Here is a 1,124,973-nt window from a genome sequence, read left to right on the forward strand (position 1 = left end):
ATCCCAATTCTGTGGATTATATTCATTTTGGAGTATGTCTTGCCCCAAGTTTGGGGTAGGGAGGCAGGAAATGCATCTCATTTATCCTTGTATTTCTCACAAGATGTCCAACATACTGTCTACTCAGACAAGAGGCCTGATGTATAGAATGAATGAATGGATGGATGAAGGAATGAGTAGCATTTGCTAAGTAGTCTATTCTCCATTTTGGCACAAGTAAATTTCAATGACTTATGAAACACTCAAAGCATTTAACTGACTCGGGGTTCTCAATCAGATAATTCCTCCCATTTTCTTTTCTGATGAGAATCTTTATTGGTTGTGATTTAATTTAATCATTGCACTCATATTCTCTTCATAGAAGCCCAGGGGCTCTGAGGTGGTGGGTTCTTTTTAATTAAATTTAATCAAATAATAATGATCTTTAATTTCCTAAAATTGGGATCATTGAGCATATAAGAGGCCTTATTTAATGCAATTTTAGGATGATGTTCTTATTTCTGTGTTAAAAGAGACATGGATGGACTAGGTATCCTCACTGCAAGATTTAATAGAACTGGGAAGTCTCTATTTAAAAATAACTCTCACACCAGCCTGCTCAACTCACTAAAATTCCAGCATTGATATCTTATTTCTTTGGGTCAGCAAGGGCTCCCTTTTAAAATGCAAATGACTCCTGCCTGGGAAAGCAAAACCTTAAGTGATCCCTTCCATCTCTTTTATCTTTTCTGTGCAGGGAAAAAGCAAACTAATATTTGTAGATCAACATCTACACATGAGGCATTGTACTAGGTACTTTACACACATTATTTCATTTAATATTCACAAGTCTGAAAAAAATTAAAAAAAAATATTCACAAGTCTGTGAAATACTTATATACAGATGAGAAACCCAAAATTCAAAGGAGATAAGAAATTGGACAAAATCAAACAGGAAATAACAGAGCTGGGATTCAGGATTTGGTATTTCTCATTCAATAGCTCTTTCTACTTTTTTATGCTGCCACATCTTTGAGAGAACGGAGTTGTAAGAGGAAAGGGGGTACATGACATTGTAATACAGGAATGACATAGCACACCTAAGTGTGTGGCAGGGTTATGACTGGAAACTGAACTGCCAGTATGCATCTGGAGGAATGGAAGGGATTTTAAAAGAAAGGGGAGTGGTTACCAAACTTAGTGGCCACAAAATGCTCTAGGCCCACTGACTATAGGATGGCTTATGAGCAGTTAATTTGGAAGATGATGCTTGCTGACAAATGCCACTTCTTATATATACAATAAATCATATATTAAAAAAATGCATATACTATATAATAAATCATTTATTAGAAAAATGCATATACTAAAGTACTATGTCTCCGTTTAACTTTTGTTTTTAAACCCATACATTGAGAGATTTTTCCCAAAATGTTAACATGTTTGCACATTATCCATTATGAAATAAGTGTTTATGGAAAAAAAAACTTTAGAAATCTACATGTCAACTATGAAGGCAGAATTCAAAAGTCTCCAGTCATATAAAAAATTCACCAGCCTTTTGATATGATTTGGAACCACAGACCTCTTAACCTGTTTCTGAATGATATGTGACATTTGGTCTGAGTCTTACAGATCAAACATGCCCCAGAAAAGACTGGTCGGGGTAAAACCACATGATGTTATATCTATATGTTCAACATTAATTCCTTAAATAGAGATGCATTACATCAGTCTGCATTTTTGCCAACTGCAATTTCTTGGTGGCTTTTCATCTTCAATTTTAGAAAAAGTCATTTTGAGAAAAACTGTGATTTTATATTTTTTTGGTGCAAATTAATTCTTCACTCTTAATTTTTCTGCTCACCCGTAATTGTTGTAGGATGGGGGCGGGGTAGAGAGATTGTCAAGAAACCAGTGAGATCCACAAATTTGAAGGGAAAGGAAAACCTAGATAAAAATATATACATAATTTCATTCCGACTCATATTTTACATCTGAATGGATTGTCTCAAGTCCCCCTGCAAAGCACGACAATAAGTGGGAGATGGCTCTATTGAAACACATACATCTTTTTGTGGCAAAGGCACTGTGAGTTGTTGCTTATAGAGACACCACAGGATCAATATTGCAGGGCACCCCAGTGTACTATATTATTGTTAACATCCTGCTGGCTAGAATTCAGGTTTCCATTTAATTGTGTTCTTATTTAAAATGTCTACTGCAACTACAGCTGATTTGATCAGTATTAGCTATTTGCCTGGTGTCATGTACATTTAAGAACAATGAAAACTTTAGAAAAAATGCCAGCAAAGATAAACAGATCATAAATCACAAGATGATAACATCTCATATGAAAAGAAAGTCTCTGAGGAAACAGCCCCAGTGATGTAAATATTGAATTTACCAGCCATGCCACATCCCTATGGAGGCTGGACAATAGGCTGTTTCTTAAATGGCAAAAGGGATGAGCCCTCTTCTTTATCTGTATTCACTTTTCCTTTTATTTCATCCCTGGGAAAGAGAAATGCCAGAGGAGAAGCTTAAAACAGATTAGACAGTGAGTACTGTATATAGGCTATTACATCATAACTGTCTTTGAAAACTCTCAAACAGCTGACCTGTTTATATTACAAGACAGGGTCAATTTCCATTCTAGCGACTCTTTTGAAGTTGGTGAATGCTAATGCTCTCCCCAGAATGCTGGCTTTAGAATAACAGCAATTGAATCATTCAGCCTTCTCTGATGCAATCTTTCTGCAGCTAGATAGGATTCTATACATAGATTTCATTGAGCCACACAGCTTGGCATGATCAAAAGCTTTGCTGGAGCCATCAGTAAATGATGTTTCAAATAATAAAGTCACAATGATGCCTAGAGTTTCCACTCTCGTCACTGAGGCTGTATGTATGGGTGGGATGTGTGTGTGTGTATGTAACAACAAAGCCACACTTTTGCTTCTGGTGGAATGCAGAATGATTAAACATCAAAGTGAAACAACAAAGACATTTTCATAGTAAATGTCTGTGAAAGCAAGAGAGTGCTCTACAGCCACATAGAATACTAAGGAAACTGTTATCGCTTTGGTGTGAGCAGGACATGGATTTGACTTCCATTGCCACATCTTTCCAACAATGGGAACTCAAGCAATTTATTTGACCTAGGTCTCTGATGCCTTATTTCTAAAATGTGGATGTCATCATCAGCCTCACAAGGTCATAAGGTAGAATGAATTTACATACAGTAACAACAAAAACAATAATAGTGATTAATAGTCATTGGGAAATTATTACATGCCAGGCACTCCAGATTTTATGTGCATCTTCTGAAACCAACCTTCATAATAGCCTCACGAAGTAGGCATCACATTTATCCCATTCCATATATAAAGAATCTGAGACTTAGAAATAAAATTTGTTGGGGTGCCTCAGTTGGGGTGACTCAGTTAAGAGGCCAACTCTTGATTGTGGCTCAGGTCATGATCTCAGGGTTGGGAGATCCAGCCCTGAATTGGGCCCCAGGCTGAGCATGGAGCCTGCTTAAGATTCTCTCTCTCTCTCTCTCTCTCTCTCTCTCTCTCTCTCTCTCTCCCTCTCCCTCTGTCCCTCCCCACCCCATTCTTGGTCTCTTTCTCTCTAAAATGAATGGATGAATGAATGAATGAATGAATGAAGATTTGTAGAGATGAATAAAAGACCTTCAATATGTACCAACTCCTCTTAAGACAAATCAAATGAGTAAGGTATGATTTTTTATCTGAACAGATGCAAGTCAGTGCTTATTTTTAATGGAAAGAGTATTCTTATTAACATTTTATCCTTGAGTATTAGTAATAGAAGAAACTCTAAATTTTGTGCAGTCCAACACCCCATACACTAAAGTAAGAATTTAGACATCAGCATTACTGGTCACCATCCTGGTCACCCCCTTTAGCACCATGAAGACCAGACCCACAAACCAATCTGGTTCCATGTTTGCACAGTGCTCCTTGTTACAAAGGATTTTTATCTACTCCCATTTATACTTTACCCATCAGTCTTCTGGAGCTAAACACTGACCTTTCAAATAATGAAAAGTAGTTTCTTGTTTTCTGTATCTCTTCATCAGGCTAAGTATCCCCAGCTCATCAACTGTTTCTCCTTAACAGTCTCTTCACAATCCTAAACTGCTCTGGTTTGTCAATATTCCCCCTCAAAATATGACAACCAAATTCTAGTCTCAATATAAACTGCAGTCCCTGGGTACTTTAACTTTAAATTAGTTTGTAAGAGTGGTTTACAGATTTATAAAGGAAAGATATCAATTCCTCTTGTTTGCCACAATCTATATAGGAAATCAGATTCCAGACATTCTTCCCTTCATAACTCACTCAACCTTCTATTGAAGATGTTACCACTACTTCCACTTGCATAAGACAGGCCTTACTATTTGGAGGGAAGCAAATTATGAATTATTTAAAATTTATTTAAATACTTCCCAAGTTTAATCTTCTTCAGCCAGCTGGGCACCAAATGCTTGATAGATTCAGTTTTGTACTGGCAGGTGAATCAGACATAGAGTCTTCCAATGGAAATACTGACTCTAAAAGCTTAATCACTGAAATTATAATTTGCTCCCTTTAGGGCAGGAAGGACACCTGAATTAAAGACATTTCTTCCTGCAAAGTAAGAGATTCATTTTTTATGGCAATGGTCTCAGGGTTCAAATTGATTAAATTTTTATAGCATTTTTTTCCTTTCACTTTGATATAGTGAAAGAATGTTCCAGCTCTATTATTATCTGGCCACATTACTTTGGACAACTCTACATGTCAATTCCTCATCTGTGAAGTGGGTATAATACTTATCTAACCAAATGTGCTCTGATGATTAAATAAAATACAGTCTATGGGAGTACAAGGGTTTTAGTATAATTACCACTGAAAAGGATATGGAGCATGAGGTGAGAGAAACAGGTGGCAAGAGGAAGAGGAAGAAACTAATACCTCAGGAAAAAGAAAGCCTGACCCATTCTTTTTTTTTTTTTTATTTTTATTTATTTATGATAGTCACAGAGAGAGAGAGAGAGGCAGAGACACAGGCGGAGGGAGAAACAGGCTCCATGCACCGGGAGCCTGATGTGGGATTGATTCGATCCCGGGTCTCCAGGATCGGCCCTGGGCCAAAGGCAGGTGCCAAACCACTGCGCCACCCAGGGATCCCAGCCTGACCCATTCTTTGGGAAAAGTTATGAAGCTAACTTTTACTTAACAATGAATTATATCTGCGTGATTGTTTTGCTTTCACCTATGCCTTTCCATCGAAACTTAAAACAATCCTATGATGTATATAGGTCAAGATCCATTGTTACCACAGTTGACATACAAGGAAAAAGACTGAGGGAAGATGGATACCAAATCTCTAATATCATGTAACTCAATGAAACGAGTTTAACTAGAAAGATTTCCTAACTCCAAAAAAGAGCTGCAGAGTAGAAAGAGCACGGTCTGTCTACAGACCTGGTTTGCCACGTATGAGCTCTGTGTCCTGAAATCAGTTACTTGCTAACCTTGTTTAGTTTCCATAAAATAATGATAATTACTACCTTTCCCAGTCAGGGTACTCCAGAGAAACACAACCAACAGGATAAGAAGATGAAGGAAGTGGGGAGGGCATGGATGTGGGTGTGTGTTGAGAGAATGAGAGAGAGAGATTTATTTTAATGAATAGGCTCACACAACTGTGGGAGCCCACAAGTCCTAAATCTGCAGGCAAGGGCAGTGGCTGGAAAACCAGGTAGAATTTCTAGTTATTCTCTTGGGGCAGAATTCCTTCATCTCTAGGAAACCCTATTTTTGCTCTTAAAACATTCAATTGATTGAATGAGTTTCACGTACATTATTGAGGATAATCTCCTTTACTTAAAATTAACTGATGGTAGATGATAAGCCTATCTACAAAATACCTTCACAGTAACATCTAGATTAGTATCTGCCCAAACAATTGGGCACCAAAGCCTAGCCAAACTAACACATATAACTGATTATCATGCTACTTCACAGAGTTTTTGTTAGCTTTAGAAGAAAAACTATGCATCTTGTTCAAGGTGGTAAGCTCTCAAGATTAGCACAGGGCAATCTGGAAATCAAGGGGGTGCTTAATTAAGACATGGGGTATTAGGACAGAATTCCCAAAAGAAGGCAAGCTTTAACAGGCCCATTCTCCTCTTCCCAACATCTAGACAGGAATGAATTGAGGTGTATGAGGCCTGAAGCTTCCACCATTTGGACGCCCTCCTTTAATAGCTACAAAAGTGACAATTTACAATGAGAAAAATAATCACCATCATTACAAATTTAAAGTAAGTGAGAAATTATACACAATTTGGTCAACATGGAAGCATATTTTCTTTGTTTTTTATATTCACCTATTAAGGATGGAGAAAATCAAATTAAAAGTTAATGAAATATAAAAGGAAAGCAAACAAGATAAGCACTGAAATCAATAGAAACTGTTTTGACACAGAGAAGAAAACTGAAAATTTATTTTTTTCAGATCATACCCAAGGCAATAATTTATTAAGAGAAAGAGATGAATTTTGAATAGCAGCAGTAAATAGACTTCTGGGCTGTTTGATAATCCAATTAATGAAGAGAAGTGAATCATATGAAAACACTGGCAAAAGATTTTAATTTCCTGATGATTTGATACTTAAATAACAAAACTATCATGCTATTTTTTTCTGGATTTTGTAATGCTTGAGCTATTCGTCAGCTTTTAGTTATTTGTGTTTAAAATTGTATATACTGCATTATTAAGAACCTTTCCAGTAGGAGAGGCCTTCTCTTTTGACCAGGTGTAAGTGAGAACAGGATCCCCAATTTATAATTTCAAATGGCTCATGTTTAGAAGAATTTTCCACAGAGTAGTCCCTGGTTCCATGCATATTAATCCTTGCTTCTTTTCCACTTCCCATGTACTTCCAGAGGTGGATACTGGGTATATGGGATGTGCTCTTACCACGAGATGGCCTATAGTTCTGAGCTTTGGTTTCATGACACCAGTTGAATCAGCACGTGACAGTAGGAGTATTCCTGGGAACTGTTCCCACACCAGGGTGACTAACAATAACTTAGCTTTACAGAGAATTAACTGAATATGTTGAATTGAATGAACCACATATATAAGACCCGCTAAATTCAAACCAAAAATATCCTCAACTTAACCTCCTCTGAACCAGATACCAAAAATGTCATGGCCTCTCCAACATCACTGGACAAGAGGGGAAGAAAGATGGTGTGGAAGTTGGAACAGAAACAATTTTGGTAAAGCACCTAAAAGGATATAAGCACTTTTAGTTAAAATATCCTACTTTTCAAAATTCTCCTATATTTAGTATAAAAACTAGAACACCTGTAGAGCTCCAGCTTTGATTAGAAGGCTGTCAAGACAGTTGTTTTAAGTGTAGCCTTGTCTTTCATTTTGTTTAAAACTTTTAACCCTAATCATTTTGTTAATAAGTAAAATATTTATTGAGTGCCTACTCATTGCTCAAAACTGATCCGGTTGCGAGAGGTACAGAGTGAGCAGTAATAGTCTCTGGCTTCAAGGTGTATTGCAACCAGGTGATTGCAACCAGGCCTTTGAAAGTGAAGAGCACTGAATCTTAAGCTTCATTAATTTAATGTAAATGAGCCAATGATAGTTCAAAAACGTTTTGCTTTTCTCCAAATGGAGAATAGTTTTAAAAAAACTGTATGGCATCTCTGCATCACACATTAGCTGGCATCTTAGTCCCAGGCCTTGTTCTTCTTTGTATGCAGGTAGGCCTCCCTCCCAACTGAGCTCTAAACCTCATGAAGGCAGGGACTGTTACTGCTCACTCTGTATGTCTTGCAACTAGATCATTTGGGCAATGAGTAGACACTCAATAAATATTTTATTAACAAAATGATTCGCGTTAAAAGTTTTAAATAAAATGAAAGATAAGGCAACACTTAAAAGAACGATCATGACAGCCTTTTAAGGAGAGGGCTCCACAGGTGTTCCAGTTTCTTAGCTACGAACAAATCACTCCAAAACTTAGCAGCTCAAAACAATAATCATTTCTTTTCACTCAAGGTTTCTATGGGCTGGGAATCTGTGCAGTCAAGATGGTTGTTGGGGCTGGGGTCCTCCTAAAAAACTTCATTCACATTTCTGGTACCTGGGCTGGAGGAAACAGCTACAGAAACTTGGGCGTCTCTCTTCCTCTCCATCCCTCCCTCCCTCCTTCACTTCCTTTCCCTCTCTCTCCTTGTCTCTGTCTCTAGCACTCCCATTCCCTCTCTGGTTTCTCTGCATAAGCCTTCCAGCAGGTAGCTACTAGGAAGCTGGACTTCTTAATGTTAGCTTATGCTCTTAAGGTGCATGTCCCAAGGAGAGCTATGGGGATGATATTTTTGCCTTTTATGACCCAGTCTTGGAAAACAGGCATCATCACTTCCATTGCATTCTATTGGCTGAGACAGTTACAAAGATCCCCCCAGTTTTAAGAGGGTGGGAACATAGACTCAACATCCTTACAGAAGCATATTAATGTCAGGCATATTAGTTATAAGTAGATCATCATCATCTTATCAGATATATGTTGGTGTGGCTATCATAGGAAATGTAATCTGTACTATAGGAGATAGAGGCTTCTAAATTTATAAGCATTTAAAAAAATACTAGAAAAATTTTATTCTAATACTAGCTACCAGCTACTGTTCTTTTTATGCCAGACCACTAGGTGCCCCTGCTAAGGAAATAAAGTATGCACACATAAACACTGGAAAGGCCTTGTTTCTGGATGCACATTGGTAGATTATGATGTGTCTCAGAATAGATGATACATGTGATGATACAAGTGCCTTCTAGAGTTCCATACAGCATCTCTCTCTGTTGCTACCACTATTCAAGACATGGAGGCCACATGTAATAACTAATATTAATATAGCACAGCTATATACTGTATGTGTCTCCGCCAAAGTCATATGTTAGAATCCAATCTCCAATTCATATGTTGGAGATACAATAGGAGGTGAGACTGTTTGGATGAAAGTATGTCACAAGACTGAGGCTTCATGAATGAAATTCATGCCTATTTAGAGACCCCAGAAAGCTCCCTTGACTCTCCTGCCATGTGAGCACACAGCAAGAAGATATACATCTATGAACTAGGATACAGGCCCTCACTAAATAATAAATCTATCAGACACTTGATCTTGGACTTCTCAGCCTCCAAAATGGTGAAAAATAGGCTTGCTTAGTTTATGAACCACCCAGTCTATTGCTATTCTGTTGTGGCAACTCAAACTAAGATAAGCTCTTTGTTCTGTTTTAACCTCTGAGGATATAATAGGCACATCTTATGGATCTCCTCAGATCCCTGGTCTCCAGGTTCCTTTGTTGTCACCTGGTACTGCTAAGACAAGCATGCAGATCTGGGAGGTTCTGCTTCCGCAAGGTGATGAGCCTCATTCCTGTAGTTGCTAACTCTTCCCATCACTTCCACTTCCAAACTCCAATAAACTGCCATGCAACAGCATATGAGATCTGACTTTCTAAGTGGCTGCCAAAGTTAATTCCCTGTAGGAGAAATTGTGACCAATTGCAGACAGGATACAGAGGGAACCAGCAGATAAATTCCCTCTCCCTTCTTCCCACTGATGGTCAGTCTGGAAGCACGGTGTTATTTGTCTGGAGAAACTCTGCAAGGCCAAACTAGTGCACCTGCCAAGGGACTGGCTGCATCTCTGCAGATCATGCTGTTGTGCCTGACAGAGTACTGTGTCCTGTTACATAAATTCTTTTTCTTACCTGCTACTCTTCCTTTTTCACTCTTAATGCCCTGAGATGACATCTCCCAAATAAAACACAGCAACTAATCCTTTACCCAGGCTCTGTATTTTAAAGAACCTAGGCTAAGACTGAAGCCTTTCATATTATCATCACTGTCTTCATTTTAAATACAAGGAAACTAAGATTCATAGAATTTTCCAATCTCTCACTGCTGAGTGAAAAACAGTGTTTGAAATAAGGATTTTTTAAAAGATTTATTTATTTTGAGAGAGCAAGGGAGTGGTATGAGAGGGACAGAGGAAAAGGGACAGAGAGAATCCTAAGTAGACTCCCCACCAAGCCTGGAGCCCAACTCAGGGCTCAATCACACAACCTCAAGATCATGACCTGAGCCAAAACCAAGATTTGGACACTTAACTGACTAAGCCACCCAGGTGCCCCTGAAATAAGGACTTTTCCTCAACTACAAAGTTCACATTTTTTTCTTTTCCACCATGATACTTTTTTAAGAAGTATAGGATGTAGGAAAGCTGGAAAACAGGGCTATAATCCCAGCTGCACTGGTGGATTATAAACACTGGAAGTTTGGTTATATAATAATAATTATTATTAAATAATAATTGATAACATTTGTTGAGTCCTTACCATGTGCCAGACTCTGTTCAAACTAATTTATATGTAATTTCTTTAATAACAGAAGTTCCTTTATGATTTAAGTAGTATCATCATTACTACTTTATGGAAGAGGAAGCTAAAATACAGAGATTTATTACCAAAGGATCCAAAGGTACTAAGTGGTGGAGTCTTTGCCTCAGTCTACCTATCTGTCAAATGTAGACATAACTCCTCTCATGCCTACCTCACAGTGTTTTCATAAAGATTAATAATGAAATAAAAATGCATGGAAAAATACAAATATGAAGCATCTTTGATACTGTATCTGTTCTTTTGATAAATGGAGTAAAAGACAGACCAATGTACATGCAGCATCAGAAAGCAGCTTCTAAAGTATGATCATTAGCCAACAACAGGCACTACCAAGTGTGCCTTGCTGGCTCAGTCAGTAAAACATGTAAGTCTTGATCTCCAGTTTGAAAATTCGAGCTCCACATTGGGGATAGAGATTACTTAGAAATAAAATCTTTAAAAGAAAAAAAATAGCTCTACCAATTAGAGCCACATCCCCCATTAGGCATCACCTAGGAGTCCACGCTCCTGTGAGGAAAGGGTCTCTGCTCTCCCTCTTGTCTTCATATCTCAACTATTTACATGGAGCCTTCTATTCCTCCTCTGAGTTCAGTATACCCACTTCCTGCTGATTTCTACTTATTCCAAAAATCACATTATATTAATAAAGGTCACTTAGAAGGAATCAAAAATCACCCTCAACCCCATCACCCTAGGAGATCAGTTATTTTTGTAAGTCTGATTTCCATTTGTCCTTATACATGAATATTTTTTACACAGTTGTAACTACAGTACAGGAAAAAAATATTTTTATTTTACCTAATATATAGGATAACATTTAATGTATCACTAAAGAATCACTGTTACCAAGATTGAGCAGTTACTAGAAAATAATTCCATCATTAAATATAGTTTATTTTCACTATGAATTTAGCAAGAGACAAAATCAAGGCAGTAGGCAATCCCTAACCAATCCCTTTCCTAATGCCCCTGAATCTGACCTAACCAATTATCCTACTTCCCAACCCTGAAAATACATCACTGCCTAATCAACCTCACCCTAATTTCTATGAGAGGAGGGAGCATATCTGTCTTGTTCATCTATGTTTTAATAAATCACCTGAAAGGGTTTGCCACTCAGAATTTCCCTTCCCTATACCTCAGAAATTGTTCAAAATCCCATTACACAGCATTTTACTTGGAATTTCCCTAGCAGCTGCATTACCCAAAATCACACAGCAGAATGCTCCATAAGCATTAGAAGTAAATACTGTGGGCTGATTATATTTGAAAAGTTATTAACTTTGAAATCACTGCTTAATTATATTCTGTAACCCCATGATCTGTCTTTGGAGGCAGTTATTATATTTCCTTCTAAGAAGTATGGAAAACGTATGGGATGCCTGGGTGGCTCAGTCAGTTAAGTGCTTGCCTTTGGCTCAGGTCATGATCCCAGAGTCCTGGAATGGAGCCCTGAGTCAGGCTCCCTGCTCAGTGGGGAGTCTGTTTCTCCCTCTCCCAGAGCTATACCCCCAGCCCTACTCATGCTCTCTCAAATAAATAAAATCTGTTAAAAAATTAAACTTAAAATTGAAAATGTAACATTCAAATAACATGTAGATTGTTAAGCTGAGAGCAGAGATGGTTTCTTTTCTCTAAAGTCTATCCAATATTACTATTGATCCCGCTTTTCATTTTTAATCAATGTTTGCATGGTGTAACTTTTCTATCTTTCTCTTTTAACTTACCTGTTATTATATTTGAAGTGAATTTCCTGTGGGCAGTGTATTATTGGGTCATGTTTCTTTATCCACTCTGGCAATTTTTGTCTATTAATTTAATTAAGTTTAAACTATTCACGTTCATTACTAATATGGCAGTTTTAGTCTACCATTTTTTACTTTGTTATGTTTGTTTTTTCCATTCCTCATTCCTGTTTCCATTTTCTATGGTCCTATGGGTTATTCAAACTTTTTTTTTTTAGGATTCCATCTTGATTCATTTTTAGTACTTTGGGTTTTGTTTTGTTTTTTCATTTTTAGTGTTTTTGAGTATATCACCTGGTTGAGTTTTCCTATTGGCTGTTTTAGGTATTACAATTCACATACGTAATTTCTCTTGGTCTACTGGTATTCACATTTTACCACTTCAAGTGACACATAGAAATCTATTTTCATATAAGTCTCTTAACATTTCCTCCTTGTTAAATATAATTGTTTTAAGTATTTCCTCTGCATACATTGAGAACCAGAACAGATGTTTATAATTTTTGTTTCAATAATCAAATAGTATTTAAGAAAATCTCATGGAGATAGTCTATTATATATATTTTTGTCTATTTGTACCCATTCTGATGTGTTTTTCTTTCTGAAGCTTCTAACTTTCTTCTGCTATCATTTTCTTTCTGTTAAGAGACTTCCCGTAACCATTCTTCAAAGACAGGTTTTCTAGCAACAAATTGTTTTCCTTCATCCCAAAATGTCTTTCTTTCCCCTTCCTTTCTGGAGGATATTTTCACTGAATACAGAACTCACACTTGACAGTTCTTTCCTTTTAGTACTTGGAAACTGTTGCACTTCTTTGTTCTTGGCATTTATGGCTCCAGAGGAGTAATCTACTGTCATTCTAATTGGTGTTCCCTTTTAAATAATGAATGCAGAATTTCCTTCTGCTGATTTCAATTTTTGTCTTTATTTTTAGAAGTTAAATTATAATGTGTCTTTGCATAGCTTTCTTTGGGTTTATCCTATTTGAGGGTTGCTAACCTTGAACTTACAAGTTTTTGTCTTTTGTCAAGCTTGGAGAATTTTCATCCATTATTTCTTTAACTACTTCTTTAATACCACTCTTTCTTCAGCTGGAACTCCATGACATGGCTGTTAGCAGTTTTGTCATTACACCACAGTTTCCCTGAGACTACTAATTTTCATTCAGTCTACTTTCTGTCTTCAGATTAGGTAAATTCTATTCATCTATCTTTAAGTTCACTAATTCTGTTCTGTCATCTCCATTCGACTTTCTGAGCCCATCCAGTGATTTTTTTTAATTTCAGTTATAAAAAATAAGAAGAAGAAAATAAAATAAAAAATAAAATAAAATTTCAGTTGTTGCATTTTCAGCTTTTTAATTTCTATTTGGTTCTTTTACAAGATCTATTTCTTATATATTTGCTGAGATCTTCTATTTTCTTAATATACTTCAAGATAATTGTTGAGACTTTCTTAATTGAAGTATGGTTGGCACATAATGCTACATTCATTTCAGGTATACAACATAATGGTTCGACAATTCTATATGTTATATTGTGCTCACCACAAGTGTAGCTACTGTCTGCCACCACACACTACTATAGGACCAATTACTATATTCCTTGTGCTATACTTTCATTTCCATGACTTATTCATTCCATAACTAGAAGCCTGCAACTCCCACTCCCCTCTCCTTTTCTGCCCATCTTCCTATCTCCCTTCCCTCTGGCAACCACCAATTTGTTCTCTGTTTGTGCTGTTTGTTTGTTTATTCATTTGTTGAAGCATTTTTTTTTATTGCTACTTTAAAATACTTGTCAGGTAGGGTACCTGGGTGGCTCAGTCAGTTAAGCATCTGACTCCTGATTTCAGCTCAGGACATGATGCCAGGGTCCTGAGACTGGGCCTCACATCAGTCAGGCCCCATCTTGAGCATGGAGCCTGCTTAAGATTCTTTCTCCCTCTCCCTCCACCACCCCCACTCACATGTGCATTCTCTCTAAAAAAATAAATAAATAAAATACTTCTCAGGTAATTCTGACATCTGATTCATCTTGGTATTGGTATCTGTTGAGTGTCTTTTCTCATTCATGCTGTGATTTTCCTGGTTCTTGGTATGACACATGATTTTCTATTTTATTCTGACATAATGAATATTATGGTTCCTATTTAATCTTTTTTTCCCTTTGGTACTAAGTCCCTCTATTAAAGTGCGGCATGAGGACCAAATGGGTCCCACCAACGCTATCCAGCAAAAGAGGGGCACTGACTCACAATGCCTCATAACAATCTGGTAGAGTGGACTTTCAGCTCCCCGCTTAGTCTCTGCTGACTTCTTTCCTTTAAAAATGATACACTAATAGTCAAATTACTTATTGTCTCCAAGTGGGAGTTAAAATTTGGGCCCTATTGTCATCAAGTAGGGGTAAGCAGAGAATCAACTCATACTTTGTTGCTGCAGAGTGAAGGTAGAGGCTCAGGTCCCCAGTGGGTCCCACTGACATGGGGTGGGGAATACGGGAGAATGAAGTCCTTACTATCCTCAACTTGCACCATCCTATTCAGTGTCATTGATGCCATATAAGGGGTGAGGGTTCAGCTTAGCAAAAGATCCAATGACACCAAACTGGTGAGAGAACCAGAGTCCTGCCTGGTTCTGTTGGGTGGGGGATGGAAGTCCAGCTGCTCCCTCAGTCCACCAATTCCATCTGACTACTGCCACCTGCTTCTGCCAAGTAGGAAATGGGAGAAGGTCTCTGCTCCACTCAGTTGATATCAGCCAGTGGGAAACTGGTGCACAATATCTGCTTCCACAGGAAAGGGGCTGAGAGATAAAATGAAAGATCAGCTCCTCTCTAGCAGCCTGACACTGTGGGGAAGGAATAGAATGGTTTCTCTGTTGGTGTTTGACGGGAGTAGGGTGGTTATTGTCAAAAGGATTTCCTACTATTAGCCTACCCTTTTTCTGGTCCTTTGGCTAATGGGAAGAGGCCTTGCTTGGAGATTTTTGGCTGTGCTTCTTGGTAGTTCTGAGATGGAAACTTCTGCAGCACTCTGTTGAGAATATGCTGGGGGCTCAAAGGAAACCCAGGGAACTTACCATAATGCCGTTCCTCAAGTCCTAATGTCCCTAGGTAGCCTACCTTCTTTCCACTTTGAGAGTCTTCCTGACCTTGTTTGTTATGGTATAGCCATGGTTTTTAGCCATAAGAAGGACCTGGGAGGAATGAGTCTACTCCACCTTGACAAAACGCCAGAGACTATTCCTTGTTCTGCGAGTATTTTGTATGTTATAAAAGTGCCTGGCACAGACCAGACATTTTGACGAGTATTTGGCCTATGATTGAAGGAGTTGCTAATGCAAAGATGGATATAGTACAGTCCTTCCTTACAGTAGTTCAGACCTGGAATCTCAGTCCTAAGTTCACATTCTACACCTGCCATTTTCCAGCTTAGGCAAGGTCTCAAACTCTTCAAGATTTATTATCTCTGAAATGGATAATCCAATCACTCCTGTTGGAAGTAAATGGTTTTCCCCAATTCTGATATTACTTTCTGTGTCAAAGTAGCTTCATTAACATGTTAGTCCTGGCTTCTCTCCCTAGTTTCTTTCACACCAGGCAAGTAAGGTGACTCACCTGATTGGTGAGTTTGGAAGGAGAGACTGAACATGTGTACTTAACTTCTAAATTATTCTAACTTATCTATGCAGAGGCCAGCAGCATTGGATGGGGGCATGTCTCACAGGAAGGATGAGAGACAATTGTATCTCTCCACTGTGCATCTCACATCCAATGAGAGAGAAGTGTCATTAAAGTAGTTTATAAACTTGTATCTCCTAATTCATTGTAATATTATTGAAACTAGCAAGGAATATTCAAAATACCTCTTAAGCACTGACCTTACGGGCCAGTATTGTGTCACTGAACAAAGATGAATGATTTAAGGGGCCTGCCTTCGAGTAGCACAGTTGACTACTTGGAAAATTGGAAATATAAATAGTAACAAACACATAACCTCTAAAGTGCTATAACAGAAGTATGAAAATATGGTGAACTGAAACAAAACTGTGGAACACATGTAAACTTTCACAAACATGGTCTAATTAACGTAATATCAGGAGAAAAAATCTGGGGTATTAATCATAGTAATAACCATGGTAGTATACACTAGCACTTACTGGGAACCTACCATGATAAAGTGCTGAGTGCTTTACATGTATTATCTCCTTAATTATCAGAGTGACCCTTTAAAGAACATGCTTCCCCACCTTCATTTTATGGCAGAAAAAACTAAAGCATAAAGGGATGAACAAGCTTTCTTGGGATCACACAGGTAGTTAATGATGAGTCCACCAACCTCAAAGCCTTAATCCTAACCGATAGAAAATACTGCCCACTCTGCAAATGAAGAAATTAAGGCTTAATTTTATTTAGTGTTACATCTCCATCACTTTGCATCATGCATGGCAAACACCAAGCACTCAATAACTACTAGGGGATAAAAATAAGATAGGAAGGGAGAAAATAAGGGAGGCTCTTTAACTTAGGAAAAAATCATCCATCAGAAAAGAAAAATGATATATCACTGTGGCTCATAGTAGTGGTAGGACTGTTGTCGCCAGGAAGCAGTCATTGAAGGGCAATATACTTGTAAATACATGGAATTCTGATTTATCTTAAAGAGGGCAGCCTGAATACATAGCTGTATTCACTCCTATATATTTGTTTGGTCTATAAATAATAGCAATGTGGTGATGGTCCAGAGACTACCCAAAGAAAGCACTCCTGGGTGACTTATCTCACCCCAGACATCCCAGGCTTCTGAGACCAGGTCTGTGTCATAAAGCAAGGGCTTTTCATTCCAGCTGACCTAAGCCAGACAGTCAGGGCAACAAAGACAACACAGGTCAGGAGAATGAACAAAGAGTTGGAAAACAGAAATGATGATTAGTATTTGATTATCATTTTATTTTTTAAAAAGCATTTTAGTTCCAGAGTCATATTTTTGTATTTCTTCAAGATCATTGTGATTTTAAATTGTTAACACCAATTAGAATTGGTTTACTTCTCAAAGAAAATGTAATAATACCTTCATTATTCCTCACAGTGTTCCTGTACCATACACTATATAATTGTAATCTGCAATGTGCCTGACATTCTAAATATACACGCTTTATGGGCAAAAGCATGTTGCTTTTTAAATCTTATTCCTTCATCCTTAGTTTCTTGCATAATAAAGATATAAAATGGCACATGAAAACTCTGAGCAAATGACTGAGAAATTGATGTTATCTTTAAGTATTCCATTTTTCCTCATGCTACCAAAACTAGAGTATTTAGAGATGGAGTATTCTAGTCAGAAGGGAAAATAAGATTTAACCTGTTGCCAGCTTCTTCCCTGTTCCTCCCACCCCAATCCATCTAATCTTCTCCACCCACTTCCTGTTCATCTTCTTAAAAGCAGATCGGGCTGCTTATTGTTTAAAGTGTGCTTTCCAGTACAGAAGCCTCTAGCCACAAATATCTGTTTACATTTAAACCAGTTAGCGTCTAATTAAAGATTCAATATTTCCTTCCCACTTGCTACATTTCAGTGGCCAATAGCCTCACAGGGCTAGTAGCCACTATATGGACAGCACAGATACAGAATATTTCCATCCTCACAGAAAGTTCTCTTGGACAGTGCTGCTTGAAAGACCTCTTTCTGCCCCCACCTCTTAAGGTAACACCTTTATCAAGAGTCTGACTCAAGCTTCCCCTAGCAATACCTCTATGTTTTAAAATGCACACACATGGCTGCTGTGATTTCTCAGAATAATCTGGAGGCAGGCACAGAGCTGGTAGGAAATGTCTAGGGGACTATTGGTAAAGGAGTAGACTGATGAAAGTGTCTAGAATGTGACTATGCCCCACATGAGAATCAGCTCCCTAGGACCTGTGCTGTTTGAGCAATTACATGTCCAGGGTTAGATGATTTGCATTCTGATGGGGTTGAAGGGGTCAGGTCAGAAAACAGTGCATCTCTCTATTCTTCTCCTAGGATGAGAGGGATTGTGTGTGAATCATTTATATGCTCTCCATAAATATTTATAGAAGATAATATATATGTATACATGTATATATATATATATATATATATTTACTCTATGCATATGGTTAAAATTCATCTACATTAGACTTGAAAGACCTAATGTTTGCCATACTAGAACAACTGTTATGCAACTAGAAATCATTCTGAAGAAATGAGAGCAGGGAGGATGCCTTTGCTGAGGCAGAGCAGCCAAGGGTATGCAGCTAATGAACAATATGCCTCCTCTCTAGCCATTTATTTTCATCCAGCCACTGCTAATGCAGAGATTCATTGCTGTGACACTGTTGAGTCCTGCTGTCTACTTCATTGGGGGATCTCTCGATTGTCAGGCTGCTCTCTCCTACCTGTTCTCATTGTAGGAACGAACCACACCACTATTTTAATCAACCCATTTAAATAGCAGTGTAATGATAAAAAAAAAAAATCTTTACCAAAATAGGTTGATTTTCAAAGTGCATTTATCTGCCTCAAATGGAAATTTTGCTTCATTATTATTAATTTATTGAATGCTTACTGTATACAAGGCTCACTCTTTCCTTTAGCTTATTTGATCATGACAATGTTGTACAAGAGCAGTACCTGTAATATACCCATTTTAGAGATGAGGATATTAAAGCCGAGATAAGTTAAGCTCTTTGCAAAGATCACATAGCAGTAAGTTTTAAGACTGGTTCCATATGGAGATCGTTCCAAAGAAGCTGGGAAAGAGTGCATTAGGATGGAGGGAAGAAAATCTGATGTTGTATATCTTAATGATTTATGTTTGCTGCAGATCTGTCACTGTCTGGGGACACTTATCTATGTGGAAAGGCCATTTGTGCTCTAAACTTGACACTCACTCAGTAGCACACATTCCTGCTCTGTTATTTCCCTGTGGACATGTTCATTTTCCAACTAGTCTTCTTTTTCAGCTCTAAAACTGGGATTGTGCATAGTAGCAGGGCAGGACACTAGGTTTTTAGATTGGTGAATTCCCTGTGCACTTCCCTTAATTTCCTCAGCTTTCATTTTCACACCCCTGGAAAGAGGTACTCACAAATATCCAGACAGAGTAACCAAGCACTGAGCCATCTCTCGTTTTTAGATAAGAACATTCAAAAAGACAAAAGCCTGGAACATTTAACGAATGCAAGTGTAAGCAGTGAAAGCAGCCAGTTCAGTCTACCAGGGCTAGGGCAGGGAAAATATATTGCAGTGTCAACTTAATCAATGGTTCATCGCTGTACTTTTTCAGTGCTTGAACCTTATTAGGATTGAGGCTGCATTGCTCGGGTGAAAATCAATCTGGAATTTCTCAAACAGCTGAAAACTGTAGAAATACAATTGCAAATAATTTGATGACTTTTCCAAGCACCTTGGGAAAATCCATGCAGAACTAAGCGGGGCTGGTACATGGATGTGCTTCTGGCTGAGGAAAAGCGATGAGGAAGCCAGAATGCTGGGGTTCCAAATCCAGGACAAACTGATTGAACTCGTGTCTGACGTCACTTTGAAGATTCAGTGACTGAACACAGCAGTATGAATGTAAGACTCTCTCAATACAGAAACTGACTTCAGGCTAACATTGGAATAGCAGAGCATATACAAGAATCGTAAGAGTTTCTCTTTGGGACCACACCTAGCATTTAGAAATGGCTTTAGGGATGACATGGACTACCAGGACAAAGGGAAAGAAGAAAAGGGAAATTGACAGGTGAGTTGACTAAAGAAGGGGTGAAACAGTCTTAGCAAACCTAACCAGGCCACAATATATATAGACCTATGTGTCTGGCCCCGGTTACCTTGCACCTGAATATATGATAGAACAATGCTTAATGCAGACATTAGGCAAAGAGTTTCTGAAGTTTTAAGATACAGGGAATCCCAGAATAGCTAATAGGCTCCTAAGTATAAAAAAAAAAAGAAATACTTGCATTGTGGTTAAGCACATGAACTTTCCTATAAGTGAAATCTGAGTTAAATCCCACTCCACCATTTAGTATAAGACCTGGTATGAACCTCCCTGAGTCTCAGTTTCACAGCTGTTTACAATGCTAACACTTTCTACCTCTCAATCCTATTGAGAAGATAAAATGAAATCATTAAATGTCTTGTACCATGACTGACATGTAATGCAGGGTCCCAAATGGTAGAAGTTGATGCTATTATTGCAAGGAAGAGAAAAAAATACAATTTTAGAACAGGTCATTATTATAGGTTGAATTGTGAACCCCCCAAAATATGTGTCGATCTCCTAACCCCTGATATCTGTGAAAGTGATCTTCTTTGTAAATAGAGTCTTTGCAGATACAATCAAGTTAACCTGAGATCATTAAGGGGCGGGGGTGCTAATCCAGTATAACTGGAATCCTTATGACAAGAGAAGAAACAGAGACAGACATGCACAGAGGAAAGAGACACACAGAGGGAAGACCACTATGTGAAGCTGGAGACAGAGATTGGAATTATGCAGTCCCTGAAGATGCTAGAAGCTAGAAGAGGCAAAGAAGGTTCATCCCACAGAAGCAACAGAGGGAGCATAGTCCAATTAACACCTTGATTTCAGACGTCTGGCCTCTAGAATTATGAGAGATCAGGTTTCTGTTAGCTTAAGTAACCTGTTTTGTGGTACTTTGTTATGGCAGCTATAAGAAACTAATACAGTCATGATTCATACCCAAGGAGAAGAGTCTATTTAGTGGACATTTTATTAACTGTCAATCTTAACTAACTAGAGATGCTTTGCTCCAGTAGGAAAGTTCACAACAAATCCAGAAAGACTACAAAGTTTTGAATGCTGTAATTTTGTGAAAGAGTTTGTGATTTTCAATACAGGTATAAGTTTAAAAATATTTTGTTAGTTAGTTCAGGCTAGCAAAACAAAATAGCAAAGGTAGGGTGGCTTAAATATTTATCTTAAACTGTGAGAAAATAAATTTCACAGTTGTAGAAGCTGGAAGTCTGAGATCAGGGTGCCGATATGGTCAGGTTCTGGTACAGACATTCTTCGTGACTTCTAGAAGGCCACCTTGCTGTCCTCACATGGCCTTTCCTTGGTGCTATATGAGAGAGAAAGAGCAAGCTCTCTGGTGTCTCTCCTTAGAAGACCACTATTCCTATCAGATCAGGTCTCATCCTCATCAGCCCATCTAACCCTAACTCCCAGTGGCCCCTCTCCAAATAAATACCATGGCATTGGGGGTTAGATCTTCAACATACGAATTTGGGAAGGGACATAAATATTTATTTCATAACATATATGTTAGACCAGAAAGCTACATATTATTCACTTTCTCCTTCAAATATATCATGAGACCAGGTTAATGCATCTTGGGTGAGAAGGGACAGAATATGTCCAGTGATTAGTAAGACATGGCTTCTGCCCTCAAGCATCTTACAGACTAATGGAAGAGAGAGACTGTCAATAGGACATCCTAATTTAATATGGGAGGTACAGTGATGAAGGTGAGCCTTCAGGACAGCAGGTGCAGGGAATCTTCTTGCAGGAGACCCCTGAGTTCGGGAAAGGGGCCATATCTCATTCCATTCCCTGCATGGAGAGCATAGCACATTGCAATAAATAAATTAGTGTTTAATAAATACTTGTTGAAGAAGTAAATAAAAGAATAAATGAAGCAAATTACTATTAACTAGAACACCAAAATCCTTCCCATCAAGGATGGGATATTAGAATTTCATTATAAAATTCTAAAATATAAGTTGAGGTACTGTTTAGGAAAAAACATTGGATTAGAAATCTAAAGAATAAGTTTTACTCCTCACTGCCTTACACTAGCTCTGCAACTTTGGATAAGAGCCTGAGAAAGAATACAACTGAGAGCAAAGGGTTTCATCCAGTCCCTGTTAGCTCTAAAATTATGATTCTGGGATTCCCTTTCTAGATTTCATCTCAGGAACATTAATAATAACATCAGGAGTGCTAAAAGTAACTCATTACTCTCTGTAAAGTTAAAAAAAAGGACCCAATGATCCAAATAATAGCCACAGAATATTTTTTGAATTAAAATAGTAAGTAGTGGGATGTCTGGGTGGCTCAGTAATTAAGCGTCTGCCTTTGGCTCAGGGCATGATCCTGGAGCCCCAGAATCGAGTCCCGCATCGGGCTCCCTGCATGGAGCCTGCTTCTCCTCCCTCTGCCTATGTGTGTTTCTTGTGAATGAATAAATAAAATCTTTTTAAAAGTTAATGAATTTAATTAAATAAAATAGTAAGTAGTATACTACTTACTGCCAATGGGTTTTATTTATTCATTTGAAGGTATTTATTCAACTACTACTAAGTATCAGCCTAGATACTGGGTAATGATATATTGAAATATAAAATATATATGTATATTTAATATTATATATATAATTTTTAAAAAAATATTTAAATCTACTTCTCCTGAGCAACCTTCTAATAAGCTTTTTAAACTCTTCAACCTGACTGCTCTGTTGCCACAATCTCATGTTAGCAGTGCTCTGTGGAAAAGAATTTTCTCTAATGCTTTTAGTAGTGCTTGGCTCTTATATCTGAAACCTGGGGTTATTTTAGTTGACAAAAGCCAAAAATAGCTTCATAAAATGCAGCCTTTTTATTCCCCTTAGAAATCTGGAGAGTTTTAATAAAGTTTCATTCACTTCCACTTTTGGGGGAAGTAAGAGTATTTTTAATTCTTCCTGAAGTCAAGTCCATTCCAGTATCAATCCAGGATCCCTTCCCAGACTTTCCTACACCCTAAACAGATAATGCCCTAGCCTCAAGTTCCAAAGAATTGTAGAATGTTAGTGACAAAGTGTCCACAGAGCTGACTTAATCCAACTCCTTCATTTTGCAGATAATGAAGACCTAGAGGAACGAAATGATTACTCAAGGTCATTCAGCTAATGACTTTGTGAGGTTGAGACTATCACCCAATTCTCCTGACTTAAAGTTACAATTGTTCCACTAAACTATGGAGCCCAATTGCCCTGTTTCTTTTTTGTCCTTCACACGCCTTAGCCCATAGATGTGGGCATTCTGAGAACTCTGTTATGCATTCAACTGGTTTCTATCTGTTTAGATCAAGGGCCAGAAAACTTTTTCTTAGCCCATAGATGTGGGCATTCTGAGAACTCTGTCATGCATTCAACTGGTTTCTATCTGTTTAGATCAAGGGCCAGAAAACTTTTTCTGTAAAGGGTCAGATAGTAAATACTTTAGGCTTTGACGGCTATATGGTCTTTGTAGCAACTACTGAACTCTCACTGTAGTGCAAAAACTGCCTTAGACAATATGGAAACAAATAAAAGTACCTGTGTTCCAATAAAACTTTATTTACAAAAACAGGCAGTGAGCTGGATTTGGTCAGTGGGCCATGGTTTACCAAACTCTGGTCTAGATAAATGTGTCTTCCCTACTCCTGATCCTAGAAGCCTACTTCCCCTGATTATCAGGGTAGAATGAAAGATATCACTTTCTTCTCTTGTAAAAACAAGATCTTGTGAATTTTATACATTAATCCTACAGAAATATATTAAATATTTACTTTATGGAAAAAGAACAAGGGATAAAATAAGCTGTTATAATAATAATAAGGTATGATATCTATTGAGAATTTATTATGTCCCAGTTACCAGGCAAAATACTTTTATGTATAGGCTTCCCATTATCCTTACAAAATCCCATGTGACTGCTAAGGAAAATAAGGCCCAGCAGGAGTATGAAATTCATCCAGGGACACATAGTTAGAAAGTTGTAGAAGTAGGATTTGCATCCAGACATGCATGACTCTTATCACTGCCACCTTCTGACTTCCTGAGATCTTGGGGGATCTGGTCTCTTTGTTACAAAGGAAGTATTGCTCTGACTGGGGTCCATGTTGTCTTCACTTAGTAGCAGGGATCCCCCCCACCCCATCTACTCCTCTACCTCTGCTCTCTTGTTTGGCAGTGATTTGTATTCTCAGAGATAGCTGTGAATGACACGAGTTGCTGAATCAAAAGAACAACAAGAAATTACAGTGATATATTAGTTTAGGTTTCAAAATAAGATTAAAAGCCAAATTACACACCTTTCAAAAACAATCAGTCTTTCAATTTTTCAGTATGTGTGATTTGCCCCTCACTCTCCCCAACACTGAGCTAGGCACTGCTGCTCATGCAAGCAAGATTTTGGAGCCCTGAGGTTAAGGCCTTACTCTTCAGCTAAGTAGCTGAGATAATCTGGGCTAACTATGGTCCTTACATTCCCTTTCAGTAAAATAGGGAAGTTTTATTCAACACTCACCAAGGCTCATGGTCTAGCTAAAGAGTCTACAAGGAAGGTAAAATGCCACACAAGCAGCCCTCAGGGTTTGAGTATTCTTTAAAAAAAAAAACTACTTCTGCTCTGTAAGGTTCATGTGAAGGATGTTTCTGGGAACCAAGATTTAAGTACAAGCACTGACTTGACACAAAGATATGCAACTGCATTTGTGTGAGTACACATATGTGCATGTTTGTCCAACACTATAATGCAATGCTGAGGACTCAGGCATAGGTGTCAAATAACCCTGGTACCCTATTTTGATTTTATCATTTGTAATTGCATGGGACCCTGCAAAGGGAGGGTTAATGTAGACTGAAAAACAGGTTTTCTTTAGCTAAGATATAAGAAGGGGGAGAAATAGAGGTGAGGGCATTGGAAACTCCATGGAGTAATAAATTGAAACACTGGTGACTATAGGGGAGATGTTAGATTCAAATAAATTTAAAAAGGAAATAAAATGAGTAGGAAGGCAATGAGCTCTCTGTCCATGGAGGGACTCAAATAGCTCCTGGACATTCACATTTTTTGAAACTTACAAAAAAAGGAATTTAGTTACCAGATAAGAGCTCAGCCAGATAGCCTCCAAGATTCCTTTTGACTCTGAAATTCTGTGACCCTACAAATATATGAAAAGGATTTGTTTGCTTATCCTCTGTTAAATGTAGAAATAGTCCAAGGATCCTCTAGGTTTAGCTTCCACTCTTTTGGAGTATCATGAAGAGCACTTAGTCTAGCCTTTCAGTATTCCCAAAGGACACTTTCTTCCTTAGAGCCTAGACAGTCGCTCAAGCTATTTATTTGTTTGGAATGTATGCAGTTACATCGAATTCACTATTTTTTTTTCACTATTTTTTCAAGCAAGATAGACTGAGAGCTGTCCAAGTGGCTCCTCGGAGTTCCCAATTCAATGTTCCCTAACTGCATAGTCACAATCCACAAAAGCTTACATCACTACTTAGAGCATCCTTGTGACTAATCAGAACCCTCAGTGGAATGAGCTGCCTCTACAAGGTGTGGGTAGTTGGATTAAATAGTCTTTCATCTGTTTAACAGACCATACTGTTGCACTTTCTAAATGACAGGCTTAGTGCAAACCACTGGAAATATGGGAGCCACTTGCCATTAGCCCTGCCTATACCTAGTACTCAGCATTATTGTTGTGATTGATAATACCTTGTATCTGGATCTCTGTGAAGGCAATGCCAGTGCTGAATGCAACAGAGAGAAGCAACACTGCTGGAGCCAAGTGTGATGAGATGAAATGGGATGCAGCATCAGCAATAGAAGTACACAAGATGATGTCCTCCTTAGCAGGTGCATCTTTGTCTCTGACTTTTGTTTTTTAGCTGCTTTGAGAAACTTAGCAATAAATTGTCAATGAATGCCTATGTCCCAGATTTTGGCATGTCCTTATCAAAGTCAATCATTTGAACTCTGTTTTGGAGCTTGCACATTCCTCCCTACAGATTATCCAGCTAAGCGTCCAACTCAACATTCTTAAGAAAGGCTGTGGTGTCCACTTCCATTTATCATATCCTGTGACCTCCCTCTCAGTAGATTTCCTTTACTTGTACAAGATTTATAAAACATAAGTAATGAAGTCATTGTATTCAGCTATGTGCGGGTATAGGGGCATGGACAGTACAGCATATTTCCAAATGCTTTCTGGCTAACACCTGATAATCACCCACTTCCATGATGCTGGCAGCTGAGACCAAAGGTAGTGGCTTCCCTTTTACTCCTCAACATCAGTGTGTTCTGAAATCCAACAGCAGCCCTCCTAATCTTTCCCCAGTCCTTCCAAGTCATATAAACCTCCCTCTGGGCCAAAACTATAAATCCTAGTAGAGTTTATCTATGAAGAGGCACAGTCTTTTAAGAACTTCACTACCAGGAAGGACAGCAAAGCAGGAACTCAAGTATGGGCAATGAGACTGGGATACAGTAACCATTCTAAGTGGTCAGAGCAGAACAATGCCTAATAGAAAGAAACCTTCAAAATATGAAATGTGATGACATACTCTAGCAGTTTCTTAGCTATCCCTCTTTAAACCATCCTGGAATTAATCCAGGATTGTCCTCAGAGACTAGTGAGAAAATTAACTTTGAAGTGGGCGTCAAGAGGCCTAAGTTTTGGAGTATGTAAAACTGAAAAGACAGAACTTAGTTTGTCATTACCATAACATGCTTTATTCTTTTCCCTTATCTTTTAGCCATTGTGTTGTACAAAGAACCATGGCCACAAAAGAAATAAGTAATGAAAGCTATTGGGTGTGTTAGAGTTCCCTAAATTTTCTAGTGATTCATTCAGGAAGTGTTCTCAGGAGAAGAGGTGAGTGAAGGGGGAAAAGCCAAATGGTCTCATCTAGAGACTAGCTTCATTGTCACAGGGAAGTTCTGGAGAAAAAATTGCACTACAAACTTAGCCCCACCTTGTAGCAAGTAGGATGGTCTTTTATGACTATGCCAGTCAGACCTTTGCCCCAAAAGAGAAAAGGAGGGATAGCCTCCAAGGTGAAGTGTTCCATATTAGTCTAAAGCAATTCTCCAAAGAAGGGGATAGCTGTGATCTATTTCCAGCTAACACTCCCAGTGGATGGGTTATGGGCACCCTTGTTGATTCAAAACATCTGGGCAAGGCCCCAACAGCATCCACTTCAGTTTACTGCTTATAGCACTTAGATCCATTTGTTTCCTACATAACTTCACTCCTTCTGAGTATGGCTTCTAGAATTCTCACATGTCTCAATTTCTTGGAGAACTTATAGGAAGATAGTGAATTAGGATGAACTATATCCCCTGCTACTGCCACCGCTGCTGAGGCATAACTGATACTCATCATCCCTAACTTCTAATGTATGTGTTAGATTTCCTTCTCCTTGGGCCATACTTCTAGTATAGGTGGCTTGTGTGATGGATTACCACAAATTCCCATCCCTAGAGGTCTATGCTCTTATTAGACAATGGTTGCTCTATGTGTCAATTTGAAATTACAAGTGGGCAGGAAAGTACAAGAGATGCTTAAGTGAATTATCTCTATGTTAGAAGTATGAGGAATATGTTAGAAGTTCATACAAGTGGGCATGAAAGTACAAGAGATGCTTAAGTGGATTATCTCTATGTTAGAAGTATGAGGAAGGCAAGGAGGAATATGTTTCTTGCATTCATTATGTATGAGCAATCCTACCACCTCATGATAATCAGGGTTAAATACCTCTGCCACTATAGTGACTCCTTTCTTTGCCTGATGGTCAACTAGCTTGAGGATCCCAAGATGACCACATGGCAGCCATACTTTTAGGTTAGTAGTTTTCTTACTATGTCTCCTGGTAGCAACAATCCCCTCTGCAACCTAAGACCTCTATACCCACAGAGCCTAATTTTACAGAAAAGGTTTGCAAAAATTCCGTAAGTGGCTTACGGGGAATCAAAATGAATGGTACCTATTTCTACTTCTACTCTTTGATTCTCAGGCCCATATATGCTACCAACTGGGAAAATAATATCTTATAATGCTTTATGGTTTAAGGTATATACTGGTAGCACTCCATCTTTGCATGGTGTCTTCTCAAAGCTGGTACTTGAGCTGTGACAGCAGGAACTTATTTTCATTACTCCTCTAAGCTGTAATCTTCTGGATGGTATAGCATGAGGGAAAAGCTGTGGATGCCATAGTCATGTATTGTTTATTTCCAAGACTTTGCAAGCCATCCCAGCACTCAGGGTCCTTGCCAAGGTACTAAATCCTATGTCACAAGAGATTGCTCCCAATACAGATACTCCCTCTTATCTAGTTTTATATTCTACTCCCCATGATCTAGCATCAGTTCACTCACAGATACTCTCCAGTTCCTGCCAGTACATGTTAGACCAGTTCTGCAGCTATTATTGGACACATTCTTGTTCTGTCTCAGTAGGATGGTTAAGTTCCACTGTAATTTGACCTTAAGTATGCATCTGGGACCAGAGGAGATAGGACAGATCCCAAGTTGTCTTGTAAAGCTCCTGCCTCCTTTGAAGCCTCTCAGTCTTCAAGCAAGGGGGCAAGGTTGGTAGCACTGTGTCTCTAGAAGCTACTTCTGCCAGCTCAGAGAGTTCCAGGGAATCTGGCAATTCTGGCTTCTTAAGTGCATCTTACGAGCTATCCCCATCCTACGTCTCACAGCGTCACTCATTCCTTATGAGGGCTGTGATTTTGGCATAGAAGACTTGCCTCAGCTGAGATTTCAGGCCTCTAAGAAGTTCTTCCCTCTTCTGAGTAAGTTTTATTCCTGACCCTCAGCTGTGCTTCTCCTCTAGCTGTTGGAGATAAGGTTCTGTTCTTTTTTAAAACTTCCAACAAAATTCCCTGCTTCTCACTTAGCTTTAAACTGTTGATAGCTACATCTGAGACTATCAATTTTCTGAGTAAACTGATGATGCTAAGAACAGCTACCTAATTCCAAAGTCTTTGGATTAATTTTTCCCTGCACATCTTAAATGCCCAATACGATGCACCAGGTAAAACAACTTTTCACATCTATCTCAACCCCAGTTCAACTTAGGTGAATGTCTTAGTAAGTGCACTGCTACTGATGGCAGAGACTATCAAGACCTCACTTACCACTAGTGACAGGGGTCCTCATTGCCATCCAACCAGTGAGGGAATCAACTCCAGAATCCCATCCCAGGACCATTTGCAATACAAACTACCTCAGGTCCAGAAGCAGAGCCCAAGAGCAAAAATAGGAGTGCTCTTAAGAAAAGAGCAAGGGAACAGCAGGGTCAGGAATAGGACAATTGCTAAGCAAGAATGTAATCACAGCAAAAGAGAAGGATAGATCTGATTCCATAAGCACATTCTGAAACACAAACTGTACCACAGAAGCAATTCTACCCTGAGGCAAGTGGCCCAGCCTCTCAAACATCTTTGCCAGTCTATCTGTCTACAGTTTGCAGTAGGTATGCAGGGGAGCACACAGCCAATTGCAGCTTACATTTAGCCAATGGTACTTCTCTAGGGAGAGAACAGCTACAAATGGTAACCAGCCAACCCTCACAGCAGCTGGGGAAAATGAGTGTGGGGAGTGAGGTAAAAGGGATCTAGACTGGGCCCAACAGCATCCACTACATAGGCAAGTGGAATTCTGCTCAAGAAAATGTGAACGCTTCTAATTGAATTATGTAGTTATTAATTCATTTTTAAAATTTAATGAGTAGTCACCAGTATGGGGTGAATTCCTTATCACTGGAGAGGTATGATCTGAGCTGGTTGGTCATTTGAAACTAGGGAGGAGCCAATCCATTGACTTTGAAGTCCCTTCCACATCTGAGATGCTATTACTGCACTCAGTGGTGAGAAAAAGAGTCAAAAAATGAATGAGGGAAAAAGAGGCTGAAAGAAAGAACCAAAAAAGAAATCGACGCCCTAAAGAAGAAGAGGGTAACTAGCTGGAACAATTGACCATGGACAGGTTTGAGGTGCTTGTGAACTCCTGAATCTGTATGCGAAATTCTGTGTGTATGGGAATGTGCTTTTTTTGCTAGGAAAATAGTGTGAAGCTTTCACCATATTCTCCAAAGGGTCTGTTCTATAAACAGAATTAAGTGAGAGAGAATGGGTCCTTCGTAGAGAAGCAGAAATCCCTCACTGGGAATTCCCTACATATTCCATGGCTGAGTTTTCCTTGTACTGTTTTGAAAATGCATTAATTGAATTTCTACGAGAGGAGACTGAAATCAAAACACCAGAGAATAAAGACAGCATTCAGCTTAAAAGTTTTCAACTGGCATTCTGCAGGGCTAGTTCTCCAATGGAAAAAAGGAAACCAAAGTAACTGAGGAAACTTCATTTGTTCTAAGCTAAAATGAGGCCATTCCTGGTGACTATCACAACCTTTTCATAACCCATGCCTTTGCCACATATATTTTGATTCTGACTCTAGAGAGAGAAAGTTCAAGTTTGGGAAGAAAATTACAAGAAGAATGAGGAATCACCTCAGAGGACGGAAAAGTCCTACTGTAGAGGTAACATATTCCTCCGGAATCCAATAAACCTCAGCTCCATGTCAACAGCTCACAAAAACAGGAAAAGGTACACAGTCCTTATTACTAACCGAGCAGTCCCACATCATGATTCAGTGGTGAGGATGGATCTGACCTGCAGGACATGCCCTTATGTGATTTTTATTATGACAACATTGATTCACTCTATTGCATAGACTATGGAAGGGATTTTATGGTTTATCTAAACGACTTCCTCATTTTATCAATTAACAAGCTGAGGCCCAGAGCAGAGAAGTGTCATGCTTGAGAGTGGCAAAGGTGAATCTAGCTCCAAATAATACCGCACAGAAAAGAGAACTGAGATTCTGAAACTAGGTTGCCTCAGGCCAAATCCTGACTGCTGCTTACTTGCTGACCTGAACCAGGCCAGGTAACCTCACAGTTTACTCACCTGTAAAAGGAGCATTATGTTACTGCAGATGTAACAAGTTGGTTCCTAAAATTGCTTAGCACTGACCTGGTATATGGTAAAGGCATAGTTAACATTATTAGCCCTACTGTTTTTTGTGTTTTTTTAAGATTTTATTTATTTATTCATGAGAGACACAGAGAGAGAGGCAGAGACACAGGCAGAGGGAGAAGCAGGCTCCATGCAGGGAGACCGACGTGAGACTCAATCTTGGGACTCTGGGATCACGCCCTAAGCAAAAGGCAGATGCTCAACCGCTGAGCCATCCAGGCGTCCCTTTATTTTATTTTATTTATTTATTTTTAAAGATTGTATTCATTTATTCATGAGACACACAGAAAGAGAGGCAGAGACGTAGGCAGGGAGAGAAGCAGGTTCCCTACAGGAAGCCCTACACAGAACTTGATCCCAGGACCCCTGAGATCAAACCGGGATCATGACCTAGCCAAAGGCAGATGCTCAAACACTGAGCCATCCAGATGCCCCTGCCCTCCTTATTTAAACAAAAGTCACTTGGCTCCAAATCCAGTATTTTATTCAATAAAGAACACAGGATTCAAATTCTGAATATTTTACCTACTAAATGGGGCATTTTAGACATGTGACTTAACCTCTCTGTGGACTCATTTTCTTATTTGGAAAGAGACAATAATAGCATATCTATCACACAGAACTATATGAGGACAAAACATAACAATGAGTATAAAGCACCTCACGTTTAAGAAACACCCCACTTCCCATGACCCTTTGCCTGAAAGCCTCTGATTTAGAACTTCATATTGTGAGAGAAGAGGGTAAATGGTTAAGAACTCACAGAAAAAATTAATGATTATATTATTTTATATAGTGTATTCACTTTTATGTATATCATCTTCATTATCCTCAATCCAAAACTGTGTCTAATATTAACCTAATTAACTAATTTTACAGATGAAGAAAACAGTGTCAGGAAGCTTGAGGAACTTACTCAAGTCTGCAATGTCAATATGTGCTAAAGTCAGGAGTCCCACAAAGGTGCCAGGTTGCAGAGCTTTGGCCATTCCACTCCCCCACACTGGGGTAATGGGAAGTTAGCATCACATCCTCAAGCCCCTCCCATTTGTACTGCTCTGTGCTAGGCTGTGAGGGGAATACAGACAAAGGGAGACGAGTGAGAACTGTCATTATTGGGTGCTCCCATATCCAGGGTTTACCAATGATATTCCACTTAGGAAGACATGATATCCTATGAGTCTGGAAACCTGCTTCAAGAAGACAGTACAGTGTCTCATTGTCTTGTCTTTCAATTCAGCATTGTTTGATTTTTTTTTTAATACTAAGGTAAGCAACACTGGTGAAGAGGCTCCTAGGTCTGTCCACACAGATGTTGACTCAGTCACCATTCCTCAAACAATTATATTAAGTAAACTTCGAGGTGAAGAATGAACAGCCAAAATCAATTGGAGTTGCAGAGTCCAAACAGGCTATCTGCACAAATATTAAAAAGCCTTCCATGAATTCACATTTAACTTCTAATCCAAAGGTTATTGTCTGGAATTCACTGGCCATCCCAGTTCAGAAACCATAAGCTGGAAGAACCAGCACCAACACAGATTTGGCTGTAGATAATTCAGGTTTAGAAAATCAGCTTATCTAAGCTGTGAAAAATTGCTAGTTTAGTCCATTTCTTGAAGAAACCATAGTTCTTATAATTATGATGATTAGGCTGACGTGCTCCTACTGAGCATCTTTCCCTTATCTGTGTCTACATATTGCCACACAACATTTTAGAAACTAAAAAATAATTATACCCAGATCATTGGTGGTTATTTCAGCTACACATATCCACATAAATGACTTTTTACCATATTATAATAATTAATACATGAATATTACTTTTCCAAAGGACACTCAAATATTTTATTTTATCCTCACAACTCTAGGAAGTGGGCTTAAATTATTCCCAATTTCAGACAAGAATATAGAGATATTCAGTGATTTTATCCAAGATTACACAGCTGAAAATTCAAGCATATGTAAGGTAGTCTGAGTGTCTTTACCTAAAAGCTAGCTTTTATGCTAAGAGACCAGATGTTAATGTTCAAACATCAGTTTTCTCATCTGTAAAACTGGAAATTAATAGTACCTAAATCATTACATTGTGAGAATCAAATGAGCTTATTCATGTAAATCACTTAGAACAGTGCCTGAAATATTATAAGGACTCACTAAATTCCAAATGTATTTTAATATTTCATAGATGTAGCAATGGGCTCAAAAAGCACTCAGGTTCAAATACTGACCCAATGCTTTCTACCTGGATGACTTTGGGAAGCCTAAATATAATATGTTAAATAGGGTTAGGTTATTTTTACCCTAGTATCTTCACAGGATGCATGACATAATGTAAGTGGAAATACTTTGAAATTTGCAAAGTGCTATGAAAACATGAGAAGTTATTATGTCAGTGCAATAAAAACTCTTCAGGCAACAGAAATGATACTAGTTAACAAATACTGACTCCTCCCATACATGCCAGACACTGTGCTCAATGCTTTATAAGCTGAGTCTCTTGTCATTCTCACAAAGACCTCAAAGGGCAGGTATTAACATCCCAATCCTATGGATGAATATGCCAAGGCTCAAAGCAATGAAGTAATTTTCCCAGAGTCACTCAACAGTAAGTGATAGATGGCATAGGACCCAAAATGAAATCTAGATCTTAAGCTTAAGCTTTTAAGCACTATACTATGAAGATGAGCTAGTGAACTTTATAAAGTGAAGAAAGGTCCAACAATAAAAGAATAGCATATTTTTATAAATGCAAGTCTCATTTATAAAGTATCAATTAAACTGAGTAGATGGGCTTTGCCTGGCCCTGAATGCATTATCAGAAAATAATAAATTACGTTTAGCTAATAGTTTTGTCATCTTCACATACGGACATTCTCCCCATTTGGGGATTCTACTGGGGAATCCCAAAGTGATTTCTAAATAATCTACCTAAGTACTTATACCTCTTTCAACTAGAACCCACCACTCAAGAGAAAATGAAAACAAGAAATATCTAAAGACAGTGACTCTCTCTTCCTCCAACCAGGGTATTCCAGGGAAGGAAATTAAAATGCCACTTCAATGGGGAAAAAAATTGAATATTTAATCTTGGGTATTTCAATCTGTTCTTTTGGAACTTGGCAGTATTACAAATTTATTGGCTTTTTTTTTTTAAGGAAAATACTGTGGGAGGTCCGATTGGATTTATTTTTACATAGCCATACCCCTCCCAACCCTATTTAGAAGAGGCCAATCTTGAGGGATGTTTATTTTTTAAAACTCAAAAACAAATCAGAATATTTTTCCTCCTTTAAAAAAAGTTTTCAATGCATTTTAATAAGGCTCAAACTGTCTCCCTATGAGTTTCCCTCAAGTTATCCATTTTTAATTGTCCTCAGATCTTGGCATCTTGATGCCATGGATAGGAATTGTGGCTCTGTTCTGCCAGTCTCTCCCACCCCCTTCCTTGTATGCTCACTGAAATAAGCTCTGCAGCCATCTGCATCTCCGTGTGGAGGCAGGCTGAATGTCAGCTCTCCCGCAGGCTCCACACAGAAGAGAACTCCAGAAGACCTGCTGATCTCGCACCCAAACTGCCATGCCCTTGACTTGCTGTCTTTTTCTATTAATATTTCAGCACTTGGGTTGCATGGGCTTGGGAAGCTCTTTTGTCTCAATAGGAAGCAGAAGGCAAGCTCCATAGAGGGTCTTTTTCCTGCAGACAGTTTGAGAACAAGTATTTAGTGTGACTAAAGAGAACCCTTCATTAATGACTTTTTGGTAGGCTAGAGAGACTAGATATTCATGCTAAACTTTAAGAAAGACAGAAGAGAAAAGTACAGGTTGGGCTGAATGTTGAATAGAAGGGAAGGATAGAAAAGGGAGAGAAGACATGATAAAGAAAGAGGGAGAAACAGTTGAGAAAGAAGAGAGAATTTGAGGGAGGAATAAAGAAAGACAAAAAGAATATAGGGACTGTGCTTAGTGTTGCGCTTGCCATCACAGGTAAATCTATAGTAGGAAGGGGGGATTGATAAGAGAGACGGACGGAGGAAGAGGAAAAATAAAGAAACCTGTAATGCCTCCTGTGTATCAAGCATGCATTTGCTTTGGGCTTTCATATTCACTCTCTTAATTGCTCTTTACTAAAGTCCTATCTGGTAGGCATAAAGAAAACTAGGCTCAGAGTGATTTTGAAAGTTGCCTAAATTTCAAAGCTAATAGTAAGGTACAATCCTCACTGGCCATTACATCATTAAGCAAACATTTGTTGAGTATCTTATGAAGAGATGCCAAATGCTAGTTGTCCAAGTAAGTGACGTATAGTTCCTGCTCTCCAGAACCTCACAATAAATTATAACATATTTAGGGGTACTTGAGTGGTACACTTAGTTGAGCATCCATTTTGTCACAGGTTGTGATCTAAGGGTTGTGAGATCGAGCCTCAGGTCAGGCTCTGTGCTCAGCAAAGAATCTGCTAGAGAGTCTTTCTCCCTCTGCCCCTCCCTCACACTCTTTCTCTCTCTCCCTCTCTCAAATCAATCAATTAATCTTTAAAAAAATGATTAACAAAAAAATATGATTAACAGATCCATTTGACAATAGAATGGAGTCTAGTCTCAAGTTGACTTGAAGAGATCACAGTTTAGAGAAGTCCATGTAATAGAAACCAATCTCTGAGTTTCAGAATGAAATTAGAAGTTCATTCTAAGTTGACTAGAATGTCTCTCAACTCTTTAGACTGTTGATGGAAATTGCTTGGATGTAGTGCTCATGTGTCCCTCAGCTATCTCTCAATCTAGAGATATTTTACTGAGGTCAATGTTTCCCACACCTATTTGGGTCAGGTCTGAAAAGATCTAGTTCTGAAAAAACATCAGCAAGATGATGGGCTAGGAGGCCCCAATTCTTGTCTCCCCTACAAAAAAAAAAACAATAAATAAACCACAAATTGACAAAAGTAGCTTTGAGAAAGCTCTGGACTACAACGAAGCAGCAACAGAAATCCTGTAAAGCTCAAAAACTAAAGATGGCTGCATAGACAAGCATAGAAAACATTTTACCTGCATCACCCCAGCCCTGAGTCCAGAGCAGCCCAGTGCCCAGAAGGATTTCCTCTGGAAGACTTAACCCCAAAAGGAAAAGGAGAACAGGAGAAACACAACAAGCCCTATCACCACTGTGAACACTTATAGCCTTTGCTACTGAGGACCCCCACAGTTTTCACCAATGCAGATCTAGCTGATGGAGCCACCGGGGGTCCTCCTCTCAGGGATGGAGTTATAGCTACAGTGAAACCTACTCTCAGAGACTAGTTGCTATAGTGAACCACTTACCAAATCAGAACACCATAATACCTCACTATCTACAGGACCAGAACTGCCACTGCTCAGCAGCCTACTTTTTGAATTCTAGGTCAAGGCTTTAACCTGCCAAAACTAGGTCCAAGCTGCCACTGCTCTGCCCTGTCCTCTGAGTCCTGACATAAGGCTTCAATGGGCCAATGTTGGGACCATTCTGCTACTATTCTACAACTACCCCCTGGGTCCTAAGTCACGACTTTGACACAGCATCACCAGGCTGCACTGCTGCAGTTCAGTGCCCTACCATGCTTTCTAAATGACAGCTTTGACACATCATCACCAGGGAAAGCTGCCATTGCCTTGTACCCCACCCCATGGCTGCTGCTTTGAATCTCTGTCATAAGCACTATGCTGCTTTGCTGGTGCTCTGTGCCCAATTCACTGGGTCTTAAGTTGTGGCATTAACCCACTCTCACTGAAGTGTGCTATTCCAGTTTTGTGTTCACTTTCCTGGGTCCTGAGTTGATGCTTGGCCCAGCCTCAATGTCCTGTGCTGCTGCTGCTCTGGGCCCCACCATCTGAATCCTGAGTTAAGGCTCTGGCCAGTATCATTAGGGCCAAGTTGATGCTGCTCTGCACACTGCCTATAGGCCTAAGCCACCACTACACTGCATTCTAGGGTCTACACTAGTGCTGCAGCTTTCCCCCAGAGCCTGAGTCACCGCAGAAAGCCCCAAAGACACGGACCCCAGTTCCCAGGTGGGAAGCTCAGTGAGATTCAAGAGAATACAGATAGACAATTCAATGAACTCAGGAAAACAATGTATGAACAAAGCCAAAATTTTAAAATAAAGAAAAACTATTTAAAAGAACCAAACAGAAATTCTGGACATGAGGAATTTAATAAATGAAATTAAAAATGCAATAGAGAGCTTCAATAGTAGACTCAATCAAACAGAAGAAAAACTCTGCAAACTTGAAGAAAGATATCTTGAAATTGCCCAGTCAGAGGAGGAAAAGAAATAAGAAAGAAAAAGAGTAAAGAAAGCCTTTATGGATTATGGGACACTATCAAAACAAATTATATTTGCATAATGTAAGTCCCAGATGGAGAAGAGGGAGAAAAGGACAGAAAACTTACTTTAAATAAACTGGGGAGAGATACGGCCTTCTAGATATAGGAAGCTCAGCAATTCCCCAAAACTATTCAACCCAAAGAGATCTTCACTGAGATACATCATAATTAAATTAAAAAATCAAAGACTAAGACAATTTTGAAAGCAGTAAGAGGAAAAATGACTTCTTGTGTACAAAGGAACCCCAGTAAGGCTATCTGCAGATTGTTTAGTGGAAATCTTACAGGCTGAGAGAGTAGGAAAACGTACTCAAAATCCTCAAAGAAAAACCTGCCAACCTACAATACTCTACCCAGCAAGGTTGTTCTTTAAAAACAAAAGAGGAATAATGACTTTCCAAGACAAAGTTGAGGAAATTAATTGCTACTGGACCTGCTTGACAAGAAATACTAAAATTTCTTTAAGCTGAAATGAAAGGATGGTAATTATTAAGATAAAACATATGAAAGTACAAAATTCGCTGGTAAAGGTAAATAGTGAAATTCAAAATACTCTAGTACTGCAATGATGATGTGTAAAAAAAACACTTGGAACTCTAGCATATAAGTTAAATGACACTGGTTAAAAAAAACTAAAACTGCTATATTTTGTTTATGGACATACAATATTAAAAGATTTAAATTGTGACACCAGTAACATAAATGTGGGGAGTGGGGAAAATAAATGCATAGAACTTTTGAATGTACTTGAAGTTAAGCTGTTTCAGCTTACAATAGCTCATGACTGTAAAATATACTACTAAAGGGACCCCTGGGTGGCTCAGCAGTTTGGCACCTGCCTTTGGCCCAGGGCGTGATCCTGGAGACTCGGGATCCAGTCCCACATTGGGCTCCCGGTGCATGGAGCCTGCTTCTCCCTCTGCCTGTGTCTCTGCCCCTCTGTGTGTGTGTGTGTGTGTCTATCATGAAAAAATAAAATCTTTAAAATGTATATATATATACTACTAAAGCCTTATACCTATGAAGTCTATATTAGATACACAAACAAAAAAAGAAAAAAAGAATAAAAGCGGACCACTAATGAAAACAAAATCATCAATATATAAAGATAGCTAAAGAGGGGATCCCTGGGTGGCTCAGTGGTTAAGCACCTGCCTTTGGCCCAGGGTGTGATTCTGGAGTCCCAGGATCGAATCCCATGCCAGACTCCCTGCATGGAGCCTGCTTCTCTCTCTCTCTGCCAGTGTCTCTGTCTCTGTCTCTCTCTTTCTCTCTCTCTGTGTCTCTCATGAATAAATAAAATCTTTAAAAAAAAAAAAGATAGCTAAAGAGGAAGAAAAGATCAAAGGAACTACAAACAATCAGAAAACAATTAATAAAATGGTGATAGTAAGTCCTTACTACCAGTAACTACCTTAAGTATAAATTATTTAAAATCTCCAATTAAAAGACATAGAATAGTTTAATGGATAAAAATAAAAAATAAAAATAAAAGACCTAACTATATGCTGCCTACAAAAGACTTGCTTAAGCTTTAAGGATATTTATAGGCTGAAAGTGAAGAGATGGAAAAATATATTTTGTTCAAATAGAAACCAAAAGAGAGCATGCATAGTTACAGTTATATCAGACAAAATAGGCTTTAATTCAAAAGCTGTAACAGGAGACAAATTTTACTATATAATGACAATGTGGTCAATCCATTGAGTGTATATAACAAATATAAGTATATACACATCCAATATCATAGCACCTTAAGATATAGATATTAAACAGATCTGAAGGCAGAAATAGCAATGCAATAATAATAGTAGGGGACTTCAACACCACATTTTCAACAATAGGTAGTGTCCAGACAGAAAAATCAACAAGGGAAGAGAAGACTTGAATAACACATAAACCAAGTGGACCTAACAGACATACAGAACATCCCAACCAACAGTAGCAAAATACACACTCTTCTCAAGCACACCCAAAACATTCTCCAGGTCACAAAACAAGTCTTAATTTTATGAAGACCGAATTCACATCAAGCATTCTTTGTGACCGCACTGGTGTAGCATTAGAAATCAATAACAGAAAGAAAGCTAGAAAGATTGCAAATAATGTGGAAATCAAACAGCATGCTTCCGAACAACAATGGGCCTAAAAAGAAATCATAAGGGACATCAAAAATAACTTGAGACAGACAAAAATGGAAGCCCCCATACTAAAATTTATGGAGTGAAGCAAAAGTAGTTCTAAAATGAAAATTTACAGTAATAAATGCTTACATTAAGAAAAAAGAACGATCTCAGATAATCTAATTTTACACCTCAAAGAGCTAGAAAAAAAAAAAAAACAAACTAAGACCAAAGTTAACAAAAGGGGAAAAATTTAAGATTAGAGGAGAAACAAATTAAATAAAGACTAGAAATACAATAGAAAAGATCAAGGAAAATAAGTTTGCTTGTTTTTTAAAGATGTATTTATTTGAGAGAGAGAGAGGTAGGGCAGGGTGAGGGAGAGAAATCCCGGGCTTGATCTCACAACCCAGATATCATGACCTGAACTGAAACCAAGAACTGGACGCTTAACCAACTGAGCCACCCAGGTTTTTATTAAAGATAAACAAATATGATAAACTTTTAGGTAGACTAAGAAATAAATAGAGATGAATCAAATTAATAAAATTATAAGCAAACGAGGAGACATTACTGATACCACAGAAACACAAAGGGTTATAAGATACTACTAGTAAGATACTACTGTAAAAAATTAATGCCAAAAAATTACCTAATTTAAAGAAGTGGATAATTTCCTAGGGACATACAATTTAACAAGATTGAATCATGAAGTAATAGAAAATCTGAACAGATCAATAACTAGCAAGAAGATTGAACCTGTAATCAAAACTCTCCCAACAAATAAAAATCCAGGGCCAGATGCCTTCACTGATGAATTCTACCAAACATTTAAAGGAGAATTAACACTAATCTTCTCTCAAAAAATTAAAGAGGAAGGAATACTTCCATGCTCTTTTTATGAGATCAGCATTACCTTTATAACAAAATCAGACAAGGATACTAGAAGAAAAGAAAATCACAAGCCAATATCCCTAATAAACATATTTGTAAAAATCCTCAACAAAATGCTAAGAAACCAAATGCAAGAGCTTCAAGAGCATATTAGAAGGATAATACATCATGATCAAGTGGGACTTATCGCTGGGATTCAAGGGTGGTTCAACATATGCAAATCAATAAATGTGATTTGCCACATTAACAAAATCAAGGATAAAAATCATATGATCATGATTTAGATGCAGCATTTGACCAAAAAAAAAAAAAAAAAAAAGCATTTGACTAAATTGAACATTTTTTCATGATAAAAGCTATTAACAAATTAGTTATAGAAGGAACATTCCTCACCATAATGAAAACCATATATGACAGTCCCATAGTTAACATCATACTCTCTGGTGAGAAGTTAAAAACCTTTCCTCTAAGATCAGAAATAGACAAGGATGCCCACTCTTGCCACTTCTCTTCAACAGAGTACTGGAAGTTCTAAACACAGAAATTGCACAAAGAAAAGAAATAAAAGGCATCCAAATTGGAAGGAAAAAAATAAAATTATCTATTTTCAGATGATATGATGCCATACAGGAAGCCCTAAAGACTCCACCCCCAAATAAAACCCATTAGAACTAATAATTCAATAAAGTTGCAGGATGTGAAATTAACATACAAAAATCAATTATGTTTCTATAGACTAACAACGAACTATCTGAAAGAGAAATTCAGAAAAGTAGTCACATTTACAATACCATCAAAAATAATAAAATACTTACGAATAATTTAACCATAGAGGTAAAAGACTTGTACCCTAAGAACTGTAAGACACTGAGGAAAGAAATTGAAGACACAAGTAAATAGAAGTTTATATTGTATTCTTGGATTGGAAAAGTCAATATAGATAAAATGTCAATACTACCAAATCAAAAATACTACCATCAAAGAGGTGATATATATATATATATATATATATATATATATATATATATATAATGGAATATTATTCATCCATAAAAAAGAATGAAATTTTGCCATTTGCAATGATATGGATAGAGCTAGAAAGTATAATACTAAACAAAGTAAGTCAATCAAAGAAAGACAAGTATATATGATTACACTCATATGTGGAATTTAAAAAAACAAAAGAAAAGAACATAGAAGAAAAAAAGAGAGACAAACAAGAAATAGACTCTTAACTAGAGAGAACAAACTGATGGTTACTGGGGTTGGGATGAGTTAAACAAATCATGGGGATTAGGTGAATTAAGAATGCTTGTTGTGATGAGCACCGAGTGTGTTATATAGAAGTGTTGAATCAGTGAATTCTATACCTGAAACTAATATTATACTGTATGTGTGTTAACTAAGTGGTATTTAAATAAAAACTTAATTTAAAAAAAAGAACTCGGGATCCCTGGGTGGCGCAGCGGTTTGGCGCCTGCCTTTGGCCCAGGGCGCGATCCTGGAGACCCGGGATCGAATCCCACGTCAGGCTCCTGGTGCATGGAGCCTGCTTCTCCCTCTGCCTATGTCTCTGCCTCTCTCTCTCTCTCTCTCTCTCTCTCTCTCTCTGTATGACTATCATAAATAAATAATAAAAAAAATAAATTAATTAATTAAAAAAAAGAACTCAGAGATACCTGAGTGGCTTAGTTGTGAAGCATCTGACTCTTCATTTCAGCTCAGGTCATGATCTCAGGGTTGTGAGATCCAGCCCCAAGTCTAGCCCCCCATGGGGCCTGCTTAAGATTCTTTCTCCCCCTCTGTTTGCCTCTCCCTTCCTTTTTTTTTTTTTTTTTTTTTTGCCTCTCCCTTCCTCTTAAAAAAAGAACTCATACAACTCATTAGGAAAAAAGCAAATGATCCATTTTATTTTTTAATATATATTTTTGTATTTATTTGAGAGAGAGCGAGCACAAGTGGGGCAAGGAGGAGAGAGAGGGAGACAGAGGAGCAGACATCTAGCTCAGCATGGGGTTCCATTCCAGGGCCCCAAGATCAAGACCTGAGCTGAAGACAGACACTCAACTGACTGAACCACCCAAGCACCCTGCACATAATCCATTTTAAGTGGGCAAAGAACCCAAACAGACATTTTCTCAAAGAAGACATATAGATAGCCAATAGGTATATGAAGAGGTGTTCAACATCACTAATTATCAAGGAAATCCAAATCAAAACCACATAAGATGTTAATTCACACCTATGATTATAGCTATCATCAAAAAGACAACCAATAGCTAATGTTGACAAGGATGTGGGGAATGAGGTACCCTTACACACTGCTGCTGGGAATGTAAATTGTTATAGTCCTTACAGAAAAACAATATGACGATTCTTTAAAAAATTAAAAATAGAACAACCATATAATCCAGCAATCCCACTCCTGGGTATATATCTGAAGGAAAGGAAATCAGTATCCCAAGGAGACTATCCACACTTCCATGTTTATTGCAGCATTAGTCATAATAGCCAAAATATGGAAACAACCTTTGACAGATGAGTGGATAAAGAAAAAAAATGGATAAAAGAATGGGTAAGATGGAATATTATATAGCCACAGGAAAAAAGGAAATTCTAACACTTGCAACAACATGGGTAAAAGTGGAGGGCATTATGCTAAATGAGATAAGCCAGACAGAGAAAGATAAATACTACATGGTATCGCATATATGTGGAGTCTACCAAAGGAAAAAAAAAAAAGCCAGTTTCATAGAGAGAGTAAATAGACAGGTGGTAAATAGACAGGTGGTTGTGAGGGGCTCAGGAGATAGAGAAATTGGAAACATAGGTTAAAAGCTACAAACTGGGTCACCTGGGTGGCTTGGCGGTTGAGTATCTGCCTTTGGCTCGGGGTGTGATCCCGGAGTCCTGGGATTGGGTCCCACATCGGGCTGCCTGCATGAAGTCTGCTTCTCCCTCTGCCTGTGTCTCTGCCTCTCTCTCTGTGTCTCTCATGAATAAATAAGTAAATTCTTTTTTAAAAAAGAAAATAAATAAAAGTTACAAACTTCCAGTTATAAGAATAAATTCTGAGGCCCTAATGTACAACATGCTGACTACAGTAAATAAATACTGTGTTGTATATTTGAAAACTGCTGAAAGGAATAGATCTTAAGTGTTCTTACCATAAGCAACAAAAACAAACAAACATAACAACAACAGCAAAAGAGTAACCATGTGAGATAATGAATGTATTGTCTTGATCTTGATAATCACCACAGTGAATATGCATATAAAGTCATCATACTGTACACCTTAAATACAAAAAAATATGTTTGTCAATTATGCCTCAATAAAGTTGGAAAAATAGAAATTTTAAAAAAGAATAGGAATTGAGTTGAGCTACAAAAAAAAAAAAATCTATCTCATGCAAAAATGAAGACCTAGGACCAAAGTACTGTAGGCAGAAGGAAAACCACAAGCACAAAACTCTAAGGCCTGTTATGTGCTAGGAAAGATAGAAGTCTAAAATGGACAAATTTAAGAAAAGGGAAGAATAGGAACTGTAAGCATGGATTGTAAATTGTAGCAAGGATTTTAGATTTCATCCTCAGTGCAAAAAGAAGCCATGAAGAGTTATAAGCAAGTAAATGATGTGATCTCATGTGTTTGAAGAATGGTTTAGGCTGGTGGGGAGAAGAGCAGACAGAAAGTAAGGGACCAGATAGTTGATCAATTCAGTAGTCCAGATGATAAAAGAGGATAGTTAGGACTGGTAGTGGCAACAGAGATGATGAGAAGTTCAGATAAAGAACATCGTGTAGTGGCATAGTCAGTGAGACTGTCTCATCAATTAGATGTGCTACAGAGGGCAGAGCAGAGAGATGGAGGACAACTGCTCTGTCTCTAGTTTAAGCAGTACAGTGGAAAGTGATATATTTACCAAGACTGGGAGGAGTAGGTAAGAAACACAAGTTTTCATTAAGTTGTTGGCATACAGAAACGATAGTTATCTCTTGGATGTTATAGTTTGAGATGCATTAATTAAATATATACTAGTGGTGATGTCTAATAGACAGTTGGGCATAGAAGTTAAAATTCAATGGAGAAATTGGGGCAAGAGGCACAAATTTTTAGCACATACAGGGAGAAGCATAAATAGATAAAAGAAGTGGTCTAAGATCTAAGCCATGAGGTATTTCAACATATAATAGGCCAAACAGAGAAGAGGGAATAAGTTCAAAGGTTAGGAAGGAATGACCTATGAGGTACGAAGAAAATTAGGACTGTGATGTCAGGAAAGCCAAGAAAAGAGAGTGTCTCTATAGGAAGGGTCAGATGAGTTATATACTGCTGAGAATTCCTATAAAATGAGAACAGGAGGTAGCTATTGAATTTGGCCAGATAGAGGTCACTGGTGATATTGAAAAGAACAGTTTCTATCCAGTGTTTGGTAAAGAAGCCTAATTAAAATAGTCTGAGGAAAAAAAAATAGTCTGAAGAAAGAAATGGAGAAGAAGGAGAGGCACTATATGATTCCTTTGAGAAGTTCTGCTTTGAAAGGGAGCAGAGAAATGGAGCAGGTTTTAGAGATGGACCTCAATCAAGAGAGTAGGCTTTTCTCCCCTCATAATGTGAAAAGCCTAAGTTAGGTTTCCCTGAGATGAGAATTCATGTATGAATAATTTACTTTTTAAGGATGGATGGATGGATTGATTGACTGACTGACTTATGAGAATATGCATGAGCAGGGGAGACAAGCAGAGATAGAGGAAGAAGCAGATGCCTTGCTGAACAGGAAGCCCGATGAGGACTCAATCCCAAGACCCCGAGATCATGACCTGAGCCAAAGGCAGACACTCAACCAACTGAGCCACCCAGGCGCACCTTGTTTGAGTAATTTATTATGAAGACAGTGTCCCCTGAATACTAGCAAGGTAATGGGAGTAACAAAATGGGGAGAGAAAGAGGGCCAGCAAAGGTGGGATCTCTGACAAGGTCCTACTGGAAGCAGCTTCTGCCTAATACATCGGGGGAACTGTGTGGTGTGAGGTACCTTCAGAGCTCTCCATACCTGAAGCAGGGGATACTGGGCTCTCACAATCACCCCTACCATCTGCCCCCTCCTTCCATTGCAAATAAATTCCAAGAATTTCTGGATTTCTAAGAAGAAATTAGAAGTGAAAGAGCAGGGAAGTGAGTGGGGAGCTCACCAAAAAAAAAAGAAAGACAGAGACAGAGCAGAGACAGGAAGGAAGGAAGGAAGGAAGGAAGGAAGGAAGGAAGGCAGGCAAGCTGAGAAGTGCACCACCTAAGAGATGGCTGTCCTCTCCTGAAAGAAGTTTCATTGGAGACTTTCATAGACTCTGTGGGAACCTGTTTCTGTTTTGCAGCATGGAATGTCACGCCAAAGATATTTACTGAGCACCTACTACATGCTTGTCATGATTCTTCAGTATTGATTTTCAGGCAAGGATGGAGCCTGGGGCCTTTCTGCAATAAGCTGTGTGGTTTCCATAATGGACGTAAACTTATCATATACAATCCAAACAAAAAGACTTGTAAGGACTGAAGGGCTTTACTTATGCTTTCAATATCCATTCAACAATCATTTTTTCAACCTCAAGCCCTGAGTACTTACCTGGAGTTCAATAGAAAGCAGATTGTTTTCTTCCTGCCTCTGACCAGAAATAGAGACTTTGCAATGCAAACTCTGATGACAGTTTGGTTGTTGGCATGAGTGAGATAATGGATTTCTCTGCTCCTACTGTTCTATTGATGGAAGAAGAATATGGGTAACACTCACAACTTGCAGGAAGAAGACGGGATTACACAGGCCGATTTCATAGACTCCCCAGCTCTAAACACGTATTCAGTTCCCAGAATTGTTCATCCTGCTTGGTGCTGAGACTACAGAAATGAGTAAGAAAGAGTCCCAGCCTCTGATAGGCTGGACAATATCCAAAGGTAATACAGAAACACATAGAGTACCAGCAAACATCAATCTAAAATTATGTGAATCTCATGCCCATTTCTCTTTAATCCTGACAGAACTGCTCAGCTCAGTAAATTAGCATTTACTCTGAGCCATATTGTGATATAAAAATTCCTTATTGTCATTTTTTGATACCTCCTTCCTTCTCCATAGCCAGGACTGTTGTTATATTTTAAAATCTCATTTCCTTAAACAGGCTCATCAAGCTGACAATGCAAGAGCGGTAACAAGCCCCAGAACGGTTTGATCCCACCTTGAGACCCAACTCCATAAATATACCTGGTTGCTAGGGCACCTCAGATTCAGAGTGTTTTCTTTTTTCTTTTTTTTTTTTTTTAATTTTATTTATTTATGATAGCCACAGAGAGAGAGAGAGAGAGAGAGGCAGAGACACAGGCAGAGGAAGAAGCAGGCTCCATGCACCGGGAGCCCGACGTGGGATTCGATCCTGGGTCTTCAGGATCGCGCCCTGGGCCAAAGGCAGGCTTTATTTAAGGCTTTATTAAGGCAGGCTTTATTTATTCATGAGAGACACACACAGAGGCAGTGACACAGGCAGCGGGAGAAGCAGCCTCCATGCAGGGGTCTGGTCTCCAGGATCCCGCCCTGGGCTGAAGGCAGCACTAAAACGCTGAGACACGGGGGCTGCCCCCATTCTCTATTTTGTCATTTGTCTCCCTTATCTACTTCTCTCCCACATCTCAAACAATGGTCACACTCTTCCTCTCCTTGTGAATTGTGCTCTAGAAGAAATAATGAGGAAAAATGATTGTTTATTAAGTAGGATTGTGAGCTAGACATTTTGTATATTCTATCACATTGAATCCTTTCAACAACCCTGCTCTTTTACGTTACAAATTGGGAAATTGAGATTCTAGGAGCACCAATAATGGCCCAGTTCATCTGGCTTATAGTAAACTTAGCAAGGAAGGAAATTCAGGGGCTTCTAATTTCAAAGCCTATGCTTTTTCTATCACACCAGTGGTTCCAGGCTTACACTGCACAGGTCAGTAAATTAAAAACAAATAAAAAATTGGCAAACAGAAATAGAGCTAGCAACTTCAGATATTGCCAAAAACATTAAATGTAGAAACTTCAGTCACTATTACCACCATTTCATAATAAAAGGGACATCGCAACACAAAAAAAAATTGTGATGCTTGAATCTCAAAATAGAAGATCAGCACTTAGAATTAAATGGATTTAGCTTCATGGAAAATATACTACATTGCCCTTCATTTTTTTCATTTTGCTAAATATTTGTGAAAATTGTCAAGAACTGGAGCAAATCTTGAATAAGAGAAAAAGCTTAGTAATTACTTCTAAGTGATCTGGATTGTGTTCATACTGAAGTGAATATGAACTCTCTAGGTTACTTAGCAAAATATTTTGAGTGCTTCAGAAGCTATATCTAACCTAGCTTTGTTGTGATCAAACATAGCTACGGACTACATGGGAGTGTTACTTTTGAAGAAACAAAGTGAAAGCAAAAGGAAATCATATTTTATAACTTGGCTATTTCTCCTCAGGTCTCAGATCTCCCTCAGAACTCAAGAGCTGGCAAGGGTCCAGTTTCCAAACAGAAACATTTCCTTTGGCCCTATCCATTCACATGTGAATGCTGAAGTTATATTCCACAATTTTCATTCTGCCATCAGTTACTTCTGACAGGGAACAATAGTTAAAATTCACATGTTAGTAACTGAAAGCTTGTAATGTGCCAGCTCAGGGTTTGAAATACATACATTCTATAATGCTTGTGCACATTTTCTCTAATTATTTGGAAGAAGTGTAATGAACTAAAATACTCAGTAGTAGCAACAAATATGTCTTGTGAAGAAACACTAGCTTGCATTTACAAGCATCCTTCATCTAGAGTGTTCTCATAGCACCTCATAGATGGCATAAGAATCAGCCGCCCACCAGCAGATGCCTCAAGGGTGAAAACCCTTGTGTCTGAGGTTTTAGCAGTGCAGAGAGCACACTGTAGCATTACATGGGATGAGGCTCTAATTCCCCAAGTATTACAGATTTAGAACTGACGTGAGGTATTTCGTTTGAAGAACAGAAGTATTTTAAGAAGGCTGAGTGCAATTTTGAAGTGGCAATCATTCCTTACAGGCAGCTTGTCATAGTGGAAAGAATGAAGTCTCAGGAGTTTATCAGAAATAAGCATGAATCCCAGTTCCACTACTTATTCAGCTTAGTGACCCCAAATACAACCCAGTTCCTCTTTGTAAAAGTGGGAGTTGATAATGGTACTTCCCTGCAAGCTTGCTATAAAAATCAAATAAAAGATTGCACCTAATATATGATAGTCATTATATTTTATCTGTAACATGGAGGTATCATCAACCTCTAAGTATTGTGAAAATAAAAATAATAATAAAGAACAGGTAATGAGGAGGGACTATGTGCCGGGGAATGTGCACAGTGCTTTCCACATATGATCTCATTGTATCCTAATAATAAACATATCATTTTACCAGGTGAAGAAACTGGAATCCCTGAGAGAGAAAGTGAGACGTCCAAGGTTACTACTGGGCAGTTAATAAGTAACAGATAGTACATAGTACCCAAATTTGTAGTGTTTAAGTGGATAATTGGACCAAACAAATGGCATTTAGTTGATCTTTTGAGAATGACTTGGAATGCCCATCTCATCTCCTTACACCTATTCACATCTCTGGCAAATTATTCTGAGTGAATTCAAAGTGAAGGTATACATTCTACCCTTAAAATTTGCCCTCTCCAGAATAACTCCAATTCCATTCAATGTACCAGACCATTACGGAGCTCGTGCAGAGTGCAAAGACTATTCCAGGCACTACAGGCATACCAGTGTTTTTGAGATGCAGGTCCAGCGCTGTCTTATAACAGGCCACAATCATAGCTAATTAACAAACAGGTTAGATTGAGCTAAGCATTATAAAAGAAGTATTAGCAAAATTTTATGGACTCAAAGGAAAAGCAATTAATTCTGCTTGGGAGGAGAAGGAAATGTGCAAAGTAGAAGGAGCATGTGAGTAAGCTTCAGAGATAGTATCCTAAGCCATCCCTGCTGAGGGGGGTCAACCCTTTGGGCTGAGCAGTGCCCACTTCTAAAATGCAAACACCTCTTCTTGGAAGAGGAAGGTATTACATCTCTTACACAGTCATTTTTTTTAGATCATTTTCAGCTATGTCAGCAGGCCCTGAGAATGTCAGCACACAGGACCCACAGAGAAAAGGAGCAGCAGGACAGGAAGGAAACAGGAAGCCATACAGAGGTGAGAGGCACAGTGGGTAACCTTCAACTACTTCACCAAGGTGCAAGACTATCAACATGGAGCATCTGCATCTGACATACTGCTTTCTTGGCAGGGGAACAACACCCTCCCCAAAAGTAATAGGCTGAAATATCAGAAGTCATAGTATGTGTTAGATATGTGATAGGACATTTCCAAACAGCATCTAAGGTTTCCATTCTAGAGTCAGTTTACAGGAGCTTAACTGAAGTCTTCTGATTTCTGCACAGTGGGCAAGGAACTGGGGCAATGCATTGTTTGGGGGCTTCTCAGCTCTCTTTAGCATCTTATTGCATAAAGGCTATTCTCTAGGAAATTCACTTCAATTTCAGAAGATCACCAACATATCCAGAGGAAGGAAGATAGCTTTTTATTTAAAAAAAAAATCTACCCGAAGCTATAATAATGTCATAGAAAATATGAGTTTGGAAGTCAAACAGGCATGGGAATCCATTTCCTACAGCTAAACCTTACAGATTCCTGGCTGACATCTAATGAATTTATGTGTCCAAGCTTCAATTTCTCACCTGTAAAGTGGGAAATATATTATCTACCTAATAAAGTTGATATAAAATAACATGCAACACTAGAATATAAGTCACATGAGGGATTCTTTCTTTTCTTCTTCAGTGTTGCATCTCAGTGTCTAGAACATTGCCCAGCATTTACTAAATGTTTCATTTAGTGAATCAATAATATCTACTCAAAACCTACTTGTGCTAGATATTGTTCTAGTAACTGAATTCCTATAAATAATCAATGACATGATATCTACAAAGCTTTAGGTATGCTACATAAATGTTGTTTCTCTTTATGCTATCTCAAACAAGAGCAGTGGATAAAGGAAGAGAGAATCTACCCAAGCATCAGTGCCTGGCCCTACACTCTCACTGATGTTCTGAAATGATATAGAGGAGATTTGAACCCTGATGCCTACTATTTGGTTTCACCAGCTGCTGTCCCTTTATCAACAGCTGAAAATCCTTAGATCTTCCTTATTCAAACCCTACCACACTTGCAAATCAAAGTGAGCCTTACTTAAAGCAAATTCTAAACATCTTTTCCATAAAAGGCTCACCCTGAGATAGAACTGATTTCTTGCCAATGCCTATTTTGAACAGACATATATTTTAAGCTCCTCAGGTATGTTTTTAAGTCTTCAATGTTCAGAAAGGCATTTAGTCTTCACACAGTGAAGTGCTCAGTGAGTGGAGTGTTTCTTAAACGAGAGAGGGAGAAGATGGAAGGGGAGTAAAACATACAGAATAACGGGAGCTGGGGAAAAAGTGAGGAGATGAAGGAGAAGGGAAGGCAGGAAGGAAGGATCTTCCCTTGTTCCCAAGCCTATCTGTCCATTTAAACACTCCTCAGGTCAGTGGTTCTTGAACCTCAGTCCACAGAGGAATCACTCAGGTAACCTGCTGAAAATGCAGGTTCTTGTCCCCAGCCCCCAATATTCTAATTCAATAGGGCCCAAAGAATATGCATTTTAACAAATCTCCCCAGTCATTTCTTTTTTTTTCTTCCTTTTAGGATTTATTTACTTGAGAGAGAGAGAAAGAGAGAGAGAGAGAGAGAGAGAGAGAGAGAGAGAATGAACAGGAGATCATGACCAGAGCCAAACCAAGAGTGCTTAGAGTGTATACCTTATCTGCTTAACTGGCAGAGCCATTGAGGAATCCCTCCCCAGTCATTTATTTTTTTTAAGATTTTATTTATTTATTTATAAGAATAATTTATAAGAAAATTTATAAGAAAAATTTATAAGAATTTTATTTATTTATTTATAAGAAACATACAGAGAGAGGCAGAAGCACAGGCAGAGAGAGAGGCAGGTTCCATGCAGGGAGCCCGATGCAGGACTCGACCCTGGGACTCCAGGATCATGCCCAGGTTGAAGGCAGGCACTCAACCGCTGAGCCACCCAGGCATCCCCTCATCCCAGTCATTCCTGATGCAGGTAGCCTTTGGTTGCTCTTTTGAGAAACACTGCCCTAGGAAAGGCATGATACAGAATGCTGTAAAGAAAGGAAGCAGTTCAGAAACAGACCACCCATATGCTGAATTCAAAAGCCTCAGGAGTAAGGAAGGGAGTGACTATTTTCTTTGAAATCTCACCACTATAAAGAACAGAGTTAAAACATTGCTATTATTACCATGCTATACTCTTGCTAAACATTACAAAGTGTTCTTCACTGCCAGTAAGATAATTTTAGCAAAGCACTCCATAATCTTGTTCCCACTTACTTTGCTAACTGATCCTTTTCCTCATGCATTTATCGTTCATTGCACGCAGAAAAATTTATGCATTATCCCAAGGATACCATAAACATCACCTCTACATCTATGATAGAATATTAAAAATCTGTCAAATAATCCACAACTTGGAGTGACCTAACACTTAAAATTTCTTCCAGACCCAGGATCTATGGCACCACAGATCTTTTGGACAGCTCCTCATGCCTGTCTCCTAAGGCCTTCAAGCCAGACTCTCAAGACTTCTGGCAAGTCTATGAGTTCCTAAAAGTCTTCAAATAAATTCTCATTTGTTCAAGTTGTTGAGAGCAGTATTGTTGATCTGAATCAAAGAACCCTAACTCATACATATTCTTCCCTTTAACCTTTACTTTCTGTAACTTTCACTGGGCCCTTTACATATACTGCCTTATCCCATTAATTTTTCATACATCTCTGAATTTTTCTGCAAATAAATGCAAGCTCTTTTGGAACAGAGATTGTATGTTATAATTTTTTATGTGCCCCTCTAAAGGCCTAGGGTAGTGTCTTGAATAAAACATCTGTGGTTTGGTTGAGTAATTGACTACCCTCAGAGGTACAAAGTCACCTTTCTGGCCTTAGCATAAAGTGTTCCTAACATTCTGACATCAAACTTAGTTCTGGAATTTTCCAAATCATTAATAATCCTTTGCCAAGTCACTCTAAACTGTGATAGACAGGAAGCATTCCTGTCTGTAACATTTCCCTGGTGCTGTTGCTTAATAAAGATTGCAGCCCTATAAACATCTGCTTAAAAACAAAAACAAAATTCCTCTAGGGTAACTTGATTTCTGATCTTCATCAAGATGTCTTGGACTCCAGCACTCATGGGAGCATTAGCAAGCCCCACACTTTAATTACAAAATGCAAACCAACCCTTTTCCCTCTGTTTTGGAAGTAAAGGGTGGGCTTTGAGTCACACATCCTCTCAGTGGCTCTCCAGGCTCTGTTCTCTCACCCTATTCTTTCTAATTATCTGAAATATGAACTCTTCTGTACCAAGAGTACAGAATGTATACCAAGGCTGCTATTCATGAGTGAAAGAATACTGTTAAGTCAAATGAATTTACTGTGAATGTTGCCTTTCTAATTTCTACATGGAAAGCACACAAAAACACACTATATAAATAAAATATTGTTAATTTGTCCTTTGCAATATGGACAGCCTCCAAGTCAACATGGTTTGACTTCAAAATTTTTAGACTTTACAATGATGCAAAGTGATACACATTCAGTAGAAACCATAGCCCTAATTTTGACTTTTGATATTTTCCCAGTTCAGCGCTATGTGGGACAATCCTCTCTCAATGCTGGGCAGTGGCAGCAAGCTGCAGCTTCCAATCACTCCTGTGACCAAAAGGGTAAACAACTAATATACTACACTTATAACTGTTCTGTACCCATTCAGTCATTCCGTTTTCCACTATCAATATGCTATTCAATACATTACACGAGATGGTCAACACTTTATGAAAGTAGACTTTGTATTAAATGATTTTGCCCAAAAGCAAAATAATGTGAGTATTCTGAGCACATTTAAGTTAAGCTATGTGAAGCTGTGCTGTTCGATAGGTTAAGTGTATTAAATGTATGTTTAACTTATGATATTTTCAGCTTATGATGGGCTTATTGGGATATAACCCCACCATAACTCAAGGAAGTTCTATATTTTCATATATTACTTAAAAAGTTACTTCTTATGTAACCTCACATATAATTTAAAAGTACCCATTCCTTAAAATAAACTGATATTTGGAGAGGAAATGATGAAAGGACTGAATATAAGCAATTGTTTTGGGATCCTGTCCACATAGCCAAAAGCTTATGATCTTTCTTTGCAGAGACTCAGGGATATGTCAAGCAGAAACACAGAGATCTTTACTATACTCTTTACTTTACTATATCGGTCTTGGAATATATTCTCAACCTTTTTTTTTTTTTTTTTTGGTATTTTTTTAGCATAAGAATAATCTCCTTTCCTCCCACTTTTAGTCACATAGTCCTTTAGTCCCTGGGAACCCAAAAGAATGGAGTATATATGCAAATACCAGTAACCTTCAAGATTGGACTTAATTTTTTGACAAGAAAAATGTGCTCAAGCCTAAAGCAATCTCAGGGATATTTTCCACTTTCAGGTGACATTTCTTCTATGATAACCTAAGAGAATTCAGCCTGAGGTTACACTAAGAATAAACAAATTATCTTCTAAAGATCTTAATGCTAAAACTCAGACAGTGAGTGACACAATTTAGGCTTCATATGAAGTCTGTCTCTATCAAGAATTCCTCAGACAACAAAGTACTACATTTAGAGCTCCCATTCTCTCCAACACAATTGAAAATGTCACATGCACAAGAAAGCCAAAGTTTTTGAAATCCTGAGAAAACAATGTGACAATGTCTTGCCTTCAACTTCTTCAGAATACCTCACTGCTTATTATTGATAATAAGCATTTCTGTGCCACTACAATATTCACAGTGCTCCTTATAGTCATTCTATCTATAAGCTGCTACTCAACCCCTACATGAGATGAATCAATTATATCCTGATTTTAACAATAAAACAGATTTCGAGTAAATAAGTAACCTACTCCTTCTGAAATTCTTACTTAGCAGAAATCAAAACTCATATTTTTATCACGCATAAATATCCTAAAAACACTATGTAGATAAAAGCACAAAAAATTTCCACCTACACTAGTATAATGATTTTTCTGCAAATATCCTAAAAGGTAGTGTCAGAAGTCTAGAGCTTTAATTTCTTTGCAGTTTTATCAAAGGAAACAAATATTAATCTTGTATTTATGCTTAATTTAACCTTCTTCAAGCAATTGCCAAAATCTTCTTTGGAAATGCTGGGTTTTATTCTAGAAATTAGGATATCTGAAGTCATGTGTGACAGAAACTTTATTTTACTAAGAACAAGGGAACATTCTTGCTGTGAAACCAACTGTCCTGCCAATGTATCACCAAAATACAGCCACTAGCCACAGATGGTAGGTTAGTATTATATGGGATACAATTTTCAAACTAGCAAATTTATCAACTGTATATTTCTAATGAAGCCCCCAACATTGAGAGTAGAACTACTAGGTTATTTTCCCCACTTTTAGTTCATAGTTCATTGAAACACGAAACTTCGGAGAGGATCTTGGGAAGGTGGTGGAATAGGAGGACATTAAGCTCACCAGAAACCCATATTTACAACTAGATTATCACTCATATCCATGTAAATAAATTGGAGAGCAATCCAAAGACTGGCAGAACAAACTCAATTACATCTAGAGAAGAAGCCACATCTGAGAGATTAGGAAAGATAGAAACAGAGGTCAGGAGCTGCCCACAGAAGGAGAGACCTGCAAGCACAGAGAAAGGAAGAAAATGGTCCCTTGTACCAGGGAGATTGCCCAGTGAAGATGAATCCCCATAGCACCTGGCTTTGAAAACAGAGCAGCTGAATTCCATGAGTTTGTATAACAAGGGGAACAAGGAGCCTGGAGTTTTAAAAGTCAGCTGACTTAGCATGTGGTGAGCCAAGATGGTAAATGATAGCTGGGTCCCCACCCTTAAAGAGATAGCAGCCCATGGAGAGACAACATAAAAGGGACAGTTTGCATACCTGGAACAAATGGGAGGGAAATCTGTTTATGATGATTTTGGAGCATCTTGGAGGACTTCTCCCAGAACAAAGGAACTAATTAGCAAGCACCATTCTCCTCCCCCAGCACTCTGTACTGAGCCACCTGCAGGAGGCAGCACTACACTTGCTACCTGACCTGCTGGCAGTGTACCCCACCCATGCATTCTCCCGAGAACCCTCCCACCTCAAGCCTGATGGCCTTGGCCCTGGGATGAGCACAGATTTTGCTACTGCCATGTTCCCAAACATCCTGCCCAACCACTGTACACATGACTGGAGCTGCCAAATTCTGTGACCCAAGCCATAGCATCTCTCAGAAACCCAACCTAGGAGTAGTGGCTCAGTGCAAATTTTGCTAACATCACTGCCCTGCCTCCAAGCCCTCCTGTGGGCCAGAACCCCTCAGAGCTGGCCTACCTGGGCTTCACTAACACCACAGAGCAAGCCCAGCCCACAACAGGCAGAGAGTCAGTGAAGACATCTGGACTGAAAGAAAAAATTACTCAAATACAACAGCAGGACATAAGCAACACACCTAGGAGACTCTAATGAAGTGTCAGGTTTTAGTGAATAGGGAACACTGTACTGCAAGGCACTGCAGGGCCTCTTCTTCATAAAGCCACTACTCTCAAATACAGAAGATGTAGCTGACTTTCTTTTCTTTCTTTCTTTCTTTCTTTCTTTCTTTCTTTCTTTCTTTCTTTCTTTCTTTTTTTGTAGCTGACTTTCTTAACAAAGAAATAGACATACACAAAATGAGGAGAAGAGAAACATATCACAAATGAAAGAAATGGACAAAATCACAGGAGGAGATCTAAGCAAAACAGACATAAGTAATATGCCCAACCATGAATTTAATTTCCTGGACTTCAGAAAAGGGTGAAGAACATCAGTGAGATCCTTTCAAAGATAGATAGATAGATCGATAGATAGATAGATGATAGATTGAGATAAAGATATAGATATCTAACTATATATATCTTTTTCTCAATATAGATAGATATCTATATCTTTATCTCAATATAATGAAATAAAGAGATCTATATCTATAGATATCTCTCTCTATATATATATATATATTTCAATAAAATGAAATAAAAAATACAATACATGGAATAAATGTAGACTACAGGAAACAGAGGAACATATCAGGAACCTGGAGGAGAAAGTTAATGGAAACCAATCAAGTTGAAGAGGTAAGAGAAAAAAAAGTGCTCTAAGTGTTTCTTGGAGAACCCACAACACCATCAAGCATAGTAACATTTTCATTATATGGGTCCCAGGAGGAGAAGAGAAAAAGAAATGTAAAATATATTTGAAGAAATAATAGCTGAAAACTTCCCAAATCTAGGACAGGAAACAGAGACCCAGATTTAAGAGTCACAGACAACCCCCAACAAATTCAATTCAGGGAGGTTCATACCAAGACACAGAGTAATTAAAATGGCACTACTTCAAGGCAGTCTCTTGTTTGCTGTCACTCCTGATACTCCCTTGTGGTATATTCAATTTAAATTAATTAATTAAATGACAAAAATATGATAAAGCAAGAATTTGAAAGGCAGCAAGAGAAAAGAAGGCAGTCACATACAAAGGAAACTCCATAAGCCTATTGGTTGATTTTTCAGCAGAAACCTTGCAAGCTAGAAGGGAGTAGCATGGCATCCTTAAAGTCCTGAAAAGGAAAATCTGAAGACAAGAACACTCTATCAAGCAAGGCTATCATTTGGAATAGAAGGAGATTTAAAGAGCTTTATAGGAAAAAAAAAAGTTAAAGACTTCATGACCACTAAATCAGCCCTACAACAAATGTTAAGGGGGACTCTGTGAGTGGAAAACAAAACCACAATTAAGTGAAAAAAAAATAGGAAGCACAAAAGAAAAAAGTAAGTATATCTGTAAAAATTATTCAAGAAAAGCACAAAGTCAAAGGATGTAAACGATGATAGCAAATATCTGAATGGTGGAGGGGACAGGAATAAAGAATAAGTTCAAAACTAAGTAACCATGAGCTTTATGTAGACTGCTATATGCAGATGCTACAAATAAACTGAATGGTAACAACAAATCAAAAATCATTAAGATATGCAAGAAGTAGAGTAAGGAATCCAAGTATTTCACTAAACAAAGTCAATTAATCATGAGAAAAGAGTAGAAGGGAAGAAGAGAACAGAGAAGAAATACAAAACAACCGTAAAACAAGTAACAAAATGGCAGTAAGGACTTATATATCAATAGTTACTTTGAATGTAAATGGACTAAATGCTACAATAAAAAGACATAGGGTGACAGAATGGATTAAAAAAAAAAAAAGACCCATCTATATGCTGCCTACAAGAGACTTATTTCAGACCTAAACACACATGCAGACTGAAAGTGAAGAGAGAGACATTTATCATGCAAATGGAAGTGAAAAGAAAGCCAGAGTAGCAATTCTTATATCAGACAAAATAGGCCTTAATACAAAGACTACAACAAGGGACAAGGAAGGACATTATGTAATCATAAATGGTACAATTCAACAAGAAGACAACAATTTGGGAGCACCCCAAAAAATAAAGCAGCTAATAACAAATATAAAGGAATTAATTGATAGTCATACAATAATAGTAGGGATTTTAACACCCCATTTACATCAATGAATAAATCATGCAGACAATCAATAAGGAAACAGTGGCTTTGAATGACACATTGGACTAGATGGATTTAACAGATATATTTAAACATTCCATCTTAAACCAGCAGAATATGCATCCTTTTCAAGTACACAAGGAATATTCACCAAAACAGACTACATATTAGGCCACAAAACAAGTCTCAACAAATTAAAAAAGACTGAAGCCATACTGTGCATCTTTTCATACCACAAAGCTATGAAACTAGAAGTCAACCACAAGAAAACAAACTGGAAGGCACACAAATACATGGAGATTAAATTACATGTTACTAAACACTGAATAGGCCAATCATGAAATAAAAGACAAAATCAAAAAAATGCATGGAGACCATGAAAATGAAAACACAATGGTCCAAAATCTTTGGGTTACAGCAAAAGCTGTTCTAAGAGCAAAGTTTATAACAATATAGGCCTATCTCAAGAAGCAAGAAAAATCTCAAATAAACAACCTAATCTTACATCTAAAGGAAATAGATAAAGATGGGATGCCTGGGTGGCTCAGCAATTGACCTTCTGCCTTCAGCTTAGGGCATGATCCCGGGTCCTGGGATCAAGTCCCACATCAAGCTCCCTGTGGAGAGCCTGCTTCTCCCTCTGCCTATCTCTCTGCCTCTCTGTGTCTCTCATGAATAAATAAATAAAATCTTTAAAAAAAAAAAAAAGAAGATAGAAAAATAACAACAAAAGCAGTGAGAGGAAGGAAAAAATAAATATTAGAGGAGAAATAAAAGAGAAACTAAAAAAACAATAGAACAGATCAATAAAATCAGGTGCTGGTTCTTTGAAAAGAGCAACAAAATCAATAAACCTTTAGCTAGACTCCTCAGAAAAAAAAAATGAAAGAAAGAGAGGGGGGGAGGTAGACTTATACGAACAAAATCAGGAATGAAAAAGGACAAAGAACAACCAGTACCACAGAAATACTAAGGATTATAAGAGAATATTATGAAAAATGATATGCCAACAAATTGGGCAACCTAGAGGAAATGGATAGATTCCTAGAGACATATAACCTCTCAAAATGAATCAGGAAGAAAAAAAAATCGAACAGATTGATTATCAGCAATGAAATTGAATCAGTAATCAAAAAACTCTTCAACAAAAGTCCAGGACCAGATGGCTTCCCAGGTGAATGCTACCAAACATTTAAAGAACAGTTAATACCTATTCTTCTCAAACTATTCCAAAAAATAGAAAATGAAGGAAATCTTCCAAATTCATTCTATGAAGCCAGCATTACCCTGATATTTAAACCAGATAAAGACATTACAAAAAAAAGAGAACTATAGGCCAGTATCTCTGATGAACAAAGACGTAAAAATCCTCAACACAATATTAGTAAACTAAATCCAACTCTACATTTAAAAAATCATTTACCATGATCAAGTGGGATTTATCCTTGGATACAAGTATGGTTCAATATCTGCAAGTCAATTAATGTGATATATCATTAACAAAAGGGGTGCCTAGGTGGCTCAGTCAGTTAAGCATCTGACTCTTAATTTCAGCTCAGGTCATGATCTCAGGGTCATGGGATTGACTCCTACTTTGGGCTCCATACTCAGTAGGAAGTCTGCTTGAGTTTCTCTCTTTCTCTTTCTCTGTCCCTCCCCACTGCTCACATGCAATAAATAAATAAATAAATAAATAAATAAATAAATAAATAAATAAATAAATAGTTTTTTTTTTTTAAAGGAAGGGATAAAAGCCACATGAGTAGATGCAGAAAATATATCTGGCCTACAACATCCATTCATGATAAAAGCCCTAAACAAAGTAGGTCTCAACATTTTAAAGGCCATATATGAAAATCCAACAACATCATACTCAGTACTGAAAAACTGAGAGACATTAAGGTCAGGAACAACACAGGGATGTCCATTCTCAACACTGTTATTTAACATAGAAATAAAGGTCCTAACCACAACAGACAAAAGGAAGGAATAAAACATATCCAAATTTGTAAGAAAGAAGTAAAACTTTCAGGGCATCTAGATTGCTCAGTTGGCTAAGAGTCCAACTTTTTATTTCAGCTCAGGTCATGATCTCAGGGCTGTGAAATCAAGCCCCATGTTCAGCACCGTGCTCAGTGGGGAGTGTGCTTCTCTCCTTCATCTTCTCCCTCTGCTTTCCCCCCTGCTCTCTATCTCAAATAAATACATAAATCTTAAAAAAAAAAAAAAGCAAAAATTTCACTATTTGTAGATGATATGATACTATAGAGAAAAAACTCAAAAGAGCCCAACAAAAAACTACTAGAACCAATAAATGCATTCAATAAGGTTTCAGGATATAGAATTGATATATAAAAATGCCACACATTTTTATAATAATGAAGCAACAAGAAGAGAAATTAAGTGAACAATTCCATCTATAATTGCACCAAAGATAATAAAATACTTAAGAACAAACTTAGTATTGTTTGTTGACCAAAGAAGCGAAAGACATGTACTCTGAAAACTAAAACACTAATGAAAGATATTGAAAAAAGAATGATACTGGAGACAACACAAACAAGTCAAAAGATATTCATGCTCATGGACTGGAAGAACAAATATTGTTAAAATGTCCATACTACCCAAAGCAACATACAGATTTAATGCAAAAATATTTTTCAAAATAGCAACATTTTTCACAGAACTAGAACAAACAATCTTAAAATTTGCATGGAACCAAAGAAGACCTAACACTACATCTTTGTTTTTTCCCTAAGACAGGAAAAGCCAAACAGCACAGCTGAACCCCAGTCCAGAAGGAGTTATCAAAACTACATTGGCTTTAAGCAGTATCTACCCTGAGGGCCTCATGCTGAACAGTTTATAGGGTTACCATATGATGAGTCTCCAGGAAGAACCATTCCTGTTGGTGACCATTGGAGGGTTCCCTGGAGTTGGGCAGGGAGCAGTGTGGCCATACGGTAGCCCTGATCTTCAATGCTAGTAACAGGATTAGAAACACGGGGACCCATGGAGCTGATACAACTTTCCTTATTGTTCACAATGAAACAGGTCAGCTAGAGACAACAGAAAGGATTGTAAATAACTCAATTTGGGACAGACAGTAGACTTTCTGTGATCCTATTCATCTCTATTTTAATTATCTATCAATTATTTAGCACTGTCTGTAAGCCATACACTGTGCAAATGCTTATTACCTTTTGCTAGAGAAAAGTGCTCATCACTGCAAGACATAGCCAAAACAAACCTTGTTTATCTTTTTTTCTCGTTTTTATTTTTTTTTACTTTTATTGTTTATTTTAATCCCAACAGTGTTAACATAGTGTTATATTCATTCCACACGTACAATATAGTGATTCAACAATTCCATATATTACTGAGCTAAGGTGCACTCTTATTCTCCTTCATCTACTATGCTCATCCCCCCAGTCACTTCCATGAGATAACCATCAGTTTGCTCTTTATAGTCAAGAGTCTAGTTTTTGGTTTTTGTCTCCCTCAATCTCTCTCTCCCTTTTTTCCCCCCTTGTTTGTTTTGTTTCTTAAATTCCACATGTGAGGGAAATCATATGGTATTTGTCTTTCTCTGGCTGACTTACTTTACTTAGCATTATTCTCTAGCTCCATTTATGTCCATGTAAATGGCAAGATTGTTTTTTAATGGCTACATAATATTCCATTGTATATTATATCACATCTTTATCCATTCATCTGTTGATGGACAATTGGACTGCTTCCATATGTTGGCTATTGTAAATGATGCTGCAATAGGCATAGGGGTGCATGTATCCTTTTGAAGTAGTGTTTTTGTATTTTTTGAGTAAACACTCAGTAGTGTGATTACTGCATCACAGGGTGGTTCATTTTTAACTTTTTGAGGAAGCTCCATACTGTTTTTCATAGTGGCTGAACCAATTCTATCAACAGTGCATGAGGGTTCCTTTTTCTCCACATTCTCTCTAACACTTGTTTCTTGTGTTTTTGATTTTAGTCATTCTGACAGGTGTGAATTGATTTGCTGTAGTTTTGATTTGCATTTCCTTGATGGTGAGTGATGTTGAGCATCTTTTCATTCTGCCTGTTCTTTCTAGGTGGCATCACAGTCCCATACCAGAGGAAAAACAAAGTCTGGATTGAGACAAACATGAGCCTAAAAGTCATGAGCAATTGATCATCCATTTACACATTTAATCCTGGAAATTGAAGTTACTAAAGTAAAAACCGGGGACCTCCTTTGGGTTTCATTATGGAGTTCCAACAGTCAGTCTCAGATCCCAGATATTTCAGACTCAGAGATCCATTACAGCTTAAGATATTGCTCAGTAAATTATATAGCTTCATGTATTGGAAATTCCCCAAGGCCTTCCAATGGGACTCCAGGAGTTAAAGTTCATTGAGGTCCAACTCTCCTGTTAAAATTACCAAGGACGGCCTATTTCTCTGGCCAAATATGCTATACTCCAACAGCACTTATCTTTTCAATATACCACGCCCTCTTGTAATTCAGGACACATTTGGGTTTTATCAAACCCTGTTCCAATACCACCACTATTAATCCAAAATACACACACATGCATTTCTTCCTATGGAAAATTCTTAATCACCTTTAAGAGTTCAAACCAAATACTGGCTCCTCTGTGTCAACGTTCTATGGGCAGAGGTCCCATATCATGCTGTTCACAATTCCATTTTGAAATTTAACACATTATATTGTAAGGTAAGTATTTACATTGTTTCCCCAACTAATCAATGAATTCCTCAAGGATACAGACTGAAACCTATCTTCTTGCCACAAAGCCTTACAAGGTGATAAGAACACAGTCAGATTAATAAATACTGAGTAAATAAAAACATGGTTGAATGGAACAAACGGTACCCCATACTAGAATATTTCACAGCCACACCACCTCAAGGGTCACCTATCAAGATAATCATCCTCAAGTGGAGCCAGTTTACTTTGGATCTGAAGTTAATCTTTAAAAGGAAACTCTGAGGACATTTAATCCTCCATTGGTTTAGGGATGTTAGGAGAAGCCTAAGGAGAAGCCCTTAGTTTTTCTGAATTACAGTGATAGATTAGATAAATAGATAGATATTCCAAGAAGCTCTGGGGTTTTGGTGAAATATCTGTGGTTTTAAGGCAAAAGAAATATTCCATCTCTGGCACAACCTCAAGTACCATGAGCTGACTTCTCTTAATGAAGTGTTAACAAAGTGTTAGCACAGACCAGAACATTGCTGATTTGCATACTGCTTGGCTAATAGTGTTAAAATAGGATCTTAAAGTCTCTTTTATGTTAAAGAACTAAAATGCCCGTTGAGATTATTTTTTTTTTTGAGACTCTTTGTACAAAATAATCTGGTAAATTAAAAGGGATTCATTCAATCACTCAGGGATGGTTACAATTCTAATTTTCAAACACAATGCATTTCTTCACTGTATCCAGAAACTAAAAGGTTGGATAGCTTTGAGTTTCACAGACAACTTTCTGGTCCTGAAAAGTTGAGATTTTGTATACTAGAGAAAGAGTTAATAAGCATTAGGTCCAAAGTCACTAAACCCAATCATTCACTGTTGACCATACTGGGAGTAAGGCATGAGTGCTAATGGTCATGCCGCATCACTGTTCTTTTTAAAAATACAGTGCAATTACCTTCTAAAATATGCTCGATCAGCAAAGTAGCTTAAATATAAATTTATAGCTATATTAATACATAAATGCACATTACATAAAGTCATATTTATTTAATAGGGATATCTATACATTTAAATACTTAAAAGTGCATATTAAACAATCTAAAATGAGGTTCTTCTCATGATTTCAAAGTATACACTGATGACAAATACAAATTCACATCTGCATTTTATCTTCCTACCAGTATGACACGCATATATCCACCGGGAACGTCAAACTCAGCAACTCAACAACCACAAACCCGCACTTTTCATCTTCTTTGAGGCCAAGAGCTAGCTGCCCGGTGAGCCGGCTGAAGGCATCCCCGTTTCTCCATTTCCCACCGCTCGCCACGTTGGAATGAATCCCCAACTCCAACCCGACCTCCCGAATGTTTCCCAGACGACGCCCTTTATTCCGTCCCTCCGACCCTCCGACCCTCCCCGGTTTAAGCCCCCATCCTCTGCCCTCTGGATCGCCCACCGACTGCCGAGCGCGGTCTTCCCTGGAGGCTGCCCTCCACCCGCTCCCGCCCGCGGGTCCTGGAGACTCCCAGCGTCCGGCGGGCTTCGGTCCCGGGACGGCGGCGCACGGGGGGCCGCCCGGCTCGCTCGCCGCCTCCTGCCCCGCGGCCGTCTCGCCCTTTGCGTTGCCCGGCACCGAAGACCTCGGGCGCCGCTTCTGACAGCGCGACGGCTTTCACCTGCTGTGCGAGGGGCGTCGGGTGTGTTGACACTTCTGGGCCTCTCCTCGGAAATCCTCGGCCATCGTGGCCTTCGAGCACTCCGTCCGAGCTCGGCCCTCCTCTGCAAAGCCTCCCCCGCCTCGGCTTCCGCCCACGTGACTACCTCGTAGCGAGGCGCAGCAGGACTCGCGCTCCTTTGCCGTCTCCGGTTTGGGGCGCTGTGAGCGGGGCTTCCGGCGAGGCCCGGCGGCGGCCCGCCCGGAAACGGGAGCCAGCGTCGAGGTTCCGCGCGCCGCCGCCCTTCGCCGCCTGCCCCGGCTTCGCAGGGCTGTTCCGCTCGCAGGTCCCCCAGCCGGAGCCGCTTTCCGGGGCACAGCCCCGCGCTGGTCCTGTGCGGCCGAGACCGCGGGCGGCCGCGTGCCTCAACCCCATCAGGCCTCCTAGAAAACCCTGCCTCGGGGCCGGTGCAGCGGGCCCTCGTCGTGCCGCTCCCCTCCCGCAGCCTGGTAAGTCCGTCCCTTACTTAGTGACCTGCCACGTACGGATGTGGGCTGGCGGGCTCTTCTGTAGCCCAGGCCACGTGTGGGGCTGGGCAGGCCCCGGCCGGCCGCCGACCTCTGACCTCTGACCTCCGCGCGGGGAGGCGCGGCCGCTGCTGGGGGCTGGGGACCGCCGCGCGACACCCGGGGGAGACCGCCCAGAGGGGAAGCGCCGCGCCCCGGCCCCGGCCACGCGGGCGGCCTCTCCCGGGGGCGGTTCGCGGGCGCTCGGGGCAGGAGCTAGGGCGAGGACGGCCGGGTGCCCGCCGGCGGGGGTGCCCGCGGGGTGCAGGTGGTCGGGGCGAGAGCGCAGCGCGACGAGGTCGACGAGGTCCCTTGTCCTGTCGCATCAGCAGCTACGCCGCGAGCCCGCAAGAGTCAACCTAGGAAGGGGCAGGCCGCGGCGGATTGCGGTCCGTGGCTGGGGCCCGGGGCAGGAGCCCTGGGGAAGGGCGGAGAGCCCCGGGGACGGTACGGTGGCGACCGGCACGGCAGGGAGGCCTGGGAGCAGGCTGCTCCGCCGGATCCGTGGTACGAAGGAAAACCTGAAGAAAGCCGTTACCTTGACTTGCAGTAGTGGAAGGTGCACACCACAACTCGGAAGAGAAGCCGCTTCTCTATCCCTTGAAGATGTAAATCTTGCCTCGGACATGTAAACACCAGGAGATATCTAAAAACCAGGCCCTGGTGGCCTGAGGCCAGACCGTCGGCCCCGTGAAGGCAGGGACTGTATATCTCCTAAGCCCGATACGTGTCCTGGCAGATAGGGGTTGAATGAATGAATGAATGAATGAATGAAGACTTTCTTGTTCACTTCTAGTTTCTCTTCAGAAATTCTTTCAGTTCTTAGGCAAGGAGTGACCAAGCTAACGTCGTCCAACCTGTCTTGCTTTCTTCTTTTCCACACTGTTCCTTTACTTCACTAATTCTCATGTGATACCTTCCCCTGCCCCTCTCTGCATGGTTTTTAAAACTAATTCCAGAAATTGACAACCTCAGGATGGTCTCTATCACCTGTTCTGCTAATTCTATATACATGGCTGTACTTCACGTTCTACTGGATGGGTCTGTGTAATGCAAGAACATATGGCTCACCTCTCTAACACATACGTGGTGAAACTACTTGCTTTAATTTTCTCTCTCCACTCAGTTGTGGAGGGAAAGGACCAAAAACACATTCTGGGCTTCCTGTTCTTCCTGATATAACATCCAACTTGAATACCTGAGAAACCTTCCCCACAGAGCAGAAATAATTATTTCTGCCTTATTTCTTGTATTCTGTTAGTGTACGAGGAGCTGTAACACAACAGTGAACCGGATATAATCCTGCCTTCAAGGGCTGTGGAGATTTGTGAGGAAATAAGACAAGAAACCAGACTACAGCTCAGTTGTGGAAATGTTGTAATTCTCTCAAGAGCATTGCTTTCAGACCAGGGGTCTCAACGGCAGGACACCTGCCCAACTCCAGCAGAAGTGGAACCCAAGCATTCCAGGGCTGTCTCTGCCCTGCGCCTGATGCAGGGGTGCCTGCCAGTGCCCTGGAAGCAGTTAGCAGGTGTGTTTTTAGCCCTTCAACCACAAAGCAGAACAAGCAAGGTGCAGGCACTGCCTTAATGGGATTGCCTGCTAGGATGGCGTTTGGTTCTTGGGATAGAATTTTAGGCTGCTCAAACAGGAGACACACACACGCACACCCCAAACTCCTAACTGTACTTGTTAAGAAGAATGTCAGAGTTATCAGGCCCTGGTTCAATGCAGTGCATAGCTTAAAAAAAAAAAAAAAAAAAAAAAGCTCCCCTCTCTAAGAATCATGCAAGTGGTGACAACTGAGCCATGCCTCAGAAAAGAGCAGGCTGGCTTTATTAAGTACGTTAACCAACTAATGTGGCAGTTAATAAGACTTTGAAGCTGGAGCTTAGAAGCCTTTAAGGAGATGGAGAACTTAGTAAACATTTTTCCATGCCTTGATGTATTCATTCATTCATTCATTCATTCATTCAGTAAACACTAATGGGGAAACTACTGTGTATGAGGAAATATACTAGTACATAGAGAGACAATTATGAATAAGACTAACCCCTACCATCAAAGGGCTTACCATTTAGAAATTCAAGGAATCTTCACTTACAATAGAATGTTCCATGTGCACTGAATACCAAGGAAATGGAGCAGAATCAGTTAACCCAGGTTTGAGGGATCATGGAAAGCTCCTTGGTCAAGTCAGCTTCTGTACTCCATCTTGAAGGATTTATTTATTTGTTTGTTTGTTTATTTTTTTTTAATTTATGATAGTCACAGAGAGAGAGAGGCAGAGACACAGGCAGAGGGAGAAGCAGGCTCCATGCACCGGGAGCCCGACGTGGGATTCGATCCCGGGTCTCCAGGATCGCGCCCTGGGCCAAAGGCAGGCGCCAAACCGCTGCGCCACCCAGGGATCCCAATCTTGAAGGATTTAGAAGAAGGCTTGCATTTACATTGGTTAACTCAGACTTTCGTGCACACCCCTCTGCATTAACTCTGTACTGAAGGGGTTCTGGTGGTCCTCCACTGAGAAAAATGGAGATGTGTTGTAGAAGCACAGAACAGGGCTAGATGGCATTGGCTCACTTGTGTGATGGTGTTATTAAGTGAACATCAGTCCCAACGTCAGTGTTTACAGAGTAAATAAAAATATGCAGATGTTTCATTCATGCAAACTTATTGCTGAAGGTATTCTTCATTGGGACCACAGACCTCTCCTCTAAGCTTTTGAGGCATAAAAGTCTCTGTTTCACACCTGGAAGTCTGTATCTACTTGTGCCTGATTGAGTGAACCTGGAACAACAGAGAATAAGATTACTTTTCAATCTCCTTACTGATTGGTTCTGAAATAGAGAGTTGTTGGAATAGACATACTTCATGTTTTTCCAAAGGAGGGTTTTAATGTCATTTTTATTTTATTTATTTTATTGACTTTTAGTCACAGCTTAAAAATCAGACCTGCACATTTAAAAATACTTTACTCAATAGCTGCCATTGTTCCCAGCACAAAATATTTGTGTAACCTTTTGAGCCAATATATTTATGAACATATTCTGTTTGTGATGGACATTTAAATTGTTGGGACTAAGCACACAAAGTGTTTCCTTGGGTTACCCCCAAGGGAATAGTATTGAGATGAGGACGAGCTCCATTTTTTACTTTGAACATTTCAGAAGTTAGGGTTTCTTTTTTTGTAATATAAAATACAATAAAGATGGAGGCTATCACTGCCAAATTGTGATACTATGATGAGACCCAGGAGAATATGATATATTTCCATGCCTGGGAAATTTTCTCTTACAAAAGACAAATAATGATAAAGAAATACTGCATAACTAAGAGTCCAGGTGCAACAGTGGATTGAAAATTAAGCTCATGTGTTATTGCCATAATCCCCCTTTGCTGTGGGTGTCAGAGGCATAGCACAGAGAAGCTGCAACATTGTTAGTAATCTTAAGAATCAGTGAGCAAATATTGTACCAACATCAGTTTAATCTCCCAAGCAAACACCACCTGCACAGACATCACTCCATTGATGAGTCAAACATGTGAAACTCTAAGGCACATTCTGTTCTCCAAATCTTAGAATTATGGTCTCTTAAAGAAGAACCATAAAAATAGATGGAAATATTTGTAAGAACAACATAAATAATGTTAAATAATTTTTTTTCCACAATCCAGTCCACTCCACATGACTGGGCCAAAGTCCTTGAAAGCATCTATTGATATCAGAGAAACTAGCGGAGTCTTTGGAAACACACATCCAAAACAGGATTTTGTAACATGAAACAAGATTATTGACAATTTAATCTGTAATGGATTAAACCAGAAGAAATGGCAGAAGCAACATGCTGAAGTAGAATCATGATTAGGTTGTTTCATAGGTTATGTAGTGTATACTACTGTAAACAACTCTGATCCAGGGAATCAAAGAATGGAAGTTCTAGGAATGCCTATGTTGCTAACTGCAGGCAGGAAAGTCACCTCACCTCAGACAAGATGATACTTGCCCTTATGCATTATAAGGCACAGGACTTGAAGAATGCAACCACAGGATTTCCTGCAAACACTTGAGAAATGTCAGAGCTCTTTTGTAAGGAAAATACCATCCCCACCTAAAAATACTCCTACTTCCGAAGCCTCTATGGGTTGTCCCTCTGACTTAGCAAAAATATAGGTAAGGCTCTAATGTTTTATAACGTAATGACAGCTCTGCCTCCCTCATGTCTAGTGTCTAAAGCATAAGAGTTTCATATTAGCCAATATCGTGGAATAGCTGTACTGTGACTGGTTGTTAGGTAGTTCGATCATGAATTGTCTGTGAGCCAGCACCTGCCAACAGCTGGCCTCAGACATCTGATATTTGAAAAAGACAGTCTAATGGGCATGCTACATACTCCTTCTCCTATAGGTTCCAAGCTTGCTGCATTTTCAGCTAAACCACCAAGAAGCAATGTACTCAGACCAAATGATCTCAGTTCTCTGTAGAAATGCCTTTACTGATTGATGATACAAGGTTTTACCCTGAGCCTTTACAAAGAGTCAATATGAAAACTTTCTCATGAGTATTTCTCTGTTTTTGTACAGCTGTAGCCAGTGTCCACTGTGCTTGCAAATATCACTTTTAAAAGGCACGGGCAGAATGCCACCCCATTTAACTTAATTCTAAGAAAAGGTTTCTTTCTGTCTGTAAATGTATATGCTTTCATTTGTCTGTAGTGAACATGAAGTAACTCATGAGGTTTCCTTTTAGAGCTAAATTTAGACATACCTTAGAAATGAACTCACCCTGAGTTTATGACACTATTTTGGAGGAAGGGTTGGGTTCAGATAGCGTTTCTTCTGTTCTAGTCATCAACTATCCATTGTACGTGATGTTTAACCTGGAAGTTGCTTTCTATTTTTTTCAAATTTTAGAGGCATAAAGCTGAGGGTAAGTAGAAAAAGAACCACAATACACTGAACATTTACTCTGTGCCGGGTAGTTACATATATAACCTTAGGTGATATTCAATACCACCGTAATCTATATTAAAGATGAAATTCAGATATGTCAAATAACATAATCAGTGTTACAGAGCTAGTAAGAGTGGAGCTGATATTTGAACCCAGATCTTTTCTGGGTTTGTCCAAAGTACATGCTCCTATTTAGGACTCTGCTGTATATTTATTAAACATTAATTTTTAAATGAAGCTTTTATTAAGCATGACTATTAAGTTAATAATTAAGTACCTAGTCTCCTTTGCAATACCATTGTGAGGGTAAAATAAAATTAAAGCATGAAAGTACTTTGAAAGAATTTTAAAACAGTACACAAATGTGAAATGTTTTATTATCTATTACTCCATTATACTCATCATTTTAAGATTTGAATTTCTATATTAAAATCTAAGGGTTGTGTGTAAGTATGCAACTCTAAGTCTTGAGTGCTTCACTGTTTATTACAACTGGCCTTTGACCAACATGGCTTTGAATTGTGCAAGTCCACTTATGCATTGATTTTTTTCCCCAGTAAATGAGGTACTGTAAATGCGTTTTTTCTTATGATTTTCTTAATGATATTTTATTTTCTCTAGCTTACTTTATTGTAAGAATACTGTATATAAGACATATATAAAATATATGTTAATTGACTGTTTATATTATTGGTAAGGCTTTTAGTCAATGGTAGCTATTAGTAGCTAAGTTTGGGGAGTCAAAAGTTATACATAGATTTTCAACTGCAAGGGGGGTTGGCACTTCTAACCAATACATTGTTCAAGAGTCAAATACAGTATTCAACAATGATTGTTAATCAATGGAAAGCTGAAAAGAACTTTGGCAAAAGTGCCTTGGATATTAAGTAGTTTACTGAAATTCATTAACAAATGACATTCTAAATTAAACTTCATCTCATAAAATTCCTATTCTGATAAAGAAGTCATTCTTATCCCATACATATAGCACCTTCCTATGAGCCACATGATGAAAACATCCATTTGAAAATCCTACAGTGGTCCTCTGACCTGAAAATAGCTGTTTCAAAGAAAAGATGTAGAGAAACTATTTTTTCCTATGTCCTAAGATATACTTTTCAGACTTTATGAAATGATCAACTATCTCTACACACAGACAAAAACAGCCCATTCATTCTTTACCCCAGTCCAAATCCTCAGGCAATAAAGTACAACCTCATCATGCCTGATCTTATTTCATTAATACCTCTTTCTTCTCATTTCAGCACTTTATCCTTCCAGAAAATGACTTCTGCTATTTCAGCTCTGGATACTAATTATATTTTTCATTTTGTCTGTTAGTCCTACTTCCTTTGGCTTATCTGTAAGAAAATATTTTAAAACATACTGCATTATAAAACATGAATATTTTCTAAGCATCAGCTGCAAGTATAGCGGAATGAAGACATCACTATATTAGAAAGATTCTGGTGCTATTCCATTATTAAGAAGGTAAACAACTCAGAAAGAAGATTGCAGGACTGGATAATATTTACATAAAGCTGAATTCCTTCAGTAGGACGTTTAGCAAACTACAGACAAAATATTTCCTCTATCTTATTTTTAGCTTAATGAATTACAAGAATGTTCTCACCTAACTCTTACCCACACTTTATCATTACTGGTGGTCAGAGTACATATTTTTGTCTTACTTTACTTGTATTTTTAGAGGTCCTTGGCATCTGCAAAATCAGATATTATGGGGTGAGATGGGTCACAGAAGCTTTTGGTGCTCTATAAATGATAAATATAAATAAATAATAACATATCACCCTTAAATCAGAATAACAAAGACAATTCTAGGCAGCTGCTGTCACTGTTAGAGAAGTGGTAGGAAAAAAGTTGGGTTTGCAGAGACAAGACATGCCATCCTTTTCTGAGTTCTATGTCTGATCCAAAAGACCATTTTGGAGGGACTGCCTGTTGAACAGTGTTGACACATCAGTCTGGAAAATGTCACTACTCCCTTAAAACCAATACAAATGGAGAAAAATGGTAAAAAAAAATAAGGAAGCATGTGAATATACTTGACAGGTCCCCTTATCAAGAAGCAGAGCCTGAGACAGAGATTTGGATGCAATCTAGAAGGCACAGAAGTAAGCAGAATGGGAGAGAGAGAACCAAGGACATGGTATCAAGTGAAGCCTAGCGTTGGCCTGGTATATTACTGTTAGGTGAGACTATAGAACAAAACTTGGCAGGATTTTTCTGTAAAGGGCAAGATAGCCTCTCCTAACTACTCAGCTTTGCCATTATAGCACAAAAGCAGCCACAGACAATCAAAATAGATGTGTCTGGCTTTGTACCAATAAAACTCTATTTACAGAAACATTCATTGGGCCAGATTTGGCCCCCAAAGCCATGGTTTGATGATTCATTCTCTAGAATATAAATCATAACCACAGAATTGCCTGCCCCCTTCTTCCCACCCCAGAGGCAAGGAGTTTGGCCTTTTGTCTCTGTATCAGTCATTCATCGGCCGTGGAGCTGTCAAGGTCCTGCCTAACCCCCCAAGACAAGATGGTCCCCATCAACTTGGACAGTAGTAGTTCCCAAACTTCACTCTGAATCAGAATAACATAGAGTTCTATGGAACACTTATTTCTGGGCCCCACACATAGGGTGTCTAATTCAGTCTAATTCAGTAATTCTGGACTAGAGTCTGATAATTTGCATTTGTAGCAAGTGTCCCAGTGAGGTTAATGCTACTTTTTTGTGGAATCACTCTTTGAGATCATGAAGTTCAGACAGTTCTCCAAAAGAGGGGCAGTTGTGAGCCTTTTGCAAACAACACTCAACAGCTAGAAGCCTGATGCATTGACCTAGTGGAAGGTGTCTTAGTAGGGCATCAATAGCATCTAATACAATACTTTGACAAGTGTGCATTAGGAAAGATACAGACTTGTAAAAACATACTTCTGAATAAGGAAATGTTTATTCATGACCATTCTCCTTTTGATGAGGCTACTCATTCTTTAACTGTCTTTTCCTAGACTATTCTGATCCAGCCATTTCTTGATACTAAGTTATATTCATCTGGGTATTTTACTTATTTATATGTGTTTTCTACAATGTGTTTATTGATGCATTCATTGGTATTGGTTGGGCTACTAATCTTTGTTAAATTCTAATCTCCTAGAGAGCACAGACCATGTTTTCTCCTAATTGTATAGCTATCAAGGGAAAAGAATTCTATGCACTTCATGGCTGCTTTGAATCAATATTTCCCTAGGGAAAATGAAATTCAGAGCATAGAGAAAATAAGGGTTTCTTTATTTAATTCTTCTCATAACTTCTTATTCTTAACCTGTATTTCTGTTATCATAAAATATATTCCCAGACAATTGATATTAAGAGTGTAAACACTGAATCTCTCACTAAATTTGTTCTTATGCATATTATGGCCCAAGTATTAATGCCTTCCTGTGCATACTCTAATTCTGGCTCATAGATTCATTACCAGGAGACCAAAGCAGAAAGAAAAATCTTAATCTGTACCTTATGAAGTTCTCTGAAGCACATTAGTTTGAGGGCAAAGAGTAGATCACTGTGTTGTGATCTATTTATCTTTCTTATTATCCTTGAAGATAGTAAGGAAGAGAAATGAGGAAATAGAAGATAGAAAGGAGAGAAATGAGGCTTGCTGTTGTGACTGGTTAACTACTTAACCACTTTCTAGAGTGAAGTTAAGTCTACATAAAGGATAATTATTGATGGAGTTATTTCAAATGCAAGTGTTTAAATAAAAACAAACACAGTAGGCTGGGGAGTGAATACTGAGTTAGATGCTGGCTCATTTTAGGCAAAGCTAGAGATGGGGATTTGAGCTGCTGAATAAAATGTGGGATATTATATTGTATTAGTCAAAGCAATACAAACTGCAGAAGTAAGTCCAGCCAAAATATTTTAAGAAACAACAAGGGTCAAAAGTCAAGCAAAGGGAACTAATAATATCAAGAGAAAAAGAGCTGGATAAATAAAAACTTGATATCAGAGATAATTCTTTGAACAAACGTATCAATAGACTGCATATGAACTTCGGGATAGGTCAATTAAAATTAGCCAAACTTAAAGACAATGATGAGAGAGAGAGAGAGAATCAGAACAGAGCATCAAAGAGCTATGGTACAAAATCAAATGGTCTAACATATATGTAATTGGAGTTCTAGAATGTGAAGGGCAGACTTCTCATCAGAAATACTGTGACCTAGAAGGAGATAGTACATTGCAATAAAAGTGCCAAAAGCAAGAATCTGTCAGTTCAGAATTCAATTCAACTCAGCAAAGTTATCCTTCAAAAAGGAAGGCAAAACAAATACTTTTTAGAAAAACAAAACAATATATTGCCAACAGATTTGGCTGGCAGTAATTTTAAACGGAGATGGTATCAAGTATAAATTTGGATCTGTGTGGAGAAATCTAAAGCATGAGAAATGATAAAAATGAGAATAAATGTAAATATATATAAAATAATAAATATTTGTACTGTCTAAGGTATAAGAAGTAACAATATATATTGAATGGTTTGTAGCATATGAGAACCAAGATGTATGACAACAATAGCACAGAGTGAGAGGAAAGAAATTGCTTTAAAGTTCATATACTCCATATGAATTAATATAATATTATGTGCAGGTACACTATTATGAGTTAAAGATATATTGTAAACCTAGAGTAATCCCCAAAAACTTTAAAAAGGTGAGTTAACTGAAAAACCAAGTGGAAGTAAAAAATAATCCAAAAAAAATGTTCAATTAATCCAAAAGAAGTCAGGAAAAGCAGAAAAAAAGGAACAAAGAACAGATTGGACAAATAGAAAGTAAGATGGTATATTCAAATCAAATCATCCTAAAAATTACATAAAATATAAATTGAATGCTCTAATTAACAAATGATAATGTAAAAAATATAACTACAACATGATAGCATTTTTATAAGCCTCAAAAATGAGCAAAACTAAACAAAACCCTTTCTAAGGACGTATTTAGGGGCACTTGGATGGCTCAGTTGGCTCATATCGTGATCCCGGGGTCCTGGGATCGAGTCTTGCACTGGGCTCCGCACAGGGAGCCTGCTTCTCCCTCTGCCTAGTTCTCTGCCTCTCTCTTTGTGCCTTTCATGGATAAATAAATAAAATCTTTTAAAAGAAAAAGGATATATTTACATGTATACATATTTAAAATGTAAATAATAAAATTCACAATAGAGATTACATACAGAAGGAGATCAAGAACACAGAATTTGAAGGAAAAACAGCAACTTCAGTGATATAGTAAAATTCTGGTTCTTAAGTTGGTGTTGAGTATACACTGCATTACTATGCTCTAATATTTACATATGCATTCCTATATTTTGTCATGTGTGTTAAATAAAATAGTTTCAAATACAAGATTGTATGAACAACTAAATATAGAAGGGCCCTCAAAGTAAGGTAGACTGATTTTCAAAACACAAAGAAAGAACTATACTGAAGTGAGAGATCCCATAAAAATTTAGTTCAACAAAAATTTTTGAACATATATTGTATTTGCAAGATGCTGAGCTATGCTGTGTTCACAAAATTATGAATAAGACACTGTTCCCAACTTTCAACAACTTACAGTATAGTGGAGGAGTTCTCAAATCTCTGTCTAAAAATAGTATGTTATTGGATATACCTGGAAATAACCCATGGGTAGGTAACAAAAAGGGAGTTAGTGAAGATACAAATGAGGTAAGATTGGGCATGAGTTGAAAACTTTTGAAGCTCTGTGATAGATACAGTGTGTTCATCGACCTGTTTTTCAACATCTATATATGTTCAAAATTTCTCCTAATAAGTAGTTTTGTTCTGTGTGTTTTGTAAAACCTATCTGGTTCCATACTTTTAAATTAAAAATTAAGATGAGGAATTGGTGAACTTTTTGATCAACAGTGAAAAAGCAAAGTGACAATTTCTTGATTCTAAAGTTCTTGACAAGCTAGAACCATAGGCTAAATAAAAGAGGAAAATATAATAGAGATTCAAGAAAAAGAAAAGGCATATGTGTTGGAAAGGAAGACATAAAATTGTCTCTTCTTGCAAATGACATGATTGTCTATGTAGAAAATCTCAAAGAATTTTTTTAAAAAGCTATTAATTAGTGAGGAGCAAGGTTGAAGAAAACAATGTCAATAAAAAAATTAACCATTTCTATATTCTAGCAGTGAATAATCAAATTTAAATTTTTTGAAGCACCATTTTTTAAAGATTTTATTGATTTATTCATGAGAGACAGAGAGGCAGAGACATAGGCAGAAGGAGGCAGCTCCTGTGGGGAGCCCAATGCAGGACTCATTCCCAGGACCCCGAGATCACGACCTGAACTGAAGGAAGATGCTCAACCCCTGAGCCCCAGGTGCCCCTGAAGCATCATTTTCAACAGCTTCCAAAAAATGAAATATTGATGTACAAGTCTTATAAAGTAAGTGGAAGATCTCTATGTTGAAGATTACAAAACATTGATGAAAGAGATCAAAGGGCATCCCTGGTGGCTCAGCAGTTTGGCGCCTGCCTTCGGCCCAAGGCATGGTCCTGGAGAACTGGGATCGAGTCCAACATCAGGCTCCCTGTGAGGAGCCTGCTTTCCCCCTGCCTGTGTCTCTGCCTCTCTTTCTCTTTGTGTCTCTCATAAATAAATAAATAAAATCGTTTAAAAAAGAAAAGAAAGAAAGAAATCAAAGAAGATCTAAGTAAATGGAGAAATAAACCAGTTTGCAGAATGGAAGGTTTGAAATTGTTATGTCACTTCTCTCCAAACTGATCTATAGATTCAAACATAATCCTAGGTGAAATCTCAGAAAGTTTTTTTTTTTTTCAGAAATTGGCAAACTCATTCTAAAATTTATATAGATAGGCAAATCAACTAGAATAGTCAAAGCAATTTTGACAATTTTTCCAACTCTGTTGGAAGTTTTACATTACCTGATTTCCAAACATCATATCAAACTATATCTTTAGGTTCCAGTACCAATTCCAGTGTGGATGTCAGGAGCCCCACACATGTAACAAGCAGTGTGCTGACACAAGCTGAGCATCCTACATTGAACTCAGTTCTGACACTGTGTACCCAGAGATAGCATCAGACGCCACAAGTGGAGGGGTCTTTCCTTCAAGACTGCCTGACAAATGCACTTCATATACCAGTTCCAAGTCTGGATTGTTCCCTATACTTCTGGCCAACTGCCTATAAATAAGAGATTCCCAAGACTCCCTCCTCAAGTTTGCTTCACTTAACAGAGGGGTTCACACAACTCAAAAAAAAAAATTTACTTACTAGAAGTATCAGAGGAACACTTATGTTTTACTTTCACTAGTTGATTACAGAGGGCTGTAACTCAAGAACAGTTAGGTGGAAGAGATGCATAGGGGAAGATGTGGGGCAAGGGGCCCCCTTGCCCTCTCCCGGTGTGATTCTCTCCAGTACCTCCCTAGTTCACCAACCCAGGAGATCTCCAAACCCAGGCCTTTGGGGCTTTTATGAAACTTTCATTGCACAGGCACAATAGATTAAATACTTGGCCATTGGCAATTGATTGAACCACCAGGCCCTCTCCCCTCAAGGTCTGTGGAGTGGGACTGGAAATTCCAACTCTTGAAATCTTATAGTTGGTTCCTCTGGTGACCAGCCCCCATCCTGAGGTGATCTAGGGGCATTCCAAAAGCCACCTCATTAACATAGCAAAAGACACCTTTATCTTTCTCAACACCAAGGATCTGGGGAGCTGTGAGCCAAGAACTCTGGAGGAAAATCAAATACATACGAGAAATACATTTTAGTCATCTAGATGACCAAATATATACTCTTATAATTTACAATATCATACTATAGAAGTTAAGACAGTCTGAAGAGTCCAGAAATAGAAGCACACACATAGTATCAGTTTTTTATGAAGATGCAAAGGCAATTCAGTGGAGAAAGGAAAGTCGTTTCAACAAATGGTGCTGAGACAACTGTATAACAATGGGGAAAAGTTGGATAAAAATGGGTTATTTTTTAAATGAACCTCAATCCATACTTCTCACTCTACAGAATTAATTCAAAACAGATCATAACCTAAATGTCAAACCTAAAATCATAAAATTTCTAAAAATACAAAGGAAAATCTTTGCATTAAGTTAAGCATTAATTTCTTACATAGAACACTCTGAGCACAACCCATAACAGAAAACATTTCATAAACTGGACTTCATCAAAATTAAGAACATTTATTCTTCAAAAGACAATATCGGGAGAATGAAAAGACAAACCACAGAAAAAGGAGAAAATGTTTGCAAATCACATTTCAAATAAAGAACATATCCAAATTATATAAAGAACTCTCAAAATTCAATAATAAATGGGGGAGATATTTGAATAGACATTTCATCAAAGAAGATATAAAGACTTCAAATAAATATATATAATGATGCATAATATCAGTAGTCACTAGAGAAAAGCAAAGTAAAACCACAGTAAGATATAACTATATATCTAATAAAAATCAAATCTAATTAAGAAATCTGACAATGCCAACTGCTGACAGAATGGAGAGCAACTGGGGACATCTGGGTGCCTCAGCCTTTGAGCCTCTGCCTTTGGCTCAGGCATGATCCTGGGGTCCTGGGATGAGACCTGAATCAGGCTCCCTGCAGGGCACCTGCTTCTCCCTCTGTCTATGTCTCTGCCTTTATATGTCTCTCATGAATAAATAAATACAATCTTAAAAAAAAAAAAAAAAAAAAGAATGGAGAGCACCTGGAACTCTCATACATTGCAGGAAGGAAGGCAAAATAGTACAGCTAGTTTTTGGAAACACTTTGGTAATTCCTTATAAAATCAACATACACTTAGAAATCCCAGATATTTCTCCAAGTAATTAAAAGCTTAGGTTCAAAAAAAAGATAGTCAAAAACATTTTTAGCAGTTTTATCTGTAATTGCCAAAATCTAGAAACAGCACAAGTGTCTCTCAACTGAGGAATAGATAAACTTGATGGTAATATATCTGTATGATGGAATAGTAGCAATGACAAGGAACAAACACCTGATACATGCAACACACTATAACTGAATCCCCAATGCATTCTGCTGAAAGGAAGAAGCCATAAGCAAAAACCTGATTGATTTCATTGAAATGACATCCTTTCAAAACAATAGAGACAGAAAACCAGAGCAGTGGTTGCCAGGAGTGGGAGACTGGTTGTTTACAAAACTGTTCTGGGGAATATTTTGGAACAATTAAACTTTTCTTTATCATGATTGTAGTAGTGGTTACATAAATTTGTCAAAACTTGCAGAACTGTACCATAAAAAGAGCAAACTTTATTCGCAAATCATGCCTAAATTTTTTAGTGGAAAAGATCCCCCTCCCAAAATAGAATAGGAATACTATAAAATATTTTGACTCACAAAATTCTTAAGCACAAAATGAGGAAGATATGGTTTAAAATACACCCAGGTAGAAAAAGACAAGAAATAATTATAAATTCAATAGGAGTAAACACTTTGGCATGGTTGACCCAAAGACATTTAACCGTTTTTTTTTTTTTTTTAGAATTTTATTTATTTATTTGAGAGAGAGAGAGAACCAACATGAACAGGGGGAGGGGCCGAGGGAGAGGGAAAAGCAGACTCCCTGCTGAGCAAGGAGTACAATGCAGGGCTTGATTCCAGGACCCTGAGATCATGACCTGAGCCAAAGGCAAATGCTTAACCAACTGAGCCACCCAAGCCCCAAAAGTCATTTAACTCTTCACAGATGCATAGAATTCAAAATATGCCAGGGTTTAGTGCCCTATTATTTTTGTACTACTGAGATTCTTCTGGGGCAAAAAAATCAAATCTGGGCCCAAGTGGTAGGAGGGATATGAACCAAGTACCACTATCTATAGTTGAATGGCCTTTTTCCAATATCACTTTGCTTAGAGAACACTGAGATCACTTTTGAAGTGACTTAGAGCTTTAGGAATTGCTTCCTCCCTCCCCCCATAAAAGTATCAGTAAAGCACCTACTCTGAGCCATGTACTGTATAGACAAGGTAATATGACAGTAAACAGATAGATGTGTTTCCAGCTTCACAAAGACCTAGTTAAAGTTATGAAACTCAGTACTTTTTTCTCCAAACTGCAAAACCTATAGCTAGGAAAGTAGAAATGCAAAGAACAATACTGCCTGTCTTGTCTTATGTCCAGGAAACCCTCAGGTAGCCATGATCATGAGAAGGCAGCAAAAAATCTAATTAACTGCCTATTCCTAGAATTCAGTTCTGTTTGGTTCTGTTTTGTTTTATTTTTGTGTCTTGGATACTAAATCTGGACTTCTCAGCATGGTTGCTTTACCTTAAACCTCTCTCAATTAGTATTTGAAATAATGTGAGTACAAAGACCAGAGACAAGTAGTTCATCATACTTCTGTATTTACTAAGCCTCATGGAACACAAACCTAATAATGACTTTGTCCTATAGTTTTGACACTCTGAGACATATTTGCATCTTATGACAGATTTGTCATATTGTATATTGATATATTTTGCATGTCAAGCCATGACTTGCTTTTCCATATCTCCTTAAGCAATTATGTGCATGCTCTCAAATAATTTATTAATTGGGCACCTGGGTGGCTTGGTTGGTTAAGCGTCTCCCTTCAGCTCAGGTCATGATTCCCAGGGTCCTGAGATTGGGCCCCTGCTGAGCAGGGAGCCTACTTTTCCCTCTCCCACCCATCCCTATTCGTGCCCTCTTTCACTATTTCTCTCTCTCTCAAATAAATAAAATTATTTTTTTAATTAATAATTTCTTAATATTCACAATTCATTGACTAACTTAACTAATTACCTTACCTCCATTTACCAAGCATCTACCGTGTGTCATTCAGCACATGGTGTTAGGTGTTACAGTTACAAAAATGGTCATTTATAATTTTTTAAATTTTGTTTATTTATTCATAGAGACACACAGACAGAGGGGCAGAGACACAGAGGGAGAAGCAGGCTCCATGCAGGGAGCCTGATATGGGACTCATCCTAGGTCTCCAGGATCACGCCCTGGGCTGAAGGCGGTGCTAAACCGCTGAGCCACCCGGGCTGCCGTCTATTCTTTTTCTTTTTTAAAGACTTTATTTATTTGAGAAAGCAGAGAGCACAAACAAAAAGTGGCAGGGAGAGGGGCAGAGGGAGAGAGAGAATCGTAAGCAGGCTCCACATTCAGCATTGAGCCCCATGTGTGTCTTGATCTCATGACTATGAGATCATGACCTGAGCCGAAATCAAGAGTCACCTAACTGAGCCACCCAGGCACCCCAACTCTGGGAAGTTTTGTTCTGTTTCTTTTATAACTTCCTCCTCTCCTTTTTTGTCCCCTTTTCTTTCTGAACATTTTATTTTCTCTTTCTGCAACACTTCACTTTTCGTTATCTTTACCAAACTATAAACTTCTTGAGGGCAGAATTCACAAATTACTTACTTTTCTGTCTCCTGGCACCCAGCACAGTAGCTGGAACATGAATGGCACTGGGAAAATGAGTTCTTTATTGAATTAAGTCTAAACAATTTTCTATTTCAGTGTGGGTTTCCTTTACAGTGTTTAATCATGAAAATTTAGAAGAGAAAATCTTGCAGCAGCATTTCCTTTTCTTTCACTCTGCTGTTTCGCTTTGATATCCACACTGATAAAGAAAAAAGCCCCAGGGGATTTTGTTAAATTTTTTAATTAGGGTGAGGAATGAATGTATATTCTATTTATTGACTTAAACTGTACAAAACATTAAAACATATAGCTCTTTAATAAAGAGGTAGTAAACAAACAATATGACCAACAACTTAATTGAATTTACATTTAATTGTCAATACACTGGAATTTTTAAAAAGATGCTACTGGGCTTCTATGTTACCGTTTTAGGTAGCATGGTACAATTCATGGGTAGAACCCTTCATTTTCACTTTCTTTTTGTTGTTTAAAATTTTGGGTTTTTCAATGCCAAGAGATGTTTAGACTACAGTCAATTTGTTTCTGTCAGAGGACAATGGACCATATAAATTCTCAGACTCCTTGGAGTTAGAGAGACTAACTCCAACCCAAGGTTTACAATCTAACTTCACCACCGACCAGCTGATTGGAAATGGGCACATTATTACCTATGAACTTCACATTCCTTACTTACAAAATAGTGCCTTAGATTATGATGACAATTAATTTAGATAATTCTGAAAATACCTTATTGTCAGTCACCATACCAGGAAGACCTATCCTCACACATAGTCTATTGGAGAAGACAGACAATTAAATAAAGAATCATTCAAAAATTTTTAAAAAGTGCTAGATTGGGGAATTCCAGGGATATATGGGAGCAAAAAATAAAGGAATCTTACTTTGATGAGGATAGAATGTGTAATAATGAATACAAGTAGAATAGGTCAGGAAAAGTGTATTGGAAGCAGATGGAACCTAATGTGTCTGGTATGTGGTGATTGCTCAAAAAAAAATGGTAGCAAATATTATTCAAACACTCGGCATAGTACCAGGTGCAAATGTAACTAGTAGGATTGACTGAACTCAGAGGCAATGAAGGAGCCCCTGCTGGACCTTCAATAACCCATTCTGTGGGGTTGGTTCTTCTCCTGCCATTAGATGGCAGTCTCCATACTTGTTCACTCCTCCTTAAATGATATGTACATACATACATACATACATGCATACATATTACATACACTGGGTACTAGCAGTCCAAAAAATAGTCTTGTTTCACTGATTAACGTGTCTATTTCAGTATAATAATGCCGTCCAAAGTGAAAACTTCTCATTCAGGAGGATAGGTGTTGTTTCACAACCTAGGGAGTTCTGGATTGAAACTGAAAACCAAGCAGTCTCTGTACATATAGGGCAAGAAGACACCAAAGAAAGAGGCAGGCCACTCCAGACTGATAGGTGACAGGTTTCATAATCAAAAGAACTTACTTAGGAGCCTTGTCCTGGGCAACTGCAAGATGAGTTGGTCTCCACACCTGCCAGCCAGAATCTTAAAAGTTTACATAGAGACCTTAACGGGGTTCAGCCAGGTACCACATCCAGGCAGCTCAACAGCGCATGGCTGTCTCAAGTCCTTCAGAATGGCTCCAATTGTGGAATGATGGAGCATACATTCCAGGAACAAGGGAGGGAGGAGGAGCCTCCAGCTGCCGGGGCCAACCCAAGGATCAACTGGTGGATATATCCTCTTAATAACCTCTTCCAACAATGAAGTGAGCTACTTCTTACTTTTCCACCTCTTTTCTACCAGCCCTAGGCTACACATGCTCTTCCAAGTCAAAAGCCAAGGGAGAGAAAAAAGGTAAGGACCAGGAAAGGTGTTACTTTCTGACATTACCAATATATTTTGGTTTCCTCTGGACTTGTTGCAAGTCTAAAACTTAGTCTCTTTGGGCTTGGCAGAAGTTTAGGGATTTTTCCTGTATTCTTTGCAGTGTCATTGCTGGGATCTTTTACTTCAATTACCACAACTAAAATAATGTGTCATCTACCTGTTCCTTTAAAAATCCTCCCATCTTAGTGATCTATGCTGTACAGACTCTCCCTTTTGAGGACACATCACTCTTCTTAAAGTCATTTCAAACAGCTCTGTGTGGATTTTGTCTCTTACTGGCCCACATCTGCTCATCAAGCAATCCTCACCCATCCTTTTGCTCAAACTGAGCAAACTAACACAGCTTCCTCTCCTCACTCTGCTGTGAACACAAGTGACCAATGATAGCATCATAGCTGTAGGCCTTTCTAGGTTTCCTTGAAGCAACTTTCACTCAACTTGGGGTGAGTGTGGGTAGAGGTGGGGATGAATATGGATAGATATAAGAGAAAATGGCTCAGTGCTGAACAACTTTTCCATGTACATTCTCTAACTGCTCCCTTTCTTTCTTCTAAAGGTTGGTGTTAATTCCAAGGTACATAACTAGAGTTTGACAACTCTTTTGTGAATCCCAAACAGGTGACCTGGTACTTCCCTCCATTATAGGAATATAATGTATCTGCTTGCACCTGCTGATTTGCAGCCTCAGCCAAAACTGAGGCAGGAACGGTCCTTTGTAACACCCTGCAACCTGTAGTAGAGATTCAGTTAAATGATTACCTGGCAGCAATTTGTGTGGGAGAAATTCTGAATACAAGATAAGCACACTATGAAATAAAGCAACAAGAAGATAAAAATGTAGTAAAGCACAAAAAATAGGTATTTCAACAAACCTTCTTGGGGAAGACTCGAGATAACAGAATGACAACACTGACCTTAGTAAATAAAGTATGTAATAGTTACTAGTTATTAAAGGTTTAGTCTATGCCAAGCACAGTGAGAAACACTGTATAAACAGGATCTCTTTTAAACCTCAAGCAACCCTATATATTAAATATTATTGTCTCTACAATTCCCATAAGGAAACCAAGGCTGGGAGAAGCCACGTAACTTTTCCAAAGATATTCCTCCCTGCTATTATGTGTAGTTTGTTGACATCTGTCTACTTAAGCATACATATTGGATGCCCTCCTGAAATTCCTCATAAGGAACATTTCAAGATCTTAGTAAAGGGAAGACTGCATTTTTAGGACCTAAATGACCATCACAGTCAGGATTCTGGAGCCCAGAGTATACCGATCAGATTAGAAGCACCAGTAACCACACAGTAACTAAATCAAGTTTATCCATATTTGAGGTGTCACATTGCAAAAAGGACTTTTATTTTTAGAAAGGAAGCAAAGTATCTTCATAACTTATTCAGAGGCCTCATAACTCAGATCATCTAAGATCTAACTTCAATATAAGCTAAATCACTTGTAACCAAGTTTTTCCACATTTGTGACACTGTTTAACCCCTAGCCTGTTTCATGGTTTAAGCAAAAGCCATTTTTAATAAGTAGAGGGGAAAATCACATACATGAAACTTATGAGCTTCTAATCATTTTATGCCAATATCTAGGTAGTCCTTGAAGAATTTCGTAACGCATTTCCAAAGGTTCTTTGTGACTTGACAGTAACTCTGAATTTTTCTTCTTTCTTCCTTCTCGTAGTTTCCAAGACACTTTCGTTTCTCATGTATTTTGTGGCCTATCAGATTGATTCTTTAATTTGCTTTCTTTAAATTTACTTTTTATGTTAGTCATCAGAAAATATGCAGAGATTAATCTCACCTTACCACACTTTGAAGTACTGAATATATTTAAATAAATTAAAAAAAAAAAAAAACCCTCTGAAGCCTTGATCCTTCAAGGCCAGGTAGACCTGCCAGTCCCTGCAGTGAGCACCTCAACTCCTCTCCTTTTTGAACTAGGAATGGTTTTATCCACCTGATGTCTCAGACCACTCCATCAAATCACCTCCACACCAAAGGACATCTCAGATGTCTCCACATACCTCTGTCATCACAGAAAACACCCTGGTTCAAAGCACCAGTGTCTTCCCAACCTTCAAAGCGATCCTTTCACTTTTGTCCTTGCCCCATCCAGTACATTCTCCAAATAACAACCATACAGAGCTATTAAAAATAAAAACTGAATTCCATGCACCCTGACTTAGAACCTTCAAAAGCTTCCTATTACACTCAGAATAAAATCTAATCTTCTTAAAATTGCCTACAAGACCCTATATGGTCCTGCCTCTGTTAATCCTTCCAATCATATGCGGACCTTTTCACTCAGCTTTTATCCCAATTTGTGTGTTTGGTGCAATGTTTCTCTCCCCAACTAGACTGTGTGTTGCATAAAGGGGGACCATCATGCATCACTGATCATTTTCCAGTACCAAAACACCTCATGTAGGTTCTCCATAATTTTTTGTTAAACGAGTAAATAAACTTAAAAAATACTGTAATCAATAGGAGATATTCTATTATATGCAGCCAGTAAAATGGAAACTACAAACACAATAGGAAAATGTTTACAATATATTATGTTGGAAAAGCACAAAAGCAAACATTATGTAAAATACAGTTGTATATAACATTTATAGTAAGATTAACATATTTACAACAATGTTGTAGATATTGTAGATATTTATGTTGTAGATATTTATAATATGATTAAGCCCATTAGAACATAGAGTAGACTTGCATATTTTTAAAAGCAATCCTGGTTTTAAGAGAGAAAGATCTATTTAGAAAATTATAAGAAGGGTCTACCTTCAGAGGTAGAACCTAGAGTTTGTTTTTGGAGAAGATGATTTCTTTGTTTGGAAGGAAATTTTTTGGTGGCCCTTTTGGTAACATTGAGTGAAGTAAAAATCCTTCTCTGAAATAAGAAAATATGTGGAACTTAACTGCTGTGCATAATAATGAGTTTGCCTTTGATGTATGTAGAGGTGCATCTCTATGGATTGCCTTTCCTTTTTGAAAAATCTCCTGAGCCTACCCTCCCCTCTTTCCCTATGAGTAGCAGTGAAGAGGAGGGTCTTTCTAAGATGCTGGAACCTGAACAGTGTAGAAATATGGCCTAGGAAATAGTGTGCTGAAGGCAGCTCATGACAGCTTCTAAGACCCAGTTGTTAAATTTTCATGGATTTTGTAAGATCATTGTTAAGTGCAGACATTATTAAAAATCCATTATGTAATCTTACAATTAAATACATTTTACTAAAAATGAAGGTAAGAAATATTCAAAACCACTCCTGTTTTATTATATTGTACTATCACTTTTGCTCTTCAAGTTACTTATGTCTCTTTTTCTTTAAGGTTTGTTTATTTTTAGAGAGCGTGAGGGTCAGGGACAGGGAGAGAGAGAGAAAATCTCAAGCAGACTCTGCTGAGCATGGAGCCCCATGTGAGGCTTGATCCCAGGATACTGGGATCATGACCTGAGCAAAAACCAAGTGTCAGATGCTTAACCGAATGTCCCACCCAGATGCCCCTACTTACATCTCTGGTATCAGGAAGGTAGAGATATTGTAAAAAAGAATGCTACTGAACTCTATGTTTGATGATGTCACGTTGATAGCTTTTACAAGCCATGGAAATGGGCAAGTGCTACAAAACAGGGCTTGATTTATTATTTTGTTGACTTTCTAGATGTAAGAAAGTGATACAGAAAATGTTAAAAATCCAGATTAAACTTAAAATTGGGTCATGTCTGTAGCTATTACATTGTGAATAGCACAAAATGCTCCTGAGGACCGAATGAATAAAGCTCTGACATGTTTTCATTGTTTCATTTTTGCTGTATTTCTTTAAGTAAACCAAAATATCAACCAGCATTTGTCAGAGCCACACTTTTTTATAGGTTGCAACCATGCTTTCTATGGGCACAAAAGTTCTGCAAATATCAGTGAAATCATTCTGTAAGAATCAATTGCTACATGGAAGTACTGTGAAAACTAATGTATATTTTATTATAATGGTAAATTGTGTTACACATCCTTTATATCAGTAAAGTTAATGATAAATTTATATATTTATTTATATACTATTTTTTTTTTTCCTGGAGAGCCAGTTGTGAAGCCAGCACATCACTGGGTCTAGGCCACTTCTGTAGCAGAATGGGATTTATAAAACACTAAGCATTCTTTGGAATACATGGAAACTTTTGAGGAGACCTTAACAACACACAGCCCTTCCTACAACAGATGAAAACTCCAACTATTGGAATATGAGGATTAAAAGTAAAAGTAATTCCTGAAGCCTGAGACTATCTGGTACACTTGTGTTACCTTTATGTAAAATATATATGCATATAGACAGTGACTAGGGAGTGATTAGAATCATGAAATAAAATACAGTAATTATGGGTTTATCGGTGATTCTTTTCTCCTTCATTTTAAAGGTTTTTTAAAATTATCTTGAAAATATATGAAACAAAATAAACACATGATTTTAAAGATGATCAGTTGGCTCAAGGAATTAAAAAATAGCAAACTCAGAAGATTTGAAGTCTACCTTTTAACCTGTAACTAATATGTGTTAAATGCTTTGGCCTCACTGATTCTGTTTCTCAAATCCAAGGAGTAAAATAGCTACCTGGCTCACCAGGTTGCTATGAGGAATGAACAATGCAGTAGCTTATCACCATAGTTTCCTAAAAGAATGATACATGAAGCAAAGAACACTGTACATTATAGAAATAACTAGAGGTAAAGCTAAACAGTACTTAAATCTATCATGTTTCCTTGATGCTCAATTAACATTCTTTATCAAATCTGATGCTTTAATCATATCTATAAGATTTGTCTCTGGACAATCCTTTATTAATTCTCCTAAGTGTTATCTCTGCCATTAACTTCAAAAGTAAGAAACACATTCTAATGAGAGTGTTAATTATAGAAAGTGCTTTATTTCCTAACGTGGCAACCTTATAAATCAAATGCATTATACTCTATAGCAACAAAGATACAAATTTGTTCATTTTACAAGACCAAAAGTAACAAGCAAAATCTCTAGAAGTGACACCAGGGGTTGTGAGTCCTATTAATGCTCTGAGAAATCCAGAAGATCTCTCCTAGTGTAATAGCACTATATTTCTCACATACAATTTTTACATAAAATAAATTGGTGACAGTGTTTTAAAATAATTGCAGTACTAGATGAAGATAGTGTCAAACTGACATTTCTATAAGTAAAGGAAGGTTGCAACTCACCAGGGAAACTTATTTATTTTAATAAGTGGCCTTTCACACTCTCATTATTTTTGTTACCTCTAATTGGTGTCAAACTGAGATCAATAACACATCCTTACCTCACAGGACTCTTAAAAGGGTTAAATGATATATAGAATGCTTAGAACAATACACAGTACACACTATAGAGATGTTGCTATATTATTATTATTACACATGTTGGCTATGAAAATTTGATGTCAGCTCTGTACCACCTGGTGTCTTCCCACATTACATTTTTACTGTATATCTTATAACTTTATGACAGTCCATATTCCCTAGCTGTGTTCTCTTCTCTGACTTCTTTCTTGTTTCATCCAGACTTCTCCAGGTGTCTCCATGTCATAGAAATTAGAAATTGATATTTAGCCCACTAGTGGTATCCAGGTAGCAGATTTTCAGGATTTTATGCAGTTAGATTTCTCAAAGCCCAGTAGATATGTCATGAGTGTTTCTCAGGTTCTCATCTAATGGTCACCTAGAGAATGTTATTCCCAATAATTTACTTTTCCTTATTATGTTTCTTCATTCTTCTTAATACTAAACATTGATGTTATATAATTGCTAAATATATAATGTTTATATAAATGTTATATAAATGTTAAATATATAATGCTATTTCTACTTGATGTATATTTAGAACAAATGGCCAGTTGTTTTATAATTGTGGAACTAAAGGAATGGGAAGAACCTGACAGATTGAGAAGTCAAGACTCTCATCAAAAGTTGTGTGTGGCATTGCAGAACTTCCACTGTGAGTCTCTCTCACCTCTCTACCACTTTATGGCATTTATACTGGAGTAATAGGTACCACTGCATTGTTGCTATTTTTATCTCTCTACCTGCCCACTTAGGAGTGGTCAAGTGACATAGGATGTCAAAGTATCCCATCACTCTGGACATTGTCATGGTCCAGGGGTGTACATGTGGCCAAAACAGAGCTGATCCGTGTTCTCTGGAAATTGTTACTGATACTGAGGGAGGAGATTACCCTCTTGTCTTTGGGATCACTAGCAGAGAGGACAGTTCAGATCTAGAGTCGTCTTCTTACCACGTGGAGAAAGCCTTGATGGGGAATTCAGTAACTTTTCATTAAATAAAGAAATTATCATTTGTTGCATTGGTAGTATATGCAAGGCACCAAATTATTTTATTCAATCTTTGTAACCATCTTTTGAAATTAATATTATCTCTTCATTTGTAGATGAGATATTTCAGATTCAGAGAAGTTACTTGCCCCAAACCAAATTACCAGTAATTGGAAGATCAAGAATGAAAAGGACTCTTTCCATCACACCACATGATGATCTGCACTCTCCACAAAAGTGAAAATTGTCCAGTAGCTGGAGCAGATTTCTTCCCCCAACAAAGAAGATGGGTGTTCCTGCGGTGAGAGCAGAATTGGGGAGAAGCCAAGTCTAATCATCTCACTACCTAGAAGAGATGAAGTACTGCCTTGAAATGTGCCCACTCCACAGCTGTGACAAGAACTGCCACAGTCTAATTGCTTGTCTAATTGCTGTGTCACCAGATACACATATAGAAGGAAGAGAACCTGAAGGTTGCATGTAAGGATTCAAAGTGAATCCAGGCTGGTACATGTTCCCTATGTCTTTTAGCCTGTGCCCTCTAGAGCTGCCAATGCTATGGTCAAAACAGCCATGTGGATTAAAAAACAGTGACACAAGGAGACTGTGACAGTTGCTGTGACTGAGTTACAACATGCCATGGAGTATCCCATAAAGTTGAGAACTCTGCCTCCTATTCTTATTTTAATGTCATTCTCTTGGATTAGGTTTTCCTGAGATAAAATGAGTGAATTCTCTTTTAATGAATTATTCAAAACATAAAAATAAAATATAATCTTCTGTACACCTACATATGCATGCATGCACACACAGAGCTCTACTTCTCCTGCCTTTTGTTCCCTTTTCTTCACTTGCTCATAGAAATTCTTCCAGGCATTGCTTCATTGAAGATCCTACTTATGCTTCCCTACCTTCCTCAGAGCATTGCTGAAGACATGCAGTTGGAGCAAACCAGTGGCAAACCTTGCCTATACCTGTCCCCAGCCCCATGCAAGCCCTGACTATGGAGTGTGGCAGCAGTTTATACTAGATATTTCTTCCAAAGGGAAGGGTGATTCCTTTTCTCCTGCTCAGAATGCTCCTTTCATAAGTACTTTCCACAGGGAGTTTCTCTAAGCCTCTCTCACCTCTTCATTTGGTTCCATTCCAGCACAGCTCATATTAAAGGTCTCCTCCTTGTCCCTCCATTTGCTGTCGGCTTCACAGTATGGAAGCCTTCCTTCTATTGCCATTCAAGGTTCAGTGAAAAATGTGCAAGCAAAACCTGCCCTCTCTGGCCGTGCAGTTTGCAGGCTGCCTGTGCTAGCTCCAGACCGATGCTGCCCCTATATTACTCTTGCCTAGAAAATCCTTACCTTAAAACAGTAACTGAGCTGACCTATTCGTCATAGGCCAGCTACTGCTTTAAGTAGAACATACCATCTCGGATAAACCTCCAAGTGATCCTAACTGATAGCTATTATTATCATTTGCAGACTAGGGATCCATGATTATAAAAGAGAAACATCTTAGTCAAGGTCACAAAGCAAGTGACATTGTTTGGATTCAAACCTCAGTTTGGCCCTTTCACGAAGATGGCCCTGAAGGCGAAGAAGGAAGCCCCTGCCCCTCCCAAAGGCGAAGCCAAAGCAAAGGCTTTGAAAGCTAAGAAAGCGGTGCTGAAAGGCGTGCACAGTCACAAAAAAAAAAGAAGATCCGCACGTCACCTACATTCCGAGGACCCGGGACCCTGCGTGTCTCGGAAGGCAGCCCAAATATCCTTGAAAGAGCGCCCCCAGGACAAACAAGCTTGATCACTATGCCGTCATCAAGTTCCCCTTAACTACTGAGTCAGCCATGAAGAAAATAGAAGACAACAACACACTTGTGTTCATTGTGGATGTCAAGGCCAATAAGCACCAGATCAAACAGGCTGTGAAGAAGCTCTATGACATTGATGTGGCCAAGGTCAACACCTTGATCAGGCCTGATGGTGGGAAGAAAGCATATATTCGACTGGCTCCTGACTACGATGCTTTGGATGTTGCCAACAAAATTGGGATCATCTAAACTGAGTCCAGCCGGCTATAAATCTAAATATAATTTTTTTTCACCATAAAAAACAAACAAACCTCAGTCTGTCTGATTCCAAAGCCTGTGTTTTGTTTTTTTTCTTTGTTTAGCCTGTGCATCTTACTGCTTCCCATGGGAAATACTGTAAATTTGATACCAGAAGGCCTGATTCAAAATCCTTGTTCAACTATGTATTTGCACTGTGGATCTGGATCTCATTCACCCTCTCAGATTCACCATTAACCTCCTGTTTCACCTACAGTTCTCTAAGTCTGCCACGTCCTTGCTGTCTTTGCTCCTTCTGCCTGGAATGCCCTGCCACCCACTCCGTGCTTAACTAAAAACTACCTGCCCTTCAGCCTTCAGCCCTGATTTCCTCTAGGCTGATTATCTCCACCTCAAAGAAGCTCTCTATGTCTCTATGCTCACCTGTCAGGTGCCCCATCAGAATGCACTGTAAGCATCTCCTCCTCTGCATGATGTACATATTTATTTGATACTAGTGTCCTTATCAGTAAGACATGTTTTGATGTGGATAGAATGTGTTCTATGTATGAATATAAATATATGTAGATATGTATATCATATATAAGATTTATATATGTATTTATAATACATATATACAATATATAATACATATATACATATATAAACACATGTATTTATGAAACATATATACAATCATATATATATATTTATATATATATATATATATATATATATATGTACGTATTTATAAACCATTTGCAGGAGTGCCAGGGTGGCTCAGTTGGTAAAAATTGACTCTTGATTTCAGCTCAGGTCATGATCTTAGGGTCTTGAGATTGAGCCCTAGGTCAGGCTCCATGCTCAGTGGGGACTTTGCTTGAAATTCTCTCTCCCTCTCCCTTTGTCCCTCTCCCCTATGTGCTCGCTCTCATTCTCTGAAATAAAATCTTTAGAAAATCAGTTGCAGTAATATTTTTCTGATGTATAATGTATATTATAAAATCACACAGAAAATACAAAACTCTAAGAAATTTTAATGATGTGCTCAATATCTTGATAATTATAATGTCTTCAGATTACCAATTTGCTAATAGTTTAGGACACAATGTGAATTTGGGGCAAAGTTCATCATTAAGAGAGTGGAAATAAATATTTCAGATCGTCATCTTGATATATTTTTATGTGACTTATCAACAGATCAGATTAGTTTGGCATTGTTTTTACCTCCTAATGTGGCTGGACAAGAGAAATGTCTGCCTTGCCATTTTTTACTATACACTTATGTTTCTGCTATTAGTATTATCTTCATTCTTTCTTTGAATGGATCTTTTTAAGCCATTTCTCCACTTTGTGAGGGTTAGACAGTTATAAATCCACTCAGTGGACACCCATATGACACAGTAATAGAGGGGACAGTAAATAAGTAAGGAAAGAACCCCTCCTTACAGGTTGTAGAACTACCGCTCTTCCTATAGCACACTCTCAACTGAGCCCAGGGAGAGTCACACAGCAACTATGACAGCCTGATGCATCCTTCTTTAGATAAAAAATATTAATAAACATCTGTTCCCACCGTCAGAGGACTACTGCTCTGGACAGGTTTCTGGAGGGTAAGGACCATGTTTTCTTCCCTTCAATCAGAATTATTACTATTTTAATAATAAACAGCCAAATACTGTCACCTTTATTAATCCACACAAGAAAACTACAAGTTGGATATTATTATTACTCCCAATTTATACATGAAGGACCTGAGTGATTGAAAAGGTAATTAACTTGGCTAAACTCACACCCTTAGCAAGTTATAGATTTGGGATTTGAACCCAGGTATTAGGGTTTCCAATCTCATCCTAACAATTTTATTCCACCTCATCTATGCATGTGTTTGTATATTACATAATGTCATATAACATAATGTATATAATGTATATATGTGTATATATCCATCCATATGACGTTCCATACATTTGTCCATCCATCTACTCGTTTAGTCACTCATTCAACAAATAATTACTCAGCACCTAGCAGGAACAAGGTATCATTCTAGGCGCCAAGGATACACCAGTGAATAAAGCAGACAAATCTTCCTGCCTTAAGTGGGAGGAGACAGCACATTATAATTAATTCTATTATTTTTAAAGATGGCAAATGCTATAGGAGAAAATCAGGAAAATAGGGACTTTGGAATACTATGGAGGTATAATTTTAAATAGGGTCATTTGGGAAGGCCTTGCGGACAAGGAGCAATTGAACAAAGACTAAAGGAGTTGAGTGAGTGAGCCCCAGGATATTTCACAGGAAAGCATCCTGCGTGGAGGGAACAGCCAGAAGTGATGAGGTAGGATCATGGCCAGAGCACCTGAGGAACATTAAAAAGTCCACATGGTGGGAGCATGGTGAGTGTAGGAGTCAGAATCATGGACTCCTAATCCATATTCTAGTCCCAGTAACCTGTAAGTATGTCACCTTACATAGCAAAAGTGATTTTGCAGATGTGATTAAGTTACTTTGAGATTGGGAGATTATTCTGGATTAGCTGGCTAGGCCCAGTATAAAAATAAGCATCCTTAAAAGGGAAAAAGAGAGACAGGAGAGTTAAGGAGATGTGGAAGGACATGATCCAAGATATGTGGGCAGCCTTAGAAGCTGGAAAAGGCAAAGGATGGATTCTAGAGCCTCTAGAGGAAGGTGGCCCTGCCTATGCTGTAATTTTAGCCAAGGAAGACCTTAGACCTCCTAGAACTATAAAATAATGAGTATTGTTGAAGCCACGAAATTTGTGATAATTTGTGATAGAGCAGCAATAGGAAACTAATAGGAATGTGGAAAGCATTAAGTGAGGCTGAGGAAATCACTAGAGTCAGACCATGTAGGGTCATTTAGGCCATTCTAGGAATCTTAGCATTTACTCAAAGTGAGGAAATGACCACTGAAGGCTTTCAGCTCAGAAAGTACACGATCTGAATTACATTTTAAAGGATCCCCATGCCTGATTTTGCAAGAAAGACTAAGAGAGAAAGAGCCTGAAGCTCAGTGTGAGAGGAAGAATGGCCAAATTGGAAACAAGAGGCCAATTAGGAGACTATTGAAATAATCCAGGCAACAAATGATGGTAGCTTGTCCCAGGGTGGTAACAGTGAAGAGAATGAAAAGTAATCATGTATTTGAAATGTTTTTAAGGTAGAGTCCAAAGGATTGCTGGATATGGGATATGGCATACAAGAAGGAATCAAAGATGATTTCAAGGTTTGGACTGAGCCACTGGAGGGATGGAGTTGCCATCAATAAGCTGAAGAATACTTTAGGTCTAGGTTTGAGGTAGGAGTAGGAGTGGTGCAATGAAGATCAGGAATTTATTTTTGATACATTAAATTTCTCATTTGCAGTAGACAGTTGGAACTTTATACATTTATATTTACCATGATTCTTGATATAATTGAAATTATTCTTATCGTCTTCCAGTTTTTATAAGTTTCGTTCACCCTGTTTTTCCTTTGTTGTTCTTATTGTTTAACTATTCTGCCTTTTGTTTGAAGTGATACATTTTTCTACCTCTTTCTATTATTTTTTAAAGATTTTATTTATTTGTTTATTTAGAGAGAGAGAGAAAGTGTGTGTGTGCGAGCAGGGAATGGGGAGAGAGACAATTTCAAGTAGACTCTGCACCCAGCCGTGAGCCCAATGTGGAGCTGGATCCCATGACTCCAAGATCATCACCGAGTCAAAATCGAGAGTCAGAAGCTCTACTAATTGAGCCACCCATTGCTCCTCTACATCCTTTTAAAAGTTCCTCTGTTGGCGTGGATGGTATGGAAGCTATACCTTAGCCTTTATTCTTTATTGTCTACCCTCAAAATTTTAACATCTATTTCTAAATACTTCTAAAAATGTCTTAGTATTTCTGTCTCCCAAAGGACTTGAGGACCTAAGTAATTTTTATGTTTTAACTATTTACTGAAGATCTCTCATCTCGCCACTGCTCACTTTTCTTATTGTAGTTACCTAGAGTCTTCATTTTGATATAAAAAATAACAAAATTAGTAATATTAAAACTTACTAATTTCCCAACATTTTACCAAGGTTTGTATTGACCAGTGTTTCTGCCTTTTTGTTTCTTCCCTCTAGTTTCATTTTTCTTCTTTCTGGGGTGTCCTTTCAATGAGAGTCTGGTAGTAATAAGCCCATAGTCTTCTCTTCTCATATTTGGACATATCTCTTTTTTGCTTGTATTCTTAAATGGTAGTTCATCTGGGTATATATCACTTAAAGTATACTTCAAATCTGGGGGCTCCTGTCATGTTTCTGTTACAGAAAATTTCTCCCCATGATCTCTCCAAATACTCCCTGTAAGGCACAGCTCCAGGTGCTCCTTTCCTCTCTGGCTCCATTCCATTACACAACAGGAGTTGATAACTTGGGGTCACAGAACACAGGCAGTTTCCTTCCATTCTCTCTGAAATTTCTATTAGACATATATATATTTTTTAGGATTTTATTTTTAGGCGATTGCTACACCCTCACAGACCTCGAACTTATGACTCTGAGATCAAGGGTCACATACTGTATCAACTGACCCAGCCAGGTGCCCCTCTATTAGACATATTTTGGAGCTTTGTGATCTATCCTCTATCTTCCTTCGTCTTTTCTTTTATTCACTTATTATTAGGAATGTCATACATACAAAAGAATATTACAAGGTGTACATTGTATACAGGTATAATTTATTGGTACTCATGTATTAAATAATCTGGTTGGAAAAAAAAGTAAGACAGGCACCTGGGTGGTACAGTCAGTTAAGCATCTGATTCTTGGTTCATGATCTCAGGATCATGGGATTGAGCCCTGCATTGGGCTCAGCACTCAGTGTGGAGTCATCTTGAGATTTTCTCTCCCTCTCCCTCTACCCCTCCCACTTGTGCTCTCTCTCTCTTAAATAAATAAATCTTTATTTTTATTGTTATTTTTAAAAAGATTTCATTTATTTATTCATGAGAGACACAGAGAGAGTGGCAGAGAGATAGGCAGAGGGAGAAGCAGGCTCCCTGAGGGGAGCCTGATGCAGAACTTGATCCCAGGACCCTGGGATCACACCCTAAGCCAAAGGCAGATGCTCAACCACTGAGCCACCCAGGTGTCCCAATCTTTTTTATTAAACATAAGCCTTTTAAACCTTCTATTATAGCCTTTCCCATTGTTATTCCCATCTCTCACAAGAAATAAACTAGTATTCTGAATTTTGTGTATGTAAGTTCTTGATTTTTCTTTATAGTTTTACTATAGATGTATATATACCTAAAATATTTTTACACATTTCAAAAGTGCATACAGATGGTATACCCTTAATGGCTACTCACTCCATAGTGACATCTTTTTTTTTCTATCCCATATTTTTAAAAGAATGCCCTACTGTTTTATTAGAAGGTATAATATTTGCTGTAAATTATTTTCACATCCACTTATTTTTGTTTTACCTCTATTGTGTTTTAAAAATATCTTTCTGGAGACACCTGGGTGGCTTAGTGGTTTAGCGCCTGCCTTCAGCCCAGGGCGTGATCCTGGGGTCCTGGGATCGAGTCCCATGTCGGGCTCCCTGCATGGAACCTGCTTCTCCCTCTGCCTGTATCTCTGCCTCTCTCTGTCTCTCTGTCTCTCTCAAGTATGAATAATTTTTTTAATTTTTCTTAAAAAATTAAAATATCTTCCTGGTCTTTTCTTCATATTGGGGATATTTTTTTCATTTACTCCTTTAAAAACAACGAACATACTTTTTATATAACCTTTATTCAAATTCTTCTATTACTCCTTTTTATTCTGTGGTAAATCCTTCCTCCATTTGTGGACTTTGTAGATATCCTTGTTATTTGTTCTGTTTATTTTAAATGTATTTTAGAATTGGAGTTGCAGATTAATCTCAGGAGAGATGTTTCTGTAATTCTTTCCCTCTCTTTCTCCCTCTCCTTCTATTCCCTTTCTTGTTCCTTCTCCCTTCTCCCTCTCTCCTCTGCTTCCCACCTCTCCTTGTCAAAACCTTGATTTTGCTTTTGCTCAATCTCTTGCAGGACTAGTGGCCAACTTGACTCCATTCTTGGTCTTGAGGCTGGGACAAAGTCTTTCAGCTTCCATAGCTCTGTAGCTGCATATAAATTCCAGCCTAGCAGACAGGTGACAAATCTTTTCCATTTTATTTCATCAGTGGGAGATGCACCCCTGCCACTGGTTTCAAGCAGTGAGCCTGGCTCAGGTCTTCACCACTTTGAGAAACGTTTTCAGTCCAGCTGTCCTGCAAAAACTGGACTCCTGGCTGACCCTGCCTATTTCTGACCTGGAGGCTGGGAGGCCAACAGGGCATCCTCTTAGCTTTGTTCTCCTTAGCTTTCCTTTTCATTTATGTCATTTCTCATCTCTGGAGAGACTTACCTTGTTTTATTTATTATTTTAAAATATCGTATTTATTTATTTTAGAGAGAGACTGAGCAGGAAGGAGGAGCACAGGAGGAGAGAGAGAGAGTGGGAAAGAATCCCAAGCAGACTAGCAGACCGCACTGACTGTAGAACCTGACATTGGGCTCGATCGCATGACCCTGAGATCATGACCTGAGTCAAAACCAAGAGTTGGAACTTAACTGACTGAGCCATCCAGATGCCCTGCCACTTATCTTGTTTTAAAGCACAAATCTGTCTTAAAATTTCTCATTATGTGTTTTTCTTTCTATCTGGGGGAGAAAGAAGGTAGTGTTTAAGTGCACAATTTACAACATTACCCTGATATAAGTTCTTTTATCTTTGTATTCCCAATAATGAGCACAGCTCCTGCAGAAGTGATTGATGCATCAATGCAGACATGCATGACTCCATTCAAGGAGAAAATAATGCCTACCTTACAGGATTGTCTTGAGGCTTAAAAGTAGTTGGCTCTGACTCTCGTGCTTGGTGTTTGTATTTTTCAACTAGCTTTATTCCATCTGAGTTAGTACCTTGAAGGAATGTCTGATTGTTAGACAGGAGTTTGTGGGAGGAAAAAGATTGCACAAAACCTTCCTAATCTGAGCTGGCTTCTGCCTGAGGGCAGATTTTGGGAGAAGAGTCAAGTGACTTCATAATTGGAAGGGAGGCGTATACACCAGACTTATAAAGGAAGCCTCCTGGCTTTGGGATGGGAGAAGGAGGTGTGGGAAGGCTAAAGCCAGATCTTCTGGGCTAGCATAAAGTGAGATGTACTGTGTAAAAGAATTCAGAAAAGTATAATCCTAAACCTATGATTTGGGGTTAGTAATCGGGAGACTTCCCTAACCTCTCTGTGGTCTGGTCTACCCATTCACAAATCAGGAGAGAGAAAGTGTGTGCTGCCTGAAACCCATAGCACATGTTAAAGGTTGGCTGAGAACACCGGTGAAGCATTTTCAGCTTCCTAGAGGGAAAAAGGGCAGCACAGGGTATATTAATTTTTAAGTGTTTTTCTATTAATATTATTAGTAAACGCTTCAAAATATTATTTTTATGAGCCTTTCTGATTTAGAGGTGTTTATTATATGTGCTCTACAATTTGGTTATTTATATTGCTTTTCTTTAATTTTATTTTTCTCATATGTAATTTAAAGAATTTAATAGGAGAACTTGGTTAGGAACGGCACTAAACCTCACATTCTCTTTTTTACACACAGTAAAACTTAATCCTCTAGGGGTAAATATATTTTAAATATATTTGTATTCACTGTAAGGCAAAGCTCTGTTTGTCTCTACTCCCTCTTTGAGCCTGAGAAGAGTTGCCATCTAGGTGGTGTTTTTGGAGTGGCTGTTCTGAGTAGAGGCTAACCCAACAGCTGTGTCTAGCCCCTGGCATACCTGCCAACCTGCTGCCAAATCTGTTTGGCTGCCAGAATATCTCCTCAAATAAATACAAATAAATGCATACATGGAGGAACCAGACACTATGGAAATAATGTTGCTCAGTTTGGAGAGGGTTTTCAGGAACTGCAATTTTTAAGAACAAGAATTTGCCTCTGCACATGTTTTAATAATGGAAATTGAAATAGTTCTAAAGACGAAAGGAAGGTTAGTGTGTTTAAATACGTATAGAAAGATGTATTTCCTAATGTGAGGTAACAGGTATGAAATGAGACCACAAAATTGTTGGCATTTATAAATATATTATTTATATTCTTTCCTGAATCCAGGTACCATACTATGATTTTTATCCAACAGTTAAAATGCTGTGAGCCCTGATAAATATAACCAAGAGTTATACTTCCATCATTACAAAAAGAGACCCCCTTTCATTGTTTGGGTTAAGGGTCTGACCACTGTCATTTCCACCCTGATTTCTATAAGGTTTTCATCTATAAAATTATATAAAGGGTTGAACTTGATATTAATTCCTCAGAGTTGTAGGGTTTGCACCATTTTTTTCTGTCCTTTAATCACTTTCATATATTTTACTGTGATTATCACAGAATAAGCCAGTGTGCTCTGAAGATCAGAATGTTCTAATCACTTGCCCATGTTGCAACAGAGGCAATAGTCCCATTCTGGGTCGAATTACGAATTGAGTAGGCCTAAAGCAGGAAAGCTGGCATTTAAGAATGCCTACCATGCACCATGCTTTTTCAGGTTGTGTGTAACACATGTTCTGCACAACTGCCTTATGAAGTAGGAAGCACCTTCTCATCTCCATCTTTATTATTTATAAACACAGGCTTTAAAAAAAATAAACACAAGCTTAGAGAAGTCACACAATTGGTATGAAGGAAATTCCAACCCAGGTCTTCTTGACTTCAATGACCCCACAAGATCTTTGCTCTCCAATCTGAGGGCTCTGAGTGGGGTGGTGAGAAGGAGGCTTTCAGCTGTCTTTGTTCTTTTCCTTTCCATTAGGAACTTCTAGTGTGTAGATAGAACCAGAAGTGCACTTTAACTCACACTTTTGCTGTGGGGAGAGTTGGACTCTCCTTGAGAAGGAGCTTAAGTAGCCACTCTCTATCCTCCTGAGCAGTCCACTTTGCCAGCCCTGTGGACGGCTCTCTCCCCACAACAGCAGTGTCCCTCTGGCCACCTCTCAGGTTTTTAATTCTCAAAGGAAATCCTCATCCTTTAAACCTCTATGGTCAGTCAACAGATATCTACCAAAGGCCTATACTACCCAGGAGCCATAATAGAAAAGGAAAATGTAAGGAGAGAGAAATAATACATAGTTCCTGTCTCCCAGGAGTTTATAGTTTTGGTGTGTGTATATGTGTGTGTGTGTGTGTGTGTGTGTGTGTGTGTGTAGAGGGGAGGCATCCAAACAGGTCATTAACTACAATGCGACACATACCTTAGGAGAGCTGTGAAGCAAGGAAAAATGAGAAGAGAGTAGAGCAAGAAATGCACTCTCCCTGTGGTATTTGGACCAGGCTTCTCAGAGCAGGCGAGCTTTCTATTGAGTTCTGAAAGTTGAATAAGAAGTTAAGTAGTTGAAGAAGAGAAAGGAGAGAATTCCCCAACAGAGGAATTGTATGGATAAGGGCAGAGAGGAGTAAACTGGCAGGGAGTGGCATAGCACAGTGTGGCTGAAGTAGAGAGTGGGCAGCAGAGCTGTGAAGCATATTGGTTTCTTGTGACTGTCATGATAAAGTACCAAAAACCAGGTGGCCCACAACAACAGAAATGCCTCCTCTCACAGTGCTGAAGGCTACAAGTCTGGAATCAAGGGGTTACCAGGGCAACATTCTGTAGTATCTAAGGGTGGCTGTCTCATGCATCAGCCTAACTTCCAGTGGCTGCAGATAACCCCGGTGTTCTGTACTGTGTAGTTCCTGCATCCCAGTCACATGGACATCTTCTTCCTTGTATCTTTACATCATCTCCCTCTTTGTATGCCTGTCTCTGTATCCAAATTCCACCTTTTATTAAGGACATCAGTCATATTGGGTTACAATCTATCCTAATGATTTTATTTTAATTTGATCATTATTGTAAAGACCCTGTATCTAAATAAGTTTACATTCTGAAGTACTAGGGGGTTAGGATTTCAACATCTTTTTTGGGGGGAGATCCAATTTAACCCATAACATAGAGTCAAGGCTGAAAAGGGAGGTTGAGACGTATTGCAAAGAATCATTCATTCAGTAAACATTGCCAGTCATATACTCTGTGCTGGACATTTTGCTGGAGAAAGGATAGTTCCTGTCCACAAGATGTTCAAAGTTATTTGAGCTATCCTACAATGAACTTCGAGTGTAGAAACTCAAATAGCTTTATATCAGCTATTGTTCTGTGATTGGTCACCCCAGAATTGGTGGTTTAAAATAGGAATCACTCACTCTTGATTATGCATCTGCAGGTCACATGGGGGTCATCTAATCTAGTCTGCATTCACCTGGGGAGGCTCTGTTTCAAGTATCTCTCATCCTCGTTGGATGAATGGGCTTGTTGGGATCTGCTCTCCTCATGACAGTGGCATGGAACAAATGGAAATAACCAAGGGTTTACTTCTCTTTATGTACCTTTGGTCCAAGCAAGACTTATGGCTTGGAGCTCCAAGCTTAGAGGGAACAACTATAAAGTCACATGGCAAGGGGGAAAAATATAAAAAAGGCAATGAACTGGGGGCAATTTACCATATGAATTTTGCAGTCAAATAGACCTGAAGTTATGCTTGATGGATGGATGGAGATTAGATAGGTAGCTAGGTAGGTAAGCAGGTAGGTAGGTAGGTAGATGGATAGATATTAGCTATTATATATCCACACTACTTCCTTTATAGTAGTAGGCAATAACTTCTCTAAAGTGTCTGATGCCAAACTTTTTCCTTTCTTTACTCCTTGTTCTTTTAATCTGCTGTTAATTTGTTGTCAAAGAAGTAAAAATCCAACATTTAATATAAGATGATAAGGACAAATAATGGTATAATATTTTCTCAGGAATACACTGAGGGACTTTACCTAACCTGGTGGTGGATATTACTTAATCCATCACACTGAGGAATTTCAGGCATCTGCAATAGACTTCTCACTCCCTACATAGACAGTCTCACAGGCATAATCTTCTCACTGCCCTACATAGACAGTCACCTACTTTCCCTATATGTAAAACAATTATGATGCTAAGGATACAAAACTGTCTCTCTCTTTTTTTTTTTTTTTTTATTTATGATAGTCACAGAGAGAGAGAGAGAGAGGCAGAGACACAGGCGGAGGGAGAAGCAGGCTCCATGCACCGGGAGCCCGACGTGGGATTCGATCCCGGGTCTCCAGGATCGTGCCCTGGGCCAAAGGCAGGCGCCAAACCGCTGCGCCACCCAGGGATCCCCAAAACTGTCTCTGTACTTATTTCTCTTTATCAGTCATCACCAAATGAGGGTGATGTTAAGGGCTACCAGGATGCCTTGTAGAAATGGAGATTAAATCTAGGCTTTGGGGTCAGGTCCACTTCTTAGCTCTGACAACATCTTTATGCTGTCAGGACTTACTTGGTACTCTGCCCCCATCATTATTGTCACTAATATCATCCTCCCACTAGTAAATGTATACTCAGCCTCACTGCCATGGCAGCTTCCACAAACCTGAAGTGTGAAGCCCTTTCTGGACTTCCGTTGGCAATTGAATTACAGCTTAAACCATACCAACTCTTGATCTGTGAAAAAGACAAGGACCTGGATGCCACCGTGCTTTAACAGGCAGAAACACACATTTGCTTTTATGGAGAAAAAATTTTTAAAGAAGGAATAAATGACTCTTTATGTTCACTTCTAATAACTGTAATTTTTTCCTCTAATTTTAAAAGTAAAGCATGATCATAGACAATTGGGAAAATTCCAGAAAGGCATAAAAAAAGAATAAAGACCATCCATAATACCACCACCTGGGGATAATCATAGTTAACATGTTGGCAGGGTTTTTTCATGCCATTCTTACATATACATAAATACATATTTTATGTAAAATTAGATCACAGAGAATAGATGCATTACTTTTATTCATCTTTAATATTGTGGGCATTAACCCAGGTCATTTTTATTAAATATTCTTGAGGAACATGATTTTTATGTCTGTAAGCTGGTCCAACAAATGAATTGATACTTTTTTCACTTTTATATTTCTTGTTATCACGTTTGTTATCCATGAGTCAAAAAATAAAGGCCTTGTTTTAAGGATATCGACAGGATATCGACTGCTAAGATGTTAACCTTCCATTCTCAGTGTTTGCCATAACCTATGTCCCCCAGAAAGGAAAGCCTGTGTCAGGGGGTGTGTGTGCTATTAATTTATTGGAAACACAACTCAAGAAAGCAAGAGTCAGGGGATGGGGAGGAGGACAGGGAGAGAGATGCAGGGAAGATAGGAGAGACCACACAAAATGCATTATCAAGCTGGTCCCATCATCACTGGACAAAGATTCACAACACAGAGTGTTAATTCTCTGGCACTTCAGTGTTGCACACACACGGACATCGGGTGGAGTGTCTGGTCACTTGTGTGAGGCAAGACCTGGTCAAGATTTGGCGTGCATGAAATCGTGGGAGCTGGGGCAGAGTGTCAGCAGGAAAAGAAACAGGCAGATCTCAAGTGGTACACAAGAGGTGTCTGCTATAAGGCCTGGTCTACTCTATGTTTGCTATTTTATGACTACTTAAACCACAAAACAAGATATAGAGGAAACCCCAATAAATGTTTAAAAGAAATATTTTATTGTTAGTCTTGCAATGTTAGGAGACTGAGGGCAGGGGGGTAGAAAAACCAGAGGAGAGGTTTTGGTGTATCATATCCTAGTAAGGCATTCACAGCCACCTGCCATTTCTTTCCTTCAAAATCCTCCTAAAAATAACCACTCTGGGATGCCTTTCTTTATTTTCCCTGAATGAGCACTGTTTGCCTGGTTCTCCCTTGGCATTTTTGCACTGTCTTCATACTGTGGTCATGACAATATTGTAGGATGGATTCTTAGCTTAAAAGGGTAGAAATTCCCTGGTATGACTGTTTAGCCTTTTATATATATATATATATATATATATATATATAAATGTACTCAATGTATATAAATGTACTCAAAATTGTGAAGTAATCTAAAACAGAATTTTAGAGCTAGGGGCACTTTATTTCAATGCAAAAATAGTACCAAATCCCCATTCTGTAAATAGCAACATTTGGGGCAGTTCTGTGGACATGGAGATAAATTTGGTATGGCAGCGGGGCTAGGAATAAGGTAGCAAGCCCAACTATACAAGTGTTTACTCCAGCAAATACTGTTTGATCACCTACTCATTCATGCTAAGCATGAGTGATACCTGAATCAGATACAACCCTTTATTTCACCTTTATTTCAAAGGTTTTACAGTGGGGGAAAAAAAAGAGCACCCTCTACATTTGTTATGAACTCCAAGGTTCTTTACCACATATTAACTAATTAGCTGTTTACAATAAATAACTTGGGGAATGGAGGGTAAGCCTTCGAACTCTGGATTAAGAATGGTGTAGCTTCCACTTTGGTTTTTCTACCAGTGGTTGTGGGGTGGAGGGCATTCCAAGCCTCGCTCCACTCACATAAAAAGGAAAATAATGATGTGTGAACTTCTTTGAGAGAATAAAATAATATATGTAAAGCACCTAGTACATTGCCAAATGTATAGTAATTCAATGAATATTAACTGTTTTTACATTGTTCTGATTTCACGTTGAATTTAAATGTGTTGTTCAGTATCATGTGTCAGAGCCAAGACTAGAACTCTTGTTTTCTGCTTCCCAGTCTAGCGATATTTCCTATGAGATATAACATTGAGGAGTATGGAGCCTGGCTCCAGACTTGCAACCCTAACATCTAGCACAACGTTCTTCCTGTAATGGATAGTCAGTAAATACTGTTGAATAATGAACTGGCAGCAGACTCCACGTCAAATTATAGAGTTGCTAATGTATAATAAAAATAACATGTATTTCAGTGCTTTGCTTGGCATTGCTTTAGAGAATATTAAAGACACCAAACATAGTTTGTTCTCTTGGTCAACCATCTGGTGACAAAAACTGTAGGTGCTCAGATCATGAGCAAATCCTTCAAGGACACATTTTGCTTGAGTAGAGTGGGCCTGAGCAAAGAGATGTTGAGGAGATAGTTCCAGTTCTCATCATTAGGTGGAAAGCAGGAGGTGATGGGAGTGGCTGAAGGAAGAAAAAGCTTTTTGCTTTGGGCTAAGGAAAAGAGCTATGGCTGACTCCAGAGCCCAGGCAACAGGGAAGGGGGAGCCGTTCCTGGATCACCAGGGTCTGACTGAGTGAATCTATAATAAGCAGGGTATGTCCATGCAGGTGGGAAAGGTACAAGTTATTGAAGTCTAGCCCAACTGGAACCAAAGAACAGGTGCTTCCCTGAGAAGAAGCCAGTGGGATGGAACCCATAGCCTTAAATGTTTACTGGTGCTTATTCTCTGGCAAATAATTGTTCTGGAAGAGCACATTGTTGGAATTTTTCTATCTCATAACCAATTATTGCTACAGTGGACTTTCTAGTCATCATTTTTTGAGTACCTATGATATGCCATGGATTGTATATACATTACCTCATTTAATCCTTTCGATTCTTTTACTTCCATAGCGCACTGGAGCTGAATTTGTTTGTTTTGCTTACGCTTATATCCCCAGTGCCTAAAACAGTACCTGGAAGAGTAGGTCTCAATAGTTTTTGCTGGATGTATGAAGAAAATAGATAATATTATCCAAACTTAGACCTCAGAGGGGTTAAGTGACTTGCACATGCTAGGAAATGGGGGGATGGGGTGGGCAGAGACTGGAACCCAGATCTATCAGATCCCAAGTCCTGCCCTCTCAGCCACTCTTACTGATTTCCCTGTCTTCCTGTTTCAAAGCAGATCATATATCACCACCAATAGTGCCCTAAACACTATCTTCATCTGTCACTTCTCAACTAAAAAAAATCTTTGGTATTTCTCAGCTGCTTTAAGATAATGTTCAGACTCCCTTGCCTACTGTCCCAGGTCTGTTAAAATCTGATCTTCATGTTATCTACCACAGAAAAACTCTAGCCCAATATTTTCACTATCCCTGGAACAGGGCTTATGTATTTCTGTCCTTGATCTTACTGCCTTTATATATGTCATTGGAAATTACCAATTCATCCTGCCCACCTCTCTGGGTCCCCTCCAGCCCTTTAGGATTCAGCAAAAGTTGTACCTCTTCAATGAAGCATTCTGACTATCTCAGCATGCAATAATTTCTCATTTCCCAGAAATTACAAATTTCTCATTATGTGCCCTACTCTCTAGGCAGTTAAATAATGTTCCTTATCATTCCCAGTCTTTATTATATTCCTATTTCTCTACGACTCAACTCTCTTTCTACTGACAGCAAGGAACATGGCCAGAAGCAAGCAAAACAAACAGTATATCTGGCATATAAGATTATCAGTTGAATGGTTAATGCAACTAAGTATTTTAGGTTACACTGGCTAGATGACATATATTTCATATACATATACATATATATATACCCACACATACATATATATGAGGCTATTGACTTAGAACAAAAAAGGGCTAACTCTCATACTCAGTACTGTAAAATATCCTATCCCTTTTCTCTTTCTTTGCCTCCTCATCCTTTCCTTTCAAGAGGGTCCTTTTGTGTCCCTCTTGCAGTGCAGAGAGTGACACTGTTGGAAGATAGCATGCAAGGTCAGAGACAAAAGTGAGACAAATGCAAAGTCACATCAGCCTTGAGGCTGGACTAGAGTTCAAGGATCCTGGCCAAGATTTCAAGCTGACTCCTTTCAAGAACTATGGCAGATTTTGCTGCAAGATTACTGCTGATGATACAGTTTCTCAATGACTTCAACAGAGACATGATGGAATGCCAGGCCAAGTAAGGGACTGGCACCATGAAAAGCAATGTTTAGAAAAGACGGTTATTTATCAACTTTTGTTAATGCAAAACCACAGTGATACTCTTCTTATACTCAAGACGGGAGGATCATTCAGACTAAATACTACTGTTTCTTCCAAGTCAATCAATTGTTAGGGAAATGCTAATGAATCTGGCTAAATCTGCGCTGCCTTAGAGGGGTGATAGGGAAGAGATGTCTCCTTCTTGCATTGGCATATGTCACCACAACAAATAAAAAGCGCCCAAGTCCGTTCTCAGGAGGGCCATTTCTAACCCTTTGGGGGCAAGAGAATGATTTGTGCTGAGCAGTCGCTCAGCAGCAGCTGTTTCTATTCCCAGAGGAATCCCATTGCTCCAAGGGAAAAAAGAATACCACCGAGAACAATCTCCCGCAGATTGTTCAGGAAGGAGTCTGAGGCCTCCACCATGTGAAACAGAGACACGCACCTGAGATCCTAATAGCTGCTCTGGAAATGCTTTTCAGTTAGTTGTTCAGTTAAAACAAAACAAAAACGATTCCCTTTTCTTTGAACAATAAAAGCAAATTAAGGACCTCGAGATACTCTGACAGGGAAAGCCCCCTGGAAAGGAAGCAAGTGTTAAGTATTACGCTGCATTCGATTACTGCTGACTTGTGTTCTTGGGCACAGTGAAGGGGACTAGATACAACTGGAGCAGGATGCAAACTCTTTGTGGCAGGAACTATGTCCTGTTAACCTTTATGCCCTCTGCTTCTGGAACATAATAGACACTCAGGAGGGTTTATGGAATGCATTTCTGTTTGCACAAGTCAATAAATGGGCTAAGAAATGAAAAAATGTAGTTGTCTTTTTCTATCTTGGTTCTTCTTGAATATTATTTTAGAATATTGTTACAGACCCCCTCCTATAACACTCACATTTACAGTAATTAACACTTAATGTTTCCTGAATTCTCTATGGCTTCCAAATACTTGGACCATAATGGACTAAAGCATGCATGTTTACTCAGAGGTTTTTTTTTTTAAAGATTTTATTTTATTCATTTATGAGAGACACACAGAGAGAGGCAGAGATATAGGCAGAGGGAGAAGCAGGTTCCCTGTGGAAAGCCTGATGAGGGACTCAATCCCATGACCCCGGGATCATGACCCTGAGCCAAAGGCAGGCACTCAACTACTGAGCCACCCAGGTACCCCTTACTCAGAATTTTAAAATAAAACACTCTGCCCTCTGCTAAAAACAAAAAATGAAAACCGAAAAGCTACACAATTATGATGTGACCTCTAAATGTTAGTTGTCAATATCCAGACTGGGCGGGCTTCCTTGACTATGACCACTAATAAAAAACACTCTGTGCTACTACCTTCAGGAGCTGGAGGATGCTTGCCAGATTTGCAGGAGATTTTCACACTGCTCTGGCCTCTCTCCTAGCTTCTGGGAGCAGTGCTCCAATACCTTGTAATGCCATTCCTGTCACTCCCAAACAAGCTCAGAAATATGTACTAAGAAATGAAATTTTCTGCAGACATTCCTTCATCTAAGCCTTCCAACTCACAAAGATAGAAGGTTCTATCAAGCAAGTCAATTTTGTCTTAAAGGCAAATAAAAAGTTATTGGCACAAGGTTTCAAATATCTCAGGGAAAGTAATACCTGTAGCACAGCTTAAAAAAACCAACCCCCCCCCCAAAAGGTGACTGGTTTTAGGTACAACTTGAAGAAAATGAAAATATTTTCCATGTAACTCCTTAAGCATTCTTTCATTCTTGGAGGTGCCCTAACCTGATTACTTCTTTTTTTTTTAGGATTTTATTTATTTATTAATGAAAGACACAGAGAGAGGCAGTGACACAGGTAGAGGGAGAGGCAGGCTCCATGCAGGGAGCCCGACACGGGACTCAACACAGGACTCAATCCCGCGACTCCAGGATCACACCCTGGGCCAAAGGCAAGCGCCAAACCGCAGAGCCACCCAAGCATCCCTGATCTGATTACTTCTTAAAACCAAAAGAATTACTTGTAATCACTTGCCTCAAAATTCATGTCTGAGGTTTTGAGAAATTGTGTGCTTCTGTGACTGTAATGGCAAGAATATATGCACGGTGAACAGACTTAAGTTCCAGTTCACATCCTTGCACTACTGTCCTTAATGTTGACAGGAGAATCAAAGCTGCTGAGGCAACAGGCAGGAGAAGCTGCCCCACTTTTCCTATGTGTGATTCTAACGATGGGCAAATGCACCCACAGTGTACTCTTACTGCACAGGAAAGCACTTCCTTCTATTACATGCCCAGATGTCGGTGGCATGAGATCCTATGAACCAGGGTTTAGAAAAGAAACCTGGGAGAAGGCAAAGTAGATATAGACACCCATTCTCTTCCTTCCCCATGTGGTTAATTTCCCCTCCCTGGCAGGTCTCTGGTTGGCTTCAACCAAAGGGGAATAAGCTAGAACACTTTTAGGATACTGTGGATGGTCTTACCACCAGCTGTGCTTACCTAAGCAAAATGAATTGGTTAATTGAAGCAATTACCTGGGCAATTCAAGCCCAAATACCTCCCTGTGAGAAGCAAAGGAGGATAATTTGGAGTTTTTGCCAAATTGAGCTAACTGAATACATCCTGAACACCGATTTAAAGGTTGAGTTAGGACCGGGGTGGGGTGGGGGTGTGGACAAAACCAGCCTTCTCCAAGGGCTTACTCTAACTGTGAGGACATGTGTATAAGTTAAGAGTAAGGAAGATCTATACTCCTGAGTTAAAATATTATCTTTTTTAAAAGTACACCTTCAGGTATACTTTTATACTAATATAACACTGTGTGTTAACTATATTAGAACTAACATTTTATTTTATTTTATTTTATTTTTAATTTTTTTTAAATTTATTTATGATAGTCACAGAGAGAGAGAGAGAGAGAGGCAGAGACACAGGCAGAGGGAGAAGCAGGCTCCATGCACCGGGAGCCTGACGTGGGATTCGATCCCGGGTCTCCAGGATCGCGCCCTGGGCCAAAGGCAGGCGCTAAACCGCTGCACCACCCAGGGATCCCCAGAACTAACATTTTAAAGATTAAAAATGAGTGAGGAAGATCTAGTTTAGTGGTTCTCAAATTCTAACAAGCATCAGACTCACCAATAGAGTTTGTTAAAATTCAAATTGCTGGGTTCCACCTCCAGAATTTATGGTTCACTAGGTCTAGTATAGAGCCTGGGAATGTGGATTTTTAAAGATTTTATTTATTTGAGAGAGAGAAGGGGGTGGGGGGGACGGGCGGTAGGGGCAGAGGGACAAACAAATCTGCTGAGCACGGAACCAGATGCAGGATGCAGCGCTTGATTCTAGGACCACAAGATCATGACCTGAGCTGAAGTCAGACACTTAACCAACGGAGCCACCTAGGCATCCCGGAATGTGCATTTTTAACAAGTTCCCATTTGATGTAAATGCTGCTGGTCTAAGGGACCACATTTTGGGAACAACTGAATTAGTCTTCTCTTTCTCTCTCTCTCACACACACACACTCTCTCTCTCTCTCAGGAAGATGAAAGCAATGTGAGGCTTCCTATGGCAATTACATTTTCTCCCATCTCTCGAAAATCCAAACTACTACTAATATTAGTAGTATATATATTTGTTCATTTAACAAGCAAGTGTTTTGTTGAGCATCCACTGTGTGATGCTTATCTTGGTGATACAGAGATAAAGACCAGTCTTTATCCTTAAAGGGGCTCCCAGTCTGCTGAAGAGACAGTCACAACCAGATGAAGATGAGGATGAGGCAGCATGAGAAGTGATACCACAGAAGTAAATACTGGGTGCCATTGGGAACACAGAAACTCCAGGGAGACCAGAGGTCATCTACCCCTCTGAGCACAGTAGGTTTTCAGCGTAGGAACGCATTGCTGTCGATTCAGCAATTATATAGATACTATATAGTGACTCAATCTGCTCAGTGGAAAATGTACTGAAGAAGTAGCTTGTTTCAAATTGACTCCTGAATCAGAGCCAAAGGAAAAGAACTTTTAATCATCACAAATCTGGTCTGAATTTAGGCTGGCAGATTTTGAAATGAAAAAAAAAAAAAAAAAACTGAATCCTATTATCAACTCCTTGAACCTGCTACTTCCTCATAATCAGTAGCTTTTTCACGTTACTGAAAAGCAACTGTATTTGAGGAGTAGTTATTTTCGGGTGAACAAAGTTATCAGGTATTAAAATAGATGGAAGTTCTTCCAACTCCTTTGACAACAGCTCTGGGCAGCAAGGTGCTGGTTCACAGTAGCATTTTTGTTATGCAAATAGTCTGATGCAGCTCATTTTTGAAAGACTACACTCACATTCATGACTACCATGTGGCCTGGTGAAACGGAATAGGTACTAGCTTGTTTAGCTAAAGTATTCAAAAAATAAGAGTAAATAGACCTTTTCATAAATTCAAAATGCAAAGGGGGGGGTTCTGTGTTCCTTAATTTAGGGCAATATGCCAACATTTATTTTTAATAATACTTTGCTAGTTCAATTAAGATAGGTTAAAAAAATCAATTGCTAAAATTTGTTCACCAATCTTTCAGAAAGGCTTTTTCCTTTGGTTTTGGGACTCCTTAGTTTAAACAGATTTATTTCTAACTTTTCTTTCTGTATTAGTCAATGAATAAAGTAGAAGACCATGTATTTCTTCCTTTTAGTAAGTACACAAAATTCTCCATTCTGTGCCAAGATGAGTTTTTTAAGGTATACTAGGGAAATAAAGCTGAAGTTAGAAACAGCTGTGACATGTAGGTAAATTAAAAGACAGTCAGGGGTGGCTCAGCAGTTGGGCGCCTGCCTTTGGCTCAGGTCGTGATCCCAGGATCTAGGATCGAGTCCCACATCAGGCTCCCTGCGATAAGCCTGCTTCTCCCTCTGCCTGTGTCTCTGTGTCTCTCTCAGTCTGTGTCTCTCATGAATAAATAAATAAATCTTAAAAAAAAAGCGAGGCAGATAAGTTCTACTTTTCTAAGATTGGATGGAACTTACAATAAACGATTACCTCACTTTTATATTACATAGCAACTTTCCCTTTGATTGGTAAAACAATGTTCTAATTTACAAATAAGCAATGTTATAAAAATCTGTAAGCCAGTTGTGTCAAACAGAATGCTTTTCCCACAGAAATATGTTATAAATTGTGGTCTATCCAGATGAGCTCACATAAGCATTTTTCATTCATAACTTACATATTGTACTGAAATATAGGGGAAGATATTAAGTACTCATGATTTATAAATAATTTTAAAAGCAATGATTTTGAATAAAAACTCTAAAGTTTCATCTCAGGATACTTGAGGGAAAGAAGGTTTCATGAGAAGTCAAAAGGGTGGATAAAAACGTTTGGTGAAGATGTTGACGTGGGATCCTGGAACTACGAATACCTTAGTATTTGATGGCATTTGTCATTTATAAGATTATGTCAAAATATGTGTCTGATATAGCATTAAATATCCTGTTTACATATCGGCCATGGTTACTGTTGAACTTTAGCTTAGTATAGTTTATAAATACACTGTATAGAGAGAGAATGAAAAGTCCTCCTTTCTGAGGTGGTGGTGATCATCAAACAAATGAAGCATTCATTCACTTGTAGGCCTTCTTTCTGTTATGTTTCTTTGTATGATCATCTGATAAATGGTAACTTCTCCACTGGTGGACAGATCCAAGAGGGCAGATATCTTACAAGATTTTGCTAAGCATTGTATCCCCAGCACTTAGCAGAAAGCCAGCTATATAGCTGTTTGAAGGTATTTTTTGAATGAATATATGAATAAATGAAGAAGGAAAAAAGGATTAGCCTAAAGAATATAGAATTGTGTTAGGGGTCCCTGGGTGGCTCAGCGAGTTAAGTGTTTGCCTATGAGTGTTCCCAGGGTCCTAGGATAGAGCCCTGTGTTGTGCTCCCTGCTCAGTGGGGAGTTGGCTTCTCCTTCTCCCTCTGCCCCTCCCCACTGCTGGTATTCTCTCTCTTGTGCTCTCTCTCTTACTCTCAAATAAATGAATAAAATATTTTTTTAAAAAAAGGAATATAGAATTGTGTTAAAAATATAGATGTAGGGGCACCTGGGTGGCTCAGTGGTTGAGCATCTGCCTTCGGCTTAGGTCGTGATCCCAGGGTTCTGGGATCAAGTCCCACATAGGGCTCCCTGCAAGGAGCCTGCTTCTCCCTCTGCCTATGTCTCTGCCTCTCTCTGTGTCTCTCATGAGTAAATAAGTAAAATCTTTAAAAAAATATATATATATATAGATAGATAGATAGATAGATAGATTGAAAATGAGTATCTGAAATTATTACATTTATTATTAATCTTTGTGTAGCCAAAGATAGGAGAGTCATAGCCAAAGATTGGAGTATAAAAATAAATTTTCCCAAGGATGAGTACAGTTGGCAAGATAGTTTTATTTGGTGAAAATCAAGTAGTTAGGTCTGTCCAAGCATATTTGGTTGTTGTTTCAAAATAAGAGGGATTGGGATTGATCAGCCTTGGGACAGTTAAGGGGCAAAGAAGGCCCCTGCAGGTATAATCAGTGGTGTGCATTCCAATGGTAGAGCAGTAGAAGAAGTCTGAATGGTGTACAGGTAATTGGTTGGCTGGAAGCATTATCTGTAGAGAATTAAAAAAGAAAATTTAAAAAGAAAAATCAGTCTGCTTTTTTATATACTTTTTCTATTATATACCTGCAATTCTAAAAAACATCAGTGATAAAATATTCTGCTGTAAAAGATCATTTTTATCTAAGTAATAAAAAATTTTGCAGTTATTGTCATTTTAATTTAGTTACTGTTGTTTTTAATTACTTATCTTTTAATAAGTTTTGTAGTCTAAGTGGAAGTTAATTTCAGAGAACTTCAGGTTGTATATATTGGGTCCCCAACAAAGATGGCCTTGCCTACAAATACTTGCTTTAAGAGTGAATTTTTAAGAGCAAATTTGGAATTATCTGCTTCATTTCAGGTATAATTTGTACCCCTCACCCCTGAGGTTCTATATATTCCTTCCTTTAAATAGCAGATTTTGAAAAAGCAATGTTAATACAGGAAGTAAAAACTTGAAGAAACAGAACCTGAGTTCTGAATTCTGGGCTAAATATTTTCATGCACAAAGTTTTCCTTAATCTGGATTCTAAGGAGAGGACCTCACAGGGACTTGGAACCTACTGAAACAAATGCAAAAACATGTGTGTGTGTGTGTGTGTGTGTGTGTGTGTATTTTTTTTTTAAATTTTTATTTATTTATTTATGATAGTCACACAGAGAGAGAGGCAGAGACACAGGCAGAGGGAGAAGCAGGCTCCATGCACCGGGAGCCCGACGTGGGATTCGATCCTGGGTCTACAGGATCGCGCCCTGGGCCAAAGGCAGGCGCCAAACCGCTGCACCACCCAGGGATCCCATGTGTGTGTATTTTTAATAAGAGGTTCCATAAGTGTCATCAGAGAGGTTTGTGACCACACAAATATTAAGAGCCACTGGGATAAAGTGTATCCAGGGTATCTTTTGCATTCTCCCATGTTTTATAATGAGGAAGAATGAGCAAGTCAAATGAGGAAACATTTTCCTATGAAAACATTTAAGTTACAAGTATAGTCATATATGAAGTATATGGTATATGTCATCTTAATTATACAATGTCACTTTGCAAAAGGTGAGTTGGAAATCTAAGGAGGTTTATTAATAAAGAGCCAAAAAAAGGATAAATAAATGTTCCTACCCACTATATATAATACATATAATGGATTGCATGATACTGAATATCATCATTTTTCTGTATTTAAATAAAAGTCTGCCCTGCAACTTTGTGGATAAGAAGATGTCATATCAGACCTGGGGTTAGAATCATAAAATTTTAGCATGGAAGTGATAGTGGCAGAGTCTGAACTTTGTTCCGACTTCTAGCACTGACTTTAAGCTGAGAAGATATAAAAAAAAAGTTGCTTTATAATTTGTCTCTAAAAGAATGATAATAATTGAAAGGTGTTGGGTGTTTACTATCTGTTGGACACATGGTTTTATGAATGATCTAATTTATTACGATAATCTTACTAGATAGATAACATGATAGGTTCTATATTACATATTAGGAACCAAGACTTAGGGAAAGTAACTTATCCCAGATAATACTGGGTAAGGGTGGAAAATGAGAATTCTAACTCAGCCTCCCTCTGTCCAGGGCCGGCTCATTTAATGACCACTTAAACCTGTTATGGTATAACTTGACTTTATGTTTACAAAAAATTGTATTACCAGAGTTTCGTGACAGAACTAGTCCTATCCCAAGTTAATAAGCACCTATCCTTTGCTTAAATACTTCCAGGTAAGGAAATTCTACTACTATCACCAATAGCCCACTATGGTAACAAACTCTTCCCTAAAGGAATCCATTATTGAATGTTTGTGGAACTTTAACAATAAAGTAGGCACTGCCTCAAATATCACTCTAGACAATTACGTCCCAGATCATTGATTTCATGAACACAAAAACAAAATGACTGGGATTAATAAAAACAAATCTGGGCAGGATATAAGTGATCACAAAGAGGAGCCTGTGTGTGTGTGTGTGTGTGTGTGTGTGTGCTGCTAGAGGGCATTTTGAAAAATCACTTCACTATTCCTTGATATAAATATTTTGGATTGGCAGCAAGCAGATGTTTAGCCTGGGATTTCCAGAAAGTAGAGACTGCCTGATACAAGGACTTACTGAACATATTTTACTGGGGAGTGTGATCCCAGGGATGGAGCAAGCAAAGGATGAAGAACCAGTATGAAGGATGTGTTATGAAGCTGGACACTGTTTTAGGTGATGAGCTCGCTGCTTATTTCAGCAAACCACCTAAGGAGCTCTGGCTTACACACTTCAGGGTCCTTTGTCAGAGGATAAAAAGGGGAGAATTTATTCATGGGCCCCTATCTCCCATTGGGCAAAGATTTACCATGGGGTGTTTAATCTCTCATTCTTTCTGGGTTTTCGTGTACACAGAAATTTCAACCAAGAAGTCTCTGGGTGGGAGGAGAGATGTAAGAGGCCCAGAGCAAGGCACTGTCAGAATGTATCTGTGCGAAGCTGGCTGATCCAGCTTAGAACTGATTGCTCTTGCAGTGTCTAAAATATACAGGTAGGCTCAGAAGATTTGAAATGGTACATGGGAGATGTGATATAGAAAGTAGCATTATTTTTTCACAGATTCCTTTGCTGAACTCCTTTGTTTTTCTTTGCTGAGCTTCTTTCCTATAAGGACTTCAATGTCCTATCTATCATATTCAGTGGGCCTAGCAGAAGAGTCTTAAGCTTTCATTATCTGTTCATTCTTGTAATATTTAGGTTTTACTAATACTCATTGAGTGTCTCAGACCTTGTGAAGGGAACTGGGATAGAAATATAAATATGATAAAGAGATTCTCCTCTGTCACGAAGCACTGTATTATCAAGTCTGTGCCCACCTCAGGACTAGCACACAGTAGGTATTTTTTAAGGAAGGAAAATGGTCTTCTAATACAATCAGTATTAAGTGAGTATTAAGTACTATGGAGGTCTTAAAAGACCAGAGGGATGTCCCACTAGATAAACCACTCTGTCATCCTTGCAGGAAATCTCTTACCCACTGGCTATAAGGGCTTATGTCTGCCCTGGGAGTAAAGACTGTTTACTTTATTATAAATGTACTGCCTTGGGATAAGGAGGCTGAAATTTAGACAGATTTCTATACTTTTCTGTAAGGTGCCTCCTAGGCATAAGAGAACATTCTCAGGAGCTGGAATCCAGGAGCATCACCAGCAGCGGGCCACACCTACACACAACCTGGCAGTCTTCCCAGGCAGGAGGTGGAAGATGCCCTGTCTTATTGCCAGTGCTCTTTTCTTGAGCATCCCACTGGCCAAACAACCACCAGCTGACTCTACCCAAAATGCCCGGTTTCAGGAGCCAACCTGTCTCAGTACTTCCACAGAAGCACTCAGGGGGGAATACATTGATTCATTAAAATCTCTGATACACAGCTGCATCCCGTTGTAGAAAGGAAAATGCCATGCCAGAGAATATTTACATGATACTAAAGTTTTCAATGCCTTAGGAAGATGCTGATTTAAAAATAAAATCAGAATAAAATTATTCAAATGTTAACATTTTAGAGGGCAGGTTAAGTCTTGCTAGCCCTGACGTGGTTTCCCTCACCGGGAGACCCATCTTCTGGCTTTCTGTGACAATGAAGCCGGAGGTTACATCATGCCGATTACCTCGGAATTAGCTGATGTATGGGGAGCTGTCAGCGTTCCTTAGTATTCACATTAAACTCTCTGGGCAGAGTGACCAGAGCATGCCGGTGCTTTATGGAACAGCCTAGGCAGCGAGGCTGCTGGAGGCTTTCAAGGGGAACTCTCTACCTGTGGGGAGGAGGGGGGGCCCCCGGTGTGGTGGCATCAGGGCAGAGGCCCCAGGCTGGGAGCTGGAAGGACAAACACACTCAACTGGCTCTTCAAAGGGCTTGCTCTAATGACTGAGCACAAAGCCCTCCAGTAACAACTTCCCCTTTGCTCCCCAGAAAGAATTTCATGGTTCAAAAATAGTAAGGATTTCTTCTGGAGAATAGATCTGCAGGCCCAGCGCGCCTCCCGCCAGGTGCCAATGGAAGAGTGGGGGCGAAACCGCCTGGGAGAGAGCATCTGAGGCCGCACGGCTGCTTGCGTGCTGCTTTAAGGGACAGATGTGCGTTGCTGTGCGTGTGGGAGTAGGTGGGGAGCGGCAGGCGGGTGCTAAGACTGCCTCTCGGCTTTCTGGGGAAGAAAGGCAGAAGTGCGAGGATACACAGAGCGGAGGAGCCAGGGTAGGCTCCGCCGCCTCAGGGTGTGGACGTGTGGGTGTGGTCTGCGAGTACTAGGAGGGGGTGCGGGCTCAGAAGTTACTGGAACGGGCTTCTGACAGGTTGGAGTTGCAACTCAAGCCCCAGATGAATAATTCGTTGTCTTCAGAGTGCCTCTCCTCCCTTTTGACAAAAATGCTGAAACCATTTGGGATCAGAGAAGGAGGGAAGAGAATGCACCCCGTTGCCTTTTTAGTTACTACCCCCTTCTCCACTGGGAATCAGATGACCCCAGGATGCAAAACTGTTCAAAGCAGCACGTAGGAGCCCTGTCTGGGAAGCACATTTGGGATCCAGGCACAACGGTTGATGGTTTAGCCTTCACGCTGCAAACCAGCCTTGGGACCTTAGAGACGGCATCTCAACCTCGACGTGCCTCGGTTTCCCCACCTGTCCTCGGGGGGGGGGGGGTACGCCAGCTGGGTCCCTGCGCGGGGCGGCGGTGCCGGCCGACTGCAGGCGAGTGCGCACGCCCGCCGGAGCCGGCACCGCGCTGCAGGCGAGGCAGGAAGGCGCGGCGGTGTCGTCCTCGAGCCCCGGGAGGCCGGTGGGGGAAGGCTCGAGCTCTAAAATTAGTCCAGCTTCCCGCCCGGCGCCGGGAGCGCCCTCCAGCTCGCCGCGCCCCCGCCCCCTCCCCCCGCGCGGCGCTCCGAGATCGCGAGTCTGCCGGGACGCCGAGGCTTCTCTCCCCCTCGCCCTTTCCACTTGCGGTTTGGGAGGAGGAGACAACGCGAGGAGAGCGAGAGGGGCCGCGGGAGAGGGGCTCGGCCGCGCGTCGGCGTCAGCTGTGATGGGGAGCTGGGAGCGGCGAGGCGGCGAGCAGTAGCGGCGGCGGCGGCGGCGGCGGCGGCACCGAGCAGGCACCGGAGCCGGCGCTGCTCCCGGCAGGCTGCGCTGGGATCTGGGCTGCGGCTTGGGATCCCGCGCCGGCCCCCTCCTCCCGCTGCCGTTCTCCCGCTCCCGGCTCCCCTCCTTCGCCTGCGAGCCTCCCGGCGCCGAGCGCCTCTGCCCGCGGCTCCAGCCCCGGAGAGCGCGCCGCGGGCACTGCGGCGGGGCGGCGGGGCGGCGGGGCGGCGGGGCGGCGGGGCGGCGGGGCGGCCGGGGCTGGAGCGCGAGGAGAGGAAGACCACGGAGGCGGCGCCCGGTGGAGCCGTGGATCGCCGGCGAAGGCAAGGGTGCGTGGGGGCTTCAGCGTGCTTATTTGGCTGCCCGGTGCGCCGGCTGAAGCGCGCCTCCAGGAGCGCAGCTGCCGCTGCTGGGTGCGGGTGGGGGGCGGCGTGGGCTCCGGGAAGCGAGAGCCGGCGCAGCGCGTGGGGAAACTTTTCACCTTGTAAAGTTCCCGCCTCGGCACGGCCCCGAGCCGCCGCCGCCAGGAGGGAGGAGAGGCTCGGTCCTGCGGCAGGAGCCGGCAGGTTGGCATGGAGACTTGGCCAACTTTGAGGCGGAGGATGTGGGGAGGGCCGCGAGGGGGCTGGCGGATCGGTGCACCTCTCCCCGGGCCCCCAAGCCCCGGCCGCCGGTGGCAGGTGGATGAGGGGATCCAGGCGGCTGTGTGTCCGGTGGCCGGAGCCTGTCGGGCGCACCGGGGATGTGCAGATGCCGATGGATGCGCTTGGGTGACCTGGAGGCGCAAGTTGGGTGGCTGCTTGGCGGGGCGCAGCGCAGGGCGGAGCAGGGCCCCCAGACTCCGCTTTCGCCGGGGAGGGAAAGGGCTTTCGGGACTGTCCGCAGCTCAGCTCCACGCGTGAGTCCGGCCTGCGGGGGTCACGGGCGGGCTGGAATGTTGGGAGAGGCAGCGGCTCTCGGAGCGGGGCGACGGCTTTGGACAGAGCGGCGGGGAGGGAGGACTTTCCCTGCTGCCTTCCCCGGGGGGGCTGGCGGCGCCTGGGGAGGGTGCAGGAGTTTTGGCGGGCGGGCGGGCTGGCACGCGTGAAGGCGGCTCGTCTTGGGAAAGCGGGCAGCGCGGGCCTGGCCGCTCCGGGGGTGCGCTGCCTGCTTCTCGGGGTCGGGAGGCGGGAACGCGGGGGCGCGCCAGCGTCGCGCTGGGGGCCCTTCCCGGGCGGGTGCGGGTGCCCCCCCCCAGCCAGGACGAGTGTGGGTGCGGGGCCGGGGCCGGGGCCAGGAGGCGGCGGAGGCGGCGGGGACCGTGGTCGCGCCGCGCGCCCTGCGCGCCCGGTCCCGCCAGTGGGGGTCGCTGAGCTAAAGTGCATCCGAGCCCGGGATTCTCGGCGGTGCCGTGGTGTAGCCCCGTCCCCGGCCCGCTGACTGGTCGCGCGTGCTGTCCGAGGTGGTTAAACACTGACCTGGCTCGGGCCTCGCGGGGAGCAACTTTTATTGTGCACTGGGCCCGGCTCCGCTGTGGTGGGCGGCGGCGGCTGGGGCTGGGGTGGGGGCGGCGGGGGTCGGCGGCGAGCGGGGGGAGCCTCCCGGGTAGCCTGCGACGGGGACGGGGCGCCCCGGGGTGCGCGCTGCGGCGGGGTCCCTGAGCGGATGCGAGGACAGCGCGAGCCCGCGGCGGCCCGGCGAGGTGGCCTCGGGGCTGGGACGCGCTCCGGGCCGGGAGAGGCGCCTGCGGCCCGCAGCGTGGGCGGCCGGCGGCGGCGGTGCGGCCTCGGCCCGCCTCGACCCCCCCGGACCCCCCGCCGCCCCGCGCCCCGGGACTCCGCCTCGGGTTGGGGAACCTGCGGCAGCCCGGGCGGGGCGGGGCGGGGCGGGGCGGGGGGGGACGGGAGCGCGGACCGCGCGGACGCTGGAAGGGTCTTTTCTCCGGCTCGGCGCTCCTCCCGCTCCTCCCCGCCCCCAGGCTCCGGCGCGTTTGTTTTCCAAGTTGGATCCCACTTGCATTTACAAGTGTCAGACAGGCCCGCGCGAGCCTCCCCCCACTCGCCGGGGCCCGGGCCGCGGCCAGACGGGAGCGGGGGCGGGGCGGGGGGCGGCCGGGGCGGGGCGGGGGCCGGGGGCGGGGGCGGGGGGCGGCCGGGCCGGGGGCGGGGGCGGGGGCGGGGGCGAGCTGTCTGCGCGGGGCCGTGGGACGCCCCCCACCCCCCGCCCCGGGCCCCGCCGCTCGGCTTCGCCGCCGCGGGCCTCGTTCAAAAAGATGACCCCGAGGCGAGCGGCCACTCGGTATCCCGCCGCTCCCCTCCGCCCAGCTCGGACGGAGCGATTTTCTGGCCCCAGCGCTCGTCTTTTCAAAGGCGAGTCGCGGGCGGTGGGAGGGAGGGGGCGGGGAGCGGGCCGACCGGGTCCTCGCGGCGGGTTTGCGCTTCGGGCTTTGTTGCTGGGATTAGATTCCCCGATTGCGCCCCGGCCGGGTGGAAATAGATGCGGAGACGCAGAACCGGCCGAAAGGCCGCAGGCGACTTTGCCTGGGCTGCAGGCGGCAAGTTCAGGTGGTGGCCCCGGGGAGCCGCAGCCGTCGGGGAATCGAGGCCTGGGGGTGCCCCCTTGTCCGCCGGCGGGGAGAGCCCGGACTTCGCCTCCGCCTTCGGGCCCTGAACTTGTCTTAGCGTTTATTGAACGCTTGGATGCTGTTCTGGGTTGTGACGTGAAGATTTGAATCCGAGAAAGCAAGGAGGGGAGTGGATGGAGGAGAAAGGAGGAGGGAGAGAGATGGAGATTCCGCAGAATCCTGGCAATTGCACAGAGCCAACTGCTCCTGCTTTGCTTCCTTCCTTTCTTTCTCTTCTTTCTTCTTCTTCTTCTTCTTCTTCTTCTTCTTCTTCTTCTTCTTCTTCTTCTTTCTTCCTTTTTTTAGTTCTCATTCCTAAATTGGAGCAGTTGAGCAGTGAGAGAATAAAGAACAGCCAAGAAAACCAGGGCGCCAAGAGACAAAGACAAAAAATGCATAATAACTTTAGCGCTTTGATGTGCTTTTTTTTTCTTCCCCCTAAGAGGGTAGGAGTGGGAGGAGGGTTTTTAACACTTTACAAGGAGAAAAGTTGTCTCTTAGAATTAGGCCCAATGCTGATATTTAATCATGAATCCGTTTGGTTGCCTTTTTGCCTTTTTGGAACGTGGGCAATGAATGGCGCTGGGGCCAGTATCCATGCACAGTGCACTGGGATGCGAAAGTTCCCAGAACTATCCAGCTATAATGTCTTCATATCTTAACCACACAGAGAACTCCACATGAAAGGCTGCTGGCTCAGAGATCAGAAATCAGTGGCTGCTGGGCTGGCTCCACCTCTTGTAGCTGCAGGATTTTCACAGCCAGTGTTTGATGACCATTGACTGGCTATCAGCTCCCCACCCTGTTTTTCTTTTTTTCTTTTTTTTTATTTGGGTTCCTGGCAGAGTCATTTTGGGAGGTTTTTTTTTTTTTTTTTTTTTTTTTTTTTTTTAAATAGTCAGACCCAGTCTATCTGTTAACTAGCAATTACAGTTGTGCTGAGCTACTCAAAAATGAAATGAGTAGCAATAAGCAGAGTGGATGCCCACTGACCTGTATGCTATATGGTTATTTTGCCAGCTCACAGCTTTTTGTAAAGCAGCTCTTCAGGCTGCTCGCAGAAGAACATTTTGATGTGTCAGGTTATGTTATCCTTGCTTTCTTCATATGTTGCAGAATGACCTGCTGTAATCTGGCTGATGAATTATGTCAAATAGAAAGAAGTAGGCAATTACCAGAGAGGAGAGGATATTTAGTCATTACCAGCTGGTCCAAGGAGTGCTCCCAGTGGCTGTTGTGTGGTTATGCTGTATTTATAGCTCATAATGCAAATAGGAGCATGGCGGTTTTATCTTACCTTTTGTGGAGTTGGGTGTGGCATACAATGATACCCCACATCTGTCCGGTTAACTAGTGGGTGGGCTTTTTCCTCTGGGGCAAGAGAGAAGGAACAGTATTGGGGGGTGTTTGGTTTCCATTCTCCGGCTTTTTCCTTGGGCAGGAGGAGCATGGAGTAGGGATCATCTGATGGGATCAGGTGGGCCGGGCCATTCCGATTGATTTCCTTTGATTGCTGGGGTAGGACTATTGATGAACCCTTGTCTTTACTGATTGTGACGAACACCAGGGAGGAATGGAAATTTCAAAGAAAGGGACCTGACAAACCTAGAGGGAGGGCCATGTCTTCTGCCTAATTCCTTCCTGCAGAGAAGAGAGCCCCTGATTTCCATAGATGTTAAAGGCAGAAGTGCAACCCCTGTGTGTATATTGCCTTACTTACAGATAGAATTTTCTGAAATAGTTTTCAGTCTGTAGTTGTTGAATATGTCATTTTGAGAATCCTTCTACCCAGTTGTGGGGGTTGGGTCTGTGTTTTTTTTTTTTTTTTTTAAGATTTTATTTATTTATTCATGAGAGACACACAGAGGCAGAGACACAGGCAGAGGGAGAAGCAGGCTCCAGGATCACACCCTGGGCTGAAGGCGGCGCTAAACCGCTGAGCCACCCGGGCTGCCCAGGGTCTGTGTTTTATAAATTTGTCCTGTTGAGGTTGACCACTGTGCCTGCAGCCTAATAGGCACAAAATAGATACTTGAGGCTTAGGTGACTTCCTGGGACTCACCTTGAGAGCAGATATCTTTTCTGTATTTTGGCCAACTGGATTCTACAGGCTTCTCAAATGCACTGATTTTCTGTCAGTTGAGGAGTATCTACTCCTCTAATAAGCTCTTCTCTTTCTTTGTTTACATTGCCTCCTTCCCCCCCCCCCCCGCCCCGAATTTCTTTCTAAGACTAATTTTAGGACAGCTGACCTTTCCTTAAAGAAACAAAAATGAAAAGATTCAGCTTAATGCCGCAGATTGAATTTATTGAGAACATATTTGACACTTGTCTAGTGGCTTCCAGCCAGTTTCTGGTCAACCAGAATAGTCTGTCAGTTACACGTAACAGTGACAAATGACCATTCTCCTAGCTCTGGATTAGAATGGCACTCCCAGGTGAGTCTTAATTTTAGCCTCCTCTAGGATTGAGACATATTCATATTAAGTAGAAGGGATGAAAATTTGAGAATGGGAAGGGTTGTCCTCCCTTAGATGATGTTTTATGAGAGTGTGGCCTTGTCTGGGGCAGAAAAGTTGTGCAAGGGACCTTGAGAGGCTTGACTTGAACTTTCCGGCTTTCAAGACGATGATTTTAGCCTCTGTTTAATAAAGGAAATTTGTTTAATTAACTCTTGCCCTTGTATGTATTAAATTTTACTCCTTTGTTTATTCTATAAAGTCACATGGAATTAAAAGTCATTTCCTTTATTTTTATTTCAGAAAAGCTTCACTTTTCTTTTTTCTTTTTCCTATTTGATTCTTCTTTGTTTCTTTTATCTCTTTAAAAAATTCTTTTTTTGGGAAACCTGGGTGGCTCCGTGGTTGAGGTTGAGTGTCTGCCTTCGGCTCGGGTCCTGATCCCCGGGTCTTGGGATCAAGTCCTGCATCGGGCTCCCCATAGGGAGCCTGCTTCTCCCTCTTCCTGTGTCTCTGCCTCTCTCTGTGTCTTTCATGAATAAATAAATAAAATCTTTTTTAAAAAAATTAGTTTCTTTTAAACTTCTTTTCAGGGATCCCTGGGTGGCGCAATGGTTTGGCGCTTGCCTTTGGCCCAGGGCGCGATCCTGGAGACCCGGGATCGAATCCCACATCAGGCTCCCGCTGCATGGAGCCTGTTTCTCCCTCTGCCTGTGTCTCTGCCTCTCTCTCTGTCTCTCTGTGACTATCATAAATAAATAAAAATTTAAAAAAAATTTAAAAAAAATAAACTTCTTTTCAGTGCTATTTACTCAGCCCACCTCCCTTTGCAAGGCAGTGGGCAGGATTCAGATAGAGCCTTTGTAAAAGTTAACGTATATCCTTTGCTTCTGTGTGCTTACTATTCTGTTGGGAAGATGGGAGCTACACATGTGCAGACTGGAAATCAGCACATGGCCATTTTTGTTAATTGGCAAAAGAGTGTCACCGAACAGGATCCTCGAGGACGAGGGAGAGATTAATAGGAACAGAGGTAAACTTTTAGGAGGAATATAAAGTAAATATAATCCTGTTTAGTAATTCTTAGTGAAACTTTATATGAGCAAGATACAATGGAATTAATTATTTCATTTCTTTAGGACAGGGCTCTTTTTCTGGAAGAACATATTCACAGAACAGGCCAAATAGGCCCTTGAAATGTTATTCAGTATTTTGGGAAGATACCAGAATTTATTCAGGCCCTTTTCTTCATTCTTCTTTTGTGGTTCCTCCACCTCCAACTTTAAAGAAGACTCTTAGGTGCTTTAATTGTGTCTGGGAGTCTACCTGCAGGTGCCTTCCAATGCCCCCACTTCCTCCCCGACATATACACACCCTAGCTTTCTAGTGGTTATATCAGTGATTCTGGGATTTCTTAACTGGCCATTGACAGTATCTAAAAACTACCAATGTAATTAAACTACTCTTTAGTAGACCCTTTAAAGAATCCTTCATTTTTGCTGTTTTCATAAAATTTAATGGATTGTTTATGGCACTATATGTTATTATTCACCGTTAACTCCTTGAGGCTTCTCACACCGCCCAAGGCTCCCAGAAGTGATCTGAAAGCAGTTCTCAGCCTTGACCGCACTTTAGAATCACCCAGAAGCTTTTAAAACAACTGATGCACAAGTTGTATCCAGACCATTTAAAGGAGATCCTCTAGGGAAGGATCCAGGCACCAGGATCTTTTAAAGCCTCCCAGCAGATTTCGTTTGATAGCCAGGTCAGAGAAGCACCACTCACTACAAAGGTTGTGCATCAGGTATGGAGTTTTGAGTCTTGGCCAAAGCTCCCAGACCTCAGTGAATTTGCCTGAAAACCTGGTGGAGTTGTACTCTGTGTTCTTCTGCTGTGAAGGTAGCCCCTGGGCATCTGTAGGGAGTTGAGCCAGCCTGGCCCTGAAGGAGGTGACCCTGAGGCTCAGGGCTCTCATCCTCCTGCATTTTTTGGTTCTCAGTTTGCCAGTGGTTAACATACCTTCTGTCACCTAATGTCAGTTTATCTTCCCTTTTACTAGACTTTGCCTCAGTTCCTTATCCAGATAGTAATCATAGCTGGTCCAGGGGTCTGTTTTTATGTATTTCTGAATTCAGGAAATGAATTCAATATAACCCATCAATATTTGCTCAATTCTCTTTTTATGTATAGGGGTTACAAGAGATGTGTTGCATAGAAAAATGAATCATGTTCTCAAGGAGCTTATAGTCCAGTTGAGGCTAAAGATGTGTACATCTAAGGAGAAAAAAAATCATAGCACCGGGATGCCTGGCTGGCTCAGCGGTTGAGCGTCTGCCTTCTGGCCCAGGCCGTGATCCTGGAGACCCAGGATCGAGTCCCACATCGGGCTCTCTGCATGGAGCCTGCTTCTCCCTCTGCCTGTGTCTCTGCCTCTCTCTCTCTGTGTGTCTCTCATAATAAATAAATAAAAAATTAAAAAAAAAATCACAGCACCTTTTAATGTTGGAGGTTGGAGGAACCTACCGAGTTTGGCAAAACTGCCACATGCTAAGAAGAAACTTTATTCCTACAGGCTGATGTACTTGGCATATTCTTAGTTCCCTGTGTTCCTCTGTGGCTTAGTTATGAATTAGCTTTGGCACAGAGAACTCTGGTGTTCTGTCCTTTGGGAGTTTAGCATTCATGTCTGTTGCTTGCTTTAAAAAAAAAGTCAAGTAAATAGTATACATGGTAATGCTGGCTTCCAGAACGTGCGTGGAAAGGCTCAAACTTCCACCTTGGATGTTCACCATGACTTGCTGATATTTATACTTTGCAGAGCAGGTGCAAAAAATATTTCATTTATTCTTTATTTCTTTTCTTTTTCTGTGATGTCAGAGATAAGCCCAGCTGTTGAATGAGGCACAGATATGAAAGGTTAACTGGAAGTTTAATTGTAACTTCAGGACTTCAATTAAATTAAATTTCAAACAATCTGATAAAAATTATAGCCTTTCAGTACTGTGAAAGGTTAAAAAGTGAGCAGGTTGGAGCAGCGAGTACGTTTCACATTTTGAAATAAACCCCAAATTATTAATGCTTCTAAATATCATTGAATATTACTTAACACTTGTAAACATCTGAAAGCATGCCAGATAATGCAGATTAAACCTAGTGACAAATATGCTTAATGATAGTATAAGTGTCATTTGCTTCTATCAGAGAAACACTGCATGCATGCGTGTGCATGCGCACATGTTCTTCTAAAGCAGAATGAGACTTAATCTTGGAACGAGTGGTAGAAGGGTAGGTTGGTCTTTTCTGAAACCTAGACCATCTATTACAAATGACATTTTGTTGATTTTTTAAGTCTATGATTAATATATTGATCATCAGAAAAAAAAATATTTTGAACATCTAAAGTCTGTTTCTAAGGGTGTAGTTTGAAATTCTGTGTTTGGCTCTAAGTGGTGGCTAAATGATGGCAGTCGGTGCTGTGATTGGTTGAGCAGTATGTTGTGTGATTTTTCTGGTCATGGTTCCATGCTAGGCAGCGGTTCATAGCTATGCTTTCATAAGATTGGCCTGGCTGTAGAGAGCCCCACTGGCAAGAAATGTACACAGCAAAGTGGACCAAATGCAGATAGATGACCTTAACATTGCTAGAGTTATGGATGAAGTGGGGTATGGATCTTTTCCACATTTCAAAGAAAAGTTTCAGAATAACAATTTCAATCAGATGAATCAGAATTCAGAAGTGTGTAGTCATCTCCTTTGAGAATTTGGTACCTATCTGATAGGACTGTAAAGGCATTTCAGAATGTCAATTAAATGGAAAAATATGCCTGGAATTGAATATAATTAAGAAATGTTGAAGTCTGGTGTCTACATATTCAGACACTGTATTAGATGGTTTAATTAGCGAACCAGGATCTGGATTTATTGACAGAAGGTCTCTTTCTCATGGCATGTTTCACTCATTAAAAGCTCATAATGTCTTGGATCTTTTTAGCTGTTGGAACTTGATCATTTGCCATTTTGTGCTTCTTGACTTCAGTGATGTGTGCTTTTTTTTTTTTTTTTTTTTAACTTTGCAACTGCTTAGGATGATTTTGCTCTTATTGATGGCCATTGACATGGAGTGAGCCCATGATATTTCCTAACATTATGAAGTGTCATCAAAACATTAGGCAGGGCTTTGTACCTCTGAAAAACAAGGATGGGGATGTGAAACTAATAATAGTGGAATTTTTGCTCTAGGAGTTTAAAACTAATTTGTGAGGTTAATTTCTTCTTCGTAACTATTAGGCCTATATTGTATTTATCTGAAACCTGAATTTCTCAGTTTCCTTTTCAGTTTTATGGTCCATAGGTTAGTGCTATAAATCCCTTTTACCTCGGGTTGTTGGCATGGAAAAGTTTCCAATCATATAAGAGATTGAGAGAATCTTTTCTTTTTAAATATACTGGTTGTGGGATAGATTTCTTTTTGAACTGCATTTTATGATTATAAATGCTCAAAAGTGCCACAGTTAGTAAAGAAATAAATAGGGAATGTTGACAAGTGAAGATGCGAGAAACATCACTCACAAAATCCTTGAGGATTTGTCACTACCTGTTCACAATTTAAATTTTAGCTGTCTCTTGTAAAGGTATTAATGCAAACAGCTAGTTTTATAAGATTTCTTAATTCCTCATCTTCATAAGTATGTTTCCTTACCTGGGAGCCGTCTAAAATAATCTACCTTTCCATCATTCATGTAGACGTATCGGATCATTCAGAGTCTGGGTGAACTAAGATATCACACTGCTAATCTTTCTGAGGGCCTGAGTTAGTTTTTCAGATCCATGCCCTTGTTGGCAAAAATGTACTGAGTTCTCTAATGACCTTGGACTGATTCTGCGTGAAAGCATATTAAACAAATGTGGTGACTGACCCTTAAGAAGAAGTTAGCTTTTTCAACCGGATGATGTTTACCCAGGTAGGCTCAGAAAAGGACAGAAGGCATGTGTGCCCTAAGTCAGAGAGATGACACAAGCAATCTTTTATTGAGTTGAAGTGACCTCATCTGCTTGCAAGTGCCTGGATTAACGATGAGACCTTCATACCTCATTTACATTCAGAAGACAACTACTGCAATGAGGGAGTTATGCAATGCAGGCAATTGATTGGGAAATGTGAGATGAAAACATATTATATTGCCAGATCAATTTCCTAGATCTCCCTGAATTATCCAATAATTAAATAATCTTCTTTGACTTTAGAAGTGTTGAGTTTGTATGTGTCATTATTTACATTCGTCACTTTATTCCCAAGTTTTATTCAGCAGTGCACACAGTCTGTTCCATTTATACCCTCTATATTTCTGTTAAATAGGTAGGATTAATAACATATTATACTTCCTCTTCAAAGAGAGGGAGAGAGATACAGGTATTTTATGAGATTGCCATTTTCATACGGTTCATCAGTGGTTATTATAATAATCAAAGCGAATAAGCCTAGATTGCTCTTATACAATAGATACATTTTTAAACATGAAGGTAAATCACATTTTTCAAAGCAAATCACATTTTAAGTGCATTCAATTAGGGAAAAATCACTATTTAAGCAGATCCTGGGGGCTCATTCTCTTCTAAAGAATATTTTGTTTTTCCTTAATTTGTCGCTTTTTGACTTTGAATTTTTGTATATCAGATTTCTTAGAGAGAGGCAAGAGTGTACACACATGGGAAATATATTTTATTTCAAATAGGTGACGGTCTGAAAGTTGGAGTGTGACCTCTTCCTTCAGCATTTCTTTGAGGAGAAGTGTCAGAAGGGAAGCCGGTGAGCAAGACAGGAGTGGAACTAGAATTAGGATACAAGAGTCCACCTCATTTATGGAGGGGTTACGGGAATGGGAAAACTGAAGAGTTTCTGGGCATTGGACTCAGCCAGTCCCACCCAGAATGACACCTCTGACAATGTCAGCTCTTTTGTAAGGATACTAAATAAGGATCGCTCCTATTCCCAGTCTTGGGAATGTCCAGAGAATGTCCTTGTCATTTGGAGCTTCTTACGTCCTGCAGTGCCCCCTCCTACTTTTTGTCTCCTTGGTTCTTGTTGACATATGTGTCCACCCTGCTCAACCCCTATAATCACCTGAAGCCCTACGCCATCCTGCAGGTTTGCTTACACCTTACCTCCTGTAGATACACCTTACCTCCTGCATTGCTTTTCCACATTTCTGCATTCAGATCCCCAACACAGTTTGTATTACTTTTGTGGCCCTTAATACCATCTACCTTGTAATGAAATCACCTTTGCTAGTCTGTCTTTCCTCCTGTAGACCATTAATCTTTAATCCTCCACTCTTATTATTGTTGGATCTTACTAGTGTTTAATATTTAAAACTGAATGACCATATTTGTTTATGTTCAACTTGAATAGTGTATCATTGACCTTCACAGTGGAACATCTGTGACCAAATACTGAAAAATATCCCTGAGGTATGGGGGCTGTATTATGATTCCGGTGTGGGTAGGATAGAGTATATTTGAGGTCCACATTTTCTAGTCTGAGGAAAGATCTCCAGGCATAGACACCCAGGTTCTTGATTTGCTGACCTGTCAAAGCTGTGGCTCTTTCCATAAGTTTTCAAGGAGTGTGGCAAGTTCACCAAAAAGGCATCATAGACACATCCAAATACCTGGGTACCTTTCAGTAGCACTGCTTTGTTTTCAGGGAAGTTCTGAAAAAGGAATTTGTACCTGATGGTACATATGTGTGAAGATTAAGGTTCATAGTCAAAGGTAAAATAGTGGGAGGTGGGAGCACACTTCAGTGCTGCGTCATTTCTGTCTCCAAAAAGCATAGAATACCTTTGTACATAAGGATGCTGTTATTACAAGGTTCCTTGGAGTCTTTCTAATTTACATTTAAAAACCAAATCATTTGTAAACATGTATGCAAGAACTATTGTTATACTAACCTACAATTAACACACCTTTCCAGTGGCCACTGAGACATGGAGGGAATCCTACAGGTACTGCTTACTCAGTTCTGACCTTTGTGGGCAAGAGAATCTTGCTGTAAAGCATTGGATTTACAGTGTCAGACACATAGTGTGTATAGACAAATGTATGAAATTACCTGGCTGATAGTAATAGAATAGATTAAAATGTAAGTCTTGTAAAATTCCAAATACTTAGTTTTATTTTGTTTTGTTTTGTTTTGTTTTTATTATACTGCAATAAAGCATTATTTGAGGGGCAGGCTGGTAAGATCAGTGTGTGAACAGGTGTGTATATTGGGAATGACTTACTACAAAAAGTGCTCAATAACTATTTCTTGAATGAATGGAAATTGGAAAAGGCAGTGTCTGTCTTTTAGACACTTTGTCATTCTGTGAGCTTAACAAACAAAATCTCATTAACACCAAATCCATGGGAGCATGAGAAGTGTGTAATGCTCTTAATTTCTTATTAAGTGATTTGTGTTTATTGAAAATTGGCTTGAAGGTACACTGAACATAATTCATAATATTGGCTTTAGGTGGGTCTAGATATCTGAATCTTTTCTGTACTTAGAATGTGATCTCACAGGTCAGTATTGGAATAGAAAGTGTGAAGAGTTATACCTTATTTCTGGAAGGATTTACTGAAATGAGATGACAAGTTAGACTTTGGAGATTTTTTTCTTATGTTCCTGTGTCTTTTAGGTTTGTGTGATTATTCCAGGCCCTTATTTCTCTAGGCACACTTTGTACGTGTCTACAAGCAGATGAGAGAGAGAGAGAGGGCACTTAGGGGCTGGTAAAGGCAAATGTGAATCCCGTTTTTTCCCTATTAACTCATGAGGCCTGCTGGGTAGCAGCAGGCATTACCAGACATTTAATTGTGTGCTAGGTAAGGCTGGCATAACTCCAGCATCATGGTGGAGCAAGAATTATACTAATCAGCTGGGATATACTGCATATATTGATTAGAGTTGGATTTTGTTATGCAAAAAAAAAAAATCCTTATAAATAGTGGGAAAGTAATTGAGAGTAATTAAAAAGGCAGAGAGTTAATTCACAGTTCTTTAGATGAAAAGGCATTTTGATCCTTGGCTTCCATGCAGATTTCCGGGCAGGCTGGAGCAGTCTGAGTGCTGAGTCTAAATGGTGTGAGCCCTATTACCACTGAACTGGAAAGAGAGTAAATGGTCAGGCTGCAGAGATGAATCGCTGGTGACCAAGTTCCAGCAGTTTCTTCTTGGTGGCACTTTGCTGCTGGAATCCTTCTTTGTTTGGGTCTGGGGGCCTTTCATTTCTTTTCCTTTGCCTCACGAATAGCTTTTGGTTATTATTAATATCCCTGATGGAAACTGAATTGGGACCCTGGTGTCCTAGTGAACGCTGGTGAGAACATTAAATTATGCTGGAATTACCTGGGATACCAGCATGTTTTGTCATTGCTTCTCCTTGCCCCAACTGAGAAGGCTCCTTCAGCCATTTGCTGTCATGGAAAACACTTCTTCTGTGAAGTGATGACTCGGAATGGTGTATTCTCACACCCTTTCTTGCCTCCTGAGCCCTTTACCTCATAGACCCTGCCTGCCAAAAAAATAGATGCTTAATGAATATTTGTCGAATGGATAAAGAATGAGATGTATAGGTTTTCAATGTTGGATTCACTTAGCATCTTTTATTTTTAATTTTTTAAATTTTTTTTAGTTTTTGTTTTGTGTGTGTGTGTGGTTTTTTTGTTTTGTTTTGATTTGTTTTTTTTTTAAGATTTGAGAATGAGAGCTTGAGTGGGAGGGGCAGAGAGAAAGGGAGGGAGAGACTCAAGTAGACTTCACACTAAGTACTAAGCCTGTCCTGGGGCTCAGTCTCACAACCCTGAGATCATGACCTGAGCTGAAACCAAGAGTCGGATGCTGAATTGATTGTTCCACTCAGGCACCCCTGATTTAGCATCTTTAAGAGAAGTTACAGGTGATGGCTTTTGGAGTTCCAAGCATTATTATGTTCTGAGATCCTAAATAACCAGTAGTAAGAAAGGGGGAATGGCAGAAGGAGAAGAAAATGGCTAAGATTTATTGAGCATCTACTCCATCAGGCTCTTAGTATATATACTTTTGTCTCAGCATCCCCTGTGTTCCAGCAGGTGGATGTTAGCATTATTAATTCCTCGGTAACAAAGATACGGTTAGGAATTGAATCAAGGCCATGGACCTTAATTGACAGGACTAGGATTTAAACCCACAGCTCTCATCTACAACCAGGGCTGCTCAAGTGTAGCCCACAAATCCCTGTACCAGAAGAGGAGGATGGTCTCATGCTCTCAGAACTTGGTGGTGGGCCACAAAGACAGGCCATGGATCTCAGTCAGATTTCTTTGAGGGCTATTTTTTGTAAAGCTTTATGTAACACAGTCTATTGGTAATGTGTTTATTTAAAGTTTGTTTAAAGTGAACTAATATTTTAAATTACTTAGTTATCAGTGTACTTAAATTTTTTTCCCCAAAAATCTTTAATTAAAATTGACACAACTAAAAGTTGCTCCAAGTACATCCTCTGGGACAGCTTTTTTTTTTTTTTTTTTTTTTTTTTAATATTTTATTTATTCATGAGAGACAGAGAGAGAGAGAGAGAGAGAGACAGGCAGAGGGAGAAACAGGCTCCAATGTGGGACTCGATCCTGGGACTTCAGGATCACGCCCTGGACTGAAGGCAGGTGCTTAACTGCTGAGCCACCCTGGGATGCCCTCCTCTGGGACATCTTTAGAATTTCCAAGTAGAGAGAATCAGAGGTGGCAATTGGGTTGGAAGAAAGAGTGGACACCTATTTTGAAGTTTTGTTTCTATAGCAAGTGTAGTTTTTTTTTTTTTAATTTAGATTGCATACTCGTTTGCCATGGTCAGGGCCATTAGAGATGGGGAAGGTGCTAAAACTCCCCATGATTTCATCCTGTTTATTCAGGCACCTTGAGGACTATTGATGAACTGCTGTTAATCCAAATTTGAGAAGCAGGCACAGAGTCATACTGGCCTGCATCGTTTAGATAATAATGAGGACAACATGACAAATACTATGCATAAGGTTAACTACAATGGACTGTTTTATTTCCCAGTTTTACTATATAGATAATCAAGTTTATGGGAGAAACTTGAAAAAAGGAAAATGTGAATAAAGAATCCTGAAAAACAGAGCACTCTCAAACTTCCTGCTGGTCAGTAGGCATTAAATTGATAGACTATTAAAAGGAAACCGTTGATAATGTTAGTAATAGTAAATTGTGTTTGTTTATTACAATTTCTTTATGCACTTTTGTTTTTGTTAATAACAACTAACATTGATCAGAGGCTTACAGTGCCTAGATGGCTTAGTGGTTGAATGTCTGCCTTCGGCTCTGGGGTCGTGATCTTGGGGTTTTGGGATCCAGTACGCATTGGGCTCCTTGCAGGGGGCCTGCTTCTCCCTCTGCCTATGTTTCTGCCTTACTGTGTCTCTCATGAATAAGTAAATAAAATCTTTTAAAAAAGAGATTTACATATATTATCTCATTTGTCCACCCAAAATTCTGAGGCAAGTATTGTTATCTCTACTCTACAGGTGAAGAAATTGAGGCACAGAGTTGGTAAACGACTTGCCCAAGGTGACATGGTTCAGGAGGTGTCAGAGTCTGGATTCTAACTTGGCTTTGTCTAACTTTGCAGCCTGTGTTCTTCTTCACACCTCTGCTGGCCCAACACCTCTTTCTCTTCTTAGTGGAGTTCTGAGTTCCTGGCCTGTCTCTAGCCTTACTCATAATTACAGTGACCCCATAATGATCTTGCTGGAAGTTTCTCTAGACCATATTGCCCCCTGAAGACCCCTGCCAGTACAGGGAAAATATGGTTTCATCTAAAACTTGAATGTGCACCCAGGTCAGCAGGAAGCAAATTGAGTGGGGCCAGAGAGTCAGGGCAACAGGTATGGATGCTCCCTCTTGGAAATGACTTTTCCCTTCCAGGCTAGTCTGGTAACAAAAGGAAATGGAAATGTTTACGGGTGCCCAGTCAGTGTGGATTATTGCACCCTGCCTGAGTCGTTTACCATTTGCTGGAACTAACTTCAGGATAGCTGGGATGTTCTGAGTTCTGTCCTGTTACTTCTGGGAGTGGGGTGTCATATTCCCAGTGACTGTCTCGCAGCATTCCAGGACTGTGCTTGCATAGGACAGGTTGGATCAAGAAGCCGGAAATCTGCTATTTTCTGATTTTGGCTTCTCAGCTGAATGTAAATAAAAAGATGGAAGATAAAATGTAGAAAATTGCATTAGCATGATTAGGGGACTTATTTGCATAAAAGAGTCTTTGAATCACAATTACCCTCTGGCTTCGGACCCTCCTTTTCTTGCCTTTCCTATTATCTGGTCCAAGGTCATTACTAAAAGGCTTCCTGTTTCATGGAAGAAGACTTACTGAAATATTAATTTCATTGTCCTAAGTAGATTCATATGATCTGTTGAATAACTTGAGATTCTGTCAAAAATCACAAAATGAGAGAGTTATTTTTTATGCCTTCGGAAAGGTGGTTTAGGGATTTGAGTAACGGGCAGCTTGAACTTCATTTTGCCTATCCTTTGACAGAAATAGTAAAAATCTCTATGTTCCTTGGTAATTACTGCAGGGAAACAACCGTAACTGGGTAAGTTGCATGTTCAAGGCGTCATAGAGGAGTTTTTTTTTTTTTTTTTTGGTTTTGTTTTATTTTATTTTGTTTTCAATTAATTGCACTGTGACTGGGTTTGGATTTGATGTGTAAGACTCTGGGAGAGAAATGAACTTAGGGTGTTTGAAGCTTAGAAGTAGTATCCTTTTAAAAAAAATATAGGTAGAGCTTGAGTATTCACGATTCTGTTGAATGCCTTTTCATTTTGTAGCTGCTTTAACACAAAAGCTTGATTTCAATGCCATTTTCTTGCTGTTCTCATTGCAGCCTTAGCTGTATGTGTAATTTAATCCAGTATATTAAAAAGAAGTTGCATTCCTCAATGGTAAAGGAAAAAAAAAATCCCTTAGTCTCCGCTAATGGTAATAATACTTGCAAGCTCAATTTTTGAAAACAAAATAAGACAAAACAAAAACAAATGCCAAATTGTAACTGAAGGCTTTCGCATCATTATAGGCAACAGCCTGAGGGTGTAACAGATACACTTTGGGAGAGTTTGGCTCATTTTATTGATGTTTTGTCTGTTGTGAGCAGACAACATTATTATTGGCCCAAGTAACACATATTAGTTGACAAAAGCCAGCAACTTACTTACCTGCCGTTACTTTGGAAATATCCTTGAAGGTTATTATTCTACTGGTTTTTTTGTTTTGTTTTGTTTTGTTTTTGTTTTTGTTTTGCCCCAGCTGATTTTGCTCCTAGAATGACTTAGTAGCTCTTTGCATAGCTACTTTCCAGTCTATTTTATAATCTATACTTGTTCCCCCTTCCCTGTGCCCTCCCCCATGCCTGAATTGTTGGAATCATTTCTGTTTTACTTTAAAAAGCAGTTTGCTTAATGTCACAACAAAATAAAGCATGGATTAGAAACAGCATTGCAGTTTCAGACTTAATGCCTTTGTGACATCTCATTGCTATGCAAATAAGATTCAAGGAGGTCATCCCTTTAGCAGTTGCTCTAGCCCTGGTTCTACTTGATATTCCTTGGCCAAACTTACAGAGCATTCATTACAGAGCTAGCCTAGGTGTTTAACTCTTTCTTGGCTTTGAACCTCCTATTCTGAGGCTGCTGAGCTGAATAGCTCCACCTTCAGTAGATGTCTTCATTTTAGGGACCTCCTTGTTTCTCCCTTCTGCTTCTCAGCACTGGCATTATGGGGACCTCAGGAGATCCGGTACTCCTGTTTGCAAGATACACTTGTTTGTATGCCAAGACGTGTTGAAAAAGCTCATTTGTGATGTGTTTCCCTTGCCGTCTCAAATATTTTTATCATTGCTAAATACTGTATTTTTAGATAGATGTTTTATTCACTTGCATCTGTGACAAATTCTTGCAGCTATTTCACAGAAGATGTAGGTCTGTGCTGCTAAGTGTTCAGGTAGTACTTATTTTAAAATTAATTGTCTGCAATTCAAATTTGATTTCATCTGATTTCACAGCTGTGTTAAAAGTAAGTAGTTACTGAAGGTGGAGGAAACTGATTTCAATTTGGTAAGAACCAACTACTTTTAATGAGTACAGATTATTGCTGGTGTTTCATTTGCTTGGTTAAGGGATTTTATTTTAAATCACTAGTCAGCTAGGTTTTTTTTTAATGTGGTTATAAATATAATCATTTCTTTTATAATTGCAGTTACGAATGAGCCTTTTGTAGTTTGAGCAACTGGCCATATTTAAACAGTTAACTCACTGAGTAATTATTCCTTTAGTGACTATTTCAGTACAGTGGATTTTCTTTACACATCTGCAGATATAGTGCTGTTTAGACACTGAGTTTGTTCTGTGATTTTGGCTAAAATAAGTACTAGCTCAAAGAAAACACACCTTACACTTGGCATAAAGTCTTATGAACTGTGGCGAAGAACATTCATTCCACACATTAAGAATTGAAATGATGGCATTGATAGAAGGGGGAATTTGAGCAACTTTGTGTTTTAATACTGAGAATTCTAGAATGAGATTGGACTCCTTTCAAGGATTAAGAAAATGTCTCTGGATTAAGGTATTGAATCAAATAAAAATCTTTTTAAAAGATGCTCCTTTGGCTTTTTATAAACCAGCACCTGAGTAGGAGTGCCTTATCTGACTGCCTACTGGCATGAAGGACTGCTCAGACATCTGATAATGACAGGTTATCTTGATTTGTGCTGAGAGAGGCATTACTCCTTATGATTTTGATCAAGGGCAGTGGGAAACTATTAGTTAAAATAGTGGAGCAATATTTTTTGAAGGGCCAGTAAAGTAAAGTGAAACTTTGAAGTGAAGGCTTAGAACCACCTTTCCTGTGTGGTTCCCCACCTCTCAACCTGTTCTTTACGGGCTCATAAATATTCACGAAGACCCTGTTATCCTGTGAGTCTAGGAGATAAATAAACACAGTTCTTGACCTCAGGGAACTTAAGGTATGGGAATGAGGTGAGGCCCACTGGTAACCACTACAGAGTAGAAAGTGGTATTCCTGCAGTGGGTGTGTTCTGCTGGTTTGCACATGGCAGTGTCCTCTCTGAACTCACCTGAGTCTTCCGGTCACTTCTGCGAAAGCAGGAGTTTCCGAGGTCAATGCTGTGCCATCCTGGCACAGGAGCTCGGGGTGGCTTGTTACTCAGTAATTTACTACTTGAAGAGTCAAGGTCCTCAGCTTGATGCTTCTGACCTATCATGGAAATTCTTATTTATTCAAGGAACAGGTAGAAGGTAATGCTATTTTATTTAGTAGACATGTCTTGAAAAACAGGATGTGTCCTTTTCAGAGGTGCAATGAGATCTTCTCACTTCAAGAAGCCTTACCAGTTGGGGCAGCCCCGGTGGCTCAGCGGTTTAGCGCCGCCTTCAGCCCAGGGCATGATCCTGGAGACCTGTCCCACGTCAGGCTCCCTGCGTGGAGCCTGCTTCTCCCTCTGCCTGTGTCTCTGCCTCTCTTTCTCTCTGTGTCTATCATGAATAAATAAATAAAATCTTAAAAAAAAAAAAAGAAGCCCTACAAGTTATACTTGGGTAAAGAAACAAATGTGATTTACGAGTTGCAAATTTGGATTTACTAAAACAACCTTGGGAATTTAAAATCGGGATAGTTGTATGTTTAGTTTTGCAGATTATCTTGGTGCCTGGCAGCTACCTCTTCTCTGTTATCTTCCTTTTTCCACCTAAGCCAGATGTGGAGTGTAGGACTTGTTGAATTGAAATCAACCAGTATTGATCAAGATGAGAAGAGGAGACAAAGTGGAAGAGTATATATTAGCTAAAAATGAGAGGGAGTCTGAATGTCATTGTCTCTGCTGTCATTGTTTTTATTACCACAGCTGATTCCATGGTCTGTGTCAAGCACGCGTGAACTAGAGTAGCAGTAAGTTTTCTTTTGGAACTTTTGGAGAAAGTTTTAAAAACGAGTTTGCTCAGAGTGAGATGGAAATGTTCTTTGCTGGCAGTTTGGATTTTTTTTTTTTAAAGCCTTGTTCTGTGTTTTAAGAAATTGTCTTTTTTTCCCTAATTAGAACACTGTCAGAATTTTTTTTTTTAATTGGTAGATCAGACATTTTGCATCCTCCCCAGTTCATTGGTTTAAAAATCTACTTTCTTGTTACAAAGGATGCTGGTTAATAGAATGCTTTCCTCTCACTGTTGTCATCAGAGTTCACAAACCCAATGTGGAAGAGTTCTTCCTGGATCCTTGGCTTGTTAATGGGGTAAAATGCTACCAGATGAGCCTCTGTGCTTTGGTTTGTGGTCTGGACCATAAGCCAAGGACTTTAATTTTAGATCCAGATTCCAAACCATGAACTTTTCACGGGGTACCATTTTTTAAAAACTGGACCCAATTTTTATTAACCTACCTTAAAATAGTAAACTTCAACTATATTACTTACTGCTCATTATATATAATAGTAGATAAAGATCAAAGTTTAGAGAAATGAGCATCTAAGTATATTTAATGTCTTTCTTATCATTCCATTGTGACTCATTTTGCAATCTGTTTCTCATATACACACTTGATTAGAATGTTCCTCTCTGCCTTACAACTTTTCCCTCCACTCCAGGGTCAGAATCTCCATTTCTGGGTATTTAGAAGAGGCTTTTGAAATAGTGTAGCCCCAAAAGACCTTGCAGCTATTAACTGACATGGGAAGAGGAGAGAGAGATTTTTGAAATGTGAGATTTTGAGGTTATCATATTGTTTTGCACTGTGTTTATATCATTGGCTCTCTGAATGAATTCTGTGCTACTTTCGGGTAAAAACTCTTTGATGTTCACTTTATGGCCTGCATAGTGTTGCTAGGTTGAGTAAATAAAAATAACAGATCTCCAGTGAAATCTGATTTTCAGATAAACAATGAACAATTCTTTAGTATAAGTTATGTTACAAATATTGCATAAGACACATTTTTATCTGGAACCTTGACTCCACAGATTGTAGCTTATCCTATAGAGGGTGTTGAGAAGGCATTTATTTTTTTATTTTTATTTTTTTTAATTTATTTGTGATAGTCACAGAGAGAGAGAGAGAGAGGCAGAGACATAGGCAGAGGGAGAAGCAGGCTCCATGCACTGGGAGCCCGACGTGGGATTCGATCCCGGGTCTCCAGGATCGCGCCCTGGGCCAAAGGCAGGCGCCAAACCGCTGCGCCACCCAGGGATCCCGAGAAGGCATTTATTGAATGAGGAGGATGGAGCCTCTGGTTGGAAATAATCCGGTAGTTGAAAATACTAATTTAGAGCATAATAGAGCTTAATTCAAGAGTCACCATCACATGCATGGGTGGTACTTGAAGCCCTGGAGATTGTCCAGTGTCATCATGTGGCCCAGTGGTTCTTTTTTCTTTTTTTAAAGGTTTATTTATTTTTTTTGAAAAGGAGAGAGAGAGCATGCGTGCAAGTAGGTTGAAGGGCAGAGGGAGAGAATCTTCAGGCAGACAGCCTGCTGAGTACAGAGCCCAATGCGGGCCTTGAGCTGAAGACCCATGAGATCATGACCTGAACCAAAACCAATTTACCTGACTGAGCCACTCAGGCACCCCTGGACCAGTGGTTCTTAAACTGCATTTGAGCATCAATCATTTGGAAGGTTTGTAAAACCTAGATTCCTATGCTTCCCTCTTATTTCTCATTTGTTAGGCTTCAGGTGGAGCTCAAGGACTACATTTCTAACACATTCCCAAGTAATGTCAATGCTGCTGGTCTGGGACCACACTTTGGGTGTCACTGTGTAGACTGTCTAGAGAGGAACTGGCATATGTTTTATGGAAAGGACCAGATGGCAAGTATTTGAGGCTGTGTAGGGCATACCATCTCTGTTATAATTACTCACTCAACTCTGCCTTGATAGCTTGGAAATAGCCATAGGAGATATGTAAATGAATGGGGTTCAGGTATGTTTCAACAAAATTTTATTTATTAAAACATGCAACTGGCCCCATTTGGCCCATAGGCCAGCTATGGTTTGCAACCCCTGCTCTAGGGTGATAATCATGCAGCTTTAAGAATTGAGAAGAGAAGGAACCAGAGAAAGAGCCATCTGAGCAGTGGTGGAACACCCAAAGGAGGAGAGTGTCCCCAAAGCCCAAGAATTAGATTTTCAAGAATGGAGGCATGAGTCACTCTCGCCCACTGTTGGCGGAGCAATTTTGGATGCAGGAGCAGACGGCTGCTGTAAAAGACCATTGGATTTGGCCATGAGGATGTGATGCTGACTGTCGAACAGAGCAGTGGAGGGGAATGCCTGCCAGATGGCAGTGGGCTTAAGCAAGGGAAGAGGTGGTGGCAACAAGTTTTGAATACTCTTGCAAAGAGTTTGGCAATGAGGGAAAGGAAGGGGTTGGGGCTGACATGATGCCTAAGGAGAAGTTTGGGTAGTTGGGTTTGGGGAAGTTTGTTTTGTTTTATTTTAATGAGGATAAGAGGAAAACAAATATCTTTTTAGGCAGAGAGGAAAGGGCCAGTAGAAATAGAAACCTGGCCTACAGACACATAGTCTCCTAAGAAAAAAAGGGGAAGTCTTTCCAAGACGGGAGTGTGTGAGGATGGCTCCATTCATAGGAAGGCAAGTAAGGGAGTTCCCGGAGGATGGCCTCTATTCCCTTGGGGAAGTTGGAAGCTGGGCTAGAGTGAGAAGATGGTGGACAAAGTAGGATCTTTAGGAAATCAGTGAAGGCTTAAGGTAGGCAATGAGGCAGGGTGTGCCAAAGATAAATAGCAAGTTTGCCAGGCAGCACTGAGGGCCCTGCTGGGGTCGAAGCCCATCTCTCAGTGGATGTATTTCATCCTGTGCATGTATGTAGAACTCTCCTATGGTCCACAGAAGCCCGGGAACCGCAGGAAGCCAGCAGACGGAGGGGTGATTCAGAATTGCAGATTGGCCAGAGATATGGGTCCTGGGGGTCGGAAAGGACAGAGAGTGATAGAATTTAAGATGCCCCATGAATGGGACTGTTAAGAAAACCTAGGTGTATGAGAGAATGAAACCAAGAGTGATCCAGGTATCACATGAAGTCTCAGTGACGATGAAGGACAGGTTTAGAGAGAGACACTAGGGTGTTGGAGAAGATGGGAAATTACTGGGGATGTTGGCATTTCTTAGTGATTTCAGAGATGGGACAGTTCCATGGAATGACAGAGACCTAGGCTGTAACTGTAGAATTGGACTCTGAAGTAGAGTTGAAGGCAGTGCTGTCTGGAATTGAGGTGAGTCTGTGGGATAGGTTAGCAGAATTTGGACCTTGAAGTCACACGAGATAATGGCAGGAGAGGAGAAAGCTCTTGCCACAACAGAAAAGACCTAATCCTCCACCTGCCTTAACCTGTGCTACCTAGCTGAGCCTTGAAACCTTGTCTTCTCTCTTTGATTTTTTCAGGGCCACTAATGCTTGCTCATTTCTGTTTGCTCTGCCCTTGCCAGGTGTGACATACATCTTTCTGTGACTGCAATTCACACGTTTTTCACTCTCTCTTTCTTCATTTTTTTTCTACCTGGCAGAAGCAAGATTGCAGATATATAGGGTTCCTCTCTGTTGGTAACTTGAACTTCTGTGACTGTCCATTCCAAATCAGAAGGATGTTGTTTCCCAGTTTATCCTATGCAAGAGAGAGTCAGTCTGCCTCTCTACCAATTGCTAGTTGTGAGGTATTGCTGGTAACTTACAGTTTTTATTATGGCTGATGTCTTTGAGGAAGCCTGTCTGTCGTAAAATATTTGGACTCTCCTGTCTTTTTTAATTCATGCTTCTGATTTCAGATTCTTCCAAAAACAAACTGGATCCCTTTCCGTTAAAAAATTCAAGCTCATATAGATGATGAACTTTAATAGATGAAATAAGAATAACATTTTTTAAGATTTTATTTATTTATTCATGAGAGACACACAGAGAGAGGCAGAGACAGAGGCAGAGGGAGAAGCAGGAAGGCTGATGTGAGACTCAATCTCAGGACCCCAGGATCACGACCTGAGCCGAAGACAATGCTCAACCAACCACTGGGCCACCCAGGCACTGCCCCAAATGAAAATTTAAGAAAAGTTTAGAACAAGTGGTTAAAATGGCTTCACCATAGAGGATTCGTGCTTCAAAAGGATTATCTTGCCATTGCTCCAATCCCTCCTTCCTTTCCTCTCTCCTTCATATGCAATCATATTCTTTTACCTACAGAAAAGAGGACAAAGTTTTAAATTGGTCTTTGTCTTTGAAGCTTTCCTTTTTTTTTTTTTTTTTAGGAATGGCTTGATCTATATCTCATATGCTCATGTATCAGTTGAAAAATCAGAGAAAATAAATTGGAAGAGTATATCATTTTTTGTATTTGAATCAACACATCTCATGCTAGATTTCATATCTCACGCAGATGGCATTGCCCTCTGCATATTTTCCCTCCAGTTTGAAATTGTCAAAAGAAAGATGTAAATATGAAAGGTAATGGATGTTGGAGAAAGATTATTAGGATAGCTGTCAGATGTTCTGGATACCCTATCTGTTTTGCTGGGGATATATACAAATTTACCTTTCGACTAAGTGTGCAGAAAAGTGTGTGACATCCATCAGTATTTTGAGAACTGAAACATTAAAAACAAGTTTAAACTCTTTTTTAAAAACCCTGGTCCAACTTTGTTTGTTTATATTGTCATTGTGGGAAATAATAGATATTGGTAAAAGAGAAACAACTGCTTGGCCGTCAGATGTAAGGTCTCAAACCTTACTGCATGACAGTGACGTTGCCACATACGTTTTGGTGAGGCATATATATGGTTTGGTATTTAAATAACCTATAGTAGTAAAAAATAAATAAATAAATAAATAACCTATAGTAGATAAACAGTTTCTAAGGGGCAGAATCAATTTCAGTAATGTAACTACATTAATGATCCTGAAAAGATCCACGACTCACCAGGTGTTAGGGCTGGAGGAAACTTCAGAGTAAATCTGATTTAATCTCTTTTTTACAGATGAACTGAGGTTCAGAGAGCGGGAGAATGAATTGTCCAGGATCAACATAGCTAATTAGGGACCGAGTGAAGGGCAGAGTCCAGTTTTTTAAATCCGAATACTATGCTCCATCACCAGTTGGCCCTCTAGATTCAAACACTTCAGCATTTTCAGCATCTAAGGCTGTATTTTAAAGTTGTAGTGGGCATTCTGAAAGACTTCTTTGTGGCTTAAAAGTAAGTAAAAGTACCTGCATTTTGCTTGTGAAATATGGAAACATTTTGACGGCTGTGTCACTTTGGAAACAAACATTATCACCTTGGATGAACTGGTAGGGAGTAATTTAGATAAAATTGATGAACTGAAGGGGGAATGGGAGATTGTAAGGAGGCAGCTAGTGTTTGTAAGTACAGACCCACCACCTGTGACTTGGAAGTGAACGCGCAGAGAGAGTGCGTGCAATCTGAAATGTGTCTCTCACTCATCAATCAGTGTTTATCAGAATTGGAGGTCTTAGTAAGTGAACTGAATGCTTTCAATCCAGGCATGTCAGTAATTGCCATCGACCAAGCGTTCCGTCACACCTGCCTGCTTTTCTTTCTTTTTCTCTTTACTTCATTACATATTGATTGACTTCTTGGGTTTACAAGTTCATAAATCACCTTCTTTTAAGAGGTTTTTTGGCTTTTGTGTGTGTAGACTGAGAGTACTGGAAAAGATGGATACTCGAATCAACAGTAACAAAGAACTTCATCTTCCCTCCTTCAGCTTCATATGCAAGAAGAGTAAAGCATCAAAAGACAGTGTCATTATGATGAAACAGATTTAAAAGCAGTGCAAACACCTTATAAAAACCTAGGGCATTAGCAGCCAGCTCTCCTCGATTTGATGGAAGCTCTTGCCTTGCAGGGAAGTCATTGGAGAGGGCTGGAGAGACTTTACAACCAGGAAGAGCTTTTAATATTCATTACATAATGACTTGCCACCCTTGCAAATTGCAACAGATTATTACCCAGTTGCAAATCTATAATCCTGATACAGAATAGAATAGATTCTCATCTGTCTTGCAGGGTTACATTTTATATTGCCTGCAGAATGATAGATGAGTTGGGAGTTGGTATCTGTGATCTCCTCTGCTCCTAAAATTTTCTGAACATGGAAATCTTAGGAAACGAAGTTTTGTTATCATTATTTTCATGAAAAAGTTCATTGTTTTCTCTGCTATAGACATTCTAAATTCCTGGTTCCTGATACGTTCATTTCTTACCGTTTTGGGATGCAGACTGATACATAAACTCTATTTTTAGTATCTGAGTGTTTTTGGTTTTAATATAAACCAGTCGTATAACATTTTAAATTCTTGTTTTATAGATGAATACTAAAACATTTGTTTTTTTTTCCTGTTTACAGAGAAGGCTTTGTATATGAACACTGAAGGGATGGTTTTCTATTTTTAACATCTAAGCATTTTTTATTATAATATAAACCAGTTATATGATACTTTTTCTGGCAAGGCCTATGCATTTATACAATATTAATGCCCATTGTCCTCTTAAATAACAGGGAAGTCAACTTTGTAGGCTGGTAAATCTAGTATTAGCAACAAAAATCATATTCCAGGCAGTTTTTAACAGTTGATTTAATTTGGAGATATTCAGTCATTTCTTTCTGAATTAATTTAATTTCTGACAGCCAGTTTAATACATCAAAAGGGAAAAAGAAAGAAAAACTGCATTTGAGGATGTCTGTAATTAATAGAGCTGACTTCTGAAGAACTCCAGACTGCTAAACTCTTACATGTGAGAAGTGGCTGATTCTGAAGGGACAGTGCTTTGAAAGAACAAAACAATTGAAGCTTGAGGAGAGAGTCTCTGAACCAATTTCCACTCTGGTGATTCAGAGCCATTGCTTACATGTTTCTCTGTGAGGATGAGGCAGGAGGAGGACAGGAACAGTAACTGTCATTTCTCAACAGAGTTTGCAAACAGAATTTACAGGCATAAGTGTATCTTTTGCACGAGTTTAGCAAAGTGACATTAACTTTCACAATGTTGCTACAGAAAGTCAAATCAAACAAAGTGATGTGATAAAGATAGCCATGTTTATGTGAATCAATTTCTACAGTACATGTGGTGTTTTCTTGAGACAGTTTTAGTAAACACACACATCTAGAAAAATTCCCTTTAAACTACAATCTAAAAAACCCAAATGAAATATATTTCAAGTTCTTTATAGCAGTAAGCATCAGTGTTTATTGGGAGCCAGTACTTTGCTAAGTACTGCATGGATATAGTCTCATGTAAGCTTCCTCATCTCCGGCTTCTAACGCAGGTGCAGGTGAGCATCCTGAAGTTGAGTGAGGCTCAAAACTTGCTGACAGCTGCACCCATAATAAGGAACGGAACCCCCAAGTATGTTGGAGATTACAGTTTTCCTTTAACAGCTGTGGTGTGTGTCATGTTACACTAATTGAATTCATCCAGTGATTTGTCTTAATTTCTTTAGGAACATTTAGAATGTTACATTTAGACGGAAAAGCAGATGCTTAGTTCTTAAAAACAATGAAAATTAGTTGATGAAATTGTTGAACTAAAATTACCTCCTGATGATCTGATTGTAGATTTTCCACAATCAGCTATTTTTCCTAACCTCTATTTTCCTTATCTCTTACTTCTCCAGTAATGTGCTTGAGGGATTCATATTTATTTTAGTATTAATTGAAGGAGAAAACTAACTTTAAAAAGATAAATCTGCTGGGTTAAGGCCCACAAATTATATGTAGTAATTGTAAATTACTTTTTTCATTTATTTATTGAATAAATAAGAAATGAGTGCCTACTGTTTGCCTGCCTTTTTGAAACGGTGAGAGACAAAGACAGGCACAGTTCTGCCCTCATGAAACTTAGGTTTTTTGGGAAGGATAGCTAATAAACAAGATCTGATGAGCTTTTATCCACTTTCGAATTATCTGTGACCTAGAAAGACCTTATGAACAAACTGATGTGTTGAAATACTATTGGTTTACTTCGAAAACTGTATGTGTCTCCTATTTTCCTCTAACAAACTTTATAATTCCACACAATAACTCACCGGTTACTTTTAAAAATGCGATTCATTTATCTGGGGTTATATATTATTCCAATTTCAACAGTTATGCTTTATGAAATATCAAGGCGCTAAGGCCCCACGGCCTGATCAGAAATGTGTAAATGGATTAGAAGCCACTTAGCTGGGTGGAGCTTCTGGAGAGGCCCCAGGGAGACAAGAACCAAGTTTGCCGGTGGGACTGTATGTGTGTGTGTGGGGGGGAGATAAAGAAAATAAATGTAACAGCTTTGCCACAGACCATTTTTTTTTTTTTTTTGTACAACCCTTGGCACCAAGAGTTCTCCCTACTAATTGTGTATCTGTGTCAGTGTTGGGTAAGTGAAATGGAATCAAACAGACTGAAATTGTGTAGGTTCAGCTGCTGTGGTGACCATCTCAATCATACTAGCCAACTGTGTTGCCCTCAAATCACATGACCAAATGGCAGCATGGCATAGACTGGCACGTTATGACTATTTTTCAAGACTCCTGTGCTTATGGGTGGCTCTTCTTTGAAGTGACCTCAAGGATAGAACAGTCTTCCTCTAAAGCATGCCACCTGAACACCTCAACGAATTTACTTGGCCACAAGCACTGCATCGGGACTGTGTATCATTTCCTTTTCTTCCTGCTGATGTTTCTCGACTCTCCCCACTTTAGTCTCTAACAGTCATGGGCTAAGGTGAAAGCTGTTTCCTAAGCTGTGGTTCCCAAACCTGGCTGTGCCTTAGGATCAGGGGAACTGTACAATACAGATTCCTAGGTCCTCTTGACTTAGGCCACTTACTTGGCAAAGAAGAAGCAAGTAAATGCTGGCAAACCTTCCTCCTGGAGCAATCTATAGTAATTCTCTCTGAAATCTACACCATGAATCCACTGACAAGACATCCCTTCCCCAGCCCCCTCTGCCCTCCTGTCTTTTTTTTTTTTTTTTAATTTTTATTTATTTATGATAGTCACAGAGAGAGAGAGAGAGAGAGGCAGAGACACAGGCAGAGGGAGAAGCAGGCTCCATGCACCGGGAGCCCGATGTGGGATTCGATCCCGGGTCTCCAGGATCGCGCCCTGGGCCAAAGGCAAGCGCCAAAGGCAAGCGCCAAACCCCTGCGCCACCCAGGGATCCCCCCTCCTGTCTTATAGAACTTCAGGTAGGGAGGTGTAAACAATATTGCGTGTTGCTTTTTCCAGGGACTTGACAGTCACTCTGAGATCAGCCGTCAAGTCTAAGTACCTCCAGCTCCCTCTGTAATTATTGCCTTTTCTTCCACTGGTGCCTGTTTGCCCGGATCAAGCAGTGTTTTGCAGGAACCTGGGAGCAGCCTTGCAGTGTTTCTTTTCTTCTCTGTAGGCAGTGTGAGGAGGCTCTGGGCAGGACCATCACAAGTTTGGCCAGGTTTCTTGTTGCAATGTTGAAGCTAGTTCTCCCTGTACCCTGTTGCCGAGTGGATCTGGGTGATACATGCACTCCCAGGGAGCAAAAATGGTCCATCACAGGAGAATAGGGCTGTATTCCTATGTATCCCCTGGACAGCGTCTGTTTCCCTGACTCCTACTAAAGCAATTTAGATTTGGCCCTTACTCTTTTTTCAGGTGGTCTTGTTAGCTGATCTGTCTTTTCCTTGGTATATTTAAATATGTCATGCAAAATACTAACTTCACAGCTGACAGCATTTTCCTTTATTCTTATTGGTACTTCCTGCTTATTTCCTTGCTTTCTGCTCTGAGTTTTTCCTCCTTGGAATGGGACTCATTTGCCAAGGGCACCTAGGACATATTTATTGGCTCTTTTGAAAGGAAACCAACTGGAAAGCTTAAGGATAATTATTCAGTACTTGGGATTTATAGAGACTATTACTTCACAGTAACTGAGGTTTCTTTTAATGCAAAGTAATTCTGTTCTTAGACCAAATTGTGACCATGATTTACCCATATTTTTCCTCCCAGTTCTTTTTTAAGAGGCAAGTCTTAAGAAAGTCAGCCTTTGTGAAGAATTTGTTTACTGTGGAGATGTCCAAGGTAGTGATCCAGGCTGACAGGAGATTCATTGAATTATAGAATCTCAGGTTGGAAGAGATTTAGAAAAGATTCCGAGTCTTCTTCTACTAGTTATTTTTTTTTAAAGATTTATTTATTTATTTATTTATTTATTTATTTATTTATTTATTTATTTATTTATGAGAGAGAGAGAGAGAGAGTGTGTGTGTGTGCACAAGCAGGGGCAGTAGCAGAGAGAGAAGGAGAAGCAAGCTTCCTGCTCAGCAGGAGCTCAATCCCAAGACATCAAGATCATGACCTGAGCCAAAGGCAGACACTTAACCTACAGATCCACCCAGGTGCCCCAGATTCCCTGTCTTCTGCTATTGATGAAGTTTGGACTGAAAAGATCACATTGCAAATTCCTAGGTCACTCTCAGATTTAATTCATTTGGGTTGGATACTTGAACTGATTCAAATCAGGTATTAGTAATTCTTTAACCTTTAAAGCAATGACATCCTATCTTGACATTAAGATCCTCCATGGAAGCTGCAGATTTGAAAAAGATAAAAACGAAGCTGCTCCAGTTGCGGGGGGAAAGGGCTCTGTACTGTTGTAGGCTTTGGGTTAATAAGAGTTCTTACATTGTCACCTTGTCCTTTCTATCTGGTATATCACGCTTCTTCTTCCTCTTTTGTTTTTCTTTTCTTTTCTTTTCTTTTTTTTTTTTTTTTGAATATTTTATTTATTTGAGAGAGAGAGAGAGAGCATGAGCTGGAGAGGGGCAGAGGGAGAGGGATGGGCAAACTCCCTGCCGAATGGGGAGCTCTATGTGGGGCTCAATCCCAGGATTCGAGATCATGACCTGAGCTGACGTCAAATTCTTAACCAACTGAGCCACCCAACAGCCCCTGGTATACCAAGCTTCTTAGCGAGAGATGGAAAGTACAGGCAAAATAGAAATCCAGTGACTGCCTTCTCTCTCTGTCATCTCTTAAAGCTATACTGCACTGTCCACACCAAGGGTCCTAGTCTCCACATCCAAATGTGGGCAATGAGGCAAGATTAAAGAAATGTTGATATCCTGAGAAATCTCACAGAAGGATCCAAGAGTCTGAGTTTTATTTTAATCACCAGATTGCTACTAAGGTAAAACATTATATCAATGCATTTTAGAAAGATATTTAAGGACAAAATGCAGAAAGAGAAATTTCAAACAATTAAGTTCCTGATGGCTGGAAATATTAACCCTTGCCACTGAGCATTTGAGAAAAATAAGGCATTCCTATATTTAAAAATTCATATGTAAAAAAATTTAAGTTATTATGCAAAGAGGAGCCTTAGGCAAACTCCAAACCAGTATTAGATGCCAGGCTAGAAGGCAGAGAACTGCTTGAGATTTTGGGGCTAAGGGAAGCATTTTATGACATGTTACTGTATTGAAATTTTGTAGGAACTTACCCAGTTTCTTGGCATATGCAGAGAACCAGGGAGAGGTGGAAGGAAGGTTGGCATTTGAAAACTTTATTGGTGGGGATCCCTGGGTGGCGCAGTGGTTTGGCGCTTGCCTTTGGCCCAGGGCGTGATCCTGGAGACCCGGGATCGAGTCCCACATCAGGCTCCCGGTGCATGGAGCCTGCTTCTCCCTCTGCCTATGTCTCTGCCTCTCTCTCTCTCTCTCTGTGACTATCATAAATAAATAAATTAAAAAAAATTAAAAAAAAAAGAAAACTTTATTGGCAACTATCTTGTATTATTAGAAAAATAAGCAGTTGGCTGCACAATATCACTGGGCAAGACTTAAGAATCCACATGTTATAGAAACAAAGCTATGGCCCCCTTTGCATTTATAGGTGCCATGGCTACAGTTAACTCTGGCCAAAGCCCCATCAACAACATTGGAGATCTCTTGTTTTCTTGTCCTCCAGACCAGGATGGTTCCCTCGCTGTCTCCTTTCACAGGGTCCTCCAAGGGATTGTAGCCATGATCCTGACTACTTAACTAAATCCTTACATCATTTTTAATTTTAGGGTGTTTTTTGGTAAATTTTATTTAATTATTTGGATAATTTTTAATTTTAGGATTTTTTAAAATAAAAATTTCTCATTAGCTTTATAAACACCTTGTGGGCAGATACAATGTTTGTCTTTTTCATTACTGGATTCCTACTATCTAGCACAGTTCCTGCCATAAAGTAGGGGCTTAATTAAAACACATTTTGAAGGAAGGAGAAGAAAGGAAGAAAAGGAAGGCGGGCTGGCCGAAACAATCAGATTTTTACATGTTTATCAGTGAAGAGGAGCTATTGTGGGCACGTTGGATATTAAGGAGGACATTTAATGCAGTAATTAAATACATGCTGCCCTGGGTTGAGTCTGGCCTTGTAGTACGCCAACTCCTGGGAGATTGGGAATTTGCTTAACATTTCTGTGCCTTAATGCCCTTCTCTGTAAACAGATGATAATAATAGCACTTACCTTTTAGAATTTTATGATTATGAGTTAGGCATCTGAGACACAATGGATGTTCAACATGTGAAAAGAGGGGGAAGTATGAGTGAACTCCCTCTAAGACTATGTAAAGGCGAAATTTTGCTGCCGTATATATTTCACACTGTCACCAATTAGAAGCAAGGCCTCTACCATGACAAAGATACCAGGAGTGGATAAAACCAGAGAAACATGCATTGTCCAAGTAATTAAAATGTAGAGATGACATCTACCCCATTACAGCAGAGAAAATCAAGTAAAAATAGAAAATATTTGAGCTCTGATACAAATACTGTTGTCAAACACTGATCTAAAAAATACAGTAATCTATCATTCTCTTCTGAATATTGATGCGTGATAATGGATACATTTTGTTGTTGAGCCTAAAAGACACAGCTAAATGTTGATGGATTTGTTTCACCTTTTCCCATTCTACTTTGAAAAGATTTGGCATCCATTTGCTGTCACAGCAGATCTTTTGTGGAGCAGAGCACTTGCTAGGGAGAGTGTACATTTAATTCACAAATACCATTAAAATTCTCGTGGTATCCCTTAGCTCAGAGGGAATCCTTTAAATTTTTGGAATTTATAGTCAAGGCATTTACAAATGAGCAAGATATTAAATCACTCTTTGGAAGCTTTATATAAAGCATTTGGGGTCATAAGATAAAAGATGTCTACATTTAAGGTTGTTAATATTATAAACAAATGAGGAGATAAAGAAAAAGGAATGAAGAATAAGAAAACTCAGTGCAAAATTAAAAAAAAAAAAACACAAGCAAAAAAACAACAACCTGGGCATAATTTGGCATGTGTAAATTAAGTCTTTTCTAAATGCAAGGTACTGTGGTTCTATTCAGGCTAATAGTAATTTAAGTGCATATATTACCATTAACATTTACTGTGGATTTCTTGTGGACCCCAGGATGCTCTGTGCAAAGCATTTTTACATGTATTGTGCCACGATCATCAGAATTCTCTGAACTAGGTATTATTTTGCCTGTTTTATGGTTGAGAAACAGATTTAGAGACATCATTTAATTTGTCTGGTATTATAAAGTCAATAAATTGTGAAGCAGGATTGGAACCCAGATCTGCCATGATCCCAGTGCTGTACTCTTGACTGTAATTAAGCTGTAAATCATACAGTCAGCCTTCGGACAATTTGGATTCCTTGCAACACTAGCTACAGGTCCTAAGTTGGTAAGTTTGCTAGTCTACTTTACTGATTGAGAATTCTAGAAGTTGGTAGCTTGCTTTTGCCATTCTGATGATGGAGAGAGATTCATGAAAATCTTGTGCCCAAGCTGAAAAGTTGTAACTTCTGAGACTGACAATACTAACTATCCCACAGGTTGAGGCTCGCTGGGGAGAACAGCTAAGGTGAGGCTAACTCGGAAATGCGTAGGACTGTTTTGCCCCCTTGCAAAAAAGCAGAGATACTGGTTTTCATAGTGCTTGCGATTTCAGCTCAGGTCTTGTTATAAAGTGTACATTTAAAGCTTTGCAGTGGTACCAGGCATTTTCAGGCTGCATTTGAAAATAGCTGTAGGAGGGGCAACTTTAACATTTCCCCAGGGAAGTGGACTGGAAAATTGCTGGAGAGTGAACTGTAGGGAACAGTCTTGAATTGGTCTCTTGAGTTGGTCCTAATTACCTAATGGGTTTTCCATCTCTTTTTAAATTTTAGGAAGGAAAAAAATTCCCTTTAAAAAATAACAACAAGAAAATGAAACCTACAACCTCTTCTAAGTCTCCTTAGGACTGTAACCTTCTACCCTTCTGTCTAGGCTTTGAAGGGTGGGTGTGTGCAGCGATAGAGACAACTGAGGAGAGACACATGGAAGTGAAATCAGATTGATGTGTGATTGAAAACTCACAAATTATAGAGCCCCATTTCCCCCCTCTAAATCATTGCTGAATGCTGAGATTCAGCTCCTTTCAGGTTTGCTTTGGGTGCAGCTGGAACTATATTTTAATGAACAATATAACCTAATTATGATTGAGCATTTTATTTTTCCATGGGCTAAAATAAAGGTATCTGTTGAGTGGCTTCGCTGTTTGTATATCATGGTTTCCTGGTCAAAGGGGCCCATTATATAATCAGTTTTCACCCAGAACACCTCCTATGATCTACCTCCATCTTGCTTGCAAATTGTGGAACCAGGAACATTAAAGCCAGCCCTCTCCACGCCCCTCCCCCCCAAGATATAGCCCAATACCTTTTCTATTTTATTTTATTTTTAATATTTTATTTATTTATCCATGAGAGACACAGAGGGAGAGAGAGGCAGAGACACAGGCAGAGGGAGAAGCAGGCTCCCTGTAGGGAGCCTGATGTGGGACTTGATCCTGGGTCTCCAGGATCACACCCTGGGCTGAAGGCAGGCGCTCAACTCCTGAGCCACCCAGGGATCCCCAACCTTTTCTATTTTAATGTATTTTTTTTATTATTTGGATTACCCTAGGATGACAAAGTGTTTTCTTGCTCTTCTGCCTCTATTCCTGGCTGATGTGTTAAGTCTGTGCTTGACTCCAGGAATATATATGCTCTAACAGAGGTAGGCAGCCTCTGGGATCCCAAATGCATTCACTGGAGCAATATATGTGAGTGCTTGCTGTGTGCCTGATGTTGTGTTAAGTCTGAGATGGACCCACAGTGATACAATCACTGACTGACTGCTTTCTTGATTGGGAGAGGAAGTAAGTCATTTATTGAAGAAATGAAAACACCAGGTATACTATGGCAAGAACTGTAAGGAATCAAAATACTATGAAATTCGGACAAGGGAGATTTCACCCTGGCTTGAAGGATCACAGGAATGATCATTTGAATTAGCTCCAGTCTTGGCTGTGCCAGGAAGGGCTGTTCCAGCTGGGCACAGCAGCATGAGGAGAGGCCCAGGACTGGGGAACACAGAGGTGACTGGCAGGGGACTGTGCATGATTTCATTAGTATTGGTTGTGTGAAGGATGGCAGTAGGGGAAAAAATGGAGCCAGATTTTGAAGAGTCCTGGATGTCAGAGAGGGAGCTTGGATTTCATTCATTAGGCAGTGGAGCTTCATTGAAAAAATGCAATCATTTTGGCATCATGAGAACTGTGATTACTGTAGAGTTATCTGGAGGTAGTACAGTGTGAACTGTGGATTAAAAAGACATGGGGGCAGAAGAAAACATACAGAAGAGGCAGGTGGGTAAGGATGGGGGTCATGGACCTAGAGCAGGTGGGATGAAGATAGGACCAGAGACCAAGCAGATTTGGAGAAAGAACCAACAGTTGAAGCACTGATGAGGTGTGGGGGAGGAGGATTAGGGTTTGGGTGACAGGAAAATAAGGGTATTAGGAGAATTAGGTGAGAAAGGAGGAATGTATTTGGGATGTGTGTGTATGTGTGTATGAGTGTGTGTGTGAGTGTGTGTGTGTGTTTTATGAGGTGGTGGTGGTTGAGTGATGTTGGGCAGGAAAGAACTGTGGCCACCTTTCAAAACCGGACCTGACTCCCCCTTGGCTGTGTAATCTTGGGCAAGCAACTTCGGCCCTCTGAGCATGCTTCTGCAACTGTAAAATGAATCTTTTAATTCTTAGGACTCACGATTCCAAATATTATTTGTTTAAGAAAAGTAGAGAACAGAATTGTTCAAGTAGTTTTCAGAAAGTAAGAAAAGAGAAGGACAGGAAATACAATATGGAAATCTTCTGAACTTTCTGCTGCTGCATAAGATTTAGACTCTTGACATTTAAAGCGGAAAAATGCAATTTAAATGAACGACAGAAGGGTATGTTAATTAATGAAGAGGAAGTTCTCCCCTTTGACACTTAAAGATGGCAATAATATGGGTGGTGCCTACACTGGCCACATTTATAATCAAAGCTAGTTGTTCAATGGGTAATAAATAGAAAATGGGTTGAAATTTCTAAAGAGACCACAACTAATGGCAATATAATGAATATTACAAGCTATAAAAAGAGGACTGTAGGCCATATTCCTAGTCTTACCTTTGTATACAGTAGATGACACAAAAAGACGTTTACCTTGGAATGGTAGTATAGGTGTATTTGGTGTTCAATACTCAGCACTTCAGAAAGAAACTGAAATCTTTCTCTACATATGATAACTTGTAAATAAACTTATGGCATCTAAATTACTTGAAATTTTGTTGAATTGAAATAAATTGCAAAGGAACAGACCTATCATTGAAAACTAATGGACTGAGCTCTCCTAAATGCTGGCGGAGACCTAAATGGCCTGCCCAGTCTTTAAAGAAGAAGGTTTTCAGCATGCTTTCATCTCCTCTTCCTTGGGCTATTTTTCATGTAAGAAATGGAGAGCAGAAGATGTGGTCAGGGTGTTTTTAAGGTGGGAATGCAGTTTGCCCTCAAGTCTTTCAAGGATAAGACAGTTTTACTTATCAGGGATGGGATCTATTATACCCTGAGCCTCTGCTATTTTTGAGGCAGGAAAGTGAAGCTGAAGAGCTTTGTACAGCTGTCATGCAGAATTCTAAGCACCCATTTTATAAAACCTGTCAGTGTGACCCGGTTTCTTAGGCAGATGCAGCCTTTGGCTATAGCCTTTTTCCTTGCTACCCCTCTTTCATCAGTTTTGTTTCCTGTTAAGAATGTTCCAGATTTAGCAGCTTAGAAGTGTGTGTGTGTGTGTGTGTGTGTGTGTGTGTTTAGAATATTCATTTATGTGCTTGAACTCAGAATCCTGTTCGTCTTCCAGGAGTCATATACAAAAAAAAAAAAAAAAAAAAAAAAAAAGACTCAGGGCTTTGGAAATTTTGTCCTACAGGGAAAAAGAAGAGCAGGAATCCTTATCAGCTTTCTCATTTGGTTTTAGAAGTGGTAGGGCATGAAATTGGAACAGATGGCATAAAAATAGCTAGACTTACCTCCTTTAGTTGAATTTTGCTGATAATTAAAGAAAAAATCTTTGTAAACTCCCACTTTCAATAGTTCTTTTAGGGTCTTCAAGGCCCTGTGGGTATATGTATCAGTGTAGCAAGCTCTTATCCAGGTGTGTTATCCAGGAAATAGGCCGTAAACTCATTCAGGAACCAACATCTAGACCAAGAAGGCTATTTGATGTATCTGTAATAAGTAGCTAAAGCTAATATATCACCTTTGTCCCTTACCTGTACTGAAGTTGAGACAGCGCAGTTACCATCTTAGGTGGTACCCAAGGGGGTAGATGCAATACATGGTCTGTTCTTTGATAAGTTAAAGTAGACATTAGAATATCCTCTAACAGAAGAGTAGAGAAGATTTGAAAATTGCAAGCAGAGTATGCCAACATGTAGGACATCAAATAGACAGCAAAATAACTTAAGTAGTGGGTATCCTATTCGGTTTTTGTCTGCCCATATTAAGTAGTATGAATAGCTGGGAAAAATTGTTATATCATTATCTGTGGGTAGTGTGGTGATAGTTTATTATAGGGCAGAGTTACTGAAAGAGAAAGAGCTGTATCATTACTCATATTAAAAAATGCTATGACAATGTACTACTTCAGATGAGTGTTGTTTCCATAAATCATCTCAAATCCCTGTACTCAGGGGATTTTTGAAAAGATAGTATTTTCAGAGGCAAAATTATTTGAGTTTCTTCATGGGAGGAATTTTAGATTGTAAGGAGGATTTCATCCAAGCAAGAAAGCCATTTAATGGGTTCATATCATTAAATAGGAAAGGTAAGGAGGAGTATGCCCAGTTTAAAGATACCTTAAAGCAACTCTCCCCAACCTGGGGTCTCAGACCTCTGGGTAATTGGAGTGTGTGACAGACCTGTATGTTTGTAGCCTCAATGAAGAAAAACCTGGATTCCTCTCTATATTTTGGGTATAAAAATGACCTCATTCCTACAAGGGTTTAGAATTGTTCTCTAAGCTGTTGTTTGCTCTCACTTTTTGTCTTATTTTGGCTATTTTCTTATTTGTTGGAATGTATCTTAGAATCTTACTACATGACACTTTAGCCCAGCTCAGAATAGCACATCCAAGTTATAGCCACCAATTGGACTTAGTTCAGTGCAACATATAACCTAAGAGCCTTGTAGCTTCCAAACGTTTGTGTTATTCCAACCCCTTGGTGGCTATGTAACTTGAATATTAATACCTGATTCCTCAAGATATTTCTTTCTAAAAGCAGAAAAATGCCACAACAGAAATTAAGTGCAATTGTACATAGAATCTCCAAACCATTAGGTCTTTGACCTACTCCTGCTGGCTAGATGCTGAGACATTTTAGCCATTCCTTTTATTAAAGATTCTTAAATTAGTGCCTTCTAATTAATATCCAATTACATCTAATATCCATCTAATTAATATCCAGATTCCTTTCCCCCCTGAACCCCAGGTTTTCTTATTACTATATTGCTTCTTTTGCATATATATTGACTTTTTTCTTTACTTTTTTTTTTTAAATTAAAAAAAAAAAGGTTTAATGCTTCAGTTTCCAGACGTGTGAATGACTCAAGTATTAATTTGCTTCCATGTGACCTAAAGAAACTTGGACGAAAGCCACTGTATTAGATTAGCTTTTGCTTACCAGAGGCATCTGAAATGATGGAATAGTGATAAGAACCTTTCTGAGAAGGAACGTTTAATTGGAAATTCTACTATTGAACAGATCATAAAATAGAAGACCTCTTTAGCTGCCTTCACTTGGTAATAACTGCTCATGGGTGGTTTTAATAGCCTTCAGAATTCCTTGTCTTTCCTTTTCTTATATTTTCCTGAAAATAGGTATCAAGAAATAGTTTCAATGAATCTTTTTAGTACTGGAAAGGAAGAACATGTATACACCCACTTTTACTTGGGTTCGAAGGAGTTGCCTGACATATCAAGTTCTTTCCATCAGCTGATGAAGCCTTAGCTCAGAATTTGGAGAATCCAGTCCTTGAATGGTTATGAGATACCTGTAAGGCATTCTTGGAATGGCCCTTGTCAGAGCTTAGGGAAGGTCATTGGACCCTTTAATGATCCATCCAGGGTCTCAAGAAATCAGACAAATCTTTTAACGCATCCAGTGGAATTTTTGCAGGTCCTTTGAAGGGCAGAGCATGATATATTTTAGATAAGTTAGTGCAAGAATTGAAACAAGTTTTATTTTTTATAATTATTTGGGAATTTAGTACATACCCTTCTTGAGAAAATGAGATGATTTCACATGGGACTGTGATAAGACCAGAATGAGAAAACGCCCCCAGAAAAAGCATTGGGGTGGCAAAAGCTATGTCTCTGAAGCTGTAGCACCTGGCCAAAATGCAGGTGATTGTAAATGCTTCTGAAGGATGAATGCCAGTTCTGCTCCACAAAGAACAGAATAATAGAAGTAGAGGAGAAATGGAGACAGTTGCTGTGGTCAGAGTAGCTACTGAAATGCAAGTATTCGTCTTCTGGTCCTTGTACCCCTGGAGAGATATCTTTTATCTTACTCTTCTTTTCCTTCTTAATTCTCCCTCCTTTGTAGTTGATTACTATGGCCCACATTGTTAATTGTAATAAATAGAATATTGATCACATGCACTTGGGAATCCTTGATGGCCTTGTACCCAGTGTTAGCAGTGCAGTGCTGAGGGGCCTGACCATTCATGTGGTGGAGCATCCCGGCGTTAACTCAACCAGGTTCCCTGTGCTCCATGCTTCTCCAGGTTCTGCCCATCGTTTTCTTTTTCAATTCATTGAACTTGGTCTTCCTCAGGGTTTTTGGGTCATGTAAGAGTCTGGAATTTTTCATATATATATATAAAATTGATTTCTTGAAAAATATTTCATATCATCAGTATTGTGGCAAAAACAGTTTCACTGCATATAAAGATTTTAAGAGTTTGCAAAAAACTGTTTAGTTGTCCTTGAAAATTTCCTTCCTCATGTCTGCACAAGTTGTGAAGATAAGATCTGCTAAATAAACTTCCACACATTCTAAAATGTTGTGTGATAAATATGGTATTTGAATATAAGTATATATATATATGTGTGCATTTTATAATTTTCATTTTTAATTCTAAATGCTTGAAAGTGAACAAATCATGCAACATTTCCCCAGTGTGTCATCTGTTGGCATTCATCATATCCTGTTGCTTTTAATCTTCTCTTTTTTTTCATCTTTTTTTATAATAAATTTATTTTTTATTGGTGTTCAATTTACCAACATACAGAATAACACCCAGTGCTCATCCCGTCAAGTGCCCCACTCAGTACCTGTCACCCATTCACCCCACCCCCCATTTTGTTTTGTTTTTGTTTTTGTTTTTTCATCTTGACAACTTTTCTTTTTTTTTGTTTTTTCCCCAAGTTAACTGTTTTTATTACTCCAAGTTCTTTTCAGATCTTGAAACTCCATTCATCCTGGTTGCTCCCGTTTTGTTTTTGTTTTTTTTTTTTTAATTAATTTTTATTGGTGTTCAATTTACCAACATACAGAAAAACACCCAGTGCTCATCCCGTCAAGTGTCCCCCTCAGTGCCCGTCACCCATTCCCCTCCAACACCCGCCCTCCTCCCCTTCCACCACCCCTAGTTCGTTTCCCCGAGTTAGGAGTCTTTATGTTCTGTCTCCCTTCCTGATATTTCCCAACATTTCTTCTCCCTTCCTTTATATTCCCTTTCACTATTATTCATATTCCCCAAATGAATGAGAACATACACTGTTTGTCCTTCTCCGATTGACTTATTTCACTCAGCATAATACCCTCCTGTTCCATCCACGTTGAAGCAAATGGTGGGTATTTGTCGTTTCTAATTGCTGAGTAATATTCCATTGTATACATAAACCACATCTTCTTTATCCATTCATCTTTCGATGGACACCGAGGCTCCTTCCACAGTTTGGCTATTGTGGCCATTGCTGATAGAAACATCGGGGTGCAGGTGTCCCGACGTTTCATTGCATCTGAATCTTTGGGGTAAATCCCCAACAGTGCAATTGCTGGGTCGTAGGGCAGGTCTATTTTTAACTCTTTGAGGAACCTCCACACAGTTTTCCAGAGTGGCTGCACCAGTTCACATTCCCACCAACAGTGTAAGAGGGTTCCCTTTTCTCCGCATCCTCTCCAACATTTGTTGTTTCCTGCCTTGTTAATTTTCCCCATTCTCACTGGTGTGAGGTGGTATCTCATTGTGGTTTTGATTTGTATTTCCCTGATGGCAAGTGATGCAGAGCATTTTCTCATGTGCTTGTTGGCCATGTCCATGTCTTCCTCTGTGAGATTTCTCTTCATGTCTTTTGCCCATTTCATGATTGGATTGTTTGTTTCTTTGGTGTGGAGTTGAATAAGTTCTTTATAGATTTTGGAAACTAGCCCTTTATCTGATATGTCATTTGCAAATATCTTCTCCCATTCTGTAGGTTGTCTTTTAGTTTTGTTGACTGTATCCTTTGCTGTGCAAAAGCTTCTTATCTTGATGAAGTCCCAATAGTTCATTTTTGCTTTTGTTTCTTTTGCCTTTGTGGATGTATCTTGCAAGAAGTTACTGTGGCCAAGTTCAAAAAGGGTGTTGCCTGTGTTCTCCTCTAGGATTTTGATGGAATCTTGTCTCACATTTAGATCTCTCATCCATTTTGAGTTTATCTTTGTGTATGGTGAAAGAGAGTGGTCCAGTTTCATTCTTCTGCATGTGGATGTCCAATTTTCCCAGCACCATTTATTGAAGAGACTGTCTTTCTTCCAATGGATAGTCTTTCCTCCTTTATCGAATATTAGATGACCGTACATTTCAGGGTCCACTTCTGGGTTCTCTATTCTGTTCCATTGATCTATGTGTCTGTTTTTGTGCCAGTACCACACTGTCTTGATGACCACAGCTTTGTAGTACAACCTGAAATCTGGCATTGTGATGCCCCCAGCTATGGTTTTCTTTTTTAAAATTCCCCTGGCTATTCGGGGTCTTTTCTGATTCCACACAAATCTTAAAATAATTTGTTCTAACTCTCTGAAGAAAGTCCATGGTATTTTGATAGGGATTGCATTAAACGTATAAATTGCCCTGGGTAACATTGACATTTTTACAATATTAATTCTGCCAATCCATGAGCATGGAATATTTTTCCATCTCTTTGTGTCTTCCTCAATTTCTTTCAGAAGTGTTCTATAGTTTTTAGGGTATAGATCTTTTACCTCTTTGGTTAGGTTTATTCCTAGGTGTCTTAAGCTTTTGGGTGCAATTGTAAATGGGATTGACTCCTTAATTTCTCTTTCTTCAGTCTCATTGTTAGTGTATAGAAATGCCATTGATTTCTGGGCATTGATTTTGTATCCTGCCACACTACCAAATTGCTGTATGAGTTCTAGCAATCTTGGGGTGGAGGCTTTTGGGTTTTCTATGTAGAGTATCATGTCATCAGCGAAGAGGGAGAGTTTGACTTCTTCTTTGCCAATTTGAATGCCTTTAATGTCTTTTTGTTGTCTGATTGCTGAGGCGAGGACTTCCAGAACTATGTTGAACAGCAGTGGTGAGAGTGGACATCCCTGTCTTGTTCCTGATCTTAGGGGAAAGGCTCCCAGTGCTTCCCCATTGAGAATGATATTTGCTGTGGGCTTTTCGTAGATGGCTTTTAGGATGTCGAGGAAAGTTCCTTCTATCCCAACACTCTGAAGGGTTTTGATCAGGAATGGATGCTGTATTTTGTCAAATGCTTTCTCTGCATCTAATGAGAGTATCATATGGTTCTTGGTTTTTCTCTTGCTGATATGATGAATCACATTGATGGTTTTATGAGTGTTGAACCAGCCTTGTGTCCCAGGGATAAATCCTACTTGGTCATGGTGAATAATTTTCTTAATGTGTTGTTGGATCCTATTGGCTAGTATCTTGTTGAGAATTTTTGCATCCATGTTCATCAGGGATATTGGTCTGTAATTCTCCTTTTTGGTGGGGTCTTTGTCTGGTTTCGGAATTAAGGTGATGCTGGCCTCATAGAACGAATTTGGAAGTACTCCATCTCTTTCTATCTTTCCAAACAGCTTTAGTAGAATAGGTATGATTTCTTCTTTAAACGTTTGATAGAATTCCCCTGGGAAGCCATCTGGCCCTGGACTCTTGTGTCTTGGGAGGTTTTTGATGACTGCTTCAATTTCCTCCCTGGTTATTGGCCTGTTCAGGTTTTCTATTTCTTCCTGCTCCAGTTTTGGTAGTTTGTGGCTTTCCAGGAATGCGTCCATTTCTTCTAGATTTCCTAATTTATTGGCATACAGCTGTTCATAATATGTTTTTAAAATCGTTTGTATTTCTTTGGTGTTGGTGGTGATCTCTCCTTTCTCATTCATGATTTTATTAATTTGAGTCTTCTCTCTCTTCTTTTTAATAAGGTTGGCTAATGGTTTATCTATCTTATTAATTCTTTCAAAGAACCAACTCCTGGTTCTGTTGATCTGTCCCACAGTTCTTTTGGTCTTGATATCATTGAGTTCTGCTCGAATTTTAATTAACTGTCTTCTTCTGCTGGGGGTGGGGTCTATTTGTTGCTTTTTCTCTAGTTCCTTTATGTGTAAGGTGAGCTTTTGAATTTGAGATCTTTCCAGTTTTTGAATGGATGCTTGTATTGCGATGTATTTCCCCCTCAGGACTGCTTTTGCTGCATCCCAAAGATTTTGAACGGTTGTATCTTCATTCTCATTAGTTTCCATGAATCTTTTTAATTCTTCCTTAATTTCCTGGTTGACCTTTTCATCTTTTAGCAGGATGGTCCTTAACCTCCACGTGTTTGTGGTCCTTCCATACTTCTTGTTGTGATTAAGTTCTAATTTCAAGGCATTATGGTCTGAGAATATACAGGGGACTATCCCGATCTTTTGGTATCAGTTCAGACCCGATTTGTGACCCAGTATGTGGTCTATTCTGGAGAAAGTTCCATGTGCACTTGAGAAGAATGTGTATTCAGTTGAGTTTGGATGTAAAGTTCTGTAGATATCTGTGAAATCCATCTGGTCCAGTGTATCATTTAAAGCTCTCGTTTCTTTGGAGATGTTGTGCTTAGAAGACCTATCCAGGGTAGAAAGAGGTATATTGAAGTCACCAAGTATAAGTGTATTATTATCAAGGTATTTCTTGAGTTTGGTTATTAATTGGTTTAAATATTTGGCAGCTCCCACATTCGGGGCATATATATTGAGGATTGTTAAGTCCTCTTGTTGGATAGATCCTTTGAGTATGAGATAGTGTCCCTCTTCATCTCTCACTATAGTCTTTGGGGTAAATTTTAATTTATCTGATATAAGGATGGCAACCCCTGCTTTCTTTTGAGGACCATTTGAATGGTAAATGGTTCTCCAACCTTTTATTTTCAGGTTGTAGGTGTCCTTCTGTCTAAAATGAGTCTCTTGTAGACAGCAAATAGATGGGTCCTGCTTTTTTATCCAGTCTGAAACCCTGCGCCTTTTGATGGGGTCATTAAGCCCGTTCACGTTCAGAGTTACTATTGATAGATATGAGTTTAGTGTCATCATAGCTAATCAGTCCTTGTTTTTGTGGATTGTTCCACTGAACTTCTTCTTAAAGGGGAATTTTAAGAGTCCCCCTTAAAATTTCTTGCAGAGCTGGTTTGGAGGTTACATATTCTTTCAGTTGCTGCCTGTCTTGGAAGCTCTTTATCTCTCCTTCCATTTTGAATGAAAGCCTTGCTGGATAAAGTATTCTTGGTTGCATGTTCTTTTCATTTAGGACCCTGAATATATCCTGCCAGCCCTTTCTGGCCTGCCAGGTCTCTGTGGACAGGTCTGCTGTTACCCTAATATTCCTCCCCATAAAAGTCAGGGACTTTTTTCCTCTTGCTGCTTTAAGGATCTTCTCCTTATCTTTGGAATTTGCAAGCTTCACTATTAAATGTCGAGGTGTTGAACGGTTTTTGTTGATTTTAGGGGGGGATCTCTCTATTTCCTGGATCTGAATGCCTGTTTCCCTTCCCAGATTAGGAAAGTTTTCAGCTAGGATTTGTTCAAATACATATTCTGGCCCTCTGTCCCTTTCGGCGCCCTCAGGAACCCCAATTAAACGTAGGTTTTTCTTCCTCAGGCTATCATTTATTTCCCTTAATCTATCCTCATGGTCTTTTAATTGCCTGTCTCTTTTTTCCTCAGTTTCCCTCTTTGCCATCAACTTGTCTTCTATGTCACTCACTCGTTCTTCCACCTCGTCAAGCCTCGTCGTTAGGACTTCGAGTTTGGATTGCATCTCATTTAATTGATTTTTAATTTCTGCCTGATTGGATCTAAATTCTGCAGTCATGAAGTCTCTTGAGTCCTTTATGGTTTTTTCTAGAGCCACCAGTAGCTGTAAAATAGTGCTTCTGAATTGGCTTTCTGACATTGAATTGTAATCTATATTTTGTAACTCTGTGGGAGAGTGGGCTGTTTCTGATTCTTTTTTTTGAGGTGAGGTTTTCCTTCTAGTCATTTTGCTCAGTGCAGAGTGGCCAAAAACAAGTTGTATTGGGAAAAGGAGAAAAAGAGAGAGAAGGAAATAAAAGAGAAAAAGAAAAAAGAGAAAGAAGAAAAAATAGGGGAAAAAGAGAAGAAAAAGAAAGAAAAAGAAAGAAAGGAGAAAAAAGAAAAAAAAGGGGGGGTGGGGGAAGCAATCAGAAATCAAGAAGAAAGAAAAAAAAAAGGAAAAAACAAAACAAAAAAAAAAACAAAAACAAAAACAAAAAAACAAAAAACAAAAAAAAAAAAAAACCACGGGGGAGTATCTTCTGATTCTGTGTACTTTAAGTCCCTTGACTTCCCTTGGACCTGGTCCGTGTCGCTGGTCTTCTGGGGGAGGGGCCTGCTGTGCTGATTCTCAGGTGTGAGCACTTGGGGGAGCTGCTCTGCCCCTGCCTGGTGCAGGGCTCAGTGGGGGTTGTTCACCCCGTGAGGCCCCGGGAGGAAGCCACAGTGGCGGGGGCAGCTCTGGGACGCTGGAGTCAGCTCCCGCAGTAGCTCCGGGGCTCTCCGTCTGCAGGGCCTGGGGGCTCCGGGGCGGGGCCGCTGATCTGCTCAGCTCCAGGCAGGAGCGCCCTTGTTGTCCTGGGCCCTCCCAGCCTCTGCCTGTCCCGGGGGAGGCCGGATCCTGGGCTGTGTCCCGGCGCCCTGTGCTCCGGGGCCTGCGCTGTTGGATTCGCGCTCCCGCCCCGCAGCCCCCTCCGCGGATCCGCCGCCCGAGCCCCTCCGAGCTGTTCCCGGAGCCGCACTGCCTCCTCCGCGCAGAGTTTCTTCCTCCGCCCGAGCCGCCGCCGCCGAGCTGGTCTCGGAGCCCCGCAGCCCCCTCCGCGGATCCGCCGCCCGAGCCCCTCCGAGCTGTTCCCGGAGCCGCGCAGCCCCCTCCGCGGATCTGCCGCCCGAGCCCCTCCGAGCTGTTCCCGGAGCCGCGCAGCCCCCTCCGCGGAGCCGCCGCCCGAGCCCCTCCGAGCTGCTCCGGGTCCTGCCGAGCGCTGCAGCCCTTAGGGAGCTCGGCGCATCTCCCGGGGCGCAGTTCCTCTGTTACTGTCCCAGGGAGCCCGAGGGCATCCCCGCCTTTCTGGGGATCCTGCTCCAATTCCCCGGGAGGCCTTTCCGCGGGGAAGGTTGGTGCAGCTCCTGCTCCTCCGGGCCGGGGCTCTCCTGTCCTGGGGACACTCGCCCCGGCCTCAGCCCGGCTCCTCGCGGGGCCCCTCCCCCTTGGAGGCCTTTTGTGTCTTTATTTCTTTTTCCCCGTCTTCCTACCTGATAGAAGCGCGAACTCTTCTCACTGTAGCGTTCCAGCTGGTCTCTCTTTAAATCTCAGGCCGAATTCGTAGATTTTCAGGATGATTGGATGGTTTTCTAGGTAATTTGTTGAGGACAGGTGACTTGGGGACCCTGCTCTGCCGCCATCTTGCCCCTCCTGACAACTTTTCTAGTGACATTTCTGAGGCCCCTAAGAGCAGGGTTTGCATTTGATACTAGCTTTTAGGATGAAAAAAGCAGACATATACTTTTTTTTTTAAATATTTTTTTGAATTTTTATTTATTTATGATAGTCACAGTGAGAGAGAGAGAGAGAGGCAGAGACACAGCCAGAGGGAGAAGCAGGCTCCATGCACCGGGAGCCCGACGTGGGATTCGATCCTGGGTCTCCAGGATCGCGCCCTGGGCCAAAGGCAGGCGCCAAACCGCTGCGCCACCCAGGGATCCCAAAAGCAGACATATACTGAACAACCATTGTGCTAGGAGGAAGTGTGACAGGGCAGGTATCAGTACCTCCATTTCACAGATGGAGAAACCGAACAGCAGAGTGGTTAAGTGCTAGAGGCACAGAGTTGGATGTGAGCTACTGACCAATCACTGCCAAGCCCAGAGCCTCATTTAAATTTCACCATTATGCCTCTCTACCTTATGTATTCTAGGTCTCATTTTGTTGACTTTGGCTAATTTAATTATAGAAATGATAAATAATAGAAACCAGGCTACCTTGATATTTTGCCTGTCTCATGAGAAGCCAAGGGATATTATAATAATGCTGATATTTACTGCTTATTTGAATGTAGAACAACTTGACACTTGTATTTTGAGCCTTGTTTTTTTTAACTGAAATATAATTGACCTACAGTATTACATTAGCTTCCAGTGTGCAACACAGTGATGTGATATTTATATATATTGTGAAATGATCACCATAATTTTAGTTACCATCTGTCACCATACTAAGTTAGTGTAATATTATTGTCTATATTCCCTGTGCTATGCATTGCATCTCCATGGCTTACTTATTTTGTAGCTAGAAGTTTATACTCTTGATCCCCTTCACCCACATTGCCCACTCCCCAATAATCCCTTTCTCTGTCAATCACCAGGCTGTTCTCTGTATCTGTAAGTCTGGTTTTGTTTTGTCTCTTTCTTTGTTTTTTTTTTTTTTTAAAGAAATCATATGGTATCTGTATTTCCCTGTCTAACTTATTTTACTTATCCTCAAGGTCCATCTATTTTTTTCATGGCTGAGTAATACTCCATTGCATATATATATATATATGTATATATATATATATATACATATATATATATATTCTTTATCCAGTCATCTCCCTCTCTTTTTTTTAAGAATTACTTATTTGAGAAAGAGAGAGAGGTTGAGTCTGAGTGGGAGGGGCAGAGAGAGAGGGAGGAAGAGAATCTCAAGCAGACTCCATGGTGAGTGGGAAGCCCAATGTGGGGCTCCATCTTACAACCCTGAGATCATGACCTGAGCTGAAACCAAGAGTTGGACACTTACCTGACTGTGCCACCCAGGTGCCCCTATCCAGTTAGTTATCTCTTGAAAGACACTTAAATCACTTCCTATCTTGGCTATTATAAATTACACTGCAGTGAACACAGGGATGCATATATCTTTTGGAGTTACTGTTTTATTTTCTTTGTATAAATATCCAGAAGTAGAAATGCCGGATCATATGGTGGTTATTTCTAAGCCTTGTTTTCTTGTTGTACATGTTTCAGGATAGTGGGGCTTAATGCATTAATATGAATAAAGAGGAAATATGAATATGAATAAAAGAGGAAAATGGTTAACTGTAGCATAAGTGAAATGTGTATTGAAATGGTTAAACTGTAGAAACTAATCTTGTGTTGTTTTAAGGGCATTAAAGTCCTCTCTGCCCCTTGCCCTTTAGAACAAACTGTGCATTTAGAAGGAGCTTAACTAGTAATTCAGCATGACCACTATCACATACCATACACTTACTGTGGGTGAATCCAGGTTGCTATGACAATGGAAATATTTTTTCATTTTCTCCTTTTTTGATATAAACACATGAAGCTTGAATATTGCTTATGTTTGCATTTTATACTTATCTTTTCTGACTTCGTGTTAGAAAGGCAAAGACTTGAGGAAGACAGTAGCCGTGCTTCTTCAGAGTTACGCAGTTCTTTCCCTTTCATTCCTGACTCCTGGTGGTCCTGGCACTCAGTGTGGCTGTCACTAGGCTACGTGCTGACATCTTAAGGGCAGTTATGGAGAGAGATCAGACATCTTTCCATACTGTTATTATTCAGAGATTAATGTGTTTATTTCAGCTTGCGTTTGAAACCTGTGTCTCCTTGAGTAAAGGGGATTCAGAGTCAGTGGTACTCAGTGCCCACCTTTTATTATTTATTTATTTATTTATTTCAGTGCCCACCTTTTAGATTGTCAGGACTTAATTCTGTGAATATTTTATAGGGACCCTTTTTGGCATTCAGTAAAGAAAAAAAAGTGGAAGACCCAGGAAACAAAACAAAACAATTGCCAAGCCAAGAGTCTAGAAATTACCACCACTCCCTGGAGGTTTTTGTCTTGGGGTCCCTACTTGGGGACCCACAGTGTGTGAGTAAAGACGACCACTCAAGAGTCAGAGATGGTTCAGCAAGTTGTGGGTTGTCCTGGAGCTGAAACCCTGTATTTACTTAAAAGATAGAAAACTTACTGCTTTCTGCTCCACCAGGCTAACACCCAAAACTGTTAGAGATGAAAAAGAAACAACTCTGGGGCTCCTGGGTGGCTCAATGGTTGAGCGTCTGCCTTTGGCTCAGGTCATGACCCCAGGTCCTGGGATCGAGTTCTGCATCGGGCTCCCCACAGGGAGCCTGCTTCTCCCTCTGCCTGTGTCTCTGCCTCTCTCTGTGTGTCTCTCATGAATAAATAAAATCTTTTAAAAAAAGAAGCAACTCTGCCTTGTGCTCTCATGTCCTCTCCCATGTAAACTGAGAGCCAGGCACTGTATTGGGCATTGCACATAAAATGCTGAATGGGGTGGGCCTTTTACTCTGCCTTCATAGGGCCCAACTGTCATGGGGAAGACAGAAGTGTAAACATTACAACCTGGTACTGAGACTTATCAGAGAAGGCCAGGGGAGTACTACCTTTGGGGAACACTTCCCTGGGAGTGGCTAAGGTTGGGGGCAGGGCAAGAGGTTCCCTCCCTCCCTCCTTCCTTCCCCTTCCCCTCCATCAATTCTTCTGGTTTTCTGGGATTCACTTTAGCAGTTGTCCCAGCTGAAATTATGGTTTCAATAACTAGTTTTTATTATTAAACATAAGATACAGTTTGTAATATTCTCCTTCAAATCTTTAACTTGGAAGGAGATTTATCTCAGATTCTAAACGTCTCTTTTAAAGAAATAACTGACTAGTTTTTCATTAAGAGAAAGGGGTAATAAATAAGCTACATTTCTTTTCAAAACTCATCAAAGTAGCTCCCTGAACAATTCATGCTGTTTATTTCATTCTTCAGTTTGGGAACCTGGCCTCACAATGAAGAATTATGTCCAAATATCCTTGAAACTGTATTTTCTCTTTAGTATGGGCAGGAGCTAAAGAAGTGTCTTCAGAACCAAAATGCTATTTATTCCCTGTTTGACACGTACAAATCCTCCTTGTTAAAATGTCATTAGGGAGGCATATTGAGCTGTGTGGCCTTGGTTGATAGGTACTTTTCAGCTTTTATCACTGTCTGTGTCAGAAAATTAAGTACAATCTAGGGTGCTTTCATTTCTTTATTAACTGTAGTGGGTATATTTTATATTAGGGAATATAGTACAACTTTTTGCCTTGGAGAAATGCATGTCCCTTTCCACTCCAACAACTTCAGCTCTGTCTGGTGGTTGTGGCTGAAAAAGACATTTTTGCCCACCCTCTGGGATAGCAGGAATTGTTCTCAAAGACTCACTTCGTTTGTATTTCATAGAATGTATCCTCTATTTGTTGAGTGGTTCTTTGCCAGTTTTATGGAAACACCATTTGAAAATTTGAGTATGCTTCTTGAATATCTCTTCTTGATTTTACCTGATGATTTTCATAGGGACTGTGATTCATGCTTATAATTCTGTTAATGCTGGCACATCACCTACAGAGTTGCATTTAGCATGTGTCTGCGTGCTGCCCTGTGCTGATATAAATCTACTGGGAGAATTTTGGACTTTGCCACTGCCCTACTCCAATGTGGAAGGGCATCAAAAGGCTGCCTCCCTGATACTGCCATGCCTGGCACCCACCACTGCTCTCTACATTCCTGCCATGCCAACTCTTTATACCAACTCATTTATCAAAAACATTTACTGGAAAAGCAATCCACTTGGCATCTGTGAGTTTATCATATTACATTTTATTTAGGAAGGAAGAAATGGGACAGAAAACAAATTCTTTTTTTTTATGCACCTATACTTCTCAAGAGGAAAAAAAAAACTGTAGAGATTACTCACTGTAGGGACATTCCTTCATGTTTGTGAAGAATTTCTACATAAATGCTGAAATCTCCTACCAGAAATCTGATGAGTTAATTAGTTCTGATGAGTTAACCTAAAGTATCAAAACAAATGGTGGACTTGTTACAACTGAGAACAGGAGAATAAGAGCACGGAGCTGGAGGTCCCCTCAGCTCAGAGGGTGCACAGAGTTTGGAGAGTGTCCTTGGGCTGAGAGTGGCATCTTGGTAACCTTTGCTTTTAGGAATGAACAACCAAAGTGTTTGAACGTCTGGGAAAAAAAGCAGTGATGGTGATACGAAATAATCCTAAAGAAATAGATCTACCAGTTAGACCTCTGACCTGCTGTCTGTTTTTTGTATCTTCTCATTAAGTGGCTAAAACATAGTTTTACCTAAAGTATATTAAAAGAAAGTAAAAAAAAAAAAAGTCATGTTTAATTCTGATACTTCTCAACAGAAACCATTGCTTAACATTACTTATTTGGAGATATTCCCTTTTTATTCCTGGAATTCTTGAGTAATCTGAGTCTATAATAATCCTATATGGAACTGCATGAGTATATGCCCTTTGCAGAATGACATATATAAGCATTAATTTATTAGGATCTGGGAAGCTGGGTCTTCCGATTTGATGAGGTAGCACTCTATGCAGTTGCTTAGATGACTAGAAATTTTGAGCTTCTTCCTTCAGTGTACATTACTACCATTAGAGGCTTTTACAGTGTAAAGGGAATTTTATTTTCTGCCCTAAATCCCTCATTAAAACACACACACACACACACACACACACACACACACACACACACACACACAGTAATCAGTTCAGAGAAAGAAAGGGAAGAGAAAGAAATCCTGGTACAAGCTCTGTGCTAATCACTTTCAGATCATTAACTTATTTAATCCTAGCCCTGAGTGATAACTATTATCCCCATTTCATGTGTGAGGAAACTGATATTCAGAGAGGTTAAAGAGCTTGGTCAGGGAAACATAGCACTAGGCAGAGATGAGTTTTAAATTTATTTATTTATTTATTTATTTATTTATTTATTTATTTATTTTTAATTTTTATTTATTTATGATAGTCACAGAGAGATAGAGAGAGAGGCAGAGACACAGGCAGAGGGAGAAGCAGGCTCCATGCACCGGGAGCCCGACGTGGGATTCGATCCCGGGTCTCCAGGATCGCGCCCTGGGCCAAAGGCAGGCGCCAAACCGCTGCGCCACCCAGGGATCCCTGAGTTTTAAATTTAGATCTGTCTGGTGCCAATGCTTCTGCTCTCTTTCCACTATGCAAGTTAAGGCCATTTGTCTAGTTAGTGATAAGAGAATGGACTAGAACCCAAGTATCTTACTCCTCCCTAAATATTGATCTTTTCAATATATCATACCACTTAACTTGAAATCATTTGAACAGTTATGCCAATTTTAAAGAGATTCGTGTAGAATTCCTTTCCTTGATTTTTTAAAAAGTAAAAATGATTTTCCTTGAGACTATGATTTCACAATCCTCTCTCCTCTTTTTAAAAGTTTGGTTCTTTGCATAGCAGCTAATTGAACTTTCAGATCCATCACTAACTCAATTTTAATCTCTGGTCACTCTTCTGTGTATTTCTTTTCCATTCAGATGGTAAGTATGTAATTGCGGTTACCCTGATTAATGTTTTACATATTTCCCCAGGCATTCATAGAGAATTGACTAAAATATAAGTTACCCTTGGCTTCAGAAACTTCTGGCATTTAGAAACATGCACAAACTATACCCCTTGGTGAATAGTGTTCCAACTTACAATTTTCTTCCTTTTAAGGAAGGGGGGGAGTGGAGGAGAAAGAGAAGATATTTTTAAGGGAGATTTTGGTTACAGTAAAGAGAGACTGTGGTTTGAAACCATTATTTTTTTCCACTTCAGCCTTCAATTCTGCATGGGAAAAATTAAAAATGATTGTTGTATTCAGGTGTTTTTAACATGATGAGCTGGAACGGGAAGCAGAATCAGCTCTTTTTTCCTCTTCATCTCACAGCAAAAATACCACCATATCTTAAATTGCCTTGGGTCAGAACAGTGTTTGATGAATTATTCAACAGTTTGAACTGGTAGAATTAGAGGATTCATTAGACTGAAGGTCATAAGTTAAGTTAAAAACATTTCCTTATCGTTACGATATGACTCGCAATGTTGACAGATTCCAGAAGGGCCGCAGGAGCAGAGAGTTGTGTGGTCTTAATGAGTGAGAAACATTCTTTTGCCTAGCCATTTAACCCCTTTCCATGCCAAGGTGCCCTGAATTCAAATCATTTTGGTCTATGTTCGGATCTGTAGGCAGGTGTATACTGAATAAGACTCCTACTACTTCTTTTCACAGAATATTCAGATGAGAGTGGAAATTATCCTGTTGATGTATTTTTGTTTTCTTGATTTTATCCACATCCCATGAAAACATGAATTGGGGCCATGTCATTTAAACAAACAGAACTTGTTGCTCTTCCATTAATTTTTGGTTATATGTTGTAAGAGCCTGTGGCTTGAAGTCATATGATGGAAACTAGATTGAGTGGAATTTTTGTTAGAAGTGATAGCAAAAGGAAGGATAGTAGTACTGTGCCTGTTGAGAGTACCCAGCACTCTTGGGTAATGAAAGATTTACCCACCTTCCTCCTAATTCATGTGTAGATAAAGGGTACTTAGTGTTGAGTATTGTCATATCAGTGATGGAGAAGATGATTTTCAGAAAAAAAAACCCCATGAATTCTGTTCTCTTGACTCCAGTGTACTTGCTGGCCCTGTCTTCCCCCTCTCATTGGCAGCCTTGCAGGGAACTGAGACCTTAGGAACTGTTCTATCCTACATCCTCTAGCACCACCAGAGACTTCAGTTTTCTTGCTATCTGTCAAAGTCCACTTCTTTGTACATACTTTAAGTTATTGGTTTGGATACTTTAGAAATAATTGATGGTGGAGCCATCTGAGGATTAAGGTGTTCATTACTAATTTGGCTGTGACCACCTTTTCCTCCATGAAGGCTCTTTCTCTCTAGGTGATTGATGACATCTTGTTGATTCTAAGCCGCCAGAGGTGAGATTTCTCAGCAGCATTTGGAATAGGTGACCACTTTCTTCATCTTGAAACACTTTGATTTCTGGTCTTAAGTTACTTTTCCTCCCACCTTACTGGCCATTCGGAGAAGGCCATATTCTGTTCTTTATTGACACTCCTACCCACCTGTAAATATTGAGGATATCTCAGGGCTTGAACTTGGATTCTCTCCCTTTGTCTACATTCTCTTTCCTTACCCCTATTGATGTTGTTTAGTCCATTGATTTTCATGCCATTTATAGGTTAATTACTCTTAAGTTTATATACCCAATTGACCACCAATTAGATATCTAAAGGGTATCATATACACACATGTGTAAGGAGAACTAATGTTCTCTCTGTCACCATCCTGAAACCTACTTTCACTTGTCTTTCCAATCTCCGTGAATGGCACCACCATCCACTAGTCTGTCAGGCTAAAATGCTAGGAGTCATCCTCAATTTATCCCTTCTCTTCATTTCCCATATCTAACTCATTAGCAAGTCCTGTCTGTTTTATTTCCAAAATTTATCCCTAACCACTTCTCACTATCTCTGTTGTGACAACCCTTGTTCAGCCTATCTGTATCTCTCTCCTGGACTGAGCCAGAGTACCTATCAGGCCACATCACTATCTTACTTAAAGCCTTCCAGGGACTTCCTGTTGATGCCAGTCTAAACTTTAAACTCCTTTCCATTGCCTCAGGGTTTCCTCTGACCTGGTCCCTGTCTCTTTCTCTGATTTCATCTCCCTCCACTTTCCCTTTGCTTATTGTGACACACTGGTCCTCTCTCTGTACCTTAAACCTCCCAAATGTCCTACCCCATGACCTTTGTCTCTACTGATGCCTCCTCTTCTTGTCCTTAGGATGGTCCTATTTATTTTCTTTACATACATTTCAATACTTTAAATGATCATGTGTATGTATTCTGCTCTCTTTCATCATGAGAACTTCCTGTCCTTGGGGGCAAGGAGACCATCTGTTGTATTCACTGCTGTACCCTCAGTGCACAGAACAGTGCTAGGCACATAGTAGCTGCTCAATAAACACGAGCTGACTGTATTTGCCTCTTTTTTTTGTAGCTCTTTTGATTTTTCCTTTAAAGAGAGACGTAACAATTCCCTTTGATATGCTGGACTGAATGATTTGCTTTGCCCCATTCATCTGAATAAACTATGTTGCCAGGTCCCATTAATCTTTCTAAAGTAACTTGGCTTTCTTTGTCTTCCTCTAGGCACCCATTTTGGAAGCAGATTTTCTTTATGTTACAAAGCTTTTGTCCCATTTTTTAGCCCATAAATGACAACTTCTGGAAGAAGTGTATACTGATTCCTTCCACTTCTCTTGGGTTGGGAGTAGTTTACCATGAGACTACATCTTTTTCATTATATGGCCATGTGAGAATTTAGATCAGCTCTTCCAAGTAGTCACTGTCCTCCACCTTACTTCTCTGGGGTTGCAGAAGGAAAAATCTGTGGCTTCTTCATCAGAGAGCTCTTTTATTGATGTTCTGAATTCCTGCATGTGTCAGATGTGCAGGTGATGATGCAAAGGAGCAGTGAAGCCATCAAAAAGGAATCAGAGGGAAAATTGGCAGGGAGGTTGCTATTGTTCATTGTGCCCTGGTTCTGTGGGAGTCCCACCTGGTTGCAGATCACCAAGTGACATAGCAATCTACAGGTCAGTCTGTGCCAGTTTTCTGGTTAAGGATTCTCTTCCAGCATAGACTTTGCATTCCCATGGCATGAATAAACTGCTTTCTGAGTCCCTAATCTATGTGTGACATTTTATGAGTTACTGAGTAGTGGTGGTGATAGTGATTGGAAAGATGATTGAGACATGGATCATGTGTTCAAGGAGCTCTTAATTAATAAATTTGAAAATAGCCAGCATAAGAGGCAGAATCTAATTGGGGCCAAAAGAAAGGAAGAAGCCCAACACAGTGGGTGTTTAAAGGGTGTGTGTGTGAGATCACATGTAGGGTAGAGGGAGGGGATGGGAGGGAATGAAGAGGGGGAGCTGCATGGAAGACAGGTTATTTGAGGAGCACATGTCCTGTGAGGTTGGATAACCCAGGGAAAATGTGCTCCAAATGACTGAAATATGAAAGAAAGAGTAATCCCCAGGCCTCTTTTACTTTTGTTGTCATCCGTGACCTTGGACAACCTTATTAAGGAAAGGATTGCCAAGGAAGCCTACTAGATAAACCTTTTGTAAAAGTAAAATCTGGTGAGCCAAATAAACTATTCATCTGCAAACCTGTTGTACGGCTGCCAGACAGAGATCTGATCCACACCTTGAATGGTGTTGTGTTTGTCACAGGGAAACCAGGGGGAAGCCCACCCCCACGAGTTCATCAGATTTTCACACGTCCCTTCTATTAACATGCTATTGCTTGGTACCCCTGCACCACCCCTTATCATATAATATATATATATATATATATTTTTTAATTGATCTTCTGTTTTACTTCAATAAATCCCATCTCCAACAATAGTATATGTGAAATCATGAATCTGATGTCCAGTGGTACGTTTTCCTAAATTATATATGACCTACATCTACCTCATATATTTTATGTTGTTGTTTTATATTACTGTATTTTGTGTGTTTATAGAGAGCTTGTTTCTTCTGCCTTTAAAATCATATCAGCTTTTGGGGAAAAATAAAATTTCTTTGACATCTTTGTAGCAGTCCTATTAAGATCTTCTCCTTCATTTCCCTCCCAGCTCATCCCCACCCCCACCTTCCAGATTCTGTAACATTCTGAGCCTGTAGGGATTGTAGAGGACATAATAAAAAAAGATCTTGAGTATTTTAGGATTTGAAGTGCAATGAAAGGAAATTACCAACACACTGAATCGCCATTTAATAGGAGATGGTGATATCGATCGGCTAATGTTTCTTGCGGTCCTCGTTGTAATAACTGTATAATATCATACACTTTATCAAAATAATTTAAAAGCCGGCAAATGAAGTTATTATGGAGCCTCTGTGTAAAATGAAAAGAAAGTCAGAGGGTCTAGAAGATGGTGGAGGAGGAAGAACAGAAAGGCCTGTAGGACAAAATTAGGGGAAGACTATAAAGGTCTGTAACCAGAATAGATTTCTGAGGATTAAGTAAATTCTTGCATGGAGCTTTGAGTCATTCGGACCCTGTTATTTTAAAGAGGGCAAAAAACAATGCCTTCATTCCCTCGATTGCATTATTATTCTTCTGAGCTGACGGAAGTTAGCACACAAAGTTGCTTGATTTGTAGAATATGATTATGTTTATTAGAACATTTCTGGTATAATAAACTGACTTTATGAGGGGTCTGCTATCAGCGGGTTGCAAGTTAGTGCACAGCTCGACACATTGGTTTTTATAGCCCATAATGAAATGTCTACTGTTATCAAAAATTTAATGAAAATTATGATGGTATTTCTCAGCTTCCTTATTAAAAAATCAGGTCTCAGTATTTCTAAAACTTTCATTATTACTTTAATCAGTTGTACTCCTATTATCTTTCTTGGGCACTAAAATTCTTGAAATTCCACATTTCTTTTAATATCCTTTCTTCACATGCATAATCTAGATCATGATTATAGAGAGAGAAATGGTTGAGCATAATTAAGATTTGTCTTTTTTTTTTTTGGAAAATAAGCACAAGTTGGAAAAAAACATTCTCCGTGTTTTCCTTTACTCTCACATGGCTACCGTCCTTCACTTCTGACACCTGATGTTTGGGTTTTCCACACATCAAGTAATTCTCCGACACCAGCTGGGTGTCCTACAGTTCAATTCATATAGGTCAAAGGACTCAGTCCCACAAGACAGTCAACTCTTTAGATGCCAGTTAGAAGTCTCAGGGTGTCATCTGAACTTCTGACCTATTGGCTATAAATCAGGGTTCCGGTGACCCCCTTCTTGTGTTCAGTAATTTGTTAGGATGACTCAGAGATCTCAGGGAACTATGTACTTATGTTTACTGGTTAATTATGTAATAAAGGACATAAAGGATACAGATGAACATCCAGATGAAGGGATGCATAGGCAGGGATGTGGAGCTTCCGTGCCCTCTCTGGGTACACCATCTTCCCAGCACTTCTGTGTGTTCATCAAGCTGGAAGTTCTCCAAACCCAATGCTTTGGGGATTTTTATGGAGGCTTCATCACATAGGCATGATGAATTATTATCTGAGTCTCTGATTCTTCTCCCCTTCCTGGAGGATGGGGGCATGGGGTGGTACATTTCAAGCCTCTTATCGTGGCTTGGTTTCTCTGGTGACCAGCCAGAAGCCATCCAGAAACCTACCATGATTTGCCTCATTAGAACAAATGACACCCTATCACCCAGGAAATTATGAGGGATTTAGGAGTTCTGCATTAGGAACCAGAGCCAAAGAATCAAAGATATTCTTAGTGTTCTGATCACTTAGGAAATTAGAAGGGTTATAGAAACTCTGTGCCAGGGACCAGTATCAGAGACCAATGTATGTATTTTCTGTTATTTCACAAAGCAGCTCTTTTTGTTATGACTATAATAATACTGTAAAACCTTGGATTTGGTCTTCAATTAAAATTTTGTAATAACTTGGAGGGTCACTAATATTTGATTTTGAATTATTGATACAAAGAGTTTTCTAAGAAATTAAATAGTATTGCAAGTAATTGCAATTAAATAGATTGTAAATATTAGGTGTAAAGTTAGAAACCCAGATTTTTGAGCACTTTAGAAACATGAATTTACTTGACCGCTTCAGGTTTATTTTCAAATCTCATCTTCTGTGACTATGATATGTCTGTTATAGAGCACTCTTAAATAATTAAATTATACAGGACTTGTTCTTCTAGAAAATATTTTGGCCAAGAGTGGGCATATATTTTTAAAAAATATTTTACACTTAGTGAAAAGGTTTTTGTTATTTCATTAGATTTCTGTGCTTTCTTTACCACTTTAGGGACAAAACTATATAGTATATTGATTTTAATATCATTGTAACAGTCTAGTTTTACTCATTTCTTTAAACCCAGAGGAAAACAGAACACTGAATTCTTGACCTTTCCTATGACCCTGTGAATACCCACATTTGTCTGGCCTTTCTTATATGTTTATCTTTCTGTGCTATTTGCTTTTATGAGTGTTTAATATAAGGGGCTTTTCACAGCTGTTGGAAGCCCTTCAATCCCTATGAAAGAACAGCGACTTTGTAAATGGGTATTGTTAAGCGACATCTTTAAAACGTGGCTCATTTACATGTACATGTGATAGTTACTTGCATATCTTAGTGTGTATGTCAGGTATTTAATGCAAGACACATAAACACAGCAAAAAGACGAGGGAAATTGTGCTGCAGGATGGGCCATGATTCCTAAGTCCTTGCTGTTCCAGTCTTCTGGGTGCCACCCTGCAAGCAGGAGCCTTTTGATGTCTCCATCTGTCCATGAAGGGTGCTATAATCCTAGACCAGACCCTCCTCTCCTTGTCTCATGTTGCATTAGAGCCATCGCCATCCCCAAGACTTGCCTTCTTCCTTTCTTTTTTAGCAGTCCATCCATGAAACTTCTCACTTTTCAGCCACTTTCAATATTTAACTTTTTGTTTAAAGATTTATTTATCTATTTTAGAAAGAGCAAGCAAGCATGAGTAGTGGGGAGGGGCAGAAGGAGAGAGAGAATCTTAAGCAGATTCTCTGCGAAGTGCAGAGCCTGATGCAAGGATTGATCCCAGGGCCCTCAGATTATGCCCTGAGTGGAAACCAAGAGCCAGACACTTAACTGATTAAGTCACTCAGGCACCCCTCAACATTTAACTTTCTCACCGTATCAAATCAAACTCCTGTGTCTGGATTTCAAATGCTGATGTAATTGACTCCAGTCTTTATATTCAGTCTTTTTTTTTTTCCTTTCTTTTTTTTTTTTTTTTTTTTTTGTAAATGCCTACAGGTATCCCTGTTCATCTCTGGTTCAGTTGATTGACAAACATACCATGCTGTTTCTTTCCATGATATTTAGTTATGACTCCCTTTCACCAGCTTTTCCAGAATGTATTTCCTTATTCTTCTTCACTTGATCAAAACCTGTTTTTCCTCCAAAGTCCAACTTGATTTCTGCCTTCATCTTGTATCCCAAATCACTGCTTTTTCCTCACTTTGGAAGACAACGTGTCTGTGCTACCAATTTATTTATTTATTTATTTTTTATTTATTTATGATAGTCACAGAGAGAGAGAGAGAGAGAGAGAGAGAGAGAGGCAGAGACACAGGCAGAGGAAGAAGCAGGCTCCATGCACCGGGAGCCCGATGTGGGATTCGATCCCGGGTCTCCAGGATCGCGCCCTGGGCCAAAGGCAGGCGCCAAACCGCTGCGCCACCCAGGGATCCCTGTGCTACCAATTTAATATTTATCTAGTAATTGATTGCTTTACTTTTCAGGAGCACACATGCTGTATAAAGTAAGAAATATCTCTAAATGTTCATTTTGATGATAATGACTTTTAAAATTGAGATTTATGTACATTTATGCTTATTAATCACAGTATTTTAAGAATTTCTTAATGTAACCTTCCTAATTTGTAAAATGAAGGAGTTGGATTGGGTTTCTCATCTTTAGAATATTTTCATGATTAAAATTTGAACTAAATTTAAGAGTGCATAGTTTTTCATATGTTTATTATGTTATATATATGTGATACATATAAAGTAGCAGTGTTTTCAAAAAGAACCCCATATGTTAGTAAATCAGTTTATGAGTGTGAAAAGGAAGCTACTTTGCTGTCATATGATGGAATATTTTTTCTGCTAAATTGTAGTTCTGTGTGTTCAAATCTGCATGAGCAACTAGTCCTGAACAAAAATGTTTTTCTTTAAACTCAGACTGTTTAACAAAACAATATCTGAAGCATAATTCATTTTTAATTCTATCAACATCATCAATTAATCTAGCAGTACATTTTTATCAGAGTAGTCACAAACTTGTAACATCATAGAAAGAGCTGAAAGTGACTTTGAAAATCAGTTTTAACAGAATTTTAACATATTCAGGGCCATAAGTCAGCATTTCATTTTGGTCTGTGTAATAGACCAGATTATTGCTGAAAATATTCACTCGTTTCCCTCATCTCCACGGAAGTGTATTTTCTCGCTCTGGGATCTCAGACTTGGCCGTATGACTTGTTTTGACCTCAGGGTTGATGGTGTCTGCTACCTGTCCTTGAAGACTGGCATGGTCATGTGACTTCCTTTGGCCAGGAGGATATTAGTGTTCATGATGTATCAAGAAGGGGCTTATGTGGTGTCTTATAGTTTGCCATTGCCTTGAGCAGAACTTCCCCTTGAACAGTTACTTCCTCTTGGTGCCTCAGTGCATGAAAAGGTATGTGTAGAGCAGACCCACCCAGCCAAGTCTGCATTGAGGAATCAAGCTTAGTTGACCCACAGCTTGAACCAGGGGTGCTCACTCACCTGTCTTGATCAAAGCTGACTTGGGTACTCATGAGATGAGAATAAAATGCTTATTATTGTATGTTATTGGATTTGGTTGCTTTATTATATAACATTGTTGCAGCCGTAACTACTAACTAATTGGTCTCTGAGGACAGCCCTATTTGATATTAAATAATTTCTATTTGTGGTCAAAACTTTCTTAACTATAACCCAGCTAAGTTCCTTTCTGGGTTCACAGACAGTCCATTCCCACTATGGAACAGACTGATGCTCATGACCCATTGAATATCTGCAGCTAGCTTACTCTTTGGTGTGCCCACATAGTTCTGCTCCCACTGGCTGTTAGGTGCTTATAAGAATAAATTTTAGTTGTCCTCAAACTTCCTGATACCAGTTGGACTTAAATGTTTTAATTAAATATTATGTAAATTAGTGTTATATGTTTGTGTAAAGATACCTGTTTCTGGGAAACTAAGTGAAATGCTGGGAAAAATATAGTTTCCAAAATATTTCTGTGAAATTAGGCAGGTGAGATAACTGTATGAGAAGGGAAAAAATTATAACATCGAGAAGTTGCTGTGTAAGTTTAATTTACATTAAAGAATGCCTGGAATGCCTGTGTGGCTCATCGGTTGAGTGCCTGCCTTTGGCTCAGGGTGTGATCCTGGAGTTCCGGAATTGAGTTCCGCATTGAGCTCCCTGCGAGGAGCCTGCTTCTCCCTCTGCTTATGTCTCTGTCTTCTCTCTGTGTCTCTCATGAATAAATAAATAAAATCTTTTTAAAAATTTAAAAAAAATAAAGAATGCCTAACTGGGAATCATAGGGAATGACCTATATGTACCAGATATAAGAGTTGAAATAGGCATTGGCACTTGCCAAATGATTGGTGAATATATATTGTTTATGTATTTTATGTTAAAATTAAATGCTTAATGCATTATTTTTTACTTTAATTCACCTTTTTTGATTAATTGACCAACAACTGAATTAAAGAGCAACTTTGTTTGGGATATTCCACTGGAATTTGCTCCTATAAAAAAATGTTGGGACAGTCATTAAATGTTTTGACTATATTCTTCATGTTTGTGTTTTACTATAACCCTGATAGGTTGCATATTAAGGTCAGCATATATTTAAATGATCTACACATTTAGAATTTGTTAGGTCTCTTTGGATTTCCCATATTCAATTTTAAGGGTCATGTTTTTTTGATTGCTAAATCTAGAAATACATCATCTGATTCATGGAAGCTGGAAGCTGTAGTGGGTGGATAATATTATATATATATATATATATATATATTCTCTATATGTTCTTCATGAAGTACATGGATGTGTATATATACATATACGCTCATATGTATATACTCCATAACGTTTATCTACCTATCTTTAAATACATATTTTCCCTACGTAAGCAGATTATAAGCAACTGTGAAAATAGATGGAAGAATAAAAGCAAAGTGTGACTCAGCTCTTAGTTTTAAATCCTATTTGTACAAAGTTAATTTGCAACATGCAGTGATTCAGGTTGGGTCTCCCCAGCCACAAGTGCCAATTAGAAAAGATATGGAGATAGAGCGAGGGGCATTTTCTGGAGACCAGCCCATCTCAAGAGACAGTCTATTTCGAGTATGATAAATATAGTGTTTGTTGATTAAGTGTGCTCTGTTTATTCCTGTGTTTTTCCATCATGGGTGGCTTTCTGTCCTCTGTGGTGGGTACTGCTGGATTCTAAGAACCCTAAGAATGCCAGGAGAAGAAGAAAGGAAAACAATAGGTTTGAACTGGGAAATGCATGTACCAGATAGATGAAATCCTAGCATGAGTAGCACAGAGGTGAGTCCAAAGAAAAGTAATGCCATTTAAAATCATACTACTGCATCTTTTACATAAGACATTATAAGCCCTTTATACCATGCATAAGATGACCTTAGGGCATACAGGTTTGCCTCAGGACCCATGAGGGCCCACCTACCTCCTGTGCTTGGTGTGACTTGTCCCTGTGTGTGGCTCAACCTCTCCACTAGCCCGCTGCTGAGGCCATCATGCCCATCATAGGTACACACAGGGCAAATGTAGGTGCATTTAGAGACAAAACTTTATGGTACTAAGGACATATCATCTGTCAGAAGTAAGTGCGAATACTGGTAAGTGTTGACCTTTTTGAGGGAGAACCTGAAGAGCATATTGGATATGAAGGATGTATAGATTCCCTGTGGAACTTACATCAGTCCAATTCAAATGGGAAGGGTGGACTATAGTTCTCCCTGACAGGGGTACCTCCCTGTCCTTGAAATCAGTCACCATATTTTTTACATTTAAGCAATTTAATATCCCTTGTTCATATCTCTTTTTGTACATGACTGTCACAAACCATTCTTCCTTCACTCCTGGATTATTACAGTAGCTCTCAAGGGCATCTTTTCTGCTTCGATGTATGCCCATCTGTCACTGCTATAAGGGCGGCCTCTCTAAATCACAAATATGATCATATTCCTCTTTTCCTTAAAATATTTCAGAGTTTCTCATCACTAGCTCCGCGATGGAGTCAAATCCCTGCAACTCAGCTCCTGAGACTATTTATGTTTATGATTTGGTTCTTGTCCATCTCTTGAGCTTCATCTCAGTTCAGCCACGCCTTCAACCCAACGTACAGCCCCCTTGGATGTAGCCTCACCAAATTGCTTGAAGTTCCTGGAAGCATGCTGTCCCATGTACATGAATCTTCATTCATGCTATTCCTTGTGCCAGCACTACCCTCTCTTTTCCTATTACTTTACTTCTATTTGTTCTTCAAAACTCAAGCCTCTTTAAAATATGCATGTTCTCTTTGACCTAATGATTCCACTTCTAAGGGTTTCTTTTAACAAAACAAACAAATATTTATGTGTGGATATCCTCATTGCAACCATTTGTCATAGCACAAATACTGTATTTGAGGTAACTTAAGTATCCAATAGTAGAGAAATGGCTTAGTAAACACTATGCAATATTGCATAGACATTAGGTTTATATTTTCATATATTTTTGATAACAGAAGATCTGTAATATTAAATAAAAAGCATATGAAGCACAAACACATGTAGATATGTTTTCATTCATACATTTTAGTGTTTATTATATTTCATAAGGAAGAGAAGAGAGAGATTGTAAAATATCACTGGCAGGAGGGCTGCCTGGCTAGCTCAGTTGTGACCCTTTAACTCGAGATTGTGAGTTCAAGCCACACATTGGGAGTAGAGATTCCTTATAAAAAAAAGAAAAAAAGTACTGGAAGGAAATAATCTTAAAATTGTAGAAGCTCTTTGGGTGGTAGGATTATTTTATATTTTCTTCATATTATAGTTTTTTATGTTTTCCAAGTTTCCACAAGACTATGTGTATTTTACAATCAAGAAAACATTTCTAGTTAAACAACATATGCAAATGGGTTCAAGGATCCCCCCACCTAGGAATCTTCCATGGACTACTGGTTGGGATGCCTATCTTCCAAAGGCATAACTCCTAAGTGACTTTTTCTCAGTGCCCAGCACAGTAACTGCTCTGTGGCAAGTGCTCAATCAAAGGTAAATGAATCAAGAAATGAGAAATGAAGCCTCTTCTGGAGTTAGGCAGACAGACACTCTAAACTCTCACTGGCCCACTGTGTGAGAACAGGAGACTCACACAGTGGAGAGTCCTGAGACCTGAGAGAAGATGTTGCATGTCTGGATTATTTCTTTTCCTAGAATTTAACCTAGCATCTTTATATTCAAGGATCCTACTGTACAAATCCCCCTCCCCACCCTCTGACCTGTAGAAACTGTGCCCTTTCTTTCAGGTATGTTTCAAATGTCATCAGCTCCTTGAAGCCCTTCCTGATGTCTCTCGTCTGATGGGAGATTTTAAGTCTCTTTGGCAGGACTTTTTGTCTCCTGCCGTGTATTAGTCATTATTGCTCCTACCTTCTCTATTATGAGACTTGAAGAATCTTCAAAGATAGGAAGCATATCTTGTTTAGATTTCAGTATTTAACAGTGCCTAATGATATTTTTGTACATGGCTGGTACTCTGCAAATGATTGTTACCTTGTATCACCAGTTCTGTCTTATGAGTTTTTCTCACTAGGGCTCTAAAATTGAAACCTTGTCTTTGCCCTGGAACTACACATGTCTCCGATCTGGTTTCTATTTTATTTTCTTTGGCTATAAAGTGATCTTCATCACCATCAGATATACTAAATAGTTTACTTTATTTCTTTATTGTAATCTCCAGTAGATAGTAGAGATGAATGTTAGTTTCGTTAGTGTTGTGTCTCCAGACCCTGACTGTCCCTGGCTCATACAAGGTATCCAGTAAATATTTGTGGGATAAATAGTTGAAGGACAAGTAAGTTCAGTTCTGTAGCTTCAACAAACAGGTACTAAATGCTTAGTGTTTGTAAAGCACAACAAAAAGAACTTCAGATAAATCCGAGATGACAAAGCATGGCTTCTCGTCCACAGAATTATTTTTCAGTCTCATATAAGAGAAAATGTCACAGACAGGATGCAGCATGAACTTTGGTAAGTGCAAAGACAAAACTTTTGACAGTGTCTAGGGGGAGTGTGAGGAATAGAAGACTTGATTCCCAGGAGCTGTATGTATAGTGGCTTTTTGGAGGCTGTAAAACACGAATAGAGTCTTGAAACATGGGTAAGATCTAGAGAATAATAGAGAAAATTGTCAACATATGGATGGCGGGAATGGGAAAAACAGGAACTGATGAAAGGAATATTGAAAACAGTAAAGATGTCATTTATCTTACTTGTAAAGAATGGGATGGCAAAGAAAACTGGAATTTGACTTAAACTCATGTGCATCCCTGTGGATATTGAGCAAGGCAATGTTGTAGTCTTGGGAAAGTTAATTGGTAGTGAGGAAGACCAGAGTCAGGGAGGTATGGAGAGCAGAGCAGAGAACTAACTCTTGGGAATCTCCTGAAATTCTCCTACTGTGGATCGATTAGGGGCTGGACTTGGTGGCGATGGGTATTATATCTGTGAGGCTTGAGAATTTACCATGTAAAGTGCTGCAAAGAGGCATTTTGAAGATAGAACCAGTAGAACTCAGCTTCTTACTCTGTTTCTTCATTTGTAGAACAGGAATAGTAATTCTGTTTGGCTTACTCAAATGAGGCAGTTTAGAAAATATAAACTAATCCTTGTTCAGTATCAACTTTTGCTATGAATGTAGGTAATCTCAGCATCAGATGGGATTTCAGTAACCAGCTCTAGCTTTTACCCATTGTGTTTACTTGAAATTTACGATCTGACTTAACTTCTACAAAATAAGCCTTTCAGGTCAACATGCCTATTTGTGTTTTATAGATGAGAAAACTAAGGTATAGAGTTTGAATGATTTCACCATACTCATAAAAATTAAGATACAGGGCTAGTACTGGAACACAAGAATCCTACTTGTGTGCAAATCCCAGTTCAGTGCTCTGTCTGCAACCTACCCCAGGTCTCTGGGAAACCATCATGGTGTTATTGCTGCAGAAAAGATCGTACCACCAACCATTTTATTCCTTTAAAGCAGAATCAAATCTGAGACTTACTTATTGGTGGCAAGCTTTGCTCCTGAGTTGAGAGGCAGTCAGGTTTTTCTACTTGACATGTAGTTTGGAGTATTATAAAGTTCATCAGTCAAAATTTTTGACACGAAACTGCCACCTCAAGTATTAAACCTTAAATCATTTTCTAAAGCATCCTCGGTAGTGTGACAGGTAAGCCTGGTTCTATCAGGACACTGGCTCTGTAACACCTCCTAGATTCTCTACTCATTAGTTTTCATGGTTTGGGTTTCACAGACTTTTTAGCTAGCAGTTCAGTGAATGCCCAAAAGAGTTGAATCCCGTTTCTTTTGCAGCTTTTACAGTTAATGATGGCCTATTCGCTTGAATAAGCTTCTGGTCTAACCTTCCATTCAGGAACAGCTAAGTGATGTACTTCTACCCCATCTCATGGAGATTGGAATCCTGGTGCTTTCTGGAAGTATTTCTTAAAATGGCCTGCTTAAAGTGAGAACCACGGATGAATTTGATTATGTCATTCATTCGTCTATACCTTTATTCCTTTATCTCAGCCTGTTTATTGGGCACCTGGAGGAGCAAGGACTAGACTAGATACAGACCTTGCCTTAAAGTAATTTAAAGACTAGAAGGGGTGATAAGACCTCTTCATAGAAGCCTTTACTGACCCATCCAAGCAGCTGATATTCTTTCTTTTGTGTCTTGGGACACAAAAGGTTTTTTGGAACTTTATGAGATCTCTCACCCTATTGTAATGCATCTCTATACTTGCATGTCTCGGGGAGTGCCCTCAGGGCTTGGAGCAAATTCTGTTCATTCTAACTCCCTAGTACAAACCACAGCACGGGATAGGTTTTTAATAGAATGTGGTGGATAGATAAATATGTAAGTAGGAAAGTTAGGTACAGGATAACTCCTGGAGGATGGTAGAGGACGTGGCATTTGAGCTGGCTCTGAAGGATAGAAAAAAGGCGAGAAAGGCATCACAGCAGTGGATGTAGTATATCAGTGATATGGAAATGGAAGACATAAAGCCTCTGTGATTCCAGAAGTGATTCCTTTTGGATGGACCGTGGGGTGCCCAATAGTAAGAACTGGAAATAATGTTGGAAAAGGAGGTTGGGGTCCGACACCAGTTGTGCAGAGGAGGCTATGAATAGGCAGTGATGTTGCTGCTCATGGGCCTTTACACCACCTCTTAAGATTCTGTCTCTTGGGCTTTAAGGTAACAAAGGTAAGGGGAAGGATGGGAATATCATGTTATGAGGGTTTGAGCCTGAAAAATCCTTCCTGTAGCTCAGGACTGGGTATGGCTAAGATGGGAAGGTAGCCAGGCTTTTGGAATGGGCCTCTCTTACCCTAGGATTCTGTGTAGTGTTTCCAGTTGTTAGTCCTGGGCCATGCTGTGTTTGAACAAACCTGGCTTGGACTTTTTTAGATGAGTTTTACAGAGGCTGAGAGGTAGGAGGACTTCATTACTCTACCCCTTAGCTCTTTGCATATGCTTTCAGCATGGCACCTCAGCTATTTTCCTGGGAATGCATGCAGGTCAGTCTTCTCCACAGATGGCTGCAACTGGCTAATGCTCCTTTGCTTCCCCAGATGGAGTGCAGTGCTGGCACATGGAAAAACCTCTATAAATATCATCTGAGTGGAATTGAACTGCTGAAATATAGCCAAAGATAGTATTACTCACTTCGGGGACATCAGAAAACAGGAGATTTCGTCTAGATTAGAGTTAGATGCTCATAGCCCATGGTTGATAGAATTTTATATTAGGAGAATAGCATTAGAGGTATTATCTTCCTGGTTTCTTTATGCAGTGGGAATGGGAGGGAGCAGAAGCAGGAAGGCAGTGGACTCTCATCAAATTAGTGGGTATCTCTGGGACAAGAATTAGGGAGTGTTCAGGAGAGTTGAGGTTGCCTGGTGAAGTCAGAGGCTGATGTCTTCCAATTTTAATAGGGTGGGAATGGGAGAGTATAGAGTGTTTAAGACAGCTCTGTGGGCTCTGCTTGCTCAACCCTCGTGCACAGCTAAGATTACAACTTCTGAAAACACATGAGTCTGTTTTTCTGATTAGGCACACACTTATATGCATGTGCAGCCTTTTACTAAGGGCAGGCTGTTATCTGTTATCATGGTGGTATTATTATTATTATTATTATTATTATTATTATTATTATTTTGCCAAATGGTTAGGCATTCTAGAATGGGAATTAATTGAGAGTGCTGCCCAAGTTTTTATGTGTGGTAGGATGTGAAGGAGTTAGGATATAGAGTAGAAGTAACACACACTGCAGATTGAGAAGTGCTGACCATGTTCTGTCCAGAGGATCACCGCCTTCTTGCAGCTCCCATGTAGCTCATTTGAGGTACCTACTCAAGTGGCTGATCATCTGTGTGACATCTGGGGACAGGCAGTTAGGTCTCCTCTATTTTAACGAAATTATCTAGCTTAGCCAAATTTGAAATGATTTCCTTTATGCTTGGGGAAAAGCAGTCATCTTGGCAGTAGGATCATATCTGGTTCTGTTGTGCATGTCAGTGTTTTGTCTCCTAGAGGAGTCATTTGCATATTTATAATTCAGTGCCAAAATTAAGAAAAAAATCTTTTTAATCTCTTGTGTATTTTTCTATTTGTGTTTAATTGAGGCAGTAGAGGAGGGAAATGGCAGCGTAACTTATTTGGGGGATTGTAGATTTTGTTTTTTAGAATGTTCCACCCTGCTTCCCTTTCCCACCTCAGAGGATCATGGGTATGGTGGGCAGGATGGCAGGCAGTGGGTAAACAGCTTGGCAGCACTCTTGAGTGCCACTCCTAATGCTCTTCCCCAAGATGAGAGTGTTGGCAAAAATTGCTGCTTAACAACAGCGTGACTCCCCTCCTCTCCCCAGAGATTGACTGCTTCCCTTTGCTGTTGGCTCGGGGCTTTAGATCAGAGACGGTTCCTAATGGGAAACTCTCCTCAGTTTTGGCAGTGGAGATACACATTGCTGGTGATGCTTTGTCATTCCAGCAGCTGATTTATTACAGAGATTCAGTATGCGGTGACTGTGGATTGGAAAATTCAGGGTTCAAGTCTGTTTTATTGACTTCTAGGCAGGCAATCACTGCCAGTGACAGGATCAGCTCAGGGTTTTTGATTATTCTAAATCTCATGTCGCAGAAGCCTGGATAATCTAGCGGTGAGTAATGAATGTGAGTGCCCAGATCCTGGAAATAGGTTTGAGAAACCTTCCCTTAGACACACAGAGGGAACTTATTACTCCATTTGCTCATGGCGTCCTTAGTGTAATCAGCAAATAGTTACTGAAGTGGAATGGGTCATGTTATTCAAATATAGAAATTGTTTTGGGGTAGCTGTTTTCCTGAATGACCACACTTGAATTAGCAACAGTCTATGAAAGCTAGTTCATTTAGAAAAGCCTTCCTATTCCCTTGTCTTCATAATATATAAAACACTTAGGATCTGGTTATGAGCATTTTACTATAGTAATAGCACAGGAGAAAAAATAAGCCATTTTTTGGTTATGCACTTAGAGATCATTTGCCTTTTGCTATTTAGGCTTGTGGCATCTGTTCTAGAGAAGCCTCTCCTGGTGGTTTGGACTGCATTAGGGGGTGTAGCCTGAAGTATTCAATGAATCAGGCTGTGACTTCAAGTTGGCTTGTTACTCCCTCTTGAGCAAAAGACAATATGTAAAGAATTCTGATTACAGCTCAGATCTTCGGCTTTACAAAGTTGCCCTTTGAGCTTGCTCTGTAAATACTGATTAGTTGCAAACCTTCAATTTTGGTCCTTCACCACCCAGAATGGAGCCTGGGTGGTGAAGAAAAGTGCTTTTCCTACTGCAGAAGCACTTTAAACAGTTAGATTCTTTTGCGGGGAGACGAAAATAGGTTTCCTATTGTTCAAATGGGTGTTTTAAGTGCTTTGCAGGTGTATCTTAGAGAATGGAGGTATTTATTTTTAATGAGAAGAACTGAAGAATAAAAACAGTCACAGCCTTGGAGAATTGCAGATCAAAGCTTTTTTCATTATAAAACAAATGAAGGCCTCCATCCTAGGAGCTAGTAAATTCATTAATTTTTAATAGAGAAATAGGCTATAAATGGTAATTTAATTCTTTGGGGAGAAGATCACTTAAGTGGTGTTTAAAAATCTACATACTTAGGTGGTTTAGAGTGAAAACCTGCTGGGATATCTAAGGTAGTAAATGTATAGTGTGGTTGAGAAACTTGTTCAGAAACACTGAGGGTCCTTTATAACCGTACTCTTTCTACTCAGTGTACAGTATAATATGGTGTAGTGTAGGCATAGTTAGTTCTTATTTTGGACCTGGGTTTCCTCTCGCTGTTTGAATCAGAAATGCCTCTGTCAAGAAGCAGAATTGTGTGCAGAAATACTAGGCAAATCCCAAACCTGCCAGATCTCCTATTTCACATTTTTTTTTTAAAAATTGGCCAAAATATCTCCTTGCCATAGCAAATACTTTTGCTCCTTGCTAAGCAACCCTCATGCCATCTTTCTTTTAATCTTCATACTGGCAGCCATGATATTTATTTAAGAAGCAAGCCAGGCTCTCCATGAGTTGCCTGGTTAAATTGAGTTTTTTAAGCTGCTGGTTTTTGTGACCATTGACTGTCACCATTCTCAGCTTCTTGAGCATTTTGGTGCTGGCTTGGAAAGAGTCCGTTGGCTCCAAAGTTCCACCTGCGCCAGGGGGGCAGTGGAATTGGGGGCATTTGTTAAAGTGGCCTGATTGTGAAGCCTATTTGGCAGGCGGAGAGATGCTACAGAGCCGGTGTGTGGTCTATGTTAGAGACATGTGCATGGAAGCGTGTTTCTTTGTTGTTTTTTTTTTTTTTTAAGATTTTTATTTATTTATTCATGAGACACACAGAGAGAGGCAGAGACATAGGTAGAGGGAGAAGCAGGCTCCCTGCGGGGAGCCTGATGCAGGACTCGAATGCAGGACTTGGGATCACGCTCTGAGCCAAAGGCAGATGATCAACCAATGAGCCACCCAGGTATCCCTGGAGGCACACATTTATAAAACATAAGTCACCATTAGGTTGAGAAATGCCTTTTGGGAAATAAAGTGAATCACAAAGTCAAAGAAGTATGAGGTAGAGGCCCTGAGATCCTCTGGTTCTATCTCCTCTTTCAGAGATGAGGACACAGGGGCTCAGAGTAATTGGGGCATCCCACGCAAGCCTAGAGCTGATCAGTTCCCAGGTCTGCTTCTTGCATCTCCTGTCCTTTAGCTCTATGGGCTGACTTATGTATGCATTTCCTCATCTTAAGTCTTTCTTGGAACAAGGCAGTGCATAAAGAAGTGAATGAATTCATGCATTCTGTGTTTTCACGCATTCATTTTTATCACTCTGCTTGTTTACCATATTATAAATCGGCATGTTTGCCTATCTTGCTTGCCTTCCCTTCTCTACCTGTCAAATTTGAAGTCTCTTGAAGACCAGAACCTTGTTTAAACTGAAACAAATCTATAGTGTCTACCGTTCCATCATGTTCCTATGAATTCTTGAAAAAATGTTCCTAGGGAATGAGTATCATAAACTGAATATTTGCATTTTTCATTTTCCAGGTTTGTTGGACCACACCAGGTTAGCACTTTGGCTAAGGGTAGTTAGTGTACCATGTTCCTACCTCCTTTTCTGTGCCTTGTGAATGTGCTGACACCTCTACCTCAGAACTGCTGGAGCCTGAACAATAATATGCTGTTAGCCTCAGGCCTGCTGGCAGGGTTCAGAAGCCAGAGGGTTAGGGCAGGCCCCAGCAGAGGTGCAGGGCTGTGCAATCATCCGTAACCCTTCTGGGGTCCACCCAAGAACCTGTATTCTCTAAATGATCTCTTTGGTGCTTTTAGTGACACATGTTGGCTGGTGGTCTGGAAACTTCCAGTGTCTGAAGGGCTAATCCTGCAGGTTTGACTCCTATGCTTATCTCCATGGGTAAAGTTCATTTTCCTTGCCTCTTACTGTGTCTGTTCCAGGTTCAGGTATGGGGCCCCATTTCTGGCTCTCTCGATTCTGAGCAGAAACTCCTGTTGCACTGTCTCTTTCTTGCATCATTTTTTGCTTTCTATTACTTCCTAATGGCATGCATGTGTGTTTTAATCCCTCTCATCATTAAGAAACACCCTTTATTTGATTTCACATCTCCCTGCAGACACTGCTTCATTTGATGCAGCGTTTGATGCTCCTCTTTTCAGTAAAACTCCTTGAAAGAGTTGCTTATCCTCATTTCCCTCACTTTCTTTCCATCCAGATTCTCCTAGCTCTGAGCCAGTCAGAGTTTTGTCCTCATCACTCCACTGGAACTATTCTTGGCTGTGTCAGTGACCCTTGTTGCCACAGTCATTGGTCAGAGCTCAGCCCTCTTTGTTCGAGCTGTCAGCGGCATTTGACACCACTGATCATTCCTTCCCTCTTCCGTAAGACACATTTTTCATTAAAGGACATGCCAGTTTTCCTTTCCAGTACTCTCTCCATGGTCCTTCTCAGCCTTCTTGGCTGGTGTCTCCTGGCCCCCTTCTCACTGACCATAGGAGTGCCCTAAGATCAGTTCTCTAACCTCTTCTAAAACAAGACTCACTCACATAGTAATCCCTTCTAGTCACATGGCCTTTTTTTTTTTTTTTTAAGATTTTATCTATTTATTTGACAGAGAGAGAGCGAGCATAAGCAGAGGGATCAGTAGGGAGAGGGTGAGGGAGCCCGATGCAGGCTGTTTACCAGGACCCTGGGATCCGTGACCTGAGCCGGAGGCAGATGCCCAACCAACTGAGTCACCTAGGTGCCCCTATCACATGGCTTTTAATGCCATCTCTGCATCCTAAATGTAGAGCTCCAGCCTGACTCCCCCTCATGCTCCAAACTCACCTACTCAGTGGTTTATTCAGCATTTAAATGGAATCTCTATAAGATATCTAAATCTTCAGGTGCCTGGGATGAGTCTCCCATTCTTTACCCCACACACTTGCTTCTCCTACCGTCTTCCTTGTCTCATCTCAATGATGGTCGTGCCACTATTCTTCTAGCTCAGAGTCTCCATGACATAGACATACTACAATATGTTGCAAATTCCTAATTATATTATAGTTAATTATATATAATTACAACATATTACAAATATAATTAACTGGTTTCCTTGCTTTAGCATTTCTATGTTGTGGTCTCTTTTTAACACTCCATTCACTAATATTGCTAAACATTAGTCCGATTGTACACCACGGGCTCCCTACCTAACTGCACAAAGACTCTACAGAATCTGGTCCCTTGTTTTTCTCCCACTTTATTGTTCTTCAGCTCGTTGACTCTCACCACACTGCCCTTATCCTTGTTTCTTGAGCGAACCAGCCTGTTCCCACTGGAGTGCTGTTTGCAACACCAGCCTGGTTGCTCCTCTCCACATTCTCACTCCCTTACCTCCTTCATATATTTATTTAAGTGTGGCTTTCTCAGTGATGACTTAGCTGAATGGTCTGTTGAAAATTGTCACCTGCTGCAGTGCTGCCAGTCACCTTTTACTGCCCTCTTTTCATACTCCTTATTATCCTATATTTTTGGTTATTATCTCCATTTCTTTTCATTTTACCCCTACTAGGATGGAAACCCCTTGGAGGCAAAGATTATCATCTGTTGTTTGTCTGATCCTGTATCACTAGCTCCTTAATGGTGCTTGACTTATAAGAAGCCATCAGTACATGAACAAATGAATGAAATGCTTTCCAGCAAAATCTGCCTTTTCATGGCCCAAAAGTTCAGTTTCCTGTGATGTTAGTATTTAATGAGAGATATTCCAAGCTTACCAGCAGAAGGGATGGATGTAGCCATAGTTTATATGGCTTTCTTCAGCTGCACACCAGCCACCTCGGAACAACAGTGTGATTTCTCTTGTGTAACTAATCAGAGAATTTTCACATAATTACTGTAGTGATATGATAAGCACTCATTTGAAAGATTTGGCTTGCAAAGATATATGGGAAGCTGCATGCCTCTTAGCTGTCTTTTTAAGGGACCAGAGCAAAAATATCTAACATTTACTGAGCATTTATTTACTCTGGGTTATGCTTGGTGGAATGCTTTTTATTGTCTTTCTGTCTCTGTCTTTTTCTCTTGCGTACACACACACACACACACACACAAGGGAGATAGGTATTGTTCCCATTTTGCACATGAAGACCCTAAAGTTTAAAGGCTTATGTAATTCATCAAGTTCAAAGATTAGTAGGTGGCAAAGTCAGGAGGGATTGACTCTTCAGATTTTCACTCTGCTCTGTTGGAGGGATTGACTCTTCAGATGTTCACTGAGGGTATCTTTCCCTTCTTACCAGGTAGGTACACCTGTGTTTTTATGGACGCCTCATGCTTGCACTGGAGAAATCAGTTCCAACCAGGAGGATAGAGAGGGGGCAGGGTGAGGGTAGTGTGTACCCCCTCCTCAAGGGTTAGGACAGTATCCAATCTGTACCCTCAGCTTTGGTACCCAGCCCTGTGCTTCAGGCTGGGGAGGGGAAGAACATTAGCTAGTTAGAAACTCAGATGGAAAAAGGAACCTAGAGTTTTTGTCTTTCCTGGACAGGAATGTAGGGGGTGCTATACTTTGTCTGGACAAGGAAATTTGGTCTAAATGGATGCATGTTCTGCTTTGAGGGCCAAAACTTACTTCTGCTTCCCTATCTCTGAGCCACAAAGAAAACCCCAGTGTATTATGATCACCATTATCAGAGGATTTCAGAGCTGAAATGGATTTTAGAGAGTGTGCAGCACTTCTCTTACCATGTATGCTGCAGCCATGAAGAAGGCAAGAGAGTTCTCCACCATGCTGTTCTCTTCTTCACTCTGGACCTTTGCATGGCCTGCCCCCTCTCCTGTCAAATTTTCCTTCAGTGCTCCATGGTAAACTCTATTTGCACTTTAAGATTCAGCCTAGGGGGACATCTGGGTGGCCCAGTGGTTGAGCATCTTCCTTTGGCTCAGAGCATGATCCCGGGGTCCTTGGATCGAGTCCCGTGTCAGGTTCCCTACAGGTGGACATAGGCCTCTCTCTGCCTCTGTCCCTGCCTCTCTCTGTATCTCTCATGAATGAATAAATAAAATCTAAAAAAAAAAAAAGATTCAGCCTAGGAGAGAGAATACAATGGGAAATTTGCAATTATTTTTTCTAGAGTATGTAAGGATAGTTAAAAGTATCATGGTTTGCTTTTATTTGCAGTTTATTCCCTGAAACAAATTGATCAATTTGTATAAGTAATACTCTATGTGGATGCTGTCATGGGAAAGTTTGGTCCAATTTTTAATCCCTCTTATTTACTATAAGGCAGAATTTAACCGTGGATGTGAAATCCAAGCAAGTGTATTTATTAATGCATAACAATGGCCTGTAATCAAGGCACAGCTTGTTGGTTAAACATATTCCTAGATTAGTAATAAACAGAAGAATAATTAAAAAAATATGCCAAATGTGTATCTTTAGCATAAGTGTGTGACTATAGTATATGGGTTTATCAATATTATCCTTAGGGAGAGACAGATTATTTTTAATTAATCCAGATGTCCAGAACTGTATTTTCCCTGAAATTTAAACATACCTCCAGTGGTAGTTTTAAAGCTAGGCCTGTTAAACATGACCCTGGGGATGGTAAGTGAGGTAAGACAGCTGCTTTTTTCTGTGAGGATACTTAATTTGTGTGACACTTGCCTTCTGTACTCTAGAAAATTAGTGTGCATAGTTTTAAAACACAGAATGGCAATGCCACAGTGTTTATCAAGTAAGTCCAGTTTATGTCTGTGCATATCTGTGTGGATGTGTATATAAGGTTTTATTTTATACTACATATGGCAAATATCTATGTACCTGAGATGACACTTTTATTTAAAAGGGACATGTAAGTAGCAGGAAATGGGCAGTAGGATGGAAGAGAACTGACATTTATTGAGACCCTTCTATATGCCTGGCAGTGGGTTAGATGCATGCTTTGTGTGGATATATCCCATCCTCTTCCCACCAGAGAAGCAGTTTGGGAAATTGAGAATAGCCTGAAGTGGCCCCTCCATTCCCCTCTCAGGCAGAGAAGCTGAGGCGTAGCCCTATCCTCTGTGGAGAGTGTCTTCCAGCTCCATCTGACCAGGAGAGCTGATGACAGCTCTCGGAAGCTGTGCAGCCTGGCAGTGCTTGAGCCCAGAGAAGGGCAGGCAGAGTCGATAGTTTGCAAAGCAAAGCCAGTGATCCTGTTCAGATAAGGAATTTGGGGTCTGGATTGGCTTGAATTAGGACAACAATAACATTGACTGGCTTTAGAGCAGCTTCTCCCACTGCATCCAGGCAGGGAGTCTAATTGGTAGCCTGACTCATTGCCAAAGATAGCATTAAGCCTGTCTGAGCAGAGAACCTAACCAGAGCCCATGGGAAGCTGCTCATTCATAACTCTGCATACAGTGGCACTTGAACCTAGAGCAAAACTCATGGCTTTCCTTCTCTACAAAGCAAAATCAGTGGCCTCACCTGATTCTGGGAGTTAAGTGCACACTCTGGCCTGATGGGGCTTCCAAACAGTGAGCTATGTGGCTCTGGATCCCATCATGTTGCCTACCAGGGCAGGGAAGCTAATTCAGACCCAACTGTTACTGAATATAGTACCCATTTCTGACCATCTAGTAAGCCTGACCAGAGAATGTATCCTACTGCAGAGCCCATCCTACAGCCTCACTTAGGGACCAATCCAGCAGTCCCATTCAACCAGCTGTTCTCAGCCAAATGTGCACTCCTCCAACTCCATCCTTAGAGTTTAAACAGTTGCTTCACCCTAAATAGACCCTAGTAGCATTTTCCACCTGTCTAGGGACGTTACCAACAGACACTGAGAAACCCAAACTGAGTTGACTGGTGAAAAAAGCAAACCTGTAAAATCTGAAAGAGGAGTCTGATTACTCAAGTGCACAAATATAAACATGAGGAATCAATGATCACAAAAATTAGGTAAATATGACTCCACCAAAGGAAACTAATAAAGCTCTAATAGCTGACCCTAAAGAAATGGAGATAAGACAAAGAATTCAAAATAATCCGCTAAAGGAAGTTTAATGAACTACAAGAAAACACAGATAACCAAATAAAATGAGGAAAACAATGCATGAACGAAACAAAAAGTTTGACAAGGAAACAGCAACCATCAGGTAAAGAAACACTAAGACAGAAATCCTAGTGCTGAAAAATATAGTAAACGAACTGAAGAATGCAATAGTTTCAAAGGTAGACTCAACTATGCAGAAAAAGAATTGGTGACCTGGAGGATAAGGCATTAAAATAATCCTTAGAGGAACTCATTACACTCAGCAGAACAAAAAGGAAAAAAAAAATGCAAAAAAAACAAAAAAAGCCTCTAGAATTATGGTACACAATGAAAAGAAACAATGTTTGCATTATGGGAATCGCCAAAAAACAAGAGGAAGAAGAGGGACAGAAATTACATGTAAAGCAATAAATGGTTGAAAACCTTCTGAGATTGGGGAGAGAAATGGACATCCATTTCTATGCAGCCCAAAGTATGCCAAATAGATTGAGCCCAAATAGGGCTGCACCAAGACACATTATAATTCAGTCGTTAAAAGTCAAAGACAAAGATTTTTAAGAACAGCAAGAGCAAAGAGAGAAGTCATATACAAGGGAACCTCCATAAAACCACTTTTAGATTTCTCAGCAGAAACTTTTCAGGCTAGGGGAGAATGGGATGACACATTGAAAATACTGAAAGAAAGTAACTGTCAAATAAGAATTCAATACCTAGTGAAGCTGTCCTTCAGAAATGAAGGAGGAATAAAGACTCCCAAGCAAACAGAAGCTGAGGAAGTTCATTACCACTAGATCTGCCTTAGAAGACACACTAAAGGGAATTCTTTTAGTGGAAGTAAAAGAGCACTAGCTAACATCATAAAAAATATTTTAAAAGTAGTGTAAATTTCAATGGTAATGTTAAATGTGTAGTCAGAGTTAGATTCTGCAATATGGCAATAGTGTATAATTTATGTACAACTCTAGTTCAAAAATTAAAAAAACAACGTAGCAAAAATAATCATAACTACAATAATCTGTTACTAGATACGCAAAGTGAAAACATGTAAATTTTAACAGCAGCCACCCAAAATGTGAGGAAGAGGAGAAGTAAAAGTGTAAAGTTTATGAATTTTCTTGAAGTTACCAGTTTATTTTTTTATTTTTTTGAAGTTACCAGTTTAAAATAAGTTCAAGATATTTTATGTAAGTCCCATAGCTTTCACAGAAGGGAAAATTTTGTAGTAATTACACAAAAGAGCATGATAAAAAAGTCAAAGCATAATGATACCAAAGACATCAAAACAGACAAAAATATAGCAGGATAAGAAAGAATAATGAATCCATAGAACAACCGGAAAAAAATTAACACAATGGCAACAGTAAATTCTTACCTGTCAATAATCACTTTAAACATAAAGATATTATATTCCAACAATATCCTGCCTACAAGAGACTCACTTTAGCCTTAAAGACACACATAGACTGAGAGTTAAGGGATGGTTTCAACCATTTCAAACAAATGGTAACCAAAGAAAAGCAGGGGTAGCTATACTTATATCAGACAAATAGACTTTAGACTAAACATGGTAAAAAGAGACAAAGGTTATTATATACTGATAATAGGGGTCAATATATCAAGAAGATATAGCATTTGTGATGCTTATGCACCCAGTATCAGAACACCTAAATATTAAAAGCAAAAACTTTAAAAAGAGAAATAGTAATAATAGTTTAGAACTTTAATACCCCACTCTCAACAATGGATAGATAATCCAGACAACAAATCAATAAGGAAACAGTGGATTTTAACAACACTATAGACCAAATGAACCTAACATACATATACATAACATTCTATCTAGCAGCAGAATACACATTCTTCTCAAGTGCACATAGAATATTTTCTAGGATGTCATATGTTAGACCACAAAACAAGTTTTAGCAAATTTAAAAGATTGAAATCATATCAAGTGTCTTCCCTGACTGCAATGGAATAAAACTAAAAATCAATAACAAGAGGAAAACTAGAAAATTCACCAACACATGGAAGTTAAACAATATTCTTCTGAACAACCCATGGATCAAAGAAGATGCTACAATATAAATAAAAGTGTTTCTTGAGACAAACAAAAATGTAAATATAACATACAAAAACCTATGGGATGCAGCAAAGGCAGTTTTCAGGGGAAAGCTCGTGGTAGTAAGTGCCTATGTTAAGAAGCAATGAAAAATTCCAAATAAATGACCTAACTATATGCCTTAGGAACTAGAAAAGGAAGAATAAACTGAGCCCAAAGTTAGCAGAAGAAAGAAAATAGTGTAGATTAGAGCAGAAACAAATAACATACAGAAAAGAAAGACAGTTTCTTAGAACAAACTAAGAGTTGGTTCTTTGAAAGAATAAACAAATTTGACAAACCGTTAGCTAGGCTAACCAAAATAAAAGGAAAAGGGGCTCAAATCAGCAAAATTATAAATGAAAATGAGACATTACAACTGATACTACAGAAATTCAAAAGATTGTAAGAGGCTACTGTGAACAACTATATGACAACAAACTAGACAACCTAGAAGAAATGGAAAAATTCTTAAAAACATACAACTACCAAGATTAAATCAGAAAGAACTAAAAAATATGATTAGATAAAGTACTAGTATTTACTAGTAAGGAGAACGAGTCAGTAATTAAAATATCCCATTGAATCAAAGCCCAGGACCAGAAGCGTTCATTGATAAATGTTACCAACATTTGAAGAATTAACATTACTCCTTCTCAAACTCTTCAAAAAGAATCAAAGAGAAGGAAGCACTCCCAAACTCATTTTCCAAGGCTAGCAGTATCCTGATAAAATCAGAAAGGGCACTTGATGGGATGAGTGCTGAGTGTTATACTATATGTTGGCAAATTGAATTTAAATTTTAAAAAATGTAAAAAAATAATAAGAAAGAACCTATCTCAAAAAAATCAAAAAAAGATATTAGTATAAAAGAAAACTACAGGCTAAAATTCCTGATGAGTAGAGATACAAATTTCTCAATAAAATACTAGCAGACTAAATTCAGCACATTAAAAGGATCATTCACTGTGGTTAAATGAGATTTATTCTGGAATGCAAAGATGGCTCAACATACATAAATCAATCAATATGATACATCACATTAATAGAATGAATCATATGATTATCCCAATAGATACTGAAAAAAACATTTGATAAAAGTCAACATCCATTTATGATTAAAACTCAACAAATTATGTATAGAAAGAATATATCTCAACATAATAAAAGGCACATATGGCAAACCTACAGCTAACATCATACTCACTGTTGAAAGATTGAAAGCTTTCCTCTAAGATCAGGAGCAAGACAGGGTACTCATTCTCACTATTCCTATTCAGCATAGTACTGGAAGTCCTAGCTAGAGCAATTAGATAAGATAAAGCAATAAAAGATATCAGAACTGGAAAGGAAGAACTAAAATTGTCTCTATTTGTAGATGGCATGATTTTACATAGAGAAAATCTTAAAAGATTCAACCAAAAAAACCTGTTAAATCTATTCAATGAATTGAATAGGGTACAAAATTAACATAACAAAAATCAGTAGTTTTTCTATACACTAACAATGAATTTTCTGAAACAGAAATAAAGAACTTAGAGGGACCTGGGTGGCTCAGTGGTTGAGCATCAACCACCATCCTTTGGCTCAGGTCCTGATTCCAGGGTCCTGGGATCGAGTCCTGCATCAGGATCCCTGCAGGGAGCTTACTTCTCCCTCTGTCTATGTTTCTGCCTCTCTCTCTCTGTGTCTCTCATTAATAAATAAATAAAATCTTATAAAAAAAGACAGACCTTCATACTATTTATAGGAGCATCAAAAACAATAAAATAATCAGGAATACATTAAACTAAAGAAGTGAAAGATATTTACTCTGGAATATATAAGACAATGATGAAAAAATCAAGGAAAACTCATGTAAATATAGGATATCCTTTGTTTATGGATTTGAAGAAGTGATATTGTTACAGTGTCAGTACTACCAAAAGCTATCTATAGATTCAGTACAATCCCTATTAAGATTCCAATGGCAGTTTTTACAGAAGAAGGAAGAACACTCCTAAAATTTACATGGAACCACAAAGGCCCTGAACAGTCAAAGAAATCATGAGAAAGAAAAACAAAGTAGGGGGGCATTACCCTTCCTGTTCCAGGCTATATTATAAAGCATTAGTCATCAAAAAAGTATGATAGTAGCATAAAAAAGGACAGATAAACCAATGGAACAGAATGGAGAGCCCAGAAGGTCAACTAATTTTGACAAGAAAGGCAAGAAAAATAAAAGAAAACATGGAGAAAAGACAGTTTCTTTAATAAATATTGCTATGATATTGGATATTCACATGAAAAAGAATGAAACTGGAACAGTATATTACACCACTCACAGAAATTCTCTCAAAATGGATTAATTATTTCAATATAATACCTGAAACCATGAAACTTTTAGAAGAATGTCAAGGAATAAGCTTGACATAGGTCTTGATAATGTTTTTTTTTTTGAATATGACACCTAAAGCACAAGCAACAAAATAAGAAGTATGCACATGGGACTACATCAAACTAATAAACTTCTGCACAACAAAGGAAACCATCAACAAAGTGAAACACGTGCACGCTCACGCGCGCGCACACACACACACACACACACACAGAGGAACACTATTTAGCCATAAAAAAGGAAATCTACCCTTTGTGGCAATATAGATGGACCCCAAAGGCATTATGCTAAGTGAAATAAGTCAGACAAAGACAATACTGTATGATCTAACTTATATGTAGAATCTAAAAAAGAAAAAGACCAAACTCATTAGAAAAAAGAGATCAGACTCTGGCTACTAACCAGGGGTAGAGAGTAGGGAGGAAGGAGATTTGGAGGGAGGTGGTTGAAAGGTACAAAATTCTACTTATATAATAAATAAATGCAAGAGATGTAATGAACAACATGATGACTATAGTTAACACGGCTGTAAGCCACATATAGGGAAGTTGTTAAGAGAGTAAATCCTGTGAGTTCTTATCACAGGAAAACATGTCTTTCTTTTTTTTTTCTTCTTACTTTTATTTTTATTTCTTTTATGTATTTCTTTATTATATTTCTTTTTATTTAATTTTTTATAGGCGAGAGCATGGATGTTTCTCCATCCTTGTTATAGTTTCACAATAAATGTAAATCAAATCTTCATGGTATGTGTCTTACATTTATAAAGTGATATGTCAAATATTTCTCAATAAAATGTGGAAAAATGAGGAACCTTGTTAAAACCACTTATATTTCTTCTTGGAAAAAAAAATGTCTGTGAGGGTAGAGCTAGAGGCCTCAAGAAGAGGATTGGGAGCCATTCAGGTGGCCATGGCCCCTGGAGACCACACATGGGAAAGGATTCTAGCAGTGTTTATAGCAATAATGCCACACAGCCCTGCATTCTTAGCTGTTTAATCCTTCAGAGGGTCTCTGATTCTTGTAGTGTCACTAGAGTAAAGGATGTTCTCTCTTGTCCATGTTAAGGAGGAGGAAATGAGGTACTGGGCTATAATACACTTACCTCCAAGTACATAGTTGGATGGAGATCCAGATTTCCAATGAAGTGGTTTTCTACCACATTATTAACTTCATCAATTTCTTGCTGTCTTAAGCTTTGCCATCACAACAGAATGCGATAGACAACAGAAATTAATTTTCTCACAGGTCTGGTGGCTAGAAGTCAAGATGAAGGTTTGAGGTAAATCAGTTTCTGGTGAGAGCCATTTCCTCCCTTGCAGATGGCTACCTCTCCTTTTGTTCTCACATAGCCTTTCCTTGATGAGTATACATGGAGGGGATAGAGGGCTGAGCAGAAGGAGAGTTGTGAGTTCTCTAGTGTCCCTTCTTATAAGAGAGCACTAATTCTACTGGATCAGTAGATCTCATTTAATGTTAATGACTTCCTTACAGGCTCCATCTCCAAATATGGCCACACCCAGGGTATGAATTTGAGGAAATACAACATTCAGTCCATGACACTTGTTGAACAAATATTAGGCACTTACTGCTGTTGTGCTAAGGGGTTGTAAGGAGAAAATTTGGATGGTATGGTATCCATAAGCGATTTCCATATCACATTATCATGGAATTAATTGTGAACCCCCATAAGAATATACATTAGGTGGAGCATTCATTGGGAAGTGGCATGAGAATTACACTTTGAGAGATGAGTAGATCTCAGGCAGAAGAAGTTATAGCTATCAAGGGCTGATTCTATGTTGCTGTCTTCTTTTAGCACAAAGAAGTAGAACTTAGTTTTATTTTGCCTCTTCTTTCTTATTTTGTCCTATTTCATTCATATCATCTTGCTGGATTATATGAAGTTTTTTAAGTCATACAAATCCTCTACCTTATCCCCTACCCCTCAGTTTTGGGAAAATGGAATATAAACAAATAAAATGCAGAGCCTGGAGTCAGGTGGTCATCATGATGATAATTCCAGACATGTACTCCTGTCTGTTTCTTTCTTCTAAGTTGAAATATTTAGTATAGCTTGCACAATCTCTATCAATCCCTGTTGATCTCTCATAGTGTATTTTGCTTGCTTTTTTCAGTGGCCATAGGCCTGGTTTCTTCTCTCAAGGTCTTTCTGATCACCTTGTTAGAAGCAAACCTGAAATCTCAGTTTGCAGAGAAAAGAACATTCAGAGAACTGGAGATTTTCTGTAAAATGCATTTCCCATGGTGCTGTTTCATTTACTCATTCAACTCACGTTTACTGAGCATTTACTACTTGGCATAAACTCTACTAGGTGGAACTAGTGGGTATGAGGCAGGGTTATAAAATTCTTTACCTGGAGATGTGTGTAGGCTTGCACAGGGATGGAAAAGACTGTTCAATTCATACACAAACTTGGTTCCAAGGCTGTGAGGAGCACCTATGTTAGGAGTTTCTAAGGCTGCATTCAGGCTTGGCCAGGAGGTTGTGCTGAATTAGTGGGGCCACTGTGGGCTGGGGCAGAGAGTTCAGCAGTGGGCAGTAGTGTTGCATATTTGCTGTCCTGTGCTGAGGAATATCTAAAAACAGTTCTTTCACTGAATTCAAGATGTGAAGTCAAGAAAATACCTCCTCTCTGATGGAAAAAGAAGCCTCCCATTATGATCAGTTATTTTATGTTGAAGTTTTGGTTAGAAATACATTTCAGTTTTCTGAAAAGTTTTACCTCTATTCTTTTTCCCCCCTTACTCTTTAAATTTTCGATTACAGATGGAAAGTTGTTCTCTTAAGAGACCAATCCATTGTCAGCAGTGATATATATTAATGAGTTCCACAAAAGCATCAGAGGAAGCCAGCTGTTATGCTGACTGTAATGAAGTGTCCTCAAACCCTTGACTTTTTTTCTTTTAACCCAGTAATTACTATCTTGGATACACATTAGAATCACTTTAGATAATTTAAAGAACCCAAATAGTGGGGATAAGACAGAAGGAGTGGAAGGGAAGGAGGAGGCCACGTTAGTACTTTCTCCTGGTTCAGTTGTCAGGGACAAACTCATAGTACAGAAGTATAGTTGAGATATTTTTGTCTGGTTCTACACCCACAATTTTGAAAGTGTCCCTTGAATCAAAAAGTCAGAATACTATCTCTAATTCCATTTAGTCTTTGGGAAATAGTAGAGAGTTGTGGCTAAGAGCATGTGGTTAAGACCATAGGCTTTGGATTTGGAATGAAGTTGATTAAAATCCTGACTTTTATACTTATCAAATGTGTGGCCTTAGCAACTTACTTAATGTTATTCTGGCTTGGTTTTTACCCCTAAAAATGGTGGAATAATACATGTGTTTAAGGATTATATAATGTTTAAATGAGAATGTACCCATAGCATTTTGTACCCTACTATACATAGGGAGGGTCCACTCAACATTGATTATCATAGTAGTTAAATATCTAGCATGAAGGTCAACCATAGCTCTTGGACCATGAGTATCACCACAGCACTAGGAATGCTGGGGACTATAATCTATCTTACTGGGGATACTATCTTACTAGGAATGCTGGGGACTATATCTATCTTATAATCTATCTTTCCTAGGAGTGGAAAGCAAGTTCAAGAACCTGCTGGTGGCTGAGTGCATGTCTGGTCCAAATGTCATAGCCCATGTGTTTCATAGACCTTCAACAATCAGTGAAGTAAATGGATGAAATATTTAATGGATATTTCAAAACTCAGAATGAAATGGAGGTGATCTCAGAAGTTTTCCATCTTGTCACTGACCTCCCTGTTTGTTAGGATGGTGCATGAAGGAATGGCTCCATTGCACATGTTGCCCTGAGTAGTGGCAGTCCCAATGCCATAGCATTTTCCAGGCTCAGAACCTGAAAAGAAGGACTGACTTCTTTTCTAAATTTGAATGTGCTTCCTGTGCTAAGTATTTAGTTCACTCTTTGACCCAGAGCTGTGAGTATTAAGTTACCCCTAGTTTGTTTTTTTTTTTTTTTAGTAATTAAAGACTCTATATGCATCACAATTACCTAGACTTCAAAATGACAACAAAATTGGAGATTGATTCTAGTTTTCTTGTTTCTACCCTATTCTCTAGAAACAAGAGAAGCAAAGTATAAGGAGCAACCAAATGCTAGATGGTCCACAGCATTGGAATAGTAGTTGACTGGATGTAGTTCATCAGTGATAAATCCTCCTCCAAGAAGCTCTCCTTGAATTCCTGTCCTTCATTTAGATGCAAGATTTTGCCTCCTCTGAATTCTCATAATGTTTTGCTGACATTTTGATGATAGTTTTTTCTTTTATTGAAAGTCTTTATGTACATATTTCTATAAACTTTTTACAGGAGAGGCTTTGTATTATTTTTTACCCCCCTTAACATCTAATATAGAACCTTTTACATAGTAAATACTCCGTGTTTGTCAACTAAAGAGGTATATGCTTTGGACACAATCACAAGAAATGAATGTGTACCTTCAAGACTCATCACTACAATCCTGACCAATGAATAACAATCGCCATTTATTCTTTAGATATTTAATGTCAATACTGACTATGAGACCTCTTAGATTCTTTTTAGGAGTCTTTGATATGTTACTTTTTAAATGTCCTTTCTCTGGGAAAAAAAAAAAAAACATAGCCAAGAGCAGTAGAGAGTGTCTACCATTATTTTTTTCCTTCCAATATCACAACTGGTATATAAGCATGCATTTGCAAACATACTGTTTTCTGTGTTCTCCTGGTGTTTGAGTGTAGTTATCATTTAGAATTCTTCCACCTGCTTCCAGATGTCAAAGGAGGGAGGTGGATTGCTCTTGAGAGCTCATCAATTCTGCTTCAGTGGACTCTGGAAAGATGCATGATGTAAATTTTCTTTTGAAATCTTAAATTGTTCACAATCTGTGGCAACACTTGCTTTATTTGAATATGTTGGGACGATGGGATGGCAGCAATTTGAGTTAGAAATTCTGTCCAGCAAAAGCTGGACATAAAAAAATGAGCATATGCCTGCCTGGTGGTAAGCTCTTTTTGGAAGAATAAGCTTGTTTTTGTGTGCACAACAAGGAAATGGGGGTGGTGAAGACATCCAGGATAAGACAAGTGGTGATTGACAGCCCAGCTGGTGGAGATGGGTAATTGGAAATTCATGGCACATAAATCTCCCAACACTTATCTTGAAGCACAGGAAAAGAGGAGATCTGAGCATGGAAACGTTTAACTCTTTCAAAAGGATCTAATAATGTAGCGAATCTTTAAATTCTTCATTTTAACTCTAATTAAATTATGGTTTTCTGTCTTGGAGAGATAAATGCATTCTGCTTAATAAATGACTGTGCGTAGTAAATGGAAAGCTATAGAACTGCTGAAGAAGTTCTTCATTTGTTAGTTTACTTAGAATATATAGTCCTTTCCCGTGGGTTCCCTTCCTTTAGAGAGCAATTATTTCCTTCTCTCTTGATGGGTTTCTGGTTTCTCTGTGTATAGTGATGTCTCTTTTATGTGACTTAACTTTTTGATTTTCAAACTAGTATTTTATAAAATGAGGTGATATTAGATCATTAGCAAGTAATGTGGATTAAAAATAGCATAGTGTAGGGGACATTTGCCATATTTGTTGAAGTCTCATGCTTTTTCTGATGATTTCATTTTTGGTTCAACATCTTTGAGCTGGACAACTACTTTTTGTTATCTTCCTCATGATAACCCATTAGACTATTAAAGAGAGTGTTTAAGTTACCTCTTCTAACTTTCTTTTTCTAGGTCAGACAACCCCATATTGCATGACAACCCCAAATCCGTATATGATTAAATTTTTTCAATTCCAACAAAACTGAGTGCTTTGGGTTTCTCAGGGTGAGTGAGATTGCCAACTTAGAGTGTCCACTTTGGATCTGAATTTATTCTTTTCTGTAGGTGGGATGGATCTTTTAAGAGAATGAATCTATTTCATCAGCCGGGCTTCCACTGTCTCTGCTCCATTTTTGTTAATATTAAGACGCTTATCTAATCTTACTGTCTTGTGTGCTTGAAGATGTGTGGCCACATCTGTGTTATTTCTGTGGCAATGCCAAAGTTCTTGCTAGTGAACAGAGCTACACTGTAGGGGGCCAGCCCTCTAGGTGGCTTCCAAGCTTCCATGAACATACTGCCCTGACATCTGACTGAAGCCTAAAAAGGGAGTAAAGATTGGAGAGGTACTTGGGTACACAGATAGAAATGAGAGTAGTCATAATGGTGGGGTATAGAATGGGTTAATTAATCTGAGAGAATCCATTGAGTCTTGGAAGTGTTTGAATACTTGTGTTAGGCATCCTTGGAAATGTCCAAGAAGGACAAACTATGGTCCCCTGATGACCTGAAGTCAGGAAACCAGAGTTACTATCTGAGTTCATTTAGAAGCCAGCCTAGTTACCTGGATTGAACTAGATTTTTAAGATGAATTGGGAAAGAGTTGGACTAGATAATAAAGTATAGTAGGGACAGAATGCCATAAACTTTTTTGCCCTTTTCAAAGGCTATTAAGGCTACTTTATGATCCTGATGTATAAAGAATATGTGATCTCACATGATGCTCCTTGCTGTGCACAGAGGAAGAAGACAATAGATACATATGTATTGACTGATTCAGTGTGGAAACGAGGTAATGGCAGGGTGTGGGTAACAAGGAATGGGTGAAGACTTATATTTGACAATCACAGCAGGAAACCTTTAAGCAGAAGTGATTATCAAGCTTTTAAAACCATGTTTCATGTCTTAAAAAGCACTATAATTAATATATGTCTCTTCAGTGAAGGAAACAAAAAACCACATCTTCATTGAAACAACATCAGCAGCAGCTGTCAGCTCTACCAGTATAGGCTTTATATGGGAAGGCTTCTGGGTTCAGTGGCAGGTTAAGTTCATTTTTGCCATCCTTAAGGTTTCTTGTGAATTGTAAAGCCTTTAATGGACCCCATACCTACAGAAAGATGTCCAACTCTGTAGCCTGGGCCATTCCAACCTTCACAGACTGTCATTAACCTGTCTTTCTACTCATCCCATTCATTCAACGATATTAACTGACTCCATGTGCTAGGCCTTGTGCAAGAAGCTCACGATTCAAATTCAAAGAGATTAAGTTTCCTGTGGCCAATGAATGAACGTTCTAACAGTGGAGGAAAACATGAAACAAATCCATACAATTAAGTGCTGAAATGTTATGGGTGATTTCTACACAGTACAAATGTGGTTCAGAGACTTGTCATACATTTTCATATTCCCTGCACATTGTATGTCCTGTGCCCAGAATGTTGTTTCTCTTGCAGCAAAATCCAACTTTTCAATCAAGTCCACACCCAAGTCCAAAGATAATTTTTTAGAAATTTTCATGGACTCTTCCTATTGGTGTTTGTGTGGGAGTTTAGGTATGCACTTGCTGTGTTACTGGGTCAGTAGTGCTCCCCACTATATGTGGGAACTTTGAAGGCAGAGGATTTGTCTTGTTCACTTTTGTGAAGAGTAGGAGCTTGATGAGAGTTTACAGGAGTGCAGGCCAGCTGTAATGGTGGACTTGGCAATTGCTGTGCCCTCTGTCTAGACTACTTCTTCCAAACTCTTTGAATTAATTACTCTGACTCTCTTACCTAAAATAGAGCCTTCTCAAGGCACCTGGGTGGCTCAGTGAGTTAAGCTCTTGATTTTAGCTTAGGTCATGATCTCAGGGTCATGGGATTGAGCTCCTCATCAGGCTGCTTGTTCAGTGTGGAGTCTCCTTGAGATTCTCTCTCTTGCTCTCCCCCTCCCCTTGCTTTTTCTCTCTCTCTTTTCTGCTCTGTCAAATAAATAAATAAATCTTTAAAAATAAAATAAAATAAAATAAAATAAAATAAAATAAAATAAAATAAAATAAAATAAATAAAATAGAGCCTTCTCTTTTTCCAAACTTCTCTTTATCACCTTGTCAACTGTGTTTCATAGCATGCGTAGTTATATGAAACTCTTATTTGCTTTTTTCTTTTGCTACTAAATGTCTGCTCTCTAAGAGCAGGGATCTTGTTTGTGTTTCACTACTGGGTTACTTGTACCCAGAACAGTGACTGACCCATAGAAAGGCTTAGTATGTATTTGTGTAATACATGAAAGACATTTCATTTCTTTTTTACCTGGTTTGTGTCTCCAGACAAGCACATGTTTTTATTATTAAAAAATGGGCTCTTCACAGTTTTTTATAGCATTTTCTTCTCTCTCTGGGCTTCAGTACTTCTGCTTCCTTGAAGATGATGGTGGCCAGATGATGTTTCTCTTTGGCCACATTCGGCTTTGTGCCCATGACCTTTCGTGGAGTATTTCTTAGTAGGAGCCACACAGAAAATGAGTTCTTCCTGAATCATGGAGGCCTTAACCCTCCCCTCCTGTGCTTTTGGTCGCTGGTAGCCTGAAGTCAAGGTTGGGCTTCTTGAATGCCTTTGTCTTTCTCAGCTGTTTATCTCCATCGAGTCAGCTGGCCAACTCAGATATATGAATTACATTTGAGAGAGAAGAGAGTTTCTTATTTCCTCAAGGACTGCTGACTGCTCCTTAGGGAAGAAGAACAGCTTGTTAAGGAAAGAGTATGGGTAGATGGCACAGGGAGAAAGAATACTGTAGTTGGTAAGCATGTGACTGGGAAACCCTGGGGTTCCAACCACTTGAGTGTAGTGAGTGCAGAGGGCCCTGCTCACTTGACTGGAGGTGGCTGGGTGAAGACCTCTCTCCCTCCCCCTGTAGAATCTGCTTCCTCACCCATAAGAAAGGAGCAGAATTGGGCACAGAATGCCAACCAATCATCCTTTTTATTTTTTAAAGATTTTATTTATTTATTTATTCATGAGAGAGAGAGAGAGAGAGAGAGAGGCAGAGACACAGGCAGAGGGAGAAGCAGGCTCCATGGCAGGGAGCCCAACGCGGGACTCGATCCTGGGTCTCCAGGGTCAGGCCCTGGGCCGAAGGCAGGGGCTAAACCGCTGAGCCACCTGGGCTGCTCCAATCATCCTTACTTTAACCACCCTCTTCTCTGTAGTCTAGAGATGGGCAATGGGGTAGGGGTGCAGAACTAGCTTTGCTGGATGCTGAGTCCAGCGCCAGTCTTCAGTGTTTCCTCAGCCTTGGGACTCACAACAGATAGTTAAGCTACTATTATTGTATATGTATGCTAGAGTGAGCTTATAATGTGTTACAATTATAGGGGACCGGGGTATCACAATGATTAAAATGTCAGATATCATAACTGGATCATCTTTGTGTGCCTCATAGTATGTTGCATGTGCAACATGTATTTTAGGTTAGGCTGTAAGTACAAGAATCCACAAAATGCCTTACCTCTTTCCATAGAGCACAAAGAAGTACTGAATCATTCAGTGTACAGCCCACTCTGTGGAACCTCTTAGAATTCCATTGACACATCCTAGTAAAATGTGTGAGTGAACTTCTCTAGTCTCTGCTTTGGGGATGGACATGCACACGCACATACACAGACACATATATACTTACATACAATAGTCCTCTCACTATAAGAAAATATGGTTGCCTTGTTTTTCACTGGTGATCATTATTAGCATAAGTGATACAAACTGCCTAGCAAAAGATGAAAGTATTTTTCTGTGAAGTTTTAAAATACTGCTGGATAATATTCAAATCTCCTGGTGGTTTTATGTCACAGAAACTGAAATTCTAAGAAAGAAATGGCCTTTGTCTGTAAGCATAGCCACATAATGAACTAGAGTAGCATTTAGTCAGCTGAAAATCTCTAGCAGTTTATTGTGTAGATGTAAATTATAATTATCTACCTAGCCTTTTCTCATGTTAAGCTTGTTATTGAAAAGGTTGTTTTATTTCCTAAGTTTTTTTTTCCTTTCAGTCTTGGCACCATTTATGTGTATATTAAGTTTAATTTAGGGAAAAGAAGAAAAAATTGCTAAAACCAATTGGTAGAAATCACCCCTTTGTGGAATATTATCTAACCTCTCTAGTAGCATAGAAAGCACTGCATTTACAAACAGTCTCTACATTTATAAACATTTTTTTTTAGGCTGGTAGGAAAATCCAAACAGAATTCATAGATCTACTTTGAATGAGAAATAGTCTCAAGTTGGATTTATTATTATAATCACTGTTTTTATTAATCATTTAACAATTGTATAGTGTTGATTAATTTTCCGGCAGTGTTATGTTAATAAGATTTCAGGGAAGGGAAAGAAGTCATTTCATGTATGTGGGTTTAGTTTAATTTTATTCACCAAAATGGTATTTACTTAATAATAACTATGGGAATAAGCACAGATTCAGGCTTTGTCATCTTCTATTTTAGTGCCTAATGAACAGAGTACGTGCTCATGGAAAAATAGGTTGGTAGAGCTTTATAGGGTGTGAGTCACAGAGGTGCATTCTAGCCTCATTAGAGTGTTTGAGGTTTGGATCAAAGATGTTTAGCTTCTAACATAGTGTGATGTGTCCATGGATGCTTGGTCAAAGTAAACTAATGAGGAGGATTGAGAGCCCCTGTATAATTTTAAATTTATGCTGATTCTTAATGCACAGATGAGGAAACCCCCTTAAGTGGAAGTCAGTTTACTGAGGAATTTATAAATTTGGAGGTAAAAATAGATTTTTAAATTAGAATTGATCTGTTGGTGCTAGTTTTTATTTTTTTTTTTTACCTGTTTGTCAGAATGAAGATCTAAAGCTCTTGTATCAGCCCTTGTGGTTATGTCTTGTGAATAACTAAAAATAAGTACCATCTGGAGATGCCTGGGAGGCTCAGTCGGTTAAGTGTCTGACTCTTGGTTTTGGGTCAGGTCATGATCTCATGGGTCCTGAGATCTGAGATCGAGCCCTACATCAGGCTCTGCTCTCAGCAAGGAGTGTTCTTTAGGATTCTTTCTTTCTGCCCCTCCCCCAATTCTCTCTCCCTCTCAAATCAATCAATCAATCAATCTTTTTAAAAAATAAGGACTATCTGGATATTTAAACTTTAAGGGACTAATATAGTCCTGATCACTTTAGAATTTGAAGAATTGAGTCCTATACATTGAACCAAGTGGTAGGCATTGCTTTGGTATTTGGTATCTCTTGCAGAGAGAGCCTAGATGGTCTTTGAAAATCTGTCCATCAAAATAAATTTAAAAATAATAAATTTATTGTTTAACTCAAAGTTCTGGTAATACAGCTTAGGTACTATACTACCTTTCTAATTTTTTTTCCTTTATGAAATATTTATATTTGGGTCCGATAGGCAGAGGAACAATAGTATCTTAACAAGAGTGGGTTGGATTCACACAATCATTTCATTTTGGCTGAAAATTTCACACCTGGTGTGCAAACCTTGAGTAAATGTTGATGGCCTGTTTAGTGTAATTTAGAAGGTATCAGATTCCAATAATAAATAATAAATATAGTCTTTTTAGCAATTGTATGGTTAAGTAAAGATTTCAATCAAGAGCCCATGGGATATGATGGTATACTCTGTTTGGTGTTCTAGTGATTTTAAAGGGTGTTTGTAGAGTATTCACCTGGGAAGTAAGGGAGCTGTGTAATGTGGTTTTCCAGCCACTCTAATCTTTTTCTCTAAGATTAAAAAGTCTTTAAGACTTTTTCCCTTCACTATAATCCTCTCCTGGTAGTTTTCTGGTCTTCTGCTCAAGGAGTGTGCCTCAGTACACTCAGTGCTCAGAAGGGGTCCAGGTAGCTTCTTTGTTGGGCTCCAGCTTTCTTCCTGCATAATAAATCAGGATTCCTCCTGGGTTGGGATGTCACTTATGATGACTTCTCTGGAAAGTGATGGAACCCATGTTTTTCTTCTTAGTCCCCTTCTTGCCCTTTCCAGCAGAGTGTGATAGAGGCCCAAACCTCAAGGCTTTTCCTTCTGCTTTACAGATGCAGGGGGAAAGGATTGATGAGGACTTGTGCGCCTGGTGAAAATGTGCCCTGATCTTGGTAACGGTGTTGTCATCTCTTTCTAGAGTGAATATTTACTCTTTGCTCTCAGATTTTCCTCTTGGTTGACTTTATTTTTAATTTTTTTTTAAGATTTTACTTATTTATTCATGAGAGACACAGACAGAGAGGCAGGCAGAGACATAGGCAGAGGGAGAAGCAGACTCCATGCAGGGAGCCCGATGTGGGACTCGATCCTGGGACCATGGGATCATACCCTGAGCCAAAGGCAGATGCTCAACCCTTGAGCCACCCAGGTGTCCCTGGTTGAGTTTATTTTTACTTGTGTACTTTGTATGACTGAAATTTCAGTCTCTAGGTAGTATGTTAGATCAGTTGCCCCTGCTGTTTGTAGACATGAAGGGGCAAAGATGGCTAGGATCTGGGCCCTGCCTGTGATCAGGACACACTATAGGGGGCAAGATGAGGTCTATCCTGTTCTACCTGGGAGGATATTATTTGAAGAGTGAAAGTGAAGAGGATGTCCTCGGTCTGAGACTTTCATTGACCTGGGAGTGTGGTGAGGCAGGGCCCAGATGAAGCAAGGACATGGAGGTCACAAGTGCAGGGAGAGCTGATTAGCAGATAGGCAGTGTCAGGAATGGCCATCCTATCGGTTCTTTTGTCAGGGCAGGTGTATCATACTGATCCTTTCAATGGGTCAGATCAACCTAGGCATGACAACTAAATGCAGTGCAGGTTGCTGAATTTAATCCTGGACCAGAAAAAAAGACATAAATGGTACATATTGGCTAAGTTTGCATAATAGACATTTGTAAGAAAAGCTATCTGTTTGTTTCAAAGTTCTCTCATTATAAGCCATAGTTGGAAAGAGGAACTGATGGTTTTTCTCTGACCTGCCATTCATTGTGCTCTCTTCTTTACTGCAGTGGAGTTGCCGAAGAATCTTGAAATGCCACCGGAATGTTGAAAGAGAAGGGTTCAGAATTTTCACATCATCAAAAAATCTGTTAACCCAGAGAGGTGCTATTTTATACTTAAAGCAACTGTGTTGATTTAAGAGCAACTCTTTTAGAATTTTTTTCTTTTGAAAGTCCCTATTCTAGAAGGGACAGTTCCTTCTTACAGTACCATGCAAATGAGTAAGTGTAGAAAGAATAATGGAAATAGAAAAATCACCATTTAGCAAACAGCACAGCAGTAATTGTCAGAGGCAAGAATCATCAAAGGCAAGAATCATCAAGGTACTAAAATTAGTGGGTGAAAGTATGATAAGAAACCGTATATTTGGGACACCTGGGTGGCTCAGCAGTTGAGTGTCAGCCTTTGGCTCAGGGTGTGATCCCGTTGTCCTGGGATTGAGTACCATATCGGGTTCTTTGTGTGGAACCTGCTTCTCCCTCTGCCTTTCTCTCTCTCTCTGTCATGAATAAATAAATAAATAAACGTAAAAAAAGAGGAAGTATATTTGCATGGTCCCAAAATTTATTAATAATAGTCCCCACAAGGAATGTATAGGTTAAAAAGCGAAAATAGTAATTGTATATTGGAGAAACCTAGCATCTATCGCTTTAACCAAATGATCAAAGTTAGTATCACCAGTAATGGGACACATCAATATCATATACTTCTTGATACGATGCAGGAGAAAAGAGAACATCACTTCTATGATATTCGTCCCGAAAATGCACATCCTGAATTAATCATGAGAAGACATCAATACACCCAAATTGAGAGCCATTCTACAAAATAACTAGCTAGTACTCTCCAATAACAAGGTCATGAAAGACAAAGGAAAATTGAGAAAATGTCACAAACTACAGGAGACTAAGGAGGCGTGACAACTAAATGCAGTATGGGTTCTTGAACTAGATTCTGGTCCAGCAAAAGGACATACCTGTGATAATTGGCACAAACTGCATAGTCTGTTGATTAGTTAATAGTATAGCATCAATGTTAATTTCCTGGAATTGGTATATGGTTGCATAAGATGTCAACATCTGGAAAAGCTGAGTGAAAAGTATATGCAAACTCTTTGAACTAGTTTTTTTTTTTTTTTAAGATTTTATTTATTTGTTCATGAGAGACACACAGAGAGAGTTAGGGACAGGCAGAGAGAGAAGCAGGCTCCTCTCAGGGATCCTATGCAGGACTTGATCCCCAGACCTGGTTTCCTGCTCTGAGCCAAAGGCTTAACCCCTGAGTTACCCAGGTGTCCCTGAACTAGTTTTTCACCTGTTTTTTGCAAACTTGAAATTATTTTTAGAAAAACCCCAAGCTCTCCTTTCTTTTAGAGACCTTATGCTTCTCTAAATTAATGGATTCATTAATTCCCTCATATCTTGTCTCTGCACATGCATAGTCACCTTGCTAAGACAATAAAACCTTGAGGAGACTTCCCTTTCATGTTATTATTATTTGAATATTCAGACTACATTTTTAGCTCCCAAAGCACTCTCTTCTCTTATCGAAACCAATAAGAAAAGGTACAGCTCCACTACTGTAGGCAGAAGGAAGTGTCAGCTTTCCCCAAGACCTGGCTCTTCCCACCCTCGAGGTGCTATTAAGGAAGGCATTGATAGCAGGTATATTCACTGTGAAGTTATTGAAGCTTGTTTCAGACCCTTTCATTCTCAAGAGTCTTCTTCCAAGCTCTCTATTTAGTTTCCAATTCATAATTTTATACTCTTTTTTTTTACTCTTTTTTTTTTTAAAGAGAGCTTTCCAAATGGTATAACCTTCACACCCCACAATACCTGGAATGTCCTACTTAATGGGAATATTTTGCCTGAGGCAGCCCCTTATGAGCCCATTTACCTGCTGGCTCCAATTTCAAAACAGCAGAGTAGAAAACAACATCAAGTGGAAGCTGGAATAGAGTATTTCAAAAGTTTCCCCTTGTTTGATTTGGCTCAGTACCTGGTGAGGCAAAATTACAATAAAATAAAGCCAAAGTAAATGCAAATGGAGAGCATCCTTGTAAGCAGTCTGAGATTGAATTTTGCTACATCTAAAAAGATCACTGTGCAGAGGATCACCCTTTGGGACAATTGGAAGGGACACTGCTTAGACTGTCATGCAAGTTGCAGCTGTAAACAAGGGTCGTACTTGCAAACTGCCCACCCCCAGCGAGGCCACCAGCTCACAGCCCTGTATTATATCTCTCAGATACCCTAACAGCCCAAGGTTCTTTAGCCTTAGATTTTAAAGTACTAGACCTCACAAGAAGAGTCCAATTATTCATATGCAGAAATCTGTGTTAAATAAAATACAGGATCAAGCCAAGGAGCATGAAATCTGGAGTTGGTGTTGACAGCCCCTCATTCCTATCACTTATTAATTTTATTTCCCTCCTCAGCCTGTGTCATTGCCTATAAATTATTTAAACACAAGTTTTCATATTCTGTGATTTAACTCTTTAAGACCTTTTGTAACACATGGGAATTAATGATCTCTTTTTCTATGAACAGTTCAAATTGAGCTTATTCTTATGGAAATGTGATCTTTAGTAGTTTTATTAGAGGAATTCTCTTTCTTTCTTCTTTGTTTGTTTGTTTGTTTGTTTTACTAGCTCTAAATGTGGCTATTTCAGCCGTGAATTTATCATGGACATTTTATTTTTCTGGTCATGCATTTCTGAAATCAGAAGTTTGGAGTTATGACACAAGAAACAAGGCATTCATTTTGAAGTTGCCCTCTTGTCTCCTGACTTTCACAGTTTGTTCAGTGTGTGTATTTTTGGAAAGTTTTACTACTATCTCTTTCTTTCACAAGTTGGTTGAATTTGTTTCCAGAGTAAGCAAAGGACAGAATGTCGAAATGGTTTGAAATAAAAAATTAAATTAGTTGGACTAGAAAGAAAATATTGTTAAATACATAGCTGCTGGGGGTTGAAACCCCACTTAATAATGATTCTCTTCTTTTTTTAAATGAAATAATTAAATCTAGTAATGTCATTTTTAATATTGTTTTATTTCTGGACTTTGGGGGGAAAACCCAGTTGTTTGAAAATAAAATGAAACCTGAACTACAGAGACCATTTTTAAGAAAGACTTGCTATGAAAATTATTGGGGGAAACCAAGTCGGGTTTACCAGACAAGATTCTCTAAAATATGTATGAGTGAACTAAATTCCAGAACACTAGAATTATGAAGAACCCAGCAATCATTAGAGTCTCCTGTTTCACAGGAGAAACAGCCTGCTGGCCATCAGAGACCTGAGGATACAGGAGAGATGATTTCATCGACTTCAAAACTCTATTATATACTTAAGGTTTTAAAATATGTTCAACAGAGTCATCATGCTTTCTCGGTGCTCACTTTGTGTCTGATCCACGTGTGGCTCCTGTCACCCCTAGCCTCCCCAGTTTGGCTGTCACTCTACAGAGGAAATAAAAAAGCAGCAGACCCAGTTTCCTGGCTGTTTTATTTTATGGAGATGCTAAAAGGAAGCTTATTTCATATTGATCATACCAGGGAGCTAGCCAAGTATGGTGTTAATTGGGTCCTCTGGAATTCTAAACCCCTGGGACGAGAGGCTTTCTAGGAAGGAGGGGGAAAAACCCACAAGCTGCATAAAAATGAAATCCAGGAGCCCGCAATGTCCCAGTTGCTGGTGATTTGGGCAGCTCGTTTTGTATCCAGTTGCTTATTTCAATTAGCTTGTTTTGTGTTATGTTTCCCCACACCCCCTTTCCTGCAAAGCTGTGAAGCCTTGTTTTGAAAACTGCTGCCCCAGAGTGCACTGGTTTGGCTGTCCTGTCCTCATTGTTCTAATGCTCATTCCATATGTGGGTCACATACTAGCGCTCTCCCCCACACCCCTCCACCTCCCTCTTATCCCTCCAGCTACCTCCCCTCCTTTTCCCTTCCCTTCTCTTCCTTTCCCTGTTGGTGTGTTGACTCTCTGGCTCTCATTCCCCTGTTCTACTCCCCCCCCCCCACAATCTCTCTATCTCTGTCTCTCTCTCTCTCTGTCTCTCTCTCTCTGTCTCTCTCTCTTTCACACACACACACACACACACACACTTTTCTTCTCTCAAGAGGCAGAAGTAGGGGCCAGATTCTTTCAAGATCTTTGCACACAGAGCCATTCAAACTTAAAAAGCTGGTTACTGTGCATTTATTTTATGGAAAACACCACTTCACCTTCCTGAAAGTAATTATTCTGTTCCTCTCCCCTCTACTTCCCTCTTTCCACTCCTTGCTCTTTTCCCCTCTTTTTCTAGGACAAAGGTTTTTTAAGAAACTAGGATTGCTGCTTCCTTCTGCCCTCTCTTGTTACCGTGGTAGCGAGTATCTCAGACAGTGAAGGATGGAGTAGGCAGGCTGGGGTTTTATGCACAGTTCTTTGGGGGCTGCAGAAGGAGTCCCCTGAGAAATGTGCATTGCAGGCATGCCTGCTGAGTTTACTATGCTGGTTATCTGTCACTTATTCTGACTAAAAGGTAAGGGCTTCTGCAATCTGCGGCTGCAAAGAATTGGCACATTGTTTTATTTCTAAGGTCTTCAACTAATTGGCTCTTGAGAGAAGATTGGAATGAGAGTTTTTGCTGGACTTCTGTAGCTTATCCTATTAGATCTCTCTGATTTTTTGAATGTCTGAGGGAAAATAGTTTTGGCAATCTTTGGTTATTGATGGGATGTCTATTTACATGTGTTCAGGGGAAAAAAAAAAACCCAACTTTTAATTCCACGTTGTTTTCTTCTTTTCATTTAAAACTTTTCATTTACCAATGAAAAGATGTGTTATATATGTGGTCCATATTTTCATTGGTTTCTGTAAACTTTGGGTATAAGAGTTTTGAAATCATCCCAAGCAAGATAAGATTTTAACTCAGCAGATTGCATTTTTACCACTTAAAAATTATTGTGCATTTGAGTAATCAGAGTAAGGAAAGTTTGAGACTATTTAGATGAATAGTAACATTTACATTTATTAGTCTGTTACTCTAGAATGGATAAATACATATTGGTAAATATAAATAACCATTTATGCCTCTTGTTTTATGTGTGGTTAGAGGGAATTTTCTGCATCTGTTCAGAATTCTGACTGAACTACAGGCAAAGGAATCTTAGTAATAAGGACTACATAAAAGTGTATAGACTTTTAAAAAGATTTATTTATTTTATTTTAGAGAGGGAGGGAGGGGCAGAGGAGAGGGAGAGAGAAAATCTCAAGCAGATTCCCTGTTGATGGCAGAGCCTATTGCAGGACTTGATCCCAGGATCCTGAGATCATGATCTAAGCTGAAATCAGCAGTTGAACACTCAACAGACTGAGCCACCCAGGCGCCCCTGGAAAGTATGTAGACCTTAAGTTTATGTTTTTAAATTTACCTACTTGAAGTAATTGAAACTGCAATATCAATTGCCTGTTATCTCTGGGAAAAAACTTATCTTTGATTAAGAAGCATAATTTCAGGGATCCCTGGGTGGCTTAGCGGTTTGGTACCTGCCTTTGGCCCAGGGCGCGATCCTGGAGTCCCGGGATCGAGTTCCGTGTCAGGCTCCCTGCATGGAGCCTGCTTCTCCCTCTACCTGTGTCTCTGCCTCTCTCTCTCTCTCTCTCTGACTATCATGAATGAATAAATAAGTAAATCTTAAAAAAAAAAAGAAGCATAATTTCAAAAACAGATTGTACATCACTACGGAGCTTATACAGTTGGAAACCAGCTGAACTTTATTGAAAAAAAATGATTATACCTTATTTTCTTAAGTGGTGGTAATTTATTAAGACTCTTTTGTAGGAGTGTAGGAGGTATTTTATTGGAGATGGAAGGTCCTTTTAATGGTATTTTTCCTTTATGGCTGCTGTTCAGGGCATGTGGTGTGTTGCTATCCGGTTCTGTTTATCAATCTGTCTCATGAGCCATAAATGAAAGAAAGGTGTATGTTTGGATACCCAATTTAAGTCAGCTAATTTTATTTATGACTTTATAAAATTTGGGTCAAAGAGCTGTGGGAAAGGTTTCTTGCAAAAGGACATATGGATGCATCTGCTTATACAACCGAGTGCTATTAACAAAACAAGCTGGGGATTTTTTTCAGTGATTAGACATTGAGTGGATCCTGAGGAAAGATGGTATCTGTGAAGGGAAGCAGCTTTATTTCTTTGACTCTGACTCAAAGGTTCTTACTGAGGTGTAGAGTAGGGCCTAGATTTTAGGGTCTGTTTTTCTTCCACAGTTATCCCTCACCCCTATCCCCTTCTATCCAGTGTCTGTCATTAAGTTACTCTTGTTTCTTTATGCAGTAGGATAGCTTTACATTCCTTTCAAAATCATTAGGTGATAATTCAGATGAGCATATACTCAGGGAGAATTTAAAAATTTTCCCTTCCATATTTTATCCTACACATCTCCTTCTTAGTACAAAGAAAAACACACCAGATACCTCTTCATCTGCAGTTTTTCTTTTCTTCCAACTTTAAAAACTTTCTAAAATGTCAATTTTAGAATCCCTTCATAAAATGGGATAACTTTTAATGTGTTAAATCAGTGACTGTCAACCAGGGGGTGTTCAAAGTACTCGCCTGTGAGGTATTTAAATAATGCAGGTTGTAGGTACCACCCCCAAGGAGTTTGTTCTGAACTCTGTATCCATACCCGGTACATGGTAGGTGTTCAGTAGTAGTAGTCACTGAATGTTAATTACTGAAATGTTTTCCAAGTAGAACTAACAGGCCACACGGAGTAAGACTACAAAATCTTTTCCTCTTCCTCTTTAGTTGAAATTGGAAAGAGGCACTTCTGACTTCTCTGCTTCCTACGTGTATATTGAGAAAAACAGGGCTTCTTTTGAAAGGATGGGCTTCTTTTGCAGATGTTTTCAAAACTCTGAAAGTAAATTAATCACCCTTAAAAAGGCTAGTAGGATCCTCTACTCATTTTCCACTACCCAGACAAATAGTCCTGTAGCAGTGCTACTAATCACAACATTCTTAGAAATTACTTTGCAGGGATCCCTGGGTGGTGCAGCGGTTTGGCGCCTGCCTTTGGCCCAGGGCGCGATCCTGGAGACCCGGGATCGAGTCCCACATCGGGCTCCCGGTGCATGGAGCCTGCTTCTCCTTCTGCCTATGTCTCTGCCCCTCTCTCTCTCTCTCTCTCTCTTTCTGTGACTATCATAAATAAATAAAAAGAAAAAAAAAGAAATTACTTTGCACCCCAGTCCCATGACTCTCTTATGAATCTCAAAATGATATTATGGAGAGAACTCAAGGAATTGAAAACATTGTCTTCTCACATGTATGTTTTTGAGTTGGGTTTATTTTCCCACTTGAACCAGTAGGAATGTGCTTCTTGGGTATCAATTATTATGTGCCTCCTAAACAACTCTTAAGACACCCAGACTGATATTACATATCAGATGAGGGACTGTATTCATGGATCTGGAATTGGTCTGTGATCCTAAGTGTTTGTTTTTCCTATGAAAGCTTCTCTCCTGCTACCTTGAATGGAGTCTTGAAAAATTATTGGTCCCTAAGCTATAGGAACAAGATTTTTTTTTCTTTTTAAAATTTTTAGTTTTTTTTAAAGATTCTATTTATTTATTTGAAAGAAAGACCTAGAGAGCACCAGTAGGTGGAACAGCAGAGGGAGAGGGAGAAGCAGGCTCCTCACTGAACAGGGGAGCCTGATGTGGGGCTCGATCCCAGGATCCGGAATCATGACCTGAGCCAAAGGCAGCCACTTAACCAACTAAGCCACCCAGGTGCCTCAGGAACAAGACCTTTAAAAAAGAGAGTTCAGCACCCCTGTATTTTTTGCAGCATTATTTACAATAACCAAGACACAGAATCAACCCAAATGTCTGTTGATAGATGAATGGATAAAGATAATATAATATTGTATACAATGGAATATTATGCAGCCATAAAAAGAGATGAGATCTTGCCATTTGTGACAACGTGAATAGACCTAGAAAATATTATATTAAATTAAGTAAGTCAGATAGTTAAAGACAAATACCATATGATATTACTTAAATGTGGAGTCCTTTTTTTTTGGTTTTATTTATTTTAGAAGGATTGAGAGGGAGAGAGACAATCTCAAGCAGATTCCACACTGAATGCAGGGCCTGATGTGGGGCTTGATCCCACCAACCCAAGATTATGACCTGCACCAAAATCAATAGTTGGACACTTAACCAACTGAGCCACCCAAGTGCCCCTTTTATGTGGAATCTAAAAAGCAAAACAAAATAAACATGCACAAAAAAAAAACCAGAAACAGACTCATAAATGCAGAGAACAAACTGGTGGTTGCCAGAAGGAGGGAGGATTGAGGGATGGGTGAAATAGGTGAAGGGGGTTAAGAGATCCAAACTTCCATTTATAAAATAAGCAAGTCACAGGGATGAAAAATACAGCATAGGGAATATAACAATAATACTATATTACTGTATGGTGACAGAAAGTAACTATACTTATCATGGTGAGTATTGTGTAATGTATAAATTGTCTAATCACTGTATTATTCACATGAAACTAATACACTGTCAACTATACTTCATTAATAAAAAGAGTATATTTTTTAAAAAGAACATTCAAACAAGATACTAATATCTTAATATTATCTGCAGTATAAAGACTTGAATTAGAGTAGATGATCCTTAAATCATTCCTAGATTTCTGACCTCTGAATTTTAGTCTTTATTTCTTTTACATGTTTAATCAACTCTCAGAGTCAGTTCTGCTGTAATACTTGTTTTGAAAATGAGAATTTTTATTATATGTTAATGTATGTAATATACATATTAGAGACCAAACATAAAGCAAATGGTGCATTTGCTTATGTGCCATTTCTTTCTAGAGAAGCATTAGATGAATGCAGAAAAGTGCAGCCAGCTGAAAGGCACTTAAGACTACTTAAAATGCACATGTGTATGCATCCCAGTCACCTATAGACTTAATTTATCTGTGTATTATGAGCCACACCTATGCACATTTGGTGTTATAGCTTTGTGTTTAATATCAGATTACCCTCATACCATACAAGATGCATCCCTTTCTGCACCCAATTCTAGTCAAACTCTAGGTTTTTAATGAGGTAAAAGTGCCATACTGATAGTAGTTTTGATTGTATATTTTAACTATTTAACATGTATAAAACTGCTACCATTTTTATTAAGATCCTGCTTTTTAAAAAAACATCATTGGTATCCTTTTGTGGTGCCTTACCCCTAACCACACGTTTTGCATAAATAAAAACCCTATGGTTTTTATTGCATGATTTGCATAGCATAGAGGTTTTTAGGAACAAGTATGTTTTGTTACAGCAGAACTGGATGTAATGGATTTTGGCATCATAAAATTCTTGGCGGCAAGGTGCAGAGAACAGTTAGTGTATCCTAGGATTGTTTTCTGTGAATGTTGTCAACTTAGCATGCTTTTTCCTACTTTGCATTTTTTTCTAGTGCCTCTATAGGAATGCCTTGGAATAATCATTTCTCAAACCTCAAAACCTTAGGGAAAGTTTTATGACATTCTCAAAACTGAAGACTGCTGTGAATGATTAGATACTTGGTTGAACTCTAGAAATAAGAATTTTGTTGAAAAAAAAGAATTTTGTTGTCTTGGCTAATTAATAATTAAAGTTATTGGATATATAATTTTTAACAGGTTCTAAGGTTCAGATTAAAATATGGCTATGGTGGGGTACCTGCCTAGCTAGTCAGGAGGCCATGTGACTCTTGATCTTTAGGTTGTGACTTCAATCCCCAGGTATGATGTGGAGTTCACTTAAAAAATTTGTTTTAAATTAAAAAAAAAAAAAACCATGGAGATGGTATCATACTTTTTTGGTATAAAACATTATCAAATGAATCCAAATGTGATCATTTTTACATTTGCCAAAAGACTCACTGACTCCTCATTGTATGAAACAAGGAAGAATGTTGGTCTGGTTTGGTAGAAGGGAAAGGAGATTTTAGTCTTCAGAAGTGATAGAGAGGTGATGTATACAGTCAAGTTTGTTTGTTTGTTCTTAGAGTCTGCTTATGGTGGGCCTGGGAATTGGAGTTTGAGTTTTTGTTTCTGATTCTCTTCAGGGTTCTGACTTTTGGCCAAAGCAGTTACCACCTGATGCTGTTCTGGGTATCCTCGTGCCACTCCCTGCTGGAATGATGTTTGTTTCACCCCTCACTTTGCCCTTTAGAACACTGCATAAGTCCTCCAGAGAATTGAATATGATTGGGCAGGAGTTTGGAGTTGAATTTGGGCGGAGCCGTCCTAGGGTCCCCTGCTGGTTTCTTGCTGTGTTATCTGTCAAGCCACATGGCCAGATCTTTTGTTCCACGTTGTAAAATGAATTTCCTTTCTAGCTCCTTCACTAGAACTTTTTCCTTTAAAATGCAGCCATTTGAAAGCTTCCTGGGCACATTGAGGTAGTTAGAGAAGGTCAGATGATCATGCTTTATTCACTTGGCTGTTGCCTTGAGCATTATTATACTTAACCCATGTTTATTCTTTTTTTTTTTTTTTTCAATAGATGGAGGCGGGGGAAGGGCCGAGTTAGAGGGAGAGAGAGAATCTCAAGCAGACTCCATGCCCAGCACAGAACCCCTCTCAGGGCTCAATCTCACCACCATGAGATCATGGCCTGAGCCAAAATCAAGAGTCAGATGCTTCCCTGTCTGAGCTACCAGGCACCCCAAACCCATGTTTATTCTTAAACATATAGTTAGGGACTGTGTACTCCCAAATTCATATGTTGAGGTTCTAACCCTTGATGTGACTATTTGTGGAGATAGGGCCTGCGAAAAGATTGGTGGAAGTTAAATGAACTCATAAAGATGGAGCTCTATCAAGGACAGGGCTGGTGTCCTTGTGAAAAGAGGAAGAGACTCCAAAGCTCTCTTTCCCCTGATGTGAGGACACATTGGAAAGCTGGTAGCTGTCTGCAGGCCCAGAAAAGAGTTCTCATTATGAGAGGAAACAACCAGCACTTTGATCTTGAACTTCCCATCCTCTAGAACCCTGAGAAATAAATTTCTATTGTTCAAGCCATCCAGCCTATGGGATTTTGTTAGTGCAGCCCATGCATACTCATTCACATACATAGTTTCATTTATACCCTTAGTGGACTTCTGGTTGAACAGAAGAAATAATACAAATATGTTGACAAGAAGCATGAAAATCAAAATCCTGCTAATAACCTTAAGATTGTCTTGGGCGGATAGATCCTAAAGCTAAATTGATCAGGGTTCTTATATCACATATCGGTTGCTAAAAATATGAAACACAGTATTTATTCCATCTACTGGGTCTTCATTTACTGAGAATAAAAAATTGTACTCTGTATAGTTTATTTGTCAAGATGTGTGCACAAATAGAAACCTGAAAGCAAAAAAAAGAAAAAAAGAAATCTGAAACCTTGAAAATTACCCCCCCAAAAATTGTTTAAGCATATGATGCAAATATTTCACCTATCAGATCACAAAATTAGTTTGCTTATTTTTGACACAATATTGTGTAGCTAAACCTCAAGTTATATGTTCATATGATTAATCACTTAATTAATTGAGTAATCAGCTAAACCTCAAGGTATATGTTCGTATGTGCTTGATCCTAAAATCTAATATAATGTTATTTTATTTTTTATGATTAATCACTTTCTCTCAGATTACACACAATAATAATAATACTACCACCAAAATATTTACTAAGAACAGTTAATTTTTTTTTAATTTTGCTTATGATGTTCCCAAACTATTTTATACTTGTCCTTTGTCTGCATTGTTTGAATATATAGTAGTTGCATACTGCATATCTTATTCTGTCTCTTTTAAACCTCATTTAATCTTAGCTGTATAAGTAACAATGTTTTGTGCTCACACAAGCCCTTAATGTTGTCTCTATCTTGGTCGTCTGAAACTCATTCTGTAATAGATTTGGAGTAAGATCTCATTGTAGGGATGCCTGGGTGGCTCAATAGGTTAAAGAGTCTGACTCTTGGTTTTCACTCATGTCATGGTTGTGAGATCCAGCCCAAAGATGGGCTCCACTGAGCACCAGTCGGGAGTCTGCTTGTCCCTCTCACCCTGCTCCTTTCCTGCTGACTCTCATGTGCACACACTCTCTGTCAAATACATACATACATATATACATAAAATCTTTAAAAAGAAAGAAAAAGATTTCATTGTAACAGTATTTCCTGAGTTAAGATAGGAGTTTATCTGTAAACTTTATACTTGAAAGTAATTTCTGTGAGTTATTAACTCCTTGGTCAACATTTTTTTTCATTGACTGTCTTAAACACAATACTCCATTTTGATCTGTAATGAAGCATTGCTGTCAAAGAGCCTAATGATAGCCTAATTTTCTTTTGTTTATAATTCATTTCTGTTCCTGCCTAACTATCCCCTTCCTGAAATTTTTTTCTTGTTCTGTAAAGACCCGTAATTTTGTCAAAATAGGTATTGAAATAAGCTTTTCTAGGTCAATATTCTCATATGAAGCATGTGGTATGCTCTTTTATTATGTAGTTTCATTTTTTTTTGTTTATTTCAGGAATATTTCTAACAATTATATTTTTAGTACTAGTTGTATTTCTTTATATATTATTTTTTTACATTGCTATATTAGTTTTGGGTATAAATATGGTGATTCAACAATTCAACATATCACCCAGTGCTCATCACAACAAATGCACTCCTAATCCCCATCATGTGTTTCACCCATTCTCCCTCCCACTGGTAACCATCAATTTGCTATCAATTTACTGTTTCTTGGTTTGTCTCTCTCTCTTTTTTCCCCTTGTCATTTATTTTGTTTCTTAAATTCCACATATGAATAACGTCGTATGGTTATTTGTCTTTCTCTGATTGACCTATTTAGCTTAACATTGTGTTCTTAGCTCCATCCATGTCATTGCAAATGGCAAGATCTTTCTTTTTTGGCTGAATTATATATATAATATTTAATATTATTATTAATATTATTAATATTAATAAGTATTAACATATATAATATATTTAATATTAATAGACATCTTCTTTGTCCATTCATCTGTCAATAGACACTTGGGCTGCTTCCATATCTTGGGTATTGTATATAATGGTACAATAAACATAGGGGTGCATTTATCCTTTTAAATTAGTATTTTTGTGTTCTTTGAATAAACACCCAGTAGTGCAATTCCTAGATTGTAGGGTAGCTCTATTTTTAACTTCCTGATGAACCTCCATAGTGTTTTCCAGAGGCTGCACCAGTTTGCATTCCCAAGAAGAATGCCCTAGGGTTCGTTTTTCTCCACATCCTCACCAACACCTGTTGTTTTTAAGTGTTGTTGATTTTAGCCATTTTGACAGATGAGGTGATATCTTATTGTGGTTTTGATTTGCATTCCCCTGATGATGAGTGATGTTGAACATCTTTCATGTATGTGCTGGCCATCTGTATTTCTTCTTCTGAGGAATGTCTGTTCATGTCTTCTGCCAATTTTAAGAGGATTAATTGTTTTTTTTGGGGGTATTGAGATGTATAAATTCTTTATGTTTTGGATACTAACCCTTCATTGGATATGTCATTTGCAAATATTTCTTCTCATTTAGTAGATTGCCTTTTAGTTTTGTTGGTTGTTTCTTTCACTGTACAGAAGCTTTTTGTTTTGATGTAGTCCCAGTAGTTTATTTTTACTCTTGTTTCTCTTACCTCAGGAGACATTCCTAGAAAAAATTTGCTAAGGTTGATTTCAAAGCAGTTACTGCCTGTGTTCTCTTCTAGGATTTTAATGGTTTCCTGTCTCACATTTAGGTCTTTAATCCATTTTGAATTTCTTTGTGTGTATGGTACCATTTGTTGAAGACACTTTTTCCCACTGGATATTCTTTCTTACTTTGTTGAAGAGTAATTGGTCATATAGTTGTTGATTAATTTCTGGGTTTTCTATTCTGTTCTATTGATCTATGTGTCTCTATCTGACCAGTGCCACACTGTTTGGATTACTACACCTTTGTAGTATGTATAATGTTACTTTTAAATTTAAATTATAGGCAGATCTTTTTTCTTATAAATCTAAAGTAAATTAGATAGCATATATTACTTATTAAATGGAAAAGGCTGAAATTTGTCTTCACACATAATGAAAATTATTAAAATTGTATTAAATGAACTTTATGATAATATCTTTCATAATATATTGATCTCAAATGAATGCTTTATTTTAAATCCCTTATCATGTACCATGCAAAGAGGATGAAATGATTAAAAGATTTCCTAAGGGGTTTCCAGTGATTATACATGATGGTGGAAAAAGGGTTTCTGAGTAAAAAGTGAATACACAATGCTGGCCTGAAAGATTGCCTTTCTTTTGAACAGAGCAGATTTAGGAATATAGAAGTGGATAGAAGGAAGAGATTACTTAGAAAGTGTAAACACTCCACTTGGAGCTCAGTAAGTACAGAGGCCTCATTTAGCCGAAAAAGAGTGAGGTTTCAGTTCTCAGACAGTCTGCATCATAAGATAACATGCTTGTTGGCAGCAACAGCACTGTTGGTTTTTGAAGAAACATATACAAAATACATATTTATTAGTTGCTTTGATTAAAAACAAAACTCTTCTAAATGTCTGTTTTTCTCTTCACAATGGCCTTCTTAATATCATGCCAAAAATATGCCCCAGCTATCCATGCTTAGCAAGTTGAATTGGAGATGGTTTACATCTTGAGTACTTCACAATTAACTGCTTTGGTTAGTGTTGGCAAATTACATAACCAAATTGTTGATCTGTTTTCTAATGTCTCTACAAAATTATGCTGAAAAAAAAAGTGCATACAAAGTAAATTGCATCTAGAATTGCGTGGTACCCATGTTCTCTTTGTGTTGAGGGGGGAAATGATTACATCACTCTTTGGAATCATTCTATTTCAGTCAACTTTTTGATCATTGATCTGGTTAGGGGTTAGTAAATGGGACCGATATGCTGCTGTGTGCTGAGCGGAGTAGACTATTTAATAGCCTTATTGGAGCTCTCAGGCGATGATTTCTCAATTTCAGTCTTTTTTCACTTTGGAGCCACTCTGAGAAAAAGGGAGACCCAGGGTTTAATTTGAATAAAGAAGGAATTAACCAGTCATCATTCCACGTAATCCTAGGACACAAAGAAGATAGAGCTGTGTTAACCAAGAAGGTAGCAGTTGAGGAACTCAGACATCAGGATTGATGATCCTGAAGGTGGGCAGGTGGGTAGGAAGAAAGGAAGGAAAGAAGAAAGGGTGGATGGAAGGAAGGATAGATGGATTAAGAAAACTAAGAGTTTACAAGTTCAAAATGTTTCCCTCTTCTTCCTCCGTATGGGGGACATAGATTCAGGTAAACTCTTCCTTTCCTTTGGTTGTATTCTTTTGTTTTAAGGAATATCATGGTTATTTATTTAATTTTTTAAATGTAGGCTCTTCCATTTTGCCTGCTGCAGCTCAGTGACCTTAGGTTATTTAGCTTAAAAACCAAAGGATTTGGTTGTTGGAAAGGTATTAGCATCAGAAAGGAAGGTTGCCTGGTGTGCTGGCTAAAATAACCCCACAGAAAGAGGTTGGGCTGGTGATGAGGGAATTTTGATACTAGAGAGTCTTTGTTTAATTGTTGAGCAATAAATAAATAAAGTTATGCTCTCTGGTATTGCTGAATATCAAGCTCTCTTCTCTGAGTTGGAGTGAAGTCTATTACAAGTGTTGGTGGCTTCTTTGTGGTTGTCAGTAAATGTATGCTCGAGTCCAACTAGTGATGTCTTATACTTTTTTAGTAATCACAACTTTTTCAAATCTTTTCCTGTCTTCATACTTCTAGAATTATATGCTGTGTATGGGATGTGCTGGAAGAAAGAGTTCTGGCCAGAGTCAGGAGACCTGGCCTTTAGGTGCAATCACTATTCTTAATGGACTTCTCTTGAGTGGTTCCTTTTCCCTAAGTGACCTCAGCCTCTTTGAGCTTTAAAATATGGTGCCTTGATTCTAAGAGTCCTTACTTTTCTGTTTGCATTTATTTAGTACAAAATCTCCAGCCTGTGATGAAAGTTGGCCTGAAGTGACTGGAGGGAAAGAGTTATTCCAAGTCATGCGCCATCATTAGAATGTTTTGTTTTCTTTGTTTGTTTTTAAATAACAATTGTTTGCCTTTACCTTGAAAATACTTTGCAAAGCCCAACTCTTATAACATCCTATAGTATAGAGGGGTCACCATTTCAGGCACTGATTTCTAGAAATGGGCAAACCGAAATCTAGAGGGGTAGCATGGCAGCCTTCATGTCTCATCCTATAGTGACTTGCTGGTAAGAGAGGAAGCAGTCTTTTTTCTGAGGTTGCAGAAGAAAAGTTAGCATTTCCTTGGGAATTCTGACATGGCCTTTTGTGCCTCCATTCTTCCTTTCCTTACTCCCCTCTTTCTCTTCCTTTCACTTGGTCATTTATAAGCATTCTCTCAGTTTTGCAGCTCTAAAATTATGAGTGTTGTCTTGAACAATGATAGTGTATTTGCAAAATAAGGGATATATGAACAGATGAAGACATGGAAAGAGTTTTAATCCTGTGAGATTTGTATTTTAGAATGTATATAATTCTAAGAGAAGATTCCTCTTTTTTATCAAGTTGTTTATTTTAGCCGTAATTACCTATTTCCCCTTTGCTCCTCAGACTCCTGATAGACAAGCTTCTTGAGAAAAAGGTTCAGCTTATGGAGAGAAATTCCTTTGCTCAGAGAACAAAGACATTGTACTTTCTTGAAGTTGAGAGATCCATAAAGTAGAACTATTATTTTTCATAGAGGTATTCAACACCAGTGACCAAATGCACAGGTCTTTCCTGAATGAATACAAGCTCTGGGAAGTCTCAGTGGAGGCTCAATGTTTGGGGACAATGTTGGGGGGATCTGGTGGTTTCAAATCTTGATTAGACAGGAAAAGAGGACTATGGTGAAAACAGGCCAAGGAAGTAAATGCAACCTCATTCCCAGCAAGTGCATGGGATCATGTCATTCCTTAATTCACTCATCTACTACAAATGATCCCTGTGATTTGTAGAGCTCTATGCCAGCACTCTCTTACAACTGGAGCTGCTGCATTATCAGTCAACAAAATGAACCTCTTCCTCTCTTGGGACCTTTGTTCTAGTGGGAGAACTTTGGTCAATTGCTTATATATACACATACACATTGTCTAAAACAGGATGTACTCTGAATGATTACTGGACACCTCTAGGAAAAGTATAGAACAAGGAAAACAGGATCTTGCCCCCATGTAATCGGCATATTTCACAAATAAGGGATAGACTATCAAAAAAATCTTCCCTGGGGTATATGTTAGTTTTCCTTCCACCTTCCTTGATAGGGTATAATTGGGTAATAATTTGGAATGGGTCAATGTGGCAAGTGGTGAACAATGCATGTTCAACAGATGACCTGAAATGATGGGAAAAGTACAGAGTTGTAGACCTTAAACATTTTTTTTTTCTGACTGAAATTTTAAGCAATGATGAACCATTTGTGCTTTAACTCATGCTGTTTAAAAAAGTCTTTGTAAACTGCTTTAATCCCTTCTTGTGTTCAGTAAGTGTAATAGTGTGAATCTTCATTTTAACAGCTGCAGCAAACATTGATTCATTTCATACCCTGTGCAAAGTGTTGCTGATACAAAAATAAATAAGAAATGATCCCTATGGGATCCCTGGGTGGTGCAGTGGTTTGGCGCCTGCCTTTGGCCCAGGGTGTGATCCTGGAGACCCGGGATCAAATCCCACATCGGTCTCCCGGTGCATGGAACCTGCTTCTCCATCTGCCTGTGTCTCTGCCTCTCCCTCTCTCTCTCTGTGACTATCATAAATAAATAAACATTAAAAAAAAAAAAGAAATGATCCCTACCCTTAAGGGCTTATAAAATGAGAATTTGGAGGTATTGTGGAAATTTTCTTCTGAAAGTCTTTTTTTTTTTTTGGCATAGTACTGCAGGTATATGAGACAGGGGATAGGGAAACTGAGCTCTGAATATGAACCACCCAGTATATATCCAGAGAGTCCTTTTGCAGTAAATTTCTACTCTAAATGTGTTTGATAGTATCACCATTTCTAGTTAAATATATATATATGTTTATATATATATATATATATAAACATATATATATATTTATAAATGAGATTTTGAGGATACAAGGGTCATGAAAACACTGGATTTACTTATATTAGTGTTTTCTGAACTTTCTTCCATGGGAGAATGTTGACAGTTATGGGGAAGGGGAACAAAGTGGCAGGAGAGGAGGAGTTTCCATGTCAAGTGAGTTTGGCAAACATCCGGGCCAAAGGAAGGAAGCAAGATTTTTAATGTGTGACTTTCCATAATCTTTAATTTTCTTTTTTTTTTTTTAAAGATTTATTTATTTATGATAGACAGAGAGAGAGAGAGAGGCAGAGACACAGGAGGAGGGAGAAGCAGGCTCCATGCTGGGAGCCCGTAGTGGGCCAAAGGCAGGGGCTAAACCTTTGAGCCACCCAGGGATCCCCCATAATCTTTCATTCTCTGATCTGCCTTGTGAATCTCCAAGATGGGTTTTAGCAGTGGTTTCCAAATCTGGCATCATAATCACAGTATCTGGACCTCCACTCATTCATTGAATCACAATTGAGGGAGGTGGGAATTGGGGATTTTTATTTAAAACACATTTAGGAGACTGCTTCAAGGCAGGTGGGAATTAGTCTCTCCCAGCAGAGGTCTGAGGCACTTTTGAAGTATGGGATGCATCCCTCCCCAGTTTATTTAATGCCAGAATTCCTCTTATCCAAGAAATACATGTTGACATTTATGGAACTAACAGTTTAGAAAATGCTGGTCCACACATTCTCCTACTAAAGGCTGAAAGAAAAAAATGAGCCTTTGCAGGTTTATCAGTTTGGGACTGGACTTTGAGTTGTATATTTGGGTTGTGGGATAGCATTAAAGGTTAAGCCTGTTTTCTGAACCCACATTGATGTGTTATTTATTATTATTATTATTTTTAAAGATTTTATTTATTTATTCATGAGAGACACACAGAGAGAGGCAGAGACATATACAGAGGCAGAAGCAGGCTCCTCCTGGGGAGATGAATGTGGAAATCGACCCCAGGACCCCGGGACCACGACCTGAGCTGAAGACTCTCAATCACTAAGCTACCTAGGTGCCCCTGTTTATTATTTTTTAAAGTGGTACTTATTTCATTGTATTATCCTTAGACCTTTTTTCTTTCCTTTTTATAATAGACATTGCCAGAGAGGTTGAATGCAACATGTAGTACATTTTGTTTTGTTCTCTCACTTTGCTAGGCAATAATACTTAAAGGTTTCATGTATGAAACCCAAATCACCAGAGATAGGAAATGTTTTTATTAAGGAGTATTTGCTCGTATTGTCTTTAAATAGATGTGTCTTCAAAGAAAGAAGAGAATGGAATTATCTTATTTAAAAAAATTTTTTGGTTGTTTTTGGGACTGGCTTCTAGATCATAAATGTATTATGCTGCAGAGGTTACAGTGGCAAAATTAAAGTGATAAAAGTAGACAGATATAATATGAAAAATACTAGTCCTGGAAAGCAGATAATTTTCCTGAAAAAAAAAAAAAAAGGTGGGCAAGCCCTCCACAGGGGTTTAACTTTGTCTTCTTAAACACTTGAAACACCTGATGCCTCATTTGAGAAGGTGGCTGTGGGGCGGTGTGTGTTCTCTGCAGACTTCAGGGTTCTGTGTGGACAGCCACCACGGCGTGGGGCTGTGGCTATATGTGGAATCGTGATAATAAGCTCCAGGGGTGACCCTGGTCACAGGCATTAGCATCAGACTAAATCTAAATACAACCTTCTTTTCATTTTGAGTGTTCTGTATGGGAAACTTTTTAGTAAACCCACAGTTGAGTTTCTGCTCACTTTCATCCAAGATACCGAAAACCAGATTACCATTTTTGTTCAAGCGACTGGACTTCTGAGATTATAGGGCTGTGAAAAGGCTGTGAAAATTTTTGTACAGTCATTAGAAATCTTAATTGCTGAAGTGCCGACTCAGGCTAAATGTAGGCCTTGTCGTCAGGCCCAAGGAAACCACGTGAATGTCATATAACAAAGTGCCATAACAGTACATGAACGGTGGCCTCCAACCCATGGCGTGATGATTATAATGGATCTAAAGATCCTCTGAAGGAAAGACCAATTATCTCCGACAGTCCTGCAGGCTGGATCTCCAATAGGCTAGATGGAGGCTGTACCTGAAGACTGCCACCAGGAATTTGAAGATGATTCTCGCAGAGATATTTTAGGAACCAAGACCTTTAATCTGATAACATTTAAAGCCCATTTCAAGCATGTTAGATAAATTATGTCAAGGCTCTGGGGAGGTATCTCTGGAATCTGAACATTCTCTGGGGATTGTTGTTTGACATTTATGGCAGGTGAGAGTCCTACACCTTGTGAAGTCATTAAGGTGCAGTTATGACAGGCTTGACTTGATCCTTTTTGATTTGTCTGCCAGCCTTGATAGCTCCAAACAGTTGTAGGGACCTGAAGACACTTCTCTGGCTTCTAGTAGCACAAACAGTGAAAATATTCTGCTCCCTGTGGCTAAAGCTGCATGAAAGAAATTTTTGCTGAGAAAAGGTGGAAGGCTCTCAGGTTGAAGGCTGCTATTAAGTTAGAAGACTGGGCCCTATTATCAATGACTCCCTAGGTGTACTGAATGGATGGGATTCCTTTTCTTCTTCCTTTTTTCTTTCTCTTTTTTACTTGTGCTTTAATTGAAGGAAGACATTTTTCTCATTCTGCCAGGTAACTCCTTATCTTAGCTCTCATTTGACATGTGGCTAAAATGGTGCTTTTGGAAGGCAGGACTATGGCATGTCTGCAGCAACTTGAGGGACAAAGATTAAGGGTCCTTCTTCATTTTGGGCATGTGTATGTTTCTCTTGTGCATGCCTAAGCTGTTGTAACTTAAGGTCTGGCTCCCAAGCTATATCCATTGTTGGCAAAATAGTTTATTTATTTATTTAAACATTTTTAAAGGTTTATTTTTATTTCAGAAGGAGAGAGAGAGAGAGAGCATGAGAGTGAGTGGGAGGAAGGGTAGAAAGAGAGGGGAGAGAGAATGCTCCAGCAGACACCCCCCCCCCCCCCCACTGAGCGCAGAGCCAGACTTGGGGCTCTATCCTAGGACCCTGAGATCATGACCTAAGCCAAAATCAAGAGCCAGCTGCTTAACCTGACTGAGCCATCCAGGTCCCCTGGCAAAATAGTTTAAAACAGAACAGAACTTACTGAATAGGCAACATAATATTATGTGATCACTGAGCACAGGGGTCACACAGGGTCCATCATAATTAACTATGTGATGTAGGACAAGTAATTTAGCTTCTATGCCTCAGTTTCCCCATCTGCCCATCTGAGAAAACTGACTAATTAAACCTACCCCATAAGGCTAGCTTGAGTGGAATGAGGCATGATTTAAAACACCCTTGTCAGGTACATAGTAAGTACTTTATAAATGATAACTATAATTATTTCTTGGAGTTAACTGCACTAACATAAAATGTATGTATTTTTTATCTTCCTGGAAAACAGAGGTCTTTTATTGATAGCCTTTGTGATAAATGATTTGAATATGAACATGAACTAAATTTCTTTTTTTTTTAAAGATTTTTTTTTAATTATTTATTCATGAGAGACACAGAGAGAGATGCAGAGGGAGAAACAGGCTCCCTGTAAGGGAGCCCGATTCAGGACTTGATCCCAAGACTCTGGGTCACTACCTGAGCCAAAGGCAGACACTCAACCACTGAGCCACCCAGGAGTCCCTAAACTTCTTAATGCCTCTGCTCTCAAGAAATTATCTTACTTTGCTGGCTGTGATTGAAAACAGAAGAAAGAGATTGGCACTTGTCACATAAACAAGGTTTAAATTACTGGAACGCTCACATTCTTAAATCTGGTATTCCTTGACTTCTCTTTTTCACTTTGGCTATTAGAGTTCTTTTCCTTCTTATTTATATGTAAATATATTTTATCTAATGCCTCATTTTGTAAGAAGATAGAAAATGTTTGTATTGTTTAGAAATGCATTTGGCAGCAAGTAACAGAAAACCCAGCTACAACATCTGCTTATCATTCTAATTTAAAATAGTCCAGAGAGATGAAAGGTTGCTGGCTTTTGTTCAGGACCTCAGTAGTAATATTAAGGCTAATGTTTCTGGGATTGTTGTAGATTTCCCTCAACTTTCCCCCAATATGGTTGCAAAGTGGCTGCTGTATTCCAGATATCACATCCTCCTTCAAGGCAGGAAGAAGCAAAGCAGAGGGAAGACCCATGCTTTCTGCTGCTTAATATCTGAAAAACAGAAAATGTCATACCCTTTCCTCCTTCATCCGTATTTCTGCTAGTTTCATTGGCCTAAACCAAATCACATCCTTGCTGCAAAGGAGGACAACAATTATCATTCCCTGGGGTTGGGCATAGTCTATCAATTATTTAAACAGGATAATGAATACTGGGTAGGCAAAAATAACCACAATATTGTAGACGCCAGGTTAGGTTTTATGCAAACTGCCTTCCAAATTAGAGGAAGTAAATGCCAGGGGAAATGGCTGATCCCAATCCTTCCAGTCCTCCTTCATGTGAATTGAACATGCTTAATGTCTGTATTATTTATTTGGTATGATGGGCAAAGAAGAACAAGTTGGAACCAGCGAGTTGTTCTGCCCCAGTCTCCATCCTTGGCCTCAGGATGGTTTCTCTTCCCTTAATCACATCTATCAGGATGGTTATAGTTGATGGTAGATATAATAGATGTGATGTTGGACCATGTTTGATGATGGCTGGGTGCTCACCAAAGGCATCTAAACAAATAAGCATGAAGCCTGTTTTTCTTGACCCAAACTTTCAAGACCAGGCACAGGCCGTGGTATGTTCTCCTTGCATAGTCTGTAGTCATCAAGGTGAGAGCCCACCCATCCCCATCCCTACTCTCTCCCCTTTTCCACACTCAATTTCTGCCCTATCCAGCCCCACCTTCTACCCCTACCCTTACTTCATCAGAAACTGGGACTTTATTTCCTATTGGCTTATTTACTCCCAAGACTCACTTAGAAATAGCCACCTATATTGACTCAATTAATACCTGGATTCATGAGTCAAACTTGAATAATTCTGTAATATTTTTGTGGACCAAAGCTTTCTTAGAATCAGCATGGAATAGCCCAGTACAACGTAGCTGCTTTCTTATCCTGATACTGCATTTGAAAAGCAAACCTGAAGTTCACTTTCCTTTGCTCAGTCATTGTTCAAGGTGAAATAGGCATAACCAAAATTTTAGATATCCCTTGTGCAGTGCAGATAGCTTTCCAATAATATTTATGAAAAGATACGGAGTTGCTTTTGCTTATCATGCAGCTTGCTACTGACTTTTTATTTTCTGCATAAAAAGGAAAAAAAAAATAAGACTTCTGTAGGCTTCCTATTAAAAGACACCTAGACTGAATGGAAGATTTCCTTTTGTTAGTATTTTTTCTACTTGCAGAGCCAGGAGTCAAAACCACAGAATAAGAGCATTCAAGTTTCTTTATAGTTCAAGCAGAGGGAAGCAGGGAATGGACAGAAGTAGGTCACATTGTGTTTGCAAGACCAGGACAATGTGAAATTTCTTGGAGTAGTCAGACCCTGATGGATTCTTCTTTTGGGGAAGAATGTTTCAGAAAAGTCAGAAACCAAGCAATATGGTGTATGGCAGCCTGCAAAATATTATTTTTTCCTAGTAAAAGGAAATTATTCGGCAATTTAAGAAAATTCTTTGTCAGAAAATGACAAGTGGCTTTTCCCAAGATAATCAGAAGGTGGGTTAGACATGTCTCTGCCGTTGCACACCACACAGCCCTTGAGTGATTCTCAGCTGTCACAAACTCCCACGTGCTCAGGATAGGGAGACAACAGTAGTGCTCTTAGCCCAGAGCAGTGCGTCCTAGTCACCAGCTTTGCCAGCTACTTTACTAGCTATTTAGCAGTGACTTCGAGGACGTCTTAGTCCTTAAAGCCTAATCTGAATGTTTTCACCAAAAAAAAAAAACCAAAACAAACAAACAAAAAAAACCACAGTGGGTCTGTTTGGTCTCTTTGACTCCTAAAATCGGGGTGTTGCTTTCACTGTGGGTCGTGCAGTTTCAGGATAATCTGGGAATTCTTGGGTTATTGTGCTGGCCCCTAACAGATAGTAAAAATGGGGAGAGAAGAGGTGGGAGCTTCTATGGGTCCCCGTCTCTACCTTTTCTTCTTTCCCACAGGAGGACAGGGTGATACCAGGAAGGCTGTGATTTTCAGTCTTTTCATGATTTCAGTGTCCCATGACCTCTAGTTGTTCTTTCTGTCTCTCCATCTCGGATTTAGGTGCATTGTTCCCTCTCCCTTTCTTCTCAGTTCTGCCCAGAGATTAAGTGCTTTGAACTCACTCCTCTAACCCACTCAGGCATGCCCTCCTGCTGCAAAATGCCACTCCCCCCTCACAGCAGCTTCTCCAACTCTCTGGACACAAAACCAAACTCAGCTAGTTGATTAAAGTGATGGACATTAGGTTGTCAGTTGGTGCTGAACTTCAGCAGGGGTATTTGCCTTTTTAAAGAGCATCATGTCTCTCTGAAAAGGATCTCCAGTTGGGATATGTGGAAGAGGTAAGAATAACATCCTATAGTGTTATGCTAAGTGATACAAATCAGCCAAAGAAAGACAAATACCAACTGATTTCACTAAGATGTGGAATTTAAGAAACAAAACAAAGGAAAAAGAGACACCCCCCCCCAAAAAAAAACAAGACTCTTAATTACAGAGAACAAATTGGTGGTTACCAGAAGAGAGGTGGGTGGGGGATGGTGAAATAGGTGAAATAGGTGATAGGAATTAAGAGTACATTTATCCTGATAAGCACTGAGTAAATAGAAATGTTGAATCACTATATAGTACACCTGAGGCTAATATTACTGTATGTTAATTATCCTTGAATTACACACAAAAAAAGAGTAATGCTTTGTCTACTGCAAAGGCATTCACATTCTTCATCACATTTATTATAATCCTTATACCCCTTTGGGATTTTATGTATTTCATTTTAACTGTTGAGACTCAGAGAAGTTGAGCAGAAATTATTCAAAGTCATCTGGTTACTAAGTGAAAAATCAAGAACTTGCACCGAGTCTAGGGCTGTAGCTTCTGTAAGAGCCACCTGTTCACAAACTCACTTCCTACTCCTCATCTTCTTTTTCCCTGTTGAGTCAAGTGTACTGGCCACAGGACCACCATGTATTTCACAGACATGCTGAATTTAGAACAGGACTACTGACTTAGTAACTTAGCTCAACTATGTGTAGGCCCAGCTTTGCAGCTGTAAAACATCTGTGACCATCTGCTTTTTTGGCTTTACCCATCTTTTAAAAGTGGATTCAGTGAAGACAAGTGTTGAACTGTATGGCAGAGAGAAGTGAGGACATCATACACCATGACCTGGGCAGTTGTCCACCTGGTGACAGCACTTAACATGACAAAGGACAGTTCAGTAGGGTGGTACAGAACCAGCACCTGTTTTCATGCTTTAGAAGATTGTTTAAATCACCAGGTAATAAATGACAATTCTTTATTCTTCAAATAGTTTTTCAAAGAATTCTTTATTCTTCAAAGAACCGAAAATAGAAAATAAAATGTAAAATCTCTCTCTTACCTCATTCAAACCCCTCTTTTGGCTTACTTTTGAGTACATAATTTTCCAGATCTTTTTTTTTTTCTACCATGAAGATGTATGTATGTATGTACATGTTTTTTAAAAATTTTATTTACTTATTCATGAGAGACATAGAGAGAGAGAGGCAGAAACTGTAGGCAGAGGGAGAAGCAGGCTCCCTGTGGGGAGCCCGATGCAGGACTTGATCCCAGGACCTGGGGATCACGACCTGAGCCAAAGGCAGATGCTCAACCACTGAGGTGCCCCTGTGTGTATGTATTTTAAATAACAAATCCTAGTTGCTTTAAAAAAATCTTTCCCTGGGACACCTGTGTGGCTCAGCAGTTAAAGGTCTGCCTTTGGCTCAGGGCATGATCCTGGTTCAGAGATCAAGTCCTACATTGGGCTCCCCACAGGGAGCCTGCTTCTCCCTCTGCCTGTGTCTCTGCCTTTCTCTGTGTCTCTCATGAATAAATAAATAAAATCTTAAAAAAAACATCTTTCCTTTTTGGTAAAAGGAAAGTTTTTTTATTCTTAATGGGTACCTGATATTCACTGGATGGACTCACTGAAAGTCAGCTACCTCTTCTTTACTGAAAAACTTTTAGGCTGTCTTCACTTGGTCACTATTATGAATAATGTAAAAAGTATAATGAGGGGCACCTGAGTGGCTCAGTCGGTTGTGTCAAACTCTTGTTTTTGACTCAGGTCATGATCTCAGGGTTGTAAGATCAAGCCCTGTGTTGGGTTCCATGCTCAGCACACTTGAGATTCTCTCTCCCTCCATCTGCCCCTCCTGCTCATCTTCTCTCTTTCTCTCTCTCTCTCTCTCTCTAAAAATAAGTAAATAAATAAATCTTTAAAAAATGGAAATATTTTGAAAGTATTTCTGGGAGAGTCAAAGAAATGAAATTTCAGGGTCAAAAACTATGTCCCATTTAAAATTTTAATAAGGGCTGTGCAGTTATCCTCCAGAACTATCATCTCAAATTATTCTTCTACTAGCAGTGTTTGAGTGTGCCCAGTTTCCCTCACCTTCATCAGCACTGAGGAATATGAGCCTGTTTCATTTTTGCCAATTTTATAAACAAAAATAGATTCTTAGTTAAATTTATGTTTTCCTGGTACATCTTTTTTTTAGGGTTGGGTGTTTTTTGTTTTTGTTTTTTTTTCTGAAGTAGTTGTTTTCCTTTTGGTGGTAAGAGTTCTTCCTGGTCTGTTGTTAGTCTTAATTTTGTTTATAGCATCTTCTGTTGCTCAGAGATTTTTAATTTTATGTGGTCAAATATGTTAGCTTTTTTTTCTTTATGGCTTCTAAGTATTGTGTCATCTTTAAGGAGGACTGCTCCCTGCCAAGATGATAGAAATGCCGTAAAGTATTTTTTTCTAGTATTTTTAGAGTTTTTGTTTTTTAAACTTTTGTTTGTTAGATCCCTGATTTATGTATGACTCCAGGGAGACTTCTAATTTAACACTGAAATCCTAAAACTGGGCTATTTTGGGGAAGAAAATAAGATACAAAAGTCACCAGGAAACCAAAGTGAACTCCTAGTGGCCCAAGATCTGGAGAACAATTCAGAGTGGAGTTGGGATCCAAATCACCCACCTAGTGCTGGAATCCCCTGAAGCCATTGCCCCATGGAGATCTCATGAAGCTGTACACTATCTCCTGTCCCTGTTTTAAATCCATCAAGGCATATTTTTGTACATGGGTTTGGTGATTAGCGAGAGATAACAAGTCAGTCATATGAATCAGTTCCTTTTCAAATAGTGCAAAAGAATAGCCCTGATGACCAAGAAGATGCTTGATAGAGGAAGCAGTTTAAGACAAAGGAGAAAGTTGAGTGGAGTACAGCAGAGACCTGAAGTTAGGCTGGATGGCAGAATTTATATTTCCTTTCATGTGGAAGTGAATTCCACAAATAAGATGCATTGTTGAGGATGCAAAATGGGAAGCCAGCAGAATTCATGGAAAATATGTACAAATAGTGTGAGTGCCCATGTGGCTTAGGGAACATACATAGATGAATGGCTTAGAGGATTGCTTGTAGAAGTCATGGTGTCAGGAAGAAATCCATGCAGCAGGAAATTAGCTTCAGCAAGTCTTTCTTAAAAAAACAGAAACCAGATCTTTGGATGGTGGGCTTCAAAAGGTAGTTGATCACTTGTGATATTTTGATATATTTTGAGTTCCTTTTGCCTTGAGATGATACCTTTAGATCCATGAAAGGGAACAGAAAAGGATATGAGGATGTGATAGACATAGTCATCCCAGAGGTCACTGGTGAGCTGGAGAAAACCATAAGTGTCACCTTGCCTTTGTCAGAATGGAACAGATTCTGCACATACAGGTGTGCGGTACATCACAAATTTTCTTAAGAGAAATTTCCCAAGATTAAATTTTCACTAAACCAATTATGACATAAACTAAAGTCGTTGGAGAGAACATAACATTCTTCATGAATTAATGCTTGTCTTTTCTGTCTTGAAACATAGTGGAGATTATTTATTTTATTTATGTTTTTGGTGTCTATAATAATTGTGGCCATTCTGAGGCAAGAACTTGGGATGCTAAACCTTGCTCAGAGCCCTATGGGCTCATTGATTTGCCCAACTCACTTAATGTCTCCTGAGCCTCAGTTTCCCCACCTTAAAATGAGAAATAATGCCAGCTTCGGAGAGTTGCTGTGGAGAAGAAGCTGGAAATCCCTGTGCAGAGGGAGAGGTTATGAAACATACAAGTGCGTTGTGAAGCTTTTTTGGACATCTTTTTGATACAGGTCAAGTTTCTTCTCGTGTCAGTAAAATATTTCTCTTGACTCATTGACCCCTGAAGCGTTTGACATGATAAATCCATTTTCTTTTTTTTTTTAATGCAAGTCCTTTTTTTTAATTTTTATTTATTTATGATAGTCACAGAGAGAGAGAGAGAGAGAGAAAGAGAGAGAGAGGCAGAGACACAGGCAGAGGGAGAAGCAGGCTCCATGCACTGGGAGCCCGACGCCTGACATGGGATTCGATCCCAGGTCTTCAGGATCGCGCCCTGGGCCAAAGGCAGGCGCCAAACCGCTGCCCCACCCAGGGATCCCGATAAATCCATTTTCAAGAAACAACCTTAGATGGGAAATTTGAATTGTGTTTTCTGTGCTATAAAGGAGGGTGTGGTGAATTAAGGTTTCTAGGGCAAAGCTCCCATTGTATACTTTTGTTTACCCCTCACTGACCAGCTAGCATCCTGCTGGGTGCATAGAAGACACATAGAAGACACTCTAGAGGGGTTTGGCAATGGTCACAGATCATCCCTGAACTCTGCTCCAAATCTACCTGTGACAGTCGAGTTGAGGTATCAGTATCCCTGTTGGAACTCAGAGTGCTTCTGTACTACTTTGGCACCAGCTCAAATTAAAATGCTAGAATTCCAGATGGATTGTCAAAAGTCTCCCTCCATCTCCCATTTGGGGAGATGACTGGTTATTTAGGGACAGGCACTAGAGCATTCATCCAGACTGATGCATTCTCAGCTATCTACCACAAAGGCCTGTGACTATCTCATTTGCTCCAGAGCTTGCATTTCTGAAAACTAGACCTTGGAGAACTATGGGAAATGGATCTTTGCAGGCAATTTCTGAATGGGTACTAATCTTTTCACTTTCTGCCTTCAGATGTTCTTAAGAATTATTTGTACCTAACACCATCTCAACAGTTAAAACTTCAAGCCCTCTGAGCCCTGAGGATCCAGGGAGTTGCTGAGGGTGGAAAACTGCCTGTTTGCTAACATGTTTTAACTCCAGCCTCTGAAAGTTGGGGGCCGACTGAATTCTTCCAGCTGCGCTTCTGTTGCTGGGCACCACCTATCTTTCTTTGTTTCTGTCTGAGACAGTAAACAGAGGGTAATGGTTGCACAAGCATCCTGCTCTTTTGTAACAGCCTGGGAGCTTCATGCAAGGAGTTCTGAACAGGTTGCAAAAGGGAGACTATTGTTGAATGCCAAAAAAATGAAAACACAAAAAAACCCAAAAAACAAATAAACAGCAACAACAACAAAAACCATGAAAAACAAAAACCTTTCCTGTTCTAGTTGTTAGTTTTTTTTTTTTTTTCAAGCCTTTGTGATCCTTACCTATCAGCAAGTAAGAACCTTGACAGCTTCTGCAGTAGTCAACTGCTGGGTAAGATAGAAACTTGGTGATTTTATAGGCTGTTCTCACCTGTATTTAATAAACTTCAACTTCCTTTGAACATATTTTTCACAGTTGCTAGATATCAGGCATGTTTTGAAAGTCACACATTAAAATAGATTTGTACTTTTAATGTTTTGGAGCAAAGGTTGAAATTTTCAGCATGAGAAGAGAACAAACCCCAAAGCAGTTACAGTGTAGAGGAAAGGGAACTGAAGGAAAAAGAAGACCTGAATTATTTTCCTAACGAACATTTGAGACCTTCAGGTTGCCCTAAGCATGGAAAGATCATGGTATACTTCCTGTCTGTAAAGTGCAATTAGATGCTATTTTTCACAAATCTCATGATTCCATGTGTTTTGAAGTTAAAATAAGTATTTCTAGATTGTATGATTGCAGAATTTAGTGTGAATTCATAGGAGCTGCACTCGCCTTCTCTGCTTTATCGATGCCCTGACAATTGTGAGTGTGCCTGTGGGGGAATCAGCCCAGCTATCTTGGCTCTGTTGCCCTCTGGCTTTTGACTCTGGGCAAGACATTTCTCTTGTCCTTGGCTTCCTTATCGGGTACAATGTGGGACAGTTTATGCATTGAATTTTAGGGTGTTTTCAGATACATGATTTTATAATAGCTCCATGAGGTAGGTGAAGAGGAACAAGATCAAAGAGTAGAAAAAAAGTTTTTTTTTAAATTGAGGTATGATTGCCATGTAACATTGTATTCGTTTCATGTGTACAACATAATGATTTGAAATTTGTATATACTGTGAAATGATCACAAATCTAGTTCCATCAGACACCATATGATTACAATTCTTTTTTTTTTTTTTCTTGTGATGAGAACTTTGAGGATTTCCTCTCTTGGCGAATTTAATGTATGCACTAGAGTGTTTTTTACTGTAGTCATCATGCTATATATTATATTCCCGTGACTGACTTTATGATTGAAAGTTTCTATCTCTTAATCCTCCTTCAGTGTTTTGCCCAATCCCCATCCTTCCTCTGCTTTAGCAACTGCCATTCTGTTCTTTGTACCTATGAGTTTCATTTCAGTTTATCTGTTCATTTGTTTTGTTCTTTACCTTCCACATATGTGGTATCTGACTTTCCCTGTCTGACTCATTTCACTTAGTATAATTCCCTCAGAGTCCATGCATTGGCAAGATGTCATTCTTTTTTATGGCTGAGTGGTATTCCATAGTGTGTGCATGTATCACATCTTCTTTATCTATTCATTCATCAGTGGACACTGAGATTGTTTCCATATATTGGCCATCATGATAGTGAAATAGTGAACATATCTTTTTGAATTAGTGTTTCATTTTCAGAATTGCCAGATTAGATAGTATTTCTATTTTTAATTTTTTGAAGAACCGCCTGTTTTCCATCCAATTTTTGTTACCACCAGCAGTGCACAAGGATCCTTTTTTCTTCACATCCTTGCCAACATTTGTTATGTCTTGTCTTTTTGAGGACAGCCCTTCTAACATGTGTGAGGTGGTATTTCATTGTGGTTTTGAGTTGCATTTTCCTGTTGATTAGTGATGTTGAACATCTTTTTCTGTGCTTGTTGGGCAGCTGTATGTCTTCTTTGGAAAAATGTTTATTAGGTTAGATGTTTTCTCATCTGATTATTTTCTATTGAGTTTTAAGAATTCTTATATATTTCTCTTATTAACCCCTTATCATGTATATGATTTGCAAATATTTTCTTTCATTCTGTAGGTTGCATTTTAATTTTGTTGATGGTTTTCTTTGCTGTGCAGAAGCTTTATAGTTTGATGTAAAAAACATAGGCAATAAGCTTGACATTGGTCTTGGTGATTGGTTTTGGGCCTGGCTCTAAAAACAAAGACAATAAAAGCAAAAATAAACAAATGAGAGTTGAAACATACTGTCCAGGGTTGCAAGGCAAGCAGGGGTACAACTCACAGTTATTTTCCAAACCCAGTTTCTTTAGCACCACTGCTTTCTGGGGTTTATGACAAAGTGTAAGGACATGACATTGGATAATAGACAAAAATATGCAAATAAATGGAATATTTTATTGCTTCATTGTTATTTATTTGAGTAATATTCATTTGAATGTTGCTGTTATGCCTCCAAATGTGTAATTGTTTTATTATTAAAAACGTTAGCACTTTTGGAAGGAAGACTTTAAATATCTGATAAACATAGCAAATATTGAATAATGTGAAGTATTTTAATGAGTTTCCATTGACTTTAGTTTGCAAATTATGGTAATGTAGTAAAGGAAGGGATTTCTTGTTAGTGGGACTGCTAGGAATACAGTGTGTGTGCGTGTGTGTGTGTGTGTGTGTGTGTAAAACATCTACAACTACATTTACAGCTTCTCACATGTTGTTACTGAACTCTATACACAGTTGTGTAAATAGATACTAAGAAAATAAAACCTGTAATAAAATACTTTATCATGTCAAATAAAATGTATACTTAGGAATGCTATTTGAGATAAATTTTCAGCCTATCTCTAGATATTGTAGATCATGAGTAATTTAACATTATTTAGCACTCCTGTTGCACAGTTACGCATTATCTATGGTTGAATGAATAATGAAATGCAGTGCACATAAGGTATGTTTTCTTTCTTCCCTTTTTTTCTAAATGAGAGTTCCATTGAATCCTCTCTAAGATATTAAAAGTCCTTCTCTGATCTGAATAAATATTTTCTTTTCAGGCAGGTCATATATCATAGTTTGTTTAACAAAATAAAAGCTTGTGGCAGAGGCCTATGAAATACAGAAAATGGTAAAAAAAAAAAAAAAAAAAAAAGCAGTGGACATTGCTCCCCCTCCCAGGGCAGGTGCAGAGTGTTATTTTAGCAGTAAACCCCTCCTTATTAAGTCTCTGTTATAGGGCTTTAGAAGCAGCTGATGGCCTTTTAAGCCAAAGTGGCTTTAGAAACTACATCCTCAATTCTTTGCCTTGACCATGGGCTGAGATATCCAGTAGTGAGATACGAACTTTCTTTTTGGGGGCTTTGTAAAATTCATAGTACAATGAAAACCAAGTGAATGAAAAACTGAATTTTAACTGTACTTTTTTTAAAAAATGGAGTTTTCTGTCCTTTAGATAGAAGATTGAGTTTTTCAGACTCAATCTTTTTTTTAAATTTGCTGAATAAAGATAGTATTGAAATATAATAAGGGGGAATTGATAAATGGAAAAATAATACATTAAATAATAATGTATATAGAAAATACTAAAGGGGGGAAGGAATTAACTAAAGGCCATTATGTTTTCTTTAGATGGTCTTTTCCTAGTTTGCTGTGCCTTATCAGACCTCATTCCTTCTTATCTATCCATTCCTTCAATTATATCCCATAAACGTTAGCTACAAAGCTGTAATTTTTCTGAAGTGGCTCATCCATCATAAGGTTTCCATGGTCAACAAAACAGAGCAGGGAGTAGGTTCCAGAACTACCTCAGAGTTAAAGTTCATGGTCTTCAGGCTGGTATTTAAGGTCCAGAGACCTACCTTTGAAGCTTTCTGTGCTTCTTTCCTCGTTGTATCCTTGCTTTCCTCCCAAGTCTGGCTAACCTGGGTCACTGAGGCAGTGGCTCATACTTTCCCACATCTCTGTTTTTTCTTTCTTTCTTCCCTCTGGAATTGGGACCGAAAAAGATTCCAATCAGTCATTAGAATTCTCTCTGCCTACTGTGACCCACTCAAATGGGTATATAATATGGTGATGGGTGAGAACCTGGGCAGTGAAGTCAGGCAAAGATTACAGCTGTCGTAAGTGAGCGAGAACATGAGCAAGAACCCCGAACTCTTGAAGCCTCAGTTTCCTCATCTGCAAAATGGACAGAGTGATGCTTCATGAATTTATTGTAAGAATTAAATAAAATAATATTTGTAAGGCATTTATGATCATAATGCCTGGTATTTACCAGGCACCCAGTAAGATATTATTAAACACTTTCTCTTTCATGATGTTTCTCTGGTTTCCTATACCCACATGGCAATTAGCACCCTCTATTAGCACCCCATTCCACTAATGTATTCTATCCTCACTCTGTAGCATGTGCCATGTTCTGTTCCTTTTTTCCCTTGAAGTTTGTCCCTGCTAGGTGTTTTACAAATGTTGTTGAAGTGACTTGATTTGCTGCACCATTGTACTTAGTAGCAGTGAGGCTTAAATTATTTCATTGTTAAAAAATGGGAATTTTGTTGGTTTTTTAATTAATGGTTCCTAGGTCATGCCCCAAACTCAAGAATAATATTTTTATGGTATAATAACTGGAAACCAAGCTGAAAATAAGCAGAATTGAAGGCCAGATACTTAAATTATAAATAGCTGGGAGGTCTGTAGAGGTCAGATAGCTGATAGAAAATCATTCAACATGGAAACATGTCAGGGGTTTTTGGACTTTGGCACCAGTGATTTGAGCTGCATTCTTTTTCAAGTCACAAGTACTTACTGTAATAGTGATTTCTCTGTGTTTTAGATTCTCATTAAATCACATAAGCAGTGTTAACTTTCTATTAACCGTAACAGTCGACTTACCTGAATCATTGAAATTCTATTTAAAGAGTTAAGCCATCAAGTAATGCATCAGCTGGCACTTTGGCCTGTGACCAGGAGAAGGTGTAGTGAGTGCTCAGTGTTAGACTGTCACTCTGTACCTCTCCTCCTCCCCTTTATATGGCTGTGTTTTCTCTCTAAATCCTCTTCTCTGGTGGGGAGTTTAAAGTCACAAGTCCTAGAACATAATCCGAATCCTCCAGATTCTCACTGTAAAGTATCAAAGATGAAAGCCATGAAAGTTTCTTTACAACTTTAATTGTGTTCAGATTATCACCGTCCCCACTTCTAAATATAAATATATGTCTGAATGTAATGGTATTTTTTTCTCCATTGAGGCAGCAAGACATTTTTGAAGACAGGACAGGATGTCGGAGTGCTCCCTAGGGTCTATTTCTTACGTTTGAGCTACAAAGCATTAATGCTTTTCCCAAAGGCCTTTTCCCTCAAAAACAGTGAAAAGGGAGAAAAACTTTTTAATTTTCATATCAGTTAAGTAGATGACAATTGGTAAGAGACCATAAGGTTGAAAGTTGAGTTCTAAGCAAAGTAGTGGACCAGTATTCCAGGATTTACGTATTGCTTTTTCTTCTCGTCTAGGGTGACATCCTGCTGACAGGAGAATCACAACTTAAAGGAAGTAACGCCATTATATTTGGTAGATGGTGAGAACTGTCTCACTGATGCCATATTGACTTTGTCAGCCCACTTTTAGCAGGATTCATTTTACACCCCCACATAAGAGACCCTGATTTGCCAATGACTCTGTTGCCAATGATTTTCTTTCTCTCTTCATTTTTTTTTTTTTTAAATTTCAGTCATCCATAGAGGGATTCCAGAAAGTGCTGTTTGACATGGCATGATTCTTCCTGTGAGTTAGGAGGGCACAGCCTATGTTCAAATAATGCCATTCATCTCCAGCTTATAATTCTTTCCCTGGTAGAATATGAAAACACCACCTTGAGGAGAAAAGATAGCAGCTTCCATTATGGAAAGACTTTGAAACCGCCCCAGGCGAGCATTTGTGAAACCTGTTCAGAGCAACGGCTCTTCTGTCAGTGAAGAGCTGACTCAGATAAGAATTGGTCACAATTAAATTAGGCTTATGTGAGGAGATGTCAGGCTGGAGGGACTGCCCTGTATGTTCACCATTGATTAGACCTGTGGAAATTCTTATCCTGAAGGGACTGTGTGCCAGGATCTTGATGAACTCTGCATATATTAGAAAGGAGAAGCACTTACTACAGTAAAATTCTGATGATGCCACAGCGGGAGCATTAGACACAAAGCCATCTCTGTCATTGGCTTACTTTGAATATCTCCGAGAGTTGTCCTTAGCCCATTTCCTCCCACCCTATGTACTGGATCCATCTTCTGGTGATCTTACATCCTAGTTTTGTTAAAAAAAAAAAAGGCAAAAAGTCCCCAAATGTCTTCCTCCCCCCTCCGACACTGAATATATGCAAAATTCACAAATGACTTGAAATGGAAGGTTTCACTCCTTGAAGTTTTTATTTAGGTTTAAGTAGATGATTATGGTTTGCTTGACAGGCAGGGGAGTTTTGAAATTGATTGGTGATGGACAGAAGGTGATGTGTTAAAGTTATTGTGTATTTCCTGGGGCCCGAGTAAGGTAATTGTTCACAATTATGTAGTCTGGGATAACCACCCCTCTCACTTTCCAAAAAAAAAAATTGTACTTTCACTGAAAATCTCAAATATTCTGCATTGTATGCCAGCATATAAATCTGGAGTGAAAAAAACACAAAAGTCCTGACTTTGAAGAAGGCTAATTTTTTTAAAAATGTGATAAATAACATGTAAAGCAGAATTTACCATTTTATCCAGTTTTAAGTGTACAGTTCAGTAGTATATTAAGTATATTCACATCGTTTTCCAACTGTAGGCTAATAGATTTAAGGTGATCCTAGTGCAGAATCCAGTGGACACGCTGTGCCACATGAATTGTGACTATGTGGTAGAGAAAAAATTATTTAGAACTGAAATTAAGTTGAATCAATGAAGAAGGAAAAAGTAGCTAGAGCAAGAAGGTCATTCCAAAATCTCCAAAACGAGATAGACATAAGTTTCAAAAGAGGACTGATATGTGTTGAATTATTTATATTCTATAAAATCTGTACCTGAACTGTGAAGGGCAGAACTATGTAAATAATTTATTCATTTGCCTGACTTTACTTAGTGGAGGGATTATGATGATCTAGACCAGAGCTGATTTCTTTTGGCCATTTTTTATAAATTCAAATAACCTGGGGTGCCTGGGTGGCTCAGTTGGTTGGGCATCTGACCCTTGGTTTTAGCTCAGGTCATAATCTCAGGGTCCTGGAATCAAGCCCTGCATCTGGCTCTGCACTCAGTGGGGAATCTGCTTGTGATTCTCTCTGTCCCTCTCCCACTGCCCCTCCCCTGCTCACATTTTTCCCCCTTTCTCTCAAATAAATAAATCTAATAAAATAAAATAAAATAAAATAAAATAACCAGTAACTATTTGGTTGAAAAGCCAAATAATCTTAAACTATTAAATAACATTTTCTGACTGCTTCGTAGTGATGTGTTAAATCCAAGTAAACTCTTAATTGGGAGAGGTAGGGTCATACACTCTATGGCTTTCATCTATGAGTCATGACAGTATGGTAAATAAGCATTCTCTGTATACTCCTAGAAACTTATTTTAAAATATAATAGTATTAAAACTGTTGCTTTTGATATGGAGCTTGTGTTCTCATCCTGGCCCTACTAACAGCCCGTGGGATGCATACTGAGTTCTGAGCACCATAGTTCCACCCTTCATGGCAAGGCTGCTGAACTACTTCTGAAATTCCTTGGTCTTAATATTCCTAACTCTGGAAACACTAACCTTCAAGTAAGCTGAGATAATAGCAATGCACAAGATCCGGCAATGGGGTGAGCACTCATTCTGCATTGCCTATTATTTCTATTTCCCAATTCAACAAGTATTTATTGAATGGCTATATTTGACCTTGCAAATTACATAGGAGGCAAAGGGTAGGTCAATGCCTAAAATTCTGGTTAGGGATATTTAATCTAACATATCATCTGTTCTTTCACCTAAAAACACAGAAGAAATGGAAGGATGGTATTGCTACTCTCGTCAGGCCAAGAACTAGCATCTTTCTTTCTTTCTTTCTTATTTATTTATTTATTTATTTATTTATTTATTTAAGCAAGAGAAAGCAAAGGGGAGAGAGACACCATGAACAAGGGGAAGGGCAGAGGGAGAGGGAGAGGGAGAAGCAGACTCCCTCCTGAACAGAAAGCCTGACTTGCGAACTTGGGGCTGGATCCCAGGACCCTGGAATCATGATCTGACCTGAAGGCAGGTGCTTACCCGAGTGAGACACGCATATGCCCACCAGAGTTTTCTTTTTGATGTGGAAGATAGAACTTCTTGAAAACTGTAGTGTAGCCTAGTGGATTCTTCAAGCTCAGAACTCAAAGTGCTTGGTATACAGACTTTTCTGTTGCTAAATTCTTTGTGAATAATGTTTATTTTTGTCTTTTAGCATTTACTAATAGCACATGGACACTGAAAAGCAAACTTCTGTGCTGACATTGGAAATGGTGAAATGACATTTGCTCGTAATGGTCAAACCACTAGGGCCTCTTTCTTTAGTTAAAAAAAAGGATGTGGGAGAAGCATGTTAAACACAGCAATAGAAATCTGTTCTTGAAGGAAAATGCAGATCTGAACCCCTTAGGTGGAATGGTTTGGTAAAGGTTAAACAAACCTTCTTTCACCCTTGTGGGACTTTAAAATAAATTTCATCTACATTCTTGTCAGCTTCCCTGTACAGCTGTCCCTAAACATCTGCTGTGGATGCTCAGAATGGCTGCTTCCCCCTTTCACAGTTTACATATGCTGTGTAAACTATTTATTTGTAATACATAATTAGTGGCAAAGTATACTTGGTTCTTAACTACATATACTCAGGGGTGGACTAGAGAAAACTGTTTACGTGGAATGAGAGGATTTGGTTTAAGGCTTATTGGAGTAAAAATCACATTTACTTTCCAGCAGCTGTTGATATTAAGAGGCATTTAAATATCTGTTTAGGTTCTTGTAGCTTGCAAAACTATGGGAGTTGTGCTTGGTCTCTCTATCCACGGTAGGGTATGATAGGCCTGTTTTGTACACCATGTTACAGATGATTCCCCCAGAGCCATGCATGGAAAGGTGAGGCTGTTTGAATACTTGGGAGGCTGTGGTCTTAGTAGCCAAGCAGAGAAAATTATGTAAACCTCTAGAGAGGTGGCCCTCTATTGACCTGTAAAGATCAATCTTGCAGGGTCTTGATTTTGTTGGCAGAATAAATGCTTCCGTAAAGAGTGAGATCCAAGTCAGGGTGGTAGAAAAGTGAAGAACATTAGTCCTTGGGAGCAAGCAGGGATTCTGGCTGTCAGGGTGACTGATTGCCTTGCCACACGTGAATACTTCTTGGAGAAATCAGGTCACATGGCTCTACCACTGAAAGGTGAAGGTTTCTTCATTCTGTATTGTGGATCAGGAGCTCAGAATGCAGCCAGATTCATATTGTGGGGACAGGAGCCATCCCAGCCCTAGCAGAGGGGAGCCCAATTCTTAGCACCAGATACCCACAGCTGATCTCCCTGGGGCTTATCTGGGGACCATCTCAGTGGCAGCAGAGGAACTCTGTGTCGTGTCTCTGCTGTGAACCATGCTCCTTGGGAGTCATTTCTTTTTATATACTTGGCCTACTCAAAGTAATTGCTCTAATTCCTGTAATCTAGGTGCCACCTCATCACTATCAATCTTTTAGACTAGATAAGTCTTTGCTTGGGAGGCTGTCTTGTGCCTTGTATGATGTTTGCCAGCATCCTACCAGCTTGTACCCTCTGGATGCCAGTAGCCACCCTCTCCTTATTGTGATAACACAGAATTATCTGCAGACCTTGCCATATGTCCTCTATTGAGGACAGTTGGGAATCACTGCTTTAATTCTACATTTTCTTAGGGTTTCATAAGACATTTATAGTGCATCCAGCAGCAAATACTTCTTGAGCACTTACTATGTGCCAAGCAGGTGTGGAATGATGGTGACCATTGGAGATAATTCCTTCCTTCAGATAGTTTACAGTCAAATTGGGATAGCAGATAGTAATGAAATAGTCTTGCTAAAATATAATTTAGTGGTAAAAGGGTACGAAGGAAAGGTCCTGGGTGCCATAAGGACATCTAACAAGAGGGCACAGCTCACCTTGAGCACCAGAGAAATGTTCCCGTAGGATATAGGGATAGGGGTATAAGGATATAGAAATTGGGGTTACTGACCATGTGCATGTTGTTTCCATGATGGGAAACCAAGAATGGGAAGAGAGCAGAACTCAGGTGTAACAACATGAAAAAACCACCTGAGGCTGAGGCAGGAGGTGGTCTATCAGGAACCGAACAAAGGCCAGTGTGACTGGAAAGCTCAGTGGTTAGAGATGATAGGGAAGAAGTCAGGGCCAAATTCGTCAGACCCTTCTCAAGCATGTTAACAGTTTTGGTCTTTGCAATCCTGGGAAGCCAGGGAAGATGTTGCAGTGAGCCAGGAGGGGTAGGAGATGTTCAGGCTTTAAGTATGTGACTGGGTAGTTGTAGTAGAATGCTATGGAGGTGCAAGAGTGATGTGTAAGGCTGGCCAAGAGGTTGATGCTATAGGGTTACTGTCATCTCTTCACAGGCAACCAGTTCCTAGACCTTGGAGACACCTTCCTTTTCCCCATTGGCCATGAACTTTGATTTACTCCACCCCCAAAAAGCCCTGGAGCTGATCTCATTGGGTTCTTATATATTCATTTTCTTTTTGAACCTAGTACATTTGACTGCCTTTCTCATGTCTGGCTTTCAGTTTCAAAAACAGTAAAACAGTATCAGGATTCCAGGAAGAGGGGTGAGGGAGTATCTCAGGAAGCCACCTCATTAGGCACACCCACCACACTGGCTCCTAATTCTTTCAAAATTGCAGTGTGTAGTAGTATTCACAGAGACGCAGAAAGTACTTCAGTATCTCTTAGGCGGAGCTCACGTGATCAGCCTTGTCTGTGTGTGCTTAGCAGGTATTCTCCACAGATAGGCTTTGCCCTCGGCCTCTGCCTTTTCTGTGTGGCAGCACCTCTGGAAGGCACAGCTCTTGTCAGGCCAGCTATGATGCACTGAGTGATCTCTCACTTAATCCATTTATGGCTGCTTCGGGAGAATCAGCCTGTCCTGGATCCAGTAGTAGGGCACAGATTGGTTATGCTGAGAATTGCTAACCAGGTTCTCAGAGGTTCTTTGATCACTCCTTCACTCTGTATCCTCAGAAATGTCTCCAGATGTCTTGCCCCTCTAAAGAGATATGTTTTCTTAAGTGAACATCGGGACTCCACCAATGCCTGATTCTGTAGTTTTGACTTTGTAGTCGAGATGGATAGTAGTTGATGCTCACCTATTCTTGTTGACCTGTTCTCAGGCGTAGACCTGTGTGTAGCCCCCTGTGGGATTGAACCTGTGACCCTGGTCTCATTAGCACGGGGTACTAATACAGGCCACGTCGGCATAAACCCATCAGTCAATAATAAATAGGCTTAATGGGGAGTGTGGGAGAGCTGAAGGAGCCAGATTTGCATTTTTGCCTTGTTTGCTAAGACACAGTTGTCAGCAATGGCAATGTGAGGAGACGTGACTGACAAGATTTCTGGACTGTCAGCAAACTTCCAGACAGCATTTCCTGACCCACATGTGAGCTCTTTAAAATCCTGGCAACGCTTATCGTTGCCTAGTCCCAAATAATCTTCTTTGCTTCTTCCTTTTTTTTTTTTTTTTAAGACTTTATTTATTCATGAGAGACACACAGAGAGAGGCAGAGACTAGGCAGAAGGAGAAGCAGGCTCCATGCAGGGAGCCTGGTGTGGGTCTCGATCCCAGGAACCCAGGATCACGCCCTGAGTGGAAGGCAGACGCTCAACCACTGTGCCACCCAGGCATCCCTGACTTGCCTCTTCCTATAATGTAATTTCTACCTCTCTCCCTAGCGTGTTCCTCTTTCATATGTCAAGCTGTTTTGTTATCTCTTTTCCTTTTTGAGTTTATCAGGATTGCTGTCTTGAGATACTTTTTTTTTCAATTCTCACCAATTTCCTGATATATTGTTTCCTTATTTCTTGCACACATATTCCTTGTATTCTTTGTCCCCCAGTCTTATCTGCCATCCCCCAGCCTCTGTGAGGTGACATATTAGCATTAGCCTGTTGTACCGTGTTGAGCGTGTATCTCTTTTCTCATTAGATTCATTTTGTGGTTCTATATTGTGAACAGGACTTGGTGTTGCTGCTTTCCCTTCTGGGGAAACATTTAGCCAAACACACCTACGTTTCTGGAACTGCCATCTGGAGCTTGTGGTCTACTTGGTCCAGAGTAAGACCTGATCCCGTGTGTACCCTTGGAGACGTTTGGAATTGAATTATATTCTCCCAAAAGTCATCCACAGTCTTGAGGATGTTCTGTCATTTATCAAATCTTCTTTGGCAGTTCAGATCTTTTGGAAAAGGGGAAGCTGATACTTCCTTTCTCCTATTAGATTGGGGCTCCGGGTCCGTCACCTCCCACCACAGCCCTTTCTCAGATGTATTGACTTCCGTCTTGCCCTGACATTACCACCACTCACCATGGCAGGAAAAGGATGTGCTGAGGGAAGCTCTGCCTCATTCTGCTTTCCTGATTCCTGATTTTACTATATACTTTTCCTTGAAGGAAAATCACTTTTAAAGGACAATGGCCATTGGGATGGCGAAAAGGATGTTAACTTTTGGAAAGTGGATGGACCGCAGGGACTTAGCATGGTAGTGAATGTGGATTGTATCAGAATATAGCAAGCAGAGGGCAGCTTTTTCCCTCACCTGCATTCTGTCTCCCTAACCCTTGGAATGAACACTGTTTAAAGACATTGTTCCATTTGAAACTGGGTTCTTTTCTCTCTCAGCCGGTTATTCCATAGTAAATGCTGTTATTTGGAAAATATTGGATTTTTTTCCCCTTGCTATTCTTCTTTTTTAAAGAAATCTTGAGTATAAGTGAATACTAATGTATTTACCCTTTGGTTTCTGTCAGCAAGACCCACCAGAGAAAAATTGAAATCATGCATTTTTCTGGAACATTTTCTTAGACAGCGAAGCATAGGAGCAAATTATATCCTCTTCATACATTTTTTTTCTTTTACCCTGTGACGAATTTCTTTCTCCAGAGGGAGAAATGATTTTTTAAAAGGCTTGAACAACATGATAATCTTTCCTCCTGATAGCCTCTGGTTGAATTACCCCTGAATTTGAAGCATTTACTGATGAAATGATACTTGACATTAACCAGTGTTGTATGGAAATATTTCTAGCACCTGGGGAGAAAATAAAGGAGGGTATTCATAACACTGCCGCTGTGTGGCTGAATCTTCCATTTTTCTCAGAGCCACCTTGAATTACACTTGCTTCATGCTGATTGACTTTTCTCCTGAGAGACACTTTTAGACAATAGAAAGATTTGCACCACTGGAAAAAAAAATGAGAATTAACCGTATTTTATAGTAAACAAAAAGATTGGGTTTGGATAATGGTCTGCTTGGCTGGTTGGCAGAACCAACTGGAGGCTTTGGTTTGGGATTTTTGTCCTTGTGTAGACTGGCAAAGGGTGATAATCATATTCTTGTCGATGAAATACTCTTTTTGCTTATAAAGCTCTGCTTAGACGTGGGGCTCAAGCAGAGAAGTAGGATTTTCCAGGGAGGAGTGAAATATGAACTTGATTTTAGGTTTTGCATCTCAAGGATACTTTGGATTTGGCAAACTGCTTTATACCATTAACTTTAGTGAAAATAGATAACAAAAACTATGAGACTATGTGGATGATTACTTAGCATTAATAAAGTTCTTCCCTCGAGCCAGTCTTTGCCATTTGTAGTCTTTGAAAATTCTGTTCTTTTTTAAAGATTTTATTTATTTTTTAAAGATTTTATTTATTTACTCATGAGAGACACACACACACACAGAGGCAGAGACACAGGCAGAGGGAGAAGCAGGCTCCACACAAGGAGCCCAACGTGGGACTCGATCCTGGGTCTCCAGGATCAGGCCCTGGGCCGAAGGTGGCAGCAAACCGCTGAGCCATCCAGGCTGCCCAAGATTTTATTTTTAAGTTACCTATACACCCAACGTGGGGCTCAAACTCACGACCCCAAGATCAAGAGTTGTGCACTTCACTGACTAAGCCAGGTGCCCGTTTGTTTTTCTTTTTAATGGGAAAAGAGAAGAGCGTAGCCAACTATGGAACAGTTGTCTCATTCTTAAGTTGGAACATGGAGATGTGTTTATATAACAAGTATTGAAGCCATTTCTTCAAGGATAACTCCCAGCTTAGTTGAAATGGGAAGCCATACCCAGTGATATGGTGTAGGAAGAATAATGAACTCATTTGAAGAATCCTGGGATTACATCCCACCTCCAAAGCTTTCCAGGCAGCTGTTGGACCTGTCTGGGCTACAGTGTCTAGCTTGGATTCAATCAATGTCTCCCCAGTTGTATTCTAGAAAATACCCTTTCTTCTCCTGTAGGTGCCTGTTGTGGGGGCATGGGGGATGGGGAGTAAATTAATGATAAAATAGATTTTAGGAACTGTGCTTAGAATCACAGTTTGTGTAGTATATTTGTGTGTGCAACAGGTATTCACTGAATTCTGACCGTGTGTCAGGGAACTTTATTTTTGCCAGTGGAGATAAACAACAGATACTGTGCTTTCACAAGGAGACAGCAAAGTGGGATAAATTATTAGAGATGACTAAGGATGAGAGAGGGGGAACATTTATTTTGGTGCATACAGAAGACTCCAAGAAGTTCTAAATTAACAAATCTGTTCACCTTTGTTCAACCTGCATTTCCTAAAATAGTTGCACACCTATTCATATGTCATAATGTGATGTGTCATCGGACACAGTTTGGGAAATGCTGGACTAGCTATTTACCCAGGGTCTGTAAGTTTTATAATCGTCATTCCTGATTTGTCTGATGATTCATTTAGATCTTCTCCCTGGAGCATGTTGTAGAGTTACAGTGTATGCTGACCAGACCAATTTTATTCCATAAATGTTCATCAAATTTTTGCCCTTTCCAAGCACTTTGTTAGATAAAAACTATAAGAAGAAGAAAGAAGGGAGATTATTGTCCAGTGTGTAATTTAAAAACACACATAAGTAACTTTAATACAAGGAAGAATGTGCTATCTGAGAGGTACATACAGATAAAATATAGACAAGTTCAGAGCACTAGTTTTCAGAGTATGGTTGTGCCAGGCCCTGTATCTCCTGGGGACTTGCTAGAATTAATAAATTCTCCACTTAGTTATCCAGAAACTCTGAGGTGGAGCTTAGCCCTACCATGATTCTGGTATTCAGCTTAAGCTTAAGCTTAAGCATCACAGCTTTAGAACTGGAGCTCACTTTGGGGGTGCCTGGGTACCTCATTTGGTTGAGCCACTGACTCGATTCAGTTCATGATCTCAGAGTCTTGAGATAGAGCCCCGCATGGGGCTCTGCAGTTGGTGCAGAGTCTGCTTGAGATTCTCTCCTCCCTCGGCTCCTCCCTGGCTCACATTCTCTCTATCTCTCTCAAAGAAATAAAAATCTGAAAAGAAAAGAAAAGAAAGGAAAGGAAAGGAAAGGAAAGGAAAGGAAAGGAAAGGAAAGGAAAGGAAAGGAAAGGAAAAGAAAAGGAAAGAAAAGAAAGAAGAAAAGAAAAGAAAAGAAAAGAAAAGAAAAGAAAAGAAAAGAAAAGAAAAGAAAAGAAAAGAAAGAAAAGAAAGACAGACAAGAACTGGAGCTCACCTTTGAATGAGAATCGAGAATCTCTGGGATGGAATCATAGAGTAGGTACTGGTTTAGTTAAATCTAAGAAGGTGAGAGCAATTTCTAGAGATGAACAAGTAGAGACCTGTATTCTTAAAGGAGGCAGTAGCAGTTAGTCACATTCACAGGAGAGACCTTAGCTCCAATTTTAGCTTTTTTACCGGCAAGCTGTGTGACCCTGTCCAAATCACTTAACCTTTTCCGATGTGCTCCCTCCACTTTAAAACTAGGGTGTTGGACTAGACAATTTTATGATCCTTTCGACTGTAAAACTCAGTGAGTTTACATGGCCCAGGTTCAGTATATCATGATATAATCTGAATAATGGCATGGCATGAATTATTTGTGACCTGAATGCCTAGTATATTATCCTCTGCACTCTCTAGCTACAATGGTTTGTATTAAGAAAACTACAGAGTAAACATTTTTTCTTCTCTTCAGGCAGCCATTAGCGACAGCCAGAGAGTAAAACTTTATTCCCAAAAGTGTCATACAGACAGTCTATAACTGATTTCAGGAGCAAGGACCCAGAACATAAAGTAGTGCCATGAGGATGGTAATTTGAGCAGTATCAGAATAGGCTGCTCTGGAAGATGGGGCTTAGCAGTATCTGGCTGTTCTGGGACTCATCACAGCAAGGAGAAATCCTGCTAGAACTCCTCAGGAATTAAAGGCCATGTCTGAGGAGTAGCTCCCTAATGAAGCTATAGTTTCCTGAGTTGTATACATGCAGACTTGGACTAGGCTACAGAGCTGTGACAACAGCCCTCGACCCATGCCATTAAGCACATACCTTCTCTCACACTGACCCCAATCCAAGGTGGGCGTCTGGGGTCTGTGAAAGGATGGCTTCTGTATTAGGGCTAGAATACCCAGGGATGGTCTACCTCTTGACCTTTTATCCTTAGCCCAGCTTTCTTTTGTTTTCCATCTTGTATCCCTTCTTCTGAATGCCTTAATAACTGTAATGTCAGTTAATATTTATGGAATGTTTACTGTGTCCCAGACACACTTGTAAGCCTGTTACAGGACAGTGGGAGCTCTTATAATCCCTAAGCTGAGACTTAAAAAGGTTTAAGTATTATCCCAATGTCACCCAGCCAATAAGCGACAAAGCCTGGGTTCAAGTCTGGTTTCTCTGACCTTTGGGTCTACTGTAATAAACATTTGCTTCCAGTAAAGATAAGACATCTTTTCCTTTACCTTTGATGTGCCTTTTTCTATTAGAAAAAGAAGTATCAGAGGAGATCGTAAAACACATCCCTATCTTGTGACTTGCTGATTTTGTCTTCTCTAAAAACTGCCTTTTTAAATGATATTAGTAGCTTACAATCGTATACTTAGCGTGTGACGTGCTACTGTTTTAAATGCTTAATATTTATTACATCAAATCTTCCTTGATTGGCACTATCATTCCCATTTGAGAGGAGAGAACACGGAGGCAGAGAGAGGTTAAATAACTTTCCCAGTATAACACAGCTAGGGAATTGTGGAGCTGGGATTCAAACCCAGGCAGTCAGGTGCAGAGCACATGTCCTGGAATCACTGCGCATACATCTGGTGCGTGTGTTTCTGACTCAGTTGCCTTGCACAGCTTCTAACACAAGTCATCATCATTAAGGATGCCAGAGAAGGGGAGGCCTTTCAGAGGATGACTTTGTTCTTCATTTCACAGCCTATTATAGCACATTTCCCAAGCACCATCTCTGTCTGCCAGTAAGACCCTTTCAAAATATACAAGATAAGAAGAGATGGAGTGAAAATAGAATGTTCTTGTAAGATGCCTTTTCTAGTGTTCAGAAATCCCAGTGATTTAAGAAGGCCAGTTTAGTGATGGCAGAAAACAGCTTCCCCAGGTTACCCAAGCAAACAGAGGCACTCTTTTGAGTCCAGGCGCTCCCAAAGAGGTGGCCTTTGCAAGAGCTGAGAGCTGCCCCTGAGGTCACCTATATTTATTCATCCCTGGAAAGAAAAATCTGCATGCTCTTCTGAGTCTCAAGTTAAGATCCACTCTCTCAGAGCTCACAGGGCAGGATGGGGGAGGCACATACAACTGCTCTGAAAAATAAATGTCTCCAAGAATGATGGCTTGATGATTTATTTGGAGATTATATCAAAAAATATTGATTATGTTACTAAGTCATAGAAAATAGGCTCTAAGGTTGGAAACTAAGTGGTTTGTTTAAAATAATCCAGAAGCAATAGAATAAATCAATGTACAGAGCATCTAAAATACTATAACTATCATATTGGCTTCACAAATAGTTTGGCTTCAGTGTGGAAAAGCGTACTTTTTTTAAAAACAGCTTAACAGTTGTCTTAGCGTGCTAAAAAAAGAAGCCAAAATCTTATTCTAGTGTTTACTTTGCAGAATTTTACAGAATTCCTCACTTTTAGCACTCATTTATTTTCTACATCAATGGAGAAAGCTACAGGTTTTTCAATTAATTGGTGCCAGATAGGACTTTTCTCTTCTTTCCAAAATAAAGATGCTGAAACCTGATGACATATTTTGGTCTCAATAACTGAAGCTGACAAGGTTAGTCCTGCTCAGATTTTCGGTGTTAAGTCCAGATTTCTGTACACAATAATACTATTCCATTTTGGTGTAGTTTTTTGTGCTTTCTACTTGCATGTAGGACCACTGATCCTATTTTATAAGAAAAAATTCTGTTTTATGAGAATAAGATTATGGTTTATAAGAATAAAAAAGTTTATTTATTATTATTTTTTTTACAAAAATTGCAGCAGTGTATCTTGCTGAAAGAAAAACTTGGTCTGGAAAAGTACCAACTTTCAAATAGTTCAATTGAATGCTGTTTTTGTTTTTGTTTTTTCATAAAATGACAGCATGCTGTGCTTTGAAGGATTCACTGGAAGGGTTTGTAGAAGTAACTATCCCCCAGGGCACTTAAATGTTTGTTTACAGTTAACTACTTAGAGGAGGCAGTAACACTTGGGGATTAACAAGGTGTCAGAAGACAAAGATCCCTGCAAAGTGATGATAAACCACAGCCCTAAAATTGTTACATAACTCAGAGAAAAACTAATTCAGCTGACACACGTTTCCATTTGGTATCAGCTCTGACTCTGGGAGTCCTGAGACCTGGAATTAGTGAGTCTCTTTATCTTTATGGGTCTCAATGTCCTCATCTATATACTCCGGAAATCAAACTAGATGATCTTTAAGGCTTCTTTGAGTTCATATAATGTCTTGGTTCTGTTTCCTGGAGTGAGATGTGTGTATTTTCTGGGGTTTGGAAACCGAGCATTTAAAGGCCACTGGGCTTCCGGTTAGGTTACATTAGTATCTTGATATACTGTGTGCCTCCTGCATGGTATGTGTGGTACTGGGTGCTCTTAATGGATTGATGCACAGATGCAGCTCCTCTCTGCAGTCAGGCTTTAAAATGGGGATGGGAGATGGACTAAGAAAAGTTCATCTGAACTGAATTTACCATCAGGGCTGTTTCCTTCTCCAAAGACCACAGAGTCCAGACTCCGTGGGCAGTGTATCAGCAAAACCGTGCTTGTAGGCTATGCCTTTGGCATAGAAGAGCCAGTGGGAAATGAGGTAGAACCTGTATTTCCCTGGAGATGCTGGGAGTAACCCCAGTTTTCTACTTTGAGAGACTATACATGGCCTTTGGTCATTCCCTATAAGATCATTGTCACATTCCATTATGTTCATAGTGAACCGAAAAATACCTCTACTTTGCAGCTTTCTCCAATGATGACATAAAAGAGTCTATTGAGTTATATGAGGTATTAATGAAGCTTCTGCTGGTTTATATCTGTGCTCCCTCAAGAGGTTGTCTTACTCCTGCGTGTTAGCCAAGTGTGCTCCTCGAAGAGGCAGCTCTAACTGCCCTGGTCCCGTGGGGCTCTTCCTTCTCCTGGGCAGGAGATTTGAGCCTACCACATCCAAGTTATTGCTTCGCACACTTAGCGTGCGAGCCACTTCCTAAGGACAGACAGCCAAAGCAATAGCATGTGAAATTAACTTATTTCCTTTTATAAAAAGTTATCTCCTCTTTCTTCTTTTCATTTGTACTGTCTATTCTGCTTAAGAAATCCCTATATTAAACTGTACTCTTTCTACTTGTTACACGGTTCCCTAAGTTGCTTCAACAGATGACAGCAGAAAGGCATATTTCATTCTCAGTTGGAACCAAGCGAATGCATGCCCAGAAATTGGCTTTAGAGTCTTCTGTAGGGCAGAGTTGGAAAAAAAGGCATGAGAAAGCCTTGTGGGGTGTGGAGAGGCTTGGGTTCTAATTAATACTCTGCTACTAGGAAAATGAAGTTGGATATTCTCATCTACTGACATGTGCCTTACCAACTGTGGGTATGAGAGTGTTTTATAAATGGCAAAAACAATTGATAATATTTTAAGATGCTAAACTTTTGAAGGAGGTTTTTCAGCTGATAGCCAGTAATTGGAACTAGTTTAAAACCTGAAAGAAGATAACCACATGGAGATGCTAGGTGGGTTTTATGCTTTTCCATCAATGATAAATGGTGACAAGTTCAACAGAATTAAATTGTGTCATATGTGCTTCTCGGGGGCCTGAATTCTTGGTTATAGATAATTTAGAGACAGTGATGGTTTGATGGGGGAAAGCATGCCAGGGTTTGGGATCCTGCTCTGTTACTTACGAGCTGGAAATCATTGGTTGGGTCACTGCTACCACTACCTAGGTTAACTTCTCTAACTTCCAGTTTTCTGACATATAGTTGGGTAAAACTGAACCTGTTGCCTGGGGTTGTAATTCAGATTACATATAACAACGGGGAAATGCCTGACACAGTGCCTAAGTCAGAGTGTGCAAAAGGATTCATTTCCCATCCCCTCTTATCCTCACATTCTGGGGAATGTGAATGTCCTGCAGCAGCTGTCTTGGTGAAAGAATTACTAAATTGGGGGATTTTAAAAATCTGTGTAAGTGTGTAAATAGACTTAGCCATTCCTTGTTAAGGAGCACTTTGTCCACCATCTATTTTAAATATCTAACAGACTTTATTAGTTAAAATAGGAAGTGTTTTTATCTCTTCATCTATGTAGTCATAGAGTTTTAGTGACTATGAAAATTTAATAGTGACTGATGAACCTAATTGGAAGCAATTTTTAAAATTAGTTTTAAGAAATAAATCTCTTGTAATTCTTTAAATTTTCCTAGCACAAAATCTTTCTTACCTCCCTTGTTCTGGGTAGCACGGTCCACTCATGGATCTTCCTTAGATTGCGCAACTCCTTAGGGACTGTATGGTCTGCTTTGTTCCGTGATGCTTTCTTTATTCTCTCTCTTGGTATTGGATTCTGTATAAATCATGATCAGTTTTAAAGTCAGCACAACAAAAGATAATGCCTTATAAGCATTTCTTTAAAAGTTCATAGTTCTAAAGATAATTCTATAACCATTGATGAACAATGTTAAATGGGAAAATATTAGAAAATGCAAATAATCCCCCAGATCCCACAACACAGTTAATCCTTTTAAAATGTAAAATTGCAGTTGTGTTTTTAGATGTTCAAGTAATAATACAATCATAACCACACATACTGTTTTATGATCTTTTTTCCATTCAGCATTACATCTTACCACATGTACATTATAAAAATAATTATGTTTAATGGTTGCATAGTATTTCACTTTACCAATGCACCACAAATTATTTGGTTCTCTATTGATAAGCAGCTGGGGTCTTTTCAATTCTTTTGTCTTTTTAAACTGTACCTTATATGTACACTTGTCTAATTGCTTCCACTGGATAATTGCCTAGAAGGTAGTTCTAAGTGAAAGGTAGAAGCATTTTTTTAAAGCTTCTAGTACATATTTCTAAATTGACTTTCAGGATGCAAGAAATCTTGTAACAATGAACTATTCTACCAGCAGTATACAAGTGTGATTTTATTTTATTTTATTCTTTTAAGAATATTTATTTATCTGTTCATGAGAGACACAGAGAGAGGCAGGGACACAGACAGAGGGAAAAGCAGTCTCCCTGCTGGGAGCCCATTGTGGGACTCGATCCCAGGACCCCGGGATCAGGACCTGAGCCAAAGGCAGACACTCAACCGCTGAGCCACTCAGGTGTCCCTAAAAGTGTCATTTAAAAGACCCAAACAATATGAGGTTAAATCCTAATGATTTTGAACTCCTTGCTATCTAGTTTGGTGAGGTCTGTAATTTTTCTTTCTTGTATTGATATTTTGGTAAGAAGATTTTATAATGAAGTTTTTAAAAAGCACTGTTTCATCACCGTGAGTTCCTACACCTTCTCCCGCTTTCCTGTGGGTTAATTTATCTTTTCTCTCTCTTTCTCCCTCCCTTCCAGGATGGAGGTATGATACGATGGATATAACTATGGGATACTGTGTGGGTACACGGCCTCCCCCTTCTTGCCTCATCCTCCTGCTTCTCAAGCTTTTGGCCACAGTGTCCCAGGGGCTGCCGGGGACCAGGCCCCTGGGCTTCCACTTTACGCACTCCGTGTACAATGCTACCGTGTGTGAGAACTCAGCCGCAAGGACCTACGTCCACAGCCAGGGTAGAATGGGCATCACCTTGATAGATCTGTCCTGGGATGTCAAATACAGAATTGTATCTGGAGATGAGGAAGGCTTCTTCAAAGCAGAGGAAGTCATCATTGCAGATTTCTGCTTCCTCAGAATAAGAACTAAAGGTGGCAATTCAGCCATATTAAATCGGGAGATTCAGGACAATTATTTATTGATAGTAAAAGGTTCGGTCAGAGGAGAGGATCTGGAAGCATGGACCAAAGTGAACATACAGGTTTTAGATATGAATGATCTGCGACCTTTGTTTTCACCCACAACCTACTCTGTGACAATAGCAGAAAGCACACCTTTAAGGACTAGTGTTGCCCAGGTGACAGCAACAGATGCCGATATCGGCTCCAATGGAGAATTCTACTATTACTTTAAAAACAAAGTTGACCTCTTTTCAGTTCACCCGACAAGTGGTGTCATCTCTTTAAGTGGGCGGTTAAATTATGATGAAAAGAACAGGTATGATCTGGAAATTTTGGCTGTGGACCGGGGGATGAAACTCTATGGAAACAACGGAGTGAGCAGTACTGCGAAGCTTTATGTTCACATTGAACGTGTAAATGAGCACGCCCCAACTATCCATGTGGTCACTCACGTTCCTTTCTCACTGGACAAAGAGCCGACATATGCAGTGGTGACAGTCGATGACCTAGATGAGGGTGCCAATGGAGAGATTGAGTCTGTTTCCATTGTGGCTGGAGATCCTTTAGATCAGTTCTTCCTGGCTAAGGAAGGCAAGTGGATGAATGAGTACAAGATTAAAGAGAGAAAGAGGGTCGACTGGGAGAGCTTTCCTTACGGCTACAATCTCACCCTTCAAGCAAAAGACAAGGGGTCACCTCAGAAATTTTCAGCAGCAAAAATAGTCCACATTGCCAACCCCCAAAGAGATACTGTCCCAGTTAGATTTGAAAAAGAAATGTATGATGTGAGCATTAGTGAGTTTTCCCCTCCTGGTGTCGTAGTTGCTATAGTAAAATTAAGTCCTGAACCGCTAGATGTGGAATACAAATTATCTCCTGGTGAGGATGCACAGTACTTCAAAATTAATCCTAGGTCAGGTCTGATTGTCACAGCACAGCCACTGAATACAATTAAGAAGGAAGTTTATAAACTGGGAGTGACAAACAAGGAAGGAGATTTAAAAGCACAAGTCACCGTTGGCATAGAAGATGCGAATGACCACACCCCAGAATTTCAGCAGCCACTCTATGATGTTTTTGTGAATGAAAGTGTCCCAGTGGGCACAAGTGTTCTCATGGTTTCAGCTTCTGATAAGGATAAAGGAGAAAATGGGTACATCACCTACAGTATTGCCAGTCTGAATTTGTTGCCATTTGCCATTAACCAGTTTACAGGTGTTATTAGCACAACTGAAGAATTGGATTTTGAATCCTCCCCAGAAATTTACAGGTTCATTGTAAGAGCCTCCGACTGGGGTTCACCATACCGCCATGAAAGTGAAGTGAATGTGACTATTCGAATAGGAAATGTCAATGACAACAGCCCTCTCTTTGAGAAAGTGGCTTGCCAGGGAGTTATTTCATATGACTTTCCAGTTGGGGGTCACATCACAGCTGTCTCAGCAATTGATATTGATGAACTTGAACTTGTAAAGTACAAAATCATCTCTGGAAACGAACTTGGTTTCTTTTATTTAAACCCAGACTCTGGTGTTTTACAGCTTAAAAAGTCACTGATGAATTCCGGCATCAAAAATGGTAATTTTGCCCTCAGGATTACAGCAACGGATGGAGAGAATTTTGCGGACCCCATGTCTGTTAACATTTCAGTCCTACATGGGAAGGTGTCGTCAAAGAGCTTCAGTTGCAGAGAAACTCGTGTGGCTCAAAAGCTGGCAGAGAAACTACTCATTAAGGCAAAAGCAAACGGGAAACTGAGCCTGGAAGATGGATTTCTCGACTTTTATTCAGTTAACAGGCAAGGGCCACATTTTGACAAGTCATTTCCTTCTGATGTGGCTGTGAAGGAGAATCTGCCTGTTGGTGCTAACATCCTGAAGATTAAAGCTTATGATGCCGACTCTGGCTTCAATGGTAAGGTGCTGTTTACAATATCTGATGGGAATACGGATAGTTGCTTTAATATAGATATGGAGACGGGGCAGCTTAAAGTCCTTCTGCCTATGGACCGAGAGCACAAGGACCTCTATCTCCTTAATATCACCATCTATGACTTAGGTGATCCACAAAAATCTTCATGGAGGTTGCTGACCATCAATGTGGAGGATGCTAATGACAACAGCCCAGTTTTTCTCCAAGACAGTTATTCAGTTAACATTCTCGAAAGTTCAAGTATTGGTACTGAGATTATTCAAGTGGAAGCCAGAGACAAAGACTTGGGTTCTAATGGTGAAGTGACTTACTCAGTCTTGACGGATACACAACAGTTTGCTATCAACAGCTCAACTGGAATTGTTTATGTAGCTGACCAATTGGACCGGGAATCTAAAGCAAACTACTCTTTAAAAATAGAAGCCAGAGACAAGGCAGAAAGTGGCCAGCAGCTGTTTTCAGTTGTTACCCTTAAGGTTTTTTTGGATGATGTCAATGATTGTTCCCCAGCTTTCATTCCCAGTAGCTATAGTGTGAAGGTTCTTGAAGATCTCCCCGTTGGCACGGTCATTGCTTGGCTGGAGACGCATGATCCAGATCTTGGGCTAGGCGGTCAAGTGCGCTATTCTTTGGTCAATGACTATAATGGGAGATTTGAAATCGATAAAGCAAGTGGTGCCATTCGCTTGAGCAAAGAGCTGGACTATGAAAAGCAGCAGTTCTATAACCTCACGGTTCGGGCCAAAGACAAAGGGCGACCAGTCTCTCTGTCATCTGTTTCCTTTGTGGAGGTGGAGGTGGTAGATGTCAATGAAAACCTCCATACTCCCTATTTCCCAGACTTTGCTGTTGTTGGATCCGTAAAAGAAAACTCACGCATCGGAACAAGTGTACTGCAGGTGACTGCCCAAGATGAGGACTCTGGCAGGGATGGAGAGATCCAGTACTCCATCAGGGATGGCAGTGGTCTCGGAAGGTTCAACATAGATGACGAGAGTGGTAAGTTCACTAGTTTGTGCCGGAGGTGTTGTTCAAGTGTCATGAATTGTAACATTGGAGAAGAAAAGGAACCTTTTCGCACTGAAATAGAAGGACGAGTGAGTTTGCATTTGGTGCATAGATGACTCAAGTGAAAGCTTGAACTCAGATTGCATTGGTTTGTAAGAAGACGTGTTTATACAGTGGTTCTAACTCCGGTTTTCCATGGGAGCCCTGTTTTCTCTTTTTCTTGTTCAGCACTATTACCAGGTTATCTTTTGATAAGCATAAGTAATTGTCACCTCTGTTGATTGCACTTCTGACCTTCACTAAATTAAGGGCCCTGATAAAGTAAATTACATTTGAATTGGCTTTAAATTAAAAGTGTGAAATGGATTTTCAAATGGGTCTTATACACCAATCTTTCCCTTTCTAGTAAAGCTTTGCTGAAGTGGCTTTATAGCAATTGCTTGGCCTTTCATGTTTCACAGGCACATCTGGCCTTTGAACAACAGGGATTTGCACTGTAGATACTCAATGAATATATGGCAGTATGCTTCTACAAATGTTTTCATGATAGGCGGGAGGGAGCATGTTGTGGATTTTACCCATAAAAACCTGATTTTATGATTTTATTTATAAGAATTGATTGTTTTGTAGAAAGATTTTAAAATATGGGGCAAAACTGTGCCAATATTTTCACTGTTCCCCACCTACTTATGTAGTTTTCATCATAGATCCAGGTACACACACATATTTTTCTTTCCTGTTATTGTTGTTATTTATCTTTAAATGGGCATGTGCATGTGTGTGCGTGTGTGTGTGTTTCTTGATTAGCACTGTGTGTTTTCTATAGATTGTAGTCATCTCAAGACTGAGGCTATGTCTTCTCTATTCTCAAGTAAATGATAATACTAGGTCTTCACAGTTTTCAGGGTGCCTTTATATACATTAACTCATTTTCTGCAACACTCACAGGGTGCTTTGTTCCCAGTAATGATAATGATAATCAAAACAGGTAGTGGGAGAGTGGTATTATAGTGGTAGAAAAAGTCCTTGAGAAATTGTATTGAATACTGGATAGAAGTTACAAAGCTGTATGTACCATCAAATTTAAACTGTAATATTTATTTATATGCAGAGACTCTAATTATGGCCAGTGTAAATTGTACAATTGGTCTGCGTAGCCATAATAAAGGAAAAGATAAATGTCAGGAAAATGAGACTCTGATTCAGCCACATATTCTATTTTATTATATATCATTTTTCATTCAACTGGAATATCTTTTCATCTTTGAAATACAAAATGAGAAGGGAATTATCTTACTGAGTTTCTACTCTGTGCTAACACTTTGCTGTACTGCTAATGACCTCATGGAGTACTTAAGGTGGACACCACTACTTACAATTGCTCCATGAAGTACAACTAATAATCATCAACTCATGAACTGATTAAGGAGAGCAGATAGATAACTTGGAGCCTCATTTCAAACTCGGCTCTAAGTAACTGCAGTGTACTATTTTGTCTCCCATCTAAAGACACTTTTGGGCTTCCTCATGTTCCTAGATACACTTGAATCTGGTGTTAATCTAAAATCTGTTAGGCAGTAAGTGTTAAACAGTTTTCAAAGTCCTTACAGCCCTGGGTTCATTAACTGATGGCACTGGCCATTTGTCACCTTTCCTTTTTCCTCCTAATCTCTTGTTTGTGGCTCTCCAGTGACAGGAGTTTATCCTTGGGACCCAGGCAGATGTGGGTAAGGTGGGTCAAACAGAAGGGTGTCTGGTGGAATCATTAACCACTGCTATCTAGATGACTGCATCATCAGCCACGTTGAGTTACTTTTATTTGGAAGTTTCATGTTGGTGTAACTTGGTGCAGGGAAGAGCAGGAGCAATTTGGTGAGAGTGGCCTACATTTTCCTTATTTGTACCATGTTATTTTGTTCTCATCTTGGGTGTGATTTCAGAAAAAATGTGTGTATAGTTTCATCTGATGAAACAGCCTCCTTTATAATTCTAGACTTCTGTTTAAAAAAAAAAAAAAGACAAAACCACTCACTGCTCTGACTTCCCTGTGTTAGATTCTGGACCATACAAAATAAATTTTGCCATGGATGATAATAACACTACTTACATTTTGACATTGCTTTGTGACTTAAAATGCTCTTTCTGATAAACATTAACTCCTTTACATTAGCGTAGCTAAGTGAGTTCTGTGAGGTTACACACCCACTGGAGGACATAGATGTATCTAGAACCAGCACCATGCCCCACCACCCCGACCACCACCCATTTCCTTGGTCCTAACTTGGTTACCCTTTCTTTGCATTCACCACGCATTCTGATTTACTTCCCTAGAGGCTTTTTAAAACTATGGTAGTAACTTTTTACCCCCTTTAATGTCGTTTTTACCTTCTCTTAGAAAGCAAAACTATGTTTTTCTATATTATAGGAATAGATACGTTATAGGATTGGATGTTGAAATTTTTTATGAAGTTTAGAATTTCCACATAGTAATATCCTTAACCATTGTAGTTCCTTCCATCGCACTTTCTATGTATTTTAATTTTCAAGCCCAGGAAACTGATGAGAAATGATTGCCAGGACTTGTGCCAGGAGGTTGCTGGGGTTGAGGAGAATTTTGGCAAATGTATGTCCAACAGGAGAAGCCATCACCATGGTGCTGTTGGGTTTGTGTTACTGTGGAAGCATCCGTCAGCTCTTTGCCTCCAAGTGCTAAAAATCATGGCTTGACCTGCTGGCAGAATGAATGGCTATTTAGCCCTGCAGCTGTTACTGAATCTCAAGGCCAGACTCTGTTGTCTTCATTTGGTCTTTTGGCATAGAATGGGCTAAACTTGTGTGGGTTTTTGTCTTTTAAGAACATTTAAGTCAGCTGCCAAAGGTTATTTAATGACTTGCATTGTCTAGTGGTTCTCAAACTTAGGAGAGCACATGAATCAGCTGGAGAGTTTGTTAACAAATGCAGCAGCCTGGGCCCTTTCCCTAAAGACTCTGAGTCACTAGGTGTGGGGTAGGGACCCCTGGGGGATCTTCATTTAAGCTCTCCAAGCATTCCTTTCTATATGTGGCTTGGAAACACCAGCCTGAATTTCCTTGGGTTCCTTAGAGAATGTCTACCAGATTATATCTTTTCTGTAAAGTCCTTTTCCTTATTCTTTTGAAAGGCAGGAAATTGAGCTCATATTTTAGATAAATTTCTTTTCTAGTCAAGTTTTACAATCCAAATAAATCTTCTATTATTCATTAGTGGTGATAGTTTTCTGAATGCCTTCCCAATGGATCAAAAATCTATTTCTGTGCTTCAGTAATTGTGGTGCTCCTGTTTTGTGAAACTGCATATGCTGGGAGTAGTTGATCCATTTAGTAGTTTTATGTTCTTGATTTTTTTTTTTTTTTTGAGGGGTATTCAGTGAACAAAACCGTACCTTTGAATTTTTTTTTACCATGCAAAAGCATTTAATAAATGTTTAATAATGTTCACAGTAAATGGATTAACTGGGAGGCCCCCAGCTACAGTGGATTTGATCACAATTTAAATTGCTAGTCTGGAAGATGCAATTTAATCATTTTTCCTTCACAAAGAATGCATTCTTATTCTTTGACACAACAGGAATTCATATTCTTGACTACTCAGAAGTTTCAGAAGGTTTAGAAAGAGCACATTGTATTTTTTTAAACTGTGATTTTCTATTAGATTCTTTTGTAAGCTGCAAACTGGAGCAATGATTTCATTATTTTATTTACCTGAAGCTAAAGAAATCTTTTAATCGGGATAAACAGTTTCTAGTTCAGCACATTCATCATTGATAATTGAGAATATATTTTTGCTGTCAATTACTGTTAATTATAAAATCTCTTTCGTTTACCAAGTATGTATTATGTGCCAGGCATTGTGCTAGGTGCTTTGTGGGGGCTGTTTCTAATTGTCACAGGAATCCAGCAAGGTAGGGTTCCACGAGGCTTGTTCATTCAGGGTCACGCATCTGGGAGTTGTCAGGCTGGGACTGGAACTGAGTGTGGTGGACTCCAAACCTCCTGGGACCCCCTCTTTGCCACCCTAGCATGCCATAGTAACTTTGTTAAGCATGTGTATTATTTCTGCATAACAAACAACCACAAAATCTCAGTGGCTTATGGGAAAGGACAGTTTTTCTTCCTGCTCCCAGGTCTGGGTAACAGTTGAAGCAGCAACTGTGGATTGAATTATAGCCTGCCCCACTGGCCTTCCCATTCCAGGACCCAGGCTGAAGGAGGGCCCACTGTCTGGGGCATGATGTTGTTCTCAGGGTAGAGGTCAGGAGCTCAGGAGGGCTGATGGAAGTTTGTGGTGCCTCTTAAAACCGCTGCTCAGAACATTCCATTAGCCAAAGCAGGCCATAGGGACAAAGCTCAACATTGGAATGGGGCAGAGAGTATTTCTCTTACAGAGGAATGGAGAGGAGTGAATAATCACTGCATCTTAATATAGCCTGGCATAGGATCCATTTATATTTATCTTTCTTTAAGCTGAAGCTGCAGCCAACATTTCTCTAACATACAATACATGAGCATAGAATGCTTTCTCTATTCCAAATGTTTTGATGGAATCAGTAGAGGCTTAGGAGACTGAAAGTACACGTGGGTTCACAGAGACACCCCAAAGAGGCATCTCACACTTACCAAACACTGTAAAGGTAATTAGTATTTTTAGTGTATACACTATTCCAAAAATAAATAAATTTAACTTTATAATTGTGATCAGTATCTGAACTAGCTCTCTCCCATGTACCTCTCCAGATCCATTTTCCACCTTTCTCTCTGCTTTGTGTCCAGGTCCTGAGTTCTTGACCTGTCAGCTCCTTTGCTCCCTGACACCTGTTGGTTCTGCCACTGGGAATGTAGAGAAGAGGAGAATTAGGTCAGGGTATTTATCCCTTTTATTCTTTCCATACTGGTTACTGTGGTCTGGCTATATTCTCTTAGGGGTAGAAACAGTTCCCTGCTGTTGCCAACCCTGGAATACTGCATCATTTTCTCTAATTCTTGTCCACACCTTTGTAAATAGTCTGTTTATTAAGTGCTTCTCAATTACCCAGTTGGGAGTATGCCATCTGTTCTCTGTTAGGACCCTGACTGATAAAATATTTTTTATGTAAATATTTCTAAAACAGATTTTAAGTTTAAAAATATTCCTGAGGGTGATGTTTTCCTGCAAATCCTGTTAACTCCAATTTCTGCAGGGCTGCCCTGTGTGTCGGCACATTTCACTGGAGGCCCGGAGAAAGAGTAGACAGATAGTAATTATCCACTACTTTCATTTTGCAAGAAAAGAAAGTGAAACCAAAAGATTCTGTGTCCCCACTTAATTTATACTTCCCTTGTCTTGTCTACAATGAGAAGACAATTTTTGCTTTGCTGAAGACCCTCTCCCACCAGACATGGGAAGAAGAGGGATTTGGCTGGATGGTCTGGTACTAGGATCTCTCAAGCTCTCAAATGTTGTGATGCTGTACCTTGGTCTTCTACAGGGAGAAGGACACATTTCAGCTGGTGGCCAAGGAAAGAATAAAGTTCTACAACTGAGTAGTTTTTATTGCGTTAGTTCAACTAAAGAGTTGTTTACTAGTGCCAGTGCTGAGTCTAATACTCTTACCTGTAGTCTCTAATCCTCAGATAGTCAAGAGGGGGTGAATGAAGACTAGGAATAGGAAAATTGGTATTGTGAGAAAAATGAGCTTTCTGTCATTGCAGAAATTGTTAGTCCTTGCACAGGTATTTAAAGGGGTGGGTAATTCCTGTAGTAGCATATTTCTTTATATAACATAATAATACATAAGCTTACTTTTTCTTCGAGATTTCAGAAATCCTATTTTGTTTTATGGCTGGCTGTCAGTCATTCCAGCCTCTTTTCCCCAAACTTGCATGTTAACTCCTCTTTGACAAGCTGAGAAGTAAGACGGATGTTATTTGGTGGCTTTGGTGCAATTCCTGACAATTCCAGACTAAAAGACGTTCTCCATCCTCGTTCTTTTTTCAAGGCGATATTTTTACCTCCACCTATCTAAGTCAAAAGAGGCGTATTGAATTTTGGCCCAAGCTTGCCCTTAAAATTTCCACTTGGGACCAGAGGAATGAAGTTATGATCAAGTGACAGCAGAAACTTTTCTTGGCTATGGATTTTTAACCTTAGCTCTAGACTTTTGATCATAATTTTTAAGGGAAAAATAATGTTTCCCAGAGGAGCCCTGAACACTGCACAACATTCAGATGAACTTAGCAGTTATCATGTAAGCCAGGTGGGAGAGAGGATTAGAAGCTTCTGGAAAATAATGAACAGCATTTTTTTTATGATTCTTTTCAGCAGGTGCCTTCTTCTTGACCCTTTCTTAACTATTGGCTGAAGGCAATTTAGGTTTTGATAGAGGATTGTTGGTCTAAATCTGTAATTATGTCGGGGTTGTGTATCAAGTTTGAGCTGCTTTTATCCTCTGTATGACTAGTAAATGATAAAAATAATGACCACCATGAAGAGGAAGACAAATAGTGTGGCAAGCCAACCATCTGAAAACTTGTGTGGTTCTTTCCTTTGAAATCAGTCTTCCTTTTTTATCAATGAGGAAAATTTTCAGGGGTTTGCCTGGCTCTTCATTTCAGGGATCCCAGTGTGATGTGATGCTGAATTGTTTTTATTTCTTAGGTTAACAGAGAGTAACACCTCAGAAGCCTCATAAGCAGAGGTTACAAAGACTATCAAATGATTACTTCATCTGTTACTGGTTCTGATTTCCGGTAGCTTGCATCTCATTTCAGTCTTCTAAAAAATGTTTTTTTGCAGGTGTTTTGTGTGCACTTTGAAGGATACTTTCATTTACCATTACATTTGGAAGAATTATAGAGTTTGATAAATATTTATGTGATGCCACAACATTCACAATGTATCATTGAAAAGAAAATGAAATGAAAATGAAAATGGGCTGTAGTCTGTATTTTTAGCTTGCTGGTTTTTATGAAAGCCTGTCCTTTTTTTATGAAAGCATATCTTATCGACAGACGGAATCTACAAAGAGTTGTGTGTAGGATTCAGTTCAATTTATATTAAATTCTGGGCACTGGTATACGAATTATTGAATATAATAGGAGTCTCCAATTTTCTCTTTGGATGTTGGAGGATTTAGTGGCTCCTCTTGGGCCACTCTTTGTGATTAAATTCACATTTTCATTTGCATAACATAGTTAATATTCTAGTTGCTTTTAAAAAGCAGTATGTTGGTGAGAGTAATACTGAGCTAAAATAACATTGAATATGAAATGTCTTGAGTCAAAAAGTGAATAAAAGTTGAAGGAATTAAGCTAAAAAATTGAGGTCTTTCTCTCTCTCTTTCACACACACACACACACACACACACACACACACACACACAAAAAGATATTATGGTGAAAACATAAAGCCTTTGTGATTTATCCCCAAGATTTATAAAATACAGATTAAACAATTTTCATGTTTTTTCCACTTGCTTCCTTAAAAGTCTGAGTCTTCTCCCTCCTTTTCCCTTCTTCCTTTTTTCTTGCCACCTCTTTTCCCCCTCATACCCACATTTGCAGTTCACTGATTCCCTTTAGGCAGAGTGCTTTGCACTAAAAAGGATGCACAGATGATTAAGTCAAGGGCTAGTAGTAGAGACAGAAAAGCATGTAATTGCAAACTGTGTGATGCATAAGTGACACAAAGTAAGTGAGTGCCTTGTGCTTGTCATTCATCATGTTTATTGTGGCCTCAGCATCACCCTTTGGCATTGTGGGATGATTTTTACAAATTCCAATTGGAGACAAGACAGTATGAGAGATAACCAGAGCATTAAAGTGAGTTGATGATGATATATAAGCCAGGCTTAATTGTCAAGGAATGTCTAAGCCCAGAAACAGATCCAGGTTTTGTGAGGCTTGAAGTACATACTTTGTATCATTTTGGGTGCCTGCTTTGAGGAAAAGTGTAAAAATTTATGACTACAAAATTACTGTATTTATTTGAACCGAGGAAAGAAATCACAGCAACTCTCCAGTTTAAAAGTCAGCAAACACCACAAATATCACAAAATTTAGAAAAATAATATATTTTGTTGATTAAATTCCTGACATACCTCTCTAATACTTTGTTTCCCCTACATCTTTCTGTTGCATTTTTGGTTTGATTGCCTCTTCAGGGGATAACAATTTTGTAATTGTTTTTTTTTTTTTTTTAAGATTTTATTTATTCATGAGACACAGAGAGAGAGGGAGAGAGGCAGAGACACAGGCAGAGGGAGAAGCAGGCTCCATTCAGGGAGCCCAACGTGGGACTCCATCCCGGATCTCCAGGATCTGGCCCCGGGCCGAAGGCGGCGCTAAACTGCTGGGCCACCCAGGCTGCCCTTGTAATTGTTTCTATAGAAAGTATAGAAAGATTATTTCATTTTCCTTCACTGCTGGTGGATTTTTATTTTATTTTATTTTAAAAGATGTTATTTATTTATTCATGAGAGACACAGAGATAGGCAGAGACACAGAGGGAGAAGCAGGCTCCCTGTGGGGAGCCCGATGTAGGACTCGATTCCAGGACCCTAGGATCATGCCCTGAGCCAAGGCAGATGCTCAGCCACTGAGCCACCCAGGCATCCCAGAATGTGTTTTTTATTATTGAGAGTTTAGGCATGTCACTCCATGGTTGTGACTTGTTATTGTTAATGCTGTGTAAATTTTCTACATTGGTGTCAAATTTGAAAAAAAAAAAAAAAAAACTCTTAAAAAAAAAAAGAAAAAAAACTCTTGAATTTTTTTTTCATATGAGCTATAACAGATATATTTTCTGCTAATACTACTACTTGTCTGTACTCTTTAGACAAAGAGTCCAGTAATTTCCATTTTGAGGAATCTAATCAACAAAAGGAAAAAAGTCATGGTATGTTTATAATTAGTATGCTACATTTCAGGAGAGAACATTCATTTTGACTCTGGAGGCAAAAACCAAGTCTTCCAGTTACAAGTGTACATATCTAATAATTGGGAAGTTTTCCATAAAGTAGCTTCTGGCTCTGTACATTTGAGCTCTGTTTCTCCTCCCCCTGGCCATAATTGTCATCATTATTGTGACCATTCATGGAATATGTTCATATACTAACATAAGTTCGAGGCTTTCGTGTCCATGACACAATGTTGGGTCTCTCGGTCCAGTAGGCAGTAGGAGTGTTTTTGGAAGCCATCTCTGCACTGGGACAGCTAACAACAATTTGTCTATAACTGGAATTGATGGGGAACCACATAAATATATGCTACTGAATGCAAACTAAACATGTCCTTAACTCAATTCTGCCTTATGCCTGCAGCCATCCTATCTGATGATGCAAAATGTAATAGAGGAGAAGTTGGAGGGGAAAGAGAAAGAAGTTTTAAATTATTGTGGTTGAAATATATTACTTTTGCAAAAAATGTATAAAAATGTATAACCACGTGAACATTGCTAGGGTCCTCCCTGTGGCTTGGAAGCTTTGAGTCTGATAGCTTCATGTTAAATTAGCATCTGCCTACCAATGCTAGTAAATGAACTTTTTTTTTTTTTTTTTTCCTGAGAGAAGGGCTTCAAGGTCAATGTGGGGAATGACTGAGCTGGACCAGACCACAAAGGCTAGTCCTGATTTGAGGTTGGTGCCAGTGACACCTGCACCAGGTTTAAGATCTTTATCCCACTCTGGTATTTTTGAACCATAGGATAGAAGATCAAGGCTGCATGTGGGTGGGTTCAGCTCCCTAGTGTGTCCAAGTATCTCAAGGAGGTGCTCTGGAAGTTCTGTATCCAAAGCAGCACTTGATGACTAGGAAATCTGCAAGGTCAAGATGTTTAGCGTCTTGAGCTCACTGCCTTTTTGGAGCAATTGCCTGGTGAGAGAATTGCACTGTTCCTTGGACCCACTCTCTTTTATAACACCCATTTGAGAATTCAATGGTAAGATACACCAGGATCCGGAAACAAATTAAAAGGGCCTTCGAGAGCTGTGCTAGTAACTGTCAGAGTTCTTTTATTTAGACTCTCCTTATCTGTACCCTAAAATCATGACTTGGGGATTTCCCCTAAATCTTGAGGGTTTTCATTGAACCATCGTGTCCACATTAATATTAAAATTTATATAGATAATCTAATTTATTACTATTCTAATGTATATATCAGTAGCACATCTCACAGTAATTTACCTCCCCATGGGCTGCTGGCATTGATAGGATGTTTCTGATTTCATTGACTGGAACCTGATAAAGTCCTGTAATTATTAAAAATCCACATTGACTTGAGGTTAGTTTTGACAGGGAATTCTATACTTGGGATATCATATCAGCCAGGATAAGGCCCTGAGATCCTGACTGAGGTCATGGAGATGAAACATAATGTTAAAGTCTTCTCCGGAAAGTCCATGCCCGCCTTCATGCAGATCACACATCTCTCCCCAGACCTGGGTAGAGTTGATATATTTCTCTTTCACCCCTTGAGGATACTTCTAAAGGAATGTTCACCACATGGTTAAACCGAATGAGCTTGGAAATGAAAACACAGTGATTTAGTTTTGGATAACAATTTCAGAAAAACATTGTTATAGTTGCAAAACATGCAGGTGTAGTCCTATCTATACTGTCCCCCCAAAGGGCGAATAATCACGATTGGAGTGGGTGAGAATTCCACTTATGGTCACTAAATTCTGTTTCTTAAGTAGGATAGTGTACATACTTCAGGGTGTTAATGCTAAGTTAGGATTCTATATTCCACAGTGATACAGCACAGCTGCATAATGTATAGTAGTAATACCTTGCTAATTGGGAACTTCCTAATTTGGTAGGGTACATTCAAGAATTAGGATGTAAGCAAAAAATTGCTGTTGGAAGCCTTGTAAATAGCCTTTAAAAAGAATTTGCGCTAACATCTCTGAACTCTTGTTTTTTGCCCAGACCTTATTTACTTTTACTTTGCACATAATTCTAATAAGCTATACTTCCTGATCCCTGTCATACAGTATTTTAGAAATTGCAAAGCAGAGATATTGCTGTAGAGAAAAGGCTTAATAATGACAGTGAGAAGTAACCCTGTTACCCTGTCTGTAATCGGACAGCGAGAGAAATAGGTAGCTAACCCACATTGTGTGTTTGTTAAATGCCAGGCATTAAATTAACTCATTTGCTTTTCACAAGGATTCCATGAGGTGGTACTCTTCCTATCCACATCTTCTGGATGAGGAAACAAAAGCTAGATTTTAAATGACTGACCAAGATCTCATAGCCCTGGTAGAGCTAGGATATGAATGAGGCAGGCCAGCACTGGGTCTAAGCTCTTAATCACTACACTTCAGACACTCTCTGGATAAACAGCCCTAAGTGTCTCCTTAAGGGCTGTAACCCAGAGGGAGCCCATCGCTTCATTACCATGCAGTATAATAACTGATCATTACAGAAGAGCCCCAATCATTGGAGAGGCCCACGCTCCCTAGAAAACAGACCCTGGGGCGAAAGTTACAGTGCAGGCTAATGTTTTATTAAGGGTGTGATCCCAGGGGAGCTCGGGTGAGGGTGGGGGGAAAAGGAAGCCAAGCCTGAAGGAAGGGAGACCAAATATAAATTGATACATTATTAAATTGGTTACAGCTTCCCGACAAAACCCAGTGTGTTTCTCAGGCTCCCTGTGTCTCCAGGGAGGCCACTAGAAATGCTACATCTTAGACTACTCGACCTGGAGGGGAGGATAAGCAGTTCCCCCGGTGGCCCTTTCCCATTCTTGACCTCTTACTGAGCAGCTTTGCCACCCGGGCATTAAGTCCTCAACTCTTCTGTGTTGCGCTTGTTATGACTGGACAACTGGAAGAAACCAGTGCTTTGTTGGCATGTTCTCTTTTACCTGGCAGTGCTCAGGGTTTGGGGGGGGAAGCCCTCATTTTTCTGTTGTAGTAGTAGGCATTCCTGCTGGGAATGTAGGGGACAGGTTGAGCCCTGGTGAAATGGGCAGGGCTGAGCAAATCTTGGCACCACACAAACTGGATTTGGGCACGGAAGGTCAGTGTATCTGGGAAAGATTTTTCACCCAAACCACAAAAGCTAAACAAGCAAAACTCAACCTATGCAATTGTAATGCCTTCCTGGGCAGATGCTCAATCACTTAGAGAACTCAGCTACGCAAAATGACACATTTCCCAAAGGCTCTGATTTGTCAAGGCATTATGATTCCTGTTTCCCTGGCCCTTAGAACTACAAGGGAAGAGTGCCAGCACTTTGTATTCTTCGATTGATGTGGGCAAAATGTCTTTTTAGTCTCTCTCCTTTCTTGTGAGCATGTGACATCTGAGTGCTGTTTTATCAAATGCGTGTGCATGAACTCATGGGCTGGAAATGCAAAGGGAGGTAGAGGAGCTGGAAGGGGGGAGGGTCTTCTGAGAGTTTTGTCTGCTGAACTGACTTCCCCATCTTGATTCCTTGTCACAGAGTAATAATCACCTTCGTTATCCTCCTCCTCAGCAGCATCCCCACTCTCAGCACTCAAGGAGGGTCTGCTCTCTGCTAGATGCTCTGCAGGGTGTTTCTCGTACTTGAGCTCACTCAATCTTCGCATTAAACTTATGAGGCAGGTAGTGTTATTATCCCAGATTTATGACTGCTGGAACTGAAGTTTAGAGAGGTTAAATAACTTGCCCAATTGCACAGAGCTAGTAAGTAACAGAGCCAAGGCTTCGACTCATATTGTCTTATTCTGCAGCCTGGCTCTTGTCCTGACCCTACGTTGCTCTTGGGGTCTGCACATCTGGGCTCTCCCAGAAAAAATGCCACTCTACCCCACTCTGTGCAGCCCATTTCCTCATGTGCCTCTGTTGTTAGGAGCTGAAAGGGAATATCTGGAATATACAATCATTATAATAGGCATTGTATATTATATTATGTAACATATAATGAACATATAATGTAGACTACGTAAATGTATTCAATATAACAAACACAGCATATATAATACAATTTATAATATAAAATAACTACAGTAGTGTATGTGTTATACATAATTTATATGATATGTCATATGTTATATCATATTTATTATATTTGTTGAGCACCAACTCTGTGCCAAGCATTGTTCTAGGCACTGAATTAGACCAGTGAACCAAATGGACAGAAGTCCTTTTCTTTGTAATATTCGAATGGGGAAGTAGATAATAGTCAAGATAAGTATAATGTGTGTCAGGTGGGGTTAAGTGCTAAGCAGAAAAGTAATGCAAGTAAGGGAGAAAGAAAGTGTAACAGATGATAGTTGATTCCAAAGAAGGCATCCTAAGAGGACGACCTTTTGATAATGTTCCTGAAGGACTTTTAGATTTGTAAGCTGGTTATTTCAATGTGAGAAGGCAATAAAAATGGGGAGCACACTTGGTTGATTGCCACAGACATACTCAGGTAATTAACAAAACCACTATGAACTAACTGTAGGGAGAATATAATATGAAAGACAATTATTATAAGTGCAGATTTGTTAAACGCTGAAGTATCCTGTTTAAAAGTATTTTCCAGTTAATCAAAAGGCTTACTGTAGATGTACCCCATCTCAGATGTCCTTTAACTCCAGCACACCTACCTCATAAGAGGAACAACTTTTTTACTGCCCCCCTCTTATTAATTATACTTATTTCTCATCTTCCTTATGGAGTCCTGTTTTTCTGAGTATGGCTTTGTAGCAATTGTATTTTTATTATCATTGATTTTATTGTCTTTAAATCTATTGGATTGAGTGTCTGCTGTGTCAGGTGTGATGTCCTAGCTGCTGACATGGAGGTTGGTCCCTTACTCAGAGGACTTCCATTCTGATGGGGATGATAAATGATAAAACATTCAGGTATTTTCAAGGAGTTAAAGTAAATTAATATACTTTCTGCTAAAATTATAATTGAACTGGATTTTCTTTTAGAAGTCTCATTACCTTGGAGTTATTTAAACTAAGAGAAAGAGGCTATAATGTTTGCATGCAGTACATATTTGCTTCTTTACCAATTATGACAAATTGCAAGGAATTATGTAGTGCTGCACTCGTGATCCATGCTAAACCCTGGCATTTTCAGTTGTATGTAATTTAAAGAAAGGTCTCAATACTTTGAGTAGTAGCCAATATGTAGTAGTAGCCAATACATAGAGGCATGCCCTAGGTGGACATAGGAATGCGGTTTAGAAAAGAAAGAGAAATATCACACTGGAAAGACTCAATTTCTTCAAAATCAGTGAGCAAGAAAAGCAATGTTGAACTTCTCTACTGATTTTACGCACCTTCTATACAGTACCTTGAGTTAGATCCAAGAGCAAAAGTTAAGATTCTCCTCTTCTTATTTTTTGTAAACAACTATAGACTGTACTTGGATGACTTTCCCCCTGGATTTTACCTGGGACTAGCCACTTAAGTTTTTCTTTAAAAGAGGCTAGGTCTGGCACTTTTATACTGATGTCACCTAAGGTTCATATTTCTTGAGTTCTCAGGAAGATTCATATTCTTTATAGCTGATACAGCACAAGCTGGAGCTCCCACTAAGCCAACCTGAGGATACAAAATAGGCCAGTGTCAACTTTTTGCTCAGATTTCTTCAGTTTATTTTGTGCATCAATTTGTGTAACCATCTCATTCATGTTGGTCTCCAGTACCATTCATACCATCACCATTTCTGCAGAATACTGTGAACCTTGTCTACATGTAAAATTAAATTCACTTCCCAGATATTTGCAAAAAATTTGTGTGGTGTTTTCAAAAAACACCTTGAGTTCCAGAAACAATATGAAAGATTTTTAGGAAGCAGGGAGGGGTGGGTTTGGGAGTCAGATCTGGATATACGTAGTTAAGCGATCCATGGTTCTTGGGCTTCTTATGTGATTGAATGAGGTCTAAAATGCCAGGTTTACTTTCTGAAGAATCCACACAGAAGATAAGATATAATGCTGCATGGGGTCTATAAATCAGTTTGTTGTCAGATCTTTCAATTAACAATCCTCCTGCCAGGAAATCACATTATCATCTCTCTTAGATACCAAATGGAATGCCTCCCTGATGATTTGCTGTCATGTGTCTTCACTGATAGAACTTGGAGAGCCATGGCTTCCCTTAGGTGTTGAAGATGAAGATCACCTTGAGAAGGATCCTTCCCCACCTGATCCCTCCCACAGGTGGACACATGTGCACACGCACTTCTGAGTGGCTGCGTGGGGCCTTGAACTGGATTTTTAAAAACTCTTTGGGGCAGGCACCTGGGTGGTCCAGTCAGTTAAGCATCTGACTCTTGGTTTCCTCTCAGGATAATGAGATCAGTCCTGAGTTGGGGTTTCACGCTCAGTGTGAAGTCTGCTTGAGATTCTCTTTCCCTCTCTCTCTGCCCCTTCCGCTCTCTTAAGTAAATAAATTTTTTAAAAAATAAAAACTCTTTAATGATTCTTTGGAGCACAGTTAGCCCACTGCTCTGAGTTGACAAATGAGGAAGATGAGACTTCCTGAGAAGAGTGACTTTTCCATGGCCCTACAGCTCATCGGAGCCTTGGATTCAGGACTTGTAAGCATGAGTACTGTTTTGCTCAGAGCTGTCTTGACAATTCAGAAGATGTTTTTGATGTTTTGGGTTGTCATCGTTAACCATATTTATTGCCAAGAGGTATGGTTACTGGCTTGGCTGTAAGAAACATCATCACCAGAATGGCTGATGTTAGAGTTGACTCTGTGTGCATTTCATACATGGGAAGTTTTTAGATGACCGTCCTTTATGGAGTTTTACAACTTAGTCTTTTACATTCTGTTTTCTGCTGACCTAAAAACATCATACCTAACATTTGAAGCAAAGATGAAAACACACTTTTTTTTTTTAATCCCTCATCCTCAGTTTTTAGTCACAGAACTCTTTAAATTAAATCATTAGTGTATACAAACACTCCTTTTCCCAAAGTGGTTTTTCTACTCTGCAATTATTGTGTTGTTTTGGGGAAGATAAATAAAACCAACATTAAAACATTAGACACTAAAATGAGAAACAGTAGCATTGCCATTATAAAATATTAGGGAGCTATTAAAAACATGAACAAATACAAACCATCTCCCTGTGGCTCCTGGGCCGGGGTGTGTTGAATGAAGTGATGCCCTCTGGTACGCTGGCTTCCGCATGTGAACTCTGGGATATTGGAAATTCTTTGCTGGGATTGACTGGCCAGGACACTTAGATAGAGGTGGGTGTGAAAGAGAGGCTTCTGCATTCTTTTGTTCGTTCAAAATGCAGTTTCTCCAGCTGTGAGGTCAAATTTCCAGCCTTTTGTAAAATTAAATTGTCTGCTTTGTATAATACCATTTCAAGCAGTTTTGTTTTCAGGCAGACAGCTACAAGTGGGTAAGCAGCCCATATGAAAAACATGAATGTGGGGTTGGTTCTTGGGCAAAGAGTTCTTCATTCTGGGGACCTCGAATGCTAACTTTACACGCAGAGCTTGGTAACCAGGTTTGGGTAGATGGCCTGTTGCTTTCAAGATTTCTCTCTGTTGCAGGGAAATATTCCCAGTTGGCACATGGGATTCTTAATAAAGAGGTTGGAATCACTAGCCTTTCTGTGTTTTGGCTTCTCACCAGAAGGTAAATAAAGATGAGAAGTTTTCTCTCTCTCTCTCAGATGGATCCTAGAATCTCCCATTTTGGATAGTCAAGTGTGGTTTTGTTCACTTGGGTGTTTGCTGTTACTGTTTTCTTTTAGTGTTTCTGAGTTACTCTGACTTGGCAAATCCTGAATAGACATATGAACCCCAAATAATTGTACTGAGAAATGCAGAAATTATTGAGCAAGGGTTATTGGATTTCCATAAGTAAGCAAATATATCCTAAGAGCTCATGGGTGAAAATTGCTTTTTATTTAATGAGTCATTTTTATTGGAAGGTAATGATTATGTCCAGACCATAAATACAGTGTAAATTCCTTTCAGTGGACATTAAAAAGATGACTTTCAATTGGAAGCAGCTCTAAAGGCTTCAGAACATTGAGCCTTCAAAATTTCAAACCTGTGCATTCTGTACTGTCCGAATATGAGAAAATGGATGAAACCCAGCAAGAGCTCACATGCAGGAAGAGATGCTTATGACCATGCAACAGCAACCTGAAGAGAACATATAATGGTTAAGAATTTTAAGATGTTGCATGCATCATCTTATTTTACTGTCACAGGCACCCTGTGAGTGGTCTATCCTCTTCACACTTTGTAAGTAAGAAAACTGGGGCACCCGGCATTTAGGGACTTGCCCAAATACCTCATCTTTCCTACATATCATACTATCTCTTGTGTTTATGAATGTGTGATTTTTTAGGACTAGCAATTTGAGCAATTTGTCTTCCAAGTCTAAATAATTTTTCTTTCAGGAATAGTTGTCCGGGAACAAGAGTTACTCCTGGTGGTTAAACTTCCTTGCTTATTTATACAGGATGATTTTTAAAAATTCAGCTGTGCTCCACATATACCTGGGAAATAAAAACTGTTGCCCAGTTATTTTAAATCATATTCAGACTATGCATTCTGTATGCTGTCTGTATTAATATTTGTTCAGCTGCTCAGAGAGCAAATGATAGAACTTTTCCAGCTGACATTTATGCTACCAAACTCTCCAACTGGTGCTTCTAACTCTCTGTATGAGAGCAGCTGGTTTTGTTAGAATTGCTGCATGTGCCTGAGATATGGGTGTAGAGGCCTTGCTAGTCACACCCTGGCAATACTCTATTTTTGTTCAGTGTTAGCAGCCTATTTGTCTTATTCCTTCTGCTTGATTGTAAGCTCCTTGAAGGCAGGATGTATTTCTCTAAATAAATATGCACCATTGTGTCCTGTGCCTTTCCTGGTCAGAGCTTGGCATATGATCACTGCTGAGTAGGTACTTTTGAAAAGAGAAAGAGAAGGAGAGGCTGGGCTGTGTATATTCAAATGCTACTCTCTGTCTCTGTTTCATTCCTTTCTAGAGGTCGGGTTAGTTGGAGATGTTTCCTGGCCATCAGCTTCACCTCTGAGCATGTGTAGATTTGTTCCATTACCTTCTTTTTTCTTCTGTGGTTCAAAGCTTTGAATAATGTATATGTAGACAAAGGAAATTAAGATACAGATGATCTATGAGGAGCTTTAGTCAAATACTGGAGTTTGGGGTTTATTTTCTCCCCAGCCATTTAAGGAAATGGCGAAAATAATGATAATAGCTTACATTTTAAAATATATTTGGTTTTCAATCATTTTCTATTCATCTCATTGACTCCATAGTAAGTAGCTTATGGCTTCTTTCTTCCTATCCTAACAGAGCCAACAAAGTGTTCGTGGAGCTGCCTATCACTTTCTTATACATGCAGTCATTTCAGATTTCCAGTGCTTTCTTTAAAAAGAGAGATTTACTTATTTATTTTATTTTATTTTATTGTTTTAAAAGATTTTATTTATTTATTCATGAGAGAGAGAGAGAGAGAGAGAGAGAGAGAGAGAGGCAGAGACACAGGCAGAGGGAGAAGCAGGGATCCCGATGTGGGACTTGATCCTGGGTCTCCAGGATCAGGCCCTGGGCTGAAGGCGGCACTAAACAATTAAGCCACCAGGGCTGCCCTACTTATTTATTTTAGAGAGAGGGAAAGGGGGAGAGCACATGCACGCTTGGGAGAGGGACAGAGGGAGAGAATCCCCAAGCAGACTCCCTGCTGAGCTCAGAGTCTGATGCCAGAGCTCGATCTCACAACCCATGAGATAATAACCTGAGCCAAAACCAAGAGTCAGATTAACCTACTGAGCCACCCAGGCGCCCCTCCAGTGCTTTCTTGTCACCTGGCTCGTTCTTTTACAGTGTGTTTAAAGCTCTCTGGGCCAATTCTTAGGCTGCTTTTCTGATGGACTTAGTCCTCAACATAATTTTTTTTTATTAACTTTCTTCACTTCTATCTTTCAATCAAGTCCGATAAGCTTATTACTGATAAGTTCAGCTCACCAGGCAGCTTGAGCAGGTGCTGCTTCCCAGATCCCATTTGGAACTTTGAGTTCATTTCCAGCAACAGTTTTCTATATAAGGTGTTCATGTTATTTTCAATGTGCCAAGAACCTCGAATTTCTTCTTTAAGAACTACTCTCTTAGAGATGTTGTTAATATATTAATCTTCAGGTCCTTCAACTTCTATTTTATATGCACTGCCCTTTTTGATTTATCTTTGCAAAAGTGCTTTAGTGTTTTTCCAAGTTAGGTCTTTGGTCTTGTGACCTTTCTATTGCCCTCCCATCCATATGCTTTCTGTAGGCAAGACTTTTCTGACTTCTTTAGAAATTGTCTCATTTTGGGGTGCCCGGGTAGCTCAGTCAGCATCTGATTCTTGATTTTGGTTCAGCTCATGATCTCAGGGTCATGATCTCAGGGTTATGAGATTGAGCCTTGCACTGGGTTCCACACTCAACTGGGATTCTCTCTCTCCTTTTCCTCTCCCTCTGTCCCTCCCCCTGCTTGCACTCTCTCTCAAATAAATTAAAAAATATTTGATCTTCTCTTTCATTCAGTCTTCTTGTTCATGAAGAAATACTCTTTCTCCTTGAGAAGCCATAGTTTTAAAGCTTGCTCCACAACCAATTAATTCATCCTAAATGAGTTATTTTATATATAGCATAGAGCACAGTGTTTCTATTCCTTATATATTTATTTCAGCTTCCTCCCTCCAAAAGGAATTTAATGGGCATTACTGATGATCAGCAGCACCTGCCCTTTACCGTCAGACTTTCATAAGTGTAAACACAAATGCATTCATTTATCTAACATTTCTGTATTTGCTGAGCCATGGCTTCATTTTTCTTCTGACAAGTAGCACACACAACTTTTGATGGAGTTACCCTGTTGGATGGGGCCAAGAAAATTGTCCCCACCAGCAGGAAATAATCTCTTCTGTATGTATCAGGCAATTCTAAGACTCTTTGGTGGTAATCCAGACCAAGGGGGATTATTCTATCTTTGCCTTGTCAAAATCACTTTGCTGGACTGTAGATGAGAAAAACGCCTGAAACTTTGGACTGGGACTATTTATTTTCTGATAGCTGGGAGACTCTTATGAATAAATAATAGAAAGATTTGCAGGTAAGCTCTTGGCTCTGGTGTCCACATCTGTTCATATTCAGGGCCAGAATCTTCACAAATATGATCAAAAATATCCTAAGTACTAAAGAAAAAAAAATCAAGATTTTTTTCATTTAGGTTCAAACTTTCTATTTGTTACTATTTCAGAAATGCTAAAATTACTAGAAAAGAGTCTTTGGAGTGTAAGAATGTGAGCTTCCTAGTTCTATCCATATAAGGAAGAAACTCAAGGAGACTCAAACCAGGTTCTGGAAGATTAATGTCCTAGAGTGGGGCTGTGAGGTTAGATGAAGTTGAAGGCCAGCTCAAAGGGATTGATTAGGTCATTAACTGCAAGATTATTTAGAGGAAGTAACTGTGAGAGACAACAAGATGGATAGTGCCATCACTTGATGATATTGTTGGGTTGGAACTCTTGAGTGTATGTGTGCGCATGCATATGTGTGTTTAAGGAGGCTAGTTATAGGTGAGGTCTTGTTCTCAAGATAAGTGGTGTTAACTTTTATAACAGGGATCATAAGTAGGAAATGTTAAATTTAAAAACAAAAGTGAATATGCACCTGTCACATAGAGGATCTCATCTTAAAAATCCCAATTTGTGGTTAACCTTTCTTATTTATGGTGTATCTTGCTAATGCCTGGAGTGAACAGTTCGGAGTTGGTATGTGAACATTCCACTTCTCTGTGGCCGTCAGTGTTTTGTGGTCCTCAATCGGTTCTGTATGTCCCTGTCATCCTCCTCCAGCCAGACTTGGCTGTCTGCTTGATCTTCCAGCTGTGGTTTATACAGTTGTTTCTTTTCTTCTTTCTTGAACACCCCAAAGGACATCATGTTGTGTATGCTCCATCATGTGAGGGACTGCCCATGTGATCTTCACAGCCACCCTGTGAGGAATAATTATCCCCACTTCAGAGACAAGTATACACAGCATATTTAGCTCCCTTCATAATGCCGAGGCCAAACCCAGATCCTTTAACCCCTAGGCCAACTCTCTTTTGAAGGGAGAACCTCTTGGCAGTGCTTCAGTCTTTGGTTTAGCAGCTAGAATTTGCCTATGAGCTGGGAAAGACACAGGGTCACATTTTCACGAGTGGGTGCCATAACAGAGTCCTACCACATGCCCTTAGCTAACTTTTCGCTGTCAATGAGCTGCTGATGGGATGTTGTATTTAGGGCAACCTTGGAATATGCCTATTCTTGTTTTTTGTTTTGTGGAAGTGAAATTCACATAACACAAAATTAATCATTTTAAGGTGCCAAGTTCAGTGGCATTTAGTACCTTTAGAGTTGTACATTCACAATGTTGTACATTCAAAACTGTGAATGTAGTACCACAGAACTACCTCCTCCCTTGAGCACCCAGATCCCCATTCCCCATTCTCCCCAGTACCTGGCAACCACCGGTCTATTTTGTGTCTTCTGTATTTATTTGCTTTTTGTAAGTGTAGAGTATAGCCGTGGTAAAGAACGGAATGCAACATGATTCAATTACCCCAATGTTAAAAGAGAAGGTAGGATCTTAGGGACTGGGATTTCTTTTATGTTATCATAAATCCAGGAGGTGAGTTTCAAGAATAAAACTGCATTTTGATTTATCTTCCCTTTTGTAATAAAAGAAAGATGTTAATTTTCTAAAGCACCTTTGATCTGACTTTTAAGATGTAAACTCATATATTTTTGCTCAAGCAGATAGGCAGCTAGCTGAGGGATAATTAATTGATGAACTATATATTTTTTTCATTTTAAAATTTCTTTTGGTGAATCCTAGTGACAGTCTGGGAAATTTATGGATTAATCTCCTATTTTAAGTATCCCATTCCATTTTTTTTCATTAAGGGAAATACTTTTGAAACATCGAATGTTCATTATGGGAAAATGAGAGTACCAAGCATTAAAAACAGAAGGAAACATGAGATGCTATCTTTTTCTCAAACATTGGAGTTTGTGTCCTTTCAGCAGACTTTATGCTTTATGAGTTTTTGTTGCTTCTTCATTGTAGTATTAGTTACCTTCAGAGGGCCAGATAAATGTGAGGATATCAAGGAGAAAATTGACCTCTTTGGCTTAAATCAAATTGCAAATTATGTTAGGAGACTGGAGACTTCACCAAAACGCCTTGTATTAAGGGGCAAGAGCTGGGTTTTCCTTTGATTCCAGATTTTAATATCAAGTTCCAGTTATTTAATAGTAAAAAAACATGGTTTCACATGTATTTTTAATGTCTTCAAGTTTAAAAGTTGCATGAGGCTTAAACTGGCCCTTACAAGTGGATTTCAGAACTGGTATTGAAAATATAAAAATCACTGCAACTCAGTGGAGGGTTAGCTAGAGTATCATTTTCAGGAATAAGCAATATTTACATTGTATTTTGTTCTGTATTTTCTTCAATTTTCACTTGGTAAATCTGGTTGGTATTAAAGTGACAAAGCTCCTATAGTTACCTGCTCAGGTGCTTTCTCCTAGAAGGGCACCTTTTGTTTAGAAGAAGGCCCATTATGAGCTGCCTCACGGTGGAAACCCAGAAAGGAACTGCCACGTCCCTCCAGAGTGTCACTTGGCTTTCGTCCTTCTGCCACCACTCAGATGCCTGTCAAGCTCCAGCTTAAATTTATTTCAAGAGCTACTCCTTGGTCTTTCCCTTTCTAAAACAACAGCCACAACAACAACAAAGTACTTTCTGGAGGTTTTTTCCCTTCTTCAGGTTTTGCTATTCTCCAGATAGCCATAGTTTGATGGCCTTTTTTGTGTATTCCAGAAGGTTGTTCAATGGACACACCAAATTACAGGCCCAGATCTACTGTTTCCAGTGACTGTTCTGTTTCAGTGTTTCTTAGAGTGGTCTGCCATGAGTCAGCAGGTGTGTGTTGGTGGGGTGGGGTGGGGGGGCAGGCATTTGCATTTTAAACCAGAAGATTCACTTTAAATCAGATGATTCAGATACGGATGATGTACACAACAACCACACTATGAGAATTACCATCTTAGCCTATTGAAGTCATCTTGCGCCTAACTTTGTCATCCAGCATGTTTGTTGTCCCTCCTGGTTTTGAGTCATGTAAAAATTTGGTGAGATGTCCATGACCTAATCCCAGTCATTAGGAAAAATGTTGACAGATACAAGACTGAATTCAGAGCCCTGAGGCAAGCCACTGGAGACTTCTCTCCAGGTTGACACTGCCTTGTGTGTACTGAAATTCAATCAGTTTTAAACCCCCTTTCCCTGGCTTGTCATTCAGCCCACATTTTCCTTGTCTTGTCCTCTGGGATCTCATGAGAGATTTTGTCAAATGCCTTGCTGACAGCCAGCTCTACTAGATCTACAGAATTCCCCCAATCTGCCAGTTTAGCAAACACATCTTTAAAGAGGAAAGAAAAAAAAGAGAAGGGAAAATAAAATTTTTAAAAAGAAGAAAAGTAAGATTAATTTGGGCAAGCTCTCACTTTTCCTGTTGATCCAAAGATACAGATTTGAATCAGAAATTTGTTTTGGGTAGTTCATCTGGAATAGTCAGATTGTAAGAGACTGTCCAGGAGTTATGACAGCCTGACAAAGAAATGCACATGCATTTTACAGAGAGGTTTCCCCTCCCCATAGGAAAATGTACAGATACAAGTGTGAGGAGTCATTAATGCCAGCCTCTCTCTTTATGTGATGGGAAGTGGGAGATGGGCACCTTTAGCTCTGCACCACTTATTTTTGGGAAGGGTATAGAGATGGGTATTTCCTTGTAAAAATCTTGAAAAGCCTCTAACTGGCCATCCCTTACTTCTTAACTGAATGCTCCCTCCTCCTGTTATTGCTAAATGGATGGCCCTGATACTTTACCTGTACCTCTCATGCATCAGGGAAGAAACAAGTAGAGGGTTGCTACCAAAAAAAGGAGGAATTACTATAGCACATTTAAGTGACAAAATCCTATTTCTCAGGGAGTTCATTCCTAGAAAAAGGAAAGAGGGTAGTAGGAATATGGGTGTCTCAGAATTCTGACCATGAAACTGCAGCAAAGAATTTCAACTCACAACTGGTTTAAACTATTCCTCCTGGAGCCGCCACTCCTTGATGTGGTGATTCCTTGTAAAAATCTGAAGAGAGCCAAATTTAAGCACATGCAGAAGCTGGAGTGCCAGGCATCTGGGACATTGCCCAATGCCCATCATCCCTCGAAAATTGAAGCTTCAAAAGCAATGCCCTTCTGATGTATAGATTTTTTTTTTTTAAGTGAGGAAAGCAAATTAATGATATTCAAAAGGAATTTAAAGTGGGCTAATCAGCACAGTGGAAGAGACCGGGAGCTGTTTACAGATGTGCTGATGTAGAAAAACCAGCGTTGGCTTTGTCTGGAAGAAAGAATGGGGGGAGGTGGTCCTCTTGTCTAGCTAATTAAAACGGACTTATCTGTAAATTTAGTTATTCATAAAGCTTGCTTCCACGGAGCTGCTGTTTCTCTAATAGGATGGGAAGGCTGGGTTTCTGTAAATGTGGGTCAGCCATGTGATTGAGTGACCCAGATTTCTACAGACACCCAGAAGACAGAGGAGAGAGAGGGACTCCCAGTTCCAGGCTGCACAGCACAGCGTGGGATGCACCTAGCGCCTAGTCCTAGTGCTGCCTTAGAGCTCAAACCTGAGTGTTTTCACTTGGAAATCACGTTGTAGATTCCTCCCAAGAAAACAGCCCCAACAGCCAGGGCTTCCTATTTATTCTTGGTCACATCTCCTTCTAAATTCATGAAGAGATCTTGTAAGCGTTTAAATCATGATAGCATCAGTGGTGGCTGTGGCTGTAGCTGGGATAGCTGGCAGCACGGGGAGTGGGTTCATGTCCCTGAGTGTCCCATCAGTGGAGAGTCCGGAAGCGAGCTCATGCTGATTTCACACAGCTCCTCGCATTAGCATTTTATTATCTCTCTGCACAATTTCTCTATAACATAGCAACTGTTTTCACTGCACGGTCAGCCAAATTTTTCGTTGTTATAAATTATGTTCAAGATCGTATGCCTCGATGTGGAAAAACTAGAAAACATGAATAAATAAAAAAAGGAAAATTTGAAAGTGAGAAAAGAAAACTCATTCTTACTGCTACCGCTCAGAGATAAATATGCTCATTATTTTGAGGCAATGAGCAAGAAGATGGTTTTGTTTAGTGCTTAACAAAAGGAGCTCTGCACTGGGTGTTGTATGGAAGTGTTGAATCACTCTATTGTGCAGCTGAAACTAGTATCACACTCTATGGTAACTAACTGGAATTTAAATAAAAACTTTAAAAAGGGGGGAGGGGGCTGTGGAGCCAGCTACCTGGATCAAAATCTTGGCTCTGCCACTTCTCTGCTGTGGGATTTGGGAAAGTTAATTGATGTCTCTGTATCTCAGTTTCTCCTTTGATAAAATAGGGATTTATTTCTCAGGAAAATGCCATGATACACCTAAAAGACTTTGAGCAAAGAGAACACTGAACAAGTGTTGGAGACGATAGTGAATGAATGCTTAGGTGGAATATTTCCCATGTGGTGTGAGGTTGTTTGTGTCTCTGGTCTATAGCTGATTACCTACCGCAACACCAAAAACATCCTGGAGCTTGCATCAACCCAGTGCGTGCACGGAAAGTACTGGAAAAGTGTCAGTTATAATTATTGACTGGTACATTACTAGTATTCATGAGATATTTGTTGAATGAGTGAATGGCAGTCACTGCTCTGAGGTAGTTTGAACTTGAGAGAGAAAAAGGAGGAGATTCGTGAAACAGTAAATAAATTGTGAGCCACTTGGTAACCAATTTGAAGGGAGAGCTGTCTCTTCTGTTTGGGAGGTTTCCTTGTGTTCGGTGGATTAAACTGTTTCCATTACAGCCTTGCTGTTAGATCAGGAACCTGTTCTGGAACCAGTGCATTCCATCACAGAATGGAAAATTCATTCATTCATTCATTCATTCATTCATTCATTCATTTCCTTTTTCAACAAGCATTTCCTGAGTGCTCACTGAGTGGCAGAAACCATGTCAGATTCAGCAGATCCAAAGACAATGGAAGAGGATACCGTCTTGTTATGGAAACCTGTGACTCAAAGTGGAATTATAATGTAGTGTGATGTATGCTGTCAGCCAGCAATGCCTGGGGTGAGGGAGTTGGTGTGTGTATGTGTATGCACACATGCAAACTGTGGGGGGGGGGGGGGAAGGAAGGGAGAGGTGTCAGAGCATCATTTCCCCAAGAAGGTTCTGTTGAAGCCAAGTCCCAACCAGGAACTAAGTTTTAGCTTCACATGGTAGGTGAGGCTCATTACCAACCAAGAACACAAGAGGAGCATTTGCAAGGATTAAGGAGAGTGAGCAAGCTGGGAAGATGAGTATTCAGCAGGACTAGAGCTTTAAAGTGATGAAGGGTAGGAGTCTTCAATTTTAATGCTGAATGGTGTTGGTAGCCATTGAATGATTTTTAAGCAGAGTGACATGATCAGAGCTGCCTTTTAGAAAATAAGCCCAAAGCTATGTATGCATGGACTGCAGTCAGGAAGACTAGTTGTGGGAAATCCACACAGAAGGGGCTGGAGCAAGGGTGAAGGAATTGATTTCCAAAGTATAAGGAAGGAGAATTCACAGGCACAACCAATTGGTGTGTCTATGTTGGGGTAGTGGGAGGGTGGTGGAAAGGTGGTTAGGAAGGAACTAATAATGGTTCTCCACATTTGCTTGTCCTGGTATGCATGGACCTTTTATTTAGATTAAAAATACGGGAGGAAGGCCAAGGTGAAGATGGGAAGATAATGTACAAATGGCTTGTGATGAGCCTCTGACACACCAGATGGAGCTTCTTAAAAAAAAAAAAAAAAAAGATTTTATTTATTTATTTGAGAGAGAGAGAGAGAGAAAACAGAGCATGAGCAGACGGGAGGAGGTAGAGGGAGAGGGACAAGCTGAGGAGGGAGCCTGACATGGAGCTCAATCCCAGGACCCTGAGATCATGACCTGAGCTGAAGGGAGACGTTTATCCGACTGAGCCACCTGGGCGCCCCTCAGATGAAGCTTCTGAAAAGGAGTAGCATAAAGGAGGAACTACAGTGGAGGCGATGCTAGAGAGAACACAGATTTCTTCATGCAGATTATCTTAGTCTCATTGGATCAATATATTATCTCTTGATTTTTCCTCATTAAGGAGCTTCGGGAGCTACCAGCTTACATTAAGTTCTGTGTTCTTAGAGTAATTGTCCTGTCAATAAAGAACCATGGTATGCTGTCCTTGTTTTAAATACAGTACAAAGATCTTTTCTGGTGAAGGGAATTAATCTGAACAACTAATTTTCATTTTTGGGCTTTTTGCCAGGCTATTTGAGGCAGCTTTTAGAAGCAGAGAGAAATAGATTAGCACTGGCTACAGTTTTTGATGCTTTGGATCCAAGCTGATAAAGTAATGAAATTTTTATGATTTCAGCATGGTTTTGTGGATGTGTCACAATTATTTATCTGTTTTTTTGAAAGTAAAGGAAATACCAGTTCTTAGAGGGAACTGTGCTCTCACCTTGTAGCTGCTGGATCACGTACTGTGCCTACCCGCCCAACACTTGGTCAGGTCATATTAATACACTCTTCAGGGAAGTTGCCTCCTGGTCTCCTGACCGTCACCGAGGGGAGTGGAAGGTAATACTTACTGCCCATTTGCTTTATAGTGCTCTGTGCCTCTGTTAAAGATATTTCCTGGAAGAGAAAATGATGGGGAAGCAATATTCAGAAAAATGAAGATGGGACTAGCTTTTATTTCTTAATTGTTATGAAGTCATATATTTCAGATATGGCAAGATATAGAATTAGGTTCATGTTTCAGCAGCATTTATTTAGGGCTAATTATTGGGTACCAGCTATTGTGATAAATTTCCTGGTGGGAGGATCTGTAAAATATATATATATATATATATATATATATATATATATATATATATATGCATATGTAAAATAATAGGACCTAGTGGTCCTGACCTGAAGAAGCTTATTAATTTCCTTTGGAACATGGTTTTCCAAACAAATGAATGCAAAGCAATGAAAAAAGTCCTGTAATAGAAATATATCCAGAATAGTTTGGGGGTTCAGAGCATAGCTGCCCAGAAAGTGCTAAGAAATTCTTTATAACAGGAACGCTATTTGGGCAGTCTACATGTTTGTTTACCTTGTTTGAACCAAATGGCAAACTTGTTGAAGGTTATGTCCTTTTCCCTGAACTGGACTTTCTTTGTATTTTGTATGTTATCTGTGCCTTTTTTTAATGCATTTTCTGCTTTGGCTTTGTATTGTATTTTTTCTTTTTTTATTTATGAATCTTTTCTCCTACACCATCCTGGAGCCTCTTAAGGGCAAGATTCTTATCTGTTCAACTTTCTATTCCCTGCTATGCCCAGCAAGTGCATAGTAACACACTGAAAGTTTCATTTTATTCTCAGATTAGCACTGTGGCACAGATGTTCTCATTAGTCCCATTTTTATAGATAAGAAAATTAAGATTCAGAGGGTTGAAAACTTGTCTCAAGGTGCCTTAGTTTGGGTTCTCATAACAAAATACTGTGGGCTCAGTGGCTTACACAAGAGAAATTTATTTTCTCGCCATTCTGAAAGTTGGAAATCTGAGATCAAGGTGCCAGTATGATCAAGTTCTGGTGAGAGCCCTCTTTCTGGTTTGTCTTCTCAGTGTGTTCTCATGTGGCAGGGTGGAGGAAGATGAGAGAGAGGAGGCAAGCTTTCTCCTGTGTTTCTTACTACTAGCACCTATTCCCATCATGGGCGCTCCACCCTCATGACCTAATTATCTCCCAAAGTCCATCTCCAGATGCCATCCCATTGGGGATTAGGGTGTCAGTGTATGAATTTTGGTAGGATACAGTCAATCCATAGCACAAAGGTCATGCAACTAGTTAAGTAAAAGCCAAGACCAAATCTAGATCTTCTGTCATTAACTCTTAGGCTCTTTGCACTAAACTGCCCCCCTCAGTAGCATCACTATACTCAGAGAGAGGTGTGGGACTATCCTGTGGAAGCTCTGTGAACAGTGGGCCAATACACATAGGAGTCCCTACTGTCTTAGCATGGGGTTCCCAGAATCTGAAGTCAGGGAGGTTATTTGAGGGAAGCAAAGAGTGCTGGTAGGGAGAGAGAAGAAATTCAAGAAAGGGAGGCAGCCAGCAAAAGACATATTAGCCATTGACCACAGTGAATAACTGGGGCTTATTCTGAAGAGAAGTCTGGGAAATGATATAAAACATATTTCAGAATTATTGTGTTCAAGGGGCAAGGGAGTTGAGGTATTGAGGTGCCATGTTCATTCAGTCATTAGGGGCTGCAGCTAACAGTTAGTTAATTGCCTGGCACACCGAGTCTGCTATGGTGTGAGCACGATGACCTCAATTAGTTCCAGAGAAGACCCTCAGACCCAGAGATGTAGCAGGAAGTCATCCAAAGCATTTTGAGATGGCCAAATCACCAGGTGGAGGTCTTGACAGTATCTCTTAGGCCTGCCACTTACTTTGCATGGATCCACGCTCATAGATGTGTTTCTTAAGCACTTGGGTTTTGCTATAAGGGATATAGCAGTAATGGCTACTGTACCCTGCCCTGAGATGGACTGAACACTCATGACCACCCCCAGTAATGCTTACAGCTTCACAAAGCACGTTATTCCTATTCTTGTTTTACAAATGAGAAAATAGTGGATGAACTTAATGTCTAGCTTAGAAGAACAGGCTTACATGCAATGAAGTGAAATAAAAATATATTTAAATAATAAAGATTCATGATATTAGATATACCTCAAGGCAGAACATGTTCAATTGTTAAATGCATGGTATGTAGTAAAAACTACTATTTATTGGGTGTTATGGATGTGACAGGCTTGGTGAAGCATTTTGTAATAATTTACTCCTCACAGTAGCAGTTAGAAGTGACTATTACTTTTCCCTTTTCCTCATGATGAAATCAGCACAGAGAATTTAAATGCCAATGATCACATATTAGTAAGTGCCAGAGTAAATGTCAGGTCTGTTTGTTTCCAATGCTTATTCTCTTAAATACAATGAGATTACAGCAGTGAACACCCTGAGATATTAAACTTTTGAGGTTTGTTTTTTACTCTGTCTAACATATGGTCTTTCTGACCAGCTGGTGGTCTTCACATTGCCTTGTGGAAAATTAGGGGCATTCTAGGCAGGGAACAGAGGAAGCAGGAGGTATGTCCATAGAAAAGCAAAGAAAGCAAAGGAAAAAAACGCAATTTTTTTTTAACTTCCAAAATAGGCTTTTGGAAGTGCACATCAAAAATGACAGTTTTAAAAGCAAAGTTTTTGATCTTAAGAGCTAAGTTTTGTTGGGAGAAGAAAAGGCTCCTGAGAATAAAAAATGAAGGTCTCTGAAAAGCTGGCCCTAGAGTTTATGCCATGAAAATAGTTTGAAAGGAGGCTGGATGGAGATCTAGGAGCTTTCCTTCCCCCTCAGTCATCCTAAGACTAGCCGAGGCTCCTTGAGCTTGTAGAGAAAGAAAGTGAGTTAGGGCTTGAGCAGGGAAGAGCGAGAAAGGGTCTGGGGCCTGCAGTGATGGGGCTGGATCTAGACTAGCCCTCAAAGTCAGAAGCAGAGCCAGCAGAGAGCATACCAAGCGTCAGCCGAGGCCCTCTCTTGGGAGCCAAGTTCAAACCTTCTCTTTTTCACCTTTGGAATGGGCACCATTTGTCAGGTGCATCAAGAAGCCCCGGGGACGGCTCGCCACTGCTTCTCAGACCTTCTTCACTAATGGCTTGAATGTTTCTGCTTATGGGTCATCCACTAGAATCAGTATTTCCTTCCTGTGTCCTGAGATTTCCTGAGCCTTGATTTGAACCACCCATTTGGCACATTCCCCTTTTTTAAGACCTAGGAGAGTCAAAACCTTGCAAAGGAGACCTTGTTCTTACCTGGGGAGGACTTATTGTACTTCAAAAGGAGAAGTGAAGGATATTCTAAGTTGGCTTCTGCCAGCAGGTGAGAACAAAGCAGGATGTTAAAGAATGGGTAGGAGCCAGGAAGACTAACTGGATGAAGGAAGCTTGTGAGGGGGTAGAACAGAGCTAGGCTGTTGAAGGCATGGCCATGAAAAAGCAGAGTTAGTGCTGTGGAAGTACTTAAATCCTGTAGCTTCTAGGTTCGGGCCAGAATCTGGCATAGGAAGTCTTGAACGTGAGGTTAGAGTTTAGACTTCAGCTTGTATGCACTAGGGAGCTGTTGAAGCTAGCTTTTGGTTATTTTTTGATCTTTATAATGGCCTGATGAAACCCTTTACTAAGCATTTTACACAGACATATGATTCACTTAATATTCAGAAAGAACTCCAGGGTCTAAGTAATTGGCCTAAGACTAAGACTGCATTTCTAGAAAGAGATGGAACCCAACAGATTTGAAGTCTGGGTTTGTCTACGTGAGACAAAAATCTTATGCCTTTCCAACTCTACCAAGCAGTTCTCAACCCCTCCACCTCCCTTGGTAATGGTTGACTCACACATAGTCAGACTCCAGACCCTACTCCAAGGGGATAGACTGTGGAAGGTCCCATGTGTTCCTGTAGCCTTGCAAATGAATGTAAGTTCCCAACACTTCTGTCCCCCAGAAGTTATTGTACTCTAGTTATTCCCAGGTTGTGTGGCCTCTCATTCTCCTCATTTCTATTTTTTTTCCCTCATTTCTATTTTAACTGAAAAGTGAAATCAGTGTCCATCACCCATAAGTTATGGCCCCAAGGCTATGGTGCCTACTCTTGTTCTGGACATCTTGGTTTCTGGATCTGGGCTCTGTGAAAGATCTGAGGGTATTATTTTCTCTTCTTGATTCTTCAGAGAAACTTAGTTTCAGTGGAGGACAATGTGAATGCTTACCTGGAAGTTCTTATTATTTATATGTAGTTCAGATCTATGTTCTATCAGCTCATTAATTTGTCTACTTCTCATTCAGTTAATGACAAATGTAGATTATGGAAATGTTTGACATTCAAAACAGACAGCTCGGCAGTTTTGTGCTTTTAGCTCCTTTACTCACTCCAACTTGGAGATTTATCCAAATTAGCATGACAGTGTTGCCTTTTCTTGTACTTGTACCTGTCCTTTCTGGAGTTGTTTTCCTTGGCACCTCAGGGTTAGCAATGGGATCCCTTAACATCAACAGTCTTTGAGATTGGCAGGACAGGTGTGCTAGTACACTCTGCCTAGAGGAGGAATACACAACACACGGAAGTCACATGGCTGTCCAGTGGAGTGGGGATGGTTCCTTGGAATGCCCAGCTGTGTCCATTCCATTGGCTTTCAACGTCATACTCAAGTTGGAAGCAACTCAGACCTCTACCATCAGATAATCCCACTCTTCTCTCCCCTACCCCTTTCTCCAGCTCTTCCTTTCCTTCTCTCTGTCTTTCTCTCACACACGCACACACACACATTATAGTCCAGCCAAATTGATCCATGTTAATTTTCCAGAATGTTCCATATTTTTTTTACTTCTAAGCATCTGCAGATGTTGCTATTATTGTTGTTATCAATAATAATAACAGCAGTAATGGCAATGGTGACTATCCATATTAAGTCCTAAGTTCCTTACTCACATTTTCTCATGGAGTATTCTTATTTTCCCATTTAAGAAACAGAAAACTAAGGTTTAGAGGATTTGAGGAACCAGAACAGATTTCTGTCTGACTCTAACACTCTTTTCTCTGCCTTGGCTCTGTTTCTCTCTAGTCAGCTGGGTAACTACCATTTATCTTTGGGAGTCTGTGTGCTCCCTCTCTACCCCCTGCCATGCACACACTAGCCTATGCCTCACTGTACCATGATGCCCGCTGCACAGTGTTGGCCAGCTTCTCTGGCTAACTCCTTTGCTAGAGTCAGGGCCACATCTGTCTTGCTCAGTATTACATTTCCAGGCTCAGTATAGGGCCAGATTGTCATTGCTTAGTAAAGATGGAATGAAGATGAAAGGGATTTGTTAGATATGGAAGGAGTGTGCTCTGGAGCACTTCAAAGCTGCTTTGAGGTTCTGACTCCTGAAGCCTTCTCCTCTTCTAACCCATAGAGGGTGACCAATAAATATCTGCTGACCAACTGAATGAGTCTGATTGATGAGGATGAATCTGGAGCAATTTGTGAAAAGAGCTTTTGGGACCTAGGAGTGCCAAAGGCTACCAGGGAGACCAGGGGGCCCTGATCCCATCTCTCAGTTGCTAACAGGCCATCTTTTCTTTGACTGTGAGTTTGGTGGAAGGATGGTGGTGACTTCCTGTTTTCTGAGTGGGACCTACATATCAGAGCTGTATAAGTAAAGAACAAAATAGTGCTGCAGTTGCTACTCCCTTTCCAGCAGTGTTACACCATTAGAGACGGATGAAAGCGATTTCTAGAAGGCAGAGCTTACCTGATTTGATGTGTACCTAAGTGCACGTGCAGGCATGCTTGTGTGTGTGTGTGTGTGTGTGTGTGTTTATGTGTATTCATGTTCATGTGTATTGGTCTGTGCGAATCGGGGAGGGGTTGTGTTTTGCCACCAGCCTCTCAGGGAAAAGACATTGCTGTCATCACAGTGAAACATGTGGCATCAAAGCAGCAGCAGCAATTATGCCACCATTTGGATGTCTGTGCTATGGCAGCATCTGCTGATGCTTTGAGACTCTTCTGCCAGGATTTCGCCTGCCAAACCACCCAAACCATATGTTCTCATCACCAGTAATACCCGCATCCCCAAGCCTTTTAGGGGTGAGGCATCATAGATCAATGACCGACATCTTGGTCGGGATAAGCACAGCTTGTGCTTGGCTTTGATCACTGAGGGGAGGAGATTGGATGGCTTGCCATTTTGATTTCAGAAATAATAGGTGTTAAAAATAATGTTGAATTTACTTCTGATCCACAATAATTGACAGTGTAATTAATGGGTTAATTAATTACAAAGAGTGGAGTATTTTTCCAAGGCCTAATCTACTGGCCCGTTGTAGTCAGAAGCATCATTAAACAGAATAGCATCGAAGAACTCTGCTTGGAATCAGTTGTTTTCCTAAGTGGCAGAAGAGCGTTTCTTCACTTCTAGTTGGGGGGATTCCACTTTCCATCAGCACTAACACATGAATTTTATGTGCTACTGACTTGTTATCCAGTATTTCAAGAATTCAGATGTGTATGTTTTATTTTCCATCTCATCTTCTACCTTAAAAAAGTGATAATCTTGTTAAGGGTGTGAGCTATGTATTTTCCTCCCTTCCATTCCTAGAAACCCCCCTAGTATTGGACTGAGGAGATACCCAATAAGTCACTCAATGAAAGAATAGCATTGACAGGTAAGATTCATTTGGGAGGCATGACAATATGGTTAAATCACCAACAGATTGTAGAAACTTAAACTTTTACTGAATGGTCTTCATGTAAAAGGAATTATAGGAGAAAACTTTTTTGTCCAGATTCGATTGACAGTCCTTTTGTTCTTGGACAATCTGCAATTAATAGGAAAAAAAAAGTTTTGTTCTTTAATATATATGCCATGTAGTATTTGTACCTACCTATACAGATGTAGGCTACAGGACTCTTTATTTATTTGGCTATTGGAATCTTTAAAAGGCATACAAATTTTTTTGGTAGTTTTCTACTTTTCCTCAGTTTTTAAAATTAAAACACAATAAATATATTTCTAGAATTCAGTTCCCATTAGGGCACAGATGTTTGTGTTTTGTTTTTCTGGCACACTCATTGGCTAGGAGGGTGCTGCCTGGCACATGGTAGATATTGAATATTTGCTGGATGAATGACTGAAGCCCAAATTTTTTTCTAAAACCAGTGGACAGTGGTATAAATAACAAATTTTTTTAGTTTAATGCTATTAATAAAAATATTGCCCATTGTACTAAATACTTTTTTGCTATAATTTCTTTAGATACATCCCCTTTTTATCCTTTACCAACTTCTTTTTTGTCTTTTTTTTTTTTTAATAAGACTTGGAGTTCAAAGATACTCTTGAACCATTTGGTAGCATTGACATTAGCAAGCAAGTCCCGCCTATCACACTGTGGGTCTCAGTGAATTTTTTGGAACATTGCAGCCTGTCTGACTGTCAGTTCTCTTGTATATAGGGACAGTTTTGTGCTCATTTAGGTTTGAGAAAACAATACCATATGCAAGTAGACCCAGGCCTTACCACTGTTTGCTAACAGTCCTGGATTTCTGCTTCAACACATTTCTTGCTGTCCTACAAAATGCTCCTTTATTCATGCTTTCTTTTTCCTCTTTACTTGCATCCTTATGACCCAGATTCAGCGTCACTTACTTCACTTACTCTGGTCCTAGGCATACTTTTTTTTTTTCCCCTAGGCATCCTTTACTTCTTTTTTCTCCTTCAGTTGTAATATTTAACCAACTGTACTGTAGTATATAATCCCCTGGGTGTCAGTCCCTTTAGGTGTCATGCCTGGGCAGCCCAGAGAAGCTAGCTTTTTCACCTTTGTATCATTCCCTGTCTCCCTTCCCCAACAGCCATCCTACCCTGACACATAGTCAGTCCCCAGCACATTGTAGACACAGTCAATGTTTATAGAAGAAAGGGATGCTGGATTCTCTCACGTACAGCAATAAGTTTAAATTGGAGTTGCATGTAATATATCCGAGGGGAACAGAGCATATCCATGAGCCAGGCATTTTACGTTACCATCTCATTTAATTCTCAAAAACTCTGTGACATGAGTATGATCACAAATCTACTTTATTTCTGAAGAACTGGAGGCATTGGAGCTACTGAGTAAAGTGTTGGAGTGGTTTGTTCACTTATCTAAACCCTTGTCACCCTACTTGCTCTGCTGATGTGCTATCTCAAATACAGGTATTTTATACAGGCCAAAGGGCAGAATTTAATAATCCAAAAGCTTATTTTCATTCAACCTGTCAAGAGGAGAGCCAATTCACATGTAGGGATAGAAGATGGAGTGGTTTATTGCCAGTGTGTACTGGGAATCGAGGTGTGGTATGAATTGGCCCCCTCTCCTAGCCCAGAATTAACAACTAGGGGACCCTGGGAGTCCTGTGCTTAGATGACAAGCAGCAGCATGAGTAAATCATGCTGACATTCCTCATCTCAATATTCTGTTCTTAGTAACAGAAGAAGTCATTAGGTTTCCTTCTGTTGTCCCTTCCACACCTTTATTGGCTATACATGTTTACAAATAAATGACACTTGATAATAATGCAGTTTGTCTTAATTAATGATATGGTATGATCCTATGTGACAAGGATTTTGTGCCACTAAACTTGTGTCACGATATGCATTACAAGAACAAAACTAAAACTGCTAACAAAGTGCTTTTTGGTTTGGCTTCTGTTAAAGAAAAAAATTAACTGGGATTTTTGGGATTTGGGCAGATGTTAAAAGTTAATTTCCAAGGGATGGGGAGATCTTGTTTATGTTATGTGAAGGAAGCTTAAAGGGAATTAGTTTAATTGTGTAAGAATATTAAGCAATCTTCTTCAGTCTGCTGTCAACAGCACAGGGCTTCCTCAAGGTCTTCTTTTTCATTACCTTGATTTTCTCCCTGTCTGGATGGAGTTCCCAATATCAATAACATGCCTCACATAGTTTCTTTTGAAGCTTGGGCTGGGTCAAATCATCTTACTTATATGCAAGTGGATTGGCTAAAACCTTTTCCCCCAAATACCTGCCCCAAAAGGGCTATTTTTGTTTTCTCTTGCCAGAGACACCAGTCAGTCTCACACGGTGCATTGCCCGATCACCAGGATCACCAGCTACTCTAATTGTGCTGCTCTCTCCACCCATCTTCCAAGAAAAAGCTCATTTTGTTCAGGAACCACGTTCCATCCCCCACCCTGCAAACACTCCACCTCGTTTCTCTTTTCCAACAGTATTTTGTTTTGCTTGCCTCCTGTCTTAAGATCACGAGAATAGATTTAAATGGCAGTAGATTTGCCTGTGCTATGGAACATGTTTCTCAGACTGCTCTTGACAGCCATCCGCAGTAGGAATTAAGTTTACATTGTGACTCAAGAATACACACCCACACCCACTCCACAGGGGCTTTCACAAAACAATACTGTATTAGTTTCCTGGGGCTGCTGTAACAGTCTACCAAAAACTGGGTGGCTTAAAATAACAGAAATTTATTGTCTCATGGTTCTGGAGGTCAGAAGTTTGAAATCAAGGTTGGCCTGGGCCATGTTCTCTCTGTTGACTCCAGGAGAGATTCTTTCCTTGCCTCCACCTAGCTTCTGGTGATTTATGACTTATAGATGCATCATTCCAATTCATGGCAGTCTTCTCCCTCATGTCTTCTCATCATCTTCCTTCTGTGCTTATCTGCCCCTGTGTCAGATTTCCGTTGTTTATAAGTATAACAGTTATATTAGATTAAGGCTCACCTTAATAACTTAAATTTAACTTGACTACCTCTGTAATGACATTAAATCCAAATAAAGTCACATTCTGAGGTGCTCAGTGGGGGATACCCTCAACTAGCTCCCATACCATTTTCGGGGATCACAATTCAATTCATAACAAAAACTAACCTTTAAATAATGCTTCAATGTCTATTCCATTCTCTCATTAAGAAATGTTGATTACTTAAGTTGATTACTTAAATTGATTATATATATCAGTTTGAAAGTACCATTAAAAAAAAAAAAAGAAAGTACTGTTTAATACAATAGTTCTGATTTTGAACCATGTCTTCTCTGATTTTCAGTTTTCTTTTAAAATTGGAGGTTATAATCCCTGTGTTCCAGGCTTGTAGTGAGAATTAAGAAGAAAATATTAAAAGGTACTTGGTAAGTTAAATATAGTAAAAGCAAATAGGTAATTGAAGCCATGCCTTTTAATTTGTTCAGTGAAACCATAGAATTTTTAAAACTTATTTTTAGGGAGGGGAAGGGAAGAGGGAGATAGAATTTTTTTTAAGATTTATTTATTTATTTATTCATGAGAGGCACAGAGAGACAGAGAGGCAGAGACACAGACAGAGGGAGAAGCAGGATCTGTGCTGGGAGCCCAATGCGGGACTTGATCCTGGGACTCCAGGATCACGCCCTGGGCCAAAGGCAGGCGCTAAACTGCTGAGCCACCCAAGGATCCCCAAGAGAGAGAATCTTAAGCAGGCTCCATGCATGGAGTTCAACATGGGATTCCATCTCACAACCCTGAGATCATGACCTAAGCTGAAATCAAGAGTTGGACACTTAACTGATTCAGCCATGCAGGTGCCCCTCCATAGAATTCCTTATATCTAAATGAAATGGGCAAAACTCTTGAAAATATATAGATTACTAAAATTGACCCAAGAAGAAATAGAAGACCTGATAGAGCTCTAGGTCTGACATGTAAAGAGGTTCAAAGTTGTTACTCCCAACACTACAACAACAAAAAACCCTGGAGAAACAGGATAAACTTATATTCTTGAGATCTGGCTACCTGGCACAAAAAGTACCCGATGCCATCACTGGGTGGAAATTTTTAATGGTGATTTTGACAAATTGCTGGAGGCTGAATGCAGACAAGTAGGAGATTGAAAAGCTCTTGAGGGTCATGGTCTGAATGAGTCACTACACTTTCACAAGTGTTGTGCCTGGAATCCCACCAGGTGTTCAGGGAGAGGATCCAAGAAAACTCTCATGTCCTTAGTCATGGAACTTCTCAGGTTTTTCTTCCCAATAAACACCTCATCTCCAGGGTGAAGAAAGAAGTGAAGTTCTTCACTTCTCCAGAGGGCAATTCTGAAACCTTATCCCAGCTGTGGGAATAGAATTCAGCCCCCAGCCTCCCTCTCTTATCTAAGGGGAAAGTCAGTAAATAGAAGCTATGGTCAACAGGGGAGAGACTTTCAAGGAAATACATTGGGAATATCATAGCCAGAAAGTGTTACTGGAGCAGGATAGAAATAAAGTTCTGCTCCTGGAGAGGAACAAAAACATTTCTGAAAGTCATACCCCGAGACATAGGCCACTAAGACTAGGATTTAATTAGAGGATTTGAGGGGATCCCTGGGTGGCTCAGTGGTTTAGCACCTGCCTTTGGCCCAGGGCATGATCCTGGAGTCCCGGGATCAAGTCCCATGTCGGGCTCCCAGCATGGAGCCTGCTTCTTCCTCTGCCTGTGTCTCTGCTTTTCTCTCTCTCTCTCTCTCTCTCTCTCTCTCTCTCTCTCTCATGAATAAATAAAAAATAAAATAAATCTTAAAAAAAATAGAGGATTTGAGAACACCCATCCCCCACACTGTTCCATCACACTAACAAGCCTCCAATGATAATAATATTGGAGTGCAGCTGAAAAACTGCACAACACAGACTGTCTCTGAGAAACAGAAGAAAAGGAAGCCCCAAAGCCAAGAGAGGAGGAACAAAGAAGCCCACTATAGGAATTTGAAGCCTTAGGAACCAGTCATCACACCAAACATTAAATGCAGCTCATCTCCCAGCCAAGTTAATATAAATTCTCATACTAAAGGTGCCTATTTACTTCAGTACCTCTGATCCTATACAATGTGTCTGGCTTTCAGTAAGAAATTACAAGGTAGGGCAGCCCGGGTGGCTTAGCAGTTTAGCGCTGCCTTCAGCCCGTGATCCTAGAGACCCGGGATCAAGTCCCACGTCAGGCTCCCTGCATGGAGCCTGCTTCTCCCTCTGCCTGTCTTTCTGCCTCCCTGTCTGTCTGTCTGTCTGTCTCTTTCTGTGTCTTTCATAAATAAATAAACAAAATTTTTTTTAAAAAAAAAAGAAATTACAAGGCATATGAAAAGGCAAGAAAATAAAATCGCACACACCACACACACACACACACACACACACACACACACGCACAGAGTTTGAAGAGACAGAGCAGTCATCAGAACCAGACTCAGATTCTCCAATGATCGGAGAATTTAAAATAGTTATGGTCAATATGTTAAAGGTTCTAATGAAAAAATAGGCAACATGCAAGCTCATATGTATAATATAAGCAGAGAGGTAGAAACTCTAAGGAAGAATCAAAAGGAAATGATTATAAAAAGGGCAGTAACAGGGCAGCCTGGGTGGTTCAGCGGTTTAGCACCGCCTTCAGCCCAGGGCATGATCCTGGAGTTCTGGGATTGAGTCCCATGTCGGGCTCCCTGCATGGAGCCTGCTTCTCCCTCTGCCTGTGTCTCTGCCTCTCTCTCTCTTTCTCTCTCTCTCTCTCTCATGAATAAATAAGTAAAATCTTAAAAAAAAAAAGGCAGTAACAGAAATAAAGAATACCTTTGATAGACTCGGGTAGATGCAACATAGACAAGAAAGAGGAATCACTGAACTAAAAATAAATCAATACAACTTCTAAAACTGGAATGTAAAGAGAAAAAGAAACTGGAAAAGAAAAAGACAATTCCAAAAACTGTGAGACAGTATAAAAGATATATCTTTTAACAGAAGAAGAAAAAAAAAAGGACAGAAGTATTTGAAGTAATAATGGTTGAGAGATTTCTAAAATGAATGACAGACACAAAACCACAGATCTGGGAAACTCAGAGGATACCAAGCAGGTTAAATACCAAATTAGAACCAAACCAACCAATCAACTAAACAAAGAAACAAAATACCAAAAACCTACACCTACACATGTCATATTCAAATTACAGGAAGCCAAAGACAGTGAGAGAAAATCTTGAAGCAAGTTAGGGTGGGAGGAACATAAGGAAGTAGAATCGAAGTCAAAACTTTTCCACTCTCTTCCCATGTCCAACCTTGCCTCTTTCATTAACAAGTTACCAGATCCATGTTTTACATGCAAGTTTACCTGACTTTCAAGATGTACATGAATCATATTTTATGCAGTTTTCCAGGAAATCAACAGAGAGGGGAAGGGAAGTAAAGCAAAGTACACAATTTGCTTTTTTTGGAGAAAGAGTGAAAGTGTGCATGCTGCAAGGAGGGGAGGGGCAAAGGAGGAGAGAGAAAATCTCAAGCAGACTCCCTGCTGAGACCAGACTCTGATGCAGGGCTTGATCTCAGGACCCTGAGAGCATGACCTGAGCTGAAGTCAGCTGATGCTGGGATGTCGAGTGGCTCAGTGATTGAGCATGATCCCAGGGTCCTGGGATCTAGTTCCACATCAGACTCCCCATGGGGAGCCTGCTTCTCCCCCTGCCTACGTCTCTGCTTCTCTCTCTGTGTTTCTCATGAATAAATAAATAAAATCTTTTTAAAAAAGAGTTGGATGCTTAACTGACTGAGCTGCCCAGGTGTGCCCCACAATGTGTTTTATAAGGTTATCCTTTTTCACCGAAACTAAACGAGCACAGGATAAGAAAACTACAGGCAATTCCCACTTGTTAATATAAATGTGAAAATCCTAAACAAAATATTAATGATTAAATCCAACAGCATAATTAGAAAAAAAAAAGCCCAGTATGTTCAAGCAGGATTTCTCCTAGCAGATATTTCAACATTAAGGAATTTGTCAATTAAAAAAAAAACAAACGATTAGCAGATTGAAGAAAAGAGCATTATGCCTTCTCCTGGTACTCTCATTAGTTAGGCAACTGGCTCAGTCATATAACTATTAATTGGTAGTAGTGTGGTTTCAGCTGGCCTGCTCCAGACCCTGAGCTCTTCCCACTATTCTGTCTCTGAAGAAAGACAAGAAATGGTGATGTTTGGGAGCAAAGAAAGCAGTACTGGCAAAAATAGGAAAAGACTGTGGTAGCTGAGCAAAATGGCTCATTACATTGATCTTTTATTTGAGTTTTTGTTTCTTCTTTTTGTTTTACCCAATCTCTAAATTTCTACCCTGTCTTTTCAAATTGATGCATTCCTAGGTTTCTCCTTGATGAACTGTGTTTCCCAGAACCAGTCTTACTCTCTCTTTCATAAAAAGGAGGGTCGCCCTTTGGAATGTAGAGAAGACTTCTAGAAAAAGCAAGCTGAATACAAAGCATCACAACATGTGATTGTCATGTGGATATTACAGACCATAAGTACAGTAGGAGTTTAGAGATGAAAGTAGGGGGTATAGTCTAGAAAGATAGAGTATAAGGAATGAGATTTGAACTAGACTTTGAAATTCAGTGTTTCCATTTGCAGGGGTAAACCTGATTCATAAGGGTGCTCTAGATCAGGGCCACAGGGTTGTTTGAAGCCTAGAAGTGGGAATTTGCAGGTTCTGGTCAGTCTGCTCCAGATGGAGGGAAAAGTTTGTATTGAGGAGCTGTGGAAAATAGGTGTGTTAAGGATTTTATATTATAAAGAAAAATGAGCGAAGGTATTAAAACTTGCATCTGTGAATTTATTCATTGCTTTCTTCAGTCAACAAATAATGATCATCTTTTCTGTTCTATGCCAGTCCCTGTGCTACCATCCAGAGTACATGTATTAAAAGGACATGGTTCCTGCTTTTTAAGGAGCTTTGCAACTCAAAAGACAGATGTGTCTATAATAAAATACCCTGTGACAGGTGCTACACTGGTGGAATGTATGACTGGGTATGGGAGGCCCAGAAGAAGGAGTGATTAATTCTGTCAGGCAAGAGGAAGAATAACAGAGCCGAGAGAATGTAATCCCATGTAAACTACCCTGGATAACTCAGAATAGATGATCCATCTTTGTTAAACCCTCAGCACTGTTTCTCACCGAGTGCTCGGTGGATGTTGGAAGTCTTCCGTCTGTGTTTATTCAAAGCCTGACCCCATTGTGTGTGGGTCATGCCATCAGAACCCAATATGGCAGATACATGAAGCTAGCTGACTTGCAGTTGCTCCAAGACATCTCTTTTTTACTGTTCCTTTGTGTTTTTCTTTGTGGCCATATCTCTCTAAGCAGAGCCTTCCTGTTTGACGGACAGGCATAGGGGTTGCATCTGTTTTCCTTGTGTGTGTATATCTATCTTCCTTATGGTGGGTGCCTTCCTGATGCCTTCCCAAGATGCTCAAGAGAAGCAAAGGGTGCACCTGGCACATTGTTGGCACAGTACCTGTTATAACATGAAATACATTGTGGCCAGCCTCTGTCAAGACCTTATCCAACCAAAGAGGTTTATTATTTGGCAAGAACTTACTATACAACATGAGCTCACCAAATATTCCTTTGAGTGGTATCTAAGGATGGCACCAGAATGAGGGTCCCATTTATATGTTAAGATCCACTCATCAATTGGAGAACTTTTAGAAAAGTATATGTTTGAGGGGTGGAGAGAGTAAGGAATGGGAGTGGCTAGAAATGTTTTATCCTTAGGTGATTTGCTGAGATTTTAAATTCTCTCTGGTCAGTGACAGTTTGCTCTTTTTTTGTTTGATACTTTTCCCAGTTTCCAAGTTAAACATACAAAGATTTCGAAACTTTGAATATTTCAAGAAATATTCTTGAAATTTGAAATATGTCTGTTATTGTAAAAGCTAAGAAAAAGTAAGGTTCATTCCCTTGGCTCAGAGTACATGTTGCTTGATTTACGTAGTGCTGCTTTTATGTCCTTCCTAGTCCCTGCTACAATCTCCATTTTTGGTTTGTAATCTGGATCTGGCAGCAGTAGAATTTTAAAGGGATTCTCTTAGCATTTGAGCCTACATTCTATAACTATAGAATGACCTTGTCTTAATATTTCTATGGAGACTCTCTTGCTCCTTGAGAAATAAACCATTTTAGGAGTTAGTAGTCTAGAAAACTGGAGCTATTTTATCCCTGGTTCCTTGTGTTATCCCAGTCCCTGACAGAAGTATATTTTAGTAGCAGTTTATATACTTCCTTTCTAATTGTATTTTTAGCACCTAAGGGATTCTTAAAAATTCCTTTGTAACTAATTGTACCCTTTCTCAAATAAGTACCCTCCTACCTCTGACAATAGAGTAAGTGTGGGCATAGCATTTCATTTCCCCAAACATAATCTGATTTCCTTGCTTCATGAACCTGATTAATTTGCTGGCTGGAAAGCTGTACAGACTGCCTCGGACTTCCAGAATTGTTTCCAAAGAGAAAGATAACTTATGTGGAGTCCTTCCAAGTATGTGCTGTGTGTGAGCCTGGCCTGGAAGACCAGTTTGATGTCAGTCCCTTTCCAGGAACCAGAAATAGCACAGCAGAGTAGTTCCCCAATCTGGGGGTTCCAGGGGCCTCCAGAATGTAAATGGCTGAGCTAGTCAAATGTGTATTACATGGATGCATCCATATAGGCATCAGCAGATTTCTGCAGCCTTATGTCTTTTACCTGAGCACCTTGCATGGCTGGGAGTGACCTCTGTGTCTTCATCACATGGTCGTATGATTAAAACTCTTAAAGTTTCTATTAATAGGGGTGCCTGAGTGGCTCAATGGGTTAAACATCTGCCTTTCCCCTGGGTTATGATCCCAGAAACATGGATCGAGCCCCCATGTCAGGCTCCTTGCTCAATGAAGAGTCTGACTGTCCCTCTGCTCCTCCTCCTGCTTATGCACTCTCACTCACTCTCTCTCAAGTAAATAAATATAATCTTAAAACAAAATTAAGTATCTTTTCATATCTTAGAAGGCTTGACTCATGGAGACAAGCAGAGAAAGAGGTTATGGAAGGCTAAATTTTTGGAAGTTGAAAATTATTCTGGCTGCCAGAAACCAGTCTCATGGGTACTGTCTCTGCTCAGACTTAAAACGTGATTTTATTTGATAGAAAAATTATTTAGGAGACATTGCGAGAGAGGAAGAGAGATAGATGATATGTTTAAGAGAGAAAGAAAAGGAGATGGAGATTGATTAGTAACACATCACACATTCTTACTTAGTATGTCTCCACAGCATCTAGAGCCCTGCCTGGCACGTAGTAGGTACTCAATAAATATTTATTGAGTTAAACCATAAATAAATATTACGAATAGATTTCTCTGAGATGATCAGCAGTGTGTTATCTTTAAAGTTTTTCAGGGCTCGTACCTTAGCTTTCATTCCTGTGTTTGGTGTAGTTTGCCTGCATAATCCTTGGTTGATTTGAGAGGAAATGCCCTTGATTAGAGACCTATAACAAGTCAGGACTGATCAGATTGAAATCTAATGTAGGCACCTAATTTAATGAGGAGAAAAAAATTACCCAAACAAGAGCATGTGTAATTATGCTAAATTTCATGACTTCGAGGTCATAAATGGATTTTTCTTGATGTTCATCTGACACGAATTAATTCCAGTTGTTGCTGACTGTTAAGCAGAGGCTTGTAGGGTCCTTTATAATAAGAGGACATTAATTCCTGTTACATTATGATGAGCCTCCTGCAGAATCATACATTTTATTCCTATGGATGCAGCTAATAAGGAGACAATGAAAGACCAGGAGGATCAGAAGGAGGCTGTTGCTGCAGAAATCAAGGGGGAATGAACCTTTTTAGCCCATGAGGCAGGGTAGTGGCGAAGAGCTTTAAAACGGTTGTCTTAGTGAGCATGGGCCACCGTAAGGAAGTGTCACTGATAATTGGGCTTAAACAACAGACATTCCCTCATAGTTCTGAAGGCTGGAAAGTCAAGATTAAGGTTTCAGCAGGATTGAGTTTTTGGTGAGAGTTCTCTTCCTGGCTTGTAGATTGTTGCTTAGTCCTCACATTACCTTTCTTCTGAGCAGAGAGGGGGTGTGGGGGGGTAGAGATTGAACTCTCACATCTCATTTTGACACCAGCACTATTAGAACAGAGCCCCACCCTAATCATCTTATTTAATCGTAATTACCTCCTTAGAGGCTCCACCTCCAAATACAGTCCCACTGGCGATTAGGACTTCAACAGAAGAATTTTGCAGACGCAGTTCAGTCCGAAGTAGTGGGACAGCTTCAGGCTTGAACTCCACTTCTTTTCTGTGTAGTTATTTTGACTCTGGCCAGTTGAATAGGCTCTTTGAGTCTGAGTCCTCTAACTACAAATATCATGGGAGTAATAATCACAGCCTGAGTTGGGAGATGACAGTGAATTGAACAAGTGCATGGAAGACCTTTGCCCAGGGCAGGACTCATAGCAGCTGCTCACCAAGGGCCAGCCCTCCACCTTCTCCCTACCCTGTTATACCCACTCAGATTTTGTCTTTTGTCTACCAAGGCTGGGTTCCAGGTTCGCAGGCACATTTTGGCATGATGTCTCTCTCAGTGATTAGTGGATCCTAGTCTAGGAGAGCAGGAAAAGTGTTTAGAAGCATGGATCAAATACGGACTGTGTGACTAAGTGGAGATGTTGAGAAAATGAGAGGATTAGCAAGCACATTAACTCCAGTGGAAATTATGGAATTGTGCTGCTTCGGAAGGCATTAATGATTCAAGTAAATGAGAGAGTGGCCTTAATTCCATTCTTTCAAATTATGGGATTAGGCGAAGGGCTCTCTTTGATGAGAAAATAAAATGGGATGATTTTCAGCTGAATTCTGTTTTAAAATTATGCCCATCTTTAAATATTTTTCTTTAATAATCCTGTCAACTGTTAATGAATTAAACATTATGTGTAGAAGTGTTGTTTTTATTTCCTGCACTGCAAATAAGTCTCATGAGAAAAGATTCTGCATCTTCTCTGGGCTTTCTTCTTGTGGTATTTCAAATTAAATTCATCTAACCAAGTGTTATATATAATTCTTATTCATGATTTTTTGCATGGATGTTAGTAAATGTCACTACAGTATATTCGCTTTCTTTATTAACCTGAATTAACGAGGTTTTCAGATATATACATATGTATATAAATTACATACATCACTACAGTCTGAACACTGACACTTAAAGAGATAAGCATATTTTTTCTCCTTTGTGTCGAAGAGAAGCATTTCATCGTGTGTTATCCCAGCTGCCTTCTACTACCTTTGTAGTTTTTTTTTGTTGTTAAATATGCTGTTTATGCCCTGTGTATTAAGCCCTCTAATGAGCTAATATCAATCCTCCACTACAGTTTATCTGTGGCTTTTCCTCAGCTCAACAAATGCATTTTCTTTCACTCATTCAGCCCATGAAGTAGTTGTCAGTTGTTGCTACTTAGTATGTCAGGAGGGAGGAGTGTAAGCTGTGCTTTAAAGTGCTGTCAAATTATTATCATTTTTTTTTGGTTCCAGTCCTTGTATTAGGTATTCAAAAGAAACCCTTTATTTTAGGGCATTGAGTACAAAATTAGATCAGTTCCGTAAGATAATGACCATATTTCACAGTTATGAGCCAGTGTGATTGCTGGGTAGTGCTTACGGCTTAGAGGCGCTCCTTGTTGTAGTTTCTAGATGAAGTGTACTTGTATTTTGTATTTTCTTTTGTGTTTTGCCAGCCTCAGACAGCATTTTATTTTATTTATTTATTTATTTATTTATTTATTTATTTATTTATTTATTTTTTATTTATTCAGAGAGATGCAGAGAGAGAGAGAGGCAGAGACACAAGCGGAGGGAGAAGCAGGCACTATGCAGAGAGCCTGACATGGGACTCCAGGATCACACCCTGGGCTGCAGGCAGCGCTAAACCACTGCACCACCGGGGCTGCCCTCATACAGCATTTTAAACTGGTGGTTGGGATAACAGATCTTTAATTTTCCTGAATGGGGTGTAGTGGAATGGACATAATCTTTCTGACTGCTAAATTTTACTGGAGCATTGGTTTATCTACTCAGTTGTAAGAAGAGGTAACAAAGAGCATGCATTATTTGATTCTAGGAAAAGAAAAAAAAATCACATGGAATACACAAGGGTGAAGAAGTGAGGAATTATCATTTCTGAAAGGTCCCACTTTTTAGATTTCTTTTTCTTGAGGATCTCTCTCGGCCTAGGATCGTACATGCTCTGTGGAAAGTAGTCAGTGATTTCTTTTTTCAATCATCACATGTACTGATGTGGATTCCAGAAATCCAGAAATCCTCTGTACTGTTGACTGACTGACCTGGCTTCGTCACCTGCACGCAAATCGAATTATCTAGCCGTTTATACGTTTGCTGTACTTCATTTTTTTTAATGGTGTGTGTGTGTGTGTGTGTGTGTGTGTGTGTGTGTCCCTCGGGGACTAATCTGGAGGGAGAGTGGAGCTCTTACCATGCTTTTGAGGCATCTGAGGGATGATGATGTCCCAGAGCCAGGCATACAATCTGATATTTAACTTTGTTGAGTCGCCTTGAATTAACCTGGAACCCAAGAAATATCCCCCCATTTTCTTTTGCATTAGGGGGTCTTTGTTTCTGCTATTGTGTGTTTTATTCTGTTTTTTCTTGCTTTTAGTTCTTAGCCAATAAGTAAGCATGGTAGCTGATGGGAACGAGGGGTGAGTGTTACTGAATAATTTTCCAGATCCGTTTCTGGCCCAGACTTCAGCTTCACCAGTGTGATTTCAGACATGCCAGGTCCTTATTTGCTCATTGACCTCGCTGGCCTCCCTGCCAGAATCAGGCAAAATAAACAATAAATAAAAAATATGGCTCTTTTCCTGCCATTTTCCTGGAATATAGTCTTGGGGACATAAGCCAAAACTCTACTCTAATGAGGAAAAATCAACCTTATGGGAAGGAAATTTTCATACATTGCACTCTTTTTTTTTTTTGCCTTAGTTTCGAATGTTAGGTACAGTTGGTGTATGTGACAATTTCACATGCATACATCAGCACATCAGCAGGTTTTAAAGCTGTGGAGTCGCCTAGGCAAGGAAACAGGATAAAGAAATACACGGAGAAATGATAAAGGCAATGAAAACGCGCAGGCAAGTTGTAATGACCCACTTTTGAAGGAACATGTACAATATGGTCTTTCTTAAGCTCTGTGCATTACTGGCATTGTGTTAGGCACTGTAGAGACATCAAAGTTGAATCAGACCAAACAAAGTCTAGTAGGAAAGTACATGAAATTCTATGGATAGGAACAGTGACAAACGCCCTGAGAAGTACAGATGCATTTTTACGAGAAGTAAGAGTAGGTAGGGAGTGATTGTGTGTAGGTCATTGCTTCTGAAGATGTGTCTTCAAAACACACCGCTTACTGGAAATGCAATTTCCCGGGCCCCACGGGAACCTCTTCTGGGATGGGGCCCAGGAATCTGTATTTTGATAGTTCTTCGGGTGACACTGAGGCTCACTAAAATTTGAGAAATATTGGTTCTATCCAGTGTCGAAAGAATGAAGTGGTTCTTGGCAAAGGTGGCATTTGATTGGGCAAGAGGAGCCAAAAGAATATGAGTGGGCCCTGCTGGAAAGAGAAGTCTCCACAACCCTTAAGCTGCCTCCAAGTTTTAATGCCTCCAATTCTTAGAATGAAAGATTTATCTTATATTTAATCTGGATTCGTCATGCCTTTCCATAATGCTGTTTCCTCTCTTTTTGTTCTCAGTGGAATAGTGAATCATGGTGATCATATTCTATGTGATAGCTTTTGCTGTATATCAAGAAGAATATTAAGTTCCCCACTGCCTTTTCTTCCTCAAGCTAATTAATCCTTATTCTTCAGCCTTTTCTCTTACCTTCCCATGCTTTCATCATTTTCATAGCTCTTGTCTGGCCTTTCCCCAAATTTCCCGTGCTTTCCAGAGTTATAAAGACCCAAGCTATGCTGGTGCTGTGTGGAGTTTTTGCCTCTCTCTGCAGGCAGAGTGAATGGATGTCTTAGCCTCTACATGTTCGTTTCTCGTATGAGAATTTACCTAGAGAAGTAGCAGAGGGTAGGGTAGTGTATTGAACGTATTGTCCTTGGACTCATAGGGGACTAGAGTTTGTTGACATGGGATTCTTAGATCCATATAGGTACCAGCCATTGTCTGGAGACTCAGTTACTGAGTAAGGATTCCCACATAAATGCATTTCTCTTTGTTTCTTATTATACTTGGCTATAATAGGGACTAGTAAAATTCAAAATCTGTTTTATCTTCCTGTGTTTTCTTAACAGAGTAAGAGTCCAACTGTCCCAGTGGGAATGTATGCAATTTGTAATGTCAACAAAGGAGCCCTTTTGTGTTTGAAAACACATTTGTTGGGGCAGCAGGCCAGTCAGTGAGCATGATGGCCTGTCCTCATCTGTACAAGAAGGGAGAGAAATATCTTTCTTTCATGTATGGACTGTAATGGTAAAATGGTTACTGTTTGTATAAGAACATAGTAGGTGTTTAGCAAAAAGAAAAATAGTATGGGGTGGGTTTGCTGAACATCACAAAGTTGAAAGTTTAAGACAATTTTCTATATGATCATTGGACTTGTTGCCAAGAATATTGTTTCCCTTTATGTTGACAGCCAATGGAGGACAATTTCTGACCTGAGAGTCTTAAATGTGTTGAAGACTAAATAAATGTTCTTAGTAGATGGAGGCGAAGGTGTGGCTGGACTCACTAGGGCCTCTTATGAAGGAGATGCCTTTTTCTTGGTCCAGTCTCCCTGTCACTGTGGGATCTGTGTGTCTGTGCTGGTGATGTTGGCATCCATTGTCCTTTCACCTGTCATTGTAGAAACAGATTACACCACACCTGCCTTGTCTTCCTGCCCTGCATTGTGTGGGAGAAGATCTGAGAATGTCCTTGTGTGTATGCTTCTTTGATGAGTGACTGCTCAGTTAGTGATGCTCACTTGTTAAGATTCCTTCCTGTTCTGTGTGCTGGAATACCATTGCCTATCTTCATCATTTCTCTTTGTCTTATCCTTAGGCTTTGTGTTGAGTTATTTTGCTTACCACAAAATTCAGGAAAGAACAAGCTGGGAGAAATCATCATTCCCCTTGACCTCAATTCATGAGCAGGGAACTTAGACCTCTCAGGACACTAAGACTGCCTTGGAAACTAGTGAAAGAGTGAGAGTTTGATGTTTAAGGGGAGACTCCTTGGGCTTGGGGATTTGGCCAATACAGGATACCTGAAGTTGATTAGAAAGTTGGACCTTCTAGGGGGACCTGGGTGGCTCAGTCAGTTAAGTGTCTAACTCTTGATTTTGGCTCAGGTCATGATCTCAGGATCATGGGCTCCCCGAGTTGGGCTTCAGGCTCTGTACTCAGCGAGGAGTCTTTCCCTTTCCCCTGCTCCTTTCCTACATGCAGACACTTCTCTCAAACAAATATAATAAGTACAGTCTTAAAAAAAAGAAGAAGAATGAGACCTTCTAGATGATTTCCCTTTTGTCAAGCCCTGGTACTGGTGGCTTTCCATTGCAAAATTAAATGCAGTTACTTTCATAGAATCTTATTTTAACTTTAGGTTGTCTTTTCTAATTTTGCTTTTTAAAAGCATTACATCAGTTTCATATTTCTCTGCTACCTTTTGGCCTATGAGAAATACAGCACATGGGCTTAGATGATTTTCTTTCTTGGAAACATGCTTGACAAAGCTGCATATAATAAAAGCACAATTTTCTCAGCAGGAGAACTAAACACACTATCCTCTCGCAACTGAGCTTTAAAAATATCCAAAGAATACACTTACTTAGATAAATTTGGCTTGTATTTTAATATTTTTTCAGTGACATCTTTGCTTCAGAACATTCCCAGTTGAAAAATACAAAACTTTTTTTTTTTCCTGATGTGCTGGGGGGAAAAAATAGATTCTTCTGCCAATTTCAGCATGAATAACTGTGGTGCCTGTTTAACTTGTTCTCTTTGTGAGTTTTAAGCCTAGAATAATTCTGCCATTGCACAATTTAGAATGCGTTCTCATTTGATCTAATTTATTCAGCAATCAGTGCCGATGGCATTCCACAGATTGATCAGCCTCTTGGTTCGTTATATGCCTTGGATACTGCATTCCTGGGCGGTTGTGTGTTCTTGGCATGTCCAAAGCAGAATGGGTATAGAGTCAGAATCCTTGGAGTGGGAACAGATGCCCCAAGACATTAGTTAATCTGTCCCCTTGCACCACCAAATGAGCAGAATTATATTTTATTTATCTCATGTTGCCCACAGCTTCAGGAGAATGAAATCTCACTAGACATATTCTACCTCCATGCTTCAAATATCAATGGCCATGATTTAGGAAGATGCTGTCATAGTTGAAAACAAGAACACATCCGTTGTCACAAATGAACAAAATTATCACCAGGCATAAGTCCATGTGCCAGAAGATGGTTCAAAGCATCGGATGTCTGGTAGTAACTTTGGGGGCTTCCCTGGTACCATTGGCTTTTGCAAGGTCCAAACTGGCCTCTGAAATACGTTCTTTTATAGCCTCTGCCACTCTGGTAGAGGGTATATGGGTAAATGTACTCATCTTCCAGTATTGAGTTTTTGCTTCACTTTGAATGCTGTTCTTTAAAATTTAGAGCAAACCATCTCTACACAAACAGGATTCCTTGAAGCCATATTTTTTAGGCTTTCCATGTTAGCATTAATGATAATTAATTTATATGACATTCAAATTAGTGTTTCTTATACATTTTTCTCTAATTGGGAAAGTGGATATGCTGTCTTTTCTTAAGGATATGTAAAAAGATCAAAGCCACCTGGATCAGATTATTTCTGAACTTTGTTAGAGCTTTTTCTTTTTAAAGATTTTATTTATTTATTTATTTATTTATTTATTTATTTATTTGAGAGCACAAACAAAGTGAGGGAGAAGCAGACTCCCCACTGACCAGGGAGCTCAGTGTGGGTTCTATCCGAGGACCCTGAGATCATGATCTGAGCTGAAGGCAGGTGCTTAACTGACTGAGCCACCCAGAGGGCCCCATAAACTTTGATAGTACTTTATCTACTACACAGCGCTGCCTTGGCTTGAGACATAAACAGTTCACATAAAGAGTTTTTCCGGTCCCTAGAAAGAAGTTCATATTTTAGCAACTCCCCCAGAAATTTTCCCAATGGATGAGATTTTAGTGAGGTGTGGGTTCACCTGGGAAATACCTTGCTATTAGGTCCCAGTTCAGAGGGCAAACACCCAAAAAATAATAAGATTCTCTCTTGGCGGCTCCTCCAACATCCTTCACAGGTGCAGATCTGTCCACATCCTGCTGAGAAAGATTGATGTGTCTGACCTTCAGTTGGAGCAGAGGATGATACCAGGACAGATGCTGGAGGTTAGGCAGTGTTCTGAGGAACTTGGCCAAGGCAGCTTGGATGTGTGCCCTGGAAAATACCAGCCATGCAGAACAGTCTTGGGGCTGCCACAAAGGAATGGAGGGTAAAAAGAAGATCGAGGCAATTGTTCAATTCCATAGGTTTAGAAATGTCCTTCTAGTCATTATTGCTTTTGTATGACCTGCTGTTTTGGTAGTTCTTAAGAATCCATTGTAATTTTGTTGTAATTCAATTTCTCCTTTAAAAATGTTAACACGTTATGAAAGTTTTTTTCTAAATCACAGCTGTGGGGAAGAGTTCACTGTCAGTTGATAACAAGATTGTGTTTCTCACTAGATAATTAAACTCATTTTAGGTATTCAATTTTGAATTGCACATTCTCAAATTCATCCTAAAAATACTTATATAATGTATACCTTTTCGGTACTATGCTGATTCCGGGGATACTAAAATGTGAAGAAATGGACTCTGTGCTCCTAGAATGCTCCATGAAGTAGGAAGACAGATAAACCAACAGCGGCACTCCTACAATAAAGTAATCAGTGCAATGAAATACAAAAGTTTGGTGAGTGAGGGTAGCCTCAGAAATGCATAAGGTAAACAACATATAAGAGGTCATGGTTAACTTTTCTGAGGGAATGTGTTAACCAGGGACATCTTTAGAGAGGAAGTGATATCTGAAGTGATTTGACAGGTGTATAGGAATTCACCAGAAGGGGAAGAGGTACATAGGGAGAACGTGCTTGTCAGACCCATAGCTTGAGTGAAGTTGTATAGATGGAGTTATCACATAACTGAGACTTAAATCACTCTTTTTTAAAAAGTTGTATTTACTTATTTGAGAGAGAGAGAGAGAGAGAGAGAGAGAGAGAGAGAGAACAGGCAAGCAGGGCAGAGGGAGAAAGAAAATCCTTAGCAGATTTCCCTGCTGAGTGTGAAGATCCCAGGACTCTGAGATTATGACCTGAGCTGAAATCCAGTCAGCAGCTTAACCGACTGAGCCACTCCAGTGCCCGTTAAATTACTCCTGAATGAGAAGAATCGACTAACAGAATATTTAAAAACAAAATTAATAAAAAAACAACTAAATTAATAGAATGATTTTAGTGATAATGGCGTATAACTCCATTTATGTTCTCAGTGGATTTTTAGGAAATAGCTGTCCTTAAACCTAAGTAAGAACTATTTTTTTTTAATTTAAGAGAGGAAACAATAGCAGGTTTGGCAGGTACATGGTGAATACTGATTGCATGGGGATTCTGAAGTGGGAAGTGTGGCCTTGTTTCACGCAGTCCCTGACTGTGGTCCTAGCTTAAGCACATCACCTGCCTCGTGATCAAAATGAGCTGTTTGTATGTATAGTATCTCAATTCTCTTCAAATCTGATTTCAGCACCAATCAGAACACTTCTAAATGAACTTTGATACATAAAAGAGAATAATTCATGTGTCCAGAAAATTCCCTCCTACTGGATAACTGAGGTATTTTTCCATATCACTTCATATATCCATCACTTAGCAAATGTATTATATGCAATGGTCATCTCATAGCCCAAAGGAGCCAGCTTTTACTAGGCTAGAGGAGAAATTGATTTGAAAAATAATACTTAGGAATAATTACAAAAACAGCAATGAACTGACAACCTTCCCCCCTCAAAAAGAGAAAACAGACCTTTTTGTCTTAATATCACCAGGAGTCCCTTAGCCTCTGTGCCTTGCTGCAGTCCTCACCATGGCTCTCCACATGTGAGCCCAGGTGCCAAGTCATCAGAACGCTTTGAGTACCTTTGGCAAAAACACAACTTCGAGCAAGTCACAGCCTCACTGTGCGGGAAGGTTTCTAGGACCCATGTGAAGTGCTCATTGACCCTACTGCCCTGGGGAGCTCTCCAACCGAGAGTGCTCATCCCTGTCTGCCAGGACAGATGCATGATGCAGTTTGCTTAGGGAATTTGGTTGGATTCTTTTTCTGAATGAAAGTTCTGGTTTCAAAAAAGCTGTTTTTTAATAAATATATTAATTATTTTTTGTAGTTTTTAGAACATTCCTGGGCCTGGAGAGAAAAATGTTTTTATAAGATCTGGACCTGTGGGCCAAACATTAATCCACTTTTTAAAAATTACCAACAAAGCAAAGGGGTTTTCAGAAGAGACTCTGGCCTTTCTCGCCAGACCCCTGGCAGATTCACTGAATGAAGGAAAGCCCTCGAGTGTAGGCTTCTTGTTCCCCTAACTCCAATTTATATTCTATCTTAAATTATTAGTGATCTCTATGGAAATTCCTTTGGAAGCCAGAACCCTTTTTGTGACCTCTGGGTTTTATTTTCCTTATGTCAGCATTCTAATTATAAAACAGCTTTCCTGAAAATTTCACGTTTTCAATGCTGTTAAATTTTCTTACATTTCTCGGTGGTGTGCTCAGGTGTTATTTTCATCCTTGCATAGCATTCTTAAAAGTTTAAGGGTCTTTCGCATTTCTAAATAGACCTGACTTCCAGGCAAACCTTGTAATAGGTTGCAGGTGATGGACATTTATATTGACCTACAAAGATCCAGGAAATTTATGAGGCCCCAGTTTTTGTTAATCCCATTATAAGAATTCCTGAAGCAGAGGGTCTGGTACTGGGAAACACTGTAGATCTCCATGAAGATTATAAGATAGAAAGCAGAGATAGGAGGAGTTATATTTTATTTCTTTTAGACCTTGAATTTCTTTAATTCTTCAGTGGGTTGGGATAGTATATATCTTCATGTTTGGATTATCAAACAAATGGAGGCATTGTGAATTTTCATTTTTTCAATAACTGTATTTGTGATTGGTGTTACTGTTGTATACTTGTTTGTCTCCAACTGTGTACCCGTCCCTAAAGCCAGGACCCCCTGATCAGTTTTAAATGAGGTAAGTGACAATCTGGAGCTAGTGAGTCAATTTTAGTTGTACTCTTTTTAATTTATTTGAAAGACCTCATGCCATCCCTCTGGCTAAATGACCAAACAAAATCCCATGTTAGCTCAAGGGATACTGGCCTCTTAGAGTCTTTAAGGAAGAGGGAAACTTGGTTTACATGAAAGATCGTTCCCTTAAGGGTGTCCGAGGCAGGAGAAACATGGAAGGTTAATTTAGATATTAAGCCCACTCTGGTTTCTGCAGTTGGTTGTAAGTGCAGGCGTGGGTAAAATCCAATCTGCAGGCTGGCCGCCTGTTGATGTAAAGTTTTAATGCAACACAGCTTTTGCCATAGAAGGGCAGAGGGGAGTAGTTTCCACAGAAACAATGTGAATCACAAAACCTAAAATACTTATTATTTGGCCTTTGACAAAGAGTTTGCCAAATCCTACCTCTGAATATTGCTAGTGCTCAATATTTATTAGAATAATTTAGCTGATAAATATTCATTGAAAAGAGAAGGGGTCTTATCGATAAGTCCATACCTTATATTTGCTGCTCTCTCAAAAATGTTTGAACTTTTTGTGACCACTCAAAAAGGATGCAATGTTAGCAAAGGCTGACAAGATTGCATGTGGGTAGCTATGCCCAGCATCAGGTCAGGGACATATCACGGAGCCCCGTTCCTATCTCTCACCCAGTTTCCTATCGAGTAGGATTTTGCACCCAAGTTCTGGTTCCTGGAGGATTCAGCAGTTCCAGAAGACATGGCTGGAATAGGCTCTGATCAGTCTTTCTGATCTTTGATGGGGCATGGGGGTAGAGAAAACTATCATAACGAAATCCTTACTAATAATTTAAATTCTACAAATTCCAGGACTTTGGCAGCTTGACTCAGTAAATCTTTCCTGTCTTTCCTTTTTTTAAACAAGGGAAAAATACACAAACATTAAAGTGCACTTACAAACCCAGCTGGCTTGTTTCTGTGCTCCCAAAGGACCACTTGATTTCCAATTACACTATTTTTTCTTTTTATCAAATTGCTGAGAAACAGTAACTCAATTGATTTAAATGATTTCTATCACACATAGCCTTTAAGACAAGTAATCGGTTTTATTATGCTCAGTCATAACGATGGTATTTTACTTCTATGAATTGTATTTTAGCAGTGCTCATAAAATACCCAGTTTGACTTCGTTTATTAACTTTCTCATTTTCCATTAACTGATGTTTTCCTGTCTCAGATCATTTTCCTGCCTGTTGATATTGCATAATTCAATAGAAATGTGTCTTTCAAAAGAACAAACAAAATATTCTTTGAGGTTTGGATAAGCTGATTTTATCTGAATATATCTTGAAGAATAATTCTTCAGTTTTTGTTTGTCAAAGTTCACTTCCTGTGTGGTAATTTGAATATCATTTTGAATGTAATTGTATTAATTTTCATGGCTTGCTGTTTAATAGTTTCTTATTGCTGAGAGCCCAGCCATTTAAAAAAACGCATTTTATTTTCTATATTTTAGATAGGAAGATATGACTCAGTTTGCAATCACTCGGCTCTACAAAATCAATTAGAAAAAATATCTGGTCCTATATTAATAAGTTTCAATTTGTTGGGTAATTCTCTGGTGAGCCCCTTCCAGTCTGTCGCTGGAGCAGTCTAAGCCTGTGTAAGGCATCTGCATTATTTTTTTAGCTTCCTCCTGTTTTGTTGGCAAGTGACCATGTGTATGGTAATTGAGCAATTGTGTGCTTACATGAGTTTATGGAATTTGCATCAGCAACTTTTGGAGATCTGAGATTTTTGTCTCTAAACAGACTTGAAGAGGAAGCTTTCTGAAACACTGTCTTTTGGTTAAAAATATATTTTGCATTTTATTGAGTGACAGTCTACCTCAAAACACTGAAGATGTATTTCCTTTTTCTCTTGGCCATCTCTTATGTTTTTGTTCTTTTGGAGCTGAGGCTTCCATTTGTAAGGGGAGGGGGAGTGAAACAGATGAGAAGGAACATGTTCACTGAGCCCCCAGGCAGAGGGCCCACAGTGAGCCAAGCCCCCACAAGCATCATGGCAGGCAGCTTCCCGCTTCCCTTTTTTGATGGCTGCTGTTTCGTCGTCTCTGTTTAACATATGAAGATACTGAGTACAGAGGGTGAATTGACCTTCATCTCAGTCCCCTAGCAAGTGTGACAGGTCAAAGTTTTGAAAGCAGATCTACCAGACATGGAGGGCCTTGAGCTGTCTGTGCTCCTTGCCCACCTGTCACAAACCTTTATGTCATGTTTTCCTTGGGCTCTCCGGTCAGATTTGATTGTGCCATCAGGAGAGCCACCTAGTTTTCTTTCGTAGCCTCTTTTCACAGTGATATTTCCTCCTTGTTTGAGTACCAGCCCATTCATTCCCAAACTCGTCAGTGCAATCTTCTTCCCCCTCCTCGCCACTGCCAGTCCTATTCCTGCCCACTGTTTCTTGCTTGTGCTACCCTGGCCTTCCATCACTTGCTCAGTAAGAACAACTTTGTTTGTTTGTTTGTTTGTTTGTTTGTTTGTTTGTTTTTGGAGAGAGAGAGAGAGAGAGCAGAAGCAGAGGGAGAGAGAGAATCCTAAGCAGGTTTCATGCCTAGTGTGGAGCCGGTTGCAGGGCTTGACCTCACAGCCCTAAGATCATGACCTGAGCTGAAATCAAGAGTTGGAGACTCAACCACCTGAGCCACCCAGGCATCTCCCAGGAAGAACAACTTTTGATGGAAAAGTGCTTGTTATCAAACTTGGGCCCCTTTGGCTTGCACTAAATCCCAACCTGAAGCTCTGGGATCCCTCCAGTGCCTGACAGTATCTGGAAGACCCTGGGAAGGGAATGGGATTTGAGTGTGGCTTTGACGAGGAGGACCTCAGCAGGACATGTGGGGGTGGAAGGGGAGAGTGCTGGCCAGAGGCACTAGGCAGGCGGTTAGGGAGTGAGGGCACAGGCGCGTGGATGAGCATTGGGCATGCTAGGGTGATGAGTGAGAGAGAGGAGAAGGCTGCAAAGGAGGCTGATGCTGGGCCAGATGGAGCCTGTCGCTGGGCTATATGGAGCCTGCAATACAAATGCGGGATTTGGAGTTTATTCTGTTCGCAGCTGAGCACTGCAGGGACTCAGTAGCAGGAGAAGCTGTGCCTTGCCTGTGCCTGGTGCAGGTGGGCAGCAGATGTTTACTGGGTGGCCAGTGATCAGATCTGGATTTTATGGGTCCTCCTGCCAGGGAAATAAGTGACTGGCAGAGAGTGAAACTAGAGGCAACGCAACCCAGTGGGATGCTAGTATTGCTCATTCTCCCTCTTCTCTCTGTGAAGGAGTCCTAGGAAATGGGTGATGCGCTGCAAAATACACTCTAGAACCATACTCCTGTACGATGTATTTACATTTGCTATTGGCTCATTGACATTTAAGAGAAATCATATTGCATGGAGTACAGAGTGAACTCTCTGATCCACATGCCTTTCCCTTCCCCCACCCTGTCCCCACGGTGTCCTGTCCTGAGACAGGAACGGACGCTGCAGGCCAGTAAGCTCTGGACTCCCCTAAGTCAGTGCTTTTCAAACTCAATTAACCATGGATCATGCTATGAAATTAGTGGGTTGCAGAGAGCATTTGAAATGACACATTAACAAATATAAAACAGCCTGTGGCATTGCACATATTAAGATCAGTTTTGTTCGTAACCTGAAATATATTTCTTATTGTGTGTCTCCCCAGAAGTTTGAAAAACAGCATTGTAAGTGAAAGGAGCTCATTACTTTGGAATACCATAAATCTGTCTTTAATTCTGCATGTAAAGTGATCATGTAATTAATCATCCCAACCAGGACACATTTCAGAGGGAAAGAGGTGGCTCTTAATTACATGAAACAACAGGTGTAAAGCAGGACCGCATCAAGCTACTAAGAAATATGGTCACTCTTCCTATATTAGACAGGATTCTCTAGAGAAATCTATAGAAACAGAACTAATGATTATATATATATATATATATATATATATATATATATATATATATCCCATTCCCACTGAGCAAGAGAGAAAGAAATACTCATTTTTTAATAATTATTTAGTTTTAGAGGCAAGGAGGGAGGGGAAGAAGGAGAGAGTCTCAAGCAGACTTCCCACAGAGCACATCTGATGCAGGACGCAGTCTTACAACCCTGAGATCATGATCTAAGTTGAAACCAAGAATCAGATGGATGCTAACCGATGCAGCCACCCAGGTGCCTCAAAGAGATATCTGTCTTAAGGAATTGGCTCACATGAATGCAGGGCTGGCAAGTCTAAAATCCATAAAGCATGCCCGCAGCAGGCTAGAGATTCAGGTTAAGAGTTGATGTTGCTGTCTTGAATCCAAATTCTACCGCGGGGCAGCAGGCTAGAAACTCAGACAGGGTTTCTATGTCTCGGGCTTGAAGAAAACACCTCCGTGGGGAAACCTCAGATTTTGCGTATAAGGCCTTCAACCATTGAATGAGGTCCCCACACATATGGAAGGTAATCTACTTTACTCAAAGGTTATTGATTTAACTGTTTATCACATATAAAAAAATACCTTCACAGCAACATTTAGACTGGTGTTTGACTAGACAGCTGACCCACTGTAGCTTAGCCAAATTGTCATACAAAGTTAACCATCACACACCTAAGGAGTACAGGTGGTGGGTGAATACAGGTACAGAGCTTTTTTTTTTTCTTTTTAGTATCCAGAGACTGTGCTAAGGCTGGACACTTTGTCAGGACTTCTGTTGTGCTGATCACCTACATTCCTAGTTATTAGCAGTGAGCTTGTTCAATGTTGACATTGTAGCCTGTGGCTTCTTAAAACAATTTTTAAAAAGTTTAACGTATCACTTTGTTAATTTAAGTAGCTTTTTAAACTAGATGTGAGTTACATATAAATGTATTTAAAGCTTTTGAGTATTTTATGAAGTATTCTGTGAAATGTTTGGAGAAAAATGTTCCTGAATAGCTTGTTTGCTGGGGATACAGTTTATACTACAGAAATTGCCACAAGCATACTTTATTTTTTAAGGATTTAATTTATTTATTTGAGAGAGAGAGAGGGAGCTAGAGAAAGCATGAGCAGGGGGAGGGGTGAGGGGGAAGGAGAGGAGGAGAGGGGGAAGCAGATTCCTCGCTGAGCAGAGAGACCAAAGTAAGGCTCAATCCCACAACTCTGGAATCATGACTTAAGTTGAAGGCAACTGCTTTACTGACTAAGCCACCCAGGCAGCCTGCCACAAGAATATCTTCTAAGTACCCTTGCTATTTCTCTTATTCCAGGTTAAACTGTGAATGATCTGCAAAGTGTCTAGGGAGTTTGTGAAGGCTTTGATTCTGACGCAGAGGCAGAAACTAACCACTAGGCATCTTTTCCCTATCTTACACTGCCTCAGAGTAAGCTGGTAAATGCTCAGCAGAACCTTGGCCTTGGTAGGATCTTCGAAGAGGAATAAGGATTTCTCACATTTCTGTACCAAAAAATGTCTAAATAAAACTCCTGTCCTTTCATTGTCGCTGACCTAGTGCTGAATTCCCTAAGTTTTGCATTGTTTTTCTAGCTTTGGAAAGACTGCTTGCCAATTATAGAAAACTGGGAAGCTCTTGAAGAAGTGTGAAGATGGAGAAGAAGTTGAAAATGATAGCTGATCATGCGGCATAGGCATTCACTTTTGAATATTCTCTTTCTGTCTTTTCTCTGTGAGTGTCTTTAAGATCGCACTGATGGTTCACTTCCATGCCTTGTGTTTTTGTTGTGTCCTAATAAGGTAACACTCTCCAGTGACAATAAGTGCTTTATAACTGTTTACAGTCTGTATAATACTGTGTCACGTGGGCATGTCACCCTTAAGTTGTATGTTGGAACTTCAAGGTCCCTGGTGGACTTTCATGTTGTTTTCTAAGTATTTCCTGTTGTTGGAAATAATGGTCCATCAAACAGCTTTGTGAATGAAGCTTTTCTGTTTTGTTTTTTCTTTTTAATTATTTTTTAAAGCTCTTTCTGGTTGCTTTCAAACGTGAAGAATATAATGTTACTACTGGGCCCTGCTTGTTTGGGGTCAGGAGGTTGGCCAGAGAAGACCCAACCCTCAGCATCCTGGAGACCTTCAGGAAGGCTGAGCTACTTTCAAGCGGCAGTGAAAAGCTACCTTTTTTTTTTTTTTTAAGATTTTATTTATTTATTTATGAGACACACAGAGAGAGGCAGAGACATAAGCAGAGGGAGGAGCAGGTTCCCCATGGGAAGCTCGATGCAGGACTTGATCCCAGGACCCCAGGATCATGACCTGAGCCAAAGGCAGACTCTCTACCACTGAGCCACCCAGGCACCCCCAAAAAGCTGCTTCTTAAGGGGAGCCATTATCTTGGGTTGAGAAGGCTGAACTTCAGAGGAGAGGCATTGTTGGTCCTAGAGAATCTCATCATGATGGATTAATGGAGGCTGGTGAGTCCAGCACTTAGAGATCTTATAGTCCAGAAGAGTAAGGTACAGGGCAGTGGAATTACCTTGCTGGGGGAGCTTGTGGTCCTCACTGGCAGTGCATCACAAATGTGATGTTTAGCATCGAAGACCACAGAGGACCATAGCTCTCTTAGAATTTTATGTACATGTCTGTGGGGTTTTGTTTTGTTTTTATTTTTTTAGAGAGTTTATTTATTTATTTGACAGAGAGAGAGAGAGAGCACAAGCGGGGAAAGCAGCAAAGGCAGAAGGAGAAATAGGCTCCCCACAGAGCAGGGAGTCTACCATAGGGCTTGATTCCAGGACCCCAGAATCATAACCTGAGCTGAAGGCAGATGCTTAACCAGCTGAGCCACCCAGGTGCCCCCTGTACATGTCTGTTTACATCATTTCTGCTGACAGCCAAAGTATAATAAGGGCTCACATCTTAGGCAGTTCTTTCTACTCTTTGCATTGAACGAGTGGTGAATGTAATCTTCAGCAGCAGCTAGTCTGAAGAACCCTCAGTTTGCCCTATTTCTATAGCAGCTTGTATGACCCCTCCAGATGCCCGTGATCATGATGCAATGTGGAAAAACCTTGAATACGATTCAAGGACTTGGAATCCCGTCTACCTCCTCCTCCAGCTCCTGCTTCTTTGTCTTGAGGTATAACTGACATATAACATCATATTAGTATTAGGTGTACAACATAATGATTCTGTATTTATACATTGCAAACTGATTACCATAATAGGTTTAGTTATTGTGAATCTTTCCTGATTCTGCCATTCTAGGGACTTTGTCCCATTCTGGAGACGTTGATGCTAGTTCATAGCACTGGTTCTAGAACCAGATAGATTTCTACTTAAAATCAGCCTTCATTACACACTAGCTGTGTAATATAAGCTGCTTGATGCCCTGGGACTCTGCTTGCTTCTGTGTCCCATGGATATGTAACATCTACTTTTCAGACTTGTTTTGGGGATTGTATAAACATAATGTGCTTCTGGCAGTTTATACATTACTTGGCATATTGCTGAGTATTCATTAAATGAAGCTGTTGTTGTTTTTATTAATGGGTGGCCCAAATGATTTCTAAATCAGTGCCACAGTGGTGGCTCTTCCCCATTGTCTGTACTGTGACTGATACTAAGTGATACTAGAATCATAAGAAACAGGAGCGCCTGGGGGGCTCCGTTGGTTAAGCATCCAACCCTTCATTTTGACTCATGTCACGATCTCAAGGTTGTGAGAGTGATCCCCCTGTCGGGCTCCATGCTCAGCAGGGAGTCTGCTTGAGATTCTTTCTCTCCTTCTGCCCCCTCCCTCTAAAATAAACATATGAATCTTTAAGAATTACAAGAAACAACCAAAGGTGAAAACTCAGCTCTTAAGGATTTTATTCTTTAGGACTTTCTCTCCCTTCATATATTTTTTTAAAGATTTTATTCATTTATTCAACAGACTGAGAGAGAGAGAGCATAAGTAGGGGGAGTGGCAGGTAGAGGGAGAGGGAAAAGCAGATTCCCTGCTGTGGGGCCCAATCAAGAGAACCTGGGATCATGATCTGAGCTGAAGGCAGATGCTTAACCTACTGAGCCACTCTCCCTTTGTATTTAATTTGTATTTTCATAATCTACTCTGAGTCTAGTACTATGGTACATGCTGGGGATTTGAAGTTAAATAAAACACCATTTTTGACCTCATGGTCCAGTATTCCCAGATTTGCAGTCCAGTGGTTCCCCGAATACTAACATATAAATGCATAAATTAAAGCAATCTGATGATGTTTCATTCACCTGTGACATACCCTAACTATTCATGGTTCTGAGGGGCTCTTTATCCTCTCTTTAATATTCAAGTTATCTCAGCTTTGACAAGCATCCCTCCTGAAGGAGAGAGTTCCCACCTTTTGGAGTTCAGACATGGCCTGTCAGCTTAGTCTAACTTCAAGGACCTGGCTCTCCATAGCCTGGGTCCTAGTCACTTGAGTGACTGGGCCGGCATCAGGCACCACTCTTCTTATGGGCAAAGATGAACATTTGCTTCTCACATCCTGGAGCAAGGTCCCATCAAGAGAAGCTTCTGGCTTGATGCCCTGAGCCAGCTTTGAGGCCCATCTGTTCCATTTTGGCCTCTGAGTTCCCAATTTCTGACAGATCCACTTTGATATTCAGGTTCCTGTTCTGTGTTGCTTTGCTTCCTGAGCACAGCAACCTTCAAATGAAAAAAAAAAAGTCAAGAGCCGGCATATTTCTGCTCTTGCTATGGAAGCCTTTGGAAACTCCAGTCTTGCATGAAAAGTAGTTTCATGACACTAATTTCCCAATGATATTTTCAAAGTCCTATCTTGGCATTTTTTGTTAATATTTATGCTGCCATTTTTGTCACTGGACTGATCCCTGAGAAGTCATGATAGCAATGGCATTTATTCAGTGTGTTGTGATTTTTCATTCTGTCTCCAGTGAACTTAGAGGACCAAATCTTATTTGTTTAAGTAATGTTCTAAGTGGGCAGCAAATAAACTCTCATCCTTATTTTGAAGGACGCAAAGGACTTGAATTCAGATGCATGAAATATTGAAGAAACTCTTAAAATCTCATAGTATATTAGAGTTAAAAATACATTCAGGGTTATTTAACCTACTTTTACTCATTTTTTTAAAGGATTTTATTTCTTTGAGAGAGAGAGCATGAGGGGGTAGGGTGGGCAGAGGGCAAGGGAGAAGCTGACTCCCTGCTGGGCAGGGAGCCCTGAGGGGATCACACCAGAGCCAAAGGTAGAGGCTGAACCCTCTGAGCCAACCAGGCATGCCTACCTTCACTCATTTGAGCAGTGAGAAAACTTAAAGCCAGGTTGAAGTCTTGCCTAGTTGTGAAGTGCTTAGTGATTAACTGGAGGCAGAAGGACTGAATTTAAATCCAGCTCCCCCTCTTATTAACTGTGTGACCTTGGGCAAGTTGTGTTACCTCCCCAGGCTTCATATTCCTCATCTAGATGGAAGAGGGAATTATCTCAGTGAGATTCGCTCACCGCTGGGCAGTGCACTTTGGTGTAGGTTGGCTGTTATGGTGATAGAGCATGGAAAAAGGCAGGAACAAATCCACTTTGAGCTCAGCTGTGAAAAAGGAGCACATTTTCGACAGGTGTCAGTGGTGGGTGAGAGTATTCCAGGAAGGAAGGGCACAAACAGAAGCAGGGAATTTCGGGTCTTAATGGGAACATTGGGAGTGATCCAGCTTAGCCCTGCTGTGTGGCGCCTGAATGCAAGAAAGGAGAGGTAGTAGTTGAAACCTGATCATGGATGGTCCTGAATGCCAGGATGTGGAATTTAAGCGTCAGGACTTGACTGGGGGAAGGATGGGGGTTTCAGGCTGGCTTTAATTGGTGTGAGTATAAGAGAGAGAGTGACAGACACACAGACAGGCTTTTAGACCGGGGCTAAGGGAGAGTAATCAGGTGATGATGTACAGGAGGGGGGAGGTTTTCTTTTTTATTTATTTATTTTTAAGATTTTATTTATTTATTCATGAGAGACACACAGACAGAGAGAGGCAGAGGGAGAAGCAGGCTCCATGCAGGGAGCCTGATGTGGGACTGGATCCTGGGTCTCCAGGATCACACCCTGGGCTGAAGGTGGCGCTAAACTGCTGAGCCACCTGGGACTGCCCGAGGTTTTCTTTTTTAAAAGGGGAATTATGATTGTAATCTGGCAGTCTATGTTGAAAACGTAAAAATATGCCTGCTTTTGGCCTGGCAATTCTAATTTAAGAAAATTATGCAGAAACAGTGGTTTAAAACTAACAACCTAAATATCTGATAACAAGGGCTTGGTTAAAAATGATACATCTATATAATTTAATAGTATCTATCCATTTAAAATAGTGTTATTTATCAACATAGGTCATCAAGAGAGTGCTGCAATGATTTGGAAAATATAAAATATAATGTTAGTGTGATCTCATGTTGAAAATATATGTCTACATGGAGAGGCCTGTGCCTTCATTCAGTCATCCAGAAAGGATCTAAACCCAAATGAAAACAGTGGGTATCTTTGGGTGGTTGTGTCCTAGGTGATTTTTTTTACTATAGTAAAATATACATAACATTAAATTTATCATTTCACTATTTTTAAGTGTACAGCTCTGTGGCAGTAAGTATATTCATGTTTTTGCAAGCATAGCCATTCTCTCTCTCTCAAATATAGGTGATTGTGTTGCATTCTTCATACTTTTACGTGTTGTTTGAATTTTTAAATTTTATAGCTGAAAGACAGTTTTAGTTTAAAAGTACAAAGTGAGGACTTGAGACTAGCTGGGATGTTATTGCTGTGATGCAGAAATCATATCCTGACTCAGGATCACACAGTTGGAGTAGAAAGAAGTGCAGGAACTGATAGGGGCAAGTTGTCCTAATGTTTTCATTTAGGGCATTTTATCACTCTGGATTAGGTGGTGCTTTTCCCTGAGATAAATTTGGACTGCCAAGTTTGTGGTAACAGGACTGAGGAACTATTGAGGACCTGCATGCACATTTCTGGTATAAGCCAGTAGATTGTAGTACGGAAGAAACTGGCTAAAATGCCAGATCCATAACCAAGCTGGTGGGTGCACTGTCATACCAACTCCAGGAAATCAAGAGACCCGAATCAGCTAAGGTTGTGTGTATGAGGAAAGCACAGATAGAGGCAGAAGTCCTTGTGTTGACATGTGGCTGACTGTGGGAAGCCTTTTTTGGTTTTAGCATTAAGAATCTCCATATCAGGGGCACCTGAGTGGCTCAGTCAGTTAAGCGGCCAACTCTTGATTTCAGCTCAGGTTGTGATCTCGGGGTCTGGGGATCCAGCAGCACCCGCACTGGGCTCCATGGTCAGCAGGGAGTCTGTTTGAAGATTCTTTCTCGCCTTCTCCCTCTGCTCCTCCTCCCACTTGGCCTCTCTCTTTCCAAAATAAATAATTTTTTTAAAAGAATCTCAACATCAATTTCATGCTGTGTAATTAGATTCTCTGATTTCTAGATTCCTTCACCTACACCTTTGTTGCACTAACATTAACAAAAAGTCTCAAAGTAACAAAACATAAAACTCTGTTAGTTTAGGCTGCATTTCTCCCCAGAAATACTACTCATTTGTATCTAAATGGAGTCTGCATGATATGAATGTAGGAGGAGATATGATCTCTATCCAGATGCCCTGGGAATAAATCCCCCTGCATGCTTTTCTTCTCCCCTTTTCTTCTTGCACATCTCTGGAAAATTATCTCAGACAAATAATAGTTGGGAATTGGGTGGACCATTGGCAAGTTGGAAAAATCACGTTATGGAGGGACATAGACAAAGGTCTCAAGTGAGTCTCAGTTGGCAACTCAGGATGTAGCTAACACTCATGAGATTCCTATAACATGCCAGATACTGCATACATGATGTAATTATTTTTTAAAAAAGAATAAGTCAATTTATTTCAACTTAAAAAACAAAACCAGAAAGAGTTCATTTATTTCTCCCTCTCCCTACCTCCTGCCTCTGGTAACCACCACTCTACTCTCTGTATCTATTATCTTCATTATTTAGTTATTTAGTTATTTTTAGGTTCTATATATGAAACGTCATATAATATTTGTCTTCCTCTGTCTGACTTACATCATTTATCATAATGCCCTCCAGGCCCAACCATGTTGTCACTAATGGCAAGAGTTCATTTTTTATGACTGAGTAATATTCCATTATACAGATATGTCACAATTTATTAACCCATTCATCCATTAATGGACACTTAGATTGTTTCTCTATCATAGCTATTGGAAATAAGGCTGCAATGAACATGAGGGTGCATATATCTTTTTGAGTTAGTGATTTCATTTTTTTCAGATAAATACCCACCAGTGGAATTGCTGGATCATGTAGTAGTTCTATTTTTAAAATTTGGAGGACCCTCTATACTGTTTCCCTGTATAGCTGCTCTAATTTACATTACCACCAATATTGTACTAGGGTTCCCTTTTCTCCACATCTTCACCGGTGTGGAGAAATGTCACCATGCTGACCAGTGTGAAGTGATCTTTCAACATCGTTTTTATCTGCATTTCCCTAATGATTAATAATGTAGAGCATCTTTTCATGTACTTGTTCATCCATCTCTATGTATTCTTTGGGAAAAAACTGTCTATTCAGATCTTCTGCTCATCCTTATTTTATTTTATTTTATTTTTAGATTTATTTATTTATTCATGAGCGACACAAAAAGAGAGAGGGAGAGACATAGGCAGAGGAAGAAGCAGGCTCCTCACAGGGACCCCGATGTGGGACTTGATCCCAGATCCCGGGGTCATGCCCTGAGCCAAAGGCAGACACTAAACCGCTGAGCCACCCAGGCATCCCAACTGTTTTTTTTTTTTTAAAGATTTTTTATTTATTTATTCATGAGAGATACAGAGAGAGAGAAGGGCAGAGGCACAGGCAGAGGGAGAAGCAGGCTCCTTGCAGGGAGCCCGACATGGTCTGTCCATTTTTAAATGGGATTGTCTTTTTTTGCTATTGAGTTATAGGAGTTATTTATATATGTTGGATATTACCTCCTTATCAGACAATATTTTCTCCCATTCATTAAGCTGCCTTTTAATTTTGTTGATGGTTTCTTCCACTGTGCAGAGGCTTTTTAGTTTGATGTGGTCTCACTTGCTTAGTTTAGCTTTTGTTGATTTTGGTTTTGGTGTCATATTAAAAAAAAAAAATCCATCACCAAAACCTATGTCAAGGAACTTATAGGTCTTATATTCAAGTGTTTTTTTTAAGATTTTATTTATTCATGAGAGACACAGGGAGAGAGAAAGAGAGAGGCAGAGACACAGGCAGAGGGAGAAGCAGGCTCCATGTAGGGAGCCTGACATGGGACTCCATCCCCGGTCTCCAGGATCCCGCCCTGGGCTGAAGGTGGCGCTAAACCACTGAGCCACCTGGGCTGCCCACATTCAAGTATTTAATCCAGTTTGAGTTCATTTTCATGTGTGGTATAAAATAATGGGCCAGTTTCATTCTTTTGCATGTGGCTGCTAAATTTTCCTAACACGGTTTACTGAAGAGCCTCTCCTTTCACTGTGGTATATTATTGGCTCCTTTGTCATAAGTTTATTATCCATATATGTGTGGTTTTAGATCTGGGCTCTTTGTTCTGTTTCATTGATCTATATGCCTATTCTTAGGCCAGTACCATGCTGTTTTAATTACGACAGCTTTGTGATACAGTTTGAAATCAGGAGGTATGATGCTTTCAGCTTTATTCTTCTTTCTCAAGATTACTTTGGATATTCTGGGTCTTTTGTGATTCCATACAAATTTTAAGATTATTTGTTTTATGTATGTGGGAAAAAAAGGAATTTAGATAAGGATCTCATTGAATCTTTCATTACTTTGGGCAGTATGGACATTTTAATGATATTGACTCTTATACTCTGTGAATATAGAATTTATTTGTGTCTTCTTCAATTAATTTCTCTACTATCTTATAGTTTTCAACATACAGATTTTCTACCTCCTTGGTTACATTTCCTAGATATGTTATTCTTTTTGATGAAATTATAAACGAGATTGTTTTGTGATTTTCTCTTTCTGTTCTATTAGTTGGTGTACAGCAGTGCAACAGAATTTTGTGTTGTTGATTTTGTATCATACAATGTTACTGAATTTGTCTATTAGTTCCAACAGGTTTTGGAATTTAGGGTTTATATATATAGTATCATGTCATCTGCAAATAATGTCAGCTTTACTGCTTCCTTTTCAATTTGGGTGCTTTTTATTTCTTTTTCTTGCCTAATTGCTCTGGCTAGGACCGCTAGTACTAAGTTTAATAAAAGTGGCAACAGTGGGTATCCATCTCTTGTTCCTGATCTTGGGGGAACAGCTTTCGACATTTTACCATTGAATATGTGTTAGCTATAAGCTTCTCATATATGGCCTTTATTATGTTGGGATACATTCCCTCTACACCTGCTTTGTTGAGAGTTCTTATCATAAATTGTGTTGAATTTTGACAAATGCTTTTTATGCATCTAATTGAGATGATAATATGATTTATATCCTTCAATTTTTTGATGTCATGTATTACATTTACTGATTTTCAGATATAAATCATATTTGCATTGTTGGAATGAGTCTCAGTTGATCTTGATGAATGATCCTTTTAATGTATTGTTGAATAGAATTTGCATTCATTTGAGGATTTTGTAAAATCTATGTTCATCAGGGATACTGGCCTGTAATTTTCTTTTCTTGTAGCATCCTTGTTTGAATTTGTTATCAGAGTAATGCTGCTGTTGTAAAATGAGTTTGGAAGACTTCCCAATCTTCTCTTTTTTTGGAAGAGTTTGAGAAGGGTTGGTATTAATAATTATTTAAATGTTTGGTAGAATTTACCAGTGAAGCTGTCTGTTCCTGGACTTTTGTTTATTGGGAAGTTTTGGATTACTGATTCAATCCCATTACCAGTAATTGGTCTGTTCAGATTTTCTGTTTCATCATGATTCAGTCTTGGTAGGTTGTATGTCTCTAGGAATTTATTAATATCTTCTAGATTGTCCAATTTGTTGGCATATAATTTTTCATAGTAGTCTCCTACAATCCTTTTTTGTATTTCTGTGGTACCAATTATAACATCTCCTCTTTCAGTTTTAATTTTATTTACTTGAGTCCTCTCTTTTTTTCTTGGTGAGTCTAGCTAGAGTTTTGTCCATCTTATCTTTCCAAAGAACCAGCTTTTAGTTTCATTAATCTTTTTGTTTTGTTTTGTTTTTGTCTGTATTTCATTTATTTCTGCTGTAATCTTTGTTATTTTCTTCCTTGTATTAACTTTGGGCTTTATTTTTAATTCCTTCCTAGCCCCTTGGAGTATGAGGTTAGGCTGTTTATTTAAGACTTTCCTTGTTTCTAGGCATGGATCTCTATGTACCTCCCTCTTAGAACTGCTTTTGCTGCATCTCATAAATTTCCATTTTTATTTTCCTCAAGGTATTTTTAAAAATTTATCTTTTGATTTATTCTTTGAACCAATGGTTGTTCAGTAGCATATTGTTTAACCCCTACATATCTGTGAATTTTCCAATTTTCTTGGTGTAATTTGTTTCTAGTTTCATACCATTTTGGTCAGAAAAGATGCTTGATATGATTTCAGTACTCTTAAATATAAGACTTGTTTTGTTGCCTAATATATAATCCATCCTAGAAATTTTCCAAGTGAGCTTGAGAAGAATCTGTATTCTGTGGCTTTAGGATAGAATATTCTGTAAATATTTTTAAGTCCATTTCGTCTAACGTGTTCTTTAAGGCCAGTGTTTCCTTATTGATTTTCTGTCTAAATGATTTGTCCAGTGATATAAGTGTGATTTTTAAAGAATTCTTTGTAACAAGCAGGCTCCAATCCAAAACTAAGAGAACTGAGAGCATTTTAGCATTTTTTCTCATCTATTCTACCTTATTATGCATATTCATTGCAAAAATGTTAAAACCAGAGCTCCTTGTAAGATAAGAAAATAAACTCCATAAGGAAGAATCTTTCAATAATAAACACATGGTTTTATTTAGGGACATTTCTAAAGTTCACCTTTGTTCAGCAGACAATTAATGAATGCTTACCACATGGAAGCACATTTGCTCTATTGGAGGTGAGAACAGAGATGACAGGGTGTCTGCCCTCCAGGAGCTCATAATTTAGTCACTGGATTGTAGTCAAAGTAAATATACATGTAAACATTTTCATATGAGACATGCTGTAGTGTACTGTTGAAAGTTACACATTTCTAGGTTTGGTGGAGTTCTTCCTGGGTGAATGTCTTAGGAGTATTGGTAGCATTGAGCCTGGCCTTGAGCCTTGAAGGGTGTGTAACACTGATAAGAGTGGATATGCTGAAGGATAAGTTCTGGATGGAGAGAATGGCCCCAGTCAAAGTGCAGAATTGGAGATGTGCAGCATGGTATTTAGATAATGTCATGTCTTGGGTTCCCCTAGAGGCAAAATTGGAGGCAAGGATTTGAATGCAAATATTTATTAGAGGGTGATCCTGGGAAACATAAAGAAGGGGTGAGGACATGAGGTCAGGAAGAGAAGTAAGTCAATAGAGATTGTATTATGAAGCCAGTAACCCCTGTGGGCCGTGGAGGGAGCTTTGGAAATTAGTTTGCTGCGACCTCAGATTTATCTCACCTGAGGGCCAAGGAACCTGGAACCCATGTCCACAACTCTCAGACCATCATTGATTGAGAACAGCTTTCAGGGGCCCTGGTGCTGGCCCATCCAGCTTGCCTTGCACAGGTGGAGTATGCTTCTGTGACTAGAATAAAAAACACTCAGGCAGTGTGTGGTATTCATAATAACAGCCTTCAGCATGTAGAGAAGAAAGAGACCAGAATGTTGGAGTGCCTCTATTACATTAGTAGTCAGTGGTGGAGGTGTGTGCTGATGAAGCTAGGGACAGAGACACACAGGAGAATGCCATCAGTGTCTTGGGAGTCAGTAGGAGGGAGGCTTTTAATAAGGAGAGAAAATCAGAAGGAAAGCAATATTTTACCACAGTATAGTAATAGTTGGGCTTTCAAACCCCAAACTCCAACAATGTGTTAACCTGAGTGGTATAGGCTTGGAAATAGGCTTGCTCTGTAAGTTGGTCCTAGTTCTGGCTCTGCCACTATTTAGCTGTGTAATACAACCCTTTCTGCACCTCAGAAAGTCCCTTCACCTTTCTGGGTCTCAGGTGAGGTAGTTATTTCCAATCTCTCACAGTGCGAAGATGCAATTTGTATGGATTCAAAGATGTGGCGTGACTCCTACTTCACTACTTGTCTTTTATTAAGTTCCTAAATGTATCGCATGTTAAACAGAGAAGTAATCTAATTTCACAGTTAAATAAAGAGCTAATTTAAATTACTTTTGAAATTAAAATGTTCGTAGAATAAATTTGATGGGTCTAATAAATGAACTGGCAACCATTCCTCTCTACCCCCATGCACCCTGCCACCATCTACTTTGTGTCTTTTCTCTCACTCTCTGCTCCTGCTTTTCCACTACATTTTGGACTCTAGAACTATTTTTATTTAGTGTTGGTTTACTTTTATGTATGGCTGTTTTGGCAGCAGGAATTATATCCATTTTCCTGAGAGAGGGTTTTACATGGAGCATGTGTTTGAAAGATTAATATAAGCAGTTGCTTCTGAAACAAACAATCCAATCATGAAATGGGCAAAAGACATGAAGAGAAATCTCACAGAGGAAGACATGGACATGGCCAACATGCACATGAGAAAATGCTCTCCATCACTTGCCATCAGGGAAATACAAATCAAAACCACAATGAGATACCACCTCACACCAGTGAGAATGGGGAAAATTAACAAGGCAGGAAACAACAAATGTTGGAGAGGATGTGGAGAAAAGGGAACCCTCTTGCCCTGTTGGTGGGAATGTGAACTGGTGCAGCCACTCTGGAAAACTGTGTGGAGGTTCCTCAAAGAGTTAAAAATAGACCTGCCCTACGACCCAGCAATTGCACTGTTGGGGATTTACCCCAAAGATTCAGATGCAATGAAACGTCGGGACACCTGCACCCCGATGTTTCTATCAGCAATGGCCACAATAGCCAAACTGTGGAAGGAGCCTCGGTCTCCATCGAAAGATGAATGGATAAAGAAGATGTGGTTTATGTATACAATGGAATATTACTCAGCAATTAGAAACGACAAATACCCACCATTTGCTTCGACATGGATGGAACTGGAGGGTATTATGCTGAGTGAAGTAAGTCAATCGGAGAAGGACAAACAGTGTATGTTCTCATTCATTTGGGGAATATAAATAATAGTGAAAGGGAATATAAAGGAAGGGAAAAGAAATGTTGGGAAATATCAGGAAGGGAGACAGAACATAAAGACTCCTAACTCGGGGAAACGAACTAGGGGTGGTGGAAGGGGAGGAGGGCGGGTGTTGGAGGGGAATGGGTGACGGGCACTGAGGTGGACACTTGACGGGTGAGCACTGGGTGTTTTTCTGTATGTTGGTAAATTGAACACCAATAAAAATTAATTTAAAAAAATAAGCAGTTGCTTCTGAAACAATTTAATCTTGCTTTCCATAGTAATGAAAAATGAATAATCAAAAGCTGTAAATTGTGTCTGAAAGATAATAAACACTTCTTAAAGCATTTTAGCATTGACTGAATTGTTGCTGACCCCCACATCAGGAGGGGTGAATATGACCAATTGGGGCTCCACGCTGGGTGTCGGCCTTTAATATCAGTCTTCCACTGCTTGATTCATTTCATTCCTCCCAATGAGAAGCTGGAGAATCTGCTGTCTGTCCTACCGATTTAAAACTAAAAGTGACATCTCATGCCAATTAGGGATGTCTGTGTCTAAACTGCCATGAAACAGTGTTTATCTCTCTCTGTCCCTTGACCATCACATAGACTCAAGTGGACCTGGGTCAGGATTCGAAGTATAAATAGTAATGACCAAATTAATTCTAGAGCCAGACAGTAGAGACAGGGAAACCCCTTGGGAAATAGCTTTTCTATGACCTCTTCAATTTCCAGGATATGGATACAAAACTTAACCAAGCTGTAGAAAAGAGCCCTCAGAAATTTACTTGACCTCCAACTTTCCACCTTCTACAGGCACATTCATAACCCAGGGGTTACTTTACAAGTGAGATGTTTTGAAAGTCCATAAATGTACCTCTTTAATCAGACATTCTGTAAGGTATTGATATACTGAAATAAGTGATTAGCTTTTTTTTTTAGATGCAAAACCTAGGAAACATATTTTCACATATCTGGTATTCAGATTGCTATGTGAAATGCCAGCCAAAATAGTAAATAAATTAGACCAATACAGCTATACTCTCGCTGTCTTGAAGAAACTTAAAATTTACTTGGCAAATAGAGATAATGTACTTTACCAAGCAGCAGTCGGACAGGCATGCATGGAGTTTCCTTCAAAGCTGATGGCAAAGGGAAACAGATCTTTCTATGGTCAGGCGTCCTCACTCTGTACATCTGCCTGCATGTGATGTGCCTGAATATGTTTTTATCTGCCTGCTGCTCTGGTACTGGAGGAGGCCATATTTTCACAACATGAAACTAAAGAGCAGGCTGCATCCCTCTTCTCTGATGAAGCTTGTCAGGCAATTGTCCGTGTCTTGTATAGTAAAAAGATACCGAAGCTGCATCTTTAAAAGTCCTGAGGTTCAGTTTCTCCTGAATGCTACCTATTAGCTGAGATACTTGAACTGAGGCTCTTAACCTCACTGAGCCTCGGCATCCTTTAAAAGATGAAGAAAAAAAAACACTTCCTTTTCTATTTTTAAAAAATATTTCTAATCACAAATGAAATTGTGAAATGAAATGAAAATGCCTTTTGAAAACTCTATAGCGACGTGCAAAGATAAATAAGGGGCTGGCTATTGATTGACCTGCCAGGATTTGATTCCTCTTTTGTGTCCGTTTTGGTTTTCTTGTAATTTTCTTGTAATTTAAACATTACTGTTTAAAAGGTTTAGTTAAGAAATGTTTTCATGTCTTGTATGTTTGCACAGATTTGTGTTTTCAAACCTAGAGGTGTAATTCTGAAATCTCCTTCATAAGTGAGAGGCAGACCAAGTGAGCAAACCAGTCTTTTGACAGAGGAGAGGTTCTTTCTAGTTTATTGTTTCTAAAAATAAGCTTTCCTAATTTGGCACAGCTGTTGGGAAGCAGGGATGGGATGTCAGTAGCCGAAAGTCCCCAAGTGCATGCTACGTGCACTGTATGGTCAAGTGTTTGTAGAGCTACTGAGAAAATTCCTGGCATATGTGTTTTGTTCTAACAACTTAACACAGCATGCTTTTTTTTATTTTGTTTTTATAGAAATGTTCAGGTTCTCCTGGAGTCTTTTGAACTGTTGCCAGTTTATGATTTAAGCCCTTGACTTGGGCCTGAGAACAGAAGTTGAAAACCAAAGATGAATAGCCATGCAGTCTCTTACACAGGAGACTTGTCCAGTTAATATTTCAAGCCACCAAGGCCAGTCTAGCAGGAAGCATGTATTTTATTTTCATTCTAAAACATCACATTTTGAGATATTTCCAGAAGGGCTTTTGTAAAAATCAATCCATTGTATGTGGGCAGATGGCTATCTCCCAGTGGGCTCCTGACTTTTAATCCCTTGTCCCAGAGTGTCATACTGATAGTGGTGGTGTAAGAAGAATGAGCAGAAGGAGAAAAGGAAGTAGTTGGGAATTGTCTATTCTATTTTACAAAATGACCATGTGTTAGTATCTAATTTCCATGTTTCCTCATAACACTTAACACACCTCAGTAAAGTCATTGATTTCATACATGAGGAAATGTAGCTTTAAAAAAATACTTTACTTTTTATTTACTTTATTAGAGAAGAGTGTGTGTGTGTGTGTGTGTGTGTGTGTGTGCGTGTGTGCATGCGCAAGGGGGAAAGGCAGAGAGAGAGAGAGAGAGAGGGAGAAAATCTCAAGCAGACTACCTGCTGAGATCCTGACCTAAGCAGAAACCAAGAACCTGAAACTGAACCACCCAAGATCCCCACATTGCTTTTCTTAAAGACACAATTTCCTATGTATCATGTAACTTAAAAGTGACAGAGCTAGGACTTGAACTTCTGATTCAAAGTCTGACAGGTTTTTTTTTTTTTTATTTTTTTTACCAAACAATTAGTTGATTCCTTACCTGCATTCATAGCTCTATGTGTAAAATATGGAGCTTACAATGGAGTTCATCTCTTTGCAAAAATGCTTGAACCAGTGTCCTGTACAGTATGAGTGCTATATCGAAATTTGAGAAATAAACGAAGTAAAAGGTTTGTCATGAGAAAAAAGAATGAAACATAGTGATCCTTAGAGTCCATCTCAGATATAGGGGGGAAATGTCTTCCAAGGTCCCAAGAAGAAAAATACTTCAATGATATTAATGAATATTATTGGAAAAATGATGCAAAATATGTTTTTTGTTATTTCTTAGAATCACATCGATTTTTAAGAATGGATGACACAGTTTTACAGGGGTCGGAGAAGAATGCTCTGTATATCTGACTGTGGCAGCTGTCATTGAACAAACCCTTTCCTTTTTTCTCAAAGATATATTGACTGGAAATGAGCAGAAACTAATAATTGAAATGTAATGACTGCACACTTTCAGTGGATTCTCTCTTAGAAGGAAAAGGTTCTGTCACATTGATGGCACAGTATATAATTTCAAAAGTCACAAACTGTTCTGGGCTGAGTTCTGCTTACCCCCACCACACACAACCCCATTCATATGTTGAAGTCCTAACCTCTAGTATCTCAGAATGTAACTAATTGGGAGATAAGGTCTTTGCAGTTAGTTAGATTAAAAGGGGGCCTTTGGGATGGTCCCTAGAACAAGCTGAACTGACTAGTGTCTTTATAAAAAGAGGAAATCTAGACTCAGACATACATAAAGAGAAGACATTGTGAAGACGGGGTAAGATGGCCATCTACAAATAAAGGAGAAAGACTTCAAAACAAACAGCTGTAAAAGAAAAGAGGAAAGAAAAGAAGAAAAGAAAAGAAAAAAAGAAAGAAAAGAAAAGAGAAACCAGCTGTGCTGACACCTTGATCTTGGACTTCCCAGGTTCCAGAACTGGGAGAAAATAAAATGTATTGTGGAAGCCAATCTGTGATACTTTGTTTTAGCAGCTCTAGTAAACTAATACACTGTATTATGTCAGTATCTCTCAAATGTGGCTGCATTTTAGAATTACTTTCTTCTGGGATGCCAGGGTGGCTCAGTGGTTGAGCGTCTGCCTTTGGCTCAGGGCATGATCCTGGGGTCCTGGGATTGAGTCCTGCACCAGGCTCCCTGCAGGGAGCCTGCTTCTCCCTCTGCCTATGTCTCTGCCTCTCTCTGTGTGTCTCTCATGAATAAATAAATAAAATCTGAAGAAAAAAAAAGAACTACTTTTGTCTTTTCAACAGTATCGATGCTCAGGACACCATCCCAAAGCATTGGGGTCAGAATTACTGGGGATGGGGCCTGGATGGCTGTGTTTTTCAGAACTTTGCAGGAGATGCTAGTAAAATTCAAGTTGAGAGCCACTGATGTACATTATCCTCCCAGAGAGTTCCCAACTGGTTCCTTTTAGGGAGGGAAAACAAATCTTTTTTCCACTGTCTGGGTGGCTGAAGCTCCTTATTCACTGAGTAAAGGAAGAGCTCCCACATGGATCAGTAATGATCCAACCTGGCTGATCCTTAGTTGGAATCATCTGAATACCTACTTAAAATTTCATAGAAATTCTGAGTCCTATGTAGTCTTTGGACCTCTGGGACAGGGCACAAGAGTATGTTTAAATCTATCCATAAGTGATTATGATGATATTTCAGATTGAGAATGGCCTCATGTTTTTTTTCTATGCATCCATGTGTGGGAGATGTGTGTGAGTGTAGGCACGTATTATCTTCAACAAGGAAAATTGCCTATACTGTCACCAAAAGGTGTTTATTCATACTTCTGGTCTGTGATTGTTTCCTTGGTCTTTTTCTGTCATTAGACTTTTCAAGACGAGAGTGTTAAGGATACTGGGAATGATTTTCACAACTGGAGGTGGAATTTCATGGTTTGGTGTTTTGTAGTAATGACCTCAGGTTAATCAGTATTTTCTCCTTTCGAAACCTACTGTTAGGGCAAAAGGTCTGATGCTAACAAATTATGTGGTTCACAATTGAAGTGTAAATTGAACTTCTAATTCATTTGTTTGCTAATCATTCCTCCTTATGAATACCCTAATCATCCTCTCTGGGGAATTCACCTGTGCAGTCATATGTACATGCAACATTTTGTTGACCTGAAAACACTGATCCCCAGCCCAACAAGTTAAGATCAGGTTAGAAGAAAATAATACAGAAAGTCAAAGTCAGTGTTAAAATAATAACTGACGTGTCAGGAATAATACTGAGTGCTTATATTCATAATCTCAAAACATCCCCCTGTGATGTGCTACTATACCTACTTTGCAGATGAGAAAATTGAAGCCGGGTCAGAGGTGTTGGGTAACTGCCCCAGCGTCCCTGGGTCAGGAAGTGGCAGAAGCATTTGTGGACTCCAGAGCCCATGCTCAGGGTCTTCTCTACTGAGCTTACCCAACAACTCCTCCCTGAGCCCTTCTCTAAATTTCTTTTATACTCTTTCAGCCCTAATTCTAGCAAGTTTGATATTTAGGTTTCCGTAACAAATATCAGGTTAGAACAAGCTTCCTGATCAAAATACCAAAGCCAGAAATTACAAAATAGGTATTTTTGGGCTAACTAGCTCCTTTACACAATTCTTTTGTTTTCATTTACAAAAAAATAATAGACTGATTTCCTTGAATATAGTGGGCTTTTGTAATAATCTTTTTTTTAAGATTTTATTTATTTATTCATGATAGTCACACACACAGAGAGAGAGAGGCAGAGACACAGGCAGAGGGAGAAGCAGGCTCCATGCACTGGGAGCCCGACGTGGGATTTGATCCCGGGTCTCCAGGATCGCGCCCTGGGCCAAAGGCAGGTGCTAAACCGCTGCGCCACCCAGGGATCCCCCTTTTTTTTTTTCAGGGATCCCCTTTTGTAATAATCTTATGTATAAAACTATAAAAGTAGCCATATGTCCATCGGCTGCATTCATAATCTCATCCTGACACAAAAGCTATTTTTCTTTACCTCCTATCTTCTGGTGTTCGGCCTCCTGGTGTTTTTGTATCATTATAGATTAGCATATATATTTTTCTTTTTTAAAGATTTTATTTATTTACTTGAGAGAGAGAGCACAAGCAAGCATGGGGTTGGGAAGAGGGAGAGGGAGAAGCAGACTCCCTGTGGAGCAGGGAGCCCCACATAGGACTCGATCCCAGGACCCTGGGATCACAACATGAGCCAAAGGCAAACATTTAACTGACTGAGCCACCCAGGTGCCCTGCATATATATTTTTCGTATGCAGTTTTTTTATATAGTTCCAAGTAGTTCTACGTAGTCATCAAAGTAAATATCTGCACATGGTCCCTTAAACTGATCTCTCTGGGTTTACAATCTTAGTCTTAGCACTGTCAATGTTTTCTATCTCTTAAAATCACCTGGATAGCAAGCTTTCTGAAGTTGACTACCCTGTCTAAAATTCTCTCAGTCTGCGGAGCTTGGCATACTGCAAAATAAATTTGGTAGCCAGTAAACATTGAATGTGACCTAATAATTGTTACCAAAATATACTCTAACTGGACACACACACACACACACATCCCACATTCTTGATAGATAGATACATACATACATATATACATACATATATGTGTAGGTAGTGGTTTCAAGCACACGTTTCAGAATTATGCTGCTTTGGACTAATATTCTTGCTCCTCCACTATTCACACCCTGAGTTATCATAGGGGAAGCTATTTAACCTCTTTTTGTGCAAATTTTCTTTTCTCTAAAGTGAAGACAAGAATATCTACTTGGAAGTAGAGATTAGATGACAAAATAAAGGTGGTGCCAGCCTGGCTCACTAAATGCCCAGAAACAGCTCAATAGTGTTGTAATGCAAACTTGATTCACCGCATTCTAAAATACAGCAATTGTAGGAAGCAAGGTAACACATGTATATATGAGAGTCACAAAGAGAGTCTGACACAGGAAGAAGTTTCCCTCGTCCTGTTTGGAAAGTGGCAGAAGTGCACTTGTTTTGGTGAATCTGGGTGAGACTTCCCTGTGAATGTTGCCAGAACAAGTGTCTTCATGTAAGTACGTCCATCTCCTGCCATGAGCCAGGACCACTAGTTGGGATGTAGAGATGTTTCTGGAGCAAAAGCAGAAAGAAAAGAACCAGAATGGCTTCTTTCGTCCAAGGCTAATCCCATGAGCAGTAGGAGGGGAGGATATTCAGGCCTCTCTAGAGTAGTTTTACCTTTGCCAAATAGTGGATACTTGCTAAAATCTTGTACACCCAGGGACTGGAAGGCAGGATTCAGGAATAGATTCACATCAACTTGAAGCTGTAAAGGTACATTCTATTATTTTAAAGAGTTTATTTATTTTTTTGATACACAGAGCACAAGCAGAGGGAGTGGCAGGCAGATGAGAGGGAGAAGCAATTTCCCCTGTAGAGCTGGGAGCCCGATGTGGGGCTCGACGTGGGGCTCGACCTGGGGCTCAATCCAAGGACCCTGGGATCATGACCTGAGCTGAAGGCAGACGGTTAACTGACTGAGCCATCCAGGTGCCCCTGTTAAAAGTACATTCTAGAGCTGGGAGAGGGCTTGAGGGAGGGAGCCAGATGAATTTATTCGGGGATCACATGGCCCAGGGTCGACTCCTGGTTTAGCCACTGTGTTGTATGACCTTGGACAAATCATTTTGCTTTTCTGTGGCCAATTCCTTTAATTGTAAACTGTGAATAAAAGTAGCACTTACCTTCTAGGGTTGTTGTGAAGATTAAGTAAATTAATCTATGAAACTGCTAAGGACAATAAATGGCAAAGAAAAAAACATTCAGTAAATGTTAGCTGTCATAACCTACCTATGTTTAGAGGGCCAGATGGTCAGTTTTGTTCTTGCCAAGGTTCTTTTCCTTCCCTCTCTTTTATTTTCATGATGGCACCTGGATTTATGTGTATTTTTATTTAAGAAGTTTTCGATTTTCTGTGGGCAGATAAATATATGACATTATGCATAAGTCCTGAGCCTGTTCTGTTATTAAATTAGAGTTGTGGGCACAGCTACTTTATATATTAAGAATTGATTGTCATCCTTATTATTTTTTAAGATACAAAATCTGCAGTTGGCTAGGCCTGGGCAGCAAAGAACACATTTGCAGGCAGAGTACAATTCTCAACAGTCCCCATACTTCTAAGAGTAGGGCATGAGTCAGTTTTTAGCAAAGGTATTTGCTCAGGATTCCAATTCCAACAAGAAATGTTCTTTGTGATAAATTCATCTAACCACAGCTGGAGTTTTGGTTAGGTCTGGACTCCCTCCACCTTCATTAATTCATTGTCCTTGTTGCCTGCTGAAAGTGTGCTGGCAGAACAGGACTGCGCTTTCACACTTCTTTTCTCTCTGCTCTTTTGCATTCAGAGTCTCGGGGGTTTGACTTGTCACTAAGCCCAGTTTAGAGCCACTGATCTCTGAATTCTGCTAAGTTTTTTACGGTGTTACTCCAAAATGTACTGCAAGGCTCACAGATGTTCCTACCCGGGTAGTTTCCAGGGGCAGCATGGAGCTGCTCAGGTGCCAGCCTCTGTCTTGAACCTGGAGATGTGTGTGGCTGGCTGGCACATTGGTGCTGGACCCACTCAGGTCACTAGTTCAATGGCAAGGGAGTACAAGATTCTTTTCAGCCAACATTTAGTGACGTTTTACATTGGATAGGGACCTAGTGCTCGGCGCTTCATGTGCCTCCTCATTTATCATTGCAATATCCTGGTTCCTATTTTGAATATTTTTTAAAGATTTTATTTATTTGAGATAAAGAGAGAGAGAGAGAGAGAGAGAGCACAAGCAGGGGACGCAGAGGCAGAGAGAGAAACAGGCCCCCCGCTGAGCAGGGAGCCTGGGTCAGGACTCGATTCCAGGACCCTGGGATCATGACCTAGCTGAAAGCAGCCACTTAACCAACTGAACCACCCAGGTGCCCCCTATTTTGCAGATTGCTGAAGGTGCCTGAGGGAGATCCACAAAGAGCCTCATTCCCATCATCATGAGTTCTGAACAATTTGAGAAATAAAGCAAAAGAGCAAACATGGAAACCAAAACATCATCTTCATTGTAGAGATGCTAAGTTGGCAGGTGTCAGAGCCAAATGAGCTTGTAAAGGTTGAATCCTAGAATTAGACAGATGTACACACCAATTACATCAGTAGGAGCCTCCTCATCTCTCCCTAGACCCCAGCCACATCTGAGCTCTGGGTCAGGCAGTCAAAATAGGCTTCACTATGGGTAGTTCAGTCCCAAGAGGAAGAAATGTAGAGCTGAATAGAGCATGCCGAGTTATTCTCTCCAAATGTAGTAAGCCAATGAATTACCCCTCCGGAGCTGAATGGAATGAGTCAGGTGTTGGAGAGATGCCAGGAGTTTGTTTATGGAAAAATATGTCTTTATGAAAACCAGTGTGGAGAAAAGTTCAGATGAGGAAACTAGAGCATAGAAAAACCCAGTAACTTGCAGAAATCTTCAACAGCTCCATAGCAATGGAGCTGAAATTTAAATACAGTTTTTACAGTCTTCCACCATAGGCTGAATGAGAGCTTTTCTCCAAATTGGAAAATTAGAGTTTTGACAGAGGAAAGAGCTGTGAAAGGTCATTTATCCTCTAGAATCCCAAACAAGATTTTACATAAACGATCCAAGAATGATAGGTAGGTTTTTTTTCCTCCCTTAGGTTTGCTAAAACCTCTGTACTTTTGTTAACTCTGTTGAAAGTTCTAGTGGTCTTGTCTTAATAGTATGGGTTGCTTTCTTCTTGTGAAGATATCCTGGGCACTGGATATCTTCTTCCTCCCAAATCTGACTCCGACCTGGTGGTACACCAAAGTCCGTGTCCTGAAAACTTGCTTTCGGACCACTATTTGGAGACCAGCTTCCTTCCCCATGCCTTGTCTTGCCCACTTGTAACTACCTCCATAGCCAGAGGCAAATCTGCCCCAACACTAAGGGGCTGAGACAAACTGTCTGCACACTGCCTGCCTGACCTGATGTACTCAGCATTAGCAGGCTCGCTGAAGGTCTGCTAAGCATCTTGAGGACTTGGGGTTTTTGTTTGTTTGTCTGTGGGGTTTGTTTTTTTTGTTTTGTTTTGTTTTTCTTTTTGCTTTTTCTGAGCGGGGTGGGGTGGGGTGGGGTGCTCATGTGTATGGGGGGCAGTGGGAGAGGGAGAGAGAGAATCTTAAACAGGCTTTGCGCCCAGCATGGAGCCCGACTCAAGGCCTAATCTCACTACCTTGAGATCATGACCTGAGCCTATTAATAGTTGGATGCTTAACTGACTGAGTCACCCAGGTGTCCCTTGAAGCCTTGTTTTTAAAACATACTCCTTCAAAATGTTATTAGGATGTTTACTATTTAAAAATTCTAATTGCATCTTTAAACTTTTGAAATTGGAAAGCTGAATGACATTTTCTTTAAGGACAGCTTGCATAGCTTCTTGAAGGCTTGAGACCCATGTCTCAAATTGTATTCCTATTCAGAGATTGGCTTCCTTGTGGCTGTGTGTGTGTTTGGGAGGGTGTGTATGTGGAGGGATTTATGGATGCAGTTCTACTAGGAGACTTCCTGGAAGATCATTATGAATGAGCTACATAGAGATCCTGAAGGAGACATAGTATCACAGCCACTGGTTCCCATATATGCCTTAGGAATTGTACACGGCTGGAAATAATTAGCAGCTGCAAGATTTAAAAACTAAGGAGGAAAGAGGTAAATCTTGTGCCCAGAGTCAGACACGGGAATTTGGAATTATGTCTTCTTCCTGTGAATCAGAAGTCATATTCCAGAAGCCATGAAATCCCAAACTCTACTTCTTACCTCTTAGGTAATGATTTTAGGAACTTAAAATAGCCTTTGCCTTTGTGGTTATGATAAACTGATAATATACCTTTTATAGGTTCTGTTCTCGAAATATTATTAATGAGGTAGGTTTTCATTGTTTAGAAACTTGTCCTTTAGTATGGCCCATTTTACTTGCAATATCGAAAATCCTGTATGATCTCTGCTGGTCAGTCTCCTGAAATTTACCCTGCAAATAGTTTTTGCAGCAATTGTAGAACAGCTATTATTTAAAATTCTACAAAGCACTTTCTTTCTTACTTTTTCTCCTTCCTGTTCTCAGGAGTGAAACCTCAGTGGATAAGGAGGGAGGTTTAAGTAGTTTTGAAAGAGCCTTTGTCAGCACTTGCATATCAGGAAGAAGCTGAAGCTTTGAGGAACATTGAGAAAGAGAGTTGCCCTCCCAGAATGTGAGGAAAGAGTGTTTCCTGTTTATGGCCAGGTTCATTGTCCAGTCGCTCCAGGGGAGCTTGTCCTAGGCAATTTAATTCAGGTTGGGAAGGTAGTGAATGCTCAGCGCGCAGCTTCGTGGATAAGGTTGTAACCAGCCTTCCATAACACGTCCTGTCTCTAATTCCCTTGAGCTAGCGCTATTCTTTGGACTGTCAAACTAGCACCTTTGGATATGTCTGTGACCTTGAAAATTAGAATAATTAAGTTTCCTCTGGCACAGCGGGACTTGATATGCGTAATTAACAGCAGCCAGCAGTCCCTGGAGACCAAATTTATGAACGACATTAAAAGAGGAAGAAGCAAACCTTTTTGAATGAGGGGAAGTGAACATTAGTTATGTTAGCACGGCAGTACTTGGATGTTGCTACATGCACGTAGATGTTTCTCTGAAATTTAGTAACACATTTTCCCTTTATTTTTCTTGGTAGCATACATCATCTGAAAGAGAGGGAAAGTGAATAGTTGGCCACCGAATTAATGAACAGAGGCAGGAACTGAAAAACTATAGGGAAGAAAAAATTTAGTTGTGGGCTACATTAACTTTTTTTGCAACAAAACCAGTTTTTAGACCATGATCGCTGTGTATTTGCATTTTCTGTCCCTAATCTGGGACCATGCCTAGCCACAAGTACATGCCTAAAAAATGTGCAATGGATGTTTTTGAGTGGATCTCTTTTTAAACACTTTTTCAAATAACTCTGGTTCTTTATAGCACTGTTTTCTCTAAAATTTTCTTTAAGTATACAAGGATAGGTAAACTGACATCCACAGGGGAAGGGAAACAGAGGAAGAGAGGCGTAGAGGGAGATGTAAGGACAGGAGAGAGAGGAGTAGGACAACCCATTAAGAAGATGTAGTTCTTCTAGCATATTGGCTGCTCTGAGTATGGGAGTTTGCTTTTACTAATGGGAGTTAAAAAATCAGACAGTAGCTACACTCGCAGCCAATGAAACATTCCATCTAGAAATGCTGTCTGCTGAGGAGTTCTTGTAATGATGTGGTCTTCCTCTGGATTCATTCTAGTCTTTATTTCATGTTGGAACTAATGCCAAAATGTATGCAAGTGATAGTGTGTGTTCACAGAGATAAAGAGTATCAGTCTGACTGGAAAAACATGGATTTGCAGTGACCTCAGACACCTATAAGGAAATGATCCTGGCATCCAGGACTAATAGGTGGTTAGAGATGACTAGAAGTCCTTTGCCATTATGAAGAGCATCTCAAATACCTTTGCCACTGAGGAGGGGTTGATCTGTACCTTAGGAGTGGTAGTTGGTAAAGAATATGGCAGAGGAGAGATTTTCTGAAAAGCACAGAAGGATTGCAGAAGTCTGTGATGGGAACACATATGCATAGGGACAGTGCTCTCATGACCTTGGATACTGTGATTCAGTTAGAGCTAAACGGAACAAGCACATATTAATTCTTTGACAGAAATGACTAAAAGAAGGACAAGATGATTAACTGTCTGTAAAAATTTTCATGGCAACTCTAAACCGATAATCACTATTTTTGTTATTGATCTCTGCCTACCCACTACCACTCACCTCATAGCCAATTAGCTCCTCTTCTTCTCTCCCAGAATGAATCTGCATTGAGAGGATTTGAATATTAAAAAATTATCCAAAAGATATTCTGAGGCCTGGGTTCAGTGAATAGGTTATGGTAAGAAACATTATTGCTCAAATGCTGCTTTTTATATGTTCATTAGTAAAACCTAATGTTGTAAGTTAAATATTGATCATGTACCATTATGTATTATGTACAGTGTAGATTAGGCCAGGCCAATGGTCACCCTATTCTTTGGGTCTTTTTGTTGTGTTAGTCATATTCCAAGTTCTCTGGTCCTGAATGGAAGACTCCTTTTTTTGTACCTCTCCAGATTCCAAATTAAGAGCCATTCTCAAAATTTCTGGAGAAAATAAATAGTTTTACGAGTGGCTCAATTAACTAACCAAATAACTAACTAAATGAAAATAACGTGACAAATGAGTCTGAGAAACAATGACTGCTAATCTTTGAGAATCAGATTCCACAGAAACATAGAGTAGTAGCTCTGAGAAGTCCTGGACTAAAGAAGTTTACTTTCTTTATACTTAAGTTTTTACTAACCATATTCAATATGATCAAAACTATATGTATAAATAGCTAATATTTATTGGGGGACTCTCTTGGCCAAGACATTATTTTTTTGCCTATCCCTGCATTTTTTGTAAACCCCATTAACTGTCTAAGTAACATGTGAAACCACCAAGTGCCCATTGAAGGATATGGTATGACTGTATCTCATTTAAACCTCATAGTCAAAATTAGCACTATCCAATAGATATATAATGTAAACCACATATGTAATTTTAAATCTTCTAGTAAAAAGGGCAAAAAAAAAAACCCCAGGTGAAAATCCATTATATCTGAAGTATAAAAGTTATTAGTAAGATACATATTTTTTCAAAGTCCAGGACATATTTTGAACTTAAAACATACCTCAATTCATAGTAGGTCCATTTCAAGAACTCAGTAGCCATACGTGACTAGTGGCTACTACTCTGAACTATGCAGGTCCATGCAAAGACGATTCACAGGAAAATGTCTGCCCTTCCTTCCAGGAGTATAATGTAATCAGTTCTCATTTAATCCCAACAGCATCATCTGGAATTAGGCCAGCCTCTGTGAATTACTTGGTAAGACATTTAGGCACACAACATTTAGATTTCTTTGACATTTCTGTTTTATTCAGCTCCAGTGTCAAGTTTGCTTAATGCGGAGGGAACACAACTGATGAAAGTCTTCATGATTTAATGAAAGTCAACAGGAAGGCACCCAGAAACCAAATTTAACCTTATCAGGATAAAATTTAATTTTATATAGGGTAGATCCTTGGGTTGACTTTCTGTGTTTTGGAACCTTGAAGGTATGTGGATATGGTTTTTTTTTTTCAAGATTGAGACTTATTAGATGAACATTGGACTGATCTTTGAGAGCCAGATAAATTTAAAATAGAGTGTATTTAAAATATATAATTGTGCATGTCTTTAGTAGGAAACAGATAATAATAGTAATCTCAACATCTCCATATGCTAAAGCCTACTTAATATGTGTCACATTTTAATCCTTACCATTCCATGAATTGCCTCATATAGGATTGAGGAAATAAGACTTTGGAAGTTTAGGAAAATCTGACTAAGTTTCCACAGTTGTCAGCTTTGTTTAATGCCAGAGTCCATGCTCTTACAGAGCACCAATTCCTATGTGCCTCTGCATCCAAGAATCCACAGCCTTTGGGGTCAGCAGACATTGGGCATAGACAGGGTGGGATGGTTGTAGACTAACCATTAAAGGAGAATGAGCCCTTTGGGGGAATATCTCTGAATATCCTTGACACTAGGATGGTGTTCAAATGTTTTCTTCATTTTTGTGAATGTGAAGATTATAGCATTTGTGTTTTAAAATTGGAGGATATTTTGAAACTAGTCCTGGAGAATCAAAATTATTCCGAGTACAGCTTCAGTTTATCCAAGCCTTGCAATTTCAGCATGAAGACTTTCTCTGTTCCCAGAAATTGTGGCTCTGACAAGCTCCTGCTGCAGTCACTTCATTAATCTGGTTCTAGCAGGACACCTGTTCACTACTGTGCTGTGTCAGCTGATATCATGCGGTAGTTATGCTGTTAATTCATGGGCTGATGTCTTCCAGACTCAAGCAGGCTTCCTGTAGGTAGTGATCTGGGAAATCAAATCAAGGAGGCAAGGAAAACATTGAAAATTGTCTGCTTCTGCTAGCTTGATTGTATGACATGTTTTTGGGAGGAAAGAATACCATTTGGTGAATATGGTCCTTGTCACTGGGCCACTACTCAGCAGGAATTCTGTTGCTTGAATGGCAGTAGAAAACATGAACTCTTGAGTGAGATTTAACATGACCTAAATCTCATCTACTCTTTACTCTGGGGTCTTGAAGTTACTTAACCTCTCAGAGTCCTTACGTGTATGATAGAATAAATAATAGAGCAGCATCATAAGATATAAACTCTTACCCAGATAACTACTCAACAAATTTATTTATTAACTTCTATTACCATTATTTAGTATTAGTAAATAGGTGTCAATGCCTGTTTTTTACTTATAAATATGGAAAAGCTTCTTGAAAAATATTGTGCTCTGATTCAGTTTTGTGTGACAGAAATAAATAGAAATAATATAGAAGGTATTTCAGATGGGAGAGAAAGCTCCATGAGTAGTCTGGTGTGGCTTGGACCCTTGAGTCCCGAGAATCTGCAGATGAGATTTTTGCTTTTCAGTTCTATGTGATATTGTGATTTCTGAAGGACTTAGACTAGAAACTTGGCTCTACTACTTAACTGAGAAACTTTTTAAAAATATTTTATTTATTTATTCATGACAGACAACAGAGAGAGAGAGAGAGAGAGAGAGAGAGAGGCAGAGACACAGGCAGAAGGAGAAGCAGGCTCCATGCAGGGAGCCCAACATGGGACTCAATCCCCGGTCTCCAAGATCACATCCCAGGCTGAAGGCAGTGCTAAACCGCTGGGCGACTGGGGCTCCCCTTAACTGAGAAACTTTGAGCAAGTTACCTGACCACTTGGTGTCTTCACCTATAAAAGTGCAAATAACAGTATCAATTTCATAGGGTCATGGTGAGGAATAAGTAAATCTAGCATATCAAACACCTGAACAGTACCTGGCTCATGGTAAATATTCAGAACTAATTAGCCACTGATTATAATAATCATATTACTTTTAGAATTTATAGGTTCACTGGGGAAGCAGACCTATTAGCACATGAAATAATAACTAACCTATGACTTACTGCCACATGTATGAGATAACTGGTCAAAACCAGTAATTTCCAACTTTTTCACCCTCAAACACCTTATCATTTCTCCCCCTAATAACAGTTAAAAAAACAAAGAAAACAAAAACACCAAAAAACTTTCAATTTTTTTCTTAGTATAAAAGCAATGAAAGAACATTGTAGATAAATTATAAAATATAGATAAGCAAAGTGGGGAGAAAATGAAGTCCCTAGTGACACCATTCAGAGCTAACTGTGGTTAATATCTTGATGTACCTAGCTTTTCATGTCTTTGTCTTTGTGAATGCATATATAAGTTTTCTAAAGATGGAATTATACTATCCCTATTGTTTGTAACTATTATTGTACTTAAATTTGTGAATGTTTGGGGCACCTGAGTGGCTTAGTCAGTTAAGCGTCTGCCTTTGGCTCAGGTCATAATCCTGGGACCCTGGGACCGAGCCTTGCATCAGGCTCCCTGCTTGGAGGGGAGCCTGCTTCTTCTTCTTCCTCTACCTACTGCTTCCTTTGCTTGTGCTTTCTCTCTCTCTGTCAAATAAATAAACAAAATCTTTTTAAAAAATTGTGAATGCTTTGTTTACTAATAAATGCCTCTAAACAATTTTTTGAATGACTAAATACTACTCTGTTGTATGAATGCACAATAATTCATTTGCCAGTCTCCACTGCTGGGCATATATGTAGGTGCTTTTATCTGTATGTGTCTGTGTGTGTGTGTGAGTGTGTGTGTGTGTGTGTGTGTGTGTGTGTGATGGCAAACAGCAGTATGACACTATCATATGCCTAAATGGATGCAGCTTGTTACAGTGTTTTGTTTGACATATACTTCTTAGTAAAGAGGATGGTTCTGAGTGTTTTGCTGGGAGGTAGGGCCACAACAGAACTGTCATCTGCTTCCTGAGCAGAGAAGGATTCAGGAACAAGGTAATCCCAAGCAGCACATCTAGGAATGGGAGGCAGATGGAATATAAAACATGTTATAGAAGACAACAGAGCCTGCAGGTCCTGAAATGAAGACCAGACAGAAACTCCATTAGCAGAGAGGCCTCCTCCCCTGAGCTCCTTTCCCCTTTGGATCTATGAACAACCTCTGTAACTGGTCAGGGAAGGGCCAGCTCTGAGAGCTGGGAGAGGTAGGAAGCAGGTATTATGATGATATATACAAACAGGTCAAGAGGAAATATCACTGTTTCAGATGAAAGGGTAGCATGTGTGATCTGGTGTGGCTTAGACACACGAGTTCTGAGAAGTTCATAGTCCATCTTCACAGTTGTGAGCACTCTGGAGAGCTTTCTGGTAGCTGCCTGTGAGCTGCTTTGTAAAGAGGACCCTGGCCCACCAAGGTTGCCCAGAGAAATGGGGTAGAAAAGCTAATTAGTGAATATCAGTGGATCTCTTGACTTAAAAAAAGTTCATCTAAAATTGCCTTATCCAAATCAGTCTAATCTCCCAGAATAAGACTATTTAATGTAATGATACATTAAAATAAACAACTGAAATGTCTTAGACCACTGGGTCAGAAGTAAACCAACAGTCTACCTGTCTCACCTGGCTAGTAGCTGAGACAAAAAGCACCATCTTCCTCTTCAGAGCCTCCTACTGAGGGCCAGAAGAAAATCTCTAGTTTTTTCCAACACAGCACCTATTATTAGGTGGTTTCCATGTTTTTTTCTTCTGTAGTAAGCAGCACTATGATGAGACTATTGTATTCTAGCTCAGTTGTTTTTAAATATTTTAACTAATGGAATTTTATTGTATTTTTTCCCCTGGGGACTTGAAGCAGTAGGTAGAACCATGTAGGGCCAACTGATAAATAATAAATGCTCTAATGCCCATTAATCTATATTTAGAAGCAGTGTTCCCCTCACTCCTAGGTTCTGACATTTACTTGTACTCTTCACCCCTGTATACCTAGGTTTATATAGCTCCATTTTCCATGGAAACACGTTCTTTACATTTCCAGACCCATACACATATATTTTTCTCTGCCATTTACCCAGCAGGGAAGAATGTTCATTTAAGAATGAGGGTCCTACTTGTTTCCTGTAGTTTGTCATGAAATTTTGAGAAACCCAGTGCTGTTACATGCACTCCTTGTTTCTGCCATCCTCCTCCCCAGCCACAGTGGAGTGACCATTTTTCTTCATATATAGTCCCTCACCTGCTAGGTTTCCAAAGTGCTGTGGGCCATCGTGACTGTCATTTTAAGGATGGATGGCTTTCCACTGGCTTCTATAAAGATGTTTTACATGGTAGGCTTTTAGAATGTGTGATAGACTGCCGAGAGAAATGACAAGAGGCAGCACCATTTTGCATGGTCTTGAGCCTGAGCAGGCTGTGAGACAGAGCTGTGCCCAGTGCCGTCGAGAACAGGAGATTCCTTGCTTTGATTCCAGGGTTTAGCTTGGAGCCTTCATTCAACAAGATTCACCAGCCAGCACTGTACCTGCCTTCCGGGGCTCAAACACACGGCACTTGATTATGGTTTGCAAAATGTAAATTTAGACAAAATTTGCATCTGCCTCTTATAATGTGTCAAGATGGTCTATTCTGTTTTCCCATATCCAAAAGGCATCTGCTGACAACTTTGAAATGCAGATAGTCCTGTGTTATAATCCTTTGACCCTCCCTGCAGGCTGGGCTGCTGATGTGTGTGCGGTCCTTCAGCAGTATGAGAATTGTGTGAAAGCACAGCCCAGGAAGGCTGGGTGCTTATGAGCCTGTAGGATAGATACAAACTTTGGAGAGCCTGCTGGAGCCATTTCAGAAACCTGGAGGGCTATGTGCATCCCCTCGCCCTGGGGCCTTCCAATGGGCCTGACAGCTGCTCCTGTATTGCTCACGGGGCAGAAAAGCATGGAATGATGGAAAGGGAGGAGCAGCTTTCCATGCCTGGCTCAGCCTCGTGCTAGCTTTGCAGCTTGGTTAAATCTGAATGTGTCTCTGAGCCTAAGACTATTCTGGTCATCCCTATTATGGTAGTAATCCTCTGTGCTTGCCTATGTTCTGGGCTATTGTCAGGTTCCATTAAGTAAGCCCCTCACGTTCTTTGAAACTTTCTCTGACTTCACTGTCTATGCCTGAAGCAGAGGCGGTGTTCAGAAGTATCTGATGATTGAATGAATATAAACTACTATATGGATGATTTTGGTCAAACCTGTTCAAATTTGAGCAGATGTAGCTTCGTTCACTTACTGCTCCTTAGAGGGAAGAGCTGTTGCCTTACTGGCTTCATCGTGGGAACAACCAACAGTGGTTTGATGTCACCATGCCTCTATCTGGCCAAACATCAAACCCATGCTTCCCTCGGGATCAAGAATGGGAATCTAGCTATTGCAGGGCATGACGTGTTTTTGCCGTTGCTTCAAATGCTGGTTGATCTTTAACTTTGCATGCCTTGTCTGCATGCCTGGAGCCCCTTCAAAGTGTAATATTGAGCAAGAGGAGCTATGGGTTGGTGCAAGGCAAAGAAAAAATATGTTTTTCTTTGTTTTGTCTTTAGCCCAGGGTTTATTGCTGCCAGAGTCCTATTTATTAGCCAGTTTTAAAAAGCAGCTGTTCTCTGTCTTCTTTTCTTCCTCCAGTGATGCCTGCTTTGGATATTTGGGCACAGCTTAATTTTAGCAATGCTCTGTAAAAATGAGTCCTGGGAAATAGATTCTGTATCTCTATCAGAGGTTGGAGAAACGGAAGCATAAATATTGAATCCACATATTAAAGAGAGGGCAGATAATTAAGCTCTCGCCTGGTCCCTGGCAGCTTGTTGATGTGTTTTTATTTTCTGGTGAATGAGTGATGTTTTTCAAAGGGAGATGCCATTTGGGAAATCAGATCTCTGCTGAAGCATAGCAGTGATCCCTGCATTGTCATGTTCCACACAGGTCCGGCTCTAACCCACCGGCAGGCAGAGGGTTGGACTAATTACACAGCTGTCAGAATCCCACAAATGAATGGACCGGGAGTGCCGCTCCCTTATCTGTGACAGTGTGCATTGCATTGGATTTCACTCTTTCAGTGGTAGTATTTTTGCAAGCAAGAGCACGTTCATATGCAATTGAAAACTTTTCTGAAAACAGCATTAGAAAGTGTATTTGTACATGCATGTGGCCCAGCGATACAGAGCTTGCTACCAGCCTAAAGCCACCATTGCTGATAAGACAAATTAGATGGAATTTAGGATCATCCTGAAAGGCAGTGACCTTTCTACCCTGCAGAAACGTTCTTGTTCCTACACACACAACGCATACACCCAGTACCTCTACGCGCATTAGATGAATGTTACGAGTGTCATCTAGCTAAAGTATTGTTATATTGCAGACATATAATAGGGAGCCTTATGATAGAAGATGTTTCTCTGTAAGTAGGGAAGGGTACTCCTCTCCTAATAAACCATCACCACGGCCCACCACGGCAGATTCGCTGTGAAGTCATCCAGAAACCAAATAGGAGATCCTTTTTGTTCTGAGCTGTATGAACCGGGGAAATGTTTGAAGGGCCGTAGTGTGTTAGCCATATAAGAGCCTGTGGCTAAAGGAGAAACCAGCAAGACTGACCCTATTTTTAGTTAAAATTTGATCTTTTGTTTATCATGGATTGCAAAAAAATGTTTAAATATTGCAATATGATATTTCTGTCTAGATTATGGTTTTTGTTTTGTTGTTTTGTTTTGTTGTTTTGTTGTTTTGTTGTTTTTTGGCTCCTCTTCAGTTTTGCACCTGGGACAGATCCTTACTTGCCTCACCCTTCCTGCCTCCTTGGAAAGTTTTCTTTGCATTTGCCTATGAGACGAGAGGACAGAGAGAGGAGCTTCATCCACGTGTTCCTGCTGCCTAGCACACTTTCTTCTGCTCCCCATAAAGCCTGGTTATGTGATAAAACTGAATCACATATACTCCTCATAGTCACCGAGTTAATGGTCTAGAAGTAATGATAGGCAAAATCAGATTAAGTGTATTTATAAAATCAGAGTAAACACATTTATAAGAAATAGTGTAAACACATTTATAATTTTTTTGACAAAATGCAGAACACCATTAAAAAACAAAAACATTATGGGGCACCTGGGTAGCTTGATCAGTTGAGCATCCCATTCTTGGTTTTGGCTCAGGTCATGATCTCAGTCAGCATTGTGGGATTGAGCCCCGTGTTAGTCTCTGCACTCAGCAAGGAGTCTTCTAGAGTTCCTGTCTCTCTCCCTCCTCCTCTGCTCTTCCCCATATTCAGGCTCTATCTCTCGCATGTTCTCTCTCTCTCTCTCTCTCTCTCTCTCCCTCTCCCTCTCTCTTTCTCTCTCTCTCTCTTCCTCAAGTAAATAAAATCTTTAAAAAGAAAAACAAGCACATTATGATGAAGTGAAAAGCATGGCGGGCATGGTGATGGAGAACTTTCCTCAGAGTGTTTAGAAACCGGCTCATGAATGAGCTGGCATCACCTTGACACCTGATGGAAAAAAGCCATCCGTAAGATGAGATGGAAGAGAGAACTCCAAGCAAAGGACACTGTGGTGTGAGGGTGAAGAGCCAAAGTTGGAAAGAAAGAAAAAAAAGAAAAAAAAAAAGAAAAGGTTGGCTGTTTTAGTGCAAAATGAGTGGCTGGTGGGCAGGGGTGCAGTGAAAGAGGTGGGCTGAGTCAGGGCCCGGGGCCAGGTTATGGAAGCCTTTGAAGTTTGAACTCAGAAGTCTGGCAAGGGCAGTGATGAGTGTGGAAGGCATCTTCTCTGAGTGGCTTCCCCTCTCCCTCTCTCACAGTACTGATCATTTATGGTGCAATGAATGCTTGTTTATATATTTAAATCCCCTTCTAGTTTGAAAAGTCCACAAGGACAAGGAATGGATCTTGACTCTTCACTTGTGTTTCCCGTGCCTGGCATGGGGCTCAATAAATATTGTGACATAAACTAATCCTTAGTGACATGGTGGTAGCCATAAATCAACCTGGCCGGCAAAAAGAGAAGGGGAAGCCTTGATGATACCCTCACCCTTTGGGACTGAGGCACTGTGCCCTCAAAGGGATTTGGGGCTCAGGAAAGCTTCTTGCTGTATCACTGGGAGTCTTAGACCAGAATCTCATACTCTGTATAGTGAGTGTTTTTATACTGTATATGTTTTCTTAGTTAATCTTTTTCCCTTGGCTTATAAACAAAATGCCAGCTCATCTCAGCTTTAGGGAGATTTTATCTGGAGTGTTAAGGCAGACTCATCCTTCTGTGTTTAGAAACGGCAGGGGAAGGTGAAAGCAAAGTGAACAAATAACAAAGGGAAGACAACCCACTTATAGAACCCCCACAAAGCAGAGCTTCCTTCCTTTTTCTTCATTGAGAAAACCAAGATATTTAGTGAACATTGTGCCAGTCATGCCTTTGCTCGTGCTGGAGAGTTCACAATATGAATTATTCATTAGTTTTCAAGTGTTAACATGCTGATGCACTGACCGATTCTCCTTTATTAACGCGTTTCATTAGGAATTGTGTTTTATAGCCAAGACATGGAAACCACCTCAGTGTCTGTTGATTGGAAAGAGCCGACAGATAGAGAAAATGTATATATACAGAAAATACATATACACAATGGAATATTATTCATCCATAAAAAGGAAGGAAATCACTGCCAATGGCAACAATGTGGATAGACCTTAAGGGCATTTTGCTCAGTGAAATCAAACATAGGAAAACACATACTGTACAATCTCATCTATATATGGAATCTAAGAAAAACCAAACTCAGACAGAGAGGAGGTTGGTGTTTGCCAGGGGCTGGTGGGGTAAATGGGGAGATGTTGGCCAAAGAGTACAAACTTCTGGTTTTAAAAATCAAGAAGTTTTGAGGATCTAAGGGACAGCACGGTGACTATAGTTAGCAATACTATATTGTGTACTTGAGAAAGTTGCTAAGAGAGTAGATCTTAAAACCTGTCACCTCCCCCCCCCCACCCACGCACAGGTAAATAGATAAAGTAAGCATGTGTTAAGTAACCTTATCATGGTGATCATTTCACAATATATAACATCTATCAAATCATCAGGTTGTATTCCTTAAAATTCCACAATGCTACATTGCAGTTATAGCTCAGTAAAGCTGAAAGAAGAAAGAATTGTGCTTTAGGAATTGATACTGTGACAAATTATGAGAGGTTAAAAGAGTATTTGTCTTTTTCCTTGGCCAAGAGAACTTCCAGCACTTCTTGTTCTCTTTGTCTCAGAAAGAAATAGTACTATCCGGCAGCCAAATCTTTTGTCCATTTGGCACCTTTTATGCCCATTATTTTTTTCCCTCTATAAGCACATGTTGGTGTCTGCTGTGGGCTGAGAACTGTGCTGAGCACCAAGCTCCACGAATTCTATGGCCTACATGGACAGGCCCCATCCTTGCTGGTTTGTGGGGTGAGAGAGTGTGTTTCAGTGCACTTTTCAGGAACATGGTAGGGTAAGAAGTTTATTTTTCATGAGTATTTTGGGAAGCTTCACAACTGTGCCAGCACTTAAAAGATCCCTAACAATTGTGTAAGACTGACTAAATTTATGTCCTATTTGCTCAATATAGTCTCTTAAATAGGTAATGTAGCACAGTGGTTAAGAGTTCTGGTTCTAGGGGTGCCGGGGTGGCTCAGTCTGTTGAGTGTCTAATTCTTGGTATCAGCTCAGGTCATCATCTCAGGTCAGGCTCCACACTCAGCAGGAAGTCTGCTCAATATTTTTCTCTTCTCCTCTCCCTCTGACCCTCCCTCTTATCACTCGCTCTCTTTCTAAAATAAATACATCTTTAAAAAAAAATAGAGAGTGAGTCTTGGTTTTGGAACAAAATGGCCTGTGCACAATTTCCAGCTCTGCTAGCTGACAGCATTGTGTAACCTTGCAGAAGACTCCGAACCCCTCCAAACTTAGGTTCCTTATCTTTAAAATGGGGATAATACTAGAAGCTACTCATAGAGTTCCTATAAAGATAAATGAAACGTCTTATGTAAAGTACTTAGGGTAGGGGATCCCTGGGTGGCTTAGCGGTTTAGCGCCTGCCTTTGGCCCAGGGCACGATCCTGGAGTCCCGGGATCGAGTCCCACGTCGGGCTCCCGGCATGGGCATGGAGCCTGCTTCTCCCTCCTCCTGTGTCTCTGCCTCTCTCTCTCTCTCTCTCTCTCTCTCTCTCTATCATAAATAAATAAATAAATCTTTAAAAAAATAAATAATATTAAAAAATAATAATAAAGTACTTAGGGTAGTAACTGGCAATTAATGTGTTAAAAAATAGTGGTTATTTTTATTAGTGTCAGAATTGACTCAGAGATTTTGTTAAAATATGTGTGGGTCCCACAGAGACTCACTCCATCAACTTTTCTAGGTAATGTCTAGGATCTGTGTTTCCTGCAAGCACCCCAGGTTACTCTTACATAGGCAATTTGTAGTTATATCTGTACTGGGGTTTGATCCAGGACTTTCCGGCACTCCAGGACTTTCCAGTTAGAAAAACAGGGGCTTGAATTGTAGTTCTCAGCCCCTTCCTGTCTGTGTGGCTTTGGACTGTGGCCCTTGTTCATAACTTGTAAAAAAAGAGATAATATGTACCAGGGTTTTGGTGAAACTACGTGAGTGTTATGACACAGTGAATGTCACATACTTAGCACATAGGGAGTGCTCACTAAAGCATGGCCACTAGTTTCACAAGCATGTTACCCACTGTGTTAGATACTGGGGATGTGGAGACAACAGTCACCTTCCAGTTTCCAGTTAGAAGTATAAAGTGGGTGCCTGGGTGGCTCAGTTGGTTAAGTGTCTGCCTTAGGCTTGGGTCATGATCTCAGGGTCCTGAGATCAAGCCTTGCGTCAGGCTCCATGCTCGGCAAGGAGTGTGCTTGTCCTTCTCCCTCTGCCTGCTCATGCTCACTCTCTGAAATAAATAATAAATAAAATCTTCCCAAAAAAAGTGTAAAGGATGACTAGTGCTTTAATGAAAAATAACACCCAATAGTTAGAAGGGTGTAATTGGAAAGGCAGTTAAAAATTACCTAGTCCCATGAGGTGGAGGAATTAATCCTTGAACACTCCCTGCAAGTGGTGGTTATCTAAATGGCACACAACTCTGTCACAAGTGCTTTCTCTAAAAGTAAGCCAAAGCCTGCCTCATTGTGTATTATAATTATTGATCCTTGCATAGAGGTTCTTCTGGGTCCCTGAAGAGTGAGTCTCATCCTTGGTTGAAGTTACCACCCTGAAATATCTGAGGAATATGTCCTGTGTCCACCGATTTTAATTTCCCAGGTCAGTATCTTCAACTACCCCAGTTTTTTCTCATATAGGATGATTTGGGACTGCCCCCAAGCCTACATTCTGCTCCCATTAACAGGAATACTTTCACCCAGGAGGGAAGCTCAGAGAACAGCTATCATGGATGGCAGGGATGCCCCGGGAGAAGTACATGTAGAACCTCTTAAAAGGCCCATGTGGGGACTATTTCTCATAGAAAGAATACCACTGCATCTGATGATCATGGCTTGACCAATAATGCTAAAGTGGATGAATCAGATTGGTGTGGAAAAAAACATTGAAAAGACTAATAGAAAAAAATGAATGCTTCTGAACAGCTCTTAGAATACCCTAAGCCTTAATCTCAGGCTCCAATTTCTGTTTAAAGTTATTTCTTTGGGATGTTGAAATATCTCTAGCATAGAAAGCTCGTCTGACTTTGTTCTACTCATAACAAATAAAAATGCTCTGGGACCTGTTTGAGAGGACAATGCCATTTAAACCCTGAGAGCTAATGAGAAGGCCAAAGCATACATTTGATAAGCTTTGTCATCTTTTTGTCTGCAGATCATAGACCTTGCATTTTAATTTTCTATACATAATGCTTTCTTAATGAGTTCCAGTGGATGGCCATTGAGACATACTGGAGCAGCTGCCGATGTGATTAAGGGGGGTAGAGTATGGGGGGAGGCATTTATTTGATTTACGTGATACGCAGTTAGGGTAACTAATATTTGCAGCCAGGGTACAATAACAGCAAGGGAAAAAAATCTTCAGTATTACTGTGGACAGGAGAAAGGTGCTAAATCAATTTATTTTTCCGATACGTGTGAAAACTACTAATTGCAAGTTAATGGAATTGCATTTTAAATGTGGAGTGTCTTGCTAGAATACAGTTTACTTTATGTCAGGAAGTTCATAGTAAGCCAATGCAATTATCAGAATTATTTTTAAAGTGAAAATTGAATTGAGGCATCCTAGTACTGATTCTGGCCATGTTATAAAGCACTGTTTTCAGAAATAAATTGTGGCTTGGTGGGAGAGGAAAGTATTGGAGATAATTCCTAAGAGTAAACCATGTGATCGCTGATCGCCATGGTCACAAGTGCTAGTTATAGGGCTTTAGCGTCAGCAAGTGTTGGGAGGCACTTTCATGTGTATCACCTCATTTAATTCTCTTAGCAAATCTGTACAGCAGTTATTATTGTTTTCATCTTCCAGATGACAAAACTGAGGCTTTACTAGCATAATTAACTTATCTAAGGGAGGAATCATCAAACCATGATTTGAACTAAGTTTTTGGCTCTAAATTTCTTTTTTTATGGATAATAATATGTCAATGTTCTGTTCTTAGAACATTGTTGTCTCAAAAAAAAGTCATGTCGGGCAGCCCGGGTGGCTCAGCGGTTTAGCGCTGCCTTCAGCCCAGGGCCTGATCCTAGAGACCCAGGATCGAGTCCCACGTCGGGCTCCCTGCATGGAGCCTGCTTCTCCCTCTGCCTGTGTCTCTGCCTCTCTCTATGTCTCTCATGAATAAATAAAAGCTTAAAAAAAAAAGTCATGTTATGAAAGTATTTGTTAAATTGTAGATACTATCTATATGCATGTACAGGATGATTATTACTGTTATCAATTATACAGATAAGCTAGAGGGTGAGAAAGGAAAATGGAAAACAATCAAAAAGCTGAAACTGAGGGGTATATATAAATGCGAAGAAATTGTTACTGGATCTGTTTTTAGTCTTATCTCTTAGTTCTGAAGCCATGATTCAAATCGATCACTTCTCCACCCAGCATCTCTCACGGTATCCCTGTGTGCCTGTCCACTTGGCCTGGCCAAAGTGCCATGTCTTTAACTTCTTCCTTAATGTCTTTTGACATGTACAGGCTAACTCATAGTATGATGCTTCTCTTTCATGAAAACATACACAGACACACCCATGCACACTGGAGACTTTAATGATTATCTCGTTTTTTCCATTAATCCTCCCCTTCCTTGGCTTATTCAGAAGAGTCATGATCCTAACTTCAGTCCCTACTCTACATAAAGATGCAAACTCATGACAACCCACTCACCCATCCTTAAGGCCCTTATTCCCTTGGCTGGTAAGTAATTTATTTCATCATACATGTGTCATGTGCCCCGAATGAGCCATTCACTTAATGAGTGTTGGTAAAACCAACCTTTCCACCTAGCCCTCTAATCTGGAGGCAACGACATCAGCATTTTTGAACATTTGCCTGAAATCCCACTTTCTCCAACCCTAGAACTAAAGGATTAAGTTCGTTCTCTTTCCCTAGAAAAGGATATACAGATATTAACACAGGCTCATTGTCTTGTATCAAAACCCTTGGGGTCAGGATTCGGAGTACTTCACAATTTTTAAAATGCAATAGGGAGGAAGCATATACTGTAACATATGCATGATGTCCTCAGCAGGGTCTAGGGCAGTAGCTTGTAATCAAATACTTTAATATTTCAGTGGCAAAACATATGGAGAGGCGCTCTGGTGGGCTGAGTATAATAGCTTCGCATTGGGCTAAGTTGAGTTCAATCATTAAATGGTTTCTAGTTGGACCAGGTTTTGCAGTTAAATGAGTTTTCAGAGCTTTGGGGATTTTAGAACTGCAGATATATCAGGGATTGTAGCCCTGTTAATAACAGACGAGTCACTATGTAAAGTAACTCTCCATGCCATTGTGCCTTGTTAAAGAAATTTGATTTTTCTAAGTAGAAAACAGTACATATCTTCTTAAATGCGCCAAGTTTGAATATGGTTGGTCCAATTTGGTGCTTTATAAACTTGATAGAAATCTTAGAAAGTTCTGTCTATGTACCCTTTCTTAACAGTATCTGTAATGCACTGGCTCTCAGTATATTCAATAGAGGTATAGCATAATCATCCTCTCCTTTCCTTCTGAAAGGTCAGCACAAAGACAAAAACGTTCTGGAGGTTGTGAGGGGTATTAGAGGCTTTGTGCCAATCTTTACATATCATTTTTTCTCCCCCAATCATTTCTTTTTCCTGGATGTAAGGCCACAGCCAAACTACCAAGGTGTCTTGTCATTCCAAAGTCATTTTCAAATATATTCTGGGTTTTAACGCTGAATAGTAATTTCTCAGCATGGTTTCATTGTCTATTAGGGTCAGAGCTTAGCGGACCAGAGGGCTGATCAAGGTCATTGTATATGTTAGTGATGATTAAAAGAGAAAAGGGAGACATGTGGGATCTTGATTGTTTCATTGAAAAACCCAAAATTGTTCAGGAACTCATAAATTAGCCCTGTTTAATGTTTATAAAGATAATTAGGGAAAGATTGCTTCAAAGTAATAACTGTTATAAAAATGAGCCCTTTTTAAAACCCTGATTTATAAAGCACTTATTTGCCTTCAAGAATTTTGGGGGCTGATTTATAAGCTGATGCACCATCTGTCTCTTCTTGGCAGAACAGGAGAAATGGTTGGATACTATTTTAGGAGCTAGATTAAAATATTAATTGTATATTTTACATGAACGAGAAACAGGAGGAGGTAGTAGTTTTGCCTTTGACTATGGGTGACTCCTTCTTATAAAGTATCTTTTAAATTCCTTTCCTTTGTGATTAGTTAAGATGAAAAATACACTATAAATAGAAAAAGTAAAGCTTGAAAACAAATGGTGCTGTTAGCAAGCTTTCTTTTAAAGATTTATTTATTTTTATTTGGGGTGAAGGGCAGAGGGGGAAGAAGGGAGAGAGACAGAGAGACAGAGACAGAGAAAGAGAATCCTCATACAGAGCAGCCCAATGCAGAGCCTGACCTGGGGCCTGATCCCAGAACCCTGAGATCATGACCTGAGCTGAAATCAAGAGCCAGAAGCTCTGACTGAGCCACTCAGGCGCCCCCGTTAGTGAGCTTTTAACCAAAGCTTTTAGAGTTTCATTCGTTTTACACACTGCAACAATTAAATATGTGGGGCATATTACCTAAGGATGCTCCAGTTCTGGATGCAGAATAAACTGTACTTCCGGAATTAATATTTCCCATTTATTGAGGCCTCCCTCATGCCACACATTGTGGTTATTTTTACTATCTCTAAAGGTCCAGCAGCCTTGCAGGGTTCAAGTTGTGTCGTCTTGCCACGTTGATAAGCAGGAAATTGAGGGTGAGGGGACTGAGGATTGTGCCCACACTTCCCCAAGCTCTGTCTGACTCTGAAGAATATTCTCTCTCTTCTCTTCCACACTTGACCTTTATCCTTTGAAAAATATGGATAATGATAAGCCAATACTTTATAAACTAAAAGCAACTATACCAGTGATCTAAGACCATCAGACTTTGGGATGAGGGTATTTTAAAATCAGTCGTCTTGTTCTCAGTTGGTGTCTTCTACCATCAGCGACATAAAATATGTTCATTTTCTAGCCATCAGAGTTCAGTGCTGGCTATATTTTCCACCTAAATCTGTCCTGACTCTCCTTAAACTGTCCTAAAATGTCAACATAGACCTAGAAACCATATGCCTACTCCATGACTGGGGTACAAATTGCTTTTCCCATTCCTTGTCTGTTTGTCTTAATTGTCTCATCTGTCTTGCTTAGATTGTAAACCCTTTGGGAAACACCCAGCCCTGCTGTGTATGGAACCCAAAGAACTTCTCCGGTTATTATTTTCCATTAGGTGAGACAGCAGTGATCCAAGAGTGATCATTTTCTGTGGGTTTGGCTGAAATATCTGGCCTTGGGAACACAGGTCCTGCATACACATACACACCAGTCTTGTAGCTCTCAATGCCCCTTGCAATCTGATGCTTTCCAAAATTCTATCTCTTAGATTAACTTTCCTCCTGATAGCCTAATTCTGAAGGAATCTCCATTGTGTTTCTATGCATAGCTTTTTAAAAAGTATTTTATATACTTTATAGAAATTCTAGAAAAAAACATAGTAATAAAAAGAAGAAAATATAATCCTATAAACTAGTATAACTTCACTTACTGTCATATTTTTCCTTAAGAATTTTTTGCAGCCTGCTTTTTTTTTCACTTAATATATTTTTAACATTTTTTTATACATTAAACGTCTTCTATACATGCTGGTTTTAATGTCTGTAGAGGAGTCTACTTGATGGGTATGGCAGGCCCTTTTTTCTGTTGGAGAATTTCATATTTTTTTCCTTTTTAGAGTTATTATTTAAGTATACGGTGTGTCATATTTGTTATTATAAACAATGCTTTGATGAACATCTTTGATGAACATCTTTGATGCCTAAGTCTTTTAGCTTACGTTTATTCCTTTCTTAGCTTTAATCCATTAGGTGTGATTATTTGGTCAAGGTGGTATGAGTAGTTTAAAAGCCTTAGTAGGGGATCCCTGGGTGGCTCAGCGGTTTGGCGCCTGCCTTCAGTCCAGAGTGTGATCCGGGGGTCCCGGGATCGAGTCCCACATTGGGCTTCTTGATGTGAGAAGCATGGAGCCTGCTTCTCCCTCTGCCTCTCTCTCTCTCTATCTCTGTGTATGTCTCTCATGAATAAATAAATAAAATCTTTAAAAAAAGCCTTAGTACATAGCAGTAATTTGTTTTCTATTATTTTTTTTTAGCAAAGGATCAGTATCAACTTGTAAAAAGAAATTCTACAAAAAAAAACCCAGTCCAATAGAAAAATTGGCAAATGTCTTGACGAGCAATTTTATAGAACAGTAAACCAAAATGTATAGTAAATGTGAGAAGATGCTCACCTTTAGTAGTAATTGGGGAAACAATTAAAGCTATAAGAACTATTTCACACCTTTATGGTTGGCAGAAATTAAATTTGGCTCCCTTCAAGTGTTTGGAGGCTGTAAAGAAACTCATGCACTGTTGCGGAGAGTGTCTGTTATTTCAGCATTGGAGAACAATGGACCAAGATCTCCTAAAGGAGAGAAGAGAATGCACTTAGGCTAATCAATCCTGGAGAGAACTCTTCTGGGAAGTGTATGCAAGTTTTTTAGTGTTGCTTCTCATGGCAAAGGAACTGGAAACATCTTACAAGTCCATCTCTGCAAGAATGGATAAGCATAGTATAGTATATTCATGTAGTCGGATACTCTACATTTGTGAAATGAATAAACCAAAGCTACATTTATCAGTACAAATCTCAAAAAAACGTGTTAAGAGAAAAAGGCTTCAAAAGAGCCCGCTTTTTGTATTTTATGTATTTCACTTGAATAATATTTAAAACATACAGAAATTATATTATGTTATTTTTGTAGATATTCAAATGTAGTAAATATATCAGTAAGCATGCATTGAGATGAGAAATCCACAGTAGTGATGTATGGAGGGAAATGGGGTGGAACGTCTGCATATGACTTTCAGTTATATCCGAAGTTTGAGCTCTTAAGCTAAATGAGCAGTACATAGGGCATGTTATCTTATTTCTTTCCATTTCTTTATTGCTCTGAAATGTAAATGAACCATTTTCCTTCCACCAGGGCTAAAAGTGATTATCCACTCCTCCTACCCTTCCCTGCACTGACCACCCCTCTGCTGATGGCAGTTCGGTAACTTGATCTCCCTAGCTTCATTTGGAATATTTTCTACCAGTCATGATGGGTTTGATCTCATTGGTGGGTTCACAGGACCTAGTTTATTCTCCCTGATGATAACCACCAGGCAATTTGAAGATACTGGCAAGAGTCAGGGTATTTCCGAAGGCAATAGAACATATTGAAAAAAAAGAAAAAAATAGAAAATATTTTTTTTTCACTGTAAAAACTACCTGGCCCCGGTAGACTCCCAGATTGTTTCTGGCCAAGCTAATAATTCAAGTCAATGCATGTTTCTGAATGTCTACAGTATATTTTTCTGACGAGGCTAGATGATGGTCAGCAACTTCATTTGGCTTTGGAGGCCTGCCATTCTCTAAGCTCCCCCCCCACCCCCCCACCCCCTGCACGCCTACCCAGCTCCCTGACTCTACAGGCCATATTTTGTGGTTTTGAGAAGGCCACTCCCTCTTTCACTTTTCGGTGACTTCAGTTTGGTCTTTAGCATGTTTGGAATTTTCTTCTGTCTTTTTTTTAAAATAATTTTTATCTATTTATCCATGAGAGATACAGAAAGAGAGGCAGAGACACAGGCAGAGGGAGAAGCAGGCTCCTTGCGGGGAGCCTAATGCGGGACTTGATCCCAGCATCCCAGGATCATGCCCTGAGCTGAAAGTAGACCCTCAACCACTGAGCCACCCAGGTGCCCCTTTCTTCTGTCTTCTCACTATTTGACAGACCCCACTTATCCTATAAGAGCTTCACTGTAAATTCCTGGGGACGGTCGTCCCTGATCCTCAGTGTCGCCTTTGTTTTCCCGAGTCCCCATGCACATCAACATCTGCACACTTTGTCCCTCACTTGTGACTCTTGGTGTGTGTATCTATCTCCCTAATTAGGCTTCTAAGCTTCTTAGAGTCAGAGACTATGTTCTTCATGTTTGTATACTTAATTGGCACAGTACTTACCATAGAGCAGGTACTCAGTAAATGTTTGTTAACTTAATTGGAATTAGCACTAATCTCAGTGGTGTGTATATGAGAGGGAGGGTGTGTGGAGGAGGAGGGTCAGTATGGGAAAGATAGAGAGCAGAAAAAGAGACAGGGAACAGCTAGCCACCATCTTATTCTGTGTATCTTTTGCATTCTACTTTTTTCCCACTGGAGTCCTTTCTTAATGGATTACAGTAACTCTGAACTTTTTTCCATTTGTTTGTACTATTGGAACACCACCTAATTGAACATCACCGAACATTTAATAAGCACATCTTTGATTCCTTCATCTCAGGCATTGATACAAGCGGAACAGCTCATATTTTACATGTTATTACTATTACTACATCTCCAAGTGCTTCTCATTGGTTTTGTCTGAGGTTGAGGACGAACTCCTGAAGCCAGACTCCCAGTAAACATGTATTATATGCCTCATACAGGAGATTAAGAGGGATTTGGTCAGCAAGCCCCCTCCCAGAGGCAATATTAGATGAACATAGGGTCTGGCAAGAAATTCGGAATGTTTTGTCCACATAGATAAAGAATATATGCCATTTCTGCTATCCTAATCTAAAGTGATGTGGGCCCTTCATGGGCCTTTTGTATAGAAAGACTATTAAAGAAGAGGCCTTGGAGGATCCTTGGGTGGCTCAGTGGTTTAGTGCCTGCCTTCGGCCCAGGGCGTGATCCTGAAGTCCCAGGATCGAGTCCTACATCAGGCTTGCTGCATGGAGCCTGCTTCTCCCTCTGCCTGTGTCTCTGCCTCTCTCTGTGTGTCTCTCATGAATAAATAAATAAAATCTTAAAAAAAAATAAAGAAGAGGCCTCCTTAGGCATCTCTAGAATTTTGTGTCACCTGCTAACACTTAAGGGCACTTCTCCTGCCAGCATGCTTGTGAGGCTGAGGATCCCCAACATTGCACAGATACCTTATCGTTAGGTGATGGTAAGTCAAACTGGAGAATGTTGGATTGTCAGAAGATAAAGGAACATCCTTTTCCTGTGGGCTGAAAGAGGTACTCCTGGACTGCTCCAATGGTCTCTTATGAACCCTGCCCTGAGGGGCACCAGCATGGCTCAGTTGGTTAAATATCTGCTTTTGGCTCAGATCATGATCTCAGGGTTCTGGGGTTGAGCCCTTTGTCCAGCTCCTTGCTCAGCAGAGGGTCTGTTTCTTCCTCTCCCTTTGCCACTCCTCCCATTTGTTCACTCTCTATCTCAAATAAATAAACAAAATCTTAAAAAAAAAAAAAACCCTCAGCCCTGAGGTTCAGTCTTCATTGTTTTCACACAACTGCAGTATCCTCTTGCATCAGTAGGGCTCTTAGGCCAGTTAATAGGCTACTATAATCTCTCAGCTAATGAAGTTGTACCAGTGGACATGTTTCTTTATCAGAAGTTTGTTAGTGGGGGAGATACTGATAGAGGAGATATACAAACATGTTCCCTAAAAAGAGTATATATAAAATAACAATAATGAGGGATAGATTGTTCCCATGAAAGCCATGAGCCACTATAGCCCAACTGATTCTGGGTTTGAGAGTAATAGAATGGCTTAGATTTTACCTTAATTGGTTGGAACTTATGAGAGAAAATGCTCTGTGTGCTGGGAGCATGGAGGTGATTAGGGTATAGGTGTCAGCCCTGCCCTGCAGATGCTTGGAGTGGTGTGGCTGGGGCCAGAGGCCTTGGACATGGGGTCAGGATGTGTGATGAGTGTCTCTGTGGGAAGAGGAGACACTGGATGACTGCTGTAAACCAGGGACCCTAGGAAGGCTTTCTGAGGCAAAAATCAAAATCAAAGCCAAAACCTGGGCAGCCCGGGTGGCTCAGCGGTTTAGCGCCGCCTTCAGCCCAGGGCGTGATCCTGGAGACCCAGGATCGAGTCCCACGTCGGGCTCCCTGCAGGGAGCCTGCTTCGCCCTCTGCCTGTGTCTCTGCCTCTCTCTCTCAATCCTCTCTGGTGTTCTCATGAATAAATAAATAAAATATTTTTTTAAAAAGCCAAAACCTGAGGTCTAAGCAGAGAGTTATCAACTGAAGATGTAAAGAGAAGAGTGTTTCTTTCAATTTAGGTAGTGCCAAAAGATATCAGAATGCTCCTAGGCTGGTGACAAAGACTTAGTTAAGAAGCTGGAAGATGGGAAAAATGCTGGGCTTGCCTAAAAAGGTGCTTTGTTGTCTTTATCGTGTATTGTTCCTCAGTGATTCTATTCTGTTGGTTCTCCTTAGAAAAGTACAAGCAGTCACGGCATTCATATGACCTACACTAGGAACATTGCCCTTCCTGGATGTTCGCTGGTCTTAAATAATTTTTCACTTCCCATCCCCCACTTGAAATAGATGGCTGTTTTGAGTCTGAGCATTGTGTGTCTTGATTAAAGGCTATTTTTGTATGGGTATATGTCACCATTTTCATGGCAAGGTCCTTGAATGTGGGGATTGTGTCTCTCCTTCAGTTTCTGGGATACTCCTGTCTCTATGGAGATTCGAAGATTCTCTATATCTTTTTTATCCTCGTGATGTTTTTAGTGACCTCTCCCAAGCCATTTTGTTCATCTCCTGCCAGAGAACTCCATATACCAGTAGCACTCTGATGGCTATTTTGTGTGGGCTGTCTATTTTTTTGCCTTTGGGTCACTGATGAACAATAGACATAGACATACCCTAGGATGCCCCTCTGGACTCTTTTCTTTGTGAGGAGCCCAGTGTCAGGGGGATGGTGAAAGAGCTCAGAGAGAACCTGCATTTATACGTGTGAAAAGCTGGCTATATGCCCACACAGAGACAAAGCCTTACAGTTTTTCGTTTCTAACTTTTCAAAATAACTGACATTCTTTGTTAGTTTTTCCGCAGTCACTTGTTGACCAGAGGAAGGCAAAACAAGGAAACAAAGTACTTAGCATAACACAAAGTACATGGGAATACTCCAAATTCTTAAAAGTTTTAATTATTATTAGTTTACTTAATGCCAGTGTATTTGAAACATGTGGTTTAAAAACTAAAGTTAGGAGCTAGAATCATCATAGTCAAATATAAAGTGAAATTTCTTTTTAGGGAGTCATGTCCATACAAATCTTTATAAAGAGCTTCTATTGAGAGAGCAGGTCATAAAATCAAGTGAAAAGGAAGAAATTAAAGACCAAAGGTTAATGTGGAGTAAAGGAGGAAGGTTAAGTGATTTATGAGACAATTCAAGTGAGAGAAATCTACTGCCTTTCAAGGTTCACATGTCGAATGGAGGCACCAGGCCGCCAACAGCAAGTTAGTGAGTATGTGTATACACAGGCATGCAAGTGTGGGGGAGGAGAGAGGGTTCTTGGACTGGACAACTGGGCAGTAAAAAGGTGTCTACAAAGTACTGAGAGTATGCCTGGGAAGACAGGTAGCAAGGGGGTGCCTTTAGCCTCTTTTATGTTGGCTAGATCACCATCTTTTTGTTGAAGTCACCTGACCAGTTCAGCTGCAAGCAATTGATCATATGGCAATGTCTGTCAGATTGATGATATCTCTCATTTGTGTAAACCCCATTTCAGAACCATTCATCGAAGCCATCTGAGTACGGTCGGGTCATAAGAAAAATTACATAAAAGTCAAGTCTGCCTGAGTGCTCCAGAGGCTATCTCTTACTATGGAGGCAGAATAAGGATTTGGAATTTTATGAAACTTATCAACAGAGCAGTGCATATACCACACACTCCATACCTATATGCATGCAGAAGGCACAAAACAAGGCAGTAACATAAATATTGCAGAAAGTGAAGAGTAGATGATTCCCTTTGAATGGCACAGAAGACATTTAAATACACAGACTCGGGGATCCCTGGGTGGCTCAGCGGTTTAGCACCGCCTTCAGTCCAGGGCGTGATCCTGGAGTCTCGGGATCAAGTCCCACATCAGGCTCCCTGCATGGAGCTTGCTTCTCCCTCTGCCTGTGTCTCTGCCTCTCTCTCTCTCTCTCTCATTCTCTCTCTCTCTCTGTGTGTGTCTCTCATGAATAAATAAAATCTTAAAAATAAATAAATAAATAAATAAATAAATAAATAAATAAACAGACTCTCAAAGCACATTGAGTGGGCTGTGTGGTCGGGGCTGAGCTCTGTGAGAATGAAAACCTAACCCCTGCCTTCATGAAGCCCGTAAGCTTTATAAACTAGGACACCAAAGAGCTTGGGGTGAGGCACCTGGGTGGCATGGTTGGTTAAGCATCGGAGTCTTGATCAGGTCATGATGTCAGAGTTATGAGATCGAGCCCCACATCGGGCTCCACACCTAGCGCTGAGTCTGTCTGAGATTCTCTCTCCCTCTCCCTCTGCCCCTCCTGCTCAGATGCTCGCTCTTGCTCTCTCTCCCCCCCCCCCAAATAAATAAATCTTAAGGGGAAAAAAAAGAGCTTGGTGTATAGAGAAGGAAAACTCACATTGCTAAAATGTGCCATTATTCTGAGTTCTAAGTATTTCACATTGGAGGATTGAGTTTGAAGAGTGGTACAGAGGGGCTGAAAAGTAATTAAATTCATTCTGGATGGTTGTAGGAAATTAGCCATTTCAAGTGTATTTGTTGTGACCTTCTCCTTACTTGTTTATTCCTTCTGCCACCTTGACCACCACTTGAGGCCTTTTGTGTAACTGGTTGTTTAGTTTTGTTCAGACTGCCAGCAGCCAAAGGTGGTAGTGTACAATGTAAATCGTGTACCTTAATTGCACTGAAAATTCCTCCATATGCTACCTTTTTGTTTCTGAATACCTGATGGGAAGTTCATTGATGAACTTTATTAGTGAATCCAATGGGACCATAATTGGTCTTTCGTTTATTATTTTTAATTGAGACTGTCTGACAGCTTTATTTAAAATACTTTCCCACAGAAGAGAGTAGGGATTTCTATGGTAACTTGAAACTATTTGTTCCCTATAGCAGATGACATTGTAGATTTCACTATTTGGAGGTTCCTGTTGTGAAGTGTATTTTTGTCCTTTATGTATTGGCAAATGCAACATTCTAAAAATATAAACTGTCAGACTTTTAGTTCAGGGCATTGAATAAAAAGGTATAAATGAGATATGCAACCTAAGCCCCAGAGCAGAGTGTGCCTTTCCTTTCTTTTCTGAATAATTCTTGTACCCGTCCTTTTGTAAGCACTTGCTCTTATAGATATGTCTTTAGATAGATAAAGATAGAACTTTAAATGTTCTACTTCAGTTTAAATGTTCTTTCCCTGAGTTTATTTATTATCTCACTGGAATCAACTGTTTTCTCACTCCTTAAATCTACATCTCCTCTAGTACTTAATGTGTGTTAGGGTACCTCTTTCTTTTATTATCTGTTTGGGCTTGGATGAGGGCTTCCTAAAGGCAGAAAATGTGTTATTTAGCTTTGGAGCTCTTCAACTTACCACAGCTGGCGCCAGACCCCAGAGCAGATGCCCAGAAAATGTGGAAGTTGAATCCATTCAAGGTTCACTGAGTTTTTCTATGTCTGTATTAGAACATGAGGTCAGTTAGACAGCTCAGGGTATGTGAGTCGCAATCGGCCCTGACCTTGGGTAACTTACAAGAGCATGCTCTGGGAGGTCTGTCAGAATGGCAGCGTGGCATGGGCCCGTGAAACCATGTGGCTCGTTAGAAGTCAGTAATACTAGCCGGTAATAGCCATTAGTACAGAAGCCAGAAGGCCTTGTATACCTATGAATAAGATAGCAAGGCACATTACTTTCCTGAAGCGTCCTTGGGGAAAAATTGTAGTGTAGAAAAGTTATTTAAGGCAACTAGCTATAGGTTAAACACTGGCTATGTGAGGCCAGGCAAACATTTTAAAAATTCTTTCTTAGTCCTGGAAAATACTATTCAAGATATTTATGTATTCAAGATGCTTATTCAAAGAGAGCATTTTGAGCTGCTAACCATCACCTGGGCTCTCTCTAGAACCACCTTTACTCTTGACTCTAAAGTTTCTACAGATGACAACATCATTTTCCCAGTTACCCAGACTCAACATACTGGAGTCCTTTATTCTCTTTAAAAAAAAAAAAATCTTAACTACAATTTCTTATTTAAGCAGGTGCCAGCCAAATTCTGTAGGTTCAAGTTCAGCATGCGGCTTGGTATTCATCTCCTTCTTCTAGTTCTACTACTGACTGTTGTCCTTTGGCTCAGCTGGTCCTGCTGACTACCTATTATTGCCTACACCATGAAACCTAACCTCTTTGCCTAGGAGGTAGCCTGTAAATCTGCTGCATTACCATATAGTAGCTGAGGATTCATGGGGATGTCTGTGAACTTCCCCCTCTGCAAGGCTCTACAGCTGTCTCAGCTGTAAGGCTGAGAGAGGGGAGACAGGGTGGAGAAGGGTATAGTGGGTTTTCCCCACAGTTGGAGGCAAAAGTCATGTTTTTCCAATTGTGTGTAGTGCTTTTAACTTCTGAGTGTGCTTTTGCAAATGTTATCACATTCTTTTCACATATTCCACCCCCCAGACATTTGTTGAACACATACTGTGTGCCAGGCATTTAAGAGACAGACATCAAAGAAACAATTTCAGCTTGAATTGTAGGCAAAATTGGGGATGCTTTGGAAGCATATGAAGAGTGTATCTTACCTTACTTATGTTGCTCATGCATGGAGGCTGCGAAGCCAGCTATTGAAAGAAGGCCAGTGTGTCTGACATATGAGGAAGATGGGTATAAAGGATGACAGGTAGTCAGCGGAGGGCCTTTCCGGTCTTTTGACGGAATTAGGATGTTTCCCAAATATGTTAATGATTTTATTCCCTCAAACAAACTCCTGAGATAAATGGAAAAGATACTACAATTCCCATTTTATGGGTTTTATAAATTTCTGCAGTATAGCTAGGATATTCAGTGTCTTGGCAAAGGTCATAGTATACTCCAAAATTTCAGAATGCGCCCACTTTCAATGCATTCATTCATTCATTCACTCTCCTTTAGCATATTTATGTGTTTAGGCTTCAGGTGTAAGGCCTACAACTGAGGCTCAGTATTTTGTGCTGCACTCATAACATTTGGTAAAACCAGGAAGACCTTGAATGGCCTAACTTTAAGCTCCCATCCCACTCTGTTCATGCAGATAAGGTCCCCTGGTCAAACATTTTCCCCTTATCAAAGGGACCAGGCACAGTTCCTGCTTATCCCTGTCAGCCCCCAGAATTGTTCAAATAAGCCAGTCCCATTGTGCCGTGAGAAATGGGGCACTCTACTCTCTTGTTACTACAAAGCCTGCCATCCACAGCTGTTCCTTGTGTCCCCAAGTGCGAGCCCCACTTGGCTCTACATGACATGCACTATCCTCCTCTCTTGGGAGGATGAGTTTATGTGACTAATGAAATGTTATTTATCTCATCCATCCAGTATTGAGTGTTGTGTACCAATCATACTCATGATCCTAAGGTAGGTAGGAATTCTTCTCTTACTAATATGGTGAATAGGAGGTCATTAAAACCATGCCAGAAACATGAATTTTAAAGGAAGTTTAAAGAGTTGATATATTTTGGCAACAAATGCGTTTGCATACCTTGAAGTATGAAACAAACCAATACTAGAATGTTTGCTTTGGAATTAAGAAAAGCATTTGCATCAAAGGACTCCAACTGCCAAAACTGCACTGGCGAGTTGTTTTTGTTGTTGTTGTTTGAAGGCAACCTACAAGGTGAAGGGCAAGAGGAACTACTGAATTTCTATTCTGTGCCCCTGCTTAGTTCACATGAAACAGATTTTCTACTTTCTACAAAGGTTACCAGCAAAGGTACCTAATCCAACATGCATTCCCTTTGAGTAGCATTCTGTGATGTAGGCAGATTTTCGTGGGAGATCACAAAGGCTCCAGGGTCATGTAAAGTGAAGCAATGCACATTTTATTGTGACTATAAGTGAATGTAAGTGCTTAGTTATAAACACAAGGGGAGTCAGCCTGTTGTTGATTTTGACTTTAATAAAACAGTTCCATTGAACGCTGCATAACCAAAACATACAAATAAATAAACCATATGGAGTGAAATTATGACTTTCTGGATGGGGCGCTAAGAGAAGATATTTAAGCAGTTCCTGAACACATTTGTTGTTGAGTGAAGCTTAGGGAAGCTACTAAACTGCTCTTATATCCAGTCCCTTTTTTTCACTCAGATTGGTGACAAGACACTGTTGCACACATAGGAGTTTATAAGAGTACCTTTTTTTTAAAAATCTTTTTAAAACTTTATTTTTTTTAAATACTTTATTTATTTATTCATAGAAACAGCTAGAGAGAAAGAGGCAGAGACACAGGCAGAAGGAGAAGCAGGCACCATGCAGGGAGCCTGACGTGGGACTCGATCCCGGGTCCCCAGGATCACGCCCCCGGCTGCAGGCAGCGCTAAACCGCTGCGCCACCAGGGCTGCCCTATAAGAGTACCTTATGTATATGAAGCTGAACTAATGATCAGTAAGGAAGACCTGGATTGTCAATGTAATCTTTGCTTCATTTTAGCATTTGTTAAATTGATGTCCCATCTGTGAATGCATTGCAAAGAAAGTACTAAATAATTCCAATCAGTTAAACTGGAGTCATGCTGTTTCCACTCCTTGCTCATCTAAATAAAATATCTGGGCACTGATGATATTTAAATTACATATAGTTTGAAAAATTATGTTTGTGTAGACTACTTACCTGTTTGTATTATAATATTGGGATCCTAGTGATGCTTTTAGCTTTGCATTATTGCTTTAGAAATCAATCCCAGAGGCACCTGGGTGGCTCAGTGGTTGAGCATCTGCCTTTGGCTCAGGTTGTAATCCCAGGGTTCTGGGATTTAGTCCCCCATTGGGCTCCCTGCAGGGAGCCTGCTTCTCCCTCTGCCTGTGTCTCTGCCTTTCTCTGTGTGTCTCTCAAGAATAAATCAACAAAATCTTTTTAAAAAATAGAATCAAATCCCAAAGCTATAAAAAACAAAAATAAAAACAAAAGGCACCAATCAGAGTATAACCTGCAAGGTTATAGGAAGCTTATACATTCAAGGGAATAGTATTTACCTATTTTAAGGCATTTGTTCATAAATCCCGTTTATATTGTTTAGAAAATTTTTTGAAGAGCATTTCTAACTGAAGGTAGATTTTGGCTTGTTCACTTGGTATTATCCTAAACAACTACAGAGTAATGTCATCTTAATTCTGATAATTTCTCAGGATCTTAAGGATCAAATTGACTAATGAAGTAAATTGAGTAAACATCTAAAATATAAGTGTCTCATGCTTGCAGCTGTTGCCCTCCCCATTACTGCACCTTCTTGATTTCTCTCCTTTGTGAGATTTCAGAGCACATGAGGCCTTAAGTTGCATATTAGAAAGCAAAAACAAAAACAAAAACACCAGACATTGGATTCTAGTGCCCCATGGAACACCATGTAGAAATTGGACTGTTGGGAAGTAAACTGTGAAGAAAAAGTGCAGCTGTCTCAAAATCTGCCTTGTGAAAATAATTGTGAAAATTATTATCACAAATAATTTATTAACATACACATACGGACCATAATGTTTACTGTCTTTTGTTCCACAGAGATAGCAACTTTTAATTAATTGAGGCTTATATTTTTCAGATTTTTAAAAATGAATTTTACTTAGAGGAATGGGATGATACTACGAGTATTGTTCAACTTGGTCATTTTTTAAATTTAAAAGCAATTAATTAACGTATAGTTGGTTTCAGAGGTAAAGTTCAGTGGTTCATCAGTTAGTTGCATATAATACCTGGTGTTCATTACATCATGTGTCCTCCTTAATGCACAGCATCCAGTTACCCCATGCCCCTCCCCCCCCAGCAACCCTCAGTTTGTTTCCTATGGTAAAGAGTCTCTTTATGGTTTATCTCTCTCTCTGATTTCATCATGTTTTATTTTTCTCTCTCTTCCTCTATGCTCCTGTGTTTTGTTTCTTAAATTCGCCTATGAGTGAAAGCATAGGATAAACTTTCTCTGATTGACTAATTTTGCTTAGCATAACTGCCTCTAGTTTCATCCACATTGTTGAAAATGACAAGATTCCATTTTTTTGATGGCGGAGTAATATTTCATTATATATATATGTATATATATGTGTGTGTATATGTATATATATGTGTGTGTGTATATATATATATATATATATATATATATATATATATATCACATCTTCTTTATCCATTCATCTGTCGATGGCTATCTAGGTTCTTTCCATAGTTTGACTATTGTGGGCATTGCTGCTATGAACATTGGGGTGCAGGTGACCCTTCGGACCACTACATTTGTATATTTGGGGCAAATACCCAGTAGTGCAATTGCTGAGTCATAAGGTAGCTCTATTTTCAACTTTTTTGAGGAACCTCCATACTGTTTTCCAGAGTGACTGTACCAGCTTGCATTCCTACCAACAGTGTGAGAGGGTTCCCCTTTCTCCTTATCCTTGCCAACATCTGTCATGAACTTGGTCTTTTTATTTAATTATACATTTGGATGTCTGCCACGGCCATGCATATAGATAGATCTCATTCATTTAAAACAGTAACAGTACCATAAACCCTAATTTTGTTAGTGAACATTTGGATTGTTTTCCATTTTTCATAATTTCCAACATATTACAGAGGGCAAGTGTTTTCCACCTATGAGTGTATTTCTGTGCATTAAAATTCTTATAGTGGATATTACACATTTAATTATAATAGCAGAGCTGTTGGCAACTTTTGGGTCCTTACCCTATGACAAGTAATCTGCTGAAAACGTACAGTATTCCCTTCTAATCCTTACGACAACACGATTAAGCAGGTTCTTCTGTGTTTCCCCATTTTATAGCTGAAACCTAGCCTTACAGAGATTAAGTAGCTCCCCAAAGTTATGTAGCAAATAAGAACAGAATCTAGACTTAAAGCCAGGTCTTGGGGCACCTGGGTGGCTCAGTGGTTGAGTGTCTGCTTTTGGCTCAGGGCACGATCCTGGGTCCTGGGATCAACTTCTGCATCAGGGCTTTCTGCAGGGAATCTACTTCTCCCCCTGCCTATGTCTCTGCCTCTATGTGTGTCTTTCATGAATAAATAAATAAAATCTTAAAAAAAAAAAAAACAGGTCTTTCTGATTTTACCGCCCATCACTGTCCTTCTGGTCCCCATTACAAAGTCTGTATCAAGTATTTAACTTGCTCCAACCAAATGCATTCTCTTTTCTCAGCTGGAGCTTCTGTTCCAGATTCCTCCCTGCTCTGCGGTTCTGGCAGCCAGGTATGGAAATCTCCAAGACCTCTCCTTTTGCCCTCCTATCTGGAGACAGGCCACAGCAGCCAGTTCTTCTTTTGCTGGCTCCTTCCTGAACTTCCTATCAGGCTCCGTTGCTGAGACTGCATTCCTGGTAGAAGGCATAGCCTTCCTAGGTCTGAGAGAGGGAGAAGGAGAGTTTCCTCTAGGTTTCCTGGATTTATAATTCCTTTGCTGTGAGCCAACAGAATCCAGCTGACCAGTAGTCTCTGAAGCAGTCACAAAGAGCAGTTGTCATCATAAAATGGTGGGGGAAGAGAAGAAAAGAAGAATTACTGCATGTACAATACGAAAGGAGTCACAGATAGTCTCTGGTGCTTTGAATTACACTGGTATAAACAGGTCATGGGGATGGCCAAGTAAGTGAACTGGGAGATGCTAGCATGGCATTTGGTAAAACTCATATCACAGAAATAACCGCCACTCAGTGCTGATGCTTAGACAAGCTACATGAACCACAGTGTACAGAAAATATGGTATTTTAATGACTTCTGGGCATCATGTGGGAGGAGTACCTTTGTCTGGACATTTTCTGTATGTGCATCAGAACCCAGCTCCTTCTTAATCTTTCCCCACTTCCTGCCACAAATGCTTCTATCCTTTATTTTCCTTTATTACTTGTAAACAAAGTTGTGTTCTGACAATTATTTTTTGGGCTCACTGTCTGTTAGCCTGTGAGGTCTGTTTCGGTATGAATCCTATCTCATTTATCTTTTATGCTTACTTATATTTTCTTCCACAATATTTGTTTCCTTTCTTCCATTCAAGCCCATTACACACCTTTTCTGTGTCAAGCACATCATGCCTGTAGAGGTGCAGTGATATGTGTGGAAGATACAGCTTCTTTTCTTACCAACTCATAATCTGATAGGAAGTTTTCTTCTAGGAGAACCTAGACCCTTGCATGGTATCTGACACAGGGAAGGAACTCAATAAATGCTTATTTATTTGTTAAATGGATAAGGAATAAGGAATCTGACTCTCATGGTTATTAACTGATTTGTCTGTTCAATCATAGAACTTGGGTTTCCACTGTCTGTTGCTATGATGCCGTTCCCAAAGGATCTGCCCAGTTAAGGCCACGATTAATGCTATGCACTAAGAGGAGGGTGGTATGCCACATGTCATAATTAGTGCTAATGATCCTAATAATTACCTTGCAAGACAGATAGGTGGTCAGGGGCCATATAGAGTTCCTTCACTTTTTTGAATGTGAATAACTGCATGAATTTTCTAAAAGATTATCTTTTGTCCCAAGGTATGCCTTCTTGACATAGAGCCCCCAAACTGGCCTTAGGCCTAGGCTACGTAAATTATAAAATGAGTTCTTGTTACTTCACAACTTCCATTGTGATATTTTCCCCCTTACAGGTTTTATTCTTTCCTTTGTTTTAGTTTATTTTTTCTTTTCTTTTCTTTTTTCTTATGCTAGAACTGTTATCACAAAGTAATTGCTCAGATTGGGCAGCATTTGCCAATGTCTGGAAGTTTCACTAGTATGTGACCTGTATAAGGAAAAGAGAAACCTCTGGAATATATTGCTCAAAGGATGTTGATAAGGGTGCCTGTTCACACTGGGTGCATAAATACAAGGATTGCATGCAACTCACACAGAAATAGACCTAGAAGCAAAGGAAAATTGCTTGAGAACAATGGGGTATAGCCTTCCTTAGGCATCCTCAGAGAAGGAAAACAATGATTTAAAATGTTAGAGATAGAAGCTGATAATAAAAATGCATCCATTTTATCTTATGTAAATTATTGAACTACAGAAAAAAAATCAAATCATTTAATCTAAACCCTACAGCATATTGGATGTAAGTTCTATTAGAAGACTGAGTCATTCGTGCTATCTCTTTGCAGAGCAATAACTGTAAATTTCATCCTATATGTTCACTTCTACATTGCTTCTCCAGCTAATAACCACCATTAATAATATTCTGAAATCAGACACCCGGGTTGCTAGACTGTAACTGTAGCTTGTCTATAGGTGAACAGAATTTATTTGTTCATAAAGAAGTTAATTGGACAAGTAATTTTTGAGAAATGTCTTTGGAAATGGATGTGCATAGAAAGGGAATGAGTGACTGTTCACATGTATATTTATGCGTCCTAACGGTTTATTTCATGTGCAATTTTTGGAAAACCAGATATACAAGTTAAAGAATATAGAAGTAAGTGTATATGTGCACCCCTCTATGGAAAAAAACAGATCATTTTTATTCTCAATTGACTTCAAATAAAACAATTTTTCAAATTAAAAAGAAACTTGCAGGTGTCATGGGAAGTCAATAGTGTAATGAAAACAGGGCATTTCAACTCCTTAGAATTCTGGTGTTGGCTTGTATGTGTGCTCATTACTTACTCTCTAGAAACTATAGCATGTAGTAGTTATTAAATAAATTTAGAGACTGACAAAATTGACTTGTCTTCCCTCTATCTGCTCATTGGGCGATTTCATTTTGGAAGACATACAGAAGGCTGGAGCATCCCAAGTGTCCTGAGAGAACTCCAGAAAATAGATCTCCAAAGTAATGCTGCCATAGAGACAGAAAAGGACCAAACTAAAGCTGTAGTTAGACATTTGAACTAATTGGACCACATATTGATAGACTGGCTTATTTTAATCATCTTAATGAGGACACCAAATCCAACAAATTGTGCAGAAATGAAAGACCCTAAACACCAAATTAGCGGCTGAACAGCTAATTCTATGGTCATGCATGTATTATGTGAATGAAAATATTTGTCCCCATCCTGCCACCCCCCCCCACACACACACATAAGTACACAAATTCATATGTGCTAAACAACCACGGGCCCCGTGGGACTTCTTGTCAGCTGCTGGAGCAAACCAGAAAGGCACAGAAATAGTTCTCAATTATGACGAAAAAATAACAGCTTTATGTACCCTAAGAATTGTACTGTTTTAAAATAATCATTAATGAATTGATGAAAGGCCTTCTGATTGCATAACTGGATAATTGCAACCTTATCAAAACCCTGGATCTGTTCTTAGATTCATACTGCTCATGAATAGTTAAGTTTGAACATATTCTGCATGCAAGGACTAGAAAAGGTAAAGCTTTTAGCCCCAATTTCATACACTGTAGCTGTACTCGAACAAAGGGGTTTTTAGGCTGATACTGTACAATGTAGGTAGGAGATATGGGAATGATATGGATAATTTCCATGAATTTCTCTAAGGACTCATATGTGAAATAGAGGAGAGTCTGCTGTTTTTTTGGAAGACTCATCTTTGTTTTGCTTTAATTTGCTCTCAGAATAAAACACTTCAGAATTGTCCTTTGGGGGGCTGTTACTACGGATTGGTTAGTTACTTTATTGACTGTGTATTAACATTCTCTGAACTACGTGTTCTGCCTGTTTCTTTACTAAATTATACTTTCCAACCTAGGCAGATGGCAGTGCCTGTTTCCAAGGGACATTTTGCTGTGCTTTTTTTTTTACACATGAGTCTGCCAGTTTGGGGAGCCATGTCCTTCTCCTATCTTAGTAGTCAGTAATGGGAGATCACGTTACAAAGTACAGGGGAAATAATAAAGAATTTTATTTCATTCATTCATTTATTCTATAAGCATTTCTTATGCACTTTCTTTGTGCCCAGTTCTGTAATCAAGTGCAACAACAACAAAAAAATCCCACATACTTTGCTTTCCTCTTTGCCCACCCAAATAACATGACCTGGATTCTACAACCACTAACTGTAAGCTTGGTATCCTCCAGAAGTTTCATCATGTCTTCCTCTGTTGTATCTTCATCCCTATTCTCTATATCTTTGTTTTGTCTTTGATTTTCCTAGATAAACTTTCTTGACACAAAGATGAACCCTGACCTTTGCCTTGAAGGTCATAGAGAACCAGAGGAGGGTTTGAATTAGTTTACCTGTATATTCTACCAAGATCTTGCCCCAGTGTCCAGCTCTCTTCTGATTTCTCCTGGCAGGTGTTCTGTTAAGTGCAGAGCTCTTCCCAAATGTTGGGGAGTATAACCTTGTTTGGAGAAGAGGAAGGGGACAAGAGAGAACAGAGGAGAGAGAAGAATGGGGAATAAAAGAGGTATAGCCTCTTTCCAAAGGAAGCTTCTCCTTCCCTTACCCAGGACAGTAAGATAGGGTCCATGCCTCCGAGGAGTTTTTATTCTAGTGAGGAAGAGAGAAAAGTAAGTCCACAATTACCATATTGTGTGAGAAGTGCCAAAAACATAAGTTTCCATATATTGGGATCCCCACTTAATAATTGTTTAGAAACTTCCCATAGGGTATTTCTAATGATTCAGTTTAATCTGTTTCATATTTTGTATTTCAAAGGAGGCAAGTATAGTTACTGAGGCCCTGGAGGGTATTCCAACCATTCAGAAAGTTCCATATGGAGGATATTTTTCTAGCAAATGAAAGGAGGCTGGTGGTGGCTCACTTCCAGTACTATAGGACACTAAAAACATAACAACTAAACAACAAAAAAAGCAACTCATAATCTCAGTGTTGCCATTACTTTTCTAGGTATCAGAGAAAAAATACACCCTTCTCAAAAGCAAGATTTTTTTAAACTATAATATATGAATTCTTGAGTCAAGAGTCATTCATATTAGACCATCTAATCCCATTTTGCATAAGAAACTGAATCCCACAGATGTTTATAACAGTAGCCTACTGTTATAGCACATCCAGACATGTTTACATTGAAGTAGTTTCCATGGGAGTGCCATATACATGTAAAGAAGCTGAAGCTGTGCGAGGTTCAATAATTACCCAAGGTCACACAATCTAGAAAGTGGCAGAGACTTGAACCTGGATCTTAGTGGCTCCAAAGCCCATGTTCATAACCATACTGACAATCTGCATAATGTAATATATTACATTATATTATAGCTCCTTGTTCTATAGCCATTATAGCTCCTTGTTCTATTGATCTTGTCTTCTAAATGTCTCTCAAATCCATAGTCTGGACTGGTGGTTCTTAATCTTGGGTATATAATTGTCTGGAAGACTTAGACTTAAAACATAGACTACAGGGTCTGTGTGGATTGACTCGAAGGTGGTTCCCCACAATCCTTGCTTCCTTGTGTTCATACCTTGATATAATCCTCTCCCTTTGTGCAAGGGATCTGTGATTTACTTGCTTCTAACCAGTAGAATATGGCAAAGGTCATGGAGTGTCACTCTCACAATTATGATACATTATATAGCAGGTAATCTGTCCTGCTAACGGATTTGCTCCAGAGACTCTGCTGGCCTGATGAAGAAAGCAGCCATGTTGAGCAAATTCATGTGACAAAGATCTATGGGTAGTTTCTAGGAGCTGCAGATGAAGGACCTAAGAGCAGCCCCCAGATAATAGCTAATTAGAAGCTGGGGCTCTCAGTTCTACAGTCATAAGTAAATAATTCTAACAAATTCAATGAGCTTGGATGCAGATTTTCCCCACTTGAGCCTCCAGATGAGAACACACCCTGTCCAGCACCTTGACTACAACCTTATAAGACCCTGAGCAGGGGACCTCCCCCCAGCAGTGCCAAGACTCCTGAGGCATAGGAACTACAAAACAATAAATATAGTTTTGTTAACTGTGTTAAGCTGCTAAGTTTCTGGTATTTTTTTTATAGATAACTAATACATCCCTGAAGTTTCTGATTCAGTAAGTTTGCAGTAAATCCCAAGAATTTGAATTTATAAGAACCTCTCTGGGCTCAGTCATGCTGCTGGTTCAGAGACCACACTCTGAGAATCACTGGCCTAGATCCTGGACAATTGCATTATATCCAGCTTGTTTTCATATGCCCTCTGAACCTCTCTGGTTCCACACCACAGCCTGAGAAGTTCTTACGTCACAAATCATATTAGTGCTACCTATAAGCCTTTCAGTAACCTCCCATTGCTGTAAAATAAAGACCCAAATGCTCTGCTCCTGCAGCTACCCCAGCCCTGTATCCCTGCATCCCCTCACTCTACCCCTGAGCTCAGGGACCTCCTTTCCTTTGATCACTTTCCCTCCTCCACCTTGAACCACTCTGTTCCCACAAATTAACACTGTGCTCTCTTTTGATGGACTCATACTCAATCTTTGCTCCCTCCTCAGAAAAGGCTTCTATGACCTCAGCCTGGATTTGGAGTTTTTGTAATATGTTGACTTGGGGATTAAAAGTATAGGCTCTGACCTTCCATCTTTCTGAGTTTGGACCTTAGCTCCACCATTTATCACCTCTGGACCCTTGGACAAATTAACCTCTGTCTGTACTTCCTCAGCACTAAATTGTGACACTAAGAGTATAGTTGTTTCATCAAATGAGGAAAATTAATACCTTCTCCATTAAAATAAGGTGTGGTAGTATGTTCCTTCATTAAGTTGGAAGCATCAAATGATTTAAATGCATAGAACCATGTCAGGCACTTAGTATGCTCTCTGTAAATGGTGATGGTAGCTGCTTTTTGCTACTACTGTCATGATTTCTTATAGACCCATATTCCTTTACTTCACAACTTGAAATTTTGTATTTGATAATGTGAATGGCCATCGCCCCTTCTAGATTATAAGCTCCATGAGAGTAGGAACCATTCTTGCTTCTCATTTTAGTTCCCAGGCTTCATGCAGTACCTGGCACGGCTTGGATAGTCAGAAGATATAGTGTATATTTGATGAATGAATGAATGAATGAATGGTAACAGGGTCAGGACCCCACTCCAAGAGGCCTATTCCCAGATCACTATGTATTCTTTCCACTTGGGTGGAATGTGGTTTATAATGTATTTCAGTCTCTAATTGTACCAATCCTTGAGCCCCACCCTCCACCCACTGGGTTGTGATGAGATCATATGGACAGTCTGTTAGGCTTGTCCTTGATCTTGGATTCCAATGAACTTGGTACCATCAGGTATAATTTTCTTTTGTCATGGAGCTTAAAGAAGAGTTAGTCTTGAATAATTATGCTTAGGTTAAACACATGAGCATCTTCATTTCTTGAGATTTTCCTTCTTTCTTCAATGCCTTCTAAAGTTGTAACATGCACTGGGTGCTAAGAGGACACCATCACTCTAAACCAAACTATAAAAAAAAAAAAACAAACTATATTAGTGTCTGCCTGAGGTTGAGTACTCTGTGTCCAGAACTTGGCTCCTCTTCCTCAGGGCTGGTCAGAGTGCTGGAGCATACATTATATACCACAGCTCTCTTTGCAGTGTGCTGGAGGGTATTCCATTCTTGATTCCAAAAAGAGAAATGTATTTTGTAGATTTTTTATATTATCCTGAGAGCAACAAAAGAGCTGGCCCAGAAAACTAAAGTCTGCAAGGTTCTCTGGAGACTTTCTCCCTCCCTACCCCATTTCATTAACCTTTCTTCTGAAAACTACTTTTGCATGTCTGGGTTTAATTAAGAGTTTTTGCATGCAAAACTGGAAAAAGCCCATCTCTCCCCTTGGTTTATTCCTTCATCTGATTTGGGTTGAACGTATACATTTTTTGAGAATTAATTATAATTGCTTTTGACAAAAGAAATAGCTCTTTTTTTATGTCTTCAAATCCTTAATGCTGGCTTATATGCAACTAATGATGATAGCCGTCGACATAATCAGTTCTAATGGTCTCCGCTGTCTACCTAGTTTTGCATATAGGAATGTAATTCAAATTTCAGAAAGCCTGGGCTGAATGGCTCTTTGTTCTGTGTTTAAAACATTACTTCAGTGTTCATTGGAAAGAGGTCTGTTATTGCAAACTGGATTTGAGTTCTACTTTCCAGCTCTGGGAACATGGGGAGATTCTTCTGTCCCATAGGCTGACTCTTTGCCTTTCAGATAACACTGCCCTGAGCAGTGGGGAGCACTGAAAGGTATCACCTGTGTGAAAGGCCTTTATAAACTGTGAAGTGTTCTTTATACTGTGATTATTATTTCTAATTCAAATCATCCTCACAGGGATTTTTTTTTAATTTGCTTGAATTCAGAAAAGAAAGCTCAATTTTTATTACTGATTTTTAAAAATCCAAGAGTAACACTTTACAGCTGTTGAGCACTTATAATTTAACCAAGCATTTTCTCACACATTAACCCATTCCTAACCTGCTGGTGGAAGGAGAAAGGGATTCTTGGTAGGCAGCGCGATGTGTATATTTCCCTTAATCCAGAAACCTTGTGAGAAAGCCAAAAGTAGCTCCACATTTTAGATAAAAAAAAACTTAAGATCAGGGTTATACAGCTTGAACAGAGGTCTTTATAATTAATTGTTCTCTTGTCCTTAGGCATTGTTCCTTTCTGTGAAGAAGGTTGTAAATAATATGGTACAGGGCCTTCAGTTTGCCAGAGTGGACCACTCACTGTACAAATTCTGCTTTTTAGATTTTAACCTTCACTTATATTAGCAGAGAAAGATGGAACTAAGAAAGTTCCTTCAAGAATTTATTTTTCAAGGGGCACCTGGCTGGCTCAGTTGGTAGAGCATTTGTGACTTTTGATCTTGGGATTGTAAACTTGAGCCCCATGTTGGGTATAGAGATTACTTTAAAAAAAATATTTTTAAAGAGCTTTAAAAAAAGAATTTATTGCTCTACTTAGATCTAAGGCTGGGCCAGTGTAACCAAGATATAGAAGTAGCCCAACAATAGACTAGCTCAGTGGTTCTCAACTGGTTATGGTTGCCCCTGCCTCAACATTTGGCTATATCGGAGACATCTTTTATTCTTGCCAACTGGCCAGGTGCTATTGGCAGCCCAGTGGCTATAGAGCACTGATGCCACCAACACTACAATGTGTAGAACTGTCTTACCTTTAACCACAAAGAATTATGTGGCCCAGGATGTCAATAGTGCCGAGGTTGAAAAACCATACTCAAGCCGGAGTCGAGGAAGGCTTCCTGGAAGAGGTGACACCAGAACTGGGGTTTAAATGATAATTAAAAATTCTCCAGGCAGACAAGGGAAGGAAAAGGCATTCCAAACAAAGAGGGTGGCATTCGCATAAGTAGAGAGGCCTGAAGTTGTGCCTCATGTGTAGGAATTCTTTTGCTCGTTGGCATTTTTGTCTCATTTCTGGGAGAAGTAGCAGGGTAACACTAGAGAAGTGTGCTAAGTTCTTTTTTTCCGAGAGTAATTCACATTGAGAGTTGTATTGTAAACTTATCCCGTTCCCCAGAATAATTCTTTTCTGCCAGACAGCCTGTGAATATCATCACCAGTTCTTAAGAGGATCATGTAGAGATTACTCTCCAGTAATGATACAAACAGATAATCAAGCCCAATTTCAGGTCTTCACAGGCCTGTGCTTGTTGCCCCTTGGTGGGTATCTATACAAATTGAATCACACATAGGTGAACACTTGAACACCTGAGCAGAACAATTCTTTCCTTGTTTTTGTATCCATGGAGCCTGTATAGTGCCTCCCACGTGGTCTAAGTGCCAGAGAAATTTGATGGGGCAGCGCGTGCAAGTGGCACTCAGAGTGTTCTTATGTAGTAATAGGGGGCTGTGGGTCTCTAGCCCCTGCAGTTTGCTGGCCTTATGTGCTTTTGAACACACTTATGCACACCACAGATTTTCCTCCTTTGTAGCATATCACAGCTTCAATTTGGTTAAAATCAATTCTTTTCAATGTATTCATTAACTGTGTGTGCACATGCCCACCTGGGCATGTGCTGGCAGACTTTGGTTTGAATCCCGACTTAGGCTTTTGTTGTGGTGTGACTTCTGGGCCATGCCTTCACCTCTCTAAGCTCCAACTTCCACACCTCTAAAATGGACATCATAGCACTTAGCCAAGTTGTATTCAGGTTTAGAGATAGGATGTAAAGAATCTAAAACAGTGATAGTAGATATGCTTAATAAATGCTAGCTTTATTATTACTGCTGCTATGACCGTGGTAATGACAATGTCAGAGCTTGGAATCTGTGGTGTGGAGGACATGAAGGTTGACAAGATGCATTCCTGCCCCTTGGAGTTCATGGTGAAGACCAACCCACCCTGCAATAATTATGCATTATGCAATAATTATGTACTATTACTACATAGTCCACCCTCTAGGTCCTGTAATAACCCTGCAGCCACAGTGGTTATGACTGAGCTTTGTGACCTTGGGTAAGTTATTTAACTTCTCTGAGTGTCACTGAGTGATTTGCAAGAACTAAATGAAATAAAACATTTAAAATTCTTGGCACACAGTAGACCCAGAACAAATGCTGGTTCCCTCCTCCCTGAGGCAGTCATCATCAAGATGTTCTGTGGATTTTACTGCTGGCAAAAACAAATGAGACTAAATAAAAGTCAGGGGTGAAAATAAGGGGAATTACAGAGTTTTTGTTTTGTTTGGCTTTGTTTTCTTTAAGTTTTGCAAAATATTCAGAGATTCTTCCGTCCCTTAACCTTCAGTAGATTTCAGATGACTTGTCATTCTCCAAGGTGAAATTTATTTTTCTGCTTTGATCTCTAGACATCTCTAGACATTTCTCATAGATGGCTTTGACCTTGGTTGGAGATGTCTCAACACTGTATGCACCAATTCTGGTTATGGCCCCTCCAATCCCAGCTTGAATGCCTAGAATTTCTTCTCTGGCTCGGTCACTTCTGCCCTGGCTTGTGGGAGTCTGCTTGCACTAAGCCCCCAGGAGAATTTTCCTGTTTGTGCCCAGAGCTCCGCCCTTTGGCTCCTGCCCTTATTCTAAGCTATAGATACCATCCTGGCACTTTACTGAGGGTGTGTAGTTTCCTGCCTCAAGCCCTGAGAGATCCCCTGGCCCAGAGGGAACTCCATCTAGAGTTAAGGTCTCTTTGGTGAGCTTCTTCCCAATCTTTTATTTCTTCACACACCCAAGCTGCTTACTCTTCCTTGAATTCTCAAATGGCAAGTTCCATTCTGATTGCATTGTCCTTCCACCCACAAGCATGTCACTTCCAAGCCACAACCCGAGAGAAATTGGCTCCCTCCTCTATCATAGCATTTGTGATCATCTTTATTATAATACTTAAAATGCATTGTTAGTTTTATGTGTGTCCCCAGCAAGATTTTTATTTCTTAGGGTACAGGGGCCATGGAAAATGCATCTTCATCGACCCTGGGGCAACTAATACAATGTAAGCATAGAGTGGATGCGTCCCAATGCATATACTTAAGGAAATAGGAAGAGAAGCAAAAAGACTCTGCAAACATGCTGAAGAAAAATGGCAGGAATGGGACTAGGAGTAGATCCTTCAGACTTCCTAGTCTTGGTGCTGCTAGGAACTTACCACATGGGAAGTAAAGATACCAGGAAGTCTGGGGTTTTCAGAGGCTGAGACTGAATCAGCAGTAGACTGGGGCACTGGCCTAGTGAAAGGAATAGGAGCCACACAGACCTGGGGACCAGTCTTCATTCCAGCACTCAGTGGCTCTGTGATCAGCTACAATTTGTGTCAATTCTCTGATGCTAAATTTGTTTTGGTAGCAACGTGGTTAGTATCTTCTATTGAGAGATAATGCATTTGGCTCACAGTAGATACTCCATGAATTGTCCTTATAAACATATCACATATATTAACAATGTCTGAGTGACTTCAGTGTCCCCCACAGCATCTGTTGCACTGTCTTGAGTATGCTGCCTCTACTACCCTGTTCTTACTATTAGTGTGCCAAGCACCATGGTGGCTGCTTTCCATAGATTTTCTCATTTAATTTTTTCCTCAATAATCTTGTAAGATGAGAGGTTTTCATGTCATACATGTTATACAGATGAAGAAATTGGGGATTGAAAGAAAGTAAGTGACTTGCCCAGTGTTTCCCATAATTAGTAATTGGGATTTAAAGCCACCCACTCCTACTGCAGAGCATGTGTTCTTTGCCTCTACCCTTTATTTTCTATTCTAGCATTATTGGGAAACACTTAATGTATTTATGTGAAGCTGTCCTGACTCTGGAAGTCTTAAAAGAACATGTGAAAATACAATTTCTGTATTAAAAAAACTCTGCATTTCAGATTCCCAAATCTACTCCTCAATGGGCCACAGGGCCGGGTAATTCTAATACACTAATAACCCTAATACATAAATTATTATGCTTAAATAATGAGACCACGGAGCATCATTTCAGGGAAGCATGGAAGCTGGCTCAGGAGATGGATTTTTGATGTCTAAAGTTCTCAGGTTAAAAAGAAATCTGTGCTGTGTTTCAATGAAAAAAAATCTGCCATCTAGTATTTTTTTCTACTGATCCATAACCTCCTCAAGGACAGGTAGCATCTTCCGTTTAATAATAAATTATTGTATTTGTCTGACAAATTATACTTTCCAAAGTGCTTTTGTAAACCTATCTCATTTGATTTTCCTAGCAACCCAGCAAGGTAGGCAGGCCAGAGGACATTCTTCTTCATGAAAGGATGCAGTGGCTGAGGCTCCTTGTGAGGGGAGTTATCCTGGGTCACACATGTAATTGGTAACAGAGCTGGGGCTAGTATCCCCGTGTCTTGGCTCAGTGTGCATCTTCTCCCAAATGCCTGTTTCAGTGAGATCAGACAGCTGCAACAATTTGTACACAATGAGATCTTCAACAAACCATTGGCTGATTCGGCTCAAAACAATTGAAGATATTTCTCACTATGATTTCCATTGATTCTCTAAAGTAGCTGAGAAATGCATTATCTGTAGTTTACCTGTGTGCAGGAGACAAGCAGAAAGCAAACCATTGATCAGTCTTGAAAGTTGTTTCCTCAGACATCTGAAAAGTTTTCAGAGCAGGGAAGTTTGCTGTTTCTGCCTGTGGCACTTTCCTGATGGCCACTGTATCACGGACTCACAGACTCGCCTCTCTTAGTCATCATGAAAATAATCTCCCTGTAACTGGTATGGTGGATTTCAGCCTCATTTTGGAGAGGATGCCCATCCAACTCCAAAAACTTCTGAGATATAACGCCCACTAGAAGGTTCTGAGAGAGTAATGAAACTCGGCACACAGTATACAGTTTTTTCAGATCCTTTATGGAATAATTTAACAGAGTTCTTTGTAGTGAAAGCCACATGAGCCAGGGGTGATTTGGTCATAAGAGTTTAGCTATTTGAACCCAAATTAGCTGGTTTCAATCAGAGTTCAAGAGACATTTACAAGTTTTTTGGTGTTTATTTTGGTAATCTATAAATCTTCATTAGATATCCATTTTATTTGGTGTCCATCCATCCAAAATATAAGCACTGGGATCCCTGGGTGGCGCAGTGGTTTAGCGCCTGTCTTTGGCCCAGGGCGCGATCCTGGAGACCCGGGATCGAATCCCACATCGGGCTTCCAGTGCATGGAGCCTGCTTCTCCCTCTGCCTGTGTCTCTGCCTCTCTCTCTCTCTCTGTGTGACTATCATAAATAAATAAAATTTAAAAATATATATATATAAGCACTGACAATTTTCCTTGAAAAATTTAGAGATCATAGATTGATTGAATCTATTGTGCAGAGTATTAGTGAAGGTTTGGATTAGGGTCACTCTGCCAATGTATAACCATTCTGTCAGCTGCCCTGTCTACCAAGTGGATAGTTAACAAAAGCCAGCAGATCATACAGCATACGTAGCCTTCTGCTTAAAGAATATTTGGGCTGAATCGAGATTTTGCTAATAAATCTATCCTCAGTGTCTGGAACACGATAGTTAGTAAATTTTGTTGCATGGATGGAGTGTAGCCTTGTAGACCTTTGCATTCTGCTTCCTGCTTCTCCATTTCACCTGTGCCACTGCCTGCCCACTTTGTAACATGGGTTCTCTCCATTACAAATATGCCATCCTTTCTACTGCTTCTTGCAAAACTTCTTCTCCTGCTGCCCCCTCTCCTACTTGGTGATCTTATTCATTTCATGAACCCAGATCACGTGTTTTTCCTCTGGGAGAGCTTCTGTGACACCTTCACAAGTCAGAGTTCACAGTGTGCCTCACTTTGTGCCTCCCTTTCTCGAGGAACACACTTCCATGGTCATGATGACACACATCATTGCCATATACCTGTAATGGTGTTGCTGGGTAGACTGGGGAGACTTTGGGCTGTGAGGCCTCCACCCAGCCCAGCCCAAAAATGTCACCAGAGGCTCTTGGTTTCTTAAGGAGAAAGAATTCAAGGACAGATACCACATGGTGGGTGAGTAGCACAAGTAGGCAAGTATTAGAAGGAAAATACACTCTTGAGCTGTGAAAGCAGATGAATGCAAGGGAGAGATGCACCCCCTAGGGTTTGAGTTTCTGTCTTTTATTGACTGGTGTTAACAAGGAAGTGGGATATTCATCACTTGAGGCAGGCATTTCTTGGACGTTAGGTTAACAACTGTCGTTTCTGTATTTGGTCAAGGGTTTCCTGTCGTGGCACCCTTCAGGAGGAGATTTTAGATTTTAGTAAGCTAATGTAGTATGGTGAAGGAATAATGTGAACTTTGGCCACTTTGTCAGCCATCTTGGGCCTCTCTGCTTCCATCTGGTTTCTTGTGTTTTGGTTGTGGTGCACTGCCAGGACAGGCCTCTAACTTCTTCACAGTTGGCCAGGGCTTCCCACTGCCGGGCCTCCAGGCACCCTGTTAGAACCTAGCTAACTGCCTCCTCTAACAGAAGCTCTGAGTTCTCTTCGGCTGTCACCCCCAAGGGCAGGGCCTCTGTTTTACTCACACTGGAGTGCTGCTTCAGTGGTGGGTACACGGTAGACACTTGCTAATTCCTGGCTGGAAGGAAGGAAGGAAGGAAGAAAGGAAGGAACACTGTGTTCAGACCAAAGGTATGAGACTTGCAGACAACTTTATGGGATTCAGTCTCTTAAATTCTGAGAGTTGAATTTGAAGAGACCCTCCTGGGCTGTTGGAGAGAGTCTTCAGAGAGCACCGAAGGCAACAATGCTCCAGAGCTGGGAAGCGCTCAAGATTCCTCCAGACATTCACGGTGATAATCATTAAAATGATTCACATCGACTCTATATTCCATACCCTTCACAGCAACTATTGAAACACTTAGCACACCACAGGCCCCCCGGTGCTCAGCCACCTCACTTGGTTTGTCCATGTTCTGCGCTGAACCTCACTGTGGTGGCAGGATTCAGTAGCATTTGCCTAGACTTCATCAAGAATTCTATAGCCTAATTTGGGTCTTTCTTGTACTTGTTTCCATAGGTCCCTAGGCTTCTTTCATAATGAACTGTATTTCTTTGCATTTTGCCACAGCGGTGAGCTTAGTTTCTGCACAGAACCCCTCCACCCCTCAGCCTTTCCTCTGCATCAGAAAAGGGACCGCAACAGGCTCTCTGCTGCCTGGCACTGACGTCTGAGAGCATTTTTGTTACATAAATGAATCTGTATCGGGAGGGTTATTTTTACAGAGAGGGTTCAAGTTCATGTTATGTTCATGCATTTTAAATACCACTAGGAGAGTGCCTAGTGCAGAGTTTGGGTTGAAAAAAAAATTTTATCATAGCATGGAAAATTTTACACAAATAAAAATTAAAGTGGCTATAGCTTTTGCACATACATTTTTCTCTGAACTCCCCTGTGAGGTGGGTGCCATTCTCCTTTCAATTTTATGAAGACGGAAATTGAGGAAGCCGGAAATTGAGGAGGCTCTTGAGAAATTTAGTCGTCGGCTGGAGGTCACACAGCTGGTTAATGACAGCGTCAGACCTTGACCTAAGTCTGTCTCCAGATTTTATGATATGACATCATCTGGTAATTATTGAGGTGATACAGCTTAAATTGGTCAGAAACCATCGATCAATAGGACAAGGATACTGTATAAAGGAATCTAGTTTGTGGTCATTTTTGAAAGGTCTTACTTAAAAGCAAAAGGTGGAATAAAGGTTTTTGTTGTTGTTTAAGTTTCCTTCTCTCCTTTCTGCTCTGCAGTTTGATGCAGCTTTGAGTGACTTGTAATTTTGAATATAAGCAGTACGCCTATAAAGACTATTCTACAGGTAAAATACACATTTGGACAAGAGAATCTGATTTTAAGATCCCTTTTAATAATTGTAAGTGCATTCCACAGGCTTTGTCGGGTGGAGAGCAGTCTGCCAAGCCCTGGGAGCACAGCTATGCAATAGGAAAGGATGGACCTGCTTCTGCCCTCAAAGATCTTGCTCTCTAGCATTTTAAAAATAACATTAAACTTCCCATGTTTATAGAGTAGCAGTCACCTATGCTATTCTTTTTGTGCTATTTTGGTATCATTCAGTTAGCAAATATTTGTTGAAGACTCATTGTCTTCTTGACACACAGAAGTGATTGCTACCTAAACCGTGACCTTGAATAGATATGTTCACAGGGAAAATTGCTGTAGAGTCTGTGAGCACTGTATTAGTGATGCAGAATTTAGTTTAGAGGTCTCATGGATGGAGTTACAAATTCTTCTGTGGAGAGGCCTGATAGGAATTGGGAAGGTCCCCAAATGGTGTGAGGAGACTCAATCATTTAAGCTCATTTTTGGAGTGGTAGCTCAGGACCATATATTTTATCATGTTATATAAAGTGCAACTGTATTTACAATTAAGGTGTTAATTTTACATTATAACTGAATGAAATCTTGCTAAGTGATATCTAGCAGAGTATATATACTTTTAGTTTTCATGGATTTAATATCAGCAGTTTTGATTATTCAAGAACTATTTTGAGGGTTCCTGATATGAGCAGTTTCTAATTTTGCTGAGAATCTGCTTTTAATCACCTGGCTTTGTTTGGAATGCTTCATGGAAGCAAAGTATTTATAAAATTAGTGAGTCTAGCAGACTGCCCAGCCGTTGCACCTGAACCTGGCTTTGTTGTTCTCCATATAATCTTTTTATTTTAAGACTTATTTATTTATTTGAGAGAGAGAGAGTGGGGGAGAGAGAGAGGGAGAGAGAATCTCAAGCTGACTCCCTGCTGAACATAGAGCCCGACTTGACTTGGGGCTCCATCTTGTGACCCTGAGATCAGGAACTGAGCTGAAACCAAGAGTTGGTCACTTAACCGACTAAGCCACCTTCGCACCCCCTTCATGTCATCTCAAGTCATCTTGTACACTACTAGCAAAGCCTTGATTGCTTTGTTGGAAATGACCATCCTTTGAAATATTAAATCTTGAGAAATTTAGAAAGGTAGCTAACTTGTGTTAGAAGAGGATACATAGGAAATATCTTCTCTCAGGAAAGTGATAGCATGGAACTAGAAGAGCCTATAAAACTATCTGAGACTTGGAGTATTAATGCAGAGTATCCATTCCCTTCACATTAGAGTATCAGGTAGCCAAAAGATATAGAAATGTTTGATGTTAGATTGGGACTGTACTAACTAATATGCCATAATAGGGTAAATAGTGTTGTAAAATTCAAAGTGCTTTTAAGCCTCTTTGGGCTTTTCATATTCCAGACTGAGAAAGTACCCATAATGTAATAAGTGCTCAATACATATTTGTTGTCTGGAATTTAAGTCTTATGGACATTAAAATGCTAATTAACACTCATCCAACACATTGCATCTTTATTTTTTCCTTGAAGGATCAATTCCCAAAGATTTTGACTTTAGATCAAGCTCTTATATAATTTAATTTGAGGTATGGTATTATCTATAAGGTATTTGTGTTCTCCTAGGAACATATTTGTGTTGGAGATTTAAAAAATGCCTGTATCTGTTAGTACAGCATTGATTCTCTAAAATGCTGGCCAACATTATTAGGCTGATGGCAAAAAAAAAATTTGGAGGAAAAATATAATGAAATGTTTCAAAATAGTGACATTTGTTAGCTCACATTCAGTGCCTCCTGTACATTTTTCCTTTATGTTTCTCTGTCTCTGTCTCTCTCTCTCCCTGAAAATATCCTACCTCCAAGTTTTCCCCTTAACAGAACAAAGTAGTAAGAGGTAATTTTTTCAAGCCAAATGTGACAGAACACACATCAGCATTCAGGAATAAGGTTTTTGCAATAGGTAATAGTGTAATCGGTTTTGCCAGCAGCAGAATGTACAATCCTATTAGAGATGGGGAAAAGGAAAAGTATCACCTTAATTTACCTCTAGGCAATAGAGCAATAACTTGGGGTGCCTAGGGCTGCCTGTGTAAAGATACTTTAATCATATAGTAAAAACATTTTTAGTCTGCTGTCTGCTTTAGATGAGGGAAGACTCTCCCAAGTTAATAAATGAAATTCATTCAGCATTCGGTCTGGCAGTGATGATATGCTATTCTTAATCTTTGTCAACATTAAATCTGTTAAAGAAATTTAGCAGACTAAGATGAGATCAGTTTCTCCCCCCCCCCCCCCCCCAATATTCCCTTTACAAATTGGACTGTGGCCTTTGGATGGGGCTGATACTGCACAAAAAGGGAGTGCTTCAAAAGGAGGGGGAGCCAGGGCTTCATTCCACAACCTTGAGACAGAAGCTGCTTTCTATTGTCTTGTACCTTTGGGACTGAACTCATTATAGTAACCATCAAAGTAGAAAGTCTTCAGCTGGGGGTATTTCTCATGTTTGCTTTCTGGCTGTATGGGGAATGTGATCTTTAATTAGTTCAGGATATAAAATATTGCAGAGAATTTCCCAGGCATACTCTGCTTTGTCGTCTAGGTCAGCAAATGCAATTCTGTATTAATTGTGGCTGAGCTATTGTCTTAGACTGGTATTCCTAGAGTGCCTTTTACCAATTAATGGTAATATACTACTGGGAAATCATGTTGCCTTGTGGAAGCCCGTAAATAGCAATGTGCTAATAGGCTGTCTATTAATAGTAATACAAAGTCAAGGATCTAATGCCATTAAATGGTAGGATTCATGTGTGAAAGCCTTCTGGTAAATACTAGAAAGAATGTCACCAGTCAGTTGTATGTGTGAGGGCATGCATGTGTGCTTGTATGCATGTGCACATATGTATTTTCTTCTGGTCTCTTTTTCTGTTCTTTGTGTTTCTTTTGGGCTCTTTTCTACTGTGAATTTCTATTTTCTGTCAACTCCATGATTGATTGGGTTCAGGGATGCAACATGTACCAGCCGTTGCCTTTGAACCTGTACTTCAGATGTGTGGTGTTTTATTTCCTCTCCTGCCTCTTGGCTTATCATCAGTTCTAGCAGTGAATTTTGACATGTGCAAATTAATAATCATTCAGTCAAAATGAATATGGTGACCTCTGTGCCCACACAGTGTACTAAAAGGAGAGGGATGTGGTGTTCATGAACTCGAGGAGTTACAATTTAATGCGAGAAGCAAAAATGTATGCATTTGTATGTATATATATTTTTCCATCTGTCTCTCATAGTTTATCAATTTATTATAGTCTAATGTAACCACGTACTTTTTACATTTGCTTGGGATAGACTCCTGAGAATAATAGCTAATTTTATGGAAGGCAGAATTAAGAATTGAAGTGACCTCTCTAGGCTGGGAAGCTGAACCAAAGGCAAGGCAAGAAGTATTACAGGGATAACATTAAAACTTTAATTGAGGTACAAACATGTGATTATAGAAATGCAGTATGGAAAGATAGCCCTGCAGTACATTGGAGAAAATACCTTGATGTTTTAGTGAACAAAACCTAGAGATGAAGCAGAGTGTGAAGTAGTTTGTTTCCAAGAAGCCTGATGCACTCTGAGGACAGTGATAGACAAGTATGGATTTTAAATGAACTGGTTTCCCAATACCCTGTCTGAGCAGGCCACATGCATCAGGGATAATCCATTAAGGGACATTTTCAGACTGAATACCATCTAGGAGAATGTGAACAATATGGAAAGCATTGGGTAAGAGCCATCTCATGAAAGTGAGGTCCAAAGACAACGCAGAATATTGACTACAGGATGAGCACTGGGTGTTATTCTATATGTTGACAAATTGAACACCAATAAAAAATAAATTTATAAAAAAAAAGAATATTGACTACGAAAAGGAAAAGGTAGGAAAGAGATAAATCCATTCATTATGTTAGGACATGTGGACTAGAAGAAGCTCAATACGTAATCTGTGCTGTTTCAGGGAGTCAGTGTGCAGGCTGGCAAATATACAGGCTGGCTCTGAAAAAGAACTTAGCAGTCTCCACTGCCTACTGGTAGAGCAGAAAGGCTTGGGAGTTAGGGAGCTCATGGGGGATTGAGCCTTCAACCCAGACCAAAGCCTCAACCCAACTCAAAGTTGAGGCCTGGCCACAGATGGTTGCTTACATTTAATGATCATGATATACTTACTCTGTTAAGGTTCTCAAGACATGCCAAGTGGACAGAAAAGCAAAGCCTAGTTCTATTGCTGACTAATAATGTGATCATGAAAAAGTCACACAAACTTCAAACCTGTTTCTTCATCTTTAAAATAGATTTAATACAGTGCCTTAAGTACAGTGTAATAAGCACTCAATAAAAAGTAGCTATTGTTGTTCTCACCTTATACACCAACTCTTCCTTTTTTTTGCTTTAGCCTGAGAAGTGAGCTTAAGATCAGCTGGTGAGGGGTGCTTAGTGCTTAGGCCACTAGGAGGCTGCTTTCCAGCTTGGGTCATGACCCCAGGGTCCCGAATCCAGCCCAGCATCTGGCTCCCCACTCAGTGGGAAGCCTGTTTCTGCCTCTCCCTCTGCCCTTCCCCAGCTCATGTTCCCTCTCTTGATCGCTCTCTCTCTCTCTCTCTCTCTCTCTCTCAAATAAGTAAGTAAGTAAATAAATAAAATCTTAAAAAAAGAAAAAGATCATCTGGTGAAATCCTGATTAAATTCTCAGCTGAATATCAGGAAGTTTGAATCAGAATGTGTGGCAACCACAAACAAGTTCCAATCTCCTTTGCTTAGTTATGCCTGTATGTCTTAGTTAGGACTTGGAAAGTAGTATTTGGTTCTTATATTTAGGAAAATTCCTGATTATAATATTCATATTGCCTTATAAAACAATAGTAACAATTTTAAAACAATAACATTAACAGCAATAATTGCTAACATTTAGTGAGTGCTTGCTATGTACCAGGCATTGTGCTAAAGCATTTCAACAGTAAACAATTAGTATTCCCTATATTATCATTATAATAGGTGAATTAAACACATGATTTTCTTTAAACCTCAAGTAAATTTATGAGATGCCATCCCTATTTCATAAGTAAGGAAAACAGGTGGAGAAGTTGTTACTTGCGCAAGGGCACATCACTAATAAATGTCAGAGATGAAATTAAGATTTTTCACCTGAATTCACTGTGCTTCCTCAGTTCATCAGCTCTTTCACACCTTTTTTGGCCATGATCCTCAGTGAGAAATACTTGTATCATATCACACTGTTCTCTCTCTCTCTCTCTCTCATTTTCTCACACACTGGTCTTACAAAGCACCTTTTATCCTTACGGCATACAACCCATTCCGGTTTTCCTATTCTGTTGCATTTCATTTTAAAAAATACACAGGTCAGACCTATTAAATTGATTTTACATCTTACTCGGTGATCTCTACTAACTATAATTTAAAAAATAATGCACACTTGTTCTTTCTCTTCCTGTAGGAATAAAAATTCTATGCACTGGATAAATTATAGTACTCATATATGTAAAAGGATTTACTTCTTACTCTTTTGAGATGGCCCCATGAAACGGTGTCATTTCCTAATAGCAGAGGTTATGGTGAAGGAGAAGCACATTATATGAATCATGTTGTCCAAATGAATTACTGCTGTCATCTGAATTAAAACAGATACATTGTTCCAAATCAGAGTCCTAAGTGACTTGAACATTTCCATCGGAGATTGTGAATTATTATGTAATGGAAGCTAGATAGTTGTAGTTTTTCATTTTGAAACAGGCATAGCTGTCAGGTCCAGATCATACACAAAAGCCAACTTGTGCCATGAAAAATACCGTGTGAGGGCCAGAGAGCCACACAGATTCCACGAATGAGCCAGACTTCTTGGGAGGTCAGTGCTCAGACCCAGGCATGGAGTGAAGAGTGCTCACTTATTTTTGTGATTTTTCCCCCCCATCCATCTCTTTTGGATGCTTCCCAGTGACTATGCCTATTTGTTTAAGGGGCATTTGAAACCTTTCTGTTCTCTGATCGGGGCTCGACTCTGAGAATAGAAACAGAAGTAAGGTATTCCAGAGGTCTACTGGTTGTGAACAACTGTTACTTAGGAGTCTAATATTGGTTCTCTGCAGGAAATCATACAAATGGCTGATTAGCTCTATCCAATAAAGGAAAGCATTTTTATGGCTGATTTTAAAGTCATATGTTGGCTATGTCTTTAAAGTATTACTTTAACTGGCTGGGAATAAATATACTATATTTTTGCATTTTCTTCCTTCCTTTAATTTCTTTAGTGCAAGGATAGCTATCCTGCTGGGCTCTGCCATCTTTCTGACAAGATTTACCTGGGGGCACCCGGATGGCTTAGCGTCCAATCTTGATTTGGGCTCAGATTGTGATCTTTAGGGTTGTGGGATCGAGCCCCACATAGGGCTCTGGGCTGAGCATGGATCCTGCTTGGGATTCTTTTACTCCTTCTCCCTTCACCTTCCCCTATCTCTCACTTAAAAGGATTTACCTGTTCCTGGCAGGACATTTCTGTGAAGGGCTGCAGGTCAGGAATGTTTCTCTTTCATCCAATACACATTTACTGAGTGATTATGTGTATATTATGTGTGTCAGTGACAGAAAGCACAGAAGATGCATAAGACATTGGCCCCCTTTAAGACACAGAGGGGAATCTAGCTGGCTCAGTTGGTAGAGCATGCAACTCTTGATCTTGGGGTCGTGAGTTCAAGCCCCATGTTGGGTATAGAGTTTACTTTTTTAAAAAAATTGTAAAAGACACAGAGGTGTCAAACATTTTTTATTTTTTATTATTTTTTTATGATTTTATTTATTTATTCATGAGACACACAGAGAGAGAGAGAGAGAGAGAGAGAGAGAGAGGCAGAGACACAGGCAGAGAGAGAAGCAGGCTCCATGCAGGGAGCCTGACGTGGGACTTGATCCTGGGTCTCTGGGATCATACCCGCAGGCCGAAGGCAGCACTAAACCGCTGGGCCACTGGGGCTGCCCAGGTGTCAAACATTTAAAGAAAACTGCAAAATAGTATGTTAAGTGCCATAATAATGGTAGATATAAATAGAATGTGAAATGGTGGCCACATCTGTTTGAGAGGTTGATGGTTTCATAGAGCAGGAAGTGCTCGTATTGTGTCTTAGAGGTGGGGAAGCATGGTTATTCCAGGCAGAGGGAACAACATAGAGCAATTTGGGGGTGTCTGGAGTATTCAGGTAGTGAGTGAGACAGGAAATGGAAGGAGATGAGGGTGGAGAGAGGAGTGGACACATCATGGAGATGGCCATGGGTGTGAAGTGGAGATGTCCAGGTTCACCTGCTACCTCGTTTGAACGGACTCTGGGTGCTGGAGCACCCATTTGATTGTTTCAGGCCAGGTTTTTCTGCAGAGACTGACTCTGTCTGGCGCTCCTTCTGCAATTGTTCTTGGACTTGCTGAGACTTTCTGCTGGAGACTGAGCAGACGTTACACTGATTCATGACTTTGGGTATCTGTTTATATCTCTGGTCCCAGCTCCTGTTTGTGCAGCAGATGCATTTTTGAGGAGCCAAAGCTGAAAGTGCCAGTGTGCTGCTGGCGTATATCACTACCTTCCCTGGGCTGTTCCTGCAGTGGGGTGAGGTTACAGATCTACATCTACTGCAGCTTATGGGTTATATGAATATTGTACCAGTTGGTGAGAAGCTTAGATTTTCTCAGCTGGGCCTCCTGCTATTTTAATTAAACTCTGCTTTTAGCAGCTTTTCCTGTTTCCACTCTCCCAGGGCTAACTAGGTGCATTTTTTTTTTTTTTTGGTTTTTTAACTCCTTGCCACATGTTGGACACTGTTAATGGATATAACAAATTATAATAATTCTCAGCTGGGCTCTTCCTGCACAGTCATCAAAACTCCATTGGAGGTAGAAACACCATGCACTCATTGAACAAATATTTATTGTTCATGTACTATGTGTACAAGCTGTCATGTGTTCTGTAGGTGCTGGGGTCTGTTGAGTAAGGCAGGCAGGATCCTCTCTGCGTTGGGGGATATTACAGTCTAGTCGGGGAAATAAGCTTTAAACCCGCCCCCCATCATCAAGATCACTAATGATGAAACCCATTCCTCAGAAATACTTCTGTGGCTGTAGAGCATGCCTAAGATTTTGAGCAGGCAGCTGGTCAGAACTGATTCTTCAGTCAAGAATTCCCCATGCAACCTACAGTCTGGCATGATCCCTTGAAACTCTAGGCTATTCCTCCATTTTCTTTAATTTTTTTAAAGATTTCATTTATTTATTCATGAGACACACACAAAGAGAGAGAGGCAGAGACACAGGCAGAGGGAGAAGCAGGCTCCCCACAGGGAGCCCGACCTGGGACTCAATCCCGGGTCCCCAGGATCACACCCTGGGCTGAAGGTGGTGCCAAACCGCTGGGCCACCTGGGCTGCCCTTTCCATTTTCTTTTAATACTGCCCCTCCTTTGTTGTTCCTTTCTCTTGCAACCTTCCATAGGTGCCTGGAATTTCATCTCTGTTGGACTCTGAAGTGTAGATGCATAAAAGGAAGAAGGGTGGATATAGCCATATCCCATGAGAACCCAGGAGCTGTCCTTTCTGGACACGTTCCCTCTTTTCTCTTTGATCCTAGTTTATCATAGTATCCAAGAAGCTATCCTAAGTTTAAGCTAGAACTGTTTATGTTGAGTAATACCTTCTGGACACGAGTCTCATACATTTTTGGTAGCAAAACAACTTTCTTTTAGATACTGGATACTGATCAAGATCAATAGTGTATATATACTGTCTATACCTACCAACAGAATTCTTCATTCAACCATTCGCACACATTTTTAAAACAGTATGCTGATATATTATAATTTTCACATTATCTTGAATTTCAACAGTAATACAGATACCATGTTATGACTGCCTTTTTTTTTTTTTTTTTGGAGTTCCTAAAATAGTCATTTCTGATTCTAATGTCTATTACTTGCTTCACATTATGGGCCATGTCTCAGGGTTCTCATCAAAATCATGCCAATTTTTCATCTCCGTCTTGAGGAAACCGCATCGCAATTTATTCGCAAATCTCAATCATTTGTTCTAAAACTAACATTTACCTGTATTTCCATTTACACAGCTTAGAATTCCTAAGCCCATTTAAACAGACATTCTAAAAAAGCTCTCTCCTATCTGTAGCATGAAAGTGCAACAAAACAGTCTCACGATGGTTTTTCCCTTCCTCTTTTACTGTCTTGGTGCCAGTCAACAGCTCCGTATTTACTAAAAATGCCAGCCTTGTGCCTACGCGCACTGAATTTCAGGGCTGTAACTAGATGAGGATTTGTCTTTTGTTTTCTTGTCAAAGCTTGGGCTGAGAGAGTGAGTTAGTATTTGTCTGTGTCTTGTCAGTGCCTCTGGTTCTGTCCACAGAGCGAGTGGGCACATTTCATCTCAATTACGAATAGAAGATGAATACAGGGTAGTGTGTGTGTGTGTCAGAGGTTAGAACCATTTAATAGGATGAACTGCGAATGAAAATTGGAAAACAATCCAAGATATCTATAGAAGATGAGAAAGGGAGAAACTCAATTAGAGAAAACCATACACTTTCCTCCTTCTGGGCCCTGGTTTCTTTACCCTATTGTAGTCGCTTATTTGGTTTTAAATGGGAAAGCAAAGAGTTTATTGTTTCCATTGTGGAGAAAGGTAAGGTGGTTTCAAGGATTTCATTCATGTGCTCTAATGCTTATGTATAGTCTCTATAACCTAATCAACCTAACTTAATTACCTAAGTATGGCATTGTCTGTGTGATTTTGACAACACTAGTCAAAGGGAAAAGCAATTTTGTGAGATTTCACCTGAAAGGGTGAAAGAGAACAGAAGTTCTGTAGGGTGCTTTTCCCATGATAAGCTTTTATAAACTTGTCATAATAAATGCAAGTATGGGTTTGTAGCTCCCAAAGAGGAAAAACAACAATAATACTAAACTTAGACCCAGATCCATCTTCCTTTGTTTGTGCGTTTTTCTCTTTTATCACCTAGAATGTGTTTTTGCCAAGGGAATAAATTCAGCTATTTTGGGATCAGATGTGCAGTTATCTGTGCAACCTCAGTAAAAATATTTTCTTGGTAAACATCAAATCAGCTGTGAAAGTCAAGAGTGCATTCACTTGAGAAAAGAATAAGTGAGCTTTATGCTTTCATTATTTTATTAGGAGGTTCTGAAGGCTGGTGCTCCTTCTGGGGTAGTAGGTATGCGATTTCTGTCTGAATGGATGCCTCTTTACTCAGTTTTTATATTCTGAAGTGGGAGAAATCAAAAGAAAAAGAAAGTGTTCTCTTCGATGTGGAAAAGGAGTTCTCCCCAAAGGAAAATGTTCACAAAGTTTTAGCATAAAAGCAGACATTCCAATGGATCAGTCCCATTTTAAAAAGTGGACTTTGTACCATCCTACATTACTTACAGAGTAAACGTATGAACTTTTGTGGGTCCCTGGGGGTGTACAAACACTCCAAAGCTCTTATTCCAGTTATGTTGATGTAGGGAGTCTTTCTCGAAGTCCTGTTTTTTGAAGGTAAAAAGCTTTTTCCAAACAAAACTCAAATTTCCAATCTAAATGAAGACTCACAGGGGTGCCTGGGTGGCTCAGTCAGTTAAGGGTCTGCTTTCGGCTCAGGTCATGATCTCTGGGTCCTGGGATGGAGCCCCCTTTTGGGCTCCCTGCTCAGCGGGGAGTTTGCTTCTCCCTCTGCTTCCTCCCCACTGCTTATACTTTGTCTCTGTCTCTCTCTGAAATAAATAAATAAAATCTTTTTTTTTTTAAAGACTCATGATAGCTAGTCTTCTCAAAGATCCCAAATACTCTGTGCTGGGTTACAGTCAGTAGTAAATAAGCCTAAATACTGGATTAAAGTATGACCAATATCTGACAGCACATCCACCTGAAAATGTTCTTACTTGAAGAGCTAAGGGTTATGGTCTGACATTTCATTGAAAAATCCCACAGCACTGTTCAAGACAGAAGAGTTTGATTTTGTGGACAAATTTTAATTTAATTAAAGTTATGCCTTATATACAGTCTGTCTTTTCAACAAAATTTTCAGTACTACTTCTCTGTCAGCAATGTTTTGTCTTACCACAAAAACATGGCATTTTGTCGTGAGTCAAATGATTAAACAACAATGGGGAATTGTTTAAAGAGTTTTATATATGAGGTCTACTGTTATTTCCATAGATGGAAAATTGTAGTATTGTGTTTTTTTTATTTTTTTATTCTTCTCAACAATAATACAAGATTGAATCTTTACAAGATGTGTATCAGAAACTGCTGGTAGGCATATAATTGGTAGAAACTTTCTGGAAGATAGTTGATTCAAATGCTTTAAAATGATATATATGCTTTGTCCCATCAATTCTACTTTTAGGAGTTTATCCTAAAAAGTGTTGAAAAAAGATGTAGTTACAAGGTTACTCATCAATGCATGAATTATAATGGTGAAAAACAAAATGTGACCCAATTAATGACCTAACCAGTGGGGTCTCATTGAGTAAAGGATTAACTTCATAAGGGCATTTCAATAAATATTTTTTGAGCATCTAGTGTATACTAGGGTATGCAACAATGATGGAACCGAGGAAATTCTTGCACATAGGGAATGTATATTTTCTTGTGTTTGTGGCCTAGTGGCAAGTGGGCATTACTGCTACACAGTCATTAAAAAGCAATCACATGGAACTTCAGTTATTGATGTGGAAAGAAGTTCAGTAAGCAGTGGTCAGTGAGGATTTTCAATGACAGGAAAATATGCTGCTTTAAGGTGACAAGAATATAGAACAAAGGCAATGCACCAAGGATATTAACAGTTATTATCTCTAGGCCATGAGCAAATGAGGGGAAATTTTTAAAAATTCATCTATATTACCTAATTTCTTCTATAATGAAGTCTTAAGCATTTTTTAAAACAAAGCTTTACCTAGTTACCAAATGTGAATGCTCCCAAACTTCCTGCTAGGCCAAAGATCCTTCCTTCCTTCCTCTCTTCCTGCTTCTTCCTTTTTCCTTCTTCCTCCCTTCTTTCCTGCTTCACTTCCTGCCTCCCCCGCTCCTCTGGATCCATCTATCCATCTACCTACCTACCTATCATACATCACTGAAACATAGGAACAAAAAAGAATTTCACTTCCCCTCAGATACCAATTCCTTTGTTTGCCTACCATTGTTATCAGAAAATAGTTCTAGGTATCTAATCAAAATCCTTTGTACTGAAGTTTGTGCTTCCTTCTTCTTCTAAATAAATAGAACCTGGCTAATTGCCACCCTTCACATAAATGTAATAACTTCCATGTGTTCAGACACTTAACAAAATTTCTTTTTCACTTTCTTTCCTGGGTTGTCTGAGAGCATTTTGCCACTGCTTTAGATTTCAAACTTCTGTTCTAGTCAGCCGTGAGGCTCTAGATCATTGCCCTGTGCATGTTGGTTATGCCAATTAGCACAGACCGCAGAAAGGGTTTGAGGCTGGGAATAATCTGGATTATAGGAAAGGAAAAAAACAAAACAAAATAAACCGAATGCCAGCTGATGTGTTACTCACAGCTTGGTCCTCTTTCTGCTTCCTATTTTCAGACTGCTAGTGCCTGGTGCCTGCTACCCAGACTAGAATTACTGTAAAGAGAGAACAGGTATACATTTTTTAATCTATTAAAAACTGGTCCCAAAGTGTTTGCTTAAAAAAAAAAATCAAGTACCACATGTATGTTTACTGAGCCTCCAGAACTTCATAGCCAGGGAGGCTTTCAAGCTTGCAGCTAAGTTTTAGAATTCTTGAATTCCAAACAGACCAGAGAGCTGTCAGCTTGAATTAAGCCCTTTGCCTTAATCTTAGCTCTCCAGCTTCCAAGTCTTGGGAAAGAATGAGGAGTGAAGGCGGCTTGTATTTCAGGACATAATTGTTCCCAACAACTGTGTTGTGAGTTTTTCTTCTCCTCTTGCAAAGATGAAAGATCTCTAATCAATAGGAGTCGGCATGAAGAGGACAGAACAGAGTAGAACAAAAGTGTCCAGGCTGCATGTGAATCCATGGACTAGAGCCCACAGAGAGGGAGCGCCTTGTTTGGGTTTTATCTGGGAGCCTGAGGCTTTGAATCTGACTGCCCACAGTGTATACCTGGGAGCAGTGCCGCATTTAAGTGCATGATAACACAACTGATGTCTTCATCAAGCTTTGTTTTTGCTTCAAGTCTTGAGGATATTAACATGACACCATGTGCATGCTAGGTAACAAAGGGACAACCCCAAAACAGATGTAAGTTCTAAGAAAATTTGTCTTTTAAATAGGATAATTTGCAGATGAGGCTTTGAATTTCAGAGCCAGTTGACTATCAATTCTGCATATATATTAGAGAAGTCTAAAATCAATGACAAATTCATTTTATTTTGCCCACTGATTACAGGGTAGTGAAAATCTAGTTGACTTAGGTTTTGTTTGTTGTTGTTTCTGTAATGTGGGTATTTTTCAGAGTTCTTTTCTATGAAGAGCCAGATATCCCCAACTTGCCTGCATCTGCCAGACATCTGCTATCCTTCATTTACTTACTCAGCATTTATAATGTTCCCTAAGATAAAGGGACAAAAAAAAAAGGTGCTAAAGAAGAGGCAGAAGGGGTGAGTCCCAGCCCTGGCCCTCTGAATGAGAGGGTTTTCTCTGAATCTGAAACCTCCTTGAAAAGGTGAAGAACGGAGAGGTCTATATGTGGAGGCAGGGGACAAAGAAGCATCATGCATGTGCAGATGTACACAGAGGCAGAGGAGTGATGGACTTTCAAGGAATGCTCGGTCCTCCAATTCGCCTGGTCTCAAACCAATCCAACATCGGAGAATCTTCTGAGAAGACATAAAAATGGATTCTGAATAATACATTGCAGCAACTTTTAGAAATTGAGGAAAGGAATGGGACTATTGAATTTCCTATTACCAAAGAGCTGATACCAACCCACTGCAAGGAGCACAGGGGCATGGAATTGCCTTCTTTTTCATGATAATGGACACATGTGGATAGATCAGCAGGCAACTTCTGTAATGAAAAGAGTGTGTGACTCCTATTCAGTGCTCTAGATTCCAGGCCTGACTTTGCCAGTTGATTAGCTGGGCGATTCACTTAAAATCACCAATTTAAAAAGTACATTAAAGTGTGTGTTTAAATATATTATATATCAAGTATGTGATATAGAGGGTACATAAAATATATGTATATGTAATATGTTCACACTAAAATTCTAAGCATTTTAAGCATCTAAGTTAAGATTCTCTCCGCTCACAATTTCTCTGTTCATCTTGCCTCATCCCATTTCAGCTCATCGGGGTTGTACATATATTTTAGACTGGTAGCAATTATAGATATAACCACAGTAGTGCATTGAGTGACCCTGGCTGGGCCTATGAGGATAAAATCCCCATTCTTCCTTAATTATTACCACCCTCTGCTCAGAACAACGATCCCTGTTAAGGCATTAAGAGCCTTATACAAGTCCAGGGATGAATAGGAACAGAAAGAAAAATAGTATCTCTGTGATCCTGCTGCCAGCAAGCAAGGGTTAGATAAAAGTGGTTATGGATCCCATGAAGGAATTCCATGTGTTCTCAGAAATAAATCCAGTAAGAGTTTGATTCTTGAAGGAATAAGCAATTTAAAAATGCCCTTAGATGCTAACAACAGGGGAGGTTAGCTGAAGGGTGCCTGAGAACTCCCTGTACATTTTTTTTAACCTTCCTGTGAATCAATCATTCCTGCAAAATAAAAACTTAACAAAAGTGTCCAATGCACTGAGAATTGGCAGTTAATATTTTGACTAATTAAGTCATAATTAAACATATATGCACAAATAGACCTCATTGAGGGCATCTACAATGAATATGCTATCAAAGTTGTGTTTTTTTAAAAGATTTATTTATTTATTTATTTTAGAGAGAGAGAAAGAGCACAAGTTGGGGGAGGGGCAAAGGGAAAGGGAGAGAGAATCCTCAAGCAGACTACCCCCTGAGAGCAGAACTGGATGTGGAGCTCATCCCAGGGCTTGATCCCAGGACCTCAAGATCATGACCTGAGCTGAAACCAACAGTCACTCCCTTAACTGACTAAGCCACTCAGAAGTTTTTTTTTTTAAGTTGTTTTGTCTGTGTGTGTGTGTGTGTGTGTGTTTGTGTGTGTGTGGTGTTTTTGTTGTTGTTGTTGTTGTTGTTATTTTCTTTTTTTTTTTTGACCTCAGAATCTGTATTATTTACTTTGGTGAGGGAATTTTCATCATGTGATAAGCTCACTACCCCAAAGCATTCCCTGAACCAGTTGACAGCTGTTTGTAGAGCTACTGGGGGTGTTGGGGTGTCATTCTTTTGGGGTTAGATGTCATTTGAGACCTAGGATGTGGCATATGAAGATGCGGCTGATGAGCAACTCAGCATATAATGGTCACCTGATTATGAACAACTACACACAGTTTTCCCTTTCATATCAAGTATTGAGAAGTTATTCAATGAGAACAATATACACATATTTTTTTCTAATATTTGTGTCTAAAAAGGAACAATTACAGCTAAATGCACTTCATGCGGGTCTAATTCTAGTTTAAGCTGTACGTGGTTCTGTAGCAATTAATTACTGTTTGCGCATCTGCCCATACAATTAAATATTAAGATGCCCAAAGAATTCCAGTCCTCTGCTACCTTTATTATACAGCAAATAATGATGAAAGAGGAGAAGAAAAAAATTTATAAACATATCTCAAAAACAAAAAATCATTTAAAAATCCCAACTGTATTTGTTTAAAGATTTTATGTTTTTATTTATTTAAGAGAGGGAAGTGTGTGCATGGGGGGAGAGAAGCAGAAGGAGAGGGAAAAGATCTCAAGCAGACTCCCTGCTGAGTACAGAGCCTGGCACCAGGTTCGATCTCAGGACCCTGAGATCATGACCTGAGCCAAAATCAAGAGTCAGATGCTTAACTGACTGAGCCACCCAGGTGCCTTCAACTGCATTTTTAAAGACTTTATTAAATGACATTTTCATAAATATCAGCATAAAATTTGAGCATCTCAATTGCGTATACTTGAAGCGTTTCCATGGTAGATGAAAATGTGAGGGATAAGATGTGTCCCCATCTGGGATATTTTACCTGGGTCCTTTCCACTGAGCTGTACTACCTGGAACATGCTAAAAGCTCACTGTGGATAGTTTATCTTTTGAATAAGATTTATTATTAATCCATCATTTCTACCCCCACTCAGTGCACATTTGTGAATGGACGGAGCTTCGTGTCTTCTTGATTCAGAGGCAGAGATGGGGAGGAAGAAAGGACTAGAAGCCTATGTGATATTGTGAGGACAGAATTCTTAGACTGGAGAGGAAACACCCTGGAATGAGGGTGTCATCTTCTGATATCTTACGAAGACCTATCACACGTGGTTTGCAGACTTGATCTGTATTATTCTGGGATGTGAGCAGGGGTGCAGATAGGAAGAGCATTCAAAACTAGAAAGAGATGGGACTTTTGCCTCAGTGGGAAGAACTTCGTATTACCTGAAACTCCCTTGTAAATAGTGAGAGCCCTGTCACCAGATTTCAAGCAGAGGCTGGGTGTTCAGGTCAGAGATGTTGTGGGAAGGCTGTTTTCATTAGTGGTCGGTAATACTTAGTGGTCTTTGAGGTCCCTTTTGGGTCTGATCAAGTAAGGCTGACTTATCTCATCAGTAGGTAAACTAATTTACTGCTGATTTGGTGTTAGGAACTAAATGCTTTTATGAACACATATTTATTGTGTGCCTAGTATATGCCAGACACTGTTGTAGGCAGTGAGACTGTATAGCAATTAAGCAACCAGACAGAGACTTATAGGCCTACTTTCTGTAATGGGCAGATGGAAGGAGGCTCCTTTCTGGAGATCAGTGCTCCAGAACTATGTTAGCTAATGGACTAAAAATATGCATATCCTTATACACAAAACAGACTCTCTTTGCAGAGAATCAATAATGTTATTTTTTAAATAGTCTATAAGGATAGACTATTTAAAGTCTATAAGGATAGACTGTTAAAATGCTAATAGATTTTCCTAAATTTTATATGAACTCTAAAGATGATTTTCCATTTCATATGGAAGCACAAAGGATCTGGAATAGTCCAGACAACTCTGAAAAACAAGAGCAAAATTGAAAGTTATGCTTCCTAATTTCAAGACTTACTATGAAGCTACATTAAATAAGACAATGTGATATTGATGCAAACATAGCAAAATAGATCGATGGAACAAAATAAAGAATCCAGAATTAGACTCATACATACATGATCAATTGATTTTTGACAAAGATGCAAAAGCAGTTCAGTGGAGGAAAGATCATCTTTTCAACAAGTGGAAACCATGAATACCTACCTACAAAAAAAGAAAAAACCTCGACCCATATTGCACCATGTATAAGCATTAATTCTAAATTGATCATAGATATAAATAGAAGACCTAAGACTTTTAAATTGTAGAAGAAAATGTAGGAGAAAACCTTTGTGACCTTGGATTTGGCAATGATTTCTTAGATGCACAAAAAGCATGATCTGTAAAAGAAAAATTTAAAAATTGTTTATCATTAAAATTAAAAATTTCTGTTCTTCAAAAGCTATAATTAAGAGAATGAAAAGACTAGCTGCAGCCTGGACAAAAAAAACTTACAAATAATATATCTGATAAAGGACTTTTAGCCATATATAAAGAACTCTTAAATTTTAGTAATAAGAAAACAAACCTCAGTCAGAAGAATGAATAAACAGTCTGAACATTTATCCAAACAAGAAATGCAGATTGAAAGTAAGCACTTTTAAAGATGTTCAACATCATCAGGAGGATGCAAATTAAAACTACAGGCTACCACTACGTCGCATTAGAATGTCTAAGGCAACTGATCATGCCAGGTATGACACAACTGAGGATATCCAGCAACTGGAATGTCCTATATTGACTGCTAGTGGGAATGCAAAATGGTAAACTCATATATTTGCCATGTAATATAGCCATTCTACTCCTAGGTGATTACTCAAGACTAATGAAAGTACTTAAGCATAAAACTTGCATCTAAAGGTTCTTAGCAAAATAAATAAATAAATAAATAAAGGTTCTTAGCAGTTTTATTTGTAATATCTAAAAGCTGAAAGCAACTGAAATGCCTATCAAGTCAATGGTTGAAACAAATATACAATGGAATACTGCTCAAAAATTAAACAAAGTGATGCATTGATATATATAGATATAGATACAGATATATATCTCAACATAGATGAATCTCAAAATAATATATTCTGTGTGAAAGAAGCCATTCAAAAAGAGTACATACTGCATGATTCCATTTCTGTAAAATTCTAGAAAATGGAAATTGATCTGTTTGACAGCTAATCTGGGTTGCCTTGGAGTAGGGAGCATTTTTAATTGGGATTAAAAATGGGAAGGAGAATACTTTTGGGGATTATGATTATGTTTGCTATCCTGATTGTGGTAGTGGTTTCATGGCTAACAAAACCTACTGCATTGTTTATTTTATATATGTGTAGTTTACCATTTGTCAGATACACCTTCAGTTTTAAAAAGTAATGTGTGACAGTTGTCACAAAACTAAGGGCTCACGATGTGGTTTTGGTAATCTTTGGTCAACCACAAAAGTGAGTTTTTGTTTAATAGAAAAGGTCATGTGGGTTTACATTTTTAGTTATGACCATATAGGTCATAATTAGCCATGAGAGCATAGTAGGATGTGAGGAAATGCTGTCCTTGGGCACTGGTTGTATTAATCTGATTAATATGGATCCTTGGATGAATCTTAAAAGTAATTTTTAACACATTCTTTCATTTTGTCCTCACAGTTTTGGACCATGAGACTGATATCTGAACACTATGTTCCAAGATACTCATTTGCACTTCTAGATAGTGAGTAAATATAGCCATAGACATTTTATTTTAATGAGAAAGAATTCTAATTTCTAGGGACATGTCTGATCCTTTATTTAAAAATAGAGTAGAATATTCCACTCATATATTTTAATTGGCATTAGTGGATGCCTTTCATCCAAGGACTTCTCAGAATCATTTAATGTCCAAAGCCTGTAATATACCATCTTCCAGTTTGACAGGTGCAAGAAAAAGGAATTAAGTGATTTCCAGGGATCATAAAGCAATTCTTCAAATCTGTATGTGTATGTATGTGTGTGAGCATGCACATGTGCACATGTGCTTATGAGTGCATGTGAGTGCAACAAGTGCGTGCGTGGTAGGTGTTCAGGCAAAGCATAAGCAAAGCTGACCCAGCTTCTTTGATTTTGCTGCTTGTTGTGTTATGTCCTCTTTTTAGTGGACTTATTTTACTGTTTCCTGAATAGCCCAGATATTTTCACATAAAGGTATGTCATGAGCAAGTCACAAAGGCTATATATGCAAGAGTGCCACACAACCGGAGAAAAGAAAAAAATCCAACACATGAGTCCATATAAAACTTCTCTCCTCTTCAAATTGTCCCTTGCTTTAGAGTGTGATTACTCTTGACAAGGCTTTTTGGTGTTGCCTTAGATTCACACCAGTATAACATACTCAGCATCTACTATGTTGCAAGTATTTTGCTAAGCTCTTAACATACATTTAAGTACATGATCACCACAACACTGAGATATGGGTAGTAAAACTAGGCTAGCTTGGTTTAAACACCTTGTCCAAGTAATACCATCTAGGTTTGAAATTGGAGCATTGAGGCAGGCTGACTTCAGTTCTACAATTAGCCATGTGACTTTTGGAAAGTTATCTACTCACATTTGAGACTTAATGGCTCATCCATAGAAGAGAATATTATAAAGCTCATATTATAGAGGAGTTATGTTGCAACCTCACAGCACATTACAAATGCTCAGTAAATGCTATTCTACTTGCCTCCCACCCTCTTCTGCTAGGTTTTTTTTGCCCTTCCTAGTATATCAGTCCAAACCAGATGAAACCTGGCTGTTGGCTATGCAGTTTTCCCCTCAGAGCAGATCTTCTCATGAGAGATCTGTCTTCTCAGCAAGACTATGAGTCCCTTGAAGATAGAGATCTTCTCTGTTATTACTATTCCTCCAATGTCTAGCACAGGGGCCAGTGGATGCTTGTGAGTTGAATTGATAGGTCTCATGCAAGATGTGCTTCCTAGCATCTCTAGAGCATTTTTTGTAACCCATACACTGCATCCCAGATCCTACCAGCCTACTTTTTGTCTCCGTTCCAGAAACTGCTTTGTTTCATGGCACTTGACTGTCCTCTAACTTGAAGAGCTCTAATTCCCCCGGTTCAGTGTCACTTGTATCTGCATGGTGGCTTAGGGCTTTTACTGCTGTGAGTATTCCAGGAAACTTGCCATGGCGTCTGTGATAGACCTGAGTCCTGTAAGTGTGCTCACATTTGGCCAGGTCTCTGGCCCTCCAGTGTCTCCAGACCTTAGTGTCATGTTGACATTCTGCTCTATCTCAGTCCAGTTTATAAGGATGTGTGTTACTCATTTAGTCAATGGACACATAGCAGTATGTTTATAATCACTGTATTTTGCTCTTCCTGTTTTCTTCCTACCCTGTTATCTGCTGTCTATTCTTCTGATGCCATATTGGCATCTCTATTTTGACTTCTAGGTAACACCCATGAATCAAGAAATCCAATATGTTTTGCATATTCCATTGAGAATATTTAAGATTATCTTTTGTCAGGGTGCCTACGTGGTTCAATCAGTAGAGCATGTGACTCCTGATCTTAGGATGTAAGTTCAAGTTCCATGTTGGGTGTGGAGATTATTTAAAAATAAAGTCTTAAAAAAAGTTATCTTTTGTTCCATTGCATAACCCTATGCAGGGTTCTTTGCTGGATAACTTTGGAGTTAGAACTTCACCATCACTTAGGTTCCTTCCCTTAGAAGATTAGCCATTCTGAGTTTTAGGCAACTTTGAGTATTCTGACCTATTTCTGAACAGATACCCTCCTCTGTTCCAATTGCTATACTTGGCATTTTGCTTATATAGGGTCTGTAGGCCAAACTATATGCCTAATACAGTCTAAAGTCTGATGGAAATTCAGAGGCTAGAGGATTCAGTCCAGAATTGGAAAACTATTTCTTGATTTTTTTCCATGGCTGTCTTTTCAGGTATAAAAATTTACACAGGGACACCTGGGTGGCTCAGCAGTTGAGCATCTGCCTTTGGCCCAGGGCATGATCCTGGAGTCCTGGGATTGAGTCCTGCATCAGGTTCCCTGCATAGAGCCTGCTTCTCCCTCTCCCTATGTCTCCGCCTCTCTTCTCTCTGTGCCTCTCATGAATAAATAAATAAAATATTTTTTAAAAAAAAGTAAAAATAAAGATTTACACAAATTGCATGCTTTCCACAAGTATCCTGACTACTATAAGAGATTTTATAAGCTAAGCCCAAGTTTTCCCACCCCAGTGAAAGTGCTTAAGAGCTCCTGTAGCAAGTTTCTGTAACCCAGTGTTTTGGGTGAGTGCTGTGAAGATAGAGCACTGTGTTTTCTCTCTGGCTTTCCTGGCAGACACCTGATTTCCTGGTTGGCACTTGTTTCTACCCTGAAACGGGAAAGTTGAAGGGAGGAGATTGGGCATTTTTCTGCTCCTAATTTAAAATAATTGTCCATGAGTATCTCTCAGATACTCAGAATTTATTTAGAGCCCTCTGTAGGGTTCGTTACATGGTAAAGATCATTCAGAAAGTGTATCGGTCTGGCTTCTTCTCTCATTCTTTTGGAATAACTGTGACATTGGATTTTCAGGGAAACGATGTGAAGGAAGCTTATTACATCTTTGCATACAAAATATTTTCCATCCTAACTGGCAAAAGAACATTTGAAAGGTCTTTTTCATTTTTGTGAATGAACAAATAAAATAATTTACCCTGGGAGAGCTTTCGGTTGCATAAGCAATGAACTCAATATCAAGGTCAAATGGAGATGTTGACCTGATAGTGCCCTGACTTCCCATGCATCTCTGGAAGTATTTTGACCTCTGGCCTACTCTCTTCCCATGGCTCCCTATTGTCTTCTCTCTGTTTGTGTGTGTGTGTCTATGTGTGTGTGTGTGTACGTGCATATGTATTGAGATATCCCTTCCTCCAAATTCAAATAGTCTTTGTGAATGTTATTATATTTCTCAAATGGTAGGATAGCTACTTAGTATGGTTTTGCAGAAAATAATTTTCTTACATAAAAAGAAACATCTTAATTGAGTCCTACATTAAGGATTTTTTTATGTGCCAAGATTATTTAGTGAGGCCCCCCTGAAGTGGGGACAATTTACTTAATGTTTTGCTGTAGCAGTCTCTCTGCTTTTCTTTTAGGAGTCATCTCTACTGCAGACATTCTTGATCGAGAGACAACGGGTTCATACTGGCTGACCGTGTATGCCACAGATCGGGGCGTTGTTCCTCTTTATTCTACTATTGAGGTCTACATTGAAATTGAAGATGTGAATGACAATGCCCCCCTGACCTCAGAACCTATTTATTATCCTGTTGTCATGGAAAACTCTCCAAAGGATGTATCTGTCATTCAGATCCAAGCTGAGGATCCTGACTCCAGTTCCAATGAGAAACTGACATACAGGATTACAAGTGGGAATCCCCAGAATTTTTTTGCCATCAATACCAAAACAGGTAAGGGAATGCTCATATGACTTTTTTCCATTGGTTGCCCAGCTTTTAAACCCATCAGCCTGACACTTGTTTATTTAGATCATTTTATCTTTCCTCTGACTTATTGTATGATGTAGAGAACAACATTCTTCTTTTTTCTGTGGGTAGTTTCTGAAAAGGTGACCATTCTACTTGGTATATTCTGGTTGGTGTGTTTTAACTTCAGCTGAGCCAAGGTGAACTGATCTAAATAGAAATTAGAGGCTTTCACAAAAAGCTTTAGATTTGCTTTCCTCATAATAATAAAAGTGGTTCCCAAGCCACTCAGAAGGCCAACTGTCCCCTTTGTCTTTCTTGGGAGGGAAAAAACTGGCCCAGGCTGGGTTCTGCGGATAAGCTGGCTTTGTGATTCCTTTACTTCTAGGAGCTTCTCCTTTGCTTGACTTTCATCTAGCTTGTTGTAAATGATCTCCTGTAAGCCTTAAATTTCAGCCCCAGATTTTTTATGATTCTTGTAGTACTCGTGAGTGTAGTGTCAATATTTAGAAGAACTTCCAGTGTCTCAATTTTTACATAAAATGTACCACCTTTAAGTTTTTGGATCTTTTGCTTAAAAAAATTTCTAGAAATTGGCCCTACAATTTGTTGGCTAAGGCTCAGGCAGGGCAGGTATCAAATTTGGAGGAACGCATTCTGAGACAATTACATATACTTGGGAAGGTCTCAGAGGTTTCTTGCTTTCTTGTGATTTGCCTTGTTTAGTCTGAAAAAGAGAGTCAAACCCTCAGTGAGAGTTGTGGCAGATAGAGTTTGTTTGAATTAATTGGAATTTAGAAGAATGCAAAAAAGATGGCATTGCTGTTTCACCCTGGGCAAGTGAATTGACAGTGTCAAAAGCTAGACTAGTTGATGTTTGCTGGTGCGGACATACTCAGGTTTCCTAATAGAGTTGATAGTTATTTCTTTTGTTGATGTTTGTTAAAGAGGAAACATACAGCTGACCCCATGTATTTTATAAATGTCAGATTCCCATGAACCTAATTTGGAAAGGATGCCAAGTTTTAGGAAATAATTGATTTTCTCCAATTATAAGTATGTTAGTCCTCTTGTTAGGGGGACTCTCATATTTTAAGAGTGTTGAATCAGGAATTGACTTGCATTCCATTATTATACAAAGAGTGGTCATCCACTATCAAGGTCATATTGAAGCCTGCTGGAACTTGAAAGAGAAGACTTGGGGATTTGGAGACTAGCTCAACCTTTCAGAGCTGTGTTAAGTTGGATAAACTGCTCAAGGACCTGAGCTGGGTGGAAAGCCCCTCCTGATTCACTTTCTCACTATAGCCAAGGGCTCTGTGTAATATGGTGGCAGAGAAATGAACTCTGATACTTCAGAAAGTTGAAGGAGAGAGGGGATAAATACAAGAAAAATGTCGCAATAAAAACATGGCACAGATGTCTTCACGTTTCACAGCCCTTGTGGAATGTGAACCCCACCCATCACCTTCTGCCTTCCTTCTAATTCCATTGCTACTTGAGTCATTCATAGTGAGCCCACCACCCTATTTTTGAGAAGTTAAAAGACACTGCAGAAAGGCGGTTTCAATTCTTCTCTTCCTCTTCTGACCACTGAAAAGATTTTAGAATAAAGTCACATGGAAGAATTTGGGTTGGATGTGAAGAATGTAGGCTGTACGTTACATGCAAAGAAGAACATAGAGACTCAAGTAACTGAAGGTGTATTTTATGCAGATTTTTAGAAGTTGGCATGAATTTTCAGAGACTCTTGTATTACCACAATTTAGCCTATCATGTATAATAATAGCCTTAATTAGATTTATAATTTCTCTGTCCTTGCCATAGATTTTAAAAAACCATTTGTGCCAGGAATGACATTTTAGACTAACTTTTCTAATTGTCTAAAAGAAATACATAGCATTACTTTGTAATTCTCAAGCACATGATAAGAAAACACTAGATTTTGTTTGTTCACTTATTCACTCACTGAACATTTATTATTGTGCCTACTAGTTTCCAAACAAAATCTAGTAACAGTTACAAACGTACGATATGGGTCCCAAGCCTTCCTGGGACTCACATGAAATTAACAAAGTGACTAATATCTATTACAGAGCAAGGATTGTTGCAAGAAAAATAGGAGTCCTATGTGAAATGCTTAGCATAGTGCCTGAAATATTGAAAATGCAATAAAAGGTGGTACCCCATCTTGACTTCCTTACCTCTGCTTATGGACACATCATTCATTCTCCTTAGACCTCAGGTTCTTATCTGTAAAATGAAAATGATACTGCTTACTACATAGGAGGTTTATTTATGAAGACAGAAAGTTGTAATGTGTTTGAAAGTTGTTGGTAAACTACAAAGCTCTGGAAGAATCATGTTACCACTAATTTCTGTTAAGATTCACAGAACTGCAAGCCTGGTGTAATTCTCGTGAAGCACGTTGCTCTGAGTATAACGCTGCCAATGAACAGTCTGTAGTCAGCTCTCAAAACTCTCTACAGAGACACTTCACGCTTTAGCATTTCTTCCTGTCTTTCTAAAACCATTTGTCTGAAATAGTTATGTTAATGTAACATTCTTTATTAATGAAGTGGGAGATGCATCCAACCAATATACTTATTAAAGATCTTTGCTTCCGATTTTTTCAATTGGATGTAGACTCTAGTAAACTGACCTTTCATTCCTTCCTTTATGGTCGAGTTGAAATTTATAGTTTTGTTTTGCTTTGGCAATGTGATACATGATAAATAAGATTTAATGATTTTTAATGCATAGTCAAATAATGTCAATACTTATGTTCCACAGCTTGCGGAAGATAACGGATGTCCCAGACCCAAGAAGGGGGAGAGATTTCTCTACTGAATAGCATTCTCTACCCAAAATGCTATTTTTTCCCTACCAGACCTAAAACCACAGTAATTTCTACTAAAAACTCAGTAATTTCTGTGGCTTAAGAGTAAAAACAAAAGCTGTACCACTCTGAGGTCCTTTCTGACCTGTACAGAGAACCCATGCTAAGCAATTGAATTCAATCCAGTGCAGTTTCTTAGTGTATGTATGCCTCAGCTCATAAGTAACCAGAGCCCTACCAAAGTGTTCTGAGCTGGAGACACCCAACAGGCTGGTGTCCACTTGCCTCTTTGGGTGAACAGGAACGCAAATGCTTGCTTCTAGCCCTTGTAACAAAATCCAAGGTGGCCATTAACTAGTTATCCAGTCTCAATTGGGGAACAGGTGTGAGTAGTTCCTCTAGGGTTTTAGAATGTTTATTTTAGTTCTATCTATAGTATGGAAACCATACTAGCCCAGTACAAGCATGCCAGCATGTAGTAGAGCACTCACTCACTAGATTTTAGCTGTTGTTGTTACTATTATTAATCATCCTGTATTCCCCACTAGAATAAAGTTTATGTAAGTGGCACATACGGTACTTCACAATTCCACTGTCTTTTGAGGAAGGCATACTTGAAAGACAGCAGTGTTTTTCCTCATTACATATTGTATAGCACTGGAACCTTCCATTCAGGCTTAGAAAGTGTGTTGTGCACTATTGTCTACTGCTGTCTTAGACCTCAGGTATTACAAGATGGCAGATATAACAGAGGCATGAGATGGTTTCTGCATTCAGGGAATTTATTCTCATGGGAAAAATAGGACCATCACACATACAATGTACTTTAGCAAAGAATGTAAGGCAGTTTATAAGAAATAAATGGTCAAACTCTGTGGAAAGGGTAGCATGTCAGAGGGGGCCTGGGGCAAGGACTTCTCAGATCTGAAGTGGGCCCGGAAGAATGGGTCCATCTGCAGAGAGAGAGAGAGCGAGCCAGAAAACTACCTTGGGAATATAAGCAAGTTAAGCTGACCTTGAAAGCCCATCTGCTGCTACTTAAGCTAGTTTGAGAGGCATTATACCATTAGAAAAAGAATTTTAAAAGATTCATAAATGTCTGGAGTGTTGTAAGACATTAGAAGTAACAAATATGTATCTCTCTCTCTTTGGTGATATTTGGATTTTTATTTTTATTTATTCATTTTTTTAAATATTTTTTTAAGATTTTATTTATTTATTCATGAGAGATACAGAGAAAGGCAGAGACACAGGCAGAGGAAGAATCAGGCTCCATGCAGGGAGCCTGATGTGGGACTTGATCCTGGCACTCCAGGATCACCCTGGGCCAAAGGCAGGCGCTCAAACGCTGATCCACCCAGGCGTCCCAATATTTGGATTTTTAAAAGCCTTGGGTTATATATCTTTCTTTTGGGAGGCCAACTTAATACTTTTGGAGGGAAAAAAACATAAATAAAAAGATCCCTTTCTGTTTTCCTTTGCCTCTGCTCAGCATACAACCAGGATTAGCATATGCTGCACTGAAAGCCCCTGTCTATGAAGGTGATCCTTGCTTTTTCCAGATCTTCTGCCAATCAATTATCTAGGGCATTAGGCTTTCTGAATTCCTCCCTGCAGTGTGACATATGTCTCCTTTTGGTCCATGCTTTGGTCACTGGCATCTCTATCTGTGTTTGAGTGATGAGAAAGCTGAACTCCCTTTGACTTTCTGTGAACATCTTGGGATAAACCTGATGGCAATATGCTTTATGTGTGGGTAGACTAGCTGCCCTGCCCACCACGTGGGTAGAGAGGAAGAGTTCCTCTTCATAAGTGTGTCTGCTGCAGAGGTACCTCAAATTCTACCCTCATCCATTGTTATCTTTGGATTTAGACATTTTTTCCCTATTTAAATGGGAGGGATAGCTTTTGTTTTTGTTTTTGTTTTTCATTTTGTTTTTTTTTGGGGGGGGGATAGCTTATTAAAATACTGAACATCCTCTGTTTTTAATCAACTCCAAATACTATCAGCATGTCTTTTGGTGTATGGTATAAGACATAGTGGGTAAATAACCAGGAAAGGTAACAGAAGGAAAAGTCTAAACCACACTTCAACATGATAATAATCACTTGGCTATCTTGTTAGGCTACAGATTCCTGAGGTGGAGCATTTTCAACAAGTTCCCAAGGGAGGCTGATGTTGCTTTCCTGGAGAACTTCGTTAGAAGGCTCTAGACTTCAGTACCCAAACGAAACAAAAGAGGAAAGTAACACTGTGCTGAGAGATTTACCTGAGGACAAGGTAGCCTACCTTATAATTTATCCATTCACTCTTGCCTCACATTGCTGGAATTTTGAGGTGTGACTATGCATTCCAAGTAGTCTCTTTACCCACCCCCCAAATCAGCTCTCATAACCTGGCTTATACTTTGTATTTTATGAAGTGGAGAGAAATGAAAATCTTTAATCATCCATGAAGAAAATATCACTGATTCGTAAGACTTGTGGTTAATAAAAATCTGCATTATATAATGTTTGAATGCAATTGTATTGTTTCCAATTATATGGAATGAAGCAGAAGTTCTTCCTAAGTGGAGGTCAGACCTACTTTAATGAATAAACAAACATTGGATATTAGTATGCCATTGTAAAAAAGGGTTAGTTCATAAGATAGTGGTACTCAAAAATAATTTAGTATCAAGTAACATAATCCTTATCTTTATGCATGGCCCTGTTTGTTGGTAATCTGCTTAGGAAACTACCTTTTCCTGGAAACCAGAAGGAAACCTTGTTTTGTGTATAAAACCAGAGATTAAAAAGAAAAAAACACAAGGTGAGGGACAAGGGTACAAATATTGGTGCTTTTTCTTCAGCTTGAATGCTATGGCAATCTCTTGTTACCGTCTCTTATTCCTTATTCCTTCCTAATGGAAAGCTAAATTCTCCTGAATGGGTAGAAATGGCCACTAGATGATGAGTTGATATTCATAAGTACAGGCACAAAGCAGATAATGTAGCGAATGAGTATGTATGAAACTGTAAATCACCCTCGCTCCTTCTTTCAGCCATGAAAGGAGGCCTTGTCCTATAGAACATTAAATTGTGTTCATTTAATCCAACAAGTCCAGTAGAACAAATCGGGCTCATGCAGATTTATCACAGGGGGGTTATTTAAATTCAGCAGTGACCTTTGCATCCCTGTGAATGTGCTCCAAATGAACAAGGACAAAGGGAATTTTCCTACACTGTCATTACGTTCCCTGGGAGGCTGTGGGTTTCCCCATTTGATCAACTCACAACTATGGGCTGGAAGGATGGGGGTTAGGGATTATGAGGGTGCAGAGGGCTTGGTCAGGGCTGGCCATCACAAGGGAGAACATGCTCTTTCCTGTGGTGAATGAACTCTGGCTCTTCTTCCTGTGGCTTGATTTTGTCTGTGTGCTGGTTAAGATCGTAAGTGCTAATTTCAGAGTTTCTCAACCTCAGTGCTGTCAACATTTTGGATTGGACAAGTCTCAAGGTGGGGGCTGTCCTATGCATTATTGAGTAGGACAATAGTTGTGACAGTCAAAATACCTCCTGGCATTGTTGAATGTCTCCTGGGTGTTGAGAACTGATGAATGAGTATGGAATATTTTGTAGGATTCTTTTCCATATGGCCCTTACCAAAGCATCCTGTACAAAATGAATGACTGGGTTTGAAGGTGTGATGGATTTGTTAACCTTAAAAAAAAGTGTGTACATCTATACCTATATCTACATATATATGCATGCATATGTATCATTAATAATACAATGAAATAAAAATAGAAAGAAATCTAGAGCTGCCCTCTGACTCTGAGTTCTTTGTTTTTTAAAGGCTCTCTGAATGCTTGAAATCAAATCCATTAGGAAAAGAACAAAATAATAACAAATCTTCAAACAAAATAAATGTGGATACAGTTATCTTTTTCTCTGCTCATTATTTGGAGAGGATTTGGCTGTAACAGAATTTTCGTTAGAGTCAGTTTTGAACAGCATTTTTCAGAAGATAGCATGAAGAAATTATTTAAGGTTCCCAGGGTTTATTCCCTTAAAATACTTTTACAGCTCCAATCCTATTTCTGCTTAATGTCAGCCTTCTGATGGATAAATATGGGGATTGTTCTTTCCTTGAAATAAAGGTAGATGAAAAAGAAAAAAAAAATCCTTTTGACTTCCACTGAGGATTCTGTAGTCCTGTACCTAGATGAAGGCTCTCTGAGGTCTTTGGCATCCGTTGTTAAGTATGTAGTGTTCATTCACAAGCCCCAGCCGACTGGTAGATTTGTGAGGACTTCGACTGGTGTCCCAGATCTCCATCTTTAGATACAACATAGGATTGGAAAGACTTAGTGAAGTGAAAACTGGTGCCCCATTAATAATATGAAGGAAATCATTGACCTGCCCCTGCCCCTGCCAAATTAAGTCAAGTTTCAATGGACAGGGTTGCTAGTTGGGCAACAGTATCTGTTTCACCCATTTATGAGATTCAGATCTTTGAGTTAATACAACTGTTACTTGGGAAAAGGATTTTATAAAACTGAATGACAATCAGGAATGGGGAACTTTGGTAAAAGGGACAGAGGACTGAGCAGGCAGTCCTGGAGGGAAGAGAATGATGCTGCTGCCTGGCTCGGGACCCACTAGTTGTGTAAGAGGCTCAGAAGTGCCTCCCAAGGGATGAGGTGTTGGTCATTCAGTGGGGCTGGTGGTCAGTCTTCCATGTCACTCCCTGTCCTGCTAACCCACCAGGAAGGGGCATGGAGGAGGGGTGACGCTCCTAGATACACAGCCAGCAGCTGCTGGCAAAGCTGCTGCTGAAAATTACTGAGAATTATTTGGGAGGGTGTAAATAAAGCAGATGATGGAGTTGTATATATGTATATATTTTTTTAAGAGATTGATTAAGGTCATAAATTTCTCTTTTATTTCGTCTATCTGGGCATTAATTCCACAGCACTAATTTACTGCATTGGTTTATTACTTTCTTCTGTTCTGAAAGAAACAGTGAATTTTAATTGAAACCGCTGCTTGCTCCTCTACATTCTTCGCCACCATCGTTAGGGAGACTCCTGGATACTGCCTGGGTGTGTGCCTTTCTCTCCCAGATATGTGACAGGAAGGTGAGAAGAGGAACCTTCCCCAAAAGCACAGGTCTGCTCTGTGCCCCCAGCCATGCTGGTATCATCTCCCTTAGCTTAAGAAACTGGAGCCCTGGACTTGTGGGCAACTTGCCAGGGTCACCCAGCTGGTCGGTGCAAAACTAGGGTTTGTCTGATTAATGATCCATAGTGCTAAAGACAAAGGCTATCTAATTTGAAAAATGGGAGCAAATTCAATAAACACTTTAATGAGCCTAGAACTTTGGATCTGGGAAATCTTGCAGATGATTAGGTGCACACTTCAAAACAGGTGTCTTACAGGTTGAATTGTGTCCTCCCCACCCTAAAAAGATGTTGAAATCCTAATTCCCCTGTGCTCATGAATGTGATCTTATTCGGAAAGAGGGTCTTTGCAGATACAATCAAGTTAAAATTCGGTAATACTGTATTAGGGTGGACTCTAATTCAGTAACTAGCATCCATATTAGGAGAGGAAAATCTAGACACAGAGACACAAACACAGAAAACAGCCATGTGAAGTTGGAGACATAGGAGTAATGACATCACAAACCAAGTAATGACAAGGACTGCCAGCAACCACTGGAAACTAGGAAAAGATAAGGAAGGATCATAGAAGGCCTAGAGTCCTCAGAGGGAGCATGACCCTGCCTACACCCTAATTTTGGACTTCTGGCTTCCAGAGCTATGGGTTAATAAACTTCTATTGTTTAAAGCCATCCAGTTTGTGGTACTTTGTTACAGCAGCCCTAGGAAACTACTATACGGTGCAGTCTCGGGGTACAGATGGGAAGATTGAGCTCTCATAAAGGGGTGAGGGTAGTGCAGAGAGGTAAGGGTCACAGATCCCTAGTTCAGTGCTCTGCTTCCTAGACCAAATATTAAAACTTCTAGCAATTTTTATGCTAGTCAAGCCTGGCATTAGTTAAATAGTTTGTTTTTAGTTTATTTGGGAGTACTTATGTTCTACTTAAGTTTATTTATTTGGTAGTTCTGAAAGGGCTAGGGGTTTTGATGAGAAACTGGTGTGACATTACATCACTCTGAGTATTTCAGGACTTCTGGAAGATCATCCTCTGATGGTGCTCTCATACTCCTTGGGGCCTGTGGGGCCACATGGAAGTTACTCTTGACTGGCATTCAGTGTCCCTCACAAATCCGGATCTCATGAGTCTTGTTAATTTTGTCATTCCTTAGTCTTTTAAAGCTGATTCTCTGGAAGCACAGTTCCTTCAAAGTACTGAAAGTTTCTACATGAGAAGTTACTACCAGGTGAAATGTAGTCTCATCATTAACCTTGAGAGCCAAAGTCCAGTTTTAGTATTGTTACCACTTTATATTCTGGTCTTGTGATTTTCTGTCATCTTTGTATGACTTTGTTCCTAGCTTCTTGACATTCTTACAAAAAGATATATGTGTTTCAGAAATCTATAAATTTTATTCACCTAGAGGTAGATTATTCTAGGAAAGCACATGGAACTCTAACAAAATTCCAAAACCAACATGTAGTAAGTTATTGATGGCAGTAATGTCATGGTTTTTTTTTAAGATTTTATTTATTTATTCATGAGAGACAGAGAGAGGGAGACAGAGACATAGGCAGAGGGAGAAGCAGGCTCCCTCCAGGAAGCCTGCTGTGGGATTCGATCCTAGGACCCTGGGATCACGACCTGAGCCAAAAGCAGACACTCAACCACTGAGCCACCCAGGCATCTCGGCAGTCATGTCATGTTGTAACAAACTGACAAATGTTTTTTAAGCACTTTGCTATGTGTTGTCATAGTTAGGCTTCATAATAACGCTGGAAAGGAGAGAAACCAAGTGGAGTAATGCTCAAGAGCTTGGACATTAGAATCAGATGTCTTTGCATATGAATCCCAACTTGACCACTCCTTAGCTATGTGATATTGGGCCCTTTACATAACCTCTCTGAGCTTCAGTTTCTGTTCTATGAAAATGGGAGTAATGATAGTAACTAATGAATTGGCTTGCCACCAAGATTAAATGAGTTAATACGTGTAAAGTAGCTTAAAAAGTACTCAGCAAGTAGTAAACTCTCAATAAATGTTAAATGACGATGTTTTCATGGGTAGAATGCTTTAGCTAAATCAGCATCCACACTGTATGGTTAAGGCCTTAGGCGGTTGGTGATATCAAACTACAAATAAGTATAACACTTTACCTATCAATTAAGTTTTCATCTTGTGAGACTGTGTCCCTCTGCCCTGCTGACTTCCATGTATGTGACTAGGTTGTGGCTGAAAAGTGGACTGTGATGGGGCTCTCTTAGGCTCCTAGAAGCCCCTCTCTCTATTTTAGATATGTCTACTTCCCAAGAATAAAATAGCAAGATGCCTTGGAAAGAGCACTAGTAGTAGTAGTTGGGTTATCCAGATTTTTGCCCGACCACTGCCACTAACTTCTCTTAGAGCAAGTTTACCTTATTTCTGTAGACCTCAGATTCCTCATCTGTCAACAAAGAATCAGAACCTGAGTCAAAAGTATCAACATCTGACTCACGTGCTGACACTGTTTTTCCCCATCACAGACATCACTAATTGATTATAACAGCCTTCTGTACTATGCCCACACTTTGCATCCATTTCAACCTAGCACTGATGGGGAGTTGGTATGAGAAAGGATATTTATTTGCTGTGGAGGGTCCTGAGACCATCTCTATCTCTGACTAAGTCCTGGAGTCTATCAAGGACCATGGCACTATAGAAAACGAATATATGTATGGGAAAGACTATGTAGAAATAATTACTCAGAACTTGGTGACCCTGAGAATGTGAGAAGTGAAGAGTCCTCTCAGGGAAGATACTTTGTTGTAAATAACTTTAGAAATATCTGACCAACCTACAAGATTATCCCTTTTTTTTCTGAGTGTTAACCCTCAACCCTTATTTCCTTGATACTAGGATCGATATTCTCTCTTCCAAGAATTTGTTGCTGGGATTCAGAAGTAATCTCTGGCTGTGGCGAACTTGAGGAGCTATAAAACTGAGGACTGTAGGGGAATGCTGATCTCTCTCCAAAATTCATATGTTAAAATCAAATCACCAAGGCAATGCTATTTGAATGTGAGGCTTTGGGAAATAATTACATCATGAGGGTGGAGCCACACCCTCAGCAATAGACTGAACACCCTTGTAAAAGAGACTCCAGGGAGATTGTTCTCCCTTTCTGCCATTTAAGGACACAGATAGAAGGTGCAGTCTTCAACCAAGGAAGTGGGCCTTCACTAGATATCAAATCTACTGGCATCTTAACCTTGGGTTTCCAGACTCCAGAGCTATGAGAAATAAATTTCTGTTGTTTATGAGCCACCCAGCCTCATAAACATGGTATTTTGTTATGACAGCCTGAATGGACTAAGACAGTGACTGTGTGCATGAAACAGCTGACAGACAGACAAACTCTGATAGGCTTGATCCTAAGGACTTTCTGATGGCTGGGTCTGGTATTAATACAAAGAGTATTAGTTTCACTTTGTGCTCTTTGCCCTTAAGTGCTCGAACATACCTTGTAGTAATAACACATAACTGCCATCAGAGCTTGAAATGGGTTTCTCTTTATGCAAGGAAGGAGCCATAAGAGACTATTGCTGTAGAAAGCCAAGCAGGGGAGAAGCACAGAAAGAATAAATGTTCTCTAATATTGGTTGATGCACAAAGGTTGAAAACTGGAAGAGGCCTGTAGGTTTGGTAATTAGGGGAGAGATCAGTGAAAGGTTATTTGTCATTATAAATCATGTTATTTCTGGGATTTTTCATCTACATTAGCTTGAACATTGACCACTACCTTTTCTCTTTCATTTATGAAATTCTGTGGGTCATGACCTAAAATATTTGTGGTCTCCAGCATGTGCTTGGATTAAGCCGTGTCTTTCTTTATTAATAGTTCTTAGGTAGATATTTACTGTTTTATATTTTATCTATAGGATTTCACAGGAAAATTGGCCAACAATTCTGTGAAAAGTGAATTATAGTCTTTTAGACAACTCTGCTTATCCTTAGCCTATTGAACAAGATATGCATGATAGCCACCTGTCCTCCAGGAATTCACTCTGTGAGATTCACACAGTATACCCATAAGAAGCATGGATTTCTTCTTGGAGGGGAGCCCCATCTTATTCACATACCAACCATATGGCAATGGACAAGTTTTTAACTTCTTGTGGTTCAGGTTCCCCTCTAGTAAAATGGAGATAATGAGTTGTGAGAATTAAATGGGTTAATGTATTTTATAAAGTATTTAGCTTAGTCTTGTCTATACAAAATGTTCAATAAATATTAACTATTATAGTTAATATTAAATGCACTCAAAATTCTTGCCTTTCAACAGAATTTGTTTTCTTGAAAACTGATGAAGAGTATGTCTGATTAAATGTGTTGGAGGTCTCAGATATATATTACATATTTATGTTTTATGAGTGCCTATAGTATACCAGGTACTCTGCTAAGCAGAGGGAGTCCGGGACTGATAACACAAGGACCCTACCCTTTAAGATCTCATAGTCTAGAATCATTTCACCATCAACTGTTATTTATTGCTATTGTCACACAGCTTTAAAATGAAGAGATTAAGTAAATAATATTAAGGTTCTTTATGGGACTTTTTTCTGGCAATAATAAATGGTTATAATATTTATTGGTTGTTTTAGGAAGGAAAACATCCGAGAACATGAGCGAGGAGATGTAAAATAAATCCATCACATTAGAAACAGACAATTACAGGCCGACAGTGCTGAGCCTTTGCCAATGCACCATTTTTAAATATGGTGCCATTGCAGTTAAGCAAGACAAATCCAATTTTACCTCCTACCACTTAAGTTAATTTCTCTTCTCTGTAAAATCTCCCATTTTATAAAGACATACTTCATCTTTGCTATGTACATACTAAATTGTTCATTTTTTACTTAGTTAAATTGTTTTCTGTCATAGTGAGAAATGCTTTCCTCTTGAAGAAATGATGTTCATGCACGGGAAATAGGGATATTTATTAAAATGGTTTATTATGAATCTAGATTTGGACATATTTCTGTAATTTTAGTATTTAAGTAGTTTTAGTGCCCAATGAAATGACTTTCAGTGTAAAGTGGGCTTTGATAGTCAGAGTCTCCAAAGTCTCACCATCAGACCTTAATCAAATATAGTCAGTGGATTTATATTTACATGCATATGTTTAGAAATAGTGGACATGTTTTCAGTGGATATCCATTAATGCATTGCTGGGTTATAATGACTAGTGAATGACTTTGTGCTTTCATCTCTCTCTGATTTAATAAGCCTTTATGGATTTTGGATTCTGTGCATAGGCATGGGAGGAACATGAGGAAATAGGAAACTGCTCAGACCCAAAAGAACAAACAGGCTGTTTATCAGACAAAAACACTTCAACAAAGGAAAAACCTGGGTTGAGGGAGAACCCTGAGCTGGTCGTTGAAGGCGCATGTTGGAATTGTAATGATATCTGGTAGCTCCTGAGATGGAGGAATTATACACAAGTGGTTTTCCCAGATAGTTGAAATTCAACATTCTAAGGGCCAAAACAACAATTTTAAAAAGAACTATATTTCTGTGCTGCTTTTCATAGCCTGTTATCTGTGTCTTTCACTTTTTCAGGCTCTCATGCTGAACATGATGTTACAAGCTGGTCTGGCTTCACAGACATGCTTCCTATGCAGTCATATAGGACCTGTGCTCAGAAGGACCACATGCTTGGTTTAATGCTCTGCTGTCATTGTCTGGAAATTCTTAATACTTTTTTGAATGAGGGGCTTGGCATTTTCATTTTGCACTGGGCTCTGCAAATTATGTCACCTGTCATGGATATAGGGTTTCCATTTGGACTATTAATTACTGTCTGGGGCCATCAAATGTAGTACTGTTTGGGTCTCCTTACTTGCACTCAGCTTGCCAGCACTCACTTCTGTTATCAGTATGCCTCTCTCTTCCAGGGCTCTGCTTTCTAATTTGCTGCTTCTCATCTGCTGAGACATCATATAAATAAGGTATTAGAATAGTAAGTAGGTTGAGAACCAGTAGGCTCTAAAGGGTGACCTTGAGGGCTCCTCCCACAGGGGGAAAGTGCCATAGCGTCCTTCCCCAGGCTTTGTGGCATTTCTGGGGTCACATGCTGGTTTTCTCTTCTCCTGTACTGCTTGCATTGGTGAAGAGGCTGTTTCTGTATAAACACTGGGGGGGGGGGGGGGGGAGGACGGGGGCGGGATCATACAGCTCTGACCCATTTCTCTTAAGGGAAAATTGCTATAAACAAACTATTTTAAAAAGCCCACTTCTTTGAAATTAATCATAGACAATAAGAAAGTAAGTAAAATTTCTTTTGATAAGATTCCTGTTACATAATTCGTATAAGCTATGAAGGTTTTATCATTGACCATTAGAAAACCTTTTGGGTTCTAGTCATTTGTGTCCCTTCAGATTGTTGGTGTATCTTCAAAGCAGTGTTCTCACTGGGTATCCCCTTGTCCTAAAACAAACCTTTTAGACACAGGTCACAGTTGCTAGGGTTTTCTCTACAATTGCACAATTTCATTTTTTGTGTCTACTTAGACTTAACCAAATAAAGTGATGGTGGCTCTGCAGTGACTTTTATTTATTTTTTGCTGGGGTACTTTTGTGCCTTCCAGGCTACCTCCAGCAAAAGGAAGCAAACCTAAATAAATGTTTTGTTAATTTTTTTTATTACATTTTTTTTATTTATTTATGATAGTCACACAGAGAGAGAGAGGCAGAGACACAGGCAGAGGGAGAAGCAGGCTCCATGCACCGGGAGCCTGACGTGGGATTCGATCCCGGGTCTCCAGGATCGCGCCCTGGGCCAAAGGCAGGCGCCAAACCACTGCGCCACCCAGAGATCCCCTGTTTTGTTAATTTTTAAGGCCATTCATAGTATAGTATAGTATAGCATAGCATAGCATAGTATAGTGCTGGTATTTGTATTAAAAGAAAATACGATCCTTCAAAGTAGGAAAAAGGTTGTTACCAATTCCTCATCTATTTACTCATTTATGTATTCAGCATTTAGTGTGGTTTATTGAGCACTTACTGTGTGCCAGGTACTAAGGTAGGCACCAGGGTACAGTGGGGAATGAGAAAATTATTATTCATTCCAAAAAGAGTGTTTTCCACATGGGAATGCCCTAAGGAGAGAGAGAGAGAGAGAGAGAGAGAGAGAGAGAAGAAGAAGAAGAAGAAGAAGAAGAAGAAGAAGAAGAAGAAGAAGAAGAAGAAGAAGAAGAAAAGAAAAGAAAAGAAAAGAAAAGAAAAGAAAGAAAAGAAAAGAAAAGAAAAGAAAAGAAAAGAAAAGAAAAGAAAAGAAAAGAAAAGAAAAGAAAAAAGAAAAAAGAACAAGCCTTGGATAATGTATGTCACTTATTGATACTGCACAGGGATTTCTGAATTCCTTTTGTAACAAAAAAGCGCTTACAGCTTTCTGAAATCCAAATATGCCTGAAATTTTCTCAACTAGTTGCTTTTGTTTAAACTCCCATTTGACATTTGAACTGTTTTCAAAATGTCATCTCTGGATTTACTTGTCTCTGAGGAATTAATATAGATCTTATATTGACATAGTCTACAAGTTGTCAGAATGCACACTGTACTAGAAATTTCCTAAGTGTTCATAAAGGCATATTAAGGGGTCATTAGTCACTTTTTAAATCAGTTTATCCTAGGTTATGAAAGCACTTTAGATATTACAGCATCAATTCTGGGCCAAGTCTTACTTTACATGAACAGAAATGGTTAAAGATATGGCCATGGTTAAAACAATGTCATGGTGACCTTGTCACTGTCCTCCTATTATATTTAATGCTAATGTGATTTGATATGTGGGGGAGAAAGCAGGCAATTATTGGGAAAACGGCTTCTACTTTCATAAACAGGAAAAATATGGGAGTTGGTCTTTGCTAATAGATGTCAGAATAATAATTGCAGTCATAATTGTAATTTATGTGATACTTCACAATATTAAAACTCTCACATACTTTATCTCTGATAGGCTTAGAATAACATCTTTCACAAGATGAGAGTCTACCTAGGGAACTTGTTAGAAAAATTCTCTGGAATTAGAATCTTCTACCTCAGAATAAAAAGCAATGGACAAATCTAGGTTATGAAACTATCCTCCTTAGATCCTTTATTTTTAAGGAAGGCCAACCATAGTATTGATAGTTAAAATAAAGGAAAAGGTGGTAGTAAAAGTAGAGTCAGATGTCTATAAACCTTATATTGAGAACAAAATTTTTTTAAGTAATGTGTGCTTATGAATTCAGTCTGTATCATGAACTAATCATCAATAAATTCAACATTCTCTGGCCTTTAATGAGCTGATGATATTGTGCCTTGTGTTATGTATTAATTACAAACTAATTAATTCAACAAACACATATGGAAAATTCTATATCAGGTACTGCGCTCAGTCCTGGGAATACAAGAGCAGTAACAACACATCATATCTCAAGGTAAGCAGGGTCTGTCCATCACAACTCACTAAATGTGGACTTTCAGTATAGTTTTTGAGGTATTTCATCTCACTTTTGTTGATTCATACTGAACAAATGGCTCCTTACCCTTTATGGCTTTAATTTCTCCAACATCCTAGGTTCTTTGTCAGGACAAGAATAATTATAAGCCAACCCTGTGATGCACTTGGGGAGGTACTCTTTGTGAAGCTAACTGTTACCTTTTTGTGGGAAGAAGAATCTCAGATGATTCTGTTTCAGGGTATACAGTGCCCAGTTAAACATTAAAATGTACACATTTCTCAGAGGATGTTGGTAGGTTTCTTCTTAAAAATAAATATAGAGGGACGCCTGGGTGGCTCAGTGGTTGAGCGTCTGCCTTTGGCTCAGGGTGTGATCCTGGAGTCCCGGGATCGAGTCCCACATTGAGCTCCCTGCATGGAGCCTGCTTCTCCCTCTGCCTGTGTCTCTGCCTCTCACTCTGTGTCTCTCATGAATAAATAAATAAAATCTTAGAAAGAAAGAAAGAAAGAAAGAAAGAAAGAAAGAAAGAAAGAAAGAAAGAAAGAAACCATCCATCTGTTATAAGTTCCAGTCAAATATGACAAGGACAGACTGCCTGTCACCATCTGACCTGCCTCCCCCAACTTAGGAAGTAAGTCACATTGTGAGAGCTAGACTTTTAACAGGGACAGGTCCAATCTTCTCCCTCTGTGCCCCCTTCACATCTCACTCTTCATCACCCTCCTTATGTCATGTGAGCATTGGGGCACATTCTGGGCCATGGCTCCTGCTGGCTCTGCTGCCTGGAACACTCTTCCCCTTGATCCCCATGTGACTGGATCGCTAGCTCCCTTCAGGGCCTTCCTCATGTATCACCAGCTAACATAGCCTTTCCTGGTTGCCCCCATATGCTATTTTATTTTATTTTTTTTTAATTAATTTTTATTGGTGTTCAATTTACCAACATACAGAAAAACACCCAGTGCTCATCCCGTCAAGTGTCCACCTCAGTGCCCGTCACCCATTCCCCTCCAACACCCGCCCTCCTCCCCCTCCACCACCCCTAGTTCGTTTCCCCGAGTTAGGAGTCTTTATGTTCTGTCTCCCTTCCTGATATTTCCCAACATTTCTTCTCCCTTCCTTTATATTCCCTTTCACTATTATTCATATTCCCCAAATGAATGAGAACATACACTGCTATTTTAATTCCTAGTTCTTGGGTGCTTTCTTTCACTCTTTAGCACTTATCACTAGCTAACAAAGTATTTATGTAATCTGTTTATTTTTCTCGTTTTTTATTTCCCCCACTAGAATGGAAGCTCCATGAAGGCAGAGCTTTTGTCTTTTGTTGACCATTGTATATTCTGCCTTGAACAGGGACAGCTAATAGTAGGAATTCAGCCAATATTCATTGAACGAATACATGAATGGATGGGTGAACTAGTGAAAGAATCAATTTCCCAGAGTTTTCAGAGATAACGATGATGTCCAAATTTGACTCACTCTGTCTAGAAGCTGTATATTAACCTTCTAAACCAAGAGGCCAAGGAGTAGGTAAAGTTGTGAACTGGAACTCAATCTCGAAAATTGTGTAGATGTTGGCAAGTTGGTCAGAGAGAGAAAATACAAGGTATACACAAAGGCACACAAAATACACAGGCACATGCTTTTCTGTGCTGTCTTGGGTTGCTCTGGGAATTTGCTTGCCAAGCCTCTCTATAAAGATAGCCTGTTCCCTGCTCAGGCATGGGAGTTCCATAGCCATATAGCAAAGTCATTTCAGAGCAAGCTCAGGACATGTTGTTGGTTAGAAAATAACCTTTCCATCTTGAGATTAGAACTGATAGTTGGATGTGACCAGACATTTCCAAAATTAAGCTTTTAATCCTGGAAACATTCACAACTCTACTTAGAGAAATTGTTATTTTTTCCCCACTCCTCTTTCCACGTGCCTGTTAGATTTTTCCATACGTTGTTTATAATAACTTTTCCCTGTGGTTGAAGATAACAGATTTTTGCTTTTAATTCAAGAAATGTCATCTGCTATAATGTTGTGCAACAAGATACTTTCCAAGTTTCAAAGCGAAGAATGTGCTGTTGGATTGTGTTTTTGCATGTGAAACCGTAGCTGTGGTGAAAGTACCCACGGAGCTATGGTGTGCAGAATGTCTGCCCTTCCATCTTTGTCACTGTGCATAAGTGAATGTAAAGGTTTTTTTGTGTGTGTCATTTTAATTTAAATTCAGAAGGAGTCTATTTGTATGGTAATCATAAGCTAAGGAAAACAGTGTTTCATTCCTCTCTGGGATTTGTTCTCTGACATCTTCACATTCTCTAGTACTTTAACCTGGCAACAGCATATTAACAGCAATTCATTTGCTGTATTTTAACATGTACAACAGTACCCAGAAGATTAATACATGATGAAGAGAAGGAGCTAAGAAGGGATGTTGAGGCCATAATTAATTTTGCTTTCATATACCATATGCTAGTACTTTTTGATCTTAACTGAAATTAGAGTAACTATAGAGTTTTCAATATTAAGGTTAAAAAATGATTGTACACAGTGAAGCACAAATAACATTGCCCTTCTTTTAAAGATTAAGGTTTTGACATGAGAGTAATAATGATATTCTCATTGTTTGGATTCATTATTTTTCTTTCTTTTTTTTAAGATTTTATTTGAGAGAGAGAGAGAGAGAAAGAGAGAGGAAGAGAGCACAAGGGGAGGAGGGGCAGAGGGAGGGAGGGAGAAGCAGACTCCTTGGGGAGCCCGTGAGGGCCTTGATCCCAGGATCCCATGATCATGACCTCAGCCCAAGGCAGGCGCTTAACCAACTGAGCCACCCACGTGCCGCTGGATTCATTATTTTTCAACAAGGACTTTTAAGGGGCTAATTTTCTTCCTGTGAGCACAATCAGGAAGGACTCCCTTCACTAACTGCTTGTCTGGCATGCCTTGAACTGAAAAAAGACAGACAGTTAAAGAGATTTCTCTTCCAATTCAAGTGATTACTGCATGTTCTTGTCTTAAGTGTGAGAATCATGAGGACGTGGGTTAGATCTTCAGTCACGCCAGATGACACTGACTTGTTCAGAAAACCAGCTCGATTAGATTAATCTCCCCCAGATGATCCTGTTAGATGAGATGATTCAGCTGATACCTAAAGGTTTCTTCACATCAGGGGTCCAGTGCTCAGAAGTCTACACGGGCAGATGGGCAGATAGCTAATGTAAGGGAATGAAATGGGCCCGGGTGTGGAAAACAGGACATTGGCTATACAGTTCCAGGGAAGCTTTACCTTCAACCACTGAATGTGGCCAAGTGGACATTCCCTCCCCGTTTAAAAGGCTGCAGCTATTTAATCCCAAAGGATGACTGAGTTCAGAATACTGCACTGGAATGTCCAGATCTCTTCCTTCAGGAGATGCTGCCAATTACTGTCTTCATGCAAAATCCTGTGATTGTTATAGGGTGTTAGTGCAAATCTAAAAGCAGCAATCCTTTGCACCACCCCCCAATGAAATATGCCTCTGACATTGGCATTTGCAGGTCTGAGATCAAGAACAAATAGGAGCCACGTACAAGTATACATATTTAAAAGTAATAAGTCAAGTTAAAAAAAATTGTTAATAAAATGTGTTCTATCCTCCAATTTGATCAATATTCAAATCTGAAAGGCCAGATTTGAAACTAGAGTTCTCTGAGTCCTGTGAGTACCACGAGGTGGAGCTGGGAGAGCAGGTCCTGCCTACCCACCTACTCATGCCCAGCTTCTCTTCTCACCCCCGGCTCACTCCCATGTGCATGTGTCCCTCACACCCTAGGCCATGTGTCCAAGCTATGGTCTCCTACTCCCCCATGCTCCACCCCTCTGTGAACAGCTCCTCGTAACCAATCCTTAGTCTTCAGCACTGGACAGGCATGATCTGTCCTAGAGGAATGGATCCAGCAAAGACACTCACTCAGGCCTTAGCAACAGGCCAGGTAGTCATTTGGGCAGAGAATTCCAGAATGCCTAGAACTAGTGTTTGGTCTGTCTCGAATCTCAGCCTTAGAATGTGTATGGATGGGCATGTGCATATACCAACTGGGCATATCTCCTTGGCTTCTCAGGCTCCAGGTTTTGTGAAGAGAGGCATAGCAGAAGGAGGGCCAGGGGTATCTTCTGCCTTGTGGGAGCAGAGGCCCTGGTGGCTGAGATCTAAGGGCAGTGTTCAGGTCCTTGACTTATGGAATATTTGCTCTTGATGAGATCTTAGAAATCACTTTATTAGTCTCATGCTATGAGAGGCAATACATATTCCGCTCAAATCACAGGCTTTTTATTTAGACATATTGGATATATCTGAATCTAATCCCATGTCCAACACTTGTGGATCAGTGACATGTGACTTAGCCTTGATTTGCTGCTCAGGAAAATGGAGATGAAATCTGTTTTATTCTGTCACATCAGGGGCTTTTCTGGTTGCGGTCTTTGGGTACTGATTCATCCCCACAGAACATCCACCCTGGGGAATATAGATTTTATGGAACTCTCTCTCAGTTACAGTTGTTTGCTAATGCTCTTCTGATTAAATACAAGGATGATCTTAGCCTGCCTTGCTAGTTCTTGAATTATCTTTCACTTTTCCCTGAGGAAAAGAACAGAGAAAGGAAATTACCAAGACAATATTGTTTAAACTTGAAAAAGTTCATGTCTTCTCTCTGAATCTGATGGTGATAACTTTAGCTTTTAGGGTCTTTATTTTCAAAGCTACATGTAATTCCTAAAATTAATTTGTTCACAAGACATGGCATGTAGATTCTTGCCTAAATTTCCCTGGAAACTTAGGTAACTTTTTTGAATTACCTTGGTAAGAGGTGTTTTCAAAAACAGCTTTTTGTTTTTGTTTTAGGAAGGAAGGAGATAAGAGAAGGAAAAAAGATTTCTTTACTAAAAGGAAAATATTTTAAGCATGATTTAAACCAAAGCTTTTCTTAAAGTGTCAGACTGGCTACATGTGTATGGAATTTAGAATTTATTACTGAAGTGAGGGAAGTTGGCATTGGCAGCAATGACCAGTGAGTGTTGGCATCAAGCTTATATTCTCTTCATGTAGTATATTAAGTCAATTGCTTAAAAAGGAAAGTCTGGCTAATTAGCCTGCCAAGATCATAATGCTAACTGTCTGGTTCTCATGCTGTATACTCCTGAAAACCCCATTAGAGAATACTTCTTTTATGTGCAGAATAGTTGTAAATGCCTAAAAATGTCATCATTGCCTTTTCATCTTGGAAAGGTAGTAGATATTATTGGATACCCACTTCCTCATAGACTCATTCACATTTTTCTTATCCTTAAGCATTGTTCCCCTATCAGGACATTTTTGATTTAGGACATGCAATCAACCATATTTTGGTACACGCAGAGATCTAGTTGTATATAAGAATATTTCAAACCAAGAAACCCATTCAAAGTGTTTTTTGCTGCTTTAATTTTAGGGAAATCACTTGATTTTATTATATTAGAGGTTAAGATTTTATTTTTACTCACCATCAGCCTGTCATTGAAGTACCTTCTCTCTTCATCAGTTACGTGGCTTCAGCAGGTTGAAAGATTGTGTTGTGGATCTCAGGTAATGGTAGAAGAAGATAATATGAGAATGGTATGATTTGGGCACTTAGTGAAAATACAGATTGATGATGGTGACGATAATGGTATGGCAATTTATATTCTGGTATATCTTTGCCAAGCATAGTTAACAGCAGTTATTTCAGACTCAATAGCACACTAAAGTTTGTGATATTAGTATTATTGTTTCCAATTTATCACTAAAGAAAATGATGCTCAGGAATCTACCTTGCCAGAATCACTGAGTTAGTAAACATCAGGATCAGGACTCAAGGTCAGATTTCAGTGCCTCCAGAGCCTGTATTTCTGTCCAATACACCATGGACAGAGAGATAAATGACAGCCAACATTTTTTAGTAATAGGAACTGCTTTACACATATGCTTTCATTTCATTTAATGCCAACAAGCTAGAGAAGGGTATTATGATTAGCTGCATTTTATAGATGAGGACACTGAAGCTTAGAGAGTTTTATAAATGTGCCCAAATCATACAGCTTGTAAATTCAAGAGTTCAGAAATACTCCAGAGACTCGAGATTGTTTTGCCTTTTGACCAGAAAGTGGAAAAACCTTCAAGAATTAAAAGCCAATTTTTGTTTTCATTTTCTATGGTATTTAGTGGATAACACTAGGGAATTAAGCCATAAAAGAGATGCCAAAGTGTTTATATTTGAGCTCACCGAACCAAAATTTCCCAATGGATCCTTTTATCTAGTTGTGTGAGCTATTGTGCAGTGTATTACCACCCTGCTTAAATGAGTAGACTGCCCGCCAAGCAAGAGAAGCCAGCAGACTGCAAGCTGTGGTTTTGTCAATGTTCAGTGATGAGAGTGAATAATTACTAATATTATTTTTTGATTTATTTTTCAGAAGATCTATCTTTCTACACACATACATGCTAGCTAAAGAGGAAGTTTTTCGGGGAAATTTTCATAGGTGTCTCAAGTTGTTCTCTTGTGACTTCTCTGCATTAAGCAGTGATGACCACTGGGAGTATTGGCCAATTCTGCTTCCCTGCTGACCTGAGTAGCCTCTCCGCAGAGTCCCTGCTAAGACAGAAATTCACAAACAATAGGTGGCCATTGCCAGCAATTTTGAACACAGCAGTCCTGGTCCTTGGCAGTAGTAACCAGCAATTGGCAAGCGATTACCCAAATCCCCTGCCAAGAGAAAGCTAGGATTTTTGAAATTACCTTGTTCCTTTCACCTGGTTGCCACATTTCTCTCTTTTTTAAAAAAGTAGGTTTTGTGTGTGCGAGTATGTTACTTTATATCTTTCATGCTGAAACTATCCTTGGCATAAGCAGATTTGGGTCTTTACAGATGCTTAGAAAAATGAGTGCCCTTCCATATTGAAATGCAGTTCTTTCCTTGGGTATGGGATTTGATTTGGGAGTCCTTGCTTTTTGATATTTTATTGGTGCCTTAATTGCAAATGATAAGAAGATAGATTGTGCATGTGGGTCTGTGCTGTATATCAACATGTTGAGTAGTAAATCATACTTGATTTTTCCTTTTAGTTCAGGCATAGAATCAAAGGTATTCAGAGCTTATGTAACATAGCCTTCCCATGTTACAGAGAAGGGAACTGAGATACACAAAGTTTAACTGATCCACCAAAAATCAAGAACCTAATTTAATGCATTGAGGGTTCATTGACCCGCTGCTAAGTGTGGAAGGGGTAGCATCGAGGCAATAAAAAATTAAAAATATTTTGTATGTGGTATACTTATATACATTCGGGGCATAAATAATACCATGAATCTGGGTATAATTAAGAAATAAAATATTATCATGGAAAATAGTTAATTGAAAAAAAGGAGAACTCAACATGATCTGAGAGATCATGGAAGATCTAGAGCCTGAACTCATTCAATCATTTATAACTCAGCAAAGATATACTAGATACCTACTATGTGCCAGCCACTTCCCAAATTTGGTGCTTAGCCCAGCAAAAAGGTACATGTGGTTGCTGACATTATGGAGCTCAAGGTCCAGAGGATCACACAGTTAGATGGGGAGAAACAGTACGGTGTGATGAATACTCTGACAAGACAGCGTTCTGGGGAACTGCAGGGTTGGGGAGCCATGAACCCAGATTCCAGCGAGCTGAGGAATGGTTGTGTATAAACCAATGGAGATGTGAGAAGATGTTCTGGGAGGGAGCCAGCATAAAGAAGAAGAGAGCATGAAATATCTGGGGAAGAGCCATGTGTTGGGCACTGTGCTAAACACTTTGCATAGAGTATCTGTTCTAATTCTCACAACAATGTTAAGTGGTATGTGTATTGTGAGCTGAAGTCAACTGACTTGCCCAAGGTTGCATAGCCAAGCAGATGGAGAAGCAAGATTCTGTCTTAGGTCTCTATGATGTAGAGTTGTACTCTTAAGAAGCCACTATGGAAAATGATTTTAGCGAACATTTGAAATTAGGTGTTGGTTTTTTTTTTTTAAGATTTTATTTATTCATGAGAGACACAGAGAAAGAGGCAGAGACACAGGCAGAGGGAGAAGTAGGCTCCTTGAAGGGAGCCCGATGCAGGACTTGATCCCAGGGTCCTGAGCCAAAGGCAGACACTCAGCCGCTGAGCCACACAAGTATCCCTGAAATGAGGTTTTAAACATGGCTTGATATGATGGTGAGTCTAAGACAGTGAGCCACTGGGGTATCCAGGACCCTACATGATCCAGGAGACAGTTGTTTTGGCCCGAGCTGGAGAGTGCCTTTTGGTGCTGGTAACCTCTGCTTGCCCCTCTGACCTCCCTCACTGGCATTCAGGCTAAGCTGCTTCTGTAGTGCTGAGGTCCTTACCCATCCTCCTTTATTACTTGTCACCTGCTCCATGAACCAGCAGTTGTTTTCTGCTCTTTTCCCCCTAACTGAGCTACCACTTTGATCTGACCTCTGCCCCTTCCCTCACTGGGAAGTGCACTAGCCTCAAATCTTTGAACACGGCCTGGCCTCCAGATTCTTAAATTCCGTGGCTCAGATAGGGCCAAACCTCAGACAAAGCACGTTTTCCTGTCCATTTGTTATCGTCAGTCTGCGCCTCTAATCTGATTTGTTGGGAGCAGGGCCCCAGTGGTTTCTATAGACCAATTGGAGGCCAGTTTCAGGAAATGTATGGGTTCAGTCTGGGAGTCACCCTCTGAAAGACCCTGTAGTCGAAATACAAGGTTCAAATTTGTGTTCATTGAGACTTTCTGAATCACTCTACTGTAGGAAAACTGTGCTGTCAGCCAACCCTTTAAAACATGGGCTCTCATTACCCCCTGCCATCCATATTTTGAAACAGGGAGACCTTTTCCTTTGGTTTTCTCCCACCTGATCTTTTGATTACTGCAACTTGTCTAGGTATGTTTTGTCCTTTCTGGTGTGTGTGTGTGTGTGTTCTCAGTACAAACTTTTCCTCATCCCTCTGCTGTAATTTAGATAAACAATTTTCAAAGACCCTGCAGTCCAGCCTCCCATATTTTACCATATTTTATAATGACTGCCTGATATTGCAGAAACAAGGCAGGCCAGCCATTTTCCCTTTATGATTTTATATTATGTTGGAACACTCAAGGAGACCGTTTCTTAGTGAAACTGCTACATTTGACCATGTTATTATAGGAAACACATTATGGGTTTGTTGTTTTGACAGTGAGGCATTTGTGGACTACAATTTTAAATTACTCATGCAGCTAAAGTTTGTTGCTGTTTAGTAATACTTCTCAGGTATTGTTACAAATTTTAGAATTTTTTCTTAAACTCTATCAAGTAAGAATAGAATGTGACAAATTTAGTGACGTATAAGATAAACCTGTTTTTGTTTCTCAGAGCAAATCTTTTTGTTGAAGTGCAGCCTTCCTGCCTTTGGTATGCTCAGAGAAATTAATTTGACTGTTTATGATGTTATTTAATTTTCAATAATTATTCAAGCATATATAACTACAGACATCTATGTAGTAGGCAGATGGATCAGCAATTGTGCATGTAATTAGAAATAACCCTTGAAATACAAAAGTAGATTTTAATATTCAGCATCTAAAGAATTGCTAACATTACAAATTGCCTGTACCCTGAGGTTGCAGCTAGTGATGTAAAAATTTAAATATAAAAATTTAAATGAAAATTTCAGCCTCCTCAGCACTAAGCAATTATTGAATTACATTAGAAAATCATGGCAAAACCACTTAAAGGAACGCTCTTTCTTTCTTTAACATAAAAATGTGATGTATTTGTAACTAATTAAAAGAAGTAATTTTAAATAATTTTTTTTAACCAGGCACATACTCAAAAGGAAGAAATCAAGTTTATGGATCATATTAGTAAATACTAGTTCACTTTAAGATTCTTATGGAGACAAACCAAAATATTTTCATTTTCTGCTTTTTTAAAAGATTTTAAGTAATCTCTATACCCAATGTGGGGCTTGAATTTACAACCCTCAGATTAAGAGTCACATACTGTACTGACTGAGCCAGCCAGGCACACCTCTATTTTCTGTTTTGAGAATGAAGGATAGCACCCTTATTTACTATTGCCAGTTAATATAAGGAATGTGCTTTATTTCATGTTGAGAGAGAGGGAGAGACAGAATCATATGGTGAAATAAGCTCAGGTTTTAGATTAATGGGTTCTGGATTCAAGTCCATGGTTTGCTGTTTTATAAGATTAATAACTTAATGTAAAACCTTTAATCTTGAAGTCTCAGGATTTGTCGATATTTTGCTGTACTGGCTACTGTTTTCTTTTAATAATATCTAACATGGTTCTTAACACACTCTTAATGTCTTTTCTTTTAAGATTTTATTTATTTATTTATTTATTTATTTATTTATTTATTTATTTATTTAAGTGAGTAGGGAGGGGCAGAGTGAGAAGGAGAAGAAAAGGGAGAAGGGCTTCCTTCCTGAGCAGGAAGCCCAATGTGGGGCTGGATCCCAGGACCCCGAAATCATGATCTGAACCAAAGGCAGACATTTGACTGAGTCACCCAGGTGCCCACCTCTTCCCCCCCACCAATGTCTTAAGTGTTTACTGAGGAACAAAAGAAATTGGAAACATGGACGGGCATAAAAGAAGATGGAGACAGAACGAGGAAGAAATGAAAAAAACAGTCTTCAAGGGATACTATTACCACTTTATGGCCTTGAATAGTATTATAGCTAAAAATTAACATTCCTATTATACTTTTGCAACTATAAGCATCAGGTCTGTATACTTAGGTCAAAGGTTAATATAAGCAAAAGTCTTGTTCATATGTCAGATGTTTTCCACCTTTTCTTCTTGAAGTAATAATTATGTTTGTGGACTTCCTACTTTGTGCCAAGAGCTTTGTGAATTAGGAAGATGAATGAGACACAGGTACTAACTTCAAAGAACCTCAAAGATTTGAAGAGATTGATTCGTCCAGAAAGAAGAAATTCATAACAGGAATACTCTGATGTGGCTCTGATGTGGGCGTTTCCATGCATCTGTTTAGCTTTAAAATGTGGGAAGGCTTATATTACACGTGAAAACCAGAAGTTTATGTGCAAAACAATGAATAAAGCTGGGTTCATTGCCACCTGAGGAGCAGATCTAAGCCCTCGAGGGACACTGATGGAGACATTGAGGACATAAAGTCTAGAATCCACGATTTCTTTATCATAGTGAGAGGCAAGGTGTGATAGGATTTGGTTCAGGAAAGAAAGGAAATGGAGGACCTGGCAGCATTATCTATCTCCAACTCGTAGTTAGAAGAGGCAGTACAGTGCAAGCAGAAAGAAGTGATCCCTGACTTAGTGAATGATATCAGTGCTTGTAACAGCTACCCCCTAACCCTAGTTCCACCTTCGCTAAGTGTAATCTCTAAGTCCGGGAGGATGTCCTCCTAAGCCCTGTTTTTGTGCCAGACCTTATATTTCCTATGGCCCTTGTGTGCTGGTTACAAGGCAAAGAAGTCCCCTTTCCTTATGAGGAACCATGTGCTCTATGTGTTATGGTGTGTTGTTGCCAGTCTCTTTGCTTGCTGTGTGCACTTCCACAGCTGTCACTGGAGAAAGAGTGAAACATCTTCTCTAAACTTCCTGATTTGGCATGTTTGTCGCACAGAGGTTCATAATTTGGGAGAATGATGTGACTGGGGGTTATATAGCTGAGAGCATCTTTTTATTCATTCACCTGACTGTAGTAACTCACTAGTATCTTAGCAAGAGAATACCTAATATTTTTTTGGCATGTTTTCTTTTTTTTCTTTTTAAAGATTTTTTTAAAGGTTTTATTTATTTATTTATTCATAGACACAGAGAGAGAGAGGCAGAGACACAGGCAGAGGGAGAAGCAGGCTCCATGCAGGGAGCCGGATGTGGGACTCGATCCCGGGTTTCCAGGATCACACCCCAGGCTGCATGCGGCACCAAACCACTGCACCACTGGGGCTGCCCTAAAGATTTTATTTATTAATAGAGAGAGTATGAATGGTAGGGAGAGGCAGAGGGAGAAGCAGACTCCCCCTGAGTAGGGAGCTGGACACAGAGTTTGATCCCAGGGCCCAGAGTTCTTGACCCGAGCCCAAGGCAAAGGCTTAACCGACTGATCCACCAGGCGCCCATAGAGGCATGTTTTCAATCCTGTAGTCATAACAAAACTCTGAGATTAAAAATAATGATCATTTTTTCCCATGATTTCTAAAACTAGTTGTTTCTTTAGATTGAAAATTTGCAGTGATACCATCAACCCAGACACATTTTCTCTACCTGGGAAACAATGACTTGATGAGATGATTTTTGAGATTCTGCGATTGTTACTATCACAGTGAAATAGGGATTGTACTCAGAATTAAAGATTTAAGTAGCTATGTGAAATGAAAAAAAATAGGTTTCTTTTGGTTATAGTTAAGGAATAATATTCTTGTGCAACTTTACATTGGAAATAACTTGAACTGCATGCCATAAAATTAGCTTGAAATGGAAATGGGAAGATGTGGTTGTTTGAAGATGTTTTCCTTTTTTATTAAGCCAAGTGCTGTCTGGGATAACAGTTTGTGTACCTTTAACTCCTGGGACAAATTTGTTTTTTCTTTAACGCTTATATTGCCTTGTTCACTCAGGCATGTCTAGGCCACCTGCTGGTCAGTTCATTCTCAGCTAACACCCAGAACCCAGTGGAGCAGGGAGACTGCTCCCTTATCACTGCCCCTTTGTGCTTTGTGTTCTGAGCAAAAAGGGAGAGCAGTGGCCTGTGTTGACTAATCCTGGCAGCCTCTCATCCTCCTCAAGGCTGGTCCAGAGCGAAACTCAGCTCAGCCATTGGCAGAGTCAGCAATATTCACAGATTCATTTGAGAAGTTTATGACATTTTATGTTTTTAATCAAAAGCACACAAACACACATAAATTGCTACACTCACGCCTAAAACCCTACATTTTATCATCCTTTTCTAGACCCTGTTGGTTAAGAGTTTGCACTTTGTGTGGACAACCTGGTTCTGCTACTACTGGTTTGTGACCAGGCAAGTTAAACACAAACCCTGAAAGCCTCAGTCTGCTTGTTTAAAAATGAGACTAATAATAATATTGTCCATCCTGGGTTATAGTAATGATTAAGTGGGGTAATGCATCCATAGTGATTAATTCAACACCAGGGATGCAGTAAATACTAAACAAATGTTAGCTATGATTATTTTTGTTTTTGTGAGCTTAGCTATAGGCAGCTCAGCTCACTGTAGAGGGCTTCACTTCTCTAGAAACTTTTCACATAGAGATTATTCTCCTATACTGCATAACGTGGAGGAGGAGGATTGAAGGTAACTTGTACTCAAGTCTTTTGCCCTAAATTTCCTGCTTTTTATTTTTTAGCTGTTATCTCTCAGTCTCACAGATGTTTTCTTACCAATTGTATACTCTGTCTCTAGCTTATAGTCATCTTCTCTATCCTTGCCCCCACCATTACTCTCAGGGCTTACAGCATCTTTGTGAGTAGTTATCAAAAGTTCATCATTTCAAACGAAACCATTTCTCTACTCTTTATAGTTCACTTACCTGGCAAAGCTAGTGTGTTCTCATCAGTCCTACCCCTGAAACTGAATGCTCATAATCTTTGGGTCCACTCTCTCCTTTTACATGCCTTCTTACTCTGTGAAGAGCTGTGGTGATTTACTGCTTAATTCATGTTCTCACTTTCTAATTCCAAAAGCAAAACAAAAGTATGGAGGTCAGACACAGAGCCTGGTGCTCTCCAAGGTGCTGAAACACAAGGAACAGTACCATCATTTCATGAACACACTGTTTCTGTGTTCAATTTATCAATTTATAACTCTGATTCACTGAAGCTGACAGTTTTGTCTGCTACTTTTAGACTTCCAAGCCCCATTAAGAGAAGCAAAAAGTCACATAGTTGCTAATAAGCTCCATTACAGATCATTATTCACAAATGCCCAGTGCTTGGCACCATCAGAGCACTCACCTTTCATTGAATTGTGACTTTCTATGTACTTTGGCTTTATATTTTATCACTTATGTGAGTTGCCTCAACTTCCCCCTGATGTTGCCCCTACCTTTACTGCACCCCACTACCACCCATTATGAGAAGCAATGTGAGGGATGGTGGAGTCCCTCTTCCTCCTAGGACTCCCCTCTACCTCTATGCTTCCTGGTGTGCCCAAGTAATTTACCTGCAAAATAGCACAGATTCAAAGAAAGTTTCTTGCACTAGGTTTATTTGCAACTGATGAATCACTAAAATCTGTCTCTGAAACTAATAATGAACTCTATGGTAATTAATTGAATTTAAATATTAAAAAAGGAAATTTGTTACATTTAACTGTTTAACTTCCTTCCCAAGTTGCTGTCCAGAGTACTGACCTTAAAGCAACTGAAGTTGGCATCATGGGTTCACACTTTGACTGTCTGCATCTTCACTACCTGGCTTGGGCCTTATGGGCTGTGACCAACCCTTAAGCCAGAAGTCAGTCTGGATTTTTCTCCATTTAACCCCAGCTCCCTTACTTCTGCAGCCCTATACTTGCCACAATAGGATTGGTTCATTCTTGATCAACCTCCAGTGTTGGTGTCGGACCCACCCTGAATCCACTATGGTGTGGTGAAAGTCTGCAACTCTCTGCCTCAGTCAGACTGCAGGAAGCCTCTGTAAATTCCTGAGCAGTGGAGGAGCTGATAAAACTTGTGCTTTGATAAGGCTGTCCTGTTTTGGAAGGGAAGAAAATAGAATCATATGATGCCTTAAGAGGTCTTGAAATCTTGGCCTCTGATGTGTTAAGAAGCTAGAAATATTCTAAATTTAAGGCAGGAAATTAAAAAAAGAAAAAGCTATCCTCTCTCCCTGAGGGTTGACTTATTTTGGGGTGAAGATTCACCAGGATTGCCTTTGACAAAATGTGGAAGTTTCATAGGCCTGAAGGCTTTTACCACATATTTTATGGGCCTTATTTGGAATGGCTTCTTTTATTTGGCCAGGGTACATGTCTCATGCTATCATATCAAGCATTTTCTGCCAGCCTCTGGCTTGTGAGAAATTCTTTAAGATATGAAGCATCCCATAAAGTGCTATCATTCTCTAAGACAGGCCTGGGCTTGCAGGGTAGGCATAAGACTTGGATCTCTGGAAGAGAAGGGTATATTTTCAGAGGCACTTGGTTGTCAGGGTGTTTATTCCAGGAAGCATAATTACTAACCACTGATAGGAATTCATTTTTAATAACTCCAGAAAGTGTTTGTTTAGGTAAGAGGGAATATTTTTTCCTGGAGATAAGCTCTTGACCAACCAGCATTAAATTACATTTCAAATGGTCTCTCAGAAGCCAAAGTGTGAATGCAGTATGATGGATTTATATGTGCATGCGTGCGCGCTTGTGTGTGTGTGTGTGTGTGTGTGTGTGTGTGTGTGTCTAAGCTGCTGAGTGCTTAGACCTGCTTTTGTATTTTGAGGGTTATTTCTAGCAGAGATGAGCCTGTCCAATTTATCTCTGGCACTGAGCAAGCCCTATTTGTCTCTGGCATGAAACAGGCTTAGCTCATCTGGTGCCGTCTCCGGTTATCACGCTACTCAGCAGGGGTAATTTGTTTTGTTTTATTTCTGTCCCAAAAGGTAATTAATAATACAGGGACAAAATTGTCTGTATGGTGTTTTTATATTTTTGATTACCCAAAGAAGAATTTTTTAGGAGGCTTTCCAAATAGCTGCTTTGCACCTGGCTGGAAAACTACTCTCCTCGATGACAAAGAGCTAACTTTTGGAAACCTTCCAGTGTCTATTCCTTGACCTTCACACACCTCCAAGCCCCATTTAATGTGGGTCAAAGAGGATTTCAGAGTATTAAAACACATATCAGTGTTTAGTCTTTGGTGCATAGTAACACTGAACCAGCATCATTTTCCAGCACAATTTTATGGCTTCTACCAGTGATTTAAAGAAATCTCTGAGAATACTATTACACGCTAGGTGTTATGCTCAGTTCTTTCCATACATCTTACTTAATCTTCCTAACAAAACCAAGAAGTTCTGTTGTTGTGTACAGAGTTTTTGATGTATTCACAGAGTCGTGCAACTATCACCGCAATCAGTTTTAGAACATTTACATCACTTCAAGAAGAAACATGTACGTTGTAGCTATTGCCCCCCTGTCCCTTTGTGCCCCCACCTCTCAGCAACAACTGACCTACTTTCTCTGTGTATTTGTGTATTGTGGACATTTCATATAAGTTAGATCATATCATATACGGTCTTTTATGATGGACTTCTTTCACTGAGCATAATGTTTTCAAGGTTCATTAATGTAATGTGTACCAGCATTTCATTTCTTTTTTGGCTGGATATTATAGGCATATACCGTATTTTGTGTAGCCATTCATCAGTGGATGAATATTTGTGTTGTTCTGGCCATTATGAACAATGCTACTATCAAACAATGCTACTATATTTTTGCATGAATATATATTTTCACTCTCTTAAGAATATACCTAGCAGTAGAATTGCTCAGGTCCTATGGTTACTCTATATTGAACTCTTTGAAGAATGTCCTATTCTTTTCCATAATGGCTGCATCATTTCACATTCCCACCAGCAGTGTGTGTTATCTGCCAATTTCTCCACATCCTTTGTCAATACTTATTATTATCTGACTTTTTGTTTTTAGCCATCCAGCTGGGTATTAAGTGGCATCTCATTGTAGTTTTGATTTACATTTGCTTAATGGTTAATGGTATTGAGCATCTTCTCTTGTGCTTCTTGCCTATTTGTTTATCTTGTTTAGAGATGTTTACCCAAGCCCTTTGCCCACTTTATTGGTGTCATATCTGAGAACCCATTGCCAAATCCAAGGTTGAAAAAATTTACTCCTTTGTTTTCTTACTTACTTTAATTGCTCTAACCTATATTTTTTGATGGGTATATTCCCTGGTTCTGGAATACTGGAATTTGTTTTAAAATACAGCTCAGCTATGCATGATCACAAAAATTTCTGTTACCCAGTTTTGGCATTGGGCTTTCTAAAGGTCGCTTTACTACCAGTCAGACATCACTTTTGTTCTTTATATGTGCCAGGTGTCCTCTGGTTGAGGCTTTGCTGCTGTTTATTGGGTCCGTTTGTGAATGAATTATATATTTCATCTTCTTTGTTTTATATAGTTTGTGTATTTGTTATTATTCTGTTGCTCTCACAGATTAGCCTTACAAAACCTTTTGTAGAAATATAAGAGTATTCACTGTAAAAAGTTTTCATGCTTTAAAAATTCTGAAAGAAGCTTTCAGAAAAGGAAGAATACCTATCAATGCACTACCTTCTTATATTGTCAACTTTTTTGACAGAATACTTAAAGGTGATTTAAGATTAGTTAGGCAGCACGTATCAGTAGGAAAGAAAATTTCGCTTTCAGTTACTTAATAGCCTATCTGAGGCACTTGTAAGGAAAATTCTCCAGGTTCCACAGAGGTTTTTGTCACTACAGTACCTTCGTGTATACAGTGTGGCTGACACTTTTATAACTATACTCCTTCAGTATTGACAGTTTTTCAGATCCTTCTACTTCATGTTTGTTTCCATCCTGATACTTTTATCTGCCTTATTTTTATTAAGAATGTTATCTGCCTTATGTATTAATAATGTTCTAAGAGCTCTTTGAAAGAAAGTATGGCATTTACAGAAGGAAAATTCAATTATTTATTTGCTTAATAGTCATAAAACTTCCACCAAAATCCATGCAGTTTAAAGTACCTTAGAGTGGGTTATATTTCTTCCCACATAGGACTTTGTCCAACCCCATAAAAGATCTTGTCTTTCAGAGTTCCCACAACTTTGTCCTTTTGTTTTCTCAGAGGGAGTAGTACACTTGTTGCCAATTGGCATCAAGCATTTGATAATTTTAAATGTCTCTTGCCTGTGAAGAGTATTTGGGGATGCTGATTTCATAGTGTCTATATTCATTCACTAGGTTGGGTCATTAAATCCCCTATTCAGGGTCATTGTCATCTTCTCCCCTTCTGCCTGTTACCTGCATTCTTTCACCTCCCCCCCAGCAGTATCAACTGGTCCTTACCTGGCTCTGTTTAATTCTGATTATCACTTTTCAGCCTTTTACCAACTAACAGTAAGTTTTTACATATGTGAGTTAGTTCCTGGGTATTTATATTCATATGTAATGTGTTTATATGACTGAGGAGATATTTATAGGAGATAAATATATATTTCTTATTTTACTTCCTGTTCTCTCAGTCACTCCAGTGCTATACTGTATATAGAATATGAGAATTGAGAATATGAGAGAATTCCTATGAACAGCTTTGATGCCTGAACTATATATGGAAAGAGGTGGAGAATGGGGCTTCCGCCTCTTGTTTCTTCTAGGTTCTGCCTCTCTGTCTTCCACCCATATCCTTCTCTCCCAAGTCCAATGTCATCTGCAGAGTAATTGCTCAGAAAATATTTTCTGATGGGTTTCTGGGAGTTTACTTTATTCTCTGAATTGAAGAATAATCCTCTGTACATAATACTAGCTATACAGAAGCAACAGAAAATCTGTGAGACAGAAGGAGGGACTGGATGTAATCGTTGTGATTTACTAACATAGTGGTCTCCTAAGTTTTGCTCATGCACTCCTCCTCTCAGTAAATGTTTTTGAGCAGGCACCCCAGTATTTTGTGATGGGTTGAAAACATATGTCAGCCAACTTCAAAAACTAAAGAGTTAACCAAATACATTGTTTCTGTTATTAACAGTAATAGAAGTCTCAGTATTTTTTAAGTTTCAGCCAAGAGATATGAACAAGGATAGGCATCATGATAAATTACTCATTTTAACCAAGAAATTGAAGAAATTCTTGAGCCTGACTTTCCCTCAATCTAACCTACTTTGAAACAGCTTAAAATTCAGCCAAGTCAGTCAATACAAAATATTATTAAATGTCTACTTGGCCATTTATCACTATTATTGGCACTGGGAATATGGCAAGGAACAAATAAATACAGTATCTGTCCTTAGGCGAATCAACCAGTTAGTACTGAAGCAGCAGAGTGGGGCAAGCAACACACATTTTGTAATTTCCAAATTCATTTAGTTTTACGCCCCCCACAAGATTAGAGAAATTTATTTTATTTCATCTTAAAGATTATTTATTTATTTTAGAGATAGGGAGGGGACAAGGGAGAGGGAAGGAGAGAGAGAGAGAACTTCAAGCAGACTACACTGAGTATGGAGCCTGACACGGGGTTCCATCCCAGGACCCTGAGATATGACATGAGCTGAAATCAAGAGTTGGAGACTTAACCAACTGAGCCATCCAGGTGCCCCGGATAAGAATAATTGAAACATTACTGATACATAATATGCAAATTAACATTACCACCACTCCCGATCTATGAATTAGATGATGACCTGCCAGAAGGAGTAGTCATAGTGAAGAGCATCATCAAATTCTGAGGAAGTGGACTATGCAGCAATTTTTATATTGTGCATATGCTTTAGAGTGAGCCAAAGATGTATGTGACGATGCTTAGTTGGGATTAATGCCAGCCATGTGAAGCACAGAAAATGTGTCCCTAGTAGGCCCACATACACAAAGCTGTCACAAAATCTTAGGATGGTTATATCGTTGTGGCCAGACTGATTATAACATAGTTCTTAAAGATCTGAGTAGCTGGTGTTGCCAACAAGATATCATTTGTGCTTCTTGGGTGTCTGGGAACCTTTACCCTCTGGCCTCTGCCTGCTTTCTAGTTTTGTTAGCTATTTTTTTACACTTGCACCTGGCTTGAATGTCATCTTCACCCTGTTGACCTGCTGGTTTCCAAGTTGTCCTTCAAAACTCTGTCAAAAGATTGTCTCCTCTATGAAGTCATCCCGACACTTCCAAACAATTACACTGTGCTCTGACATTCAGGGGCATCTCCACCTAGATGCCAGTCAACCCTCAGGTCACTGTGTTCTGATGTTCTTTCCTCTTCCTAAACTGTGAACGAGTGGTCCATCCCTCTTCACATGAAAACTAAAGTAGTTTTGCTTTGGGCGGCATCCTGGATATAGCCTGATTTTTAAGAGTTAAAAGGTCTTCCCTCCTCCCACTAGGGTGTCTACCCCCACCAGTTGTCACATGGCTGAAGCTCACTGAGCAGAGATGCAAACCCTCTGCAAATAAAGTAGAAGGTTCTAATGGATGCAGTACAGCCAGGGGCAACGGGAGGCAGTGGGGGCAGGGGATGTCATTAGTGGGGATAATCTTAGCTCTGCTTCATACTACTCCATGATTTTGTGTTAGTTATTTTATGTTACTTAACTATGTGCCTCAGTTTCCTTTTCTGTAAAATGAACATAACAGGCACACCTATTTTATAGCACTTTTATATGTTAAGAGGAATGTAAAATCAAAGGCAAAGCTCTTAGAACATTCAATAAATGTAACTACTACTGTTAAAATGCAAAGTCAATGCAAGTACACTTACCCTTTAGTCAAAGTATACATAACATAGCATTGAAGTCATTATATGCTCACTGTTTTGACTAAAGAGGGAGGGAATGTCAAGCACAGGAAGAAGAGTAAAGAAATAGGAGTCTGAGACCCCAAAACACTATTACCTCCATTTTCCTGCTATACTGGTGGGGAGTCTGGCTAACACACTGCTGTTCATGTAACTTTTGTTGTCACAGTTCTTGTTGTTACCCTAGAGAAATGGTTAACTTTGCTGTTGTCTTCCTGAGAAATTTGTGAACACATCCCTGCTCAATTAAAGTCTCCCCTTTCATTTGATCACTTTGCATATTTAATAAGGCTAGAATGCTCGCCGATTCATCAGGAGCCTGGTGTATGCTGTGGGAATCACAAGCCTTTATCAGCTCAGTGGTTCATCACAATAATTGGTTGGAAAAGTGATTTCCAGCAGCTCCTGTTTTCTGGCGCCATGACTGAGCATTTCATCTCACCACGGGCCTCCCCAGCAGCCTGTGATGTTCTCTCACTCTCTTTTGTCTGATTGTAAATGTTCCTTTAATGTTGCTGACAGCCAGGCATCTGAAATCTGTCATTTCCATTGGTGATAGGTGCTGTGGTTGGTCCTTATCAGGTATTTTGCTATCATATAGTAAAATTGGGTTTGGCTGCTGAGTAAAGGACAGAGTGAATTTGCAATAGTTGGCTAGAGTTAAAACAATATTCAATTTAAGTTGAATTCACTCATTAGCTCTATATTCACTGGCAGCACTTTTCAGCTTCTGCCATGTAATCGTAATCATGGATGCATGCATTGTATCTCTTCTCTAGATTGTAAGCTCCCTCTAGGCAGGCTTCATCCTTGCCATCCTTGGGCCAGAACGTAGAACAGTTTCAGCATATATTACCCCTCTATAAAGGTCCGATGATGGACTACCTGAATGAGAACCTAAGCATGGTGTTAGATAGCAATTAGTGATGTTATCTTGGGACATTTTCATAAAGTTTTGATTATGAAACTTGGCAAACATATACAAAAGGAAAGAGAATGGTATAATGAACTCCTGTTTACCCATCATCCAGATTCAAGTCATCAACCCTTGGCTAAATCTTATTTTATCTATACCACTAGCATTCCTTTCTCCCATTAGACTATTTTGCAGAAAATGTATAAGAAAGATTTTGACACTTATGTGCAGGTAATTTAGTATATTAAATAGATACACAACTTATTTTTGCATCATTAGCTTTCAAGGTGTATTTGCTAAGAGCAAGATCTGCATAGCATTTTAATGTCACTGATTCATAGAGGCACAGTCCCTATCTATTTGGTCCCTGTTTGACCACACAGAACCATATTTTTCAAGGTTTCTCGAGATTCTCATTGTTGAATAGCTAATGAAACTAAATGACCAGCAAGTTATAATTTCAGTGTCGAAGCCTGGAAGCTCGTTAATTTGTTCATTCGTTCATTCTCTGAGTGTTCAACAAAGGTTGTTGATTTATAATTATTCTATGCCAAGGGCTGTACTAGGTGCGGAGATTAAAAAAGCAAACTTCTTAGCCCTTTCTGAAACTCTGTAGGTAGAAAATTAGGATATTTCAGATTCTATCAAAAGAGCATAAAAGGGAAGACTGAAAGGAGGGCAAAAAGATAATGATCTAGAGCATATAAAAGGGAACTGGATGAACCAAGCTAGATGTAGTTGGAGGGAGCTCCCAAAGGATTCCCTCTGCTGTTCCTTCAGGATAAGGCATCCTCCTCCAAGCCTGTGCTGCTCAGTTCTGGAACACAGGCAATCAGGGTGAAGAGGCACAGCTAGCCAATGGCTTTCACACTCAGTGACAAGGGGCAGCCACTGCCCATAGGATCTTTACCCAAAACCTAACTAACCATCAGCAGCTGCCTTGCTACTATAATGGAGCTCAGCTCAGCCTGCGGAGCCTGAACATAAAAGTTGCCCTTTCATAGAATGAATATCACCACCGTTCAGTAGCATCTTGTTTCTCTTTCCAATTTTCACCAAGACTTAAGATAAATTTTGTGAAATGTCATGTTTGAAATTCAAATGCTTGATACTGTTGCAAACTCACTGTTGTGTCTTTTATACCAGGGGTGTCAGATGAGCACACCGTCACTGCCTTTCATCTCGCTTCCATTTCTGTCTTCTTCTCCTTTAGTACTTAGCTCTTCTTTTCTCATTCTTGGTTTTCTTTCTCTAAATCTCACTTTTCTTTTGTTGCTCCTTCCCCATGGGAACTTGCTTCCGCATTTAACTTCTTTCTTTTTTCTAACCAACCCTCTTCCCTTTTTCTCCTGGCTTTTTCCTTGGGTGACTGTGTGAAAGTATTCAGAGATGGAACATTTTCGCATGTTCTGAAAATGTCTGAGAACTTCAGCGCATTGCCCATCATATACTTGGGGTGGAAAGAGCCTGAAATCTGAGCCTTAAATTGATGCTTGTCTCTTACAGCCCTAACAGGCAAACCTGACCATAAGTTCCCTTGTTCATCCAGTGCTGGCTGAGTGTCTTTTGTGTCCCTGGCACTGGATTTTCATATGGATGGGTATGAAGGTTACACAGCTCCTGGCCTTATGGGGCTTACTATACCCAGTGTGCTTATGGTGAAACAGCACACCCCCAAAGACACCATTCAGTGTAAAATTTCAATTGAATGATCATACTGGAGGTCTACAATTTTAGGGATATTATTTACTTAAGTTACTGTATCGTTCTATCAACAAGTTTCATGGGTAATTTTTATGGGCCAAAAGCTGATAGATTCTGAAATGAGATTCAGCCTGAAGTCAGTCAGGATGAAATGATAACCCTGAGCATCTGACGATGAAAATAAAATGAAATAAGCACTACAGATAGTTCAGCATTTTCTCATCCACGCACTAAATGTCAAGGGATATCTTCAAGAGTATGGCTCTCTGTGCTACTGGAGCAGAATATTAATATCTGACCGTGGTTTTTAAAAATCTGTCAATATTGCAACCTTAATAATATAGTTAAATGAATGATATAGCACGTGGCAATGCATCATTAGAACTGCTGACATGTCAAGAGAGATCTAAAAACTGAAGATCTCACAGAAATGAAAGAATTAAAATGACCATATACATTGAGGTACTTTTAACTAGCTAACTAGTAATCGAAGTAGCTAATTGCTAAATGGGTGAGTTGTCTGTGTTCAGCCTATTCTGTTACCATGACAACAGAACCCTTCGTCTTCCCTAATATTCATTGAATTCTCAGTACTTATAAGTTAAGCATTTGATTTTCTCATGAGTTAACCAATAAGCATGCAGTGTCTTGCTATCCTAATTAAGAAACTGATGCCATGTAAAAGCACCTAGAATGTAGTGAAAAAAAAAAGGCAGATTGAATTAATGTCAAAAATGAAAAATGCCACAACTTGGGTTGTGGCAAAAATGAATCATTCAAGTTGAAGTTGTTTCATCTTCTATCTTCTCTTCCAGTTCCTTTAACTTTCCCCCATCTTCCCTGTAGCTTAACTATGTTAATTACTGTGTTCCAGGACATATGCAGGTAGTAAAGTTACAAAGACGAAAAAGAATGCCTCTGTTTCTCATAACCAGCAGACCAGGGGGAAGCAGCTGCTCTATTACTATCTGGGGTCATTGACGTTTAAACACATGTGCTGTGAGGGATCCCTGAAGGAGTGGCCAACTTTGCTTTTCCTCCCTGGCCCCCGAGGGGTGACTATACTTGTGGTGAATAGAAGTTTCCCGGGAGAGCTTACACCTTATCCTGGCAGGGAGACTAATTCTTCAGGATTCCTAGAAACATCCCTCTTCTTTCTGTTTGTTGGAAGTGTACACCAACACCCACAATCATTACTGGCGGGTTGCATCATAGCCCCCAAAAAGACTTGTCCAAGTCATAATCCTAGTACCTATGAATGTGACTTTATTTGGAAATAGAGTCTTTGCAAATATAATTAAATTAAGGACTTTGAGATGAGATCATCCTGGATTTAGGGTGGGCTTTAAGTCCCGTGGAATATTCTAAGAGAGACAGAAAAGGAGAAAACATAGAAACATCCGGAGAGAAAAAGGCCATGTGAAGACAGAGGCAGAGATTGAAATTAATGCAGTGCCAAACCAGTGAATGCCAAGGGCTGCCAGCAACCCCTGGAAGTGAAGAGAGAGGCTCAGAACAAACTCTTCCTCAGAGCCTCCAAAGGACACCAACCCTACTAACACCTTGGTATTGGAATTCAGATCCCTGAGAGAATACACTTCTGTTGTCTTAAGCCTCCAAGTTTGTGGTAATATGTCACAGCAGCCCTAGGAAACTAACACACCGGTCAATTAAAAAACTAATAAAGAAAATTGAAATCATCTACAATGGAAGTTCTCCGGTCAGCCACAACATATAACTGCCACATTCCTCTCAAGGCAATTTTAATAAAAGAGCAAACGTTTGTTTACAAGGCCGATGTGCCTGGAAATATCCCAAGGGCCTTTGGAGGAAAGAGAAATTTGATTTATGTCTCCATGTGGGTTGACAACAGCACGCCAGTGGTGAGGCCTGCTGTCACAGAGCAGCTCGATGCACCTGCTTCCAAGTGTTATGATCTCAGATGACCGAAGTTGCACAGAAATATCAGAGATGACTCTGTATTCACAGCAGAACAGGAAATAAAAATCCCACCCCAGACTCTGCATTCCTACCTCAAACTTCAAAGAGAATTTGAAATGCATTCATGGGCATGCCAGAGATGACGGAAGTTTCTCCTCCCATGATGGCATGGCCCTGAGTCTCTAACTGGACTGTGTCTTATACTGGCAGTGGGCTCAAAGGGTCCTTTGCAGGCTCAGCCCCTAATGCGTGCCTCTGAACCCAGAGTTTAACTTTGCAGGGCTTTGTTGCTTTGTCAGTAAAAAGGAGATTCTCATGCCCACCGCAGGAAATGTTCCTAACCCGTCTACTTAACAGGAGGGGGGAGCAGCTATATTTCTCCTCAACGGTTGACTTGTTTTTTTCTAATACAACCTGTAAATCTTGAAACAGATCTTTTTTTCCCTCTTACTTTAATGGGTCTGAGACTGAGCCAAATCACAGTGAGCTCATAGAAAATGCGCTGGGTCTTTGGCACATACCTCTTTGTGTCCTGCGCATTGTGTACTATTTTTGGCATCGATGGCTAGTGTTTGTGGAGCGCTGCTTCATTTTAGGCACTATGCTGAGTATTCAATATATATTCTTGATTTTATAACTTATAGCAGCCCACTGTGGGGAAGTGATGCTCTCTTTGTCATCTTCACTTTGAAGAGAAGGCAGCAGGCTTTGAACGTTTCTGTCATTAACTCCAGATCCCATCCCCGTGGAGGAAATGGAGTGGCTGGCCTGCCCTGGGGTTCCGACCTGGTGGCTTCAGAGCTGGCTCAGCAGTTGAGCATCTGCCTTCGGTTTGGGGCATGATCCTGGGGTCCCAGGATCGAGTCCCCACATCGGACTCCCCTCAGGGAGCCTGCTTCTCCCTCTGCCTGTGTTTCTGCCTCTCTCTCTCTGTGTCTCATGAATAAATAAAATCTTAAAAAAAAAAAAAACTGGTCTATCATTGCTATCTTTGTACCTTGATTTTTCTCATCTATTAATTATTCTCCTGTTGTTTTCCATATGAATATCTTTCAGCTAGTTCATGAATTTAGAGGGATAACATGTAAGACTAATACAGGTGATAGAAGGATTACTCGAGATAATACAGGGAAGTTCTAACCAGTTTCTGGCAAACCAGAAACTTCAGTTTCTTCTTCACTTCTCAAGCAACATGATAAATTTATTTGATTGCAGAAGATGTGGCAGAAACAATAATAATAATGATACATTGTGTGTGAGTCTGTAATTAGATGTCCTAAAATGAATCAAATTTACATTTAACACTATTTTTGTGTCTCATCTCTCATACAACTTAATTATCTCAATATAAAATACAAAAGGCCCTTCTAAAGACCTTGCAAAAGAATTTTTTTTTTTTGATTGTGGGTGGAGGGGTTTTCTCTTTGGCAGTATTAACAGTTCTCTTCCATTGTCAGTTCTCAGTTTACAATCTGTAAAATGGGGTTGATAATTTTTACTCCACAGAGTTGTTATTGCAACCTAGTGCTAAGAGCATATGCTAATGCCTTGCTTGTTGCTTCTAAATAGTAGTTATATTTATTTATTTTTAAAGATTTTATTTATCCATGTGAGACACACAGAGAGAGAAGCAGACATAGGCAGAGGGAGAAGCAGGCTCCCTGCAAAAAGCCTGATGTGGGACTCGAACCCAGGACCCCAGGATCACGACCTGAGCCCGAAGGCAGATCTTCAACCACTGAGCCACCCCGGTGCCCCAGTAGTATAGTTTTATAACCAACATGGATAAACATTACTTGCCTCTCTCCTTCCCTGAGAGTATCTCCTACCCAGCTCCTCCTCCTCCTCAGCAATTAAACAAGGCAATTAAAAGACAATTAAAGAATTAATTGTTTTTTTTTTTTCATTCAAATGTGTTAATAAGCAGAAGGAAGAAGGCTTTTCTTCAGGACCATTAGCAGGTTTTTGAGACTCGAAAAGAAAAGTTACAGTTTGGAATAAAAGAAAGATACTTAAAAGAAACAGAGATCTTGCCTTTTAGGTTGTGCTAAAATGTGTCATACTTAGTTTGAGGTTTACATACTAATTACTTGAGTCTAATAATTAGCTGTCATAAAATGAATTATTAATTGGGATTTTAAAAGTGTGTGCTGATCCTAAGTACCATCTCTGCCAATGTAGGTAATTGCTTAGACCTGACATTAGATCCCGCAGCACATGCAAATTATCAGGAGTCATTTCTAAAGGAAGGTCTTGAGGTCCTACAGTGGTGACTAAGGAGGCAGTGCTCTCCTCAGGGGTGGCAGCTTCCTCACAGAGCTGCAGCCACTTCTCTGTAACTGGGAACTCCTTACAGTTGCTTGTTTGGGATTCAGTTACTCGTTGGTCTCAACTGAATCATGACCTTGCCTGTGTCGATAAATAGCCTCTTGTGGTGAATTCTTCGGGACATTTTTACAAACAGGTGGTTTGTATCACAAGTAAATTTATAAATCTTCAGCCAGAGAGGAGAGGTCATATTTCTGTGTTTCTTTTTCATGTGTTTCTTTTTCAAGAAGGATGTATTCACTGTTTTTATTTCAGTTAAGTAGTTTGTGAAACATTTTTATGCCAGTGGGATAATCCATCCAAATTCTAGCCTCTGCGATCAAATGCTAACAATTGCAGATTTGAGCAAAGCACGCTAAGTTTACATACTTTGAGGACTACCTCCTCTGAAAGTTGGCAGTAACTTCAAGGCAAAAGTTCCAGTCAGTTGAGTCTTTGTCACATGGAAGAGGGAGAAAAACAGAAGAATACCTTTCTGCACATGGTAAAGAAAACAGCCTAAAAAAATGTAAAAGCTTTTGTTCTCTAACTTAGATTTTGCTTTTGATAACCACCACAAAGAGAAAAAAGCAGTACACTCATTACAATAAAAATTTTGACTTCCTCAAGAAAGAGAAGGTGCTTTAGAAAATAATTAGTATCGTGGCACAAAAATTAATATTCCCGTAGGCAGGCCGCCTCAAGCTCAACAAAGAAATTCAGAGGGCATCCGAATATTGGGAGATAACCAGCCTTTTACAGAGAGCACAGACATAGGTGTTGTGATATATAGTTTTTTTTCCCTGTGTGATACGATTTTTGGATTATTTCCTTCAATTGTATCTCGTGGGAAAGCTGACCTAGAAGACACATGCTGAAAATTAAACTCACAAGTAATATATGTATTAGAAATAAGTCAACAGATGCTGATGGTACACTTGTAGTAGGCATGGTGTGGCGGGACAAATAGCTAGTTTGTAAACTCTAAGATTTGCATTCAAAAATTATGTGCAGGCTAAGAAACTGTTGACTCAAATAGATACCAAAATAGTTGCCAGCAAATAAAATGCATATTAAATGTCAAGGATAAGAAAAAAAGAAGAAAAGGGTAATTTGACCAACACCGACTAGTAGCAGTTGTTCACAGGATTATGTCACCAACATGATGAATAGCATTCATAGAATTACCTGGTTCTCTTTATTAACAGATTTTGTGTGTGCTAAGTAACTTTAAATAATAATACAGTGCATTAAAAATTCAAGGGTTTGAGGGTGGTTTGCCCATTCGTAGTGATAACTTCTGTACCCAGTTGGGAAGTGTTGATATGTACTCCCTGATGGACCCTGTGAGTCACAGATTGTGATCAAGACTATTTTACAAATCAAAAACCCAGAAAATGTAAGTGATGGAAGTCACAAATCTAAGAAATGGTGACCCCTGTCTTTAGATGACACACCACGTGGGCTTTCCACCAGGCGATGTTGCCTGCAACCATTACATGGCATTTCCTATTTTGATAATGGACTGCAAATTTGAGAGAGTTATTACACAGTGCCATTCGCCAGCTGCATTAGGCAACAGAGAGCCTGGGACACACTCCCCAGTTCTTGCCCCTGTTTTAGCAGTCTGTCAAACCTTAATCACGTCATCTTCTTAGGCCCCACTTTACCTGTTTATAAAATAAGGAGTGATAAAACCTTCCATCTCTCAGATGAGTGTTATAAGGATGCATTAGATCACTTATGAGAGAAGCTTTATGTTCTTTAGAAGAGAAGTACATGGCAAAGTAACATTTTTCACCATAATCGTCTAATATGTCATAAAAACCAATGCTGGAAAGGTAATTAAGTATGTGGCTTTGACAGAGGAGTTGAAAGGCATGAAAAACTGATGAAAATAAAAATAGTTATCTTGGTGACTGAAGCAGTTCTTACCTTATAAGGACATTTCTGAGCCCTGGCTTCCCTAAGACAATTCTTTATTAAAAACCCGATGAGTATCTGTAGCTCCATTTAATTGTGTTGCAAGCTAAAATCCAGACTAATCTGGGAGTCAAATGTGTAACATAAAGATCAGTGCTCTGTTCTTATTAAATTGCTGTGTCAGGACCCTACAGCAAATGAAATATTTGGAAAAGGTCAGGAACAGATCAGTGAAAATGACTCCAGAATGAGGAAGCAGAAGATTCTTAGGAAAAGGTGGGAAGGAGAGAATAAAACAGAAGACAAGGCTGAAGGATGAGAGAAATATGAGAGGTGGATGGTGACAGGAGGACAGAATCAAAAGAAAGGGGTTTAAATTATGACCGGAGGATTATAGCTAGTGCCCAGCCTGATGCATCTGAAGGCTGTAAGCTACTGCAATGTACTATTGATTGAATTCATGGAATCTCTTTTTTTTTCTGGAGATGTATTTAATAACAAGCCACCTTTCCATCTCAGCAAATTGCTAGAGGCTGTGGATAAGAGGGTACATTCTATCATGGAGTGTGATTATGCCCTAAGATAATTAAATTTGGGGACAGAGTGCTTCAGTATGTGGAATCTGTCACTGGAAGAGCTGCAGTATTTCAGGACCAAAATCAAATACTGCTTGGCATTAATTAAGTAAAGCTATGTTCCATTTTCAAGAAAAAAATAATACAGTTACTCTTTGTCATAGCTACAGAATTCTGACTATTTTAACAATGGCTCCAGAAAAGTCCCCCATACAGGGGTGCCTGTGTGGCTCAGTTGGTTAAACATCTGCCTTCTGCTCAGGTCATGGTCCTGGGGTCCTGGGATTGGAGCCCAACGGAGGCTCCCTGCTCGATGGGTGGCCTGCTTCTCCCTCTCCACTGCTTGTTCATATGCATGCATGTGCTCTCTCTCTCAAATAAATAAATAAAATCTTAAAAAAAAAAAGCAAATTCCTCCTATAATCCCCCTACAATAAGCACCTGTTATGGAAACATATTGGGGACTGGTTATATGGTATCATCTTATGTAACAACTCTGTACCTCAAATGGCAAAGAGTTTTGGATGCCTTCTTTGAAAATCATCATGAGTTTATAAAAAGCAGTAATTATATGATCTCTGAATATTTCAATATAATTAATAAGCTTTAAATGCACCGGTAGTTAGGGTAAACAAATAATTCGGCATAAACTAGACTATTACATAAGCATAGTTATTCAGGATGCATTATATGCCCAATAACTGCTTGAATTGCTTAAGGCATTCAAAGCAGCCTGGGTTGTAATCTTGTTTTTGTTATTTTTGTTAACATGGAAAAAATATATATAAGCTTCTTGCTTGTGGTAAGAAAAAGATCAGGTCAGGCTGAATAGTGACTCATCTCTCTTACTAAGGTTTCTGCTTCTCTCTTTACCTCTAGTTTTGTTTTTCCAGCCAATTCCAGAACATCCTTACTCAGATGCCTCAGTATATCCTGGGCACAAGGTGCCATTTCAGCCCCTGATACCACCGTGACTTTTTGATGTCACCTTTGTTTGAAATGCTCTCTCCCCAGCACCAGCTGCACCTATTAAAATCCTTTAAAGATTTTACTCCATCTGTAAGATCCAATTCAGAAAACCTTTCTCCAGTTTCCTCCTCACCTTCAACTTGGTTAAGATAGTTTCCTACCTTGGGTGCATCCATGGCTCAAGCCCTCTCCTGGCCCTATCAGAATTTGGCTATTTATTGTTTTCTATCTTGTCTTCATTCTTCCTCCTTTTTATCGGGAGCATTTTGAAGGCATTGATGTCTTACTTTGCCTTCTCTGCAAAGCCGGAAGCATTATCTTGCACATATTGGGTACTCACTAATTATCTGTTGACTCTACTTCTCGTCCATCTGCAGAGTACTGTTCTTTACGGCTTTGAACTGATGTCTTCTGGCCATTCTCATTTTTACTGTTGGAGGCTGGGCTTCTCTTGGTGATTCATAGCTGAATTCCTGCCCCAGCTACCTCATCTGAGCACGTTTGGATTCCTTGGCAGTCTCGCCCTTCTGCTAAACTTTGGGAGCCCATCAAAACCTCACAGCTACAATTTAGTAGCTCAGGGAACTTTTCCAGCCATTACCTTCTTCTCTCCATTCCATCTTCCCGTGTTTGTTTAGAGGTTCCTAGTTTCTGACTTGTTTCCACATGCTTAGTCTTGGCCTCACAGCTGATTGCATCATATCATTGTTGCTGGACAGCTCTTGGCTTTGTTCTCCATTTCAGTTCTGCTCAGCAACTGTTCTTGGCTCTTCTTTCTCTGCATTTGTTTCAGCCCAAATGCAAGTCATTATCTAGTATTCCCCAGATCCCAGTAGGGACACTTCCTCGTTATAGGAAGGGGAATTATGGCCCTATAGACCTACCAAGTCAGCTTCCTACATTGGCATCCAAAACCCTGTATAATCTGCCCTCACCCATTCTGGGGAAGCTCCATGTCCTGTTAAAGAGCCCCCTTCTCTCAGCTGGTCTGCTCTTGTGACCCTTGAGGATGGCAGGCTCATTACCCCCCTGGGGCAGTTGCTTACACTGATATAGTCTCTCCTCTAGTCTCTCCTTACTCTCACTGCTTCTTAACAATTCCTTTAGGAGTCAATTCAAGATCTCTGTATGATTTTTTTGTCTGGCAATTCAGGCCATCTGATTTTTTCCTTATTCTCACTCACACATTGTATTTATGATTTGGGCTTGGAATTAACTTCCATCCTATGTTTGTTTCAGGAATGGCTCTCTCATGTTACCAGCTAGTCTATAGTCTCCCAAAGGGGAGATGATGCACTGAACTTCTCATTTGCCATTGTACCTTCTTCATGAGAATTATTTAACTTAAGCTACACAACTAGGGTTGCCAGATAAAATATAGGATACAAATATTAAAATCTATAATATTATCCCACATATTATCTGTTTCTTATCTGATACTCAAGTTTAACTGAGTATCCTGTATTCTAGTTTGCTAAATCTAGCAACTCTTTATACATATGCCTAAAAGATCAGTATTTACCACTTCCATTATTTATTAAATGAAGAAATTGAGTCTCAGTGACATTTAGTAATTTGCCCACAGCTCAATTTCAGGTGAAATCTGTTGGCTACAAAGACATATGTTCTCTAAGTGTTATTCTTAGCTTAGTGAATAGTAAATAATACGATGGTGCATAGAATGACATGACATCCTTCAGGATAACCTAAATTCCACATTGTTTAAAAGGAATGAATTATATAAGCTCTGAATCATCTTCATGTCTTCTGTTGCAAAGATTACAGGCCTATTCAGTTGTTGGAAAATTTATTTCTCTAAATATTGTTTTAACATTGAAATGGACCTCTTGACCATTGAGCATGAAAGCAAAACCAAGATCCAAAACATAGCCACAGTAGGTACTGTAGAAAGAGTGGAGATAAAATATATTGTATATGACAAGGCACCTTTTAAATACTCTTTAACTTTAACAATTTTGTGTCTCACTTAATATATTTCCTGTAAATATTGGTTTCCTTATTAGACTGTTATTACAGTGAAATCACATTAGCACTTTGCAGAATATTTTTTTAAAAACCACCCATCTCCTACAATTACATTAAATTAAATTTAATTCTGGCTCCCTTGTCTAAAAGAAAATATCTTTGCATTTAGTGGATCTAATTAGCATTACATAGACTTTTCCCATTAATGGAGGGGGCTTGGAATATTCCCCTTGAATAGAGATACTCTTCTCTTTCAATGAAGAATTTCTGTTGACTGAAGGCAGGAATTTGGTGCAAAGCTGTACTCAGACTAGTGTGAGGAAATCAGACTTCATAGAGGAAAACAGAGATCTATCTGGAGCCTCTCAAGCTAAGATACTAATACATTAGCTCAGATGTGACCAGCCTAAGACAACATTCATCTGACAAATTGTCTGCCTTTAAGATCTTTAACAAAAATGCATAGTGTAAATGATACATCTTTTGGGCCGTCTTCATCGTCTTCTGAGTCTTTCTCCCTTCCTTACTCCTTTTTGCCAGAAGCTCTGGTGATGATCTTTGGTTTGGAAAGTTACGCAGTTTACCCAGTCCTATTCTCTAAAGCTCCAGAAGGACCTCATGTACTGTTCAAACTCTGACCACACCCCCACTGTCACTGTCACCAGCCATATCTGAAGCAGATGCTCTGCCTCATTTGTTGGAAATCTTAATCCCAGGCAGTTCAGCATCTGAAGAGTCTTCCTTCTCCCTCCCTCCTTCTTCTTCCCTTCTTTCCTTCTTTCATTGGAAGGAACTTTGGAACTGGGTTTACCTGATACTACTTGCCTACAGAATATGGTTTCAAACAACATATTGAAAACCAGAGAGTCAGTAGATGAAATATTTTAATGGAGACATTGAGGTTAGACAAAGTTCTTACCGGTACCAGGCCAAAAAAAAAAAAAAAAAAAAAAATGCAATTCTTATTAGGAACACCCTTAGATTAAAAAAAGGGTTTGAATTCCAGCTCTGTCTTGTGCTATCTGGGTGGCCCCAGGCAATTTTTATAAAGTCTTTGATTCTCCCTTTCCTTGTCTAAAAAATTGTGATGCAATCCAGCTGCCTTTCTGTAGTTCTGAGAATATTAAAGGAAATTATATGGCTTGGTTAGTTTTGTGTCTCCATAAATAATAGCTATCACTATTATATTTATCATGTGTGATGCCATTCACCTTAGCAGCCTTTCAGCCACAGCTTCATCCTCTCCCTCTCAGGACACAGCTACGTTATTTTCATGACATTGATGATCATAGTGGTGATCCTTGGATTCTGCAAAGATCCAATCTTTGTATTTTTCTATCGTTTTTAAAAATTGGTTCAACTGTGATTTGTGGAATTTATTGATGTGGTTTTTATGGTACAGAAAGCCTCTTTTGCACTTGATGTGTAGCTAAGTCTGCTTCTGAAGGCTAAGCCATACATTTAGGGGCTTCTTTGCCTCATCATTTTATCACCTGAATGCACTTGTCTTAGTCTGCTCAGGCTGCTGTAATGGAATATCATGAACTGGGTGACTTATAAATAACAGATATTTATTTCTCACCGTTTGCAGGAAAAAATATATATGAGTTCCAAGATGATGGTGCTGGTGGATTCAGTGTCTGATGAGAGTCCATTTCCTCTTAGACAGCCATCTTCTTGCTGTGACCTCACGTGGCAGAAAGGGCAAGGTGTCTCCAGTATCTCTTCCTGTTCAGTCACCAATCCCTTTCATGAGACTGCCCACATGAACTAATCCCCAACCAAACTAAACACCAACACACTGAGGGAGTAGCTTTCAACATGTGAATTTTGGGGGGCACACAAACATTCACTCAGTAGCAGCCCCTGAGCCCCTTTGTAGAGCAAAAGGTAAGAGCATATGCTGAGTTAGTATTCCATCCTGGGGCCATGCTGGAGCCGTTGCTTTATGAAACAGCTTTGTCCAGGAATATGAAACAGAAGCTGAACCAGATTTTCAACAGGCTGCCAGCTTGGTGATGATGATGGTAAAAAATTTTAAAAAGGGAAATGTTACCAAGGAGTGGGAACACAGGTATTTTGATTCTTTGACAGAGCATGAGCCTCACAAAGGTTTGTGTGGTAACTGTTTATAAATTAGAATTTTTTTAGGGACCACTTCAGTTTTTAAACATGCTGAGAAATAGTTTCAGTAGATTGGAGGACAAAAAAAGACTGATTGGAAAATTAAGTCATTATCTCAGCTGGAAGACAGTATTTTGCCTTGAGCTGTGTTGTGAATAGTCTGTGGAATTTACTTAGATTATTTGAGCTAGAGATTTATAATTTAAAATGATATTCCTTCGTATTTATGTAGAGGTTTTCCATCTTAGCAATGCTAACTGCTGAAAGAATACCTTATCTAACATCACATAGGAAAGAAAATGATGGAAACGGTAATAGCAGTCATTGACAGGGAGTTATTGAGAGAGTAATTAATATTTGCAAATCTTTGATAACCAAGATAACCCAGACTCTATTCTTAAGGCGTGGACATTCTAGAGATGAGAGGCTGGAGAACAAGGAGTTAGGGATGGATAGGATAATGAGTTTCATTTCCAGTGTTTCAAATTCTGGTGACTGAAAATTTACTTTTGTACTGTCTCTCTGTGGTTCCCATCAGCAGCACTCTTGCCAGGACATCTTAGGGTAGGAAGCTTGGTTGAACTGATTTGTGTCTAAAAATGGTTGTCTCACAGTGACATATTTTCTTAGTACTACCTTAAGGAGAGAAATTATGAATTTCTATAGATAAGTAATAAAATATTTAGTGTTCAATCGTTCTTACAAAAGTGCCAGATGCTGTTCTAAATGCTTTACATATATAACACATTATTCTTGTAAAATAGGTACATGATTTGTGTTTTAAAGATAAGGGAAAACAGAGGCTCAAAGAGGCAAAGGCAATTGCCCACATTTTTATAGCTCAAAAGTAGCAGATTCAAGAGTCAAGACCAGGAAGGTTGATTCCAGAGCTCAAGCTCTTAGTCATTATTCTCTGCTGCCTCTTTTCTCTTCAACTTCTTTTTTCTTTTCCTTCCCCCATTAAATGCAGCATTCCTGCTGCTACAGTTTTTCTCCTTCCTTCCTTCCTTCCTTCCTTCCTTCCTTCCTTCCTTCCTTCCTTCCTTCCTTCTTTCCTTCCTTCCTTCCTTCTCTCCCTCCTACTTTCCTTCCTCACTCACTTCCTTCTTTCCTTCTTCCCTCTCTCCCTCCTCCTTCCTTTCCTCTTTTCCTCCTTTCTATTTACGTTGAAAACAAGTAGGCCCATGTGAAGTGAGCTGACTGGATGGGGCTGAGCTCACTCAAGGAAGGTTCCTGAGCAAGATGACCCTTGGGGATCAGAGATGGAAAGAGAAAGGTGCTGAGAAAATTGGTGGCCGGTTAAGTTGGTAGATGAAATTGGTGACGTATTAGGTTATTGAACAAATAAGTGAGTGCATAATGGAAGACTGTTTTGTTGTTTGTTTTGTTTCCTTTTGTTTTTGTTTTTGCTTTTTTTACTGTCAGAGGAGAAGATGTTGCAAATAAAAAAAGAAGAGGCGTATAGACTGATGATGATGTGAGGTTGCAATGACCAGTATCAGTACATTTCCAAGGTATATAGTTAGTTATGGAAATAAATACAGATGCTAGGATGTGTGTATGTATATCTCTCCAGACATTTCTTAGTTCTGCCCAGTAAAAAAAAAAAACCTGAGAGGAGGGACATATCTGTAGCAATAAGCCCAGCGTGCATCATCAAAATCATCATCATCAAAAATGATAAGGTTATAAAGGTCAAGAGGACTGAGGAATGTCTTCCTGATGGAAGAAGATGAAGGAATCTTGACCACAAAGTACCACATGTGATTCTGGATTGGATCCTTTTACTGTAAAGGAAATAATTAGGACTAGCTGTCCAATTTGAATGGGGTTTCTAAATGAAGGATACAGGAGAGTTCTTCATATTCTTCTTGTAGTTTTTCTATAAATTAGAAATGATTTTTAAAAAAATGAAAAAAGGAAAGAAAGAATAATGGCCAGCATAATAGTTACTACTTTCTAGTTCTTTTTGTCAGTAAATTTAAAATTTTGGAACTTAACCAAGTCCCCAAATCAGAGATTATTAAACTCCACTAATTGTACATTAAGACGAGTTTCTGTTAATTAAAAATAATGGGTCTGAAAATAGCAGTATTTTTATATGCTTTCTTTTGGAAACATACTTTGAATCATTGAAATACCATGCTTTTAAAAAATGGGCTGCATTTCAGCAGCTTCTCTCTCTGAATCACTTTTGTAAAAATGTGTTTCTGAATGATAGTAACTAGAGAATTTTTTCGAACAGAGGCTCCGGGTAATTAAGGGAAAGATGTTTTCCTTGTCTTAGAATAATTTCAAATATAAGAGGTACAGCAGAAGTGAACTGTACTAAGTGACAACTGATTTTCTATTATTGTATGTTTTCCTGGATTAGTAGCTGTGAGAATCTTACATTCGGTTTTCTTTTCTTTACTTCACTGTCTTCCAGAGATGGGAAAATACTACTAGGATATTTTCGAAGTATCATTTTATTTGATGTTAAATTAGGCTCACTTTTACAATCCTCTTAAATTGAAGTGAATTCATTAAATTGTATTTAGGATTCTCAAGACTTTGATCCACAGAGAGTGAAATAGTTAATTATACTAAATTAGTTATACATATAATTTTATTATAGTATATCCCAAGTACTACTTTTTCTGTTGTATACAAGAACCAGAGTGGTTCTTTTTTGTTTTTGTTTTTGTTTGGTTTTAAGTTTTTTACTATTTTTTAAATTTATTTTTATTATTATTAATTTTTAAATTTATTTTTTAGAGAGGGGAAGAGAGCGAGAGCAAGGGAAGGCAGAGGGAAAGAGAGAATCTTTAGCAGGCTCCATGCCCAGTGCATGAAGCCCAACACGGAGCTCAGTCTCATAACCCTGAAATTGTGACCTGAGCTGAAATAAAGAGTCAGACACTTAACCGACTGAGCCACCCAGGAACCCCTAATTTCTTACTATTATTAAAAAGATGATGTGATCATCGTCTTTGTAAACTAATCTGTATTTTCTCTTTAGAATAAATTTCCAGAAATAGACTTGCAGGTCAAAAAGATGCACATTTTTGAGGCTTTTGATAAATGTTGCAAAATTATTTATAGTCACACAAGCTAAATAAAACACCTCCCATTCAGGTTAGCTACTTATATTATTTTCAATATTAAAAATGCTAAAGTAAGGCAGCCCCGGTGGCTTAGCGGTTTAGCGCTGTGTTTAGCCCAGGGCATGATCCTGGAGACCCGAGATTGAGTCCCGCATTGGACTCCCTGCATGGAGCCTGCTTCTCCCTCTGCCTGTCTCTCTTTCTCTCTCTCTCTCTCTCTCTCTCTCTGTCTCTAATAAATAAATAAATAATCTTAAAAAAATAAAAATGCTAAAGTGTAGCATATTTAACTTACCAAATTAAACCTGATTTTGTTTGACTACTCCGTTATGTTTTTAGAATGGTGAGTCTGTTGACCCAGATCACATCATGGTACTGGAGAACGGAACTCCTCATTCCTGAGGAGGCTTCAGAGAAGTTGGGAGTGCAAGCTCTGACCCCCGAAGAGGGCATAGGAGGGATAATTCTCCTTCCTTTAAGAAACTCTTGGCACTTCTTGCCACTTCTTTGCCTTTTTGTTCTTTTATAGGCCTAAACTAGAGGCCAAATATCCCCTTTCCATTTTAAGCTTTTACCTAGCTCTATCTAAAGCCACATCTCAATAAGGGGCAATTTTTTTTTTCCTCAACAGTGGAATTGGAGTAAGGTTGGCCAGCAGCAGTGACTAACAACCCTCCACTTACTCAGAGTCTGTTGTAAAGTCCCTCACTACTTCTCTGAGTAACCTAAAGACTTCTAGAACTTTTGGTAGTCAGCTTCCCATTTTGCTTCATCCTCAAAAGGATGACAATCTAGGTCCACGGATCTCTGTGTTCCTATCTTTTCCAGTAGATTTCTACTTGAGGCTTAGAGAACATGCATATTTTCCACAGTAGTTTCCTTTGTTCACTATTTACCCTGAGTCCATTTTTAGAATAGAATGTTTCTAAGGATGGCCTCTGTTGCTATTTTTTATGTCATTTTAGTAGAAGTGTCTTAACTGTTATTAAGATTCACAGATTTTTCATTTGCTTCTTGCAACAAGATGCTGTTCCAGGACAGAGATGAAATGTTTTCTTTTTCCAGTAACTTGCTAGTGTGGTACATCCATTAAGTCCAGTTACACATGTACTATTGTTATTGGCAGTGACCTCACTGATTAATTACAGGCTGACCCTCCTGACAACTTCCTACTGATTTTACTTCCTGAGTGATTAGTTCCAGTGTTCCTTATGCAGTTGGAGTAAAGGAGGCTTACAGTAATAGTCCTGTTTTGGAACACTTTCTGCTCTACCAACATTAATTAACAAAGCACTTCATTGAGGAAAATGGGTATATATTCCATCACAGATGAAAAGGTTTAGGAGACTTATTTCAGACCATTCAGCAAGTCATTGGTACCCATCAGATGGATGGGGAAAAAATCAGTTATTCTTTTTTTAGACATCAGCCGGATGAGTTTGGGTGAAGGTAGACAAAGATCTACAGAAGAGCAAATAGTATGTGGTGCATTTCCCATAAAATATGATCATAACTGGGTTCCCATTCTAAATCTAGATGGAGAGGCTAAATGCAACCACCCTCCAATAGTTCTAGGGCACTTTATAATAGGGAGTTAATGAGGAATTATATTAGTTAGGATAGAAATTAAGCTGTCATAACAAAGAAACTCCCAAGTGAGGTGGCATAAGGAAGACAGAAGATTTGTCTCTCTTTAATGTAACAGGTATGAGGTGACAGTCCAGGTAGATGGGATGGCTCTATTCCATATAATAAATCATGAACTAGGAACTCTAATCTTATGACCCACCATATCCTTCGGTATATTCTTTATCTTCATGGTTGAAGTAAAGTCTTATGCATGTCCATTTTCTAGCTCACAGAAAAAGGAAAGACAGGAACTCCAGGATATATGGCTTGACTTTTTTTTTTCATTAGAGATGACCTGAAATTTTCATTCCACCTGCCTGAACTAGCCATACCCAGCTGTGAAGGAGATTAAGAAATATATGTGGTTTCTGGCTAAGTGGCCATGATTTTCTGTTACTGCAGAAGAGGAGAAGAGATAGTCATGGAGAGTGGCAGTCCCCACACAGATTCATTTCCTAGAGGACTCCTCCTTGACTATTGAATGTTTTGTCAAACATCAGATAGTTGGTGCTTATAGGCACTCAATATATTTTCACCAAATGAGTTGGTTCAGGTATGAAGAATTATGGCACGTTCCACTCTACAGATACCAAGTCCCGACCCTCTCCTCATGTGCAAACATGTACCATCTGGGCACAATTTTCTCCTAATTTATTTGTATTGCTTACTTAAACCTAAACCTGCTCACTTGCAGCAAAGTGGATAGATCATATTTGCTTTACTCAAGTAAGCTTATCTTTTCAGATGACTTTTGGTGCTCTCTCTCTCTCTCTCTCTCTTTGGTCACATAAACCATGCGTGTTCCTTCCCCTCAGATCTCAGTAACAAAGATGTGACACGTATAACTGAGGCCTAATTGAGGCTATTCATATTGTGAGGCTGCTGTCTACTTCTATATCAGGCACCGTTTGTCATAAAAAGGATGTTTAAATACAGGAAATCAATCTTGTACCTTCAGCAAACACATGGAATACTAGCCTGCTACATCAGACCAATATAAATGGATGCCTTGACACTCCTGTTTATTCCAAATTAAATTCCAGGAGATTTTTAAGTTGGAGCAAACTTTTCTCCCTATGGAACCTCACTTTTTCCTTCATTGTAGTGTTTCGGTGCCAGTTAATATCATTTCCATATATATTCTTAAAGCGGCTCCCATAATTTAGGTGCTATGTGTGATTCCAGTGCTTCAGACATGAAGGACGCCACATAGAGAACTCACCCATTAGTGAGTTAATCAGGATATAAACAATATACTTTAAGAGTATGGAGGAGGGACAGACTAATTCAAAGTGAGAAAGTGGCAGAAGCTTCTTAGGAGGAAGGTTTAAACTTGACCTGTGAACCTTAGAGGAGCACATAGTAGATTGGCTCTGACTGGCCTGGCCAAAGAGCTGAGCTACAGAGATGCAAATGTGCAGAGGGACAGTGCACTAGTGTATTCAGTGGCAGTTGAGGGTCAGTGAGAAAAACTGTGTAAGTAGGTAGAGGCCAGATTGTAAATGGCTAAGTATCTGACAAGTTGTATGAAGGAAAGTGGTCAGGCTCCTAAAAGTACAATTTCTCATCTTAAAATCCAATTCAGATTTTAACTGGCCATCGCTATTTCTCTGATACACTACACACAGCTGACTATGTAAAGTGGTTAGAGAAAAGAGTGCTTGAAAACAAAAGTTTATTTATCCATAGAATAGTCCTCTAGGTTGTACCTTCATTTTCTACCTTGGTCAGGTACAAATATTTCAAAAGCACTTGCCTATTGAGCATTCAATGCAAGCTTATTTGCATTCAGTATATGCTGGGCATGATATGCTGAGGTTGAGATTAAAAAAAAGAGAGATTTTAATTTTTTTTCTTTTTCCCTTTGTTCTTTCTTTTCCTAAATCTTTTTTTTTTTTTTTTAGATTTATTTATTTATTTATTTATTTATTTATTTATTTATTTATTTGGAGAGAATGAGCAGTGGAAGGGGCAGAGGGAAAGGGAGAAAGAGACTCTCCACTGAGCAGAAAGCCCAGTGTGGGGCTGGATCTCAGGACATTGAGATCATTATCTGAACCAAAGGCAGATGCTTCACTGACTGAGCCACCCAGGCACCCCTTTTACTTAATCTTTTTTTTTTTTTTTTTTTTTTACTTAATCTTTTTAATGACAGTCCTTCTCTCTATCTCCATTTCTATGGTCAAAGGAGATAGAATTTTGACCCAGACCCTAAGTGTGGTAAGTTGGTTACAAGGGAGAATGAGCTAGAAATTGGGAATAAATCAACAGAACCTGTTTTAGGGAAACAGGCCTGAGCGATGGAAGGTGGAGAAGGTCCACAGCGAACCCCCATCAGGCAACCCACCTCAAAATATCCAGAGGCCCTAACTGACCAATGGGCTACTTAATACCAGGTACAGGTACCAAAAAGGGGGAAATTCCATACATGGCCATACCTCCTCATCTTCCTCCTGAAAACAGCCTCCTTGCTGACAGTCTCTGCTTTGCTGTCCCTCATCCTGTCCCCTTATAGTGTATTCAATAAATTTCTATCTCCTTTGTTCTGCCTCAGGTGAAATTTTTGATCACCTGCACTGCTTCCACCTGATCAATGCCCCACATTTGGGGGCCCCCATCCCATCCAAGTGACACCACACCATTTCCACTACTAGACAAATAATTCAACCACAAGCCTGCCTGAGCTGACCTTTGTCTATGTTCTAAATCAAGTACAAAAGAGGAGAAGCTAAAATGCTGTTTTATGGTGGCATCTCCAAAATGCTAATTCAAATTCAGGACCCTTTGAAAGAATTCTATTACCAAGCCAAATGTAAATTTACCTGCCTGTAGGAACAAAACAATAAAACTCACTTAAGTACTTGAGATGGCCTGCTGGCTTTGAAAATGTTGTTGAGGTGACCTCAGATCCTCTTAGGCTGAAGTTCAATATCCCTCATGTCTGAAAAGAGTGCCAGAATAATTTATGGTTCGTCACAGGCCCTTGTGCTTGCACAAATGGGCTTCTGCTTTGGGTTGGTTTCTGCAGTACAGGCCTTCCATAAATGGAGCACTATCAGAGAGGTACATTCCAGGAGAGGTGGTTTTAGAAATATTCAAGAACACTGTGGAACATATTCATATGTTTCTATCCATCCAAAGAATCCATTAGCTTAACATAAACAACTGCATCACCACGACAGAAGCAGAGAGGCTAGGACAGTAAGCAAGCTAATGACATCACTTTTAATCTCCTTATTTCACCTATAATGTTATCTTCTCAGAAAGTTTTTGTAAATGCCTAATGCAGCTTCGCTATTGCAGAGACTGGAAGGAACACCAAGTCAATTTTTGCCACACTATAAGCATACCAGCTATTTTACAAAGTTCGTGACAGGGGCTTAAAATATTTTTACTCCCAAAAAGGCATAGAATTTTATCATTATAGCCGCAGGCAGAATAGCAGGCCTCTAGCTTCTGACTTGTGAATTGTTGCAAAGGAAAATGAACATTTTCTCTGTTTCTTTGGACTTGTCTTATTTCAACAGTAGTTAAACCGAAGAAGAGTGCACCATCTGGTCATTTATCCAGCATTGTTTCTTAGGCTTTGGGGACACGGAGTAAAGAAGACACAGCCTCTGCCTTCAAATCCTTCATGGACTTGCGGTCAGGGAACGTGTATCATTTTTAAACTTGTCTAGCTACTGATTCTTTCGTGGACAACAATATTGCCTACAACAGATCAGGAAACTTATCATTCTCATTTTTAAGAGTGGCAATATTTAAAACGTGTGTTGCATTTATGGGACAATTGAACATTTGGCTACTGATGGATATTTGATGTTAAGGAATTATATGTCTGTAGGGATTATTGGTATCTTTTTTGTTTCTATGGACTTCCTTTTTTTTAGTTGTGGAAAAATACAGGAATGTAAATGTCACCATCTTAAACATTTTTAAGTGTATAACTCAGTAGTGTTAAGTGCATTCACATCATTTGGCACCAGTGAACTCTGTTCATCTTGAAAAACTGAGCCTTTATACCCACGAAGCAGGTCTTGATTGCCTTCTCCCACAGTCCTCAGCAACCACTATTTTACATTCTGTCTATATATTTGACTATTCTAGGTACCTCATTTAAATGGAATCACACAGTATTCATCTTTTTATGACAGGCTTATTTAACATAACATCGAGTACTAAAAATTTATCCATGTTGTAGCGTCAGAACGTAGTCAGAATTTCCTTCCTTTTTAAGGCTGAATAATATTCCATTGTATGTGCATACCACATTTTGTTTATCTATTCATGTGTGTATTGATACTTGGGCTGCTTTCATCCTTCAGCTCTCGGCAATAATGCTGCTATGAACATGGATATACAAATATCTCTTCAAAACTCTGCTTTCAGTGATTTTAGGTATATACCCAGGAATGGGACTTGTGGATCATATGGTAATTCTATTTTCTTTTCTTTTCTTTCTTTCTTTCTTTCTTTCTTTTTTTTTTTTTTTTTTTGAGAACTACCATACTGTTTTCTATAAAAGCTGTGCCATTTTCTGTTCCCACCAACAGTACACAAGGGGTCCTGTTTCTTTACATCCTTGCCAAAGGTTATTATTTTCTGGGTTTTTGTTTGTTTGTTTGTTTGTTTATAGTGGCCATCCTCATGGGTGTGAGGTGGTCTAATTTGATTAATTTGCTATTTAGCAAATGTTTATGGAGCGCCTACTGGGTAAAGACCCTGGGTCTAGGTTGTCTGAAGCTCTGAGAGTGCTTCACAGTCAGTTCACTGATTCCCAGTTCCCTAGTGGCAGCTGCCACCAGTCAGGGACCTTGTGTACCTGCCACATCTTAGAAGGGTAACTAACATAAGGTTTAGGACTCCATGGCAAGAACTAACACCCGGTCTCAAGACTTCATTGAAAGGAGTCCTAAGGGGCACCTGGCTGGCTCATTGGTTGAGTGTTGCCTTCTGCTCGGATTGTGATCTCAGGGTCCTGGGATTGAGTCCCACATTGGGATCCCCATGAGGAGTCTACTTCTCTCTCTGCCTATGTATGTCTCTACCTCTCTCTCTGTGTGTCTCTCATGAATAAATAAATAAATAATATATTTTTAAAAAAATAAAGGAGTCCTAAGATTATGAGCGGATTATATTTAGAATGTATTTACTCCTCCTTGAACACATAGCATATGATTTGATTACCTGGATTGGCCAGAAAAGCCTACTGGAGCAGAAAATGATAACCAGGTTTTTTTATAAAGCATAGTTTTAGTCATGTGTGTTCCCACTTGCAGGTTATGGTGTCAGAAACACATGGTCCCTACTCTATGTCGTACCCACACCCTTAACAAAAACAAGAGGAGAGGAAGTCCCTTTCCCTGCCTCTGCTTTCACCTACTTTTAAGCAGTGCTGTATGTCCTAGTGAAAGAGTGTAGAGGCAGGAGTCAAGGAGCTGAGGGTGGGTGTGCACTGTGGGAACTTCTAGAAACCAATCATTTCACTTGTACATCTGCATAAGAGAATGCTTTAGTAGTTTTTCTTATTCCCTAGGCATTCAAAACATGAAACCAGGGCCATTTTTCACCCTGTGTACTAATTCCCCTCACACCTTAGTCATCCTTCACTCAGTCAGTGTGCCAGGCTTGCGTTGAACACATCTTTTCAATACTTAGTGTGGGTCAGGCACTGTGCTGGGCACCGACAATATGGTTGTGAAAAAGATAACAGTATCTGAACTCATGATGGCTCTTAGGGTGTACTGGTGTTTATGGATTATTCATAAGGAAAAGCCTCTGAGTTGAAAGACTGCCTATGCATTTTGCAGTAGTACCCAGATTGCTTTACTGTAAAACCCAGCCCCCCTTCTCCCACCCTTGATATTTGCTGCCAAAATCCACAGTATGCTTCAGAACGCTTTCTATTTTGGTAGTGCTTCTAAACGGGTGTGAAGGGAATTGCTTAGAGGAAGAAAAAAAAAATGTGTGTGTGTGTGTGTGTAGAGAGAGAAAGAGAGAGAGAGAGAGAGAGAGAGAGTATGGCCTTAGAAAAAGCATCCATATTAAAGTACCATTCATATATTTATTATTTCTTTGGAGCTAGGAATAAGGATCATCTTAATGTCCACATGTACTCAGCATAAACCATGTGGGCTCTTTAATTTTACTCCCCCATTCCCTTATAGATGAACGCTTCTCTTTGGCAGGAAGGATGGTACTTGACAGGGACATGAACTTCTTGGCTGAATCTGATTTTAACAGCACATGAGCTCGGAAGAGAGTGGTGGAGGCAGAGTCTCTGGTGAAGCAAGTAATGAACCAGTATCCCCAGTGGGGCTCCTCTGAGAAGTTTCCACTCCCCAGCCTGTGTGTCCTCTTTGGCTTCACCTTAGATTGAATTTCTGAGAAGGCTGGAATCTGTTGAATTAAGTACAGGGATGTGGGCAACTGAACAAAAAGTGTTTTATTTATTTCCTGACAGACTTTTAACAGGCTGTGGTTATAATGGGAGAGAAATGCATTCTGTCCACAACACAAATTGCTTTTCTTCCCGAACATTATAGTAGTACTTCCTGGCCCAGGATTTCCATGGTTGTTGAATTTGGTCTCTCTTTTGTTGGTTTGTGAACTAAGAAAGAAAAGAACAAGACCTTTGTAACTGAAATAACGAAGTTATAATTAAGTCCTTTATAAAGGCAAGCTTATTCCCACATCTGATTCCAAGGTACAGGACATACTTTCCCATTAGCATTTTAAGAACTTAGTGGTAGTGCAGCAGGCATTAGAAAGAATAAATAAATATGACCTCATTCATAGGAAGCTTCACCCCAGAGACGGACACCTTATGTACATACAGGCATATTTTCAAATCTGCTAATATTATATAGTAACAGCGCTGGTCCGGCTCCCTAGACTCTCACACCACTATCATGAGATCCACATTCCTGGGGCCTGGAGGGGGAATTGACACTCACTTTTTATTGATTAGCCTAGAAAAAGAAAGAGCATTGAGCTGTGTTTGTGTTTGCAGCCCAGGAAAAACTGGGAGGTCAGGGTGGTGGGAACTTGTTGGTGTGAGAAGGCTTATGAGAGTGGCGTTTCTCAGGTCATCCTTCTCAATAACAGTTCCCACAGAGCAACCGCTTTTTTGATGAGAAATATACTATATTTTAAAGTATATTCTTCTTTCAAACTTCATGGGGCAAGCTTGGCCATGTTAGGTCAGTGCATGGTTTGTGAGGCCTTCCCCCTCAAGTGACCTAAAGAACCTAACTCCATCTCTAACCCCACACCCACCTCCACCGCCAAATCTCACTTTCTAAGGAACCCTAGCAGCAGCTCTAGAATTTTGACAGAGGATGCATTTGTGGGTGCAGTTAGATCAGTAGGGACTCCAGGGACTTGCACTAGTGTTGAAGGGACAGTGCCACGATTTAAATTCTGGGACATAGTTTTAGAAACCAACACAGTATTCTGTTCAGATTGTAGGATTGTAGTACCTTGGGGCTGATAGAGGTTGTGGGCACCATGCTTTGGTGAAGTGCTCTTCTGACCAAGCACTCTTCTGACCAGTGTGCAGATACCGTGCTTCAGCATACCAGCCACCACCCATTTCCTCTCTGATGAGAGAGACAACCATTGTGCTGTTGACCTTCTCATGAACAGTACAAGAGAAAGAACTCTGGGTACAGTGAGAATGAATGTACCTTCTTTTCTCTATTCTGTGGAGTCAGAGACCATGCTCTTTGGTATCCAATTATAAGAACAACAAACTTGCTTTCCTCCCAATTTCTTAGTGGTCATGATGATCAAACAGGTTTAACAAAACAACCCGCATTGGGCCTCAGGACTTATCGAGCCTGTCACAATACCATGGGCTGCTGGTGCCTGGTTTCCCCCAAGTCAGACCAGCTGAGTTATCGTGAGCCTGATCACAGTTACCATGTGGTTCCCTCCTCAGGCACCCACCCTGTATTATTAAGATGTTTTGAGTTTTTTTCCCCACCACTCCTCCCCTTTGTCACTTGAATGACCAACCTTGACATTTGTGTGGATTTTGTTCCCTTCACTTTTTATTCCTTCCTTCTCTCTGTCCCTCTTATCACCTACAACCTCCTCAACATTCTTTCTCTTCAAACCTGTCTCATTGTATCCTCTTGGATATACTGACAGTTTCCAGAGGGTTTTGATAAATTAGCTCGATTTTTGAAGACTAGTCTGATGTCACATATAACTGGGTCATTTATGGGTAGTGTTCTGATTAGAAATAGACTCTGGGGGGTGGGTTGTATACCTAATTTGAGCTGTAGCTTAACCCATAGCCTTTTACATGATGATCCATCAGATCTTTTTGAAGTGAATAAATACCCCCTTTTTTCTTGTTAACATTTCATTGAGCACTTACAAGTAACAGGAAACTTACAGGATATCATTATTTCCATTTACAGCTGAAGAAACCGAGACTCAGAGTTTAAATCTTTATCCTAGACTTGCACTAGTGTTGAAGGGACGGTGCCACGATTTAAATTCTGGTCCTTAGGGCTTTAGCCAAGCCCTACCATTTGTGTTTTGGAGGCCCCTTCATGGATGGATTATTTGTTCTTAGAAGCCCATAGACTATTTCTCAAGCAATCTTCCTTAATTGCTTAGATGCATGGAAAGGAGAGTAAAGAGTTTGGCATATTCCTTGCCTCCCGGGAGAGTGCTGAAAATGTTTACTCAAAGAAATATAGGCTTTTCATCTGAAGTAGATCCTATTATATATTATTGATAACAGGATCCAAAACTAAATGACCCAGGGTTGCATGACTAGTCTTGAGTTTATAACTTGGTCCAACATGCCAGACCGATAGGAATCAAACGGAGGAAGGCCTTTGGGAAAATGTTTGAAATAGTAAGGCAAAAAAAAAGGGGGTGGGGGGGAAGGTGTCAGTAACCCATGAGAATAAAAATGGGCTCATTCATTTAAAAATTTTGTATTTTGGGCAACCCGGGTGGCTCAGCAGTTTAGCTCTGCCTTCAACCTAGGGCCTGATCCTGAAGATCTGGGATCGAGTCCCACGTCAGGCTCCCTGCATGGAGCCTGCTTCTCCCTCTGTCTCTGCCTCTCTCTCTCTCTCTCTCCCTCTCTATGTCTCTCATGAGTAAATAAATCAAGTCTTTTAAATAAATAAATAAATAAATATTTTGTATTTTATTTGGAGTTTCATAAAAGAATAATCTCTGAAGGAAAACTTTTTCTTAGAAGCTTATATTGGAGAAAACTTTGAAAACCCATATTGAAGAATCAGAGGGAAATAATCAAGCATGTGAACTTGTGGTGTAAAGGCTAGACAGCATTTTCTTTTTTAAAATGTGTTTTCTTTTGTTTCAGAAAAACATGGTTTTTTCCGTGCTGTGTAGGTGTTCACATAGAAATCATCTGCATAACGGGACATCTGGGTAGCACAGTTGGTTAAACATCTGACTCTTGGTTTCGGCCCAGGTCACAGTCTCAGGGTTGTCAAACCCCCTCTCTCTCTGCCCCACACACCACCGCCCTCACCCCCAGCCCGCTTGCACCCTCCCTAAAATAAATAAATAAATCTTTTCAAAAAATCATCAGCAGGGGATCCCTGGGTGGCTCAGCAGTTGGGTGCCTGCCTTTGGCCCAGGGCACGATCCTGGAGTCCTGGGATCGAGTCCACGTCAGGCTCCCAGCATGGGGCCTGCTTCTCCCTCTGCCTGTGTCTCTGCCTCTCTCTTTCTCTGTGTGTCCATCATGAATAAATAAATAAAATCTTTTTAAATATTATCTGCATAATGAGATCTATAGAGCTTACTTTTATGCACCATGTGTAAGTTTCCACAGGGATTTAAGGCATCATTTGAGCTTCATACATCTCTGTGAAGGAAAGACTATGGATCTACTTATTTCCACGTCCCAGCTAAGAACACTGAGGCCCAGGAAGTTTATGTGATTCATAAGACATCCAGCTAGAAAGAGGCAGGACCAATAGAAGCCAGACCTTATGAGGTATTGTGGTATACTGGGACTTTGGAATTAGGCGGTCACAGTAGAGCTTAGCTCCTATATTTACCATTGGGAAACCTTAGTCAAGACTAGGCTCTATCCTCATTTTTCCTCTATGTGTGGTAATGATGATGATCGTGATACACAAGACCTAACAACTATTTTTAGGTGAGGTAAGGATCAAAAAGTCCTCAGCACAGTCCCTAGCACAAAGTACATAACAAATGTCTCTCCTCTTGCACTGGTTTGAACTCCTAACTCTGCTCTTTCCTCCATACCATCCTGCATGTGCTGGCCATAAAAGATGCTTTCAAGGGGCACCTGGGTGGCTCAGTGTCGCCCTTAGCTCAGGTCGTGAGCCCAGGGTCCTGGGATCGAGTCCTGCATCAGGCTTCCCTCAAGGAGCCTGCTTCTCCTTTTGCACAGCAAAGGATACGGTCAACAAAACTAAAAGACAACCTACAGAATGGGAGAAGATATTTGCAAACGACATATCAGATAAAGGGCTAGTTTCCAAAATCTATAAAGAACTGATTAAACTCAACACCAAAGAAACAAACAATCCAATCATGAAATGGGCAAAAGACATGAAGAGAAATCTCACAGAGGAAGACATGGACATGGCCAACAAGCACATGAGAAAATGCTCTGCATCACTTGCCATCAGGGAAATACAAATCAAAACCACAATGAGATCCCACCTCACACCAGTGAGAATGGGGAAAATTAACAAGGCAGGAAACAACAAATGTTGGAGAGGATGCGGAGAAAAGGGAACCCTCTTACACTGTTGGTGGGAATGTGAACTGGTGCAGCCACTCTGGAAAACTGTGTGGAGGTTCCTCAAAGAGTTAAAAATAGACCTGCCCTACGACCCAGCAATTGCACTGTTGGGGATTTACCCCAAAGATTCAGATGCAATGAAACGTCGGGACACCTACACCCCGATGTTTCTATCAGCAATGGCCACAATAGCCAAACTGTGGAAGGAGCCTCGGTGTCCATCGAAAGATGAATGGATAAAGAAGATGTGGTCTATGTACACAATGGAATATTACTCAGCAATTAGAAACGACAAATACCCACCATTTGCTTCAACGTGGATGGAACTGGAGGGTATTATGCTGAGTGAAGTAAGTCAATCGGAGAAGGACAAACAGTGTATGTTCTCATTCATTTGGGGAATATGAATAATAGTGAAAGGGAATATAAAGGAAGGGAAAAGAAATGTTGGGAAATATCAGGAAGGGAGACAGAACATAAAGACTCCTAACTCGGGGAAACGAACTAGGGGTGGTGGAAGGGGAGGAGGGCGGGTGTTGGAGGGGAATGGGTGACGGGCACTGAGGTGGACACTTTACGGGATGAGCACTGGGTGTTTTTCTGTATGTTGGTAAATTGAACACCAATAAAAATTAATTAATTAAAAAAAAAGTAAAAAAATAAAATAAAATAAATTCTATATTTCTTTATAAAAAAAAAAAGAACTAAATGGATCAGTACAAAAAGGTCTTCAAAGGTCTGGTGCTTTTTCTGGGGAGGACAAGGTCAAGAAAGAATCCATCAAATGGCTTTGAATAAAGGAGCTTCTATAAAAAAAAAAAAAAAAAAAAGGAGCCTGCTTCTCCCTCTGTGTCTCAAATAAATAAATAAATAAATAAATAAATAAATAAATAAATAAATCTTAATTAAAAAAAAAAAAAAAACAACCTTCTAAGAATAAGATGTCCCCTCTGGACTGCTTCATATCTAGAGATGGGAATAGATCCCGGGCTCTTTCTCACCTCCCTGCTTGATGTTACTATCCAGGGAGTTAATTTCTTGCCCAAGGGAATGATCTCAACACCCCAGGAAGAAACATTAGTATAAAGTTCAGAAGTTCCAATCAGCAAGCATCACCCCTTCACTATCGTAGTAAATACTAGACCAAACTGTTGTCCCTTAGCAACATGAACTATTGATTGCAGAAATTAAGTTTAACATTCTGCGCTGGTTTCCCAAATAAATAGTTCTCTCAGTAAACATTATGTATCCAGCTCTGTGCTAAGTATACAACATAAGAATGCCTTATTTATTTGGCCTCACCAGGAAAAAGGTGCCCCACACAAAGGGAGGATATCTGGACAACTGAAATCTATACCTTTAATTGTTTATTCCTCAAAGAGCTTTCTTTGATTGTAAACTTTTCCAGGATATATGATATTTTCCTGGGCCTTTTAAAACTAATCCTGATGAACAAGCACATCACGGATCACACTTTGCTGTAATGAAGTAGCTTTCGTGACACCTTAGGCTAATAGGTAGGGTGTTGGCACTCACTATGAAATGCTGTTCCCCTACACATGACTGTGCCTTTGACTTTTTTTTTTTTTTTTTAAGATTTCACTAATTTATTCACAAGAGACAGAAGCAGAGATAGGCAGAGGGATAAGCAGGCATGTGGCACTCAATCCCAGGACCCTGGGATCATGCCCTGAGTCAAAGGCAGATGCGCAACCACCCAGGTGTCCCTGTACCTTTAACTTCTTATGCCTACTCTTCTTTTTTCTTTTTTTTTTTTTGTTTTATTTTATTTTTCTCAAGTAGGCTCCACACCCAGTGTGGAGTCCAAAGCAAGGCTTGAACTTATTTATGACCCTGAGATCAAGACATAAGCTGAGATCTAAGAGTTAGATGCTTAACCAACTGAGCCACTCAGGTGCCCCACTTTTCTTCTTTTTATTGCTGTCTTCCTTACCTCTTATTCTTAGCTATCTCTTCTTGTCAGAATCTGCCAAGTTACTGGAATCATTCCTAAAATAAGAGAATGTAGGCGCTTAGTGAGGCCCAGGCAGCCTCTCTTCCAACTTAAGTGCATGAACTTCTGATTCCTCCTGACTTACACTGCATTTAGGGTGGTCAAGGTAACCTCTCTCAAGGGAGTAAAAGCCAGCTGGAGGGAGAAGACCTATTTCTACAGCTGAAATTGGACAAATATGTTTATATTTTTATAGGGAGTGTAGTAGGAGTTCAGATTAAGTGAATCCGTTGGAGAAGGCTTTGTAGAATAAGGGCAATCTAAGGCAGACCCCAAAGAACCACTTAGAGAGGTCTATTAACTCTTGCGCTCACTCATTCATTCATGCCTTCAATAACCATGGAGTAAGCTGGTCTTGTAGGTGCAGAAGACATAATAGGGAAGCCAAGCGAGGTTTCTGTCCTCATGGAACATATATGTAAGAATAGAAAGACAATAGACAAATACACAGAAAAAAATGAGAGCATATCAGAGGGGCGTATGTGCTGGAAACAAATAGGATAGACAGCAAGGAAAGAGAATGATAGACTGGGTAAGGACATCACGGGCTACCTTAGGAAAGGCGGCTGAGAAAGGCCACAGCAGAAGTGAGGTTTTAGCTGAAATGTGAATGGTCAGAAGGAACAGGTCATGGGAAGAACAGAAACACAGAACTGCAGTAGAGGAAACAGAAATTCAAAGCCCCCGAGGGTGGAGCAGACCTAGCAACATTAAGGACCAAAATGAAAGCTGCTGAAACAGGAGGCGAGGAGGGAAGGAGGAGGATGGCCAGAGCACATTGGGGTTTGGGTTTTATTATAAGTGCAGCAAGAAGCCAGAGGTTTTATGTGGGGAAAGACGCAAACCAACTGTTTTTTTCTAAAGGATTCCAGCGAGGTGTTTAGAACACACTTGATTCTGCAACTCCCTCAGTAAGAGTAATAGCTTACATTTACTGAGTTCATGCTGTGTATGAGGCACAGTCGTTTGTGCATATGTGTATTATTGTATTTAATGCTCACCTCCCCTCTTATCCTGGTTTTGCAGATGAGATGAGATGGGCACTGTCAGCTAGTTAACTTGTTCAAGGTGACAAGAGGTGAAAAGGAGAGGTGTGTCAGGATTTGAGCCCAACCAACTTGACTTTTGAGTCGTGCTATTCACCATTCTACCTCCGTCAGGCCTCATGGGCTGATGGCATGTGTCTGTGATAATATTTAGGAATACAAATGTAGATAAAGCATGTGGGAAATCAAAGAGATGCAGATGAGCTGCCACTCAGTGCTCTGGAAAAGGGCTTGCTATTGAGCTCAACCTCCATCTGTTTGTCTCTTGTTTTTTTAAGATTTACTTATTTATTTAAGAAAGAGAGAGCATGAACAGAGGGGCAGAGGGAGAGGAAGAGAGTGTTGTGCCCAATATCGCAAATCCGAGAAACCACCAAGGAGCCGACCCCGATGCAAACACACGAGGGTTTATTTATAAGCTCAAGCTTGGGTCCAAGTGTACCCGACACAGCTGAGCAGGGACTTGGACCCCGAGGCTAAGAAGCGTAGCAGCTTTATAGGGGCCAGTGGCCAATGGGATTGTAACACATATAGAAAGTTGCACAGTCATGTGGGTCCACATGCAGGTGGCCAATTGAATCACAATTTACCCTATAGTGACCATTTGAACTGGCCTATCACTCTGGCCAGAATTCACACAGTTTTGGTGGGCATAAGGCGGGGTTACATTGTTATGAGCGGGTTTCCCATAAGGGTGTGCTCAGGGGCTGGCCTAGGGTGGGGAGCGCCTTAAGCAATAAGCAGGTCATGTGGGGGTCATACAGGAGGTGCCGGGAGCAGCACAAAATGGAGTTAGTCCTGCTCTGCTTGTCCAGGGGTAGGGGATTTTTGTTAAATTTCCTGGGTCCCACAAGAGGATCTCAAGCAGACTTTGCACTGAGCACGACCCCAATGCAGGGCTTGATTCATGACCCTGAGATCATAACCTCGGCCGAAATGAAGAGTAGTTAGAGGCTTAACCCATTGTGCCACCCAGGCACACTAGTTTTTTGTTTTTGTTTTTGTTTTTTCTTTTTTTTTTTTTAAGATGTATTTATTTATTTTAGAGAGGGAGAGACGGCGCACAAGCAGTTTTTCTCGTTGATAAACAGCTACTGTAATCCATTCCAACCCCAAAGCGGCTTCTTAGTAGAAAAATATGGTGGCTGTTTATTGTTGGGTTTATTTTTTAAAAAGGAAGAATATAGAGCCAGCTTTCTGAACCCTTGAACAAAAGATGCAGTAGACCCACATGTCGGGGAATTTTAATTTCATTTATTTTGTTGGCACTGCCAGGTATCAGCCAAAAAATAAAAGTAATCAGCCTGGCAGGTTCTACATGCTTTTCAACAAAGATTTAATAGCCTTGTGCTCTAAGGAAAGTTCATATTGCAAAGACTTCATTACTTTCAGTGTGCATACTGTGAGATGGGGTGATAAATCATTAACCCGAACATTGCTAATCAGACTAAATGTACACAAGTCATGTTGCAGTGGCTTGTGTTGTCTCGGTAATTCCCGAAGTTAAGGTAAGCTTCACTGTGCTTCCGAGGCATTAGTGAGAATTTCTGGCTCTCCCCAGCGTTCTGCTGCTGCCGCCAGTCTGCCCCTGCCATAGCGATATGCTTGTCACATGCTGCCCTGGGAAAACGTTTGCAGGACTGGACACTTCCATAGTAACTCTGCCTCCTTACAAATGACTAGATTGTATATGAATGAATTAGGCCAAGAGCCCTCAACTCATCAAACTCTAAATGACAGGAGAATAATGAACTGTGTTCATCTGCTGTTCTCAAGGTTAATTCTTTGGTCATTTCAGTAAAAGGCTTTTGCTTTTTATTAGAGCCCCGTGAGATAAACCTGTGCCTCAATTTCAACAAGGAGTTGGAATTTCAGAAGTTCCACGTTTCTTATTGGAGGTATAGACTGAACTTAAATCATTAGACATTTGGTTTGAAAGCTCTTTATTTTTCCCCTCAGAGCCCTCACTGGGGTATGCTACTGTCTCACTGATCTCTCCAAGCACCCAGGTCTTGCTTTATCTTTGGACTGTCACAACTAACACCAGGCTTTGGACACAGTACGTGTTTGTGAAATTGAATGCCTTTGAGCAGTTCATCAGATTGCACTTGCATGACTGGCATTGGACATATCATACCAAAAAGAGGCATAGTTCATACTTTCAACATACATTTATTCTTCCGGACTTTTTGCTATTCCAAGGTCTCTGTTTTCACATGGACTAGATTCTCATATTCTGCCTCCTAAAAACAAACTAAAATGCATACTTCATTTCTTCCTTAATGCTCAGTCTAAAGTACTCTCCCAACTATTAAATTTAAAACGCTGTGATATGCATCAGAATTTTCCTATGTGGAGGAAAATTTTCCTATGTGGAGTGCAATTGTCATTGACAATAAAATGGATTTCATATACATATTTCCTTGAGGACCCTCAGTATTTGTATATGCTCAGAGGTTCTGTTTTGTCTTGCGAGTGGGCCCTTTATCAGCTGTAATGTTGGGTTTTCAATATTCCCACCAGAGTGTATCTCCTAGAGTAACACTGCTGAATAGACAGTAAAATGTTCAAAAAAATACAGTGTAAAAAAGCTGTGTTGGGGCACCTGGGTGGCTCAGTGGTTAAGCATCTGCCTTTGGCTCAGGTTGTGATCCCAGGGTCCTGAGATTGAGTGCCACATCAGGCTCCCTGTGGGAAGACTTCTTTTCCCTCTGCCTGTGTCTCTGTATCTCTCATGAATAAATAAATAAAATCTTTAAAAAAAATAAAAGTAGTGTTAATATATATGGACCAATTTGCTGGTTAAGGATTATTTTCTTCATTTTTATTATGACTTTGTGCCTGAGGAGTACAGAAAAACCTTTTAAACTTAATTATATTTAATTATACTTCAATATCTTATATATCTATTGCACTGGGGTGGGAATCATGAAGAAATCAATGAAACAAGAATTGTCCTTCTTGCAAGTGGTTAGTTTATAATCTTCTCTAGGTGGCCTGCAGCCCCACAGTCTTTCCCCCAACCCAGACCAGGTTGTACTTCATAACCACATCACTGTGCCAAGAGGGACATTTTGGCATTCGCTGCTCTGTGGTAATCGGCCCCTGTGTATATACCCATCTTACATCATCTCACTCTGCATTCCTACACCCCTCACTGGTAAGGCACCCCCATTCTCCAGACATGCTGAGGAAAGGCTGAGGGGCAAGGTATGGTTGGAGCAGAGGATTCAGAGCTAGGCAGGTCTGGGTTCACATCTGGACTGTTATTACTAACTGAGTGCCCATGAACAAGTTATTTAAACATTTCAACGAACTTGATTATCCTCATCTGTAAATGTAGTGCCTCCCAAGAGATGTTTATGAAGAGGGAAATGAGTTTAAGTATATATGTATGGAAAGCACCAAAAAAATGCTTGGCGTGTAAAGCTCTAACTTGTGAAGCCTTCCCCCGTGCCTCCAGCATCATTAGTATGTTATCCCTCCAACTGCCTCCCACACTCAGAATCTGAGTCATGGACTTTATAACAGGCAGAAGCCTGAATTTTGTCTTCTTTTGAATTCCCACATGTCACCTCGTCTGATAGCCAAGAGGGACTTGACAAATACTTACTGACTCTTATCTGAGTGACAAAAGCAATCCTAGCTCTTCCTGCCAGTGTTATAAATCAGCAGCATGTGCGTCAAAGGAGGCCATTCTGGAGGACCCATTACCATGCTTCTGTCACCGCTGGGGTAGGCTATGTGGTGACTGGGGTCCTTGGGTGTCATCCCACGGTATTTGCCAACCACTGACTCTTACCAGTTGTGGGCATGGCCCTGCAAAGAGGCAAGAAACAGAACAGGCACAGACAGGTAATCATTTGGGAAAAACGTGCTTCAGTGTACACACATTAGTGTATATATTGAGGAAAAGAAGGTGCCATGACAAAGAATAAGGGGAGAGGTGATGAATATGATTTGGAAATTCAAATTCAAATGTGAATTCAATTCACATCCCCTCTGAATGGTACAAATGGTGCACTGATGGTTGAAATGACTTAGAGGTTACTTTGTGTACTCTGTGCACATCACAGAAATTAAACCTTAGAGTAATGCAACCAAATAACTACTGTTGTCCTCCTTTGGCAAATGAGAAAAACAAAAATTTAGGAAGAATAATTCTTACCAAAGTCAACCTCTGTGAAGTGACAGGGCCTGGACTGCGGCCAAGGCTGTCCCCAGTCCTGGCCCTTGGTTCAGTGATCAATGTGTAATGCTCCTTGCCAGGGCCCCTTCGCTAGCTTGCCTGCAAGTGTCAGCTTTTGGAATGGGTGACCAGCCAACGAAGCCTGCTGGAGTGGGGCAGGCTGGAAATTCAGTGAGCCCTGAGTGTCATCCTTTAACCAAGAACTCCCGTTCTCTCCCCATTTACAAGCCAAATGAGTTTAGTCGCCTGATGAGCCTTCTTCTTCCTCCCCTCTTTTGGCTGTCAACAACTGGTGACTGATTCCCAGACCTCCCCTCTGTCCTGTTTACTGACTTCTGTAAAGACCAGAAAGCATCATGGTGTTTTCACCATCAAACTAGTTGTACAATTTCTGTTACTGTGCTGTGGGTGCCTCCTACTTCCATCCCAGGAGTTGCCTAATGAGGTTTTATTTTATTTTTTTTTAATTACCAAGCAGAAAACTCTGTTCTCATCTGGGATGGAGCCATATCATGCTTTCCAAGCTCATGGAGTGTGCGATCATCCCTCCTCCTACCAGGGACCAGGGGGCGACCCACATGTCCTTGCGGGAGAATGAAAATTTCTTGAGGTCAGAGACCCGGCATCCAGGAGCTGAGCTTTGCTTGGAGTTCTGGCAGGCAGGGGAGGTGGTCTGCTTTGGGCTGCTTCTGCCCTCTGACCTCTTCTTTCCAGCTCACCAATGAGCAAACGTTTGCTGAAGATGATAATAGCAGAGATGAGAGCACCCATCCATACCTCACTGTGATTTCTTATCATTTGGATCACTGTGGGCACCCCTTCTCAGCTAGACAGTGAAGCAGGGAGAGTGGAAGCATGACCCCACCATGGTGATACACCAGAGCGGCTCTAGCAGCTTCCTGTGTCTTCATCCTTTCTGTTCCAAGCCACTCCGCCATTAGCAGTGAAGAGGTGACTCCTAACCATCACATCCCAGTGATGTCCTTAATTTTCACCTGTAGAGTCTGTCATAATGTTCTGTTTACCTCTTGGTGGAAAGATTTCCAGTCGAGAACCCCGTTCATATTTTTGGTAGAAGTGAGTTTTCTGTGATTTTGGGATTGTTCACTGGTAATCAGTGAAAGTACTCGCTGGAATTTGCCTCGAGATCTTTTCCCACAGAAACCCATTCTTTCCCTTGCACTCTCTCACCTCTTCGTGCTCCGCCCTGGTGAGCAGGGCAGGGTGGCTGCTGCCAGGGGAGACTCGGGAAGACAGGGACAATGATTTGCCCCAGCTCATGCAGCTGACTTACTTGTTATCCATTTGATCAAGGAAACATGGCAGCAATTAACATCAATTTTAAAGATTAACTTCTAGAGAAAATTTAATATGACATTTGGTTAGTAACAGAATATTTTGTGTCCTTCAGGACCTTCATCTGTTTCCCCCCGACTATTTTCAATCCGGCTTTGAAACAAATGTTTAGGAATTTCTTGTATATATGAAGGGATAATTATTGCTTTGCTGTTCAGTCTGAAAACAAATTAACAAGGCAGAACTATATTTTAAACATGTATTTAGCTGTAAGATCAACAATTCAGATGTCGAGAATCCTTTTGAATACCACGTGATTAAAATTGTCCTCGTAGTTTATGTACTACACATCATCATAATCTTGTCTTTGCATGTGAGTTACTTTATTTAGTAAAAAAGTTATTACCAGTTTCTCATTTACCTTGAAAGTGGAAAAGGCAACAGTTTACTCTGTTGCTGATTCATTTTTGAGGCAAATTTTCTCTATACCTATGCCTAAACATGAGTATGTGTTCGGTTCACCCTTCATACTTTGACTTCATACATTCGCTTTCTGTAGCTCTGTCCAATTTCCTTTGTCCCGATAAGACTTTGGACCAACATCTCTCATATCCACCCAGATTTCCTTAGATATGTTGGTCAAGTCAACAGAGTGTGGTCTATTTTTGAACACTTGTTTTTTTCACCCTAAAATGAAATACCACGACATCTAATGTCGAGGTTGAGGTTTTAAGATGAGCTCAGGAAATTAAAAGCCGGGATCCCTGCAGGAACCACAAGATAATGATGCATGGGTGATAAGTGTAACACATTTCTACATCTATCTGAAAGAGCTGAGTCATCTTGAATGGCTTTTTGCTGTGAACAAATACCAATTCCCTGACCTTAAAATCTTCAAACATTGAGTTAATGCATTTTATTTCCATTCCCAGTGAGTTGTGTGAGGCAGTATTACACACATGGGTTCTGATGGGTTTTATATTACCAGGATATTGATACTTGCCAACGCTCAGTTAATTTACTTTTCATTTTCTACTCCTTACGGAATGATATGCTGTTAGTTGTTACTTTTCAATCTTGTGTTCACGCTTTCATATTGCAATTACTCAGCTTTTAATAGAAAACTAAATGGAAAAATTCCACTTGGGTGTGAAATATGCGAATTTGCAGGTTACATATTTTCTGCCTGTTTCTTCTCCTTTTATCATACCTCAGAACTTCTCCAGCCTATCCCCTCTCTTCCAACAGCATAATGAAACAGGATATAGCTTTTAGAATGGGCTCGCTGATTGCATGCTAGTATTCCTAGGTAATTATGCCTGTAACAATCAGAGAATTAAAAAGAACCTGGTAGTGAGATAATGTTCTCGGCGAAAATACAGTCCTGAGTTCAGCAATTAAAAAAGCCTCATATCCAGCCCGGCAGTGTTTTAGTGCAGCAGTCAATGCCTAGGGAACAGCATCTCTGCCAGGGAGGGTGGAAGTAACTTTAGAGAGCCAGCCAGGCAGGCAACACTGCGAACCTCCCCTTCTCAGGAGCCCGGTGGGAAGATGGGAAGCCAACTGTTGCCACGGCCCGGCTTCACGGCACAGAGCAGGAAAGGGAGACTACTAAGATAAATGGGAAGCTTTCTCGGAGATACTTTCCGATTTTTTTTATTTTTGTGTCTACAGGTTTATGAATGCCACCGTTTATGAACACAGCTGTTTTGTTTTGCATACATTTTGAATGATGTATCCTTGAACACCAACTGAGCAAAGAGGTCCTTTCTTTCTGGCTGATATCTATTCATGATTGCTGAATAATTAACTGTGAGTCATTCACACTCAGGACTCCAATGCACTGCGTACACCTCTTGCTCTCTGGTGTCTCTCTGCCTCTTCCAGAGCAGAAATAAACTTTTAAATAATTCCTTGATAACAGGAAAGCACTTCCAGAGGCACAAAATGGGAGTGGGAGTGGGAGAGTGTCTAGTTAATAATTAGTGTAAATGGGGGTTAAAACCTGTTTGGAACTTGCAGGTAGCTGTATGTATTTGCTTTATGTGAGTGAGGGTGTGTGTATGTTTGATGTGATGCATATGTGTTTGTAAACTGTGTTTTAAATGTGCACTTCACAAATCCCTGGTTGAATCTAAATTTGGGTTTGCTTTATGAATTCATGAAAAACAAGTGTACCAAAAGCTCATTATAGCTCAGGTACTGTCAAAGCTGAATGAGGTGGTGGGCAAAACAATATATCAAAGCTTGCTTGGGGATTTAAAAAAAAAAAGAAAAAAACTAGACGTCAGATGCACAAGTGAAAACCAACAATTATCAGGGCTGCAAATAAAATATTATTCATCTTGTGAATAAAAGACACACCAGAAAGATAGAGTGTGAGTGTGTATCTATAATTTAAGCACATCGTCTCCTAGTGAGACTGTTTTCAGTTGTGCTATACAAAGAGACCTGGAAGCTGTTTCCTTTATCAGTTTATAGGTTAAGACGTTAGATAATTGACATTGAACTACTTAAAATTGGCAGACTAAAGTTGTCTCTTCGTGTTAGTAAGTGAAACAAAGAAATATTTATTAAATTTGAAACTCTCAATAATTCTAGAAATAAATTCCGGGCTGATTTTTCCATATTAATAGTGCACAAAGAATTTTAAAGCAGATTCCTTTTGAATTTCTTTTCTTCATGTAATATAAACTCTAGTAAGTCAATGTTAAGTGAAAATTTGAGGTGATTTAATTGTGATTGAACAGTCATTTATGAACACACTGGCATGAAAGTTTGCTGACTAAATTAAATTATTACACTAAGTTAGTAGTAAAAACCATATAAGAAGGGGTGTTTCAGGCACCCTTTCAGGAAGTATTTATTGAGCAGCTAGTCTGTATACAGCCTTTTGTCAGACACAGATTTTTCCAGAGGATGTTACCTTTTAAATTTTGTTTTAGATACTAATGGGATTCTGTAAAATAATTATAATGAGTTCTCTCTAGTCCTTAAAACAAGTTTGTGCTATCTCTGAAAATACTCTCGTAACATTTATGCTGTAATATATGTTTGAAAAGTATTAAGCTGTGCTCCTTTAAAAATATTCTAAAGTCCAATCATTTCTGTATTGCAGACCAGGATTTAGGTCCAACTTCTCTTTTTTAAGTCTATTTAGTGTCTTTAAAATTTTTTTTCCTTTTAAAGTACAGCCTTTAGATATTCATCTTTTTTAATCCATGAAATCTCAGTAGAAGTATCTTGCCCTTGGAAGTGTTCTTTGGCATCTCAGGTGAAAAGGATTTCCCTCTTCATCATCTCAAAGCATCCTAGATTTCTTTAGAGCACTTACCATAATGGAAATTACATAATTAAAGGTATTTCTTTAGTGTTTTCTCCATCCTAAACTCTGCACGGGACAGACTATGTTTATTTTGCTCACTGCCAATGCCTGCCATACAGTAGGCCCCTAATGGATGTTTAAGGGGGAATAAGCAAATAAAATGTTATTTTATTTTTATTATTTTTATAACATATGATAAAATTATTATAATTTTATAAGTATAATATATCATATTATTTTTTTATTATATGCAAAGACAGTTGCGGGCTTCAGTTCTCTGCCTTCTTCACACGAGATCTTCTTGTCTGAATACATTGAGACAGGAGAGTATTTCAAAATCCAGAATTAAGAATGGATTACACCACATTTACTTCCTTTCTTTGACTTTGAATCTCCAATATATCCTATTCTACTGGCCTTTCTTTTCTTTTCTTTTTTCTTTTTCTTTTCTTTTCTTTTTTTTTTTTTTGCTTCTGATCTTTAATAGTTTTTTTTTTCTTAATTCAAGGAAAACGTAGTAACCATCCAAACAAGATGATTGAGGAACTGCCTTCTTTCTGCTTTTTAATATATTCCCCTGGAGTAGGAATAATTTGGAGGGGGAGAGGACTACATTCCAAAGGTCTCAACAGAAGTTATTCAGAAAATATTGTGAAGGGGCCCCAAAAGTCAAATATCTGTCACCTCATAACAGAGAAGGGTTGAGGAATTAGCTAAGACTGTAAAAAAGTTTGATGAGCACATTTGCTCTCATTGCATGAACTTCAACATATTTCTTAACTTTCTTGTGGCTCAGTTTCCTTATCTCCAAAATGGGGGAAAACAATAAGGCCTACTTAATAGCGTTGTTAAAAGATTTAAAAAGATAATATATCAAAAGTACTTAACACAGTACTAGGCCCATTGGGGACACTCAAAAAATATTAGCTGTGTTATTGTTTTTGTCGATTTAGAGTTCACCCAGAGTGAGAGCATCTCCACATCTTTCTTTCCTTGTTTAACTTACTACATTTTCTGTTCAAAACCATTTCAATCTTATAATAAACATTAATTTTCTTTGTCCCAGAATAACCATAAAAATGACAACTGGTTACTTATCTCCCTGCTCCAGCCGCACAAAAGCCCCCATTTTTCAAATTGACTCTGGGTCCACACCTAAAAAAAAAAATGACAATGGCAAGAAGTGATTTTATAGTCTTACCAATAGAATTTTTGCTCAATTAGAGGAATGAGAAAAAGTTGGAGACTACCAGGGCTTTGAGTGCTGCTGGGTAATTAAGGAATATGGACACAGCAGGATAAGAAAAACAGGAAGAAATGAGACCAGGGCCTTCTCTCATCTGAATAAAGTCAGCATTTAGATGCAATTCTGTCAGAAGACCTGCCTTAATGTGAGGAGCTGAAGTGATAAAGATTCATTGAAGAGAAATGACACAGATCATGCGGGAGAAGTGACGGCCTTCTTTCCCATTTCACAAATGTCTGAGAGTCTGCTCCGAACCAAACTGCTCGCTAACTTCCTGGCTAGTGAAGGGACAGTTTAAGTACATACTTTCTGTAATGCAAAATTAAATAAGAGGTGTGCAAAGAAAGTGCTGTGTGAAGTTCCCAGGGTGGAGTGATGGCAGTCCTTAGAGAAATCAGGAAATGCTTCCTGATAGGTAATGGCTTTGAAAATGGACCTGGGCTGATGGATGCGGTTTTGACAGGTAAAGATGAAGTCAAGGGGGTTCTACAGACAGAATGATAGTATGAGCATGGGCACCAAGTTGAGAAGATGTGTGAGGGATAGTGATATTCCCATTAAGCATGGATGTCTGTCTACTATACTGATGTCGGGAGGAAGAGACTAGGTAATAAAGCTTAAGAGGTAGGATGGGGTCATCGAGGAATCCTTACTCACCACATTGAATACGTCTCCTAAATCTGGAGTCATTAAAGTCATTTTTTTAAATGAAAGTCATAGTCTATCACCTTCTTCAATCCTAAAACCATTTCCTGCAGCTCATTTTGGGAGTATATAACTGAGTCTGTGCGTGCATCCTTTCTACTCCATCCATCTTGAATGGTTTTTGTTGTGTAGGGTTGTTTGTTTGTTTGTTTGTTTTTAAGTAATGTTTCCTGGCTTTCTTTGGGCAAAAGAGACTTTGGACTCACGAGACGAAGTCATTGTCACGTGTTACTTCTGACCTATTCAGTTATCCTAATTTGTGGAATTCAGGAATCCTTCCAGCTATCAGGTTCAGGGCTTAAGAAAACCTAAGAGTTCATTTCAAAATTCTTTTGTTGAGGATGAAAACATTGAGTCCAAAAGAAATGAACTGTAAAAAATTGAACTGAGTTTACAAATATTGCAGTTAACTTCTAAACCAACTTTGGATTGATTTTAAAAGCAATGAGAAAAAAATGCTTGCAACTTTTCTTTTAATCACTGTTTTTCAGCATTCATTTTTTAAAACCCAATGAGCGTGCATGTGCATACACACACACACACACACACACACACACACACACATTTAATTATGCACCAATTCTCTCTCTCTTTAGTCTTTGGGATTACTCTTCAAACCTGGCTTTCAGCCTCTAGTTGGGAAGTGGCCAAGAAAAATGAGGCAGCTGATTGCCTGAGAACTTTCTTCATTGAAGAGTCAGACACCTTTACTGAGAAGTTGATAATTGCTACTTTGGACATAAAATGAGTGATGGAGCATGTGCCTTGTTTGTTTTTTAAATTGTACAATTTGATCACTTTTAGTGTACTCACAGAGTTGTGCATCTGTCACCACAACAAGTTTTAAAATATTTTCATCACCCCCAAAATAAACCTTCCCCTTCTCCTTCAAATTCCCTTAGTCTTCAGCAACCACACATCTTTCTAAACCTTTCTCCTTTGACCTGCTCTGAACAGTTCATATCAATAGAACCATGCAATATATGGTTTCTATGACTGGCTTTTCTCAGTTAGCAAAATGTTTTTAAGGGCCCTTAATTTCTTTTTATTGCAGAATAATACTTCATTGTATGGAATACTGTATTTATCCATTCATCAGTAGATGGACATTTGGGTTGTTTCTTCGTTTTTGTTATAAAGAGTAGTCCATGTACAACTTTTTGTGTGAACATGTATTCTCACATCTCTTAGGAATATTCCTAGGAGTAGATGAGGTCATCTGGTTACTCTGTGTTCACACGTTTTGAGTAATTACTACCCTGTTTTCCAAAGGTGCTATGCCATTTTACATTCCTGTAATAAGGGTATGAGGAGAGTTCCAGTTTCCCCACATCGTCACCAACACTGGTCATTATCAATTTATTTTGATTCTAGCCATACTGAATTTGAAGTGGTATGTCATTGTGGTTTTCATCTACCTTTCCCTAATGGCTAATGATGTGAAGGATCTTCGGTGTGCTCATTGACCATATGTATTTCTTTCTGGGAAATATGTCAGTTTAGATTCTTTGCCATTTTAAATTGCATTGTTTGTTATTTTATCATTGAATTATAAGAGCTCTTTGGATATTCTGGATACAGTCAGAGAAAGATAATTATCATATGGTTTCACTCATATGTGGAATATAAGAAGTAGTGAAAAGGAGTATAAGGGAAAGGAGGGGAACTAAGTAGGGAAAAATTAGAGAGGAAGACAAACCATAAGAGACTCCTAACTCTGGGAAACAAAAGGTTGCAGAAGTGGGGAAGGGTGAGAGGATGGGGTATCTGGGTGTCAGGCACTCAGGAAGGCATTTGATGGGATGAATATTGGGTGTTATACTATATGTTGGCAAATTGAATTTAAATAAAATATTTTTAAAAGGAGAGAGAATATAAAACATACACACATACAAGCTTTTTTTTTTTTTATCAGATACATGATTTGCAGATGTTTTCTCCTAATCACTGGGTTCTATTTTCACTTCCTTGATTGTGTTCTTTGAAGAACAAAAGTTGTGATCTCCAATTCATCTTTTTTGTTTTGTCACATGTGCTTTTGGTATCATAGGTAAGGAGGCTTTACCTCATCCAAGGTCACAAAGGTTTAATCCTGTATTTTATTCTAAAATTCCATTTGAGTCTTTCTGTTTTTTTTTAGATAGTGTGCATAGAGATCCAGCTTTACTCATTTGCATGTGGAGATCCAATGCCCCAGAACCATTGTTAAAGAGACTGTTATGTTTCCACTAAATTGTCTTGACACTTTTTCCCCCTGATATGGAGGTTAATTGTATTTCCTTATTTGTTTTTCATTTTAAACCCATTGTCATTAACATACAATGTTATAAGAGTGTCAGGGGTACAATATAGTAAATCAAGAATTCCATACATTACTCAGTGCTCATCAAGTGTACTCTTAATTCCCTTCACCAACTTCATTCATTCCCACACCCACCTCCCCTCTGGTAACCATGAGTTTGCTCCCTGTAGTTAAGAGTTTCTAAATTATAGAGAGTTCCGTTTGTCTCTGTTTTTGATTCTTTTTTTGTTTTGTTTTCTAAATACCACATATGAGTGAAATTATATGGTATTTGTCTTTCTCTGATTATTTCACATAATACTCTCAAGATCCATTCATGTTGTTGCAAATGGCAAGATTTCATTCATTTTAATGGCTGAATAATATTCCATTGTAAAAATATATATACCACTTCTTTATCTATTCATTTAATTGATGGACACCTGGGCTGCTTCCATTTGTTCGGTATTGTAAATAACGCTACAATAAACATAGGGGTTTTTGAATTAGTGTTTTCTTGTTCTTTGGCTAAAGATGCAGTTGTGGAATTACTAAATCATATTGTAGTTGTGTTTTTAATTTTTTGAGGAACCTCTATACTGTTTCCCACAGTGGCTATACCAGTTTGCATTCTTACAATCAGTGCACAAACGTTCTGTTTTCTCTGTATCCTCACCAACACTTGTTTCTTGTGTTGTTGATTTTAGCCATTGCAATAGATGTGAGGTTATATCTCATTGTAGTTTTATTGTACATTTCCCTGATGACAAGTGATCTTGATAACCTTTTTATGTGTCTGCTGCCTATCTTTATTTCTTCTTTAGAGAAATGGTCTGTTTTTGTATTGTACCCATTTTTAATTGGATTATTTATTTTCTGGGTGTTGAGTTACGTAATTTTTTATGTATTTTAGAGACTAAGCTTATTGGATATGTCATTTGCAAATATTTTCTCTTACACACTAAGTTGTCTTTTAGTTTTGTTAGCTGTTTCTTTTGCTGTGCAGCAGCCTTTTATTTTGATATAGTGCCAGTAGTTTATTCTTGCCTTTGTTTTCTTTGCCTCAGGAGACATATAAAGAAAGATGTTGTTATGGCTAATGTCAGAGATAATACTGCCTGTGCTGTCTTTAGGATTTTTATGGTTTCCAGTCCCACATTTAGTACCTTAGTCCATTTTGTGTTTGTCTTTGTGTATGGTGTAAGAAAGTGGTCAAGTTTCATTTTTTTTTTGCATATACCCATTCAATTTTTCCAACACCATTCATTGAATAAACTATTGCATATTCTTGCCTCCTTTGTCACAGATTAATTGACCATATAATTGTGGGTTTATGTCTGGGCTCTCTAATCTGTCCCATTAATCTATGTGTGTATTTTTGTGTTAGCACCAACCTGTTTTGATTACTATAGCTTTGTAATATAACGTGAAATCGGGGATTGTGATACCTCCAGTTCTGTTTTTCTTTTTCAAGATTTGCTTTGGCTATTCAAAGTATTTTGTGGTTCCATACAAATTTTAGGATTGTTTGTTCTAGTTTTGTAAAATATGTTGTTGGCATTTTGATTGAGATTGCATTAAATCTTTAGATTGCTTTAGGTAGTATGTTCATTTTAACAGTATTTGTTCTTCCAGTGCATGAGCATGGAGTATCCTTCCATTTGTTTCTGTCATCTTCAGTTTCTTTCCTCAGTGTTTTCTCATTATCAGAGTACGAGTCTTTCACCACATTGATTATTTCTAGGTATTCTTTTTAGTGCAATGTAAATGGAGTTGTTTTCTTAATTTCTCTTTCAGCTACTTCATTATTAATATACAGAAATGCAGTGGATTTCTGTATGTTAATTTTTGTATCCTGCATCCTTATGGAATTCACTTATCAGTTCTAATAGGTTTTTGGTGAAGTCACTAGGGTTTTCTGTATATAGTAGCATGTCAACTGCAAATAGTGAATGTTTTGCTTTTTCCTTACCAGCATGAATGCCTTTTATTTCTTTTTGTTGTCTGATTGCTGTGGCTAGGATTTCCAATGCTATGTTGAGTAAAACTGGTGGAAGTGGACATCCTTGTCTTGTTCCTGACCTTAAAGGAAAAACGCTTAGATTTTCCCCATTGAGTATGATAGTAGATGTGAGTTTTTCATATATGGGTTTTATTATGTTGAGATATGTTCTCTCTAAATCTACTTTGTTAAAGGTTTTTGTCATGAATGGATGTTGTACTTTGTTGAATACTTTTTCTACATCTATTAAAATGATCATGTGGTTTTTATTCTTTCTCACATTGACGTGATGTATGGTGTTGCTTGATTTGCAAATTTTGAACCATCCTTGCATCTCAGGAATGAATTCCCCTGGATAGTGGCGATTGATTTTTTTTAATGTATAGTTAGATCTAGTTTGCTAATATTTTGTTGAGGATTTTTGGATCTATGTTCACCAGAGATATTTGTCTGTAATTCTCCTTTATAGTGGGGTCTTTGGTTTTGGTATCGGGGTAATGCTGGCCTCATAGAATGAATTTGGAAGCTTTTTTTCTTCTTCTAATTTTTTGAAATAGTTTCAGAGGAATAAGTATTATGTTTGATAGAATTCTCCTGTGAAGGCAACTAGACTTTTGTTGAGAGGCTTTTTAATTACTGATTCAATTTCATTGCTGGTAATCAGTCTATTCAAGTTTTCTGTTTCTTCCTGATTCAATTTTAGAAGTTTATATGTGTCTAGGAATTTATCTATTTCTTCTAGATTGCACAATTTGTTGGCATATAATTTTTTAAAGGTTTTATTTATTCATGAGAGACACAGAGAGAGAGAGGCAGAGACATAGGGAGAGGAAGAACTAGGCTTCCTATAGGAAGCCCAATGCAGGACTCCCTACCCACACCAGGGATCATGCCCTGAGCCAAAGGCAGACTCTCAACCACTGAGCCACCCAGGGGTTCTGGCATATAATTTTTTTTCTAATATGCTCTTATAATCCTTTGTATTTGTGATACCAGTTGTTATTTCTCCTCTTTTACTTCTGATTTTATATGAATCTTCTGTCTCTGTCTCTCTCTTTGTCTATTATGAATCTGGGTAAAGGTTTTTCAATTTTGTTGATCTTTTTGAAGAACCATTTCCTGTTTTATTGGTTTTATTGGGGGGAGGGTTGTTTGTTTTTTTGTTTTTTGTTTTGTTTTGTTTAGTTTTGTATCATTTATTTTTGCTCTAATCTTTATTATGTTCTTCCTTCTACTTCTTTTGTGTTTTGTTTATTGTTCTTATCCTAGCTCCTCTGGGTTTAAGATTAGGTTGTTTATTTAAGATTTTTCTTCCTTCTTGAGGTATATCTGTACTACTATAAACTTCCCTCTTAGAACTTTTGCTGCATTCCAAAGATTTTGAACTGTTGTGTTTTCATTTTAATTTGTCTCCATGTATTTTGTGATTTCCTCTTTGATTTCATGATTGATCCATTCAATATTTGGTAGCATGTTATTTAACCTCTGTGTGTTTGTGGAGTTTTCCCCAGAATTTTTCCTGTGGCTTATTTCTAGTGTCGTAGTGCTGTGGCCAGAAATGATTATCATATGACTTTGACCTCTTTGAATTTGCTGAAACAATTTGTGACCTAGTATGTAATCTCTTCTGGAGAATGTTCCATGTGCATTTGAATGTGTGTGTATTCTGCTGTTTTAGGATGGAATATTCTGAATGTATCTGTTAGATCCATCTGGTCCAGTGTATCATTCAAAGCCACTGTTTCCTTATTGATTGTCTGTTTGGATTATCTATCCATTGATGTAAGTGGGGTGTTAAAGTCCCCTATTATTATTATATTACTATCAATTACTTCCTTTGTGATGTTATTAATTATTTTATGTATCTGGGTGCTCCCAGGTTGTTTGCATAAATACTTCAATTGATATATCTTTTTGTTGGATCTTTCCCTTTATGATAATATAGTGTCTGTCTTTGTCTTGTTATGGTTTTTGTTTTAAAGTCTATTTTATCTGATAGAAGTATTGCTACTTTAGCTTTCTTTTCATGTTCATTTACATGATAAATATTTTTCCATTCCTTCACTTTCAATCTGCATGTGTCTTTAGGTCTGAAATGAGTGTCTTGTAGGCAGCACATAGATAGGTTTTGTTTTTTATCTATCCTGTCACCCTGTGTCTTTTGATTGCAGTATTTAGTCTCTTTATATTTGAAATAATTGTTGATAGGTATGTATTTACTGCCATATGTTACTTGTTTTATGGTTGTTTTTGTAGTTCATCTCTGACCTTTCTTCTCTTGTTCTTTTCTCTCAAGATTAGTTAGTTTTGTTTAGTGATATACTTGGATTGCTTTCTTGCAATTTTTTGCATATCAATTATTTTTTTTCAGAGATTTTGTTTATTTGAGAAAGAGAGAGTGAGAGAGCACAAGCATGGGGAGCAGCAGAAGAAGAGGGAGAAGCAGCCTCCCCACTGAGCAGGGAGACCAATGTGGAGCTCGATCCCAGGACCCTGGGATCATGACCTGAGCTGAAGGCAGACACTTAACCATCTGAGCCACCCAGGTGCCTCAATTACTGATTTTTGATTTGTGCTTATCATTCGGTTTATGTATTACATCTTCAGCATATAGCAGTCTATATTACATGACTGTCACTTCAGTTTGAACCCATTTTTTACTCCTTTCCTCCTCACATCTCAGATGTATGGTGTAATACTTTACGTCCTTTTATTTTGTGAAGCTTTTAATTGATATTTATAGATATGCCTTTTTTTTTTTCTTTTTTTACTGCCTTTGTGTTTCCTACTTTTCTTATTCCTACATATGGTCTTTCCTTTCTACTTAGAGTCCCTTTTAATATTTTTTGTAGGCCTGGTTTATCATCATGAACTCCTTTAACTTTTGATTATCAGAGAAACTTTTTTTCTCTCCTATTCTGAATGATAGTCTTGCTGGATAGAATATTCTTGGCTGCAGTTTTAACATTTCAGCACTTTGAATATATCATGCCACTTTCTTCTGGCCTGCAAAGTTTCTGCTAAAAAATAAGCTGATGGTCATATGAGGTTTTTTTCTTGTATGTGACTGCTTTCTCTTGATGCTTTTAAAACTTCTCTCTTGGAACTTTGGCATGGCTCAGTGGTTGAGCGTCTGCCTTTGGCTCAGGGCATGATCCCGGGGTCCTGGGTTTGAGTCCCACATGGGGCTCCTTGCTGGGAGCCTGCTTCTCCCTCTGCCTATGTCTCTGCCTCTCTGTGTATCTGTCATGAATAAATAAATAAAATCTAAAAAAAAAAAAAAAAAAAAAAACCACTTCTCTCTTTATCACTACTTTTTCCCATTTTAGTTACTATTTGTCTTGGTGTGGATCTTAGATTGATTTTATTGGGGATTCTTTATACCTCCTGCATCTGGCTTTGTTTCCTTCCTCAGATTCAAGTTGTTTTCAGCTATTATTTCTTTAAAAAAATTTCTGCTCCCTTTTCTCTCTCTTCTTATAGGGATCTCTTTCTGAGATCCCTATAATGTAAATGTAACATAAAACGTAAATGTAAAATCAGTGATGGAGTCACTGAGTTCTCTATTTTCATTCTTCGATTTTTTTTTTGTCTCATGTTATCTTGATTGCTTTCCATTACTCTCTTCTCCAATCACTTTTGCTTCTTCCTGTCTACCATTAATCCCATCTACGACATTTTTAATTTCATTTATTGCGTTTTCATCTCTGATTGGTTCTTTTTTTATCTGTGTTTTATCTCTGTTAACGATCTCACTCATACCTTACTCTTTTCTCAAGTCCAGTGAGTATCTTTATGACCACTATTTTAAGTTCTCTATCAGGCATCTACTTATTTGTATTTCATTGAGCTCTCTTGCTATGATTTTGTCCCATTCTTTCATTTGGGATTTATCCCTCTCTCTCCACATTTGGGTTAACTCCCTGTGTTTCTGTCTGTTAGGAAAGTCTGCTACGTTTCCTGTACTTGAAAGTAGTATCCTTACGAAGAAGAGGTTCTTTGGTGTCCTGCAGTGCAGAATCCCCTGTTCACCAGAACCTGGCACTTCAGAGATATCGCCTATGTGTGTTGCATGCACCCTGTTTTTGTGGCTGAGTTCTTTTGCCTTCAATCTAGTCATCTGTAGTGACTCTTCTTCCCTGTTGTGGGCAGGGTTTTGTCCCTGTGCTCTTACTTTGCCAGTCTCAGACCACCTTAGGCTTGAGTGGAGTCAGACCAGGTATTTGTCAGTGACAATAATTCTGAATGCAGGGGGCTTTTCCTATTTTATCCCCTGAGAAGCTTTCATGGGTGTGTGGGACCTGCAATCAGACAGCTTTCTGGCCCTAGCCTGCTGCTGGGGTCAAAGTCTGACTTGTATGCATGGTTATCTTTCCCTTTCTGTGAGGTGAGAATCACTTTGGAGTGGTGCTGGCCACTGTCAGGGTTGCTTGCACACTGCCAGGGTTGTGGTACCACTTTGGATGGGCTCTGGACAACAGTGTCATGGAGGAGGTGGATCTGCAGAAGCACACAGAATAGGGAGGTCTCAGGGTATTAGCAGTGTTGAGCTGATTTGCTGTGGGAGGAGACCTGGAATTGAAGCTTGGTTGGAGGAGGTGTGTGCACAGGAGAATACAAGGGCAGGGCTGTGATTCAGCAAGGTAAGTAAGGAGTATCAGCACAGGCCATGTACCAAAGCTGGAGGAGTGGGGAGAGAAAAAGTGCTGCCAGCAACTTTGTTCTTGGACAAGTCTCATAGAAGTCCCTGCCCCTCCAGCACAGGCTGTGTTAGTAAATAAATCTCCCTCCTGTATGCCCCAGGCATTTTTCAAAGTGCAGCTTCTTTTTTAATTTATGATAGTCACAGAGAGAGAGAGAGAGAGAGAGAGGCAGAGACACAGGCAGACTCCATGCACCGGGAGCCCGACGTGGGACTCGATCCCGGGTCTCCAGGATCGTGCCCTGGGCCAAAGGCAGGCGCTAAACCACTGCGCCACCCAGGGATCCCCAGAGTGCAGCTTCTATGCTATATTTCCCCAGGGCTATTTGTTGTACTTCTTTTAAGGGTGGGGACTCAGTTTCGTCTTGCCCTCTTGGCTCTTCTTGAGCTGAGCTTGCTGATTTTTAAAATTCCAGGTTTTAAGTTTGCTGGTCATGAGAACTCCTGAAATTTGGCCTGTATGGTTTTCAAAGCTAAATGTTATGGGAATTTGTTTTTCCTGTGTGTAACATCCCCAGTGTAAGAAGCTGTTTCTCTCCGCTCTCCCCACCCAAGGCATCTTTCCCTCCCCCTGGACAGTCTGGTAGGTCCATATAGTCCCAGACCACATCTCAATTCTTCGTCCCTTCTTCTATGCCATCTCTCCTCTATATGTAGGTGTAGGGTCTGTTTGTAAGTCTTCAGATCTTTTTCTGGGTTATCACACTGATGTGAGTGTTACGTAGTTGTGTCTGTGGGAAGAGATGAAGTTAGCATACTTCTAACCCAACATCTTCCCTAGGGGCCTCTTGTCTTGACACTTTTGCTGAAAATCATTGATCATAAACATAAGGGCTTAATTCTAGGCTCTCAGTGCTATTCTATAGAAGTGTAAGTCTATCCTAATTTTAGTACCACACTGTTTAAATTACTATAGCGAGGCAGGCAGGCAGGCAGGGCCGGAAAACTGGCTCGCCAGGGGAGTCCAGGTATGAGGAATATGGGATCGCAGGGCAGCTGGGACGCAGCCTGGTCCGTATCCACCTGGGTCAGTAGTGTTTCCCGACTCAGGACAGGTGCCAAAGCGGGGCCTTGGTCATGTTTTGCTCCTCTTCCCTGGGACGGGGACATATGCATCGCTAGGGGCCGCCCCAGGCACCGCCACCACGTCTTCTGAGCCACCCGGGCCACTCTGGTTCCAGCCCCCGGGAAGGGCACACTTGGAAATACAGTAAGCTTTGAAATCAGCAAGTAACTTAATCCAACTTTGTTCCTCTTCTTCAAGATTGGATTAGTTTTTGTCCCTTGCGTTTCCATTTTAATTTCTGAAAAAATATAAAATAATTAAAATAAAATAAAATAGCCAGATGGGATTTTGGTAGGCATTATTTGAATCTTTACATCAATTTGGGAAGTATTGTCATCTTAACAATATTTAGTCTTCTGATCTCTGTATCTTTCTATTTATTTGTCTTTAATATACCTTAACAATATTTAATATACCTTTACAATATTCTGTAGTTTTCAGAGAGCAAGTCATACACTTATTTGTTAAATTCATTCCTACATATTTCACTCTTTTTGATTCTACTGTAGATAGAATTATTTCTTAATTTCATTGTTGGATTGTTCATTTGCAGTGCATATAAAGAGAATTGTTGTTGCTGTTGTTGTTGTTGTTGTTGTTGTTGTTGTTTGGTATATCGATCTTATACCCTGCAACCTTGCTGAGCTCATTAGCACTAATATTTTTTTGTGAATTCCTTAAGGTTATATACAAGATCATGTCACTTATAAATAGAGATAGTTTTACTTCTTCTTTTCCAACCTTGATGTCTTTTATTTCTTTTTCTTGGCTAATTGCTCCAGCTAGAATGTCCAATACAAAGTTTAGTTGAAGTGGCTAAAGCATATGTCCTTGTTTTGTTCCTGAGCTTAGAAAGCATCTAGTCTTTCACCATCAAATATTATGTTATTTGTGGGGCATTTTTATAGGTGCCTTTTATCAAATGGAAGAAGTCTTCTATTCCTAATTTGTTTAGTGTTTTAATTATGAAAGTGTTGTTGGATTTTGTCAAACTTTATTTTTAGTCTATTAGTGTGGTCATGTGATTTTTTTCTTTAATCTATTGAAATAAAGTATTTATTAATTAATTATTAGATGTAAAACCAACCTTGTATTCCTGGGATAAATCTCAGTAGAATATGTTGTATAATCCCGCTTACACTTAACTGGATTCAATTTGCTAGTATTTTGTTGAGAATTTTTGCATATATATTCATAAAAGAAGTGGGTAAGTAGTTTCCTAATGATGGGCTGGTATCAGGGTAATACTACCCTCATAGAATGAATTGGGAAGTGTTCCCTTCTCCCATATTTTTTGGAAGAATTTTTGAAAAAATGTTATTAAATCATTTTTAAATGTTGATAGAATTTATCAGTAGAGGAATTGGAACTTGAGCTTTTATTTATTGGAAACTTTTTAAAGTTATTATTAATTCAATCTTTATAATTGTTATAGGCTTGTTTGGGTTGCCTGTTTCTTCTTGTGTCGGTTTTTGTAGTTTCCATCAAGGAATTTTTGTTTGTTTGTTCATTCTAAGTTATCTATTCTGGATAATTTTTTTTTAATTTTGGAAATTTTTTGTAAATCTTTGTAATTTTCTTTTATAATGCCTTTTGTTTTTGTAAGGTTAATAGTAATATGCTCCCCCATTTCATTCCTGAATTTTGTAATTTGAGTCTTCTTTCTTCTTGTTCTTGGTCACTCTAGCTAAAGGTTTGCCCATTTTGTTGATCTTTTTAAAGACATAATTTTTGTTTTTGTTATTTTTTCTTCTATTTTATTAATTTCCACTATCATCTCTGTTGTTTACTTCCTTCTGGTTTTAGGTTTAGTTTGCTCTTCTTTTTCCAGCTCCTTAAGGTTGAAAGTTTAGGTTATTGATATATACAGCTATGAACTCCCCTTTAAGGTACTCCTTAGCATCTCACACATTTTGCTATGTTATGCTTTTGCTCTCATTTATTTCAAAGTATTTCTAATCTCTCCTGCGATTTTCCACATATAGAAAGAGTTCCAAAATTTCTTTTTATTATTGTTTTCTAATATTTTGCATATTCTAATATTTTTAAATTTATCAAGCTTCTTTTTTAAGATTTTATTTATTTACTCATGAGGGACAGAAGGAAAAGCAGGCTTCTCACAGGGAGCCTGATGTAGGTCTCAATCCCTGGACACAGGGTCATGCCCTGAGCCAAAGGGAGAACTCAAATTTATCAAGTTTTGTATTGCCTATCCCAAAGAATGTTCCATATGTTCTGGAAAGGATTGTGTAATCTGTTGTCGAGTATCATATAGGTGTCTCTTTGACCTACTTGCTTTATAGTGTTCACATCTTCTGCTCCCTTGTTGATTTTTTTTTACCTAGTTGCTCTATGGAGTATGTACTTTGAGATAGAAATCTCAATAATATAAATTTCATAATGACTTAAGGCCTACATTTAAAATTTTTTCACCTTTTTCTCCAGTAGCTTCCTGTAATAAAACTCTTAGCTTGTTATTTTTTAAACCAATTTTCAATTAGACTATCTCCTAAGGTAATCAGGAAAATTTAGTCATTTTCTTTTATTCAGTAAACCCTCATATGGCTTTATTCCCAATTATTTAAAAAAAAATTTTGCAACCAACATTTTTAATTAAAGATCAAGTTTTATTTCTATCAAAGGCTCTCTTATTTGACTCCCCCCCCCCCCGCCCCCTCCATCACTGCCCTACTCATTTTGGGCTGCTATAACAGTACCATAAACTGGGTGGCTGAAACAACAAACACTTATTTCTCACAGTTCTGGAGGCTGGGAATTCCAAGATCAAGGTACTGACAGATTCAGTGTGTGGTGAAAGCTCTCTTTTGGTTTGTAGATAGCCATCTTCTCATTGTTTCCCCCACAAGGTAGACAACAGAGAGATTGGAAATGGGCTCTCCTGTGTCTCTTTTTATAATGGCATTAATCCCATCATGAGGTTTCTTTGCTTATAACCTCATCACCCCCCAAAGGCCCCATCTCCAAATATCACATTGGGCATTAGGGTTTCCACATAGGAGTTTTAGGGGGAATGAATATAAATATGCAGTCGATAACAATTACCATCCTAAATCAAGGCTTTATCTTGAAAACTACTTCCGGATTTGGTTCCAAAATTTAACTCTGCCTTTTATCCCTATCCGAACACCTCCTTCCCAGTCAACCAGAGAATGCATGTAGGTTCATCGGGGAAGCATTGGATCCAAACAAAAAGAAATGGAAAGAGCAGAAAAACTCTTTGTCTTATGCAAGATATCACAAGAAAAGAAAAATTAGTGTTAAGATCTTTGAAAAACAAGTATTTCCCAGTGGATTAAGTCACCAGCACTTCTTGCTTATCCTTGAGGCTTGTATTTCATTCCCAAATCCTCCTCCTTGAGATGTTGAAGCTCATTCAACCAGATAAATTATTTTGGGGAAATGGAGAAAATTAAGTGTCCCACGAAGACTTCTGGCAAAAGTTTCACTGTGTGATCTGCTCAATCCTCCAGATGCCGCTACATCATCAGTTTCCACAGCACATTTAGCTCGGGACCATCTTCTTTCTTTTACCATTAATGATTAGGATTGTTCCTCTACTTGGTTTTGTTTTGTTTTGTTTTGTTTACTGTAAAGGTGTATCCTTCTAATCTATGCTGTTCTGTGAATCTTGTGACTCTGAAAGTCTGTTCTTTGACTTGCTGAGTTCATATGATAAGAATGTCATTAAATTTGTATGAGCATAAAATAAGAGTCAACCTGAATGAATATTCAGTGTTGTTTCTCACAGCTTGATCTGAAAAGACCCTGTATCGGAAGCCCCTGGGATACTTGTTTAAAAATCAGATTTGGGCTCAGTAGTTCTGGGTTGTGTGTAGCCCAGGAATCTGCATTTTAACAACCCACATAATTCTAATGTATTGAGATATTAGAACCGTGGTTTTAAGGGGCTTGTTGAGTAGGTATTCCATTGTAAGTAATAATTATGTCCTTAATCAGCCCCTGGTTAGTTTCTCCCAGCACCTTAAAAAATTTGGTAGAACATAAGTATGAAGAGTTCCTGAGATATTGGTGTCTCATACTTTTTTTAAAAGATTTTATTTATTTATTTATTCATGAGAGACAGAGAGAAAGGGAGGCAGAGACAGAGGCAGAGGGAGAAGCAGGCTCCATGCAGGGAGCCCGACGTGGGACCTGATCCTGGGACTCCAGGATCATGCCCCAGGCAGAAGGCAGGTGCTAAACCCGCTGAGCCACTCAGGGATCTCTGGTGTCTCATGTTAATACAGTTATCTTTTGTACTAAATATTGTTTATTGGTCATAGACAGTATTCCCAAAACTTCCTTTCTGAGCAGTTCTTTGGAGGTGGTAAAGTGTATACACCAAGTGTTTACACAAGCAGAGAGACAGAGGTGAGATCATTGTTGAGTGAGATTTTATTGTGAATCCATCTTGCTACTTCCTCAGTCTTGACTCCTAGAAACATCTGAGTTTTTTCTTTGTGAAAAGAAACATGCATGCTGTGTGTATTTATATTTCAACCTTCAAGTGGAAGCATCACACATCAGAAGTTATGCATGACCTGTTTTCATGAGATTTAGGAAGAAGCAGTGAACAATCAGCTAAAAGAGGAGGGAGGGCTTCCCAAGTGCGGGTTCACATAGAGTTCTCATCTGAGCCCCACTAGTTTCAGAGTGAAGCCACAAAGGTTAATAAAAAGGAGTTTAAATCTCTGCCTGAAATTAGGCGGTTCTTTCCCAATACTCCCTGTAAGAAACTTGGCTGCAAAAACATGTCTGTCTCTGCTGTATAAACAAGCTTCCTCCAAAAGAATTACGACCATGTTCCTGGATGGTTCTGTGATCTGTGGGATACTGACCGAGCACCCCCCAATAGTGGCCTCCCAGCAAGTTTGGATTCAAGGCACCTCCCATAACAAGGCTGTCTCAGGAAGTCTGAGTATCTTTCACTACTCGCTGTTGAAAGCCTCAGTGTTCATCTCTAACATCATCTTAAAAACTTAGAAAAGAACCCAAACACAATTCATTTCTGGCATGCTGGCCCTCCATACTTCCATGTACCAGCCTAATTAACTATTGCAGAGAAGGAAGTACACCTTCCCCGTGATCTGTGTGCTTACTAAAGATGAGGATCTTATCTTGTTCATTTTAGTATTTTTAATCTTCCACATATCACCTGCCTACCTCACTCCCACTCCCCTCCAATGTCTCAGTGTTACAACATACAGCAGAACTCACAGTACATATGTGCTGGTTAGATTTGCATTGAGTTGACTTAAATCAGATTGGTCTTAATTAGTCTTAAATCAGATGAATTAGCAGAAAACATGTGAACTCAGGTTTTTTGTTATATATACTGTAAGAGAATGGGGCTATGCCATATCAATATTGTATGAGGGAAAAATAATAAATCACCTTTTTACTGCTTTATAAAGCATATGAAATTGTGGTGGGGGAAGATACTGTGATTATTTTTGAATTGTAACATTTAGAGTGTTACAGAATTCATATCAGCTGCTTTTAAGTATTGAAACTTTCTACCATATGGAACAGATATGTATGAAGCTTTTACTATGTGCCCAGCACTTTACTACATAAACAGAGATACAGAGGTGAACAAGACATGCCCCCTACTCCTAAATCATTCATAAGCATGACCCTATTACCGTGCAATGTGGTAAGTCTTTTGACAGAGCCATGCACAGGTGCTAGGCAACAGTTTCAGGTAGGAAGTAAGCCCAACTGGGGTCAGAGAAAGCTTTCAAAGAAGTCCTTAGAAGTGATGACGCCTGGGTGGAGTTGGGCAGGATTTTGTTAGGTAAAGAACAAGGGGAAGGGAGGGACATGTATGTCCCCTGTAGAGAGGGATATAAACAAATGCAAGAAGATGGATGAGCCTGGTAGGTTTAGGAAATCAGTAAGGCTGGAACGATGGATTGGAGGGAGAGAAAATTAACCAGATGAACATCTAGGAGAGGTAGTCTGAGTCAGATCCTGAAAGATGTGGCATGCAGAGTATAGGCTAAGCACACTTTCTCAATCCTGATGCCAGGAGGTATGCATTGAGGGTTTAGAATCAGATTTGGTTGTAGAAAGACCACCTTGGCCACAGGGAGAATTGGAAAATGTTGAGATTTGAGTCCAGCCAACCAGCTGGCCTGTGGTGGTGATCCTCATGAAAGATGATGTGGGGGGCTCCTGGGGGGCTCAGTTTGTTAAGCATCTGATTTGGTTTGGGTCATAATCTCAGAGTCCTGGGATCAAGCCCCACATTGGGCTCCCTGCTTGGCCAGGAGTCTGCTTCTCCATCTGCCTCTCTCCTGGCTTGTGTTCTTTTGCTCACTGTCTCTCAAATAAATAAATAAAATCTTAAAAAAAAAAAAAAAAAAAGATGATGTGGTCTGAACTGAAGTCTGATAATGACATAGAAAGAAGTGAATGCAGTCTGAAAAATCTCTCTCTCTCTCTCTCTCTCTCTCTCTCTCTCTCTCTCATAGGTACTCTGTTGTAAGTAACAATTCTCTCCTTATCATTAGCCCCTTGTTAGCATGTGCATGCAAGAGAGAGAGAGCGCTTGAGAGAGGAAATGTCAATGTCTGGCTTGGTGGGTGTTTTAGTTTGCTAAGACTGCTATAAAAAGTACCACAAACTGGATGCTTTAAACAGAAATTTATTGTCTGGTAGTTCTGGAGGCTAGAAATCTAAAACTAAGGAGTCAGCAAGGCTGAGAGGGAAGGCTCTGTTCAAAGCCTCACTCCTTGGTGTATAGTTGGCCATCTTCCCTTTTTGTTGCTTTACATGGTCTTTCCTCCATGTATATCTGTCTCTGTATCCAAATTTCTCTCTTTTTGAAGAGCATCAGTCTTATTGGATTACCTGATGACCTCATTTTAACCAGATAACCCCTACAAAGACCCTACCTCTAAATAAGATCATATTTTAAAGTACTAGGTGTTGGAACTCCAACTTTTTTGTGTGTGTCTGGACAGAATTTAACCCATAACAGTGGATGTGGGGCCATGCCCTGAGAATGCAGGAGAAGGAGATTTGGTGGGTGCCACCAGGATAAGAGGATGAAATTGATTTCATGCTATGCTGCCCATACCACATTTTGCTTAAATATACTGTAATATCATAGTCACAGAAGCTGCTTGCTTTTGTGACTTTTACTTTATGCCTATGTAGCATCTTCATTTCTGGGTTTATCTAGCTTTATTGGCTTAGTCTTCTGACAATGCCTTAGGGAGTGGCGCTGTGGAGAAACCACAGGCTGTCCAGCTTACACATGGGCTGTCAGATTCCATAGCATTGGAGACATTCTTCTTGGATGACATTAATCCACGTTTTCAACTCCCCCCTCCTCAGGATAGTGGCTGTCATTGCTGAGAATGACACCTGAGGCCAGCAAAACCAGCCTCTGGAAGCTCTCCACAATCATATTGTCAGCTGGAGCCCCCAACAAAATGCAAACCGATAGTCCAGAGAGCAAAGATATTGCTGTCAAATTTAGCAGCTAAATATACTCAGACAATATACTGATTCTTTATTTTCCCCAGTGTTGTCATTGGCTATGGTCATTTGATGCTCTATGGGACAAGGTAGAGTGGGTAAATTGTCAGCCCCTAAGCCAGTAAACCAAGTTATGTCCTTCAATTATTTTTGGTGTTTTGTTTTGCTTTAAAGCAGGATACTCAGTATTGTCCAAATCCAGAAGCATACTTAGCTAATAACCACAAGCCTGTGATTCCTCTCCTCTGTCACTTTGAAACATTGGGTCCTGCTGACCGCCGAGATGAATTGTGACCCAAAGAGGAGAATCACATCGGGCAGAAGGACTGCCTGGGTTTAATTAAAGCACGGAAATTGATGAGCATTGTAAGTGACTTGCCAAATTACCTGACAAAATTATTTCCACAGATAACTCCTTGTTTTCAGAAAAATGCAAAAAAGTAGTCAGCTTTGAAGTAAACCAAACAAATGACATCCTAATGGAGGATTAGCTGGGAGATGCCTGAGGTTTGGAAAACAGTCAAGTATTACTCTGGAAAACTCCTTTTATGATAGCCCCTGGAGCAGCTTCAAAGACTGAATTGAACTCATCTAAGGTAGTTCTCCACAACTGAAAAAAAGGCACTGGAATTATATGTGCCTAAGTTATTATTATTGAGAATTCATTTTTATTTATTTTTATTTTATTTTTAGAATTCATTTTAAAGAAAGACAATTGAGATAGTAGTTGCAAAAGTTGGGATTTAATCTGGTAGCCTGACTTAATTCCCTGAGTTGATTAGGGAATTTAGAAAAATAACATGCTGGGAATTTTTAGGTTGGAGAGGTCCCCAAAAAAGAATGTATGTGTGTCATTTTTTTTTTGGCTAAGCAAAAAGTTTTTAGATCAAGGAAAAGGGAATTTGACATTGTCATGGCCTATCCCAATTTTTTGATTCTTCAAAAAAAGGAACCTTAGGCTTTTCTTAATGAGTTTATTTGCCAAATGACTTCTGTTTTTCATACTTGCTTCGGTCCTTTATTGGGCTGATTATTTCATCCCAGAAGACACTGAAATTTCACATACATGGGAGCTTTGCAAATGGGGAAAAGTTCTGGAATTTTCTCTTGATGGAGAAATGAAGTGAGTTTTCACAAGGAACTGGGATGATTGTGAAGAGGTTTCGGTTTTCTCCCCAGCCCTCCAAAGCGTTAGGGAGAGTGTGGAGGAAATGGGATAGCTGTCACAGGGCTGTCAAGGCAGATCTACTCTGCTCCATTGGCTCTGCCACCTATTAAGGTTGCTTATTTTACTTCTCATGAACTATGCATGGTACTTGTTCTGGTATGGAGGGCACCCCATCACTAATACTCTCCATCCTAGTAAGAGGATATGATACAACTACACTTTTTAATTCAGCCAGTAACATATACTCAAGAAGAAAATGAGTAAATTTTACTAATGAAGCTGCAACATTGTTGAAATAGGCATAGACTTAAGCACCCTGTAAATTTTAATCAGCTTACAAATCCCTATTTATTTTTTTTTAAGATTTATTTACTTATTTATTCAGAGAGAGAGAGAGAGAGGCAGAGACACAGGCAGAGGGAGAAGCAGGCTCCATGCAGGAAGCCCGACGTGGGACTCGATCCGGGTCTCCAGGATCACACCCTGAGCTGCAGGCGGCGCTAAACCACTACGCCACCAGTGCTGCCCACAAATCCCCATTTATTAGTGATAGATAATCCACTGATGTCTTACTTTTTAAAGGCCTTCAGAAAAAATTTAATGTTGTTGAATCATTGGGGTCTTCTTTGATATGCGTGGAACTCATGTTCACATTAATCAGTGCTCCTCACAAATTAATGAGAGAAATCTCTTTATATATAAAGATCGGTAAGGAAGGGCACCTGGGTCGCTCAGTAGGTTAAGCATCCAACTTGTGATATTGGCTCAGGTCATGATCTCAGGGTTGTGGGATCGAGCCACCTGTTAGCTCTGGGCTCAGTGTAGAATCTGCTTCTCCCTCTTCTCCTCCCCACGTCCCCCGCATCACATGATCATGCTTTCTCTCTCTCCCTCACTCTCCCTCTTTCTCTCTCTCTCTATCTCACAAATAAATAAGGAAGTAAAATCTTTGTAAAAAATAAAATAAAGATGAGTAAGGAAGACACACAGTGATTTCAGTGACCCTCAATGAGCAAATACAAAGTGACTGGCTTCTCGGATTCTGTTGCAGAGAAGAAAAATACGACCTGAGAAGTACAACTCTGAGATCAGCAAGGAATGGGGGTGGGGGGAGGGGGTGATAAGAGGCAGCTGCCTCCTCTAAAGCTCTCCTGGATAGCAGTTAACAGGGTGGAAGGGAGTCCTTTGTGAAACCGTTTCCTGGGATTTAAACTTTTATCATAGAAAATGGCTCTTAAGTATCTAGGAACTTATAGTTGAAAGGGGCGAAGAGTGAGGAAGGCAGAAGGAATAGAAATGCCCACTTAGCAAAATAATTTATCTACAATAAATAGCAAGGATTAGGTCACAGAGGGTGCAGGCTGGGGAGAAGCTGTGGTTTGAGAGCCAGACCAGCTTGCGACTCAAGTCTCATTTCTGTGCACAGAATTTATCCTCTTTGGCCTTTGGTGTCCTCAGCGGTAAAATGAGTTATCTGGACAGGTTCTCTTGCAGTCTCCCCTTCCTGCATCAGTCAGTGATTATAATGTTGAGAGCCAAATGTGCATGGCATTGATAAATATGGTGATGGCATTATAAGGATGAGTTGACATTAATTGTGAAAGGATTATAGGAAGAGGTGCACTATGGATAGCTTTGTAAGTGCAGGAGGGTGACAGACCCAGTGAAGAGAGTGAGTGAGGGGCTATGGTGTCAGGAAATGGGTCTGAATCATAGCCTACACCTACTGTGTCCTGGGGAATGTTCTTTTTGCAGCCCCCATTTCTTCATTTGACCCCCAGGACCATATGCTCTTCCTCATCTGGTCGTTGACTGAGATAGTTCAGATGTTGGATGGCCAGGGCACAGCATAGCGTCTGCACGTAGTGGGCCATCAGCAGTGGGGCCTTTGACTTCTCTGAGTGATGCGTATGTGACCTGGGTCATTGGCATGGTTAGCAAACAGTCCCTAAAATTGTGGTTTAAATAACTCTGAGATTGTAAATTTTACCATATGCTCACTAGGGAGCTTACTATTTCAAAGGAATCAAGCTCAGTTCTCTTCAGAAAGGGATTTTTATAATGCTCATTACCTATTCGTAATTTATCTGGCTTATTTATCTGGCTTTTGTTCTTTGGCAGTTTCTTAAAGTGAAGCAAACCCAAAAGCTTCCTCATATCTTGCTTCATTCACATTTGCCCTCTTTTGTGAGCAGCCATGATGATATGTGATGACTGACTTCAAGAAAAATGCCTCTGCCCTCCTCCCTTGAAACATTAAACCAGGGGAAGCTTTTCTTCCAGCAATGATTCTCACAGGTTGAATGTTCTTTAAATTGCAATTGACAGAGTGCTTAGTGAAATGCTATATTTAGGAACTATTGTGTACCTACGTCTATTGTCTGTGTTTCCATCTCTTTTCCACAAGGCGGTGTTTCCATGGAAAAAGAGCATTTGTTGCTTAGGAGATTGTCCACTCTTGTGTTCTTGCTTATCTTTTCCATTTGATCCCAGACAGGTTTGTAATATCATGCACGGTTGCTGTGGAGACTATTATGATGTCATATATGTGGAACTATTATTTAAAGTGGTGACTTAGCAGCCAGATCTTCTGAAATAAGAAGTGCGAATGCAGGGGGATCCCTGGGTGGCTCAGCGGTTTGGTGCCTGCCTTTGGCCCGGGGCGTGATCCTGGAGTCCCGGGATCGAGTCCTGCGTCGGGCTCCCGGCATGGAGCCTGCTTCTCCCTCTGCCTGTGTCTCTGCCTCTCTCTCTGTCTATCATAAATGAGTGTATCTTTAAAAAAAAATTTTTTTTTAAACAGGAAGGGCGAATGCACGCACGTGCATGTACACACACACACACTGCACCTGCACAGGTCTTCCTTGAAATGATCCTGTCAGAGGCTTTTTGAAAAGAAAAGCGTATTAGGTTTCCTTTTCATAATTTAGTCAAACTTAGACTCTCAGCTTGGCTTCTCAATCATTCAGGACTTAACTAGTGACAAGAGAAAGGATGTACAACTTTCCTTACATAAGATACAACTAAAACTGCAGCACTCTATAGCAAACCCAATTAATCTGTAGCATGCACACAGACCTTTCCCTACAAGCTGGTCATTCTTTATTAATCAGTGTAACTGGAAAGGAATCCAGATGTGGTAGCAGTGAGAGAATTCAGTTACTCATAACTGTGCTGGAAATTTCATTCTCCTAAAGGGAAAATGAAAGGAGAAAGGACTAGCATTTTATTGAGTTCTTACTATGTGATAAGCGGTTAACATGCCCAGGATCATCTGTCTCTTCCCTCCTGGCTGCATGACCTCTCCTTCCTCTAACCCAACACCAGCCTATAAATAAGCTCCTGTGTTTCCCGTGCTGATCTCTGCTTCTCACTCCTGTCCTATATCAGACTCAGACTCCATCTCGCTCATTCTGTTTAGTGTCTTGAAAGCATAGTCTATTCCCAACCAACCTTCGCATCAGAATCACCAGAGGAGCATGATAAAATATGGATTCCTAGGTTCCCCTTCGGAGGTTTCGATTCAGAAGATTCCAAGTGTGGCTCAGATATCTGGTTTATTTTTTAACAAGCTCCCTGAGTAATTCTGTTGTGCTGTCGGGTATTGGAACACTAATCTTTTCTCATTGCCTCTTATCCCTTCTCTTCCTATTCACTCATCAGCCCTCCTCTGTTCAGCTTTCATCCTTCTCATATTATGGCTAGGGTCACCATGGTCCTTCCCACCTGCTGAGTGCAGTGGCATGGTGGCCCGCCCTGGAGCACTGGGCATGGTGGGCCACTCCCACTTTGGAACTCTCTCCCCATTTGGTGCCCAATCATCCCTCCCACCTCTTTGGAAGGTCCTTCTTGGTATCCTTCATGGGTTCTAATTCCTCATCCTACTCTAAATGTCGTTGCTGTTGTGTTTCCCAGGATATTATGCTCAGCCTTCTAATCTTATTTCCCTGCGGATGCTGAGCAGTTGCATCCATTCTTATGGCTTAAGTATCAGATGTGTTGATGACACCCACATGTACTTCCAAACCGACCATCTCTTAACTAAGCTTTCAGAACCACAGATCCCTTTGTGTCCTGGACGCGTATGTCTCAAGGTCCTGTAAGCAACTTACATTCAGTTTGTCCACACCTGAAACCGTTATCTTCCTCACTAAACCTTCCACAGCATGTTTTCTCCCAGGAAAGATCCCTTTGTCAATCAAGCCAAAAACTTGAACTCACCTTATGTAATTTTTCTTACCCTCAACATTAAACATTACCAAATTCTTGCGATTTTTCTCCGTGTGTGTGTGTGTATGTGTGTGTGCATGTGTGTGTTTCCTCCAGACTTCAGCCCCTTATTACCCCTTGGATAGTCTTCTAACAGGTTCTCCCAGATTGCTAGCAGGAATTTATGTTCTTGCTCTCCCTGTTGGATGGTTAGCTCCATGAAGTTAGAAAATACGGCTTCTTCATGCTCTATTCTCAGCATCTAGCTGAATGCCTGGCAGGTGATCAATAGAGTTAGATAAATGAAAGCATGAGCCTTCCAGCACATAGCTTCTTTGGTAATTCTTACTTACAGATCACATATATAAAGCAATGAGCTTGAGGGCTAGAGTGTTTAAACACCAAATTGCCAGCAACCTGGTTGGTATTGGTATTAAGTGGAGAATTTTGCAATTTATTTCCCTCCTTCAGGTCTTCAGCACCAAACTAGGTCAGCTGGAGTCTTTCCCTCACACTGAAAGAGCCAGCTATTTCCTCTAAAAGTGACAAAGTTCACTTTACAGAAAGTATGGATTCATTGCCACCACTCTCAACCATACAGTGAGTCACTCAGTTTTGTATATTCTCTCCTGATCTATTCAGATTAGCTGTTAATTACAGGCATGGCCAGTGTGGCTTGGGTCTTCTCTGTCACAGAGAGTCACTATGGTAGTCTTCTCAGTGGATCTGAATCCCCCGTTGGATCTTTCACAAAATAGAAATACTTGCTGTAATAAAATATCATTGAAAAATTAAAACCTGCCATTGTATTTTCCTGCAGTACATCACACACAGGCAGAAAGCAGAGCTCAGGGCAATAGGCGCTTATCCAATCAGCTGATGACTTGGGAGCACCAGGAGCTTCCATCTTCTTTTTTGACATTATGGAAGCCATTCAGATTTCCTGTGACTCTGTGTCACCATCAGTAAAATCTGCTGGATTTTCTGACCCTTCACTGGATAGCTGCATTATGTATAAAAGCATTTGTAGTTTCTTGGGAGGAAATATGTCAATCAGAATAAGTGGTGATTAGCATAGCTATGGGTGATAGGTGACATTTGAAAGTCTATATTTACTGCTACTGTTTTTAGGATTCTATTTGCACTATTTTCCTTTGCTTCAGCCACTCCCTATGAAAGATCATCAACATGGAACATCTGTGAAAACTTGTAGGATAGTTTGCTGCATTACCTACCATGTAGTAAATATAACCATTCTAGCAAGACTTTGACTATCCATGCTAATGAGGACTAGGCATGGTATGGATAATTTAAACCTACAGATAATATAAAAATCTTGAGTCACTCCATATTATCTACCTTTTCCTGCTGTCAAATCGGCAGTCATTTGAATTTCACATTCTATTCCTTCCCAGTACACTTTCATGAAAGGCGCTAATGAGAGGCAAAATGGCCAAGAGGCAGGCCAGTTACTGGAGAAGGAGCTGTAGCTGGGGGATGAGCTGAGGCAACAACTAGATAATAAGCTTCTGAAAATCAGCTTCAAAAAGCATTATTAAACTCGTCTTGACTGCTCCTGAAAGCGAGGCAGTCACTTCTGTTCTGCAAGGCATTAACTGAGGCCTCCTCGGAGCCAGGTTCCATGCAGGGGCACACAGGAGAGGAGAAGTTGAGAAGGTAAACAAGACATACACAAAACTGTACACAAATTGCTATAATAGAACACAACCCCGATCAGTATCATGAGGGAAGCTCCGTGTGCTACAAGTTCAGAGGCAGGAGGCAAAGAAGCATTGACAGGATTTCACCTTCTGGCCTGTGAATTTATTCTTTCAAATTTCACTGTGGATGTGTAATCAGAGGTTAATTCCTATTCAGGGCCTAAGGTCAGAAAGCAAGTGCCTCTCTTATCCCCCAGTCTTTGGAGAAACACGTGTCTTAGAGCACATAGCAGCACTGGCCTGGTAAGTAGGTACAGTTACTTTCACTGCCCCTGAACAAGTGGCTCATGTTTTATGATACATTTACTGGCTCATCTTCTCCACGTTTTTATTTTGCACCTGCTACCCTTACTCACTGATAGTGATGAACTGAAACCTTTGTTTTACAATTTACTGGGTATACTTAATAAATTAGTTGTTTATGTTCCTGCTCATTTTCTTTCTTTCTATGATACTTTCTTTCTCTGATACTTTATGGCACACTCAGTGTCTCCAGCTCTATATGTAAGTAGCTTCACAAACAAAAGGAACTTTTTACTCACAAGACAACTTCGATTGAGGGCTTTTTAATCCCTTGTGGGTCAATAGTTTTTAATGTGAAAGAGAGTTTTCCCAGGTTGGATATGAGAGAATCATGGCTCCATGTGGTCTCAGACAGCCATTTTCTGTCTTATGAGTATTTCTAAATAATAATCAGTGTGATGGTTATATTTTCCAAGGCAAGATAAGCCAAATATGTTTTCAGAGAGTGACTTTAAAATGCATTCTTCATTTTCCAGCATCCTGAAAATTGGAATAATGCCTCTGTGAATTCTATAAGTGTCAATGATTGAGTGGAGGGCCAACGTAGTCTATAGAACATTGAAAGATTCCACAGGGTGTCATTCCCTCTCTGTGCGCTCAAATTCGGGAGACTGACATAGGGAGAGGAGAACAAAAGGTTTCATTTAGGCACGAGGATGAAAGGCAATGAACAGCGTCCCATTTTAAAGAAAACATTTGTCAGCAAACCATGTTCTATCAGGCTTTTTGCTCATCCCGCTGTTTATTAATTAGCTTTGGGGGTAAAAGAGGAAATATAGCACTAGATAAATATGAGTTTGATCTGCTGATCTCCTTTCCAATGGTGTTTTTCCAAAGAGACCTTCAAAGTACAAGGTTAAAAATGGAGTAAAATGGAACATGTCAGGGTTCAGTGGGGTTCATCCTCTGCCTGTAGGGGTCATTATTTTTACTCCCAGACGTTAAGATAGATTTATCTTTATCTGTATATATAGAGTCCTGTGCCGAGTGCTGTAAATATAGGCATTAAAAAGACTTCTTTCTCTCAAGGAGCTCGGACTGAAACGAGGATGGGTACAAGAGCATGTAATGATCAGGATATACCCATAACATTTTATTCCTTCCACCAAGGAATTGAGGCCCCTCTGTCCCCTGCTTGCTAGAATACAGTGTTATAAACAGCCATCTTCTTGACCATGGAAGCCCTGCCCAGCCTGGGACAGATTTGGAAATGCAGAGGTCTTAAAAGTAAAGTCTTAAATGGGTAGCATTTCAAAACAACAGAGTCCTAGATAAGAGCTGACATAACAGACTCTGTCTTGCTCCTGACCTACCATTATTTCTTCCTGTCATTTTGGACTCCTGTCTATTTCTTTTTTTTTTTAAGATTTTATTTATTTATTCATGAGAGACCCTGAGAGAGAGGCAGAGGGACAAGCAGGCTCCCTGCAGGGAGCTCGATGTGGGACTCCATCCCAGGACCCCAGGATCACGACCTGAGCCAAAGGCAACTCAACCACTGAGCCACTCAGATATCTCCCATGTCTATTTCTTATACCTCCTGAGAACCCAAGTGCCCCTTTATGATCTATTCTCCTACTTTGTAATCCTCACAGATAGGCAACAAACTTGTACTGTCAAGGAGTCTAACCAATATATCTCATTTAAATCTCTACCAGTCTTGTAGCTTACTCCTGTTTTCCTCTGGCTGGTCCCCCATAGCCACAGAGAATTTCTGGTCAGAATTTTGTGCAAGGTGTCTCTTCCTGTAATGAAAATTAGTAGTCATCTCCATCTTCTGTCAGCCACACAATTCATGTTCCTTTGATCTTTCCTCATACGTTTCTTTTTCTAATCCTTGAATTATGTCCTACTCATCTCCAGGGAGTAGAGTGCAGGGCTTTCCAGGACCTCAGAAAGACAGGTGAGATCTTTCCCAGGCCCTCATCAGCCAGGGCCAGTCATGCACACTCTGAGGACCTGGCACCCCACACAGAACAGGGATGAGATGAGCAGCATTATGGACTAGATGTTTGTGCCCTTCCAAAAATCATGTTGATGCCCTCCTCTTCAACGTGACAGAATGTGGAGGTGGGGTCTCTAAGAAGGTAATTCGGTTAAGTGAGATCATAAGGTAGAGCCTTGATTTACTAGGATTAATACCCTTATAAGAGGAGGCCCCTAAGAGCTTGCACTAAATAAAGAAAGGCCCTATGAGGACACAGCAAGAAGATGGCCATCTGCAAGTCAAGATGAGAGTCCTCACCAGAAAATGACCATGGCAGCACTTTGACCTCCAGCCTCCAGAACTGTGAGAAAATGTTTCTGTTGTTTAAGCCATCCAGTCTGTGGTCCTTTTATGGCAGTGTGAGCAAGCAAATGCAAGCACTTCTTGGGCAGTCCTTGTACCACAGCTCTGTGCCTCGACCCTCACAAAGTTTGCTCATGATTGAGCCTACCGTGATGCTTAGACTTCTCCCTGTCATTCAGACTCACTTCTCCAGGAGACTGTTTAGCACAAAACCTTCAGCAGGACATTTTCATGTCATTGCTATTGAGGAACCTATCATATGGAAGAGTTCATTGGACTAGGCTTTTACTGGATGTTGCCATTACTTCTCTACTGGAATTGGTTTAGTCTGTAGGAGCTTTACATGTATTTCATAGTAAACCATATGATGAGGGCATTCTACTTTATTATTAAAATATCAGGAATCACTGTCTGATGAGTCTTCAGCATTATGTTTTAATTATATATAGAGAAAAAGAGTCAGGGTGTAATTTTTAAAATTTATTTAAATTGACTTTGAAGCACCTTCCAGCCATTTGTTCAACAGTTAAATTCCCCAGAATGCCTGCTGTTTTCACTCTAATTTTTGACATTATTATCTTTCTGGAAACAGAGCTGCTATTTAACTCAGCTAGTACTGAACAGAAACTGATTATTCTCTTTTGATGTAACTGGAGTGACTTAAATACTTACAGTCTTTTGTGTTAAAGGAAGATTAAAGCATTGGAGAAAAGTGTTCCGTCTTACAGCTCAAAATAAATATTTCAGTATGAAGTGGCTATAATTTCGTTAGGAAAAGTGTATTGGGTCATGGGGTGTTCAGTAACAAAGCCTAAGAGACAGATGTTAAGCGGTTCTTACAGGGCTCTTTGTTCTTAAAAGATGCAAAGGCGTCCTTTGACTTTGGTCATAATACATGATTGAGCAGAAGAAGGTGAAGCTAAGTTATAACCAGAGACTCTTCTTTTTATAAATCAGAGGCTTGTCATTACCTTATCCATAATCCATATACCTGTCAGAGTTCTTCAGAAATTACCATTCCTTTCAGTCATCACATCTTCTTAAAGCACTTATTGCATCACAGACAACTATGGCTTGAGAGATTCAGGTAGAATTTAGACAATTAGATCATCCTAAGTATTGGGCAGTGAGTCTTAGCAGCTCTCAGAAACATCCTTGGGCATTTACTAGTTTCTGAGAAACAAAGATCCAACAATAAAGGTGAAATCAATGACTTATTAAAAAATAATAAAGTCAGCAAGATTCACACAGCTCTTGGGCTTTCTATTGATAGCACAATTTGGAATTCACTGAAGACTCTGCTTGAACCCGATGGACTTCAGGCTTCGAAACTCTTCCTTTTGTTTAGGTGAGGGGTGCAAACTGGGTTGCTCATAAGCCTATTGCTATCGGAAAGAACCACGATGACAGTGCAGCTGTATCCTTTTCATTCTTCAAAGGACCTAATAAGCATTCCTGAGTAAAATTAAGTTATCTGGCTATAAATATCAGTATCATCTGGGACTTCAGTGCCAGTCCCATCTAGGCTCTCTACTTGGACATCTGGCTGTCTCAGCAAACTCAACATGTGCCAAGCCATTCACATTTTCTTCTCAGAGCAATTTTTCCAGCGGGGCCATTTTCGTCAAGATTCAAAGGATCTCTCGTTCAACTACAGCAGACCCTTACTCAGTGCCAGGTGTTATGTCGGGAGAGTCAGGACCAAAGTGAGAAAGAGATAGGGCACCAAGATACATGAAAAGGAAAAGACAGGCTCTGCTCCAGTGGAACTGACAGCCTGTTGAGTAGGTGGTGTGAGGCATTGAATGAATGATTGAACAACCAGTGTTCCACTGAATACCAGTTTAAGACAAAATGCCAAATTTCTTGAGTATCCTTTCTTCTTAAAGCCCCATCCAAATCCATTGTCTTGTCATCTGAGAAGAGAGTAAAGACATTCATTTTACTAACAACAAAATAAAGGCCATCTACCCTGCCTCATATCTTGCTAGAAAGATTGTTACTTTTGCAATGAATCATTGCAAAGAATAATAACTAGATGATATGTCTGTCATTATTGGCACTGGAGCCACCAATGCTTTCCTCTCAGCAGGCCTTGACAAATAACAACACAATTTTCATTTTCACTGGGCAGCCAAGTAACTTACAGTCTGGTATCAGCATATGTTGTTAAGTGCTATAAGAGCTATAGGCATTTTGTGAGTGTTCACCTCCATGTGGTTATGAAAATCTCCCAAGAAAACAAGAGCAAGGTAACTGTGAATAATGGAGTTTATCTTACCTTGCTGAGCTTCCAAATATTTTCTGTACTGTGGAAATAATTCAGACTCTATTATGTGTGTGGATAATGATATCTCCTTATTGTACAAGGAGCTTTTGTTTTTAATGTAAATGAACTAGCATGTCAGGTATATGAAGCAACTAGAAATAAATGTTACTCTGAGCAAAAGCTGCATGTTGGAAAGAAAAAGCTGCATTGTTGTTGGAGTATTTACCTTTTAATATATTGCACATTCCTCCTTCAGGTGGCAGGTAGGGTTGAGGTTTGGGAAACCCATGTAGTCCATTTTATGTTTAGCACATCTGGTGGCACAGATCACAGTCATGTGAAAATATGAATCTCATCATATTTCATTGACTTCAGTTGGCAACAGATATCACTAAAATGCTTTTCTGAAAGGTTGAGAGGTACTCATCTGATTGGGTGATAGTGTGACTATTTGCATATTATTTAAGCTACATTAAATACTACAAACAATAAATATGCATGAATATTGCAAGTATATACATAACCCTGAACTCTTGTGTCTTTTCATGATCTATTGAACATGACCTTGACCTAAATGCGATAAAATAATCAGAATCCTAACTTAGAACTTTTGTTCTTGATCATTCTTTACTCTTGTTTCCATGTCAGTTTGCCTGTGCTAAGATCCCAAGTATGCCCCATTGTGACTGTGAGCCTTGATAACATCTCTGTGATTCTCCCTTTACCTCTAATTGAACTGAGTAAACTTACTTTGCTTTGTCCTAAGTTTGGACTTCATGGAGTTCATATTTTATGAATAGGGAAGGCAATATTCTGCACTGTGGTATGTAAATCTTAGTGAATGTGAATTCTGAAGTTTGGCTTTTCCACCTCTTTGTACACACCTGGACCCACTATTGACTTTGCAGGTGAATTGGAAACCTGTGAGCATGCATCACAGTAAATGTCAGTGTCAGTAACAGTTTTCAGAAGTCATGAAGACATTCTGCTGTGAATTTTGCCTTCTGGATTATATTCATGAAAGAATAAGTGAAACTTAACCAATTATGTACAGCATACCTGATTTCCAATACTCCTTAATCCTTCATCCAGAAGTTCAACCTGATATAATAAAGCAACTCCATGATGATTAGTCTGGTAGTGACATTACTATGTTTCAAACTATGATACTTGCTCACTGATTCATTTTTTTAAAGATTTTATTTATTCATGAGAGACACAGAGAGAGAGAGAGAGAGAGAGAGGCAGAGACACAGGCATAGAGAGAAGCAGGCTCCATGCAGGGAGCCCGATGTGGGACTTGATCCTGGGTCTCCAGGATCACGCCCTGAGCTAAAGGCAGGCGCTCAACCACTGAGCCACCCAGGCGTCCCTCATTGATTCATTATTAATCTGTTAGAGCCATATCTAGCTGAGAAGGTGCAGATCTCGTACTCCCAAGCACAATATTTTGTTCCCAATGTGCCTACATTTCTTCAGATTATCTCATTAATTAGTTTTTGTAATATGATAAGTATATTTATGCTAATTGCTTGAGGCACAGAGTGCCTTCCTGATCAAGTCCCCTTTTCTTTTGGAATCAACCCTCTCTCCCTTTCCTAATATGTGAATCAGCATATGCATGTAAGGGGGAGAGATCACAGCTCAGATTTAGTATCTGCTACTCTAGAGTGAAATTCTCTGACATTGTCTTTAATGTTTCCCCCATTGTCCTTGTGTTTGGGAACAAATGAACCTAATTGCTCTGATCTAATAAATTCTATTCTAAGGATCATGAATACAAAGAATGATGGATGCCTCTTCCTGCAGTACAGAGAGCACCACAGCATCCTGTACTTATCAGCAAATAGCTCTGTAGTGTGGTTGTGAAAAAAACAGTATCACTTCTTGGTTTAATTAAAAATGAATTAAAAACCTAAATGTGAAACTTGAAACCATAGAGAACTTAGGCAGTAACCTTTTTGACATTGGCCATAGCAGCTTTTCTCTAGTTATATCTCCTGAGGCAAGGAAAATAAAAGCAAAAATAAACTCTTGGGACTACATCAAAATAAAAAGCTTCTGTAGATCGAAGCAAATGATCAACAAAACTAAAAGGCAGCGTATGAAATGGGAGAAGATATTTGCGGATGACATATCCAATAGAGGGTTAGTATCCAAAATATATAAACCAGTTATTAAACTCAACATCCAAAAAGCAAATAATCCAATTAAAAATAGGTAGAAGACCTGAACAGATATTTCTCCAAAGAAGACATACAGAAGGCCAGAAGACACATGAAAAGATGCTCAACTTCACCTGTCATCAGGGAGATACAAATCAAAACTACAATATCACCTCACACCTGTCAGAATAGCTAAAATATTTAAAAATACAACAAACACCAAGAGGTGGTGAGGATGTGGAGAAAAAGGAACACTCGTGCACTGTTTGTGGGGATGCAAACTTGTCCAGCCACTGTGGAAAACAGTATGGAGGTTCCTCAAAAAGGTAAAAATAGAGCTACCTGGGCAGCCTGGATGGCTCAGCGGTTTAGCGCCACCTTCAGCCCAGGGCGTGATCCTGGTGACCCAGGATCCAGTCCCAAGTCAGGCTCCCTGCATGGAGCCTGCTTCTCCTCTGCCTGTGTCTCTGCCTCTCTCTGTGTGTCTCTCATGAATAAAGAAAATCTTAAAAAAAATAGAGCTACCCTATGAACCAGCAATCATGCTACCATTTACCCATAGAGTACATAAACAGTATTCAAAGGAATATATGCCACCCTATGTTTATAGCTACATTATTTACAATAGCCAAGATATGGAAGCAGCCCAAGTGTTTATCAACTGATGAATGGACAAATATATATATATTTGGTGTATATACACACACACACTAAAAAATACACACACATATGTATATATACATACAAATGTGTGTATATGTGTATATATATACATTAAATATATATATTTAATATATATGTTAAATATATATTAAATATATATATACACATATACACACGCATACATACAACAGAATATTATTCAGCCATAAAATAGAATTAAAGCTTGCCATTTGCAATGACACAGATGGAGTTAGAGAGTATAATGCTAAGCAAAATAAGTCAGAGGAAGACAAATACTATATGATTTCAGTCATATGTAGAATATAAGAAACAAAACAAACAAGAAAAGGGACAAAAAAGAGAGAGAGAGGCAAGCCAAGAAACAGACTCTTAACTATAGAGAACAAACTGATGGTGAGCAGAGGGGAGGTGGGTAGAGAATGGGACAGATAGGGGATAGGGACTAAGGAGCACACTTGCTTGATGAGCACCAAGTGATGTATGGGAAGGTTTAACACTATATTGTACACCTGAGACAAATATAAAACTCTATGTTAATTAACTGGAATTTAAAACAATTTTAAATCAGTATCACTTCTCTCTTTTTCCCCCTCCTGCTCCCCTTTCTTCTCCCTCTCCCTCCCTAATCCACCTGGTCTCCCCACTCTGCTGGAAGCCATTTGATGTCAACAAATGGTACCTGATGATATACCTGAGTATAGAAGCAACTCTGCAACAGAAACGTCTAAGAGTTGTGTGAATCTACTCTACCAGAAAGGAGCATGAGTTTGAGGGCCTTAGAGGTGGAGGGTTGGGGCGGGGGGGGGGACTTCTGTGTCCGAATATATTATACTCTTCAGTTCTTTGCCAGCCAGTAGTGGTGCTTATTTACAGGTAGATTCTGTTGCTGTTGAGAAATACCACTTTGTCTTATGAGCCACGTGGGTTTTACTCACACTTAACCACTTTACAAGTGTGTTTTCTAGAGTGGACTGGTAAACAAGATATATACATAAATGGTTTCTCCTGAAACCAGAATCACAGTAAATGCTCAGTGATTATTAATTATAACCATATGACTGTTTTATTTTTATTTATAGAATAGGTTAGAAATATATAAGAAAGTTTTACTCTAAATTCATTCTGATATAAAATAAGGACATGGAATTGCAAAATAGATTATATGAACCATTACTCTATGTTTCATGCCACATCTCTTTTTAAATATTGAGCATACTTAACCTTTGCATTTGAATGTATATTTTATTAATATACCTAGTTCAAATTCTTTTAGGTAGCCTCAGCTAGTAGTATTTAAGGATTCTTTCCAAATGAAAGATAGCCATATATTATTTTCTTTCTACTAAGTTCCTATTTTAAGGACCCAATGTAATTAGTTCTTTCTCCCATGTAAGCCACAGCTGTAGCATGTGGTTGGCCAGAGGGGCACAACCTCTCATTTTCTACTCCTCATGCAAGCCAGGGTGATATCCTATATGATATCCTATATGATAAACCAACACATTCATCACGTAATACATGCATATATACTAGACAGATAGATAAAAATAGAGACATAAATGTAGATTAAACATGTACAGGTTATAAACATACTATATTAGTTTTCAAGGACTGCTATAACAAATTATCACACATCTGATGGCTTAAAGCACCAGAAATTTACTCACTTCTAAAGGCCAGAGGTCTAAAATCAAGGTGCAGTAAGACCAGTTCTCTCTGAAGGCTCTAGCAGAGAATTCTCCCCTGCTTCCTTCAACTTCTGGTGGTTGCCAGAGCTCCTTGACTTGTGGCTGTGTCACTCCGATCTCTGCCTCCATTCTCAGATGACCTTTCCTTCTGTGGTTCACATCTCCCTCTACCTTTTCCTTATAAGGACACTGGTCATTGGATTTAGGGTCCAGATAAGCCAGGATGATCACATCTCAAGATCCTTAACTTGATTATAGTTGCAAAGATTCTTTTCCCAAATAAGGTCCCCTGGACAGGTTCTGAGAGGTAGAATTTGTACATAACTTTTGGGGAGCCAGCCTTCACATTCTAACCATTCTGTATACCAGTTAGAACTATTTGGTTACTCTATAATTTATATTAATTTTGGCAGTGAAGTGTATTAATACAACTTTAAAGCACAAACATGATGGTAGCTGTTAAACTGGCTGAAAAGGTGTTCCAACATACTGATTACTACTAAGATACTGAGATCTAAAGTACATTGGATTGAAGAAGATCACAAAACACACTCTGAGTCCTTGGAGGAAGACTGAATTCTTATGAAAGGCACTGGTCTAGCTGGGACCACATGTCTGTCTTCCCAAATTGGAATAGCTATAGAAAGTCAGGAGATGCATAGATATGACACAGGGGCCTGTGAGTCTTCCTTTGTGATCTGCCCTTGTGAAACCTCAGAAACTGATCTGAGGCAGCCATAGATGCTGGTAGAGAAAATGTTCCTGCCAGATCTGCCCAGGCCATAGACCTCATCCTCTTTCCCATCTTCACCATGCACCATGATTTCCTTTGGGTTCCTGAGGACCCCGACTCAAAGATGCCCTCATGCAGGAGCAAGGCCAGCCTGCTCCTTTAGTTGTTATCAGCAAAGCCCAGCATGTTGACAGGGTACATCACATCAGGACACAGAGATGATAGAATTTGATACTTAAACCTCCAGTGCAAAACCGACTGTCATCTCAATTATTGTCTGGGCCCCACACAACCACCTGGCAGGCAGGAAGCCCACTCTCCTAAGCAGATGTTAGAAGGTTATTTGGATTTCATTCTAACCAGAGAACTGAGACCATATTTAAATCAGCAAGAAATACTGATCATATTGCAGAGATAGTTGCTAGTATTTTCCCCCTTTGATCCACATCTTTAAACAAGGGGCACACAATGAAGCAGTACAGCCTCTTTGAGAATTGGCTGACCATGTCTGGATAGCACCAGGCCATGGCTTCTCTCACCTCATTCCTGGGGAGGCAGCAGACTATGTCATGCCTGGCACTTCCTTCTGGATTTTTCCCTGCCAGTGAGCCACAGCAAGGCTTTCTCTGGATGCCTAGAGTTTCAGGGAAATTTTCATGGTGGGAACACTCTCCTCTTCCTTTACAGAGGAGAATAAAACCCACCAGAGAGTCTGATAGAGTGAGGAACAAAACTAACCCTTACTTTGTGCCAGGCTTTGCACCTGTGTATTATCGATTCCAATCTCATGGTGGCCCAGTGAGGTGGTGTAGGAATCAGTGAGTACAGTAGAATACATGATGTCAGTGGCAGGTTGCTTATGATTTACTACCAATTGCTACATAGCCTCAGGTATGATTACCTGTGAGGAAGCCAAGTCTCAGAGAAGTTAAGAGGTACTTGGTGAAGCTTTTCTGGGCCAGGCTGAGACTGGAACCTATGCTTGCCAGCTGAAATTCTTTGTTCTTTCTGCTGTATCAGGTTGCAGGTTAATTAATGCAGATAGGTTGGGCCGGCCTTGACTCAGATTCCTGGGCTCTGGACCTTCAACCTTGAGAGCAGGAGGGATATTCGAGATGTCAAGCAGCCTAAGTCAACCAAAAAACCCTGCAGCAAGCTGCCTTGGCACCCAAACTTCTGTTCTTGGTACCCTTCTGTTCAGAGGCTTCAGCAGAAGCCCCCATGAGACAGTGCCGAGTCTGGAAAGTCTGGTTTAGACTGCACAGACCTGTGTGTGCGTCCTGCTTAGGCTTCTTACTTGCTGTAGGCTTTGGGCAAGTTCCTCAATGCCTCTGATTGGTCTTGTGCATCTGTAAAATTAGAATGACAATACCTGCCATGCTTCCAACAGGAGAGATGATGGTGGTGTAGATACAATGTAAACATTGCTGTACAAATGTGAAAGTGCTATTATAAGCAGTTGCTTGAATTCACAGTCTTGTGCATTACAAATATCCCAGCCAGGATCACAGTTGTGAGCATGCCAGGCTGGCACAGGAGCCCCAGAGGCCAAGACCACACCACTGCTGTGCACACACTTTCCAGGCCATCAGCACCGCTCTGTACACTCTGACTCTGGCACAGTGCGGGACCAGATCTCTAATGCCTTTTACAGTGGGAACCAGATGATGCTGTTTGTAAGGCCAGTGTTTTATTGACACTCAAGCTTGCATAAATCACCGTACACAGTGCATAGCACTGAGTCAATACCTAGGAAATATTTGTTGAATGAGTGGAAGAATAAATGCAAGCCTCTGAGATTCTTTACAGTGAGCTGTGAGGTTATGGTGATCCTATCAGGTAGGATAAAATGCTGACCTTGCAGCCATCCTCATCAGTGCCTGGGCGCCTGAGCTGCTGCCTGCCAGGTGAGCCCAGGGCAGTCTCTGGCCTGGAGGGTGGAGGTGGCAGCCTCAGAGCCACCCTTCTGTCAGGCAGCCCAGGGGGGCCACCTCTGAAGCCTGCGTTGACATTTATCCCTCTATAGTAAAGTGCCTCCCCAGTGCCAAGCACCCCACCTCACCCTCAGTTTATCATCTGGATTCTTCCCTCTGCCAACTATTTTTGGATTTTGCCCTCTGGACCAGTAATCATGATGCTACGTTTTGAGATATCAGCCAGACATTCTGAGTGCTCTTGACCCTCCTCACTGGGAGCTGTTGCAGAAGAGGTGATTCCTGACACCTGTCACTGTCCATGTTTGGTCCTGTCAAGGAAGACACACGTATCCCTCGATCACCTCTAATCCTTGGCCTTGCACCTGAAAAGAAAACAACTGCTTCCTAACACCCCTTCTCGCAGCCCTCTCACTGGAGATAGATTTTGATGAATTCTCTATTATGAGTTCACTGGCACACGATTACATCTCCTCACCTTCCAGTACAGAGATGTTGTTACCATGTGACTTGACTGTCCCGAGGCCAAAAATCCAATAAAGGTGACATACCAGCCTTGTTATGTGCACTGCTACTTTTCTGTAGCTCATCACCAGCCCAGGTAGTGCACTTTGGGGGCAGAGTCGGAAATTAATTGAAATGGCTGCCACATTGCATCTTGCAGAGAATCCTCTCTCTGATGTGTGTGACTGGCTATGCCTCTGTGTAGAAGTTCCTCTCTTTTGCTGCGCAAAGCATAAGTGCAAATATAAAGTCTCGGGAACAAGGACTTTATTCTTGATTGGAGTGAAAATGTGACAGAAACAGGACTCTCCCTGAGAAAGTGCGTCATGGATGTCAGCACTTTTCCTCAAACAGAGCGATCCATTTTTTTTTTAATGTTTTTTTATAACCCTCCTGCACTTTATTTACTTCAGTCCATGTGAAGAAGTTTTCTGAGGAGATGGCAAAGAACAATTCTTAAAATGTGTGAATACCAAATGTAAGATAAAAAACATAATTGCAGTTTAGACTTCAGATTTATTTGAAAAGGGGATAATGATAGTAATTACCCAGTTTGAGTTTTGTAGAAGGCTAATTAGATCCCCAAAGCATTTGTATGCACAAGGAAAACCATAAATACAAAAGACCATCTGGTCCTTATCAGCTTACAACACTAACACTGTCTGTAATTATTTTTTCTATATTGTTTTGATGTTGACATTTTATGGAGCAATACGTTCTACCCTGGTTAGAGAATAACCTACATTTCTGAAAACCTGGGGCTTTGCCCCCTTTTTCCTTATAAAAGTTTTAGAACTCCATAGGAAAGAGACACTGCTATTGAGAAACAGGTAAACATCCTTTCATTATACCCATTGTTCCAGAAATGTGTTGTTTATAAACTTCTCTGGCTTATCTGACTTGTCTTGTTAGTAACTTAGTCTTCCACATACATGGATTCAGTTAAGTTTTTTGTTGTTGTTTTGTTTTAGGTAAAATTGAGAATGACACAGTTTGCTGTGTTGTATGAGCACAGAAGTGCAACATTCATTAGTCACTTTCTGTAGTTAGCACTCTCCCTGGTAATTTGGGTATTACAAAAGTAATATTATCTGCTTTCATATTCAGCAATTTTCTTCCTCACTAGAATGGAATGTTAGCTTCAAAAGGGCAGAGATTCTTCTCTTATTCATTTTATTGTACCTCCAGCTCCTGCAACAGTGCCTGGTACATGGTAGAGATTCCAAGGTGATTTATTGAAGTAAATGAAGTAGAATACATGATTTCAGCCTCAGGATGATTATGATTTGCTATCAATTGTTACATAATAAACTACCCCTGAAATGAAGTGGCTTAAAACAACTAACACTTCATTAAATATCAGAATTTTGTTGGTGAGGAATCTGGGCAGGACTTACCTGGGAATGAGTGTTGACGGAGCTCACTTAGGTGTTCAGTTGATAGATAAACTGATCTAGAGAGGCCAGGACATGTTCACCATATGCCTAGTGCTTGACTGAGATGGGTAGAAGCCTGGGGTCAACTGAGACTATTGACTTGACCTTTCCTGTGGCTTAGACTGCCCATGGAATGGCAATCCTGAGTTCCAAGAGGGCGAGACAGAAGTTGCCAGTTGTCCGAGAGATCAGGCCTGGAATAGGCATAATGTCATTTTCACTGTATGTTTTCATGTAAGTGCATCACTAAAGCCAGCTCAGACTCAGTGAGAGGACAATATAGCTCCTCCTCCCAATGGGGAATGTAGCAAAAATAATCACAGCCATCTTTCGTATGTTATATTAAATATATATTCTTACTATACCATCTAATTGAAGAGAAAAGTACACGGAACAACAAAAAGCAATATTTAGACAAGAATGGCAAGTCTCTTATATGTAACCATCACATGGATGCAGGGTATGAAAATCTGCATGCTGAGGGAAGGTTTTGTGGAAGTCATGCATGAATTTTGAACTGAGCCTGAAAGAAAGGATAAGATTTCAAGACCTGAAGATAGTGGAAGGGGATAATCTCAGAAAAGGATTTTTTACTTAAATATGGGTGTAGAACCAGGATTGTCAACACTGATGACATTTGTTGATCTGCCAGCTGTTGGTTTGCAGTAAATTAGAGATAAAAAACATGACCATCACCATTTTTTGAAAGGCACTGTTGGAAGCAGTGTATACAATTTCCAGTTGTAGTTCCTGTGAAATGCTGATTGCATTTCTCCTTATAGAATCCCTTGTTGAAAGTTATCTTTCAGAATTATGCTAAGAATAGGCTTTGTTAGATATGTTGTGCTTTCTTCCTTCTGATAAGAACTAGGACAATTTCTATTTTATTTTTCCTATTGGCTTCTGGGAGGCTTAGATGCAGAATTGAAACTCAGGCAATTATGTCGAACCATCCATTTAGCATTTTTGCAGCATCTCCTTATCTTTGATCCTAATGTTTTAATTCTCCTCTGGTTTGCTAGTTCATTGTCTGAAGTTTTTGCTTTAATCTACCTCAAAAACTGTCCACAGAATAAATTCAGCAAACATTTACTGAGCGCTTATGCTAATTGTTAGAGTTAGAAAAAAATATATGTAAATAATTATGAACAAATGACAGATCTTATTTAAAAAGAATCACGTAGTTACGTAATTTAACTCAGGACCCAGGAGAATGTTAAGAGAAATAGCAGATTTGAGGAATGGACTACCAAAGAGGTCATTTCTTTAAATAAGATGAACAGGGTGAATTGTGGTCATCTGAGTTCTTGCATGCTAGACTAAAGAGCCTGTCTTACTTGGGAAATTGAAAAAGCCTTGACATCAATATGACAAAATATTTCAAACTTATACAACATATGCTTTTCTAAGGAGTTGAATTTTTCATGGATATTTTCTTCTAAATTGTTTCCTCATTCAGAGAGGAGGTCAAAATTCTTATAACATTTTTCAGTTCATCAACATTGAGAGTCCAGCATAAAGAGCAACTTCTGCTTAGGGAGTCTGGAGACATCAGGAGCAGGAAAATACATTTTGTACTTCTGGCAAGCTTATCATAGAGTTGGGGAGACAACCCTTTAGTTTATTAGCATCCAGCAGCCAATTGAGCTATATTTTCCCGATCCTATTTCTGGATCTAATTCCTCTGGCTTTCTAAACAAGGAACACAGGAAATAGACATTTGTCTTAGGTTTGGTGGGGGAAATAGACCACTCCAGCATGAACAGGGTTTCTTATTGTTAAATGTACAGAACAGGAAATTACTAAATGAAATGATAATGTACTTATTTCCCATGCTATACATTCACCCTGGGACAGAGTATGCCCACTCTTTACTTCACCAGTACACCTGAATTTCAGGAGATTACTTTCACCTCCCAGGTATGGAATGGCTTGATCTGAGATTACAGTAGAATTCACCTGGCCATGTCCCAGGAAGAGGAAAGTGGTCAAGAGACCAGGGGGGATATTAGGGGCAGAGAAGGCATTTCTATCTTCATTCTGATGGTTTGGTCTGCCATATTAGATTCTGGTGAGTAGAGTAATAAAGCTGTAGGAGAATTCTTTCTGAGTCACAAACAGCAGATAAATCAAGTAGACGTATATTAGTTTGGAGAAATGTGACTTTCTGCAAAGAAGACACATGAAGATGGCTACTTGAAGGGTAACTAGTCAGTGACACCACTGAAAACCAGAAAAGGCACATGGGTGACATCTTTGATCCCTCTTAACTACAGCCTCTGGCCGATGCTGTGGTGCGCTGTGCCTCCCCTTCAGGGTTGAGACAGCATTCCTCCTGCTTCTGGGAATGCTGGCAGCTGATGACTCTCAATTGATTCCAGCCCTGGGAATAGTTTTAGCTGAAGAGAGCCACCTCATCGTCCCCAGGGACGGTCCCCATCCAAAGGTATATAAAGGCTTACTCCTCTCAAGAACAAACAACTCTGCAGGGTCATCTTAGCTCCAGAGCACTCACTGGATCAGCAGAGGCTCCTGTCACATTTCTGTTCCTCCATCTGCCTAATCCCACTCCTATCACAGCCCCATGACTATTAATCCCACCATGGTCCCCCGGGAACCTCCTACACACCGCTCTTTATCTTGATCTGCTTCCTGGGGGGGGGCTGTCTGGTGTCCCACAACCAGGACCCATCAAATAATGGTAAATCCTATGCTTTCTGCCAGGGATTCATGGCAGGTATGGAGATACACATTTAAATGAGACCTATGGCAACTCCACTGTCTGAAGCTGTCGGGAAGCAACAGGAATCTGCCAGGAATGCTGTGAGCATCACTGGATGACTTCCTCTGGAAATGAATGATGGCTCTCCTCCCTTTTGTCTCCCATCCCTTTACTTGGCAGTCCTGTTCTGAGTCTCTTCATCTCTATTTGTCTTTATAATTCAGCTTCATGTACCTGCCCAGTGAGGCATAAATGGTGATATTTGTCTTTCATATCCAGTGTGTGGAAAAGTGCCCGGACACATGATGAAACAGGTCTTACTCTGGATTGTGACGAAGACCAGCATTTCTCACTAATTAGAAAGAGTATAGGATCGCTTGATCTATTGATTTTCATTAACTTGTGTGAAGTTGTGAATCTTAAAATGGAAGTCCACAGTTATAGATACCTTAGGATTGTGTTTTATAGCAAGCAAGACTCTAGAGAGTGCCATAAAAATCAGCTTTTGATGCTCATCTGAGGGTTTATGGTTTAAAGAATTGCTTGTGCTTTCTCTGCAAATGTTCCCCGGTCATACTTTGCAATACCGGCCTGATTGAGGCAGAAACTACTACTAAGTTTAATGCAGAGTTCTAGAACTCTTCTTAAATTGGCTATTTTCTTCCTTTACTTCCCTTTTCTTTTACCTGTTGTTGAAGAATTATCTCCTTGTCATGTTGCCAGGAGCTTCCCAGTTTGGACACCCATTACCCGTCTTTTGGAAAGATCCTCTCCAAAGCCACAAGGTAGGCATTGGCATTTTGGCTGAGTGCTTTGCTAGACGCTCATCTCAGAGGGCTTACCCAGATTGCTGTATAATGCAAGGGATATCCAAAAATGGAGAATGGGCCTTGGAATGTCCCAATAAAGCCAGGTTGGTCTGTCTTAGATACATCTTGATGTCAGAGATCTAGATATTAGATGGTTAGAGATCAAATTAAAATCACGGGTTCTTTATTATCTTACTGCATTTATTCAGCAAGCATTTGTTGAACGCCCACTTGGTATCATTGTATATATGTTCCTCCTTTCCTTTGCTTTCCCTCTTCTTTCTCTCTTCTTCCTTCATTTCCGCAGCACATAAATGAGTAGGAAGTCAGGCCCTTCCAAGGAGACTGCTAGATTATTATCTTTGTTTTTGGAGAAGAGCAGTTTTATTAGTTCAATGAAGAGAGATCAGGTGCACAAGGAGCTGATAAAAGTCGTTTTCTGTCATTACAATCGAGTATATACCTTTCTAATGAGCAGGAAGCTGGTGTCCTTCCTCCCAGGTATCAGAAGGCTGCTAGGAAACAGAGAAGGGGCACTGAATGATTTTGAAAGGTATTTGTTCTAGCCTCTGGTGAAAACTAATGAACTATTCCTTCTGCTCTGCAAACAGCCCAGAGGAGAGCCTAGTTTCTTTTGGCTTGGGTCTTCCAGATAACCTGTTTGTGTGCTGTGTGCCCAAAACTTCCTGACAAGAGTTAATAATCAGTGCTCTTTCTTCTGGGCTCCCCACATACCTCTGTCCTTCTGTTTGTACTCATTACACACTTGTCCTTGTTTCAGTGGAGAGCTATTGCTAAGGCCATGTACTATTACTTAATCGATTGTGTGGAATAGTGGTTCACTAGCACAGAGACTTAAAAATCAGATAGCCCTAGGTAGTATGTGCACTGGTAAGAACTGGCTCTCTCTCTCCCTCCTCTCTCTCTCTCTCTCTCTCTCTCTCTCACACACACACACACACACACACACACTCAAAACCCTGATTTGTAGTGCTTGCTGATTTCCATGGTGTAAATACTCCCACCATGGCCACATTCAGGCTACCAAAGGGAAATCACTGAACATGGAGCTGGGAAAAGATGAGAGCAGTTGTTTCTCATGAGCTGGTAGCAGACATCATCAGCTCATCAGCCCTAGGACTGAGCCCAGGAAACATTACTTGTCCTCTCAAACTCTGAGCTTCCTCATATATGACATGGAAGTGGTATGAAAATAATTACCCTAAAGTGCTATTGTGAGACTTGATAATAAGTCATATATAGAACTTAACTTAGCAGGGGAAAATCCTAACCATCCAGTGAGGGATACCTAGTCAGGTACACCAGGTACCTTAACCTCATCAGTAATCCAACTCTGTCTCTGGAATAGGCATTCCTTTTGTGGAACTTTCCAGTATAAACCAACCCAGTTCATGATGTTGGTTTCAGCTGAGGAAAGGGACTGACCTGGACTGACCTCCCTTGGCTTAGGGGAGATGCTTAGCAAGTTGGGCTGGCAGCCCTACTTATCTCCTATAGCTCCATCATCTTGTTTAATAACCAATAGTTGATTATTATCAATCTTATGATTGATCTTCATAAGAAAGTACATCGTGCTAGATAATGTGAGGAGAAATAACCTAAGCAGGTCTAGACCTTGCTGAAATAGTTTATAGCCTCGTGGAGGGGGGCACACATGTACAAGTAACACAGAATTGGGAAACCAGCTGTGCTGAAGTAAAACAGGACAGTGTTCTTGGTGCTGCAGGATGATTCCTCCTAAGAGAACTGCCGGGCATGGTGAACGCACCCATCTTCAGAGACAGGCAAAATGTGGAATATGCTTTGCTGGTGTGTGAGCCTCACCACAGTGTGGAGTGAAAAAGGCCCACTGCTCTTCTAATCCAGGGATGTGTATTGCTTTAGACTAGAAACTCAGTGGTGTCTTTTATTTTTATTTTTTTATTTTATTTTATTTTATTTTATTTTATTTTATTTTATTTTATTTGTGAGAGAGAGAATGAGAATGAGAGAAAACACGAGTGAGGAGAGATAGAAGCAGACTCCCTGCTGAGCATACCCTGGGATCATGACCAATGCTGAAGGCAGATGTTTAGCCAGCTGAGCTACCCAGGAACCCCTGAATGGTGTCTTTTAATGTGAGTAGAGACAGTTGTTTTCATTCAGAATCAAACCACGTGCCCCCGACTCCACAGAGTTCCACCCCAGCCATTGAAGTCAAAAGATGCACACTAAATACTCTGAAATGATGTCCACGATGAGAGCAGATGCCTCTGCAGAGAGAATAGGTGGCTCCCTGCACACCTCCCACTCTCCCAGGCTCTCTTCTGGTCTTTTCACCTCATCTGTGTTGTGTGGGAAAAGAACATCTAGCAGGTCAGCATTTGTCTCCCTTGGGCCATGCCCAACCTGCTCTTGTCAGCTTTTTCCTATCGAAGTCTTACATTTCTGAGAGAACAGATGTCGTATGAGACATTCCGGGGATGCTTTGGTTTAAAGAAATGGAAAGTGATAATTTGCATAATCTATTCATTTTAGTGGTCTCTCATCTGGACTGTAAACACTGTGAAAGTAAGGGAGCTCACTCTTATCTGGCCACCCCCCCCCCATTGTTGAACATGTGGACTTCCTGTGGCCACTGTAACAGTCCTGTGGTGTTGTGACCCCTCTCACATACCAACTAAACATAGGCTCTCTATCCTCCCTGATGCTCCACATTTCCAAAGTTCCTGTAGGGCAAAGACAGTGTGGCCTGATGGCAAACTCCTGCTCCCAAGGCCACTCTGTCTCTGGGCAGCAGGCACCACCTCTGGATGCTCAGGTCCAGGCCAAAAGGAGCTTGGTTCTCATCAAAGCTGTAATCTGTACACAGACACTTACCTATCTACTTAAGGGAGTCAGATATTCAAATTAACTTAATTTTTAAATATTTAATTTCACTCTGCTTGTAAGGGTATCAAGCTGATTTTGCTTTCAAGAATTTACTAAGGCACTTTGAAGAAAAAACTTATGTGAAACTCTGGCCCACCTTTTCCAATAAAACCCATTATATTCCCTCAGAGCTATGAACAAGGCTTTGATTAAAACTCAGAAACGAGTAGCTTACCTGGAATAAAGAACCTCCAAATACCATGCTTCTCCTGTTCTCTCTTGGTTCCCCAAAAGCCTGTCTTCTTCATATGAAAGTTTCCCTTCACTTTCATTGCTCCTCAGAAACAGAAAAGAAAAAATGTGAAGGCACTTGGCTGGGAAGTGATAGCTCTTCTCTCATGTATATGTGTATTAGTATAAGGACTTTGAATCTCCCATTTAAATATAAGAGTTGGGAAATTCTCCCTTAAGTGCTATGATCTCTTCTGGCCCTGGCTCCTACATGATTTCCTGTGCTATATTCTATATTTGGGCTCAAAGACCACTTAAAATCTGCTTCTCTATTTGTAATAAGGTGTAGGTGTGTGAGTATGTCTCTCAGGATCCTATTAAGTTGTTCCTCCTTCATGAAACTTATTCTCATCCCCAAGCCAGAATTTATAGAACCTGCTTCTGTGTCCCAATGGCCCCGTCTGCCATTCCAGTGGCCTTCATCTGCTGCCTTGTGGTATTGCAGGTGGGGGTGTAGCTGACTTCCTAAATACCACTCTAAGCTGATGGGTAAGCTCCTATGAGGCAGGAGTCCCAAGCCACCTATGCAGCTCACCTTCCCACCCATTGATGCTTTGTATATATCAGTGCTCAGTAAAGCTATCAGATCAGATCTCTGCTTTCCAAAAATGCACTAAAGTATAAATGTTTTGGGGAACACCCAGAACTCCTCTCCTAAAGCCATTGGCAGCCTCTGGCAATATTAAGAAGCGATGGGGTCTGGTCCACAATAGATCTTAAATCATTACATTGGTCACTGTTTCTATATATAGTGGTTGGAAAGTCCACTTCCTTGTTATTCCTTCTTGCTGTGAACAAACCTAACGAATTACATATCCTCTTCTTGGCTGCCAAAGTATGGGCCTAATTAGCATTAAGTCTTCAGTGAATTTTAAATATATCCACTTTCCTTTTTTATTTTTCACTGAAATAGACTATTTGTGCTGTCTCTAAACCAGGCCTTTCGTGGCTGTAGAAAAATAACTCCCACACATATTGCCCACCAACTACTCAAAGCTTTCCATAAATCTCATGGAGATACTGCAATATTTCTAAGCCTTTTGATATTTTGTGTTTAAAATTGCTTATAAATTAATAAATTATTCCATTTTAAGCCATTGTTTCTTTCTTTTCCTGTGGCATATTTTTAAATTAGTTTGGATATCTTTCTTTACCAATGATGGCAGAAATCCACTTACTTAGAGAACTCCAGGTGTTACACCCTCTGTAGAATTCAGGAGATAAACTGATAAAGAATGAACTCATCATATATTTCCTTCAGAATTCTAGTCCAGAGGAAGGGCAGCAAGAGTATTGGTTTCATTAAGCTATTTATATCCACCACCTAGAACAACTTCTAGTACTTTGTAGACACTCAGTAACAATGAAGGAAGGGATCAATGAAGGAGTATTAGTTCTATCCCTTGGTGCCCATGCATATATTGCTTAATTCTGATGCATTTGTTTCTTTATCTATAAATGGGGTTGTTGTCAGGATAAAGTATAATAGTTGTACAAACCTCTTAGCAAAATAAGCAATGATAAATGTTGTTATTTCTGTTGTTGTTTCTCTAAGCGTTTTTTTCCCTCACCATTCAACCTGTCCACTCTAGCTCATTCAGGCTCACCTGACATGTTAGGTGGGAAATGCCTTCTCTGGACTCTGACTTCCCAGAGTGTTTACCTTGAACATGGCATTTACCTCTCTCTGCCTTACATTCAGCTATTCAGCATTCTTTTAATGCCCACAAGATATTGAACATTGTCCTGGGTGCAAAAGTATTTATGTTTGTATGTCTTTTTTTTTTTTTTTTACTTCCTTTCTGAAGCTTGACTTGAGACTTCCTGAAAGTAGATCAGATTCAGCACGGTAGCCTCACTTTGCCCAGCATTACACCTCGCACTTAGTTATCATTTCATATATATTGAGTCAATAGATGGATGAGTGAATTATCTTAACAGAATCTTAAGAAACTAGATGAACTAAGTCTATTCTGTCCTGCCCATCAATGAATTTCTTGGGGGCTCTGGAGGGACTGGGATGTGCTTGATATCTTTGCCCACAAAGGCCCACAAACCTCTGAATTTTGATTTTATGAGCCCCTGGAATTCAGTTGCTTGATCTCACATTTGATTCAAGCCATTTACTCTGCTTCCTTTGACAAACCTTTCTACTGGGAGCTATGATTTTTAGATCATCTTCGGTATAGAAACAAAATTATAGTATTCAGTGGTATGAAGATGGAGCTTGGGTGTCAAATTTCCCTTTGTCTCAACTGTAATATACAGAAAACCAACTGCTGATGATTTTCCTTTGTTCCATTAAAATCCAGTCTATTGCTGATCTAGTGACTTGATGGCTCAGAAGTATTCCTTGCCCTGAGCTAGGTCCATCAGCCTCCAACATACAGATGACTTCTTTTTCACTTTATTCTTTGCACCTTGCATGCATGCATTTTTTCCTACATATTTGTCTTTATAACCCAAGCCATGTGCTCATTGCATATAGCCCATCTTTTTGATGTAATGACACAACCAAACCACCGGATACTGACATAAAATTCCCACTATGATGGCTTAGACCACCATTAGTTCTGCTTTTTTTGCCATCCTGATAATGGATTCTCAAGTTTAAATTTACTTTCTAATTCAGAGCAATCATAGTTTTGCTAATTACTTTAAATGGTTTCTGTGTAAGAAATACTTAGCATTAATGGCATTCTTTGGATTTTTAAGAGTGAGTTACAGTCATTAATTAGCCAATTAATAACAGCATCCCTGGGTAGAAGACTTTATCAGCCTGGATTCCATTTTATAGATGGAGGAACTAAAACAGATTGACTCAGACTCGCCCCTTGGAGTTCCATCATTTACCATTTATTTCTCTGCCCCCTCCTTCACTGCTTATTTTACCACATGTTCCCTCCTCCTAAACACCTGGCTTACAGATTGCAGTGTATGTGTGTGTCTGTGTGTAGTGGGACAGGGAGAAAGATACAGAATAACTATGGCACAAAAGAAAGCTTGATGACTACCACCAAGAATAAAGTTAGAGAAGACCATGCCATAGGAAAGAAGATGGGTTGAAACAAGAGCTTATATTTCTGTAGGGAAGTCACATTGTTAAGCCTTTTTCAGATCTCTTTGTATGAGGCATATCTGTTTTCCAGTGGCATCCCTAGAAGACCCACTACCACCCCCAGGATTGAATTGGGCTGATCCTTCTTGGCCATCCCCCAGATACATCTTCTGTAGTGCCTCCAGTTATATGCCTGATAAATTTTGCAGAATAAAGATAATCATGACAGGGTAAATTTATTCATTTAATGTTTTTGAGTAATCTTGATGGTAAAAGTTCAGTAGGCAGCATTGATATTATATGCACTGTGGGCACATAGAAAGGCTCTGGACTATGAGGTTTATATTGAGGGCTGTGAAATCAACATCCATAGTACAGAAAGGCCCTTTTAATGTGACTGTGAGAAGAGACGTCTTCACTGTTAAAAATGATAGCGGGAAGTTGGAATGTGCTGTGGAATTCGCATGTCTTCTTTGAAGCCTTCCCAGATAAATTTCATAGCATTTTGTTATTGAATCAAATAGTAGAGGGGCTATTTATCAAAGTTTCAGATGGTATAAGGATAAAAGGGAAAGCAAATACTTTTAAATATTACGTCAGGGCTCAGGGAGACCTCGGACAGCAAGAATAGGCCGATGATATCTAAATTAGTAGAAGGCAGATTCAAATTCAGCTCTTAGCTCCAAAGCTTGTATGCTGTTAGACCTGAGAAATCCATCATAAACGATATGATATTCCCAGCACATTTTTAGCAGTCAGACAACATCTGAAATTTTATATCCATTTCTGGAGTGTATAGATGAGTGCTATCAAATAGAAATATAATATGAGCTGTATATATAATTTAACATTTTGTAGTAATTACATTAAAAACGTAGAAGTAAACAGACAAAATTAATTTAATAATAAAGTAATAATTATTTTTTAAACTTAATATGTATTAAAACATAATTTTGATATGTAATATATATAAAAATACTAGTGAGTTGTTTTATGTTATTTTTCATGCTAAATCTTCAAAATTCAGTGTGCATTTTGCACTAACAGCACATCTCAATTTCAGTGCTATTTTCATCAGAAATACTTGCTCTCTACTTAAATTTCATAAAATTTATAGTCAAGAAAAATAGATTCATGTATCCAAGTTGTTCCAAAGGTACTTAAAAGTTTTACCCAAAATAGAATTAAGTGGCAGTTTTTAAATTTAAGTTGAAACTATTTAAAATTGAGTGGAATTAAAAGTCCACTCCTCGGGGCTTCTGGGTGTCTCACTCTGTTATGTGGCTCAGCCTTTGACGCAGGTCATGGTCTCTGAGTCCTGGGATGGAGCCCCACGTTGGGCTCCCTGCTCAGTGGGGGGTTGGCTTCTCCCTCTCTCTCTGCCCCTGCTTGTGTTCTCTCTTACTCACTTTCTCTCAAATAAATAAAATCTTTAGGGCAGCCCGAGTGGCTCAGTGGTTTAGTGCCTGCCTTCGGCCCAGGGCGTGATCCTGGAGACCCCAGATCGAGTCCCGTGTCAGGCTCCCTGCATGGAGCCTGCTTCTCCCTCTACCTGTGTCTCTGCCTCTCTCTGTGTGTCTCTCTCATGAATAAATGAATAAAATCTTTATAAATAAATAAATAAATACTTTAAATAAATAAATAAAATCTTTAAATATAAATAAATAAATAAATAAATAAATAAATAAATAAACCACTCCTCAACTGTACTGTCCACATGTCGCATGCTCAGTAGCCACGTGAGGATAGTGGCCAGCATATTGGACAGCGAAGGCTAGATTTATAATCATTTCCAGCATGGACATCAGGATGAGACAAGGTTGTAATCAGCAACAAAAGGCAGAGCAGAAGATGTTGTTTGGCATCCATCAGAGAGACACAGTGGAAGGAAACTGAATTGAATGACCGCTGCCTTGCCCCACATTTATCCAGTTCGGTAGCTCCCTCATCTTGTGGTCTTGACTTGCTGCCTTCCCAGAGGCATTGCCTTGGTGCTAAGTAAAACAGGGCCTGAGAATTTCACAGTGCCACATGTTTTCTCAAGTTCTTCTCTAAAGGTAGACATGAGGTTACTCCTCAAGGACCCATTGTATTTTCTGAATTAGATAAACCCTCTTTTGGAGAGACAGCTGGCTAGACCTGTTCCTTCAGCGGAGTCTATAGCTTGTTAAATGAGCTATGAGCACCTTGTAGGTAAAGGGTTTAAAAGTAGCTGTTGTCTTCATTGTCTTGGCTATTGTCATCATCCTTCTCTTCTTTCTGTTCATCATCAATGCTGCCATCTTCCCTTTCTCCCTGTCAAGCCTTCACTATACAACTGGAACTCCTGTTCTGGGGTAGAGGAAATGAGATTCTCATGCCACCTATCCAACGATGGAGTTGATGGAAAGAAGAAACTAAAATGTACTAGGCATTCTTACATAACCCTCATGGAGGGAAGGCTGGTTAGCTTTCCCCTCCCTTGTTTAGAACAGTTGAGAAAACTGAAATTCACAAAGGTGAACTAGCTCACCCAAGATCACATGATAGGGGCTCAGATTAACTCCAAGTGGGGCCTGACTCCCAAATCCGTCCATTTCTGCTACCCACCCCTATTGGAAAATAGCTCTCAGGGAAGGTAATAATACATCCAGTTGTCATTGTCACACAATTGTGTTGCACGGTGAGTTTCTACTGCCAAATGAGGGTGTGGTCATTGGACAACATAGCTGATGGCAAAACCTTCCCAACTCTTTGTTATAAAGTCATACCCTTGAGCTTCAAATAAGGATTCTGCTTTCGCTTTCTCTTCCTAAGAATGCTCACAATATTATCTCATGGTTATCCTCATTGTTTCCTCATAATTACCCCAATTTGCTGATGAAAAATTCAGGAAGTTTCTGAGAGGACAAATAGTCAAGTGTTAGAGTGGGGACATTGGATTCTGAAGAAATACTACCTCAGGAGGGCTGCTTGATGCCTCTGTTCAGACTCCCTATTGTAAAGTCAGGAGCATAACAGAAAAATGTGAAGCTAATGGTAGAAGATGGCCTTGTTCCCTAAATATGAGTGACGACTGCTGATTGACAGTGATGAAGACACACTGCAGGGAGTAGCCAAGCAAGAGAGATGATGGAGTACCTGCCAAGCACACTCAGAAATCTCACACTGGACCTCCTGGGTGTGTGGACACCAGCCCTGTACATATGCTGCTCTTACATAGTAACTGAGGAACTGGAACGTACTAGTGGGAAAAACATCAGAGGTAGCTGCCAAGATATAGAGCCCTTTTTGGAGGGATTTCACTCAGCCACACGTTGAGAGTATGGTCATACTTTCCAGGTGGCATACAGAAAAAATATAAGAGAAAATAAGGCAAGATTTTGTAGCAGTGATGTGCACCACTTAAGATGTTTTTGGTTTGTTTGTTTCTTGGGGCTTTGTTGTTGTTGTTGTTGTTGTTCTGTCTGATAAACTGTAGGGAGCTCCACATAGGAATAGCATACTATAATAAGAAACCCAAATAACTCATTGGATTTCTACTGCTATTTATTTATTTATTTTTACAATGTGTTTTAGCATCCAACCTAAGAGTAAATTGCTGATTTGAAATAGATGAATATTGGTGCTGGGGTGGGGGTGGGAGGCAGGGTTTATAAAGGTGTTTTTAAATCCATGAAAGAGATGATCCCCTAAATTAACATTAGAACCCTGAATGAATAAAGATACCCAGAGCATTTCATTTTCTTTGACATCTTACAGATGGTAGGGGCCGGAGCAGCAGTGTAAGTAGCCAGTAGGAATGGGTGATGAGATTATCAAAACTTATCCTTTTGAGGTTCAGAGCAGAGGTCTGTCCACTAAGATGTCCAAAAGTGGTAGCTGGTCCTACAGCCAAGAATAGTCATGCTTGCCCCAGACTGCATCCCACTTGCTAATGAACCCTTGTTTTAAGTGTGACAGAGAAGTGTCCCATGGACATTTTTTGAGAGTCATGGTAATTACTGTGAGTTACTGTTATGCAAGAGAAGAATAGGGGATGCGAAGTTTGGGTCTCTCATGCTGTGATTTAAACTGTAATCTTAAACTGTGGTCTTAGCCCTTTCTTGCTCTGTGTTCCACAGCACTGAGACAAAGGTAAATAAAGTCAGCTATCACTGACCTCCTGGGGGGAAAAGCTTGCATCATACAGCTTTCACCTAAAATTTTCTCCAAAATCATAAGCACATAAAATACATCTTGTTCTAGATTATGTCTTAAACAGCAACAGCTGTCTTCACAATGGGGCTTCTTTCACATTTAGGTCCAGTGGCAATAAGAGTAGCAAGAACAGACCTGGTAAAAGCTAATCTTTTCAAAAATGTTATTCTAATTCTCTATCTCCACATATGTTTTTTAATCTGGACCTTTCATTATGTGTGTACTTGATAATGAAGCAGAAATAGTCATGGGATTGAGCCAAAAAAAAAAAAAAAAAAAAGGCGTGTTGAGTGAGTGGTGTTGGAAGTGCCTGAGAACCCAAGAGGAGCCGGTTGTAGTTAGGACAAGAGACAGAGGTGAATAAGGGGAAGGAGGGTAGCTCTCCAGGGAAGGACTACATGGTAAGCTTTTCAGACACAGCTTATCCAAGTTCACATTCAGTACACAACTACATCTGAGTCAAGGGTACGAAGCAATATCCATGGAATAAATCTGATGAAATGTTATATTAGGGGTACAGATGGGTGTGAGGTCCTTTGAACCTTAGTCCTGGTCCATAATGTGACCAGAACTGCCCCACAGCTCTGAGGGGAAATGCTGCTACCATATGTGGTGAAGCTTTGAAATGAATGCAATTCCAACATCCACATCCTGCCTCCAAGGACCCCCTTGAGTCACGAAGACAGTTTCACACATAGATTCCAATGCATAATGGATGGGCATTAAAGTATATGGTTGGCAATGCTCCTGTGATGCACTGGTGTCTTTTTTTTTTTTTCTTTTTGCTTTTTGCTTTTAGAGCATGTTGACACATGTCCACTCAAATAAATAAATATTCCCATCTCCACTGATCTGTTTGGAAGCATCGAGAAATTCAGGTTGGGGGGGGAGCTCATTTGTCTTTAGAAATTGAAAAAGCGAATGTCTCAGAAAGAACTGGAGAGAGGGGGGAGAGGCGTTTTTATAAATGATCAATAAATCAGCATCTAATTTTTTACTAAAATAAGGCCTGGCTATTCATATAATCCAGTGGGAGATTGTGAGAAAGGAATTATAAGATGGATATATACAAAGAATCTTTGTATTTTGTTTGACAGCCGAAAGATCTTCAAGCAGATGTAAGTTGCATGCTTCACACATCTGTGAATGTGGGTGATTATTATACAAAAAAATGGCTCCCTTGGTAGCCAGGCGGATGATCTGTGTTTCTCTTACCCCTGTATTGATGTTATTAGTGATGCTACTGTAATTTTTTAGAATGACATTAACATGCCTGACCAGTATAAATATAGAAGGAGCTATGTTTTATGAGCATAATCTAAGGACCTATCTATTCACGTTGACGTTTTGAATCCAAGTTGCTAGAGTCTTGTCAACTAACGTGGAGTGAGAAGGGCATCTTACGCCAGAAGCCATTATCAGGAGCAAGGACAAGAGTGGTATCAGATTTGCAAACAGCAGAAACTACAGGCAAGCGGTCAGGGGGATAGAGTGCATCTCCCTACTTGTTTCTGCATCCCTAACTCCCAGGTGGTGAGAGAAGTCACAAAAAAAGAAGCTACTTCTACTTTGACATCCACTCCTGTTTAACCTGATTCCTTTCTAGAGTAATTCCTTGATAATTAGAGGTCGAGCTGTGTTGTTCTGGAAAGATCATCAACTGTTGACAGCTGGGGTTGCAGCCTGAATTTAGCCATAGTCATGGTGGCAGATGCTTGTGTTTTCATGCAAGTAGCAATAATCTTTTTAAACTGTAATGAATACAGAAACACAAAAATATGGCAATTAAGTTGCCAAAGAAAACACATGTCCTCTCTTCATGTGCTCTGCCCTCAGAAAGTCTTGATCCTCGGGCTTGGCAGGAGGGGTCATGACTAGTAGAAAAGCCGGATGACACAGAAAAGAAGGAAAGTCTAATCTGTGCAATTTTGTCAGTTCACTAAGTCATTTGTCATGTTTCATCACATCACCCTGAGTTCTCTGTTCTGCACCAGGCCCAAATGTTCAGCCCTGAAGCTTTTAGCTTCCGAGGTGATGACAAGACTGTGTACCCAGGATGGGAGCAAGGATATTAGATGCTCTAAGCCCAAGGAGAGAGCCATTTCCACTCAGCCTGCCTTTGTTGAGCATGTCCTATAGGATGGTCCTGCTCCAGATAAACTCCCAGTGCAGCACAGGACAGTAACTTATGAAGATGGTGATGGGACATGCTGGAAGTGGTAAGACATTGGAGGTGTAAGCTCCATGTCCCAGGAACCCAGAGGAGGAGGTTGTTTATCATTGAGGGGTGCTTTTGGAGGAACACTTAAGGCCAAGATGGAATTTGGGATGAAACCTTTAATGGGTCAGATTTCAACCAGTGGAGGGAATGCTAAGCTGAGGAAGTGGCAGTCAGTACCTAAGGATGTGTTCAGGAAGCGATGAGAGCTTTACTTGCCTTGAGGATTCAGGTTGACGGGTGTTAGACTGGAAAAAGAGGTTGAGACTAGACCACAGTGGCCTTTGAAGGCCGGGATAAGGAATCTGCACCAGATTCTATGAGCAGTGGATGAGATGAAAGGAGTTAGTGCAGACAAGTGACAGACCCGCAGCTTGCAAAGAGAGTAGTCTGACGGACTCCCAGATATACCACCATCACCCCTGCCTTCTCTCCTGAGCTTGAGACCAAAATATCTAACTGCCTCTGGATTTTTCATGTAAAATCTTACATCCATCATATCCAAAAGTTTTTACCAATATAAACTCAATAGTCTTTTTTGAGAAACAGCACGTCTACCCACTCAGTTGGTCAAACTAAAAGAAAAAAATCTCCTCCTTCTCAAGTGTCCTGTCTTCCACTTCCCACATCAAACCAGTCATTACATCTGTTAGATGCTCACTCCCACTTCATGCATCTGTTTATTTTCCCTTACTCATTGCTATCTCACTGCCTTAAAGCAGGCCCACATCGGCCAATTCAGTTATACTTTTTTTTTTCAACTCTTCAGTCCAGGCTTTGTGTGGCTGCTAATTATTGTTTGAAAACAGAGATAAGCTCATATGTCTTGCAGATTCTAAAATCACCTTTGTCTCTCCATTACCAAAGGGCAAAATCACACTTCTTAGGGTATCAAAAAAAAAGCCATCCCAATGTGCCCTCCTCTACCTTTTCTCCTTTCAAGCCTGATACCTCTAATCAACCCACTCCTCATCAACACACACACACACACACACACACACACACACACGTCTGGCCTTGTGTTTTCCATATGCACATGCTTGTTTTCTCATCTTTAGACTTTTATATAAAATGCATACTCAGCAGGGCATATCCTTTCCTGCTTGGCAAACTCTTTACCATCCTTCAAAACCCAACTGGATTCCTCCCTTTGTTTCCTCTTGAGACACTACTGAGTGTATGTGAAATGGATGAAGGACATGGACAACCATAATCAGAATCTGCATATGTCATTGGTTATTGACATCCTGTTTCTTAACTAGGCTCTCCAGTCTCTTTTAAATTTATTTTTTAAATTTTTCTGTAAAATGAATTAGAATAAAACATCTTGCACATCATTTGGGCATATGACTCTTGATTTTGGCTCAGGTCGTGGGATCAAGCCCCCAATCAGGTTCCTCACTCAGCCTGAAGTCTGCTGGAGATTTTCTCTTCCTCTCTCTGTGCCCCTCCCACTCATGCACTCTCTCTCTCTCTCAAATAAAAAATGAAATCTTAAAAAAAAATCTCATACATTCTCTGCACTTGATGAATGTGTCATTCCCACCAACATGTACATGCATGCATGTGTTTTTCAGAGATAATTTCTATTTCTCTAAAGAATGACAATTGACCGAGGTAGCTTATGAAAGAGAACATAAACTATGTAATCAATTTGATATATATTTCCATCCCAGAATTTTAAACATGAGATTGACTTTGGGGCCTTTAGGAAAATATCTTTCTTACATAACATATTCAAATATTTGAATGTTTACTCAATTGCTTGCCATTTGAAGTGGGCATTTTTAATTCCTGTTCCTCTAGTTCGTGTTCTTTCCCCAATCTTTCCTCCTACCACCTTCACCCCCAACAGGGGTGGATTGATTATTTGTTTTGAATCTTGTTTGCAGTATTAGATTTAATGCAGAAGAAACAGTTTGCATTTGGTCGTATTTTTTATCTGAAATTTCTACCCTAAAAATCCTCAGCAAGGAATCGCATTTGTCTCATTTGTCATCCATGACAGTTGCCATGCTGATTTGTGCTCAAACTCCTCCAAGAGCTTGTTAGGTCGTTTTTATCCAATTATGTTCTACAGTCAAAATCATTTTAATACTGTGACACAGAAGAGCTTTAAAGAGTCTCTGTTTGCCTCAGAAATAAATTAAGATTCCCTCTGAACCTCCCACGAATGCATGTTGGCATTTGGTTTGAATGCCATGGCCCCACCATACCTGACCTCACATCATCGCCGTTGTGCTATTGCCAGAGAGGATGGTTGACCAGATGCATCTCACAACGTGATGCTGTCAAGTACAGAAGAATGACTCCGGTAAAAATAACAGATTTTTGAAAATTTAACAAGTACCAGCTGTAGTTATGTTCATCGGGTTCTACTGACAGCAAGGTTTCTCTTTTTAATTAATAAAAAGAGGAAAGAAAATACCCCAAATAGGGAAGGCTAGTGTTAACATTAGATGTGTTTCTTAAAGAGCCTCTGAGAGAACTCAAGGGTTTCTGTAACTAGCCTGAACAGAATTGTAGCAAGAGTGGTGTCATCTCAGTTGTTGGTCCCTAAAACCCTAGAAATGGAAAAAAGACCAAGGATCACTCAAGCATGAGCTCTGTTGTCCCCACGTCCTGGTGTGAGCTCCACACTCCTGGGGGGATGATCTGTGTGCACATATTCTCCTTACTGACTCATTATGGCCCTCCCTCCTGTTCTTCTCCACCACACTGCCCTGAGAACCTCCCATTAATGCTCTTGTATAGCCCCGATCTCATGAGGATGCCTGCATTTTGTGTGGTGGGAGGATGCAGGTTGCCCTAATTGGGTCTTCCTTTCCTTCCACTTCAAAATCACTCGCACTCCAAGCTTATCTTTGACCTTTTAGCACTATATTCTAAAACATCTTCTGGGCAGCCCTGGTAGCTCAGCAGTTTAGCACCACCTTCAGCTGAGGATGTGATCCTGGAGACCCAGGATCGGGTCCCACGTCGGGCTCCCTGCATGGAGCCTGCTTCTCCCTCTGCGTGTGTCTCTGCTTCTCGTTCTCTCTGTGTCTCTCGTGAGTAAATAAATAATATCTTTAAAAAAAAAAAAAACACCTTCTCTGCCTCATTTGGTGCAAGTTTTATGACATTGCCTATTGGCAACTAGCTGCTGAAAAGAGGCTCCAAAAAAAGGTGAGTTATGAAAATAGTGAAAAGAGTGAACCAGGAACATCAAGATTGAGAGGGGTCTGGCTAAAACATCTGTGAGTGATGATGTAATGGATAAACATGTTAATTTGGCAAGAAATAGAAAAGGCTTGGTGGATTAATTTATCTGTATATTACTTCTAATCCAGAGTTAAAGATGAATCTGAAGGCCATTCAAAATACATCCTTAAGGGGCAGGTTGCTGGTGTAAACCGTTCTGCTAAAGTGAGAGATTGCAGCATGACATAGCACTGAGGTGGGGAGGGGAGGCGGGTGGAGAGCTGAGCAGTAGTCCAGCCTTATCATTGACTGCAGTAAGTTTGCAGAAGGGGAAGGAGCCTGAAGCCAGGGCACAGAGGTTACGCAGGGTCAGCCTGAAAGTGGCACACATCCCACATGCACATATTCCATCACCATACTCAGCTACAAGGGAAGCTGAGATGGCTAGCCCAGCTCCGTACCCAGGAAGAAGAGAAGACCAGCTATGGTGAGCAGCTAGCTATTGTCAACATGGGACCAGGACCGAGACACATCTCTGGGCCTCAGCTCACTCACCTATAAGATGAGGGGGTGATGTCTAAGATTCTGTTTATAACCCTAACATCTATGATTCCACTCAGTGGCAAATCTGAATCTGCTATGCTATTTGCAGTTAATTCTTAGAGGAATTTTCCAACATCTAAATTTAAAAAAAAATAAGAAGAAGAAGTGGAGAGAAGCAGGCTCCAGCACTTGTGTTAATAGGAAGTGTTCCATCTGACCTCTTTCCTATTCCCAACACGTGGGATGAGGTGGGCTTTTCTTGCTCTTCCCTCCAACCCCTTCTGCCCTTTCCCCTCCTCTACTTAACTCCAGTAGCCTTGTAAACAAACACAAGGGAAACAGAAAACCAAGAGGACATTAGCACATCACCCTCACCCCTCCCCTCCAAGGTAAATTTGAATGTGGGCCAACTCCCTTTAGGATGGAGGCCAGGCATTTTGGCAGATCCCTTTGGAATTTTGAAGCGGGAGTGCTGACAGTTGAGACCTTAGTGAATGGGCCCTGCAGAGGAGCCAGTGCTGATTAACGACATACACACAAGCTGCCCAAAGAATGTTGGCTCTTGCTAGGGCGGTGATGTCATCCCTAGCAACAGGTGGCAGCCCTCTTTCTCTGAGCGCTCCTTGAGAAGGTCCTACTGTTCCCAGTCATGAATAAGGAACAATAAGGCGACCACAGGGTTAACTGCCACTTTCACTTGCTCTTTTGTGGAGCTGGGGCCTTTCCCATAGAAATGTCATTGGCTTGAACTGATTTCTTTTTTTCTACTGCCCAAATGTCAGACACTCATATAAAAGTGGATCATGAGCAACTTTCGCCACCAAGGCCTTTTCAATAGTGGCGTAGTTATGTGTGTGCTTTCCTTGTGCAAATAGAAGTGAACCCGCCTCTGGGAAGGGTAGTGGGATGTGAGCCTGCCTCGGGCTCCCCATTAGGAAAGATCATCAGGGCAGCATGAGACCTGCATTGATTGCTAGGTTGGTATTTTGCCTTTTTGTCTCTTCTGGTTTGGGAACACAGCTTGTCTTCATGACTGGATGGCAGGACAACAGAGTTAAAAGAACTCCCTTGGAGTTCTTATAGAAAGTTGCCAATTGGGACTTCCTCATAGTAACCTGTATTAAGATTGGGGTTAGCTGAACATGACCTAAATGAATTGCTCTCAAGCCCGTTACACCAAAGCCTTTTACAAATGCACATCCTTAGTACCTTCCACATACTCAGGAAGACAGAAGGAAGACAAAGACATGGTCCTTGCCCATAGAAGGTTGGGTATGTCAGGGATTTTGTGTGCAGGCCTGGGAATCTCTATATTTATAGTGACCCAGGTGGTTCTCATTCACACTGGCCTCGGGAAGTGGTCTGGGCCTCCTGGGTCGAAACAGAGATTACAGTCAGGATGGAAAATACCAGGGGCTTTGGACTCACACAATGAGGGTCTGAATCTGGACTCTGCTGGCTGCAAAATCTGTGTGACAATATCAAGTCATCTGACTTTCCTGAACATGGCTTTCCAACAAGGAAAATAAGTCCTTTCCTCAAGGATCATTGGGAGGTTTACAATATATGTGTGTTGAGCTCCTAGCCCTGTACCTGATGTGGTGTAAATTGCTTATTAGTAAGTAGGTTTATTTACACGAGGCCTATTTTTTAAATCTCTTATCTATAGAATGTGAGGGTTGGACCACATGACTTCAAAGTACCTTCTGAACTTTACATTCCATAGTACTACTCTGGCACTAGTGTCAACTTTCAGAGGAGGTTGTGTCCAAGGAGCCTGAAATGTTCGCCAGCTTGGGAAGGAGTCCCCTTGGCTAGAGTGAAATGTGGAAGATGGAAACCAGATAGGGCAATGAGACATCTGCATCAAAGGCTATCTACATGCCAACATAATTGTCTTCAGTGACTTCGATTTATAAGATTATGGGGGTCCTGTAAAACATCCTTTGCTTTCCAAGACACCTTTTACAGTACCAACAACCATGATTAATCTAGATCCTTTTTCAGCTTTTTTATGGTTTCATTCTATTCTGTGCCCTGGGATAGAGTCTAAGTTGACTCTTGCCATCTCAAGTAATACTTTCTTTGACTTATTGTCGAACGCCTTCTTTCATCTTTCAGAGCTTGAGTTCGATTTCAGACAGACAGATCCCAGCTCCAAAGCATTCTGGCTTTGTGATCTCGCATAGTCACTGAGCCTCTAGAATGGGTGACCACAAAGTCTACATCGTACAGTTGTGTAAATTAAATGAAACATTTGTGTCCTGTCGTCTGCAAGCACATTGTGTCAGGGAGCTCAACACACAGTAGTCCCCTTCTTAACTATATAGACAAGCTCAGTGTTTATCGTGAATAGACAAGTTTTGACCACATCCCTTCTTGTGCTTGTTGTTCCCAGACCTAGTCTGTCTTACACAGAATTTACACTTTAGATCCATTGATCACCAGTTCCTCAGTACTTAACCTGTCTTTGTTAATGTCCCCCATGAGTACATAACCCATTTGCCCATTCTGGGTGAGAATAAGATGGTTAGCCCTCTTATAGAGAGGCTGGGTGGCAATATGACAATGTTAAGAGGATGTCCTTTGGAGACAAGCAAGATCTGTCACTTACTGGCTACCGGCCTTGGGGGAAACCATTTAACTCTGTTCCTGGACCATAAAATGGGAATAATCATGCCAGCCTTGCATGTGATTTCAGAGATTATATAAGAACATGTAAATGAATTGCAAGGCAGCTGGTATCACTGTCGTTCAAAAAGGCAGCCTGGGCTGGAGATGGAAAATGCATCAGAAGTCAGACTTGGTTTTACCACCATCTGGCCACGTGACTATAGAGGAGCCATTTAACCCTCCTGTACCTGTTCTCTCAGCTGGCAAAAGGCGTAATTCTTTTCATATGGGTACCATAGTGGTGTTTTCTGGTTACAAGGAAATAACATAGAAGTCATGTCAGTATTCTTATTAATGCTCTAATTATTATTTTTGGCACTGCCTAGAGGTGGCTTTTGTTCTTAATGACCTGGCATCTGCTATTTGATCAATATGCTTTTGAGGCATGGACAGTCTCCAGTTTATCTTCAGTGAAAATGTTTGTTATAGGGATGTTTCAGTCATTTTTGGTTAAGATAACTGATTTCCATCCTGCAACCATTCCTTAAAAGCAGACTTCCCATTCACAAATTTCTTTTGATTCGGTGCTGATCACCACCAAAACTAGCACCTCTCTCTGTGCTATTAGACAAAACTCGGTGCAACCTTTTCTAGATATGGATCTGCAAACGCCTTACATGTTTCTTTATTAATGAAACATGGCAAATCACATCCTTTTAGAGGATACTCGAATTACCTCTGGGAGGAAGTGCTTTGTTAATGAGCCGAACTGCCTTGCTCAGGAGGATGAGTTGTGTTGACATATCAGATATCCTTTTGAGCCAGCGTGCCCGAGTGCCTGGGAATTGGGGCCAGTCAGTGTTTCATGACACAAGTTTCCTGAATTCCATCACCTGGAAGTTTCTGTAGCAAAGGGGGAACTAGATTATTTACACCATGATAACATCTGCAGAAGAAATGGCTTGAATTTCAAAAGAGAAGAAGCATTTTATAAATGGGTCACACCTGTGGCAGGAAAGCGAGACAGGTGAGGGTGGACAAAGTGTCTGGACACAGAAACACTCTGTGTCTAGTCGGAGCTTACTCATAAGATGACAGGAAGGATCAGGAAACCTCCAGATCCCATGCTGATAATCAATCACACCACTCTCTTTCTCAAAAACTCTTAAGTAGCTTTCCATTGCTATAAAAGTAAAGTATTAGAAAAATCCTAAACTCAGCATTCAAAGCCCCTGCCTACCCATCCAGCTTCATCCCAACCCATTAGTCATTGGCTCACTCTTCTGAAGCCACACTGGCCTTTAATTTCCACTGATTCAGCAAACTCTCCCCACCCCCACCTCACCCCAGCTTGTTACCACATGCTGGTTACTGGCTCTGATGTTTCCTCCCTACTCAGGTTAACTAAACTGCGCCCATATTCCAGACCTCGCCTCTAAGGGCTCTTACTCAAACTGGCCTTCCTTCCTTGTACACTCCAACTGGAATTTGGTCTTCTTTTATCCATCTTAATGCATTCACTGGTTTTCCTTCAAATCACTGACTAGTTTCCAATCCTGTATTTGTGCACTAATGTGGTTAATATGTGTCTTTCCTACTAGATTTCATTTCCTGTGAGGGCAGGCATTGTATCGGTTTTGCTCCTCATTATATTCCTTTATATCTGAGTAGAGTGCTTATAGCAATAGTGGCTTATTAGTAACTCTTGGAATGAATTAGTTAATGAATGAGGTGTTTGGCAGGGTTAACTGTAAAGCAAACAGGACAAAATATATAGGGGTGTCCTCTTATGCCCAGACTTATCATCCATCTAATCATGGTTGTTGACCTGACCTGGTGTCATTATTATATTTGAAAGACCCTTTTAGGCTCCCCATCCACGTGGTCTACATACAACCTGCCCAGTGTTGGATGGAAAATCTAACAGAAGCATCTTTGTAGCAGAAATGGATCTTGCAATGTTTCCAAACATTGGAGACCTTGAAGCAAGTAAATACTGCTAAGATTGCCCTTTGTTTTAAATAGCTGAGATTTATGATGGATGGAAAGTCTCTGGCAACCATATTGTTGTTTAGCCCCCAGTGACTGACATACCTAGAAGAATGAGGGCAGGTCTCAATACTAATTAAAATTCCTAAAAGACAAACAGGAAATGCCATCCAGCACAGTTTTCCTATATTTTTGCCTTTTTGTGATCTACCAGATAAACAGACTGGGGAGCTTGTTAAGAATAGGATGACCGGGGCAGCCCCGGTGGCGCAGCGGTTTAGCGCTGCCTGCAGCCCGGGGTTTGATCCTGGGGACCCTAGATTGAGTCCCACATGGAGCCTGCTTCTCCCTCTGCCTGTGCCTCTGCCTCTCTCTCTCTCTCTCTCTCTCTGTGTGTCTCTATGAATAAATAAATAAAATCATTAAAAAAAAAAACAATAGGATGACCGTGGAACATGGTCTGAAATGCTTGAATCAAAGTGAGGAACTGGAACAAGGATTATTCTTGAAAGACAAAGGAAAGGTCCAGTGTTTGAATACATTAAGTATTCAAAGAGATGTACGTAGAACAGGAGAAAATTTTCTTGTGTTTTGCTGGAGGGCCCAATGAAGAGAACATAATAAGGATATGCAGTTCAATCACTACAAAGAGGAAGGCATGGTCCCTTTGTAGATTCAGAAGTGAAGATGACTTGTCATGAAGCTGTGGGAATAATTCAGGTAGAGATTGGTTGACTGTCTAGTAGGGATATAGCAAAAAGTATTCATATTGATTCTGAGATGAGCTCTAGAGGTCTTTCTATCTCTAGGAGTTAGTAATTTTTATTTTGCCTGGGGTTATTATTAAAAGCTATTCGTTACTTTGATTTAGCTTTGGTTTTAGATTAATTTAGGCCTTAGGATCAGAAGGTCAGGCTAATTTTCTAAACTAATTTAAAAGAGGACTTGAACTGAAATTAGATTATTTCTTTAGTTTTATGTAAACAGCTTTAGATTATTTCTTTAGTTTTATGTGAATAGCAAACAAGTCATAACGTGAAAAGCTTTTCCCAAGTGTCATTTTTATCTGTATCTTTACTGTTGAGTATTCAATTATGTTCAGTTAAGCAAACACTAATGAATACCTACTATTTGTATTCATCCTACAAACTTTTACTGCATATTGACTATGGGCCGGACTGTATTAGACAGTGAGAACATAGACCTTGTCATTAGGAACTCATGGTCAAGTTCATACAAGTATGTCAGCAGTAACAATCCCTGTGGTAAGTGCTATGATAGACATTTGCCTACGGCACTTTGTGCATGAAAAGAACAGTATAGAAACCACTCTGTGTGAGAATATGGCGTTAGGGAAGGTTGCAAGTAGAGGTTCGTGAACTGCTAAGTATCCAGATGAAAAGAAGGATGAGACATGTTTTTTCCTCTCCACAAGGTTTCAATTAAATTGGTATTTTGTCTAGAAGATGCCTAAATGTTCACAAGGTGTAATGTTAGCCCTTTGTGTTGGGACTGTCACCTTACTTTCTTAGGTATGATGTGATCACTATATATTATCTTTCAACCTAATCTGGACTCCAGTCTTGTGATTAAAAAAAATTCTTAGGAATCTAGGATGGGTGTAGCCCCAAATCTGAAGATTGCTATGAAACCAGGGGGCTGAAGGTTACCCCTTAACTTCTCCTGGACTCTTCCACATTTACCAATAGAAACACTTCTTGTTGTCCAGACAGGATATGGCCTATGATGAGAGAATTGGAGAGGAACTTGGAGATGTAAAGGAGAGAGCACTTGACACCAGTGCTCCTAAGAACTGTGAGCTTCTGAGATTTAGAACAAGGAAAGAAAGGAAGAGATTTACTGGTGTGTACTATGGTGCACAGGGAAGTGTGTATCTTAGGCAAAAACATTGTGAGCCTAGAGTCAATATGTGACTACTCTCTAATTTCTCCCCTACGCACTTCAACCCTGCCTCTTGGTTCTGAATTGTGTTACTTTACCTTGCTTCTTGAATGCACAAAAGGATCTGAAAAAAATATATAATTAAGGGTTTGGGAAGGAAAAGATAAATAAGTTATGTTCATTGAGATGTCTTTATAATTAGCACTTCCCACTGGGAATGAGATCTGGTGGGTTTTATTCCTTTATCCTCCTCTGAAACTAGTCTTCTTCTGACTCAAGTTTTCTTATCATTTTAATAGTATAAGAATGCTTGTTACCCTCACAATGTAAAGAGGTGACCTGGGAATTTATTTCCTACAGCTTGAGTAGTCAAGAAGTATAATTCTCAAGCAGGAAGCATGAATGTTACTCTCCTTGTGATCCTTGAGAAACACTTATCATCCATTTGCTATATCAAGAAGCCAAGTAAGCAGTGAGAAAAACTCATCTTCTTAGGTTCAGAGAGAATCTCATCTGTTCAGTTAGAGAAAGGAAGCACAGTGAGGTCATTCGAGAATGTGGTCTTTGCGTTTGTATAGTGGTGAACTTCTTAGTACAGAATAAGGACCTGGAGTCCAACTCAACAGCACTTAAACTTGGAACTCAATGGGTAGCAATTAGGAGAAATTTAAAGCATACCTGGGAGGCTCCAAAAGTAAATATTTCTCTGGGCAGATGTGTTATAGCTGAATTAACTGGGTGTTTGTGCAACTGCAATGAATCGGAGAGATAACACTCTTTATTGCCTGTAGATGTAGCCTGTGATTTCAAAATACAAGTGGTGTTAAATGTTCCCAGTAGAGGTTCAGGCAGTTTGCTGAACAAACCATTGCTGCTGCCAGGTTATAATCATACTGCCTTGGGTTATTTGTCCAATTCTAAGTAATGAGGTTCCCATCACCCTCCATTTGAGGTGTGTTTATGTTACGAGAACTTGGGTCAAATTGAACTTAAATTTCATTTGATTGTTCTCTGCTAAGAACCATTCCTAGAGGAGTAAAGCAAGATTCATTTCTCTCATATTATTCCTTATTTAAAGTTTTTGCAGGAGGAAAACAGATGATCTCTCCCTTTAGGTTGATTGGGTATTTTGGGAGGATGCCTTCAGCCTCTCACTTTCACTGGTGAGAAAGTTGTAGAGGATGCTCTGTCTGGATGTTCTGATCTTTTCTGTTTTCATCCTGAGACCACTTGACAGGAAGAAAGTATTGTGAGTTTCCTTACAGGGTATAATAAAGAGGGAGAGGGAGCAATGAGGGTTGAGATTGAGGCCACAGGGGCCAGAAAGAAAGAAATACGGAATGCCAGTATAGCAGTGAGCAGCAAATACATGTACTGGCTTACAATAACTGTTATCTTTGCTGTAATACAATGCATTTCACCAAGATAAAGACTCGCCTACAACTAGGATTGGTTTGGTTTTGGTCCAGCCAAGGCCAGGATAAGGGAGGTATTCACAAGGGCTCATCCTCTATGATGCTTCAACCCTCATGCTACATGCTTTTGTACGCATGATCATAATTTATATTACTAATGATTATGCAAGGTTGGTATTCTTCCCCACCTAAGAGATGAGAAAAGAGAATCTGTCTAATGTCACATGGAAAGCAAACAGCAGACGCCTAGGTGCTCAGCCATTAAGCATCTGCCTTTGGCTCAGGGTGTGATCCCGGTATCCGGGCTTGAGTCCCACATCAGGCTCCCTGCATGGAGCCTGCTTCTCCCTCTGCCTGTGTCTCTGCCTCTCTCTCTGTGTCTCTCATGAATAAATAAATAAAATCTTAAAAAAAAAAAAGAAAGAAAGAAAGCAAATAGCAAAGCTTGGGCTGAAATCCAGTCTATTTTATTCTGGTCATCTTAATGTAGAGCTGGCTGAGGTCAACATGATTGCCATGATGACATTTCACGCTCAGGCACATAAAACAGCAGGCATTACACCCAAAGGGTTGCACATGAAAAATTCCTGAAGGTAATGATCCCTGGTGCACAGCCTGAAAGCACTCAATACTTTTTTGTCAAGTGAATCAATAAACGGGATGAAATTTAAACCGGGTTTTGAAATGGGTAAGGTTGAGAAGCAGATGCCAGTCAAATCATGACTAATTGTGGAATAGTTGGAGAGTTTATCATTACACATCCTTTTTTATTCACATCTCTGTACTGAGACCTGAAATATGAGAGATTCTAATCATTATCCTATATTTGTTAAAATACTACCTTTTATTGGAAATAGCTCTTTTAAAATTGTCTTACTTGGATGCCCTCATTTTCATTCATTCTCTCAGCTGGTATCTGTGAAAGCAGTATGTCCAGGCACAGGGCACAGTAGAGGTAAGGCTAGAAAAAGTCTGAGGCCTGACACAAAAGTCCCTGAACATCAGGTTAAACTGGGGTTTTACTCAATAGGCTACTAAGATATGGTGGTAGAGCAGCCATGGACGATGATAAATGGATGGGCGATGTGGTTGGATAGGTATTACCATCCCTGTTGCAGAGGCAGACATTGAGTCATAGAGTAGTCGTGTGGCTTGCATAAGACCACAGAGTATCTCAGGGGACAGACTGACATAGAGCCTCATTCTTTGGACTCTGGAGCTGTCTCCACTACCTTCAAATGTCATCTTTCTTAGCAAATGGCACAAGTGCCTTATCACAAAACAGGGACGGGGTAAAAGAAAAGAGATAGCTGGAAACTTCTGCCAGTTGACTTGCCAAGAAAGAGCCTCATTTGTCCACGTGTGGAAGAATACAACTGCGCAGAAAAGATACAGAGGCAAGAGATGCTTGCCCTGAGGAGCCAGGCAATTCTGACTATCCCATTTGCAAGAGATTGAAATCTACTCTGAGATTTGAATTCAGTCCGTAGACTCAAATAAGATTAGATCTCTTAACCTTCATGCTAACCAATTTGGTCTGATTGTAGAAGTGACATCCATCTCCCTGGAATTTCCTGCCAGCAGGGTGCTGACCTCTGTTCATTACCATGCAAGCAAACTCCTGACCTCCCCTGTCCTTAAAGGCTCCAGAGTTTTAGAAAAAGCATAGAGAATTAAAAGACTTTCCCGTACTTCCATGTATTCCAAGGTTTCTGTTTTCAAATTAACAAATTAATTTTTAATAGTTACAGGTAATTAGGTGAAATTATAAAAGTGAAATATACTTCAAAATGACATGAGAGGATACTTGTTGCATGGCAGGTGCCTTTGTGTGTATATCATTTTATATGCACAGTGGTCCTATGAGACAGATAGGAGTATTCCTAATTTATGGGCAAGGAAGTTTGAGTCACCTTTTCAAGATCATTTAGATGGGAAGCAGGAAAGCTTAGAAACAAACCTGAATCTTCTTTGACTTCTGTCCACTGTCCTCTAGACTGGTTCCCAGATGGAGGGACTTTTAGTCACCAAGTCAAAAGCAATACTGAAAACATTCATTGTGAAAAATATAAAAGAACCGAAAGCAAGCTAAATATTTAAATGCAAGTACAGGAGGACTTTGACAATGTTTATAAGTATTTTGCATAAAGTCATTCCTTCCATTCCATAGTAGGCACATGACCTACTGTGTGCTGGGCACGCTCCTAGGTACTGCGGGTAGGGCAGTGCATATGACACTCCTATATTTGTAAGGCTTACATTCTACAGAAAGAGATAGATGATAGGTAAGAGAACAGGTATGCAAACAGGACAATTTCAGACAGAGGGTCAGAAGAAAAACCAGGAAGGAGAGACTTTCAGTAGGGTGACCAGAGAGGGGAATATTTGAACCGAGGTCTATATGATAAAGAATGGTAGAAGTGATATCTATCTTCCTGGAATTTCCTGCCAACAGGGTGGATTCCTCCTCAAGAGGGGATATTTGAACCAAGGTTTATATGATAAAGAAGGGAGCGGGCATACAGATATGGAAGTGGAGTGCATGGAGAAGGATGCTGCCAAAAGAAGGCTGAGAACAAAGAGGTCTAAAGCAGAAGTAATCTTTACATGCTCAGGGAACAGAAAAAATTGTGGAGTAGCTGGAACCTGGTGATAAATATCAATACTTTGGTGAATTAAATTGAATTTGTTAAGTACGAAGATTTTCAAAAGAAAGATTAGCAAGAGGGCAGCTGGAGGAGGATATAACCAAAAACAGAAGAGCTCAGAGAAGTACTAGTAAATCCAAATGGTGAAGGTCTTGGCAGACCTTTTAAGAGAAGCATGGCGCTTGGATTCCTTTAGGATCTCTTTCAGTGATGGTGGGTCATTGACATTTAATTGGATTGATCCCACAATAGCTCAAGGGCTTAAGACAAAAACACTGTCCACACAATGAATTTGCATTTTTCTGAAGCAGTTCTCTAGTGGGAAGATTTGATGCAGCCCCAGACCCACTGGGAACTGAAAGCAAGTGAAGACTCTTATCTGAAGACACTTTTCTGGTGAATGAAAGAATCAATGAGAAATAAAATAAAATGTGGAGAATGAGAAAACCATTCCTGTGCTTTTTCAAATATTTTGGTTAAATGATGGAGTAATTTTATTTTATTTTTTTTTAATTAATTTTTATTGGTGTTCAATTTACCAACATACAGAAAAACACCCAGTGCTCATCCCGTCAAGTGTCCACCTCAGTGCCCGTCACCCATTCCCCTCCAACACCCGCCCTCCTCCCCTTCCACCACCCCTAGTTCGTTTCCCCGAGTTAGGAGTCTTTATGTTCTGTCTCCCTTCCTGATATTTCCCAACATTATGCTGAGTGAAATAAGTCAATCGGAGAGGGACAAACAGTGTATGTTCTCATTCATTTGGGGAATATGAATAATGGTGAAAGGGAATATAAAGGAAGGGAGAAGAAATGATGGAGTAATTTTTTTTAAAATTTTTTTTTAAATTTTTTTTATTTATTTATGATAGTCACAGAGAGAGAGAGAGGCAGAGACACAGGCAGAGGGAGAAGCAGGCTCCATGCACCGGGAGCCTGATGTGGGATTCAATCCCGGGTCTCCAGGATCGCGCCCTGGGCCAAAGGCAGGCGCCAAACTGCTGCGCCACCCAGGGATCCCATGATGGAGTAATTTTAAATGAAATAGAAGATCAAATTGAATAGGAAGAGGAGTCTAGTATCCTTGTGATTAAGAATAAGGATTCTGGAATCAGCTTGATGGAGTTTCAAATCTTTCTCACTAACTGTATAACCTTTAGCAGATTCTCCTGGTCTTGCTAAGACTCAATCTTTTCCATCCAAAAAAATGGGAGTGACAATAGTATTTAGCAAGCTAGTAACAGAAATTTATAATTTGGAGGAGGATTAAATGAAGTGTTGCCTGTCAAGGGCTCAGCATACCCTTGGCCACATAGAGAATAATCAGAAAATGGTATCAGTTGTTAGCTACATCAGGAAGAAGCAGAGAGGAATGTTTAGAAATGTGTGATTACATGAGGAAGACAAAAAGAAATCATAAAGCAGTTCTAAGTGTTTTTTAGCAGGGGTATTACCTAGTCAGAGCTAAGCACTGTGGAATCTTACAAGGCGCTGCCCCTCTCTGTGCCTTAGTTTACCCATCTGCCAGTGGAAGTGGATGCCAGGGCAAGATAGCAAATGTTCTCACTTGCATCCATCCTTGAAGATGTGTTTGATAAGTTAGTCCCAGAGACGTGGCATTCAGCTGCGATCTAAAACAAGGGTGACCAAGTTTCCTGTTTTTCCCAACACTGAGGATTGCTGTGACATGTAGAACTAGGATTTCAGTGCTACAACGGGACAAACTCTGGCAAACTGGGATGGTACTCACCATACAAAAGTGTTGTTCCCAAGAGGAAGTGAAGGGAGTGGTGAGGAAAGGCTCTAGTTCAGAGTGACTGGCATTCTCCTTGCATCCCCTTCTCTTTGTTAGGCTCAGGTACTTGCTTATAATGCAGTGCTGGTGTCTGTATCGTGAGCCTTGCAGGAATGGAAGGAGACTCGCCATTGGCATCCGCAGTGCCGTCATATGACGCGTAGAAATGAAAACCACTGCCATGTTAATGAGAGAGCACCTTGCAGTGCCGTGTCCCTAAGGGTAAGATGTAAGTAATACAAAATTCAGAGTTGCCCCTAAGGCCTCTTGAAGTAACTTTGGGACAGCACTGTAGTCCTTCTTGCCTGTTTGTGTACCCTGTCCCACCAGAATACGGTGGAAGGCCCTACTCCTCCTTGTCTACCTGACAGACTTCTCTTTCCAGCCCAGGAGACCCCATCTTTGGGAGGCTCTCCTTGTACTCCCAGGAGGAGTCCAAGCAGACCTCTCTGGGTTCCATGTTACCCTGTTGCATGATTCTACCTGAGTCCTTAATGGCTTGGCTATAGCTACAGACTCACTACCTACTCCCCGTTATTCCCAGCTTCCTCTGAAGGCACTTACCTCGGTGCCAAGTCAACAGTGGGAATAGACTGTATGTGCTTCACGTCATATTAAAAACCCAGAGCCCAGAATGGCTGTTGAGACTGTGGAATGCATCTTGCACTCTCTCCTGTCCACTGCTCTGGCTCGTTAATGCAAAGCCTTTCAACAATTTTTTTTCCACGAGAAAAATGAAACCCATTAATGTAATTTCAAACCTAGTCTCTCTACCTTGAGCCCCAGGTTTTCTAGTGTCAGGGCACCAATGTGATGCAAAATAATTAAAATTGCAGCAAAATTAAATAACGTTGTGGAATGGATGCTAAACCAGGCACCAGTTCCATGACATGTAGCATCAAAATGTACAAGTACTAATTATCCACTAATTACAACCACAGTAGAATTGAGCTCATTTTCACTGAGAAAGAACTGACACAGTGTTGTGAATGGTTTAAAAATCTGCTCTCAGACTCTGTATGCCCAGCCATTTGTTCAGAAGATCCTGAATTTCCCAGAATGCCAACAAAGAAGACGACATTTTCTTTTGATCCGAGTGGCATGTTTATTTGACCAATGGGTTTTTAAGTGGGTCCCTCTTGTGTATCGACCCATTACAAACTGTTAGCCCCAAAGAGGCAATGCTACACTGCTAAAAATGTAGAAGAAACATTTGCAAACGTGCTTCTGGCCCCTCTGCTGACTTCGTGGAAGGGCTTGGAGGTCAACTTTGGGATGACAAGAAAAGGAGGAGGGAAAGACAGAGGAACCTGAATATAAGTGCCCAGCATACCCACCAGCAGCTGCAGTTCCTAATTTTCAGTTAGTCAGGGTCAGCCGTGTCTTTCTCATCCCTGAAATAGGAAGAAAACTTCAACAAGCTTCTGCCACCGCTGCTAAGGGAACCAGTAAAGGAAAACCTAGCCAATACTTACAATATGCTAGTTAAGGGCACAAATTTAGGAGTCCCAAGAGCTGGCCAGTTGGTAATGCAGCTGTCAATAAATGATACATATTTATGTTGACTTCCCTGGATACATATGGAATAAACAGGATCTAGAGGTAGATTCTGTGATGGTCTTTTTTTTTTTTTTTCATAAAGATTTTATTTATTTATTCATTAGAGACACAGAGAGGCAGAGACAGAGGCAGAGGGAGAAGCAGGCTCCCTGCAGGGAGCCTGATGTGGGACCCCATCCCAGGACCTGGGATCACGACCTGAGCCAAGGGCAGATGCTCAACCACTGAGCCACCCAGGCATCCCTGTGATGGTCTTCAAGGCTGTCCCTGTTCCCCCCCAACTACACCAACCCCCATCCCACAGAGCCAGTATTTTCTGTTCTGTGATTTTCCCCCCAACCTTTGTCTTTACATGATTCTTTCTGAAAAAAGAAGCTAAAATTGTCACCTAAGTCACCCTTTTGATAAGACACAGCTGATGTACCCTCTTAGCACACTCCTTGCTAGATTACTGGTTGCATTTTGGAAGAATGAATTCATTAGATTCTTTTTTTTTTAAGATTTTATATATTTATTCATGAGAGACACAGATAGAGACAGAGACCCAGGCAGAGGGAGGAGAAGAAGGCTCCGAGTAGGAGCCCATTGTGGGACTCGATCCCCGATCCCAGGATCACATCCTGAGCCAAAGGCAGACGCTCAACCGCTGAGCCACTCAGGCATCCCAATTCATCAGATTCTAGCTGGAAGTGTGTGTGCTCATTTTGGCAGCACATATTCTAGCCAGAAGTGTGATCCTACAAGGCCCTTTGACTTGTCCTACATTTTCATATTGACTGTGGAGGGCCTTGTGGACCTAGAGAAGTCAGAGGATGGCTGTTCTGTGCACCTCCTGCTTTCTGTTTTTCACCCCTACATACACAATTTTAATGTTCTTTGGGGAGTGAAACATGGGCTGAGCCCTCTCTGACGGGCAGTTAGCAACCCTACTTATATGACAAGTTCTTGGATAAATAACATAATTTAGTTAAACAAAAAAGTAAAGGCAAAAGAGAAATAAAATACATATTAGAAGGAGTCAAGAAAAACTCATTAGCATTGGCAAACTGCCATTTCCCCCCATTAACCTCAATTAACCACACAGACTGCAGACTCTGACATCTGATACAAAAAAATATGGCTTTATGAACTTGTAACATTTTGTGTTAAAAACCCAAAATAATAATTATCACAGCACATAATTCCATTTTGAATTTATTTGGAAGCTTTTTCCAAAAGACATGGGAGCTTTTATAAGCTATAATATAAACGCTGAGTGATCATTGCCATACATATGGACCATCACCTGCTTTGGGTGGCGGTATGTGTGTATGCACTCACATATGCTTTCATACACATTTTCAATAGTATAGTTTGTTCACCCAATAGACTAATATTGACCACCATCCATATACCGGGCACTTTGCTAGGCATGGAAGATACAAAGATTAGCCTAGATTCCTATATTCTTTTAAATGAACATTAAATGAATAAAAATGTAGTTGCCGTGGAGAGTCACAGTCTATGGAAAGAGACAAACATGCAAACAACATACAAATCGATAAAGCTATAATGCAATTTTTTATAAAGTCCTCTATTAAAGACCATAATGAATATACAACTCTTCACTGATTTGATACAGCAGCTTTTCCCAAGGAGTTCTAAAAGATTCTAACCCCTCCTTTATTTCCACTTACATTTATAAAGGGGGGAAAATATTGTGTCACTCCCAGTGAGGAAAGGGTGATTGCTCCCCCCATTAAATCATTGCTGTGTTTCAGAGGAAGAAAGGGAGACACGCATTTTTAGAGACTTGCACAAAGTTGCTGCATTCATAAATGATTAAGCACAAATTTCAGCATTCTTGCAAGAGGTGGTACTTCTTTCCAAAGAAAGACCATGAAATTCCATTAATTCAGACGTTTGTGGAGGAGGATTTTACAGCAGTTGAAAATGCAGATTCTAGAATATTTCAGGAAACACACGTTTACTGCTTTCAAGTAAACACATAAGGTTAATGCAACTATTAAAGTGTTGCCAGACAAAAGACCTGGTTGGACGGACTCTAATGAATAGTTACATAGGCTATTTGCAATTAGAACATCAAAATGGAGGTTGTTAAAATTAAAGTGCTTTGCAAATGGTTTGTCTCAAGTACATTAAATATTCCCCTGGGACCTTTCCACCCTATTAATTTACCTGGGTAGTACAAAGGTAAACTTCAACCAGCCCCAGAACTATTACAAATTCTCAGATAGGTGGAATGAAAAATAATGAGGTTTTACAGTGTATATATAAATGTAGGACAAAAGGGAAGGATTGAATTATGTGGAAATTAACTGGAAAACGTGTGATATAAAAAGGGGGGAGGTTTGTCAGTCTTGTGATAACATTCAAAGCTCTCCATAACAAGCGATATTTTTCCCCAGATTTTTAAAAATTGAGTTTCAAAACATTGCTCCTACTCAAGACCTTGTATAGATCACACAGCAAAGATGATCTTAGAGAATGGCATGCCTACAAAGCACAAATGTGTTTTCAAGACTTTGCACATCCTCTGAGTAATTTGCACTTTCTCCAACCTTCTGATTTTATCTGTCACATGAAAACAGATGTAGAAACAAATTATTTGCAGTGAAATCGTTTCTAAGGGGAATGCAGTGGTGGTTTTCACACCTCTAGAGTGTGTAGGAATTAAAGAACTTCATGTTCATTTGAATAAGTAAAAGGAAACTTCCACTTTCACTGACTTGGTTATTAAATTTTCAGACATTGTCGAAGGTGACCCACCTGAAAACAATAAGGTGTCCCTCTTGAATGTAATTATAAATAGCATCCCCGTGCTGTTAGGACTTTTATGAAAATAAAAGATAATGCTTTTTATAGATGGCATCTCTATTTTTTAAAGAGCCCTGCTAAGTGCAAGGCACATGCCAAGCACTTCATCTGTACTGTTTGCAACCCAGAGCCTGTGATGGAGTTAGATCTATCCCCATTCCAGAGACCACAAAACTTAGATCAGAGAAGTTGTATAACTTGTACTTGGTCACACAGCTAAGAAATAAGAGAGCCAGGATTTAAAACCAGGTTTACCTTTCTCATTAATCTGTCTCATGCCAGCTACAGATTTGCTACTTTAACTTTTTCCATCTTCTCTGTTTGTTGGAATCTTATTCACCATCTAGGGCCCAGTACAAATTCAACATCTAATTTATTCCCTTAAATTTTCCAGTTGCATGAGTCAGCATTAATCTTTCCTTCTTTGGGGCACCTGGACTTGTCTAGGGTATATATTAGATCATACCATGTATCATTACTATGTGCATATGTATCTGTCTCCCTCACTGGATGCGGTGGGGACCAACATGAAGGCTTATTGTTGTATCCTCTTGTCTCTTACCAATGTGCCCTGTGTCCAGATATGCTTTTGTGGTAAAGAGATAGCATCACCACAGAGTGGGTGTTAACTCTGCTACCTGAGGGCCAATGGAGCCAAGAGAGGCATAATGCAGTACAAGAAAGTTGCCAGAACTAAGAAGTCAGACAGTAGCTGAGATAAACCATTATATTAGGGGTAGATACAAGGCATATGTCCAATCTAAAACTCAGAATAAACCTGGCAACCATGGGGTGTAGTCCTTTGCTGGGTGGATTCAGAATATAACTTTGTAGAACTCAGGGGCTCCTGGGTGGCTCAGTCAGTTAAGCATCTTTCTTCAGCTCAGGTCATGATCTCTGGGTCCTGGAATCAAGTCCTGCATCTGGCTCCCTGCTCAGCAGGGAATCTGCTTCTCCTTCTCCCTCCACCCTCCCCCACTCATGTGCACCTTCTCTCTCTCTCTGTCTTTCAAATAAATAAGTAAAATATTTTGTAAAAAGAACTTTGTAGAATTTAATGGAGGACACACAGGTGACTGTGTACCAGGGGCCCCATTTCATTGGCTTTTAAATTCTTTTGTATTTTAAAATGGAGTATTTTTCACTGTGGGAAAACTAGAACAATTTGAATAAGCCAAAAAAAAATCAATTACCTTAGCCCCATCACCCAGCGATAACGTCTGTCTATATAGTGATTCCCACCCTTGGCTAAAGATTGGAATCACCTGGAGCTTTTTAAAAATCACTGTGTTCTGACCTCTGCCCATCCCAAGTAATTCAGAACTGGACGTGAGACCCTGGCAACAGCAGACGTTAATGCTTCTCTCATGATTCCAAAGCACAGCCAATATGAAAACCAGCCATGGTCTAGAGCCAGGCTTCTCAAAACTCAGTGTCCATACAGATACCTGGGTCTGCGAGGAGCTTGCAGTTTTGTGCTTCCAAGTAGCTCTTAGGTAATCCCGATGCTGCCACTCCATGCCACACTTTGAACAGCAAATATATAATAAAATGTAACAATGAGAGGATGAAGGATTTCTGATAAGTCTTTGCACAAGTTACTTAAACTGTCGGCATCAGTTTCCTTGTCTGTCAGGTGACAGGGAGAGTAGTAGACATTTTACAATTTTTGTGGCCTAATGTTTAGACACACTTGAGGAGAAATATTAAGATAGGAAGGAAACACAATTAGACTTTTGAGCACATACGATACAACAGGCATGATTTTTGGAGCTCATTGCTTGAGCTCCAAAATGGAATAACATTATTTGAGCATGTAATTTTGAGCCAGGAATCAAACTAAGCATTTTAAATCAATTGTTTAATTTAATAAGCCTCATTTTACCAATAAGGAAGCTGATGTTTAGTGACGCTGAGTAACTCACTGAATACCATGCAATTGCCTGGGGGCAGGGCTGAGAGCCAAAGCCAGACAGTCTAATGCCAAAGCCTGAGTGCTGGTTAGTGCACTGCTAATGAGTACACCATGATGCTTCCCAGACTAGGTCATCACTAAGACCCATCTATATAATGTAATTTAGATTTCCAGCCACTACTTCTTCCTTATTTTGATCATCTAATACTCAGAATTATGCAAAGAAAAATCTTGGCAGAAAGAGAAAGGGGGAGATGTGCACCATATTGCACATCTGAGCACACACATCAGTGGTATGTTAATGGCACCTAAAGATGGCATCATTTCATACAACATCCTTAATATTGGTTCACCATCTGTAGCTTAATTTCTCTGAAGAAATCCAATATGGCATTCAAGGTTTAGCTAACTCCCCTAGAGACTTCTTCAGGTGCATAAATCCTTCTTCATCTAGGCCAAACCGGAAGGCAGAGGGCTATGTGAGATTAGGAGGGAGAGCCATGAGAATTGGTGATGAGGAAACTCAGGAAAGAACAGATGGGACTGGTAAGTATCCAGGTATTCTGGCAAAAGTAGACTCATACACAGCATCTCTAGTTCTTAGCGTGTGTGTGTGTACATGTGTGCATGTGTGTATGCATGTGCATGCATATGTAGGTGTGTAGGTACGAACACATGGTATAGGAGAGAATTGTTCAGAGAAGAGTCCTTTGGAATATTCTCTACCATATATCTTCTTCATTATTCTTCCCTTGTTGGCCACTATCTTATTCTTCACCTTGATGACAAGTTGCCTTGACCCAGATGCCCTAATCGATCTTGTCTGTAATGAGTGATACAGCAAGGGGGCAGGGCTTGCCTGAGCCTCAGAACTCTCCCTTCTGGCTGTGGGCAACTCCATCTGCCAACAGGGCCTGAAGTGAAGGTACAAGGGTGTGTGTCGGCATCGACACTTCCTGCACTAGCTGGCTTTCCCCCCTGTGCTACCTGTAGCAGCTACAGCATCCTGTATCCAAGGGGGAAGTGTTTCTGGGAAAAGAATCCTGCCTGTGATTTCCCCTATGCTCAGACAGAATTGAGAAATGCCATCCACTGGCTTGCAAAGAAAGAAAATGAAACTTATCTGTTACAGAAAACCAACAGCTATGAACCACGTTTGACCCACAGGGTCTTCATACTTGGTTCAGGATGCATCCTTACTTACATAGTTTTAAAGCTTCTATTGGCACCTTAGAAGTTACTGTTTATAAAGGAAAGTTCGAGTTGCAAATGAAAGCTCCATCGGTGATTTCCCTGTCAGATTTTCTTAAGAAAATTTAACAGTAGCACTGTATACTCAATGAAGCAACTCCAAATCTTTACACCTCATCAAGCAGCTCTTACTTAAAAAGCTTGTCTCTGGAAGCCTATTTCCAGACCCTTTTTTATTAACCTTTTTATGACTGATGCTTTAGCTCTTGTGTATTTTTTATTTTTGGTGATTCTTTTCTTTTTAAGGAAATGTTGTTTAGGGAAGCCTGGGTGGCTCAGTCATTTAAGTGCCCAACTCTTGATTTCAGCTCAAATCGTGATCTCATGGTCATGAGACTGAGCCTCACATTGGGCTCTGGGCTCAGCTGGGAGTCTGCTTGAGAGCTCTCTTTTGCTATCCCTCTACCTCTCCCCACCAATCTCTCTCTCTCTCTCTCTCTCTCAAATAAATAAACTTTTTTTAAAAAAAGAAATATCGTTTAGTCTAAGAACACATCTGGTTGTTTCTTTAAAACAAACTTAATAGATGTTTTCACTCCAACATTAATTTTTCCTACAAAAATCTTTGCATTTGAATTTGCATTTTCACTGAAATTTGTACTTATTGTGTGTCCCTTTCATTCTCCAAATTCAGCGCACAGCTTATGTCCACATGTAAATACACAGACAACATTGCAAGGCTTCCTGCTGGGCTTGAATTAAAAGGTGGAAACAGAAGTTCTAGAAGTTGGAATCTTAGGGAAGAGACAATAAACATGAGAATAACTGAGGGTTTTTTTTTCACCTAAAAACACATGCTCATAGTTAACTGGTGTTTTTATGTTTTTATTTTTCCTCCTTTTGCGAGATACGTTTATGCTGAAGTGTTGATTTTGAGCAGCGAAGGAAAAACATCAACAAAACAAAAAAGCAATCTACTAAATGAGAGAAGATATTTGCAAATCATATATACAATAAGGGGATAATATTCAAAATACATACAGGGGCAGCCCTGGTGGCTCAGCAGTTTAGCGCCGCCTTCAGTCCAGGGCGTGATCCCGGAGACCTGGGATCAACTCCCACATTGGGCTCCCTGCATAGAGCCTGCTTCTCCCTCTGCCTGTGTCTCTGCCTCTCTCACTCTCTCTCTCTCTGTGTGTCTATGAATAAATAAATAAATAATTCTTAAAAAACAAAAACAAAAGAACAAAATACATACAGATTTTGCGGGTAAATATAAACCTCTTGTTCCTGCCTGGGTGACTCACTCACATCCTGATCAGCTGGGTTCAGGTCCATCAAGAAGAAAATGGATTCAGAAAGAGATCAGAGAATGCTCTCCTTTTAATGTTTTTGTATTACTATAGATGCCTTATACTGAAAAGAGACTTAGAACATTCCCAGGTAAGGAACCAGGAGCCTAGAGAAAATATGTGATTGCCTAGAATCTCATACCCAATAACAAAGAGGGCTGAGACTGGCACCTAGGCCTCCTGGCTCCCAGGCAGGTGGCTTTGTCACCACTGCACATACTCATCTGCTAGGGAGACAGTGAAGAGGCTTCCAAGTTAGTGTCCCTGGGAAGAATGGTGATTCAATAGTCGTTGGTGACCTTGGACAAGTTATTAAACTAAATTTGCTCCTATAAATGGAGTCAGAATAGTTCTTTTTTCTCATAACTGTGAGATTAAATGAGAGCATGTATGTGAACTATTTAGTACAGTGGCTAGCACATAGGACTGAACCAATGTGGGATACTATAATATGATCATTTGCCTACCTTTCTCTACAAATGAGATAGAAACCAGGATGTGGAAGACCATGGAAATAGACACGAAGCCCCTGTGTGTAGCATTAAAGATTTACAATTTTTAATCAGCAGCTAAAAAAATAAAAAATAAAATAAAAGGCTATCACGAATTGTCCTAAACACTTCCAACTTTCAGCAGGAAAGAGAATTCCAAAAATTGGGAAACCTTGAAATTATTCAAAGAATGAAAGAGAGCATTCAGGTAACTTTTTAACTCCCATGGTTTGGGACCATAATGGCCACTCTGTATAAAACAGCATGGAGAGTTCTAGAAGGTTCATTCAAACAAGTTTTGCTTATAATGTGCTAGCTTCTACATTGAGTATCAAGAACAGGAGGTGAATAAGATCTGCTTTTTACCCTTTTACTTGTGTCATATTAGGAACAATTCACTAGCAATCAGAGCCATTTATTGGGTGCAGTGATGGTAGTATTTATGTTTAACAACTATGACAGGTACTGTTCTAGATTCCTGAGGTCAACTAACGAACTATCCCATATCTCTGCCTTCTTGAAACTGTGGTCTAGAGGGGGATCCCAACCTCAGATGGATTATACCAAACATGCTGGAAAAGTCAGAGAAGGCTTCACCGAGCAGCAATGTGTGAACTATATGGAAGGACAGTGAGAGGTCTAGCAGATAGCTGGGAGTAGGCGTGGAGAACTGAAGAGCAGAGGAAATGAAGACGAGAAAGACAGCCTAAGTACTAATTGTAGCTCACAGGGTTGATAATTCTAGTTGCATTTCTAATACTAAACTCAGCTTCCAACAGTCCTGGAAAATTACATGGAAGCGGCTAAGACCTGCATTGCTTCAAGTAGCACTTAAAGAAAATGTGAATGTCATGGCAGTTAGATTACACAGCTGCGACCCAGGACACCCACAGGGAGAAAGAGCTGGGGAACGATGTCATCTCACAAGTATGGCTTCTCTGACCATAACTACTTAGAACACTCTGAGTTCTCTTTGGAACAGGCAGTGACATTTTTGTGCTTGGGCTGTTTCTCAGAGAGATTGTGAGAGTCCTCTGTCTCCACAACAAAAAATCAAAACTAGTTGTTTTTAAAGTAATTGCATGGTTCCAGCCACATGGTCTCCCCCTCACTTAAGCGAGTATCATTCACTTAGGACTGGCATAATTCTCCTCCTAAATTGGAGGTTTGCATATGTAATTATATCAAATGATGTGTTTGTTTGTATCTCCAAACCACATTCAAAAGCTTGCCTAGGATTTATCTTTGAAATTCAATTTCATCATGTCAGTCCCCAATTTACTGTGCCCAGTGGGTCTACAGTTACATGTGTGATGTACATGCCTCTCTCCTGCAGAGATTACACAATAGGGTTGCCTTCCATGGTGATGAATCAGAAGAGCTGAGGAGAGAGAGAGAGTGCTCTGTTTTATCTTCTCCCCTCTTCTAAGGCCCAGGCACATTCAGCTACAACAGAGATGTTAAAAACGAAGATGCAGCTTTGACCGCTTTGATGAATTCCTCTGGACTGTGAGGATAACCGAAAAACAGCGCTTTTAAGTACCAGAGCTCATCCAAGTGCATCTCTTTAGGAGAAGAGAGCTTTGGCCCCTTTCTTGGTCTTGTCTTGATAACAAGGATTATTTCTTAGTACAAATAACTACCAGTTGTGGCTTTAACCCACAAACATTCCGTTCATTATTTTTATGTCCCTGACTCCCCATGGATAAACCTGACTATGCTATTCATCCCAACCCCTCTTCATGCCTGATTCCTATGCTAACTTATCCATCCATTCATTCATTTATTTTTAAATGTCTGTCTTCTCCAAACATGAGGGGCTTGTTACACTCTAAAAGGCAGAGTTTGTGATCTCTTCCTGATTTTTAAACAGCTTTACTGACATGTAATTTATATGCAATGACATTCACCCATTTAAAGTATATAATTCAGTGGTTTTCAGAATACGTATGGAAATGTGCAACCATCACTACAATCTGTAATTCTAGAGCATTTTCATCACCCCAGAAGAAACCTTGTACCCACTAACAGCATTCCCTGTCCTCCACCTTACCTCATCTGATTTCCTGCCAATTTTCACTTTTGACTTAGATTTTTTTTAAATCTAAAATAAAGATAATGGAAACATAGAGAACTAAAACCTACAGAGGTTTTCCTGCCTTTCTTCCAGGAACAGAAACTGTTTGGCTTTCTCGCAGCCCCAAGTTCGCTGTTGTGTATGTTTTAGGCTTTTCACGAAGGCTGTCTTTCTCTGTTGGCTGATAAATATGTGAAAAACACATCCTGGTGATGGTATGCAGATTATGCAGATGTCAGGGTAGCCACACTGCTCTCTCAGTTCCATGTAAGCATTGTGCAAGTAAGTAACTTTCCTTAAAACAAAACAAAACAAAATCACCCTAAGAATGATCAGAAGAGGAAGCTGACTTCTTCTCTTTGCACAGCACATCACAATGGGCCATGGATGCATGACCCAGTGAGGAGGACCCGAAATGACACAAGTGTCCTCAGGGAAACAGAAGGCAAGGGCTCCTGATCTTTTGTGCCTTGAATAGCAGCAGGCAACCCGCAGAGTGAAGGCTGACAGTCCTTTCATCCATTTATAGCCTCCATATAACAAGTGTTTCTCATTCCTATCGTGACCTCTAACAGAGGATGCCCCCCTGAAGAGGTGGTGAGGTTCATGAAAGCCCCCTTTCCCTTTCTGAGAAGACAGTTATTTCTTATTGGGAAAGTGCCTTCGTGACATGTGACCTTGTCGGATAGAATGGCTGAAAATGAAGCATCGGATTTGTGTGTTAGATGCCCACTGGTGAGACCACAACAACCCTTACTCAATACAAATCAGAGAGCTGTGCCCCTTTTATTCCTCCTTTATCACCTCAGCCACCAGTGCACTCACACCATCTCAATCTCCCCCTCATTCACCCCCTACCCTCTGTACACACTGATCCAGATACTAAAGCAGCTGGAAGTGTTTCCTTCTTGGATACGGCTGGACAGAAAAGTTAATGTCAATAAAAATTCATAGTGAGATTCCACTAAGGGTAGTGAAATTGTGTAGAGCCTTCCTTAGAATTTTAGGAAGAACTGATTCAGGCATCATCCCAAGAGACTTGGATGCAGTAAATGAGGGATGGAGTGGGGCACAGAGTCTGAGTTTTTGAGATCCTGGGGAGTTCTGATGGGCAGCTAGAGAAGAGAAGTTACTGATTCTCCCACTTGAAACTCTTGATTATCGGTTTTTTTCTCCATAATCTCTGACAGTGGCTCATCTTTGTATCCCAAGAGTGCCTAGCTATGTGTCGTTCACATGGAAGAACTCAGTGAGTGGTTTCCAGGTAATACTAAAAGCATGCACCCCTGGTCCACCTAAAAATACTCTCCTGGCACACAAACAATACGTGCCTGAACAAACATATTCAAAGTCTGCTGTAAAAATGATGATTAGAATATATAATCTCTTCTACAGCAACGTTTGTCAACTGAGCATTAGTGAAGTTCCTATTCTTTGTTTTAGGCCAATGGCCAGGTGGGCAACAGGGCTTCAGAATGAAAAGGCAGATCCCTTCCAATGAAGGAACTCTGTCAACTTGTCTAGCAGTCTAGCAGGAAAATACAAACTTGTGAACAATGAATTATAGCATAGAGCAAAGAACAATACTGGTTGTGTTGGGACATACCAGATGAGCACCTAACCCTGGAAGACAGGTCACCTCTCTAACATTAGATCTAAATTTGAACCATCTACATGTGAAGCAGTGGGATGTGGGACATGTCCCAGGAAGAATCCATGGAGAGGAATATCATTTGTGCAGTGGGAACAAAGATTTCCCTCCCAGGGGGAATGTGGACAGATGAGAGTGAATGGGAGTGGGGCCATTTAGTAAAGAGCCATATTACCCCCAGTAGGATTTTATTTTGAAGGCCATTTAACCTCCTGTGGCCTCTTCTGGCTTTCTCCAAAATCCACTTGTTCCCACCCACCACATATATTAAAAACAAAACCTGGAGCTCATGAGTTCCTCGGCAGGTCTTGGTAAAATGCCTTTTCCATACTTCACATCAGCTCACTAGTATCGAGAGTGAGCTATTCGTGTAATTTTCTCTGCCCTTTTCTATCCATCAGCCCAGGTCTCAAAACCAGGCCAATCCATAGTCTCTTGTCTTCAGGGACAGTGTAGCATCAAGAAATGGAATATAAATTTGACCTCCTAATTGCCATTTGACAGCAACAATAATAATAAAACCTACAAAAGACAAACTGGTGCAATAAGCTGGGCAGCTGGGGATCCCTGGGTGGCTCAGCAGTTTAGCGCCTGCCTTCAGCCCAGGGCATGATCCTGGAGTACGGGGATCAAGTCCCACATTGGGCTCCCTGTGTGGAGCCTGCTTCTTTCTCTCTCTCTCTCTCTCTCTCTCTCTATCTCTATCTCTATCTCTATCTCTATCTCTATCTCTATCTATCTATCTCTCTAAATAAATAAAATAAAATCGTAAAAAAATAATAAGCTGAGCAGCCTTGAAGGTTGTGTCTTCTCATTGTCTTTGTCTTTATACTCAAAGGGGTGATTCATTTATGGAAAACACCATTCGAAGGAAAGATACAGAGATATTTCCCATGTGGAACTTATTTTGTGTAAAGATGTAAACCCATAAAACAAAATGATAAAGTCACAATGTGAAGTCTTCGGTATATAAGTTACTAAGTTTGAAATAATTATGCAGACGAGTAGCTATTACAGAAGTAACCTTCTTTGTCAAGGCTAACAAAAAATTATAGCAGCATTAAAAAGTTAAATAAGAAAGTGCTGTTTCATAGCCTGATTCTGATGGCACCAACAACCTGAAATCCTCAATGAAGTTCTCACTGTAGCATTTCAGTCACATGCAAATGAATCATTGAAAGTCCTTATTATCAGGAAAACAATGGTCCTTTAGTGAATTTTCACATCCCCAGAGTGATCATAGCACCTCACAGAGGTAAGCAGAACCTGAACAAATTTTTCAGGTTTTCTTTGTGAATTTGGTCTTAAGGATGATTCAAGACCATCTTGATTGTCACTGGGAATCAGAGAGTTACTGTTACTGTTCCCTATCGTTTTTGCTCTTGATTTCGTTTTGCTCTTGATATCGTTTTGCTCTGGACTTGCTTCCGTGCTCAGTAAGCTACTTGCCCAGATATTCAAAAGTCAACTATTCTCATTTCTACGCAGGTTTGATCACAACAACTTCAAGGAAATTGGATCGAGAACAGCAGGCAGAACATTTTCTAGAGGTAAGTGCGCAGAGGGAACTGGCACTCATTAAAGCTGATTTCACTGAACTCCTTTCACCTTCAGCGTAAAATGGGACCTATATGTCTTCGAACAGTGGATTCCAAAATGAAGATATCTCTCTGGGGCTGATTGGTTCTGAATGTAGAGACTTCTGGCGCATTCCTCCCAACACACTCCTGTGTGCCGACCAGAGGTAGCAGAGCCGCCTTTGCCTCCCCCTGAAAACAAGCAAAGTGCTTCAATATCCCTGCCTGGACTTCAGGCCCCTTTGTCAATCATCAGAAAAGAAAGTTCAGGAGCAGAGCCCTGTGAACCTCCAGGGCCTCCGATGTGAAGAGAGAAAGAGCAAAAGTGCTGTGATCAGAGCAAAGTACATCATTTGTGAAGACGTGTGTTGCCTTGCTTCTCATTTCTTTTCTGAGGAGAGGGTTGAGGAAGAGAAGCCTGCTAGTTGATTCACTGCCTGAGAGGACTGTTTCTGAAACCATAAAATGTACTCCTATAATTCATTAAGACAGAAACAGCAGCAACATAAACTGTAAGAGTGTTATTTCTGGAGGAAAAAAAAACACCATAAGGCAAGAGATGAAAAAATAGATATGAAAGAGCTTCATGGAACATTCTTTCTATACATAACCAGTATCTTTATTGGGAAGCTTGAAGTCTGGGTAGTATGTATGGCACTGTGATTTAAGTGTGACAGTCTGATACAGAACAGATGACAATGGAAGTTAGGGCTTTGTTAAGGTTTTATCACACATCCACTCTTCTAAAATGGCCTGTTAGTCCCTAAGAATCACTTACTGGAATCCACAGGTCCTCCACACACACACTCACACTTCGAATCTCTCCTGGTATTTCCCTTTGAATCAGTTCACAACGATTTATTTAACAAGTACAGGACTAGGAAATGGTGCCTATAGATCCTGGAGTCACCCTGCCATGATTGGCTTGAATGGATAAAAGCTGTTTAATTTCTCTGGGCCTCAGTTTCCCCTACTGTGAAATGTGGCAAATAATTACTACTCCATATACCTCAAAGGATTGCTATTAGGATCGATCCTTGTATTTTATATCAAAGTACTTTTAAAATTCTTAAAGCATTATATGTAATAAAAGATTATTATTATTATCATGCAGCACTGTGATAACCCTTTTAAAACATTGCTATCATCTCATAAAGATGAAAGACTCCAGGCTGCCAAAAAATAATTATTATAATTCTTTTTTCAAAATCATACTATTGGGCTGCAGCTTGTATCTGGTCCAGAATTAGAGTACATTTGCCAGAATAATAACACCTTATATTATATTTATGTGCTCCTTTTCTTTGCAACAGAGTCCAGGACTCCCAGGGAGGTGGTGTTCTCAGATGGTTAAACCTGCTACCTGCCAGCAGGGAAAAAGGAGGGTGTCTCATTAGCTGGGGAATCTGCCTGAAATCACTTACTGTCATGTCTCTGGAAAGGATGGTGTTTTCAAGGGGGGGTGGCGGGGGTTTGATGCAGAATATGACTATAGGGAAGCATGTTTTCCAGGCATTTGAATTTGCTTCCCAGAAGAATCCTTAACAGTTTTGCATCCCTTACAGACTTGTATAAATACTGACCGAATACTTTTATCCTTTAGAGTAACACAGATGGATCTGGAACAGCATTTCTCAGTACCTGGTATTAATCTGCCTAGAGAAGTAGTATAGCACAGCTGCTAGCAACCTCTTAGAGTTGTGGGGAGAAATATGTGTATGACATCCATTCTGGTACCTGGCACTAAGCAAGTGCTCAGTAAAGTGTAGCTGCTGTGGTTTTAATTATAATTGTATAGTGTCATAATACCTAACCCTCCTAAACATTCGACTTGATCTCCACACTCCAGAGAGAGAAGCTCCAAACTGACGTGCAGAAAGGAGCCCCAGACAGCAGACACTTGACTGGGCCTGAATCCCAGGTTCTGCCCTGTGTGCTCAAGATATAGTATAAACAGGAAGTGACAGGGGTCACATAGTAAATGAATAAAGGATATAAGTTCAGATACCAGCTCTCTGAGGCTACTCAAATAAGTTTCCCTTTTAAGTGCCCAAAAATGGGGGTGGTAGGCAACATCCTATAGACTGGTCAGGAAGGCATCTTTGAGTAGGTGACATTTGGTGACATGAAGTCAAGATTCTGCTCAAGGCTATTGTGATTACTCAGGCCAGGATGATGAAGGGTTGAAAGGTGGAGGTGGGTAAAGGTGATAGGAAATGAAGTTGCAGAAGGCAAACAGGGCCATAATGACAGTGACACATTTTTTCATGAGTGTTGTGGAAAGCCATTAAGCCAGGGTGACATGACATGCTTCCCAGTGTAAGCCACTCAGCTGAGCAGAAGTGGCTGAGGCAGGGCACAGGAAGTGGGGAGACTCCAGAGGGCTTTTAGAGGCATCCACGTGAGACATGATGATGGGTTTGGACATAGGTCGTTAAAAAATAAATAAATAACTAGAGAAGACACTTAAGGTTATAGAAACAAACTTCACGAAGCTGACTGTCTCCACTCAGTAGCTGCAAAATTGGGTGGAAGGCAGGAAGTTTTCACAGGGTGGAGAGTAAAGAGCAAAGAGGAGAAAAATTTAAAATTATCTTGCCTGCCTGGGCCTGCGTAGCCAGCCTTGTGAGAAATGACAGAGAAGTAAGTAAAGAGCCCAGAGTCCACTTTGGCTTTTGGGGATTGACTGACCAGATAGCCTTCAGTTCTGGTCACATAGAGCATTTACAGAAACACAAAAGCGATCCAAGTTTTGGTTTTCTGACTTAGCACCTCGGACAGCAGTGATCTCATCTTGGGCCTGAAACTTCTTTCAACCAGGGTGAAAGCAGTGGGTCAAAGAGAATGGTCTCATACAAGCCCCATCATGATTCTGGCTGACAGGCAGCATGCTGACTTTTCTGAGGTTCCAGAGTGGAGATTTTAAATACCAAGGGTCAGCAGAACTGTACCGGCTCACCCTCAAGTGCCCAGCCTTGCTCTGCCCATCTCCCAGGATCCCCATGATTTGGACTCTCTTTTAGTCGCCCTTTGGCTGAGTTTTCAGGCACCAGCTTATCTCAATCTCCCTTTCTCTCCATCTCCCTTTTTCTCTCTGGCTCTCACTTTCTACATTGTACAGTCCTTCGTCACACTATTCTTTTCTACAAAATTTTTCTGTGACAGTTTTAATGACATTCATTTCTTTTCTTCTTAATGGCTCATGGGAAGGATAGTGCTTTAACTCAGTCCTCCAAAAACTGAGTAAGATAGTGTCACTCAGAGTACAGAAGAGAGAGCTCTGCTGTACACAGATTTTTGTAACTGCTGATACATTGTGTGAGTTTTAAGTGGGGGTGTTGGTAATTAACCTCCTGGAGAGCCTTTAATTGCCAAGATAACCCTATGCTCCTCTTAAACTCATATTAACCTTCTGACTCTATTTCATATCTCTCCTTCCCAATAAAACAAAATTGACTCTTCTTGAAAGGACCCATTTAGAGGCTGACCTGGCAGGTACACTTCCGAATTGGTAACCAGGAAGGAGGCCATTAATGATGTGTTTCTAGTTTGCTCTCCTCATGATAGAAGGCACTGTAATTGTATACTGCTGGTACTCTGTACAGTGAATTAAGATATTTAGCTTGACCATGTAAGGGATATAAGGGTTTTCAGTCTGTAAGCGTTCACCTTCCATCTCTGACTGTAAGAGAACAGTTGTCATTATCAGAATCTAAGGGATTTGCTGAAGAAAGAAGAGCAGCAAAAAACTGTGGAAAGAGTCACAAGGACAATGTATTCTTCTTTGGTCAATTCTAAGTGCTAACTCTGGCCTAATTTGAAGTTTGTTATGTGTAAACATTGGAGTGGTCCTCTTTTCGGTTACCATAAAATGCAAAAATATGGGCTTTTTAGCTACTTCTTCAAAGTTATATACATTCCTTGATAGCTTTTTACGATCGTAGCAGAGGTAAAAGCCTAATTCCGGCAAACTGACGCAGGACGTTGATAACGGACGCATAAACTAAATAGCAAATTAATGCTTTAGCTTAGCGGTTATGACTTTAGCCTTGATGACCTCACTATCAGAGTAAGAGTGCTCTGAAAAGGGAATAAATGCACTAATTCTTTCTAATGTTATAATCACTTGTATCGATTGTTTTCTCACCTGCTAGATCTAAATGTCTCGTGGGCCTGAAGCTTGATTTACCCAGACAGTGACTAGAAGCCACATAGGAAAGCTGGGATGTTACATTCAGGCAGGCCTGAGATTATATTTCGGGGTTGCCCACAAGGCTTAGATCTGTTTCCCACATGTGCAAGGTGAGGAATAACAATCCCTGACACAGGCTTGGTGTGAAGAGTTATGAGATGACAGGTGAATAGTGCTCGGGACACTGTCAGACAGCAAGTGTTCCGTGAATGCTGGCGGCCTTCGTCGGTTCTCTGTGTCACACTTCTCTCTGTATTCAGTGTCTACTCTAGTACCTGGTAGACCTGAGGGGGCACTCAATAAGTGTCTAAGAGGCCTTTTTCCCCCCCAGATGAGATGATGGATGGCGGTTGAGCACACCATGAAATGCTTGGGCATGGAGACCAAAACAGAGGGACACACTGCCTCTTTCCATCTGCCTTGCCAAGTTAACTGTGATCCCCCTTTTCCTTATCCATAAAACAGGGGTCATTGATCCCTGCCTCATTGATGAACTGTGCAGAAGGCCAGGCACACATAGACACCCCTCAACCCTTGTCTATCCCTCCCTCTTTTCCATCCCCTCCATTCCCCACTTGTCCGCAACAAACACTTTGTCAGTTCCCTCTTTCTGAGTCCTGGCCCTTGTATTTTGAATAGCTTATAGCAGTTCAGTTATTCTCAAAAGATATATCCACTTAAATAATCCTGTAGTTCCAGCTTAATTATGTGTGAATCTTTATCTTGTGTGCTGAAAGAGTATTATTTGCCTCCCTTTTGATCTTGAAATGCTTCTCTGTTTGGGGCTGGATGGTTCTGATAAAAGTCTTCCAAAGAGAACAGAGAGCTTTATTTTATTTGCAAATCAAAAAAAAAAAAAAAAAAAAAAAAAGACAAGGCCCAGTAACCAGCATAAAGACAGAGGATAGGAAAATGTGTGTGTGTGTGTGTGTGTGTGTGTGTGTGTGTGTGTGTGTGTGTCTGTGTGTAATTTGAAGTATCCTAGAGAACATGGCGAGAATTTAGAGTGCTGTTGGTATAAATAACAAAATACATTACAGAGGGATACACTGGATCTACAGGAATTTAAATTACTTACTCCCTGTCCCTTTAGCATATCATCCATTGTCCTCCATAAGGTATACCTCATGTGACAATTTTTTCTTCCTGTTTGAAATTCTCATCCCTTTTTATAGTCTTATTTTCTAAGAAAAAAAAATACTGTTCTTCGGTAAGTTTTTGTAACATTTCCTCTTGCCTTAGGATGCAAATTGATTTCTTCAGTTGAGTGCACAGCTTTAGTAGTTTCTTCCTTTGGTAAGCCTCTGCTCTTGAAATGATGGTAATTTCTGGTGGTGAAGAATTGCAGGCCTATTTCAACCCATTAAGCAGTCTGTAGTTTGATGATTTAACTACAAGAGAAGTGGAAGTTTTTCTCATTAGGTTCTTCTCTCTGACACCTTTAAGAAACTTTGCAGAAAGTACCAAAAGGCCTTCAGAAAAGATGGCAGATCCATGCCCCAAAACAGCACTTGTAGCAGACACTGGCCTTGGATGAAGAGTGGGTCCTCACTTCTGTTTCTTCCTGTGTTGTACCAACTTTGACAAAGTTAATGAAAATTCACTATTATTTTTCTTCCTGTCTTAAAAACTTTATAGCATGCTGATTCTGGGCCTGGCATTGGGCGAGGCACCAAGCTTCTGTTACCGGAGCTAGTGTGTTTGTCCACTGACAGTGTTTTTTAGTGTTTTTTTCTCCACCCTTCAGAATGAGGTCATTGGACTCTAACCTGCTGTTTATTTGTGAGCTATTGTAGTTAGCTGCTGTCTTGTTATCAAGGGGCTGCTTTTCATTCATATTATCCAGACACTTCTTCCGCATTATACAGATATAGAAACTGAGACTTAGAAGAGATAAGAGAGATCCAAGGTCACACAATCACTTCACAGTCATGTCCAGTATCCGTCTTCCTCTCCTCATAGGATGGGATGGTCCTACACATCCATTAGCACATTGAAATGTGCCCAATGTAATCATCTTTTCCCACTCTTGTTTCACAGCAGATGTACCCCGGTGTCAGATCAGCCCACCCTCAAGCATCAGCATTTTATGTATGAAGAGAGGAAGTTTTCTTTTAGAATCCATCATTGGTTATCCATTTACTACTCCCTCAGCTTCTCTTCAGTGCCCACTCCTCTGGACAGGGGCTTGCCCCGCTGGGCACTGACTGCCCCATGCTCCGGGACAGAGTCCATCTGAGAGGATGTTGTATCCTCATTGGGTGCACCAGCTTGAACACCAGCAGGAAAAGAGACCAGGTGTTACAGGCTGCATCGCATGTGTTGAAAGTCATATGTTAAAGTCCTAAACCCCAGGACTGCAGGATGTGACTGTAGTTGGAGTCTTTAAAGAGGTAATTAATTTAGGGATGCCTGGGTGGCTCAGTGGTTGAGCATCTGCCTGCGGCCCAGGTCGTGATTCCAGGGTCCTGGGATTGAGTCCCACATTGGGGTCCCTACAGGGAGCCTGCTTCTCCTTCTGTCTATGTGTCTGCCTCTCTTTCTGTGTCTCTCATAAATAAGTAAATAACAACTTTAAAAAAAAAAAAAGAGGTAATTAATTTAAAGTGAGGCCATTAGGGTGGGCCCTAAGCCAGTGGGACTAGTGCCCTTGTAAGAGAAGGAAATTTGGATGCAGACCCATTCAGAGGGAAAATCATGTGAAGACACAGAAAGAAGACAAGCTAAGGGGAGAGGCCTCATAAGAAACCAACCCTGTCAACACCTTGACCTCAGATTTCTAGTTTCCAGAATTGTGAGAAAATAAATTTCTGTTGTGTAAGCCATCCAACCTGTTGTCGTTTGTTATGGCCTCCTAAGCACATTGCTGCAGTAGGCAGACTTCATTCACTGGCCCACCCTTGCCCCTTTCTCCTCATACCACCACCTCACAAGGCTATATAAACACATCCAACTTTATTTACTGAGAGATGGGGCACTACAAATACAGTAGAGCAGGAAAAAAAGCCTCCACCTAAATATGGTTATTTCCATGTTCCACACTCCATAACTACAAGTAAGAAGTCTCCCCAAGTTAAAAGTCTTCACAGAAGGCTCTCTCATGGTGGACACTGATTTTCAACTGCTTCCCACACCCCCCTCAAGTGCCTACTTTCCCGAGGGCCTGCTGCCTCCACTCTCTGCAGTGAGGATTTTCCAACCCATCTTTCCCAGAAATCCTGTCCCTTGGCTCAGGAACAAGCCTTTCCCTTTAGATTTTTCTAAATCAGTGTCATTCTCATGTTTCAGATAATGCCCCAAGAGGGTATAAGCAGGTCAGTCAGGGGTGGCCTTTGGCACTCCAGCTTCAGTTTATTAAGGAGTATTGGTGGTGATGGTGATCGAGGTGATCATGATGGTAGGGTGGTAATTGTAATGGTGGTGGTAGTGGTGTGTATGCATGAGTACTTGTGTGTGGGAACATATGCATATGAGGTAGGAACAAGAATCCCATTCTAGGTCCTGCAGGACAGTCCAGGTTGGTGTGAGCTCTTTTTTTTTTTTCATTTTTTTTTTTTCTTCATGAGAAACACAGAGAGAGAGAGACAGAGACATAGGCAGAGGGAGAAGCAGGTTCCCTGCAGGGAGCCGACTCGGGACTTGATTCCAGGACCCTGGGATCACGACCTGAGCTAAAGACAGATGTTCAGCCGTTGAGCCACCAGGGGGCCTGATGTGAGCTCTTGAGAATGATCTTTTGTGAGCTCTTTCCAGCAGTGTGAATTGCATATATACCACTTTTATTCTCCCAATTGACCAATCAGTAAATATTGAATCAGACACGCACAAATTTTTCAAAGCAAATATTAATTCTCAGGGATAGGTTGCTCAAAACAGAAATTGCAAGATAGCCTCAGGGCTGGTAACTCAGAGGAACAGCGTGGATATTGGGTGTGGAGAGGGGAAATATGGCAGGTCTCACTCTCACCTGTCCCTTCCAAAGAGGCTCAGCCAGTAGCAAATGTGGCAGTAGGTGGACCCAGTTTCATCAGAAAGTCTTTATTTAAAAAAAAAACAACCCAAAATCAGATTTATATGTCAAATCTCCCTATACTAAAGTTGACACCTCCACTTTTAAAAATAAATTAGTAAGTCAATGAGCTCCTGTTTTACAACATTTGATATGAGGGAAGATTTTGTTTCTTACTGCCTCATAATTTGTAATCCTCTCACATATATTGTAAAATGCATTTTGTTTCTCATCATCTCTTTGTCCCACATTTTTTTTTTTCACACTGTGCCCTTTTGAACCTGTAGAAATACAAGAAATGAGCCCAGGACTGTGTCTGAAAGAGACTCCATTGAGGTTGGAAATGACAGCATGTGAGGACTTGGTTGGGCTCTCAGCTGAGGGCCACCTTCCCGCCGCCCTGTCTCCATCCAAACCAAAGAAGGGAAGTGTTGCTTTGGCTCCTTGGATTACATAGAGTCTCGAGGGCGTCATGCCTGCTTTGTTTGCCCCTGGCAGTTTTTTACTTCCTAGCTTTGCTTGTCCCTGGTTAGCCTCCCAGTTAATAATCTGCAGTCACTTAAATACGCTGAGAGAGTTGTCTGGAATGAATTCTTGGTTCTATAAATAGCCACCTCTAATTTATTTGTTTGTGAAAGATTGTGTTTGTTTTCTTCCTCCTTAAATCTGAACACTAATTAGTAGAGCAACAGTAAATGAAACCTGTTCCCTTGGACCTGGAAAGGTCCTTCCATCCAGTGACCCTGCCTGGAAATGGAAATGAGCAGGCTTTTGCTGTCTGTTTGCTGGTGGTGCTGGCGGGCAGATCACTGCTCCAGGCAGGTCACAGCTTGTTGAGCTGGGCACATAGGCTGCAGGGAGCTGAGGCTCTGCTTTTGTTTTCACTTGTGAATGGTTCCTTGCACATGGTGCTATGCTGCTGCTTCCTTCCTGGGCAAGCGCTGATTGGGTCTTGGGGGAGGAGGGGCAAGGGGTTGAGGGGAAGGTCTCACCCCACAGATCTGGTGTCACATCCATGGCTTATCCCTTCTCAAAGAAGAGGTCCAGATTCCTCGCACGGCTCTGAAAATCATGAGGACTCCCCACTGTGAGTCACACATCCCAGGAGCCTAGGCTGACTCCCCCCCATCCCCCCGCCTAGTGCAGTGATGATAAATTGACCCTCTGCCTTGGGCTTCTGAAGCTGCTTTTCTCTCTTTTCCCCTTGTGTTGCTTTCCTAGTTTATATTGTGTAGTACACTCTCTGAGCCACAGAATGATCTGTCCAGTCTGATTTCATTGGGGCCCTTCAGAAATCATCCAGACTCATGCCTAATGCCAGATGTGTATGAGCCAGTTCAGCACGTTAAGTCTGTCTGTGGGAAAATAAAAATATAATGACAGCAGGTTCAGAACATGAGATTCCAACTCAAGTGCCTCTATTAATAAAAAGGAAAAACTACTTTGGCTTGCTTCCTGCTTGCTGCAGATAGCTTTGTTCGAGTGAGCTGTTGTTTCAAGACCTTCTAAGTGACTTGCTTGTGTGGCAGATCAGAGGCTACCAACCTCATCTATTTTGTGGCAAGACTGTTTCAGTGAAATGCTGAGGTATTGGCAGCAGGATGCAGGTCACTGTAGGGAAGGTAAGTCAGGGCAGTCCTGGATGTCAGAACCAAGGAAAATAGGTTGGTATGTTAGGGCAAATAACATCAATTCCTTTGAAATTGAGAAAACCTGCCATAAATTTGGTTATTTCATGTTTGGGGCTATAGTGCTGTATGTATTCTTACATACATACTCAATCCGACTTAGAAATAAAACATCTCTTATAAAACAATGTCCTTTGTACCACAAATAGAGATAGAGATAGTTAAAGCATAGGATCTGGAGACAGACCCCTCCACTCACCAGCTGTGTCACCGTTCTTTATCCAGGCTCATATATGCGGGTTGCATATGTATTACACATGTTAAAGTGTTCAATGTATGTTAGCTATTTGATTAGAAGCTTATCATTTTTCCTTGTGATTCCTGAAGCGGTCTTCTTATGGCAGAATTCAGAACCCTAGTGCATTATATAATGCACTGTATTTTAAATTTGTCTCATAGTTGTTGAATATACTTATGGTTCTGTAAAGAGATGGCATCTGTAAATGTACTTAGCATAGCTTTCAAAAGAGCATTAATTCCTTCCTTCCAGGCACCTGGGTGGCTCAGTGGTTGAGTGTCTGCCTTTGGCTCAGGGTGTGATCCTGGGGTCCTGGGTTCGGGTCCTGCTTCTCCTTCTGCCTATATCTGTGACTCTCTCTGTGTCTCTTGTGAATAAATAAATAAGATCTTTAAAAAAATAAATAAATGTATTGTGACCAAGTAAGTTGGACTGGCTCAATTATCCTAAGATAGGTTGAATGAGGAGTCAGCCATGGGTCTGGCCCATCTGTGAAGAGGTCATTGAGTCTCTCCTGGAGGATCTGCAGTCGCCCTTGGCTTTCTGAGTCAGAATCGGAGAGGACACTGAGGCATCCAAGCTCATCTGGGAGAGCTGTATCATTCCCAAGGACCCAAGGACTTGATAAAGTAATTATCCTTGAGATGAGCAGGGGACAGGTAGCTGATTTTTTCCAGTTAGCTATCTCTAGGCCCACGCAGTGTTGTCACTAACTCCCAAATTTTCCCCAGAATTATAACCATTTTCAGGTTTTCAATAGTCTTTAGTTGTTAACAGAGTGTGTTTAATATTTAAACACAAATTGGGATTTTTTTTTTTCTGTTTTATTCAGATGTCAACACCTGCAGTGTAGGAAATAGTATGAGTAGTCCAGAAAACACACAGTGTTCTGGTATGAGTAGTCCAGAAAACACACAGTGACAGATACCATAAGCAAAATGCATTGTCCTTAGATATTTCAAGCCCTGCCCCTCCTTCAGGCCATCCTCAACTCTTTTAGCAAACTGAGGATGAGCTCTCCAGAAACTCCACACCTCCCTGCCTGGCCCTACCTCAGGTGAAGGTCCATCATAGGCTGGAGGGCCGCAGCTGAGGAGTACTGCTCTTTGTACAACGAGTACCTAGAACAATACCTGGACATCATAGCCTCTCTGGGAATGGGTTGAACTTCCAAATGAAGAGTATGGGTAACCCACAAATTAGATCATCCATGCTTGCCAGGTAACAGTGATCTGTACCACCCAGAAATTCACAGAAAGTCCAAGCCTAGGCAAGAGGTTGGCAGGCCTCCCACGGTGCCATCTGGAATGCAGGAAGGGGAAGGGCTTCACCCCACTGCATTCCAGTCCCTACAGAGGCCCCACCCACCAACCCCTGTGTGCTTAGAGCCTAAAAGAAGTTCCTAAATCACATTTACCTACCTGAAATCGATCATCCTCTGTAAGTCATAAATATATAATTCAGAAGGAAGATCATAGATTTTTCATAAGTTACCCTGTTATAATTCCTGGCATGCACTTTTAAAGATGCTGATAAATCTTAAAATTGGGCGTGGGGCTAAGCTCTGTGCTAATGTATACTTTGCTGTTATGTTATTGAGATAAACCCTATTTCTAGGATATTGCTTTCAAAGAAAATTTTAAAAGTTCAATATTTTTAAAAATGTATGACCACTCATTAATATCCCTTTTAGGCTTTAGGAAGACATTCTAAAATAGGCAACTAGTTCACACAGAGCAAGGGGCTTCTGACCTATCAAGCCCTGTGTGCTGAAAAAGCAGAAAGTCTTCTAACTTTCTCCATATACAGAGGGGCTTCCTTTGTTCTTGTCTTATTTTTAAACTGAATGCTGTGAAAGCAACTTCTGATATCCCTTGGCTTACCAAATAAATGGCTGAATTTTTCTCTTCTTGGTGTGGGGATGGCCTCTCTGCCACCTGAGGGTAAGTTTGGCAAAGTCTCGCCTTTACATTCCCCATCGTTACCATTCGAGGGCCATAGATGTCTTCTCATTAGGTGGAAGTGAAGTCAGAAAGTCTGCAGTTAAATTTAAGGCAACATTGTAATCTTTCCAGTAGAGGGACAAGACCACGGCAGATACTCTTGTGGAATGCAGGAATTAGAGATGTGCTCAATTGGTTTCAGCTAGAGAATAGGATGGGATTTATATTTAGTGTTTTTACAGCAGGAGATATTGTTCCATCTCTATCAGCTGTGCCAGGATGTGCTTGCCCCACTTTAGAGTGAAGAATTACAAATCTCAGTGCAAGGCCATGACAGACCCATGATGTGTGCTTTGATACATACACAAAACCATTTACCCATCTATAAAAATGATGCTTCCAGGAGCAACTCATTTAAAAGTTCCTGTCATTTCACAAGGACATCGGTATGTAAGGAAGAATGAACTCAATGTCTAATGGTTTAAAGCATGTGTATATACATCTCAGTGAAAGGAAGAAAATTGGGTCTATTTAAAACTCTTCTTTTAGAAATTAAATAGAGCCTATAGTAGAATTTTTTAAATATAATTATTTCTCATGATAAAATAATTACAAATATGTAACTATGATGTACCAGAAACATGTAATGTATAATACATATTCACTGTAAAACTAAGAAAGAAGAAGAGGGAGAGAGATAGGGAGACATAAAGATATGCAAAATAAGAATTTCACACTCATAATTTACTCATGCCATGATGGTCCCTTTTTACATTTTGGAATACAAACTTCCAGAGCACTTTTTGGACTTATTTATATGATCCTGGATATCATATGATCCTGTATAAAATCTGTCAGAAAGATTGGTATAGCACTGTATTATTTTGTAGTCTCCTTTTTACACTTTTCAATTTATTGTGGGCATTTTTCTGTATTCCATGTGTTATTATCAATTTCCATTTTTGCTCACATGAGATCACATTAAACAGCAGTCTGTGGTTGGTTTTTAATGACCTTACGTAATGAACTGTCCATCACTTTTTCTGGAAGACTGTGTAGCTACAGCCCAGCCCCCTAGCTTCCCTATTCATATTTCTATAAGTTGATTTGGTGTCCATTTTCAGGAAGGCATTCACTTACCTTCCTCTGCCTGTAGATCAACTGAAGAAGAAAACACTGTAATGTCACTTAGCAGATTATTTCATACACTTGACCAGACTACACAGAAATATAAGCAGAAATCCTTCCTTTGGCTGAGTTGTGCTGTTCTACCTCAGAGCATTCACTTATTGAAGGAAAAATTATACAAAGTAAGAAAAATCTTCACATAAATATCTCTGAAATGCTTGAAAAAAGACTACTGTGTATTAATTCCTGTCATTTAGAAAATTAGAAGCTTCATCATGAAACCTAAATATTATAGAATAGTAGATATGTGAACACTTTACCCACACTTCCTTCTCTTCCACTACAGGTTAACATCCTACCTTTACAACATTTTCCTATTGAAAGCAAGATGATAACATTGTAAGCATCTTTTCACCAAAGTCCAAGTAAATCCCCCAGAATCATGACATTTCAGCATTAAATAGTACCTTGGAAATCATCTACTGGATGATGGACTGTTTATATCCCAAATTAAAGATCTGGGCAAACATTTGCCAAATGTGGGCGCACAAGCAAAATCCACAATTGGCATAGCTGTCTGCATTCTCCACTGGTGACAAAGTGCAGTATAAAAAGAGGGCAAGTATCCAAAACAAACTAGCTAAGGCTTGACAGGTCTTTGAGAGGGCACATATGCCATCCCATGTTGAAAAGCCGACTTCCATCAGATGTGTCTGCAGATCTGGTGGAAAGAAGGGCAGCCCCTTAGGCATACCACATCATTTCCAAACGTGGAGCCATTCAGTAAAAGGGACTCTGGAAAGACTGATGTGCACGCCAACGGTAAGGCATCTCTGGACTCAGGGAGACTCCACTTTCAGACGACTTTGAAATGTAGTACTTGGTAAGAGGAAAAACTAATGTGCTTCACCAAAATATCCCATTTTGAGGGTAAAAATGCAAATAAATATATAATTAATGAATATGCCTCTGTTGTGAGATCATAGATTACATGGTCCTTAGTGACTGTTCTTGGTTCCCTCCTGACACTGAGGTGATACTTATTAGACTCTCAGTTAATCCAGGCTAATATTCCTGCCCCCCTCCTTTGTTGTGGTTAGACAGAGGAGGCAGGAAGTGAATCTTAACTCAGGTGCAGTGAGTTCTTATCCAGGTGGACAGGTGGAGCTTTAGTTATAATACAAGGTTCATGTCTAGCTATTTCCAGCTACATAATATGTAACATTAGACATCTGACAAATGGCAAGGCGAGTCCAGAAACTGTACAGGTAGGTACTGTATATGAGGCTGCCAGTTGGGAAGACAAATATATCTTGCTCATTTGTCTATATAGTTCAGCTTCATTATGTTGTCCATGATAGTGTCACTTGTCCCCAGAAGGACAGAATGTGTTAGACTCTGGTTGCTTAATAAATGACATTATCTGGAGATGCCTACATTTCCAAAGGCCAGACACAGCATACGAGGTTGCCATCAGCACTCTGACCATTTTACATGACATTGCGGGCTGCTTACTTCACAAAGGTGTTCAGGCATAAGGTCCCACAGCAGATGAAGAAGGCAAGTCAGTGAAAAGTGCAGCTGCCAGAAGCGATAAGTAGGACGAGAGATGGACTCCTAGGATCAGGATTGAAAGGTGAATCTTTGAGAAGGGAGCTGCCCTTGATTGCCACAATTGAGGTTCGAAGCAAGAGTTCAAAACCACAAAGAATTAGAAGCGAAGGGAAAGCATTGTTCCACTGCTTTTCTGTTCTCTCCTTGATTGTCATACATTTCAATGACATCCAGATGTTCCATTATTTTAGCTACCAACTTGGGAAATTACGTTATAGTTACTTTCAAAGTTGTCAGAACACTAAAACTCAACAATGACAGTTTATAACCCATTTTCTCTAAAGTGCTTAATTTTTTTCTTATAACCCCGATCAGCTGGCATCTAAATGAAGTAAGTCAGGATTCTGAAATTCAATTAGTTTTTGTGTATGCCACGTTGTTCCTTGTGCTCACCCACACGCACACTTGTTCTTGCACATACGTTCTGAACATATTGTACTTCACCTCTTCCTCCATTTGGGTCTAGAGTCATTAAAAATGGGAAATTTGCTTCATGCCTCAACTTTGAGTAGTTGCACTCTTTAATTTTAGACTAAATCATTTAAATATTCTTTTGGCATTCAAATGTGTGCATTTTTTTCCCCAGAAAAATAGAAGGCTAGTTAAAAAGAGTAGTATTATTAATTTTGAAATTGCATATTCCCCCGATGAATAAAAAACATAATGGTATGTATATCATATTTTGCAACCAATTTACTTAAGATTTCTCAGAAAACTCCACTTGTAATTTCCAGTTGCAAGGGGATGAAGTTCTTCAGTGTATAATGCCTGCAGCATTCTTATGGTAATTTTGAAATTGGGAGACTTGGCCACATTCATAAATGGTAACTGTAGAAAATCGGCCACTTTCAAATCAAACAAAAGCATAGAGAACCTTGAGGATACTTTTGAAAAGAGGAGACTATTTCTAACAAGTCTAGTAACACTGTCTGTTCCTCAAGCAGATGAATGGGAGAGTTCTTATAAGAGTATTGCTGTTGCTTTTTTGTATCAGCCACTTGTATTATCTGTCCCTACAGTACTTAGCACCCTGTTGAACTCAATAAATATGCGGTGGTGATAATATTATTGCTCAGAATTCATTTAGCGCTTTCACATCTTTTAAGTGTCACAATGTTCTGCCTACTAGGTGCAGGGAATTTTAATTTAATGCTCATTCTGAGGCTTAAAGCTTGGAAGTGTAATGACCCATGTGAGATAATCCTCCATTCCAGCAGGACAGTTTTGGAGCAAAGCCATTGGGTTGTCCAAGAATTCATTAAAAAGCAGAGAAATCTTACTTCCCACACTAAAATTCAGGGGCTCAATGTACTGGCTTTTCCAATCTCTACCTTCCAAGCCATCCACATTGTAATTTCCTGAAAGACCAAAAAAAAAAAAAAAGAGAGAGAGAGAGAGAAATAGAGAAAATATATCTATGACAATTAGTTAAATAGCTCTGACCAACTTCAATCAAGTTGTGCCCATGGTAGAGGTTGAAATCAAAGTCAAATGGAGCTAGAATGAGTTTATATTTTATCAGGACAACCACGTCTGTCCCTCAGCCTAATCTGGCTATTACCAGGCTTTGGAATATCTGAGAGTTTCTACATATTTTTTTCCTATGACACTGCATTTCCTTTAGGCTTAATAGAAACTGTCCACAGATAGTTTTGATACCAGTAATATCCTTGATACCTGACAAAGTACTTGGTATCTCATAGGCATTCTGAAACTCTTTAGTTGAATGAATGAGTAAATGAATGAATGATTCATCCATAAAGGGAAATTCCCAATTGTTCTAGAAACCTTGGCCTTGGTTATTTTATTGCTTCTTTAAAAGTAGAAAACTTCTAGAATTTCTGGACAAAACCCTTAACTTTTTCTTGTATCTCATTTGAGGTTTAGTGCCTACTTTTTAGAAATCTACTCTATCAATAAATGCAATAAAATGCTCTGAGAATATCTAAATTGATTATAAATCTATGTAAATCATCATTTGTGAGAATGTGCAAATATTTAGTGTGAGATTTGTTTAACAACCCATGGTTAATACAATAAATAAATAACTATAGATACATACGTGCCCATGCATACACACACACACACACACACACACACGAGTGCTTACAACTTATAAAACATGGTAATGACACTCAAGGTTACTCTAAAGCAGTTGGGGCACACCGGAACAATACATGAAGCAGTCATTAACTGTAGGGTAGTACATAAAATTACATGTCTAATTGTGAGGAACAATATGTGTGACCTATAAGAGTTAAGGGCTGGATTTCTCAGGGAGGACTTCATAGAAGACAGGAGACTTGGCCTAGGCTTTGGATAAGAGGAGAAGCAATGTAAAAGAAGAGAACATGCATTATCCATTTGCAGACATAGAGAGGGATGGATATGGTACCCTTGGCCAACTATCACAAAAGCAGCCTACCTACCAAGGGATGTAGGATTTGGAGCATTGGAGGGGGAGACTGAGGTGTAGTAGTTTTGACTAGACACATGAGGAAGTACAGAGCAATGAATGGTTTCTGAGCAGAGTGATGACATGATACAAGTTGTATACAAAGATAATTGATCTGGTAGAAGGGGTCTTTGGAATAAGAGACGGATCGGGCCAGCCTGTTGGGAGGCAGATCCAGGCATAAGGGAATTGCTACCCAATCAGAGGTGGGAGTTCAGTTAAGATAAAAGAGACATGGGAACATGGTCAGAACTTGGGAAGACTTGTTCCTTGGGAAGGAACAAGGGTAGTTATTTCCCACAGTTGTCAAAAGTTGGTATTCAGTAGCAGACCTAGAGAGATACCATAAGTGTGGTTGATTTCATCATGTTTCTTCCTTTTAGATGGAGTGATGGGCCATCATGCCAGCTGCTACTCGCTTGTTTAGCCCCTTCTCGTTCACCATCAGATATGACCTCAGGGTTGTTCTACTCTTGCCTTGTGCAAAAACAAGACTTTCATAAATATTTTCTGAAAAGAAATATAGGAGATGATTTCCTTCTTTTTTATTGTAAATTTACATGTATTTTAGCTTTACGCATTTCCATAAAATTCTTGACTGTGCATGTTGTGACCACTCTGGCAACTGCAGTATTTTGAGCACAGATGAGTTTGACTTAGGGTCCAAGTGGTTTAATTTTCTTCTTCACTGCATGTGTACTTGGGATTTGATCCTGAGATATAGACAGTTCACTCACCACAGCCACTTTTTCTAAAGAACTCATCATCCCAACTGAGTCGCAGTCATGTAGAGATGGAATCTGAAGAGAGGTTCATTGAGGGAAGAGAGGGAAGTTTCCCTTTTGTAACTGTAGCAGTGGTCTAATGTTTTAACAGAGAAGAGAAACTGATGGTACATTTGCTTAACTGGAAGCCCATTGCTATAGCTGGAAAGAGCCTGGATATAAGTTCAAGCTGACTAGGGTCTGAGTCGAGATTCTGCTGTATATTTGCTGAATGATCTAGAGCAAATTCATATTCTGTGATAGTTTCTGTATCCTCAGCTGTAAAGTGGAGGATTATAACAGCCACCTCATTGGCTTGTTGTAAGTGCTGTGTGGAAAGCATGTGTAGAGAGAATAGAAAATGCCTCGCATATAGCAATATATCAACTATTATTAGTTTCCTTCTTCTTTAAGGCAAAAATCCTGGGGCGCCTGGGTGGCTCAGTGGGTGGAGCATCTGCCTTCAACTCAGGTCATGATCCTGGCATCCTGGGATGGAGCCCTGCATTGCATCGAGCTCCTTGCTCAGTGGGGGTGGGGGGTGGGGGGGTCTGCTCCTACTCTACCCTTCCCCCCACTCATGCTTGAGCTCTCTCTCTCTCTCTCTCTCTCTCTCTCTCTCGGAAGTACATAAAATCTTTTTTTTTTAAAGTCGAAAATCCCTGCATATTTCATTGTCCCTCATATGTAGCACAGTCCTAGGATAGTCAATAAGTGTTTTTGCTCAAAGTTTGCAAAAGCAGAAGGGCGTTTTGAGGACTAGGAAGAGCAGCAGCATCCATAGTCAAATGTACCTATTTGCCTTCCAACAGGGAAACCTAGTTCAGCACTTCAGCTAATGCACATCCATATAATTGTGGGTGTATGCACTGCACTTCTAAAGGTGAGCCGTCTGATCTCATCTCACAGGTCTGTCAGGAGCTCTTGATGACTCACCCTCCTACAGATCAGGGGGCTGATTATGTTATTAGAATGTCAGAATTATCTGGAATGGCTCTGTCACCCACCTACCAAGAGAACGAAGTTTGAGGCCGCTGTGTTCAAAATGCCTGGAAAATGTGAATGATGTATGAGATGATGTATGAACATATATGGAAGATTTGTTTTCAAGCTGTTTTATGACAGACCTTTTTCTTCTACTCCTGTGCTTTAGCTATTACATTGTTCTTAACTTAAAATTGGTTTTAGTTCACTTCTAATTCCTTCAGTGCTGAGGATAGACAGGTTCTGTGCCCTGTGTGATAGGGACAGAAGGTGAGCAAGACTTGGCCCACTGGAACCAGCTCTCACCTCTTGCAGGCGAGGAGAGCCCTCCATCAGGACAAAATTTCCAGTCATGACATTCATCAAAATATTTTTACTCATATTATAATGAAAGGGGTAAACTAGGAAGTGCCAAAATGGATTCAGCTAGAGAGCCCTGGTGGATTGTCAAACTGGCCACAGAGTTTTGCATTTCCTCTTTATCAAGATGTGGAGGCTTGGCTTGGTGACTTTCTGTGACCACAAGCATCCAGCCCAGCCCCAAGAGACCTTGCTTCTGTTCTTACTATGTTTTTTTTTTTTTTAAAGATTGATTGATGGATTTGAGAGAGAGAGAATCTTGCTGTTTGTATATCCTGAAACTGTGCCCTGTTTTAGCAATGTGATCACTCCTCAGAGGCAAGTTGGACCTTCCATCTAAACTTCGGTTTGAGTGTCGACTCTTGATGCCACACACACACCAAGAGGGTATATTACAAAGGGTTTGTTACTCCAGTAATGCGCTTTCTGAAGAGAGCAGGATAAGCTTATAAGCTGGTTCAAAAGTGTCTGGAGAAAGTAGAAAAGTAGACTGGTTTGGAGTTATAGGGTGGTTGGAGCTGCAGTGACCTCTTCTGCCCCACAGCCGGGCAAACAAGATTTGAACTTCTTGCCAGCACCAAAGGTAGAAGTACTGAGCTTTCTTATCATCCTGCCTGGATGTGGAACAGAAGGGGGGAGAAAGTATGGTGGGGCCTGAAAGCTGTCAGCAATCACTCTTGAAAATACAATCACATTCTTTATTCCTCTTAAGTGGAAGTGTCTTCATAACACTTCACACCTGAAATTATCTTTTCTTTTTAATTTACTTGTATTATTCCTATATCTATCCTCAAGAGATTATAAATTGAATAATGGCTGAAACCAAGTCTGTATTTGTTCTCTACTGAATCTTACAGCCTCTGGATTACTGTTTGATATATAGTAGATGCTCAATAAATATTTGTGTCTGAATGAACTTCTCTAAGTGAACATTAGTTTCTCTGTATCCAATCCTGATGCTTAGAGTCTTGTCAGAGAACAGTTGTACTGCAGGTAATTCTAATCATCTTAAATTTGAATATCCTGCTTTGTGTCTCTGGTAAGTTGATACTCCCAAAGGAATGGTTAAGAAATGTTAGCCTTTGGTTCTTCTCTGTGCTTTGAGCTATATCCTTGGATCGAGTCAGATTGCCAGAACACCATATACCTGGATCAGGTTACGCCAGCTTCCCATGAAAATATTTTTACAGCATTACATTCTTGGTTTTTATTGAAGTTGTCCTATTACACAGCCATATCCACCTGTCACTGAATATTTTGTAAAAGTGCTTCTCAGAACATTGCCCTCCAAGTTATTTACTATTTCCTAGGAAAGACTCTTGCAGCAGGATCTCAGAGTTTACATTGCAACTACCTCTATTACATGAGGAGTTTAGCCATCTGTTCTAAAACTCACTGCTGTGCTAAGTGTCAGTAGCTTCCCTTAACCTAGATTTCCTCATAGTATTATCCCTAGCACGCTCATACCCCCAGCTCTTGTCTCTGTACCTTTCTATCATTATGTATATAGTATATATAATATATGTATCTCCAGATGCTTCAGACAGACTGGAAAAAAAATCCAAGGAAGACTTTACTTTCCATCGCCCTCCCTCTGTTTCAGGGAAAGCTGTTTAGGGAAAAGCTGAGTGCGATGCTGTCAGGTCATTCCATCATGGTGGAAGTGGGATTCACCCTTAGGTCTCCCGTAGCACATTTTAAGTGGCCAATAACTGCTTGCTGCACTACTCTCCCTTGAGTTTTTAATCCCATGGGTCTTAATGTCATTTGTGGCCCGAACTTATATAGAATGTAGGCATCTAGAATGTAAAGTACATCCATGTTCCAGAGATCTTTCAGAGGCTATCTTTTGAGTAGAATAGAGGTTGATTTTCATCTGTATCCTCTTACTACTGACCATAGTGCCTGACTCTTAGGCCCTAAAAGCTGTGGTGGAGTCATTTTTATTGATCCAGGAGCACTTTAATATCTTTGAAACCTTAGGATTGGTTCTCTTCTTTTGCTCACAGCTTGATACGCTGAATATGAAACAAGAATTTACTGCTAATGTAGTTGTTGTTGTTTATAAAGATTTTATTTATTTATTTGAGAAAGAGGGGGCAGGCAGGTACACACAAGCAAGGGTGGCAAGAGAGGAGAGAGAAAGGGAGAAGCAGATGCCCTTCTGAGCAGGGAGCATGATGTGGGGCTCAATCTTAGAACCCTGGATCATGACCTGAGCCAAAGGCAGGTGCTTAACTGACTGAGCCACCCAGGTGCCCCTAATGTAGTTGTTTTAACCTACAATTTAAAATGTGTGAAAAATGTATTCCAATTAACCTTTTCTCTAGGAAATAATGGGTACACAGGGATCTATATAGAGATAGTGTCCATAAAATGAATATATTTGCCTGTTATTTCTTTTTTTTTTTTTTAATTTTATTTATTTATGATAGGCACACAGTGAGAGAGAGAGAAGCAGAGACATAGGCAGAGGGAGAAGCAGGCTCCATGCACCGGGAGCCCGACGTGGGATTCGATCCCGGGTCTCCAGGATCGCGCCCCGGGCCAAAGGCAGGCGCCAAACCGCTGCGCCACCCAGGGATCCCTGCCTGTTATTTCTTACCATGTAGTTGGGAGATATATTTTCATTAAAAACATGTCTTAAGTTGCTGGACTGTGAAACATTTGGTGAAGAAGGACATGTGGTTTGGCAGGGTTGCAGCCTGCAGTGGGGGGAGCAGAAGTGTCCCAGACACTCTTACGATCTGCAGCACTTTCCCCATTCTGCTCCTGTACTCCTTTTTCTTCATTCCCATTTCTAGATTCCACACCCCAGCTTCTGGAGCTTAACTCTTCTTCACCTTAACAGCAATTTAAAGGATCTCTTGATAGACATCTAAATCTGCTTAAATTTTTTTGGGTCGAATAAAAATGAATTATTATTAAACTCTACCAGGGTTTCAAACTCAAAATCTGCTAAATAAGTTCTTCAGAGAAAATATTTAAACTCTGCATTTGTTGTCCTCTTAGGATTTCTGTGTGAAAGTCCAAGATTCTAAATGCCATGGCATTATTTGTAATGAGACCTTGTATGTGTTGCAATATGGGCTTATTTTGCTAATACAAGAAATACATCATCACATATGAAGTGGGATATTAAAGTATCTTATCAGCTATTAATTACAGGAAAATATGAAGTAAAAAGCTAAGTCCCTTTTGGGGGATGAAAATTTTCAAAATTAAATTCTGATGATTACACAACTCTATAAATATACTAAAAACCATTCCATTGCATCCTTGAAATAGGTGACCTCAATAGCATATAAATTATATCTCAGTAAATCTGATTTTTTTAAAAAACTATGTCCCAGTAAAGGAATGAAATAATGCTTTTTAAAAAAGATTTATTTGTTTTTTTGGGAAGGAAGGGATATATATATAGAGAGAGAGAGAATCCTGAAGCATGGAGCTTGATCCGAGGACCCCTGAGATCATAATCTGAGCCTGAAATCAAGAGTCAGCTACTTAACACAAGTGAGCCACCCTGGTGACCCTGAAATAATACTTTAACTTACATATACTTATAAAGTCATCAGTGAACCCAATAAACTTTCAGTTGAAACAACTATTAATTGCAACATTAAAGATATAAACCTCAACTGCCCAAAGAATTTCCCTAAAGTTCTGTCTTTGGCCTCAGCTGTGTCTTATGACATACAAATGGATACTCATGGCAATGGCAAGTGTTTATTAAGAGCCACTGTGATAGGAGCTCCTCCTGGAAAACCAAAGGTTTAAAATGTAAAACAGAATTGCATCCATTACCTATTTTCCTATAACAAAACTTAGTGACTTAGAACAATAACCAACTTAGCTTGGCTAAGTTAACTTGGCTCCTGATGTTTTGCATTCCTGAGTTGTTCTACTTGTCTGGGCTGTTTCATTTGATCTCCACTGAGTGTTTTCCACAGATAGTGGCCAGCTGATGAGCAGGCTGGTTGAGCTAGGATGGATTCACTGGCATGTCTAGCAGTTGACAGGCTTCTGAGGTGCTTGATGCTCAGTGCTCAGTTCTCTTCCACATAGCCTTTCATCCTTGAGCTTGGTCACATACTAAGCTCAGGATTTAAATGTAGCAAGGACAGAAAACACAAAGCATCTTGAGGCTCAGGATCATAACTTACAGTGTCACTGCCACTGCATTATATTGGTTAAATCAAATCACTAAATGTCTTAGTTTGAACTGCTATAACAAAGTGTCATAGACTGGTTATAAAGTTCAAGATCAGGATGCCAGCATGGTTGGGGTCTGCTGAGAGCCATCTTCCAGGTTTCAGACTGCCAACTTCTCGTTGTACCTTCACAATAGAGCCAACTAGTTCTCTGGGCTTTTATAAGGGCCCTAATCCCATTTATGAGCTCTCCGCCCTAAAGACCTCCCAAAGGCCCCACCTCCTAATACCATCATGGGGGTTAGATTTCAACATATGAATTTGGGAGGACACAAACGTTCAGTGTAGAACACCGAGCCAGCCCAGGTGCAAAAGGTTGGGAAATAGGATTCACCTCCTGATACAAAGAGCTACAAAGTTTTGGGGCCATTTTTACAATCCACTATGACAAGCAATCTAGCTGAATCTAGTTTGGTACTATCCAGTTTATATGATCCATTTTAATTAAAGTGGTCTCAAGATAAAGATTATTTGGCCCTGAGTATTGTTAAAATACAGTCATAATATTACATATGTATTAAGTTTTTGATTAATCACCCCACTGGAAGTGGCAGAAATAACAGCAGCTGTTGCTAACATTGTTTACATTTTGCCTTTGAGTTTTGCCACCGATTTATCTAGCAAGGTTTTTTGTGTTCCTAAATTGCACATCATTAAATAGGAGCCTAAAGCCAGAGGAGCAAGGGGAATTCAAGATGTGATTTAAATTATGCTGTGGTTAGTACACTTTGGGTTACTGAGGATTGACTGCATTATGATTTATGTTCCAATTCTGATCATTTGCCAGCTAGAACTTTTCTCCCAGCAATGGAAAAAGTTAAAGAGTAGTTCCAAAGCATTCACATGAATACAAGAAGAAACACAAGAGTGGGAAATAACACCCTAAGCACTATTGACTAATATCAGAAAAGAAATTAATAAAATCCCATCATAAGGCATCATAAGGCAGCAGGTAATAGGAAATTGTCAAATACAATCTCACAACCTTGTTAAAGATATGAGATCATTATCCCACTGCCTGTTGTTCCTGAGAGAGGACAATCTACTGGTGGAGAGCAGAGTGCCTAGGTCTAGCCAGAAAAACCACTCAACTCCACAGACATTTGACATTAGCTTACATCTGAACCAAACACCTGTGTTCATAGCCACTAACATGTTCTACACTCAGGCAGCCTGGGTGGCTCAGCGGTTTAGCCTGATCCTAGAGACCTTGGATGGAGTCCCACGTCAGGCTCCCTGCCTGCATGGAGCCTGCTTCTCCCTCTGCCTCTCTCTCTCTCTCTCTCTCTCTCTCTCTCTCTGTGTGTGTGTGTGTGTGTGTGTGTGTCTCATGAATAAATAAGTAAAATCTTTTAAAAAAATGTTCTACAGTCAAACTCTGAAAATATTCTTCATTGAAATTTGAATCTCAGAAAAATCCATCCTCCAATTACTTAAAGTCTAGTTTTCAATTTTTTAAAAGATTTATTTATTTATTTTAGAGAAAAAGAGAGAGCACATGCACTGGAGTGGGTGGAGGGGCAGAAAGAGAGGGAAACAAGCAGACTCCCCACTGAGCTCAGAGCCCTATGCAGGGCTCAATCCCAGGACCCCAAGATCATGACCTGAGCTGAAATCTCGATCAGATACTTAACTGACTGAGCCACCCAGGTTCCCCATTAAAGTATAGTGTTCAATTTGATTTCCTATCATTAGGCATCCATTTTTTATAAACATAGCTCCCAGTGTGATGGTGTCAAATTAAATGCCTACTTTGAAGCTATCTGATAAAGGGAGGGGAAAAAAAGAATTTTTTAACTGATTCTACAACTATAGAAGTCTAGTGTTGTAAAAGGTATCTTAAAGGCCATTTTCTTTTTACAATCTGTTACCTCAGATATGGTTGTTATTTTTCTAATAAAAGTAGTAGGGAGGTTTCTAAGTAGCATGTTAATATAGGATTACAAAAAGCGGGATCCCTGGGTGGCGCAGTGGTTTGGCGCCTGCCTTTGGCTCAGGGCGCGATCCTGGAGACCCGGGATCGAATCCCACGTCAGGTTCCCGGTGCATGGAGCCTGCTTCTTCCTCCACCTGTGTCTCTGCCTCTCTCTCTCTCTCTCTGTGACTATCATAAATAAAAATTAAAAAAAAAAAATTTTAGGATTACAAAAAGCTTTTCGTTTTTTCTTCAAAACAGTGATTCCTTTTCTGTGCCCTAATCTTTAGGGTAATAGATTTATATAGACTCCTTTTCAACATATTTGTCTCTTGAGTCAAGACTGCAATAGCGACAAACATCTTGCCACGCTGGAGAAATTTGCCATCTCTTCATTATCTCTCTACAAGTAGACAGTTTGGTTTTTTGTTTTTTTTTTTAATTTTTAAAAATTTCTCCTTTTAAAAATTTTTAAATTAACAATTACCAAAATAATTCTGCTATCCAGAGCTTTAAATCACTTCACCAAACTTACTATAAAGTTTATAGAACTTGACATTGGAAAGAATTGTCGTAAAGGCTCTGACAAATTGTAGGAAGTTCTAGTTCAGAGTTCTTTTTTCTATATCCAGGTTTTTAAGGGTATCTAACTTCTAAAAATTAGGGGTTACAGGTGGCTTAATTTTCTTATCAGTATGTTTATTCCTTAGAAACATATTTTATAGTCAACAACCACAATTTGAAGATGATACTAGTTTCCCATATAATCATCATAAATATGAATTTGCTGAGGAAAGATCCAGAGCAATTATATCAATAGGAAATGGTGACATTTGGGTTACTTATTGTTAGAAATACAAATCTTCAGCTGATTTACCCTTTGAATAATTAGTAAAAGAATGACAAAATGCCTAACATTTGAAATATTTTTAATGACAGTGGAAAGGATATACTCAGATGTCCAGAACAACTACTTGACACATGATATGATAAAATTTAACAAGTGAGTTGCCAGAAGCACCAAATTAGAGCTGATAAGCCATTCTGGTTGAAAATAGAAGAATCGTTAAACTCTGAAATAATAGAAAATGACATTCAAAAACAACTAAAGAAATCTAGAATGTCTAAAGCCATTTCCTCTCAAATGATAAGCTCATTTGTTATTATGTAGCAACTGGGATATATGATAAATGGAATATGTCAACTTGGTAGCAGTGGGCAGATTCAACATGAAAAGTAAAAACTGTCCAATATAGTAGAAAAGAAATAAGGATGGGATTAAAATATCAGGACACTATCAAATTTATCTTAATAGTAAATCTGTTCAGTGGAAGTCTAAATCACTCTGGTTCTAAACTCTCAATAATACTAACACTCACTAGGGGCTCCTGGGTGGCTCAGTGGTTAAATGTCTGACTTTAGCTCAGGTCATGATCTCAGGGTCCTGGGACTGAGCCCTATATCAGGCTCCTTACTCAGTGGAGAACCTGCTTCTGCCTCTGCCCCTCCCCCTACTCATGTTCTCTATGTCTCATAAATAAATAAATAAATAAATAAATAAATAAATAAATAAATAAATAAAACATTCACTAAAATTCTGCTCAACTCAAAATGTTAATCATAGTCATCAGATAAATGTAACACAAATAATTATTTAGCTAGAGTTGTAATAAGTGTTGTTGTTGTTTTTTAAAGGCCTGGTGTGGATAATAGAGGAAGCCCTGGTAGCTAGAACTCTTCATTTTTAATTGGTTTGCAACTGGAAATTCTGAAAATGGGAAATGCAGTCTCTGCCTGGTGAAACAGACCAGAGGCCTAGAATTAAGTGTCATCACCATGTCAGGTGTTATAGGTGGTGGGTTGGGCAGGAGGCCAGCACAGCCCAAGGGCCAAGAGGGCACTGACAGAGGAGCAGGGACTGACTTTAAAATATCTAGTGTAGGGCAGCCCAGGTGGCTCAGTGGTTTGGCACCACCTTCAGCCCAGGGTGTGATCCTGGGGTCCTGGGATCGAGTCCCACGTCGGGCTCCCTGCATGGAGCGTGCTTCTCCCTCTGCTTGTGTCTCTGCCTCTTTCTCATGTATGAATAAATAAAATCTTTTAAAAAAAATAAAAATAAAAAATAAAATCTCTAGTGTACACCTTGTGTAAGGGCTCTTCCTGGTCTTCTCACAACCCAAGAGATGATCTTTGTCTTTAAAGTGACATCCTAGACTTCCTATATGTTTCTGTCTTTGGCCTCACTTGTAGCTTCTAGCTTCTCTCTGCCTCCTGTTGCTGTTCTGTGGCCACTCGCCATCACCCTTACTTAGGCTGCTCCCACTGCCCTTTTCCTTGTCCTTCCTGTGTTTATTCTTGCACTGTCTGTCTGTTATCTATTGTGTCTCTCAGAGTTCTCAGCCTTTGAGACAACATGCTGCCTAGTCACAGCATTGCCATGGCGCTATGCAGGAACATCGAACCCCTAAAATTCATTAGAAGTAGCCTTTGTGGGGTGCCTGGGTGGCTCAGCTGGTAAAGCGTTTGCCTTTGGCTTGGGCCATGATTTTGGGTACTGGGATCAAACCCCGCGTGGGGCTCCCTGCTCAGCCAGGAGCCTGCTTCTCCCTCTACCCCCGGCTTGTGCTGTCTCCCTCTCTCTCTCTCTCTCAAATAAATAAATAAATAGAATTTTTAAAAAGAAGAAGAAGTAGCCTTTTGGTCTCCGATACTTTCCAGGGAGTGTGTTCGTGTTACTACACTGTTCTAGAGTTTTTATTCCCAGGTAATCTTTTTTAGAAAGCTAGGGATTGTCAGAGTCTGGATTTGAGGACACCAAAGTTTGACCTTAACTAATACTAGAAGACAAGTTATCCATATTATCAAGAGATGTCTTGGGGTTCCTGGGTGGCTCACTTGGTTGGGCGACCAACTCTTAATTTCAGCTCAGTCATGATCTTGGGGTCCTGGGATTAAGCCTTCATAGGGCTCTGCACTCAGCACAAAGCCTGCTGGAGACTCTGCCCCCTCCCACTCTACTCTTCCCCCACTTGCACTCTCCCTCTCTAAAAATAAATAAATAAAATCTTTAAAAAAGAGAAGTTTTGAATATTGAGGATTTATTGGGAGAAAAGATAAATGAAAGACCAGAGATAAAATCATATATACAATGTGATTAAGACTTATCTATCTAAAAAGAAAAAGACATATCTATCTATAAATAGCCATGTTAAAAAAATAAAACTACTAGTCAAAGTCATTGGGAGGCAAAATATTTTTATTGAATATGGAAGTGTGTATGAGAAAACTAATTGATGGTTTACAGTTTGCTTTCCACTTGTTCTCAAGCCTAGAAATATTTTCAAAGCATGGCATAGATCACTGGTTCTCAACCAGAGTCAGTGTTGCCCCCCTGACATTTGATAATGTCAGGAGACATTTTTTGGCTGTCACCATACTGAAGGGTGGGGGGAACCTGGAGGGCATGGATATCTAGAAGTTAGATGCTAGGAGTGCTGCTAAACATCCCCAAATGCAAGAACAGCACACCCCCCCCATAACGAAGAGTTAATGGAGCTCAGATGTCAATACTGCCCACATTAATAAACTCAAGCATAGGTCAGCAGTACCCATCTTTCACGTCTATCTTGCAGATGTTCCAACTCTTTTGTCAGTAAAGAGCACAAAGATGCTGGCTTTACAATATGTGCATTTAGACCAGGAGGTCCCGCATTATTCCAGTGATCCAAATTCACTCGTACTTCTTGGCAACCTTCACATAGCAAATGGCTTTCATATCATCTCCAATCTAGTATAACAAAAGTGGCTTGCTCTCTCTCAGGTGGCTCAAGGATTTCTGTGAGCCCTTAGTTTCAGTCTTCTGAGGGGAACAAAGCTTTAAAGACAGTAAGAAGACCTCCAAGAGTCCAGTTGGTTGCTCCTTTGTCTATATCTTCTTTTTATATCTCGAGTTGAATAGGGGTTTACTTTTTTATATATATAATTTAAGGGTGGCATTTTTGTCTCCTCAGTAAATTAAATTAGGGCATGATGCCAGTACCTATCATAATGACAGCACATAAAAATCATGTAATTAATGTTTGTTGAATGGTTGACTTTATTTGTATTGTTCAGAGTTTTGTATACAAGTTATAGATCATAAATTCTAGTTGCCTATACTTTCCTGTCGCCTTCCACAGAATTATTCTGTCTTCTGAATTCAATTTTACTTTTTCCATTTGTTTTATTTTTGTCATCCAGGGATCTATTTTTCACCCAGTTAGTCCATTCATCAATTTACTAATTATTTCTTGTGATAGGTGCTGGCAGCATTGCCAGAAAGGTGCAAGAGACCTGTCTTTCAGGAATGTGGAAACAAGATTCGAGTAAAGACAATATATAATTCAATTACACAGAGAATGTCTGGATGCTATAGGAATCTATTTATTGAAAGACTGGAATAGAATTTGAATCACAGAGAAGGAGTTTGTAGAAGTGAAATGACTCAATCTACACTCCTGAAAGGAGGGTGGGATTGGAACAGGTATCTTTTTGTCCATCATTCACTCACTCACTCACTCGGTAAGCAGATTTTGAGTGTTGACCATGTGTCTAGAAATACAAAGAGGAATAAAGCAGCTCATCATTTAGTGAGGGGAAAAAGGGACAGTAAATAAACCTCCCAGGATAGTTTGATAGGTTCCATCCAAGGGATTAAAGAGAGCAGATTTGCTTGACTGGTGGAAAGGTGATGAAGGACAGCTTCCCAGAGGAGAAAACCACTGAATTTATTATTTAAAATGGTTGGAAGTCAGTCCCAGGGAGAAACTGAGCAGTGTTCCAGATATAAAAAACAGCAGATTTGTGGAGGGGTAGGTAGTGGACTGGAGCCTAGAGGAAGGAGAGACAAAAAGTGCAGAAAAGGATAGGGACAGTGGGAACATAAGAGTCGCGAAGAAAGGAGCAAAGCTGTATGTCAACAGGCTTTGTGTGCAAATAACAGAACTGAAATATGACCTGGAGTCACTGGAAGAAGCGGACTGCTTGATAGTAGTGATGGATAAATGATTGTATTCTGGAAAGTTCAGGAAGAAGACTCAAGGGAACTTGGCATATTCTGGGGTTATTGGCCCCAGGCTCATGTTTGAAAGTTCAGGAAATCAATCTGAATAAGGAGCAGAGATAAGACTATAATGTAATGTGGTAGTTGTGATGGCTTCTTAGCTGCAAAATGATAGAGCATTTTAGCAGCATGTGTGCAATATCCTAGGTGAAGACCAGATGTGAAGCTTGAACACCAAATAGGTGATTGTTATTTACTTATCAAACCATAGGCCAGGTGTAGGGGAGAGCCACAGAAACAAATGAAGGGCTGGATAACAGTCTTCCCTGGAAGGGAAAACTGACAGAATGAGAGGGAGAACGGAGAACCAACCAACTGCTATCAGCTTAGGCGAACAAGAGCATGGTGGCTCCTGGGTGAACTAAGCACACATGTTTTGGTTTGAGACACAGGCCAGTGAGTTGAGTTTGATGCATTACGTTTTAGAGGCAAGGGAACCAAAAAAGTGAAACTTCCCATTTGGTCCTTGAATGTATGTAGGAGAAATATGTGCAAGAAATTGAAGCTAGGGGCACCTGGGTGGCTCAGTCAGTTGGGCCTATGTCTTGGCTTGGGTCATGATCTCAGGGTCCCGAAGTCAAGCCCCACATCAGGCTCCCTGACCAGCAGGGAGTCTGCTTCTCCCTCTCTCTGCTCATACTCCCTCATCTCTGTCTCTCTCAAATAAATACATTTTTAAAAATCTTAAAAAAAAAAAAAGAAATTGAAGCAGGAGGTACAAATTAGGAATCATCAAATCATAGATGGTTAAGAGTAAGTAAATGCTTCTCCATGTTCTTTATGTCAGTTTTTGAAAGTTTTTCCAGCATCCAATAGCTGCTTTAGGCTGGCATTTGATTAACAGAGTACCACTTGTAAGTGTCCTTTTCTTTTCTGTTTCATAAGCACTACTACTTTATAAGCCAGCATATTCTGTAACCCCCTCCTGATAAATTGACACCTTCGGAAGCTGCGTGAAATTTTCAAGCCTCCAAACCCTCCATGAGTATTTGATGTTTTCATGCATGGGGAAACGTCACTAGTTTAATTGTGGTGAGGGCTCTTAGTAACTGGACCCTGTGTAGGGGAGTCGACATGCCTCTTCTGGAAAAAGGACAATCTCTGGTGGGGAGAGAGAAACACCCTGAGGTTCCCTTTTGTGTCACCGTATCAGTGGACCCTTCACATATTTGACAGCCTCATATGTATTAGACACTGGATTAAACCCTGGGGATGCAGCAAGTTCCTATGGGGCCAAGTCAAGCAAGAAATCACAGAAATCACAGTGGGCATGTGAGGGCTCAAAGAGAGGTCTGCACCAAATGCTGTAAAAGCACCAGAGGAAGCAGAGGCTGACCTTATCTGGGGAAGTAAGGTAGAAAAATCAATCATTTGAACTGAGCCCTGAAGGCTAAGTAATATGCTTTAACAGTTAAATGAGATGCTGTCAGCTGGCACTGAATATATATGCTTGTGCATTTAGTCTATGCCAGGGACTCTTTGGGCACTGAGGGTGTAGCAGAGATGAGAGATTCATAGTGCCTGTCTTCATGTTGCTTGGGTTGAAGAAGGATAAGATGAACAGGACACATGTTAAGAAGTAGAACAATGGAGGAGCCCCTGAGTAGCTCAGTCAGTTAAGCACTTGGCTTTGGCTCAGGTCATAATCTCAGTGTTCTGGGATAGAGTCCTATGTTGGGCTTCCCACTCAGTGGGAAGTCTGCTTGTCCCTCTGCCTCTCCTCCTGCTCATGCTTTCTCTCTCTCTCTTTCTCTCTCTCTCTCTCTCTCTCTCTCTCTCTCTCAAATAAGTAAATAAAATTTAAAAAAAAAAAGAAGAAGAACAATAACAACAACAACAATGTAGTGGAGTGACCAGGGGAGTTGTTTTAGCAAATGGCCCCTCTATGGAGGTCCTGAGTTAAGACCTAAATGAGAAGAAGGCAGATAGGGGATATTTACAAGCTGCAGCAATGATAAGTACAAAAGCCCAACCAAAACTGAACTTGGTATGTTTCAGGGGACAGAGAAGGAAGACAGCCACTGTGAGTGGCCAGAACCAAGTAAATGGGTACGATATCAGCAAATGTGGAGTTGGGGAAATGGTAGAGGACTGGCAGCTTATGTAGGGGCCTTATAAGACATGGTTTATAAAAACTCTGTATTTTACTCCAAATGTAATGGGAAGGCATTAAAGGATTTTACACTGGGAATTGGCACTCTATAGAAGGATCCCAGGCTGGAAATCTAAAGCTGGAAGTCATTACTCCATGGATAAGTTTTGAAGCCATGAGACAAAGTATATAGATAGAATAGAGGAAAAAGCTAAAACCTTTGGGCAGTCCAGCGTTTTTTTTTTTTAAGATTTTATTTATTCATTTGAGAGAAAGACACAGAGAAAGAGAAAGAGAGAACATGAGCAGGGGGAGGGACAAGCAGACTCCCTGCTGAGCAAGGAGCCCAATGCAGGGCTCAGTCTCAGGACCCGTTCATGACCAGAGCTGAAGTCAGACTGGGCCAACCAGGCACCCCTGGGCAGTCCAACAACTCAATAAGACTGCAGAGGTGGAAGTAGTGAAAGCAGAAGGAGAACACCCAAGCAGTGGTGCCTTAGAAGCCTAGAAAAGACAATGTTTCAAAATAGCTGTGGTTGGAGGTATCTGAAGTGGTGAGAAGTCAAGAAAGATAAAGACAGAATGGACCTCTGACTGTGGCTAGTGTAGGGCATTGGTGACATTGATAAAATCTCTTAACATGGAACTGTGGAGGCAAAAGCCCAGGTAAATTGCAGGAGGAGGGGCAAGGGACTTAGGAAGTAGAGGTAACAGGTAGACTGACTCTTTCGGGGGTTTTGCTTTGAAGGAGAATGAGCAAATGAGGCAATGACAACAAAAGCAAAACAGTTTGAGTTAAGGAGGGTTTCTGTTTGTTTTGGGTTTTTTAAGGTGCCTACCATGAAGGCGTATTTTTGTTTCCAAGTAAATGATCCAGTATGGAAGGACTTAATGGTACTTCAGGGGAAAGAGGAAATTACAGGAGCAAAGCCCTTGAATGGGTTGGAGGGGAATCCAAACTGAGTAAGGAAGGGCAGGTAGGGAGCATGTGCAGAGGACCAGTGGTTGTAGGCTCATAAGTAACAGGGCTGTTTGAGCCAGGGTATGCAGGAGGTCATCTAAGGAGGAGGTGATAATCACACAGGAGTTGACAATTATGTTTGAAACTGAGATTCAGAGGTGTTGTGGTTATTGGTGATGTCCACTCTGGATTTACCTATCAAAAATAACATCTAGGCTGTATCTAAGTTTATATCATAAACTTATTTTCTAACTTGGTTGACAATGTCATGATTAACAAAATATTCATTCAGCCCAGAAATGGTCGTTGCATTGCATACAAATTTCTGAAAACCATAGTAGTCTTAGAGGTTATGGTTCAGGAACATCCACACTTGATATAAGAGAGTTCTGAGGGCATCACAAAGGTAGAACACTGAAGCTAGGGAAAAGAGGAGGGTAAACAACAATGGGATACACCCTACATACCTATCAGAATGAACAAAATCCAGAACATTGACACCAGTGTTTGTTGGTGAGGATGTGGAGAAACAGGAACTCTCATTCGTTGCTGGTAGGAATGCAATATAGTATAGCCACTTGGGAAGACAGATTGGAGGTTTCTTACAAAATTAAACATAGGATCCTACTTCTTAGTATTTACCCAAATGAATTGAAAATTTATGGCCACACAAAAACCTGCACACGGATGTTTACAGCAGCTTTATTCATAATCACCCCAACTTTGAAGCAATCAATATGTCCTTCAATAGGTGAATGGATAAACAAACTGTAGTACATCCAGACAATGGAATATTATAAAAAGAAATGAGCTATCAATTCACAAAAACAGATGGAGGAAACTTGAAAGTACATTGCTAAGTGAAAGGAGCCAATCTGAAGAGGCTATACACTGTATGATTCCAACTATATGACATTCTAGAAAAGGCAAAGCTTTGCAGACAGTAGAACCCTTGTCTCCCTCACAGGGAGGAAAAGAGGGATGGGTAGGTAAAGCATAGGAAATTTTTAGGTCAGTGAGACTAATCTATATAATACTGTAACAGTGGACACATGTCATTATTCATTTGTCAAACCATAAAATATACAACACAAAATGTGAACTAATGGAAATTACGGACTTAGTTAATAGTAATATACCAATATTGTTGCATCATATTTAACAAATGCCGTACATTAGTAAAAGATACAAATAATTGGAGAAACTGGGAGGGGGGAATATGTGAAAATTGTACATTTCTCAACTTTTCTGTAAACTTAACATTACTATAGGGAAAAAAATGAAGGTTACTGGGATCCCTGGGTGGCGCAGCGGTTTGGCGCCTGCCTTTGGCCCAGGGCGCGATCCTGGAGACTAGGGATCGAATCCCACGTCGGGCTCCCGGTGCATGGAGCCTGCTTCTCCCTCTGCCTATGTCTCTGCCTCTCTCTCTCTCTCTCACTGTGTGCCTATCATAAATAAATAAAAATAAAAATAAATGAAGGCTACTATTTTTTTTAAAGCAACACACTTGTTTCCTTGAAATATTATAAGTACTCAAAGTGAGATAAAAAATGTTTGCCAGGTAGGCAAGGAGAAAAAAAGAAGAAGGTTCAGAAAGAAGGAATAAGCTATGTGTACAAAAACACAGAGGAAGAGTGGGCATGGTGTGCAGGTTTGCTGGGCAATCATGCTGAAAATGTTGGCAAGCGAACGATCACATTTGCTTTACAAAATGCTCCCTGAGCCTGCAGTGGGGACTATATGGATTACAGCCGGAGCAAGACCAAATTAAAAGAGACAAGTCAGGAGGCTATTCCCCTGGTGGAGAAGAGAGTGAATGGGATCTGAACTAAGGGAAGAATAGAGAAGTGGAGGTACCTTTGAGATAGATTTTGATGCTGGAATTAAAAGACCTTGGTGATTGATGGAATGTGTGAATAAACAGGCAAAGATTCTAGAATGCTATAATTTAGGGAATCCCCATGGAGCCTGAGCAAGTCATGTCTGACTCGAGGCATGCATGTCTGACCCCACCTACTGCTGAAAGACCTGCCTGATTTTTCCAGCACAATGCTCTAGATTGTTTTCTTGACACTTTGCGAAGTAGTATTAACACTTTAAGGTCACTAGGGGGCTAATCATAGCCATTTTTATGATTGTAAAATTGAATTGCAGTTCTGAGAACAATCACTGCAGTTCACACAAGGTTCTTTCTTGGAAGAGGATTTCACTATCTTATAAGGACAAAGCCATTTACATTAAGACCATTCCATGAGGCCAGTATCATCAAAAACATTATATATACAGCTTTTGCTCTCAAATTCTTAGCCACCCACCTCAGAGGTCCACTGAATACTAAATCCCCTGTTCATTCCAGAGGTTATGTGTCAAGCTGGTGGACACATGAATGAATGATTAGAAGGATATATGGATGGAGGCAGGTAGACGATAGATAGATAGATAGATAGATAGATAGATAGATAGATAGATAGATGATAGAGAAATTAACAATAGTAGTTAATGCTCTGTTTCCATAGACATGTTAACAATTTTAAAGTGAAATTATAAAAATAATTAATAAAATTTTAAAACAATTTTAGAATGTTTTTAAAGGAAAATTAGTAAAAAGTAAACTTACATTAAGTTTCAAAAAGATTTTATTTATTTACTTGAGAGAGAGAGTGAGCAAGAGCAAGGGGATGGGCAGAAGGAGGAGAAGTGGACTCCCCATCTAGTGGGGAGCCCCAGGCCGGGCTTGATCCCAGGACCTTGAGATCATGACCTGAGGCATAGTCAGATGCTTAACTGACTGAGCCACCTGGGTGCCCCTATATTTATTATTTATAAATAGGTGAACTTACATTTATATTAAACATCAGCTACATGCAAGATACTGTTTTAGACACTTAAATAAACTACTAGACTCACAGTTCTTGGCTGCATCAATTTACATTCCCACCAGCAATGTATAAGCATTCCTTTGTCTCCATACCCTTGCCAACACTTGTTATCTCTTGTCTTTTTGAGGGTAGCCATTCCAACAGGTGTGGGATGATAACTCATTCTGGTTCTGATTTGCATTTTCTTGATTATGAACACCTTTCCATTCACCTGTTGGCCATTTGGGTGTCTTCTTTGGAAACAGTGTATTATATACTTGAAAGTTGCTGAGAGACTAAATCGTAAATGTTCTCACCACCAAAAGGAAATGGTAATTATGTGATGTGGTGAGGAGGGGTGGGATTAAGCTGTGGTAGTAGTCATTTAGCAAGGGGCAGGGAGGCTCCTGGGAGCAGAGATGGAGGCTTTTGTTCCTTTGGGTCTCCAGTACCTACCAGGAAGGTAGTTGGTACTCTAAAAACTGCTTGCTGGGATCCCTGGGTGGCGCAGCGGTTTGGCGCTTGCCTTTGTCCCAGGGCGCGATCCTGGAGACCCGGGATCGAATCCCACATCAGGCTCCCGGTGCATGGAGCCTGCTTCTCTCTCTGCCTCTCTCTTTCTCTCTGTATGACTATCATAAATAAATTAAAAATTAAAAAATAAAAAAATAAAAAAAATAAAAACTGCTTGCTGAATAATGAACGTAATATTTCATTAATCCTAGTAAACTCTCTGGGAGCTGATGTTGCTATTCCCATTTAACAACTATGAATATTGAGGCTTAATTGAAATAATTTGCTGAAGGTTGGTGCAGCTTGGACATAGTGGGAAAATTCGCAATGGAACACAAGCATACATGACCCAGAAGCATTGTCCTCCTTTCTCTACCCTGTCATGTACATGGCTCTTTGAAGGTACTGAGTGATCCCCACTTAAGCTTCTGCACAGTTCTCTAGCTAGGGACCGAGTTACTCTTTCAGGTCAGGGAGAAGCCTCATCATTTTTGGCTGCTGACTTGTCTGTAGTGGCTCCCATGTTTCATGTCTCCATCTGGAGCCACTGTTTGAGAAGCATCAGCAGAGAGCCTGAGCTAAGGTGGTCCCAGCCCTCCAGCTTCAGAAAATGAATAAGATAGGGACGTTCATGACCCCAGCCTGGCAAGGTGCTCACCATACCCACACATGCATTCACCACAGAGCACACCATAATTCCTCACCCAGGGACCACCAGACCACGGTTAGATAGCCATGAAAGTGACTCCCATTGATTCAGGAGAACCCCTTTACACTGTGGAAGAGTGAAGGGGAGGAGAAGAATGGCGTTTCGAGGCAGAATTGTTAAGTCATAGAAAATAAATAATGCCAATTGACCCTTTAGGTGTTTGGCCAGACTCACATAAGACTGCTAAAAGAACAGTCAATTTTCAGAGACTCTCACCTTTGTCTCCAAATCACTGCCAGAGGTTATTAGCATTGTCCTGCCAAAACACAAAGTGGCCTCTCCAGAAAGTGCCCAGGCCTCATATCTACTGATAATGTAGAAAATTTTGTCTTTCTGAAGAAAGTCATAAATATGGCAACACCATACCCTTTTGAAAAGGAAAGATTCCTAGTATTTGAGCTACAGAGCCCCATCTATTTAAAGGATCTGTCACTCAGATGCAATTTCAGTCACTTCTAGGGTGGTCTTTTAGTTTTTCCTCCTTTCCTACGTGTAAAATGGAGATATGATCCTCCCACCCCTGCCCATCTCATTGATGTCTTTAGAAAGCTGGAACCAGGCACTGATTACAGACCTTTGTTGCCATAAAGAGACAACAAAATGTGGTTAAGGAAGAAGAAAGAGCCTTAACTATGAATTCTTTTCCTCTGATGGCTAATTTTTTTCCTCTTATACCTTTCCAAAAAGATGGCAAAGTGACATCCACTCACAGGGTATTTAATTGCAACTTTCAGAAGAATGAAACAGTAATACCTCACCGGATTCTCAGTCACGATTCAAAATGTTTGGAAAAGCAAAAGATGAAGTGTACTGTCAGCAGAGGGGGAAGAAATTGGAATTTCAAGTAATCCTCGAGGTCTACTGATTGCACTCGGTAACAAAGGCGATATACCAGCCTGTGATTTTAGTCTCTGATTTCCATTCAGCTGGGGTCCTTTCATACCAAACAGGGTTTCTCTCTGGGTAGCCACAGTACTGGTGGTCTAAAGAATAGCAAAGAGCATTTTGTTCTTTTATAACATGGTGATGTCAGAGGCAAGGAATTTGATCCTGATTTCTACCTACAGCAATCCAAAGGCAGGTTAAAGACCTCATCCGAAGCCTCTTCCTAAACCCCCGAGAAAGGATATGTACACATCTACATCACTATGTGTGTATGAAGGTTTATTCATAAAGGGACGCAGAGATAGTCATGTGAATAACAGAAGTTGATGACCTAGCCATTAGGTAAGAATTTACCTGGTGAGTTTAATTTTTACACAGAATTACTAAACATAAGCAGTCAGAATTCCCAGTATATTTCAGTCAGCTTTTTAAAATTTCGTGGAATTAGTTACTGAAGTTTGGTAGAATAAACTCAAAGTCAGAATATGCATTACTCACATAAGTCACATAACTGACATCCAGGAGCCAGGCAGGGTTAGGAATTGCTCAGCTGTGAAACAATGCTGAGGACCCTCATTCTTCTGTCCAGCTGTCATCTGAGTCAGGTCACCCAGAAGCAGGCATCCACCTTGGTTCTAAGGAAGGCTGAGAAAAACAACTAGAACTATGCATTCCCTTGTTCACATCGACCCAGGGATGTAGGAGGAGGCAGGGGTGCTAAGAATAAGTGGCAAATAAACCTGGTGTCCTATAAACCCATAAAAAAAAAAGATGTGTTCTTTTCTTCTATGGCATTTTGTGAGAAATATGGGTCTTAAGGATAAGCAAAACCTTTAGAAATCCTTTGGGCAGCCCTCCAAAACAACATAAATACATCACTCCAGATAGATTTTAAAACATTTCATTTTCTGAGGATGAATTTCATAATCACCTTTTAAAAAGAGAAATCAATGATACAAATTCCTTTACCAGGACTTTGATTTTCCAAAAGGAAAGGACGTTCCTTTAAATCACCGGGTCCCCCAGGACCCTTGGGTAGCATTTAACAAGGCACCATTGCATCAATGATCCATTAGGAATTTTTAGACTGAGAACTTTTGTACACAGCCCACATACAGAGCTTTTCCCACTTCCATTATCCCTTCCTTATTTGTAAACATGCCTGTTACCTCTTCTAGGTGGCAAGCTCATGCAGGGGCAGAGACCATGTTTTTGCTCATGTTCATCTCTCTCTCCCCCACAGTGCTTTTACATTGCAGGTCTCCAAAAATTAATTATTGAACATAAAATATGTATTTCAGATTGAGACTAGTGAATTCAAAGTACTCTGATATAAGCAATATAATACTTTCTATATGAAGACATGATACTCCCTCACTGTTAGCTGATTTTTCCAAGGAGTGTCTGTGAATTTGAACTCATGCCCTCTGAGTCTCTGAGGGCATGGTAGCATTAGCCTGGATTTTACAAAGTGCTACATCTTTTGTGGTCTCAAAAGTCACCCATGAGCTGAGTGACTTTAAGAAAAGCTTTTGACCTTGCTGGATCTTACATAAGCTATTAAATGGGATTAATTCTGCTTGACCAACTTCCCTCATCAATTTGTTGGGAGAATCAAATGAGATCTCAGATATGAAAGTGCTCTGAAGGCGTGGCATGAATGAGATGGCCTCAATATTATTATTGAAATGGGTTAGGGGCTCAGAATATGAGAGGTCCCTGTCACCCTGTAGTTTTCAATAATAAATCACCCTGATGGCAGACCCACAATCTCAAAAGTACTGAAAAAGAGCACTTAGACTTGAGCTGGCCTGAAGATCCAAAGTGTGCCAGGGCTAGCAATAAGAGGGCATGGGTCATCCACACTCAGGCTGACCTGAGTGCAGTGGTGTGTCCTGGGCCTCTGGCCATTGGATTTCAGAACCAAAGGATCAGAATCTGTTCCCTCTTGACAGCCATATGTCATCGCCAGGTAGCCTTCAGCTGCTGCCAACAATGCCTCATGTGATCTTTTGTTTATATCATTTCTAGAGATTTCTGGGGAGGACTGGGAGCCTATATGTTTTGGTAATGGGCCTATTCATTGGAGCATGGAAACCAATAACTCTTTATGATCAATAGAAATCCTCACCTCCTTTAAGTCTATTCAAAAGTCATTTTTATCATAAGCTTTCTGCAGAGTTTTTCATTCTGGTAAAAATCTACTCTGGAAGCTTAAGCTGATCCCTTTTACTGTCAGAGAAGGCTTCTTAGGATATTCTCCACATATTTTAGTGAATTAGTGTTTCTTACATTGGTTGAATATTGTAATATTTGACAAAGCCAGAAAGAAAAGAAAGATTCTCATTCACAAAGTTACATGTTAAAGTCTGGAATGAAATTTTTCAGGACGATTAGAGCAAATAACTCAACCTTCAGTGAGTGCGCGTTATGGTGATAAATCTTGCCAAGAGCTTGGCAATCTCTGCTGCTTCTCACACATTCTGAAACATGGTTTGGGAATATTTCTATCCAAGAGCTTTTGCCATAAAGTCAAAATAGTTCAGCTGCCCACTAAGTAGAGTCTTACAAAAAGATATTAATTATTCATTATTCACTTTTTTCCAGTGCTGCCCGCCAGGAATCTCTTTCACACATAGGTACTTGTGGGCCTGATCTTCTAAGAAGAAAGTTTTGGAAGAAAAGAGAGAGAGAGAAGGGAGGGATGGAGACAGGAGAGAAGAATTGTCCTGGCAGTGTTAGGCCGTGATCCATAAAATGAACAGAAAGGGCATATCTGTTAAATACAGACATGACTCTGGCCTATGTGAATGTAACACATAGTAGGGAGTCCTGTTTGGTCATCATAATAACACTCTGAGAATAAAAATTCAAGATCCTAGATTCAAGATTCAAGTCATCTGTAAAAACGGCTGCATTATATTTTCATCCAGCAGAGAAACTGAGTACTTATGGAAGGTCTTTCATTTCAAATGACTTTTCAATATTTTTGCCTGGGCAAAACGACTATTTCTAGAGTTTACAGATGCACAACTTGAATTATACATTTTTAATTGACTCCTGGGGCAGTGTGACTCTCATTTATCTTCCATGATTTAACACATTTAATCTATTTTGCTTTTGACATGGGCAGAAAGTTCACCAGCCACTGTTTTTACATTAGTTAGGCTTGGTGGTGAGGGCTGCCTCTGGGGCATGATGATGAGAATGTTCTTGCCGAGCCCTCTGCCTCCAATGTTGAAAAGTAAAAAGTGAAGAATCATTTTAAATGGAATTTAAATAGATGAGTGTTGACTGGGAGCAGAGTGCAAGTTTTAGGCTTTTATTTTTTCTGATTATTCTTTCAGGTGATTATTCATTGTCTTAAGTTATTGGATTTCTGAGTCTATTTGATTTCAGGGTCAAAAGATAATTTGGCTTTTTTTTCTCCCCTTATCTCTAGGAGAAGGGTTTTAAGAAAAAGAAGAAAACACAAAACATGTAAATGCTCAAAAAGGAAACTCAGCTTTTTTATTTTGTACCAGTCATCCAAATATTCAAGAATTTATAAACAGAAGGGGTACCAGAGCATCCATGTCCTTGTTTTTTTAAATTCCTTGCTAAATTGTTAACAGTTCCAGGTTTTTCATCTAATGAGCAGGATCTATATTTTATATTTGTGATAATACATTTCCTTTTCTGGATACAGTATGGAATTATTCCATTGCTAATGTTTGTCATATCCGAGTTTTCATGTCTTTGGCAGTTTACTTTTCCCTACATTGCTTTCATTCATCCTGTTGTAGGTCCTGAGAATGGAAAGAAAGTTCTTGCCCTCAGAGAACTCACTAATCGTTCTCAGGGGGTTTGATAGGAATGAGCATAAATTCTGAGGAGGAATCTAGGTTAGATCTGAGACTGAGTGGATGTGTTTACATTCCCCTGGAAGGCAAGAACTGGATGAATATAAATACATATCTGATAAATGTGCTGAATATGGATGCATCATAAATACTTCCTAAATATTGCATATTGACCATTATGTTCATCCTCAAGTTTGCCTTTCTGAATCCATGTAAATCTATTGAATTGATCTTTATTTAAAACTTACATATACTCCCTTTTGTCTTGTGAAAGTAATTAAGATACTTTAAGTATCCAAGATGACCCATCTTTCTCTTTTAGTAGCTGTATCCTAAGACATGTTTCCCCAGGGATTTTAATTTTATTATGTGCAAAGAACAAACCCTACCTGTTGTGTGATTAATACAAGAGTACACAGGATTTTTAATAGCTCTGTTAATGGGATAATGAATAATGTTTGTTTCTAACCAACAGGATATCTACCTAATTTACCCTAATTTATTAGCAATCTAAGATCTTTACTATGACTCAAAATTAAAATAACATGCTGTTAGAAGCACGAAAACAAAGCAGGATAAATAATCCCTTCACCAATTCAGAGCTGGATTCCTGATGCCTCTTGTGAAAACCTAAGGGAACTGATGTTAGGTTAGCATTTATTGTGTATCAGGACATCGTGCCTGGTGCTGCCAATATAGTGATTGATGTGGCATTGTCTTCACCCCCAGGGAGCTTAAAGCTAGTTCAGGCAAGGATGTTAAAGAGGACAGACATAATAATTAGGTATGTAATCAGTGAGATGTTAGTATATGAATAAAGACAAGTGAAGCATAAAAAGGAAGGATTCTGAATGTGGTGGTGTCTGAGAAGCGGTCCTAAAGTAACAGACATTTGCATCTGGCATTAGAGGATTTTGTAAGAACTATAAGAATAAGGGAGTAAAGAAGATTCTATGCAGTAAGAAACCCCATCAAAGGTGAAAGGGCATTGAAGTACATGTCCTATGTTGGAAGAATAAGTGAGCTTTCCTAGAGAAGGTAGCCCAACTTGCCTGCCACTGCATACCCAATGTCTAAAACCCTGCACACTATACAGCAGTGGTATATGTGCGTTGAATTAAGTGACCTGATTGTGATTAGGACTTCGGGTATAGACTGGATAGAAACTAGAGGCTGAGAGAAGCCTTATCAATACTAAAAAATCTTGCAGGTTAATACTGAAGGGTGTGGGCTTTGTCTTGTAATTTAGCACTTCCCAAAGTATGTTCCCTAAAATATCACATCTGAAGGATGTTAATAAGCATCACTCAACAAAAGGGTCTTGTTGTCAGATAAGCTTGGGAAATATTGATTTAAACAAAGTTAAACCAGCTTCTTTGCTTTTGCTTTACCCTGATTTATGTGCATTGTAAAACTCCAAGAAAAATCTAACTACAGTGTTCTTCAGACTTCTGGGATCCTGAACCCTCTCTTTTAAGGCAGACATGTTGCAGGGTTGATGTTCTCCATGACACATTTCACGAGATTTACTTTAGGCAACCACTGAAGTCCTCTCAGCAGGGGATTGCCATCATCTGAATTTCATATTAGAAGATTCTCTGGTCTTGTGAAGAATGGACTGAGATAAGACAAGACCAGAGGCAGGGATCCAGGTTGAAGATCCGTACAACAGTGGGGGCAGGAGATAATGAGAGCTTGACCCCAAGAAGAGAGAAGAAAGAACTGAGAGCTACAACTGACACTTCAGAGTAGACTTGTCGGGGCTGCCATTAGAATTATACAGGTTGTGCCCTGCTCAGGGACACCTGGCTGGGGAGGTCACAGAGCAGGGGATCGGGCTCACAATCTTTGTAACCAAGCTGCACATCCCGGCACAGAGCTGCCTCCATCCTAGGAAGGCCACCTATTTCTGATTCACAACTAACAGTGTCGTTAATGACTGATGAGATGTGAGAGGAAAACCAGAGAATTGTTCAAGAAAATTCGTTTGTTGTTTTGATGATCGTAGGGCTAAAGATACCTTAATTTTTTTTGAAACTTATTTTGATTCTTATAAAATCATAGTACCCGGAGTAGGAATGATATATGTGCAACTCTGCTTGCCCTGAACAGTCTCTGCCAAAAGCTACAGTTTTATCTCTGATTATTACAGAGAGATTTTTACCAAGACCTTGAACCAAGGGTTACAAGCTCAAAAGACTGCAGAGCATACTCTGGCATCATAAATGACTGAGCTATAGCAGGCAAAGTGTTTACATATGAAGCTTACAGGAATGTACTTCACTTACAAAAAGAAATATATTCTCTTCCATTTGTCTGAAAATGCAGACTTCTCCAGCTATCTTTTATAACCATTTTTGATAAGAATATGGATGGCAAGAAGTATTTCTCCATTCCAAGAAAAACTTTTGCACAATATTGTTGATGAATGAAAACTGACATGGCTGAAGCATCATGAACACAATAGACAGGGGTGGGCCAGTCCTTCTTATTCTTCAGGAGAAGTTGGGAATTTGAATTTTTATATGAAACCCCTCTAGTTATAAATGTTGGCAGAAATTTTTATACTACACTGCATGAGCCTAGGAAAAGCCTATCTCTGGGCCACCAATTTTTTCATGAAGTCTACCTTAGTCTGTCTGTGCTATCATCCATACCCCTGGGCCTAATTTTTTTTCAGCTGAAAGATTTCAAATTCATATTTTTAGGTAGATAAGGTGCTATATGACCTGCTGAGTTGCCATACAAACCCATGTTGAATTACCAATGGAGCTAAAGGCACGAGAGTCTGCCGGGATAAAAGTGATGGAAAGTGTGAGGTCCAGTGCTGGGAAATGAGGGGAGGCTACCAATATCCACCTCATGTTGTAATTCATACCTGGTGGATTCTATTTCACAGAGAGGGGAATATGGAATAGTATATGGACTGAGGCCTTGATGTCAGGGGAATTATGAAATAGTACAGAGGGATTTAGTCCTAGGGCTCATATGATGTCATATCTTAGTTCATAGCAGAACTTTCTTAATGGCCCACATGTGAGCACATAGATTGGACCCATCTGTTTGAAAGGGGGAGCTAGCACATGTGTGGTAATCGCCATCATTCTAAAGAAACTTTGAGGAGGTGTTTAGTTCCTGCTGATCGGGAAGATTAGAATCAAGCCAGTTTTATGAATAGAAAATGATGAGCAGATGAGCCTGGAAGGAAATGGAAATGTGATGAGATTAGTAGCTGATGTGTACCTCTCTGCAGGGAAAGAAAGCTCTAAGAGATGTCAGGCTGGGAAATACTTTATTTCCTGAAGTGCAAAGAAGAGATTTGGACAAAGCTATAATCTTAGCAGCCACTGCCAAAGTGAGTTGGTCAAGGATCCTTCTTCAAAAGCTGCCACTTAGAAACTGCTAAGTCTAAACATGGAATGAAAAGGTACCTTCATTGTCCTGAGATGCAAGCTTCCCACATGCCTCCAACCAGCAGATATTTATTGAGGACCAACTATGTGCTAATGTGGGCTAGCACCTACAGTGGCTCACAGGCTTGTGGGAATCCACACCCTGCAGAAGACAGACCATGAGTGCTCACAAGGGGTCCCTGGGTGGATCGTGAGCATATTTTTATCTTAGGGCTCCCCAGTAATGTAACATCTTTGGGCAAAGATCCCAAAAACGAAAGGCATGATTCAGTGGCCCAAAGACATAGGCTCCTTGGTTCCATGGATCACGGCACCCCTCTGGTTTGTGCTTTTAATGTTTCAGGACAAATGAATTTTCTGGAAGATAGTTTAAAGGAAACTCTCATCAGATTAATATCGTATGTTCCCCAAAGATTGCTAATTCTGACACTTAGTGAATAGATCTTCTTGTTTCCATGCCTTTGTGAATGGCCTTCCTTATATGGAAGGGAATACTTCCCATTCTCTTCAGAAGGCTGCCCCATGCCTCCTAGATTCACCTCTTCCCAAAACGTTACCTATGTGCATGCCTTTCCTATGTCCTTCCTTTCTTTTCTTACCTACCTCATTCTGTACTTCCTTTTATCTCCTTTCCTGTTTCTTTCTCTCTTCCTTCTTCCCTTGTTTCCTTTCATTCCCCATTACCTCCTTTTTCTTATTTCAAATGAAGACTTTTCCCATCTAAAACAAACCATATCACAAAGGTATTCAACCCAGTAAGTATATACCTCCTAAAACATTGAACTACCTTACTGAAAGCTGGGAAGAGCAGGGACATGAATCTTCCACAGTCCAGAGAATATGTCCCTAGACTGTACCTAAGAGACAGGAGGACTGGATGGGCAAGGCATGATGGAAAGTGACTGGAACACCTACCCATCCCCAAGTTATTTCTTAATGCCAACTGATAGGTCAAATCAGAGAAATCACGTGTAGTAAAACCAAGAGCAGGTGGTTTAAAGCTTGCTTTTTATTTCTTTCCCTCCATGGGGGCAATATGGGTGATAGTATAGGTTAATTTTAGCTCAGTGCTTTTACGTTTTATCTTGTTCCTCTTTTGAGACCTACCCTTTAATTTAGTGTTTGTACATAGTTTTCTCTCCAGAAATGGCAGGAAGCACTTGTCTTCCCAATGGTACAGTCCAAGCCCACAAGCAGACAGATCTGAATTCCAGCCCCCATGTTAATATCAGCCCCTGAGTATACTTTGAGAAGGTCATTTCTCCATTTCTCCACTTGTGAAGAGGAAATAAAATTGTTTTCAACTTCTTTGCTATCTTGAGAGGATTCAGTTTTTAATGTTTCTGAAACATTTGAGGATAAAAAGTAAACATAACATCTACTCTAAACACATTTATTCATTTTTAAAAGTGTTTAGCATTCTGAAAAATACTGAAATTAAAACCTCCGCAGTATTGAAATCACACAGCTGAGAAGTCATGAACACTAAGCATCATTTGAAGCTCAAAAGGCAGCTTGGAGCTTTGGAGCCAATGTCTTGGAAAGATTAAGATTATTGCCAGTAATATGATGTTGGTCTGAGAAGCTCATCTGTCTAGACCTGTCTCATCATCTGTAAAGCAGATGGAATGAACATGAATGATGTCTAAATTCCCACTTACTTGTGAGTTAGCTCAATACCTAGTGACTCTGTGCTTTCCTGAGTATAAGGGTAAAGAAATGGAGTTTTTCTTTACTTTGAGGTTCTTCAGGGCATATGAGAATGTCATAGGGATAAGAAAATACTCAAGAGTGGGTCCCCTTCATCTGTTTGCCTACCTGTGTGGTGACCAAGAATAAAGACATAAATGATAAGAGCATCGCTATCCACAACTGGGCTCATGAGAAAAGAGTGAAAATAGATAGACATCTTCACTGGAATGAATTATCAACAGCCACAGCATCTAAAATCCGACAAGTAGAGAGTGTATCCTTTGGATCCAGTGACCTTCTGAGGCATATTGCTTTAGAATGTAATCAGAGCCAAGAGAAGGGTAACATTATTAGTAATTTATTACAGGGCTTCACAACCTTTGCCCCATTATGGTACACACAGAAGATGACAATATTTATACAGTACTTTTAGTTAAAGAGAAAAGCTAACCCCAACCAGAGATGACCAGCCCTGGGGGTCCAGCTATATGAGGTCACACTCATCTACCCAAGAGTTCAGAGGTTCAGTATCACAGGATATCCGAAACTTACTTGTCACTTGTGGTTGGAAGCTCTGCCTTAGTTTAAATGGCTTTATCTTTAAATTTCTTCCTTGCACAAATCTATTAGCTGGTTCCTGAGACTTTTTGATTATGAGATGGAGGAGAGAAAAAAGAAATCTCTTTTGAGCTTTGTCTTCTGCCTTAGGAGAGTATCAGGTGCAAAAAAATAGCTCCTAGAAATCGGGAGACTCAGAGTAAGGACACAGAGTTCTTGGGAAGAAGAAGGGGCATTTCCAGGATAGGAAGAAACTATGTGGCAGCCATGTGTGAATGCAGAGATACGTGGTATTTAGAGTGCGATCAGCCTCGACAGTGGCATATGGATTGGTAGTAAAAGCTCTCCATCTCAGAAGTGCTGAGGCCATGTCCCACCTGCAGTGTAAAGAGTAAACTGTTGATGCCTTGCTGGGATGTGCAGAGGCCAGTGGAAGGATACGTTCAACTGATGTTCAGAGTAAGGAGAATGTGGTCACATCCACTAGTTGGGGCAAGCACTTAGGTGACAGGCAGCAGAGGGTGGTGGTTGGGGGCACAGACTCTGGACCAGGTCGAACCCACTTTACTTCACCTTTCCTTGCCTGTTTCTAACCTATAGTATGGGGATAATCACCCTGTCTTCCCTCCCCCAGGACTGATGTGAGGACAAATCGGTTAGTATCTGTTAAGTACTTGGAAGAGTGCCTGCACAGAGTAATCACTGAGCACCTGATAAACAAGAGATAACAAGGAAGCTGAAGCTCCTGCCTCCTGCCTCTCAGCTCCCTTATCAGAGAGAAGTGGGGAGCAGATTTTGAGCGGGAACTGACGATATAGAAGTGTAAGGAAATAGCAGAAGATATAGCTGTGCTAAAGAAGTTTGGGTCTCAAGATAGAGAGCTGAAAGAAGTCACAGCTGCCACCCAAGACCTGGTGTCAGTTTTTAAGCAACTGAGAACAGGAAGGGTGCAAAAGAGTAGAGATCATCAAAGATGGTCCCAATTTTCAAAGGACGGGAAAAGCTTGATTCTAGAAACACCACTCCAAGCTTGATGATGATCCAGAGCCACGTTTGAGGAGGGAGTTTTGAACAGATGGTTAACAGATGCTTCTACATAGGCTGTGCAGGGTGGGGAAAAGAGCATGAGCTGTGACGCCAAATTGACTTGGGTGCGAACCTGTGTTTTGTCACTTACTGGCTGAGTGGCCTTGCAAAAATTTCTTGCTTAACTTAAGAGCCCCACTGCCTCTCTCTAGCTGTAGAATAGAAGTGACAATGTCTACCAGGTTCCTGTGAAAAATAGTGACAATGTAAATCACCACGCAAAGGACCGAGCAAAGCAGTTGTGCTGTAAGTGATAACATTGTAGCAAAAGAGGAAGCAGAACATAGGTTTACAGCAGAGGTCAGCAAATTTTTTATGCAGAGAACCAAGTAGTAAGTATTTTAGGCTTTATGACCCACACAGTCTCTGCCTCTACCATTGGACTGTGTCTTTAGAGCAGGAAAGCAGCTCTAGGTAATATATTAATGTATGGGCGTGGCTGCATCCCAATAAAACTTTACAAAAGCCAGTGGCCAGGTTTGTCTCATGGGTTAGTTTGCCCATCCCTGGTTTAGAACCAACCTGACAGGATTACAACAAGCTCTTCCATTTATGAGCACTGTGACCTAGGACGAGTTCTTAAATGTAATTTCTTTATCAAAGTGGTGTCATAATAGTACCTATCTCATGAGATCGTTTGAACAATTAAAGGAAATAAAGGAAAGAATTGAAGCAGCAAGAGGTGTGCCTCTCACAGTGAGTCATTGATATGGGGTAAGCTGGTGATACCTGTTACCTGGCATCGTTATGATTAATCCACTAGCTTAGAATAGGTAGCCAATAAGATAAAATGTAATGGGGACAAGTATAAAATCCTGCTCTTCGGTCCCCAAAAAGAAACCACACACTTTATTGTTTTTCATAGGAAAAAGGCTGAAATGATTTAGTTCATTCATTCACAGAGCTGTGTGGCAGGGCTACCACCCCAACTGCGCATGAGCACAGACTGAATAGAGTGAGATTGTCTTGACCAGTGGACGTAGTTTGCACAGGAGCCTAAGTAAGTCTGATATGCTGTTGTTTTATTGTTTTGTCCTAGCCATTGTATTTTAAGAAGGAAGCTGATATATAAAAGAAAACATCATGAAAGAGGCAACCAGTATTATGAATGGCAATCTGTTATATGTAATTAATGAATGACCTGAGAGATGATTATATGAATTAGTTTTTCAATCTGCAATGAGGATTCTGAAATAGCCGGAGGATTTTATGAGTATAGCAGTTTTAAAATATGACCCACCAAATTACTTAACCCTCCTTTCAGCTAACGGTGAGGTTCATGAGCCCTCTGCTTAAATCTGGGACTCTGGGACTGTGGGCCAACAGAATGTGGATCAAGTGATGCTGTGCCAATTTCTGGGCCCAGGCCTTAAGAAACTGGCACTTCCCACTTTGTGTCCTTTAGTCTGCTTGCTCTTAGAACCTAGCCACCATGCTGTAAGGCTCAGTCCCAACTGTCAACCAACAGACATGTCCAGTGACTGCAGACCCAGCTACCTGGGACTGCAAATTGTATGAGAGATCCAAATAAGAACTTCTACCCTAAAACCAGGAGAGATAATAAAAGCATTATGGGTTATTTAAGCCACTTAGTTTTGGGTCACACAGCAGTAGTTAACTGGCACAATGTGCAAGAGGAATTTGACTTTTTCTCTATAGTCACAAAAAGTAAAACCAGGCTATGGGAAGTGGACAGGCAGTCTGAGCTAATGACAGGCAGGAAGATTCAGGTTCAGTATTAAAAAGAGTTTTGAAAAAATCGAACTCCTCAAACAGAAAATGGGCTGTTTCCTAAGGCAGTGAGTGTGTCTTATTGAAAGTATCTAAACTGAGGCCAGATGACTGCAGGTCCAGAATATCACAGAAGATTTGGGGTGGCAGGGGTGGGGGAGAAGGGAGGGTGAATTTAGTATGAATCCAGGTTTTTTGTTGGTTAGTTGGTTGGTTTATCTCCCAATTTGCCTTGAAAAGACTTTTGTAACTACAAGGCACTGGATGAATATTTCATTTATTTAACAAACATTTGTTGAATGCTTACTGCATCTGCAGTGGTAGGTGCCAGGAATACATCTGTGAACAAAATAGATGAAAACCAATGCTTTATGGAGTTTATATTCTAATGGGAAAATACGCAATAAATAAGATTATGAGTTAAATATATGTCTGATAATGATACAAATGTCAAGGATAAATATAAAGTATAGGAAGGGGGATATGTAATCCCTGAAGAGAGGTTTACAACGCTAAGTGTAATGGCCTGGAAATTGCCATTTATGATGAGTTAATGGTTAAGGAGCATGCCAGATTGAACTCTCCATTTTAGAAATATTTAATATATTTTCAGATATTCTTAATAATCACTGTGTATAGGACACAAGGTCTCCACACTCAGGCAGCCTCCATGCTTATATTCTACTCCAGGGAGAGAGACCCCAAATGTAAACACATCAGGAAATTGCAGTGAGTGAGAAGCACGGCCTCTACCAGCTGCCATAACTCCAGAATTCTCAGTGTCCATCCATTTTTTTCTTATAAATGTTTTGCATCTTACAGGAGTAGACTTACAAACATTTTCTTCTTTGTGTTTCCATCTTTATAATCCACTGGGTTATGTAGATTTCCTCTGGTTCTGTCCGATAGTCACAGACCCCAAAGGCACCACAGAAAAATGAAATGGGCTATACTGTACTCTCAGTGGTATTGCTCTAGTTGTGGGTCCTTTTGTTTGGTGCTGGCCTTAAGCACCTAAAGAAATTAATCTTTCAGGCCTTTGATTAATTGCCAAACCACTGATTATTGATCATTGATGAAAACAGAAAATCCAGGTTAGGATAGCTCGGTATTCGCTTGTCACACTGTGGCACAGCAAGAAGGAATAGTTTCTACACAACATCTAATTCATCGTTAATGAAAAATGATGCAGAGGAGGAGATAGTGGGGATTTATCTCAGTTTTGCTTCGATCTCCAGGGCTGCTTCTCCTTTTCCATAGAGACTAATTCCAGCTGATGGGTTGAGGCCTAAGGCAACATGAAGTATGAAGTCTAAAAATCTGATAGAATCATTAATGATTGATATTCCAGATACAAGCATAGCTGGACACATGAGTGGGTCTAGAGAAATAAAAATGGAAATTGAGACTTTGAGGTCAGAAATGACGTAGTTCAGTTCAGCAAGCATTTATTGAGAGTACACTAGGTTCCAGCAAAGCAAAAAGTCAAGGTCCCCACTTCTTAGTAGCTCACAGTGTATTGAAAGGGCCAAACGCATGAATTGATCACTTAGTAGATTGTAGCAATTTTGAAAGTGGCTAGAAAATCATTATGAGTAATCGTGGGATTGATAGTGTTCTCTGTGATGTAAGGTGGGTAAGAACCCCGTAGTGCAGGGTTAAAATTGTACTAGCTCTGCCTAACCCTCATGAATAGATTCATAAAGGAAGAAGCACTTGGGGATTGTATGTTATCAGTCTCTTAATTTCTCACAGATGAAGAAACAGAGATTTTCAGGGTCTGAACATTCTCTCCACTTATTATCATAGGGAACAGTTTTGGGTAAATTAATTCTTGATTTACAACATTTATTTAACACTTATTGACACTTAGGGCTGTACCAGGTACCAGAACACAATAATGAGTAAGAGACAATCCCTGCTCCAGGGCTGTCCTGGAAGGAGTGAGTGGAGACTAACAACCACACAGACACTTAAAAACACAGATAATTCATGTTCTGTAGTTATGCACACAGTGGAATGGGAACATGGTGAGGGTGCCTTCATCTATCAGCAGGAGGCAGGAATGACTTTGCAGAAGGAGTGTTTGAATGGAAGCTTCTAGAATGAGTCAGGTGTATTCTCAAGAGAAGATCTTCCTTGGAGACAACAGCTGTATGGTGAAATTGAGGTATAAGAACGTGACATACTCAGAACCTCCCAGGCTCCCAGTGTAACGGGGCGGAAAGGCTGGAAAGGGGTGGATAACACACAGTGATAAAGAAGTCTGGCCAGATTCTTGTCCTCAAGGATCCCCAGAAGGGTGTTATACAAGGTCAGTGCCATGATCAGAAGAAAAACACTTTACAACACAGATGAAGGCCAGAAGCAGGGAGACCGGGAGGCTGCTATAGCAACAAACAAGATGCAGAGGAGGCCTGTCCTGGGCCAGTGTGACAGAGAAGGTGCACATGCTGGTCCCCAAATTTGGTCAGATGTGGATAGTTAGAGCAGAGACTCTAGGTGGATGCCAAGGGTTCTGGAACTGACCAGTGTGTGAGTAGGTGGGGATGTCTTTCATAGAGAATCAAAATAGGAGAAGGGGGAGTTTGAAGGTAAGGATTTCAGTCTGTGTCATGAGAGGTCCAGAGAATAGACTCCTGGTAAATAGTTGAAGGTACTGGTTTGGTATAGAGAACAAGGCTTGGGCAGAAGAGTACACATTGGGGAGTGATCAGCTGTAGGTGGTGCTGGAAGCCACGGAAAAGACAGAGGAGTCACAGGCCAGAAGGCAGGAAAAGCAGTGTGGGGCTCTTGAAAAAAAAGGACATTGAATGGTCAATGCAGGTTTTATAAGGTAAGGCTGCTTTGGTTAAAGAGGTTGCCTAAGTAAGAACTGAATTAGAGTCTAATTCATTAAATAAGCATTTGTGGAGCATATTCTATCTGCATGGCTTGACGCGGGAGAGAGAGCAGTGAACAAACCAGGCAAAGCCTGTTTTTGCCCTTTAAGCTTATCAGCTTAGATGAAGAATCACGTATTTAGTTAATCTCCACAAGAGTAAGTGCTGCAAAAGAAAAGTATAGGGTAATATAAAGTATGTGCTTCAGGAGGGGTATGATGCAGAGGCTGGCACTCGGTCTGTGGGCTTAGAGCAGCATCCCTGAACAAATGACATTTCACTTGGACTTAAAGGGTGAGTAGGCAAGACCCAAGTGAAGGGATCGGGAAGGCACTCCAGGGAGAGAGGGTGGGATGTGCAAAAGCTCTAGATGGCAGAGTTTTTGCTTGAGGACCTGAGGATGCCCGTGGGGCCTGAGAAAGAGAGACAGCTGGGTGCTTGCGGTAAGGTAAGGCCATGGGGGACCCAGCTCCCCATAGCACACCTGGAGGCTGCGGCATGCGGCTGTGCAGCTGCCACCTCTCCCTGCCTGTAAGCAGAACACCTGGAGGAACTGGTGTGTAAATCTAGTTCTACTCCAAAAGAAAGCATTTTGACAGCAGCAGGATCCTCTAGTGAATGGTGAACCTCAGGCAAGAGAGTTTCTCCTTTCTTTGGCATCCACCTGGCCCAGAAGGAGCCCCAGAGCCCCATCTCAGAGCCCACCACAGGGCATTTATTGAGAAGTGATGAGGAGGTGATGTTCACAGTGAAGACAGTGAGAGTTGTCTGGATTCAGAAAGAGGCTGTTCAAGGAGAAAAGAGAGGCAGGGAAATGGAGCAGCCAAGAAATCAATGTGTTTTGGTCAACACAACTCACTTGGGAGTATAACATTTTACTTCGGCAGCAACAGCAGAACGTGCCTCTTTAGAGCTCAGCATGTCCGGGAAAATCTCAAGAGTCAAAATCCAGGCCTGGCACATACTGGTTCCGACGTGTTTCTTTTGTGAAATGTAACAAACCAATTGGGAAAATAACTTTAGAAGGAAACTTGATTGATTTCTCAAAGAAAGCAAGAACTCCTATGAAAATTTATCTTAGGTCTATTAAAGCCATTCTCCTAGGCAGCTTTTAAGAGAAACTAAGCTACATTCCAGTTCCATTTTGCAAAAAGCCTTTAATTTGTTGTCCTACATTTTTGGCCTTTGTTTCCATGATGCCTGTCTGGTTGCTTTATTAGGTGAAAAACTGGATGACCAGGTGCTGTAATTCACTGTTGTTTTTTTTCCCATTGATGCCGAGTAAGTCTTTATGTTCCTTCTAGCCTCCAAACTCATATTTTGTAGTAATAAGCTGTCTTATTCCAGGTAATGATTTAAAGATGAAATATAGGTTCTTCCAGGTTTGTGGTCACAAAGAAAATTAAAATTGCCAAAAACTTAATAATACCTGGCTTTAGCACTTAGTAACAAGGGGACCTCTGAGCCTCTGTTTACTCATCTCTAAGATGGGGACAATAAACCTCCAAATACTAAAGAGAGTGTTTTGGAAAATGAATGATACAACGGATGGAAGAGTGCTGTACAAACTGTGTCACCATCTGTGTGTACAAGTATTACTATGATAGTAATTATTATCACTATGACCAAGAAGATTATGCACACTAAGGCTCAAAGACTTTGTGTCTGCCATGCAAATTCTTTAGAGACTTCTTCTTCATTTCTGTCCTCTTCCTCAGTTTTCCCAGACACTCATAAGAATAGCACCTCAGACACACAGGAAGAAGTGTCCAGCCTCCCCGCCCCTGAAGTTTTCCAGAGAGGAAAAAAAAAATTATTTTGTTGCTGTTAAAAATGTATTATAACTGTCAAATGTACTTACAATGAGCCATCAAAATTATAAAGCATATATCTCAGTTTTCCTTCTGTACAGTGGCAGTGTAAAACTCACAAATTTTACACGGAAATGGAAAAGAAAATGAATACTGAAAGAATTTAGATGGTGACATCATTGTCCAAGAATTAGAAGATATACCCATAGGTTAACATTTAATAATGATTATATTGGGTGGGGGGCGGTTTGGTGTGTCTGCTGAGGGGCACATTTAACATCCACTAAGTTTATATAATCTGGTACTTTTGTAAAGTCAGTCCTCTTTTCTCCCCTTCTCCACTCCACAGCACGACGAGAGCTCTGCCTCCCTCCTACCCTTTCAGCAATGGTTTCCATTACTGGGTGTAGGGCATTCCCTGCTCTTACAGATGAACTATGAAAAGTCATGCACTGACCAAGTACTACAGGAATAAGAGAAGTTGAGATGCCCTAGGGCACAGAACAGGCCTTTGGTTGGGCAGGCAGAGGGAGGAGTGGCAAGGAAAGTTTTTCTACATTCTGATTGGAAAATCCTTTCTCTTTCCAACTAGGTGACTGTGACAGATGGCGGCTCCTCTCCCAAACAATCCACCATTTGGGTGGTGGTTCAGGTTTTGGATGAAAATGACAATAAGCCCCAGTTCCCTGAGAAGGTTTACCAGATCAAGCTGCCAGAACGTGACCGAAAAAAGAGAGGAGAACCCATTTATAGGGCTTTTGCGTTTGACAGAGATGAAGGCCCCAATGCAGAAATCTCCTACAGTATCGTGGATGGGAATGATGATGGAAAGTTTTTTATTGACCCTAAAACTGGCATGGTTTCTTCCAGAAAGCAGTTTACAGCAGGGAGTTATGACATCCTAACGGTAAGATTTTCCTGAACCTCAATAACATTCATGGTGGGGGGAGCTATATTCTTACTCATGTATATTTTTTTGAGTAATAAATCTTTAGACTAACAGGTGCAGCCACACAGTTGTGGAAGGCTACTTTCTGTTTCAGTGACATTTTTAAATAATAATACCATTTCCCTTGGTTGTGTCCTATCAGCAAACCTCCTTTGTTCCCAGGACACAGCCTGCTTCATCACATACTCAGCCACACTTCCTGCAGCCTTAAATCATTTCAAGGTGCTCAGCATAGGTGGAAACTGAGGGTAGGAGATTACCAGAGTGATATATTACACCCACCACTCAACATATCACTCACTGTGTCCCCAAGACTTCCCAAAGAAAACAACTCTTGTAACTGTTGACAGTATGATAGGACATGAATTTAGCTGTGAAAATTGTGAGACACAAATCTCAGCTATGATTATTCTGCCTAAGCTGCGAAAGTGGGAAAACTTAAATAAAAAATGACATTTTTCATAGTTAGAAAAATTTTAAAAAACAAAAACATGAGCACTGTCTCAAACAGAGACTTAAATTCCCACATCTAAAGTGCCAGCCTGCTCCCACCACTCATCCCACCACCACTTTAGAAAAGTAGCACCTATGCAAGAAAGGGGATTGTTCATCCTTACAGGTAATGGGGCACTTTCCTGGGTCCCAACAACTGTCGAGAGTTAGCACCATCTGCTGTCCTTCTCTTAGCTTGCAGCCTTCTCTGCTGTATACAGGCAGTCCTGTATTATTTTAAAGGATAGTCTGAGTCCCTTGATTTGTCTTTTCATTCTTATGGTCTGGACTTGGATTTCTTCCCTACTCAATAACGTATCCAGAACAGTGGGCAGAGAAAAGAAGATAATAAAAAACTGGCCCTATTTCTACCATTAGCAGCTGTGATGTAATACATGCTACTATAGTTATGTGAGACTTGACAATGGGAGTCTTTGAGGACTGGATAGACTATGGTGGATACTGTTGGTGCCCCACCAAGATCCCCTTCACCAGGCTGGTGCAGCTACACCTCAAGTGCTGTGAGTCTTGGCTAAGGGCTCACAGCTGCCTCCTTCTGGGGAGAATCATCCTTGGCTGAACTTCTTGACTCAGGAGATTCCACACTCCCACCCCAGCCCAACAGCCCATAGGCAATGACACAAAAGTCCAACCCCTTGCCCCTCCCCTCCCCGCCCCATGGCTCCAACCCAGGAGTGCCATTGAGGATTCAGAACTCCCCATGGGGTCAGGTAGAGGAGGTTAAACTTCAGCTGAGACCATACCCTTGTTTACCATCTTTCTCCATTCATCCTGCTTCATTCAGTCCATTTCTCCTGAGAACACTTCCCCCGACCCTCAAAATGTTTTGTACTGAAATTTCTGCCTCAGACTGTGCACCTAAAAAACCTGACCTAAGGCATGTGTCTTCCAGGATCTTCCATCTCAGAAATTTGCTGGGGCAAAGTGAACACATAACATTTGGGCGATATGAGTTGTCACTGTTTTTAAAGGCTATAAGGATTAGCCATGCACCTATAAATGTTAATTTTTTAAGATGTGATATTTTGAAATCCTTTTTTTAATACTGATTTTTAAAATTTTTGTCAGTGGTTTTTGCTTGTTGGACTTGAACCATCACTGAAGTCCAGGACAACACAGCAGTTGGTCTGCACAGCTGAATGAGGAGATCCACTTTCTTCACTTCTTTTATAAGACCATAGAGGAGAGTCATTAGAACCCTGCTCCCCATCCCACTGTCTCCAGAAGCCCGTGCTTTCACCAAGAGAGTTCTTTACCCCTTCAGAGTTGGCATAACTGAGGGCTTCCAAGGAGTTAGAGCAAGGTCTTTCCCACACCTATCCCATCACCCTCCTGGGATTCTGAGTGAATACAGGGCTTTCCCTGGAGTAAAGCAGAAGGAAGGAGGTCCACAACACGACCACACACATTCTCTCATCATTCTCACTTAAGGATTCACAGCATACTTTATTCCCTGTCAAGCATCACCATGAGATTTATAAGGAATCAAATTAGCTATTCCTACTTCTGTAACTATCAATCATGCCCATAAAACTCTAAAAATGCTAAACGCAACTTTTGGTTTTCACGCTTTCCACACCTGTAAAGTTGTGGTGGTTCAGGCCACCTTCCAGTGATTGTGATAGGGGACCCCCACGTGACTTAGTTGTCTCCTCCAGTTTCTGAGCACATTCTCCTCAGATTTCCACTCTCCCTTCCCTTTGCTGACACTGTGATGAGGATGGATTCTTGGGCCAACAACGAGTGAGTGACAGACCCAAATTTCCAAAGGGATCTGAGCTCTAAGACCTCTTTCTATGTTCTCTCCATGTGTGAGTAGATAAAGGCAGTGGACAACGGGCGCCCACAGAAATCCTCCACGGCCCGCCTCCACATTGAATGGATTAAGAAACCACCCCCTTCACCTATACCGCTGACTTTTGACGAGCCGTTTTATAACTTCACAGTCATGGAAAGCGATAGAGTCACCGAGATTGTGGGGGTGGTATCTGTGCAGCCAGCTAACACCCCTCTGTGGTTTGACATAGTTGGTAAGTTCAAGTCCTCCAGAGCAGTATTGGGCAATGTAGTCGCTGACTGGAGTAACTAGCTAAAAAAAAACAAAAACAAAACAAACAAACAAACAAAAACAACCCACTAAACGATTAGTGCTAAGATGAAAAGATGTATAGTGCTGGAATGCAAAAGAGCCAGTAAAATGAATAATCAACCTGTGCTTTCGTTCCAACTCTGTAGCTAAAGCTGACAGAAAGTGCTCTCTGGCTGGATTTTCCATAGTACGTTATTTACTGCAATCTTAATGTCTTTCTGTGTGTCATTTAAATTCTATTGTCACACTTGGCTAATCTCATTTCTAAATGTATTGATGGTACTAGACTTGCTGTCCTTCATTTCTCTCTTTTTCTTCACCTTTTTTCTGCATTCTGTTCTTTTTTTTTTTTTCTGCTCCCGACTGCCCTGCTTCAAGGTGGCAAGCATGCTCGAGAGATGTTCTATATTCTACAGACAGCTTGTGGGCAGAACTGTTCAACAGAAGGTACCCTTAGCGCAAACACATTTGCTAAAATACAGCTATCCAATCTGCCTTTTACGGGTTTTTTTTTTTTAAGCAAATTAAATTACATCTTTCATAACTGCCTGTGACAGGCTGAAGTGCAGCCCACAGATTTCATACATGCCTTTAACAACTATTGCATTACTCGTATCCACTGATTCTTTTGTTTGAGGTCTGATGGGGTTTGGATTTGGGGGAGGGGTTGCTCTGATTTATTTTTTAAAAAATTTGGGGGGGGCTTTTGAGGTATATGGGCTTTTGTTGTTTTGTTTTTACCATTTGTAGGCTGGGTTATGTAACTGGGCCTTTTCCAATTGAAAAATAAATTAAAATTTATCCCCACACCTCTGTTTTGCAGCAGTAGTGCCATTCATAGACCAAAAAGCTCCACCAAGAGGGTCCCTGGCTGCTGTCCACAAAAGTAGAGGCAGGAAATGGGACCTAGATATATAGCCAGTGAGAGCTTCCTACAAGAACAGAATAGAGAAAGCAGATGGAAGCATACCGGACAGACCTTGGGAGCCAACCTTTAAATTCCTTGAAAGAAAGCAAGCAAGCATGGCAGGCTGCAAAAGGAGAGGGCAAAACAGCATTCCTGCCCCCTCCCCCAATCCACACACAGGCTGGGAGAGGCGGTGCAGGGCAAATAAGTGCCGAGGACCAGGAAACAAAACAGACTTGTAGCTCCAAGGAGAGAGGGAGGAGAATGTGCCAGCCCAGGATCTGACACTGGGTTGAGCTGGAGCTGACTTCCCACGGTTCTTTGTGGGAGGCCAGGAATCCAGAGACCTGGTCTGCAGGAATCATTTCCTTCCATAAGTCACTGATGGGCAGGAACCTACCTCTCTTCCTGAGAATGGCTGGATCTGGAGAAAGCATTTAGAACATTCCACATCTGTTGTAATGAGGCACAGAAGAAGAATGCCCTGTAGCCTCCAATCAAACCTCAGTAGAAGGCCCTCTGAGCTCCCCCAGAATGGGAGTGTTTTCTGCATATTTCATTTTATGGAATGCCGGTAGAATGTCTTTGTTTCACTTAGTGGGCATTAATCAAACCATCCCTGTACATGACCATCCTCCATTCCGAGCTTTCAACTCCGTCTTCGTCTCCACTTAAGCATTTGAAATGGAACCTCTTTGGATCCATGAAAGACATCTTCAAGTCTGTATCTTCTCAGTTTTCAGCCCATTAAGTTTTTATCTGATGCAGCTTCTCCTTTCTTAGTGAAACAGAGGGTGGCATGTGTGCATCACCTAGTTGTTTGTCACCTCTAGTGGTTCCTTCACTGCTGCTCCCAGGCAGAGTCCTAGAAAATGCATCTCAGTTTCCACGTGTGTTCTGGTTTCAGGCCTTCAGGGACATGTGCAATAGTGATTTCTTTTAAAAAGCCCTCGGATGCCTGAATAACTCAGTCGGTTAAGCATCCAACTCTTGGTTTCAGTTCAAGTCGTGATCTCTAGCTCATGGGATCAAGCTCCTCATCAGGCTCTGCACACAGCACGAGTCTACTTAGGATTCTCTTCTCCCTCTGCCCCTACCCATTCCCTGTGGTCTCTGGCACGTGCTCTCTCTCTCTCTCTCTCTCTCTACCTCTCTCTTTCTCTCTCTATAATAAATAAATAAGTAAATAAATCTTTTAAAAAATAAATTAATAAGTAGCTTAGAGAATTAATAAGTAGCCCAACAGGCAGCAGGGCTCTTGATGTGCTCTCCTGAGCAGTGGGAGAACTTGCTGTCTCTCATCAGCCACCAATTTATCTCCACCCTCCCCTGGCACTCCATTTTGCAAGCTCCTCTACACCCAATAGCACTGCTTCTCTCCCCTGTGTGATCCAGGCATGCCACCTCCTGCCCTGCAGCACATCCCACTACCTTCCCCACCTGCCCCAGGAATCCCTCATTTGTACCCCACTTCAAAAATCCTATAAGCACACCTTTCTCTGACACTCAGTCTGACCAGCAAACTGACCCAGATATCCAAGTCAGTTCGCAGTTCCTCAGCATTTCAACATATGTGTGTGTATGTGTGTGTGATTGTGTGTAGATAAGCATGCCTGGTAATGCTGCATGTAACCTTACATGCATGTTTTCACATTAGTATTATTAGTGCTATTGTGTATTTTCATTTGTGTTGATCCAATCTCCATTCTTAACCCTTAAGGTCAAGGTCTTAGTCTCATTCCTTCTTCCTGTCCTTGTTTCCGTTGATTGCTTCAGGGTGAGTGGAATAAACAGTGGTGACCAATGGAGATGCTCCAGGCAGCCAAGCATGAACCCTACTAATGCCTCTTGAGACCAACTCAAAGTCAGCGTGACCTTCTACTGTATTCCCAGCCATAGCAACCATAACACCTTTGACAAAATGAGAATTAGTGCAAGAAGAGAGGGGAAGTTTACAGATGACAACCCTCCCTGGACGGAATCCCTTCCGGCTGCTCCAAATACACAGACAGGAATCATTATCAAAAACATAGCACCAGTGTTCATGTTTTTCCATCTTCGTGTTTCTAAACACTGCACTCTTCCTAATCCTCTCAGTATTAATGCACCAATGCACAGAGTGGTTCTCTTAATGAAGACCTACAGGGTTGTCCCTCTAGTCTAGATGCTTCCATCACAGAGATTTCACCATAGATCTGGTAACATCTAGCTGAGCTTCTCCTGTAAATTGAACTGGGCCCGATGCCCAAATAGAACATGATTTTATTTCCATCCCCAAATCCAGCCAACAACGTCTTGAAACATTGACTCTATTTCACCGCAGACGTTAAATCTTTTCCCCAGGTGCTGGTGTTGCTCTCAGGATCAAGATGATCCCCCTTCCACCCAATCCTCCTTTTGAGAATGCTCTCTAATTGAACAGTCTTTTTTTTTTTTTTTTTCAGTTTGCTGACAGTCTTTCCTCTTCTCTAAAAACCTATTGTTTTCCTTATCATATTCAGATGTTTCCTTCTCACTTTCAGGATTTCTTGCTTATTTATCCTTGGCCATCCAGACTCTCCTCTCTCTTCCCTTTGGTAACTAAGCATCTTCCTTGGCCAAGCTAACTCAAAGGGAAAAGGCAGGGAACAGCACTTCCCAATGCTTAAGAAACTTGGCAGTATACTGTTGTTGAATGCTGGCATATACCATCGGCATGATTCTGAAACGAGATCTCAGGTTTAAGTTTCAGTCTTGCTTAGGTATATACTCTGTGACTCTTCCAAGGGAGTCAGGATTTGGTTCCTTTACAGACCTATGGCTTTTAGACAACCATCCAGACATTCCAGGTTATAGAGCATACAGCCTCCTGGACTTAAGCACTTACAGTTTACAGATGCCGTAACAAATGAATTCTCATTAAGTAAGCAGAAATAGTGTTTCTGCATGCTTTTTCCCCTGGGAGTATATTCTCCTCATTTCCATATTTCAGATCTACCCGATTCTTAAACTGCATTCCTTTTCCTCCTACAGTATAATTCACAAAATCTGTGGCAAACAAGATCTTGTTCCCAGGTCTGGACCCCCGTACCACGGATCTGCCAGTCACTTTCCTGTTCCTCCAAAGGGACCACTGTTAACAATATTATGTAGTGAGACCCTCTTCAGCTTCCAGAAACAGAAGCCCTCCTTGTAACCCAGTGAAGAAAGCTGTAATTAAAAGGAAACATAATAAAGTTCAGCTGTTCTGTGTTTAAACAGCCCAATGCACAGCATGTTCCTTCTCTGTGTTAAAAGGGAAAGAAAATGAAGACAACAAAAATAGCCCATAATCCTTTGTGGCTTTATCACATATCATCACACTTCTCAGGAGACTGTGATTCAACCCAGCAGCTCCTTGATTTACATTCTTTTTAATGTGCGCAATCTGGTTCACAGTTCATTCCCCATATCTTTATCCCAATGGCAAATATTTGTATTGTAAAGACCACCATTATTACACACTTCAAACAATCCCTCGTCACCCACAGTTTGATGGCGGATGCTGCCACCCACTTTTCTAGCTTTTTGCCTGTTGCTTAGGGTAAGAAAATGGTTTTCCTGTATATAGTAAGCACTTAAAATATCTTTGTTTTCCTTGAAAACAATTCTCTGATGGCACAAGCTAGCCCACAGGTCCAACTCTAGCCGAAATACCCCTCTGTGGTGCAGGTATATAAAGATCACCTTGGCTCATAGTTTGACATAGGTTCCTACAGTCTTTGGATTCAGGGCTGCTTCTGTCACATAAACTTAAACCTGTCCTTGAACCTTGTCCCCAAGTGGAGCCATCCCCTAGAGTTGGATCAAATGGGCAAGGGAAACTCTTTGATAGCAGTAGCAGAGGCCTGTTCTCTGACTACAGATTGAGTCTTTTCTAATCAAGTGGCCATGTTTCTTTATCAAAAAACTCTTACCTACCCCTCCTGAGAGAAGCCATGTCTGTGTACCATTTCTGACACACCTGTTTATCCATTAGAGTGGCATTTGCTCAAAGACATTCCGTTGACCTCAAATTCTTCATTTCTCCTCTTTTGTACTCTGTTCCTAATTTGATCCCAAAAAACCCTCCCTTTTCTCCATAGCAACAATACAGGCCATAGGAACACATCTGAAGAGGTTTTAAGGAATAATTAAAGGCCTAAACAACACTTCAAATATCAATTGTTTTAAGAAAATGAATTTTAAACCAGATTCTAGAAGGGATTTTCCTTCCTATCACTGTTTCCTGACCTCTACCCAGCATCTCCTGCCTTCCATGTAAATAACCTTTTCAGCCCCATACTGTGCTTGCTTCATTCCAAGACAGAAAATTATTCATGATCAAACCATGATTGGTGTTTAGCATTTTTCCTTAAGTTCGATGTACATGCTGAACTTGAATGAACAGCTTGTGAACGACTCCCTTAATTCATTGAGATTCAACCGCTTAGTGTTTTGGAAGCCTCTCACATAACACATCCCCCTTGGTGACTACTAGATTTTGATTGGTGTTTTCACAATTACACACAGAATGGAAAAGAATCATATGCTAGGGGAGGGGCCTGCAAGCTTCTCTAAAGGGGAAGTGGTGTGCTACTCACCACTGGATCTCATTATGGAGAGATGGTGATCCTTTGTGCCCTTCTTTAAAGAAAGAGTTGACCAGATCATGATCTAGTGCCCTGCTGCCCAGCTTATTCAAGCAGTAGCTGCTGGCTTCAAGTATTTTCACTCTTGTCCCATATTTGAAGCTTTCTAGGACGTTCTGACTTGTTATGTTTAACTTTAGAATCCACTAGAAATCCAGTGTTCCTCTTCTGCTCTGTTTACTCTATCACACCCGTCTTGACCAAAAATGGTCACAGAACAATGTCCCCGACATGAACTATCTGTTATGTGGGCTGTTCACAACCTCGCTTTTAACCATCTCTGCCGCACACCCCTGCAGCAACGCTCAGGCTGTGACTTTTCTAATTTCCCACTTTGTTGAAACTCAGACCGGCTCGGCAGTGTCCTCCCCTGTCCCCACCTTTTGTTTAGCCTAACGCTGCTGCACTAGCACACTCCGGCTTTGCATGTTGTGTTACTGGCTCTGAGGAAGCACAGCTTATTTAAATGGAATGCTGCTAGTGAAAATGGACTCCTTCCATTTGATAGTCTCACCCCAGATGAATTGGTCATGGTTTCCTATGAAATGAAATCACCTTTCAGGCTAAAAGGGAGCCTGAGAAATGAGCCCTGGGGGAGAGATATGGAGTCATTTATGAAATGGGATGCCTAAGTGGTAGGTTATTAAATTGTGTGAAGGTTGATGGTGAACTGCTGGTCTAGATTCCATGTCCCTTGTCAGAAATTCATTTTAAAACTGAGGGAAGATTTTGGGAAACTTGTTTCACATGAAATCTTGGTTTAACTAGGAGCACATGCCCTGGAAGTGACTCTCAGAGACTGCTCACCATATTGATGGACTGAGAGACTCTTCACAGGCTCTGTCTCTCAAGCTCCCCTCGATCTGCTTTCCATTTGCCTATCTCCCTACCCCTTTAGAGGTTTCTAGTCCAGAGTATTGGAAACAGTAATGGTGGATGAGGGAGATACACACACACATACACACACACACACACACACACACACACAGAGGCAGGAAAAGAGAGAGCTATAAAATATTACAGCCATAAAAGTAGCCAAAAATGTTTTTTCATAGGAAAAGTGACTAATAAGGGCACCTCAGTGGCCCAGTTGGTTAAGCTTCTGCCTTTGGCTCAAGTCAAGATCCAGCTTCCTGCTCAGTGGGGAGCCTGCTTGTCTCTCTCCCTTGCCCCTCCCCCCACTTGTGCATTTTCTCTCTAAAATAAATAAATAAAATCCTTAAAAAAAGAAAAATGATTAATAAGAAAGCACAATCTATATGCCGTTTGTAAAACATGTAAATTTTATGCCATTGAGCCCATGAAATGATTATGTATTTCAGCACAGAGCCCTGAGGAAAAACTCGGGCAGTGAGGGAGACCACATAGGATTTCCCCATTTAAACAGGAACTGAAACTGGAAATCTTGGCTTGCACGTTCTCTAAATTTCATTTTCATTCATCTTTAAATGGGAGCAAACCAAAGTTTCATAATTTGCATAATTTCCATTTTTCCTTGACCTACAAATCTCCACCTTCAGAAATAATTGACATTGAAAGATGACCTTTTGCTATATCCTAACCCTGCCCCCATCCTCCCAAAATAATGTGTTCTCATATTTAAGAAAGTAGCAATCTGGTTAGGAAAAGATTCTAAAAAATGATTTTAAGTGTGATTTAAAATATGAAGTAATACCCACCCAAGCAGCACAGGTAATGGCATTTTACTCCTTCCTTGCACACAGGTCTGACATATTTTATGTCCTTCCTTTGAAACTTTCCATGGTGGGGCGTCTGGGTAGCTCAGTGGTTGAGCATCTGCCTTTGGTTCAGGTCATGATCCTGAGATCCTGGGATCAAGTCCCACATAAGGCTCCCTGCAGGGAGCCTGCTTCTCCCTCTGCCTGTGTCTCTGCCTCTCTCTCTGTGTCTCTCATGAATAAATAAATAATACCTTTTTTAAAAAAAAGAGACTTTCCATGGCAAAATTTCTTTTCAGAATGTACCAGTTGATGGCAAATGATTTTTCTTTGCTCATTAGGCTGGTGATTCAAGATGCTTGAATCAGCCTTATGTTTTATATCATGTGGTTATCAACAGGAAGCACTCTCTTTGAAAGAGACCTATGACATGGGGCTTGCTTCCCTGTTAAGCCTGATTTCTTCCCCTTTCTCCTTCTGCTGCTCCTCAAAAGAGTTTTTTTGGACTTCACATTAACTGCTCCTTAGTAAATCAATTAAAGGTATTAATTGGAAGATGAGTCTCTTTTTAGATGAGATTTCTGAAAAATATATCATCTACAAGTAATTCTGTGGTCCCCCGTATCTCCATAACTTTAATTAAATGTCAAGGGCAATTATGTTCTCGCTAGCAATTAAATAATCTTAACTGTATATGACAGCTGCAAGCAATAAGTATTTGAAATATATATGACCAGGTTTTTGGTTTGTAAACCATATGATTTATTTTTTGTCACTGTACATCAAATTCTACTAGTTCAGGTAAAATTCTCTTTTCCCTTAATTCATTCACTTATTTGTAATTGTAATATTGTAGAAATTGTAAATAGTATTGCTCACTGATCAGCAAAATGAAATGCAAAGTAAGTTGAATGTAAGAGAAGCCAAGATGTCTTTTCTAAAATATGAAATTAAATAAGTACATTGGCCCATGTGCTGTAGCTAAATAAAATTACTATCCAAGAACAGAATTAATTGACATCATGGATTTTCAGACTAAAACAAATAGAGCTTGTGAACATGTACTGATACTTAATTAAAATCAGTCCAGCACTTGTACCATTATCTTTTCTCTCTCTTAAAAAAAAAATTTCATTTTAGGAAAGATCATAAACCACATTTTAGTTCACAAAGATGGAAACAGCTACAGTAATTTCAAAACGCCCCGTATTGGCTTAGTACATTATTCACAGATTGTAGGCTATACTTGGTCTGATGGAAGGGGGAGGAAAGTTTTCTAAACTTTCATACTGATTGCTTTATGAGTTGATGTCACATAAACTGATGTATTCTTCTACTTTCTTCCTGATTTCATTTTGTAAATCTGCCATAAACTAGCTACCTTTTTGGGCAAAAAAATAATTCACACTGTCAAGATGGCAAAAAAAAAGTTTTTGTCTGTAAATATCCCAACTGCAGATACAGAATTTTTTATATGAAACTCAATTTTTTTTTGCTTTTTCTGATTTTCTAGTATTTATACTTTTATTTCTGACATCTATGGGAGGGAATCTGAACTTTAACAACCAAATGTTTACCATCAATCCTAGAATAGATTTAAGAGTGTCTACACATTTTTGTTATTAATCGGGCTGTTTGTTTACTTAGAATTGAATCTATGTTAGAAAAGCAGAAAAGTCTACAAATTCTTAGCAGAAAAACCATAAGGGATTGGAGGACATATTTAGCTTTCTAAATATTTTAGTGGGTCAGTTTATAATTTACTTCTCTAACATTAGTACTGAGGATTTTCTTTGCAATACATTATTTTCTGTGACATTTGTAAGGCATTGTAGAGGCTGTGTTTGGAAATATAAATTAAGTTGGAAATAAAGAGGTCCCATTTAAGATGTACAAAATTGAGCCATAGGGATACCTGTCAAAAATATTTCTATATAAGAGCTCTCTTTAAAGCTATATGCTTCAATAGATGTAATAACTTCTCAGATATGCTAATTGCATGTTGTTTTTGTGAAACCATCAGGGGGGAATTTTGACAGCTCTTTTGACGCAGAGAAAGGTGTTGGGACCATTGTCATTGCAAAACCTTTGGATGCAGAACAGAGATCCATCTATAACATGAGTGTGGAAGTCACTGATGGGACAAATGTTGCTGTGACTCAGGTAAGAGGTCAAATTACTAAATGGTGAGAATGCCCAATATTCTGCTAATCAGTGGCTCAAGTGATCAAAGAATGTATTGGAACTAGTAAATGATGTTTATGGATTCCTCCTTTAAAAAAAAGAAAAAAAAAACATTTAAGAGAACAACCTAGAAAAAGAATTCTGTCAATGGTGTTGTATCACTTAGCTGTGACTATTCATGCATGGAAGACTGATACGTGTTTGCTTCTTGATCAGTTGCTGTAGATTTATCTTTCTGACAACAAAGTCAACTTTCCTTGAATTTACAAAGGAGAGGACGTGTATATTGTCTGGGTCAATGCACCAATGTATTCTTTACCTTTCATTTGTCAGTCTGAGAGTTAGAGTTAGAGGCACCTAAGAGTCTAAATTCATTTAACAAAGTAAGATGAGTGATATGTCCAAGGTCACACAGGCTTCAGTAAGCACAAAGACTGATTTAGGTGCCCTGGCTCCCATCTCGAACACTAGCCTCTATGCCAATGGTCCTTCATCCTGGCTGCACAGTAGAATTCCCCTGGTTGTGGGCCCCAGGGTGTCAAAACCACTGAACCCTCAGCCCCATCCACAGAGATCCTATATGATTCTAACAAGCAGCCAAGGGTGAGGACCATTGCTTGGACTCTCTTGAGTGTTGATGAAAGGGCATTGAGAGCAAGGAGGGGGAAGAAATCTCTAGATGAGACTAACACAGTGTTAGATATCAATGGCGGGGCAGATGTACTCTAAATATAAGAAGATTTTTTTAGTTTTCTATTTTAGCACCAGAGGCCATAGGCTAGTTACTGGAGAGGACTGGCACACACGCATGTCCCATCCCCCTTCCATTCTCCCTGCTTCTCTCTCCTGTTCTCAAGACCCCAGAAGCCATCACTAATCAATCAAGGTTCTTTGTCCTGCTCAGCCCAAATGTGCCCTGAGATGACTTAACACAGTGTTTCGGAAGCAAAGACAAAATTGTTGCCAACCCTAAAGTTAGCAAATGTTGATTTGAAAGGTGATGTAAGCTCTTGTAACTATGTAGTTTTCAAAAGGAGGAAGATTGTTTCATGTGGTGCCTCTTAGTTTGAAACGGTTTCAAAAATACAGTAAGACTTTCTCCTTTGAGGCTGTTCATAATCATAAAATGGTGAAATTTTAAAGAAACATTAGTGTTTGTTTCTACTTTACTTCTTACCTTGATTTACTTTACCTTTTTCTTTTCATTCAAATACACTGAAACCCAGAACATGACGTGCATGAGACAAAGCAGCCAGATGTGATGAGTCCTGATCCTTCAACCCATGTCTTTTCCTAGGATAACCATACAGCCCTAATTACCTGACAGAGTCCCATTTACACCTGTTGCACTGGTGTAACTATTAATAGTTATCCCATTCACTCTTAACATTGCCCCAGTTGGGACAATAAGTAATATAGACTCCCTACTTAAGTCTGTACTGCTTCAGAGGATATTCAAGACTAAATACAGAGTCCTGGAAAGGACACCATGGTTGAGATCCAATGGGACTCACACAATCTAAAAGCAAGCCCCAAAGACTAATACAAAGCAACCCACTTACAAGATTTCTAAGTCTTTATTGCTCATTCTACTCTTGGAATTGGCCATTTCTTAGTATAGCCAACCTCAACATTTTAGCACCGTTTAAAAACACAAGACAAATTTGAGTAAAATACAAATAAAGCATGGAACCATACTCATTTCCATACCTTTCTCCAGGATTTTATAACAGTTGGATTAAATGGTAATTCAGTGTGCCCAGAATGTTATAAGATACAAAATAAATGTGTTTAGGATGAGTGAACAAATAGTAGGTAGTTTGTAGTCAGCAGGGCCTTCATGGCAGGTAGGCTGGATCTTCAAAGCACACAACTGATTCATATTAACTGAAAAAAAATAAATAAAGTCCATGAAACTCTTCTTTTAGAGTTTCATTAGGACCAGATGAGAAGCCACTTCACAGCATGTATTCCACAAGTATTTCTTGGTTTCATACCATGAGATAAGAGCTATGGTAGATGCCTAGGGTCACAGTGAGTCAGTTTTAAAACCAGATGACTGATGTGCACACTTTTAAAAAAAAGTTAACTTGGAAGCGTATATTATAAGACAATGGACACATTGTTCAAGTCCTACTTTGGCTGATTTTAGTTCAGATGAATGCACCTTAGACTTTTCTCCAGAGCCTATGAGAAGAGTTAGAGAATTGGGGTGAAGTTGGAGGTTTCCTTTGGCAAGGCCAAGCTAAGTAGGTTAATGAAAGGTAGCAGGAGATTTTCTTGTCTAAAACTGCCAAGTCACTCTGTGTCTCCACAAGTGCTTCTCAAGAAGTGAGAATTAACTATTTCCAAAGTCTAAACTTGTGTGTCACCATTACTACCACCAGGAAAACTCCGTCCTTAAGTCTGTGTTTGGGCCTGAATACTACCCTGCCCCCAGCCTCTGCTCACATTTGCCACAGCTCCTCTGACAATAAAGACAGAAGCAGCTCTCTCAATTAGTCAAAGCATTCAGTATCAAGAACATTTTTACAAAAAGATGTTTTGGTAAAAAAAGAGAGAGAGAGAGAGAAAGCATTCTAGATTTCTCTTAGAAATCACTAAAGCATGCTCTACCCCATAACCCTAGGCAACTTAATGATTCCACCATCAAAGAGATACCCTTCGCCATATAACTAAATAAATGTTTTGTAGCCCAAAAACACCTGTTCAGTTTTCCTTTGGGAACTTTTCTCTACTTTGTTCCTTTGGAATCATAAAACATCTATGACAAGGGCTTCAAATCAGCCAGAAACAACATGTTGAATTTTACTTCACAAATGTCAAATAAATCAGAGCCTCAGGGATCTCTGTGTATACATGAAAACCCTTCCTTCATCTTCATTTTTATTCTGTTGTCCCAACTTGTAGGATTCTTGTGCCTCAGAGCTACAATATCTGGTGGCAAATAAACATCCTTTTCCTTACAGAGATTCCCTAGCGTGAGTACAGAATATAAAAAGGTTCTGTGGATTTCAAGTTCTGAAGATTCCAATGTACTAAATGAACACTTAAGCAGATGACTTTCTCCAGCTAAAGTAGGAAGAGATGCACCAAAAGGGGATTTCAGAGATTTCAAATGTGAGATGATTTGAAACATCATTGCTAGGTCAGGTATGGAGGAGGTGATGTGGCAAGAAATGCAGGTAGCCTTTAGGTATTGAAAGGGCTTCCAGTTGTCAGCCTGCAAGGAAACAGAGACCTCAAGCCTCCAAACTCGAGGAACTAAATTTGGTTAACAACCTGAATGAGCCTGGAGCTGACTCCAGAACTTCTAGAAAGGAACACATCCCCGTGGACCCCTTGACTTTGATTTCATGAGACTCTTAACTCAAGTGAGCCACACTCTACCCAAACTTCTGACTTACAGGAGTTAACAGGAGATAACAACGGGTGTTGTTTTAAACCAAGTTTGTGGTAATTTGTTATGTTAGAAATAGGAAACTGTTGTCATCTTCATTTTGCAGAAAAGGAAATTGAGGCAAAACAAGATTACGTAGCTTGAGTAGATCAGGTTTCAGATGTAGGTATCTGGATTCCAGAGGCTGTTCTCTTAACCACTGCACCATGCCACCTCTCAAAAGCAAGGACAAATCTTTGTTACCTATTCTAAGGCAGGAAGAGAAACTCACTTGGCTCTACTACTTATGAGCGGGGGACACTTTTTAAGATTGCTTCCTGGGGGACACAGTGCCACCTATGGTTGTTAGAATGTCTCATAGCCAGCCATACATGCAGAGGAGAGAGCAAAATACCCCATCCCCTCATTGCCTCTGCTCAGCCTGATGAGTTTATGGGCCACAGGGACACACTTTACCAAGGATGAGAAATTAAAAGGTTTAACAACTTTCCCCATGTATCTATCAAACCTATATGAGCTATTGTGTCTTCGTAGCAAGTGTAAGTAAATTTAGAGCATGGCTCTTCCAAAGGATCAATGGATGGAAAGATATAATAATACATAATGCCTGATATTTGCATAGTGAGACTTAACCAAGCTTCTTTCTTAAGTTTCATTCATTCCCAGCAACTTACTGGGAATAGTTAAATCAAATATTATCATTATACTCATTTTTCTGGTGAGAAACCAGCACACAGATTGATTGGGTGACCACCCTAGGTGTACATAGGTAAAGAGGTCCAAACCCACTTTTTTCTTCTCAAAATCAGCTATATCTCAGAAAGTTTCCCTTACACATCTGTATATACAAAATATATGATTCATTAGGGGAAGCATTTGCTCTAAGGGAAGGAGCACTGACCTTGAATCAGGTGACCCAAGTTTAAGTCAGCACTTAACCAGTTGCAGGTGGCTCTGTCTCTGTGAGACTCAATTTCTTCTATGTAATGGGGATAATACCTTCCATACTTCATGGGTTATAAGAATAAAATAAGGTTTGTTTTTTTTTTACTTTTTAAAACATTTTATTTATTTATTTGAGAGAGAGAGAGCACAAGCAATGGGAGGGACAGAGGAAGTGGGAGAAGCAGACTCCTCACTGAGCAGGGAGCCCAGGGTGGGGCTCCATCCCAGGACCCTGGGATCGTGACCTGAGCCAAAGGCAGACACTTAACCAAATGAGCCACCCAGGCACCCCTAAAATAAGATCTTTTGAGATATCTTGAGTTGTGTGATGTGCTGGACACATGCAGCTTTTATTATTAGTCTCATCCTCAAATTAAATTGGAATAATAAACCTGATAACTATAAAATATTGTGTGTGCATCTTTCATAGTTATTCATGAAAGAGAGCAGAGATATTCATGCCCAAATAATAATCTAAAAATTACATTGGTTTGATTCAGGGACTTGTGACATGTACTTTGGTGATTTTAATATGCTTTTCTTATTCAAGTCTTGCTTTGATTTATAAATATAGGAAAATCAGCTTGTGTTTGTATGCTCCACAGCCAAACCTTAGATTAAAAATCTTTCAGATAAACTCCAAATTTCTTCAGCCCCACAAAAGCAGTTAATTGAGTTAATTAGCCGCAGAGGTTTTCTGCCAAAGAGTGTGTTTTCAAGGGGGCTGTGAGGTCTGGGACCAGCATTCCTCAGGGTAGCCTTGCTCTCCACAGCCTTGAGGATTCCATTCTTCTTTTGTCTCTAAGCAATGCGTTGGGAGTTCCTTGCTGGTCTCCTTCCTCAAAATGCAGACTTTATCTTGAGGATTTAGACTTTTTCTTATCCTTTCTCTCCATCTTGCTCCTGCTTAAAAGCAGGTGAGGGTGGAATGAATTACTTTTGCCGAAGCTGCTCCATGATTCCCTGGATGCAGGAACTCCCAAGAGATACTTCCTTTGTCTTCTTTAGCATCATCTCCCTCTTAGTAGGTGAAAAAGGAAGTAGCCACAAGCTTCCTTGTACATTTACGTTAGGAAAAGGCTAGAAGTAGTACAATTCTATAGAGATCAAATAAGGCAGAAAGCCAACTCTAAGGTGAAACTTTCTAGTAAAAAAAATAATGACAATAAAACTTCACTGAATGTCATAGATTTTTATCTAACAACTTACAAGTAAATCAGTTTTTGAAAATGAATTCCAATTTTAAAGGCAGCAGGGAACTTTCTATTTAGAATGATCCTATGATTAAGGTTCCCGGAATGAGAATGGTCATATCAATTATCTCTTGTGTCAGTTAGGATTTCTGTATAGCAAGACATATAATATTTGCACGCATAACTGTTCATATACATGTTAGGTGTGTTTATAATAAATGTGTATATAATTTAAGTACACATGGAAATGGTAGAATGGAATGAGTGTAGAGTTAGGCTCTATATGAACTAATTTAAATCTGGCCTTGCCATTGGAACTTTGGGCACCGCCCCCCCCGCCCTTAACTTCTCATATTCTCATTTTTCCCATTGATACCCTGGAGACCATAAAGCTTAAGAAATGAATATGATGTGGATTTATAAATTGTTAAATAAACAAACCAACATGATTTTTCTACTTATATATTCAAAAACAAAATTTGTAAGCTTAGAGAGAATACAGGGGGCATTACCATTGAAATCATGTAGAATGTTTTAAGTATTGGTTTCGAGATGCCAACAGAGGCAGAACACAGTTTCAGTAATTTAGGATTTAATTGGTTCTAATAAAAGACAGAGGCCTTACTCTATAACTCGCCCCATGGACAGTTCATTCCATGAGCCTTTGTAAAGCCAAGCTTGGCATCTACCCATACTTAGCTTAGATGAGCCTCCAAAACCCAAAGTGTTTGTGGTGGGCAGCATTGAATCCAGCTCTGAAGAGACTTCCTACATTCAGGTTTCCTCCTGCTTTGATTCCATTGTACTTCTTTGGGCCTTTCAATTACCATTTTGAGCACAACATCTTTGAGAGTTACTTTGCTTTGTTTGTTAGTTCAGGAGCTCACAAATGGCCCCAACTGTGGGAAATAAAAAAGCAAATGAGGAAAAGGAAGTCTTTTACAGAGAAACACTTGTTCTGACTGTAGATTAGGCTCAAGACAAAGCAAGCAGAAAGAGGCAAGCTTTTCAGGAGCACATCAACTTTGAAACTTCCCGAAGGTCAGGGCAGCCTTGCTGGCTGCAAAGGCTTTTTTTATCCCGTTAATATAGCTGCTTCTGTGAACACAAATATTTTAGCATCTTGACTAAGTTAACTTGAACTTTTTAAAGGAAAGAATTGGCAATCAAAGAATCTAGCACGACCTTCCAAATACAATGAAGATGAAAAACAATACCTAAAACTCACAGGCACACTTCTGAGCCCTCCCTTTTTTTTTTTTTTTTTTTTTTTTTTTTTTTTTACCATAAACTCCAGCCAAATCTTGTTCCCATGTGAGACTCACTCTTTGGGCTCACTCACTCTTCCTAGCACAGAGGTCATAACACTGCCCTTTTCTCTTCCTCTGAAAAGCACCTGTGCAACCAAAGTGAGTGACAGTGCAGCTATTTATAAGAAGAGCCATGGTCTGACCACATTTATTTTTAAAACTAAATAATTTTCTAGAATGCAGCCAAATGCCTGCATATTATGTAATAGAGAATTGGTAAAAGCTTTCTCAGTTAGTGATAAGACAAGGAGGTCACCATCTTCACTACTATTTAACATTGTGCTAGAAGTATTAGCCAATGCAAATAGATAAAGCAATTTGCATTATAAAATTTATAAAGAAAAAGGTAAAACAAATGTAATTCCTCAACATGCACTCCCTGGAGTTTGCACATTTTGGATATGAGTTTGGGTGCCTTTCTTTTCTTTTCTTTTCTTTCTTTTTTTTTTTTTTTTTTTTTTAGTGCGAGAGAGTGCTTGCATGGCAGCAGAGGGGCAGAGAGAGACTCTCAAGCAGGTTCCATGCCCAGCTTGGAGCCAGACAGAGAGCTGAATCCCACGACCAGCCAAAATCAAGAGTCGGACACTTAACCGACTGAGCTTCACAGGCACCCTCAGGTGTTTTTAATAATTAATATGGTCCCCAAATTCAAAAAAACTCACAAAAATAAAAACTTTTTTTAAGTACTATAAAAATATAAAGAAATACATAATCATTGATTTAGTTGCTGCTACTACTACTACTATGTTTAATAGTTTTCTTGTCATTTTTGTTATTGTTAAATTATACTATTAATATTATGATGGTCATCACCTTCTTTATAATCATCATTTTACCTGGATCATGGCTGAAGAGAATAAAATATGTGGTATCACCTCTGTTTACACTTTGTCTATCAAAATACTAAATATTTAACTATGACATTTATCGAGTGCCTGCAAAGTGTCCAGCCCTGGGCTAGATGCTGGCTATACATTGATGATCTCTGAAATTTATCTGTAATCCCAAAACCAATCTTCTCAGACCCTTGTGGTCATTTCTGGACATGCACAGAGCAGCAAAATATTTTCCCTGCTGCTATTTAACAAGATGACACTCTGCCTTCTTGTCTCATGCTATATACAAGTGTCCTTTTTGCAATCCATTTAGTGCTAGGTTTTTTGCATTTTTGTGTTCTTTGTTGGTAATCTCACTGTTTGAAAGACCCTAAAATGAAGTACTGAAGTGCAATCTCATGTTCCCAAGTGCAAGAAGGACATGATGTGCCTTACAGAGAAAATATGTGTATTCAATGAGCTTCATTCAGGCATGACTTACAAGTACTGTTGGCTGGAGATTTTCTCCCTCTCCCTCTGCCCCTCCCATTGCTCTCTCTCTCTGTCAAATAAATAAATAAATCTTTAAAAAAAAAAACCTATTTGAGGAAAACTAAAAAATCCCTGAAAAATGAAACTGTAGATCTAAACAAATGAAAAAAAGACAAAGTATATCCTTGGATAGGAAGACTCCATCACAAAGGATCAGTTCTCCTATGGTTGACCTATACTTTTATCATAATGCAATTTAAATTGCTATCAATTTTTTGTCAGGTATTATAGCAGTTGATTATAAAGTTCATTTTGAAGAACAACAAGCAAGCATAGCCTGGAAAACCCTTAAAAAGAACAAAGAAAAGGCCTGACTTTTCTACAAAGACATGTTGTAAAGCTTTTGTAATTAAAATATTTTTATGTTGGCATATGAAAAGACGAACCAATGGAATACAATAGAAAAATCTAGAAATAAACTATTTGCATATGGAAACTTAGCATACAATAAAAGTGGCCTCTCGAATCACTGGGGAATATATTGTCTTATAAAAAGTAGTATTAAAATAAATGGAAAGCCACGTGGAAAAAATAAAACTGGATCCATTCCTCACATAATATAGGAAACATTCCAAATGGAGTAGAGATATAAATGTAAGTAAAGGAAACATAGAAATGCTATTTTTTAAAAAAATGAGTGAATGTATTCACCTATAACCTGGAAGTGTAGAAAATGTTCTAAACTCTAACTTCGGGTCCAGAAACAATACCAGAAAAGATTGATGTATTCAATTCCATGAAAATAAAAATAAAAGCTTTTGCATGGCCAAAAAAAAAAAAAAAAAACTCACCATAGCAAAATAGTTAAATGACAAAATTGAAAACATATTTGCAATTTTATCACCATGCTTCCAAAAATAAAGAAGGAAAAGGCCATCTAATCCATAAAAGAATGAGCTGATATAAATAATTTTCACAGAAAAAGAAATGCAAATGACTCTTAAACATATGAAAAGATGCTCATCCTTACTCATAATAAGAGAAAGGCAAATTACAAGTACACTGAAATTTTTTTATCTATCAGATTGGCAAAAAATACAAAAGTTTGAGTGCATACTCTGTTGGCAAAGCTGTGAGAGACAGTCATTCTTATATATTGCTATAGGAATACAAATTAATAAAACTTTTGGGAAGAAGAATATGGAAATCACTAACAAAACTATATAAGCACTTATCCTTTGATCCAGAACTCACAATTCTAGGGACCTAAATATATGGTAGCAAAAATATAAAAAGATGAGCACGAGGTTCATCTTTGCACATTCTTTCTAAAAGTGAAAATTAGAAACATCTTACATGAACATCAAGAGAGGAATGGTTGAATTAACTGTAATCCATCTACCCGTTGGAAGAGTATCTCTATACTGTTGTGGATTGGTCTTCAGAATATGATAATGCAGAGTTTCTCAACAAGTGACACTATTGACATTTTGGGTCAGATAGTTCTTTGTCATGAGAGACAATCCTGTGCAATGTAGAATGTTTAACAGCATCCTTGCCCCCTACCCATTAGATTCCAAGAATACCCCAACTCACAGCTATGAAAATGAATAGTATCTCCAGATATTGCTAAATATCCCCTTAGGATATTTATCCCCTCATCCTCAACTGAGAATCATTGATATGCTGTTAAGTGACATGGCATATCAGGGGGCAGGGGAAAATGTATACAGTATGTTTATATTAACAAAAGAGATGGGGGATGCCAGGGTGGCTCAGCAGCTAAGCATCTTCCTTCAGCTCAGGACGGGATCAAGTCCCACATCGGGCTCCCTGCATGGAGCCTGCTTCTCCCTCTGCCTGTGTATGTGTCTCTGCCTTTCTCTCTCTGTGTCTCTAATGAATAAATAAATAAAATATTTTTTAAAAAGAGATGGATAAAATATAACATTAATCTTTAAAAAAATCGTTACCTGGGGGCACCTGGGTGGCACAGCTGGTTAAGCACTGAACTCCTTGTTTTGGCTGAGGTCATGATCTCAGGGTCATGAGATGGAGCCCAGTATTAGGCTCCACACTCAGTGCAGAGTCTGCTTGAGAGTCTCTCTCCCTCTGCCCCTGCCCTCTCACCCTTTCTCTCATACTTTTTTTGTAAACTTGAAAATGGTACTTTTATATATAATGTAAAACAAAATTAAATATTAAAACAAGTTTAAAATTTGTAAGTAGGGACACCTTGGTGCCTCAGCAGTTGAGCATCTGTCTTTGGCTCAGGGCGTGATCCCAGGGTCCCGGGATTGAGTCCCACATCGGGCTCTCTGCATAGAGTCTGCTTCTCCCTCTGCCTATGTCTCTGCCTCTCCCTGTGTCTCTCATGAATAAATAAATAAAATCTTTTAAAAATAAAAATTAATTAATTAATTAAATAAAATTTGTAAGTAAAGAGAAGCAAATGAACTTATATATCTACATACAAAACTCTAATGTAACTTTACATATACTGGGGTAGCCCAGGTGGCTCAGCGGTTTAGCACCACCTTCAGCCCAGGGTGTGATCCTGGAGATCTGGGATCGAGTCCCATGTTGAGCTCCCTGCATGGAGCCTGCTTCTCCCTCTGCCTGTGTCTCTGCCTCTCTCTCTTTCTCTCTCCTCTCTGTATATTCTCATGAATCAATAAATAAAATCTTTAAAAAAAAAGCTTTAAATATAGTTATGAGACTGAATATCCCTAGTGGGATAAATCTCAAGGACTGAAAGAACTAAAAGTAATATTAAATTGCTTTTGGATGATCAGAGTTGTGATATAATTATAATACCAATATTATATTGTAATTCTGAGACTTGTGTGCATGTATTTCATATAAAACAGTGAATAATTGTGATGATGTCATTGAGCATGAGAAATTTCAGCATGGGGTTTCAGCATGGGATACAGGTATAAAAAGATTGAGATTAAGTAAAGACCATGATGCCCTAATTTTGAATTCGAAGTGTCAGTATGAACTCAGAAATGATTACTAAGAACAAAAAAACCTTTGCTGACTCTGTCCACTGAAAAAAAATTAAACACAATAGCAAATCCAATAGCAATGACCATTCCTAGCACCATTTCTAACATAAAAAGAAATCAATGCTTTTTGGACAGAGAAATAGATAATACAAGACTGGGTCAGAAAATGTACAAGGTGACCCTGGAAAAAATCACCAGTGGTAATTATTAGAAAGCAAAGAAGCTATCAAAGACTACTAGGATTATGTCAAAAGATCTCAAAAGCCAACTTGATTTGAAGAGACTCCCACTGGCCAAGGAAGGGCCATTTGTGCATCAGTAGGTATAGTAACTACAATGGACAGAAACATATCAGCTGTGATGAAATTCATGATCTCATACTGATGCTTGGAAAAAAAAATACTCCATTGGTCACTTTAGGAGGAGCTGAAGAACCAACTCATTATTTTGAAATGGTAAACAAAAGGAAAGAATTAAGTATTTATGATGACTTTAGTAAAGTCATAAGAATAAATTGTCTTCCAGAGTAACCAAAAATTAGAGAGAAGTTTCTTTTAGGACTTTTCTAGCTAACAAATGAGGCTAACAAATCAGAATTAAAACATTACCATTTTTACATTTTTAATGAATAAATGTTATCTATGTAATGATCATCAGTGGAGTTGCTAATACTACATAACAAGAGTGAGAACTAGATATTATCTATATCCAGATGGAAATATACTGTCTCATCCATTAGAATTTTTTTTTCTGGTTAAAAAAAAAGAGGAAGAAAGAAGGAAATTTATTGTGAATCTTATCAAGTCTCCTAGTTCAAACTACCAGTTTATAAAAAATACAGGGAACAGAGCAACATGGAGAACAAAACCGAGGGGAAGCAACAAGCAAAATTCTGGCTGTGGCACCTAAAGAGAAAATGGTAACAGTTTGTTTACCACCACCAGCTACAAAATAAAAATTGCAAGGAAATAAAAGGAGACAGAAGGAAAACCTGTGAATTAAAAGGATGTAACAACATCCTTTAATAATTAAAGGATATAACAACAAAATGTAATGTTTGGACCTTATTTGCCTGTCGTGATTTTTTAAAATATGTTTCTTTTTATAATACATAGCATGCTTAAAAATTACAGAAATATGAACACCCTGAATATTTAATATTAAGGAATTATTGTTTTCTTTGTTTGGGTGCAATAATGGTAGCGTGTGTTTATTGTAAGAGTCCCTGTCTTTTAGAGATACATACTGAAATTATGGGATTTGCTTCAAAGTAAAATGGGTGTGGGCAGATGGGGGTGAATGACTACATATATAAAACAAGATTAGCTATAAATTGATCACCATCAAAGCTGAGTTCTGAATATGTGAGGGTTCATTAAACTATGACTGAGTTATTTGGTTACTATTATTTATTTATAATCTGCCCAAATTTTTGTATAAGAAAATGCCTTATAAAACAACTTGAGAACCTCATATTTTAGCCATCACCAGTACCATGTTCTTCACTAGACATCTCCCATCTGAAGGAGAGCCACTGTGTGGGGACCCTGCAGTTGAGCTCTGATTGCTCTGAAGATGTCACCTCTCTATTCCTGCCTCCCCTTCCTCTGCCTTTTTGTTACTCTTCCCATCCTGTCACTGCTTCCATGTTGCATCCACTCTAAGGAGCTCATAACTGAACTTAAGATAATAGAAACTTAACAAACTAAGGTCACCTTGTGATCTCTTACATTGCGCCTCAAATAGTCCTGTGGAATTATCACCCCCAGGGGGCTGTCTCAGCTGTTCAATTAATGGTGAGAATATTGATTAGCTCATAGTTTATGTTCCTGCTAATGTGAACTACTGGTTTATTGTCAGCTTCTAATTATAGTGTTTTCATTTGAGATCTTCCTACATATTGAGATAGCTTCTAGAAGCTGGGCTCCAAGGACGTGGAGGGAGGGGGGGGGGGGCCTCTTTATTAGCAATGAGTGAATTGGCATTAGTCATCACTCTTGTCTTCTTTTAACTATAGGTATTTATCAAAGTGCTGGATAATAATGATAATGGCCCAGAATTCTCTCAGCTGAATTACGATGTCACAATCTCTGAGGACGTGCTTCCAGATACAGAGATATTGCAGATAGAAGCCACAGATAGAGACGAGAAGCACAAGCTGACCTACACTGTCCACAGTAGCATTGACTCTGTCAGCATGAGGAAATTCCGGATCGACCCCAGCACTGGCGTGCTCTACACCGCAGAGAGGCTGGACCATGAGGCCCAGGACAAGCACATCCTCAACATCATGGTAGGACCAGACTGCTAATTTGCTCTCCTAACACAGTCAGTGACCATTCAAGACACACTTCTTGGTCTTCAGAAGTATAGGGTACTTAAATTTTGTAAGTAGTAGTAAATTTGGTCTTCTCACAGCAGGATCGCCTTTGTTTCTGCCTTTTTTATTTCAACGAGGAAAATTGCTATTGTTCCTCAGTGACCCGATATTTTTGCTAAACTGAAATAGTAGGTGAATTCTGCAGACAGTGCCTGCTGACAGGCTGACTTGTGAGGGAAGGAACAGGTCGTGTTTTGGTAAATCTTCCAAGTGATGATATTGGTTCACATCCAGAAGATTCTGTAGAAAAGTTGAAAAGAAGTTCCTTGAGAAGTTAATTGCAAGGGTGATCATTTACTCAACCTATGCAGTGCTCAACCCTTGGAAGCATTTAGGGAACTTATTTATTACTTATGGCACTGGCACTGGACCTAGTAGTAAATACTGCCATGCAAAACAGATCACCGAAGCCTGTAGAGAGTGTTAGTTCAGTCCAAACTTGGGTTTGTGGGACCTCCAAATTATGTGGAAGTTGCTTTAATTTTAAAGTGGAATTTTCCTAGTTCACATAATTGGGAAGTAGGGATTAATAAGAAACACCCTTGATTAGTTTATGGCCTAAAACCCATCACTTTGAGCACCCAAGAACCCTGTGAGCAATTGCACAGCCACTGCTCAACAACCCCCCAACTTCCTTAAGACACAGACTAAATCTTGTGTACTGATTGCCTTTAAAACACAGTAAGATGCTACCAGTTTCCTTGCAGCTGAAAGTGATGTTCCACTAAGTGCTATTTTTCCTTCTTCTCTAGCTCAAAAACCCTCCTGGGTAAAGAGCAAGGTTGGGTGGCTCAATGATCGAGTGTCTGCCTTTGGCTCAGGATGTGACCCTGGGGTCCTGGGATGAGTCCCGCATCAGGGTCCCTACAGGGAGCCTGCTTCTCTCCTGCCTATGTCTCTGCCTCTCTCTGTGTCTCTCATGGATAAATAAATAAAATCTTAAAAAAAAAAAAAAAGAGGAAGCTCCAGTGCCATGCTCCCATACCCTTGGCAGTTTCCAGCTGAGACTCCCTGGTGGGAAGAGGAGGGGGACCCTTAGAAACCATCAGATCCACCCTCATTGATTTAAGATACTTCTTCAGCACCTACTGTGTATCAAGCACCATTCTGGGTGCTGAGTATACAAAAGAGACAAAGCACCCATACTGAAACAGACCTAGTCTCAATAATCCCAAAATACAGAGTTCTGCTTGGTTCCTGGGTGTGGCAGGCCAGTCTACAGGCAGGAAAAGTGAGCACATTCACTGTATTGCTTTTGCATGAGTTTTATTTAGGGGCAGAAACCTTATGCCAATGACTAACTCCATTCTCACTATTCAAGTCATTTCTGTTCATTCTTAAAAGACTCAAAATTCAGTTTGGTCACCTTGTATCATTTATCATTTCTGTAATTGATTATTTAGAGCAAACATGTCCTTTATGCTGCCTTTCGCCAAGCTAAGCCATTTTAGTAATTTTGCTCATTCCTTCTAGGTTCTATTTCTGAAAAGCTCTTTCCCTTTGATGGCTTTCCTCAGTCTATTTTCTCATTTCTCCACATCTCTCTGAAGTTACGAAGTCCGAAATTGAACAAACTCAAAGCACACATTTGATTAGCGCTACATAAAATTATAGCAAAAATCATGTGGTGAGGGCTAAAGAATTGATTACAAGCTTCTGGCATGTGCAAACCAGGGGAAACTTGAAAGCAGTCAGGCAAGTTTGCTTGGTGAAGTCACAAGAAGGGGTCTGGCATTTTAGAAACTAAGATTTGGCATCTTCCCCTTAAAAAGGGCTCTCTCCCAGTCCTGGGCCTTTGCCTTTGGTGGCTCTCCTTGCCTGCAACATGTGGCCCACACCACCCTTTTACCAATTCTACTTACTTTTGTTAGCTCTTCCAAGAAGCTGAGTGCCAGGTTAGCTGCTTCTTACCACTCACTCCTGTTTTGGCACTCACCACCAGGCCTTCTCCTAATTTGCTTGTTTCTCTATCCCATACTCACCTGTTGGCATCTGGAGGGCAAGGACCAAATCTGAATCAGTACTTGCACCTCCAGAGTGAAGCATGGACTTGACAAATAATAGGATGGCTGTAAATGTTTACTGAATGAATGAATAGAAAGCAATGCCTGCTTTGCATTTATCAGTTCTTTCACTAAATGTTTTAGTTTCCCCTTCAGAAGAGCGTCTATCCACCACTGCATTAGCAGCTATGTACACAAATGAGGGGGTAGTGGCTGTGGGCAGTGGTGCAGAGGAAAGTGCTGTGTTCATGATGCTCAGGCAGGCAGCTCCACGAACGCAGACCGAGCACATACCATACATAGGCTGGTCATAATGCTGAGCAATAAAATGGACATGGCCCTGACTCTCAATTTGTTCACAATTAGTGCCCTCACTCGATAGTAACCTCGTTTACTGAGTACCTACCACATGCCTGGGACTGCATCAAGCACTTTGTGTGAGTTACCTCATTTTCTATTTGCCACAAACATAGCCATGTGAGTTCCTTGCAACTTAAGATCTTGTATTTTGCCTGAAGGTCAGAGATCAGGAGTTTCCTTATCGAAGAAACTTGGCCCGAGTCATTGTGAATGTGGAAGATGCTAATGATCACAGTCCTTATTTTACCAACCCACTGTATGAAGCATCTGTGTTTGAATCGGCTGCTCTGGGATCAGCTGTTCTGCAAGTGACGGCTCTGGACAAAGACAAAGGGGAAAATGCAGAACTCATATATACCATAGAAGCAGGTGAGAGCTGTTGTGCAGATTGCAACCTAATGCATGGCATTTGACCCTCAGTAGTGTTTATCACCATGTGAAATTCACATAGCTACTACTGGAACGTCTCCAAAAGAATTGTTTGGCCAAGCAACTGCCCTGTTTGTGTGATGATGTTATACAACATGCTTGGCATTCTGGTAATATGTTTTCTATCACTGACCACGAGGAAGGAGTTCCCTTTTATTCTGCTGTTCTCGGAATTTTCTGGAATGGAGGAGAGAGAAGAAATGTGTGGTAAACTCAGGGGCTTTTACCGATGGGTCAACAAGCCATGGCCTCCCAATAAAATAATCAAAGTCTCTCATCTCTTGAGGGCTCACAGGCTGTTCCATGAATTGAATCCTACATGTCTTTGTTTATTTGTTAGTGGGTGAGCTGTGTCTATATCCCACAGTTAGCACAATGTCTATATCCCACAGTTAGCACAAATTCTCTTCACTGGAGGTGATTCAGAGTAGCCGAGTGGGTGGTAGATATGGAACTGCCTACTTCACCAGACACATGAATATATACAGGCTCACATTTTGTTAAATGTGAGATTTTTTAAATCGATTTTGACATCTCTAAGGCAAGACCATACTTCACTGATGGTTGAAAGATGGACAGGAAGAAAACATTTACAACAGAAAAGATGAATGTCCAAGCAAGGGATAGGACTGTGAACCTCAAAATTACAAATAGCCCTTATCTGCTATATTTTCCCTTTACATATTCTGTCTATTCAAGCCACATATTTCCAAAATGTTCTGCAACATTATATCTGTCATGCATAATGCCAAATGCTGTCTCCTTTTATGCCAGCTCTGGAAAGGCTTCTTTCCCATGATTTAAATGTGTAGCATTTTTGTGAGTGGTTGAATTAAAATATGAATGCTAGAATGCCAGTTTTGAACTAAAAAATATTAGGAAAAGAAAAGCCAGCAATCTTCTTTTTTTAAAAAGCCACTGCAATGAATGATCTAAAACTATTCCTGTATTAAGCACCTACACTTTATAGGAGTCAAATCTAAGCTCTATACAAAAACAGTAAGATAAAGAAGTGAAACACACTAGTTCATAGCAGCCAGGCGCACCAAGCAACTTCACCTGTTTCTTTTCTAGATATTTATGGAATTTTCTTCTGATCTAAAGCCTGACCGGTACTTTTAAAATTCTATTTTGCATCTGTTGTTTTACCGCAGGACATTTTAAGTATTTAATTACATAATCCTTGTTCTTCCAATTCCACAAATAATGTAGGAAACTTCTTTTTAAAAACACAGATATTTAAATAACGTCACAGAAAGTGTCACCTGATCCAACAACTCTTTAGACTCTTTCTACAGTATTTTTCCTAATCTGATATATATTTTTCTTTCCCAGTATTTATCCATGCACCTACATTGTTTCATATCACTGTGACTGTGATCATGTAGGTAGGGAGTTTTATTTCTGTTTTTTTTTTTTTATTTAACATTTTCTAAGCATTGTCTATGTTGTCTACTTGCTTTTTGCATTTGTCATTAAGGCTACTACTTACACTCTCCTAGAAAGGCAGATAACTTCTAAACCAATTTGGAGGTTCCAAGGGGTAACACGAGAGCCATTTCCCATCCTGCTGATAAGACCACTTTCCTTATCTTTCAACAGGCACACACTATAGCCCAGTGCTATGGGTAGACAAGGGATTCCATCATTCCTTTAACCACTGACTCAAAATAGAGAGAAAATTTATTTTCTTAAAATATCTTTTATATAGAAAACTTGAATTTCCAGAAACCCATAGGAACGCTTGGTATCTCAAAAAAAAAAAAAAACAATCTTTGATTGTATGTATAAGAAGCTATTGAGGATTTCAGTGTGTGTGCAGTAAGTCACAAGTGGTCATGGGGCTCCTTCATGGACAGACAGACTTCTGCTAGACCAGGACTGCTCCTGGCCAAGCTAGTTCCTTTCCAGATCCTGGTAGGAGAGAGGAAAGACCCAGATGCTGCAACATTTTGAAGCAAATGACAGGTGTCTGTATAAAGTGTACATTTTATGCAGGTTCTCTTACAAACCGCAGATTTTCTCTGCTTACTAGTGGACTATAGAATTCCTATCCCCTGCCTAGCTTCTGAAGTAACTACTGAACCTTTTATTTGGGCCCAAAGAACTGAGACAGATTTTGAGTGCTTCAGGTCTTATACTTGGTTCAAGTTTCTGTTTGGTGCAACAGCACCTCATGAGTGGCTCTGAAACACAAGAGATGAGGACTAAGAATTGAGTTATGATGGGGGCATATTGGATCCCCAGATGCATATAGAGACCCAAAAGTCTTTTTTAAAATCTATTTCTCCTCTCAATCATTTAATACATACTGTTGAACACCTTCTTTGTGCCAGAACTGTGCTTTGTGCTAGATAAGTAATGATACATAAGATAAGCACAGCTTTTGCTCAGTTGCCAAAAGTCTACAAGAAGCTGTAGATTCCAAGGAAACAAGCAGACATTAGTTTCCGAGGATTCAAGTTTAGCAGGAGAGAATAAGCAGGAAGTGGATTCTAAGAAAATGGGCAGCTGGTATGTTGAAGAAGGAAAGAAGCAGAGAGCCCACTTTGACCTCCTATACAAGCACAGCACCCCAGAGTCATGTGACAGCAGGTGAGTGGCTGTGGGACAGCAGGGTTATGAAGTTCTACTCAAGACCAGAAGATGGCTCCCCTTCATCTTTGCCATGTATAATCTTGCTGGGCATGAAGGAATGTGCTGGGCTTACAGCAAGGGAGGACTTGGCCAGAGACTCCACAGCAGGACTCCACAGCAAGGAACACAGAGGAACATGATTGTGTTGCATTAATCATTTGGGGTTGTATTATGTCTACAATCTACATTTTCCTCCTCGGAGATACTGATGTAAAATGATTCCTGCCTCCTCGCAAGGGTCTATGACTCAAATGTAGGCCTCAAGCTCAATTCCATTATTTATTGAACATTTGCAAGCTTGCTCATGAGATCATTGAACTTCATGTTGTCCTCACAAAGGGCTCATGTTCAGGTGGCAAGGGAAAAAAACCATGCCGACACCAAAGATGACATTGTTAAGTACTCACATTTGGGGGCTGGAATCAAATTCTTTACTTCTTTATTATCTTAATTCTTGGGGCACCTGGGTGGCTCAGTCGATTAAGCAGCCAACTCTTGATTTCAGCTCAGATCATGATTTCAGGGTCCTGGGATCAAGCGCCACATTGAGTTCTACATTCAGCAAGAACTCTGCTTCAGGAGTCTCTCTCTCTCCCTCTCCCTCTGCCCCTCCCCCCTGATCACACTCTCACTCTCTAAAATAAATTAATAAATATTTAAATAAGTTAATAAAATAAGTTAATTGTTTAAAAATAAGCGGATTTTATAGGAACTTATTCTCAGGCACAGAAAAGTTTATTGAATAAGTATGTAGTAAGAAGTACGTATACAGCTGTATTTGCTGCATATTTCAGGAAACACATGTAAATGCCTGTCAGTGCAGGAGCTTGTCTTAACAATGATATTTAAACTGTCTCTATGTCTGACATACTGCAGTACTTCAAACAGAAAGAAAAATGCAGAGATAACTGAATGACCAAGATTTTTAATTTTGTTTTTGAAGAATCTAGACACACAAGCATGTGTGTTCTTTGAGGAGTATCAAAAAACCTGATGAGAGAAGCAAAAAGCTAGTTTAACTAGGTGAAGGACTCTGCTTCACACTGTCCACTACTTTTCAGCCACATTCTTTACATTCCTCAAGTCTTGTGTTCCCCCATTCTTTACTCCTCCCTTATGCTTATCCTCAGCAATCTCAGGTTTCACACCACTGCATGTTTCAGAGGCGAGGCTCTCAACTCCTGGGTTTTTGCTGTTCGCAGCCCTTCCCATTCCAGATACATCAAAGTAGGGTGCCAGTTCCTTTATTTCAAAAGGGTGATATGTCAGGTTTTTGGTTTAAAGTCTGGTTCAGATAGTCAGCAATTCACTACTTCACCAGGAAACTCTGAATGGAATGGTTACAGATTGGAATTACTGCCTTATAATTTTTATTCTAGTTTTATGTCTAGTTTTGTATGTATGTGTCTCTTTTGGGGTGTGAGGGAGTGAACAACACAAAGTTGGTCAGAAAATGTCCTCACAACTTACGGTGCAAACAGTGACTTGGGAAGAATTCTTCAGGCCAGAACAAAAGACCCCCTCACCTAAGCAGTATTTGGAATGAAGTCTGTTTTGATAGGGTAGAATGTAACAAAGTCTATCTGGGATAATCTGAAATCAAAGGGCTGCAGTATAATAGCTCCTACAACCATCTTTCTTTCTTTTTTATAACCTAGAACACAGAATATGACACTGGTTTAGGTAAAAAGACCATTTTAACAGTGGCATTGTACACAATTCTGTGTTGTTGTGAATGCGGCTTAAGAGGATACTGACCTGAAATTCACAATTTTACTGAAAAACTTACTTCAGTTGCTTTTGAATATCCCTAAAAGAGGAGTCTTTCATTCTATTTCAGAGTGAGATGGAACAAATACAAATAATTGCCTTCTGCTTGCCATGCTGCAGTAAAGTAGCCTTTCGATTAAGAATTAATCTTCAAAAGAGGACGTGTAACTCCTTTCCCCATCTATCTCTCTGTTGTAGGGAACACTGGGAACACATTTAAGATTGAACCGGTCCTGGGCATCATCACGGTTTCCAAAGAGCCAGACATGACAACAATGTGTCAGTTTGTTCTGTCAGTAAAAGTCACGGATCAGGGTTCCCCACCAATGTCTGCCACCGCAATTGTGCGCATTTCTGTTACCATGTCTGATAATTCTCACCCCAAGTTCACTCACAAAGACTACCAAGCAGAAGTAAATGAAAATGTTGATATTGGAACATCAGTCATTCTAATCTCTGCCATCAGTCAATCTACCCTCATTTATGAAGTCAAAGATGGAAACATTGATGGGATCTTTACTGTAAATCCATATTCTGGAGTTATCACCACCCGGAAGGCCTTGGATTACGAGCGTACTTCCTCTTATCAGCTAATCGTTCAGGCCACTAACATGGCAGGAATGGCTTCCAATGCCACAGTCAATATTCAGATTGTTGATGAAAATGATAATGCCCCAGTTTTTCTCTTTTCTCAATATTCGGGCAGCCTCAGTGAGGCTGCCCCAGTCAATAGCATTGTCAGGAGCTTGGATAATAGCCCACTGGTCATTCGAGCCACTGATGCTGACAGCAACCGGAATGCTCTGCTAGTCTATCAAATTGTGGAGTCCACGGCCAAGAAGTTCTTCACAGTGGACTCCAGTACAGGTGCAATCAGAACAATTGCCAACTTGGACCATGAAACTATTGCCCATTTCCATTTTCATGTGCATGTGAGAGACAGTGGCAGCCCCCAGCTGACTGCAGAGAGTCCTGTTGAAGTCAACATAGAGGTAACAGATGTGAATGATAACCCACCTATTTTCACTCAGGCAGTGTTTGAGACTGTCTTACTTCTGCCTACCTATGTTGGAGTGGAGGTTCTGAAAGTTAGTGCCACGGATCCTGACTCTGAGGTGCCCCCGGAACTAACATATAGCCTGATGGAAGGCAGCTTGGATCATTTTTTAATTGACTCAAATAGTGGAGTACTCACCATAAAGAACAACAACCTCTCCAAAGATCACTACATGTTGATAGCTAAGGTGTCTGATGGAAAGTTCTATAGTACATCCATGGTCACCATCCTGGTTAAAGAAGCCATGGATAGTGGCCTCCACTTTACACAAAGCTTTTACTCGACCTCAATCTCAGAGAACAACACTAACGTAACCAAAGTCGCTATTGTCAATGCCATTGGAAATCGCCTTAATGAGCCTTTAAAATACAGCATCTTAAACCCAGGAAATAAGTTCAAGATAAAATCTACCTCAGGGGTAATTCAGACCACTGGAGTCCCCTTTGACCGTGAAGAACAAGAGTTATATGAGCTGGTGGTGGAAGCTAGCCGTGAGCTAGACCATCTGCGTGTGGCTAGAGTCGTGGTCAGGGTTAACATTGAAGACATAAATGACAATTCTCCAGTCTTTGTGGGCCTCCCTTACTATGCTGCTGTGCAAGTTGATGCTGAGCCTGGCACCCTGATTTACCAGGTGACAGCCATTGACAAAGATAAAGGTGCAAATGGAGAAGTGACCTATGTCCTACAGGATGACTATGGCCACTTTGAGATTAATCCTAATTCAGGGAACGTTATTTTAAAAGAAGCATTCAACTCTGACTTGTCCAACATTGAGTATGGAGTCACCGTCCTAGCCAAAGATGGTGGAAAACCCTCTTTATCCACATCTGTAGAACTTCCCATCACAATTGTCAACAAAGCAATGCCCGTGTTTGATAAGCCCTTTTATACAGCATCCATCAATGAAGACATAAGAATGGACACCCCCATTCTAAGCATCAATGCCACCAGTCCAGAAGGCCAAGGCATCATATATATCATTATAGATGGGGATCTTTATAAACAGTTTAACATTGACTTTGACACTGGGGTCCTAAAAGTCATTAGTCCTTTGGATTATGAAATTGCCTCTGTTTACAAGTTGACAGTAAGAGCCAGTGATGCCCTTACTGGTGCCAGGGCTGAAGTCACCGTTGACTTGCTGGTTAATGATGTAAATGACAATCCCCCTATTTTCGATCAACCCACATACAATACAACATTATCAGAAGCATCTCTCATTGGGACACCTGTTTTGCAAGTTGTCTCTACTGATGCAGACTCAGAAAATAATAAATTGGTACATTATCAGATTGTCCAGGATACTTATAACAGCACAGATTATTTTCACATAGACAGCGCAAGTGGCTTAATCCTGACAGCACGGATGCTGGACCACGAATCAGTGCAACACTGCATTTTGAAAATCAGAGCAACAGATAATGGCTTCCCATCACTGAGCAGTGAGGTCTTGGTTCATATCTATATCTCGGACATAAATGACAACCCTCCTATTTTTAATCAGCTCATTTATGAATCATATGTGAGCGAATTAGCCCCCCGGGGCCACTTTGTAACTTGCGTTCAAGCCTCTGATGCAGACAGCTCTGATTTTGACCGCTTGGAATATAGCATTTTATCTGGGAATGACCGGACAAGCTTTTTGATGGACAGCAGGAGTGGTATCATCACCCTGTCCAACCACCGGAAGCAACGGATGGAGCCTCTGTACAGTCTCAATGTATCAGTCTCTGATGGGTTGTTCACTAGCACTGCACAGGTGCATATCAGGGTACTTGGGGCCAACCTGTACAGTCCTACCTTTTCCCAAAGCACCTATGTAGCTGAGGTGAGAGAGAATGCAGCTGCTGGGACAAAAGTAATCCATGTTCGAGCCACGGATGGGGACCCTGGGGCATATGGGCAGATAAGCTACGCCATCATCAATGACTTTGCCAAGGATCGATTCCTCATAGACAGCAATGGACAAGTCATCACAACAGAAAGGCTTGACCGGGAAAACCCTCTGGAGGGAGACATTAGTATTTTTTTGAGGGCCCTCGATGGTGGTGGGAGAACGACTTTTTGCACTGTGAGAGTGATCGTTGTGGATGAGAATGACAATGCTCCACAGTTTATGACAGTGGAATACAGAGCCAGTGTCAGGGCAGACGTTGGAAGGGGCCACTTGGTCACTCAGGTTCAAGCCATGGATCCAGATGATGGAGCAAATTCAAGGATTACTTATTCTCTATATAGTGAGGCCTCAGTCTCAGTGGCTGACCTCCTTGAAATCGATCCTGACAATGGCTGGATGGTCACTAAGGGTAATTTTAACCAGCTGAAAAACACAGTGCTATCTTTCTTTGTCAAAGCCGTAGATGGGGGCATTCCAGTAAAGCACTCCCTCATTCCTGTCTATATTCATGTCTTGCCCCCTGAAACACTCTTGCCTTCATTCACCCAGTCTCAGTATTCTTTTACTGTTTCAGAAGATACAGCGATTGGGAGCACTCTGGACACCCTGAGAATTTTGCCCAGTCAAAATGTCAGGTTCAGCACAGTTAATGGGGAACGGCCAGAAAATAACAAAGGGAGTGTCTTCATTATAGAGCAGGAAACAGGTACAGTTAAGCTCGACAAACGCCTTGATCATGAAGTCAGCCCAGCATTCCACTTTAAAGTAGCAGCCACAATACCCCTGGACAAGGTAGACATTGTGTTTACTGTGGATGTAGATATCAAGGTACTGGACCTGAATGACAACAAGCCAGTCTTTGAAACTTCCAGCTATGAGACAATCATAATGGAAGGGATGCCTATTGGCACCAAACTTACACAGGTGAGAGCCATCGACATGGACTGGGGAGCCAATGGGCAAGTCACTTACTCCCTGCACTCGGATTCCCAGCCTGAAAAGGTAATGGAAGTCTTTAATATTGACAGCAACACAGGCTGGATCAGTACCTTAAAGGACCTGGATCACGAGACAGATCCCACCTTCACCTTCTCTGTGGTGGCCTCAGACCTCGGAGAGGCCTTTTCTCTTTCATCCACGGCTTTGGTGTCTGTCAAAGTGACGGATATAAATGACAATGCACCAGTCTTTGCCCACGAGGTTTACCGAGGAAATGTGAAGGAGAGCGATCCTCCTGGCGAGGTGGTAGCCGTCCTCAGCACCTGGGACAGAGACACTTCTGACATTAATCGCCAAGTGAGCTACCATATTACGGGTAAGTCAGCCACCTTGGCTTTCACTCTGTGTGCTCTGCTTTCTCAAGAAAGGTGGGAAGTGCCAGGGGGTAAGAATCAGAAGAAGGGAGATGAGATGGGGGTTGAGAGTAATGAACTCTCTGGGCTGAGTAAAAGATCTCTAGGCACAGTTTTTCCGTTGTTGGTTGTTGCTAACTCAGCCTTAGTTTGGAGTTCATTCGTTTGCCTGTGGCAGGTTACCCAGATTGGTACCCAGTCCTTGAGCCACTTTATTATATAAAAAGGAGGCCATATTAAAGAAATTAATATAACAGCTTTTTTTTTTGCAGGAAGGGGCATATATTTTTAACTACATTCCTATTTCTTATATTGGTAAGAAAAACAAATCACTGATCCCAGTAAGCTTCACTTACTAGTTTTGCCTGGTAGTGAGAAGTCCTCCTATGCATGCACATGTACACACCTATACAAATTAAAGGGCATGGGAGGGGGGTGCCTGGATGGCTCAGTCAGTTAACCATCCGACTTGATTTTAGCTCAGATCATTTTCCCAGGGTGGTGAGATCGAGCCCCACATCAGCTTCCATGCTCAGTATGGAGTCTGCTTGAGATTTTCTCTCTGCCCCACTCACGTGGTCAATAAATAAATAAATAAATAAATAAATAAATAAATAAATAAAATCTTAAAGAAAAACAAATTAAAGGTCAGGGTTTGACCTTTCGCTAAAAATCTTAAGTTGTGATTCTGAACCAGTTTTCTTGGATCCCTTTTCATCTTTCCAAATAGTAGGTAGTGGTTCAGTGGAAAAAGCCAAAATAGACAACAAATGAGATCACCCAGAGTGGACAAAACAATATCATCATTGCTCTAAGGGGCAGAGGGTTTCATGTTGGTGTCACTGATCAGGGGTAGCTTTCTGGGGGTGACTGGCTTTAAACTACAAGTGGGAAGGTTGGTGGCTTGGGAGCAGGCTTCCTAAAAACTAAGGGTTTTGAAGCTAATATTTTGATGTTGTGACATTCAAAGGTGGAACATAAGCAAAGTGCCAAAAGATTTTAAAGAATCCATCAATACTTGTAGTCAGGTGGCTTCCCTTTAGAAAAACTACATTATTCAAAGTGAAAAATGAATTAATTAGAATGCCCTCAGGACACAGAATCTGCTTAAGTACGTTAGTGGGAAAGTTAATTAATCACCGCAGAATAAGATCCACAGGAGAGCATATGTGTCAGTGCTTAGGAGTGCCACTCTTCTACATCTCTCCTCTCTTTTTTCTTTACAGAACTGTTTTCTTGATGGTGTTTTCCGTTTAAACTTTGTATGCATTTGTGCTTTATCTGATGCCTTCTTTCTTTTTCATTAAAATGTATATTTCTGCAGAAAAGACGTGAGCAATAGTGGGAAGGGAAGAAAAGTGAGTAAAACATCACTTAACATTTATTTGCATTCAGTTTCAGACAAAAAGCTTTTTATATATTCTGAGGGATACTTTTCCATTGTAAAGAGTTGCTGAATTTTCAGCTTTAATTATTTATACTTTGTCTCTGAATTGTCAATGGATGATTTAAAGGGACCATCCCATCAACTTTACCGAAGTAATGAGAACAGAGTAGCTTAAAGCTACTGTTACTATTAGCAGTGCCAACCACCAACTGATTTTAATTAGATTTAACTTTTGCTCTTGATGTAACACAACTTGGCTGTGCTGCCGCAGTTTAACAAAGGACCATTAATCATTTTATTTAACAAAAGATGTGGGCCTGCACTGAGAGCATTTAATGGAGAGGTTAAATTTGTGCATGCTAAAGTAATATTCAACTAAAGCATAATTGAATCCTAGCCAGTGGTGGAAGAAAACGATATCCCAGGGAGGACCCTGAGTTTCACCAGAGCAGGTTTCTCAACCTCCACACTGTTGACATCTGGGACTGGGTGAGTCTTTGTTTTGTTGGCCATGTTGTGCATTGTAGGATGACTGGCAACATCTCTGGCCTCTACCCAAGAGACTCCAGGAGCACCACCACCACCACCCCTGTGATGTGACATTCAAAAATATCTCAAAATGTTGACAGAGGTCCCAGTATGGGGGGTGATGCATGGCTACTCCCAGCTAAGACCACTGCCCTAGAGAAATGTGCAGGCCTCATCATTTCTTCACTGTCTGCCCACTAGGGTCCATTTATCCCATGACTGTCCCTGACTTTGAAGACCCCTGGACCAGCCCCACCCCCATGCCTTAGAATTGAAAGTGTAAACTGGCATTAAAATTTCTCTACTGGGGTGCCTGGGTGACTCAGTGGTTGAGTGTCTGCCTTTGGCTCAGGTCGTGATCCTGGAGTCCTGGGACCAAGTCCCACATTGGGCTCCCCTCATGGAACCTGCTTCTCCCTCTGCCTGTGTCTCTGCCTTTCTCTGTCATGAATAAATAAATAAAATCTTTTTAAAAATTAAAATAAATAAATAGAATAAAATAAAATTCCTCTACTTCCCCCTCAATCCCTCTGGTGGGACCAGAGTCTTTGCCTTCTGCTCTTTTAAAGATTCCTTCTAGGAAGTTGAGGTGACTCCATCTTTTCAACAGTATGCAGTAGGCTTTCCTTATTCATTTGCTCATTGTTGGTCTTCCCCACTAGAATGTGAGCTCCACCATGGGGGAGTGGGGATTTTTGTCGATTTTGTCTGCTACTGCAGCTCTACTGCCTAGAATAGTGCCTTCCCCAGAGCAGTGATAGATACTTATTGAATGCCCAATGGAAAGGTGAGGATCTAACCAGATTCTGGGCTTCTTGCCAGTTGTCTTGTCCAGTCTTCCTCCATGTCTGAGGTGATATCGTTTGCCTCTTCAGGATGAAGTCAATGCAGCTTTCTTCTCTGCTCCTCTTCCCACCTTGTCCTCATAGCTTTTGTCTCGGTGGAATGTAATGATGTGGGCAAGTAATACTGCTGGGACCATTGTTGGTGGTTTCATATCATAAAAAGCTGTTCCACTTCATCTCTTCTTCTTTTCCTCTGCTATCACCGGCTTCTCTCTGATAAATTTCATCTAATTGCAGTGATTATCTTTGAACTGCTCCCTCTCATGACCCCTCGTTAGGGCTATTTAATACTAATGGGTCTTCTTCTGTCACGCAAACTTTTCTCCCCCAAACCCCAGTGCGTGTAAGACCAGCACAGCTGTATGAGAAAGCCATCATTAAAAGATTCCTTAATAGAACTGACTGCCTTCCCTTGATTGCATAATCAACAGCTAATGAAATTGTCTTGGTAACAAGAGCTATAGTGTACTACATCCTCTCTTGAGACAAAGTGGAAAGACAATTGTATCATCCCGGGAAGAGGATTGATTGTTCACAGTTTGAATTTGATTGTCCTTCAGGGGCACTAAACAAGAGATCATCTCCAGCTTCTCTAAGTGCATTTTATTCTCGGAAAGTTACTGTTTTACGTTCCTCACAAGCCAAGCATATAAATATCATGCTTTGTTGCAAGAGAATCAGAAGAAAGTGACTGTCAATTTTTTTTTCAGTTTTGTAAATGATACAGTCAGAGGGGCAGCTGGGTGACCCCACATAGGCCTCTCCCTGGAGGTGTAGATCAAAGCTTTTCATCGCACATCTTCAAAAATGCTTTTTTCACTACAGGAGGGAACCCCCGAGGAAGGTTTGCCCTGGGCCTGGTGCAGAGTGAGTGGAAGGTCTATGTGAAGAGACCTTTAGATAGAGAAGAACAAGACATTTACTTCCTCAATATCACTGCCACCGATGGGCTTTTTGTCACACAGGCCATGGTGGAAGTGACTGTTAGTGATGTGAATGACAATAACCCAGTGTGCGATCAGGTGAGATTTGCGGATATATCTCGGATGTATTACTCTGCCTTTCTAAAATTAAATCAAAACCCATTTCATTTTTCACCTAAGGGCCAGGCTACTTTCTTCTCTTATCTCCTTAAGTTAGTGAGCTCCAGTTGGATGCAAGAGGATAGGAAAAAGCATAGGTAGCAAGTTCAGGTACCTAATTTTGCCCGCCCCCCCCCCCCCAAAAAAACAAACAAAACGATAAGTCTTAAAATTAGTGTTTAAGGAATCATACAGGGCCTTAGGACTTACTCTGTCAAAATCACTGATTTCATGAAAGAAAAATGGACCACTTATAAGCATAAGTTTACACAGCTGCTTAGTGGCAATATTGGTAATGAACCCAGGGCTCTGAGCTCCTCACAGAGTAGCTTGTCCATCACAATACAAAACATAATAGCCAGTAAAAGGTGCAAGTATCAAATTTTATTTTCACCCTTATTGAAATTAAATCACTGTTAATTTACCTTTTCCTTACCATGTGGACCAAAAGACAATATTTGTATTCTATAGCTTGAAAAAGTGTTGCAAATGAATTTAATCCATCATACTAATGCCAGATGTGAGTAGTGACTCTTTAAGAATGGAAATATTTCAAGTAATCAGTCATGCTTAAGAGAAAAGAGGATCATGGTCAACATGTGATGTGTGTCATGGTTCCACAGGGGTGGGATTTTTGTCTGTTTTCTTCACCATTATACTCCTGGCGTCAAAGTAGTACCTACCATGTAGAGGGACTCAATCAGTATTCGTTGAATGAATGAGATTGGCTGGGAAGTAAATCAGGGCAAAAGACATACCGTGTGTCATCATCTATCATAAGACTTCTGTGGTGAAGGGAAAAATAGCCAAAGCTAAATTACATGAATGCTATTTTTTTTACATGGATGCTATTTTAAAGAAATCACTTATAATGAGAAATGTGGCATCAGCCTCACAAATATTAAGGACTTAATTACCTTTCTTTACCTTTGCCAGGTTGCATATACAGCATTATTTCCCGAAGACATTCCATCAAATAAAATCATCCTGAAAGTCAGTGCCAAGGATGCTGACATTGGATCCAATGGAGATATTCGATACTCACTCTATGGATCTGGAAACGCTGAATTTTTTCTAGATCCAGAAAGTGGTAAGGTGGAATGTATTTTTTGGGCAAATGCCATTGTTAATCCGTGAGAGAAGTTAAACTCTCACATGGTCTCATCACTAGTGGGTAGGTAGTGTACAAGATCCTTGATATATGCCCCGCTCTTTAGGATTCTAAGAAATACTAGTTGTACATGATGTCTGAAGATGGGTTCTCTGGACCACACAAACTGTATTTGGTTTACAAAATTTGCCCTGACTTTACTTAAATTTATTAGCATCAAGTAATTAGAAGTGTCTATTTGGCTCTCCTGTTTTTCATATCTGTGAGTTAAAGCATCCGCTTTATAAAGAATATAGAGTTACATCACAAATATAAGTTGCAAACCAGACAGCAATGCATAGTAAAGAGAGTTTTTCTCTTTTGAAATCTCTTTTTGTGTTCCTTCCCAGTGCTTATTAATACACTTGTCTGGTTTTTATTAAATATTCCTGCCTAGTTTCTCCACAATTATAAGCCCTCAGATTAGCTTATATATTCAGGCAAAATTTATAAGGTCAAGGGTTATGTATGCTAAAGGCAGATGTCCCTGTTGAAGGCCAGAGCTAATGGAAAAGACATTTTTTTATGGAAGTAAATTATTTCAGTGTTGTGTACTGAATGGTTCACCCAATGGCAATTTTTAAATGAAATGTAAAGATCGAATAATTTGCATATTTCCAATGTTGTGTTTGGTCCTCATGAATAATAACTAACTATTGAGTCTCCGATGATGGCTCCTCCCTGCCCCTCCCCTGTGTCAGCTAGGTCCTACTGGGAAGCACTTAGCCACATAGAAATATCCTACTTGTCTATATAAGCCTAGCAATTATTTATTCAATAACTAACATTCATTGAGTACCTAGTAGACATAAAAGTACTTTATGGGATTTTTGTGGTAGGCTGCATGATGAGTAAAACAAGCCATGCCCACAAGATATTGTCAGCCAGGGCAGGAGACAGAACAGTAAGCTAATGATGATAATAATAATAGTATAATAGTAAAAGGCAGAAATAAATGAGTGCCCAGGAAGGATATTAGGGGAGTTATATGTGGGCACAGAGGAAAAAGTAGCTAAAATTCCAATAAAAGGGGAAGAGGAAATGGTTTCAAAGAAGAGCTGGCATTTGAACTGAGGCAGGATTCTAGTAGCCAAAGCAGGGCACTGCAGGCTGTGGTGGCAGCATGAACAGAGAGCACAGCTCAGCTGAGGAGTGCTGTATACAACATTATCACTGGTGAGAAGAGCTATGGAATGATTTGTGAGAAATGTGGTGGGAGAAAGAACTGTAGGCTGATCATGGAAGATCTTAAACGACCCACTGAAAAACCACTGGAGGTTTCTGAGTAGGAGAATGAAATAGTCCAAGCCATGTTCGAGAACTGGCTGCAGCAAGGAAGCCGTAGAAGGAAATGTTTCAGAAGTATAGATGGCTTGGTCTGAGCAATGTCTACTAATTTTATTTGAGAATGATAATATTTAATGAGTCATGCTTTTCACCAAATTGCATTTATTCACATCTGTCACTGTGCCTATTGCCACTGAAACTGGAACAGCAACCACAAAATCTCCACAGGGGCTGACACCCAGCACCAGTATAGCTGTTCTGGTGGTTAAAATACAGACATAACTTACCTCTTTACCTTGCTAAATTCCTGCTGATTCAAACTCCTCAAATGTTCCCCCACCAGAATTCTCCCCCAGCAACCATAGGCCCTTCCATAGCCCTGCAAGTCAGGCTCACCCCTACACAATAGGAATCCTTCCAGACCTTGTTCTGCTAAAGCCAGCCTTGTTTTAATTGCTTTCCTCTAAAAGATGGGATGAAAAGATGTTGAGCGGAAAGACTGCCCCTTCTGGGTCTGTGAAATATTGACATGACTGACCATCAGAGAATTAAGAATACTTGTCCATTCTCCATGCTTTTTCTGAAGATATAGCAGAAATCCAGAGACACACATATCTTGTCTCCAGCGCAGTTCTTGAGAGGTTTCAAGGGATATGAAGATTTCCAAGGTGATAAAAGAAGGAAATTCTGATATCAAAGCTATCATAGTGGGATTAATTAATTTGAAAGCCGCACAGTCAATTTGTTGTTGCATCCAGAATCCCATAAACTTTTCCCTGCTGAAATTAAAATTGAATTTGCTCTGGTTTTCAAAGTATGAGACACTTGAGCCAAATGTCATTGGCCCTTCCTGCGTTGGGGATTCTTTATATACTTGATTCTCTGCTTGTCTAAGAAAGATGGCTTTTCAAAAGCCAGACCATTTATTTTCACAGGTGAGTTAAAGACCTTGGCTCTTTTGGACCGAGAAAGGGTCCCTACGTACAGCCTGATTGCCAGGGCCACTGACGGAGGTGGCAGGTTCTGCCAATCTGACATCCACCTGATCCTGGAGGACGTGAATGATAATCCCCCTGTGTTTTCTTCCGACCACTACAATGCCTGTGTCTATGAGAACACAGCCACCAAGGCTCTGTTGACCAGAGTCCAAGCCGTGGATCCTGACATTGGTAAGTCAATTGCATGGGTGAGATGCCCCCATGTTTCTTGCACCTGACATATCTTCAGACACTACCTATCCTTTGGTTTCACCAGCCCACCTTGGTTCCTTAGCCATGAGAACACATACATTAAACCAACAACCATGTGTCAGCTCTTCCACTCTTCCATGTGTGAGAGAACTCCACAAGGTGTCCTCCTTCCTCTTTCTAGGGTTAAAGAAGCCATCCTATGAGTTTATTTCCCTTTTAATAAAGAGTTTGGGGTTTGTTTGTTCTTTTTTAACCTTTAGAATAGAAATAAAAGCTTTTTTACTTACCCATTCCTCCTGAACATAGTGTCATGTAGCAGGGAGAATTCATTTCCATTTCTATAAAGAATTGCAGCACATGCTCCAGCTGAAATATGACAATCTCGATTTATGGTAGTGCCCCATAGTACAAAGAACAATTACTAAATGTGCTGCCAGTCCAATGTCAATTTTTTTAACTGCCATTTTCCATAGTCTTTTGGCCACATAGATACTGATGTTACTAGGCAGAGTGAGGGTGGTGGAAATAAGAAGGAATTTGAACTAAAAGTTGCTAATAAAGTTTGTGTTCAAATCCACTTTGCATAATGAGATGGTGAGTTAGAAAAGACTGGAGTTAATTGCTAGGTAGTCCTTTTGAAAATGCATAAGTTATTGAGGTGACTGCATGATGGAATGTAAATACAAAAGGGCATATAGACGGCCTCTTGGTTGTGCATTTTAAGAGCTGTAAATCAGAGGACTGGAGAATGATGGGGTGTGTCTGCTATGCTAAACAGACCTTTATATAATTCAGTATCTTATTGCTTAATTCTGAGTTGAAAGAAAAATTATTGGACTAATGGAAAAGTAAATACATGATAATTAGTTGAAAACACACGTAGAGCCCAGGGTCTCTGCATATTTTCCCTTCAAGAAATTAGTGGCTGCTTTAAATTATTGCTTTTCCCTCATTTGCATAATTTTCCAGACTGAGAACCAACCCTTTAGAAGTCTGCATATTATATAAAACTTGGTAAAAAATAGTGAGCAGGAAAAGACTCATTTATTGATTTATAGCTATGGAATTCCTACAGATACTTTTTTTTTCTTCTTAACTATATTTCACGTTCCTTTTGAAACAAGGCCTTAGAAAACCCCAGGTTCATGCATGTCCCTGAGCTCTGTCCACCACTGTCTTGTACAAATACTCTTTTTTTTTTTTTTAATTTTTATTTATCTATGATAGTCACAGAGAGAGAGAGAGAGAGAGGCAGAGACACAGGCAGAGGGAGAAGCAGGCTCCATGCACCGGGAGCCCGACGCGGGACTCGATCCCGGGTCTCCAGGATCGCGCCCTGGGCCAAAGACAAGCGCCAAACCGCTGCGCCACCCAGGGATCCCCAAATACTCTTTTTTAAAGGAGGATTACAAAACATTCTCTGGATTCCTATTAGCAGACTTTAGGGTGGTGGGGGTGGGAGACAGAAATTATTTGAATAAATCTTTTAATAATTTACATTTGAGAATGTGTAATTGAGCCATAGATGAAATTTTAAGATTAATTTTTTATTTAAATTAAATTAAATTAAAATCCTAATTTTTTAAAATAGAAATTTTTCTACTCACTTCCTTCATGAAGGAATTGGGTCAGTTCTGTGTACCAGAGATTAAAAACAGAAGGGGCCTAATTAGTGCACATGTTGTGGACAATGGAGGGTGGGCAGGATGTTACTGGCCCACAGATGTGGCTTGTGGTGAAGAACATGCAGTTAGCTCATCCTCCTTTTCACTTCTGAGTCAGCTGTCCAGGTTGGGAGTTAGGGAAGTAGAGATGACTACTTGGCCTTTAGCTGGACAGGGATGATAAAGTCTTTAAAGGACCAAAACCAGAATAATGATCTCATCAGCACCTGCTTCTGTTCATTTTCACTAATTAGCCAAAGGTATGTTCAGAGCTTCAAGAAGACACAGAGGTTGTGAGTGCTGCTCATATAAAGTACAGTCCCCAGGCCATTGTATCTGCCTCAGAAAAGCTATAGCATAAGATCAGATCCTGGTTCCTTTTCTCAGTTTTTATACAACTCACTTAGCTATAAAAAAGAAAACTAAGCTAACAAGGAAGAACAAATGAACACATAAAAATGCAAACTAGGAAATCCAGCCACGTACCGGGCACCATACTCAGGAAGTGAGCGTGATGGTCTTGGCCAGAGCTTGCAGGGGGATTCCAACAGCTGAGACATCAGTCTAAGCTGTCATCAAACCAACATCCTCCAGAATCCCTGGGTGTCAGAGACTGGTGGCCTACACCATTTTCATTAGTGGCCCGATCAGAACACTTATTTTCTCAGGAGTACCATTTCTTGGTCTTTCATAAGGGACCACAGAGGAACGTGAGCTGCGTACTGAGTTTGCCAGGTTGTTAAGTTGGCAGTTCATCTCAGGGCCAAATTGAACCTCTGGCCTGAAGCTAAGTTTGCACATGCATCATTAAACTGAATCCAGCCCTCTTGTATCTTTAGTTTGGCTTTTATAGTGTTTGAAAAAGTTTGACTTAGCTGTCAATAAAGGTCAAAATTTTATTCAAAATTTCAATTTCTGACATTTTATAAAAACAGTAACAGCCCTCAGAAAACTCCGCAATTTCAGGTACACACTCCCACAGCGGCAGGAGCTGAAGAAGTAGCAGCTGCCTTTTTGATAACAGCTAGCACTCACCAACCCTATTTCCAGCCACTTCGCTTATTTATGTTACTGCCTGACACCTGGGCCCCTTTGGGACAAGATAAGAGCTGATTTAAAAAAAAAAAAAAAACAAAAACTTTTATTTTGAAAGAATAATAGATACACAGGTAGTTGCAAAAAAATTTTGCAGAAAGTCACATGTACCTTTCACCTAGCACTTTTTCCCAGTGCGGACATCTTGCGTCACTGAAATACAGTATCCAATTTAGTGTTTGTGCACGTGTGTGTGGTTCTATACAATTTTATCACTTGTTTAACTTCATGTAACCACCATCACAGAACTCCCTCCTGCCACCCCATCATAGCCACACCAACCTCCTCCTGGCACTTCCTTCCCAATCTCTACCCCCCGCATCCACTAATCTCCGTATCTGTAATTTCATATACATTATTTAAAAGAAATTATATAGTTTGTCATTTTTTGAGATTGGCTTTTTTTACTAAAAAAAAATCCATCTCAGTGTTCATTCCCTTGAGATTTACCTCAACTGGTTTTTGATCCTAGTAAAGAACATGGGCTCCATTTTCATAAATGAGAGGGCTGTTTGGTTCATGAAACTTCTTCTTTTAAGCATATTCCTTTACCTGAAGTTATAAATTATATTTCATCACTATTTGCTACAGTATATACTAAGCCATTATAAATTTCAGAGAAACGACATGGGTATATTCCTGTGAAATCTGATTCCATAACTTCATGAAGTCAAAGCTTATATAAGGACTTGCTAATCTTTCATATCCTGATTTTCTAATTTGAGAAAATATTACTGGTTTTAGCCAAATACCTCTCTTTTATGCAAAATTCATTATTCATAATAAAACCACACTAATGTTGGAGTAACTGCCTAAGTTAGGAACTAAATCAAAACAAAGGAGAGCTGCCTGGGTGGCTCAGTGGTTGATCCTTTGGCTCAGGTCATGATCCTGGGGTCCTAGGATCGAATCCCACATTGGGCTCCCCACAGGGAGCCTGCTTCTCCCTCTGCCTGTGTCTCTGCCTCTCTGTCTGTGTTTCTCATGAATGAATAAATAAAGTTTTTTAAAAAAACAGAGAAAGGCAAGATAATTTCAACACCCATTTTACAAGCTCTAAAAAAATAGCATGGTAACTACCTAGATTTTAGCACTAAAGTCTTAGTCTTCCTGTAAAATGGAAACATCCTCAATCCCATAAGCTAATGACATGACTTTTTGACCTAACATGCTTAAAAATATAGTACTTTGAGGAAAGATTGGGGGTCCTTTGGTTGTACTACGTCTTTGGGGTTAATATCTTACTACTTAGTCTGCCTCTCATAGGTAGGATTTGTGTCCAGCTTCCTAATTTTGAGGGTTTTCTGAGCTAGCAAAGGAAATATGCAATGATGAAGATCAGAGCTAAGGTCTGTGACCATTTTAGGCAAAGTTATATGAAAAGAAAATGTAAACGTGCTCTGCAAAATATGTTATAGCTCATGATTTATTGAGAGGGCAATTTCCAGATATTTGAGATGCAAGAGAACATATTTTTCCTCTTACAGACCAGGGACATAAAACAAGGAAATGTTCTAAAAAGCCACTCACTTACTCCTTTCCTATGAAAATTTCCTGCAAGGTTTGGAACTTCTTTTAGGAATTTCAGAGAAACTTGAGGGGCTCATAACATGCGTTATAATTATGTTCCATTGAATTTAACAGAAATTTAGTGAGTAGCTAGGTAGAAGACACTACAGAAGGAACTACAAGATTCTCAAAGATCAGGAATGTGCAGTGACAGACCTCAGGTCATTTGCAAGAATGAAAAACATGAGTCAGGAACACACATACCTTTAACAAAAGGCAGAGCTCCCAGAATGAACAGGATTTCAACAAGCAGAGGTAGGAAGACAGGAACCATGAGGATAAAGTTGTGAAGCTGAGAACATGTGGACCCGACTCAATAATTGGGAGAGTATCATGTCATCCAGTATATTGAGAAGTAAATGAGATGCGAAAAGTAGTCTGGGCCTGACTGTGGTGGCTCACACAGGCCAGGGATTATGTGCTTAAACCAATAAGTGGAAAAGAGCCACTGAGCACTTTTGAGAAAGGAACTCATCAATTCTGGGTTTAGGAAATGCTAATCTGATAAAAGGCTCTAAAATGAGGGTGAGGAAAGTTCCCAGAAGAGTATTGAAAAAGACTATAAGGGCCAAAATTAGAGTGGTGGCTTTGGGATTTAAAAGGAAGGAGCATGTCCATGTCTAACACCCACCCAACATGACTCCAATGGGGTGGGAGGGAAGGGGACAGGTGGGAGGGGTCAGCCCTGCCCACTAGCACAGTAGCAGAAGCCATGGCTGGACCTCTTAGCCAAGCCATATCAGTGCACCCACAGCTGTCACAGCCCAGCCATATAGTCCCACAAGGGGGACATCACTAGAGTTCCTGGTCCTGGGCACCAGCAGGAGCCCTCTACATAAGGCCACTCCTTCAAGTGTGGGAGACACAGCTGATCCACCTAACATAAAAATAAACACAGAGAGGAACACCTGGATGCCTGAGTCAGTTAAGTGTCTGCCTTCTGCTCAAGTCATGGTCCTGGGGTCCTAGGATCACACCCTGCATCGGACTCCCTGATCAGCAGGGAGTCTGCATCTCTCTCTCTCTCTTTCTTGATCTCTCCCCCTCCCTCAGCTCATGTTGTTTCTCTCAAATACATAAATAAAATCTTAAAAAAAAAAAAAAAGAAAACAAAGAACAAGACAAAGTGAGATGGCAGGGAATATGTTCCAAATGGAAAAATAAAACAAAGATTCAGAATTAAAAGAAACAGATAAGCAATCTATCTGATAAAGAGTTCAAAATAATGGCCAAAAAATCCTCACTGGACTGAAGAGCAGATGAAGAGAGTGAGAACTTTAACAAAGAAATAGAAAATATAAAAAAGAACCAATCATAGTTGAAGGATACAATAACTGAAATGAAAAATACTCTAGAAGGAATCAACAGCAGATTGGATGATGAACGGATCAGTGAGCTACAAGACAGGGTAATGGAAAGTACCCAAGCTGGACAGACAGAAAGAAAAAAAGAATTTTAAAAGAATGAGCATAGTTTTAAGCAATCTCTGGGACAACATCAAGCATACTAACATTTGCATTACAGGAGACTCAAAAGGAGAAGAGAAAGAGAAAGGGGTAGAAAACTGATTTGAAGCAATAATAGCTGAAAACGTCTATAACTGAGGAAAAGAAACAGACATCCAGGTCCAGGAGGCACAGAAAACCCCCAACAAGATGAACCCAAAGAAGTCCACACCATGACATATAATAATTAAAATGTGCAAGGAGTTTGCTCCAAGTGCCAGAAGAAACATGAGAGGAAGTCACCAAGAAATGAGGAGGATAAATGCCTCACCCACTGAGGGCTCTGCAGGCATTACATTACTGAGCGGGTGCAATTGGTAGAGTGAATTAATAGAAAATACAGAAATTGTTTCTCAGCATCTTCCAGAATGATGCCTTTCACTCTAAAGTTAATAGTTAGGTCCTCATATTAACCTCATATTAGAGAACAGGAAATAGAGAAAAGTGATCTTGTGGGAGAACTTTCCAATTTTTACTCAAATGTTTGTATTTCCATAGCCCTCAGATTTCTTAATTTTGCACTGCCATTCACTGTGATAATGTAAACTTGCTGTCCATGTTGGGGGTTCATTTTCTGAATATTTAATGAGGAAGTTGGTATCATGACTTCTGTGCTGTGCTGTGCTGTGCTCTCATGGAGCAGATACTAGAATAAACTTGGGTTTTCGAAGTATCAATCTTGTCAGAGGAAATAAATGGCTGGCCCAGTATCTTGAAGCATTATTTGCTCTGAGAGGATAGCTCCTTATGAAGGAGCAGATTATTTATCTGAGAGTAATGTTCATAAAAATAACCCATGAGAGCTATTAAACAGAGGTCTTTCAGACCAAACCACATTAAATGTATCTCTCCAGTTGTTTTTTTGTTGTTGTTGTTTTGGGTTTTTTTTTATCTCTTCTGACTCATCCTAGCTTTCTGCATATGCCCCTTATTGAGAGCCATGAAAAGGGACTTGGGAAGCAAAGTGAAGAGAGGAGATAAGTTCTCAGCAAAGTGTTATGGATTAGGTACTAGAACCATGACAGAAATGCATGCTGAGAACTCTGGGTTAGTGGTTTCCTGCATCTTTATGGGACAAACTCCAAGGGAGTGTCATTCACACCACTCTATAAGGATCTCACTGCATGCTCACATGGCATTTCCTTGGTATGTGCAGTAGAGAGAGAAACAATATTCTGTTTTCCTCTTCTTATAGACCATGAATCTTAGATTAGGACCCCATCCTTATGACCTCATTTAACCTAATATCTCCTAAAAGCCCCATCTCAGATCCCTGGGTGGCTAAGGGGTATAGCACCGGCCTTCAGCCCCGGGCATGATCCTGGAGTCCTGAGGTTGAGTCCCACTTTGGGCTCCTTGCATGGAGCCTGCTTCTCCCTCTGCCTTGTCTCTGCCTCTCTTTCTGTCTGTGTGTCTCTCATGAATGAATGAATAAAATCTTTGAAAATAAAAAAAAATTAAAAAATAAGCCCCATCTCCAAATACAGTCACATCAGGATTAGGTCTTCAGCATATGAGTTTTAGAGGGACACAATTCAGTGTACAGCACTCTGTCACTCTCCTGTGGATCACTCACCTTGGTGAAGAGAGCTATGATATTGTGAGGCAGGCCTATGAGAGGCTCACATGACAAGGGACTGAGTCTCTATTAGCAACTAGATGACTGAGCTTGAAAGTGGACCACCCACCCCTGTTTGAGCCTTCAGATAAAACTGCATTCCCATGCAACAGGGAAATGAGAAACCATGGGCCATAGCCAGCCAACTAAGCCACTCCTGGATTCCTGCCCCCACAGAAACTGTGACATACTAAGTATGTGCTGTTTCATGCTAAGTTCTGGGGTAATTTGGCATGGAGTAATAGAGAACTAGCATATTAATGCAAGTGTGTGGCCTTCGGAATTATGTCCACATATCCTTAAGAATCCCTTGCTATAGTCATTATCCTCCCACAGGCTCCACTCTGTGTGGAAAAAGCGCTCTGATGCAGGTCAGTGGCAACTAAAACAGGGCCCTCCCTCAAGAAGGAGTGGTTCAGACAATTTAGGAACAGGCTGCTTCGACATGGCAGGGTGAGTGGTGATGGGCAGCACATTGGCTGCTCCTTGTTGCTATTCTTGTGGTTTCCTGGATTCCTCCTGGGGCAGTAGGCCCACTTCTGTGCATCATACCCTAGCAGATCTTGGAATGTCACTCTGAAAAGGCCCTGAAACAAAATCCAATCCAAAACTTTTTTTTCCAGGTAGAGCAGGATCTAAAAGGAGAGTATCCTGACATCTCAGTCCAAGGCTCTTTTCTATATTATAGTAATTTTTGCCAGAAGATGTTCCAAGAGGGATTCAATTCTGATTCAACCTGTCTGCTCTTAAGTACCATCTATTCTATGTCTTTCCTAATGCCTTAGAGCTTGTCACCTCTAAGCTGCATAGGTCAGTGATTTTAATGTGTTTTTTTTTCTTCCCCAACGCTCTGTTATTCTCTAAAGTATTAAATCTCTGAAGGTAGCTGAGGGACTATTAAAATGTTCATAAAAATTAAATAATCCCTCTAAAGACAGTGAGACATAAGCCATTTCTGGAGCATTTGTGGTTGAAACTCTTTGTTGTAGATATCAAAAAATTTAATGTTATGTTTGAAGCCTTTCTCCAGAGATCCCAAAACAGACACCTGTAATCTTCCTATGGCAGAAGAGCTGTTGATATTCTCAGCACAGATGGAGAAACCGAGCTTCAAAAAGATTAGGTTGCTCCTTTCAAACTATCTGGTCAATGGAAGAGGTCCTGAGCAAAGGTCTCCGTGGCCCCATTAAACCCTGAATTCATGACCTCCCACCAGCATCAGGATACATTCTGCAGTCACACCTGTGACTAGATGGTGGACTGTGGCACCCCATCCCATCCTTGTCACATTGGCCTGTCACTTTGGCCATCAACATCATACTGTGGCTTTGGGAGGAGACAGATTAAACATTCCAGTTCCAGCCTCTATTAACTATCTAACCTTAACTAAGTTCCCCCTCCCTTTTGAACCCCAATTCAGGGAGAAATTTTCCTCCCTGGAGAAATGAAGATATGAATTCCTTGTTTTCCCACCAGACAATGAGCTCTTGGAGGGCCTGGGACACCAGCTTCTGCACCAACCACCCAATACCTGCTCCCTACCTGTATGCTGAACTGCCAAGTTGTTGAGAAAACAACATTAGATATTCCATGTTAACTCCCTAATGTTATGTCTGGTGTGTATGTATGTTCCTTCTGCCAGAGGCTTTCACTCACAGAGTCTGGACTATGTCATGGAGGAAGCCTCAGACACTGAAAATTACTTTCTCCAGACCCACTGGAGAGAATGTGAGTGCTTTCTATCACATAGAGCTTAATTTGGGAATATGAGATGACCCTCTATACCTAAGATTTTAGGATCCCTTCAGTTGATTAGAGCCCTAGGACCTACCCCCTCCCAAATTCCAGGATCCAACAATAGAGAAAAAGTAACAGTCAGACAAACCAGCTCCCTGGCTGTGCATGAGAATCCCTTTGGGAAATTTAAAAATAAACAGGCAAAAATAAATAAATAAATAAACAAACAAACAAACACAAATAAGCAAGTGCTCCACGTCCAAAATCTGATTTGGAAAGCCTGGAATAGGACTCGATATACATTTTTTTCCCCTCAAAATGACTGTGATACCTTTTCTGGTTTAGAAGCCTTTGCATTTGACACATATGAATTGTTATCATTATTATGGTTTTTAAAATCCTATTTCTTCCAGCGGCGCTTGGGTGGCTCAGTCGGTTAAACATCCATCTCCTGATTTCAGCTCAGGGTCATGGGATCATGAGATCAAGGCCTGAGTCAAGAGCCTGTGCATGGATCCTACTTTAGATTCTCTCTCTCTCTCTCTCCCTCTCTCTCTCCTTCTTCTGCCACCCCCACTCGCAGGCCCATTCTCTCTCAAAAATGAATGAATCAATCAGTCAATCCAGTTTCTTCCAAGTACAGGGTCAAAACAAATGAAATAGCTAATTCCTTCCAGAAAGAAATATCTTAGTGAAGGGTTTTGGCAATTGCCACCTATGGGCAGGGAATTCTGATTTCTAACTGTGAGTGGTGGTGTGATTCATTCCAATGAGGATGCTCACCCATTCACATGCTGCTTCATTCCTGGATGCTACAGGGTTGGTTAACAGGCCGCCGAGCTCCTCTGTGGGTCAGTCCCCATCCAGCATGCAGCAATGAGGACAGGTTTACGGGAGTGCTGGTGTCCTGGGAAATTTCCACCTAGTCCTGGGCATTTTGTGCAGACACCACAGACCCCCCACTTTGACTTCCTATCGCTGCAGGGTATGTTGAGGCTCAGTGGAGTGTGCCTATCAGCTTTGCCACAGGTTACTCACTATCATTTCACCTTGTGACACCTCCTTGACAGATGTAATTATGTTGTCCATCATCTGTGGTGAGCTCTTTAAATAACTTCTCACATGTTATGAAATGCTTCCCACTGGGACAGCCTCTTCATCTCACTCCTCTGGTCTCCCTCCTTCTCTCTCCTAATTCACCCATTAACCTACACCCAGCTTTTCATTTACTCCAGCTCTAATTGTGTATAACAGCTTTGGTAATAGGCTAGTGGTTCTGAAAATAGACAGCTTTGGCTCCTGCCATTCTAAACTTCTCGTTTAGCAATTCTGAGCCATTTTGCCCTTCTCCAAGCACCCAATATCATCATTCTTTACTTCGCATGTGTTCACTTCACCCAAAATGCCCCTTCTTCTCATCACTTCTATACTTTGGTACTCTCGACAACTCCTATCTTTCCTTCATGAATCAGTTGAGTTGTTTTCTTCCCTGAGAAATGTCCCTTGGCTGTTACTCTCCAATAATCAACTATATCCATGCTTGTCTCCTGAGAGATGGGAAACTTTGAGGGGCTATGATTTTTCTGTGCATCCTCAGTGCCTGAGGATTTATTGGGTGGAAGTGATTCATTGGATAGATGAATGATTGATCCAGTGGTCGTACATATTGACCCACTTAGGAAATATTTTTAGTGTTATCACTGGTCACCCAGTTTAGAAGTTCTATGCACCAATAAAGATGAAGTTTTGAGCACTTTGATGAATTCATTTACTTACACTTGACTGTCCCAGGCTTAGCAAAGTGCCAAGTCATAGATGGTAGGGAGGTTTGTGCCCAGATGGGTTGCAGCCTTTGAGGTATCAGGAAGATGGTGTCACTCACCAGCACAGCCAGCTAAATGGGAGTACAGTCTTTGCAGGTATACAGACCCCTTGCTTAGAAGGGCTTCATGATGTTTTAATGCTCTGCTGTGGCTATGCTGAACTTCACAACCTTTTTTAAAACAAGGGGCCCCTCATTTTTCTCTTTCTAAGAACCTCACAATCATGTTGCCAGTGCAACCCAGCAGAGCTGGTGCCAGCCCAAATGGTGAGTCCCCAGGAAGTCAATGGAATTATCATGATCTCCCTGATTCTATGACTGGGGCTACATTTTGTCCTTTTTGACTATTCAAAGATCTCCAAGATTCTTGACCCCAAAGTTGGTATTTTGCCTGGGGTAATGTGCCAGGGTTAGTCATCACTCAATGAAAACTTGTAAAAGGCACTTAAAACAGAAATAATCAGAGAGTCTACTTAAAATGTAACTTGAAAAATAATTGCAATTCTATGGACCTCCTAATGACAACTTTCTTTGATTTTATATCATCTGAAGGCCTCTTTTAAAGATAGAAAAAAAGCGGTCAGTTTGAGCTCTTTTGATGTAATGGGATTTTACTTGCCTCCCACAGACTATGAGAGGAGATTTGAAGCTAGCCATCTTCTTCTACAGCTTAATTTAAGAATACAAAATAGTTCAAAACAATGTATCACTTGAAATGACTTTGTGAGACCTAACAAAAAAATTTTTCCCTAAGTAAAGTCAATGTCTTTCAGGACACAAAAAAAAAATGAGCAGTGAAAATATCCAGAAAAAGAATGTTTATGCAACATATAAGTATCCTTTTCTACAATTACTTCAAATGGCATATATGTTGAGAATTAAACTGGCCTGAAAAGTAACTCAGAAATTTGACTGCTCTCCAAAATTGGTAATAAATTTTCCATTACATGATTTTTATAATAGTTCTTTTACTTACTAGAAACATGATCTGTGTCCACTGTATAAAACCTAGAGGCACCTGGGTGGCTCAGTGGTTGAGCATCTGCCTTTTGGCTCAGGTCATGATCCTGGGTCCTGGGATTAAGTCCCATATTGGACTCCCTGCAGGGAGCCTGCTTCTCCCTCTGCCTATGTGTCTGCCTCTCTCTCTGTGCCTCTCATGAATAAATAAATAAAATCTTAAAAAAACAAACAAACAAAAAAACCCTAGAGAGATGGACCAAAAGAAAAGTCAATTCTAACCATTGTTGCTATTTTGATGAAGTCTCTTCCACCTTTTTTCTTTACAAAAATGGACTCATAAGCTAGATATTGTTTTGTAACCTGATTTTTCCACTAGCTCACAAACATATTTCTATGTTGCTATGTATGTGTTCTTTTACATGGTGATGGTGATGTATATAGTATTCTGTGATATGTATGTACCATAACTTATTCAACCAGTCCTCATTCTGGGAAAATTGAGTAGTTACCAATTTTATTCACAAATGCAATTATCCATTTAGCAATAGTTTTTTATATATTTGTATTTGTTTTATGTAAATTTTTAAAGATTTTATTTATTTATTTATTTATTTATTTATTTATTTATTTATTTTAGAGAGAGAGTGCACACATGAGCACAAGGGAGGGACAGAGGGAAAGAGAGAGAGAGAATCTCAAGTAGACTCAACTCTCCACTGAGCATGAAGCCCAACTCAGGCCTCGATCTCATGACCCTGAAGTCATGTCCTGAACTGAAATCAAGAGTCAGACACTTAACCAACTGAGCCACCTAGGCTCCCCTTATGTACATTTTCAATATTAAATCTTTCCAACTTCTCTGAATCACACCCTTTTGGGGTTCTTCAGTTCTTTAACACAGGCATGTGCAGTGTGCATGTCACCTACATGCACTGTGTTAGCTCATACTCTTGCTCTGGTCCGCTGATCACTTCTTCTGCAATTCAATGTTCGTTGCTTTCTGACTCTGTGTGGGGTCCTGGACTCAGCACTGAGCTATAGAAATAACATTACACTGTCCCTCTGTCTAAAAGCCACATTAATCAAGTGGGAGAGAGGACATAACTAATGATAATGTACAAGTTTTGTTAAGGAAGCACAGAGAAAGGAGAAACTAGGGAAATTAAGGAAGCTGTCCAGAGAAGACCCTACAGAGAATATGTAGGATTTTGACAAGGGAAGGAGGGGAAGAGAACATTCTGAGTAAAAAGCAAGCATGAGCAGAGCCCTAGAGGAGTAAGTGCTCATGGAGTTTTCAGGAGTAGCCAGAGTAGACAGCATACGATGACAGTGGAGTAGGAGATAACGCTCAAAGGGCGGGCTGGGACCAGAGGTCACAGGATTGGAAAGGCATCCTCAGACATCTCTACTTCTGACTATAGGGAGTGAGCAATCAGTGACTATCTTCAGCAGCTGAGGCAAAGTGGACTCAGTTTTAGGAGCTGAACTCTGGTTAGGTTTGACCAGCAGGGGATGACAACTGAGGCAGTTTGCCATCAGGAATCTCTCGGCAACAGTCTAGGTGAGACCTGGCTACAAGACATCTAGTGATGTCTCCAAGGCAGAATCAAAAGAGCCCGCCATTCCAATTCAGATGGGAGACAGAATTTGAGGAAAGACACGCAGGAAACTCTAAATTGTCCTCCTCATCAAGTTGTAAAACTCCTAGGTTTAGAGATGGTCTCCTTTGGCTACCCTCAGCCCACTGCCTCGAATAGTAAAATAGGTGGCACTTGGCAAGTCCAGATGGAATGGAAGGGTCATGTCCAGTGTCTCCTGTGAGAAAGACAGAATCCTGCACTTCTCAAAAGTAACTACTGTCTTTTAAGGATAAGGCCGTCACAAAAGAATGCAATGACGTATTCAAGAACCAAAGCTTTGTTTATCATTTTTCTTCAAAGGATAATCCTTATAGCTTAAATACGAGCATGCTGTAGTCACCGAGTCTCGGTCATAAAGACTGTGAAAACTAAATATACTTGTGGGATTTCTGGCACTGATGAATAGGCATTAATGAAAGCAGGAAAAAGAGTTGGTTCAAAACCAAGTTATTAGATTGCCTGGGGCATGGGATCGGGGAACGGACCAAAATGGGACACGAAGGTACTGTAAGGGATGATTGAAATGTTCTAGATGCCAATGAGGGCCACAGTTCCACGGGGGTATACATGTGTCAGAATTTATGAGCTGGATACTTAAAATGTGTTCCTGTGACTATACATAAATTATGACATCTTAGTATAGCAATAAAGTTGATCAAAAAAAATAAGTGATGAAAACCAAAATTCAGAAGGTATCTAGAGTCTGATGGGTAAGATTGTTTCAGGTCATTTATTCCCCAGATATGTATTCCATATAAATTCAAATCTCTTTATAAAAGCCAGTTGGTAGGTATTTAGTAGAGGTTCCATCTTAACTGTGCCACCTAGAGGCCAGAACCGGTGCAACTGCTGAAGGGTGTTAAGGTTAATGTCATAGACAAGGCCCTGACCTGACAGTCATAGCAGCTGCCAACATAAAACCCCGGAGTACGCATAAAAGAGCTCTTGTGGTTTCCTGAAGCTTAGAGAGCTTGATGTTAGGAGGAGGGCAGAAAACATTTTTTCCAGTTTACAAAAATCTCAGCGTACTTGCCGCGTTGACTGTTCTCACCATTTGGTTTTGGTGCTGATTCTAACACCTCTAACAATCTCAAACATAGAGCTGAGTTCTTCTGACATTGGGTTAGATCCTTGGGATTGATCCTGCAGTGCGCATTATTTCTCACTGAGTTAATAAAGCCTTGCTATAAGCTGTATGCGTGAACTCTGAACACTTAACTGAATGGTATGAATTGCTGTGCTGTTTTCTTCCCATCCAGAAGATTCCAATAGCTCATTATGATTAGGCTTAATTTGGACTTGGTTGGTGATGAAGCCCATGTCTGCCAAAGCCTGGCAACTTCATGAGCACTTTGAGGGTGGGGGATGATCTTTTGGAAATACAAATGAAACTAGCTTTATCAGTTTAATTTGGAAATGGAGCACAGTCTGGAAGATCATCTTGGCCTCAACTGACCTGGACTGTCATTTTAAAAATGAAGAGACTTGAAGGGTGCTTGGGTGGCTCAGTGGCTGAGAGTCTGCCTTCGGCTTGGGTCATGATCCTGGGATCCTAGGATGGAGTCCTGCATCAGGCTCCCTGCCGGGAGCCTGCTTCTCCCTCTGCCTGTGTCTCTGCCTCTCTCATGAATAAATAAATAAAATATTTAAAAAACAAAAATGAAGAGACTTGTGACCCAGTGAAGAAGTTAAGTGACCTGTCCAAGTACACTTGTATAGTTTGGCCAAACCATGAGCCAGAGGCAAGGTCTCCTGTCTTCCAGAACTGGACCACATGTCTTCAAAGCACTCACTGTGCTTTCAAATGCCCCATGCCCCAAAAATCCATCTTTCCATTTGGATGAATTAGGAGAACCTAACGTCCATTCAGAAACCTTCCAAGGAAGAGAATATAGGTGCCTTTGGCCACCCCACCCCACAGTTTTACAGCATTCCCATACTGGGAATTTTTATGTGCTCTTTCTTCCCTCCAACTCCATCCCACAAAAATGCCACTACCTCTTACTTCCCTTGAGCAAATCAGGATTTCAACCATTCTCTTTTTACTTGATTTTAATCCTCTGAAGACCTGCTTGCTCCATTTGCCACAGTTATAGAAACTTGACTTCCAGTGAAAGTCGTACTTCTCTTGGTAGCCTGTCATTTCAGCGTTTTGAGAAGCTAAGTAGCTCCGTCCTCATTAAATTAGGCTCAAATTGGAGAAGAGAATTACATACTTAAAAACACAGACACAAAATGATGGATTACTGTTACACCTTAATATAACACATGGTGACATGGAGTAAGAGCATTAGACCAATTAGCAAGCAAGTTTTCTACTCGGGTTCATCTTTTCTGCTGGGTACGTAGCAACGGGATGGTGATTTGAGGGATGGCATTTATCATACGCCCTTGGATAGGAAGTTACCATTTTAGTGACACGACTTGCATTCATTTAACAAAGATAGCACCCATCACCTGGTAACACAGCAAAGATCCAAGTGCTACACCAGAAGTACTGGCTCTAAATTGGCATTTACCTGTCTGACTTTATTTCTAGAAATTATTGAAATCCATTGCGAGTGGGTCTAAGTGGGGAATTTTAATACATTCCAAAAATACATTCTGCTCTTTTCTTGAGAGCTACCAAATCATAAGTGATGCCATTTGGCAGGTTTGTTGAGGTTTTTTTTTTTTTTCCCTCCCCCTGTTCTGGTCTCGCTTCCATATCAGTCTGATTGGTAACAGAAAGGAGAAGGAAACAATAAATCTCCCAGTTCCTCCTGGTGTGAATGCCCAAGATACTGTCAGAAGCAGAATGTATGGGAAGCGGGGGGAGTTGGGGTCAGCAACTTGGAGGGGGGAGGGGATGGTTTTCTGCTGTGGCAAAGCAGAAAAACCCTGTCACCGAATTTAAATTAACAGAATCTGCCCAGAGGGGAGCCATGGTCTTTGTGTGGCTGATTAATGTCAGCCTTGTAAACGCAGTGCTCAGTGCTCCACAACAGGGCCAGCCCGCTGAGCAGGAAGCTCAGAGAACACAGCATCTCCCGCTTGGGGATGTGAGCAGAGTGGAGTGCCTCTGAATAGGGCTGGAAAAGAAAGCCGCAGATTGGGAACGTAGGTGATAGGTTTGATTGGATTTCAGCCGTCTGTCCCAGTGGAGGAAACACAGACAGCCTTAGAGGCACCTTCCCTTCAGGCCTTGCTGCCACAGAGAGCAGCAGTGTGCAGATCCAACCCCTACCTCTCCTCACTCAGCTCGTTCGGAGCACCACTGCTGGCAGAACAGTGAGTCATAAATTCCCTTCTTCCTAAATGATCTCCAGATCTAAAGAAGAAGCATGTCCAGGGGCAGATCTCTGGAAATCCGTAAGGGGATTGGCCTAGGGAACACAGGATCTTGTCCCTCATGCTCACCTAATAATGCTAGTGGCAGCAGGCAAATCCCTCAGTCCTTGGTTTATGCATCAGTGAAGGGGGTCTTGTTGTCAGCAGATGCTCAGATGAAAGACCCTACATGAATTTCCTGCCCCATCTTATTGTTAGTAAGGGTGGTGTTCCATACGCTGGGGGTGGAAGTCAAACTCGCAGGCAGTGTGTGGGATTTGAAAACCTGTGTGGTATATTTATGTCAGTCGCTGATGTGTTTCCATAAATCTGTTTTTGTGACTCTGAGAGGTATCCTGAGAGCCTCTAATCAGCCAAGGCAGCTTCTGGCACACACAACCAGCTCTGGCACCCAGGCAGGGTTATTGCAATCCTGTGCATATTCACCCCCCGGAATTGTGGAAGGATTTAATCTTGGAGCCATACTACAAAGAGCCAGAAAGCATCCCCAAAACCTCTGCTCTTATTTCCAGGGGCAGCAAGGGAATAGGAAAACCTTGTTTTTAATCCCAGTACCAATAAAATCAGAAGTTGATGTTTATATATCTCAGGGTCGTTGTTTTGAAAGAGAAATAAAAGTAAATGATGAAACTTTGGAAAAAATGGACTCTCTGGCATGGAACCAAGAACAAGCTCTCAGTGTTGACCTTTTGGTTAAAGCCACATAATGCAATTTATGTCACTCCCTGCAGATAGATGATTTTATTGGTTTGCTGGGAATTTTGGCTGAAGAGAAATTACACATTGAGGGAGTAAAGTGTTTAACTCTTATTACTGCCAAATGTCTGACCCCATAGTGTGATGTTATAATAGAAAACAACACAGAGTGAGGCCCTCCCTTCTAAGAGCTTACATTCTAGGAGTCCATGATTCACAAAAGGCATTTTCAGATGGCAGTCCTAGCTAGAGACCCTTGATTAATGACTGTATTCATTGAGAGCATGTAGGATCAAAATAATGTTATATCAGCCTGTAGCGTTGTTACATTTTGCCTCTTAAAAATCTTAATACCTGCTGAATTTGGGGTGCATAAACCATTTTGAAGTGCTAAGATCCTCTGATGAGGCATTCAATCAGTCTTCAGAACCTGAAGTCAATCTGATCATCGTTCACTAATTTGCTGGTTGTTGGTAGACATTTTCCTGGCTGATAGGTTTTAGCTTTGTGTATATTAAGGTAAAATGCTACTTTGCTAAGTGAATGCGTTTCTTTAAATCACAGAGTGGGAGGTCGCCCTCGGAGTAGATCTTCTCCCTTCCTTGATGCAGTGCTCGAGGCTCATGGCTGTCAGATTGCTCTTTTCCTCTTTACATTCCCTTATGGCCTCACCCATCTCATGGCTCTGTGTGGCACCTGATGGCTGGCAGCCCTCACATCCCTAGCTCCAACATGGACCTCTCTTTGGATCTCCAGCCTCCTGCCCAGCTCCCTACTTGAATCTCCACTTACACACAAAATGCCCATCTCGAATTTAATCTGTCCAAAATGGGGCTCCTGGTGTGTCCTCCAAATCCTCATCCTCCTGCAGTCCTCTCTATCCCAGCTGACAGCGGCTCCCACATTTCAGCCACTCAGGCCAAAAGTTGAATCATCCTGGGATCTTCTCTTTCTCTCACACCTCGTCTCCTGCCAGCCCCACCATCAGAAAACAGTCTTTTCTCACCACCTCCGTGTTCAGAACAGGCCGGAACCGACCACTTCTCACCACTCAGGGCCCACCGCCTGTGCAAGTCACCACTGTCACATGCCTGCATTCCTGCAGGAGTCGACCAGCTGTCTCTGCTTCCTTACTTGCTGCTTTTCTCACCCCTTACGATTAGTCTGGATGATCCTGTTAAAAATCTGAGTCCCGGGCAGCCTGGGTGGCTCAGTGGTTTAGCGCTGCCTTCAGCCCAGGGTGTGATCCAGGAGACCCGGGATTGAGTCCCACATCCGGCTCCCGGCATGGAGCCTGCCTCTCCCTCTGCCTGTGTCTCTGCCTCTCTCTCTCTCTCTCTCTTTCTGCCTCTCTTTCTAGCTCTCATGAATAAATAAATAAAATCTTTAAAAAAAAATCTGAATTCCGTCTCATGACTGCCCGTCTCAGGGCCCTTGGCTGGCTTCTCACCTCAGCACTACAACCCCACACAGTCTGCTCCCCAACCTGCTGTCACCCCGAGCCATCTTCTACTCCCTTCTTCCCAACCATAGTCACAGCAGCCTTCTTGATGATGCCCTCACATACACTCGAGGGACTTCCACCCCTGTCCTTGCCGGTCTCTCTTCCTGCAGTGTTCTCCTCCCAGACATCTGCACTATTCAGTCCTTCCCCTCATTTGGGTTTTTCTTCAAATGTCAGGGCCTTCCCTGACCACCTTAAAGTTACCATCCTTCCCTCTACCTCCCAAACTCTGTCTCCCCAGCACTCCCCATTCCCCCCTTTATGGCTTTAGTTTTCTTCCTTTTTACCCTCTAATGTACCATTTATTTGACTGATTGTTTGTTGTTAATTTCTTATGTACTCCCACAGAGTGTAAGAAATTCCTCAAGAAATGTTTGACCCTTGGGGTGCCTGGGTAGCTCAGTGGTTGAGCGTCTGCATTCGGCTTAGGTCGTGATCCTGGAGTGCCAGCATTGAGTCCCACATCGGGCTCCCTGCATGGAGCCAGCTTCTCCCTCTGTGTCTCTGCCTCTCTCTCTGGGTCTCTCGTGTATAAATGAATACAATCTTTAAAAAAAACAAACAAAAACAAAAGAAATGTTTGGCTCTTGTCTGTTGCTAAAATCTCTAGCACCTAGAATAGTGCCCGATAGATTGCAGATACTCATTTACTGAAGAAATGAATTAAATCGTATTTCTCTTTCTGTGGCACATCTTTACCCACATATCTATCAGCATCTTAGAGTTTTTCTTAAAGATGCGTGGGGTTCCCTAATATATGAAGAATACACAACTATTTATGATATTTGTTGCTGATATTTTACATTTCTTTACCACTTAATTCCACCATATATTTATTAAACTTTCGTAGGACCAAAGCTGTTGACTTCTGTCATTGTTGTCCTTTGTCTAAGTCAGCAGAGATATAATATTCTAGTGAGTGCAGAACATCAAGCTGCACTCTTTCCGCTAACGTTCCTGCGTCTCCCATAGGCATCAACAGGAAGGTGGTGTACTCCCTGGTGGACTCTGCCAACGGGTTCTTCTCCATCGACAGCTCATCAGGCATCATTATCCTGGAGCAGCCACTGGACCGGGAGCAGCAGCCCTCCTACAACATCAGTGTCCAAGCCACCGACCAGAGCCCTGGTCAGGCTCTGTCCTCTCTTGCTACCGTCACCATCACTGTCTTGGACATTAATGACAACCCCCCTGTATTTGAGCGGAGGGACTACCTGGTGACAGTGCCTGAGGATACCTCCCCCGGCACCCAAGTGCTTGCTGTTTTTGCCACCAGCAAAGATATTGGCACAAATGCTGAGATTACGTATCTCATCCGATCTGGGAATGAACAAGGGAGATTTAGAATCAACCCAAAGACAGGTGGGTAAATGGCAGCCTATTTAGAATTCATATTTCTCTTAACCATCTAACCACCCTCTGAATGGGCTCTTTTTCCTCTCCTACACCTCTCCCAGTGAAAGCACACCTTCTCATGGCAGGACCTGCATGAAGACCCAAGGGTCCCTTCTGGTACTCTGTTTCTGTGGATGCCCCCTGCCAAGTGTTAAGCCCCCAGCTGTGGGCTCATTGGGCAAATACTTGACCGCCATGTGGGGTTCTGGATTTCTCAGAGGAAAGCTTGAAAGCAGTAACGTGGTTCATTGATGGGGACAGGAAGTAATATTTGCATACTGAGCATAAGGATTTGTTTCTTTCCCTCTCTTTTCTGTTTTTGCTTTGTTTCATTTTGTGTTGTTTTATTTGGATCATGTGTTTATGGGTGTGGAAGTGCTCTTAGACATCAGTGTGCACTTGTCCCTATCCACACTCAGGCTGCCACTCTCTTGTCACCTACCAAAGCAGACAAGGATAAGTGGCATGCACAGTGACATGCAGGCCTTCTCAACTCAGCACCCCAGGCAGCCAGAACTAGCACTGTGTTTGGGTCCTGCCTACTAACTGCCAGTCAGAACACTGTCATGTCTTACCACGCCCTTTGCAAACTCAGGGCCAGTGTGGCATCGCTTAGGGAAAACAGGTCAAAAAATGAACCAAGAGAACAAAAGGAAAAGCCTAGGACTTTCTTTTCATTAGGGAGTTAACTACTGGGGGCACTTTGAGTAATTCAAGAAGCAAGTTTGGACATTCTTTGAAGAGTGAACATATTCACCTTTTCATTTTTCATAGTGTTTGTATTAATATTTTTGAATCACTTTCATGAGTAGTCTCATTTGTTCACCCAATCCCCCATGAATAGTCATGCCAAAGCAGGCCTATTTTTCAGATAAGAAAGGTAAGTCTCTTCCACTTCCTGTCCATTGGACATAATTCCCTCATCACAAAAGGAAAGTGCACTCATTGAGTAAGGTGGGAAAGGAGGTACATTCTCCTTTGGATAGTTCAGTAAACATGAATAGGAAACTATCATAATCCGCAACATTTCTTTAACATGATGAATATGCCAGTTTCCTATTAAATCATTAGTTATTTTTCTCATTTTCCATATGAGAAAAACAGAGCTTTGAAGAGGTTAAGTAAGGTCTCCAATGTCCACTGGGAGTCAGTGGGGGATCCAGGATTTGAGCCCAGATCTCCCTGATTCTGGAATACGTGTTCTTCTCTCTATAGAGCACTGCTCTGCTGGGGTAGGGGATGGTGCAAAATAGGAAGAAGCTACAGTTCCTGCCCTTAGGTTTAGGAAGGGGGAAACATTGATGGAAGAATTGCATTAGCAACTTCTCCCAGCAGTAACTCTGTTTATTTATTTTTTTTAAGATTTTGTTTATTTATTCATGAAAGACAGAGAGAGAGAGAGAGAGAGAGGCAGAGACACAGGCAGAGGGAGAAGCAGGCTCCATGCAGGGAGCCCGACATGGGACTCGATCTCAGGTCTCCAGGATCACACCCTGAGCTGCAGGTGGCGCTAAACCGCTACGCCACCAGGGCTGCCCAATAACTCCATTTATTAAGGTCACTACTTCGAATTAAAATGTATGGGGTTTCCCTCATTTAAATACATGTTAGACTTAGTCTGTCTAGTTATGGCCATTGTATATGAATACCATGGGGAAACGGTTAAGTGCTGTTTAATTTTGGCACTGGATAACGAGACTGGGATACAAAACAAAGTGCTAAGAGGGGTAATTGCTAAGAAAACTTAATTATGGAGAGAAAGAGGCTCTTGTTACAGGCATGACTTTGGTTTCTCACCTTAAGTAGAAGGGCAGCTTTAGCAGCTAGGAACGATGCCTGTCTGCAGATGTGAATGGATGTGACATCTTGACCTTGGTCCTAAAGATTGTTTTCCAGTTGGGAGAGAGGTTAATTCCTTTGAGAACTGCTCTACAGGCAGTACGATGACCAGTTTCCAATTGCAGAGTGCAAGATTGGGTCACTTCACCAGAAAGAGATAGAATGGGAAGGAAAAGCACTCACAGAGCCCTTCTTAGGGGTGGCACCCAGCCAGGGCCTGTCACTTGTTCTACTTCCTTAAATTAAATCGCTTTGTGACATGGACACGACTTCTGCTCTATGGTTGTGGACACTAAACTCACACTTACTGTTTGGCCACTAATCCCAGGTATTTCCCTTCCATTAGGTCACGGTACCTTGAGATGTCTGAACTCTTTGCCCTCTTCGTGCTGTAATAGTTTGAGATAAGCACATTATAACTTGGTGAGGCATGTTAGTCATTAATTGAATTCAGTGAAGTCTGCAGGTATTCACTTGCTGACTAGGGGCGGGGTCATGCAGTCACATCCACACATCTCAGCTTATTCTCTGTCTGCCCGGGTCCAATTAAGGGATCATAGGGAGACACTTACTAGGGATGCTTCTCCCTAGCGGCATATGCATGAATGATGCCAGAGAGTTTCAGGCTGCTTGAGAGATGTTCAGAAGCTATTGCAGAAATAGTCAAAGACTTTATTTCTTCAGTGTTGTGTCTGATGGATGGCTGTGTTTTTTAACTGACAGCATTAGTCAGACTCTAAGATGCTTTCCGTGGGGCATTAAATAAACAAAATCTTGAATATTTAAAATTCTTGGCTAGAGATGATGTTATAAATATTACCATGATTATGGAACTGCTGACCAAAGTTTTTTTTCCTAATAAAATCAAAAACTTCCCATTTTTCTTCAAAGGAGGTATTTCTGTCTCTGAGGGCCTGGACTATGAATTATGCAAAAAGTTTTACCTGGTGGTAGAAGCCAAAGATGGGGGCACGCCGGCTCTCAGTGCTGTGGCCACTGTCAGCATCAACCTCACAGATGTGAATGACAACCCTCCCAGGTTCAGCCAGGATGTCTACAGTGCTGTCATCAGTGAAGACGCCTTGGTCGGAGACTCTGTCATTTTGGTAGGTACCAGTGGGAGGTCCAGATGTCTGAGGCTCATAGTCCTAAATAGAGTGAAAAAGTGAGCAAAACCTATCTTGAATTCTCATTACACTTTTTCTTCTCAGGGTCTTTTTGTCCCCAAGAACCCCAGTCAGTCACCAATATTTCAGCTGCTTCTTCTCCTTTTCTACATTGGAGGGCCTAATAAATTCATTTATATCAAAGTATAAGTGACCAATGATTACTTTCTTCCTGGGAGTGTCTGTTTTTGTTTTTTAAAAAAACAGAACAGACCATGGAATACATTTCTAATGGCAGCTCTCACTGGTTTCTGACCTTAGATAGTAAGTTATGGGGTGACTAAGATTAAATAAATCCATCCTCCCCCCACCCCACTCATGCACACATGCACACATGCACACACAGAGAGCCGGACAGCTATATATGGGAGCAAGATTAAGACTGGCCACTCTTAGAGAAGCTCTTTCTGGAAGGAAGTTTTTTTTAATACCAGTAAGGACAAACCATGTATTAGGAGAACATCAGTTCTCTCAAACTTACAAATTACATTTGGGAAATCATCAATCCCATTCTTAACCATCGTCACCACCCCTACTGGACAGGTCCCTTCCATCTGTCCTCTCTGGCTTCTGCAGTCCCTGGTATGGGTGTTCATTCTTTACACTCCAGTCGTGAACTTCCCAGGCCCTCTCTCCTTCCTGGATGTGACAAGACTACTTGCACACATAGAAATCCCAATATCCCCAAAATGGAGCAGTAGAGAGTGGGCCAGTGTGGTTGCCATGTGGGAAAGGGAATTTTCTTGGGCTTCCTTAACCTGGAACTGCATAGATTTAAAGAATGTCTGACTCAGTGGTGGAGACCATTATTTGCAGAATTGGGGAAAAAAAATAACCAAACTATCCATACCAGCTTTGGCTCTATCCTCACTGACTCAAGGCATGAGGAAAATCATGTGTAATAAGTGTCATCAAGCTGTAGACAGACAAAAATGGAAAGAAAGTGGCAGCTCCAGTAATGGTGCCTCTTTCAGCCAAGCCATGAGCTCTTCCAACAGGGGCATGATCACTGGCACATGAGCATAGCACCTAAGACAATTGTCAGAGCTATGCCCATTTGTAAGACCTGGGGCCCTAAGAATAAATCTTTTCTCTATCTCTTATGTCATGTGTTTTTGTTTTGTTTTGTTGTTGTTGTGTTTTTTTGTTTGGTTTTTTTTTTTTTTCTTGTGTCCAATGAAGCTAGTAGCAGAAGATGCAGATAGCCAGCCCAATGGACAGATTCGTTTTTCCATTGTGAACGGAGATCGGGACAATGAATTTGCTGTGGAGCCTGTCCTAGGACTTGTAAAAGTTAAGAAGAAATTAGACCGGGAACGGGTAAGCTAGTTTAGGCCAGCTCCCCTCCTATCCACACCATCCCTTCACTGGAATCCAGTATAGGCTTCCTGAGTAAAAGTAGGAAGATTCTCCATCCCAACTAATGAGAGTAAATAGGATGGGCCAAAATGCAGCATGACATATTGGGGATAAACCTTAGAAAGAAGTTTCTGCCAATAGGTACTGACAACTTCTTACTTATGGGTGTTTTAAAGAAAAGGCAAAAGATGTGTCTTTCTGGATGCTTTGAATTTTGGTCCTTCCTAGAGCAAGGAGGCAAGAAAGTACCTTCTGGGGACACTTGGGTGGCTCAGTCTGTGAAGCGTCTGCCTTTGGCTCAGGTTGTGATCCTAAGGTCCCGGGATCAAGCCTCACATCAGGCTCCCTGCTCAGCAGAGAATCTGTTCCTTCCACTCCCTTTGCCCTTCCCCTCCTGCTCATGCTCTTTCTGACTCAAATAAATAAAATCTGAAAGAAAAAGAAAGAAAGAGAAGAAAGAAAGAAAGAAAGAAAGAAAGAAAGAAAGAAAGAAAGAAAGAAAGAGAAAGAAAAGAAAGTACCTTCAGCATTGGGATCCTGTGGTCCTGGTCTTATCAGCAGCGTTAGCCCTAGGTGAGCAGATACAAAAGGATCATCTGAAGGTATTTAGGTCAGAAAGAATGATCCAGAAAAGTCTTCCTCTGCCAAGGTTGAGAATTGTGTTTTTTCCTAAAAATATATGTCTTCAAAGTGAAATTAAATATGGGAAAAGATGTAGTAGTGGTGCTAAAAAGCAGAAAAGCCCCCCTGGGTGGTATATCCCCATTCCTCCTGAGGTATCAGAACTGATAAATAAGATCAGCGTGACAGTTGTTGTGTTTGAACGAAGGCCAAGAGCTGTAGGTCTGACCAAGGATGGTTTTGCCCCTCTAGGGGACTTGGTGACATTTGGGGACAGTTTGGGTTGTCCTGAATGAGCAAAAAGTGATATTGGCTTCGAGTGAGTAGAGACCAGATGTGCAGCTAAACATCCTACAAAAGCACAGGATAGCCCCCAGCAGGCAAGAATCACCTCGGGCCCCACATGTCATGCCAAGGCTGAGAAACCCTGGTCTAGAGAACCAAGAGTGGAGGTGGCTGATCTCCCGCAAAGCCGAGCCGAGCGTGCAGCTCCTCAGAGTGTGAGCAGGGGAGAGGAAGTGCTTTACTGTCGGCCCTTTGTGCTTTGGCAGGTGTCCGGATACTCCCTGCTGGTCCAGGCAGTCGACAGTGGCATTCCTGTGATGTCGTCGACTGCCACCGTCAACATTGACATTTCAGACGTGAACGACAACAGCCCAGTCTTTACCCCTGCTAACTATACTGCTGTGATCCAGGTGAGCAAATCTTGCCTGCCGGGCACTAGTCCTTATGCACTCAGCCTTCCTCCTCTCTCTGGTTTCACTCATCATGTCGTCTCTTTTTTTTCCTTTATACCTGATAAAAGAGCCTGACTCTTCCCAGCAACTGACTGATAAGGTTTGGTGAGCACCGTTGCCAACTGGGTTCTTTCTACTGTCGGGCACTTTGCGTGTACTGCTTGTCCCCATCACAGCCCAATGACATGGGAGAGGGAGGCAGCCCCAGCTCCACAGTGAGGGAGCTAAGGGCCTGAGGGGTTCAGTAGCTCATCCAAGGTGGCACACTCAGGATTTGAACTCGGGTCAGCCTTCTGCAGAAAGTGCCCTGTCTTCTCCCCAGCCACAGGCTGCCTTTCAGCCTCTCCATGCTGTCCCAGCAGCGGAGGGAGATTGCTGCAGACTGTCTCATCTCTCCGAGACAGATTGGGCATCAGGAAAGAGTTGCTGCTCATTAAAATCAATCTTCCATAAGCAATTTGTTTAGCACTTTAAATCCACCTGCTACTTAGAATTACGCTGCGGGATGGAGTAGCTTTACTACTGATATTGTGCTCTCAGGAGGGCATGACTCTTCTTCCCATCCATTTTTTCATTCAAAAGATGTTTCATCTTTTTGAGCTGGGTGCTAGGGGTGGAGCTGCCTCCACTTCCCAACTCCGGGAGGTTCAGGGAAGCCAGTCCGGGACCGCTGTGGGCCTGGAGGAGCCAGAGGAAAGGGGGATGGATATACGTGTTGTGGGGGGTGGGGGGGCTCAGCTTGTCCAGAGACCCAGTTCTTGCCTGATCCAGTTTGGCCTAAGAATCGCCTCCCGCGGAGTCTGCAGGGTCTGTGGGCAGAAGGTAAGATGAGAGTGAGCCAGGTCTGGAGGGACATCTTTGGAATAACATCAAGCCTGCGTCTGGCCACGTCTGGCAGCAGGCTCCCCACCTCCAGAGGAGGACTGGGAGGAGAGCAGGGAGGAGGGGTGCGCTCACTCAGAAAGCAAGCAGCCCTCTGCTTCTTGCCTCCCACTTTGTCAGCGAAATCTGATTCTTTCACCAGTGGTAGTTTGGTCTTCCTCTCTTCTCTGATGCTCTTTCCAGCAGTCTGCCTTCTCCTCCCCTCTCCGGCTTCCCCCAAGCTGCCCCCAGGGCCTGCACCTTCTCGCATTTCCCTTTCTTGAAGATCCCAGCCCTCCTCCTGGGCTGCCTCCCAGGGTGGAGCTGCTCGCCTTGCCTCTGTGTGCTCACCCCAAAACAAAATGGGCTCTGCTTGCTGAACATTCAGTTTTATGACACCCATCAATCAGTCTGACAGACCATTTCCACATGCACCACAGGAGAAACAAGAATCGCAGCCATGAGCAGTGACCGTGGCTCCCGTCACCCTGGGGCCTGTCTCTGTCCTCTCTCCCCCTTCCTTCTCAGATGGTGAACCCTGGGGTTGGCTCTCTCTCTCTCTCTCTCTCTCTCTCTCTTTCTCTCTCTCTCTCTCTCTGTCTCCCTCTCTCTCCAGTGGAGGAAATGGCCTTTATAAAGTGAGCAAACAAATCAATAAATCTTCTATTTTGTGTGGTGCTGAGTATGCTGTCACCGTGAAATAGTAAATCTGTGCAGGGCTGAGGCAGTGCCGTGGCTAATGCCAGAGGGAAACAGAGGCTAGTTCTTGATGACAAAAAGGCCACTTGAGGGGCTCCTGTGTGGCTCAGGAGTTGAGCATCTGCCTTTGGCTCAGTGTGTGATCCCAGGGTCCTGGGATCCAGTCCTGCATCAGGCTCCCAACAGGGAGCCTGCTTCTCCCTCTGCCTGTGTCTCTGCCTCTCTCTCTCTCTCTCTGAATCATGAATAAATAAATAAAAATCTAAAAACAAAGAAAAGGCCACTTGAGAGAAGGCACAAAATGAGAGGTCCTTAAGGTCCTTTTCTCTTTCTCCTTCAGAGAACATTCCTTGCTTTTTCCAAACCAGGATAATCTCCTTATTCCAACACATGGTTTTCATAAGACTAACTCAGCCCTGAAAGCTTGAGTGTGCCTGTCCGGTACGTGACTCCTGTCCACACTGCAGCGTATCATGGTCTCCATCTCTATGACCCAAACTTATTTAATGCTGAATCGATGTCATCAGAAGGCCTGAACTAATGAAACTGACTTCAGGCCCAAGCTGTGGTGATACCGAAGTCTAAACAGAGCAGGGCAGGAAAACCAATGCCTGAGCTACAGAGGAATTTAATTTGGCGTTATCAGACTAAGGAGAACCCTCGCCCCAAGAAGGGGTGACAAAGAGCCTTTGTGTCTCTATTTTGGGGAAAAGGCAGAGAGGTTCTGTAACATGATGCTTGAATGATAACATCAGGGTTTCCAAAAATTCTGATGACTTGAAGGATTTTCTTTCTCTTCATTCTCAGTTTGAGGAATAGTTTAGCCCCCTTGCCCTTTTCTTGAGAAACCCGGCAGAACCGTGTTCAGAGGGGTGAGGTGTCAAGGCCCATTTCCCACCCGGCGTATGCCTTTGTGTACTTGCTGGGAAGTTGCCAGGACGTGCCCCAATCCCCACCCCATCCCCCGAGCAAGTCCAATCTTGTGACACCATGTCAGTGTTGGGCCTCAGCATGATCGTGTTGTGATGGGGGTGATGAAGTGCCTTCCCATCCCAAAAGGTTGATGCTTTCTTGGCCTTGAAGGGCCTTCCAACCTACCCACAAAAGGCTGGTGAGCACCCTGTTTCCCCAGAGCTGCTTAGGTGATCTCAGGGCCCTTCCAAACTGTGAAGGACAAGATGGAGCTGGTGCCACCCTGGGAGGTCCTGATGTTCCCACCTGCAGCTCAGCGTCTTAGGGGCAGTGGAGGGGAGGCAGCCAAGGATGCAGAGCATGATGCTTACAGACACCCGCCTATTTTCGGAAGAGAAAATAATATCACAGCGAATCCCTTCTGCTCAAAGCCCTGTTTTCTCGCCAGTAATGATGGTTTGTTTGGTTTGTTTTTTTTTCAATGTGAAGAGAGGTGTAATTTTATCTTCCTTTTTAATATCCTCTTTTATGCAGGAAAATAAGCCAGTAGGCACCAGCATCTTGCAGCTGGTGGTGACAGACAGGGACTCATTCCACAATGGGCCTCCCTTCTCCTTCTCGATTTTGTCGGGAAATGAAGAAGAGGAGTTCGTGCTGGACCCACATGGGATCCTGCGATCAGCCGTGGTCTTCCAGCACACGGAGTCTCCAGAGTACGTGCTGTGTGTCCAGGTACGACCCGTCTGTCCAGGTACAGCCCGTCCTCTGTCTGCATCAGGCCACCTTTGGCCTGTGCCTGTTGGATGGGTTTTCTTTGTTGAGCAAGTCAACAGAATTCATTACTGTGCAGGAATGTTCCCCCTTTTACTCTCAAATTCAATTTCACACCAATAAAAGCGGCCTCTTTGTGTGAAATTGAACAGGAAGGAAGGGAAGCATCATTGTTCAGAGGGACAATCCTGTAGGCTGTGCCAACCAGACAGTAGCTGGGCTGAAACCTGCATTCTAAAAACTCCCAGGGTTCTAACTGACCCTCCAAGACCACTAACTGGTCAAGGCTTGCTGCTTTATACTGAGTAGAAGTTGCCACATTACTCCACCCGCCAAAGCTCCCAATCTTTGTCCTAATGTGATTGAGGCATATCGTGGCCTCTGCTTCTGAAGCAGAATTTTGCTTGGTAAATTGTCCCAGAGAGGCAGGAGGGGACCAAGCACTCAGATGGCCGTGGCCTCCCAGCATGTCAGCTTCCTCAAGATCAATGGCCTGTGTGAAATGAAATAGGACAAAGAGGCCAAAGCATGGAAAGGGTGTGGCTAAGAGCAGGAAATGAGTTCTCAGGAATTAATTTTGCCTGTACCAAGATTTGGGTCCCATCCGTGAAACTAAGTGATTTTTGATTCGCAGATGCCACAGAGGGCAACCCTAAGTCATTACTAATGGTAGCAATAATTATTATTTATGTTTGGATAACATTTCATTGTGTTCATTATTTCTTAGAATAAACTATGGCTTACTCTGCTCCACGAAACCTTCCGAATTAATGGCTTTCGGCTCTGAGCATGTCCCTAAAGTTAAACTACCACCAAGTGCTAAGTTTCTGCCTTCACAAGGTCCCTGTGTGCATCAGTCACGTTTCCTTCCTTGCCTCACTTTACTCAGTACCTCCTCGTATAGTCACTGTTGCAGGAACCTCTTGGGTGACTCCTCATGCTTTCCTGATATATCCCTATGCCCCTTCCAGATTACTCATTCCACTTTGGTTTTGTCAGTGCCCTAAACCAGGCTTCCACCAACTGCAGCCTCTGGACCATATCTTGCCCTCACCCTGTTTCTATACATAAAATTTTGTTGGAACGTAGCCTAATCCATTCATTTACATATGCTCTGGCTACTCCCACACTGGAAACATAGTTGATTATTGATAGAGATCCTATAACCCCAAAGCCTAAAACTATTCCTTATCTAGCCCTCTACAGAAAAGGTGGGCCAACTTCTGCCCTGAACTAAAGCCTTCTGTGGCTCCCTAGTGCCTGAAAACTTGGGATCTGTAGGCTGAACTCCAGCCCCACATGCTCTGATTTTGAATTTCAGGGTCCTTGAGCAAACGTGGTTCTCCAGTCCTGCTCAGTCCACGGGCCCACTGAACAGTCCCCTCCCATCCAGAGGCTTCATGCCCTTTTGTCACCCCTCTGCTCACTGACATTTGAGCGGGCATTGTCTGGCCTATGAAGTCCACGCTCATTGCTGTCCTTTGAGGCCTTCCACAGTTTGATTTCAAGTTCAGCCTGATTTGTTAAACTTATCTGTTCCTGCATGACTTTTCCCTTTCAGCAGCTCTGGTTCACATGATTCATCACATTAATTCAGATGCACTAAGTACTTCCAGGAGTCAGGCCTGTGCTAGGCACTTCGCAACCACTGTGTCTTTTCATCCCCACAACACCAGAACCCTGTGAAGTAGATTCTGCTATTATCCTCATGTTTAAAGGCACACAAATTGAAGTTCAGAAATGATAAGTAACGTCCTCAAGGCTAGACACACAGAGAATGGCAGTCAAGATTCAAACTCCATGTGATTGATGCCCAAGTCCCTGCTTTAACTCTCCCACCTACAAGGGCATATCTCCTCGGGAACACTTGACCTGCGAGGTCCATCCACCACATCCCTCCATCCTCTGACATCTGTGCTGACCCGGTCCATGGGAATCTGCCCATCTCTGGAGCTCTACAGCACTAACTACCACCATGTTGCACGTGGCAGGTGTTCAGTGAAGATCTGCTGTCGGAGGGGTGCTTCTATCAATTCCTGTATATAGAAGGAAGACAAAGTGTTTTTCAGGCTACCTATTTTTCCCTTCTGCATCCCATTTTTTTAATTCTAAACCGTAATATTGTGTAATTCACACCCAATGTCATTTCTTGAATGTACAAAACGGAGTTCTCTGGCCCAATCAAAGGTAAAGAATCCAAAAAGAACAAAGATTGCTCCTCCCGGTGAGAATACCACTGTATGCATGAGGTTCCCCCGTGGCTTCTGTTTCAAATGAAAACCAGGCCAGTGTGTTGCAGGCATGTTGGATCTCAAAGCATGCTCTGTCCTTCCCTGTTCACCCCCAATGGCTACATTGTGTGGACACATTTTATTGTCCATAACAGAGTATACATGTGCCCCTCTAAGGTGATAAATCATTCCTCTTACTGCAATGTGCGCCTTCGGTATTTTGCCGGGCAGTGACGAGATGGAGAAAGAGCAAACACGAGTAAAGGAATAAATGTCCTCTGAGTTTTGTTTTTTGTTTTTTGTGGTTTTTTTTAATATTTTATTTATTTACTCATGAGAGAGAGAGAGAGAGAGGGAGAGTCAGAGACACAGGCAGAGGGAGAAGCAGGCTTCACGCAGGGAATCCCACGTGGGACTCGATCACGGGTCTCCAGGATCAAGCCCTGGGCTGAAGGCGACACTAAACCGCTGAGCCACCTGGGCCACCCGAGTTTTGTTGTTTTTAAAATTATTCTGGTTTTTCTTAGTTCCTTGCCTTTCTCCCTCTGTTGGCTGTTTCAGGCGAAAGACTCAGGCAAACCTCAGCAAGTTTCTCACTCCTACATCCGTGTGCGGGTCATTGAAGAAAGTATTCACAAGCCCACGGCCATCCCCCTGGAAATTTACATTGTCACCATGGAGGACGATTTTCCTGGTGGGGTCATTGGGAAGATCCATGCCACAGATCAAGACATGTATGATGTGCTCACATTTTCCCTGAAATCAGAGCAGAAAAGCTTGTTCAAAGTGAACAGTCACGATGGGAAGATCATCGCCCTGGGGGGTCTAGACAGTGGCAAGTATGTCCTGAATGTGTCAGTGAGTGACGGACGCTTCCAGGTGCCCATCGATGTGGTGGTGCATGTGGAACAGCTAGTGCATGAGATGCTGCAGAACACTGTCACCATCCGCTTTGAGAACGTGTCCCCCGAGGACTTCGTGGGGCTGCACATGCATGGCTTCCGGCGCACTCTGCGGAATGTCGTCCTCACCCAGAAGCAGGACAGCCTGCGCATCATTAGCATCCAGCCCGTAGCGGGGACCAACCAGCTGGACATGCTGTTTGCTGTGGAAATGCACAGCAGTGAGTTCTACAAGCCAGCCTACCTGATCCAGAAGCTGTCCAATGCCAGGAGACATCTGGAGAACATCATGCGCATCTCAGCCATCCTGGAGAAAAACTGCTCGGGGCTGGACTGTCAGGAGCAGCACTGTGAGCAAGGCTTGTCCCTGGATTCCCATGCACTCATGACCTACAGCACGGCACGCATAAGCTTCGTGTGCCCACGTTTCTACAGGAATGTGCGCTGCACCTGTAACGGTGAGTGTGGTTTGGAGTTCCCTCACATTTCCCACGATCTGAGTAGACTGGGCTGCCATTCTTGATAAACAGGCATTCATCCATTCACTCATTCAGCGAGATGTTTACTGGCCACCTACCATGTGCTGTCACCATGAGAGAAGCAGGACAGGCTGAGTCTCCACTCCCATGGAGCAGATAGCTTACTGAGCAGCACAGACCAGCAGGCCAGCAGGATCCCACGCGTTAAGTATTGCTAGGGGAAGTACGAAGTCCTGCAGGAGGACTTGACAGGTTGGGATAAAGCATAGGTAGGAATCAGACATGTGAGAACAGGCAAAGGAAGAAGAACATTCCAGGCCAGGGAGCAGCTTGTATTAGGAAGGTTCAGGGCAGGAAGGAAGCCCACACCAGGGGAGTGGGAGAGATGTTCTGTCCCTGGAAGGGTGGGCATGATGACAGATGAGATCTGTGAGCAGGCCCAGGGTTCACACAAGGGCCTTTAGCCGGGATGAAAATTGTAGAAATTGTCTGAAGGCAGGAGAAGCCGTGGGCTGATGTGAAGTGAAGAAGTGACGGGACCAGCTCTGGCTTTCACAAAGAGTGTGCCGGCTGCAGAGGGGAATGGAGTAGCCAGGGCTGGGCCAGAGGCAGGGCAACAAGTTAGGAAGCTATTGCCAAGGGTAAAAGCATTCAGATTTGCTTCTGTGAAAAATGTGCCACGTACCTAGGAGCTCAGCCAAGGGATGGATTCAGCCCTCAGAGCAGAGGAGATGGAATGGCTCAAGTTTGTTGATATAACCAGAGTCCCCAAACCTTGACCTTTCCTGGTCAGAGGCCATAGCCGCCCAGAGTCACAGGCCCACAGCGGTCAGCAAGAAGTATTGCTCTTTGCCTCCTTTCCTCTCTGACATGTGCAGCCATAAATTCACTGCCCTCTTCTCAGAAAATTACACCCAGAGTTTTTCTAGCCAGCATGAACTTGGCACAAAGGGGCCGTAGCCGGAAGAGAGGCCATCTGTAAAACATCCCTTTAGGTAACTGGGGACAGGCAAGCCTCTGGCCTCTTTCTCCCTATAGAAAGTTCTTGGTTGCAGTTTGGAAAAGAAGCTCCTCAAGAGGAGAGCTCGTGAGATCACAGATCCCTCCCAGAGACATTCTGGCAGCCTCCACACAGCCCAGAAAAGTGCTAGTCACTCACCCTGTGGTCCCCAGTGAATTCTAGGCTTCCATCATATAGATATTGTCATAGCTGACCTGTTGAATATGTAAATAAGCTCCAAGGTAACTCAACGCATGCATGCTAGATGCGATGCATTTCTGGCAGATGCCACCAACATGCAGGATTTATGAATGCCAGCTGTCCGGGCTTTACCTAGATTTCCTTTGTAGGCAAACTGATTTATGCACCAAAGCTCTGCAAGGGCCTTCATGCAGTGATTCACAGCAGGGTTCAAAAGAGGTTCACTGCAGGACAGGGTAGACCCTGCAGGAGAAACTAAACCAGCTAATTAATCCTCATGCTCCGAGAACTCGTGTCAGTCAGCAAAAATCTATGGTGGCAGCAGTGTGCTAGGCACTAAAGTTTCAAGGTGGAAAAGACACAGTCCCTGCCCTTAGGAGCTGGCTACTGTGAGGTTGGTGAGCTTGCAAGTACGTATTTGCAAAAACAAGATGTTATAATAAATGCCAGAGAATAGGAAGGACGGGATCCCCGCTATGGCCAGAGGGAAGCTCTCTGTGACACTTCTATACTGTCTACGTCCAGGGTCTTGAGGTGTGAGTACGAGCTCATCAAGAGATGAGAGACATCAAGAGACAGAGGAGCCCAGACTTGGCAGAATTTCTAGAAAGAAGGAATTTATGGACACCTGGGTGGCTCAGCGGTTGAGCGCCTGCCTTTAGCTCAGGGCATGATCCCAATCCTGGGATCGAGTCCCACATCAGGCTCACTGCATGGAGCCTGCTTCCCCCTCTGCCTGTGTCTCCTCCTCTCCCTCTGTGTCTCTTGTAAATAAATAAATAAAAATTAAAAAGAAATAAGGAGGAATTTTAACAGGTGATTTTTAACGGAGAAAGGGAGGTTTTTCATGAGACACTAATGTTTTAAGTGCAGGGAGTTTTGAGGTGGTGTCCTTGCCCAGGACTTCCATTCTCTAGTCCCCATAAACCTTTCTATACCCAGTAAACCCAGAATGCCGGAAGCTTTTGTGATTCAACCCTCGGGCATCCCATGAAGAGTCCTTCTTGGTTTGAAAAGTGAACATTTACTCAAAGAATGCTGTACGTCAGTTCAGGCTCATCTCAGAGCCTCTTCTAACCTTCAAGTCACTCTTGTAATTAAGCTGTGGAATAAAATACTGGATTTCAGTAGTAAAAACACTTGGAAAGGTCATCTGGCTCAGTTCCATCTTCAGCAGGTGATGTACAATAATCTCCATTTGATAAATGTGGCAACTCGGTGCCCTGCCCAAGATGGTACGACTGGAGAGAATGGCATGCAGATTCAAAAAAGGCTTTTCTTGGGCTCCTCTTTTATCTCCATCTGAAGAACAGGGGTCTTCCCTGTCTCCTGTGAATCATTAGCCCAGTGCTATATGCTTATAAGAATACTTGGATCACCTCGTTTTCCCCAGCAGACTGATCAGTAGCCTCACAGCACCGTCCCAGGACAGTAGAGGGGCTCTCAGACACCAGCATGCACACGTGAGGCTTACCAGAAATGCACATTGCTAGCCCCACACTCAAATCTAAAAAAAAAAAAAGGTTTCAAGTGGAGCCTAGGAGTCTATACAAGTAGCCCTGGGTGATGCTAATGCTGGTGGTCAGGAAAGCAAACATGGAGAAATCTCACAGCAAGATAAGATAGGAAAGATTTCCTGCAGGTTCAGGGGGCAAGCTCTTCCTTAGAAATAGAAATAGCTCCCACTTCCTCTAAAGTGTCCTCTAATGAAAATACAGTGAGAAACTGTTAAGGAAAGCATTAGGCATTTTAGGCATTTTCTCATTTATTGGATGGAGAGGTAATTGAATTCAATAAATGCCCCCCTTAAAACACACACGCACATGCACAACCAGTATTGACTACTCCTCGGTTTACCCTGGGAGCTTGGAAGATAACAATAAATGGACTTTCCACCACTCTGTGGAATAATTACGTTGATAAATAGAAGTAGCTGCCTATTCTGGACTGTGTAGCAATATTTATACAGATCTGGCCTCAATATGCTCCTCCCAACTTCCAACTCATCTTTCTCTCACACACAGATTTTGGGCCCAATTAACAAAATTAGCATCTTGAACCAAAATGCTGAGTTGCTTTGACAAAATGAAAGCAGACTTGAATTTTAGTGCCAAATAGGCTCATTAAATTCCAGCCACCATGGAGCATCATGTTTGAACATAACTTTAAGAGATACAAAGTTCTGATGTCATGAGATGACTCCTGGTAAACTACACATTTAATGAACATCAGCACTTCAGTTAAAGCCTGACACCAATTTAAATGCGCAGGGAATGATGGCTCCCTTGCACTCCTATAAGGAAAGCAAGAGGACAGAGCATCAGAGACAGCCCACAGGGCCGTGCTGATTGCTCATTTTTTAAAATTTCATTGACTTTTCAAAAGTCTGAAAGAAATATCTATCAAAAGGGAGACAGGGCAGCCTGGGTGGATCAGTGGTTTAGCGCCGCCTTCAGCCCAGGGCCTGATCCTGGAGACGTGGGATCAAGTCCCACATCAGGCTCCCTACATGGAGCCTGCTTTACCTCTGCCTGTGTCTCTGCCCCACACACACCCCCTCATGAATAAATAAATAAAATCTTAAAAATATATATATTTAAAAAAGGGAGATAGTTGTCCAGGAGAATGGACTGTTTAGGAGACCATCAGAGTCTTAAGACCAGAGTGCTGATGGTAGTGACAGCCTGAGCTCCAAATAAAGTGAAAGGAGCATCCGCCGTGGGTGAAGCATGGTGGTAGCCAGGCAGAGTGTGAGCAACAGCAGTCCTGCCCCCACCCATGGGATACAGTGCTGTCACAAGATTATGTTGGGGAGGTGAAAGCAACACTGGAGCACATTATGAAGGGGATGCCCACTGAGCTAGATGTGAAAGGATGCCTAGAATCAGGGCAGTGCTCCAGACCAAGAAGCATGAGAGCCAAGGCATGGAGGGAAGAAGCAGGGACAACAAAGTAACATTTACTGAGCTGTGATCAGTGACTGCTCTGTTCTTCAAACATAGCTAATTGCATTTGGCTCTCATAGTCACCATAAAGGAAGGGTATCATTAACTTTCCTCCAAAGTTGAGGAAACTAAAACTCAGGAAGATCAGTTGACTTGCTCAAAGTCACAGAGCTACGTAAACGGCTGTGCCATGCTTCTCAGCTGCCAGTCTCAAGCACGGTTTGAGACTGCTTCTGCACAAGTTTGAAAGGAACTTGACTGTTCCCAATCCAACCGCTCACCCATGACAGACATCCTGTTCACTCCATTCCTGGCACAGTAATTCAGCCAACCTCACAAGATGGGCCCGGACAATTCTTCTCCCTTTGTGTGCACCCAAATCCACCTCCTTGTGATGTCACACATCTCCAACCATGAGAACCACCCAGAACCTGATCTAATTCCTCCTATACAAGCTGCCCTCCAGATATTCAAGTCCAGCTGTTATGACCCTTTGAATCCTCTTTTCTTAGGCAATCTGCAGGAGTTCCTTTGGTCCTTGGCTGCAAACAAATAGAAGCTATAAACAGTTGTAGGTGATACAGTTAGGGCACAGAGGAGCACCAAGGAGGGGTCTTTGGTCCCATTGGAGGAGTCCATGAAAGGCATTGGAAGCAGTGAAGCTTGTCCTATTGGGTCTCTGCCAGGCAGGGGATGCATCATAAGCAGAGAGAGCAGCAAAGAGAAAGGCCCAAGAATATGGGGTACCCTTTCCTTTGCCCATTCCCTCAGCAGTGATTGACTGCTGAAAAAATATCTCTGCTTGAGTCAGGCTCTAGGCGGGATGCTGGACAGGAAGTATAGTAGTAAGTGAGGCTGCCATGGCCCTCGTCCTCATGGAGCATGAGCCAGCATCATGTGCTCGATGAACGACAAGAATGGTAAGGAGTCAGGATAGTCCTGGGGAGGAATACCGTGGGACAGGTAAATGGAGTCTGTGATAGGCAGTCATGGTAATGCACTTCTAATAAGCACAATAAAATAAAATGGTGAAGGCTTCTGCGAGGCAGTAAGACAGTTAAAACTTAGCCTTGACAAGTTTTTTTAAAAGCAGAGAAAAATCTGAGATTGGGTGTGCACTCGGCCTGGGGCTCGTTAAGGCTAACTTTCAAAGAAGAAAGCCAATTGTCCCCATCCCAGGGGCTTCAAATAACCTTCAGTGTAGTCTCTGAATCTTAACCAGTTTCCCCCTACAAACTGGGGAGTTTGCATTTTGCATTCATAACAGCTACATCCCTATAGATCCCTCATCTCCAGTACACACAAGTTCCAAAATGCCAGGAGAAGTTTAGAGGGGTCTACCCTGGTGGTGACACCAGCTTCTCAGCATGTGGATCTTCCCTTATCTATTCCACCCACCCACAATTGCCCCAGAGAGGAGGTCTTCAATGAAACTGTGCTTAGCCTTGAGCGAAATCATTCAGAAAATACAGCTGAGCCAAGCAAACACCATTCCAGATGAATCTGTGCTTGTAGGAGAACCAGAAGAGACCACTTCAGATACAAGAGACCTCTGGAGAATATGTTTTAAACCTTTATGTGGGCCAAGAATTAAGAGGAAAGCTTATTGACTTGTGTGGCATTTGCTAAGGCATGGCATCTTGGCAAAGTGTGTGAATTTAGGGTTAGGATATATACCATTAGTTATTGGATCTACAATATAATGAGGCATCAAGAGGTTGAATCAGCTCAAAGTGTTGGTGATAATAATCACAGGTAGATACTGATATATTAGCTCAAGGCATAGACTTAATCCCGGTAGCTACAGGAATTCTGGGGGGGACAGGCAAGAGCCATAAATATGGCAGCGAGACCCTCCAAAGACCCCAAGAGGATCACCTTTCTTTTCTGTGCAGGTTCCAAAGCTCTGAAGCTTCTGCTCCAGTGAATTGTATGTTGTCAGCTTTGTAGAAAGTGACCTATTTTTCCACCTGAGCAGCGCTTCAGAATGTGGAAACCTTCTCTAAGAGAATAGCCACATTGCACGCACCTTTCTCCTGGCGGCAAGGCAGTAGAGAAAAAAATATATATATCTCTGCTTGAGACAAGGTAGCCGAGGGTCTGACCCTACAGTGGCCTGAGACGCTTATTAATAAAAAAGCTCTGGGCTTTATCTCATACCTCCTGTGCACACAGTGTTTCATATCATCTATCAATTTGCAAATCAAGAATTTGACCCAAAAAAGACAGCAAGAGAAAGGTTACACTTGAGTTCAGGTTTCTGCCATGTGGCTGAGTCAAACTTGTGTCTCCAGTTTTGAGATCCTGCAATAATTTGTTTTTACTTGAAGTTTCTCCCTTTAAAAATTGCTTTCACATACATTAGCCCATTTAATCCTCACAAGTTTCTGAACAATTATTATCCTTGCTTTTCAGAAAAGGATATCGAGACTCAGAGAGGTCAAGTGACCTGTTTGGAGCCACACAGTAAATAAGTGGCATAGCTAGTCAGAGCCAAGATCCAGGCCTGCTGCTTGGCAGATCCTTTCCTGTCACACTGTGCTGGCTTCTTGAGGGGACCTGGGCATGGGGAACAGAGCTCTCTCTGTCCACTTTGTCTTCTTCTTTTTTTTTTTTCTAAAAACATCCAATCCTTCTGTCCTGCCACAACAAATGGTGTCAGTTGGTTTGATAAAGTGGGACCCTTCTCCCTTCATGCTAATTCTGGCACCAAATTGATGGATGCCTGGAGATGCAGGACATGTAGGTCTAGAGCCTCCACCCCACCAAGCTGTCACTGATCACAGCACAAGTTAATTAAACCCTGATTATTTAATGATAGTTAATAAGATAAACTTCCTCCCAGAGGCCAGTGTGACCTGACACTCTTGTCTCCGTAACCACTACCATGATAAGGCACTGTAGACTCCTACAATAATAGGTGTATATACTTCCATGAAAGGGAAGTATAAACATGATTTCTAAAAACAAGTTAACCCCACTGCATCTCTTTAAAGCATACTGGGTTTTATGTTGCTAGAGGATTTTGGGCTTTCCTGAAAAGAGGGTTATTATCCCCAGAAAAGTGTCCCTGGGACCCAAACATCTGGGTATATCTGAGGTCAAGGGACACACAACATTGTTCAGAGTTGGCGTCCAAAAGTCAAGTCCCTCTGATAATATATATGTCCGAAAGGACCTAATATCTTATCCTAATTGATAGGGAGGGAAGAACTACAGTAACGTAGATGGAGAATATTTAATTTGAGGAAACCGTTTTTTGTAGCAGAGTCTATCCCTATTCTGAATAGACTGCATTTTACACACATGCTCACATCTGTCCCCAGCCAAGGAGGACATTACGTTTCACCCTGACCTCCAGACTCTCATCTGCCTTCCTGCTCTTTTGAGCCACAGGATTGCGGACCAAACCACGAGCAGAGTGAGCTGACAGGAGCAGCTGGAGTCTGAATGTTTACCACTGCTGCGGTGCCGGGCCGGGACTTGGTGAGGGGGGCCTCGGAGGATTTTTCATGCATCAAGAGATAGATCACTTGCCAAGAACTGTCCCCCTTGCCTTAAAAAGCCTATTAAAAATAAAAAGAAAGAAAAAGAACCTATCAAAGTCAATGGATGCTAGAATGAATAGAAATATACTTATTATATATCTAATAGACATATTACTATTACTTTTAGAATGTACAAATTATAATACTTGCATTAATGTAATTTTTTATATATCCTCCATCTAGACTTTTCATAATGGGCACTGGATTTAACATAATCCATTAATTTAGTGGATGTAATTATATGGGTTCTATGGTTATGACATGATGAAAAGAGAAAAAGCTGTGAGTTTGAACCCCAGCTGCTGGTCCGAGTGGCTTTGGCTTTAAACCAAGATAAGAGGGATGACAGAGTAAAAAACATGCCAGCTACTAGCACAGGACTGATGGTAAGAGAAAAGGTTAAGAATGTGAATAAAAGGGAGACGTACTCAAGTGCTGTTTTAACCAGAAATACTGTTTAGTTTTTATTATATATGCTTATAGCTTTCTTTTTTTAATCTTGCCATAATTCCTGTAGGAGAAAATAGCTTTCCTGTCATGGGTCTGAAATTATCTAGCCCTCTTTCCCAACCCTTTGAAATAGTGGCCTTTAAACTGGACTTTTGACAATGCAGTTTCTTAACAGTGTAGCCTAGCACTAGAGTAGAAAGGTGATGTGTGTCGCTGTGTCTCAGAAACAGAAATTTAAAGAAAGATATCCTTTGGCTGGCTAAAGTAGGACAAGGAAAAAGACACATCCATGGAATGGGAAGAAACAGATTTCTTAAATATATAAACTACTGTTTCTGTGTCTGATGGGAAGGTGATGCCCAGGTAATTCAGAGTTACATCCATTTGGTGGGATGTGTTTTGTGATTCATTTATGCACATGGCCACCTTCACATGGCCAAGGTTAGCGTTGGGCTGAATTTGCATTTTTGAGCATCTACTAACGAGTCAACATTTAGGAGCAACCGGGAAGTGTGCAGGCCATCTGAAACTGAAATGAAGCCAGGCATGGAGACAGGAAAAAGTCAGCTGGCAACTTTTCATGAATGAGCATTAACACATGCAAGCAATAGAGCCACTCACTAGGACTGGCTCATTCCCATGAAACACAGCCCCTTGTTACTCAAGCCCGAATTTAAAATGCTCCCTTCTTTTGTGAGGACTTCTGACATTCTCCCGGGAAACACAATTGTCCCTTCTCTGGTTGCGCTCACGTACCTCTATCAGAGTGGTTACCTTATTGTACTGTCCTCATGTATTTGCTCATTGTCTCTTATAGGGAAGGAGGAAGAGGTGGTATTGTTTGCTTTCATCTTTATATGTCCAGGTTTATCACCTCTTTGGCCCTGAAAAATTCTTTGTAGAATGCACACACCAAAACTTATTTAAAAACTGGTTATCAGAAGCCCTTTGAAGCAGATCATAAGGTGGCAGCATGGCTGTTTTAAGTTGCATAAATATTGATAAATACATGGTAGGAGTAAAGATTTCTTAGGACGAAAATAGGAAGATGTATTCTGGGGCACTTACGTCTTTTAGAACCATTTGTAGAGATCATTCCAAATTTTCAGTTGAAAATCCCTTCATCTTCTAAGACTTTGTAAGCTGGATTGTTGCCAAGAGTATCCTTTATGGCTGAGCTCTAAACTGGTGGAAAATAGGATTTACAAATTCTGAGTTTGCTGGTGCTACTTATATTGCTCTTCTCAAGGATTACAGTTTTTAAATGTTTATATGTAGTAGCATTAAATTTCTGCTTTCTTCTGGACAAAGAAATGACTGTGTAATGGGACAATATGCTTAATGATGAAGAAGGAGTTAGGATGGAAGGGAGCATGGTAATGGGTCAGATCATCCCAGGAAAAAACCTGCTGATGTCTGCATGTTCTTGGTTTGCAGAGTTGGTGCGCCTTTAGGCCACTACTAACTCAGTCGTGAGCAATTTTTCAGTCGTGTCTCCTTTTCTAGAGTCCTTTTACTGCTCAGACTCTCACCACGTTGAAAGTGGCCTAATCACATTTGAACTACCCAAGATTTCTGAAACAGGCGCTTCTGCTGGTGGACCCGCATTTGCCATCACCACAGTTCTGAAATGACTCACTTAGGTCCTGAATTTTGCCTTCATCAGTTAATCTGTTTTCTAGGATTTTCTTTCTGAGGGATTAACCTTTCATCTCACTGTGCTGTGAACATCAAACAGGTAGCCAGAAAACCTATCTTTGCCCAGGGTAATTTGACTGTTTTTGGTAGGCAGTAGGGCACATTTACAGCTAATCGATACAAGAGCAGGTAGCAGAAGGGACTAGGAAACAATGGAAAGTGTGCCTGCACAATTTAGAATTAGTCACATTTTTCCTTAGAAGCATCTTTTTTCTTTCCCCTCTGAAAACAGCAGCTAACATCTTCTGAAGTCTACCCCTCCCAGAGATTTTCAGGGCAAGAAGAGGGTGTAGGACAAATGAAAACTCGAGCAGTGCCTTCAGGTGGGTACCAGGATGCAGAACCCCACTGCACCAGAGGCTGTGTAGGGTGATTTTTTTTTTTTCAGTTAAAGTTGGCCCAGTTACAACCTTAGCATATTTTAACCTAAAAGGAAGAGCTCCATTTATTCTTCTCAGCCAACCTTCTTGAGTCTGGTGGTGAGCTTTTGGCAGACTCAGAGACATCTGATGGGTGCACACACCAGGTGAAGACCATTCAGGTGTCCCTGCTTCTGGTTGGCCTCTTTGTCACAATAGCCTACAGAGCCCAGCTCTTGAACCATTACAGTGCACCCTACAATGTAAGGGATTCCCTGTGTACTGATCATGTGTGTTCCCTTTTGTCACAGGAGGACTGTGCCCAGGGTCCAATGATCCTTGCATGGAGAAGCCGTGTCCAGGGGACATGCAATGTGTTGGTTATGAAGCCAGCAGGAGACCGTATCTCTGCCAGTGTCCACCAGGAAAGCTCGGCGAGTGCTCAGGTACAGAGTGGGGTGGAACTATGAGGGTCTAAATTCATATTCCTGAAGCACTTGCCCTTGAGTAAATTATATTGCCCTAGCTCTTCTCAGAGACATTTCTGTCTGCATGCAACATTTACCTTCAGAATGGACCACAGCTAACATCCATTCTCAAATGTTCTTGGGATTTATTACAGCTTCAGTCTTTGCTGAGGAAACATGCAATGACCGTGGACTCCTTGTATGACAGGAAGACCACAACATGTGCTTTCAATCGTGTCCCATGGATGTTAAGAGTATAAACTGGAAAATAGAAGGCTGTTGGTTAGGCAGAGAAGTCAGAGTATCCATGGCATGGCCTTTGATGCTCAGAGGACTGTACAACCCAGAGCCACAAAACAGAGCTCAACAGAAGGTACAGCTGAGCCAGTCCAGTTGACCATCCATAGAGTCAGGCCGGCCTAGAGCACCAAGTAAGCAGACTCTCCACTGGAGATGTTCCCAAAGGAGAGGGACCTCTGTGTCCTAAGGGGAAGAAAAGAAAAAGGAAGAAACATATTTATGTCATTTCGATCCAAATGATCCTGTTTCTGATCTTCTCTCATTTGCAGTACTTTGCTGGATTCACATATTCCCTATCACATCTAAACTCTAGAAGTATTCATTTTTGGTACCAGTAGAACTCTCTTTTGGGTAGAGAATGTATTTAAAACACAGGTACACTGATACCCTTTTTAGAATCCAAGAAATATTTATTAAGTGGTGATTATAATAGCAATTACAGGGAGAATACAAAATGATTATGCCTACTATATGCAAAACACTTTGTTAACCATTGCGTCTTAGAAATTCAGCCTCTGCCAAGAGAAGCACTGTCCTCAAACATGGAAGCCACAGCTCTTTCATAGATGATTTCAGGAACAGAGCTGCCCATGAAGTGAAGAGATCACTGGCATACTTGCCTTTGAAGTCACCTGGGACTTAGATTTGAAAGATACTTATGCTGCCCCTACCCCCACACACACACCCTGTGTGTCCAGCAGGTGGGTGTGGAGGGTGACCACAAAGCCATCAAGTCTCCTAACTTGAGATGTCACTTTCTGCCCATCTCTCTTCTCTTTTCTATGTAGAAAACTTTTGATTGTCCATGATTTTTCTCCATTTAATATATTTTCACACTTCCCACCCCTCCTCCAGTGAGACAGCTTTTCAGCATCATTTTGCTTGTTGGAACATAAAGTTGGGAGTCAGTACAAAAGAGGGTGAACTCAGAATTGGGCAATGTGGCTAGCACTGCGGATTCTGGAAAGGCAAGCCTTGAAATTCATGATCATAATGTAGAGTCATGACGGCACGGGAACAAGTCACAAAAGTCCTGCTTTCGGCATTAGTGCAGATGACATAAGTTGGCTATTTGGCATTAAGATACTCAGGGGGAGATGAGTACTCTTTAAAAATGGCTTTATCTTTCTTTTGTTTCATGGAGTGGAAAGTTTTTGAGTGTGTAAGTGACCGGTGGTGGACAGGAAGGGCGTATCTTTCAACAGTGCTAATTCTAAAATGGGAATAGAGGCTCTAAGAAACTTCAGATTATACAATGTACCAAGTACAATGTACCAAGTTCCCATTGGCAGGAGACCGTTGAGATTTTGTGGTATCTGATGCATTAATATTTCTTTTCACTTTGGAATGAAAAGTGTGGCCTGAAGTGGCAAGAACCCGTTTATCATCGAAAGCAGCTTTTCCTCAGTGCTTTCATTAACTTCCCACAGTCTTTAATCAACTCGCTTGGTGGTTGTTGGGTGAATTCATGTGTCCCTGACCGTTTCTGGATGTTCATAGTATATATGTCTTCTCCTAATGGTCTTCTCAGGGCACACTTCTCTCAGCTTTGCTGGAAACAGTTACATCAAATACCGGCTTTCTGAAAATAGCAAAGAAGAAGACTTTCGGCTAGCTCTGCGTCTGCGGACCCTGCAAAGCAACGGGATTATAATGTACACCAGAGCAAATCCCTGCCTAATTCTGAAGGTAATTAAAATGGGTTATCTTTTCCTGCAGTCGGTTCTCATGTTAATATTTTGGCTTGTGGATTGGGGAGTGAAATCTTTTTTGTCTTTTGAGTTCAGAAGACCAGAAACTGGCTTGAGGGCAAAGAGGAGCACCAGCAGTCCCGGGAAGTGTGCCAACACCCCATTTCCTTTTATACATTCGGCTTCAGAATTGGCTCTTTGGATATTGGGACATGTCTCTCTAGAGTGGGTTCAAGGGCTGCCCTCCTTTGAGCTGTAATCATGCAACGGTTCATTAGAATGCACTTCCTAATCAATTCCACGGCAAGGGTGGTCCTTGAAAAAGATTGGCTGTGTCTTCTTCTCCCACGTGGGCTGATCCCCACTGACCTCTGTGGGTGACCTCTGTTCTTACTTGGGGAGGAAGTTGGAGATCTCAGTTATAGGAGGTTCCATGTGTCCTATCGTGGCCTTAGTAGCCCAATTATTAAATCCTTGCCAGCCTCAGGAACGCTCCAAAGCAGCCAGACTTCCTTGACAGCAAGCAAGTCTGGCATTTGTATGCAGCTCAGGGCTTTGGATGCCTTCATGAAACCAACAACAACACTAACCGCTTTATGCACCTCATTTATTTTTTAATTACAAAGTTACTATAATAAATGTATTATAAACTATCATCCCTATCTGATCAAGGAGAGAACAGAGATTCAGAGAGGTTAAGGTAGTTATGCAAGGTTGTCCAGCTAATGAGCGCCAAGGCCCAGACCTGCCTTCCAATCTCTCTCACTCCAGTCTCTCTCACTCCATGCTGCTACTCTGTGTGATCTCCCCCAGCCTTCCATCTTGCTGCTACATTTCATCAAAAGCCACATTCTGGGCATCTGTCGACCCAAGGACGCCTTCCAGTCCAGGAGGAGAAGGGAGAAGGAGAGAGATATTTAATCTGACGCTATTCTCACGAGGTTACTGTCCCAGCCCATTGGAAGTGTGTTCAGAGGCAGATGCAGTCTGATCAGTAGGAAGTGCCCATACAAATGGAAATGGCTGGCAATTTTCTCCTTCCTAGGGTTCTATCACTGGGCTTAATTGGGATCATGGTGAGCCTTTATAACTTTTGTCCTTTGATTGTTTGATAGGTCACATCCAAGTTGATTAGGTGACCCAGGCTTTAATCCTGGAGAGAGAAAATTGTGTAGGATATTAAATGCCTGTGGCTTCCCCTTTCTTATAGACTTTTACTTACCTGCTTCTGGTACTGCCAGGTGCTCCATGGTGGCCAGAGGAAATAAGTGGGGAGTTGGAGTTTAAACTTCTCATGGGGACTCTCCCACTACTTGCCCTCATTCAATTCTGAGAATAATTTCAGCTCTGGGAAGGAAAGCAGCGTTTTTAAAAGAAAACCAGAGAAGCAAGGGATGCACACTTTTAGCAAACAGTGAGTTCAAATCAGAGATGCATGGTGGAGGAAGAAAATGCAAAGACCAAAGTCCTGTCTTTATAACCTCCTGGCCCCTGAGGCGACCAGCCCTGGGTTGGCAGATCCTTTCCTAAATCGCCCTGAGAGATGGGGTTTTGTGTAACTGCTGGGGAAGTGCTAGGCCCCTTCAGGATTAGTAGCTGCTAGGGGCTTGGCATAAGTGTTACCCATTTTCCGCTTCTCCTTCAAGCTCCAACAGGACTGCTGGTTGCAGAACTTCCTTATGAGGCAACCACTTAGCAGATCTCTTCTATAGTATTACATTTGAGAGCGAACAAAACCACTGACCTGAATGGCCAGATCCTAAAATGGAGTTTGTCATCTGACACTTCGTTGGCAAAGGTCTAAAATGTGCAAGTCCCTGGGGATGGAAAAGAGGAATAATTAAAGCTTTTAGGCAGCTCTAGTTCCTAAGGTATATTGTATTTCACGAAACAAACGTGTTTCTGAAAGTTGTGTAAATTGAATCTCTGTAAATGGAATTCTAATAAACGATGGTTGGTTGCTGTTTGAAGGAACCCTTCCATTAATCCCTTTGTGATGTGAATAATCACCCCCAATCTGTCTGTGGGCTGAGTTTGCTTTTCATATGTTGAGTTTGCCTAAAGCAGGACACAGCTGTACTGAACTACTGCAGATATTCTTCTACAGTCGCCAGGAATATCCACTTAGGGGATTTGAATCTGTTTGCTTAACATTTCCAGCCTCATGCAAGATTTAATTTCATTGGCTTTAGGTACAGTATGTGCCTTGTACTCAGGTTCCACGACTATCAACGACTACACTGAAATGCTTTGTTTAAATTGCACCTCTTGGTTGTTTATATTTTCCCAGTTAGAGTACATTCTCTAAAAAGTCCTTGAGATGATCTATAGGGGTAAAGGGCAGCCCTCAAAGACAGTTGCAGAATTGCATGGGACCTCAAGAAATGAAAATACTTGTGGACACGGAGCCCCACTGCTTCTTAGCAACAATGGAGGTGCTCATTCCTCTATCAACCATTGGTACCCCGTCTTCTTCCAGAAGAGATTCCAGGCTTACCATAAACACCGAAGTGCAATAAGATCAGAGCATCCCTAAGATGAAAATAAAAGGTTGAGACCCAACCAAGGCAGTGGGAAAAGCAAATATCATCCTTAAAAAATCTAGACCAAGGGTTGCTGTGTCAGTTGAACACAAACCATGACTCTGAATTTTTTGGAAGCCAACACAAGAATAAAAATGGTGGAATGGCTTCTGTGGCTCTTCTCAAACCTGTGAAAGAAATCTGTCATAGCACTGAGAGAGATTTATGACTTTTTCCCTGTATCGGTCTTTTGGGCCCAATATCCTAGCGAAAGCACAAGAAGTCCCAGCTTGTTAATCTAGAAATGTCATTATTTCATTTTGTGGGGAAGTTATAGATGACACATGGCTTCGTTTTGATGATTCTCAGACATGGCTAACTTAAAACCCCAGGAATAAAAAAGAAGATGGTCAGGGAAAGCTCATTTAGCTTTTAAAATAGCCCACTTGGAGTGGCCGGATCTTTCCAACATAGAAAAGTAAGAAGGAAGCTCTCCTGAGATTCAAGGATCTGTGTAAGAGTATCCCTGAGAAGTGAGTTAACTTATAATATTTGCAATATGATGATAATAAAATACCTAAAAGTTTACAAAGTACTTTACAAAATATATACATATATTTTTACTCTCACTCTCCTGTGCCTAGATATGAGTTCCGCCTTTTTTGCCTGTGAGGAACAAGTTCAGAGAGAATCTGTGGGCTTGCCCAAACATAACTAGTCAGCAGTGGACCTGGCCCTCTGAAAGAAGCAAGGAGTCAGGAGCACTACAAGTGTTTATCAAAAGAAGAGGTTTGGAGAACTGGGATGATAATGTATTCATTTAAGGCATTTTTTTAATGATTTCATTTATTTATTTATTTGAGAGAGCGCACGAGCAAGGGGAAGGGCAAAGGGAGGGGGAGAAGCCTACACCTTGCTGAGCAGGGAGCCCAACACGGGGCTCCATCCCAAGACCGTGGGATCATGATCTAAGCTGAAGGCAGGTGCTTAACCAAATTAGCCACCCAGGCACCCCTAAGGTATATTTTTTGAGCCAGATAACTATTGATGGCAGCCTTGAACACAGGTTTTGAAAAAGTTCCCTTTACAAAGAATATTTAGTAACTTTCTTACAAGTTTTTGGGGCTTTAGTGCATTTGCTAGCACCACGCACCAAGGATCTGAAGCAGTAAGACTTTGTGCCATCATATACTTTTTCACTCAAAATCCTATTTTCCTACAAGATGAATCCTTGTAGCTCTGATATCTTGTCTTCTGAGCCCCAAGCCACTCAAGATCCAGGTTAAAGTTCATCACTGATTTCAGACAAAACCTAAATATCTTGTAACATCGGAGCCATGCTCTGTGAATTATGCATTTCATTGAACAAATTGCCTACCTGCCTCCCCCAACCTAGAATACCATTTTCGGTCTTTGCTATGGACTTTTTTTTTTAAATTTTTTACAGTTTCATGCACAGTACAATTTCAATTAATATAGCTTGCCCTCTGACTTGAGAAAGCTTTGTCCCCTTAAAAGAGAAATCCTTTCAAACTGAGTCAACCCTATTCAGAGACAGAGAAAAAATAAATATGATCAGAGCACGAGTTTCCATTGTGAACAGACTCAGACATCAAAGTGTTCTCTGGTCTCCCCAGCATCATATGCATGCAAGATAGGAAAAGATTAACTTTTGCAAAGTTGCCTTTTACATCAGCACTCTGGTGTGTCATCTAACCAAGACTTAGAATTCCAAACTCCTAGAATTTTGAGGATACAAATCACTTTTGTTTTCCAAAGGCTAAGGATGGTCTAGACACCAGGCTTCCTCTTCATTCAGCAGGTTGCTGCTGTTAACTTTTCTCAACAGAAAAGCAAACTTACCTCTACTCAGTGTCGTTCCGGTATAAATTTATGTTTCTTAGTTACAGAACTGCGATGTCAGTGGGTACATTAGAGCTACATCAGTTCTCCCAGATGATTTTGTGACTTGGTTGTTATCCCCAGAGGTAGGGAGTGGGGTTGGAGAGGGGAATGGACCGAGTAATATATTAATTGAATACATCATTTTATAAAACCTCAGATGAATTGCACCCTTGCCACCAGATCTTCCTTGATAGTCTGGGGACACCACTCTGTAGCCACGGAGCATAACAGCAGATGGACTGTGCCGGAGGAAGGAACTCCCCAAAGTCACATTCGATCATTTTATTGCTTATATTGAAATAAAAATATGGATATTACCCAGGAGTTGTTCCTGAGCAAATATACTGGTATGATTTGTGATATCCATTCAGTCCATTTGGTTGAACCAAAAAAATGACCGAGGCAACAGCATAGATTCCATATGAAAGCTCTCTGAAAACAACATAAATATTTGCCTCCAGTCTTTTTACATTTATACACTTGCATTTCAGAGTGGAGTATGCATGTACTATGTACGAGGTAGCTAGCCATTCTGCAACGGACACAGGCTCCTTGTGAAATAAGCCACAGCAGTTATCTCTGCTCACCGCATCAGGGATCCCAAGCCCAGAGAGGCTAACCAGTTCTCTTCAGGTCACCTGGGTGTGGCGTGACAAGGCCTGTGTTAGAGTCTTCATTTGTATGTCCCCAGGGCTCTGCCTTGTTCACACAGCCCCCTGCCTTCCTTATACACGTGCTTTCATGGCATAAACTTTGTATGCAGGAAGAGAAGGTGCTAGAGAATCCACAGAGGCAGAAATGGGAGTCCCTAAGAATCAGTTGTCTGTGCAACATACGGAGGCAGAGGTAGAGAAATATTCCCATTCATGAGAATGAGTGAAATTGTGAAAATCCCTATCAGGCTGTCCAAAATCAAACACGTTTTGGAAAGAGTGGGTCTGTCTGTTTCTATGAATTTGTCTGACATACCTCGTTAGCTCTTAGAGATCTGGAATATCTGTGGTCCTTTCCCTCTCTCCACAAGTTTGTGTTCTCTGCCCAGATTCTGGCACAGCACTCTTGATGTCAGCAGATCTTAAAGGAAGGCCTGCTGCCCTTGCATGACTCAAATGTTGGCCTCCCCAAGATCCCTTTGCTGGGTCACACAAAGAGACCAGAAAAGTACCTTCCATTTCACAGGCTCTGGCTGTTAATCATGTCCTGCCCAGGATCCGTTTGTTGGTAGGACAAGGGTCCAGCATCATTCCCTGGATCCTCAAGCCACCTTGCATTTCTGAGAAATACAGATGAGGGTAGACCACAGGCCAGCACATCTCCTCAGCAACAGTTGAATCCAGGTCTCCATGGGGGACCAGTCCCTAGCCAGCAGGTCTTGGCCAGCCACCATCACTCAACAATACACACTTTCTGAGTTTAATGTCCTCGTGGGGTTAGGTAGCCTCCTGGAACAGACTTGGATGCCCTCCCTGCGCCACTGCAATCAAAGCAGCAGGCAGGTCTCTGTTGTAGTGACCCTAGAAGAGGGGCTGGGAGCATCTATGAGGCGTGAACAGTTAACCAAAAAATCCTTCTGGGAGGTCAGATGTCATTGAAGATACATAGCTGCATTCTAAGCAAATGGCCAAGCCCTGAGGGCTTTGTGAGATCATCTTAATCTGAGTGATGAGCAGCAGTCCTAAAGAACCATTTTAAAGATATGCCAGTGTTTAATATAGAAGGGGTTTAGAATCTTAAATATATATGAAGCTGGGAAGTAGGATATCTTTTATTTCTACCTGGCTTCTTTCTCTCCCCTATAGCACAGTCACACAGACTTACTTGTGGGTATATTTGTATTTCTGTTTATTTTTTGATTTATGGCAATCTCCCCTGCTAAAACATAAGCCCCATGAGGTCAGAGATAATAACTCTTTTTGCTCGCAGTGGTCTCCATAGCACCTAGAACACTGCTTAGCACATAGTAGATGTTCAGTAAATATTTGTGAATAAATATCAAGTTCACAGAAATCATTCCTGTGGTAATAATAACTAAGAAGGGTGCAGAGAATCAAGAGATCCCTAAACAAGATAGGGCAGTGAACTTTCAAAGGGCAAAGATCCAGAGAATAGGAACATTCTTAAATATAATTGTGGATTCAGGCAGCTGTGCACATGTTACCAATTACGAGATTTGTGAAATCTCAGGCATGCCTTTGCATGCCCTGCCATGGGGAGCGAGCAAACCACACCAGACTTGCAGATGGGTCCATCCTAGGGCCTCCCTGTGGACAGGGTGGGAAGAGGGTGTCCAGGCCTATGTTGCCAGATGCATACTGAAAAGCGCTCCGGTGCTCCTTCCCCACACAGATCGTGGACGGCAAGCTGTGGTTCCAGCTGGACTGTGGCAACGGCCCGGGGATCTTGGGCATCTCGGGCCGCGCTGTCAACGACGGGAGCTGGCACTCTGTCTTCCTGGAGCTCAACCGCAATTTCACGAGCCTGTCCCTGGACGACAGCTACGTGGAGCGGCGCAGGGCGCCCCTCTACTTCCAGACCCTGAGCACCGAAAGTACTATCTACTTCGGGGCGCTGGTGCAGGCCGACAACATCCGCAGCCTGACCGACACGCGGGTCACGCAGGTGCTGAGCGGCTTCCAGGGCTGCCTGGACTCGGTGGTGCTGAACAACAACGAGCTGCCTCTGCAGAACAAGCGCAGCAGCTTCGCAGAGGTGGTGGGCCTGACCGAGCTGAAGCTGGGCTGCGTGCTCTACCCCGACGCCTGCGAGCGCAGCCCGTGCCAGCACGGGGGCAGCTGCTCGGGCCTGCCCTCCGGGGGTGAGTGACCGCGGGCACCTGCCGGTCAGGGGCGGGATGGGAGGCAGACGGGCTGGATCTTTTACAGGCCTCATCAGCCCAGGTGCTCGCCCTGAGAGGAGTATTCATTCACCCCAGGTGCTGGCCGAGCTTCCTTCTCCCTTTAGGGGGGTCCGGGAGCTTCACAATTACAATTTAACCTATCCTTTTTTTTTTTTTAAAGATTTTTATTTATCTATTCATGAGAAACACTGAGAGAGAGAGGCAGAAATATAGGCAGAGGGAGAAGCAGGCTGCCTTTGAGGAGCCTGATGTGGGACTTGATCCCAGGACCCCAGGATTACACCCTGAGCCAAAGGCAGATACTCAACCACTGAGCCACCCAGGTGTCCCTTAACCCATCCTTTTGCAGCAACCCACAGGCACAGGGCACTTCAGGAGTCCAGAGATGCAATCACGGCAGCCCCATCCCCTTTTACCCCACACCCTTCCAGGCCTTCGGGGGGAATAGGACCCCCTTTTAAGTATCCGCTCTCTTGAGCCACCTGTGTGTCACTGCAGAATGATTGGTGGCAGTCTCAATCATGATATCCCCATGCAATCCTTTGTCACACAGACATGTAACTTCACTAGAAGCTAAAGGGAGGGGAGAGTTGAACCCACCATTCCAGGAATGGAAATATAATAGAGATGCTTTGAAGCATGCTCTTATGTATTAAAAATAAAGATAATGACAATTCTATAAATGGGTCAAAAGTCAGGAATAAAGGGAGGGCAATTTACATGAAATCTCAGGACAGATAAACAGTCAATGAGGGCATGATGATTTATGCCAGTAAACTCTTTCCCCAGACATATATCATGAAGAAGAAAGAAGAGGGGAAGCCAGAAAAAGCGGGGGAAGGGAATAGAAGGTTTCTATTGTTTGAGGGAAAAACCAGGATTACCTAAGTCCTGGGAGTCTGAAAATAAAAGAGTCTCTGACTTCCCCCAGATGCCATGTCTGTGCTAATGTAAACTAGGTCAGGCACTCGGCTAGTTGAAGGCTCTGCTGCCTTCCGACAGCCCAACCACTGATCATACTTGAGCCCCTTTGCAGAGTCTCTCAGCAGTAGTGTGATTAGCAAATTTAAACCTTCCCCACAAATCACTTAGAGATTCTGCTGTGCGCATTACCATCTAATGTTCGTGAAGCCCAACTCCAAATTTAGAGTCCATTTTATTATTAGAATGTTATAAACTGTCCACAAAATGATGCACTGCCGAAATACAGACACCAAAGTTATTTAGACTTGCATATGTTACTGCCACAATGAGGGCCAAGTGCCCTGGGGGGAAATTTCTACCGTCTCGATTTAAGAAATCTATTTGCTGTTTTTACTGTCTCAGCAGTATATGTAAATAAAGGGTTGTTATGGTGCCATAATTCCCGAATGATGGGCAGTAACTATACTTCAGTGGTTCTATAAACCAGCCCATTATGACAAGTCATGGCCAGTTTTTCACCAGGCAAAACAATTCTGCTAGTGTGAGCCATCCACGATATATAAAAGGAGCATATAATTAAATTGGGTTGAAATAGAACACCACTCCATGTCAAATGCTGGGTACGGAGCCGCAAATTGTAACATACTTTTAACGATGGCAGGACATTGCTTTTGCTGGCAAAGCTATGGGCTTCCACGATGGGTTATCTTTAAAATAATAATCATCATTATCGTCACTGTATTAAGGAAAAAGACAGGGAATCTTGCTCTTCTATGTGCATTTGAATGTTTTTTAATTGCCTGAAATCTATGAGCTAAGTATTCAGTGCAGGTATGTTCATTAAGTGAGTGTGACTCCTATCGGCACAGCAATTTTCCTCTATTTTTTTTTTAATCTCATTTGGTTTAACCAAGTTTCAGCACTAAGGATCCACCTGCTGTATACTTTTCACACGGACTCAAGACAGCTTTCTTCTCCCTAAAGGCCCAACCTAGCCTACAGATTGCATACTCTCTGGTACTCTGCTTTGTCTCCTGCGCCCCTGGTACCCCTCTGATTGAGTTTGGGGACTAAGATGCACCACAGGTGCTCTTTCTTCCGAGGTGATAGAGCCTCCCATCAGTTCAAGTGTCTCCTTTGTTCCTGGAGGCTCACATTTTCCTGAACAACGAAAGTATTTTTTCTCACTTCCATCTATACATGTCTCTTCTCTCCAGCCTACTGTTTCTGTTGAGTTGAGAAGGCCCAGTGGTTCTTCCATCAGCAACTCCCAGGGCATGATCCAGAGGGGGCACTCTGGGGCTCTCATGCACAACAGTACTGAACCCAGGGCTGCCAAACTCCTCACCACCCACCCAGAAATCTAAGGAGACGGTTTCTGTTGCTCCCCTAGGAAATCAGAAGCACAGAACTCCTCCTCTGATGTGTGAGGTGGTATCTATCTGCTCCTGGCTATCAGGATTCAGACCTCAGCTCCTAAAAAAAAAAAAAAAAAATAGGAGAGGGATTCTAATTTCTTGCCACTATTATCTGTTAACATAAGAGGAATTTTTGCTAGGTCCCTGTATCCTCTCTGAGAATTCTCAAAATCGGTGCCAAAGATTACTCTTTGGGTATCAGGATAAAAGCAAGAAAAGAGGGATCCCTGGGTGGCGCAGCGGTTTGGCGCCTGCCTTTGGCCCAGGGCGCGATCCTGGAGACCCAGGATCGAATCCCACATCAGGCTCCCGGTGCATGGAGCCTGCTTCTCCCTCCGCCTGTGTCTCTGCCTCTCTCTCTCTCTCTGTGACTATCATAAATAAATAAAAAATTAAAAAAAAAAAAAAAAAAAGCAAGAAAAGAAACAACCAATAATTTGGTCTTTAACTCCTATCTGTAAAACTATGCAGCTAATTGTAAGGTTATTTAAAAGAAAGGGAAAAAATCATCCAAGTTGTAAGTAATGGTTTAAAAAGAACATAAGGGGGATCCCTGGGTGGCGCAGCGGTTTGGCGCCTGCCTTTGGCCCAGGGCACGATCCTGGAGACCCAGGATCGAATCCCACATCGGGCTCCCGGTGCATGGAGCCTGCTTCTCCCTCTGCCTGTGTCTCTGCCTCTCTCTCTCTCTCTCTGTGTGACTATCATAAATAAAAATTTAAAAAAAAAAAAAAAAAGAACATAAGGCTCAGTCATTAATGAGAGACTATTCATGCCTCTATTAAACGCCCTCTGGCTGCAGGGGTGTCTAATCACAGAGAGGGAGTCTTGCTTCCCCAGGTCAAAGGCAAAGATGCAGGCAGTATTCAAAGAGCAAAATAGGGCTAGAGAGAGTAGAGTGAGGTGCTTCCATGCGACCCGATGCACAGGAGAATGCTGGTGACAAGAGGTAATTGACCGAACATATTGCTGCTGTTTGAGCACTGTGCTCTGTGTTGCTCTGAAATTCCAGAACACATCTTTTAGTGTCATCACCCCCTCGACCACTGAGGACTGCTGGAGTATTGGTCATTGGCGGTCCCAGAGACACTCTCAAACGGCTTTCCTACCTCATTGTTCCAGAGCATTCAGAGTTTTTAAAGCAGGCAATCCACAGCAAGAGGTATTTTATTTCAAAGAGACAGGATTCTGCTCTAACCACCTCCAAATTCAGTCAGACCCTTGGTATGAAGTGGCAAGGAGGCTGTGTCTGCTAGCTTGGAATGACACGGTCAGCAGGTTTGACCAGTGTTATAACTCTAGCTGTCCCGAGAGCAAGCCATGCGAACCCCAAGCGAGTTAGAGCCCAGAATGCTAACTTGTAATGAGAGTGTAAATATGGCTCTGTAAATCAACCACAGAGGGAAGGCTCTCTCTCGTTAAAGCCTTGAAATTATATATATTTTGTAAACATGATCTGAAAATAGCAACCACCGTGGAGAAGAAACAGCCACGTCCCATTCTGACCCCTGATATCTAGCCCCCGTGGGTAGGGAGCAGCCCACTGAGCACCCACAATTTGGATCAGGGTCCTCAGTCCCCATGCCTTATCCTGCTCAGCTCAAGCCCATTACTGGAAAAACCTAGCTGAAGCAAAGCTATAATTTGACAAAGCAATGCAGTGAGCCAGGCAGTCACCATGCTAGAAATAGTCATTCTGTCAGCTTTGCATAAGACCAGAAGCCTAACTTTTAAAGTGAAAACTTGGTAAATGCTAAGAGTAAGACTATGTGCTCAGGACTGTGATAAGTGCTTACCTTGTGATTGCTTATGCACTGTGACAATTCTCATAATATTCTGGGATCAGTACCAGTCTTCCCTTCCCCAACCCCCATTTTACAGATTAAAAACAGGCCAGAGAGGTTAAGTAACTAGCCCAGCATCACACAGCTAATGAAGTGAGGAGGCCAGGGTTTGATCCGGGTTTATGGAACCCCCTCCAACCTGAGCTCTTGAAACTCTTGTTACTTAAAGTGTACTCCAGGAAACAATAGCATCCGCATCACTGCAAATGTTAGAAATGTTGCAACTCAGATCCCACCCCAAACCCACTGAATCCAAGTCTGTATTTTAACAAGATCTCTAGGTGGTATACTGATGTCTTTCTCTGTCTCTAAACTGCCCCAAAGCCTAAGGAAACTAGTGGTTTTTTTGTCTTCACATATCATAGATGGTGGTTTTCAATCTCTGAGATGCATGTGCATCACCTGAGGACCTTATTAAAATGAAACCTTGTTATGGAAGAGTCTCTTGAATGTTAAGGGAAAAGGAGAATCTCTATACTTGCCTCCACCACTCGCTGCCCATGTCAAAGGAACCTTCTGCTAGATCACCGAATCGTAATCACAAATTCCTAAACTTAATACCAAGAAAAATCTCTCAGTGAAAGTTTGGGGGGTTAGGGGGAATAAAATACCCAAACCTACAAATTGGAATCTCAGAATCTGCAAGCATGAAATTCAGACATCTTTGTTTTTAACAAGCCTCCAAGGTAGGTCTATGCACATCTCAGGACATTTGGGAAGCCCAATAAACTCAGTATTTGCAGGGATGTGAGTCAGCGATTTTCAGGAGAGGTTAAGCAGACACTGGATGTTCAGGAAGTGAATGTCAGGTGCATGCCCTGTATTTGTCATCACTGTTCCAGTGTAAAGATTGAACTTTTTTCCCAGTCAGGAGTTTGAGGTCCCCCTAAGCTCCCCGCCTAAGAGAAAAATGATGGTGTCTACTTACTCCCTCTAATAAGTTGCATGTAACAAGTTCTTGGATGTTGCCAATGGTTGGGCATAGAAGTATTTTCAGCCACAAAGCTGCCCAAGATACTTTGGGTGATGTTTTACTGAGTGTTTTGCATCCCTAAATGGTAAAGGTCTAGATAAGCTCGGGCCTTCAAACTTTAAGTAAATTCTGTGGTCCCATTGCTGTCTCTGTGACCAGCGGATTACATTTGTATGTCCCTCCTCCCCTCACAGCTGGCTTAAAAGAATTGAACAGGGTTCCTGTAGGAGCTCAGCCCACTGGCCCACTGAGGAAAGTGGGACAGAGAAGGGAGGGGCCAGCCCCCAGTGAATATACTGTGGACATAATTTTTTAAAACTATTTTAAGTAATTTCGTCACCCAATGTAGGGCTCAAACTCACAAGCTTGAAATCAAGGGTCACATGCTCTACTGACTGAGCCAGCCAGCCGCCCTTCTGTGAATATATAATTTGACTGAGCTTTGCAGCTTATGGGGAAAAAATTTTTTTTTCTGGGTGACTTTCTTCTAAATATGGAGGTACCTTATTTTTGGTACTTTGGAAAAAACCCTATGGTAACAACATTAATAATGTAGATATTGCTACAGAAAAAAAAAAATCTCGAAACCCTAAAGCAGTCAAGTTCTGTGCAAACACAAAAGAACATGCTGGATAGGAAAAAAAAAAAAAAAAGAAGAAGAAGAACATGCTGGATAGTGAGAATTTAAGGTGTGCCTAATGTTAACACATTGCATGTTTCCAGATCCTCAAAGAAAATGCTAGAGGCTCAGCCCAATATACAATATATGAAATGTGAGTAAGCTATCCTAGGGAAAGTTATAGGTCTCACCTTTAAAGGTCATTATGCACCCTGCATGGTGAAAGATGTGAAGTAATGACAGAGCCCATGACCTACAGCCAAGCTCACCCTACTTGTGATTAGCATCGCGTGTGATAATCCATACACCAGTTTTCTCATACTTATTGAGATTCACACAGACTAGACCTTTCCGGATTTCCCAATATTCAGCCTAGAAATCAGAGTAAGAAACTCCCATGGCTCTCAGTTGTTTGGTTGATGGGCAACAGAAATGAAGCTGATTTCAGAACCCATAGTAATTATAATAATTACAACAATAAAGCACCTAATGTTTGCGTGCTACATTGTGGTTGATGAATCCAAAAGCCTTATTATCCTTTATGAAGTGGGTATTAGTGAGGTTCAATTACCAGATAAAAATAGGGAGGTTCCTGGAGGCCAGGCGGCTCGGCTGTGATCACATCCCGCTGGTGGGTAACAGCCAGAACTTAAAAGGACCCAAGACCTCACTGACACCTCACAGCTGCCTCCCCAGATCATGTGCGCTCTCGGGGTTTCTAAATGAAATCCATAATCCAGCAAGCATAGTGGTTGATGCTGACTTCAGATCCCAAATGCCAGCTCACATTTGTCATTACTTCCACCTTTGTGCACCAGGCAGATGTCTCCTTATCAAGGCAGCCAAACCTGATCAGAATCATGTCACCTACACTGGAGAGCAGGACCGAGGGTTGAGGCCATTACCTGGGTGAAGGAGGTTGGAAAAAGGACTAATAAGTCAAAGGAGTAAGATAGAAATGATCTTGATTATTTGCCTACGCAGCCCAAATTCACTCTGTAATTGCCCAAGCCGTTTCTATTTTTGCATTTAATAGGTTTGCAGTATTCTTTGAATGAGGGAAGGAGGGGGCATTTTAAGTTCGTCCGGGTGCAGATTTCAAAGCCATCTGCATCTGCTAAAACTAGAAGGATTGTAAACAAGAGCACAGCTTTGAGGCCAGGCTTAAAAATACACTCCTCACTTTGCCATGATTCCAGGGGAGAAAGGCTGTAACATTATTATTTTTTTAACATGTATCTCAATGCTAAGAATATGATTGTCTTTTTTTAACCTGGGAACTGCTTTAAGTGGTGTCTGCCACTTACTGACTATGTAACTTTAGACAAACCATCCTACTTAAACCTCAGTTCCCTTATTTCTAAAATAATTATAATAATTGTACTTACAACATAGGGTCGTTGTCGCAAATTAAATGAGAAAATGCACAGAACGTTCTTCGCATTTTTCCTAGTGCATAATAAGCTTTTGTTCTTTTTCTTTTTAATTTTTTGAAAGATTTATTTTAGAGAGAGAGCACAAGCATAAGGGGCAGAAAGAAAAGAATGTGAAGCAGATTCCAATCTGATGGGGTGCTCCATCTCACAACCCCGAAATCGTGACCTGAACCAAAACCGAGCGTCCACTGCTTAACCAAATAAGTCACGCAGGCACCCCTAAGCTGTTGTTCTTCTAATAATTTCCTTATTTAATCTTCTTCCCTCATCCTGAAAAAAACCTACAGTTTTTCATCACACTTGGAGATTTCCCACTACTTTTTGTTTTTATTTCACATTTACAAAGTGTTAAATTTTTATTTGTGGTCAGATGGTAATGCCTGGATATCTCTTGAAATTTTCTTTCCTTGATTTGTGTTCTATACCAACATATGGTAATGCTTGGGAATAGCAAAAACTTTATGATGCCAGTATCTTAGTATTTAATGATGATTTGGCTCCCAGAGGGGTATCCGATGTTGTCCATCTTCTCATCTCCTTAGCTCCCTGGAGTGTGGTGGAGTCAACATACAAGCTCCTCCTCATTCCTAGCAAGTGATAAGTTCCCTCACTGACAAGTTTCAATGTCAATACCATCTTGTAGAAATGTTTGAGGATCTGAAAGTCTGGATTCAAGCTCAGATGCAATCACTTACCGCTTATAAGTTCTTGATGGAGCCACTAACCTCTCCAACACCACCATGGAGTTGAGATGTTAATGGGGCTTTTCATTTTTCCTTCATAGGATTATTGTGGTCCTTCATAAAATGACTCAGAGTGATTTTAAACCACTACAGCATTAGATCCCTTAGTATCACCATGGCAGACTTATTGATATTTTAAAATTATCAGTAATGGGGCCCAGGCCAGGATAATGAGAACATAAATAAAACCTCACAATAACAGGTTACTCTTGAACCGCAATCCTCTTTCATAGAATCTAAGAATAGGTATCTCTCTTCTTTCATTTAAAGAAAAATCTGACCACTTTATTTTTTTAAATTTTTTAAAGATTTTTATTTATTTATTCATGAGAGACACAGAGAGAGAGCGGGGGGGGGGGGGGGAGAGAGAGAGAGGCAGAGACAGACAGAGGGAGAAGCAAGCTCCATGCAGGGAGCCTGATGGGGGACTAGATCCCGGGACTCCAAGGTCATGCCCTGGGCCGAAGGCAGGCACTAAACCACTGAGCCACCCAAGGATCCCCAAATCTGACCACTTTAAAATAAAATTTTCCTCTCATCATGTTAACATAACTACTCTAAATTTAAAGTTCTAAAAGAAATCATTTTTCTAAGTGTTCTCTGTCTCCTTTGTCCCATGGGTTTGAGACCAGAGCAGATACTAGACAGTTTCCTTCTGTTTTTATAAGCAGAGGATCCAGAAAGAGTGTAATGAAGTATAGTTGTTAAAAATACAGTTCAGGATGATCTTGGACAGTTTAGGGACTCTGGAGCCAGACCCACAGTAGCTTCACAACCATGAATAAGGAATCAGCCCTTCTGAACCCTAGTTTCCTCATCTAGAAAATGGGACTAACAACAGTACCTCTGACACAGGCTTATTTTCAGAATGAGATGAGCTATAGTACATGAGAAGTGCTTAGAACTGCTTTTGGCACAGAATAAATGTCATACAAAGTATAGCTGCTGTCATTGTCATTGTCATCATCTTCAAAATGGAGAGCCAGTTTTCTCAGATGTAGAACAGAGCTCTTCAGTCAGCCATGGTTTGCTCCAGCCTAGATCCAATGTCCCCACTGTATGTTCCCACCACACCCTGTGCCTACTATCATGGTGATTTTGTAGCCACCTGTGTGTTTATAGATGGTGTACTTCTGTCTCTGTATCCCCAGGGGTGTGCTGGGAACCAGCCCTCTAAAAATAAAAGCCCCTATTTGTAATGTTTGTTGATTTCTATGATGCAAATACTCCCTCCGTGGCTGACATGAGGCTCCTGGTGTTTTAATAACTGGCCTGCCAAAAAATAAAAAATAAATAAAATTAATAAAATTAAAAAAAATAAAAAAAATAGCTGGCCTGCCAAATTCCCGAATGTTTAACAGTCTATTCTTACAACCCTATGAGCTGGCTCCAGCCTATGGCTTAGGCACTCAGTCAGTGAATAGGTTAATCAGTCAGGCTGGCAGCTGCATCCAGTAACACTAGAAATCCCACAAAAGATAATGAAAATGACAAAATGCAGAAGGAGATGTGTGGGAGTAAAATAGTGCATTAGAGACATTGCCTCATTTCAAATTCTGATTTTCCAAGGCACCGAGACATCAAATCAAAGAAATCAAACCCATGACCTTAGAATCCAGTTAGAATCCAGTTTCCATGATAGGAATTCAATGTCCCTTATTTCCAGACACGCCTTCTATGGCTCCCCCTCCCCCCAACTACTTCTGCTATGACTCTATTTGGGAAATTGCGGAAGCTTGCCAAATAGGAGTTGGTGAGGGAGGAATTTTTCCTGCTCTGACCCACCTTGCCTTAGATTCCCCCTTTGGGGACTTTCCTCCTACCTCATCATTGATGTGTTTTCAAGTCCTGTCCTATGGTTGTTGCCACCCCTCCACCACCCCCACTCCCTACCCCCCCAACTCCCACCCCCCAGGTAGTCAAGAAAGGAATCTAATTCATCCTCACAAGTTACTCTACCTCTAAATGGCATGCTATTCTGGCCAAGGACTAGCTAGGCGATACAAAGAAGCATTATTCCCAGTTCTAACTGCTTTCATCAATCCCACTCAATTCCATTAAGGCAAGCAGCTTCCCAAATTGGAAAAAAAAATACAATGGTGAGTCAGCATAATTTAAAGCAAGCATACCTCAGACTCCTACAGCCTGTCCACAGACATCAGGCTGGCCACCTTGGACACAGTTTACATCAACAATGGTCTTTCCTTAAGAGTTAGTTCCCTGGTATTTCATTGATGTTGCATTCAAGAGCATTGGGTATCTCTCAGAGCCTCAATCTCTGGCCCTTTGTGTTTCTTGTTGCCAGGGAGGCTGGGACCTCATAGTCCCCTCATTTTGTGAATGTAAAGATTTCTCTCTTGCCTCCTGTACCTGCTTCCTGAAGGTGAATTTCTTGCTCTGAACCTATAAACACCCACACAGACATAATGTCCCCCTAGATGTGAGAGATCTCTATCATTTGGGTTGAGTGAACATAAATGAGCATATATGCTATTTTAATCTATAGATTTTTAACTATGTTATGCCTGTAGAAATAAATCTATAGGGAGCACCTAGCTGGCTCACTAGAAAGAGTATGCAACTCTTGATCTCTGAGGTCATGAGTTCAAGCCCCATGTTGGGTGCAGAGATTACTAAAATAAATAAATAAACAAACAAACTTAAAAAAAATCAATCTATGAAGTCCCAGCATCAGTCACTGGGGAGCAGAGACTAGCCCAAGAACCCTTCAAACAAGAGAATGGTTATTTACAGCATTTACAAAAGCTCTTAGAAATGAGGAAGTCTCATTGGTCACTTCAGGGCAATGGTAGCAGCTTGCTGTCACAATCTCACTATTGCATGAGTAAAGGCATTTTAATAAGCCATAAGCCATAAGAGTGAGAGGATTGAGAAGGAGACAACATTGACACAGGTTGGAGGTGGGAGGCAAATGGACAGCTGTTAAGGAACAGAGAAGTGGAGCTTTGAGAGGCTGAAACGTTGACCAGTAGAAACAAATCTGAAACTGAATACCTGAAAAGCTTAGGAACTGGAGGCATCAGTCATTTCTAAAAAGAGAAAAGATGGGGAGAAGGGCTTAAAATAAGAATTAGTTAAAATGTCCTAGAGGCAATCAGAACCCTAGATTCCCACTTCTCTCTGCATGGCCAGGTAACCACTCCCCCTCTCAGACCCTGGCAGAGCCTGCAGGTGAGTTGCAGAAGTGAGAAGACAGGGAGCACCTGGCACTGCCCTGCATTTAGTCAGTGGGGAGGTGGGTAGAAGTAAATCTCATGTGTTCATTGGATGCTGAGACCCACAACCATCCTTCCTCTACCACCACTTGATCCCCTGAATGTTAGAAACCAGGCCATCACTCTCCCTCTGGGCAGGTGATAAGGGTCATTAGTGGGGAAATTTACCAACCCAGTGGTACTGAAACAGTATCACAGTATCACAGTTGACAAACCCCACTCATGTGCTCAGAGCTTCCTATTAGATTTCTAATTTCCTACCACTCCATTCTGCAATCTGAGCTGATAAGGAAGGATTGTCATAGAAGGTAGGAAATCCTCTAATTTGGAAGATAAGAAATATATTAAGCTTCTCCAGAGAAACAGAACCAACAGGATGGATGGATGGATGGATGGATGGATGGATGGATGGATGGATAGATGATAGATAGATAGACAGACAGACAGACAGGTTTTAAGGAGTTGACTCATACAATTGTGGGGATAGCAAGTCTGAACTGCTATATATATGGGGCAGGCCAGCAGGCTCAAAATTCATGTAAGAGTTGATTTTGTAGTCTTGAGTCTGAAGTCACAGAGCAGACCATCAGGCTGGAAACTCAGGCAAAATTTCTACATTGCTGCAGAATTCCTCACAGCATCATCTGGACTGTGTTTGTCCAACAATTGGGTATCATAGCCTAGTCAAAATGACACATAAAAATCACTATTACAGAGACCAAAATGAAGAAACAGAGAAAAAAACAACTTGGAGAAAACTATGCAGGGAGAAAACTTCATAAAGATATTAATATCCTCAGAGAGATAAGAGAAGATATTGTAGCCACAAAACATGAGCAGGCTGCTATCATTTAGACACTCATACATGTAACCTTAGTGAACAAAAAAGGAGCCCTTGTAAAATGACAACATAAATGAAAATCTCAAAGTTTCAGAAGATGAGAATGTCTCAGAAAGTACAGAAAAAAAAAAACCCTTGGAGATGTAATAGAAGAAAAGTAACTAGAGGAAGGTCGAGGAGATCTAAGATCTAAATCATAAAACTTCCATAAAGACAGAACAAGGAAAACAAAGGAATAGAAATCGTCAATGAAATAATTAAGTTTTCCGAAAATTAAAGGACAAGAATTTCCAGGGAGCCCAGTACTGGTTGAAATAAGACCATACTAAAGCATATCATGGTGAAATCTCAGAAAATTGGGAAGATCCTCCACATTGTTGGAGAAGAAGAAAAAAAAAACAGATCATGTACAAAATTTAGGAACCAAAAGACTTCAAATTTCTCAAGGGCCACCTCGAAGGAATTGCTGAGAATTCTGTACACAGCCTACAGAATGGGGGTGAGGGTGAAGCAAAGACACCTCCAGCTATGCAGGATCTCACAACATTGAGCTGTAAACCCTTCCTCTGAAAGCTACTATAGAGTGTATTCTAATGAAATAGAGGTTAAGGAAGACAGAGGATACCAAAGACACTGGATCCAGCCCAGGAGAGCAGAGAGGGCCATCCCAGGACAGCAGCTCCACAGCAGGACGAGAGGGCACTCAGGGTAATCAGAAAGCCTTAGAGAAAAGATTTCTGCAGGCTATGAAAATACAGAACACCAGGCAAAACAGTGATACACGGAGAAACCTAGTCAAAGAGGAGTTTGGTGTTGAATTAACAATAAGGACAGTTGATCCTTGAAGTGAGAGTTGGGGCACCGACCCATGGCACAGTTGAAAATCTGTGTATACCTTTTGACTTTTTCTAAAACTTAACTCTTAATAGAGCCCACCTTTGACCAGAAGCCTTACCAATAGCATAAACCATCAACTGACACATATTGTATATGTTATACATATGATATACTGTATTCTTAAAGAAAGCTAGAGAAAAGAAAATGTTATTAAGAAAACCATAGGGAAGAGAAAATATATTTATAGTACCAAACTTTTAAAAATTCATGCATAAGTGACCCTGGGCAGTTCAAACCCATGTGGTTCAAAGATCAGCTTTGCTGTTCAAGGGGATGTAGGGCTGCTGTTGTACAAAATAGGACTTAGAGAACTATCTGACTCTTTACTATGTGCTTTACACCTTTAATTTAAAAAAGAATTTAAAATTCTTTTAAAGTAGGGCAAAAGAAAATCCTTACTAATTATTCATCCCTTCCAGCTCTGAGAGATAAATAATGCCATTGTCCTTTTGGAATCTTACCCACTCCATTATTTAATATTCTCTGCAGTAGAGATACTCCTGCCTATTTCCTCATGCTGGGTTCATGAGTAGAGCAAGTTGACAAAGATGTGAAAATTAGGATCCAAACACGGGATCTGGGTGAAGGCTGGGATTCTTCCATTTACCTGTGCATATGTCAAACTGAGGCTCATTTGAGTTTTACCTGTCCTCCCCTCACTTCCTCTCTAGGTGGGAAATGTGGTTCTCAGCTAAGCAGAAAAGGCACAAGGATGGGGGAGGGTTCGGGAAAGGAACCAGCATGGCACCTGGGATACACTGCTCTTCCCTGGAAACTCCCTGCCTTTTTGTAGCAGTGTGCTGAGGAAGGCATCTTCTCCCATCTTGACCGCTGCTCTTGGGGTCTATTTCTTGGGTGTCTCTCACCATTCTCACTCCCATTTAGGCAGGTGGTTAATTCAGTGAATTTTTGTGGACTAACAGGGGACCCAAACCGTTACTTGGCATCTTTGTGGCAAATGGGTCCCAAGTTCAAAATAACCAACTTGATAATCCTCTTCGGAATCAGGAATCAGGAGGGCACATGATGGCTGAGTCCCTGCACTCGGAGCATTTGCCAGTGGCACCTGTGGCTCATGAGGACCTCTGTCTCCCTAGGCTATCAGTGTACCTGTCTCTCACAGTTCACCGGGAGAAACTGTGAGTCGGAGATCACAGCTTGCTTCCCAAACCCCTGCCAGAATGGAGGCTCCTGCGACCCCATCGGGAACACTTTCATCTGTAATTGCAAAGCTGGGCTCACTGGAGTCACGTAAGTTGAGATTGTGCAACAGCCTTTCTATCTGCTGCTTCTTGTTGCTAAGAAAGCAAAACTGTAAACAACTAATAGGGACAGAAGATTTACCACTAGTAGGACAGGCAAATTAAATGTTAACAGGGATTATCTCTGGGTAATGGGGTTATTGGTAACTTACATTTTTTTTCCTTTATACTTCTGTATATTTGCAAATTTTTATGTAATTACTATGTGTTCTGTAGTTAAAAAAAATAATTCTTTTAAATAAAATCCATCTAGGACCCATAATATTTCCAGCATAATTCTGAGGCAGACATATTACCCATTTCCCTAAAACTCATTAACTGGACTCTACTGCCTAACGTTTTATGATCATTCTGAGAAACTCAAGCATACCTTTCCTTTGCAAACCCTTTTCCCCCCAAGAAATGAGGGAAATTAAAGTGTTAGTCAAATGGAAAGGGACTGTTTTAAGCTCTAAGTGAAACGCCACTTCCAACCATCCTTGATCATTTGAGAAGTATATATATGTAATCTCAAGCAAGTGATATTCTAATTACAGATCAGTCTTATGTATTCATTAAGGCAAATCTCCCGAGGACTTTACCAGGAAATACTTAGCCGACTTTGAATCGTTGGATGTAATTTAAAGTAATAAAGCTGCATTTATTTTTAAATACTCTGTGATTCTAATTTCCGAATGACCTGGCCTCAATCTGTTCAAATTAGGGACGTTTGACTACATTTTAAAAGGTGGATTACCAAAGATATAAGTGATCGTGCCATTAAATGAACACATCGGAGCAATTGCTGAAGTAGAGACAAGTGAAGGAGAAGGAAGGTCCATGTTCTCACATAATGTTAAACTAAGAAAGAATAAGACTTAAATGCCTGCCTTATAATTATACTCAACGTGAGCCATGGATTGCTTTGAGGAGAATAAAATTGATTTAATTATTTTTCATTAGAATGCTCTGATCATTCTTTCCTGATAATCTGCATTAGTATTAACTTTTATCGTAAGCACAGAATCTGTTGTAAGATATTTAGGTCTCTAGCCCACCTACCCACTTACTCTGTTAACCACCCTGCAGTCATGCATTCATGCGTGCGCGCGCACACACACACACACACACACACACACAGTTCCCAGAGAGACCAAAAATGACAGTAACTGTTGGAGGCAAATGTCAGAACCAAAGATTTCTTACCTCGGGAAAACCTATTCAAGGTATATATATAGGTTCATTGCTGTTTCCCTGCAATTGCATAATCCCCAAAGCTCAGAGAACTAAAAAGGTTAAGGGTAGGTTAGCGGCAAACCAATTTGGTGGCAAACCCAGACAAAATGGCTCTGAGACTATTTCTAGTCTTTATTTCTCTCATTTAGTGTGAGTATCCATATACTTTATTGTAGAAGCACTGGTGTATGCATGTGCTTATGGGGTCCTCGGCCCCCACCAGTTCCAGCAGCGGGGCGGGTGTGTTACGGAACATGAAAGACACGTACTGGATGGTGTTTCTAAAATTGTAAAAATTTAAACTCTGAGATGCATCTGGCCCCGAAGGCCTGGAGACCAGGACCTCTCCGACAGCGCGTTTGCTCCCTTGCGGCTCCTCCTCCCACCTGGATGGGGTCAGGCTACGTGAGAGCCATCGGGTTGGTTGGGAGGAGCCCCTCAGCCCCTCAGCCCCTGCCCCCCGCCCACGAGGCGCGCACCCGGCGCACCTGCGCACCTGGCGCACCTGGCGCACTCAGCACCTGTGGCCCCTCGCGCCCTCCCTGGGCCAGCCCGGGGCCGCCCGCCGCGCTGCGGGACCCGCAGTCTGAGCGGGGCTCTGTGTTTTGTCGCGAAGGTGTGAGGAGGACGTGAACGAGTGCGAGCGGGAGGAGTGCGAGAACGGGGGCTCCTGCGTGAACGTGTTCGGCTCCTTCGTGTGCAACTGCACGCCGGGCTACGTGGGCCAGTACTGCGGGCTGCGCCCCGTGGTGGTGCCCAACATCCAGGCCGGCCACTCGTACGTGGGCAAGGAGGAGCTCATCGGCATCGCCGTGGTCCTCCTGGTCATCCTCGTGCTGGTCGTCCTCTTCGTGGTCTTCCGCAAGAAGGTCTTCCGCAAGAACTACTCGCGCAACAACATCACGCTGGTGCAGGACCCCGCCACGGCCGCCCTGCTGCACAAGAGCAACGGCGGCCCGTTCCGGGGCCTGCGCGCCGGGGACGCGCGCAACGTCTACCAGGAGGTGGGGCCCCCGCAGGTGCCCGTGCGCCCCATGGCCTACACCCCCTGCTTCCAGGGCGACTCCCGCAGCAACCTGGATAAGATCGTGGACGGGCTGGGCGGCGAGCCCCAGGAGATGACCACCTTCCACCCCGAGTCCCCGCGCATCCTCACGGCCAGGCGCGGCGTGGTCGTGTGCAGTGTGGCCCCCAACCTGCCCGCCGTGTCGCCCTGCCGCTCCGACTGCGACTCCATCCGGAAGAACGGCTGGGACTCGGGACCCGACAGTGAGTAGGGGGCCGCAGGGGGTCCCTTGTTCCTCCAGGGTCCCCGGGAAGCCGGGGGGCGGGGGGCGCTGGCGCAGCAGGAGGGCATCGGGGAACCGAGCGAGAACCCGCCCAGGCAGCGCACCTGTTGTGACGTGTTGTGGCATTGAATGTTCAGGAAAATTGCTCTGGTTCTTGTCCCCATTTACAGGCGGGGAAAATGAGGCTCAGAGAGTACGCATCAGGTGTCCAAGGTCCCAGAGCTAGTAGCAGGCAGCAGAGAGGGTGGGAGATCCAGAGCTGCCAACTCTAAAAGCCCACGGTCTCCTCACAGAAGCACACCACTCCCTGGTGGTAGTTCAAACAGTGTAGTGACATAAGGGGTATACGGAGAGCATATGCCAGAAGGTCAGAGGAAGAAGCTGTTTCTAGACGTAGGGTGAAGACTTGAGAGGCGCAGAGGGACATTCGAGTTGGACCGTGGATTAAAGGTCTGTGGAAAGGTGGAGGAGCCTCTCAGAAGACACAAGCCATTCTATTTGGCTGGAATGCAGAGTCCAAGAAACAAGAGGGTGAACCTGAAGACAGGAAAAGTCCAGTCCAGATAGTGTATTTCCCTCTCCTTTAGGCCTCATGCAGCAGTAGTCTAGCCAAAGGAAAGAGCCACAGGTGCAAAGGTCCTGTGGTGAGAAAGGCCCTGACATGTTGGAGGTCAAGGTAGTTGGAGATTGGTGAACAACCAGGGAAAGTGAATGCAGTTCAATGGCAACATTAGTGCAGGTTTGTTTTAAAGATTTTATTAATTTATTCATGAGAGACACACAGAGGCAGAGACACAGGCAGAGGGAGAAGCAGGTTCACTACAGGGACCCCAATGCGGACTCAATCCCAGGACCCCGGGATCACAACCTGAGCCAAAGGCAGACACTCAACCACTGAGCCACCCAGGCACCCAATGCAGATTTTTTTTTTATTTAAAATTTTTTTTTAATTTTTATTTATTTATGATAGTCACACAGAGAGAGAGAGAGGCAGAGACACAGGCAGAGGGAGAAGCAGGCTCCATGCACCGGGAGCCTGATGTGGGGTTCAATCCCGGGTCTCCAGGATCGCGCCCTGGGCCAAAGGCAGGCGCCAAACCGCTGCGCCACCCAGGGATCCCCCAATGCAGATTTTTAAGCAGAGAAACGGCATGATCGAATTTACATTTTTAAAAGATGGCTCTGATTGATCCCTGGAGAACAGACCAAAAAGGCCCAAAGAGCAAAGAAAGCAGAGACCAGTTAGCTAGCTTCCATGAACATCTAATTGAGCAGCAGTGATTGCTTCCCCTGCCTAAAACCAGTCAGGATGAAGCTAAGGCAAGCTCTGTTATAACCTGTGACTTCATCAGGCCATACTGCTTTATATTTCAGCAGCAGAGATCCCCTAGTAGCAGGAGTTCCCAAAGGCTGGGGTTTTAGTACTATGATACATGTTGGGGTAGAGGGTCAGAGGAGGCTGCTTTCACATGGAGCTGGCAAGCATCTGAGCAGAGGAGGTAAAGGGCCTCTTTGTGGAGAAAGGAGAAATTCCTACTGTGTCTTCAAGCATAAGTAAGATTTTGGTAAGAAACTATTGATGAGGGCCTTCCAGAAGCAGGAAGCAGCTTGATGAGTGTAGAGGGCACATGAGGGTTCCCTGACAGGTTCTGTTTTTCAGGAGACAGGTAAAGCTAGAGAGGAAAGTTTGAACATCATCTGCATGCACAGTGGTTGACTCTCTGGGGGCGGGGGGTGCCTACATGTGGGAGGTGGGCAGAAGGGAGAGAGACCAGAAAGGGAGACAAAGAGAGCAGGAAAAGAGGACAGGGCAGCTATGCAGAAGCCAAGACCATTGATAAGGTTAGCAGGGTTGCGCACTGGGAAAGTGTTGGGAAGGATACAGGCTTAAAAAAAAAAAAATACCGTGCTTGACACCTACAAGCTTTTTGGTCATCTGAAGAGTGTTTCAGTGAGAGTGTTTCAGCACAGAATCCAGAATGCAAACTGGATTAAGGACAGAGAGATTTGGGGAGGAAGCAGCAGAAGAATGTAAAAAAACTGCCCCTGCTGTATGTTGGATCTTCAGTCCTCATGGCTGCCCACGCGAGCACCCAAGTGGAGGAGCAGATGGGTGAAATAAGCGGCTCAAGACCACATAGCTAGCAAAAGGAGGGGTGAGGACTAGAACCTGGCCCATCAGGGTCCACAGCCTGTGCTCTTACCAGTACTACTCTTGGGGGCGTTAGCCAGAAGGAGGGACAGGGGTCTGAATGGGAGAGGACACCTGATGACAGAGGAGGGCCTCTGTTCTTTTCTGGGGCCGCCCCCACCATGCTGTCCGCGGACTCTGTCTTTCTAATGCCACACTCACATGGTGAGTCCTTGCACTTGGATTTTCACCATAAATACATCCCCTGTCAAATGACCAGTATGGCTCGATTTTATAAAAGCCTTGCCGATCCACCGGCTATCAGGCTTTTTTTTTTTTTTTAATTTAGCGATGGAGGGCACAATAAATGAAATGAAGAAAGGAGTTTGATGCACTGCATCCACCCGGAGTGGGTCACTTGTTGTTTTCTTCCCAGTGTTCAGGGCTAAGCCCGGCCCTCACCTTGTGCTTTGCTGAGACACATTTTCCTATTTGGGGCAGTATGGCCAGTGGGAGGTGAATTCCTCTCCGGCAGCCAGCTTCACTTGTATCAGTGGTTTATCCAACTCACCGTTCCGCTGTGGCTTCAGCATCCGACAGCAGATGGGCAGCCACAGTGCCTGTTACCGACCTCACCCTTTGTGGCGGAAACAGTGATTTCCGCAGTCACCAACAGCAGCAACCGTGCCCTTAATCACAAGTCACTGTCTCTTCTCCCCATAACATCATGTGATGATTTGAAGCTTTTCCTGGTGATCATTTTCCTCCACTCACTTCATAATGTGACAGCTTGATTTCCCAAATCTACTTCAGGCCAAAGCTCACATTTCCCCCTGAAATATTGTGCTTTTATTGAGTGGATTTCCTTCTTTGTTAAGCAAGGCAGAGTTAGCTGGCCAGACCATCTCTAAGTGACTGATTCATTTTTTCACTTGACAACATCAAGATATGGCTTGTTTTTATTGCTTCCTTTAGATCATCAAAGAAGAGAATAGCTCTGTAGTGTGTGTGTGTGTGTGTGTGTGTGTGTGTGTGTGCACTTGCTCATGCACAAGTGCGTGTTGCTCAGGCTGTCCTTGCATAGCCAGAAGGAAGAAGTGGGTAGATAAAGCTCTGTCCACACCACTGACTGCCCTCCTGCCACACAGATTTGCAGAACATTGTCACTCCCAAAAATGATGTGACGCTGCCCTCTAGAAGGCAAAGCTGAGAACTCCACTCGCTCCCCAGAGATGGAAGTTGGGATGAATGTAATGGCATTCTCGCCTATAAAATATTTATACCCCTATTTTATAAGTAATCTCATTTAACCTGGTGTTGACACCACGTCGGTTCATGTAAATGATTTAAATTAACTCTGAATGGCAAAGAGCAACCCAGCCACTTCATCCTGCCTTCACTCTTCACTTAGTCGCCTCACTTTGAGGAGGGAACAGCTACTTTCGGCTGTCAGCTCTTTGGAAGCTCATTTACCACGGGTTAAGGGTTTCGAATCCATAATGTAAATCACTTGATTGACAGACCTTTGCCCCCAGTGACACAATCAATTTTCCATTGTGGAGCTAAATTATTTTCTCGAAGCAAGTGAAAGAGCTCTGAGAAGTGAACCCTGAGGGCGGGAGGGCTAGACATAACGCACAAGGTAACCAATGTCATTTCTGCTTTCTCTCTGGCTGTCCGCAAAGACAAAGGGGTTGATGATTCCGGAGAAGTGACCTGCTTTGCAGGCAGTAATAAAGGCAGCAACTCTGAGGTTCAGTCCCTGAGCTCCTTCCAGTCGGATTCTGGCGACGACAATGGTAAGCGCTCAGGACATGTGTCCCCCTGCTTGGGTTCTGCCTCCTGTGCTGGTGGTCAGTGGGTGGGAGGAGGGTGATGTGATCGGTTCTGTTTCTTGACCTGATCGTGGACTTGGGAGTGTGTTCACCAGCATTTGGGCTGGCCCCATCGTTGGGTGTCATTGCTGTGGGAGCACCTACTGAGCTGCAGCTGTGGGCAGGCCAGGGATCCGTGTCAGAGGTGGATCAAGTTCCCTGACCTCCAAAAATGCATCCTCTTTGGTTTTTCTCATAAGGGAACCACCTCATCCCAAATGATACTCTCTAGAAAATTCTGATTTCTTTCCTTTTTCTAATTTTACTGCTGTAATCTCTTCCCTGTATACCCAACCTCCCCATCATTAGAAATTCATTTAGAGGTAAGACCTCCTTCCCATAGAAACTCCTTCCCCTAGAAGCGGCATCGTCGTTCAGTTGAAGTCCCCTTATAATCATCTGGGGTTTTGGGCTTTGGAGACTCTATGAATACTGTGACTATGGATCAGCAACTTAGAAAAATGCACATTTACCCAAAATGTTGCATGCAATTCCATATGGTTCATGGACCTCATTGACACCCCAAAGCTGCTACCACTACCTCTTGTGAACTTATCTTTATGGAGAGGATCTGAATGCTGGACTGGGTTTTTGGAGCTGAGGAACCAGCTCTGGAGGATGGGTTGGTCAGGGGCATACCTCCACATCTGTCTGCCATGATGCTTACTCCTGCCCCTATCCCCAAACAGAACAAAGGCTGTCACTGCTTTGCATTTTATATGGATGCACGGGAGAATGGAAGTTTCCACTCCAGGCAGAGCTCTGGCAATGATACCTGGCTGACTGTTCGTACCGGCTCTGCTCTGTGTGTCCTTAGGCTCACACATTTGGCCTTTCATGCTTAACCTTCTGGGTTGGTCCTGACCAAAGTGGTTGGTGTTAGGAATTTTCAACAAATTCATTTTAAGCCTGATAACCTCTCCGCAAACTGCTGCTATCAGGTGCTAAATCAACCCATGGAGAGCACAGAATTCTCCTTCCCAGATTCTAACTATTTCAGAGGCCAGCTGCTGACTCCTGTCTGTGCTTTACTGGTGGAAGCTGGGCCTTGGGTGGTTCTAGGTGGTCAGTGGCATCATCATGTGAGTGTGAAGCCATCACTCCTGCAAAGGTGATCCTCCCATCTCTGGCATTTGGTTTGGAGCAGCACGGCTGACCAGCAAATAATTATCTGTGGGAATGTGAGGTCTTCCCCTGAGGGCCTTTGGGAGTTATTAATGAGAAATTAGCATGAGCTTGATGAGCCACTGCCTTCCCAGATTGATTTCACTGGGCCATGAGGTGTGAATTTATGATCTAGCAATTCCTGCTGATTGTGCCTTTCAGAGGACTGGCCCCAGATTGGCTGCTGTTGCCCTTCTGTTCCAAGTACCCCCAGAACCCCCCAGATAAGAGCGTTCATTGGAGCACTCCTTAATGGGCAGACTGGGGAGGCTTTGGGTGTTTGCATGCAGAGCCTTTGGTGTTGCCGTTGTTGTGAAGAGAAGTTGGCTTATATCTGAAATACGTGACTAACCAGAAACTGTCCTTCCCTTCCCCCTGTCTTCTTTTCCTGGCCACAAGCATCCATTGTGACTGTCATTCAGCTTGTCAACAATGTAGTTGACACTATAGAGAATGAAGGTATTTACTTTTTTCTTCCATAACATTTCTTTGGTGTAGGGGGTTATCCTTTTGAAACTATGGCTTCCTTGTTACTTTGATCTGGGGTTGCTTTTAATCAGCTGGACACCTAGAGGATGCCGGCTGTTTCTCTAGGGGTTGGGATGCATTTTAAAACTTTGGAGAAATAAAAATTAGCTCATAAGTTTTTAAATCGATGGGGTACTCGTTTTTATAAAAGTCCCTCTAAGAGAAGAGTACCCAATCAGTTGGAATCCAGATTACTACTAATCTCACTCTTATGTTCCACGTGTACCTACTGAGCACCTGTTATAAGCTGGAAATGTGTAAGAAATCATTCAAAGCTATAATCTGATTTCCATCAGGTAACTCTTAGTGGTGACTTAATACAATTAGGGCCAGGTATAGATGGGATTTATCTGTTTTTTATTTTCCAAATAACAAGAAGAAATAGGAGCATGTCTTTTCAAGTCATCTAAAATGTTCTGTGTTACCCTCTTCACCTGGCTTAGATTATCAGCTTTACGTCTCACTTTGTATTTGTAACAGTGTCTATCATGGACCAAGGACAGAACTACAACCGAGGTGACTCTGCCACGACCCCAGCATCACATTTTACTTCCATGTTTTGAATCGTTGAGCTCACCCTTACCCTGTCCCTCTCTCTCCATCCTTTCTGGGTTTCTTTGATCTGAATTTTGCATGTTCCAGGTGTCTTGTATGCTTGGCATTGGAAGAGAAAGTCCCACCAGCATCCCTCCCCCAGCCTCCCCACTGTGCGTGTCCTTCATCCATTTGCAATGCATCGCCCTGCCTTCTGTGGACCACAGTAGGGCCCACACCCCCGCCCCCTCTCTGGGAGCATGCTGCCAGCCTGGCTCTGCATCCAGCACACAGAAAGGAAGAGGAAATAGTGGGGAAGGGGTGCTGGGACCGTGTTTCCTCAGCATGCCCCGGCTGGGCTGGCCATTCCTCCCGGCAAGGCCGAGTGTGAGGCTCTGCAGCAGCCAGGCACCATCTATCTCTCAGAGTGGCCATCGCCTCATTCTCCAGGGGCCAGAGCATGGCTGGTCCCTGCTAGAGCCCTGTAAGGAGCATGCACATGCCCCTGGCATCTTAGGGCCTCTTGGATGTTAATTGCATGTCAGGTGCTGTGTCCCTGTCCACCCCTTTTCCGAGCGCACCCCAGCTCCAGTCTGGAGGAAATTAACCATCAGGGCGCTTCTCCCACAGCCTACCACTGGGACACCTCGGACTGGATGCCCGGGGCCCGCCTGTCAGACATAGAGGAAGTGCCCAACTACGAGAACCAGGAGGGCGGCTCTGCGCAGCAGGGCAGCACGCGGGAGCTGGAGAGCGACTACTACCTGGGCGGCTATGACATCGACAGCGAGTACCCGCCGCCCCACGAGGAGGAGTTCCTGCCCCAGGACCAGCTGCCGCCTCCGCTGCCGGAGGACTTCCCGGACCAGTACGAGGCCCTGCCACCCTCCCAGCCCGTGTCGCTGGCTGGCACGCTGAGCCCCGACTGCAGGAGGCGGCCCCAGTTCCACCCCAGCCAGTACCTCCCCCCCCACCCGTTCCCCAACGACACGGATTTGGTGGGCCCGCCCGCCACCTGTGAGTTTAGTACTTTTGCCGTGAGCCTGAACCAGGGCGCGGAGACGGCGGGCCCCGCCGACGGCGTGTCTCTGTCCTTGCACAATTCCAGAGGCACCTCGTCCTCGGATGTGTCGGCCAGCTGCGGCTTTGACGAGTCCGAAGCAGCCATGAGTGACTACGAGAGCGTGGGAGAGCTCAGCCTCGCCAGCCTGCACATTCCCTTCATCGAGACTCAGCACCAGACCCAGGTGTAGACGGCGCACCTGCCGGGGGTGCCTGGCACTGTCTGTGGCTGAACCACGGGAAGGGAGCTGGCCGCGCTGGCGACTGTCTCCGCAGTCGGTGGCCCGAAGGACACCAGACGTGCCGCCAGGAACTTCTTCACAAGTCCTGCCGTCGCGCATGGGCAAGCTCCACTCCAGCTGGGTGACAAGGAAAGGCTCCGATTGTTTCTTAGAAGTGACAGAGAGAGCCTTGCAGTAGGTACCTGCGTTTACGACCAAGACCGGGCACTGAGTGTCGACGAAGGAATACACTCCACCTGCTTGGTCACACAGCCCGTCTCGTGTGGCTTTGTGCAGTATTGGGACCCGGAAGGGTTACAGCGGCAGAGCCAGCAGTATTCATAACTGGCAACGAGCAAAGAGGCACTGTTGCATGTCATTTTGAGCCAATGGGGGGAGGGGGATGAAAATAGTAGTTATGATGGTTGGAAAAGTTAGTCTCTTAGGCAAAAGAAAAGAGAAATTTTTTTAAATCAACAAAAAAATGGGCTGAAGCCTTGAAAATCAATTCTATTTTTCTTTAATGAGCTGTCCAGTTTTCAGCTATAAAATTAGGTTTGGGTAACATGGTTCGTAAGCTTAGTTATTTTTGTTTGTGTTAAGCCTCCAATATAATATAGCTGGGCTTTATGATCTTTGAGAAAGGTATCAGTGGAGAAGAATGTGAGAATATTTGGGCTTGCTTTTGTGGGTTGGGGGAAGGTTAGCATTGTTCAGACATTAGAAAGAATGTGATTATCTGTTTCTTTTTTTTTCTGTGTGTTTTCCGGTAAATATTCCTGGCTATAGCTACAATTTTAATATGACTGTAGAAATTGGCCTTTGTTCTGAGAATCAGGAAGGAAAAGGAGTAAATAAAAAAACCATACTTGGGCACATTGTTCATTTAGAGGTTTAAACAGAATTCAAATTCAGTGGGAAAAAGGGAAATGGACTTTCAAAGTTTTCAGCTGGATAATCACAATTCTTGATAATGCAGATAAGGTCTAAGTGTTATTTTAAATTGGTAGCATCATCACTATAAATGCAATTATGTTTGAGAAAGAAGAAAGTAGAGTAGTTCTCGTGTATAGATTATAATAGTCTGTGTGTCTGGGCCTATGTACAAATAAATGTGCTTGCACTCAATAAGGCTGCTCTTGAGGAAAGCTAACCTGAAGGTTTTAGGATGTGGACTGTGTTGAAAATCCTGCCAGCAAGGCAGACCTTCCAATTTCTCTGATCTCTACAATGTTAGAGAAACACCAAATGCCATATTTTACTCCGGTTCAGTTAACTTTATTTAGGTACTGCCATTTATATTGACTTAAAACAAAACTGTGCTTTTTAAAAAAATAATAATATTTTGTTATAGTTTTTCCAGGACTAAACTCATCTTTGAAAGATGTGTAATGTTTAATTACACCCCGGGGTTCTCCTGTCTTCTGACATGTGGGCTCTGGCCCTGAATTTCCAAAATTGACAGGAGAATTATTCCGCCAGAGATACGATAACCCCAATACTCAAAGCTTAAAGTTACTAAGTTGAGCGACTTTCCTCTTCTGCTTCAATCAGATTATGGCTGCGTGCACAGTGGCCATGGTAAATAAATGCATATTTGCACTATCTGCTTCATGAGCAAATCTCTGTGTCCACGGTTTCTGGTGACATATGGCATTGGTGTGTTGATTGTACTGTCCTGAATCTGTGTATCATCCACTTAGACATATTTTTAGTTGCTTCAGTTGTGTTCAGGCACTTCTTTGTAGGAGTCAGTGTTCTGAAGTTCGTTGTAAAAAAAAAAAAAAAAAAAAAAAAAAAAAAAAAAAAAAAATTCCTTTTCATTCCCAAGCTTCCTGAGTCGAGGATACACTTCACAGATTTTTCAGCTTTTCTCCTCTCCCTGTCTCTTGGTTGGACCTACTCATGGAAGCATTACCCGCACTGTGGTCTTGAAATAAATGAAATTTCACTGAGGCTGCTTTTGAGAATAAAGTCTTTGGTATTTTTCTTAGGTAAGAAGCACATTTGCAAGCGTCACGGAGAAAATGATGAACTAATGGCCTAGAATAGAATCACTGCTACACTTTTAATAATGCAATGACATAAAAACCATCAAAGTAAAACCAACAATTCATTTGCCCCCAGGAAATATTAGAACGAGATTAATGCCGATGAGTCACTACTGCTTACACAGCATCTCCTCAAGGGAGAATGCCTGAGTGACACGGTAATGAAGGAATAAATAGATCCTAATGCTGTTGTGAAGTCACCCAAGAAAATTGTGCCCACTCTTTTTGCTCTGACCTAGATAAAATACCTCTTTCTTCAGCAGATCTCCCTGATTTTCTGCAGAGTAGCTCTGCAGCTAAATGTATACCGGACAAGCATGTGTTATGTTTTCATTACCTTTGAACACATGGTCTCTTTTCACTTTTGGGTTTAGCTAGTTTTCCCTGTAGGTTACAGGCCGGCTTGCGGTCAGGCCAGCATAGAACTGGGTGGGGTGACCGCTGACCCAAAGAGCTGTCTGCTTGTCTAATCTCTGTTTTTTATAAAAGAGGAAACATGGCCAGAGAGGGGATGAGACTTGCCCAAGCTCATGCAGAAAGTGAAGTAGCTAAACTAGAACCCATCATTTAACCAGTATTCTTTCTCTATAACATTGTTCACCACCTAACTTCCTGGGACATGGTATCTGCCTGCTTCTGCTGGAACCTTCTGACCTCCCACATTCCTGCCTTGAAATATACTAGAAGAGAGAATTCGTGGAGATTATTTCTCTGGAATCCTTAGGATCTCATGTTTCCTTGCAGCTCCTCCTACCCCACCCCATCCCCAGGAAAGATGCAGTTACAGAATTCACACATTTCTTTGGACATTTATCAAAATGCTGCTTTTACCAAATGAATGTTTTCTAAAATAAGGATGGAATGATAATTACAGAAGGGAACTCAGGCCAGGCATCAATTATAGCAAAACTTTGATTATAATGTTACCTACTGGATGCAGTTTTGTTTCTCTTTTTTTTTTTTTTTTTTTTCCTCGAGCCTTCGGCACACCCCCCCAACCCACCACTGCCAGTTCTGGTGTTTGTTCCTCCCTGCTCCGCCATGATGAACCACATGGAAAATATGTAAGCCAATAAGTGTCTTGCCCTTTTTTCTATTGTGCATGCTACCTCCTGGGAGCCATTTTCCATAGCCTGTTACAGGCACTTTACCTATATTGCACACAGTCTTGTAAGGTTGAGAGTAGCTGGACTGGACCATTGGTGTTTGTCCTGTAGTAAGCAGAAGCTATGGGGTTGTAAAAGATGAATAAAGTACGTGTTCATTTGCTTCCTCCTGCAAGCGTTTTGCTGCTGAGTTCCATTCCATGCCAGCTTGCCATTTACTCATGTCCTGCCCATTTGTGAGATGCCGTTGTAGAAGACTTCGTAGGAAGAGCAGGTCAAGTCTATGCATTTGAGGTTTACCCTATCAGACAATCAGTTGGAAGGCCTGGAAAGGGCATTTATGATGCATTCCTAGAACTTATCTGGAACTGCCCCCGGGAATCACTAGCACAGCCTGGAAAAAGAAGTGAGTAAAACATATACACCACTGGCCAACTCCTACTTACTTCCCACCCCATTCACCCCCACACCCTGCCCAACTGCCCCCACCAATGCTGTGTCTATGTAATCAAAGTCAGGGTAATTGAGAAAAGAGATTACCGCAAAGAATCATGTGAGACCCAGAAAACACTTCCCTGGGAGCAAATCCAGGAAGATCTAGTGTTCATTTTGCATGGGCTGCCCAGATAATTGTCTGGTTTCTTCACACTTGTGCCCTCCCAGTGCAACACACATTGCTTTTATGTTTTATGTTTTTAGTTTCAAACCGTAAGAAATGGAGATGTGAAGAGGTGCTGCTTCAGAGTTCTCATTTTGTGTGGTCTGTGAGAAGGCAGTTACGTGTTTATGCTTGGTTTTTGTCTTGTGACATTCAACTGCACATTATTCTGGTGGAAATCCACAAAGGCTTTAAGCTTCTGGTTGCATAATTCTAGAGTTTAAAGTCACCATTTGTGGGTTTGGCATCAGTTAATACATAGCCAGCTGGCTAAGAGGTAGGAAAAGAGTCAGATTTTCTCTCCTCATGTAATAATGAAAAGCAATAATTACAAGTATGTGATATTACACAAAGGCCATAATTAGTCTCTTCCAGTGTTGAAGATGCACTAGAGAATCGTACAGTCATTTGAAGTGTGTTTGGATCCATTGGTATGGACCGTAGCACCCTTCCGGCAAACAAATACCTGAATTGCTACTACTTAACAACTTTCCAAGCCCGTACTACTGCATTTCGGGAGGTGACAGATGTGTTCAGGAAATGGAAGCAGTTCTTTTTAAGCACTGTATCAGAGAGATTGTCTTGTAAATTTACCTGTTACAAACAGGCTGGTTTGTAAAAGATGTATGTTTTGGTGTTTAAAATGTTTATAAAATTGTATATAATGGTTTCAATTTTCCAGGCTTTTGTAGATACTGTATTTGATGCCTATCAGGATGCTTTAATTTGGGAGGGAGGGAGTCGAATATAATTCTAAGTCACTCATGCTGTTGGTCTGCAAACTTTTGAGGTAACTACACACACACACACACACACACACATACACACACAGGATTTTCGATTTGAAAATGAGGTTTTTTAATCATTCAAAATGTACTGTAACCTTTCTTTGGTTCTACTGTTTTCATTTAACTTTCTCTGTTTCCAAGAAAATGTTTGTATCAACATTTTTTAAAACAAGTGTATTTTTCCCAGTTACCAAGTACCTGATTTTTATGCCATTTCAAATTCGGATGAAGTATGTCATTTCTTTACACACACACACACACACACACACACGCACACGAACTCCCCTAAACTTGCACACATACCACACACCAAACCTTATGCAAAGGGGAAAGCTAACACTTCAAGTGAATCTTGTCCCTTACAGAAATGAATTGTTTCTGCATATATTGCTGTTGGCTGTATTCAGTCTTGTGTTCTTTTCTAAAAAAAAAAAAAAGAAGAAGAAAAAAGAAAGAAAGAAAAAGAAAAAAGGAAAAGGAAAAAAAATGAAAGAAAAACCAACAAAAGACAGCCAAACAAAACAAAACAAAACAAAACAAAAAAAACCAACAGTGTACAGGTTTGTAATTGCCAAAATTTGATGGTTAAAATAAGTTTTCAAGTAAAAAGAAAAATGAAACTAGCAATTGTGTTGATCCTTTTTAAGTATTTTTCTTTTATTCGCCTTCAGTTGATTGCTCTTGTGGTACTTAAGCAGTCATATTTTTGCGGGGGATGGTGGTTTCTTCAGAGATTTCTTACCTCCAGAAAGACTTGCATTGGTTCTGGTGCACATGTGTTGGAATCCTACATAGCTTCTTACTGGGCACATACTCTGTAGGGATTTGCCTGATGAGAATGAGCACAGTCCTAGAGGCTTGGAAAAATAAGGGCCTTCAAGCCCTACCCTTGCGGAAATGTCTCCTCCACACCTCCCCATGCCTTCTAGGCAGCTTCTCCAGTACTGGTCTCCCCAAACAAAAACAAAACAAACACCCAAACAAATAAAAAATCCTAAAGTTTGGAACACAGCATGAATTTCCCTCCAAAAAGCTCTAGAAAATTCTCCATACAGAGTGAAAGTCAAAATATACACAAAACTTGGGGTGGAGAACAAATTGATATTTTGAAGAGACAGTGGCATTACAAGAAGTTAGCCTGATACCAGGAAGGACTCCAAAAGGAGAGGGGCACCCTCTGCCTTGCTTGGTGAAGGAGGCCCAGGCCTGCTGGCAGAACAACCCTCGGTGAGCCCCAGCAGCAAAAAGCCTCCTCAGCTCCCCAGTCCTCTGGGCTACCCCTGGAGTGGACCCTTGCCTGTGCCTGCTGCAAAACTGCCTGCCTCGCCCTCACCAGGATTATGGAGCCACTCTGCAGAGTAGGCCCTGGCTAGGCATTCAGTTTCTCCTTACTATGCTGGCAGAGCTAGGTGTACGGAGATCCTCTGGTCACTAGGTCATCCTGCAAGTAAATGCTAAGCAACCGGATAAAAGAAGGAGAGCACCAATTTAGTGCATTTGGCCACTTTCACGGTGTAGATACTCCTATCGTGGCTGATTTCAACCTACTAAGGTAGCATAAAGGGGCTCACAAAGTCTAACCAACAGTGACTCTTGCAAGCTAGTATGCGCCAACTCCAGCATCCCTCTGGCTCCCCAACCAGACCATGAGCTACTTGAAAGCAGAGTCATGTCTTCATCATCTTTGGTTCCCTGTACAATACCAGCCCTCCACTGAATATTCTTGATTGAAAATGTCATCAATGATGTCTCCCGCTAAATCCCCTTGACCTCATAAATCCTCCCTCATTTTGCTGAATTTGGTAACTGCGGTGAGAAGGATTTCCAGAGAGGAAAGAGGTGTTGAAAATGTTCCAAGTCTCCTGCCTTTCAACCCCACAACACAGTAACAGGGTCATGAGTTGAGCACCAGGAAAACATTCACGTCTGTGCCTTTCATGTGGCCGCCCTTAACAAAGAGAAAATTTCTTTACATCTCCATCCATGCCTCAAAAATGACAGAGTAATCCAGAGATGTCACTTAAGAAATAGCAGTGGTCTGTTGGGGAAACAAGAAAAGAAAATCCTTTTGCTGTCTATCTTTATTGTTTACTGGTTCTTTAAAGTAAAAGGGTCAGTTCCTAGCTTGGAAAGAGGTCTCTGTGAAAAGTCACTTCTTTTTATGGGCCCGGGTCAGGGGTCCCCAACACCAATTCCCAGTTTTGATGACTCCCTAGGACTCTGGACTCAGCGTATGGTTGTACTCATGGCCGTGAAACAACCAAGGGAGCTCATTAGGTACTCAACGTCCAAGGCTTTATTGGAGACTAGTGTCACCTAAAGCCTCTGCCTGGGATGTACCAAAATTCCAGACTCTCAGAAGAAATGCAGGGGTTCAGCATAAATGATGCCGATGTGGTGGGAACCCCTCCCAAAGTTCCAATCCCAGACAGGAGGAAGGGCCAACCTGGTAAGAAGGGCTTTCAGAGGATAGCATCAGACCTGCCAGTCCCTGCAGGACCTGCAAAATCCCTCTGGAATTTCTACCAATGGCCCCTCCTCCATTTCTTCAGACTCATAGCAATTAGTAATTTCCATTTTTCATGCAGTGTCAGGCTTGAACTCATGATCCTGAGATCAAGAGTCACATGCTCGGCTGACTAAACCAACCAGGTACCCCTTGTGTCCATTCCTTTACTTGTTAAAATCTAATTAATTTTTAGCCAATTATGCCTATTTCGTACTGTCTTTAATAAGATTTGGAACAGCCTAAATATCTAACAATAAATAATACCTTGGAACAAACTGGCACAAATGCCAAGACAGCCTAACAAGCTGAGCAAGAACAAGAGTTTAAAAATAGAAAATTCTAGAACATTTTTTTCATGTTCCTTTAATTGTACTTTCCTTCCTTCCTCCCTTCCTTCCTTTGGCTGGTAGAACCACCAAAAACTCATTCTCTATGAGACACTAAATGTCCAGCTCTGAGGTCCTACATTTAAACAAGATTGTTCAGGAAAGTTAGGTGTTACCAAGAAAATCATAAGCAGATTCTATACAGATTAAATGCTGAGGGTCCTCTAACAACGGGTCATGTCTGAATGATCATTCTTCCACATATTTTAGCCTTGAAATTGTTTATCTCTGTGCTGTAGAAAAACTCAAAGTAATCCTTAAAACATGAATTTCTAATATGGACTTTCATCAGTTGAAAACAAAGAAGGGCCATTGAGAGGAAACATAATGTGTAGTTAGGGTCTACCTCCTTGCTCCTCAAATTGTGGTCCACAGACCAGCAGCATCGATCTCACCAGAGAGCATGCTAGGTATACAGAATCCCAGACCACTGAGTCAGAATCCTCATGTTAACAAGTTCTCCAGGCAATTCATATGTGTATGCACATTAATGTCTGGAAGCACAGCTGGGTTTTTGACTTGGACTCAGATACATACTAGCCATGTGAACTTAACTGAGTTGCTTAATCGCTCTGTACTTCAGTTGCATAGTCTGTAAGATAGGTAGGTTGCAAGAAAACAGTGATGCGGTGCATACAAACTGCTCAGTACGCTGTCTGACAAATAATAAGCACTCAAATGGCAGCCACATATTATTTTTCATAATTTTCATTTGGATTCCACTGTGCAGAAAGGGAATTTTCAGGGATCCCATCTCGTCTGGCTACTAGAGAAACAGTTCAGATAGTAATGATTAAAACTATTAATAAAAATAGAAAAATCCTTTGAGTTCAAGCTCAGGTGTTCTCTGGAGTTATGCTTTCTGACAATGCTCTCTGGCACATTATCGAGCACCTTGCTAAAATAAATGTGTTTTGCACAGATAGGAGGGAGGGGCTTTGACGCAGCCACCTATGGCTACTGAGGTTCATCATCCCTCTCGTCCTGGCATCTCCTAATGAAGCCGAGTCCCTGATCAATGCCAGGTCCTACCTCTTGAGGCAGAGATTTTAAGGCTGAATCATTTCTGTGATCCAGAAAGAAATGGCATTTAACTGGGTCACAAAGGAATTCAGTGACAGATGATGAGATCTAGGTGTGTGGGAAGGCTAACGGTGGGCTTACTTGTTCTAAATGGTAGGAAATTGACTCTGAGAAGAATGAGATTAAAATGACCAAAAGGGCAACAACTTCAAGAACAAAACTGAAAAGCTATGATAAGATTTACCGTGTAAATAATTCACCTAGCACAGGAAAAGGCTTGGGCTCTGAGCACAAAGGGACTTTTTCACATCCCAGAATATAATTAATTAAGAATTCAGGACACAAGGTAATTAGAGAAACCGTAACCTGGAGGCATGCTGCTGAATTATTCTGATCATTTTTAACAATGAGAAAATTTAATTGTCCCATCATGTGGCATAGATTTTAAATTTGGGCAAAGTGAAGATCAGTGTTCGTAGAGTATAGTCAGCAAATTAAACTATTTCTTTCAATTTTGATTTTCCAGCCAAAATCAGGATCCTGTGATTGAATCTAAATCATGGAAATGATTGTCAGAGCTGGAAGATACTTGAGAGAAAAATGTACAAATTACAGTTGAATCTTGCATCTGAACACTAAGCTATCCATGTGGCTCCCTTTGTACTGTGTGTGTGTGCATGACTGTGTGTGTGTGTGTGTGTGTGTGAATCTGTGACATTATTTGATGTTATGTTCTGGGGCACAGGGGATGAATAAATTATTCCTATATATAATGGAGATGATGTCAAACTACCAACAAATTACACTCACTTTCTTTGACAGGAAGAGGCTGTCAACACTTTTTAGTCTCCAATTAGTACTCATAGAGTTAAAAGTGAAAAGCCGAATTCATTTTTTGATGAACCCAGCATTCACAGGAGATATGCTGCAATCTACAGCACTTGAATTACCCATTTTTCACATTATTTCAGGCATTGCTTATTTAAATATTTCCAAGTGTACTTGTGATGCTTTTTATTAATGCATCAATTATTCAGTGTGCATTTTCAGGCTATTGCAGTGATTTCCCAAATATCTATTGCCTCATTTTGTACCTATAAAATCCCTACTTTAATTGTGCTATCAAGATTTCCAAGGGCTTCACCCAAAGCATAGTTTTTGTTTCAGAGAGACTGGGGTTGACTCCCTCTGTTGTGGGTTGAATCATGTTTCCTAAAAAGATATGTTAAAGTCCTAGCCTTGGAGTGCCTGGGTCGCTCTGCCAGTTAAACATCTGACTCTTGATTTTGGCTCAGATCATAATCCTGGGTCCAGGGATCAAGCCCTGCATCAGGCTCTGCACTCAGCAGGGAGTCTACTTGAGATTCTCTCTCTCTCTCTCTCTCTCTCTCTCTCTTCCTCTGTCCTTCCCTGCCTGCTCACCCCACCCCCACCTCTCTCTGTCTCTAATAGATCAAATAAATCTTAAAAACAAAAACAAAAACAAAAGTTCCAGCCTTGGGAGCCTGTGAAAGTGACCTTATTTGGAAATAGGGTCATTGCAGATATAAGCAAGTTAAAATGAAGTGACACTGGATTAGGTTGGTTCCTAATCCAATACAACTTGTGTCTTTATAAAAAGAGACACAGACAACACGCACACAAGGGAGATTGCCTTGTGAAGGTGTAGACAGACTGAAGTAAAGTCCCTCAGGCCAAGGAAACACAGGGCCTGTCATAACCACCAGAAACTAGGAGAGAGGGTTGGAATAGATCTTCCCTTGGAAACCCGAGGAGAGGGACGCCTGGGTGGCTCAGTGGTTGAGCATCTGCCTTTAGCTCAGGTCATGATCCCAGGGTCCTGGGCTCGAATCCTGCATCAGGCTCCCCACAAGGAGTCTGCTTCTCCCTCTGCCTATGCCTCTGCCTCTCTCTCTGTGCCTCTCATGAATAAATAAATAAACTATTTTGGGCAGCCCCCGTGGCACAGCAGTTTAGTGCCTGCCTTTGGCCCAGGGTGTGATGCTGGAGACCCAGGATCAAGTCCCACAATCAGGCTCCCTGCATGGAGCCTGCTTCTCCCTCTGCCTGTGTCTCTGTCTCTCTCTCTCTCTCTGTTCTCTCATGAAAAAATAAATAAAATCTTTAAAAAAAAAAAGAAACTATTTTAAGAAAGAGAGAGAGAAAGAAGAAAGAAAAGAAAGAAAGAAAGAAAGAAAGAAAGAAAGAAAGAAAGAAAGAAAGAAAGAAAGAAAGAAAAAGAAATTAATTCCAAGAAAAACTAACTTTGCTGACACTTGGATTTTGGATTTTGAAAACTGGTGTTAATTTGTAATACCCACCCTACAGAGCTGGGGTAGTGGTTACATGAGATGCCTCTAGGGGTGCAAATAGTGTCAGTGTTGCCACATGCTTCTAGTGTTAGTTCAAGGAGGCCTAGACATAAGAAGCCCAGTAGAGAGAAACAACCCTGTTCTCCTCAGAAAAAAAGGCCTTGCCCATGTTTCCATTTTGACTGACTTTTTTTGATTGACAAGCAACAAAAGCAATACCAAATAAGCTTTATTTTTTTAAAGATTTTATTTATTTATTCATGAGAGACACACACACACAGAGAGAGAGAGGCAGAGACACAGGCAGAGGGAGAAGCAGGCTCCCTGCAGAGAGCCTGATGTGGGACTCGATCCCGGGTCTCCAGGATCACACCCTGAGCTGAAGGCAGCACTAAACCGCTGAGCCACCCGGGCTGCCCCCAAAATAAGCTTTAAATAAGAGGAGAATCACCATACTTCTAGCACCCTAGTGATTTCTGCTTTTATATTCCATTTACTTTATATTCCATTATTACTTTACAGTGATACAGTTGCTCACTTGCAGAATTTTTCACAGCTGTAGTCACAGTATTGACATCATTTTTATATCCCAACCCTATTCTTTCACTCTGTGTATTTAGATATTTTGGGGGCTTTTACAAGTCATCATACTGAAGTTTGAATGCTTTTTTAATATTTGAGGGAAGTAGATGAGTTCAAGGAAGATGGAGTTGCTTCTAAGCCTAGAGAGTTGATGGGGGAGATGATGAGAATCCTTTATCTACTGAGGTTGGCATCAAGGAAGTCTGCTTCGCCCCAGACATGCCTGGGTGATAGGCCTATTAACTAGGAGGGAAATCTTGTGTTAGAGAATGAGAGGCTTGGAAGACCTGGAAGCCAGGCCCAGTTCCCTTCTGGTCTCAAGGATTGGGTGCTTTCCAGAACTTCATACCTTGCTCTTCAGAGGGCAATCTCTGTCCTACGAGGACTCTCTTGAAGCTACTTTTGCTGAGAAACACAGCACACTCTTAGTTTTTAGGTTTATTTAGGGTGGCTGAAGGAAGTTATGGAGCTCCAAATCACCCCCTGAGTCATCCCTTCTTGTGCCTACCAATCACCTGTGTGGCTTTAGGGGCTGCCTGGAAGAACCAATCCTTTGCTGGGAGTGTCAGTAGACCACTAACCCACTTGCTCCTTCTATTAGGGTTATCCAGAGAAACAGAGCCAACAGGACATATATATATATATATGTGTGTGTGTGTGTGTGTGTGTGTGTGTGTGTGTGTGTGTATATGTGTGTGTGTGTGTGTGTGTGTGTGTGTATATATATATATATAGAGAGAGAGAGAGATTTATTTTAAGGAATTAGCTCACATGACTGTGGAGGTTTAGTGGATCCAAAGCCTTATGAAGTAGGGGTAGGATAGGCCTGGGGTCTGGAGTCTCAGGGAAGAGTTTCTGTTCAAGTCCAAATGCAGTGTGCTGACACAATTCCTTCTTGCTCTGGGGAGATCTGTCTTTGTTAAGGCCTTCAACTTGTTAGATGAGACCCACCCATATTAGGGAGGACAATTTTACTCAAAGTCCACTTTGAGTTCAATGTTAATCTTATCCATTTAAATGTTAATCTCATCCAAAAACACCTTCAGAAAATAATATTTGGGGGATCCCTGAGTGGCTCAGAGGTTTGGCTCTTGCCTTTGGCCCAGAGCATGATCCTAGAGTCCCGGGATTGAGTCCTGCATCGTGCTCCCTGCATGGAGCCTGCTTATTTCTCTGCCTGTGTCTCTGCCTCTCTCTCTCTCTCTCTCTCTCTGTGTCTATCATGAATAAATAAAATCTCTTAGAAATATAATATTTGGTTGGTAGAGCATGCAACTCTTGATTTTGGGGTTGTGAGTTTGAGCCCAACACTGGTGTAGAGATTACTTAAAAATAAAATCTTTTAAAAAAAAGAAAATACTATTTGACTAAAATAATGTTTGGCCAAATATATTTTTATCTGAATGATAAAAGTAATCTATATGTTTCAAATCAGAAGACAAAGAAAGCTAAAATCTTTCCTATCCCCCATACTTCTCAGATATATAATAATATATAATAATAATCCCAAATATAATAATTTCATGTGTATCATTCCAGGCTTTTTTTCTATAATGAAATGTAAATGTGTGGAATTTATTACATAAATATGGGATCCAACCAATACACTCTTCTAAAACTTGCCTTTTCCATTTCCTGGGATACCCTAGACATCTTCCTTAAGCAGTACATTCTTTTAGCAGCTGCATAATATTTTGCTGTATGGAAGCACCCTAATTTACTTAGTAGTCCTCTTAATGATGGATATTTTGCAGTTTGGGACTGTCACAAACAACACTGCAGTGCAAATTGTTGAACATATCTTAGTAATCCTTTGCCTGGATATTGTGCAATTAAGATATAATCGTGAAAAATTTATATCAAAAGATAGGCCCATTTTAGGTATTGCTGGATATTGCCAAATTAATAGATGCTTAGGAAATGTTCATTGAGTTTATTTGAAAAGACTCAGAATTCTAAAGCAAAGATCAGCAGAAAAGGAAAGGAGAGAAAAAAGGAAGGGAAAGGAAAGAAGAGAGATTAGGGAAGAGGAAGACAATGTTATGAAACCAATTGCATTTGGTTCAGCTGCCCCTGTAGACAATACACTGTATCCGTGAAGCAAGCTCCAAGAAGACAGGGCTGTTTTGTCCTTGATACAATCTAACCGAGTCTGATAAAAAGAAGATGCTTAACAGTACAAAGAAAACCAAGACCCACTGAGTTTAAGTGAAATAAGATATGAGAAGGATATTGCATGTCTTATGCACTCAGTACATAGTAGCTCCTTTTATAATAGTAAATACTAAATTATGCTGTCACTAAGTATTGGAATAGGACGTAGACCACGGTTTGCTGCCTGCAGAACAAGTGACCTCCCATTGCCTTGTACGGGGTGTCTTTGGCTGAGGACCATCATCTAGAAAAGGTGGGATTCAGCTTCATCGCTTGGATTGAAATTCACACAAGGTTAAGGTCAAGTACCTGAGGGCAGCATATTTTGGAGTATGCCAGGCAGGGGATCCTAAAAGACTGGAGTGTTGCCTCAGGCTCCTTTTTTTTTTTTTTTTTTCATAATGGGCCCTGGTTGCTAGCTTTATGTGGCATAGAGGGAGGAACACAAATGCTTTCTTCTGTACAATTTCCTTACAGTGAACACACCAGTTTTCATCATGGTATTAAAAGAAAGTGGCACAAACGCTGTGCAGGTTCCGCCACACACCCTATAGCTGTGGCAATTACACCATTTTGGATAATTGTCTTGTAATTGCTGCTGTGATTTAAAATCTAATGCTATCCTCCAATTGTTCTGATGTCTTTTCATGAATAATGCAATCGTCCCGGGAGCCCTCTGCCAGTTTCTCATTTAGATTGGCTCTGTGTTTGAGTTATGCACCATTGTCTTACACACCATTGTCTCACAAAGCTAATGTGGCAGAGACAATACAGGGAATAATTAGGACTTGGCTAATTATGGGAAATGGGAATGTGAGTAAGGTATGAAGTTTTTCCTCTGAAAATATTTCCAACCCCCAATTGGCCTATAGGTAAACAGGAGGAAGGCAGATTTATCTTGGAGGGTCTTAGTCTACTGCTGTCTCTGAATGCTGGACATGCTTGTTTTGTCTGATATGGTAAGATCTCTCTTTTCAGAAGGAAAACAGATTTTCCCGCAGGGTGACTTCTCTCAGTTGCATTGTGTTGTCATCATCAAATGCAAACAGCTCTGTAAAAATGATCTGGTGCATCTCCCTACAAGGCAAAAATAGCAATTGTTTAAATGAATGGGCAATGACAGCCTGGATTTCTGTTTCTGGAATCTAGGCCTTGGTTTAATAGAACCAGAAGGAATGGATTGCATTCAGACAAATGACAATAGAGCTATTTTAGAATTTCAGTTTAGCTTCTACCCACAGAAGAGACCATCTCAGGCTGGTAGAGTCTTGATCATTTATTTCCATGTCAATGACACGATGCCCTCACTACTAGGTCCTCAGAGCACTAATGAAAGTAGCAGAGTACCTTGACCACCTAGCAGCGAATGGCAGTATCAGGTCATGTCTAATCACTGTGAGGTTTTTTGTTTATTTGTTTGTTTTTTGTTTTGCATTAGGGCCCAATTTAAGTTTCTGAGTTAGCTCAAGGCCTGCTTTTCTCACTTAGAAGAAAGGCATCCAGATGGGCACTCTATGGCTCCTCACTGCCCTCATCACATCAAGGCCTGCCCATCTTGGCATTCCCAATCTGCATGCCTGCCGTACTGCCTTTATACATGTTTTTTTTTTTTTTGGAGGCTAGTATTTCCAAGGAGTGTTTTGGATTCCTCAAGCTCTGTTGTTAATTCCTTATGTTTTTCCATAGCCTCCTGAGGTTAGCCATATCATAGATTTCTCTTGCTTGACTATGAGATCTGAGCAGGCAGGACTAACTGTTCCATCCAGTTCAACCATGTTTGTTGTCAGTGAACATCTGGTAAAAGACAAGATGAACAAATAAATAAGTGACTCCCTGTCCTCCCAGCCTTAGTAGGTGAGGTAAGCAGGATATCCACAGTGACTCTGCAAGATCCAGGGCTACCAGCTACAGCCCAGGGTGCTGAGTGACTGGGCCCAGTAAACTCCCTGTGTCAACCTTCATGTACTCACAGACCACTCATGGAATGGGTGGGCTGTGAGCCTAAATAAAATCTTTAAAAGAAAGAGAGAAAGAAAGGGAGAAAAAGAAAAAAGAAAGGTTGCTGCCAGTAATGCAAGTCAGGATTTCTACAGAAGTGAGTGATGACACTGCATCATGCAGCAAGACCTCCCAGAAAAGTGGGCCCAAGGACTTCACAATGTGTTCCGATGGATTTATGGTCTGTAGGATAGTTTTATTCTACATTCTAGAGGTGGTTACTTCATGTCTGAAAGAGAACTCTGAAGCCCCCACACGGGTGGAGGTGGTGTGGTTAGGGAGTGGGACGGCTATTACCAGGAACCTCCAACAAGCCTCAACCTTATTTATCTCCAGTGAGCACTAGAGAGTTTGTTGTTTGTCATAAGGGATTTTAGTAAAGACTTTTTAAAGATTTTATTTATTCATGAGAGACACACAGAGAGAGGAAGAGACATAGGCAGAGGGAGAAGCAGGCTCCCTGTGGGAAGCCCTATGCCGGACTTGATCCCTGAGCTCCGGAATCATGCCCTGAGCTGAAGGCAGACTCTCAACCACTGAGCCATTCAAGTGCCCCTAGTACAGATTCTTCAGTGAAATGAGTCGAGTTGATGTATATAATGTATGAACTATTACCTAGGCATGTTCCTGGTTGAACAGGTGAGCCGAGAAGCATTCATCCTTTGAAGGGTAGACATTCATCCATTCACTATTCAACAAATATTTATTGAGTACCTACTAGGGACCCAGACACTGCAAATTACAACTCCAGTTCCCTGTCACTTTAAGCAAAGCTATGGTTGTGATTTATAGAATTCTGAGGACAAAAAGGAGTGACCATTTTGCAAGGTTGCAGGAGCAGGTGGGGGATGATAGGCAGGCGGTCTGCATTCTATCTCCACCACAGCTTCTGAACATGCCTGCCTCCCCAAGTCAGGCAGGGTGGCCTTTGATGATACTGACAGGCTTGAGATGCTCCAAAGCTTGGTCCAGATCCCAAGTCAGGCTGATTTGTGCTGACAATAGCTGGAACTTGACAGCTTTCTCAGCCTTGCAGACAGGTGAGTTTCTTGATGCCTGATGTGGTGACAGCTCTGATATGCCATCCTGCTATTATTTCTAGGTTTGTGCTAGGTCTGGGGTTGCACTTGAGAGGAAGTCAGCTTGACAAGCATGGACCGGTAATGTTACTGATCAGTGAGAAGAAGCCATTGCACTCCTAGTCTAAATTTTTGACATCGAAGTATCAGGAAAGGTCAGGAAGTGATATTCCCAATGTGGCTTCAGAAAGGACTCCTCAGGAAGAGGTACAAAGTTTACTGTTTGCAGATGACATGATACTGTATATAGAAAACCCTCAAGACTCCACTAAAAAACTACTAGGACTGATCAATAAATTCAGTAAGGTCACAGGATATAAAAGCAGTACATAGAAACCCATTGCATTTCTATACACTAATAATGAAGCAGCAGAAAGAGAAATCAACAAGAATTCCATTTATAATTACAACAAAAATAATAAAATACCTTGGAATAAGCTTAACCAAGGAGGTGAAAGACCTGTACTCTGAAAACTATAAAACATTAAAGAAATTGAAGATGATACAAATGGAAAGGTATTCCATGCTCATGGATTAGAAGAATGAATACTGTTAAAATGTCCATACTACCCAAAGCAGTCTACAGATTTAATGCAACCCCTATCAAAATACCAACAACATTTTTCACAGAACTGGAACAAAGAATCCTAAAATTTATATGGAACAAAAGACTCTGAATAGCCAAAGCAACCTTGGAAAAGAACAACACAGGAGGTATCACAATCCTGATTTCAAGATACACTACAAAAAACAGTATGGTTCTGACACAAAAAAAGACACATAGGTCAACAGAACAGAATAGAAAACCCAGAAATAAACCCATGCTTATATGCTCATTAATCTTCCACAACGGAAACAGAATATGCAATAGGAAAAAGTCTCCTCAACAAATAGTGTTTGGAAAACTGGACAGCAACATGCAAAAGAATGAAATTGAATCACTTTCTTATACCACACATGAAAATAAACTCAAAATGGGTTAAAAACCTAAATGTGATACCTAAAACCATAGAAAGGACATAAGTAGTAACTTCTCTGACATTGACCATAGCAAACTTTTTTTAGGTATGTCTCCTGCGACAAGGGAAACAAAAGCAAAAATAAACTATTGGGACTGTAGCAAAAGAAAAAAAGAAGCTTCTGCACAGCAAAGGAAACAATCAACAAAACTAAAAGACAACCTATGGAATGGGAGAAGATATCTGCAAATGACTTGTCTGATAAAGAGTTAGTATCCAAAATCTACAAAGAGCTTATACAACTCAACACTGAAAAACAAATAATGCAATTAAAAAATGGACAAAAAAAATAAACAAAAATAAAAATAAATAAAAAAATAAAAATAAAAAATGGGCAAAACGCCTGAACAGATATTTCTTCAAAGACAACCAGATGGTCAACAGACACATGAAAAGATGCTCAACATCACTCATCCTCAGGAAAATGCAAATAAAAACCACAATGAGATATCACCTCACACCTATCAGAATGGCTAAAATCAAAAACACAAGAAACATCAAGTGTTTGTGAGGATGGGAGAAGCAGGAACCTTCATGCACTGTTGGTGGGAATGCAAACTGGTGCAATCACTGTGGAAAACAGTATGGACATTTCTCAAAAAATTAATAGAATTACCATATGATCCAGTAATTCCAGTACTAGTTTTCTACCCAAAGAATATGAAAACACTAATTCAAAAAGATACACGCACTCCTGTTTCTTGCAGCATTGTTTACAACAGCCGAACTATGAAAGCAGCCCAAATGTCCATCAATTGGTGAAGAAATAAAAAAGATGTGATATATATACATACACACATATACACAGTGGGAGTATTCAGCCATAAAAAAGAATGAAATCTTGCCATTAGCAATAACATGGATGTAGCTAGAGTTTAATGCTAAGTGAAGTAAGTCTAGTAGAAAAGGTAAACACCATATGATTTCACTCCATATATAGAATTTAAGAAACAAACCAAACCAAGAAGAAAGACAAACCAAGAAACAGACTCTATAGAGAACAAACCGATGGTTCCCAGAGGGAAGGTGGGGCGGGGAGATAGGTGAAGGAGATTGATAGCACATTTATCGTGGTGACCACTGAGTAATGTACGTAAGTGTTGAATCATAATATTGTACACCTGAAGTAGAACACTGTATGTTAACCATACAGTGTATTAAAATTTTTAAAAAGACTCCATAGTCCTCCCAGGCCCAGACACATTCTATGACTAATAGTTTTTCTAATAGAGAATTGATTTCAATCATGCAGTTGATTATTTCCCTTCAGCAGACAGGGTCCATACACTTGTCCTAGCAACTCCTAGTAGATGCTTATGGGCAAGGGATTCAGCTTCCCTGTTTCAAGGACTCCCCTGATTACTTAAGGGGAGTAAAACCCAGGCCTAAAACCCAGGTATCAGCTTTGACTTCTCGATATACCTCACATATGATCTTTAGAAATGCATCAGTTAAGATTCTTGGAATTTCAAAATATTCACAACTTCTGACCACTCAACTCCATGATTACACCCCTGTTCCAAGTTACCCCCTTGCCTGGATTGTGGGATAGCCTCTACTGCATTATATTTCTCATGGTCTTCTTCCTACCTCTACCATTCTCTTGGCTCACTTAATATTCATCACTTGATATTTGCCTCTACCTCTTGACAAGGTTAAGTCCATGGGGTGAGAAGAGCATCTGGCACATGGCAAGTGCCAAGTACTTGATAAATGGACAAAACACACCACCAGCAAACCTTGGGGAACCTGACTCCTAGTGTATATAGAATGAGCATAGAATTTAGCTGAAGGTCCATAAGCTATTATCCTGTTTCACATAAAAGTTGAGGAGCAAAGGCAATAGTTATTTGTTCATTCCTCGTTCTCCAGGAGTATTATTAATCTGCCCTAGACTACCGTGTTGGGCAACAGCTTGAGCCCAGGCTTGCAAGTAAGCTGCTGAATTCCCACTTCACTCTTGGCTGAGAGATCTTGATATTGACTGTTCTCTATTAGAGTCTTGATGATATAGCACCTAGCACCCAGAACTACACATATAGTTGTGTTGGACTAACCCACTGGCCCTACTAGAATCCTGTCCTATGCCATTGTGAGTATATTTTTCACATCCCAGAACAATTCAGCATCTAACAGGAAGGACAGACAGTCTGGAAGAGACCAACTTTGAGGGAAATGGGATAGAGCTCTGACTGAAAATGAGCTAGAGGACCCTGAATCATTCACAACCTGGGGCGTAAACCCTTGGAAGCCAAAGGGCTTTAAATTATGGTTCATTAGCGTACCTAGAGGTTCCCTGTTTACCTCTTTGGAAGAAATAAGTAACCGGGGCAGCTACATTCATTTTATTAATCTTGCAAGTACATAGAGTTTTATTTTTATAGTGGAAGATTGAAGAAACTGCATTCTTCACTTCTTGCTGGCCTTTACTACTGACTTGGTGACCTTGCCAGCCATAGATGACTTCTTCTCCACCACCTTAATAACTCTTATGGCCATTGTTTGTCTCATTGTTACCGTTTGCCTGCATGGCAAAGTGGCCTAGACAAGAGAAGAATAAAGTTTCTGGGAAGTGGTACATAAGAAAATGCTCCTTAGCCTGTGCCTCACCCAGGAGATAGGGCTTTCTTCCCGTGATTCAGTAGCAATCCTTGGCTCACCTAGAAGTAGGTACTGCGAGAAGGTCTCTAGACACATGACTTTGTTGGGGACCATCTGCACAATGGCTGCATCACCAGACTTCAGGGCCTTGGAGTTGTGCTCTAGCTTCTTGCCTGAGTGCCGATCAATCTTTTCCCTCAGTTCAGCAAATTTGCAGGGGATGTGAGCTGTATGGCAGTCCAGCACTGGAGTATAACCAGCGTGGATCTGCCCAGGGTGATTTAAGACAATCACCTGGTAGGAGAGCAGGACAGAATTGTATAAAACATGGTGCACGTGATCTAGAATTACATCTTCATGAACTTGGGGCCTTGGAAGTCAGGGCTAATTCCTAAGAAATATTCCCACCAAGGCCAGTGCTCTTAAGGTTCCTGGCTTCCTGTGCACTTACCTGTGCTAGAAAGCTGGGGGGGAGGGGTCATTCTTGCTGTCTCCAATGACACATCCATGGCAAATGTCCTTTACGGACGCATTCTTCACATTGAAGCCCACGATGTCACCGGGCAGGGCCTCCTGATGAATCTCCACAGACTTGACCTCTGTAGTGAGGTTTGTGGGGGCAAAGGTGACCACAATCCTGGGCTTCAGGAAACCCGTCTCCACATGGCCAACAGGCACTGTGCCAATGCCTGTCAAAGGGAAGATGGTCCAGAGTTGTCCCACAGACCTCTCTACCTCCCCTTGGGAACTGACTTCTCAGGAGGTCCCTGGGCTCCACATCAAGGACAAAGAGGCAGCTGCAGAAAAGGTTAAAGCACTGAATGGATTTAATCTACCTATTGCATAAGCTGGAAATGCTGCCTAGCTCAGAAGCTGTGGATTCAAGTCAGGACTTGAACAAGATGTCATTCCTAACTTCCTAATCCCGGGGTGAACGGTCCCCCCTCCATCCCCAACCAGCCCTGTCACCTCCAATCTTGTACACATCCTGCACAGGGAGCCTCAAGGGCTTGTTGGCTGGGCCAGTGGGCAGGAGGATGGTGTCCAGAGCTTCCAGCCGAGTCACCCCGGTGGCGGTTCCCTCCTTTCACTCCACCTTCCAGCCCTTGAACCAGGGCATCTGCAAGGGGAAGTGGCACGCAGGTGAGTCTGAGGCCTGGCTCATGGCAAGCCCCCTCTGGGACCCACAGCACCCGCCCCCTCGTCCCCCAGGACCCTTTCCCTCTTCAGTGCCTAGCCCAGAGTGGCAGGCCTAAACTGACAAGCACTGCCCTGCCTGGGTTCACACGCTGGGGCCTAGTCCCAGGGCCCTGTGGGTACTTCCAGGCTCATCGTAGCTCACCCTTCCTCCTACATGGGCCTTCCTCGGAATACCAGGGTCAGCCAATCTCCACCTCTCTGGCTCCCCTCCCTCTGGCTCACTTCTATTACCAGAGACCCTGACCCTCTTGTTTGCAGCTAGTCCCTTATAAGGCCTCACCTAAAAGAAAGAGAAGCAAACTTGATCCAAGGACCCACAAGAACCACAGCAGCTATGAAGACAACCAGCTTTTGCTCTTGGCTTTTATAAAGCTGGCCCTGGACCCTCCTTCTGGTTCCCACCAAATCCAAAACCAGAGCCAACTGGTTACAAAATGTCATTCCCTAACCTCCAGTCCAATCTGGGAGACTTCTGTCTTGATTGTTTGGATGTTTGGATGAAGAGTGAGTGGGTGAGCCTCACTAATGCTTTTCTAAGTAGACTCACTGGGTGTGTAGAGTGGGAGGAGGAAAGGACTGAAAATGAGAAAAAAGAAGATAGAGAATATGTGCGCATAGTACCAGACTCTGTGCACGTGCTCCCTCAAGACTGAGATGCAGAATGCTTATGGTCATTCATTCATTCACTCATTCTTTCATGTAGCGTTTATTGAGGAGTACAGCACCCAACACTGCAGGAGGACGATGACCCCCCAAATTCGGAAGCAGTCATGGCCTCTTTTCTAAGCAGCAATCAGGCCCCTGGACAGTTGGCAGTCCCTTCTGGGTCTTCTCCAAGTCAGCAGTCCAGAATTGCTCAAAGAGAGAGTTGAGAGTGACTGATTGAGTTGAGACTGGCTGTGGCTGCCTGGAGCCTTCTCTGAGGCCAAGTATGTCCTCATCCTTCCCCTGGGAAGTCCTTGGCAGAGCTCAGTAACACACAGGAGATGCTCATTCCTTTCCCCAACTCCTGCTTGGGCCCAGGAGGACAGGAGGCCTACAAGGAGTCTGGAGGCCACTGAGGCCCCCCTCCCTAAGTACCACCCACTTCTCATATTTTAAGTCACCATTTTCTAACTTTGCCCCTAAAGAACTAAGAAACTAGAATGTCAGAGAAGTGAGGTCCTTAGGAAACATCAAATTCTTCCCTTTACCCATTTTTGCAGAAGACTCTAAGGTCTAAGGTGACAAAAACCCTTCTCCAAAAATTCAGCAACTCTTTGTTCTCCACTATCAGTATATTTTCCTCACCCACTCACATTCTAGAAGCAGAGGCAGAGCTATAGGGTCCATTTATCCATTCCACTAACATCTAGGAGTCACCACTGCTTGGCTTAGCCCTGGGAGTTATAGATGCAAATATAAATGATACCTCCCGTCTTTGAGAGTTTGAGGGGTTCACACTCTGGTAAGGGACACAGACCACAAGAAGTTATTTCAATGTAAGGATACAGGTCAAGGAGCGCCATTAGTGGGGCTGGTTTAGGAGAGTCCCAGGCATGTGGTGAGGTGGGAATTGCTTCATAGAAGAGAGACTTTATTGAGTCTTAGACAGTGAGCAGGTCAGGCCCCATGGGGGTGGGGGGTCATGGGGAGGATGACTTGCCAGGCAGAGGGATCAGCTGAGCACGTCCTATACTCCATGTGCCCAGAGGGCAGGGAATGGATTGAAGGAAATGGTAGCTAAAGAGATGAAGGGGGAAGATCATTATGCATTAACTCCTCAGCATTTAATTTTCCTAAACTGTAAATCTAATTATGTAATCCCCCTGCTTAAATCTCTTGATTACTCTTTATTGCCCTCAGGGGGAAACTTACCCGTTCATTACATGGCGAGCAGCTCCAGAGACTGAGACTGGAGGCAGGGGGCCCCTTAGGAGGCTAATAGAGGAGTTCTAGAGGGAGGTGGTGGGGCTCCAGCCACCCTGAGCAATTGATGTGCATTTGATGCAAATGAAAAGCAGATCCTAAGAGAAGGAGGGAGATCAGAAGTGCTCGCGGAGCATTTGCCATCAGGATGGAGAATACAGCTTGGTCAACATCTTCGCCCTCATCCCAAAGGCAAGTTCAAGCCCTTGAGGCAGCTCCTGAAGGATTGTGCTGTGAGATTTAGGGGGTTGGAATCTAAAGCCCTCCCCAGCCCTGCAGGCTGTCCACCAGGTGCAACTGAACTGATCACTCCATGTGTTGGATGTGAAATTTCCCAGTTTTCACATGAAACCGTAATGACGTCTCATTTCAGCCTCTTCAAAGCAGCACAGAGGCAAATTCAGGATTTAAGGTAGTTTCACATCAGAGTCGGGCCTGTGTCTTCTAAATCCTGCTTCCCCTACCTGTACAAGCTATGTGAACTAGCCTTTCTGAGCCTCAGTTCCCTCATCTGTAAAGTAGGGAATATACCTACCTCTTGCTTATCCTGAGGATTACATGAGATCACCCTGCACATTGCCTGGCCCATCGCAAGTGATAAATAGCTGGTACCTACTAGTGTCCTGTCTTCCTCCTTGTCTCATGTGGCCAGACTTCTCTTACTGAGAGGTGAAGAATTCCTCTATAAGACAAAATGATTTGCCCAAGGTCACTGAATATATTAATGAAAAAAGAGGGTGATACCTCTCAGTCTCTGGATTTCCAAGCTTCTGAGCCAGACTGTCTCCTCATTAAGAATTATTGTTACACTTCTTCCATTTGAGCCATTTACATAGGATCTCTGTGGTCTTTGGCTGACTCAGAACTGGAGGAATAATCAGAATTAAGAGGTTTTCTGACATTGAAATAAGTTGAAGGGTAAGTGTTCCTGATAGAATGACTTTTCCTGCCTAGTGTAATTGGCCGTTGCTAGGGAAATATCCTCATTATTTACAAATTTGAAGGGACCTGGCAATTCATTATCAGTTTATTGGAAATAGTATTTACAATTCATAAACACAGAGTCATCAGAGTTTCTGGAATGGGACAGTTCCGAATTAGAAATGAATCTATAGTGACTATAATGCAGGCTTCAGACAGGATGAAATAAAATCATTTAGACTGACAAGCACAATGAATGCATCGAGGAACCACTGAGATAAATGAAGTTATACGGTCAGAATGTGCTTGCCAAGCAACTGCGTAAACACAAAGAGAGGGGACTTTGAGGAACACCATGCCGGGAGGGTTAATTTTTTTTTTTAAAGATTTTATTTATTTATTCATGAGAGACACAGAGAGATTCAGAGACACAGGCAGAGGCAGAAGCAGGTTCCCACCAGGAAGCCTGATGGGGAACTCGATCCCAGGACTCCAGGATCATGACCTGAGCTAAAGGCAGAAGCTCAAACCCAGGCATCCTCGGTGTTGTGCCCAAGATCGCAAATCCAAGAAACCACCAAGGAGCCGACACCAATGCAAACACACAAGGGTTTGGGTCCAAGTGTACCCGACACAGCGGAGCAGGGACTTGGACCCCGAGGCTAAGAGGCAGAGCAGTCTTATACGGCCCGTGGCCAATGAGATTGTAACACACACAGAAAGTTGCACAGTCAAGTCGGTCCACACGCAGGTGGCCAGTTGAATTACACCTTACCCTATAGTGACCATTTGAGCTGGCCCATCACTCTGGCCAGAATCGGCGCGCAGTTTTGGCGGGCACAAGGCGGGGTTACATTGTTATGAGCCGGTTTCCCATAAGGGTGTGCCCAGCGGCTTGACTAGGGTGGGGGTGTGCCCTAAGCAATAAGCAGGTCATGTGCGGGTCATACAGGAGGTGGCGAGTGCAGCACAAAATGGAGTTAGTTCTGCTCTGCTCGTCCAGGGGTAGGGGATTTTTGTTAAATTTTCTGGGTCCCACACCCAGAAGGGTTAGGTTAGATTATGGAGGTCTTCCATGAGGTGTTAGGTTGAGGCAGAAATGTGGAAGACTCCTTTCTGATTCCTTCTACAGACCAAGCTCCTTGTAGTCTCATTACAAAATGGAATTTTTTTCAACTACACAATTGTTTGGACTTAATTCAGTCCCATTTTAAGTGTGTGAACTAGTAAGTAAAGCCAACTGGTTCCCAGGGTCTGGTCACCTGAATAAAGAGATACCTAGTTTGCAAATCTGCAGACATAGGAAATCAAATCCTAAGTAGGAAGGAGTTATTTCTTTGCAATGAATATTTTTAAAACATCTTTTATGTGGCAGGCTTGAGATAGGAGATAGACTTTGATTGCTCTCCCTGAGTCAACAGCCCAAGAGGAAAGACAAGGACAGGCTCAGGCCCCGCTGCACCCAGGAACGGAGACCCAAGCCCTGGAGGAAACAAAGCACTTAATGTTGTAGTGACTCTAATTTCATGATCTTTCTGCCCAAATCATTCTTGCTCAGGTCCAGAACAGAAACAAAGGAAGAGGGTCCTTTCCTTTAGGTTCCAGAGCTTAACAACTTTAGGGGAGAATGGCAGTGTGGGAAGTTCTGGCCAAACCCCACTAATGTGGAAAGCTTTTCCTGTGAACTATCCAAGCATCATTCATTAAATAAAAATTTATTGAGCACTTTATGTTATTGAACCTTCAACCCCGGGGTTGTGGATGAGTATTTTTGCCTAACCTTCCTTTTACAGATGGTTCAAAGAAGTGAAACAAATTGGTCCAAATCACAAAACTAGTATGTAGGTGGAAGTGTTGGGGCAGGAGGAGATGAAATTTTAACCAACATGTGTTCCTTTTCAGAAACACCATTCTTACCCTAGCCAGGACATGCTGCCTCTTTGGAAGTCCCCTAGGCATTATTCTAATATAACATCTTTGTCTTAGGTGTGGAAACTGAGGCTCCAGGCAAGGGTGATTCAATCTCATTTGAGACTATAAACATTTGTGTGCCAGGCACTGTGCAAGGAGGATCCAGCCTTCTAGGAAATCCCAGGCCAGCTAAGGTGATGCACTCCTACCTACACTCCATAGGCTTTTGCAATACAGAGGTCTGTCCACAGGAAGGAGGAACACAAGCCCTCAGGAGACCCGGCCGATTCACTTGGCCATTAAGCAGGTGCCTCTACTGAGCAAGCATCCATCCAACAAAGGAAGCCCCTGGTAATATTTACATGATTACTTTCCTCTTCTAGTCAGTGTTCTAGAGGTAACATCTCTTTCTGCCAGGACTGCAATTAATCTTAAGGCTCCTGATTTCTATTCACTTTGGATCCTAGGCCAGATAAGAGTATAAATCCAAAAGTGAGTGGATTTTGAACTTCAGCTCACAGGCATGGCAGGGCCCAGGATGGTGGCTAAAATTGTCAAGGCTGCCCCGCCCCTAGCCCCAGGGCCTGCTCAGAGACACATCTTTTAGGGGAAGAACTGGGGCAAAGGAGAGGCTCCTTTCCCATGCTTGAATGGGATAGAAAAGGGAGTAGGATGAGGTGAGGGTGGTAGTAGGTGGTGGTAAGAGGAAGATGCTAAGAACACAGTTAAATTAAATGTCCCAGGGGTTTTCATTTTGAAAATAGCAAGTGTCTGAGAAGTCAGTAGAGGGAAGTCAGCATAGGATTGCCCATTCATTCATTCATTCATTCATTCAACAATGTTTTCCTCATGAAACATATGATATAGGGAATATCAGTTTGTAGATATCCCATATTTTTGAGTACCCTTTGCTAATTTGATTCTAGAAATTTCAGTTCAGTTCCTGCCTTTCATGTGTCACTGTGTGACTTTCCATAAGCCTCTGATACTCTGAATCCCAGGCTCTTCATCTGTAGAACCAGACTGATAACGATTCCTGCCCTGTTCCTCTACCAGTCCTTATGAGAATCAGGTAAGGGGTTGGAAGTGAACCCATTGGCTCCATGAGGGAGCCAAAGAGCAACTATACTTAAAGTGAGTAGAGACGGAGAGTATTGAACCTAGCTGCTGCGCTGGAAAAAAATTGACATTACACCCAGAGCACTGGAGGAGAAAGGTGATTATGTAAATATGACCAGGAACTTCCTTTATTTGATAGATGCTCAGGGATCATGACAGGCTTATTCAGTGCTGTTTCCAAGATATCATTCACAGTGATTTGCACAAAGTACATTAATGAAGGATCAATGCAGTGCTCAGAATGTCTATTCAGTGTCCACACATTTGTTAATATTTAAAGCACCTATATATTTGAACTCATGCTAACAGCCCATGAACACGTGCAATTTTTTAAAAAGATTATTTATTTATTTATTTGAAAGAGAGTGAGCATGAGCAGGAGAGTGGGGGCAGAGAGAGGCAGAAGCAGACTCTCTGCTGAGCACAGAGCCCAATGAGGGGCTAGATCTTAGGACCCTGAGATCACAACCTGAGTGAAAGGCAGACAGACACTTAACCAACTGAGCCACCCAGGTGCCCCACACATGCATGTTTTATGAATACTTTGGCTTGCTTTTGAAATAACTTTATTCGGTCTATTGAGAGATAGTAAGATACAGAAAAAAAAAATTACAGTAAAACAAGCTTCTCCTTCCTCTGGGATGCTTCTAAGACAAATATGCTCCTCACTCCCACCTGTCCCCCACACATATCTATCCTAATCCAGATGTCAATGCAGCAGGGTTGACAGTATATCGGATGAACAATTAAAATATTATCCTGAGAAATGTCAGATTCCACTGTGTAGTGTTGATAATTTAACTGTTATTTAGCATTTATGGATAACACACATACTTGCAAATTGTTTTACAATCAGTTTATGATTGCTCTGTGAGAGATAATTAAAGCAAAACAACTTTAAATGAAGCTACTCAAAGAGACAACATTGTTGTGCCAATAATGTGCTATATACAAATGCAAATTATCAGGATTTGTATTATAGTGAAAATTGCTTATATCATTTTTCATGGGACTAGCATGTAAGTACTATAATAGTCCCCTGACTTATAGATCACTTTTCTCCGTAAAAGATAAGCATACCTAGCCATGTATTGCTTAATAGATCTTCCCAACTCCCAGGGATGAGTAAATCCATTCATTAACTGATCCCTTCAATCAGATCCTGTAACAATGCCCACCTCATGATAGGTCCTCAGTGTTTAATAATGAAATGAATGAATGAGGTCGCATTTTAACAAGGTCCATAAACATTTGTAGCCTTTGTGCAGAGAATGAGGGTAGGAAGAGGGATGGTCATGAAGTAGGAAAGGTCAAGGTCACAACATTTGGTGAAGCCCTGAAGACGTCAGAAGACTTGGCAAAGGCTCAGGTTAGGGAGGAGAGTTGAGGCTACCATTAGCGCATAGCGAAAAATCTATTTTTCTAATCCTCAGAAAGTGAAACTGGAAGAGAAGAAAGGATGAGAAAATTGACTAGTAATTGGTGAGGTTAATGTTCTGGAGAAGTAACCCCAACTGAGCAATAATCTGTACATTTTAAGTGCCTGAGAAGCCAATAAAAATGTAATCTTGGGAAAATCGTGTCTTCATTAGTGTGAGTAAAGCAGCAGCCTCCTCAATGGTGTGAGGAGAGCAGTCCACTCCTTAGATTTTTACAGGAACCCAGTTTTATTGAAAGAAAACTCATCTTGAAGTTCACTACATACATTTGATAGGGGAATCCTTATTTATTTTATTTATTTATTTATTTGTTTGTTTGTTTATTTATTTAATTTTGGGGGGAATCCTTTTTTAGAAACACACTATTAACCACTTCTGAAACTCATGTGCTGAGGAATATGCTTTGGAAAATACTGGTTTACAGCATAAAAAAAAGCAGGAGGGAAGAGTGCTCCCATGTAGGTCATATTTCTCCTTCTTCTTCTTCTTTCTTCTTCTTCTTCTTCTTCTTCTTCTTCTTCTTCTTCTTCTTCTTCTTTTAAAGATTTTATTTATTTATTTTGAGTGAGAGAGAGCATGAGTGAGGGGTGAGGGGCAGAGAGAGAACAGACTCCCCACTGAGCAGGGAACCAGATGTGGAGCTCCATCCCAGGCCTCCAGGATCATGACCTGAGCTGAAGACAGATACTTAACCAACTAAGCCACACAGGCATCCCACTCACATTTCTCATAAAGAAACAAATTATACTTCTATTTATCTTTGGCACTTAATCACAAGAGATGGCCCCAAACATTGAATCCCCAGATTTCTGAATACCATCTTGTCTATTATCTCTTCTATAGAATGTAGTAAGAATATAACTGGAATATTCAAATGGCCCCTTTAGTCTTTAATGATTCTGTCAACAGGAGAATAGTTGTTTTTTTGTTTTTTGTTTTTTTTTAATAAAGCTATGGCTGTCAGTTTTTCACCCCATCAAAACACAAAACAGTGCCCGGTTGCACCACTGAGACTCATGTGGGCTCTGGCTGGGCAGACCAATGAGTCCTACACATCACCTAGCCTCCTTGCGTCTGGACTGGAAAGATAAAAGACTTAATAATTAATTCCCACAGATTGTGATGATGATTGAACAAAGCAAGAACCTAACTGTAAACTGCAATGATCATCACTATAGTTGCTACCCCAAAGACTTGGCTACCTATAAAATAGCAAGAGTCACTAAGAATATGTGTTGACTTTCTGACACAGTTTTGAGTACTTTCCATATATTGCTTCATTTGTCCTCACTATAGCCTATGAGTTGGTACTTTTTTTTTTTTAAGGCTCTTATTTACTTATTCATGAGAGACACAGAAAGATGCAGAGACATAGATAGAGGAAGAAGCAGACTCCCTGTGGAAAGTCTGATGTGGGACTCGATCCCAGGACCTCAGGATCGTGATCTGAGCCAAAGGCAGATACTCAACCACTGAGCCACCCACGTGTCTCTGGATACTGTTATAATATCCCTATTTCATAGTTGAAGCAACTGAGATACAGAAGTCCCAGTGGAATACCAGTTTCCTGGCCCAATGCAAGTATGTCTCCTTATCCCCTGGTCTTTACAGTAGAGGAAGAATTTCTTTTTGGCCTGGAAAAGAACATTGGATATAATGGATAGGCCAAGACTCTAAGCAAAAAGAGCTTGAAAAGACCCCTTAAGTTTGAAATGAACATCACCAAGTCAACTTTGGAAACTTTCTCAATAGCTCTCTGCCCTCTAACCTCTAATACCTTCACCAATTTGTGACACAGAACTGACAAAATGATCTCAAGTTCAAGGTCATAACAAAAGATGGAGAAAATGCATTGGCAATGGTGAGGAAAAAGGACATTTTATTTTATTTTTTTTTAAATTTTTATTTATTTATGATAGTCACAGAGAGAGAGAGAGAGAGAGGCAGAGACACAGGCAGAGGGAGAAGCAGGCTCCATGCACCGGGAGCCCGACGTGGGATTCGATCCCGGGTCTCCAGGATCGCGCCCTGGGCCAAAGGCAGGCGCCAAACCGCTGCGCCACCCAGGGATCCCAAAAAAGACATTTTAAATGAATATGGAAAAATAAAGCAATATTAAAAAAAACATGAAGGAAAGGGATGAGGGGACTTAGCTAGTACTTTATAATGATGGTGAGAAAGGGTGAGATGCTCTTGTGATTTCAAGGTTGTGGGGTAGAATTGTTACAAGTTAGGAAGAGTCAGATGACCTAGGTCAAACTTCACTCTACTACTTCCTAGCTAAATGACTTTGAACCAGAACTTCATAAGCTTTGGTTTGTACCAGAAAGTTGAAATAATACTGTAATCTACCCCCTTACATTACCGTTGATGTATTCATGGAAGGATCCCTAGAATGGATCTAGCATATATTAAATTCTCAATAAATTATAGTATTATTATGCCTCCTTTCTCAACAAATCTGAGAACAAATCTGGAAAGGCAAGGTGACTGTCCCAAGAAGTAGATCAGATTCAGTCATGGAAACAACCACTAGGTGTGGAAACTCAAAGTGCTTGCTGGTGTAGGTCAAATGTGACTTCTGAATGACATGTGAGAATGGAGACAATTTCTTTTTTTTTTTTTTAAAGATTTATTTATTTATTCATGATAGAGAGACAGAGAGAGAGAGAGAGAGGCAGAGACACAGGAGGAGGGAGAAGCAGGCTCCATGCCGAGAGCCTGACGTGGGACTCGATCCCGGGACTCCAGGATCACACCCTGGGCCAAAGGCAGGTGCTAAACCGCTGAGCCACCGAGGGATCCCCGACAATTTCTTTATGGACTGGAAGTTACTCTTCTGAGAACTCTGTGCTGTTTTTATTTTAGGAAAATGGATGCCAAAGCCTGGATTTCATTACCTGCTTTGAAGTCATTGGGGATATTCCAAGTTTACAGTCTGGTTTATTTTTACCACTCTGGTTTGATTTGGGACCCAACTGTGGAAGCCTGGAAAGGAGAGTGTCGTCTTTTTTAGTAAGTCAGCTTCCAACTATTTTTTTTTTTTTGTTTTGTTTTGTTCTGTTTTAGCAAATGTGTTAAACGTTTACCATGTGTTAGGAACTTTTACATGACATCATTTCACCCAACCGTCATCACTAGGAAATGGCAATGTGTTGAAGGGTTAAATGTTTTTTTGTTGTTGTTGTTGTTTTGTTTTTTGTTTTTGGGTTAAATGTTTTATCTCACTTTATTTTCATACCATCCATGTGAAATATGGGTTTGTAAATTTGGAAGTGGAAGATCAGGATGAGAGTGAAAGAGGAAAAGAGAATTGACATTAGTTGAGTGAGAGTTACAGAATTCAAAAGGTGTTTCTCATTTTTTGCTATTTGAAATATACTGCAGAGAATAACACAGAAATAAAAACATTTGTCATGCAAACATATTTATCTAAATTGTTGATTAACATTCACACTTCCTGAAACTACTCTGTATTCCTCTAGTGGCTTCCCTGGGGAGACTGTGTATCATTCTGATACAGAGGCTGACCTTGGCAATGACCCCAATTTCCTCCCACGCAGAGGAGACCATAAGCATCTATTGAAAGTATATCCTTGGAGATGTAGCATTCTGGGAACTCCACAGCCTGGTCTATGCCCAGTCCTTCTTTCCCTCTTTCCCCCATGCAAGTTCTCTCCCTCCCCCAAACCTGACCTGACTAAGCCTATCCCTGGGGTCATTGGAGCTGCTGCCGGCCATCCTCTGGCTTGGGTGTAAGAAGCGGATCTCCCTTTACTTTGGGGTTTGGGCTTTCCCAGTTTAACAACAGAAATCTACCGGGGTGAAACTAGAGCATTTAGAGAGGGTCAGTATTCTTACCGATAGAACTTTACAGCACGTGAAAAATTCACCTTTTAGAAGCTATGATTTATTTTCCCAGCAAGGCTCCTTGATGTCATGATTAGTAAATGAAAATCCAGTAACTTTTTTTAGAGTGAGTTGGTCTTTGTCTTAGTCTGCATTCCTGTGCAGCTATAAGAGGGGATAATCAATGTAGAAATTGGGCAGAATGCTTCCCTGTGAGGGGATTAGTTGTCCTGCTGACAAAACTCCAAATTTAATCCCTTTTCATTTCTCACCCATTGCAAAGGTAGCTCAGTAAGAGGGACTGTGGCCCTGACACCCTCAGATCCAGGTTCTGACTCAAGAGCCCCAGGGATTAATAGCAAAGGGGAGGCACAAGAGGGCCTGGGCTTCTGCACACACCATCACCACATACTGAGCACAGACTGCCTGAGGACTCACCTCTAGCTTTGCTACTTATTAGCTGTGTGACCTTGGGCAAGTCACTTAACTTTTCTGAGTCCCAATTTCCTCATCTGTAAAATGAGAATGATAACAGTACCTATTTCTTCGAATTGTGAATATCATTTGAATTAATCCACATAAAGGGCTTAAAACAGGTCCTGAACAGAAATGCCCAATAAATGTTAGCTATTTTGTTTACTCCTACTTGTCACTGAATTGTAGAAAGGAAGCATCCATGTCAGAGCTGCCCTGAGAAAAAAATATCTCACCCTTCATGGACAGACTTTACTTGACAGCTAGATCATCACTTTAAGTAAATAAAATGCATTCGCTAATTGAACGGGTAGATTTGCATGAACTGTCCACATATTTTTCATCCAGTCACTACATGTGGTAGATCCAAGAATAAAATCTATTTATTTATTCATTGAATAAATACTCATTATCAGGTTCTGGGTTAGAGTGCAAATAGAGGTCTGTATAGCATGTGTCTAAATATTTAACAATTATAAATCAATGTCGCAAGTCGTACATAAAATGGGTTTTCCCACTTTGACAAATTCACTTTCAAGATGACCTAGAAAGGCAGGTTAGTTGGTAGGAAGGTACATGGAGAGTGCTAGGTGTGAGCTGGGTTACATAGGGTGATCAGAGTTGCTTCACGGAAAAGGGAACATGGATCTAAGGAGGCAAGCCATGCAATATCTGAGAGAAAAGCATTTCAGACAGTGCAAATGCTCTGATGCAGAATGAGAGGGTGAGCAGTTGACCATCAGGTGAGAGTGGTAATGGGGTAGAGGGACCAGGTTCTGTGCCCAAATGTGTCAGTGGAAGGATGGCTGGCCCTGGGCCCCACCCATGACCTGACACCTTCTTTTTCCACCCCAGTTTGATTCTTCCCCCTGCATCCTTGCACACAGGCATGTGGGTGCTCTGGTTTACATGTCCCAGCTGCACGTGGAGCTTCACCCACCCCAGGCCTAGGGCTGCTCACCCTGATGGCATCATTCCTCCTTGTGAGGCTAGACTCAGGAAAGAGGTGCATGTAGGTAATGGAAGCGAATCCTGGACCATTGGGGTAGATGACTCCGGGATTCTGGGCATCTAGAAGGAGGGAGTGGTCTTGGTAAACAACTCCTTTGGCCCTGTAGACTCCTTATCCTGTGGGAAGACGCATCACTGGAAGAGGATAGGAGCACATGCTAGGCAGGAGGAGCCTCTTGTTTGTGTCCATGGACAGTACCACTTAGTACAGCCCCTCGTTGCTGCCTGTACTGCCCTTGATGTTGGAGATACCACAGTGAGAAGACAGACATGGTATAGAACATAATATGAACAAGCATTAAACAACTACTTAAATAAGTAATTATTCCAATTGTGAGAATGCCATGCAAGAGAAATCCAAGGTGTTGTAAGCACATGGGGAGAGAGCTCTGACCACTTCTGGGGTTTATAGGAGGTTTTACTGGGAAAGTTCCATGATCTGAGAGCTGGAAGATGTGGAAGGTATAGAGGATATGAAAGCATCTTCTAGGCAAAAGAAGGATGATGTGCAAAAGCCCTGAAGTGGGAAGGAACTGAAGAAGGTTAATACATCTGAAAGGCAGAGAAAAATAGAGAAGGAATGGCAAGAGACTGGAGATGTATGGGACACTTAAGGGTATGAGAGGAATTTTGTTTTGTAAGGACTTCTCTGGAAGCAATGAGAAGGCATGTAAGGATTTTAAGCAGCTTATGATTTGATAATAAGAGATGGGGGCAAGAGGCAGAGGCGCACTAAGCCATTTGGGAGGCTGGTGGGAACACATTGTTAGCTTCAAGAAGATGTAGAGAGAAGTGGATGGCTCTGAGGTCTGGGGCTCAGCAAATATGGAAGCAAAGTAGGGGAAATATCCAAGATGAATTTCAAGTGTCCAGCTTAGCAACTGGGTGGGAGGGTGGTGCATGTCCAGTGCAGCAGGCCATGTTGAGTTTAAAGTGATGGTGAGGGGATCCCTGGGTGGCTCAGCGGTTTCGCGTCTGCCTTTGGCCCGGGGCGTGATCCTGGAGTCCCGGGATCGAGTTCCACGTTGGGCTCCCGGCTTGGGCCTGCTTACCCCTCCTCCTGTGTCTCTGCCTCTCTCTCTCTCTATGTCTATCATGAATAAATAAATCTTTTAAAAAAATTATAAGGTAATAGTGAGAAACCGGATGTGGACATGGAGAGGGAGCGCAGAGAAGATGCCTGGGTTGGACCTATCAATGGGTAAAGGCAGTGGAACTGAAGAAGGAGATAGGGGTCATCTAAGTGACATCTCCCTACAGGGCTCTCTCCTCAAGGAGAGGAGGCCAGGGTTAGCTGAGCCCTGGAAAGTTCCATAATTCCCTGTTGGACTCCTTGATTTCTTATTCTTTAACCTCCATCATCCTGGTCCAACCCACCATCATCCCTATTCCCCACAAGGTAGTCCGAGTGATCTTTTTTTTTCTTTTTAAGATTTTATTTACTTTTGCAAGGGAAAGAGAGAGAAAACATGAGTGTGAGGGATGGAAGGGGCAGAGGGAGAATTAGACGACCCCCTGAGCAGGGAGCCTAATGCCAGACTCGATCCCAGAACCCTGTGATCATGACCCGAGCCAAAGGCAGATGCTTAACCAACCGAGCCACCCGGGCTCCCCAGAGTAATCCTTTTAGAACATGTCTCTCCTTGGTTCAAAACCCCCCAACAGTCCCAAGCTCACTCAGAGGGAAAGTCAAAGTCCTTATGGTAGACCACAGGGTCCTGCACAATTCAGCATACATGTCCCTTCCACCCCATTACCACTCTCACCCAATGGTCAACTGGGTTGACCCTCTTACTCTGCACCAAAGCATTTGCACTGGACATTCCTTCTGTCTGAAATGCTTTTCTCTCATATATTGCATGGCTTGCCTCCTTAGATTCATGTCACCTTCTCTGTGAAGCAACTCTGATCACCCTATGTAACCCCAGCTCATACCTAGCAATCTTCATGTACCTTCCTACTAAACTGTAAGCTTTGTGAGGGCAGAGATTTTTCTCTTTTTATTTATTACTGCAATTTCCCAGCACCTAAAGGAGTCCCTGGCACATTCTTGGTCTTCAGTAAAATTTGTTGAATGAAAAAAATTAAAAAGTCAAAGGAAGCTGAGATATATCAGGCACTTAAGAAAAAATTATGCCCAGTACAAGATATTTCTAAAGTGAATGAGTGATCTGCTTCCACTGAAGCTGAAATAAAGTGAAGAGTGAAACATGATCTTTACATTCCTACATGACCTCAATTTCCATATTGATTTAGAGAAAACAATGCATGATCTTTTTCTGCTTTTACATGTTATAACTGTTGGATCCAAGCAGGTATCAGAACAATGTTGGTTCCCTATAGCATCTGTAGGTAACTGAGAGATTTTTTTAGTTCCAGAGAGAAACTCCATTAGACAGGGGGTTTTTGTCTTTTTTCCAACCTCTCTGGGAAACAACAATGCATTATTTCATGAACTAGAAAAAATTAGTTTGAGAATCACTGCTATTTATATTTGGGAATAGTGTGTGGGCATTGGCCTCCATGGGTGGCCCCAGGGATTCATGGCTTCTAGTGGAGGATAAATTGCTGTGAAGTGCATAGCCCCTACTCCCAGGAGACGCTGTTGGAGCACAGTGAAAAGATGACCAGATCTGGAGTCATAATCTGGGTTCAAATCCTCAATCTTCCACTTAGAAAGAGAAGTCATAGGGATAGAAGGGACCTTCTCTGAGCATCTACTTCCCTAACTGAAGAGGACAATAATATGGCCAGTCAACTATACGTAGACACTTACTGGAACCCTTAATCTTCTGTGAGTTAGTCACTACTGTGAGCATATTTTCTATTAAGTCACATCTTATTTTCATAACCTCTGAGAGGGTTCTATATTCATCTTTCTTTGACAGTTGAGGAAATTGAGGAAATGTTAAATAACTTGCCCAAGACCACCTAGATAATAAGAGCTGAGCCAGGCTGCCAAACTAAGGGAAGGGCCCAAATGTCCATTCAAAGATGAAAGGATGAAGATGTGATATATATATATATACACATATATATGAATATTATTTATATATATGTACATATATAATGGAATATTACTCAGCCATTAAAAAGAATGAGATCTTACTTTCTGCAAGACATGGGTGGAGCTAGAATGTACTACACTGAGCAAAATAAGTCAGTCAGAGAAAGATAAATAGTATATGATCTAACTCATATGTGGAATTTAGGAAACAAAACATGAACATATGGGAAGAGAAAAAAAGAGAGAGGGAAGCAAACCATAAGAGATTCAACTACAGAGAACAAACTGAGAGCTGCTGGAGGGGAGATGGGCAGGGGATGGGCTAGATAGGTGATGGGTATTAAGGAGGGCACTTGTTATGGGGCTCCTGGGTAGCTCAGTTGGTTAAGCATCCAACTCTTGATTTTTGGCTCAGGTCATGATCTCAGGGTTGTGAGACTGAGTCCCATGTCAGGCTCTGCTGGGCATGGAGCCTGCTTAAGATTCTCTCTCTCCCTCTCCCTTTGCCCCTCCCCTCCACTCACATGCCAGTTCATGCTCTCTGTCAAAGAAATTTTTTTTTTTTAAAAAAAGGAGGGCACTTGTTATGATGAATTCTGGGTGTTACATGTAAGTGATGAATCAGTAAATTCTATGCCTGAAACCAATATTACACTATATGTTAACTAACTAGAATTTAAATAAAAATTTGAAAAGAGGGCAGCCTGGTGGCTCAGTGGTTTAGTGCTGCTTTCAACCCAGGGCCTAATCCTGGAGACCCGGGATCAAGTCCCACATCAGGCTCCCTGCATGGAGCCTGCTTCTCCCTCTGCCTGTGTCTCTGCCTCTCTGTGTGTGTGTCTCTCATGAATAAATAAATAAAATATTTAAAAAAAATTTTTTTGAAAAGAAAAAAAAGCTCAGCCAGCCTGAATGCAGAACTGGTGTGCTCACCCACCCACTGCAGCGGCCTCCAGCCACCTCCAACCGCCAGTGAGACTTATCACGTATTGTGGACAGCTTACCTTATTATAATTATACTTAAGTATCCCAATAATCTGCAACATCATAGTCACATCTCTTTCTTGCATGAGCCTTCCAGAGCTCAAAGGTTAAGTCGCTTGCCCAAGTGCACTCTGGCAGAGCTGGGTGCATGCTGAGGTTTCAGCTTCCAAAGCTGGCTCTCTTCCCCTTACAGCAGGGAAATAAAGTAGCACAAGGAAAAATGCTTGGCAACTCACAAAAACTCTCTACAGGCATGGCGAGGGTGTTACCTTTCCCGGAAGTCAGAAATTCAGGCTCTCCAGAGCTTCCAGGTTACAATTGCTTTACCAATAAGAAAAGTGTTTCAGAGCAGTGAATTCATTTGCCCAGGTCACCCAGGAAACAGGAGAGCTGGGATTGGGAGCAGCGAGTCCCACCCCATGGGGGTGACCGTGGTCTCTGCCCTTCACATGGGGGGACCCCTGGGGTCAGGGGTACTGGCTAAGGTGCTCTGCGTAAAAATCATGTATCCTTTTACAGAGTTGATTTGATTCAGAGATTTGGGTAGAATATCACGTTAAACGTGTTGATATTAGCACATCGGAATGCAGCATTCACAGACGTGTTTATAATAAAAAACGATACTTCAAAACAATTTTGCCTTTGCTACTGCAGCTTACGACCCTCCCCCAGGCCCCCAGGGACCTAGATGAGCCCTCTCAGCCGGCAGGCGTCCTTGGGAAGTTCGAGCGGCTCCTCCCTTGTCCTGCACCAGAATCCCAGGGACACAACGCAGAGACCGCAGGGGCGTTTGTATCTCGTGGTGTTTTGTATGGTGGAGGTGCGGAGAGCTTAGATGTGAGAAAAACTGCTCGGGCCGTGGGGTGAGGTGCAGAGGTGTCTGTCCTGTTGTCTGTGGTGCTCTGTACCTGGAGTGAGGGTGGCTCTGGGGCCTGGGTGAGAGCCCGCCCCCCGCACCTCACCGCATGCATTTCCCTCCTCTGCCACTGGGGGTCACAAGTACCCACAATAATGCTCCACCTCTTTTTAAGAAAGAAGTTACCTTTTCACTGAAGTAAAGTCCCTCTGCCTTTTTTTTTTTTTAATTGAAGTTCCATTTGCCAACATATAGTATAACACCCAGTGCTCATCCCATCAAGTGCGCCCCTCAGTGCCCGTCCTCCCTTTTTGTTAAGGAAGGGTTAAAGGCCCCCAGGGGGGTGGGGGTGGGGGTGGAGGGGGGAATGACAGAGGGCTGGAGGGTGGTCTCCTCCCAGGGAAGCCACCGCCCCCCAGCTGAGGACCACTTGGGGATATTCAACAAGCAGCAGCAGGGGGTGGGAAGAACAATGGTGTTAACCGCAGCTCCTTCACCTGCAGGCTAAATAGCCTCCAGTATGCGTTGCTAATGGGCAGCCAGGGTAAGAACTGGCTTACGATGAGGTCATGTTTTAGAAGCTAATAGACTTAAAACCTGGAATAAGACAAGGTTTAGGAAATCCATGATTATGGCCAAAGGGTAAGTGACTGAACTGTGGGAAACCTTTATCTTCTTGGACCTTTCTTCTCCACTAGGCCGGATTTCAGTGTTCTTGGGCTTTGTATTCCCAGCGCCCAGCCCAGCGTACCTCTGGAGCCCTGGTGGACTCACAGTGAGTGTAGAAAGAGGTAGGGAGGGGATGGAGGAAGGACAGGAGACAGGAAAGAAAGAATGGAAGGTGTGGTAAGACGTTTGTGGTAGACAGCCCCCAGGGAGTTCCACCTTCGTTTTATTTGTGCCTTTGGGCAATCCCTCTCCATGCCTGCGGGCTACACCTAGTGACTCACTTCTAATAAACACAATATGGAGAAAGGAGTGCCTGGGTGGCTCAGCCCATTAGGCATCCAACTCTTGGTTTCTGCTCAGGTCATGATCTCAGGGTCATGAGATCGAGCCCCAAGTCAGTCTCCTTGAGATTCTCTCACTCTCCCTCAGCACCCCCTCTTCTCACCGCTGCTCTCATGCTCTCTCTTTTCTCTCTCAAATACATTAATTAAAAAAGAATGTGGAAAAAGTTATGGGATGTCATTTCCAAGATTAGGCACCAAAAAGGCTATAACTTCTGTCGTGGGCACCCTTTCTTGCTCTCTGACTCTTGCTTTGAGGGAAGCACACTGCCAGGTTGTGGGCTGCTCCACAGGTGGACCATGTGGCAAGGAGCTGCTGTCTCTGGCCACAGCTAAAGAACTAAGTTCTGTCAACAAGCAAGTTTGGAAGCAGGTCTTCCCCCATGAACCTTGACATGACTGCAGCCCCAGCCAGCATCTTTGCTGATGGCTTCTGAGAAACCCCAAGTCAGAGACACCCAGCTTACCACACTGGACTCCTGACCCACAGAAACTGTGACATAATCAATGTTTGCTATTTTAAGACGTTGATTGAATCATTAGGTAGCAGTGGGTAGCTAACAGATTCGGGTACCTAAAAAATGGTGTGTGACTAACAAATTCCTAGAAAAGCAGAAGCGTAGGCAATAGATGGAAACTTGAAAGGATTTAAGAGAAATTTTAGATTACCTGGAACACACTTATTGTAGAAATCTGGGCTTTGATGTCACTACTCTTAATGACTGTACTCTTAGGCCTCTCAGGAAATGCAGATTCTGCACATATGCAGGAATCTTCATGATCATTCCAAAGGCTCTGTGCCCTTTAAGATGTGATAAATTTGAGTCAAGAACACAGAGAGGAGCTCTTTTCTTAGTAACCATTTTCTCCTTTTAAGAGCCATAACATAATGTCAGCATGATCAGCTCTGAGTGATATATTGAAGGTGTCTTGTTGGGACAGAATCACTGAAAAGTGTCTGATGTACTTTCAGTGCAGTGAATTTGACTCAAGGGCATTGACTAACCATGCAAACCCCGCAGGGAAGAGAACCAGGCTGAGCCAGAAGAAGGAGGTTAAGTCTTGTCTTTGCCTTTAACTGAGTGATGTTGGGTTAATCACTTGAATTTTCTGTACTTCAGATAATCAATAATAATGGAGAAACATGCCAACAGAGTTCTTGTGAATATTATATATGACACCATAGACGAAAATGCCTTGACAAATATTTTGTTTTTCATATATATGGTGATAATCCTGCAATATAATGGAGATTAAATTATAATTTCCCTTCTTTTTTTTTTTTTTTTTTCCGGCAGCAATTCCCTGTGTTCTGACAACCTTACCACAATACTTCAGAGAAAAGCACCATTGGCCCAAAAAATGTTTTAGATTCAGCATTAACCATATAAAATTTATTTTTTAAAGCTTTTATTTATTTATTCATGAGAGACACAGAGAGAGGCAGAGACATAGGCAGAGGGAGAAGCAGTCTCCCTGTGGGAGCCCAATGCGGTACTTGATCCCAGGACCCCGGGATCATGACCTGAGCTGAAGGCAGACGCTCAACCACTGAGCCACCCAGGCATCCCAGGTACCCCATCCATATAAAAATTATAAACACAAATGAAATGCCTCTTGTCCATTTTTCCCTGGAAGACCCAGCCAGGCACATTTCACTTCCTTTACGTGCCACCTTTCTTTTGTATTTTTCCCACCTTCCTCTGTCTGTCTTCCCTTTCTCCTGAAAAGGGGGATGGGGACTAAGATCCATTTGGCCAAGTAAGACAGATAAATAGTTTTTAGGGTTAGCAAGGCAAAAGAGAAATAGACACTTTCGGGGATCCCTGGGTGGCTCAGCAGCTTAGTGCCTGCCTTCGGCCCAGGGCATGATCCTGGAGTCCCGGGATCAAGTCCCATATCAGGCTCCCTGCAACAGAGCCTGTTTCTCCTCTGCCTATGTCTCTGCCTCTCTCTCTCTCTTTCTGTCTCTCATGAATAAATAAATAAAATCTTAAAAAATAAAGAAATAGACACTTTCATGCTCTGGTGTTGGAACTACAAATTGGTATAGTCTTTTAGGAGGACCAGGTGCCTATATTTCAAGATTTTTAAAGTATTTGCCCTTTGACCCCATAAAGTCCAAGTCTAGGAATTATTTCTGTAAGAATTACAAGCATATGTGTGTATTTTATATAAATGGAGATGATCATTATGATGCTGTTTAAAATATGAAAAATTAGAAAGAATATAAATGCCATAGGGTGTTGATTATGCTAGATAGCCATTCAAAAGGATCCAATAGATCTATTCATGTACTGGCACAGAAAGATCTCTAAGACATTATAAGCAAGAAATAAGCTAACTGAGTCACTTTATTCATAGAGCAAATATTTACAGAGCACTTTTATTTCAAACACTGGTATAAATGCAAGAAATGTGGCAGTGAGCAATTCAGGCAAAATTCCTGCCTTTACGGAGTTTGCATCATAATTGAAGACTTATGTTTAAAATGTGACCCCAGGGGCAGCTGAGTGGTTCAATCATGAGCATCTGACTCTAGGTTTCAGCTCAGGTCATGATCTCAGGGTCATGGGATCGAGCCATGATGGGTACCATGCTAGGTGTGGAGCCTGCTTAAGAGTCTCTCTCTTCCTCTGCACCTTCCTGCCCCCGTGCCCACTTTCACATGCCCTCTCTCTGAAAAAAGAAAAGAAAAGAAAATGTCACCCCATTTAGGTTAGAAAGAAACATATATGGATATGTTTTTAAATGAGGGTATATATAGATGAATCTGACTCTGTCCCTAGTCTTGTGGCTTTCAATTAGTAGGAAGGATGTTCTTAACTCAGAGACAGGGACATGGGAGTGGTTGGGCACAGTTCATGTTCCTGAGTCTAGGAAAGTAGTACTAGGAAAGTAGTACTCATAAGGTAGAAGTGCAGTCAGGCAGTACTGGACTGACAGAAAAAGTACTAGATGATTATTTTTCTCTTTTGAACATGCATTTTTACAAACAGATAATATACAATCTTTTGACGATATTCTATCATACTATCACTAACCCAAAGAGTTCTGCAACCCATGGCTTCATAACAATTCAGCAATCCTATAGATTACTCAGTGCTCAGGACTATAAGTGTCCTCTTAATCCCTGTCACCTGTTTCACCCATCCTCCTACCCACGTCCCCTCTGGTAACCATCAGTTTGTTTCCTCTACAGTTAAGAGTCTGTGTTTTGGTGTGTCTCTTTTTTCCTCCCTTTGTTTTGTTTCTTAAATTCCACACATGACTAAAATCACATGGTATTTGTCCTTCTCTGACAATTTACTTTGTTTAGCATTATACTTTCTAGATCCATCCATATTGTTGCAAATGGCAAGATCTCATTCCTTTTAATAGATGAATAATATTCCATTGTTTTATATATATGTCATTTTTTCTTTATCCACTGATCAATTGATAAACACTTGGGCTGCTTCCATACCTTGACTATTGTAAATAATTCTGCAGTAAACATATGGATGCATAATATCTTTTTGAATTAGTGTTTTCATATTCTTTGGCTAAATTCCCAGTAGTGGAATTACTGGATCATGTGGTAGTTCTCTTTTTAATTTTTTGAGGAAGCTCCATACTGTTTTCCATAGTGGCTGCAACAGTTTGCATCCCCACAAACAGTGCACCAGGGATCTTTTTTCTCTGCATCCTTGCCAACACCTGTTGTTTCTTGTATTTTTTTATTTTAGCCATTCTCAGATGTGAGGTGCTATCTCACCGTGGCTTCTATTTGCATTTCCTTGCTGATGAGTGATGTTGAGCATCTGTTCATATGTCCATTGGCCATCTGGATGTCTTCTTTGGAGAAATGTCTGTTCATGTCTTCTGCCCATTTTTTAATTGCATTATTTGTTTTTTGAGTGTTGAGTTGTATAAGTTCTTTTTATATTTTGAATACTAAACCTTTATCACCTATGTCATTTGTAAATATCTTCTCCCATTTAGTAGGTTGTCTTTTAGTGTTGTTAATTATTTTCTTTTCTGTGCAGAATCCTTTTTTTTTTTTTTAACGTAGTCCCAATAGTTTATTTTCACTTTTGTTTCCCTTGTCTCAGAAGACATATCTAGAAAAATGTTGCTATAGTCAATTAGCAGAAAAATTACTTCCTGTGCTCTCTTCTATGATTTTTATGGTTTCAGGTTTTACATTTAGGTCCTTAATCCATTTTGAGTTTATTTTTGTGCATGGTATGAGACAGTAGTCCAGTTTCATTCTTTCATGTAGCTGTCCAGTTTTCCCAACACTATTTGTTGAAGAGACTCTCTTTTCCCATTGCATATTCTTGCCTCTTTTGTTGAAGATAAATTGACCATGTAAGTATGGGTTTATTTCTGGGCTATTCTGTTCCATTGATCTCTGTATCTATTTTTGTGCCAATACCATACTGTTTTGATTACTACAGCTTTGTAGCATATCTTGAAATCTGGGATTATGAAGCATCTGGTTTTGTTCTTCTTTTTCAAGATTGCTTTAGCTATTCAAAGTCTTTTGTGGTTCCATACAAATTGTAGGATTAATTGTTCTAGCTCTGTGAGAAATGCTGTTGGGTATTCTGACTGGGATTGCATTAAATCTGTAGATTGCTTTCTTCCCATTAACTTTTATTCTGTAGAGCACTGATTTCTTGTTCAAGCTGTTACTTAATAGCTGTTTAACTTCTGGTCTTTGAGTCTCAGTTTCTTCGTCTGTAAAATGAAGAGAAAAATTTCTGCCTCAAGAGGCCATGAGGATCAAATCAAATGACAGAGCTGAAAGAGCTTTGCCATCTATAAGACATTGTGAAAATATAAAATAAGCTTATTACTAATAAAAGGCCAAGTATTTCAGTACATTTTCAACAATGCTTTAGAAGGAGCTCTCTGGTAGTGTGTAAAACATGCTCTATAGAGGGGAGGCTGGGATAAAGAGACCTATCTGGGTTGTTGCAGGGGTAGAGGTAAATGGTGATGAAAGGCATTGGCAATGGGGATGGACAGAAGGGATCCCCATGTGAGAGGGAGTGTGGAGAAGAAAGCAGCAATGATAATCCTACAGTTGTAGTCTGAGTGACCTGGAAAAAAGGATGACATGAACCACAATAGGCAATTTGTTTACATGTTTATTGAGTGCATGTTTTTTTTCCCCCAGGCGTTGGTCTGGGAGCCTGGAGCATATCTGTGAACACCATATCCAAGTTCCCTGTTCTCATGTGTGAACATTCTTAGGCGGGTGGGGTGAGGGGAGGAGGTCATGGATCTTTTTCAGCTGCTGAAATGAGGTGGCCATAGCCCAATCCAAGGATGAGCTTGAGTTGACATGATCTGAAATGAAGACAGTGTGTGTCTGTCTACATGAAAGAGAATTTATGTCTAGGACACATCTCTGAAAATGCTGTAAGACCTTTTTTCTTTCTTCCTTTTCATTTTGGGAAATTTCAAACATGTACAGGTGTAGAAAGACTAGTATAATGAACTCCCATGTATTATTCAACTTTAAAAATTACCCACTTGCAGCCACAAGTGGGTAATTATTCATAAACACTTCTACAATTTCCTCCCCCCATTGCCCTGCCCTAATTTCTTTTAAAACAATTTTCAGATACTATATCTTTTCATTCGTATTAAGTATTTTATTTTTTTAATTATTTTATTTATTTTTAGGGACAGAGAGAGGGAACAGGGGGGTGGGGGCAGGGTAGGGAAGAGCAGAGGGACCTGAGCTGAACACCAAGGGTCAGATGCTTAACCGACTGAGCCACCCAGTCACCCCCCATATTAAGTATTTTAATATGTATCTCTAAAAGGTTAAGACTTAAGATACATAACAATCATACCATTGTTATATCTAGAAAAGTGAACAATAATTCTTTAATGTGCTGACTAAAATGAACTACTCTGAGATTGCTGATGTTAATATCCAAAGGAAAGAGTTTATGTATGCAACTACACCTTTTAGGAATCCTTCCACCAAAAGAGAGGATCTACCCAAAAAAACAATGTAGTTGGAAATCTGTGTGCTATTTATATCTTGCCACATGGAGAAAGCTGATAAACAAGTCAAGAAATAAGTGAATAGATAATTGCAGTTGATACTAAATGCCAGGAGGAAAAAGAAAAAAAGCAGGGTGGTGTGGTGGTGCTCACAGGTGGAGGGGTGCTTCTCTCCTAGGAAGGGGGTAGCCACTGATTCAGAGACAGGGATCCATGAGAGCAAAGACTCTCTGGGGGAGGAGGCCTGCAAGGCTGCAATGAAGGGAGAGAAGGGAACATTGGTAGGAAATGTGAGGTCAGATCATGCAGTCATTGGAGTTTTTATTCTAAGTGGGAAGGGGAACCACTGGAGCACTTTGAGATGGAGAGTTAGCTAATTTGTCAAGGAAATAGAGCCCAGGCTGCTGTATGGAAAATGGGTTGGAAGCAGGCAATGGAGGCAGGCTGCCATGTGGAAAATGATGAGAGCGGGATGATACCCAAAGGCTCTTGCAGTTCTCATCCTATATCCCATCAGGTAGTGGGAGCAAATGGAAAGAATTGGATGAATATGAGAGATCTTCTTAGAAGGAGACGAAAGAGAATCAGCGGGTTTAGGGATGGCTATGGTAAATTCATTTTTAAGCATTAAGGATAGGATGCCAATGCATTGTTTTGAGGTATGGTATGAGGATATTTGAAAACATCCATCAAAAGAGCTGGGTTCACCCTGCATAGTCAGCAGTGCACTGCATGCTGGGGCATGGCGTGCAGCCAGTCATTCTAGTGTGAGCTCATAAGCCGGGCAGTAATGATGCAGTGATGCTCATTCATGCTCCACTCTCTTCATAGAAAAAAATTGTCCAGGCACCTGGGTGGCTCAGTCAGCCTAGTGTCTGCCTTTGGCTCAGGTCATGATCTCCTGGTCCTGGGATCGAGTCCCACATCACGCTCCCTGCTCAGCTGGGGAGTGTGAGGGGGTCTGCTTCTTTTTCTGCCCCTCCCCCCGCTCATTCCTGTTCTCTCAAATAAATAAATGAGCCAAGAAAAAAATAATTTTTTTTTCATTAAAAACAAAAATCTGCCCCAACTACTGCCTTGGAAAAGTCTTCCTCCTCAGTCTTGGGGGAACAGGTAGTTTTTATGTGTCTTCTAGACTCAGAATAAAATGAGCAGAAATAGAAGTGGGAAAAACAGGAGGCAGGTTTGGTTCTGGCTTCTTCCTTCCAAGGTCTCCTTCCCACTCAGAGCTTCTCTCTCAGTGTCAAGGAGGGAGCAGTGAGGGATCGCAAGGAGACGAGATGGGGAAAGTGATGGAAGGTGTTTCAGAGTTCCTACTCAACAGAAAAAAAAGTTTCCACTCATTTAGAAGCCATTTAAACACTTACTGTGTGTTTGATACTAATCAGGCACTAAGGTAGCCAAAAGAGGAAAAAGAAGGTGTAGTCCATTCTCAAGCTGTTTTAGTCTAATGAGGGGGAACATATACATATATTAGAAACTAGAAGGGAGCCAAAAAAAGCATGAAATAAAGGTGAAGTGGAGTATATAGGGCGGTAGATGTAATGAGAAGTGAAGTTGACACTCATGTGAAGACACTTGAGGAGTAGTACTTTAGTTCCTCAGCCCTAGCATCACACCTTTACCATAGCCTCTGAGGAAGGAGCCATATAGTGGTAGCCACCATATTTCCTAAAGCAAAAAAAACCTGGACCAATGGTGTGACAATAATTTTTTTCTCCTGAGCCCTTAAAGGTATTTATATGAAAAGATTTACAGAGGCCTAACAATTGGGTCACATTTGATTATCCAATTACCAAATTGTCTTTGCTGACAAAAGACACGATTAGGTGGACTGGAAAATCTGGAATGGATCATTTTTTTAAAGATGTTATTTATTTATTTATTTGGGAGAGACAAAGAAGGCAACAGCACAAGCAGCAGGGAGAGAGAGAAGCAGACTCCCCATTGAGCTGGGAGTCTGACACAGAACTCAATCCCAGGACCCTGGGATCATGACCTAAACTAAAGGCAGATGCTTAACTGACTGAGCCACCTGGGGACCCCGGGATTGGTATTTTATAATATCATTTTCTGCTGTATTAATGCCCATCCTCAATCCCTGCCCTTGGCAAGACTGCCAAAATTTGGCCTATTCTCTTGAGAAAGGGAGCCTAAACCGAGTGGTTTAAAAAATTGTAAATGAATTTCTGGACTAAATTGGCTGATTCACAGAACTCTGGGCTGTTCATTTCTAACTTAGACTTGGCTTATAACAAACCCAGCCATTGGGAACTCTCTACCATGGTTTACTGGTAACAGTGCTACTAAGGCATTTTTTAAATACTTCCTCTACTTTCATAGCCATTGATATTTCAGAAGATTTAGGACTAGCTGAAGCCCCAAAAGGCACTCCAGGGTTTGTCCATGGACTAGGGAGGGAGTACCTCTGGGCCACAGCAGGGAATGGGAAGGGAAAGAGCAGTAGAGAAGACTATAAACAAACAGGCTTCCTGTAGGATTTATTGCATTCATTCCAATCCATCGAGAATTGGGGGATACATGCCCCCTGTTGGTACTAGCGCCTAGAGGAGCTGGAAAAGAATTACTCAGTAAAGTGGGCTCACTTTGAGTGGACAAATACTTACAGGCAGCAAGCAGGCGAGGTCAGGGACTAGTGGGTAGGTGCACGGAGCACGTGGCATCTTAATTCTCTTGTTTACCTATGTTTGAGATATTTAATTTTTATATTTATCATAAGGAAATAGTAGAAGCATGATGGTAGATGACAGTGGACTTACTTTGGTATCCAGAACACAGAAGAGGGTGGTGATACCCTGCAGAGTGCAGGCCTGATCTAAGGTGGGCAGCAGAGGCAGCCACAGTGAAGTCTCACTAGTGTCAGGCCAGGCAATACCAAATCTCCAGCTTTTCAAGACAAGTCAGACATCAGTATTTTTATTTTTATTCATGCTTCCAACCTTTGGCATCCAATTAAAATATTTAGCAAGTACCTTCTGTACCATAATTGTGTGGTCAGTTAAAACTGGTTTCATTCCCTGAAGAAATGGACCCTATGTCTTGGTAAGCTGCCATATACCTTGATGGATGGTACATATTAACTGGACCATGAAATGAGAATACCTCTGGTATATCATGGGTATTTATTTATTTATTCATTTTTTAAAGATTTTATTTATTTATTCAATAGACACAGAGATATATAGAGAGAGGCAGAGCAAGAAGCAGGCTCCATGCAAGGATCCTGACGTGGGACTCAATCCCGAGCCTCTAGGATCAGGCCCTGGGCTGAAGATGGTGCTAAATCACTGAGCCACCCGGGCTGCTCATATCATGGGTATTTAATATAGGTTTAACCTCTTCCTGTCCTTCCCATCACAAAACAGTATTTGAGTGATAGAAAAAAAAATCATTGATATGGTTTCCACATCTTTCTTCCTGCTTTCTAAGAAGGGGAATTCCCTTCCTCCAGTTGGAGGACAGCAGACAAGAAAAGAAACCCTGAGTGCTGAAGAGAGGGACTCAGGCAGAAGAGACTGGAAAGGAAGAGAAAGGTTGGGGCAAAACAGAGAAAAGGCTGGAGAGAGAGAGAGATTCAAGGTGGTGACTGAAGGGAAAGCAACTTTAGGAAAAAAGAGGGGGAAAGTTAAAGGGACCTTAAAATATGTCACCATGTAATATAAAAAATTGTAAATGAATTTCTGGACTAAATTGGCTGATTCACAGAACTCTGGGCTGTACAATCCTCTGCTCCGTACACACAAGACATAAAACAAAAGCAGAAACATAAAAGCTAGAGTGCTTCTCAATGCGTCCGTAGTCATATTCATGTTTGTTCTGAGAAGAGAAGGAGGCAGCCAGATTGGGTCACCTTGAACTGTGCCACAAAGAATGGTAACAACCAAAGGTGACAACAGTGTGCTGACTGCATGTTACCAACTGAGAACGGGAAGAACCCAAGGTCTGACAACAGGGTATGATATTTTGGAGAGCCTCAACCAGATGATTCTAGAACTGGACCCCACCTTCCAGCTGCTCCCCTCAGGAGCTGGTAGCCCCTGGGCTGAGCCCACCAAGAACACTACCTCGAGGATAAAGAAAGACGAGCCTGAAGCCTTGGGTAAGGACCTGGGGCACAGTGCCAGGAGGGGGTACTTGGGGACCACACCTCATGAAGAAGGACTTTTCAATCAAATCAGAGGAGCAGGGGACAATGTCCTGTTGGGAGGTGCTCTGCAGCCTTAAACAAGTTACTTAACCTCTCTGTTTTCTCTCCTATGTAAAAGATATATACAAGTTTCCCTCACTATCCAATTCTATTTTGTTACTGAGTTTAGAAAAGTGATGGATACCTGCAAAAAAAAAAAAAAAATGTCATGGAAAATCTAGGTCCGAGGATTGGATTTTATAGCAAGAAGAGCTCACTGAGGGCAGAGGCAGGTGCTGCGTGGCCCGGCCCAGCAGATGCACGGTGGCGGATTAGCAGAGGCTTTATACTGAGAATGTCTCTTCTCTTCAAGGGGGACCTGGGTTCTCTTGAGCTGTAGCTTGTCCTTAGGTCTGGTGGAGGCTACAGGCTTACTCTTTCACTCTCAGTGCCTCAAATCACTCCAGGTAAGACCCACAACAACGTGTCTGAAGTGGTTGCTCCAAGGTTTGGATTCCAGAAACATTTTTATATGTGCAAAGGGCATTTATAACTTTACCAGTTATACTTTTTCATGCGTGTAGACTGTGGGTCTGAACATTTGATGCAGGAGCCAGCCTGTTCTGCTGAGTCAGTTATCTTGTGAGCCTGGCACGTGGCAGTCTCACAAGGTTGAAACCTAAGATGCTTTTGAACTTAGGGTGGGCCACCTATATCCTCCCACAGTGGAGGTCCAGTGGAGGGGTCTGGAAATCTGGTTTTGCCCCTGGCTTCCCCACTGGCTGTCAAGCCCTGGGCAGCCTAACTCATTTCCAGGGACCTCAGCGTAAAATGAGAACATTCCTGTCTCTGCATTTGAGGATGAAATGAAATATAGATGTGAAAGCCCCTGAACACACAACAATAAAAAAAGTGCTAACTTAGGAGTCAAGCACTATCTTCCTTCCCATTTAATACCTCACAACACTTTTGTGATTTAAGCATTATTATCCCTATTTTGCACATGAGGGAGTTTAAGCAGCTTGCCCAGGGTCACACATCCAGTAATCTGGCTTCAGAGTTAACTACCACATTGTATATTTCAGAGGTGTTATTACCAGGAAGACAGTTGCAGTCAAAAGGAATCAGAAATACCCAGCTCTTGACTGTCTGGCCTTGGGAAAGTTAGGTAATGTCTCTATGCCTGTCCCCCAACTGTAAAGCATCGGTAATGAATTTAAAAAATTGTAGAGGAATCCTTAAAAATCCTTAGATTTTTAACAATCCAAGGATTGTTTTTAGGATTTAAAAAATTGTAGAGGAATCCTTAAAAATCCTTAGAGGATTGTTTTTAGGATTTGCAGAGGTAAGTAGTAACACATTATCCAGATATGGTCAACAAACAACGTTTCTTATTAGATGAAGCCTGGCCAAGGAACATGGGTGCAGAAGGAAAAAAAGGAGGAATTACAGAGAGTGCCCATGGGAGGTCTGGGAACCCTATAAGAGAAGCAACCTCATTTTGGTCCTGGATTCCAGAAGGATCCTGTGTGCAGGAATGGAGTCTGGAACTGACGGGCCACCGGCGTGGGTTGGATGGTAATAGCAGGCAGTGAATTCTCTGGAACTTCACCCAAGTACTCATCTACTGCTGTGATGTTCTGGGGCCTGGATGAAGAGTCCAGTCTCCTCCGAGGATAGACCATTTTGCACAACTAACTATCCATGCCTTCAATGATGGATTTGAGGGAGTCAACTGATTGGTGGGAGGAGTTCCGCCTCCTGCTTGACAGCACAGGTGATGGCAGGCCCTTACGAACAAGCTGCCTTTCCATGTTCAATCCACACCTTCTTTGATGACTCACAAAACTTGTCTGGGATGGGTGGCTTTGGGGACAAAGATACAGACATTCCCATACAGCATTATTAAGAACTGCTCCTCCAAGCATAGAAACAGACTCAAATCTACAATAAAGAAGCTTCAACGTGGCTGTGGACATTAGTTTGAGGACCAGGCCAGGCCAGGTCCTGGCTAATTAAGCTGGCTAGAAGGAAAAAAAAATAGCTGTAGTTAAGCAACCACAAGGAGAACCTAGGATGAATCACTCATGTTTAAAATTCTGCCCTAGGGGCACTTGGGTGATTCTGTTGGTCAAGGGATAAACTCCTGATTTCAGCTCAGGTCATGATCTCAGAGTTAAGATCGAGCCCCACAATGGGCTCTGTGCTGGGTGTGTTGCCTGCTTAAGATTCTTGCTCTCCCTCTCCCTCTGCCTCTCCCTACTCCTTCTCTAAAAAATATAAACAAACAACAAACAAACAAAATTCTGTCCTAGGCTGAGTTTATTATTGATTGGCCTTGGAGACAAAAATGCAACATTACTGCCTGAGTCCCTTTGGGCTGATTAACAGCCGGTCTCTGGGGAAGAGGCCTGGGCTGATACCGGCATCTCATAGGGCCCTGGGAAGGCTTTGGTAATGAACATGTTCCCGAGAGCCAGGAGGCTGATTCCGCATCCCATCCAACTGAGGCTCCAGGACCATCTGGTAGTACCCTCTTGCCCTGGGGGAGGGGGTCCATGCTGGCCCCTGGACCAGAAAGTTCTGGCCAGAGCCTCACTTCCCTAATAGCTTGTCTTGTTGTGCCCAAGATTGCGAATCCGAGAAACCACCAAGGAGCCGACACTGATGCAAACACACGAGGGTTTATTTACAAGCTCGAGCTTGGGTCCAAGTATACTCCATACAGCAGAGCAGGGACTTGGACCCCAAAGTGGGTTACGGCTGTTTTTTTTATGGGCTGGTCTAGGGGATTTTCAGAAGGGGTGGAGGAATTTTTTTTTTTTTTTCATTCCAATATGGGGGAAAGGGTTGGGGAGTTTCTTAAGATCTGATACGGGTTTCTCTGCCTAGGGCATTCTGAGCTCTGTTGTCTTTCTGATATGGGATTCCCTGCCTAGGACATTCTGCAGTTTTTCCTCTAAAGTTCAGCTCTTATTCCCAGGGGCCTACGGTGGCTGTACTTGTGCTAATGCTAAACTTGAGGTGAAATGGCCTTAATTTTCTCGGCCTCCACAGTCTTCAGTCTGATTTCCCTGTCAGACTGTCCCTCTGTCCCCAGGTTTTAAAAATAAGCACTAGGATTCCCAAATAAATTTCCCTTTGTAAAAGTTAAAACCATCACAACATTGGTTCAGCTCTTACCCATGAATCTTTCTGCTTTATGATTCGCAGTTTATAATGATTTTTCTTTACTAGGAAAGTATATTGTTTTGGTAAACTATAAACCGTAAACAAAAAACTTCTAATAAAGCAAAAAAATCAAACCATTTTAACTGTGTATATATGTGTGTGGAAGTTTCTTGCCCTAAATAATCTATTCTGGACAGTGTACAGTAATAAAAAAAGCACTGCACTGACGTTCAGCAGATTCTGAGGGAAGGGTCAGCCTCCTCTGCTGAACATTGAACTGTTAGATTAGATGCAAGTCTGAAATAACCAGGGCACTAACTCTCACCCTGAGGTTTCCCCTGAAGGGAATGAAAAAGCCAGAAAGGTAAAGATCATGTAACTAGCAGTGGAGAGAATTTGAGGCTCTGACCCTGTCCAGCCCTGCTAGGTCATGGGTCCCCTACTGGTCTCCGGCATGGGCGTGTGCTGGGTAACAGGAGGAAGACTGCCTAGAAGATGGTTGTTGGGTTTTTTGTTTTGTTTTGTTGTTTCTACTCTTTTGTTTTACAATGTCCCTCTTTCCAAACTATTCTTCACTTCTGAAAAAGATTAGGGCAGCTTCCCAATGTGAGGCAGTGGTATACCTTCTAAGTGATCTACATAAGATCTTTGCAAAACCCACAGAACCATTTTCTCCCAGGGTTCAAACTGCCCAACATCATCAAGCTTCCTCATCCTTCTCCTGAGGTGGAAAAGAGTCCAGACGTTTTAATATTCCCTGATGCCAGAACGAGACTGTACCCCGTCGTGGAATCAACCTAGGTTCTAATTTTAGCTCCTAGATCCACTAGCTGGGCAACCTCAGGCAGATTTCTTAACCTCTCTGAGTCTGAGTCCCTTCACAGTGCACAGTGATAGGATCCATCTCATAGAGATGGTGAGAGTTAAATGAGAAACCAATATGTCTCGTGTGCTTAGCACACTGTAAACACTCCCTGTTAGCTGCGGCTGCTATCATTATCATTTATAGTATTATTAAAAGGGCAAGACAGGGGCACCTGGGTGGCTCAGTGGTTGAACGTCTGCCTTTGGCTCAGGTCGTAATCCCAGAGTCCTGGGATTGAGTCTGGCATCGGGCTCCCCACAGGGAGCCTGCTTCTCCCTCTGCCCAGGTCTCTGCCTCTCTCTCTCTCTATGTCTTTCATGAATAAATAAAATCTTTAAAAATAAAAAATAAGTAAAAGGGCAAGACAGGTTGCAAACTGATGACCTCCAGAAAATTTCAATTATATTCTTTGCATATTTCATACTGAGAGTAAAAGCCATCATAAAAGAAGCCATCAATAGAAGAAATGGATTCTGTTAGACAGCAGGTTTACAGACCCATATTTGGCCACTCATCAGCCACCAACCTCGGCAAGTGACTTATCTCCGATGGCCTGTTCCTCTCTTTTCCAGGGGACCAATTGGACCTGCCTCCCAGGCCTTGCTGAGATGTTGAAAGGGGACATGGGATGGCCTGTGTAAAGTGGTTTGGAAAAGGTTTCAAGTTCTATCCAGATTGAAAGGTACTATTGTTTGGATGCGGGAAGCTGAGCTTCTGTGAACGTATGTGATTTGCATTTGGACTCGGGGGCAGGTGTAGGGACATCAGCCCTGCTCATTTTTGTAACACTAGAACTCTCCGTAGGTGTTCCAGATATTGGTTGATTCGGTTGAGAAAACAGCTAGGAATCTTGAATCTCCCTCTTTTGTCTCCCCCCCCTTCCTTCTCCAGGGTGTGATTTTTTCTTCCCATATCATTTTATTTCATTGTTGGCAGCCACTGTTGCCTGTTAGTTTTGTCTATTGTGGAAAGAATCTGCTCATGTTAAGAGGTCATCAGGCTGGAACACTGAAGCAATCACCACTCTTCTACACTTGAGGAGTCAGCGTGGGAACTGCTTTCTGTGGCAGACATCCGCTCTGCATTGGAAGGGAAGCCTGCAAAAGAGCGCAGGGTGCAGATGTCTGACAAACCCTCACAGACTTCATTGCACGGGAACAAGTCCAGAGGCCTCAAGTCCTGGCTTTGGTGCCTATCTGGACCGGGTCCTGCCCACTTCTCCAGCCCAGTCTAGCCTCTCCACCCTGAGTTCACTCCTTCTGGGATGTCTTCTCAGTTTCTCCAATATGATACTCGTCTCTTAAATTGGGGCACCCCCCCCCCCATCACCGTAGGTACCCTAGCTCAATCTCTTCACCATCAGGACTTTCCTCTCTAGGTTCGCTTTAGTTGGTCTTGTTGATAGTGGTGTGGATTCTGTTTTGGCTGAGGCTGTATGAGTCCTGGAGCATCTTCCCCTTCCCTCTTTAGAGCAGTTTTAGGTTCACAGCAAAATTGAGGGGATAGTACAGAGTTCCCATACTTCGCCTGCACCTGCATGACCTCCCCCATTATCAATATCCGCTCCCCCAGAGTGGTATGTTTGTTGCAATTGATGAAGTTACATTGACACATCATCATTACTCAAAGCCCGTGGTTTACATCAGGGTTCACTATTGGTGTTGTAGGAGTTTGAACAAATGTATAATGACACCAGTTCACCATTATAGTCTCATACAGAGTTGTTTCACAGCCCTAAACCTCCCCTGTGCTTTGCCTTGTCATCTCTTTCTCCATCTCCCCTAATCCCCAGCAACCACTGATCTTTTTACTCTCTCCATGATTTTACCTTTTTCTGAATGTGATATAGTTGGAATCACATCGCACGTAGCCTTTTTAGGTTGACTTCTTTCACTTAGGAATATGTACTTAAGGTTCTTCCATGTGTTTTTGTGGCTTGATAGATTATTTCTTTTTAGTGAAGAATAATATTCCATTGTCTGGATGCACCACAGTTCATTTACCCATTAATATACGGAAGGACATCTTGGTTGCTTCCAATTTGGGGCAATTATGAATAAAGCTGCTATAAACATCCATGTGTAGGTTTTCGTATGGAGATAATTTTTCAACTGCTTTGGGTAAATACTAAGGAGTGTGATTGCCGTATCATATGACAATCATCATCAAGCGTGCTTAGTTTTGTGAGAAACCATAAAACTGTCTTCCAAAGTTGCAGTACAATTTCCCTGCCCTTTTGAGTCACAGTCTGGTCCGCTGTGCCAGGATATAACGCTGACTTCTTAGGCAGAGAGCACCCCAATTCCTAGGGCCCGAAGGTCTGAGATACACTGTTGTGGACATAAGCATGATCACATCCCAGGGCAGCACAGGGCCGCTTCCTCTGTTTCATACTCAATTAACCAAATGTGTGTGTGTTATTGGTGTGCTGAACTGGGGAAATTTATCTTGTATTCAACTCACCTACTGTTATGAGGGCTGCGGAAAGCCACAGTAGTGCCACTATATGTTTGATACACGTGTCTACGTAAGAATAAGGAAAGTATGGTTATCCCTTCTTTGAAAAAAGCCCGTGATGGGGCACCTGGGTGGCTCAGTTGGTTAAGCATCTGCCTTCGGCTCAGGTCATGATCCCAAGATCCTCGGACCAAGCCCTAAGTCAGGCTCCCTGCTCGGTGGGGAGTCTGCTTCTCTGTCTCCCTCTGCCCCTTCCCTTTGCTTGTGTTGTTTCTTAATCTCTTTCTCACATAAATAAATAAAATCTTAAAAATAAAAAAAAAAAAACCAGCCTGTGACATTCACACTTTCCTGCTGTCTCCCTGTCTCTCCTTTTTCCTGCACCTTTCTTACCAACTGGCTGGTCATTTCTCTCCATTCACTGGGATTCACCCTCTGACTCAGTTTCCCTTTTCTCTCACCACCACGATACCCACACTTGGGCTTCTCATTTCCAATGAACTTTCCCTCGCCTTCCTCTAGCCACATCACCCCACCGAGAGCCCTCACTTCAACAGAATCTGTACTCCTAAGAAATCTCAGGCAAGTTTCAAACAAGCCACTCTCTCAATATCACAACCTATTTTTTTTTTCAAGTTCACCCACCACAGTTCTTCGAATTCAGCCCCTCCAATCCCTTGATCCCATCCCTGTCTCACAGCCCATCAGCCTGCTCACCCCTACCCTCCACCTGTTTTCTCAGCATCCTTCATTTAATGTAGATCCTAGGGTCGATCTTCCCATCATGCCTTTCACTTCCTCCTGTTACTCCTTGCCAGCAAACGCCAATCTCAGCTGAAGACACCCCCCCCACACCCCCCCTGTACCTGTCCTGAGCAGATCCAAGTTGCTGATTAACAACCATCCCATGAGGCTGCCTGGCTTGAAGCTGCTCAGGGGTATTGGCTCTCCTGACACATCTGCCCGGCTCCTAGTTAGTGTACTTATTTTCTGAAATGACATTTTATACCTTCTCCAGTCTTCAAACCTCCCACACTCTTTCCCTCAAATGTTGGCTAATGAGGTAGCCTCAAACCCCTTGAGCCAAGAGCGGCCAGGGGCAGCTCCCTCATTTTCTCACACCAATCTAGAAACTCTTTGGACTTTGTCCCTGACTTCTGCTTCCTTTCGTTCCCGGGGGTGTAGCCTCTCCTTGCTAATAATAATATTCCTTCCTTGGGCTTGGGATGGGCTCATTTCTCAAGGAGTTTGTTCTCCAATAATCACATCCTTCTCCTGAATCATCCCCTCTCTTTCCCCTGCACTCTTCCTTTATGTTTTTGCTTCTTGGGGGCTGGGATAGGATGGAAGTGGGAGAGTGTAATTTACATAAAATACACATATTATATTTACATAAGATAACATACAAATAGCACCTCAGAAATTTATTTTGCCCTCTGTCCTGGTCAATCCTTACCCTTACAGGCATAAATCACCATAAGCTAATTTTCCTCACCTTTTGACTTCATATAAATGAACTCTAGAGTGTGTTCTCTTTTGTGTCCACCTTCTTTTGTTCAATGAAGTATTTTTGAGATTAATCCATGTTGTGTAGATCAGTAGTTTTTATTGCTGAATGGTATTCCATGTATGAATGCACACAATTTGTTCACTAATTCATGGATATTTGGGCTGTTTTAGGCTACTATCATTAAAGTTGCTCCGGACATTCTGGCAATGAGTCTTTTTTTGGTGGACATATGTTTCATATTTATCTCCATTCTGGTCGTAGAATGGTGTAAGAAACTATCAAACAGCTCTTTAAAGGGGTTATACCGTTTTGCATTCTCATGAAAGCAATGTATCCAGGTGCTTCACCTCTTCCTCAAATTTAAAATTGTCAGTCATTTTGATTTTAGTGGTTTTATTGATGTGAAAGGTGCTAGGACACTGCTTGGCATAAGATTCACCCTCAGAAGAGGTTAGCTTTTGCTTTGATCAGAGCAAGTGCTCAAACAGTTTAAATAAAAAGCATCTTAGTTCTTTCTTTCCAGTAGTCACGTTTTACTCTTCTTTTTGTTCCAAAGCCCTCCAAAACCACATTATAATTACCACCAGTATTGACTACACATCTATTTGAGGATTGTTATATTTAAATAGATGTTCATGTATCAGTAGGTGTCTTGGCTTAAAGACATCTTTAACGGATGCCTGGGTGGCTCAGTGGTTGAGCATCTGCCTTTGGCTCAGATCATGATCTGGGATCCAGTCCCACATCTGGCTCCCCTGCAGGGAACCTGCCTCTCCTTCTGCCTCTGCCTCTCTCTGTGTCTCTCATGAATAAATAAATAATCTTAAAGAAACGAAAGACGTCTTCAGGATAAAGAGGCCAGAGCAGAGACATCATCAGTGTCTCCCAAGATCAACAAGTGCTCGATAAATAAATAGCAAGGACTTGCTCTTCTGCAGCTGCCAGGGGTGTAACCCTCTGCCCTACTTTGCCCCGGGGGACCACGTTCTCTTTGGAGCTGCACAGCCCCCATAGGGGCCTCAGACCTTGCCCTTCTGACCCCAGGTCGGCAGGTCCCCACCGCCAGCACCTTCTCCAGTCTGCACGCCCGGGTGCCACTTCCTGGGCACAGCCTCTCCTGGGGGTGAGGCGAGGAGGCGCTCTCGGGAATTGAGGCCTGAGCTGAGCCAGCCACGGGCCGGTGTTGGGTCTTAGCCTCTCCTGGGTCAGCCACCGCCGAGGAGGGAGGGAGGAAGGGAGGGAGGGAGCGCCGCAGCCCCTCCGACGGCGCCCGCACCCCAAGTCCTCCCGCGCCTGCAGTCCCCGCGCTCCGCCCCCGCTTGGTTGCCTCGTCTCGGCGCCTCCTCCCTCCCCCCCCCCCGGGGCGCCCCCAGGGGGCGGCGGGGACCGTCGCGATGCCGGGAACCGCTCGGGGCGCGGGGCTGGCGGGGGCGGGGGGCGCGCGGGGCTGGCGGGGGCGGGGGCGGGGGGCGCGCGGGGCTGGCGGGGGCGGGGGGCGCGCGGGGCTGGGGGGGGCGGGGGCTGGCGGGGGCGGGGGGCGCGCGGGGCTGGGGGGGCGGGGGCTGGCGGGGGCGGGGGCCGGCGCCCGCGCTGTCCGCGGTGCTCGTGGTCCCCACGGCGGCCGACGTCGTGGGCGACCTCCTGGTCATCCTGGGGGTGCTCGGGAACCGCAGGCCCCGGAACGCGGGGGAGCGCCCGCCCGCGCCGGGCCGACGCTCCCCCGGCCCCGCTGTCCGTTCCCGGCCGCCCCGCTCCCTTTGCCGACCCCAGTCCCCAAGGCTGGTCCTGAGCTCAGAAGTTAGGGCAGCTGCCGCCTCTCCCTCTCCCGACGTGCGGCTCTGGCCCGCCTCCCCGCGCCTCCCCGCGCCTCCCCGCGCCGCCCCGGGGCGCCTGTGCCCGCGGGATCCTGCGCTCTGCAGCGCGGCGCCCGCCCGCCCCCTGGGGGCGCCCGGAAGCCGCTGTCACCCGCCGCGGCGCCCAGCTTATGCGGTGCACGTGGGACCCTACCTGGCCACAGGAATCCCAGGATCTTTAACACCTCCCCCCCCCCCCCCCCGTGGGTGCTGAGATCCTGAAGCCCTCCAGGAGTTGTGTGTCGAATTTATCTCCAGGTCACCTGAAGACCCATTTCCAGCAGAGAGCACAGGTGCGGAAATCTGCAGGCTCTGCTGCGGGTGGAGCTACTTTGCTTTGGGAAAAGGTGGTCTTTTCTCAAGATGGAGCTCAGGGCATTAAATGAAGATTAAAATAATGGTTTGGTAAACACGGTGCTGCAAACCAGAAAAGTAATTTTTCCTTCTCTGTGCCACTCTCATTGAAACGAAATAAGCTGAAGCTTTTTCCATTCCTCAGGTCTGTAAGGGAACAAAACCAGATGGAGGGAGTCTCTGAACTCTGACCCTGAGGGGTCACTGGAGCATGCTGACGGTTTCAGCCAAGGGAAGCTAAATACCCTGTTTGTCAATTTGTAATTTCCTAGCTTGAGCCTTAGGGACAACTCCAGTATTAGAGTGAATCGTAGAGAACAGACAGCAGGAGAAAGCCAGGTGTGCAGTTCAACTGTGCTTTTCTAAAGCACCACACCATTCAGAAAGGCCAGTTGTAGTAAAGGGGTATATATATTTTGTGGGGCTCTCTGACTCCAGTGCTTGTATCTAAATGGCAAACAAAAAATATACATGAGCTTCTTTCATAATGTGGGAAACAATACATGAAGCAGAAATAAGCTTTCTAACTCAAGTCATTGCAGTGGTGATGGTTAGTATCATCTGGAACACCTCTTTCAAGATATTGTTATGTCCTTTGACTAAAAAGCTTATATATTAGGAAAAAGCCCTACAGTTAGTGGAAAGTTGTATTTGATATTTTTAATTGCATCGTTCCTTTGCAGCAGCCTCAAATACGTGTCTCCTACACAGAGAGGCAGAAGGGAGGCAGGACGAGGGCGTCAAGGTTCTGACACCAGCCACTTCTCTCTCCGACTAACCAACCGGGTGGGCTGTGGTTCCCTGGCCCATAATTTGGGCTGCTTGCTGGTGCAGAGGCGATGGAGGAGGGGGTGAGTGCTGCTTCATTTTACATGAGGCACCCAGGCATCTCTCGCCTCCTCCATTCCCAGGAGGGCTGGCCTCTTCTGTGTTCCTAAGGGGCTCACAGAAACCTTGCTGTTTTGGGAGCGTGGCCCGGGTGGGTGATGAGCATTGAATCGCTGGTACATCTCCTGTCCTATCCTTCCTGCCTCCTGTTGAGTCTGCTGCAGCCCAGAACCAGAAACAAAATCTAACACCATAGCTACGTGACGTTATTCCTGACACATTGGTGGCTGCTCCAGTCATGGCAATTGAACCAGTTTTTATTTGACCACAGGCTTTATTGATAACGGTCATGAAAAATCGTACCTATTGACTTCCGTTAAACCTTGGCAGAGTGAGATTTCAAAAGGTGCTTAAAAATGAATAGCACTTGGAATGTACCCTCATTCCACTAGGAATCAAGTCTCTCTACTGAGAGTTTAGAGTGACTTTAAGAAACTCTCATCTCAGACCTTTTTGTAATTAAGTCTGGTTTCTTAGTTCATCATATTAAGAAGATAGGAATGTGGCAGTGAGGACACTCACAGGTTCCACAGCCACGGCACACAGCCAATATTAAGATCATACACCTTTCTTAGCGGACGACAGCATCCATCACTTGACTATTACAAATGCAGTTCCTCTTGTCATCCATAACAGGGGTGATCCTGACAACAGAGTAAGGGGTTAGATTAATTGTCCCATCTGCAGCTCCTCTTGCTGGAGGATGTGTTGGGTTGACTTTTCCAGAGATGGCACTAGAGAAAGACAGAGAGGGCAGGATGGAGGGAAAGTGGGAGACAGATTCAGGGCATTGACCCAACTTGGAAGGTAAAACCAGGTCTAAGACCAGGCATTTCACTGTTTAGTGTGTGCTTCCTGGGGACCTGTCCTATTTAGGGCTCTTTTGATGGGGTCTGAAGATATTTCTTGTGCCTGCATGACCAAGCTTGCCCTGGTCTAGACTCAGCCAAGAATAATATCTGTGTTTTCCGGTTATCACTTCCTCTCCCTGCTTTTTTGGAACATTCCCCCATCAAGTTCTTTCTCTCTCTTCTGTGTTTTCAGTGTTTGCTCTTTCCCTTTAGCCCACACACGCACACACACCCCTCCCACACACACATGCACGCACAGGTATACACACAGGCACACACATACACAAGGGCTTCCAGTGTTAAAAAAAAATCGTACCTTGATTTTATATATATTTTTTAAGATTTTATTTATTTATTTGAGAGAGAGAGAGAGAGCTGTGCTAGCATGAGGTGAAGTGGGGGGTAGTTCTGGAGCCTGGCATCCAAAATGCCCCTCTATGCAGTGTGTGATCTTCAGGCTCACTCCCTCCTTGGAAACTTTCATTCCTTTGGCTGACCTGATGCTCCAGTTTTTGGATCTCCTTCTCCTCCTCTCCCAGAAGCCTGATCCCTGGGTATCATTCCTGCTTCCTTCATTCCCCAAGTCCCTGTGACTTTTGCCTTATAGTATCTCCCAATATTCCCCTTTCCTGCTCTCCTTACTCGCACTGCCTCCCTTTACATGCTCACCATATCTTGAATGAACTATGTCCATAGTGTCCAGAGAGGTGTCCCTGCTCCCTCCTCCCATGGGTGTTCCCACTGGTGGGGGTCACTGCCATCAGTGACTGCTGTCTGTAGAGCATCATCAGACTCCAGAGCTCTACTCACATAGCCCTTCTCCAGCTAACTCACCCGCCTAACAGGACAACCTTGTCTCCCTCCTCTTATCCTGCTTTTGACCAACTGCCACACACACACAGTCCGGATTGGACTCCTATACACTGCCTCATCTTGCCTCTTTTCTGCCAGTGAACATCTCCTTCAGACCCCTTCCGCAACTCCCCCATGTGGTTGTTGACCTTGCTCATTAAGACCAAATAGGGCGTGGGGACCATCTCCCTCCTGGGGCTTCCACGCACCCTCCCCGGGCAGCACCCACCTCACTGTGCTATTGTTCATTTATCTCTCTCCTTATGGGACTGCGAATCTGTCCAAAGCTGAGACTTCTATTCCATTTCTGTCCACAGAGCCAAGTTCACATTAAGAAATAAATACCAATCTGTTGCGACAAATTGATCAAGAAAGCAGGAAAGCAGTGGGGCAGAAGGAATAAATGTTACATCGTGGGGTGGGGCAGACTCACTTACAGATGCCGGCACTGCCTCTGCCATCCGCAGGCAGCGGCTTCTTCTTCTTCTTCTTCTTCAAAAGATTTTATTTATTTATTCATGAGAGACACACAGAGAGAGGCAGAGACCTAGGCAGAGGGAGAAGCAGCCTCCATGCAGGGAGCTTGCTGTGGGACTGGATCTCAGGACTCCAGATCACACCCTGAGCCAAAGGCAGACACTCAACCACTGAGCCACCCAAGTGCCCCCATCCACAGGGTTCTTGAGGAACTGAACTGCTTCCAGCACCCAAAGCCTGCAGTACACCTCACTCTTCTCCTTGAAAGCTGACTGGATCCTCTGCACAGAGAGGCCTGCCCCACTTGCTCCTGTGTGGCCAGCAGTCTCCAGCTATGCCAGGCCTCTCCCGGATTGTGTCTCTGTGCCTCCTCTGGGAGTTTGGCCCTTGCCGGTCTGGTCTGAGAGTGCCACCTTTGAGCTGCATGTAGGTGAGCCCCCTGCCATTACCTTCGCCATCCAGACAGTTGGCCACACAGAAGAGAGCTGAGAGAAACATGTCCTTACTGTAAGATCGATCAAATTAATCTCTGTTAGGGCGTCCCCGGTGGCTTAGCAGTTTGGCGCCGCCTTCAGCCCAGGGCATGATCCTGGAGACCCAGGATGAGTCCCACGTCGGGCTCCCTACAGTAAGCCTGCTTCCCCCTCTGCCTGTGTCTCTGCCTCTCTCTCTCTCTCTGTGTCTCTCAAAAATAAATGGACAAATCATTAAAAAAAATGAATCTCTGTTAGCAGAGGGGAAAGCCCAACAGCATCAGGTGCTCCTGGCCTGTGGGCTCAGGGGCTGATTTCCCAGGCAATGCTCAGGAGCCTGAGTCTGATGATGGATTCTTGTGCTGCATCTGAGTTAAAGAGGCTATGGGGGAGGTGCTGTGAGTTAGTGGGTGTGAAGCCACTGCTAAGACAGTTGGGTGATCCGTAAGAGAAAGGATGTGAAACACTTGACATTGGGATTTCCCAAGAAAATGTGGAGGATTTGGTTGCTGGACACACAGGTCCTCGGCCATAGTCTGCCCAGTTCTTCAGGTACCCAGGGATGCTCACTCTGCACCTTTTGCCTGGAAACAGTGACTGCATTGCAGGCTTCCCGATGAGAGTTTTCAGCCCAGCAGGTGTTCAGCGTCTCAGGTCAGATTGGCACAGAGTCCACCTCCTCCCCCAACTTGTTGACTGGGGGTGTAAGGGATGAATAAATAGACCAGCTCTGGACAAAGGCTCTTGGAAGGCTTGGAGGAAATACTTACTAGATCCACAGTCCCTGTGCTCCAGGCGTGATGGGGTAAGATGGTACCCACTTCATCCAAGTTTTATCCTACCGCTCGGGAAGACGCCACTTGGTGACAGGTGTCTTTTGACCCGCTCAGCCTGTGGGGGTTTGGAGCGCTTGTTATCAGCTAAAGACCAAACAGGGCTAACTTGGACTCCGTTGCTGATGTGGCTCAAGCTCTCCAACTTCAGGCTTCTACTCGGAATACTTTATCTCCTCACCAAGCAAAGATGAGCATGTTTTAAATCCCATAATTATGTCTTTAGCTGAACAATCAGGAAAGCTCATAATCCTCTTTAATTCCTCCCACGTAGTTCTCAGTAGCCCAGGGCCGTGAAGACTTTCCTGTTAGGTTGCCTTTTTCACTCAGAAATTGGGGGTCTGTATTTAGCATGATATATCAAAACTCTGAAGATACCAGTGCTACTCTAAGGTCTTACAATTTAAAATACTTATTGTGGAAAGAGTAGAATTTAAGGAGTTGAGAAGCAGAGTCCTCGGCACTTGGGGGGTTTTCACCCTAGGGCAACATCCTGCCTTCTTCATTGTCCTCCCAGCACTGTGACTTCTCCTATCTTACCTCCTGGGGAATTGGAGTCCAACATTCAGTCTCTTTCTCATTTTTTCTACACAACAAATAATATAAAAGCAGCAGTAATAAACAACAGCTAATATTACTATGTGCTTCTTGCATGCCAGATAAAAGTCTCTCCCATTGAGAAGAGAGGAAGAGAAAAGAAAAAGAAAAAAGACTGTACAACCTCTCCATCAAAGGGATATCCGTTTGCAAGTCCCATTCCATTTCTTTCCTTCTCTTGAAGTCAAAGCCGATGGGGAAAAGCCGATGGGGAGAGCAAGCTTCTGTACACAAGCTTATCCTCCAGCTGGACAGAACCATGCCCTTGCTAATACCACTCGTGACCTCCTAACTGCCAGGTTAAATGGTGCACTTTCCTGTTGTTTCTCACTTTGGTGGATGACTAAGAAACTCTGCACCTTTGCCCTTGACATTTCTTTTCCCTGATTTCCTCCTGTCTCTCTTCTTTCTCTTTCTCTGTTATGGCCGTAGGCAATTCACGTAAACTGAGTGTCAGTCTCTTGAAATGGAAACATGGGATTCACCCTATAGGGTACTTGTGAGAAAAAATTCAGTCAATTTATGTAAAGGGCACATTATAAACTTTAAAGGTGCTATACCAATTATGGTTTTGTTGTTAGTATAAAGTGTAATTGAAATAATAAAATGATATTGTAAGAGTCTCAAAATGATCTCTGTTGATGATTATGGAAGGATAATTTGTAATAGGTATCTCAGTTTTAAGAAAAATAGATGCTTATGCTTTTAAATACATTCTCTTCTTTTAAGTGGTTGAAATACTCCCATCGTGTTTTTTACACAGTTAGCTTGCTTAGCAGGCCTTTTCATTTTCAGTTAAAGCAAAGTTATATTTCAGCTTGGCCCTTATATGATTCATTCACATTCTCTAAGATTGTCTTTTTTTCAAAGATTTTATTTATTTATTCATGAGAGACAGAGAGAGAGGCAGAGACCTAGACAGAGGGAGAAGCAGGCTCCCTGCAGGGAGCATAATACAGGACTCCACCTGGGACCCCAGGATCACGTCCTGGGCCCAAGGGAGGCGCCAAACCTCCAAGCCACCCAGGGATCCCTGTTTTAGTATTTATTTGTAAGGCAATCAAGTTTTTAACAAATGATCTGCTCAGTGATTTCAAATGCTTTCCCCCAGAAGGTAACTAATGAAGGTATTCCACTTTCATTTGGGGATAAATAGTTATTTCCTTGGCTCATCCCATCCAAATCCCTTTGGAGGAAAACAGCCATTCTAGGAAGGAGCAGGCTGCTGGCCAGGAGGGTTTTGTACAGCCCCTTGATGAACTCTCCTGCCTGGCCAGCCCCATCTCCTGCCACTGTCTCCATTCTGACGCCATCCTAGGTCTTCCTCACTGTTCCCTTATCCCAGCCCCCCCCCCCCCCCCCCCCCCCCCCCCCCCCCGGCACACTGGAGGGTGTCTGTTGAATTCCTTGTTGTAACCTTTGCAAGTCTTGTTTTTATTGGTTTAATTGACTCCTGTGAGACCTCCAGCTTTGGAAGGAGAGGGAGTGTGTCTCTCCTGCCCCCCATGCCTCCCTCGGCTCTGGCAAAGGCAGAGCTAGTACCTAGTAGATACTCAGAAATATTTGTAGAGAAAATGACTCCATGACTATTTCTACACTGGCTTTTAGCTCAGTGACCAAGGACAATTTACATTCTATAAACTCTTTTTCTGGGCCTGTAGGGTAGGGCACAGGGAGGAGGGGCAAGGATGGAGGCGGCTTTACCTTCTGGAATTCTATCAGATGAAGACTAGATAACTCAAGGCTTGCTGGGTCCCCGTCCCCCTACACCCCTTACACCCCCCAGGGTTACCAGATCCTTGTTAAGAAATAGATGTCCTGGAAAAAAAGAAAGAGGAAGTGAGGAGGGAGGGGGGGGATTTTGGTGGTTGCATGTGGGGAGAGAGATGTGCTCTGTGTATGAATGTTAAGAGGGAATTCCATATTAGTGAACAAAGGCCTGTTGTTGAAGGCTGTCTCCACTAATCCACCCTGTCTGGTGGAGGCAGATGGAAATAAGTCACGCCAGGACTTGTGACATGAATATTCATCACAAGCGTGTGCATAGGAGGATGAGCAGGGTTGTGCGCCTCCTGATGGATTTCTCACCTGTCTGGGGGAGAGATGGATAGAGAACAAGATCTCCCTTGACTACCATCCAGATAGGACCTGGCTTCTTGCAGATGGGGGACAGAACAAGAATTTTATTTGCCTAATTTGGAATGGTGACAAGAAATCTGGGAGACAGTACGATGTCTGGGCAGATGAACCTACAGCAGGAACTGGTTGATTTCAGCCTTTTAGGAACAGCCGGAGTAATAGGGGAGAGTAATTGAATCACTCTCTACGCGGAGTTGAATGTGTTCTTCCCACTATTTACAAGCTGTTTGCCAGCCTCTGGGGCATGATTAGGGGATGAGCCACATTAACACAGCGGAGCTTGACTGGCTTTCGGGGGAAACAGCTGGCTGAGTTGGCACCGGCTCCCAGCAGCCCTTGACTCTCTCTGCACGTGCTTGCAAGTGCTAAAAGCCTGTTTGCTGCTCAACCAGGAGCCCAGAGGCCTTGTAGATGACGCAGGGAGCTTGGTTCTTGCCTCTCAGAGTTGAAGAATGAATCTCTCAGACAAAGGAAGGTGAGTAAAGCAATAGACATTTATGAAGCGAGGATACAGAAAAAGCTCTCAGGAGTGAGAGGGATCCGGACAGGTTGCCATGGGGGGCTTATAGAGTTGGTCTTTTACTGAAAGCCAACCAGGGAACCTAAATCCTTTTAATATCTCTATTGATATCACCATTGAGGAAGGACTAGTGATGACACCTTCAATGGCTTACTTCCTTTTTAGGGTCCGGTAATTCTTTGTTGGTCACAAGTAGCTGTTATAACAAGACCCCACCTCTGACACCTGGAACAGGATGGCCTGGTTGATTTATCCCTGGTTTCCTTTCATTTCCACATTTTGGGAGTTTTTTTTTTACTAGCCTGATTCCATGGCCCCCTACCTAGCCCTGCTTCTCCCTTACTCACAGAAACCCATCTTCCTATGTTGGGGAGAAGTGATTTTCCTCACAGAAATAACCAAGTGGAATGCGTGTAAGGAAAAGGAAAGAGGGCCCCCAAAGAAAAGGAGGGGACTGATCAAAGAACAGTCATGGAGGAAGAAGTTCAGAAACGTGCCCAACTTCAGAGTGGCAGAACTGAGACTACCCGGGTCATTCCAGCTTCCAGCACCACTTCCAAATGTCAGAAAGCCACTGAAAATTCTGGGAAGAGACAGGAGCTCCTGATCCAGCTGAGAACGGGAACTTCAAGTGAGGAAATACGTCACCACCTTGAGCCCTGGTGGGGTCTGAGTAGAAGAGTCAGAGGCTGACAGCCACCAGTGGAGGTAGCAAATAGAACTGGGAAGTAAACGGAAAAGCCAGAGGCCCCCTCCACACCTCGAGCAGGCCCTCAGATGTGCCTTTCTTGCCTGGCTGTACCAAGCGGAAAGAATGGGAGGGGGCTTCTTTACCCCCACCGAGTAGATAGATCCCTAAAATCGGTGAGCGGGAAGGAAGCTGGCAGTTGAACCTGAGACAGGACTGCTTCACAGCCTGCCTCTCGAGACAGGTAAGCTCACCACCTTGTTAGTACTCTAACTGTCCAACGGTGTCCTTCCTGTTCCATCCGGTCCGCTCGGGCCCCCACCGAGCTCTGCTGCAGGAGTAGGTAGACCCTGACAAGTCCCAGGAGGCTGACAGACTTCTTTTCTCTTGGTTCTGAGCGAGGTCGACTGCAAGCCTCTGAGGCTGAAACGGGCCCTTCAGGAAGGCTGCCTGTGGATCCTCCGTGTTCCCACCCCCACGCCGGAGCACATCCTGTGGAATCTTCTTTGAGACGTGGTGAATGAACATGTGTGGGAACAGGGGACGGCTGGGAGCAGCCCTTCCTCTACCTTGTAGGCTTATAACTGTTATTGTGGAGTCTACCTCACCTGAACATCTGGCTCAGGGGTCCCCCCCCCAGCCTGGTGGCTCTGAGCCTCCCTTCTTCTGTACCCCCTTAAAGCCAGACCACGGCCTAGCCTCTCTGATGGCTGCATCTCTGGGAGCCTTTCCATCTGCCTGATGCTCAGAGCATGTAGTAGGAGCTCAAACAGTTACACTTGGTGAATGAAATGAATAGCATCAGGGACAGAGCTTCTCGTGCTCTGAGCTTGATTTTAGCCATGCCTTCAGATTCTTGGTGTTTTATTCATGAGTCAGTGTTTGTTCTAGAATCCAAATGCTTTAGAAATAGAAATATGTTCTTTTGGATTTAGCCCTGTCTCTTCCCTAGAATTCTTGCCCCAAACATGCCTAAAGCATATTGATCAATGGATGGTGTGGTTTCCAGAGGCTCTCTCTGGCTAAAGAACACTCCATTCAGAGGAGGGAGGCAATTCAAAAAGCTGGAGAATGTGCAAAGCAAAGCAGGCAAAGCAGGGAGGCCACTGGAGGCTGTGAGACTCCTCAGGACTGGACAGTATGCCACCAGGCCAGGTGTCTGACAACATGGTGGCACAGCAACGTGGCGTCATGGCAGCATGGCTGTGAGTGTAGGCCCCGACCAGACAGACAGGGGAATTACAGAACACTTGGTTCCTACTGTGAAACCTTTCTTCTATCCCACCTGCAAAATGAAATTCACATTTAGAAAATTGAATCAAAGACACTTAGAAGTAGCCTGCTGACCAGTGGGGGAGAAGGCACAAAAGGAGACTGGCAAGAGAGATTTGAAGGACAGTGGGATTATGGACAAAGATGGGTGCTAGTGAATCCACTTTCCTGATTCCCTTAGAATCTTTGCTGGGGCTTAAATGATTCAAAGGCTCGGAGTATCTGCCTATTGTGAAAACAGTTATCACTTATGAACGCCTGCTTGTGTCCCCAAGGACTTTGCACCATTATTTGATTCTCACAGCTATGGTATAAAGTAGGAATCATTATTCCCATTCTACAAATGAGAAGAGTGAGGCTTGGAGCATTGGAGCGCCTGAGTCACAGAGCCAGTAGCCTGAGATACACCTGGAACTCCATGTCTCTGAAAGCCCCTAGGTCTCCAACCCCAGTGCTAACAGTACCATAGTTACATTTAAGTAGCTGGGTAAAGGTAACTGGATAACGGGTGGGAGAGTCTACAGACTTGAAATTGTGGGGTCTCTTGCTGACTTTTGCTCCCTATTATCTGCTCTAGGTAATTTGTTCTTGGTGAGTCTGGCATTGGCTGACCTCATGGTGGCCTTGTACCCGTACCCACTAACCCTCGTGGCCATCTTCCACGATGGCTGGGCCTTGGGGAGGTGCACTGCAAGGCCAGTGACTTCGTGATGGGCCTGAGTGTCATTGGCTCTGTCTTCAACCTCACTGCCATTGCCATTAACCACTACTGCTACATCTGCCCCAGCGTGGCCTACCACCAGATCTGTCGGCGCTGGCACACTTCCCTCTACATCTGCCTCATCTGACTCCTTACCCTGGCAGCCGTGTTGCCCAACTTTTTCATGGGGTCCCTGGAGTACGACCCGTGCATCTACTCCTGCACCTTCATCTAGACGGCCAGCGCCCAGTACACAATGGCAGTGGTAGTCATTCACTTCCTCCTCCCCATCACCGTCGTGTCCTTCTGTTACCTGCACATCTGGCTGCTGGTGCTCCAGGCCCGCAAGAAGGTCAAGTCAGAGCCCAAGCTGCACCTGAGGCCCAGCAACATCCAGAGCTTTCTAACCATGTTCGTGGTGTTCGTAATCTTCGCTATCTGCTGGGCCCCACTGAACTGCATTGGCCTCGCTGTGGCCATCAACCCAGAAGAAATAGCTCCCCAGGTTCCAGAGGGACTTTTTGTCACTAGCTACTTCCTGGCTTATTTTAACAGCTGCCTTAATGCCATAGTCTATGGGCTCCTGAACCAGAACTTCCGCAGGGAATACAAGAAGATTGCCTCGGCCCTCTGGAACCCTCGGCATTGCTTTCGGGAGGCTTCCAAAGGCAGCCGGGCCACAGGGCCTCAGAACCAAGCTCTGCCTGTTGTTAATGCCCAGAACCTTGTCAAGGTAGACGGTCTCTAGTCTGCATCACCAGCTGGGCACCAGATTCATGAAATGGTAGGAGGGGATCTGCTGCATGGGTGAGATGAGGCAGCCCCCTTGGCTACGCTGTTCTGTTCACATGACAGTCAGCAGGGAGCTTGTGGAACTTCATCCTGTGGAAAGGAAGCCCGTTGGCATCGTTGGTTCAGGCTGGCCAGGGGATGCCTACAGGTACTGAGTCACAGAGCCAGTAGCCTGAGATGCGCCTGGAACTGACCAGGGGATCTCAACGTTGCAGTGAGTGCAGCACCGGCCCTCACAGACACTGTCAGTGCACAGGGCTTTGTGTATACATCATCCGGGAAGGGATAGATTGAAGACGGGCTTGGGGCAGAAGAAGCCAGTGACTCCTTATGAGCTGTTCTCTCTTTCTGCTTTGCAGCCTCCTTGCTGCTTTCTCAGTTTTCCCCAGAGGGCAATAGGAATTTGTAGTGCTGGGAGCTAGGTGGCTCTGCAGGGGTGACAGGGCACTGGCGTGGTGCAGAGGGCAAGTTGTGTGCTGTCCCTCATTGACTCTCCCTACACATGCATACACATGCGCGCACACACCACCACATATACACTGCGCACAGCACCACCACCACGGCCACCCTATACACACATACACACACACAAACTCCTCAGGTACCTGGAGCACGAAGTCTGCCTGGCTTCTCCACCACGTTCAAGCTGTGTGACTTGGCGGCAGGCCCCGACCTCTGTATTCCTCGGTCGACTCACCTTACCGTGGAGAGCATGCCAGTGACTGCCCCTCAGGGCCACTGTGAGGATTCGTTGGGATAACACAGCTGAAGAGCTGAGGACAGTGCCTGACCTACAGCTAGCCACTCAGTGATGGCTAACTGTATCATTATTCTTACTACACAAAATAAAAGATAATCTTGAAGGAGAGAAGAGGTGCTGCACAAAGACAGGAAGTAGAGGGAAGCGAGTGGGGAAAGAGTGTGTGGAGGTGGGTGAAGGGCAGGTACACCCACAGGCTTTGTATTTGCAGGTGCCTCAGGTCTGCATTTAGCACCAACAGATTTATCTTCCTTCTTCTGTTCCATGCACATGACTGACTCCTCTGTGGGCCGGGTCCCGCAGGAGAAACAAAGGCATGTTGCCTGCCCTCCTGTTAATGAATAATACCTGCTGACATTTATTGGGTGTTTGCTTTGTACCGGGCACTGGGGGAAGTGCTTGATATACATTATCTTTTTTAATCCTTACAGAACTCTTTGAAAATATATCTTAATTTCTATTTATAGTTAAGAAACTAAAACTCAAGACACAAAATGATTTCCTGAGTTCATGGAACTCAAGTCTGTCTGACAGCAGCATCCCATTTCTGCCCCCAGCCCACACCTTGGTATGTGTGGCAGGAACAAAGTGGGTAGGGTACATAGGGTACCTGGGAGGTTCCAAGAAGAGACAAAAGTTACCTCAGCCAGCGGCTGCTTTTCAGAGCAGAGAACCTGGAATACTGACCACTTAGTTTTATTCTGGATGCTCTTCCTCCCCTTGTCATTTGAGGAGTTAGGTTGGGTGCTGTCACCGGGGAGCTTGTTAAACAGGCAAGTGCTTTTGGCTCCACTGAGACCATTTTGAGTGTGGCGGCTTGGGGAAGGGCCTGGGATCTGCTTCTGACCCTGGAGGTCCTCTACAGGCTGTTGGGAATGTAGGTGGTCCAGCCCTGCTTTCCTGCCTATTGGGATCCCATTGCTGGGTGTGGAGAGTCCCATCCAGGGAGGCCTCCCAGTTCAGACCTCAGTCTGAGAGGGAAACACAAGAGACCTAAAGTTTCTCCCTGAGCTTCAGCCAATTTTCTTGACTCTGCACAGAGCCTGGCTATCAGGTCAGGCCTGTGTTTGCTTTCTATTCTCTCCGCCTCCTCTCTCCAGACACCAACTGTAGGGATTTGCCTTTCACTCTTGACTCTGAGGCAATGGGCTGTCCCCCACTCCTCCCCTTATTTCTGTCTTTTAACTCTGAGACTCAATAAATTTGGACTGAAGAAATAAAAGCTCTTTTCAGTTTGGACCCACAGATGTTACCTGATTTTGCCAGTTCTGACAATTTTCTGACTGGGATCTTTTCTTGTTTCCATAGGTTTTGGTGATGATCTAGGAAGCAACAGAATGAAAGGGGGTAGGGAGACATGGCCCTGGACATTGGGCCATGTATATGCTCATATGGAATGGCTGTAAGCTACAGGCCCTGATTTTAAATAAAGACAATTTTGCTGCAATAATGCAGGAACTCTATTCATCCTCTACCTCCTCACTCCATATCTATTAAAGAACTTAAATTTATAATAAAAAAAAATCTTCCCACAAAGATAACACTGGCCCACAAAATTTAACTTGTGAATTTTATCAAACATTTAAGAAAGAACTAGAACTAGCTTTATACACACTCAGAAAAAAGAGGAAGAACAAACACTTTTCAATGTATTTTGTGAAATCAGCATAACCCTTCCTTATAACATTGCAAGGTCATCTAAAAGAAAGAAGAATTACACACACAAAAATAAAAATTATGTCACCCATGAACAAAGATGCAAAAATCCAGAATCATAAATTAGTAGATTGATTCCAAAACTATACAAAAAGGATTCTGCATCATGGCCAAAGTGGTGGAGGGGGTACCCTGGAAATATACAGTTAATTTTACAGTTGAAAATTGATCAGTGTAATTATTTATTTATTTATTTATTTATTTATTTATTTATTTATTGAGTGTGAGTTGGGGCAAAAGGGACATAGGAAGAAGGAGAGAATCCCAAGCTGACTCCATACTTAGCACAGAGCCTGATGTGGGGCTTGATCTCACGACTCTGAGATCATGATTAATTACAGATTTAAATGTATAATGTATTTCTATTTTTAGAAAAAAATAGAAAATATTTGAGATGTGGAAAGTATTTGAGAAATAAAGACAACAAAAGCACAATCTAGCAAAAAAATAGGTTAACTGAACCTCATTGAAATGAAAAAGTTTTGCTCTGTAACAGACTGTTAAGAGGATAAAAAGGCAAACTATAGAGAGAGAGAAAATATTTGTAAACCGCATATCTGACAAAGAACTAGTATCCAGAACATATATGAAGAGTTTTCAAAACTCAGTTCTAGTGGGGATGTAAAATGATACCATCACTCTGGAAAACAGTTTACAGTTCCTTATAAACTACCCATGCAATTACCATATGACCCAGCAAAAAACCTGCACACAAATGATCATTCATTCAGCTTTATTCATAATAGTGAAAAACTGTAAACAACCCAGATGCCTTTTGGTGGATAAATGGTTAAATAAACTGTCGTATATCCATGCTATGGAATGCCACATACCAAAAAAAGGAACAAACTATTGATACAAGCAACAATTTGGATGAATCTCCAGGGAATTATGCTGAGTTAAAAAAGTCATCCCAAAAGGTTATATATTGTATAATTCCATTTCTATAACATTTTTTAAATGACAAACTTTATAAATGGAGACAAATTAGTGGTTGCAGAGTTTAACCGGATATGCAGGATATGGTTATGAAAGAGCAACATGAGGTATCCTTGTGATAATGGAATTGTTCTGGGTCTTGACTATGACAGTGGATACAGGAATCCATGTGTGTTATACAATCATGTATAATTAATACACATACATAAATGAATATATGGACAGGGGGATAAATCTGAATGTGATGGGAAGACTGTAGCAATGCTGGTAGCTGGCTGTGATGTTGTACTATACTTTTATAAGATGTGTCCATGGGGTACACAAGGTAAGAGGCATACAGGATGTCTGTATTATTTCTTACATCTGCCTGTGAATCTACAATTATCTCAAAATAAAAAGTTTACCTAAAAAATGAGCAAAAGATTTGGTCACTTTGCAAAAGAAGACACATGAATGGCCTATAAAAACAAAAAAATGTTCAGTATCATCATGAAAATATAAATTTAAACCATAATTATAGTAAATTCTATACTTTTTAGAGTGGCTAAAATCAAAAAGCCTGAAAGTATCTAATGTTAACAAGGACATAGAACTCCTAAAACTCTCATACATTGCTGGATGGAGTGTAAAATTAAATTTTGGGAACAATTTGACCATTTCTTGTAAACATACATTATTATATATAGCTTTTATTTTTTACTATGATTGGTCTTATGATTCAGTTATTCTCCACCTTGGTATTCATGCAAAATAAATGAAAACATATGTCCCTACAAAGACTTGCACACAAATGTTTATAGCAGCTTTATTTACAGTTACCAGAAACTTAGCAACCCAATGCTCATTAATAGAAGAATGAATGAACAAATGACAAGCTTTGTATTTTTCCAAATTGTTCCCAAAAAAGGCACATGTTTATTCTAGTAAGATATAATAAGAAACAATTTGGGAATTGCTTTGGGAAACTATAAGAGTTGTTTTTATATTGTTTTGTTTTTTGGTATACATTTTCAAAGGTACACATCTCTCTTTTTGATGATAGATTTACATTTTGGATGCACAAAAAAATCAAAGAGAAACTGGTTGTATCTGTTTGTTAAAAAAAGAGGCATAATTTTCAATCATTGCAGCACATTAGCATCTTCTGAGAAGTTAGAAAAAGTGAATGCCCAGCCATGCTTACTTAATTGCTTTATGATGAGATAATCATTGATTTTGTTTTGTTTTTAAATACTTGTTCTTTTATTTAAAAAAAAAGATTTAATATGTTTATTTGAGAGAGAGAGAGAGAGCATGAGCAGGGCTTGAGGAGAGGCAGAGGGAGAAGCAGACTCCCCGCTGCATGAGGGCAGAGAAGGGGCTCAATCCCAGGACCCTAAGATCATGACCTAAGCCAAAGACAGGTGCCCCTGTTTGGATTTTAACCGACTGAGCCACCCAGGTGCCCCTGTTCGGATTTTAAAGCTCCCCAGCAAATCTAAAGTGCAGACAGAGTCAAAAACTAAGGCTGGAATTGAGGTTGATTTTCTAGTGCAATTTATATACTGACTTCCAAGGTAGATCCCAAAAAAGGAATTTCCACACATCTCTGGGACCAGAGGGTTGTAGGAACCAGCATGTGATGTCTCAAGAGGACTACTGTGATGAATAACGCACATTTGAATGTCTGCATTTTAGAGGGTTTCCTGACAAATATGTGCCTATTTATAGACACAGCAGAGGGGACAGTAAATGTAAAAGATCTATTGACCAGGCTTAATTACCTTAGCAAATAAGTTCAAATGGTTAAATACAAAATTTTCAAAAATGCATTCTATTTTCTGAAGGTAGACTAAGTAATAACAATACTTTGTTTTTCCAATTTGCAGCAATGAAAAAGACTGTAACCATATGATTCTCTGTTTCTTCTCTTTGGGATATCTCATGGCGACAAATTTTAATCTGAAAACTGATCTGAAATGTACCTGTAGATCATCACTGTAACTTCTTATAGTAGTAAAGCACAAGTTTGAGATCAATAAGTCCCTGAAATGCTCTTGGATGAGGCCAACCTGCACATGATGGCTGACCCCACTGTGAAGCAAGGTCAACAGAGAGCCTGGCTAAATGAAGCGGCCTCCCAGTGACCTATTTCAGGTGGCCAGTGTGCACAGCCAAACAACAGGCCTGCCAGACAGAGGGATGGCAGTATCGATCTGCCACATGCCAAGTCAACTGCACTCAGCCATTCCTTCCTGGGATGCCTTACCTGTGTTTGGAGAAGGAGGCGCGCAGACAGGAGTCACAGGTGGTCCCTGCTCTCTGAGCAGCTCACCATCCTGGGGGAGGGACTTCAAAGCCAGGAGAAAACTCTTATTTTCTAGGTTTTCCTGCTAGACTCCTGATCATTTTGGTCTCTACCACAGAAGGTCAGTGGGGGAGGATGGGGAGTGAGAGGAGGGGGGGACCACAGAATAGTTGCTCAAGTATCTGCTGCAGGGCAGATCTCATGGGAGGGCTGGAACTCCTCATCACCTTTTTATTTCCACGGGGTAGATGCTGTTACAGACATTTTATGGATGAAGAAAAGCTCAAGTAACTTGCTGAAATGTCTACATGGATTGACCCTGAGTTCACATGGGAGAATCTGGGACTCTAAGTCTCAGTTTCACCATCTATAAAACAGAACAACTACATCTGCCCGATACCCCAGGAGCTGGTGTAAGACCAGACCAATGAGCCATGCATCCATTATGAGGTAGCAGGTGACTCCTGAAAATAGTCTGTATCGTGGTAAGCCCCATCGTGTAAATATTTCATAATGTATGCATTTGCTTGACAGGCACGCTGATATTGGTATCCATTTACAATTGCCTCCAAGCAAGCAGTTTTTGCCCTTCAAAATATTTTTGACTCTGATTTATTATCCAATCAGAGCATCTCTAAGGGACCCCTTACCTCCCTGGAACCCCTTAATCAGGGAGCAATTGCTCTTCAGTAGCACAGTAACACATTTTTCTAATTGCACATGGAAGTATAAAATACAGAACCTTCTTAATGTTTGCCCAAAGTGCAATTTCCAAATCAAGTAGCTCCATCACCCCACAGATGGAGCCTGTACACCACTGTTGATGAATGCATTCTAGGGAAGGCAGGGAAATCCATCTTGATGTGGGGCGGGAGAACTCCCATGTTTCTTTGGCTATTTGTCTTCCCTAGTATGGATGGCTATCACATCATTTTCTTCTTCATCCCGCATGGAAAAATTACAGCCCCTACTGGGCTGGCGTGACCCACCAGGTCTGGAGATAGCCACTCAGCATACGCAGCCAGCATCACTCACACAAACAAAGCCCCACCTGGGCCAGGAGAAGGAAGCAAGTAGGATGTGCCCGCAGGCTGCCAAGGTGCCCACAGGGCAGGGTTTTCTGCGAGCAGCGTGGTTTATAGGCTGCAGTGTCTTACCGCCTTGCAAAACATGTGCTGTTTTTCCTTAGCTGCCAGTTTAGGTAGAATGGCCAAATACTTATGGAAATGAAAGAAGGAGCCACTAATGATTGTGTCCAGATCAGGCTATCCAAGGTAAGATGGGCCTAGGTTTAGGGAAAATCCATGGAAACAAGGGAAAGCATCAAAAAAACTTTGAGATGTAAGATCTGTCAGAACCAGAAGCAGCACCATTAGCTTCTGTGCACTTGAAGTCAAATGCTTGCAAGAAAAATGGAAGAATTCAACCCATTAGTGGTTTAAACTGAAATACTTCTCTAGATGCCTCACCAGCACGACACCCTCGAGGCTTGCTGTGAACATTCAGTGTAGTCATGTTTGTTGAGTGCTTAGCTGAGCCTGACCCCAAGAGGGTGTTCATCACTTTGTGGCCAAAGGTGGTGGTGGCGGTGGTGGTGGCGGTGGTGGTGGTGGAAGAGAGAGGAACAGTATCCGGTAGCTGTGTTAGCGGAATGCTAGTGACATCGCTGTGCTGTGGGAGAAGAGGTGTGCACGGAAAGCCTCTCCAAGGCGCCAGAGCCGGCCAATGTGAGCAACCTGGTCCCCTGGGGAAGGAGCCAAGTTGCTCTGGAGTGAGGGGGAGGCGCCGTGGATCCTCTGCAGTTTGGGTTTGCAAATTCAGCTTCCCAAAGGCAGCATGGCATGGTGATCAAACATACCTGAAATTAAATACTGACCTGCCACTTACCAGCAGATCTTAGCCTCCTTGTCTAATTCTCTGACTCCCGGGCTCCCTATTTGTGACAAGCAGAGGTTAACAGCCACCGTACTGGTCCCAGGGAGCGCAGAATGACTGCATGTAGCCAAGCAGCTGGCACAAAGTTCTTGGTCAGCAAAGCAGCTGTCGCCTCCCTAGAATTTCATATATAATGAGGAAGAAACCAAGGTAGGCAAGATTAAAAGAAAATTCATGTGCTTCACACTGTTTCTTGAAACCAGGTTGTTGTTTTAAATACATTGAGCTTAAGGCTTAGAAAGTCACTTTTAAAGAAAACAAAATCTGGGGGGTCTGGGGGTCTGGGTGGCTCAGTCACTTAAGTGTCTGCCTCCAGCTCAGGTCATAATCCCAGGGTCCAGGGTCTTACTTTTGGTCCTGCTTAGTGGGGAGCCTGTTTCTCCCTCTCTTTCTAGCTCTCCCCCAGCCCTGCTTGTGTGCACTTTCTCTCTCTTAAATAAATAAAATCTTAAGCAAAATAAAAATAAAGCAAAGTCTAAAGTGCACTAAGCATCATGCATTGATTTCTATTTTAGACTCATTCATGGACTTCAGTAGGGTGTGCCTTTGCAAATCACACCTTCCTCTTAAGCTGGAGGCCAGGCCCTATCCACAGTGTCCTCCAGCTCTGAGGCTGCACCATGTCTGAAGGCCTGTGCTCAGACCTCAGGGTGAGATCCAAAGGCATGACAGGTGCCTGTGGCCACCTAGGATGGTGCAGGAGCTGAAGACCTAGCAGAGGTCACTTACTGGAGTTCAAGAGCCATGTTAAGGGAGGGTGATGTGGCCCAAGGTATATGTTGACAAAATGAATCTGGGTGCTCTAGTCGGATATATGGAAGAGAAAACCCAGAGGGCAGGGGGCCATTTGAAATACTTTAATTCCAGGAAAAGTATAGAGAAAACTCTACTTGGAGTGGTAGCAATAAAAATAGAGTAGGTGGTCAAAGCTAGGAACATCACAGTGATAAAATCTACAGATTTCAAATAGGTTATAAGAAGTTCATTCTGCCACATGCCAATTGAGTCACCAGGGCTTGGGACAACCCACCTTCAGACTTTAGGTCCCATTACCTTCCACCCCATCCCAAGAGCCAATCAGAGAACTGTTCTTGGCTTACCTGTGAACTACAGAACTGAGTCTACCTGCGTCTACACAGCTTCATCATTAGTTCTATGAAAATATTTGCCCAGGAAGATAAGGTTTTTGCCAAGGTCTCATTTCACCGTGTGCTTCAGGAAATCCTTATACTCTGATCAACTGGTTTAAAGCAAAGAGTTTGTCCATCTAGGCAAATAGCTCTGCTATGAGAATGATAGATTTTGCTCATCTGGCCAAATGGCTTATTACTAGCCAAGTTTACGTCTCAAGAATTGCTAATTCTAAACTACTATGGCACAAAACCTATTACCTAAATTAGTTATCCATCATAAAAGACTGCCTTAAACTATTAAAAACCAGGCCCCCAAACCTGGCAAATACTCTCCCTCACTTCCCCCATCTGAGATATTACCAAGACTGTCAGTAGGAATTCTCGCTTAAGGCAGCCAGCCTAATGAACCTCACTTGGGCCAAGAAGCTTTCTGGGGACCTTCTGCAGAGCTGACAAGCATCAAGCCAAAACCACCAGCCTGAGGTTCACAACCATACATAATTCCTCCTGTTTTGAGGAATTGTCTCTGGGTCATGATCCCAGAGACCATGACCATGCATGGTCGTACCTATTTCCCTCAAGCTGTGAGACCTCTCTCTGCTCTGACCCACCCCCCACACTCCACCCCCACACTCTTAGTGTTACTTTCCTTTGCCTCATATTAGAGCGGTATTATGTATTTGTTTTATTGCTGTTTGTGGTACCCTCTATATTTCATATAGAGATGCCAATAGTGTGCCTTGCACATGACCAGGGCATGACAAGCTCATTCTAAAAGCGTTTTTAAAGATTTCCAAAGCATTTAAGGAGAACGAGTCAAAGGAAGCATAAAATCTTAATTTTTTTCCCCCCTTAAAGCAAAATTCTAAAAGCAAGACCTCTGGTATAATTTAGAGTTGTGTTTGGCTTTACAAAATAAACTCCCTCTAGTTCTTTTCAGAATGTTTGATGATTAGCTTTTGGGCTCTTGTACTGCTTCCATGCACACATGCACACGTGCCTGCACACACACATACATCAAACCATGTCAACTTAGATGTCCCAGGACTGTACTTTAGTGTAATTACAGCAGCCTTCTTTGTCTCTTCCATCTTCTGTATCTTCGGCTTGGTGTTTTGAGATACTGATCTACTTCTTTCCCTGATCCTAGATCCTACTAGAAATGTGTCCCGGGCACTGTGCTGGGTGCACAGTGGGGCTCCTCTGTGGGTGCAGCCCAGATTTGTATGTGCTGCTGAGGAAGAACAGGTGACAGCACGTCACCAGTACCTAGACAAATTCTTTATTTTGCACAGGCACCTGGTTTCTAATTAAGCTTAGGCATAAACAGATAAGATTGATGGATTGCTTCATGATGGAGACAAGTGAGCATCAGGTGATGACAAACCTTGAGAGAAAAACAGTCAAAAGTGAGTACAGTGAGTCAGACACCATGGGACAGACTCAGCAAGAATGCCTGAGAGCTGGTGACCGGGAGGATGGGAACCCACCCTCATAGATCTTCTTGGCCTCATAGGGGCAGCAAACTATGCATGTCCTAAGACTTGAGCAAGATAAATCAGCACAAGCAAACATGCCCAAAGCTCTCTTCCCTTGCCACATTTCATTCTATTTGTCATAGTCCCCCCCCCCCCCCATGCTGTCACCATAACAACCACATTCTATGACAAATGACAGAGCCATCATCGGGAAAGACAGAAGAACCAGATATACCCAATGACTCTCCCATTCAATTTAACCTCAAATTTCCAGTCTCATTCTTTCTGTGAGCTTCAGCGTCTTGAGATAGGTCAGACCTGCCTGTGGATCACTGAAAATTTTCCAGCAGGATCTTCTATATGTTATAACCAGATCAAAGGTGTTTCTTTGACCCTCTCCAAATATTAACTGATCAACTTGATATTAAATGAATATAAAATATGAGTTTGGATAAAAACAAAGGTGAAAATTTCTAAAATAGGAAATGCATGTGTTCTTTTTCTGTCCATAAGGAAATGCAGAGTGACGTCGGTTGTGTCCTCCGACGTTGGAAAGAGGAACTCTTTCCAAACTTCATGCCCTCCAGACCTCTGCTCTATACATGGAGGAACACTCCCTGTCCCCCATCTGATTCGAGCCCCTTTCAGGAGTCCTTGAAGAGGACTGTTTACCTCACCAGTTACCCCACACCAGTTAAAGCCATCGCTTGGAACTGACTAGACCTAAAATCATGTTTTAGGATGGATAGCCCTTCTCAAAATTTTAGCCAGGGAGAAGATTAGGTTGGATGGACTTTAAAACATAGCCCAAGATTAAGTCTCCCTTATTTTAATGGCTCAGAAAAAATCTTTTAAGGAATTTATTTGTAAGCAACTTATATTGCCCAACTTTCTGTTTATGTACATATTCTGTTGGCTTATTTACCCCATTATAAATAAAAGTCTATTAAAAGGCTATCAGAGTAAGTATGGATTATTATTTTGCCTTTTTATTTTAATTTTTTAAAGATTTTATTTATTTGGCACAGAAAGAGCATAAGCAGGGGGAGAATCTGGCTCCCCACCAAGCAGAAGCCCCATATGGGGCTCTATCCTAGGACCCTGGTATCATGACCTGAGCCAAAGGCAAACTCCTAACTGACTGAGCCACCCAGGTGCCCTTATTTTGCCTTTTTAAATAATGAATCATTATTAAGGTGGCTTGAAGGAAAAACAACATGGCTATTTAATCCATCACATGGTGTGTAAACAATTCTATCTACAGATACATGTATAGATACACTGCATATATAGGTATATCACTTTACACATAGATATATCACTACATCTATCCATCCATCCATCTCACAATAGCCCAAATTGTGCAACAACCTCTTGAATGTTGCTATGTTTCTAATTTCACTTTCTTCTATTTTCCACACTGCAACCAAAGTCATTTTTCGAAATGTAAAAATGGTACTTTCATCTTACTATGCAAATAGTTCTTGTCTCTTTACATTGTTGAAGTTCAAAAGCCCTTCATGATTTTTCTCTCCAACAGCATCATCTGCTGCTCCATTCCCACTCTTCCTCTCTCCTCCAGCCCATGGGAACCCTCACCATTACCTCAGTGCTCTAGTGGCCTGTGCCTGTGTCCGTACTGGCCCTGCTGGGTCACCTGGCCTGCCTTCTGCCCCCTGTGAGCTCGTGTTCACCTTTCAAACCTAGATATGTATCTACTCCCCTCCCCTCAGCTCATTCACCCTCACTTTGGGTCACCACTCTATCCTGTATTTACCTTCATCAAACCATTGAAACCAACACTTGTTTATATTTGTGTCCCCTAACGAGGCTGTAAACTGTTTGGGGACAGGGTCTGTGTCTAGTTTTGTCTTTTCTGTGCTGAAAACAGTATACATAGTATACAGTAAGTGTGCAATATATATAAACTGAAGGAATGAATGAATGGAACTCTTGAGGATATTTCAATAACCTATAGAGAAACTGGAGAATAAATTTTTTAAGTTGTTCTTATAAAGATTTTACGTCTGCCTTTGGCTCAGGGTGTGATCCTGGAGTCCCAGGATCAAGTCCTACATCAGGTTCCCAGCATGGAGCCTGCTTCTCCTTCTGCCTATGTCTCTGTCTCCCTCTCTCTTTCTGTCTCTCATGAATAAATAAATAAAATCTTTTTAAAAACAGTATTAAAGATTTTATTTATTTATTTGAGACAGTAAGTGACAGAGAGAGCACCAGTAGGGGAGGAGTAGAGGGAGGGGGAGAAGCAGACTCCTCCCTGAGCAGGGAGCCTGATGCAGGGCTTCATCTCAGGACTCCAGAATCCTGACCTGAGCCGAAGGCAGATGCTTAACCAACTGAGCCACCCAGACACCCCTGATGTCCTCAAATTTTAGATTCACATAATTTCTTGCCCTTATGCTCTATTGAAGCTAGTATGGATCCCAAAGGACCAGTGTTAAGGAAAGCCACTTTCAAACCCTTTAAAAATTTTCACAGAGCACTAAACTTGTACTCCTTAGGATGATACAAATATAAATTAAGGGTAACCTTAATATCTCTTAATATAGCCTGAACCATTTATTCTCAGGTTCACATAAAGCTTGGTTTATAAAAAACTTATAACATAAAAATTAAAAAACAAAAGGTCAAATAGACATAATGAACAGAGGAAGAAATATAAATGACTGTTAAACATTTGAAAAATATTCAACCAAAAATTTTTTTAAATGCCAATGTGATATCGATATCATTTTTCACTCACTAAATTGGCAAACAGATTCAAGATCGAAGATATTCAATATTGGTGAGGATATAAACACTATTATTCACTATTATAGAAATGCAACTTTTGTTTTTTTTAAAAAAAGATTTTATTTATTTATTAATGAGAGACACAGAGAGACGCAGAGACATAGGCAGAGGGAGAAGCAGGCTCCCTGTGGGAAGCCCGATGTGGGACTCGATCCCAGCACCCCAGGATCATGATCTGAGCCAAAGGCATATGCTCAACCACTGAGCATCCAGGCATCCCAGAAATGCAAGTTTTTATTAAATATTTGTAAAATAAATTTTTAGTGCTTATCAAAATTTTATATGTGTATACCTAACTATTTAACCTGTAGAAGTATCTGTATATTTTGGATATAATAATGTATAACACCTCCTTATTTGTAGTGTTGAAAAATTGGATTCAGTTTAAGTGTATGTCAACAGAATCATGGTTATATAGAAAGCAGTACATAGAAATTACGGGATATTGGGACACTTGGGTGGCTCAGTGGTTGAGCATCTGCCTTTGGCAGATCACTGGTTCTCTCCCCAGTGGTCCCAGGATCAAGTCCCACATCAGGCTCCCTACATGGAGCCTGCTTCTCCCTCTTCCTATGTCTCTGCCCCATTCTCTCTCTCTCTCTCTCTCTCTTCTGTGTGTGTCTCATGAATAAATAAAATTTTTTTAAAAAATTATGGGATACTTTACTGGTGTTCAAAAGCATAGGTAGATCTATATACTAACATGAATTGTTACATAGGTTAAGTGAAAAGATTAAGGATCCCCCCATATTATAACTTCTATGTATGTATGTTCATCCATTGATAATTTGTATATACATAACACAAGGTCTGGAGATATGTTCACCTAATTTTTACCTTTGGGAAAAGGAATGGACTATGACTGTAGGGAAAGAACCTCCATGTTTTTCTTTATCTAATCTTTTATTGTCTTTTCTTTCCAACTTGAACATGTCTTATTTGGGGGAATAAACAATAGAGAGATTAAAAAATTTTAAGTGTACCACTAACTAGAACTCTTGTTATCTATCATGATATCACTGAACAAAGATGGCTTAATCACAGCAAAAGAAGATTAACGTACAATGTCTAGATGAACTCTCTGAGGCTACTGGTGCTAACAAGGGACAGGGTGAGGCAGACATAGTTTGTTGCATTAATAAGATTGGGAAGAAGTATACCCAACACCTAGAACCAGGTATTCAGGGAAAATGGTGAAAGGTACAGGTCAAGGCTAACAGCCAGTGTCCACAATCTCAGAGATTTACAGGGAATCCTCATACCAGGTGGCAGACTAGGAAAGGAAAGTGGAATGTGTTTGGCAGCAGGGATCAGAGACCTAGCCAAAAGCCTGGAGTGCGGGGAACAGACCTCAGGCCCTAGGGTGGAGTTTTGGGAGATAGCAAGAGCAAAGGAGAGCCTTCAGAGTACAATCTACCTGAGTCAGAGGTCGTGACAAGGCCACAGCTACGGACCCATAAAGAGAAAAGCAGACCCCAGTTTTAGAACGGTGGTGAGCTATCTGTTCACATGAAATGTGACCATTGACCAGGGTGTAGGGTAGGGACAGACCTATATCATAGTGCCACATGTTCTGAACTCTGGGTAAGAAGACTGTGGAAAGGGCAAACAGTCAGGTATTGGTATAATTCAGGGTAACTGAGAAAGTGCTGCAGACCTTGGCCTCTTAGTTAGCTCTCCAAAACTGTATGATCAGAATATGTTGGTCTAGACTGGAGATCAAAAAACAGGACCCCACAACACAATCTGAAGAAATATTAGAGATAGTGCTGACTCAAAATGAAGATTTCTAGAATCTCTGGTAGATATTCCTCAAAGAAGGCTTCTTATTTTGAGAGTCATTAGGCATTGAGAGACTGGTCACGTATCTCCGCGTTAGGTCTAAGCACATCGATCTTGTTGGTTCTCTCTCCTGAACTTTCCAGGAGAAGTATCTACCTGTAATTGATGGAGTAGCAAGCAAAAGGAAGAGACACCAGTGCTGTCTTAGATTTATGACCCCTTTTTTCACTCAAGGTAAGAACTCCAGAATTCAGAATACTATATTCTTATCTGATACATGGGACTAGATTAAATGTTGAACTACATGATAGATGAAGCTGAATTAATTAATGTCAGTTCTCATATAAATGGCTTATGATGAGAAACAATGAAATTAAGGAGAGTTGATGTGATACATCATCATTCCTCTTCATTTAATCCCGCTGAGAGGTGGGCCAGAGGAAGATGCATTGCATAAATGAAAAAATGGGCAGAGTTGGTAATATGTTTACATTCATTTCCTTTTCAGAGTTGTCAAGAGTTGTTCTCATGAACCTAAAATTCATATTTAGTGTACAAACAAGCTCCATGCTTTCATTTAAAAGCAATCTGGCTTGTTCTGTCTGGCAATAACATAACCCTTTATTTTAGCAACACAAATTTGGATGGAAAATCAGGGCAAGTTTTCAATGGCTGAAATATTAAAGCTTTAACATCTTTCTAGTTAAGTCCTGGATGAGATGAGCTCCCTTGAAGCCTGGCACACATGATAGCAGGGAATTCAGTATTCCTCCAACTTGGCCCACGTGCTTTCAGAAGTCAAAGCCAGACTATCCCCAGGAACTACAGAGTCCAGTCTGATGAGCAAATCCACAGTTTTTCCTAGTCATTATCTCCCTGCTCTCTGCGAGGGATGGGTGCTCCATGGTAAAGCAGAGAAGTATCCTGACTTAGGTTCCAGGGTGCAAGTATGTGAGAGAGGAGACATTCCTTTACATTGCAAAAATCTAGTATGCTAATTTTGTTACCAACTGATATGCAACCAAAGTATTTTTTAAATTCATTAAATGAGGGATGCCTGGGTGGCTCAGTGGTTGAGCGTCTGCCTTTGGCTCAGGGTGTGATCCCAGTGTCCCGGGATTGAGTCCCACATCGTGCTCCCTGCATGGAGCCTGCTTCTCCCTCTGCCTGTGTCTCTGCCTCTCTTTCTGTGTCTCTTATGAATAAATAAATAAAAATCTTTTAAAAATTCATTAAATGAGTACATACCTACTAGGCCTGGTGGGGTTGAGGAGACCAAGGTGAGTAAGTCAAAATTCCAGTCCTGGAGAGATTCATGGTCAGGGACATAGACACCTGAACAGAGAATGTGTCAAGTACAGTAACAGAGCAAGATCAAGGTGCTGTGAGAGCATTTTGTAAGCTTGTGGAAATGGTAGATGTCCCCCCAGAAACACCACCTTCAGGCAGTGCTCAAATTAAATAGATAAAAGGTCACCAGTCAGAGGGAAGATGATGTGTGAAGCAGACAGAAATGCAAAGAAAAGGCATTGAAGCCTGGAATGCATAGTTTGATTCTATGCCTATCAGATTGTCAATGATTAAAATTATATATGTGATACTGTGTGGCCAACAGTATTGGAAACAAGCCCTTTCAGGTTTGCTGGTTAGGGTGGAGGCTGGTCCAAACCCTGTTGAGGACAACTAGGGAGATCACTCATGTTCACAAAGACACCTATGGGTAATCTAGCAGTTCCTCTTTTAGGAATGCAACACAATGGTGCCAAACAAAACAAAACAAAACAAAACAAAACAAAAAACAAAACAAAAAAGAAAGAAGTCTCAAAAGAATGAGTTGGAAGGATCTCCAAGATATATTACTCCGGAAAAGCACAAGCTGCAGAACAGCAGGTATGAAAGACTACTATTTGTGTAAAAAAAGGGACATTATAGAATAAAGAATAAATATAAACATTCAATACTGTATGCATAAAATGTCTCTGAAAAGACACAAGGAACTTATAAATGTGTTGCCTCAGGAGAGAAACTGGCAGGTGTCTTTCTTTTCTTTCTTTTTTCTTTCTTTCTTTCTTTCTTTCTTTCTTTCTTTCTTTCTTTCTTTCTTTCTTCTTTCTTTCTTTCTCTCTCTCTCTTTCTCTCTCTTTCTTTCTCTTTCTCTCTTTCTTTCTTTTTTTCTTTCTTTGTTTCTTTCCTTCTTTCTTTCTTTCTTTTCTTCTTTTTCTTTCTTTTTTCCTATGGTGAGAACTATTAAGATCTACCCTCTCAGAATTTCATGTGTGTAAAACAGGATTGTTAATTACAGTCACATTTCTGGATGTTAGGTCTCCAGAACTTACTCACTGTGTATAACTAAAAATGTACCCTATGGCCAACATGTCCCCATTTCCTCCTCCCCTTAACCACTGGCAACCAGCATCTACTCACTATTTCTATGAGTTTGACTATTTATGTTTCAAATAAAAGTGAGATTATGCAGTATTTGTCTTTCTGTGTCTGGCTTATTTCACCTAGCATAGCGTCCTCTATGTTCATCCATGTTGGATGGCAGGATTTCCCTTTTATTTCAGGCCAGATAATGTCCTATTGTGTGTGTGTGTGTGTGTGTGTGTGTGTGTGTATAACATTTCTTTATCTATTAATCCATCAATAGACATTTAAATTATTTCCATATCTTGGCTGGTGTGAATAGGCTGCTGTGAATGTGAGAATACAGCTATCTCCTTGATCTCCTAATTTCATTTTCTTGATATGTACCCTTTCATAACTTTATTTATATGTTTATTTATTTTTAAGTAGGCTCCACACCCAACGTGGGGCTTGCACTCACAACATTAAGATTGGAACCTGAGCTAATATCAAAAGTTGGATGCTTAACTGCCTGAGTCACTCAAGCATCCCTTTTAAATTTTTTTATTTTGATTTTTAATTTTTTAATTGTATTCCCTTCCAAAACTTTAAAGTGTATGGTTTGTTTACAAGAATAATCTACTGCAGGGGGAGCTGTGGAAGATGAGTGCAAAAAGGTTGTGTGTGAAAGGCTCATTACCTCAATTTAAGAAGAAAGGCATAGTGGAGTGATGTGTTGGTGTTCAGGACATCAGCCTTGGTGGCAGAGAGACCTAGCTTTAGAATCCCACCCAACACTTCCTGGCTGCCTTTGGGACAGTACTTGGCATGTTTCCAACCACAGGAGGTCTCAATAAGTCCCGCTCCTTCCCTCCTTCTCTTTTTAACTGTCTACTATGTCCTGGCTTACCTGGATAACAGGGTGTTCACTGAGGCAGACTTGCGGGGGGTGGTGCGCATTTACCTCCTTGGTGCCTAGTGCTTTTCCAAGCCCTTTTTCTATATTAGAAAAGGCAGTTAAAAAATGAGACCCATTGTTTTAATTATTTGTTCACCAGGGGACACATTACTACAGTTTCATGCATCTCAGAGGGAGGGCTCATGAATCAATATAGCACAGAGGAAACAAAGTGAAGATGGAATTGAATGTGAGAGGCTACACAGAAGTGCCCTCAGATTAGCTCAGGCAATTCAATTTACCATGGCCCTCGCCATCAGCAAAATGTCATTACACTGTACTTCACTTCCTTCCTAGAATGACTAAGCGGATGAACAAGGCTCATATTGTCATGCAAGCAGTTTATCATCATGGTTTGGAATGTAGCAGGCTCTCTAAGGAACCAAGGAGACTGGAGATTTTGACTGTCAGGACCCAGAGTCCTTATGGTGGCAGGACCTGAGGACAACAGGACTGGAAGCTCTTAAGGCCACCTGGAGAGGGGAATGGAAGGGTAGGAGATTCCCAGGGACTTCTCATTTATCCTGGTATAAACTAATATTTTGGTGTCTACATTTTATAAATTAGAAAGTGCCTCTCTTCTGGGTTTCTTCCCTTTTCTGATTTATTCTTTCATTTATCCAACACATATTTGTTAAATGCCTATTTATTCAACATCGTGTCAAGCAGTCAGAACTCATAGAAGAATAAGACTGTTTCTGTCCTCAAGGAGTTCATTCCTCTATATGCCCTTTACCTCCTTCCTACTGAATTTGCATTCTTCAGTTCAGAATGTCTACCAGTATCAACATCAAATGTGTGTACACACACAGACACACATAGCTGTTGTTGCTAAAAGACTGGTAGTATAAACTTCAGTTTATACTGAAACCTTCAGTTTAACCTTCAGTTAAACTATAAACCTTCAGTTTATAAAAACCTTCAGTTTTTCTCTGGAGAAATCATCCCAGGCCTCAACATTTGATAATGGTGATTCCAAGACTTGGTATATGTACTAGACTACTTGAACTAAGTGGCCAAATTTAGCATGACCAATAATAGATCAAACTGACAGTATGCACCTCTTGGTATAATTCAATGGGAAATACAAATTATTTGTATCAAGTCAGTAGAAAACAATCAGAAGAACCCAGAACCCGGGCATCCTACAAGACAACTGGCTTGGCCTTTTCAAAAATGTCAATGGCAAGTGTGGTAGCTACTTTCCAATATGGCCCCACAATGATCATAGCTTCCTGGTACTCATGCCCTGGTGTAATCCCCTCCCACATTGACTAGAGTTTTGCAGAGTTAACTATATATGGCTTCTGAGGTGAAATCATAAAGGATATTGTGGCTTCTGCTTTGTATCTTCCTAGATCAGTTGCTCTGGAGGAAGCTAATCATCATGGCCTGAGAAGCACACATAAATACTCCTACAGAGTGGTCTATTGGTGAGGAACTCTCCTGCCAGCAGCTGGAACCATCTTGTCAGCCATGTGGGTGAGCCACCTTGGAAGTGATACTCCAGCCTTGAACAAGCCTTCAGATAACTGAATTCTCAGGTGAACTATTGACTACTTCATGAGAGACCCCAAATCAAAACTATACAACTAAGCCATTCTCAAATTCCTACCAATAGCAAGTACGAGATAATAAATGTTTAGAGTTTTTTTAGACACTAAGTTTTATGGTTATACAACAATTTGCTATTTTCTTATACAACAATAGATGGCTAATACATCATGAAAGAAAATAAAAAGCAGAAGGACGATTCTAGATTAAAGGAGATTAAAAGAACATAACCACCAAGGTTAAGATACAGCTCTTCATTGAATTCTGGAAGTGAGGACACAGCTAACAGGATGTTTATTTGGAGGAAGATTGGGGAAATTTAGATAACATTTTTGAATCAATGTTAAGGTTTTTGGATGTGATAATGGTATTGTGGTTAAGGGAGTTAATGTCTTTGTTCTTAGGAGAAGCAAGCTGGAGTAGTCAGGTGAAATGTCATGATGTACATAGTATTTAATACTTTTCACCATAAATTTATGGAAAGAGATAAAGCAAATGAAATAAATTTTGGTGAAGATTATGTTGTTTACTATTCTATTCCTTTGGGTTTTTTTTAATACATTTGAATATTTTTAAAATAAAAATTGGGAGGAAATGTGCATGCAACTTGAACCAATAATTACCTTCCAAGTATTTGTCCTAGTGATATAACTAGAATGACCACAAGAGTTTTTAAAAAGATTTATTTATTTGTTTACTTTGGAGATAGAGAGAGCACAGGAGGGAGGGGGAGAGGTGAGGTGGAGAGTCTAAAGCAAACTCCATGCTGAGCATGGAGCCAGATGTGGGGCTTGATCTCAGGACCCTAAGATCATGACCTGAGCCGAAACCTAGTTGGATGCTTACCACCTGCACCACTCAGGTGCCCCTTTTATTTAAAGAACTAGAAGAATTTTTATCATCTTTTTCATAGTAGTCAAAATGCAATTTTTACATGGATATTTTTAGGCTATTTTTTATATTTTTAGATATTTATTTTTTAAATATGCCTTCCAAATTATAAAATTAAATTGTCCACTATGTAAATACTCAACCGGTAGAAGAATCATTAAGTTACATCAATACTATGGAATACCATAATACCATAAAAAATGATGTTGGAAATGAATATTATCCGTATTTTTTTAAAACCTAACCAAGTGAATAAAAGCACATAATAAATCAGCAGGATTAGCATGATCTTATTTCTAGAAAACATGTGTGGAAAAACATGTGGAAGAATAATTCCACAAGAAATCCCACTAGGGTGCTATTTCTGTGTCACCAAATAGTGGATATTTTTTCCTTCTTTTTACTTGTCTGCATTTCCTAATTTTCTTCAATGAATATGCACTGACTTTGTTATAAGGTAAAAAAAAAGAAAAAGAAAAGGTTACTATTGTTTTGAAAAGATGGAGGTGCTGTTTCATTTTGGTGTCCTACACTTATATGCAAACTGGCTCCTATCCTCATGAGAAAAATCAGGTTAGCCTAGTTCATGTTGAGGACATGAAGTGTAGACCTAACATGAACCTTGGAACGGTTAAAAAGAAAAGTCCAGGGATCCCTGGGTGGCTCACTGGTTTAGCGCCTGCCTTCGGCCCAGGGTATGATCCTGGAGTCCCCGGGTCGAGTCCCACATCAGGCTCCCTGCAGGAGCCTGCTTCTCCCTCTACCTGTGTCTATACCCCTCTCTATTTATCTCTCATGAATAAAATAAAATCTTAAAAAAAAAAAAAAAAAGAAAGAAAAAGAAAAGTCCAGTTGGCCCAACAAATAAACATACAAGTGAGTCCTAACCAACCCAAATGAGTAGAATTTCCTCTGCATAGTTAAGCTGGACAGTCCAATCCAAAGGTGACCCTTCGGTCCCTCCTGTGCCCTTGCCCCAGACACTGCTATGTCTCAAAGGTCCTCTTTTGGGAGTCCCTAGTGGGGTTCCTGGATTTCCCCCTATTTTTGCTCCTCCCATAGCTGCTCCCAGAAGGCCCTCATCCTAGTGGCCATTCTCCTGGACCTCTGTGATTCCTGGCTCCCATGAGGAGGCGGCTCCTCCTTCACTGCTGCTACTGCCCTCTCTCCAGATTACAGAGCCCTCTGTCCCCCTTTCTCAGAAAGAAAAAAAGGCACTGTCCCAAAGGGTCATCTTCAGGCCTCACTCACACCAGCTGCTTCTTCAATGCTTATCCCAAAAGCTAAGGCAAGAAGGACTCTGAGTCACAGACTTCCAGTCTTCATGCTGAGATACATCCATACCAGCTGGAAGAAGGTACAAGCCTTCACAGTGTCCCTCACTTTGCCCACTCTATGGGGAGCTTGCCTTTTTATTTTTATTTTTTACTTATTTGAGAGAGAGAGCATGAGTGCTAGTGGGGGGGGGGGGGGTGCAGCAGAGGGAGAGGGAGTCTGATGCTGCGCTCCTTTCCAGGACCCTGGGGTCATGACCTGAGCCAGAGGCAGACGCTTAACCCACTGAGCCACCCAGGTGCCCCGAACTTGCCTTTCAATTCTGTATTATGGCCCAATTTCCATCCTCTGAAGGCACATGCAGATTCCCTGGGGCTAACCTCTCTGACCTCACGTGTGTAGTTCAGGCTGCAGGGCTTCAGAGCTGTCCACATGGGAACATCCACTTGTGCACTTGATCACGAGGCAGTGAAGTCCGGTCCTCCCCCTGAGGGAGGAGCCCCTGGGCTCAGCCGGCGGCCGCGCGGCCCGGCTCCAGGCTCCACGAGGCGGCCGGTGCAGCAGGTGCCCGGGCTTTCCAGACGCACCTGACCGGGAACTCGGCTTGCTCATTTACCCGCCCGGGCACGGGGGAAGTTATTTAATTTTCCGAGTCTCATAGTTTCCTTAGCCGTGAAATGAAGATCAAAGTATTTAGCTAATTGGGTTCGATGATGATAAGCACGATGCTCGGCCAATTTCCGTGTTCACCCTCAGTTTGGATTTGGCCACACTCGGCAGTTTCTCTGTCCCTCTTTTCTCTTTTTCTTTCTTAAGATTTTATCTATTTATTCATGGGAGACACAGGCCGAGGGAGAAGCAGGCCCCCGCGGGGAGCCCATGCGGGACTCGATCCCGGGACCCGGGGTCCGCCCGGGCGGACGCGGACGCTCCCCCGCCGGCCCCCGGGGCCCCCTCGGCGGTTTCTCTTAGACACGGGGCCCCCCAGGCCGCGGAGGACCACGCTCACGCTCACGACCCGGCAGCCGGCGCGGGGAGCAGCAGTAGGCGCGAGCCCCGGGAAGGGCTCCGAGCGCGGGGCAGAGGCGGGGCTCGCAGCCACGCGGGGAGGCGGGGGCGGGCGCGGGCGCGAGCGGGGCCCACTGTGACCGCGGGCTCCGGGCTCCGCTGGCGCTGCCCGACTACTGAGCGCTCCCCGTTAAACTACTGCGCGCTTGCATGGACACCGGCTGCTCTGCACTGGGGGTCCTGGGAGGGCTGGGAGGCAGCCTGGCTGTGGGATGGGCAGGGGACGGGAGGGCCTTGCAAGGTGACACATCCCCACGGTGCCCCTTCTAAACCCTTCCTGGGTGGCACGGGGCGGGGCCCCTATTGGACAAGACCTAACGTGAAGTGCCCTGGCAGATCCCACTTCACGTGGCCTGTGCAACAGCCTGCGGGTGGAGAGGCAACCACCAGATACGCAGCCTCAATCACACGAGGGTGGGTCAGGAGTTAAAAAACAAACAGGTGGGGAGGGGACACCTGGGTAGCTCAGCCGTTGAGCATCTGATGCCTTTGGCTCAGGGTATGATCCGGGGTCCTGAGATCGAGTTCCGCATCGGGCTCCTCGCAGGGACCTGCTTCTCCCTCTACCTGTGTCTCTGCCACTCTCTGTGTCTCCCATGAATAAATAAATAAAATCTTTTTTTTTTTTTTTAAAAGCAAGCAGGTGAGGAAATTCAGTGAACCAACATGTAATAGCACAGTGGATGAAGGGAAGACGAGCTGGAGAAATTGAGCCAGAATTCAGAGGTGAGCAGTAACTTTTTAAGGGATGTCTATGGCCACTGGCAAAATTGAGCCATGACCAGTCGAGGAACCAAAGAGTATTATTTTGATGTTCCCGATGTGGTGCCTGATACACGGTGGCTACTCCCCAAATTCTGTTGAACGAATGGATTAGTTTCGTGAGCCAAAGAACAAACTTTATGCTTCTCCTGAGACCTGGTGAAAGGGGCTACCGCGGGAAACTCTCGTCCGTCCTTCCCAGCCTCTGCAGGCATAAAGAAAGAAATTCAACAGATTATTTTTATTCTTTTCTCTATGCATTGGGGGCTTCATTAATCTTCCGGGTAAAAGAAGAATCTAAAATATCTCTTTGCTCCCCAAGAATAAGTTCTACTTCTTTAAAGAGGGCCAGAATTTTCCTAAGATGGGCTCAATGCAGTAAAGAGATGGATTTAGGAAAAATGCTATAATTCCTGTTCGTTGGCCCCGGGGCTGTAAATTACTGTGTAGGATTGTGGGCTCTGCCACTGGCACATTGCCATGTTGTCTAGTGACTGCTAGAGCAGAAAAATGGCAGGCTCATGTTGTTGGGAGGGTGCAAGGTCACGCAATGACATATGGAGAGTGTGTTTTTGCTAAAAGCCCCCAGCTTCCTCATAGGACCTGCTTTAGCTAAAAGGCATGCGCACAGTCCAGTGCAGACAGGTTTGTAGAGATAGCTATTGCCATAGCTTCTCCTCCCTGGATTTCCGCAATTTATTTTTTGTCATTTGTTTTTTAGTTGTTTGGACCAAATTCAAAATCATAAAATAAAACCATCTCGTGTTATTTTGTTAGACCTGATTCATCTCGGGGCACCTGGGTAACTCAGTGGTTGAGTGTCTACTTTCAGCTCAGGTGGTGATCCCGGGATCTGGGATTGAGTCCCAGATTGGGCTCCCCTGAGGGAGCCTGCTTCTCCCTCTGCCTGTGTCTCTGCCTCCCTTTCTGTGTCTCTCATGAATAAATAAATTAAATCTTAAAAAAAAAAAAAAAGATCTGAAGCACCTAATCTTTTCTGATCCTAATTACACAATAAAATATTTAACATTTATTGAGTGTCTACTCTGTGCCAGGTACTTTGTGGACTGCCTTTAATTTCATAGCAAGCCTGAAGGTAAGTATTATTAACATCTTCATTTTATAGGCTATGAAACTAAGGCGCATCAGTGGCTTGCCCAAGATGACATGCTAGTATGTAGGCAGAGGTAGAGTTTGATGCCAGTAAATTTCACTCTCAGCCCATGCCTTGGCCAGATTATAACACATTGCTTTAGCCACTTTCATGAGGATGCCTTTGAGATCTTTACTCAAGCCACTAATGGAGATACTGAGCCTGGGGCCAGGGCCTGGGACCGGTCATAAGCCCTGCTACTTGGAAGCTTCCTCTGGGTCACCTTCTTGGCCTAATGGCAATCTGAATCTCCCTGGTGCTTTGCTATTCAGACAGATTTCTCCATGATGTGCAGAAAGGTATCAGGGCACTTCATGTTAGGTCTTGTCCAAATAGAGGTACCTATGCCCCCTACCCTCATCTGTTCGTTCAACCTAACTCCTTTGTTAAAGGACATTAGATTTGTCCACCATGAGTTATTACTTAAAGAAAGCATGCTGAAGCCTATCTTCAGGTTTCCTCTTCCAGATTTATATCCCCTGCCTCCCTCTCTCTTCCTTGTCTTGTTTTACTAAGGATTTGAGGTGTCTTATAGGGAAAACCTGTAGTATAATGGTAAAGCACAAATAAGCACTATAAAACAGGATGAGGAGCTTTAAATCAGAATAGGAAGACTGACAAGGGGCAGAAAATAAATCCAATTATGCAGACTCTAAAGGTTTTTGTAGTTGATACAGTTGAGCCTAAAGCTGTTTGAGACAGCCCATGACAAAATTCTTATCACAATGGGGAAAAAAGTTCATGCTGGGTACTCAGGAGGAGAAAAAGCTTTGTTTAGATTTAGTTTTATAAGAAAATGTTCTCATCCTGTTTTGTTAAGAGTGCTCACCTTCAACTCTTTCCAGAATCTTGCTTGGAACTGACCTGATCCATACCTGTCAGATGCTTGCACAATCTACTTTCTTCTTCTTTATAAGAAAATGAAATTAGGGACAGCCCCGGTGGCGCAGCGGTTTAGCGCTGCCTGCAGCTTGGGATGTGATCCTGGACCCGGGATCGAGTCCCACATTGGGCTTCCTGCGTGGAGCCTGCTTCTCCCTCCGCCTGTGTCTCTGCCTCTCTCTTCGCTCTCTCTGAATGAATGAATAAATAAATCTTAAAAAAAATGAAATTAATTTATCTGACTTCTAGTACTTTCAACAACTATTACAAGGCCACAAAGAGGCTTCAGGTGCTACTTAAAATCAGGAGGGAAATTTCTAGAAGAAAAAAAGACATCAATTCTTCTTACTTCTTACTGAAAAGGATTGTATGCATGGTCTATGCATTTATTCTACAAATCTGAGCACATATTATATGTGGAATTGAATGATAAGCCTAAACTTTGAATCAGTCTTTAAAAATATTAAAGGAAATTATGGGGATCCCTGGGTGGCTCAGTGGTTTAGCGCCTGCCTTCGGCCCAGGGCGTGATCCTGGAGTCTCGGGATCGGGTCCCGCATCAGGCCCCCTGCCTGCGTGGAGCCTACTTCTCCCTCTGCCTGTGTCTCTGCCTCTCTCCCTCTCTCTCATGAATAAATAAATAAAATCTTTTAAAAATATATTAAAGGAAATTATGTTACCATGATTTTTTAAAAGACTTTATTTATTTATTCATGAGAGACACAGAGAGAGGCAGAGACATAGGCAGAAGGGGAAGCAGACTTCCCAAAAGGGAGCCTGATGCAGAAGTAGATTCCAGGACCCTGGGATCACAACACAACCTGAGCCAAAGGAGATGCTCAGCACTGAGCCACCAGGCAACCCACCATGATATTTTATAGAGAAAATAATTTATTGCTTAAATTGAAAACATTGCAAGCTCCGCTTCTCCTTCAGTTGTGAAATGTAACACATACAAAATAGTGCATAAGGTATACATGCATAACTGGCTTATAATTATAAGGCAAATATCCATGTAACTACCACTCTAGTCAAGAAAAAAACTTTGTCAACACCCCAGAAGCTGCCTTCGTGGCCATTCTCTATCACAAACATCTCCACTCAAAGAGTTAACCACTATATTAAATTGTGTAATGAATATTTCTTTATTTGTATCATTTTGTGACCAATGTGTATAACCTAAATAATATTATTTAGTTTTGCCTGTTTTGATTCTACTATGCTTGTTTTGAGTCTATTATGAAGGAATCGTACTGCGTGTCATCTTTTATGCCATGATCATCCATGTATCCCAGCGCACACATGCACATATTTTGCTAGAGAATATGGCTAGGAGCGGAGCGGTGGGTTCTTAGGTTATGTGCATCTTCAAATTTACTGAATAGTATCCAGTTGTTTTTCAATGTGGTGGTGCCAATTTATGGTCCCTCTCCTGGCCATCATTTTGGTAGTGTAAAATATTTTAATTTTGGCAATTAGGAGGATATGCAATGTTATCTCCTTAATTTGCATTTCCCTAATGACTAATATGTTGAAGGATAAGTAAGCATTTATCGTGCATTTGGATCTTTTGCAAAGTACCTATTGAGGATTTTGATCTAGTCTTCTATTGGGTTGTTGTTTATCTATTCTCATTGATTTGCAGGAGTTTGCCATATGTTCTGCATTCTGGTATGCTATTGATTTTATGTGAGACAAATATCTTCTTCCCTTTCTGTGGCTTGCCTTTTTATTCTCTTTACAGTGTTTTTTGCTGTTGTTGTTTTGTGGGTTTTTGTGTTTTGTTGTAGTTTTCTTTTTTTTTTAACAGAAGTTCTTCATTTAATATCCAATTTATCAAACTTTTCCTTTATTATTGTTTTCACGTCTTGAAAGAATCCTTCCATATTCTTTAGAATGTTGTCTTTCCCATGGAATCAACTTTGCGTATGGAATAAGGTAGGAATGCAACTCCATTTTTATCCATATCAATATCTTATTGTCTCAGCACCATTTATTGTAAAGGCTGACCTTACTCGTGAACCTGCAGGGCCTCTTCTGCAGTGTCAATGTTTCCCTGCCCACATATTAATAGATTTTTTAAAGAGTTCTCTACTGTGTTTTACTGTCCTATTGATCTCTTCCTGCACTAAACCACATTTCCTTAAATATTATACCTTTAAAATTAGCCTGGATTTCTGGCAGACCAAATTCTCTACACTATTCTTGACCATTTGGAGCTCTTAGCAATTTCCATAAAAATCTTAGCATCATCTTATTGAACCCTACAAAAATCTTGTTAGGACTTTGGAATTACAAAAATCTAGATAAATTTGTGGAAAAAATTACTATGTGACAATATGGGGTCTTTGCATTATGGTTATTCGATTTATTTAGGTTTGTTCTCATTTCTTTCAGTAAGATTTGTTCTTTTCCCTGCAAGTTTTTGAACATAATTTTTTTTTTCAAGATGCTTCATATTTCTGAAGTAGGGAAACCCAGAAAATTTTGCTTCAGTGTCCTTTGCCCCTGGGACAGGCACATGTGACCTGGGCCACCCACCAGACTCACTTACATGAGATTTTAATTGAGAAGTGGACAACTTGAGGAAGGGGCTCATGTGGGAAATGACTGGCTGGTGGGGGCTGTGGCACAATCGCTGAGCATCAGAGGGCTGTACATGGTTGAGTTTCAGAGCAGAACCAGCATCACTGAGACAGTAAGGTGATCTGCTTCTTGTTCCTAGAAGCTTAGTGTGAAAACGAGCACCCCCCCCCCCCCACCAACCCCCTTCAATCTCTGGAGTCAGTTCTGTTGTTTGCAAACACCCTGATCATACTATAAATTGAATATTTTTTAAAATGTAATTTTCTAATGTTTTCTTGCCAACATGTAGAAATGTAGCTAAATTTTATATATCGATTCTTTTTTTTTTAATTTGGCAACCTTTCTAAATTCTTTTATCAATGTCAGTAGATTCCATTTAGATTTCCAATAAATATGTGCATTATCTTCAAATAACAACAATTTTATTTCTTTCCAATCTTTATACTCTCTCCTTCCTCATTTCTTCTGTTCTTCCTCCTCCTCCTCTCCTTTCTTTCTGTTACCCTGCCCCTCTCTTTTCTCTTTAAGTATTAAATAGAATTTGCACCTGGAATCATCTAGGCTTGAGGTTTTTTGTATGGGAAGTTTTTGCTACCTGATTCAATTTGTTAAATTGTTTTCACTCAATCCAAATGTTTTACCTCTTGTCAGTTTTGATAAATTGCATTTCTCTAGGAATTTGTCTATTTCATCTAGAATTTCAAATTTACTGTCCTAAAATCATTCATAGTATCTTCTTATTATATTTTAATACCTGCAGCATTTGTAGTAATGTCTTTTTCTCTTTTTTTTTAGTAATGTCCTTTTCTATTACTATTATTAGTTATTTGTACCTTCTCTCTCTTTTTAATTGAGATGTAATTGACACCTAGCATTATATTAGTTTAGGTGTAAAGTTTCAATATTTGTGTATATTGTGAAATAATCACCACAATAAGTCTAGTTAGCATCCAATATCACACACAGTCACAAAATATTTTTGTGTGATGAGAACTTGTAATAAGATCTACTTCCTTAGCAACTTTGAGATACACAACATGGTATTATTAGCTATAGTCACTAAGTTGTACATTATATCCCCATGATTTATTTTATGACTGGAAGTTTGTACTTTTTGCACCACCCCCCGCCCCTTAGCCATTTTGCTCACCCCTCAGCCCCTGCCTCTGGCAACCACCAATCTATTCTTTGTATCTATGAGTTTGGTTTGTTTGTTTGTTTGTTTGTTTGTTTGTTTTTAGATTTCACATACAGGTGAAGATCATATGCTGTTTGTCTGACTCACATAATACCCTTACAGCCCATCCATGCTGAATTGGCTATATGACAAGATTTCCTTCTTTTGTACTTCTCTCTTTTAACTTTATGGATTTTATTAGGAATTTGTCAGTCCTGTTAGTTTTACAAAGAACCTTTCTGTTTTATTAGAAATTTTACTGTCTCCTTTAAAATTTCTTTGGGTTTATTTTGCTGATTGAATGCTTAGATCTTTAATTTTTCAGCTTTCCTTCTTTTCTGATATACACATGAAAAGGATAAGTCTTTCTTTCCGTCTATTTGGCTGTATCTCAAGTTTGGTATGTTGTATTCTGTTAATTTTCAGTGTAAAATATTTTCTAATTTCTGTTATTTGTTTTTTTTGAATTTTAATAATAGATTTTATTTGACCAGATATATCTATAATATTATCATATCAACATGTAATCAACACAAAAAAAATACAATTTTTTAGATTAATTCTTCAAAATCCAATTTGTGTGTTTCACATTTATAACATATTTACATTAGGTACTACGCTGTCATAAAAAATAATTGGTCTGCATTTACGTATGTCATAAAAGTTACAGATGAAAAAAATAGATCCCCGTACCCACATCGTTACAAATATACTTCTTTGGCTCATGACTTATATGAAATATTTATGATTAGAAGGGAAATTGGCCTACATAATCCTTTGTCCATATTATAATATTATATTCCCTTTTTAATGCCTTCTGACATCCAATAAGTATTAGTTATCTCTATCTTGATTAAAATATATCTCTCCATCTCACCAATAGCTCCAGGGTGTTGAAAAGCAAATTGTTGGTTCTCCAAGATAATTAGTTATTTAATTACAAAAATTTCATTTACTTTCATAAGACTACAAACCTTAACCATGTATTTGTTATAACTACAAAACATGTTTAACATTTATTTTAGAGGAACAATATTTGTTTACTTAGATTGTTGAATATATTTGTTGAAAAAAATAGATTTTGCTCACAAGCCTTAAATGCACTCACCAAGTCTACTATTAATGAACTCACTATTTTATATATACTGAGTGGTTTCTTTCATTAGCAAGGAAACATCAGATTCTAGTGAAGATTTTCCTCCCTGCACCCTGCTTGAAATAGAGTGCCCCTGGCAGATTTCAGTTCGAACACAATATGAAGATTCTCTCTTCTCCAAAAAAGTCAGTATGTTTGAATACAGGAGATGTAGAGTGAATAAGACAGGGAAGGCTCCTGATCTTATAGACCTGACATTCTCAAGTGAGGCTTGGCAAACTGCAAGCTGCAGGCCAAATCTACTCTCTGTGCCCTTGTTGACTGTACATGGGCATCCATGCACAGAGTGACCTTGGAAGCCACATATGAAAATGTCATCACTCTGCCTGGGCCCTTGACAGAAAGCAGACATCCCCATGAATTAAAAGAAAAATTCAATTTAATTAAGCTGTTCACATTTTAGTAGTATGGACACACAATGAGTGTGGGTTCCAGATGGTGGATGATATAATGATACACCAGGTGGGAAAGATGCCGGGGAGGGGGCAGCAGCAAGCAACAGGTTTTGGGGACAGAATAATGAACATGTGTGAGACATTGGAGCTGGTCAACAACAGATGGACTTGTCTGGAGCTCAGGTGAGAGTTCCTGGCTGGGGAGACTAGATCTGGAGTCATCATTATTATAAAGGTAATTAAAGCCATTGGTGAATGAGGAGGCCCACAAAGCAGGTGAACATTTCTATTCTCTCTAGATACAGAGTTGATGTGCAGAGTTCTATTGTGGTGTCCTGGGTCTTTAATTCTGAGAGCATTATCTATTCTGAAAAATGCTTTTTGCTGCCCTGTAAATGGTACTAGAAGGTACCATATCTCCTTTGGAAATGTGGAGTGACTCCTTCCTTTCGTTACCAGCTCCTGAGCACAGAGGTGAAGCTGTAGCCTCTGACTCCCATCACAGCAAGTGAGTACTAATGAGAACAGCTGCCTTCAAACACTAGGAGATGCATAAACCAGCAATTAGCTATGCTGCCAGGTGGGGAAAGGGGAATCAGGCTGAGAGTCAGACAAACTTCTGAAAATATTCTTCTTCCAAGTGGGGCCAGGGTAGTGGGGGAGTTCTGCTGTTGGGCTGTTGGGATGAGTGACACTTTAGGGAAACACATTTTTCTGATTCATGCAAGGTTAACCTGCAAATGGATTTATATCATACTGCTAGTACTGAAGTATTATTAAATAAATTACCATATAGAAAACATGCTGGATTTTTTTTTAAATATAAAATTTTGCAAAGTCAAACTCAAAAGTTCTCACCACTGACCTTTGATGATTCCGGCCACAGCTGGCAATACAAACATGTACCCCCCCACCCCATTCCTATACCACTAAAAAATTGAAATGTTCCAAAAAAGGGAGAATGAGACTTAAAACACAACAAAACATTCCATATCAGTAATTTTAGACATGATTTTGGAATAAAAGTCATTGGATCTATAGATCCTGACATAGAAATCCACCAATTCCATCAACAAGGTTATTGTGAGAAGTATAAAAATAACTCCCAAGAGACCAATTTCTGCTACCCTAAGTACTGTTTTTATCTAATTTTTTGGGAGAAGTAGTAATTTTTTTAATATGTTTTATCAACAGTATGCAGAGGTAATCTGTCAACATATGAGCATAGCATCCTTTGATTAAAAAAATATTGGGTTTTAAAGTTTGCCAGGCACTCTTATGAATAGAGTAGTTCCAAAAGTATGACCTATTAACTACTTACTAAGAGAATGACCTTGTTATCCAGATCTTAAGTTGCATTTATGGTCAGATAGTTCAATGTTGGTCTCCCTTGCAGTATTTAAGAAAGAAGCTTTTTGTGTGGGCTATATCTTTAGATCTCACAGTGTAACTCCAGTAGGATTTAAGGCTTCAGAAAGAAAACTGAAGCCAAACAGACCCCTGGGAATGGGGGTGGCGATCTCATTTGGGGATATCTCATTTGCTGGCTTGAAATTGCTCAGATGCTTCCTTATTCCTCAGGCCATGGTAGGAGTGTCCTTTCCTGACAACCTAGCCAAGACTCACAAAGATATAGTAACTAACTTGGTTTTTAGAAAGAGAGATGTGCCTCTCAATTTTTTTTAAGAATTATTAATTTATTGTTTGAGGATGTGTGTGAGGGACAGGAAGGAGGAGAGACAGACAGGGAATCTCAAACAGACTCCACACTGAGCACATAGCCTGATACAGAGCTTGATCTCACGACCCTGAGATCATGACCTGAGCCAAAATCAAGAGTTGGATGCCCAACTGACTGATCCACCCAGGTGTCCCTGTGCCTTCTCAACTTATATTTCATTTTTGCCTTCATAGTGCTAACTAAAAGCCCAGTTCTTTTCTCTCCACTTTAGAGGCTGCATGCCCACCTCATAATCCTACCACATCATCCTGATTGATTCCTGAACCTCACCAGCCAGCAATCTGAAGCAGGTGTTTTTTTTAAATTCTATGTATTTATTGGGGACCCGTGGGGGGTTCAGTGGTTGAGCATCTGCCTTTGGCTCAGGGTTTGATCCTGGGGTCTGGGATCAAGTTCTGCATTGGGCTCCCTGCAGGGAGCCTGCTTCTCCCTGTCTGTGTCTATGCCTCTCTCTCTCTCTGTGTCTCTCATGAATGAATAAATAAAGTATCTTAAAAAAAATAAAGATTCTATATATTTCTTTTTAGAGAGAGAGAGAAATAGAGAGAGTGCTTGAGTGGGGAGATTGGCAGAGGGTTTGGGAGAGACAGAAAGAGAGAATATCAAGTAGACTCTGCTGAGCACAGATACAGGGCTTGATCTCACAACTCCGAGATCATGACCTGAGCTGAAATCAGAAGTCGGATGATTAACTGACTGAGTCACCCAGATGCCCCTGATGCAAACATTTTGGGAGTGAAAATGGAGCAATTCTTAGATGTTTGAATAATGTATGGTGGGAGGTTGGTTTGTTGTACTTTTTTACCTCATCTGATTATACTTACCACACAAGGTACATGAAAACATTTTATTTTTGAAGGTCAGTAGTAAAATATATTTAAAATTAGTTATGTATACTTTTTTTAAGAAAACGTTTTTTGATAAATATTCCTGTCTTCTATACAATAGTGATAGTTAATATATAAATATAATGTATACAAAGCTATAATAAAAATGAGGAAACAGTTGCCAATGCCATCCCTAACCCTCCCCTAAGTGCACAAAACTATAAAAATGATAAGCCTGCTAAGAGTTGGAAATTGTACCCAAACATGTGTTATTTCAAAATTCTAATATTATAAATATGTATATATAATGTGTATTGATATATATGATATATAATATATAATGTATGTATGTAAATTATAATATTGGTGTACCATGACTGAAAGTAAAATAAAAAAACAAAGAACCAAAAAAACCCAGTCACTGTACTGTTAACACAACATGGCTATCATCCATCTTGAACAAAGTGCTTCGATGCTTACAATAGAAGTAAAGTTAGAAACGCAGATTATAGGAACATGGCAGATGATGTTAATGGACAGGGTTTAGGAAGTGTGTATGTCCAACAGGATTTGGTTGGGGCACAGCTGCTGGCTATTTTATTTTATTTTTTGCTTTCCTAGAGCCCTGAGTTCTCAGAACAAAGAGGGAGTCTATGAATCACACAGATAATTTCTCAGACTGATGCAACATATAGGAGCACCAGCTGCCAAGTGTTGGCCAGCCTTCCTGAAATACTCTGGGGATGAGCTCTGTGCAGGCAAAGGATCTGAAGTGCAGAGACCTGAGAACAAGCAGGTGCTGTGGTGGGGAGTCTAAAGCAGCCAAGAGTAATGATGCGGAGGTGTACAAGATTTTCTTTCTTCAAGAAACTGAGAATTCCTATGTGAAATTTTCATAGTGTTGACTATAATCACTAATTCCTTTATCCAAACCAGACACTAGCTTTTACAGAACCCATTGGGAGTTTGCAGACTTTTGGCAGAACTGAGACTGAACATTTAGACCCAGCTCCAACTGTCAAGAGAAGTTGGACAGCTGCTGTCCTCACACAAGCAAGAATGCTGTGAGACTCCTTGCTGCAGAGTAACACAACCTCATTGGTTTTAGATGGTAAAGATATCATGATGGTGGTAAAGAGCAAGAGGGGAAGGGTGCAGAGAAATTTTCAATCTGTTGTTTGTCCTCAGGTGATTCATCAAATGATCAGCATCTTGTGAATTTTCATCACTTGGAGGCTCACATATATTTTTGCTGCAACTCTTAACACAGCTCCTGGAGAAAAGTTAAGATGTTGCTGGGGTCTCAGCAGGGGAGTGTCACAAGGCCTGGGGAGGAGGGGGTCCTTTCAGAGAGTGACACAACAGTGAGATGGAGAGTTATTGGATGGACATTTGGATGTGGTTACCATGTGACCATGGTGAATGGGAACACTTTGTTTCTGGGGGTGTCATCAGATCTGTGGCCAATGCGTGTAATTTATGAGAATAAATACCAGAGGTGCCTGGGTGGCTCAGTTGGTTAAGTGTCTGACTCTTGGTTTTGACTCAGGTCCTGATCTCAGGGCAGTGAGATTGGGCCCCATGTCAAGCCTTATGTTGGGCTCTGTGCCCAGCGTGGAGTCTACTTGAGATTCTCTCTCCCTCTCCTTTTGTCCTTCCTACTTGCGCTATAAACAAACAAATAAATACATAAATAAATTTAAATAATTTAAATAAATAAATAAGTCTTCTAGCAGCTGTCCATCCTTACAGTGTGAGGAGTGGGTTACCACTCCCTCAGCTCTTTCAAAAGGCACATGGAAAGACAATACCATACATACTAGCTTTCAAGAAAAGACACTGAGTGGTCAGTGCTTCCGATGTGTTTTCTCAAAGAAATATGGGCTTTGCTATGGAATAATGGAAGGTTGTTTTGAAGGGTAAGTATCTACCTGTTTTAGGGTCCCCAAGATAATGTACACAAGAACCTAGGCTACATGGTTCATATTCAATCAGGCAGCACACATGTTCAAAATAAAGGGAGAACTTGGTGACCAATTTTAAACAAATATATCACTGCTAATTTTCAAGACAACTTATCACCCACAACTCAAGCCTTAGGGTGAGTACATTACCACAGATGGCTGTGTGGTGGGAGAGCCTCTGAGCCTTGGGCTTCCTGAGAATTTAGGCAAGTTCCCCCATTCTAAGAAAATGTTTCAGAATCAAGAATATATAGGCCCATGGTAGCTATGAAATATTAGAGCTCCAGCAGATCATGCCAGCTGACAAAGCAGAGTTTTTGCAATGGAATGAAGAGAATAAATTGTTTGATCCATAGACAGAGTTATGGCACCACTGTAAGAACACACAGCTTCGGAACACGGCTGGTATTCTGTACCGTAGAGACGACTCTGACAATTCGTACGTACCTTTTAAAATACATATGCACTGAGTATGACCCTCTTGGGAGGCACTTTGTCATCTCTCTTTCTCTGTTCTACTTGGCTTCTGTGTGTGCGGCAGAGCAGTTTTAACCGTTAATACATACACACTGACTCTGAGACCCATGGATGGCCACTCTGCATGGAAGCATCATTCCATGATGATCGAGCTCTGAGGTTTCCAGAGCTCCACTAGGACATTTCCACGCTCCCCCTGCTACAGTGGGAGCTGCGATCACAGAAGCCAGAGTGGCCTGGGAATATAATGGAAATTCTCTTGCATGCTTGGTTGCCTCACCGGCTTCAGGGATGAGCACAGTGCTGTTGCTGGAGGAACCTGCGGGATGACTTTCACCAGAACTGTGGTCAATTACATTCTCTGGCGGGGCCCCCTTCAACACGGGCCTTCTGGAGCAGCATGACTTCTGGATCCCATGCGTTCCTCTTTGGGGTGTGAGGTCAGGAGGTTGAAGGAATGCTACCTGCTGACACCACAGTTCAAAGCCTGGTGAGATGATGCCCATTCAGACAGCGTACGTTTATGTTACTTATAGGAAGAAGATGGAACATACACAAGGATTAATTATGATCAGCTCGCAGATACTGAAAAACATAGCTGGATCTGGAAAAGGCCAAATTATATTCACTCTCATGGACATGTTTTTCTGCCCTGCTCCTCAGGAGGGATGGAAAGCTAATATGTGTGCTCTACTCTTCTCTCTCTATAGAGCCATAGAAGGCACGCAGTGCTACTGTCGGATACTGTCGGAGTAAATGCAGTGCTTGAAGGGACAGATAAAGCTCCCGAGATTTGTGAAGTTTGGCATCTTAAAGTCATTTCCACAGTTTTGTGATGATCATATTCACCACCCCTGCCATAAGCAGGAGGCACTAGTGTCCCAGCTGGGGTGAGATGATACAGTAAATACAGTCTATTGAGGACTGTTGCTTTAGAGATTATTTGCTTTGAAGCTCCCGGTATATTAAGATTGCTGCTGGAGGGGAAATCTGAACTATGGTTCCGTCCTTCCAGCATCACTTGAGTGAGTTATCTGGGAGCTTGTTACTATCAGTTTTCACCTCCTTAGGGTATATCCTATTGACAATCCAGAAGCGTTAGAAGGATGTCAAACCCCCCACATGGACTACAGCAAACACCTCCAGGGCCTGCTGTCCTGCAGCATGGATTCCAGAGCAGGCGTCTCTGGCATGAGTGGCCCTGAGATCTTTGGCATCTTAGAGGAGGACCCGTCTCCAGGTAATTATTCAGGAGCACTCTAGTGAATTGCCCCTTGGGCACCATACTGCTTGCTGATTTCTGCAGGCCCCAAGTATTACAGCTCCAAGACGTGACAATGCTCGAAATCATGGGACACATGGAGCCCTGGGAAGAGCAGCAAAGTTAATTTTGACAGGTGAACGGAGGCCAGGTTTAATTACCACAAAAAGGGAAAATTAACCCTCGAGTTTGCCATGCAGCAGCAGGCCATCATTTGTGCTAGAGACTGTGAGGGGTCAGGAAAAAAGGGGGAAAGAACCTGCAAAGTGGCCCCATGTGTGTGATCATTTATGACTTTAAAGCTTGTCTTTGTGACCTCTAAGTCCTTTGATAGCAGTGATACAATAGCTAGTTTCTTTAATTCTGGAAAAAACTCTGTGTGTGTGAGGGAGAGATAAAACTAGTGGAATGGAGAGTTATGATGTTATCAGAAGTTTCTTAGAAACTTGTTTGGAGCTGGCAGTCTTTATACAAGGAGTAACCTTCTCTTTCCCACTCATCTGATCTATGGAGGCCTTCCCTTAATATTCAATTATGGGACTCTGTGAGCAGGTTGGTAAGGACAACAGTGAAGGTCAAAAAAGGCCTCATCAAATATATCACACTAGCTATTGTCACCATCCTTAAACTTACTCTGAACGTATTCTGATCAGGGGAAGAAAATCTACAGTCAGTATAATCTTAAGATATGTAGTTCTCTTTTTCGTCTGCCCTGATGAATTACAGATACCTACATGAGCCAGAGAGATGGACTTCATCCATGTGTGTTTCCTTCTGGAATCTTCCACGATGCTGCCTAGTTGTCTCAGCAGAGGCTTCTGAGTGAAGTGGATGCAACGGAGTCTCCTCGACAGATGGATTTCTTAACAAAGTCCCACTGAAAGCAGGTGTCTATACCCAGTTGGCTGCTTCTGAGTGTCTCAAGGAATTGCTCATTCCAGGAAGCTGCACGGAAGGTAATCCTGTAGCAATCTATGGCCACACACTTGGTGCTGTGCAGCCTCAGCCATGTCTGGTGGCACGCCACAGGATCTGAACCTACTGATGTTACTCACAGAGCATCCCCAAACAAAACAAAACCACAAATGATCCAGTTCCCAGGATCTTGGGGATTGCCCAGGATATGCTGAAGGAGGAAATACTTTTATCTTCCAAACCAAATCTGCATTTTCAGCAAAGATGGGTGCTGATTAAAAATATAATAAATTAGATTCCTTATATATTCGCATGTTCTGTAATTTCTCTGGTTCTGAGGATTCTGACCAGTTGTTAGTGAAATATAACAAGAAGTTGTATCTGAACTGCCATCAGATGGAACAAGTGAAGAATATCCTTCTACTTCATTTGAGATGAAATGACCACAGTGTGGTCAAAAAGAGAAAATGCTTAGACTTACCCTTCCCAAGGGCCAGTGTACCTCCTGCCCAGCTTTCCATGGTAGAAGCACCACACTGAGACTGCATGTGCAGAAATGTTGGACAATGTGAACTGATGCTGTAGAGAACCCCCCTGCTCCCGCTGAATTAGATATAGCAATGTAAGCAGTGTGAGCAAAGTAAGCTGGGAGGTCAGAGGAAGGTTCTGGGAGTGCATTGTGCACATTATTACTGAACTGGATTTCTTCGCCATGCAACCTGGCACAGGAAGGCACCTGCCCAAGGTGCGGACATCTCCATCATCACTTCATCATCCAACTAATTCCATTGTTAATACACAGAGGCGTGGAAGGATATGCATCTTCCCAAAGATGCTCATCTGGTGAGAATCTGGGAAATTAAAAATGATTCTTTTTTTTTTTTTTTTTTTTTAATTTCTCTGGGGCTTTTTTTTTTTTTTTTAATTTTTATTTATTTATGATAGTCACAGAGAGAGAGAGAGAGAGGCAGAGACACAGGCGGAGGGAGAAGCAGGCTCCATGCACCGGGAGCCTGATGTGGGATTCGATCCCGGGTCTCCAGGATCGCGCCCTGGGCCAAAGGCAGGCGCCAAACCGCTGCGCCACCCAGGGATCCCTTAAAAATGATTCTGATGTGGAATGAGGACAGTGGCTAATATAAGAAAAGCCTCACATTTTATCAAAAGAAAGAGAGAATCATTATTCAGCCCAATTTTCTTTTTTAATTTTTTTTAATTTTTAATTTTTTGTATATTTTTATTGGAGTTTGATTTGCCAACATATAGTATAACATCCAGTGCTCATCCTGTCAAGTGCCCCCCTCAGTGCCCATCACCCAGTCACCCCATCCCCCCACCCACTCCCCTTCCAATACCCCTTGTTCATTTCCCAGAGTTAGTTGTCTCTCATGTTCTGTCACCCTCTCTGATTTTTCCCACTCATTTTCTCTCCTTTCCCCTTTAATCCATTTCACTATATTTTATATTCCCTGAATGAATGAGACCATATAATGTTTGTCCTTCTCCGATCGATTTTCTTTTTTTAAAACAAAAGGAAATGCGTTTCTTAGTATTAACATGAAGGAATGTATGAGCTTGAGAAGAGGGTGAAAAATCACCTGTATGGAAACACAAACAAAATGCCACAAGTTTATGACTGACAGATTATAATCTCCTTTGTTACAAGGGTTGATGGAACTCCTGTCTGGAGAGTTATGTCTGTAGAGGGTTGAAGATGGGCAGTCAGAGTCTGTTCTTGCACCAAAACCACTTGTTTTATTTATAAATAAATAACCATCCTGCTATCTAGATAGAGGAGGATGGAATATATTTTTACTTTCTGGGTAAAAGATAATCCCTGCCAATGTTAGTATAAGAAATAAACATTTTTAAGAACAATTGTGATGTAGCCACATGTTACAGATCGTGAGATATTCCTCTTCTGAGATGTAATTGGTATTTTACTTGAACGCAGATTATGAACTCTTTTGGGAAGCTATTATATAGGCAAGTGTCTAAAGAAGTGAAAAAAAATTTACCAGTTGCTTTACAGAAAGGAGCTGGCAGGAGCCAAAATTTGGAGTACTTTTAATGTAAAAAAACTAATCATAATACAGAGGATAAAAACAATCCATAAACCCTAATGACCCTCATAAAAGGAGGGGAGGGATAAAACTCCTTTATAGATATAAAGTTAGTGAATATAAAAGGAACAATGAAATTAGAATCAGTTTCCAGCCTCCATTATAATAACTGAAAGAAACTAGCTAGCATCAGCCAGTTGTGAAAATTAGTAGGTGAAATTTGGTTAGGGAACAGGATATTTGCATGGTGCTGAAGTATCAACCCACAGATTTCTTACTAATGTAAACATGAAAACACGTCTTTGTAATGAAGTACTACGATGATTGCCCATTAATCAAAGGATAAGGCTTGCATCACTAATCATGGGATGCCCCTGACATCCCAGTCATGCAATATGAAGCATAAAATATAAAGAATACAACACCATCTATGAAGTATTCTGGCAAAAAATGTTTATATCCAATTAAGCCTAAAACTATACTATCTAATACTCACCACATGTAGCTATTAAAAAATTGAGATGAGGCTACTCTGAATTGAGACGTGCTGTAAATGTAGAATACTGGATTTTGAAGACTTATATGAGATAAGAGTATAAAATATATTGATTACATGTTAAAATGATAATGTTTTCAATATACTGGTTAAATGAAACATGTTATTAAAATTAATTTCACTTGTTTTGCTTTGCTTTTTAAAGGAGTAGTATTAAAGTTTTCACAGTTGTATTGAATTTCAATACTTCAAGGGTCTTACTAGATTAAAAATAGAAAAAATTGGCATTCGTGTCACTCTCAACAGACCTGGGCATAGATGGTCACTTTAATTAAGTGACAGCTCAGTAAAGGTCCCTTAAGGATGGCAGCTGTTGCTTTGGCCAATAAGTCAGGCTCATATTTAATTAAGAGATGGAGTTATTGATTAGGCCCACAGAACCTCCTCCATTAAAAATCTTCCTTCCTGGGGAGCCTGGTGCCTCAGTTGGTTAAGCATCTGCCTTCAGCTCAGGTCATGATCCTGGAGTCCCTGGATCAAGCTCCACATTGGGGTCCCTGCCCAACTCCCTCCCTTTGCCCCTCACCTTGCTCATGCTCTCTCTCTCTCTGTCTCTCAAATAAATAAAATCTTGAAAAAAAATTTTCCTTCCTGATTTTATAAGACAGGAAGAACAGATCCTCATTGCGATAAACCTTTATCATTGTCAGTTACATACAGTTCAAGAGGGGAGGATCAGATCTTTCTGGAGTTCGTTCTTTGTCACAAATGCTTTCCTCGATGTACATATGTATGCACTATCTCCAAAAGTAATTTGGTTCATTTGTTGAGTGGTAATGCATTTAAAAGGCATCAACACTATTTGTAATGTGTGCATGTGTATGTGTGTGTGTGTGTGTGTGTGTGTGTGCGCACAAAACATCCTGAGAAAAATGCATGGCCTGATGGTATGACCCTCCATGGGAATTCTCTATATCTTTCTGTCACCTTCTTTTGGTGATGTATTGTTTGTTTGAGGTTTTTTTCCTTTTTACAAAGTTCATCCTTGCATCCTGTAGAAGTCCCTCCCCTTTGGATCAATTTCTTTACTGAACACAGTCTTTTAGCGTTCCTCAATCCCACACCCACAGGCATACTTTCTAGCTGTCCTCTTATGAGGCTTAAAAATAACATACCTTTCAAAAGAGATATAGCCTTTCAAAATAAGCCTCAAAAGTTTCTTTCCCATCTTTGCCCCAGTCACCCCTGAGGTTCCATGAAGTTGTATTCATCCTGAACCAACATGAATTCTCTCTTGCCTTGCTACAGTTTTCAATTCCTGTCCTCTTTTTAGAAAACCATCTGTTTCTCTGAAATATTCCCATCACTCAGGAGTCACAGGTGTATCTTCACAATGAGAATGAGAAAAAGACAGTTTGTCTATTCAGCATTGATCTGGGGCTCCCAGCCAGTGCTGTAAGGCAAGGGAAATACATAGTGTAGAGATCATGAAGAAAAAAGTAAAGCTTTCATTATCACAGATGAAATAATTCTTTATAAAAATCTAAAGTAAATATACAATTAGACAAGTTATCAGAACTAAAGAGTGATTTTTAGCATAGTCATTGAACATAGGACAGTTTGGAAAAATTAATTGTTTTTCTATTTACCAGCAATGAAGGGCTGGAAAATGAAAATAGCATTTACAATAGCATTGAAAATCACCAAATAATTAGGAATAAATCTAATGAAAGATATGCAATACCACTGAACTGAAAACTATTGACCAATACTGAGAGAAAATTCCATTTCTAAATCAGTGGAGAGATTCCCTCAAAAAAGGGGGGAGAGATAAGATATTCATTAACTTTATATCTTATTTACAGATATAAAGTTAATGAATATAGAAGAAATAATGGAATTAAGGTATCTGACTGACTCAGTCGATTAACCAACTGACTCTTTTTTTTTTTATTTTCGGATAACATTTATTAATATTTTTTTAAGAAAATAAACATCAAATTTGTCACTGAGCCAGAATAGGAACAATGATTCAACATTAGCCGAAGAAGTCACACCATTGAACCATGTCTTTCTTAATCGGCTCAGTGTTTTTAACATATAGATTCTCTTATGTTGTGACACATTTTCATAATGGAACAATATTTTACTTATTTATATTTATTGATCAATTGTTTATAATTTTAATATATCCAATTATAATAATAGAATCAAAATCCATGAACAAAAAGACCAAGAACATGGTCCTTATGTATTCTTAACATCTGTCTATAGGGCCATTTCCAATAGAGGCAGTAGACCACATTTTCTTTGTCGGCTCATGTCATGATCTCAGGGCTGTGAGATTGAGCCTCATCTTGAGCTCTGTGCAGAGCATGGAGTCTGCTTAAGATTCTCTCTCTCCCTCTCTCTCTCTAAAAAAAATAGAAAAAAAAATGGAATTAGAGCTGGTAGTTTCCAGCCTCCATTATGATAATTGATACAGGCAAGCATCAGCAATGGTTGCTAAAATCAGTAGGTGAACTTTGGTTGGGGAACAGGATATTTCCATGGTGCCAAAGTATCAGCAGTAGGAGGATTCAATATTGTTAAGATGTTATTATCTTCAAATTGATCTATTAGATTTAACACAACCTCATCAAAATCTCCACATCTATTTTATAGAAAATTTAAAAGTTGATTCCAAAGTATTTATGGAGTGGTGCCTAGGCTTAATTGGTAGAGTGTGCAACTCTTGATCTCGGGGTTGTAAGTTCAAGCCCCACTTTGACCATGGAGCCTACTTAAAAGAAATGAAAATAAACTATTTATGGAAATGCAGAGATCAGAATTGCCAAGAATTCTTTGGAAAAATAAAAGAACAAAGAAACCTAAAGGACTTCCCTACCAGCTTCCAAAGCTCATTATAAAGCTATAATAGTTAACATGGTATGTATTGGTGAGAGGATAGACAAATAGACCTACAGAATAGAAGAGACAGTTCAGAAACAAAACTATTCTTACATAGTCACTTTATAACAAAGATCCTACAGCAATTCAGTATGTGTTAAAGTGTGGTCCTTTAAACAAAAGTTTCTAAATCTTTGATATATTCTTTTTACTTTTGCCCAAAATTAATTTCATACGGATCATAGTCTTAAACTCTAAAGGTAAAACAATAAAAATTTTAGAAGAAAACAATTTCATGATCTTGGAGTAGACAAAATTTTCTTAAATAATATGTATGAATCCTAACCATAGAAGAAAATATTTATTCATGGCACTTCATTAAAATGAAGAACTTCTGTTTCTTCAAACACTATTAAAGTGAAAAGACATGACAAGGGATAGAAGCAAAAAAGCATTCACCTTTAGTCCAGAAGGCTGACCTATAGCCTGCATAGTTTCCTGAAAGATCAAATGTGTGCTGATTGCTACATTCTTAAAGGGTCTCATGGTTGCCTGTATATCTCATCCATAGCTAATATCAAGCTGAATGATAAGCATCAGAAAGATCCTGAGAAAGTAATTTTATGAGTAGAAATTCAGACAGTTATGACCGAATACTACTTGCATGCCCCTCTTCCACCTGCCTTAAGCATTAAGTATATAGTTACCAGCTTCATACAGCAAAATTGCAGTTCTTTCTGCCAACAGGTCCTGTCCCCAATGTACTTAAATAAACTTACAAGGTTGCATGGTAAAACATCTCAAGAATTCTTTCTTGACAGTCACACCTCATGGTCCTGCAACAGGCAAGCCATTTACTGGGAGAAGGTTTTTGTAATAATGATAGCCAACCAAAGACTTATATATCCCGAATACATAAAGAACTTCTACAAATCAATAAGGAAAAGACAAACACCTCAATATAAAAAATGGGCAAAGACTTAAGCTCTTCATAGAAGGGGTATCCAAATGGCTAATAAACATGAAGAGACTTCATGACTTTTCAGAGAAATGCAAATTAAAATCACAACAAGATAGAACTACACATCTATCACAATAACTAAAACTAAAACAAAACAAAACATAACATCAAAAAAACAAAACACCAAAAACAAAAAACCTGAGAGTTTTCATTGTTGATGAAGATGTAGAGCAACCAGGACATTTGTTTTTTTCCCCAAACTGGAAATAATACAAACGTCTATTATCAGGAAAAAAGGATAATTGTGTATATTCATTGTATGGAATACTGCATAGTGAGGAAAAACCAGAGATACTGCACGCAAGTCGGATGAATCCCACAAACACTATGTTGAATGAAACAAGCCAAACAAAAAAGAGCATACAATAGGATTCCATTTATATGAAGTTCAAAAACAGATGAAATTAATAAAAAAGCTTATAGCAGTCAGAATAATGATACTGCTTACAGGAATCGGGGCATTGACTAGGAGACAGACAATGGAATTTTATAGTGTTGAGAATGTTTATATCTTGATCTAGATGGTAGTTACATGGGCATTTACATGTGAAATAATTTAATAAGCTATATGCTTAAAATTAGTGCATTTTACTGTAGTATTTGTACCTCTTATATAAAACAGCAATAAAAATCTACATAGTAGGGGCACCTGGGGGGCTGAGTGGTTGAGCATCTGCCTTTGGTTCAGGTCATGATCCCCGAGTCCTGTGATAGAGTCCTGCATCAGGCTCCCCACAGGGAGCCTGCTTCTCCCTCTGCCTGTCTCTGTCTCTCTCTGTGTCTATCATGAATAAATAAAATCTCTAAAAAAAAAAAAAAATCTACATGGTAGAGTTGGTGCCTACTCAAGGAAATTTTTGCAAATGTAGAAACATTTTAAAGATTGCCTTCATTTTGCCATAATTTTCCAGAAATACAATTCTCCTAAGCTAGAACAAACTCATTTGTTTTTAAAACGAACTGGAGCCCTAGGGCCATCTCGTTGGGGTATTTCCCCAAGAGAAGGAGATTGGAGATTGTTTACACAAACAGCTTCTGTCTTAAAAATCATGTTTTTGTTGTGGCCTAAAAGCTATGGCAAATATTCTGGTATTTTTCCTTTATTTTACCTTCATTTCTTGCTAGCAGAACCTCAATTTTGCTTGTGTCTACCAGTTCTCGACCTGACTTCTGGGAAGGGAATCCCATTCCTAGCTCCAAGGTAAATCGTGATTCTGTAAAATATGGCAATTCCCATTCCCTTGGCAGGGTCTGGTGTAGGGGTGATCATCTGACCCCATTAGGTTCCAGCATTTGCAAGGAGAGATTTGCTCTGTGCATGTGTACGTGCATGCCTGCATGCATGTGAGCGTGTGTTGGAGAGCTACTTCTGGGAAAGATTTCTTGTTCCTAAGGAGACTCCAGAAGGGAAGTTCATTTCTGCCTCTGGATACTGTTTCTAGGAGTAAGTACAGCTCAGAGCTGTTAGTAGCAAACTTGGTGAGAACCAGTCCTGAAAGAAAGCTGATATGGATGATGTGGATGAAAGGTCTCTGGGCCTGTTATGACCTTAAAGTTTGTGTCACACCCCCTGTTCTACCTGAAGACTTCTGCTAAAGTGATTGAGGGTCTGTTGTTACTTACAGCTGAAGATGCCCTAGTGGGCTCTGAGAGCTCTCTGCCTTTCTAGATTATTCACTTTAGATATGCATCATTAGATTCCAGCCAGGCTAGCCATTTTAAGTGCCCCAAATTTATTTTTATTCTCTCTTTCGCCTCAGGACCTTTGTGTGTGCTTTGGCTCTTTTTTTGGGAATATTTTCCACCCTCCCTTTTACTACTCAGCAACTAATCATCCTTCAGATATCAGCCCAAGTGTCATTTCCTTTGAGAAAGAGCCCTGATTCCTCAGACTAGGTCAGGTTCCCTCTTAGCCTTTCTTCCCACTCTGTATAAATCCTTCATACCCCTTATCATGACCTAAATTTTGAGACCGGAGATTGCATTTCAAAACACATGAGCCTTGTTCAGGCTATAGTTGTGCATATACAGGACTATGTTCTATGGGTGAATCAGGAGGTGTCTAGCAACATACTCTTTGTATTCGACCTGTTTCCTCACCCTAAAATTGTTCCAAGTATTACTCAAGGGCTGAGATAAATTTGGTCAGAGGCCTCACAGACACTAAGCCAATCACCTCGAGTGCACTTGATACTGTCACAGGAATCACGTGGTGGAGCACGTGTTTTGCCTACGTGTGAACATGACTTCTTTACAGCCTTGAGCCCTTGTAGCAAGAGTGCTCAGAATCATGCGTCTTCCTGAAGCCTCACGCCAGACCTCTGCCACAAGGACGGCTGAGGCACCACTCAGCCAGATTAGCAACTTGAGCATGGTTTGCTGATGACAAGCCATAAGCCAATGGATGGAACTAGCACTTTGACAGAGCCTTGAGTCTGGACCCCCTGGAGGGATTACTCTGCCCGGGTAGGACAGCTCCATGACCCCCCCTGAAACAGGCAGGACAGCATTTTTGTCTTTTCGGCTTGCTACACGACTTCCTCCATTCTGTGACTTTCACTTCTGTTCTCTAGCTACCTCCTCTCAGGCCACAGCAACATTTTCTTCTGAAGGTGTCCCTCTCTAGTATCTCAAACTGCATTCCCTTCTTAATCAAACGCAACTTCTGACCTGCCCATACTCATGCTGTCTTCCTCCAAGAACTTCCAGAGGCCTCCCAGAGATCTGACCCATCTTCCCCTTATCTGACAGCTCCCCTGTGACAGTACAGCCTTCTCCTTTGCCTCCTCTTCTGCCTATGAGGTATGTGAATCATCATGTGGACTGCAGCCATGTGACTTGTTGATTGACTCATTTGCTACTTAAAAAAAAGTTAGAAATGTAGGGACACCTGGGTAGCTCAGTGGTTGAGCATCTGCTTTTGGCTCAGGGCATGATTCTGGGATCCTGGGGTCAAGTTCCACATCGGGCTCCCCGCAGGGAGCCTGCTTCTCCCTCTGCCTGTGTCTCTGCCTCTCTCTCTCTGTGTCTCTCATGAATGAATAAAAATTCTTTAAAAATCTTTAAAAAAATATATGCAAAGATGTATATAAATACATATATGTAGTAGACGGTGGTGATGCTAGCAGGGTGATATGAATGTACGTTATATCTCTGAACTGTCCACTTAAAATGGTTAAGAGTAAATTTTATATTATGTGTATTTTGCAACAATAAAAAAATCGGAAAAAAAAGAAATGGCATGTCACAGAAGCAGGTAATAGATGGGAAGAGAGAAAATGTTTACAAATTGTTTGTTTTTAGGAAGTTTTTGACCACAAGTAAATAAAACCAAACTTCCGGTGGCTTTAAAAAACAAAGGAAAGTAAAAACTAAACAAGAAAAGCAAATGCTCCATTCAGTCCTTTTTTCAAATGTTTTGTGTGCAGCTTCCAACTGGGGCTTCCAGGAGGCCGGGCTGTCCTCCCTGCAGAATGGAATACAGAGGCTCGGAGGGCTTGCTCCGAACCACACATGGGCACCGACAGGTTCACCAGCTGAGCAGGAATTTCATTCTGTGGGAAGAGAAAGATGAAAAAGGAATTTGTGCCAAAAAACCCACACTACAGGTTAGTCTGCCTCTAGCCCTCAGAGTGCCAGGAGTGGTGGCAGGTCACAAGGAAGTCAGAATACATCTTCTAGGCTTGTCCTTGGAGAAAAAGACTGTATGAGCAAATTATATGAATTTCCTTGTTGGTACCCGAAGTCTGTAGTTTGGTCCTTTTTAGAAGAAAGGAAATGTTGCTGTATTTACAAATGCGGAAAGTGTTCTTGCCTCTGGAATCCCAGAGGCTATTATTAAAATGATAAATTCCCAGCCATGTAAAGTAAAATGACACCCTGGGTCATGATAAGGAATGTCTTTTCTGAATAATGCATAACACAAGCTTGTTTACTCCTGACTCTGGTACCAAGATTTTTATTTTTTCTTTCTTTCTGGGTTCAAGTGCTGTACATTCTCTGGGGAAGTCTTTGCCCTGCACTCCTGAAGATACTTTTAATTCGATACTCTCCTGGGTCCCGTGGCTGCCTTGAGCAATTGGCCTTTGTACCAAGAACTCCCCAGGAGCCTGAACAGACAAGGGGACAAGGAAACCCAAGTTCAATCGCTGGTCCTGCTCAGAACCTGGCCTTCAGAGGGTCTCTGCCCCTCTCTGGGCTTGCTTGCTGTGCTGCAGAATGGTAGTGATCATCCTTCTTGGGCCTGCCAAGCCTGTTCACTGGAGGAAAGGGTGGTGAGTGTGGAATGCAATGCAGATGAAAGGTACTCTGGTGCTCCCACGGCACCAGCTCACTGCCCAGGGCTGATGTGAATACCGGATTCTGCTTTGTATAAAACAAAGATAAGGTGCTCTGGCTCCTTTTGGGCTTTACATAAAGGGTCCTGGGCCTCCTCTGGCTGCCACTGGGTCCAATGAAAGCCCTGCAAGGGCAACCATGGGAAGCCACCACTGTGTGACAGATGCTGGGGGGACATGGTTTCTGCATTCAAAGACCTTTGAGTTAAGCGAGGAATGAAGATATACATATGTGAAAAGTTCATGGCAGGTGGAATCTGGTTAATGTCTTTGCCTGGTGTATGAGTTTGCTGCCATGACAAAGTACCACAGACCCAGGGATTTAAACAAGAGAAATTTACTTTCTCATGACTCATTTTATGACCTCATTTTAAAGGAATCATGTCTTTCAAGACCCTAGTTCCAAAAACAGTCACATTCTGGGTGCTAGAGGTGGAAACTTCAACATAAAACTTCTGGGGGCAATAGATGATTCATCCTATAAAACCTGACTTCTAAATATTACAGACTCTATAAATGGTCTCATTGCCTCTCTTCACTGGATATCTGACAGGGCATCTGAACCCAACTTATCTAAACCTGAGTCCCTGTTCCTCTGCCCCACCTCCTGATTTCTTATCTGTTAGGCTCTCTCTTTCTTGTAAATGGTACCACTCAGCTCCAGTCACTATCCTCTTGGTGGAACTGATTATACCTGAAACTGTGTTATTTTCTTAGGCACTTTCTTGCCTGAATCCCTGAACTTGAATGCCTGATGCATAGTAGGTACTCAACACATGTTTGCTTGAATGAATTGTCAAAATATTTCTATAGGGGGTAGGTGCAGAGAGAGGGAGATTTCTGTGGGCTAGGGAAGTAATGGTAGTGTCCGTGCAGGGATGAACTGTATGGACCTGGCTTAAAACAGCCCACAAGAGACAACTGTCTACTTTACAGTTGTTAAATACAGCCTTTATTAAAAATTAAGTTAAAGAAAGTTACAGCTACACTATACTGAAAATAATGACTTATCATTTCTTAATTATTTCACTTTCTTTTACCATTATCTACACTCTTGAGATTGCTTGATTGTATCTGATGATAGGAATAATTTATAACTGTGGGCTTCTACTCATCTCTTCCAACTCTTCTTCAATGACATCACACTGACAGAATGAAGTTGGCCATAGTGGGAATATTTACTCTATGGAAATAAGTAAATGCCACAATTCAGGTTGCCTGCCTATTTGCTTGTGTGTGTGTGTGTGTGTGTGTGTGTGTGTGTGTTCCTGGGGAACTGGTTGTGAAATATTTACTGGCACATTACAGCTTCCTTGTAGTAGGTGTCCCTGAAGGATGATAAAGATCCACATATACAGCAATGCAAGGGGAACTCTAGGCAGTAGCCCGAGCAGGAGCAAAGATCCAAAAGAAGCAATAGTATTCATGTTTGGAGTGTGTGCGTGTGTGTGTGTGTGTGTTGGTGATACGGGGAGAGCTTGGTTCTTGTCTCACGGAGTCAAAGAACGAATGTCGCAGACAACAGTGAGCAAAGTGATATAAGTGTATTAAGCAGACAGAGAAAGCTCACAGAATTAAGAGAGGGTCCGGCAGGGCGGCCACTGAGGGCGTGCAGGGTCTGTCTTTTATAGGAAACTGACCAGGGAACTTGGTGAATTTCTTGTCACTATTAGGGTGGATATTTAGGACACACTTGGTGGACTTGTAACTATCCTAATAACAAGATGTTTTTGTAAATATCATGAGCCCAAACAAGGTGTTCCCTTCTCTGGTTAATATCTCCTCCATAATATTTCTCTACATCTGGGATTTCTGTGAGCCTAGTCACGGAGCCCATTGCCTTGAGATTCTTGTGCCATCTTGGTTTGAGCGGGGACTATTGATAACACCTTAATGACATGTTTCTGTGATTACTTAGTAGTAGCCATTAAAGGGGGATACTCCCTAAATTTTGGAGCTAGGGAGCCCGGTTTATTTTTTCTGTTTTTATTGTCTTATCTCTGTTTTCTTGGGATGGGTAGCAGCCTGACTGTGGGGCCTTTCCCTTTCCCTGCCTAACTCATTCCTACATCATTGGTAGGAATTGAGGGAAGATGAGGAATGGAACTACCCTGGTAGGGCCTGTAATACTAGATTCCAGGGGTTTGGATTTGGATTCTATAAACCATAAAACACCAAGAAATTTTTATGTGATGTGATAAAGCAGATAGTAAATGCCAAGTGAATAACCAAAGATTGGAAGGAAAGGGGGTACTTTGAGTCCAGAAAACACTATTCATGGCTCCTTTTATGCTTTACCAAGTCTGTAAAGAATCTACACAGTCATTCTGAGTGTGTGACCTGGAGGTGCTCAGCAGGGAGAAAAATTAATCTTTCAGCTGAAACTTCTCCAGATCTTTGTGAAGTGAATGAAATTAAACTAAGCCTGCATTTAGGCTAGAGACTGAGACCTCCCGTTCCACAAATAGAGAAAACTCATGGAAAACCCAAGCTAAAACTCGGGAGTGGAGTGATCAGTTTGATAAAAGTTCCACATGAGGGCAGCCCAGGTGGCTCAGCGGTTTAGCGCCCCCTTCAGCCCAGGGCATGATCCTGGAGACCTGGGATTGAGTCCCACGTCGGGCTCCCTGCATGGAGCCTGCTTCTCCCTCTGCCTGTGTCTCTGTCTCTCTCTCTCTCTCTCTCTCTGTCTCTCATAAATGAATAAATAAAATCTTTTTTAAAAAAGTTCCACATGATTAACTGTGTCCACAAGAGAAAAGTCACCATGAATTTTACTGCTAATATACCCTCTCCATTGACCTGAAGAGGTGAGCAATTGTAGTTTTCAGTATGTTTAGGGAGGTGGGGTGGTGGTGGGAAGGTGTGTGTGTTTCTTTCCACAGTTGAAGCTCATTAGCAGCAGCTGAAAGTAATTACAGGGCTAATTAAAACAGAGTAATGAGGTAACTGAGCGCAAATGGTATGGTACATTGTCACCCACTCAATGGTTCTCTTTGCTGATTAGGGAAGAGCATGTACTCTATTAAATACAAAGGAGTTCTGCCATTTTTTTAAAAAAACATCACAATTATGTACCCAGAAAGAAAATGTTGGAAGGAGGTAAATTTGTGGCCTCTCCCTTTCCATGAAGTGAATAAATCTGACAATGGGAGTGGTATCTGGGCCCTAATGGCCGGTCTTCCCTTTTTGATATGAAGACAGGCATATATGGAAAGACAACAAAAAGTTAAATGGTCACAGGAGAACACAGAGACCTTGAAAATGACATGGGTGTATTTGTGAAAGGAAAAAGAAAACAAAGTTTTAATAAGCATCATGCATGCTTTTGTCCAGAAGGACATGTTCAATCTCAGAATAACAAGAAACTAAGAAACTGTTCATTATTTTTCACTTGAGCCCATTAGGTAATATCGATATTGCCTGGTAAAAAGTGATTTATATTACAAATATTGCTTTTCTGGAAAGGAGAGTAGTAGAGAAAATTACCCCATCAGTTCAAATTTCAAAGCAAGTGTTCACATAGACTTCTATAAAAACCTGCCTGACAACATATTAACATTGCCTATCTTCTCTTATAGGAACTCTCAAGTATATGATACAGGATTATAAACTACATGACCCCACTCTATGTCAGATCACCAGAACTTATTCATTATTGAGCAGGAAGCCTTTGACAAAACTCTCCCTATTCTCCCTCACTCCCCAACCTTTGGTAACCACCATTCTAATCTCTATTTCTTTGAATTCAGCCTTTTTTAGATTCCTCATATAATTGATATTATGGTATTTGTCTTTCTCTGTCTGACCTGTTTCAGTTAGCATAATATCCTTAAATTCTATCCATGCTATTGCAAATGGCAGGATTGACTTCTTTCTCGTGACTGGATAATATTCCAGTGTGTGTGTGTGTGTGTGTGTGTGTGTGTGTGTTGCATAATCTTTATCCATTTGTTCAGTGATGGACACCATATCTTGGCTATTGTGAATAATGCTGCACTGAACATGGGGGTGCAGATAAAATCAACTCAAAGTGGATTAAAGACTTGAACATAATAAGACCTGAAACACAGAATTCCTAGAAGAAAACATAGGGAATAATCTCTTTGACATTGGTCTTGGCAATGCTTTTTTTGACATGACACCAAAAGCAAAGGCAACAAAAGCAAAAATAAACAAAAGACTAAATTTTTAAAATACTGACTGCATATTTGCATGAGTTCAAGTATGGAGTCCAAAGCCCAGCCAATTTGCCAAGCTATGGTTTAGGTAGAATGACTGGCTTCCTGTTAGGGCCACTGAGGAAGTGTCTGGGAGAGAAATTGATCTAGAAGGTAGCACTCTGAAAAGGTAGTTGCATTTTCTGTGTAGCTCATCAGCCTCATCATCTGAGCTTTTACTGACTACAGTGTTGGTTGTGTGAAATGCTGATTGACATGACAGATAAGTTTGGGATATATCCTGCCAGGATATCTTCTTCCTCCTAAAAGTGACAGGTGGCTGTGCAAGATTTCTGGTAGAAAAGCAACCTGAATGGAGACTCATACTTGGCATTCTCTTTCTGAATCACTGATTTACACCATCTCTGTGAGGGTTTGGATGTACAGCTTAGTAATACAGGTAGAGAACAGACAAGGTCTTGGGGCACCTGGCTGGCTTGTTGGTGGAGCGTGCAGCTCTTGATCTCGGGATTGTGAGTTTGAGCCCTCCATTGGATGTAGAGATTACTTTAAAAAAATTTTTTTTTAAATAAGACAAAGTCTCACTGTTAAACATTCTCTTGTGTCCTTCCTCTGCTTGGAATGCCCTCCTTCCTCTACTAATTGAGCCAGATGTCTTTATCCTTCCAGGGCCTCCTCTACAGTGTGTTCAGACTACTCTAGCCTTTACTGAGCATTCCTCCTCTGAATTACTGTTTCTTCACATGTTCTTAGAACATATCTGTTTTTTTTTTTTTATCAGAATAAGATGTCCTAACCTCAGTACTGTTCACTATTTAGGTCACATAACTCTTTGTTGTCCTGTGCATTGTAGGATATCCAGCAGCATCCTTGGCCTCTATTTGCTAGAGGCCAGAGCACCGCTTCCAAGTCATGACAATCAAAAATATTTCCAGGCATTGCTGAGTGTTCCTGGGGAAGCAAAATCACCCTGGATTGAAAAGCATTGATTTAAACTCTCATACATTGGGTTGCTTGGCTGGTTCAGTCTAGAGTGTGTGTGTGACTCTTGATCTCACGGTTGTGAGTTTGAGCCCCATGTTGTGTGTAGAAGTTCCTTAAAACAAAATCTTTAAAAATAAATAAAATAATGTATTACTTTATACATTTATTAATATGCTAGCCGCCTTTTATGTATGGGAACATTGATGCTAGCTTGCACAGAGCTAAGTAGTGGCAGAGCGGGGATGCACAAGCCATCATTCTGACTTTAGGGCAATTACTTGTAACTGCTACTCTATACAGCCTGGTTTCCCTTCCAGCCAGGATCTCCTGGCCACATGTCTTCTTGTCCCTGGCAGTGGCAGTTTTTTCCAGAAGCAGCAGCTCTTCCAACACTCTCAGAGCCAGCTTATTGTACCACCTCAGATTCTAGCACCAGTCAGTCGGTGCCCGCTTCTCAGAAGTGCTAAGTTCAGATATGCCAGGGTCAGCAGAGTGATGCCCTCCCCTCAGAGATCAAAGTTACAGTTTTGCAGAAGCTCTTCCTCAAGCTTCTAAATTTTAATAATCAATTCCAACCTCTTCCCTTTGATCCCCCAGCCAAGATGGTGGTTGCTTCCTGTATATGCTACCTCTGTGATACCTTATTGTTCTCTTTCAGGCTTTTTCATTACCTAGTTAACAATTCTTGATGCCTAGCTAACCATCTTTTATATAAAATTCTATAAGATGTAACTGGTATGGTTTCTATGTCTTGACTGGACTCTGATCAATACAGATGCTCCCCACTACTTAACAAAGTTCATCGCAGAATGCCCCCAGAGGAAAAGGCATAATGGAGCATATTTATTCTACACGACTCAGATCATTATTACATATATTCCGAGCTTTGAATATGCCTCCTGGAATTGTAACATTTGTCAAGAATGTTAACATATCTGATTTTTTGTGTATGATGAAACTATGGAGGGAAGCAAAATAGAGACCCTGGTTGATGGATGTGATTTATCATGTAATTTGATCCTACTTTTCATGTGGGGTCTCTGAAAATGCAGGCAACAGGCCAACGGCACACTAAGGAGGGCAACCAAATCTGTAGGAAATGAACTTTTTTTTAAAAAAAGGTACATTTAGTACAGCAATAAACTACTGGTAGGAAATTAAATTAAAATAGGAGAGTGGGAGTTCCTTGAGGGAACTTTGGATCAGCACACTAGGGAATTTCTTTAAGTAAAGAAATCAATGGAGAAGAGTCTAGGATGATAAATCCCACCAGTCCATTTTGATTAACAAAAGCTTTCTCCCCTAAGTGATACGATGTGAACATTAATGGGTTTTCGTCATGGAAAGAGCACACTTCACGCTTATATCCCCAGTGTGGCAGTTTTAATATCTTTTCCAGGCACTGTGCTGTGCCTCCAAAATGTCTGAGGGCTTCAGTCTCACACTGTTGTTGTAATAATCCCCAACTTGATTCAAAATGCTAAATTTATGCCCCAAACATCCTAAATTATCTTGAGACTTTTTTTTTGTTAGCTACTCAAGGGTTTCCATAAGCTCCCTGTAGGATTAAGAATCCAGTATAGGAGGACCCGAGGCTAACATGGAGAGTCAGGTTCCTGAAGGGTGACCCCAGCCCCTCTGACTTGAGTCTCAGGATCCCTGCAGGCCGGTGGAGACTGCATTCCCCTCAGGTATGGCAGAACTACTCAGATGCCCACAGAGACCCTGTTTGGGCAGGGACTGAAAAAGGACAACTTCTCGCTGGATTAGGCAAGGTTTTCCCCCACGTCTTCAATAGTCCCACAATATTTCTTCTTTTCTTTTAGAGTGTGCCATTCACTAGGTTTCAGTGTTAACTTAACAATTCTCAGGGATATATCTGGGGTTTTGTTCTACGATAAAGACAAAGGTCTGTAGAAATCTATGCTTACTTGAAATTTCTATGGAGATTCATAAGATTTTTTAAACAAAAAGATAAAAATCACGGTCTAGAAGAAAATGCCTGGGGTTCTTTTACTAATACTATTACCAGTTAGCTCTGGAGAGTTCAGTGAGCTACCTAATCTGCCTCAATTACCTCAGCTGTAAAGTGGGAGAAATGATCTTAAAAGTCCTGCCTTCCTTCTTGGAGAAATGGCTGACTCTAGACTCCGAGCAGGAAATAAGATGAGCTTATAACATTTTATAGTATCAGAAAATAGGAAAGCACTCAAAATAGACAAACAAAGCAACAAACAACTATGCTGTTGGGATGTGTCAAAGGGACGTAGGGGCCAACCAAAAGAATTCTCAATGAGTTTGGGCAACATAATAAAGTGATATTGGATTATAAATCCAAAGTACAGCATAAATATCCATTAATCCATAATGATATAAATAAATGATTAAAGAAATAAGAATTGCATAAGAATTTCAAATAATGTATGTAGATACTCCACCCTCAAGATGGCATAACTCCCTCCGTAAGTGTGGGTTGCACCGAGTCCCATCAGAAAAGGGAGGAAAAAAAAAGAGTAACATCGTGGAAAACCTGACAAACTACCTCAGTCATTGTCAAGGTCAATATCAACAGTGATAAATCATGTTGATAGTATGCACCCTTGATATTATGTGATGAAAATGGCAATTTTCCTCTATCATTTTTCTTCCAAGAATGAGTAACAGTTTAACCATGAGGAAAATACCAGGCAAATTCCCATAGGGCATTCTAAGAAGTACTTGAGTAGCAGTACTCCCCCAAACTGTGGAGGTCAGTCAAAAACAAAGTCTGACAAACTCACAGCCAAGAGGAACCTAAGGAGACACGACACCTAAATGTCCTGGGTGGGATCCTAGAACAGAAAAGACATTAAGTAAAAGTAAAGAAATATGAATAAACTATGCGCTTTAGTTAGTAACACAGTATCGACATTATTTCATTAATTGTAACAAGTGTGCCATAAGGGGAAATTGGATAAGGGAGTATATAAAAACTCTGTGCTCTCATCTCAATTTTTCCATAAATCTAAAACTGTGCTTAAGGGAGAAAAAAAGCCTATTAAAAATAATATGAAAGATTTAGGAGTTCCTAGGTGGCTCAGTCAATTAAGCGTCTGCCTTCAGCTCAGGTCATGATGCCAGTGTCTTGGGATCAAGCCTCCCATCAGGCTCCCTGCTCAGCGGGGAGTCTGCTTCTCCCTCTCTCTGTACCTCTCCCCCTGCTCATGCTCTCTCCTTCTTTCTCTCAAATAAATAAATAAATAAAATCTTTTAAAATTTAAAATAGTATGATTCAGAAATCTCCTGCACACATACACAAATCCTACCCTTCTGAAATTCAGTGAAAGTGTTGAGAGTGAGGAAATGGATGTGCCTTTTTCTTTTTTCTTTTTGTATTGAGGTCAAAGCTGTATGGCTTTAAGTAACAATTGTCGTTAATTATGCACCCAATATCCTTTCTTTTCTTCCTTATCAACAAACACTCCGTTTTGTTTGGGATGTCAGGATGCCCAGTCAGAAATATTTCTCCAGGCTTCCTTGCCTCTAGGAGTGTCCATGTGACTAAGTTCTGGCTGATGAGACACAGGTGAATGTAAGGTTCTTGAAAATCTTGTTACAAAATTAATGCATCTTTTGCCTTTTATCCCTAACTCTGTTCTCTCCACTTTTTCCTGCCTGGAACATTGACACATACCTAGGGGTGAAGTATCCATCTTTCAAAGATGAGGAAACAAGCCACATATGAAGGATGGTGGAATGGAAAGGTAGAAAGAGCTGATTTCCATTGTCATGAGGCTGCCAAAGTCACACTCGCCAAGTTCCTCTTCATGTGAAAACTTTTTTTTTTTTTTTAATGGAGAGGGGATAAGACTAGTTGGTTAAGCTGTGACCCTGTTACATGCAACCGGATGTATCAGCCAAAATTACTATATGGTTCTGATCATATCAATGAGTTGGTCAATTCACTTCAGCCCCAAAAATAAACAAAAAAACCCCTGTCAACTAAATAGACAAAACAAATTGGTTGTGTGAACACTGCATTGAGCAGCTATATGCACCTTTTTATTTTAGTCTTTGGCCATGTTGTATGGGGTTGGTTGTGAGTGGGTGCCCAGGGATTGGGTTTGACCTTCCAGGAGTGAGCAGATGAGAAGGTCCAGCCCAGAGAACCGTGCAATCAGCAGCGGCTTCTGTTTATTCTTCCATTCTTTGGTTCTAACAGCCTTGCAAAGGATTTTTTTTTCCTGAAATGAAGCTCCCTTTTTGCCCTTGCTTCCAGGAAATTTAGAACAAAATTTTATACTAATAACATTAACGATGCTGTTGCCTAAGAATTGGTAATAATTTTTTTCCTATATCAATTAAATTTTTCCTATTCTCATTTTATTATTCTTTTTGAAATTCCTCTAGTATGAGCTATTTTAAAATCCTATGAAAAAATTGGTTGGAGTATAACCATATTTTTTTCATAGAGAGTTTGGTTACAATTACATAATAATTTGAGGTAGCTGTAGTCCTTTTTGAAGGGCTGTTTCAAAATAATAGGAACTATTCTTATGACTCTGTGAAACTTCCTTTTTATGCCATCTGTTCTTTTACATTTGTCATTCAGGAGACAGCACTGCAAACTTCTCCAGAAATGATGAACTGAGATGGTGGGGTGGCTCCCTGCAGAGTTGAGCTCTGAGATTTTTATGTGATTTTTCTAGAGAACAAGTCTATACTAACATCAATAAATGGCATTTATTTTCCCAAGTCAGGAATGAATCAAATACATTGCTGTTTTTGATGATCAAACTGTCAAATACTGTTTCAAATATCTTTCCGTTTCCTATGTTTTTTTTTTTATTATTCCCTGTTTTATATTTGAAAATAAGGTATGAAAATTCAAGCTTTGAAAATCCCTAAGGGCCTTGACATAGCCAAATAGATGTCTTAAAAAAAAAAAAAAGTTTAAAGCTCATAGTTAGAAAGGTAGGGAAATAGGACACATTTCTCCAAGAAGCTACAAGGTACTGGCTGCAAATACAGAATCATCTTTGAGTTCCTTCTCATAGAAAGTTTTGGTTTGGTTTCCAGAGAAATATAATGATTATGAGATTTATTGTTTTTTTCATTGCCAGCCACTGTGCTAAGAACTTTGCAGTTATCTCATTTAATCCTTATAACAGGTCCATAAAGTGTAAGAGTAAAATAAGGCCTCCTTTTGAGGAAGGACAATGTGCAGTCTCAGCAGTATTCCTTTATGAAAGGAATCAGCTTTAAATAAAGGAAAACTACAGAGGAAAATATTCCTGAAAGTACTTAGCTCATGCAGATTCTACACATGCTCTAGTGGTCTTACCAAGTGCTGACAAGCAGCTGCATCAATGCTGGAAATCCAGATCTCATTTGTTGATTCCAAGTAAGACTGAACTGTCTACACCATTCCCTCCGTCAATGGGACATTTGGCCCTCCTGCTCTTCTCCTGGTCAATGCAAAACTTGAAATGGTTTTATTAAAAAGCCTGCCCTTATCTATGTTTGACTAGGTGTAGAACACTGCACTACTAGATGCAGATTGTGGAACACTTTTTAATAGTTGTAGAAGTCATTAATAAGTTGTATATATTTTCAATCACTTTAGATGTTACTGAACTCAAATTGAATTTATTAGGCTTTCATTTTTCTGTCTATTTCTCTATCTGTGTCTCCCTTCCATTTCCTGCCTAAAGCTGAACTCAGTGTTCTTTAACACCATAAGGAAGTCAAAATAAATCTGGTATTTTAGATAACAGCCATTTTGTCATCTCTGGTCTTCTGTACTGGTTCAAAGCAGATATGCCACGGCAATCTGTAAAAATCTAAAGCAGCACAAAATTTTGTTTATTCCCTTTTTTTTTTTAAGATTGATTTTATGGGCGGCCCGGGTGGTTCAGCGGTTTAGCACCTGCCTTCAGCCCAGGGCATGATCCTGGAGACAGGGGATCGAGTCCCACATCCGGCTCCCTGCATGGAGCCTGCTTCTCCCTCTGCCTGTGTCTCTGCCTGTGTCTCTGCCTCTGTGTGTGTGTGTGTGTGTGTGTGTGTGTCTTTCATGAATGGATGAATAAAGTCTTTAAAAAAAAGTGCAGTGAGAATTAGATGAGCTAACATGTCAAGCCAAACTTACCCAAGTGCCTGGTAGATGGCAGGGACTCCACTGAAGTTGGTTGTCTTCCTTCTCTGGGAATACACAGTGTCTAATTTTTCTTCTGAATCTGCTTATCCAGTGTTCTCTGGACCTTGAACTTTCAAGCATCAATAGTTTCTTCTTGGTTTGTGTATTAGTTTCCCAAGGCTGCCATAGCAAAGTGCCATAAACTGTGTGTGACATATCTGGTATCCCTTGTCTCACAGTTCTGGAAGCAAGAAATCTGCAATTAAGGTATTGACTGATTCTTCGGAGGACTTGGTGGGAAATCTGGTACATTCTACTCTCCTTGCCTCAACATTCCTTGCTTGCTGATGACCTTTTTAAAAGGACAGTCATATAGAATTAGTACCCACTCTAATAATCTCATTTCAATTTGATTAGCTCCCTAATGGCCCTATTTCCAAATAAGGTCATATTCTGAGGTCCTAGAGGTTAAGACCTAAGCATTTATTTCACATACAGGGTGGTAATTCTGGGTAATTCTAGGAAATCTGGATGTTTGCTACTAAAACAGCAACAACAAAACATCTTTTGTCCATGTCTGCTCTGGGATACTTGAATGAAACTCACTAGATTCCTCTTTAGTAATTTGGATATGGGAAAGAGGCAGAAGGAAATGTAGATGGAATTAAATGTCCTTATAACCTGCAGCCCACTGACAAATACTTGAGGCAAGAAGATTATAACACTCTTGCAGAAAACTCCCAACTGTCAGTGTTAATTGCTTTACTAGAGGGAGGGAAAACAACTTTAGCTTGACAATAGCAAGGCCTCCAGGATCCTAGAAGTCTTCTTTAGCATATGAAAGTCCTTTTGGAACCTCCCTTATCTTTACTAGCCCCCTCAACCCCAAGGTATATAAACAGTTGCTCCTCACAGTCCTGGGACAGCAGACATCAATTTGTCCTCTGTCCTTATATTATGCAATTCATGTACTAGTAAGTGCTGTAAACTGAATGTTAGCCTCTCCTACAGATTTATAAATTAAAGCCCTAATCCCTAGAGCGATGGAATTTGGAGATGAGGCCTTTGGGAGGTAATTAGGTCCTGTAGGTGAATCGAATTAGAGTCCTGAAAAGAAGAGAGGTGAAGACACAGCAAGAGGACATCTGCTCTGCAAACCAGGAAAAGAGCCCTGATCAGGAACTGAACCTGCTATTATCTTCTTTTGGGACTGCAGCTATCAGAACAGTGAGAAAGAAATGCTTATTGTTTAAGCCACCCGGTTTTTGGTATTTGGTTAAAAAAGCCGGAACTAAAACAGTAATCCCAAAGCAGAGTTGTCCTTTAGTGTCCTTGCTAAGACATTTGTAATGTCAATACACCCTGCCTGGTGCATTTCTTCCATCCTTGCCAATTTCTCATTCTAGTTAATCTCTTGGATAAGAAGGCTGAGTTACAGTCCACCTCTAATTCAGGAAACAAGGATTTAGTGGTTGAATTTTCTCTAACAAAGAAAAGTTATCACTTATGAACTTCTCTGTCTCTCTTTTATTTTTTCTCAGTACTTTGCACTGATCTTTTGAAAAAATTTTATTATGGGGGCACCTGGGTGGTTCAGTCGTTAAGTGTCTGCTTTTGGCTCAGGTCCAGAGATCGAGCCCCCACATTAGGCTGGTCAGCAGGTAGCCTGCTTCTCCCTCTCCTTCTGCCCTTCCCCCTGCTCGTGCTCTCTTGCACATTCTCTCTCTTTCAAATAAAGAAAATATTTTAAAAATTATGTTTATTTTAATTCCAATATAGTTAACAAATACTCTTATGCTTCAGGAGTACACTAAAGTGATTCAACACTTCCATACATCACCCAGTGCATTCATTAATCCCCATCACATACTTCACCCATCCCCCTACCTACCGCCTGGTAACCACTGGCTTGTTCCCTATAGTTAAGAGTCTATTTCTTAGTTTACCTCTCTATTTTTTCCCCTTTGTTGATTTGTTTGGGTTTTTTGCTTCTTTGTTGTGTTTCTTAAATTCCACATATGACTGGAATCAGATGGTATTTGTCTTTCTCTGACTGACTTAATTCACTTAGCATAATACCTTACATCCATGTTGTTACAAACAGCAAGATTTCATTCTTAGAGCTCAATAATATTCCATAGTATACCACCTCTTCTTTATTCATCAATCGATGTACACTTGGGCTGCTTCCATAGTTTGGCTATTGTAAACAATGCTTCTATAAACATCGGGGTTCACATATCTCTTTGAATCCGTGTTTTTGTATTTTTGGTTAAATATCCAGTGGTGTGATTGCTGGATCATAGCATAGTTCTAGATGTAATTTTTGAAGAACCTTCCATACTGTTTTCCACAATGGCTGCACCACTTTGCATTCTCACCAACAGTGCACGACGGTTCCTTTTTCTCCAGATCTTTGCACACATCTGCTGTTTCTTGAGTGTGTGTGTTTTTTTTAATTTAGTCATTCTCAATAGTGTGAAGTGATAACTCATTGTAGTTTTAATTTGCAATTCTCTGATGATGAGTGATGTTGAGTATCTTTTTATGTGTTAATGGCCATCTGTATGTCTTCTTTGGAGAAATTTCTGTTCATGTCTTCTACCCATTTTTTAATTGGATTATGCTTTTTTGGTGTTGAGTGTATAAGTTCTTTATATATTTATCAGATATGTCATTTGTAAATACTTTCTTCCATTTGGTAGGTTGTCTTTTAGTTTTGTTGACTGTTTCCTTTGCTGTGCTGAAGCACTTTATTTTGATGTAGTCTCAATAGCTTATGTTTGCTTTTGTTTCCCTTGGCTCAGGAGATATATCTAGGAAAATGTTGCTATGGCTGATGTCAGAGAAATTACTGCCTGTGCTCTCTTCTAGGATTTTTGTGGTTTCAGGACTCACATTTAGGTCTTTAATCCATTTTGAATTTATTTTTGTGTATGGTATAAGAAAGGGGTTCAGTTTCATTCTTTTGCATGTTCCCAGTGTTCCCAATACCATTTGTTGAAGAGACTATCTTTTTCCCATTGCATATTCTTGCTTCTTTTGTCAAAGAATTCTATGATTGACCATAGAAGCATGGGTTTGTTTCTGGGCTTTCTACCCTATTACATTGATCTATGTGTCTATTTTTGTGCCAGAACCATATTGTTTTGTCTACTACAGATTTATAGTATTACTTGAAATCTGGATACCTCCAGCTTTATTTTTCTCTTTCAAGATTATTTGGGCTATTTGGAGTCTTTTGTAGTACCACACAAATTTTAGGATTGTCCCATTTCTATGAAAAATGCTTTGGTATTTAATAGAGATTGCTTTAAATCTGTAGATTGCTTTAGATAGTAAAGACATTTTAACAATATTTGTTCTTCCAATTCATGAGCACAGATTATCTCTTCATTGTTTGTATCGTCTTTAATTTCTTTCATCAGTGTCTTAATAGTTTGCAGAGTATAGATCTTTCACCTACTTGGTTAAACTTATTTCTAGGTATTTTATTATTTTTGGTGCAATTATAAATGGGATTGCTTTTTAAATTTCTTTTTCTGTTGCTTCATTATCAATGTATAGAAATGCAACAGAGGGCAGCCCGGCCACCTTCAGCCCAGGGCGTGATCCTGGAGACCCAGGATCGAGTCCCACATCAGGCTTCCTGCATGGAGCCTGCTTCTCCCTCTGCCTGTGTCTCTGCCTCTCTGTGTGTGTGTGTGTCTCTCATGAATAAATAAATAAAATCTTTTAAAAAAATAATAAAAAAAGAAAAAAAGAAATGCAACAGATTTCTATACATTGATCTTGTATCCTTTGATCTTACCTATTTCATTGATCAGTTCTAGGAGATTTTGGTGATGTCTTTATAATTTCCTCTGTATAATATTATGTCATCTGCAAATAGTGAATGTTTTACTTTCATTTTTTTCTTCCTTACCAATTTGGATGGCTTTTATTTATTTTTCTTGTTCTATTGCTATGGCTAGGACTTTCAGTATTATGTTGAATAAAAGTGGTGAAAGCAGACATCCTTGTCTTATTTCTGATATTAGTGGGGGGAAAGCTCTGTTTTTTATCATTGAGTATGATGTTAACTGTGGGTTTTTCACAAATGGCCTTTATTACATTGAAGCATGTTCCCTCTAAACCCACTTGTGGACTATTTTTAAATCATAAATGGATATTTTGTTAAATGCTTTTTTCTGTATCTATTGAGATAATTATACAGATTTTAATATTATCTTGTTGATGTGATGTATCACATTGATTGATTTATGAAAATTGAACCACTCCTGCATCCAGGGACTAAATCTACTTGATTATGGTGTATGATTTTAAAAAATATATTGCTGGATTCAGTTTGCTAGCATTTTGTTGAAGAGCTTTGCATCAGAGTTCATCAAAGATATTGACCTGTAGTTGTCTCTCTTTCTCTTTTATTTTTTTAGTGTCTTTTTCTGGTTTCAGAAGCAGGGTAAAGCAGTCTTCATAGAATGAATTTGGAAGATTTTCTGCCTCTTCTGTTTTGGAACAGTTTGAGAAGAATAGGTAGTAGCTCTTCTTGAATATTTGGTAGAATTAATCTATGAAGCCATCTGTTCCTGGACTTTAAGCTTGTTGGGAGTTTTTTGATTACTGATTCAATTTCATTGCTGGTAATTGATCTGTTCAAATTTTCTGTTTCTTTCTGATTTAATTTTAGGTTATATGTTTCTAGAAATTTATTCATTTCTTCTGGGTTTTCCAATTTGTTAGCATATAATTTTTCATAATACTCTCATTATCCTTTGTCTTTCTATGGTGTCAGTTATTATTCCTCTTTCATTTCTTATTTTATTTATTTGAGCCCTCTCTCTCTTTTTTAAATGTGTCTGGCTAAAGTTTTACCAGTGTTGTTGATCTTCTCAAAGAACCAGCTCCTAGTTTCATTGATCTGTTCTATTGATTTTTTAATTTTCTATATTATTTATTTCTGTTCTGATATTTATTATTTCCTTCCTTTTGCTGGGTTTGGACTTTTTTATTCTTCATTTTCTAGCAACTTTAGGTAGAAATTTAGGTTGGTTACTTAAGATTTTTCTTGCTTCTTGTGTTAGGCCTGTATGGTTATAAACTTTGCTCTTAGAACAGCATTTGCTGCATCCCAAAGATTTTGAATCGTTGTGTTTTAATTTTCATTTGTCTCCATGTGTCTTTTAAATTTTCCTTTTGATTTCTTGGTTAGTTCATTCATTGTTTAGTAGTATGTTATTTAACCTCCATGTATTTGTGCTCCTTATAGATTTTTTCTTGTGGTTGATTTCTAGTCTCAAAGCATGTGGTCAGAAAAGATGCATGGTATGACTGATATTTTTGAGTTTGTTGAGACTAGTTTTATGGCCTAATATGTTATCTATTTAGGAGAATGTTCCAGGAGCACATTACAAAGATGTGTTTCTGTTTTTTTAGGATGGAATACTCTGAATATGTCTGTTAAATCCATCTGGTCCAATATGTCATACCAATATTCAAAGGCACAGTTTCCTTGTTGATTTTTGGTTTGTATGGCCTATCCATTGATATAAATGGAGTGTTCATGTCCCCTATTGTTATTGATTGCATCCTTTATATTTGTTATCAACTACTTAAAGTATTTGGGTGCTCCGATGTTGGGTATATAAATATTTGCATTCTTATATCTTCTTGTTGGATTCTTCCTTGAATTATTACATAGGGTTCTTCTTTGCCTCTTCTTACAGTCTTTGTTTTAAAAACTATCCTGTCTGAGATAAGCATTGCTCTCCTGGCTTTCTTTTCACATTCATTTGTGTGTAATAAATGTTTCTCCATTTCCTCACTTTCAATCTGCAAGCATCTTTAGGTCTGAGATGGGTCTCATCTCTTATAGGCAGCATATACATGAGTCTTTTGAGTGGAGCATTTAGGCCATTTATATTCAAAGTAATTAAGATGAGAGGCATTTATTGACATTTTGTTACTTGTTTTATGATTGTTTTTGTAGTTATTCTCCATTCCTTTCTTCTATTGCTCTCTTCTATCATGAGTAGCTGGCTTTATTTAGTGATATATTTGGATCTCTTCTCATTATTCTTTGCATATCTATTACTGGTTTTTGCTTTGTGGTTTCCATTCAGTCTGGATATGATATCTTCTGTATATAGCAGTGTATATAAAGTTGATGGTCACTTAAATTTGAACCCATTCTTTACTCCTCTCCTCCCTATGTTTTAGGTATATGGTGTACTTTACATCCTTTTATTTTGTGAATTCCTTCACTGATTTTTACAGATATACTTATTTTTACTGCTTTTGTGCTTCCCACTTTCCCTACTCTTGCTTATGGTCTTTCCTTTCCACTCAAAGACTGCTTTAACATTTTTTGTAGGGATGATTTAGTGGTCACTAATTCTTTTAACTTTTGTTTGCTTGGGAAGCTATTTAACTCTCCTTCTATTCTGAATGATAGCCTTGCTGGATAGAGTATTCTTGGCTGAAGATTTTTTTCCTTTTAGCACTTTGAATTTATCATGATACTCCCTTCTAGCCTGCAAAGTTTCTGATGAAAAATCCACTTATAGTCCTGTGAGGTTTCCCTCGTATGTGATTGATTTCTTTTGCTTCTTTTAAAATTCTCTGTAACTACTTTTTTGCCATCTTTATTACTATATGTCTTAGTGTGCCCTCCTTGGTTGATTTTGTTGGAGAATCTTTATGCCTCCTGGATCTGGATTTCTGTTTTCTGCCCCCCCTCCCCGATTTGGGAAGTTTACTGCTATTATTTCTACTATATTTCAGGAGGTCCACCCTCTCCAATACTCTCTTAGCCAGAATACATAGACGGTGGTACCACAGACCTGGCAGTGTGCCAGCATCCCCTGTAGTGCCCATCCCCTCTCTAAATTGACTCCTGTCTTGAAGAAAGGAAAAAATAACCATACACACACCAGTCAGATGGAACCCCCATCAGGAAGGCTGGAAGAAGAGAACTGGTCTGACTATAGGCCCTTCTCAATAATGAAAGCTTCTCAGGGGATAACACAGGGTAAGTGCCCTATGGTGTAGGGCTAGCGTGTCTCTGGCAAACACCTGGTCTGACTCAACTCAAGCCCAAGGTAGACCCAAACTGGCCCACTAACACCGTAGGGACCCAATGTGGCTCACAACAGGCAAAGAGAGCCATTGCAAATTACTGAACTGAAAGAAAAAGTAGCTCAACTACAATGGTAGGGCACATGCATCAAACATAGGAGACACCTCTGAAGTGCCAGATTCTGGTGAACAGAGAACACTGCATGGCATGGCATAACAAGACTTCTTCAATAAGGCCATTGCTTTCAAGTGTAGGAGACATAGTTTTCTTTCCTAACACACAGAAACAGACACAGAGAATTAGGCAAAATGAGGAGACAGAGGAATATGTCCCAAATGGAAGAATAGGAACAAATCATAGCAAGAGACCTAAGGGAAATGGAAATAAGTAATATAGCCAATAGAGAATTTAAAATAACAATCATGAAGAAACTCTCTGAACTTAAGAAAAGTGTAGAGGACATAAGTAGGACCCTTAAGAATGTGATAGAAAAGAACCAATCAGAGACGAAAAACAATAAATGAAATTTAAAAAATCACTAAATGGAACAAATAGTGGACTAGCCAAATCAGTGACTTGGAGGACAGAGTAAGGAAAGTAACTCAACTGAGTAAGTGAGAGAAAAAAATTATGCAAAATGAGAACATACTTTAAGAACTCAGCAACACTATCAAATGTAATAATATTTGTCATATAGGAGTCCCAAAAGGAGAAAAAGAAAAGGGGGAAGAAATTTTTTTTTGAAGCATTGGGTTGGGGCATCAGGGCAGTGGTGCTCAGAAGCTTTGAACACTGTTCTTTCTCTGCAGAAGGGGTTCCTGAACACTGGGACTGAGGCAGGGTACCCAGAGGTGTGGATCAGTGAAAGTGTGGGGGGCGGGGTGGTAATTCTAGCAAATTATGTTCTGAATCCTATGAGTGGCTGTATGTTTATGCTGGGGGGTGTGGGAGGGAGAGTTCCTGCCAGTTCCTTTGTTCCTGGAGGAGCTCCCCAGTGATTTCTATCCTTCCAGGACATGCTCCAAGATCAGTAAACAACTTTTCTTCTGGTATGCCCCAAACACCTTTCAAACTTCTGCTTTGATGCTGTATCCTGTGGGCTGTTTTTTTGTGCTGTCTCTTTAAGGGTAGAGACTCAGTTTTCTCCAGCTCAGCAGGCCTCCCAGAGCCAAGGTACTGATTTTTAAGAATTCCAGGTTTTAAGTCCCACTGGTTGTAAGAACTCACAAAATTTGATTTTCAAAGCCAAATGTTATGGAGATTGATCTTTCCTGTGCAGGCTCCCCAGTGTGGGGTTTATTTCTCTCCTCTCTCCATGGCCATGGTGGCCCTCCCTCCTTTGGATAGTCCCATGAGTCCCTATAGCTCCTAACTGTGTCTTTGCCTTCCCTACCTTCTTCATTGTGTCCTCTTCTCTATATTTAGTTGTGGAGTTTATTCTGCTAGCCTTTGGGTCATTTCTTGGATTATTTACACTGTTCTGAGTTTTATCTAGCTATATCCACAGGACGAAGTGAACCTAGGATCCTCCTACTCTGCCATCTTCCCCAGAAGTCACACACTAACAATTTCCTATACTTTGTACTGAACTTTGAAACTTTCCAACAAAATGTATTCCCAAATGGCCAGATCATTTGACTTTCATTTCAGATCAACAGTTTCATAAACAAGTATTGTTTAGATCATTTGCCTTCAAAAGTAAATGATTACTCTTTTCTTCCCCACTTATTTTTCTTTTTCCTTCTGGTAACGATTATTCATTCATGCTCCATTTCAGTTTTCTTCACCCACAGAAAACATCAGCTACTTGATGCCATGATGTAGCTGGCTTAAGATATCTATTTACTATCTTTTGATATTAGTGATATTGCTAGCTATACAGCAGAAATGCTGTATTTTAATAGCTAATGTAGCATTTAATTAAGAGATAAAATGTAATGGAATGTGGTTTATGAGACTCATTAAACCTGCTCTAGAGAGTCTAGTTGGTTTTCTGATATGTATTTTCATCTCATAATACATGTCTTTTTAATGAACTCCAGCCCCAGAAGATTTTTTTCCCCCAGATCTAAATAGCTAATGAAACAGTATTTCATTAAATGAGTATACCCTTAAATAAAATTCCAACTTAAAATGTCACTGAGATTTCATATTGTATAAATGCTAGATGGACTTTGTGATAAAGTAAAATTTGTGTCTGGCCTTGGTCTGAAATTTATATCTAAATCCCAGTTTCCAGGGATCCCTGGGTGGCTCAGCGGCTCAGCGGTTTAGCGCCTGCCTTTGGCCCAGGGCGCGATCCTGGAATCCCAGGATCAAGTCCCGCGTCGGGCTTCCGGCATGGAGCCTGCTTCTCCCTCCTCCTGTGTCTCTGCCTCTCTCTCTCTCTCTCTCTCTCTCTCTCTGTTATCATAAATAAATAAATAAATAAATAAATAAATAAATAAATAAATCTTTTAAAAAAATAATAAAAAAATAAATCCCAGTTTCCATGCATATTGGTTTGGTCTTGGGGAATTCATTTAGACTCAGTCACAGTTATTTTTCATATAAAATGATTACAGCAACACTCATCTTACACAACTGATATAAACATTACACTATACACAAAATGAACTAAACAATCCTTAGGACTAAGTCAAAATTAAAAAAACTTTTGTTATATAAATAATAACATCAAGAAAGCAAAAAAACAACCCACAGAATGGGAAAAAATATCTGCAAATCATATATCTAACAAAGTACATGCACCCAGGATAAATAAAGAACATTTCAGCTCAAGAAATGAAAACATGCATCCACAAAGTTATATGTGAGTGTCCACAGCAGCATTATTTCTAAAAGCCAGAAAATGAAAACAAGCCAAATGTCATTCAACTGATGAAAAGATACACAAATGTGGCACATCCATATAATAGAATGAAGTACGGATCCATGTGACGACATGGATGAAACTCAGAAATGTTATGCTAAGCAAAAGAAGCTGGACACAAAGGACCACATGTTGTAAGATTTCATTTCTATGGAATGTCAGGAAGGGAAATTCATAAAGAAAAAAATTTATTTTAGCAGCAGCCAAGCTTGGGTGGGAGAGGGGAACACGAAAAAGAATGGGGAGTGACTGCTCAAGAGGATGAAGTTTCTTTACATAGGGACCAAAATGTTCTAAAATTAGATGTAGGGTTGTGCAATCCTATGAATGTACTAAAATCATTGAATTGTATCCTTTAAGTAGAGAAACTTTATGGTTTGTGAATTATATCTTAATAAGGCTATTTAAAAAGAATAAAATTAAATTACATTTTTAAAGACCCTTCAGATTGTAAAACACATAACAAGCATGCAGCATATTTCAGTGTCTTTCCCCTGGGCTGTCATAAACCATGCTGGTTTTGTTGATCTAGAGTACTTTTTTTCTATTTCATTAATTTCTGTTCTCATCATTATTTCCTTTCTTCTACTTCTTTCATTTTAATTTGCAGTTCTTTCCCCAACTTTTTTAGATGAATCTTGAGTTCATTGATTTTCAGCATTTCTTCTTTGCAAATATATGCATTTAGGAAATACTTCTCTTCAAGCATTGCTTTAGCTATAGTCCCATGATTCAATATGCACTATTTTTATTATGCAGTTCAAAATATTCCTAATTTACCATTTGACATCTTAAATATTTAGAAATATGTTTATTCCTTTCAGAACATAAAAATTTTTCTAGTTATATTTTGTTATTGCTTTTTAGCTCGATTGCATTGTGATCAGAAAATAGAGTATATATCTCTTGATTCTGAGATTATTTCTGACCTGTACATGTGTGTGGTGGTGCAGTTCCCTCTACATCACAAAGCAATACTCTGGATACCAGTTGAGAGTCTTATAATTCAACTCCATTCTGACACTATTGCCTGGAGATGGCATCAGGTTATACAAGTTATGGTTCACTCCTACAGTACAACTTGTTAGCTGTACTTTTTAAAAAAATATTTCATGTATTTATTTGAGAGAGAGAGAGAGAGCACAATCAGGGGGTTCTGCGGGGAGAGAGAGAGAGAGAAGAAGAAGCAGGCTCCCCATTGAGCAGGAAGCCTGATGTGGAGCTTGATCCCCAGGAGCCTGGGATCATGACTTGAGCCAAAGGCAGACGCTCAAGTGACTGGGCCTCCCAGGTGCCCCTGTTAGCTATACTTCTGACAAACTGGCTATAAATCAGAGGTTCCCAAAACCTCCTTGTTGGGTTTGATTAATTTGCTAGAAAGAACGGCTCACAGAACTCAGAGAAACTTTTTACTTACTGGATCACTAGTTTGTTATAAAAAATATAACTCAGGGATGGCCAGATGAAGAGATGCATAGAGCAAGGTCTAGGGAATGGTGCAGAGCTTTCATGCCCTCTCCAGCCACATGACTCTCCCCGAATCTCCACGTGTTTGCCAATCCAGAAGCTCTCTGAACTCTGTCTTTTTGGGCTTTTATGGAGGATTTTTTATATAGGCATGATGATTAAATCATAGACCACTGGTGCCTGAACTCAATCTCCAGCCTCTCTCTCTCTCCTCCAGGAGATCAGGGGTAAAACTGAAAAAATCTAATCCTTTAATCCTATGGTTGGCTCCACTGGCAAGCAGTCTTCATCCTTAAACTTTCCAAAAGTCACTTCGTTAACATAACAAAAGACACCCCTTATCTCTCTCAACACTTAGGAAATTCACAGGGCTTTGGAAACCACTTCCTAGGAACCATGGAGGGAGAACTGCAGTATGATTTCCACTCTAAAGTGTGTTGCAACTTGCTATACTACCCATTACGTCTATCTGCAGCTGTCATGTGCAATGTTCTAGACAGGTCCATTAAGTCGTTTATCATGTTCAAATTTTTGATAGCCTTAATAATTAGTGTCTATTTCTTCTGTTACTGAGAGAAGTATTCAAAATCTTGCATTGTAATTGTTAATTTACTGATTTCTGCTTGTAGTTCTATCAGTGTTTGCTATAATATTTTTTGAGGCCATGTTATTTCATCCACACAAATTTAGAATTGCTATATTATCCTGGTGAATTGAACCTTCTATCATCATGAAATGTCTCTCTTTCATCTCTAGTAATGCTTACAGCTTTAAAATCAATTTTGTCTGATAATAGTATAGCTACATATTTTTTCTGTTTTTTGTTTGTTTGTTTTATAGTCAACCTTCTGTATCCATGTATTGAGATATGCTGCTGGTAAGCAGCATGTGTTTGAATTTTTTCTTTAATATTTGAATTTTTTTGCCTTTTTATAGAGGTTAGGCTACTTACATTACATGTACTTACTGATACATTCAAATTTATATCTACTCCATATACATTGGTACAGACATATGCATGTATTTTCTATTTGTCCTGCCTATTCAATGTTACTTCCTTTTTACTCTTCTTTTTTCTTTTTTTTGGGAATTCTTTATTTTTAAATAATTTTTTATGTTTCTATGTTCGTTTACTAGTCTTTTAGAAATTATACTGTGAATCCTTGAATTATCAAAATCAAATGTTAATTTACAGTTATCTTCCTCCCTACTAAAGCTAGGAATTTAAAATGATTTAACTTTTTTTACCTTCTCCCAACTTTGTGCTTTTGCTGGCGTATATGCTATTGTATGTTTACATTTTTTCTATCTATTCTTTTTCTCTTCCTTCCTCTCTTTCTTCTCTTCCTTCCCTTTTAGTCTTCCTTTCTACTCTCTAACACATGGGTATATGTCACAATATATTATTATTATTATTATTACTTTATAAAAACAATATTCATTTAGGTTTACTGATATATTTGCCTTTTCCCATTTCTCATTTTCATTCTAGTATTTGAAAACTTCTATAGGGATGATATTCTTTCTGGCTTTAGAGTCTTCTCTCCATTTTGTATATCTGAAATGCCTTGATTTTACTTTCATTCTTGAAGGAAATGTGTTAGGTATAGAAGGCTAGGCTGGCAGCTTTTCTTTCTGCCAATTCCCTATTTTGACTTTCAATGTTTTTTTCAGAATTCAACTCTCAATCTTAGGCCCACTAATTCTCTGCTTCCACAGCTCCCCATTGCTTTCAGGAGATGACTTGAATTGTATCTTTATTTCCCACTTCTGGGTGGGGCTGCTAGTCTACTGCTAGTTATTTCATCCCACCCAAACACAGAGGTCTTTTTTTATTTTTATTTTTATTTTAAGATTTATTTATTTGAGAGAGAGAGAAAGAGTGGGGGTGGGGTAGAGGGAGAGGGAGAGGGACAGGGACAGGGATAAGGAGAGGGAGAGAATCTTGAACAGACTCCCCACTGAGCATGGATCCCTACTTGGAACTTGATCCCATGACCCTGAGATTATGACTTGAGCCAAAACTAAGAGTTGGATCTTCAACCAACTGAGTTACCCAAGCACCCCAAAGGTCCTTTTTATATTTTATTTTTTAAAATATTTTATTTATTTACTTGAGAGAAAGAGAGTACACACAAGCAAAGGGGGGGAGGGGCAGAGAGTGAGAGAGAAGCAGACTCCCCACTGAGCAGGGAGCCCAACATGGGGCTCAATCCCAGGACCCTGAAATCACGACCTGAGTTGAAATCAAGAACTGGATACTCAACTGACTGAGCCACCCAGGCACCCCTCAAAGGTCCTTTTAAAATGATTGTCGTTTTTTGTAGCTCCCAGTTCTTGGCTGAAAGTTTCAAACTTGTCTTTTATCTTCATGAATATAGTAAGCATAGTTTGACATTTACATCAAGTCACTCTAGTGTCTGGGTCACTGCCTGTCTGTCTCTATTGTCTGCTGTTAAGCTGGTATTTGTTCTCATCATCTCATGTTCTTGAAAGCCTGGTTAGCATTGATGATGTGTCAGACACGGTATTTGAAAACAAAATTTTTTGAGTAATATTTTAAAGCCTAGAATTATGTCATCTTCCTCCAGAGAGGAATTTTGTATGCTTCTGCCAGGTGCCAAGTGATGTTAGTAATCAGGATAATCTTAATCCATTTCCATAGATTAATACATCTTTGTCATCCAGTTGACTTGGATTTGATGTTCAATTCCTTTAAAAAAAAATTTTTTTTAAAGATTTTATTTATTTATGAGAGAGAGTGAGAGGCAGAGACAACAGGCAGAGGGAGAAGCAGGCTCCATGCAGGGAGCCTGACATGGGACTTGATCCCGGGTCTCCAGAATCACACCCTGGACTGCAGGTGGCGCTAAACCGCTGTGCCATGGGGGCTGCCCAGATTTGGTGTTCAATTCTTGCAAGAGTTGGTTTACCTCTTTCTTTGCTTATACCTGTGGAACTTTCCTAACTGAATTTAGAACTTGACAGAAATCCCTTCCAGTAAAATACTAAGATATAAAACCAAAACGCTATCAGTAGCAGTATTTCCTATGTAGAAAACACAGTTCTCACCAGAAAGTGAGGTTGACAGGAAATCCACAACATATAATCATAAGAATAGCTAATACGCATACAGAGCTTACTACACACTTGTCTGGTTAAAGCACGATTTTACATCAAGTCATTTATTTTACTACAACCTTGAGAAAAAGACAGCAGGTCCTGCTGTTATTTGAGTCTCAGACTCCAGATACTCCTAATGCCCAGCCAGATCCCTACCCTTCCTGTAAAAATCGGAGAGATTGAAAGGCCAGGTTCCTCATCTTGTAGACTTGTGTTTGCTCAGATGTTATAAGTTGCCTCAGGAATAACCTCATGTCCCTTGCTCCAGTTCTGGGTCTTATGACTGTGGAGTCTATCATCTTTGTAAATAATGGCATTGCTTGCCAATGTCTTCATTTTTATCTGTCAAACTAGCTGCTACTGACTGGCAGAAGCTGCTGGAAACCTTTCCCAAGAACACACGGAGATTTTGTTGTTTTTTTGTTTGTTTTGAATAAATTGTCCTGTCTTATACAATGCCCCCAGAAAGACATTTTATTTTTCACATTAGTGAATGACGGTATACTAATCATAAATGAAATTATAAAGAAATCTCTCATCATCTCATCACCTTAACTATCCTTGTATCTTCTTTGTAATTCCTATAAGTATTTTTTTAAAACATGATAGCCATGGAATTCCATAGATGCATTAACTGCACTTTACAATGAATTAGTATTTCTCAAGTTACTGATTAGAAGCCCCCCCCACCCCAAAAGAGTGATGATACTTCTCAGAGAGCTGTGAGAATTGTTCCTTCCACAGGGAGGATTAACAAAGGGGGAAGATGAAGCCTGCAAGGGAACCAAAAATCACCAAGTCTCCACCATCCTTCAAGAGCCTGACTTACTTTACCTGGTGGAATCTTCAGTCCGGCCCCTGGAACACAAATCTGTGGTGCACTCATACTAGCTTTATTTCCCCCTCCATTTCATATTTTATTTTGGAACAAAGAAGAATGTAAATAGTAATCTTATCATATTATTTTTAATTAATAAGATAATGATTCCTGTCTAGAAATTTACCTTCAGAATACTACATGATTCATACTTGTTATGAATGGTAAAGCTGGTATTTGAGACCTGTGCCGGAAGACAAAAACGGTGCTAGGTAATCATTATCATTTCCTTGGCCCTCAGAATAGACTTTTTCAGAGTGCCCCAAAGAGCACTGTCAGATTTAGCAAAGAAAAACATTGAGCACTCAGTCAAATTTGGATTTCAGGGAAACAAGGAGTTAGTTTTTAGTACAAGCATGTCCCCAAATATTGCATGACAACCTTGTCCCCATAGCCCATACTGAAAAGATGAACCAAAGTTGCCATATTTGTGCCAGGAGACTCCACCATGGCCATACATATACTCCTTCTCTTGCTTTCTAGGACTAACTAATTAACTAATAACTAATGGTGCGGGAAGTGTGGGCAGAGGGTCTTAAGCATCAGAGCTGGGATCAGAAGTAATACCATGGTTCACCAAGCCGTATCCAAGCTGAATTTATGGGAGGGAGAAAATGCTGTCTGCAGGGAGGAGCAGAAGTGCAGAGAGAACTCAAGAGGTCATGAGGTCATGGAGAGCAAGGTGGAGAGGGAAGCTGCCCAGAAACTTCCAGACCCCACAAGGCATCGCTGTGTATGTCACACTAGGGTCTAGAAGATTCCTCTTTATTTGCAGTAATTTGAGAGAGTTCCTGTTCCTGGTAAGTTGAATCCTGACTAAACCTCCTCCCTGCATGATGGGAGTTCGTGGGTAGCAGCACAGTGCAGCTTTCTGGCTGGGTCTGAAAGGCAGGAGCCTCCATGGGTATTGTGTGGTAGGCACTGTGTGCATGTGGACGCCACATGGTGTACTCCATCTGCTTCCCTCCTGTTCATCCTTCTAGAAACATAAAGTCCAGGGGACTCAGATGTGCAGACCAGATTCTTCAGACAGAGAGAAGAGGACCAAGGAAACACAAAAGGACAAGGAAGGAACATTTTGGAATATGCCTTGAAATAGAGGGTGCCTGGGTGGCTCAGTGGTTGAGCTCCTGCCTTCAGCTCAGGGTGTGATCCTGGGGTCCTGGGATGGAGTCCCACATTGCGCTCCCTGCATGGAGCCTGCTTCTCCCTCTGCCTATGTCTCTGCCTCTCTCTGTGTGTCTCTCATGAATAAATAAATAAAATAATAAAAAAAAAGAGTTAGAACCTCAGAAGTCATTTATCACTCCACCTCTATTGGTCCAAGCACACCCATACAGTCACACATGCACGCATAGACACACGCATGCATGCACACACAACCCCCACACAAAGGTAATGCGCTCACACGTGCACACTGGCACTCACACACATACACAAACACAGGAGTGCATGCCAGTACATGCTCCAACCATTCTGTCCTCTTCTTTCCTTCACGTTTATTAACACCCCTCCCCTGCAGCTCGTCTTCATGTATTAGTAAAGGACAATGAGGAAACCCAGGAGTCATGACAAGGTGAAGTGCTTCTCACAACATTAAGTGGCCCAAAGCAGATAGGTGATACCTGGTGGAGGAGCCCCAAGCTTCTTGAAAAAATGCTCGACGTTGGGGAAGGTCGAGGCTTCTTTTCCCAGGCCAGGATATTGCCAGACACTTAGCATATGCACTTCGCTGACCACTGACATCTTGTGGGGTTCTTCACTTCAAAGAGGCAGGATCTGTCCCAGGAATGCAAATCAGCCAACACAGAGAGCATCGAAGTCTCAAGAGCACAATGTTCTTTTCCTCCTCACTCTCATCCAAGGTGTGTAAAGCCCAGGAGGAAACTACCCCTCCAGGGCATAAGTTCATACTCAGCTAGGGCACAGTTTCAGATCTGACACCTAAAAATGAAGATTTTGCTCTCTAACTGAAAATAAACAAGCTCTCACATTAATGACTGCCCTTAGCTCTAGGAAGAAATGCTCACAAAATTCACAGTGAGCATTATTGTATTTATACCCATGGCTTCATTCAATCACTCCCAGATCATAGATCTATGATCTCCCTTAACCTCACAGTTTCCATATAGGTGACTTAGTGGATATTTACAGGGGTCCACCCAGCATCTGTTGTAGACTCTCCCTCTATACCTGCCTTCACACTTACAGAACCTGGGTTCTACTCCTGCCTTTTACAGACACTATGCTTGGGGAGACCAGCCTCCAGGACACAGTGAACCTGGATAACAAGGGCTGAGCAGCACGTGCAACCATGAGACTGTTCACTGTGTTCATTTTCTTGAGACTCTGCACATGATCTACTCTAGACCAATCGGGATTCCTGCTGGAATGCTGGGGCAGAAGCTCTGCCTTTCCTCCTTTAAGTCTTGAATTAGAAATCAGGCAACTTCTAATCATTTGTGGTACACTCGTACATGGAGCTAGCCCTCCTATTGGCAGAGCAGAAAGAAGTGCAAAGAAAGTGCAACCATAGAAAATGCAATAACACTATTGAGCTGTTGGGTAAGTCACCCTGATGACTGCTTTTCTGCTGGACTTTTCAGGCACACCAACCAACAAATTCCCCTTCTTATTTATCATAGTTTGGATTGCATTTTCTATTATGTGCAAGTAAAGACACATGAATGTGAAGTATGAATGTGAAACAATTGGCACATAAGCTAGTGAATAATGAGACAGTGGCTATTCCAAAATTGCTAGTGTATATGCTTGGTGATCTCTAACATTGTGCAGTGTGCAATCTGCACAACTATACTGGGTGGGTCTTCGGGTGGGAGCAGGTGTCTATGTTAAAGCTGCACTTACAAAACAAACACAATATTTACACTTAGATTGCTTATATTTGGGTGATTTGGTTGTGGACTAATAGAAATTATGCTCCCTCATTAATTCATTCAATCATTTAACACAAAATTATTATTGAATGCCTAATATATCCTATTCTCTGATAAACAACAAGATAATTGCCCTACAACTTTTAATGGGGGAAATTGAACATAAACAAATTAATATATAACATAAGGACAAATGGTGACATATTATAAATAAAAATAAATCAAGGTAAAGAGATAGTATAGAGAGTGGCAGGAAATAGGTAAGTAGCATAAATTAAATAGGGGCCCTCTGAGAAGTGACATTTGAGAAGACAATTGAACAAAGTAGGTTAGCAAGTCATATGGAATAGGGGAGGGAATTCCAGGCAAAGGGAACAGTCAGTGCAAAGACCTTGAGGCACAAACAATGTTGGCATGTTTGAGAAACAAGGAAGTCAGGGGAGGTGGAACAGAAAAAGTGAGGGGGCAAGTATAGGAAATAAAACAAGAGAAACAAGTAATGGCCAATCATGTACAGAACTTCTAGCACAAGAAAGGAGATTGGACTTAATTCCTAAGTGGGTGGACAACCACTGATGGGTTTTGAGTAGGTGAATAACACAATCTGATTTAAATTTTAAAATGCATCAAAATGGATGAATCTCAAAAACATAATGATGAAAAAGAAGCAAATCAGGGAAGAACTAATGAGTCCAACACAAACAATACTAATGGATCGATTATATAGAGATGCAATTTTATTTTAAAAAATAAAATAGGGGTGTGTGGGTGGCTCAGTCATTTAAGCATCTGCCTTTAGCTCAGGTCATGATCTCAGGGTCCTGGGACGTAACCCTGTGTCGTTGGGCTCCCTTCTCAGTGGGGAGTCTACTTATCCCTCTCCCTCTCTGACCCTCCTCCCCACTTGTACTCTCTCTTTCTGTCTCAAATAAATAAAATCTTTAAAAAATAAAATAATAAAATAAAAAGCAAAATAATGATTAACACAAAATTCAGGATGCGGGTTACCTGTAAGGGGAGGGGAGGAAGGTAATTTCGAAGGGAAGACAGGGGCCTTTTACAGTGTCAGTTTTCTATTTTTTAAGCTGGTGGCACCTATGAGATATTCAGTTTATTTTTATTCTTTAAATCATACTCTCATAGATGTTACAGATTTTATAATACAATTTTTTAAAGATTTATTTATTCACTTTAAAGAGAGACCGTGCAAGACACCTGGGTGGCTCAGTGGTTGAGCATCTGCCTTTGGCTCAGTGGTTGAGCATCTGCTCAGTGGTTGAGCATCATGCCCTTTTGAACATCAGGGCATGATCCTGGAGTCCTGGGATCCAGTCCAGCATCAGGCTCCTTGCAGGGAGCCTGCTTCTCCCTCTGCCTGTGTCTCTGCCTCTCTCTGTGTCTCTCATGAATAAATAATAAATAAATAAATAAATAAATAAATAAATAAATAAATAGTGCAAGATGGGAGAGAGAGAGATTGAGAATCCTCAAGCAAACTCTCACTGAGTGCAGAACTTGATCCCAAGCACTGATGCAAGGCTTGATCCCAAGCTCTGAGATCTGGCCTGAGCCAAAATCAAGAGCTGGCTGCTTAAGATGGAACCACCCTGGTGCCCAATAATACAAATTTTTAAAAATATAATACAAAATTTTAAAAAAGGTTTTATTTATTTGAGAGAGCAAGAGCAAGTGAGCAAGATAAAGGAAACAAGAAGTTGGGGAGACAGAGGGAGAAGCAGAGCCAGTGGCTGCTTGATTCCAGGACTCTAGGATCATGACATGAGCTGAAGGTAGATGCTTAACTCACTGAGTCACCTAGACACCCCATAATATAATACAAATTAAAAAAAAATAGTCTGGTAACTCAATGATGGACTGTTGGAAGACCAGATTGATCCTGGGAGAGTCATGAGTCTCTTTTTATTTTATTTATTTGTTTGTTTGCTTTTGAGAGAAAGAGAAGCACACATGAACATGAGGAGGGGCAGAGGGAGACAGAGAGAGAGAATCGTATGCAAGCTCCATGCTGATATGCGGCTCGATCTCATGATCCTTTGATCAAAACCTGACCCAAAATCGAGTTGGAGGCTTGACCGTCTGAGTCACCCAGGTGTCCCTCATGAGTCTATTTTTAAAATCCAAGTGAGTGGAGATGGTGGTGTGGGTTGCTGTGGCAGCAGTGGCTGAAAGGGGACCACATGTGGGCCATGTTTTTGTTTTTTTTTTTTTTGATTTTTTATTTTTTTTAAAGATTTTATTTATTTATTCATAGAGACAGAGAGAGAGAGGCAGAGACACAGGCAGAGGGAGAAGCAGGCATCATACAGAGAGCCTGACGTGGGACTTGATCCAGGGTCTCCAGGATCACGCCCTGGGCTGCAGGCGACACTAAACCGCTGCGCCACCGGGGTTAGATGGAGCTTATAGGAATGGCATATACACTGAGTATAGGGACCAAAAAAAAAAAAAAAAATACTGGAGATGGGGTCAGGCTCAGACAGAAGCATGGTGGCTTGGGAGGCAGGGGAGGCTCATCTTTCCAGACCCTTCCAACCCTGCCAGGCTGGTCCCTGTGGTTGTAAAGGGTCTCACAGAGAACATGTGTACCAGGGCCTGGAAAAGAAGCCCAGGCTTCTCTGGGCCCCAGCTCCACAAATCATCTCAGTACCCTGCCTCTAGTGAGTTGGGGCAGCTTGATCCTGCTCCCTGTGGGGGATTCTGCCCTGATTCCATTCCACTGGAGTGGAAACAGAAGAGAAAATGAAGATTCAGGAACAAGAGGCAGAAAAAGAATCTCTCCCAAGGAGGAGTCAGGGCTGCCTCACCTTGGAGAACTGCTTGGTCAAAGTCAAAGCCACTCTAGGGCTTTCTGAGGGCACCCTGCCTCTGAGGGCCAGGCTTCCACCTCCCTGCTTCAACAACTTTTAAAGAAGGAATCATCCTCAACACTGTGACTTTTCCTGCCTCACCTTGGAGAACTGCTTGGTCAAAGTCAAAGCCACTCTAGGGCTTTCTGAGGGCACCCTGCCTCTGAGGGCCAGGCTTCCACCTCCCTGCTTCAACAACTTTTAAAGAAGGAATCATCCTCAACACTGTGACTTTTCCTGCCTCCTTGCCTCAGGGCAGCCAGCAGGACTCATCACAGGTCATGACTCTGGGGGCTTGATGATGCTGGGTCCTAATTTAAAGCTAAAGACAACCAGGGGTCTTTGTTGGGACTGTTAAAACAGATTTTGTGTATGTGTGTGGGGACTGAAATTTAGAAGCTCCTTCTCCTCATACACTTCCTGTTCCTAAATCACACTAAAATAATAATCTGGTCAACCCTGATGATAGCTATCCCTACTACCCACCATTTATTGGTGACTGTCCATGTGTCCAGCACAGTTAAGTAATTTCCTTACGTTAACTCGTTTTGTCATCATAGCAACTTTGTGAGGTAGGTAGCATTATCCTCATTTCCCAGAGGGTAATGCAAGCCCACATTTATCCAAATCTTCCCATCTGCCAGGCACTGAGCAAAGGTCACGTGTGGTCACACTATAGGGAATGTATAACACCATCCCCATATCACAGAGGAGGAAACACAGCCAGAGAAGTGAAGTAACTTGTCCAAGGTCTTACAAGCATTCGGATCTGAACTGAGATGGTCAGCAGGGTTCCCTCAAAGGGCTCACATCCTGGGACCTCTCGGCTACTGCAGGCCAGAATGAAGGTGCTAAGGAGGACTCCCCACAGGCAGTTTCCCCAACAGCTTTGTTGAGATATTACTATATCTCTACCTTCACCCCTTTATGGCATAGGATTGCAAGGCTTTTATGATATTCACAGACTTGTGCAACCATCCCTTCAGTGAATTTTAGAACAGTTGCATTTCCCCAAAAAGAAACCTCTCATACCTTCATCATCATCCTCCAGCTCATCCAACCTCACAGATCGAGGCAATTGTTTAATTTACTTTATTTTCTGTGAGTTTGCATGTTCTGGACACTTCATGCAACTGGACTTATACAATATGAGACTTTTTGTGACTCACTTCTTTCAATTAACATAATGTGTGCAAGGTTCATCCTTACAGGGACCTTGCATAGATGCTTCACTTCTTTTTGTTGCCAAATAATATCCCACTGTGAAGCTGAACCACTATCCATTCATCAGTTGAGCAATGCATAGATTGTTTCCGCTTTGGGCATCCTTTAAATAATGCTGCTATGAAAAAAACACTCATGTGTAAGTTTTCCTTTCATGCTGATATTTTTCACAGGTCTCCGAGGTAATGTTAAAGATAGACATTTGAACTTAAACTTCAGTGTTGTCCAGAGCGAAGAGTGAGCTATGGTTTCCACCCCTCTCTGCCTCTGGTGCTCACCAAAGTGTGGACCAGAGTGTGTCCTGTTGCCCTACTGAGGGAGGAATCCTGACCCAGGGCTGCCTGGCTCTAAGTTACCTCCTGGTTGACACTGTCCTTGACCAGCAGAGACGGTACCTATTCCCAGTGGCTGGCGTAGGGAAACAGGGACCCAAGTGGAGAAGCGGTGACTGGGGGGTGACAGACTGCCAGGCTGTGCCTCTGACCCAGCCAAGACAGACCTGGTCACAGGCTCCTGATACAGGGGGCTAATGTCAGGTGTGTGTTTGTTTTCTTTCTTTATTTTTTTTTTTAAGATTTATTTATTTATGATAGAGAGAGAGAGGCAGAGACACAGGAGGAGGGAGAAGCAGTCTCCATGCAGGGAGCCCCACACGAGACTCGATTCCGGGTCACCAGGATCGCCCCCCTGGGCCAAAGGCAGGCGCTAAACCGCTGAGCCACCTAGGGATCCCTGTTTCCTTTCTTAAACCAAAATTAGTTTCAGCTGGTTCAAAAGCCAACAATATTAAAATATGCTCATGTCATAAGTGAGCAAATGGAAGACAAAGAACAGCTTCTCTGGGATCAATGTCAGGACTGTGCCTCTCTGGGTCTTCTTTTTCTCACCCATAAAAGCCTACTAGGTCATTATAAGGATTTAATCAGGTTAATACCTATGAAATAGTAACAAATGGATAATAAAATAATAACAAATAGTAACAAAAGTTACCAAGGTACTGAGGAACATGATGTCCTTAATGTTTAAAACTGACATTAGGGGATCCTGGGTGGCTCGGCGGTTTGGCGCCTGCCTTTGGCCTGGGGCGGGATCCTGGAGACCCGGGATCGAGTCCCACGTCGGGCTCCCGGCATGGAGCCTGCTTCTCCCTCTGCCTGTGTCTCTGCTTCTCTCTCTCTCTCTCTCTCTCTCTCTCCTTTCTGTGTATTCTCATGAATAAATAAATAATATCTTAAAAAATAAATAAAACTGACATTAATTTTTATTTTGAATCCCATTTTTCCAAAGCTGGCTGAAAACTTGAGTCATCTTTGATGTCACCTCCTTCCCTGGAAATCTGGTCAAAGTGAAGACTGCAGTTCAGCAGGTATGCCGGGGACCCTGCGATTCTGCATTTCTGAGGCCCTCGGGGAATGCTGCTCTAGGGGCTGGTCCTGGGACCAGTTTGGGAGGCGAGGATCCAGAGGGGTTCCGGTCCAAGACGGTGTCCCCGGAAGGCCCTGAATCCACCCCCTCTACAGACAGGTCTTTATGGGGAACTGAGGGCTGACCAGACAGGTTCTGCACAAAGAAACATAGAGGCGGGATTGAGAAGGCGACAGAGCCATGCCCGGTGAGGAGGAAAAGCCCCAGCCCTACCCCGCTAACTGCACTGGAGAGGGGTGGTACTGAGGGCCTGGGAGGAGAGTCCTCTGCCCTGGGGCACAGAAAAAAGCTGAGGTTTAAAAGCACAAATAGAATATAAGGGAACTTGCCCTCCAGTAAACAGGGGAGGGCTTGCTAGAACTCTCTCCGGGGCTGGAGGGGCTGGCAAGCCCTGTGGTTTCTGCTTCCCTCACCTTCGTAACATGAATGGGAGCGGGGTTCCGGGGCCCTGACGCCCGGGGCACCGAAGAGAGCAACCAGAACATAGAGGAACCAGCCCTGGAGCCCTGCCAAAGGCTGGGGAGCGGCCAGAACTCTGTGGAGCGCGTGATTTAGGATGCCCCTCCGCCTTGATAGCGTGGATAGGAGCAGGGTTCCGGGCATCACAGCCTGCCTGCTGCCTCAGTGGGCCCCAGGGCCCCCAGCCCACACCAGCTCAAGCCATCCCACCAAGCTGGCGTCAGCACAGTGCACGCGGGACACCCCTGGTCACTACTCACCACATACAGCTCCAGGAGTTGCACCGAGGTGACAGGGGCAGAGTCCTTGGAACATTCCAGGCCCGCACCACTCAGGCTCCAGCTGTCCTCCACAGGGTGCCTCTGCACAAAGTACTGTGGGAAACCCTGGTTCGTGTGTGTCTCAGATCTAGCCACCCCGCCAGGCCACCCCTTGTACCAAGCACCCTGGGACGTCTGACCTGCACTCACTTTGGCATCAGCTGTCCTGCCAGGGTGGGTGCCCTCTGTGCAGAGAGCCCCACACAGGCATAGCCTCCCCATCATCAACAATTGCTGAGCCTGCAGTGATGTGTCATCATCACTCAAAGTCCACGTTTACCTTGACTTCACTCAGACTGCTCCACGGCTGCAATCACACAGTACGTAGCCTTTTCAGACCAGCTTCTTTCACCTAGGAACATGCATTTAAACTTTCTCCATGTCTTTTCCTAGCTTGATAGCTCATTTCTTTTTAGTGCCGAATAACAGCCCATTGTCTGAATTACCACAGTTTATCTGTCTATTCGCCTACCGAAGGCCATCTTGGTTGCAAGATTCAGCATTTGTCATGTCTACAACTGTAGCTGCACACCCAGGAAAGAAAAAATGCAGCTGGGTGCTGCTGTGAGGAGTGTTAACAAGGGAGGAGAGGGAATCTGAGGGAGTTCCCACATGGCATCTCTGTGGAGTCAGAGGTAAGTCTGCCTGCGAGACACAAGCTGACAGTTCCGGGGGCTCCTCTTCCAGCATATCTGATCCTTGCTCTTCCTCCTGGATGACATCCCACCCCACCGCACCCCCTGCCCCGCTGTAGGTGACAGAAATCAGGGGAAGAGAGGGGTCCAGAGAAGCAGTTTTTCATACAGGCTTCAAGAACCTGGTCTTTGCACTGGCCTCCTTGGCCCTCCTAGGTTGGATGATGGGCTGATGAGTAACAGTGCAGATTTTTTTTTTTCATTACTGCTAGACACAGGTGTCCAAAGTAGAAATGGCTCTTCACCAGTTCCCTGGCAAATAGGTGAGTGGCAGGGCTATAAAGGAAAATAGATTGTTTCTCAAAGGCATCCCCCTCCACCACCACCCCCTCACTTCTCAGCATATCCTTTTCTTCCTGCCCCCAGCTCAGAAATCACATTTCCTTCCTTCTCCCTATGCTCTTCCCTCAAGACGTCCACTGTCTTCTTGATTTTACCCAGGTGTTAGAAAAGAATCAGTTAGGCATCAGTCTAACTGATGAAGTTCTAATTCTTTCCAAGAAATTTGAGTTTTTATGGACGATATTTAAGAATCCAGAAAAATCTCTGATTGTTTTTTTTTCAATTTATTCTATCTTCTTTCTGTCAACAAGCACTATAAGCACCTGCCATATGCTGAAGTCCCTAGGTGCTAAGAACATACAGAGAGGCTTACATAGGTTCAAGGTGCAAATCTTGCCCTCAAAACAATTCAGCCTAGGAGGGAAGGATGTTAGAGGAGGTGTGGTGGGATTCAGGCAATGGAAATTAATACAACAAGGTTTGGGATTCTGTTTTGGTACAATTGTGAAAAGTGAATAAACATTTGTGTGAACTATACAAAGTACTTTAGATAGCTTGTGACCTAAGTCAGCATAGCAGGAGAGGCAAAGCTGCTTAGATATCAATGCTTTTTGGAAATCTGAGTCCAAGAAGTAAGCATTTTCCAGCCCTGCCTTCCCCAGTTGGCTCTCCCACCAGCTGAGCTAAAACACTGCGCCTTGATCTTAGTTCTGCAGCCCAGCCTGTTCACTCATGTCATGTAAGGAAGTTCTGCTTACAATCAGATTCACTAGTAGGATTTTTCAGAGTACTGAGTGATAGAAGATAATAGTGGTTAGCATGGTTCTGGGCACATGGTAAGGACATAAATGTTTGCTGAACAAACTACTGTTTGAAAATTAAGATGCATTGGACTTGTATTGCAGACAAAGGAATACATTCGTCCAAAAGCAAGAAAGTCAATTGCATGCCAGTAGTTTAAGGAAATTCCTTCTCAGATGCCTTTGAATGTCCTCTTTAGGCTACTTAAATCAAATTGGAATAGCCTACCTTCTCAGACCATCTTCCTCCACTTCTGTGGCTTGACTCACTGACATGGGAGAGCATGTTTTTTCATTATAGGGAGAAATAATTGATGAGAATAATTCACATCTTTTAAAAAATCTCTGTTTTCCTTTGCAAGATGGATACCCTTTGTATGTAAGCAAAACAAATTAACCACATTTCTATTTTGCATTTAGTTAATAGTTATTGCATTTCTATTTGTTATCTTAGATAAAACCTAAGTGAAGTGACATTTACAATATCTTGCTCAAGATCGTTAACATTTATTTGTTTTATCCTGTTTTATGTGTTTAAGAAAAAAACTAAGCACAAGCTATAAAAGAGATGTTATTTCCCAGAGGGGAGATGGGTGAGGGGACGGATGAAAGAGGTGATAGGGATTAAGGAGCGCACTTGTGGTGAGCACCGGTGCTGTATGAAATTGTTGACTCGCTATATTGTATAACTGAAACTAACATAACATTGAATGTTAACTATACTGGAATTAAAATGAAAAAAAAAGATGTGATTTCTTTCTATGTACTTTCAGGCAACTGTGTTCTTTGGTCTGCCTTCTGCCTTCCATAACTGTGCTAAGGCAGCATTATAGTTTTTATCACTAGAGAAAAACTCAAGATTTGGGAATGAGCAAGAGACTACTGAATATCTTTTCAATGAAAGGCTGAAGGCTCCGGAATTATTTAATTCCATGTGGAGGTGACTCTGACTAGGCTATTTTGTAAACCTGGAGAGGTAAGATTTAACTTAGTAGCAAACTGACAGCAGTGAAAACAATTCTTGTCTACAAGAACATAAATTAGATGTGCCCCCATTGGAATAAAAATGACTATTGCTCTAATGCACAGAACAAGTTTTGCAAGGTCAGTTCAGCATTTATTAACGGCATTACAATTTGTGTATACAATGAATTAAAATTTTTGACATATATTCGTCTGACGTCTGAAAGCCATGAGTCTTATCAGTTTTTGAAAATTACCCTTTGACTTCACATTTAATTTGCACAGATTTTAAATTAACTGGTAATTGTACTGAATTGTGAATTCAGTAATCAGTAAGATGTGGGATAGAAATGTGGCCTTTCGTCATTTTGGTTGGCATAGCAAGATAGGCACAAGATATTTAGAACTTGAATGCTGGGGAATGCTGTCCTAAAATCCAATCCAAGTAGTGACAAGTTCCTTTCACCCAAATTTCTAATTTATCTGATAGTAATTCATGGGCTCCTATGTTAAGCCTGTTGAGAGTGGATACAACAGTGATGGTAATAGCTAAGTAGACCTCTGTTGTCACAGGGAGATAGAAAGAGCTTATGTCACAAAAAGCCATCCAGAATGAGACTGAGATCTTGGTGAGTAGTTGAATAAATACAAGACTTTGCAAAAGCAAAAACAAAGACGAATACCAACTATAAGGTAAGCTTGGTTGTAAAGCATTTCATAGCAGACAGCAAAATGGCTCTTACCATACAAAAAGATTTATAGCACTTCAAAAAACAAAAACCCAAAAAGCTAAGTAGATTCTCACCAGATGAACAACAAGCTCTACTCTGGTCAGAGCCATGAGAAGACATGTTCTAGAACAGCAGAATACACTGGGTAGGTTGCTGAAGAGCAAAACTCAACACAGAAATCTTGCTGTAGCACAGCACTTCCCACTGTGTGGGCCAGAATAAGGGAACAGGAAGTATTTGTTGAATGAAGAACAAATGAACAAACCCGTGACCATCCCCAGAAGTCACTTATGTCATCAGACCTGCAAGCCATGGTGTGCATCGACTAGGATTTGGAGGGCTAAGTATTTCACGCATTGACCCATGTCTGCAAATTTCTAGGGTGGTAGTGATAACACAGAATGAATTTACTTAAAATGGCTGAATTTATTGTAGTTTTTGCTATTTGCATTTTTCCTATAGATAAAAGTCAGAAGTATGGCAACTATAAAGAGGTGGCTTCTGGAAATTTTTGATGTTCTAAAAACATATATCTTGCTCAAAAAAAAGTCTGAATTATTATTATTTCTTCAACTCTTCTGAGCCCCACTCTTCTTTCTCTCCTTCTGCGTGTCTGTTATACAAATATTAGATCCATTGTTCCATGGGGTTCTGAGGTTCCATTCACTTTTTTTCCCATCTTTTTCCTGTTCTTTTTTTTTTCTCTTTTTCCTGTTCTATCCTCAAGTTCACTGATTCTTTCCTGTTATATTCATTCTGCCATTGAGTCTACCCAGTGAGTTTTCAAATGTCAGTTATATTTTTCTGTTCTAAAACTTTTATTTTGTTCTCCTTACACCCTCTATTTCTTCGCTGAGGCTGTTTTGTCTTTTGTTTCAAACATAGCTGTAATTACTCATTTTATGGTCACTTCTCAATGATCCTTCATAGCTAACGCCAACATCTGTATTATCTCAGTGTTGCATTTCTTTCTTCTTTCTTTTTTTTTGAACTTTCTTTTTATTTTAATTTTAAATTTTTTTAAAGATTTTATTTATTTATTAGTGAGAGACACACAGAGAGAGAAAGGCAGAGTCATAGGCAGAGGGAGAAGCAGGGAACCTGATGTGGAACTCGATCCCATGACTCAGGATAACACCCTAGGCCAAAGGCAGATGTTCAACCACTGAGCTACCCAGGCATCCAGAACTTCTTTTTTTTCTAAAAAAAGATTTTATTTATTTATTCATGAGAATACACAGAAAAGAGAGAGAGACAGAGAGAGAGAGAGAGGGAGAGAGACAGAGAGAGAGGCAGAGACACAGGCAGAGAGAGAAGCAGGCTCCATGCAGGGAGCCTGAGGTGGGACTCAATCCCGGGTCTCCAGGATCACGCCCTGGGCTGCAGGCGGCGCTAAACCGTTGAGCCACCGGGGTGCCCTGTGTTGCATTTCTTGATTGTCTTTTCCAGTTTAAGTTGAAACGGTTCTTCGCTTGACAAGTGATTTTATTGTACCCTACACAGTTTGGATATTATGTTTTGAGATCCTGGATCTCTTTTTGTAGGAAATCATCTCATTCAGTTGCAGCATAGGGGCCTAGATGGGGCTGGAAGTTCAGCTCCCTATTTGGCCCCACTGATACTTCCTGGTGCAGCTGAAGCCTTGACTCTCACTGTCTCATTGCCTTTGGGGGAGGGTGGAAGTTCTTTTCCCCTTTGGGCTTCTCTGATGGGGGTGGGGACAGAGGGATGGAGAATGCCAACTAACTGTGTCACCTGTGTTATTCAGTCTCAGGCTGCCTGGTGGGGAAAGCCAAGTGCCCTTGGGTAAATTCTTTTATATCTTTTACTTTTTCTCTTGTATCTCTTGTTTCCTTAACCTTTTTTGTTTCATGATCTGTGAGATTTACTGGATTTCAGCAGTCTTTCTGATGAATTATTTTATTTTGGGAGTCATTTTTCATTTATTTTATTCTTTATCATTTTTCATAACATCCCATTCTCCCTTGTGGCAGCGGTATTTTATCAAATCTTTCTAAAGAACACCAAGTAGATTTTTTTAAAGTATGATCTGTTTTCAGATCTCAGAATTATGTCTATTTCTTCGAGGTTCAGTTTTTTCCCCCGTTTGTTTATGTTGGCCTTCCTCTTCCATCTTGATGTTTTCTTTGTTTGAGGACTCTTGGTTGTTCACACATATTTAAGAATGATTGTTGGAGATAGATGGTGAAAGCTTCTTTGCCATTGTATAGAAGATCCATTTTTCTAATAAATGAATCTTGGGGACACCTGGGTGGCTTAGCAGTTGAGCATCTGCCTTCAGCCCAGGGTGTGATCCTGGAGTCCCAGGATCGAGTCCTGCATCAGGCTCCCTACATGGAGCCTGCTTCTCCCTCTGCCTGTGTCTCTGCCTCTCTCTCTATGTGTGTCTCTTGAATAAATACATAAAATCTTAAAAAAAAAAATAAATGTCTCCCTTGAATGAAAAGGCTATCTGGGAGCTCTGTGTATGTGGGCAGACCATCCAAGAAGGGCAGTAATCTGAGAGGTTACTTGAGAAGATTGACTTTTGGGTTCTTGGGCAAGGAACTGGCTATCTGGCTTGCTTAATAAGTACCAGGGTAAAGGGGCTACACTGAAGTGACAGTATTCTTTCCAGGAAGTTCCTTCTACTTATTTAAGGAAATTCTTTCTCTGTCTTTGTTTCCATGTGTGTGTGTCCAAGATGTTGTAGCCATATTGAATTAACATTGAAAAATCCCATTGCATAAAAGACTGCATGCCTAAATCTTTGAAACTACCCTGTATAGAAAGCTTCTTTTGACTAATATCTTCTCTCATTAAGATGAGTGTTCAAAAAAGGGGGGGGGGCATTGTCTTTGCAAAACTGACTTTGACTTTTTGCTCTTCTTTGGAGGTCTTAATTAGTAATAGAATGTTTCAAAATCTTAATTGTCTAAATAGTGCTCAAATTCAGATATTTGAGATTATTGGTCTTCCCTTATTATAATAAAAAAGAGGGGTACCTGGTGGCTCAGTTGGTTGAGCATCCAACTCCTGATTTCAGCTCAGATTATGATCTCAGGGTCCTGGGATTAGCCCCACATCAGGCTCTGTGTTCAGCAAGGGGTCTGTTTGAAAATTCTCTCTCTCTCCTTCTGCCCACCCCATGCTCAATTTCTCTCTCTTTCTCTCTCTCCAAAATAAATAAATAAAATGAATCTTAAAAAAAATATATTTTAGGCATATGTTTTCAAGGCTCTGAAATGTCCCTAATAATGGGATGTGTTTTCAAGGTTCAGAATGTCCTTAATAATGAAAACCCATTAAGATTTTCAGAAATAATTAACTCAATTCCTCTTGCTCTAGGCTGAAATCTTTAGACCTTTTGTGGACATCTTAAGATTTTGCACTTCCTCTCTCAGTAAAACATTTCCATACCTATTACGCTATTGGGAATTTCTTTTTTACATCTGACCTGCTCCACTTTGAGCTTGTCTCCTTTCTTTTGTCTCCTGACATTTTTAAGGAGAGTAAAACAGCCTGGAAGCATTCACATAATTGCCTAAAGAAGTTACTACTTCATTGTCTGACTTTTGAAAAATGCCAAGAGTTATTATCATTAAAGTTGAATAATGTCATAGAATGATAATTAATTTGATTCTTAACTGTTCAGTGTCATTTACCTCCACAAAGAAGTAATCAAATATATAATATGTAGTGTATTGGTTGGGAGCATGGGATTTCATGTTGGTCAGACCTGAGTCTCCATCCTGGCTTTACCACTTGCTAGCTATGTCTCCTGAGGTACAATGCTTAAGTTTCTTAAACCTCAGTTTCCTCTTTTGTGAATTAGGATGATAATGCTGCCTCCTTGTGTGGCTGTGAGATTTAAACAGATACTTCCTATAAAAAGGGCTCCACACATAATAGGTGCCTCATAACTATTTGTTTTTATCATTTATTAACTACAATAGGCCAATTTTGTTAAAGCTGAGCAATGAGATGTTATGTAATAGATAATTATCCTTATGAATTATTTAAGAGAAAATCTGTCATTCTCATTACTCTATGTGGCCAAATTTGAAAGCAATGATGGTGATTTTATTTATTTTTAAAAATATTTCTTTAAGTCCAGAAGAAGAGAGAATACATTGAACGTCTTTATAAACTAAACAATTTTTGTTCTCAATTACTTCTGGCTTTGCTCATTTCACAGAAGTCAAGTGACCTTAAGTCCTGCTAAGCTTCACTGTGAAAGATCTTCAGACAATGATGTTTGTTGGGTGGCAACTGTCAGCTACCACTGGCAAAGTGGCTATCAGAAGTAATTGGAATAATTCTTAGAATATTTTTTCTCTGCTTTGGATGTCCATTAATGGAGCCTGGTAGAGAGACAATGTGGCAGTATAGAGTAGCAGGCAAGACACAATCCAAGGGATGAGACAGCACTACAGTCAGGCTGCCGAAGGAGGCAACTTCTCCGGGGTGAGAGGCTGGTGGAAGCATTAAGAATGAGGACCTCCATCTCTTTCTGCTAGCATCACTCTGTGCTCTCACATAGTTGGGTTGCATATGTTCTAATAATAATAGCTACCCAGCTTGGAAACCAGAGGATGAAACTGGAACCCTCCAGATATAAGGGAGAATAATCTATGGAAACAAAATGATAGCACAATGACCTCTCACATTTGTTGTTTCTAAAACTGTGAGCAGGGCAGCCCAGTTAGCTCAGCCGTTTAGCGCCGCCTTCAACCCAGGGCCTGATCCTGGAAACCCTGGATGGAGTCCCATGTCAGGCTTTCTGCAGGGAGCCTGCTTCTCCCTCTGCCTGTGTCTCTGCTTCTCTCTCTGTGTCTCTCATGAACAAATAGATAAAATCTTTAAAAAAATAAAATAAAATTGTGAGCAGACAACTGAGCTAAAAAATCTACTAAAAGACTTTTAGTAGACGCAGACAGCATTATTCTAAAATTTGTGTGGAAAAGTAAAGGTACAAAATAGCAAAAACAATTTTGTACAAGAAAAATTAAGTTGTAGAAATTATTGTATGCCAAATTTTAAGACATATTCCATAGCTACAATAATCAGGGCAGTGTGAGTATTGGTGGAGGAATAGACTCATAAATTAGTGAAACAGAATAGAGAACCCAGAAATAGACCCACAGATAACCCCAAATGCTTTTGAAAAAAGGTGCAAAAGCAATTCAATGGAGGAAAGATGGAATTTTTGCTAAATTGAACATCCAAAGGGGAGAAATAAATCTTGACCTATGTGTCACACCTTAAATAAAAATTAACTCTGGGCAGCCCGGGTGGCTCAGTGGTTTAACATTGCCTTCAGCCCAGGGCCTGATCCTGGAGACCCGGGATGGAGTCCCACGTCGGGCTCCCTGCTTGGAGCCTGCTTCTCCCTCTGCCAGTGTCTCTGCCTCTCTCTCTGTATCTCTCATGAATAAATAAATAAAATCTTAAAAAAAAAATTAACTCAAAATGGATCATGGACTTAAATGTAAGACATAAAAATATAAAACTTTTTAATCGTTTTAAAACTTTTTTAAAAGGTAGGAGAAAGTCCTTAGGATTTAGGTCTTAGACTTGAAACCAGAAGTATGACCCATAAAATGAAAAGTTTATAAATTGGGCTTCAAATTAAAAACTTTGCTCTGCAAAATACCCCGTGAAAGGGAGAGAAAGCAGTGTACAGTCTGGGGGAAAAGTCCTTGCAAACCACAAAGGGTTAATCTGTGATTTGATGAAGTCTATACTCTATTATAAAGGTTTGGTAGCTTTTTGTTTTTATCTATTATCTCCAGAGGTTTTTATTCCCACATTGTGCTAAGCTATGCTTTTTACTTAAAAAATGAAGCTTTTGGTAACTATTTACTTATAGTCAAATCATAATTACATATTTAGTACTAACATCATTTCAGGAAATTCTCCTTATACAAGTTTAATTACCGACTTTTCTTTTTAATGAAAAATGATACGGTGCTGTATTCAGGAGTTGTCAGTACAGCAATATCATTCTTTACCTCTGTTCTTCAATCCATCAAATGTTTGATACCTTGCTGTGTTCAGAAGGGACTTTTAAATATAGTTCACTGGCTGCTTCCATGCAAGATGCTTGCCCAGTTTTGACCCTTAAGGTCTGAAGAGAAAAAGTGCATGCAAATTTCAGAAGTGAAATACCATTTCATATTGTCCCATTGCTGATGTTTAATGTTAACAGCTGAATAGACTGGATTCCTTTCACCTTTTTTATAACTGCAGTTAATCCTCAATTGTCTTTCTTTATGTGCCCATGTTGGGGTCCCTTGGTTCTGAGCACAATGCTAATCATATCAGCAGCTCAGCCCTTGGGTCTCTCACGGGAGCCAAGTATCTCCCTTAAGGGGATGGGGAGGAATGTATGAGAAGAAATTTTGTCTGAAGTGTGCAGGTTATGTATCAGTATCACTCTGATGTCGATGACCAAGCTGAGAATGACAATGTATGGATAGCTCAGTCTGAAGACATGGCTACCAACTTCTCCGACTTCTTTACTAGGACACCTGTTAGGACGGCAGCATGTGACTGTGTTTTCTCAGGTGTCTGTAGTTTAACCCAATTTGAAATCCTTACACTCAAAATTTCCTGAAGGCATTGTGCTATATTTTAAAAATTCACATACTTCTTTGGATCTTATAGCATATAAGCATATAAGCATATATGCTGTCCCACCTGTAACCTCCCTCCCCTCCTCACTCCTTGCATGGGAAGGTGAGAGGGGGAGGAAAAAAGGTTGGTCGAGCAAGGAACCATCAAGGAACCAAGTGCCTCCGGTAGAAGGGAGGGAAGGCTCTATAGGAAGTCAGGAAGAGCAGGGACATGGGAAAAGGAAGTCAATGTTTATATGGGGCCTTTGTGACTGCAGGGTCATGGAGGGCACGTGCTTTCCCTCTGCTGGGGTCTGAGGTGCAATCCATTCACTCTCTTTCTCAGTTAATCTCTGAGCTTCCTATTCCGTGTTGGGGTTTGAGTGCCCCCCCAGAGGAAGGGCTTGTTTTACACTCAGATGAATTCCCAGAGACCGTGTGTGTGTTTGTGTGTGTGTGTGTGTGTGTGTGTGTGTGTATAATAGTATTTTCAGTTAACATCTCCTGCTGAGACTTGCTAGATATTTACCAATCCCATTTCCTTTTCCTGGGCATATAGAAATTCCTGATTTCCAAGCCTATGTTGCAATTAGCAACATAGTGCCAATTGATCAGGTTCTAGGCAATGGGGTGTGGGTGGCAGTGATGTACCCCTCTTCTAGGCCTGGCTATAAAACTCCATACACAGTTGCCCATGCTTTTTCTTTCCTTTCCAGGGTGACCATGGAAGTTATGTATTTAGTATGATAGTGACACAAGATGTAAAGAGCCAGAATCCTGGTATGTCCATATAGCACTTTGTGACTTGGACAAGAAAGAAAGAAATAAACTTTTATTATGTGAAGTCACTAAGACATTAGGGGTGGTATGTTATAGCAGCTATACTACTTGACTAATGTACCATGAGAACAATATTTCCTTGCCAGCTATACTCAACAAGGTACAGTTTCATGGAGTCAATTTTGAATCGAAGAATGACACTATCAGATTTAGTATCTAGGCCATCTCTCTCTTCTTTCTTGCTGTTATAATACGTCTGGACCCCAAGCTCACAAAAAATGAGTAGATATCAAAACCAGTTGTTCTTTTATTTCTTTCTTTTCCCCCAAAGTTCAATGAGTTCTATTAGGGTAATCATAGAGAAGATGCCCAGAACACCATGCAAAATTGCAATGGTTTGGGTTGAGATTTCAGCCAAGAGGAAATGCTGCATCCTTCATTTAGCAGATTTAAAGCGTTTCTGACCTGTTGTCACCCTTTCAGTGTCTCATTTTTATTGAAAGATAATGACTCATGATGCAATATTTTATGCCAATATCATAATTTTCATCTTTTATGTAGCTGTACTTCTTGTCCACGGATTTACTTTTCAGTGTTTTAGACACTTGCAATCTACCATGGCCTGGAAGCAGGTCATCTTCCTTCTGACATATTTTTAAATTTTTTTTTAATTTTTTATTTATTTATGATAGTCACAGAGAGAGAGAGAGAGAGAGAGAGAGAGAGACAGGCGGAGGGAGAAGCAGGCTCCATGCACCGGGAGCCTGATGTGGGATTCGATCCTGGGTCTCCAGGATCGCGCCCTGGGCCAAAGGCAGGCGCCAAACTGCTGCGCCACCCAGGGATCCCCCCTTCTGACATATTTTTAGAAGGTCAGAGTATTCTCATGCTATGTCACAGTGCCTACGTCATTCACCTCATTTCATCTCATCACCAAGGCCTGTTATTATCCCACATCATTACAAGAAGGGTGAGTACAGTACAATAAAGTATTTCGAGGGAGAGAAATTACATTCACATAACTTTTATTGCAGTATATTGTTCCATTTTATCATGAGTTTTTGTTAATTTCTTATTGTGCCTAACTTCTAAATTAAAGTTCATCATATATATGCATGTATAGGAAAAAAACCATAGTATATATAGGATTCACCACTTTCCATAGTTTTAGGCATCCCCTGAGGGTCTTGGAACATAGCCTCCAAGGTGAAGTGGGGGTAGCGGAGCTACTGTGTTTTAAGAGTCTTAAAAGATTCAATCATCCCCATATTTATTGTATTCATCAAATGCAAATCCTAGGATTTGTCATACTCTCTCTCTTATACCAGTTCTCAATATTTATTCCCAATTTTCCATGGCCATGACAAGAAAGAAACCCTTGAGGGCTCTCTTTTGCCATTTGTAGGCTTTGTGTATCCTAGACAATTCCCTCAGTCACTCATTTCCACCAACAATCTCTCATTACCATTTCTCAGATTTTTGTTATCCCCAAACTACTTAATGGTTTGCTCAGTGTACTCTTGGACCATTAATTTTAAGTGACTAGAAAGAAATATGATAAGTATTTAAATTATAAAAGTGGAACATAATATTAATGGTAAAAAATAATTCTTTCATGTCAGTGGAAGAGAGGTGATCTCATTGCTAACCTTTCACTAAGCTTTGGCTCAATAATTCAAGCATTAGCTTCTACATGCAATGTTTCTTCCCTGCCTCCCTCTCTCCCTCTCTCTCTCTCTCTCTCTCTCTCTCTCTTTTTTGCTGCTAAATTGGAAGATTAAATTTAAAATTATAGATGTTTGGGAATTTCAGCAGATGTTTGATGGCTCTGTCAGATAATTCTGTCCATGTTTGCATGGACCCAGAATTTAATGGAGAGGTTTAATGAGTATAGTACCTTGAAAACTCTTAAGTCCAAATGAAACCTGGTAGTTTGACTGGGTCTGGTTAGGAGTAGTGACAGATAAATTCCTAATCTACTCTTTGATTGCACTGCATTCTGTTGAATAGTTCTTCATGTCTTATTGCAGCATCCTGATGTGGCTTTTAAACATACCCACGATTTCTTTGCCATGTTTTCTCCACTGAGAAAGAAAATCTTCAGTGACCAGGGTACAAATGTCTTGGTACCACAGCTTGTTTTGCTTTGTTTTGATCCTCACACCTTATCTTCACATTGAAAACTGGCAATAATGCATCCCTGTAGTGATAAATTCAGGCTTGTCAAGGTAATTGAGGATATTGCTAAGATGCTCCACAAATTTGAAATGATAGAAAGAAATGGTCTTTATTGGTATTATCGATGTCATGGAGGGATTTCCCCATCCCTATTTCATAGCTCCTGAGAGCACATTTTCCTCTGCCAACCAGTATTTACCAGCCAGGAAAGCAGGGTTTTATATTCACCGTACACTTCTTGGCAGAACATGCTAACAATGTATACGACTCAAGAACTGCGAGATGATCATAGTATAATTTTCACTATCGCATTAAACATAAAACTGCAATCAAAAGGCAATATGGTAGATGGCTAACGCATTTCTAAAAATCAAGCCAGTGTGTGGATTTGCATTTAGGGGATCTATTCTTCTAATCTTTTTAAAAAAATATTTAATTTATTTATTCATGAGAGACACACAGAGAGAGAGGCAGAGACACAGGCTGAGGGAGAAGCAGGCTCCATGCAGGGAGCCCGACGTGGTACTCCATCCTGGGTCTCCAGGATCACGCCCTGGGCCGAAGGCAGCGCTAAACCGCTGAGCCACCGTAGCTGCCCCTATTCTTCTAATCTTGTAACAATCTGGGCCTCTGTCAGAATTGAGCACAACACATCTCCAGTCTATATAATGGTTCCATAATCATTTAAAAATCTCTTCTGTGTTATGGGTTTTCTGTATTACAATAACCAAAAGTCACCAAACACTTTCATCATATATTTACTATACAGCATTAGCTGAAAGATAAAACCATTCCCGGCATGCAATATTTGATGAATATCTTCCACATCACACAACACTGGTACTTATGTGATTTCTGACACCACTATCTTTTAATATAGATATTGAGCAGTCATTAACATTGGGTGACTACTAGTACAAGCACATCCTTTTTTTTTTTTTTTTTTTTTTTTTTTTTTACAAGCACATCCTAAAGAAGGTGACCTGGACAACATGAAGAACTTAATCTTGAGGCCTCTTGTCTTCACCCAGGGAAAAAAATCATCTATTTTATAGTGAAAGTTATGACTGTGGTCCTAGAGCAAACTCTGCAAATAAAACATGGATGAAGTCTCATAAAAGACAAGTGTATGGAGCCATGGATCTTCAATCAAATTAATTCCAATTTCCAGATATCCATTGCTATTCTTATTTTCACTTTTCATTCCTAGCTAGTTCTGCAACATGATCTTCTTGGCAGTCACTTTTCCCAACACTGTAATTCCCGCTCTTGATTTCTACTGGGGTCCACTTATATACCACAACGCACTTTAACAGTAGGTAGCTTCTCAGAACAGCAAGAGAATACTCTCCTTTGTGAAATGGTTCCCCCAAATTACTGAATGTATTACTCTTTTACAAGCAGGGAAACTTTAGGCCTGACAAATTCAGGAAAGTACTCTGAATCAGGACTAGATGTCTAGTACATCTAGACATCAGGACTAGATGTCATTCTTTATATTTTTATTTTTATTTATTTGAAAGAGAGAGCACACAGGGGGGAGGAGGTAGAGGGAGAGAGATGCAGACTCCCCACTGAGCAGGGGGACTGATGTGGGGCTCAATCCCAGGACTTTGGGATCACAACCTGAGCCCAAAGGCAGATGCTTAACCAACTGAGCTACCCAGGTGCCCCAATGTCACACTTTAGATAGTTACTTCTCTTTATACTTTTAAGACAGAAATGGACGACTTGCATTCTAGATCATATGTAATTTTTTCTAACAATGGGTAGAGAGTATAACCTCTGATTTTTTTTCTACAAAAATCTGTTCATATACAAACATGAAGACATCAAGGCTTGTGAGAAAGGGTTTTCAGTTTTTTCCTTTTTTTGAAACTTCACATGTACTACCAGGAGCTCCTAAATATGTTCTTAAGGTTTGACGGATTCATAGGATTTTTTAAAAGACGCTCAGACTTGGTAGTCTTTGTTTTACAGTATCGCAGCCTGCTGGGTTACCAAATGGAAGAGAGCTGGCTACAGTGACTAAACAAATAGGCATGGGGTACAGAGGACTGTAGAAAATGCATGACTTTGCCCCTGTGCCTAAAGATTTTATCATGTACCGGAGCTCTAATATGGGTCTTTCCTTGTTATTTTTTTTCAATTCATACATTCATTCAACAAATATTTTGGGGGCATCTACTATGTGCCCAGCCTTCCTCTAGACACTGGATTTTCAGTTGTGAAGACCTTTGACAAAATCACTTCCTCTGTGGAATTTATAGTCCCTAAGGGTGGACAGAGAAGAAACCAAACAATGAAAACATATAGCATACTTGTGGAACTCCAAGGTAGTGGAGACAGACACAGAAACTGAATTACTAAACCATATGGAAAGTGTGATCACAAACCCAAGGTCATTTGCTAGCGTGAAAGAAGACACAACTCACTCAGGGTAGGAGAGAGGATAGAAGAGCCACTGGGTAGGCTGAATCTTACCAATAGCTAAGGGTTTGCCAGGAAAACACAAGGGGCAGAAGTAGAAGGAGATTGTATCAATATGACGAGATAGAGTCCCGCAGGTGAAAACCAGACAACGTGCCGTATGTTTATGGGGCAACCAACACTTTGGTGTTACTGTACCTTGTAGGGCAGGCAAGGGAGGCCTGCCAGTGAACCACATTAAGAATCCTGATCTTTGTACAGCTGAGATTGCAGAAGGAGAAAAGACTTAAGACAGGACAGTGATGATAACAGACTTCCTAGTGCCTATTCTTGCCTTGTGGAGACTGAGGGGCTGGAGCTACAAAGATACGTAGGACCCCGGGGGTCTGTGATGTGACGGTGTTCCTTCTGTACTGCCCAGGTTCCTGGTCTATTCTTGTTCAGTCTTGACGTGCACAGACTGATCCATGCTCAACACCACTTTCCTGCTTAGTGCAGGTTAGGCAGGGTGGGATGTTCCTGTGTCTGGTCCCCATCCTCCAGCCCAGATCAAGATCCAGGATGGGGAAGAATTAAATCACTCCCTGATTCCTTGGCAAGATTCATGTATTAGCTTTAGTTTGAGAAGCATTCTATCACTGGTATCGAGTGTCTGGGCTTCACGGCATCAGAAAACTTTGTAGACCAGAAGACCTGATTCTCTTCCACAATTTTAAGCCTTCAAACAAATCTACCCTTAAAAGGAAACTGAATCAAGGCAGTTCTTTGATATGTCAACCCCACCAGCCTATGTGCAAAATTTTGAGATCACGTATGTATGTTAAAACTACCACTCTAATAAATCTTTTGCATAAAAACCCTAAAATTAATTTTACAAAGTGGCTGTATTTGTTTTCCTTCAGCAAGTATTCTGTGGATTTTTCATCACATTTCTTCTCTAGTTGTACTCTTACTCTACGTTTGTTCTTTTCTGTTCCTTCTGTTGCTTACTAAGAGCATGTTCTCCTACTAAGGCTTTATAACTTTTTCCCCTTTCTCTTGAAGTCTTCCACTTATTATTCATTCAAAAACTGCAAAGTCCACCTTAAAAAAAAAGATTTATTTGAGAGACAGCACTCAGAAGTAGGGGGAGAAGCAGAGGGAGAGAGTTCTCAAGCAGACTCCCCATTGAGGACAGAGCCTGATACAGGGCTCAATCTCACCACTCATGAGATACCGGAGATGAAACCAAGAGTCAGATGCTCAACCAACTGAGCCACTCAGGGGCCCAAACCTTTATTTTTCCTAACACTATGGTTCTACTTTCTGTGTATCTTGTATAGGTTCAAAAGCAATTCTTTTTACAAAGCTGTGATTAAAAATTAATTGTATGTATTTATTCTTTCCCAAATTATTAACCTTAATACCACCTTCATTGTGTTCTAGGTTAATAAATAATAATTTATGGTTTCCTTATTGTTGAACATTAAAGTTGTTTCCAATTTTCCACTACTGAAATGTTGCTGATGCACTTTTAGGCACAGGCATAGTTCTGGTGAACCGTGGCATGCCCTTAGGTTAGGTTCACAAGAGCAGGATTATTGACATAAAAGTATAAATATGTTTATGATCTTTGATATGGGGAGTTGGCACAATGCAAGTGAAACATATTAAAGTGTAACTGATACATATTCTTGACCTAAGGAGAGTGGTAAATCAAATCACAGATACAGCATCTGCAGGCTGCTCATTCTGCATTTACTTTGTAGGAAGGTCAGGTCACGGTTCTGAGTATGTCCCTTCAATTTTAATCAACATCTGCTCTAACATCTTAGAGGTACATTATATCACCTTCCAAGTTTGAAGATCACATGACAAAGAATTAATCACAGAGAGTGACTAAAATGCTATTATGAGGATATACTAGTGCCATTTTCAGCTTATGACATTTGTCAATATCATTTAACCTTATAGAAGACAAATTCATTTAAAAAGGCATTTGCAAGCAAATTAATTACATTTTATTGAAAATTCAGAAGAGCTACAGTACTTTAAGACAGCCTTTTTCATACTGTAAAGAAAAATAAGTTAAAAGAAAAATAATTGACTCAAGTGCAATGATATTTCATTTTCAGACTAACAAAATCATTTTGAAAAACACAAAAACCCAGAGCTTAATTTATTCACGGTAGAAGCATTTACTTTCCTATTTGTTATCAAGAAAACTCTAATGGAATAAGTTTTGGAGTGACCTTTCAACACATCATCTTTCTGGACCCAATTTAAATGGTAAGTTAATATACATTACTGGTGTGTGTGTACACTCACACACATAAGAACTAGCTTATTTTAGTATGACATTTTAAGAATGAGAGTAAGTTGTGATTTCATTTATTATAGGGTAATAAATAGCATTTCTAGTCGTTTCTTTTTTTTAAATTTACCATCTTAACCATTTTTTAAAGATTTTTATTTATTTATTCATGAAAGACACACAGAGAGAGAGAGAGAGAGAGGCAGAGACACAGGCAGAAGGAGAAGCAGGCTCCATGCAGGGAGCCCCATGTGGGACTCAGTCCCAGGTCTCCAGGATCACGCCCCTGGGCTAAAGGTGGCGCTAAACCGCTGAGCCACCAGAGCTGCCCTCTAGTTGTTTCTTAAGCATGTTTTCTTATTTCCTAGGTGAAAACAAACCACTTTCATTAAAGCAGTTAGCCAAGTAAGCACTAGGGGCATAAACAAAATTATCCATAATACTTCCAAAGTATTAACCACTGCAGTCAGCCATTTAATGTTAGGAAGTGTTTTGTTACACCTTTTAGATTGAAGTTCCCAAATTTTCTTATGAAGGGGGAAGCTAGTTCAGCCAAAATGAACAAAATAGACACATTAGAAAAAACAAATTCATTTTACATGATCAATGGTCTGTATTTTTACCAAATTTTTTTTGTTCCTCAACAGATAATATTCATTGAGCTGCTGGTATTATTTTTAAATTTTTATTTATCATTTCCATTATCTCAGTTCTGTATCTTCTCCTTTTTAAACGAAGAAAGGAGAACTGAGGTCAAAACCTAATGTGGGTATATACTATCAGTAAACAAACGTACTATTCAGATGCTGTATTGGCTGACACTTACAGTGAAGAAGTGCCACAGGTAAGCTACAGTAAGACCTGTGCTTTGCCACAGCTAGAAATGGCACTAATGTGGAACTTTAATTAACAGTTCTATTAATATTTGTATAGTACTTTGCAGTTAGACAGCTTTCCTATAACTATTCTGAAAATACCGAATGAAATTAGGCCCTGTTAGGAAATTTACAACATGCACATTGCATAAAATGCTTATAAAAACGTTAAGTGCAATGCCTAGATGAGAGGCAGAAATGGTTTTAAGAAAGGAGAATCCAGCAGGGACAGAATTAAAACATAATGTGGCATTTTCTAATCCAGTACACTTTTTTATTTGATAACATCATACAAATTGGGTCTTTAACCAAGAAAAAAAAAAAAACTAGTTCTTATTATTTAAAAAAATTTAAATGTGGAGAAATCTGACCATGTGGGAAAAAGATTAAAAAGTATCTGAAAACCAGTGTTTTGACAAGTTGACCCTGAAACTGGCAAAACCCTTTTGAAATGTAAGGGACTAATGATGACTGACTTCAAACAGAGGTCAGCAGAGCTAAAAGAAGCTTTCCCTTCTCTCCCCTACCTCAGTGATAGAAAGGCTCTCAGGCACCTGATTAGCTCTCAGAAAACAGGGTTCTTCATTGTGGCAAATGAAATGCTGAAGTCATCTTAGCCATAATGTAATAGACCAAGATACCAGATACACAATTTGACAGGTGCAATTGCTTTCATTTTTCCAGGCCCCAAAATAAAAGCAACAGCTGGTCTCATCAAAATATCTTCTCCAAAAATCTTTAGGAAATGTCTGATTCATTAAAACTCAATTTTCAGAGGAAAAATATTGCCACTGATTTTTTTGCAACTAAAATACATCATCAACAATCTTTAGATAAAGGTGTATTTATATTTTACATCTAAATAGTTTTTTTTGTTAAGAATGAAAACTAACCTCTCTCCCCTTTTAGTTCCCTTTTTCATGATTTCAACTTTTCTCTTGTATTTAAAGTATCAATAATTTAGTGGACTAACTATTGGCTGTCGAATCAGCAATTGCTGCATAAGGAAGCCTGGCTGATAATGCACTCAACATTTTGTTCATGCTGAACCTAAAATGTATTTATTGCTATGATCAACTATTCCAAATTCACTGAATTTGATGAATTAATAAGGAAAATAAACAGGTCAAAGTATAAAAATAAAATTTCATGCATAGACTAGAAATATCTGATGACAGCTGACAAAATAATAGTGCTTTCTATTAAATAATGGTTTTTAAGTCATTTTATACCAAGTTATATATTTAAAAAAATCTAATTTATTCTTAGAAACACGATTATCTAACAGTCAATGACAATCACTTTTCCTCTAACTTCTTCCACATTCTCTCAGTATGACTAAAAGTTTAACATAATGGCTTTGATATAAAAGTATCACAATTATTGGTGATATCTAATGTAAGTGTTTAAAAAAAGTTTGAGTCTTATGAATTTGTACAAAAATAAAGCTTCTGATACTTTGTTAGAATTGTACTTGATTCATTAATGATGCAAAGCAAAAAAATACTTGAACTAAGTTAACATTTATATATAAAAATACACAATACATACACTACAGTGATCTCGATGATATCTTAATATATTACAAATTGGAGTACAACCAGTCTGATTAAAAAGTTCAACGTGTGTTAAAGTACAAATCTTTTAAAAAGTCAAGATTCTTAATGTTTTAAACTTAAAAATTTTCATCTTCCATGTCAACTGAGATTGTTTTGCTTAATAACTGAGCCTGCCAAATATGGAGTAATAAAAGGTATTTCTCTAGAAGAAACCTGGAGTGTCTCAAGATTTAGTAGTCTATTATTGTCTCAATTTTTCCTCTGCATAAATTTATTTTTTTTAATTCTGCCCATTTAGATTAGTAAGAGGCTATGATAAGAAAGCCACAGGGCTGGAAGGAATACACAAATCCTGTATTCTGTCAGATACCTATTTTCTGCCATTGAGAAAAACGGTGACTACAAAACCTGAAAAGAAAGGAACTAATTAGAAGAGTTGGAGCCACAAACAGAAGAGCTGAGTACCTTCTACTAGCCAGCAGTTAAACCAGCAAGTGGTTTCTAATCTTTAAAACTGAACAAACTTCTTTCTCTTGTTGGGGTTGATATGGCTGTAATGCAATGCTTTTTAGAGTTCTCTGATTTTATAGTCAGGTCACGTGTCCTATTCAAAGATCACTGGCTTTCCAAATATTAAAATATAATTAAATAGATGCAATGCTAAAGTCTAAACTGGACATAACTTATTCTTTTCCTTGGTATGATGTGAAAAATAAAAAATCCTGGACTTGGAGTCAAAAGATCAGGTTCTCTTGCTTGATCTCAAAGCTAAGTTGTCTTGACCAAGTTAACCTTTCTGGCTCAATTTCTTCAGGTAAAAAATAAGGGAATTGTGTTAGATAAGCCTTAAAGTCTCTTTCAAATTTGACTGAGACACTAAGTCAGGATCTTGCACAGTATCTCAGAGTTTTCACTGTGCAGATCAACTACCATCACAGACTAGGGAAGAATAATTCTGGTTGTAGGGATTTCTGATGCTTGCATCCAGGTTAATGAGTTTTCTATCCTTCCAGGGACAAATCATAGGTATTTTGCTTTTTAATAAAAACATGATTAAGACATTTTCACGTTATACACAAAGTACACTTTGACATTCACCTAGATGGTGAGAAGATTTTTGTTAACTATGTTCTTCTTTGATTCCTTTATTGTCAGAACCCTGTTCTCTTCTCAACTGGGTGGGGAAAGAGAAGCATGGGTGTAAAAGAGAATCTTGGTGTATTTCTAATTGAATGAAGCATAATGGAAATCTTTTTATTCTTTAAGTTTCTATATTTTAATTTTTTAATTTAAAAAATTTTCAAAACTAAATTTTTTAAAAATTATTGCTAATACCCCACCACTACTGGTAAAGAATTACAGCTTACTACTGAAATACCATTACGTGCCAAAAGAAAATTTGGTTCTATTTTTAAGTTTATGGCAATGTAGTCTACTAGTTCTTATTTTCATCATTTTCAGAATTAAGATAAAGGGAAAAGACTCATAATTCTGCTTCCACTATTTCAAACCAGATGTAAAGCATGTTGAATTCAAATTTAGAGAAGGGCTTTGTGGAGGGCCAGCTATAACCCTGGGAGTAGGATAAATAATTTCTTCAACAGTTACATATGTACCTAAGAAAAAACCAATAACTCCAGTGAATGCTATAGAAATATTTTTCAGGATCATCCATATATTGTAGTGTTCCTTAGAAAACGTAAGAATTTCAACCAAAGGTGGTAGGATCAGGGCCAATGTGCTGCTGCTCACAGCTCCAACGAAGGAAATCACAATGTCTAAACGAGGAATCAGAATTGCTCCAGCACCTGGAAAATGAAAATACATATTGTCCTTATTTAAATACTTAATACTTAAATGAGTACTAAATGTAGATGTTTCAATATTTAAAAATTAATCAAGTAGGTACTACTAAATTACTGCCTGTTGCAGAATCTGTCATATTTTGTTCTGAACTAACAAACCCACAGAGAAACCAAAACAGTGAGTGACACTTCTTGAATCATGACTTTCAACAGAGTTTGTTATAGCAACGACTTAATTTTTCGCTGTGAAATTCTGGGTGAAAAAGTTCAGACAGTTTATTTCCAAAGCACTTCCATTACTCTGCCATACAGCTCATTCTAGAATTTGCAAAACACAAGATGGCAGGATATGAAATCCTCATTAAATGAGAGAAGAGATAGCTATTCCTTATGCTGGAATTTCAATTAACCAAAACAGAAGGAGCAGTGGAAATAGAAAATCATTATTAAGTGAACACCCCAGTAATAACTGTGGCAGGAAAGTCAATGAAATATGTTAAGATCTGTGGACAAAAACTGTAGGAGAAGAGGATGTTTGCATGGTCTCAGAATATGTCCTGCAACTTGTTAATTCTCTCCAGGGAAGAAGAGTACTTGTACAGTGAAGCAGTCTATCTGATGCCACCCAAACCAGGTGATCAAAGTTAACATCACCAGTAATAAGTCATATTGATGCCACCGTGTGTTTGAGAAATGCAAAATATCACTTGTGGAATTCTTCCTAAAAATACTTAACTTCAATCTAATCCTAAGAAAACATCACACAAATCCAAACTGAATGGAATTCAACAAAACTGCCAGCCCTTCAAGAATGTCGAGGTAAACAAAGAGAAAGACAAGAACTGTCAAGAGTGGAGGAAACAAAAGTAGACATGACAACTAAACACGAGTGGGACCTTGGATGGGTTCATGGGTCAGAAAAAGAATAGTAGTGAGAAGACTGGCAAGATCAGAATAAGATCTACAGACTAGTTAATAGCATTGTATCAATGCTAATGTCCTGATTTTGACACCTGATGTGGGGTGTGTTAACATTAGGGGAAGCTCAGTAAAGAGTTTATGGTAACTCTACTTCCTTTTATAACTTTTCTATTTATTTCAGAATGAAAACTTAAAAAAAAAAAAATGTACCACTACTCTCGACAAAATCTTCCAAACTTCTGGCAAGCTTTCTGACAAGTTTTGATCTGGTACTTTCTTGATCCTACTTACCCTTGTCTTACCAAAGATATTGACAGAGGGTCTATAAAAACTAATAGTTGATGGTGGCTGCTGGCCAGCTTCCATTCACTCTTCTCCCTCACCTGTAAGATGCCTGTCTAGCAAGTAAATGCCTTACAGGAAACATGTAGAAAAAGTCTGACCCACCTTTCCAAGCTTTTGAGCTCCACTAAGAAGATACTTTGAAAGGACGATTCAAATGTTAAACAGACTTGGATGTAACCAGTATGATCTAAGCTGATAAACTCACTACTTTGAACACCGAGACTACAAACCTGGATTCGGTACTTGGAAAGGATTACGGAACACTGAAAGATACTCCGTTTTCAAAGCACATCCAGCTGAGCCTCCACTCTCATTGCTAGTGTCGTACAGCCTGCTCTGTGGACATTACAAAGTCCCATCAACTGCCCACATCCTCATCAGCAAGGAGCCTGCCCCCAAAGCTTGTCAAGTGATTTTTTGGTTATTTTTAAAAAATATTTATTTATTTGAGATAGAGGGAGAATGTGTGCATATGCGGGAGGGAGGAGGGGCAGAAGGAGAAGGAGAGAGAATCTCCAGCAGACTCCTCTATAAGCACAGGACCTAATGCTGGGCTAGATCCCTTGGCCCTGAGTTGAAATGAAGAGTCAGACACCTAACTGACTGAGCCACCCAGGTATTCGTTGATGACTTTTATAAAGATTACACCATATAACCATAAGTTAGGTCAAAAAATAAAATTATCACTATTTCAGAAACCTCTATTTTCTAGGTAGTCAATCATATCTTCAAATCTGACAACCATGTCTTTCAAAAATACATCTTTTTGCTCCTACTATATTAAAAAGTATATCCAGAAATGTTAAAAGGACCTCTTGTCTTTTTCCTGTTTTAAATAAGGAACATCTTTGACCTTTTATTATTAATGCGAGGCTTGCTTCAGGTTCTTGGTAGATTTTCCTCAATGAAGTAACAGATTTATTTCTATTTCATGTTTATGAAGATTTGAAGAGACATACATAGGAATTAAATTTTTGTGAGGCAACAGGCAGAATTGTCCACCAATGTCCTCAGCTGATGTTGTTCCGGCTGGCTGGCTTGGACATCAGGCTAGTTGAGAAAAGGATGCTTGTACTTCAGGGGGAGAAAACTCAATGAAATGCAGCTCCTACCCCCTTGCCACCCGACCTGCACAAGAGGACCTGTAGCATCCTGCTGCCCCAAAGTCTTCTATACAACAGATGGCTAAACTTCCCAGGTAATTCCCATGGACTGCTTTCACTCCAAATCCAGAGAATCCAATGCTAAGTAGCCTGAGTGTTCTCTCCACCCACAAGTTTGACTCTCATGCTTGAATTATAAGAGATGAAGACGGGGAGATGGTGGGGGGGCAGGGGGTGGGGTCCTCTGGGCCCCTGGCTTGGTTGGCCACCCTGTGACATGTCGGCAGGGTTAGGGGTGTCTATGCCCTCTCTCCTCTTGCTGACTACTGGCATATATTTGCCCCTTTCTCCCAAGAAGTGCACTCCTTAACCCATGTTGTGCGACACTGTGGAAATCATCCTGAACCCTGTGGCTACAGATAAGGCCTCAGACTAGAACCACCATGTGGGGAAATGACATGAAATGTTTTAGCACTGATCAACACAGTCCTTTTTTAAAGACAATCTGTTAATTATTTGAATTATATTAATAGATATTTTAGTATAGAACTTTTCTTTCTTGTGATAAACCCTAACATGGTAGAATCCTAGGCCTGATTTGCTGATATGTTTGTCATAAAAGTTTCTACTCATGAATTAGAGTATCCGTAGTTTCTCTGTAAACAATAATGATTTTGGTTCAATGTTGGATAAGCTTTTGATCTATTCCTATGTTCTGCATAAATTTAAAGAACCTAGATGTTATCTATTCTTTCCTAAATTTGGTATAATTGACCATGAAAACCGGATCTTGTGAATTTTGGGGGGAAAGGTAGGTACTGATTATGCTTTCAATACATTTTTTCATTATCAAATTTTTTATCTCTTTTAAAACTCAAATTTGGTAGCTTAAGCCTTTCTGGGAAATTTTCTGTAACTGTCCATTTCATCTTTTTTTTTTCCATTTGCTTTTATTGGAGTTCGATTTGCCAACATATAGTGTAACACTCATCCCATCAGGTGCCCCCTCAGTGCCCGTCACTCAGTCACCCTATCCCCACTCACCTCCTCTTCCACAATCCTTTGTTCATTTCCCAGAGTTAGGAATCTCCCATGGTTTGTCTCCCTGCTAATCTTGCCCACTCAGTTCCCCTCCTTTCCCTTATAATCCCTTTCACTATTTCTTATATTCCCCATATGAGTGAAACCATATGATGTTTGTCCTTCTCCGACTGACTTACTTCACTCAGCGTAATACCCTCCAGTTCCATCCATGTTGAAGCAAATGATGGGTATTTATCGTTTCTAATGGCTGAGTAATATTCCATTGTATACATAGACCACATCTTCTTTATCCGTTCATCTTTTGATGGACACCGAAGCTCCTTCCACAGTTTGGCTATTGTGGACATTGCTGCTAGAAACATCGGGGTGCAGGTGTCCCGGTGTTTCACTGTATCTTTTGGGTAAATCCCCAGCAGTGCAACTGCTGGGTCTTAGGGTAGCTCTGTTTTTAACTCTTTGAGGAACCTCCACACAGTTTTCCAGAGTGGCCACACCAGTTCACATTCCCACCAACAGTGCAAGAGGGTTCCCCTTTCTCCACATCCTCTCCAACATTTGTTGTTTCCTGTCATTAATTTTCCCCATTCTCACTGTGTGAGGTGGTATCTCATTGTGGTTTTGATTTGTATTTCCCTGATGGCAAGTGATGTGGAGCAGTTTCTCATATGCTTGTTGGCCATGTGTATGTCTTTTTTGGTGAAATTTCTGTTCATGTCTTCTGCCTATTTCATGATTGGGTTTTTTGTTTCTTGAGTGTTGAGTTCAATAAGTTCTTTATAGATCTTGGATAATAGCACTTTATCTGATATGTCATTTGCAAATATCTTCTCCCATTCTGTAGGTTGTCTTTTAGTTTTGTTGACTGCTTCTTTTGCTGTGCAGAAGCTTTTTATCCTGATTAAGTCCCAATAGTGGGGATCCCTGGGTGGCTCAGTGGTTTAGAGCCTGCCTTCGGCCCAGGGTATGATCATAGAGCCCTGGGATGGAGTCCCACATCTGGATCTCCGCATGGAGCCTATTTCTCCCTCTGCCTGTGTCTCTGCCTCTCTCTCTCTCTCTCTCATGAATAAATAAATAAAATCTTAAAAAAAATAAGTCCCAATAGTTCATTATTGCTTTTGTTTCCTTTGCCTTCATAGATGTATCTTGCAAGAAGTTGCTGTAGCCAAGTTCAAAAACGGTGTTGCCTGTGTTCTTCTCTAGGATTTTGATGGATTTTTGTCTCACATTTAGGTCTTTCAACCATTTTGAGTTTATCTTTGTGTGTGGTATAAGAGAATGGTCCAGTTTCATTCTTCTGCATGTGGCTGTCCAATTTTCCCAGCACCATTTATTATTATTATCCACTTTTTCCCAGTGGATATTCTTTCCTGTTTTGTCAAATATTAGTTGACCACAGAGTTGAGGGCCCATTTCTGGGTTCTCTATTCTGTTCCATTAATCTATGTGTCTGTTTTTGTGCCAGTATCACACTGTCTTGATGATCACAGCTTTGTAGTACAACCTGAAATCTGGCATTGTGATGCCCCTGGCTCTGGTTTTCTTTTTCAATATTCCCCTGACTATTCGGGGTCTTTTCTGATTCCATACAAATCTTAAGATTATTTGTTCCAACTCTGTGAAGAAAGTCCGTGATATTTGGATAGGCCTTGGATTGAACGTGTAAATTGCCCTGGGTAGCATAGACACTTTCACAATATTTATTCCTCCAATACATGAGCATGGAATGTTTTTCCATCTCTTTGTGTCTTCCTCAGTTTCTTACAGAAGTGTTCTGTAGTTTTGAGGGTATAGTTCCTTTACCTCTTTGGTTAGGTTTATTCCTAGGTATCTTATGCTTTTGGGTGCAATTGTAAATGGGATTGATTCCTTAATTTCTCTTTCTTCAGCCTCATTGTTAGTGTATAGAAATGTCACTGAATTCTGTGCATTGATTTTGTATCCCACCACATTGCTGAATTGCTTGCTGTATGAGTTCTAGCAATCTTAGGGTGGAGTCTTTTGGGTTTTCTATACACAGTATCATGTCATCTGCAAAGAGGAAGAGTTTGACTTCTTCTTTGTCACCTGAATGTCTTTTCTTTTTGTTGTCTGACTGCTGAGGCTAGGGCCTCTAGTACTATGTTGAATAGCAGTGGTGAGAGTGGACATCCCTGTTGTGTTCCTGATCTTAGGGGAAAGGCTCTCAATTTTTCCCCATGGAGAATGATATTCGCTGTGGGTTTCTCATAAATGGCTTTTAAGATATTGAGGAATGTTCTCTCTATCCCTACAGTTTGAAGGGTTTTAATCAGGGATGGCTGCTGTATTTTGTCAAATGCTTTCTCTGCATCATTGAGAGGATTATATGGTTCTTCTTTTTTCTCTTGATGATGTGATCTATCACGTTGATTATTTTAAGTGGAACCAGCCTTGCATCCCAAGGACAAATCCCACTTGATCATGGTGAGTAATCCACTTAATGTACTGTTGGATCCTTATTGGGTAGTATCTTGTTGAAAATTTTTGCATATGTGTTAATCAGGGATATTGACCTATAAATCTCCTTTTTTGGTGGGGTCTTTGGTTTTGGAATCAAAGTAATGCTGGCCTCATAAAACGAGTTTGGAAGTACTGAAACAACTTTTGTAGAATAGGTATTATATCTTCTTTAAACGTTTGATAGAATTCCCCTGGGAAGCCATCTGGCCGTAGACTGTTGTCTTGGGAGGTTTTTGATGACTGCTTCAATTTCCTTGCTGGTTATTGGCATGTTCAGGTTTTCTATTTCCTCCTGTTGCAGTTTTGGTAAATTGTGGTTTTCTAGAAATGCATCCATTTCTTCTAGATTGCCTAATTTGTTAGCATATAGCAGCTCATAATATATTTTTTATTTTTTTCATAATATATTTTTAAAATCATTTGTATTTCCTTGGTATTGGTTGTGATCTCTCCTCTTTCATTCATGATTTTATTAATTTGAGTCTTTTTTCTTTTTAACAAGGATGACCTGTGGTTTATCTATCTTATTAATTCTTTCCAAGAACCAACTCCTGGTTTTGTTCATCTTTTCTACAGTTCTTCTAGTCTCTATTTCACTGATTTCTGCTTGAATCTTTATTATCTCTCTTCTTCTGTTTGGTGTAGGTTTTACTTGCTGTTCTTTCTCTAGTTCCTTTAGATGTAAGGTTAGCTTGTGTATTTGCGGTTTTTCCAATTTTTTGAGGGAGGCTTGTATTGCCATGTATTTCCCTCTTAGGACTGCTTTTGCTGTATCCCAAAAATTTTGGACAGTTGTATCTTCATTTTCATTAGTTTCCATGAATCTTTTTATTTTTTTTTTCCGTGAATCTTTCTTCTCTAATTTCCTGGTTGACCCATTCATCTTTTAGCAGGATGCTCTTTACCCTCCACATGTTTGAGTTTCTTCTAAATCTCCTCTTGTGATTGATTTCTAGTTTCAAAACATTGTTGTCTGAAAATATACAGGGGACAATCCCAATCTTTTGGTATCAACTGAGACCTGACTTGTGATTCAGTATGTGGTCTATTTTGGAGAAAGTTCCATGTGTACTTGAGAAGAATGTGTATTCAGCTGTGGTCGAATGCAAACTGCTGTATATATCTGTGAAATCCATCTGGTCCACTGTGTCATTCAAAGCTCTTGTTTCCTTGGAGATGTTGTGCTTAGAGTATCTGTCATTTGCAGAAAGTGCCGTGTTAAAGTCTCTTATTATTAGTGTATTATTATCTAAGCATCTCTTTATTAATTGATATACTTGGCAGCTCCCATATTAGGGGCATAAATATTCATGATTGTTAGGTCCTCTTGTTGGATAGACCCTCTAAGTATTATATAGTGTCCCTCTTCATCTCTTACTATAGTCTTTGGGATAAACTTTAATTTATCTGATATGAGAATGGTTACCCTTGCTTTCTTTTGAAGATCATTTGAATGGTAAATGGTTCTCCAACCTTGCATTTTCAGGCTGGAGGCGTCCTTCGGTCTAAAATGAGTCTTGTAGACAGCAAATAGATGGGGCTTGCTTTTTTATCCAGTCCAATACCCTGTGTTTTTTGCTGGGATCATTTAGCCCATTCACGTTCAGAGTTACTATTGAAAGATGTGAATTTAGTGTCATCATAATACCTATTCAGTCCCTGTTTTTGTGGATTATTTCTTTGGGCTTCCTCTTTCTTTTACAGGGTCCCCCTTAATATTTCTTGCAGAGCTGGGGTGGTGGCCACATATTCTTTCAGTTTCTGCCTATCTTGGAAGCTCTTTATCTCTCCTTCTATTCTAAATGACAGTCTTGCTGGATAAAGTATTCTTGGTTGCATGTTCTTCTCATTTAGGACCCTGAATATATCCTGCCAGCCCTTTCTGGCCTGCCAGGTCTCTGTGGAGAGGTCTGCTGTTAATCTAATATTTCTCCCCCTATAAGTTAGGGATCTCTTATCTCTTACTGCTTTAAGGATTTTCTTTTCATCTGGAATTTGCAAGTTTCACTATTAAATGTCGAGGTGTTGAATGGATTTTATTGATTTTGGGGGGGTTCCTCTCTATCTCTTGGATCTGAATGCCTGTTTCCTTCCCTAGATTTGGGAAGTTCTCAGCTATGATTTGTTCAAATATACTTTGTGGTCCTCTCTCTTTCAGTTTCTTCTGGAATCCCAATTGGATGTATAGTCTTCCTTCTCAAGCTATCATTTATTTCCCTAAGCCTTTCCTCATGGGCTCTTAATTGTTTTTCTCTTTTTTCCTCAGCTTCCTTTCTTACCACTAACTTGTCTTAGATGTCACTCACTTTCTTCCACCTCATTAACACTAGTAGTTAGAGAACATCCAGTTTGGACTGCATCTCTAGTTTTAGACTAATCTATTTTAATTTTTAATAGATGAATCTACTTTTAATTTTGGCTTGGTTAGATCTCAATTCCGCAGTAACAAAGTCTCTAGAGTCCTTTATGCTTTTTGTCCAGAGCCACCAGTATCCCTATAATTGTACTTCTGAATTGAATTTCTTTTTTTTTAAACCATTTTTTAAATTTTTAAAAAGATTTTATTTATATATTCATGAGCAACACACAGAGAGAGGCAGAGACACAGGCAGAGGGAGAAGCAGGCTCCATGCAGGGAGCCAGACGTGGGACTCGATCCTGGGTCTCCAGGATCATGCCCCGGGCTGCAGGTGGCGCCAAACCGCTGCCCACCGGGGCTGCCCTGAATTGAATTTCTGACATCATATTGAAATCCAAATCCTGTAACTCTGTGACAGAGAGTACTGTTTTTGGTTCTTTCCTTGGTGATGAATTCTTCCTTCTAGTCATTCTGTCCAGTGCAGAGTGGTTGTATGAGTGGGCTGAATCAAAAATATCAACCACAACCTAAGTAAAATATATCCTATTTTCTGGTTCAGAGACCAGAAAATAAAAGAAAAAGAAGAACAAAACAAAAGGAGCACTAAAGTGAAAAACAAATTTTAAAACAAAGTAGTAGGGATCCCTGGGTGGCGCAGTGGTTTGGCGCTTGCCTTTGGCCCAGGGCGCGATCCCGGAGACCCGGGATCGAATCCCACATCAGGCTCCCAGTGCATGGAGCCTGCTTCTCCCTCTGCCTATGTCTCTGCCTCTCTCTCTCTCTCTGTGACTATCATAAATAAATAAAAATTAAAAAAAAAATAAATAAAATAAATAAAACAAAGTAGTAAAAATAAAAACCCAAAAACCAAAAATGAAGAAAAAAAAAGTAAAGAGGAAAAGAGAAAAAAGAGGGGGGATGGTGGTGGTGAGGGAGTGGTAGTGGAGAGAAAATGTAATCTACCTGAGGGTCCTAGAGGGTGATCCTCTTGGTTCTGAGTAGATTTTGTTCTGTATGTTAGAAGATGCTCAATCCCAAATTTATATAAACCAGTAATATTTATATAAAGCCCCAACACTGACCACAAAAGCATAAACAAGACTAAAGAGGGGGGAAGAATTGGAAAGAAGAGAGAATATGATCTCACAGAATGAACCAACATGGTGTTCGACTTGGTTCTGGGTGCATGCTGGTCATGTTTTAGAAGGTACCAACTTCCACCATTGTAAAACAAAACGAGGCAGAAAAAACAAAATACAAAAACCCGTATCTTGTATAACTACCAAAATTAAACTGAATACGTTGTAGGGAATCCAGAAGTGAAAAATATATCTAAGACATGTAATTGTATAAATATGAAAGTCAAAAAGGAAAAAAACTTAAAAATGAAGAGCTGGTAAAATATTGTAGTTAAGGTGGGAAAAGAAAAATTATTGGAAATTTTTAGTCTGATATAAAAAGGAGTTGTAATATAAAAAGTAAAAAGGGGGGAAAAAGGGCCCTCTAGTTCTATATACTAGAACTATATACTTCATACTTTCCAGAGCTGCTTGGTCAATAAACTTGCTCTTCCCCTGGTCTTCTGGGGGAGGGCCTGCTGTGCTGAGTCTCAGGTGTGTGTACCTGGGGGAGCTGCCCTGGGCTCAAGCAGGAGCTGTTGACCCCAGGAGGCCTCTGTTCCCTGGTGGCTCCGGCTCTCCCAGGCACAAGGTGAAACAGAGGAAAAACAACAATGGTGGTGGCCAGATTTCCAGCTAAGGAGTCAAGCTCCCTGTGAGTGTGCAGTCTCCCAGTCTGCACTGGCTTAGATGCTCTTGAGGGCTGGTGTGGGTGCCCTGATCTGCACAGCTTGCAGGGCACCCAGCAGCAGGAGAGTTCTTGCTTTCCTGTGCCCTCCCCACTTCTGCCTGTCCTGAGGGAAACACAGGATTGCTGGCTTTGTCCATTTGGGCGCCCTGGAATCTGGGGTTCTGTGTCACTGGACCCACACTCCTGTGGACTGCCTGTCCTGAAGGTAACGGAGTACAGCCACTTCTGTCCAGGGCTGTCTAACCGATGAGCTTCTCCCAAATGCCCCGAGGGCTGCGGGGCTCCAGCCGTTTACTGGGCCGCGGTTTGTGGTGAGCTTTCCCCTGGGCACCCCTCCACTTATAGTGAGTCTGGGAATCTTGAGGCCTCATTGCCCCTCCTGCGATTGTGCCCGATTTCCCTGCTGAGCACTTTTCCTTCATGGAAAACTCTGGTGTGGATTTTAAAAGTTCCTGCTTCCCCAGGGCTGGGCCTTCCTGCCCTAGAGGCTTTTACCACTCCGCTCTAGCCCTACTTGTGGTTCCCCTCTCCCACTTTATTCTTTAAAAAAAAATTTTTTTTTTCTGCCTTCCTACCTTGTTAGAAATGAAAGCTTTTCTGTCTGTAGCGTTCCAGCTGTTCTCACTTTAAATCTCATATCGAATTCGTAGGTGTTCAGGATGTTTTGAAATTTATCTAGGTAAGTTTGTGGGGCCAGGTGACTTGGGGACCCTACTCCTCCACCATCTTGCCCCGCCCTCTCCTCAAGTGCTTTAATGAACAGATAAACAACAGTCCTGTCATGCATATCAGCTGGCTTTTACTTTAATTTGGAAGAATGTGCCAAAGACTCAAATGAGGCTCAGTGTCCAACGATGTATCCCAGTGAAGTAGAAGGTAAGACAAACTGGTTTGTGTTCTCTTTGTCCAAAGCATGCTGTAAATATAACCCTCACATGCTGCTGAGTAGCTTTAACTATTTTCAACTAAAAGAGAGAAGTGAAGAAAAACTGGCCATGAATTCTCTGTGCCATGAACTCAGCTCTTGAGAAAAGGCCCAGGCTTCTGGGAATAAATGGCAGTAGCAGATGTGTGGTGTGGTCTGTGCCTCAGCACACAGGTAGCTTTGACATAACAAAGCGTGGAAGTGGGAGAAGTTACTGAAACATCCCAAGTTACTAAATCCCTTTAACATTCTTCAAGCTCCTTCAAGTGAACCTCCATAACTAATTTTAAAAGGAGATACATTTTCAGAATAGAATGGTCTTACATCTATGATAAAAGGACTCATGAAAATAGCCTTTTTATTTAGTACAATTGTCAAAATATCAACAAAAACAATGCATAAAAAGTATTTCAAAAGTCTTAAAATAACTTTTTCCCACTGAATGTTTTATTAGTCACCCTAAGAGGGGCTTGTGTCTTCACTCCTCAATATGATTTACCTTATTGTTGTTATAATTCATTTAAATGATTACTTTGGAAAGTAGGTTTAATTTACTTTTCTCAGCTTTGCCATTTCTTTAAATCTAGGCCATAAGCTCCACTCTAAGGTGTTCACTGCTATTTATAAGTTGGCCTGAATTCCTAGCTCTCTCATTCTCTTGCCTTGACTGGGCCACAATGGTTACTCCTATCTTGCACAGAAAGCTGACCAATTTCCAATGTTTCTGGTATCATTCTAGGTAATCGTTTGTTCAGGACTATGGTCATCTTATACTTTTGGTTACAGTAATAATGGTGACAATGATAACTTCTGGCTACTTTGTTAATATTCTTAAACTCTATAAAAATGCCATGAACTTCACAGTTGAGAAAGAGAGGCTTATGGATGGTATGTAACCTGTCTAAAGACACCAGCAGGTGAGTGGCAGGTTTGAATCATCAGGTTGGTGTGACCTCAAAACTCCCACTATTTCCAACCAAAACCAAGCTTTTCCACAGGTCTCTGTGATTAGTGCTCTCCAGTGGAGGCATTTTATAATGTGAAACCTTAAGACTAGATTGCACACATTGAATAATAAGTAAAATTAGCCACTGAAATTATTAAAGATAAAAACAAAACAAAACCCATTTCTATAGGTAGTCATGGAGAGTTCAACTGTTAAATATATAAAAGTTAGCAGAAATAAAAAACCTGAGGAAAACTAAAACCCAAGTAAAATGTGTATCAACAATGAGTCCCTTATGCATCTAATTTAAATATACTTATATTTTAATCACCACTGATGTAGTTTTCAAGATAATAATTTGATTGTTTCCTTTAATCATGATAATATCTGGTTTATATTTTTCTTTTACAGTAATAGAATAACAAAATTTTAACCCAGAAAGTATCTCAGCTATATAAATAAAATTGTTTTTAAAATATTAAAAAATATACTTTAGCTTCATTATATGAAATTCAACAAGAAAAAATTATGATATAAATATGTAGTCATACTTACATGTAATACTAACCAAGAAGGACCTTATTGCAAATTCACAGATTTGTTTCCATTTAGCATGAAATTTGGATGTGATCATAGGAATGATGATCTCTGCCGGAACATAGAACTGAATTGAATATGTCACAAAGATGCCAAAGGAATATAGAATTTTCACTGATTGATATAACCTGTTAAAAAATATTTCAGAATTCAGTCATTCTTTTTTCCCCAGATTTATTGAGGTATAACTGACAAAACGTAATATAGGTAAGGTGTAAAACATGATTTGATAGAAGTATACACTGGGAAAGGATTCCCACTACTGAGTTAACAGATCCATCACCTCACATATTTGCTTTTTTTTTCTCTCTTTTTGGTGAGAACACTGGTTCTACTTGGCAAATTTCAGTTATACACTACACTCTTATCAACAACAGTCACCACATTATACATCAGATCCTTAGAACATATTCATTTTATAACTAAAAGTTTGCACCCTTCTATCAAACTCTCTTCTTTTTCCCCATCCACCAGTCCCCTGGCAACTGTCAATCTACTCTGCTTATGTGAGCTCTACATATTTTTTAATTTTTTAAAAAAACTTATTTTAGAGCAGGAGGATGTGAGCAGGAGGATGGGCAGAGGGAGAGGGAGAGAATCCTCAAGCAGTATTGCCTGCTGAGTGTGTAGCCTGACCTGGGGCTCTGTTCCAGGACCCTGATATCATGATCTGAGCTGAAATCAAGAGCTGACCATTTCACCAACTGAGCCACCCAGGCATATTTATATATATATAAATATATATTTTTATATATATATAATTATATATATATAATTTTAGATTCCACCTATGAGTAATACCACACAGTATCTTTCTTTCTTTGCCTGGCTTATTTCACTTAACATAATGCCTTACATGTTCACCCACACTGTTGTCTTAATATGAATCTGGCTTTCTTCTTTTATCTGTAATATTTGGATAGGCAAGAAATCCAAAAGAAACTTAGGCCAATATCTTACCAATTATATGCTTATTTATTAAAAAATAAATAAATCCAGCTGATCTCTACTCAATTTTTAGATGACAGGTGAACAGTTCATTTTGACAAGCCTAGAGAGCTTGCATGTGGCAATGCAAAGGTTTGGGAATATTGCTGCTAAGATTCTATTTTAGGCTAAACCAGTGTTCTAAAGGCTAGGCTGTGTCCCATGAAGAGTTAATGTTTTCTCAACTTTCTTTCAATAACTGAGCATACTCTATCTCTTTGAAAACTTATTGATCTATATATAGAAGAAAACTTCACATTGGACTCTGAGTTACAGTTCTCTTTGCTTAAAAATCTTGGTATATATGTCATTAGTTCCAAAAATGTCATTGTTCTTAGGTCCAAAAGGAGGGCATCTAAATGGTTTTAACTTAAAAAGTTCTCCAGATTCTATAGGAATTCCACCTATGCTAAAGTTGCATTAATAGGGGAATAAAGTTTATTAGGTTGGGTTGATGCCCAGTATTTCACAACAGTATAGCAACGTTCAGTTTTATAAATATCTTTAGATTTCTCCATTGTAGACAACATCTTGTCAGAATCAGTTATACATGTCTGAATAGAGACTTTGGTTAACTTCCTTTTGTCTGGCAAAAGAATACATTTTAAATGTTGATAATGACAGAAAATGTAGAATAACAGGACTCAGAGCATTATAGAATCTACTCTCTTGGGTTACAGATAATAAATTATGTTGTTTTTTTGAAATTTGGAATATTTACAACAGCTTAAAAAAAAAAACAATTTCTCTTGTATCCTTTTAGGAAACAACTGGCCAAGAGACCATGGATTGAATGTTCCGCTGTTCTGGGGTTATGGTTAACACACACATCCTCTCGAGGCAGAAATTTCCTCAAGAGCCCTAATTTCCCTTAAGAGTCTTGCTTTCCCACCTGCAAGGCCTATGCAAAGGAAGGGTGTTTCTTTCTTAAGAAAAAATCATTTTAAAGTGACATGAAATATTCCACTTTTGGTAAAGAAAGGCCAACATTAGACTTTATGCTTATTTCTGGTGTCTTAAGACCTAACGTAGCAAAGATTATCAACAGTTCTCTAAACTATGGCCCTGCATGAAGGAATTCCCGAAGTTTCCTCCTATAATACATGCCTCATAGGAGTAAGAGAAAGGAAAAAAGTTGAGTTGAAATAGATTTGAAAATACCACAAACATAATTAAAGAAGGAACTCCTTAGGGCTAGCAACAATAAAATACTAATTTTAAAATGATTTCAGGATAGATTTCTCAGCTTTAAGGCTTAAAGTCTAAATATAAATGGTCAAGTTACTGCAATGCACAGAATAACTCCAAGACTCCTGCCTCATATAATTTGATATGTAAAAAAAAAAATTTGATATGTAATTGTAGACAAATGAATATCAGTTTATTATTAGTACATTCCTTTTGTTCTAGTTGTATTTTAACTTACAGGTTTTTAAATACAGTTAACAATATATTTAAAAATACATCATTATGCATATAAGATAATTATTTTTCTATCGATTTAAAACAAGTTATATAGGCTAAGAATCTGGTTATTACTAAAGCAAGTCAATAATATTAATTAGGTATTACAGAGTAAAAATGGGAAATAAAATGGTATGAGTCTTTTAAAAGCTAATATATATGCTAATTATCAAAGAAAAGTAATATAGAAATAAAGGTGTTTAAGAAAGCACTGATCAATTGTTCTATTTTGACTTTTCTGTTTTAAGAACCTACTAGTTTGTATGGTTGACATCTATATTTTCAATCACTCTATTTTTCTCTAATCAACTTTTCTATAGATATTATCAGCATTTGGCACATTTTTTTTTAAAGATTTTATTTATTTGAGACAGAATGTGTCAGAGAGAGATCATGAGCAGAGAAAAAGGATAGAGAGAGAAGCAGACTCCCCACCAAGCAGGGAGCCTAGCACGCAGGGCTCTATCCCAGGATGCTGGGATCACGACCTGAGCTGAAAGGCAGATGCTTAACCCACTGAGCCACACAGGTTGCCCCTCATTTTGGTTTTAAGCAGGCAGCTACGTACTCAGTTTAAAAACTGAAGAGCTGAAACAAGAATCTACCCTGTAAACTATCTCTCCAAGAGATAAAAAACTTTCTTAAAGTTCTAAGAACTTGTTTTGAAGACACAAAAGAACATAAACAACTTTTAAATAATATTTAAGGCCCATGAAAAACTATTTTAAAACTCACTGCCACCCACACAAAGTATTGCAATAAGTATAAGTAAAATGTTACATAAAAACCCATATTTTCTACTGCCCCCTGGTATACTGTAGGATCGTGCCCTGGGCCAAAGGCAGGTGCCAAACCGCTGAGCCACCCAGGGATCCCTCCATCTACATTTTATATTTGACACTAAAAGTACTTGTCAGTTCTATTTATAAAATTATTCTTCAGATTTATTCTGACCATTATTCTAAGTGGGGAAAAATACCACTCTGTTTTCTAGATATTATATAGTATTTGAGAAAAAGAACTATGCCATGCTACCATAATTTTTAACCTTGACTCTCTTAAGCCATTTAAGCTTCTAGCCTGTATTAAACTACTACAAAAAGGGGCATATTTGGAGGAAACAAAATTATATAATCAACCATAATGTAAGTTAATGAAATAAATGCTTAAAATTGTTTGTAGGCATGTCTCTAGTCTGAAACAAATGTATGATATCTGACACCTTCCCATCGTGAAATACTATATTTATAAAACGTGCCATAGCTAAAGTAGAACTATAATTAAAAAAAAAAAAAAAAAAGAACCCACTGCATGTGTGCCCATTGTGCAACCTGGAAACTACTCTAGGTATATTCTATCACAAATGTGCAGCCTGAAAACTATTCTACGTATATTCTCTCTATCACAAATGCTCTCCTTTGTGGATTTGTTCTTGCAGTATTTTCAACTCCAAGAAAAACCCAAAGATAAACTCTCAAACTATCAACAGGAAGCCAGTCAGAACATGTAATATTAAAAAACATTTCAAGTTTCACAGACTTCTATCCAAGCAGCTAAAGGAGCAGTGTGACATTAATTAAATCAGCAATTTAACATTTCTTCTTTGTATTTATCAAAGCTAAGGAGTTACCTTCAATTTAACGAATAAGGGAGCACGTCTCCATGGTAATTGCTGCCAATACCTTTCTAAAATCTCCAGAGACCAATCTCTGGAAAAAGGAAAAACCCTCTATATTGCATCATTTTGCAGAATATGGTTTCCAAATTTAAGTGAATATTAAGATGCACCATATTGTTTTTTAATAATGATGGGTTTTATCATTTTATCAGGAACCTAGAGTGTTGGATTTTTTGCAGCAAGTATTACATTTTTTATTATAGTGAGTCTATATTAAAAGAATTCATGTTTTACTTTCATATGTTACTCAAATTTGGAACATCCTACAATTTTTAATTTTTTAAAAACTTTTAATCGTTTTAAAGGATCCCAAATGAATCTGTAAAATCACAGACGGTCTCCTCTGAAAAGTATAAAAATATTCTAGGTTACACAAATAAGAAATCACAATAAAAATTCTAAATGTTTAAACCATAAATCCAAAAATACACCTTTAATATCAAATACTAGTAAGCTATATGTGTGAAATATACAAACTAGGATTAACAAACTCATATATACCTACCATACATCCTGGGGAAGATTTAAAGTTATGCTGCCTTTTATTTCATCACGGAAACACATATATCCTAAGGTAGCTAATGTTACATACAAAGTTGTAACAATTCCCATGCCAATATTCAATGCTTGGGGAAAGCGTTTTGATTCTTTCATTTGATTTTCCAGTGGAAGGACCTAAGAAGAGAATGCAGATAATACAAGTAATTTAAAACAATCTAGTATTCCATCTTATATATACACAAATTAATCTTCCTATAGCTTATATGCAAATTTTATTTCCTTTTTTTAAATTTCCTTTAAAATAAAACTTATAATTGCTGAATATTTTTCTTGGTGTTATATATATATTTTACACTATAGATGTTCAAATCCTTAAAATAAAAAGATCTGAAATTAGATCTTAGCAGGCAAACCTGTCAGATTTAAAAAAAAAAAAAACTTTATTTTATTTTTTTTTAAAGATTTATTTTTATTTATGATAGACAGAGAGAGAGAGAGAGAGAGAGGCAGAGACACAGGCAGAGGGAGAAGCAGACTCCATGCCGGGAGCCCGATGCGGGACCCGATCCCAGGACCCCAGGATCATGCCCTGGGCCAAAGGCAGGCACGAAACCACTGAGCCACCCAGGGATCCCCAATAAACTTTATTTTATTATATAATTTTAGATTTACAGAAAAGTTGCAAAGGTAAACAGAAATTTCTCATATACGCCTGACCAGTTTGCTCTTTTGTTAACATTTTAAACTACCAAATTACATTTGTTACAACCAAGAACCAACATTGATATATTATTATTCAATTCTAAATTTTTTTGGATTTCATTAAATCCACTAATGTCCTTTATTTCTGTTCCAGGGTTCCTTCCAGGATGCCACACTGCATTTTGTCACCATATCTCCTTGGTCTTCTCTGGTCTGTGATGGCTTCACAATCCTTTCTCATTGTTCATTACCTTGATAGTTTTGAGGAATACTGGTTAGGTATTTGGTATAACGTCGCTCTACCAGGGTTTGTCTGATGTTGTCTGATGTTTGTACACTGGGATTATAGGTTTTAGAACAAGATACCACTGAGGTAAAATGCCCTTCTCATCACACATGCTATCAACATGATTTGTCACTGGTGAAATTAACTTTCATCATTTGGTTAAGGCAATGTTGCCAGGTTTCTCTACTTAATAAAGGTCTTTTCTTCTTTCTTACCACACTCTGTTCATTGGAAGGCAAGTCACTAAATGCAGCCCACATTCCAGGGACTGGGGATTAAGCTACAGCTCCTGGAGGGGAAGTACCTACATAAATTATTTGGGAATCCTCCCATGTACATATTTATTGCATCACTTACTTATGTTAGTATGCATTCATGTATATTTGTTTTATACTGTGAATATGAATCCAAAAACACTTATTGATTTTGTTGCTCATATTGTTCCGGCTTCGGTCATTGTGAATTCCACCAGGTTGCTTCCTGTATTCCTTTGTATGCCTCTGTTCTTTCGTTTTTTGAGCATTTCCACACTTTCTGGTGCTATAAGATGCTCCAGACTCATCTTAAATGTCATTGTTTCAGTCCTAGAATCAGATATTTCTCCAAAGAACTTTGTTTTGTTGTAGATGGTATTTAAAAGTCAAGATCTGGGTGCTGGATGTGGCTGTAGCTACTGTGTATCTCTTAGCTGAAGTACTAGGAAATACATGTGTGCATAATAACCCAGGTATAGCCATGTCTATAACTGCTTCTATATCTATCCATCTGTATATATTGTCTGTCAATTTAGTGAGATGAAAAGTTATTATTATTATTATGTGGAAAAAAAACCTTTAAAGAAAAGGAAAAAAGGCTAATTGAAGAGTTAAGTGTTTTAAGGCCAATCTTCAGAGGTTCTGGCCATATGATTTGGCCATACGTAAAAGATACTAAGAAATAATAACAGCAAGTATTTACTTATGAGGGGCCAGGTATTTTTCTTTTGTAATTGAGATAAAATTGGCATATAACATTATATTATTTTCATGTGTAAACATAAGAGTTTGATATTTATATGTACTCCAAAGTGATCACCACAATAATATAGTTACCATCCATCACAATACAATTTTTTTTTTCTGTAATGAGAACTTTAAAGATTTACTCTCTTGGCAACGTTCAAAGATGTAATAAAGTAGTATTGCCTATAGTAGCCATGCAAATTTGACAAGCCTTCAGCTACACTCACCAACTAAAAAAGGAAAGAGAGCTCAAACAAATAAAATCAAAAATGAAGTTACAACTGATACTATAGAAATACAAATGGTTATAAAAGACTACTATGGAAAATTATATGCCAAAAAACTGAACAACCTGGAAGAAATGGATAAATTCCTTGAAATATAGAATATTCCAATACAATGAATGATTCATGATTCAGAATCTGAATCTATTTCTTATAGAAACAGAAAATCAGAACGGAAAGATTAGTAATGAGGGGATTGAATCACGAATCAAAAAACTCCTAACAAACAAAAGTCCAGGTCCAGATGATTTCACAAGCAAACTCTACCAAACATTCAAAAAAGGCTTTAAATACCTATCCTTCTCAAATACTTCCAAAAAATAGAAGAGGTGAGAACATTTCCAAGCTCATTTACAAGGCCAGCATTACCCTGATACCAAACCTAGAGTAGGACACTGAAGAAGGAGGAGGAGATGGAGGAGAAGAAGGGAAGGAAGGAAATTTAAGCAACATCCCTGATGAACATAGATGCAAAAATCCTCAACAAAGTATTAGCAAACTAAATTCAACAATACATTAAAAGGATCATACATCATGATCAAGTGGGATTTATTCCAGGGATGCAAGAATGGTTCAGCATCCACAAATGAATCAACAGGATACACCAAATTAACAAAATGGAGGATAAAAATCAGATGATCATCTCCGTAGATGCAGAACAAGCACTTACAACATTCAATATCTGTTCATGATAAAAACACTCAATGCAGTGTGTACACAGGGAACATTACTCAACATAATAAAGGCCATATATAATAGGCCCACAGCTAGTGTCCAGCAGTGAAAAGCTAAGAGCTTTCCCTTTAAGATCAGAAACAAGTCAAGGATGCTTATACTCACACTTTTAATTAGGTTAAGTGTTCCTTCAATTCCAAATGATAACCTTGCCAGGTAGAGTATTTCTGTTTGGAAGTTTTCTCCTTTCAGTATGTTGAATACGTCATGCCACTCTCTTCTGTTCTACAAAGTTTCTGGTGAAAAATCAGCTAACAGCTTCATTGGGATTCCTCTGTACAAAACAAGTTGTTTTTCTCTTGTTGCTTTTAAGATTCCCTCTCTAACTTTTGCATTTAAACTACGTGTCCCTGCATGGATCTCTTTGGGTTTACCTTATTTGGAATATCTGTGGATCTGCATGTCTGTTTCCTTCCCCAGGTTAGGGATTTTTCCAGCTGTTATTTATTATTTTTATTCTTCTTTTTCTCTCTCATCCTAGGATCCCTATAATGCAAACGAATACCAATTCTGCCTGGTGTTGTCCCATAGGTCCCTTAAGCTTTGTTTACTTTATCGTTATTTTTCCTTTTTGTTGCTCTGTTTGAGTGAGTTCCACTGCTCTGTCTTTAAGGTCACTGGCTAGTTCTTCTGCTTCATCTGGTCTACTGAACCCCTCTAGTATATTTTTCAGTACAGTAATTGTATTCCTCAGCTTTAGGACTTCTGTTTGGTACTTATATTTTTCTTTTGCTTTGCTGAAGAACATCCATTCTTCTCCGAAGTTCCATAAGCATCTTTATAACCATGACTTTGAAGTCTTTATCAGGTAGCTTACTTATTTTCACTTTGCTAAGGTCGTTTTCTGAAGCTTTGTCTTGTTCCTTCATTTGGAACATATTCTCACATCTCAATTTTCTTGACTCTCTATGTTTGTTTCTATGTATTAGCTGAAACAGCTACATCTCCCAGTCTTGAAGGAGTGACCCTGTGAAGGAGATGGACTTTATCATTCAACCTTGTCCTAGTTTGTGGTTGTCTCTTGGACCTTTGGGATTATCTAAGTAGCCTGATTTATTCTTGATAAGCTTCAGCTATTGAGCGTGTGCCAAGACCTACCAGTGCTCCAGTGTGGGGATCTCAGTCAGTACCAAGTTTCAGGATGACTGGAAGTCAGCTTCTCAGACAGCAGCTTTTAAAGTATGGAAATATAGAGTCCTATGGAACCACAATTGTAAACCTTGCTGGCCTCTAGACCAGGAGATCTGGACGGGTCTCCTAGGGAACAGTTCTAAAATTCAAAGTTTCAGATAACTGTATAAGCTCTTTTCTGGAAGGTTTCAGCAAGCTGTAGCAAGCTCAAAGGAGGGCACAAGATGGCATTTCTCTATGTTCCCTGAGAGTGCTTCTATAGCCTTGAGATGTGTGACAAACCTGAAGCCTGTCCCTCAGGTTAAAGTTTCAGCACCAATAAACTGGGCTTTTTCACTGGCAGACTTGGGGTGCATTATCAGTGTGCTGTCTGTGCAGGGCCTCGGTGTGGTAGCCTGCCAAGAACTGTCCTTCCCATTGTTAAAGTCCCAAGGGGCCCTCTCAGCCACCAGGGCCAGGTGATCAAGGGGCATTCCTTGTGTGGACTACACTTGCCTACAGCTTTAGTAAGGCAGGGCATGCCCACCAGTGTTAGCAAGGCAGCAGGACACTGCTGTGTTTGTGAGTGTCTATCTGTGCTAGCATCATAGAGGGAGACTACAAGTATGGTGCTCACCAGTGCCTCCATCCCTGGAAAAAGTCCCAGCTTGTCCCTGCCCCTCCAGCAGATGTTTTAAGATCAGTGCATGAATCTCCTTCACATATAGTCTAGGCATTTCTCAAACTGCAGCTTTTATGCTAGATTCTGGGGCAAGTGAGTCCATATTCAAGCCCTTTAAAAGGAGTTTCTCAGATCCCTATAGCCTTTGGATCCTACAGGGGTATTCCAGTGCATGTGTGAAGGGCCAGAAGGGATGCCTGATGTGGGGCACAAACCCCTTGCTCCTCTGGGAAAAGCTCCAGACTTGTAAGATCCCTCCCTATATTGGGTTGCTGCACCAGAGGTACAGTTTTTGGTGAGACCTCATCTCTTGTATCCCTTATCCGTCTTGATGTGGCCCTTTTATTCTTTGTCGTGGAGGAGCTATCCGGATAGTTTTCAGCTATTTCTCAGAGGCAATTATCCCATAGGTAGCTGTAGAGGTAGTGGGTTCATGGGAGAACGTGAGTTCAGAATCCTCCCCTACTGCCATCTTAGACCGCCCTGCCAGGTACTTTTCTAGATGCTTTGCACACAGCATTTCACGTAGTCCTCACAATAACCCTATTGATAATAACTCCAGTAATATCTCCACTTTTTAGGTAAGTCAGGTTCATATGGAAATATTAACTGGTTAATATCAGAGAGAACCATCTGGATGCCCTGGAGATAATCCAGACCTGAAATAGGGGGCTATGATTAAGAATGGTGCCAGTGCAGCTAGAAAAGGGGGAGAGGAAGGAAATTCACATTTATGTAGGCTCCCTCTGTGATTAGCAGCACTGTGGGTGTTCTAAATGTAATTTCATTTGTGGGGGAAAATGAAAGAAAAATAAACATGCCTTAATTACTGATGGAACCGGGGAATGAGAGACAAAATGAAAGAAATTGCTCCAATGTTTCAAGCCTGAGCAACTGAAAATAAAACTAAAAGAAATAGGGAAATGAGAAAGTGAAACAGGTTTTGGATTAAGATTATGTCAGACTTTGGAGCTGTTGAACTTGAAATGTTAGAGGAACAACTTAACTGGAAATGTCCAATAGTTAACTACTAGAGTTTACAGGTTAAAGACAGAAATGAAAATCTACAGTTATGTCTGGAAGAGTAATAAATGGAACTATAGGAATTTGTGAGATTTCTCTAATGGAATAATGGATAATTCAGAGAAAGCAAGAACCCAAGTAAAATGATATAAAATTATCTTCTAGGCCTATTTCATCTGTGGTTCATATAGGTATGTATAAGTGGTTTCGCTCCCATACCAAACCAACAGACAATGAAACAAGTTATAGAGCAGAGAGTGATATTTTGTTTTCCCCAAATCTACACATTCCAGACTTTAAATTAACTGGAAGTATATTAAATGGAATTAGAATCCTCGGGATGCTTGTATTTCTTGGTATTAGCTTTATAATAACATCATTTCTCAAAACAAATATGTATAAATCTAGAGGGAGAATTTATATTTGATTCTTCTATGTAATTGTAACTTTGTAACAATTTCAATTCACTTTAAATGATTTAGTCTATAAAATATGATGTTTGGGGTCTGTCTGAATGTAACCTGAGCTTGGTGAGTAGATGGAAGAGAGATAAAACAAAGTTGACCATAAGCTGATTTTTGAAGCTAGGTGATGCTTACACAAGAACTCATCATACTCTTCTCTAGATTTTGTATTAGGCTTGAAATTTTCCATAACAAAATGCTGAAAATCATCTAAACTAAACTATAATTCAAGTGTAACCTACCAAACTGCAAATAATGTTCTGGCAATGAAGAAAATGGAAACAAAAAAGAAAAATGCATTTTTAAATATCGTTTGACTACATAAGTCTTTGTGTTGACTTAAAATTTTTAAAAATAATAATAAAGAATAAATCCTTACCACTCCTATGCCTTCAAAAGCAAACACAGCAGTACCAAAAAAGAGTGGGTATTTTTTCCAACCAGCCACTATTGGAAGGTTGTGGGGATTTGGCATATTCTGGAGAAACAAAAAAAAAGAAAACAAAAAAAAAAAAAAAGAGAGAGAAGTTACTTCTTTACTTATTTTAAAGAATGTAAAATAAAGAGCGAAATCATATACTTCTGAGTTTCAGAGCAGCAGATGTATGTTATAAAAGTGAAGAATTCTTTCAATAAACACTTTAGGCAACCTATGTTAAATATGGCCAAGCAGTTAGGATTTCACTGCCAAAGCCATTGCTTCCCTCATGCTCACACATTCCATCTGAGCTAAATGCTCCTGATTACCTGCTTGCACCTTCAAGTCCTGGGCTGTTCACACTGGGTATGGCTCCTGGCACAACAGGAAATACATAAGCATACTCAGTCTGAGCTGGAGCCATAGAGTGAGTATCGGCCACTGTTCATGGGGTCCAATGAAATCCCTTTTCTACTGTTTTCATTGCTCTTTCAGTCTCCACAGTTCCTGACTTTGGCTTTTTACCTCATAACTCTGCTTCCTAGTACAGGTCTCCTCCTGGTTTCAGGGTCTGACTCTTTACCTAGACAGTTGCCATTACCCTTATTATTTGTACATATTCCTTGTCTCTGGCTTTGATTTCTTGGTCTTGACTCGTAGCTTTGTTCCAACTTTCACTATCTGGAAACTCAAACTGCACATATTATTCAAGTTCTCTGGTTCCACAATGACTATGTCTTCCAGCTACCCCAAGACTGGTTCCTACTCTGCTTACCATCCTGTGTTCTCTACCTTACCTAATTGGAAGTGGAATTCAGGGTCAAGGAAAGAAGATGAAAAAAGAAACAAGTGTGAAAGCACATGGATAATTTGGGAAATAGGTCTAGAACATCTGAAGCACAGAGAGACTTGTGTGATAGGATGGTGATAGGTGATACATGGTGGAAAATATAAGCTTGGTCAAAATGAAAAGGGCAGTCAATGTCTGAGTCATCTGATAACACCAAACTGTTACTTAAGATTCACATTGTTTCCTCTACATAAATAACCTTCTTTTTTGCTCCTACTAACTCATACACGTTCAGCTAAGGGGTCATGAAATACAGAAAGCCTTATGAGATCTTCCTGCCTGTCCCCTTCCACTGTTATTTGCAATAAGAAAATGTCTACAGATTTTAGAATTCGGGGGGTGGGGTATGAAACAGACCCATCATAACAGAGTTTGTAGTAAGTTGCCAATGGAAATTTTAGAACAATTGTAGCAGTAATATATAAAATGGACTGGATCAGAAAAGAATAGAACAAGGATGCTTGACCTTTCTGAGTCACTGGCTCCTTTGAGAAATGAAAGCTATATACTGCTCAGTAGAGGAATGCATATATACAGACAGAAACATATGCTTTGCAAATATTTTGAATGGTTGTAGATCCTCTGAATCCCATCAATCAGTTTTTTAGGGGTGCCTGAGTGGCTCAGTTAAATGTCTGCCTTTGGTTCAGGTCACCATCCTGGGGTCCTGGGATAGAGCCCTGCATTGGGCTCCCTGCTCAGCAGGGTGTATGATTCTCCTTCTGCCCCTCCTCCTGCTTGTGTTCTCTCTTTTCTTTCTCACATGTTCTCCCTCTCTCAAATAAATAAAACCTTTTAAAAAAAAACCCACAATTTTTCAAGGAATATTTCTTTTATGGTTAGGATCCCCAGACTATGGACAATGAAATCAGTTGAGGTTGCATACTTCAGACAGAGGTTATGGACTAGGGTACTGGCAGTGAACTGAAGTGGTGGCAGCAAACAGTGGTTCAGAAGTAAAAGAAAATTACAAAATTACATCTATACTCCCATCTGGAGACTGATTCAAATCTTCAAAGAATAAACAGAACACTAATGAGGTCTCTGTTTCACATCACATTGTACTAAGGTATGATCCTAAATCTCACAGCTTAATAAGGTAGGTATTCTCTTCTGCAGCGATGTCATGAAGCCTAGAGGCATATTTACCAAGATTCAAAACCAGACCTGAATACAAAGCCTGTGCTGTGTCACATACTTTTCCAGCTGAGCAGTATCCTCCAAAAGGAGACCCAAGTTGACTGATTATCTCCTGTGTGCCACATAATGAAGTAGGAATCTTTACATATCTTTACTTTTACCTTCAAAGTAAAGAATTTACTTATTAAGAAACACATGACACTCAGTTAAAAACACGTTATACTTACCCTAACAACATACTGATAAATTATCACAAGACTGACAGCCATGGAAATGTTGGCAAGGAATGACAGCACAAATAGATTCTTTAGTTCACGAATGAAGACCAAAAGAATTATAAATGGAAGAAAGCAAAGCATATATATCCTTAGATCAATACTTCTTCTCTCACATGGATTTGATGAATTGGTACTATTCAAAAGAAACACTTTACTCTCCAGGAATCCTTCATGAACCTATAATAGGATTACCACGAGAATAAGAAAGAGGGGGAGAAAAAAAACTTCCATCAACTTATAAATAAAAAAAATAAAGAAAATTATTATCTATATACTCTATGATAAATTCCTTTACAATAAAGAATGTTTACATTTTTTCAAGATATTCTAGCTTCCTAGAAACATATATATGTATCAAATTTAAGGATAATTAAAATAGGATAATCTTTTTTTTAGGATAATCTTCTTTGTAAAATAACTTATCATATACTGTAAAAATAAAGTTCACTAGAAAGTTATGAGGATGAATTTATGAATTTATTTCGAAGTTTTGTGCTCATGATCCCTTAAAAGGCTCAATCTGTTTTGGAGATCATCAAAAGTAGATGCATATTCGCTGAGAATGACTATATTCTACTCCAGATATCCTACTCCAACTTACTTTCTTCAGAGGAGGAAATAAGCTCTAAGCACCTCTAAGCACCTCTGAGAAATGTACAGTTGCCAAAATAAAATTCAGAAGTCACAGTCGAACTTTAAAACTGTTTTATAAAACAACTGTTTATAAACTATCATCACTATCAATAAATATTTATTAAGAATCCACTAAATTCATTCATGGCCATGTGTTAGATGTAAATAAATTTTTGCTAGAGCAAAAAACTTCAATATATCAATTTTACCTTAAAATTTATTCAGCCACATTTATAAATCAACATTCAGTGTTCAAGAGAAATACATAATTTATAGGTTCCATATTATTAAAAATTGTCTTATTCAATTAACAAGATAATCCAACTTACTAAAATAGAAATGAAATTTTAGAGTATTTTAAAAACACTCTTAAAAACTCATAGCAAAGTACTTGCTTTGGCAGTACATTTACTAAAAAACTCACAGCAGAGACAGATAATTTAAAATAAGAGTGAAAATCTATTTGCCCCCAGGCACTGTACCCCCCCCACCCCAAGCACGATGATATGATTCTGTCTCTGGATACATCAATTCTTAAGAACCAGATCCTTAGTAATAATAGGAAGCATTTTTTTGAGTATTGAACTAACTACATTATATACAACATCCCATCTAATCCTCAAAACAACTCTCTGAGGTGGGTGGTAGTATTCATTTTATATTATAGTTGAGAAAGGTTTAGGGAGGATTAAAAAAAAACTTACATAATATCAAGCCAGTAAGTGGTAGTTCTAGGATTCTAGCCCAGGTGTGAGACTAGAATTTAGCTTGTGACAGCTGCATGTTAACTAAACCAAAATACCCCAATCCTACAAGGGGTCCCTGCCCAAGTAGCCACCTGGCCTCTACTCTGACATCTCTCTCGATAAATATAGTTACATATTAAGAGGTCTACAAGTCAGAAATTTAGAACAGAATTATAGTATGATTAACAATTCAAGCATTTCTTTTAATTTTATACTTACAGTTTATGATAAGCAATGTTTAGTGTCACTATAAATGCACACATCATCTGAAACTGTAAGGAATTTATTTACTAGTTTTAAGCTAGATAGGCAACTTGTAATTCATACTGCACTGACGAACTCTCAGCTTACCCCATGAACCATTTAAGAAATGCATAACTCACGTTTATCTTGTAACTGACCAACAAAACTTCGTATTTTATATTTTATAACTTGAAGTAGAAGCAAGGTTGATAATTCACATTACTTGGTTTGTAAAAAAATATATTTTTTGTTGACTCAATTTTTCCAGTTACAAAATTATTTATAGCCAATTGCTTCTGTATCCAAGAAGTACCACCAATTATCAGATTAAGTAATGATCAAAATTAAGCTCTAACAAGGATACCCAGCAAGAGAAAATCAGTTACACAACCAATTTTAAAAAGGGGTGGTTTGGATGGTGAGATGGTTGAGAATATGAATTTAATTCTATCACAAATATAATAATTTAGTATTCTTTGGCAGAAAGATGGTTATTAAAATTGTCAGGATTAAAAAGTAAAATAAAGTATAGATACATACCCAGAGCAAGATTCAGGTAAACATTTGAGTCCTTTGGTGCCCTCTAGAGACAGATATTGGCTATCTAATAGGACTTCCTATGATCTCACATGTTTACCAAAATGCAAAACACTGAAATAAATATTATAAAATAAAATTACTAAATTCAGTTGTTTCCATTTAAAGCTTAAATTTACTAAAATCTACTACTTATTAGTTTTCAATGATTCAGTAACCTAATGATTAAAATCCCAAGGTAGATTATGTTCTTCAGCAAAGCTAAAATAAATGCAGAATTAAAGCCTTAACACCCTGTATTTGTAAGGTTTTCACAAACCTTTTGTCAGCTGAGTCTCAGGATAAGTTAAGGAGGAACAATGGGAGATTTGTTGCTATTCTCATTTGTAAGGAAGCCAAGGTTTGACCAGGGATAAGGAGATCTTGCCCAATGTGTGATTTAAAACTGAGAGAGTAGGAATTTGAATTTGGATCTTCTGTCTCTAAAGCCATGGTCTTATGTACTATTATACATATTTTTCTGTTAATGTAATATCCCTTCCTCACTCTTCATGCCCATATATACTATTTTATCTATCTAAAATTTTCTAGAGCTTCTTAGAGAATAGAAAGGAGCTACTATAAACCACGATGGACTAGAATCATTGGAGCCACTACCCATCCATTTCCCCCTGCCTATTGCTCACAATGACTTAATGGGACCAAAAACAACCCTGTGGCAGTTACAGAGCAAGAGATTCACACATCTGTATGGCAACTAAACTCTTCCTTCTTTGATTTGATAAAATATTACACCTTTGATTTTATGTAGATTAACGCAGTAATAAACTTACAGTTTTTAACTCTAACAGTAGTAGTAATTGGAAAGGTATAATCGACCAGTATGTCTACTATTGGAGACTGCTATAAAATGTGGGAATGAACATCTGCTGCTGTTTCAGTGACAATCTGTCTGTTCTCCCAAGGTGTGTTCATCATTGCTTTCAACTTTCCCAAGTCTGAATGTCTTTTTCCATGTTGCTTTTCATGCCTCAAAAGGACTTGTGTCATTCTACCTACAGCAGGCCTTCTCCTTATCTCCCAGAGAGTCACTTTTCCTACCTGGTCTTCTTAGAATATGTGCAAATGGGTTAAGTACTTCCAATCAACCTTGGAAGCAACTGATAATATTTTGCAGGAGAAAGTTACCAATCCTAAGCTTATACAGATATTTATTGTATGCACTTATGTCATACGCATACACACAACTAAAATCAGACAAGGTCCTGTCCACTGATGAACAATAAAATACTGGGTGGCAGCTACATCACAGACCTAGATCTCAGCTTAATTCACATGACTTAGGGCACACTGCTCATGCTTTGTGAGAGTCAGTTTACATGTTCAAAAAATAAGCATTGTAATGTATTACAGAGTAGTTGTAAAGACTAAATGAAAAATGTCACATCTTATTAACATGATATTATAAGGCATTATTTATATTATCCATAAATTCAAATCAAGCTTGTTGGTAGCTTAGAAAAGATATATTACTACCAAGTTGCATAATTCTAGAAAGGGACCATTTCCACTGTATTCTATGTAAATGACTGGTAAATGGTGTGTCTTATCAGTTCTTGACAACAGATAGCCTCTTGACTGAGTTAATAGTCCAAAGAACATGCAACTTGTGGAATTATATACTTATAAATCAAAAGTACATCATCTATAATGAGTAATGCTAATGAAAGCATCAACTCTCTTATTTATATAGAAGGGTTGACTCAATGAGCCTTTCCAACATTAAAAATCTAGGCTAGGGGCTGTAGCAAATTATGGCCCATACACCAAATCCAGCCTACCACCTAATTTTGCAAATGTAATTTTATTGAAATATTGCCATATATATTTATTTATATATTATTTTATATAGCTAAGTCAAAAAGACCATGTAGCTTGCGAAACTGAAAATACTTATTATTGTCCCTTTTCAGAAAAAGTTTTGCCATTCCTAGTCTAAATATAAAACAAAGTATACTTTATACTTGAAAAAGAGAGTCAAAGATATACTGATATCTACATCTAGGTTCTTTAGAAAGCATAGTCACATCATCATTTTGCATTAAAATACCTATAAGTACTATGTGTTGTTATGTAAATATCTACTATTACACAGTGCATATGTGGAGAGCTACTAAATGTTATTGATTAAAGAAGAACAGGGAGTAATGTACTAGTTACAAGCTAAAGCGCATGAAGAAATGTGTTTCAGCATTGTTTATGATAGGGGAGCTTTTTTATTTCAGTGCTTTGCATGTTTGTTCAAATTGACAGTCTCTGCCAAGACTGCAAACCACTTCCTTCTAAAGCAAACCCTTATAATATGGAGAGAATTACAGAACACTCCTCATTTTTGGACATAGTATTTTTTTAGACAATAGCAATAACTATTTGGATTTTACTAATGTCCACTTTGTTACTTCATTTTTTTAGGCTGCTGGCTAAAGCCTTATATATTTGTTCATAAAAAAATCAATATAAAAACATGCTCCCAAGACATTTGTGTATCTGATTTTGAAACCTGAATTTTAATTATCTAAGAGTCATATCTGACAGAACAAACATTATTGGTATACAATGGCAAGAAAAGCAAAGTCAATATTAGTAGCGGAAAATCCAACTTGCAAAAAAGGAGACTAAAGGAAAATTTACATAGGAACATGTTTTAAGAAAGGAGCACATTTTCATATTCAACCATGGCTTACTCAGGGGAAATATGATGCCATAACTATGGACTTGGAAGAAACTGATCTCAATAACTGGACAAAATACTTACTTGTTTTACATTTTCAGCTAAGAAGACAATATAAACACTACAGAATCCCAGTTGTGTTATCACCAGAAAAAAGTCAACCACACTCCTGAAAAGAGATACCCACAAATAAGTATCAATAAGAGCTGCTGATATATCAATATATTTTTTCTTCTTAAACTATTTTCAAACATTTTATTATAGCTTATATTCTTTTTACTTCCTTAAAATAAGAAATGATATACTTATTTTCTACAAAGATCACACATTTATGATCAGTACGTCCCTACAATTACTGAACAAAAAGATGTCCTGTTAAGTTAAAAGGCCAAGATTTCCCTCTCATTTATTTCTGAAATTCAACAGTCTGAGTATCTGCTTATAAAATGATATCATGAAAACATTTCATCTTTCAGATTAAGCCCATTTCTCCTACTTCTCAAGATCTTTTTCTGATTACCCCAGTGTATTTTCCAGCCCTCCTGGCTTCCTGTCATTTGCAAATATGATGAGTGAGCATGCTCTCCACTATCCAAATCACTAATAAGAACATGAAATGAGAGAGGATTAAATCATAAGACCAAAGACCCCACCAATAGCTTAGCTCTATTCTTATTTTTTAATGTGATACTTAAGAAAATTCTAGCTACATGAAATAGTGTACAGAAGTGGGTAGGGAGAGGCACCTGGGTGGCTCAGCAGTTGAGCATCTGCCTTTGGCTCAGGTCATGATCCCGGGGTCCTGGGATCGAGTCCCTCATCAGGCTCCCCCAGGGGAGCCTGCTTCTCCCTCTGCCTGTGTCTGCCTCTCCCTCTCTGTCTTCTCATGAATAAATAAATAAAATCTTTATAAAAAAAAAAAAGAAGTGGGAAGGGGATGTCACCAGATTAGCATAGTTTGGGTATAGTAGTTAGCCTAGTTATAAATCTACCTACATGTTATTAATTTGTAGCCCATATTACTCTATTTTGTTCAGAGGACAATGAATGATTACAACAGCATGCACCTACTGATTCATTATAGTCTTTATTTTACCATCAATGCCAAGCTGCCAAACAATCTGGTCTACAAACCTACAGACCTTCCTTCTCTCATTTGAAATTGGAAGGGTCCTTGCCTATCTTCATTCTTGCCATAACTATAGCTCTTAAAGTTCTTCAGGGATCTCCTTTGTAAATAATCTTGGTACCCTGAAATGAATTCAGGTTTCTTCACTCTGAAGAATTACATTTAAGTATTCCCTTAAGATCTTTTTATCCACCTTAGAATTTAATATCCTACCAACAATCATTCCAGCCACATCTACCTGAAAGTCATTCTTCTTGATGGGAAAAACAGATAAAGCTACCTCTATTCTGGAGCAGAAGGAAAAAGACAGGGTTCTGGAGCACATCCCAGGGCATGAGGCTGTTTTTTTCCTTCTTCTCCTTGGCTTATCAAGAACTCTGAGCAGCTCATAAACAAATCTAACTTCCTACAAATCCCCAGGAAGGCCATATTTAACCATAAACTCTACTAGCATTGTTCTTTTTCTTCTTTTAACTTCCACTGCACATATCACTTGTACCATAGTGAGCAATTCGTTGACACAACCTATGCTTATTTTTCTAGTCCTGTTTCATTTGACTTTGATCAGTCATGTCTACCAATGATAAAGTTACATTTAAACAAGTTAGTAAAATGAAATTGTGCTAAAATACACACTTCATACATCCTATGTGTAGCTAAACACCACAATTTTATCTAACATAATGAGACTACAACATTTTTCTTGCTTTTTTCTACTTTCCTTAAAAAAATATTAACACAATTATGTCACAAGTTAGCCAGATGCTTTATAAATATAATTTTATTTAAACTACTATAGTAATCTGGTGAAATAAGTATCACCATGAAGTCATTTGATGGTGAGAAAACTAAAACAAAATGATAAATCATTTGACTCAGGTCATAAAACTGAAAAATGGTAGAGTTAAGATATGAACCCAAGTCTATATGTCTATATATGTATATATATGTATATACATATTTAAATATAAAATTTTAATATTTAACATTTTATATATAAGTATATATAGTCTATATATATATATCTCTCTCTAAAGATTATGTTTATTCCCCCAGCTTTATCATACTTCTACTCATGTATTTTATTAAATTAAAATTCTTGTAAAATAATATAATTTCTGTAAGCAGATATTAATTAACATAGCAAAAGCTTACCGTCCCCATACTGCTTGCCTCTGAAGACAACTCCAAGGACTTACTTCCATAGCAAAACTCACAGTGTCACTGTAACCTAATGTTGACTTTTTAAACCTGTAATTTAAGGACATACATGCATATGAAAGAGGAAAATTTTAGGTTGGTTCATAAATCCAATGCTTGAAAAGAACATCAAATAAATAGGAATTAATAAATGCCAGGCTATGCACTGACAGAAGAGTTTTTGAAATTTCAAGATCTGCATAGGCTAAGATATATCTCATGAAATTTTAAATCTGTTCTTTTTACCCATATATTAGTTTCCATCTACTATTAAAGTTTACATATTTATAGAAGTCATCTAATGCAATATTTGTGTTTCACTGATTTACATATTTAAATTGCCTAAAAACATTACCTACATTGTTCATGCCTAAATTATTCATTCTTGGAAGAGCATTATTTTACACATCTGCACACAGCTTTATAACATATTTACATATAAGCTATTTTACTTAATACTCAGCCCCAAGAGATAGGCATTATTTCCCTTGTTCTCTTTCCCAAATTTTTTTTCAAGTATCATTGTTATTTAAAGATCATAAATGACTTGCCCAAAGTTTTAAGAACATTTGACAATAACAAAAAGTGTTAGGATTAGAATATTAGTTTACTAGAATAGGTAATATTTATTTTTTAAATAGTCCACTGTGCTGTAGAAACATTTCAAGAAACAGAAACAAAGAAATAAAAGAATATGATTTTATTGACTATTCATCAGCCCACCTATCAGCAAGAACACCAAAGGCACCATACCCTAAAATGAATTCCTAACAAATTGAAGACTATTAGTCTATAACTGAAAGTAGTGCTGTGGTCTCCGTTTCCCCCCCATGTCTTTCCTGATTTTTAAAATTTATATGGAAAGAAACCATTCCATTTCACTGACAGGGCTATATTTTAAAAGAAGTAAATATATCCAGACCAGATTTCAATCACAGGAAATATTATCTTTTTCCATATTCATAATTTTAGACTTGTCTACCTTACAGATTATAGGAAATAGGATTGTTAGTTGCAAAGTAAATAAATACATAGCTTTAAAACAAATAAAATACACTTAACAAATCCTCATTTACCTCTGACACAGAAAGTGACTGCACCGTACCAAAATGTGCATACAGTGAACAGAAATAATTCCTATAAACACAAGGCTGATTGGTCCAAGCTGTGAGGGGGAGGGGGGAAATGTAGAAGGTTAAATATTTAAGTTTAACAAAAATTAAGTTACCTTATAAGCAATGAGACAATAGACTACTCATTTGTGTGAATCAATTTGGTTGGACAAAATGATTAGTCAGTTGCATATAGGAAAATTCATAAACTTGATACTGAAAGAATTTCAACAATATACTTAAGACAAACACATATGATTCCATCTCATCAGTTTGCTTAGCCAAACCTATGAACATAGAGTATAGCTATGCAATATGGTAGGACAGAATACAACATCACATTTAACATTACACAGCAAGTCTATGACTATCACTGTAATTTAGCTAGAGTACACAAAGGTAAGTCTTACCACTATACCTGCATTTTTTTATTGCCAGTGGAAGCCATGATTAATTAAATGCAACTATGAATCATTATCTGAATGACTAAAAAGCACTATACTAATTTGGAATTGTGCTTGTGTACTTACTATGTATAAGGAAGTAGGCCTAGGAAAAGATTATTATAAAAAGTGCTACATAGAGACACCTGGGTGGCTCAGTAGTTAAGCATCTGCCTTCGGCTCTGGTCGTGATTCCGAGGTCCTGGATCAAGTCCCACATCAGGCTCCCCATAGGGAGCCTACTTCTCCCTCTGCCTGTGTCTCTGTCTCTCTCTCTGTGTTTCTCATGAATAAATAAAATTTTTTTAAAAAGCAGTACATAAAAAATTTCAGGTATTCGTTTACTAAAACTAAAATAATGCCTGGGTTATTGAGACCCCAACAAAATATTGCCAAAATGTATTTTTATAACCAAAATGTTTAAATTTCCCTAATTAATTTGGGTGGACAAGTTAAATGCAGAGAAATATGATAGTTAAAACTGTTCTTAGAAAACTAGTAAGGTTTTAAACCTCTAAAAAAATGATTAAATATAATTTTATTACTTCATAAGTAAATTCTCCCTTATCAAGATTCTTTGTAAAGACAATAATTAGTTCTAACGACACTTTGTACATTTGTTTTCAAAAGACATTGTTATTCCTTTTCTTAATGATTACACTTTAAATCTGAACACCACATATTTTATTCTGAATCTAAAAAACTGTAAAATTTCACCAATATAATCTACTCTATTTGTATATTTGTTGATATGACTACTTTGCCTACATCCCTGAAAATCCAAAAGAATAATAGGATATAACCACACTTGGAAAAATCAAATACTATTTTAGGATTTTTCTTTCAAATACTACAAAAAAATAATTAAACAGAATGAAAAGAGTAATTAATTCTCATTTTTTGTTAAATATTACTATCATTCACACAATCTTAACAGAACAATTTCATTGTCACCTGGTCAGGTTATACATGACTAGGCCAGAGGTTAGCCTGTAATTTTTGCTGTAATTAAGACTGATAACTGTAATTTAGCTAGAGTACACAAAGAGAAGTCTTACCACTATGCCTGCATTTTTTATTGCCAGTGGAAGCCCTAAAAGGCCAGTTCCAATATTTCCTTTAAGAAGATGCATAAGAGTTTGCACAAATCTGAAAAGTAAAAGTTGTTAGATTTAAACATTATAGGAAAAAAGCTAATAAAATCATGTGATCATGGATTTAGCATTAAAAGAGAACTAAAAATCAATCTAGGCAAGGAATCAAATAACATTTCCACTCTACCAGAAGCTGAATAGGCCAGAAGTCATATTTGGTTCAAGTGCTACCTTTGTCATTTAAAAAGCAGAATACAGAGGATTATTATAGAGATTAAATGAGATACTTAAAGGAAAGTATTTTTGTACATATTAAAGAAACACAGAAAAGGTAATTGTCTCTTAAGATTCTTTGCTATTACGACATTCAGAATTATTTTGAAGATTACATACAGCTAGGCTGATAAGACAGAGCAATTTATTGACACTGTCTATGTAATCATGGTACTAAACACATGTGATCTATGACTATCAACCTAACAGGAAGTTAATTAAAAGAAAAAGTGCACAAGTTTTAAAACAAGTGTATCATCAGGTAAGGTAAATACTAATTAGCATTTAGACATCGTGTACTCCCTAAGGAATTTCACCGAAGTTTCCAAGAGGCATTTGAAGAAAGTCTCTTGACAAAGAAAAAGTAAATTAAACTAGGAAGAATAGCTCAAATTTTAAACTTATGAAACAAACTTGCTTGCCTAAATTTTTTTTACTGTATATTATTCTTTTCTGATCAAACAAATGTAACATTGTTTAATGGCTAAATTACTACTACAGTAAAAACTTATTCAACTCTATTAATGATGATAAAGTAACAAAAAACATCCTTCAAGTTTCCACTGCCTTTCCACTGCCATGACTTTGTTTTACAACATTCAGCATAACGGAGTGTTAAATACCTCCCACCATCTAATTCCTAACCATTTCAGAAGCCGCTGCTCTTAAAATTTCTATTCCTTTCAATCAGATCTCCCTTCTTGCAAGGCCCCTAGCATAGGATGTGTACCATCATTGCAGTAATTCCCACATGCTACCCTGTATTTTAGATGTTTTTCTTCTTTTCCAAATAGACTATAAATACCTTGAGGGTAGGGACAATATCTTACTCATCTGCAGATCTTCTGTAGTATCTAGAAAAGTGTTTTACCTATAAAAGAGCACAAAACATATTCTAAATGAAAAGGAGACAGATAACTCATAACACTTACGAAATACCCTCTTGATTGTCAAGCTGGTAATGCTTCTGAACAGGAAGGAGCTCTTGCTCATGCTCTTCATCTGATGTCCCATCAAAATTCTGTTCATTTATTAAGGGCCTCATTACGTCCATATCTTCAAAAGGAAAAAACAAAGTACTTCACTATGATTTTTTAACACTGAGTTAAAGCTGGTATAAATGAATTTTTTAATAGAAGGACATGCCACTTGTACTTATCTTTACTATTTCCACCCTAAGATAATTCACATTAATACTCTGAGTTTTTGTGCATTTAAAAAATAACTTAAAAAAAAACAACTTGACATATTTGCTGGATATTTTGCTTGGACTAAGCAATGCAAAGTACAAACCTTAAGTATGCAATGCAAAACTTTTCTGTTTTGTCTACATGAGGTTTATAGCAAATGATCAGAGTTATGATAAAAAATGTGAATAATCAAATGAATTTTTACCTCTTTTAGCTTCAAGTATACCACATACATAAATAGTAATCATTTTTTAAATACTTTAAGAAAATTATAAAGCTGTTATAATCTTTAAAATTTTAGTATCAAAATGTACTTTTTGAGAGAGAGAGAGCATGTGCAAGTGGAAGCAGGGGGAGGGGCAGAGAGAGACGGAGAGAGAGAATCTTAAGTAGGCTCTATGCCCAGCGTGCTGCCCAACATGGCACTCCAACTCATGACCTTGAAATCACAAACTGGGCCAAAATCAAGAGTTGGATTCTTAACCGACTGAGCCATCTGGGCACCCCCCAAAATGTACTCATATTTAAAAATTTTTAGCAAGATTGATGATGACAACATTAGTGATCACTGTATGCCTTGTTCTATTAAAACTCACTCAATTCAAATTTATTGAGATGACAGACATATTAGCAAGGTCTGAAGCATAGGATATTTTAAAGAAATGAAAGGTTGTTCCATTCAAATACATACAATAAACCTAAAAAACAGACAACTGGGATAACTTAAACAGTTAGGAAGGACTGACTGACATATACCTTTTTAAAACTTTTTATTTTGGAATAATTTTAAATTTACATTAAATTGGCAAGTATAGTACAAAAAAACTATGTATCCTTTACAGACTTACCAAGTTTTAACATTTTGCCATATTTGCCTTTCCTCTCTCAAATGTGTATCTAACTATCTGAGAATGGGTTACATGTATCATATCACTTTACCCTATAGTCAGCATGTATTCTCTAAGAACAAGAAGAGACTCTTGAATATTCACATCACAGTCATCAAACTCAGTTTAATATTGATGCAATATGTTAATCTATGTTCCACATTCCAATTTCATCAATTGTATCAACAACGTTCTCTCAGCAATTGTTTTTGGCACAGGATCATGTATTGCATTTAATTGAGTTATTCTGGTTACCTTTGTCATTATGTCTTTTATGATGCCCTTAATCTCTCCTTTTTCTTCCTTAATCTCTGACAATCTTGTTTGTCAGGTTTCTCAGATATTCTCTGGGGCACCTGGGTGGTTCAGTTGGTTAAGCATTCAACTCTTGATTTCGGCTCAAGTCACGATCTCAGGGCCATAAGATCCAGCCCTGCATTGGGTACCCCACCAGCAGGGAATCTGCTTTGAGATTCTCTCTCTCTCCCTCTTCCTCAGCCCCTCTTCACCCCAAATAAAATAAATACATCTTTTTAAAAAATAGTATCCTCTGAATTCCACCTAATACCTATACAACGTCTTATTCTACTTTTACCGTTCATTCATTTTCCAGAAAACCACACTGCTTTTTCCCCCCAGAAATGCCTTTATTTTATTCTCTCTCTTTTTTAAAGATTTTATTTATCTTTTCATGGGAGACACACATAGAGAGGCAGAGACAAGGCAGAGAGAAAAGAAGGCTCTCTGTGGGGAGCCTGACATGGGACTTGATCCCAGGACCTTGGGATCACGACCTGAGCCAGAGGTAGAGGCTTAACCATTGGGCCAGCCAGGTGCCCCTATTCTCTCATTTTTTTAGTTGTGTTCTTTCTATTTTGGCAATATATATGATGCTTTATCCACTGTTATTCCAATCATGTCTCCACCCATGTCTTAGACTTATAATTAGTATATTAAGTTAGACCTATAATTAGTATATTAAATGTTTGCTATCAGTCCTCTGCTAAAGTGTTCTCAGTCATCTCTTGGCTGGAGGAAGTTCATTCACTTGGGGACCATGTACCATAATGACCTGTAGGACCTGATAAAATACAAATTGACGTACCTCACCCCGAAGCCTCTGATTCAGCAGTCCTGGGGTGGGCCTTAGAATATGCATTTCTAAGTCTCCAGGTAATTCTGATGTTGCTGGTCTGGGAACCACACTTTAAGAACCACTGCTCTAGTAGATTCTTTAGGAAGGACTCATGGGGCACAGGATTCCTTAAGTTCTCACATGCTTTAAACTGTTTTTCTATAGCATTAATATGAAGGACAGCTAGATAATAACACCTTTGACTCATACTCTCTATCCTTGAGTTTCTTGAAAATGCTGCTCCACTCTTGCCTTGCTTTATAAGCTACTCTTGAGAAGTTTGAGGGCAAACTAATTTTCTTAGCCATTATATATTTTGTCCTTTTTGCTTGAGATCCTGAGAAATTTCTCTTTGATTTTAAGATCTAATGGTTTTACTATTATCTTCGGTTTAAGCATTCTGAGTCAATTTTCCCAGGGACACAGTGGGCCTTTTTGATATGTAGATTTAGGTTTTCTCTTATTTCTGGAAATTTTTCTTGGATTATAGCTTTGAATACTTAGTTCAAATATTTTGTTTTTCTCCTTTAGAGATTCCAATTATATGTCAGATCTCCTCTGCCTGTCTTCCACTTCAGCCACTTTTTCTTTGACCCTTCTGATGTTTTTACCTTATTTAAATCTTCTTTGAAATTAAATGAGTCCACTAAATTTTTATTTCAATATGTTCTCCCTTGGACACTTTGTATTTATTATTATTTATGATTTTTCCTACTGTTAGGCATTTCTTGCACAATTTGAACGTAGTGCCTTCTTTTGGCATACTGAAGTTCCCTTTAAGTAACAGATGATGCTGACTTACTGGAGTTATGGGAAAACATTGGTATTCTTTGGTTTTCTTTCATTTCTGCAGGATATTCAATTCCCTATCCACCTCCCACCCCCTACCTTCCTTCTTTCTCTTAACCTCCAGGTATCATAGGGACATCTCAACTGCTCATTTTATCTCTTTTTCCTCCAGAAGCTATGTTTTGCCAAGGCTATTGTGCTTCTACACCTCCTCTTTTCCAGAGATTCTAAAGGCTCTTCTTTAGAGAGGTCTTGCACTCTGAAATTTACTGTTTATTCTTCTGCTTATAGATAATTTGAGGTTTGTGGTATCTTGGTCTCCTACAAATGATAAAAGAGTATCTTCAGTTTACTTGTGCTCCTTTTTTGAATCAACAGGTTTTTGGGTGAGGACATGTGGAGAGATTAGGATTTAGGTAGCTTCCACTGTCCCAGTGCTAACTGGAACTCATGACAACAATTTTTTATAAAAGTAAAGTTATGCTTTAAGATATTAGAAAATACTTCAGCTTTATAATACATAATTTTGTAATCAGGAAGTATGATTAGCTTTGTGCTTCTTTTTCAAGATTGTTTTGGGTGTTTGGGGTCTTTTTAAATTAAAACAGTATGATATTGGCATAAAAAGAGATACACAGACCAATGAAATAGAATAGAGAGCCCAGAAATCAATCTATGTATATATGACCAACTTATCTTTGACAATGGTGCCAGGAATACACAATTGGGAAAAGTCTCTTCAACAAATAGTCCTAGGAAAACTGAATGTCCACATGCACAAGAATGAAAGTGGACCTTTATCTCATACCAGACACAAAAATCAACTCTAAATGTATTAAAGACTTAAATATTTGAAAAGCTTCAGACATTGGTTTTGGCAATGATTTATTTCATGGATATGACACCAAAGCACAGGCAACAAAAGCAAAACTAGGCAAGGGACTACACCAACTAAAAAGTTTCTGCACAACAAAAGAAACAATCACCATAGTGAAAAGCCAACCTACAGAACGGGAGAGAATATTTGCAAACTATATATTTGATAAAGGATTAATTTCCAAAATATGTAAGAAACTCCTACAACTCAAGAACAAAAAAACCTAGTAATCCAATTAATAAATCGGCTAAAGATTTGAACACACACTTCTCCAAAAAGGTATACAAATGGCCAACAAGTTTATGAAAAGCTGTTCAATGTCACTAATCATGAGGGAAATGCAAATTAAAACCACAATAAAATAACACTCCATACCTGTTAGGGTGGCCATTATCAAAAAAACAAAAGGCAACAAGTATTGGTGAGAATGTGGCAAAATTGGAACCTGTATACAATTGGTGGGAATGAAAAATGTTATAGCTGTGAAGGAAAAGTTTGGAGATTCCTCAAAAAATTAAAAACAGAAGTACCATATGACCCCACAGTCTCACTTCTGAGTATTTACCCAAAAGTACTAAAACCAGGAACTTGAAGAGATGTTAGTAATCCCATGCTCATTTTAGTGCTATTCACAATAGCCAGCTTGTGTAAACAGCAAGCACTGACAGATAAATGGATAAAATAGGATATATACACACAGTGGAATATCAATTAGCCTTAAAAAAAGAAATTCTGCAATATGCAACATGGATGAACCTTGAAGACATTAGGCTAATTAAATAGGCTAGCCACAGAAGTTTAAATACCACATGATTCCACCTATACAAGGAATCTAAAATGATCAAACTCACAGAAGCAAAGACTAGAATGGTTGTTGCCAGCGGGGAGGGAAAACAGGGAGCCACTAATCAACATGTATGAAATTTTAGTTATGCAAGATGAGTGAGTTCTAGAGATCTGACACACAACACTGTACCTATGGATGACAATACTGTATTGCACACTTCATATCTGTTAAGGGGATAGATCTCATGACAAGTGCTCACTACAATTTAAAAAGCAAGATATTGGAAAAAAGCATGAAAATGGTCTATTTTTAAGTCATTTAAATATTCTTTCTCTAGGGGTAGCTGGGTGGCTCAGTTGGTTAAGCATGTGACTCTTGATTTTGGCTCTGGTCATGAGCTCAGGGTCGTGGGACTGAGCTTCATATCAGACTCTGTGCTCAGTGGTAAGTCTACTTGACATTCTCTACCTTCCTCTTCCTCTGCCCCTCCTCCCACTCATTCATGCACTCTCTCTCTAAATAAATCTTTTAAAAAATATATTCTTCCTCTAACAATGTTACTAGTATGTGTAGAGTAAAATCTGGTGACTTATCAAAAGTTCCAAATGCCTAGAGTCTAAATTAATGAGGGTTTTCTATAACTCAAATTCCCTAACTTTGCCTTTGGGTAGTTTTTCTAACCCTCTGATCTTCAGGGTACTCTCCACAGACTATTTTGTAGGATTTCCTAGTTTCTTTTTCTTCAGTATCAAAAGTGGCTCACCCTAAACCTGTGCACAGTGAATATTAAGTGTTTCTCAGTATTAGAGAGCTAATACTGGGATATCTACTAAATTACATTTATTCTGGTACCTATTACTATTATAAATTATGTTCATCTCTTGTTTGAACAGATTCTACATCCTTTTCTGTTACACTCTATACAAAGAAAATTGATACTTTAATTTATAAAACCACTGTATTAGTTTGCTAGGGCTGCCGTAACAAGGTCCAACAAAGTGGGTGGCTCAAACAATAGAAGTTATTATCTAACAGTTCTGGAGGCTAAAGTCCGAAATAAAGATGTTGTCATGGCTGGTTCCTTCTGAGGGCTAGGAAAGAAGGATCTGTTCCTTGGCTTATCGATGGCTGTCCTCAAATTCATGGGGTATTCTCCCTGTGTGAGTCTGTCTTCATTCTCCCTTATTATAAGGACACCAGTCATACTGGATTAGTGGCCCACCCTACCCCGTGTGGCCTTTTCTTAACTGATTATATCTACAATGATCCTATTGCCAAGTAAGGTCACATAGGGACCAAAGGTTAGGACTTCAATCGATGAATTTAATCGATAACAATCATCATTATTCGTTATGTCACCCTTAAGCAGAAACGTGTTAATATTTTCATTCCAAAATTTATTCCATTGCCCTTGCTGACTCTTGAGTTCACCTGCATTTTTCTATTCATTCAGCTATTCAAATTGTCAATTATTTGAACTCTCTAATTTCTTTCTGCCAGAGGAGGTACAGTATGTTTTGTGCATTACTAAGTACAGTATTTAGGTTCTCCATAATGATAGTTATCACTACCAATATTTCAAAAACTGAACAATCTATTATTTGAAGCATATCTCCCAAGAGATCACAGCAGCAATGGAAAGTCAGAAAAAAGAAAAAGTCTTCTCACAGCTTAAAAAAATTTGAACTCTAAAGGATAAGTTTACTGTTAATGGCATCATCAGATAATTTATTTTTAATATCTTTTAGTTAAACCTGAATATCTAGAAATGTCAAAGTGATCTATAAGTATTAATTCTACTAGTTCTATAATTCACTGAATCAAGTTTTTAAGATGGGTTTACAAGGTGCACTCAAATTCCCAACTAAAAGTTATCTGGGCTCTAAGTTACTCAACAAATTTACACTGAGTAGAAACTGTCTTATTTAATTTTAACAGTGTGATAGCTCATGGTTTAAACTTTTCCCTAGTTCTTAAATTCATTATTTCTCAATTTTATGTGGTCTAGGAAACATTAAATATGATGTACTGTGAAAAATAACTTCATATATTTCTTTGGTCAAAATCCATTTGTCTCACCCTGCACTATTAAAACCCTGAGAAAAATGTAATAATTCTAGGAAGCTTCGTGAACTATAACAGTGAGATTAAAGGGCTAATTTTTTTAAAGTTGAAACTATTTGAAATAAAAATTATTCTTAACAACATTAGAAACTTAAGAAGTACACATTTATGAATGGTTTCAAATCAGCCACTGAAGCAATGTGACACATTATTAGCTAAATTCTAAGCTCATGCTTAAATGTATTTTTTAAAACTACACTTAAAAAAATAACTAAGACTTTCTCTGTGGTTTAGCCTATATTATTTAGGTAACATTACATACCAAGAAATATGTATTTGTTAAATAAGTAAACTGAGAGTAGGTGAAGAAATCAGGTTTTAGGGCTGAGATATATCTTTATCTTTATCTTTAGGGCTGATAGAGATATATCTTATCTTGAAGGATACAAAATAGTTACTGAATCTAAAGAAAACATTTGAAGACACCTAACTACAAATATCTAAAAAATTGATACATATCCAAGAAGTTGCATCTTTAAATGGTAAGAGCCCACTGAAGCCTGGATTTCTGAGGATGAGATTTATCAGTAAACAGAGTCAACCAGTCGTTTATAACTTTTCGAAGCTCCATTTAATACTTTTTTTAAATGATTTTATTTATTTATTCATGAGAATACACAGAGAGAAGAGAGAGAGAGAGGCAGAGACACAGGCAGAGGGAGAAGCAGGCTCCATGCAGGGAGCCTGACGTGGGACTCGATCCAGGGTCTCCAGGATCAGGCACTGGGCTGAAGGCGGCACTAAACTGCTGAGCCACCCGGGCTGCCCTCCAGCTAATACTTAAATATAAAATGAGAAATTATGTTTTTGTTCTAAAGTCAGTCACCTTGTAAACCCATCTTAAAAACTTGATTCAGTGAATTATAGAACTAGTAGAATTAATACTTATAGATCACTTTGACATTTCTAGATATTCAGGTTTAACTAAAAAGATATTAAAAATAAATTATCTGATGATGCCATTAACAGTAAACTTATCCTTTAGAGTTCAAATTTTTTTAAGCTGTGAGAAGACTTTTTCTTTTTTCTGACTTTCCATTGCTGCTGTGATCTCTTGGGAGATATGCTTCAAATAATAGATTGTTCAGTTTTTGAAATATTGGTAGTGATAACTATCATTATGGAGAACCTAAATACTGTACTTAGTAATGCACAAAACATACTGTACCTCCTCTGGCAGAAAGAAATTAGAGAGTTCAAATAATTGACAATTTGAATAGCTGAATGAATAGAAAAATGCAGGTGAACTCAAGAGTCAGCAAGGGCAATGGAATAAATTTTGGAATGAAAATATTAACACGTTTCTGCTTAAGGGTGACATAACGAATAATGATGATTGTTATCGATTAAATTCATCGATTGAAGTCCTAACCTTTGGTCCCTATGTGACCTTACTTGGCAATAGGATCATTGTAGATATAATCAGTTAAGAAAAGGCCACACGGGGTAGGGTGGGCCACTAATCCAGTATGACTGGTGTCCTTATAATAAGGGAGAATGAAGACAGACTCACACAGGGAGAATACCCTATGAATTTGAAGACAGCCATCGATAAGCCAAGGAACAGATCCTTCTTTCCTAGCCCTCAGAAGGAACCAGCCATGACAACAAGGAAATATTGTAATATTATTTTCTTATATTTAACTCTTAATTTTTCAGGAGAGTTATTAGCATTGGCATCAGCCATGAGAATGAGTAGGACGTTCCACGCTTGAGAACATGCACCTCCTTGGTTATGTTTAGTTATTTAATGCATGTGTATATGGCAGATTAGCTGTAAAGCTTGAAAGGATTTTCTCAACTGCGCTAAAGAATCTGGACTTGATCTTATAAGCTGTGAAAAGCCAGAGAGAGAATTAAGGTTGAAACGATCAGTTCTGCATTTGAATCTATCCCCTCGGCAGCAGCGTTAAGGATCAATTGGAAAAGTAGTGGCATTAGAGTCAGAGAGACCAATTAGAACACAGTCCAGGCAAGAAACTGGTGAAAGCTTAAATTAATTTTGTTGCAGAGAAAAGAATGGCTATTTAGAGAACAGAAAGAGTGAGACTCGTTGACCAATGAGATGTGGAAGGTAAAGGAGCAGAGGATGCTTCCTAGGTGACTGTCTTTGAGAAAGGAGACACAGGGAGACAGCAGGGTGTGGTCCAGAGTCCTTGATCACAAACTTAAAAGCCTGGGAGGGTATCCCAATCTTACCAGTACTAGGTCTGGGAATCTAAGCTAGTCTTGTGACTTCAGTTCTGACATAAGGAATGATTTCTATTCCCCTAGTGGCCTTTTTTCTCTTGCTCCTGGCCTTTACATATGCTGTTCCCTCCTGAATCATACTCTACTCACCCATTCCATCCTTCCCCTGCAACCCTATCTACTACCTGCTCATCCGTCAAGTCTCCCCCTTAGACACCACTTCTTCCCAGTAGTTTCCTTGACCCCAAGTTTGGCTTGTCTGCCTCCGGAGTGTCCCCACAGCACCCTACAATCCTCCTGCAATACACTGTATTGTAATGGGCCACTCTATTTGTCTGCATTCTCCATGAAGTGACAGCAGTGATATCCAACTCATCTGCCAGCGTAGCCTCAATATTCGGAACATGGTAGATGCTCAACAAATGATCAAATAAATATGTAAAAGAGATAGCAGAATATTAAGGAGGAAATGTAAATTTAATTTTTAAGTCCTGTAACCTGAAATTATGCCCTGAATAAGCAGTTAGAAACAAGGTCTGGAAGTAAGGAGAAAATCTGGGGCTAAATATAAAGATTTGAGAATTACATCAGAATGTAAGTAATTAATAATTGGGATCAAAAGGTAGGATGTGAGGTCACTCAGAGCCGAAGACAGAATAATGGGGATCCACTAACATTTTAAATTCAAGTAAAAAGTTGGTGAAAGAAACCGAAAAGGAATGATCAAAGCCTCCTGAGTTTGGTACAACAGATATATAAAATTGGAAACAAAAGATTAAAGTTGTCAAGAACTGCAAGTCCTTCCTGGTGAGCAGTTCCTGGCTTAGGTTCAAGGATGCACCACTGACCGTGTTTTTCCCTGAGCTATTTCACACTGTTGTGTCACTGGTTCCTCTGTGACCTCATCTCCTACTAATCTTCCCACTGTTTACTCTGAGTGTTCACTCCCACTCAGAGAAGTGGAGGCAGGGAGAATTAGTGTTCATCTTCTCTCCTCTCTCCTGCAACCATTCCATTGCAGGAAACCAGAGAGATGTGTACGTGGATGCGGTTAGTAGGATGTTCTGGACTGACGCTTGTGTACTCCTAAAATTCCTGCATTAAACCCCTAGCCTACAAACAAACAAACAAACAAACGCCTAGCCTCCAATGGGATAGTGCTGGGAGGTAGTAGGGCCTCTGGCATACAATGACATTTAGATAAAGTTGTGAGGACAGACCCTTATGATGGGATTAGTGCCCTTATTAGGAAGAGGACACTCTTTACCATGTGAGAACACAGCAAGAAGATGGCCATCTATAAACCAGAGAGGGCTCTCACCAGGAAGTGAATCAGCTGGCACTGGTTCTCGGACTTCCCCACTGTTAGAACCATGAGAAATAAATGTTTGTGGTTTAAGTCAGCCAACTTAAGGTATTTTGTTATAAAAGCCTGAGCTGAGTAAGACACAGGAGTTGTGTTTCTTTGCACAATAAATTCTGATGGCCTGCCTTTGGATGTACTAGAGGAGAGACTGGCAAGTACTAAGCTTTGTGCACAGCAGCCCTACAGGCAGAGCACATGGCAGGAGCTATGCAGATGCCCGAGTCTCCCATGGATTTCTCAAGTGCCTCTGTTAATGGACTGTTATGGCCTCTCACCAACATTTATCAACAGGAGACCCCATCACGAAAGGCCTTCTGATTGAATGTACTCACACAAGAGGTTGCAATCTTTTTTCATTCAGTTTCACAAATATAACACCCAATATGTGTCAGGAATTTTAGATACTGGGAATAAAGCAATTACTAAAACTAAAAAAAATTCTTGCTCTCATGGAGCTTGAATTCTAGTAAAGGAAAAACATAATAAATAAGAGAGAGAGTATGCTATTGGTAAATGCTAAGAAGGAAAATAGGGATTGCAGGGGACAGCCTGTAGTTTTAGTTAGCACTATATTATTGAGAAAAGAGAAAGAAGAAATTGAGAAAGAAGGATTTTAAAGAAGACCTGAAGGAGGAGAGTGGTGAATAATGTGGCTATCTGGGGGAACAGCAATGAGGCAGCAGGAACAGCAAAGGCGAAGACAAAGACTGAGGATGTAGATATAGCCTGGTGTACTTCAGACTGAAGGAGGCCAGAGTAACCAGAGAGGAGAGATGAAGGAAGAGATAGTAGGAGAGATTAAAAGTAACAGAGGACAGATGGTATACAGCTCTGCAGACCATTCTGAGTGATATGAGACCCACCTACAGCACTGTTAAACAACAGAAATGTAACATGAGCCACAAATATAACTTGAATTTTTCTAATAGTAACAATTTTTTTAAAAAAAGAAAAGCAACAGGTAAAACTAATTTAGTATCTTCTGCAACTCAATATATGCAAAATATTATCATTTCAAAATGCAATCAACATAAAAAATTATTAACAAGGTACTTTACATTCTATTTTTCATACTAAGTCTTAGAAATCCAGTGTGTATTTTACACTTACAGCATATTTTCATTTGGACAAACCACATTTCCAAAGCACATATGGCTAAAGACAACAAAGCAATAGAGGGCTTTCTGCAGAGGAGTGATATGATCTGATTCCTATTTTAACCAGGATTACTGTGGGCCTACCTTCTCAAGTGTAAAATGAGAGTAGTGACTTCTACCTAATAGGAGTGCTATGATAACGGAATGAGATAACATTTAGGAAGCACAGAGCCTAGTCCTTGGCATGTAAGTCATCAATAAATACTGGTTTTCTAGTATTTATAGTACTTATTTTATAGTTTATAAAATAGTATTATAATATATAGTATTTATAGTACTTATATTTATAGTATTTATACTAGTATACTATTTTTTAGTATTTATTATCTTCTCATTTCTCATTCTGCCCCTTCCTACACAATGATTATTGTTTATTTATTTTTTATTTGAGACAGAGAGAGCGCCAGCGAGCAGGCACATGGTAAGCGGTGGGGGAAGGGCAGAGGGAGAGAGAATCTCAAGCAGAATGCACTCAGTGCAGAGCCTGCCGATGGGCTCAATCCCACCACCCTGAGATCGCCACCTGAGCCAAAACCAAGAGTCAGATGCTTAACCAACAGAGCCTATCCAGGCACCCCACAATGACATACTAGAAGCAAATTATGCTGCATAGGATTCTAAATATAAATCTTTGACAAGAAATTAGTTAATTTACTACCAACAATGAATAATTCTGAGCATTTATGAGCTACAATGAGTAGGCAAAATGTGTTATGCCAGCCAGGAGGAAATGGAGACTAGATGGAGAGACACCCAAAAACCTAACATGGTAAAAGCTTTAACAAAGTTAAGAAGGTGGGGAATAAAATCAGAACACTGATGTAACATAATTAAAAGTTACACTATTAAGCAATGGATATCAAACTACAAATAACTACAGTTATTTGTTTACAAATGGAAAAATTATAGATGAATAAGAAACACTAGCTTCGTTCAGTATTATACACCATGCATGATATACCATACATACACATTAATGGTAAATAAAACTATAACATTCTTAAACTAGGCAATACTTGTATCATCTCTTATACTGCCCAGACAATTGTCTCAACCTCAATCTCCCAACCTAAAATCAACCTAAATTTCTAGTTGTAGTTAGAATGAAAGAAAATCACATTAATTTAGCAATATCACCTCATAATTCCACTTCTGACAAGTCAGTATGTAGAAAAAAAGGATTTCTGCACAAAGATGTTGACTGAAACATTATTTATGTTGAAAATTTGGAAACAACCTAAATGCGCAACAATCAGGAAATTGCTAAATTAACTACTGGACCTCCACTTTATAAAACATGCTGACATTAAATTATAGTTTTGAAGTCTTGAGTAAAACATGCTGAGTGTGAAAAAGCTGGATGAAAAAAAAAGTATGAATTCAATGATGTTTTAAAAAAAGTTAATTTAAAATGCAAGCACGGAAATACATCAAAAATGGGAATAAGGGGCAACTAGGTGGCTCAGCTGGTTAAGTGCCTGATTCTTGATTTCAGTTCAGGTCATGATCTCAGGGTGGTGAGAGTAAGCCCTGAGTCCAACTCCACGCTTGGTGCAGAGCCTTCTTGAGATTCTCTTCCTCTCCTTCTGCTCCTCCCCCTGCTTGCTCACTCCCTCTCTCTAAAACAAATATATATTTTTAAAATGGGAATAAGTTAACAAAGATAGGGTTGTGCAATGGGATCTTAAATACCTTTTACTGTCTTTCTCTGGAAAATGCAAAAAAGAAAAAAACTAATAAGCTTGCATTACTTTTATAATAGCAAAATAAAGGAAATCACTTATATTTTGACAATGGACAAACTAAAACTAAGTAAAAATAATTTCTTTTTTTGATATAACATAATGTAGCTATCTAAATCTACAAATGATTATGTAAGATGGAAACAGTAACTATCTTATTCATTTATTCATGTCTGAAGTGGTAAAGATATGCACAGCAAGAAACCTTCCAGAGGTCTGTACTGCCTATGAAATGAAGTGTAGATCTTAAGTTATACACATGGCTATTTATATAGTTTAAGGAAACCTGTATCTTTACATCTCTATTGGTGCCTTTTTCATAGACATCCAATTTTAAAAAGTCTTCTTAAAGCTAAACAATAATTGGTCATTGTAGAAAATCAGAATATATATATAACTAAGCAACATTTTTGAAATTAAAATTACCTCACCACCCAAAAATAGACGCTGGTGATACTTTAGAGTATATACAATATACTCACTCCTGTGTGAGTTCAGTCCCATGGCTTTAAATACTACCTACATGCCGATGGCTTCCAAATTTCTATCTCTAGAACAGACCTCTTACTAACTCTGGAAATAAATATAATTGCCTACTCAACATCTGTTTGAGTATCCTCACAACGTGGCAGCTGGCTTCTCCCAAAGTGAGTTATCCAAAAAAGAGAGAGCAAGGCACAGTATCTTTTAGCATCTGGCTTCGAAGTCACCCACCATCACTTCCACCATACTCTATCCATTAGAAGCAAGTTATCAAATCCAATCCACACTCCAAAGGAAGAAAATCGAGCTCTTCTTCTTGAAGAGACAAGCATCAAAAAAATCTGTAGACATTCTATAAAACCACCATAACATCCAAATTGATGGCAACTTCATCCTTCTAGATACTCAGGTCCTTGGAGACATCTTTGTTTCCTGGTTTACTCTCAACCCTTATCCATTCTGTTAGGAAATCATACTGGTTCAACTTTCAAGTATATCCAGAGTCTAACTACTTCTCTCCACTCACATTGCTACAACCATACTCCTGTGAGGAACATGTACGTCTCTTTTCTGCATTTCAGAAATACCCTTCTGCTTCTACTTCTGCCCCTTGCAGTCTATTCTTCACACAGCAGCCCGTGTAATCCTTTTAGAAAGTCAGTCAGATCATGTCACTTCTGTGTTGAATCCCTAACTGGCTCCCCATTCTCCCAGGATAAAAGCCAAAGCTTTACATGACCTCCAAGATCTTCTATGACCTGGCCTCATTGCAACCTTGATCATTCTGCTTCAGCCACCTTAGCCTCCTTGCCATTTGTCTTTAATCTAGCTGTTCTTTCTACCTGGAATGGTCTTTTGCCAGATATACACTTCACTAAATCTCTCGTGTCTTCCAAGTCTTTACACAAATCTCTTCAATATGATGCATCCTGACCATTTTATAAAATACTATAACTGTCCAGCCCCCACCCTGACTTCTGATTTCTTTTACTCTGCTGGTTTTTTTCCATAGCATTTTTTGCTTAACATGCTATCTAAATAACAGATTGCTGTCTTCCCTGTTTACTGTCTGCCTCCTCTTACAAGCCCCACAAGAACAGGAGTCTTGATCTGTGTTGTTCACAGATGTATCCCAAAGCGCCTAAAGCAGCGTCTGGCACACAGGAGAAGCTTAATGTTTATGTGTTGAATGAACAGACATAACTTTAAAAAAATAATTTGGAATCTTTTTTCAGTTAATAAAAATGTATATGGCAAACATCTTCCCATACGACTTTGAATGGCTATTAAGTACAAGACTATATGGCTATACCAAAATTCACCTAAACAATCTCTTTTAACTGGACGTTTAGATAGTTGCCAGATTTTTCTCAACTACAAATAACATGGTGAACACCTCTTGAGATAAGTATTTGTTACATAACTCATTTCCTTGGGAAATTTTCTACAGGTAAAATTGATGGGGGAAAGGATATGTGCATTTTTAAGAATAAATACATTATACTGCTCTTACCAGCAGCACATAAGAATGCACAGCTCCCCACATCCTAAGATGTGTTATTAGGGAATTTAAAACAGTCAGATACACCTGACTTCATCTCTGGGTTCTGCCATTAATTAACTTAGAATTACTGAGTCTATAAAATGAGGATAATCATAATAATCTACCTTACCCAATCGTTTTAAGGATTAAAGGAAACAATGCATAAGTAAAGCAATTAGCGCGCCGCTTGACACACAGTAAACAAATAATTAAACGCCAGGTTTATTTCTACCATTATTACGACTTGAAAGAAACTACCTGCAAAGTGCCCTGCGCTTAACGCCAACATATTAGTCACTGCAATGAACTGCTGCTTTAAAGCTCAACTTTAAAAAAAAAATCATTTAATCTTTCAGCCTCGAATTAAAAATATTCCTAAATATACTGCGTACAGCGGGCGGGGCGAGCGACCCGCAGGGACAGGACTGCCCCGACCCCATCCGAGCTTTTGTTTTTCCTACAGCTCGAGGCCGTGGACGACGTTTCGCGTTCCCCGTCCCCGGGGAGAGAGAGCAGAGGAAGCAGGAACGCGAAGCTCGGCCTCGCCGGGGCCGGGGTCGGGGGCGGGGGCGGGGTCGGGGCCGGGGGCGGGGGCGGGCGGGGATGCACGGGACCCGCAGGGGACCCGCAGGGCTGCGGCGGGCGGCGGGCGGCGGGCGGCGGGCGGCGGGCGGCGGGCGGCGGGCGGGGAGCCCTGCGGAGGACGCGGGGGGCGGGGCCTCCCTCCCTCCGACTGTGGACCCCGCGCCCCGGCTCCCCGCCCGCCGCCCTCCGGAGGCCCCGCGCCCCCCCCCCCCCACCCCCGGCCGCCCGGCTCGGCCCCGTCCCGGCGCGGCTGCCCCGCTGGGCCTTCCATGCAAAGCCGTGCCCGCCCCGCCCCCCGAGGGCCCCGGCCAGGAACGCGGCGGGCACCGCGACAGCCCCCCGCCCCCCCCCCCCCCCCCGCCTCGGCCGCGCAGCCCCAGCCCGAGCCCCAGCCCGACCCGCCGCGCCCCGCGGCCCAGGCCCCGCGCCGCTGCCGCTGCCGCACCCACCGAGCTCCTCGCGCCCCGCCGCCTCGGCCGCCGCCGGCGCCGCCGCTTCCATCCCTCGGGGGTCTCCAGGACGCCGCCGCCCCGAGCGCGCTCCCCCGCCGCTGCGTGGCCCGCGACAGGCGGAGGCCTCCCCGGCCGCGCGGGACCCACGCCCAGCGCCCGCCCCCGCCTGCCCCCGCCCCCCGCCCCGGGCACCCCACCCGCGCGCTCCGGAGCATGCGCAGTGCCTGCGGGAGCCGAGGGAGGGCCGGGGGGCCATGGAACAGCGCGGGATAACCGCGGGCGAGGGGGCGTTGCGGAGCCCCGGGGTGGGTAGGGCGGACAGCGGCGGGGCCGCAGGCCCGCAGCAACCCCGAGGGCTTTACCCGTGACCCCGAGCTGCAGTTTGCGGCGGCGTCTGTTTGCGAGACTTGAGCACCCTGCGGGGCTCCCGGGGGAATGCGGGGCAGGATCGGCCCTGAGCCCTTGGAGTTCTGACTCCTCCTGGGTGGGTTCCCGCCGTCCGCGGCCTCTCCCAGAGATGCAGGATGCACGCGAGTTCAGGACTTAATTCAATCAAATAGCTTCACTTCAAGGATTTTTCGGTGCTCTCCAAAGATATTGGATATTGACATCAGGGCTGAAAGAAAATTAAGGTTAAGAATAATTATACTGATGTGGTATCAAATATTCTTATGCACTATACATAATTCTGATGAAAATCCTGTGAGATAATTCTTTTTTTTTTTTTTAAGATTTTATTTACTTTTTCATGAGAGACACACAGAGAGGCAGCGATACAGGCAGAGGGAGAAGCAGGCTCCCCGATGTGGGACTCAATCCCTGGACCCTAGGATCACGCCCTGAGCCGAAGGCAGATGCTCAACCACTCAGCCACCCAGGCGTCCCCTGTGAGATAATTCTAATATTTATAACCATTTTACAGGTAAGGGAACTAAGGCACACAAAGCTAAGTAACTTGCCCAAGGACACTGAACTAATAAATGGCAAAGATGAAATTCTATCTGCAGCCAGAGCTAGGGCTCTCAACCAATATACAAAGCTGACCTCTTCAGTGTGTACCAATTAAGATTTGATGAATCAATAATTGAAGCAAGCTTTGGGGTTGAAAGGAAAATATTTTATCTTTGAAAATGCTTTCATTTATTTTTCATTTCATAGTGCTTTGAAGTCGGGACACTAGACAACACTTTTTCTATTGGTCTGTTCCATTGCAGTGGGGTCTTTTTAGGAAAGTTTTTTTTTTTTTTTTTTGAGGAGGGGGTCTCATTTCTAGGACCAGTGATAAAACTACATGATGATGGTATTAAATATTTAAAATTCTGAGATTATTTTTTTTTAATCTTTATTTATTTATGATAGTCACACACACAGAGAGAGAGAGGCAGAGACACAGGCAGAGGGAGAAGCAGGCTTCATGCACCGGGAGCCGGATGTGGGATTTGATCCAGGGTCTTCAAGATCGCGCCCTGGGCCAAAGACAGGCGCCAAACCGCTGCGCCACCCAGGGATCCCTAAAATTCTGAGATTAAAAAGGCCACAGTTACATATTATCTACATTTTTCTTACTGTTGCATCTTTTGTAGGTTTCACTAGTGATAATGATAATTTGCTAAAACCGTTTGTTTTCCCTCACATCAACCCCGATCACTCACACACATACACATGCAAACCCCAAAGAAAAGATTTGATTTGAAATGTCCCTGAGAAGTAACAAAGATTTAGGGGAGATAGAAAAGAATTCTATTCTAGATCATAGCTAAAGGGATATTCCCTAATCTGCATTTCTGGAATACTGGGTTAGAGATGAGTGGGAAAAAAAGAGATGAGTGGGAAAGCAAACAGGCATCAGACAGGTAATTGTCCATGAAACCACACATTGTAATGAGAATACTTGGGACACTGTTGTAACAGAGCATTATTATTTGAGTGCTAAAAGGGATCAAAAGCCATTGTCCTCTAATCTCAGCAACAGGAAAGCAGATCTGGTAGTGTGGAGGGGAAAAAAAAAAGCCTGACCTATAATACAGGCCTGGGCTTCTTTGGAGAAGCCTGAGCCACCACAGGCAGTTAGACTCAGTGTCTTTGGACAGTGATATGAAGACAAGCCAAATGATAGGGATAATCATAAGATTCAAGAAAATTATGGTTTTGGGGGCACCTAAGTGGTTGAGCATCTGCCTTTGGCTCAGGTCGTGATCCCGGGGCCCTGGGATGGAAGTCCTGCATCAGGCTCCCCACAGGGAGCCTGCTTCTCCTTCTGCCTATGTCTCTGCCTCTCTCTGTGCGTCTCTCATGAGTAAATAAATAAAATCTTTTTTAAAAAAAAATTGGTTTTCATATACCACTACTTGAGAAGATACTTACTGTCACTTCTGCTCCAGATATTATAAATTGGAAGGGGTTATGGGGAAAAGCTGTATCAGAATAGAAACATAAAGAATGTAACCATTTGAATGGCAACCCTGGAGATTCCTTTCTTTCTTTTCCTCACTTTAACTTCCTGGATTATATCCCAATTATTTCCTCCTATTCATATCTCTTATAAATCTTTTCCCCTTGTATTATAATTACTTGAGTCTCTCGCTATACTGTGAACCCCTGTAGGACAGAAACCATATCTCTGTTTGTATCTTTGTTTCAGTAGGCCCTGGCAGAGTGCCCTGCATGTTCTACTCACTCAAGAATAGGTGTTGAAAGTTGTTGACTATTGCTTCACAGGTACATAAAAGAAAATATTTAGAAATATTTAATGTATCCAAACACATTTATGGAACACTTTCCATGTGCCAGGGACTATGCTAGATGCAGGGGCTATGGTAGCAAACAATGTTAGTATAGTCTCTGCCATCATGGACTTCAAAGTCTAGCACAGGAGAGTGTAAACAAAAAGAACTAAACAAAATACTAATGGCATAATTACATTGTTGGTGAAGAAAATAAGGTGTTATTGAGGAATCTATTTTAGATTGGGTAGGCAGGACAGTCTTCTCTGAGAATATTTAAGAGGACACCTCAAGACAGAAGGAGTTGGGTGGGAGTATGTAGGGAGAAGAGCAGTTCAGGCAGTGAGAACAGTTTTCCCCATGTTATAGATGGGGAAATGGTATGTTTTTGACATGCTGATTTATACCAGGGAACATCTAGATAGTGGTGTCTCTTACACAGTAGTTGGATTTGTAAACCTCTTCATGTGTAAAATAACTTTACCAACTTCACAGGTTGTTGTGAAGATTCAATGAGACAAAGTATAGAAATATTAATACATTGTCTAGTTCATAGAAAGCATCAAATAAACAGGGCATATCAGTTCGGAAGGTTTTGCTATGATTGAAAGAGAGGTCAACTCAAACTAGCTTAAGCCAAAGGAGAATTTAATGAGGATATTGAGATCCCCAGGACAGAGATGTGACTTTGCTCAGGAACAGCAGATCCTGATGCCTCTGAGACTCTAACTCCCTCTCCACTAATTGCCTTTCTGTGTGTATCTGCTTGTGCATCTGTGCTAGTTTTTGCTACAAAATCCCTCTGGTTCTCAGGTTCACATGGCAGGAAGCATGGTTCCTAAGAACTGTGAATTTCTATATCTTATGGTTTAGGTGTCCAGAAAAATACTGGTATCTTTTTCTTGGTTTTAATTTAAAACTTTCCCAGAGAAAAACTATGATTGAATTACCTTGGCTCAGGTCCCTATCCCAGACTAGTTTAAAGTAAGAGGTGGAGAAAGTCATATATCATGGTAGGTACTGATGGAACCATGTGAATGACTGTGGAAAGGGGAATAGTTTTCAAAAGGAGAAGGGTGAGCAGACCAAACCGTAGGTGTCCACCCTACTTTGATTCCCCTCTATGTAAACTATTACTCATCATGTATCTTCAGGCTGTTTTACTTTGTTATGTTTTCAGTGGATATGGAGACAAGCCTCTCACCATCTTTTTAAAAAATCTGCTTAAATGTGACTTCTCCATTCTGTTAATGAACTGAGGAAACATGACATAAACATTAATAAACATAAAACAAGAATAGAATGCCATAGAAAAATGTTTAGGGAACAGAAAGCAGAACAAAGAAGCAAAGGAAAGGAAAATAGAAAAAATAAGAAAATTACAGGATCCATCCAGCAAATCTAAGATCTTAATTAAGAAATTTAAGGGCTAAGAGAGAGAAGGGGAAAAAAACCAAAGTAATAGTACAACAGAAATTCTCAGAGTTGAAGGACATTTGTTTTCAGAATAGAAGGATCCACTGAATGACCAATACAACATGAAAACAGACCTGTGTCAGGACATACCATTATAAAATTTTAGAACACTGAGAATAAAAGGAATATCCTAAAAATCTTCCTTAAATTAAAAAAAATAAAAGGGAGGGGGCTCACATTCAATTTGATACTGAAATTCAGTAGCAACATCAGAGGCTAGAGGATGATGGAGCATTGCATTACAACTTCTGAAGGAAAACATGTCCAACTTAGATTTCTGTATCTAGCCAAATTGTCAATCAAGTAAAAGGGTAAAATAAACATATTTTAAGATACATGGGAGCTCAAAAGAGCTTTATATAAGCTCTATACAAAAAGTTTTGTTTACTTCTCATGTTCCTTTTCTCAGAAAGTTGTAGAGGCTGGGGCACCTAGGTGGCTCAGTCAGTTAAGCATCTGCCTTCAGCTCAGGTCATGATCCCAAGGTCCTGGGATCAAGTCCTTCAATGGGTTCCCTGCTCAGTAGAAAGTCTGCTTCTCCCTCTCCCCCCACTTGTACTCATGTTCTCTCTCTCTTGCTCACTTTCTCTCTCAGATAAATAATATCTTTTTAAAAAATAAAAGTAAGCAGTAGAGGAATGCTCTATCAAAATTAAGGAGTAAACCTAGAAATAAGGATTCTTGGGATCCAAAAACCAGGGATTTAACATAGGAGAGAGAAGTCCCAAGAGGATCCAAAAAAGAAGTTCCAGTATCACACTTGTGCAGATGGCCAAGGAGAACAATTAGTTAAAATTGGAACAGGAAGACAGAAGGTACCAGGAAGGGATACTCCATAAATAGAACATTATTAAAAGAAATATAGGTATAGTCCATACACCATTTTCCTTGGCAATGAATAATACACACAACTATAATACTAAAAAAATTAAATATGACTATAACAGAGAAGGTGTTACAGTTCTGTTTAAAGATGTGGTTGGAGCAGAGAGAAATGCTCTGTAAGAAGTGATGCAAAATACTAAATTGTCACCTTCATATTTGTGAGAACATAGTTTCTAAAACTGAAAAATTAATAGTTCTATAAGTATATTATTTAGAAATATGGAGATAAGTACCAAATGAAACTACCAAAAAAGGTTCAAAGTGATTGATTGCCTCTTGAAACAGGGGCCAGAACTTGTTTTTTGTTATGTCTTATTTGATTCTTTAAGTTCACAATAAAAATAAACACTAAATTAAAAAAAAGAAAAAGCAGGGATCCCTGGGTGGCTCAGCGGTTTAGCGTCTGCCTTTGGCCCAGGGCCTGATCCTGGAGACCTGGGATCAAGTCCCGCATCAGGTTTCCAGTATGGAGCCTGCTTCTCCTTCTGCCTGTGTCTCTGCCTCTCTCTCTCTCTCTCTCTCTCTGTGTGTGTGTGTGTGTCTCTCATTAAGAAATAAATAAAATCTTAAAAAAAAAAGAAAGAAAGAAAGAAAGAAAGAAAGAAAGAAAGAAAGAAAGAGAAAAAGCCATGGTCCCTGCTAGTTACTAATTTTGATTAAGTCAAGTATCCCAAAAGTCATCTATAATGTGAAGTTTATTAACTCAATATGCCTGTGTTTTCCCCATGTGTAGTTGGGTTGTTTTAAGATTTTATTCATTTATTTGAGAAAGAGAACAAAGGGGAGAAGCAGAGAGAGAGGGACAAGCAGACTCTGTGCTTAGCTCAGAGCCCAACTCAGGGCTGGATCCCATGACACCGAGATCATGACCTGAGCTGAAATCAAGAGTCAGATGCTTAACCAACTGAGCCACCCAGGCACCCCTCTGTGTAGTTGTTTTTTAATGCCAACCAGCCCTATGACTAGAGAGACAACAGTATCAGAACTTAAAGTTTTAATGACTGGGAAAGACTGTGAATAAAGCAGACTTTCTAAAAAGTCCTTTGAAGTTTTGTAGTCAAAATAAGAGGGAACCTTCTTGTTAATGGATTCCTGACCCATAAGACGTAGGCTTAAAATATATTAATTTATCCAAACACTACTCCATCCCTCTTTAAAATTATTTATGTGCAAAATTTCATCACCAATTATAAATTGTCCTTTTTTTCATTTGTATTAAGAAAAGCTAAATTCTCCACACAATGTGACATTTATTAAAAGCATTGACTTGAAATGCTATTTGTTTCACTGACTGACCTGAGGAAGGTTCTCTAGAGAAGTGTGACACTCCAGAGAAAAAGGAAGTTAAATTGAAGAACTGGTTGACAGAATTACATTTATTCCCAGACTTAACACACTTAATGTTTTCTTTTTCCTCAGTAATTTGGAGCAAAACTGTTAAACTTGTACTTGCAACATGTACAACTGAGCATACAAACAATATTACTGGAAAAATCCTCTAGAGGATAAGCAGACTGAAACATATTTATAAAATGTTTAGAAATTTTATACTTATAAAGCTTTGAACATTTCTAAAAAGTTCTGGAATGATCTGCTACCCAACCCCCAAAGATGGAACTAGAATTTAAAATGTGTTCTGTATATTCATTCCTTTATTGCAGTAATTACAATTACTATCTATTGTCAGGCAAAATACTATTTACGTGATAATGTTTTCTAGTTGTCTCCCATTTTACCCTCCAGATCTACTTTCCTTTCTTTTCCTTTTTTCTCTGGGCTCTGTAAAACTACCCTGTACAGAATGCTTCAATGGACTTCTAGAGCTCTGGCCTCTAGGTAGGTGTGTTGGTTGAAGGTAGTGGAAGGAGATCAGAAGAGGTCAAGCTGCTGAGAAGTTCATTCCTGTGGTGCCCTCCTTACTGCATCACTACAAGTTGGCTGCATCCCTCTATGAAAGCCACAGTTTCCATGGGGCAGCCCTCCTTAGGGTTCCTCCAAACACTCCTTCCAATTGCTTGTACACGCCTAGAGGCAGGAATACTTCTCCCCACTGCCTGCTCATCCCTGTTAATTTTCCTAAAAACCTGCCCATCTCATTGGAAAATAGTTTCCCCACGTGGCCCCCCTCAATTAACAGTTTGTGTGAGTGTGTGTGCCATTTCCTAGATAGACCCTTATAAATGCACATACGTGATGTCATTTATTTCTCTAAAAAAATAAAACAATTTCAAGTAGTGTTTTCATTTTACAAATGAAGAAATCTAGATTGAGAGAAGTTAAGTGGTTGCTAAATATCCAACTACACTGCCTCCAGAAACATTTATTTAGGCAATGAGAAATCACATTCCCATCCCAGAAAGTTTTCCAATCTTAGAGTCCTATGAGCTTTCATGACCACATCAATAACTTTTGTGATGGATGGTTATTTATACAGGCCAATAATTGATAGGAGAACAGCAGTTACTTCAGCAGCTACTGAAGTAGCTATTGCCCTGATTTTGGCCAAACACAAAGCCCTCTGACCATAAACATAAAGCATGCCAAATGAAGAGGTATGAGGGTGCCAACAGAGAGGCCCCTGTCATATGTTACCTCACCTTCCATAGCCATCTATCATCTCCAGCCCCTTCCCCTTTCTTCAGGGCCAATTGGGAACAGAAGTTTCTATAATCCTTCTCCTCCTCATCTTCTCTTCCATGGCCAGTCCCAGGAGAACCCTACTAAGGGTATACTGTCCTAGGGCTGTGCCATCAGACTTATAAATTATCTGGGAAAAATTGTCCATCGAGGCTCCATTTTTCTGCCATTTGGCAGTGAGGCAGGGATGAGGGTTAAAAACAGAGTAAAATGGTAAGAGCAGAATTAGTTTAGTTCAGATTAGTCCCCTTAATGAGATTCTTGTTCTTCACCTTTTCTTATGAGTCATACAGAAAAGGAAAGGAGATAAGAATTTTCACATCAGAGTGGTCTAGTTAATTTTGTTAAAAGTACTAAGAGTATAATGACTATAATGGCAAGAAAACCAACTTTCATGGAGTCAATCTCCATGCTAAGTGTGATTCAGAATTATCTTATTTCTCCTGCACAACAGCCCCGTGAGGTAGGTGTTATATTATTTTATTTTTAAAAAAGATTTTTACATTTTATTTATTTATTTGAGAGACAGAGAGAGAGAGAGAGAGAGAGAGAGAGCACAAGCAGTAGGGAGGGGCAGAGGGAGAGGGAGAAGCCTACTCCTTGCTGAGCAGGGAGCCTAGGGTCATGACCTGAGTCAAAGGCAGATGCTTAATCAACTGAGCCATCCAGGAGCACCTACTTCAATTTTTAGTTGAGAAAACAAACTTAGATAGACTAAGCAACCTGCCCAAAATCCAACAGCTGGTAGTTAACTTCACTTATGACTCTTGGATATATGCTCTATACCACTCTGCCTCACAATCTTTTGACTTAAGCTCCTGAGCTAGCAGGTTGTGGGTGCCATTGCAGACTGCTGACCACTGGTTGGTGGTGTGATTTAGTCATTAGAGCATTGCACATGCCTGCCTATCCATTCTTATATAGCTAATCAGAGATTAGGAAAATCATCATGAAATCAGGCAGTTGAGCTTGTCTATTGGACCTTAATTCTGACATAAATGTCACTACCAACAAGTTTAACACTGTCCTTTGAAAATATTACTCTTTGAAGGGTGATAGAAAAAGTGACTTACGGCTAGTGCTAAGAAGCACACAGTATTTTCCCACATGTTATTTGTTCCTCTTGTTATTTAACATCAATGGTGAAAAGGTTTTAAACCTTGTGCTTAAATAAATCTCAAGCGTACTTCTACAATCTCAAAAGAAAAAGGTCCTTCCAAAAATTCACTTCTTTCCATTGAAGTACTATGTATTGGTGATACATTAACCTACATGGAAATTATTCAACTTGATTTGTCTTCTAATGAAACTATTGTCACGCTGAGTATAAAGCCTAGTTTTCTCAGAACAGTAAGTATTCATGATCCTCACATGTAAGTTTAACTTGATAAGTCCTCTTTGTTTCAGGCTTTTAACATCAAGGTTGGTTTGAGATTTAATCCGACGGGCTGTATCTGGTAGCTTTTGTATAGCCTACTTTTCATCACAGTTGAAAGAGAGTGTGAAAGACTTACTTATGGTTAGTGGGTCACCCGAGACACATGTCATACATAAGAAATCTTAGAATTCCTACTACCTGGAACACTTTCCATAGTGATTTGAGGAACTTGCTCACAACTAAATAACACTGTTGAGTGATACCAGCCACGTTGGGGAGGAATAGAACCATTTCTCATTAAGGAAATTTGCCTAAGAGATGCCAGTCCTCAGTGGGCTTTGTTAGAGAAAATAAGCACTAGCCATATAACCTGCTCTCTGGTAATAAACAGGAGTGACGTGGAAGTTAGAATGTTCCACTCAGAAGTTCCAGCTAGAGGACTGCACTCTAGCTCATGTGCTCGGAAGTTATTAAGACAACAAGTTCTTGGAAAAAGGTACCATTTTAAAAAGAAAATGTCACCAACCTGTTTCATTTAAGGCCAGGCAGGGAGACAGTCACATGATTCTCTGTTTATATGGTACTATTCTTATCAATTTTGTTTTTTCAGTCATAATAACACATAATTGCTCATTGATCTTTCAAGAAAACATCTAAGCGTGTTGACTTTATTTTGTCAATAGAGTGCATCCTTTTAATAATAATTTAGATCATTGGTTGACTACTTAAAAATGGGCTATTACATTAAGTTAGAGAAGTGAGAGATTGACCAAGGAAGAATTCACCTTGCATAATATAAATGATCCCTGGGACGCCTGGGTGGCTAGCGGTTAAGTGTCTGCCTTCAGCTCAGGGCATGATCCTAGAGCCCCAGGATGGAGTCCCACATCAGGCTCCCTGCATGGAGCCTGCTTCTCCTTCTGCCTGTGTCTCTGCCTCTCTCTCTCTCTCTCTCTCTCTCTCTCTCTCTCTCTCTGTGTGTCTCATGAATAAATAAAGATCTTTAAATAGATAGATAGATAGATAGATAGATAGATAGATAGATAGATAGATATAGATGGTCCCTAATTTATCCTTTGTTCCTCCAGTAGTTGTGTCAAGAGACTCGCTATCATCTAACAAGCTTTTTTGTTTGTTTGTTTTTTAGAGTTTATCTATCTATTCATGAGAGACACAGAAAGAAGCAGAGACATAGGCAGAGGGAGAAGCAGCTCTCTGCAAGGAGCCCGATGCGGGACTGGACGCCAGGACCCCAGGATCACGATCTGCGCAGAAGGTAGATGCTCAACTGCTGAGCCACTCAGACATCCCTATCATCTAACAAGTTTGACCTTATCTTCACCAGAGATCATTCAAATGTGGCTCTTTAAGGAAATAAAAAACAAAGTTATTTATATTATATATTTAGGATATTTTAAATAAAGCTCTAATTTATATTTTTATTTTCATCTGAATTGCCAAAACTTGATTCTGCAATGCATAGCTTTCTGGGTAAAATTTACCTGGCCTCATACCTTCTGGACTTGGACGAGGACAGTAGAGATGAAGACAGAGTGGACTTTCCATTCATGGGGTGAGGTGGAAGAGTGTAGGTTTTCCACACAGAAGAGGGCACTTCCTGGAGTTGACCATAAATAACAGCCTCATGCTGCATTAAATAGTAATTGCTATTAATATATAATTGCTATGCACGTTTCACAGCTTGATTTCTTTGGGTGTGCCCTGAAGCCTCTAGCCAAAATTGGGCTGAATTCCAGATTATTTAACTAAGTGATCAAAGAATTAAAAAAAAAAAAAAAGAGGCTGTTTTCCTATACACTGGGTCCAAACCAATGGAAGAGCATATTGTTAACTGCTATTATTCACAGGGATAGGCTCCTTCCTTGCAGGACTCTTGAAACCCCTTTAACTGTGTTTTTAATAATTTGTTGCTGAAACATCTATCATCCTTGTAGCTATTTTCTGTTACTGTTGAGAAAGAATTACAAACCAGGAAATGGGGTGCCTTGCAACAGAATCTTTCCACCATGTCTAGAGTAATGCATAACCATATCTTTATGCCTTAAGTGATAGTTCCTCAAGCAAACTGCTATTCTCCTGTCCTAATTTTCCCTGGCCTTTCAGGAATTGGTGTTACTGGCTAGTGCTTGGATTTCTGCTATAACAGAGACTATTCATTGTCTCTTTCCTTCTTTTCTTGAAATACAACTTTTAGCTCTACACATGACAGTCTCATCATCTCTGCTATATGACTAGACTCTGATCAATGAGATATGATCAAAGAATATGTGCAACATATAAGTCTTGCCCTGGAGACATTCTAGGGATGGTGAGTCAACAGAACAGAATGAACCCGGGCCCTTGATCATTTCCTAGAGTAAAACTGGTCATTTCATCTTGGACTTTTTATGAGAGAGGAAATCTTACTTAAGTCATTGTATTTTGGATCCCTATCACACACAGCTAATGAGTATAAGCTTTTGTTGGGATGACTACAAGGTTTAGCCTAAATCATATGAAGAAAAGATTATAGACTCTTACTCAAGTCTGTGTTAGCCTAACAGAAAATGTCAGCAGAAACCTTCCTTCACATGAATTCTGTGTGAAATTTTATATGTGCTTATCCAGACCTACAAAGGAAAACAGTTTACTTTGCTAGCAAACTCTGAATTTACAGTAACACTTCCCAGAATTCTTCCTAGACAGATGCCTCATTATTTGGACAGTAAAAGAGCTTGGGCAGTATCACTTTCTATTGACTTTTCAAAGTCAGGTCCATGGGCCAAGAGCATCCTTATCTTTTCAAACTGCAGATCTCAGACTCCAGATCTAATAAATCAGAATTTTACTTTAAAAAGAACACCAGGAGGACACCTGGGTGGCTCAGTCCATTGAGTGTCTGACTCTTGTTTTCAGCTCAGATCATGATTTTTTTTTTTGTTAAAGATTTTATTTATTTATTCATGAGAGACATACACACACACACACACACACACACACACACAGAGAGAGAGAGAGAGAGAGAGAGAGAGGCAGAGACACAGGCAGAGGGAGAAGCAGGCTCCATGCAGGGAGCCCAACATTGGATTTGATCCCAGGTCTCCAGGATCAGGCCCTGGGCCAAAGACGGCACTAAACCACTGAGCCACCTGGGCTGCCCTCAGATCATGATTTTGGGGTTATTTGAGGTTGAGCCCCATATCAGGGCTTCATGCTCAGTATGGAGTCTGCTGGAGATTCTGTCCCTCTCCTCTGGCCCTCCCCCCTACTCATATTCTCTCTAAATAAATAAATAAATAAAATCTTTAAGAAAAAGAACACAGGTAATTAATGTGCACATTAATGTTCAAAAATCATTGTTATAGAAGATAATATGAAAGAGCATGATGGAATTTCTATATTTTATAACAGTAGTTCTCAAAGTGTGGTCCTCAGACCACCAGCCGCAGCATTAGCTGGAAACTTGTTAGAAATACAAATTCTTCTCCAGCTATTTTGTCATAGCCAATGGTGAAAAGCTGAAAGATTTTCCTCTAGTATCAGGAACAAGACAAGGATATCTGTTCTTATCACTTTTATTCAATGTAGTACTGGAAGTCCTAGCCATAGCAATCAGACAAGAAAAAGAAATAATAGTGTCCAATTTGATGAGGAAGAAATAAAACTGTCACTATTTGAAGAAGACATGATACTATATATAGAAAACCCTAAAGACTCCACCAAAAAAAACCTATAAAACTAATCAATGAATTCAGTAAAGTTGCAGGATACAAAATCAATATACAGAAATCGGTTGTGTTTCTTCTACACACTAATAATGAAATAGCAGAGAAATAAGTTAAGAAAGTAATTTTAGGGGTGCTGAGGTGGCTCAGCTGGCTAGGCATCTGCCTTTGGCTCAGGTCATGATCTCAGGGTCCTGGGATCAAGCCCTGTATTAGGCTCCGGGCTCAGTGGACAGTCTGCTTCTCCCTTTCTCTCTCCCTCTGCCTCTCCCCCTGCTCATGCTTACTCTCTCTCTCTCTTTAATAAATAAATAAAATCTTAAAAAAAGAAAACAATTTTATTTACAATTGCATCAAAAAGAATAAAATACCTGAGAGTAAATCTATCCAAGTGGAACTTAGTGAAAGATAGGTACTCTGAAAATGGTAAGACACTGATGAAAGAAATAGAAGATGACACAAACAAATGGAAAGATATACAGTGCTCATGGATCAGAAGAATTAATATTGTTAAAATGTCTATACTACCCAAAGCAATCTACAGAATCAATACGAACCCTATCAAAATTCCAATAGTATTTTTCACATAACTAGAACAAAAAAGATCCTAAAATTTGTATGGAATTACAAAGACCTCAAATAGCCAAAGCAATCTTGAGAAAGAATGAAGCTGGAAATACCGGATTTCAAATTATACTACAAAGCTATAGTAATCAAAACAGCATAATATTGGCCTAAAAATAGACACATAGATCAATGAAACAATATTGAAAGTCTAGAAATAAACCCATGCTTAAATGGTTAATTAATCTATGACAAAGGTGGTAAGAATATGCAACGGGCAAAAAAAGTCTCTTCAACAAGTGGGTGCTGGGAAACTAGACAGCTACATGTGAAAGAATGAAACTGGACAGCTGTCTTACACACACAAAAAAAAAACTCAAAATGGATTAAAGATCTAAATGTGAGACCCAAAACTATCAAACTCCTAAAAGAAAACATAGATAGTAAACTCATACACATTGGCCTTAGCAATATTTTTCTGGATATGTCCCCAGGCAAGAGAAACAATATAAAAAATAAACAGTTGGGACTACAACAAATTAAAAAGCTTTTGCAAACAGCAAAGGAAACAACCCACAGAACTAAAAGTCAACCTACTTAATGGGAAAATATATTTACAAGCGATATATATCTGATAAGGGGTTAATATCCAAAATATATAAAGAACTCATGCAACTCAACACATGCACAAACACAAAACAAATAATCTGATTTAAAAAGGGACAGATGACCTGAATAGATATTTTGCCAAAGAAGACATATAGATGGCCAACCGACACATGAAAAGATGTTCAGTATCACTAATCATCAGAGAATGCAAATCAAAACTATAATGAGATATTACCTTATACCAGTCAGAATAGCTTGTATCAAAAAGACAAGAAATAACAAGAATTGACAAGGATGTGGAAAAAGAGAAACCCTTGTATACTGTTGGTGGAAGTGTAAATTGGTACAGCCACTCTGGAAAACAGTATGGAGGTTGCTCACAAAACTGAAAATAAAAGTACCATATAATCCAGTAATTCTATTTCTGGGTATTTATCCAAAGAAAACAAAAACACTAATTTGAAATATATATATATATACACCATATATAAATATATACCATATATAAATATATACCATATATACCATATATAAATATATATATATACCTTTATGTTTATTGCATCATTATTTACAATCACCAAGATATGGAAGCAACGTGTCCACTGACATATGAAAGGATAAAGAAGATGTTGTACATATATACAATGGAATATAAGTCAGCCATAAAAAGGAGTAAAATCTTGCCATTTGCAGCCTGAATGGACCTGGAATGTATTATGCTGAGTGAAATAAGTCAGACAGAGAATGACTAATACCACATGATTTCACTTATATGTGTAATCTAAAAAAGAAAACACATGAACAAACAGCAACAACAAAATTCAAACAGATTCATAAATATAGAGAATAAATTGATGGTTGCTAGAGGAGAGCAAGTGTGAGGGCATGGGTGAAATAAGTAAAGAGGATTAAGAAGTATAAAATTCTAATTATAAAATAAGTAAGTGGCAGGGATGGAAAGTACAGTGTACACTATATATTCTGGGAATATATAGTTCAGGTAGCAGCCCCAGTTCAGGCAGAGCTATGCCTACCCATCATCACAGGGATAGGAGAAGACTGACTCTCAGTCACTGCAAAGCATGACTTGCTCTTCTGAGAAGGCTGCTCTTACATTAAGTCTCAGGGCAGGGATCTATTGGATTCATCCCAATCAGTCACTTTGGGATTAATTCAGCACATCAAAGTATCTCTGTACTTGCTTTCAGGACTCACTCCTTCTCTTTTGTCACCTGGAGTTGAAAGAAGTGGCTATTGCTGACTCCATCCCCAGTGGATCACCCATGTATGCTCTGAGGTCCTGATTTGCCAGAGATAGTCCCAATTTACTCTATTGTTTCAGGTGTCCCAGTTTGAATAGTCGGTTATTGGCCACTGCACTCATAGCACTGGTTTCCTTCCAATGTGAGAGCCCATGCCCAGAGAGCCACTCTCATCCCTTATTCCAGCAAGGCACATCCACATCTCTGGTACTGTTCAGGGGGACATAATGGCATGAGCCAATATCCTCACTTTTTGGAGGAGTTGTGGATCTGGTAAAGTCGCTGCTTTTTGAAACTCATTCTCTTTCCAAGACCATTTAAGCAGCCACCTGCCCAATAGTAAAGGAAAATTATCCAGATATTTTTAGTTTTAACAGTGCATTATATTTTCCAAGAGCACTGCTAACACATCAGTCATAGATTCTGTGCTGCACAACAGCTCTGGTCCTGAAAACTCAGAGGAAGGGTTAAGTACCTGGTGTTGTCACTCAGCGAACTATTTCCTCTTTACAGTGCTCAGAAACAGATGGAGAGGTGTGCTAAGCAAATATCAGACATAAACGTTACAGTAAGCAAACAACAAGCAGTAAGAATATAGGATAAGGAAGCAGCTCCACACTACACAGCTGTTTCTAGGGCAAAGAGACCTATGACCATACAAAACTTATCTGTAACAGGAATGAATATATTAATTTGGCCAAACAGAGAATGCATATGTGAGAAAGAGATTTTGTCAGCTAACAAAACATAGGGAATAAAAGCAACCAGAAAAAGTCACTAAGGCAGATATTAGCAACACCCATCTCAGCCTATACAAGAGTCAGTGACCTGGCCAGTATTTCTGGTTCTGGGAGTGAGGCATTCTTCACTCAATGCCATTGACCTGATGTCAACTTTCCCCTTAGCTCCCATGCTCTGCATTTGGAGCCACCTTTTTGTTTATGGTTAAGCTTCTGTCTTAAGATGACTCTATTCATCAAATGGAATTTTGCATTCTGTCCCTAAGCAGTAGTTTCTGCTTGTGAGTGGACTAACAGGCTTCTGGTTTTGATCGGACACTTCACAGAGTTTGGTACTGATCATAAGGACTCCAGCATTCAGATAGTAATTTCTTATCAGAAATTAATGAACACCCTGTTGGAGCAGACACTGCTAATTGCTTTGGCAATATCCTCGTTTAGTGACACACACTGTCACCATTGGTCCATGCTTGGCCTCCTTCTATTTATCAGTGTTTTATTACACTATTGACAAATAAAAATAATTAAAATTAAAAGCTACCAATAAAAGATACACTGTTTTTTGTATCTCTCTAGTAAATTTGATTAATGTATGGAACTAATCCTTAGAGATAAGTTTTATCTCCATGGGTGGACAAAATTAGCATTCTTGGTCTTTATGGGTATATACTGAGGTCATGATCCCATCTTGGGAGGCCTGTAAAGGGTCATTAGAAGTTTTTCAGGCAGCCCCAATAGCCCAGCGGTTTGGCGCCGCCTTCAGCCCAGGGTATGATCCTGGAGTCCCGGGATCAAGTCCCATATCAGGCTCCCTGCATGGAGCCTGCTTCTCCCTCTGCCTGTGTCTCTGCTTCTTTCTCTCTCTCTCTCTGTGTCTGTCATGAATAAATAAATAAAAGCTTAAAAAAAAAAAAAGAACATTTAGAAATATTTCCTGGAAGACATGCTCTTGATATCATTGCTTGTTCTAATAGCCACTGTGGGCACAAATGCTTATCTTTCTATACTACATGTTTTGATAGATGAAAAATGGTGGGACAAACATAACACAAACATGTGTAAAGAAATCTTCAACTTTTATTCTCCTGCTTCTCTCCCAAGGGAAATTAATTACTTGATTTTCAAGGGGCAAAAACCTAAAAATGCTCCCATATATTAAGTTTTAACTGTATGCCATGAACAACACTATGCATTTATTTGCATTATCTGACTCCCACCACAACTTGCCTAACACCTGGTAAGAATAAGTAGCTGGTACCTTGGCCACATCCATAGTCTGTGTCTTAAACCCTTTGGATTTACCCAGCTGTGACCCCTATGGCCCACGATGCCTCTGATCTTGGCTCCTCACCCTCTGTTCCCAGCAGTGCCATAGCCCAGGAATCGATATCTGACCCTGACCTTTAAGTCTCCTCAACTAGTGTTACTCCCACCCATCAGAGTAGTCTGGGGATGACTTGTCTGGGTCCAGGTTGGGCACAAGTGGGCAGCAACTGTCCTGGCTAAAGCCAGTATCCCCTCCAGGCTTATTCCAACCCCTCTACAAGGAGAATAGATACTTCACTAGCACACCTCTTTCTGTTCCTTTCACGCCTCACGTGGGGCTGGCCGCCTCCACACTCTCCTCTGGGGATTAGGAGCACCAGGTTTGTACTACCTGAAGTATGTCAAGCAGCCCAGCTTCTCTTTCCTACCTCCTTCCCCACTGGAATAGCCAGCTTCCTGATGCCAATCCTTAGTGCTCTAATTTTTCTGTTAAAACCATCCCAGTCGTGTTTTCCTTGATTTGCTAGCAAATGCATTAAAGAAATGGAGCTCCTTCCTAAATATGAGGGTTTTTAAATTATTGTCATTATGATTAGGGTGAGAACGAGAATGATGATGATGACATCTGCTCAATCAGCAGAGCTTTAATGATTTTTTTTTTAATTCTATCTTTGTCTTCTAGAGAAGCCTGACTGATCAGAAGAAAGCAGGCAAAGAGCCAACACCACAATCCAGGGTGACAAACTTGTCTTGATTCCCCAGGACTTTCCCACTTTTAGTACTGAAGTTCCTTATCTTTAGAAGCCCCTCCACCCTGGTCAACTGAGGACTGCAGCTCACCCTACCACCCCTAAAGAAAAGAGCAGTGACTTTAGGTTAGAATTATCATTAGACAGTCTTGGACTTAACACTTAATTCATTCAAAAGTCTTTTCTAAAGACTTTTCTAAATTTCTAAAGAGAATTAAGGCAAGATGGCGGCAGAGCAGGGTCTCCAAGTCACCGGTCCTCAACAAATTACCTAGAAAACCATCCAATCATCCTGAAAATCTACGAATTCGGCCTGAGATTTAAAGAGAGACCAGCTGGAACGCTACACTGAGAGGAGTTCGCGCCTCTATCAAGGTAGGAAGACAGGGAAAAAGAAATAAAGACACAAAAGGCCTCCAAGGGGGAGGGGCCCCGCGAGGAGCCGGGCTGAGGCCGGGGCGTGTCCCCAGGACAGGAGAGCCCCGTCCCGGAGGAGCAGGAGCTGCACCGACCTTCCCGGGCGGAAAGGGGCCCGCAGGGAGATGGAGCAGGACCCAGGAGGGCGGGGATGCCCTCCGGCTCCCTGGGACAGTAACAGAGGAACTGCGCCCCGGGGAGATGCACCGAGCTCCCTAAGGGCTGCAGCGCTCGGCTGGACCCGGAGCAGCTCGGAGGGGCTCGGGCGGCGGCTCCGCGGAGGGGGCTGCGGGGCGGGAGCGCGAATCCAACAGCGCAGGCCCCGGAGCGCAGGGCGCCGGGACACAGCCCAGGATCCGGCCTCCCCCCAGGACAGGCAGAGGCCGGGAGGGCCCAGGACAGCGAGGACGCTCCTGCCCCAGCTGAGCAGATCAGCGGCCCCGCCCGGAGCCTCCAGGCCCTGCAGACAGAGAGCCCCGGAGCTACTGCGGGAGCTGACTCCAGGGCTGCAGAGCTGGCCCCGCCACTGCGGTTGTTCCTCCCGGGGCCTCACGGGGTGAACACCCCCCACTGAGCCCTGCACCAGGCAGGGGCAGAGCAGCTCCCCCAAGTGCTAACACCTGAGAATCAGCACAGCAGGCCCCTCCCCCAGAAGACCAGCGACACGGACCAGTTCCAGGGGAAGTCAAGGGCCTTAAAGTACACAGAATCGGAAGATACGCCCCCGTGGTTTTTTTTTTGTTTGTTTTTGTTTTTGTTTTTTTTGTTTTGTTTTGTGCTTTTTTTTTTCTCTCTTTCTTCTTGATTTCTGATTGCTTCCCCCACCCCCCCTTTTTTTTTATTTTCTCCTTTCTTTCTTTTTCTTTCTTTTTCTTCTCTTCCCCCCCCCTTTTTTTTCTTCTTTCTCTTTTTTTCTTTTTCTCTTTTCTTTCCTTCTCTCTCTTTTTCTCCTTTTCCCAATACAACTTGTTTTTGGCCACTCTGCACTGAGCAAAATGACTAGAAGGAAAACCTCACCTCAAAAAAAAGAATCAGAAACAGCCCACTCTCCCACAGAGTTACAAAATATGGATTACAATTCAATGTCAGAAAGCCAATTCAGAAGCACTATTTTACAGCTACTGGTGGCTCTAGAAAAAACCATAAAGGACTCGAGAGACTTCATGACTGCAGAATTTAGATCCAATCAGGCAGAAATTAAAAATCAATTAAATGAGATGCAATCCAAGCTAGAAGTCCTAACGACGAGGGTTAACGAGGTGGAAGAACGAGTGAGTGACATAGAAGACAAGTTGATGGCAAAGAGGGAAACTGAGGACAAAAGAGACAAGCAACTAAAAGATCATGAGGATAGATTAAGGGAAATAAATGACAGCCTGAGGAAGAAAAACCTACGTTTAATTGGGGTTCCTGAGGGCGCGGAAAGGGCCAGAGGGCCAGAATATGTATTTGAACAAATCCTAGCTGAAAACTTTCCGAATCTGGGAAGGGAAACAGGCATTCAGATCCAGGAAATAGAGAGATTCCCCCCCTAAAATCAACAAAAACTGTTCAACACCTCGACATTTAATAGTGAAGCTTGCAAATTCCAAAGATAAGGAGAAGATCCTTAAAGCAGCAAGAGAAAAAAAGTCCCTGACTTTTATGGGGAGGAATATTAGGGTAACAGCAGACCTCTCCACAGAGACCTGGCAGGCCAGAAAGGGCTGGCAGGATATATTCAGGGTCCTAAATGAAAAGAACATGCAACCAAGAATACTTTATCCAGCAAGGCTTTCATTCAGAATGGAAGGAGAGATAAAGAACTTCCAAGACAGGCAGGAACTGAAAGAATATGTAACCTCCAAACCAGCTCTGCAAGAAATTTTAAGGGGGACTCTTAAAATTCCCCTTTAAGAAGAAGTTCAGTGGAACAATCCACAAAAACAAGGACTGAATAGATATGATGACACTAAACTCATATCTATCAATAGTAACTCTGAACGTGAACGGGCTTAATGACCCCATCAAAGGGCGCAGGGTTTCAGACTGGATAAAAAAGCAGGACCCATCTATTTGCTGTCTACAAGAGACTCATTTTAGACAGAAGGACACCTACAACCTGAAAATAAAAGGTTGGAGAACCATTTACCATTCAAATGGTCCTCAAAAGAAAGCAGGGGTTGCCATCCTTATATCAGATAAATTAAAATTTACCCCAAAGACTATAGTGAGAGATGAAGAGGGACACTATCTCATACTCAAAGGATCTATCCAACAAGAGGACTTAACAATCCTCAATATATATGCCCCGAATGTGGGAGCTGCCAAATATTTAAACCAATTAATAACCAAACTCAAGAAATACCTTGATAATAATACACTTATACTTGGTGACTTCAATTTAGCTCTTTCTACCCTGGATAGGTCTTCTAAGCACAACATCTCCAAAGAAACGAGAGCTTTAAATGATACACTGGACCAGATGGATTTCACAGATATCTACAGAACTTTACATCCAAACTCAACTGAATACACATTCTTCTCAAGTGCACATGGAACTTTCTCCAGAATAGACCACATACTGGGTCACAAATCGGGTCTGAACCGATACCAAAAGATCGGGATAGTCCCCTGTATATTCTCAGACCATAATGCCTTGAAATTAGAACTTAATCACAACAAGAAGTATGGAAGGACCACAAACACGTGGAGGTTAAGGACCATCCTGCTAAAAGATGAAAAGGTCAACCAGGAAATTAAGGAAGAATTAAAAAGATTCATGGAAACTAATGAGAATGAAGATACAACCGTTCAAAATCTTTGGGATGCAGCAAAAGCAGTCCTGAGGGGGAAATACATCACAATACAAGCATCCATTCAAAAACTGGAAAGATCTCAAATTCAAAAGCTCACCTTACACATAAAGGAACTAGAGAAAAAGCAATAAATAGACCCCACCCCCAGCAGAAGAAGACAGTTAATTAAAATTCGAGCAGAACTCAATGATATCGAGACCAAAAGAACTGTGGAACAGATCAACAGAACCAGGAGTTGGTTCTTTGAAAGAATTAATAAGATAGATAAACCATTAGCCAACCTTAAAAAGAAGAGAGAGAAGACTCAAATTAATAAAATCATGAATGAGAAAGGGGACATCACTACCAACACCAAGGAAATACAAACGATTTTAAAAACATATTATGAACAGCTGTACGCCAATAAATTAGGCAATCTAGAAGAAATGGACGCATTCCTGGAAAGCCACGAACTACCAAAACTGGAGCAGGAAGAAATAGAAAACCTGAACAGGCCAATAACCAGGGAGGAAATTGAAGCAGTCATCAAAAACCTCCCGAGACACAAGAGTCCAGGGCCAGATGGCTTCCCAGGGGAATTCTATCAAACGTTTAAAGAAGAAATCATACCTATTCTACTAAAGCTGTTTGGAAAGATAGAAAGAGATGGAGTACTTCCAAATTCGTTCTATGAGGCCAGCATCACCTTAATTCCGAAACCAGACAAAGACCCCACCAAAAAGGAGAATTACAGACCAATATCCCTGATGAACATGGATGCAAAAATTCTCAACAAGATACTAGCCAATAGGATCCAACAACACATCAAGAAAATTATTCACCATGACCAAGTAGGATTTATCCCTGGGACACAAGGCTGGTTCAACACTCGTAAAACCATTAATGTGATTCATCATATCAGCAAGAGAAAAACCAAGAACCATATGATACTCTCATTAGATGCAGAGAAAGCATTTGACAAAATACAGCATCCATTCCTGATCAAAACCCTTCAGAGTATTGGGATAGAGGGAACTTTCCTTGACATCTTAAAAGCCATTTACGAAAAGCCCACAGCAAATATCATTCTCAATGGGGAAGCACTGGGAGCCTTTCCCCTAAGATCAGGAACAAGACAGGGATGTCCACTCTCACCACTGCTGTTCAACATAGTTCTGGAAGTCCTCGCCTCAGCAATCAGACAACAAAAAGACATTAAAGGCATTCAAATTGGCAAAGAAGAAGTCAAACTCTCCCTCTTCGCCGATGACATGATACTCTACATAGAAAACCCAAAAGCCTCCACCCCAAGATTGCTAGAACTCATACAGCAATTTGGTAGCGTGGCAGGATACAAAATCAATGCCCAGAAATCAATGGCATTTCTATACACGAACAATGAGACTGAAGAAAGAGAAATTAAGGAGTCAATCCCATTTACAATTGCACCCAAAAGCATAAGATACCTAGGAATAAACCTAACCAAAGAGGTAAAAGATCTATACCCTAAAAACTATAGAACACTTCTGAAAGAAATTGAGGAAGACACAAAGAGATGGAAAAATATTCCATGCTCATGGATTGGCAGAATTAATATTGTAAAAATGTCAATGTTACCCAGGGCAATTTATACGTTTAATGCAATCCCTATCAAAATACCATGGACTTTCTTCAGAGAGTTAGAACAAATTATTTTAAGATTTGTGTGGAATCAGAAAAGACCCCGAATAGCCAGGGGAATTCTAAAAAAGAAAACCATAGCTGGGGGCATCACAATGCCAGATTTCAGGTTGTACTACAAAGCTGTGGTCATCAAGACAGTGTGGTACTGGCACAAAAACAGACACATAGATCAATGGAACAGAATAGAGAACCCAGAAGTGGACCCTGAAATGTACGGTCATCTAATATTCGATAAAGGAGGAAAGACTATCCATTGGAAGAAAGACAGTCTCTTCAATAAATGGTGCTGGGAAAATTGGACATCCACATGCAGAAGAATGAAACTGGACCACTCTCTTTCACCATACACAAAGATAAACTCAAAATGGATGAGAGATCTAAATGTGAGACAAGATTCCATCAAAATCCTAGAGGAGAACACAGGCAACACCCTTTTTGAACTTGGCCACAGTAACTTCTTGCAAGATACATCCACAAAGGCAAAAGAAACAAAAGCAAAAATGAACTATTGGGACTTCATCAAGATAAGAAGCTTTTGCACAGCAAAGGATACAGTCAAGAAAACTAAAAGACAACCTACAGAATGGGAGAAGATATTTGCAAATGACATATCAGATAAAGGGCTAGTTTCCAAAATCTATAAAGAACTTATTCAACTCCACACCAAAGAAACAAACAATCCAATCATGAAATGGGCAAAAGACATGAAGAGAAATCTCACAGAGGAAGACATGGACATGGCCAACAAGCACATGAGAAAATGCTCTGCATCACTTGCCATCAGGGAAATACAAATCAAAACCACAATGAGATCCCACCTCACACCAGTGAGAATGGGGAAAATTAACAAGGCAGGAAACAACAAATGTTGGAGAGGATGCGGAGAAAAGGGAACCCTCTTACACTGTTGGTGGGAATGTGAACTGGTGCAGCCACTCTGGAAAACTGTGTGGAGGTTCCTCAAAGAGTTAAAAATAGACCTGCCCTATGACCCAGCAATTGCACTGTTGGGGATTTACCCCAAAGATTCAGATGCAATGAAACGTCGGGACACCTGCACCCCGATGTTTCTATCAGCAATGGCCACAATAGCCAAACTGTGGAAGGAGCCTCGGTGTCCATTGAAAGATGAATGGATAAAGAAGATGTGGTCTATGTATACAATGGAATATTACTCAGCAATTAGAAACGACAAATACCCACCATTTGCTTCAACGTGGATGGAACTGGAGGGTAATATGCTGAGTGAAATAAGTCAATCGGAGAAGGACAAACAGTGTATGTTCTCATTCATTTGGGGAATATGAATAATAGTGAAAGGGAATATAAAGGAAGGGAAAAGAAATGTTGGGAAATATCAGGAAGGGAGACAGAACATAAAGACTCCTAACTCGGGGAAACGAACTAGGGGTGGTGGAAGGGGAGGAGGGCGGGTGTTGGAGGGGAATGGGTGATGGGCACTGAGGTGGACACTTGACGGGATGAGCACTGGGTGTTTTTCTGTATGTTGGTAAATTGAACACCAATAAAAGTTAATTAAAAAAAAATAAATTTCTAAAGAAATTTTCCATTCTGTAATCTACTGAAGGATAACAAGAACTATAATAACAAGTTTATTGAGTAGTAGCTACATTCTAGGCGACATGATAAACTAAAGTAGCAATGCTGGGGAATCAGCATGATTATTTCCATTTGCAGCTAAAGAAATCCAGAGCAGTTAACAAAGTCCCACACCAGGCTTAAACTGTGGCATGTTTGATTCCAAAGCTAATTCTTTTTATTCTTCATGGAGTTAATATTTTATGTTAGGTAAAAAGAGAAAGAGATAAAGAAGTTGAGCATTTGAGTGAAGTCTAGTACCAGTGTCATTTATCTGGAGAAAGTGAAAATAAAAAAACTGACAATGTATCCTGTAAATACAACAATTATTTTGGTAAACTTAGAAGGATACTCCCTTCACCCAAATTCCTATCCTAAGATATTTTTTATGGCAAACTACTCAAGGCATTCCACTAAATCAGGAGGAAGACAAGCTTGTTATCACTGTTATTCAATTTTATTCTAGAAGTTTTAGAGTCTAAAAAAAAAAAAAAAAGAAGTTTTAGAGTCTAAGAATATTTCAAAGATTAAATAAATACGTATCAGACAAGTGTCAATGTAATTATTAGTTGCAAACCTGTGCTTTCATAGCACTGGAAGCTATGAAATTCCAGTGAAAAACAGCTAGCTCCAGTGAAAGATTTTACACATTTATCCAGAAGATGTGCTTTAACAATATTAACCACTGGAAATCTCTAACTGGGGATTATGAGGGAGTGTTAGTTTCCTCTTTTTCTTGTGCTGCAGATGATATTGTAGGGATGAGAGAGGGGCCAAAATAATTATCTTGAGAAATTACCTTTCTCAGTGGTAACTACCTTCATGCTACTGAGTGCCAATCTTGTTTGTGGAAAGGGAATGTAGGGATTAAGGGCAGACAGTCTTAGAAGGGAGGCCCAGGAACTTCCCTTGTCCGGACTGAAGGTGAAATTGGCCATTTTGTGGTCAATGGCCTGAGAAACAGGGGGTCTTTTAGATCCAGAAGAAGCCCCAGGGTGAGAAAGCCCATCCTAGCTCAGAGGTCTGTAATTGTTTGACCACCTGAAGGAAGGTCTGCTAGGGGAGCTGAAGCACAGAGGAACCATATTTAGTGTGATGATATAATTTATTGACAATAAGCACACCCGATGTCAACTCAGACTTTCTGGGTCAACCAGCACACGTGCTCTCTTGTGAATGCACTTTGGGCCAGGGCCAAGGACTGGGGTATGCTGGCTGAGGCCGACTGCCACTGCAATGGTGGCTTCTTGTTACGGTCCCAGCTGACATTGTGGGGTATGATTCTGGGTGACCTTAGGAGTCTCAGCTTCTCTCTCATGGAGATACTGTTTGCTAATACTTGGCTTGCTCTAAGACTTGGAGACTGGAGCTTGGGCTCCATACAGAAGGAAAAACTGTATCTCTCTCTCTCTCTCTCTCTCTCTCTCTCACACACACACACACACACACACACACACACACACACATATATATATTTGTGCACATATATGCACTTACTTGAGGAGATATACTTACCTGTATTTTTAAACTTTCATCTGAGAACATATGCCATTTCTATAATAATAGTACCCTGAGTTTCCCTGGGCCACACTAGTCTATGAGTACCACCAATAAGGCCACCTTGTCATTAATTGCCAATTTTCCATGGCTCATTTTCCCACATGGTATGATTTCCTGGCCCTTGAGAATGATCAAGAGGTGTCACATGCTTAACAAACTCCATTACCTGAGCTATGTGTCAGGAGACAGCAACTTCACGGAGGCTCCACCAAGCAGAGCATACTCAGTATACCTTTGATACACTGGGGATCAAAGCTGGGCAGCATTAGAAACTGGTAACTGGGTTACAGTGGATTCCTGTTGTTAACAGGTATAGGAGGGAAACCTTACTTTTTAACTATATGCCCTTTTGAAATTTTGCTTAGGTTCTCATAACCTTCTTTCAGAGATAGAAAAAATTTAAAAATTTAAAGAGCTGTGTAGGAACCAGCTAGAATGGCTCTCTGATTTCTATGCAACATTGTTTTGTTGTTGTTGCTTTTTTAAAGATTTTATTTATTTGTTCATGAGAGACACAGAGAGAAGACATAGGCAGAGGGAAAAGCAGGCTCCCTAAGGGGAGCCTGATGTGGGACTCGATCCCAGGACCCTGGGATCACGACCTGTGCCAAAGGTAAACTCTCAACCACTGAACTACTCAGGCATCCCAGTTTCTATGTAACATTGTGACAGGAAAAAACTAAGCAGGCCTGCCTGTGTATCAGCCTGTTTCAGACAGCCCTTTTATTTTACTCCTCTGGCTTGCTCTGCTCAGGATCAAGGCAAGTCTTTAGGGACCTGGGGACAGAGTCCTATGCCCACCATTTGCTCTAATTCCTACTGACCTCTGATGGTTAAGACTCTGTACTGTGATGACCAAACTCAGTCTACCTGGCTTCTCAGTCTTGGGCCCTAAAAAAAGACTACTTTGGGTTACCCAGAAGCTCATGAGATGTTCCCAAGATAATTGAACCACCAATGGGAAAAGTAAAATAGAGTCTAAAAAAAGAAAGTTTTTTTTAAAAAAGAAGATAAATGCACTGAAAAAAAAAAGGCCAATTGGAACCGAAAATTGTTTCTAACACCCTGTAAGAGACACCTGGGTGGCTCAGTGGTTGAGCATCCATCTTCAGCTCAGGGGGTGATCCCGGGGTCCTGGGACTGAGTCTCACATCAGGCTCCCCGGAGGGAGCCTGCTTCTCCCTCTGCCTGTGTCTCTACCTCTCTCTGTGTGTCTCTCATGAATAAATAAATAAAATATTTAAAATAAGATAAAATAAAACCCTGTAAAAGGCCCTTGACTAAACCATGCCCATGCTTTATCAGTTTCTTCCTCTCCTGGGCAGTGCGGTTAAGCTGTGAGCACATATTCATGTAGTTAGAGCTATGGTTACAGGAGCTGGCCTGGGGAAGCCTTAGCCCTTCACTGGAGGACATCTCTAAGAAACAGTATCTGCACATTTATAACAGTGCTTGAACATAGTAAATGCTTAATAAATGTTAGTAGTTTTGTCTATAAATTCAAGTGACTTAGTATGTCAAAAACTAAAATCCATTTAAAAATCTGGGATTTAGTTATCTCAAGAGAGCAACAATGACATCTCAGGGCCTGTATCACAGTTTTAGCAATAAATACTCTCTCCAGAAAGACAGGGTGTCTTCTTTCAGAAGGTTCTTAAACACTATTTGTTCAAGAAGAATGATTAAAATAATGCAACGGGCTCTGCTGTCACCTAGTGGAAAATTAGATTCCGATAAAACTGTTCTCAACAGGGATCTATCTCATTGTGATCCTTGCCAACTGATTTCCATTGACATGTTTTACAATTCAAACTACAGCCAGAGTCCATGATGTCTGTGTGGATGGGCTTTCCACCCCTCCGTCCCACCCCCCTGCCCCCAAACAGGAAAACCCACGTGATCCTGTGTAGCTGCCCAGTCCCCTGCCAGCAGCTGTAGAGAACATTCTTGGCCACAGCTGGGTCTCCTGGTCACTGGAACATTGCCGCATCCTAGAGAGGATCTGCCACGTGGTACGCCTTTGATGAATAACTGCTAAATGAATCTTTGCCACAATATTTACAAACGGACCAAAACAAACAAGCAAACCCACACACAACAACAACAACAACAACAACAACAATGAAATGAAAAACAATAGCTACCTAATCACATTTCCCTGGGTGGCTCAGTCAGTTAAATATCCAGCTCCTAGTTTCGGCTCAGGTCATGATCAGGTGGTGAGATCCAGCCCTGTCAGGTTCCACGTTCAGCAGGGAGTCTGCTTGAAGATTCTCTCCCTCTGCCCTTCTCCCAGTGTGTGTGTGTATATACTCATGCTCACTCTCTCATAAATAAATAAGCATTTTTTTAAATCAAAAATTTAAACTCTGCCTTTGCCCAACTGTTGTGACAGATACTATTGCATTTTCTCTTATTCTTCAAAATAGGCTTATAGGAAGAGTGGACTCAACACATTTCACTCCCTACTAATTACCCCTTCATGCAGCACAGTGTGGTTTCATCACCGACCCTGCTCACCTCTCCTGGAAATTACTATTGCACAGGTCACCAAGGACCACCTATTTACCAAATCCAGTGGATTTTGCAGGTGTCTGCTTTACTCCTTGAGGCATTTCACATCCATGGCTTGACCATGGCTTGCATACTGAAATTTTGTCCTTCTCCGCCACTCCCCACCCACTCTGGGTTCTTCTAGGACGTAGCTCCTCTGGGTTCTCCCACCATTTACTCTTAGTGTCCTTCATAAGTGTCACTCTTATTTTCTAAGCTCCTCCCAAAATTCTCAAGGGGGTAACACCATCTGACAAATCCATTTCTTTTTTTTTTAATTTTATTTATGTACTCATGAGGTGACAGAGAGAGAAGCAAAGACATAGGCAGAGGGAGAAGCAGACTCCCTCTGGGGAGCCCGACATGGGACTTGAATCCCGGTACCCCTGGATCACCACCTGAGCTGAAAGCTATCCACTGAGCTATCCAGGTACTCCAACAATCCCATTTCTTTAGCCTAGAACTCTCCTTTGAGCTCCTGTCTCATGTTAATAATAACAAAAAAAAAAGGTAATGATAAAATAATACTGGGTTTAAAGGAAGAATAATTTTTTTATGCCAGCTAGTTAGGAAGAGAAATTCACCTATAGACTTAAAAATTTTGTTTCACATCATTAATTTGCAAAAGTTCCAAACTTACAAAAGAATTGCAAATTGGAGCACGGAACTCTGTAGGTGTTGAAAGTGAAGGCTTTCACTGAGATTGACCAATTGCTAATGCTTTACCACATTTGCTTCATCTCTCTCCATATATTACTATGTTATTGTCATTAGTTTTGCTAAATCATTTGAGAACAAGTTGCAGACATCATGTCCATTCACTACTAAATACTTGAGCATCTATCTTTTAAGAAAAGAGACATTCTTTTACAGGGAGCACTCATCATTTAGAACATTTAATGGTGATATAATAGTATTATGTGATATGTAGTTCATTTACAGATTTTTTCTTTTGTTCCAATAATATCTTTTTTAGTTATGTTGGATTTTTCTTTCCTATTGGGCATCTAATCAATAATCATGCTTTGCGTTTAGCTCTTGAGTGTCCCTTAATCTGGAATGGTTCCCCAGCGTTTCTTTGTCTCTTCTGAGGTTGAGATTTTTGAAAATTACAGACCAGTTTGTCAACTATGTAGATTCAGGTTATACATTTTTGGCAAGAATGTTACATAAGTGGTGTTTTGCCCTTCTGAGAGTATCTTTGCAGAAAACATGATACCAGTTGGTCTGTGATCATTTAGCTACAGTGTTGTCTACTGTAAAAGTACTTTCTTTCCCTTTGTAGTTAAGAATCTAGGAGAACAAATTTTCAGACTGTGTAAATATGCTCATCCCCAACAAACTTTCACCTAATGGTTTTAGTATCCCTTGATAATTCTTACCTGAACCAAATAATACTATGATGGTTTAAAATGGTGATTTTCTTTTTTTTTTTTTAAGATTTTATTTATTTATTTATTTATTCATGAGACACACAGAGAGAGGCAGAGACACAGGCAGAGGGAGAAGCAGGCTCCTAGCAGGGATCTGGGCCCCGGGATCACGATCTGAACCAAAGGCAGACGCTCCACCACAGAGCCACCCAAGTGCCCCAAATTGGTGATTTTCTAATTCTATTATTACCTCTATATTTATTAGTTGGTGTTCTACCGTAAAGAAAAGCTATTCTGTCATCCTTAAATGTTTCTTTCTTTTCCCCCTTTTTAAGTATCATTAAGAACTCACAGATTTTTGTGTTTTCTTCCTCCAGTGCCATAATTCATTTCTGTCATTCTCTCGTATTATTTTTGCTCAAATCGTCAGTGATTTGGCTAATAGAAGTCCCTTCAGGTATTTTTCCTCTGTCTTTCTGACCCTCCCCACCTTTTTTTTTTTAAGCGTTTCATTATTTTCTGGAACAACAAAAGGTTCTACTCGTATCTCATACTTTAAAATCAGCTATTTTTATTCTAAACAGGGAGTGATATTGACACAAAAAGCTCTAGTGCTAGATTGTTCAATTGCTACTGGGGTAACTTTACTTCAGGACATTTTCAGCATGCAGGGCAAGGAAATATACATACATACACATATATTACTTTTTAATTTTTTATTATTTTTTATTTACTTTTTATTTTATTGTTTTGTATATTTTTTATTGGAGTTTGATTTGCAAACATATAGTATATTACCCAGTGCTCATTCCGTCCAGTGCCCCTTTCAGTGCCCTTCACCCAGTCACCCCTACCCCCCACCCACCTCCCTTTCCACCACCCCTTGTTCATCTCCCAGAGTTAGGAGTCTCTCATGGTTTCTCATCCTCTCTGATATTTCCTACTCATTTTCTCTCCTTTCCCCTTTATTCCCTTTCACTATTTTTTATATTCCCTGAATGAGTGAAACCATATAATGTTTGTCCTTCTCTGATGGACTTACTTCTCTCAGCATAATACCCTCCAGTTCCATCCACGTTGAAGCAAATGGTGGGTATTTGTCGTTTCTAATGGCTGAGTAATATTCCAGTGTGTGTGTGTGTGTGTGTGTGTGTGTGTGTATTTTAAGTAAGCTCCACACCCAGCGTGGAACCCAATGCATGGCTTGAACTCACAACCCTGAGAGATCAAGATATGAACTAAGATCAAGAGTCAATGCTTAACCAACCAAGCCACCCACATGCCCCTACCTACTTTTTTTTTTTTTTAATTTTTATTTACTTATGATAGTCACAGAGAGAGAGAGGCAGAGACACAGGCAGAGGGAGAAGCAGGCTCCATGCACTGGGAACCTGACGTGGGATTCGATTCCGGGTCTCCAGGATCACGCCCTGGGCCAAAGGCAGGCGCCAAACCGCTGCGCCACCCAGAGATCCCCCGTACCTACTTTTTAATTTTGTTTTTTAAATCATGATTTCATCCTGGTACCTGCTAAGCAAATGTCATAGGTTCTTCCTAATTTCCCCCCTATTCCATAAATTGTATCACCTTTTTTCCACAGTGAAAAATCTGGCCCCCAGAAGCATCATTATATTTGTTCATTTGCTCAATCCTAAAATATACACAAAATAGCCTCAGAATTGCTGCACCCATAGCACTATCAAAACATTTGTATTTCTTTTCCCCTTTAGATTCAAGGTATATATCTAAGTTCTGTCTTCCAGCTGACTTGGATTTATTCTCCTTTTTTGTCTTCTGTGTAGTTCTGTCAACCACTTGATATATTGTTAGTTTTGTTTATCTCTGTCTTTATTCGGTTCTAGGCTTCTCTCCCCAAACTTGTTGATTGACTTTAATGTTTTAAATATGTAATATACTAGCGTGCTTCCAAAAGTCAAAACTATAGGCAAAAATATACTCAGAGAAATGTCACCCTGTCTACTGTCCTCTCCAAATCACTCGAGGTAAATAATTCTATCAGTTTCTGGTTTATCCTTCCTGAATTTCTTTTTTGCAAGAAGTGGAGATACATGTCTAAATTTGTGTTTCTTCTTCTTTCTTACAGAACAGGGAGCATAGTAAATATATTCTTTTCCGCTTGTGGAATTTGATCAAGGAAGGCTTTATACAAAATACAAGTTGAAACTTCTACTTGTTCCTAAGGGTGGGAAGCAAGGATTGATGGCTCTTATGTTAAGAAAATAAATAGTATTTTTTAAGTGAAAAAAAATAACAGGTCGGTGATTCTCAGAGTATGATTCTTGGACTCTCTTCAAAGCAACTTCTGGGAACTTGTGAGAAATGCAAATTCTGCAGCCCCATCCCAGATCTATGGATTAAGAAATTCTAGGATTGGGTCCCCTCAGTTCTGTCACGTAATAAGCCTTCCACATAATTCTGATGTGTGTTAAAATTTGAGACCTGCTGTTCTAGGCTAGTCTAGGAAGGAGAAAGTTGAGAGAGAATAACACCTATCTTTCATTGGGTGCTAACTTTTGACCAAGAGCAGGTGTGAGCATCTTACACACATGTTATATTCCTCATATTACCCTCATGATCAGAGCAGCCACTGGGGGCTGTGATTAGTCCGAGTTTTCAGATGGGACAATTATAAGAGAGAGTGGGTGACTTCTTAAGATCAGACAGCTAGTCAGCTGTGAAGATCAGATTGAAACTGGGGCAGGGGTGGCTTAGCGGTCGAGTGTCTGCCTTCGGCTCAGGTCCTGATCCTGGAGTCCTGGGATCAAGTTCCGCATTAGGCTCCCTGCATGGAGCCTGCTTCTCCCTCTGCCTGTGTCTCTGCCTCTCCCTCTCTCTCTTACTCTCTCTTTTTCTCTCTCTTTCTCTCTCTCATGAATAAATAAATAAAATTTTAAAAAGAAAAAAAGAAAAAGAAACCAGGGCAGACTGCCTTTGAAACCCTTGATTGCCATCATTACCCTGTGCTACTTCTCAGCTTAGTGTCAGATAAAAGGAGAACTAAATTTCTCTTCATAACAGACTTACAGACCAGCTGCCTGGAGGACAGGTAATGAGTGTGTTTGATGCTGATAGAGTTGAGAGAAACAGTTGTCTGGGAGGAGATGAAGCAAGTCTAGGAAATGATGGCAACCAGAGCTGCTTTAAAAAAGCTGAGAATGTCCAGAAGTGAAATAATCATTGTGGCAGGGACAGCAGAGTGTTTTAGAGTCTGTGCCTTTAACCTTTTGATTTCATATTGTTTCCCATCTTGTGTTTTGCCTCATCCCCTTGTCATCATCTTCTATCATTCAGGAAGAATCTGTTCCACACAAGAAGCATGGCTAGTTGTGCTTTAGGCTGCGAGGCAGAGGGGTTGGGGTTCAGACACGTGGAAAGCAGTGTGGAGAAGCCTGGTGCTGGCAGGAGTCCAGGGGGTCGGCAGGAATAGAGAGTTCACAAGGGGCAGGGACTTAGCATCCAAGTTCTCAGGAAGGATGTTTGGTGAAGCCATGAGACTCACCAGCAGTAAAATTAGGCATAAATCATATATGGAAAGTACAAGAAAAACCACCCATTTTTCAGCCCTGAGCATTGGTGGGAAGGAGCAAAGGTAGAGAGTAAGAGGAGAACAATATGTACATGTCCCGAATGTCTTCATTTGTGGCTGGACCGGAGATGACTCATTAATTAGGTCAGTGAGAGTATTTACTGCCCTTTCTCTTTCTGATGTTGAATTTTGCTCATCACTGATGTTTGGATGATCTAATCAGAAGGAAATGAAGGAATGGGGTGAAAGGGACACAAGCCAATAATTCCCCCAGGTAGGTGGTTTGGCAAGCAGAGACAAGGATTCCATAGCATAAAGGGACATTTCTGTGGAATCATAATTTCATATGTGTTGGAGCATGCAGCACTTGGTAAAAATACTTTGTACGTGTATAGGGCTTTAAAGTTTACAAAGTACGTTCAGCATGCCATTTGATTCTTTCAACAGTCCTGCAAGATGGGTAAGATATTCTCGTATTTATTTTGTAGATGAGCTAACAGAGGTCCCAAGAAATTAATCAACTAACCTGAGGTCTAATGCATAGAATCGGGAGAGCAGGGGTAGAACCCAGTTCTTCTGGCTCCCAGTCTATCAAGCCACAGCACCACGGTCAAAACAGAAGTTTGGGGGACTTTGGCTGCAACACTCAGTGAGGAAGGGGCCCTGGGTGCTGGCACATTATTCCCTTCCAAGGGTCTAACAGAGCTTACCAGTTGAAAGCACCCGGGAGGGGAGAAAAGCAGTGACACTGATGAGAAGGTCTCAGGCAAGGGAGTCCACACTCTGTGAGAGCTGGGTGCATCAACACAGTGTTCATACAAGATGGTTGCTAGGGATTGAACGTTTGTGTCCACCGCCCCTGCCCCCAGAAATTCATATGTTGGAGCTCTAATCCCCAGTGTGGTTCCCCGGTGTGGTAATATGAGGAGCTGGGACCTAGGGACGCCTGGGTGGCTCTGCAGTTCAGCGTCTGCCTCTTTCTTTCTTTCTTTTTTTTTTTTTTTAAAGATTTTATTTATTTAATTCATGAGAGACACAGAGAGAGAGAGACAGAGACACAGGCAGAGGGAGAAGCAGGTGCCATGCAGGGAGCCTGACATGGGACTCGATCCTGGGACTCCAGGATCACACCCTGGGCGGGAAGGCAGGCGCTAAACCCCTGAGCCACCCGGGCTGCCCAAGCATCTGCCTTTGGCTCAGGGTGTGATCCTAGAGTCCCGGGATCAAGTCCCACATTGGGCCTGTTTCTCCTTCTGTTTATGTCTCTGTCTCTCTCTCTGTGTCTCTCATGAATTAAATAAATAAAATCTTAAAAAAAAGGGGGGGGGGAGCTGGGACCTTGGGAAGGTTGATTAGGTCATGAGGGTAGAGCCCTTGTGGGTGAGCTTAGTACTCTTGTAAGAAGAGATCTAGGGGGCACCTGGATGGCTCAGTTGGGTAAATGTCTGACTCTAGATTTTGGCTCCATTCATGATCTCAGGATTGTGAGATTGTGCCCCATGTCTCCCACACCTAGTGTGGAGCTGGCTTGAGATTCTCTCTCCCTCCACCCCTCCCTTGTCTCTCTAAAAAAGAAAGAAAGAAAGAAAGAAAGAAAGAAAGAAAGAAAGAAAGAAAGAAAGAAGAAAGAAGGAAGGAAGGAAGGAAAGAAGAAAGAAAGAAAGAAAGAAAGAAAGAAAGAAAGAAAGAAAGAAAGAAAGAAAGAAAGAAAGAAAGAAAAAGAAAGAGACATAAAAGAGATCATCTCTCTCTCCCTCTCTCTCCAATGAGGATATAGCAAGAAGATGATCATCTGCAATCCAAGAAAAGGGCCCTCACCAGAAGCTGACCATGCTGGCACCCTGATCTTAGACTTTCATCCTCCAAAACTGTGAAGAAGAAATTTCTGCATTTTAAAAAAGATTTTATTTATTTATTTAAGGGAAAGAGAAAGAGCGAGTGAGAGAGCATGAGCAGGATGCAGAGAGAGAGGGGAAAAGCGGACTCCCCGTGGAGTCTGACACAAGGCTCTATCCCAGGAGTCTGAGTCCAAGGCAGACACTTAACCCACTAAGCAACCCAGGCACCCCAAAGTTCCGCCTCATCCTTGGCATTTTGTTACAGTAGCCCTAACTGACAACACGAGGCTACTTTAGGGCTATGGGAGCAGGAGGGCAGGGCCAGAGCCCTCCTCTCTAGCCTAGTTATGAGGAAAGGGATGTGACACAATTTCCCTGCATCCCTACAGTTATGCCGTGAACATGCAGTTCAGTTTCTCACCTGACCTGCCACTTATAAGAGAAAACTGCATGCCCTTGCTTTGCAGTAAGGCTGGTGGCTGCCTGAGTAAAGGGACCGTGAGGATGCGGGGACTTTCTCTTCTTCATCCGGGAGCCCGCCTCGCTAGAGCGCTCAGCAGCCTGGAGCCAGCGCCACAGCGGGCATTGGTGTCGGGCCCAACCTGGCATTACATGGCTTGCCCTCACAGGGGCAGTGTAGCCTCAATAAGCAGGTGTTTGTCACCTGGCTGCGCGCAAGTGGGCATTGCAGTGGCCCTGGTTACCTCGGATGCAGCATCTAACCTGAGTCCTTTGAGATGAGCGCTGCGTTTCCGCCATATATACCTTCATTCATTCGTTTGTTTGTTTTTTTTTTTTCACTTCAAAGCCTACTATTTGTAGAAGCTTGGCAAGAGATGTTGGGGACACAGCCTTTGTTTTTTAAATGATAGTAATTTAGGGGTACCTGGATGACTCAGTCCGGGAAGTGCACAACTCTTGATCTTGTGGTTGTAAGTTCGAGCCCCATTGTTGAGTGTAGAGATTACTTAAAAATAAAATCTTATCCCAGCGGGCCTCCAAAATAAAATTAAAATAAAATAAAATAAAATAAAATAAAATAAAATAAAATAAAATAAAATAAAATAAAATAAAATAAAATCTTAAGAAAAAAATAATAAATTACACCATGCCCCAAGACCTCCCGGAGCTCAGTGTTGAGTGAAAGATTTATAAACAGTGACTCTCAGGGCACCCGGGTGGCTCAGTGGTTGAACGTCTGCCTTTGGCTCAGGGCGTGATCCCGGGGTCCTGGGATCTAGTCTTGCATCAGGTTCCCCACAAGGAGCCTGCCTTTCCCTTAGCCTATGTCTTTGCCTCTGGGTGTGTGTGTGTGTGTCTCATGAATAAATAAATAAAACCTTTTTTAAAAAAAAAAAGCGAATCCTGCACAGCTGTGTTATGTGCATAACTTAGTGGTGGAAAAAGTGTTGTGTGATACAGGATGGAAGGCTTCACATCTCAGCTTAAATGTGGCTTCTGTGGGGATGCTTTCCTGGCCCTTAGACCGTGTTATGCACCCATGTTCTCCGATGTCTCAGATCCCTGTAGTTCTCTATTATAACACTCAGCACACTGCATTGTTATCCTTTGTTTAATTGTCTGTCTTCCCTGGCAGATGTAACAAGCTGTTCAAAGAAACCATTTCTGCCTTTTTTCTTGCTACATCCCCAACACCTGTCTTAGTAGGTACTCAGCAAATACTTATTGACTAGAGCCTAACGGACATACAACTGCCCCCTTGACACCCCAAGTGCAAGAAACATCACGTGTTTATATTTCTAAATCAAATCAAATATCCACTTATCAAAATTTGCCACAAGTCTAATATTTTAAAATTATTTTTAAAAATATCCTTTCAGGGATCCCTGGGTGGCGCAGTGGTTTGGCGCCTGCCTTTGGCCCAGGGCACGATCCTGGAGACCCGGGATCGAATCCCACATCAGGCTCCCGGTGCATGGAGCCTGCTTCTCCCTCTGCCTGTGTCTCTGCCTCTCTCTCTCTCTCTCTCTCTCTCTCTCTCTCTCTGTGACTATCATAAATAAATAAAAATTAAAAAATAAATAAATAAATAAAAAATAAAAATATCCTTTCATCTCCTATGGTCTGTATCCAAATCCCAGAGCTATGAGGTTATGCGGTTGAGGGAAATGGAAGTGAAAGACCATTGGCCCTTATACCCTTGTTTTTTATGCTGTCCACTGTGGCTCTTGGGTAAGTCTTTCTTTTCTTGTTTAAAATTTATTTATTTATTAATTTATTTACTTATTTATGAGAGACACACAAAGAGAGGCAGAGACATAGGCAGAGGGAGAAGCAGGCTCCATGCACAGAGTCTGATGTAGAACTTGATCCCAGAACCCCGGGATCATGCCCTGAACCAAATGCAGACACTCAACCATTGAGCCACCCAGGTGCCCCTTGGGCCAGTCTTTCACCACCAGTTAGCTTGCTGTTTGGCTTGGGCTTATCCCTCTCCCTCTCATAGCCATCACTCTGGCCCCTGACAGCTGCAACCCTATCTAAGGCCTGTCCCCAAACATTACCTACAAGTAGTGCACAGGTGCAAGGCATAGCCCAGAACACATAGGCACCCCACACCTCCCAGCCCCTAAGAAATCATCGCCAAGGAAGAGCCACTCTCCACTTTCCCTCTCCTCCCCACTTGGATAACTGTCTGGAAGCACCTTTGTGTCTGTCCTTGCCATCATCCTGGGAGGAGGAGAGAAAGATACTATCCAAATTAATACTGATGAATTACAGCTTCAAAGAGGCAAGGTAGCCATTAATTCTCAACAACTCTCCCCATGATATATTCATTCCATGAATGAATGTGTACTTTTATGGAATAATCGTTAATTAGGGCATTCCATACTTCTAACATGAGGTCACTGAATTTCTATAAGTCAACAGGCAACCGTCACTTCTGGACTAGTTCCTTCTTTTGACCTCAGGAAATAACACCTACTGCCTTGCGAGGATTAATGGAGATCATGTCTTGGAATGTACTTTGGGAATTGAAAGTACTATACAAATACAGAATATTGTTGGTATTAACTAGTAACTTCTGTATTTTACAGCCAGAGGAGAGATGACATGATGAATGATCTCTTTGGGGTCCTTTCCAGTTCTCCCTTGATAGGAGAGAATTATTTTGCTAAAACCCATCCTTCAGCTAGCCGTTATTCTCAAACATTTTGTACTCCTTAGAAAAATTTATGTATCAGTGTTGGCTCCTTTTTCTGTCTTTCTTAACTGGCTTCTAATTCAATCCTGCAACTCTGAGGTGCTCAAGCTGAAATCACTCATGGGGGGGGGTAGACAAAGGGACTTTACAGGTCCCCTTTAAATTATAAGATTTCATGATTTCTATATGCTGATACCAGATACTTGATTTCTCCTCTGTTCATTCGTTGGTTTGTTTGAAGAATATGCATTTAACATTTACTCCGTTTAAGAAACCATCCTAAGCATTTCTTATATTTGTAACTGGATATGAACACACCTATTTGGTAGTCCAAGAACATCTGAAATTTAGCAGACTGAATTTAGGTCACAGCCTACCCACCCTCTACTCCACAGTCTCCACCACTGTAAATTTGTCATTCTGAGCCCCGTTTGCCAGCCACTTCATGCTTCTCTCCCCTTTATCTCGGTGTCCTTGGATGCCTTGCTGCTAATGTGCCTCCATGTCTATATCAAGATTCTTCACTGTTACGCTGTTTATTGTGTTTTTATTGGTGGTTAGAGGAGAGCATTCAAAAACTCTGAGATAAAACGCTGAGAAACAGCATAGAGATAAAAACAGCAGAATAAAAACCTAGTGCGAAACAAAATAAAATAAAAGTGTTGATTTCTTGAGGCATGACCTGTTGTTTTTTGTTTTCGTTTGTATTTTTTTATTGGAGTTTGATTTGTCAACATGTAGCATAACACCCAGTGTTCATCCTGTCAAGTTCCCCCTCAGTGCCCATCACCCAGTCACCCCAACCCCCCTCCCACCTCCCTTTCCACCACCCCTTGTTCATTTCTCAGAGTTAGGTGTCTCTCATGTTCTGTCCCCCTCACTGCTATTTCCCACTCATTTTCTCTCCTTTCCCCTTTATTCCCTTTCACTATTTTTTATATTTTTTATATTTCCTGAATGAATGAAACCATATAAAGACTGTCTTTCTCCGATTAACTTACTTCACTCAGCATAATACCCTCCAGTCATAATACCCACCCACGTTGAAGCAAATGGTGGGTATCCGTCGTTTCTAATTGCTGAGTAATATTCCATTGTATACATAAACCACATCTTCTTTACCCATTCATCTTTCGATGGACACCGAGGCTCCTTCCACAGTTTGGCTATTGTGGACATTGCTGCTATAAACATCGGGGTGCAGGTGTCTCAGTTTTTCACTGCATCTGCATCTTTGGGGTAAATCCCCAGTAGTGCAATTGCTGGGTCATAGGGTAGCTCTATTTTCTAACTCTGAAAAACCACACAGTTTTCCAGAGTGGCTGTACCAGTTCCCCCTTCTCCACATCCTCTCCAACATTTGCTGTTTCCTGTCTTGTTAATTTTCCCCATTCTCACTGGTGTGAGGTGGCATCTCATTGTGGTTTTGATTTGTATTTCCCTGATGGCCAGTGATGTGGAGCATTTTCTCATGCGCTTGTTGGCCATGTGTATGTCTTCTTTGGTGAAATTTATGTTCATGTCTTTGGCCCATTTCATGATTGAATTGTTTGTTTTTTTTTGCTGTTGAGTTTAATAAGTTCTTTACAGATCTTGGATACTAGCCCTTTATCTGATATGTCATTTGCAAATATCTTCTCCCATTTTGTATGGTGTCTTTTAGTTTTGTTGACTGCTTCCTTTGCTGTGCAGAAGCTTTTTATCTTAAGTCCCAATAATTCATTTTTGCTTTTGTTTCCTTTGCCTTCATAGTTGTATCTTGCAAGAAGTTGCTGTGCCCAAGTTCAAAAAGGGTGTTGCCTGTGTTCTTCTCTAGGATTTGTATGGATTCTTGTCTCACATTTAGATCTTTCATCCATTTTGAGCTTATCTTTGTGTATGGTGTAAGAGAATGGCCTAGTTTCATTCTTCTGCATGTGGCTGTCCAATTTTCCCAGCACCATCTATTGAAGAGACTATCTTTTTCCCAGTGGATAGTCTTTCCTGCTTTGTCGAATATTAGTTGACCAAAGAGTTGAGGGCCCATTTCTGGGTTCTCTATTCTGTTCCATTGATCTATGTGTCTGTTTTTGTGCCAGTACCACACTGTCTTGATGATCAAAGCTTTGTAGTACAACTTGAAATCTGGCATTGTGATGCCCCTGGCTCTGGTTTTCTTTTTCAATATTCCCCTGACTATTCGGAGTCTTTTCTGATTCCATACAAATCTTAAGATTATTTGTTCCAACTCTCTGAAGAAAGTCCATGGTATTTTGATAGGGATTGCATTGAAAGTGTAGATTGCCCTGGGTAGCATTGACATTTTCACAATATTAATTCTGCCAATCCATGAGCATGGAATATTTTTCCATCTCTTTGTGTCTTCCTCAATTTCTTACAAAAGTGTTCTGTAGTTTTTAGGGTATAGATCCTTTACCTCTTTGGTTAGGTTTATTCCTAGGTATCTTATGCTTTTGGGTGCAATTGTAAATGGGATTGACTCAATTTCTCTTTCTTTAGTCTCATTGTTAGTGTATAGAAATGCCACGGATTTCTGGGCATTGATTTTGTATCCTGCCACACTGCCAAATTGCTGTATGAGTTCTAGCAATCTTGGGGTGGAGTCTTTTGGGTTTTCTATACACAGTATCATGTCATCTGCAAAGGGGGAGAGTTGGACTTCTTCTTTGCCAATTTGAATGCCTTTTATTTATTTTTATTGTCTGATTGCTGAAGCTAGGACTTCTAGTACTATGTTGAATAGCAGTGGTGAGAGTGGACATCCCTGTTGTGTTCCTGATCTTAGGGGAAAGACTCCCAGTGTTTCCCCATTGAGAATGATATTTGCTGTGGGCTTTTTGTAGGTGGCTTTTAAGATGCTGAGGAATGTTCCCTCTATCCCTACACTTTGAAGAGTTTTGGTCAGGAATGGATGCTGTACTTTGTCCAATTCTTTCTCTGCGTCTATTGAGAGGATCATATGGTTCTTGTTTTTTCTCTTGTTGATATGATCTATCATGTTGATTGTTTTACGAGTGTTGAACCAGCCTTGCATCCCAGGGATAAATCCCAGTTGGTCATGGTGAATAATCTTCTTAATGTATTGTTGGATCCTATTGGCTAGTATGTTGTTGAGAATTTTTGCATCCATGTTCATCAGGGATATTGGTCTATAATTCTCCTTTTTGGTGGGGTCTCTGGTTTTGGAATTAAGTTGATGCTGGCCTCATAAAATGAGTTTGGAAGTATTCCATCCCTTTCTATCTTTTATAACAGCTTTAGTAGAAGAGGTATTGTTTCTTCTTTAAAGGTTTGATAGGATTCCCCTGGGAAGCCATCTGGCCCTGGACTGTTGTGTCTTGGGAGGTTTTTGATGACTGCTTCAATTTCCTCCCTGGTTATTGGTCTGTTCAGGTTTTCTATTTCTTCCTGTTCCAGTTTGATAGTTTGTGGTTTTCCAGAAATGCATCCATTTATTTTAGATTGCCTAATTTATTGGCGTATAGCTGCTCATAATATGTTTTTAAAATCATTTGTATTTCCTTGGTATTAGTGGTGATCTCTCCTCTTTCATTCATGATTTTATTAATTTGAGTCTTTTTTATTTTTAATCAGGATGGCTAATAGTTTATCTATCTTATAAATTCTTTCAAAGAACCAACTCCTGGTTTTGTTCATCTCTTCTACAGTTCTTCTGGTCTCTATTTCATTGGGTTCTGCTCAAATCTTTATTAATTCTCTTCCTCTGCTTGGTGTAGGTTTTATTTGTGTTCTTTCTCCAGTTCCTTTAGATGCAAGGTTAGCTTGTGTATTTGAGGTTTTTCCAATTTTTTGAGGGAGGCTTGTATTGCCATGTGTTTCCCTCTTAAGGCTGCTTTTGCTGTATCCCAAAGATTTTGAATGGTTGTATCTTCATTTTAATTAGTTTCCAGGAATCTTTTTAATTCTTCTCTAATTTCCTGGTTGACCCATTCATCTTTTAGCAGGATGCTCTTTAACCTCCACGTGTTTGAATTTCTTCCAAATTTCTTCTCGTGATTAAGTTCAAGTTTCAAAGCATTATGGTTTGAAAATATGCAGGGAATAATCTCAATCTCTTGGTATCGGTTCAGACCCGATTTGTGACCCAGTATGTGGTCTATTCTGGAGAAAGTTCCATGTGCACTTGAGAAGAATATGTATTTAGTTGTGTTCAGATGCAAAGTTCTGTATATATCTGTGAAATCCATCTGGTCCACTGTGTGGATTTAAAGCTTTAAGATTTAAAGCTCTTGTTTCTTTTTTTTTTTTATGATAGTCACAGAGAGAGAGAGAGAGAGAGAGAGGCAGAGACATAGGCAGAGAGAGAAGCAGGCTCCATGCACCAGGAGCCCGACGTGGGATTCGATTCCGGGTCTCCAGGATCGCGCCCTGGGCCAAAGGCAGGCACCAAACCACTGTGCCACCCAGGGATCCCAAAGCTCTTGTTTCTTTGGAGATGTTGTGCTTAGAAGATCTGTCATTTGCAGAAAGTGCCATGTTGAAGTCTCCTACTATTAGTGTATCATTATCTAAGTATGTCTTTATTTTGGTTATTAATTGATTGATACACTTGGCAGCTCCCACATTAGGGGCATAAATATTCATGATTGTTAGGTCCTCTTGTTGGGTATACCCTTTAAGTATGATATAGTGTCCCTCTTTGTCTTTTACTACAGTCTTTGGGATAAACTTTAATTTATCTGATATGAGGATTGCTACCCCTGCTTTCTTTTGAAGATCATTTGAATGGTAAATGGTTCTCCAACCTTTCATTTTCAGGCTGGAGGTGTCCTTAGGTCTAAAATGAGTGTCTTGTAGACAGCAGCAAATAGAGGGGTCTTGCTTTTTGATCCAGTCTGAATCCTGTGTCTTTTGCTGGGATCATTTAGCCCATTCATGTTCAGAGTTACTATTGAATGATATGAATTTAGCGTTGTCGTAATACCTATTCAGTTCCTGGTTTTGTGGATTATTTCTTTGGGCTTCCTCTTTCTTTTACGGGGTTCCCCCTTAATATTTCTTGCAGAGCTGGGGTGGTGGCCACATATTCTTTCAGTTTCTGCCTATCTTGGAAAGTCTTTATCTCTCCTTCTATTCTGAATGAGAGCCTTGCTGGATAAAGTATTCTTGACTGCATGTTCTTCTCATTTAGGACCCTGAATATATCCTGCCAGCCCTTTCTTTTTTTTTTTAAGTAATAAATTTATTTTTTATTGGTGTTCAATTTACCAACATACAGAATAACACCCAGTGCCCATCCTGTCAAGTACCCCCCACAGTGCCCGTCACCCATTCACCCCCACCCCCCGCCCTCCTCCCCTTCCACCACCCCTAGTTCGTTTCCAAGAGTTAGGAGTCTTTTTGTTCTGTCTCCCTTTCTGATATTCCCACACATTTCTTCTCCCTTCCCTTATATTCCCTTTCACTATTATTTATATTCCCCAAATGAATGAGAACATATAACGTTTGTCCTTCTCCAATTGACTTACTTCCTTAGCATAATACCCTCCAGTTCCATCCACGTTGAAGCAAATGGTGGGTATTTGTCATTTCTAATGGCTGAGGAATATTCCATTGTATACATAAACCACAGCTTCTTTATCCATTCATCTTTCAATGGACACCGAGGCTCCTTCCACAGTTTGGCTATTGTGGACATTGCTGCTAGAAACATTGGGGTGCAGGTGTCCCGGTGTTTCATTGCATCTGAATCTTTGGGGTAAATCCCCAACAGTGCAATTGCTGGGTCGTAGGGTAGGTCTATTTTTAACTCTTTGAGGAACCTCCACACAGTTTTCCAGAGTGGCTGCACCAGTTCACATTCCCACCAACAGTGTAAGATGGTTCCCTTTTCTCCGCATCCTCTCCAACATTTGTTGTTTCCTGCCTTGTTAATGCTCCCCATTCTCACTGGTGTGAGGTAGTATCTCATTGTGGTTTTGATTTGTATTTCCCTGATGGCAAGTGATGCAGAGCATTTTCTCATGTGCATGTCTGCCAGCCCTTTCTGGCCTGCCAGGTCTCTGTGGAGAGGTCTGCTGTTAATCTAATATTTCTCCCCATTAAAATTAGAGATCTCTTGTTTCTTGCTGCTTTTAGGATTTTCTCTTTATCATTGCAATTTGCAAGTTTCACTATTAAATATCGAGGTATTGAAAGTTTTTTATTGATGTTTTTTGGGGGGACCTCTCTATCTCCTGGATCTGAATGCCTGATTTCCTCCCCAAATTTGAGAAGTTCTCAGCTATGATTCATTCAAATATGCTTTCTGGCCCTCTGTCCCTCTTGGCGCTCTCTGCAACCCCAATTATACATAGATTTTTCCTTCTGAGGCTATCATTTATTTCCCCATGGTCTTCTAATTGTTTTTCTTTTTTTCCCTCAGCTTCCTTCCTTGCCATCAACTTGTCTTCTATGTCACTCACTCTTTCTTCTACCTCATTAACCCTCATCATTAGGACCTCCAGTTTGGATTGGATCTCATTTGATTGATTTTTAATTTAGGCCTGATTAGGTCTAAATTCTGCAGTCATGAAGTCTCTTGTATCTTTTATGCTTTTTTCCAGAACCACCAGTAGCTTTATAATTGTGCTTATGAATTGGCTTTCTGATATCGAATTGTAATCCAAATTCTGTAACTCTGTGGCAGAGAGTACTGTTTCTGATTCTTTCTTTTGTGGTGAGTTCTTCTTTCTAGTCATTTTGCTCAGTTCAGAGTGGCTGTATTAGAGGACTGAGTCAAGAATACCAACCACAGCCTAAGTAAGTTTCACCCTCGATGATTCTGCCGAGGTCGGAGACCAAAAATTGAAAACAAAATCAGGATGAAATAAAATGAAAGGACCACTAAAGTGAAAAACAAATCTTAAAACAAAGTAGTAAAAAATAAAAGGCCAGGAATCCCAAAGAAGAGGAAAAAAAAAAAAGGAGAAGAGAAAAAGGAGAGGACTGGGAGATGGTGGTGGTGATGAAGTTGTAGTGGAGGCAGAATGTAGTTTACCTGAGGAGTCCTAGAGGGTGATCCTCTTGGTTCTGAGTTATTACGTTCCATATGTTAGAAGATGCTCAGTCCCAAATTTATATAAACCAGAAATACTTGTAGAGGGCCCCAACACTGACCACCAAAACATAAATGAGATAAAAGGCGGGGGGGGGGGGGTGGGCAGAATGGGAATGAGGAGTCTCACAGAATGAACTAGCATGGTATACCACTTGGTTCTGGGTGCATGCTGGTCATGTTTTAGAAGGTATTAACTTCCACCATTGTAGAACAAAATGAGGCAGAGAAAACATAAACACAAAACAAAAAAAATACTTTATATATCTCCCAAAATTAAGTTGAGTTTGTTAAAGGGAATCTAGAAGTGGAAAATATATCTAGGACCTGTAATAGTAGAAATATGAAAGTCAAAAAAGGAAGAATATTAAAAATGAAGAGGTGGTAAAATATCATCATTAAGGTGGGAAAAGAGAAAAAATTGGAAATTTACAGTCTGATATAATAACGAGTTGCATTGGAAAAAAGGAAGAAAAAAATAGGAGGGGGTATCCTCTGGTTCTTTATACTGTAAATCTCTTGACTTCCTCTGGAACTTTCCAGCGCTGCTCGGCCCAGAACTTGCTCTTCCCCTGTCCTTCCAACTCGTCTTCTGGGGGAGGGCCTGCTGTGCTGATTCTCAGGTGTGTGCACCTGGGGGAGCTGCCTCACCCCCTGCAAGGTGCATGGCTCAGTGGGAGCTGTTTACCCCGGAGGCCTCTGTTCCCTGGTGGCCCCGCTCCATCCCAGGCACAGGGTGACACCAGGAGGAACAACCACACTGGCAGCGGCCATCTCTGCAGCCCTGGAGTCAGCTCCCTGCAGTAACTCCCGCGGTCTCCCAGTCCACACTGGCCTGGATGCTCCGGGGGGCAGGAGGCACTGATCTGCACAGCTCGGGGGCGCCCGGGGACAGGAGAGTCCTCGCTGTCCTGTGCCCTCCCGCCTCCGCCTGTCCCGGGGGAGCACAGGCTCCTGGGCTGTGTCCCCCCGCACCCTGGGCTCCTGAGCCTGTGCTGCTGGAATCGCGCTCCTAGGGCCGCAGCTCCGAAGGCAGCAGGTGCAGCCCCCTCCCCGCCCGGAGCCCCCACCGGACCCACCGGCCTCTCCCGAGGCCCCGCCAGTGCGCTCCAGCCCTTTACCGAGCTCAGCCCGTGGTGTGCGGTGCGCTCTCCCCCGGGGCGCCCTTCCTCTGTTAGTGACCCCAGGACACTGGAGGCTCCACTCCCCTCCTGTAATCCCGCCCGATTTCCCTGCTGAGCGCGTTTCCATCTGGGAAGAATCCGGTGCGGATTTTTTAAAGTTCCTGCTTCTCTGTGTCTGGGCTTTCCTGTCCTCCAGGCTTTCGCCCCCACCCCCCACCCCACTTAGCCTCACTCCTCATGGGGGCCCTCCCCCACTTCATTCTTTTTTTTTTTTCCACCTTCCTACCTTGTTAGGAGCAAAAACCCTTCTCTCTGTTGCATTCCAGCTGTTCTCTAAATCTCAGGTCGAATTCATAGGTGTTCAGGATGGTTTGAAAGCTATCAGGTAAGTTGGTGGGGCCAGGTGAGTTGAGGACCCTATTCCTCCACCATCTTGCCCCAGCCCCCTATTTTTGTTTTTCTGTAACTGAAGACACATCCATCTTGACCTGACCAAGTACAGACTTAAATCTGGGGCATATAGTCAGGATTAATGTACGCTCTGACACTGCACATAGAGATGGGTTACTTTTGAATGAAGATGAGCCATTGACATGCCATCTTAAGTTACCACTTAAGTCATGCCTTACTTCCATTTCTCTGAAACCTGACCTGCTCCCCCCCCTTTATTTGAATTTATAACCCTGATCTCTATAGTTTGGTTTGGGTGATCATTTTTACAGCAGAGTTTGTCCTCATAGCTTTTATGTCAAGGGCAGGTATCTGATGTGTGGACTCTAGAACTAGCACTGGGAGAGACAGAATGGTCTCTCTGCTCTCTTATAAAAATCGAGAGCTGTGGGCAGCCATCCTCCAGCATATGGATGGCAGAAGGAAAATTAATGCAGGCACAGTAACAGCTCTAACAAGATGTGTTGAGTCCCCACCTTGGGACAGGAATGGTTTGGGGTGCTTGGCAAGTATGACACTTTGACTTCTTTTGTGCATTTCCCGGATGAGAGCCTTGAGGCACAGAGAGATTCAGTAACATGCCTGAGGTGAAACAGACATTAGTGGATCTGGGTGATCAACCCAAGGATTCTGAAAATAGAGTCCACAGGTGACCACTGCACTCTACAACCTCTCATACATTCTGGATCTTGAGCCTGTCCATTTCTGCCTCCTTTTCATTGCATAATTATGGCCTCACTTTTTGGGGGAAGGGTCTGCCTTCCTTCAACCATTTTTTCCCCCCAATAGGAGTGCAATTCCATACCCCTCACCTAGTATGTACATACTATTACCAGGTTTTCAGGGAAATAAACCTCCCCATCCAGTCATCCCCTAGGAATTTCCTGGTATGGAACAGCTCTCCAGAGGAAGTGGGACTTCATAAAAACCTTGACAACACAGCAAATGGGGAACTTTACTCAGAAAAACCTTTTTTAGTTAAAAACAGTACACAGATCATAAATAAGTAGCTTACTGAATTGTCACCCAGTGAACATAGCTATGAAACAAGTCAAGATATGTTACCAGCATGCCCAGAAGTCCCCCTCATGCCCTTTTCCAAATACTATTCCTCCCTCCTACCTCAAAGTGAACCATTTCAAAACTCTACAGTAATTTTGCTTAGTTTTGAGTTTTACATAAATGGAATTGTACTTTACCCTTTTTTTGTATCTGGCTTCTTTTGCTCATTAGTAACTTGTAAGATTCATTTATGTTGTTTGATGTAGCTATGGGCTGTCTACTTTCATGAATGTGTAGAATTCCATTGTATGAATATACTATATGTTTGTCAATTCTGCTGTTAATGGACATTTGGGTTGTTTCTAGTTTGAGGATATTATGAATAAAGCATTCTTGCACATGTCTTTGGTGAACAAGCACATAATTTTGTTTGATTTGTGTCTGGCAGTGTAAAAGAACTTTTAACCCTGGCGACAGGATGCTGAATGAGAAATATTTGACAACGAGATCATAGGAAAAACACTTTCTGATGAATGAGGACATCTTCAGGCCATAACCTTTAAGAAATATTCTTTTTCCATTTAAATTCAGGAAGGCTTATAAAAGCATGCTTCTCAGAGAACAGGAGCTTCTGTAGAAGGTGTTCATGGGCAGAAAGAATTTTTTCAGAGTACATTTATCATTGAGAGATACTAGCCTGTGGTTTCTATGATAGTAAAAGATAATAGAGCTAGAGCAGTAGAGCTACATGGATCGGAATGTGTGCAGTTACTGTTCAAAAGTCTAACATTTCAGACACAGAGTCTGAAACCCATCTGGATTATCAGGAAGCAATTCATCCAAAGAGACTAGCATGGATGGGAGCTTGGGAAGATGGGAGAGTAGGAGGATCCTGAGCTCACCTCATCCTACATTTTCAACTAGATATCATCCACATCTAGGTCAACAAACTGGAGAGTGATCTGAAGATTGGTAGAAGAAACTCCACAACTAAATATAGAGAAGAAGTTGCATCTGGAAGTGAAGAAGTTCAGAAAGGCAGAGAGACTGCCTCCAGCGGGGAGAGAGTGTGCATGGAGAAGGCAGAGAAACAAGTTTCACACCAGGAAGTTCACACAGGGAAGGTTAAACCTCAAAAGGTTTGGGTTTGAAAACCAGAGGGCTGGGGGCTCCTGCGCGGCTCAGTTGGTTAAGCGTTCATGCCTCCAGCTCAGGTCATGATCCCAGGGTCCTGGAATCAAGCCCCACATCTGGCTCCTTGCTCAGCAGGGAACCTGCTTCTCCTTCTCCCACTTCCCCTGCTTATGCTCTCTGTCAAATAAATAAATAAGATCTTTAAATACACACACACACACACACACACACACACACACACACAAAACCAGAGGGGCTGAATTCTGTGAGTTTGTAAAACCAGTGGGACTTGGGGCCTGGAACATTAAAAGTCAGCTGACTTAGCACTGGAGGAGCTTGGGAGTGGTGGTGAGCAATAGCTGGGTCACCACCCTTAGAGACAGCAGTCTGCATAGGGAGGCAACATAAAAAATCACAATGCTGGAGGCAAACAGAAGACAGATCTGTTCATACTGATTTGGGAGTGTATTTCGGAACTTCTTACAGAACAAAAGAGCTGACAGGTGCCATTTTCTCCCCTGCCCCTATGAGAGGACAACACAGACATGTTACCTAACCTGCTATCAGTGCACCATGCCCATGAATTAGGACTTGCCCACTGCAAGCCTGATAGCCTTGGCCCTGGGCTCAGAGGAAATTTTGTTAAAGCCAGGTGTGTACTTGCTCAATCACCAAGTGTATAGCTGCCACCATACACTCTGCACATCTGCCACACTGTGCCCCCAGCCACCATCATGTGCTACACATACCTGTGTGCTGCCAGCCACCATCACACTCTATACCTAGCCAGCAGGTGCACAACTGCCACAATATATATCACCCAGTTGTGGTAATGGACCCATTGATGGTGCTGGGCCCAGCCATGCCCAGCCATCATGTTGTGCCATGCCCAGCCTTGTGCCCTGAGCAGCCACAGCACAAAGCTCCCAGCTGCAGCAGGGCTTCAGGGGACTGGCATAGAACTTGTGGCCCAATGCCAATTTTGCTAATACCACTGCCCTGCTTTCAAGTCCCCTGGCAGTCACACCTCCTCAAAGCTGGCCAGACTGGGTCCCACTAACACCACAGAGAGCAAGCACAGACCACAGCAGTCAGTGAGTCAGTGCAGATGACTGCACTGAAGGGAAAAGTGACTCAGACACAGGAGCAAGGCATAAGCAACACACCTAGGAGACTCTCTTGAAGGGCCAGGTTCTGATGGACAGGGGACACTGCACTGTGTCTCTGCCTCTGTCTCTGCCTTTCTCTGTCTCTCATGAATAAATAAATAAAATATTTTTTTAAAAAACACAAAAAACAAATACTGTAACAAGAGACAAAGAAAGATACAAAATAATAATAAAGGGGACAATCCAACAAGATATAATAGTTGTAAATATTTATGCACCCAACATGGGAGAATCCAAATCTATAAAACAATAACAAACATAAAAGAACGAATCAGTAATAATGCAGTGATACTAGGGAACTTTAACACCCAACTTACAGCAATGGACAGATCTTCTAAACATAAAATCAACAAGGAATCAATGGCTTTGAATGACACACAGGAACAGATGGACTTAACAGATGTATTCAAAATATTTCACCCTAGAACAGCAGAATACAGTTTCTTTTCAAGTGCTCATGTAACAGTCTCCAGAATAGATCACATGCTAGTCCATAAAACAAGCCTCAACAAATTCAGGAAGCTTGAAATCATACCAGACATCTTTTCTGACCACAACTAGCTATGAAACTAGAAGTCAACCACAAGAAAAAGTCTGGAAAGATCACAAATACATGGGGTTAATTAAGATGCCAATAAACAATGAATGGATCAACCAGGAAATGAAAGAAAACATTAAAAGTACATGGAAACAAATGAAAATAAAAACCTAACCTCTTGGATGCAGCAAAAATGGTTCTAAGAGAGAAGTTTATAGCAATACAGACCTACCTCTAGAAGCAAGAAAAATCTCAAATAAACAACCTAACATTGCACATAAAGGATCTAGAAAAACTACAACAAAACTTAAAACCAGCAGAAGGGAAGAAATAAGATCAGAGCAGAAATAAATGATATAGAATCTTAAAAAAACAACAACAACAACAATAGAACAGATCCATGAAACAAAAACCTGGTACTTTGAAAAAAATCAATAAAATTGATAAACCTCTATCCGGACTTACCAAGAAAATATAGGAGAAAGGACTAAAAAAATGAAATCACAGATGAGAGAGGAGAAATAACAACCAACACCATGGAAATACAATCAAAAGAGAATGTTATGAAAAAGTCTGTACAACCTAGAAATGGATAGATTCCTAGAAACATCAACTACCAAAACTGAAACAGGAAGAAATAGAAAATTTGAAGAGACTGATAATCAGCAAAGAAATTCAGTCAGTAATAAAAAATCTCCCAACAAACAAAAGTCCAGAACCAGATGCCTTTACAGGTAAATTCTACCAATGATTTAAGGAAGAATTAATACAGATTCTTAAATAATTCCCCAAAAATGGAAGAGGAAGGAAATTCTCAAATCCATTCTATGAGGCCAGCATTACCCTGATATGAAAAACAGATAGATTACTAAAAAGAGAACTACAGGCCAAATCTCTGATTAACATAGATACAAAAATCCGGGGATCCCTGGGTGGCGCAGCGGTTTGGCGCCTGCCTTTGGCTCAGGGCACGATCCTGGAGACCCAGGATCGAATCCCATGTCGGGCTCCCAATGCGTGGAGCCTGCTTCTCCCTCTGCCTATGTCTCTGCCTCTGTGTGTGTGTGTGTGTGTGTGTGTGTGACGATCATAAATAAATAAAAACTAAAAAAAAAACTTAGATACAAAAATCCTTAACAAAATACTAACAAACTGAATTCAATAATACATTTTTTGAAAATGCTTCTGCATAGCAAAGGAAACAATCAACAAAACCAAAAGACAACTTACAGAGTAGGAGAAGGTATTTGCAATGACATATCTGATAAAAGGTTAGTATCCAAAATATACAAAAAATTTACAAAACTTGATACCAAAAAACCCCCAAATAATCCCATTAAAAATAGGCAGAAGACATGAACAGATATTTCTCCAAAGAAGACATACAGATGGCCATCAGATACATAAAAGGATCCTCAACATCACTCATCATCAGGGATATGTAAATCAAAACTACAATGAGCTATCCCAACTTCACACCTGTCAGAATGGCTACAATCAAGAACATGAGAAACACCAGGTGTTGGCAAGGATGTGGAGAAAAAGGAAACTTCTTGCACTGTTGGTAAAAATGCAAACTCGTGAGCCACTGTGGAAAACAGTATGGAGGTTCCTCAAAAAACTAAATATAGAACTATGCTACAATCCAGCAGTCGAACTACTGGGTATTTACCCCAAAAATACAAGAACACTAATTCAGGGGTGCCTGGGTGGCTAAGTCAGTTAAGATCGCTAATTCAAAGGGATATGCATCTTGATATTTGTAGCAGCATTATCTACAATGACCAAGATACGGAAGCAGCTCAAGTATCCATGGATTGATGGATGGATAAAGAAGAAGATAGATAGGTAGATAGATAGATATAATGGAATATTATTCAGCCAAGAAAAGAGTGAAATCTTGCCAATCGCAAAGACATGGATGGATCTAGAAAGTATAATGCTAAGTGAAATAAGTCAGTGAGAGGAAGACAAATAACCATATGATTTCACTCATATGTGGAATTTAAGAAAGAAGCAAAGGGAAAAAAATAGGAGACAGACAAGTCAAGAAATAAACTCTTAATTAGAGAGAGCAAATTGTTGGTCACCAGAGGGGAGACAGGTAGGCAGTTGGGTGAAATAGGTGATGGGAATTAAGGAAAGTATTGTCATGATGAACACAGGGTGATGGACAGGTGTTGAATCACTATATTGTACACCTCAGACTAATGTAACACTGTCTGTTAACTAACTGGAATTAAAATAGATACTTTCAAAAGAGAGAGAGGGACTGGCATAGACTGAGATAGAACAGGGCTTAGGATGGAACATAAAGGTACAAACCTAACAGCAGGATGAGAGCAAATGAAGAAACTCCAGGCAGGAACCAGCACAGGCAAGATGCTGAGCACTCTAGCTGAGGCATATACTGTGTTTCTCCCACCAGAATGCAAGCCCCACAAGGGCAGGGAGAAGGAAGAAAAGATAAGAGATGGGGAGAGCAGTGCACAAGAGGTATTGTATGACATCCTGGGTAAAGCTGTGCCTGGATTTAGCTGTGCCTGAGCCGGATGCACCCTGACTTCCCAGTTTCACGAATAACACAGTTCGGGGTAGGTTTTTACTGCTTGCATCCAAAATGATCTTCACTAACAGTAACTTACCTTACATGTTGAAGAGCCCATCTTCTTCCCTCCTACCCTGCACTGCAGGGAGAGCTAGAGTTAGATGGATTTGATAAAATAGATATGATTAAAATTAATGAGAAACACAGAATATATTTGAGAACCAGAACAATGTCCAGTGCTTGTGATAAATCTTAGACAAATAACGGCTTCTAGAGAAATAGAAGGGATAGTTTCCTGAAAGAAAGATATTAAATTTGGTTCCTTAAGGTATCTGTGTGCATAGACATCACTTTGCATCGGAGTCTTCTTACCTGGTGTGGCAAGATTTACATCCCTCTAATTTATTGGTGTGAAGTTCTCAGCATGGAGACTAGCATAGAGATGTTGCTATGACCAGATGATATAAATCAATGATTCTCAACCACAGACCTGTGCTGAAGGGACTTAGAAATATTGCCTGGAATCTATGAACTGACAGAGTGTCTGCCTGGAAGTAGATGTCCATAAAGCCTTGTTTCTGAAAGAAAGAAGAAAGAAAGAAAGAAAGAAAAGAAAAGAAAGAAAGAAAGAAAGAAAGAAAGAAAGAAAGAAAGAAAGAGAAGAAAGAAAGAAAGAAAGAAGAAAGAAAGAAAGAAAGAAAGAAAGAAAGAAAGAAAGAAAGGAAGGAAGAAAATGCACATAAAGCATTACCAGTGAAATTACAAATGAAACTTGGCTCATACAGATATATTCTAATGCTTTAGATGATTTTGTGATTAATAAAATAATAAAATTTCACTAAAAGGTTTTATTGATTTAATAAAAGCTTCTTTCCTCCGCTAATAGATCCTCAAGTAACAGCTACCAAAATACCTAATACCTAATCATTATTTTATGTTAAAAATGCATCATTAAACTTGAAAATGTTGGGGACCCTGTACAGACGATAAGTTTCTTAAAGTTAGAAATTTGTCCCCCATCACCCCTATTATAGTGCCTTGCATGTACTCAAAATTATATAATGAACAGAATACAAGGTGAGTAATAATCATACCACATGAGAATACTCTACTTCTCTCATCCTTTAAAATTCATGTCTTAAAGCATCATTTTATTGTTAAATATAGCCTACAGTGATACAAGTCCATATATGTACATTTTTAGACTTATTAAATTAATACCCTTTGGCCACTTGTGGGAAAAGAAGTGGAATATTGCCAAAATTCCAGCCCCTTCTCCTAAATGTGTCATATCCTGATCACAAGCCTTTCCTTTTCCTAAAAGTAATCATTCACCTACCTTTAATGATAAATATATTATTTTTAAATCTATATATCCATCCCTAAACTAAGTAGTTTAATTATGCCTACTTTTAAACTCTCTACATAGAACATGTCATATGCATTCTTTTGTGTCTTGCTTTGTGGCTCAGTATTACATTTGTGTGATTCATCCACGCTGTTGTGTATAGTTGCAGTTTGTTCTTTACTATTCTTTTTACTTTTATTTTTTGCAGCATAATTCATATTCCACAGTGTATCTATATTGCAATTTATCCAGTATACTATAGATTCACATCTAAGCAATTTCCAGTTTCGGCAAATGCAGTTTTAACAGAAGCATTTAGTTAATTTGTGTTTCATGGAATTACTGATATGTTTGGGTTTAAATTCACCATTTTATCTTGTTCCTCTATTTATCCCACCTATCTCTTTATTTTTCTCTCCTTTATGTATTTTTTGGATAATTTTCTATCATTTCTATTTTTTTCTATTACTAGTCTAGAATGTATACCTGCTGTTCTTTCCTTTCAGTGGTTCCCAAAACATTACAAAATCTATACTCAAATTTAAAACTAAATTAATCAACACTTTGCCCCCCCTTAGATAATATTAGAACCTGAGAATATTTTAACCCAATTTACTTACCCATCCAACTTACGTGTTATTCCTATCATAAGTTTTAATTCTCTTTTTGTTGTCATTAACCTGGGAATGTATTATTGTTTAGATAAACTCACTTATGCGTCTGTTTCCCTTTTCTGGATCCAACTCAGGGGGCTTTGTTTCCTTAGATGCTTGATTATTTTATGGCACTATGCTGGTCATTGTTCTTGAAAAATTATTTGTGGAGGTTCTTTGAGACCTGGCATGAAGGTATTTTCCTCCAGAGAAGATATGAATGTGCTTCCTCATAATGCCTAGGAATATACCAGCCTGGGATTACTTTAAACCAGATTTGTATTTTGGGGCATTTTGTACTACCTAGATGAAATTAATTTGGGCTGCAAAACTGTATTAAGACCCATTAATCTGAGACTGGTTCCTTCCAGCCCACCCCCACTCCCCCACCCCACACACATTCTGATCAGCAACAAGGCGACCTACCCTTTCATCCCCCAGGAAAAGTGATGAGAATGGATTTACTCTGGCTCACTTTATTCTGAAGGTATAACCCTTTGGGATTCCAACATAATGTTGGGGCAGCATCTTTAGAGTTCATACTTGGACAAGCTCTAGGCTTTTTTTCTTCCCTCCTCACTTTGTGATACATTAAAAGCAAAGCTCAAGTTTTCATGGATTGTCATGAAAGTGGCTTTCATGTTTTTCAAACCTCTCTGGGTTCCCATTTCTTCATACATTTTAGTCGAATCATTTCATACAACCTTGTTAGATCTTTAATTATTTTAAATAAGATTTTATTTATTTTTTTAATTTTTATTTATTTGTGATAGTCACACAGAGGGGGGGCGGGCAGAAACACAGGCAGAAGGAGAAGCAGGCTCCGTGCACCGGGAGGGAGCCCGACGTGGGATTCGATCCAGGGTCTCCAGGATCGCGCCCTGGGCCAAAGGCAGGCGCCAAACCGCTGCGCCACCCAGGGATCCCTAAATAAGATTTTAAAACCATATCCATTTCTAGTTGTTTTCAGTAGGAAGGTGTCCAATATAAAAGATGTCCAAAATCACCACAAATTTTTCTCATCCATATGTAAGTCCCTTTGTAATGTGTCTTTGTCAATTTTCCCTTCAGGAGGCAGATTTCTGCTTTTCCACTGCTTGAATCTAGGCTTGGCTGCTTGCCTTGCTCTGGCCAATAGAACATAAACAAATGGAATACAAGCAGAGATTTTCTTGTCCTTTAGGACTTGCTCTCTCTTGGTGCTTTATAATCATCATGATATGAATGGATCTAAGCTAATTTACTGAATATTAAACTACTTCCATCACCCATGCTAGCAGATAGCCATCATCAGTTGTATGGGTGATGCCAGCCACATGAGTGAACCCAGCCTCTGCCGTGTGGACAAAAGACAAGTTATCTCATTTGAGCCCAGTACAAACTGCTGATCCACAGCATCGACAGCAAATAAATGTTTTAAACTGTTTAGCTTAAGATGACTTGCTATGGGTAAAAAGTCAACCAATATACCCTCCAATGCACAAAAGCAATGTCCCTAGTTATAATTTTTTTTTAATAGGGGGCACCTGGGTGGCTCAGTGGTTGAGCGTATGCCTTTGGTTCAGGTCATGATCCCGGACTCCTGGGATCCCACGTCAGGCTCCCCACAGGGAGTCTGCTTCTCCCTCTACCTATGTCTCTGACTTTCTGTGTCTCTCATGAATAAATATATAATTTTTTTTAAAAATGGTTAATAGGTCATATATCATCACTAAAGAAAATTGTATGTATGAAAAGAAGAAAATTCTAAGAACACCTCAGAAATAACAAATGTTGATGTTTTAATTTATTTGTCTGAATATGGGTGTCTTTATGCTATGTGTTGTGGGAGATGAGCTGGCAAGTTTTGGTGTGCGTAGGATGATAATACATGACTACATATACACACACCAAAATATAATACACACCTACACATACACAGGCCAATCTTTAGCAGAAACACATGAACAAAAGATTATAAAATATGCACTGCTTTGTAATATGCTATGTTTAATCACATTTTTATATAGGTGAAATTTAGTTAACATTCTTTAGTATCCTTCAGTATCCTTTAGCTGTTAGTATCCTTTCGTCAAAGGGGAACCCTCTTGCACTGTTGATGCAAGCTGGTGCAGCCACTCTGGAAAACAGTATGGAAGCTCCTAAAGAAATTAAAAATAGAGCTACCCTATGACCCAGCAATTGCACTGCTGGGTATTTACCCCAAAGATACTGATGTAGTGAAATGCTGGGACACCTGCACCCCAATGTTCATAGCAACAATGTCCACCATGGCCAAACTGTGGAAGGAGCCTCGGCGTCCTTCGAAAGATGAATGGATAAAGAAGATGCGGTCTATGTATACAATGGAATATTACTCAGCTATCAGAAAGGATGAAAACCTGCCATTTACTTCAATGTGGATGAAACTGGAAGGCATTATGCTGAGTGAAGTCAATCAGAGAAAGACAATAATCGTATGATCTCACTCATATGTGGAATATAAGAAATAGTGAAAGGGACCATAAAGGAAGGGGGGAAACTGAGTGGGGAGAAATTAGAGAGGAAGAAAAACCATGACAGACCCCTAACTCTGAGAAACAAACAAGGAGTTTCAGAAGATGAGGAGGCGTGATGGGGTGATGGGCACTAGGGAAGGCACTTAATGGGATGAGCACTGGGTGTTATACTATATGTTGGCAAATTGAATTGAAATAAAATATTTTAAAAATAGCACTACAAAAAAGTATCCTTTCTTCAAAGGAATTAAATAGGGAATGTCAGGAAGCACAAACTGGAGTTAGAAGAACATAGCAAGTGAGTACCTCAGAAGGGCAATTGATTGATGAGGTTAGTGAGAAAAACAGGAAATGGTTTCTTGCCTGTAAGAAATTCTGAATTTTTTATTCTGACCATATGTATATTTTATCTGACCCTCTCCCTCCAAACATGACATTTGTTTTTTGTCTGTTCTACAGAGCACTTCCTATTATGGCTACAAAATTAAGGCTAATCCCTGTGGTTAGCTCTGAAAGTAGTTGCCGAGAGGTCTCAGACTCCTTACCCTGGTACTCAGGCTTTGTTGGCTGCACTGTACCTGGGCTGTGGAGGCCACACACAGCTGCTGTCTGAGGACTCCACAGCTCCTGCTTTTTCCCATCAGGGTAGCAGGATACCTTCAGTGTGAGTGATTTTAAGCTGTGTAAAGATCTAGGTTCTCAGAAAGTCTCCAGAGTGCTTAAGACCAAAACACCAATTTGCCTTTCTGGAACTTTTCTTTATAGAAGAAAGAGTACCTGAGCAACATTTTTCTGATCCTGACATAGGCAGGAAATGGCAATGAAATTAATCAGTGAGTCAGCAGCCTCTGTGGGCAGCTTTCCCCATAATGGCAGCCTCCACACTACATCAAAACATGAATATGGCAAGATGTTGCCCATGTGATGTCAGGCAATGTTCTGAATTAGTGAAAAATGGTTGTTTCAGCACAAGGTGGGCAAAACCTGTATTTGTGAACATTTCCTCCCTTGATATATTCCCGGGAATCTTTTGGCATCCATGATCTCAACATTGGTGTTCAGTCCACTGATGGAAGTCAATGTCCTTAAGGACTACTTTTGAGTGACCTGGCATCGGAAAAAAAGGAAAAGAGAGCTTTTGGGTCTCATTTTCCTTGAGGCTATGAAGAAAACTACTGGGCACCTGAGGTAACTATTCTCAATGTGCCATCTCTGAATAAGGAAGGTGCAGATTTTACATCTACAAATTAGATACTTAGATCTAGACTGACACTATAGTGGGGCTTGTTTTATGTGTGACTCATTTGAATAGTATACACTCATCACAGCATCAACCTCTTGAGGTAGCCTTAATGAAAGAAGCTCATCAAGGATTTTTTGGCCAGTCTAAAAGGTCCAAAGCTTGAGCTGTGAAAATAGTTCCAGAGTTAAATATACTATATTCCTCCCTCACCGCTACAACCTCTTCTGTTCCCCCATGATATTTTTTTAAAGATTTATTTATCTATTTGAGAGAAAGGGAGGCAGAGAGAGAGAGAAAAGGAGAGAGAGAGAGAGAGAGAGAGAGAGAGAGAGAGCAGGAGGAGGGGGAGAGGGAGAGGCAGAGAGTATTAAGCAAACTCCAGGCTAGGCGTGGAGCCTGACTTGGAGCTCCATCTCATGACCTTGAAATCACAACCTGAGTCATAACCAAGAGTTGGAGGCTTAACTGATGGATGCACCTTGGCGCCCACCCCTTACAAAAATTTTTAAATGGGATGTTTCTAATTTAAAAAAATCCGGATTTCAAATATTTCCTTGTAAAATCAGAAACTCTGCCCATGCATGGCCTGACTTCTCATCTGGCTGGTGTAGAGAGGCTATGTCCTCCTTAGAGGGGGCATACACTCTGTAGTTAGCCTGAGCCCAGCATACTCTATTGCCTCACTCACTCAGAAGCTCAGTATATTGTTTTACTCAACTGCTTCCTTCCTCGTTTGCCTACTGGACTCTACATTCATCTTACGTTTATCTCCCTTTAATTAGTAAGTTAGTAAATGAAACTGTGGTCAGCCATTTGAATCCTCAGTCCCTCATTCTTCAGGTTGCATCTAGACCTTTTGCCTTATCTTCCCCTTCATTTTCCTCTCTTACAGCTAAAATTCAGAGTTCCCTTTACCCAGATCTCAATGACATGAAAACTTTGGCTCTTGGGAAGCCCACATACTATGGTTTACACTGAGACCTGTATCTTCTAGAAATAGTACCATTGTCTGTCTTCTTATGACTTTCAGAGGTTTATACTATTATTTGTATAGGCCAAGAGAGCTATGTGAGTCTGGTAGATACCTTCCTGAAATAAAGAAAACCAAGAGAGTAATTTTCTTTTTACCTTTGATGTTTATTTCATGTGATCTTTATTAGCATTCCAGGTAATTCTGTTAATAATAAATATGATTTTGACCCCTTGCTTATTTCTTGACCATTATGAATCAGAAGAGTGGGGTTCAGCTTTGTAAATGTTACTATTTTAGAATTGAGAAAATATTTCTTAAGCCTACATCTGGATCTCTGTATTATTGGGTAAGGCAGCTCAATCATCATAAAACAGTTCTCTGGCCTCTGGGGAAGAAATACCTCTTTTTCATCTGCATTTATGTATTCAATTTGAGTCACACTGTTAATAGACTATTTAAAGTACATGCTTTGGTTGATGTATTATTTTCTTGTTAATTCAAGTTGCTTCATCCGTGCATGTTTTATCTCCCTCTCGTGGCTAGTGGTTACTTAGTGCAGTTTTAAACCATTGATTTTGCTCAGGTCTGTGTAAAAGATCGAAAGTGAGAGAAACTTGAGGGAAGGTCACTTGTAGGAGACTACTGCAATAGTCTAGGTTTGTGGAATCATATTGGCGGTGGCCAAGCTGAAAGCAGTAGGATTGGAAAGAAAGGCATACATTCATTACCTGATTAAAAGGCAATGAGTTAGAAAAAAATCCTTGAGAGTATAATGCTAAGCAAAAGAAGCCAATCAGAGGAATACAAAGACCATATGATTTCACTCATATGTGGAATATAAGAAACAAGACAAATGAACAAAGAGAAAAAAAGAAAAAGAAAAAGCGAGGCAAAATGAGAAACAGATTCTTAACCATAGAGAACAAACTGATGGTTACCAGAGGGAAAGTGGGTGGGGGGATGGATGAAATAGGTGATGGGGATGAAGGAGGGCACTTGTCATGATGAACAATGGGAGATGTATGAGATTGTTGAATCACTATATTGTACACCTGAAGCTAATATAACACTGTATATTAACCATACTGGAATTAAAATAAAAGAAAAAGAAAAATTCTTGAGAAAGGAAGCCAAGAGGAATTTCTTCAAGCATTGAAAGAGCTTCTGCAAAAGGTTGTTTTCTAGAATTCTAGTTTCACAGGCTGTTGAAAGAATAAAAGTTTGAAAAGGTTAACAATTTGTTGTGCTTCCATTATCTCAGAGATTTTAATATGTTAATGTGCTTTGTGAACCTGCAAGAGTGTGATAAATTAGGTCACATTCACCAAATTTGTTTGAATATGGAATTCTTTTTGGAGGACATCTCATAGTATTAGTGTTCTGTGGAATACATTTTGAGATAAAAGAAGACAAGCAAGACACTGAGGACTTACTAATAAAGTGCCACCCTGGATTGAGAAGAGAGAATTTTCAGATAGTGCTTAAGTAACTTCAGAGAAGATACTTTCAGTATTGCAGTGTGCTATGAGACAACATCCAGGTGTCCCCTTCAAACTCAAGGAATTCACTTTGTCAACTTTGAGGCATGTTACCAACAAACAGCTTACAAAGGAGGTCTTGTCCAGAAACTTCTCTTGGATGAAGGTAGTTGCTTTACCCAAATACACAGTCCCTCCCCAGGGGCAGCCTGCATCCAGTGATAGTTGATATGAAGGTACAGAGGCTCAGCTCCTTGCTTTGATTCAGATTATTTCTGATATGTCATTCCAGTTAAGAGCTCCCCCAAGGGTTGGCTGAGACCTCTTTTAAAATGCATCATCATGGGGATCCCTGGGTGGCGCAGTGGTTTAGCGCCTGCCTTTGGCCCAGGGCACAAACCTGGAGACTGGGGATCGAGTCCCACATCAGGCTCCTGGTGCATGGAGCCTGCTTCTCCCTCTGCCTGTGTCTCTGCCTCTCTCTCTCTCTGTGTGACTATCATAAATAAATAAAAATTTTTAAAAAATGCATCATCATTCAGTTTCTCCTTTTGTCTTGTCTGAGCCAACTTTCAGGCAGGAAATTGGTGAAAGGAGAGGCCATGTCCCGTAAGGAAGGAATTAGCAACATTATGGCAAGTGTATGGAAGCAGTGATCCTCCCAGTTCTTCCCCAAAGGGATCTATAGTCATTTATTCAAGCTACCATACACTGAAAGGAGAATATCCAAACATTTCAAGGAATTTGGGACACTGAGTCCAAGTTGACATTGATTTCCATATGATCAACTGAAGTCTTTGTCACAAGTATGTCATAGTGGCCACTTTATGAAATTGGAGTTTAATGGGGATTAAGTGATAAATGGAGTCCTAATCCCATTTAATACAGGAACCCCTTGATCTAGGTCCTGGTTCACTATGTGTTCACCAGCTCCACGGATCTACCTAGTAAACCAATAATCATTTCTCCAGTACCTACATTATAATTTTCATGGACATTCTGGTCATTGGCTGCAACTTCTTCACATTTATTCTTTTGCCTATGGGGTAACAGCTCTCATACTGGGGAAAGCCAAATGGTAGCCTCTGAAACTTCAATCTTTCCCAAACAAGGCTATAAAATCAAAACAATATCACTTCATGGAGGAATGGCAGAGATTGGCATTACCCTTAAAGACCTATAGAAAAAAAGAAGACCTATAGGATACAGGGGTGGCAGCCCCTATCATATCCCTTATTCATTTAATTCACTAGTCTGGTCCCTATAAAAACCAAACAGATCCCAGGGGATAAAAGTGGATTATTACAAACTTAACGAAGTAATAGTCCCAGTTTCAGCTGCTGTATTAATTATAGTATCTGTGCTGGAGCACATTAACAGAGTCTCAGGTGAATGGTAAGTAGATATTGATCTGGTGAATGCTTTCATTTCCACCTCTGTCATGAAAGATGATCAGTTGAAATTCAAGTGGGATAGATAACACTATATGTACAGTCTTGCCACAGGACTATGTTAACTCTACTATCTTCTGTCGTAATATAGTCTAAATGGATCAAGACAATCTGGACGTCCATAGTACAACATATTGCTTTACCACATCTATGATACCGTGTTTATTGAGCCAGATTAAACAAGGAGTGGTACATCAGAAGCTTTGGAAGACTTGGAAAGACATACTTTCACCACAAGGTAGAGACAAACTCTTCAAAGATTCAAAGACTCCTATCAAGGCAGCCTGGGTGGCTCAGTGGCTTAGCACCACCTTCAGCCCAGGCCGTGATCCTGGGGACCCGGGATTGAGTCCCACATCAGGCTTCCTGCATGGAGCCTGTTTCTCCCTTTATCTATGTCTCTGCCTCTGTGTGTGTGTGTCTCTCTCATGAATAAATAAAATGTTAAAAAAAAAAAGACTCCTATCAGTAAAGTTTTTAGGAGTCCAGTGGGCTGGGCCATGCTGGCACATCCCCTCCAAGGTGAAGTACAAATTATTACTTGTACCTCCCACCATTAAAAAAAGAAGCACAATAACTGGAAAGCCTCCTCAGATTCTGAAGGCAACAACTTCCAAACGTGACAACATTACTCCAAACTATTCATCAACTGACATGGAAAGAAGCCTCTTTGAGTGGGAACTAGAGTAGCAAATGGCTTGGCGGCAGTTCAGTTTATGAAACAAGTAGCCCTACGGCCTGAGCCATACCACATGACAGTTCTTATGGTATTTGATATATCTGGTCATGGAGAGGCCATGTGAAGTTTATGACAAATCTCAGTAGGAAAATCACAACAAAGGGCACCGGGATTCTGGAGCGAGGAATGTCATCCTCTGCAGAGAACTATATGTTATTTGCAAAAGAGCCACGATAGAGTCTAAGATATAAGTGAGGAAGGAACCAAAACTCTCCATTATGAGTAGGATTCTGACAGTCTTGCCAAATCACAAAGTTTGGCAGCTCCAGAAGCCACTCTCCAAAAAACAGAAGTGGTACATCTGGGACCAGCATGAGCAGAGCCAAAGGGAGCAAGTAAATTGAATAATCAGGTCATTCAGACTCCTATGTTATCCACCACTATTGCACTGGTGCCTCTTTAGCTCACACCAGGGTGAGTCTGTTATGACCTGAAAGAAAAAATAGGATGAGCTTGGTTCATTGGTGAGCAAGCCTAATATATGGGTGAAGCTGTAATTAAACTGTTACCGCACTGCAGCTCCAATCAAGAATGGCCATAAAAGATAGCAGTGAAGGGAAATCCTTGTAAAGAGCAAAGTTTATGAAGTGTCATGGTCATACACTTAGAAATAGAAGTGTCTTATCCTGATATTAAATGTGTGTGTGTGTGTGTGTGTGTGTGTGTGTGTGTGCATACTCATGGGATATGGCAAATGTCTAGCTTGGTTGATGAAAGAGATAGGAAAGGAGGAAATTAGAAGGTCGTAGCCCAGAAAAAGTGGGAAAGAAGCATTATATAGCTTAGGGAGTGGGCACTCAAAAGTGTGAAGATCTTTGTATGATGTGTTAATTCACACTGGAGAGTATTCACTATGGAAGAGGCACTAAACCACCAAGTAGGCAGAATGACTTGGCCTCCCCAGTACTGGCACAGTGGGCACATGACCAGAGAAGCTATTCTTTCAAGGAGTAAGGCTATGCAAGGATCCAATAACATGGGTTCCCACTCTCCAAGGCCAACACAGGTACTATTGCTGTGAAATGTCTAACCTGCCAGCAACAGAGATGAGGATTGAGTTCTCAATATTATATAATTCTTAGAAGAGAAGAAGCTTCCATTTGATGGCAGAATAATTACATGGGACCTCTTCAACCCTGTCACTTCATCTTGACTAGAATGTGTATGTATTCTAGTTACGGCTTTTTCTTTCTTGCCCATATGACTTCATCCAGCACTCTCAGAGGGCTCATGGAATAACTGATCTGTTGGTATGGGATCCCATATATCACTGTAATTGACCAAGGGATTCACTTACAGCAAAGGGGTTCATACCATGGGAGCCACTGATCCTATTTAAATTCACCACCCAGAAGCTATTGACCAGATAGAGCAATGGAACTGCTCTTTGAAGGCAAAATTAGGGCACCAGACTAGAGATGTTGCTTTATAAATATGGGGCACATTCTTTAGGACCCAATATATACTCTAAACCAATGATCATTATAAGGTACTATGTCCCCAATATATAGGCTCCCTGGGTCCAGGAACTAAGGAGTGAAAGTAGAAGTAGTCCCATTTATCATCACCCTCAATAAACTACTTGAAATTTATGCTTCTATCTCCATAATGTTAGACTCTGCAGATCTAGAACTTCTGATTCTCAGATGTAGAATGTTTCCAACAAGGGACAAGCATGGGTCCCATTGAACTTTAAGCAGGTTGTCTAATCTCTTTGCGCTTTTGCCAAGGCCAGTAGGCAAAGAAAGGAGTCACCAGTCTGCCAAGGGTAATTGATCCTTATCATTAGGAGGAGAGATGGTTGTTGTTATATAACAGGAACAAGCAAGAATATGTTTAACTTCCAGGTGAACCACTACCACGTGTCTTGTTATTCTCTTGTTTAATTCTAACAGTAGCCATGGCCTAGGAATTGCATGTTGACCAGGAGGTTCAGACCCCACAGGATGAAAGTCTGAAACACCCTACCAGGTCATGCACCTAGACCAGCAGAAGGTGCTAGCTAGGATGTGGGGAATTTAGAATGAGCAGTAGAGTAGGATTACTTGTAGCCTTATGACCATTTGTAGCTGCAGGGGCTTAGAGTTTAGTCTACTAACTTTCTTCTATTCAGTTTCCCCAAGAACAGAGACCAACAAGAATACTCAAGTTGTTTTCCAAGATGGGGTGAACTTATGAGAAGCAAGTGGATTCATGTAGCACAAGAGATGGACTTGTGTGGATGTTGTGATGTGCTACCAAGATCCCCTCTTTAGGACTGAGCAGTCATCCCCCCAGCTGCCAGGAGGCCTTCCCCCAAGAATCACCTTTGGACAAAGGGAACTGTCTCACTCAATATCATGTCCTCTTCCTGGAGGCAGCTAGGATCCTGGACTACATGGGGAACAAAGGCCTTATGTCCCTTGCTCAACAGGATGTCTCTGAAAGGTCATCTCAGCATCAGAGCTTCCCAGAGAATCAGCTGAAGCCTCTGTTACAACTGTATTATAGTCCCGCCTCTCCTTTTGTTTGATACAGCTTTCCCCACTCTCTGACAGCTGTTGTAACTGAGAGTCCTCCCCATAAACCACATGCACATAAATCTTAGAGTCTTTCCAGGGGAACCCATCTCATGACAGATGTGAGATTTAAGGGTTCTCTCTATAGCTTAGGCAGCCTGATATAAATCAAATGTCTGATCACAGTCCGATGATTATGTTACACTAAATCAAGCTGGGTTTAATGGACACTCTACATCCTTCTCAATTTCCTACAGATATGGTGGGAACCCTGAGATTTCTTTTCAGTGTGACAGAATAGCTGGGTGCTTCAAAAGCTAAAGGAGTGTTAGTGTGCCTAGGAAGGGGTTTTGGACAAATGGTAGCGAGATCATGGTCCTGAGCCTGTGGTCTAAGAAGGATGATTGTTTGTTGCGTATCAAGGAACTTCTGTTAGCCCACACTCTTAACTAAGAATGGAAAGGGTGTGTTGGGTTCCTAGGAAAGAGATATGTCAGCAGATGCATGAACAAAAAAAAAAAATGCCAAAGATAAGCTTTTGTTTCTCCAAATGGAATATAGGCTTTGTGATGATTATGTTAGTTTACTACTTTCAAACCAGACTTGCCTGAAATGAAACATTTTTGATGAGCTTCAACATACATAACTCCAACCCCAACTTAAAAATTCCTGTGATCCATTAATTCTATCTTCGGTAGACGCCCCCAAAGAAACTCTTGTACATTTGAAAGAATGTTCACACAGCATTGTTCACTGTATCACAACTCGAAGCAGCCCAACTATCCACTTATACGATGGAATATTGAATATTCAGCAACAGAATATAACAGTTGAAATGAACTACAGCGAAATGCAAAAATATGGATGAATTTAACAACAGAACATTCCATGAAAAAAGGAAGCGCCAAAGGATTACATAGGATATGATCCCATTTTTATAACAGTACAGAAACTACTAAAAAGTTTTTTGAAAAGGTATTTTGTAAGAATACATATAGATGCAATAAAACATGAAATGCAGGCTGATGGTTTCCTAGGATAGGGGACTGTCAAGAGATGCTTGATTAGATGTACATCATTGTCATGGACCTAGCTTTTAGGCAGGTGGTGAGTAGGTCTATGATGTTTATCATGTTATGAGGTATTTTGGGACCCATACATAGATCACTGGTATGAGTGTATCATGAACCAAAGATTATGATCAATAATCCAATTCCAGTCCTGAAAGGGGCAAAAAAATAAACCAAAAGATGACCATATCTAATTTGCATCTGAAATGTTATTCAAGTTTTTAGTATTACCAAATTATATTATCCAGAGTAAGTACTCTAAGTTGACTCATTGGACCCCAGTCTGCATCCTTTTTAGCATGCAGAGGCCACAGAGTACAGTTCTCAGACTTCTTGCATCTTGAGATTCACAAATCAAGTGTAGTCAAATGAGACTTTGATTTAGAACTAAGGCCACATGAGAAGAGAGGTAAGATGTCACACCATTTGGTCAGTGCAGAGATGGTTAATAGAGAGGCAGTGTATTCAGGAGCAGGGGACTGGGATATTAGCTTCCTGAATCTGCAGTCTCCTGACCACTGCAGAGGCAACTACTCTCCTGACCCAGATCCACAGTTTGTATTGGGAGCTGTTCTTGCACGTTCAGCCAAGGGGGGGGAATTCTTTGCCTCCCACTGGCACAATAAACCATAAAATAGGCTTTAATAAATCCCTTTCTCTTAAACTTGCTGAATAGGTTCTGTTCTTCAGAAACTTAATACTGGCTGATGCAATACCCATAACAGATGTTTTCCTATTTCTCTATTAGCAAGATAATATTAAAAGAAAAACAACTGTCATTGATCAGTCCTTTTTTATTCAAAGCTGTCTTCTTATTGAAAAGGACCTAATCTTCCCTGTTCTTTAATTTAAATAGGAGTGACACATATAAATGGGAAATATGACAGATAAAAGTTTTTTTATTTCTCAGAGTTTATCTCATTTGAGATAGACAATATGGTCTTATACCAAATTGCTATGCACGGGTCATACTTCTTTATAGTGAAACAATATGGTACTTACTGAGTATTAAAATTCTACAAATGTAGAAAGGTGTGTGACACTGTGATAATTAAATAAAATTCAACTTGCTATTAAAGTCACATCTACTGAGATGTTCCTAATACATAATCGTTAATGAAGAAGGCTTACTACAATCCCAAAGTGACAGGAAATGTATGTGATGTGGATACTTACTCAAATAGGTCACTTAACTAGGAAAAAAAAAAGAGATTCAGTGGGGTATCGTTCATCTTCAGAGAATGGCTTAATCTCATGGCAGGAGTCCTGCCTGATTATGTAGTGTGGCTCTTCACTGAGATGTGCCTAGATTGGACAGAGTCTCTGCAAATGACACTTCCTGGGAGGACCCTTCTGTTTCCCATGTGTTGAATATGTAGCAAAATGACAATCAAGGACATGAAAAATTATAATGTAATTAGAGTAAGACCACTACTTACTGCTAGGCTCATCTTCCTGTGATTTGTTTTCTGCTGTAAGTGCAATTGAGCCACTTAAAACGATAAAGTAGAAGACATTTCATTAGCTGCCCAACTGAGCTTCCAGAAGGGCCAACCATACCTACAATGGGTGTTGAGGGGCATGCAGGAGAGTGTTGGGGGAAGAAGGCAAGAGAGGAAGGATTAGTTACAGCTAATTTCATCTGTGTTGAACACCTGACTAGAAGAAGCTCCAGCAGAGAATTTGAATTCTGATCCACAAAAAACCTAACATCAGTGGTAAATCTGATTCTTAGCTGGGGTGGAGACTGTTGGTCATGTGCAAGAGATAAGCCAGTAAAAGAAATTCACGGGTAGAAAGAGCCAGAGTGAAGCAAACAGAAAGACACACAGACACAAAGAGGCTCCATAGCCTCAATCTCCGTTCTACTAAGAGAATATAATCTATTCTTAACAATGCCTCAAAGCCATGCATGAAGACACACCAAGGCAACCTTCACAAGCCATCTGCTTAGATACTGACCAGCTGCCACATTGAATAGACAATAATTTCCACGACCCCACTATGACTTTCATGGGATGTGGGCACTTTTGCCTTCATGGGTCCTTTCTTCCATAAAAAAATTATATGTTATATTTTATGACTGTGGTGGTATAAATGCAAATATAATCTAGGCTGGATCCATTATTACATATCCATGGTCATTATTATCATTTTCCCCTTATTTTAAAAACAACTAAAATTAAGATATCTCTGTGAGCCCTGAAAGCATCATGGGGCACCTGTGCATAATATCATAGTACTGTGAACCTAATGGATGAGTCAGACCTGTGAATTTCTAGTACTTCTGAAGATTGGAACAGAGTCTCTGCAAATGACACTTTCTGTCCAATAAGGTATAGGGACTTCTGTAGAGCATTAAGTTATAATTTCAATCCTCCCTATTCATTTTAATAACTCTTCAGTTTTCCTTTTAAGGTGGACTTTAAATTCTCCACATACATCATGTAAAAAGGCGTGACTTGTTTGTCAGCAGATACCTCCGGTTCCAATACATCTGTAATCTGGCCGGCGGTTTTTGCATGGTTGTCATTCTCATCCTAGAAATTGGTGCATTCATTTCCCTGCCTCACTTGAGGAAGTATGTGACTTTGAACTGAGCCATCTTAAGGCATGATTCGCTTTCCAAAATGAGACTGTCTCCTCAGAGTATCAACTGAGGAGAAGTATTCAGGGGAGAGACAGAAAATTCATCAGAGGACATTGCAAGAGACCCAGTGCAAAACTTGCAGGGAAAGTGGAATAGATGTGACCAGCTTGTTCCAAATTTGATAAATTTTAACTGAGCGACTTGGCTCTAGAAGCCATCCTCTAGAAGCCTCGCCTCCTTGTCAGTCTCAAGGCCCAGAATTAAATTAGCAAAGGCCACGTAGTAATATCCACAGGGTGGATAATAGTAGCTATCAATATGACAGTTTCTCAGGGACCCTGTATATTAATAAAATATTTATAACTTTTGTTTGAGAATAGCTTTTGATGTTGATTTTAAGTTATTTTCAGTAGTTTTGCTTCTCTTTCTTAGTACTTCACAAGTCAAGTAGGGTATAGAGCAGATTTTATTACTATTTGGGGAGTCACAGGAGTGCCTGGATGGCTTGGTCAGTTAAGTGTCTGCATTCCGCTCGGGCCGTGATCCCAGGGTCCTGGGATGGAGCCCTGCATCAGGCTCTCTGCTTGGCCAGGGGTCTGTTTCTCCCTCTCCCTCTGCCCCTCCCCCCCAATTTGTGAGCATATTCTCTCTCTCTCAAATAAATAAATGAAACCTTTAAAAATAAGTATTTGGGGAGTCACAGATCCCTTTAAAAATCTGAAAAGCTGTGAAGTTGCCCTCTATAAAAAAAAAAAAAAAAAAAAAAAAAGCACTCACAGATCTCCTGGAGCTCATCCATGGATCACCCATTTGAAAAATCTTAATATAGGGGCACCTGGGTGGCTCAGTGGTTGAGCGTCTGCTCTCGGTTCAGGTCATGATCCTGGGGTCCTGGGATCGAGTCCCACATCAGTCTCCCTGCAGGGAGCCTGCTTCTCCCTCTGCCTTTATATCTGTGCCTCTCTTGAATAAATAAATAAAATCTTTTAAAAAATCTTCATACAGAGAAGATAAATAATTTAATTAATGGAATATTTAATAAATATATGTAGAATTATATGCCTAAGAAAATTAGGATTTCGCACTTTTCCTTTTCATGTGTTTATAGGAGTATTGACAGAAATTGATCATATAGTAAACCACAAAGCAAATCTTAATAAACTCCAAAAATAAAAGTAAACAGAGAACGTATCCTCAATATTTTCTGATCAGCATACAATTGAGGTAGAAATTATTAACAGAAGTTTGAACCAAAAATTCTAACTTTCTGAAAATCTTAAAACTCTCTCCAAGAAACTTGGATCAAAGCGAAACTCAAACTGTGCTTACAGACCACTTATAAAATAGCAAGGGTAATGCTGCATATCAAACACTTGAAATGTGGCCAAAGTTATGCTCAGAAGCAAATTTGTACTTTTAAATTCTTTCATTGTGAAATAATAATGGATGGAAACACGTAAATTAAACACTCAACCCAAGACATTAGAAAAAGAGAACAGCAACACAAACATAAAGGAAACATTAAAGATGGAATTAATAAAAATTTAGACAGAAATTGATGAATTGGAAAATAAGAAATTAGTGGAATTTATATTGAAATGTACACAATTTGTATGTACTTAATGAACATTGGTAAATTGTTCTGGCTCTTATCATCCTCAGGATATTCCTGAATGTTTGTCTTTTTTATTGTTTCTGGTAGTAATAAATGGAGTTATGGTATAGATTTTGAAGCTAATAAAAATATTAACTAAAAATTGTAAACCCTTTAGTGGCTTATGAAACAATGCCCTCTGCTTTATCTTCCTTAACACTTAAAACAACTCTGGTGGCTAGGTATCAGCATTCTTATGATTCCCATCAGACAGATAAGGAGACTGAGAGAAGCTGACCAACCTACTATATAGAATATTTCCTTAAATGCCATTCGTGATCATCTAACCCCAGACAATGAGGAGAGGTGAAACAGATGTCGGTGTATGTTTGAGAATTTTCCCATGCCGAACATCACTTTGCTCATTACCCCTGGAAAGAGGAATAAAACGCGTGCTATTGTGTTTAGAATTCAGACAGCAAGTACGTTTGGGCTTAATACTCAGTACTAAGAACCAGATAACTGAAGTTAGCCAGGAGAATGGTATGCTTCGTGCACCTTGTCTTCCGACCAGATAAAAACTGTGAGCCAATAAAAACTAGACCTTTGCTCTTCACCTGGGAATGAGAAGAAAATAAATCAATGAGAACCAATGATAGGACTGTGCCTGATGTTGCAGAGGTGTGAGATGGGAACCAGCGGGAGGATCCCAGGATCCGATGGATAGTAGCTGGGATGCTGTGCAGGGGGACAGCTCCGCAAAAGCTCAGCAGCCTTCTTTCGGCATCCATCCTGCTTAGGGCACACCCTGAGACACAGGTTTGCTTACTTTTGCAGCACCTTCATATAGGAAGCTAGTCCTGGGGAAATCGTGATGTCCATTTCCATTCACCTCAAAAATAAGGATGCCTCCCCACATGGACAGGGGATCCCAGAGCCAGCAGTAAAAAATATGTGCTATTTGGCAGTTAGTCCCATTTCTGTTTATTCCTTTTTGTCCATATCACTCAAATTACAATAACATCCCTTACCTTTTTTTTTTCTTTTTTTGTCTCCTCTATAGGGTCCTTAATTGGATGACAGCACGTGATTTGATCGACTAAATTTTAAAAGGTCTGAAAATGACTTGCCCTCAACCAGAAGACATTCTGTCCACCTGCCAAAGATTCTGTTATTAAAGAAAAGATGTCCTGATTCTGGATCTGATGTTTTTCTGCTTTTGACCTCTCCCACTACTTCGTAAATAATTCTACTGCAGACAAAGCCTATCTTAGTGTGGTTTTCAGAATCCCTAGTTCCTGCTATTACCCTCAATTTTCTCATCACGTGCTAAATAAAGGGTACTAAAAAGGTTTCTGTTGCGCAAATATCTTCCCCATTCACTTCCTAAAGTGCCAAGTTAGAGTCATGTAGCGACTCTCCATGTGAATGGAATATAACCTCAGGATCTTGAAGCAACAGAAAGTTTTATAATGGAGAAGATGGATACGGTGAAAAACAAGAATTAAGATCAAAGAAAGCAGAAAAAGGTAAAAACACTTTTAAAAAATGATAGACACAAGGAGAATAAGGTCTACTCTCAGTCTGATGGGATAGTATAACATTCAAATTATTACAGTTTTAGAAGGTAACCTGCCAATATGGACTAAGACTAATCACACATTCACTGTAATAGCAAATACTGATTTAAATTCTACAAAACTGCAGCACATGGGATCTGCCAAAAATCATATAGCCAGGGACTAGAGTAGCTGGAATCTGATCCTGGCTGGTCTAGCTCCAGAGCCTGTGCTCAGCATCCATGCTCTGTGCTTCTGATAGTCTTTGGCCTAATACTACTACGCCTAGACATTTGTTTCAGAAACACATTCAAAACTTTAAAAAAAGAAAAAGTGAGGGGCGCCTGGATGGTTGGGTCAGTTAAGCATCAGACTCGATTTCAGTCCAGGTTGTGATCTCAAGACCATGGGATCAAGTCCTGTGTCAGGCTCTGCGTTGAATGGGGAGCCTGCTTAGAATTCTCTCTCTCTCTCTCTCTGAAAAACAAAAAATAAATAGAAATAAATTTAAAAAGCCAAATGCACAAAAAAAGTTTGCAGCAGCATATTTGAAACAAAAAACTGTAATAAGTTAGGTGTAGAAGAGACTCAGAAGCATTAGTAAAGACCACCATCTACTGAGCACATATCCTTATATACCAGGCACTGTCCTTATGTACAGCATTTGTTTTAAAGATTTTATTTATTTATTCATGAGAGACACAGAGAGAGAGAGACAGAGAACATAGGCAGAGGGAGAAGGGAGAAGGGCTCCCTGGAGGGAGCCCGATGCAGGACTCAATCCCAGAACCCTGGGATCATGCCCTGAGCCAAAGGCAGACGCTCAACCACTGAGCCACCCAGGTGCCCCCACAGCCTTCTACTTAATCCTCACAGAAGACTGATCTTCTTCACGTTATCTACAAAGAAATGGGGGCTTAAGGAGGTTAAGGCACATGTCCAGGTTCACAGAACAAGTAAGAGACAGAGCCACGATGCAAATGCAAGCTGGCTAATTCCAAATTCCCTACTTTCCACTTCCACTCAGTCTTGTCTCTAGGAGCACTCAGGAGTGCTTGCATCTTTCCCAACCTGGCCTTGGCCTTCACTAACTAAAAGTACCTCAAGCAGTAAATCCAGGCAGGTGGGCCTTTGGGGAAAGCAGAATTAGCTAGCGTCAGGTCATGCAGATCCCCTCCACTCCCCCAGAGGCAGAGTCAAAGGCATTGCCCTGTGTCCTAGAAGGGATTCCCTACACCATTTCTGGAATGATATACAGGGGATTTGCTCTGTCAGACAGTAAGCAATGTCTCCATGGAAGTCCCAGGGGTGGGGTTGGCCAGTGTTAAGGGGAATAATTTAGAAGAGAAGAGAAAAGTATTTTCCCTTCTGACCTGAGGGGGCCCGTGTCTTCCTGTCTATACTGTTCTGGATTTAGAGGGAGAACCAGACAGAGAGTTGTCAGATCTAGCCGTTAAAAACACAGGATGCCCAAGTAAAATTTGAATTTCAGATAAATAACAAATAATTGCATATTCCACGCATATTTTATCTGGCAATCCTAACTGGATGGCATGTTTTCATTTTGTAAGAATGGGATGTCACTTTTCAGAAGATCATCTGTACATATAATATTGCTGTGCAGCATTTTGCCTTCAAACTTGACTTTCTCACTGGAAGGTCCAGGCTGATGTCTTACTCTTAGACTTCACCTCTGTGCCTAGCAAAGTGCCTGGCACACCATAAACATTCTCTCAATTCATCTGAACCCTAGGAGTAGGTTGAAATGAATAAATGAATGAATGACGGGAATTTATTATTATAAAGTAGAATATTTAGAAACGATTTCAACATCTTTCTGAAAAGTGACCTCCTCTGTGAAGCCTTCCCAATACTCATCCATGTCAGTCAGAGTTCTCCAGAGACACAGAACCAATTGGGTGTGTGTGTTTGTGTGTGTGCAAATATATGAGAGACAGAGAGAAGTCGATTTATTATAAAGAATTGGTTCATGTAATTAAGGAGTCTGGCAAGTCCTAAGATCTGCAGTCTGCAAGCTGACCCAGGAGAGCTGACCCAAGAGAGCTGGTGGCACAGTTTTAGTCCATAGGTTAGCAGGCTTGAGACCCAAGATGAGTTGATGTTTCAGTTTAAGCCAGAAGACAAGAAGAAAATCAATATCCCAGTCAAAGGCAGTCAAGCAGGAGGAATTTCCTCTTATTCTGGAAAAGGTCAACCTTTTTGTTCTATTTAGGCTTGACTGGTTGGGGCCCATCTACATCAGTATCAGTGAAAGCAATCTACTCAGTCTATCAATTTAAATGTTAAATTTATCTAAAAAACACCCTCACAGAAACACCCCAAATAACGTTTGACTAAATATCTGGGCATCCCATGGTTCAATCAAGTTGAAGCACAAAATTAACCATCACCTCATCCCCAAGCAGAATTAGTTGTCCAATTAGTTGACAAGTATATTTAAAGAAAAGTACAAGCCATTGGCCTAAGCACTTTAAAGTTATTAGCAACATTTTAAGTGTTGGCTATTCCCACTCCTCTACTAGCAGATTCTTCTAGTCTTTTTGGTCCTTTGCACACATTTCTGTGATGGCTATGCCCCAGCCCATTGCGGGTTCCTTCAGAACAGAAACTTAGTGCCTAGCACAAAATAAGACCTCAAGTATAGATTATTTTTAAAAATCTATTTGTCCTCTTCCCTAAGCATTGCTTTTTTTAAGATTTATTTATTTATTTATTTATTTATTTATTTATTTATTTATTCATGAGAGACAGAGAGAGAGAGAGAGAGAGAGAGAGAGAGAGAGAGAAGCAGAGACACAGGCAGAGGGAGAAGCAGGCTCCATGCCGGGAACCCAATGTAGACTCGATCCCAGTCTCCAGGATCACACCCCGGGCTGAAGGCAGGCGCTAAACTGCTGAACCACCCAGGGATCCCCCTGAGCATTGCTTTTATAGATAAAATGCTCTTAGTTGTTCTCAACGTGGAGGTACCAATGTGTTCTGAACATGAAGGACAGACAAGCTGCCCAGGGACATGCTATAGGGCATGGGAAAATCATGACCTAGTGACTGTGACCTCCATAAGCTGTTGCCACATCCTGCCATTGGATGGAAAATCATCATTTTATAGATGCCACTGCTGACATGACACATACCAATCCCATTTGGAAGCACCTGAAAAGATATGCTCATTTGTGTGACTCTCTGTAGGGTGATTTAGACCTTGCTATCTTTCTCCCCAAAATCTCCTCCACTTGTCCACTAGGGGGCTTGAATTTTAATCAATAATCATACATTAGAACAGTGCCTGCAGGTGCGGTCTATGGACTATCTAAATGAGAAAGTTTCAGGTCATTGTTGGAAATGCAGACTCATGAGCTTAAATCCAAACATATCATATCAGAATCCCTGGGGTAGAAAAATCTCAATTTTATTTTAGTTTTTCAAGGTTTTTTTTAAAGTAACCTCTACACCCATGTGGAGCTTGAGCCTACAACCCTGAGATCAAAAGTCACATGCTCTACCAACCGAGCCAGCCAGACGCCCTGAAAAAAATCTCAATTTTATTAAGTTCTCAAATTATTCTTAAATCCACTAAGGTCTGAGATCCATAGTTTTAGAGTTTTCAAAACACTTTCATATATTTAAAACTATCATCAAAACTTCTATTAGCCTGTCATTAGTCATATAATACAAATTAAGAAACAGAAACATTGTATTTATTTCCTAACACTTCTTTAAGAAATTACCACATACCTAGTGACTTAGCTTAAAACTGTACAATTTGTTCTTTCATGATTCTGGAAGCCAGGAATCTAAAATCTGTTTTACTGGACTAAAATCAAGGCATCAGCAGGATTGGTTCCTTCTAGAGGCTCCAGAAGCTTCTTGCTTCTTCCAGCTGCTAGAGATTGCCTTGGCTCATTCCTGCATCACTCCAATCCCTGCTCTGTCTCCACATTGCCTTCTCCCACATTTTCCTGCCCCCCTCTTTTTTCAAATTTTATTTTATTTAAATTCAATTAATTAACATACAGTGTATTATTAGTTTCAGAGGTAGAGTTCAGTGATTTACCAGTTGCATATAACAACCAGTGTTCATTACATTGGGTGTCCTCCTTAATACCCGTTACCCAATTACCCTGTCTCCCCATCCTCCTCCCCTCCAGTGTCAGTGTGTTCCCTATAGTTAAGAGTCTCTTATGGTTTGTCTCCCTCTTTGATTTCATCTTACTTTATTTTTCCCTCCCTTCTCCAATAATCCTCTGTTTTGTTTCTTAAGTTCCACATATGAGTGATATCATATGGTATTTGTCTTTCTCTGAGTTATTTCACTTAGCATAATATGCTCTAGTTCCATCTATGTTGTTGCAAATGGTAAGATTTCATTCTTTTTAAGATTTTATTTATTGGAGAGAGAGAGAGGAGAGGGAGAGAACACTAGCAGGGGAGAGGGAGAGGGAGAGGGGAGAAGCAGATTCCCCATTGAGTGTGGAGCCTGATGTAGAACTCAATTTCAGGACCCCAGGATCATGACCTGAGCTGAAGGCAGATGCATAACTGATGAGCCACCCAGGCACCCCAAGATTTCATTTTTGACACCTGGGTAATATTCCATTATATATATATATATCTTGCATCTTCTTTACCCATTCACCTGTCAGTGGACATTTGCAGACATTTGGCTATTGTGAACAATTTCTTCTTGTAAAGATTCCTGTGATTACCCTGAACAAACCTAGATAATCCAGAATAACCTCCCCATCTCAAGATACTAATGTAATCACACCTACAAAGTTTCTTTTCGAGACACGTTACCACATGCACAGGTTCCAGGGATTACAATGTGGACATCTTTGAGGACACAGCATGACTTGCTGAGATCCCTAGCTAGTGAATGGCAGAGCAAAGATGCAAACCAAAGACTTGTGTTTTCAAATTGAAAATTCCCACGGTTTGTCTGTATTGTCTGTAGGTACGTCATTGAGTGTGTGTTCCTCAAATTAGTTTCAGTTGGGAACTTGAATTGATTGGATGTGTGACAGGACAATTCAGAGCATAGGAAAAAAACTATGCTCAAGTGGAATGCCACAGCAAGAACCTTGAGTTTTCATGAGGTGCCCTGCAGTGGGCATCTGGAAAGATAAAGGTGGATGGAGAAGCACCGAGAACTTGAGATAACTTGGGGACAGGACTAGAGGCAATGCCACCAGCTGAGGAACTTCTACATTTACTAGAGACAAACCCTCTTCAGACTCCAAATTGGAGAACTTAAGGATACCCAGGGCCATAAAGGAAGGCTTGTAGTCTTCCTATCAAACTATGGACCCAAGCCAGTAGCACCAGCAGCACCTTGTTAGAACATAGACACCTAGACCCCACTTCAGACCAACTGGATCAGAATCCACATTTTAATGAGCTCTCCAGTGTTGTGTATGCACATTGAATTTTGAGAAGCACTGGCTTTTGTCACAGTCTTTCTCTTCATAGAAAAGTAGAGCTGTTCATGCCTTTCAGGTTCAGGGCATCATTATGATCTGAAACTGGTCATTCTTAAAGTGATGCTGTAAACTCTACATGAGCTGACTGATATAAAACACAGAGGAAAGGTCTAGGTCAAGATGCCCTCAAGGTTATCTGTTGTCAAGTTGGGATAGATACTGGATTCATTAAAAAAAAAAAAACAATTCCAAGCAAAAGAGGACAAGAGTCAAGGACATTCTTTGAACATAGCCTCTGTTCAATTTAAGAAATCTGGAAAACATCCAAGTATGATCTTAGAGCTGTAGTCGTGTAATGCTAAAAGCTACTGCCAGGTCAGAATAAACTGAAAAGAAATGTAAATGTCACCTGAATATAATATAAGAATGTATGTCATCCAAAGGTTAGCACATTAATAGAAGAGCAGATGTAAAATATGAGAAGTAATTACAAAGCTTTATTCAATTATTTTTAGAAAAATCAATTACTCGAAAAGTTATATATGACTTATGACTTATGTTCTAATTTGGTTAAGCCTGACATGGATACATTTATTCATCCAACTAGGCAAACATTTGTTGAATCCATCCTACAAGTCAGGAACAGTGGATATAAGGTAAACAAGACACAGAATTTATTCTCAAGAAATTCACAGATGAGACATATAAATATTTTGTTTGTTTTTGTTTTTTAAAGCGCAGTATAGGGTAGTAAGTTCTGGGCAGTAAGTACAAGATATCAGATGTAGATAGGAAGTATAGGGTAATGATAAGTGTGTGTAATAAGTACAAGATAGTAAGTGCAGGGTAATAGCTACAGGGTAATAAGGCACAATCTGTGACAGAAGCAAAAAGGAAGAAGCAACAGTGTTGGTGCATAAATTAGAAGCAATAGAAATTTTAGAAAATACAAAAGGCAGGAAGAAGAAAATAAAAAGGATGTACCAGGGGTGCCTAAGTGGCTCAGTTGGTTGAGCATCTGACTCTTGATTTCAGCTCAGATCATGATCTCTGGGTCATGGGATCAAGCCCTGAATCGGGTTCCATACTCAGCAGGGAGTCTACTTGGGATTCTCTCTCTTCCTCTGACCCTCCTCCTCCCCATCATGCTCTCTCTCTCTCTCTTTCAAATAAATAATCTTTTTTTAAAAAAGCATATACAGACTCACTATAGGATTTCACAATTAAACTTTTGCCATGTACCCTTTAGGACTTTTCCCCAAGCACACATATCTTGTATTTACTTCTGATTTACAAGCTGAACCATCCGGAACTGCTCCTTTTATAGATTGAAAATGATTGACTATTGGCAAGTTCAGATGGTTCAACTTAACACTTTCAAAAATGTCTGGAGATAACTTATAATAGTAAAATACATAAAACAGATTTTTAAAAAAATGAGAACAGAATGCGCTGGAAACAGCAGGTATATAAATGGTCCCTGGTATCTGATATGCATTAATTACTGCCTTTGCACATTATAGTGTGGCTGAGTTTCCTGGCAGCTAAACAAAGGCTGAAAACCTATTTTGTTATTAAAATTCTCTTTATAATTAAAGGAAGCACATGTTATTCACCTGGAAAAATGAACTTTTCCTCCCAGTGAAACAAAAGTAATTTATTATTTTAAATGATGCTCCTTACTTGACTCTCTTCATTGGAGCAAAAACCAACGGTGGCCTAATTTAATGCTGGGAGAGAATTTCAAGAAGCTGAAGGTTTGGAAAACTAACAAATCTCTCAGACTCAGTCTCAGAAAACTACTTCAAGTGAGCTTTTACCAAGTGTCAATTTATAGACAAATTAGCTCCTAAATTCTCTTGAAGTGCTGGTCATCTCTGTCATTAATTAGCACTTCGTGTATTTTAGGTGCCAGGAATGTTGTCAGAGTTAACTTTCTTCAATGACAATTTCTTTAGGAACCTGGTTCTTCCCCAAGCAAAAAATCATTTCTACACAGAAATGATTTCTACTTACATTTGCTCAGGGAGGAGGCCAGAGATGACCTCAGGTGACTTCTCTGAGGAAATGTCACATTATCAGGCCTAATGAGAGCTGAAATGCTGAATGTCTTTCAGGGTCATTTAGTGTGTCCAGTATTTCTGTGACCTTGCTTACCCCTAGAGACATAGCTATCATTTCACCCTTTCTGGTTCCTGCCAACGCCCAGGAACCTAAGCCCGTTCTCTCTGTCTTTACTTCTTTTATATTTCTGTTTTTTCCACCCTTTCTCTCTGCATCACTTTCAACATATCCTCCAGGAAGAGAGGATTTGACTGAGTTATAGCTATATGGAGCACCTTTATGAAGCAGAATAAGGTGACCACATAGGCTGTGGGTTAAGAATAAGGGCCCAACATGCAACTCTTTTGTGTGTGTGTGTGTAGTTTTAAAATGTATTTATTCATGAGAGACACAGAAAGAGAGAGGCAGAGACATAGGCTGAGGGAGATGCAGACTTGCTGCAGGGAGCCCAATATAGGACTTGGTCCCCGGACCCCGGGATCACGCCCTGAGCCCAAGGCAGACACTCAACCACTGAGCCACCCAAGACCCCCCTGCATACAACTCTTAATCTTAGGGTTGTGAGTTTGAGTTCCACTTAGGACACTTAAAAAAAAAAGAGTAAGGGCTCTAGAGTTAGGCAGACAGAAAGACCTTGGGTTCAACCCCAGCAACTCCACTTCCTACCTTGTGACATTGGGCTGGTTACTAAGACTCTCTGAAGGCATGTGCGGGCCACAAGACATATGTTTAAAGTTGGATGGTTATTGAGAACTTTTTCAATCTTGTCAGGGTATCTTTTTAACTGTATGTATATTATTAGCAAGATGCATTTAATAATATTCTGACCAACTTCATAGAACAGTCGTAAGATTAAATAAAATAATTAAACGAAGACCTCAGCCTAATGTTTGATGAACAGTAAGTGGTCATTAAATATTTAGCTATTATTACCATGTTCAGCTCTTGACAACTACTTTTGACTCTGATTTCCAGGTCAATAAATTTTGGCCAGGTAACCAGCTCATATGCCCCTAATCCTGCTAACTTTAAATGTGAGGAATTATCTTTTCTTCTAAAGAGATGATAAATATGGAAGGCAATTAGTGCTTTACATATTGTTCAGAAAGATCTCATTTTTGCATGAAATGGGATGCATTTAGCATTGTAAGCCTGGAAGATATAGTTTGAGCTTTAAATAATTAAAGACATTATTACAAACTATTTTCTTTGACTACAGAAAGAAAGAACTAGTAGAATAGCATCCTGAGAGACTGGCCAAGATTCATCTACTTTTGTTTCTTAATTATTTCCTAAACATAAATCTTGATGCCACAGCCAGATTGGGAGCTTAACACAAAACTATATATTTCAGTTTCTTTTTAGTTCCCCAAATTCCTAAGCAAATAAATAATAGATTCTCCAAAAGCACGCATGGTCTCTCTCATTGAAGACATTTAAACATTAACTGAGTGGTAAATGGAAATAGCCTGCGTTTTTTGATGGTGGTGGTGGTGGAATGCAAACTTGTGCAGCCACTCTGGAAAACAGTGTGCAGTTTCCTCAAAAAGTTAAAAATAGAACTATTGTGCAATCCAGCAATTACACTACTAGGTATTTAACCAAAGGACACAAAATAGTGATTTAAAAGATACATGCGGGAACCCAGGGTGGCTCAGCAGTTTAGCACCACCTTTGGCCCAGGCCTGGAGACCCGGGATCGAGTCCCACGTCAGGCTCCCTACATGGAGCCTGCTTCTCCCTTTGCCTGCGTCTCTGCCTCTCTCTCGCTCTGTGTCTCTCATGAATAAATAAATAAAATCTTTCAAAAATAAATAAAAAATTAAAAGATACATGCACCCCAATGTTTATAGCAGCATTATTTACAATAGCCGGATTATGGAAGCAGCCCAAGTTTCCATCAACAGATGAATTGATAAAAAAGATGTGGCATATATATATATATATATATATATATATATATATATATATATATATTATTCAGCCATAAAAAAGAATGAAATCTTGCTATTTGCAATGATGTGGTTGGAGCTAGAGACTGTATTGCTAAGTGAAATAAGTCGGAGAAAGACAAATACTATATAATTTCACTCATATGTGGAATTTAAGAAACAAAACAGGTGAACATAGGAGAAAAGAGAGAGAGGCAAACCATAATTACAGACTCTTAACCACAGAGAATAAACTGAGGGTTGTTGGAAGGAAGGTAGGCAGGGAGATGGGTTAAATGGACGATGGGCATTAAGGAGGGCACTTGTTTATGACTTTCAAGGTATGGAGCAGAAATTCTCTTGGAGTCTTTTGAAAATGCTGTGCTTTTATCGTTCTATGCCCCCTACTCCACATTTATCACGGTATTTAGCCGAACTATGGTTGCATAGGAAACAAGACAGACCCAGGTCACTTCCACTTCTTGTGGCTCCTGCATTAAAAAAAAGTTTTAGGGGCACCTGGGTGGCTCAGTGGTTGAGCATCTGCTTTCAGCTTAGGTCATGATCCCAGGGTCCTGGGATCAAGCCCCACATCAGGCTTCATACAGGGAGCCTGCTTCTCCCTCTGCCTATGTCTCTGCCTCTCTCTGTGTCTCTCATGAATAAATAAATAAAATCTTTTAAAAAAGAAAGAAATTTTGCTTTAAAATATTTCTTGATTTCACTTTCTTCTCTCTGTTCCCACGGCCATCATCCATACCCAGATCTCTCATAACTCTCCTTTTCAATCTCTGCTGCTGCCAATTTATTCATTTGAAACACTGCTTTCATTATATCATGCCTGTTGAAAACATACAGCAATGGTGGAGACTAATCTTTGCACATTTTCATCATTTACTTAACAGTTTATAGTTTTACATGCTATTTTATTCGATATACTGCAAACTCTGTGAAAGGCAGGGACGGTATCTGTTTTGCTTACCATTATACAACAATTCCTAAGCATACAATAAATATTTTTTGCTTGACTAGAGTTTTGGACACTCTTGTACATGAATAGTAGGAACATAAATTGTAGGGAAATTTTCCAGTGTATTTATATGCATAGAAAAACTGCTAGGGAAACACAAACAATGTTAATAGTGGATATCTCGGAGAAGTGGGATTATGGATGGCTTTTATTTTCTGGGTCATCTAAAAACAAAACAAAAACAAAAGCACCCAGTTCCAGTATTTTCCCTTAATCTACTTAAATATGTCTTTTCCTTCCTTCCTTCCTTCCTTCCTTCCTTCCTTCCTTCCTTCCTTGTTTCCTTCCTTCCTTCCTTCCTCCCTTTCTCCCTTTCTTCCTTCTTTTCCCTCTCCTTTTGGCTTATCCTTTAAAAGTGCCTTCATAACCCTGCCTTATGATATATGGGAAAATTGTTAAGACAGTACATCCTGTGGAGAAAAAGGAACACTCATGCACTGTTTGTGAGAATCCAAACTGGTACAGCCATTGTGGAAAACAGCATGAAGTTTCCTCAAAAACTTAAAAATAGAATTACCATATGACCCAATAATTCCACTACTGGGTATTTAGCCAAAGAATACAAAAACACAAATTCGAAACAATATATGCAGCGCTGTGTTTATAGCAGCATTATTTACAAGAACCAAATTATGGAAGCAGCCCAAATGTCCATCAATAAACAAATGGATTAAAAAGATGTAGTACACACACACACACACACACACACACAATGGAATATTATTCAGCCATAAAAAAAAGAATGAAATCCTGTCATTTGCAGCAACATGGATGGAGTTAGAGAGTATTATGCCAAGTGAAATAAGTCAGAGAAAGACAAATACTATATGATATATGTGGAATTTAAGAAACAAAACAAATGAGCAAAGGAAAAAAGAGTAAAAAAACAGACTCTTAACTATAGAAAACATACAGATGGTTGCCAGAGAGGAGGGAGGAGGAATGAAACAGATGAAGGGAATTAACAGTGCATTTACCATGATGGGCACTGAGTAATGCAGAGAATTGTTGAATTGCCATATTGCACACCTGAAACTAATATAACTGAATTTAAATTTTAAAAAGAGAGTAAATCCAGGGCAGCCCGGGTGGCTCAGCGGTTTAGCACCGCCTTCAGCCCAGGGCCTGATCCTGGAGTCTGGGGATCGAGTCCCACGTCAGGCTCCCTGCATGGAGCCTGCTTCTCCCTCTACCTGTGTCTCTGCCTCTCTCTTTCTGTGTCTTTCATAAATAAATAATAAACAAAATCTTAAGAGAGAGAGAGTAAATCCAAAGAGTTCTTATCACAAGAAGAAATTTTTCCTTCTTTCTTTTCTTTTTATTGTATTTATGAAAAATGGATGTTAGCTGAGCCTACTGTGATAATTATTTCGCAATATCTGTAAATCAAACCATCAAGCTGTATGCCTTACACTTACACAGTGATGTATGTCAAGTATTTTTCAATAAAGCTGGGGGTGGGGAAGCCCTTCAAAATCTAAACCCATCTTACTAGATGTCCCACTGGTCTCTCATTAGAAAGCCCTCCTCCAGTTAATTTTTTTATATATTTTATTTATTTATTCATGAGAGAGAGAGAGAGGCAGAGACACAGGCAGAGGGAGAAGCAGGCCCCATGCCAGGAGCCCAACGCGGCACTCTATCTGGGGACTCCAGGACCGCGCTCTGGGCCAAAGGCAGGCGCTAAACCACCGAGCCACCCAAGGATCCCCACCTCCAGCTAATTTATCCATCCACCCATCCAAAAAATATTTGAGAGCCCATGACTTGCCTGGCACCATGGAAGGTAGGAAACAGACTCATGAACAATTCATTACACTCCAGTGTGGTTGATGATATATTAGAGACACATACAGAGGCCTATGGGAGAGCTATGGAGGGAGTAGCTGACTTTGCCCAGTTGTTAAAAGAGGCAGGGGAAGTATCTGGAAGAGAAAACCATATTTGAATGGGACCTAGGAGAGGGATTTAGTCAGGCAGGAAGGTGGATGAAAAATATTCTAGGCAGAATGGGTAGCTTATAAGCAATTCCATAGGGGGTGCCTGGGTGGCTCAGGCAGTTAAGCATATGCCTTCAGCTCAGGTCATGATCCCAGGGTCCTGGGATCAAGCCCCATGTTGGGCTCTGTGCTCATCAGGGAGCCTGCTTCTCCCTCTACCTCTGCCTGCTGTTCCACCTGCTTGTGCTCTCTCTCTCTCTGTCCCTCTCTGTCAAATAAATTAATTAAATCTTAAAAAAAAAAAACCATGACCATGAGGCCTGCAATTTCATGCATTCCATTGGAAATACAAGTGTCTGTTTTACATGGGTGAAATATCACATCCTTGGATCTCAGTCCACAGGTGGGAGTCACTATCTACAATGAGATAGCTTAAGTCCTGTTTCCTCCAATAAGTCTCCCTGGATGCTCTTGGTACCCTGGGGCTTCTTCCTTCTTGCAGACCCATTGCCCAATTATTTGGCACTTGATTCAAGACGTCTTTTATTATTCTGTTTTATTTCTCCCATCTGGTTTGCATCGTTCTTAAGAGCAAAGAATGCACCTTCTATTCATTTCTCTCATACCCACTTCAGTACAGTCAGTGTACCATTGTGCATCATAAGTTCTTAAAACTCATTGCCAACTGATAGATGCATGGCCCTTTAGCTTCTGTTTTCAGTTACAAGACCATCTGAATGGTTAATTCTCAAGGTGACCCACTGGAGCATTTTGATAAACCACTGGGATAAGTACTGATGTGCAATCATCCCAAACCATCTTCTGAATCTTCTCTCACAGTAGAAAGGGCAGGTCTACCACTGGTGCAGAACCAGAGTTTCTATAAATAAGGCCTGCTGTGGCCCCATCAGACCTTTCACTGCTGACTGAAGAGTGGGGGGTATTTAGTAAACTCCTGAGATCACTAAAGTCTGAGGTAATCTCTTATGCCTCATTAATCTGCAATGTTTGAAGTAATCACTAATGTGCAATAAATCTCTAGTCTCTGAAGGTTTAAATCACACAGATGTGTTGCTTCAGATGAATAACAACAGAAATGATTTTGCCATCCAGTCACTGGACCCACATTTAGGGAACTGACAGTGTTCAAAGCACTGAACTGGGGTCTTTTCCTGTGCCTCACACTTCTGTGTCTTCACTGCTCTATGTCATAGTGGAAGATGGACTAGCTCACAAAAAAGTGGACTGGAAGTTCTGTGAATGCAAAGGAAGTGGTTATTTAGTTTTCAAATAGATCAAGGGAGGGGCGCCTGGGTGGCTCAGTTGGTTAAGTGTCCAACTCTTGATTTTGGCTCAGGTCATGCATGATCTTAGGGTCCTGGGATCAAGCCCTGTTTTGGGCTCCCCACTTAGGAGGGAATGTGCTTGAGGATTTTCTCTTTCTCACTCTCTGCCCCTCTCCCTGTTGTCCCCCAACCCCTGCAATAGATAAATAACTCTTCAGAAAAAATAGATCAAGGGAACTTTTCCTATTGATTTAAGGGTAAAGACTTCAAAGTTCTTTCATTCCCCCATTCCCTCCTTCTTGCCTTTAAAAAATGTTTATAGAGAATCTAGATCAGATACTCTACTTGAAACCAAGGATATGATGATTAAAAAGAGAGAGAGAGAGAGAGAGACATAAAAGATACAAACTTCCTGATATAAAATCAGTACATCCTAGGGATATAATTTACAGCCTGGTGACTATAGTTAATAACACTGTATTGCATATTTAAAAGTGCAAAACAATGAAATCTTAAAAGTTCTCATTACAAGCAAAGGTCATTAACTACATATGCTGTTAATGACAGATGTTAACTAGATTTATGGTGGTGATCATTTTACAAAATATACAAATAGCAAGGCATTACGTTGTACACCTGAAACTAATGTAATGTTATGTGTCAGTTATACCTTAATTTAAAAAAAGAGAGAGAGAGAGAGAGAGACAAGATTTCTGCCCATGTGGAGCAATAATATTTTTCACCTAGAAAGCAGAGTTGTCTAGAGCTCTCTATTCCTTTGATCTACTGAATACCCATTTTATGCCAGGCATTAGTAGGGTCAAAATAGGTCATGGGAGTTATATATGTCCATTACTTGAAAGGAGGCCTTTTATTTGGATGATGATAATAGTAAGTACTTAGAGCATGAGATTCAGATTTAAAAGACTTGAGTTTTCCCCTGCGTTATATTAAGTATGTGAACTGAGAAAATTCTTTCTTTCTTTGTGCTTCTGTTTCCTTATCAACAAAACTGGGAGAGTAATAAATAGCCAATTCTTGGGGTTTTGGGGAGCATGTAAGATAACGCTCTATGCGTCTGGACCTGCCTATCTTACTCCCTAAATTGTCTTTCCTACCTCCCCATCCCTCTACCTCACTAACTCCTACTTATCTTTGAAACCCTGGCTTAAGTAGTATCACTTCCTGTCAGGAGTATTTCTCTTTCTATCCCTAATGATGTTAAGCAGTCTCTCCTCTTGGCCATCATTGTACCCATCCAGGCTTTTATATTGTAATTACCACAAGATACTGTCCTACAGAAGGGTAGAGCCTATGACTTATTCACAAGTTCTGCACCTAGCATAGTGCTTGGCTCATAAGCAACACTTAAAAATCTGTTGAATAAGTGAATAAAAAAGATATTGGGAAAAAGATATATTTGAAAGTATTAAACCAATGTAAGGTACTATTCTCAGCATCATTCTGGGACAGGGGCACTGCAACCAAAAGAGGACTTGGCATGACTGAGCAATAGATGTGTATTCTATTAGTCCTCCGATATTTTGCCATTTTTAAAATCACCACAGCATACTCTAATCTATCCTGACTGATAAAGTCACCAACTTAAGTTGGAAAAAAAAATAGAGCAATTTCCTGGGAATATAAACATGCTAATAATATCAAAAGCATGTAGAAAAAACTTGCCTAAAAAGTATGTACCTGAGAGTTGAACCATAATACGAAGAATCTTGTATACTTTATAGGGGGTGTTAAGTCTCCGTTGACTTGAGTCTCTTTAAAATCTAGAGAAATTTCTCTAGATTTCTCAGCACTGAAGCAGGAACCAAATTCTGAACTTACATCAGAAGGAAATTAGATGCAATACTTTTTGAAACAAGGCTTTTAGCAAAACTTGTTCAAGGATCTTCTACTAACACAATCACTGCTTATGTGGCCTATTCCTTGTACCTCTTCCCTAAATGTCAATGGTAATGAGGAGTGTCTCATGATTTTCTACTCCATGAGTACAAAAGAGTGAAACATTCTTTTATGGGTTTAGTTATGTTTTCTTTTTTGTTTGTTTTTATTGTGAAATACACACACCACACACCTAAGTACATGAAATGTATATTTGCAACTTAACAAAAAAAAAAACCTATAAAGTGAAATTCATATAGCCACTACTTGGGTCAAGAAATAAAACGTTGCCAAGACTCCAGAAGTGCCACCACGTACTCCTCTCTCTGGAGGAAACCACCGGTCTGGCTTTTGGGATAATCATTTTCTTACTTTTCCTTGAAGTTTTACTGCAGTAACTATTTTAAAATGTGTTATACCACATATATTGTGGTAAAATTTATGTACAACAAAATGTACCTTTAAAGGATATAGTTTAGTGAGTTTTGCAGATGTACATACTTATGTTACCAGTACCCTAATCAAAATACAGAATTTCTATCACTCCAGAAAGTTTCTTTGTGTCCCCTTGCAGTAAATCTTCTAGGTCCCAACCCCAGACTACCACTAATCCACTTTCTATCACTATCGGTTAGTTCGGCCTCCAATAGAATTTTACATAAATAGAACAATACAGTATATATTGGCTTCTTTCACTCAGCATAATCTATGTCTGATTTTGAACAGAATCATAGTGTATGTCATGATTTTTTTGAGTCTTGCTTTTTTTGGTCAACATTTATAAAATTCATCCATAAATTTGCATGTACCTATAATTCATTCAGTTTTATTACTGTATACAAACCATTGTATGACTACAACATAATTTATTTATCCTGTTATTAGTACAGTTGGGATATTCTATAGTTCCACTGCTGACATGTACTGATTCTGTAAGTTGATTTTATATCCAGCTAGCTTGCTTGCCTTCTTATTAGTAATAGCAACTCCTCTGTAGATTCTTTTGGATTTTCAGTGCATATATATATATTCATATTATCAGTGAATAATGACATCAATCCATAAAATCTCTATATGTCTTATTCATTTTTCTTGTTTGTGTGACTGCTTTCACAAGAACCTACAATACAAAGTCAGATAGAAGTGCTGATAGCAGTATCCTTGTATAATTCCAAATCTCAAAGAAAAAGTTTTTTATTTTTTAAAATGTTTATTCTCGTGTAATTATTATACAGTGTTAATATTAGTTTCAGGTACAAAATATAGGGATCCAACAATTCCATACATCACACTGTGTTCATCACAAGTACAGTCCTTAATCCCCATCACTTATTTCACCCATCCCCCCATCCTCCTCTTCTGTGGTAACCATCAGTTTGTTCTCTTAATTAAGAGAGAAAATATATACTATTTTATGTTCTATATTCTTATGTATATCACATCTTCTTTATCCATTCATGTACCAATGGACACTTGGGCTGCTTCCATAATTTGACTATCTTTGGCTTGAGAGGATGTCTATTACCAAAATACAGAAAATAAGTTGGCAAGGATATGCACAAATTGGAATTCTTGGACATTATTGGTAGGGATGTAAAATGGTACAGCTATTGCAGAAAACAGTATGGTGGTTCCTCAAAAAATTAAAAATAGAATTACCATATAATCCAGCAATTTTACTTCTGGGTATATATCCAAAAGAATTGAAAGCAGGATCTTAAGGAGATATTTCTATTTATTCATGTTTTTAGCAGTATTGCTTATAATAGCCAAAATGTAGAAGCAACCCAAGTGTTCACTGACAAATGAAGAGACAAACAAAATATATTTATACACATACAATGGAATATTATTCTTCCTTAAAAAGGAAGGTCAGACATATGCTTTAACATAGATGAACCTTGAGAAATGAAATATGCAGCCCAAAAAAGGAGAAAAACTATATAATTCCACTCATATGATGTACCTGGAGTAGTCAAATTCATAAAGATAAAGAGTAGAATTGTTGCCAGGAGCTGAGGGGGTGGATGGGAGATAGGAAATGGGGAGTTGTTGTATAATATAGAATTTCAGTTTTGCCAGATGGAAAGAATTCTGGAAAACCCAATACCCCTTCATGATAAAAACCCTCAGTAAATTAGATATAGAGTGGAACTTTCTCAAACTGATTAAGATCATCCACAACAAAACCTACAACTAATATCATGCTTAATGATGAAAAACTTGAAGCTCTCCCACAAAGATCATGTACAAGCAAGAATATCGCTTTTCATCATTCCTTTTCAACATCATATTGGAAGTCCTTTTAAAAGGGAAGAAAAGAAAAGATATACAAGATAGGGAAGGAAGACATCAAACTGCTTCTGTTTGCAGAGAACATGATCATGTATATGGAACACTCAAAAGCATTGATGAAAACCTCCTGTAACAAATAAGTGATTATAGTGAGGTTGCAGGATACAAGGCTAATGTATAAGAATCAATTGCTTTCCTATATACCAACGTGAAGAAGTGGAATTTGAAACTCAAAACGTGACACCATTTAAACACTAGCACACTCCCTCAAAATGAAATGCTTAGGTGAAAAACTGACAAAATATACATAGGACCTATATGAGGAAAACTATAAAACTCTGGTGGAAAAAATCAAAGAAGAACTAAATAAATAAATAAATGAAGAGATATTCTGTGTTCATGGATAAGAAGACTTAATATTGTCATGATGCCAGCTCTTCCCAACTTGATCTACAGATTCAATTCAATTCCAATAAAAAATTCCAGCAAATTAGTTCGCAGCCAACACAATATTGAAAGAGAATAACAAAGTTGGAGGATTTATACTACCTGACGTCAAGATTTACCATAAACCTGTGGTAATCAAGATAGTAGTATTGATGAAAGAATCAATAAAGATCAAGGGAATAAAATAGAGAGATGAGAAATAGACTCCAAAAACATAGTCAGCTAATCTTTGGCAAAGTAGGAAAAGCAAAGCAATGGAGATAAGATAGCATCTTCTACAAATGGTGCTAGAGCAACTAAACAACTACATGCAAGGGAAAAAAAGAACCTGGAGAGAGACCTTAAACCCTCTACAAAAATTAACCCAAGATGAGTCATAGAAAGACCTAAATGTACAGGTCTAAATGAAAAACTATAAAGTTCCTAGAAGATAACATAAGAAAAAGCCTAGATGACCTTGAGAATAGTAATGAATTTTTAGATACAACACCAAAGATATGATCCATGAAAGAAGTAATTGATAAGTTGGACTTAATTAAAATTAAAAACTTCTGCTCTGTGAAAGACAATATCAAGAAAAATCACAAAACAAGCCACAGTAGGCAGAAAATATTTTCAAACATCTGATTTAGGACTATTATACAAAATCAACAATAAGAAGACAACCTAATTTTAAAAATAGGCCAAACACCTTAAGAAAAACCTCACCAAAGACAAAATACAAATGGCAGCTATTTCCATGTTTGGCATAAGAAGAGATATTCCATATATGTCATACAAGAAATGCAAATTAAAACAATAAGATACGGGATCCCTGGGTGGCGTAGCGGTTTGGCGCCTGCCTTTGGCCCAGGGCGCGATCCTGGAGACCCAGGATTGAATCCCACGTCGGGCTCCTGGTGCATGGAGCCTGCTTCTCCCTCTGCCTGTGTCTCTGCCTCTCTCATTGTGTCTCTCATGAATAAATAAATAAAATCTTAAAAAAAAACAATAAGATACTATTACACATGTATTACAATGGCTGAAATCTAGAACATTGACAACATCAAATGCTGACAAGGATGTGGAACAACAGGAACTCTCATTTATTGCTGGTGGGAAGGCAGTGCCACTTTGGAAAATTGTTTGGAGGTTTCTTATGAAACTAAACATACAACCCAGCAATCATGTCCCTTGGTATTTACTCAAAGGAATTGGAAACTATGTCCACATGACACCTGCAATGGATATTTATAGCAGTTTTATTCATAATTGCTGAACTTGGAATGTCCTTCAGCAGATGAATGGTTAAACTGGCACCTCTAGACATTGGACTATTATTTAGTACTAAAAGAGAAATGAGCTATAAAGCCATAAAAAGATGAGAAGGAAATATAAAGGGATATTTCTTAGTGAAAGAAGCTAATTTGGGAAGGCTATATCCTGTACAATTTCAACTGCATGATATTCTGGAAAAGGCAAAATTATGGAGACAGTAAAAAGATCAGTGGTTACCAGTGGTAGGGAAGTGGAGAGATAAATGGGAAGACCACAGAGGATTTTTAGGATGGTGAAAATACTCTGTATGATACAATGATGGAATATGTCATTATATATTTGTCCAAACCCATAGAATATATAACAAAAGCATGAACCCTAAGGTAAACTATGGACTTTGGGTGATTATGATGTATCAATGTAGGTTCATCCTTAGTAAAAAATGTACCATTCTGATTAGTGATATTGATGATGGGAGAGGCTATGCGTGTGTGCACACAGTTTTATGAGAAATCTCTGTACCTTCCCTTCAATTTTATTGTGAACCTAAAACTGCTCCCCCCCAAAAAATCTTAAAATTAAAACAAAGAGAGTTCTGGAAATGGATGGTGGTAATGATTGCACAACAGTGTGAACATACTTAAAACCACTTAATGGCACACTTAAAAATGGATATGATGATAAATTTTATATATATTTTACTACATTAAAAAAATTCTAGGAGGAGAGTTGGCTCAAATATACTTGTTGACTATTACTAGAAATGGAAGTTGTCAACTCACATTTATATTAAAACTACTCTTCGGCAGGATGATGCCATGTGTTTTCCATTATTACTCATATAGTTAGTAATAATTTAAGTAAGAGCTACTTGTTTCTTTGGCAAGAGCCACCGAGCAGTTATGTACTTATGATATAGGTAGGCATGGCGCTAGGTGCTGGAGGTTCAACAGTAAACAGCATGAGCTCAGGGCTGCCTGGGTGGCTCAGTTGGTTAAGCACCTGCCTTTGGCTCAGGTCATGATCTTGGGGTCGGATCAGGCTCTGCACCGGGCTCCCTGCTCAGCAGGATATCTGCTTCTCCCTCTGCCCCTCCCCACCTCTTGTGTGTTCCCTCTTTCAAATAAAATACATAAGATCTTAAAAAAAAAAACAAAACAAAAAAAACCCAGCATAAGCTCAGTTCATGCCTACAAAGGGTTAACAGTCAATGTTCTCCTGCAAGATACAGATGCCAGTACAGGACCACATGTAAGAACAAAAGAGGAGCACCTCTTCTTGTTCCTGTGTTCTAGGCTTCCTGCTAAACACTTGCCTGCCTTATTTAATTCATCCCAGAACTTTGAGTTAGGAATTCCCATTCCCATTTTACAAAGGATAATCTTAAATCTCAGATTTCACTTACTTGAGATTGTACAACTGCTAAGGGAGTGGTGGACCTGAAATGCAAACACCAAGTCTGCTTCTCTGTAGCCCAAGTCCTCTTTGCACGTGGGTTTCCAGAACAGTTCTGTGGATTAAGCTGCCTGGAGGCAGTGTTTCACCATTAATACAGAGAAGACAGTGAGGACAATACAGTGAGTTTTCTATTAAAACAAAACAAAACAAAACTATATTTCATTAATAGTCTGTCCTATATACTGCAACTTGCCTTCTTTTATAGTTTGGTACTAAATGTTTTTTTTTCTCTCTTATGAACTGATTCCCATCCTAATAGATAGTAGTTGTCATCCGTTTTTAGGATCTCAATATCTAAACTCTATTCCTGTTTGAAAAATTATGCACTTTATAAATCTTTGTGGCAAGCACAGCCTGCCTCCAAACCTAAAAGCTCACTTATCCACCTACCCTGCAGCAAGGACACGAACCCAGGAGCTACTCTCCAGTAATGATAAATTCACCCCAGACTTAGAGTTTGAAACCAGAGTTATGAAGAACCAAGAACTGCCCAGACTCCACTCTGGCAATGAGTGGTGGCAGCAGCAATGGCTGTATCTGGCTCCAAGGGCCATGTGTCAGTGAAACCATCCAGTGGCAGCATTAGTAATGTTAGTAGTTAACATGTGGCATCTACTGCTTGAAGGCATGAGCAGTGGTGTTTTCATGGTATCAAAGATACAATCCCCACAGGGAGCCTGATGCAGGACTCGATCCCAGGACCGTGGCATCACAACCTGAGCCGAAGGCAAATGCTCAACCATTTAGCCACTCAGGTGCCCGAAATTCTTTCTCTCTTAAATCAGCCAGAATTAGTTTCTGTTGCTTGTAGCTAAAAACTCTGTGAGAAGAGTTGTTTTAAAACTCTTCTTGACACTCTAAAAAGTATCAATATTAAGCAGTTCCCCCAATTTGGGGGAAATAAGGATATTGGTGTATGAAATTTTAAAATATTTAGGAATCATTGCTTTGTATTATGATGCTCTGATGTGTGTATTCAAAGCCCTATCTAATGAATTAAACTAGAATTGATTTTTCTTTTCAACTAGTTATAATGGCTAAACATAACTCTGGGTAACCGTGTGGGCTGTATTATTTGGTTGTTAATATGGCCAGACTTGCAACAAGTCTGTCTTAGCAAACAAGCCAGATTAACTATGTGTCTATATAATTGCCTTCTCAGCCTTTGTGAATTGTTTGATCCAGTTAACTTTATAGATTAGCTCCTCTTTTTAAAAGATTAAAACAGCATGTAATTAATTAAGTGATTACCGTATTGATTCATTCTATTTACTTACTGAGTGCAGCTATAGGTTTTTACCAAGCATGATGCCTGGCACACACAAAAGACACAAAGCTTATGATCTCAATTATAAACCATTCTTTTCAGCTCCCTTGAAAACACCTTTAGCAGGCCAGCCACAATGACTTCTTGTCTGGGCTTTTCTAATTGCTCCCTAGCTAGTTTTTCTTCTTACCCTTGCTCTTCTACAATCCATTTTCCATTGAGGAAGTAGGGCATTCTTTTTAAAACATTAATTGGGTCATAGTATTGCTCTGCTATAAATCCTTCAAAAATGTTCCAGTATCCTTAACCTTAAATCTAAAGTTTTTAATACAACCTGGAAGGCCCCATGCAATCTGCCTATATTTCTAATCTTATCTCACTCCTGCCCCCCTCCCCCCTGCCCCAATGTCCCAAACATACCATCCCTAGCCCCCCACCCCGAATTTCTGAAATGCTTTCATCTCTGGCCTTCACACATATGATTCCTTCTGCCTGGAATGTTTTGCCTCCTAACTGTTCACCTGGATAACCCCTACTTAGACTTCCTGTTTTAGATTTCACTTTCTCAGACACCTTCTCTGACCATCCAATGTAAGATAGACTCCTGATTTACTCTCTCAACATATGATTTTTATTGTGGGCTTTGTTTGTTTGTTTGTTTGTTTATGAGAGACATGGAGAGGGAGGCAGAGACACAGGCAGAGGAAGAAGCAGGCTCCCTGCAAGGAGCCTGATGTGGGACTCAATCCCAGGACCTGGGATCACAACCTGAGCCAAAGGCAGATGCTCAACTGCTGAACTACCCAGGTGCTCCACACATGTGATTTTTAATATTTTCTTTCACAGCTCTTATTGCAATCTACAATTCTATATTTTGATGTTTGCTTAATGTTTGTCTCTTCCACTGCAGTATACACTGTATTATATATTATCTATTATATATTGTATACAAGCATTAAGAAGATAGGGGTGGCTGTCTCATTTACCACCTAGCATCCAGTAAAACCCCCTGAATGGTCTCCTTAAACACTTGTTGAATGAAGTTAGCAAACAAATCCAAAGCTTATAAAATTCCATGTAAAAAATGGTGTCCTGGACAGGAAGTGCTAGAAATCACAGAAACGAGGGAATTCAGCAGAAAGCTAAGGAAAGTCTCAGGGAAAGTAGCACTTGAGGGAGACCCTCAAAGTTTGGGTAAGATATGAACAGGCTCTGGTGAGACCTCTGGGGAGAAGCTTCATTGCTCAGGGCAAAAGGGGTGACCAGGGCAAAGGTGGCCTCTGAGGAGGAAGGAGAGGGATCTCACAGCTAGATAACCGAGTAGTTAGATATCAAGCATATGGCTTGCCTGATTCCACGCCAGCCCTTGACAGGAGTGCGCTTGCATCGTGCTGGAGCCTAGAAAGCTGAGACTATCCACCCAGACTCAACCTAGAGTCTATCAGGCAGATAGCACCATCCCAGGTTTGGGCAGAAGTGAACATCTCACACACAAGTCCACACTTCTGCTACTGCCTTTTGCAAACACAGTTGTCAAAGCATTTGTTTCTTTTGCTTTGCTTTTGCTTTGCTTTGGTTTTTTGAGGCCATTGTAGCAGAGATTCCAGAGTCTGGTTACTAGCTTCCTGGCTGTTGCGAGGCAGGGCACTGTGTATCCCTCCTTGCTCTAAACTTGATTTAAATGTAAAACTTTCTCACTTTCCAGACCAAAACTGGGTAAGACCTGCTCTAGGCTGGCCACTTGCAGGGCGTTTGAGGATATCATCCTCCTTTCTTTCTCTGTTCTTTATCCAGCTTGCTTTCTGGTTTATGATCCCTCTGGGGGTGGAGAAGAGAGGGGTTGGAAAGAGAAGGGGAAAGGAAGGTTCTTAGAGCACTTTGTAAGATGGCCTCACACTTCCTGGGTCTGGCAGACGTTTCAAGTTGCCTCACTTTCAAGGGTTCTTTAGAGACCCTGCTCTCATGGTGGGCTTTCACCTGTGGTCTTCCTAATCTGGCCAAATACCTGCTATACCTGCACTTCCTCCCTCTCTGAGCTCTAGGGAATGGGTGATCCACTCAGCGTCATTTCCATTGAGATCTCATTGTCCCTTCAGGGTTCCTCATGGAAAAGATCTGGAACAGTTCTCCTGACCCTTGAGTTCACACATCCCTGCCAGAGGAAACATTCACACGTTCCTCTTCCAGGAACTGGTATGCTACACATGGTTTCTATGTGTAGCATACCAGTGCTTCTCTCTCCTCTGCCACCAAATCAGTGCGCAAGCCCAGCTCCAGCCTCTTGAGTTCACCAGGAGAGGAGCCAAGCTGCACCCATGTTGATTCTCCAGCTACAGGGAAATAGGGAGCTAGCTACCAAAGTACATCTTCGCAGCCCGTCTGACTCAGCCTGTGCTAAGGGTGGACACTCTGCCCCCGTAGGATGGAGGCTTCAGATACACAGCACACCAGCATCATTCTTTCAAATCCTTCACACCAGACCCTCTCTCCATCTCCGTTCTATACCATTGAAGCCCATTTGAAGTGGTAGGAGTGACTCACCGAATCAGTTCCAGGACATCTCTGCCGCCTACTTTGAAATTTCTGCAGAGTAATCTATTCTACAGCAAACTGATCACATTGTTGACTCAGGGGGTGCACACCTTTTAACATCTTTTTGCACCAGCATTGATGCAACTTCTGCCTTCCCCACCTCCAACTTCTGCCTTCTTCAGAAAACATTGCTCTTTTTGGAGGATCCATCGCATCCTTAGCTCCTTATGTGGGGTACAACCAGCCCTAAACTAATTAGGAAAATATTCTCCTGGTCTATTCTGGTTCAGGTTCTTGCAGTCATGAGAAAAACATCCCAAGAGGGACACCAAGCCCTTGGTGGCAAAACTTAGGCAAAACTAAGACCCGGAGCCCTTATGGTGGCGTGGCTTGGATTGCTAGAGCTTTAAACTTCTTGTCATAAAAGATAAAAGTCCTTGTTATTTTAGCCAATTTGAGTCAGAGCTTCAGTTATTAGCAAGCAAAAGGTAGTGATCTATACATTTCCTGTGTCAGGTTACAAGTCATGGACCATTCACTGTGGAAATATTTGGTTAGCGGAAAATCTTTGGTTGTTGAAAACATTTGCTAATGGAAACAAATGGAAGCATGAGGTGATAGAGAACATTGATAGGCATAGCAACCCATCACTTTTTTCTTCCTTAAAATTAGGGGTGGACCCAATGTGCTCCTCTGTATTTGGGGGAAGTAGAAAAGTTAGGAATGCCAGAGGGGCAAACACCCCACTAAGACTAGCAGCAAGCCTTTTTAAAGTAACTTTGGAAACCATTCTGTTTTGTGACTGTGGTTTTAAGGTTTCAGTTGCTCGGGCACTGTTAACAGCACCTGGACAATTAGCATTAATTCAAGATAATTGCTTCACATACATTGAAAAAGTCTGCTATGCTTATTTCCTTTTCAATGAAATTTTTATCCTAAGTTATATTGCCTTATGAGTCTAGTAGATATTTTCCCAAAAAAGGCAAATCAACCCATGAACTTCTGAACTTTACTTTTAATTAAATGAAGGTCTTTAGGGGAAGTTGTTGTTTCTAGCCAACAAGGCTCTTTAGTTAACCATTTTGTTTTTATTCTATTACAGTGTTTAATTCTATCAGTTTGGTAAATTACCTCTGCACTCTATGTATTTCTGGGAAGCTCGGGATCTCTTTGTGGGTATTTTGATGTGTTCAATGTGAAGAAATATGATCAGGCTCTAAGCAACGCCACTTTGCTTCTAGCTACCTATAGCATCAATGATAAAAATAGACAGGAATGAGATACTTAGGATGGCATCATCTGTATTATGGTTGGAGAAATAATCAATAACCTCTGAATGTCTTTGGCATCTTCCCCTTCCACCACTTTAATTCAGACCTTCATTATCTTGCTGGATTACTGCAAAGCCCCTGAAGTGGTATCTTTTTAATCTCCTGTTTTTCCCCTCTTTGGTCCAGCCTCACACTATTTCCAGATAAATCTTACAGGCACACAGCTCCCATAGCATCACTGTCTCACTCAAGAGCCTTCAGGGACCCCCTCACTGTCAACCAAAATCAATAGCATTCAAGGCCCTGGTGTTCAAAGGCCTTATAAATATGACCCGAACACACTCCTCAAACTTTTCTCTCAATCTTTCTCCGTGTGAACTGTATGATTTCAATCAACTGGACTGCTTGCTATTCCCCCGGTGTCCCTCATGCTCCCACTTCTCTGAACCATGCTGTGATCTTTTTTCTAGGATGACTGTTGTCTCAGTCTGTTCAGGCTGCTATAACAAAAATCCCATTAGGTGGGTGGTTTAAACCACAACATTTATTTCTCCCAGTACCTAAGTCTGGGAGTCCAAGATAAAGGCATGGGAAGATTTGGTGTCTGGTAAGAGCCTGCTGCCTGGTTCATAACCAATGGTCTTCTTGCTGGGTCTTGCATGGATAGCACTTGGACAGGGTTGCATGAGAAGTGAAGTCCCTCACTGTTTGAGGGAGCCCTGAGGTTACAGTGTGGAGGCAACCATCCAGAGGGGAAGGGGCAAGGGAATGCCCAGGGCAAGAGGCTCACCTGACTGGGTGACATGTCTCTGTATAAGAGACCTCTGAAGGGCCTTCGCAGCTTGCAACCAGAAGGTTCTACTTCACCAATGGCCAGCAGGTGTGTGGTCAGGTTTCACCAGGTATGCAAAGCAGTAGCGGCTCTAAGTGGTTAAAAATCTGCTTGTTTGGCCTATTTTTAAATAATCAGATGTATAAAATTCTGAGTGTGCTGCTGGTAGGCTTTTGAACTATCATCTCAACCTGCAGTGAGGTAATAAACAGCCTACAGGTCAATACCCACAGACCATCTTTGGCTCATTTATAAAACATTTTGGGCAATAACTAGCAGTCAGTGCCAAAGCAACCATTTACAAATTGAATTAAGTACTAAACATTTACAATTTAGGAGGTGCTCCAGCAAATGACTTGACATATCCTCTGGAATTATAAACTAGGAAAGAATGGAATGGATTTGATAGGTGATGTGCAGTACTTAGGAATGGGCAGTGGGAAGCATAAAGTCAGCATAGATGCTCCACTCTGTTTTTATTTGGAAGTGAAATCATCTCTCACTCTCCCACTTCTTTCCCAAATAAGTCCATGCAAACTCCAGTCAGCGTTCAACACAAGATGCCCAAACCACAGTGTTGCCCAGTATGATGGAAAACAGCCTTCTTACCCTCTGCACCCCAGCCCTGCTCACCTTGGTGCTGGGACCTCTCGGTCCCCCCTAATGGCTGCTGTATATGTTAGTGTCATGGAGGGACTTCCCCTCTAAATGGAGGAAATGAAAATGCTGGGTAAAATGTACTATTCTTCCATGAGGTGGTGCACCATTAGAATTGTTTATGTAATCAGAATTTAAAATGTTCCACAAATTGGGACACCTGGTTGGTGGAGTTGGTTAAGGCCTGCAACTTTTGGTTTTGCTGGGGTCCATCTCTGGGTCACCAGATCGAGTCCCGGGGTTCTGAGATCAAGTCCTGCCTCCCGTCTGCTCTCAGAGGGGCTTCTGCTTAGATTTCTCTCTCCTTCTCCCTCTGCTCTCTCCACTTCCTCCTCTCTCTCTCTAAAATAAATAATTTTTTGAAAAAGTAAAATAAAAATAAATCAAATGTCCCACAATTCATATTATTCTCCAAGAGAGTACATCTTCCTTGTTTTAAAACTGGAAGCGCCTATAGTTTAGACTCATCTTCTACAGCCCAGAGTTGCTAAACAAACAAACAAAAAAAACCCCTCAGTTATTTGTTTGCATGTAAGTCCAGAAACACAAGCAGAGACACTTCAAAAAATGAGAGCTTAGCATTTTAGAAATTCACAAGTCACTTAGGAAGCTTCTAGGACATGGGTCACAGTAAAATCTAAGATTTTTGACTACTGCTTAAATAGTCCCTGGAATGTTTTCTTTGTTAATTTGAAGAGGTATTTTAATTGTGTGAGTCTTGATATCTGTGTTTTGTCCAACAAATATTTATAGAGAATTTGCTACGTGCCAGGCACTGGACCAAAACATGGGGACACGGCAGTAAACAAGTTGAATGTAATTGTTGCCCTAATGGGATGGGGAATGATGCAGGGGTCAGAAAGCTGTCCCAAACCTTTGCTTCTAAATTGAAGATTCTGACAAGGTAGGACAAAAATAAGTAGGTGTACTGTTTTATTTTCTGGCCTGGGCTTCCCTGAGGCTGGAACTGATTGGCTCCAGTTGCAAATCCTACAAGAAAGTGCTTTTTTTGTTGTTTTCTTTTTTCTTTTCTTTTCTTTTTTTTTTTTTTTAAGGGAATTCATAACTCTGTAAGATACCACTGGTCTGAGGACTTGAGTTTAAGTTCCAATTTGCTTCACCAAGGTCTCTGATCAGCCTCAAAGAGGCCAATTCATGGAATCCCACAGTCTAACTTATCAAAATATTCATTTGACCTTGAAAACATTCTTGTTGATGCCATGCAGGTAGAAAACAAATGAAGTATTTGAACAAAGTGTTTGCATCAGTGACTCCAAATTGACACAAACTCTGTAGGTGTCTAGGATGAGAAACCTCTCTAAGGCTCATTTTATTTGGTGCCTGCAGGGTTTTGTTATTCTCTGTGCTAAAAGATGACAAGCAGCATGTTAATTAAAGAACTGACATCCTTCAATTTACTCTTTTCTCACTACTTGCAGTATTCCTCCTCCCCCAGCTCCCATCCCCATTCCTGCCGGTCCCAAAGAAGTGTAAATGAAAGGTCTCACAGTTCTTATATAAATAATTTTGGGGCAGATCCTGTTCTTCTCATCAACCACTTCACAGCAGAGTCAAATTGTGTGCCCTGTTATGTTAAATTTTGATCTTTTTAACACAGGAAAAATCATTTTGATAAAGGTTAATGCCTCCTTAATATTTATACACTTGAATCATATTGAGAATACATTTTGAAATTCTGAAATCTTGAATTAATATGACAACTTGCACAGACTGTGTGACACTATTTGTAATTCATTAGCACATACTTTACAGTATATTAGCATCAGATGTGGAATTCTCTGTCATGCTTCTGGCAAGTCTGTGAGTTTCAACCTAGTCTATTCTCTAGCACTTCAAGGTTTTGACATAGATGTCCAGAGACAATTCCAAATGATTCTTGCAGATCAGGAATACATTAATTTATCCAGCAACCTGCTAGGTATAATATATTACCCCGAGAAACATGCTTACCTAGCAGCCATCCAGCATATGTTTGTCTAGTTTCAAGCAGATTTTGAACACCAGACTGCCGCAATGTAAATGAATTGTGACATGATCCTGGTAAATGGGGGACTGCATCTGCTCTACTGCACCTGGCATGTGTCCTCCTTGCATAGTGAGTCTACAGATGATTAACAGCCCCTACAACTCACATCATTTTGAAATAGTGCCTGGATAACCCCACATGTATCGCCAGTGGCTCCTGCAACAGATGGAAATCTAACAGTATCATAGATTTCATGAGTTTGTTCTTTGCTGATGCGAAAACCCTCCAGAATACTTATTTTAATGACCTGATCTCCTGGGCATCTGAAAACCAGTCTCTGAATGGCAGATCCACACAGTGCCCAAAACAGTAATTTAACGGTTATACTTAGTTTGACTACCCCTCAGAAATCCTAGCTCTTAAAAATTCCCAAATCTCTAAAAATCCTTTGGCATCATAGAATATTCAGAGTTCCCCTGAGCTTGAAAATTTTTGTAAGGAGCATAGCATGGGAGTTTATGTTTAAAAATATTTATAAGGATGTTTCTGGTTTTATTATTATTAAAAAGAAAGCTGCATCACCTGAGTTTTAGAATTGACAGGGCTGCTTCATATTTATTATTAATCTCTGCGACCCAACTATTGAGAACTGTGGTACAAGATTTATGAGCCACTGTGTAGTGTGTGTGTGTGTGTGTGTGTGTGTGTGCATGTACACATGTATATACGCACATAGAGCGTTATGCAACACAGAAGATACACAATCGGATGCATGAACATGGCCTTGTCTTTGTGATTGTTGTTGTCTGTACAAGCCAACTTAATCCCGCTTCTTCCCTTTGAGCAATGGTCGACAGCTTTGCTCTCAGCCTCATCCCCGCCAAGCTGCATCATCCCTCTGGTCCTGTGTCAGGGACTACTAATTTCTTCTTAATGTCCATTTTTATCTCTTCCATGGTAATATAATGCTGGGTTTTAGCTAGACACTAGACACATTGCTGCCCACTGAAATACACATTTTCCAATCTTCCTCGCAGCTAGATATGAACAAATGACCTCATTTTTGACAATAAGACATAAAAGCACCCTCCTTGGACCCTTTCCATCAACCTGCTGCCCGGAATGCCAACTCAGTGGCTCGAGCCCCACAGCCATCTTGTGCAAACATCAAGTGAGGCCCACACAGTGACCTGGAAGGGCACTTGTGCTCTGACACCCAGGGGGCCTCACCAGCCCCAGGCCGCCTATCTTCAGAGTATTTTAAGTAAGAGAGAAGTAAATCTCGATCTTGTTCAAGGCGTTGTTTTTTCTGCCATTGTGCTCAGGCAAACTGAATCTCAACTGCTGACCACTTCTACACCTGCCCTTGATGCCATCTGTGCCTCGCCCTGCCATCCACGTTACCAATGGTGCTCCTGGGAGCCAGTTCTTGCCTCTCTAGTACCCTTGACTGATCATGCGAGGCCGGCCAAGATCTGATGACTGCCTCTGTCCAGCCTCAAGTCGGCCATTCCTCCTCAGCTCCAAACTGCATGTCTCAGCAGCGCTGCCATGCCTCAACACATTTACAGTTTGGGCTTTGTCCTCTCACTCTAGAATGTTCTCCCTGTGCCCAACAACGTGAGAAACTCAAGTCTCAGCTAGAATGCTGAGCCCCCTCTCTGAGATCTTGCGTGATTCCCCCCAGCACAGCAAACAAATGTGTCGTTTCTCCTATATACCCCTGCGCTGGGTTAACTAATTGTACTGTAATCCTTTGCGTTCTTGTCTCCATGATAAACTATAAGCTTCTGGGAAGCAAGGACTCGGTTATTTCTTCCTTGCATATCTTGTATTGAGCTCATTATAGTCACTCAACATATGAAGCTGAATGTAAAAAAAAAAAAAAAAAAAAAAAGAATGAATGAATAAATGAATGAATGAATGATTCTGCCGAGGATTCATTCCGTTACATAGCACTGTCCCCACTTTAAATAACAGCTCCAAGTCCTTAGTTGCTTATGTGAAAAAGAGCCTCCATGATGTTTTTAAACCATACTAGAATTTTATAGTAGACCATTTTAATGTTTTTGTTTTACCTTCTTCATCTTGAATCTTTTTGGAGTTAAAAATGACATAAAATGTATAAATAACTAAACCTTATATTTAATTAGTTGTAATAATGGCCACTGTGTATACAGCACGTTACAGTGGCAACTTGGCCCTGCCAAGCATTGCACTAAGTGCTTTACGTACTTTATTTTATTAAATTTTTGCCATAACCCTTTGAGGTAGGTATCATGTTCAGACTCTTTAGTTGTAAATGATAGGAACTCAAGTCAATCTAGTTTAAGCAAAAGGGATTTACTAGATTGTATAACCAAAAGATCTGAGGGTATGGGATTCAGCCAGATCTAGGGCTCAAACTATACTGTTAACGTGCTATGTGTATCCATCCCTACATCTTACTCTGTACTTGTCCCTTCCTGCCTCTGACTTGTTCCTTGTTCCTATCCCTACCTCTATTCTTCTCCTTGTCTCTATCTTCATCCTCATTTCTAGCTCCATCTCTATATCCCATCCTTCTCCCTACCTCTGTGTCTCCAGAAGTCTCTATTCATACAGCAATCATAATGGACATCAGCAGACCCAAACTTGTATCATCCCCCTTAGCAACCCAAACACCAAGGGAGCATCTTACTACAGCTTGGGAGTGAAATCTCAGACAATTGTCTGCTTGGCTGCCTTGGGTCATCTGCTTCTCCCTGAAGTTGATAGTTATTAGGGAGAAAGGTAATGTGGTTTTAGCCAGGTTTGGGTCATACCCAGTCGTGTGGCTAGGACAGAGTGGGTTCAGGCCCAATCACATGGTGTGAGTGTCCCTACATAAATAAAGGAGTTCCAAAAGAAGGTGAAAACTACTAGGCAGGCAAAAACCAAAACAAAACAAACAAAAAAAAACACCATGCTCTCTCCTTACAGATAAGGAAACTGAGCTCAGAGAGATTATTTTATTTTCCCAAGGATACACAGGAGGTAAATCATGGAGCTGGGCTTCAAACCCAGTACTGTCTGACTCTAGAGTCTTTGTCCCCTAACCATTCTGCTGAATGATATTCTTTTATACAGTACTAAAAAGTAAACACTAAGCCTTCAAAATTTAACTGATGACCAGAAATAAAGAAAAAATAATTTGTCCGAATTTGTGATAGGGCTAAGGCTGTGATCTGAATTGCTGTCGCTATGCAACCCAATCGAGGTAAGTCTCCTTACCAAAGAGGTATATTATTTCTTTTTATAGCCATCCATAAACAAACAAAAACATATGGGTCACTTTGTACCTTCAGGGATTTTATTGTTTCCTTTTGGGGGGAAGCTTTATTCTTTAAACAGGTAGTCTCCACAGAATTATTTTCTGAATGACGCTCAGCTTCTTTTTTTTTTTTTAAGATTTTATTTTTTTATTCATGAGAGACAGAGAGAGAGAGAGAGATTGGCAGAGACACATGGAGAGGGAGAAGCAGGCTCCACGCAGGGAGCCCAACGTGGGACTCGATCCCGGGTCTCCAGGATCACACCTGGGCTGAAGGCGACGCTAAACCGCTGAGCCACCTGGGCTGCCCATGTTTGGCTTCTTAATACCTTTTCCTAACTAAACATAATCATAGCAATCTTAAACTACCCAAGTGGATTTCAGTATGTACATTGTGTATATACGCTATACTTGTCTTGATGTTGTTCTTTTGTTTGTTTGTTTGTTTTATTTAGTATCTTTTTTAAAAATATGAGTGTAGTTGACACACAATGTCACATTAGTTTCAGGTGTACGACTTAGTGACTCAAAACCATGATAAAATACCACCATACGTCAGAATAGCTAAAATCAAAATGACAAGAAATATCAAGCAAGTGTTGGTGAGGAGGGGGACAAAAAGGAACCCTCATGCATTGTGGTTGGGAATGTAAATTGGTGCAGCCACTATGGAAAATAATATGGAGGTTCCTCAAAAAATTAAAAATAAAGTACCATATAACCCAATGATTTCATTATTGGGTATTTACCCAAACAAAAAGCACTAATTTGAAAAGATTATGCATCCCTGTTTATTGCTGTTTATTGGAGCATTATTTATAATAGTCAACATATGAAACAAACCTAAGCATCTATCAATAGATGAATGGATAAGGAAAATGTGGTTTATGTATGTATATGTATAAAATATTATGTATGTAACCTAAGCATCCATCAATAGATGAAGGAATAGGGAAAATGTGATGTGTGTTTATGTGTGTAATATTACATAGCATAAAAAGGATGAGATTGTGTCATTTGAGACCACATGCATAGACCTGTAGTGTGACAAATCAGTGCATTGTTCTTAATACTGCTCATACTTTTTTGGTTTCCCTAATACAATATAGGCCACCCTACCTTCATACTTTCTATGTTTAATCTCTCATCCATAAGAATTTTAAAGATGTAAAACATGCCATGTCGATACTAAGGAATTTGGGTGCAGGGAATCATCCCAGAGATCATTAAACCCAATCATCTCATCTTACAGATGAGAGAAATCAGATTCAGAGGTTAAGCGGCTTGCCCAAAGTTGCTCCACTGGTTTGGCAGAACTGGGGACTAGGTTTTCTGGTGCGCTTTTTCTAACATTTTACCATTATCCATATTGTACCATATCTCATCTACCATGCACTGTTAGGTTTTCCTCTTCAGGACCTGAAATAAAACCTTCTCTGAAACTCTGTAGGCCAGAAAATTCAAGCAGTAAACATTTGTCCTGGCATACTAGCCATGTGATTAATATAAAGACGAAGCAAACACAGTCGAATTCCAAGGAATATAAGGGTGCCATTGAAAAATGCCAGGAGATTTTATTTTAAAGATTTTATTTATTTATTTGAGAGAGAGACAGAGAGAGCATGAGGGGGGAAGGGAAAATGGAGAGGGAGAGTAACAAGCAGACTCTCTGCTGAGTGAGACAAACAGGCTTGATCCCTGAGATGGAGACCTGAGCCCAAGTTAGACACTTAATTGACTGAGCTACCCAGGCACCCCAAAATGCAAGATTTAAAAAAAAAATTTTAAGATTTATTATTTATTCATGAGAGACAGATAGAGAGAGAGAGAGAGAGAGAGAGAGAGAGGCAGAAACACAGGCAGAGGGAGAAGCAGGCTCCATGCAGGGAGCCAGACGTGGGACTCAATCCCGGGACTCCAGGATCAGGCCCTGGGCTGAAGGCGGCGGTAAACCTCTGAGCCACCCAGGCTGCCTGCAAGAAGATTTTTAACAAATGCTGTCTGTGCTCTATGGATTTAAGTATGCTTCTTGAATCTTGTACGGAAATTCATTTACATCATAGACAAATAAACCAACCACTGTAGTAGTAGAAATGAAGAAAGAAACAAAGAAAGAAACAAAGAAAGAAACAAAGAAACAAAGAGAGAGATAAAGGAGAATTATGATAAAAGAAGTGACAATAAGTCCTTGCAAATGACTGTTAAAAATTGTCCAGGTAATTCTGGTATTCTATTTTTCTCTCACAAAACATTTCTTTTCTTTTGCTTTTAATAATCCTTTTTATGAAGCTGTTCAAACCTCATTAAATTGTCATGTTGTCACGGTCGCCTTATCTCCAAATGTGAATTAACTATATGTTGACTTGAAGAAACATTTTTTCTTCTATAGTGTTATGCCAATATCACCAGTGAGAAGATTTGCACTACTTTGAAAACTCTCAAGTAATACAATTCTATTAATCATAGTGCTGGAAAGCTTCAAAGTCTATCTTCATGTTCACGTTCAAAAACCTAAATGGCTTTTTGGAACTGTAGCAATTTCACTGGAATAATAGAGTTCTATAGTGGTTACTTACATCCTTTAATTAAGGCATTTGACAGAATTAAGTATACCAGGATATATATTCTCATTCTGTATACCATAAAACATATTCTGCATTTGTTTTCACTTACGTTCAGGAATGCAGGTCAAGACCTATGAGAGATCAAGTATTTCCTCTTAGGCCGAAAATGGCAAATAGTTTTCATGGGAAGACCCAGCTTCATTATACCTAGAAATAGGTATTAAGAAGGTTTGTGAGTCTGTTTCTAGGCCCTGGGGGGAAAGAAAGCTGTTTTCAATTAGTAATGTCTCCCACAGACAAACAAGGGACAGGTAGCTCTGTGGAGTGCACTTACACTCTCCAAAGGATGGTTCTCATTGTTTCTATTTTCCTTCTGTTTCAATTTTAATTTTTATCAAACCTATACATGTACATAGTTAGAACCTAAAATAGTCACGGTCAGAAAGCCCAACAGGAAGACAAAGGCTTATAATAAAAACAGTAGTCTCCTGATCGACCTCTTCCCACTCCTGATTTTCACTCCCAAGGCAACCATTTGAAGTTTGGGAGACTGTTCTTTTGTATTTGCCCTGGCAATCCTCAGGGTTGTTACTTGGCAAACAGCAAACGGACTCCGACAGTTGGGTAGCTCATGAGGGTGCTAGGCTCTAGAAACTATGGTTAAAGCCACGTGATAGACTGCCTTAAAAAAAAGAAAAAAAAAAGTTCTACCACAACTTGCCCCACTGGCGCCAGTGCTACTCTGGAACTCAACCTTGTGGCGACCTCCAGAGTTCAGTGATTCTGCCCCTCCCTCCCCGGCCCAGTTGGTCCATGTGGGGCCTCTTCGTCAAGGTCAAACTCTCAAGGGAATGAGTCTGCTAGTGGAGCCCAGATCATTGATGGCTTTGCTAGCAGCCAAGGGCACCAGAACAGACCTTGGGGTTTAGTTGGAGGATACAGGGCTCATATGGCAGTAAATTTCCCAAATTTCCCCTCTGTTGTACAAAAGGAGCTGGACAGCCTGAAAAGAAATGACAAATATCTATCACAGCTTTTTAAGGGATACGTTTATTGCACTACTTTTTAATTTTGCATTTTACATATTATCTACGCTAATATAAGATAATCATAACTCCCCCAAACCCAGATTTCTCTTCATCTACCCATCTCTATAACCATACAATATTTTTTCATACATTAGCATTTGAGTTTACATTATTCTATCCATTTAAACGTTATTTTTACCTGAGCCAGTATTTTATTATATTCTTTTCTCATATAATGTTTCGTTTCCCCTGAAATTAAGAATTATCTCTTCTTTTCATTTGATAGTTTTCTATATACCTGTCATTAAGGCATTCTGAATTTTATTCCAGTACTGTAGTTTATGGTATCGTATTTTAAAATTACTAGGTGGTTGATTTCGTTTTCTAAATGTTCTCTTTTTACAACGTATGTGTGTCTGTGTGTCTGTGTGTGTGTGTGTCTGTGTGATATGTAATGCTTTTTCTTGTTTCTCTGAAGATAATAATTGCCTGTTTTTCTTCTGCTTCCTATGTTGTTTGCTTCATCTGTGTTATCTTTTCTGTTTGTTTTGGTCTTCGTGTTATTAAAAGTTGCCCTCAAATCTCTCATCATTCTTGTTCTGGCTCATATTTAAGAAAGAAGCCTTACTATTGTGAGACAGAGTAGGGCTTATTAAAGACTGGGCTTCACTGAAGGATAATTGGGAAGAACACAACCATTTTTGGGAGGGACTTCCGAGTGGCAACATTTTTTTTTTCCTCATTCTTCTCTTCAGCTGATTACTTTCCTCTGAGAGAACTCCTCCAATATCCTGTCCTTAAATATGGCTACCAGCATTCTTTTTCTCTTTAAGATTTTATTTATTTGGCAGAGAAAGAGAGAGTAAGAGCGCACAAGCAGGAGGAATGGCAGGCAGAGGGAGAAGGAGAAGCATGCTCCCCTGATGTAGGGACCTTGGACCCAGGGTCCTCGATCCCAGGACCCTGAGATCATGACCTGAGCCAAAGCAGACACCCAACTGACTGAGCTACCCAGATGCCCCTACTGCCAGCATTCCAAGACCTGAGCCATGGAAGAGGTTGTTTAGAATAGAGGTTTTCATTCCATTTCCCTGTGTTTGGTATGGTAGCCCTGTTCTTTCTCCTGAATGCATCAAGTCCAGAGACCTCTGGTTTGACATCTCCAGAGAGCAAACCTCTAATTTTCTGCCAGCTTCACGAAGAGGCAGTTACCCAGCTAGAGAAAGGACCTGGGTAATAATCTACATCCTGTGTAGACTTTCAACCAACCCTCTTGTTTTCTTCTCTACCTGTTCTCCCATATTCTGAAGTACTTGGCAGAATCAATTCCTTAGCTTTTTTTTTTTTTTTTTTTTTAATCCTTGGAATGGGTTGATATGCTTCTTAGGTTTAGTCCTGGTGGGCTTATAGTTCAGCTTCCTGTGGTCTGTGGAGTTAGCCACCATTTATCCATGGTTAATAGTGTGAGAGTTCTCCAGAGCAGTTATCCAGCTGCTAAAATCATACCACTGTCTTTTTTCTTATTCTCTCCCACCATCTCTATCTGTATCTCCCTCTCCTCCTTCTTCTCTCTCAGTGTTTGTGTGTGTGTGTGTGTGTGTTTGTAATCCTTTAGTAGTGGAGTTTTAGGAGGGAAGAATAGGTAAAGCATGTTTCAATCCTCCATATTTCCATGTTAATTAGAAATCCTTTGTTACATATTCTTTCTAAAAATCTTATCAATATTTACCATGTAATAGCACAAATAGAATTGAAATTACAGTTTTCACAACTTACATATCTGTTTTTATCAACTTTTAATGAATCAGATCTTCAGTAGGAAAAAATTGGCTGTCTTCTTAGACATTTGACCATTATGTTGAGACTTGGGTGGGGTATCATCTCTGTTCTCTTTCAATCTGTTCTCTTTCAACCATATTTATGGTTTACTGTTAAATCTCTCCCTATTATGCACCTTGCTACTTTCTAATTATATAAGCAACACATTTTTCTTTTAGGAAGTCTAGAAAACACAGAAAAATACAAAGCAGTAAAAAAAATCATTACTCTTTTTTCAGCATAATATGTAAAATTCATTCCTTTTCAGTCCCACTAAGCTAATTAACAACCATCTACCATATCTCTATAAGCACTGTCAACATTTTGGTCTGTAGGCTTCTAGGTATTTTTATTGTTTATACCTACATAGGCAAGGTTAGATTTGTTCCTCCCAAAATATAGGATCATGCTATACATATCATTTTAAAACTTCCTCTGTTTTGTTTACTTAATGGTATATCGACAACATTTTTCTAAGTTAGTATTTTTTTACATACTTCATTATTTGTAATGGGTATTGAGGTAGTTTTAGGATACCTTCATACATAAAATAACTCCACTAACTTTCGATATTCCTCTCCAAAAGGTAGAGCATAATTCCCCTCGGAGTGTGGGGTTAATGACTCACTTCTAATGAACAGAATATGGTGAGGTGACAGTGTGTGACGTCTGAGAATAGATCCTAAAAGACATTGCAGCTTCCCCTTTGCTCTCTCTCTCTCCCAGACCACTCATTCAAGGAGAATCCAGTTCTGTGTCACCAGAACACTCAAGCAGCTCTAAAGAAAGGTTCACATGGCAAGAGACTAGGGCTGCCTGCCAGTAGCCAGTGAGGAACTGTGGCCCTCCACCAATATACATTTGAGTGGACTATCTTGGTAGTGGGTGTGTCAGCCCCAGTCAAGCCTTCCAATGAATGCAGCCCTGACTGATATCTTGACTATAATCTCATGAGAGAGACTAAGCCAAAACAACCCAGTTCATTCCTGACTCCTCTGACCCACAGAAACCATAATATATTACATGGTCATTATAAGCTGCTATGTTTTGGAGTAATTAGTTACACAGCAGTAGATAATGGATACTGCTTTTGGTACCTAGGAATTGGGTGCTGTCATATTAAAACCTAAAAATATGGAAGTGGCTTTGGAACTGGATAGTGGGCAAAGGCTGTCAGGGCTTTGTGGAAGAGTGTTAGGAAAAGCCTGACAAAACTATAACTGGAAGCCTGATTGCCATTGGCAGGCTACAGGTGAAGGCCCAAGGGTGAGTGAGTAAAAGCTTTATAGAAACTGGGAAAAAAGGGATCCTTGTCATGTAAGACAGAAAACTTAGTAATACCATCCCCTATGGTAATGTGGAAAGTAGAATATGCACCCAATGAACTGGGTGATCTAGCTAAAGAGATGTCCAGGTAAAGTGCTGGGATGCTACCTAGTTTCTTCTTGCTGGTTACAAGAAAGTATAACAAAAAAGAGGGAAACTAAAAGAGAGATTTTTAAACATGGAGAAACCAGACTGGATGGTTTTGGAGATTGCCAGCCCTGCCAAACAGCAAACAAAGCTCAAATTAAGAAAGGATTTCCCAATAAAGTTTGAATCAAGGCCACTACCAGAAAGACCTGTTCTAGAGATGAGGCTGAAAGTGTAGCTACAGAATATTTTATTTATGACCTCAGGAAGATCTACGTAAGACAGTATTTCAGAAAACTCTTCAAACAACAGAGTTTTAAAGAAGCTTAAGGATGCTGTCCTTCTGTAGTTCAGCAGAAACCTAAGGTAGAGAGGATTTACCTTGAAGAGACTTGGGGGTGTGGCTTTTGTCAAATGAAGGGAACTCCAAAGACTCATAGAAGACTCACAGGTTTCTAAAAACAATTCTAATTACAGCACAAGCATAGACTGAAGGAGACAGAGATAATACACAGGGAAATGAAGCACTTGGAATCCCAAAATTTTACTGAGAAAGCTACACAGCTCCAAAGGTTACCTTTCAAGGGAAAGAAAGAATGAATCAGAAGAGGTTATCAAGTACCCAGAATGTGGAGCCAAAGGCCACAGAGAATCATTCCTGGGCAGGAGTAGGACTGAATTCAAATCAAGAAACTTCTAACATGTGACTTAGAACAGTGATTTCTTTGGGCCTCCATTCATCTCTTTTTGAACAGAGATGTCTAGAGTCGTCATTCTTTTCCTGTCCCACATATGCATTTTGGGTACTCAAGGAGCTGTACTAAAGGAATGACACCTGAGAAGCTTCAACCATACCTCAGTCCAATTAACACAACATGTTTCTGAACTTTAAACTGATACTGTAAAGGGCCGAGACTTGAGAGTGGAAGGAGGTGGGTTTGGAAGCAGATGAATATGTTTTCCATGTGAAAATAATTTTAATAATTTGTGGCCAGAGGACAAGTTGGGATGGTTTTTAAATATGCCCACAAATCATCCAACACTCTTCCCTCCAAAAGTGGAAACAAAATCACTTTCCCTTGAGCTTAGACTGGACCTGATGACTTGGAATACTGCAGAATTGATAGAATATTGATATTGTAGAATGTTGTAGAAATGATAGTGTGTGACTTCTCAGGCGAGGCCATAGAAGGCATGGTAGCTTCCTTCTCGCTCTCTCTTAGATCACTAGCTCTGGGGGAATTGACTGCCATATCATGAGAATGCTCAAGCAGCTCAAGGGAGAGGTTCATGTGGTCCATGTGGAGAGGGACTGAGGCTCTCTGCCAACAGACACGTAAGTGAGCCTTCTTGGAAGCAGATCCTCCCGTCCCAGGCAAGCATTCAAAGACTGCTGGCAAACATTTTGATTCACGATAGACACTGAGCTAGAACCACCCAGCTAAGCTGCAGCCAAATTCACCACCCTCAGAAACTGCAAGATAATAAAGAGTTGTTTTTTTGAACTGCTAATTTTGGGGATAACTTATTACCCAGAAATATGTAACAGAAATATGTTATTCTCCCCCTCTTTCTTTTTTGCAATTATAAACAATGCTGCAACAAACCTCCTTGTATATATATCTTTATATTCTCAAGATATTATTTCTGTAGGATGAATTCTTTTTTAAAAAAAGAAAAGGATTTTATTTATTTCAGAGAGAGAGAGAGAGCACGAGCAGGGAAGGAGGGGCAAAGAGAGAGAGGAAGTAGACTCCCTGCTGAGCAGGAGCCTGATGCAGGGCTTGATACCAGGACCCTGAGATCATGACCTGAACCTTGAGATCATGACCTGAGCCAAAGTCAACACTTAATCAATTGAGCCACCCAGGCACACCTCTGGAGGATGAATTCTTAAAATTGGTCTGGCTGTGCACATTTTAAATTTAGATAGATGTTGCCAAATTACCTTCCCCAAATAATTTTAACAATTTACACTCTCCCAAATGGTGGATGAGAGTGAATCTATATCTTGGCCAATTTTAATGTTGTTAGTCTTTACAATTTTTCTCAGTCCTGTGAGAGAAAGTATCTTTCATTTTATTAGTTTATATTCCTTAACTTTTCCTGAGGGTGAGCTTTGCTTTTTGTATATTTAAGGTTTGAAAACCACATTGCTTATTTCAGATGAAGTTTTCTTTCCACACTCCTATTCTTTCATCCTTACTCTTCCACAGTGCAGTTTCTGAATGGGTGAACAAAGGAATCATTGAAATTTAAATATGCAGAAAGTCTTCATTTAACACCATGGGATTGACTTCTAATTGGGAAAAAGAATACCTTAGCAACCAATTATTTTAATTAGCTTTTTCCCTTCCCCTTTATCACTATTTGATTATCATTCAATTGTTCTCTGACTAAGCTCTTTATTTTATAACTTGCTTAGGACGATCTGTTTCTAGAAGTGGCCTAGAAATGAAGCGAAAACATAACATAGCAGAATAGCTACATAACAAATAATAATACTAGTAAACAATAATAATGGTGATGCTATTTGCAACTATTGCTAGGCACCTACTATGTGACAAGCACATCATATACATAACTGACCTAGTTTAATCTTTTCTACAGCCCTGTAGGCATTATTATTTCCCACTATAGAAACGAGGAAACTAATATCCAATGAAGATAAGTAAGTTAGCAACAATCATATAGCTATTAAGCAGTAGAGCTGAGATCCAAACTCTTGTCTGTATGGATTCAAAGCCCGCATTCTTTCTACAATGCTCAGCTGACTTTCTTTGGAAATAAACATTTATATAGTTGTTTTCCCTTATTGTATGTTCAAAGAAAAAAGAAGTTTCAAGAAAAGAAAACAACTGTACAATTTTAAATAATGAACGCTGAAATTATGTTTTTCTTGCCTAGAGGGCAACTGCTCACTGGTGTTGATTCTTCTCTCAGAAGAATGAACTTTTTTTTTTTTTCCTTTCATGGTTTGCAGACTTAATTTGGCCATCAATGGGTAAGTGACTTATGACCAGTTAAAGTGAGAAAATGCAATTGAAACACTTAACTATGAAAAGAGAAAAAAAGAAAATGTGATTTCCTTTTACCAGTGATCATCGGTCTCTACCATCTAAGAATTTCTGTCAAACTGAGAAAATTCTCCCAGTCTGTTCAGAAATAAGGCATAATGAATTTCGAACACAACACCATGATAATGAGATTGATGCCTTCTTTACAAAGCAATTTACAAACTTTCCGAGATAATTTGGCTTTCTGGAGGGTAAGGCCACCACAGACTGAAGGCGAGTATACCTTTCAGGTACATTCCCAAATGTTCCACCAGAATCATATAAATTCATTTTTTTTTTGAGCACATAGCTTCCTTAAATTGCTAAAAGTTGTTTCTAACAAGCCTTGTGGGGAATCACAGCACTGTTAAATGCAACCACATGGGGAGGAAATAGCCCTGTTTGTGAGAGCACTGTGAACTAGATTTCATGCTACATATTTCTCTGCTGCTTTTTCTGAACACAACTTAGAGGTTTTATAATTGTAGTCTGGGAAAAGGAAAAGAGAAAAATGTTTGCGTTTTTTTGCCCCAGATTGGAAATGGCCAACTCATGTTCCCTCAGTGCTGAACTCAGATGCCTCCTAGAATCACATTTTATTATAGGCATAACAGCTCGTATTCAGTCGCAACAGCGACGAAGCTAACATGTTTTGTGCCAGGAACAAAAAGAGGGCATAATGGTAGCAACGTGATGAGTAGTCTTGCCACACAAACCTAAACAACTAGAGTGCTGGGAGTCATTTTTCTTCAATTTGTGTTTTGTTCCACGTGATCATTAAAGTGTGACAGTAAAATGAATAAAACACTGGTATCTCTCTAAAACAGGTGCTGCAGACCCTCATGGTGATGACAGAATGTTTATTCATTAATGTTTGTTTGAGGTACTTTTTCATGTATCTCTAACTCAATTTTATTCAGCCAACTGCACGGAAACCATGGTTTATAGGATAAGCAGAAAACATGACACTCAGAGATAGCCAGAAAATAATTCTCAGTTCATAGGAGTCATTTCAATAAAATTAAATAACAACACAATAACAATAATTGATTTTCCTATTATGAATTTCTGTGTTCGAAATATATTTTAAAGCCACATTGTCTTATTTTATAAATGGCTATATTGTGTTTTTTAATTTGTATAGTGGGAGCTCATGTTTAGCCTAATAAAGATATGAATGGTTACATGTAGAAGTAGTTAGAGATATGTATAAATACATGGGTTACTATAGACATAAATATTCCCCTTGCCTATCAGCTAGGAGGGCCTACAATCAATGACACCCAAGTAGAAATGAATATACATACTGCTCATATCTTGGTTTCGAATTGCCCTTTAAATACAAGGAAATGGGGCGCCTTCAGCTCAGGTCATGATCCCAGTGTCCTGAGATCAAGGCCCATGTCAGGTTCCCTGCTGGGAGAGTTAGCTTCTCCCTCTCCCTCTGCAGCATCCCCTGCTTGTGCTATCTCTCTCTCTCTCTCTCTCTGTCAAATAAAAAAATCTTTAAAAAAAATACAGGGAAACATAGAACGCTGGAGAAATGGCTGATTCTAGGACTGAAGCAGGATATATACATATACAAGATGAGTCTGGAATATCGTATAATGCCAGAAAGCAATAAAGTGTTTTCGAAATACAAAACTAAACTAAACCTCACAATAATTAAGATATGTCAAAGGAACACAGAAATTAACTGAAAGAACTTCCAATGGCCAAAACTAGAACAATTTGAGAAACAAAATAAATTAAGTAGCTTTGGATTATAATTCAAAATACACAAAAAATATCCATTAGTTCATACTGATATAAATGAGTGAGATGGGAAAAATTTTCTGTGCAAAGCCCTGTGAGGTTCCAATTTAAAGGCATAACTCCCTACCTGGAGTGAGCCCAGGCTTTGTCTTTTGTCCCCTTTGCTCCATAAGACCAACAAAACTGGGGCACCTGGGTGGCTCAGCGGTTGAGCATCTGCCTTGGCTCAGGTCATGATCCCGGGGCCCTGGGATTGAGATGCACATCAGATTCCCCGCAGGGAGCCTGCTTCTCCCTTTGCCTATGTTTCTGCCTCTCTGTGTGTGTCTCTCATGAAAAAAAAAAAAAAAAACAAATAAAATCTTAAAAAAAAAAAAGGCCAACAAAATTGCTGTTCAGTTTTGTAGTCATTCCTTCCAAAGCATCAAATGCCTTCCAGGAAAAAACAGCATTGAGTGCTGGACCCACTTCTCTAGGTTCTTGCCTTTTCCTAGACTTTGACCCAATAATTTCTCACTATTATATTAGCTTGGGACTTGAAACACTTTAACAGAGATGAGCTTCTGGAAAGAGTTGACTCCTGCCTCCAAATTTGTTTTCCCCACTGGGGACTTTTCACTACAGCATTGCCCCTGCCATGCCTGGTTCCAGGAAATAAGTAACTCCATCCATGAAACAAGACGAAAATCTTGTCTTGTACAAAATCTTTGGTTCCTGTTAATACCCAATGGGGGATCACTTTTCAAAACCACTGTGCTAAAACACTAAGGGTCAAAAATAAATAAAATAATAAAATAAAATAAAATAAAATAAAATAAAACACTAAGGGTCTATAAAAAGGAAAAGCAAAGGAAAAAATTATGATTGGTATATTCCAAATAATTTGTTTTCTGAACCTACAATAAGACCTGTTGTTTATGACTCCCATCAAGAGGACACAGTCCTTTGGCTCATAGGCCCCTGGCCAGCCAAAACTAAGAGGTAAGGCCTCCCCATTTACTCTTAATTAACTTTGGAGATGCAGCCCTTACTAGGAGAATTGATAGGACTGTGAATCATAATGAAGTGAAAGACTTTTCCTGCCTGCCTAAGGGTCCCAGTAACATATTTCTCTGCAGATGTCTGGTCCCTCTTCCAACCTAGAGATGATTAACGAGGGTTTTGATGAAGGAGACTTTCATAGTTCCTCTCAAATTATATCCAAATAATTTAGAATCTCTCTCATTGCATGACCCCTTGCACTTAACAACCAAAGCACTTTAGTACATTGGCCAGGAACCTGTTTTCTGGGGCTGTGCTGTCCAATATGGTAGCCACCAATCATGTGTGGCTATTGAGCACTTGAATACTGCTCTATGAATTGATTGTGCTAGAAGTATAAACTATGCACCAGATTTTGAAAACTTAGTATGAAAAAAAAGAATGTATAACATCTCAATAATTTGTTATATTGATTATATGTTGAAATAATATGTTGGATATATTGAGTTTGATAAATATATTATTGCATCTAACTTCACCTACTTTTATTTTTTTTATTTTACTACTACAATATTTAAAATTACATAAGTGCTTTGCATTATATTTCTATTGGACAGTGCTGCCTCTAGGGTAATCTTGGTCTAAAGACTGAATTTCCTCTTCCTGAATAGTTATTTTTCTCAACTATTGAAGTTTTTCCAGAAAATTCTTTAATTTGCTTCCATGTATGGAAGCGGTGTGATATAATAAGAAAAAGTACCTGGGTTCTAATCTCAATGTTTGTTATTAACTAGCAATGAAAGTAGTCAAATCATTTTAACTCTTTGGGCCTGAGTTTCTTTACGTAAAATGAAAGGGTTGAACTAGGTCCCCTCTCTGGTTTCTTCCAGTTCTATGATTATTTGATTATTATTATTATGTTAAAAATTCTTCTAAAATATTTTCCATGGGGGATCCCTGCATGGCTCAGCAGTTTGGCGCCTGCCTTTGGCCCAGGGCGGGATCCTGGGGTCCCGGGATCGAGTTCCACGTCGGACTCCTGGCGTAGAGCCTGCTTCTCCCTCTGCCTGTGTCTCTGCCTCTCTCTCTCTCTCTATCATGAATAAATAAATAAATTTTTAAAAAATAAAATATTTTCCATGGATAAGATAGATTTAGCTTTTTGTTATGACGTATTTTTGAACCTTTAGAAGATACAATAAAAATAAGTATTTCCTTTCTTAAAAAGACTTTAAGCTAATTTATGTAACTTTGCATATGCTCAAGTGTACTTTCATTTTCTGTGCTATAATCCTAAATTCTGCTGTGAAAACTACTTTGTTAATGATTATTTTTTCCATTTTTAAGGTTCAGTCTATGGCCATGATTATTATTTATTTTATATAGTTGGTCCCCTAGCTTCTTCAGAGATCATTCTCATTCTTCAGACATATATGTCTCCTGTACTGTCTTTTGACCATTTCTGGTTATATTTTACATCTTATTGTGGCCTTGCTGTGTCCTCCCATTCTCTTCCAGTACTGAACTTTCTTGTCACATCTTGGCAGCAGCCTGGTCACACTCTTACCCTCCTTTGGACTCAGGGACCTCCTACTTTCCTTATCCCTTTCAAAACAATTTCATGTGAATAAGATACAATAATAGGTACGTTTCAGGGTAAATTCCAGTCTCTGCACTTACTTCTTACTTGAAGGGGGGAGTGGGTGGGGGAGTGGGTAGGTCAGTCTTTGCATTTTAAGCCTTAACTTTCATCTCATTATGAAAGCCTTTATTCCTATTAAATTGAATGGAGTGTTTCCATTCTATATTTAAATTTTTTTT

General features: G+C 40.4%; 3 protein-coding genes, 1 long non-coding RNA gene and 2 pseudogenes across 7 annotated transcripts; 3 read left to right on the forward strand and 3 right to left on the reverse strand.

Moving 5' to 3' along the window:
• Positions 1–119,757: 119,757 nt before the first annotated feature.
• FAT3 (FAT atypical cadherin 3) lies at positions 119,758–774,442 on the forward strand. Of its 3 annotated transcripts, none has more exons than XM_072726163.1 (28): positions 119,758–119,837; positions 267,600–270,908; positions 427,443–427,757; positions 593,995–594,056; positions 650,317–650,631; positions 653,006–653,216; positions 662,534–662,673; positions 675,878–676,153; positions 678,762–678,972; positions 683,638–687,711; positions 691,334–691,530; positions 692,527–692,680; positions 694,963–695,196; positions 715,333–715,722; positions 718,486–718,700; positions 719,943–720,080; positions 721,292–721,435; positions 724,484–724,681; positions 727,513–728,311; positions 738,845–738,979; positions 740,832–740,989; positions 747,765–748,233; positions 762,304–762,457; positions 764,300–764,952; positions 768,789–768,902; positions 770,541–770,600; positions 771,150–771,185; positions 771,834–774,442. In XM_072726163.1, the coding sequence occupies exons 2-28, from the start codon at positions 267,617–267,619 to the stop codon at positions 772,454–772,456; spliced, it is 13,767 nt and encodes a 4,588-aa protein (XP_072582264.1). In that variant the 5' UTR covers positions 119,758–119,837; positions 267,600–267,616; the 3' UTR covers positions 772,457–774,442. The 3 variants fall into 3 exon arrangements, with proteins under 3 accessions (XP_072582264.1, XP_072582265.1, XP_072582263.1); XM_072726162.1 differs by lacking the exon at positions 119,758–119,837 and adding an exon at positions 121,755–121,856; XM_072726164.1 differs by lacking the exons at positions 593,995–594,056; positions 650,317–650,631; positions 653,006–653,216; ... (20 more) ...; positions 771,150–771,185; positions 771,834–774,442 and adding an exon at positions 441,359–441,707.
• LOC112915791 (AP-3 complex subunit sigma-1-like) lies at positions 276,787–286,092 on the reverse strand (annotated as a pseudogene).
• Positions 774,443–792,560: 18,118 nt separating the features above from the next.
• LOC112915828 (elongation factor 1-alpha 2-like) lies at positions 792,561–795,460 on the reverse strand (annotated as a pseudogene).
• A 45,448-nt stretch (positions 795,461–840,908) lies between these two features.
• Positions 840,909–843,845, forward strand: MTNR1B (melatonin receptor 1B). Its single transcript, XM_025993320.1, is given in 3 exon segments — positions 840,909–841,068; positions 842,975–843,070; positions 843,073–843,845. Coding segments are annotated over 3 exon segments (1,029 nt in total).
• Positions 843,846–892,020: 48,175 nt separating this feature from the next.
• LOC140594422 (uncharacterized) lies at positions 892,021–920,845 on the forward strand. Its single transcript, XR_011995165.1, has 3 exons — positions 892,021–892,195; positions 892,574–892,861; positions 920,608–920,845. It is a non-coding gene; the product is annotated as an uncharacterized lncRNA (long non-coding RNA).
• A 25,424-nt stretch (positions 920,846–946,269) lies between these two features.
• SLC36A4 (solute carrier family 36 member 4) lies at positions 946,270–1,004,558 on the reverse strand. 2 transcript variants are annotated; one of them, XM_072726172.1, is made up of 11 exons: positions 1,004,403–1,004,558; positions 988,031–988,154; positions 986,790–986,880; positions 985,253–985,341; positions 984,132–984,227; positions 981,932–982,016; positions 976,907–977,134; positions 974,651–974,749; positions 967,989–968,158; positions 963,313–963,482; positions 946,270–950,827 (listed from the first exon to the last, which is right to left on the reverse strand). In XM_072726172.1, the coding sequence occupies exons 1-11, from the start codon at positions 1,004,452–1,004,454 to the stop codon at positions 950,520–950,522; spliced, it is 1,512 nt and encodes a 503-aa protein (XP_072582273.1). In that variant the 5' UTR covers positions 1,004,455–1,004,558; the 3' UTR covers positions 946,270–950,519. The 2 variants fall into 2 exon arrangements, with proteins under 2 accessions (XP_072582273.1, XP_072582274.1); XM_072726173.1 differs by lacking the exon at positions 974,651–974,749.
• Between the last annotated feature and the right edge of the window lie 120,415 nt (positions 1,004,559–1,124,973).

The sequence above is a fragment of the Vulpes vulpes genome, chromosome 11, assembly GCF_048418805.1.
Source record: "Vulpes vulpes isolate BD-2025 chromosome 11, VulVul3, whole genome shotgun sequence".
Lineage (NCBI taxonomy): Eukaryota > Metazoa > Chordata > Mammalia > Carnivora > Canidae > Vulpes > Vulpes vulpes.

Bases quoted from the DNA above. Each gene is read 5' to 3' on its own strand.
- FAT3 (XM_072726162.1), top strand. From the start codon at position 121,760: ATGACCCCGAGGCGAGCGGCCACTCGGTATCCCGCCGCTCCCCTCCGC. The intron at 678,973-683,637 runs GTGAGAGCTGTT...TCTCTGTTGTAG, and splicing joins CATATATACCATAGAAGCAG to GGAACACTGGGAACACATTT. The intron at 695,197-715,332 runs GTAAGTCAATTG...CGTCTCCCATAG, and splicing joins AGCCGTGGATCCTGACATTG to GCATCAACAGGAAGGTGGTG.
- SLC36A4 (XM_072726172.1), bottom strand. From the start codon at position 1,004,454: ATGGAAGCGGCGGCGCCGGCGGCGGCCGAGGCGGCGGGGCGCGAGGAG. The intron at 963,483-967,988 runs GTAGGTATATAT...ATTTTTTAACAG, and splicing joins AATCTTCCCCAGGATGTATG to GTTATATCAATCAGTGAAAA. The intron at 950,828-963,312 runs GTAAGTATGACT...TTCATTTTCCAG, and splicing joins CTTCTTGGTTAGTATTACAT to GTGCTGGAGCAATTCTGATT.